The sequence below is a fragment of the Heterocephalus glaber genome, unplaced genomic scaffold, assembly GCF_053883595.1.
Source record: "Heterocephalus glaber isolate CG9 unplaced genomic scaffold, H.glaber_assembly_v1.0 deba00001472, whole genome shotgun sequence".
NCBI classification, from domain to species: Eukaryota; Metazoa; Chordata; class Mammalia; order Rodentia; family Bathyergidae; genus Heterocephalus; species Heterocephalus glaber.
The window spans coordinates 35,254,352-36,397,241 of record NW_028258315.1 but is presented as its reverse complement, the minus strand read 5'-3'; the positions used below and the strand labels follow the sequence as shown (position 1 = coordinate 36,397,241).

Sequence of the window (1,142,890 nt, the reverse complement as noted above, 5' to 3'; positions counted from 1 at the left end):
TGATTATGGACTGAAACTTCCATGAATTGTAAGCCAAATAAACCCCTTCCCTTTTAACTTTGGGTGTTGGGTATTTTGTCTCAGCAACGAGAGAAAAGTAACTAACACAATTGTCTACTTAAATTTGAATGATGTGTGGTTGGTATATATACATTTTTTTTTCTTTTTTTTTCTTTTCTTTCTTTCTTTTTTGGTACCTAGGAACGAACTTGAGACCTTGTGCTTTGCGAGGCAGGTAGCAGTATCACTGAGCTAAATCCCCAGCCCTGTTCTTTATATATTTTGAGTACCCCTTATTTCTGTGATTTCTGTTCCACATATGTCCTCTAATCTGTATCTATATTTTAACAAAGCAGCCAACTTTTTCTTTGTTTTCTTTTATAGTTTATAAATTTTCTCCTAATTAAGCCTATATTACTGAAGTGATAAAATATTATGCATTTTAGTATTTTTCATGTTTCTGGCTTTATAAGAATATTATACCTACCTATTGTGTAAAAAACCCTGATATTTCTATACTGAGACTGAATACTGTCTTCAATTCTAATCTTTTCATAATTTATAATTTCATAGCTATATTTTACCACTTTACCATATTTCATAGATTCTCCTTTGGAGGTTATTGCCCATTTTTATTGGATCTTTTAATTTGCAGGGGGTCAGTTTTTTTTAGTTCTGTTTTTATTCTATATATTAATCAATTATCTGAGGTGTAGCTGGCGAAAACATTTTCCCAGTCTGTAGGTTGTCTTTTCACTCCATTAGTTATTTCCTTTGCTGTGCACAAACTTTTAAATTTGATATAATTCCATTTTTTGATTCTTGATGCTTTTTCTTTTAGAAAGTCTTTGCTTATACCTATGTCTCCACCATTAAGTGTTTCTGTTTTAATATTTAGATCTTTGAACTATTTGTATTTTAGTTTTGTACATAGTGAAATATGAGACTAGTTGGCAATTTTCTGCATTTGTATAGCCAGTTTTCCTAATGCAATTTGCTAGCAGCTATTTTTCTCTAGTGAATGTTTTTGGCTCCTTTGTCAAAGATCAGATATAGGAATGTCCCTGGGGTTGTTTCTGCATACTCTATTTTCTTCTGTTGATCCACATATCTGTTTTTGTGTCACTATCATGCTGTATTTATCACTGTCGCTTTTTAATACAATTTGAAATCTGACAACTTGATGCCTACTTCTTTACTTCTGTTGCTCAGGATTGCTTTTGCTCTTCTGGGTCTCTTCTGGCTCCATATGAATTTAGGGTGGTTTTCTCTAGTGCTATGAAGAACATTGATGGTAGTTTGATTGACATTGCATTAAATCTGTATATCAGCTTTGAAAATATGGCCATTTTGACAATATTGATTCTGCTTATTGAGGAACAGGAGATATCTTTCTTTTTGCTGATATAATCTTTGATCCTCTTTTTTTCAGAGTACTATAATTTTATTTTAGAGATCTTTCACTTTTTTGGCTAGTTTAATTCATAAGTATTTAAATTTCTTGATGCTGTCATGAATACTATTGGTCTCTTAATTTCTTTCTCAATGAATTCATCATTGGTATACATAAATGCTATTGATTTTTTCATGTTGATTTTGTATCCAGTTACACTGTTGAATTTGGTAATTCCAGGAGTCTTTTGGTAGAATTTTTTGAGTCTTCTGTGTAAACAATCATGTCATCTGCAAATTGTGATTTGTCTTCTTTCCTTCATATATCCCTTTTATTTCTTTCTCTTACCTGATTCCTTTGTTTTTTTCTACATTTCAAACATTTTCTTCAATATTCTTTTTACATTTATTTATTCATATAAATTTTAAAATCTGTTTTGCAAAGAAAATAAAGACTTTTACATTTTTATTAAGTTTAAATTAAATTGGTGAACTCTTAAAACAATATATTATAAGACAAATATCTGTGGTACCAGTTGCAATTTAATTTTTAGGAACTAAATCTCAGAGAATTTAATTCATGCCTTCAACAAATGCACATTTTAAATTTAATTTTAGAGAATCATGTGAGTATTAACAATATTACAGATTTAGATATTTTACCTGAAAATTTTGATATTTTATTTTTCCGTACAGTACAGATCTTTAAAACGCTATGCAATTTCATATTATTTGTATAACATAACATTTTGAAAATAAATATATGCATATCAATTTCTACAGAAGCATTCAGTACTCATAGTAATACTTTGACCAGTCATTGAGTCTCAGAACCAACTCTAGAGTTTTAATATTTCTTTTAATATTTAATATACTTGGGCCAGGGATTTAGCTCACTGGTTCCACTGCCTGCCTAGAAAGCTCAAGGTCCCGAGTTCAGTCCCTGGTACTCAGAAAGAAAAAAAGAATATTTCTTATGCTTGATAATCTTTATGTATATGTCATGATTTTTTGATAGTTCCTTTTTGTAAACAAGTGACTAAGTATGGTACCATTTATCTAGGAACTATTAAGGAAGTGAATTTGCTGTAAAATCTTTGATTATGTTATATATGCCATAGGTAGGCTTTATAACAAATGTTAGAATAATATCATATTGGGTATTGAATAAATCATCCCTATAAAATGATGAAAAGAAAGAAATGCTGATAATCCTAGTAGACATTTATAATTAATTTTGAGAGCAAATTGAAGGAAAAAAAAATATAGGTTAAATCACTATTGCTATAATAAGACACATTTTTAGTTCAGTTCCCACTGGCACTAGGCAATAAACAACAGTCCAAAATAACACTTTAGCATATGTCTTTAATCTTACTTTTCCCAAATCCACTGGAATAAATAGAATATTGATCAAAGGGAATGCAATCAGTATTGTTCTAAGAATATGGGCGCTGCTAGACAAGATATTTGCCAAATTTATGTAATATAATTAATAGTTGTCACCAGATTTGTGGATTAACCAGGCAACAGAGACTCTGTCTCAAATATATACTAATTCAAAATGAAAATCAGAGATTCTTGTAAAAGTTGCCAATTCATCAGTCAATGTCAAGAGTGTAGATCTTCAGTAAGTAATCGATGTGGTTATTTAATAATTAATGGCCTATTTATTACAGATGAGCTGTAAAGGTCCTCATTTACTTTCATTCCTCAAATTTTAGCACAATTTGAATACACAGAGACAACAGATATCCAGTGTATCGGTTAATATATTGTGGCTATGTTGCCGGAGATGGGGGGATCATTCCTTACTTTGATGCTTGAGATGGGTCTCAGCCATATTTCAATCTCCAATGCAGCCACTTAGCAAGTCTTTCCCAAAGTTATAAATATCTAATCTATCAGATTGCTGGGAGACAAAAAGTAATATGTCATCTCTTTATATTAACCATTTTTTTCATTTTAAGGTCCAAATCCATGTTGATCATCTGAAATTTGAGACATCATAAAGAGAAACATGACTCTGAACTATAATACCAACAATCCAAAGAGAATTACTAAAACTTGAATTTAACATTTTAAAGAAAATCTGAGGAAGATGAATTTACAATAAATAAGAATGTTACTTTAACAAAAGAACTGAGCAGAAATTTTTAAAAATCAGAAAATCAGATGGAAATTGTAATTTAAGACATAATTATTACAATGTAGAATTCAATAGAATATTTATATTAAAATTTTAAGAAACTCAGAGAAATAGAATAGAATAACAAAAATGTAGAAAATTGGTGAGTGAAACAACTAATTAAAAGAGAAACAACTGATACAAGGTTGGCCATGTACACTTCATTGAAGTGATAGAAGGAAAAAATAGAAAACATGTAATAAAGATGTATTATCTCTGAGAAATAAATAACTAAACTTTTAGCACCGTGTCCTTGTAACACCACTTTTTCATCCTCAAGACTCTTCCCAAGTCAGTGGGGCATTCTGAGCATGTTCAGAATGGACTAGAATGTTCAGATAAAAGTTATCTGAAGGACCCTAGGAACTAGGCAACCTAGCGTTATCTGTAGAAACTGCCTTTCTACTTGTATGCTAATTAGATGGTCCTTGAAAAGTTGGTCAAAAACCAAAGAGAGCTATGATGTCACTGCAATTTGAGTTAATTGGTGAAATCCCCTCTCTATAGTAACCTGGGGAAGAATTGGTGCTGAAAGATTCATTTAACTTGCAGCCACTAAACCTGCTGAGTGACACTGTTGACTGGTATGTGTCTGTAATGGATTTTGCAAGACAAGGTTCTTGACCTGTATAATTTTCCTGGGATTTTCCAGGGAAAGCTTCAGATCCAACTTGCTTTATGTGCACCCTCCTTCATTAATAATTTTCAATTAACTATATGCTTCCCTGTTAATGCCCATTATTTGGTCTTAATATATCTTTTTAAAAAAAGGTATCTTTGGATATTTTCATCCATCTCTTGGAAACTTATTCCACTGACCCAGCACATGTGGGCTTTACATGAGACTAAAGGGTAATGTTTTATTTTAAATAAGAATTTATTCTTAAGAGGTGAAGAAAGATGAGGCATCATAATGAGGTCAATAACAAGTAATAACAAGCAATATTAATTAATGAATTACAATTTAAAAGGGAACTCATAAAATCTATCCAGAATAAAGAAATAAAGCTATCTTCAGCTGGGCATAGTTGCACACCTCTGTAATCCCAGCACTTGGGAGCCTGAAGCAGGAGTATCGCCAAGACTCCGAGGCCAGCTTGGGATACATAGTTAGTTCAAGGCCAGTCTGAACTATATAGTGGGACCCTGTCTCAAAAAACAAAAATGAAAAAAAGAAGTCATCAAAAGAGTAAGAGAATGACAAACTCGGCAACATTCATTCTTAAAACAATACAGTATTATCTAAATTTTTTTCCATTGAGCTTATTGGTACATTTTAGATATACAATATAGTTACATTCATCATTGGGATCTTGTACCTTTACATGATGTATCTTGGTTCTTATTTTTTCCCAATTCTCCTGCCCTCCCTTCACCCCCTCTACCCTTCCCTATTTACAAAGATTTTGTTTCATTTTTTCCTTTTCTCATATTTTTTCTTTTCCCTTTTTTCCTTTCCTCTACCATTCTCACTTCCCCTACTCCTTTAGACCTTTTCTTCCTATTTCACATTATCAATTATACATTTTGATCCTGATTTACACTTTAATTTTAAAGGAGCGTAATTTTCAAGATAAAATTCATCATCAAACCAAGTAATCACTGAATAATAAAAACTGATCCATATATAAAAGAATTAAGGAAGATTATCTTCCAAACATTCTTTCAAGAAAATTTCCAGAATGTCCTTTGGCAAACTTAAAAAAATAATCTAATAAGAAAGAACACATGAAATTTAAAAAGCAGTATAATGAGATGTTCTTGCAGCAGGTTCACTAACACTTTAATAAAATTAATTATAAATCCAGGGTAAAATAAAGACATGATAAAAAATGAATAATATTACATGTGGACATTTGATCAAATAATAGATTTTAATGAATAAATATGTTTTTAACTTTGTCAAATAAATATAAAAACAGTTTTATTACACATGTGACAAATAATATTTAGGTAATCATAATATGGTAAATACTGCTTATTTGATTTCTCTTTTTAACATCATCATATATTTTGACTGATTGGAAATTGCCCATTTTTAGCCATTTTTGCTCTACAACATGATTAAGTCCAATACAAAGTATAAACATACATATTTAGAACTTGATTATTAAAATATATTTATGGTTAAAGAAATAACAAAGATAAAGCTGAAAACAGAAAAATAATACAAACATTTCAGACAAAAATGAAAAACAAAAGTAATATATTGAAATAACCCAGATAGATGAAACCAAACTTCATAAAAATGATTCCTCCTGAGTAATGATGAAGCTGGTATTACCACAGGGTTCAAGGATATATACAGGTGGAAAGGGGAAATAATTAGTTTATGGTTTTAATTTTCATTTAGAATCCAGTTTTATTTTATGAGTAGAGATTCATGCCTATGTTGGTTATCTTTCACAATTTCAAGAAGCAATTATCACAGGAAGAAAACAAACCCATAATGCTCCTCTGGATTCTATCTTTCTCTAATACCTTCTTTATCCGGGAAAGTTTCAAGATCTAAGGTGAGGGCAGGGAAGTGTGGAATTTTAAAATAATCTCAGAATTTTTCAAAGAGTTAGTCTTACAGAAACAATTTCTCAGATATGTTGGGAGTGGATGTTTTTGTGTTTATCTTATTTACTACTTTCTATTTTTTTTTTTTTTTTAGTTTCTTGGATAAATGGGTTAATGTTCTTCATCAAATTTTAGAAGCATATTTCCATTATTTCTTTTCATATTTTTGAGACAGAGATAGAAAGAGATGTATAAATAAAATTAATGCCTGCTTCTTTTCAAACCCTATCCTCTGCTAAATATGTTAATTTACAGGAACAGGGTAAATCTTAAAATCTAACAAGGTAATTTTAATAGTATCTTAGGGAACATAGAAAATCAGAATCCATCTGTATCATTTTGAAATAAACCTCAATATTTGCTAAAGTTTTCCTAGTTCAATAATGGAAAAAAATATATAATAAAAGGATCTCTGAAAAAGCCAGGGAATATTGAAATAAATACACCATAAAAAGCATGATGAAATATGCTGCTCTGTTGTTACATATTGTACTGAAAAATTAAACAATGCCTCTTTGCACTCTTAGAAGTGAATGTAAGTAGTGTGGACTATTGAAACAGAAAAGAAGTTAGCTGTAAGAGTAACAAGCTAAGTTAAAAAGACAGTTGATGGTGTTAGGAATGAAGGACAAACAATATGGCTAAGACAAAATGGCTTTATGTACTGATACCAGCGTGATGTAAATGACATTCATAACTTTTTAGAATATAGTGAATAAAAGAAAAAAATTTTTTAAAGTAATGAAAAAAACTTCATTGAATTAGAAAACAATATGAATTCATAAAGCAAAAGACCTAAAAGCTCCTAAGAACTCTAGAGCCTGCCTTCCCAGATTCTTTAAACAAGGCAAAATGTGCTAGTAAGAATATGCATAGATACATACATGAATTCTGTTGTTAAAAAGATTAGATTTCATAAAGAAGTTTTCACAAGATACTATTTTATGAAGGCAATTGTTTCAGTAGTAAAATTAGAATAAACTGATTTTGTATTGCGGGGATTTCAATTAAAAATGATTACAACTAACAACATTAACATGAATGTGCAAGCCCTATATTTAAGTACAAAATCTGATCAAAATATATGATGCATGTTTAAATTTAAAACAAAATTTTATAGTAAAAAATCACACTGCCATTAGCCCCATTCAGACCACTCCCCCTTACTTCAAATACACGCCATACTTCTTGTCACTTTCTGAAACAGTTCTGGAAGTTTAAAGAAAACAATAGGGTGAATTTGCTGCACAGTGCCATCCAATGGAAAAGCAGGCTTCTAAAAACATTATGGTCTATCCTCATCTACCTCCTTCACTGGATCTGACACTGTGTAACTTCTCCAAAGTCCAAATGACCATGAAGGTAAACACTGAATTAAAATATCAAATCAGCCATGATAGGGCAACTAAGACACTCACAGAAGGACTTCCAGAACTGCTTCGGGAAATGACAAGAACCATGGGATAAATGTGTTTGAAGTGAGGGTCAGTATGTTCACACCGATTAATAACGTGGCTTTTATTGTAATAAACTTCTTGATTTAAATATTCATTATATTATTCACTCACATCTTGTACATTTAGGGTCTAGTCATATTTCATGTACTTTTATTCTTCTCAATTCTATGTCACCAACCATTAATTTTCACATTTTATTTATAATGTTGCACCATTGTTAGGACAAAGCAAAGATTCATTCAATTCCAGCAGCTGCCCAATATGCAGCTGCTTTTGTTTCCTTTTAATTGGGGCTGGTTCCAGATGGGAGTATTAATTACTGGTTTCCATTGCATTTTTACCAAGAGCAGTTCACATAATACAAATCTCATTCTGTCCTTAATAGACTGCAAGACATTCAGCCCATATTATAAAACTTTATTCTCTATAATACGCACCTGTATTGCCAAACCAGGAGAAATCTTTTCTCTCTGACTCTTTAAGACTTGAGGACAATTATTAAGTCTCTAAAGTTGGGAAAAAATGGTTTAGGGTTTTTCTATATCATTGGAACACAGACTATAGAATAAGATCTATAGAATTATGATAGAAATAATTGTGACCCCTAAATTAGATAACCAAGTATATAGTATGCTTGTAGAGTATATATTTTTGTTTTTGTATTTTAGTTCTAAAATGTCAAACTCTTGGCTTCCAAGTTTTGGTTAAGAATTGTCAGTCTTATTGTACTTAGAATCTATTTTCCCTTCTCTCACTACCTAAAAATGGTTTCCTTTTTATTTGTTTTTTTAAAAGTTTTTTTGTATATATTTTTATGATTATCTAACTACACTATTTGAAGGTTAAACTATTTCTATCTGTGATACATTTGTTAAATACATTGATACCTTGATACATTTGTTAAATTCTTAGCCATTATTAATTTTAATGACTATTATTATATAGTATCACATCATATTATTTTTCATATTAGTGATATTTATGCACATATTCATTTTGAAAAATTAGCTATCACAATTTTACTATTGTAGTAATATTTCATATTATATAATAATATATGATCACTCTATGCATTATTACTATTTATTAAAATATTTTCATTAGTTTATATGGTCAACAATTGCTGAGATGTACCTACAATTATTTCTCCAAGCCCTCCCATTACTCCTATATCTCCCAGCATTCTCTAGCTACCTACTAACTGGAAGAGTTTTCCATCAGCCTGAAGTGTAGACTATGATACTTTCTTTATTTATATTTTCTCAAGACAATTTCAGTATTATGTTTTACTTACATGAATACATTGCATAATGATGAGATCAAAGTATTACCATTCCCCCACCAAATCTGAAAAATTCACAATTTTCTTCATGGTGAGAACATTCAAAATTATCTTGTCTAGTTATTTTGGAATATATAATACATTTCACTGGATATGAAATTATAGGCTGGCAGGATTTTTTTCTTTTCTTTTCCTTCTACTCCCATGGTACCAGGTCAATTGACTGTATTTTTGTTCCTTCTTTGAAAGTAATTCAACTTTCTGTTCAGCTACATTGAAGTTTTTCTCCTACTCTCTTTGTGTCAGTTACTTACATTGTCTCTCATCACCACATGCTCCCTTTACACTCTTCTTGATGATGGAGAGGTGGAGACTCAGCAAACTACTTTTTGCCTTTTCAGATGGGTTTTTCTTCAGTTCAAACCATAGTGAGTATATAGAGGAGACACAAAAATAGTAGGAATGAGAAGAAACTTATCTTATTAGTATCATCACCACAGCCCAATCTTCCACCTCTTGGTTCCATTACTCAATTTTCTCCACATAACTAGATTAACCTGAGCACATATCCTCTTAATATTAGGTGTCTGGTGCTTCCTCATCCATCCAAGACCCATCTCTGTTCTTCACAGAGCTTTGCAATTATCTATTTTTCGGCTTGCTGTGTCCCATCCTTTGGGAATGTTTCCCAGCTTTCCGCATTCTAATAACCTTAGACTTCTTCCCTTTCCTTTCATTTTCCTCAAAGTATCATCTGAAGCTCTGTGGTACCACATTTGTATTTTTTCTTTCTCAATCCCCCTGTATCTTTTTATTCAATTACCTATATTCTTAGTGAATTTTATCTGTTAAACAATTCTTCATTGACAAATGTATATTTTTATTTTACCAATATAATGTGGCTGACATTGTTTTTTGTATTATGATTTCCATTATTATAATAACTACTTTTCTCCTAATAATTTTGAATTGGATATTTGTAGAATATAAGACATTTTGATTTTTAAATTTAATTTGCAAAATAATCTTTAAACCTTAAATTAAATGTAATATTTTTCAATAAGTTTACTTGGTTATTATAAGCAATAAGAAAATGTCTGTCAACAATTAAATAATATTCCTTCTCAAATATGTATGCATAAATTTATTCTTATTACATAATCTTTGGTTATGACTTCCTGTGCTGTATCAAAACATGGTGCCTATCTTTGTCTTGTTCTGACTTTAATGGACTATGTCAACTATATTGTACTTAATTATATTCTCTTGGCTTCTGATAGAGGTAATCAAGTAGTTGTAGTTGTCTTTTCTTCTCTTAGCTTTCTAAAGAGCAGAATAAATTTCACTAATAGATTTCCTAATGGTGATCCTTTTCCTTTTCCTGGCACTTGTTCTTTATATATACTGCTATCAATTGGCTATTATTTCCCTTTGGATATTCCACATTGTATTAAAAGCATATGTGTATATAACATACATGTCCAATAATGCTGTTAGAGTTTTATAAGTCACACAAAAAGCATATATAAAATTTTCCCTTTCTACATAAAATTCACCTGTCTAAATGATGCAAGAATTTTATTTTTCTTAATATTTAATGTAATTTCAACATCAAATAATCTCAGTACATTTTTCTTTTGGTTACAAAGTTTTATTAATTTTCTAATTTCTCAGTGGTTGTTGACTTATTTAGTATTTATAATTATATCTGAAAACACTTGATATTTATTTTTCAAAAGTGTTGTTTATTTTGTTTTGATTTTTAATGTAATATTGTTCACAGAGATCACTTTCAGTATTTAAATTTGTGGTTATATTCCCCAATATGTTACTATTAAATTTATTTTGATTTTTCTTCTTTTCATGACAAGTTGCAATATATTATTTTAGTAGAATAACTTCTTAATATTATTAACAATCCTTTTCTTTTATTTATGCTTTTTCTCTAATGATTTCTATGCATTGCTATTTCTGTTTTTCTAAGTTCTTATTTCAAATATTCTACTTATTTTGAGTATTACTTGTGTTTAGTTTTTATAGTTCTATATTTTAACTTTGCATTAAAGTTTTTTAAAAAACATTAAAATGAATTCAGAGTATTTTGTATTTAATTTTTGTTTTCAACATGTAATTTATTTAATTATTATCAAGGAAGTACTGAATGTACTCTCTACTTTTTATTTTCTTGGCTGTTTGGTATTTTGTATATTTATAAAAATTAAAATTGCATTTTATTACAATGTAGTGGACTTTGACTTAAATTTAACTTTATCATCAATCTCTATATGATTTAAAATATAAATCAATTCAATGAAAAAACATAAGGGAAATGCTATAAAATATATTGAGCTTACAAATTCAAAATCAATTTGTTTGCACATAATAATTATACTTTAGCCATACCAATGTAGTATTTTGTCTTATTTTATTTTATGTCCCATTTACATTGTCTAATATTTTCAAAATAGAGGTAAAGTTAGTGCTATAAAAAGCATGTATTTGTTTTCCTGATGTTAATAGAAAAACATCTAAAAAGAATTTTCCAAATAGTATTTCTTAAATTTCTAGTCTTCAGTGACATCACTGAAGAAAAATACTCAGTAAGTGTGCATGTTTTCAAGTTATCTTGCCCATTCTTCCTTTCATGTTTCCTTAATGATATTTAAATTTCTTGAGATATTAGGCAAATACACATCTGGTATCCCATAACTGAAATTCCCTATCCAAATATCATTTCCTTTATCTTTTGCTTGAATGACTTTTTTGAGATCTTAGAGTTTTAATTTCTTCATTATTTCTCCTGAAAATTGCCTTCATCAGTTTAGATATCATTTCACAGAGTTAGTTGCTGTAGATTCCTAGGAACACATCACCAAGTGAACAGCATAAAATCTTTAACTGTTTATCATCAAAGTAGAGGAGGTGTCAGTAGAGGAAGTGTCCTGAATTCTTGACTTTTACTACCTCTTTTATCGAAACTGTTGCTTTTGTCCCATGGCTATTATGTATGCTAGTTTCTTACTAGGGTAGCTGCTCAGTCTTCCTGGATAAGCATTATCATTTGCCTCATCTTTTGAGTGAAGCCATCTCAGATTGCTGTGTCTGACTTGCAGCAGTGAAATGGAGCTTGTTTGCATCCAGCCTTAGCATCTGCCTCTTTCTCTGTGTGGCTCTTTTCTGAATTAAACATTCCTGAATAATGACTCTAAAAGGAAAACCATAGGAATGCTAATCTTATGATTTGCACATATATTTGTATTTATAGGTAATGTTTTAGAAATAGTTTTTAAAAGAATTTAGATTGTTTTATTTAAAATATAGTGAGCAGGCTTATAATATTTTATCTTTCCTTTTAAAAATTTTAATTAGGGCTTCAAATTCTGTTAATATTTGTACAAGTAGCCAAACTTTAGAATAAAATGTTTCCATTGTTGAATTTGATGATAGTCAACTTAAGGAATCAACTTTGTTGTTTAAATACTTAAAAACACTAATTATATCATTTGATAAACATTTTACATAATTTGATATGAAAAAAGTTTGATTTTTTTTGCCAACAGTTAAAAAATGTACAATTCTCCCTGAATTACTTGTTAAATTACTAGGACCCAAATCTTCAATTCACCCTTAAAATTAGGACTTCTTTTAACCAATATGAAGCTACTCTCTGGTTATATATAGAAAATGCTTTTAAGTTGACCACACCATTTCTCGCCCAAGCATACTTCTTCAATGACTAATAAATCTAAATATTAACAACTACTCAGGTGATAATTGCATGTTATGTCTAATGGGAATCCCTGAATCTAAATGAACACTTGAAACACAAAAAATTGAGTCTTTGGAATTTTACAGTTTAGAATTACTTAGACAAGTTTATGTAGTTTTCAATATATTCCCCTGAGCTACAGATAGTTTCAGCCTGGGCAAAAGGTCATTTCCAGAGATGAGAAAATACAGAGCTATACAAGTTTGTTAATTTGTCTGAGACCTCTGAACTGCAGCCTTGTGAAATAAAGGCTCAAATATTCTTCAAACAAGAGTGATTTCTCTGTGAGACAGAGAAAGAAACTAAAAGCAAATAAAATTGAGGGGAAAAGTAGGTCAACCTCTCTATTTCTAATCCATGTCTATCAGCATCATCATAACTACCATTGCTAACAAGAAATAAACACTCCATGCACCAGGTCTGTGAATCACGGACATCCTCCTCATGGGTAAATATTATCCTATTTTTAGGTAAAGACAGTAAAAATAGGAGAAGAGATAGTTTAAGAACACACATCTAGCAAATAATGTAGTTGGGACTTAATCGTGGGTGTGTTTGATTCCATTGTTAATATTTTTCTATTTTATTTTCTATTTTTTGCAGTACTGGGGGTTGTACCTAGGGTTTCATGCTTGCTAGGCTAGTGCTTTACCACTAACCTACATTTCCAACACTACTTATTTATTTATTTCTATTTTTATTTTTTACCTGGAAACAGGATCTTGCTATGTTGTTCAAGGCTGGCCTCAAATTTGGTGAACTGAGGCAGGACCTCAGCCTCCCAAACAGCTGAGCTTACAGGCTTGCACCACTATACGTAGTGCACTGATCTTTATCATAACATTAATTTTTAAACTGTATAAAATCATGCATCAATATTAGTAAGAAAAATAAAATAGCAATTCAAATTAATAGTGATGCCTAATTCTTTATCCAATAAACTAGCAGTTCGTAGGTAGAGAAATGTAAGCCAAAGAAGATGGATTACATTTTAATTACCAAAATAAATAAATGTATTTAAGACATCAATAGCTTATTTCACATATTTTAACACATCCAAACTCACCATTTCTTCTGCTTTCCACCAAGTTTTAATTATAAGTTTCTGCCAAGTATATGTGGATATTTTACATTGTGTAATTACTCTTTTTATTGAATATGTTCAAGGTGTACAACATAATGCTTGCATATACATGATAAAATCATTATGACAGCAAAGTGAATGAATTTATCTCAAGAATTTACCTCTTGTGTATCATAAAATACTTAAAATCTATTTTTGCAAGTTTGTAATATGCAGTACAATATTATTAAGTTCAGTTCTAATGGTATTCTCTAGATCTGTAGAACTTATTCATCCTACAAATCTGCAAATTTAGGTCCTTTTTGCCATATTTCCTAACCGCCCTCCTGGGATTTCCCTGGTAACCATCTTTTATTCTATTTTTGTGTATTTGAGTTTTTTATTTTTCTTTGTTTTAGATTCTACATGAAAGTAAGAGCATGCAATATATTTTTCTATATCTTATTCATTTTGCAGTTACCCTCTTTTCTTGGATTACCCCAAAATCACCACCTCATAAAGATACTTGCACCCCATGACCTCTACAGCATTTTTCACTGTGGGCACAACTCAGAAATGAATAAAGTTCATGGATTGTGATATACATATATACGTATATATACACAAATATATATTACATTTTATTGGGTGTGTTTATAGACATTCACAATGCAATATGATTCAGTGTTAAAAACATATCACTCCTGATAACATTTCTTACTCAGTGGGTATTTTACTTCTCTCATATTGGAGAATACTAAGAGACTAAGTGAATTCCCATTGTAGTCATTCTACACTATTCAATGAAGATATTCCACAAATTAAAACATTGAAAAATTAATATAATTGGGTACAAATGCTCCTCAAGGCACAAAAAAATTGAAACAGAGATATTTTGGTATCTGATATTCAGAAATAGATGTGCATGATCTAGTATTCGATTGAGTTGCCTCAGAAATAAAATATGGGACAGAAAAAAAGGGAACTAAGAATGAATAGTGATGCAGTTGTTCCTAGAGATTTAAATCCTGAAAGATCCCAAACACTTTCAAAATTAGGACATTATTTTTAAACCAAATTCTTCTGTGAACATTGGAATGTGGTTTTCTGATCTAATATTTTACTCTTTGCAGATATAGTTAGAAATAAAACTGCTGTACATTTTCTCATCAAAATTAAGTAAATGTGTACGTTTTGACTCTACATCACCATAATTTTCATTGTGATTTCACTGATTTTCTCAACTTTAATACTTCAACCTTTGTATTATAGAAAAACTTTTAATTCCAAAAACAAAGATGGAATAGAATTTTTTTGTGTGTGGATGTGTTTGTATATTTAATAGAGTTTCAGGTAATAGCATAAATGTTCAAATATATTTCTGGCTTTTACACAATCAGCCTATCATGATTAATATATTAAAAATAGATACATATGCAAACACACACACACTTAAAATTGTAAGTGCTTAAACACAAAATAGTATACATGGCTATATAATTTAAATGTCCTGTTCCTGGAACCAATAAAGAGATCTGGGAGAATATTCTGAAGCTAAATATTTGACAGAAGGCTTCTGAAAAATCCAGAGCTTGCTGTCAAAAAGCAATTAAGCTGAAGAAATTAAATTAGAGGAGAGCAGATGCCATATTCATGTCAGTCCCCTATTTTTCATGCAGGTGAAGCTCACTGGTCTTTTATTTCCTAATAAACAAAAGATTGACCGACACCTGTCTATTCCATCATCAGGTAACTTTGTTTTGTTTTTTGGTACTGGGGATTGAACTTGGGACCTTGCGCTTTCAAGGCAGGCAGCAGAACCACTGAGCTAAATCCCCAGCTGTAACTTTGTTTATTTGAGGAGTAAGGGTAGCACCATTAGCAATTCAGCTCTGCTCTTCTTATTCTATGTTCATTCGGATTAAGGTTAAAAGGAAATTTAGAAACTTAGACTGTTTATCCCTAGATAAGATTAATCTTACAGGCATCCACATAGAATTTTTACATGGTCATTTTTAACCCTAAAACATTTAACAGTGGCATATACTTTGTTAGCATGCATTTTTTAATAGTTGTTCTTCTTTATTTGTACTTCCTGTCAATGAAACAAGCTTGGTATTTTTTCTTCTATGAAGAAATAGCATGAGCAAAGCACTAAGTATAATTAGGCAGAATTGTGTTTTAAATTATCGCAAAAATAATATTTGTCTTATTCTCTTATGCAATAGATCCATGTAGGCCAAAAATTAAACATATTTTTAAGTTTAAAATTTTATATTAGCAAAATCCTAAATTCAGTGGGGTTTTTTTACCATGCTATATTTCTTTTCAAATATTTCATTCTTATACCTTCTGCATAGAAATGTGTGCATGACTTTATCTCCTTCTTGACACTTTAAAAATGTCTTTCTGTTTTTCAATTTAAGAATTCATTTCACCATATGGTGTGTTTAGCCTGATAAACTCTCCTGCACATTATGGAATAATTGTAGCTGTGGCACACCATTCATATCTCTGTAGTTAAGGTTATGCCACTGTTTTCATGTGCACTGACCCCTTTTCCAATTCTAGGAATTTATCACTGAGCAGTCACTTTTGTGTTAAATCTGCAACCTCATGTACAGGAACTATTTGCCATGATGTATGTTGCTCAACAGATTATATTTGTTCACAAATATGATTGTTTATTTAAATGCATTCTTTAAGGAAGTTGAAATAAGGCAGATATTAATGCTCCTTATGGGTGGCCTTCCAAGTTAAAACAGTGATATCCTTTCAAATTAAAACCGAATTAAACACAAAGTATTTTTCAAGAGAACTCTAGCTGTGCAGACATTCAAGACAACAATGCAGAAGTAAGACTCTAATGCCAAAAGTGGATAATAACATCATTGCCCATAAAGATAATCATATTTTATTTCTGTATGTATTTAACTGGTAGTGGAATTATTCTCCTTACTATGTTATTTAATTTGCAACTCTTAATGTTACTTTCATGGGATTCAAGTCATGAACATATACCATCTAAAATGCTGAAAAATAGTCTGCATGACAAGAAATAAAGCAATACAGTGCTTTAGAAAAATGGTCTGTTCTGCCTCATTCTAAGTGTCTCAACTCTCCATTGTGTTTCTGCACTCTCTGCTAAACAGTATATTTATTCAACACCTGGAAAAACTCAACCATCTTGTCTACCAATCCCAATTGCTCTTGGAGGCCCAACTTAATTATGAAGATATATAGATGCATGAATTATAATTAGCCATATGTTGTTTGTTATTAGGTATGGCTCATAAAAGCCAGGCATCTTTCTAGGTACTATGTTTCTCTAGGATCATACCTTCTGGTGCTAGGGATAGGAGGAAAAAAAAATAAGACGTAAGTAATGTTCGTATCAGTTATGTTTCTGTTGCTGAGACAAAGTACCCAACATATACAATTTAAAGGAAAAAAGTTTCATTTTGACTCAGAGGATTTAGTCCATGAAGAGCTTGCTCCAAAGCAGAAATGACATGGCAGAATGGCAAGGTGGAGAAAAGCTGTTCAACCCATGGCAGCAAGGAAGCAGACAGAGAGAGTGATAAGTCAGAGCAAGAGATATATCAGCCAAAGCCATGCCCCCAGTGAGCACCTCTTTAACTGAGTCATACCTCCTAACAGCACATTTGAATATGAGAGAGACCAATAATGGATTAATCTGCTGATGAATATAGCACCCCCATGATCAGTTACCTTCCAAAAGCCTCTGAACACATCAGAGTATGGGGAATCATTTTAGTTTTAAAACATACAAGATTTAATTAAAAATATTTTAAAGTTTACTTCATTAAACATAGTCATAATGCATAAATTAATTTTTCTCATGAAAAATAAAAATTAGATAATTTTATTACAATATCTGGTTTTACTCTAAGAAGTAACATTATCCTCTCCATGTTATAACTATGCTTAGTCATTCGTTACTATATTTGTATTTGTTTCATTTATTTTTTCATAATTTATCCATTATATTTTAACAAGTTTAGTATTCTGAGATTTAAACCATATATTCAAATTATGCATTTAAGCAAACCAGTCATACTTAACATTACTGACCTTTAATAGTAAAATAAACAAATGCTTGAAATTCAAGATCAATATTTCCAAATTTTGATATTGAAAAATATTCACTATTCTCAGGCTTCCCACAGGTGTATGGCTGGCAGCTATTTGTAAGTGTGAATGCATACACTTTTTGGAATTTGCTAACCATCTGATCATATAGTGTCTACATTCCAATTGGACCTGCCATCTCAGGCTACTTTATGTGCATATGCATGTCCACATGATAAACATACCTTTTTGTGTATATAAATAATTAAATCTCTAGTAAGAATGACAGAAGCAAAGACTAAGATTTCAACCAGTTAGTTGTGTTTGTGTAAAAATAGATGATTTCTATAAATTAATGTAAAATTATTAAGATCTCAGTAGCGAATTAGGATAAATTCAGTATATTTTAGAAGGAACAAAATTAGTGCACGAAACATTTTTTTATAAAAGAGTCAGGCAAGAAACAAGACCTTTGTCAAACTTTAAATAGCAGTTAAGTGTAGGATTAGAATGTATCCTAGTAACACAAAATAACAGACCAACCGATGATCAGAGCAAACACACACGCAGAATTTTCCCAGCAAAAAAGTCTTCCTCAAAAAGTAAACATGAGCCATCAACTGCTTGAAAATGTTAAGAAAAACTTTTTTTTGCCTAACTAGTGCCTTATACAATAATAATAAAAAGTGCAACAACAGTATTAGTCATTACAATATAATACTAATAACATGTGTTGAGCACTATATTTGGCCTCTGTGCTAAGAAATTCGGAGAATTCATTAAATTATTCTTGATTATGGAATACTTAGAATTATTATGTCAGCTTTGAATACCTAAGAAAGTTTATCTTTGGTATAAGTTGCTACCATCTGTTTGCTCCCACGAATAATATCAGTAGCTACAGATGCTCTTTATTGAGTCTTGATTGTGACAGGTATTGCCATTATCATTCTGCAGCTGTTCCACCACAAATCCTTATGGCAATGCCAATAAAATTTAACTCACAAAGGTTGTGACATAAAATAGGAATCACTATAGTAGAAATAATTTTCAATGTTTTAAAAATTATTCATATGATTAATATTTTATAAAATAATTAAGTTGCATACACATTATAGGAACCCCAGACTAAGATAGGTGCCTTTATTAATTTTCATAATACTCATTACATCTTCACAATTATCATTAGGATTTTAATCATTTAATTTTTAATTGTTCATTTTATTTTTTACTTTTTTATGAGCTCCATAAACACATCTTGTGTCACTAAATTACATACATTTTTACCATCTTGGTTATTTTAAATATACAGTGTAGTAATTTCCATATATTAATATTTTACACAATAGAAATACAGAATCATTTCAGGCTCCAAAAGTAACATTCTGTATCCGATAAACAATTATCTCTCCTTCTTCATCACATGACAAGCACCTTACTACTTTCCATCTTTTATTATTTTGATTATTTTAGGTACTTTATATAAGTGAAATAATATATTATTTGTCCTTCTGTGAGTGTCTTGATCCACCTGGCAAAATATCCTTGAAGTTCATTCATGTTGTTGCATGTGACTAGATCTCTTTATATTTAAGGCACAGTAATATTTCTTTGTATGTAGCTATGGTTTGAAAGTTTGTCTCCTCCAAAATTCATGTTCATTGCTGGTCCATAGGGAAATGATGGGCATTTGTACCTTTTGTAACCTTTATTCTGCAATTTTGTTATAATAGCTTATTAATTTTCTGAAAAATTTTTTTGTACTTTTTTTAGGCCTTTGACATGCATGGGTGGTCCTATCAATTTTTAAAAGGACTGTTTTATTAATTTCTAACCAATTTGCATATGTTAGATTTCTTTTGTGTTCTTTATGTAGGGCAACACTGAAAGGAGTGATGAGAACTTTGACAGAGTTTAGGTCATAGAAATTCTGCTATCATGAATGGATTAACGCCATTAGTACAAGAGTGGATTAGTAATGTGAAGGATGGTTTTGTCCTCTCCTTTGCCCCCTCTCTTTGTCTCATGTGCTCTTTAGCCCCATGAGCCCTTCTGCCATGTAAAGCAGCCAAACCCTCACTTGATGCTGGGACCTTGACATTGGACATAACAATCTCCAAAAACTGTGATAAATAAATTGCTTTTTTCCTATAAACTGGTGAATTTGTGGTAGTCTGTTATAGTAGCAGAAAATGAACTAAAATATATGAATATGTCATATTTTCTCAATCCTTTCTTCTATTAATAGACATTTGGGTTGCTTCCACCTCTTGGCTATTGTGAATAATAGTGCTATGAACCTTGATGTGTGAAAATCTCTTTGTAACTGCTTTCAATTATATTGAATATATACCAATTATATTGAATATATAATCAGTGGGACTGGTAGAGTATACAATAATTTAGTCTTAAAAAGATAAAGGAAATCCCATACTGTTTTTTGAATTGGTTGCATCCATTTCACTCCCATCACTGTGTATCATTGCTGACACTTGTAATTTTCTATTCTTTTGAGAGTGGCATGAGGTGATGATTTCTTATGGTTTTCATATGCATTTCCCTAATGATTGGTGATGTTGAACATTTTCTGTATACTGGTATGCTATCTTTTTATCTGAAAAATGCCTACTGAAATCATTGCTTATTTTTTAGACACATTATTTTTATCTTTTTCATTTATATTGAGTTGCACGATTTCCTTTTCTATTGTGAATGTTAACATTTTATCAGGTTAAAGGTATAAAATTTCTCAAATGTTTTCTTTCATTTCATTGATTGACTTTTCACTCTGTTGATTGTTTTCTGTGATGATCTGAATTATTTAGATTTTATGAGGCCCTATTTGTCTCTTTATTGTTGTTACCTATGCTTTTGATTTCATTTCCATGAAATCATCACTAAATCCAGTATTAGAAAGCCTTTCTTTTAAGTTTTCTTCCAGTAGTTTTATAGTTTTGAGTCTTTAGTATATAGATTTAATGGTTTTTTTGTAAGTTTCTTGAATATGGAGTAAGACAATGGTCCAATTTCTTTCTTCTGTGGGTGGACATGAAATTTTGTTCAGAATCAAATATTGAAGAGGCTGTGCTTTCCTCACTGAGTAGTCTTGGCACCCTTGTTGAAGATTTTTTGACATATATATGAGTGCATATTTCTGGACTCTGTTTGGTTTTGCTGGTCTCTGTGTCTCTCTTTATATTAGCACCACGCCATGACACAGACAGATTAAATGAGTAAATAAATACATAGGTAAAATGAAAAGCACAATTATCCAATACTGGCCCTATATGAGTACCATGTATTCTCTGCATTGTCTATTTTTAGCCTTAGTTTGAAAAATATTTTTAAATTGAAAAGTAAAATTGGAGAAAAAACTAATATAATCATCAAAAAAAATACATATTAATGTTGAATAATATCTGTTCAAAAATTTTAAAGAAAAAATATTGCACATAAAGTCTCTTTTATTTTCCTTCCTTATTCTTCAACTCTCCATGTAATTTAACCACAATCCTTAATATCTAAATGAGTCACTTCTTATATAAGCTAAGGCACAAAGTAAGGCATGTGATATAAAAATGTACAGATCATACTTGTTATCTTTAACATTAATGTTAGCATTTGAAATGTTTTACAATATTATTTTTAATAACTAAATATTTCAGGGATAATCCCATCACCATATTTTGGGGCAGCCTCTTCTGATAATTGGCTGCATTATTTATCATTTTGCAAATGAGCATATTAACACTATTAATTACCACTTATGCATTCTCTTATTAAATGAAGGCATATTGATTGTTTTCCATGCCTTTGGTACTGTCTTGCTTGTTTATATATAGAAGTATAAACAAAGATATTATAAAAAAGCAAAAGTAAAGCATTTCTTTCATTCTGATAAGTGGGTGAGAGTGACAAGTAATGTCTAATTAAATGAAGAATTCTGTGAGAAATGAGTGCTTTGGAGAAAAGTAGGGCAAGGAGAACGAACAAGACTGAGGAAGATAGAATGTCAAATTGAGCAGGCAAGAAGGCTTTAGTGTGAAGATGAACTTTATTCCCAGCCAACAAGGTAAGTAGATCACTGGAAGAGATCTACTTACTCAGACAAAACAGGAAATGAAAAAAAAAAAGTCAGTGAAGCTGGTGTGGCTGCAGCTGAGTAATCAAGTTGTGAAAACAAGACAATTGACAAGAGATCAACAGAGGGTGTGAATATAGAAAGTACTTAGCCTCTATTTAGAGTGAGACAGTAAAACATCAGTGTTTTGCACAAAACTCTTGAGATTGGCACTGAAAATGAGAGGACGTCTCTAACTTCTCTATGTTAAATAAGTTTTAGGAGGCAGGGGAGGAAGCAATAGACAACAGAGTGGGGACATTGGAATGATGAGAAAATATATCCCAAATGTGTTTGGAAATGTTTCCGGCAAGAGTTCATTCTCCAGAGAATGTGGTAGAATTGTTAGTGACAGGGTTGGGAATATCAACAAATTTGTTTAGAATTAACTATAATTGAGACAATAATTAGGAAATTAAGAGAAACTAGTTTGAGATATGTCTTGAATCTAGAGAAGTTAAGTCTTGAGTCCAGGAAAAGAGCTCAGATTGAAGACATAATTTGGGGATTCTTCAGCAATGGAGGTTAATCAAGCTGAGAGAGTTGTTGAGATCCTCAGTGGAATGTTGAGGAAGAGAGAAGACAAGTAGTCCCAGGACTGGATTTTAGCAAACTTTAACATTGGTTGAGGAGATAAGGAAGAATTAACTAAAGAGAATGAAAGGAGTGAGTCACATGGAGAGAAAAACTAAGAGTGCATGACATCCTAGATAAATATTGTTTCCAATATTTTGATACATCACACAATACTGTTGTTAACTTGCCATTTGTTGTCGAACATATCAGGAAATAGTTACTACTGTATATTTCTTAGTTCAAGACTAAGTGTTCATAAAAACAGTTGCCAACGTGTCTTACAAAGAGGGAACCACTTAAAGCTCACTTGTGATAGACAGGAGCATATGTTTTCCTACCTCGGGAAAACAATAATACAATAAACAGAAATATTTTGTTCTTAGCAACTGAATATAAAAAAGACAATATTTTCTGTTTATGATTTAGAGACATTTTCTTTTTAGTTTTTTACATTTTTTCCCATTCTTCAGTCTTTCTTGGGTGTGTATTCAGTCATATTACTATATAATACACTTTTATATATTAAGGACCCTTCTTTCTCTGAAGATTAATATATATATTTTTTTCTCCCAGTAGTCACTTGCTTTTGATTCTATGTAAGTATGTAGGCCTGTGCTATGCTCAATTTCCAAATCTGTATACAAGCATATTTAACAGCCTCAAATTTGTAAATAATGTTTCTTTTGGTCATGTTAATATTATGAAAATTATTATTCCATTTTTTCCATGAAATTTGTGGTTTATTTTTTGCTTACATCTTTGATCATGAATTTATTTTGGTATAATATGCAGGGGAGAAATGAACAATTTTACTTAATTTTGATTTTAGCTACTTAATTGTACTATATACTTACTGAATAATCCTTTACCTGCTGATCTGCAACATTTTCTTATATAGAGATTGTTAAGCTCTCCAATATTAATGTACTCCTTTTATTTTAATCATTTGGAAACTGGATTTCACTGGACAAGGAATCTATAAGCTGAGGTTTCTGTTGCTGTCAGGTCCTGGCCAATTGTATTTGTGCAGATGTGTGGAATTTCTGGAAAACACTGCTATAAGAAAGATACTTTTCCTTCAGCTTTTCTGTCTGTTGTCTAATGAAACATAAATGTGGTGGTGATAGAATTCAAAGAAGCAAGATAGAAAAAAGCAGGGGCTGGCCTACATCATACTTTAGAGGTGCTCCTTGTTCTAAACAGCTTACCTTCTAGATCAGAGAGAAATAAAAGTAAATTTATAATTTTAAGAAGTGATTATATATTATAAAATATATATGTATATTATATATATATATATACAGAGAGAGAGAGAGAGAGAGAAATAGTAGTACACAAAGAAGTTGGTATCTGAAAGTACCATACTGCCATTACAGAACCCTAAAATATATGCCAGTATCTTGGTTTGCCCAGCAGAACAATAGCAGGTTTCAAAAACTGAAAGGGAATCCCATATATTTAAATATTCTAAAAACACAATACATTTACTCTATGTACTTTTACCTTCCAAAACAGAAAACAGAAATTTATTACAAAATGCATAGAATTCTTTGACAACCAGCCAGTGATGGAATGAATCCTAAGGTTGACCTGTGATCCAAATTTAGATTGTTGGAAGAAGATGGCTTAAACGGTCTGGTACACAAGTATTGGGTGGTAATCTGCAACTTTCACCTCTGATGTGATGGCACAAGGCAGTACTGTGGCAGGTGCAATGAAGAAAACCCCACAAATTGAGCAAAGGTCTAAACCAGTAAATCATTGCATTTCTCAAGTAGGATATCTTTTCGGTTCCTGCCCAACAGCATCCCATCATGACTCTAATTTTTATTTTTCATGTTTTGGATATCCATTTTATAGCACTTACTCTCATTTTAAGTTACACTTTTATATTGAGTTGAGGGAGTCACAGATCATTTAATAGTACATGAATCATCTGACTTGAGGGAGCCATATTCAGGTTTGAAAAGAAAGATTGAATGTCAGATGGAGATTCTGAAAAATAAACTGGATGCAGTAGCACCATGGATTATCCCTTGGGGTGTGTGGTTACCTGATTTCTCTATGAGCAAGAAGAGTCTGCACACAAATGTTAATAGCCAGAAAACAGCCTGAAGAAAAGATTACAAACTGTGTGTAAATACCCATTCTTTTCTTCTTTTTGCTTTCGGTAGAGTATAGGGACAAAGCTAACAAGCAATGAAAAAATGACCAGGTGAATGGAATTAGTCCCTTCAGTATGCCATAGGATACAGCTGCCTGCTTTTAGGATTACACACACCCCCTTCCATGACTGGCCTCTAGATTAACTGAGAAACAAAACCCATGGTCATCCATGTGTCACTGTATTTTGGATTTTCTTTTTTTTTTTTTGCAAAGCCTTCCCCTTAATATTCCATCATCTTTGTCCTACAAATAATTTCTACAAACAGCTTAGATTTCTGGGAATTAGTATGTGTTCTACTGAGTTGTATTTTCCTTTGCGTGTATATCTTTTTAAAAATTGTAGCAGCTTTATTTTATTTATGTGTACAATTTAAGATGATTCTTTTTATTTTTTCTTCTTTCCAGAATTTTCAATTTGTATTTGTAAGTATATTTTTGTCATAAACCATACTCTATTACCAAGGAAATATTTTTGTTAGAATGATTGTATTTTCACATAAATATTTAGGAATTATTGTGATTTATTGATAGGTTTTTAAGTATAGTTCCATTTTTTACTTACTCAAACATCACGTATTTTGTCTTTCTAATATAATCTTTTTCCTTGCATTACCTGTTAGTGGAATGGAAGTTTATACTCATTAAATTAACTCTTTTATATTTTGCCTTATTTTTAAATGTGTTTACTTAAGACAATTCATGATATAATCTCACAATTTGAAAAATCTACAGTACTATCTTTGAAAAAATTTAATACAATTTGTATCCTTTCTTATTTTTATTTAATCCATTTTATTATGAACTCCAGAAAACCTATTATATTTTCAACACATTTTCGCCTTTGTTGATATGTTGATATCAACTCCTTTCAAGACAGTAATTATTCATACTTATTGGAAACCAAAAAATTTAGAAATTCTGAGTAACTAATTAAAAAATCACCTCTACAGAGGACATCTGGAAAAAAATATATTAACAATTTTAGGTGTGAATGTTTATGTGTGTAAAAATATTTATTGCCATTAAATATATTTTCTGAAACTCATTTTAATAGCTACAAAAATTTCAACACATAAACTTGCATTGGAATTCAAAATGGAAGTCAAATCATATACCAATTTGTAATATCAACAAGTCTTTTTGTTTATTGCTTTATTTGCTTTGGTAAAAACATAATGAGAATCAGAATTGAGCTATTAAATTTTTATAGATAAAAATATTTGCCAATAGCTAAAAGAATCCCAAATCGCCAATAATATTCAGAAAGAAGATCAAGTTATTTCCACTCAGAGTAATGCAAATTAAAACAACAAGGAAGTATCTTTCTAATTCAACTGATTTTCACACAAGAAATAATTCATGAGTATACCACCTTCTAAAATGTATGAAGAACTGAGTTTTCTTACACTTTGATGCATGCCATATAAAAGGGTACAGTCTTTTTGAAAATTAATCTGTTCATATATAATATATTTAAAATTCCAGTATTGTAAATGTATTTCTGGAAATTGAGTCTATCTATATATTATCCAATATATCATCTATCTTCCCTCAATGCTTCTAGGTCTATTCTCTAAAGGCTGAGGATAGATGATAGACAGACAGATTTGAGTTGATGTATAGGAAATTATTCAAGTGGGAAAAAAGAGAAAAGTCAAGCTAGAAATAAAGTGAATATTAAAGTATTTTTGCTATGAAACATATTGCAGTTATTAAAAAGTTAAAAAAATAAAATCTATGCCAGTAAAATTTATGAAATGTACACGAATAACTATTATTGAAAAAACAGATTATTCAGGAAAGTAGACAGAAGAATACATAGACAGATAAATTGAAAGTAGCTGTAGTAGGAGACTTTTATAGTCAAAGGTAAATAGGAATAATGAAGGAAGATAAAAACTAAAGTGCATAGAATTATTTTTATATCAAATAAAATATTATAACACATTCTAGTGACTATAGGTAACAATTTTTAAAGAGCTAGCAGAAAGATTTTGAAAGTCTTCACTTCAAAGAAATTACAAATGTTTGAGGAGATAAATAATGTTTAACCTGATTTAAACATGTGCCATATACATATACTGAACATCACAGAGCACCTCAGTAATATATACAACTTTGCTTTTATATATCAATTAAAAAGTAACAAAAGAAATAACATAAAATTAAAGTGGGCATATTAAATCATGTAGTAAATTACTGAAAGATAGTCAACAAATGAAGTCACCACATGATATTGATAAATATAGATGATCTTTTCAAACTTTTACACTTCCTGTTTTTCCTTTTTGATTAATGAACATGTTATATTCAGATAAGATTATATTTTTTAAAAACAAGATAAAGCTAAAATTCAGATAAATCCTCTAAGTATTTGTAAAATAGTTTTTAATTATTGCATTTATTTTATTATTTAAGAATAAATTACAGGGAAAAGTAATGGAAGGAGATAAGCTGAAACATGAAATTCAGTGAAAGATTAATATATAATATCTAAAACTGTAAGATTAAGAAATATAGAGTAGGTAATGATTAGCCAGACCTAACTATTGCATAATCTGCATACACTTCAAAATATCCTGTTATGGGGCACTTCTTGTATCATGGTGGCCAAGTGTATGCAGTGAGAGGGTTGCTGAGACTCTGCAGCTAGCTAGAACACCTTCTGTAATTTCTACTTGCTGAGAGCTGAATTCAAAGGATCCTGGGGGGACCCACAAGCCACGAAATGGGCAGAGAAGCTGAGCCGGTCCCAGCACCTGGAACAAAGCTCCCCTGCTGCCATCCCAAACTCCTAGGGCAGAGAAGGTGAGTGGGTCCCAGCACCCAGAAGGAAGCTCCCCCATCACCATCCCAAGCTCCTAGGGCAGAGAAGGTGACCTGCATGGGCACCAGAAGCACCCGCTCCCCCCGTGGAAATGAGAAGACATGTAAACAAGCTTCAAAAACAGACTTCTGGATCACCTACAGCAACCCCAAAGGGAAACAAGATGGAACAATCTGATACTCAACAACCTGGACTCTCTGAACTGGCACCAAAAGAGGATCTGGGGAAAATGAAATCAGAAATAATTACTCAGATAACAGAAAAGATTGTGTTCATGGTGCAAGACATGATTAATAAATCTAGAGAGGACACAGATAAAAAAATAGAGGATCTGAGGAACATGATGGAATCCCAACATAGGAAACAAATGGAATCCATAAAACAGATACAAACAGATTTCCTGGAGATTAAAAACTCCATCAAAAGTGTGTGCAGGAGAATGAACCAATGTGAGGATAGAATATCAGATATAGAAGAAAAGATTCCAATTAGTGACCAGGAAGAGAAAAATTGCTTTAAAATTGTAAGGGAACATGAGAAATCAATCCAGCAGTTGCTAGACTATGCAAAGAAGAATAACATAAGACTGACTGGAGTCAATGAACAAAGAGGAGAGAGTGCAGATGACATAAAAAACTCTTCACAGAAGTGATGGCAGAAAACTTCCCAAGGAGAAGAAAAGAACTTGACATACAGATAAGTGAGGCATATAGGACTCCAGCTAGCCTTAATAAAAAAAAAATCTACACATAGGCATATAATAGTTAGGAGTCCAGAAATCCAACAGAAGAACAAAATTCTACAAGCAGTGAGAGAAAAGAAACAAATCACATACAAAGGAAAGCCCATCAGAATCACAGCAGACTTCTCAATGCAAACCCTCAAGGCAAGAAGAGCTTGGAGTGATGTATTTCAAGACCTAAAGGAAAACAGCCTCAAACCCAGATTGATGTACCCTGCAAAACTATCTTTCAAAATGGATGGAGAAATAAGATACTTTCATGATAAAGAGCACCTCAGGAACTTCATGAATACCAAACCAGCACTCCGAAAAATTTTAGACAATACCCTAGGAAAAGACAATGAGGATCACAATCCCAGGAAACGCAGCAGAATGAATCCATTGGGCATGACAAATTAAACCCAAAGGGGGAGAATCCAACAAAAAGAAAAAGTCATGACAAGGCTTTTAAAACTTTTAACTTCATCTCCCTAATGAGTGTATAATTCAATCTTGTTATTGTACTGATTAGTATTTTTCTGATTCTAGAGTTGCACACCTTTTCTTGTGCTATACTGCCCTTTTGTGTCCTAGGTAGTCCTTGCCTACCCTGAATTCATAAATATTTTCTCTTATAATTTCTTCTTAAAGTTTTATACTTTTAGGCTTTCATATTTAGGTTCATAGATCCCTTCAAGTTATTTTCATGTATGGAAATAAAGGGTTGAGGTTATTTTTTTATATACGGATACCAGGTGTTCTAGTGCCATTTGCTGAAGACACTATCTCTTCCTTGGCTCTTGAATTGAGTTTATATTCTATAAAATGTTAATGTTAAATAATCTTTCAAAACTCAGTGGACCATATACGTGTGGTTCTATTTCTAGATTCTCTGTTTTATTCAAATGATCTATATCTTTCCTTACACTAACACTGCCTTGATTACTGTAGCTTTAGAAGAAGTCTTAAAATTAGGTACTAAATGTTTTCCAACACTGTTCTTACTTTTGTTTTTTTTAACTTTTCTAGGTCCTTTGTACTCCTACATAACTTTAAAATTTCAATATCCAATTCTTCATTTATAGCAAGTATACACAGACCTGAATTTTTATATATACCTTGTGTTTTCTAATCCTGCTAAATTCAAATACAAGTTCTAGGGGCTCCTAGAGATTTCTTAGTATTTTCTCTGTAGAAGATCATTTCATCTACATGTAAAGATTTTGCTTCTACCTTGCCAATCCTATCCTAATTGTGTCATTTTATTGCCAGACTATTTTGGTGGGGCCTAGGTTTCAAAGATTAATGGACGGATGAAGAGTAAGCATATCTGCCCTTGTTCCCACCTTGAAGAGAAAGCATTGTATCTTCTCCATTCATATAAGGCGTTCTCGATGGAAGTATGGAGTACATGTCTTTAATCTGTTGAGAAGTTTCTGTTCTACTTTTAATCTCCTGATAGCTTTTACCATGAACAGCTGTAGAATTTAGTCCAATACTTTTTCTCCAACTAGTGACAAGATCATATGGCTTTTTCCTTTCCTCTGTTAAAATGATGATTTTTGAGTGTGGATCTTCCAATGCTGAACCAACACTGCCATCCCTATAACAAAACCACTTTCTACATCCTGTCAGATCTGACTTCCAATAGTTTGTTTTGTTAAACAAACTTCTCTCTATGTTCATACTTTTTTCTTCTATTGTCTTTGTCCAGTTTTAGGATTAGCACAATGCTGAGTTCCTAAAATGAGGGGAGAAGTGTTCCTTCTTTTTTCTGCTTTAATTGTTTGATATAATTTATCAGTTAAAATGTTTATGAGCCTGCTGTTGTCATATAGGTAGGTTTTCAAGCTAGGAATATACTTTCTTTAATAGGTGCTATTCAAATTTTATATTTCCTCCAGAGTTAGTTTCATTAATTTGTCTTCCAAGGTACTTAGAAGTTTTCAAATTTATTTCAAAACAGATTTTTGAAATATGCTTTCTATATCATTTTAAATTCTGTAAAATCTGTGGTATTGTCTCCTAGATCTTGATATTGTAATTTAAAAAATGTATAATTGATATTGTGTAAAAGGAAGAAAAGGTCTAAAGGAGCAGGGGAAGTGGGAGGGTAGGGGAAAGGAAAAAAGGGAAAAGAAAAAATATGAGAAAAGGAAAAAAAACAGAAACAAAGTCTTTGCAAATAGGGAAGGGTGGAGGGGGTGAAGGGAAGGCAAGGGAAGGGGAAATAAATAAGAGCCAAGATACTCATTTAAAGGTACAAGATCCCAATGATGAATGTAACTATTTTATACCTAAAATGTACCAATAAACTTAATGGAAAAAATAAATCCTGTTATACCTCATATGCACATTTATTTTATCTGTGTATTTTAAAATATATTAAAATATTTTTAAATAAATATCTGTAAAATGAGTATATTTTGAATAATGATTTAAATAATCAAATAAATAAAGTATGGATATTTAAAAGCAAATGTTTGGGAAGTCAACTTCAGGTTTTAAATTTTAAGGAGAAAGAAATTAACTCTGTTGTTCTTCATTTTAAATATTCTATATATTATTTTATTTCAGGTCATGAATATAAAATTTGAAGAGTGGAAATAAATACAAATAATAAATGTGTTCCTGTAATTGTATTTATATTGAACAGGGTTTTAGATTTCTCACATTTACCTATAAAATCTTGCAACATTTCTATGTTCATTTATATTCTCTGAAGATAATGATGGATTTTTTTCTATTTTGTTGTTTATAGTTTGAATTTTTTTCATGCCTTATTTCATTTTTTTACTCAATTTGCTGACAGTCGTAATGAGTTACACTTGAATGGATTTTTTTTTGTAACTTGTGATATATTTATGATTTTACTTCATTCTAACAATCTAGCAAATTATTCTATTGAATTTTACTTAATTAACCAATCTTATACTCATGGTCCAACTTATTCATAATGAATTATACTATTTATGTGTGTTTTTATTGATTGATATCTATATTTTTGTATCTCAGTTCATGAATGAGATTAACTTTTTTCTCTCCTTCAGAAACTTTAGCATCAGGAATAAAGTGGCCTCGTGAAATGAACTGCTCAAACTCCTACCCCTTCTTTGTTTATTTTCTGGTCATTACTGTGTGACAAACATTTTCTTTCTTACTTAAATATTTTATTTATTGAATGCTAAATCCATCTATATGGAGAAAATTTTAAATTGTGTGTTCAATTTTAGACATAGTTCAAGAACATTCTATTTTTTCTGGTGCCAGGTGGTTTTTTTTTTTTGGTACTGGGGCTTGAACTCAGGCCCTTGCACTTGTGCAGCAGGTGGCGAAACCACTGAGCTAAATCCCCAGCCCTCTGGTGCCAGTTTTAATGCAATGTCATTTTCAATGCTTTTTGAATTGATACTTTCAAATTTATTTGCACTGTTTTTTGAGTTTTCCTTCTATAATGTTAAAGACTGAGTTCTGGTCACCTATCTCCTCCTCCCCCTCTTCCCCCTCCTCCCCCCCTCCTCCTCTTCCTCCTCCTCCTCCCCTTCTTCCTCTTTCTTCTTCCTCCTTCTCCTCCTTCCCCTCTTTCCCTTTCCCCTTCCCCTTCTCCTTCCCCTCCCCCTTCCCCTTCTCCTCCTTTTTCCTGACATTGTGTATTTGGACTTACCTTCTTCATATTCCATCTTTCTCCAAACTCAGTTTAAAATGGGAATTGTTACCTACTACATAATGCAAAGATTTCTCAATCTAATATACACTTTGTCACATTAAAAATGTAATTTTAAATATAAAGATATTTCAAGGGCTGAAAAGTTTTAAAAATTTGTTAATCTATTGTAATTTCATAAATCATGTATTATTTAAACCAGATCTGCCCAGCAACAAATTCTAGAATAATAGAACCATCCTGTATCTTTGATACTTACTAATTATTACTGAATCTTCGAAATGTGTCGGGTATCAGGATTTTTAAGTTTATTTAAATTTAATCTATTTATATATTAGTTGAAAAGACTACATGTGGGTAGGAACCACTCTATTGAACTGAAGAATTTTCAGCAATCAAATGTGTAAAAACATGATAAAAATAACCAATCTCATAATTATTTATTTTAAACTTTTATATTGAAATGACTTCTGAACTATAAAATTAAAATAACTGACATTATATGTAGACAGTCAGGATGGATAAAAACAGTAATATATGCTTTTTAATTCCCTAAATATCAATAATCTAAATATTATTGATGTAAAAATTCTTTTTTGCTGTAAATCCCTTAATCTAATTAATTATTATATTAAATGTAACCTTTTATTTTTCAAGAAATTCAAACAGAGACTCAGAGGTTGAAAAGTCTTTATATCACTATTCATTTGAAATTAAATTTTATCAATCATTTTTATAGAAGTTTGAATTCACCTTTCTGACAGTCTAGTAAATGTAAACACTATGCTTATAAGACAAGTGAGTATGTGTCTGAAAGGATGGTGACCACACATCTTGTGAGGAAGAAGTGACAATCTCAGGTGGACCCAGTGGTGTGTGTGCATGGTCTCTTGGTTCACTAGTGAACATTCGGTGCATTTGGTTGGATATTTATTAGATCATAGATAAGGCACACATTGGAATGCTAGTTTCCTGTAAGGACTGGTGCCTTCATCACTCACTGCCAACACCATACCGAGGTGTCGGTGCAGGGAGGTGGGCAAAGTCACCTAAAAAAATATTAATGAACAGGATGCCTACTAAAGTGAAGTAGTTCTGAAATTTCATTGTGACACACTACCTCTATCAAGACAGAATAAGAACCGTGTCTAGAAGAATGCAGGGGTGGGTGCCTGTACGCCAGGGCCAGAGCTTGAGAAGGGCAGAGTCAGAGCTGGCTTAGCACCACAGGACCTCTTTGCTTCACATACATTAATTATATGAAGATTCTGTAAGTTTAGAATCATAATGACATTTTTTCCACCTTACTTCAAATCACATCATCTCTGTGAGAATTCTCTGTATTATTAGTGTGCTTAAAAGACAGATGGGTTGAGATTAAATGTAAGCCCCCAATTCTTTCCTTCTCAAAATGATTTGTATTTTCCATTAGCAGGAAATTTAACAACTCATTCGTGTGTTCAGCATTACTTTAAAACAACCTTCAGGATTTTACAATTATAGAATAATACAATAAATAGCTTTTATGCGTACAAGAAATAATCAAGTAAAACACATATGCTATTGGATTTACAAGATAAATAAAATGAATACATTAGCTAAGAATAGCATCAATAAATTATGCAAAGGAACTATGTAAACATATTACAAAATTCAGCTTAGCTGAAATTTATGGAACACTCAAATGAAGTATCCGGCAATGTTTCAATTTGGAAAGACCAACTGTTTTAAAGAGGGTAATCTTTCTCAAATTATGTATATTTAAAGTAGAAAGACTTATACCAACAAAAAATTTTTACAAAAAGAAAATTTAAGACTCATAAAATAATATGATGCTAAAGCAAACAGCAGAGAAATTGAATAGAAGAATATTTAACAGATGTAATCTCATTATTTTACAGTGCTTCCCTTTATATATATAATTATTATACATAATCTGTAACATATAATATGATATATAATGTGTACAATATACATATATGATATATAATGCATATAATATATATAATACTTATAACATACTTGTTACATATATAATAAAGAGCAAAAATCATTACTAAGCTTGAATTATTTAATAAATGTGGTTAGAATATTGATTTTATGGAAAATACTTACTCAAACTATTCATATTCAAAGTATAATTCTAGTTATCAGAAAGAGGAAATGGGAAAATAGAGCCATTAAAAGACAAGATAATATTGATTAATATTTGTCAGATTCCCATATGAGAAAATCATGCAGCATTTAAGTTACAGATGAAACCTAATTTCAACAAGGATTTGCTTGGAGCTTGTTTTAGTGGGTGTCAGTGGCCCAGGAAAATGCATGGACCAGGTCCAGAGCCACACAGGAAGATGCTGCCAGAAAAGACTAGCCTGAGTCTTCAAAATTTTCATATGGAGACACAGCCCCTTTTTCTTTTGTTGTTGAATAGAGACAGTAAAAATTTCCCTTAGGTACCACTTTAAATTGGATATTATCAAAGATTAGTTTTTAAAAATATACAATTCAGGGATGTTAAGAAGATTTCAGTATAACATTTGCTAAAGGAATTTTGGCAAACCCAACCTTGAAAGGTAATAGTTTCAAAAATCAATCGGCCTTTATGTAGGATTTAGCATGGTTCTCTTATGTCTCACAAACTATTTCAGATAAAATATACTTATCTTGGGGCAGACCATTCCATTTTTGTAAGTCTATAGTGGCTTTGTAGAGAATCCTTCATTATTTCTGAAAGTGAAAGATTAGAGGTCAAATACATAGCAAATTCTTTTTCATTTGAAGTTGTCAAGGTAACTGTCTACCATGGGAAATTTAGGAAAGATTATTTTATTTTATGTATTACTGTTCATAATAAATAAACAGCAAAACAATATCTTTATGAGGAAGAAGGGGAATAACATAAAGAATAAATATCTCCTTTGTTGATTTTCACAAAACAATGTATCAGTATAAAATACAAAGTCAAAACACGATCAACAGAACCTAAGTCATTAAGATAGAAGTTGCTGTGTTCTTGTATCTTGTGCAAGAACATCTGTCACATGAGGACCAACAATGAAACCCTGGGCAGCAATGGCTACATAGCTCAACCCTCTTGACATATCACCTTATGCTTGCTTCTCTTAGGTTGAGAGGTGACTTGGAACTTAGCACTCAGCAGCCACTGGATTCTTGGAGATCCCAGAAGAGCTTCTACTTGCTTCATGCCCCAGCCCAGCTCCTGCCTTTCAACCCCTGCCTATCACATATGCTCATTTCCTACGTCAGGCAGGGGGAAGCCTGTGCCATGATGCAGCCAACTGGTCACCGTCCTGCTTTCCAGTCCCTGGACTGCTCTCAGTCATCACTGTCTCCGCAGATACCATGTTAATCATCATCCTTTCACCTTTCCTTTAGTTGACCCAAGATCCTGAGTAGCTTCTCCCTTTCCTTCCTGCATAATAGTTTTCTGTCTTTAAAACCACCATAGCCAGATTTCCTATGGTCCCAACTAGGACAGCTCCTGCACGTTTTGCTGTGGAGCACATTGTCTCCTCTCTTTAATTTATCCTGGATTCCTTATAATGATCTTACCTCTGATAAAGAGGCTGAGTCATATATTTCCTAGAATTTTTTTCTGTACCTTATACAATGTCAAGTAAAGTCTTGAGTACATTTTTCAAAGTAGACCTCACATTTCTTTCATGAATCTTTACTTACATATCTTCCCCTTCTGGATATCCAGCATCCTCTTACTGATCTCTTATGGCCCTGTTTGGCCTTACTCAACTACGTAGAATTCATTTCTTTTAATTCTAATGGTCTTCATGTACCTGGTGCTTTTGTGCTATCAGAGAGATCTCTGAGCACTTTTTGAGTCAAATCATGTTCTTTTCTAATTTTCTACAAAATAGGAATAATTGCAAGAATTTAATTTCACCCTTCCATAGGTAACATCCCCTCCTTGCTCAATTCTATTTTTAAAATGACAACTGCAGAGAGTTTGATGTGTCTATTATTTGCAATCTCTCACTTTTGTGATAAAGAGACACAGTTGGAATCAGGTAATGTTTTCTGATTAATGTGTTCTTTGCCTTGCTGAAGTTCCTGAGGGTTCAACCCATTCCTGAATTCTAGTTCTATAAGCACTTTCACGTTCCATATAGATTTCAAAGCAATTCATTGCCTACTCTAAAGTGCTATAAAATATGAGTAGTATGAATTTAACATCAATGAAATAGGCACTGAGGTGCAGAATGCTGATGGGATTTGGATAAGATTAAATAAGGAAATAAAACTGATGTAACTTTATGGTATATTGTTAGCATATTGCTGATGCTCAGTGACTATAACTCCTCTTTCAGTATTTCTAATGATAATATTTATACATGCTTCTTGAGGACACAAACAAATACGTAACATATACATTTGTCTAACAATCATTTAAGTGCATAATGTTTAAATAAATATATTATTCATTTACCAACCTTCTATTTTCAGGGAAGATTTATTTGTGTGTTTTTTTAAAAAAATGTAGTTTAATGGTATAGGAAAATTTAAATAAACCAATTTAATTCTTAGGTCATATACTAATCTTAAGCTCTAATTTTAATTTCTTTATGCACTAAATTAAATGCTCATGAAGTTTTTTTCTATTTTGACTTTTACAGATATTTACATAGCAGATAAAACCAAAACTTCTAAATATGAGGTTCACACTGACAGTATCTTTTTATTTGCTTTGAATAGCATAACTATGCAATAAGTAAATATATTAAGTTTTATTCAATTTTCAATTCATGTAATAGTCATTGCAGAAATATTTATGTGTTACACAATTTGTAATTATCTATACCCAATGACATTAATAAAACTTATTGCATTTAAACTGTGCACCAAAAAATACTATTTATTTATATAAAATATTAAAAATTTGGGAGGTAAATAAATATTCTATAATATTTGATTTAGCCATACCAGTCCTAAGACTTTCCCCACATATCAAATCTTTGTCATATAACCTGGTTTCAGCAAGCATTTTTCAAGAATTCTACTTACTTGTATAAAGGCCCATATACACATTTATATATATATATATATATACATATGTATATATATTTCAATTCCAGAAGTCTGTTTTACAGATATCTACATAGTCATATATATATATATGTATAATCTTTAAATCAACTGACAATGTCAGAAAAAATAGACTTGAATTTAGAGAGAAAAACTGAAAGCAATAATATAAAACTTACTACATAAAACTCATTTTATTTTACAACAATTGAATGAAAACATTACATCACACAAGTGTGTCATTTGAAGAAACTTTTGGAAAATATATGGAAGAAAATGAATAACTCCTATAATTTCATTATTTCTAAATTTATAAACAGCATAATGTAAATCCACAGTCTTTTGCAGATATTAAATACAATTGGGATTATACTTTTATGTTTTATAATTTATTGCATGATTTATAATAGATCCAAAGTGATTTCTATTGCATTAATCTCTAAAGATAGGGGTTTTTAATTTCTTTTTTTTTCATTGGTGTGTGTTTGAAATATAGAATAGTGATGTTCATTTTTGGAAATTGGTACATGCATGTAACCATGTCTTGATCATTCTCCATCCCTTTAATCTCCTCCCCTTTACCTCCTCTCTGAAAAGTTTGCCTTCTTGTTTCCTATCCTCTCTCCTTTATTTACTGATTTATTTACTTATATTTTAGGTTTAATATATAAAAGAAATCATATATGATTCTTACCTTTCTTTGACTTATTTTGTTTAAGCATTATGATCTCAAGTAAAACAATCACATTTTCATTCACTATGAATAATGTTTAATGTAAATAGTAGAAATAAAGAAACTATTCTTTTGGGAAGATACCTAGCAGGGGATTATCTGGGTCAAATGGGACCTCTAATCCTAGTTTTTTGAGTTATCCCCATACTGATTTCCACAGTGGTTGTACCAGTCTAGACTCCCGCCAACAATGGAGAAGGGTTCCTTTCTCCCCACATCCCCACCAGCATTTGTTGTTGGTTGATTTCTTGATAGCAGACATTCTTTCTGGAGTGAGGTGGAACCTCAGTGGTGTTTTCATCTGCATCTCTCAAAAGACCAGTGATATTGAACATTTTTTCATATGTTTATTTGTTACTTTTACTATACCAAATAGTTTCTCTGGTGTGAGAAAGTGAAAGTGTAAATAAGGAACAAAATGTATAATAGATAATGTGAATTAGGCAGCAAAGGTCTAAAGGGGAAGAGGAACTGGGAGGGGTAAGGGAAAGGAAAGAAGGGAAAGGAATAAATACAAGAAAAGGAAAAAAATGGAAACAAAGTCTTTGTAAACAGAGAGGGGAGGAGGGGTTGAAGGGAGGGCAGGGGAATGGGGAAAAAAAAATAAGAACCAAGATATATCATGTAAAGGTATTAATTCCTAATGATGAATGTCATCATATTGTATATCTAAAATGTACCAATACACTTAATGAATAAAAAAAAATGTAAAAAAAAGAAATAAAGAGAGAAACAAACAAAAAAGTCCAGTCTTTCAAAGTAAAAAATCTTTCCAGTTGGTTAGAAGCCCTTCGGGTGTGGCTCTCCATTGTGCTATTTTATTCCACAACCTGTAATTAACACTTTACATGTCAGTGCTCATGGAACATAGCTTTCCTTCTTCTCACAGTCTGCTTTTCATCTCTATGGGGCATTTCCAGAAAAACAATATTCAGTATCTACATCAAAATTCTGAACTTGAATTAGAGAAGAAACACTTACCCTTGCTGAGGTCAGCCATTTCTTGGTTGGCTGCCCAAAGCGAGGAAGGCACTTTCTTATGTCTCTCCTGCTGCCTATGTGTCCCACTGCAGAACATGAAGAGTCAGGACAGAAGGAAAGATGAGAGCATGTATGTGGAAGACTGCCCCATTGATTATGTCCAATGCAGGTGGTTAGCAGTGCAGGCTGTAAAGAGTTAATCCCTCAATTGGCTTATTTTAAGAAGTAATTCTGTCTCACCAACGCATATGAGATAACACACAGATAAGGTCAGAGTGACTTTTACCAAAATTCTCTTCCCACCCTAATGAAAAAATGCTTTGTCTCTTCTTTTTCAAGACTTGCCTGGGTCAGAAATGTATCCCTAGCAACTACAGGTAGCACCTACAAGTAATCCCCTTATGCCAACCTAACAATGATTGTGTCACCAATAAATATTGATCGTTCTAGCAGTCTAAGGCTTTTGCTTGCTCAAGCACTAGACATCCCAATTTCCCATCTCTTGTCTCTTTATTTCTATATTTAAGTCTTTCTTTTCATCATGCATCATATCACCAAGCAAGAGAACAGCATCCACTGTAGAGGTCTCTGATATATGTAGATGTGTTCTTTACGCATGGCTTGGGGGCCTCACAGAGATTCTGTCTGTCTTTGCTGCACTCTGTCCACCATGACCAGTGTTCACCTGGGGTGATCATTCCTTCTCACCTTCTGGGCATAGCCATTGTGGTTGCCTGAACAGAGACACTATATTTTAACAGAAATGATTTATGTGAGAAGTTGAACACAATTTTCTGGATAAAAGAAGTTATAGACTGGAACCTGCACTCCAACCAAGGGCTTCCAGGGCCAATTCCCAAAGCTTGGATTGAGAAAGTTCTTCCAGAAATAGAAGAAGAGAGTATTGCCTTCTAAGCTACTTTTGGTCTCATCTTGGCTGCGCCAAATGGAAAACTAGACCATTTTTTTTTTTTTTGGTACCAGGGATCGAACTGAGGTCCTTGCACTTGTGAGGCAGGCAGCGGAACCACTGAGCTAAATCCCCAGCCTACCAAATAGAAAACTATAAAGCAGTTTTGTCTGGAGAATGAAAATAAACTTTACAGAACCTGCTTCCTCATCACAGAGAAGTAAAGACACAATGGTTTTGGTATTGAGTAGCAATAGACGATTAGCACTCTTTCTTTTACCATTATTTTATTGGTACATTTTAGGTATACAATATAATGACATTCATCATCAGAAATTTGCACCTTTACATAATCTTTCTTGGTTCTTATTTTTACCTCTTCTCCTTCTCTCCCTTCAAGCCCTCCATCCCTCCCTATTTACAAAGACTTTGTTTCCATTTTTTCATTTTCTCATATTTATTCCTTTCCCTCTTTTCCTTTCCCCTACCCCTCCCACTTCCCCTTCCACTTTGCCACTTTTCTTCATATTTCACATTATCTATTATACCTTTTAGTTCTTAATTACACTTTGAGTTTCTCACACCACAGAAACTATTCAGTATTTACATATGTATGTCCTGTTTATTTCACTTAACAGTATCACCTCAATGTACATCTATTTAGCTATAAATGTTTGTGATTTCTCATTTTTTATTGGTGAGTACTACTCCATTTTATTTAAAAAAAACATTTTCTTTATCCAGTCTCCAGTTGATGGACATTTGGGCTGTTTCCAAGTTTTAGCTATTACAAAATGTGCTGTTATGAACATGGGTGAACATATATCACTGTGGTATGATTCTTTTAATTCTTTGGGGAAGATACGCAGCAGGGGAATAGCTGGGTCAAATGGAACTTCCAGTCCTAGTTCTTTAAGGTATTTCCACAGTGGATGCACCAGTCTACAATCCCACCAGCAGTGGAGCAGGGTTCCTCTTTCCCCACAGCCCTGCCAGCATTTGTTATTGGTTGATTTCATGATAGCAGCCACTCTTTCTGGAGTGAGGTGGAATCTCAGCGTTTTCATTTTCTTCTCTCAAATGAGCAGTGATGTTGAACATTTTTTCATATGTTTATTTGCTATTTCTACTTCTTTGTCTGAGAAATGTCTGTTTATTTCAGATGCCCATTTTTGGATTGGGTCTTTAAATATGGGAGGTCTGATATTTTTAAGTTCTTTGTAGATTCGAGATAGTAGACCTTTGAGGAATAGCAGGTGAAGATTTTGTCGCACATTGTGGGTTGTTTCTTCACAATGTAGGTGGTTTCTCTTGCTGTACAGTTGCCTTTTAATAAGAAGAGATCCCACTTGTTGATTGTTTGTGCTAGTTCACGGGCAACTGAAGTTTTCTTCATAAAATCTTTTCCTACACCAATGTCTTCAAATGTTCTCCCTAACCTCTGTTCCAGCTGGGTAAGCGTTTCTCTTTTAATATTTAGATCTTTAATCCATTTCTATTTTAGCTTAGTGCATGGTGAGAGATATAGGTCTAGTTTTAATCTTTGGCAAGTTGAAACCCAATTTTTCCAGCACCATTTATTAAAGAGGCTGTCTTTCCTCCAGTGAGGGTGTTTGGCTCTTTTATCAAAGATGAGAAGGATTTCAGTTTTTGACCATTTAGTATGATATTGGCTGTTGGTTTTCCATAGATGGATTTTATCAGTTTGAGGTAGAGACAATCTATTCCAATTTTTTGTAGGGTTTTTATCATAAATGCATGTTGGATTTTGTCAAATTCTTTTTCTGAGTCTATGGAGATAATCATATGGTTTTTGTCCTTAGCTCTATTGATATAGTGTATTACATTGATTGATTTTCATATATTGAACCATCCCTGCATCCCTGGGATGAATCCCACTTGATCAGGGTGTGTGATCTTCTTGATGAACTTCTGCATTCTATTTGCCAGTATCTTATTAAGGATTTTTGCATCTATGTTCATTAGTGAGATTGGCCTATAGTTTTCCTTTTTGATTGGGTCTTTCTCTGCTTTGGGGATCAAGGTGATGCTTGCTTCCAGGAATGAATTTGGGAGTATTGCTTCCCTTTCAATTCCATTGAAGAGTTTAAACAGTAGTGGCAGTAGTTCCTCTCTAAATGTCTTGTAGAATTCAGTGGTGAAGCCATCAGGCCCCGCCTTTTCTTAGTTAATAAGTTTATTACATATTCAATTTCATTGGTTGATATTGGGTTGTTTAGAATTTTTAGTCTTCTTTGTTCAACTTTGGTAATTCATATGTATCTAGGAATCTGTCCATTTCTTCTGTGTTGTCCATCTTATTGGTGTATAAGTTCTGGAAGTAGGTATTGATGATCCTCTGGATTTCTGCTGGGTCTGTTGTAATTTCACCCTTTTCATTCCTCATTGCATGGATTTGGGCCTTTTCTTTCCTTTTTCTGATAAGGTTGGCTAAGGGTTTGTCAATTTTGTTGATTTTTTCGAAGAACTAACTCTTGGCTTCATTGATTTTTTTGTATCATTCTCTTAGTCTCTATTACATTGGTTTCTCCTCTGATCTTTATAATTTCCTCACTTGTATGAGCCTTGGGGTTGTTCTGCTCTTCTTTTTCTAGAAGCTTGAGGTTCAGCATCAGGTTGTTTAATTGGGCTTGTTCTGTTTTCCTAATATGCATATTCACTGCTATGAATTTCCCTTGTAAGACTGCTTTCATTGTGTCCCATAGATTCCGATATGTTGTATTGTCATTGTCATTTAATTGAAGGAACTGTCTGATTTCTTCTTTAATTTCCTTTGTGACACACTGGTTGTTCAGAAGTGTGTTGTTCAATTTCCACTTGTTTATGGAATTTTTCCAGTTTATTTTGTTATAGATCTCCAATTTCATAGCATTATGGTCTGATAATATACAGGGGATAACTTCAGTTCCTTTGCACTTACTTAAACATATTCTGTGTGTGATTATGTGTTCTCTTTTGGAGAATGACCCATGTGCAGCTGAGAAGAATGTGCATTCTGATTTTGTGGGGTGGAACACTCTGTAAACATCTGTTAGGTTCATGTCTTCAATAGTTTGATTGAGTTCTAGTATTTCATTACTTATTTTTTGTCTAGTTTATCTATCTATTTGTGACAGTGGGGTGTTGAGGTCCCCCACTACGATTGCATTAGTGTATATATGACTTTTCATATCTGTTAGTATTTGTTTTTTATAGTTGGGTGCACTAGTGTTTAGTGCATAGGTATTTATGACTGTCATCTCTTCCTCTTGGATTGTTCCCTTCACAAGGATGTAGTGTCCTTCTTCATCTCTCTTAATCAGTGTTGGTTTGAAATCTACTTGATCTGAAAAAAGGATAGCTACTCCTGCTTTTTTTCAGGTTCCTGTCACATGGAGTATTGTTTTCCACCCTTTAACTTTCAGTCTACGAGTTTCCTTTTGAATTAAGTGTGTTTCTTGTATGCAGCATATTTTTGGATTTAGCTTCTTGACTCATTCTGCCAGCTATTTCTTTTGATTGGTGAATTGAGACCATTATCATTGATGGTTATAACTGATATGTATTGACTTCTCATTGTTATGACTTTTTCTTTCTGTTGAGTTCTCCCCCCTTTCCATTTAATTTCTTGTTGTGCCCAATGGATTCATTCTGCTGCTGCTTTCCAGGGTTGTGATCCTCATTGTCTGTGCCTAGGCTATTACTTAAAATGTTTTTGGAGTGCTGGTTTGATATTCATGAAGTTCCTAAGGTGCTCTTTGTCATGAAAGTATCTTATTTCTCCATCAATTTTGAAAGATAGTTTTGCAGGGTACATCAATCTGGGTTGGAAGCTGTTATCCTTTAGGCCTTGTAATACATCACTCCAAGCTCTTCTTGCCTTGAGGGTTTGCACTGAGAAGTTTGTTGTGATTTTGATGGGCTTTCCTTTGTATGTGATTTATTTCTTTTCTCTCACTGCTTGTAGAACTTTGTTCTTCTGTTAAGTTTCTGGAATCTTAACAATTATATGCCTATGGGTAGATTTTTTTTTTGATCAAGGGTATTTGGAGTCCTACATGCCTCACTTATCTGTATGTCAAGTTCTTTTCCCCTCCTTGGGAAATTTTCTGCCATTACTTCTGTGAACAAATTTTATGTCACCTGCACTCTCTCCTGTTTCTTTGTTGACTCCAATCAGTCTTACGTTATTCTTCTTTGGATTGTCTAGCAGCTGCTGGTTTGATTTTTCATGGTCCCTTGTAATTTTGAAGCAATTTTTCTTTTCCTCCTCACTAATTGCAATCTTATCTCCTATATCTGAAATTCTGTGCTCACACTGGCTCATTCATCTGCATAGACTTTCAGTGGAGTTTTTAATCTCCTGAAAATCTGTTTGTGTCTGTTTTCTATGTTAGCATTCCATCATGTTCCTCAGCTCTTCTATTTTTTCATCTGTGTCCTCTCTAGATTTATTCATCATGTCTTGCATTATGGGCACACTCTCTGTTTTTATGTGAGAAATTATTTCTGATTTTATTTTTTCCAGATCCTCTTTTGTTGCTAGTTCAGGGAGTCCAGGTGATTATATATCAGAGTGTTCCAGCTCATTTCACGTTGGGGTTGCTGTAGGTGATCTGGAAGACAGTTTTGAGACTTGTTTATGTGTCTTCTCATTTTGGCGGGGGGGAGGTGCTCTTGGCACCCACACAGCTCACCTCCTCTGCATGGGGAGCAGTGGAACAGTGGCCCAGAAACCGCCTACCTCTGGGCTGGGAGCGGTGGAACAGCTGCCCAGAAACTCCTTCCTCTGGCTGGGAGTGGTGTATTGGCAGCCCGGAAGCCCCTTCCTCTGGGCTGGGAGCAGTGGAACAGCAGCCCAGAAGCCCCTTCCTCTGCACTGGGAGTGGTGAAACCAGCACTATCTATTTTTGTTGCCCAGTATCCTAGATTTGAATGTCCTCCAATAAAAGTAACTACCCAACACTCTCATCCATCAATTGACCAAGAGCATATAATTTAGAAATATTCTGTCTCAAAGAGAAAGATTCCTAGACCTGTGGTCCATTTTTGGCAATAATTACATATATTGATCTTTGAGCATCTTTATTCTTCCTTTTTGGTTTTTTCAAAATCTCTCTTGAATATTGTTTATTGTTAAATTCTGCTTCCCCTTGCATATCCAACCTTGAGAGCTATCTCTCAATACCCAAATGACTCATTAGAAACTTTTCTTTCACAAAGCTAGTTTTAAATTTTCTATATTTTTTACTCCATTATGAGAAATTTACTAAGCTTCTGTTTTTTATACAAAAAGTATAGGAATTAAAAACAAATGAAATTAAGCTTCCTCCCTTTTTCTAACCTAGACTTCTCTCTGCTGTGGATGTATTAGATCTTTCCTTTCTCCAGGGCTTCTTGGAACAAGACAAACAATTCAGGAAAGCAGGATTATTCTAGCCTCACACATTTCCAGGAGATCTGCTTGCCAGGCACTTTGACTTCTGAGGTCAAAGTCTGGCCTGTTTTTCTTGTGTTTTTTATCTAGAGACTCAGACCTGCTGTTGGACTCCAGTTCCTGAAAAGGACAAAACTTCTTGGCCAACATTTGCCTTCAAAATTCTTTTTGAGAAAACAGGTGAACCTGTAAGAATAATGTCAAAAGGTGACTGCCCAATATGATGTCTTAAAATTTTTTTCTTAATGATTTGCCTTGCAAAGGTTACAAGTTTTCTTTTGTAGAAATGCTAACAGATCCCATTTGTAAATTGCTTGGACCCTCCTATCTTCAGAGCTTTTGACTAAGTTATTTACCCTTCTAAGCCTTCATTTTATTTTAATGTAAAGAAATGTGATAAGGTAACATCAGATTGCCAGGGACATTATATGAAGAAGATTCAGAACATCTCCACCATGATACTAATCTGAAATGTGAAGTCAATCACTTTTGGTGCAATCACTGACTTCTTCAAACAAGTGGTTGTGGAATCACATTCTCTAAAGCCCTATTAAGTGCTCAAGATGTTGGAAAATAGGTTAAGAGTACACAGTATAAATTTAGCCTGGGCATGAACTTAATTATTTTCCCAGCATAAGATAATATCCACCAAAGATGCTGACTTTTTAAAAATCTCTGGCTGCTCCAATAAAGTGTTTGTAATTGAATGATTTTAAGAACAATAATTTTCTTGAGCTATTTCTCTGATTTGACTTTTTTCAGCTGCTGTAGACATGGCAGTCATCTTAAAAATGTTATGAAAATGAGCCATTAGTCTGACCAACATTTATGAGAAAATTGACAAGGTTTTAATAAATTTAATACATGTGCTAGATTACAATGTAGGACTTTAGTGTAGTAACGAGAAAGTCAATTAATGAGTAATGCTTAACTGACAAAAAAGCAAGGAAAACACATGGCTATGTCAACCTATCCTAATTTCCCTTCTTCCTTAGTATTTATTGACATGATTTTATTATTTAAGGATTTCAAAATACTGTCTTGAAAATAAATAAATAATACAATTAATTCTAAGATTCCTATAATTAAATACTTAATTTGCACTCATATACTTTTCTAATGCTAAAACTTATTTTTGGAAAAATCTGTAACAATAGAGCTCACTATTATGCAATTAAAATCATAGTGTAAATAATTTTGAGTACCATTCTACTCAATGGGCCCTAGAGAAGATTGTTTCTCAGTCAATGCAGTGACCATCTCAAACAGCACAAAACTAACATATTAGCCAAAGTGCATTCATTTTAGCCTTTTACCAACCCATGCAACTCTGATTTAAAGTCATGCATTCTAATGTGTTTTGACAAGTAAATTGCTTGCCTTTTTTCCATGATAGCCAACCATATAAATAATGCATGCACAGTAATAGCTACAGTAATAATGTAAAAGTCAACCATGAAGCACATGCAGCATGTTAATGATAAAAATGTTTTAGCTTTTGAGGAAGAAAGGTGTAACCTAAAGAAAGCCAGTATACCTGAGCCCATATATATTTTTGTCACAATGTGACAAAGATTGTATCTTACTTCCTTCTCTCTTTTCCATACCAGCCCAAATTAAGACTTGTATGCGTTCTTTCCCATTGGAAATATCAAGATTCATGAAACTGTTCTGTATCTTATATAATACTTTTTGTGGCTTGGAGTTATTTTATGAATATAACATTATAGGATAGCATCCTAAAAATGATAATTAAGGTAATTGTACAGAAGCTAATTTTATCCTAAACTGAGTTCTTTTCCCAGCAATCTCTCACAGTAGGGATCCTCTTAGATACCAAATCATGAGATGAAGCAAAATGAAAATTGTCAATAATTATCCTTCTCTATACACTGTTGGGTAATTTTTGATGCACATTTCTTGTTCCTTATATTCTTTAACTTCATCTTGAATTCCAACTTCTGGATTTAATTTTAATCAAAAGAATAAGACACATATACACTAATACTAACTATTATGATTATTATCATCATTGATATCAGCAGCAGCACTTCTCATATTCAGAATCACCCTCATTATCATCAACAACATCATCATTGTGATGATTCATTCTCATTCTATCATCATCATCTTCCTTATCAATAGTCTCATCTTCCTTACCAATAGTCTCATCTTCAGTGTCATTAATGTTGTGTCAAAATCAACTCAAACTGTGCAGACAGTCCCACATCTTTCTTTACTGGTCCCTGAATGTATAATATCTCTAGCTCAAAGGACTCAAGCCATGCTACATTTGTCAACCCATTGTAATCTCCCTTCTTCCTTATTATCTATTGATCTTGGAGGAGTAATATATGCCAGAGATATCAAGGTTGACCAAATTTGCAAGACTTTGTGGTCAAGTAAGGCCATGTGTCTGAGCTAATGATAGATGGATCACAAAGAAGGAGTATCATTATAAATCTTAAGCCAATTGTATATGATGCAGTCTGACTCTACTGCCATGGTACCAATATGTCTTGAAGAATTTGGAAACACAGGATAGAAATGGTCTGGATTCTGTTCACAGCAGAGCCAATAGAGATGAGACAGATTTTCTGTAAATTAATAACAAACCCAAATACATTGACATACCAAGGGGAAAGGGTTCATGTAGGTCCACTTCTCAGAGCCCCTAAACTTCTGTGAAATTTCCTCCACAAGCCTCACCATGTTTCAGGGTGAAGACTATAGAAAAATTTCCTCATATTTACAGCAGAGTGACAAGCAAAGAAGACTTTAAAGCTTGCCAGAGGGTCTTGTTCTTAACAATGTCAGGACAAACTATGTTAGCCTAACCTACAGGGAATTTACTAGAGCCTAATGACCTAGGAAAAGTGAAACTCCCAATCCAGTGGCCTCTAGCATTCCTATCATACCTAAAAGTGAAAAGAAGAAAAAATTCTTGTGAAAGTATGTACTGGGGCTACTAGCTCACCAAAAGACCAATTCTTTTTTTTTTTTTGTACCAGGGATCGAACTCGGGGTCCTTGCGCTTGTGCAGCAGGCAGCGAAACCACTGAGCTAAATCCCTGGCCCCAAAAGACAAATTCTTAATCACAATGTTATAGAACGTGTTCTCTGCACACACACACATACATCTTACCACCTCATCACTAAATTCCTACTATATATATCACTTTCATTTATCCAACTTACAGCAAAATACTAAAATACAGACTAAAAGGCAAAAAGCATAGTTTACGGGAGAAAGTACAGTATCCAAACCAGACACTGACTGGTCAGGAGTGTTGGAATTATCTGACTCAGAATTTAAAATAACCATAATTAAAATGCCAAAGGATGTAATGGGAAAAATAGACAAAATGCAAAAACAGTTAACTTTAGCACACAGATCAGAAGTCTAGGACAGAATACAAAGGACATGCTAGAAATAAACATGTTCTAATAGAAATAAAGAATATCTTTTTTTTGTTGGTACCGGGGATTGAACTGGGGTCCTTGCACTTGTGCAGCAGGCGGTGAAACCACTGAACTAAATCCCTGGCCCAAAATAAAGAATATCTTTGATGGGTGCAGTAGTAGACCAGATGTAGCTGTGGTAAGAATAAGTAAGTTTGAAGAATTGTCAATACTAAATTACAAAACAGAGAATCAAAATACAGAAAAAATGAACAAAATATCCAACAATTATAGAAAAAGTAAAAGAGGTGAAACTATTTTAATAGGAATTTCATAAGAAAAAAACAAAAGAAATATTTGTAGCAATAATGACTACATTCTCTAGATTAATATCAAACAACAAGCCAGAGAATCATAAGGCTCAGAGAACATTCAGGGGCATACATTCTAAATTATCTATACCTAAGTATATCATATGGAAGCTTTAGAAATTAAAAAACTATATATTTGTTAACATGAACAATAATTGAAATATAAACAATGATAAATTATCTAAAGTCACAATTATTTAAAACCAATAATGTAAAATTCCAACTTACAAAAAAAAAATTCCAACTTACAAAAATTGAAAAGTAAAAGCAAATTCGATCTAAAATAAACAGAAGAAAAAAATTATGAAAATAAGAGTAGAAATTAATGAAATTAAAGTATAAAAAAGCTGTTTTACACAAATATTTTTAATCTCTAGTCAGGTTAACAAAACAGAGAGGGAGACAGAGAGAAATAGAAATTGAAAGAGAAACAAGGAGGTGGGGAAAAATCACTCATGTCAGGAATGAAATTGTTGCCAATGTATTGTTTCCGATGTATCAAAAAGGAGTATTATACTCCATGTGACAGGAATCCGAAAAAAAGCAGGAGTAGCTCTCCTCTTTGCAGATCAAGTGGATTTCAAACCAAAATCTGAAACACTTCTAGTCCCAAGAATTTCAGATAAGGGATAGTCAACTTGTATGTACAAATCTATTGTGAACATGTGTTTTCATTCCTCTTAAGTAAAAACTTAAGAACAGAACTGTTGATTCTTAACAGTAATACAAGTAATTTCTATATTGTTTTCCAAAATGGTTTTATCATTTTACATTCATATTAGCAGTATCAGAAAGGTCTAACTGGTTCACACCTAAGCTGACATCTGTTCTTTTAAAACTTTTAACTTCATCTCCCTAATGAGTGTATAATACAATCTTGTTATTGTACTGATTAGTATTTTTCTGATTCTAGTGTTGCACACCTTTTCTTGTGCTGTACTGGCTATTTATTGTCTTCTTGTGTTTACTTTTTAACTGAGTTGTCTATTAATGAGCTGTAAGAGTTCTTTATATATTCTGGTCATAGGTTGCATGCATTATAAGTATGGTCTGTTTAAGGACTACTTTTCATTTTCATAATGATGTCATTTAAAGTTCTAAATTTTGATGGAATCTCATTTATCATTTTTTTTCTTTTATACATCATGTTTTTTTATATCCTAGGAAATTCTTGCCGACCCTTAATTCATGAACATTTTCCCTTATAATTTCTTCTTAAAGTTTTATAGTTTCAGTCTTTCATATTTAGGTTCATAGATCCTTTTGAGTTATCTTTATGTATGGAAATAAAGGGTTAAGGTTAATTTTTTACATACAGATAACAGGTGTTCTAGTACCATTTGCTGAAAACACTATCTTTCCTCTGCTCTTGAGTTGAGTTTATGTTCTAAAAATGTTAACGTTAAATAATCTTTCAAAACTCAGTAGACCATATATGTGTGGTTCTATTTCCAGATTTTCTGTTTTATTCCAATGATCTATGTCTTTCCTTATGCCAACACTGCATTGATTACTGCAGCTTTAGAGGAAGTCCTAAAATTAGGAAATAAGGGCTGGGGATTTATCCCAGTGGTTCCACCTCCTGCCTTGCAAGAGCAAGGACCCAAGTTGAATCCCCGGTATAAAAAAAAATTTAGGTAATAAATGTCTTCCAACACTGTTTTTTTTTTCTTTTTTTACTTTTCTAGGTCCTTTTACTCCTACATAACTTTTAAATTTCAATATCCAATTCTTCATTTATAGCAAGTATACATAGACCTGAATTTTTATATATACCTTGTGTTTTCTAATCCTGCTAAATTCAAGTACAAGTTCTAGGGGCTCCTAGAGATTTCTTAGTATTTTCTCTGTAGATGATCATTTCATCTACATATAAAGATTTTACTTCTACATTGTCAATCCTATGCTAATTATTTCTTTTTATTTCCAAACTATTTGAGTTTGGGCCTATGTTTCAAAATTTAATGGACAGATGAAGAGTAGGCATATCTGCCCTTGTTCCCACCTTAAGGAGAAAGTATTGTATCTTTTCCACTCATATAAGCCATTTTTGCTGGAAGTATGGAGTACATCTTTGATCTGTTGAGAAGGTTCTGTTCCACTTCTAGTCTCCTGATAGCTTTTACCATGAACAGCTGTAGAATTTAGTCCAATACTTTTTCCCCAACTAGTGACAGGATCATATGGCTTTTTCCTTTCCTCTGTTAAAATGATGACTTTTGGGGGTGGATCTTCCAATGCTGAACCAACACTGCCATCCCTATAATAAAGCCACTTTCTACATACTGCCAGATCTGACTTCCAATAGTTTGTTTTGTTAAAAAAATTTCTCTCTATGTTTATACTTTTTTCTTCTATTATCTTTGTCCAGTTTTAGGATTAGCACAATGTTGAGTTCCTAAAATGAGGGGAGAAGTGTTCCTTCTTTTTTCTGCTTTAATTGTTTGATATAATTTATCAGTTAAAATGTTTATGAGCCTGCTGTTGTCATATAGGTAGGTTTTCAAGCTAGGAATTTACTTTCTTTTTTTTTTTTTGAATTCAGGTGGTTTTTTTTTGCTGTACCAGAGATCGAACTCAGGACCTTCTGCTTGCAAGGCAGGTAACAGCACCACTGAGCTAAGGAATATACTTTCTTTAATAGGTGTTATTCAAATTTTATATTTCTTCCAGAGCTAGCTTCATTAATTTGTCTTCCAAGGTACTTCTTAGAAGTTTTCAAATTTATTTCAAAAAGGATTTTTGTAATATGCTTTTTATATCCTTTTAAATTCTGTAAAATCTGTGGTATTGTCTTCTAGATCTTGATATTGTAATTTCAAAAATGTATAATTGATATTGTGTAATAGGAAGAAAAGGTCTAAAGGAGTAGGGGAAGTGTGAGGGGTAGGGGAATGGAAAGAAGGGAAAAGAAAAAAATATGAGAAAAGGAAAAACATGGAAGCAAAGTCTTTGCAAATAGAGAAGGGTGGAGGGAGTGAAGGTAGGGCAGGGGAAGGGGAAAAAAATAAGAACCAAAATACATCATGTAAAGGTACAAGATCCCAATGATGAATATAACTATATTTTATATCTAAAATGTATCAATAAACTTAATAGAAAGAAGGAAAAGGTGGGAAAAAAGGAGTATTATAAAATTATCTGTGTACACAAATATGATTCATCAATTATTTGAAAGATTAATGTCCTCAAACTTCAAAAAAAAATATCTTGACAAAGAATTCTATTAAAATTTGAAGCAATAATTGATATCCTATCAAAAAGAAAACTTGAGGCTTGCTAAGATATGTTCACTATCAAATTCTGCTGACAGTTTAAGGAAGAAATTATACCAATTTTGCACAATTTCCATTAGAAGACACAAGGAAAGGAAATATATCCTAATTTAAACTGTGAGGCCAATATTACCCAAACAAAAAAGCCACCCAAAGAAATTAGAAGAAAAGAAAACTACACATAAATTATTTTTCAAAAACATTATGTGTGAATATCCTCAAAAATATTTTCAAATTAGTATTAAATATCACATTTAGTTTTAATATAAAAAGTATACATGACAACTAAGTCAAATTTTTGGTATGCAAGTCTGTTTCAATACTCAAAAATCAATAAATGCAAACCATTACATCTATAGGCTAAAGAAGAATTATATGATCATATCAATATATGCAAAAAGTACTTAAATTCAAAACCATTCATGAAAAAATATCTCATCAAATTAGAAATGGAGAGAAATTTCCTCGTCTTGATACAAATATCTACCAAAAGGTACAAGTGATATCATTATTAATGGACAACAGCTTTACTGCTAAGCTTAGGAATAAAAAGAAAAAAAATGTCGTCACTTCTTTTAATATTATACTAGGAAGTAATATACTAGATAGTACAGTAAGAAAAAGAAATCAGACATTTGCAGATTGGAGACAAATTAATAAAATTCTCTTTTAAAAAAATGATAGAATTTTCCATTTGAAAAGCCCAAAGAATGATGAAAAATTCCTGAAACTAATAAAGTGTCATATCAAAGTTGCATGATAAAAGTTTCAAGTGATACAAAAGTCAATCTCTTGCATATAGATAAACAATGACCAAGTGGAATTCAAAATTTAAAACATAGTATCATTTACAATAGTAGCCTAAAAACTGAAAAACCTAAGTTTATATCTAACAAAATATATTCATGGCATCTCTGAGGAAAACTATAAAATCTGATAAAAATGATCAAAAATAGAAAGAGTAATAATTCATGTTAATGGAAAGGAAGACAAGACATTGTTAAGCTGTGAATTCTTTCCAACTTCTAGAGATTCAATGGAGTCTCAAAATCTCACAAAGTTTCATCCATTAATATGTGTAATTATTACATATCAACTAAAAATATAAAAATAAGCAGAACATTACCACTGTAAGTTACATTGTGAATATCAACAAGCTGGTTCTGAAATGTGCACAAAAGCTTTCATCAAACATATGTTATGTACATGTACCAACTTCCCACAAGGAATGTAAACATTATGTACTACTCTCCTGTTCTAATAAACTAAAAAAGTCTACATAGATAAAGATAGAAAGTTTCCAATACAATATTAGACATAAAAGAATAGAACTGGAAAATTGGCAACACTAAACTTCAAAAGTTCCAATAAAGATTCAGTAATTAAGATAGTATGGCAATTGCAAAAGAGAAGGCAAAAAGTCAATGGAAAAGAATGGTGACTGTCAGGTAAAAGGGCCAAAAACCAAGACCAGACCAGGCCGCAACAAGCCTTTATTAGGAGAACAGATCTGCCAGGCTGTCTCTGAATAAAGGAGAGACAAAAGCAATATGGCCAGGACAGCAAGTGCCTTTTATAGGAGCGGGGGTGGAGCTTGTAGGAGCTGAGGTAGGGTTGAGTGAGGTAGTGGCTAGGGGCTGGAAGAGCCTGTGATGTCACTAGTTGCTAGGAGGAGAGCAAGTATTAGGTTACTCTTTTGGTGGGAGTAGGGGCATGTTGGAAAGAAGGTAGCTATTATATACAGCAGCCACCCTAAATTGGAGGGAAATCTATCATTCCGGGCACTCGTTTTATGGTTGTTGGAGGAAAGTCTTCTTCTGGAGCTGTTTCAAGCTGACAAAGGGGTGAAGGTTAGGGCTAAACCTGGATCTGATGGGGGCAGTGGTAGGTGGGAGCTTTTTTCCTCTGCTGCAGTGGCTGGTACCCCGCCATGATGAGCTCCATGGCTGTCTGGTTGGTAAATGTCCTCATGAGTTTCTGCAAGAAATTTTGAAAACAGCAAAACAAGCATGATCCAAAGCAGAGAATCAGACAGATAATGCTGAGGGGTCCCAAAAGCAGTAATAGCCAGGGGACCAATGAGCTCCAGGAACCAAATGTATCCCACCATTGATTAGCACTTTAAGGGGCATATTTACCTGGCCCATTGAGTCTTAAGTCTTTTTCATTTGACGTGTAATTTTTTTTCATTATTTACATAGGTTTTACAGAGACAGGTGGATGTTTAGAGGCTCATCTGTTACAGAAGTAAGAGACTGTTATAGAAGTAAGAGATCATACCTCATGATCTAAGGGCCCATGTGTAATGTCCTTTCTCTTAGAGAATTAGTGGAAAAGTGATAAGCACAATTTATATAATCTTTATAATCTTTTTTTGGAATATAAAAGGTGTATGTAACTGAACAAATGTCTTTTGGAAACCAACATACTGATGAGTGTAGTGTCACTGTGAACCTGACTTGTCCTTTAAATTCAAGGCCATGAAAACACACATTTTAGGTTGATAGTTCCAGCAAAGCCATGGAATAGTTGTGTAAAAGACAGTTTTATTCCTGTATCTCTCAGTTTTTGGAGGCCTCCTGGATATATTTATAAGTAAAGAGAACTGATAACCTCCACAAGGACCCTGGCCAACTTAAGGAGATCAAGTGTAACATAAAAGACTTGATCTTTTTAGACATGGACAGGTATCCAGGAAATATGAGCACAATGAGAGAAGAGGCATCATAAACAGAGAACAAGGATGTACATTATTTTTAAAGGAATAAATCTTGTAGCTGCTTGGTGTAGAACTTATCTTGACTGTGGCTGACAAGCAAGTGATTTTTTCCCCAATATTCTTACTTATGCTTTTTTTTTTTATCACCACATGATAGTTAATTAGTTATCACAGAATCAGAAAAACACTTATCTAAAAGGAGGGACCTGGAGACCAGTGGTTTCTAGGATTGGAAACCTGTCAAGAACTTATTTTAATTTTTCTGAAAAGAATCTATACACACTTGTAATTAATTAATGATTTTCCCTTCTATTTAGTCCCCAAAGTTTTGGGTTTTTTTGAAATGGCTGTGTCATGAGTGAACCAAAAGCTTTTTATGGATGGGCTATGTCTTAATTTTTTTGAAGTCTAGCTTTATTATAATGTCATTATTTTATACCTCTTTTGGTTATTTTTTCTGCCAGGTGTTTAAGACCAAGTTAAAGTGAGACCTGTGTCAATCAATATGAACCTCTTGTTATCTATCAAGGTCAGTTAAGTCTTCCCAGGCCATAACTTTAGAACCATGCATAGAGCTTCTTTGCTTCTCTTGTCAGTGTCAGGGATCAGGATGGGTCATGGCCTTACTTGACCAAGTTGCTTTCAGTGAAAGGGTGGGAGATTTTTTCTTGGTGACCCTCCTTTGGCACACAGTACATCGTCCTCTGGTGTCCAGCAATCTCCCTGTTTAAGAGGTTGAGTGACTTACCAAAGATGTAGGATCCTGTAGAGAAGGTTCCCTCATGTCCTGGATCTTTGTTGACCTTGAGGGGTAGGGCCAAAATATTGGCTGTCCTCATAGCCCAGTTACCTTTTCAGTTTTGTTCTCCAAACTTTAGTTGTTGAACATCCAGAAGAGAAGGCTAATAGAATTAGCATTGTAAGAATAGTAATGAATTTAACTATTATAATTTTACCTAAATAACAAGCATTTTGGAATTTAAAATATATAGAACTGTTATTGTTATCAGTCATGGTTGTTTTAGTAGTTGAATTCCTGTAGCATATTAACAGAAAAAGAGCAATGAATAATATTTTAACATGACAATTATGGTGACTTTACCTTTGTAACACATTTAAATGTCCATCTTGATATAAAATAGCCATTGTTAAACATAGTCATTTTTTAAAAACACCGAAAGTTTTTAGCTAAATTATTATCTTTTAAAAAATAAGTAAATAAATAAATTATTTTCTTTTGATAGGATACATCTAAAGAAAATATCTCAGCCCATAAATGTATCTGTTGTCATAAATAGCTGGAGTGTATGAAAAAGGCAAATACCTGAATAAAAAAGAGGTTATTATCATCAACAAATATTAGAAAACCTGTACAGTCAGAAAGTAGAAATACATTTAGTACACCAGAAAAAATAAAATCTTATTATTGCTTTTTTTTTACAGGATATTTAGTCCTTTGAAAGTGATCAGTGTAAGCATACCATAATAGCATATTTAGAATTTATCCCTTTGATGACAATTGATGTAAACATAGTATAATAATATATTTAAGTAATATTTATTTTTTTCTGGATTTTCTTTTAATTTATATATTAATTGGTACATTTTAGGTATGCAATACATTTACATTTATCCCTGGGTTTTTGTACCTGAAATGGATGCATATTGAGGCCATACTCTTAAGTGAAATAAATAGGACACACATGTGTAAATACTAAATAGTATTTCTAGTGTGAGAAACTGAAAGTGTAAATAAGGATGAAAATGATTAAAATGAATAATTGATAATTTGAAATAGGAAAAGGTCCAAAGGTATAGGGGTGGTGGGAGGGGAAGGGGAAAGGGAAGAAAGGAAAGGAAAAATTATGAGAAAGAAAAAAAATGGAAACAATGTCTATGTAAATAGGGAAGGGTGCTGGGGGTGAAGGGCGCATAGGTAATGGGGAAAAATAAGTAATATTTATTGATGTAAGTCTTTTATAAGGCTATGAAAACTATAGGGACAGTCTGTTGTAAGATGAAAACTGTTGAGGTCCCCCTAGTGAACAAAGACTGGAAAATATTTTCATGTGGCCACTCCTTTGTTCACCAAGGGGAGCATGCTTTGAACTTAATAACCTTTATCTACAAACAAAACAGCTGTACAATTGGACTAAAAACAAAGATATAAGATAATTTATAAAACTAAAGTGCACGCAAATATATTTAGCCCAATGGAATTAAAATATCTCCTTATAATTTTTAGGTTTATAATTATAAATAAGACTATTCAAAACTTTTGTAAGTAAATTAACAGAGATCTCTTGTAGAATTAGAATCAGAAGGAATGAAAACTCTATTCCTATAAACATTTTATAACAAACTTGAAATCAACAAGTAAACATACATATTTCCTTTATAAACCACTTCCCCACACCTTCTTGACATACCTAGCCCTTTTGGTCTTGTCCTGCTAACAAGGCAAACATATAAAATCCTTTTATGTCAAAAATATATCTTTTACTTATAGTTTTTTTAATATTTTGTCTCTGACTCACTATAAACTGTTTATACTTTTGTCAGTCATTATCTCATTCCTAGTGGTCTTTGTTAAGTAAATAAAGTTCCAGTTCCTGTTTAATGGTTAGACAGAGGTGGTTTCTGTCACTGATTACAGTCCTAAACACATGACAGTTAAGGCACATATATCACAAGTTTGTTCAAGGATTCTCACTTTGTTCTTCAGAGCTAGGATGTTATCTATAGTGGAGTTACAAATCAAAGGAGCTATATAACCTTCATTTTAAACAGCAGAAGCAATGGGCTAAGGCAAGCTTTTAAAGAGATACACTACATATTTTGCTTCCACAAGTACTTTAATAGCTAATCTACTAAACTTTAAAACTTTTTCCTATCAACAGGGTTATAAGGTGGGGGAGGTATGAGCGGTGAGTGATTGGCTCAGGATAGGAGTACTTGAGAAGGAGAACAGGTTTGACAGAGGGAGGGTCAAGAGCATAGGTAGAAAAAGGCTTGTATGTAGGGGATTTCTGACCATTTGCCATTGTACTGACAGAAGTTGTGTAAATCACAGTTTTGGGCCATGGAAACCCATTATCTAATTTATACTGAGGCCAAACCTGATTACAATAGAAAACAAGTCTTTTTGGCTTAAAGTCTAGTCCCAACAATCCGAGGGGTTTGAGTTGTGCCAGGAGGCAGCCCAGAGGTATTGAAGGGTGGGGTTTGGATTGTTGGGCCCCCTGGTTAGAGCAGGTGAGGAGGAAGCAGCTCCCTCAGAGAAAGACAAATGGGAGAAGCCTTGGTGTTGAAGGTGTGTGTGTGTGTGTGTGTGTGTGTGTGTGTGCGTGTGTATGGCTACAGAGGATGCATGCAGGAACTCTCTGAACTTTCAATCACTCTATGAACCTAAAAGTGCTCCAAAACTTTAAGGAATTAAAAATAAATCTAAAGTAGAAAGCTTTGGTAAATGTAACTGTTTTTAAAACAATGAACAAAACATGCTTTATACTCATAATCAGACTATATTGATCTGTGAGGAAAGCCAATACATTTTGATAACAGCTGTGTGTTTTTAAAAAACTAAAATGGCCTTTGATAAGTATCTGACTTTTTTTTCATATTTTCTAATATGCACTGTGTATTATAAGATTTAGCTTATGAAACTGTAGTTTCTATCATTTGCACAGCATGCTCTGCTACATTATATAATGATACTGAGGCTAAATCTATCTACAATCTGTTGTTTTTAATAACAACAAAAATGCATTAGGCAAATGGGCTAAAATGGAATTATAGCTACAGATGCTCTTTTATATTTTGATTCTTATCAGGCTGCCAGTGGTCTTCTCTGATCAACTCAATCAAATGGCAATTGTAAGCATGGTTTTTACATTTTTGTATATTTCTGTGAAGCTGTATGTAACTGTATAAGTTCCTTCATTTGGCCTTTTGAAGTACTCAATAAATTAACATACAGCAGCAGAGTTCTTCAATTGGATGATACTGTGATTGGATTCTTAAAAAATTAGTTATATACAAACTAATTTAAAATGTATCTAAAACCTACTTTACCCAGCTTAATAATGTGTCATTTATGGTTTATTTTGACTGATATACAGACATAAGATTATGTTTGTGTCTTTCATAAAGTTACTCCAAATTAAATTAATATGATTATCTAAAAATCTACGGACACCAAAAGATATACAGTTGCTCATAATATTCATTTAGACAGTGTCTACCATCCATGACCTCCCAGTTCTGGCCTGACTTCTCAAGTTTTTCTCCAAGATGTGAATTTACCACATGTGCCTATATTTTAGAACAATGGAACCATGATTTTCTCTGATGTACAGCTCCCATTTCAAGAACTTATTACTCTTAATCACCTTTATTACTTCATTCATGTACTAATAATCTGATATTTAAAAATAGAAAGAAAGAAAAAAAGGAAACATGTATATCCAACACTTGTAGTATAATAAATTACTTCCTTCTCAAAATTTATTGTGATTCTCCTTTCCCCTATTCAATGAATGCCAAACTAAGTTGTGTGGTGACATTTCAACCACATCATAGGATCTTGGCTTTGGAACAATCTCAAGAAGAGGTGTGAAGGGTAATGATAGGATTGCTGGTAGTTTCAGGAATGGCAGTGAGAAAAGACTCATTAGAAGGTGGAGGAAGGCAACCCACTACTCACTTCTGGTCTTGGGGAGATAAAAATTAACTTAATGATTCCATAAATCTGTCTAAAGACTTTCCCAGAAAGAATATTAAAAGTAAAAAATGGTTGTTTTAGCTGCTTATGAAAAAGTAAAATGCAAGATAATGAACCAAAGATGCTACTGGTGGCAGAGAAGCTCAGCCAGCCCCAGCACTCGGAAGGAAGCTCCCACACCGCCATCCAAGGCTCCTAGGGCAGAGAAGCTCAGCTGGTCCCAGCACCCAGAAGGAAGCTCCCCCACTGCCATCCCAAGCTCTGAGGGCAGAGAAAGTGAGCCGTGTGGGTGCCAGAAGCACCCTCTCCCGTGGAAATGAGAAGACATGTAAACAAATCTCAAAAACAGACTTCTGGATCACCTACAGCAACCCCAAAGGGAAATGAGATGGAACACTCTGAATCTCAACAACCTGGACTCTCTGAACTGGCAACAAAAGAGGATCTGGGGAAAATGAAATCAGAAATAATTACTCAGATAACAGAAAAGATTTTGCTCATGGTGCAAGACATGATTAATAAATCTAGAGAGGACACAGATAAAAAAAAATAGAGGATCTGAGGAACATGATGGAATCCCAACATAGAAAACAAATGGAATCCATAAAGCAGATACAAACAGATTTCCAAGAGATTAAAAAATCCATCGAAAGTCTGTGCAGCAGAATGAACCAATGTGAGGATAGAATTTCAAATATAGAAGATAAGATTGCAATTAGTGACCAGGAAAAGAAAAATTGCTTTAAAATTGTAAGGGAACATGAGAAATCAATCCAGCAGCTGCTAGACTATGCAAAGAAGAATAACATAAGACTGATTGGAGTCAATGAAGAAAGAGGAAAGAGTGCAGATGACATAAAAAAAACTGTTCACAGAAGTGATGGCAGAAAACTTCCCAAGGAGGGGAAAAGAACTTGACATACAGATAAGTGAGGCATATAGAACTCCAGCTAGCCTTAATCAAAAAAAAATCTACACATAGGCATATAATAGTTAGGATTCCAGAAATCCAACAGAAGAACAAAATTCTACAAGCAGTGAGAGAAAAGAAACAAATCACATACAAAGGAAAGCCCATCAGAATCACAGCAGACTTCTCAATGCAAACCCTCAAGGCAAGAAGAGTTTGGAATGATGTATTTTAAGCCCTAAAGGAAAACAGCCTCCAACCCAGATTGATGTACCCTGCAAAACTATCTTTCAAAATTGATGGGGAAATAAGATACTTTCATGACAAAAAGCATCTCAGGAACTTCATGAATACCAAACTACCACTCCAACAAATTTTAGACAATACCCTAGGAAAAGACAATGAGGATCACAACCCCAGGAAACCCAGCAGAATGAATCCATTGGGCATGACAAATTAAACCCAAAGGGGGAGAATCCAACAAAAAGAAAAAGTCATGACAAGGCTTTTAAAACTTTTAACTTCATCTCCCCAATGAGTGTATAATTCAATCTTATTATTGTGCTGATTAGTATTTTTCTGATTCTAGAGTGGCACACCATTCCTTGTGCTACACTGGCTATTTATCATCTTCTTATGTCTACATTTTAATTGTGTTGTCTATTAATGAGCTCTAAGAATTCTTTATATATTCTGATCATAGGTTATATGCATTGTAAATATGGTCTGTTTAAGGACTACTTTTCATTTTAATGATGTCATTTAAAGTTCTAAATTTTGATGGAATCTCATTTATCAATTTTTTTCTTTTATACATCATGTTTTTTGTATCCTAGGTAGTTCTTACCTACCATGAATTCATAAATATTTTCCCTTATAATTTCTTCTTAAAGTTTTATACTTTTAGGCTTTCATATTTAGGTTCATAGATCCCTTCAAGTTATTTTCATGTATGAAAATAAAGGGTTGAGATTATTTTTTTATATACGGATACCAGGTGTTCTAGTGCCATTTGCTGAAGACACTATCTCTTCCTTGGCTCTTGAATTGAGTTTATATTCTATAAAATGTTAATGTTAAATAATCTTTCAAAACTCAGTGGACCATATATGTGTGGTTCTATTTCTAGATTCTCTGTTTTATTCAAATGATCTATATGTCTTTCCTTATACTAACACTGCCTTGATTACTGTAGCTTTAGAAGAAGTCTTAAAATTAGGTACTAACTGTCTTCCAACACTGTTTTTTTTTTTTTTAACTTTTCTAGGTCCTTTGTACTCCTACATAACTTTAAAATTTCAATATCCAATTCTTCATTTATAGCAAATGAACACAGACCTGAATTTTTATATATACCTTGTGTTTTTTAATCCTGCTAAATTCAAGTACAAGTTCTAGGGCCTCCTAGAGATTTCTTAGTATTTTCTCTGTAGATGATCATTTCATCTACATATAAAGATTTTGCTTCTTCCATGTCAATCCTGTCCTAGTTGTGTCATTTCAGGTTTCAAAGTTTAACTTTTTTAAAGTTTAATGACAGATAAAGTGTAAGCATATCTGTCCTTGTTCCCCACCTTAAGGAAAAAGCATTGTATCTTTTCCACTCATATAAGCCATTTTTGCTGGAAGTATGGAGTACATCTTTGATCTGTTGAGAAGGTTCTGTTCCACTTCTAGTCTCCTGATAGCTTTTACCATGAACAGCTGTAGAATTTAGTCCAATACTTTTTCCCCAACTAGTGACAGGATCATATGGCTTTTTCCTTTCCTCTGTTAAAATGATGACTTTTGGGGGTGGATCTTCCAATGCTGAACCAACACTGCCATCCCTATAACAAAACCACTTTCTACATCCTGCCAGATCTGACTTCCAATAGTTTGTTTTGTTAAAAAAATTTCTCTCTATGTTTATACTTTTTTCTTCTATTATCTTTGTCCAGTTTTAGGATTAGCACAATGTTGAGTTCCTAAAACGAGGGGAGAAGTGTTCCTTCTTTTTTCTGCTTTAATTGTTTGATATAATTTATCAGTTAAAATGTTTATGAGCCTGCTGTTGTCATATAGGTAGGTTTTCAAGCTAGGAATATACTTTCTTTAATAGGTGCTATTCAAATTTTATATTTCCTCCAGAATTAGTTTCATTAATTTGTCTTCCAAGGTACTTCTTAGAAGTTTTCAAATTTATTTCAAAACAGATTTTTGAAATATGCTTTCTATATCCTTTTAAATTCTGTAAAATCTGTGGTAATGTCTCCTAGATCTTGATATTGTAATTTTTAAAAATGTATAACTGATATTGTGTAACAGGAAGAAAAGTTCTAAAAGAGCAGGGGAATTGGGTGGGGTAGGGGAAGGGAAAAAAAGGAAAGGAAAAAAATATAAGAAGAGGAAAAAAAAATGGAAAGAAGGTCTTTGCAAATAGGGAGAGGTGGAAGGGGTGAAGGGAGGGCAAGGGAAGGGGAAAAAAATAAGAACCAAGATACTCATGTAAAGGTACAAGATACCAATGATGAATGTAACTGTATTTTATACCAAAAATATACCAATAAACTTAATGGGGGAAAAAAAAAGATGCTACTGTTCATTTTACAAGTATTATTAGAGGAAAAAATTCCAACTCAAGACTTTCCAATTTATAAATTATTTTTTCTCATTCTTATCTCTCTAGCTGGCATGAGAAGCTCAAGATCAAATTGAAGACTCTCTTGTATATCGTATCTTAGTATCTAGAAAAATATCTACAAATCTAAAGAGCTTTGTTAAGATTTAAGAAAGTTTAATGTGCTTGTCATATCTCTCCTGGACAAAGGATCTTGTAGGAATTGTAAAGACCAGAGAAAAAGATCTAATCAAAGAGATGGGTGCATGAGGTCTAGAAGGGAGTGTCTGTGATGAGTTTAAGCGTTGTCATTGTGGCCATTGCCTTTGTTTTGTCTAGAGCCTATTATGGAAACAATAAAATTTATTGTGACAGTTACTTTGAATCTTAAAAGGGAGTGACAGTTTAAAGGGAAAGGTGTCTTTGGTCTTCCAGTTTAATGCCATTTTCTTTGGGAAAAGAAAACATGATTCAGACTAGGGAGCTGGACCTCAGATAACAGACCCCAAACATGAAGACAGTCTACTCTGAGAAGAGATTGAGGCCCCAGTCAGGTAACACTTTATCACTGAACAGATGAATGGGCAACATGTGTTCCTCTGGACTTTAAGTTCTTGCAACAGGAACTAACAAGGAGTAGTAACTGCAGCATAGCTTTTTACTTCTTCTGTCCATTGGTGTTAATTGTCTCTGTCTCCTAGAGAGATACTAGATATGTGCAGAGTAGAAAATTTGCCATTTTGTTCACAGATCTCTCCATCCCAAGAGCTGCAACAGTACTTAGACTGTTAATGAAGTGTGAGGTCTTGAGCTTTAATGATCAGCTTGAAGGTACAATGAGAGATAAATCTTGTTGCAAAAAGGAAAACTCTGATGATTAAAGATGGCTTTTTTATTCATTAAGTTTATTGGTACATTTTAGGTATACAATATGATACCACTCATGACAAAAAGATGGCTTTTAAAATAATTTACAAATTTGCCCAGTACCAAAAAACAAAACAAAACAAAATAATTTACAAATTTGTTGTTTATTTTTTAAATTTTATTAGTACATATGTTGAGTGATCTTAAAATGTTGGGTAGATGGGCCAGGGATTTAGTTCAGTGGTGTCACTGCCTGCCTTGCAAGTGCAAGGTCCACAAGTTTGATCACTGGTACAAAAAAAAAATGTCTGGTATCAAGTGATGAATGGGTAAGCACAGGAGAGAGGGAAGTGAATCTATTCTGTGTGATACTATAATGGTGGACACATGACTATGCATTTGTCAAACTCCTAGAATGTACAACATAAAGGATGAAATTGTTATGATCTGATTGCTTGTGTTGCCTCAAACTTCACATGTCCTAGCATTTTGTAGAATGCAGAACTTCTGAGTAACAACACAGAACATCTGGCTGAAGAAATTTCTAAGTAATGTGTTGAAGGTATGACTTGGCTTACTTCAACTGCTTATAGGAAACTGACAGAAGAAAGAAATTATTCAAGGACAGAATTTTTCACTGAAAGAGAAGAATTTAAATTTTGAAAATTCTCAGCTCATCAATACTGAGAGGAATGAGAATGTGTGCTCAAAAGAGAAGAAGGTATAACCAAGTGACCATTTGATAAGGATATAGTATGGATTGGATCTCAACAGAAGCCTGCCCTATTCATCATTAACATGGACAATGACCTGAAGGCATTGTAGAAATTACCAGGTCTGTTTCTCCCACCATAGGCTCAACAATCACAGGCTTTTGGAGAGCAGTGTCCATGGAGGTACCCAAGTCATCTGAGGGACATCAAGTTTCTCTGCCTAAACTACATCCAGGCTCTCTTACCAACTCCTCAACCATCCCATCTTCCAGCAGCCACCAGTATTGTGTACAATGAGCCCAGAAAACTTATGGTGGGATAACTGCTTCTCCTTAGATCTAAAAGGATGCCCCAAAGCACTGCAGAAACCAGGCAGAAAACTGCTGTCGGGGGGAGGCCATGCAAGATCATGGAGAAGGATCGCAGTCAGTGTGCTCAGGAGGTAGGCTCTCCTTCCTTCACTACAGTGGTCCTGGAAGGCAAACCCTTGAATCAAAGATTATCCTCAAAAGCTAAAGTTTAGGTCTCACTTGGGCCCTGTTACTTCTTTTTTCTTCCCTAGCTCTCCCTTCTGGAATGAGAACAGCTGTCTTTTATGCCTGTGCCACCAATTGTATTTGGAAAGCACATAACTTGTTTGATTTCATAGGTTCATAGAAATTTGCCTCTGATTAAATCTCACCTTGCATCTCATCTGATTTACAGGATACTTAGAGTAGACTCTTGGACTTTTTGGTTGATGCTGCAAAGAAGTAAGATTTGTAAGAGTATTGGCATGAATATATGTGCACCCATGTTCATAGCAGTACAGTTTGTAATAGCTAAAACATAGAAGCAGCTCAATTGCCCATCAACTGGAGACTGGATAAAGAAAATGAGGTATTTTTTATAAAATGGAGTACTACTAAGCCATAAAGAATCAGAAATTAGAAATATTTATAGCTAAATGGGTGCATATCAAGGCCATACTCTTAAGTGAAATAAATAAGACAGATGTGTAAATACCAAATAGTTTCTCTGCTGTGAGAAACTGAAAGTGCAAATGAGGATCAAAAAGTATAATAGATAATGTGAAATAGGAAGAAAAGGGGCAAAGGGAAATGGGAAGTGGGAGGGGTAGGGGAAAGGAAAGAAGGGAATGGAATTAATATGAGAAAATGAAAAAAATGGAATCAAAGTCTTTGTAAATAGGGAGAGATGGAGAGATTGAAGGGAGAGCAGGGGAATGGAGTAAAATAAGAACCAAGATATATTACGTAAAGATACAAATTTCCAATGATGAATGTCATTATATTGTATACCTAAAGTGTACCAATAAAGATTATTTTTTAAAAAAATAGTATTGGCAAGGGTGATAATGTAATTTCCATGTGAAAAAGCTATAAGTGTTGTAGGAAAGAGTAGATTGACCTGAATATTTGTGTCTTTTGCCAAAATTCATGCACTGAACAACCCTAGCTCTAATAGTATTAAAAGTGGACCCTTTGGGAGGTAAGTAGGTCAAAGGGCAAGCCCTCATAAATGGGATTAGTGAGTTTATAAAAGAAATCTTTAAAAGCTACCTTGCCCTTTGACTATGTGAAGGCACAGCAATAGGACACTGTCTATGACCCAGAAAAAGGAACCTGAGAAGTTATCAAATCTGTCAACATAGTGAACTATGAGAAAAACTATGAGAACTTTGAGAAAATAATTTATGTTGTTTATAAGCCACTCGGGTTATAGTCTCTGCTACAGCAGCTCAAATGGACTAAGATACAACTTTACTGTAAACTCTGAATTTTAATTAATATTAATGATCAACATTAGTTCATCAATTGTGACAAACAATCACACTAATAAAAAGGTGTGTTATGTCTGTGATAACCTTGATGCTAAAATCCATGTGAAATTACATCTATGACATAAAACTGTTATCAATTTTGTTTTCAGTGCCAAAGAAAAGATGATCATATATATAACTGCTATATATATTAGAAATTATAACTGAGAAAATTACCTGATATGTAGCAATATGAGATATTTTTGTACCTTATTTTTGAGAGATGGGAATTTTTAAAAAACTGATAATAGAATATTATTATACTCAAAATTACTGTTTTCAAATTTCACTGTTTACAGAATTAAGAATTGTCAGCTAGAAGAGTCATTAGTTTTTGTATGTTACCAATTCACACAATTGTGGTAAAAGTCATGATTTAAATTCTAGACATCATGTAATTTTCAGTTTCTGATAGAATATTAACTACGTAAGACTCTTTAATCATTTAGCAAATAATTCTTAATGCGAAAAAACAGATTGAAGACACTGGGGAGCTGTGTGATGACAAAATAGTAATGTTTAAAAGTAGACTTGCTTTCTAAATTGATACATTTGCATTAATAATGATATCACAGATTCTTAGCTCTAAAATTATAAAATAACTCTGTTGTTTTTTATAATAATAATTCACTTTCTTCTTTAATAACAATTCATTACTTAACTACTATGTTACAGGCTGGGTACTGGGATATATGAATGTAAAGAAAAGTGTATACATAATTTTGAGTTACATATATGTGAGGAATATGTTATTACTCTAAAAGAAAATAAGAACTCTAAAAATTGAAGAATAAACTGGATTTCAAGTAACAATCACCACTTACAGAAATTTTGTACCTTTCTTTTAACAATGTCCTATTTTTGGAATATATACTCCCTGAGCTTTGGAACATTTATCACACCTCCTCCACATCTGGTACGAACAATTAGTTTGAAATGAGTGGCAGTGTACACTCATATAAATAGAGGTCTTCAAGCTTCATTTTTAAAAAGTGCTACTTTAACTTACAATGGCATCATTTTAATTTTGACGTCTTAATTCTGTCTCCATAGGTTTGCTTTGACAATGTTTTGTTGTGTTTTGACACTGTTTGTAGTTTTATTCCAAAGCCTTAGAATTTTATTTCTTTGTTTCACCTCAGAGGCACAATGGCAATCAATTAAAAAAATTTTCCTACTTTGGAATGGAGAATAGTACTCTGATATTTGATTGATGATTTTTACTTCACTTGCCATAAAAATAAGTATAATTCATTTATATGACCTTTACATCTGTTTTTCCCCATTTATATGTGACCAAAAATCAATAATAAAGAAAATAATGAAAAAAAAGGACTTCCACTTCTTGATTTAGTTTTGGATCAGTGAGATTTATAATATGGTGAATTATTAAAGCTTGGTTAATAATGATCTCTAACTTTCCAAGATGTATCAATGAAGTTCTATAAATGGTCAAAGAAAATTTTCATATACATTTAAAAATAGTATGTATTTCAAAGAGAGTATTCAATGTTTACTGTTTTTGTTTGTTCGTTTGTTTGTTTTGGTACTGGTGATCAAATTCGGGACCTTGCGCTTGTGCTTAAGAAGCAGGTGGTAGCACCACTGAGCTAAATCCCAGGTCCTAATATTTACTATTCTTAAAATCATACATGGTCCAAGATAATGGTGTTCAGCATTCTTGAAACCACTGGCCATAAGATGAAGCTCTCCCTTTAAGTATCTGTATTATTGATTGTTTGCATTGGAGTCTCAGGATTTAAAAGAACCTTAAAATTAATGACTACCTTAATGTGCAAAAATGGTTCACTCGATAAATCCTGCCTATGAAGCACTTTCATCTTTGCTAAGTTGTCCCAGGGGTTGCAGCTCATCTTTAAATATGTTGTATGTATTAAAAAGATTTTAATCAAAATCTACTGTGAAATCATGTAGAGAATAATCTATTGGTAATTTACATTAAAGTTTATATGAGATGAGTGTTCTATAATCCACACTTTCTCATTTCTAAGCAAAATAATTACACATTTTTCAACTCTTGTGTGATGTGTACATATATGGACTGGTTTGGAGTCTCCTACCATTGTAACAGGTCTTCCCTGAACATGTCTTTGTAGCATCAAATTTTAATAATCTAAAAATATCCAGTTTTGGGGCTGGGGATTTAGCTCAGTGGTTCTGCTGCCCGCCTGCCTCACAAATGGACCTGAGTTCAATCCCCGGTACCAAAAACAAAACAAAACAAAACAAAATCCAATTGTATTTTTGTGAGTCTGAGGTGTTTCTGGAGCCACTAACATTTACATAATTAAACTGAATAAAGAAGATCAATCTCAACAATTCAGGGCAGCATCATCCAATCCATTGGAGGCCTGCAGAAAACGGGAAAATGGAGATAGGATGAACTCTCTTTGTCCTTGAGCTTGCACTCTCTTATGCTCTTGCACCTCCAAGTTCCTAATTTTTAGACCTATAGATTCAGACTGAGTTACACATGGTTTCCTGATTCTCCAGTTTGTTGACAGCCTTTCATGAGACTTCCATCCCCATGATCACATGTGCCAATTCTCATAACTAGTGTTATCCTCTGTATCTTTTATCTCTTGTTATTTCTGTTTCTCTAGAAAAACCCTGACTAATGAACCACTGTCAGATCATATTACTTTCTATAAAATATTAAGAACTGATTCAGTCCATCATACAAATTTGTCAAAATCTTTTTGAATACTTTTTCCAAGTAATATGTTCACTATTCGTTTAAATATAATGTTATCCACTGATTAAATAAGGATGACCTCTACTTTTCCACTGGCCACTTAAGTATGATTGAAAGGAAAGACTGAAAAATGGTGGCTCTGTATTATCACATGCTGGCTGTGAGTGAGCCTAAATGCATATCCAGCTGTGCCTGAAAGGTCATGGCTCCACCTCTACTAAGAGACTGCTGTGACCTACACTACAGCATGTATTGCTTTACTTCAAATTATCTCAATACTTTACTTCATTACTTTATTTACTTTATTACTTTACTTACTTAATTTACTATTTTATTTATTTACTTACTTTACTTCATTATCTCTGAATTATTAGGCCTTTTCTTATCTTTGAATTTTATGACTCCACTGAGTAGCTTCTCATGCATATATGCGTGTATGAAGTTAGAAATATCTGAAAAATTATCACCCCTCCAAACAAGTGGATCTAGATGAGCTTTAGAGGGTATAGTCAAAATAAGTTTGACATAGTGAAGCAAGATACCAGGGCATTAAATCAGTATTTACTTTATTTCCTGAAGCCACAGGTGCTACAACATACTTAGCACATGTGAGATATGTGATTCTAAAGATCTATTGATGCCAGGTTTTACATAGAACATGGGATTATTGTTCTTAGTAACAATAGTATTTTTCATTGTTATTGTTTTTTTTGTTTTGTTTTTTCAGTACTAGGGATAGAACTCAGGACCTTGCACCTGCAACCAGGCACAGTGCCATGGAGCAAAATTCCCAGCCCAACAGTAGAATTTTTAACAGTAACTGTTCCCATCTCTAGAATCAAGTTTGTTAACTGATAAATTTACTTGTTTGTTGTTTTCTACACATTCTCTCCTACATATAAACATATATAATTATATGTTTGCACATAAATGGATTTTAAAGCTTACGTGTAACACTCCTCTTTTTATTACCAGGATAGTTTTCTTTAATACTTTTTTAAAATAAAATTTTCAATGTTTCAAAAGATTTTTGGCAGACATGAGGCAAAAATGTGTGTTCAGAGTCAATCATAAGTATGCATTTCAAATACTATTTTTAAATAACATTATATTAAGACTTTTAAAATTAAATAAATCAAAACTAGTTAAAACTAATTGGGAGAGGAGCTCACCCTTGTGCCCCATGTGGACAGAAGACCCCATCCCCAAGCTCAAGGATTCTGGCACATGGCCACAGTCACCTATAAACTCCAAGCCTATGTTTTGTTTCCCCTTGATACAGAGTAGCAGATGCATTGACCAACTGACCAACCTGATCATAGGAGAGAGGTAAGGCCCAGCGAAGAGAAGGTAAGGCCCAAAGAGTCAACAGCTCCAGGGAGAAATAGCAGACCTGGCCCATGGCACCATCCCCACGAAAAGCTCACGGCTATAGTAAATTAGAAAAACAATGTGGAGTTCTGTTTTGAAGTGACTCCTTCACTGCAAGCTCAAGTAGGAGAAGAAACCTAGTGGAATGCCTGTCATCTTTCTAGACAGTGTTAAACCAGGCTCCATTTGGGAAAGGGATTGTTTAAGATGGAGCCATAGAACAACTAAACTTCAGGTTTTCCATTGTTATCCTCTGACAGTGAGTGGATGAGAGACAACCGTGGGGGACAGTCATGAAGAAGGTGTGGGCTAGACATAGGCCTGCTGAAAAATTTAACCATAGGTTAGGGAGGGCAAGGGCCTCCCATAGTGAAAAACCAGGGACGAGTGAGTGTGGTTTCAGAGGAAGCTAGATCCAAAAGCGTCAACATTTAGTTCAACAATTGGCTTGAACCCCTGACCCGTGACCTACATCTAGCAGAGACCAGATGGCTGATTACTTTTCCCATCTGCCTATGTGCGCAAGGACACACGTCAGCTGGAACTGTTGCCACAGGCTACAGTGTACAGACAGAGAGACCCCTGAAGCAAGAGAGGGGTACCTCACAAAACAAAGGGCAGTAAACTTAGGTGGAAAAAAATGACTTACTGGATTCCAAGACTGCAGATTCACTCATTCAAAGCACTCATTCAAAAACACAGAGGAATTATTTTTAATTAACTCAATTGTTTTTTTCTTTTGCTATTTCCTTAATTGAGTTTTGGGATTTGAAGTTTATTTTCTTTTTTCCCCCTTTTTAACCCTTTTTACTTTTTTTCCTTTTTATTGTTATTTTATTTTGTTCTGTCCTTTTCTTTTTTTCTTCTTTATCTTGTTCATTTTTTGTTACTGTTGTCTAATAGCATTAATTTCCTTTTACTCCTCAGTAAGATTCTCTCCCATTTTCTCTCCTCATCATCTTCCATTGGTTAATATTTCAAATTTTCTTTTCTCATTCTCTAAATCCCCACCCCCTCCATCTTTACTAAGAATGGATCATGAAACAAAATCCAGTGATATGCTGTGTACAGGAAATACATTTAAAACAAAATCAAATTCATAGATTAAAAATCAAAGAATGGAAAACAATACTCCATGTAATGGGAAGCATCATACATAAGCAGGAATAATTATCCTATTTTCACATAAAGAGGAGTTCTACCCAAAACTGATCAGAAGAGGCCAAGAAGATTGCTACATATTGGTTAAAGAAACCATACAAGAAGAGATAATATAAACCTAACACAAGAACCCCCAACTTCATATAAGTACTACTAGACATAAAAGATGAGATAAGCATAAACACAATTATACTGAGTGACCTTAATAACACTGTCACAAATAAATAGATAGTCTAGACAAAAACCAACAAATAAATACCAGAGCTCAACAAAATCTTTGAAGAAGTGGACTTAATAGATATCTACAGAGTTTTCCACCAAATAAAAACATAATAAATGTTTTTCCAGCAGCATATGGAACTTTCTCCACAATAGATCATATACTAGCCAATAAAGCATGCTTAATAAATGCAAAAGAATTTAAATTATACCACACATAGTGTAAGATCATATCAATGAAACTAGAACTCAATGGCAAAAGAAACCACAGAAATCATGCAAAGGCATGAATATTAAAAAATATAATCTTGCAAAAGAAAGGAAAAAATAAGACAGTTCCCAGAATTAATGATAATGCCAATAGAACATACCAGAACTTGTGTGATACAATAAAAGCAGTTCTAAGAGGAAAGCTTATAGCTGTGAATGTCTACATCAAAAAAAGAGCATTTATTAACTAAATAACTTAACAATACACCTCAATTCTAAAAACAATTGAAATTTCAAACAAGTACAAGGAAGAAAATTATAAATATCAGAGCAGAAACCAATGAAATGGAGACTTAAAAATTACAAAGAATCAACAAAAGCAAAGCTGATTCCTCAAACAAAGTAAATAAACTCTTAGCCAACTTATCAAAGAAAAAAAAAGGGGGAAAAGAGAAGACCCAACTCAATGCCATCAGAAATATAAAAGGTGATATCACAATACACTGAAATCTAGAAGACGATTAGTAATTATTTGGCAAATCTGTATGCCACTAATTTAAGGAACTCAGAAGAAATGGATAGACTCCTGGTTATATGTGAATTACTAAAAATTAAACCAAGAAGCTTTAAAAAAACTGAATAATTCAATAACAGGAAATGAAATTGAAGAAGTAATAAAAAATATCTACCAACTAAGAAAAGTTTTGGTTTTGATGGATCCATTGCTGAATTCTACAAGACTTTCAGAGAAGGCCAATACTCTTCAACATCTGTAATGAAATTTAAAGGAACGGAGAACTCTCAAAATCATTCTTGGAAGCTGGCATCACCATGATTATAAAACCAGAAAAGGATCAAACCTTAAAAAAAAAAAAAAAAAAAAAAAGAATTACAGGCCAATCTGTTTAATGAACAGAAATCTTCAATAAGGTACTGGCAGACAGAAAGCAACAAGTCATCAAAAAGATCATACAACAGGACAAGTAGGCTTCATTCCATAGATGCAAGAATGGTTCAACAAACACACATTGATAACTGTAATACATCACATAAACAGAAGCCAGAACAAAAGTCACAGGATCATCTCAACAGATGCTGAAAAAGCCTTTGACAATTTCCAACAAATATTCACAATTAAAACCCTGAAAAAATAGGGATAGAAAGACCTTGTCTCAAACTTATAAAATTCATTTATGAAAAAATTCTGCCTACATCATAATAAATGGGAAAAAATCCTAAAAACTTTCCCTCTAAAATCAGGAAGAAGACAATGATATTCACTATCACCACTCATATTCAACATAATACTTGAAACATTAGCCAGAGCAATCAGACAAGACAAAGAAATAAAAGGGCTATATATAAGAAAGGAGAAAGTCAAGTAATCAGTTGTACATGAAATCATCCTCTATACAGAAGATTCAAAAAATTCCACTGAAAGATTTTAGAATTCATAAACAAATTCAGCAGGACACAAAATCAAAGCACAAAACTCAATACCATTCTTATACAATAATGACCTTACAGGGAGAAAACTAGGAAAACAATGTTATAGACCCATAGACTCAAAGAATGTTAAATGCTTAAGAATTAGCCTAACGAAATGAAAAACTTCTACAACAAAAACTATAGTATGCTGAAAAAGTAGATCAAAGAAGACATCAGAAAATGGAACTACTTCCCCATTTTTCAATAGGTAGAATCAATATAGGGAAAATGTCCTGACTTCCAAAGCTAATATACAGATTTATACAACCTTGATCAAAATACCCACAGTATTTTTCATAGAGCTACATAAAACAACTTATCCAGAATAGCAAAAGAAATCCTGTGTAATAAGAGCAAAGCACCAGGCATCGTAAATCCCAGATTTGAAATTATATGGCAAAGCTACAGTGATAAACACAACCTGGCACCAGCACAAAAACAAATACTGTATTAGGATTAGTGAAAAAGAACAGAGGATCCAGAATCAACTCTAGGCATATTCAACTATGTGATCTTTGACAAAGGGGCCAAGAACATACAGAGAATGAAAGAATCTTTAATACATGGTGCTGGAAAAAGTGGCTCTCACATGTAGTACATGTATCTCACCATGTACTCCACTAACATGAAAATGTACCATATACCTAGATGTTAAAAGGAAACTTAGGGCCAAGGACTTAGCTCAGTGGGGCTGCCACCTGTCTTGCAAGTGCAAGGTCCCAAGTTTGATCCCTGGTACCAAAAAAAGGAAAACTTAATCTGCTGGAAAGTAAAATGGGTGAAAGATATAGTCAAAACAGAAGCCCAAATGCACAGAAATAACATCAAGATCAACAAATAGGATTCTATCATAGTATAAAGCTTCTATGTAGAAAATGAAACAGGCAACAGAGTGAGGAGACAACCTCAAGAATGAGAAAAAATATTTGTGCCAGCTATTCCTCAGAGAGAGCAGTAAGATTTAGAGTACATAAAGAACTCAAAGTATTAGACCCCCCAAAAATAAAAGTCTCAATCAAAACCTGTGCAACTGCAATAAATAGACATGTCTCAGAATAAGAAGCACAAATGGGTAATAAATACATGAGAAAGCTTTCAACATCTTGGCCATCAGGAAGATGCAAGTTAAAACAACACTGAGATTCCATCTCATTCCAGAAATAATGGCTAGCATCAAGAAATCAAACAATATCATATGATAGCAAGTCTGTGGGGGGAAAAGAAACACTTCTATAGTGTTTGTGGGAATAAAAACTTATACAACCACTACAGAAATCTGAGGGGAGATTCCTCAAAAATCTAACAGTAGAAATTTCACTTGACAAAGCTCTTCACCCTCTAGGTATCTTCAAGAGAGAATTAAATAGGCAGAGGAGGTGAAGCTTCCAGGCCATCAGATCACTGCCCCCAGTGCCTAGGAGATGAGCCTTACAGGTGCCAGCAGCAAAACCCTCAAGTGAAATGACAAGACACATAAACAAGTCTCAAAACCAGACTTCCAGATCACTTAAAGCAACTCTAAAGGGAAACAAGATGAAACAATCTGATACTCAACCATCTGGACTCCCTAAATGGCAATGAAAGAGGACCTGGAAAAAAATGAAATCAGAAAAAGTTTCTCAGATAACAGCAGAGATTGTGCCCATAGTGCAAGACATGATGAATAAATCTAGAGAGGACACAGATAAAAAAATAGAGGAGCAGAAGAGCATGATGGAATCCCAACATAGGAAACAAATGGAATCCATAAAACATGCAAACAGAATTCCAAGAGATTAGAAACTCCATTGCAAGTTTAGGCAGTGGAATGAGCCAGTGTGAGGACAGAATTTCAGATATACAAGACAAGACTGCAATTAGTGAATTAAAGAAAAATTTCTTTAAAATAGTAAGGGACCACAAGAAATCAATCCATCAGTTGCTAGATGATGCAAAGAAGAATAATATAAGACTGATCAGAGTCAATGAAGAAACAGGAGAGAGTTCAGATGACATAAAAAAAACTGTTCACAGAAGTGATGGCAGAAAACTCCTCAAGAAGGGGGAAAGAATTTGACATACAGATAAGTGAGGCACATATGACTCCAACTAGCCTTGATCAAAAAAATCTACACATATGCATATAATAGTTAAGATTCCGTAAGCCCAACAGAAGAACAAAATTCTACAAGCAGTTAGAGAAAAGAAACAAATAACATACAAAGGAAAGCCCATCAGAATCACAGCAGGCTTCTCAGTGCAAACCCTCAAGGCAAGAAGAACTTGGAGTGATGTATTTCAAGCCCTAAAGGAAAACAGCCTTCAACCCAGATTGATGTACCCTGCAAAACTATCTTTCAAAATTGATGGATAAATAAGATACTTTCATGACAAAGAGCACCTTAGGAATTTCATGAATACCAAACCAGCACTCCAAAAAATTTTAGACAAAAATCCTAGGAAAAGACAATGGGGATAACAACCCCAGGAAGCCCAGCAGAATAAATCTGTCAGGGGCATGCCAAGAAATTAAATGCAAAAGGGGAGAATCCAACAAAAAGAAAAAGTTGTGACAATGATAAGTCAATAAGTATCAGTAATAACCATCAATGTTAATGGTCTCAATTCACCAATGAAAAGAAATGGACTGGCAGAACGGGTCAAGAAGCAAAATCCAATAATATCCTCCATACCAGAAACACACTTAATTCAAAAACAAACTCATAAACTGAAAGTTAAAGGGCTGAAAACACTACTACATGTGACAGAAACCCCCCAAAAAGCAGGAGTAGCTATCCTCTTTGGAGATCAAGTGGATTTAAAAACAACATTGATTAAGAGAGACAAAGAAGGCCATTGCATCCTTGTAAAGGGAGCAATCCAAGGGGAAGAGATGACAATCTTAAATATTTATGCACTAAACACTAGTGTACCAACTATATAAAACAAATACTAACAGACATGAAAAATCATATAAGTACTAATACAATAGTAGTGGGGGACCCAAATACCCACTCTCACAAATAGTTCAACTAGACAAAAAATAAGTAAGGAAATACTAGCACTCAATCAAACTCTTGATCGAATGAACTTAACAGATGTTTATAGAGTGTTCATCCCACAAAATCAGAATATACTTTCTTTTCAGCTGCACATGGGTACTTCTCCAAAATAGACCACATACTCGCTCATAGAACAAGTTTAAGTAAGTGGAAAGGAATTGAATTTATCCCCTGTATATTGTCAGACAATAGTGTGATGAAATTGGAGATCAATAGCAAGACAAACCACAAGAATTTAATAAACACATGGAAATTGAATAACACACTTCTGAATAACCAATGGGTCACACAGGAAATTAAAGAAGATATCAGAAATTCCTCCAATTAATTGACAATGACAATACAACATATTGGAATCTATGGGACATGATGAAAGCAGTCTTGTGAGGGAAATTCATAGTAGTGAATACTCATATTAGGAAACCAATGTGAGCCCAATTAAACAACCTGATGCTGAACCTCAAGAAAAGAAAAGAAGAGCAGGACAAACCAAAAGCTCATGCAAGGGAGGAAATTATACAGACCAGAGCAGAAATCAATGCAATGGAGACTAAGAGAATGATACAAAAAAATCAATGAAACCAAGAGTTGGTTCTTCAAAAGAATAAACAAAACTGAAAAACTCTTAGCCAACCTTATCAGAAAAAGGAAAAAAAAGGCCCAAATCCATGCAATTAAGAATGAAAAGGGTGAAATTACAGCAGACCCAGCAGAAATCCAGAAGATCATCAATACCTACTTTGAGAAACTATATGCCAATAAGATGGAAAACACAGGAGAAATTGACAAATTCCTCATGAATTACCAAAATTGAACCAAGAAGACCTAAAAATTCTAAACAATGCATTATCAATCAATGAAATTGAAAATGTAATTAAAAACTTACCAACTAAGAAAAGCCCAAGTCCTGATGGTTTCATTGCTGAATTCTACAAAACATTTAGACAGGAACTACTGCCACTACTGTTTAAATTCTTCAATGAAATTGAAAGGGAAACAATACTTCCGAATTCATTCCTCGAAGCAAGCATCACCTTGATCCCCAAAGCAGAGGAAGACCCAACCGAAAAAGAGAACTATAGGCCAATCTCACTAATGAACATAGGTGCAAAAATCCTTAATAAGATCCTGGCAAATAGAATGCAGAAGATCATGAAGAAGATCATACACCCTGACCAAATGGGATTCATCCCAGGGATGCAGGGATGGTTCAACATATGCAAATCAAACAGTGTAATCCACTATATCAATAGAGCCAAGGACAAAAACCATATGATCATCTCAATAGATACAGAAAAAAACATTTGACAAAATCCAACATGCATTTATGATAAAAACCCTACAAAAAATTGGAATAGATGGTCTCTACCTCAGTCTGATAAAAGCCATCTATGAAAAACCAACAGCCAATATCATACTAAATGGTCAAAAACTGCAATCCTTCACACTAAAATCAGGAACAAGACAAGGATGGTCACTATCACCACTCCTGTTGAATATAATTTTGGAAACATTAGCCATGGGAATTAGACAAGAGAAAGAAATAAAAGGAATAAAGATAGGTAATGAAGAAGTCAAATTATCATTATTTGCAGATGACTTGGTACTCTATATAGAAGACCCCAAGAACTCCACCAAAAGTCTTCTAGACTTAATAACCAAATTCAGTAGAGTAGCTGGATACAAGGTCAACACACAAATATCCATAGCTTTCCTCTACATGAATAACAGACTCACTGAGAGAGATATAGAGCAAACAATTCCTTTCACAATAGCTTCCAAGAAACTGAAATACCTAGGAATCAACCTAATGAAAGAAACCAAAGACCTCTTCTCTGAAAATTATAGCACTCTGAAGAGAGATTGAAGACCATATCAGAAAATGGAAAAACCTCCCTTGTTCCTGGGTAGGAAGAATCAACATAGTGAAAATGGCCATGCTTCCAAAACTGCTATACAAATTCGATGTAATCCCAATTGAAATCCCAGCAGTATACTTCATGGACCTTGAGAAAACAATCCAAAAGTTCATTTGGATCAAGAAGAGACCTAGAATAGCGAACGCAATTCTAGGCAACAGAGATCTGGCAGGGGATATCACAATCCCCAACTTGAAACTATACCTCAAAGCTACTGTGATAAAAACAGCATGGTACTGGCAAAGAAACAGACTGCAGGACCAGTGGAACAGATTAGAAGATGCTGAAACAACTCCAGACACACTCAGCCATCTCATCTTCAACTAAGGAAACAAACACTCTCACTGGAGAAAAGATAGTCTCTTTAATAAGTGGTGCAGGAAAAATTGGGTTTCAACTTGCCAAAGATTAAAACTAGACCTATATCTCTCATCATCCATTAAACTAAAATTGAAATGGATTAAAGATCTAAATATTAAAACAGAAACGCTTACCCAGCTGGAACAGAGGTTAGGTAGAACTCTTGAAGACATTGATGTAGAAAAAGATTTTATGAACAAAACCTCATGTGCCCGTGAACTAGCACAATCAACAAGTGCTATCTCTTTTCTTTAAAAAGCTTCTGCACTGCAAGAGAAACCACCAACAGTATAGAGACAACCAACAATGTGGGAAAAATTTTTCATTTGCTGTTCCTCAGACAAAGGTCTACTATCTAGAATCTATAAAGAACTTAAAAAGATCAGACCTCCCATATTTAAAGACCCAATCCAGAAATGGGGATCTGAAATAAATGGACATTTCTCAGACAAAGAAGTAGAAATAGGAAATAAACGTACGAGAAAATGTTCAACATTACTGGTCATAAGAGTGATATAAATGAAAACAATGCTGTGATTTCACCTCACCCCAGAAAGAATGGCTGCTATCATGAAATCAACCAATAACAAACGCTGGTGGGGTTGTGGGGAAAGAGGAACCCTGCTCCACTGCTGGTGGGAGTGTAGACTGGTGCATCCACTGTGGAAATCAGTATGGAGATACTTTAAAGAACTAGGACTGGAAGTCCCATTTGACACAGCTATTCCCGTGCTGGATATCTTCCCCAAAGAATTAAAAGAATCATATCCCAGTGATGCATGTGCACCCATGTTCACTGCAACACAATTTGTAATAGCTAAAACTTAGAAGCAGGCCAATTGCCCATCAACTGGAGACTGGATAAAGAAAATGTGGGGTTTTTCTAAATAAAATGGAGTACTACTCAGCCTTAAAAAATGAGAAATTAGAGACATTTATAGCTAAATGGATGCACACTGAGGTGATAGGTGAAATAGATAGGACATACATGTGTAAATAGCAAATATTTTCTCTGGTTTGAGAAACTGAAAGTGTCAATAAGGACTAAAAAGTATAACAGATAATGTGAAATAGGAAGAAAAGGGGCAAAGGGGAAGGGGAAGTGGGAGGGGTAGGGGAAAGGAAAGAAGGGAATGGAATTAATACAAGAAAAGGAAAAAATGGAAGCCAAGTCTTTGTAAATAGGGAGGGATGGAGGGGTTGAAGGGAGGGCAGGGGAATGGGGAAAATATAAGAACCAAGAAAGATTATGTAAAGGTGCAAATTTCCAATGATGAATGTTATTATATTGTATACTTAAAATGTACCAATAAAATTAATTTAAAAAAGAAAAATCATCCTAAAAAAGAGAATTAAATACATCACATTACAATGATACATGCATACCCATGTGTATAATAGCATAATTCATACTCTCTAAATTTTGAAAGTGGCTTTACGTGTCCATCAACAGATGAATGGTTAAAGGAAATGTAGTATTTATACACTGTCTTAGTTCCTTTTCTCATTATTGAGACAAAGTATTTGACACTCAAAGTTAAAGGAGGAAAGTTTTATTATGGCTTGCAGTTTGTAGAAGTTTCGGTCGATAATTGGCTGACTCAGGGATAGGGTGGCATGGCAGAGAGACATCACAGGGAAGGCAGTCAGTAGCAGGAACAAGCAACAAGCAACCAGCAGGTGCCCTCTTTCTGTCCCTTATATCCTAGCCAGGCTACCTATAGTGCTCACACCCAGGGTAGGGCAGCATTAATCCTAGCATCACACAATGCTCATGCCATATCTCACACTATGAGTCAATCCCAGCATCACAACCTTGATCCCAGGATCACACACCCTAGATACAGCCTCCTCCAAAAACCCACATCTGTGACTACATGAGACTTTGAGGGGACATGTAGACACAAGCCATAATATACACAATGAATTACTAGTCTGGTCTGCCATACAGAAAGATAAACTTGTGTCATTTGTAAGAAAATGGTTGCACCAGTCATACAAACTAAATACTTCATGGTGTCTCTTATATGAGAAACCCAAAATATAAATAAAGAGCACAATGAAAGACAGATAATAGGAAGTAGGGAGGTAGACATCTTTCAAAAGGGAAGTAGATCAAGAGTTGGGGGATGGAAAGGAGGGGAGAGAAAGGAGGTCAAAAAAGAATGGAAATATGTTATGTACCAAGTCTCAACAAGGAATGTAATCATTAGGTAACTTAAATATGTACACATAAAAAATAAAAAGTGAAAAATCAATTAGCTCAAAGCCGAGTGGCCTACACTAGGAATAAAACATTAAAATATTGTTGATAAAATTCTCCAAAGTTTAGCAGGAAAAATGTTTGATTTTTACTTTTAAAATTGTATTTCAATGTATTTGATTTTAAAAAGCCAAAATCCTCATTAGGGATCTTGACATCAAGTGCACAACAAGGAATTTTCCTAAATCATATTATTGTATATGTATATGTGTTTTTGTTAATTTGACTTTTTGTCAGATACTTGGTTAATAATTATTGATTGCTCTACCACTTCCATATTTCCTGAAAACACATTTACTAAGAAAGTAGAATAAACAGAGAGATAACCATGTGTTTTCAGAGGTAAAATATTTTCTACACCAAAAATGTGACAATATAAATTGCTCCTCTCCAGAAAACAACAATATGTGAAGGTATCATAAAAAATGTTACTTTCTAGTTTTCACTTAATAAAGATTATACATACATATGTTGCTCAAGATGGTCTGATAAGAACGGAAATATTTCTGAAGCATTTAGACATATGGTTTGCTTCTTTTGTTTTAAGAATAAATGATAATATTTAGGCTGAAAGACAAATATACTTTCATATAAATCAGTTAATCTGGAAATGTAATTAACAGTGACAAACTGGATCTCAGGCTAGAGGTGAGAAGAAATGCCTAGGTAAGTACTCAGTATGTCTTTTCTTTTACCTGGGCTGCACAACCTTCACTAATCTGTTACAAAACAAGTAGACATAGTCCACATGGAAGAGCACACCAAGTGTGGGAAAGTTATGAGATAAAAGAAAACATTAAGTCCAGGTGATAGTGAAGTAGTCCTTTCCCAAGACAGTTTTGAAAAATCATAGTGCAGTACTACTGGGAGGATAACACTGGTTTCTACGTTATTGCTGCCAGTTCCAGGCAACAAAAATGTTTTGTTATCAAAAAATATTTACTAGTAGTTGACTTGAACTATAAATATTTGCATTTTTCCATGTTTCTTGTTTATTTATTTTTTCTTCTTCTTAATAAATTTCCTACATAGTTAGATTATGGGGCAAAGATACCAGATAACTATATTTTTATTTATAACTTCCTGGAATAAAGACAAAATCTGTTCAGGCTGCATTAACGAAGTATCATCAACTGGGTGCCTTAAACAACAAAAACATTTACTTTAAAGGCTCTATCTCCAAATCCAAGCATAATCTAAAATACTTGGGCTTAGAGTTTTGACATATGAATTTAGGGTGACATAATTTAGCCCATAACAGTAGGTATAGTAACTTTGGACAACTTTTTATTTCAAAGAAGAAGGTAAGTTTTTTTTTGTTCTGCATTTTGCACTACAAAGAGACTTTATCACCTTCCCACCAGATTAGGTCCTCTCTTTGAGTCTGGACAGACTTGTAACATTTAGCTTAACATCACACAGTTGAAGCATGGCTAAGTGTTTTTTTGAGGGTGGTTTACAAGAGGCTATGTACTGCCACCTTAATCATAGGGGCAGCACAGCTGGAAAACCTAGGCCATTGTCCAGGATTTCCGTAACCCTTCCAGCTGCCTTGTCGTGTGCAGACCGAGTCACATGGAGGAGTACAGTTTAGACATTCCAGTAAATAGCCATGGGACTTCTGTCATCCTGGAGCAGGAGCCAGACATATAAATGAGCAAAATTTAAGGCTTCAGCCCCACAAACCTAAAAGAGATGACACTGGGTTTGGACAAAATGGTGGAAAAAATTAGAAGGGCTATAAGGCAACTGTGAGTAGGAAATGAAGGTCCACAAGAGGAGTGTCCACTGACGCTTAAAAGGTGACCATAAAGATGTCAGTGAAATTGTAGAGGAACATGAAACTGAAGGAAGTGACCTGTTATGTCACTGTGGAAAACTCATAATAGTCTCCAGGGGTAATATGGAAAATAACTTGATTATCTGGGTAAGGAAAATCCATGCTTCCATTTTTTTCTCACTTCTTATGGGAAAATACAAGAAAAGAGATTAGCTAAAGAAAGATTTACATGGTTTTCAGGAAAAATTTCTATAAGTATAAATTAGCTAGGATTTTCTTGATCTACAAATCAAACTATTTCTTATCAAAATATCTCTCCCTCAAGGAAAGAAGGGACCCATAGGCAGTAATCAATTTCTGGTGTTCGTCAATAAAACATGGCCTTATTGTTAAGATGAGGCAAAAGATTTGTTTGTAAATCTACTAATTTCTTACCTCATAGACCTTTTTAGGTTTATGAGAGAGACAACAGGTTTCAAAGATATTGTGGGTATCCCTCCTAGACCTACTCTGTTAAAATATATGGCTCATCTGAGTATTGAAAGTCCCACAACCTTCCAGGAAAAGTTCTTCTAAGAAACTTCTAAGGAGTTGTGATTCTGGATTTTATCTAATAGAGTGACCCCCAATGCTATTTAAATTATTAGAAAAAAAGTTTTCACAGAAATATGTAGTAGAAACAGTGTAGCATGAACTAAGGGAGAGATGGTAAAAAAAAAATGACAATCTTTTATGGGAGGAACCAGTTGCCTTGCGAGAGGCACAAACAGGAGTAATTAAGAAAAATGTAAGGATGAGTCAGAGGGCAGTACCTGAGCATAACCTGTGTGGTTGCTTAGTGCACTAAGTTGGGGATTGCTTGTAATTCATCAATAATAATCAGCTGCTGCTCTTAGTAATGATTTAATAAAAGTAGCTTCCTGAGTCAACCCCATATCTAGGTGAGTTATCCACACGTCAGCCTCAGAGAACAAATCAAGAGAGTTGAATCTGAAGGATCCTGTCTGTGAAAAGAATGTTTAGTATTCAAAGTCATATACACACAGCATCACCCTACCACACACACCACGTTCACATCATATCACACACAGATAAAGACACATATACACCCATGCACATTTACACTCCTCCAAGCCAAAATTAGCTGGAGAAATTTTAGGAAGAGATGTAAATTTTTAAAGAGAAACAAAGAAAATAATTGACTTTTAAATGGTTCAGTGGCAAAACATGTCTGCACTCATAACACATTACCTATATTTCTGTCATTTCTACTAAATGCTATCAGCCAATGAATGAATGAAGTTAATTTTGACAATAATTATGTTTTTTTTAATTCAGTGAGGTACCATTTCTTAGAGCCTGTAAAATGAAGTTTGCATAGAAAAATATTTTTTAATTTAAAATAATCTTGTTTTTCTTAATTTATGCATTCAAACATATTTTTCTTATTTTAAAGTATACTTTAGTTCATTTTGAAATTTTAGAGATATCATGCTCTTTTATCTTGGCATTCTATAATGTGTGCATGTATATCCACGTCCATATGTCTGCCTCATCTACAAGAGTATTCAGTGGATGACTAAAACTCAATGAATGTCAATAATGTACTGCCTTAGTCTAGCAAGAAGTTGGGCATATCATTTTGCATGTCCAAGAAGATATGCAAATACTAATTCAGTAGTTTTAATGGTTTAATGTGACAAAGCAATTATCCAGAGGCACAATTCAACACGTCTATACTATTATCTATTTTTATACAATCACTCAGCAAAAGTTGACAATTAGAATTACTGAGGGAAGTTGTGATAACCAGTATAATAATTCTTCGACATTATGCATTTTGGCGTTGGTTTTGATATGTGCACCTGCCAACAATTACTTTTCAGCCTCGAGAAAAGCTTCACTCTAATTATATGATCTATAGTTTAGAGAGGGCTCTTTGCCATCCCTTAACACCCTATCAGAGCAAAATGTTCTCAGATTCATAGGCAAAGCTCCACAAATGCATATTTGGTTATATTATACTTCAGTTCACAGTTTTCACATTATCACACATAGTAGATGCTCAGAAAGACTTACTAAATTGATTATAATATTTTTTTCCCAGTATGTTCCTCTCTTGCTCAGTGTGATTATTTTACTATAACAAAAGGGAAATTAGGTGGATTCAGAGAAACTCAATTTGTGAAATCTTTGGTTTGGTTTTCAGGATTTACATTATTCACAGTCTTATCATCTCTCTGTGAATGATATATAGTGAACTATCTTTCCCTTAGGAGACAGTTCTTTTTCAAGATAGGAGGGACATAAGCAACTCTCTTAATCCTAACCAGCTAAAAGTAATGAGATCACTTTTGGGGATATTACTGACCACCTAATCCTACCTAGAAGGAAACACTCTTGAAAAGAACTTGTTAGAATACACTGGAAAGAAAAATACTATTATTATTGCTGTTTTTATTATTATTTGTAGTAGTAGTAGTATTAACAGAACCAATGTCCACCACCTGTAACCACTCTATCCCATAGCATGTCACTTATATAAAGAATGGCTAAAATCAAGGAGCAGAGAATGCTGCAAAAATATACAAAACACCTAGTGTGGGAAACTACTTAATTGTTAATTGCTAAAAGTAAACATTCTAGATTTTTTAATCTTATGGCAGTCTAATTTTATCTACACAGCAAATGCATAATTAACTTCAATAATTCAAGCACTTGCTGATTCTTCTAGTAATTTCTCCCCCAAAATTCACTTGAATTCAATTTTTGTTAACTCACTCATACTTTGAGATGAATGTTGGGTTCATTGACAGGTGCAAAAAAATATAAAAAAGAGTAAAATGGCTTTCTATTTTGAGAAAGCTGTTTGTGCCAGTGGAGCCACCCCAAGAAAGATATTCTCTATTACTCATTTATAAAGCTATGTATCTTAAGATACAAACTGGAATTCTGCTATGTTATGGACCTTCAGATAATCAAAGTTAGCATGGTAGATCAAACTACATTTTCAGGTTGAGGGAGTCTTCATTCCTATCATAAATGATACAGAAATAAACCTGCAGGCTGCTACTACATGTTCATTGATTTCTGAAAGTTATTTTAACGTTTCAAAAACATAACTCATATCTATGTGTTAAGAGATTTTTAGAGATAAGTTGGGAACATATTACTTTAATTGTTCATAAATCTTTATAGTGTAACCAATTCAACAGTATAACCACTAATCAGACATAGATGAGGTTGTCCTCATTTAATAATCACATATAATAAATCAAAGAAATATTTTAATCTTTTGAAATTCAAAATAATTTAATGGTTATATACATTCTGAATGTCAAATTTTAGCAAAGTTCTAAAATTTGTTTTCTATACATGAAACTGATGAAATTAATCAACACTACAGACTTAAGCTTTTAAAATATTTGACTAATAATAATTACTAGTTATGTATTATAAAATTATGTTAACAAGTATCCATAACATATAGAAAAATAAGTATTAATAAATATCAAAAAATTTTATGTTAAAATGAAGTTTCCATTTTTAGAAAACAAGTTTAAATTCTATTTTACTTAGCTCAACTATACCAATATCTCCTGATATATCTGTAGTACATTGGAGCATAATTTAAAGAGAACAGATGACTGGCTAGCTCTTGAGAGGATCAGAACAAATCCAGGCAGTAAGAATAGCTGAAATATCTAGGTGAAGGGAAGCATGAGAGAAAGACAGGTGAGAACAGTCGATAGAGAATTTGATAGTGTTAAGTCAAATGAATAAAAAAGAAACCATTTACCTTTGTCAGAGTCTTTCATCAAAATAGCAGGCAAGGCAAAATGAGAAATGCTTACTGAGATCTACTAAAATTACATTTTTCTAGATGATACAATAAGAAAGTAAAGTAGTAAATATAATGCCATAAATTTAACAAGAGATGTTATGCTTATATGCAAGTGAAATGAAGTCAAAAGGGATTTTATTGTTTAGAATAAAATCACATTTACAACATGACTCAAGCTAGTGTCTCCAGGCTCAGGATAATGAGAGAAACGTACCTGTGCCACCACCGAGGCCTGTGTGGGGCAGTAGGAAGCAGTCTACACACTGAGAACAGCACTGTTCGTGGGCAGGACTATAAGCCTCTATCCACGAGAGTCCAATGTGAGCCCCAAACTGCCACTGCTCAAGTAATACCTTTCATCCCCTAATTCACACAGTCCTTGCCACTGCCACCTTTGGGGCCTCAAGGAAAAACCTCCTGCCTATTATCACTTCCAATAGTCAAATCTTGCAGGCTGTCTTCGTGCCCTAGAGTCTAGACACAAATACTTCATGATTCTTTGCCTTGCTGTCTGCTCCTCCTCCTTCCCAGCACTTCACTGAGCCCTTAGACTGTAAACTTTCCTGTAATTGCCATCACCATATTCACTAGAGATTACACATTGTCTCTGATCTTGTAAATGTAATCTTTCTAAGCCTTTGGTTAATAAGCCTACCCATTCATTGCTGATAAGACTCCAGGTTTATTCTTAGCACAAGCAAATGTTCCCTCCACACAAAGTTGCAGAATAGGATACTGTTATAGCTTGTATCTAGATATTCCCCAAAGCCTCTGGCATTCATAGGTGGGGCTATATGGAACTGGCTGAATTCAGGGCATATGATACTGGGATTAAGAGTGTGTGGTACTAAATTCACTGATTGGAATTAGCATAGTTCTGGATGTAGATGAATAGTTTTACTGAAGACAGCAGCCCCAACCTGGGTGTGGGTGGCACCACTCCAAAGGCTTGTGGTCTGGATGTGATAAAAGTAGCAGGCTGCTACTTGTGGCTTTGCTGCCTCCTGCTTGCTTTGCCATGGAATGTTTCTCCTCTGAACTGCCCCTCTGCCATGCCACCCTGCCTTGGAGTCAGTCTGGTATGGACTGAATCCCCTATCAATTATGAGCTGAAATAAACTTTTCCTCCTTTAACTTTGGATGCTGGGTATTTTTTCCTCAGCAATAAAAAAGTAAGATACTTTTTTCAGCTCTGCTCACTGCAAGAATCCCTATCATCTTTTCTGCTCAAGGTTATTGCTGAGCAAGGAATTGTTGTTAACAGCAATTTGTGTTTTGCTTTCAACAACATATGCACATTCTGTGATTTTCAAAAGTAAAGAACTTTGGAGGAGGCTTTGAGAGAAGGGACAAGTTTATAAGTAGAAAGAGAAATTCAGATCTTTGTGAACAACTGAAGATAAAGATGAACCCTATGATTTCTTACAGGTTTCTCCTGCAAAGTTCAAGTAAAAAAATTCACAGGTTTCATATGTCATAACCTCTTAATAAATCATATAATTTTCTACCTCATTTTGCTTTGGTAACCAAATGATTTAAATGAGCTAAAATTAAATGTTAGTTTACTTCTAATACTGAAGTCCTTCTGATTATTTTAATAAGATGCAAATTGCATCTTTATGACTCAAAGTTCATAATCACCTAAGTATTTCTGTAAGAATTCACTGTATTAATTATATTAAAATTTATTCAATTAATTAAAGCCAGTTCATTGCAATTATAAAATTTGAAAAAATCTATTAGAAAAATGAAAGCATGATTGAAAAGAAGGGCACTTTAGATATTTTTATTTATTAAGTCATTAATATACACAGATTATTTCATAAGATGTCTCTTATGACTTCCTAGTATAGTCTTACTTGACAAATTAATGATTGAATGACTTAAAATAAGTGTAATAATAATTAAGAAGTAAGCTTCTACTCACAATTGTTTCCAGCTGTTTATTTTACACTCTTGGACAGATCTGAAATAGAAAGAAATTTGCTGCTAACATACCCACAGCAAGGCAATTACATACACAAAGAGGCCTGAAAGTTATTGCAGGTCAGAAATTCACTGGGTCACCATCAGAGATGCTGCCAGCCGTGAAAGTTTCTGGTTAGATATTTTGATTTTGCTTTTTGTGTCAGGGTACATCAATGGGAAAAATCACAAAGGAGTTAGAGTCTAGGGGGAAAGTACAGTATATCAAAGGAGTATGTCAGATTGAGGAGCAAGAAATTTTACCTTAATAATTTCTCCATTTATTTTTTCACTCTCCTATGTGGAATTAGATAACACGCTTAAAGTCAGAATTGTTTTTTATGATAACCTAACCTAACTGCATAGTAGCAATGAAATAAAATATTATGACTGACTTTCCAAAACCATAAACCTATAAATAGGTCATATATCGCTTTGCAAGAAAATGCTACTAACTTTCATTTTAATGGAGTATATTTGCTAGTAAAGAACAACATATTAGTAACAGGAAAATAGTAACTTTGTGGAGTAGAGAGGACTCAACATTCTTGCTAGAAATGGTTAACTTTCCACTATCATTTGGGATTCTAACATTTCTAACATTTGGGATTTGGATGCTGTGCATTGGCTATGAGTAGTATTCCTTTTATGCATCCATCATTAAGAGATCTTATTTCAGTCTGTCAAACTAAATACCATAGCCACTAGTCATATAGGTGACTGTTAACATTTAAGTTTAAATTAACTGAATATATATTAAATTTAAAAGAAATAAAATTCAGCTTCTACAATGACTCCCCACATTTCAAGTAGTCAAAGGACACATGTGCATAATGACTAATGTAATGAGTAACACAAACATGGAACATTTCCATTATCAGAGAATATTTAATGGAACACTGCTTGTCTGGAAATACAAAGTTCGGTCAGGATTAATTCTATGTCCTTACCATAGAGGTTAAAATTTTTAAAAATGTGTTTAGGGAGCAAATGTTTCTTTAGCAAATGTAAGATGCCAGAAAAGTAAAAGTGCCCTAAAATAAAGCTTCTTCTAAGGAACAGGAAATTTCTACATTAAATCAGGCTTTGAGTAGAATACAGGTCTTCCTACTATTGGTGCTGAAACCATACTGGGGTTCTTTCAAACCTGAATTTCAGGGGTAATGATTGACAAAATAGTTTTATGATTGAGGTTATACATGTGACTTGGATAGTTTTTTTTTAAGAGTTAGAGCTGTAACTCATCTACAATTCCTAAGAAAACGAATGATAAAATTAGTAGACCAGAACCTCACCAGCTGTATTGTAGGAACACCCAGGAGGACATCCAGAGGTGACATCTAGTAGCGGGGGCACTGGAGGAAGTAGAGAGCAGTCATTTTTTATGGTCAGTATTTAGAGAAAAGCCTGGGAACCTTAGAATTTACAGTGAAGAATACAGCAATATCTATAAGATTACTTTCTGCATTTAAATGGCCCAGAAAGAGCACATAATTGCTTTCTTTTCAGGTCCTACCTAATTAGATCTCAGCCAGTTATGGTGCTGGTTCATATAAAAAATATGGCATTTACATGTTCTCTAAATGATATATAGAACAGTAAATATATTTATTAATTATAAACTGTTGGGAAACTAATTGACCAACATTAATAGACTAAGATGAACACTTCACATTTGCTAAATATGTGAATGATACTATAAATTGATACCCGTAGATAAGTTTATCAGTCTTTTTTATTTCTACTATTCTACTTTGAATCATACGGAAAAAAAGATGATGAAACATTAGCACTGAAACTTGTAAGTTAGAACATTGGAAACAATACAAGTCAGTATTAAGGTAAGGTAATGACTATGAACACTGTCAAAACCTCAGAACTTGACAAAAAGGGGGCATGGAAAGTGCTCTTGGTTGCAGGGTTGTTAAAATATAATCTGTGTGAGGTCCCACTATTTTTGATGCATGGCTTCCAATACATTCCTGGACATATTAATGCAGCCAGTGTGCTCAGGCATTAAAGGTGGTGAACATATAATACTTTTTCTGCTATGTGGAATAGTACAACAGTCTGGTTATCACATTAATTCCAAATGGAAGAAAATATTCCTGTAATATAAAACCATAAAATAACCTTACATTTATACTTGAAATTAAAAATCAAAATCTGAAGATAGAAAAGGACTTTGGTTCTGGTTTAGTGAATTATTGTAAGGGGAGCATTTTTTAATTATGTTTATTTTTTGTTAGTACATGTTTGTAGGACATAATAATTACACTTATTGCGTGGAGTTTGTGCATGTATATAAGACACCTTAATTCTTTTTTCATCCTTTTTCCCTTAGATCTCTTGCTACTCCTCTTGTTCCCCAAAAAATACTGTTTTAAAATTGGAAAATTACCCAGAAAACAATAAAGAATAGCTACAAATTCAACTATGCAAAAATAAAAGGCATTTCCATAGAGAAAAACACTTCAGGGAAAGTCAAATACAAAGGACAACCTCACAGGAAGTAACAAAACAAATGAATGAGGCTCTAGAAAAATTCAAAAAAGAAATATTTTCCCAGATAACTAAAGAGATAGTAACCAGAGTGAGAGAGATGATTAGAGGCTCTAGAATACAAACAAATAAAAAAAAGTAGATGAGCTCAGAAACATGCTGGAAGCCATGAATGCCCAGCATAAGAAAAAAATGGAAACCATGATCACCCAACATAGGAAAGAAATGGAATCCATGAAACAGATTCAAAAAGATATCCAGGAGATTAAAAACTTCATTAAAAGTATTCACAGCATATTGAGTGGGTGTGAAGATAGAATATCAGATATAGAAGACAGGATTGCAGTTAAAAAAGAGATTTCTTCAAAATAGTAAGGGACCATGAGAAATCAATCCAGCAGGTGCTAGATGAAGCAAAGAATAACATAAGACTGATAGGAGTCAATGAAAAAGCAGGAGAAAGTACAAATGACATAAAATAACTGATCACAGAAGTAATAGTAGAAAACTTCCCAGACAGAGGTAGAGAATTGGATATACATATAAGTGAAGCATATAGAACTCCAACTAGCCACAATACAAAAAAAGCTACACCTAGACATATAATAGTCAAGATCCCAGAAACCAAACAGAAGAACAAAATCCTACAAGCAGTTAGAAAAAAGAAACAAATCACATACAAAGGAAAGCCCATCAGAATCACAGTAGACTTCTCAACACAAACACTCAAGTTAAGGAGAGTCTGGAGTGAAGTATTTCAAGTCCTAAAAGAAAATAACATCTAACCTAGACTGTTGTATTCTGCAAAGTTATCTTTCAAACTCGATGAGGAAATTAGATACTTCCACAACCAAAAACACCTGAGAAATTTCATGAACACCAACTAGCACTCCAAACAACGCTAAACAATATACTAGAAAAAGACAATGAAGGTCAAAACTCTATGAGGCCCAACAGAGGGAAGCCACAATGCAAGGCAACAAACTAAAGGGAAAGGGGGAAAAATAAAAAAGCCAACAACAGTAAAACATCATGACAAGCATGAGTCCATACCTATCAATTAAAACCATCAATATTAATGGCCACAATTCACAGATCAAAAGAAATAGACTGGCAGAATGGATTAAGAAGCAAAATCCAACAATATGCTGCATTAAAAAAACAAACCTAATTCAAAAAGACATTCATAGGCTGAAAGTAAAAGGATGGAAAACAGTTCTCCATGAGACAGGAACCTGGAAAAAAGAGTGATATTGAATAGAAGTGGTGATAGTGGAAATCCTTGTCTTGTTTCTGATTTTAGCATGAAGGTTTACAGTTTTTGACCACTTAGTATGATGTTGGTTGTTGGTTTTTCATATATAGCCTTAATCAGGTTGAAATAAAGAATTTCTATTCAAATTTTGTATAGGGTTTTTGTCATGAATGGGTGTTGGATTTTGTCAAATGATTTTTCTGCATCTATTGAGATGATCATATGGTTTTTGTCCTTGGCTCTGTTTATACAGTGTATTACATTTATTGATTTACATATGTTGAACCATCCCAGAATCCCTGGGATAAATCTGACTTGGTCATGATGTATGATCTTCTTGATGATCTTCTGCATTCTATTTGCCAGGATCTTATTAAGGATTTTTGCATCTATGTTCATTAGTGAGATCGGCCTATAGTTCTCCTTTTCGGTTGGGTCTTTCTCTGCTTTGGGGATCAAGGTGATGCTTGCTTCCAGGAATGAATTTGGGAGTATTGCTTCCCTTTCAATTTCATTGAAGAATTTAAACAGTAGTGGCAGTAGTTCCTGTCTAAATGTCTTGTAGAATTCAGCAGTGAAGCCATCAGGACCTGGACTTTTCTTAGTTGGTAAGCTTTTAATTATGTTTTCAATTTCATTGATTAATATTGGGTTGTTTAGAATTTTTAGGTCTTCTTCGTTCAACTTTGGTAATTCATATGCATCTAGGAATCTGTCTATTTCTTGTGTGTTTTCCATCTTATTGGCATATAGATTCTCAAAGTAGACATTGATGATCCTCTGGATTTCTGCTAGGTCTGCTGTAATTTCACCCTTTTCATGCCTAATTGCATGGATTTGGGCCTTTTCTTTCCTTTTTCTGATAACGTTGGCTAAGGGTTTTTCAATTTTGTTTATTCTTTTAGAACCAACTCTTGGTTTCATTGATTTTTGTATCATTCTCTTAATCTCCATTGCATTGATTTCTGCTATGATTTTTATAATTTCCTCCCTTGTATGAATTTGGGTTTGTCCTGCTGTTCTTTTTCTAGAAGCTTGAGGTGCAGCATCAGGTTGTTTAATTGGGCTCTCTCTGTTTTCCTAATATGAGTATTCACTGCTATAAATTTCCCTCATGAGACTGCTTTCATTGTGTCCCATAGATTCTGATATGTTGTATTGTCATTGTCATTTATTTGAAGGAATTGTCTGATTTCTTCTTTAATTTCCTCTATGACCCATTGGTTATTCAGAACTGTGTTGTTCAATTTCCATGTGTTTATGAAATTCTTGTGGTTTCTTTTGCTATTGATTTCCAATTTCTGTGCACTGTGGTCTGATAATATACAGGGGATAACTTCAATTACTTTGCACTTACTTAAACATATTGTATGAGCAAAAATGTGGTCTGTTTTGGAGAACAACCCATGTGCAGCTGAAAAGAACATGTGGTCTAATTTTTTGGGATGGAACACTGTAAACATCTGTTAAGTTCATTTGTTCAAGAGTCTGATTGAGTTCTAGTATTTAATTGCCTATTTTTTGTCTAGTTGATCTATTTGTGACAGTGGGGTATTGAGGTCCCCCACTACTACTGTATTAGTGCTTATATGATTTTTCATGTCTGTTCGTATTTGTTTTATATAGTTGGGTGTACTAGTGCTTGGTGCATAGATATTTATGATTGTCATCTCTTCCTGTTGGATTGTTCCCTTTACAAGGATGTAGTGTCCTTCTTTGTCTCTCTTAATCAGTATAGGTTTGAAATCCACTTGATCTGCAAAGAGGATAGCTACTCCTGCTTTTTGGGGGGTTTCTGTCACATGGAGTATTGTTTTCCACCCTTTAGCTTTCAGTCTATGAGTTTCATTTTGAATTAAGTGTGTTTCTGGTATGCAGCATATTGTTGGATTTTGCTTCTTGACCCATTCTGCCAGTCTATTTCTTTTGATTGGTGAGTTGAGACCATTAACATTGATGATTATAACTGATATGTATCAACTTATCATTGTCATGACTATTTCTTTTTGTTGGATTCTCCCCCTTTGTTTTTAATTTCTTGTCATGCCTGACCGATTCATTCTGCTGGGCTTCCTGGGGTTGTGATCCTCATTGTCTTTTCCTAGGATTTTGTCTAAAATTTTTTGGAGTGCTGGTTTGGTATTCATGAAATTTCTCAGGTGCTCTTTGTCGTGGAAGTATCTTATTTCACCATCAATTTTGAAAGATAGTTTTGCAGGGTACAACAATCTGGGTTGGAGGCTGTTATCCTTTAGGCCTTGGAATACATCACTCCAAGCTCTTCTTGCCTTGAGGGTTTGCACTGAGAAGCCTGCTGTGATTCTGATGGGCTTTCCCTTATATGTGATTTGTTTCTTTTCTCTAACTGCTTGTAGAATTTTGTTCTTCTGTTGGGCTTCTGGAATCTTAACTATTATATGCCTATGTGTAGATTTATTTTGATCAAGCCTATTTAAAGTCCTATATGCCTCACTCATATGTATGTCAAGTTCTATTCCCCTTCTTGGGAAGTTTTCTGCCATCACTTTTGTGAACAGTTTTTTTATGTCATCTGCACTGTCTCCTGTTTCCTCATTGACTCCAATCAATCTTATGTTATTCTTCTTTCCATTGTCTAGCAGCTGGTGGATTGATTTCTCATAGTCCCTTACAATTTTAAAGAAATTTTTGTTTTCCCAGTCACTAATTGCAATTTTATCTTCTATATCTAAAATTCTGTCCTCACATTGGCTCATTCTGCCACATAGACATTCAGTGAAGTTTTTAATCTCCTGGAAATCTGTTTGCATCTGTTTTATGGATTCCATTTGCTTCCTATGTTGGGATTCCATCATGTTCCTCAACTCCTCTATTTTTTTATCTTTGTCCTCTTTAGATTTATTAATCTTGTCTTGCACTCTGCACACAATCTCTGCTATTATGTGAGAAGTTAGTTCTGATTTCATTTTTTCCATATCCTCTTTTGTTGCTAGTTCCGGGAGTCCAGGTGTTTGAGTATCAGAGTGTTCCATCTCATTTCCCTTTGGGATTGCTGTAGCTGATCTGGAAGTCTGATTGTGAGGCTTGTTTACATGTCTTCTCATTTCAACGAGGGGGGATGGTGGCTGCTGTTGGTGCCCACGCGGCTCACCTCCTCTGTGCTGGGAGCAGTGGTAGGTTGGCCTAGAAGCCTCCTACTCTGCACTGGGAGCTTTGGCACATTGACCTGGAAGCCCCCAACCCACTTTTACTTACATGATATTGAATGAATTTTTCATGAATCCCATGGTATTACCACCTCTCGTGCAATAAAAACTGAAGTAGTCAGCCAGTGTCTCTACAGCTTGATGAAAATATGTAACATTTGCATTTGAAAATATATCACAAAAATAGACCCATAACTTAGCTCACTCTGTCTCTGTCTCTCTTTCTCTGTCTCTGTCTCTCTCTTTCACAGTCACACACATACACATGCACATGCACACACACAGCTCATATGTATCAATATTTTATCTTAAATAGGACCTCATGTGCTTTCAACCAGTAGTTATCATAAAAATCTGGGAGAAAAATAACATAATTTGTTGCCAAAATTATTTTTTTCTCTTTCCATCCAAAGCTTGCAAAAGTAAAATCTTTTAATTTATCCATATTTATCAGTAGATTACATTATTCTGAAAACTGAAATATGAAATTAAATAATACCAAACTTCATCTTACACTTGAATTTTTAGTTCTAGTATTTTTGATATTAAAAATGGATAATAATACCACTTGAATAATTTTATATTATACAATCCTTAGGGCATAATATGCTAAATACCAGGTTCAAAGGGGAAACTATTTTTTTTATTAATTAAGCTTATTGGTACATTTTAGGTATACAATATGGTGATATTCATCATTGGGAATTTGTACCTTTACATGATATATCTTGGTTCTTACTTTTTCCCCATTCCGCTGCCCTCCCTTCAACCCCTCCATCCCTCCCTATTTACAGAGACTTTGAGGGAAACAATTTTTTTAAATCTTTCAAAAATAAAATTTCAACTTGTAACAAATATATATCAACTTCATATTTTTCCTATTGTTAAAACTTTTTATCTGAATTTTATAATATGGCAAGTCCTAAAATAAAAATCTTTGTAAAAATTGATACCTGTTTATGTGATTTAACAAATTTAACGAGAAACTTATAGTCAATATTTGATTTCTGAGCAAATACTCTGTGAAAATTAGAAAGAACAGGTCTCTGCTGACACTCTGTAATCTTTGTTGATGGTAACATTTTGAAGCAAAAGTCCTTTACCCACACAGAATAATCTGTGATATTTTTAAGATTTATATAAACATGCACAACCTATTGTGACTTGTAACTAAATAAACAATTTAGAATATATACCAGCATTATTTTTATGTTACTAATCCTTTTGTTTGTCTTACATTTTGTTTGTTTGTATTGCTGTTTTATCTTCTATTCTTAAATTCCCGAGTTCTGGGAAAACAAACCCTTGGATCAACCAATTTGTGGCTGTTCTTTATACTATATTCACTTCTTGGCAGTTTTCACTTTGCCAAAATTGACAATTTGCAATGCACTAAAAATTTCTGGTAAATCCTTCTACTGAGAAAAAAGTTTAAAGTTAATACAGTATATTCCATATATTTCAATACAGGGCTTTTACAAACATATCCTGTAGACATAGTTTGATGGAAAAGGAAAATATGAGAACATTTTAATTTCTTACAGAATATCAAAGTAATTCAGCACTTGATAAGTATAAAGCATCACTGGGCTAACTAGATAGTTTAGAAAAGGAAAAGAAGAAAAAAAGAAACTTGGCTATCTCTCAGGACCAACTGAGCATGTCCCAGCTGTTGTTAACTGCTAAATTTAACAAAAGATATGAAGTGGTAAATAAGTAAAATATTGATCAACAGCTTCCAGAGAGGATGTTTAATGATGTTGCACAGAGAATGCCAGAAAAATCCATGTTTATGTCCATTTAGGGAAGTCATTTAAAGTTTGAATCCAATTGGAAAGTAATACTGTTATAACAAGGAAGAAAATACCAAATTCCCAATAATCTAGATTATGGAGAAAGCAAAAGAATAAAATATTCATCATTGGGTGAGCCATCAGAAAAAATAAAGTATACCGAAAAGAAGTAGAGTATTGGCATATCAATATTACAATGTGGAAGAAACATGTCGTGCTTCTGACTTAGTGAGTGAGGAAGTAAAAGAGAGACCCAAATTTGAATGTAAGATTCAATAAACTAGCGATCAAAATTTTGCTGAAGTGCACTATAAATGAATGCAAACATGAAGATGTGTGCATAATAATAAATGTTCCAACAATAAAATTATGTTGATGCCAATTACTGAGTCCCTAGAGCAGCTAAAAGAATAGACCAGGGACTATAGGCAGGCAAAAAAGAATTTTCAGAGTATTTAAATGAGGGGGAATAAAGACAAATCATTAGCAATATCTAGAATTGCACACTTTTTCTCAAATTTCCTTTTTTAGAATCAAATGCCTACAATTCCACTATAACATTTATTTCACTATGTGTATCAGTAAAATACAGAATAATACTATAAATTCCAAGTACTACGTTGCCTTGTAACTGCTTCTCATAAGGTTGTCTCTAGATAGAATGTTATGTTGTTGTATTAATTAGAGTTCTCTGGAGGAATAGAGTCAATAGAAAACATATGTATATTTATGCAAGGGAATATATTAGATAGACTTATGGGATCAGAGGCAGGAGAATCTACAATGGATCTTTGTGTGTTGGAAAACCTAAAAATCCAGTAGCTGCTCAAGACAACAGAAGCTGCAGAGTAGGAGTGATCAGGCATGCAGTACTAAGGTCAAAGGCTTGGAAGCTCACTGAACATTTACCAATGCAGGTCTGTGTTAGGCACTCTGAAGAAACTGGGACCTGCAGGCTGATGTTCAAAGGAAACTGCCACAAAGAATGCAGCTGCTCAAGAAGATTGGAACTCTTCAAAATAGACCCAAGTCCTTCTTTCCCTTTTCATTCATCCAGGCTACACTCCTACAGGTTGGTGCCATCTACAACTTGAGTGGTCTTCCTTCCTCAGTACCCTGGTCTACATCTCAGTCATCCACAGAGGAACCCAGACTTTGCTTTCCTAATCTGCTAGGTGGTTCTCACTCGAATCAAGTTGACGTATTACAATTAACAGAGTTGTTGAGAACAAATACAAACAGCACATAGAGACTCAGTTGAAGTTAGACTTTATTAAACTCTCTGCTTAGCACAATTATCAGCATTTCCATAATTACTGTAAATTGTTTCTAAATTTTTGATAATGATAATAAACTCATGAATAAATGAAGTAATATTTATGGTAAAAATTCATTAACAACACATTCCAAGTAATTTCAACATTCTTAAAATTATAAATTAATGCCAATTACTATGATTTAGATCTCAAAAATTAAATATTCCTTATATTTTGGAGTTATGTTTAGAGAAAACTTTTGTATGCACAAATACCATTTGGACAAAAACTTTATTTTTAAAGTGAAGATGGAGGAAGATGCATCTAGACGCTGGAGAAGCCAGAACACAGGTTCTCCTCCACAGGTTCACCCCACACTGGACTTCTGACCCGAAGAACTGTGAGATAATAAAATTGTGTTGCTTAAAAACTAATAAATCAAAAGATTTCTAAGTTAAAGAAAAATATATTTATGTTTGGTAGTACATAATCCAGTTGAAGAGGCACCAAAGAAATTCGATTAATATTAGTTTGTTACACTGTAACTCAGTTACCTCTTTCTCTTGCATCACTCGATTAATGATCAAGTACAGGATTGAATTTTATGGACCAACAAGTCAACCTTTCTTTCAGTACCCAAAACTTTTCATGTAATGGAATGAAATGCATGCCAATTTGTTATAATGCAATGTTTTATAATTAGTACTAAAATAAGATGTGACATTTTAAAGTGCACTTCTATTAGCAAGAGAGTCACAATGCTATCAGTAACAGTTTGAATGGTGATATGTTTTTTTGTTCTGTTTTTGACAATGCTTTGAGACATTTCAGTAGAAGTTTTTATTGAAGAAATTACTACATATGACTTCTTTTTGTAAAAAAATATGGTTTCTACTGGATGTGTCTGTGATACAGCTACCAGGTAATATGAATGAAAATTATTTAGCCTATTTAAAAAGTTGCTTTTGAAATGCACTAAGATATTATATATTCATATGTCTCTGTGTATATATATTTATATAAAACTAAATTAGACCATATATATACATAAACCTCAATACACTTATCACTATTTGAGACTAAGAATCATCACATATACTCTCTATTTCTAGTGTTTCAACTTTCTGCCAAGAAAAACTGTTAAAATATACCACTGATCACTTAGAGCATTTAGCTTTGTCTGTGACATTCCATACATGCATTGTCTTTTAAACATACCTCAGCCTCTAGGATCAGCAAGGCTGTGCAAACCTGTGCTGGACATGACCCATTCACTCCCCTCTGACTTCTAAAACAAGAACAATGTTCAGGCAAAGCTCATGTACTATTATATAACAAGGACTATTCTGCGAGACAATGCCTAAAAGAAAGTACATTCATCACTCTGAGGAGAGATCCAGACAACTTGAGTGATCATAAAAAGGATCTTCACTGCTATGGAAGAAGAGCCCCAGGCTTCTAGCAGGTACCATCTGGGACAGGGACATGACTTTCACATTGTATCTAAATGAAGATTCTTTGAAGATATGAGGAAATTTGAGATAAGATTTTCCATGCATTCCCTACCCTTTTATCCCCTGGCGTACTTTTTGAAAATATACCTTTTGTGTTTATTACAGTAAAAGTTTCTCTCTCCCATGTCTTGTTATACTTCTTGCTCTCTTCTCTACAACCTGAAAGATTAACTTTAGATTCTGTAGTGATTTGATCATTTTTCTTCAGTGCATCTGAACACATTACATCTGGAACTCTAAAACCAATTCAATCCAAATTGAAAATATTTGTGTGCATACGTGTGTGTGTGTGTGTGTGTGTTCACATAAATGTATGTGATATCTGTTTCTTGACCTAGCAGCAAACATTTTTAAATCCAGTCTGCTAAGCTACTACTTCAGAAGTGGATCACATTTAGTACATGGTCAATAAACATTTGATGAATAGATTAATCATCACAATTTCTCTTGAAGCCTACTCTGATTCAAAGTTGATCTAAGCTTTGTGACAGTTTTAATCACTTTACCATGAGATACCATACCCTCAAGGAGTTAACAATGTACTTAAGAACATGATTATAATTCTTGACAATAATGTGACTATAAGACAGCATGCAATTGAGTGCTAAATTGTGTGGAACATTGTCTACGTACTGTCAAAGCTGGAAAGAGACAAATTAGTGAGAGTAATAGGAAAGACAGTGAATAGAAGCAATTGAACTATGTCTGTAAAAAGAGAGTTTGGATGGATGCTGTCAAAAGTACATATTCTGAACTCAGGAATGAAGAGACAAAAAAAGAGAATTCAGTCTTCCAACAAAGTTGTAAGGGAATATTCTTCCAAAAGTGCTAATTGAGCCCCCAAGGGGAAATGAAACATAAGTCAAGGGCACTAAAAATAATTCATATGCCTCTAAGTGATTATCTTATTTAGTTCTCCCCAAACCATGGGAAGTAGGAACCATTATTATCCCATTTTAAGGACAGTGATAGCCGCGAAGGCATAGTGACTGAAATTGTCCAAGATCACTCAGCTGATAGACTGCAGAGGTGAGATTTGAGCCCACAGAAGTGAAGAAGATACATAAGGGGGATATGGAGAGAGAATCAAAACAAAGACACAGAATGAAGAATCAGAAATAAGGAAGATTCTCACTGGGTGTTAGTAGAGGCTCTAGTATTAAGCAGAATCTTAGAATAGGAAAATTTTTGGATTAAAAATCACTAATAAGTAGAGAAATTATTTAAAATGCTCATCAAATTTCACTAACGTTATTATGTTAAATATAACACATAATGTAACAAATCTATATAGTGTTACATATGCATTATATAATTATAATAATTTAGCAAATATAATACACTATACAGTTAACTGTTCATCATGCTATACATAATATAATATATGTTATTATATGATAATTTTAAAACAAGTCTATTATAAACTTTATTACATAGACTCCAATGCTAACATTCATGCTCACTTACTGCATTATTAAAAAATAACTTTTCTTTGGGGTAGGGGAAGTTGGAGGGAAAGGGGAAAGGAAAAATTATGAGGAAAGGAAAAAATTAAAACAAAGTCTTTGTAAATAGGGAAGGATGGAGAGGATGAAGGGAGCACAGGGAACGGGGAGAAAATAAGAACCAAGATACATAATGTACAGATACAAGTATCCAATGAAAAATATAAATGTATTGTATACTTAAAATGTACCAATAAAAGAATTTAAGCAAAAAAAAAAACAAAACTTGACTTTGAATAGGAGGTGTGAAACTTCAAAATTACCAATCTAATAGCCAGGCACTGGAATTCCAAATGAATGGAACAGAGAAGCACATGACCCACTAGTACAGCTGACAGGCTGGTAACTAACAAATATTCTGAGAATTAATTGTTACTAGACAACAACTCCACCCTTCTGAAAATTGCTGTGGTCTAAAGAAGGCAGTGTTTCTGAAAATGTTGGGAGGCCACAATCGCCTCCTGCCAGTGCCCAAGCCAGGGGCTGGCAAACACAGGTGTGCAAGCCCAGGGCCCTTGCTTCAAGTGATAAGAACTCCACAGTGCCTTCATGTTCCAGAGCATCGTGGACTTCTAGTGAGCCCTCCTCTTCTTCTGTCTCAGCCTCCCTTTGACCTCTGCAATGTTATCTGAATATAAAACTCTTCCTCTCTGTTTTTGCTTCTAGGAAATCCCAGGTAAGACAAAAATCACTTAGGTAATTTAGGTGAACAAGCAGAAAACTGACACCACAAACCACACTCCAAATGTGTTACAGACCAAAATGCCAAGGAATTCAGAAAAAAAGAGAGGCTCACCAGTGATTTCTAAGGCCAGAGCAGTGACCATAATGGGCTTTATTACAAAGCTAATATAAAAGGTAAACAATTTAAAAGGTCTCCAGGTAACAAGATCAAATATAAGCACCTTATCAGAGCTTGAAAATTCTTGGTAATCTAGCCCTTAATAACCCTTTCCCCATCTCTTGTCACACCCTTTGATGTCTCTTCTGTACCCTAGGGGACCATTTTTAGATACAGAAATAAATTAATATTTTTCCTAAGTGCAGGTGGACATATTCTATTTGGATCTCTAACCCCAAATTAACCCTAAATTAAATATATTTATGTGTAGCCAGAATGGTGGCACATGCCTATAATTCAAGCACTCTAGGAGCCTGAGGCAGAAGGTTCACAAATGCAAGCCTAGCCTGGGCAACTTAGTGCCTTTGTGAGGCCTTGTATCAAAATTTAAAAAAATAAAGAATAGGCTGGGGAAGTAGCTCAGTGCACAGGCCTTGAGTTCAAGCCCCATCGCTGGGCGGGGGGAAATATGTGCATATATGTGTGTACTTTCATCTATATGTGCACATGGGATGTGTGCCTAATATCTACTTCCTGGGTTCAGGTATGTCAAAAATCTTTACACAAAGATTACCATTTTTCAATTGGAAAGAGTGGAGAAAAGAAGAGAAAACAAAGGAAAGAGGGAGAGAGGAAATGAGAGAGGAAAGAAGGAATGGAAGGAGGGAGGAAAATAGGAAGAAGAAAAGAAGGGAAAGAAAGAAATTAAGTCAAATTATTTGGAAGAATAATCAGAAGCAATTTGAGAGAAGGGGCTAGATATACAGACATTTAAGAAAGGAAGAATAGCTAGAATCTTACTATTAAAATTTAGGAGGGATGGGTCAATACAGGAATTGAACAAGATAGATAAATATTGACATTTTCATGTACTGTATGCATTGGTTGGTTTTCGTCTCCATTGCATAAATATGATTGAGACACTGATAGAAATACACAAGCCATAGAGGCTCTGGGTTTGAAGAAACAAAGACAATTTATAAATATTTGTAGTTTGTTATTTGTTGCTGATTGTTTGAAGGCATATAAGCAAAGAATCTTTTCTCCACTTGAGATATCTGAGGGTCTCTAAACCTAATGATGGGCGGAAATGCATAGGAAGGTGCTTGACATTGTTTTTACTGTAATTACTGAGCAATGCCAGTGGAGTTTAGGACCAGAAGCTAGGAATTTAAATACCTGTGGTATGTGGGATAGTCCCACACAATGAAAATGCATCAATCCAAAATACCAACAGTTTATGCCCACATCTCCAGAAATCTTAGGGCTCTGGAAGATAGGAGGGGAGTCCTCCACAACAAAATTTTAGGTTTTCACCAAAAAAAAAAATTATTAAGGAATGTAAAATACGAGGTAAGTTTCTTTAAAATATTTAAAAACCCAAATACTATCTTCTTTTATCTTTGATAGTTCTTTTCATATGCTCTATAAAGTCAGTGAATAATGAAATGCTTCATTCCACAGTGCCAGGACAAGAATGATTATTACATATTACTTATTTGATGCTCCCTATAGCTTAATGAGGACAAAAACATCTACTTGGATTTGAAGGCTATGAATTTTATGCAACAGACAGATGAAGAAGTGAGCATTTATGATATTTAAAATATACCCCTTTAGGTTTTTGCTCAGCTGTTCATGGGAACCATTAACAATAATGATTGCTAAACAAGCAATTCCAAAATGGAATAATGGTGTGTTTCATTTGTTTCTAAAGATTTTAGCTGTTTTTCCACTTTTTTACAAAGCCATGGCTCATCGTGTTCCAACACTGACAAGTCATTTGTCAAGTTATAAATTCTACTCTTACCCCTTTCCAACCCTGGAAACTATTCTCAATGAATTCTGATTATCCACATCACAGTTAAGCCTCATTTGAGGAGTCAAATGCTATAATTAATTTATGAAGAATTAGTTTGTAAGAAATATCCAAAGTATATAAACAGAGCTGTATTTTTCTTCATTTTGTTATATTATCATAATAAGACCTGACCCATTAACTACTGAGCATATTTCATAACAGCATACTCAGCCATAAAGAACGAGAAACTAGAGATATTTATAGCTAAATGGATGCATATTGAGGCCATACTCTTAAGTGAAATAAATAGGACACACGTGTAAATACCGAATAGTTTCTCTAGTGTGAGAAACTGAAAGTGTAAATAAGGATTAAAATGATTAAAACAAATAATTGATAATTTGAAATAGGAAGAAAAGGTCCAAAGGGGTAGGAAAAGTTGGAGGGGAAGGAGAAAGGAAAGGAGGGAAAGGAAAAATTATGAGCAAAGGAAAAAATGGAAATAAAGTGTTTGTAAATAGGGAAAGGTGGAGGGAGTGAAAGGAGCACAGGGAATGGGGGAAAAATAAGAACCAAATGTATACATAATGTATACCTAAAATGTACCAATGAAAGAATTTAAGCAAAAAAAACCCCCCAAGATTTGAATATTTCTATTTGCAGTATCTGTAGCTTTTGAACTAGTTTGGTTGTTGCAAGATAACTGACCCTTTATTAAGTATTATTACATCATTGTAAAGAATGTAGGCTCAAGATTTACTGGCATACGTATATAGGAGTGTATTTTGTGTGTGTAGGGTGTGAAATATAAATATATTTTTCCTATATATTTTCTTTCCTCTACTTAAATAATGGAACAGAAATATGAATAAATTCCTATCACTAAAATTAAAAATTGAGTTACTAAGAAAATTTATGTCTTTAGTTTTCTATTTTAATGTGATTATGGAAGCTCAACTCATAAAATCCACTGAATCACACAATATTACAATGAGGATCAGGTTTCTTCATACCGTCTCCATGTGATAGTCTGTTAATAGTTTTTTCTAGAGAAGAAACATTAAAGAGAACTATGGAAAAAATTTATAATGTGTCTTATAAGATCAAAATTTCATTTTTTTCAATACTGGAAATTGAACTTAAAGCATTTACAACAAGATACCTATCCAGTTATTTTTAATGTATTTATTTATTGATTTGTTTACTTATTTAGAGACAAGGTCATGCTAAGTCACTAAATTAACCAGGCTGGGGTCACACTTGGTATATGGCTGCCCCAGCCTCCCAGAGTGCTTGTATTACAGGCATGTGATGTGTGACCATGCCTCACTTTGCATTATTCTTTGCTTCTTTTTCTTTCTTTTTTTTTTTTTGGTACCGGGGATCAAACTCGGGTCCTTGCGCTTGCCAGGCGGAGGCAGGTGGCGGAACCACTGAGCTAAATCCCCGGCCCTATTCTTAGTTTCTTGTGGCATTATTCATGGTGATCAAATTTAGATATCTACATGTTGTCTAAACTTTAAAACTCTACTTTCCTACCCTATGCTAAATTCTCTAAATTTAGATAACCTTGAATAGAATACTATTTTAGAATGTAAAAACTAAATTTTAAAAAAATGCAATCATTATTGTAGACTTTCTTTCAGAATATTCTTATGTTGTCACTTATGATCACCTAAAATAATTTACCTTTTGGTAAGTAACATGCTGTTTAAAATATGTACTACTTAAGGAGATGAATTATAATGTTTTAACTTTCACCAGGACAATATTTTTCTACATATGTCAAAAGAGAAGAAATAATAGTAATTATTTTCTTTTCCTCTGAGTATATCTTAGAAATACATAACACTTGGTTTAAAAGTCTGTGGGAGAAGAAGGGGAAACCTTACAGGTGTGTGCCTAAGTAACTGCAACCTGACCAGGAACTGAAGACACTACTGTCTGTTGAAGTGTGGTAAGCACTCTTGAGCCCTCAGATTTATCTTCTAATCTGTGTTAGCAGTGATTCCTGTGCAGAACCATGAAGGCCAAGAAAAATGCGCTCCAATATGGAAAATGCCCAGGAAGGAAAATATACAGCCCTCATATTAGGAACTGTGAGTCAAACATAAACATGTGGAGCCAGATACTTCTTCATTTACTGGGCCCTTTCTGCAATTTCTGTCTCTCCCTGTTCAAATGTGAAATTTGGAGAGAATTTAATTGACTTGGTCAGTGGGTATAGTGCACTGATGAGGGGGATGTGCATTAACCTGACTACTTGTCAAGTTCTTTCTTGCGTTTTTTTTCTAAGTCCAACAATAAAGAAACTCTCTTACTGACAATCTTCCTCTCAAAAGGAATGAGGCTTTGTTCCTTGTTGGCATTAGATACCTAGAGACATAGTTGCCAATTTTTGGTTCAAATTCAATGTCTCTAGGCCAAGGCAAAATCCAAATAAATTATATTTTCAAAAAGGTATCTAAAATAAAAAATAAGAAATATCAAACAGTTATGGAATAGACCTCATTGAAAAAGAAGATAATCCTCCTGAAATCTGCCCTTAAATATTGATATTTTTACTTGAAAGCTGCAATGAGGATGTTAATTTGTGGCATTTTATAGTAGGATACACTTGGATCTATTATCTTATACACTGCATTATTAAAGAGTTAATTACTTAAAACTGTATACCAGCCAGATATGTTCACACAACCCTGTAGTGCCTGCACTGTATGAAGCTGTCAGAAGGATCTCAAGTCCCTAGTGACTTGGTGAGTCCTTGACTCAAAATTTAAACAAAATAAAAAGTGCTGGGATGCAACTCAGTGCAAAGGCCCAGGGTTTAATCTCAATCAATCAATCAATCAATCAATCAATCAATGCATTCCATTACCCCTTTCTAACTTTAGATTCTGTGATTCTCTTCCTCTGAAAGCTTATTCCTTTTTTTTTTTAACAATACCAGACAGTACATACTAATCAATACCCAGAAATCTCTAGTGAGATGTATTTGTATCTATTCAACTTCTGAAATTTTCAGTGCTTAACCTCTTTCTTGAGAATCTGACCTTGGCTTTCTTAGCATTATTCTATTTATAATGCTGTAACAAGTCTGGATAATTTCTTCCTACCTGATTGCTGCCTCTTCATCTTTTATCTTTTTCTAAGGATGCAACATGAAAAGAAAGGTTAAACTATACACTCTGCAGTAGACCAGCAAGAATTTGTTTGGAGCCCTACTTCTTGCCTATTCAGCACCTTAAAGAAATTTAGTTAACTTCTTTAAAATTCAGTTTCCTTGAATTTTAAAACCGGATAATAATAGTGACAGATACTTAAACATTTTATTTTGGATTTTCTCCTGTTGTTACATAAAAATGGATGTTCCTTAGGATTACGGGCATTTTTAGATGGATGATAACCAGCTAGATAGATAGGTATAGTTGGGGAAAAAGAGGATGATTTTTGAGTACAATGTAGAATGATTAAATCAAGTTAATTAACATAGCTATTATAATGCAAGTTGTCATTGGTATTTGAATACACATCACTGAAATATATGTATTCTTTCTTTTACTAACTATTCCAAAATCTAAGCGATGCTTCATTTTTATGAATGTGTAAAAATATTAGAGATATATGCTCTTTGTTCTCTGTTTTTAATTTGAAATATTGCTTATATATTGCTTAATTTCAATAGCATTTCACATGGGGATTAAGCACAGAAAATAGATAGATAGGTAGATAGAACTCAGTTATGAAATAAATTATTATTTAGTAGAGTTGTTCATTTCCTAATGAACAACTTAATGAATAATACCAGATCCACATTTCAGAATTTCCTGAAAGTCTTTTTTTAAAACAAAGACTTAAAGGTTTTCAGCCCAATTTCAAACAATCTCCACTGATGGGGTGGAAATTTATGCTTGAAACCCTTGCTTTTCCTACAGGTGCACATGCTCATCCCCCCAAGGAACTTCTCCACCCCACCGCTGCAACAGCCACCTCCTGCTACCACTCTGCACTAAGACAAAAGCCTCTTTCTCTGCCCTCTTCACCAAATGCACGCTTGCTTCACACAACTTCTAGGTGTCTTCTGACTATTAGCACATATTTTGTTTTTCCTATCCCCTTTTATATTAATTTACCTATTACTATGCAGTCCTGTGAAATGTAATCTCCTAAGCATCTTAAAGTACGACTTGATGCTTCCTGTGTATGTTCTACCTCTGGTGATGGAATTGATAGCAAGAATTCAACCACAAATCAATCCACTTTTGAAACAGCAGAATCCATTTTTTAAAATTTTAATTTAATTTAATTTAAATTTTAGTACAGGTTTACAGTATATAATGATTACATTCATTTCAGGGAGTTTGTACAGGTACATAACATGTTTTAAATCCTTTTATCCTCTTCCCATGCCCTCCCTGGCACTCCCTCCAACTCTTTGTCCTCTTCCTATTTGCAAAAGATCTCTCACCCTTCTTTCTATTATCTATCTTTTATTTTTCTCTTTAATTTGCTCATACTATTTATAATTGTTGCACTCTGGGCTTTACAACTTTGGTCATTGGGAGAAACACTGAAATTGACATAAAAGCTTCTAGTGGTAGTTGCAGATATTTAACATAAGTCTACATCTATCTATCTCTGTCTATCTATCAATAAAGGAAGGTTCAATTCAGCTACTAGCTAGAAAAAACTGACTTATACGTAACGTTCTACAAATAGTAAACCAGCTTCAAAACATCTTGATCTTTCTTGAAGAATATTGATTGGTACTCTCTTTGTCTGTGTAATGAACAACCTCTATGTCTGACTCTAGAAATTCTTTTCTGTATTAGTAAAAGGGAATTCTCCTTAAAAAAAAAAAACCTTAATAAGTGAACAACTCTACTAAATAATAATTTATTTCATAACTAAGATTAAATTTATCACTATAGACATACACATATTTAGTCCTTAATACTCACATTTAAGCAATATTTCTAAATTAAAAACAAAGAAAAAACAACATACATCTGTAATGTATTTATCAACACATTCATAAAAATTAAGCACCATTACATTTTGAGACAGTGAGTAAAAGAAGGAATATATGTATTTAAGTGCTGTGAATTCATCAAGTGGAATTAAGATGTTTTTTCAAATATCTGATTTCAGAGAAGTTAACAAAGAAGCACCTATGGATGATTAACAAAGTACTATTACCTAGAACACAGTGAAAGTCAACACACAATATGGTTGGCTGCAGGCTATGGAATGAGACTGAGTGGGTTCAAATCCCTATTATGCTACTTACTAGCTGTATAGACTTGAACTACACTTTTCTCTATCACTCTGATCATCTGTAAAAAAAGACAGTGGGCTCTATCCCATGTTGTTTTACAGAGGATGTAATATAAACATACATTTAAAACCCATAGAATATGAGTGGAATTAGGTTTGTGCTCTCAAGCTTATTAATATCACTATCATTATTGCATAAATGGTATTTAAAATAATCCAAAACCTTAATAATGCACATACCACTCAACAGAAAAGTTGTTATTTGAAAGCTGCCATTTATTATGCTATATCTTCAGTTAGTAAGTAAGAGTCTCATGGTTATTTGTTCAAGCACTAACCAAAATAAAGTATCTCCATTTTGATAACATAAGGTTATAACTTGTTTGTGCTTTATGATACAATACAGACAGAAGTCTATATTCAACATATTCAAAATATCCTAAAATTCAAACTTCAATACTGTTTTACCTCTGCAATGACCTTGTTCGCTCTGAATCTTTACCACAAATAATTTTATTTATTTATTTATTTATTTATTTATTTATTTATTTTTGTACCGGAGATCGAACTCAGGGTCTTGCGCTTGTGAGGCAGGTGGTGGAACCACTGAGGTAAATCCTTGGCCCTACTACAAATAATTTTTAAAAGGAAAGCATTCATTCACAAAGGGCCAAGAGCTCTATATGTTATAAAGCTGGTAAAAAAGAGAGAAAATCAGAGAGTCATGTTGGTCAAATATTAGAGAATTTATGGAAGGAAGGGGTAGATATATCAATGGTTACAGAATATTTCATTGGAGTAGTAAGAAATGAAGAATGATTACAGTGTTTATAAGGATAAGTATGTTGGTAGATATGCACACAGCATAGTAAGGCAGCTAAATATAAGTAGAGAAGGGTTTACCTAAGATGGTAGAGGATAAAACTATAAAAGAGGTTGTGATTTTTGAAGAATTAGCACAAGAAGGAAAAGGAGAAGAAGGAGGAGAAGAATGATAAGGAAGAGAAGAACCATAGCTGGAGGAGGAAAAGGAGAAAAGGGAGAAGGGAAAGCAGGAGGGAAAAGAAGAGAAGATGGAGAAATTAAATTATAAAATATGAAAAGTACAAATAATTAAGATACAATATGTATACCAACTCCCCAAGATGAATGTAATTATTATGTATTGCAAACATATCTTAATGGTGAAAAAGAGAAAGAAATACAACCTTGATTAATTATCAGAAATAAAATAAGGCATTAATGAAGGGTGCAAGTTCTTCTCTCACCACAGATGGAAGAAATATCACAGTCTCTTGCAAAACTTGAGTTGATTTTTTAAAATCAGGATGTAACTACTTTGGTAAGAGAAAAAAAATGAATGTATCCTTCTAAACAATAGAAATATGAAAAGTTACTAAAAAGTGTAAACACTTACAAGGTACATTCTGTGTTCAGGGAATCATGAGCTGGTAAAAGTTTAAAGAAGGGGAAGAGATACTGTAAAATAAAATACATGTAGGGATAAAAAATGGATGCTTGTTTTATGTTTTATGGATGCTTGTTTTTGAGAGTCACCTTATGAGAATGCAGTGTGATATAATCAAAGTTCTGTTTTTGCAGTTGTCTATTTTATGTATTATAAAATACAAAGTTTCCCAATGCTGCAGCTTGCCTTTTCATTCTCTTAAAGGAATCTTTTAGTTCTCAAATTTAAGGCAGTTCAATTTGGTAATTGCTTTTTTGCATACCTTTAAAAATATACCCAAAACCTAAATCATAAGTGAGCATAATCTACAATATTTATAGTTAAACCATTATATTTATAGTCCAGTTGTGACTGATTTTATGTATGGTGTGAGCTAGTTATTATGATTCGTTTCTGTAAATAAATCTCCATTTGACCTTTGTCCCCCAAAGATGTCCATGTCCTACTTTCCACAACCTTTGAATATGCTAAGTAAACTGAGCAGTTTAATTATTATAGCTTTATAATATGTCTTGACAACTGAAACGGACATATTCCAGATATGGTGTCAAGATCATTGTCATTCTAATGCCTCTGTGTTTCCATATAAATTTAGAATTGGATATCTACTCTGAATACCAAAATCAAAATCTTGTTGGAAATATAACTGAAATTTAATTATATTATTTGATCAATTTGCAAATAACTGATGACTTTTCAAAATGGATTTATCTAATTCATGGATACACTTTAATATATCCCATCATTTATATAGGTCTTCTTTAATTCATAGAAATTATATTCCTTGTGTTTATAAAGTGGAAGTGTGCATTTCGATTCATAGGTACATTTTCTGGTATTAATGCTCTATGCTATTTGAGAAGGTTTGTGTTGATCTTATGTTATAATTATATGTGGCTGATATCTAGAAAACATTATTTTAATGTGTCAACCAGTGCCAATACATTTACCAGCAGTTTTTTAGATTCTATTGCCTGCCTATAAATGTTACCATGCTTTCTTGTCTAAGTTCAGTTTTCTCATTTTCTTTCTATCCTTTCTGTTTTATTTATTTCTATTGACAAATTGCACTGCAGAAACAATATGCATACTTATCTAATTTCCAATTTCATTAAAAAATTTATTTTACTCTAAATTATAATTTTGGCTGTAAATCTTGGTAAATATATATGAGATTAAAAATGTTTCTCACCATTCCTATTTTGTAGTAGAATTAAAAACAAAACAATAAATCTAGAATTGCAAAACTTGGATTTGTATAAGATGATTATACAACTACCGTTCACAATTTTTGGCACGGCTATTTGAATTGACTCATTGTTAAATATTAAATCATACCTATATTTATGAAATATAATTCATATATGTATAAAATTGTTTCCTTTTTATACAGTACATTCACTACATTAACTTTTTAAAAGATTTTTTGCAATTTTCAAAATGTATTAATTTCCTTTTTATATTACAATGTTTTCAATAGGTTTTGTAATCAAATTATGTTGGACTCATAAAATGCATTGCCATAACTTCCCTTTTTTTAATCTAAAAATTGGAATAAACTTTGCATTACTTATTTTTTGAGTTGTTTTATTAAAGTTCATTCAGTTTTAGGTAGCATATAATATTACTCAGATATTCTATTTGTGTTGTTAGTAATTTATATTTTCTTGGAAATTTGTTAATTTCAGCTACTTTTTCAAATGTACTGACATGAATTTATTTTATCTCCTTTCTGTCTTTCTAGTACAAAGACAATTTCTTTGGGGAATCCATAAAAATTTATTTTTTCAAAGGTTTTCAATTTCAGAAAAATGTATTTAACATTGGCAAATTCAATTATATATGCTTCCAAATGGGATAGGCCAAGTCTCCAATGTGACTGTATTAAAATTATGTAAATAAATAACCCACAAAAATGTATGTAGGGACCAGTAGTAGATTATTTTCTGGTTTATTTGACAATTCTTTGGATGAGCCCAAGACTGAGAACCTAGGTGTGTCATCAATAAAAAGCCACCTTTGGCTATGGAGAAAATAGCAGAATTTTGGGTTGCACATGAGGAAGGAACAGCTACATTTTAAATGTTTCCTATAATCATGTCCCTTAAATAAATATGTTAAGTCATGAAGTTGTAAGAATCAAGGGAAAAAGTAATCTAAATACCCCTGGAAAGTTAAATGGAATTATTTGTTTTGGTACCATATCAAGAGCTCAAGTTAAAATCTGTGTGGCTGTGACCTAGCAGTAGGTATAAACTACAGACCTATTACACTTTATCAATATTATTGCAATACATCACCTAGCCTCTTAATCTAACAATTTAAACCTCACTAATTTTATATCAAACATGATAAATCCAGTCAAAATAGTACTAGGTATTGCAAGAATCAGAATTATATGATTAAAAAGATAATTATAGAATATAAACAACCACACATTTATAAGATATAACATTTAGAAGAAAAAAATTAAAGTATAATTAATCAAAATATAGAATAAATATGGGTGACCATATTTATAAAGGAGATTTCAACAAAGTCTGGTAATCAAAAAATTTTTAAACTAAAAAATTCTTGAAATTCTAGAATTGAAAAATATCTTCTGAAATTCATAATGAATGTGATTTATAGGCTTATAAAAGCATTAAACATAAAAAGACAAGATTCTTGAACAGGAAAAATGAAAATATACAAACCAAAGCTCAGAGAATAGAAAGGAATATATGGGGGAAAACAAATAACAATAGCAAAAAAATTAACATATATGTAGAATCCTGGAAACAGAAAAGAAAATGACACAGAAGAAATATTGTAAAAGATAATCGTCAACCCCTTACCTTTATAGATGAAAGACATTAACTTACAGATTCAAGAACTACTTAGACAAATTCATTCTTCCTTTTCCTTTGAATGTAGTGTTTGCATGTGGGGGCTTATTTTTCCTTCAGTTCCTTTTAAAACTTTATCTTTTGAGTTTTCATCACTGTTTTTATTCTGTGGTTTTCTTTCTAATCTAATCCATTTGGGTTTACCTGAGTTTTTTCAAGCTCCTGACCCAAGCCCCATGCTTTCTCTCTATGAAGGCTGTGACTTTACTTTTTATTAACTCACACCCAGAATCATCTGTGCCCCCATGGAAGAGCATGACCAAAAGTCAGTTAGCTTAGAAATAATCACACTTCTTTGGAACTGTAGTTTATTTAGTCCTTATTTCCAGGGCTTTGACCTATCTGTAAAATGTAAATTTTATAATGGATTCTAGTTCTTAGGGTAGGCATGTGAGCCTTTTCAGCATTCTTTTCAGAAATTCCTGCTCTAAACTTTCATGTGGAAAAGAATATACATGTTAGTCAACTCCATATTTACATTCTCTAAGGCATGCAGTAACTGGAGGACTTTGGTTTTATGATATGGTATTGTTTTTTCTTTAGTTTGGGGAACTTTATTTTTCAATAAGTGCTTTTCTTCTTGGCCTCCTCATATTTGGAAATTTGAAGCTTACACTAAAGATTTTAGTGTGGCATGCGTAAAAAATTAAGTTTCCAGATGAATCAGAAGCACAGAAACTTGGAAGGAAGATAAATTGCAGATGTAGAAAAAATACAAAATGGGCAAGATTGGGAAATGGAAAGTAAAGGAAAAAAATTTAAATTAGAAAAAAATCCCATGAATTGTCCTTTTCTTCCCCCATGCCTACCAACATAATCTAATAATAATATCATGTATTTTCAATATACAAAAAACAATTATTGAGGTGAGGTTTATGTGACAAAGATTATTCTAGGGACTTGGAATCAATCAATGAAAACAAAAAATATGTGGCAAAAATATGGTTCAAGTAGATAAAAAGAACTACAGTGAATTCCCTATGAAGGGCAAATTTGATCTTCCTGAGGATCAGCTAGGATGCTCTGGGCTTCCAAGGAAGTGAGATATGGAAGGAATGAGGTCCCAGAGTTAATAGGATTTTGGTGACTGGAGCGAAGATAAGGCTCAGTTTTTGTGAAGATTTTGGCTTTTGTTCTGAGTAAAATGGAGATTTTCTGTCGAGTTATGATCATTTTGCTATAATTGGAATAACTGAGTAGTGATCATTGTAGATGATGAGAAAGAATATTGATTTGAATAAAAGTGTTTACCAGTGGTTGTGAGAAGCTTCAAATTCATGCAATATAAAGATAGAGGCAACGTGATTTCTTGACAGACAGAATATTATTAGCATTAGAATTAAAAAATACATAGATATACATAGAAGAAGTCACTTAGAGAAGTGACTAAGCAGGGGGGAAAAGTGAAAATTCAGTAGCAAACAGTGCTATTAGTCTTTGGAGAGCAGTAATTGTACAGCATATTATTCATAAATTACTTATTCCTCGGATTTAAAAGAGCAAGTTATTCAGTATTTGAATGTTTTCACAGGGATATTGGCAGTAACAGCTTTTTCCTATTCACACATACCCACATACACAAAATTTAACAGATTGCATAGAACAGTGGCTTCAATTGACATTCATGGTTTTTAACTGGCTGTTTAAATTGAGCATATTTTCCAAAATAATTTTCTTGGCATGCCAGGTAAGAGTAGTCTCTCAGCTTCATTATTTAGAGTTGTTATTTGCTCCACTAATCAAGTAAATTTATGAATTTCTGGTTGTGAAGGCATTGAAGATATCATTTGCCTATAAATTGATTCCCTTTATGTCCCAGTTTGCTTTCGTTTGTCAGTGTTTTTATTAATATGACTCTGAACGTTTATCTGCTAAGCAATGTATAAGATTTTAATTGTATTTCCTTTTTTAAAATTTTTAAAATGATTTGTTCTTTTTTTCTTTACTCTTGGAGTTTAAAATTGACAGAGGAGTTGCTGGTTAGGCATGGCGTATTTATGGCAATTTTTACAATGTGTCCCAAACTTTCCATAAAAATTGTGTGAGTCAATTTGTTCTTCTTTCATGTACTTGAGTCAACAATAGTTTCATTATTTTTCAGGCTTTGTAAATCTATAAAGTTGGTATCTTGGATTCTTTCAAGGTCAAAGGTTTCATTCTGAGACCCTTCTCAGTAGCAAAAAGATAAAATGTACTGAACTCCACCTAGGCTGATCTGCTTATCATCCTTATTTGGTCTCCTGTATTTCTCTATATTTATTTATTCCTTTGTCCAGTGAAACATCGTGAGAAATGACATATAAAAGTTAACACTTTCTAAATGTGGCATAGGAATGTGTCTTTATCTTCATATGCTCTTTAGCTGTGGAAGATTGGAAGATAGTTGTTTTGAGAAGCTGGAGGATTAGAGCTACTGCTCAGAGTTGCTACAGAAAAATCTGATTCTCTTCAGATTCATGGCTTTTTTAAATGTTATTTTTACTAGTACTGGTTTGCGGTACATAACGTTTGCATTCCTTGTGTGGAGTTTGTACTTGTACGTAACACATCTTAATTCCTCTTTTCATTGCCTTTTCCTGCACTCTTTCCCCTATCTTTCTGTCTCTTGATCCCCTTCCCATTTGAGAAAGATCCATCTTCCTACTTCCCATTATCTATCTTTTATTTTTCTCTTCATTTATAATTTGGGTTTCTCAAACAGGAGAAACTATGTGATATTTAGGCTTGTATATCAGATTTATTTCACTTAACTCATAGTGCATCCATTTTCCTACAAATGACTCAAGTTGATCTTTGTGGCAGAGCAGTACTCCATTGCATGTAAATAACACATTTTCTTTATCTGTTCCTCTGTTGTTGGACATATAGACCACCTCAATGATGTAGCTATTATGAATTGTGCTACTATAAACATGGGTATGCATGTATCACTGTAATATGGAGTCTTTAACTCTTACAGGAAGATTCCTAGAAGGACAATAGCTGGGTCAAATAGAATTTCTAGTTTTAGTTTTTAGAGGAATCTCATAGTGACTTCTGTAGTGGTTGTATTAGTTTATATTCCCACTGACATTATGATACATGCTCTTTGAATGGTGAAGTTATTGCCATGTAACATATCATCCCAAATGTGTTAAAACTATAAAATAATCTAAAACTTGATTAAATATCAACACATGATAATGCTTAGAGAATATAATATGGTCAGGATTGAGGAAGGGGTTATATGGCTTGCTCTTCTCTGCTTCATGAGTTTTAGGTCCTTAGTTGGGAAGACTTGTACGGCTGGGGCATTGTATGGCTGGGACCTCTCATCACAGGTATGTCTAGCTCCCAGGCAGAGAATGTTGAGAGGAGCCTGAATGCCGGGCTTCTCCACAGAGTCTAAGTTATCTCATGGCGCAGTAGCCTCAGGTAGTTTTGTGATAATGTAAAAATAAAAAAAAAAATGTTTCATGAAGTAGAAATAAATTTACCTCTCCTTCATAGCCTGTGATAGATTAAACAGTATTATTCAAGTCTTTTATTTACTGGTTACAAAGTAGCCACATTCAAGAGTAGGCCCTTTTTTTTTTTTTTGGTACCAGGGATTGAACCTAGGACCTTTCGCTTGGGAGGCAGGCGCAGCACCACTGAGCTAAATCCCAGGAGCATAGGGCCATTTCTTGATGGAGGATTATTAAAAATTTTTAAGATATAGTTTTAACTGCCTCCTCTGCTCTGAAGTCACATACTTCTTACCCCTTTCCAACTTAAAAAATATACCTCCCCGTTCCTTAGACTGAGCAAAATATCTTTAATATTATACCACCAGCAATGGCTCCAAGTGTAGAATCTCAGCATCTAGGTGAGACCTAGGTGCTATGAGGATCTTAGACTTTGTGCCACTTTGATCTAAGACCTATGAAGTAAAAAGACAAGTTACTTCTTATATAGGTGTCAAAACTATAATGGTATGTCAGAAATATTATAACCACTATGGTATTTTTTAAAAAATGGAGGAAAATGGGAGACACAGATGGGGGCCTCCACTAATTCACAGCAACTCTGAAATCTGACTGGGTGTGGTGCCATTTTCATGGTTAAGACTTGATTCTTCTCCCTAGGACTTGTTTGTAATGCTTGATTTCACCTTCTAAGTTGTTGCTTTCATTCAGTAAGTCATCCTTGCTTTTGCTTAAAAAGAATCTGTTTTGGCAAATGAGTATCCTTCTCACTCTGATTACTTAAAATTATGGACTCAAAGTCCTGTGGCCAGTTTGTTTACTTGTTTTTTGTTTGTTTGTTTGATTTACCATCTCCATCCTTTCTATAGAAGATCATTTGATTCCTTTAAGAACCATGTATCAATGTTTAATTCCCTCCATTATACAAAAATCATACCCACAAATATCCCCCAGTAGCTTTCTTTATCTCGGGCTCACCGAAGAACTGTTATGAAATGACAATTTTGATTTCTTAGAATCTGAATATTGGGGTTGGGGATTTAGCTCAGTGGTTCTGCCGCCTGCCTTGCAAGCACAAGGTCCCAAGTTAGATCCCTGGTACCAAAAAAAAAGGATAATAAGAGCTAATAGTTATATTAAATTTTTGTGGAGAGGCTGAAAAGCTTACCAATTAATTTAAAGATGTGTGTTCAAATCTCTATTCTTCACCTTAATTTAGTAGACCTCTACTGAATGAACTTCTTTCACAGCTTGTTTCCTCACATGTAAAATGAGAATAGCACATAAGACTTTTGTGGAAATTAAATACTTTAATAATTCGGATGTAATTAGCATAATGCCTGGCCACACACTTAAAACTCAGTACATGCTGAGAATTAATTATTGATGAATAGGTAGCATATACTTGTCCTATATTTGTTAGTGGTCTCCTGTTCCAACTGAACAGGCTAGAAAATCCATTAAATTCATCTCCTTGAATTACGATTTTCATGCTATTAATTAAAATATTTTTATTAAGTATGTGTATGTAGTGTTGGATAATAACATCCAACATTTTAACAATATTAGATTCTAGAAAAAAATGTAAAAATACTTTCAAAATTGTCAAAGTAAATTATTCTCAAGCCAGAATTTTATTCCAGGAAACTAACAACATATTATAAAACTAATATTTGTAATCAGGGTAGTGTTTGGCATAAAATTAAATGGTTTTGATGTTTGAAAGATAAATAAAATCAGTAATACCAAAGAAAAAGTTATGGATTAAAAGTATCAGAATTACATTCCATTTAGTCTTCCTTGGGAAATACATGGGGAATCACAAAATATGGGAGTAAAGCTACCAGGAGGGAGGTTCCCAAGAGAAATGAGGAGCATCACAGGATGAGGATGAGCCAGGTGAGAACACATGGATGGCAGATGCCCGCAGCACCATTTCTAGTCATGAGACTTGGAACTGACTTGCTCCTTTATCATTTCATCTTATTGAAAATGCCTTTTCTGGATTCACTTGAAGTTTTAAGAAATAGTGAGAGGCACATAAATATGAGACAGAAGAAAAAAAAAACCCTAAAATTTGTCAGGAAAAATTAACACATTAAATTGAGTGTGACAAAACTATAAATGATTTAACCAAAATTTATTTATAACTAATTTGAGAATATTGGAAAGAAGAATTATGTGTGTATTTAAGTGAGAGACAGGATCATCATTTCTTAACTCTTCCTCCACAATTTGGATTCTTTAGGTCTAAAAAGGTTAGAGCAGTACATGGTGGTATAAACATACACTGAAAAAATCTAGATGTACATACCCAAAGCAGAAAAAAGTTTTAAGATGACTTTGACTATAAAAGTCAGCATATAGTATGGTAAAACAGAATTGTTTCATGTGACAGCTTGTATCTGTAATAATATTTCACTCTTTAAATCTATATTATGCTAATATAGTATCTATTTCAAAAATATTTGAAATATACATATGTAAATTTTAAAGCTGTGAGATATATTATTTGATTATAATGAAAACTCAATAAAATAGGTGTTTTAATCATCACTTCATGATGAGAAATTATAACTCTGTTTTGTAAATGATTTGACTTGCTCGGAGTCATCTAGCTGGTAATCAAAGTGGGATGTACAACGAGGATTTAAAATTTCAAACTCTTTACTATTATTAAGATATTAAATGTGTCATTCAGCTTCCTCATCACTGGTGCACAATGCTGGACCTTTGCGATCTAAAAGAGGAGAGATTTGATTTGTAGCATCATGGGAATCAATCCTATATCTGGTGGCTCCAAGGCAACAACACACCATGGGACAAACATGCTGCTGTGAACATGCTTAGCTGATGGCAGCCTGGAAGGAGAACAGAGAAATACAGGGCCAAATAGAAAGGGCCAGGGACTTTATATAATCACATTTCCATAACCCACCCAGATACACCAAAAGTATGATTTACTAATCCTCTAAGAGGCTCCCAATCTGAGGAAGATGACACAATTAAGCTTAGCAATCTCACTAAACAACAAATGCATTTTTAAAAATAGACTATATGTGTATGCTAAGTTTTTTGAAATTCTTTCTTTGAGTTTTCAACATCTCTGCATATAACAGCACTTGTCCAGCAAATGATTCACCTCTCAGAATTCATTACAATATCTTTAGATTTAAAGTAATATAAAATTGGCCCTTCGACCTCCACAAATATTGTGAATGTAAAAGAAGATTATACATTTTAAGTCCTGTAAAAATTAAAAGTATTTTTATTCTATCATTGTATGTGTTATGAGATCAGCTTCTGAACTAAAAGGTGACCAGGATGCTTGAACCATCTTTATGATTCAGTCAAATGAAAGACAAGTGTGAGATTTGAACTTCCATTCATTTGCTCATTCATTTAACAGGCACTTGTTTCATGTTTAAAAACATTCCAGGTGTGGGATCTCTCTACCAAAAGCACTAAAAGCTTTTCCCAAACCCCTGGAAGCCCTGAAATGAAAATCAGAGTGATCTTGTTATACTTCATGAAGTAAAACCCAGGAACTGTGAAGCTGGACACTTCTGAGAACCAGATCTGCAACAATTAAGTGTGTATTTATTCTACTTCTGAATATAAGTATCCAAAGCTGAGTAGAATAGGAATCAGAAAGCAGCCCCCTTTTACAGGTGAGTAAAGACTCTGAGCAGATTCCCACAGCCACTCCTCCAAAATCCATACCTTTCCTGTGCATTTGCATTTCATACCCTTAGAAAGGGCTTTCCCATATCTTGATGCATAATCATTACCATAAGTCATTCACATTAACAGTTCATTATGCCTGGCTCTGTTTTAAGCATTTTAAGTGCACTAACTCATTTATCTTCACACTGATACTCTAAGGAAAATATTCTACTATCATAAAGTGAGGAAATTATGACAACCAACAGATTATGTACCAAACCTCAAATCAGCTAGCTAGGAATTGGGGAAGATTAAATAGGCAGTATAGCTCCAGACCCCATGTTTCTTGATTTTCTGTCTCAGAAATGAAGATTGTTAAAAATTGAGTATTTAAATTGCTTATAAGTATAGAATGTTTATCTTATTTATGTTATTGGGTAGCAAACTACCATGAACTCTCAGCTTACACTAATACCTTTATTACACCACATTTTCTGGCCATTAAAAGTCCTATCTCAACTGAGTTGATTCCTCCGTTCTGGGGTTTCCACAACTTCAAATAGATGTGAACCAGGATGGGGTCTCACATGAAGACTTGACTGTGAATGGATCTATGGACAAGCACATGGGGGAGCTTACTAGACTTCCATCTCTCGCAGGCTGTTAGAATGACAGTGTCAATTCCTAGCCAGCACTTGGTCACAGACCATCCCTAGTGAGTGTATAAAACAAGAAGGCAATAGACAAAGTTTGCCAGCAACAAAGAAATTGTGATTTTATGTATTGCAGTCTTATGTATCCTATCATCTTTGCCATATTTGCTGTGTTACAATCCAACTATGGGTCTCACTTTAGGGAATGAAGATTCACTGTGCCTGAGTACCAGGGTGAGGCATCATTAGGCCACCTTGGAGTCTGCCTGTCACCAAGCCTCTCATTACATAGTTAATATAGATAACATTTTGAGGACTAAGAAGTCAAGACCACAATCCCAAATATTAGATAAGACCCCATATCTTCTACTTTTTTTACTTTTGACAATTTTTTTAAAAAGTAGTTGAGTAGATTATTTCTTCCAGCTTAGCAAATGACAAACTCAATTATTTATGGGAAAGTGGTAAATTGCAGGTGTTAGTAGAAACATGAATTCAGAAATAATAGATTGGATAGGACTATTTTCGAGCTTGAGGGATTTTTCACACTCTTTAAATACAGACATGCCCAACATTTGATGTTGCCATTATGTAATGTTTGCGTTTCTGTCTGTTTGCCTCCCCTCTTGCAGCCAGTTTTTTTAAGTGGTTATCTCTCATGCATCATTGTGTCTTTATAATCATTTCAGTTAAACTAAGGTACACATCATAGCATCTCTCTACCTCACCAAAACATACTCTTCAGCTCCCAAAGTATAAAATTATGACTTCAGAATTCTAATAGCTCTATGCAATTTAGGTGATATAATACTTTACTCTTACATGACTTTCTTAAATAGATACATGGAAACAGTCATATAAATACTTTGATGAGTTTGTCTAAACACTAAAAATGTCAGTATTACAACCACCTTATTAAAGATGTGTCAGTTTAATTGTGCTCCAAAATATTCTACCTGAGGAAAGAGTGTATGAATTCACTGTGAAGAGGGAAAAGAGGTAGCAGGAGTTTCCCAGGGATATGCTACTCTCCAGACAAGAAGGTTTGCCACACTTTTTTAAATTAATGACCTTGTAATTTGAGATAAAAAAAATCACAATTGTATAGACTTTCTAAGCTTGAAATTGACCTGTGGGGAGGGGAATATGTATGGATTAGCATGCCCTGCTGGATTATGAGAGCACAATGCCAAATCCACTTAAAAGAGGGATGAGTGCAACTTTTTTCTACCTGTGATAAGTAAATCTGCTTCTTTCAATCTCATCTATCAGGGCTGAGATTAAAATAAGAATGAACCAATAAGCTTTGTACACACACACACACACACACACACACACACACACAGAATTAACAATGTATGGAAATGTTTGAAAGGGAATAAAATGTTTAAAAGTTCCTTCAGTTTGGAAGAAGAGGAGATACAGCATTTCAAAATGCATGCCATATATTTCAGATGTGTTTCTCACTTCTGAGTAAATGGTTGGATATTGGGTTGCTTTCCAGAGAGCAAATTCACTTTCAGCGTATTTCTCCTTTATTTTGCATTTCTATTTACAAGAAGAGTCAGAGCACTAGAGAGTACTGAAGCATTACTGAAAAGCTGCAGCAATACTTTTCCCATATCATGGTTTAATACACTGATAAACTGATTATTGAATTTAGTTTCCATATGTAAGAAGGAACTTGAAAAGTGAGCACATCAAACCTGAATTGATTTTAGCATAATACATACTTAGAAATAAATATTCAGTAGAATAATGGTGTAGAAGCTGCATCATTATTAAAAATTCAACCATTTTGTTCTAAAGTTTAACTTAATAGAAAAGTTATTCAAACAGCATGAGCTCTCATGGGCCACAAAATTGTATTAATGCATATTAATACATATAAGACATTAATTTATAGAATGAGTGATAATAATATTGATATATAAAAATGCAGTGCTACTATTTTCTACACTCAAACTGTAGTATATTTTATGGCAGATAATATCTATAGCTTTTCATAAAGGTTTAGAGAAAGCAAACAAACATAAAAGCATCACCACCATGCTTTATTTGGCTTGTAAGATAAATTGTATTTTATTTCAATATAATCATGTTTGATTTGCCTACTCAATAACATTCAAGAACAAGTACAAACAAATGGTATGTTAGTGATATTAAGTGATTAAATAATTAAATTAGTTCCTTTATAAAACAAGAATATATTGTAATAGTTGAAGTAAGTTATACCAACAAAGAGAATATTTATAGCTGAATATTGTTACGATGATTATGTGAAATGCCTTCTTTGAATGTTTCTGTATTTTTCAAGTTGAAGTTATTTTATAACATTTAGTTGTTATGTATACCAAACATTATGTCTGCTTCATCATGCTCTCCTGTAGATACCTAGCATTGCCTACTATCCTACTGTAATACCTAGGTTACTTTTCATCTTAGTTGACATGAATTTGCAGCAGAGTAGAATAGAAATTAGATTCTTCACAGTGACACTTTTCCAACAGGTATGTGTGTGTGTGTGTGTGTGTGTATGTCTGTGTGTCTGTGTGTGTGTATATATATATATATATATAGTGTTTGTGAAGTATATAATAAAGCAAAATACACTTGAAAGCAAAGAGATAAAAGTTTCACAGATATAAAAGTGAGTACATCTTTTGTCTGACTTATTTTAAACACAAGTTTATGTTTTCCATTTAAACATTCCTGCACATTATCAGTTCTATATTTACTTTACCATGTAATTATAAAATGTATTTCATTACAGGAAGGATTCATTCTGATTTGCCATGCTTTCTAACATGGTACATTTTAAATTGCAATTCCCCAATGATATTTTTTCCTTTGCTTTATCCAGAGCTAGGCTTATTATTAAGTGGAACAAAATAGCATATCTTTCCATGGCATACCTTACTGGAAATAACCTCACTAATACATATATTTATAATTTAAATTAATCTCCAAGGTAACTGAAAATTTTACTAATATGGGAGATCAGACACAGCCAAAGACCATCAACTGAATAGTCTACCTCTTAGTGTCCAAGATTTCAATACTGGATAGCAATCATTTAGCTACTGGGCAGTGGAAAGCAAGTATGAAAAAAACATATTTTTTAAAGGATCACTTCAATAACCTATTAATTTTACTTGATAACAGAAACAAAATCTTATTTTAAAAGTAAATATAGGAAATATATAAAGAAACATTCTGACAACCATTTGTGTGTTTTCTTCTTTAATCAATTTTTATTCCACATTATTATTATTATTATTATTATTATTACTGATTTCCTTGTAAGTTTTTCTGTCAGAGCATTTTTTGTCATATTAACTAAAGAACATTCCATTATGTGAACAGGCATATATTTTTGACCCCTGTTCGAGGATAATTTGTTGTTTTGCACACAGAAATTAATATCCTTGTTTCTATTCTTGAGGTAATAAAGCTTATCCCATCAGAGGTCCCTCTTCCTGGCTACTTTCTCACACCTAGAATCTCATCCCCACATCTCATATCTGGAATCACTGCCTAGATCTTACACCTGGCCGCTTTCTTCGTCTCATAAAGTCATCTTGATATAACTTCATAGTTTCCGTCCTCAGAAAAGTCTTGGTTGACCAGCAAATCTCTTAGCTTCTAGTTCCTTGTTGGGTTTTCTTCGTAGAAATTTTCATTATCATAAAGCATTCCTGTACAACTGTGTATTTTATTTCTTTATTGCAATGTAGGCTTCTTGGTCAATTATAGGTTATGCAATCCCAAGGCCTTATTTCCCAGCAAGAGTTAAAATTCTACTCCCATTATTTTTTTCACTATTTATATCCTGGAATCATTGTGGTGCTTTTACCAGTGAGAGTAAAATATATACAACAATAGATCAATTTATGAGACCTTCTATGGGCATTGTCTATACCTAATAAACATCTATCCCCTTTCAGCAGAATTGCTCATACTAATTTCAACTGAATTTCAGGAAATTTGCAGATATATAAAATGATGGAACATCATTAAGGCTCTTTCATCTACCAACTGGCAATAAATGAGATATAGTGTAAGTGTGACAAGGAAAGTAAAGTTTCCACAAAAATGAGACCTCCCTGTATCATACTAGAAAATGAATATTGAGTGAATACTAAATGGGAAAATCATTCTGGGTCAAGTTTTTGCTCTGTAAACTGTGAAGAAAGAAATCATCATTTAAGTATTGAATTATGGTTTTAAAATCATGACTCTTCTAAAATAAGGCTCACCTGCAGCAGCTAATTTTCAGGGAGCAATGAGTACATAGGGATAATCATGTCTTCAAAAATGTTACACTGTGATTAAGATCTACTGTATCAGCTCCATATGGAATCGCTGCCACATGAAACTGAACATGAAAAAATTACGAAATACCACTTTTGCTCCTTTAAAGAAAACATTTAAAAACTTGAACTAGGCATGGTAGCTCACTTGTGTAACCCAGGCATTCTCACAGTCTGAGGCATCAGGATCACAATTTCATGCCTCACCTGGGGAAATCAGTGACTTAGCATAAAACTGTTAAAAAAAAAAATTTAAAAAGAGCTGGATATGTAATGTAACTAAATGTAAGTCCCCGGGTTCATTCCCATACTGTAACAAGATAGCTATAATATAAAAATGTATTTAATTCTGAATATAATAAGTTATTTCTCAAGCACAGTTATATATGTATGAATGATTATATATGAATTTTTTTTGTAATGTTGGGGATTGAATCTAGGGCCTCGCATGTGGCAAGTGAGCACTCCAACACGGAGCTACATACACCGAGCTGTTACAGTCTTCAGTACTATATACAGTACTATCCTTTGTTTGTTTGATTTTTCCAGAAGATTGTATTTTTCATAGAAATTTGGGTATAAGAGGTAAAACTAAAACAGTATTGCTTAATTCATGGTCTAAATGAAGGAAATTGGATTTTTACAGGGTTAGGCTGTGTCTTTAGCCAGGATATCTGGACCAGAACCCAAGTGTATGTGATTAAAGAAGTATTAATGTGACTAAGTGTTTCTTGGAGTGATTAAGGAGCTGTTTCCAGGATAAATTAGGAAGGGTATGGAAAGATGAGCAGAGGAGAGGCATCCAAACAAAGGAACATTCAGAGATGAATTCTTTTACAAATGATCAACTTTAGCCTGATCTTGCATGATGTTCTAGATATAAATTGTGTCTCATATTTTGTCTTAGTAAAAGATAAAATACTTGGTCTTTTATAATTCTTTGCCAGTCCGGGACTGAGGGTTGCCCGGGAATTTGCAGGTATCCTCGCATATTGCATAGATAGAGGGACTCCCAGGGAAATGGGAGAGGTCTATGAAACACTGGATCTACAGAGAACCAGGAGAAGAACTGAGTAAGAAAATTGATCCTAGAGGAACTGGACTGAGCATGCACAATGGTTGCTTGCCAGCGATGCACAATAATTAAAGAAAGGAGAATGTGGGAGAAAAGCCAGATCTGCAGCTTTCTCAGCCCTTAGTTCCAACAGCACGTTTTTTTCATCATCCTTAGATAACATGAACATAAAATTTTAAAAATAGCATATATTGTTTGGGAGACCCAATAAGTATGCCATACAAATCCAGAGACAATATTAACATTGTTTGTATGTGTGTGTGTGTGTGTGTGTGTGTGTTCTATTCTCTTTCCTCCTATTCTCTATTGTTCTATGATAATTATATTAAATCCACTATTTATTTGGTATCTTTGTTTCAAAATAATCTGAATTCAAATGATATGAATGTTAAAAGATTACAAACAAAATGCAGAAATACTGAGATTGTATGTGCTCCATAATTCTTTTAAATTACAGAAGCTCTTGTGGAACAGAAATTAATGTGAAGAAAATCCACAACTTTCCTTGTTTACAAAACTTTGTTTTTCATATAAAACCTAAGGAACTAATTTGACATTAATTTATCTACTATTTTTAGTCGTAAAAATCTAAGAGACCACAGCATGACTAGAATGACACCTGTTTGGTTTTATTTCACCGAATTACCACCTCAAACTGAAATGGGTATTTATTCAGTTGGATTCATAACACAACGAGAATTGCTTACCTGGTATCTCTTTTACAGATTTGACCCACCGTAGTTTATGTAGTATAATGAGATGGTGTGACACTGTGCCAGCTCTGCGTGGTTTTTCTCCCAAGTGTGATTAAAGAAGTGATTGCCTGCCAAATGGGATGGCTTCTTACTGAGCCAGCTAATACTGGAAGATGTGTTAAATTATTATTATCTGTTGCTATCACCTTCTCTCAGGAAGTAGAAAGGACTTTGGGGAATATTCATGGTACTGTTTTAATAACTCTCCTATAGCTCTGCTGATGTATGGTCATTAAAATTTTTATAGGGAGTGATTAAAGTGGAAGTGGATTTTTGGAATAGATATGAGACTTATAAAATGCTCTCTTTCTTAAAAGATACTTTGAAAACCTTTTTAAAATAATAATTTGACTCACAGGACATAGAAAAATCAGCCAAGCCTTCATCTATAAAGCCAACAAAAGGAATGATAAAATAAGACAGAGCAAGTGAGAAGTTGAGATTAGTCTCTCCTTCACTGTGGCTCTGGTATCCTTGGGAATATATCGATGTCATATGAGAAAACAGAAGTGTCAAAAGAAATACATAGAATCAGGGAAATTATGAACACTAGATCTAATAAGTATGTAAATAAACACTGAATTGGGTTGAGAAATATTCAATTATGTAGTAATAGGGTTTTCAGAATTTGGGGTAGGGTTTTAATTAGTTGAGCTTTAGAAGCAGCACAAATAGATCTCAGGTAGAGATAGCAACTTTGCTAGCCTTTGCTTTAAAAGACTGTGAATGACTTATTCTATATTTCTGTGTCTCAGTAGTGATAAAATAGGAGGTAACATATTGCTTTAATTTGTATTATGCTTAAATTCTAATTCTATTTACATTCTCACCTCCAAGATATAATCTCAACAAGTTATTGAACTTCTTGCTCCATCCTTTTTCCTCTTTTTAAAAGAAGAAAAACAATAATACAATTGTTATAGGATTTTTTAAACATTGAATGAATTACATTTTTAACATTTAGGAAATACAGTTTAAAATAGTAAATGCTGTACAAAAAATGACCTACTAATATCTTTCTTAATTGTGATGGACAAAAGTAAGTTATAAGCATAAAAATAAAATATTTGAATGTACTATGAGGTCCAAGAGAACTCTGAAATTTTGTAACAATGAGTTTTTAATAGATGTTACATAGCAAATTTTCTGGAAATACCAAATTATGAAAAAAACTTGTTTACGTTATTTTGCTTGACGGAGGTAATTAGTCTCTAAATACATCACTTTCCTTGATATAAACTGCTCCTGTGTCCTACATGGAAAATCAAGATCTATTCTGAAATCCACCCATCCTTTGGTGTTCATTAAGAAATGTATTGTTGCCTTCTTTGGCTACCACTAAGAAAAGATTATCGTGAGTTTTGCCATATTTGTATGGTCTTACCAGTTTGTGTACAATTGGCCTAGCTTTTCACTGTACTGTAATACCAAGTTCAGTATAGAGTAGCCTATGGGAAATTTTTCAATACTCTAAACATTCCCATATATAAAATAATTAAATTTCACACTATTTAGAGTATAAAACTGTGTATTTTTTGATCAAGAAAATCTGACGAAATTTTGGGTAAATGTTTCTTATCTTTGGTAAGCTATTTAAAGGACATTTTAGAGTTCACATTTCTCATGTTTGAAGCAAATTTCAATGTTTTCTATAACTCCAAAATTGATAAAATTAATTCCTCAGAGAACCACTCATTGAATACACATCCTTAACACACTGCAGTTGATCAGAATTGTATCTTCCCAATTTTCCCAAGAGTACCCATTCCTTCAGATGCTATTGACATGGACTTCTTTATAGAGTTGTCATTAGAAAGATATTTAGTTATGAATTCTTAAAAATTAACATTGCGAAGTGCAGGTAAGTAAATATTTAAAGCAGGTGGAATTTATGCTAGATAGTAAGCAGACAGCACATATTAGTGGATCAACCCCACTGCTTCATTTTGGGCTGATTGTGCACATTAGCCATGAAAAAGCACTTTGTACATATCCCAGAGAGGAAGCTGGGAACAATGATTTAGAGATCAGGGGACAATGATCTTTGACATAAAATAAGCTTATGAAGTTAAAAGACTGACTTCCACTTGATCTCCTTAGGATATATTTAATCCCAAAGGAAAAGTAGTAGATTGCTGCCAGAAAACTATTGGAGATAAAAAAAAAAATTTAAACAGAAATATGATGTCCTATAAGATAACAGTCAGAATTTTGAATGTCTACTTTACTATTTTATATTCTTGATTGAGAAATTCACATACATATGGTCAGATACAATGGCAATTACCATGTAGCCAGCCCTTCTTACTTAGCTTAGTAGAAACTCTGGTCATCCCCAAAATCAAAAAAAACAAAATGTATCTTTATTTAAATGTAAAATATTTGTTTGAAACTAAAACTTGATCAGACAGGTTATATTTGCACTTTCCCTTTATTCTCCCTTGTTAGAGGAGATTTTATAACTAATTCTTTCATATGTTCATAAGTGCAATTTTTTCAAAGCACATATTTCTAACAAATATATGTTTATTCATTTCTATCTATCCTTTCCTGTTTTTCTCTTTACTTCTCTAAACATTTTTTTAATTTTTTCAAAATATTAAAGAATTTTGCATTCAAGACTATAGGGGCTGTGATCACTAACATGCACTTATAGCACCTTGCTGATATCTGCATTTTCTTACATGTTCATTTCTATAGTGTTTGGTGCACAATAAAGAGTGACAAAAAGTTAACTTGATACCTCTTCAAACTACCAATTTCACTTCTTTTTTAAGCTGCATTTGTTAATAATCACATTGTAATAAGTATTATAACAACAAGTGGACAGTTATAAGAATGAGCTGACCAACCTTGTCACCATTACATATAAGCAGAGAAAAAGAAGGAAAGAAAGAAAACCAAATCCTCCTTTTCTCTATTAAGGCAAATTACTTTGCATTCCAATCTCTCAGATATGTTTCTCAATATAAGACAACAGGATGAAATGGGACACATAGAACATTTTACAAATATTTAGAAACAAAATGCAAAGAGAAGCAACTGGATTTTCACTTCCAAACCCTTGTTTGTTCTTTAAGTAAAGCTGCTTCACATCTTGGTTTACTTAGAAGTAACTTTTCTATGTTGCCCTAGCACAGTCCATCAGAAATCCCTCACCATCACTCTGACTCTGAGCACAGTTAGATCCACTTAAGCTCCATGTCCTCCATCCAGGGAACCCTCAGCATATTTGCTGAAGATCTGTTAGAACTCAGGTTTTCAGAACCCCAGTAACACAATAAGGGAGTTTGTAACCATGCCAAATACCAATATCCTACACTCATTCCTCATCCTGCCATACATAATTTATCACTGAACTTGTTAAGACTCTGTCAAGAGCAGTAAAACCGAGTCCTTTCTCTTATATACTGCTCAAATTTAACTCTACAACCTGCATGAACCTTTACATCAGGGAATCACACTCCACTTCATATCCTTTCCTTGTTCACTTAACACCCCCTCTGTGCACACACAGTCTAGAAATTTGGCCACACTGATAATCAAAATGTCTCACACATCTATTTCCTTGCTGTGTTGCACAAACTCTCCCTGGATTTTTCCATTCTTTTTTATATTCAATGTCTTTCAACAGACATTTACGCTTCTTGCCACACCAGCTTCTGATTTTAATCACTGCTCTGATTTTAAGTGCCATTTATTCAGTTGTGCTGTATACAGAAGTGTGTTGTATCAAGTATTGTTCTTGGAATATTCACTCTGCCCTATTGCTAGAATTGAAAAATCTTTCATAGCTGTTTTAAAACCAATATAGCAGTTTCATTAAATTTAGTTTTATTTTCTCTTCTGTTTTAAATCCCACTTCAATATGTAGCATCAGACTTTAAATGTTCTCTCGTTCCCTATTCTATAGTAAGAGTAGAATACAAATAGTAACTAAAGCTAGAAACACAAAGTTCAGACAGTGTTTCTCATAAAGATCAGAGCTGGTTCATGGACTGCTTGTCTTATTTCTTCACTTTTTGCCCTAACACTTCTTGGCCTAAATTCTTTATGTCAGGCACATCAGCAGCTTTCAAGTTTCAGCAACAACTCAGCCCCCTCCACACATTAGCACTCAAACTTGTTAATCTAAAACTTATTTGTAATAATTCACCAGAGTACAAAGTTCATTGCCCAAAATTATAATGGCTGGATGATCTTTCTTTCAGAAGAATAGATGATAACAATCCAGTAAACATGTATTAACTATCTATTTTATATCTATCACTACGTTAATTGTTCTGAACACTAGAAAATAATTCCAGGGCAAATTTTGCCCTTTAAGAGCTAACAAATTTAAGAAACATCTTAATATGCATCATTTATATTCAGTTCTTAATAGAACCAAAAGAACCACACTTGAAATCTCTAATTTTTTAAGATGGCCATTCAAAAGATTAAGATAGGGGCTGGGGATTTAGTGGCTCAGTGGTTTTGCTGCCTGCTACACAGGCACAAGGACCTGAGTTCAATCCCTGGTACCAAAAAAAAAAAAAAAAGATTAAGATAACATAAGTATAGAAATAACTCCTAGGATAAAATTTCCATATATTAAAGCCTCATGGAATTTTGTTCAAGGAATGTGCTTTACATGTTTTTGTCTTTTTGTCCTCAGTATATTCTTTTGCTCAAGAAATACATGATTTGGAGATACTTTATATGGGTTCTGTAAATAGCACTCAGTGTTGAACAACACAAATGATATTGATGTTGGTGTGAAATTAGCAGTGAATACATAATGTAAATTTGATGTTATTATTGTAATGCCAAAGAGTCCAAAAATTCTACATGCCAACAAAGTCCATTATGGAGTGACAGCTTGAGCCTCTGAGTCCTGGGATGGTGTTAGAGAAGGAGCAAGCGAGTTTCATAAGATTACCTTTGTAGCAGTACTGGAAAACTTGACCAATGATGAATCTTTTTATTTTGTTTTGTTTTTGCTTTTTTTGCAGAACCAGGGATGAAACTCAGGACCTTGCATTTGTCAGCCAGGTACCGTGGTGCCACTGAGCTACATCCCCAGCTTCCTGATGCTGAATCTCTTTAGCAATTCTGGAAACATTTACCAGTTCAAAAGCTGAATTTACTCCCTCTAAAGAACTAATTAAAAAATAATAATTTGATCAGAATATTACAAAAAATTAAAACCTTCTAGATATTTCCAGAGTCTTACAAAGTCATCAAAAGACTCCCAGTTCAAACGGAACATTTTTCTTTCTTTTTTTTCTTTAAGAGTAGGAAAAATTTATTGAGAGAAAGCTTCTCTCTAAGAGAGATGGAAGGGGGACTGGAAAGTGGATTGCCCACCCACCCCGTGTTTCAAAGATGTTTTACACAGCAAAGCCATGTGGTGAGGTGGGTACAAAGTGGGACAAACTATAAGACCCAATGGAAATTTACAAAGTGGGCATGAGGTGGGACAAAACCATGACCAACCAATAAGATTACAAGTACAGTCACCCAGATAATATTGATAAAATGGGGGGTCAAATTGGGGAGCAAGTCACCACATAACAAGTTTACAAGGATCTTCAGTAAGGGTGGGGGTCAAGAATATTTCCTGGAGAGGCTGGGTTAAGACCTTGACCCCCCATCCAGGTGATTAATACCTATTTAGAATATGAATCACTGCTATTTTTCCCCAGGGGAAGCACAAGGATGTGTAGTTTCTCTCCTTTTACAATTCTGGCCTTCAGTGAATGTTTCTTGATTGTCCTCTATGTTGGCTCCTTGACTGTCCACCATTTTGGCTCCTCTTGGGCTGGCCCTGTCTAACTGCCTACAAGATATCTAATTAAGTTACCTATCTGCAATATTCCCCCCTAACTGCTGTGAGGGGGCAAAGGATGAAGATCATTCTGGCTACTTCCTGCTGAAGAGGGTCATAGTTGTGATCAGCAGTTAGAGTTCCTCTACAGAGAGTCTATCTAAAGGCCCTTGATAGATGTCATGCATTGTCATCTTGGTAGCCACATAGCTTTGAGTCTGGAAGAGACAAAGCCAAAGAAACAGTTAATACATGGACCAAATTATAAGGTCAGCCAGACTACTATGAATATAGCCAACTAGCGATTCCACTGGGAGGAACTAGTAATAGCCTCCCACAAAGAGGATAAGGAAAAGGTCCAGAGAACTTCAGAATCCTATACAGAAGTCATATTGTACAGTTTTAGTTATAAGTTGTTTACAAGGTCGATCTGGTGGATCCCAGTAAAAGAATTCTATCACATTTGTCACTGGTTCCATTGGTATGACTGCTTGGAGTTTGGCAGCCTCTAGGCAAGAATAAACAAAACTTAAGAAATTAGAGCATGTATAATCTAAGCATGAGCACACTAGAATGGAAGGGCAGGTTGGAAAGAAAGTCACACTTAGAAATTGAAATAGTAATTGTAACCTGCTGGCTCTTATAGATTCTACCATAGTTTTTTCCTAATGATCCATAACTGTGGTCAGCTACTGGTGTAGCTAGAAACTGCCAGGAGTCAGTGACTGGAGCCCCTTTTTATATCTAGCTTTATTACTATGACATTATTTTATACCTCTTTTGCTTATTCTTTCCTGCTGGGTGTTTAAAACCAAGTTAAAGTGAGACCTGTGTCAATCAGTATGAACTTCTTGCTATCTATCAAGGTCAGTTAAGTCCCCTCAGGCAGTACTTTGGAACAATGCATAGACCCTCTCAGCTCCTCTGTCAGTGTCAGCCATCAGGATGGGTCATTTCCTTGCTTGACCATGTTGCTTTCAGTGAAAGATGGGAGATTTTACCCTCTTTGTGACCCTTCTTTGGCACATGATACATTTGTCTTCTGGTGCCCAGCAATCTCCCTGCTCAGGAGGTTGAATGACTTACCAAAGATGGAGGATCCTGTAAGGTTCCTTTGTGTCCTGGATCTTTGTTGACTTTGAGGGGCCAGGGCCATAGCCCAATTACCTTTCTAGTTTTGGTCTCCAACCTTTAGTTGAACACCCAGAAGAGATCAGTGACATAAGTATTTCAGTAGGAGCAGTGAGCTTAACCATTATAATAGTTAAGACATCAAGAACTTTTGAAGTATAAAGCACAGTTAGAGGGCTGTTGTTTTACCAACCATGGTTGTTTAGTTGAATCCCTGCAGAATGTTAACAGAAAATAGTTATATATTATAGAGAAACTTAAGATCAAGAGTTACACATAGTATTTTAGCATGACAATCATGACATTTTCTTTGTAACACTTACATGTCCATCTAAGTACAGAATAGTCTTTCAATCAAACACCTCCATCTGATCACAAGACATTAAATGACACAAAGAAAACTCTTATTTGTTATCCTTTAGTAGGATGTCATTTAAAGAGAACATACATATTGGCCTATAAATGTACCTTAGGAGTTCATAATGTCTAACCTCTAATTTTAGTGTGTGACATTGTTTCGACTGTTTGGTGACTGAAGATCCCTAAGTGTGGTGACACATATAATATACATCACATAATTTTTTAAGAAAACTATTATTTGACTGGTTTTATCATGCTGGCTCGACATGTACCTCCATCATTTTTCTTTTTTGGTACCGGGGATCAAACTCAGGTCCTTCTGCTTGTGAGGCAGGCGGCAGAAGCACTGAGCTAAATCCCCGGCCCAACATGTACCTCTTATCACAAGTAGCTGGAGTGCAAGAGAAAGGCAGATATCTGAGTCAAAAAAGATCATTACCATAAAAAATATCCTAGGAGATTTGTACACTCAGAAAACATGAACATATACACCATGAAATAACAATGAGTATCAGTTACATGAAACCCTTTGTCCCTTAATTTTGTTTTGTACCAAGAGCATTTTAAATAAAATCTTGTTTTCCCACAGAAAACTTAGACCATGACCAATGTATACATATCACAATAATATGTTTAGCAATAATGTATTTCCCATGAGGCTATGGAAATTATTGGGATCCCCTTTGTGAACAAAGGCTGGAATAAATTTTTTCAGGCAGTTGCTCCTTTATTTACAAAGGAGAGTCCTGTCCCATAGTTTTTCTAAGCCCAAGAGTCTTTATTTAATTATCTTAACAAATTTTTAGATGACCTATGAGAGCCAGATAATAGCAACACATTATTTTTGACCAATGAAAGATTACTGATATATATATAGACAACAGTATGTGCTGTATTTGTAAAACCAGTTGACATTATTTGGATAATCTGGCAACCTGGGGGAAGCATGTCTTTAATTATATTTATCTATAAGCCAACTTGAGTTAAAGGCAAACATCTTAAAAAATCCAAAGTACCAAAAGAAAAAGCTAAAACCTAACAGTTGTATGTGTTGTAACAAAATGAACAGATAGACACATAAGACAACTTGTTTATAAACCAGAGTGGACTTAGATGTATTTGGCCAAGTTGAATTATAATAACTTTTATAATTTTTAGGTATATAATTATGAAAAAGACTAGTCAGAACTTTGTAGTTCAATTAACAGAGATCTCTTGTAGTAAGAATCAAAAGGAATAAAAATCTTCTACACCTGTGAAAGTAAAGACCATTTTAAGATGGGCCCTAAGCTGACAGTTTATCTGACTGGAATACCCAGCTATACAGGCTTCTCATGATTGCTTTGATAGCCACAGTTTTTTCCTTTAAAGGGACAGACCATTAAAGATAATTTTAATTATCTCCAGTGGGGTCCACTCAGGTCAGATTTGCATGTAGAAGAAACTTGGTGACACTCTTTGGAGCTAAGTATGAATTCTGTGCAGTGAGGGAAGAAGGTCTGCCAAGGATCCAACCTGCTGTGCTATAGATGTCTCCCTATGTCAGTTTTTTCCCATTTTGAAAAAAAAAAACAAAGGAAAAGAAGGCATCCCTGTTGATCTCTCTTGTTCTGTGTCCAATCTAAGGTGTCGCTTAGACTTATCTCATCCAGAGATAAATGACTGCAGACTAGAGGTGCAAGGAAGTAGCCAGAGCCAGGTTAGTTGTTCTTACCATTCTCTAATTTTACCTGAAGGCTGAAAGACAAATCTGGACTAAAACGTTCACATTTATTTTTTGAGAGTTTCGGGATTAAAACTAGACCAGTTTTCTATATGGCCCAGAGATAAATGAAGGTCAGCTTTACTCTGGAAGGATTCTAGGTAGGGGAAATGCACCATTCCGGAAACTTTCTCTTGAAATCCAGCAGCCACAGAAGAGGGAAATGCCTTGAATCAAACTGCATTATTTCTCAGGAGCAGGACAGTGGCGATGGGACAGAAGAGTGCCTTTAAGTATGGCACAAGAACTAAATCTTAACCATCTCAGGTGTAGAAGGACAATAAAGATCAGGAGCTTTTCCAGAGTGGGTCCGCAATCCTTAGCAAAACATGTCTCCAGAGACAAAAACTATGATTGACTCCTACTGCATTGCCAAGCAGAAAAATCAAAACAATAATCAAAGAACCCAAATGGCTGCTTTTTCCTCTTGAAAGAGAAAGAAAGTGTTCTAACTATATTGTTTAGTTCTATTTAAATAAATTATTTTGAATCTATAATATCTAATTTATGACTTAAATACCCTACAGGCTGTTGAGCAGCAACCTGATCTTATAGAAACACTCCCAAAGCCATGTCTCACCTTTTATTATCGTGCAAACTGAACGGTGCACTGTGGCAGGTGCTTAGAAGTGCGTGTTTGAACTTCTGGAATGTGGTCTGGGAACCATGTTCCCAGGTATGGGTATCTGTCCTTTGGGTTTCTCTATAAGCTGATAGAAGGGCCATGCAATCTCATTATGTACTGCTATCTAAAGGTGACAGAAGCCTGTAATTTCTAGGACTCTCCTTAGCTGTTTTAGAGTCTTTGGCTGTGGAAAGGAAAGAATTGGTTTAATTCATTCTCCCCCCCAGTCTTTGAGTTCCCTTAGATATAATAAGGCCTAAATATTTTACCTCAAGGCTCCAAAGGTGTGTCTTAGATCTAGAAACATCGTTATCCATGTCTGTTAGAAAACTTAGCAGAGCACAGGTGTCTTGGCCAGAAAGCTGAGGGGACACATAACACTATACTACCTACATACTGCAAGACTGTCACTTGGGAAAAACTATAGTATTTTCTTTTATAAAATCAGGTTCTAGGGATGTCCTATCTTTTTTCCTGATAAATAGTTGAGAATTTAAATGAACTGAAGGGCTTAGTTTTCATGTTTCTTAGACCTTCAAGAGTACATGCCTGAAAATGTCTTCTATTTAATCTCATATTTGATTGGCAGCCCAGTGGGGGGCCTTGTATAGGAACTTCTTGTGTTCCAGTAGGAACTACTTATTCCCCTGGCTGCCTGTCTTTTGAGCTTCCAAAATTAAGACAATATCTGTCTCTATATGTAGTAGCAGCTTGTAATACTACTTGTCTCTTATTAAAAATCAATATTTAAGAGCAACATTACGTCTTTCTAATCTAGTCCATAGGTCTGAGTAAGTCCTCTAAAGACCTCAATGTACATATCAGGGTCATCCGAAAATTTTCATAGATCTCATTTAATCTGTCTTATCACTGAAAGAAAAAGAGACACAAACACAAGTAGTCCCACGTGTCATTTACTTCTTGCAAGGGATGCTGCCTTTGAGGGACCTGAACTTAGCTAAGTATGGATACAGCCTCATGGAGGGTTTAATTATGGCTCCTCTAGAAACTCCACCGTGGGCACCTGGCGGTCAAGACTTAAAGTTGTCTTGGAAACTTTGTTCTCAGATCTAAAGGGTGAGGAATAGCCTCAGGCTTAGAGGTACTGAATGCCTTAAGGGTGAGGTGTCTCTCATTTTTCTATGGCCCACATTTACATTTGACACAAGCAGGAATTACTTCTTAATGTAAAGAAAATCTCAACATAAGATGATTTTGACCATTTTCTCTCTTTTGCAGTGTAATTCTAATTGTGAGATAGCATCATAGTACTTTCCTCTGTGTATTTGTCTTTAGGAGGTAGGCATACCATGTATAGAGAAATACTAAATTGCTCCTTAATATATTCCAAAGGAGTAAGAAGTTCCAATGTGGAGTTCCTAATCTGAAACAAGAGAAACAAATAGGACATCCCATAAGTCTCTGCTTGATTCCTGTACCCTCTAGGGTGTCCCCAGAGCATCCTCCAAGGTTTATACCACTCCAGGGTAGGTTGCTACCCTCTGAGGAGAGAACCAGAAAATAAAACCAGACTGGACTATCTACCCTTTACCAGCAGATGATCTTATCTTCCTCAGGTAACTCATATCCTTACTCCAGTAGGTTCTCTTAAAGCACAAGTTACAATTGACTTCAGCCATAACAATCATGTTTAGAGAAGGAAGTATTGCTAGTAAACCAAGAGATTTAAATCACTGCTATCTAGTTCCTTGAAAGAGAGAGAGAAAAATAAGTTGAAAGTCAAACTAGGCCACTTTTCCTGCAAATGAGGTCACCTCCAGAGATGGTAAGTCAGAGATTCTCCCATGGGCCCTAGGGCAGAGAAAGCTCTGAGAAATTTCTTTTGTCTATCCAGTCATTTAGGCAACTTTTATTAGCAGCAATACAAGGCTACTCCTTTAAGGTTCATTTTAAATTCACTAAGTATTTGAAACTCATAGGTCCTCCTACCAGCCAAAATCTACACAGTAAAGGCACTCTTATCCACTTCCTATGCATGCTTAAATGAAGAGAAAGGCTGACCAAAATAGTCCCATGTTCTAGTTAGCATGGAAAAACACAAATGCGAGTAACTGATTGTTATTTTCCCTAGTGCTAGACAAAACAGTTCTTGCAAGTTGCCTTAGTCTGACTTTCTGGAAGGAGGAGTGGTCTGACTACAAGGCATTCTCAAATGAACTCCCAACAAGTTGGAGAAAAGTTTAAGGGGAATTTTTAACTCACTAGCATAGAGAAAAAGTCCAAAAAAAGCTCAATCTGGTTAAACATACAAAAATCACCATATAGCACTCTATAAGTTCACAGTCAAAGTTCCAAAGTCCACAACCTACAGAAAAAGACATTTTTCTCCCCTACACACATAAATGAAGACCATCCCTAGGAGGTGGACAGAAGGTCCAGGTAGTTTTTAATCTATCAAAGATTTGAGCTTTTTGCATTTGTCTAGAGGTCTGTCTTACTAGTAGTAGAGAAAGCAGCCCAAACCTGTAGCTCAACTCTTAATGGAGGCTTAAGAAAGGGCTCTGAAGGCATCATTTCAGATCACTCTGAGACAGAGGCTATCTGATGATCACTGACAAGAGTTCCCCTTTCACCTCACTGAGGAGTCCAGATAGGGACAAAATGTGAAGACTGTCTGCTGATTACCCAGATGGTCTGTTGGGAGCTAGTTTCTTCTGAGGGACCTTTGGGTATCCACCAGAGAGTAGTCCTGGCCTTGACCCCTCAGTTGTCACCTCAGTTTCCACTAGTTCCACACAATCAGAGCTCTGTCTCCAAAAAGACCCCAGTTGGGCCAGGGGATGTAGCCCAATGGTTCCGGTGCCTGCCGCGCAAGCACAAGGTTCCAAGTTCGATCCCCGGTACCAAAAAAAAAAAAAAAAAAAGAACCCAGTTGCCTATCTGGTCAACATTCCACCCCCCATTGGTGGCAATGGGAGTGGGGATTTACCAGTGAATAATTGGAGAAGCCTGTCCTCTGCTTTGAGAGTGGCAGCTGCCCTAAAGGCAATTACTAGCTGGCAGAGAAACCACTCTTTGGCATTCTATAAGGGACAGATAAAAGCCTGAACTATCTTTGTCTGAGACAATTTCATGAGACTGATTTTACAACATTTTAAAGCAACTAAGTCCAAATGCAACACATACAAAACAAGAATAAAATGTAACTTTAACAAAAGACAATGCATAAGAAAAACAAGAAATTTGCAAACATTTAAATAGACCCTTTTGAGACAAAAGGCTGGAACAAAGACCAGAATTTATGTAATAAAAATCAGGATCTATGAACAAATGTCCAGAGACTATGCAAAAAAAGTTATAATCTATGGAAAAGAGACCAAAGTTAGAATCCATGAAAAAAACCTCTTACCTCTGCCCAGTAATCTTGGTGGAAGACCTCCAAAATGATATAGGGGGAAGAGATGTAACTCCCAAACTTATTAGATATCTGAAATGCGAGTTCGTGTTCTCTAAAATTGAGGAATGAATTCTAGGAACAATGGAGGTTAAGAGTAGGGAAAATTTATTCAGAGAAAGAAAGCTTCTGTCTAAGAGAGACAGAAGGGGGACCAGAAAGTGGGTTGCCCCAAACTGAACATTTTTCAACATGAGTCAAAGGAAACCAACAACAAAAAATTTTGTAAAATTTTTTGATAAAAATATAATAAATTATATTAATATCTATGGAGATCTGTGATTGAAATGCTACAGGTTTTGCAATTTTGCAATCATTTAATTTCCTTTGATGTCTTGTTTCTGAAGCATCAGAAAGATCACAGGCATTCTATATCCATGCTGTGTAGAGGGGCTTTCTTTTATGCATTGTAGAAGCACTCTAATACTTTTCCCATCTTCTTGAATAGCGTGTTATTCTGGCTAACTGACTCATCAAGGTTAACTATTCTTCTTGCCACCTTTAAAAATTGCATTCTTAGAGCAATTGCACAACCAAGTCAGACAACGTGGACAGATTTAATTAACTAAATGTCAGAGTCCATAGTTGTTACAAATGACATAAAGGAAAGAAACAAGATAGGACGTAACCTTGAGATACTTATTATTGTCATTAAATGTTTTCTAAAGGACTGCTCACTGAATACAATACTTTTGATCTCAAGAATGCTTAAGAAAACCATGAATATATCTATAAATAAAAAATAACTTCAACTGTCCTATAATTATAGAAAACTGAGACAATATAAAGGGCCTTAGACAATGGGACAATTTGAGGTGTTTTTCTTCCTCTGTTTTCTCTCAAATATAAGGTCATGAATTTAGCAAATCAATCTTCAGAAAGACCTTTGAATCATCTACTGGGTGATCAATGGCCCATACTGAGATGCTCCAGATCAAGTTCATTACTCTCAAAACATTACAATCTTCTTTATTTCCTAACCCAACATGGCCATATAAAATACAGTTGCTATGTGAACCAGGAGAATATAAATATTTCCAACACCTTCCTTTCTTACCATGTCCTTGGCACTAAATAGTTCCATTTCATGCCATCCATCTTTTTTTTTATCTTGACTCCCTCACTTATTCCCATAGTCAGTGAGTTCCAAAGAATGGCCTATTTCATAAAGCTCAGGTTTCACATCCATCTGCCCCTTAAGTTCTGTGAATATTTGTTGGTGGGTGTAACCATACCTTTCTTAACTCCTATTCTGATTTTATTGAATTGTACCAATTATCTGTCATTTTATCATGGGTCTCAAAATGTTTGACCCCTTCCTGGACATCTAAAGTCCTTTTTTGGCTTCAATAATGTAGAATAATGTAACTACACCTGGGACATGGGCTTTTATATTATTGCATTTGAATTTCTTCCCATACAAATGAAGGTTAAGTGTTACAAAACACAACACTAGCCACATTTCCATAGTGCAACTATTTTCAAGCCTGTTCTTACTTGAATAATATTTTAGAAACTCCAAAATAGAAAATCAAATTATCAGCACTTTTATTTACATTTTCCTATTGTGTTTACTACAACATTACAACAAACACAAGTGTTTTTATTTAAATATGGTTTAGATTATACTTTGGCTTCAGGGGTAGGGATGGTGTCCCAAAAGCCCTTTCCTGTGGGCTGGGAGCAGCGGGAGGGATGGTGGCCGGGAAGCCCCTTCCTCTGGACCAGGAGCAGTGGGATGGCGGCTCAGAAGCCCCTCCCTCTGGGCCGGGGAGCAGTGGGAGGGATGGTGGCTTGGAACCCCCTTCCTCTGGGCCAGGAACAGCGGGACAGAAGGTGGCCCAAAAGCCCTTTCCTCTGGGCTGGAAGCAGCGGGACTCAGTACCTTGTTCTGGTGGGCTGCTGTCCTCTGCGTCTTTGTAGTGTGGAACCAGGTGGCTGCCTGTCTGCAGCTGTGTGATTCGGTGTCTTCCCCGCCACTCAGGACCTTGGTAGGGCGTGCACAGACCTTCCTGTGTGCCTCGGGCTGATTCGGCATATTCCATGCGACTGGGGACCTCAGTAGGGCGTGAGCAGACCTGCCTGTCCGCAGTGGGCTGATTCAGCGTGTTCTGTGTGACTCAGGACCTGGTTAGGGCATGGGCAGACCTTCCTGTCTGCAGCGGGCTGATTCAGCGTGTTCTGTGTTCTGTGCGACTCCCAAACTATTTCATTTATTCCAGAAAAGTACTAGGATATAGTGGAGCATTTCGAGTTGCTGGATATTTTTGTTGCTTCCAGATTGTCACTGTTTTTGGAGCATAAGAGTTGAATCTTCTTCCTTAAAATTCTGTGGTATTTTAATGTCTTTAGGCTAAATATCCCTCCCTCACAGGCTGCCACTGGGCAGACTTGGACTGTTACGGGGAATACTCCTTGGCTTATGGCACGACCCTCTGTGTCCCAGGGAACCAATCAGGTTGCAGACATGAGAAGCTGAAAGTGCGCTTGATCTCCCTAACTTACCTACTACAACTGCAGTTAATTGCTGAATGAGGGGGAATCTACCTTCTAAGAGGTGAACTTCTCTTAGTTTTTGCTGTCATAAGCTTTGAGATACAAAAAAAAATACATTTGACTTATCCAGCATTGCATCTCTTGAATAAATAGAAGAAAAAAAATATGAAATCTGACTCTTTCCTTTCCTCATGACAGCCAGAAGGGAGAATGATCCAACTGGGAGTTGTCATGCCCCTCCCACCAAGTACTCCTAGCCTCCTCAGGGATGGCCCAGGTAAATGGCCTGAGGGTCCTACAAACACCCCTAGGATACTCCAGTGACCACCCATGCTAGCATGAGTTGCAGCTCAGGTGCCAAACTGATACCCTTTCAATGCTGGGTACATTCTCAAATCCTTAAGCAGTGTGGGAAAATGGAGTTAAGGGTAGATTGTAAAACCATGAAGTCAATCTGTACTACTTGGCTTAGATTTACCTATATAGGAGAATATAAGAGGATGAGAGATATAACAACTCCCTATGGTCATCAAGTGTTAATTCTCAAGGACTTCTGGCTTCTCTGCCAGTGAAAAGCAGGAATCTTTGAGCACTTGTTTAGACAGAATATTATTATATACTCTAACTACAGTTGTGAAGGTTAGGAATATGAGGAGCACCTCTAGTGCCCCTGCAAGGGTATCAATTTTTAAACCCTTGATTGATTGAAATCTTTATATAAACCTTAAGTTTCAAAGCCATAGTTTAAAAACAAGCCATTGCTTAAAAGATGACTAGCTTAAAAAGGTAATTTAGACAGTTAGGAAATCTGCAAAGAGGCAACACTGGGTACTGGATACCAGGAAAATATGGAAGAGTCTGTCATGAAAATTATATAAATATATATAAATTATATATATAAATTATATATGTAAATTATAAGAGCTTTACCTAGAATTTTTTTAAATTTAGAAATTAAACACTAACTTGGCTTTGTTCACTAAGCTTTGCATATTCATCAGCCATCCCTATCTTATAAATTAATTGTAACAGGTTTTTAATCCTGAAAGGTGGCACACTTGAAAAACAAATTAGGATTGATGTTTTGGAATGTACTTTGTATCTTATTTTCATCATGTTTGTACCCATGGTAAATATTAAAAGTGGTTGTCTTAGTGGTAAATATTAAAAGTGGTTGTCTTAGTTACTTTTCTTGTTGCTGAGACAGAATTTGGTACCAGAGAAGTGGGATCCTTGCTGCAACTGTACCTGTACAGGTGGTTCAGTAGCCTTTGGAACTGGCTTGTAGAGATTAGAAAGTTTTGGAGATGTCAGCTGAAGAAGCTGCCCATGAATGCCTTAAGCTGCACTTGATGGGAGATTCTGATCAGAGCTTAGACCAGAATGCTGATAGAAACGCTGCCAGTAAGACCAGGCTTAGATGGTTTCTGCTGGGAAGGACTACATTGGCTGTGGGACTCCATGTGTGTTACATCTTTGCAGAAAGTTTGTCTGCATTTTTCTCATGTTCAAAGACTTTACCTGAAGCTGAGATTGAGGGCAGCACACTAACTTTGCAGAGGAAATTTCAAGAGGTGTTGTTGAGGTGTTGTCATGGAGACTATTAGGCAGATCTATGTTGAGAAGAGTCCAGCAGAATGATTTGAAATGTGAGTTTGGCTAGGAAGGAAGGAAGCTCCAGTAAATCCATGAACTGCAAAGATCACAGGAAAATTTGGTTGCTGAGAAGGAACAGGACAATGGAGATGATGGACATAACCAGAAACAACAAGACTCTAGCATTTGCAGCCTCAAGATTGCAAAGGTGAAAGAATTTGCTTTAAAAAGAGATTTCCAGAGCACCACATTCCAGAATGGTGACAGCCTAGAGAATTTGTTCCTCAGTATTGGATTCAAGAGTGCTCACTTATCCAGGAACTCGAATCTTACAGCCAAGAGAAAAAGAAGGCAGGCTACTTCTCAGCTGACAGCAGACCTTGGTATCATCCATATGGTGCTGGTTTTAGGCCCATGCAGAATGAAAGAGTCGTGGTGTCAAGAAGGCTTCCATCCAGATTTCAGAAGAAGACCTGCGAGGCCAGGCAGTGTGCCCCTGAGAGGGCAGTGTGTGAAGATGTGAGTGTGAATCCAAAAGTTTATGGAAACCCCAGAAGCATTGAGGAAAGCTTCAAGGAGGGGCTCCCAAGACCTTTGGAGTTCACAACTTGTGACAAATTGCTATAGATGCTGGACAGGGAATTACAGGATTTAATGTTTGCCTTTCTGGATTTTGGTCTTGATTTGTTCCCATTCCTTTCTATCCCTCTCTTCGTGCCTTTTGTAATGGAAATGTCTATCTTGTGTCATTGTATGGTGGAAGTGTTTAACTTTCTTTTCATTTGTACAGGGGCTTGCAGCTAAGAGTGTGCCTTAAATCTCAGAGGAGACTTGAGACTTAGACTTTTCAGCAATGCTGAAACTGTTAGCACTGTGGCAGCTCTTGGAGATGGACCAAATACCTTTGCATAAATGGATGTGCATGAGTCTTTGAAGGGTCAAGGGCAAAATTTTATGGCTTTTATCTAGCTGTCCCCCCAAAGCCTCATGTTGTCTAGGTGAGGCTTTTCAGAGATAGCTAGATCTCTTAGAGTGTGTGATACTGGGATCAAGGGTGTGTGATTACTAAACTAGTTCACTCACTAGTTTGGCATAGTTCTGGGTAGGTGCTCTACCCTGCACGTGAGTGCTACCTTCCCTAAGGGTATGTAGCCTGGAAAAAATATAATGGACATAAAGATGACTGGTGTGGTCATCACTTACTGCTTGCTTCCTTGCTACTTCACTGGCTTTCTGCCTTCTGCTCACCATGAACTATTTATTCTCTATAATGTTCCTCTGCTATGCCACCCTGCCTTGGAGCCAGTGGACTATGAAGTGAAACCTCTACAAACTGTGAGCTAAATAAATCTTTCCTCCTTAACTTCCAGGTATTGGGTATTTTGTCTCAGCAACAAGAAAAATGACTGAGCAAGTGATTGACTAGTTTCTTCTTTAGTTTGTTACCAATGAGCCTTTTCCTAACTTTCCTTCCACCTATGCTTCAATTTTTATAACTCACAATCCTCTAAGCGTATATGCAGACCTTGGTCCTCTAAACATACCAGTGAAAGTTTTCTTTGGCTCAAATTAGAGTAGATACATAAATTTTCCTGGTTTACTTCAGGGATTACTGTGAAGGAGACTGTCTGCTGAGTCTTTGCTTCTTTCTGGACCAGGTCATTTCTTTTATGCCTACCCTCCATCCTTGACCATTAGGTTCTTCTAACTTAATTAAAAGAATGCACAAATGCTTCATAAATACCTTTCTAAAGTTTACATCTAATAAATGAAAAGGAAATATATTTCACTTGAAAATTCCTGTGGAGCAGATTTAAGGAATAAGCTGCATCCAAACTCATAAAATATATTACAATCTCTTTGCTAAGTTCTGCTGGGCTAGGTTCTGGATATTAAATTTCTACTCAGTGACTGGCACAGAAGAAATGATCAACAAGTATTGGTTGATGAATAAACAAATAAGATAATGAATGAATTTCTCAACCAGCAGTAGGAAAAATATAAGAAGCAAAAAAGAGGTTAAATATCATCATTTTTAAGACTTTTAACCAGGTGTTTTGTGTGACTTAAGAAAGGAGGAATAAATAATACTATAATGAAAATTTTATAAATGTTCAATACAGAAACAATATAAGCTGTGTGACAGGTTGCCAAGTAAGAGAGACAAGGGAAAAAGCAGCCTATGAGTAAGTACACATGTAGAAAATGTTGAATGTAAGAGATAAATTATATCGTGCTATAAAGTGCTGGGATTAAGAGGTTTGTTTTTAAGCAGTGAGATAGAGGGACTTCTAGGTTAAAGCTAGAATCTACTAGGGGCAGTGAATAAATAAATAAACAGTAGATAATATGACTAAAATATATAAAAATTTAAATTGAGCCTACCTTTAAGAGGGTAGTGTCAGTAATGACCTTTGAAGGAGATTCCAGATATTCATGTGGACTGGTTCTTAAACTAATCTATTCATAGGACAGAAATTCTGGCTCTTTCACATCCTGACAAACGTGTCACAGGACACAGCCCCATCACTGAAAAGGACACTGTGTGACCACCATGACATATAGGGAGAAAGTGGCATGAAGTTTGCCTAAGGTAAAAGAAAAACCCAGATTAACTCCTGGGAAAAATCCTATTCGTTAATGTTTAAAAAAATGCTTTACCATCTTCTAGCATAAATATTTCACCAATAAATTACAAATATAATTTTCCTTAGAATACTTTAAACAAACTGTATGAACATTTCAAAGCTATGTGAAAAGGAACTTGGATTCCTCAGGAAAAGTATTATTGTTTACTTCTTCTAATCTAATAATGTCTTCAATTTGTCAGTAGCATATAAAACAGCTTAGAAGAGGCATTTGAGCATGTCAACAAAGCAGGGTACATTTATACCCATTTAAAAACTGTTCAAGGTATTAGCTAGTGAAACAAAAGCAGCACCAGGATTAAAGAATTAATTAAATTTTACAAATAGAGTTACAAGTAGATGTGGAGTTGCTGTAAGCATGAAAAATAGTATCTTCAAAACCCATTTGTTTCTAATGAGAATAAATAAACTCCTTAAAGTAAAGTGGAAGGAATAAATTGGGAATGTGGACAGGCCACAGAAGAGTTATGAATTCTTATAAAAATTCTTATAAAAATTTGGAATTGTATAACGCACTTGTATGAATACACAACATTTGATTATTACGTATACTGAATACTTAGAGTAAATTGTAAAATGAAGCCAATTTAGCTTGAAAAATGGATACTTGAAATTTTAGTAAAAATCTTTTCATGTAATTGAGATGCATGTGTCCTAAATCCAAGAGGATGATTTTACTGAGCTTCAGTGGGTTTATGGAATAACATCACAATATTGGATCACTTCTAGAATGATACTTTAAGGAAATAATATATTGGCATATGATTCTAGTCCCAAAAACAATCACAGAAGGTAACTCAAAACTCCTTTCTTGTTTTTGGTAGAAGTGCCTGGAAGTGCACTCTAGGGATCTATACTCTGACCTTCACCTGTAGCTGGAAAAGTATGTCCTGAGAAAGGATGTAATGAGCCAACATCCTTCTGTCCCTCTTGGAGTGTGCTTTAATTATCTGTGCTTTATGTATTTGTTAACTGGGACATCAATATCATTCTTCCTTCATCTCTGCTCTGGAGATATGATGTTAGCAAAGTGGCTATGCAGCCACTGGAAGTTGTAATTGAATCAGCAAGAAGGAGATAAGGAAACAAACTTTACATTAGACCATGCTCTTTCAAACTGACGTAGTGATAGTGATCCCTTATAAAAAGAATACGAACTATTTTTAATTTCCACCAAAGTTGACCCACATAGTGTTATATAATGTCTTCTAATTATTTGATATAATTCATGCAATATGTTTTATATTGCTACCTGAGATAATATGTAAAACATATTAACAAAAAAATATTTCTTGAATATTTTCTACTAGACTTAATCCTAATAAACTGTTGCCAAGGATAAGCTCATCAAAGTGTATGCGGTGCATCAAGAACAGGGCTCTTGGCTATACTGCTTGTTCTTCAGAGTCCCAACAAGAGTGCTGCATTATAGATGACTCAGTTCTTACACAATTTAGCTCAGCCTGAACTACTTTAAAATCTTTATTCACAGAGTATGTCATGACATTCTTTGTTTTTCTTTTAGACCTAAAAGAATCTTTTACATATTAATTTCTCCTCTGTTCTTGTCTCACCTTCTCATGACAATTAAATTACCATTCCCTGTGCTGAGCCACTTTCTTATACTGAATCAAAGTCCCAGACAATAGTTATATGTACTTAAATTCCTTTTTAAAATTACGAATTATAAAAGATAGTGGTTGCATACTGATGACTGATAACAGTAAGAAAAAATTCTCAACATATAGAGCACCCTCTTACATTCTCGTCATGATGAGTCTGGAGATCACTCTCTTCCGCATCTGAATTGGGGTTTCGGTGAAAATCAATAGGCATCATCCAAGTTCCTCCAGTCTATCTCATTGTATATTCTGATTTGAATAAAATATCAAGGAATTTGAACCAGAGAATAAAAGATTTGAGATTTTTGTCCATCATTTATTTTCACAATGATAGTTGCATATCCCCTGGTCAGAGGTAGACTTCTCTTAAGAATAGGACATTATATAGAAAATTTCCATAAGTGTACATAAGTCTAGTCTGGCTTTGGTAAAGTACAGTGCTCTAGAGATCTTAGGAAATGGGCAAGTCTCTGTATTTCTGACAGCAAGGAGAAGTCCTCTCTCTTTACCTTAATTAAGTGCAAAGTGAATTGTATATACAAGTATTTGCTTTATTTTCATTAGCTAAAACTTTAGAACTTAGCTCTGGGTTTCTTTTAAATGTGTATAAATAGTAAAAGAAACATCTACTACTTCAAAAGTGACTTCCAGATTGTCACAGTGTAGAGAGACAGAAAGGTAAATCTCTGAATTACTAGTGACAGTAGCGTGGCAAGAACTTACTGAAATGACCAGAGTTTTCAAGGAAATTTTATTCTGAGTATAATACTAGCAAATGGCTAGACTTTGTTCAATTAAGAAGAAATATAAAACATTGATAATTGAAATACTAATATATGTGAAGATGTAATACAGTATTAGTTAGCTGGTAGGGCTTGGGATACTGTGTGTACATACTAAATATTTGTTGGCTAATCTTTGATGTCAGCTTGAAACTAGCAAAATGAATCCTAGAAAGCATGGATATAAATTGTAAAAAATTTACTGGACATAAAACATGTCCATTCTCTTTATTGTATCTCTCACTTTCCTGTATATAAGTCTAATCTCTTTAATAACTGAACTTGGGAAAAGTTCAATGATGACATAGATCCCAGTTTTGGCTCTGAGGCAGTAAACTTAAACTTTGCTATTTTTCATGACATAAGGAGATATTATCTACGTATGCCTAAATACTACAGGGACATTTTAATGGGAAGAAGAATTTTAGTACCTCACTGAGATTCATAAATGTACAAAGCAATAAATAAATATTTAATAAAAGACCCTTTACCATTGAAAAATAATATATTACATTGAACTTCAAAGATCAATTTGCATTACCTCAGCAAAAGCCATAATCGTTAGTCATAAGAGAAATTAATTACTATCTTTTTTTCAGTTTTGTGATGAATGCATAATAGTAAGGGATTAATATCTTTTGACTTGGAATCTCCTCATGACTTATGAGTCTGAGGTGCCAGGAAATCTAAAGATTTTCTATCAGACCTTCTTGTCTTAAAGAACCATATGTCTTAGTGATAATTCAGAAAATTAGTGTGACTCCAGAAAGATGTGGGTTCTATGCTTAAGAAGATGACACTGAAAAATTTTTAAATCATATCTATGTTGGCTGCTTATTTCTCTGATTAAATAAAATTAACATTTCCCTGTACCTCTTTTTGCCATGAATATAGGTCCAAGGCAAGTTGATATCTAACGTAAATACCTAGGAAGCTTCTGTGCAAAGCTAATGATATTTTTTCTTTTGTGCTCATAAAATTATAATTTTAGTTTATTTTTTAATAAAAAATAATAGTATATTTTCAGCAGACGATAATTACTCAATACCTGGGCCAGCTTGGAATTCCTGAATTTTAGGATTATAACTTTATGTGGACATATTAACCATCAGTGTCTTTTTGCTGTGAAAATCATCTTGCTTCATTGGGTGTGACTATGACTCTTGTCAGTTAAAGACCATGCCCACCAACATGGCTCTGAATCATGACCATTCTTTTAATTAGTCAGTACAAGAGTGGAAATATTACCTATGGATAACATTTGGTTCCATCAAAAGGAACCCAATGCTATCTAGATGTATACAATAAAGTTATGAATACATCACACTAAGAAGTTACCACAGGACAAGGAAAAGAGCTTGTCCCTCCTTTTTATTTGTGTCTAAAGTAATAACAATAAGAACTTTGATTTCACATGGCATCTTTCGTTTGTCTCCCCATTGTATTTTCTTCATAAAAGCAGTTATTGCTGGAGTAGGCAAGAGAAAAAGAGAAGTCTGACACTAAATCTGGTGGAGAAACAAAGCAAAAAGCTGGAGTAATCATTTACCCAAACCCATTCCTACTTCAACTATCAGTTAACTTTCTGGTGTTTTTAGAAGTAACCATTTCATACACTTCAAAAGTGTATTTCTCATTTTTCAGCTCTGCCTGTGAAGAGGTGTTTATTTATGTTTGCTATTGCTCCTTTTATTACTTGTTAGCTCCACAAAGGTGTCTGGACCTCAGAAAGCAAGGATGTTATGCTCTGATGTTACTCACTGCTATGATGGCTTTTATCAAGTGGTCAGTAGGCACTGGTGCAAATAGTTTTGGATTATTACTTTGAAGGTGTGTGCTTCAATCACTCCCTTAGGAACAAAAAAGAAATGAACAAAGAGTGAATGTCTGTTACAATGGTGGTGTGTATTGTATATCCTGTATTGCAAAATAAATGAGACAAGTTTAGGATAGAAAAAAAAAACAAATGGGAGAGTACAAATTATTTTTATTTGTATTAATATTTGAATGAATATGAATTTATAAGTGATATTATAAATTCATGCAACCAAATGCTTGGCATCCTTAGAATTTTTAAAAAATTAAAACTAATAATATATTCTGAGCTGAAAGCAATGATTATAAATATCACACACACATGAACACACATACACACACACACACACACACACAAATAAGCAAAAGAAAAGAACAGCCAAGTGCACTGCTTGAGATTCTCCCTACTGGAAGTATTTCACTTTGTACTCTCCTTCAGGGATGTCCTAGAAATAGGCCCTCATGCCACAACTGTGATATTTGGGTGAAGCCTGCCTATTGGGCAGAACCACCTGGAAACCAGGCCTGAGCCATTTCTGCCTCTGTTGGTTTATGGTATTTCCCACCACTATGGTAGGCCAAAGTGTAATATGAGAGAGCGAGAGGGCAGGCTAGGATCTTCAGGTTTTAGGACTACTTCTTCACATGATTTATTTACGTCTTAAGGGCCTTCTCTGACCCCATGATGATATCCCACTCCCATTTCATGATGAAATGTTGATGTTCATGCTCAACTATATGCTTCCTGGTATCAACAGTACCCAGTCTATAATGGGTAGTTTCTGTCTCATAGCAACTTGGTGGCATATAATCAAACAGCTAGTCTCTATCTACTCTATGTCAGTAACAAGCCCAGAGCTGTGTCTTCACAGGAGAGAAGCTATCTATGGATGCTAGTAAATCTTGACCCAATATTCTAGAGGTCTACACTGTGATTCACCAAAGGCTATAAAAGCAGCATCCTCACCTTTCAAGTAACCAATGGAGTTTCTGGATCATTTGGGCAAACTGACATAATAGGCTTTACCTGTTGCAGAAACTTCCTTTGTTCTCCAAATAGACACACACACACACATGCGCACGCACACACACATGTGCATGTATGTGCACACATGTGGAAAAATAGACCTACACAGACAGAAAATTGTTCTTTCTTAGGGAAGTCAGTAGTTTCAGTTAAAGCCTCCTGCTGCTTAAGTGATGCCCACCCATATTACAAAGGATAATCTGCTTTACTAAGAGTCTTTACTAAGAATCAAGCAACATTTAGACTATTGTTTAGCCAAACAGCTGAACACCATAGCCTATCCAACTTAAAATTAACTCTAATAAAAATCAACTTTAGATATGTAAATATGAAGAATAATCCACTAAGTTCAAGTTAGGGATACCCTGGAAATTCACTGATGATTCAAGATCAAAGAATCTATTAATTTCACATTAATAAACTAAAAATAGTAACACATAGTCATAGCATTAAATCCATAGATGCAGAGAAAAATCAATGGTTAGGACAGTCTTTTCATTTATATTTCATTTGACCCATGGCCAACTACCAAAACTCTTCAACCAGTATAACCTAAAATATTGACTCACAGTTTTGTATGGTAAATGAACTCTTATTTTATTAAGCTACTGAGTTTTATAGTGGTTTGTTTTACAGCATAACTTTGCCAGTAGTCATTCTGGGCTATTTATAAGAAATGAATGTATTCTGAATTCTTACACAAAATATAAAAAACAATTACAGGTACTCTCTATATCTACATGTGAACATTAATAAAACTAAGACAGAAAAACATGCATAATATTAAAGAAGATACTATTCATAAACTGAACCAGAGCACATTAAAATTTAAATATGTTGATAAATTAGAATACATTAACATAAAGCATGTCTACCAAAAGGCACTATGAGAAAAATAGAAAGATTAACCACATGCTACAAGGTTATTTTCCAAAAAAAAAAATCAACAAAAATTTGTATCCAAAATATACAAAGTACTATTACAAAATAATAAGGTAAAACAGTAAAAAGTAGGTGAAAGTATTAAATAATACTTTACAAAAGACTATTTCCAAATGAACATACCAAGGAGCCTTCCAACCCATTAGCCCTCATGAAAATGCAAAGTAAACTCAGAAAAGCATAACAGCCACACACCTGCCCAAGTGGATAAAAATATAAAGACTTGAAACATTAAATACTGCCTATATCTCTACCCGCCAGTGATTGAAGGATAAATGTCTTCCTTATAAAAACACAGGGAATTTACATGGAAAAAGATGCTTTACTTTGGAAAATAAAAGATGTTTTTAACAGATGTGTACATTTCCATTCTCCTATGTTGTGCACTTGAGTATATCCACTTGGATAATTTGTTATCTCATCCTTTCAGTCTTGTCCCCATTTTCAAGCCATTGGTGCTTAAAAATATAATCCCAAATGAAATCAGAAATCAATGTTATTCTTATAACATTTCAAGTGTGAACACAGAGGTGCAATATTGTGTCTTGTTTCTAAACCAAGCATGGAGTGCAGCTTGGCAAAAAGAGTACAATTTAGTGGGAGGACTGGAGAAATACAAAAAAAATAAAAATAAAAATAAAAACCAGCTGCATATGGTTGGGATGGTGGTTGGTGCCAATAACTGATTCATCTCCGTATGCATTCATTATGTGTTGAACTGCTTTTCTTTGCAGGCTGCTTAATGAATATGTACACCTCCAGCTATGCATACCCCGGAGCAGCAATAAAGAGGTCATGGCCAATCCATGGACTGGAGCTCTAGCTTGCATTTACTCTTAAAATTTTTTTTTGATGAGTATGTTAATCTATACATAACTCCCTACAGTTTATAATTAGAATTGCACTTATACTTTCACCTTACTAAGTGTTTTTGAAAGGCTTTCAAATTTAGGTTATGAGTTTTATTATGAGTATATTATTAAATTTGAACTACTGCTACTCAGAGCTCATTCTAAATAACTTCCAGGGGATTTGGCTTCTGTCTACCTAGCATGGCGTTTTTCTGCTGGTGTAATATAATAGAAGACTTTTTGAAGAAATGCAAATTTGCTACCAAGTAACGCTCCTCTGTAATTAAAAAATGAGACTAATGAACAACTATTTATTTTATAGACTAAAGCTATGAAAACAAAAAGGGTCCATAAAGTTGCCAGGAAATGGCACTGAAATCCTGAGCTCATGCACTCTCCAATCTCTAGACAATAGCTAATTTTCCATCCTTTCTCCAAACCACAAACATCCCCACCACACCCTTTCCTTTAGCTGATGTCTTTCTTCTTTTATTTGGAGCAATCCAGTGAAATACAGCCCAGACAAATAACAGCACTTCGGATCTGTAATCCTCACCTGGACCCATATTCTGCCTTTCCACTCTATGAAGGAGCAAGCTGTGTTTGTACCTACAGCCTACTCCTTCATGTGTCCTCCGGATCACAGCCCTTCCAGCCTGCTAGTGTATATTACCCAGTAAACCTCTTTCTCTCTTAAATCACCAACTCTTTCAATTCAGTTAATTTATTTATATGGTTCTGTTTTACTTCCACCAACTTTAAATGTTATTCCAGCCTTCTTTGAAAAGCAAGGAGAGTTTATTTACCTAGTTGTTGTTTCTTTTCCCTGCCCGCTCCATTTTCTGCACAATTGTTGAGTATTTGCAATTCTTCTGATTTCACTCTCTCAAATCCACTTCATTGTATTTTCCTACCCTTCCCCAACTCTGTTAAGCCTTTTTCGTTGAAATTACCAATGGCCTCTACATTGCTAAACTGAATGGTATAATCTCAATCTACCTTACTTATCAGCAGAAAATAGCAAATTTGACCATTTTCTCTTCATAAGTCATTTTGCTGTGTTAGTTTCTAGGTCACTACTGTTTCTTGACTTTCCTTGGTGATTAATTGGCAGTGTTATCAATCTAGCTGAGCTAGAACTATTTCTCCTGAAATCCCCTACCCTTTACAGTTTCAATTTGCATAGGACATTAAGACATTTTTCATGAGATTTGGAAGGAGGCAGTAAAGCAGCAGCAGTATCCTTTATTGGTGTAAAGGTTTGTATGGTACACAAGGCTCTGGTGTTTCAGATCTGCTAGCTCACCATGAGTTTTAGCCTCAGCCTAGCCTGCAGGACCTCTACCTCCTGCCAGATCTCCTCCTTCATCTTCTCTTATTGTCAAGGTCCAAGGGATTTAGCACAGACACAGTAGCAACAGCATGTGTAAACCATTTAACAGTTAACAGAAAATCCAGCCTCTATAGTAAACTCCATATTCTATCTTATTCCTAGTGGTTCTATTTTTCTGACCACAACTTCCCTGGTACCTCTCACAATTTATTCTTTGTCCTCCTTGCTGGTTCCTCTTAATTTTTTAGTATCTCAACTTGAGAATTTAGTCTTCTCATCTTTCCTGTCTGGACTCACTTTTTGCTGTCTTCATCCTGTCTCATGGCTTTAAAAGATATCTACATTCCAAACAATTCAGTACATTAGATACAGATGTGAAATAAATAAAAATATATCTTTGGGATTGCAGATCCAAATATCTAACAATATTCCCAGTGTTGCCATTTGCTTGTCCAATGGACATATCAAACTCATTGTGTCCAAAATTGAACTTCTGCTCTCCCTCCCACAAAAATATGCCCTGCTCTACCTGGAACTTGCCCTTCATCAATTGATGCCAACTAAATTTTTCCAGTTGCCTAGGATAAAGCTTATGCCTGACCCCTCTCTCACACTCATGTCCAGTTAGGTATAAATTCATGGAGCAATGATTTCTGAGTAAATCCCTAGTAAAACCCCTAGGCTTCTTGTTTCCTAACCTTAGTTTTTGCTGTCCTCTTTTCCCACAGTGTTAGCTCATGGGTTGCTCCTTGAACATCCTTGGTCTGTCCTCACCCCTCTAAAAGTTTTCTTACTACTGGGATACATCCTGCACAGACACAATAACAACAGCATACATAAACTATTTAGCTCTCCCTTTATCTCAATGCTATCTTTTATTGTTCTTTGACTCACATACTTATCTTCAAATGTTACCTCAGTAACACAATTTCAGTAAGGTCTTATTTAACTCCTAATTTAATACCAAAATCCACCCTTTGTCCTGCTTTATATTACATTTTGTACAGCATTTTTCATCTTCTGACGCTCTACATAATTAATGTAATGTGGAAATTTGCCTGATGATGTACAATAAGCCTGAAACAGAGCCTAGTTTGTAGTAGGCATTCAACAAGTGTTTGTTAAATAAAAGAATGAACACAGAGGTTGACTCTTTTTCTGCACAATCAGTTGTGGATAATGTGGGCTCAATATCTTCTCAAACTAAATGCTGGGAAGATGTACAGACATTTCTAATGGTTCTCTCCTTTCTACATTTTCCTACTTTCAGGCTTCCTCTTCAACACTCTGCTCCTTAACTTAGTGCTTCCCCGATATCTGACCTTGATCTTTCCATCTAACTCAGCAGTGTGTGTTCACCCTTGTAGGAATATGGCTAAGCTAAGGTATTGTAGAGCAATTCTTTCTTTCTTTTTTACAAAATGAGGCCTTTAGAAACATGGAATAATTTGAGTGTCAACTAGATTGTAGTAATTAATAACTCATTCTCACCCTTCCCCAAAGCTGTCATCCAACTTAAGCAGCATAAGGTCAGGACCTCCACATAGTCGTCATATTCCCCAAGCTTTCTGGGGTCAGAGTAATGTTAAAAGATGATTGCCCTTTATAATGCCATGAATAAGATTTTTTGTTGTTTTTTTTTAAAGTAGAGAAACACTATTATTGTTATTATAATTATATTATTTGTTATATCTTATGTTAGCATTTCCTTGCTGTTATTGACATACTGGTTTCCCATAACAACCAAAACTGGAGCCTCATTTCAATAATGTCTATTGCTTTTTGTACATTATGGTAGTATTATTTTAGATTAATTTTAAATCTCTCTTTAAACATTAGAAAAATATTGATCAATTTTGAAGCAGTTTAAGACTGGCAAATGGTAATTGTGTATTGAAACAACCCTTTGGAAAAGATGCCTATGTGCACCATACTGATAGGTGAAAAAGCTAACAGTATAAAGCAAGAAATAAACTGATAGTGTATATTTAATATGTAATAGGGTAACAAAAAAAATACCTAGAGAGTTATGCAGCAGACACATAACAGTGATTAACTCTTGGTAAAGTGGGAAGTGACCATAGAGCCTTTCAATTGTTTATACATTATTTTTCACTTTTAAGAGACATGTAACTTTTAAATGGTAAAAATAATAGTTTTAACTTACCTATACTAACAAGATTCTAACAAGATATCTCAGCTTTTATATTTATTTTGAACACTGATTTTAATTTTTGTGTTTTTGTACAAAGAAGTATCCCTTATTCTTTAATTAAAAATATATCATCTCAGGGCCAGGGATTTGGCTTAGTGGTTCTGCCACTTGCCTTGCAAGCACAAAGACCCAGATTCGATCCCTGGTACAAAAAAAAAAAAAAAAAAATATATATATATATATATATATATATATATATACACATATCATCTTATAAACAATCTTAAATTTCATGAACAGAAATTTATAATTATAGAATTTATAATCAATTGTCAAAAAAGCAAAACAAACCCTAACAATATGCACATTTATGATCATTACTCTTTCCTAAAAATTATGTGTTAATTTTAAAAAGATACACAGGATGTGTAAATACCAAACAGATTCTCTGGTGTGAAAAACTGAAAGTCTAAATAAGGACCAAAATGTATAATTGATATTGTGAAATAGAAAGAAAACATCTAAAGGAGTAGGGGAAGTGGGAGGGGTAGGGGAAAGGAAAGAAGGGAAAAGAGAAAATAGGAGAAAAGGAAAAAATGGAAACAGCCTTTGTAAATAGGAAAGGGTAGAGGGGGTGAAGGGAGGGCAGGGTAATGTGGAAAAATAAGAACCAAGATGCATCATATAAAGGTACAAGATCCTAATGATGAATGTAACTGTATTGTATACCTAAAATGTACCCATAAAATTAATGGAAAAATAAATAAATAAAAAGATATACAGAAAAGTAATCTGAAGGTAAATCACGTATTACTGTAGTGTGATACTCTCTCAGCACTAATTTTATAATTTTTATGCTAATAGAATAAGAATGATGATATATTTCACATCACTCAAATATAAATTCTTGAAAAAATTTCTACAAGGTAAGATTATTATCAATTAAACAATTATTTCAGAATTTAGTGAAAATTGCCCATATTTAACATTGTTTATTTATTAGAAAGCATTGCCTTTAATATAGTGTAAATTTATGATTATGTTACAATGAAATTGACACATAGACTTGATTATAGTAAGTCACAATACTTCATAATGCCAATAATTGAGTCCCACAGTCAGCTTGCCTGTCTGAAAAGGGAAAAGGACTTTTTCAAAAATAAAATCAGTGTTGCCAGGAAATGCCCTGATCACTCACAAAGGGAGGTGAAGCATATCTCCAGTCTCATCAGTAACAAAAGTTGTTAGTACTTTAGTTCCATTAGTACTTCTAATAACCTCAAATCTGTGTTCAAGTATACATACAGGACTTTTCTTGAGTACTTAAAGTGAATAGTACAGAGTCTATTGTTCCTCCATTCTGACAGGAAGGGGAAAAATAGTAACCATTTTAATTCTCAGTCTGAAGCAAATAGCATTTCTTTTTAAGTGGGAATAATCCTCACTCTGTGTATAAAGAAATTCATATAGACTGGTTTTCCTAACCAATTTTTCAGGCTAATCTTTGGTCCAGTTAACAGCATCTTGGGTAGGGAATTGTTTTTCTACTTTTTAAAGTTTTTATAAAATATCTTATAGATTACTGAAGGAATCAATAGTCTTCTTGTAGACTTCTGTTTCACACCTTCCTTTCAGTATTTCATAACAGAAGACACCAGACAAAAAAAATTATGTACACCACCATTAACCAGCTCTTAGGCAAAACCAGATACACATTATAAGCCTTCATTTTCATATCTGCAGAATAAAAGCAGCATCCTTTCAGTATCATTTTTGTGTAACATATTCAGTAACATTTTTGTGCAAATTAACTTAGTTTGGAAATAATATGTAATTTCCAAATCAAATTATATTAAAGGATTATTCATTTAAAAGACTCCTATTTGTTACAAAAAAAACTCTCGTAATTTGTCTAGCACACAACAATTGTTTCAAAAGTTTTTAACATTTATTACATTTTCTGCTTTACATTATTGTGAAAGTTGTCCCCCCACCCCATTTTTTCATGAAAAGTAGGAATAACTAGTATTTAATGAATAACACTTTAAATATTATCAATTTATGATGAGCTGCAATGTGTTCACATGTACACTTCTTATCATTACCTGTCTGCTTTTTGCCCTTTCAATATGGTGTGTAACACTTGTTAATCACCTCTTAACACTATTGATTAACTATAAAAATACAGTTAATATACTTCTCTTTCTTTCATTCATCAAGGTTGGGCTTTGTATCTTGATTCTTTACTTTATGATATCAGAATGTGGGTGTCCAGTAACCTGAATTCATTTCTTCTCTCCCCTTTGATTTACAATGTCAGTACTTCTGCAATATTAATTGTCATGGCATTTATATTACACTCATGAACATCACTGTCTCCTATTCTACTTGTCCTTTTACTCTACCTCTTGTACATGATACATGACCATGCTGTAGCACTATGAAAAACAATCAGCGCTTCCCTGCCACCCTCCTGTGAGCTCCCAAGCTCATAAAATGAAGGATCATTGAGAATTGTGCATTTCAGTTCTTTTCTTCTGTCAAACTACTGAAGATGATGTGCCTCAGATATCTGTTTAGGTAGAAGTTCTCCCATTCTGAAAATGCTTTGAATGTTTTGGAAGTTCAGTCCTGTTTTTTGATATTCACAACTCTTCTGCCTTCTCTTAAAAGAATATTTTCACCAAATCATTGTTATTTTATTATCAATGGCACAAACATTACAACCAGTATATTTAAAACTAAATATATATTTATACAGTGCATGTATAAAAATTAACATGACATGGGTCGTGGGAGCATAAAATTGCTTAGATGGGATAGTTCCAATTAAGCACTGTAAATATATAATATGCAGTACTTAAAAAGTCTGTGACGTCTTGTAAAGTCTTTGCCTTCAAAATTGATCAATACTGAATCAGGAGGTGAAAAGATTGTGGTATAATGGTGAGAGAAGTAAAAACTGATGTTCTCTATCCTTTCAAGATGATATTAGCTTGGCCACAGGGCCCTGACTCCTTTTGGAGGTGATAGAATTGGTCCACTTGTGCTTTTAAATGTTATTAAGATAATAAGAATCACATGGTTACTAAGAATTTTGGATTCTTCTTAGATCATAAAAAGCATGACTTTTCTAAAGGTGTATTGTCATTAGATTGATTTATAGAGTCAGTTAGATTTAAAAGATAAACAAAGAAAAAACCCAAAACCCCCATGATTTAAATATTCAACCCAGGCTACCTGAAGAATGGAGATATTCCACTTCATTGCAAGTCTATTTATAAGCTGTCATAAATGACGTTCCATGGAGCACAAGCCACTGGGGGAAGAAATGCAGAAAGCAAAAAAATACAGTTTCAAATATCCAATGATTTTTAATCCAATGGAAAGAACAGTAAGCAAAGCAAAGAAGATAAAATGAAAAGAAGGTCTATATCTGTTTGCTCCAAAGGAATCACTGGAATATGATGGTTGTTAGAAAGTATGTCTACCTATACCCAGTGGATTCATCCATAAAGAATGAAGTCCTACCATTTGCACAAAATGGACAGAACTAGAGGGCATCACGTTAAGTGAAATAAGCCAGACACAGAAAAATAAGTATTTCATACTCTCTCTCATCTGGGGAAAGTAAAAAAGAAAACAACAATAAATAAAATAGTCAATCTGTAAGTGGAAGGGACAGTATTCAGGACAGGGAAGGGGGCAAAGGAATAGAGAGAGAATGCAGAGACAGAGGGTGGATGGACTTTATCAACATACCATATGTTCATAAGAGGAATATCATTGTGAGCTTCATTAATCTATACAATAAAAACAATAATAAAGTAAGAGCAGGCACCTAAAATCCCAGCACTGCATGGGCAATTTAGTGATTTAGGGAGGCCCTATCACAACATTTAAAATATATAATAATTTATTTTTCACAGGGGCCAATGATACAGCTCAGGACAAAGCCCCCAAGTTCAATTCCTAGTTCCATAGCAGAGGGAGAGGTGTTGGAGTAGGTCATGGTGTTGATCCTTCTCAGGAAAGGGAGTCGCCTGGGGAAAAGTCTAGAAGTATAAGAGACTCATGCTTTTATAAAAAGAAAAGAGGCACTACTTCCCCTAGAGATAGCAGTGATTGATATACTAAATGGGAAATTCCTTGTATGTAACTTGTTTTCCCACTTGATCCCCATTTAATCAATATTACCTAGGTGACTGTACTTGTAATCTTATAGGTTGGTCATGGTTTTGGCCCACCTCATGCCCACCTCGTGAATTTTCATTGGGTCTTATAGTTTTATTCCACTTTGTACCCACCTCACTTCATGGCTTTGCTGTATAAAATGCCTTTGAAAAGTGGGGTGGGTGGGTAACCCACTTTCTGGTCCCCCTTCTGTCTCTCTTAGACAGAAGCTATCTTTCTCTCAATAAATTTTCCTACTCTTAATGTCAAGAAAAGAAAAAAGAAAAGAAAAGATAGTCATGCTTAATGTAATCATATAAATTCAGCTTCATTTCTTTACCAGCTGGCATAAATCTTCTAAAGAGGAAGCAGTTATTTGCATGAAGATATTAGAGAAAGAATTTTAAACCCAAGAGATATAAATGGGTATATAGCCAGTGCATTATTTAATCTAGCAATTTATAATTTGACATTTAGAATGATAAATATAAATTTAGCTTTTTCTTATAAGGTTCTGGAATGAAGAAGACATAAAAACAAATAAAATCTTCACTGACCAATTGTTGCAGTTAATTATGAAATTTTACCAGCATTGAATATGTGAGAGAGAAGACTTTTCTATACAGAGTACATGTGTAACTTCTATTCATGATTATAAATTTTATATATATATATCAATTATATATACAAAGTGGACAAAAGCAATTTTATGGAACTATGTTTTCAGCATCAATAACCTATTTTTTGTTCTATATGGGTTTTTATTGTACATTTAAGTGCTAAATTAATGTTTCTCCAATCACTGCTGATTTCTGATGCATCAAATGGCAATACCATAGTTCCCATTCATAGAAATTCTATTTTGACAGTGGAGCAATGATACCATGAGTAGATAGAGAATTTATTCAATCCATATATTTTGTGGGGTAAGAAATAGGAAAAACATGTAAAATGTGCTTTAACAATTAAAATACAATTTTTAAAATTATTAACTATATGTGTAATTTTATTAAACAACAATGTCAAGTTTCTGAAGTAAGAAGAGTTAATACGTTATTCTCTGGAAAAAGTCAATTAAGAATGGCAGCTGATTTAATTTAATACAGTTAATTTTGCAGGATGTCTATCAGTTATAATTTTTATAAAATTAGAAAAGGTCACATTATGTTCACCTTACTAAAAATTATTTAGATATTACCAAGTTTATAAATTTTCAAACTACTCAATGCACAAATGTTGAACCTTGAAGTTTCTTTCAGTATCAGCAGCTCCCAAAGTGGTATCTTTAATTTGTTAAATGCTTTGCTTGGATTTCATAACAGTCCCAAAGCACAGGACCATTGCATTCACCCAACTGTAATTGTCATTCACAAATCAACTTTTATAGAATCTGATCAAAAGACTTTGCAAAATGACTTACAGAAATTAAATTTTTCATCACCTTCTTTACAATCCATCAATATAATTTATAACTGTCCTTTTAAAGCTTTAATTTCCTGGTAGATGTTGCATTATTGCACACCCAGGATAAAGGATTAGGAAAGTCTACATTCCTTAATGTGAATGTTACAGCAAACAGAAGTTTGCTTTTCAAAGCTTTGCTCACTAAGCTGATCTTTCTCAATCCTATGCCATCCAAAAGCTAATTTCCACACCCTCTTTCTCATGCTCATCCAGAGAGAAGTGCAAGAGCTTAAAACTAGGAAATCACCTTAAGTGAATTTCCATATAATTTAACCCTTGACTGCTTTTCTGTACTTGAAGTTTTCTTAAAACTGACAAGTTGAAATGTGAATAAAAGAAAATATATATATGAAATATGCAATCTCAATCTGCCTTTTGGGATTTTTATAGCCCAATTTTCCTAATTTATTTTCATATATTATTTCAGACACATGAAATACAAAATTATTAATACCTAGGACCTGCATATAGAGAAAAGATAAAATTTTGAAAAAAAAGGATTATAAACCTCAGTGGAAGGATGTTGAAAGGCGAAGGTATTGTATGGAGTCCAGTCTACAGATTCCTGTCTAATTATTTGTTTACTTTCATTTTCTGATCATATTAAGGCAATCTCTCACACTCCTTGTAATAAGTGTGTATATCCAACCCCAGAACTAATAAAAGAATAATCATGTATGCCTTTAGAAAGAGGTTCACATCAAGAACTTTACAAGGATAAGGATAGAAGGATAGGTGTGTACTTCTCTAATATTGTGATTGTCTTAGGAGTGGAAGCATCCTCAAAGCCAGCCAGGACTAGTGAGCCACAGCCTAAGTGATGGAAAATAAAAGCTTTCCAGGATGTTAACAAGGAGGACCTGAGGGATGAGAGCTAGTTTTTACTTCTTTCACCAGAACAATTTCACCTGCAGCTGGAAGTTTTGGTGATTGTTTCAGAGGACTTTGGAGAAAGCATTCCCTCCTTCACTCTCCCCAGATTCTTCCTCTGTACTGGCTGGCAGACCTCACTTGGAGGCGGGTGTTTTGAAAGAGGGCACAGAAGCAAGATTGCAGAGAGACTTCTGGAGCACTCAGCTACATTTTTAATAAAGCCTAAGAGCTTTATTAAAAAGCTTTATTAAAAGCTCTGATGACATCTGTCATCATAGCACTTGGGAGGCTGAGGCAGGAGGATCACCATGAGTTCAAGACCAGCCTGCATTATAGAGTGACTTCAAGGCCAGCTTGAATTACATAGAGAGATCTTGTTTAATAAATAAATAAATGAAATAATAGGTATATCCTATAAAATGATACGTATATCCTTCTCTGATATTGTTATTCTATAAGAGGGAAAGATGAAGATTTGGATAACTCCAGGGATTTAAGATGAAAAATGTCTATTGCTTCTAAATACACCTAATGAATAATTCCTGGATACTTACCACACTGGTTAGTGCTACAAATGTTGAAGAAAAATCAAATGATCTTATCTGTTCTCAAGAAATATACATGGAGAAAAAGTCATACACATGTTTACAGTTAGAAAACTCTTAAACAACAAAAATCAGCATATGAATTGAGTATAAATGAATGTCAAGCTGAATGAAGGCTTATCATAGTATCAAAAGCATGAGGGCAGGGGATTTAGCTCAGTGGTACCACATTTGGGCCTGCCTCACAACCTCAAGGTCCTGAGTTCGATCCCTGGTACAAAAAACAAAAACCAAAAAAACCATGGATTTTTCTGATGTCTTCTTCAATCTTCCTTTACAGAGTACTGTGATTTTCTTTGTAGAGGTCTTTCACTTCTTTGGTTAGGTTAATTGTTAAGTATTGCATTTTTCTTGAAGCTGCTATGAATGGTACTGTTTTCATAATTTCCTTCTCATCTTATTCATTGTTGGTGTACACAAATTTTAATGATTTTTGTATGTTGATTTGTAGCCTGCTACATTGCTGGTATTAATTATTAACTCTAAGAGGTTTTTTTTCTTCTTTTTATTTCCTTGTCTCTTAGAAGGAAAAAAATGGAAACAAAGCTTTTGTAAATAAGGAGGGGAAGAGGGGTTGAAGGGAAGGGAGAGGAATGGGAAAAAAGAAGAAGCAAGACATATCACGTACAGGTACAAATTCTCTATGATGAATGTTATCATTATGTATATCTAAAATGTACTAATAAAATTTTTTAAATTCAAAAAAACTAAGAGTTTTTTGGTGGAGTTCTTTGGGTCTTCTATGTAGAGTGTTATGTCATCTGCAAATAAGGATAATTTGATTTCTTCTTTTCATATACATATTCATTTTATTTCTTTCTCTTGCCTAATTGCTCTAGCTAATGTTTCAAGTACTATGTTAAATAGAAAAGGTGATAGTGGACATCCTTGTCTTATTCTTGATTTTGGGGGAATGCTTTTAGATTTTCCCCATTTAGTATGATGTTGGCTACTAGAGTGTCAAAAATATCCTTTATGATATTGAAGCATAGTCTTTCTATACCCGTTTTCATTGTGTCCCCTGCTCCTGGATAGGCAGAATCAATATTATCAAAATGGCCAGCATCCCAAAACTGTTACACAGATTCAATGCAGTCCCAATCAAAATATCAACAACATAATTTACAGATCTCAAAAAAATAATCTTAAAATTTTCATGGAACCAAAAGAGGTCCAGAACAGCAAACACAATTTTGGGCAACAAGAGTAAAGAAGGAGCCACAGCAATACCTAAATTCAAGCTATTACACAAAGCAATAGTGACAAAAATGGTATAATAGTGGATCAAAAATAAATACTATACATGGATCAGTGGAACAGAATTGAGGATACAGAAACTTCCCCAGACATATTCAGCTATTTGATTTTCTACAAAGAGGCCAAAAACATATGTTGGAGAAAAGATAGCCTCTTCAGCAAGAAGTGCTGGGAAAACTCCTTATTTGTCTGCACAAGAAATAAGAGCGAAAATCAACAAATGAGATTATGTCAGACTACACAGCTTCTGCACTACAAAAGAATCAATCAGTAGAGTGAAGAGACAACCTACAGAATGGGGAAGAATTTATCAGCTACTCCTCGGACAGAGGACTAATATCTAGACTATACAAACAATTAAAACAAATTAAACTACCTAAAATTAAAGACCCAGTCAAGAAATGGGCAAGAAAGAGAAAGAAATTAAAATGGTCAACAAATATATGAAAAAAATGCTCAACATCTCTGGCCATTACAGAGATGCAAATTAAAACAAAGCTGAGATTCCCTCTTACTCCAAAAAGAATGACAATCTTTAAGAAATCAAAAGTAGCAAATGTTGGCAAGGCTATGGTGAAAAAGGAACCTCCCTTCATTGTTGATTGGGATGTAAACTAGTAAAACCATATGGAAACTATTATGGAGATTTCTCAAAGAACTGAACTTAGAAATTCCATATGATCCAGGGATCACCCTGCAATGTATCTTCCTCAAAGAGCTTAAGATATCATACTACAGTGATACATGCATACCAATTTTTATACTGCCACAACTCATAACAGATAAATGCTGGAGACAGCCTGCATACCCATCAACAGATGATCAGAAAAAGAAAATACGGAATCTGTATGTAATGGAATACTATTCTGCTATAAAGAATGAAAGATTTGAAATATACGTAGAAAAATGGATACATCTGGAAAATATAATGCTGAGTAAAATAAACCAGACAATCTTAAATGCCATATGCCATCTCTCATTTGAGTGAAGAAACATACAAGGAGAATAATAAAAGAGGGATAGACGGGGACAAATAGATCTCTTGAAATAGGGAAGTGGCCCAAGAGAAAACATGAGAGGGGTGAGGAGGAGGGGAAGAGGAAATGAGAAGAATAAATATATGACATGTATAGGACCTAAAAACCCAATTATGTAAACACTATATGTTATAACATGATATGATGTTAATAATATCAGTAAGAATGAAAACTGGGAAAGGAAAACTTGAGGAGGAGGGAGAGGAGAAGGGAAAGTGGATTTTTTTTTAAAAAAAGAAACTTTAGAATGTATATATAAACACTCTCCAAGAGAACTGTAGACCACATAGACTGCAAGATCTACTAATAAAATTTAAAAATAAAAAGTACAGGTTTTCATGAAGAAAAATATTAGTTAAAAAAAGCTCAGAATCAGCAAGTTAAGATAAAGGAAGCCATACATAAAATCAGTGCTTATCTCAAAATTTGTTTTCTCTGGGCCTTATTTCTTTTCTTTTTTTTCCCTTAAATTCTTTTATTGGTACATTTTAGGTATACAATACATTTACATTTATCATTGGGTACCTGTACCTGTACATGATGTATCTTGGTTCTTATTTTTTCCCCATTCCCTGTCCTCCATTCAACCCCTTCACCCTTCCCTATTTACAAAGACTTTGTTTTGATTTTTTCCTTTTCTGATAATTTTTCCTTTCCCTTCTTTCCTTTCCTCTTGCCCTCCCACTTCCTCTACATCTTTGGACCTTCGCTTCCTATTTCAAATTATCAATTATTCATTTTAATCATTTTAATACTTCTTTACACTTTCAGTTTCTCACACTAGAGAAACTATTTGGTATTTACACATGTGTGTACTATTTATTTCACTTTAGAGTATGGCCTCAATATGGATCCATTTAGCTATAAATGTCTCTAGTTTCTCATTCTTTATGGGTGAGTAGTACTCCATTTTATTAAAAAAAAATCTTTATTCAGTTTCCAGTTGATGGGCAATTGAGCTGTTTTCAAGCTTTAGCTATTACAAACTGTGCCACTATAAACATGGGTGCACATATATCGCTGTGGTATGATTCTCTTAATTCTTTTGGAAAACACCGAGCAGGGGGATAGCTGGGTCAAATGGGACCTCTAGTCCTCATTCTTCGAGGTATCTCCATACTGATTTCCATAGTGGTTGCACCAGTCTGCACTCTCACCAACAATGGAGAAGGGTTCCTTTCTCCCCACAACCCCACCAACATTTGTTATTGATTGATTTCTTGATAGCAGCCATTCTTTCTGGGGTGAAGTGGAATCTCAGTGTTGTTTTCATCTGTATCTCTCAAACGACGAGTGATGTTGAACATTTTTTCATATGTTTGTTTGCTGTTTCTATTTCTTTGTTTGAGGAATGTCTGTTCATTTCAGATGCCCATTTTTGAATTGGGGCTTTAAATTTGGGAAGTCTCATTGTTTTAAATTCTTTATATATTCTAGATAGTAGTCCTTTGTCTGAGGTACAGCTGCTGAAAATTTTTTCCCACATTGTTGGTTGTCTCTTTACTCCTTTGGTGGTTCCTCTTGCAGTGCAGACACTTTTTAATAAGATGAAATGCCAGTTGTTGATTCTTTGTGATAGTTCCCATGTTACTGGGGTTTTCTTCATAAAGTCTATTCCTATGCCAATGTCTTCAAGAGTTCTACCTAATTTATCTTCCAGCAAGTTTAGTGTTTCTGTCTTAATATTTAGATCTTTAATCCACTCTGATTTTAGTTTAGTGCATGGTGAAAGATAGAGGTCTAGTTTTAATCTTTGGCAAGTTGAAATCCAGTTTTTCCAACACTGTTTATTAAAGAGGCTATCTTTCCTTCAGTAAGGATGGCTGGCTCCGTTGTCAAAGATGAGATGGCTGAATATGTCTGGAGTCATTTCTGCATCTCCAATCTATTCCACTGATCATCGGGACTGTTTTTTTTTTGCCAGTACCATGCTGTTTTTATCATAGTAGTTTTTAGTATAGTTTCAAGTTGGGGATTGCGATAACCTCTACCTTGCCTTTGTTGCCTAGAGTTACTTTTGCTATTCTAGGTCTCTTCTTGTTCCAAATGAATTTTTGATTGTTTTCTTTACTTCTGTGAAATATGCTGTTGGAATTTCAACTGGGATCGCATTGAATCCATATAGCAGTTTTGGGAAGTATGGCCATTTTCACTATTGGTTCTTTCTACCCAGGAGCAAGGGATGTTTTTTCATTTTCTGATATCCTTTTTGATCTCTTTTTTCAGAGTGGTGTAGTTTTCACAGTAGAGGTCTCTGATTTATTTTGTTAGGTTGATTCCTAGATATTTCTGTTTTTATGTTATTGTGAAAGTTGTTTTTCCAGTTCCTCTCTCAGTGAGTTGGTTGTTCATGTAGAGAAAAGCTATTAATTTTTGTGTGTTGACCTTGTATCCAGCTACTTTACTGAATCTATCAATTAAGTTAATTTATCCCTGGGACAAATCTGAGTTGGTCAGGGTGTATGATCTTCTTGATGATCCCCTTTATTCTCTTTGCCAGTATCTTGTTGAGGATTTTTGCATCTATGTTCGTTAGGGAGATTGGCCTGTAGTTCTCTTTTTTGGTTGGGTCTTTCCCTGGCTTGGGAATCAAAGTAACACTTTCTTTCAGGAATGAATTTGAAAGTATTGCTTCCCTTTCAATTTCATTGATGAGTTTAAAGAGTAATGGCGATAGTTCTTCTCTAAATGTCTTGTAGAATTCAGCAGTGAAGCCATTAGGACCTGGGCTTTTTTTGGTAGGTAAATTGTTTATTACATTTTCAATTTCACTCATTGTAAAAGGAGTGTTTAGAATTTTTATATCTTCTTCATTTGACTTTGGCAATTTGTATGTATCTAGGAATCTGCCCATTTCTTCTGTGTTTTCCATTTTATTAAAGTACAGGTTCTTGAAGTAGGTATTGATGATCCTCTGAATTTCTGCTGGATCTATTGTGACTTCACCTATTTTGTTCTTAATTGCAGGACTTGAGCCTTTTCTTTCCTTTTTTGATAAGGTCAACTGAAGGTTTATTGGTTTTATTTATTCTTTCAAAAAACAAACTCTTTGAGTCATTGACTTTTTGTATCATTCTTAGTCTCCATTGCATTGATTTCTGCTCTGATCTTTATAATTTCCTCTCTTGTACAAGCATTGGGTTTGTCATGCTCTTCTTTTTATAGGAAGTTGAGGTTCAGCATTAGGTTGTTTATTTGAGCTCTCTCTGTTTTCCTAATATGGGCATTCACTGCTCTGAATTTCCTGCATAGAACTGCTTTCACTGTGTCCCACAGATTCCTGTATGTTGTACTGGGATTATCATTTACTTGTAGAAACTGTCTAATTTCTTCTATAATTTCCTCTGTGTCCCATTGGTTGCTCAGGCTAGTGTTATTCAATTTCCATGTGTTTGTGCGGGTTTTGTGGTTTCCTATGCTACTGATCAATTCTATTGTATTATGGTCTGATAATATATGGGGGTAACTTCAATTCTTTTATATTTACTTAAAAATGTCCTGTGAGCTAGCATGAGGTCTAGTTTGGAGAATGACCCATGTGCAGCTGAAAAGAATTTATAATCTGATTTTGTAGGGTGGAACACTCTGCAAGCATCTTTTAAGTCCATTTGTTCAATAGCTTGGTTCAATTCTAGAATTTCATTGTTATTTTTGATCTAGACGATATGTCTATTTGTGAAAGTGGGATATTGAGATCCCTCATTTCAATTGTATTAGTGCTTATTTGGTTTTTCATGTCCATTAATATTTGTTTTGTATAGTTGGGGACATTTTTATTTGGTGCATATATATTTAGGATTGTCATCTCTTCCTCTTGGATTGTTCCCTTTACAAGGATGTAGTGACCATCTTTGTCTCTCTTAATTAGTTTTGGTTTGAAATTTACTTTGTCTACAAATAAGATTGCTATCCTGCTTTTTTCTGGATTCCTGTCATGTGGAGAACTGTTTTCCATCCTTTTGCTTTCAGTCTATGAATTTCCTTTTGAGTTAGGTGTGTTTCTTGTATACAACATATTGTTGGATTTTGCTTCTTAATCCATTCTGCCAGTCTATTTCCTTTGATTGGTGAATTGAGGCCATTAACATTGATTGTTATAATTGATGGATATTGACTCATCCTTGTCATGATGTTTTACTGTTGTTGGCTCTTTTATTTTTTATTTTTCCCCCTATCCCTTTAGTGTCTTGCCTTGCCTGTTGGCTTTCGTCTGTTGGGCCTCATGGAATTGAGACCTTCATTGTCTTTTTCTAGGATATTGTTTAGAATTGTTTGGTTTGCTGGTTTGGTGTTCATGAAATTTCTCAGGTGTTCTTTGTTGTGGAAGTATCTAATTTCCCCATTGATTTTGAAAGATAATTTTGCAGGATACTGCAGTCTAGGTTGGAAGTTATTTTCTTTTAGGGCTTGAAATACTTCACTCCAGGCTCTCCTTGACTTGAGGGTTTGTGTTAAGAAGTCTGCTGTGGTTCTGGTGGGCTTTCCTTTGTATGTGATTTGTTTCTTTTCTCTAACTGCTTGTAGGATTTTGTTCTTCTGTTCGGTTTCTGGGATCTTGACTATTATATATCTAGGTATAGACTTTTATTGATCGTGGCTAGTTGGAGTTCTATATGCCTCACTTATCTGTATGTCAAATTCTCTACCTCTGTCTGGGAAATTTTCTACTATTACTTCTGTGAACAGTTTTTTATGTCATTTGTACTTTCTCCTGCTTTTTTGTGGACTGCTATCAGTCTTATGTTATTCTTCTTTACATCATCTAGCAGCTGCTGGATTCATTTCTCATGGTCCCTTACTATTTTTAAGAAATCTCTGTTTTCATGTTCACTAACTGCAGCCCTTTCTTCTATATCTGATATTCTATCTTCACATTTGCTCAGTCTGCTGTGTATACTCTCAGTGGAGTTTTTAATCTCCTGGATATCTGTTTGAATCTGTTTCATGGATTCCATTTCTTTCCAATTTTGGGCAATTCCATTTCTTTCTTATGCTTGGCATTTATGCCTTCCAGCATGATTCTGAGCTCATCTGTTTTTTTATCTGTTTCTGTTCTAGACTCTCTAATCATGTCTTTCACTCTGCTCACCATCTCTGCAGTTATCTGTGAAATTATTTCTGTTTTGAATTTTTCTGGAGCCTCATTGATCTGTTTTGTTACTTCCTGTGCTATCAGTTCAGGGTGTCCAGGTGGTTGATTGTCAGACTTTCCACCTCACTTCCCCCAGAGTTTGCCTTTGGTGGGGTGGAAGTCTGAGTTTGTGTCTTGCTTAAATGTCTTTTTGTTTTTGTTTTTGATACTGTCCTTGGTTTAATTCCCATGATGATACTTCAAAATTGCTTATTGTGAGTATCTTGGTTGATTATATTTAGAACCCTTATGGAATGATTGCTTCTCAGAGGTGTCTTCCAGATATAGCTGGTCTTTAGGATTTGAGTCTAATGACTCTAAGGCTATCTTGTTTTCATTATACCAGGAAGGACAACTGATTAGATCAATCAGAACACAGCCCAATTGACATAATCAGCAATACCATAGCATCAAGCACAGCTTAGAGATCACAATTTGAGGTAGTTATTAATCTATCACCTTTAACTGTGTGAATTAAATCAAAATCAATGACCAGCTCAACATATGTTTATAGTGAATAATCTCTTTAATATAGCAACTTTACCATTCGGAATGGGGATTTAGAAGGAGTTGGGAGGGAAGGGCTAGATAGGTAGAAGGATAGGGGAAGGTTAGCAGTGAGGCCAGAGGACACAGGAAGATCACACAAACTCTAAAAATCTGTTGAAGACAAGAGGAAAAGGCAGAATGCAAAAACAAAGATGAGAACAGAACAACCTAACAGTAATAGGGAATCTAGAAACTGAACTTACTTTCCTTTAAAACTAATGACAATTGAGAGAAGGAAAAAGAGAAGAAAACAAAAATAAAGAAGAAATCCTAATTAGGGCCAGAACAGGAACAAAAAGGGAGTTGAAGAACAATGTGGGACAACAAGAAAACGAGAGAGAGAGAGAGAGAGAGAGAGAGAGAGAGAGAGAGAGAGAGAGAGAGAAAAGAAAAAGAAAAATAGGAAAAATTTGAAAAGAGCAGAAAAAAAATAAGAGCAAAACAATAATTTTGAAAATAACAAATTAAAATGAAGGGCCTCCTTCAGGGTATGTCTCTGCTGTCACAATAGACAATGTGAGCAGCAATGTGCAGATATAAGTCAATGAGTCTCAGCAAGCCAATAGTAGAACCGTGAGATTCAGGCAGATTTCAGGCTACAAGCCCTAAGTTGAGCTCCCTGTCCTTCTTCAGGGTTTAACTCTGCAGGGTTCTAATGCAGGTTCCAGCTCCCCTTCCCCTGAAGATAGTCCAGGTTCTGATGGGAGGTGATGGTCCCTCCAACTTATCAAGTACAGTGTTCTGGTGTGCCTTTATTACAGAGATTCTGTTCACTTATCCAGTGGGCTTCAATTTTCATCAAGGAGCCTACGAGAGGCCCTCTTTCTGTTTTTCACCTCTGCTCTATCTTCTGGAGCTCAGGACAATGGCTTTTGTAACCCCCTGTGAATCTGTAGTGTGGAACCAGGTACTGGCAGCCAGGCCAGAGGTGGGGAGGTGCTTCACGCAGCTAAACTGGTCACTGGGAGGGAGGGCAGGAGGGAGCCCTGTTCCACATGGCCATGGCCCTCACCATCCATTGGGCCTTTTTTCTTATCCTCCATGCCTCAGCTACTCATTCATAGCCCCTGAAAAATTCCATACTTCTACGATGCATTCGATGTCAAAGTGTTATTGGGTGGCTCCGTCTAAAAGGTGCTCACCAATAAATGATTACCAAGTTTTGGGTTGCTCACCTCTGCTTCTGGAGTTGGATTTCAGGTTCTTATTTTCTTGAACAAAGAATTGAACAAAAAGAGCAAAAGGCAGTGGCAAGTTCATTTCAAAAAGTAAAAGTGATGAGTGAGGGAGAAACTCATGCTTCAGAAAGAGCTTGAATCAAAAAAAAAAGAGGAAAATCAAGATGAAAGTACATTCTGGATGAAGCATTGTGAGCTATCATGAAGAAAGCCAAACTAACAAATTCTTGGCATCTGTATTGTTTTATAATGTTCAAATCTCAAGGAAACCTACAAGAACGTTTTTCCTTTTTCTTTTTCTTTTCTTTTTTTTTTTTTTTTGAGACAAAGTCTTACTCTGTAATTCAGACTTCTTGAATTCACTATGTGGCCCAGGATGGTCTTACACTTGCAGTGATCCCCCTGCCTTAGCCTTCCAAGTGTTGGGATTACAAATGTGACCCATCATGCCCAGTGAGAACTTCTACATATGGATCCTCAAAGATGGTGCTGGGGATCCCACACCTCAGGCTGATGTCAGGTCTGGGCCATCCTATTGAAAACTTGCTTGAGTTCTTATGAGAAGTCCACATGCAGAGTTCTAGGTGCTATTCTGCAAGTATATTCAGGGATTTTGTAATTAACGGGTCATGCCCACTTCTCTGGCCAGTTTTTCCATACTCTTATCTCCTATCTCATTTCTTCCTGAGAGACACAAAACCCCATAATTCTTTGTTGGGTGCTGAGGGAATGGAAGTCTCTGACTTCTATAGCTTCTTCAAGCTGGAAGGGGTTGTAGACACTACCTCCTGGAGATTATGTGCTCTCCAGCTACCTTGGGGTGCTGTGGCTCACTTTTTGGATCGAAGAAAGAAAATCCTATCAGAAAAAAACAAGAAAAGGCTTAACAACCATTTTGCTCCACTACTAACCCAATTATGTGGAAAAGGTTAAATTTCCAGTTTCTGTTCCAGTTGCACCGGAATCTTGCTTTTTAAAGACAAACCTCATGTCTTCCAGAGGTTCACAGAAGTAGCTTTCTCCTCTTTGGGGATCTTGTTCTTTAGACAATACAGGAAGTACTAGCTTTACCCTAGAAAGATGAATCCAATTATCTCTCTCTGGCCCCTTTACTGTAGTGGGTGTGGCAAGGATCCCTGAAAAAGAGCCCTTCCGTCTTGGCTTTTATTGGTCAGTGGGTGTCCTTTATTTCCAAGTTTTATAAGCACTTGGTCTCCATAATAGACAGTAGATGGTTCTATTGGGCTAGGAGCTGACAGGACTTTTTTTCCATCCATTTGTATAGCCTTCTGTACCTGGCCCAGATTAATGAGATATTGTGAGATCCTCGTGGTCTCTGAGTCTATTACCATATCAGAGAACAGAAATAACCTCCCATATAACATTTCATATGGGCTAAAACTTAGCCCAATTTTGGGCATTTTACAAACCCTTATGAACACAATTGGCGGTAATCATAGCCAGGACTCAGTTTCCTGGCGAAGTTTTTCCAGATCTCACTTAAGGGTCTAGCTGGCTCTCTCTACCTTTCCATATAATTGAGGCTGACTTCCCATGTAGGATTTGTATATCTTGTCACTATGTTCCTTGAGGAAGGACTAGAATGGTTCCTCAGGAACTTGGAGTAATGCTAAGGCCTTGAGGGGCTGTAGGGATATCTTTGCTTTCCCAAGGAGACTTCAGACATGTCTCTTTGGTGTCCTTTATAATGCATCACTGTGACCTGCCTGGAAAGATGGATGGCCTCTAGGAGTTGTAGAATTTCCTGCATGTGCTTTATAGATGATTGACAAGGCTACTTCCATCAGTGAACCACACATTCTCAGGGATTTGGAGGGGCAGGACACTGATATCCTGTCTGCTTGCACAGGTCTGGGAAGTCACTTGTTCATAAGATTGGCTAATGTCTGGGCCTGCAGGAATCAAAGAACCGGGGTTAATAGTAGTGCAAATTTTTTATAATAACATCAGGGGTGAATAAGAGCATAGCCTGATACTTGGTAATCCATTTCCCTATTGACCACAGTAACCTTTTATCTCCAGAATCGCTTCTGACCTGATGGGGAGTCAGGTCACTATCCCAAAGTTAACTTTGCAATTTCTTCTGTTAATACAGCTGCAAAGAATCTGTGATTAAGGCTCAACTCTAATTATGGTTATAGATCCAGAGGAGGGTTTTCTAAAGAAGTAAGTCAAAACAGAATGAAATAACTGAATTGGCTCACGCATGATGTCTAAGATTACCCAGTGTTCCTTGGAAGAGATGGTGATGTCCATGAGAATTACAGGTCCCCTGGGCCTCTTTAGTCATCAGAGCAGGAAATGATGATTCTAGCTGGTCTAGCCCCTATCTGAGAGTAGGGACAGTAAAACCTCCAATGCCACAAGTTAGGCACATTAGTTGTCATATAGAGCAGGACACATGCAGAGGCTTGGTGAACTTCCACTCCCAATTTACAGTCTTCTTACATTTGAAAACAGGAACTTCATCTGTCCTTCAATATTTCCTTAGACAACCTACATGGGCTTAAAGCATTGTCAATTGCAATTGCTATAATCCTAGGCTTTCTCTTTTGTCTTTCCTCTGGATGATGATTGTTGAAAATAAAAAATATCCAGCAATTGGGCCATAGGTGTCTGTGACCCCCATCGGAAGTTTTCATAGCTTATACCAAATATCTAGGGTTGATTGACAGATGAACTGATGCCTCATTATACTTCACATCCCCTGGAAGATCTATCTGTATTAGTATACTTATGAAAGACTTAGTACACTTCTTTATCTCCATGGTAAGAGCAACTAGTGTGTCAGATATTTTTCATAGTCACCCACTAGTATTACAGTCCCAGTTTGGTTTTGGTGAGGGAAGGAATAACCTTTCCATGGTGGTTTCTTTTCCTTTTTAAAGCATATTGTTCATTTGCATAGTTCTTAGGTTCTTCTACATCTGTAATTGAAAAAGGGGTCTGCAAATAGTATTCCTTTTCACCCCTGGAACGTATCGTAGGGGCATGATGAGTTATGAATTAGAGTAGTAAGAAGCACCACTTTGAGCTCAACCTGTGGGGCTTGAAACTGTCTGTGTATACCCAGTAGAACTTAAGGCTGTCTGAGGAGCATGATGAGGGTATTGAGGAACACTGATTCTCTCTGGGGCACTAAGTCCTAATGAAATTCCTGAGTCATTTAGAGGGGGATTTGTGCCCCGGACACTATCAGGAGGAAGTCAAGGATATCTCCCAGTCCCACCAAACGGGTCAGCAAGAACCTCATCCCCCTGAGAGACACTCTGGGGTTTCAGGATCTAGTCATCCAGAATATCTTTCTCCTCCTCAGGACTCACTCCAAACACCATAGTTCCATACCATTTCCTTTGATAGACTTACAGAAGCCTAAGCAGAAGGTATTTAATTCCACTTTGTATGTTTTAAGAAGAAATGCTGTAACTGGAAAATAGTTTCATAATTTAAAGCACCACCCCATTCTTATCCCTTGGCACCCCCCCCCCAGTTCATACTGAATGCAAACCATATTGCAAAAGTACATAAGCTGCTCCTGTTTTAGATTGTCAAGATCAAACCTTTCCCATTTATCAAGAATATGGCCTAGTGGCAAAGTCAGTGATATCTGTTTGGTGGCAAAACCTAAAATGTTTCCCATTGGCTCAGATTAGAGGAAATGACTAGGTTTTGAGTCTTTTAGATGGCATCTCATGCAGAAGGAGGAGATCCAAGGGCTCCACAAAGCATCCCTTGTGAGATTCTGACATAGGCTAGTCAGACACCTCTGTCCAAATGATGCTAGCATCATTAGTAACAGAAGAAAATCTCCCAGGGGCTTTTTTGGGGGGAGGGGGTACCGGGGATCAAACTCAGGACCTTGCGCTTGCAAAGCAGGTGGCAGAACCACTGAGCTAAATCCCCAGCCCTCCTATGGGCTTTTGTCTCCATATTTGCACCCATTAAATCATTAGAGTGAAGGAGGTGAAGCCACTTGTTGGCCTTACCTAGTACTTTAACTCCTGTGAAGTAAAGGCGGAACTTCCCTAAACAAAATTCCCTTAGCCATGTAGCTGAAACCCTTGATGGCTAAACATACATTTTGAGTCCATTGATGACTTTATTTGTATTCTGACGCCCTAGATGACTCTCCTTAACCAGAATGGAGCCAATTGGGAAAACTGTATCTTGCATTTACTTCAATAAAAAAATAAGAAAACGGGTAGCTCTGTTTTATATACTCACAATCTCTTTAATTACATTTTAAACACTATTTGTTCTGCTCAGGTCATCAGGCATAAAGTTTTAAATTAACTGGACTTAAACAAGGAAGAAATCCAGCCAGCAAGCTATAGACGCAGGTGAGATTTGAGACAGAGGGTAAACAAGTCAGCTAAAGCCAACTTGAACAGTTTTTCTGGCTGCTGCCCCATCCAGGCAAAAGTCTCGGACATTTTTTTTTAAAACTTGCTTTTCTTTTCTGTGTGGGGAAAAGCAACTGTGTTGGTTAAAATAATTCAAAAAGAAATGAGGTTCCTCTGTATCTTTCTTCAAAATTAGAGGCTTAGCACATAAGGCCAGTTAGTAAAGAAAGAAAAAGATGGAGGCAATTGATCTAAACCCATGTCTAGCTGCATGATTCCATGCAGGATCTATACCTATTTATTGGAGCCACCCATGCCCAGTGTGAGGTATCCTCAATCTTAGCATCTCGCCCTTTATCCTAGCATTACACAAATCAGGAAAGAAACACCCTAATCCTAGCATCACACAAAAACACAAACCAAGAAAAAAGCCATTTAAAAAACTAGAGTAAGTGAAGACTAAGTTAACTTCCAAAACAAAAGTGTAGCAATCAAACACAACACATACCAAGAAAGAAAAGCTATTTACAAAACAGGTAAGCAGAGATGAGGTTAATATCCAAAAACAGTAACAAAGTTCAACAAACAAACATATGGACAACAAGACCTATCGAGTGAGCTAGAAAAAACAAAACAAAACCTAAATTCGCTTCTTCAATCCCCATGGCCAGGCCAGGAAGCCCCTTCCTGGTGCCTTGAGAAGAGATTCCCTCTCCTACTTAGGGAAAAGAGTAAGAGAAAAAAAGGAGAGAAGAAAAAATGCCTTACAGAGAAATACAAAAATTGTGTCCAACATGGACCTTACCTTGGTTTCTGTACTTGAGCTTTATTCCTGGCTAGCTAATCCAAAATGTTACCCGAATCTCCTGGCTTTTGATTCTCCTGGATGGCTATGCCAAAATACTATCAGGTAGTTCCTTCTAAAAGTGGCTCACCAATCAAATGTAAGCAGGTTTTGGGTTGCTCACCTCTCCTTCCAGGTTCTTTTTGTCTTGAACAAAAATTGAACAAAATGAGCAAAAAGCAGTAGCAAAGTTTATTTTAAGAAGTAAAAGTTAAAAGTGAGGGAGAAACTGGCTTGCCTTGAACTCATTATGTAACCCAAGCTGGCCTCGAACTCATGGTGATCCTCCTTCCTTAGTCTCCTGAGTGCTTGGATTATAGGCAAGTGCCAGTATGCCCAGTGAGTTTTTCTACATACGGGTACTGAGAGGCAGTGCTGGGATCCCACACCTCATACTGATGTCAGGTCTAGGCCATCATATTGAAAATTTGCTTGAGTTCTCATGAGAAGCCCATGTACAGGGCTTTGGGAGCTGTTCTACATATGTGTTTAGGGATCTTGTAATTAACAGGTTACACCTACTTCCCCAGCCAGCTTTGCCATACTCTAATCCCCTATCTTATTAGGACTCCATAAAATGAATAATTTTGATGAGAGTGGTAGAAATGATTCTTTATTTTAGGGCTTATTTTCAGCCAGCAAGCACTAGTATGACTTTTGATGAAAATATTTCTGTGCTCTTTGGTAAATAGTTTCTATGATTAGTGGTAAAATCATCAGTGTATGTTCCTATATGCTAGTTTGATCTGAGATCATGGAGACAGAATGAGTGAGGGGTGTATTTTCATAATGTATTTTAAACTTTAGGAGAATCACCAGTTTTGTAACATTAAAATCATTATTGCTATTAACCTTGCATAATTTATTTTTTACAGTGCCTTTAATATTTGCAAAATACTTGTGTAACATGACTTATTTTGCAAAATGTAGATTTATAAATTAGATAATCTTCAGTAAAATATTAAGTTCAGATTGAAGAAAAAACAAAATTTGTACAAATACTCTTAGATTTCAATTGTAAGGAACATGCATCTTGAAACTGGCTGCAGTAATCTTGAAAATGTGTAACACTGCAAGAATCCAAATAGGCAGGAATATATTTTGATAATAAGCAGCAATTAGCAAATTGAGCTACTGTATTTAAGAAAATATATGATTAGATTATTGTTGCCTATCACATAATGTTGAAGGTAAATGTTACTCAGAAGTTATATCATTAAAACACCAAAGTGCTAGGATTTCAGTATTTCCCAAGAATGAAATTATATTTCAGATCTGGGTTCCAAATGGGCAACATTTGCAACCACCACTGAAGAAACTATGAACCAGCTGCAAGACAATGGGATCAACGTAGAAGCGACAAATGGCTTGAGATTACACTTCAGCAAAACTCTTCTCAAAACCAAGTTCTCTGAAAGGTGCCTACTCTATCAGTTCTACTTATCTTCACTCAAGCTGGCCTTTTACTTTCAACCAGATACAGTGTTCATGGTGATTGATCCTGAGTGTCTCTGTGAGTCACCAGTTTCTATAGTTACAGGAGAGCTATGTACCCAAGATGGGTTTATGGACTTTGAGGTCTACAGCCACCAAACAAAACCAGCTCTCAACTTGGGTACCCTCAGAGTGGGGAACTCATCCTGCCAGCCTGTCTTCACAGCTCAGTCTGAGGAGCTGGTGCAGTTTCATATACCCCTGAATGGATGTGGATCAAAGCACAAGTTTGAAGGTGATAAAGTCATCTATAAAAATGAAATACATGCTCTCTGGAAAGACCTTCTGCCAAGCAAAATATCCAGATAGTGAATTCAGAATAACAGTGAAGTGCTATTACTATAGGGATGACATGCTACTAAATGCCAACATCAAAAGTCTTCCTCCTCCAGTTGCCTCTGTGAAGCCAGGTCTACTTAAATTGATCCTGCAAACCTACCCAGATCAGTCCTACCAACAACCTTACAAAGACAAGGAGTATCCCATAGTGAGATACCTTCACTGACCAATCTACATGGAGGTGAGAGTCCTAAACAGGAATGATCCCGGCATCAATCTGGTCTTGGATGACTGCCAGGCAACATCCACTATGGACCCAGCTTCTCAGCCTCAGTGAAATATTGTTGTGGATGGCTGGGAATATGGCCTGGCCAGCTACCACACCACTTTCCATCCAGCTGGTTCCTCCATGATCTATCCTTATCACTATCAGAGGTTCGACTTGAAGACCTTTGCTCTTGTATCAGAGGCTCAGGTGCTTTCTACCCTGGTCTACTTCCACTGCAGTGCTTTGGTGTGCAACCGGCTCTCTCCCGACTCCCCTCTGTGTTCTGTGACTTGCCCTGCCCCACCTAGGCACAGAAGAGCCACAGGGGCCACTGAAGAGGAGAAAATTACAGTCAGCCTCCCAGGACCTATTCTCCTGTTGTCAGATGACCCTTCATTTAAAGATGTCATAGACTCCAGAGGGCATGGGGTTGCTGGAGATGGTGCTTCAAAAGCAGTGGCTGCTGGGACAGCCTTAGTGGGTGTGGTGGTATCTCTAGGATTTGTCCTTTACCTGCATAAGAAAAGAACTGCGATGTTAAATCACTAATTGAACTTGCCAATAAAATTGAAGTAAGAAAAAAAAAGGAATACATACTTAGAGATTAAATGATACACTATAGGGCCACAAGTCCAAGTAGGATCAAAACACACTGCCGAAAGGAATGAATGCTCTGGCCCTCTCCTTCCCATATTCTGATTTATCACTTATATTGGTCTTAATGTCAATCATGTAACAGACCACCTTGACCTTCCCCTGTCCCCTACATGAATTCCTGCACAGACATCCTTCTTTTGTCCTTGTTCTTCCTGGTTCTATCAATAAAAGGCCACCGCAGCTTCAGTTAAGAGCTATCTTTATGAGACTTTTTCATGCTGAGGGGACTTGGTTAAGGGCAGTCCCTCTGGGCCTTTTTGAAGTTTGAATTGGACGTCGAGACGAGTACTCTCTCATCCTTTGCACTGTGCCACTGCCATGAACAGTGAAAGCCCAGGAGAATACATATTCAATACCTGATTGGTGAAGATTTACTTCCTGTAAACAAATAGTTTTAAATAATTTTTAAATTTAAAACCCATGCCTTAAAATAATTTCATTTTTAATCTCCTATCATCAAAAGAAACAAATGCTTGTGGTTTAAAATGTTTCCACTGGAAAAATAACATTACTGGCTTTTAGTACAGGTCATATTAGTGAATTTGTTAAAAATAAAAAAGCTATAGTTTGATCCAGAATCTTAGGAAAGTTTCTGAAAGTTTTATTTTGTTATTGTTTTTCCACATGAAATTATATCTGATTGATGCCATAAAAATGCAATTATTTTAAATGATTTTTACCATATGCCAAATAAATTTCACACAGAATTAAATAGCAAGAATTAAAAGAAAGAAATTTTTGTGGTTAACCTCAAAAGAAAGGATTTTTGTGGTTAACCTCAGGTGTAAAGGATATGAAAGTTTAAATTTCTTGTCAAATCTAAATTTACTGCAATGGAAGTTAATGAAGAAAGAATAATCATGTTAAAATGCAATTACTAGTGAATTTGACTTTCACATAAAACATATTCAAAGATATATATCAATATTTTCTCTTGTTTTAAGAAAAAGAAATAACTTCCTTATTAAACCATGAAGCTTTCACTTCATTAAATGAAGGAAACTTTGGTAAAGATTCAGAAATTATCACAAAAGTGAACTGATATGATTAAAAATGAACAGTAAAAGTGAATCTTCTCTAAGTAAATCTAATAAATTACAGAATAATTACATCAAAAGGCAATGTAAAAATTATAAAATTTATACATTCATTCATTTTACTTTAGGATGTACTGAAATTGACAAATGGCATTAATAGTTTTCTATGGAGGGAAACAAAACATAAATTAAAATTAAGATATTTATATAAATAAGACTTAACATAAAATATCGATAAATTTCTTACTGATTACTAATACAAACATTTCATAATATCTACATTATAAATATACTAAAATCTCTAATGTAATTTCTGTTAGCTCCACTAGCTAAAATAAGATTCAACTTCATAAATAATATTTGGATATCTCATATATGGAAAATTAATGGATGTGTTCGAAGTCATTATCAGTAACTGACCATAAGTCAGATAGAATAATTAAGTTAGATAATAATCACATGAAGCAAAAGTTAACAGATAAAATTTATCATTTTTCTTAAAAATAACAAATAACTAGAAATTACTAGAGTGACTTCATAAATACAATATAATACTATAACCTCTAAAACTTGGTAAATATTTTTATTAGTGATACACATACATGATAATTACATGGCTGGATAGGATAAATTTTGGCAAACTAATTCTTTTTGAACCATTTTTAATTGCCAAGGGCAAAAATGGAGAAATGTTAAAGTAATTCTCTGACAGCAGGAAAAGATAGAGCATTTCCGAATAAACAGCCCTGAACTGCGTTGTCCTTGGTGTTGTAAACTTTTCATGGAAGGTAGCTTTATATAAATTGAAATCTGGCCTCCAAACTTATTGTAGCTTTCAGCAGGGTTTGAAGGCCCTTTTGTTAATGATTCTGTAATATAAATAATATTCTTAAATTATTATAAAAGCATACTAAGACAATAATTGTACATTGAATAAAGTCAGAAAATTGTAGTGAAAACTGATGGTTTTATATTCTGAAATGGGCATGTAAACAAATGCTAGTTGAATTGTTGCTAAACAGAAATTGCAGTTACACCAGAATTGAATACATCTATGATCCTTTTGTTTCTTGATATTTTCTTTGTATTTATATATGTGGTTGTGAGGCTTTTTTCTTTCATGTGGCTTTATCCTCTTGAAGAGCTCCTTTAAAATTTCTGATTAACTGGCTGCTTCAGTATCACCTTTCAGATTCTTGTTTTTAGGTTAAGTACAAGCAAAAGTAATCATATTTCCTGTAACTACAACAAAAGAAAAAGATCAACTTGAAAGCTTTGGAATTAGCTTTATATTGTAAGTCTAAACAAATATGCAAATCAATTAATTTATTAAATATGCTGTATTTTTTAAGATTTAATGTTCCCTTTTAAGTGCAATTTCTTTGTATTCTATTGTCTGCATTCATCATTCTATAATGCCACCAATAAATGTATTTATAAATCCTTAAAAACAATATTAAAGATAAAAATCCTATCTTTGGAAAATAATCCAGGTAAGCAATTGTTACTAACATTGTATCTTAATTGATTGACTGATTTCTTGGCAATATTTTCTTTCTTTTTTATTGTTTTTTTTATTAATATGTATTTGCAGAACATGCAGTTTACAATCATCTTGGAGAGTGAGTTCAGGTACATAACACAAATTGTTTCTTTTTTAATACCTTTCCCTTGTTCCCCTCCTCCTCTAATTCCCCTTTCCCCATTTCCAATCTTGTTAATTTTATTAATCTTAGCTCATGCTTATAATATATAATATATAATGTTTACATTCATTGAGATTATTGGGGTCCTGCATATGGCATATCTTTATTCTACTCATTTCCCCTTCCTTTCCTCATGTTTATAGCAGCACAATTCATAGTAGCCAAAATACTGGAAGCAGTCCGTGTATCTAACAATATACCACAGGATAAAGTAAATGTGTTATCTATACATAATATTTGACTATAAAGAAGCACAAATTAAAGACATTTGTGGGAAAACAGATGCACTTGGAAAATATAATTTTGATTGAAATAAACCAGACACATAAGCTTAAATACAGTATGGTATCTCTCATTTGAGTAAGGCAAAGTTTAAGCAGAGATTAATAAAGGATGGATGGAAGGAGACAAGGGATGGACCTCTTGCAAATGGGAAGGGATCCGAAAGAACATTTTATGTGCCCTTAGTAATATGGATCTACTTGGGCCGGTAGTAAATGAATGGAATATAAAATCACATGGATGGCTTTTATAGGTCTCAATATGGTGCTTAAAAATAAATTAAACATAAAATAAATGTACATTTGACAACTGGGTTAATGGTAGCAAAATAATATTGTAGCATAACTTAATAAGTGGAAACCATATGGGGAGTTTTGAGATAATTTCTTTGAAGAAGTGACATTTGAGTTCTTTCTTCCTAAGATTAAAAGCAACAAAAGCTATCTCACAATTTTCCAATTTTAGTATAAAAATCATAGAACTATATTAGTTTATTGGTGCAAAACATTTTACACAAGATTTCAGAGGGGTTATTTAAAACAAATATTTGTCTTTGAACAATTTTAATTAATTAATATAAAAGATGATGCCTTTAAGAGTCTTTTTTTTCCTTTTTTTTTTTTTTGGTACCGGGGATCGAACTCGGGTCCTTTTGCTTGCGCAGCAGGAGGCGAAACAACTGAGCTAAATTCCTGGCCCTTTTTCCTTTTTTATTAATTGAAGCCATACAGAAATGGCACGATGTTTACCATGGTTTAAAGTTGAAATGACCTGGTCTAGTTACAAGAAAAAATATATAAAAAAGAAATCACACAAACTGAAAAAACTGTAAACAAAAAGTGTTTGAATATCTCTGATTTACCCTTTCAAGTTTGGATAATCTCATAGATTTTGATAAGAGCTTTATAAAAGTCAATGTACAAACAAAATCATGCACTTTTTTTTATTAGTACATGTTTGCCATATATAAAGATTACATTCATCATGGGGAGTTGATACACAAGTGTAACACATCTTAGGTATTTTTTTCATCCCTTCTCTCCCCTTCTTTCCCCTCTCCCAGAAGTGTATGCTTTAGTTACTCTTTGTGTAAAGTAAACTAAATTATTATTTTATGATAAATTTACAGTATTGAACAATCAAAGTGTTAATCTTTTCATAGATAAAATAAAAAATGCAAGTCTTTTGATCATATGCCACCACTGAATTCCAATGGGTCTAATGTTAAATATGATAAATATGATAAATATGTTTAATTAGTAAACAAAACAACTATGTGAAGGTTATGTAACCCAAGTCTAAGAGCTATGTTTACCATGGCATTGTTATTCAAAAAATATTTCTCAGAGAATACTAAGGCAAATTAGGATGTAAGTTATGGGAATCATATCCCTAGAAACTGTTTTATTCATTAAATCTTGTGTAAGGGAGCTGAAAGTGGTTTATGAAGCAAAATTACATCAGCTGTAGGGTTGTTTCACAGTGTTTCACAATCAAACACCATTTTCAAAAATTAAACTACAAGACAGTTTAGATCTTCTAGAGTTTTATTTCAGGGTCATTATACCAAGCTAAAATAGTTCTGACATCTTAAATTTGAAGACTAAAGTTGTTGACATGCTTGTATCTCTGGATAGTTGTTAATTCTCTTATGATTATAACTATTAATATTATTGTGGGAGCATTATTTGATTTTTCTCTCATATTTTCTGAGAAAAGTTTCTGTGCATTTTCCCCCAGTTAAAAAAAGGATTTTCTAGAGTATGATTTATTTATCATGTCTTCTTTTATAATCACAATATATAATTAATTGATTGGGTGATATGAATATGGAAACCTATGCTCCCAAGTTCCACTGTGGCATCCTAATGCTCTATTTTGGAGTGGTAGAGATTTATGTTTTGAAATGTGCTATCTCTGTACACATTTAATAAAATTGTAGATGTGTATTGTGAAGCATGGTGACACATCGCTTGCTCTTATTGTTTCTATACCAAGGAATTACCATCTGGAAAATTCCCCACAAAGTATCACTCTCCTATGGTCTATGCAAATGGCAGCCCCAGAGGTTGGGCAATTTCCAGCTACTTGGCTACACACAATGCCCTCAATGATACACAACATAACACATAACATGATTCATATAATATGAATTAAATGACCTCAGTTGGAGGTGTATATGTGTTCATGAAAATCAGCATATATTATTTTGAGAAGGAAAACATCATTTTCTTTCCATTCCATTGACTTCAGTTAAATCAATGTTATCCTTTCTCAAGTTTATCAGTAGAAGACATGTCAATATAAAAAACGCACCATTTGTGCATATCTCACAGGTGGTAAATTTTTTTCTTGTCTGGATTTTACTGTTTTGTTATGATCAGGTTAAAATGTAGTTTTCAGATCTTATAAAAACATGCAACTTGTAATCAAGGAAGGAGAGATTTGAGGCACTGGATATTACCTTTCCCTATCCATTTAAAAGAGAATCTTATTTATATTCTGTTCCTGACTGCCATTGTTTTCTCCTCTATAGAAAAATTGATTTTTATCCCACTGCTCAAGCCTGTGAACCAGGGTAAGTCAGAAACAAGGTAAAATAAACAAAAGTTATAAATGACCCAAGGCTACAGAGAAAACCAATACGTGCTCCCCACCTTCTGGTAGTAGATGCTAGTTCTTTTGAATGAATAACCTGTAATGTCCTCAGGATTTAAAGTACAGGACCCAGCACTATGAAAGTAGAAGACGTGTCTTATAATACTTTCTAATGTGATAATATTTAAATTCTGCAAATTACTGAACATTTTTCACCTGAATATCTTATTTTTGAAATACTTATTTTGGAAAAAAAATTGAAGATTTTAAATGCCAGATTCAATAAATAGAAAGGTATAAGACCTTTGGCAAATTAAGAGAACTTAATCAAAGACATATTTAAAAACAATATAAGTGATGCTTTCCATATTTTGTATTATACATTCTCTTTTTCTACTTCCTTATGAAATAATCAGGAAAATGTCCATCCAGTACAAATATTTTGTGTGCTTTGGGGTTTATGACAAAATATTGTGTCTATTTTCACTAAACAGAAGCCCAAGGATGGCTCAGGAGATTGTGATATATGAACTAAACATTAGGTAATTAATCCAAATCTGTCATTTTTTCCCCTTTTTCCCTATGTTCCTGTTACTGCTGTCCCTTGCAAAATCCTTGAATAAAATTCCAGAAACAGCAATAACAGCAAGATAAGTGAACAGATCATTCTCTTTCATCTCCATTATCACAAAAATCTTTTTGGATTTCCTATCATACGCAGTGTCTTCTCAGTGCTCTCTATGAATCATGCCACTTTCTGTTGTTCAGTCCTAGGTAAGGTATTTATAGATTACTAAGCATAAGTCTGTATACTTATTTAAGAAAAAACTGCTTCAGAATATAACAGTGCGGCAGTAATAAATCACTAGTAGCCCTCTTTATATCTGTATACCACTTTTCAACTGAATAAACTTTAAGTTGTTCATTTTTAGAATGGAATAACAATGTTATCTACCCTGTAGAGTTGTTTGCAAAGTTCACTTGCAATCAGAATATAGAGCAAATGGCCTAGCTGAGTTTATATATTTGGTATCAAATAGCTACTAGCATTCATGATGGTGAGAATAATTATGATTACTGATACCCTAATGATGCTGACAATTATCACTGCTACAATACTTGAAATTTTAAGCATGATGTTTGTACTTAATGATGCCTTCAAAGAAAAAAATCTTTTTGAGAGTCAAAGATTGTTTCTAAGGATAGAGTAGCAAGTGTCTGGACTACAATTTGGACCAGGTTAATGAAAGAGGAATGACTTTCTTTTCAGTATTACACAAAGATATATCAACAACAAGACTGATTCAAAAGTCATGCAGAGCTAGATTTATTTCTGACAGAATCATGAGGAAAATATGCTATTGCATCCAGACATTTATATTTTTCCCTTTAAAAAATTGCATCTGCAAAGAATGAATTTTTAAGCTTTAAAAAAACATATAGGAACATCTCTAACATTCTTGGGACTTTGCTTTTATATTCTTACAATGAAAAATGATAACACTTATCATTAATATTATTTATTCTGGTATTTAAATTTTATTTTTTATGTGAGAAACCAACTCTGGGTATTTTAATGTATTATAGTCCTTGTATTTGGAAATTTAGAAATTTCAAGCTCACAAAAATTTATTGTCATCTTTTTGTTGTCAATAAACTTTGATTTTTTTTTCATTTAGGAGAAGGACAGAATAGAAAACACTGTTATAAGTCATGTCATGTTTAAAATTTGTTAAGTCCTACAATGCAGTGAGATATTATCCCTCTTTGATTCTCTCACCATTTAATATTGGGTTTATTTTATGTCATCAATAATGTCTTAGGCTGAATTAGTTTCCTAAGCTTTTAACAGTGGTTTGTTTCACTTATATTATTCTGTTAATTGTTTCTTCTAATACTTAGTGTGTGTGTATGTGCATGTGTATGTGTTAGATTGCATATAAGGTATCAAACAAAATATTAGAAGAATTTATTTTAAGTAATATGTAGTAATAAGTCATATGATGTTTCACAATTTTTTTTCAATCCCTCTACAATGTACAGTCCAGAGAGATTCCTAAACATACAATATCATCTCTTGGTGTCCATTTTCTTTCCTACTACTTCCCTTTTCCTTTCTTAAAAGGCTGAACTGTAAAGATTTCATGATCGCTATCTGTCAAATTGCCTCTCATGATCATACTTTCATCCTTGCCCTCTTTATTGCTTAAAATAGACTGAGAATAGCCTGCTTCCTACCAAATTTTTCTAAGTTATTTATCAAAAATGGAGGGATCGGTGTTTACCTTGATATAACAAAATTTAAGACACAAAATAATTTGTTCTGCAAATTATATGCACTGTTTTGTATACTTTCCCCCCTCTCGGTACAGGGAATGTTTTCTATACTTTTAATAGTATAACATACTGAACATATTTAAATAACATGGCCTGTACTTGAACAACCAAATCCAAATAGTTCACCCTTGATTGAATATATACAATTTACTAATGCCCCAAATTGGGTTTTGACCATTTGTAAAATATTGTGAGTTTATACCACAGACTCACAAAATTTTACACGCAACTAAACTATAAATATTATTTCACATTACCTTTCCTACTATAATTTTGTCACAGTTAAATTTTAATGATTATATTTGTGCATGTTTTCTGCTTCTCTCATATCCATAAACATTTATATATCATTGGTACTTTTTTGAAATGTGTTTACTCTGTTGCTTAGCTTGTTAATGAAAATCATTTGCAAATATATTAGGAGAATATTCTGCTTCTGGTAATGTTTTATACAGCTCAACATATTTCAAACACTTAAAATGATACAGAGAATATTATTTTCACCCCGTAAGTCTCTCAATACTTGTACAACATCCTCATAAATTCAGAAAGGATAGTAAATCCAAATTACTTATTAGGAAATCCATAATCTATTATAGGTAATATTTGAAAATCAAAAATGAAAATTTACTTCACACAAATTCTAGTATGAATAAATATACTGTTGTTGTCAGATTTATTGAGATGGAGATTTGCATTATTAAATTTTAAGAAAAAAGGTGAATAGGAAAATATTAAAAACATTAGAAATCAATGAAATAACAAACATACATGTTCTAGACAAGTAAACCAAAATCAGACTTAGCCCTTTAAAAAACTTGTAAACTTGATAAACTGAGAACAGTGTGCTAAAAAAATACAAAACTTAGAGAAGACATAAATAATTGATATTGGAAGTGATAAATGTTCATAGTTACTAATTTGAAATTTACTAAGCAAAAAAAATAATGTAACATATTAAGGAAGTTACAATGTTAATGAAATGTGTTAATCCTTGGGGAAATGAAATAGAAAAGAGAGCCCAAATAGAGACAGAAAACTAAATCATCATGTAATTTTTAAATAAGTTGAATTAATTATTAAAATATTCCCACAAAGAAAACTCCAGGCCACAGGAACTATGTGCATGAATTTTCCAAATACATAATCAAAGAATATTAACAATTCCTCAAAAAATTATCCTAGCAACAAAGAATTTTTAAATACATATTACCCAGATACACATGCCAGAAAAGATTTGATATCATATCTTGACAGAGAAATGATACATATAAAATATGGACCAATTTTATTTATTAATATAGATAGAAATATCTTTAACATTATGAAAATATATTCAAAAGCCATTCATAATTAATCAACAAAATAACATTCAATAAACCATATTAAATATATTTAATTCAGTAAAGGAAAGGTATGGATAAAACACGGGAACCATCATATTTGGTAGAGAAATGTTTAATGATTTCTTTCTGAATCTGAGACTAAGAACAAGATGCCTTCTTTCCCTTATTTAGTCTTCATAAAATACTTACTCATTCCAGAAGGCAAGAAAAAATAAGATCTATATGTTTTTAACATATTGAAGTCATAAAATTTAGTTGATAACTGAATTCTGCACATATAAAAACTGTGTTAAAATACACACATTTATCAGAAAACTCAAATATGTGAAGCATATGAAAAATATTTCAAATTCCCTTTTAATCATGGGAATAACTAAAGGTCAATTAGGAAACAATGTTTCACATATGGGAATGATAAATGTGACAATAATTAGAATCTAACAAAGGTATAAGAAAATAGATTTTCTCAGGCATTGTTCATGAAGAGTAAATCAGAACTCAATGAAAGGTGATTTGATAATACCTAAAAAAATGTACATGCAAATAACTTATCTTCCAAATTTTTGTCTTTCATATTTATTCTTAAGATAATCTAAAAATGTTAGAAGTGAGGTATGTTCAACTCTTATGGCTCAGATCCAAAATTTTCCCTAGAAGGCCTCATTGTATTGAAGGCTTGATGGTAGATGGGTTTTTGGGAAGTGATTAGATCATGGGGCCTCTAATTTCATCAGTGGATTAATCAGCTTAAAAGATCATACTTTGATGGTATTACTAGAAGATGGTGAAAACAAAAGATTAGGTTTAAATGAAGAAGTGGATCATGGGGAAATGGTCTTGGGGACCATATCTGGCTCCTGACCCTTTCCTCTTGGGCTTTGTCATTCTTGCTGCTTTCTGGCTGTCATGAAGTGAGCAGCTTTCCTTCATCATGCCCTCCACCACTGGGTGTAAGAGCAGTGGAGCCATATGACCATAGAAACTGTGAGTCAGAATAGGTCTGTCTCCTTCAAATTGATGTTCTCAGGTATTTTGTCGAAGTGATGAGAAGCTGACTAATACAACTTAAATAGAAAAGGAGCCAAGAATATTCCACACAGAATAAATAAATTTATGTATATGTATTTTTAAGTGAAAATAAGTGTAAAATAAGTAAATGTAGTACTTTCAAGAAACATGATTGAGTATATAAGAATCAGAGGACACTCATTTTCCACCTTGAATATTTCATAATTGGTTTTATAAACATGTATGATGCATATATGTATGTATATATTATATGAAACAAAAAAGTAAACATGTATTCAAATAACTAGCAATGAAATACTACAAAGAATCCTTAGCGCAACTCTGTCATTCCTCCTAAACACTTGTGATTTGGATCAGTTTTTCAACAAGTAGGGCTTCCTTATTCTTAACAATTAAATGAAGGAAGGCCTTACAAAGAGCATGTTACAACAGGTTTCTTATCGAATATTAGCATGATCATGTCATAACCAAATGCAATGATGATCAGTGTGGTTTTTTTTCTGGAGAATCACCTTCAAAAGCCAATATTTTACATTATCAGTTATACCATTTGAAGAAAAGGTCTAAAGGAGTTGGGTAATTGGGAAGGGTAGGGGAAAGGAAAGAAGGGAAAAGAAAAAATATGAGAAAAGAAAATATGGAAACAAAGTCTCTGTAAATAGGGAAGGGTAGAGGGGGTGAAGGGAGGGCAGGGAAATGGGGAAAAAATAAGAACTAAGATACATCATGTAAAGGTACAAGATCCCAATGATGAATGTAACTGTATTTTATTCCTAAAATGTACCACTAAACTTAATGAAAGAAAAAAAAACCCAATATTTCATATTTGTTTTACTGTGATTAAAATACTTGACATACAAAATTTGATGGAGGAAATGTTAATTTTTATTTTGGCTCATAGATTCAGAGGTTTCAGTCCATTGTCCTCAGCTCTCAGACAGAAACATCATGGAAAAGGGGTATATAGCAAAGGAAAGCAGCTCATCTCATGATAGACAGGAAACAGAGAAAAAAGGAAAGACCATGAAAGGAAGGGGCTGGAGACAAGGCATGTCTCACACCAATCAACCTGATAATCAAGATTTGACCCAGCTTTTCCTCTATTGGGTATCTTCCCAAAAGAATTAAAAGAAGCATACCACAGCGATATATGTGCGCCCATGTTCATAGCAGCACAGTTTGTAATAGCTAAAATTTGGAAACAGCCCAATTGCCCATCAACTGGACACTAGATAAAGATGTGGGGTTTTTTATTATAAAATGGAGTACTACTCAGCCATAAAGAATGAGAAATTAGAGACATTTATAGCTAAATGGATGCATATCAAGGCCATACCCTTAAGTGAAATAAATAGGACACAAGTGTAAATACCAAATAGTTTCTCTGGTGTGAGAAACTAAAAGTGTAAATAAGGATCAAAATGCATAATAGATAATGTGTAACAGGAAGAAAAGATGCAAAAGGGAAGGGGAAGTGGGAGGGGTAGGAGCAAGGAAAGGGGAATGGAATCAACATGAGAAAATGAATAAAATGGAAACACTTTGTAGATAGGCAAGGGTGGAGGGATTGAAGGGAGGGCAGGATATAGGGAAAAATAAGAATCAAGATATATTATGTAAAGGTACAAATCTCCAATGATGAATGTCATTATATTGTATATTTTAAAAGTACCAATGAAATTTTTAAAAAAGATTTAATGATCACAGCCAGTGTGTTCACTGTGTAGTCAGACACAAGAAAAAGATACTTTGCACAATTTCTTACTTAATTTATTCATATTATAAATAAGTTGCCATACAGATATTGCCTTCAATATCTCAAAAAAAGAATAAAACAATAATCCAATCACAATATTCATCAACATTATGCAATTTGAGCCTATCACAATTTTGGGAGGAATTTGAATTGTTGACTTGTATAATGCTTCATTCATATGTGCTATAATTGCATTCAAATTGATACCTTCAGAATAAACATTGTTTTATTATGATCTTGCTGCTTCTGGTAGCCAATCAAAGTGTCTACATCTCAAATATAAAACTTTTAGATTTTAAAAATGAATTCATTGTCCACAAATTATTGGTTGGGAAAAGAATTTTTTAGAGGAAATGGCAAATGCACATATTTGTGTGAACTAGCTAATAGTTTACCAATTAACTATGCCTACATGTGTGTGATTGTGTGCATATGCATGCCTGTGATGCATCATTTCATGCTTTATCTCTTCTCTGTTGTGTGTGCATCCAATATGACCATTAGCAGTAGGCTTATTTCTCTGCCTCCTGACATCTGTCAATCACAGGGCCTCATGATTGTAGATGAAAATCAGTTGGCCTGACTCTGAAATCTTCCTTTGAAAATAAACCAACTTTATATATTAAATTTAAGTCAAAATGTGAAGTAGAGGACCTGATTGGGATGGTTTTGGCTTATCATTTAAGATGTATGGAAAACAATTTTTGAATGAGAAATTCCAGTATACAGTAAAACTAAAACCATCACTGAGCACTTGCCAGCACAGAATCACCAGGACATGTTGAAACTCAAGGGAAGCAGGATTATGAGCTCATCTATAATCTTATATCTCCAGAACCAAAAATATTTCTCCTGGGCCATAAAGATGTTTTCTGATTCAAGAGATGCTTAAATGACTCAAGTGATTGAATCACTTGCAAAATGGTGCCATATATAAGGCATGAGATTGTGACTCTTTTGCACCTGGACCAGACATGCAAATAAAAGAAGGAATTATCAGTGATTAATCCAGTAAATTGTCAACAAATTCAAAGTTTTATATACTCAATCTCAATACATTTCTGTTTTACACTGAGTTTAAATTAAATTTTTTGTGTAAATGATAATTCAAATTTTCTACTAAGTTTGAAATTCAGTGATATGAAGAACCATTCAAAAATGGGGAAAAAGTAAAATAACTCATACCGTCATGTATTGACTAGAAAAACATTTTTCTAGAATATCTTGAAGACACACTCTCCTGCTGGCCCTATTCCTCCTGGTAAAGGATACATGGTTTTACAGTCATGGTCTGGAAAATGATGTAGAATCATTTCTGCTACAAAATTAACTTTTGCGTGTTGTCTTCTCATGTGCCAGAATCTTTGAAAAAATGAGATTTCCAGCTACATGTGAATTTCAATTAAAATACGAGTCAAGTATAAACCGAGGATTTTATAGATAAAACTAATTTTCAAGTTTATTTCAATTGCTTTTTTTCACAAAGAAGTAAATGAAATTTGTTTAGAATTTGTTAGTGACTTGTTGAGCATTACATATTAGTTATTAAATCACAATAAAAATGTCAATATATTTTTAAAAATGTAAAACAAATCAAAAGTATATGGTAAGAAATCGTCATAAATTAAATTAAATAACAGTAACAAGCTAGGAACATACTTCATCAAATATATGAGCCTAAACTTTAGTTTTATTGATTTGAAGGTTCTATTTGCCATTTAGTGAAAATAAGTAAGTTTTATAAATAGTAAATTTGCAAATGAAGATAGGAGCACATAAAAATTTATCCTTAGGAGTAAGGATACTTTTCTGAAAAAGTGAATATTAATGTCATTTCAGTATTTCATATTACTATTAAGTTCTCATATACCAATATGCAAGATTAGTTTAAAACTTGAATATCTATTGATGTCATACATATTATCAACAAGAGAAAAATATATAATCATATAAATAAATATAGAAAAAGCAACTGACCAAATCTAATGCCTATTCATTAAAAACCAAAAACTTCTCAGGCATCTAGAGGTGTAGAATTTATTCAACTTGATTCAGAATAGCTACAAAAAAAGAATAACCTTAACTGTGTGGGTGACTACAATCCTTTTCATTAAGATCAGGAATGAGTTGCACATATTTAGCCTCAGAAGTCCTATCAACACCACGCTGAAAGTTCTATCTGACAGAATAAAACAATAAAAGCAATAAAAGTTATATGGGGAGGAGGTGGAAAGGAAGAAGTAAAACTATCTTTGATTACATGTGGCATGGAGAAAATCTATGTAGAAAATCTGAAAGAAATCAACACTTTCATGTAACTAATAACAAATTATATTAAATTAACAGAAGATTCATACGCCAGGACAGAACAATTGAATTTTTAAATAAAAAACACTAACATCTGCATCAAAAAGGAGAAATAATTTAGGCCAATTTAATAATGTTATATATAAAGAAAATCATGAAACATTGATTATATAAATCAAAGAAGAAATGTAAAGATATTCTACATACATAGATAATAAAGACTAAATATTGTTAAGATATTGCATTTTTCCAATTTGATCTATATATTAATTCAATTTAAATCAAAATCTTAGCGAGTTAATTTGGGATGTTGGCCACTGACATTTACATTCAGAGTCAAAAGACTTGGAATAATCAACACAGTATTTGAGGAAGAGAAAACAGAGAAGCAATACTACCTGACTTCAAGACTACTATAGAGACACTACAATCAGGACAGGGGCACTGAAGAAAGAACAGAAAAACAAATGGAGGAAACGGAATACAAAGCCCAGTGATAAACCCACATAAATATAGTCAACCTATCTCTGAGAAGACAGCAAAGGCAATTGTTTTGGTGTGGTTTTTTTTTTCCTTTTTTATTAATTAATTTTATTGGTACATTTAAGGTATAATGATCACATACATCATAGGGAATTTGTATCTACACATGATATATCTTGATTACCCTTTTCCTCCATTCCTCTCCCTTCCCTTCAACTCCTCTTCCTCTCCTTATTTACAAAAGCTTTGTATCCATTTTTTCTTTCTTTTCTTGTTTTTTTCTTTACCCTCCTTCTTTTCTCCCACCTCCTCCCTAGCTGCACTTTCCATTTGAACATTTCCTTACTATTTCACTACATATATTATACATTTTGGTCTTTATACACCCTTTTGGTTTCTCACACTAGAGAAACAATGTGATATTTACACATGTCCACTTTATTTCACTTGAGAGTATGTTCTCAAGGTGCATCCATTTACCTTGAAACATCTCAAGTTCATCCTTCTTTATGGCTGACTAGTACTCCATTATATAAAAACACCCACATTTTCCTTATTCATTCCTCACTTGATGGGCATCTGGGCTCTCTCCAAGTTTTAGCTTGTACAAACTGGACCTCTATAAACATGGGTGTGCATATAATGCTGTGGTATGATGCTTTTAATTATTTTGGGAAGATACCAAAAAGGGGACTAGCTAAATGAAATGGAACCTGTAGTTTTAGATTTGTGAGGAATATCAACACTGATTTCCACAGTAGCTCCACCAGTCTACACACCTACCAACCATGGAGAAGTGTTCCTTTTCCCCCACATCCCTGCCAGCATTTGTTATTGGTTGATTTCTTAATAATAGCCATCCTTTATAGAGTGAGATAGAATCTCAGTGTTGTTTTAATTTATCTCTTTCAAACAACCAGTGATCTTGAACATTTTTTCATATATTTATTTTCCATTTGAACTTCTTCATCTGGGAAACATTTATTCATTCTAGATGCCCATTTTTAGATTGAGTCTTTAAATTTGGAGGGAGACTGGGGGTTTTTTTGCATTTTTTATATATTCTAGATCTTAGTCCTTTGTCTGATGAATAGCTGGTAAAAAAATTTCCCACCCTGTGGGTTGTCTCTTCACTCTGTGATTTCTTTTCCTGTGCAAAAATCTTTCTAATAAAAAGATCATAGTTACTGATTCCTTGTAATATTTTCCATGAGTTTGGGGTTTTGTTCATAAAGTTTTTGCCTATACCTATGTCTTTAAGAGTTCTACCTATTCTTTCAGCAGATTTAATGTTTCTGTTTTAATATTTAGACCTATGATAATTTCAATTTTAGTTTAGTGTATGGTGAGAAACATGGGTCTAGTTTTAGTTTTTAGCATATGGAAATCCAGTTTTTCCAGCACCATTTATTAAAGAGGCTATCTTCTGAAGGTGTTTGGCCCCTTTGCCGAAAATAAGACTAAGCGTGTTTGTAGTGTTTCAAACTTGGGACCTCGAACTTGCGAGGCAGGTGGCAGAACCACTGAGCTATATCCCCACCCCAGTACTTTGCTATTTTTATCATTGTAGCTTTGTAATATAATTTCAAGTCAGGGATTGTGATGCGTCCTGCCTTGCCTTTGTTGCCCATAATTGTTTTTGCTATCCTAGGTCTCCTCTGATCCAAATGAATTTTAGGATTGTTTTCTTTAATTCTGTGAGGTATGCTATAGTTATTTTGATCAGGATTGCATTAAATCTGTATAACAATTTTGGAAGTACGGTCATTTTCACTACATTGGTTCTTACCACCCAAGAACAAGAGATATCTTTCCATTTTCTGATATTCACTTCAATTTCCTGTTTCAGAGCACTGTAGTTGTCAATGTAAAGGTCTTTTACTTCCTTTGTTAGATTGATTTCAAATTATTTCATTTTTTGATGCTATTGTGAAAGGTGTGGATTCTCTAATTTCTCTCTCAGTGAGTTTATTTGTATACAGGAATGCTATTAATTTTTAAATGTTGACTTGTATCCCGCTTTGCAAATAAATTTAGTTATTAAATCTAGAAGTCTTTTGGTGGAGTGTTTCCCTGAAGATAAGACCTAGCTAGAAACATGATCAGGCTTGACAACCAAAGATCAAAAGTGCCAGCCCCAATCAGTCTATCCTTGCCTTACCCGCCATCACTATTCTCCTGTTCAGTGGCTACTCTGTAAAGCAAGTAAAGCAAAGGTAGGCTGACTAGGGCCAGTGTTTTTGATCTCTAGATTTTGAGGCTGATTATTTTCCAGGTAAGTCTTATTTTCAGGGAAAAGAGGGAAAGAGTTCTTATATTCCACATTGTGCAATACTATGCAGTTCTAAAGCTACATTTTAGAAATTAGTCAAACGTTACAGCTTGTGGTCACAATATAATACAAAGGGAAAAGTACTGCCAAACACTATATAGTATAGAATTGTATGAATAAGTACATATAATTCATATGCATGGATGACAGTGGACAGGTAATCAGTTTTAAAGTTAACTAACTGATTAGTAACAATGGTTATGACTACCATTAATCTGATTTCTGCGCATTTGATTGAGGCTTTTGATTTTTCTGCCCTGGTTTTGGGGCTTTTCTACTTTTTCTGACTAGCTTTATTCTACCCAGGAGTAAATGCTTATTTCTGGCAGGTCTTGTTTCCTTATATGTGCACCCAGAAATTAAGATAACCAAAAACGTGTGTTAATTCACCTTCTCTTCTATTTCTCCTTTTCTTTTTTGGCTCAAATTCTTTTATTGGTACATTTTAGGTATACAATATGTTTACATTTATCATTGGGTGCTTGTACCTGTACATGATTTACCTTGGTTCTTATTTTTTCCCCATTCCCTGTGCTATGTTCACTCCCTCCACCCCTCCCTATTTACAAAGACTTTGCTTCCATTTTTTTCTTTTCTCATAATTTTTCCTTTCCGCTTCCCCTCCTACTTCCCCTACCACTTCAGACCTTTTCTTCCTATTTCAAATTATCAATTATTCATTTTAATCCCTATTTACACTTTCTGTATCTCACACCAGAGAAACTATTTGGTATTTACACATGTGTGTCCTATTTATTTCACTTGAGTATTTCTCCTTTTGAATAAACCCCCCAAATTATTCCATATTTCCTAAATTTCCAGAATGTCAACTCATCACATAAATCACCTGTTGACCAGAAACTTTTTGTATAGTATTTTTTCCATCCATTTTTATCTTGCTAGAAACTTCACATTCCTTATGTGTTTGGACAAATTTAATATATATCTCAGTTTAAGATGTTAAAATTTTTTACAAGTCCTTTTCTACTGGGATCTACCCTACAATAAGGCCAGAAAAACTTTAGTAAGTATTTTGGAGGCTTGTGGGCACTTTCTATTTTTCAGCTAAAATACATTATATTGTCTGTCAGCCCTTTGGCTCTGCTGTGCTTTGGGTTTGTTTTTTGTCTGTTTGTTTTGAGCTTTGATCTGTCCTTCAATTCCTCAGTGATGGTCTTGACATCTAACATGCAACCAGCTTTTGATTTGATTATTCTATTCCTTGCCTTATTAAAGTCGTTATACTTCCTCTGGCTCAAATTACTCTGAGACAACACTTAGTCACCCTTTGCTAGTTTTAGCTATTGTTTTATCATGTCACTTCATTTGTTCTTTATTTTGTATTGTTGTTTCTCTTCAACTATAGAGTTTTGAAACTTCATGTTTTTCTCAATTGAACCTCTACTCAATTCAAAGATCTCTGAGATGTGTTGCATTACACTTGCAGCTAGTCTGAGATATCTAATCTGTAATGAAGTACTCTACATTTTTAAAAATTCATTGCATTTATTGGTACATTTTATGTATACAATATGATGACATTCATCATTGGGAATTTGTACCTGTACATGATATATCTCGATTCTTGTATTTTTCCCATTCCCCTGCCCTCCCTTCAACCCTTCCACCCCTCCCTATTTACAAAGACTTTGTTTCCATCTTTTCCTTTTCTCATATTTTTTTCCCTTCCCTTTTTTCCTTTCCCACAGGCCCCCTCCCAATTCTCCTTTCCCTTCCTTTTTGTATCTTTTCTTTCTATTTCACATTCTCTATTATAAATTTTGTCCTCATTTATATTTTCAGTTTCCTACACCAGAAAAACTATTCAGTGTGTGTCCTATTTATTTCACTTTAGAGTACGGCCTCAATGTGCATCCATTTAGCTATAAATGTCTCTGGTTTCTCATTCTTTATGGCTGAGTAGTACTCCATTTTATAATAAAACAACCACATCTTCTTTATCTAGTCTCCAGTTGTTGAGCAATTGGGCTGTTTCCAAGTTTTAGCTATTAAAAACTGTGCCACTATAAACGTGGGTGCTCATATATCATTGTGGTATGATTCTTTTAATTCTTTTGGGAAGATACCCAGCAGGGAAATAGCTGGGTCAAATGGAACCTCTAATCCTAGGTTTTTGAGGTATCTCTATACTGATTTCCAGAGTGATTGAACCAGTCTACACTCCCACTGGCAGTGGAGCAGGGTTCCTTTTTCTCCACAGCCCCACCAACATTTTTTGTTGGTTGATTTCTTGATAGCAGCCATTCTTTCTGGAGTGAGGTGGAATCTCAGTGTTTTTTTCATTTGCATGTCTCAAATGACCAGTGATGTTGAATATTTTTTCATATGTTTATTTTCATATGTTTCTACTTCTTTGTCTGAGGAATGTCTGTTCATTTCAGATGCTCATGTTTGGATTGGGTCTTTTAATTTGGGAGGTTTGATTTTTTTAAGTTCTTTATGTATTCTAGATAGTAGACCTTTGTCTGAGACATAGCTGGTAAAAATTTTTTCCCACATTGTGTGTTGTCTCTGCATGTTGTTTTTAGTTTCTCTTGCTGTGCAGAAGCTTTACAATAAGATGAGATCCCAGTTCTTTATTCTTTGTGTTAGTTCTCATGAAACTGAGGTTTTGTTTATAGTCATTTCCTACGCCAATGTCTTCAAGAATTCTTCCTAACTTCTCTTCCAGCAGGTTTAGTGCTCCTGTTCTAATATTTACATCCTAATCCATTTTTATTTTAGTTTAGTGCATGGTGAGAGATATAGGCCTAGTTTAAATCTGTGGCAAGTTGAAACCCAATTTTTCCAGCACCATTTATTAAAGAGGCTATCTTTTCTCCAGTGAGGGTGTTTGGCTTCTTTGTCAAAGATGAGGTGGCTGAGTATGTCTGGAGTTGTTTCTGCATCTTCTAGTCTGTTCCACTGGTCTTCAGGGCTGTTTCTTTGCCAGTACCATGCTGTTTTTATCACATTAGCTTTGTAGTATGGTTTCAAGTTGGGAATTGTGATGCCCCCTACCTTGTCTCTGTTACCTAGAATTGCTTTTGCTACTCTAGGTCTCTGCTGATTCCAAATGAATTTTTGGATTGTTTTCTCTAGTTCTGTGAAATATGCTGTTGGAATTTCAATTGGGATTGCATTGAATCTATATAGCAGTTAATAATGCATAATTATTTTAAATAAAGTAATTACTTCCCATAAAAACAGAGTTCATGTGGTTCCCACCAAAGACAGTATTTGACTATATCTTTAAGTGAGAATAACAAAATCAGAAAAAGTAACAGAAATATAGGATCCAAAAGAGAATCACATTTTAATTGAAGTAACAGACATCAAAAATTCAGAGGAACTTATTCAAGCAAGTTAGTGACGTAGTCTGATCATTGGTATCCATCATTTCTTAAGCCCTCTGTCCACTAACAAGTTTGCTGTGTGTTTGTGTACATTAAACTATGTAAAATTATATCTTAGACTTTGATTATTATGGTAATTGAATTATGTATGTGCTTAAAATATTAGATTTTGTAATTTGATATGTCAATTACAGAGATCTTGCACTCAAGAATCTAAATTTCTAACTATTTTCAGACCTATTTTGCATAAATATAATAAATATTAAATGAGGTCATATTAAATTAAATGAAACAGTGCTCTTTATATGTCAAATGTTCCCTGTAACATTAAATCATAAGCAAATCAATGCTCATAACATTGGGGATTAGGAAAGAATAAGGGCTAGCTGTGAATTTGAAACACGGCGGGTTTTCTCAATCCTAACATGAAACTTAGGAAAGGATAAAAATCACACAGGCATGGTTTTGAACCTCTCAGGGGAAAGTAGTGCACTAATACTGTGTCACATACTCTGCTTTGTGAGCAGTGTACCCTTCCTGGGAGGTTTGTTTCTGTTTCGGCAATTTCACTGCTGAGGATACTGTGATTTTGTTATTCTACCATACTTGATCAATGGCACTGCAGCTATGTAACTGATTGCACATCAGACAGCATAGATATATTTTATTAATCTCCTCCTGGTAAGTATGAAAGACAGAAAACCCCCCTAAGGATTCCTGTTTGCTCTCCTCTGCACAGATCAGAGACAAATAGTTCCTTCCTGTGTTATTCTTGTCTTGTGTAAAGAGGGTTTGTACAAGAAAGTCTCTGGTGTAAACAGTATTGAAAAATTGTTCTAAAGGATTAAAGCACCTCTAATGATCTGACCCCAGAAGCGTGTCTTTTTGCAGGCTGCATGGATGTAACTAAAGCTTCTCAAAATGGTGCTTGGCACCTGAAAGGAAAAATAAATAAATAAAACTAAGACTATCATAATTAAGCTGCATTACAGATTTTAATATAAATATAAAAGAATGATAAACTTAATATTAATATATGTATCAACCAAAATTAGAGATAATATTCATAGCATTTTTTATGGTCTCTGAGTACATATCAACCTAGATAAACTGGACTACTAAGAATAGAGACATCCAAAGGAAAAAGAAATCAAAATATAAGTGCAATGAAATAATAACAATGAATTTTGAAAACATTTTCTAATTTATCACCTATTGGGCCTTGCAACAGGATTCTTTTTCTGTTTCATCAGAAAGTGGCTTGATGGCAGGTCTTATTCCCTAAAAAGGAAAGTTAGTCCGAATGTCACAATAATCTTGGATCAGTGAATCATTAACAGCTTAATCCAGTAAAGCATTGCCTTTATTTCCAGGCCAAGGATGATAAAGAAGACAAATGCCTGAGTGTTAGCCTGGGACTCACTGGAGAGCCTTCTAATGCCCTAACAATATTCTAAAGATTATAAATAAATCTAAAGATTAAAAATGAATCACTGCCCAAAATGGCACCTTCTGTCCATCTGCTCTAAAGTAGATGGAAGCCAGAAGCACTCCAATTACCACTATGGCCATGCATGTTCTTCCCACAAGAAGTGGTGGTCAGCTAACCTTTTAAGCTAGTCTTTGTCATGAAAAAGTTGGGTTGGAGGAGAGTTCACGTGGATAATCTAAACAAAAAGAAAGTAGGTGCACTGTCAAAATTCTCTGAAAATAGATTTCAACTGCTTAGTCCAAAGTTGAAAGCATTTTAAGAAGAAAATTACAAGTTTCTAGTAATCCCTGGCACCACTGGAACAGAAACATCATTCTATAAATATGCACGCCATAAACCAGCACAACTAAAGACATGTTCCATTTTAAAATGCCATTTGAAATGAGATGCTGTGGATTAAAAAAGAAAGGAGGTGTGGGTTTAACAAATTCATGAGAGATTTCTCCACTCCAGTTGTTGGCAGAGCTTATGATATACAAATGTTCATTGTGATCTGCAAAAAGGGTTATGTTAGACATGATTGTACCTTAAAATTTCCAATACATAACACATTATTTATGGGATTATTAAGTCTTCAAGGTGGATTTACTTGGAATGTGAGTCACCAACTGTGTCTTAAATACTACATTTGATCATTGAACTACAGGCTAGATTCAAGGCACTGGATTACATGAGAACTTTCACACTATACTATTAGTACCACATGTTCTAAAATGTACATGGCTCAAAGTATAATTTTCTTCCTTATTTTTTATGGCTGCACTCAAATTGAATGGGAAATTATATCCCATGTGTCCTGCAAATCTCTCTAACTGGCCTATTGAAACTATTACTCTGGTCTGTAACATGGGCCACCTCACAGATTTCCACCAAAGAGTAAGCATTTATTATTAGATTTCTAAAATACATTTAGTTAGGGATTGTACTCTATTGTGTCTTTGCTATTTAGTAATAATTAATATCAGCAAAAAGTCACAAAGAATTTGGGAGCAATTCTTTTCTCCACTTGGCCCAGGTAGTGTTAAAAAACACAATTGTGAGGGGCCATTTTTTGATTCCAGAAGGGTTTCTTCTTCACTCAGTTCTATAAACTACAAGGATACCATCATTATGTTTTATCAGCTATTTTTATTGCCCTATATCTATTGGTGTTTTTAAAAAATTGTCTCATGTGTATTATATCAGGGATTATATGGCAACATTGTCCAGAAAGCAATTTCATTACAGTTGGACCCATATCAACCATGCTTCTTCTAACTGTAAAACAAAGACTTAAGGAGAACACAGATTTTTTTCTCCTATTTTCAAGATTCCTTCAACCCCTGTGGAGATTTTTGCTGTGGTTGTGGTTGAATGGCTGTAGTTGAATGACTGTGGTAGAAAGGCTTCTTTGCTACGTGTTTCAAGACACTATTATTCTCCCTTAGTTTTCTTGTTTGTGCTTACATTATCATAACATTTTTTCTTTCCTATATCTTCTCACTTCATATATGTGAAGGCAGCAGAAAAGAACAAGAGAAATGGAGAGGAAAGCTCAGAAAACCCAGTTCAAAAAGAAACCCCCATAGCAATTGCTTTAGCTAAATCTTTACTTCTGTTGCAATTTGCTGTGTGGTGAGTATGCAGTTATGTGACCTCACTTGTCCTTCTTCTTGTCCTCCAACATTAATTAATTTGCACTTTGTGACTAACTCCTGCTGCCTAGAATCCCAGGAGTTAAATCACACCATGAGGGAACTTGAGTTAGCTTAGAGGCTTTATATTACAATACTAATTGTACAATTAGTCGAGGGTTAGGTGGGCACAGGAGTCCCACACAACCTCTTGCAGGAGAAAGAGCATAAATCTGGACTGGGGCAAGTCTTCTCACTAGCAACTGCACATAGAGGGCACTAGGCATCATAAATTGCAAAGAAAATTCAACTTGGATTGCAATTCTCTATCCACAATCTCTGAACACTGAGAACAAAATATTAGGGGAATTTTTGCTAACCATTCATGTACAGGAATTAAATGAAATATAAAATTCCAGTAAAAGAGTATATAAGGTCACTATGATCTAAGGTCTTACATTATTACATGCCGGTATAGGAAATCAGGTAAGGCAGATGTTTCCCATGTTTCTCCCAAAATTGTAAAATATATTCAATAATGTTTCAAAAGTCCTTTGAATCCACAGGGTAAACAATTGCATGTGTATGTATATAAAAATGTTCACATTTCATATAAAACAAATTTGCTTAAATCATACAATACAATACTAGATGCAAAATAATTTTTATGATCACATGTAATAGTTTTGATGCTTTTCTGATATTTGGTGTGATTCTGTCAGATATCCTTAGTTCATTAGGGGCAGTCTTTCTAATACAGTAGTAGTTCAGTAAAATAAATTGCACTGTATTTTATTTAATTATGTTCTGTACCCACAGACATCATCAGTGTGTCTCTATACCCTGCATTAAGGACTTATATGCTTATGGATATGAAAAATAGAAACAATCCTAATAAATAACTACTTTGGAGGCAACTTACTTTATAAGACCCTGATAAGACCACTTTTGTGTTGAGATGATACTTTATCTAGGATACTGCGTAGTTTCTAAAAATAGAGAACTGCTACTCTGAATAATAATTTATTTTATGGGAGAAATATTGGAGAGGATGGTGCTTGTGACTAAGTTGATGCAGGAGGGAAGAAACAAGAGAGAAGAGACAAGATAAGTGATGGGCAGGAAAATAAAGGTCCGTGGAGATAAAAGTATTTAACGGATTTCTTTTTTGTTTGCATAACATCATTTATAAAGCACCTGCTCAGTGCCCTCTGCTAATGTTTATACCCTCTCCTAAAACACTGTGTTTGTGGATTTGTTTTTCTCATGGAATTTGGGAAATGGGGCCTGAGAGAAGGACAAGATAACAACTCCTGTCACACTAAAGATTAGCATCTTATGTGTTTTAAGGTGCAGAACACTCCAGAACTGAGCCGGTAGTTCAACTTACCAAGATTACCAAAATATAAAGCAAGAAAAGTTGAAAAGCAACTATCAAACATCAGGTTCTAGGCTGTCTGGGCTTGGATTCAAGTTTACCAACTCTGAAACTTGAGAAACACACTTTGATTTGCTTATGATATTGGTAAATACATAGTTGTTATTGATGAATCTATTTTGTTCCAATAATTCTAAGATTTATTAAATCCTGACTTCATTTTGTGCTCAGGGTATTAAAGTTTGAAAGAAAACTTCATCATTGCCATTCTGACAAACTTTAGCCAAATAACAAAAAGGTCTATGGAAAAGAAATTTTAGTAAGCTAATAGAAAAGAAGTACACACTAAACATTAACAGAAAAGAAATTTAAGCAGAGAAACAAGACTATGAAAATAATCAAAAGAAATTGTCAAGAGTTAAACACAATAGAAATACAGATAGAAGAACATTTTAATAAATATAATGAAAGGTGCATATTAAAAACAAGCAAAAATTTAAATTTAGGTCAATAAAAGGAAATGAAAAAAGAGGATAAAAATGAAATTCAGACCCTAAGATCTATAATCATCATCTCAGGGACTAGAATATATGTAACTGGAAAGAGAAAGAGAAAAAAACTCAAGAAACTTGTAACAGTATAAATTTAAAGCAAGCCACATTTCTATACTTATTACTAAAGCAGCAATAAAGCAAAAATAAATGGAAAATTATGAAAGTATGCCCAAAAGAAGAGACATTACTTATAAGAAATGGTGAAAAATCTGATTTCTGGGTGATTTTCTGTTGTGTTTACAGTATACCACTCAACTTGCCTCAGCTGACCTTCACATATAATATAGGGACATTTAAATAGTGTACGTCTATATTCTCCCTCTTGTTTTTATGTTTTGCTGGTATACTCTGTAAATCTAGATGTGCTATAAACCCAGTGATGCATTGCTGTTCTTTTTCATTAAAGAGTCAGTGATCATTTAAAAATGGTGAAATACTCCTTTCATATATCAGTTTATATTTACAACTTTTCCAGCTCTTCATTTCTTTCTGTTGATACAAGTTTCCATCTGGTATAATTTTCTTCCTGCATGAATAATTTATTTTAACATTTCTTATAGTGCAGTGCCACTGGGTAATGTTTTCTCTCAGCTTCTGTTTGTCTGACAAAATCTTTATTTCCATTCATTTTAAAAACAGCTTTATTGAGGTACAATGTATTTTAATGAAAGTCTTCAATTTTATGTTTACAGCTTGAGTTTTGGCAAGATGTCCATCCCTGTAACCACAAACACAATTATAGAACATTTCAATAACCCAAAAATTTCCCTGCTACTTCTTTCCAGAAAATGCCTCCAACGTCACCTGCTGTAGGCAAATGCTAATATGCCTTTTATCATCATGGTTTTATACATTATGAAATTTAAAATTTCAAGTATATAAATCATACAATGAGTAATATTTTGTCTGGCCCTTTCACTCAGCCTAATGCTTTTGAAATTCTTTCAAGTTATTTTATGATTACTAGTTTGTTTCTTTTTGGATAAATAGTATTCTGTTGTATGCATATCAACACAATTTATCTATCTACACAAGTTTGACATTTTCCTCTCAATTATATCTACTTGAATAAAGCTGTCAGGAACACTGGAATACAACTCTTTGAGTTAATGATATTGTGTATCTTGTTTACATTTTATAATTAATGAACACAGTAAAGATATGTTTAACTTTGAAAGAAACTAAAAATTTATCTTCTAAAGTGGCTTTTTTGTATTCCAAGTAACAATTAATGTAATTTCCACTTGTTCCATATAGTTCTCAAGATTTGGCTTCTGACTGCTAACTGTTAAAGGGCATGATAGTATTTACAGTTGTTTTAGCTTAAATGTTGCGAAGACCTAAAGACATTGGGTTTTTTATGAGTTTACTTGTTAGCAATATATTTTATTTTCTGAGTGTCTGCCCAGATTTTTTCCCATATAAGAATTATGCTGCATTCCTTCTCATAATTAATTGAAAGTGTTTTCCTGTATTCCAGGTACATGTTCTTAATAAGAAAAATGCATTTAAAAATATTGTCTTCTATGCTGTAACTTGACATTTCATTTTTTAAAAGTTACATTGGCAAGTGAGATTTTATTGTAACTTTGAAGAGGTTAAATTAATTTGTATTTTTATTCATTCCTTTTTTATTGCTCTTTGTGTCTATCAAAAATTTTGCCTTATCCAAGACTATGAAGATTTTCATATGTATTTTCTTAAAGTGTTATTGATTCAGCTCTGATACATAAATATATTATCTGAATAAAGTTGTTTTTGTTATATGAGGTAAAGATTGATAAATAATTGTTTCATAATCATTTGTTGAAGATACTATTTCTCCATTTCTGGTACTTCTGTTGAAAATCAATTGCTTATATATATTTGAATCTATTTCTTGATTTCCTAGTCTGTTTTGTTAATATATACACTTGTCTTTATACTAAGATTGTAGTGCATTTATTAATGGATTTTCATATTACATCTATGAATCAGTTTATATAAATGATCCAACTTTGCTCTTCTTTTTCAAAATTGATTGAGATATTCCTAGGTCTTCTGATTATCATATAAATTTGAGAATCAGACTGTAAATTTCTAAAGCAATACCTGCTAGAATTTTAAATGATATTGCAATGAATATATTAATATGGGAGAGTTAATAAATTAATAATATTGAATCTTCTGATCCATAAATATCTTGTATCTTTAAATTATTTGATTCTTTTTAAATTTTTCTCACTAAAGCTATGCTTCTTAGTACATATTTCTTGTACAAATCTTGATAGAATTATCCTTAAGTAATCTGTGATTTAGATGTTTTTGAAAATGCTTTTTCTTGCTTAATCTTGATTTCTATTTTGTAAGAGAAATTGTAATAGAATACAATTGAATTCTGATGTTGATCTTGTAACCTAAATTTGTTGAATCTGAATTTTCATGGTTATCATTATTTTGTAAAATATTGGATATTTTCTATTGAAAAGATCATGTCATATATACATTTCATCAGTTTTTTCTTTTATTGTTTCCCACCTTTTTGTATTGACTAAAATATTCAATAAAATGCTTATCAGAATTGCTAAGAGCAAGTATCTTTGTCTTGTTTCTAGTCATAGGTGAAATTATTCACTCTAGGGTGATAAAGCTGTATTGTTTGATGTTGACATACTTCTCTTATAGAGGATATTTCAAAACAGATATTGGAATATGATAAATATATTTTCTACATCTGTTGTGATAATCATAATTTTTCTTTTCTGGATTATTAATAGGGTGAATTGACTGATGTTCAAAAGTTAAAATAAGTTTGCATTGCTGTAATAAACACCATTTGGTCATAATATAGTTATATATTAACTAAATTCTATATGCTAATATTTCTCTTAAAATTGCTGAGTTTATATTTATGAAGAAAATTAGTACATTTCTCATAATGTCTTTTATTTTGATATCTGATTAATTCTGGAAGTGTAAAATGAATACCGGTTTGTACAGATTTGATATTATTTCTTTCTGGAAATTTTCATAGACTTCTTTAGTGAAACTGTTGTTCATAGGTCTCTTTGTATCAGTTTAGATAAGTTCATTTTTAAAGTAGATATACAGTTAGTCATGCTTTTTCTCCTTAAATTAGATTTGACAATTTTATATATTCCAAGAAATTTGTGTCTCATCTACTCATATAGATTCATATAGAATTACTTTTCCTCTTATTCTTTTCATGACCATGGGATCTTAAGTCCCTACTTTTATTCTCAATATTAATATTCTGTAATTTTCTTAGTTTATTAATAACCATAGATTAAAATTAATCAATTTTACTAGTCATTTTAAAGAACTACCTGTTGAATTCCATATTTGGCATGATTTTTTATTTATATGTAATGGATGTCTGTCCTTTCCTTTATTATTTCCTTTGTCATATTTGATTCATGCTTATTTTGCTATTTCTTTTTCTAGTTTATTAAGATATACACTCTTCTGATTGATTTCACAAATTTGTTCTTTTCTAATAAGAAAAAGATTTCTTTTCTGAATGATCTGAAAACATTCTGCAGACCAAGAATCAGTATGACAATGGGACTCACCTCATCAATTTTGTTTTCTACAATAAATGCCACCAAATCCTGGGCAAACTGTGACCCAATATACTTTGGTCATTTTGAAGGTTGTAAATAGTGAAGAGGTTGTCTTATATTGGTCATTCCAACATAACTAGAAGCATAAATCATATTTGTATATCTTTTAAAATGAAGAGACATATTCATAAAAGAGAGCCTATTTTCTCAAAGTATGTATTTTTCTATATAAAGTGGTTAAAATAAAAACAAAAATAAGACCAACACATCTGTTCCTTACAGTGTAGCTTTCACAGCACATGTGGAGAAGTCTTTTGTGAACATCTGCTGCTTCAAGCACCATGCCAGAACACTGTCAGCCTGCAAAGCAATGCCAGTGTCAGTCACGGCAAGCCTGTAAGCATCTGAAATTATACATTTCAGGGATATCTCCAACTAGTGGCATCAGCAGCATGTATTTCTCTGTTTTGAAAATGATAGTAATAACCACAGAATGATAGCATTCAGAAATAAGGGATAAAAAGGCTTAGGTAAGGTATGTCTTATCTAACAAGGAATACTGACAATATATTGCTCAGTTTTTACCATGTATTTATAGAATCTGGGAGTAGGATATATTTAAAGTAACAAACTTTGTCATAAATATCTACAAACATAAAATATTACAGGAAAAATCACATTTTGCTCAAGCATATAGACTTTTTTCAATTTCACAAATATATTATTGAAGAAATAAAATACATCATAGAAGATTACAGAGTATGATATAATATTTATAAATCTCAAAATGAAACAGACAAACTAATATAGTGCAGGCATAGGTACATATCTACATTAAAGAATATCAAAGAATGATAAAAATTCAAAATTCAAGGTAATGGCTATGCCAAAGGGGTGGGAAAGAAATTTAATAGAGGAAGGAACAATTTCCAATCCATATAGATTTTATTTTCATGTAGATAAAGGAAGAAAATACTGCAACATTCAGTAAGAATTAGAATAAAAATTAAATCCAGTCCATGTTCTTTATAAATGCCAGGCCCAATCTCATGAATGAAACAATGAGTGAAAAATCATATCAGAATTCTGCCCAAGAACTTAATAGTAAACATGTTCTTCAAATTTTGTGTTTTAATACCATATATTGTAATGGAATATAACCAAACAAGTTCTGTGATCAAAAAAAGGAACCATATTTCTCATTACATAGCATATTAAAAATATCACACATTTTATTTTTGAGCAAGAAGCTATAAAAAATTATCTAAGAAATGGAAATTTCAGAGAAATCCAGACTGTTTTACTCTAAAGTTCTGTCCTTGATACATAAGATGTTTTGCTCATAGCATGTGGTAGCATTTATGGGTCCATTGTTGCCTCTCTCACATGTTTTCTCACGGAAGATCACCTGGAATAATGGGCAAGTTCAGCCCACAGGTTTTTCACTGTAGATCAAGTTGCCCTGCTAAAGACATGCCGTGAGCAGCAAATGCGGACAAGGCCCATGGTCCATCACTTTTCAAGACTGAGCCTGATTTAATGTTTAGATCTTTGATCCATTTTGATTTTAATTTAGTATATGGTGAAAGATAAGGGTCCAGTTTCAATCTTCTTCAAACAAAAACCAGTTTCCCAACATCATATGTTTAATAAGCTGTCTCTCTTCCAATATATGCTTTTGGTCTCTTGGTCAAAGATCAGATAGTTGAACATGACTGAGGATGTTTCTGTATCTTCAGTTCTGTTCTTATTGATCCATGTGTCTGTTTTTGTTCCAGTTCCATGTTATTTGTAATCAATACTGCTTTTTAGTATGACTTAAAGTCAAGTATTGCAATGTATCTTTTTTTTGCTTAAATTCTATTATTGGGATGTTTTAGGTATACAATATGTTTACATTTATCCTTGGGTGCTTGTACCTGTACATGATGTACCTTGGTTCTTATTTTTTCCCCATTACCTGTGTGCCCTTCACCCTTCCACCCTTCCCTATTTACATAGACTTGGTTTCCATTTTTTTCTTTTCTCATAATTTTTCCTTTCCCTTCTTTACTTTTCCCTTCCCCTCACACTTCCCCTCTCTTTGGATCTTTTCTTCCTATTTCAAATTACCAATATCTTGATTTGCTCGTATAACCCAAAATTGCTTTCACTATTCTGGGTGTCTTATGGTGCCATATGAATTTTTGAAGTATTTTCTCCAGATCTGTAAAGTATACCATTGGTATTTTGATTGGGGCTGCATTGAATCTGTATAACCGTTTTGGAAGTATGACTATTTTGACAATATTGGTTGTGCCTATTTAGGAACAAGGGACATCTTTCCATTTTCTGGTGTCCACTTCAACCTCCTTCTTCAGAGTACTGCAGTTTTCTTTACAGAAGTCTTTCATTTCCTAGGTTAGGTTAATTCAAAGGTATTTCATTTTTCATACTGTGAATCGTATTGTTTTCATAATTTCCTTTTCATCCCATTCATTGTTGGTGTACACAAATACTAATAATTTTTAAGTGTTGATCTTATATCCTGCTACTTTGCTGAAGTTGGCTATTAATTCTAAGAGTTTTTTGGTGGAGTTCTTTGGGTCTTCTATGTAGAGTATCATGTCATCTGCAAATAATGATAATTTGAATCCTTCGTTTCCTATATGTATGCCTATCATTTCTTTCTCATGCATAATTGCTCTGTCTAATGTTTCAAATAATATGTTGAAAAGAACAGGTGATAGTGAACATCTTTGTCTTGTTTGTAGTTTTAGGAAGAATGTTTTTATTTTTTTCTCATTTAATATGATGATGGCTGTTGGTTTGTCATAAATAGCCTTTATCATATTCTTTCTATGCATGTTTTCTTCAAGATTTTTAACATGAAGGGATGTAGGATTTGGTTGAAAGCCTTTTGTGCATCTATTGATATTATCATACAGTTTTTCACCTTGCTTTGGTTTCTGTGATGTGTTACATTTATTGACTTACATATGTTAAACCATCCATGCATCTCTGGGATGAAACCTACTTAATCATGATGTATCATCTTTTTGGTAGTGAACAACAATCTTTTTGCTAATATATTATTGAGGATTTTCCCATCTGTGTTCATTAAAGAAATTGGCCTGTACTTTTTTTAGTTGGGTCTTTATGGCCTTTATCCAGTTTTGGGATCAGGGTGACACTAGCTTCCATAATGAATTTGGAAGCATTTCATTCTTTTCAATTTCTTTGGACAGCTTGAAGAGTACTGGACATATAACATCCTTAAAGGTTTTGTAGAATTCAGTAGTGATTCCATCAGGTCCTGGGCTTTTTTTGGTTGGTAGATTCTTTATTACTGTGTCAATTTCATTGGTCGTTATTGGGTTGTTAAGCATATTTATGTCTTCTTGGGTTAGTTTTGGCAGTTACTATATGTGCTAGTACTACACACACACACACACACACACACACACATATACACAGTAGGCCCTACCGTTCACTCTTGATTCAATCCTTGGCTCCAGACTTCATCACACTTTGAGGATATTTTACCAGCTGTAGATCCTGAAATAAAAAGTAGATTTATTTTCTAAACCAAAGAAGATCTTCAGTCTACTGTACAGTCATTCAAACTATTTCTTGCAAAATTAACAGTCATTTTTTAAATTCATTTCTTTTATACCATATCATAGATAGCTGAAAGACACCAACTTACACTTCCAACATTTTGCCTGGAAATCACTTTGGCAATATCCACACACTGGGGAGATCCATTTTCTCTCATCCATGTTACCATTGAAGACATTTTACCAATTGCTTTACTACAATATAGCATGAGCCAGAATTTTTCCAGCCTTCCATGGAATTTTTCTAAACAGTTTTCACTAATAATTTGTCCAGTGTTTGCTTTGGCAGCACACACATTAATAATTTGTCCATCATTTTTGCTGCAGTGGGCCTCTGATTCCACTTATTGCCTTTTTCAAAGTCAATGCTAATGTTTTAGTTTGTTGTGTTTTTGTTGTTTTTCTTAGCATTCGGCTGGCAGATACTTATTTCTCTATTAGTGAGATTTCTCCATATAGAAAACTACTTCAAAACTCAGTGGTTCAAAACAACTATGTAATCAATTTGAATTGAGCTCAGCTGGAGGATTTTTCTCATCGAGGATCAGTAATGTGGTTATGCTGAAGTCCAAAGGCAACTAGGGCTTAGGTGACCAAAGGAAACTTCACTAGGGGACAATTCATCTTATCTTCACATGGTGTCTCATGTACCAGCAAAGCAGAGTCATCTTTTCCATATGATCAGAGTTCCATGGATAAAAAAATAAACTACAATGTCTCTTAAGAGCTAGACCCAAACATAGGATAATACCTTCCCATCTAATTAATCAAGCTATTAAAAAATCCAGCATAGTTTGCGGAGTAAAGGGTACTGCTACTGTTAGATAGAAGTTGCCAAGTGTTGGCCCAGTTTTGTAATTTACACACTATCTTCATCAGTCCTGATCCTTGATTTTGGTGGGTTTTATGTGAATAAGGAAAAGAGATGCTGAAAAAATGAGATAGATTTGCCTGTTTTCAACTCATTACAAATAAACTGTGTTTTTATGACTTAGTTTTCCCCCAGTTTTTTATTTCTGTTTCCTCTCTTCTACCTACAACACCATAAGCAGTAAAAGCCTTGAAAAATCAACATGGTGAGGTAGTAGGAGGGGAATAGATGTTTTTAACATTTTGTTTCTCTTATCCCAATCCCCAGAAAAATGTCAGCTTTGTCCTCTATGGAAGATTATCATGATTTACAGTACAAATACAATTATTGAAAATGGCATCTATCCAAACAATGGAATGATTGGAAGTGTCACAAAACCATAGAGAAATGTTTATACTTCCTCTGAAAATTAAACTATATATTCTTGACTTAAACTAATCTTGGTATGATGAATGTGTTTTCCCAAGTCAACATCTATAAGATAATAGCAGTTGATATTCTAACCTCTGCTTGAATGCAGTGATTAAAGAACGTGTTGCCTGGTAACAGTTAGCACATTTAATGATGGTTGTGGAGAAGTTAGTATCTTCATCTTTATTTTAGGAGGGAGTCTGAATCAAATGAAAAATTTATTCTTCTATTAAAATGGTTTTACTTTTAATAATTGTCATAATTATGATAATAACTTTACATATCATCATCTCAAAAATAGTAGCAGCTTTTGGAACATGCAAAGCTTTGGGGAATATTTTGAGCACCCCAGTGAACAAATGGGTCCCTTAGGAAAGCTGTTTGGATTTGAACAATCTGCATGCTTCATTTCCTTTTGTCCATCCTTCATGCTTCATAATTAGATTGTTTTCCTATTTCTACAACTTTTTTTTTCTCTAATTCAGGATTTTTTGGCAAAAGTGATGCATGATTCTGGGTGTATTTTTAGCTCACTATTGATATTATTAAAAGCAGTATAAATTCATCATTGTTGACAATATGTCCTTAAAAAAGTTTTCTCCATTATATGATTATCTTGTTCAAAGACCGTGATAATATAATTCCTATATGATTTAATAGAAAGATAGTACAGTTTTTAAATATGCAATTTGAATAGTTGAAGCTTTAATATGTACTTTACTTTAATGTACTTTATTTTATAAATTTATGGCATCAAAAAACACTGGTTTGGTGACAGAAAAAAAGAAAAACGATACATGATTACATTAAATGTGACATAAAATAAAAGGAAAAACTCTCCAAAGTAAATTTCCTTAAATAATTTCCGTCTAATTTTCTTTAGCTTATCAACCTATTAGGTTTAACACAGGAAACAGCTCAGTGTTTACAGACAATGCTGAGGCTTCGCGTATTTTACAACACTATTGAGAATACCAGATTGACTAAAATGACAACAATAAAGAAAAAAAGATGAAATAAGCTGGGCACACACACATAAAAGTCACATGATCATTTATATGTGGAAGCTAAAAAAGCTGAACTTAAAGAAGTAGAGAGGAAGAGGTGGCTGCCAGAAGTCAGGGATGACAGTGGACAGGGAATTGGAAAATTTTGGTCTAAAGTACCAGGTTTCAGTTAAATAGAGACATGAGTTTAGTTCTGTGCATGGAATTCGGAGAATAATAAATAATAAAGCATTTTATATTTCAAAATTATCTAAACAGTACATTTTATATGTTTGCACCACAAAAAATAAGTATGAGAGGTGACAGGTATGTTAATTTGTCTTATCCATTCTACATCAACTTATGTCAAAAGGACACTTTGTACCCTATAAATATATAATATATAATTTTTCTGTTCAGAAAAAAAGACTTCTTACAAAGCTACAATGATCAAGACAGTGTGGTATTGGCAAAAGAATTGACTACAATTAGTATTTTTCAAGTAGAAGCTAATTTTTTTCATCATTTTTAGTAGTACATGTTTACAGTACATAATGTTTACTTTCTTTGTATGGAGTTGATACATGTAAATAATACATCTTAATTATATTTTATCATCACCCTTCCCCTCCCCCTTCTACCTCCTCCCTCCAATTCTTGATTCCTTTCCTATTTGAGAAAGATCCACATCCCTACTTCATATTATCTTTCATTTATTGTGTTCTTTATATTTATATTTAAAAGAGAAATAAAATGACCCTAAAAGGCATATTTCAAAAATTAAAATTAATGGGATACAATAAGATTAAGATAAGGTAGAAACTTGTATACCAGTTTTATTTAAGAATTTGAGCCTGGGGAATTCTATCCATATATGATGCTGATGCTTCAGAATCAATTCAGAAAAAGTGTTCTAAACCCTCACCTCATCCGAAGGCCCTGATAGTGATTTCCTGGATTACTCTATACATCTGTACGATTTTGTTTTGCCATCAATCTTTCAAGAAATTTGGTCATGCTTAGATTATGTTGTCAGATCTGAGTGCATATACCTGGTCTTTATAGGTCCAAAATAACAACTTTGCATCATAAAATAATACAATAATTTCTATCAATAGGTCTTTGAAGTTACATTATATACAAATTGGTTCCATTATAAGCATTCTTACAATCTTCCAGTTCTATTAGAAAAGAGTTCTTTTAATTGTTGTCAAAAATCTTTAATTTTTAAAAATTATTTAGTTTCTTCATAAGTACTGCATATATTAAGATTTATTAAATATCTACATCTTCTGTAAAGACATTAAGAATATCAAAATAATACAAAGGCATACCTTTCCAGGAGTTAAAACAATGTTAGACTATCACAGTTTCATTTAATAATTTTCTCCTTCTTAAAAGTTCTCTTCCATATATTTCAAGCATTCTGTTCAGAAAAAGAGACTTCTTTTTTTTGTTTGTTAAATTCTTTTATTGGTACATTGCAGGTATACAACACAATTACATTTCTCATTGGGAATTGTACCTTTACATAATGCATCTTGGTTCTTATTTTTCCCCCATTCCTAGCCTTCCCTTCACCCCCTCCACCCTTCCCTATTTACAAAGACTTTATTTTCATTTTTTTTTCATTTCTCAGCATTTTTTCTTTCCCTTCTTTCCTTTCCCCTGCCCCTCCCACTACCCCTACCCCTTTGGACCTTTTCTTCCTAATTTGCATTGTCGATTATTCATTCTAATAATTGGTACATTTTAGGTATACAATATAATGGCATTCATCATTGGAAATTTGCACCTTTACATAATCTCTCTTGGTTCTTATTTTTCACCCTCACCCAGCCCTCCCTTCAACCCCTCTATTCCTCCCTATTTACAAAGATTTTGTTCTTACTTTTCCATTTTCTCATATTAATCCCATTCCCTTCTATCCTTTCCCCTAGCCCTCCCACTTCCTTCCCCTTTGCCCCTTTTCTTCCTATTTCACATTACCTATTATACATTTTAGTCCTTATTTACACTTTCAGTTTCTCACATCAGAGAAACTATTCAATATTTATACATGTGTGTCCTATTTATTTCACTTAAGAGTATCTCCTCAATGTGCATCCACTTAGCTATAAATGTCTCTAATTTCTCATTTTTTATGGGTGAGTAGTATTCCATTTTATTAAAAAACCACATTTTCTTGATCCACTCTCCAGTTGATGGGCATTTGGGCTGTTTCTAAGTTTTAGCTATTACAAACTGTGCTGCTATGAACATGGGTGCATATATATCACTGTGGTATGATTCTTTTAATTCTTTGGGGAAGATCCCCAGCAGTGGAATAGCGGGGTCAAATGGGACTTCCAGTCCTAGTTCTTTGAGGTCTCTCCATACTAATTTCCACAGTGGTTGCACCAGTCTACACTCCCACCAGCAGTGGAGCAGGGTTCCTCTTTCTCCATAGCCCTGCCAGCATTTGTTATTGGTTGATTTCATGATAGCAGCCATTCTTTCTGGAGTGAGGTGGAATCTCATTGTTGTTTTCATTTGCTTCTCTCGAATGACAAGTGATGTTGAACATTTTTTCATGTATTTATTTGCTATTTCTACTTCTTTGTCTGAGACAAATTCCTAGATACATATGAATTACCAAAGTTGAACGAAGAAGACCTAAAAATTCTAAACAACCCAATATCAACCAATGAAATTGAAAATGTAATTAAAAACTTATCAACTAAGAAAAGCCCAGGCCCTGATGGCTTCATTGCTGAATTCTACAAGACATTTAGAGAGGAACTACTGCCACTACTGTTTAAACTCTTCAATGAAATTGAAAGGGAAGCAATACTCCCAAATTCATTCCTGGAAGCAAGCATCACCTTGATCCCCAAAGCAGAGGAAGACCCTACTGAAAAAGAGAACTATAGGCCAATCTCACTAATGAACATAGATGCAAAAATCCTTAATAAGATACTGGAAAATAGAATGCAGAAGATCATCAAGAAGATCATACACCCTGATCAAGTGGGATTCACCCCAGGAATGCAAGGATGGTTCATCACATGCAAATCAATAAATGTAATACACTATATCAATAGAGCCAAGGACAAAAACCATATGATTATCTCCACAGATTCAGAAAAAGCATTTGACAAAATCCAACATTCATTTATGATAAAAACCCTACAAAAAATTGGAATAGATGGTCTCTACCTCAAACTGATAGAAGCCATCTATGAAAAACCAACAGCCAATAGCATTCCAAATTGTCAAAAACTGAAATCCTTCACACTCAAATCAGGAACAAGACAAGGATGGCCACTATCACCACTCTTGTTCAATATAGTTCTGGAAACATTAGCCATGCCAATTAGACAAGAGAAAGAAATAAAAGGAATAAAGATAGGAAATGAAGAAGTCAAATTGTCATTATTTGCAGATGACATGATACTCTATATAGAAGACCCCAAGAACTCCACCAAAAGTCTTCTAGACTTAATAACCAAATTTAGTCAAGTAGCTAACCAGGGTCCACACACAAAAATCAATAGCTTTCCTCTACATGAATGACTGACTCACTGAGAGAGAAATAGGGCAAATAATTCCTTTCACAATAGCATCCAAAAAACTGAAATACTTAGGAATCAACCTAACGAAAGAAATCAAAGACCTCTTCTCTGAAAACTATAGCACTCTGGAAAGAGAGATTAAAGATAATATAAGAAAATGGACAGACATCCCCTGCTCCTGGGTAGATTAATATAGTGAAAATGGCCATACTTCCAAAACTGCTATATAGATTTAATGCAATTCCAATTGAGATCCCAGCAGCATACTTCATGGACCTTGAGAAAATAATCCAAAAATTCATTTGGAACAAGAAGAGACCCAGAATAGCAAAAGCAATTCTAGGTAACAGAGACATGGCAGGGGGTATCACAATCCCCAACCTGCAACTCTACTACAAAGCTACTGTGATAAAAACAGCATGGTACTGGCAAAGAAACAGACATGAGGACCAGTGGAACAGATTAGAAGATGCAGAAACAATGCCAGACACACTCAGCCATCTCATCTTTGATAAAGGAGCCAAACACCCTCACTGGAGGAAAGATAGCCTCTTTAATAATGGTGCTGGAAAAATTGGGTTTCAACTTGCCAAAGATTAAAACTAGACCTATATCTCTTGTCATGCACTAAACTAAAATTGAAATGGACTAAAGATCTAAATATTAAAATAGAAACTCTGAACCAGTTGGAACAGAGATTAGGTAGAACTCTTGAAGACATCGGTGTAAAAAAAGATTTTATGAACAAAACCTCAGTTGCCCATGAACTAGCACAAACAATCAACAAGTGGGATCTCTTCTTATTAAAAAGCTTCTGCACAGCAAGAGAAACCACTAGCAGTGTGAAGAGACAACCCACAATGTGGAAAAAAATCTTTACCTGCTTTTCATCAGACAAAGGTCTACTATCTCAAATCTATAAAGAGCTTAAAAAGATCAGACCTCCCAAATTTAAAGACCCAATCAGAAAAAGAGACTTCTTATAAAACTATAATGATCAAGACAGTGTTCCATTGGCAAAATAATTGTCTAACAAATCAATGGAACAAAATAGAGAGCCCAAATGTAAGCTTACATAAATGTATGCAACTGATTTTTTTTTTTTTTGGTACTGGGGATCGAACTCAGGTCCTTGTGCTTGCACAGCAGGTGGCAAAAACCACTGAGCTAAATCCCCAGCTTCAACTGACTTTTGATGAAAAAGCAAAACCAATTCAGGGAAGGAAGGACAGGGTATTCAACAAATGACACTGCTGCACCTGGTCATACATGTGCAAAATAATATTCTAGACAAAGAATTTACATAAAATTAACCCAAATGAACTGTGAATCATAGAACTAAATCTAAAATGCAAAAATTATAAAACTCTTGGGAAATAACATAGGAAAAATCTAGGTGATCTTAAATTTAGTATGAATTTTAGACACAATACCAAGATCCCATGAACAAAAGGCAAGTTGACATTAAAATTAAAAATTCTTTTGCACTGCAAAAATAAGAGAATGAAAATGCAATCCATGGGCCCAGTGAAAATAACATATTTGATAATGAACCCAAAAATATGCAGAAATGCTCTTAAATCTGAACAAAAAATTACTCAAAAAATGGATAAAATATCTGAATAGACATCGCTCATCACAGATGGAATATAGGTGGAAGACAGGCATAGGCAAAGATGCTCTGTATCACATCTCATCAGGTAAATGCAAATGAAAACAATGAAACCATTGCACATTTATTAGAATGCTCAAAATGCAAAACACTGACATCATCAAATGCTATCAAAGATGAAGAGAAGCAGGATATCTCATTCATTATGTATGGAAATACAAAAATAATGCAGCCACTTTGGAAGAAAGTTTAAGGAAAAAATTTAAAGATTATATAAATTATTTCATTTCTTTTTTAACAAAATTCTTACCAGATGATGTGGTAGTCATACTCCTTGTTATTTATGCAAATGAGTTGAAAATTGATGTCTACACAAAAACCTGCACATGGTTGCTCATGATAGATTTATTCCTAATTGCTAATATTTGGAAGGCACCAAGAGAGATATCTTTTAGTAGTTAAGTAAGTTGTGATACATCCAGACAACAGAATCAATGCTTAAAAAAAAGTAACAAGCTATCAAGCCATGAAAAGACACAGGGGAATCTTAAATATTGTATATATTGCTGAGTTGGAGAAGCCTATCTGAAAAATTGCATCCTGTAATGATTGCAACTCTCTGAAAGTATGGAAAAGACAAAACTATAGGACCAGTAAAATAATAGTGGGCTATCAGAGGTTGGGAGAAGAGAAAAATGAACAGTGAACAGGCAAAACACAGGATTTTTAAGCCAGTGAAACTATTTTGTACGACACTTAGGGTGGATATGTGTCATTTTACATTTGTGATAACTGCTAAAAAGTACAATGCTGAGAGTAAACTTAACGGAAACCTTCATCTCCACTTGGAATGCAGCTTCCACTGATTGCTCTGCCTTCATCAGTGTTTGGCAAAGAGTTAATTAAATACATTTGTTCGGTTCTTATTTCATATTTTAATGTGTCAGACTTTCCGGTAAATGAAAGGCATGGCACTTATTCTTAACATAAAAATGTCCTGTCAATTCATGGGGTTTCAGATGCATTCATAGGGATCTGGGAGGAGCAACTGGATCAGGAAAGTTTAAGGGATGTTCCCCTCTTGGAATTACAGTATGACCTGAACAGAAGTGAAAGAACATTTAAAAGCAAACAAATAAACAAATTTAACTAAAAAAATAGTTTGCTGGAAAAAAGAGCAACAGAAGTGTTCTATGGAGATTTCACATTTGGTCAAACAGTGTCACTTGAGCATGTAGCAGACAATACTCATGAGGAGAATGGGGTGGACCTGTCCACATGCCTGTAGGAGAAAGGAATGGATTAGTGGAACCCAAGTCCAATATTAGGTCCCTATAGGCTCAGGAAATAGCAGTAGAAGCAACTTGTACATAATCTGACTTTAAAGACGTAATGATATGGATTACTACAAGTCAAAATTACAAGTGGAGTAGAAAGATTTTAATTGGTCTTTGCTTATGATAACATACCAGACAGCCCTCAGAACTAGCCTTATGAGAAATGCAAGGTTGTGATGTGGTCAGATGTTTGTGGACAGAAAACAAGCGATGCCCAGACAGCTTACTTGATTACAGTTCACTTTTTTTCTTATTTAGATCACTTGAGGCCTGTGATTGACAGACGCTCAGCTGATAAGACTGACTGAGGTTCAACTCTTTCTAGCAGAGTAGGCTATGGTTTTTTCCCTGAGAACTCAAGTACAGAGGTATCTTCAAGTTTAATTTATTTTAATTTAACAGACACTTGACAAATCACTCCAGGAGTCAGGCTTCCTCCACTGCCCACATTCTATTGGAGGCACAATGGAAAGCACTTAGTGGGTTTGAAGGGAACCATTGCTTGAATACAGGAGCACACTGCATTGACTCTTTCAGCTAGCGTAGGGTTGCATCACTTTTCTAACCAACCTGAGTGCAGTAATAACCAAGGTTAAACGTTTTCATCCTTAAACACTCTTTCCTCCCTAATGGAAGTGCAAATAGCTCCACTCAGAGTGGAATGTCTCCAAGTTTATTGTGTGCTTAAAATAATGCACCTGATCTATCATTAAAACTCTTATTACTTCTTCTATAAGGGGAAAGGCATTATTGCATTAAGAATTTGGAAAGAATCGCTAGACATATCTCATGAGGGAAGAGCAACTGAAAAAGCCAAATTTGTTGGCAAGCCCCCTTATGTTTATTATAGTTGGTTTTAATTTTTTAAAATTATGCTTCATTTTTATTTTTAAAAGGGATGGCTTTGTTTCTTTAGAGTAATGAAGTTTTCATTTGTTTATTTTATTCACAGTTCGCTTGAGAGATTCTTCAAATTTAAATATGCCAATGATTTAGTTGTCTTGCTAAAAGTTCCAAATAGAGACTGAGTCTACAACTCAACTAGGAGACAAGTTACACTTCTATAAACTAAAATAGAAAGCATTTATGTTCCCCCTAGAGTGAAAAACTCTGTGTGTATCATGTGCCCTTCTACTTCCCACATTTTTACAGAAACTGTATTCTGGAAACACAACAATTCTCTTCTATATGGTTTAGAGAACACAAGATGACGGACTTGAAAAAGTAGAATATAAATACATCTTACTTTTCTATTCACTCAGGTTTTACTCATTTGTGTTCCCCTTCTCATGGTTTGCATCTCAGAGATCTCTATTCCTCTGTAGACAATCTGACTGGGAAGTTAAAAACTAGTCTTAAAAGTATGCCATGTGGGAGTCATCATCCTCACAGAGATGACCACCCTTAGAAATATCTTTGGTGAAGATCCAGGATCTAACTAGCCCCGCAGAACCTCACAACTGCCATTTCCTATAGGTCCCTATGGGACCTGTAGTTGCATGTGGCTTCTGCTAACCCATTCCTTTGTGCCAAAAGGAGCCTAAGATTGTGGTTAGCTCCAGCCCATCCCCTTCTACAAAATCCCCTGATTACTCCATGCATAATAATCTCCCCCACCGCTGGACACCAATACCACCCTGTCCTTACTGCTCTGTCTTATATTTGGGTCTTCTCACCTATGCAATGAAGTCCAGAGGGTCAGAGAAGCTCTTGTGGAATCTAATATCCCATAGCACTTTGCTGTTGCTTGGCTAATCATGGGAGCTCAACAAATGTCAGCGGATTGAGGGCATCTCCCATTAGAGTGCAGAAATGTCATTTCAGTCCACACCATATACAGCCAATTATAGACCAAACAGAACACAACTTTTAGTTTCTTTGTGCGTGGAACATCTACATGAAATTTTCCCAAAGCCTCTACATTTAATTAGAAGAGGGAATCACTTTTGTCATAATGAATCCAAAAATGCAAATCAAAGTTTGTGTGGATTTCATAATTTGTCGGTGAACAGGAGTTAAGTGGACAAATTAGTTGGAGTATTTGGAAACTTCAAATGAATATTTTTTCTCTTTTTTGTCTTCCATTCCTCCTTCTATTTTCTTCTCTAATTTCCTCTTCATCATCTACTATCTTCTTCAAGTCATCTCCCTGTTTCCTTTTCTCTCCTTCCCTCCCTCTCTCCCTTACATATTCTAACATGTAGACTTAACTATGAAAAATTAGGTAAAGTAAGTCCTACTTTAGGAGTTCAGCTTTCTGAAGTCTGTAGTGACCCCATCACTAAGCATGATGCAATGTAGATTGAGGAATGCCATCTGTCTGTAGCACTCTGGGTCTTTCATTATTTACCCTGGTTATTAACTGCAGACTCTGACGTACACTTTGATCCTGAGCTGTAAATTATGACATGGAATAATATCAAGGCTGAAGGGGAGTAACAAATTGAGCTCAATCCTACAGAAGTGTATAAACCAATAATACTCCTCTCTTTAGAGAATAGGAATTGAGATTTTATCACTAGAGGTTGTTGACAAAATTATGGCAAAGCAATTCTGCCCCAACCCCAGGGCATCATTCTCATGGGATAGAACTCCAGGTTTATTTTATTTACATGCAGGTCAAACATCCAATTGATTTTTAACTGTCTATTTTATTGTTTTTCAATAAAAAAGAGGAAAAAAAATTAATGGAACTGGTTCCCAAAGGTAAGCTGTTCAGCCTCAGTAGAATATTTCTTGGTCACATATGGCTCCCACCCTGGGAAGTGGAAGGTTTGATTCATAGTAGCAAAGGTCACTAGGGTAAGGATATCTGATGGGGGCTGCAAGAGGTTATTAAGGCTCTAAAGGCTTTGTTACCATTTTTACAGCTGAAAATACCAGTTTTTTCTCTCTTTGGGGTTAAAACAATAACAAGCTTTAATAAGTCATCAATAATATATACCTGAGTGCGAACTGGGTTTATCAGCTTAACATACAGTTTTGAGTAGATGTTTAAAATCTACCTAGTTCACTAACCAGCTGGGCAAATCTGGGAAAGTTTCCAAACCGCTGTGTAGCTTGAGTTCCTCATATTTTTTATTATTTTAGGTTAGTTAAGTTTTCATTAATGACTGTTTTAATTATCCTCATGTATACAATGTCTAATGATCAAATCAGGGTGATCACAGTTTGCTGCAATGAACTAAGATATTTTATGAGTATCTAGGAGAGATGAGCTTGAAGCTTTAAACACAAAGTAATGATGAGATGGAAACAAAAATTACTCTATTTTAACAGTACATATTGTACACATGTATTTAAATATCAAACTGTACTGCAAAATATATATAATCAAGTGTTAATCAATAAATTTATATGTTTAATGGTCAGAGATAACAAAATCTCTTTCACACAGTGATTTGAAAAATTAAGTGAAATGATGTCTTAAGAAACTCAGCATACACACTACTCACTATATAAAAAGACTAAGTAAATATTGATGATTAGAGCTCTAAATCCTTACTCTGATCTTTGTTTCCTATGCATATTTTATTATACACACCAAGATTTTCTGAACTTCTAACCTTAGCCTTAATCCAGCTCTCCAAAATGAGCTTCATTTATGAAACAAGCCCAGAGTAAGGGCTCTGACCATTAAGAAAAGTCATGCTCTTTGGCCAAATGAGCACCTCTAAAAATAGGATAGAAGAAATTATATGAAGACTTGGGAAACTGCTAGACAGGAAGAATAGCACAAGATAGATGAATATTGAGGCTTCGGTTTCCAAAATGACAATTACATACTTGATGTAATGTGATGAAGCCTCAGTGTAAAGTAGGGAAGATCTGACACCAATTTCAGATTCAATATTTAATTTAATTTGACTTCAGTCATATTATACTTCTTCATTCTCTGATTTCTTCATATATAAAATAGAATTCATAGTAGTATCTATTAGTGCAAGGATTAAGTGGTTTATCAAATCAAATTCCTTACACAGTTAAAATACTCAATAAAATATATTAATCATGAATGGAGATATCTATTGATTATTTATCTGAACTGAACCTTGTTTCAGGCACTTTCTACTATCTTGCTGTGTTCCACCCATTCTTTAAGATAATTACTATCAATCTTTTTATAAAAGTGGAAGAAAATGAGATACAGGAACATTAACAACAATAAAAATAAAACTCAATTTACATAGCAAGAAAATCACATTGGCTTCAACCCTGCATCACCCTTGGTACTACTTGCTAAATAATTTAGTTCCCTCTCATACCAGTGAGACAATCAGACCAAAGATCTTCACTCTAGTAAATTCAGCAGTGATGGAGCTGTCTTCTTTCCACCTGTGAAATGGGATCGATGGAAGTGCTGTGCAAGTTCCACCTTTATCACACTGATTTCCAAAGTAAGGACAAAGGAAGATATGATCCTGGTATGGCTCTGATTCATGAGAGGAGGAGTTGATTGTCACTAGCACCTGATACAGATACAGGAAATTGTTAATGTACTTTCTTCCATAGTAATATGCCTTCAGATTGAATAAGATTAAATTCTTACTGTTTTTGTCATTTAGCACAAAGAAATTTTGGCCAATTATGTGCATTTACCAATGATCCTCTGTTTGTTTTGCAAATTTCTCTATGCTTAGTAATTCAAGGTCTAGAAAGAGTGAAGCAGGCCAGAAAAAAGTTGTTCTACATAAAACACATACTTACATCCAACAAAATGACTGTCATTGCTGTTTAGGATAGGCATAGAATTGGGGGGGGGGTTTGCTATAGATAAACACACATACATGTACAAAACTGGTACTTTTAAAATTTTACTGTATAAATCATATGATTCAAAAACTATTATATTACGTATAAAAGGAGCAAGAAAGGACTAATAGAGCATTTTCATTTTTACATTGGTTTGTTTTACAAAATTATTTTCTGAGCTTCAGCAGGAGGACTTCACAGCAGTCCTACTGCTGGTCTGGAACAAATAGGAACCACAATAGAAAATTAGAAACAGAAGCAGGGAGCAAAACTCATGTATCCTTCAGCAGTACTAAACATGACAGAATAGAAAAATTCAAACACATAAACAACAGAATGTATCATAAATCTAATAGCATAAAACATTCTGGAATGCACATGCCCAAATTCGAAATGAACCTACTCAGAGGTGGTCATAACATTGTAGTCACACTACAATGTGCTTAGTACATTTAGTCACACTAAAATATGCCCAGTTTACTTTTCAGTTAGTATTATAGAAGTAGAATGTGTGGTGAAGAAGGAATCAAGTATACTGATATATCAAGATCTTCATAGTTCTTCAAAATGTTAGTGAAACTAGTAAGCATTCTTTGAAATTGAGGAGCTTAAGGGGAACTGACCACTGAGGGAAAAAAAATGTTTACTGGGAAGAGAAGGGTTCGGTGGGAGCTGCAGAGAGAGTTGAGATAAGAAAGAGATAGGTGGTGAAGAAATGTGAGCCTTCTCTCTTTTAAAATAAAACTCTGTAGATTTTTTTTTCTCCCATAGTCTATATTTAAATACAGTTCCTGAGACTTTTCTGGTTCAGTAACCTAATAATGCCTCTGGAACCACATATCATTGGCTTCAGGTACTTTTAGTTATCTGTCATTCCCCTTTTGGTTCAATCAACAAAAATTTATTGAACAGTTCTCATCTGCATGGGACTTTGAAGGGAATATATAGGAGAGAGATGAAAGTGACAAGGTGGTTCACTCCTCAATGAGTTATCATAACAAGAACATCCTCTGTCACTCACAACACCAGAATCAGAAATGAGTGCACTGAATACCTGCCTTAGAGTATTAATGTTAGAAAATCACACCTTCCCAGATGGAGATGACTGGGAAACTATCTTACATTTACATAGTATATGTAGCTCTTTACATAACATTTTCCCACTTATGTGGCTGTCTAAGAACCATATAAAAAGTGATGTGTATCATTATTCCTTGTTTATAAATGACAGATGGCAACTTGAAAATATAAACACTTCACCCTATTTAATAAGGGAATTAACCAAAAGCTGAACCAAACCAAGTCTGATGATAACTATTTCATTAAATGCCTCCTGTATGCAACATAATTACAAACTGTCTGCTGGACTTTGGTGAAATTTTCAAACATCTGAAGAGTTTTGATTTTAATCATCTCAGTGATCAAATTTTCTAAATACACTGATAAATATGAATCAAGAAGTAGGTAGATAGATAGATAGATAGATAGGTATGGCATCCATAGCTCACATATGGATCAAAGATCAAAGGGAACTTTCTTTCTTTTTGAGGGTATGAAAATATAGAAGAATCTAACTTTGTAGTATTTCATGTTTCATATTAAACTTATAAGACAAACATGAAATAATATTAACTGTATTTCTGCAAACTTGATATTTGGCTTTTTATGATATTATTCTTTTCTTTCTCCTATTTTTTGTAGTTATCAAACATTTTACTATTTGAAACAAATCTAATGACTTTCCAAAATGATTTAGCTTTTCATAGGTGCTTTTAGTTAAAAGTAGTTTCATGTACTACACACAAAGGACAAGCTTTTCTAGGAAGAATGTTTCCATACAGCATTCATTCCATCATATCAGTTTTCTACCAAAAGGTCCTTGCTTCAAGCACATTAGGAGGAAAATTTTGCATCTCAGCAAGAGATATGGCTAAGGGTAAAAAAATAGATTTGATTTAGACAAAACAAATGTCTCGTCTGCTTGTATTTACTCATAGAATTTCAATGTATCTGCCCACTTTAGTAAATGGAAAATGGAGCTACAAGATTCCATTGTTCAAAAAGACTGAAGAGTCATTTAGTTTAGAAATTACAGGATAGTATTGACTTCACTTATGAAAGTAAGTGGGTTTGTTTATCTTCTGAAAGAAAAATAATGTTTTGAAACAGGTGATCAGGCCAAAGTTTTTGCTCTAAAAACTTAATGAATGAATGCATGGAATTAGCCAGCAATGGAGATATATTCTGTTTCTTATAAAGTGTACTTGATCTGAAAGTTAAATTGAAAAAGGTGCAAAACTCTACACAGCTTGCATCTAATTCTCAACTTGGGTGAAAGTTAAGGGAGAACACATATAAATTCCTTCATTTTGTCTTTGAGAGTCAAAGAGATGCTCCACCTCTCAGTCCTCTGGTGACTGCTTACCAGCTTGCAGTGTCTCCTGTCCACCTCTCCCTGCCTTCTGGCTTTCCTGTTGCCCCGAGTTTTCACTGATTTCTACTTGCATTCTTGACCAAGAGACTACGCAACAAGCTATGAGGACCCGGCAGTGGGACAGGACACAGGGCTTTAACTCACTGGAATGCTTTAGAGATTCATGGATTTCATTGTTTTGAAAACATTTTTGTAACACTGGCTCAGGGAACTCAGGCTGCAGGTGCCAATTTTATGAATCAGATAAATTCTTACTTGTTAGCTGCAGTTGTATACATTTCTCCATAAAGATACTGTAGCTCTCCCAACTTTATTAGTACACATGACAATTTAGAATCGGGTTCTGTATGAGTGGCGAAGTGCTTTAATCCAACAGTGAACATTGCTTATATACAGATGCATTGTTTATTGATGAGAGCAAGCATTTGGAATACACAAGGAAGCTTTTTTATTTATTTGATTGTTTCATTTTGTTCAGATAGTTGGCTCTTTCTAGAAAACTAGGGGGTTGCAGAATAGCAGTGTGATTAAGAGTTCTGGAATCAAAACTGGACTTCCAAAGTATGTTCTATCAGATTTAAAAATGAGATGCCCTGGCCAACTAAGTTATATCTCCTACCTTCAATGTCTTTAACTGTAAAAGTGAGTAGAATAACACTTTGTACCTCAGAGGGTCATCATCACATGAAAAGTCACTAGTACTCTGCCTGATTTATAGTAATCAAAAGCCCAGTATGTTAACTTTTAGGTATAATAACAGCAACAGTAAATGGTTATGTAAGTAGTGGTACCATGTGGTGACACTTTTATTTGGTGTACTTGGAAGGAGAAATCATGAGAAGGGGCATAGAAAATGGTAAAATGAAAGTACACTAAAGGGAGGAGTGTAGTGCAAATATCCCTCATTTTGAATGTAGAAACAGCTTGCTTTCTAATTCAGGGAAGAGAAGCCATGTTATTTGAAAGACAAATACACAGTGTTGAATGAAGTTACACCACCTACAAATCTGGCTCATGCTTGCTCTCTCCCAAATCAGGGACAGTCTGTATCTTTCATCATATTTAATCCTCTAACTGGGCCTCCAACTGATTGTAGAGGAATGCTATAAAAACATTTGATCATGTAAACCATTGCATGATAGGATCATGAGTCTATTTTGAATTGGCCTCATTTTACTTAAATGATTATGCAGATCTAGAAAAGAAGGAAATAACATCATCAAGGCCACAGTAGAGCATTTAAATAATATTGAGTGTGGCTCTACTACAGATAGGCACAGGTCTCAGGGGGCTCAGATACCAGCAAATACCATATTCAGCTGAAATCCAAATGGATCTGTAGCCAGCCTCAGGCTGTTTGGTCTTCTAAAATAGAATCTATAAACTTTATCTTTTGAATGCAGTTTTTAAATATAAATTATTTTTTTTAGAATCTATTTTCCTCAAAGGTGTCTGTCTGAATACCAGGTTTCATCTATGTAAAAAATTTCACATAATTCTTCATATCCTTCATCTTGACAAACTATAATTTACCATTCTCCCATTTCAATCTTACTTTTATTTCATTTCACTCACAATGTATATAAACCATATTATTGCTTAATTCTATAGTTTCTGCTGTTCCAAGACCTCATATTAAAGTGGATATATGCAGTTGAATCATTCCTTCCCTTCAAAATCTGCAAAAATTTATAGAAGTAGAGGAAATTTGAAATCCCATCATACAGTGCAAGAGCTCTGTTTCTCAATTTCACTAAATCCATCAAAGGTAGTTAGTTCCACTGAGTTACTTAAACTTGAAGAAGGAATGACTCATAGAATTAGGATCTACAGATGAAATGGAGATTCCATGAAAATTACTAAGTTTATTAGACCATATGTCTTAATATTTCTGGTTAGGTATTCAACTGCATTTTTCATTTGCAGATTGAGACTTCAAAATGTGACAATCAATTTCCTTTTCATGAGAAGCACAGAGGTAAAGAAATTAATGCTCATTCTAACCCGCAACATATCATACTAATGTTTCATATTAATATTTCCCAAGGATGACTGTTGTAATTCTAGCTTGTGTATGGAATCCAATAAAAACTTCAGTTGTCATATGATTATCAGACAATGGATGAGTACAAGAAAAGTCATACTTTATGAGCAGACAGCTGTAATAAGTGACTCAAAATGGCAAGTTCTAAATTCCGAACAACTCTGAGATTTAGTGTCCTTAGTGTTTGGTCTCCAAAACCAACATCTTTTAATCTAAGCATTAAGATTTACCACCTTCTCTTTCAAATTGAAGAGGAGTCTTTATAAATGACAAGAAAATGAGCCACAAAGTGAATGAACTCATAGGCATTATGGTATAGAATGGTTACATTCTTCCAAGAACCTATCCTGAAACTGTTTAGTTTTATTTTGTTTCCCAAAGACCCTTTTGAAAAGAGGAGCAGTGGTGTCATAGAGTGCCTACAGAATATGACAAGTAGAGTGTAGTGCCTGGATAGAAGAACAGATGAGTATTGGTTGAACAATTTGAAAAAATACCCGAAGATTTAAATATGTGGGGTGGAACATAACTCCTGAGTTTAAATATTTGAAAGCCAGTCACAGATATGCAAAACCAGTTTTAGTACATGTGGAAACAGAGGGCAGACTTGACCTATATCACTGACCAAAGACAGTCTGATTATTTTTTACTGCTTTACTAAAATTCTGTTTAGTCAGATATGCCACAAGCATATTTGCTTATGCAGAAGTATGAGAAACTGTGCTAATGTTAAGAGAATCATCACCCATGCACTTTTAGAGAATAAAAGGAAGAAAGGATGCAGCATGACATTGTTATTTTAAAGCATGCTAATTATGAAAGACAAGTAAAGCTTTGTCAGATTACTGTTGTGTTCATTCTCTTCTGCCTCTGATGAGGAAGGCCCAGCTTCCTGGGAACTTCTAGGAAGCATTCATTCATCTGATTATCAGTGTATTTTCATGACACTTCATTATGCTGAGGGACAAAAGGTGTCAGCTAGGAATATTCTTTTTCCCACAATAAATAATATCAAGAATGGAGCAACTAGAAGTTTTGAGTTAAGGTGATTCCTTTTTAAAACTTTCAAAATTCCAGGTCATATCCGCCAGAATGGAATGGATAAACACAAAAACAGCAGCAAAAAACAAAATCAAAGTGACATTCAGAATCCTATTTTAAATTTTAGAACTCCAATCTGTCCACACAACTGTGTTTACACAAGTCCCTAGCAAGATGAGCCACACACTCATAAATATCCGGTTTGTAACTCACCAACTATTCAAAGAAAGTTGTCCTGTACATTGCTACATAGTATTTAAATGTGGTTAAAAGTGCAAAGCAAAATATGTCCTTTGTTCACAATAACTATTCAAAAGTATGTGCCACAGCATTCTAAGGCATCTCTGTCCTAGGTTAAATCATCAAATATTTATTCAGTATATTCTCCTTTCCTTCTCCAAAATGGTTACCACATGCTACACTGACAAAGAGACTTTCTTTGGTTTGATGTGTTGCCAGATTTTTTTTTCTTCTGTTTTAACAGTTGGTAGAGAGGTTGTCATTGTAGTACCAATGATGACATCGAGGGGTGTAATTTTTCCAAGTTACTGGTTTTGTTTAGAAGAATGGGTTGTCTACTCATAGCAATTCCTGACAATAACATCGAGTATGTTTAGACCTGCAAACCAATTAGGAGACTCTCAAAGGAAATCCCACGTGCAGCTGATTTCCTGTAAGAGTCAAGCCAGAATCTCACAGCTGTACCACAGAAAATGTTTTCAGCGTATAGCTTTGAAAATTCACTGGTTTCTGTTTCCTCATTCAGTCCTGGAGGGCTGGGCTGCTCCATGTGTATACTGAGTGCATTGCTGGCCACCTGCCCCATTGACCTGATTCCTTGGGTTCTGAGTGCAAAGAAAAATCACCATCATTGGTCTTGAAGCTGTTGTCCCTGCCAAAAGTAACCATTGTTTGTTCTGCCATGTGTTCCCTACTCTTCAGCTTATTTCTCCATGCCAAACACCTACTAATCCTTTAAGATTCAGTTCAGTTATTGCAGATATAATAACATGACTCGTATTCACCAAAAGAAGAAATTTATCACTTATTTCCATTGTTCTATAAATAGCTCTCCACTAACACATCACTTTCTCTAGGTATTTATGTGTTTCTCTGACCAATCCTGTTCAAATGGTTAATTCCTTCAGTGCAAAAGAAATGTCTGACACATGGATGCCAACCAAACTAAAGGTTCATACAGCTACATTTCGTAGGACAAGGAAAGCTTACAATGAATGAAAGTATGTACCAACATGCTTCAATTTACCTTGGAGCAAGAAGGTAAATTTTGGAGATTATAAGAGGATCTTGGGATGAGGGGGACACAGAAAGGTGAAAACAGGAATGAGAAGTAAAAATGATTAAGATTAGATATATATGATATATTTATGATGCTATATATGATGATATATGATGATATATATGATATATATATCCTTTTTTCATGGTGATATAGTCATTATGTATGACAAATATATACTAATAAAAAGTAGGGCATATTATTTATTTTATTTTGAACATTTTTAACATTAAAAAGGAGCAAAAAATACAATAAAAAAATTCTTCACTTTTTTCATTCTATTTCCATTTTTAAACTTGTTCAAGTTCAAGCTCTGTTCTTGCAAACTAGTATTGTTTAAAGAAATATTCATCCTTCAGTAATAGCAATAATTGTCTCTAATAGTTTATGAGATTAAACATGATATCTTTAGACGAAGGGAGAGGGAAAGGAGTGGAGGTGAAAGAGATGAAAAAAGAATTAAGATGTATTATGCATGTGTACCAACTCCCCACAAGGGGTGTAAACATCATGTGCTGCATCCATAATAAAATATTAAAAATGGAGAAAAATAGAAGAAAATTACCAGCATCTGATACAGGAATAGAAAACAGATCTGAGTTTGTTTGAAAGCATCCATGTTCTTTCTAGTCACTTCCAGCATGTGAGTAATCACTGATGTAATCGACAGAGATGTTATAGACACAGCACATTTCAGACGTGCCCAATAATACTTATCAGTGAATTGAAATATAAAAGAAGTTCTGATACCTGAACAAAGTCTAAATAGAAACTTTGGCCTGTTCCAAAGTTTTCACTGAGGAATTCAGACTGAGGAATTCAGCCTGTGACCCTCCTGCCTCAGTGTCTAGTGTGATTGCCTTGCCTTTCTTTTTCTTTTGGTCATATTTGTTGAGATATGACAAAACTCTGTAAAACAATTTTCACCTAAACTTTTCACATTCAATATGATAGAAATATCAGTAGGTGTAATTCATTAAGCATCTTCCAAGTATAAGCCACTGTTCTAGAAACTTTGGCAATATTTGTTTGAATTTTCACAAAAGCCTTGTTTGGTAATTATTATTTTGCACTACTTTATAAAGGCATAGGCTATGGATAACTTATTAGGTAGAAATCTGAAATTCAGATCTTATTTTCTGCACAGTACCATATCTCAGCTAAGTTCTTGGACAAGTCCTGGGGGAGTAAGTTTAACCCAAGGGGAGGCACACAGCATGCTCAAGAGGATCAAAAAGCCAAGTACGCAATATGAAGAAGCCACATATCACACAAAGCAAATCAATGTCCACCTGGCTGAGAATAGCACTGATTAGAACTCACCACCTACTGTGTTTGCATTGTCCTTTAAACATATAAACAGATGCTCTTCCAATGGTGTGTGTGTGTGCGCGTGTGTGTGTGTGTGTGTGTGTGTGTGTGTGTGAGAGAGAGAGAGAGAGAGAGAGAGAGAGAGAGAGAGAGTTTAATGTAAGTAAAATGATATTGTAGGGGTGAGGTGGTGGGGGCAGCAATTTTGTGATATTGCCATTTGAGGGACCATAAATGATGAGAAAAGCAGCTCTCAAGTCTCAGGTTTGGTGTACTCAGTAGCTGTCTCTCAGAATGAACTGTGATCACTGCTCTTGTTTGGCTCATTATAAGAACTTTGTTTTACTTAAAGAGATTTGAAATTATTCATAAATAATTCAGTGCTACTGGGAAGGCAAAAACAATTGTGAGAACATTAAATTTCCATTAGCTGTATTAAATGCAAGTTGACTGTCAAATGTTCTCCTGGGTATCGACTCAACACGGTGTTGTGGTGGGCAACGAAAGGAAGCTAGAGTCACCAGTGCAGAATATGTTAAATTGTAATTTGTGATAAAAGTGTAAAAATTAACTGTTCCAGGATATTCGGGGATTCCAAAGATATGTAAAAATGTTATACTGCCTTACAAAAGAAGAATATTCTATAATTCAAGATAACATGGATAGAACGGAGGACATTGTACTCAGTGAAATAAGCCAAGCACAGAAAGAAAAATATTATATGATCTCACTCATATGTGAGAATCTAAAGAGTCAACTTCATAAGAACAGAGAGTAGAAAGAAAGCTGGCTGCTAGAGGCTGGGATGGGGAAAGGGGAGTTTTTGAACAAGTGACACAAAGTTTCCCATTAGACTAAAAACGTTTCAGTAATCTGATCAAGTCATAGGCTTGATCAGTGTGAAGCTGGAATTGATTCATGATGCAATGCTAGGCTCAAAGACACTAGGATTAAGGGTGTGAGTGCTACCCGGCCTAAGTAGCCTGAATAAAAGGGCAGAAAGATGTTGGTAATGCCCCTTGTTACCTTTGCTACCTTGTGTGCGCCATGTTGTTTCTCTTCTGTGATGCTTGTTTGCCATCCCAGCCTCAGAGCCAGCTGATTATGAACTGAAACCTCTATGAACTGTCAGCAAAATAAACCCCTTCCCCTCTAATTTTGGATGTTGGGTATTTTGTCTCAGCAATGAGAGAAAAGTAACTAACACATATGCCTATTTCAAAATTGCTAAAGGAATAAATCTTAACAATCTCCTCATAGAAAAATGGTAAGTTGGTGAGGTAATATGTTAATATGTTGGATATGTTAATTAGCTTGATAGGGTCTTTCTACAATGTGTACTTAGATAGAAATCACATTTTTGGCTCCCATGATACAGTTACTACTTGTCTTTTAAAAATACAAAATTTGGTAAAAGATACTGGTTCACAAAAATATTTAATGCAAAAGGATTGTGAATCAAACTGACAAAAAGTAAAAATCAAGTAGCTTAAATATATGGGAAAATTCTTTTATGTTCATCATCAAAAATATCTAAAATTTTAGTCTGCCAGAAGATACCAGTTCATCTATTCCTTTGACCCTGGAGACAGTGTAGGTAACAATAAAAGAAAACTTTCTCTCTATGAAAAAGTCAAAGCAGGTGAAACCTGATGGCTTCCACAAAGGAGCATTCCTATTAGTATCAGGAGAAGTAGTCTTTAGCCCTTATGTACACTACATTTTTAGTATTATTTTACATTTTAGTATTACTTGTCCAACAGTGGAGAAAGACATAAACATCATGAGAACATTGCTGAAACTGAGATGGTATTACGTGCTCATTTTCTGAAATATGGCATTTGCACATGTTAGGCTCTACTCTGAACAATACTGACACTGAGTTCCGGCAAGTCTTGCGGCAGCATCACACATCTTAACTAACTGAATCAAACTGAAAACAGGAGTGATTCTCCACACTGTCTCTACCACCAACCGACCTCACTAGCTGCCACAACACTTACTCTTGTTTTATAATCCATTCATCACATTGCGGTGAGCATTTCCATTTTGTTTTTAATCAGCTTGTTAAAGGAGTAATTAAGAAATGGCAAAATTCACTCTTTTAACTGTATAGTTAATGAGCTTTGACAGTGCATTTAAAGACTTTTAACCACACCAAAAATCAAGCCATATACCTTTTCTATCACCCTAAGACCTTCTTTATTTCTATGGGCAGTGATTTCCTATGCTCACTTATAGTCTCTCAGAAATACTGATCTGATTTCCATCCCATAATTTTACCTTTTTCAGAACAATTTCTAACTGAAGTCATACATATGCAGCCACTAAATCTGGCTTCTTTAACTTGAGGTAGTGAGTTTAAGATTCATTAATACTATTATAGTAAACATTTGATTTTGTTTCTGAGTCCTTTTTTATAGTACAGATACATCACAAATTGTTAATCTATTCAAAATTCTAGTGCTAATTCCCCATCCTGTCTCTTGGCAAGTATTACTAAAGAAGTTAACTTTCCTTTCATTTCACTAGACGTGAATTAATATTTAACATTAATTTTATTATATGTTTCATACTATTTTAGTGGAATGCCTAGCTCTTATGCGAAATGTATGTTTAATTACATCAGGAACTGCTGAACAGTTTCCAAAATTTGTTGTAACACTTTGCATTGGTAATGACAGTAAGTGCTCTAATGCTCTACACCTAAGCAGATGTTGATATTAACAGGTTTTAATTCCTCTGCATGTTTCTCATCATTCCATTAAAAGTTTAATGCTATTAAACTGTGGGGTTTGATTTTTATTATTTTTTATTTATTTATTTTGTAGAACTGGGACTTCAACTTCGGGCCTTCACACTGAGTTTCATCCCCAACATAGTCTTGCTAAGTCCTTGAAGAACCTAGGCTGGGCTCAAGTTTGTGATCCTCTTGATTCAGCCTTTCTGAAGGCTTGGATTACAGAAAAGTGTCACCATGCCCAGTTACATTGTGTTTTCGATTTGTATTTCATTGATTATTAATGAGACTAAACATCTTTTCATGTGCTTATTTAACACCCATATTTCTTTAATAAAATGTTCTGATATTTTCCATAATATGTTAGATTACTTACGTTTTTATTATTGAACACGAAAAATTCTTTGTGTATTTTTGCTACAAATCCTTTTAAAATATGTGATTTTCAAATATTTTCTCCCAACATGTGTCTTTTCATTTAGTTTACAATATTTTTCAAAAAGCAAGTATTTTTAATTCCAATTTATCATTTGTAATGGTTATATATGTGAATTTTCAGTCCTACTTCACTTCTGAATATATGAATGTCCAGTTGATCCAGGACCATTCATTTTATATAGTTTTATTGAGGTTCCTTGGCTCAATTATCAGAAATCATTGAAGGTCAGTTTCTATCTTGTTCCATTGATCCATCTATAGTATATCCATGATTATGCCAATATACAATGTCTAGATTACAGTATATTTATTTATTGAAAATTCTGAAATGAGGTATTTTTGTTTTTTAAAATGATCTTGGCTATTTTAGATTCTTAGCGGCTTATATATATTTTTTGGAAAGAACATGTCATTTTTAACACAAACTACTTTACGCAAATGTGATTTTTTGAATCTATGGATGGATTAGTTTGGGGAGAACTATTTTACTTTATTGAATTTTTATGTCCATAAATTGGGTAAGAAATTCATTAAAATTTTCTTAGTTTGTTACAGAGGTATTTTATAGTCTGTAACAAACTAAGAAAATTTACATATATATTTGATCTTATACTTAATTTTAGCATAGTTTTGATGATGTTAACATATTAAGTTAATTTTAATCTCTAATTAATTATAGAAAAGTTGTTAGTTTCTATTTCTTGAGCTCATTTCCTTAGAATTTGCAAGAGTCATTTATCTCATTTGCACCTTTGCAAAATCTTGGGACTTTCTTTGAAAACTATCCTTCAATATTGACACTTTTATCTTTCCAAGCTCCATGCATAAAATATATATCTTTTTTATTGCTTTGGTTATTTGTACAATGTTGAATAGAAGTAAAGGGGAAGATATCTATGCACACAAACAACCTTGTTTCTTATGAGGAAAAAATTTTAATCATTAAGTATGATATTTCCTACAAGGAAGTTTTGTTCTCAGGCTAAGGATGACAGTGCTTTGATCTGTAAATTGAAAGAGGCTTTCAGGATAAGCCAACTCCATCCCTCTTCTGTTGTTTAAATCCCTTCCACAGCATTTTACTACATTTGTACCCAAGCTCAAAGTATCCTCAGTACCCACAGCCCACAAAGCAAGGTGACATCTTCATCTGAGTCCTGAAGTAGGTAGTTTGTTCCTACTGAGCCAAAATCTCCTTCTTTTGAATTTTGCAACTTGGTTTTAACTAAATCCAGAGGTCAACACTTCCTACACTTGTAAAATCTCATACTTTGTCCTTCCCCAGACCAGCATTTCAAGGATTTCAAAAGACATCTCATCACCCATGGCTAGTAGAAAAAAAAAATCCCACATTGTCTATGTCCTCATTAATGTGTAAAGTTGAGAATTAAAACACGTATCTTCAGCTATCATCTTGAAAACTTCAGAGGGAGAACTAGATCTCTTCTCAAACTATACTCCAAGAAATGCTACCCTGGGGTTACTTTCGGGGTCATGCCACAGTGTCATTTCATGCTAAATGAGGAACATGATTACATCTCCCTATATTTGTGATAAACTATCAGACAAATTTTTGCACCTGTTTTATGTAGGTTATATGCACAAAGGAAAGAAGAAAAGATAAGAACACCATTTGCTTTTCATATTCATATATTTGACTTTTAACAAAAGAAAGCTTCTTCAATTCTCAAAAGAAGTAAATAATGAAAAGTAATTCTCACAACTTTGTGGCTCTAACACTGTACTATGAACAGATTATTCCTTCACTTTAGAAAGGGTTTTAAAATCATGTGAACAAATGCACATCTTTAACAGCGAGAAGACTTTTTCCTGGTACACATACATATTAATATAAACTTTCATAGAATGTTATATCCATTGAACTATGTCATCATTAAATCTGAGAACTGTAGAAGTTCAAATTCTTGAATAGGTCATCATTTTATGAAGCATGCATTAAACTGAATGTTGATGTTTAAAATGATATCATCTGATAAAATCAATGCCCTTTCATTTTTCTGCATAATGTGGCTTCTACTACCAAACCAGTAATTGTATCAAATATGGAAGCAGTGATTGCTGAGTGATAATGGCAGGATTTTACATAGCACAAGCTCTGGATTACACAGAATTGGCTGAGAATTGTAGCTCCACCACTTACAGGTATTATGAAATTGGGAAAATTACTTAACCACACTGGAGCTTAGTTTTCCTAGACACCAGACTTGAGCAATGGAAAGAATTGTTGGAAAGTGCAAAGAAGCACTAGGGAGAGTTTCTTTCACTAGGAAGCAGAATACGGGAGGTGCAATTGTTTCCAGTAATGGAGACAATGGGCTAAATCGGCCTTCTGATTATCCAAGAAAATTAAGAAAAACTGGATTATTCAAAGAAAAGTTTTTCATATGAGCCTTTTTCACTTCCTGTGTACCAGGTTGTCACCCATCTCTGTCTGCTCATCTCCATTAATAGCACATTCCTCTATCCAACTAACTCTAGGAGAGGGCATGTGAACAAACATGGAAATCAACATCCACTCTGCCTTAGTCCTTTGATGCACAGCCCAGGTTGTGGATCACTGACATCATGGGGAGCTTGAGGAATTTGCATGTGTGTGTGTGTGTGTGTGTAATAAATTATATTCCACAAATTCTAATAGAAGAATAATAAGAACTGGATTTCAGTATTACATTACTTCTATAGGATCATTTTGCCTGCCTTTGAAGATTGCAATGGAATATGATGGTGAAAACAAAACTAGAGGATAATTTTTGTATATATCTACATGATTACTCAGTGGTTAAAAATGAACAAAGTTGAGGTAGACAGAGGCACCTGTCTTCATCACAGAATCTCTATGTGAGACATTTATGATGTATGTAGAAAATAGTTTTGAAGGAATGAATGAAACAAAACTAAGCCACAGGAAATAAATATGCCTTGTTGCATGTGTGGATGAAATATTGGATTATTTACCAGCTTATATGAATGATCTACAAAAGAGTTTGCTGGTAGCAAGAACATTGGGAGATTTTTTTTCCCAAACTGATTAATTGAACATTTAACAGCTTGTTTTCATGTACAATTTACCCAATTTATATAAGCAATTACTGAATTTGCATGTACAAATGGATGCAGCTGCAAAGCCTAAGGTATTTTTTATTAGATCTACTAAATTTGAGTCAGAAAATAGGTTTAAAAGTAGCATTTGGCATAGCTTTCTCTGCTAAGGATAAACAGAACTCAGCATTCTGTATTTGCAAAAGGGTATTGAGAAGGTCACTTTTACCAAATAAATTAATTGGGTTTGAAATGCATGAAATCGTGTTTTACAGTTAAAATGCAAGAAGGGAGCAAATCTTAATCATGTCCTTCTTTGATCAAGTCCTAACTCCTCCAGTGTCTTAAGTTAATAATGTAGAAACAAGCCACAGCACATGGAGGTAATTCACAATGAAATGTGTTCATGGCTGTGAAGTTAAAAATATATTTCAATTTATATATAAAGCTGATGTGATTTTATTTTACAAACTTATCTTTCATGGTTTCACATTGGAATTTAAGGAATGAAAAGGAAATTTTAATTTTAACTTTTGACTTAGTATATTGTGAGATATATACTTAGACTGTCTTCCAGATTTCACTGAGACATCTCCTATATATTGAATTGTATAAAGTTGATATAATAAATAATTAATAATTAATAAACTCAACGGTCAATAAGTTTATAATTAAATAATTGATAAAAAATGTTCTTTGAATTCCTAATAACTTTCAAGATAGAAGAACTTCACAGCACATTTGTATTCATATTTCCAAGATCTTGACCATATATTGAATACACTGGAATGGTATTAGCGAATTCATGTTCTTGAAAATTTACCTCATGTTTTACATATATAACTCAATAAGGATTTAGCAGATGATCTTTAAAGTCATTTGTCCACAAAAGTGATTATCGTTATCTGAAGTTTTTCAAATCAAAGAAAAGTGTTCTAAAATTCATGTATTTTAAGTCATGTTTGTGCATAGTAAGCTAAATGACTTGCAGTTCCCAGGTTATAGATCTAACAGAGTCTTTTGATCCCAGATATCCTCACCTTTTTATCTCCATTAAAGTGTATCAAAGAGTTGAAGTGATAGAGGCTCTTCAACCCATAAAAGAAATCCAATAATTTTTAACTGATTTGAGGCTTTGCCACAGAACCTAAACTACTCTTATGAGAATTTAAAAAGATTATTTCTTCCTTCAAGTTGACATGAATGTTGCATTTTATTGTTTCTCTTGATGGAGAAATTACCTTGCAAGTTCTTGACCATGGAGTTCTATTACTTTACTTTTAGTGGTTCATGAGTTCCAACTTTCCCACCAATGAAAACATTTTATATTTAGTGCAACTCAATGACAATTTATATATGTGGACTGATTTTAAAATCTCCAGACAGCAACAGTTAATGGCATATTATATCAAGGATAAATCAGAAGAATTATGGAATCACACACATAGTGTGTGTGTGTGTGTGTGTGTGTGTGTGTGTGTGAATGTGTCAATGTTACATTTATCTCCCCAGGCTTTAGTTATTTATTCAGATTTTTCACTGATGGCTGTTATTTGTCATAAAATTGGCTCACATTGATGGGCAAGCACAAATGTGTCAAACATTGTGCAAATGGAATTATGTTTATTCTAGTCATATAACTTGCAAGGCAACCTCGTAATATAGGCATTAGCATTATACCCAGTTTAAAAAGAAGAAACTACTGAAATCCAGCAAAGAAGAATAACTTGCTCAGGATCCCACAGCAAATAAGTAGTCAATTGGGGATGTAGTAATTGGGCTTGAAATCCATTCATGCACTTGACATCTATTGTGTGTGTTTTCTTGCATATTTTTTCCCATTTAGTTTATTGGTACATTTTAGGTATATAATACAGTTACATGCATTATTGGGATCTTGTACCTTTACATGATATATATATTGGTTCTTGTTTTTTTCCACATTCCCCTGCCCTCCCTTCACCCTCTCCTCCCTTCCCTATTTACAAAGACTTTGTTTCCATGCTTTTCCTTTTCTCATATTTTTTTTTCCTTCTCTCCTTTCCCCTACCCCTCCCACTTCCCCTACTCCTTTAGACATTTTCTTCCTATTTCACAATATCAATTACACATTTTGATTCTTATTTACTTTTAGTTTTTCATACCAGAGAAACTATTCAGTATTTACACATGTGGGTCCCATTTATTTCATTTAAGTGTATAGTCTCAACGTGCATCCACTTAGCTACAAATGACTTTAGTTTGACATTCTTTATGGCTGAGTAGTACTCCATTTTATAAAAAAAAAACACATCTTCTTCATCCAGTCTCCAGTTGATGGGCAATTGGGCTGTTTCCAACTTTTAGCTATCACAAACTGTGCTGCTATAAACATGGGTGCTCATATATCACTGTGGTATGATTCTTTTAATTCTTTTGGGAAGATACCCAGAAGAGGAATAGCTAGGTCAAATGGGACTTCCAATCCTAGTTGTTTGAGGTATCTCCACATTTATTTCCACAGTGGTTGTACCAGTCTGCACTCCCACAAACTATGAAGAAGGGTTCCTATTTTTCACCCTTGCCCAGCCCTCCTGTCAACCCCTCCATTCCTCCCTTTTTACAAAGATTTTTTTCCTATTTCTCCATTTTCTCATATTAATCCCATGCCCTTCTATCCTTTCCCCTATCCCTCCCACTCCCCTTTGTCCCTTTTCTTCCTATTTCACATTACCTATTATACATTTTAGTCCTTATTTACACTTTCAGTTTCTCACACAAGAGAAACTATTCGGTATTTATACATGTGTGTCCTATTTATTTCACTTAAGAGTATCTCCTCAATGTGCATCCATTTAGCATAAATGTCTCTAATTGCTCATTTTTTATGGCTGAGTAGTATTCCATTTTATAAAAAAAACCACATTTTCTTGATCCAGTCTTCAGTTGATGGGCATTCGGGCTGTTTCCAAGTTTTAGCTATCATAAACTGTGCTGCTATGAACATGGGTGCACATATATCACTGTGGTATGATTCTTTTAATTCTTTGGGGAAGATCCCCAGCAGTGGAATAGCGGGGTCAAAATGGGACTTCCAGTCCTAGTTCTTTGCGGTATCTCCATACTGATTTCCACAGGGGTTGCACCAGTCTACACTCCCACCAGCAGTGGAGCAGGGTTCCTCTTGCCCCACAGCCCCGCCAGTATTTGTTATTGGTTGATTTCATGATAGCAGCCATTCTTTCTGGAGCGAGGTGGAATCTCAGTGTTGTTTTCATTTGCATCTCTCGAATGACCAGTGATGTTGAACATTTTTTCATGTATTTATTTGCTATTTCTACTTCTCTGTCCGAGAAATGTCTGTTCATTTCAGATGCCCATTTTTGGATTGGATCTTTAAATTTGGGAGATCTGATCTTTTTAAGTTAATTTCCAATGAGGAATGTCATTATCTTGTATACCTAAAATGTATCAATGATTAGAATGAATAATCAATAATGCAAAATAGAAAGGAAATGTCCAAAGGGTAGGGGTAGTGGGAGGGGCAGCGGAAAGAAAAGAAGGGAAAGGAAAAATGCTGAGAAATGGAAAAAATGGAAATAAAGTCTTTGTAAATAGGGAAGGGTGGAGGGGGTGAAGAGAGGGCTAGGAATGGGGAAAAAATAAGAACCAAGATGCATCATGTAAAGGTACAAGTTCCCAATGAGAAATGTAATTGTATTGTATACCTAAAATGTACCAATAAAAGAATTTAAGAAAAAAAAAAAAAGAAGGGTTCCTTTCTCCCCACAACCCCACCAGCATTTGTTATTGGTTGATTTTATGAACACATCCTCAATAGCATGGGAACCAACACAAATAATCCACAACTGGGCTCTCATCTTATTAAAAAGCTTCTGCACTGCAAGAGAAACCACCAACAGAGCTAAGAGACAACCCACAATGTGGGAAAAAATTTTAACCAGCTGTTTCTCAGACAAAGATCTACTATCTAGAATGTATAAAGAACTAAAAAAAAAATCAGACCCCCCAAATTCGAAGACCCAATTAAAATTGGGCATCTGAATTGAACAGACATTTCTCAGGGAAAGAAGTAAAAGAGGCAAATAAACATATGAAAAAATGTTCAACATCATTTATCATTCGAGAGATGCAGACGAAAACAATGCTGAGATTCCACCTCACCCCAGAAAGAATGGCTGCTATCATGAAATCAACCAATAACAAATTTTCTTGCATATTAATATGAAAGTTGAGCTTTCTAGCTACCAATGTGTTTTCCAACTAAAAAATTATAGATTCTAATAAAAACTTTTATAATTTTTAAAGTGTGCGGTTTTCTGCTTTTTAAATTTTCTTTTTTGTTTTTAGATTATTATTCTGAATTTCAAATCTTAATATTTAAACTAATTATATTAAAGTATGTAAATGATCTGAAGCCTTTGAAATTCTTTGAAAGTTATATCATGTTTTATTGCACCTGAATCCCATCATTTATATTGAAATCTTGTTTGTGCTCACTATAGCCTTGCATAATGAAAATCGCATCTTAAGGTACCAGTTGCCGATAATCTGCAGTCTAGGGTATGTGACATAGGGCTGTGACCTCCTGACACCTCAGGGAAAGCTTCTCATTTCAGACACCATGCATTCCTGGAAACTCCATCTCCAAGTATGTTTTTAAAAATCTTTGTTACATCCACTATTGCTTTCATGTCTTCATGCTTGTTTTGGTATCATTATTATTCTTTTGTCTTTTCTTTTTTTAAAATAAGCAAAACTGTATTAGACAAGTTAAAGTAATGATGTGTCACAATTTGGAATTTCATAATATGGGAACTGTTTGTATACATTTGCATATGTTTGCATTCAATGTATTTCCTTCTGAAAACTAGGTAGTATGGCTACACCCCGATTTCATGCTTCTGATACAAACAAAGTCATACATTTGCCTGGTCCATGTGGTCACCAACATGGTCTGCCCAGATGATATCATAAGTCAAGCTGTCACCACAAGCTGACAGTGCCCCATAATAGTTCATAATAGTTCATGCAATGGTTAAGCTTCTAGGAATTAAACCATGATTATTCCTGATTCTCTTGCTTATTCATGCCAAAATCTCTCTTCAGAAGCAACTTTTTCAATTATCATTTCATATTTATATGAAGACACAAACCAGAACCAAACTTTATAGAAACAACCTGCTAAGTTAGGTATTGAGCAGACAGTCATTTTTCCTATTTTGCTGCAACAGAATATATTCAAGGCACTATATATTTCATTGTATAAATAGCAAAGTGATTTTTATTGAATTTTTTCTCCTTTATTTTTAAAATTAATTTTATTGGCACACTTTAGCTACACATAATGATGACACGCATCATAAGGAATTTGTACCTGTACATGATATATCTTGATTTGTCTTTTTTCCCCCAGTCCCCTCACCTCCTTTCAATTTCTCTTCACCTCCTTATTTACAAAAGCTTTGTTTCCATTTTTTCCTTCTATTCTCCTTTTTTCTCTTTTCCCTTCTTTCCTTTCCCCCTCCCTCTTCCTTGTTCCTCTTCTCTTCATATAATAAAGTATCTTCAAAATAAACAGTACTAACTTTCATCTCATTATATACTTACAATCTCCAATATATTTATCAGAAATAAATGAACCCCAAAATGAATAAGAAAGATCACTCCTTATAGTGTCAAGACACTTTTTTTTATTTTTACAGAGATATTTCTTTGTATTCTTATCAAAGTTTTTCTATGGATAAAAACTATTCAGACTCTGAAATTTTTTAGGTCAATGCATGAAATCAGATATAATTTTAGTTACTGTTATGACAGAGTTCTGTCCTGCCTTTGAAGTGAAATTTAGAAAGCTCTAGTATATTTAGTTTGTTCACAAATAAAAACATCTGTTAAAATATTCACATGAAGCTTTGGATGAATTGTAAAAGCTGTTTAGAGAAGTGAAAGCCATGAGAATTGGATTACTTAAATGTCCTGTTGTCTACATGTTTATTTAATATAAATCAATGAAAATAAGATTTTAAGTAATTTCAGAAATATAGATACATATTGAGTGTGTACAAATACATACACAAAACAAAACAGATGCAGAGAAAACCTCACAGAAAAAAACCCGAATTACCTAAATTGATGTGAAATTTACATTTGTATTTTAAAATGGTTAGTGTTATTGGCATTTCCTTCTCCATGTATAGTGTAATGGAGGCATTTATTTTTCTCTACTTTTCCTGTTTCTGACTGTAACAAAGAAAGTGGGCGAGACTTACGGTTATTTTCAAATCAGACACAGTCTTTAACTTTCTGCTTGCTGTGATTGACAGCTGGGTTACTGAAGATCATGGGAGACTCAAGGACACTCATAAATAAATTTGTTTCATCACATAATTAAGTAGTTTAGCCCTTCAAGATTTAATATAAAATATCAGATTATAGTTATCACCAGCTGACATGTGTACACATGCCTTGATTACCTGTACAAAGTATAGGTTAATTTAAGAATTTTTCTTTGCTTTGTTATCCATTCATGTAAAATTCTATTTTATGCACAATTCAGGCTAAGTGGATTCAAATAAGGCTGTGCCACTGCAAGTCGCAGTAACCTGTCTGTTACTCAATCATAAACTGTTACTCAGAGAGTAATCTGTCTGTTACTCATCATAAACCAAGATTAATCTACATGATTTGACTATTTAAATATAAATGACAATAAAGGTATAAAAAAGAAAAGAGAGCAAAAGAAAGATATTAATTTGAAGGACATACTGGGTTATACTAAAACTATCAATAAATATTATCCATCATTGCTCTTCTTATAATCATTCTCACTTTAATCACTGAATTCCAAGAATTCTGAAAAGCAAAATTGTTACATGTCAATGTCTTAAATTTGAAGAATGTATTCCAGATTGACTACAGAAGCAAATATACATTTTAATTGAATGTTCCCAGGGCTAGTATTTCTAGGGCAATATCTAATGTGCGTTCACAAAGGCTACAGAGATACTCTCTCAAATGACTCTCTGCCCTCGATTCATGTATCGCCACTACCTAGGAAGCTCTCTGAGAGTAGCATCTCAGAAGTGATGCTCTGAGCTGGACATGGTAGCACAGACTGTAATCCCTGCACCTGGGAGGCTGCAGCAGGAGTATTGAAAGTTCAAGATTAGCCTGGAGTACATGATAATGTGAATGTGTAAATGAAAGACCACATTCCCCAGGACACCTAAAGATGCAAACTTAGTTTACAAACATGGCTTTAATTTCTCAAACTGAAAAAAGTGAAATATCCTTCCCTCCATATTATTTACAATGGTCACCAATGTCAGATAAATATGATGCCAGGTCTCCTAAAATTACCCATGATAAAAGTGCTCTATCTGCCTCTTGTGGCCTCTCTCTAAAAGGTCTAAAAGAAAAATAGAATATCAAAATTTGCATCCACCTTAGATCTTTCACTTTTCAGTAAAATAAAAATAAACACTATGCAATTCTGTATCCAGAATTTTATTGATTTCATCAACCCTAATCAAGGATTTTTCATTGAATATATTAAAGCATTTCTAACTCCTAGCTTAGTATCAAATCACCATTTTCTACAGAAGTACAGCAGATTTTGATCTTTATGCACATCTCAATAATTATTCATGTTCTTAATAAATATTTGTTAAGTTTTAAGAGATGTCAAGAACTGTTATAAGGAGGTAAATTTTTGGCACTACGGAGTGGTAGTGAACAAAGCAAAAACATTACCTTCTTCTTTGAGCTGAGTATTTAATCTTCATTTGGAAATGTGAAAACAGATTGATAGTAATTAGGTAATTTTCTCAAGGTGTCCCAGATTATAATCTGCATTGTTAATATAGTAAACAATGCCACAGATTTTCAACCAAGAAAAACTATCAGCGTCACATAAAACAAAATGTGCTTGTTTCGTAATGGGGACACCAAAACAACTTGAAGGAAATTAAAAATATCTCTTTAGAAGCAAGATAAAACAATATGTGGCATACAAGAAACACGCTTAATTCAAAAAGAAACTCATAGACTGAAAAAGAGTGGAAAACAATACTCCATGCGATACGAACCAGAAAAAAATCAGGAGTAGCTATCCTCTTTGCAGATCAAGTGGATTTCAAACCAACACTGATTAAGAGAGACAAAGAAGGACACTACATCCTTGTAATGGGAACAATCCAAGAGGAAGTGATGACAATCATAAATATCTATGCAACAAACAGTAGTGTGCCCAACTATATAAAACAAATACTAGCGGACATGAAAAATCAAATAAACACTAATACAATAGTAGTGGGGGACCTCAATACCCCACTGTCACAAATAGATAGATCAACTAGACAAAAAATAAACAATGAAATACTAGAACTCAAACTCCTGAACAAATGAACTTAACAGGTGTTTACAGAGTGTTCCACCCCACAAAATTAAAATACACATTCTTTTCAGCTGCACATGGGTGCAGAACACATACTCATAGAACATGTTTCAGTAAGTGCAAAGGAATTGAAGTTATCCCCAGTATATTATCAGATCATAGTGCAATGAAATTGGAGATCAATAGCAAAAGAAACCACAAGAATTTTATAAACACATGGAAATCGAACAACATACTTCTGAAAAATATCTTTTAAAATTTAGCTAGAGTTGTTTTATTTTGTTCTTGATTTATCCTTATGTATTGCACACATGTACTAATAAAAAATTTAAAATATGATAAATTTACTTAAAAATGATAAACATCACCAGTAAGAAAATATTAACAAATTAAAATGTTCCTGAAATACTGTCATTGGAGTTTATGAAAATTATCATAGCATACATAAATACATAGTGAATAGTATTATCATATAGGTCATGGAAAGTTTACTTCTCCCCACAGTCTGCATTGAGATTAACAATGTAAGCTGTGTAAGACTAATAGCATTTCCCAATGTTAATGTTATCTTTGCTTGATTAAATATAAGTTAATCTGAAATATGCAGAAAAATATATGAAAAGTAAATAAAAATATTTGTTAGTTATGAACCACTTCCAAATACGAAACCCAAATGTTAGGAACTTCACTTAACTGAAAAAAATCATGTTATATAAATCAAAAGTGTTGAATTTTTAATTTCTTCAATATTATATTATTTTGTAATATGAAAATACATGCATGTTGCTCATTTCAAAAGTATAAACACTATCATTAGCCAAACTGAATGGACATTACTTGTATATTGTATCCCAATGTAGTTTATGTATGTGTATGTATATATGCATGTATGTGTGGGAGAGGTGTATGTGTACATTATATGTGTGAGAGTCAGTGGGTATAAGATGTAATAAAAAATGGTCAATGTTTCAATTTTAAAAATTTATTACAGTAAAAGAAACATTGCCATTAATCCCTATAACAATACTCATCCTTGTTTCCACCACACTTATTGCATTACTCTTGCCTCTTTCTGTTGCAGTTCTTGAAGTCTTCTTTCATGAATATCTTTAGTTGTGATACCATGGCTGCCTTGATATACTGAATCAATTCAAAATGTTTACCTTTGAATGTAATGGTTACATTGAGAATACTTCCCCAAATCCTCATGTACTCAGAGGCAGGACTCTTGGAAGGAGATTGGATCATGGGTGCACCATACTCACCAGTGTGCTCTTGGGAGTGGACCTGGTCAGGGAATGCAGCTCACTGGGGTCGTGACCTGGAAGCATATATTTCTTCCTGGAGTGTCTCCTTTCTCTCTCTGTTTCCTGATTGCCATAACAGAGCAGCTTTCCTCTGTCTGGACCTTCCACCATTCAGTTCCTGCTTTGGAGCCTACAGACAGACTGTAGACAGAAACTCTAAAATTGTGAGACAAAGTAAACTTCTCCTTTAAGTTGTGGATTCCAGATACTGTGCCTCACTGATGTGAAAGTGACTAAGACAGCTTTTCAGACAGATTGTTCCTGGAGTCCTTACTGTTATTATTACCAGACTATGGTGTTTAGATGTCCTTGGAAGTGGTTAGTGGAAGTAGTTTGGAAAGGATGTATTGTAGATAGGTGAGTTAATTAGATATCTTGTAGGTAGTTAGACAGGGCCGCCCTCAAGGAGCCAACAGGGAGGAGCAACAGGCAGAATAACTGAGGCACATTCACTGGTTATAAAAAGAAGAGGCACTACTTTCCCTAGAGATAGATAGATAGCAGTGATTGATATGCTAAATGGGAAATTCCTTGTGTGTGACTTGTTCTCCCATTTGATCCCCATTTAATCAATATTACCTGGGTGACTGTACTTGTAATCTTACAGGTTGGTCATGGTTTTTTCCCATCTCATGCCCACCTTGTTAATTTCCATTGGGTCTTATAGTTTTGTCCAACTTTGTGCCCACCTCACCACATGGTGCTGCTGTATTAAATATCTTTGAAAAGTGTGGTGGCCAGGCAACCCATTTTCGGGTTCCCTTTCTGTCTCTCTGAGACAGAAGCTACCTTGCTTTTAATAAATTTTCCTACTCTCAACCTCCATTGTCCCTAGAATTCATTCTTCAATTTTAGAGAACATGAACTCGTATTTTGGATATCTAGTAGGTTTGGGAGTTTCATCTATTCCTCCTTTATCAGTTGGAGATACTAAATAGACAAAGGGTGAAATGTTGTAAGCCAAGCATGATAGGATATGCTAGTTAGAACTCAGAAGACCACAATTCTGATAAAAATGCAGACAAAAAAGAGGGTGTTCAGGAGGTTTCAACTGGGACCAAGAACTCCATTTATAGTTGAACTTGAAACTATGTGTGTTACACACTGGCAGAAAATCTGTCCTCATTTTGCTCATGATCTGAGACTCTGCAGGAGATTAATAATAAAGCTAGCAGATTAATTAATCTGATGGCGAAAAGTTCAACATTCAGGCTGTGGCATGGGTACAGCTTGCTGCTTTTACTGAGATTTTATAGTGAGAATCAAGAGCAAAAGCCTACTTGAAAAGTTTTCAGTTTCCCCAGAAATGAAGTGCCTGCAAATTTAGAGCAGAAGTGTGCTTGGTTGCTAAAAAAAAACTTAACATTAAAGAGAAGGCAAGTACTTTGCATCATGCGTTGACAGCATCACAGAAATCCATAAGACCCCACCAATATCAAAGTCAAGGGTGTAAAGAGGTAAAGCTTTCATTTGAGCAGAGAGCCCAAAAGGACCACTTAGGAAATGACTTCTGCAGGATTCTATTTGCAGTCCTCAGCCATCCAGGCCTTCAGTGGCCTCTGAAGCCATAATCCAGGATGCAAACAATTTAATCTTCATGACTTGGCTCATAATGTATTTATCATTTATGAAAAATAAATGATATAGAAAAGGATTCAATATTAATTTCCTCTTTACTGACAAACTGGTGAAAATTCTTTTTTTTCTTCCTGTCTTTATCAAGAATCTGATAATCTTCTGTGTATTCTCCACTGTTTTATTTTTGTTTAATCTACACTTTCATCTCTATAGACCCTTATCTTAAGCCAGTTTATAAATTTTCAGAAAGTAACCTTAAATAGAAGCTTACCAAAGAATTTCCTCAGAGACTTGCTTTACATAATGTCTCCCATTCTTTTGTCATTACCCAAGAAATGGCCTAGTTTTTTGTTTGTTTTTAATTTGGTGTCCTGGTTTCTATTGCCAGCTCCCTCATCCTACTTTGCTACCACTTTTCCCATTATTCCTGAGACATTGTGGTGACCTTGAAATCTATTTTCCTGGATTTCCTGAACAGAATTTCTGTCTTAGGGGGAACTGATTCTCCTTTGGGGTGGACATCTAGTGCTCCTGAAAGCCACTTGTATGGAGAGTATTGCATACCTTGTTATGACATAAGATAGATATCCTGCAGGTGACATTTATTTTTTCAAATTACTTTTCAAAGTGCAGAACACATCTATGAGTATCTGTCACTGTGGTTAGCAACTAAGTAAACTTCCTGTTAGTGTAATTCAACGAATACATGCATCTTCATTCAGCAATATTTAAATTAATTAAGATCACTCTACTAGTTAGTGAATATTTATGTAGGACTTAATATATGTCAACCACTATAATAAATCTTTACAATGTTTTTAAAGTGTATCCTTTGGTTAATATAATTCCCCAATGAAGTGAGGCTTAACTAGAAATCTTTTTCACTGTCATATAATAGACCATAAAATCATGGACTCATAGGGGCAGAAGGGATTTCAAAGCTTTTTGGGTCCAGTGCCCTGAGAAATTTTGGGGTCACACTGTCAGAAAACCAACTTGAATGTGGTTAAATCACAGAGATAGTATTGTCTTCTCTATTGAACTGTGGAAAACACAAGGGTGTACTTTCCTGGGCCAGCAGAAGGCGAGGAGTTGGATTTGAACCTGGGGCTCTGTCCTGTGTCTTCTTCATTCTATCAGGAGCTCCTTACCAACTTTTGGATGAGATCAGGATTCAGTCCTTAAATTCTGGCTCATAATCTTAAACTCTCACAACTACAGAGAAAAAAATTTTCTTTTCTCAGCTCTTGTTTAAAAGAAAATGAACTTAGAACAAATCTGAATCAAAAATCACCCTCATATCATCTACTACTGCCACAATAAATGTGTTCCTTAATAATGGCATCTCTCTGGGGCCAGGGCTTTAGCTCAGTGGTTCCAACTCCTGCCTTGCAAGCCAAGGTCCGGAGTTCCATCTCCAGAAACAAAAACAAACAAACAAATAATGGTGGCTCCCATTCAAGCAACATGGCCAAAAGAAAGGATGCATTTCCTTAAAGACAGGGTTTGCTGATTCTTAAAGAAAGAAGCAGTATTAGGGGAAAAAAAAGAAATTTAAAGGTCTACTAAACCTTTCATTTTACAGTTGCCAATACTGTGCCACAGATACTTCATGACAATTGTCTCCGTTTACTTTGGTCACTCCAGGACAAATGCGCATGGACTTGAGGAAAATATTTCTAAGAGTTCTGATTCTTCTGTTAAGAAATTAAAATGTCGGGGCTGGGGATTTAGCTCAGTGGTTTCCGCTGCCTGCTGCACAAGAGCAAGGACCCAAGTTCGATCCCCGGTACCAAAAAAAAAAAAAGAAATTAAAATGTGTTTGATGACTAGTGAGCATAATCACTTTAAATGTCATTGTCTTCTGACTTTGTAGAGGTGCACATATTAAAGTATCCAGTTCTTATTGACCACAGAACATTCCTTGACATTTAATAAACTTAAACACTCATGGTAAATGAAAAATATTTTCTATCATTTCATCTCTTTTGTAAAATAATTAAGAGGAAATAGTTTGTCAGTTTACCTGGGTACTCCACTTAGACACATTATAATTTCTTAAGGATCTGTACCCTTTCTATAAACTTATAAGCCTTTTTTATAAACTAGAAAACATTTTGCGATCTAATGAGTAAACTTCCACTTACCAACATGCAGCTAGTAAACCTATAATAGTGTTTAAGAGAAACAACATGAATAAATAAACTCCTAGTTAAAAGGGTATTTTGGTGAGTTGATTCATTTCATGATTTTATTTTTAATGAGAGCATTTTAAAGAAACTAATAATAAAATTCTGTAAGTTTGTTACTATACCTAATATACAGAAATTTCTTTCTTCTGGTTAATATATAATCCCTTTCTTTGAAATGCTAATTATTGGTTTTTAAATGTAGCTGAGAAGAAAACTACAAAAAGCACCCTAAGAGATAAGGTCTAACTGCAAAACTCAAGTATTTAAATGTCTTGGACAATGTATAAAAAGACATGTTTGTGTCATGCTGCTCAGGAGAAGCTGGGACCACCAACTAACTGCTATGTCTTATTACCCTGGGGATTTGACTTTCAGTCTTTTCTATCCTCTGTTAATTAAGTGTTCTCATCTATTGCTCCTTAATATTCAGCTCTTTCTGCTTCAAGAATAGACTGTAAACTATATCTAGATAAAGATATCTATGAGGTAACTTTAGATCTTACCAATCATTCCTTAATACCATCAGCATTTAGGAGAGTTTAATGAAGTTTCCTTTTACCAGTGTTTCTTCTCAGAAAAGCAAGAATTTGATATACTAAATCTGTGCTGAGAAAGGACTTGAGGAGACCTGAGCTAAACCCCAAACTGTACCACATACACTTGATGCACACTCTGTATCTGTTCTTGATACAAATAGACAACAAAGAATAAAATTTTCAAATATACTCTGTTATAAACATGTCCTTCCTTTGTACTTTAGATACCAACTTCACAGAGAGAAAACAAAGGTGAAATGCAGAATATGTATACCTACTTAGCATTCAGTATCCATTAAATGACAAACTAGGCACTTCTAAAAAAATAACAAACACCTTATAGAGGTATTTGAAAAGAGGAAATAATCTATAAAAATAATTCACATTGATCATTTTAATTGTAACTGAGCTTGAAAACTGCATTCCAAATAATTTATGGATGGTTCCTTAAGAATATTGCATGTCAACAACATGAGAAATCATTTTTCACAAATCCTGATTTCTTTTTTGTTATTTTTCTTTCCTCTGGAGTTGTCCACAAGAACATTTTTTTTTTCTTTTGGTACCAGGGATTGAACTCACCAGGACTTTGCATTTGCATTTGCACAGTGCCACTGAGCTAAATCCCCGACCCTCCACCAGAACTTTTAAATGTGTCCAGCCCTCTGAAAATCTCCCTAATATTTAAGCAAACAGCTGCAAGCATCTGGCTCATCAAAGAGAAAGAGCTAAGGTTCCTGTGATGGGTTTAGGATCTAGAAGAGCAGTCACTTTGGTTCATACTTAATCCCAAAATCCTGGAAGAATAGTCCCCTATGTTCTAATATGTACCAAGTTCTATCAGATATTCCCAACCTACAAAGAGTATTCTGCCAATATTAACTGAGATGTATTGAACCTTGCCCATTCAAAGATTTTGTACACCTACATTGGAAAAACAACAATAAATCACAATGGGAAGACATTTCCAATTTGCTTCTGTTAGTTTTGTAATCATATTAAAATTACTTTAATCTTTTCATATTTTTAATTCTTTATTTTAGTTTTCAAGTTGCAATTCTACCATGTAATTGATGGGCTTTAATATGACAGTAATTAACAACTAAAAGCCTTTTGTGTTCATCCAAATATAAAAATGTCTTCCTCCCTAACCATTTTCCATGTCAGCCACTGGAAGGGAACATACAAGCCTAAAAGTCTTCATTGTCCCTAAAAGATCCTTCATTTACAGAAAATTTCCAGTTTTTTTTTTTAAAATTACTGTTTAATTGACAATTAAATATTAACTGTATTTAACCAGTACATGTTTTTTTGAAATATGTGAATATTGAGGGATGGGTACCTGAAGCTAATTAACATATATATTGTCTTGTATACCTTTATATGGTGAGAAAACTCAAGACCTACTATCTTAGCAATGCTCAGGAATATATTACTTTGTATTAACTATAGTCACCTTGTTGTACTATCTCTTGAACCTGGAGGATATTATGCTCAATGAAATAAAGAAGGCATATAAAAGACAGGAAGTGGCGCAGGGAAGGAGGGAGGTGCTTCTCTGTCCTGCAGAATCTTAGGTCCAGCCTCTGCCTTCTGGGTCCCTGGCAGCACTGGGTCACAGAGCCTACTGGAGACCCTCTTCTCCCTCCCTAAAGCTGTCCTTGGACCGTCACCCTCTTCAGTACCCTAAATTCTCTCCATTACAGATTCTCAGAGTTACGCCTGCCTCTTGGTGCTCTGTGACCCCTAGCCCATTCCCATCTGTTTATTACCGAGCCATGTAATTAACATTTTCAGAAGGCCACAGGGCTTCCTGGGATGCACCTGGGCAGCTGGGTTCAGGGCTCCTGCTGCACAGCGTGATCCAATCTTCCCTGCTCTGGCGTCTAGCCCTGCCCTGTGCCCCGGCCTCCCTTATCTGCCTTGCTCCTTCCACACTCCATTTCACACTGTCTGCTCTCTGTCATTTGGCTCTTTGGTTTACTTTTCTCTTGTTTCTCAAAACAGTTCCTAGAGGGAACAAATGGTATTGTATTGCCATATTGTAAAATTACCAAGCAATATTAAGCATTGAGTGGCTTTAATTTCTTGTGTCTCAGTAATGACAATCAGTAATGACTTAAAGAGATACAGCATAAAAATATAAAATTGGGGCCGGGATTTAGCTCAGTGGTTCTGGCGCCTGCCTTGCAAGCTCAAGGTCCCGAGTTCGATCCCTGGTGCAAAAAAAAAAAAATATATATATATATATATGCATATATACGCGTATATATGCATACATATATACGTATACATATATATGTGTGTGTGTGTGTGTGTGTGTGTATATATATATATATATATATATATATATATATATATGAAGTCTTCCAGCTCCAAGACACATTATAGGTAACATCATTTGATGTATATATGGAAAAATAGAAATCAAGCCAGACTAGTGGAGTTATCTGAGGCAAAATTCAAGGTGCTCCCCGCCCCGCTTCGCATTCTAGCTTAGTATGAGTTCCAATAAAAGGAAGCTGTCTTTCTCCTTAGGATTTGATGTCCAAACTAGCTGTTGAAAAGGAATACTGTTTAGTTATTTAATTTCCTTTTAAAATGCTTTGCCTATTTCTTATTAATTATAGAACAGACTTTTTAGGCATTAAAATTATCTTAACAGTTATACATTATTTCAAAAATATCTGAATATCTTACTAAAATCCAGAAAAATTACTAAGAAATACACTTCTTATTATTATATGTAATTCTCTCTTCTGTTATTATTTTTAACAACTATATTTTCAGGATAGATATTCTGTGTGTAGTATATATTTGGCTAACACTTTCATTTTCTCTGAAATGCTAATTACTAGGAGAATAATTAATGACACAAAATGGGAAAAAATTAAAATCCAATCATCATGACTACTTAGAACACTAGCTGTGGTAGCCACGAGGACATGCTCAAAGCACATGAAGTCTCTAACCACACACTATGTGTAATAGTTATCACTATGGAAGAATGGCAGGCTGAACTGCAGAGACCTAATTTTAACTTCCAGGGTGAACTATCAGCTATAATATTATCAGACCAAAGCAAGATATTGGCATTTAAAGAACAATTTCAGTAATTTAGAAATGTTGAGAGTGTATTTAATTGACAAATATATATTTAAGGCTTCTTATGTGCCAAGCACTGTCTGGACTTAGAAAAACAACACACACTTGTGTGTGCGCACACACACACACACACACACACAATTTCCTCCTTGGCCTCACATTTTAGTGGAGAGACAAGGTGAATACACAAAGTGAGTCCACCTTGTGAAGACAGGCAGTGACAAGTGCTTGACACTTGAGGCAAGGCAAGGAACCACAGGCAGGAGGCATTGTCAGGGACACAGAATATGGCCTCTTTCTTCAAACAAAAGAGCAGTGCCCCTAAGACCATCCAGGGAGAGATGCAGGCTTCTGGGGGAGTTTTTTACATCTTCATGGGATGCTTCTGAGCTGGTGCACAGAGTGTTGAGGTTAAACAAGCCCCTGTGGAATACCCCATGGTTAATAATAGGGGTATACCACTCCTACTTATGATCCAAGATGAAAGAAAGGTAAACTCTGTGCCCTTTTGGATGCATCCTTCTGCCAAACCTTGGTCCAGCTCAGAGAGTGTGTGCACTAGTCAGCATTCCCAAGCTGGGACAAAATACCTGACATCCACCACTTAAAGGAAGAGAGGCTTATTTGGGCTCACAGTTCAGCAGATTCAGTCCATGGCTGGCTGACCCCAAAGAAGAAACATCATGGTGGAAAGGTATGACAGAACAAAGATGCTCACATCATTGCAGCCAGGAAGCAAAGAGAGAAGGAAAAAGGTAGACAAGGAGAGATACCCTCCAAAGTTATGCCCCCAGTGAGACATGTCATCCAAAAGAACACACCTCCAAACAGTACATTTGGCTTTGAACTCATCAGTGGATCAAACCACTGATGAGTACAGTGTTATCAGGACCCAGTCACTTTTAAAAGCCCTACCACTGAATATATGAGACTTGTAGGGTACATTTTACATCTAAACCATAAAATTGTTTTCATAGAAGCCATTTCATGGAATTGTTGAAAAAGATGCAAGTTCCTGTTGCATCATTTCAAATCATATGCAAAATGAATAGCCTGGCCAGAGAGCACAGCAGAGAGGCCCCAGCTAGCATGTAGTATACAGCAGGACACACTGAGGGACCATCAGAGACCCCCAGTTTACCTGGTGTTTTTTGTTCCTAGGCAAGAAAGGAGTCCCTCATATTTTATTTTAGGAAAAATGTTGAAAATATCAACTCTACAATAAGGAAAAGAATAATAAAACAAAAAATGGCTTTGGTCATTAATTACTTTTAAGAACATCAAAGATGCTGTAGCAGTATTGACTCTGAAGATTTTCTTTAATTATGATGAGGAAATAAGAATCTAGAAATTTTTTAAGTACAGCTATCACTGTGATAGCTTCATCACTTTTTAATTAGCTGTTGCAATGAGATTGTGGTGCTTTACATAGACATTTGCATAACATTCCACAGTTAATATAATACCTGGGTGCTGGGGTGTTATATAAACAATAAAATATTTTCCAAAAAAATTACAATGAATACTAAACTTTTTAGGCTCCTAGGGCAGAGCAGCTCAGCCAGTCCCAGAACCCAGAAGGAAGCTCTCGAATAGCCATCCCATGCTCCTAGGACAGAGAAGTTGAGCCGGTCCCAGCACCTGGAAGGAAGCTCCTCCACTGCCATCACATGCTCCAAGGGCAGAGAAGCTGAGCTGGTCCCAGCACCCAGAAGGAAGCTCCCCCACTGCCATCCAACACTCCTACAGCAGAGAAGGTGAGCCGCGTGAGCACCAGAAGCACCACCACCCCCCACCCCCCACCGTGGAAATGAGAAGACAAGTAAACAAGCCTCAAAAACAGACTTCCAGATCACCTACAGCAACCCCAAAGGGAAACGAGATGGAACACTCTGATACTCAACCACCTGGACTCTCTGAACTGGCAACAAAAGAGGATCTGGGAAAAATGAAATCAGAAATAATTACTCAGATAACAACAAAGATTGTCCTATAGTGCAAGACATGATTAATAAATCTAGAGGGACACAGATAAAAAATAGAGGATTTGAGGATCATGATAGAATCTCAACATAGGAAACAAATGGAATCCATAAAACAGATACAAACAGATTTCCAGGAGATGAAAAACTCCATCAAAAGTCTGTGCAGCAGAATGAACCAATGTGAGGATAAAATTTCAGATATAGAAGATAAGATTGCAATTAGTGACCAAGAAAAGAAAAATTGCTTTAAAATTGTAAGGCAAAACGAGAAATCAAACCAGCAGCTGCTAGACGATGCAAAGAAGAATAATATAAGACTGATTGGAGTCAATGAAGAAAGAGGAGAGAGTGCAGATGACATAAAAAAAAACTGTTCACAGAAGTAATGACAGAAAAATTCCCAAGGTGGGGAAAAGAACTTGGCATACCGACAAGTGAGGCATACAGGACTCCAGCTAGGCTTGATCAAAAAAAAATTTACACATAGGGATATAATAATTAGGAGTCCAGAAATCCAATAGAAGAACAAAATTCTACAAGCAGTGAGAGAAAAGAAACAAATCACATACAAAGGAAAGCCCATCAGAATCACAGCAGACTTCTCAAGGAAAACTCTCAAGGCAAGAAGAGCTTGAAGTGATATATTTCAAACCCTAAAGGAAAACAGCCTCCAACCCAGATTGATGTACCCTGCAAAACTATCTTTCAAAATTGATGGAGAAATAAGATACTTTCATGATAAAGAGCACCTCAGGAAATTTATGAATACCAAACCGGCACTCCAAAAAATTTTAGACAATACCCTAGGAAAAGACAATGAGGATCACAACCCCAGGAAACCCAACAGAATGAATCCATTGGGCATGACAAATTAAACACAAAGGGGGAGAATCCAACAAAAAGAAAAAGTCATGACAAGGCTTTTAAAACTTTTAACTTCATCTCCCTAATGAGTGTATAATTCAATCTCGTTACTGTACTGATTAGCATTTTTCTGATTCTAGAGTTGCACACCTTTCCTTGTTCTGTACTGGCTATTTATCATCTTCTTATGTCTACTTTTTAATTAGGTTGTCTATTAATGAGCTCTAAGAATTCTTTATATATTTTGGTCATAGGTTATATGCATTGTAAATATGGTCTGTTTAAGGACTACTTTTCATTTTAATGATGTCATTTAAAGTTCTAAATTTTGATGGAATCTCATTTATCAATTTTTTTCTTTTATACATCATGTCTTTTGTATCCTAGGTAGTTCTTGCCTACCCTGAATTCATAAATATTTTCCTTTATAATTTCTTCTTAAAGTTTTATACTTTTAGGTTTTAATATTTAGGTTCATAGATCCCTTCAAATTATTTTCATGTATGGAAATAAAGGGTTGAGGTTATTTTTTATATACGGATACCAGGTGTTCTAGTGCCATTTGCTGAAAACACTATCTCTTCCTCAGCTCTTGAATTGAGTTTATATTCTATAAAATGCTAATGTTAAATAATCTTTCAAAACTCAGTGGACCATATATTGTGGTTCTATTTCTAGATTCTCTGTTTTATTCAAATGATCTATATATCTTTCCTTTTTCTTCCTTTTCTTTTTTTTTTTCTGGTACCAGGGATCGAACTCAGGACCTTGTGCTTTCAAGGCAGGCAGCAGAACCACTGAGCTAAATCCCCAGCCCTATACGTCTTTCCTTACTCCAACACTGCGTTGATTACTGTAGCTTTAGAAGAAGTCTTAAAATTAGGTACTAAACATCTTCCAACACTTTTTTGTCTTCTTTTTTTTTCTTTTTAACTTTACTAGGTCCTTTGTATTCCTACATAACTTTCAAATTTCAATATCCAATTCTTCATTTATAGCAAGTATACACAGACCTGAATTTTTATATACACCGTGTATTTTCTAATCCTGCTAAATTCAAATACAAGTTCTAGGGGCTCCTAGAGATTTCTTAGTATTTTCTCTGTAGATGATCATTTCATCTACTGATAAAGATTTTGCTTCTACCTTGCCAATCCTATCCTAATTGTGTCATTTTATTGCCAGACTATTTTAGTTGGGCCTAGGTTTCAAAGTTTAATGGACAGATAAAGAGTAAGCATATCTGCCCTTGTTCCCCACCTTAAGGAGAAAGCATTGTATCTTCTCCATTCATATAAGGCATTCTCGCTGAAAGTATGGAGTACATGTCTTTAATCTGTTGAGAAGATTCTGTTCTACTTCTAGTCTCCTGATAGCTTTTACCATGAACAGCTGTAGAATTTAGTCCAATACTTTTTCTCCAACTAGTGTCAGGCTTGTATGGCTTTTTCCATTCCTCTGTTAAAATGATGACTTTTGGAGGTAAATCTTCCAATGCTGAACTAACACTGCCATCCCTATAATAAAACCACTTTCTACATACTGCCAGATCTGACTTCTAAGAGTTTGTTTTGTTAAACAAATTTCTATCTATGTTCATACTTTTTTCTTCTATTATCTTTATCCAGTTTTAGGATTACCACAATGTTGAGTTCCTAAAATGAGGAGAGAAGTGTTCCTTCTTTTTTCTGCTTTAATTGTTTGATATAATTTATCAGTTAAAATGTATATGAACCTGCTGTTGCCATATAGGTAAGTTTTCAAGCTAGGAATAAACTTTCTTTAATAGGTGCTATTTAAATTTTATATTTCCTCCAGAGTTAGTTTCATTAATTTGTCTTCCTAGGTACTTCTTAGAAGTTGTCAAATTTATTTCAAAAAAGGTTTTTGTAATATGCTTTCTATATCCTTTTAAATTCTGTCAAATCTGTGGTAATGTCTCCTAGATCTTGATATTGTAATTTTAAAAATGTATAATTGATATTGTGTAATAGGAAGAAACAGTCTAAAGGAGCAGGGGAAGTGGGAGGGGTAGGGGAAAGGAAAAAAAGGAAAAGAAAAAATATGAGAAAAGGAAAAAAATGGAAACAAAGTCTTTGCAAATAGGGAAGGGTGGAGGAGTTGAAGGGAGGGCAAGGGAAGGGGAATAAAATAAGAACCAAGATACTCATGTAATGGTACAAGATCCCAATGATGAATGTAACTGGATTTTGTACCAAAAATGTACCAATAAACTTAATGGGAAAAAATACTAAACTTTTAAAAAAGTAAATATTTCATGCATAAAATTTGTAGTTCTACTCTGAGGCAAAGCCCTATATAGAATAGACATGAAGAAAAAGAACTAATTAATTATATGAACATAAATTTTCTGTGGTATGTGCTATTATACATGTAGAAATGACTTTTTTGTGTTCAAAAGTACCTGGATCACAGTACATATGCCAATCTATCCTTAATGGTAATTATGTTTATTTTTGAAATAGGTCATGTTTAAATTCAAGGGAAAATCTCAACTCAAGGGGGAAAATAATAGATTTTATGGGTTGTAGGAAATAAATATTTAGCTTTGAAATACACTGTGTGGAAATTTGATTAATAACTAACAGAAAAGAAATATTTAATCAATGAAAATACCAAATGCAGGAAGTCAAAAGCAGCAAAAGTGAAAAAACTCAGAATATCAAGTATTAAATTTTTCTGTGACCTTCCAACACCCTACTTTTGAGATCAGACATAGCAAATAACATGGAAATGAAAGGTATTACATATTTCAAACATCATGAGATGGTTCTCAAAGAAGCTCCGTAGGAAGCCCTAAGTAGCTCGCCAGCATTTCTTTCTGAGAATCTTCTCTTTATAAACACTTGCAGGGAGAGTCTCCTGTGCCCCACTTTGCAAACTGCAATTACTAAGCTAGCAAAAAGCATTACAGTGCTGCTGTATGCACTGAAGGCTAGTCATAAAATGAGCCCATCACTCCTCTTCAGGGCTTAAAATATTCTTTTTTGTTGTCATTGAAAATCAAGAGAATTTCCAAAAAATTATTGGTACCTATGAACATCATTTTTTGACAAATTTTCAATTTTTCCATTTCAAATTCTTATCACAGACAGTCAATTACTACACATTACACTCATTTTTGTGTTAATTCATTATACTTGTGTCTTACAAAAAGGAATATAACTTTTTTATAGGAGAAACAAAATGATAATATAAATACCTTTAAAGTCCCTGGGCTCTAGTTATTGTACTAACTCTTAGGCTTTTTACCAAAATATGAAAATAATTATCTCATGGTTGTATAGCAAACTAAAAATATAACTTCATATTATTCTCCACTGAATTAACTACATTTGTTTCCTAAGAAATGTTTTCCTATTATCCTAGGAGATCCCCAGTAGAAATCAAATAATCACAATTCAATCTGAGATGACAGTTTAGTGATTTCAAAGCTTTCCAGTAAATGTTAATAGTCCAGGGATTATACACACTTAACAGCCCAGTGGGTATATGCACTTCTACCATAGGTAAACATTCTCATTTTCCTTAAAAAGGAACATTTTAGAACATTTTGAACAATCTCTTTCCAAACGTTTGAATGCAGTCAGTAGGTCTGCACTGGCAGTGTTAAAATCTCTTTAAATGACTCAAGACTAATGGTTCAGGAGACCAAATGATGTGAGTGGTGCTGTATAGGAGAAGTATATAAATCTGTCTATAACCTCTATTTTTTAAAGGGAATTTCTATGCTAATTTTCAATGAGTTTTTAATTTATTGACAAAACAAGGGTCTATTAAAGTATATTATGTGAATAACCAGGACACAGATGTATAAATAATCATTATTGATCATATTAAACATAAACTAATATGGTCTGGTCTAAACTATGTTAAAAGCAGTTTTTATTAAACTGGAAGAAAACATAATAAATAGTAAATAGGCAAGGTGTTTCTTTTTAATATTACTTTATTTCCCCAAATGTTCTAAATTAAGCACCTGGAAATATTTGAAAATTGGAAAAATATCATGATAATAATCAATATACTGGAAATATCCTGGGTTTTCCTACATTATTTATCTGTTTGTTTGTTTATTTTATTTATTTATTTTTTTGATATCCAGGATCAAACTCGGGTGCTTGCGTTTGCGCAGCAGGCAGCAAAACCACTGAGCTAAATCTCCGGTCCTTTTTTTGTTTTTTGTTTTGAGGATTGAACCCAGGGCCTTCGCATCAGCACCAGGCCTTTTCTATTTTGACACAGGTTCTTGCTAAGTTGGTAAGCTGCTCAGGCTGATCTCAAAATTGTGATCCTTCTGCCTCAGCCCCTCAGAGAGTTGAAATTACAGGTATCCATCAACACATTGGGCTCATTGTTAGATTTTCAAATATCATAGGGCAACAGAAAATTTATAATGTGAATAATGCAATTACAAATATTTTTGAACTTGGGTTTCTGTTAATGTACATTCTTAACCAAAATATTTACTGATGTATGATTTACTTTTAATAAAATGATCTCATTTAAAGCATAAATCTATTGATTTTGACAGATCACACTTGTCAAACTACCACAAATTGAGAATTTTGCTTGAAAGATTTGAAGAATCAAATGGCCATTTATTAAAATGAATTATCAAGAAGTTTGAGTTTGGAAGTGGAAGTAAGATGGATCGCTCAGCTGTAGATATCTTCAGTTTAAGATGCTGACTAAAATACTGAGTTACATGAGATCATGAAATCGTCAGAGGTGAATGTAAAGAGAATTCGAGGTGGTTTATAGAATAAATCTTCATCTAAAATTGGGGAGAAGAGGAAAACTCAGTATCACAGCAAATGAGCACCAGAAATGTAGGGAGAGAGCAAGAAAAGGAGGCGCACTGAGAGCCAGGTGAAACACAGCAAAAGCAGGGGTGATCAATGAGGACAAATGCTGCAGGCAGCTCCAGTGATGTGAGGAATGAGCATGGATTTCCAAATAGAGAGGTTACTTGGGTTACTACTGTGGGGAGATATGAAAACCGTATTACCTTATGATGAAAACTCTGATGTACAATATAGCAAGATTTATTCTTTTTGCTAGTGCATATACAATATTTATGACCTGAGGTTTAGTACAGTTAAGGTTTTTGTTTCATATTCAAAGTAAGTCAAACAAATCAACTTTTATATTACCACATAGGCAGCAAGTGTGATGAAATTTATAAAGTTTGTGAATATTTTGCCATCCATGAGTGACCTACTCACCATCAATAATGAGTCAAGTATTCACAAAGATTCATACATAATAGGACACTGCATAATCATTGACAATAAAAATAAGTAATGCAAAAGATGAAAAAATGTATTTAGAGGTATAGATATCATTTGAGCTTTATTACAAAAATGATTAAAAATAAAAAGATTGGCAAATACATATATTGACTAGGTATTAAAAATAATTTTGTTATAGAGAAATATATATGTACATATTAAAAAATATATTTTAATTAATATATTCAATATATTAATATATATTTATATTATATATGTTTATATTTGTTTTATATTTTAGAACATTTTAGAGCATTTATATATTTATATTCATAGTATATATATTTATATATTTATATATATTTTAAAATAGCCAATGACTAGTTGCATATAAATATTTATACTGTAAACTGGAGGTTTTAATTTCAGAATTTCTTATGAAAAGAGATAAATTATTACTTGCATAACCTGTAGACTAAGAATATGAAGATAGCCTTAGTTTACTATCTAACCCAAACATAATTTTTACCACTTACCAGTTTTAGGATCTTCAAGTTACTTCATTTCTCTCTTTTTAAACTTCCCGTCCTATACATAGAGATAATAATTGTATCTATATCACTAAATTCTTGTAAAAATTGTACAGAGACATTACTTAAAGCCTGCAGTGTAATTCCTGGCAGATATTAACCACTAGATAACTTTCACTATTATTATTAGTGATTAACTCAGCAAAAAAACAACAACTTGGAAGTTATTTTATTATCCAAAGAAGAATCAAATATCATGTCTCTACAATCATCCAAAGGAAGAGAGCACAAAAAACGAATACAATGTTTTTATTGTCTGAAGACTAAAACAAAATGTTTAGTTCCTGTATGTTGACAGTATTTCATTTTGAATTAGATTTGTTTCTGAAGTGTACAATATTCATGGGGTTCCCACCTCATTTTATGAGCCAAAGAGAAACTGTGCAGGCTCCATACTATGTTCCCTCCTCTCCATCACTACCACAACCTGTATTGCCTATGCCTGAATTACACCCTGGGAGCCTGTGCATCCTTGCTGGGTGTCAGCATTTTAGATTGATCTGAAAAAAGAGACTAAGTTAATCCTGAATCACTTGGAGAAGTTTCACATTTCAATAAAACAAATACTCTTTCCAGGAAAGAGCAAAAGATCGTTTAAAGGAGATATGAAAGAAACAGTGTTTGAACAAAAGATAGAGCTCTAAGGAATTTCTTCCCAGCCAATAAAAGTAATAAAATATTATCTGCTCTCCATCCCAGCTCCATAGCCATATTTTCCTGTATATAACTACAGTAGAAAGCATTCTGGTAATCAGTATTCAAGACATTAGAACTAAGACTACATACTGCATTGAAGATTTCAAATTGAGTAATATGATTACTGATCAGAAAGGGCAGATTATTATTTTGTCAGAGCTGTATGGGCACCAGATGTCTAGTAAGTCACCTGAATGAAATTATTTCTGCAGGTACATAGGAATTCTAGTCACTATCAGTAATGTAAAAAATCCAAAAAACCCCCACAAAAAACGAAAAAAAATTATCCCATCCTGTTAAATCTCTGTAAGTGTGATTTTTATAAATACAGATTTTTTTAAAAGCTTGCTCATTAACCTCCATGGCCCTAGACTCCCCATCTTTATGCTATCACTCCCAGTCCATCAGTGTCTTGGCTGCTGTCCTAGAGCCAACTCTTCAGATAATCTGCAGAACAAGTTGTGATTCTGATTTTAATACCAGTTTCACCCATATGGTACCTGCTCTATTCCATTGGGTAACAAAGTTATTTGTATTCATGTACACAAATCAAATACATATCTCAATTTTTGTGGTGGATAATAAACTGCCTGAGAACAGAAATAAGCTTGACATATTAATATATACTTCTCAGCTCCAAGAAGAGTATTTCACACAGTACTCAATAAAATCATATAAATGCATTTGCTAGAAATGTTATCGCTAAAAATTCCCTAAATCTCAACAGAAGGTGAAGGTCAAGGTTGTTTAGGAGAGAGAATGAGAATGATGCTTAATGTTTAGCTCATGATGTGACAAAGTAGCAATTTCAGCTGGAATAGAGAAATTGTAACCTAGTATTAGATAAAAGGGAAGATGAAATGATATAGAGAATACAGAGGATGCTCTTGATAAGAATAAAGTACAAGATTCATTGCTAAAAGAAGCACTATAGAGACTTTCGATGCAATTGATGGTAGGTGAGATCTAGATCATAAGCATGAACAAATGCCCCGTGTGAAATAATGAACCAGAGTTAACAAGACAAGTACGCTAACAAGGAGAGAAAAATTATGTGCAATGCTTGAGGGGATAATAGGATTTGAAAAGAGAAATTTAAAGAGAAAGTGAATGAAGCGGTGAGGAGCTGTATAAAATTTTATCTGGAATAGTTTAAAAGATAACTTTTGTATTTATATGCAAAGCAAAAATAGTGCACTATTAAGATGGAAAGTTATAAATAATGATAAGGATTTGGCTTAAACTTTCAAAAGTACATTCATCTATCAAAATATCTCTTTGGGGTTGCATTTTGGAATCTGCACACTTGAGCAGACATCAGAGATGAAACAGCTAAGTAAGAGGTATGTGGCACTATAAATGTCACCTTTCCTAGGGATGAAGAGTTACACAGGGTCAGGAATCTGGGTTAAAAATAGTACTGAGATAGTCATGCCCAAAAGAGAAGATTATAGTTAATCTGTTTCACTTAAAATTTGAATGTTTTCCAATATTCTTGGGCTTCTAGGGATGGAAAGTGTCCACAGCATCCTGGACACCTAAGAGCAGGTAGCACTGCAGTCCTTCTTCCCTCCAATGCCTGCACTGTCTGTCCATGCATCATGCAGACCTGACACCTTCATCCCATGTTGTCTCTTAGGTATGCAGAATCTCATGTTCTCAGATTTAAAAAACCAAATCCCTTATTTGCCATAATGCTCCTTTTGTTTTGGGGGGTTCAGGTTAACCTTATACTCAATGAGAGCAGCCTGTTATTAGGCTCAGAACAGGTGCAATAGGTTCCTGCTCAGCTGACCTCAGGATTCTCTCCTGGTTAAATTTATCTTTGCAGTAACTATAGAAGACATAGTACAACACCATGGCTCATTAAGTCGGAGGCTCCCTTCATACAAATTGGTTGTGGCACAAAGAAACTATTGATTTTTGAAGTTCCTTATCCTTTTCAACACTGTAAATACTAGAAATTCTATAGAATATCTTAACTGTGCTGCTTGGGATCTCTCTTGATTTCTCACATTCTCTTTCAGTATCATAAAGTTCAGAACTAACTTTCTCCTTATTAATAGACATTTATTTGGCTTTTTATTGTGATTTTACAAGTAGCAAGTCTATTTATTTATAAGTGGTCCAGTGGATGTTACATTTTATTTATCCAGAAATAAAAATTTATATTGCACTTATAAAATTTCATCTGTGTCTGAGGCACTGATTAGATGATGGTGCAGGAGGAAAAGATGAATACACACCATCATATCCTACCACAAGCAAAATCCTCCTCGGGAACAAAATTGGAGGACAACAGGTGGCCCCAGGGTATGCTTTCTCCCTTTTTCTTTGTCTTATATTAGTTATTGATTTGTCTCTTATTGTTGTTGCTGAGAACAAGTATTTTAAGTTACTATTTTATATAATACACTATTTCTTTATAAAATCTCTGAAATAACCATCAAATTTATCCTTATCAACCATTTTGGAAGTCCAGAAATTAACCGGTCTTGCTGCACCCTTTTTTGAACACTTTTTTCAAAAAAAAGATTTTATTTTCAGAGACCAGAAAACTTTAGTTGCAACTTCCCCAGTCTAATGGTAGCCATACAAATAACAGACTACATATTTTAAATTAATATGTTGAAATCCTAAGCCCCAATATCTCAGTATGTGATTTAAGAGGTATCAAGGTAGAATTAGGTCATGAAGGTGAACTTTAATCCTATGTTCCTGATGTGCTTATAGCAAGGGACACTTGGATAACAAGACAGCTATAGAAGAACGGTGGTATGATGGCAGAAAGGAGAAGACATTATCTATAAGTCAAGGAAAAGGAACTGGAGCAAACCCTTCCCTCAAAGCCCTCCACAGAGACCACTCCTGCTGGCATCTGGTCCTTAGACTTCTGACTTCAAGAATTGTGAGAAAATAAATTCCAGTTGTTTAAACCATCCAATTTGTGATAATTTGTTACAGTGACCTTAGATTTTTTAAAAAGATAGAAATTATTTTAAAAATTCAAATAAATCTTTTTGAAAGCTGAACTAAAATGTACACAGAGGCACAAAACATTGGTGCAAAGAGAAGAATCGGCAAACTTATGGATAGGTCATCTGAGTTTACTCAGTGAGAGAAACAAAAAGACTAAAGTGAACAGGAAGAAAGCTTACATGACATGTGAGAGACTCAAAAATATATATGAAAACAGTATGGAAAGGAAAGGAGAGAAAAATACAAAAATAATATTTCAGGAAATAATAGCTAAAATTTGATCTACACATAGAAGAAATTCAATAAACACTAGTCAGAATAAAAATCAAAGGGATCACCACTGAGATACACTATATATAATTGCTGAAAGCAGACAAAAAAAAATCATGAAATCAACAAGAAAGAAGCAACAGAAGAAGTTTAAGAAAATTAACAAGCAGTCTTCCAACAAGAAACAATGGAGGGTAATTAGTGGATTTGTTATTAATAATTACTGCTTTTAGTACATATAAATATATAAAAAGTAATAATATATGAATATCTCAAACTGCATACACAGAAAAAGACTCAAATACTGCTTGCTCATGACATATAAATACCCATACCAAGTATACAACATCTTTTTATATGGAAATCGTTCCAACAATCATCAGTAATGGGGATTTTTAATGATTTATTGAGACATAATTCATATACCACACAATTTACTTATTTAGTGTGTGCAGTTCTCTGTATTTTTTTTTCTGCAGTGGCATGTTTGATGACTACCTTCTTTATTTAACAGTGTTTTTTTTAAGGCTTCTCCATGTTGTAATATAGGTCAGACATCTAAGTACTTCAACTGTTTTGTTATTGGAAAAAAATAAATAATTTTTAAAAATCCATTTTACAGAAATACAACAATGGATTTTATGTTCATTCAATAAAATTTCATTAATAATTTATTCATTAGTGGAAATGGATTCTATTCACTATAGCTGGGTCATATATAAGATTTTATGTGGATGTTTTTTCTCATTTGACTTAGGAATATGCCTAGGAATAAAATTACTCAGTCATATGGTAAATCAACATATAACTTCTTACATAATTGTCAGATTATGTTAAAAGTGACTGAACTCTTTCCAACAAGTAGTATATGAGGGTTCTAATTTTTCATATTCCAGCCAACACTTAATGTTCTTTTTCTTTCTGCCATTCTAGTAGATACAAAGATATTATCTCCTTTTTAAGTGATTTGTATTTCCCTAATGACTAGCAGTACCAAATGTTCACTGTCCATGTGTGTATATTACTTGGACAAAGATCTGTTTATTTCATTAGTACATTTTAACATTTGGGTTACTGTATTTGTATTTTCATTTACTCATGAGGTCCTTAAATATTCCAGGTATATATCATATTAGCTTATGAACATTTTATTCTATTTGTAGGTTATCTTTTTTACTTTCTTATGGTGTCTGTTGAAGAATAATAGCTTTTAATTTTGATGAAATGAAATGTTTTTGTTTAATTGCTTATGCTTTTAGTTACCTAAGTAACTCTTGCCTAATCAAAGACTACAAAGCTACTCCTATGGTTCAGGTAAGAGTTTAATAGTTTTATACCTTGATCCATTTTGAGTTAAATTTTTATATGATATAAAGTAGTGGTCAAATTCATCCTTCTATATGATGATATTCAGTTGTCCCAGCACCAAGTGATGAGGGCTATTCTTTTTCACAGATAAGTTTTTGGTATCTTTGTTGAAAATCTCTGTGTATAAATGTACAGGTTTATTTCTGTATTCATGGTGCTATTTCATTTGTCTACATGTGTACCTTTATGTCAGTTCCATATTTTCTTAATATTTTTTTTTTTTGGTACTGGGGATCGAACTCAGGTCCTTGTGCTTTTGAGGCAGGCGCCGGAACCACTGAGCTAGATCCCTGGCAATTCCATATTATCTTGATCAATATAAATATAAGCTGAATTTGGAAAATAACTCCAACTTTTCTTCTTCAAAATATTTTTTTCTATATTGGGGTCCATGAGTTTTCAAACAAATTTAAAACCAGCTTGTCTACTACAGAGGAGAACAAAATTGGTATTTTAATAGGGTAGCATTAAATCTGTAGACCATATTGGCTAATAATATCCCATGATAACAATATCATCACTTTCATAAACATGAGATAGATGTCTTTCCATTGATTTGTATCTACTTTAATTGCTTTAAACAATGTACTTTAGTTTTAAGGGTTTAAATTTTGCACTTCTTTTATTAAAGTTATTTCTAATGTAATGCTACTCTACGTGGAAATTTTTCCTTTATTTTTGATTTGTTCATTGCTACTGCACAGCAATAAATTTGTTTTTGTGTATTGATTTTGTACACTGCAACATTCCCAAACACATTAATTAAACAGTATAATAGATTTATGGAGATTTTCTATATACAAGACTATGTACTCTGTAGATGAAGACAGTTTTACTCATTCTTTTTTATCTGGATGTTTGTTATTCCTTTTCCTTGATAGGAGGTATTACATTAATTGATTTTAAGATGCTAATCCAATATTTACTGGAATAAATTTCTCTCAGTCATGTTATAGAATTATTTCATATGATTGCTTCATTTGCCAATGCTGTGTTAATTTTTTTCTGTGTATGTTTTTCAGATATATCGGGGAGCAGGTTTTTGCTATACCTTTGTTTTTCATTTTTCGTTATGAGATAACACTGGCCATATGGAATACCTAGCTATGTGTTCTCTTCCGTTTTTTGAAAGAGGGAAGTACTGGCAGTAATTCTTTGTATCTAGTAAAGCTGACTTGTGAAGCCAACTGGCTTTGGATTTTTCTTCTTGAGGAGTTTTTGGTTATTGATTCAATGTCATTGATCAATTCAGCTTTTCTATTTCCTCTTGAGTCAATTTTAGAAGCTTGTGTTTTTATGGAAGCTGGTCTTGTCTTTTCTATTTAAGTCATCTAATTTATTTGCACACAGCTGTTCATACTCTGGCCTTTCAGTAATTTCTGTTTGTGTAAGATTGGCAGTTTGGGTGCCCTCTTTCACTCATGAATTTGGAAATGATCCTTTTCTGAATTTTGTTTTTCAGTCCATCTAATAATCTATTGGTTTTCTTGCTCTTTTCAAATAACCATCTTATTTGCCATTTTTTATGTATGGATTTTTCATTCTATACTTCATTAATTTTTGCTCACATATTTATTTTGTCCTCCCTTCTTATGACCTTGTGTTTAGTTTGCTCTTCATTGGCCAGTGTTTGAGGGCATAAGATTAGGTTATCATCTTGAAGTCTTTCCTTTTTTCTTCATACAGACATTTTCCATGATAAGTTTCATTTTAAATATTGTAGTAGTTGGATCTCATAATTTTTGACATGTTGTGCCCCCTTTTCATTAATTTGCAAGTATTTAAAAGTTTCTGTTGTAATTTCGCATTTTATCCCTCTTCTTATTCAGGGTCGTGTTAACATCCATATTTATATGAATTTGCTAAGTATTTTTCTGCTATTAATTTCTAATTTTACACTATTATGATCAGAAAATAATTTTTATTAATTTTGGCTTGTTTGTGGCTAGTTATGGTTTATCCTGGAGAATGACTCATGTGAACTTGAAGATCATTAATATTTTGCCAATGATGGATAAAGTGCTCTATAAGCATCAGGTTTAGTTCATAGTAAGTTAGGATTAATTAATCATTGATATCTTATATGTCTCTGGGGGACAGAATACTTAAAGCTGGACCCTTAAAGAAGTATAATCCAACTGGAGAAGTAAGCACATGAGAAATTAATGTGCAAGAGAAGATAATATTTATCGTATAAACTATAGGTAGAGAAAATAATTATTTGGAAATATCTGATAAACTGTGATATATGATATTTAGAAGAAGGAATATTTTAAGAGAAATGGGCAGGATTTGTAGGCCATGTAAGCAAAGAAGTGATTGTGGTTAAGTCATTAAAAATGGTAGGGTTTAGAAGCCCTATGATTAATACAAATTAATCTTGGGATTAGAATCTAAGAAAGTCGATGATTAAAATAGATATAAAATATAAAATAATGGAGGAAAGGCAAGCAGACAATTTGGAAATAGAGTAAAAAGTATGTGAGTGTGTTAATTCAGTAATTTGATGAATTTACACATGTACTAATCATCTTTTGCTTCATGGTACTGTCTTTTTGCTCATATCTTCAGTCTCGTGCATTCATTTACATCTATTTGAATAATGCTCAATTTACTCCCTAAAACCTCTGAGGACAAATATTACCTACATGACCTCGAAAGATATCTGCTTTCAAATAAGGCTATTATAAAAACTGACATCCCTGTTTCCAGTCTAAGTGAATATTCACATATTTTCTCATATTCCTTTAAATATATTCATATTAATTCTGTTGAACAGATATTTATTTTGAACTCTAGGAAGTCACTACAATTTTACTTACAGACACAGTACTTTCATGTGCTTCATCTTAAAGTGTTGCTTTCTTGGGCAATTCCAAAGCAGAAAGCTCTGAGAATTACAACTTTGCTAGGGGCTGAATCCTGCACCCCATCACTATACTCATTGAGAGGGGGGCTACAGAGACACCACCCAAATGGACTGTGTAACATTATTATTTGAAAGAAACAAAGCACACAACATCACAGGGTCTCCTTTACATCTGCATGCCTTGATTTACATAACAGCTTTGTTCCAAAATATTTCTATTTGTCTCCTAACACAGAAGGTCACATATGGAGGCCTAATGAACAAGTTTAATGAGCTTGTGACCCATTTGTAAAGGACAAATTGGTTTGTAACTTAAAGAATTACTCCCAACATTTATTTACAACTTTAGATGTGCAAAGGTGCATGGTTGGGTATAGGTCTTATCCATATTGAGCACATTTAGTGTCTTTGAATCCAAACAGATACTATATTTTTCCCTTGATATTGAATGTCTTCTATTTGAAACAGAGAAAAAAACCTGTTTCTAAAATGCTAGATCTATCTATCTATCCAGCTATCTATCATCTATTTACCTATAATATAATACTATATGTGCATGTGTATATAAATTCATTATCTTAGATTTCTTTGTATAGTATATAGCAAGAAACTTTCAATCTATAAATTTGAATGTGTCTACATGACTACCTTTTAATGAATATGTTTTTAAAAATGGAACACAGAGTGAAGTACTTTATTTCAGGAAATGTCTCAATATAAACTTTTTTTAAAATGACAAAGTAGACAATTTACTTGGCCTGCTCTTATATTTTTTTTGTACTAAAACTGAGACGAATATTCCCAAAGAAGCATTATGATTATACTAATATTAAAGGTAAGACATGAAAATCAGACTTTATGCCATGCCAAATTGGAGAAAAGTGGCTCTCTTCTGCTTATACACATATCCTGAAAGTTGTGTTATATTTTAGACATTATTTTGCTCCTTAATTTTAGATATATGTTGATTCTGATTGCATTTTCTACAAGGATTTCTCAGATAAATCTAAAATATTTATTTTGTTTTTGTAATGTAAGACTCATAACCTTGAAAGTTTGTTGAATTCCTAACTTATACACAGCTACTCAATAATACAACTATATGCAGTATTCTGCGATGCTTTATACAGTTCCCTCTTCTCTCCTTTGTCTCTTCCTCTCTCTTTCCCTATTTCCCATCTCTTTCTTCTCTTCTCTGTGTCTCTCTGTCCTGCTCTTCCTGTGTCTCTCTATCTCTGTCCCTCTCTCCACATGTCTCTCTCTTTGTATCATTTCGGTCACCCTTTCTGTCTCTGTATCCATTGTATGTCTTTGAATTCCTGTATGTATTTCTCTATGTCTCTATTTCTATCAGTCCTTATGCATTTAATTTAACTTGTTATACATACATTGTTATACATGTAAAACATATATAGTGTTATGTATATTTATATATAGTTACATATATGTATATATGTAAATTAACTTTACATGTTGGCCTGGCTAGGTGGAAGGATGCTCAGATATTTGACCAGACATTATTCTGAGGTCTCTGTGACTGTGACAGGATTCTTGGATGAGATGAACATGTGAATCAGATTGTCCTCCCCATTGCAGGTGCTCTTATCCAAACCCTTATAACCTGAATAGAACAGCAAGTCTGAGAAACAATCAGTTTTCTCTGTGCCTGTGTCTCTGAGGTAGGACATTGGCCTTCTCTCATCTTCAGACTCGAACAGGAACTTAAACTTCAGCTTTCCAGTCTACACATCTTGAGATTTCTCAGGCTCTTTTATGGCATGAGTCAATTCCTTTTACTAAACTCCTTTCTCTATATATTTATATTCTATTGGTTCTGGTTCTCCAGGGAACCCAGACTAATGTCCTTATCCTTGTATATACTATTAATACACATATGAATATTCATACTTCAGACACCCCAGATAGATACACCGTGGGAGTTTCTTATTGCTGCGGACCTCCTTTCACTGCTAGTTTAACGAAGAGGACTGTCCATAGCTCTCAGTACAGATCCAGGAGGACTAAATTGTATGATGAAATTATATCTCCCAAGCCAAGAACATGACACATGTAGACAGTTGTGCTCTGCTCTTACATAATAAACACAGTCTGGTAATTAATCTTATATTTTTCCTTAAAAAGAAATCAGCAGTTATAATACTCGATTATGGATCATTCTCTCCTCACTGTTGTCATAAATCCTGCTTCTCCTCCTGAGTCCTGACTCTGCATCGTGTTGCTAGGCAATCGTTGACATGGGTGGATTTAAATAAACATATGGATGAGCACACATGCTTGGCTTCCTCCACAAAGAGCCAACACCTCTTCATCCAAGTTCCTTGCTCACTGCAAATGCAATGCAATGAAAGCTTCCTACATTTTCTCCCACAATATTTGAAACATTTAGAGAAGTTGATTTTTTAAAAAATACATAAAAAGAGAATTAAAATAATTAGTTTACTGTAAAAAAGTATATTTTATTTAAAATGTAATTTTGGATATAATGATTGCTTCATAAACTCTCAAGAACAAATTGTAATGTTAAATCTCCTAGTTCAAAATTTCTTAACATATTTTCTATGAAACTGGTAGTTATGACTTTTCATTGGCATCCATTTATTTTATCCCCATTTCATGGGAATTGAATTTCTTGTGGTGAATAATATTTCATGTCTTTAGATTTCAGAATTAATTGCTCAAAAATATTTATGAGAGATATATGTAAAAGTACTTTGCTACATAAAGTGATAAAGTCTGCAGTGAGAGTGAAGGCATAGCTTTTATTCTCCAAAAATGTTTATGAATCAATTCTTAGGAATATCTGTTCTCTCTCACTTCATGAGTTCTCTCTCACTTCATGTTCTTTACTTCATGTGTTTTTTGATAATCAAAATAACATAGGATTATTGTAAAAAGTAGTAATTATAAAAGAATAAAATATATAAGTTGACAATTAAAACAAAGAAAGAAAATACTACTCCAGAAAAAAAGTCTCATCCTGATATGCTGGAGACCATTCCCTGATTTATTCTTTAATGTCTACACATGAACACACACTGACATAAATACATTTATATTATCCACACAGTTATCTCACACACACTTCCTCCTCCATCCGTGCCCTCTATTCCAGTTGATCTTCTTTGGGAAACTAACAGACAGCAGCCCAATGATGTGTATCTTTCCAAACCTTTTCCTCTGGCCAATAGAGATTAAAAGACATATGGGTGGAGAGAAGAAAGCTGAGCACAGTTAAATTCTGAAACATTGTTACAGTTTTTCCACATCAAATGATACAAAGGGAACTTTTCAATCTCAGCAAATATTTGAATATTCCTGCCTTTGTTTTCATGATGTACATTTCCAGGAGAATTTTCATATATAAAAAAGATCTATTTTTAAAGCTTTAAAATTTTAAAGTTTTTTTCTAGTTGTTAAATTTACCAAGTAAAGTGTGTACTTCAGAAGTTCTCTTTCACTAAGAACAATAATTTCTTAAAATAATAAATAAATAAATAAATGCATAAATAAAGCAAGCCCCACTCCTTAAGGTCCTAAATAGTTCATTATCTGGCACCCTAATACTTAATACATTTTTGACGTAAGTTTTTGTGCTTTTTTCTCTTTTCCTTGCTAGCTCTCTTTTTCCATTTGCCACTCTTCACAGCTTCTGGGGTAACTGGAGAAGTGAAGCTCACTTCCTAGAAAAGGTGACACTTCCCTACTCCTGTGGGTGTATGTAGGGCTTGAACATTGCCTGTCCTATAGACAACAGGCATGACTCTGTTGCATGACCAGCAGTGATGATTCCTCCCGAAAACTGAAGGGGAATTGGAACACTCAGAATTGCAACCCATATTTGTAGCCACAGAAAACCAAGTTTTAGTTAGGCACAGTAGTTCCAGAGCACACTGAGTACACCCCAGTGCTCCAGTTGGCTGGGCTTATTTCTGGTGGAACTTACCTTGGTAGTCTTGTGACATGGCAATAAGACTGACAGTTGGTTCCTTTAACAAAAATACAGCAAGTGAGGGACAGAGTGACTGGATGTACTATGATAAACTTCAAAAATGGCCAAGATTTTCAGCCTCAACAGTCCTACCTGACCTGTTACGTGCTCACTCAATCCCTCGATAAAGTATTTGTAAATATTTGGACACGTGGATGGAATCATGTGTAAGATACAAAAAGCTGCACTATGTACTGGTTCTCCTTGTGATGCCATATGTCAGGTATAATCACAAACAAGCTTCCTTTTAACGTCCTGGAGTGGTGCAGGTAGAACCCTTAGGAAAATTCTCTTCTCATTGCAGAAGGGACTCATTGTGGAATCTGTACATAACATTTCCTGCATGTCTCCAATGCCATCAACTCAGCAAATATGGTACATTAGAAATGTTTGGGACCTGACACTGATTCTTTTATAAAATTGTAGGAAAATTTGTTTGTGACCAGCAAAAACAAAAACAAAACAACAAAAAAAAAAATCAATGATTTGCATTTCTTAAATGGTGTAACAAGGGATCTTAGAAAAAAGCACATTGATATCACAAGGAAGGTCCAATTTTAAAAAATAATTATAAATAGAAGCCACTCTTTTCCACTCTAGGATTACTTGTTTCCCAAAAGAAATGTGCACCTGGGCTGGGGATGTGCTGGGGATTTACCTCAGTGGTTCCGCCGCCTGCCTCGCAAAGGCAAGGACCCGAGTTGGATCCCTGGAACCAAAAAAAATAAATAAATAAATAAAAAGAAAGAAAAAGAAATGTGCAACAAACATATGAAGAATTTATGAGAAATTTCTGAGATCATATTTATATAAATCATAATCATTCCATATGTTGTTTGACTTGTTTATAAAGTTTAGGAGTAACTATTTAGAAAAATGTGTATGCTTTTAAAAAGGAGCCCATATGTTACTGCTAGTAGATATATTTTTCCAAGATGTAGATACACCCTGTAAGCAATTTGTATGTCCACAAATTTATTTTCCTTACCCACCTTGGTTTTGATATTATATTAAAAGGCAAGATATTTCATCTTTTAAACTAGAATTTATTAGATATTACATTTTTTATTCCTTTCTTTCCACTATTTGTCATAAGAAAACTCTTAGATTACTTTTTCACCAATGTTTATCACTTGTTATACTACAGAAGATATGAGTTTTTATTTTTTTTATTTTTTGATAGCAGAGATCGAACTCAGGTCCTTGTGCTTGTGAGACAGGCAGCAGAACCACTGAGCTAAATCCCCGGCCCCAGGATATGAGGTTTTAAAGAAAAGCCTGTCTGATGGTACTACACAAAAACAGGCATGTTAACCAATGGAACAGAATGGAGGATGCAGAAACAACCCCAAGTATCTTTAGACCTGTGATCCTTGACAAAGGGGACAGTAACATATGCTGGGAAAACTCTTATCCAGATGCAGAAGAATGAATCTAGACCCACATCACTCATCCTGTACTAAAATAAAATCAAAATGGGTCAAAGACCTAGAAATTAAAACAGAATCATTGAATCTTTTTGGAAGAAAAAAATGGTAAGATTTTTAAAGACATAGACATAAGCAAGGACTTTTTGAACAGAACTCCAATTGCATAAGAAATAATACCTAGGATCAACAAACGGTATTATATCAAATTTAAAAGCTTCTTCACAGAAAAAGAAAACCTACAGTGTGAAGTGATAACCTACAAAATGGGAAATATTATTTGCCAGCTAGTCCTCAGATGATTAATATCTAGTGTATATAAAGAGCTTAAAAAATTAGACCCCCCAAAATCATATTACAGTGATACCTGCATACCCATGTTTATAGCAACTCACAACAATAAAATCATGAGAACAGGATATATACCCATCGAATGTATATATTTGATTTGTAGGAAAATTGATATACCTTGAGACTGTAATACTAAGTGAAATAAGTCAGACACAGAAAGTTAAATATTGCATGGATTCTCTAATATGATAGGCTCAAAATATAAATAATTAAAAAGAAAATAAAAGAGAAATACTAAGAAACAGGGAGGTAGGTTCTGTACAGTTAGGAAGGAATCTGTAGACAGTAGAGAGTGGGTAAAGGGAGTAAATATGATCAAAATCCAGACAGGGGAATTGGGGAAAAAATAAGAACCAAGATGCATCATGTAAAGGCATGAGATCCCAATGAAGAACGTAACTGTATTTTATACCTAAAATGTACCAAGAAACTTAATGGAGAAAATACAATACGTATCTCTATGAATTTCCCAAAGTGGATGTAATTATTATACAAACATATGCAAATTTTTTTAAAAGCCTTCTTTGTATGCATCTATAAGATTTAACTCAAGGATAGGTTTCTTGGTGTCTTCATTATCCCACACTAGCTATATACTAACTATCCATTACAGTATAAGGTTAACTCAGGGTCCTCCTTCTTCCTTACAGTGGATAAAGTTCCATTATAAAGTCATACATTCCAGAGTTGGCATCCTGGAGGGGAATATTGGACAAATTGAGGAAAGGGAATAATTGTGCTTTGGGTTCTAATACATCACACAGTTTAGTGAGCCTGTGTACCCATCTGGGGCTAATGGCATGAAGATTTGCTGATTGAAAGATTACATGTCTCAATGCTGTGTTTCTGTGGATACAGACAAGACACTATTACAGGCTCATTTCATACATACACACACACCCACTCATATGGCAAAATCCAAAGCCCAGATTGTGAATGTACTTGACATAGGGCCTTTAGATAGTTGATTAAAATAAAATGAAGTCATTAGGTTGGGCTGCAATTTAATCTGATTTGTGTCCTTATAAGAAGAGAAGTTTAGAACACAGACACAAAGGGAAGACCAGTGAGGATGCATGGAGAAAATAGCCATTTACAAGCCAAGGAAAGGAGCCTCAAGAGAAACAATTCTGTTGACATCTTGATTTTGGACTTCCAGCTTCTATGAAAGTACTAATATCTGTTGGTGAAGACACCCAGTCTGGTGCTTTGCCACATTGGAGAGAGAAAGAGTGAAAAGAAACTTCCTAGAAGACAAAGGGAGCAGAAACCTTCTCTTCTTGGTCTTCAGAGAAAATTTAGCCACAAAAGCTTACATATCACATGGTTTCTCTTATATAAGAATTTGAGAGTAAAAAAGGGTAAAATCAAAGATAGTAGGGAGATAAATGGTTCTCCTATAGAAAGAGGATCAAGAGATTGAGGAAATGGGGAGGGAGGAAAGACATTTTACAAAAAGGAATTGGGATGTGTCATGTACATATACCAACTCCACACAAGGAATGTAAACATTAATGAAAAAAGAAGGGGATCAAGAGATGAGTGGAAAGGGAAGGAAAGAAAGTAAAGGGGATTAAAAAGGGAAATAAGATGAGTTATGTACATGTACCAGCTTCCTACAAGGAATGCAAACATTATGTAACATACACATACTAATGTCTAAAAAGAGTTTTAAGGGTTTTTTTAATTCATTATATTTATTGGTACATTTTAGGTATACAATACAATGACATTCATCGTTGGGAATGTGTACCTGTACATGATATATAGTAGTTATTTTTTTTCCCTGTTCCCCTGCCCTCCCTTTGACCTCTCCACCTCTCCCTATTACAATGACTTTGCTTCCATTTTTTCCTTTTCTCATATTTTTTCCTTTTCCATCTTTCCTTTCCCCTATGCCTCTCACTTCCCCTTCCCCTTTCCCTTTGGACCTTTTCTTCCTATTTCACATTATCTATTATATATTCTGATCCTCATTTAAACTTTCAGTTTCTCACATCAGAGAAACTATTCCATACTTACACATGTGTGTCCTAATTATTTCACTTAAGAGTATGGCCTCAATGTGCATCCATTTAGCTATAAATGTCTCTAGTTTCTCATTCTCTATGGCTGAGTAGTACTTCATTTTATATATTAAAAAACCCAACACCTTCTTTATCCAGTCTCCAGCTGATGGGCTTTTGGGCTGTTTCCAAGTTTTAGTATTACTAACTGCTGCTATGAACATGGGTGCACTTATATTGCTGTGGTATTATTCTTTTAATTCTTTTGGGAAGATATCAAGTAGGGGAATAGCTGGGTCAAATGGGGCCTCTAGTCCTAGTTTTTTGAGGTATCTCCATATTTATTTCCACAGTGGTTGTACCAGTCTACACTCCCACAGAGGAAAAGGGTTCCTTTTTCCCCACAACCCTGCCAGCATTTGCGATCGATTGATATTTTGAAACCAGTCATTCTTTCTGTAGTGAGGTGGAATCTCAGTGTTTTCATCAGCATCTCTCTTGAATGACCAGTGATGTTGAACATATTTTCATAAGTTTATTTGGTGCTTTTAGTTCTTTGTCTGAGAAATTTCTGTTCATTTCAGATGCCCATGTTTGGACTGGGTCTTTAAATTTAGGAGGTCTGATTTTTGTAAGTTCTTTATAGATTCTAGATAGTAGATCTTGGTCTGAGGAACAGCTGGTAATTTTTTTTTTTTGGTAAATTTTTTTTCCCACATTGTACATTGTATCTTTATTCTGTTGGTGGTTTTCTTGATGTCCAGAAGCTTTTTAATAAGATGAGATCCCAGTTATTCTTTGTGCTAGTTCATCTTCAAGTGAGATTTTATTCATGAAATCTTTTCCTGTGCCAATGTCTTCAAGAGTTCTACCTAACCTTTCTTCCAGCCAGCTTAGTGTTTCTGTTTTAATATTTAGATCTTTGGTCCATTTTTATTTTAGTTTAGAGCATGGTGAGAGACATAGGTCTAGTTTTAATCTTTGGCAAGTTGAAACCCAGTTTTTCCGGTACCATTTATTGAAGAGGGTATCTTTCTTCCAGTGAGCGTGTTTGGCTCCTTTGCCAAAGATGGGGTGGCTGAGTGTGCCTGAAGTTGTTTCTGAATCTTCTAATCTGTTTCACTGATCCTTGGGTCTGTTTCTTTGCCACTATCATGATGTTTTTATCGCAGTAGCTTTGTAGTATAGTTTCAAGTTGGGGATTGTAATAACCTCTACCTTATCTTTGTTGCCTAGAATTGCTTTTGCTATTCTAGGTCTCTTCTTGTTCTAAATGAATTTTTGATTGTTTTATTTAGTTCTGTGAAATATGCTGTTGGAATTTCAGCTGGGATTGCTTTGAATCTATGTAGCAATTTTGGAAGCATGGCCATTTTCACAATTGGTTCTTTCTACCCAGGAGCAAGGTATGTCTTTTCATTTTCTGATATCCTCTTTGACCTCTTTTTTCAGAGTGGTGTAGTTTTCACAGTAGAGGTCTCTGATTTATTTTGTTACATTGATTCCTAGATATTTCTTTTTTTATGTTATTATGAAAGGAATTGTTTCTCCAGTTCCTCTCTCAGAGAGTTGGTTGTTCCTTTAGAGGAAAGCTATTGATTTTTTGTGTGTTGACCTTGTATCCAGCTACTCTACTGAATTTGGTTATTAAGTCTAGAATTTTGGTTGAGTTCTTGGGGTCTTCTATATACAGTATCATGTCATCTGCAAATAATGACAATTTGACTTCTTCATTTCCTATCCTTATTCCTTTTATTTGTTTCTCTTGTCTAATTGCTGTGGCTAATGTTTCCAAAACTATATTGCACAGGAGTGGTGATAGTGGACATCCTTGTCTTATTCCTGATTTTAGCATGAAGGATTTTAGTTTTTGATCATTTAGTGTGGTGTTGGCTGTTGGCTTCTTCATAGCTGGGTTTTATCAGGTTGAGATAAAGACCATTTATTCCAAAGTAAAAACCCTACAGAAAGGAAAAACGGTTAAGTTTTTAAAAACTGTATATGGATCAAGAAAAAGAAAGTTCAGCTTTCATTTGCATCCTCTATAGAGATTCACAACCCAGAAGCCAAAAAAGGTTATTTGTTATACATCCTGAAGAAAAGACTAAAACACTGTAGCACACAAGCAGCAACTTGCTTCCCCCAGGAAATTTCAGTACACTACTATTGACACTAAAATATGCAATTAAAACAAAAATAGAGTCTTTCTGTGAGGCTCAAGGATTTTAGGTGTAGCTCTGAGCCAAATAGTAGAAAAAAATTAGAATTATTACTTTAGGGGTAAATTTTATACATATTTTTCTATGTTGATATTCAGGTGAATAATCTATTTAGTGAAAAGAATCTTCTGGGATAGCAAGAAGAACACAAGATTTTATTCTCAAATGTGAGTCAAAATTGCATCAATTCTTTACATATTGTTGATGATATCACAAATATTTTTGAGGCATGAAAAATAATCTCTATAAATCTGGATAGTGAGCTACTATAGGTGACAGAAAAAAAAGATATATTTATCTACAAATAAACTTTTATAAAAGATGAAGCTTTGGATGAATTTATTATCAGCATCATCATCATCATCGTTATCGTTATTATTTTTGTGTTATTGGGCATCACATCCAGTGCCTTGCACCTGCTAGACAAGTGCTCTACCATTAAAATATAACCTAGCTGTTGAATTTATCTTTTCTTTATCCTGATGATGATAAAATAATATTAGTAGCTTAAGTGATCAACAAAGATTTTCAGCCATGAGATTTCTTATAAAAATGATTAAAAATAAGCAAAAAATAAAGGTTTAAAAATACTTGAAAATAATGTATTCCTTTCTATCACTGAATAACAAAATTTAAAAAACTCAGCAGCTAAATGAAATATATTATGTATTTTCTCAAGATCTTTGTAGTTTCAGAAAACCACAATGTCAAGGTAGATAAGATGCACTTCCATCTAGAATTTAAGATTTTCTGCAAGTTTCATGCAGTTGTGAAAACTGAAGTCTTCACCAACTGTCAGCTGGAGACCTATCAGATTCAGAGATCTCCTGCAGTTCATAGCCACAGGGCCCATCATCTCTTGGTAGCTGACCTCTTCCAGGCCAAAAAGAGATTCTCTTTCCAATAGGCCAAGGCTGAGTCTCTTATACCAAAATGCCACCTGGCTGTGACACTTACCCCTTGTCATATTCTTTGCTAGATGCTAGTTACAGGTCCTGTCTTTGTTCAGTGGAAAGGCATTGCACAAGGGTGGGACCCTTCATGAGTCACCTCTTGGTGCCCAGTACCACAAAGAGAAGGATGCCATTGTGAAGATTGTGTAAAACACATCATATAACACAAAGTGCTCTACTGAAGAAACAAGTGAAGGTTTAGAAAAAGATGAGTAGTTCTGAAATGAAGATAAGACATGGTTTCTATAGCTAAAGTTCAAGAAAGCACAAAGAAAGAAATGATGTATCAGGACAGCAGGAAGGTGGAAAAGCAGAAATGAGGCATAACAGTGGAGGAATGGCAAAGATCTTAAGAGTAATAACTAAAATTCATATTAAGATTTTTTTAAGGGCAAAAATAAAAGGCCCAGTATTGAATAAATGACATGGAGTGCCATGTGTTATGATTTAGATATGGCTTGAATGTCCCCAAGGCTTCATATATTGAAGTGTAACCCCATTAGGAGGAAGTAAGAGACTGGTAAATTGATGACAATAAGGTTTAGAGGTGAAGCCTTCGGGAAGTGATTAGGATTACATAGTGTAATAAGGGTGAGATCCCAGGATTAAATACTGGTGACGTTAGAGGAAGAAGAAGGGACCCCAGGAAACAGGTACAGAGACATGCGTTCACTGTCCTTTGCCCTGTGATGCCTTGTGCAGCCTCAGGATTCTACAAGGGGCAAGGCCACCATTAGATGCTGCACCTCAACTTTGCACTTGCAGAATTGTGAACCAAAATAAACCTCTTTTTTCTCTGTAAGGCAGCCTGTCTCATATATATCATTGTAGTAATAAAAATAAACTAATATGCCACTTGATAAAAATTATAAATAAAGGAACTGCAATAAGATGATAAAAATCCAAAGCAAAGAAACAAGATCAAAGTTGATTGCTTTTTGAGAGTACCTCAAAAAGAATGTGGGAACACTGAAACAGAGGACACAATTAAAAATGAAAAAAAAAGAAGGAAATTCATAAGCAAAAAAATAGGAGGCCATAGTAGAAAGGGTAATTGAAAACTACAATTTTTGTTTAAATTTTTAAAATTAGTACAGTAAAAGACACATTGCCATTAATTCCTCTCAAATACTACCCCTCACTTTGAACACATTTACTGATCATCCTTGCCACTTTCTGAAGAAATTCTGAAAGTCCTTTTTCATGTCCTTAAGAGGTGTGATAAAAATACTATGAATGTTGCTGCCAAGTGCCATCCAGTGGAAATGCAGATTTATAAAAACATTACAGTGTCCTAGATCCAGCACTGTGCAGCTTCTGGCTCTTCCACAAAATTACCATGAAAGTTAAGTACATGCAATTAATGTAGAACATCAAGGCAGCCACAACTCCACAACTGAAAACAGTCACAAAAAATAAAAACCCATCAGAACGGCTTCACAAAGCGGCAAGAACAATGAGATTGTGTCCAATGTAAGAGAGAATAATTTTGAGGGAGAATAATGATGATAAGACTTAATGTAATGTTTTTTTTAAATTTAAAGACACCATATTTTCCAAACACACTTTGTACACACTCTATTTTTAATTTAAATAAAATAAATATGGAAAATACTAGATATCTTAATTATAAACACTAAAGAAAATTTTACAAGTAAATTAGTTTGAAATTTTTTAAAGAATAAATAAAGATCAGAACAGCTTATAACTCTTTCTAGCCCTAATCTCCACAAGATAATAGTAATGTCATTTATACAGTACTTAAAGTAAAAAATTAGGATTGAGCAAATTTTATAGTCAGCCAAGTTATTATTGACATGTAAGGACAACTGAAAACAAAAAAAGCATCTGAAATAATTGGATGCAGAATATAAACTTTTATGTCCTTCTCAAAAGAAAATTAGATACAAATTAAACTCTAACCTTATCAGGTAATAAGCAATTCAAAAGTAAAATAATGTAATTGAGAGCTAAATTTATATAAAAATAAGGAACAAAATAACAGGTAAGTATTGAAAACTGTTCAGAAAAACCTGGTGAAATATTCTAAATGTGGTAAATATGGGTCAATAAAGTCTAAATTATATAGTTTTAAAAATAACTTTATATTAAGTACAGATATCTCCCAATATGGAAATGAGGAATAATATGAGTAATAAAATGTAATAAGTTTTTCATCTTAAAGAAGTCAGAATATGGTCTAAGTCTTGATATTAGGATTTAGGTAAGTAAACACATAAACAGCTACAAAGAAATAATTTGTATTATTTCTTTTCAAAACACTGCACAGACAAGTAGATTATTACATATATGATCAGGCAAAACAAATGAACAAACAAAACAATAACAATGATATAAAAGAAGAAAATAGTATATTAACTTTCAAAAAGGCAATGATTCTCATTTTAAGTTGCCATATTTGAAATAATATCACCAAAATATAGGAAATAAGTAGTTATCAGAAAGAAAAGTAATAGAAATCTATTGGAATTGGAGTATTTAGAACTAAGTCATCCTTGATGTAACAGATAGACATAAAAGCACACAAAATTAATATGCATGTAGTAAATATATAAAGATTTCCAACTGTATTATATACTAATCCCAAACTATCTGCAGTTGTCTGCATTCAAAGTCAAGCTTGTACTAAATCATTCTAAGACTCCTACTTGTGTAGAAAATATATGTTACATTTGCTCAGCATAATGTTGACAGAATCACAGAATTGTAAAAGTGTTTGCATATGTGTATATCTTTTTTTGTTAGTTAAGATGTGTTTAGAATGCTTGGTTTGGGATTTAGTTTTGATTCAAAAGATGATGTCTAATTCACTCTTCTGGTTAAACACATTGTATCTGTACCTCTGATAAATTCTGATTGCTGTAGCTTGAGCAAATTACATATCAAGTGCTGCAGATAATCAAGTTTTTAATGAATGAAATAAAGAATGACCACATTTTTTCCCAATATGCTGACCATAGAAAGTTTATTTGGATTGTTATTCATGAATACATTTCCCATATACACCTATGATAATAGCAAAGCTCTACTCTTCTACAAAATAAAATAAGTCTGATAAAAGTCATTCAGGGACTACCTCACCACTCTCAGACACAGATCAAGACATGAGTATAAGCAGTCCCCTTAGATTTATGTAGAATGATTATTCATAAATTTTCATAGAAAGGAACCTTGGCCTTTTTCTTTTTATAAAAATCCAAAAGACCTTCTCTTACAGACTTGAGTTTTCCATATTACATTCTGAGAATGAAACAGTTTCTTTCTTCCTCCAGCACCACTACATTGTCTTTCTTCCCTGTGCCATATTTCTCTTCCAACCTCTGCTTCTCATTTCCCCTCCACATCACAGCAACACTGGCAGACAGCAGCCAGAGACAATAGGACTAAACATTTACTCTGCAGGTTCCCAAACACCATTCCAAAAGTAGCTTGGGAAGGCTGCGATGAAATGAATACACTGTAAATGGAGACTTTTACTTTACCAATTATGTCCAAAGAGATACACATTTATAGGTACAGATTATATCCATACTATTTTGGTAACTTTTCTTTCATGTTCATTCCCAGTTTTTCAATATGTTTGATTAGAATAATGAGATGTGTGTATGCATGCATTCATTTACAAACTTCAAACATCAAAAGGGAGAAACACAAATAATCATTTGAGTTTATGCAGCATCTTTCACTTAAATACCAAAGAAAGATGTCAACATGTCTATTTGTTTGGATTTAGGTACAATATTGGGATTCATTTGTTTTTTTTCATTGAAGATTTGTCATTTAAGACACAAAAATGATCTGTCAAAGGATGAAGTTATTTTTCATCCTAAGTGAACATCTGAAGAAGCTTTTATCTTTCCTCTGCTTGTGAAAGGGCTTGCTCAGAAGACACGTGGACAGATGCCTTTGTTCTTTCACAAAAAAGTATTGACCAGGCTTTGTGCCAGGAGTTGTTCTAAGTGTTAGAACTAAAGGAGAAAAAAATAACAGATGAGATGACTCCTGTCTCACTCATCGGATCATGCCTCCATGAAAAAGATGCACGATAGACTAACTATAGAGTTTGGGGAGTAGTGACTAGTAGGCTGGAAAAAGACATATCATCACACAAGTGGAAGTACCCCAAGGGGCTGACTCACAAGTGGATGGACTTGGGTAGCTCTATCAAGAAGATGCCTTTAAAAACAGAGAGAGAAGAAGATGCCCTTGGGAAAGAGCTCAAATCTTGACCATACCTGAACACATTCCAGTGTCTGTGGGTGGACATGTTGGGAGCAGAAACGGTAGTAGCCACAGGGAGAGGTAGTGCCCAAATAAATGACTACAGTTGATACGCTGACATTCAGAGGTTTAAGGGGAAACAGAAATGGAGCATCTGGATACCGACACAGGGAGCAAAGTGGACCCACCTGGCATGTTGGATCCTGGAGTATGGAGCAGGAAGGAAACAATACCACCATAAAGCCAACATCTGCAGCAGTCATGCTCTTAGATTTCTCTTGGCCTCAGAGAGAAAGTAAAAATTGAGGCTGAGAATCAGAGATGTTGATGAGGATTAACTCACAGTGTTGGAGGCCCAAGGGACAGATTTTAAAAATCACAAAGAAATGCAAATTGAAGAGAGTGGTAGAGAGATGAGGGCTGGGGAGGAATCCTAGTTTCAGGGTTCCAGGCAGATAGTATTAAGGATCTTAAGGGATGGCTCATTTGTTGATGATTGGTTAATACTGGGTATTTTACATCCGTTAGGTATATCTGCTAGAGAACTCCTGCTGATTTTTATACTCCTCACCAGTGTCAAACCCTCCTTCTATTTTCAACTTCCACAGAGAAATCATACCCTATTCCTCTTTCCTAATGGTCACTTTCTCAGGTTCTCTCAACACTCTTTCCTATTTAACTCATCTGCCTCATCCATTTCTCATCACTGTGTCTATGCCAATCTTGTTAGTGTCCTTCAGAAAACTTGCTACAATGTGCTTTACAGAGAAAGCCTTTGCTCAATTCGTGGAATTCTGATATTAAACTCACCTCTCATATAAAGGCTGGTAATAGTCTTATTATTTTTTGATCTTTGAAGTTACCATAAATATATAACTTAAATTTAGGCTGCCAGTTGAAATTTAAATAATTGATGCCCAGACTCCTATTACTTAGCTTGTGGAAACTGGAAGCCCTAAAGCCCCAAAGACCCACAGCTTCTATGCCTACTTCTACACATGCACACCGTGTATCCCCAGATCATACCCACAATGCCTCTTGCTAAACAGAGAAAACCAGCAGGAAGTGAGCTAGATGGGAGAGTGCGCCAACCATCTTAGTGGTCAAACTATGGTCACAATTCCTAAATGGAGACAAGTCACACCATATGTTCCTCATTTCTGAACTCATACTGACCCATTGACTCTTGCTCTTTTCTGCTTTCAGGCATGTAGCATCAATCATGTTATTTCTGGTTTCATTGTCTAACCTCACTTTCTCCCTCTTTTTTTTTTCTTCTTCCTTTCTACAGAACAATAAATGTATCTGGTCTGTTTTGCTGTGCAGAGAATCATCCCTTTCTCTGACACTTTGCGGGGGAGGAGGGGTCGCCGACACTTGGGGTCTTATCTTGATTCACACCGAGAGTGGGAGATAATTTTTCAAATATGATTTTACCCCCTAAAATGAATTCAGAAGCCTGCTGTAGAGCTAAAAATGTAGGCTTTACCTCAAAAGTAAGTGTGTAAGTGGAAAATGTCAAATACTGGTAAATAGTTTTTGTTTCTCGTTTAAAAGTGCAATGTAATCTTAGTATTTGAAGATGGCTACACTAAAGCAAAAATAAAGAGAAATATAAAACTCACTCCCTCAGATTTTCTGCCCTCAAACTTTCAAGCAATTAACTTGCATGCTTGCATGATTTTTTTTTTTCTGAATTGGTAGAATGTGTAAGTTGCTCAGGTATCACATAGAGGCAACCTACAGCATTCATCTTGCTTTCCTTATTCCCTCAAGTACCATTCCCAAATAAATATATGCACTCCATAAAATCCATGTCATAAATATAGACAGCTGACTCATAATGCTAACAGGATTTCAATCTTTTCTCCAAAGAATGTGCAAACCAATTCAGCTCCAATCCAAATGGGGGAAAAATTGCTAAAACTTGTATTTCTACTATGCATCTTACTTTATTATATAGGAATGTTGAGAAACAAATGAGTTCCAACTTGAGGTAGGCAAACCATCCAGAGGCTTGCTACTCCCCTCAATGAGTCCCTAAAATTCTAGCCGTTATCAATTGACCAATAAAAATGTATCCAGAATCGGTTCTGCACAGAGCCCTGTACTTGGCACCCTAAAGCAAAAAATAAACTGTAGGACACAGCTTTCACACAAAATCGTATAATGTGTTATAGTCTTAAAATTGACATGTAGCAACTCACAGAGGGTTTGGAAGTTGTAAGTGGTATTCAGCAGACTGCATTACTGAAATTCAGGAAAAAAATGAAATGCTGACTGTGATGTGCATGGAGAAGTTAGTGTGTGCATGCCTATATGTATGTACACATATGTGCACATGTACAAGAGTATGTGCTCATGCATGTGTGTGTATATTTGTGTTGGCATGCATGTATATTCTGCATTCATGGGAGGACAAAATTTCTTTAAGAAATAACACAATATATGCACATTAGTCAGAGAGTTTAGTCAATAGCCATTTTAGAAGTAAATTTTTTAAGAGAAATTTTATTTTAAACCTAAAAAAGAAGTGAGTTATGAGACTGATGTGGAATCAGTTTGTTTTTGTGCATTTGAATACTCTTATAAAACTACAGTCCACATAACTCTGTGAGTCCCTTGGACTCTGTATCAGTGGGCAAATACTGCAGAATTAAACCATGGTCATTTTATCCCCATCTTGAGGACTTACTATTCCAAGCTATTTTTACTACTTTATTCCAGAACCCATGATTTAAAAACGACCCTTCATTTTCACCTATCTCCATCCTTCCTTTTGATAGCTAAAGTTTTTGCAATCTCAATTCCTGGTTTTGAACACTTCTAAGTGAATGGCATTGAGAATTTAGGAATATGGTTTCTCCCCTTGTGATGGTTAAGTTGGAGTGTCCATTTGATTAGCTTTGGGATCCAACTGGGATATTGGTGGAGCACAGTATCTGGGTTGGCCATGCAAGGGTGTCTGTGTCCTTTTCCTGGCCCTTCCTCTCCAGAACTTACCTTTCTCTGACTTCTGGCCTCTGTGAGCTAGCATTTTAGTTCAATCATTCCTTTCTGCCATGATGCGTACACCTTGCAACTTGTCAGTTATGGACAGAGCCCCCAAAACTCTGAGCCAAATTAAACTTCTCCTCCTGTAAGTTGGTATTGTGTCCCAGCATGTTGATATTGTGTCCCAGCATGAGGAAGCTTTTTATTGTTGGTTTACTTTGTCTTTCTCAATCAGATTATCTCACACACACACACACACACACACACACACACACACACACACACACACTGTTCTTTGGAGAAAATGACAAAAAGGGCTAGAATACAGCTACCACCACCACTCCCCACTCACCAAAAAACCTTTCTATCTAGGCACCACAAATTATAAACATTTTGTTTATAAACATGATGCAAAGTCCTTATATGTCCTATCAGCTAATACTGAAAACCTCTCATGAGGTCAAGTATGAGTTGAGGATGAGACATCTCAGAATAAAAGCAGCACTTGATATAGGAGTGTCCTCCATCCACCTATTAAGCTGCTGTTGTCCTTCTGCCTGATTCCAAGTGTACCATGATCATTATCAAATAATTATCACTGTATCCAAGGGCCTTACAGCATGCTGAATCCTAAAACACCAAGATCATGATCAATGCATGTGCTTGCGGCCAATTATTTGCAAGAATCCAGTAGCAGCAAAAGGGCAATATTTTCTTAAATGAAACATTCTCACTCAGAGAGATGCTTGTATTTTTAGGTAGGGTGCTTCTTCCTGTAATACAGCTTATATTTTCACATTCCTGATGAGCAAAGAACTGAGGCAGGAGGCCAATTCTCTCCAAACTACCAGGTTGCAGTTTGGCCTTTTAGGATAAACTATGGTAGTGATTTTCTTAGCCCACTTTGTTCTCTTGAAAATGAGGAATCAAGCAAGGTTTTTACACTAAGATCTTAACAGGAAGTAGTGCCATTCCAGCATAGGAGGTGAATAAAAAATAAATGAAAAAGTAAAAGGAAGTGAGACAAGAAAATACTGTAGAGGAAAAAATATTTTGAGTTAGTAAATTATTCAGATGGGCGCAACTTCAGAGAAAAAACTGGTCTTGCTGACCCTCTGTACCTCAGGAGAGACCCATGAAGGTAGGGAAGATTTGTTTAAAGTTTCCATTCTGTTGATCCTTTTGGTCAACATCCCAAACAGTGTTCGTTGTTTTGTACTTCCAGATTCTAATTCAAGTCCACTCTGATGAACAGGAGAATAGTCAAATATCCCTCTAATAGACGATACTTCTGAATTAAGAGATAGAAGGGATGCTATAAATCCATGATACCTATTGAGTTAGACCTTGGTGATCCCACCTCAGTAGGCACCACTGTGGCTGTGTCAAACTAATCCTCACTCCCAAGGAGGCAGAAAGCCAAACGGATAGATGAGGCAGAGGGGATGGGTCTTGGGACTTTCCAGCAAACCTATGACAAAGGTTTATGTTGCAGTTGGAAACAAGACTGTGGAAACTCTTGTAATCTAGGTACAGTGAAGCTCATAAAAATTCTGTGAACATTATAAATCATTTTGAATCAGTGTTGTGCTGATCATTATATATAGATTCTTCCATCAAATACCTTCAATATTCTGTCTTGTGTGTTTCCTTCTGGTGTCACACAAGCAAGAAAGAACGACATAAGAAATTAATGAAAGAAAAAAAGAAAGAAAGAAAGAAAGAGAGAAAGAGAGAGAGAAAGGAAGGAAGGAAGGCAGACAGGCAGGCAGGCAGGAAGGAAGGAAGGAAGAAAAGGAGAGAAAGAGAGAGAGAGGGAGAGAAAAGAAATAAAGAGCTTATTACTGAACACCTATAGAATACCAGTTATGGAGAGTGGAAGAAATTGAGCACACAATGCTCCATTTTGTTCTCATGTCATTTTGTTCTCATGTCATTTTGTAAATATTTTGGAAACATCAGCATTGATATTTATAAATGAAGACACTAGTGTTGATTAGATTGTGTTATACCTAAGTTTTGCAACTGACACACAAACCATATTACTGACTGCAAGTTTATGTACCCTTAATTTCGACCAAGCAATCCTCTGAAATTCTATTCACTAGCATGTGCATATATTTTGAAACAAAATAAATTTGTCTTAGATTATCAGCTAGTTTTAAAAAGAAAAAGCAGAGCCTGTCCTTGATCAGACTTGGAGGATGCACACTGATAGATAAAGCCTGCTGCAGATTTCCAGGAAAGGCTTTCACCAAGGTCGTGCAGCAGCTGTAAAATGCCATAATGGCCCCCTCTCAGAATGACTGTTGCTTCCTTTCTAATAACACCTTAGAAATGCTTTGCTATTTTCACCTAGAGATTGGATACCGAGTTGCTAAACTTCCCTTAACTCATAGCAACTCCTAATCCTTAATTAATCCTCACTTTCACTAATCCCTCCAAAGAGCATGCAATTCAGAAATGACCCCCTGCCTTCCCCAGGCCCACAGCACATTTCCCACCGTACAAAAGATTCTTTCCTCCTTGTCGTTAAGAGGCCTTCTTAGTTCCTAGATTCTCCCTAGCTATACCAGATCAAATAACTAACTATAGATTGTTTCTAGTGAACATAGGAAAGGTGATTTTTGTATTTTATACAAAAATACTCATAGTACCTAAAATAGACCCTGGACTAATACATATGGTCAAAAACATTATTTTGAGTCTCACTATGTAAATCAGGCTGGCCTCAAACTCGCAACAATCCTCAGCCTTTTAAGGGCTAGGATTACAGGAATGAGCCACCACACGTGACTACAAATCATATTTTTAACCAATCATATAATTTGAATTAAATCAATTATCTGATACAGTGCCTACTGGTATTACATAGTTACCTAGTCCTTAGTTACTATATAGTATAATGACTGCTATACTTTAAAAAGTATCACCTCTTTGCTCTAAAAAACTACTGCTTCTCAAGAAAAGTTGATGACCAGTAAAACTTTTACTACTAATAGCAATGTTCTCATACACTTTCTGTCTCCATTATATAAGCCAAATAGCTATATTGCATGGTTATAAATACATACTTGTATTTGTTTAAAAAGTTCCATACTGAAATTATCTTGTTTCTATTTATTACGTAATTAAGAAGCATAGCAAAAACCTATGGAATGATAGAGGGTATTATTGTACTCTTGCTAATTTGGGATTTTCTTGTGGTTGACTTGTATATTTTATTGCCTATAAAACTTTTAAATAAGATTTTCAATATATCCCTCACATTAATATAGAGAAATCACACAATTGTACATACTGGTAATGCTAAAAGGTCATTTTAATTTTCATTATTGTTATATTGCAAAAATATTTCTGCTTTCAGCCTAATTACTATGCAAAAAAGGTTAGAAGTTCATCTATTCAACTGTTATCTTGTTGAATCCTGTTTCAACTTAGGAGCTTTTTCACTTTTCATTATATAAATTAATTTTTAAGAACAGATTAAATATTTTTTAGAATTGAAACTTAAAACAGATTTCTGCAGCTTATCATATGACAGCATCTCAATAAAATACCACTAGGTATTCATGAAATATATTAATTTATATTTAACTTGTAGATTTCTCTAAAACTTGAGTGAAAACTATTGCAAGTGAGTTTCTCTATAACTTTGAAATGAAAGCTACATTTTTGAGTCTGCTCTATTCAATATCTCATTTTGGAAAGTATCTTCGTGATCAACTCTCCCTTTAGATTTATGCGCACAAATAGTAAATCTCCACTAAAACCATGTATGTGCTGGTATGAAGTTGGCAACTCTTGAAAGACTTGCCAGTTGCTCTACTGTAGGCACATGCTATTTCTCTAGTCTTACTTCCTATAATACTCTTTAGAGTGACACATCACACACCCATACACACAGGTACACAAGGACATACATAAATATATGCGTACACATATACACACGTTCACAACTGTGCCCATGTTCACACACAAACTCATTTGTGCATGCACGAACAAGCGTATGTGTGTTCAATGTCCCCAGTTTCTTCTCATCTGCCCTGACCACATAGTAGCCATTTTCATTTGATGTTTAGCTCAGAAGTCAGCTTCTTCATTAAGTGTTCCCAGTTTCTCAAATATAGAGGGGTCTTCTTTTCCTGGCTTTGTCTGGCTTCTCCAAAAGTCTCTGAAGATATACATATATATACATATATATATATATATGTATGTATATATATACTATTGTTATCTGAGTGTCTTTTTTCACTAAACCACAGGCTCTTCTAGTGGAGTATTGACCATATATGAACAATACCCACTGCAAGTCTATATAAAATGTGAGTTTTGGGCTAATATCATGCCACGGGTAGTTTTTATTATACCAATTTTTAAAAAGAGTGTTATAATTTAACAGGTTTGGAAAGCTTTCTGTTCATGGATTAACAAATTATGTAACCAAATACTCCTGAGATCTAATCAATGATTATAAAATACAAAGTTTACTTTTATGGCCAAATAAGACCTCTTTCAGAAAGTATTCTCGGTTATTCCTGAAAGTTCATAAAGGGGCACCCTACATGTCCCTATACAGTATCCTGAGACCTGGATCACTGCATGGTGGCCACTCCCGGTCAGTGTCTTCTAGCCATGAATCTTCAGGGACAAATTTTATTTCTCTTACAATAGCTTACCCACAAGCAAATCACTCACATCTAGAGTGCCATCAGAATGATGTGAGTTGCAGTCAAATGGAGGATAAGTGGCGCCTTATGAACTGTGCACAACTGTGATTGTGACAGCAAACCTCTTAGGTTTCCCTCCCACATGATCAAGGGCACTAAGTTTGGTAGGTGGTCATAGGAGCAACACTGATTCTTCCATCTTTTTATGCCTTCATCCAGTTTGGGGCCAAGCACATAATTCTTCAATACAACATAATCATATTAGGGTTATCCCTATCACAAAACACTTGGAAATTTGCTGATGAAATTATGGGGATTATGGAAGTGGCAATCTCAAAATCTAGAGAAATTGTGTCTCAGCTCAAAAATCCTCAGAAAGAATTTTTTCCTACATGTGTAAAGTCATTCTCTTTGCTATCTTCAAGCCTTCAACTGAGTAGATAAGGCCCACCCACTCTAGGAAGAGTAATCTATTTCATTCAGTCTATTGATTTAAATGTCAAATTCAAATAAAAACAATCTCCTTGATGTGATCTTATAGATTTCCTTAGCTTCTACTTCCAGACCGAAGATTAGATTCTACATAAAATTTCCCTGATTCTGAATTCCTTATATCTCTTTTGTTTATTTGCTTGGGTTTTTTTTTTTGTTTTTTTTTTTTTTTTTGGCTTTTTGACACAGTAATTGCCTGAAAAGTTAGTGATGCCTCCATTAGATTGATAATGCACTGAAGTTTTCTGAGTCCTTGGCTTTTCTGGCAAGATGTTTTGTTAGTATTTTACCTGCCTGTATTACCTTACATCTATTTAAAATCCCCCAATGGTGCTGCTAGGATTCCTCACAGAGAAAGGCAGTTTCCCTAGGATGAACAAGTGGGTTGATTTCACAGATTTACAGAGTTCTAGTAAAATAAATAGATTTTCATTGCATAATATTCTCCTCTTAAATATCTCTTTGGCAGATACAATTTATAAATTTTTTGTTACTGACTCATACTACACATTCAAAAAAATGAATTGATGCTATATGTTTCTTTTTGTAGCATGAAGAAAATTACATTGAATCTTTGAATAAATTATGAGTAAAATCATCACAATCAAATTGTATATAGATGTAGTCATTTATACCTCCTCATTAAATAGCTGACATCTAAAGAACAAGCTAAAATATTGCAATGGGCAGTACTTAACTGAATTATGATAAAGACCTAGATAGATGCTCTGTGAAGGGCTGAATCCAAGTCCCTAATGTACCCTAATATTCATCATGCATATTGCTTTCTGGGGGAAGCAAATGAAATTTATTACAGATGTTAAATATATATCTTAAGTTTCCACAAGATCTCTCTATCACTTACACAATGTATAGATTATCTCGCCCAAAGTGAAACCATAGCCCCACCCTGGTGTTCAAGTCTCTGGTAGAAGACTGTGTAGTTGAGAATTAAAATTTTTTCCAGGAAATTAAATGAAGGAAAAAGATAAATAGATAGCTAGATAGATAGATAGCTAGATAGATGACCAGTAGATATACTAGAAGAAAATTTAATTAAAAAAGTTCTCCCACTTAGCTTCTGAGTTAATGATAAAAGAGTTAAAATCCTTTACCCCCAAAATACTATAACTTTTCATTTTGGAATAGAATTAGGGATGATTACAGAAAATGTTCAATTTTCTCCCAGGCTCTGAAATTTTTCCATGTTTAACATCTTTATGAATGGTAAAAATGTGGCAAGATTTTTTTTTACTAAGACAGACAAAGCTGTAACGTATTTTAAAGTACTCTTACAAAATACAAGAATCTCTGAGTCTCTATAGCTACTCTGAATATATATTTTTATTATTTTTTCTTATTATAAAGCAAAAACTACATTTATCTATTATTATCTTTAACTTTTGAATAAACTAAAAACAAAGGTTTTTTTCCTTAAATTCTTTTATTGGTACATTTTAGGTATACAATACATTTACATTTATCATTGGGTGCTTGTGCCTGTACATGATGTATCCTGGTTCTTATTTTTTCCCCATTACCTGTGTGCCCTTCACCTGCTCCACCCTTCCCTATTTAATAGACTTCATTTCCATTTTTTTCTTGAAAGGAAAAATTATGAGAAACAAAGTTATTTTTTGAAGTGTAACTATCTCAGTGTTCATTAAAAATAAGTACATTTCCCTAAACAGAAGTTTTTACGTTCTTATGCAAGTCTCACAGCTGCTGTCTTGCATAATGATGAATTAATTTATATGCATACATAATATTTGATGAAGTTCTTCCTCTGAAAAGCAATAATAACTGAATATTTTATGTTTCTCTTGTTAGATAGCTTATGCATTTTTCTCTATCTCATTTGAAAAATTCAGGGAAAATCTCAAAGTATTTGTTTATGAACATGAGCTGCAAAATGTCTTATACTAATTTATATTCTATATTCAGTGATAAAATTTATTCATTCACTACCTACAACAAATATTTATGTATTTATTTTTAAACAATATTTCACTATTTGATTGCATCACAATGCTTTATTAGAAAGTTGCATTCATATGAAAAATTCACTTATACCTTTCTTTTTTTGGAAGGAGGATGCAGTGTTGGAGATTGAACACAGGGCTTCCCACTGAGCTACATCCTCAGCCAGTTTTTTTTGAAATGGAATCTTTCTGAGTTGTTCAGGCTAGTTTTGAACTTGTGAACTTCCTGCCTTAGCTTTTCAAGCTAGATATGCTTTTAATGAGAAGGAGCTCTTGTCCTGAGAACAATTCTAATCATGAAAGTCCATCCCTGCCACCACGTCAGCCTGTTTATGAGACCATGATGGTCAAGAAAGAAGAAAGAGGGCAAACTCGGGACCAGTCATCCTGTCCCTGGCTCTTGTGAGCTTCCTTTGAAATCCATGCTGTCTAAAGAGAAGTAGTGGGAAATTCAAAGACTGTTACACTTTGTGCTCATTCTCATAGTTCCACCCATGTTTTTTCTCAAAATCTCTTTGTAGAAGATTTTCTCATTTTGTTATTTTGAGAGTCTTTTTGCGAGTTTCCACCAAGGAATATGTAGTTGCAACTTGGGGCAGCTCTTCCACCATTCTAAAGGGCAAGTAAGCCTGCTGCTTGCTGCTCTGGACTTGGGATGAGTTCTGATTTACACTTGTGGTTCCAGAAAAGTGTTTACTATAAGTCCAACTCTACCATCAAAATTCTCCAGTTTTCCATGAAAAACATATGGTCAAACCAGGCATGATATCAACCCTGTAATCCCAGCACCCTGCAAGGCTGAGAAAGGAGGATTAAAATTTTGAGCCCATCCTGGGGAACTTAGTGACTTAAGAAGGCCCTCTCTCAAAATAAAATCAATCAATCAATTAATAAATCAAACAAACAAAGTTTGGGTATGTAGCTCATTGCGAAGGCCTTGGATGCAATCTCCAGTACCACTCGACAAAATTCACAGTGATCATGAGGGACTCAATACAAGATACGGTGAGGGAGAGTCATAAACAGGAACAAAGTATCAAGGCCACATATTTGGGTATTTTATTCATCCTTATAGACACAGTCATCCCTGGCACCCAAATTAATACCTTCATCCTTAGTTATCTGTACTGGGCTTCTCTGAGCTTTTGACTCAGAGGACCCAATTTTCCCAGTTTATGTTAGGTACTTCTTGAAAGACACACATATTCCTCCCACTGGACCTTGCTAGAGACCCCACACATCCCTACTAAACATCAAAGATACTTCTGCATGAAATCATATAACTCAAGGACAAACCAGTTTGCATTTCACACTGGTCCTGCTATGGATAATTCTCTTGACCTGGGCTCCAATTAAAACTGACAATTTTCCAGCTGTGTTGAGTTAGCATTTCCAGTGTGGTATATAGTATTTCTGAAATCCTGCCAGGCCCAAACATGCTATGCTATTTTTCAGGGATGGCAGTTAGTGTAATGTGCAAGGGTTTGCTTTTTCATAGGTCAAGTGGATATTTAAATTAATGTGAGCATGATAATCAACCAAAAATGCCACTGATCTGACATGCCCTGAATCTCTATGTGTTTTTTCCTCTGTCCCTGTTGAATTATGTATCTCATTTGGATGTCTAGAGTAATTTACACTTCCGAGTCACCAGGTCCAATTAACATAGTGCCATCTAGAGAACAGTACCATCATTTACAGAATTTCAACATAATCAGGACACCTACTTTCTACATTGTGAGAAACAATGGAATTAGGATACTTCTGCACGTAGACTGATTGTGAACTTCTGTCCTTGTTATATATGGGAAAGTTGTTTTGACTTTCCTATTTATGGATTTCAAGAAGCATTTATAGTCTATTGTGAATGTTATAGTCAAGATTTGATTTCTAACAGTTCTTGAAATTCTACTTGTGTCATTCTTCAAGAAATATTTGTCCTATCAAAATAACTGCATTCTTTTTTGGAGGAAGACCAGAGAAATATATTCCATCCATACTTGCAAACCATTGAAGAGAATTTCCTCAAAGGAACATAGCCTTCCCTTTAATCAATGTATTCTAGGTCTGTAAACTGGCACAGCCATGGGGCCTGGAAGAGAGAGTGTGATTTTCCATTGTGACATTACTTGTCAGTTTCTTTCTGTCAGATTTTGATTATTGTTACTATCATTAACATTATAATGATTTCAATAGAGAAGCCTTTGAGCTGATGGACCTTAAGTTTCTTCACATGAAGTATCATTATCCAGCAGCCATCACCACAGGATCCAGGCAAAGAACACTGATGTCAGGCCTTGTAACTGATGACAGTAAGATTCACCGCATCTCTAATGGTTAAATGCTGCCGCTTGGCCTGTGTCACGTCATACCTTCATCAAAGTCACTGATATTAAAATAATGGAAAGAATGTATTGCTGACAATTCCATGATAAAGGACATACCACTTATTTTCTTATTTTTTTATTCTTTTATTGGTACATTTTAGGTATACAATACATATACATTTATCATTGGGTTCTTATACCTGTACATGATGTATCTTAGTTCTTATTTTTTTCCCCCATTACCTATGTGCCCTTCACCCCCTCCACCCTTCCCTCTTTGGTTCCTCCTGGGGAACATACTCAGATAGTGATTTCTCACTACATAGTAAATCCATTCTAACAAATTGGTTAACTAACACTTCTGACTTTTCCTAACAGTGAGACAAAAAAGTATCAACATCTCCACCTTTAGTGCATACAGGTATAAGTAGTCATCCCAGCCAACCAACTGGGACCCAGTGTCTTTGCCAGAATGCTTGTTTCACAGGTGTGTGTCACTATATGAATGGTGTATTGCTACCCAATTTTACATTCCACATACCCTATCTAATAGACCCATGATTATCTCTTACACAGACTACCCTAAATCTTGCCCGTCCATTAGTTCCTCTGTGTCCTTTACTTCCCAGAACACAGTGCATGTTTCCAATTTCAGCAGCACCGGCCATGAGTGGTTAACAGAAGGCGGATAGTGAGTGATGAAGAAGCAGCTTTCCAGGCAGGAGACATTGGACCAGTCAGTGATCGGACTCCAATCAGAGGAGTTTTCCCTCCACTGGCAAGGAAGAATTTCCAACACAGGTGGTCGCTTCTCAGGTGTCAGGGCACCATGCTTCCCTACTGGGCTTGGACTTTGGAAACAGTGTATTTCAATTCTGTTGTAGCTCTGACACCCTTATCAGCAAATCCTGGCGCTAACTTCTAGCACAGTCTCTGTGACTACAAAGGTAACACTCTTCATGACAGAGCCTGACCCTAAATCTTGGAAGACAGACAGACAGTTCTGAAGGAGCACAAAATAAATGTGGATGGTGGTAGCCTCTCCTTTGAGCAAGCAAAGTGTAGCACATGGGGTTAAGCCAATCAGAGAGGCACAGAAATCAGTATATATGCATACATATTTGTGTCTGTGTATGTATATAATTTATTTCTTCTTGCCATAAAGTACTGACTAAAGTATCAGGGCAAGACTGAATTAAAGGGAGTATTCATGTCTAGCTCCTAAGTTTTCACCATTGAGAATAGCATGTGCTCTGGGAATTTCATAGATTTTTAGTTCTCCCTACATCTCTTTTAAGACTCTTTTAATCATGTTTGTGTGTGTGTGTGTGTGTGTGTGTGTGTGTGTGTGTATTTTCCATATGTATGAGAATTCAGGGCTTATCTTCATTTTTATTTGTAAGTAAAAACTATAAAATTCACAACCTTAATTCATTCCATGATTCTGGGGAAGATGGCCACGGTCATGTTCATCATGATGCAGAGTTTGCAAATGGAAGCAAAACCTCACCAAATGCTTCCGTCTCATACTGACTTGTTCACAAACAGAAGCATTCTTGAATTGAGGATCTGTATCTCCCCCAACACCAAAATAAAAGGGACATGGGAATATCTTAGCTTTGACTATGAGTCTCCTAATTAGCCTACCATTCTTTTGCTAAATTCTATTCCTGTCTTTTAAAAAATTCTACAAATAATCAGACATTTCTCTTATATAAGTAGAAAGTTAATTTTATGATTTATATCTGACATTTCTTTAACTTTCTTCATGATAATTGTTCTCCTTTCTAAAGTCTATGTCTTAGAAATTCCTCAAATATAAATGTCCATTATCAACACACAGCATCAAAGCAGTGGATTTGTTACAGCTGATGAGCCTACACTGACTCATTATTATCATCCAAAGACCAGATTTTCTGTTAGAATTCACTCCTGGTATTGCACAGCCTATGAATTTGAGCTAATGTATAAACATATATTATGGCATCATACAAATATTTTCAATATTCCAATATCCAAAAAATCTTCTGTACTGTGTATATTCATTACCTCTCCTCCCAACCCTGGCTACTGATGATTTTTAAATAATCTAATAAATGATAAACTATTGTGTGAGCAGCATACTTTCCTCATGTTATTACACTGCCTAGACCAGTGCCAGGCACATAGCGCTGTATGTGTTGTGGATGGCACAGAATGAAATAGTTGCTTTTCTCTTGGTATCAGCTTCCAGCAACATCACGATGGATCTACCCTGATTAACCACTTATGAGATGTTAGAAAAATCACCAAATACATGTCTTTTGCAAGATTGCTTTAATTGAAAACCCTTAAATTCCCATTACCATGGAAACCACCAAGATTCGACCGTGAATTATAGTTGGAGATTTTTTTACTTGGCTGGCTGTGTATAATTAACTTTTGTTATATCATGTTTTTGATATGTCAGAAAAGACAAGTAAAAAGGTGTGTGCTCTGGCTCCATCACTGGGAGGCCAAGGTTCTTGCTCTAACTCTACTACAGCTTTTATTACAGGCATGACTTTGAAAAAAGCACTTTTTCTTTGCCTATCTTCCCTCACAGTGATGGCTTTAGAAAGAAATCTGCTGGAGAATTGTTTTAAATCCTTTCCACTGAAAACCCTGTTAAACTGTTTTAATTATTGCAATTGTCTTCTCTTTCTAAATTACACACACATGAAGCATTAATGTCTGAGGCTTTTGAAGTAAATGATCCCATCACATGAGCTTAAATACTCTTCTTGATCAAGCTAACTGGATATTCTCATTAGGATATATTAAATGAGGTTTCAAAGTTGCAGATATTGGCCCAATTGACAAGCTGAAGTCTATAATATATAATCTATCACCAAGTATAATAATATCAGTGATAGTTATCATAATTATAAAATTGTCACTCATTAAGTATATTCATGAACGAGGTACTGATATAGGCCTATTATACTGTTCCATGGACATAACTCTTTAGAAAGATATTACTATCCATTTTATAAGGAAAATGACATTTAAGAATTAAATAGTCTCCCTACAGTCAGTGAATTCGCTAACAGTTGACCCAGGTTTTAAATTCATGTCTCTTCAAAGCTTTGTCCTATTATTTTTTTTGTTAAATTCTTTTATTGGTACATTGTAGGTATACAACACAATTACATTTCTCATTGGGAATTGTACCTTTACATAATGCACCTTGGTTTTTTTTTTTTCTCCATTCTAGCCCTCCCTTCACCCCCTCCACCCTTCCCTGTTTACAAAGATTTTATTTCCATTTTTTTCCATTTCTCAGCATTTTTTCTTTCCCTTCTTTCCATTCCCCAGCCCCTCCGACCACCCCTACCCCTTTGGACCTTTTCTTCCTATTTTGCATTATCGATTATTAATTCTAATCATTGGTACATTTTAGGTATACAATATAATGACATTCATTATTGGAAATTTGCTCCTTTACATAATCTCTCTTGGTTCTTATTTTTCACCCTTGCTCAGCCCTCCCTTCAACCCCTCCATCCCTCCCTATTTACAAAGATTTTGTTTCTACTTTTCCATTTTCTCATATTAATCCCATTCCCTTCTATCCTTTCCCCTAGCCCTCCCACTTCCTTCGCCTTTGTCTCTGTTCTTCCTATTTCACATTACCTATTATACATTTTAGTCTTTATTTACACTTTCAGTTTCTAACACCAGAGAAACTATTCAGTATTTATACATGTGTGCCCTATTTATTTCACTTAAGAGTATCTCCTCAATGGGCATCCACTTAGCTATAAATGTCTCTAATTTCTCATTTTTTATGGCTGAGTAGTACCCTATTTTATAAAAAAAAAAAAATCACATTTTCTTGATCCAGTCTCCAGTTGATGGGCATTTGGGATGTTTCCAAGTTTTAGCTATCACAAACTGTGCTGCTATGAACATGAGTGCACATATATCACTGTGGTATGATTCTTTTAATTCTTTGGGGAAGATACCCAGCAGTGGAATAGTGGGGTCAAATGGGACTTCCAGTCCTAGTTCTTTGAGGTCTCTCCATACTGATTTCCACAGTGGTTGCACCAGTCTACACTCCCACCAGCAGTGGAGCAGGGTTCCTCTTTCCCCACAGCCCCACCAGCATTTGTTATTGGTTGATTTCATGATAGCAGCCATTCTTTCTGGAGTGAGGTGGAAATTCAGCATTGTTTTCATTTGCATCTCTCAAATGACCAGTGATGATGAACATTTTCTCATGTATTTATTTGCTGTTTCTATTTCTTTGTCTGAGAAATGTCTGTTCATTTCAGATGCCCATTTTTGGATTGGGTCTTTAAATTTGGGAGGTCTGATCTTTTTAAATTCTTTATAGATTTGAGATAGTAGACTTTTGTCTGATGAAAAGCAGGTGAAGATTTTTCCCCACATTGTGGGTTGTCTCTTCACACTGCTAGTAGTTTCTCTTGCTGTGCAGAAGCTTTTTAATAAGAAGAGATCCCACTTGTTGATTGTTTGTGCTAGTTTATTGGCAACTGAGGTTTTGTTCATAAAATCTTTTTTTACACCGATGTCTTCAAGAGTTCTACCTAATCTCTGTTCCAACTGGTTCAGAGTTTCTATTTTAATATTTAGATCGTTAGTCCATTTCAATTTTAGTTTAGTGCATGGTGAGAGATATAGGTCTAGTTTTAATCTTTGGCAAGTTGAAACCCAATTTTTCCAGCACCATTTATTAAAGAGGCTATCTTTCCTCCAGTGAGGGTGTTTGGCTCCTTTATTGAAGATGAGATGGCTGAGTGTGTCTGGCGTTGTTTCTGCATCTTCTAATCTATTCCACTGGTCCTCATGTCTGTTTCTTTGCCAGTACCATGCTGTTTTTATCACAGTAGCTTTGTAGTAGAGTTGCAGGTTGGGGATTGTGATACTCCATGCCATGTCTCTGTTACCTAGAATTGCTTTTGCTATTCTGGGTCTCTTCTTGTTCCAAATGAATTTTTGGATGATTTTCTCAAAGTCCATGAAATAGGCTGCTGGGATCTCAATTGAAATTGCATTAAATCTATATAGGAGTTTTGGAAGTATGGGCATTTTTACTATATTAATCCTTCCTACCCAGGAGCAGGGGATGCCTGTCCATTTTCTGATATCATCTTCAATCTCTCTTTTCAGAGTGCTATAGTATTCAGAGAAAAGGTCTTTGATTTCTTTTGTTAGGTTGATTCCTAGGTATTTTAGTGTTTTTGATGCTATTGTGAAAGGAATTATTTGCCCTATTTCTCTCTCAGTGAGTTTGTCATCCATGAAGAGGAAAACTATTGTTTTTTGTGTGTTGACCTTGTAACCAGCTACTTGACTGAATTTGGTTATTAAATCTAGAAGACTTTTGGTGGAGTTCTTGGGGTCTTCTATATAGAGTATCATGTCATCTGCAAATAATGACAATTTGACTTCTTCATTTCCTATCTTTATTTCTTTTATTTCTTTCTCTTGTCTAATTGCCATGGCTAATGTTTCCAGAACTATATTGAACAAGAGTGGTGATAGTGGACATCCTTGTCTTGTTCCTGATTTTAGTGTGAAGGATTTCAGTTTTGGACCATTTAGTATGATATTGACTGTTGGGTTTTCATAGATGGCTTCTATCAGTTTGAGGTAGAGACCATCTAGTCCGATATTTTGTAGGATTTTTTAATCATAAATGCATGTTGGATTTTTGTCAAATGCTTTTTCTGCATCTATGGAGATAATCATATGGTTTTTGTCCTTGGCTCTATTGATATAGTGTATTACATTGATTGATTTGCATATGTTGAACCATCCCTGCATCCCTGGGATGAATCCCACTTGATCAGGGTGTATGATCTTCTTGATGATCTTCTGCATTCTGTTTGCCAGTATTTTATTAAGGATTTTTGCATCTATGTTCATTAGTGAGATTGGCCTATAGTTCTCTTTTTTTGGTTGGGTCTTTCTCTGCTTTGGGATCAAGGTGATGCCTGCTTTCAGGAATGAATTTGGGAGTATTGCTTCCCTTTCAATTTCATTGAAGAGTTTAAACAGTAGTGGCAGTAGTTCCTCTCTAAATGTCTTATAGAATTCAGCAGGGAAGCCATCAGGGCCCGGGCTTTTCTTAGTTGAGAAGTTTTTAATTACATTTTCAATTTCATTGGTTGATATTGGCTGGTTTAGAATTTTTAGGTCTTCTTCATTCAACTTTGATATTCATATGTATCTAGTAATCTGTCCATTTCTTCTGTGTTTTCCATCTTATTGGCATATACTTTCTGGAAGTAGGTATTGATGATCCTCTGGATTTCTGCTGGGTCTGTTGTAATTTCACCCTTTTCATTCCTAATTGCATGGATTTGTGCCATTTCTTTCCTTTTTCTGATAAGGTTGGCTAAGGGTTTGTCAATTTTGTTGATTCTTTCGAAGAACCAACTCTTGGCTTCATTGATTTTCTGTATCATTCTCTTAGTCTCCATTGCATTGATTTTTCCTCTGATCTTTATAATTTCCTCCCTTGTATGAGCTTTGGGGTTATCTTGCTCTTCTTTTTCTAGAAGCTTGAGGTTCAGCATCAAGTTGTTTAATTGGGCTCATTCTGTTTTCCTAATATGTGTATTCACTGCTATGAATTTCCCTCGTACGACTGCTTTCATTGTGTCCCATAGATCCAATATGTTGTATTGTCATTATTATTTAATTGAAAGAACTGTCTGATTTCTTCTTTAATTTCCTCTGTGACCCATTGATTATTCAAAAGTGTGTTGTTCAGTTTCCATGTGTTTATGAAATTTTTCCAGTTTCTTTTGCTATGGATCTCCAATTTCATATCACTATGGTCTGATAATATACAAGGATAACTTCAATTCCTCTGTACTTACTTAAACATATTCTATGTGTGAGTATGTGGTCTATTTTGGAGAATGACCCATGTGCAGCTGAGAAGAATGTGTATTCTGATTTTGTGGGGTAGAACACTCTCTAAACATCTGTTAAGTTCATTTGTTCAAGAGTTTGATTGAGTTCTAGTATTTCATTATTTATTTTTAGTCTAGTTGATCTATCTATTTGTGACAGTGGGGTGTTGAGGTCCCCCACTACAATTGTATTAGTGCATATATGACTTTTCATGTCTGTTAGTATTTGTTTTATATAGTTGGGCACACTAGTGTTTGGTGCTTAGATATTTATGATTGTCATTTCTTCCTCTTGGATTCTTCCCTTTACAAGGATGTAGTGTCTTCTTCATCTCTCTTAATCAGTGTTGGTTTGAAATCTACTTGATCTGCAAAGAGGACAGCTACTCCTGCTTTTTTGGGGGTTCTCGTTGCATGGAGTATTGTTTTCCACCCTTTAACTTTCAGTCTGTGAGTTTCATTTTGAATTAAGTGTGTTTCTTGTATGTAGCATATTGTTGGATTTTGCTTCTTGACCTATTCTGCCAGTCTATTTCTTTTGATTGGTGAATTGAGACCTTTAATATTGATGGTTATAACTGAAACATATTGACTTGTCATTGCCATGACTTTTATTTTTATTGGGTTCTCCCCCTTTACATTTAATTTCTTGCTGTGCCAGATGGGTTCATTCTGCTTTGCTTCCTGGGGTTTTGATCCTCAATGTCTATTCCTAGGATATTGTGTAAAAATTTTTGGAGTGCTGGTTTGGTATTCACAAAGTTCCTAAGGTGCTCTTCATCATGAAAGTATCTTATTTCTCCAGTAATTTTGAAAGATAGTTTTGCAGGATATATCAATCTGGGTTGGAGACTGTTTTCTTTGAGGGCTTGGAATATGTCACTCCAAGCTCTTCTTGCCTTGATGGTTTGTGTTGAGAAGTCTGCTGTGATTCTGATGGGCTTTCCTTTTTATGTCATTTGTTTCTTTTCTCTAACTTCTTGTAGAACTTTGTTCTTCTGTTGAGTTTCTGGAATCTTAACAATTACATGCCTATGTGTAGATTTTTTTGATCAAGGCTATTTGGAGTCCTATATGCCTCACTTATCTGTATGTCAAGTTCTTTTCCCCTCCTTGGGAAGTTTTCTGCCATTACTTCTGTGAAGAATTTTTTTTATGTTATCTGCACTCTCTCCTGTTTCTTCATTGACTCCGATCAGTCTTATGTTATTCTTCTTTGCATCGTCTAGCAGCTGCTGGATTGATTTCTCATGTTCCCTTATAATTTTGAAACAATTTTTCTTTTTCTGGTCATTATTTGTAATCTTATCTTCTAAATCTGAAATTCTATCTTCACATTGGCTCATTCTGCTGTGTAGACTTTCGATGGAGTTTCTCATCTCCCGGAAATCTATTTGCATCTGTTTTCCATGGATTTTGCAATCTGTTTTGCATCTGGATTCCATTTGTTTCCTTTGTTGGGATTCCATCATGTTCCTCAGCTCCTCTCTAGATTTACTAATCATATCTTGCACTAGGGGCACAATTTCTCCTGTTATCTGAGAAATTATTTCTGATTTCATTTTTTCCAGATCCCCTTTTTTTGCCAGTTCAGTGGGTCCAGATGGTTGAGTATCAGAGTGTTCCATCTCATTTCCCTTTGGGGTTGCTCTAGGTGATCCGGAAGTCTTGTTTTGGGACTTATTTATGTGTTTCCTCATTTCAACGGGGGTGAGGGGTGTGGGGGGTGCTGTTGGTGCCTGTGCGGATCACCTCCTCTGAGCTGGGAGAGGTGGGACAGGGGCCGGGAGCAGCGGTAGGGATGGTGGCCCGGATGCCCCGTCCTCTGGGCCAGGAGCGGCAGGACAGAAGGAGGCCCAAAAGCCCTTTCCTCTGGGCTGGGAGCAGCGGGAGGGATGGTGGCCGGGAAACCCCTTCCTCTGGACCAGGAGCAGTGGGACAGAGGCTCAGAAGCCACTACCAGGAGAGGCGGGATGGATTGTCCTATTATTTTTTTGTGACACTTTTTCACCACAGGATTTACCTTGTGGCCAAGAATGGCAATTTAATTCCATGGATAGTTTGTGAAATTATTGCCCTACAATTTTCTGAGAACACTATAAAGTCAGTCATTTATATTGTGACAAAAAATGTAAAGGTATTTGAAGCCTATAGTATTTCCAACTTTTTCTCAGTCATGACTCATAGAAAAAAATTTAAAATAAGATATCTCTTCCCAACAAAGCTTTAACAATATCAAGAACTGTCTAAGAAAATGACACTAACCAAAGTGTCAAAAGTTTCTGAAATAATAGCAGTAAAATAACTCATTCTATATAAGCATACTCGCATGTATACATTTATGTATATGTGTGTGTATTCATAGATTTGTTTTCATCTTATTTCCCTTCCATAATTTAATGGTCTGAAACTTTTTCATTTTAATGTTTCATTGTTTGGGTAGATTTATGCCTAATATTCAAAGCCAATTCTGTCAACAGTGAGTTAATGGTTTACATGTAACAGAAGTAGGCACCAATAGAAAACCACAATAATTTACTTTCAATATGCACAAAAATAACACAACAGAAGAGCTATAAACTTTGATTTTAGTTTTAAAGATAATTTGACCTTGTTTTTCCCCTGCCACTCCCACACTGAGACTGGAGCAAACACTAATATAATTTCTAACACTTCTAAGCCATATCTATGGGATAACCTAGTCTGTATAAGTCTCTCTGCCTATGAAAGTTTAAGGCTGTCAGGAGAATTTACTAGTCTAATAAATACCTGATGCTGACTGCTTTTTGTTAGGATACTTACTAAAAAGGGCTTCAACTATGAGTATTTCTTCTGTTCCTTTGAGATGCATAAACAGACCTCAAATTAAGATAGTTCTACTAGGGAATTGTTTTGTTTTGTTTTGTTTTTTACTTTTCAACTGTTCAAAAGTGAAATGCATTCAGTAGAACTTATTTCTAATTCTGAATTTTGATTTTTTTCATGGGCTAACAATATGTTTTCATGATGCTGGGGAATGGCTTGGAGATGCAATGCTCAGTGAGAAATTGGTGATCCTTTGGATATAATATTGCTGTCATCCTGTAATTAATTTTAGTTCAATACTTAAATATTCTTCAAGCTCATTCTGTTTTCAGCTGTATGAAATGGTAAGTATGCATATAAGCATTCTAGTTTTCACTTTCAGCATAGTATTCAATAAATTGCATGAGATATTCAAAATTTTATTATAAGATAGATTTTATATTAGATAAATATACCCAAGTGTGAAGGTTAATGTAATTGTTCCGAGCATGTTAACCTAGGCTCAGCTGTGATGTTCAGTATGTTAGGTGAATTCAATGCTTTTTGACTTACTGACGTTTTCAGTTATGGTGTGATTATCAGGAGGTAATTCCATCAGAAGTGAAGGTGCCCTAACATACACATCACCTACATCTTGGGCATGTATTTCCCAAGAACACAGAGCCAGTGTTTTGAAATGTCCTCATCAAGAAGGATGGGGACCCTGACTCCAGTCTCCGTGGCAGGTTTGGAGCCTCACTTCCATAAGCATTGATTAGCAAACCCCGAAGTTTCACGAGCACCAATCTTCTTCCTATGCTTCGTTATTTTTCACTTTCCTGACTATATTGAGCCCTGGATGCTCTCCTTCTCTACTCCCTCTTTCTCCTTTCAAAATGTCCTGTCACTTCCATATAAATATGATGAGGCTCCAGCTTCACCATTCAGTTAACAGGTATTGGGAAAAAAATCTACTTTCACCCCTTTGACTAGATCTGGCTGCGTCTTGTGCTTAGCACTTGGCACCAACAAGGCTTCATCTTTGCATGGCTGCCTCCTTTGTGCCATTCCACGTTCATATCCTCACTGAGGCCTTTCTGATTCCCAATGGAAGAACAAGTAGCTCCTCTCTTTATCATTGCCCTATTTGAATTCCCTACATTACGCTATTACTACATAGTAGTTTATTTATTAATAGATTTTGTTGTCTTAGTCTCTTTCTTCACTACTGAGACACAATACCTGACACCAACAACTTATAAGAGGAGCGGTTTATTTGGGCTCACCTTTCTAGTCCATAGCCTGGCTCCAAGCCAGGAAAAACATGGTGGAAGGGTCTGACAAGGAAAGCTGCTCACATCATGGCAGCCAGATAGCAGAAAGAAAGGAAAAGCCACGGAGGGAGATATATCTTCCAAGTCACAGTCCCAGTGGCTCATGTCCAACCTACTAACATCCCAGTGAGGTATGGGTTCATCAGTAGATTAATCCAATTATAAATATAACAAACCTTGACCCAATCACCTTCCACATATGTGAGAATTTGAGGGACATTTTAGATCTAAACTAATCTCAGTTTATTTCTATCTAAGACCAGTAGACAGAGCAAGAGGTTTGTCCTGTAGTGAATACACATGAGATATTAACAAAATTTCTTGGATGAATGAAAGACAATTCTATACATTTCATGAGTTTTCCTCAAGGGTTCAAAGACCTTATAGCTAGTTTCTACATTTTTTTCTACTTCTACCCTTTATAGGTTATTTAAGCAACTGAATCCTTCATTTCATATCCTAAAAACCAAAAGTTGTATTTCCTAGGAACTTAAAATTGGGAACAATGAATCATGACCAACATGCTCCTACTGCAAAGCAACTTACTGTTGGAATTGTCCAGCTATATTCCTGGTTTTACCACCACTATTAAAAGGCTAAATATCAGTCCTCTCTGCCACCTGTCTGCATGCCTTCCCAATCTACTTCCCAGGTCCTGTCTTATTATTATTATTACTTCCATTTATTTTACAAAGAACTGTGGATTTCTCTCTTCCTGTCTTTCACTGATAAGCACTCTGCTAAATGAAATACAATAGGGCTATTGGTGCAAATTGCTGAGTAGATAATGTTGTCTGACATTGAGGTCAATGGTGTTGTTTGCAGTGGGAAAGTAGTTAAATTTAAACAAAAGATTGTTCAAATTAGAGAACCTGCAAGTTATCAGCTGGGCACAAAGGGTAAAATTATAAATATGCTAATATGTCTTGCTATCATAATATGACTTTGTTGTGAATAAAATATTGAAAAATTATAATTATATTAAATATCATAGATGTAGTCCTTTTCAAAATGCATATCTAATATTTGACTGCATTTTGAACTTTTATTCCAACTGCCAGTTAAGAGAGAAGAAAAACATACCACAGGCATGACTGATTTTGCCATCATCACTGTTAAAGTACAAAATGCCTCTTTTTTTATTTGGGAATCTTTAAAGAATAAAACTTTTGAATTGAATTCATGATGAAAATCATTCTGAGGTCAGCATGAGTTTTTTTCTGTTCATTTTTTTCACCTGATTTTGATTATAGATTTCACAACCAAATTTGCAAAGTGGGAAAAGTTCCTTCCTTGTTTTTAGGGATTTTTCATAGCCAGCCATGAAGATTTTATAGCAGGGTCAAATGCAAACACCTAGTGAAAAGCTCATGTTCCTCATTATACATACATATTCATTACAAATTAACCCTAATGATTAAATAAACTAAATTTAAAGATTAAATATGGAGATTACTCAACATAAAATGATTCACCTTTTCTGCCTAATGTGTAAAATTCACAGCCTCTCAGATTTTTTCACATCACTTATTTCCCCCCAATGTAAAATATTCTGAGACTGAAATTTAAAAATTCTGACCTATTGCTGTTTACCTCATACTCCAAAAAAGGAAGGAGAGACTTGAATCAAGCAGTTCATATTATAGGTATAACACTGGGATGCACCTGTATCTTCTGCAGAAATTATTTTCATTTGGACCATCTGGAAATTTTTATGGAAGGTCAATGTGGCCAAAGGTAGATAATATGGTGAGTTAGTCAGGGAAGTTTCTTCAGAAAGGATGAACTTCACTGGATCTGAAGGACAGATGAGGCCCTGACAGACAGGAAATTGGGAATGTGTGGAAGAGGTGTTATGTATAACAACAATAATCACAGCCACCCTTTACTGATCCCCCACCATATGGCACACACTATACCTACACAAGTCAACTCATTTAATTCTTATAGTTACTTCTACTCTCAGCTTCAATTTTAGGAGACTCTAGTCTTCTAAATAGCCAACTTGCCCAAAGTCAAATAGTGCTTGCCAGAGCAAGGATTTGAGCCAAAGTCTCATTCCAAAACTTTTCTTGGAACAAATGTCCCTGCATAGGGAATTATGACCCAATCAGGGCTTATATAGAAAAAGTAAAACAAAAGTACATATGAGAAAGGCTTTGGGGACAATCAACTAAATGTTTACTGGTTTATCATTTCTACTGCTGGTGTCCTAATGGCTCAATGTAATTTCCATTCAGAAACATAGTGGGATTATGCTCTCTGTGTGTGATTAACATGTTATCTTTTGGATCTAGGTAAGAAATAATGATCTAATTAAAGAAGATAATTCCAATTAATATGATGATAGTTTAATTCCAATATTGCTGCCAGTATACTGCCAAAGGAATAGCCCCATGGAAGACAGATGCTTGATATCTTCCTGGATTGGGCAGGAAAGTTGATTTCCATTTAGCTGAGTGTCAACTAGTAATGGGTCTTCATTGTCCTCTTCTCAGGGGATACCAAGAGCCACCTCTCCAGGGGTGACTCACAGCCAAGGAACACTGATGCTTTTAAAGACCTAAAGCCAGCCCCTTCTCTGGAGAGGGGATCTCTGCAGTGTTACTTACTCTCACTTCTGAGGCCACTCTGTGTTCCTCACTCTAGAGACAGTAGCCTTGGTCAGGACACTGCTGCACAAATCTTATGTTCCTGGGCCCACATAGGACTTCATTATGGGCAGCTCCAAACCCAGAGCCAAGTATCACAACCTCTGTCTGATACTCTGCTTCTAGGGAGCCTAATCTGAGGGCGACACCTCCTAGGAACTTTTAGAAGCTTTTGTGCACACCAAGGTCCAGGAGTCTGAAAATAACTTAGTCTGCCCAGAAGCAGATCAGAGATTCTCAGTCTCTATACTGACAGTGTTGACTTGATCCAAGCCTCATGGCGGGGAAAACTCCAAAGTATAAATAAATTAAAGTGCAAAATAAAAGATAGGTAATAGGAACTAGGTAGATAGATCTTTTGCAAAAGAGAAGGGTACCAAGACATAGGAGGAACAAGGCAAGGGAGAGGAGGGGGACGAAAAAAACTAAAATGTATTATATGCACATATCAGTTCTTCATGATGAATGTAATCATTATGTATTGCAAACACGTCCTAAAAGAAAAACCATCCTTTGTGTCATGGGAAAACTCACTACAAAGAATCCCTCTTACCAAATGGCTCAGATGAGATAGAGAATAACCCTTATATTTCCCTAGAACAAGGCCAGATACGGACCCTCTATATTCCTCCTTTTTCTGTCATCAGTGATGGGCTGAATTCCTTACCCAGGCTCCAAGGATGGAGGGAGAGAAGAGGAAGGGCTGGGTCAGGGGAAGTAAAGAGGATTAAAATGCATGTGGTATGTACCAGCTCCCCAAGATGAGTGTATTTGTTATGTATCACGAATATGTATTAATAATTTTTTAAAAATACCTAACAGTTTGACTTGGCCAAACTTGACTCAGACTTCTCTCTGCTCCTGAGGCTCTGAGCTTTGTCTGACCCTTGAGCTTCAGCAGACATTAGAGTACACATTCCTCCTGGTGGCCCTCCTAGAGAGCTGGCTGACCTCTCAGGTAGCCCTCACCAGCTTATGTGTAAATGTGCACTGTTTATGGCACACCCCGTGCCACCAGTCCATTGGCCTCACCCACTCCTCCCTAGAAAAGAGAAGCCTTCTCTTGCCTAACTCTGAAAAACATCAAGATGGTGAGGTCAGCATTTTCTCCCTATTATAACCCATCACCTTTGCTTCTGTTGCAATAATCTTAGATAAATTATTTGCTTACCTAAGTCTATGCTTATATTTCCTTTGAAACTAATGCTTCTAAAGTGGATACAGAATGGCAACAGGGCTTGATAAAGTGGATTCGCTTACATGATGATTAGCTAGCTGAAGAGCTATGGTACTTTTTCCCTAACCTCAAGGAACCACCAAGAATACAAACAAAGACTTGTGAAAAGTTCAGAAGTTCTGATCCAATGGGCCATAGACTATGTCCAAAAATGTTGGGTCATCAGGTGCAGTAGTGCATGTCTATAACCCCAGGATGTTGAGAGGCAGGATGATTGCAAGTTGAGCCCAATCTGGGAAATTCAGTGACTAGCAAGACCCTTTCTCAAAATAAAAAATAAAAAGGAGTGGGAACAAAGTTCAGTGTGAATGCCCTGAGTTCAGTCCTTGGTACTGAAAGAAATGCTGAATCAAACTTTCCTCATTTCTCATTTGAAGTAGCCCATTCTTCTTATTTTCTAAGGAAAGCAGTAAAATCATTTGGGGTGAGGCCAGGTGCATATTTCAAACAGTTTTATATCTGGAAGGAAGGAGTCTCTGAGGATCAGGCAATAGTTTTTCCACATTTTATAACAAAAGATATAGTTTATACAGTTGAAGACTAAAAGAAAATTGGTGGTATAGAAAAGTACACAGCTCTAGACTCCAAACATTATTTTCTTTTAATACCAGGTCAATGTTCTGGGACTATATGAGCTTTGCGAGAACACAGGCATATTTACTGTCGGGCTTTGCGCTGACAACTGAGTGAAGAAGACTATGGACACCATTGCAGGAAGACAGCTAGCTCTGCTGGGCATGCAGAACAGAAGGCCCACTTCATCAACAGGCAGTTTTCTTGACCACTTTACCACCCTTTTCTCTTGACTTTATCAGACCTTTGTTCCTCTGATGCTCGCTGCCTATAGTGAACATCAGTTGTCTTAGTTACTTTATTGTTGAGACACAGAAAATTGAAAGGAAAGGTTTAAAAATAGAACACACAACTTTAAGGAGGAAAAGTTTATTTTGACTACAGTTTGTAAAAGTTTGAGTCTATAGTTCTTCAAGGCAAGACAGCATGGAAGAGAGGCTTGGCAAAGGAGAATGCACTCAGCATGGCATAACAGTGGGAAGCAGAGAGAGAGAGAGAGAGAGAGAGATCTTTCTAGGCCACACTCCTAATGACCCAACTCCTCCAAACAGGCTTCTCTCCCAACATCACATTTAGCTATAAACTCACCAGTGGACTAATCAACTGATGGGTATCATACCCGATAATCTGATCACCTCCCAAAAGCCCTACTTATGAGAGCATGAGAGTTTGGGGAGACATCTAATATGAACCATAACATCAGGATTTTACATTCACTAAGTATGTCCAAGTAAATGGAAAGAATCATCTTTTTTTCAACAGAGTACAAGTTAGAATTCAGTCAGAAAAATAAATGACCTTTAGTATTTCAAATAAATTTGGATTTATACAACCTTTGAAAAGGTGAGAGAAGCATGACTCAGAGAAAGTACAGATATCAGAGGTGGTAGAAACTGTTGGCACAAAAGGGTGATTCTCAGGAGCGTAGTTCAAAGCCATCACAAGATCTAGCTCCCAAACAATGACGACCCTTACCTACTTGCCCACAGTTACTATTGGAAGATCATAACTTCTTCTACATCATATTCCATGTTGAGGGAATTCAAACCCCTGGTTGCAAGAAAGTAATCTGACAAATGTAATCCCCCAGCTTCTAAATGCACCATACAGAGGAGCTTTTAGAAGACAGAGGATCATATGGGATATTAATGGAAATATTTTACACATAAGTATAGTGAAACTTTGACAACTTTTTCCTCTAATATTTTCTTTTGCTGCTTCCCCTCTTTCTCACCTAAAATCTCTAAAACATGAGGAGTCCATCAGATAAGTATCTCTGGTGGTAGGTAGCCCCAGCTAGGACCCTGTGTCTCATATTTCATTCATTGTAAAGGCTGTGAAAGCCAGAACAATACCCATTCTAACTCCATTGCTTATTGCACAAAAATAAAACAGGTAACTGTGTAAAGATCACAGATTTCCTGCCAGTCTAGTAAACCATGCAAGAATTAACATCTCTACTGCTACTTTTCATGCACCAAGCAAACTGCATTCCTAACAGACAACCATAGAACCACATTGCATATTTTCAAATATTTTCAAAAAAATCCTCTGCTTTGGGAGCTGGCTCTCTTCAGTAAGAAACTCTTACCCTGTGTCCCAAGATGGTCTCCTTTAGAATATTTAGGCATTGGTCTTAGTTCAGTTTTCTTCACTATGTGGACCAAATGCACCACCTCCCTCAAAACAGGATTTTTCTACAAATGCAAAAGTACCTTTTGCCAGCCCTGCTTCCTGTTTTCTTTAGCTTAAACCAGAACAGGCTGACCCAAGCATCCTCTACACATAGGGTCTTGCAATAGGACTAACAGTGGTAATTGCCAATTGATTGACCTGATTTTTCAGGTCATCCCAGTCATTTTTCTCTGGATAGATTATGATTTATCAATGTGGCTTCCATTAAATGGCCCAGGCATAGTTCCTAGTCTATCACATCTAGCTTCTTAATATGCAGAACTCAAACTATTGAATTGTAATGAACTTATCACCAACTAAATATTGCAGCTTCATTCCTGGATATTTGACCCTGACAAGGCCTCTCCAAATCTATACTTTAGTAGTTGACTTTTTGTTGTTTTCAAAGTTCAACCTTCACAAGTAGCTCTGTTAAATTTCCTTTTATTGGTCTTAGTCCACCATTGTAATGTGTCAAGATTATTGAAGTGAGGAAAAATAAAAGAAAGATTAATGTACAAGGTACAAGGAGAGGACTACAAAGAAATCAAAATGAAATAAATGCAAAATAAAGAGGTCCCAAAATAGATGAGGAAGAATAATTAGTTTCAGAAATAGTGTCAATATTATATCACATAAAAATTAATAATAGGGCAAGAAGGTGGAAATTCCTTTAGCCTTTGTTCAAGGGTAAGAGACACAACATCCACATTCAAATATTCATTGTTAAAGGCAAAATATCACCCACCAGAAACACTACACTAAAACCAGAATATCTCTCTGCAAAGCCATTTGTCTCTTTCATGTCTCCAATATGGATTTTTCAGTACTTTTAGATATGCCAGTCAAGCAGAAGGGAACATAAAAATAAACTGAACTGAACTGTGTTCTCTGTCCCATATTAAACACTAAAACTGAATTATGTGTCCACATATTCCCAGCTTGCCTATAATCACTTTTATTTATGACATACATCTAGGAAAGGAGTCCAAAATACATAAAATACTCCAAAAGAATTAAATAGACTAAAATTATTAGCTTTACATCATTATTATTACTATAAATTTTTATATTTGTATTTTAAAATTTCACATGTCTAAGGGAATTTTCCATATAATTAAATTCCCTACTTAATAAAATCCCAAGAAAAAATGTCATCATTCCCAGTCTTCCTGGCAAGCACAATTTGAATAAGTAATGAAACATCACTTATTATAAATGCATTAACACCGGACCATCCCCTTGGCATTTGGAGAAACAGCCCCATGATCAGTTATTATGAGCTAAAAACAGGATTCAGGTTTGTTTTTCCTATTAGTTTGTTAATTTATTTGACTTTTTAAGTACAGTCTTAACTTACAGATACAAATTTTCCACAAACAGAAAAAAGTTAAGAGTAGATAATTTTTAGAATTCTCAAGATAGTGTTAATTTATGATAGTGGCAGAGCTTTTCCCCAAAATAATTAGATAGTGAGGACTATCATACACACCCTGAAAATTCAGCCCATAAAATTATATCAATTTTGTCAAATATTAGGGTGAATAACAACATTACTTCTAAATTCATTGTTTCCCAGGGATATCATTTATGCGCAGAATATATATGCTTATTGAATGCTGATCAGTTGTCAGAAAGAATTCCAAGTTCCATGGAATTTAGGTCAAAATGATCATTGGAACACCGATGCCTAATTTTTAAGTCATTTCAAATTAGTATATGTGTTGCATGGATCAATGCTATTTTGACATTAACATACAAATACAAATAGACTTTTTAATAAATATTAAATTAAGTATTCACTAGTTTCCCTATAAATCATTAAATGGAGAGTTTTAAAATACATTTACCGGGGCCCAGGGATTTAGCTCAGTGGGTTTGCCGCCTGCTGCGCAAGTGCGAGGACCTGAGTTTGATCCCCGGTACCAAAAAAAAAAAAAAAGAAACTCTAAAATACATTTACCTGGGACAGGTACTTCTATTTTGGCTTATCAGATTAGTTCTCATTCAACTTTGTACATAAAAACACCATGATGTAGAGAAGATAAGGATTTTATCTAGAAGAAATATGACTGGTAAACTTGTTCACTATCATTCAGTGCAATTTTATCTTTCATTCAAAATCCATCTTGACTAACTTGCCATTAGCCAATTTCATAATTCCTTTGCTTGTGCTTCTAGAAATAAAGGCTTTCCTTTGTTAACAAATAGTTGGTGCACATTGGTTTCAGGGTCTTTGTTTTCAGGGACTTTAACTGCACCCAATGTTCCTCATCCTTTGGCTAATATTCATTAATTCTATCTGAAGAACCTCGTAGACCATTTTTCTTTCTTGTACGGGCAACTTTCCCAAAGCTGTGACCTTTGTCCCATAAGATTATCTTCCAAATGAGAAAAGAGCCATTGCTCAGCCAAATTTCTAGAGAAAACACCCTGCACTGCAAGGATATCCAGAAATTTCACATATGAAACAATATAGTTTAAAAGACCAGTAAGTTTTGATTTGGAATACATGGATCATATTCTCATCTCTAACCCTCAAGAGCTATGGTTAACTTGAATTAACCATGTCATAAGGTCTAAGGGTCCTTATCTATGAAACGAAACATTGGAATAAGTCCTCTCAAATGTCCCTTCCAGCTCTAAAACTGTATGGACTTTAACCTCTACAGCAACATTCTGTTCTTAGGTTTGACATGGCTATGTAGTTGCTACAAGGTTGAACAGAAGGCTTATCACTGTGCCTCCAAACTTGAGAGTATCTGACAAGATAAACCTCTGATAAAAATATAGTGAATGAGGCTTAAGGAAAAATGAAGGAATATTATAACATGGGTAACAAGTATTATAATGTGGGTTATATTATAATCCCACTATTTTATAAGAAATACTGATTTTACTTATGTTCTTATTAAATGAAGATAGGTGATTGATAACAGAATCATAGATAACAAAACTTTAGGAAATCTTGCAATGTGCAGAATATGTACAAGGAAATTGAACCCATTAAAATACAGTCTTATTCATTAGAAAGAGCACATAAAATGACCCCTTCTACATTGTCCATTGTCTGTGGTAATGTAAACTAGTATAACCAGTATGGAAATCAGATGGGGATTCCTCAAAAATGTAAAAATACAAATTCCATTTGAACCACCTATTGCCCTTCTTAGGTATCTTCCCAAAAGAATTAAAGACATCATACATACAGTATACATGCATACCCATGCTTATGGCAACACAATTCATAATACTTAAATCTTGGAAGCAACCTATGTGTCCATTAACAGATGAATGTAGAAAGAAAAAGGTATTTATACAAAATGAAGTACTACCATCCCAAAAGAAGGATAAGACTTGATTCATTTGTAGGAAAATGGATGCACCTTGAAACCATAATGAAATAAACAGAAAAGCTTAAATATCACACAGTTTCTTTTATATGAAAAACTCAAATTATAAATAAAGAGCAAAATAATAGGTAGATAATAGCAAACAGGGATATAGACCTTTTGCAAAAGGGAAAAAGACCAAGAGACAGAGGGAGGAGCAAGGGAGGGGAGGCAAAGGGGGTGAAAAGCATATTAAGATGTGTTATGTACATGTACCAACTCTCTGTGAGGTATGTAAACATGTACTGAAAATATTTACATATGTATGTAGTAATAAAAAATTTAAATTGAGAGAAAAGAAGAAAGGCATGTAAATGACGTTTATGGAGATTAAATGCTTTAGCAAGAATAAACTAAATTTGCTCATTATATTAATATAGAAATAAACTTTGAAACAGTATAACCCACTCAAAGGAAATATCAATATTCTTCAATATAAACAATGGTCATCCCTGGACAGAGTCTAATAGGTATAAGGTGAAACCTTCAAAGATTCTTTAGGAAAGGTTTGCTCCTTTGCACTGTATGGAGAAAGAGCCCTATATAACAGGAAGACTGAGCATCCGTGCCAGTTATGAGTTATGGAACACTAAAACATTATTCTCTTTTTTTCTAAAAGGCACTTTATAGTATCTGCCCTTCTTACTAAATATTATTAAGTAAACCCACATCCTTTATACATTAAGTATTCATAGAAGAGAGATAGAGGAAGCTCCCCACCTCCATCCCAGGGTCCTAGGGCAGTGAAGCTCAGCCGGTCCCAGCACCCGGAAAGAAGCTCCCCCGCTGCAATCCCAAGCTCCTAGGGCAGAGAAGGTGAGCTGCGTGGACTCCAGAAGCACCCCTCCCCCCCGGAGAAATGAGAAGACACATAAACAAGCCTCAAAAACAGACTTCTGGATCACCTACAGCAACCCCAAAGGGAAACGAGATGGAACACTCTGATACTCAACCACCTGGACTCTCTGAACTGACAATAAAAGAGGATCTGGGAAAAATGAAATCAGAAATAATTACTCAGATAACAACAAAGATTTTGCTCATGGTGCAAGACATGATTAATAAATCTAGAGAGGACACAGATAAAAAAATAGAGGCTCTGAGGAGCATCATGGAATCCCAACATAGGAAAAAAATGGAATCCATAAAACAGATACAAACAGATTTCCAAGAGATGAAAAACTCCATCGAAAGTCTGTGCAGCAGAATGAACCAATGTGAGGATAGAATTTCACATATAGAAGATAAGATTGCAATTAGTGACCAGGAAAAGAAAAATTGCTTTAAAATTGTAAAGGAACATGAGAAATCAATCCAGCAGCTGCTAGACGATGCAAAAAAGAATAACATAAGACTGACTGGAGTCAATGAAGAAAGAGGAGAGAGTGCAGATGACATAAAAAACCTCTTCACAGAAGTGATGGCAGAAAACTTCCCAAGGAGGGGAAAAGAACTTGACATACAGATAAGTGAGGCATATAGGACTCCAGCTAGCCTTAATCAAAAAAAATCTACACCTAGGCATATAATAGTTAGGATTCCAGATATCCAACAAAAGAACAAAATTCTACAAGCAGTAAGAGAAAAGAAACAAATCACATACAAAGGAAAGCCCATCAGAATCACAGCAGACTTCTCAACACAAACCCTCAAGGCAAGAAGAGCTTGGAGTGCTGTATTTCAAGCCCTAAAGGAAAACAGCCTCCAACCCAGATTCATGTACCCTGCAAAATTATCTTTCAAAATTGATGGGGAAATAAGATACTTTCATGATAAAGAGCACCTCAGGAACTTCATGAATACCAAACGGCACTCCAAAAAATTTTAGACAATATCCTAGGAAAAGAGAATGAGGATCACAACCTCAGGAAACCCAGCAGAATGAATCCATTGGGCATGACAAATTAAATGCAAAGGGGGAGAATCCAACTAAAAGAAAAGGTCATGACAAGGCTTTTAAAACTTTTGACTTCATCTCCCTAACAAGCATATAATTCAATCTTATTATTGTACTGATTAGTATTTTTCTGATTCTAGAATTGTACACCATTCCTTGTGCTATACTGGCTATTTATCATCTTATGTCTACATTTTAATTGGGTTGTCTATTAATGAGTTCTAAGAATTCTTTATATATTCTGGTCATAGGTTATAAGCATTGTAAATATGGTCTGTTTAAGGACTACTTTTCATTTTAATGATGTCATTTAAAGTTCTAAATTTTGATAGAATCTCATTTATCAATTTTTTTCTTTTATACATCATGTCTTTTGTATCCTAGGTAGTTCTTGCCTACCCTGAATTCATAAATATGTTCCCTTATAATTTCTTCTTAAAGTTTTATACTTTTAGGCTTTCTTATTTAGGTTCATAGATCCTTTTAAGTAATTTTCATGTATGGAGAAAAAGGGTTGAGGTTAATTTTTTATGTACAGATGCCAGGTGTTCTAGTGCCATTTGCTGAAAACACTATCTCTTCCTCGGCTCTTGAATTGAGTTTATATTCTATAAAATGCTAATGTTAAATAATCTTTCAAAACCTAGTGGACCATATCTGTGTGGTTCTATTTCTAGATTCTCTGTTTTATTCAAATGAGCTATATGTCTTTCCTTACACCAACACTGCCTTGATTACTGTAGCTTTAGAAGAAGTCTTAAAATTGGGTGCTAAACGTCTTCCAACATTGTTTTTGTTTTTGTTTTTGGCTTTTTTGGGTCATTTGTACTCCTACATAACTTTTAAATTTCAATATCCAGTTCTTCATTTATAACAAGTATACACAGACCTGAATTTTTATATATATCGTGTGTTTTCTAATCCTGCTAAATTCAAGTACAAGTTCTAGGGGCTCCTAGAGATTTCTTAGTATTTTCTCTGTAGATGATCATTTCATCTACATATAAAGATTTTGCTTCTGCCATGCCAATCCTATCCTAGTTGTGTCATTTTATTGCAGACTATTTTGGTTTAGACCTATGTTTCAAAGTCTAATGGACAGATGAAGAGTAGGTATATATGCCCTTGTTCCCCACTTTAGGGAGAAAGCATTGTATCGTCTCCATTCATAGAAGGAGTTTTTGTTGGAAGTATGGAGTACATGTCTTTGATCTGTTGAGAAGGTTCTGTTCTACTTCTAGGCTCCTGATAGCTTTGACCATGAACAGCTGTAGAATTTAGTCCAATACTTTTTCTCCAACTAGTGACAGGATCATATGGCTTTCTCCTTTCCTCTGTTAAAATGATGACTTTTGGGGGTGGATCTTCCAATGCTGAACCAACACTGCCATCCCTATAATAAAACCACTTTCTACATACTGCCAGATCTGACTTCTAAGAGTTTGTTTTGTTAAACAAATTTCTATCTATGTTCATACTTTTTTCTTCTATTATCTTTATCCAGTTTTAGGATTACCACAATGTTGAGTTCCTAAAATGAGGGGAGAAGTGTTCCTTCTTTTTTCTGCTTTAAATGTTTGATATAATTTATCAGTTAAAATGTTTATGAGCCTGCTGTTGTCATATAGGTAGGTTTTCAAGCTAGGAATATACTTTCTTTAATAGGTGCTATTCAAATTTAATATTTCCTCCAGAGTTAGTTTCATTAATTTGTCTTCTAAGTTACTTCTTAGAAGTTGTCAAATTTATTTCAAAAATATTTTTGTAATATGCTTTCTATATCCTTTTAAATTCTGTAAAATCTGTGGTAGTGTCTCCTAGATCTTAATATTGTAATTTTAAAAATGTATAACTGATATTGTGTAATGGGAAGAAAAGGTCTAAAAGAGCAGGGTAATTGAGAGGGGTAGGGGAAGGGAAAAAAGGGAAAGGAAAAAATATGAGAAGAGGAAAACAATGGAAACAAGGTCTTTGCAAATAGGGAAGGGTGGAGGAGGTGAAGGAAGGGCAAGGGAAGGGGAAAAAAATAAGAACCAATAGACTCATGTAATGGTACAAGATCCCAATGATGAATGTAACTGTATTTTATACCTAAAATGTACCAATAAAGTCAATGGGGGGGGGGGGAGAAGAGAGATAAAAATCAATTTTAGTAAAGGTTACATCTTCTATATATTTGTCTGGCTGGTTTCTCACACATACTCTTAACTCACTCTGTTTTACTATGTCCTGGCTCATTTTTTATTCTACACTTATTCTGTGTAATTTCTCAGAGTCCTTTGATGCCTCTACCTTCTGTGCTTTGAGTCATCCTCTGTTGTTCAGTAGTGATCCTTGACTGCACCTTCTGGAGCCATGTCTTCTGGTTGCTCTTGCCTTTCCTTTGGGTGAGAACAGCCTTTATAAGAACCTTTAGAGCACCTGTGATGTGCTGCCTCTGCTCCAGTATCCACTTCACACAGCTTTGACACCACATGCTTCATCTTTCCAAAGACTAACTAAAAGGCTGTGCCCACCAAAACAAGAGGGAACTGAGAAAGGGTGTCACTTCATGAGAAGCACAGAAGACAGAGATGGCCCAAACATTTCTAACATTTCTTCCTCCTAAAGCAATTGCTCTAAGACACAGCTATTACCTACAGACTTTTCATAAATGTTCATTATTAATGATTAAACAGTTGTGTTGGTCTCATGAGAATGCTTTCCACTCTATCTGATTTCTTTTCTGTTTTGTTTTATATCTCAATGTCCCCCAAGAGACTTATGTGCTCACAGCAGGGGTTTTGGAAGGGGACTGAATTATGGAAGTGATATAGTTGACTTGTTCGGAGGTGGGATCTGGTCTTATCAGAGATGAGTTGAGTTACTAGGGAATCACCTAGAAGGGTCTCCTTTACTGGCTCTCCCTTCTCTCTGTGCTTTCTGGATGCCATAAAGGAAGTAGGTTTTCTCCACCATGCCCACTTCCCTGCCTTTCTGCCTTGGAGCCAGACAATTATGGACTAAAAATGTGAACCAAAATAAACCTCATCTCCTCTAATTTGTATGTGTGTCTCAGAGACAGAAAACAACTAAGGTAGATTATGCTACTAAAATTGGGTCATTGCCGTGAATTGATCTGAACATGTAGTTTAGAAGCCTTTGGACTTGGTAATCAGGAGGAAATTTGAAAGGTTTAGAGATGCCAGCTGGAGAAGTAGCCCTAGGATGCTGTAAGCTGAACATGGTAGGCAATTCTGTTCATAGCTGAGAAGACCAGAATGTGTATAAGAAGGCAGACAAATCAAGATCAAGCTGTGGAGATTTCAGTTAGAAAAAACTTCATTGGCAATTGAACTCCAGGTCATGTGTATTTTGCTCTGATTTGTATATATTTTGCTCATGTCCTGAGACTGCAGGAGCCTGAGATGTGGCAGATTCATTAATCTGGTAAAAGAAATTTCAAAACACCCCAACATGTAGGCTGTAACATGGGTACTCCTTTCTGCTTTTAGCAAGATTTTTACTGAGATACAGTAGCAAAAAGCACATTTAAAAGTTTTTAATTTTTCCAGAAAGGAAGGGCCTTAAAGAATTTGCTTAGGAGAACTGGTTGTTTAAAAGATTAGCATTAGAAAGAAGCCAAGCACTTTGGATCGAGACAATAGGAAAGATGGCTTGAGCATATCACAGGAATTAGGAAAACTGCTCCCTTCACAGACTCAGAGGTCCAAATTGAAATACTTTGCTTTGAGAAGCACTCTACTCCAGAACTGCCACCTAGGGAGTTGGTTGCTGATAATTATTACACAGTGCACAGCCACCCAGGTATTCAGAGGCTGCTATAGCCATGTTTCAAGGCCTGACTACTACTTACACTGGCAGGAGACATTGTCATCATCCATGGGGTGCTAATTTTATAGGCACACAGAAAGCAAGAATTGTGAGGTTAGGAAAGTTTCTAGACAGATTTCAGAAGAAATCCTGGGAGGTCATTCAAGGAAGCTATGCTGTAGATGAAGCTGTGAGAGTGAATCTGAAAGTTCAGTGGAGATGACAAGAAATTAGGGAAGCAAGGAATGTGCAATATCATCTGAGAAAAACTACAGGCAGTGAACAAACCCAGCCCAACAGAGAGGTCATCAGGGCTGCAACCATAGGTATTGTAATGCCATATTTGGAGGGTTCCAAAGCCATTTAGAATTCATATCTCACCATAATTTACCCCAGGTGCTGCACATGGAGCTACAAGAACCAGTGTTTGGTCTGTTGTATTTTGGACTTACTTTGGTCCCATTGGTTTCTAGTCCCCTACTGCCCCATTTTTGAATGGACAGGTTTACTCTGTGCCACATGTATTTTGGAAATTTTTATTTTTATTTTTATTTTTACAAGGCTCACAACTAAAAATTTGCTTTGAGTCTCAGAGAAAACTTTGGATTTAGACTTTCCAGCAATGATGGAATTTTAAAGAATTGAGCAAGTCTTAAAGATGCACTAAATGTATTTTTTATAAAAAGGTGCACGTGAGTCTTTTGGGGGCCAAAGCCAGAATGTCATGGTTTATATTTAGATATTCTCCAAGAGCCTCATGCACTCATAGGTATATAGCTTACTTGCTGTTGGGAGATAGGGTCTGGTGTGGTGAGACAAGGTGGGTCACTGGAAGCATGACCTGGAAGGATATATCTCCCATCCCTGCTCCTGCCTTCCTTCTCTGCTTCCTGGCTGTCATGACATCAATAGCTTCCCTCTGCCAGGCCCTCTCCCATACTTTCCTGCTTTGGATCCAGACAACAATGGACTTAAAATATGAGCCAAAATAAATCTTTCCTCCTTAAGGTGTAGATATTGAGTATTGTCTCAGTGACCAGAAAGTGACCAAGGCATCTCCTAATCCTCCTCTCCCATTGTCACTCTTGATATCCTGAGATTTCAAGGATCCACAGGAGACCTATATGCTGAAACACCCGCTCTAGCTGTATGTTCTAGGTAACCTTAGCTAAAGAAATGTGTTAGAAGAGTGACCCAAAAAAACAGACCTTAAAAATATGAATTATGTCTACATTAGAATCACGAAGGGGTTTTCTGTTTTCTTCTAAGAGTTCATATTACTAGAAGTTATGATTGGGTCTGCAGTGGTTTCAAGTTACATTTTTATATAGTGTCAGATATCTATCAAAGTTCTTTTTCTTATATGCATAACAGTGTTTCTAGCAAAATTGTTAAAAATACTTCCTTCTCTGTGAAGTGGTTTTTTCACCTTCCTCAAAAATCAGCGGCACATACATATGTGGGTCTATTTCTGCACTCAGCACTCTTTTCTGCTGATCTTTTTATCTACTTGATACGAGTGCCATGCTGACTTGATTACTGTATCTGTTTTGGCTTGTATCTAGATGTTCCTCCAAAGCCTTATATGGTCATAGGTGATGCTTTTTGGAGAGGGCTGGAACTAGGATGTGTGGTACTAGGATTAAGGATGTGATGTTGAGATCAAGTGTGCAGTGCTGGGATTAAGGAAGGCTCAACCTGGTTGTGGGTGGCACCACTCAAAAGGCAGATAGCCTGGAAGAGATAAAAGGGAGAGTCAGGCTGCTGCTGCTACTATCACTATCCTTGCTTACTGCTTGCTTCCTTCTGATTCCCCTTCTTTGTCGTGGACTTTGCCATCCTGCCTTGGAGTCAGTGTACTATGGACTGAAACCTGTACAAACTACGAGTCAAAATAAACCTTTTGTCCTTTAACTTTGGGTGTTGGGTATTTTGTCTCATTAATGAGAAAAGTAACTAAGACAGATTTTCGTACAGGAGTGGGGCCATTTCTCTGACTGTACCTGACCATGGGAATCAGGAGCCTTTGGAACTTGCACAAAGAGTTTGGAAAGTTTTGGAAATGCCAGCTGAAGAAGCAGCCTTAGAAAGCTATAAGCCATGCTTGATGAGAGATTCTAGTCAGAGTTCAGAAGACCAGAATGCTAATAGAAATGCTGCTGATAAAGACTAGGCTCAGGAGGTTTTTGTTAGGAGGAAGAAGTGAGTTCACTGTTGGACTCCAGAACATGTGTGTTATGCATTGGAAGAAACTTTGTCTGCTATTTGCTCGTGTCCAGAGACTTTGCCTGAGAATGAGACTAAGGGCAGTGAACTAACTAATCTTGCAGAAGAAATTTCAAGACAGTCTAATATTAAGGTGATGGCATGTATAAATAATACTGGGGATTTTAGCTGGATCTATGTTGAGAATCAGGAGCAAAGAGCCCAGTAGAATGATTTTAAAAGTTTTGAGTTTGTTCAGAAAGGAAGCTTCGGGAAAGCTGCGATTGCAAGGACAGTACAGAAGAGAACTTGGTTGCTGAAAAGATTAGCAATAAAAAGCCAAGAATTTTGGAAGAGGATAATAGAAAATATGGCCTGAGAGCATCACAAGAAACAACAGGACTCTATCCTTTCCAGCCTCAAAATTGTAAAGGTGAGGTACTTTGCTTTGAAGAGTCCCAGAGCACCATGTTCCAGAATGATGGCAGCCTAGAAAAGTTGTTCCTAGAATTTGATTCATACTTCTCAGTGATCCAGGCACTTGATCCCTATACCCAAGAGAGAAGGAAGTATGGCTAGTGCTCCAGCTGGCACAGACCTTGGCATCATCCACATGGTGCTAGTTTTAGGAGCATATAGAAGGCAAGAGTTGTGGGTTCAGAAAGGCTTCCATCCAGATTTCAGAAGAAGGCCTTAGAGGCCAGGCAGTGTATCCCTGAGAGGGTAGGGTGTCAAGCTGCGAGTGTGATGCTGAAGGTGCAGTACAGACCCCAGAAGTCTGAAGTAGCCAAGAACATAGTTAATCTGAGAAAAGCTATAATGTGTGACCAAAGCTGGCCCAAGGGAGAAGTCGTAAAAGCTACAACCACTGACGGTGTAGGAGTGGAACCATCCAAGCCCTTTGGATTTCACATCTTGCCACATTGTGCGAATGCTAGACAGGAAACTGTGGGACTTAGTGTTCCCCTCCAGGATTCAGGACTTGCTTTGGTCCTGTTCCTTTCTATCCCCCTATTTGTACCTTTTGGAATGAGAATGTTTATCATATGCCATTATATATAGGTACCGTTTAACTTTCTTTTCATTTGTACAGGGGCTCACAGCAAAAGTTTGCCTTAAATCTCAGAGGAGACATTAGACTTGGACTTTTCAGCAGTGTTGAACATGTCAGGAGTTTGGTAACTCTTACAGATGGACTGATACCTCTACAAACTATGAGCCAAAATAAACATTTCCTCCTTTAACTTTGGTTGTTGGGTGTTTTGTCTCAGCAATGAGGAAAGCAACTAAGACAGAATCAATATAGCATGTCTTAGAACCAAATAGAGTTAGTTCTTCAACTTACTTATTTTCAAAGTTGTTTTGGGTATTCTAAATCTTGTATTTCTATGGAAGTTTTAGAAAAAAATTAGACCCCACCAAAAATAAAATACTCAATCAAAAAAGCAGCAATTGAAATAAATAGATACATCTCAAAAGAAGTACAGTGGCAACAGGTACATGAAAAAAAACGTTTAGCATATTTGGCCATTAGAGACATGCAAATCAGAGCAACACTTGGATAAGAACAGCTATCATGAAGGTCTCAAAAAAAATATCAAATAGTGGCCAGGATGTGGGGGAAAAGCAACACTTCTACGTTGTTGGTAGAAATGGAAACTGGTACAACCACTTTAAAAATTGGTATGGAGGGCCAGGGATTTAGCTCAGTGGTTTCGCCGCCTGCTGCGCAAGCACAAGGACCTGAGTTCAATCCCTGTTACCAAAACCAAAAAAAACCAAAAAAACAGTAGGAGATTCTTCAAAGAAGTAAAAACAGAAATTCCATTTGATTCAGCTAAACCACTTCTAGGTATCTTCCCAAAATAGTTAAAGATATCATATTACAGTGATACATTCATACTCATGTTTATACCAGCACAACTCATAATAGCTAAACCTTTGAAGCTGCCAATATCCCTGTCAACAGGTAAGTGGCTGATGAAAATGTATTATATATACACAATGGCCATAATGCATTATATATACTACTGGGCCACAATGAAGAGTAAACTTGAATCATTTGTTTGTAGGAAAATGGATATACTCTGAGTCCATAATACTAAGTGATATTCCATAGTTTTTCTTATATGTATAATCAAACATATAAATGAAGCACAAAATAAAAGAAAGATGATGAGAAACAGAGAGATAGATTTTGTGGTGATGAGCAGCAGATTCTGGGGGTGGGAAGAGATGGGAAAAAGAGGAGGAGAAGGAAAAATAAAAAAGGATCAAGATGTAACATGTATGTCTGTCAATAGCCCATGATGAATATATTCACTATATATAACAAACACACACTAATAAAGAAACAGGGTTTTTTTTGGTACTGGGGATCAAACTCAGGCCCTTGCAATTGTGAGGCAGGTGGCAGCACCACTGAACTAAATCCCCAGCATAAAGAAACATTTTTAAAAGGAATGATGAGGAGAATATTTTCCTTTATCTCTTTTAAAAAAAAGAATCAGCTTGACAATTTCTACTAAAAATCATGTTAGGATTTTCATTGAGATTAGAACTAAATCTATAGCTCAGTCTGGGAAAAATTGTCATTTTAACAATATTCAGTTTTGTGACTCATAAAATCAATCTGAAAAAGAAAAAATTAGTAAACTGAATTTAATTAAAGTAAAGCTCTTCTTTTCAAACCACATCGTTAACAGAAGGAAAAGGCAATACACAGATTGAAGTACATGTAAATTATATATTTGAGAGAGAACATGTATTCATAATATGTTGCAAATACTTGTAACCAAATAATAAGAAAATAAACACCCTGCTTTTGCAGTGTGCAAAGGTTTTGAACAGAAATTTTACAAACATGGTGTACTGATGCAAAACAATTACATTAATACAAACTCATCACTCTTAGTTCTTTGAAAGTGCAAATTTCAATCCAGTAATAACTCTACTATGTTTGTATTATAATGAAAAAATGTAGAACATCAAGAACTCTCATATATTAAATCTGTTGCACAGAAATAGAAATGAGACAAATTATATATTATATATTCATCATTAATTGTATTCTTTGGCTTTATTAATAGTCCATAATTGATTAATAAGATAGCTTTCAAATGTAATTTACATTTTATGATATTAAAATCATGATTGCTATCTTTTAAAAATTAATTTTATTGATATATTTTTATATTGATATGCATAACAAACACATTAATCATAGGGAATTTGTACCTGTACATAATATATCTTGGTTCTTCCTTTTTACCCATTCCCCTCCTCTCTCTTCAACACTTCTTCCCCTCCTTATTTATAAAACTTTGCTTCCTTTTTTCTTGTTCTATTCTCTTTTTTCCTCTCCCTTCCTTCCCCTCCCCCTTCAATTGTCCCCCTTCCTATTTGAACATTTTCTTCCTACTTCCTAATATTTATTATCTATTTTGGAACTTATTTACCCTTTTGATTTTTCAGACAAGAGAAACAATGCAATATTTAAACATGTGTGTCTGATTTATTTCCCTTAAGAGGATGGTATCAAGGTGCATCCAATTTGCTAGAAATGTCTCAAGTTTATCTTTCTTTATGGCAGAGTAGTACTCCATTGTATATAAAAACCACGTCTTCTTTACCTAGTCATCTATTGATGGGCATTTGGACTGTTTCCAAGATTTAGCCATTACAAATTGTTCTGGTCTAAACATGGGTGTGCATATTTCACTGTAGGAACCAGAAGAGACCTAGAATAGCAAAAGCAATTTTGAGCAACAGAGGCAAAGCAGAGCACTAATCAAAAATTGAAATGGATCAAATATCTAAATTTTAAAACAGAAACATTAAATCTGCTGAGAGATAGAATAGGTAAAACTCCTGAAGGCATAGGTACAGGCAAAGACTTTATGAACAAAAACCCCTACAGCACAGGAAATATTACAAAGACAAAACAACTGGGATTTCATCATAATAAAAAGCTTTTCAGAGCAAAAGAAACCAGAAACAGAAGGAAAATACAACCCACAGAGTAGGAAAAACTTTTTATCAGCTGTTCCTCAGACAAAGGTCTAATGTCTAGAATATATAAGGAACTCGAGAAAATCAACCCTACCCCAAATTTAAATATGCAATCTAAAAATGGGCATCAGAAATGAATAGACACTTCTCAGATGAAGAAATACAAACAGAAGCAAGATATATCAGGTACTGGTACAAATTCCCTATGATGAATGTTATCATTATGTATATCTAAAATGTACCAGTAGCCAGGGATTTGGCTCAGTGGTGCCACCACCTGCCTCACAAGCACAAGGTGCCAAGTTTGATCCATGGTACCAAAAATAAATAAAATAAAATGTACCCATAAATGTTTTGAGAAAAAATAAGGTACAGACATTTAAAATTTTTTTAATAAAATGAACAGTAGTAATTGTAGGGATTTACTCAAGTTAAATAAATAAAACCTAAACAAAATTAAAGAAAATAAAAAATATACAGAGATAAAATCCTAAATTAATTATATTGGACAACAGGGAAGAACTTCCCCAAACACCTCCACTAGTAAAGAACTTGACATCGATGGCTGGCTACCTACAAGTCATAAAATATGAAAATGATAAGATTATCTACTATTTTTGCAGTATTCGGAATTGTGCTTTGTGCTACATCCTCAGCACTTTTCTTTTTATTTTTTATTTTTGAGACAGGGTTTTATAAAGTGGCTATGTTGTCCAGATTTGATTCGCAATCCTCCTGCCTCAGCCTCCCAGAGTGTGCCACCATGACAATTGTATATTGGATATCTTAGTCCACTCTGTGCTTCTATAGCAGAATACCTGAAAATATATAATTTATAAACATCAAAGATTTATTTTTCCTAGTTCTGCAGGATGGGACCTCCAAGGTAACAGTTCCGCATCTGATAAGGGCCTTCTTCCTGTGTTACCCGATGGAAGGAATTGGAAAGGCAAGAGAGCAAGAGAGCAAACTCACAGCCTTTAGCCCTTTGGTATCCAACATTAATCCATTCATAAAGGTGAAGTCCTCCTGACCCAAACAGCTCTCATTAGAACCATCTCCCAGTGCTGCTGCTTTGTCTCCCTCCTTGGGGGACATAGTTAAACCATAGCATTGAATATCCACAGCTAAAAGTAACTAAGATAGGCTGACAAAATTATTTGATCAGAATGTTTTTAGATTTTTTTCTCACAGTCATATTCCTCATCCAGTACAAACTACTGTCAAATATTTTATTTCAAGTTAAATACTTTGAGCACTCAACTAACTATCCAGAAATTATCTCTGCCCAAACATGGTCCCCTACAGTGCTGATGCTCAAAGCCCAGCCAAGGGGAAGCCACCCTTGGGAACACCTGACTTGCACCTGTGGCCGCTACAAAATCCATGGGCATTCTGAAGCACACAGGAGCAGGAAGGCTACACCTTCAAGGTGGCCCAACCACTGCTCCTGGGGGTGCTGCTTTTGTCAAATTTACTGTGGGGACTAGAGGAGACCAAAAGCTAATGGAATTTAGAGGAACTGCTCACCCTAATCTGCCCTAAAATATCCTTTACACGGCTTCCACCATGGCTACAGCCACTGCCAGAGGACCATCTGCCCACCTCCAGGAGGATAACCTCTGGTCTGGCTCAACTTTAGGATGCAACTCTTTCCCTGTAGGCAAAGCATTCAGTTTCTGGCCCAACTCCTCATCTTACTATCTCTGCCTACCCTGTATTGTACCTGGAAAGTTCTCCAGGTCTGTCTGGTCACCTTCAGTCTGATCATGTGTTACCTGCCTCATTCATATGAAAGAAAAGGCCTAAAGCATCTGGTGAACCTAAAGCTGATGAGTCTAATTGTGGTGTGACTTCATGCCACTCCAAAGGTGCATTAACATGTGTGATAAATAGGAAAGCATTGAGTTGTAACAGATGTTGCACTCCAAAAGTGATTCATGTGATCCACGTGGACCAGTTCCCTTGATGGTTCTTGAGTCATTTCATATATCTTAAAGATAAACAAGGATTAAGGATTTCACTGTTAGAAGTTCTGGTGTGGTGGGAATTTCTATTCACCTCACCTCTGAGAAAAAGGAAAGGAAGTAGTCTATGTCAGCAGGTGAGAAATGTTGAAAGGAGCTGCTCAGAGAACCTGACACAGGTCTCTTCACTTCAGTGGAGGACTCTAGAAGACAAGATTGACTGGTGGATAATGCAGAAGCCAAACCAAACCCATGATCAGTGAGTGATCCCAAGGCTATTTACAAAATAGATGTCTTCCAGAAACAGAATTTGGAAGTGTAGGGAGAGGACCTGCCCAGAAGTCATTATAAGTCCTGCCCAGGGTACTGATCATGGTGAACAGGATAACAAGAACAGGATAAAACAGGCAGTGAGAGTCTGGGTCAGGTGCACTGCAAAACTCTATGTAAGGGAGACCTGGCCACCTCTATTTCACATGTTCCTGAAGATAGAGGGTCTGGCAAAAGTACAAAAGTGATCAAAAAACAATGTGCAAATCTGAAGGATCTGACAGAATCAGAAAATAGAAGTCAAAGTAGAACTTTCCTCTAACCTGGCTATGCTCCCCTTTCCTGACATTATTGGGAGGTCAGACAGCTGGCCTTACTCATCACTTGTGAAAGCAACTGAAGTGGTCATCACCAGACTGGAATGGACTTGTTAACACAAGGTACTCTTCAGGACTTTCCAATGATGAAGGGGACAGCTGATGCCCCCGTCACTTCCCACTAAATAAACATGCTTGAAGAGTCATTGAGTACACCTAAGAGGAAGAGGACCGGTCAGTTTTTAGTGTATTGTTAGAGATATGATAATGAAGATTCGTTATGATCAGTCCCTTTGAGAAGGAGATGCTGCTAGAAATAGTTCTTTCTTTTCCAATTAAAAAATAGTACTTGTTCCATGCATCCATCCCATAAAAACCACTCAACAAAAATCATTAGTTAAAATCTATTATAGTTTAAGATGAACCAAAAATAAGCTCCACAAATGCTCTCTCTGAGAAGACTTAGTCATGTAAGGAAATTTATTAAAAAGTGGGTAATATTAACAAGTCAGAGCACACATTTTTCCACAATTTAGAATTCACATTTTTAGGCTGTGAGTTAGACTTCAATCTTGACAGATTGAGGGGGTAATTTGTTATAGTATGAGATGGCATGAAATGTATTTATTGACATTTCAAATTACAGCATTTTCAATGAGAAAGCTATCTAATTTTGAGCTACTAAAACAGCATGATGTAGTCATATATTTCTTGTTGAATCATAATCACTCAGATACAAGATTCTTATTTATAGCCGGTACCTATAATGGGAGTACTACGACAAAAAAAAAATGATGTCAAATAGACAAAAAGTCACCATGACTATTAACATGCTTCACTTCCATTTTAAAATGCTAAAGAATTCTATGATATTTCTGCATTTAATAATAGTGCCAGCTCAATAAAAATATGAAATCATTATTTCCTGACATTAATGAAGTCAACTTCTCTAGCCTCATTTGAATAGGCGATTGAACAACGAGACTCAAAAATGCATTAAACCAGGTCAGCTGCTCTGCATTTCCAACAATATGTCCACAATTCCATGAAGGGTAATCTTAAACTATTTTTTAGAGCAGCTGTACATCTTTATCTTAAAATTCCAAATGTTTCAACAATAGACAATTGTTAGGAACTAGACAATTATTTTTCAGCACCCATTGATTAATGACTTAGTCTATGACACAGGGAGAAACCACAGAACAAAGGAGTCCATTATAATAATGCACAGGCATTAAACCGTCTTCATTAATAGAATCTTCTAAATTCAGTTTAATATGAAACTAAATATGCCATGAAGAAAGTGGAGAGGTAAGAATTTTAAACATATTTTGAAAACTCACTTTATAAGGAAAAGATTAATTAATATTACTGCCCTCTATTAAAATAATCTCCTCCTGCTTCTTTATTTTCCTTTCTTCCTCCCTTTATCTGTTTCTTTCTCTCTGTATCTCTCTTGCTCTCTCTCTGTCTCTCTCACGTGCACACCTAGTAAAAATTATCATAAAACTGCTTTTCTAGCAGTATAAAAATTATTAATACTTTCATATTCACATTCACTTTTCATTGTTATTAGCATTCAGGAAACTAGTATTTTATGTAATTATAGCCTTTTGAGCAAAAAATGCAATATAGCAATAGAGAGGTGATTCTAGTTGCCTCATTTGAGTAACCTCATTCACTGGGTAATTTATGTAATCATAGCGGAGAAGAAGAGGTTTCAGAAAACAAGATGGTTTTTTAAATGTTTTGGGGGCTGAGCTTTTTCAATAGAATTCCTATTCATGACAGAACTATTGTAAAATATATTATTATTATCATATCATTCAACTTTTTCTAGAATCTTATTAGGTCATAGTTCATCTGTCCATCAAATTTATTTATATGCTGATCAGTTGCTTTGTTTCTCCCACAGTAAATACAAGAACCAAATGCATAATAAGTCATAACAGAACAACTATAGAAATCTACATACCCAATACTTGGAGAACTTCCTATAACTGGGCCCTATTCAAAGTACTTTTCCTGAATGATTCCATCAGTTTTTCAATTGCCCAAGCACATGGGGTCTGCAGACATTCCATTTTACAGGAGAAGAAATCAAGCCTTAGAGAGCTTAAAATAAGTTATAAAATGTCATCACTTTTTAAGTAGCTACTACAAAATTTGAAATTCCATGTGTGGTTATATGTGTGATGCATCTTATATTTCTATTGAGCAGCCATGGTCTGTGCCACAAAAATTTTGAGATTCCTGTTATTATTCTATCAGTTTAGTTTGTATTTGGTACTGCTTCAAGTAGTTTAGCCTTTGTATGCAGCTAAGCATCTTGTGTGGACTGTGGTAGGTAGCCTTCTAGATGGCCCCAACGGTCTCTGCCTCTTGTGCTTATACCTGTACCAAGTATGACCAACAGCAAATTGGGGAGATTAAAAAATGCCACTTCTGAGGTTCAGTTATGAAATGCTGCCACTTCCATTGTGGATGCTCTCTCTCTCTCTCTCATCTTCTCTCCCTTCCTGTCTCTCTCTCTTCTCTCTCCCAGAACTTACTCTGGGGGAACGCAGCTGCTTTGCTCCAAGACACTCCAGCAGCTTATGGAGAGATCCATGTGTTGAGAACAAGTCTCTGCCCAGCAGACCTGTGTTTGGCCCACCACCATTGAAGTTAGTTTGGAAGCTAGTCTTCACCAGCCAAGCCATGAGTGAGGCATTGTTCCTAGCCAGCTCCTCAGAAATAGGGTGAGGTAACAAAGGGAAGCTGTTTTAAACTACTGAGTCTCAGAGTAATTTGTCACTCAGTAACAGATGGTCAAACAGAGAGGGACAGAGGGCAACACTCACCGGAAGTATGGGATATGTAGCACTATTGATAATTATTACATCTTTCAGCTTTTGAAACAAGTCTGCAGTATTATCATTATCATTTTACAGATGAGAAGATCCATGTCAACAAGGTATGAATACTAACTGCAGAGACAGAGTATGGGACAGAAAAGACTGAAGTCACGAGATCAAGATCATCTTACCTTTCCACTCCAACAAATCAAGTGTGTGTGTGTGTGTGTGTGTGTGTGTGTGTGTGTGTGTACAAATCATATGAATGCATGAAGGGATTTCTAAGTAAATGAGAATGTAAGCCCCAAGGAGTCAGGTGTTAATATTGCTGTGAATGTAAGTTTTGGCCTTCATGTCCTGAACTACCTTCTTACTCATTTCAATCTTTGGATATCAGCTTTTAATCAAGGTGACCTAATTCAACCTTGAGGTTAATGATACAAAATGCAATTAATTCATGAGGTTTTCTGGGCATTTAAGCCTGAAAGAAATCCAGCTGCTTTTGTTGATCTGCTTAAGATGATGGTCAGGTTGCTGGGGTTTTTTTGGAACAGGGGGATTAACATTTCAGGGCAAGCTTAGAAAAAAAGAAGCCATTTAGTCTCTCCTGTAAAATAGAAAACAATATACAACTGAAAAGACATGAAGGTTGAAATTTGGGGTGGGGCAGGATGAGTAGAAGAAATGGCAGAAAAAGCAGCAAATGTATATCTTCAATCAAAAAGCTATATATTGTAACCACAAGCTAGCCAGCAATGAATGTGTGTGAATATGTGGTTTTCACCAAATTGCTTCTCTTTCCCAGGCTCTATTCCCTCCTCTTTAAATATGGACAGTGATCATCCACCTATTACTCTACAGCAAATGTGTTCCATTAACAGAACCTTTAGGAAATGTTTCATTTCTCCTTTCTTAGGGCTTGGTAAATAAAACATTCCCATTTGGGGAGGTACTCTTTGCTTCCCTCTTTCCCTTATCAATTTAATCCAAACCAAATACCAAATTTTCATCTCCTACAGAAACCTCTCTTGAGGGAGTGAGTCTCCCTGCTTGTGATAGCAGAGTTGGCTGTAACTTCTGATAATGCATCTCTTGCATATTGGGTCAACCACCTGGTGGCATGCTATGTTTGTTTTCATTGCAAAGGTAGAGAGGATATTGTGTCTGTCTCTAGTACCAATCCAACACATCACTAAGCAAAATGATCAGCAGAAAAAGGCCTGGAATTGGGTAGGTAAATTAGAGTGTTGTGCAGATTCAACAAAATTGATTCTTGCTATTTGAAGGAGTCACATTCTATAAAGTCACCAGGAATGCAGAATGAACCTAAATCCTTGCTCCACAGGGAGATGCAGAGTGAGATTCCTACAAGTATCTGGTCACATTATTTTCAGCAACAAATCAAGACATAAATTTATTTCAAGTATGCTTCTGTTTAAAGACATCTAATAGAGTATATATTGTGGGTTCATTGAAGTTGAGCTCATGACCACCAGCTCCATTTATCACACCTGAACAATGAACATCTAATACCTGTATTTTCTCTGTGAGGTGCATCAAGACCTCTTACTCTTGGAACCATTTGGCAACCCCTGTGCTTTGGGCTGGTTTTGACATCTAGGTCACCGAAAGGAAGTGCAAACATAAAAACACGTGGCAGTAAGAAGGTGGTGAGAGATGAAAGAAGAGCTCAGATGATTAGTTCAGCAGTGAATGCACACTTCACTTCTGTGATTCCAGCTTCCTATGGCTTTCAAATTTCTTGACATATGTCTGAAAGTAAACTCAAATGACCTTGAAAGTGCCTATCTTTGGAATAACAATTTATGTAGGCAAATTCACAAATACTAATCTTGGACTAATAAGCATTGAGTTTATATGCTAAAAGTTTATTACACATGTGTGTTCTATTTATTTCACTTAAGAGTATCACTTCAATGTAGGTCACACTCATGTGTAAATACCGAAGAGTTTCTCTAGTGTGAGAAACTGAAAGAGTAAATAAGGACTAAAAGGTATAATAGATAATGTGAAATAGGAAGAAAAGGGGCAAAGAGGAAGGGGAGAGGGGAAGGGTAGGGGAAAAGAATTAATATGAGAAAAAGAAAAAATGGAAACAAAGTCTTTGTAGATAGGGAGCAGTGCAGGGGTTGAAGGGAGGGCAGGGGAAGGGGGAAAAATAAGAACCAAGATGGATTATGCAAAGGTGCAAATTTCCAATGATGAATGTCATTATATTGTTTACCTTAAATGCACCAATATAATTAATAAAAAATGTTTATTACAGAGATGAACAAATCATTGCAGAGAACATGAACTCATCTTTAGAATATTATACTAGTGACCAGCCAGAATTCTATGAGGTGGGAGAAAGGATGAGTCTCACCAGGGACCAGGACTTTCCTGGTCAGAAAGGTGTTTCACAGGCCCCAGATCCCCTGCACAGTTAGAAGAAGGGAGTATACTGGGGGACAGTTTGCCTTTTTAATCAAATTTTCTCAATTTTAATGTTCTCCGGTTCTTTATTTTTAAGATTTTGTATGGTAACTGGCAAGTTTGAAGAAATTAACCAATTATTATCTATAACAATAAAACATTTGTTTTTTAGGTAATAGCTATTCTTATTCCATTTTTCTTTTCATTTGCTTCTTTCCCATGTGTTTCTGTTTTGACTTCTGTCCAAACCTTACTGCCGCTCCGCATGCTACATTAGTAACATTAACTCTATGTACCACTGAAGCAGCCTTTCAAACACTAATTTTACTAATTTTAAGAAAAATCATATTTAAAGCTATTTCCATTTCATGAAACATTCTAAGGTTTATGCAACAAAATTGCATTTCTTCCAAGTAACTATCATATGTATGGATCTTGAAATTTTTTTGCATGTTTGGACATCACCCCTCCCCAGAGTTCTTATTGTTCCTTCCATTAAAAACTCTTAAGGATGTAAGTATTTTTAATAAATAAATCCAAAGTGGAAAAAGGAGTCTAATCTCATGAGTTCCTTCCTGTATATCTAGCTAAACTCTGACTATTGAAAAATGACAGACAAAAGGCACCCTAGAAAACTACTTGAATTCTTGCCACATTTAGAGTCATCCTTGTAAATTATTGTCCTCAAAGTTCACACAGTCTTTTAAAATGCCTACCTTAATCACAGACAATTGTTTCTCCTGGGAATGATGAGTGGCTCTCATGGATATTTGTCATGCTTTTGTTTTTTTGGTTTTTTTGCAATTTAATCTCAGGTATCGAAGACATGCATCTGGGCATTCTATGAAGACTAAAGCTCTTTTTAAAAGAAATAGGTATTTTTTAAAGGATCAGCTTTTTCTGCTGATCATTATGCTTAGTGATGAGTTGGATTTGGACCAGAGACAGACACAATAATATCCTCACCACCTTTACAATGAAAACAAACAGCACTCCACCAAGTAGTTATCCCAGAATGTAAAAGGTTACAGCCAACTCTGCTGGTGCAAGCAGGGAGACTCACCCTCTCATCTTTTCTACAATTTTATATATCTACTGGAAAAAAGCACCTTGATAGACTTAATTCTAATTTTTGTGAGAGAAGACAGTGGGAGCAGGAACTCCTGAATTATATATTTCTGGGCTTGTGCTTGTAATGTGGAATTTGGGAATAATCCACTTAGGGTTTCCAATCATGATGCTACATTCTTCATCTGAGTTAGGGAAAAAAAGTTATATAAGGTAGTTCTTATAATTTTCCACAACATTTTAAAACATACATAAGATATAAAACTTGCTAGAAGTTTATTTAGGAAGGACATGTATGGTCCAATATGCAGCAACTTGTACATTTTTCATAACACTAATTTGTTGGTCAATGTTTAATAGCAAAATGATATGAGCATCTCATAATGTTGGCTGTAAGTTTATCGATAAGCAGTCCTGTTATAGCTTCTAATCAGATGAATCGTAAAGTTCCTTTTTATATCATTAGGCTGTTCACATTGAATTATTAATTAAAATTAGCAATAAGTAAAACATATGGTTATAGCAGAATAGCCAATTAACTTTAGACATTAGCAAAAAATCATTTTGGCATAACATACTATATTCTTATGTATATTACTGATCACAAATATAGTCATGAAACTGCTGCAAAATTAGCAGGCAATATTATCTTGATAAGTAATCATCACCATTATTAATACATTTGAAAATATACCATACCTTTTTCTTCATATACTATTGCCATCAGATTTAGACATGGTACATGTTTTTCTTGGACAGTGACTTGAGGTTCTGTAGCCCATGTCTTAGCAGAAGCTTTGAGAGTTTTCCACCTTGGTTCTTGCTACCTTGAGGACGGCAAAGTCCTACATGGGGGCTGTCATTACCCTAGATTGAGATTCCTGAAGACCCTATGGCTCAAAGTCACATCAGACATACATGCAATTGAGAAAGGAGCTTTCATTACTGCAAGTCTTTTCAGTTCTGGGATTGGTTTTTTTTGCATCATGACCTGGTAAATGTTGACAAGTACAGTTGGTTTTAGCTTGAGGTAACTGTAAACTCTTCAACCCACCATTGTTTCTGGAGTCTCCTACTGAAAGTTCATGTTACAGCCATGAAAATTGAAGGTAGGTAGAAATCAATTCCTTAACATAAACATGCCACAGAAAGAATTTGGGGGTGGATCACCATCTTTGGTGATAGTTCAAAACAAATGAAGATTCTTCTACTAAAACATTTTCTATGTCTTCTATACAAAATAAAATTCAAATCTGTTTGCTACGACTGAAACTTCTCTGAGGTTGTCTGATCAGATCTCCTACTAATTTCCTATAGCCTATGAAAGCCAGAATGACTTCCACAGAATTCCTGAAACCAAGCTGAACATTCCTGTCCCTCAGCTTCTTGCCCCAAATCTCTCTTCAATCTTCAAACATAAATCTGCAGCATCCAACAAAGCTACTTTATTTAAAGTTTGTCATATACTTAACAAATATTTATTGGTTTAATGAAAACTCACCATAAATGAAGAATCCTGGGAGTGCTCTTGTTTTACCCACTCAATTTTAATTCATAATTTTTTTTCTTTTTTACATCAAAATTAGTCAAACTTACTATAAAGTCATTATGAATTATTACTTGGTTAACTTTTCAAATCTTTTCTGTTGTTTTGTTTTTGTTTGTTTGCTTGCTTTTGAGACAAGGTTTGGCTATGTAGCTCAGGCTGGCCTCGAACTCACAATGTGGTCAAGGTGGGCCTGAAACTTACTGTGATTCTTCCAAGTACTGGGATCACAGGCATGTACACGACGCCTGGCTAACTTTTCAAATCTTGGTATCTTCTCAGTTTTCATACTAGACTAAATTTGTTCTTGCTGAACAACCACGTTGTGTATATTCCCCACAGAATAGCTTCCCTGCAGAATGCAATGTGATAAAAAAGTTATAGTGAATGTTTAAATTACAAATATTTATTATGATAAAATAAATATTGTTGTTAATCCTGCTGAAAATACTCTTGTTCACTTTAAACACACTTATCCCATCACTACTGTGCAGTTCCGAAGCAGTTCTGCAAAGGATTTTTTTGGTTCCAGGAATCGAACTCAGGACCTCACCTTGCCAGGCAGGGGCACTGCACTGCTAAGCTACATCTCCAGCCCTCAGAGTCTTCTCTTTTCAATATCTTTTTTTTTTTTTTTTTACATTTTTGTACATTTTATTATTTTCTCCTTATATTTTAAAACCATTTTTAGAATATCTTTTTTTTTAATTTTATTGGTACAATTTAGATACATAATGATCACATTCATCACAGGGACTTTGTACCTGTACCTGATGTATCTTGATTCTTCTTTTTTACCCATTACCTTCCCCTCCCTTCAACTCTTCTTTCCCTCCCTATTTACTAAAGCCCTGGATCCCTTTTTAACTTCTTTTCTCATTTTTTTTCCTTTTTGTTCCTTCTGTTACCCCTGCCCTTCCCTAGTTCTCCTTTCCTTTTGAACAATTTTTTCCTATCTCACATTATTTATTATATATTTTGGTCCCTATTTACACTTTCAGTTTCTTACATCAGAGAGACAATGTGATATTTACACGTGTGTGTCCCATTTATTTCACTTAAGAGTATAGCTTCAAGGTACACCCATTTAGCTATAAATGGCTGAGTTTATCCTTCCTTATGGCTGAGTGGTACTCCATTTTATAGAAAAACCACATCTTCTTTATCCATTCATCAGTTGATAGGCATCTGAGTTGTTTCGAAGTTTTAGCTATTACAAACCGTGTCACTAAAAACATGGGTTTGCATATATATATCACTGTGATATGATGCTTTTAATTCTTTTGGGAAGATATCCAGAAAAGAGATTGGGAGTATTTTGCAAGGGACTAATGACAATGTGTCTTTTACTACAATTTTTAAAATTTAAATATTCATTATATTTATCAATTATACCTTGCACACACCTTACTTATAGCAAGCACTCAAGCATTTCTTGGTTATCTTTCATTCTCTAATCCAGATTTACATAACTGTTAACTTCCTAGCTTTATATTTTTTACTTTTTGGTACTGGGGATCAAACTCAGGACCTTGGACTTGTAAGGTAGGTGCAATATCACTGAGATAAATCCCCTACCCTTATTTTTAATTTTATTTTGAGACAAGGTCATTCCAAGTTGCCCAAGCTAGGCTCAAACTTTCAATTCTATTGCTCCAGCATAATAATTTTGAACTTAGTAACCAAAAATTGTCAGAAATCCACTCTGTCTTTCTAGCAAAAAGTGAAAGGTTTTTCCTCTAGTTTAAGATTTTTATTTATTTCTATGAATGGGTGATTACACATATTTTTAAAAATCACCAGAAATTTTATTACTAAGATATACCTATCAAATTGCTGAACTCTTTTCACTCATTCTGATACAGTATATTATATAAAAATATTAAATAAGGAAATCTATACCTCATACTTTATCTTTTAGATATAGGATTTCAATACTCAATTTCCTTTTACTAAATAAGGTACAATAGTTATTATTACACTTTTCATTATTCTCTAAACATTGTAGCATTCCTTCCACTCATTTGCATGGACTTTTTCTTTTTTAGTGATTCCTTTATAGGAAAACCTACTTCCTTTATTTCCCAGTTTTGTTGTCACTTTTTCTCAGCCCTTTTCCAGGATCTCTACATCAAAGCATCTGGAAGGAAGCTTTCATCACAAAAGAATGTATTAATTACTGAATCTTGTTCCTCTTTATTACGTACATAGACGTCGATTCTTTTTAAATATCCTTGCTTCCGTTTTCATTTTTAAACCTATTCATCTTTAGGTCATCCTACAGCATAGCCAGAGTACCTTCTGAATCTTCTGATCACTTAAGAGAGTCCGTCTGTTGACAACAGCAGGGTTCTTGCTCTTCAGTGACCCCCTGTGGCTGCAGAGGAGATACTCAATTTCCCAGCGTCATCCGTGTTTAAATTGCTGGTGTGAGTGTGTGTGTGTGTGTGTGTGCGCGCGCGTGTGTGTTAGGAAGAAAACAGATATTATTAATTATGTTAACCTGAAAAGTAAGACTGTTGAAAAATAACCCAATAATAGAAAATAAGCACAGTTCGGGACTTAGAATGATTACAAATATGTAGTTACAAAGGTCCCCTGGCTGCTCTGCCTGGTAGTGAAAAACCACTGAGCCATATTGGGGAAAGACATCATTTTAGGGAAAAGAGAAAATAAAATATGTCATAAATAATGTGAAATCATTTATTACTAAGCACTGATTTAAAAAAACAGCTAACATTTTGCTTGTATGTTATAAGTAACCAAAGGACCTGGATCTACAGAGATCATTTCTGATACATTAAGACAGGGCCTTTTATTTCCATTTTAAAAAGTCCTTTATTGTGAAACAGGCTGTCACTAAGCCACTAAGTTACCCAGGCTGGGCTTGAACTTGTGGTTATCTTGCCTCAGACTCCCAGAGTCCTGGGATTACAGGCCTGTGCTTCCACATCCACTTTGCACTTCTCTCCTTAAGCACTGATATCTGAGCTCAAAAGTGAAGGCAGCTGTGTCCTCATGCTTGACTATAGCCTTTTGCAGGCAGGGCTGTGCCTCTGTGAATGAATGAAGTAAGTACTCCATGCATGTGCACTCAGGGTTTAGCGGTAGGGTAAGAAATACCAAGGTCAGAATTTGTGCTTCTCTCTAGGATACTTAGGATTCCAATAAATCTGTGTTTCAGAGACAAAAGTGAATTCACGGTCCTATTTCAAGTATGAAGTGGTATTAAGAACTCAGTGATTACAGATTCTGCATGAGGCCTTTCCGCCAGATCCCCACTAGACCCAAAGTCCCCTCTGTGGGCTCCCACAAAGCACTGCACATTCAGTCCATCCCTGCCAGCATAACTGAATTTGACCTTAGCAGCTTGCTCCCGCTCAGCAGAAGCAAACAGGACTTGAATTATTGCTCTCCTACAACATAACAATCCGATTGTTATGACCCCTTGTGTCTTGCAAAATACAGTAGAGCAGTAATTGTGGATGCTTCATGTACCAAGTATTACACTTGGCAGGGGCCAGCATTAGCTGCTTGGCCTTTGCCTGGTGCTCAAAGAGGTGACATCCTTTCTCTTGCTCAGTTGATGAAATGTTAAACAGCATCAATGTTGGCTGTGCTTCTGTGACACAGAAAAAGACAGAATCATTTTACACTGGAACTTTGTTTTTCACAGTGAAATAGAGCTAGATGGATAGTTTTGTATGCCCTCTACTAACAAATATGTTATTTAAATATCAGAAAATTATTTATTTTATGCAAAAGAGTATGTGTCCTGCCAAGTGACCTTATGATTCCTTTCAAGAAACACAGAAGATGCGAGAATCCAAAAATCCTTAATCATCATTCTCATCTAACAGATACTTGAGGGGAAAAAATTGAAAATTATACCTGAATGTGTTCACACTAACACATATATACACATACACACAAGGACCTTTTCAATGTGATCATTGTTTGTGGCAGAGATGATGCATGCAAAATTCTAGTGTAGTGAGAGGCCTCCAACCTGGCATCTAAATATTATCTTTAATCATTTTTCCTAGAGAACATTTGGATTGATCATTTTCTAGAAAAATACATCAAAAACTAATTAGAAAAAAATGTTTACATAGCAAAATACTCATGAAACACAAAGCAAAATTTGCAGAAGCCATTTAAGTTTGAAAATCTGAACTAATATCAAATATGGAGAGATCATAAACTTTTTCCACATTTTTTTTCTACTAGCTCAAAAAAAAACTTTTAAAGACAGAGTAAAGTAAAATGCATAGGATAAAAATGAAACAAACTACTGGAGAAATAAACACATTGATGTTACCAAATCTTAAAAATTTACCCAGCTACTTCTTAGTGTAAGGACTATGAAACTTTCCATTTTAAGTTATTAAGGAAGAATATTTAGAATAATATACTTAATATCCACACCCAGATACAGTTGGTAGAAAATCTTAGGGAAGTTTTTTTACAATTATAGAAATTATAAGGTTGTATGGAAGCACTTGGTTTTTTCCTTCTTTTACAAAGATGTAGACTTACTGTTTTACCTATGCTGACATTTTTAGAAAGCTGCCTGCTTTCCAAGTCCCCTGGGACATTATGTTGAGAAGTGTTGTGGCTGTCACATCATGAACCTTCCCATAAGCACAAAGTTCAGATGCATTTGAAATCACTGCCAGGGAGATGGCCATTTCAGTGACTTGCTCAACAGCTAAAGCATTTAGGTCTCAAGAGTAAGCTTGATGACACTATCTGTCTCAAGATTTTTTTCATGACAGTTTAAATAAATATGTGGTTCTTTCTCTTGTACATCAATAATTTAAACATGCCCTTGTACACATATACACATGAGTAGTAATCTGTAGCCTGGTTGCAAAGAAAGCATATCTCTAAAAAAACTTCTCAATCTCCCCTACCCTGAATTCTTCTGCTGACCCCTTTCCAGTGTACCTCTTTCACTTAACACGTCTACTAAAATCATTACTGCATTCACTCTCTACTTCAGTCTTATAAGCATGTGCCATATTTAAATCAATTTTTATCATTTACTCAATGCTTAAGATAATATCTGGCAGTCAGTTTTGTTAAATACATAACTCTTAAATTAATGCATGAATGACTGATACTATGAGAAGACCATAACATCTGTACTTTTGAGATATAACCAATGTTTCTATTCACATATGCATGGATAATTTCTGCTCATTTTCATGTTCAGACTATTACTCTTGACTATGACAGAGTTGTGATTAATCCCCAAAGGCTTAAATAACTAGAGACCTTTGTACTATTTGTCTAACAAGGGACTACTATCCAGAATATATACGGGGAACTCAACTCAAAAGCAAAAATCAAGTAATCTGACTTTAAAATAAACAAATGATCTGAATAGATATTTCAAAAGCAGATACACAAATGCCAAAAGATATATGGAAAACATGCTCACTGTTACTAATCAAAGGGGAAATGCAAATCAAAATCACAATGAGAAATCATCTCATCCTGGTTATAAAGATTACGATCAGACAGAAGAAACAAAATTCTGGAGATGACAAGGAGAAAGGATAACTCTTATACACAGTTCGTGGGAATGTAAACTACCACAGCCACTACAGAAAACAAACAGTGTGGAGTTTGCTCAAACGCCTAAATAATCTATAAACACCACTGTGTTACTATCATCACTGGTGGGACACAATGCCCAACACCCAGCAAATTAAAGGAGGGAAGATTTGTTTTGCGTTATGTTTTTTTAGTCCATAGTTGGCTCACTCTAGGGTAGGAAGGCATGGTAGAAGCATCTGGCAGAGGGAAGCTGTTCACATTATGGCAGCAAGCAAGCAAAGAAACAAGGGAGATCGAGAGAAGGATATGCACCCTTCCAAGCCACATGCCTCTTGACCTGCTTCTGACCAGGCCTCACCTTCTGAGAGCAAGCCGACTATATCACCCCCCATAATCTAATGTGCTTCTAAACATTAGGTTTTGGGGCCATTTTAGATCTAAAGCATAACATTACACTCATGCCCCTCAAATGACTCCTGTTCATCTCTTTATTCAAACTGCATTTAGTTCATCTCTAACAGTCACCAAATTTTTTTTTAACAGTTCCAGCATTGCTGAAAAGCCTAAGGCCAAAGACTCATCTGTGATTCAAAGCAAATGCTTAGCTGCAAACCCTTGTAAAAATCAAAAGAAAATTAAACACTTCCCATACACAATAGCACAGGATAAACATTTCCATTCGAAAAGGGAGGAATAGGGGGATAGGAAGGAATGGGACCAAAGCAATATCAAAATTCAGCAGGGCAAATATTTAATCCTACAGCTCTCTGTCCAGCAGCAGGGGCAAAGATATGAGCTCCAAACAGCATAGGTGGCCCTGCCTTTACAGCATGACCAGTGTTTCTCTCATGGCTCACTGCCCACAACTTTCCTCAGATGTTCTATTTTCCTGGCTTCTTCAAATTTCTAGCCTTACCACTTCACTTATGGCTTCATTCTCACTAGCTCCACACACTGTCCGCTCAGGAGCACGCTGCCTGGTCTGCCAGACTTTCTTCAGAAATCTAGGTTAAAGCCTCTGTGACCCTACAACTCTTTCCTTCTTCATGCTTGTAAAACCAGCACTACACGGAGCACCAAGGTCTGCCACCAGCTCAGGTGCTAGCCAGGCCCCCTTGAGTCACAGCTGCAATGGTCTCTGACTGTCTGGAGAGCTGGGCACAGTGAAACAAGTACCGGCAAACCAATCCCCTCACCGGTACTTTTCAAGGAGGGCAGCCTGGGGCTCCCCTTCCAAAGCAAAATCTTTCACTTTTGGACATGTGTGCATGTGAAGAAAGGAGCTTGGCTTGTTTCCGTACTCCCTTCAAGCCATTTTTCCTATTGTCCTGATCCAAAGTACTTGGCTTTTTTTTAAAGCTAATCTTTTACCAACCAAGCTGTCCTCTGCTTCAATTTTCAAGGAGCTGCTTTTTTTCTGACAAAACTGAAAACTTTTTAAATGAAGTTTTTGTTTTTGTTTCTCAGGATAAATCTTATTAAAAGCAACAAGCAGTACTGATACCACTGCCTGAATATTGGGTTGCATTGAAATTTCCTCCTACCAATTAATTAGTCAGCTGTCCTTAATCTCAGTCGCAGGACATGAACAAAATAAAGACAAATTTTCTGCCTGAGTATAACACATGTGACATGGAATTTAACTACCAATGAAGTCCTTGTTCCCAACTGAGGCCAGGTTTTTACCATCTGGTGTTTTGTTTTGTTTTGTTTTGTTTTTAATCAGCCTACTAGTCCTTTGAGCTCCAATCAGAACCTTCCAACAAGCTTGGCTTACTGCATTCTAGGGCTACTTCTCCACCTGGCATCTCCAGACCTTTCCAGTCTCCTCCCAAGAGCTACTTCCAAAGGCTTTTAAACCACTGGATCAGGTAGCATCAGAGCAATGACTCAACTTCTCTGTTACCAAAATCTGTCTTAGTCACTTTCTTTTTTTTTTTTAATTAAATTCTTTTATTGGTACATTGTAGGTATACAACACAATTACATTTCTCATTGGGAATTGTACCTTTACATAATGCATCTTGGTTCTTATTTTTTTCCCCATTCCTAGCCCTCCCTTCACCCACTCCACCCTTCTCTATTTACAAAGACTTTATTTCCATTTTTTCCATTTCTCAGCATTTTTCCTTTCCCTTCTTTCCTTTCCCCTGCCCCTCCCACTACCCCTACCCCTTTGGACCTTTTCTTCCTATTTTACATTTTCGATTATTCATTCTAATCATTGGTACATTTTAAGTATACAATATAATGACATTCATCATTGGAAATTTGCACCTTTACATAGTCTCTCTTGGTTCTTATTTTTCACCCTTGCCCACCCCTCCCTTCAAGCCCTCCAGTCCTCCCTATTTACAAAGGTTTTGTTCCTGTTTTTCCATTTTCTCGTATTAATCCCATTCCCTTCTATCCTTTGCCCTAGCCCTCCCACTTCCTTCCCCTTTGCCCCCTTTCTTCCTATTTCACGCTGAGATTCCATTTCACTCCAGAAAGAATGGCTGCTATCATGAAATCAACCAATAACAAATGCTGGAGGGGCTGTGGGGAAAGAGGAACCCTGCTCCACTGCTGGTGGGAGTGTAGACTGGTGCAACCACTGTGGAAATCAGTATGGAGAGACCTCAAAGAACTAGGACTGGAAGTCCCATTTGACCCCGCTATTCCACTGCTGGGTATCTTCCCCAAAGAATTAAAAGAATCATACCACAGTGATATATGTGCACCCATGTTCATAGCAGCACAGTTTGTAATAGCTAAAACTTAGAAACAGCCCAAATGCCCATCAACTGGAGACTGGATCAAGAAAATGTGGGTTTTTTATAAAATGGAGTACTACTGAGCCATAAGAAATGAGAAATTGGAGACATTTATAGCTAAGTGGATGCACATTGAGGCAATACTCTTAAGTGAAATAAATAGGACACACATGAATAAATTCCAAATAGTTTCTCTAGTGTGAGAAACTGAAAGTGTAAATAAGGACTAAATGTATAATAGGTAATGTCTTAGTCACTTTCTGTGCCACTGGGACACAATACCTGACAACCACAAGTTAAAGGAGGAAAGTGTTATTTTGGTTCATAGCTGGCAGGTCCAAGGAAGGAAGGAAGGTTCAGTAGAGGTGTCTGGGGGAGGAAAACAGTTTATGTCATGGCAGCCAGAAAGGAAAGAGAGAAGGGAGGAGCCAGAGAAAGAGATATACTCATTCAGGTCACAGTCCCTGTGATTTGCCTCTTCCAACCACACTCGCTTACGAACAAGTCAGCTATAATGCCCCATAATCCAATAACACATAGGCTTTAGGGGCTATTTTAAATTTAAACCATAACAACCACTATTGGATATATGTCCAAAAGAAAGGAAAGGAAATCATTGTATCAAATGAACATCTGCATTCCTATGTTTATTGCAGTGCTATTCACAATAGCCAAGATGAGAAGTCAGTCAAGGAGCCTAGCACCCGATGAATAGATAAGGATAAAGAAAATATGATGTATATGTATACACAGTGAAATATTATTCAACTGTTAAAAGGATGAAATTTTGTCATTTCAGACAACATGGATGGAGCAGGAGGACAGAAGGTGAAATAAACCAGGCTCAAAAGAAAAATACCTCTTGTTTTCTTGCATATACAGAAGTCAAAAAGTCATTCTCATAGACATAGTAGAGCAGTGGTCAACAGACGCTAGGAAGAGTAGGCAGAGGGCAGATGGAAAAAGGCTGAATAATGGGTAGCGCAATACGATGAGATGGGAGGGATTAGTTGTAGTTTTCTTAGTACAATAGATAACCACAATCTACAATAATTTCTTATATATTTATAAATAATTAGAAGAGTTTGAACGTAAACAACACATAGAAATAACAAACATTTGAGAAGATGGACATGTTAGTTACCCTGACCTGATCATTACAAATTTGATACATGTACTGAATTGTGTTGTACCCCATAAATAGGTTCAAATAATATCTGTCAATTAAAAGATAAAAAATAAATTAAAATTAGAGAATAGCATTCGTTGAGTATTTCAGCAGCTTGCAAGTGAAAATGGTGTTAAACTTCTGGGCAGTTCTCCTGCATATGGATGCTAAATTATTACTATGCTTTCTTCCTTTATTTGGTAAGTGTACTCCTTTCAATTGTTGTTCAGAGATAAATTGCTCTATGAAGATGACGTACAACAGTGCTGTTCCACTAACAGCAGATTAGTGCTTCCCTTCCTGCACAGTTGGGACCAAACTGTGATCTTCAGACTTCTGTGTAGATAAGACAGATGTGTGGTCCTCAGCCTTCCCATGTACACAATGCAAATCACTGGTCCTCAAACTTGGTTGGATGCTCACGTTACTTAGGGAATTTTTAAGAGTTCTAATGCTGAAGCTCCACCCTCAGAGGTCCTGATAAATCAGTGGAGAGTCCTTAGACTGCTTTTTTGTTTGTTTGTTTGTTTGTTTGTTTCAAGCCCTCTCTGAGGTTTTTGCAGTGAGAATATTCCTGATGAGAAGATGGAAGTAACTCTGTAGTGACCTAGGAACTGTCTAAAATAGTTTTGAATTTTAATAAATCTAAGACTTACTTGTTCTTTGCCATTTTTCTCTGTATGTGAGTATCCAAGTGCTGCAAATTATTTTAGCTAATGGAAGGATGTTGTGGTTTGAGATCTTTGTAAATAAAATTTAACTGTTATAGATCAATGAACTATATTATACTGTACCAATTCAGACATCTATGGAAAATAATATTCCTAGGTGGCTAGTGTAATCTATTGGCAGTCAAAATAATTAGTGTTCCGTATTAGTTTTTAAAATGTGCATACTTTTGTAATATTTTTGTTTTCAAGGGGGCTTGATGTCCATTATCACAAAATAATAGGCTCGCCTAGAGGAAAATGATTCTTGTCACAAAGAGGGATTAAAGAATTGTGTGTCTTGTCATATAGTGCAGTCCTCTGATAAACATTAGCATTTCTGAAAGGTATCTGTTTGTCCTATGCTGTGCACACATATTTTCCCTTTTTCCAAAGTGCTCTGAAAGCAGAGATTATTAATTGGTGTTTTTCTATTGTAAGTAATAGACTTCATATCTTAGGAATCCTTTTTTATCTCCAGTGCTGGGGATTGAACTAAAGGTCTTATCTGGCTAAGTGCTCTACTACTGAGCTACATACACTGCCAGCGTGTCCTTGTATTTTTAGGCCAGTTGCAGGTATACACAAAATTAAGAGGAACCCGAAAGTTTGCATCTAATATTCCCCCCTCTCCGTTTCCCCTATCTCTAAAATCTGGCATTGGTGTGGTGTGTTTGCTGTAATTGATGAATCTACATTAGGTATCATTATCACCCAGAGCCCATAGTCTACATCTGGATGCTCCACTTCTGTTGCGTGTTCCGTGAGTTTAGACAGATGTGTTTGACATGTATCCTTCACTACAGCATCGTGCAGAGTAGTTTCACTGCTCTAAAAGTCCTCCATTCTCTGCTTAGTCATCCTATCTCCACCTTCTAACCTCTGGGAACCTCTTTTTTTCTACAATCTCCATAGTTTTGCCTTTTCCAAAATGTCATATAGTTGGATTTATAAAATACACAGCCCTCTCCAATTGCCTTCTCTCACTTTGTAATATGTACTTATCCATATTTTTTCATGGCTTGATAGCTCAAGTTTTTTTAGCATTGTATATTATTCCAGTTACGGAACTTACCAATTTGTTTATCCATGAGCCCACTGAAGGATATCTTTGTTGTTTCTCAATTCTGGTAATTATGAATAAATCTAAACTTTTGCATGCATGTTTTGTGAAAGTATGAGTTTCACCAATTTCAGTAAAAACAAAGAAACGTGATTCCTTGATCATATGGTAAGAGTATATTTTGTTATGTGAAAACTGTCAAAGAGTCTTCTAAAGTTGTTGTGCCATTTTACATTCCCACCAGTAATGCATAAGAGTGCCAATTGCTCCACACTTTTGCAAGCATTTGGTGTCATTGGTATTTTGGAATTTGATCATCTAATAGGTATGCAATATGTCTTATTATTATTTTTAAATTGACATTTCTTATTGCTATGTGATGTCAAATACTTTTACTATACTTTTTTGTCTATACTATACTATTTATACTATATATCTTCTTTGGGGAGGTACCCATTCAGATATTTTGGCTACCTTTTAAATACTAAAAGTTTGAGATAACTTAATAGATTGAATATTAAGGTAGTTGTAGAAGCAAAATAAGTAATGTGTTCTTTTAAGATTTGCTTTTCCCATAACTCCTTGTTTAAGGTGAGGATTATCTGACTCTAACCATTAACTTCATTAACCTAACAAAGTTACCATGCCAAGGTGAATTTACAATGTATATGGCCTATCTTGTGTCTGTGACTTGTAAATAGGAACTGGAATTGTATTTACATATCAAAGACCACTGGGGATGAGATAATGGCTAAAAAGGGTATAAAAAGGGAAATGCTGAACAAAGGGGGCACCAATATTGACCAGACTGGTTTCTGGCATTCCAGTCCGCTTGCAAGAAGAAATTTTATTATTTTATCCAAATTCTGTGTCTCTGTGTATTTCTTTCTGAGATTTCTGCAACACTTTGTTTGTTTTCTTATTGTGTAATGTTAAGTGTTCTTTGTATATCTTTGATACCAGTCCTTTATTAGATGTGTTTTTGTTTTTGTTTTGTTTTGTTTTTTGAGACAGGGTTTCCCTTTACCATTCAGGAAGTCCTTGAACTCAGTACATAGCCCAGGCTGGCCTCAAACTCTCAGAGCTCCTCCTGCCTCAGCCTCCCAAGTGCTGGGATTATAGGCATGTGCCACCAAACTCGACAGATGTATCTTTTGCAACTATTTTCTTCCAACCTGGAGCTTGTCTTCTGCAATTTGAAGGATAATTTTTCTAGATCTAAAATTTTAATTTGATGGGGATTTTTTTTCCTTCTTACAATCCTTTACATATTTTACTCCATTTTCTTCTGCTTGTATGGTGTTTGAAGAGAAATTCAATATATTAGTCTTGCTTCTCTACAGGTAAGGTATTTTATCCTTCCATGGTGTCCTCTGAGTTTCTGGATCTGTGGTTTGATCTCTATCATTAACTGTGGAAGTTTCTCAGTCACTATTTTTGCAAATATTTCTCTGCATTTCTGTTTTTTTCCTATTACAGGTTTCATAACGGTCCCATAATTCTTGGCTATCTCTTTTACCTTTTTCCTTCTTTTTCTCTCTGCAGTCCAATTCTGGAAATTCATTGTAACATTTCTTCAGGCTCATCAGTTCTTTTCTCAGCCATGTCCTACCTACTGATAGGCCCACAAAGACGTTAAGGTTGTCTGCTACAGTTTTTGGTTTCCAACATTTCCACTAATATCTTAGAATTTTCAGCTCTCTGTTACTATTACACATCTTCTTGCAGTTGATCCATTTTTTTCCACTGCAATCCTTAGCATTTTAGTCATAGTTGTTTTTAGATTCCCAACCTCATAATTCCAGAATCTCTGCATGTCTGAGTCTAATTCAGACACAGCTTTCTCTCTCTCCAAAATGTGTTTTTTGCCTTTTAGGGCACCTTGGCATTTTATTGTTGTTGATGTTGAAAAACAGATATGATATACTGAGTAGAAAGAACAAATATCAAGAGAACTTAACCTTGAAGGTTAAAACCAGGAGTCAGGCTGTGTTTTCTGTTTGCTCTATTTATAGGTACCAGAGACTGCTATTCTTATTTTTGTCTCCTTAGCTTAGGTTTTTTGGTTTTCCTTAGAGATTTCTTCTTAGATAAGGTCTGGGTTATGAGGCTTTTTTAGTTGTGTTTCTATCTTATTACACTGGATCATTATTGAGGCGGTGAGAAGGAGTGGCAAGAGGTGAAGTGTTCTACAGTCCTAGAATTAGGTCTCATTCCTTCCTGATCACGTGTCCCTGGGCTGTCGTCATTAAGGGGTTTGTTTTCCTTGAGGAGGTGAAGGTATTTCCCTCCACCTATCTGGATTAGGCTGATGAAACCTAAGTAGGCTGTGTCCTAGCAATAGGCAGGATCTTGAGGGCAAAAGGAATGCTCTGGCCTATCTCCAAATTATTACTTTTTCTTTTTTTCATCATCACTGAGAGTCTGGTTGAGTTCCTGTAAGTAAAACTACAGAGGGGCCCTGAAAGGCCCTCCACATCTAGGCTTCCCCCGTGTGCACTGAGCTCAGCAGTTCTCCAGCTACGTTTTATGTTTCCCTCTTCGGTCAGGTCTTTGTTCCCACTGAGGCTCCTGCTTCTGGGTTTCTTCTATGATCAGGGATTGGGAATTGTCATCCTCTGTGTCCAGCTGTCTCTTACCCCAGCTTTTTGGGCAGCAATTTATACTGTGACTTCACTTCTCTAAGAAGAATAGTTGATTTTCAGATTTTTTTTTTCTTGTTGTAGGGACAAGATTAAAAACCTCCAGGCTCCTTAAATCAGAAATCTTACAAAACACATAGAAAATTCAATATTTTTGCACTGCTTATTAGGAATTTCCCCCTAATTCTCACTTCTAGAAATAACAAAGTTGAAAAATAATGACCACTTATCGTTTCTCTGCTTCACACAAGCAGAAGCAGCGAGATGAACATACCAGTTGCATGTTTCCTGCCTATGTTCTAAAGGGGCAGGAGCCACCCAGTTGGGAAGTGAATGGGATGAAACTTCACAGAAGAACTTTCAGCTTCATTCTGATAGAAAATTAGACAAAATATTCAGAAAGGAAGCTTATTAGGTATGATGCCTTGGATGGTCTACTTAGGATTAGTTGAAAAAATAGCTCATTTACTTAAACCTCAGCCTCAGTTTCTCCATCTGTAATTAAAGGGGAGGGGATATTGAGGCATATCAGTGACTTGTGAATGTGTACATCAGAGCCATGGAGGGTGGCTCTGCCTCAAAGTCCTCCTTAGACAGAAAGGAGAGTGGGGGTCTCCCTCCATACAGTCATTTTTTACAGTAAATTAAATCAGTAGCTTCAGCATGTAGCTTCATTGTACACAAGTCTCCATGTGTACAAAAGGCTTTTGAACACTCATTACTTTTGTTGATCATTCAGAGTTGCCTTTGGTTCTAAATGTTTGCAAAATTCATGGAAAGCTATGAGTAAAATCAGATTAATTGAAGAAGAGGAAGGGAAACAAAATCTACTTTGACTTTTAAATCTGACTTCCCTTTACATCATGTCCAAGGTCAGTTGAATCTGTGAATTTGTATATCCTTTTCCTCGACACCATTTTTCATTTGCTTTTTAATGTTTTTCTTTTCTTTGCCTGGATTTGTTCATCTGGATGAACCAAAACGTTCCTTCTGAGTCCTTCCTCAGGACACAGTAATTGACTCAGGTGGCTGGTCCCAAGGACACCAAGGAATGGCAAACTCTCCATTGGTCACAACTTCAGGGCTTTAGAACATTTAGAAAGCCACAGAACTGTTGAGTGAAAAAACTCAGTAGAATTCTAATACAGTCAAGTGAATGTTATGTAATTCATAGCACACTGACTACACTTACAATAAATATGGAATATAGTTTACAAAAGTTTACAATATCTATTTTATTATAAATAAAATCAAATGTGTTTACCAAAGAAAACAATTTTTACCAGAGATGCTTTGTTCAAATCCACAATCTTTTGTGCCTTAAATATTTGGGGACAATGGTGCACACTCTTAATGAACACAATAGTGTTGGCATCATTGAAGTGTATTTCTTAATTATGTAGGCAAATCAATGTTTGAAGAAATATAATGACTATCAGATGCATGTCATTGGAAAAGCAAGGATAACTAACATATGTGGATGAAATGTAATGTGATGGACAAAGGGTAAAAGTGGTGGTCAGAGGTTTACCTATATACCCCTCACTAACTGTGAGAAAGCCCCTCTGCTCATGCCAGCTTACCTCGTATGGCTTCCTTATCTTAAAAAAACTGGGAAATTGTATTTGATCCCCAGTTTCCATCTGCTTTGCAATTATATGTGTGAATATGACCAACTTGAAAGTAGAGAACTACAGTTTATTTTGATACTTTCAATGTTTTGAACACACATTATATTGTAATGACACAATTAGAGGATAATTTTACTTTTCTATTATACTTAAATTAGAGATTTTCTATTAGGCTTAAATATATTGCTAAAAGCAATATATTTGACTATACAGCAACTTTCAGATAAAAAACTATCATTTCAGCTATAACATTTTGAGTTCCTTCTAAAAGAGTAACCATGGCAGTTACCAATAGTCTACCAAAAATTTAAATTTAAAAATCACTGTTTTAGGGAAATACAATATTAAAATTGTTGAAATACCAGTGTTATAGGTATAGGATTTAATTTTTTAAATTTCATCTTTCAAATTTTCTCTTTTATAAAAGAAATACCATATTAGCATATTTCCCCTCACTTCTCAGAGACTGTTTCCTAGATACTGAAGACATTGAAAACATTTTAATAACAGCCAAAGTGATTTTCCATTTTAATCCTCTTCCAGGAGAGCCAGGAATCGTTATTGCTTTAATGACGGGCCTCTTGACTCCGGCTGCGAGGAGGATTGGTGTTTTCCGTGATATCTTGTCCACTGGGAGGTGATCACTGACACTATAGATCAGCTGGTAGCATCCGGAGTGGATTGTAATGCAGAACAAATGCAGGCTGAATGCATGCCCTCCGTGGGTCCAGCCAGCTCTGCTGCCACTAGCAATTACAAAGGACAAGAGCAGAGACATTTGAGCAGTAGGGACGCTGACCCGAGCATGGCAGCTCATTTGGCACCATACTTATTCAATACAGCATTGCACTGTAATTTCCCCTCTATTGTTATCTGTGAGCGTTTACACAGTCTCACCTTCATTATGTCCCCCATCGCCAGCACTGGCTGTTTGTCACATCTATTGATTGCATTCAAACTGCAATTTACATGAATTGTGGTGACTCTTCTCAGAAAATCCTGTGTCTCTCTGATGAGTTGGCGGCTGGCTTCCGAGGACCAGCAGACATCACTGAGTGTCCCACGGAAAACAACACGACCTTAAACAGCCCTGTGCCACCTTCAGTCCACACCCAGGCTGCTCCTAGCTTCTCAGGTGCTAATGTGAGCTGGTCAAGGGATGCCACATAGGACTCTTAATCTCACTATATGAACTATGTAGTTAAAAACTCCTTATTTGGGAAGATGATATTAAACAAAAAGCACTCACAGGAAAGTAGATGTCAGGAACACAACAGGCTATCAACAACATTCCTTTGATTTTTGTGCAGCAGCAGAAGTAAATGCAAAGCAGTGGCACAGTGTTCCTAGGGAGTGTGTGTGAGTAGATTTCATGCAAATAATGGTACATAGTTACCACAACACTAAAAGATGAACATGTACATTCCCAGATGAAGAAAACAGCTAACAACACATAGACAATAAGTGACTCAGGTGACATTTGATCTCAGGGATGCTTAGCTCTGAAGCCCACATTCTGACTAGACCCCTCATACACACCTAAGTATGCACATCTCAATGGAACTGGTCTGTTGCACCAGCTTTATGTCTCCCCTGCACTTAAAACATTTCTTGGGTAATGTTCTTAAATCATCTCCTTTTTCTCCCTACATCTTCTCCCCAATAACACTGCAGTTCTCTCTCCATGGTATTTCTCCTATCTCTTTTAACAAGAGTGCCAAGCAAGGAAGGATCCATGAAAACAGAGAAATGAACTAATAAAATATTCACATATCATATACCTGACCTTATTCTCTTTCAAAACTGTACCCTGGAAAAGGGGAAATACATTTAGTCATCTAATATCTGTAGTATATAGTAAAAAGGAAGGAACCCAGCCATTGAAAGATGTAGCTAAAAAATTTCCAAGATACACAGTAGCTATGAAATTGGATTGTCAACAGTGCAGTCTCAATGACATGAGACCACTGGACTCCTATTATCATTACTTAACACTCAGTTTCCCATCACTTGGTATGTGCCAGCCTTCTTTCTGAACCTAGGTGATGGTTACTAATGCACTCCCTGGGCCACAAAGGAAAGTGAAGCCACGGGTTAAAGAGCTTCAAGATCCACTGGATCTGTCCTCTGTCCATCACATGCTCTTTTCTCGATGCTAGGCCATGTTTTCTGGTTCTAAATGTACAAGCCCCTCCATTGCCAGTGACCAGTAAGGTGTTTTGGGAGACAACAACTGGCTTATTTTCTTATGCCTACACACAGCTTTCCACTGTTCCTGTAACTTTTGAAATGTTAAGTGCTTTAATCCTCACCATAATACTCTGAGGAAAAACTGCTTCCTGGGACACAGAAGGCCAGGTCAGTGTCAGGGGTCTTAGTCTTCAGTGGGATCTTCCCCAGGCAGTGAAATTTTGAAGTTATGGACTGATGTATAAATAATTTGCCTGAGCACTAAAAATATGAAGACGAACACATGGCAATAAATTTGAAAGGACCCAGTGAGCCCTAGAAGGATCACTTCATTCTCAGAAAATGTTACAGGAACACCAACCAACATCTGTAAGAAAATTATAAAGCTGAACGGCCAGAATTATCCCCAGGCTCACTAGGACTAAGCTGAGAAGGACTGCTTCACTGGAAGATTTCAATAAATGTGTTTTCTTTCTTTCACCATCAAACATGACGGAGAAGCCAGCAAACAGATCCACTGTGGCTGCTGGAAATGCCTTTTGCTTTGTTGTCCCCTCTATGAACTTGCCCTTATGCTATTTTACTCAATCTTCATTTCACTTTTCCTTTCTTTTGCAATGTGGTGGGTGCTGCTGTTTTTTACAAAAGGGAGTGGTGCTTGGGTTATTTTCCTAATGTATAATAGTGTTAAGAGAAAGGGCTGTTCTGTATGGATCAAGGGTTTTGACTAATGAGAGAATAATACTGCATTCCATGGAATTTAGATACATGCCCTGTGGTCTTGAATTGACACATGATAACAAAGCCATTCTCTGATGAGGACTACCCTGTCCCGTACAGTTTGCACTGATTTGTTCTAGTCCAAACTAATCCATTGCCAATGACTTGTAAGATGTTTGGGAAGACAGTAACTGATTTATTTTCTTATACTTTTCATGAGAACCACATTTACTCAGGGAAGGGATGATACTACTCCCTTTACTCCTGGGGAGATTTCTTGCCCCTTCTCATACGGCCAATTTTATTCATATATTGGCTCAAAAAGTCTAGACATAGAGAAGGGAACTGTAACAAAGGCTTTGCACCCCTCCACTCAATCAGGTGCAGACCCCAAGGGAGGACAGCAGGACCTCTGGATAAACAATGCCCAGATTTGTCTAGTTCCCGAGTCTACACCCTGTTCAGACCCCATGTCTATATTCCTCCTAGAATTTTCCTAGTTTTTCCTGTCCCTCCTGCAACTCAATGCATGGAATTATAATGTGTATATATTGGTGCCATAAATAGTGAAACAATCCTAGTTCAAGTCATTTAAACAATGTGACAAACAGCTGTTCATTCACTCCTCCATATGTGATCATGCTAGGCCAATGTAAGGGGGAAAATGAGTAAATAACATATTACAATTCACAAAATGTACATACACCCTATATCTCAGATAATGGGAAAATCAAGAAGATCAGAAGATGAAATGAAGTGTTTAGACTCTAAACATCAGAGGAGAAAATTAGAATAAATTCATTACATCAGCCTATCCTAGTTTAAATAACAGAAATGTATTCCTGATAAGCTTCCATCCTTTCCTTTCAATTTATTACATTGATTAATATCCCAAACCATTAATTCCAGCTGTGTTTTGTTTCCTTCCTTTCTTCATGCTGTCACACAGCACTCTGGGGATTATGACATCATTCATTTTGAAAATCACTAGTTTCCATGAGATGATTTGGAAAGTATGAAAAAAATTTAACTCTTTCAATTGTGTTTGTTCAAGGCATAAAAGAACATCTAGGGTAGGCTGTGTATTACTGGGGCTTTGAATAATGGTAATTCTTTATGATTCAATAAAATATTAAGTTTTCACATGAAACCAGAAACCAAGGGTATTTTAAATGTAAATGTAAGTAATTGAATCTATACAGAATGTTGAGAAAGATTATTTCATGGCACTATTTCTCATATCCTGCACAAATATTTAGTAATAAAATACCATGCTTTTACTCTATCAAAAGGTCATAGTTACCATAAAACACTGCTTGTGCACATTGTCCCTGCAGCTTGAAGAACTATTTCAAGAGTGACCTGAACCTGTAGGCTGAAATGGAATCAGCTGTTACAATTAGCCCTGAGAAAAGATTGATGACTCAAGGTCATGCACAGGGCACAAGAGATGGGCCTGTGAGCATGCAGACTCATGAGATGTTCACCTGGATTGTTTAGATCCCAAAGATGATCTTGATTTTAATGCTTTTTCCTGGTTTCATGTAAGTCAATGATTAAAATCAATACACTGGGTGTATTGAAAAAAAAAAAAACCAACAAATATTTTATGTGACGCCAGAACTTCAGGGTCCCTTCACAAAGAGCTTTGTATATTTGTTCTTTAGATCTTCATAGAAATTTTGTGCTATCATTTTCCCACATACTAGACATTGGATAGATGCAAAGAGAACTTCAAGTCTGATCTTGAGATTATAAATGTAAGGAATCATTTTCTTTATCTATATTTTGTAAGTAGTGTCCTTTTAGACATTAATGCAGAACTTGACTAAGTCTTCTCTTGAAGACAGGAAACATATTTGGGGAAATTTGTGTGATATTTGCCAATAAAGGCCCAATGTGGGGAAGTTATTTTACCTAGGATCTCATTTTTTATTGTTTTGTGGCAACAATCGGCATCCTGTGGAACTCTGAAAAACACACATTGCAAATCTAGTTTATGTCATGTTCACTCCAGAAATTGCTAAGTATGCATTTGGTGTTCTGAAACCATAGGCATGCCTCAGAGAAAAATAAGAGAACAAAGGGAAAAAACAATTTTAGTGAGGCCATTGTATAAAGAGCATTTTCACATTCAAGACTTTTCTCTGCTCCCAGGACCTCTCCACTGTTCGTCCTTTCCTTACCAGCCTACTTCCGGACCTTTCCAAGAGATTGTGAATAAGAATGTGTTTGATATAGTAGATGTTATCTTAAAATATCATTTTGCGATACTTTCAGGTCTCATGTCCAAGTTCTTTGATGTGAGTTATTTAAATTTAAGAACAATGGTAAAAGATGAAAGACTAAAAAAGCCCTCTTGTATTATTTCTCTGTTTGTAAAAAATAATAACTTAATGTCATATGTGATGATATAGTGAGTCAGGAAACATAAATATCTCCAGGGAAAACTTTGTTCTATTATCTTCCCCCTAGCATAATTGTCCATGGGGAAAGGGATATTAAATAAAATTCTGGTTTGAAATGAATCATGTTTGTTTCTGTCAGTGTTCTTATTTCTTCTTTGAAGTGAAATGTTTAGAAGACATTATAATGAATAAAGAACTGGAGTTATTGCAAGTTAGTATTAACCATCAGAACTCTAAAGGGTCCATGGTTTTAGACAAATCAAGGAGTCCAAAAGAAAACATTTCAGAATAGGAATAACAAGACTTGAACTTGGGTTAGAAAGTGTCATCTAATTTCTAATTGTGCAGTGGTACTTCAGTTCATGAACTTGATTCTTTCCATGATTCTGGATGAAAACCAAGTTGAATGAGAACTAAACTAACAATGCTTAGGTTCAATGTTGACCTTATGGAGAAATTTGACTCTGTTTGGGTCCAGATCGATTTGCAACCAGAATTGTGGAAAACATTAAGTTTGTGGACTGAGGCACCACTGTATTTCATGAAGCATATGTTTTGGGTCTCTATCAGAAATACAAAGTCAGATGAGTTATACAAACTTATCAGATTTCTCACACATGTTCTCATTTGAATACATTGGAACCTTCTATTCTGGTCTTGTTCCTACCACGAACTACAAATGTAATATGAGCCCAAACTCATACACTCAGTGTCCGCATGACATCGCTGTGAAAACAAGGAGAATGAGGGAAAAAATACAGACTCTATGTTGTTGAGACTTAGAAATACAGATAAGGGGCACTGTTGTTGTGCTGGGTTTAGTAACAATGGAAGTCATAGTCAATGTGGATAGCCAACTCATATATATATTTCTATATTTTCATCTTTTTATATTATATTCACATATATAAACTTACTGAAGCTATGAGTTACTATTTAATATACTTTCCTCTCTTTCATTATGCCTTGTAGAAGTTCATAAAATTAACTGGGTTCAAACTCTAGAACAAAAATCAGTAGAGCATACTGACAAGAAGTCCAGGTTGTAAAGTTAGAGTGGTCCTGAGTGGCACAGTTTGTAATAGCTAAAGCTTGGAAACAGCCCAAGTGCCCATCAACTGGAAACTGGATAAAGAAGATGTGGGTTTTTTATAAAATGGAGTACTATTCAGCCATAAAGAATGAGAAACTAGAGACATTTATAGCTAAATGGATGCATATTGAGGCCATACTCTTAAGTAAAATAAATAGGACACACATGTGTAAACACTGAATAGCTTCTCTAGTGTGAGAAACTGAAAGTGTAAATAAGGATTAAAATGATTAAAACAAATAGTTGATAATTTGAAATATTAAAAAGTCCAGAGGTGTAGGGATGGTGGGAGGGGAAGGGGAAAGGAAAGAAGGGAAAGGAAAAATTATGAGAAAAGAAAAAAAAGGAAACAAAATCTATGTAAATAGGGAAGGGTGGAGGGGGTGAAGGGCACACAGGTAATGGGGAAAAAAATAAGAACTAAGATACATCATGTGCAGGTACAAGCACCCAATGATAAATGTAAATGTATTGTTTACCTAAAATGTACCAACAAAAGAATTTTTTTAAAAAGTTAGGGGGGTCTGCCTGTGAACCCTGACTAAAAATACATGTGATTTTTGAAAGTTTCTTAAATTCTCTGAGTCTCAGTTTCCTCATCTCTAAAATGTCTGTCATTTCATTTTTGCTCCCCTAGAGGGGTGAAAATTAAATAACAACTACTATAATATTTAAACTTTGTGCTGTGCTTTGAGCAGAGCATGCACTGTGGTAAACACTGTGATGCACGGGCAAAAACCCTCGTGTCCCAGGCTTGGGGTCTGTGCAATGGTGAGCTAAAGAGGCATAAGAAACAAGCAAAAGCTTCATACCAAATAATACGGAGGATTATGGTACAGATAAGAGGAATGGTAAAAATCAGGGGGTGCTGCAAAGGAGTTCAACGAAAGACTTGTCTGACTTTTATTATAGAAACCTCTTCTTTGGCACAAATGAATCAACTGGATGTGAGCACAAATTGCAGAGACAGATCTATCCCTCCAGGCAAGCCAAGTGCTTATTTTTATTTCTTGTCCAGCTCTGCAGCTGAGAGGTTCGTGCTGGGTTGCTTTTTGACCAGTTTCTCCCTGCAACTTCTCTGTTGGTTCTTTGTTCTGTAGGAGGAATGGGGACTGAGCACACACTAGCTTAGGACACATCAGCGATGTTCCCTGATGAGCAATGGGGTGAGATTGGCTCCTGATCCTAATGTGTCTTCCAACTGCTGTTCATCATTTCAGGCTGCCAAGCTGTGCTGAAGTGGTCTAGGGAACAGACGCAAAGCAAAAGGGCTCATCAGAAGAATGGCAGATTATCAACACTGCTCACTTTAAGCCCTGCTTGTGATAACAAAACAAAACATGCTTGAGTATGTTTGTCATTGTGAACCACTTCTTTAAAGACCTCTGCTCCTAGGATGAGAGACACATTTTATCACTCGGTCCTCATTCTCACATCGTGTAGAATGCATTACCTCATGCAAAATAAATAAAATGCAGAAAGCAGCATATATTTTCATTAAAAATATTTGCATGAATTATGCACAAAATAAACAGTTTGGGGAATATCAAGAATAGTCAAAATTGGCCAGGATTTTGATCTGAAATAACTTTCAAATCAGGATCAAAACTGAATGTTAAAATACAGATTTCAACTTTGTTCTTCCATTCTGCCAAAATCAGAAGAAAACTGTAGAGATGCTATTTTCTGCCTACCCTACTTACTGTTATAATGGTAAATGGTAAATGTTACTATCCTAATAAAGCAAGCATCAATATATACAGTCTCAGAGGCAGCATCTTTGCTTTGTGTGGTGATGGGGCTATGAGAGGGCCATTAATAAATTCCAATTGCCTTGTGGTAATGAGGCATCAGTTTTCAGTGTTGTCTGAAACATCTTCCTTTGGTGATTCAGCTCTGTGATGGTTTTTTTACAGACACATAAGTAGGACAACTTTGGATTAGTGCAGCCATATTGTGTGGTGCTCAGAAGTTTCACCAGCAGAGTTCTATAGCTGCATGTCAGGATACAGTTTAAGCTCTCAAATAACTTCTATGTTGTAGGTTAGATTGGCAATCCACATGCTTTTCCCACATTCACGAGAAATTACCAGCAGCATTAAGCTCTGTTGTCAGTGGAATGGAATTGTTGAACCCAGCACAGAAAAGGGAAATTGATTTGATTGTAGTCATATTTCTGAAAAGAGCCAGAAGGTTAAATGCTCTGAAAGGAAAATATATATAAACCGTGTTTCTCTGAGCTCTACCTGTAAGATTCTTTCAAAATTATTTGCTAGGTGAATTTAATAGACAATCATAGAATTATTAGTATGTACCAGTTACTGTTTATACTAATTCACATCTATAAATAAGCCTATGAAGTAGTTACTATCTCCACTTTAGGGATGAGGAAACTGAGGTATAATTTAAATGTCTTGTGCAAAATCTCAGCACTAGAGTTAGAATTTATACATCAACTCTCCCTTTCTCCCTCTCTCTATCTCATAAAAACTGAGATATGATCTGTCAGTTTAGCATACAACAATATATGAAAATCCTATTTCCAATGTTCCCTAGAGGAATTCCTTTTTTACATATAAGGAAAATTACCTGTAAATTTCTAGGACCATAATGATCCTGTAAAGGAGTGTATAAAGGAGGAGATAACAGGAATGTGTGTGTCCATTTCCATATCAACATGTTAATACATGTTAATAAATTTTAGAGTGGATATTTTTCAAACCATTACTGTTTTCATTAGTAAATACAAGATTCAATGATGATTGCTGGATTATATTCCTTCTTGTATTTTATGGTAGAGTTTTATTATTTCATATGTGTAACTCTTGAAACCTGGGATATCCCTGAAAAAAAAATGTTCAAAACTATTTCAATTTGCAATCCACCTGCTTTCAAATGTTACTTTCTTTCATCCAAATGTTACAGTTGGCAATAAAACTATAAGATGAGAGCACTCTCTACCTTTCATATCATCTTTCCCTAAATAAAGGAACACATGAAATACTGCTCCAAACAATTCAGGGTCAGATCCTTACACTTCCGTCTGTACACAATGTTTTTCTTTGGCAAAGGAAACAGCCTAGGAATATGTAGGGGACAAAAACATAACAAAACAAACAAGCAAACAGACAGATATGCAGTCTCTGAGAAATAAATACCCCTAAAGAGGCTGTCTCCCAGGGAACTGCAAATCTCAGCCCCTTTCTGAGGAAATGAGGTCTTCGGATTTCTGACAGCTATTTCCCCCTCCACACAATGAATGCTGTCATGAATTAACTAGCGAAAAACTGTTGGGTTGGAGAGAGCAATCTCTGCCTCTTTCTGAGCATAGTGAGCTATCCGAGGGGTAGTGGCAAGAATCCTGCTCATCCCAGGGCTGGTTCACTCCCGTAAGCCACCCTTGGGCTTCTCACAGATAAAATAGCCCGGTGCTGTGGTCGTTTCCTCTGAGCAACCTCTCTCCTTACGCCCGGTCCTGGGGAGCTCCATTCGTCCAAATGGGAGCTGAGTTTGCAAGCTGCCAAGGGCGGCGGGGCTGGGGCTGCTGATGTCAGAGCCAAAAGACAGTTGTGATTGGATCTAATTAGACTTTGCAGCAGCAAATAGACAAGCTCCCTGCGTGATTGGCTTCAAAGTGTCTGGTGCCAAACAACTAGCAGAGGTGCAAAAGTGTCAGCTTTGCGCTGGGAGCCCAGATGAAGAGGTAGCCCGAGGGGAGCTCGGGAGCTCAGGACGCGCGCACCTTTCCCCGCGCCTGCTGTCCGAGGAGAGGTTCAGAGCTCGGCCCCCCGACAGAGGCCCCCAGCGCAGCTGGAACCAAGTGCAGAGAACAATTAGAGAACGCGCGCTCCCTGGCTCGCTCGGTCTAAAAAAGTGAGTCGGCTCCTGATTCGGAGGAGAAGCTTTCGCGCCGCCAGCCCGGCAGCTGCAAGAGCGAGAAAGGTGCGACTGCTGAAGGAAAGGCTGCGCTCGGATTCTCCTGACTGGGTCTCGGCCATGGCATCCGTCCTGGGCAGCGGCAGAGGGTCCGGAGGGCTAAGTAGTCAACTCAAATGCAAGTCCAAGAGGAGGAGGAGGAGGAGGTCCAAGAGGAAAGGTAAGAACCTCTCTCAGCGCTTGCCCGCCCGCTACAACTCTCCGCGTCCCCCTTGCCTTCCAGTCTCTGGGGTTTGTCTATCGCGAGCAGTTGCCCTTCAGGATGCTCCTGGGATGTCCACAGAGAGGAGAGCAGGGCACTTGCAGGTTCCAATCCCTGGGTAAACGGCCGGGCGCTTCCTCAAACCCAGAGGGGACTGCGAGGAGCAGCGCGCAGCTCCGCCGCGGGGTTTGACAGGCGCCCGGAGGAAAGGAGGGAGCGGATGTGGTCGAGGAGCGCAGGTCCTGGACTAGAAGCCCGTTTCCCTCTCCGGGCACCGCGGGCCCCACTCCATACCGGTGGCTGGCACTGCCTTCCACCGTCTTGGAGACCACGTTATCCAACGGTGCCAAAGGAAACACTCCTTTAAGCCAACACACATGAAAACAAGGCAAGGAGTTCTCTCGCCAGCTCTCCCCATCCAAATCGTCTCCTCCGAGGAAGGAGCAGGCAAAAAACTCTGGCAATCGCCTCCCCAAATTGGCTTGCAGTTTTTATCTGGTGGTGTATCCTGTTGTTTTGTAAGCGCGGGGACGTACAAAGAGCACAGAGCTCGTCCTTGGAGAAATAAGCAGAAATTAGTAGATGAAAAGAGACATAAAAGCATTGCCCCTTGTTAATGGCAAAAAAAAAAAAAAAAAAAAAAACAAACCTGCAAAGGAGAAAAAGCAACAGATGACAGGTTGCTACTGACAAACTGTCGTGTTGTGCCTCCTGACTGATATTCTTGGAGATGGCCCCTACTGAAGTTAGTCAATGTCATCACAAACTGAGGGCTTCCACACAAGGGCTTGTGTAAAATTAGCAATTGCTCCAGTATGAGAGACCACATATATCCTAACATGCTATTTGTGGGCGTATATCCCACCGAAGGGTTAAAAAATTATTCTAATGCCGAGCCTCCTTTCTCAGAGAGGAACTTGTGTTATTGTTAGCTCCTTATTGCGGGTCTGCTGGAGAAAGTTCAGTTCTTATGATTACTGGAAATGTCTTGCTTTTCTTTTTAAGTGAATATAGAGCTATGAAGAAGAGTTGGAAAGGCACAACTAAAATCTGTTATATTTTCCAGTTGTTCTAATGCAGATTGTATTGTTAGATATGGCAGGGGTTATATATCTTCCCTGGAGAATTTTCATCTTTGTAATGACCCAAGACAAGTTGCTGCCAGATTGTTCCATAACTGTTCTCTAACGGTTCCCGACTCCTTTATTACTTCTTCCAATAACAGAAATTAGCCAGACAGTTTGAAGACATACATGTCAATAGCAAACAGTCATTAATTATGATCGCATGTCAGGACCACTGGGAGAAAATATGACCTGACAACTTCCTTCAAAGGTACCGGAAACTTCCTTCAAAAGGAGGACAATTTTGCAACTCCGGTTTAACTCTTAAACTGCTAAAATATATGCTTGCTGATCACTTTGCCATCTGAAAACATTTTGAAACCAACTTGTTACTGTCTCCCAAACATAATGTTCACAAAAGTAACATCAATTTTAAGATTATAAAAGGATTCAATAGTGAATATAACTTTAAAAGAAAACATCATCTTCCCACTTCAAGTGTTCCTCTTTACTAATATTTTTGTTTAGTCTATTTAAATATTTAAAATTAAAGAATATAGGATAACATTTCAATAATGCTTTCTATAGAAACATAAGCTGATGGAAATTCATACCTTCAAGTTAATTTGTCTTATGATTAAATGTCAGATATACTAACACTGAAAGTATTAATTTGGGGAGAAAAAAGAAATCTGAAGACTTTTTTGCTACAAACTTAATTATAAAGATGCAAAATAAAGTTATTATAGAAAACATTTCTATACCTTAGTAATTACACCAGTTCTCTTAATTTTCATACCCAAATATTGAAGTGGGAAAAGGCAATCAGGATCTTCATATAAATTCCTGTTACGGATAGATTCCTGTGGCACATGCTGACAGCTATTGTTGTAGGAAAGTAATATCCAACTGCTAAATATTCACTTTTGAGAGAAAAGTTAACTAGGTAGATAAACTTGATCAAATTAAAAGATAACATGCAAGCTATGGGACACATTAAATAATTACATTTTGGGGGGATAGTGTAGTTTATAATTCCTATTACGGATGCTTGTTTCTCTGTTCTACAAAGAATAATAGGGGGTTTCGTCTTAATAGTCAAGCATCTTAATCATAACAATAAAATGCTCTCAACTTTTAATGTTATCTATAGTAAAAGTCTTTCCTTGTAGCAATTTAAAGTTCACATGTGCACAGATTACTGTTAAGAAATTTTAGTAAGGCTTATTGAGTAGTAAGCTCAACTTAAAGGCTGTTTCTATAAGTGAATAAACACAGTTACAGTAAACATTTGCCTTTTGCCTATGGTATATATATTTCTACCTTTTCTAATGGACCTGAGTCATGTTTGAAGATGCAAAATAACATGGAGTTTGACAGCATAATGAAATGCTATTCATCTTTCCTATACATACCCTGTGTGGCTTTGGAACTGCATGCTTTCTATTGTCAAAACTACCTATGAGCTCTCAACGAAAACACTGCAGCTTTAGCTTACATGGGGTGATGATATGATATTTTCACTATTATTAAGTATGATTGAATACATGTTCCTGGAAATGAAATCCTTTTCTATGTAAGGTAGTTTAGGGCATTGCATCACACAGGAAGTGCTATGTATCTTCAAATAATACAAAAGAGAAGAAAAAGAATTCTTAGTCTCAGAATATGACTCTCAGGAATTAACTGATAGTATCTTGCATCTCTCTGTCAAATAAACTTTAAAAAAAGATACTAGGAATAAATCTGCCCCTCTACCAATCTCACTTCTATTTGTTTGTTTGTTTGTTTCTGGACCTGGTGTGGGAGTTTTGCATTTTCTCCATGTGTGCAATTTTTTAGTTGGAATTTTCTTTTACAAATTACTTGCAAATGATTCATAGTTTCTATACAAATAAGAAATGTCAAAATTTGACTTTTATATGAAAGAAAGACAAGCAACTAAAATCAACAATAACTGTTAGGACAGGAAAAACATCTCGTTTTTCCATATATGACAAAGCAATATCCATATCCTATGTAATATGTGAATGCCATCAGTTCATTCTGTTTCTATTCCATTCAGGAACCTTGAGAAAATCACAGTAGCATTCGCAGTTTGTGGAAACTGTTGCCTGTTATCACTAAGTACCCATATATTTCATTCCTCACAGAGAGTAGAGAGATCACCTTTTACCTTATAGAACTTAATAGAATTGTGCAAGGTGATTATGCAAACCAAATCTATTATGTACTTATACGGATAATGTCTGCTTGTATTTAAAAAGAATTATGTGTGAATATTATAAAAGTCTACATTTTCATCCCAAAATAGTAAAGGTTAAGGTTTAAGTATTTTTATTAGTGTCAGCTCAATCAGAAAGTCTAACAAGTAAAACTCAATGTAGTTTATGAAAATAAATCACTTAAAGATTTATCAATTAATCTTTGAACGATGGGGTACTGTCAAGATAAAATGTTTGAGGAATCTCAGAAAGATGTTTCCATTTATTAAACTGATGCATATATTCTGCTTTATAATCTGTTTTTCTCTCTTTTATAAGTATATTACTCCCTCCACAAAAAAGCTATGCATTGGCATAAAAGGCATTTTGTAGATAATATATTTTTCATATTCCCCGTATTACCATACACAATGTGTAAAATGATAAAATTGCTGGAAAGTAAAAGACAAAAATCTCTTTCAGCGCAAACATAAATGGAATATACATTTGGAAGCAACACAAATTTAACCAGTTCCATAAGGTATATTGAAGGATAGAGTTATAAGAAGTATTATGTTGATCTATTATAAACTGGAAAGAAGCAGGTATTTTGGGGAATTATTTGAAATACTATATATAAACAGTCATTTAATAAGTCAGTGAAGTTGAATTTGAGCATTAGTAACTGATATGTGTGTGGGGGGTTCATTTGACAGCAAAAGAAGTTAATGCTTAAAATTTAGGTCTTGTTCTAGGACGGTTGGTTCTACAGTTTCAGGAAATTGAAAATGCATTTTGAGAACAGCAACACAAGGTAGCTTCATGAAAGTTAAGTGATGGATCACATGAAGGTAATAGAGAAGGAAGCAGGTTGCTGAATATTGTGAAATGCAAATAAAAAGTTGGCAAAAGGGATGGAATAAGTCGAGCAGCAGATGGATGGCAGACGCTGACTTGTTGTGAAATGAAATTCCATGAAAAATTAATGAAATAGAAAGATTGTGCTCTGGATGAGGGTACAGTGACCATGTGGCTCTCTATGCCTTGCAATGCCAGAGTCACCCATGCCGCTGTCACCTGGTTGGCAAGGGGTGCAGCCCTGCTATCCCATCAGCTCCAGCTCAGACAGACTGTGCTTATCTCACTCACTGACAGCTGGGGAAGAAGGACTAGATTTAGTGATAGAATCAAATTGATTAAACCATTGCCCAGCATCTAATAGTGTGGGGCTTTATTTTTTCATTCTTTCTCTCTTCTTAAAATTTATATTAGTGCTCTGGTTTCCAGTGACCCATGTAATAAGAGCAATTTGCAATTGCTTCAAGGGTATTAGATATGATGCGTGAACTTTAATTTGGAATGAAAATATAAGATTAACATATCCATATCTAAACAGTGATGATTGTGGAAGAGCCAATCTGAAAGCATTATGCAAGGAAACATGAAGTAGGGAATTTTCATTTTCATTTTTGAGGTGTGAAAAGGTAATTTATGTTTTGAAAGCATCCTGTGTTAAATTTAAGAATCATATATATAGATGTTATAGATGCACATAAATATATTACTATTTGTATATATGCCATGTAGATATATATATGTATCTATGCCACAAAGACAGATAAATATTTGAGCAATTTTTATACCTGTTTGCTTCTTTTTCCAAAATGTTAGAAAATGAATGTCAATATTTTTGTACTATGAACAGCTCTGAGTAACTCCTAAGGCCAAATCTAATTGTACTGCTCTACTTTTCATCATTTAAAAATATTATTTCTAAGTAGATGTTGTTGTGATACATTTGGCTTCTAATTAGCTGCAAATAGAATTTCTAAAAGGACACATTTCCACATTATTAGCAAGATTTTAAAAACATATAGCCATTTTGAAACAAAAAGAAAAAGAAAAGGAAAAAAAAATGAATGCCAAGTGAACTAGGCAAAGCATGAATTAAATGTCCTCTACAAAATAGTTAAACTGTTAAGTGTTAATGCTGCCTGTGTGGTTATCTGACAGTACACAATACGAAGCTCCTCAGTTATGTACACTGGTTGATATGCAGCCAACTACCCTGATCCATGTTCTTAACTATTTGTAAACGAACCTAAATTAACCTCTCTCTTTCAATTAAACAATTGTCCTTCACTCAAATAAGCTGTAAATACCTGATTATGCAAAGACAATTTTTATTCCCAATTATTATCATTATAACTCACTTAACAATATACCAATATCAAATAAAGAGACCTTACTTTCAAAAAGAGAGCAAACACGACTTTCTAAATTTTGAATCCACATGTGAGTCTGTTATGCTCTCCTGAGACATTAGAAAGCAGAAATAGGAAGGTATTTTAGACATTTATAGGTTCACAGCAAGAACTTACCTTCTGCTTTATCATTACGATCGTGATAAGACATTCCTGTTTAGTAATTAAAGCTTAGCTCTTATTTACTTATTGTATTTAGAAGGAATGAAAGTCAAGGCTATTGCATCTGATTTCTTGGCCGATTTTGCTTGAGTAATGTCACAGCAAATGCAGCTCTTAGTTTTCAATCTCCAATTGCAAATTTATAAGTAAATTAAGTTTCTCAGGAGCTACAGCCAAGAATTAACAATTTAGAAATTGATTTATTTGTTTTCAAAGAGATTTATAATTTTCCCCAAAAATAAATTTGGCCATTTGCAGAAACAGCAAACCTTTCCTGAAGAATAATACACACTTGAATATGAAGAATTAACCTGAGTCACTTGGGTCCTCAGTGTACACTGTGGATTTAATTATCTTTTATTTCAGTTATAGGTATTGGGTTTAAAAGGCAGTGAAATAATTATATTTTATTATTTTATTGATGAGAATGAATACAATTATTATCTTGTTTCTGGCAAGAAAATGGTTAATAAATGTTCTCTTTGTGCTATAAAATACAAATATATTGGAATTAATTATAACCCTTTTTAAATTATAAAAATTATCAACAGTTGAGGTTAATTTTTTAATCCTAAAAATAGTGAGCAAATCACATAAATTTTTTATGGAGAAGGGGATTCTATACTTAAGAAATAATATTCAATAGATGAAGCATTCATATAAACAAAGAAAAGTAGCATTTATGCTTGAGCTAGAAGAAAAATATGATATATATGCTCAAATGACATTTAGATTTTAAGATAATTTCTGTTGAATCCATAGAGATGAAAATGCAAAGCTTTTTTGATCTGTGTATGCTTAAAATGTTGAGATGGAGGGTGGCTTCTTCGAGCTTCATCTGATACAGAGACCAATTAGGGACATTATGTTTGTGTAACTGCTAATTTGATTCTAACATGAATATTCACCCTGGCTAAAGCCTCTCCACACCTTGAGAGATCAAAATCTCCTATGGATTAAAATGAGAAATCCAGCAGGGTAAATGCAAAGGTACAATAGGGCAGATATCATTTTTAATATAAATACATGTTCAACTATATTAATACTGTACCTCCAATCTGGTTACATTCATTCCACTGAGCATTATTATAACAGTGCCAACAAATCATTCATTTACAACAAAGGCCAAATTTCTTTCTGTGGTGTTGTTTTGCCATTTGGATAATAAAATTAATATTGTTCAGAATATATTTGTAAATCCTCTTTCCTGAGGTCTGTTGTGGGTGGAGTGAATCTTACGCTTAAATAAGAGCTCAATACTTTGAGATGATTTGCACATAATGGAAAGTATTCCTTTAAATACCTTCACTAGGATGTGCTTTGGAGCATTTTATAGATTTAATTAATCTTTGCTGCTCCATTTATTTGAGATGAGATCTCTGATTCTTGTTTCCTACTGCCTCATCATTTTGTAATGTCTTACATGATTTCTCAAATATGTCTTCTCAAATGTGATATTAAAATTGGATGGGTGGGGAGACTCAGTTCTCAGACACTAAACCTTGTCTCTAGTAGAAATTGCTAGCCCAAGTCAAATTCCTTCTTATGCTTAAAAGAAACAAAAGTGGGGACACTGCTGTTTCTAAGAAGCAGGACTTGGGACTCATAATAAGCTGGTACAGAGTGTATACCTAAGATACCAACCATAGATTTAAAAAATAGACTGTACAATTCAAAGTCCACTGGAAGTATTCCATTTTCCTCTCTTTAAAATAAATGGTACGTTTCCTAAGTTTAATTGCATTTAGAACAATGCAATTTAATAAACATGACAGAAACATCAGCAAAATACATTTGACCTCCTCTAAGCCCCAAGTCTGGCTGGGCTCACTCATCCCTGTCTATAACAGATGCTATGTTCACATTGGGCTTGTGGCTGTGAAAATAGCCGTGTCCTTAAAGGAAAGACCCACCCTGTCTATATTAGATGCTCAGCCCTGAATACTGAATACAAAATGTACACAAATTTACACAGGCTCAGACACGTATACTTTCAAAAAGATTGCTTTATAAATTTAGGGGATTGATAAAAGATTATTGAAAAACAGTACTTTTTATTATTTTTAGGCAAATGAAAATATTGGCCATTTAATTTAACCACTGATATAAAGACATTTTATTCATGCTTCAGCTCTAAATATTATTACTGCAGCTGAAACTTCTTTATGAAAGACTAGATTCTAACAGAATTCCAATGGAAAGTGACTTTTTAATGAAAACCATGTGGTTCAAAGAGAAGTTTTAAATATTTAAAAAATTCTATGCTTCCAATTCTCTCTCTAAAGAAGAAATAATGTCAAAATAAAAATCATTTGTTAGATCCTAGAAAAATTACTAGGGTGAGATACATTTGGAAAAACTTGAACAGTAGCATGGGGAATACACTAACTTTGACAGCCCTTAAATCTATTAACTCAGGGCAAATGATGTTGCCTGTAGAGGTAGGTTTGATGTGTGGTAACTCATTACTCCTGTACTGTAACCACTCCCACTTCAGGACCTGCAAACAGGTATGAATTCAGCACTGATTGAAATTGAGGGGAAGATTGACTTGTGAAGCATTTAAGTAGATGAGGTTATTTATCATTAAGTCTAATAAATTGAGAGTTCATATAATTTCATGTGATCACCTTAGTTTTTAATGCAATTTTTTGTTCCAATGAAATCAAATTATTACATGGCTTTTGTTTCTAGTTAATGAATAAAATCTAAGTTATTAAAATGTGTACTTGTGTGTTTTATGTAGACTCCTAAACACTTGTGTGATATATAGAAAAGGTGAACTCAACATTTCACATGCATAAGCATTTACTGAAATATTGAGTATTTAAATGTTAAAAGATTCTCTAACTCTAGAAAGAAATAGTCTAACATGGACACTTAAAAATTCATGCATTGAAAAATAATTTACCTAAATTTGTAAAAGCACAAACACTTTAAGAGACAGTGGGAAAAGGATGCTGGTTTGTGAATGTCTGAGTACAACACTAACTGCTTAATTGTTAAAGCTTCAAAATATTATCAATTGAAATTTCTCTGTGCATATATCACATAAAGGAAAATAATGTTTTCATTTAAAAATAATCTATATTTTTAAGTCAAAAAACAAGAGAGAAACAAGTATCACAGTGTGAAGGAGTGCATGTGCACACACACACACACACACACAGAATAACTTAGAAGTCTCTTTCCTGTGTCTTATTAGAGTTCATCTCTCCTGAAGATTTCATGTTATGTAGATTTAAATGCAGGAAGAACACTTGATTTAAAAATATGAAACATGGTATCTAATTCTGCTTCAAATTTTGCCTAAAACTTGCATGTGCATTCAGACAAGAACTGTATTTGGTGTGCTTTGTTCATTTGTTTTATTTGTATGAAAATCTATCTGTAGTGTCTACCATGGGCTAGGCAAAGAGCTAATTCTACAAAGACACAGAAAAAGAAGTTGGCATGGGCCTCCTCTCTGAGCTCATAAAAGGCACAGAGATACAGGGACACACATATGTGAAATCAAAACAGGGAATGAAAATAAATCTACAATGACTCCAAAACAGCATTAGGTTCTATGGTAAGTTCTTTAAAAATACAAAGTGGTACTAGTTATTTTTATAACACTGTTTATAATCAGTTGTTTCATAGGATTTTATATGTTGTTTTCTTTATTATTTCAATGAGCCTCCTAAATAAAAATAAGCTGTTAAAATATAAACTTCTAGATTTGAACATTTTTATTCCTTTTACAGTGTCAAAACATCATAGCTACTCAATTAAAACTCACTGAGAATATAGACTTCATTCTTGAATAAGAATTTTCTAAGGAAATGATCAGAATACTAGAGAAGGAGGGAACGTTCTCCACAGAGACTATATAGAGAGTGTATGAGTTATAGCAGCCAACGTAAAGGAGCAATCAACGTGGGCTTAGTACATGAACTTGACATCCATAAACCATCTTTAGGATAATGAAATCTAGGAAAGAACGGTCCCTTTGGTTCTTGGTTTGTGAAATTCTCTGCAGGTTTGAATGCCAGGCATTTCTTCTGTCTTCCTTATAGTTTCTGAAGAAGAATGAGTGTCATGCTATGCATTTTGCATTCCCCAGAATTAACATAGTGACCATCTCATTGTACATGCTTATTGTAGAATTAATTATCAGGCTTAGGGCACTGTCTGATTCATTTTTAAATCATAGCTGTACAAATCAGAGTCTATCCATTCAACAAATATTTATTGAACATGCTTATTTGTTAGTCACCATCCTAAAATGTAGGAACTAAGCCGGATCAGAAGCTCTGAAAAATGTTCTGAAATACCCAGAAAGCAAATGTCAGTATGGTTCTGCCTTCTCTGCAGTCTATGCTGGGGAGGTATTTTACAAATCACCCCTTTAAGAAAACATGAGAGGCTCACTTCTATTGTTTGCCAAACTAAACTGGTCCCCAGATGATTGGCAAGCACAGGGCTCAGCAGTTATTTTGCATGTAAGAAATGAGATGAAACTTTTAGTCCCAAACAAATTGAAAAAAAACTCAAATCTTTCTCAGAGAGCAAGCCTTCTAAAACCTATGCCCTCACTGCCATCCTCAAACTGAGTACTCTTCTTAGCCTCTTTCTCTTTCTGCAGTGCTCCCAACTGTGGCCCCTGTCCTCTCTGTAAGGAACTAGCACTCCCCCTGTGGGAGAAGCCATCCTTCAATCCCCGTTCCTGTAACCAGCAACCTGCCTTGACTCCCTCTTCCATGAAGACTCAGGCACTGCCCAAGTGTTCAGTGACATAACTGTTGAGGGCCAGTATTGAGTGCCCCTATGTAATGCAAAAGTCTGTCACCACACCAAAGACAGTAACTTAAATTACAGGCTCTTCCATATGACATAGCCTAGCACATTTTGTGATCAAGGAGGACATCTCTTTGCCTGGAGGTCATATAAAGTAGGATGTATACTTCTCTGCCTAATACAATTTGAGTAGAGCTCATCCATATAATCATAGAATGAGTTGACACTCTTGAATCCACTCAGTGTTGTAGCTGTGGAATAAAATTGAGAAAAAGATAACTGTTGCCAAATTTGTTTCTAGTTTCTCTGTAGATAGTGTGTTTCATGTGTTTCATAGGCACTTCTTGATTTGATCCTCTCATTTTTATTATTTCAAGCTCAACATTTGTCTCTAATGATACTTGTGAGGATTTCAAAACTTGAACACCAGGGAAACTAAAAATGCAAATTGACAAAATTGAAATCATACAGTGGATTGGGTGCTATATGCTGTTTTCATATATCTATGCATAATAACTTGTAAACTACCCACAGTGGAATTCTGGTATTAGTGCTCTTAGCACTTCACTAAGGAAAGCGTTTTACACTCAATCCAGTGTGACTAAGGAAATGGTCCCCTGCTTTTCATGCACTTGAACTTGGCTCCTTCTTTCCATGTTCAGGCTGAGCTATTCCTTTAATGTTTCCTAAGATGGCTTGACTCATGTCTCTCCACTCAGGAAGGGTATGTCCCTTTATCAGAGTTCTAATCACTAGTATCAAAAAGATCTGTAACTGAGAATATTCAGATCTTTGTTACTAATGCTGTGTCATTACAGTACCTAGTATACCTAAAGCAAGTTTCTTTCCGCCATGGTTGTCTTCCAGTATTGACCTGGAGAACCCATTCTTTCTTGGCACTGTCCAGAGTTTTCTTTCTCTAGTTCACAGGACTTGCTTTAAAAGCATTCTGTTTGACTCTGAAGCAATGGCATGTGATTTATCCTAATACATTTCCATAAGAAGGAATACTATTTTACCCTGAAACAAGCCTCCTACACATCACAAAAGAGAAAAAAATAAAAACAAATGAATAGAAAAAAATAAAACATGTAGAATTGATTATCTGGTACAATACTATCCATACTGTTGATGTTGCAGCTAACTCATATCACAGACAAAAATATATATTAACTAAAAATTCATAAAATTGGAAGGATCTATTTCACAAAAATGTTAACCAATAGGGAACCTCAAAGGTCAACCAACACAGTACAAATGTGGGTGCATCCTAAAAAAACTGTTTGGTTGAAACTCACCCTTTGGTGTTTTCAAGGATATTCAGTTGAGTAGTCAAGTATAAATCAACAGTGATGTGGCCATTTAACCAATTGCCTATTTGGCCCTTAAGCAGCATGAACTAAAAATTGTAGCTAATATGTATTGAGTATTTATGCTGTCCTAAGAGCTGAAAGAATTCATTTAATCTTCCCAAAAAATGCTACAAGTTAGTGACATTTGCTATCTTCATTTTACAGATAAAATGCTGAAACATGAAAGGTTAAGACATGTGCCTGAGGCCACACTTTCAGGAAGTGGCCACTTCAAGCACTGTCGCTGTCCTCAGTTCCATGGATGACACCCCTTATTTATTGAAAATTCTGCTTTCTCCATCCTGGGTCAAGTGTTGGTCTCCCACAAAATATCAAGGAGGCTAGATTTCCCACTTTTTATTTTTGATACCGCGGCTCGAACTCGGGTCCTTGCGCTAGCAGGGCAGGCAGCAGAACCACTGAGCTAAATCCCAGGCCCCTAGACTTCCCACTTTTAATACAGAACTTCTGGAAATTTCTTTTACCTGATTCTTCTACTGTTACTCTGTGGGACCCCAAGTTTTGCCAAGACCCAAGCAGACTATCAGTAGCTGAAGTAGCAAGCACAATAGGACCAAGAGGACAAGAATAAGGACTACCCCCACTGGACTTCCTGCAGAGGACACTGGTCAAAATCTTTGGTCCTGGGTACAGGAGGAAGCTCGGTGGGTACTGGTGTCTCCATCATTGTTGGGGGCACCATCTATTATGAAGGTGCCTGTGAGGGCTTGATGCACTTGGCACTTGCAAAGGAAAACGAACTTGGCAGAAGGTGTGCCTTCACCCCTCAAAGTGGAGGATCCTATCATATACTGGTATTAGAGGCATCCTTCAGCACAACAGGGGCTCAGATATCAATTTTCATGTTTAGAAGCATCAAGCATTCTCGCGGTATTCATCTTGTGATTCTCTATAGGTTAGGCCCAGCAATGGGAGTGACCATAGGGTCATCAGTAAAACCACCAGGAGTCTGGGATACACACATACGTGCACGTGCTTTTGAACTCGGCCTCACACTGTCACCTCTAAGTCCTGGAAATTCCCCTTTGATGAACCGCTTATAAAATATGAATAGGATCTGAATTATAGGATTGTAATGTGTGTGAGGGAGACTTCATTTTAACTTAATCACCTCTATAAACACCTATTTCACATTCTGAGGTCCTGTAGTTTAGGACTTCAACATATACATTTGGGGGAACAGTAGTGACCCCACAGCAGATAGAAATCCACAGGTATGCTCACCTTTTGGGGCATTGCCTGAAGTTTTCAGTATGCTTTTCCAGAAACTTTAGCTCTACCTCAATAATGGCCAGAAAATTCATAAATTCCATTTTTATCACTGCAAAATCTCTAGCAGATAAACCATAATATCTCTAGGGATAAGAAATAGTTATTAAATTGAACTAATATCAGATTGGATTAACTAATGTCCAGAAAACTTTTCTTGATTATTTTTGATAGTGTTGTGTCTAATGGGATCCTGTGTACATATGCATGAGTTTCATTGTTTCTGTCTTTTGCTTCCATATCCTGACCCATCTAAAGATTCCTGTTCTAGTTAAAAAGTCCAGGAATCATCAAGATTCTAAGGAGAATTCATATTCACAGTAAATTAAAGGAGGAAATTTTTTCACTTACCACTAATAGCTCTTTTTTCAACCTGGGTACAATCAATCTTACGTCTTTCTCATTGAGAAGAAAAAAGAATCTAAGAGACTGTTAAATAAATGTTAATTAATAACACAGTTCCTTTATGGATGAGAGAAGGGAGACCAAAGAGTGTAGGTAGCTACTTCACAAAGCTAGGTAGTAAATGAGTTGCTTCAGATATAGACCTTAAGTGATTCAGTCAGATGCTTTTGGGTTCTTAAGAAGGTACCATTGCCCTGATGTAAGACTGAAGAGAGGGACAAAAGGCCATCAGGAGAGCATTAGTTATGCAATCACAATTTTATGATTCAAGGGTTAAAGGAAACAGAGATTGTTGAACTAAACTCATACATACAGACTTCATTCTTGCCTATGACTACAATATATATATTTAATTGCAAAATAATTATTAATTATAGTACATTTAAAGAATACAATAAATTAAGACTAGTGATGAGAAAATTTTGTTTCTTAAAAATCAAATAGAAAAAAGGCAGTCTATGTACTATAAAGATACACACAACACACACATGTACAACACCATGTGCAGATGAATACATTGTCATAATATTCAAATCAGCTAATATTTTGCAGTGAAATAAGGTATGCTGTTCATTTAGCGAAACCATGAAACAAAATTCAAACTTGTATTCATCAGATTGAAATATACTTTGTGGTTTTTGTGCATCTAGATTTACAATGAAAACTCTCTGCATTACCTTTATGTGTATCTGTGTCTTGTTTGTGGTATATTTTTATCCAGTTTTATGCATTAAACAATAAGTTTAATGATCCAATTTCCTAGATTAAGCTTGTTCAGATTCTATGCTGGCAATATAAAATCAAAATCACTTCAAGCCCTTGGTAAACATATGTGTTCTGTTTCAAATTTAGTGAGTAAATGAATGAAAAGTAGATTACCGAAATGAATTTGATGCAGAACAGTCAAATAGGACATTTGAACTCACTATATTGTTACTGATTCTCAGAATTTCAACTTAACAAAAAGGTTAAATAATCAACCCTCCTGCAAGAAGACACACTGTGCTACCACAAGATAACAAAGGAATAGTCATCAAATAGTAGACTAGGTAAACTCCACTACATTCAAATTAACTAAAATGCTCTTCCCCCATCTGTTCAAAATCTTATTTATAAAGACAGTTTACATACACATCCACAGGGAGGATTTCTTAGTTTTAAATTTTTCTTTGCAAACCAATCACCAATTCTTGTTGGCATTTATTTGTAATGGATCCACGGATGTCAATCCTTAATCACAATCCTTGAAATAAAATTGAGGCTCCTGTATGCCACTGAATTTAAAGAAGTGGACTGAGGTAATTTCTTCAGATCCCTATCCTGGTCAGTTGAGTGGAAGTGAGTCACCTTCAGACTTAGACCTGGGACAAGACAAGAGCTGAGGGTGGATAAAAGGACAAATTACAAAAGCTTGGAACTCAGCTCAGTCTGATAGGCACATATCATTTCAACAGTACTACGCTCTGGACTGAGATCACACATGGCAGTCTATATATCTGACTTCAGTGGGCTTTTGTTAACTTTCCTTATGGTGAAATAAAAATGCATACAATTTTTTATACAATCATTCCTCATTATCTGCTGAGAATTGGTTTCTGGAATCCCTGAATACCCAAATCCATGTATGCCCAAGTTCTTTGTATAAAATTGTATATTTGCAAGGAATATATTCACATTCTCTTGTATACTTTAAATCATCTCTAGGTACTAGTAATACCCAATACAATGCAAATTCTAGGTAAACAGTTACATGTATGATATAAGGAACGAGAAGAAAAAAGTCCATATGTGTTCAGTACAAATGCAATTGATTTTAACATTTTTGATCCATGGTTGGTTGAATTCATGGATAAAGAATCCTCTGATATGAAAGATGGACAGTGTATGAAAAGTCTTTATAGGTAAAGCCACAACTGACAACAGCAGTTATTTCTCATCTTGGTACTTAAAATTGAGAGTATGTGTGTATATACATTTTTGTATCTTTGCACTTCATATTATAGGTGTACACAGACACACTAATACATATATATATATTCTATAGATGAAAACTGCACGGTCAAATTTAGAAAGTATATTTTAAACTGTTTTTAAACACTTGTCTTTCTGAAATGCTTCAACTCACCATTAAAATTTCTTTGATTTGTTTGATCTTCTTCTTAGACAATACAGTAAAACTCCATCACTTGTAATATTGTGGTCATTATCTTTTCTTTGTCACCATATCCTTTTAAAAGTGATTTTAAGTCTACACAATCTTGATGATACTGAGTTAATTACTGTACCAACATCATGGCCTCTCTTACTACTGAGGTCCCTACAAGCTGAAAAATGAAAAAACACCTGGGCTTGAAATTTGAGTTTGTTAATTAAACTCTTCTTTCATTCAAATGAGTACTTATTTTGCTTTCAGTTAATTGTATTCCTTCCTTATAAAATCTCACAATCTTATGTATTGTTTTGGAATCATTATCATCAAAGCAATGGGAAGATCAAATTGATAATGTTCAATGTAGATTCATTGAAGAAAAATTGATGGATCCGTTAACTTTCTGATAATGTTAGGGGGAAAAAATTCCTATTTAACAAATCCTGCCAAGAACCAGGCACATACAAGTTAAAAAAAAGAATGATGATTATACTATGCATTTATATATTTCTTGTACTGTTTCCTCTTCTTTACCAATATTTTGTTAGCTGCTATCCTAAAATTTGTCTTAGGTAAAAGTCCAGCCTTACCAGATATCTCATCGCAGGGCGCGTAACCAGGTTTGTTCAGGTCATCCTAGTGCACACTGAAAGGTGGGATTTATTAGAAATATTATCCTTTTCAATCATAAAAATCCTGATCTGACTGCAAACCATTTGATCACATATCCCATAGTTTACAAATAACGCTAATTAATAATTCCAATTAAAGATCCCCTCCAATATTTTTTCCTTTTAACAATTGTTTCATTCAACTGTTACATGTAACATGCCCTTGATCTAGGAAGCTTAGGGAAAAACAATTTGTTCTACGGACATTACATGTCTTTTATTTAAAAAGCATTTTCCCTGAAGTTCAGAATATTATAAATGCTACACTAAATTGAAAAGTAAGTGGTTTAAAATGATGAGATTTCCAAATTAGACAGCAAGAGAATAGAGGGATTATATTAGACTCTGATGCCCTGGGATATTATGGACCATCCTTGAAACAATAGGCAAATGAAAAATGTTTTTGTTCATGAGGCACAGTGCTGCACATCTGTAACCAAAGACTTGGGAGGCTAAAACAGGAGTATCGCTGGGAGTTGGGGACCAGCCTGGACTACAAAGCAAGTCCAAGTCCAGCCTGAATGACATAGAGAGATACTATCTCAGGAATAAATAAGTAATTAAATGAAAAATAAGCTTTTAGGTAAATTATATGATGGTTTTCTATATTATGAATCAAATAAAATTGGAAGGAAATGTTTATCATCTCAACAAAGTACACATCTCCGTATTGCATAAGCTTTGCATCTCTCTAAATGTCAGCTTTGGGTGCAAGTTTAAAAGACAAAAGTTGAGTGCCCAGCCCTGGATTGTAGAGTGGATAATGTCCTTGGTAGAGCCTGTGACTTTTCATGTTAAACAAGGTCCCAGATAACCTGCTCTCCGGAACCAGCTATGCTAGACCTCCACTGGCACACGTGCTCCTAGGGAGGCTCAGAGCATACTCCAAGCACCCTTCTTGTTCCTTCCACAGGGCAAGGCTCCCTTATATGATGCCAGTGTGGGAGGCACAGGAACAACCCAGTATTGACTGAGGTACTCCGTTGTGAATTCACACAGAGGCACGTGTGTATACAAACACACAGAATGGGGCAAGAAAGGGAATTTAGAGTAGGAAGGATGAAGAGCAAGATCTTTCCCAAAGTGTTCCCAGATTAGCAGAGACTTCATGAATTATGCACACTGGGATAAAGTCGGAGACTTCTAGCCAGGGCCACAGTGTCTGGGAAAAGCTTAGCCCTAGAACAGGAATGAGAGACAGAATATAATTTTCCCCAAATTATAGTCATTAACTTTTCATTTTCACTATTTTGGCCTTAATGGAGTATCATCTCTGTTATTATTTCTGTAATGTTTTTCTTAATGTAATATTGTCCTGGATTTTTTTGTTTCTAGTTTCCTTCCTTTCTTCCTTCCTCTCTCTCTCTTTCCCTCCCTCCCTCCTTCCTTAGCATTTTTCTAATTATTTGTGAGTTTAATGTTCCTGCTTTGCATTTTTCCAAATTCCATTAAAACATACTATGGCATTTGAATTTTTATTAATTATTTGAATTACATATTTTAAAAAATTTTATAGCTGCATATACCACCCAAAATCAACATGCATGACTCTCTTGCCTGCATCCTTACTGAGAGAGCTGGCATCATTTCAAAAGCAGGATCTGAGAGTGAGGATGAAAGCAGTGAGCTTGCCAGTGAGCCAAGAGCATTGGCCAAGAAGCAGAAAACAGGGCTGGGGAGAGGAACTGATGCCCCACAGAAGAGTTTACCGTGCTCGGGCCCCTCAGTGTCCTAACAAAACAGGCCCAGGGACAGTGGCCAACCTCAACACATGTGCATGATGCTATGGTTTATGTCCCAAAGTTGCTCTGAGAAATAGGACAAACTATGTCAGAAAATGGGGGAACCTGAGTGATTAAAAAAAAATTGAAAATCACACAACCAAATCCATGTCAAGGCAGAGGAAATTTTTCTTGGTAAAAGTGATGTAGTAAAGCCCTGTTTTTTATCTTATAAAAAGAGGGAAAGGCTATGACCTGAATGAAATGAACATATCTGAGAGAACATATCCTCTAGGGAATTATTGAAGTGATTTTAATCCTGTATATCCCAGTGAATGAAATTTTACACATATTTTATTGTTATCCAAGGTGTATGTGAACTTTAGGGTTATTTTCTAGACATTTTATTCTTGGAAATACTCTCTACAGTAGCTCCTTGATATTCATAACAGATATATCCTCAGAGATTTCAGAATCTTAAATCTGCCAAAAACTTTTATAGCATGCCATTTCTTCCATGGAATGGCGCAAAGTAAAATTTCCAAACGAACTTCTTTGCAAGATGTATCTGTTAAAAAGAAGTCTGAAATATTTTGATTCATATAAATTTAACAGGTTTTGCTGCAAGACTCCTCAGAACTAGAGCATATTAACAATCTCCGAAGAAGTTAAATATGCTTAATTTCTAAATTTATTTCAACGGTAAACACTTTTTTTAGGAGGAGAGGCAAGGAAAATGATACATTAATGTCTCACTAAATATTGGCTTCCCATGGGATGAGATTTAGGAAATGCTCAAATATTTAATTACTAGTACTGAAAATTTTCATTAGCTTCTTCACAATACTATTTACTACCAAATAATTGATATTATAATTTTCAATTTATCTCAAATATCTGTTTCTTCCTAAGAATTCCAACATATTTTAAATCCTTTAACACCATTACTATTACTAGCTGCACTAGACAAATGCTTATCAGACTAAAGGTTATTTTCTGGCTATTCAGGATCTAAATTACCTTGTTAATTGAGGAAGTCCAAGAGGTTGGCCAGCTTAAGGCCACTGGGGCAATGGTGCATGAATATCTAATGGAATATGACACTGTACATTGAATTTATGAATTGAAAGGAAATTGCAAGTATGTATGGAAAGCATAACTCACAGAAACATTCAATACAGCCATATTGTTGTCCAGGGACATGTCCAGATATTTTGTCCAACGTCTGGAGAAGAGGAGGAAGTGCCAATGATGAAGCATAACCTCACTGTGCTGTCACCTATCTTTAGAAACTTCTAGAAACTTTCAGAACCTCTTCACCTTCTCACTGCATCAGCATTCTTTCCTCTATGGACATCTGATATGTACATGTTTGGCTTAAAACTAATCTATTTAGTTTTAACTTCTTGAAAATATGAATTAGAATATTATTTTATTTTTAGGACCCTTTTAAAATAATAGAACATGGGAAGGCATGAGAAACATCCAGTAAAATGTAGAATTTGGTCATCCACAAGCTTAGTTATGTGACAAGATATTTATATATCACTGATTTTCCTAGATATTTGGCATTGATTTTCATCCACAAAATTTAGGAAGTCACTTTCAATATGAAATAGCTTTGAAAGTTTCCCAATCAGTTCTATTATTGATACAGAAAAAAAATACTAAGGTGTACTTAAACCCTACCTACTTTTCTGACTGGCATACAAATATACAAGAAAGCTTTGCAAATTAAAATACACTTCCAGATTGAATAGAAAAACATGAGATATAATAAGTCTACTGCAACTGAGAATTAAACAAAATACTGGGCTTCCTGGTAACCAAGGCAAAAAGGGAAGCATAATGAATAAAAGACTTCTTGTTTTCTAATAAAATCCACTAAATCAGGATGTCAAACTACAGGAAGAAAAAAAATGAGGTTGTTTGTCTTAGGAAAGAATGAAAGCAGCTATAACTAGCTGGATGTAATATCATTATAAAAGAAACTCAATAAGGTTTCAGTAAACCATTGGATTTTGAAGTAGCTGGTTCTTGTAGACTGTCCAAGGAGAGGCAGCTGTAAAATATTCACCTGGGAAACAGAAAGAGCTCAGAAGTTTTGTGGAGTCACTTCTCATGGCTCAGGTTGGCATAGCTGTGTCAGGACCATAAAATCAGGTACTTATCTTCCTATTTTTTATGACAGCAAGGAATATATCAAAAAAAGGAAAAACAGTTCAAGTACAAAATATAAGAAGGGATTTAGAACCAAGACTGAGCTTTTATCATTTAAGGTTGAATTTTGAGAATACTGATTTTATATTCTGAATTACACAGATTCTGAAAGGCATTAGAGGTGTTGGTGGAATTCAAAAAAAAGCCAGCTTTGACCAATGAATTAAAGGTTCCATGCAGATTATAATGCTCAGTAAATGGGCTATTTTTGCTTTGGGTTTTAATAAGTAAAGCAAAGATTAACAATTATACTTTAAAAATCTGTGACTAAATTCTATTTGCTTATTGAGGTACTTCACATTGTCAACTGTAAACTCAGCCTAAATGGTGTTAACTGACCCTAGACACTGATTCCCAGTTTCTTCAGATGCTAGCCTCCAATTTTTACACAGAAACTATTTAAATATCCATGGATTTTCTGTATTGTTAAATTTTTTTTACTACCATTCTAGCCCAGGGAACACCCTCTCCTCCTAAAATTACCTAGACACATATTATCCCACCAATTCTGACTAATATATTTTGGAAGTGATGGAGCATCTTTTAATTAGATTCCAACACATGAAAGTGGAGTCTCCTTATGCAAAACGAAGAGTTAAGTGTGTTATTCAGCTTTTTAAATTGCTGTGACAAAATATTTGAGAAAATCAATTTAAAAGGTAAAAAGATTTGTTTTGCTTCTTGGTTTCAGATATTTCATTCCATGGCCTCTTGGACTGGTTACTTTGGGCCTGTGGTAATCCCGTATTTGGTGGCACCAGGAGCACAAGGCAGAGGCCACTCATCACCACATGGCAGCCAGGAAATAAACAAGGAGAGGAAGCCCCCATCCCAAATGTTCAATCACCTCCAGTAGTACCACTGTCTGGTGAGCAAGCCTTTAAAGGACATTTAAGATTCAAATCATAACTCTTGGCTTTGCAAATCCTTAGAAACACTAGAAAATATATGCAGAAAACCACTAATTAACCAAGCATTTGACCCTGATCCAAGTTTATATTGTCAATATCTTTTTATAGCTTGTTTATATCCTGAGACCTCCGATTTAGCACTCTTTGATTCTTCAAGGAAGCAAGTAAATGTAACACATCAATAATTAGCTTGCAACTGATAAAAAATATGACTCTTATCTCTTATTCCTCATGGGCTCTGAAGCATGGATCTTTAGCTACGGTAGGAATTTAGTTAATGCATGTAGCTTGAATTCTGGTCATTACATTTGTTTAATAGGTTTTTGCCCTGAAGACACTTAAGCATACCTGCAATCCCTTCTCATTTCTTTTTAGCCCAAAATGAGTATTTTGGCCTTCAGAATACTCTTTAAAATCTATTTCAAATCACATGAGAAAACCTTGGAACACAGTCCTGTGAATATTTATGTACATAAGCATTTACAACTCTGTGTTTATATTTGTCGTGTGCCACATCCCCTTCCTTTCCCTCTTCTTCACCAACTCCATATCCTGCTACATGCTCATCAGAATGTTATATTCTAAGAGCAACAAGGCCTAGATTAATTTTCTTTCCTAATTCTTTACAAAGCTAGGGCAAGTCTATAAATTGGGTAGGTGCTGCTTAGCAGCACCACATGTTTTATTTGGGACTCAGTACTAGTCAGCTCAGGCTTTTCTGAAATGGGTCAGCCGACTGTGATTCCAGTCAATGGGTGGCATCTTGCTCGGTCCCCAGTATTGCCAGTCTGAGTTCTGGGGCTCATGGCCCTGTCCTCACCGACCTCTCAACAGCTGAACATTTTCCTCCCACTGGTTACTGTTAAAACCCAATGTTGGCTAATTGACAACTGGAAATGATTTGATAGGCTATTTCACAGGGAATATGCTCATGACTGAGGAGAACCATGCTGTCATGACTGAGGAGCTTCATGCTACTACAAAACAAAAAGGTTTTTTGTGCAATGCAAATAAAGTAACTGTGGTTTAGGGAAAACTTCCTGGGCAGGGTGAAGGGGGCCTACCTGATGCCCTTGAATAGCACCCACAGGTCATGGCCAGCTCCTCCCAGTACAAGGACACAACACACCTGAAGCTCCCTACTACTTCCTCACGCAGAATGGGCCCACAGGAAAAGTAGTGTCTCCTGTAATGTACACATCACTTCTTACCTCTGTATGAAACAGAACCCATCAGGCTATGTTCTGTTTGCCTGCATAAGAGTTCTGTGAATTCTTTTCAAAAATATTAATTTTTAGAAGATAAAAAAATTGTTGCCTTTCTACAGGCTTTGAGCACCTCGCATGTGCCAGGAAATGAGAACAGACCCACTCATAAATAGAAACATAGTCACTGTTACTTACTTCTCTGTCCTGAAGGAACTTCAGGGCGTAAATTTGAGAATATCGGTTTTAGATCTAGTTTACATTTTTTGTCTTGTACATCTTTTATTTTAGGCACATATAATTCCCTTTTAGTGAGTATATGTTAACAAAATCTTATGAGCAGTTTGAGAACTCCAAAAAGTCAAAAGTAAACATCAGTCTAACAACAAATGGCTAAAACACCCAAAGAATTTATCTAATTTTTGATTCCTCGTTGGGTTGCTTTGGTGGCATGAACACACAGTTCAGAGTTGTATTAAATTCTAAGCAGCTATGAGAATTCTACTACAATTTGGAATAACCTAGAAATGTTACAGGCACTATTCCTCCTATATCTTATAAAGTAAAATGTGATACATGTAAATCTGCAGTAGCATGGATAAAAGGTGAATACATTTATTACTTATTTTTCTGAAAAAGATAAATAAGTCATCAGCTTCAAGAATGCTAGTGATGCTTTCAGCTCCCATTTATTGGAAACTATAATCCAAGATAAACCTGAATTGCTGAGAAACAAAGTTACTTGCGTGAGATCAGCAGGTAAATCAGCTATAAATATCTATCAATGTAATTGCCGTCACCCTTTCTTTTTGTCAACCATAGAAAAATGGCTCCATAAGGGACACTTTAAGAGAATGTGTTCTGTGTCAAAGAGCAAATCGGCACCAAGTATCAATATATAAGGTGCCCTCACCAGCTGTGATGATGCTCCTGGCATCAACATAGGTCAGGGTCAGGACCTAAAGTTTCTCTGCATAACTTCCTTCAGAGCTGAGCTCTCATGTCCACTCCCTGAACATCATATGGAATCTAGTCCAGCCTGGGTACTCAGTTTGACCATCTGCACTAAGAGACATTGAGTTCTTCACTTTTTTGTTGAAAATGTAAGTCAGCTCGCCTCTGAAGAAGCAAATAGGAGTGACATTTCAGACCCAGCCCACAGCTGTGAAAACAGCAACCTGGTTTCCAAATAGTGCCTAGGATTAGACTCACTTGTCCCCAACCACAGTAGCCTATTTTTGGGAATGTCCAAAGCACCCAGGCTCAGAGCCACAAATGTCCACTGGCTGAAACTCCCTGAGAGTTTGCAAGGACTGATTTTCATACAGAAACAGAAGCGCACAGAACACAGTGGCAGATTTAAAAAGTTGGACCCTTAGTTTGCTCATATTTGGCCCTGTGTTCTTGCTGAGCAGTCTGTGGAAGCACTTTTAGGGCATGTGAAAGCCCTCCCCTTCTCCATGCTGGCCTGAACAGGCTGAGAGATAATATAAGAAGTGAAAGTGAAATACCAATGTGGTCCTTAGGGCCAAAAAAGACAAAGTTGAAAGCAGGATTGGAATATGGAAGCTAGAGCAGCCAATAAGACCTTCAAGTTGGCAATAGATGGATGCCCAAGAATAGACAACCCATGTACCCCTCCAGGCCACATCTGTGGGAAGTCCAGTGGGTGGAACCCAGTTAAACTAATTAGTCCTTGAAAATTGGCCAACTAGAGAACTTCCTCCATTTTCCCATGGGTGGATGGAACAAGAGGCAGGAAGAAGCCAGAAATGAGGGAATGATGACTTTCAGTCCCTACATGGAGATTATATGTCCCACATCCCATCTCCTTTTTACTGTTCCAGCATATCCTTTTTATGAATATGTCCTAATTGCAAATATAAGACTTATGTGATCAACTTTAAATCCAAGCAGATTCATAATTATTTTTGCTGATCCATCCTATTTTATTTAAACAGTAACTTTTTAAGAGAAAGGGTGGTAATTATCAAAATTGTACCATGCCACAGCACCTAATGCAGTACCACAGGATACTATGGAGCATTCTGAAACTTCGTATTCATTATTAGGTTTCAGAGATGATGAAGTGAAAATATAGACATATTTAGAAGTTAAATTCACTCTTTTGGTCTGAATATCAAAGAAAAGAATTATTATTGGTATGTGAAAAATTAATAACCAGTACATCATTAATGATGAGGACACGGGGTCTCCTAAAATATCTCCTCCAAGTCTTGCCATACTTTCTGATCAGCAGTAAATCTTAGGCTTGGGGTTTGGAGGTTTAGGACATGCTGTCCTCTACCAAACATTGCGGAGGGAAGGTTATTAGCACTGTGAGGAGACTGTTCTCTCAGGAGAGTGCCACGTAAAATGACCAGGGAAGAAAATAGCAGCAACTTCTCAAATTAGCATAATTAGTAATTATCTCTTAATAGCCCCACTTGGCTTTAGAGACTTGGCACTTGAAATTCTGCTTAAAGTTCAGTGAGGAAAAACAAATTTCACACTGAAACATCTCAATAACCCAGCTGAGCTGTGGAAGTAGGGCGAAAGGATCTTGTGGACATTTAAGTTCTTCCCCGTGAGCACCAGGTATGTGACCATCCTCATTTTGACAGAAAACACCAAAGAATTTGTAGCATGATTGGAACTCTCCCTATTCTTTCTTCTTCGGACTTTGAAGATACTTTCAGAATTGTTTCTCCCTTAGAAGCCCAAGTCACCTCCTGCACTGAGGGTCACTCTGTCTAATGAAATATAATCTGGCTTCCTTTAGATCAAAAGTCTGCCCAAAAGTAAAGAGAATCTGAAAAGAAAAAATATAAAATAAGACACAAAAGAAATGGCACTATCCATATCATCACAGCTAAGAAAACTTGCTATTTGGTTATTGGAATTCAAGTCCAAATAAGATTTGTAGAGAACTTAGATCCTGTAGCAGAAAAAAAAAGAAATTATTTCTATTTGTTATGAAGATGAGTTTGGTATCACACAAGGAAAGCATAGCTACAATTTTACAAAATTAAACAACATCTCTCCTAATTCTGAATAGCAAGGAATATTTTGCAATTTACCAAAGCAATCTGTTGTTATTAATTAGTTATACTTAACATGTACATTAGAGCAGTTTGTAGAAAGCATAAACCATCACCTTATAAGATTGATCGGCAAATTACTGGACAGTAGATTTAAGTAGTAATAGGTAGGTCTCCACTTAGCCATTTGACACAAAAGCTTACTCAATACGGGAACAAGAAACCTTTATGGAGCAGTTATTCTACTTTTAGGCAATTTGTATCAATAGAGAGGATGAGCATGTCCATCAGGTTTGAAGAATGCTTTCTTGCATTCCACCATGTTAATCTCCCTACTTCCTAACTTCATGTACTCCTTCTGTCCCATCGAACCTCTTCCTGTTACATTTCCATACTACTCCCAATCACTTACTAGCCAACAGCTGGTGATGGGTCTTCCAGATGTGGCTCACAGACTGATGGGCAGTGACTCCAGAGAGAAGAGAGAGGACTTAACATCTGATGAGGTACCAACCATTAGGTGCTCTCTGCTACACAGAACAGTCTACTCTAACAATTTTCAAACACTGCTCTAATAATGAAATTCATTTTTTAAATCAGAGTTTTATGAAACTGAATGCAAGTGATGATGTGCAGATCAATTGTTTCCCTGCCTATAATTGCACCAAATGCTCATAAATAATACAGGTCTATGCTATTATTTCCTTTTTTGTAGAAAAATAAAACTTTTATCATAGAGTGATACTGATATGATAAAAGAAGGCTTGACCCTAAAATTGTTTCCGTGATTCCAGCCTGCCTCTCAAAACTATGCTTCTTAAAATATCTGGCACCATTTAAGTAGCTCAAGGAGAAGTCAAAGCTAACAATGTTTACAAGTTTGACATCACATCTTGAGTAAATTAGTCTTGGTCCTTATTGGTGGCCAGCATAACATTTCACTGCTCTGAGCAAGGATGGTATAGACACAGTAGTACTTTCCATCCAATAGAAAATGAATACATATTTGATACAGGGCTAACTACCATAATGAGTTATTAAATAAATGAACACATTATTATATCACCTTTGGTGAACAAATTGTATTTTTGCAGACTAAGGTTTGGTTTGGTAGTCTGCCCTGGTGAAATTACAAATGAGAGGTTTGACTTTGGCAGTTTGTGATCCTTTTTCTTTGTCCTCTTTCATTTTCTATCCTCACCTCCAACACATAAAGAATTTCCCTTGGGTTTCTATAATCTTTCACTTTGTACAAGGCACTGAAACATATCAAGTTAAATTAGAATCTACACCATGGAGAAACTGCAACTCAAAGGGCAAGAGACAGACAGGCCTGTAAAGAATCACAGACAGAGCTGCTATGAGCTGAGTGGTTCCCAGACTGTACATCTGCCAGTTCTCTGTTACGCTGAACATGAGTCAATGTGTCATTTTTCTGAGAGACCTATGTCTTAGGTTCTGACACACTGTAGAATATTAAAGACTTTGAATTCAGTGCTTTTTATGATGAGAAACAATGGTCATCATTAATTCTTCAGAGTCCCCCAGCCCAAATCCCACCTATTATTTGGGAGCTGCTTCTTCTGTGATCACAGAACACACTACCTGGATTCCTCCACAGGTGAGAATACATCAGGGAAAAGCCCTAATTCTGTGCAGCCTGCAGAAAACAAAGCTTCAATCCTAAACTTTAACTTCTCATTTTCTGAAGCAAATGACCACTTAAAGTACAATCAAAAGAGAAGCCAAATTATTTATTTTGGAAAATTCTAGGTAATTTCAATCCAAGTCCACTAGCACATCTCTATTTAACTTGTTGATTCACATATTCCAAATGTCCTTGAGTCTGCCTGGGATAAGGTCAGATGTAGGCCCAAGCAGAGAACAGGCTACTCTAACAATTTTTCAAACACTACTCTAATAATGAAATTAGTTTTAGAAATCAGTATGACACTGAATCCAAGTGATGACATTAACAAATAAGGATGTGAGGAGACTACAGTATTGAACAAACTGCAAATCAGAAATTAAAACGAGGCATCAGTGGTAACACAGGTGTTTGAGGAAAGAAGAAAATTTTAGAAAAGGGGATCAATGAACATTTAAAGAACGATAATGTTCTTCTATTTCTTCCTCCTCTGCTACCTCAGGTGAGACAGATATATAATTAAAGCAATAAAAAGATGTTATGTGTGTAGGTCAAGAGTATATTGGGGTCACAAATGTTGAACTGTGAAATTGTTCAGGAGTCTGGGACCACCTGAGAAGGAATTCTACAAAGAAGAGTATATCTTTGGAAATAAATTTTGTTATAATGGAAATAATTTTGGTACAAAAATTTTAAGAATCCTAAACCTCTTTCTGTTGAGCACAGTTCCTTCTTTATTCTGAACTGGGTCTGTGGTGAGAAGAGCATGAAAGTTTCATCAGGAGGCCCTGGGAGAAACCTTTTACTCCAGTAGGAACCTATCCACCCAGTATTTTCCATTGAGCCATCCCTGAAGAGAATATGGATATTTGTCTTATAACAGCTCCCTATGAAAACATCAGTAGGCTGATGAGTGTTGTCTTTGCGATTAGTACGTCAGTGTGTGTCTCTTTAATACAGTGGGATCTTTGACCTCACACACAGGAAGAAGATAACATCCGAGGAAGCAGACATTAGATTCTCCAAATTACTGCTGAAAGCTGTACATTTAGCCCTTTAATTTACAGTCTGTAGAGCAGAACTTTAGTTTATTGAAAAGTAGGATTCTTGTCCTTGAAACAAATATTGTAGATGGAATCAGAAGGAACTGAAAATACTGACCTGGAATAGTAGATTTGTTAGACCCAGTGCTTAGAGAAGGAAAAATGACTTCAAGGTGGAATGTGCTACTTGAATACCTGTGAACACTATGAGTTGCCTTCTCCTGGCTTCCAGAGCAAAGAAGATACCTTAGGACATATCGGCAAGGAAGGCAAGACTTTGAAGCGTGGGGAGGGATTTTCTCTCCTCTTCTGCTATTTGTCCCTCTGAGTTCTGTACCCATTTCTCACACATACAATTTTCTACTTCTAAGCGCAGGCAGCTTGCTGTCAGTGGTGTCCACAAGTACATCTTTGACAGGAGTTGGTGGCCCTTGGGAGAGGAAAGTTGCCATGGCCCCTCCGGAGCAGGTGGAGAGAGCAGCAGCCGTGTTCTGGCAGACACTGTAAACAGGGGCACCTGCCTGGTCTCCACGCTCTCTCTCTCATCCAGTAAAATCAGGTCAGTGTTTTATGCGGTTCCCGTCGGAGCCTCTCACATAGCTTTACTAATAAAAGCTAACGGCTGGTTAAGCATTTATGTGGACAAGAACCTCACATAAAGAATAAAAAATAAAAAGATAAAATGGCATAAATAAGGATAGAAATTTTTAAATAAGGCACTAAACTATTGAAATTCACCCATAAAGTGCTTTACAACTTTCTTATCCTAGAAAATCTGAAGTTTTAAGAGAGGAAAAAAAGCAACCAAAATTGGATTGCCAGATTTAAGTGACTTCCAAACTCCTTTTTAATAGCTTTCATTGTCCTTTCAAGTCATTATCCACAGATACAGACATTAGAGCTAGTCACTGACTGGAACCTTGGAGCAATACAATACCTAGAGGCATCACAGGCTTCTTTGTAAGATGGTTTTAGATGGTGACATACGTAAAATCATCTGATAGGGAATGTTGGAAGGAAAAAATAAAGGACAGCTTCATGCTTCTACTTCAATTGCCACAACCTGTACTGTGTGAAGTTACATATTTGATTTTTCAGCTTATTGTTATTTTCTGTAAATTGCCCTATAAACACTCTCACTGTCTTTGCTAACCTCTGCTTAGCCTCCTGCCTATTCTCCTGGGTCCTCACCCTCTTTTTTCTCCTCTTTGTCTCTTGTAGCCCCTTCCTTTGGCAGCCATTACTTCCTCTATCCACACTTGCAGCTCATCCCTGCCCCACCTGCCTCTCTCTCACTGGTGCAGCTGCCCTGGGCTCTGAGCAGTTCTGAAGCTCAGAGATACCCTCTAGTCTCTCCAGCTGAATCCCAGAGCCCTGTATGACCCGCAGAATTCACCTTGACCATTCCACTACAACTTCTCCTATCCGTGGCCTCCCTCCCCAGTCACAGAGAAGTCAGGTCTGTCCTAAAAAGCAGAGCCACCCTGAGCAAAGAGGGAGACAAGAAGGAACTAGGGTCACAATCACTCTTTCAAGGTCACACTCTCAATGACCTAACTTCCTCCATCGGGGCCCACCTCCCACCTCCTAAAGGCTTCACCACCTCCCAAGGCTGAGGACCAAGCCTTCAACACATGGGCCTTGGGGGATGTTTAAGATCCAGTCAGAAGTAGTAGATATTTATGTTTTAATTGGTTTCCTTTTCCACTATATCAGAAATTCATAGCAAATAATAGAAAAAAACAAAGTCATAGTTGCAATGAAAGTTGAAGGAAAAGTTATTAACATGTTTTACCTAAATACATTCTCATGAAATGTGTTGTGTAACACACACACACATGCATGCATCCCTAGAGAGTGAGCTGACCTAGTGACTTGCTTCTAATGGTGGAATATGGTGAGCATGGAGGAAAAGTTTTCCTGAGATTAGTAATAACATGGCTGTGTCTCTTGTCCTGTTGCTTTCTCTTTCTGGACCTCTGGTCCATATAAATCCAGTGGTCATGCCAGTAGCTGCTCAGTGGAGAGGCAAGGGACTGAAGGGAATGCCACGTCAGGGTTCCAGGAGTTGAATCTTACAACAGGGACCAGAGATTGCTCTGAAGAAGATCCCACAGTCAGGTATTAGGATCACACCACAGCCCCTACCAACATCTTACTGAGGAATCGGCACAGAGCCAAAGTGATGCTGCTTCTGGATCCCTGACCCAGGGGAGAAGTGAGATAATAATTTTTCTAAATGTTAAACATGGAGATAATTTTTCATAAAACAACAGATAACTAATAAACTATCCAGAAACAAAGATCAGTCAGGGTTTGTTAAGTCTCATCCCTGGAGTGACATTGATTCTCAGGAGTACACACCATGTGACATTCATGTGCTCACTGGTTACCTATGGTTGGCCACATTTAACAAATTTTGCATCAGATTCTAAACTTATATATAGTAAACAGGGTTTGAAAGATTTTTTTAAGCTTCCAATTGTCAAATCATACTTTCAAAGAAAATCTTCTTCATATAATGACCATCAGATGCAATAGCTATTTTCTTTTACCTAAAACTAGACAAGCTGTAAGGTAAGTAATCTGAAGCCTCAGGCAAAATCATCTACTAACCACTTTTTAAAAATTATGATAAGCAGCTAATTTCTTTCATTCTCTCGATCTGATCAAAAAACTCCAGTCCATTCTATTTTTGAGAGAGATGGTACCCAAAATACTTCACTCTTCATAATTCTTCCATCTTCTCCATGTCGTCAAAATTTTCACCCTATGAAATGATTCCACTCTACATATTCCTTTGGTATTATTTCTTCTAACTTAACACAAAAAAGTTGTTAAGCCCCCATTCCTATCACATACCCCTCCTCATGGTTCCTGAAATGTTTCTTTGTACTCACTGTGCTGTCTGCCTGGAATGCTGTTATTCCAGATCTCATGCCTCTCTCCCCTTTACCTTATATATGAATGCAATGTCATTTTCCAGATGAGGCATTCTCTGAATGCCCCACAGAACCTGCAGCCATAAGCCCCTTGCTTATCCTAGCCACTGCCTTCCAGCCCCCAAAATATTAACTTCCACAATGACATCTATTTTTTCTTTGTAGTTACTGCAGAGTTCTATTAACCAGAACAGGTCCTAGTACATAGCAAGTGCTTAATAAGTATGTGTAATGAATCCTTGAACACATCTGCTTCTTCACATGATTCAGTTCCGTACTCAAATTCATTGTGCATTTGTTTTGTTTTCCAATTTAAAGAATCATTGAAGTTTCTTTGCAGAAATTTCTGAAAGTATAGAAAAGTATTAAAAAATGAGAAGCTTTGGTCTGGCCATTTGAAGATAACAGCATCTAATTTTCTTTACTTCATTTCCTTCCAGTCTTTTCCCCAAGGCTTACAGGTGGCTCATACCCTGCATCTTCTATTGTAATCTCCTTTTAAAACTTATTCTTATATTCTCCATTACATATTCCTATAAGGAGGGACAAAGAGTGCAAATAAATCCTATCCGAACCTATGGGAGAAAATCATGCTGTCTACTCCCAAATGTAGGCCATGCAGAAGATCCAAGGGAAAAATATCTTACAAAACATTAAAAAGAGTGAAGTCCCTGCAGTTCACCAGGTTTGTCAATGGAATAATTGTCTTTATGAATTAGCAGCCGATGTTTAGCTAATCTGGATTTTAACTCAGTTCCTCACTCTGGGTAACAGGCATCCATACCATACTTTTCTAATGACAATATTTATATTAGCTTAACAGTAGCCAGCTGTGCATCTCAGTAGCTGCACTGGGGGAAGCAATCTTTGTGTTCACTCACTTGGTAGACAAACAGCAAGGTGTATGCACATGTGTCAAAGTATCAACAGGCGAGTTTTACCCACGGTACATACTGTGTTGTAGTCCAGAGGGGTACAACACTCTGGGAGGTTGAGGCAGGAAGGTCATATATTCCCACCTAGCCTGGGCAACTAAGTCACCTAGTGTTCCCTGAATCAAAACTCAAAAAAAAAAAAAAAGAAAAGAAAACAAAGTAAAAGAAAAGAAAACAAAGTAAAAGAAAAGAAATGCAAAGTCCCTGTATCCAATCTCAGAAAGAGAGAGAGAGAGAGAGAGAGAGAGAGAGAGAGAGAGAGAGAGAGAAATTTTAGTCTTGTTTTTTCATTTCCTCCAAAACCAAGATACACACCACTTTATACTAGAGAATGAATTACCAAATGACTGGTCTTCCAGTTGTTTGGAATTGCAAGGTATAGCTGTTAGTGGATAAATCCTTGACTTGAGGATATTTCTCATTTAAAATTGATCTAGTATCAACCTTGACCAAACCAGGTTAAAAAAGAAAGTGATTTGCTCCTTAAGCCATTTTTAACTTCACTATTTTATTACAATTAAGTTTATTTTTTAATCCTCTGCTCCACTGTAAATACCTTTTCATGACACAAAACAGTACCTTTTGCAACCTTTGGAAATTGCTTTATTAATCAAGTTTTTACTAGAATACATTACCCATTCCCAACAGTAATGTTAGCCTGCAGCACTCTAGTCATTGGGGATGGGAATGTTTGAATTCTACTACCTTCAATGAGCAGCATATTATTCTGACAAGAGTTGTAGCTTCAGTTTCCTGGAAGGCAGGATGATAAAGCTCGAATCCCTTTCTGTTTTCCACACTCACCATGATTTCAGAATGCTTGGAACCACCTCCAGGGACTGCAAAGACTGTCTTTGCTGGAGGTGGTGCATGAGCATAAAAGTAACCCCCAAGCCCTTCACCTCCACAGGCAGATCCCCACTTCCCCAGACTGCTTATGGGTGTGTGTCTTTGCATAGTGAAAAATAAATGATTTGGGCTGTTCACAAAGAAGAAGAAGAAGCACCACACAGAATTTAAAACATAAAAGTATTCTTAACTCTTTAATATCTGACTAATTCAAAACAGAGTAACAAGATTGTTTAATTCCTAAAAAGAATGTATTAACACCCCAACACAGAGACACCCAAAATGTGATCTGCTGCCTTTGCACTCTTCAGCCTCTTGGAGGATGAGCTAAAAGTCATGCAAACCCCCAAATTTAATAAAATAAACTGGATCAATCATTTACTATTTGAATGGGTGAGGGGCTTTTTTATATCATATAACATTCACTTGTATATTACACAGTATATTTCAGAACTTGTAGTAATTTTCTAAGAAGCAATCAAAGACCTTTCAACATATCAAAGAACTTTCAACATATCAAAGACCTTTCAGGCTTGCTAGGGCTGCTTTGGGCTACACTGTGAGATGAGTATAGAAGTTTTCAGAAGTTATTTGAGAGAACTCCACTGGGTCAAGGAAGAATGACCAACATGATGGAATTGCTCATTAGGCTTGTGGAAGGACATTGAATCCCAAGAGAAAATGCACTTAATTCAGCAAGCTTTGAAGATTTGTGAGCTATTGTTGTCTTGGAAGCTATATGTGGCAGTTTCCAACCTATCATCTGGCACTTGGGTGTGTTAATGGGGTTAGATGCCCTGAAAACACCATTCAGAGTCAGCTTTCCAGGCAAGATGGGTAAAGTCTTCCCTTTAAATTGAAGAAGCAGTGACACAAAGGACAAGGTAAGCAGGACCAGCGTTCCAGAGTGGGACCAAGGAGCCAGAGAACTACTGGCAGGCTGGGCCAGAGGAATAACTGATGGGCATGGAGTGTCAGGACATGGTGGCCACAAGCATGGGAGAAAATACACAGGAGTATATGAGAATACAGAGTATATGGGGAAGGGAATGAATACGGTAATTTATGTACATATTTGGAATTCATCACTCTAAGGAGTATGTGCTTTTGTTCTGACATATGAGTTGAACGTATGATTTGGTTTGGTTGGTTTTAAGAACTCAGTAAGAAACTGTCCATTCTGTACTTTCCACAACTCAATAACCTAGTTTCTTCTTTTCTGTCGCATCTGAGATAAATCCCTTCTTAGGGACGGATTCAATTCACAGATGCAGTATGAACATGATTGAATCAAAGTTTCCAAGAGTTAGGGGGTTTGACCAAAGAGAGGATCAATTGAAGAAGTCCATGGGGCTTCTTAATATCATCCTCATATCACTGGCTCCAACATACACCAGAATTAACTTGCTATAAACCTACCTGAGACTTATGACACAGAGCATGATGAAAAAAGTGTGTGATGCACTATAGATTTCCCTTGGAACTTGCCCATGTCTTGGATTCAGGGTGGATGCATAAGACAGTATAGGAGAAGATATTTTAATATAAGGTTTGAGGGTTTCATTTGAGTTTGGTTAGTCTGTGGGTTTCTCTTCTCACTTTCTCAATATACCTTAGTTTTTTTCTACCTAATTTCTCTTCACACTTTCCTTGCTCTTCCTTATAAATACCTCTGGCTATGAGTAATTCAATGCAATATTCCCTTTTAGTAAATGTTGCTGATTGACTCAGACTTGAAACCCTAGAAATAAATAGGGAAATGAGGTCAGACCTGGAAGATGCTGCCCTCAAGAACACTTGCTCTGTTTCCCTGGATATTGTTTGATTTTCCTTCCCCTGTGGAGAGGTTGCATACAATGCCTCTGGTGTCCTGTGGTCCCAGGGTGACACAGGTGTTTGTGTGGTTTGGGGGCTGGCACAGGGAGCTAATGACCTTTCCCACATCTGTGACCCTATACAGGGAGCTGAACAGCACCTGCCTGAATGGGAGGCAAGGTGGATTCAAAAGAAGGATGAGAAATGAACTTTGAGACCCAGGAAGGCCCTGGGCAAGGAAGGGAAGGAACTTGGAACTGTTGGAAGGAAACTACTAAGAGGGAGGAAGAAGGAGGGAGACACTCACCATTCTCCCTTGACTTGGCCCCAGGCCTCTCAATAGCCACCCACACCAGGGTTCTTTAGAACATGTCAGGGGGTGTTATCAGCAAGGCTGAGATGCAATTCCCCAGCAAACTCACCTGGAAACTGAGGTTCTATTAGCTGTGGGCTAAAGGTCTCTGTTATGCTAAAATACACACAGAAAGCAAAGCAATAAGATATTAGTTTTGATCACAGTGTAAGGAATTCGAGTTGAAATAAGGCTATTTAAAGCATAAATGGTGTCACTTCCAAAACAAGAAAATGAGAAATTTTATATTTTCTACCATTTTAAAAGAAAAAGAATATATAGAAATACTTCTATATAGTTTTTCAGAACCTCACTCCCACTGCCTACATACCACACACATACACAAACATACCCACATATATATACAAACATTAACATACAAATATGTGTGAACACGCTGTGTGCACCTGATGCATGCATGCAGCATTGCACACATGTACATATAGTCACATTCACATTCGTGCACATTGACAAGCATGTGCACATATGTACAGGCACACACAGTAAAACTCTCAAGGCCCTGACTCCCATTTTCCTTTATGCCTCAAGTATGCACACAGCACCCTCACCCATCTACATATACTTAAGAGACTGTTCATAAAGACCTGGAATAAATGAGTGACCAATCAAAGGCAATGATGACCCCTAACTTGAATGCCTTGGTAGGAAAGGGGAGAAAAGTGTTGTAGTTAAAGTCCTGGTGTATGCTTTCCTCCTCACTCATGTGACCCTGTGACTGATGAGGAATAGAGGCTCAGGGCTGAAGCCAGCAGCCGGGTGTCACAGAGCCCTAAGATGATGCTCAGAGGCATGGCAGATGTGGTCAGTCCTGCAGACCCTCTTCTTCCCAGGAACGAGGGACTCTGTGCTTGCTGTGCAGGGAAGCTGGTCTCTGCTGCATACCCGAGACTTGGAGAAGCTACTTGGTATCTCCAAGGCCACCAATTGTGGCAAACTGGTGTGCTGACCAGGTCCTCTGGTTCATGGGATAAGGCTCTTTCTGTGTCACACAAATCCAATAGGAGATACTAACTGACACTTGAGAGCTATCATCTTGCAAACCCCCAGTAACTCTCACTGCCCCTGAGAACCAGAGGGAGCCAGATGCCCTCTAGGTGCAAGTACAAGCCATTTTAACCCTCCTCCTAGCTGCTACATTTGAAAACAAACCCTTGGGTTACACACAGTACAATGGTACACCTCTGCTTTCTACCCACAAGGGCACACCTGGTTGTTGCAAGAAGAGCCTGCCCCAGGATATTCAGCCATCCTGAAGCCCAGTAACCCTTTCCTTCACTTTAGCACCTTCCTGCTGATGGCTCACATGCCCCCTGGCAAAAGTTGGGAGAAAAAATGCAGGTGTGTTTGACCTATTTCTCAGTTTGTCCTAAATGGACTTAAATTCAGTTCTCCCTATCTCAAAATAGCTTCAATGGGATTGATCGACTTGAGTGTCAACTGATATTCTACATAATGACCAAATATTAGACAGGCCAAGTTTACTAAACTATGAAATCACACCAATCTTAAGATCCCCATTAAATGTCACCCTTGCATTTGACTCACTGTGCCCTTTGTGCAGATACACTCTTAATGACAAGAAAGGACAACTAATTCCATGTTGTATGTAGCATTCATAATTTGTGCTTAGTTAAAGATTAAATAAGGGTCAAAAATCAGCATCCAGGAGACAAAACAAGCATGTGAATTGTTTATACTACGTTGACCCCACGAAAGATTGTGTATTCTACCTGACAATTTGCAAGAGAAGAAATTAGCTAAATAACAGGTTAATTAATATCTGAAATGCTTTGCTATTTATAAGCATGGCTTTCAGAAGCTTTAAATTTTACACCAAGAAGTGAAACCTACTAATTCCTTGTAGATAATATCTGTAGAAAAGAGGTACAGACTATTTTAGAGCAACTTATACTTCAGAATTAATTCTAAAACAAAATATAATTGTTCTAATAACAATCAAATCAGTATGGGAAATACCCCAATGAGGTATGCAATGTTAGATTAAAATATTAAAAACTCTAAGAAGTTTCTTGGTAAATAAAGGCTTAGATTCTCCCTTCCTAGTCTGCTTGGCTGAAGAATCCTTCTTCTCTGCAGTGCCTCCTGCCTCTAAAGACACGGTATTCTGTTATATGCACTTTGGGAAACCCTGTAGAGGGGGCCGTTATTGTACTATGCTCTTTGTAGACAAGACACAGCTGAACATTGACAGGCAAAATAATCTTGAAAGTAATAGGATGCTACCCAATGCCAGCATTCCTTTAAAGGGATTTCCAAGAATTATGTTATTTCCTTGTTTCCTCAATATAATCACCATGCAAAGTTGAAGTCATTTTATCTTTTAATTTAATCTGTTATCTATTTTACCTCCACAGTAATGGTCTTGGACTAGTATTGCAAAAGAGGTTGTCCTATGACCATATCAATGTGACACATTTATTGCCACATGCAAAAGTCAAATACATTAGTGAATTAATGAATATCAGTATCTTTTATAAGATTGTTATCATCTGCATTTAAGTTTTTATTTGAAAACAATACCAGTGGTTACTTTAAGTGAAGTAATTCTAAAGAGCATAAGGAAAATATTGGATTTTTTTGGTTATTACCAAATAGTTAATAATTGGCTAAACCTAGATTATTTTTATATTTCTCTATATTGAAATAATTACAGAAATGAAAAGAAGGAATAAAAATAAATGTAAAGTGTTATTCTGAGACTCTTCGTTGATTTATAAATCACTTAGCATTAGGGAATTACATTTTTTACCACAAATATAATTTACAGAAATACAAATCTTTTTCTCAAATATTAATATTCAGCAATATTTTTGTTAGTTGAGATATTATTTCAGTTGTACAAATACCTCTGATTACAAAAAGAAATCAGAAAACTTGCCAGAATTAACATAATTTTACAAATACCCTAAGAATTTTTAAGTTACATGATATTTTAAGTAGAAAAAGACTGGTTTTAAAACAGTTTGACTCTGATTCTGTAGTTCACATAGACATATTAATCAGGGTCCTGTTTTGTGGGTTTTGGCACTTCTCTACTTTCCCAGTCCTGCAGTAGATAAGTGAGTTTGCCCCCAAGCTGGACATGGGGACCTTGACAACCACTTAATCTCCCTAGACTCAGGTTGATCATCTGGAAAATGAGGAGCAGGACATGGATTGTTTCTCAGGCTCCTTGCAGGTTAGAAATCCCAAGCTTTTTGCTCCCCTGTGCTCCACTGCCTTCTGCAGCAGACAAAGCCATTTGTTCCATAATTAGAGATAAAAAGGCTTAGGCAATACCTAAGAGATTAACACAGTGGCACTAATGAGTTTCGGTCACATGGGGATGATGACATCAAATCCACCTTCCTGGATAGAGGAAGAGTCTTCCAAAGATGGAAGGCTTTGGGGCTGGCTCCTGGAAAACAAGGATAATTGAGAAAGGGAAAAAGCACAAATAGGAATAACATTTATTAAACCAATTCCTTGAACTCAAACTTGTTAGAGAGGAATAAACCTGTGAGTCTCAACTAACCTACTAATGAAAACAGAGTTCAATTATTTTAGGCAGGCAAAACTGACTCTTGAAAATGTTATAATTCTCCCACTGTATCTTACCAAATATTTTGGCCGTACTCATCCCAGTTCTCCTCTTCTTTCTTTCTTTTTTCTTTCTTTCTTTTCTTTTCTTTATCTATCTACCTATCTATTATTTTAAGAAAACATACCTGTAGTTCTCCAACAATCAGGAAGCAAAGCACTCAATTCATTAATTATAGACGTATAATGCATCTAATATGAGCAGGGCATGGTAGAACATGCCGGTAATCCCAGCACTCTGGGGAGGTGAGGTAGGAGAATCACAATTTTGACTACACCCTGGGCAAGTTTAGTGACTAAATGAGACCCTGAGCCAAAATTTAAAAAAAAATTAAAAGGCTAAAGATGTAACTCTGTGGGAAAGCCTTGCACTCAATTATTTGTACAAAAAGAAAGAGAGAGAGAGAGAGAGAGGGAGGGAGGGAGGGAGGGAGGAAGGAAGGAAGGAAGGAAGGAAGGAAGGAAGGAAGGAAGGAAGACTATTACATGCAGAGTTTACCAAAATTTCACCCCCTTCAGTTGATCTAAGGTTTTCAATACAAAGAGACAAGTACTTCCCTCCTTGTCAGTAATCTGTCAGGGTTTTGATGGAATCCTAGAATGTGAGCCCACAGCTATCTCTACAGAACTGGGACTCTGAACCACATCCAGTAGCAGTGTCTGTTTGTGCACAGGGGCTGACTCTGAAAGTCACCAAAGCCGAAAGGCTCCACTCACTCAACAGTTTCTGAGCTACATGTCTCAGCCAAACCTGCCTTTACAAAAGTTAAGAACTTTCTGCCCTCAGAAGACAATTCAAACAAATGTAAAGGGAAATGCCTGCACAAATTTAAATCATGTTACAGTTCCAATACATCTTCGTTAAATGAAGTGATTCTCTGCTATTAATCTAAATATTGATGCTAAGCCTTGTACGTGGTACTTTTGAATTCCAATTTAAGTCACCAGCCACTATTGCTCTCCAATGGCAGAAGGTGTTTGCAGTTGAAGGACAGCAGTTTTCTACTGAGCACATAATATAATTCAGGGCCATTCATTAAGGACACTGTATCCACTGAGCCCTCTCTATATGCCAGGTTCTTCGCTGTCCATCAGGGATGAAGCAGTGAGGTGTATGAATAACAGAGCAAAAATTTATGCAAAATGGTTAACATGAATCAAATAATCATAAATATGTGCACATACGAGATGTAAGAAAATTACAGAGAAAATTTATGACACAAAAAGATTAATCTAAACTGGGGCTGAACCGAAGGAGGGAGGGTGTTTAAAGAATGTTCTCCTTTCTGATCTCATTGGGCACAGGCCATGATGTGGAGGAATGCAGGGTGAATGCCTTATTTGCATGTAGAAGGCCAAGGGGTCAGGTATCTGGAAGAAAGTGTATGATTAGTAAGCTTAAAATGTCACTGTGCTCTGTGGGATGGCGTTGGGTCTGAGACCTAACAAACTATTATAAATGATTTGTTTGTTATACACACTGAGGCCTCTTCATTTAGCTACACGAGTTGTAAAATGAAGTTTCTTCATTTTGTTACAACTGGCAAAGCCTATATTTAGAAATGACCTCTAAGTATGAAAAAGTATACAAAATCAATAATGTATCACAGCAACAGCTCACCTATTTCAGAGATCAGAATAGAAGGAATCACAGCTGAGGTCTGCACGTAGTAAAGAGGGTGCCTGTGAGTGGGGCATGGGAGGAGGTGAGGTTGCATGAGCCTGGAGAAGCTTCTCAGCGTCCTTAGCACAGAAACTACAGAAGGAGAGCCATGTGGGCCCTGGCGCATTTCCAGTACCCACATCAAGACTATGAAGAACAGGGTGAAATTAGCTGGAACCATTAATTTTATTTAGCTCGATAGATTCAAACATTATCCCTTCAGCACAGTCAATATGAAGCCTTGTAAATGGTTGACTTGTATTTTTTTCTCATTCAAGTCTGTAAGATCAGTTGTATGTTCCATAACACCTTAGCATGTGGCCAGTGCCTGCCTTACTGGAAGGTGCAACTCCAAACAAAAGGAAGAACAAAACGAAGGCTCTGATGACAAGCACAGCAAATCCTAAGAGTAAAAGGGCATCCTATTAGCTTGCTAGGGCTGTCATAACAAAGCACCACAATCTGAACAGTTTGAAAACAGGAATTTATTTTCTTGCCATCTAGAGGCTGAAGTCCAAGGTCAGGGTGTTAGCAAGGTGGTTTTCAAAGGCCTCTCTCTTGGCTTGTAAATGAGACTTTTCTCCCTGTCTTTCCTCTGTGTGTGTGTCCTAATCTCTTCTTGAAAGGGCACCAGTTTGGTTGGAATAGGGCCATACTAATGACCTCACTGTAATTTAGTTACCTCTTGAAAGAGCCTGTCTTCAAATATGGTCACATTCTGAGGAACTAGGCCTTAAACTCAGCATGTTGATTTTTTGGAGGGAGACATAGTTCAGCCCACAGAGGCAAGTGAGCAGGAGCACTCGTACCCAGGAGAAAAGAGACAGAGTGAGGGTTAAGAAGTGGGGGTAGAGGGAAGAAACATGCTAAGTTCCATAGGTGCACTGAGGGCAGAGGAAGATCTGGCTTTAGATGAGAAGAAGTTCTGGGCCTTCTGGAGAATGGATTTCCAAGATGAAAGAGTGGGAGAAGGATTTGAGAGACTCCCTACTGAGAGTTGATGAACATACTGGGGACAGATGAAGGCTTGGGATGGTGTGGATGGAATGTGGAAGGCATTGAAAGGTAAAGTCCACAGGGCTTGGGGATGCCTTGGATGGGGTTTGACAAGCTGGACAGTTTTCTACCTGAAGAAGGAGAAAACAGCAAAGAGCAATAAGCACAAGACTCTCTTCTACTTTTCTTTCCCTCCAATTGTCTTTTAGCAGCCCAAAGAACTTGCACTGTAGAAGCACTAGCCAACAGGCATCCATGTCTAAAATCTGGTGTCTGTGGTAATTAGATCAAGTATTTGGAGCTCTGCAACTTTCCTCTCAGGATTCTATACTTTCTACACTTTCTACTCTGTCTGAACTGACCCAGAACTCTCACTTCTTCACACCCAAGCTTCAGCTAACCATGATGCAGCAGCATAGGACTGCTTGTGTTAAACTTCCTGAAGCAGATACATCCTCAGTGCTAACATCTGCAAGGGCTCATTCACATTTAATTAGGGATCAAAACTAGGCTTTGTGCTTCTGTTTCTTACACAGGAAACTAGCATTAAACTTCAGTGGGGCACAAGCAGAGAAGCACAAGTCGCAACACATCCCTGGGGCATTAGCTGCTAATTCAATGGAAATTAATATATCCGTTCACTTGAATTTTTTTTTCCGGTACTGGGGATTGAACTCAGGACCTTGCGCTTATGAGGCAGGCGGTGCGGTGATGCCACTGAGCTAAATTCCCAGCTCACTTGGATTTTTATACTGACTTTTGCCTAAGAAAAACTGGCATTCAGTGTGCAATGGTTTGTTTTCTTTCTACAGTCAACTCTTTGATATCAGGAAGTCTTGGGTGAGCAGGCTTTGCAAAGGAGTGTTTCATTCTAAAAATCATTGTTTCTTTAATAGTGTTGTCTCTAATAGTGTTATTTGGAAATCACCCTGAAGATGTAAAAGACAGCGACACCTATTTAATTGTTGAGGTTAATGTTGCTTGGTGGGTAATTTAACTCTATCAGATCTGAAATCCACATCCTAAGCCCAATAATTTCATGTTAACACACAATACATATACATATTTAAGTGCATGTATGTACACGACATAAGATTTTTTTAAAGGATATTTACTGCAATATTTCTTGAGAGCAAAATCTGTTACTGACAACTCAAATGCATGTCAAGAGACTGATAAGTGAGTTATGGCATAGCCTTACCATGGAATATTTTGTGTTCATAAAGAACAGAAGGGCAGCACCAAGTATGCTCAAGTGGAATGTTGTCCAAGTCATATTGTTGGGTGGATGAACAGTGACGCACCTTTGTTTTCAGTACTGGGGATTGAACCCAGGGCCTTAGTACTGAGCCTCATCCCCAGCCGTTTTTAGTTTTTCATTTTGAGACAGACAGCATCTGGCTGAGTAGCTAAATTTCCCAGGCTGACCTCAAATTTGTGACTGTCCTGCCTCAGACTCCAAGAATGCTAGGATCATGGGCAGGCACCACAAACCCCAGCTAGTGATGCTTCTTTATCTCATTTATCATATAAATTTTTACACCTCTATCTGCATAAATGAATTCAAATCAGCAGACACAACTATTATTGACATTTGTTCTGAGATAAAGGGTATTGAGAAAACAAAGTGACTTATTTTCACTGCATATATAAAGTGACTGCATATATATGCAGTCATGAGTCTGTTATGATATGATACATCCTGATAAATGTATCATTAGATGGCTCTGTCATCAAATCAACATCACAGAGTATACGACACAAACTGGGACAACTGTAGCATCATTAGGCAACACAATTTTTCGGGATCATCTTATATGCTGTCCACCACTGACTAAAAAGTATCAAATCTGACTTTAATTGTATTATTTGTGAATGTGTTTTTAATAAGTAATTGCATTGTTTAGTTTAAAATTTTAAAAGAGCTATTTATCTCTTTGTATCAATAATTGGTACAGAAATAAGGAGGAGGCTTTTCTCACACTGTGTAATAACAGCACTGGTCTGGTAACCCCTACAACTAAACTAAGAAGCATCAATGCTAACTAACTCACAATTTCCCTCTCCAGTGGAACCAGGAAATTAGAAGTTACATTTTATTTCTAAGCCCATTAGTTTAAAGAGCAATCAATCTCAGTTAGCTTTTTGCTTTTTTTTAAATTTTTCACAAGAAGGGCATAGGTGGAGGGGCATGGGAGGTGTAAACTATCAGGAGACCAGGTAGGAAGATGGGAAAGTCCTGGAGGCCCATCACTTTCCTTCCATTGTGGTATTTTTCAAGGTCCCAACATATTCTACATTTACTAAGTAAATAGTTTTCATGACAGATCCTCCCTGTCCTCAAGAGCTTGTCATCTAAGTGACATTAATTTTGGCAGATGGGGTGGTTCTAGGACACTTTTCTACTTCCTTTAAGGTCTGAGAGCTCAGAACAGAATCCATCTGCACTGTACCAGGGAAGGGATGAGGGAAGGCAACAAGAACATCCTCCCCGGTCCCCAGCATGCCCAGTGATGTGCATTGCCAGGACTGACTCAAGGGAAAGCCCAGGCCTCCAACCTGCAAGAGGCTCCAGCAAGGCTGAGAATGCACCCCGAAAGTGTGAGTTCAGCTACAGGGTTTGCATGACCAGAACCACCATATGAGCCTCACCTCTGATCAGACTTCAATTTCTTCACTAATTATTTATGCACCCAAATCTAAATTTCTTCACTTCTTCCTGCTCACACAATGAAATATCCTTGGCATCTTTATTAGTTTACTTATTATTTATTCATTTACTTGCTTAATGGCAATAAGTTACATTGTTTTATTTTATTTAAAGTAATTGTGCTTTTGAGGCATTCCTTTACTATATAGAGAACTGGTGATATATGAAAAGCATCATCTGCTCTCAGCCTTTTCTAAAAGGAGGCTGAGAATCTAATGACATATGTGGCATGCAAACATTTAAGCTGTTCTATTAAGCACTGTCGCTTTATATGCACTGGTAACTCTAATGTTTACCTATTCAAACTTCTTTATTAATGAAAACAGTGGATCCAAAAGGGTAAATGGCTTTCTTCCTCCCTCACCAAGCATCAAATGCTATGACACCTGCACCCTGTCCTCATCGTCCTCTAGGTCCCTGACACAGTCCATGGCAGGGCTGTCACCATCCATTCACTGAGTGACAATAAGAATCCAAGTATGTACCCTGAGTCTTTAAACTCTTTGCAGAAAAATCTTTGTCACAAAAAATTCTTTTATAAAGAAAATTATGTAATTACCTAAAAATTTAATACATGTTATATTATTATAAACCTATTTTATGAATCACATTTCTAACTTCATTGTCTTATAAAAATCAACCAAGGAGAATGATGAAGCTATGGCACCAAATTTTAAATCTGAGAATTTTGGACCTGAATGTTACATTAGTTGCAAGGTCCAGTAGACTTTGCTTACTTGCTTTTGCGTGCCATTATGGGCAAGACATGGATTTCCACCAGTAGCCGATTCTTTGTATAAGAATATGCAAATAGTGATCATGTTTAAGAGATAATCCAAAGTTCCCAGAAACTCTTCCTTTAACCAGACATAAGAGGAAACATGTGCTCTGAAGTCCACACAATAGCAATTTGATGACCATGCTAGAAGGGTGAGGAATCAGACTTGCCTTGTAAGTGTGTCCAGTGTAGATCACAAGTAAGAAAGATGTAAATATGTGTAAAATAATTTCATTTTTTCATATTAGACTTGATCATATTGACACTTTCACATCCCAAAGCTCAATATATTTTCTTTTTCAGATTATCATTTGTGAAAGTGACCAAAGATAGAAATTCATTAACGTTAGTATTCTATTAATTGTAGTCTTCTTACATAATTAACACTGTAATATTTTTGTGCCTATTGCACAAAATAGTTGAAGGTAGAGTCTCTGATCTTAAAGGCTGCACAACTTAATTAGTAAAATAATATGCACACACGGAGATGAGCGGGGGTACACAGTAGCAGTAGCTAACTGTACATTCACAATAGCATCGGTTACTTGTGCACTGAAGCCCATTTCATTCACGGTCCTGTACATTTCCTTTCCCATGTGAAGAACACTCAGCTATTCCTGGAAGATTGATGGGCTCCATCAGCACCCCGCAGCCTTTGTTTCTTATCACCTAAACACCATTAGACCTTTCTCTAGTTTCACACAAATTAACCGCTCATCAATTTCATGATTGCAAGAGCTTATAGCAGCTATAGCTTTCAAACTATGATTACTTCCAACCTATTTGGATCTAACTTCCCAGCACATGATCCTGTCTTTGTTCAACTCAATTGATTCACTCCAATGAGTTTATAACCAGGACATTCATTTCCGCTAACTATCTGCAGGGCCAGAGTGGCTTTCCTGCTGCCTCCTCCCTGTTTCTGCACCTGCCCATCAGTGACCCAAGCGTCAGCACCAGCCCCCCACTTCAAGTGCCAATGGCTCCCTTGGTTTTCACTTTTGTTTAGCAGGCTACTTTAAAGAGGCAGGTGAAAAGTCTAATAGCACTGAAATGCCACCATTTATTTTACTTTGAAGTATTTATCCTTTCACCTAATTAGATTGGGAAAGGAAGGGAGAGGGAAAGAGCTTAAGAGGAGAAATTCTGAGTGGGGTCGTGGATGTCAAACCCGGACAGGATGTGTACCACTACCCTCATCCTGTCAGAGATGACCCAGGCACTTGTCAGCCAGATACACACTTGACCTTCACAGTGGGTCAGCCAGGGGCCCCCAGGCCCCCTGGTCCATCTTCAAGGTGTACAAATGCTTGTGATATTTTCTGTAATGACTTCCATCAGGAGCCTGGTTCCAGCTCCCAGAGATTTGAAAAGAACCTTTTGGATGCCTGTGTATTAAAAGCAATGTTAAGGTTCATAGTTTTTGAAAAGCGTGAAGCCTCCCTCCAGTCCACTTCCCTCTCTCTGTTGAATCTGTGCTGCATATGAGCATTAAAGGTTAGTCCTTACTTTAAAATAGAAAACAAAAATATAACAATTTGCTTGACTTATTCTTTATTTTCCACTGTAGAAGGAAATGAGAATTTATTGAAATTTGTCCCAGAGAAAATTGTAAATTTTCTCAAGACTCTTCATTGACTAAAAAAATACATTATTTTATTCTATAATCTCTCTGGTATATGCATGTTATTTAGAATTCTGTATAAAGGCAAGAGATAGTGAAAAGAAAGGACAGGGCAAAAACAAAGCTTATGAGGATGAAATTGTGTATACTGTATGCTCAGGTCCCATGCTGACTTAGGAATGATATAGTTACCCAGTGAGGCAAAATGACAGTGACATGCTTATGCTGCTTATGCTGCTTGTTCTACTGCTCGCTCTCTCTCTCTCTCTCGCTCTCTCTCTCTCTCTCTGTCTTTTGTATGCAAGTACAATCCCCCACACACACACACACCACACCCCTGCTAAATAATAAGTATGCCCTGCACATAGAAGAGCCTGGTTGTTGCTTGAACCCTGTCATTTCTTGTCCACAAAACTGGTGTGATCCTTTGTCCTTTGTTCTCCTTTCCTATCAGTCCTCATACACCCCATCTATGAGTACAGAATGACCTGGATTTACTTCTACTGCTTTTCTTGGCTTCTTGGTAACTTTTAACTCATTCATAAAGAATTCCATAACTGGAAAATCTTTTTGATGAATTAGCTTTTGATTACCAAAATCTGACCTATCCCAGGATCATTCAATATTTAAGAATAAAACCTCTATTTAAAATATATTAAATAATCAAGGTGAGTGGCATACACATAATTTTTAAAAAATCTACAAAGGTATTTCCATTTGATCCAAAGTATAATCTTTCAGTTAAGGGACATGAGAAAAGAGGAGTTTAGAACTCCTGTTCTGTAATCCAGTAGAAATATCTTAATGAAATTGTCTCGCACTCATTATTATAGTCCATTCACTCTTTTCACTTGAAAAGGTTCAGGGAATATCATTGTTATTTTAGATACATAAATCTTAGTATCTCTGTTTTAGTCACTTCTGTCACTACAATACTTGAGATAATTACCTTATAAAGAAAAAAGCCTCATAGTTTTAGAAGTTTTGGTCCATGTTAGGTTGGCCCTGCAGCTTTTAGGCCTGTGGCGGCTCATCAAGGTGGCAGCACATGGTGAGTGAAACTGGGACATGGAAGAGAGAAGGAGGAAGGGTCCAAGATCTCTCAACTTCCTTTGAAGACGCATCCACTAGACGCTACCTCAAAGTTTCTACCACTTGCCATAATGAGAAACTGGGAACTAAACCTTTAACATATGGACCTTTGGTGGGTATTCCATAAGCAAATGATAGCAATTTCCCCATGAATACATATATAGAGGCATGTGTGTATACACATATGCACATACTTTTTCAGCACAAACTTTGAATCATGACAAATAACGCATTCACTGCTTCTCTGTGTTCTGACAAAAATGTCTGAGGGTGCCTTGCAGGTGCCTTATAGGTTACTGAAGTTTAAATGAGTCTTGAAAACTTTTAGTAGCTAAGAAAGATATCTTCAAAGTTTCTGCTGTATTCTAAAACTTTCCCTCAGACAGAAGCTCATTTTTCTGTCATCGATTTCAAAGACACATTATTTTAGACTTAATATTTTAGAATATCATAGTTAGAGTTTTCTTCTGTGCTTCAGGGAAACATTCAGAAGTTTACTTCATATATTTAGGTCCATTAAGAGGTACTTAGCACACCTCTTTTCAATCACAGTGCATAAACTTCCACATTGGGTTCTAGAAACTTGGCACATTCACTGACAAGTTTTCTTCATACTAATCTAAGTCACTCTTTACACAATCCTTTAAAAATACCCCGACTCAAAAGGGGCAAAGGGGAAGGAAGTGGGAGGGCTAGGGGAAAGGATAGAAGGGAATGGGATTAATATGAGAAAATGAAAAAATAGGAACAAAATCTTTGTAAATAGGGAGGACTGGAGGGGTTGAAGGGAGGGCTGGGCAAGGGTGAAAAATAAGAACCAAGAGAGACTATGTAAAGGTGCAAATTTCCAATGATGAATGTCATTATATTGTATACCTAAAATGTACCAATGATTAGAATGAATAATCAATAATATAAAATAGGAAGAAAAGGTCCAAAGGGGTAGGGGTAGTGGGAGGGGCAGGGGAAAGGAAAGAAGGGAAAGGAAAAATGATAAGAAATGGAAAAAATGGAAATAAAGTCTTTGTAAATAGGGAAGGGTGGGTGGGGTGAAGAGAGGGCTAGGAATGGGGAAAAAATAAGAACCAAGATGCATTGTGTAAAGGTACAATTCCCAATGAGAAATGTAATTGTGTTGTATACCTACAATGTACCAATAAAAGAATTTAATACAAAATAAATAAATATATATATATAAAGTTAAAAAAATAAAATAAAAATACCCCAATTCAAAGCAGTCTCCTCTTACATCTGAGAGTGCATTTATCATTGCTGCCTTCGGAGATGTGCCCATCATTTTCATGTATGATTATCCGTCTTAGCTGCATTTCCCAGATTGTCCAAACTAAGCTATAATTTCCACACTACAATTTGGAAATGCCCATGATGTCCCTTTCTCTTCTTTCTATCATTCTGGCATTTCAAAGAATAGAATAGGAGTGTAAAGTTAACCACTGCACATTTGTTGTCATCATCTATCTTAACTTCAAAGTTAGGAAGTCAGGGAAGCTGGTTTTAAAACACTGAATGCTGTTCCCTGGAGTTGAAGACACAAGTTGATCTGAGAATCAACCACTTTTGCCCCTGGCTTCTGACCCGATTGGCTCTGTGTATTGCAGCCCAACTCATTCAGGGAGTGAGGAGCTTCACAATGTTAGGTAACTGCACAGTATTTCTAGCTGCTTGCCAATGGACACTCATTCTTTTTTCTTCTTTTTGAAAAACTTAGAATTTGTTCATGTGCTTTCATGTAGTTTTTGTCTTCTTATCCCCTAGCTCCTCCTGTTAGAATTACATTCTAAGAATGGCATTAATATGATGAGTTTGGATTCCCTATGAAATGCAAACTTAATGTTTTCGGGAATGACATGCAACTTAGAACCAAGAGATACATGAGCCAAAGTGGAAAAGTGAACACACCTCGGTAGGAATTCTAGCACTACTCAGTTCTACCTGTGTAAACTTCAGAAAACATCCCACTATTCTCACCTGTAAATGAGGAACAATATATATCTCATATGAAAATTATAAAAAATACACAGAAAGGATATATCAGTAAGTGTTAATCATCTCTGCTTCTACCCAAGTAAAGTTCTGATTAACTGCAGGATTCAACAATGATGTGCTCCTTAAATCTAATTCCATAGTCATTTATTTTTATTTTTTGGACCTTATTTAAAAAGCTATATCAGTTGTTCACCTGCCCCCATTTTTGCTGACCTCTTATTTTCCTCTGCAGTCTTTGCCACAATTTTTCTGACTACAAAGAGAACGGTTTTTCCTTGCAAGTATCTTACAAACCCTTGCTGAATACTCTTTCATTTTTGTAAATTTTTGGAAATTAATGAAATTTAAACTGGATATTTTAACCCCTTGACACCATAGCAGATGATTTTAGGCAACTTAGATATGCTTTCCCTCTCCCTGCATGCAGAAGCTCATGAAACAGCACAAAACACGTTGAACCCTAAGAAACAATTGATGGAAATAAACTAAGACCATGTTCACATTCAGAAATTGTACCTAAAACTATCTTAATTCTAGGTCAAATGGAAGGAAACGATTTATGTAGGGAGAAAGCAAAGCTACTAGATAATATTGATGATTCTTTTTAGATTTTTTGATTCAATCATTTTTATTTGTTTATTTGATTGGTTGGTGTGTGATGACAAATCTGCAGGTAATATTTTATTTATTTACTTTTCTCCTGAAAATGTTCAATGCTTTCCTTAATTCATTGTTCACTTGACAAATTATCTGATGGCACCCCAGAAGACACGGGAAAAAAAATCAAGACTCGTGGTACAACTGTGCTGGTTCTTATTTCATGTTAGTCTCTGTCACATCGGTGAGCTATTGCCATTTGTGCTGAAGATTGTAGATCTTTTCAGTCCAGGGCTATTTCATTCCTGTGACTTTCTATCCTTGTGGAGATTGTGTCCCTCTTTTTTGCACCTACCTATAATTCCTCCCTGATGAGTAAGGTCAAACGAGCATATGTGAGGAGGTGATTTCAAACCTAATTTAAAAATCTTAGTACCACAAATAAAATAAAATAAAATAATCTCTGTGTATTAGTATCCAGATATACCAAAGCATATAACTATTTTTCTGTTTTAAAAAATGTATTCTGGCTGGGATCGCTGAAGCCCATGAAATTTTATTTGCCATCACTTGCTCTTAACTCAGTCCATCTAGGAGACTTTCCTTCATTAGCACTCATGCCAGCTTGCTCTTGTCCTTGAATCACTGCTTTAATTTATTGCCCTTTTACAGGACTCAGTGGCTGGGGGAATTGTTTGCAGGGAATCAAACCAAATACCCAAGCCTTTCTAGGTGACAATATTTGATTGCATCTGAAATAAATGTGATTATACACCATTATAAAGGTAGAGCCCAGGTTTGGGCAGTAACAAAAGCCTTGTCATGGAGCCAGAAGGTCTTTGGAGAACTTCAGTGCAACAGAGAATTGCAGAACAGTAGAGCTCTTAGAAAGCTCAGGACCATCCAATTCAATCACCTCATTTTACAGGTGAAGAAACTATGACCCTGAGGCCAAACAATTTGCCCAAAGTCATACAGATAATTTATTGCAGAGCCAGGACTAGAATCTATGTGGTCTAATTCCTGGTTTAAGACTTTGAAAAAAAAAGCTATACATGTATTACTCTGCCTCTGTAAGTTTTGGACTGTCTTGTAACAGGAAGAAATGAAATAGTAATAGTCATAATAATATTTCTTTGGGAATTTTCTTCTACTTGGTGTTGGGAAAAAGGACATTAAGAATCATGCTGTATGCATCCTGGTTCAGAATAGAGTATCTTGAGGAAATGAATTTGAGAGAAACGTGTTCTGGTCTTCATGGCCTAGACATAAAAATTATTTTATTGGTACTACAAGGTAAACTTTTTCTTCCTCAGAAAAATTAATCAGTTGAAACCAAGTTAAAATGATGTGTATGCAGGCGGGTAGCTCCCACAATTAGAAGACTGTGCTTTATTCATGAGGTGAGGTGCTGTAGCTTCATATTATTCCTGGTCAGGTGATGCCTTTAAACCTGACATTTTCAACTTTTCTTGTGACTCCAGAAGCATCCTGAATCTTTAGTCTGTGGACATTCTGCCAACATTATTGGGCTGAGAATACTGTGTTCAGGTATGGTGTTGCCAATGTCTGGCAAAAAATAATTCTAATTATTATAAAATCTGATGTGGAGGTAATGCCTAGTGTTGTCTTCATAAAATACAATCTTTTTTGTTGTTGTTCAAAGTTATATGTGCATCCTGAAAACTTAACCCACTGCTTGGCATAATACATATGGACTAGTTATATTATAGTTCTATTAAGCTAATTATAGCAAAAGACCAGTGTTAGTCATTTCATCCTAGCATACCAATAGTGAATTGTTAGGCAAAATGGTTTTACAGATTTGGGAGAAAGTAAGAGATGAAAGGTGAGCTTTTCTCTGGCAAAACAATAAATCTCACACATTCTTTCTTTCCCTCATTCAGTGTATCTTTATTGAGAATCCTTAGTATGGAAGGCTGTTAGAAAAATACAAAGGCTCTATCCATGCTTTTGAAAGTATTCACATACATAAACAGTACAGCATTGTGTGAAAATGGCATATGAGTGAGTTAAAGAGTTCCAACAGGTTAAATGGATCAACCTGGTTAAGACAATAAGCAAATGTTCATGAAGGAAACTAAGAAGGTCTTTATGTGTTCATAGGGATTTGGGAGGAAAAGATAACAAAGAGATGAGGCAAAAGTAAATGTCATTTCAACCAAGAGAGGAAAAAAGTAGAGTTAAGGAAGAAAGTACAGCAGATATATCATCCAGAAGTGACCAAAACAACAAACACTTTGTCTGCATTATGGGTTTTTCACAGGGAAGGATACATAGATAAAAGTTTTAGGAAAATCCAGAGAGTTACTCAAGATTCTAGAGAGGCTGGATTACTCCATCAGTACTTGGACTCTCTTGGACACACTTACTTGAGCCTAACAGCCTTTGAGTGCACCTGCTTTGACTTGTGGTAAATGCAATGGGAGATGCCTACCTCGGGGCATTGGTAAATTTGGAAAAGTGAAGCTAGAGAAAGAAATATCAAGTATAAAATAAAAGGGATAACCCATATGATAAAGAGAAATGGAACTGTCCATGTAGCAGATATCTCTTGAGGTTGATTTCATTGCACTGAACTCCAAGTGATCTGGAGGTCTGAACGTCTTCTCATTAGATAATAGATAATTGTACTATGGCTTAAATGCTGGATGTGTACTAGAGTAATCTTCAGCTCTAAAATCTGGAATGGATATTGGTCATGGTGGAGAGTGATCAAAATACTGTAACTGAAATTCTCCCTTCTAGGGCCATAATGAGACATTAACATAAAAAACACCTCAATTAACCAGGTCACACAAAATGAGATTTTAAGGGTCCAGGAGTTGCACTGAGTGGAACCCAATCACCTTGACTATAATCAGCCATTCAGTCCAAGACAGATTTCAAGCCAAAATAATAGCACAAGGGTAAATCCCTCATTAGTAATTCCATTTATGCAAAATTCTAATTAGCTCTGCTTGGAAAGATATGTGTCTGATGAAATGATGGAGTGAGGGAAATAAAGAGGCCTTTGCTATTGTGCATACAGCACAATCTCCTCTAAATAGGGTGCTCATATAATTTATCATCCAAACCAGGACACTCTTAAAAGTGAAAGAGGGTACTATTAATAATTATTCCAGGACAATAGGCATAAACTGGGACTGTCCCATGCAACCTCAAACATCCACAGTCATCCACCCTTCAAGGATAAATGAAAAGGATGACTCCTTTCTGTCTTTCATTTCTCAATGGCCTGAGTTATCTTTGGAAAGATGAAATACTAAGTGCCCCATATTTGTTTTTTAAAGCCACCTCTCTGGAAATTTAGCCCAGGACATGTGTTTCTTATTGTAAGAACTGCCCCAAATTATGACTGATAGAAGCTTAAAATGACAGGAAAATTTAGTCCTGTCCTGGTTCAGTGATTATTGGCCTGAATTGCTATGTAGGAGTCAGATCAGACTCCCCAGAGCACTGAGAAACTCTGTCCTCTTGCTGCATTTGTGCTAACAGAATCAGCTAGCAAGGCCAGTCTTAGACACCAGAATCTAGAGTGGACATTAGCAAACAAGACCTTGATTGCCAAGAAGTAATAGGGAGTGGCAGGAGCAAGCCATGAGTAGAGGGTGTTTTGTGGAGAAACAAGAAAGCTACTTCCAAGTACTGGAGCAACATGTTCCATTGCCAATAGAAACATCATAAAGGGAGAAACTTTCTTACAGAGTTGGCTGCAAATGAAAATGCCCTGATAAAGAGAAAAGAGCTTCTGGCCACAAAACATCAACTTTCTGACAATACTGGAATCCATGGGAGTGACTTGAACAGGGTATATCACTGTCTCCATGATCTTTTTAGGCTCTGAGTTAGCAAAAGGTGATAGAGGAAGGAAAATCCATATGAAAAGGGGAGACCTCACAGTGGAGAGATTCAAGCCCCAAATCACCCAGGTGAAAATCCCGTAACTCTTTACCCATCAGTTATTAGCTGGTTTCCATGACAACTCTGAATGGTGAGAAAAATATCCAAATCTCACAATGCTATCAAATAATTTTATTTTTTTTTTGGTACCAAGGACCGTACTTGGGTCCTTCCACTTGTGAGGCAGGTGGTAGAACTACTGAGCTAAATCCCCGACCCTCAAATAGATTTTGACTTGGCATTTTCGGGCCCTCTGTTAGACCCTAAAATTGTCATTTTCAAGTCTCTTACTCCATTTCCAAGTTTGTGGTCATAGGAATTGGCCTGTAAAACTACTAGACCTGTGATGTATGTCAAGCGATCCAGTTTGTCCCCCTGGTGTCTCCGTGTTGTCATAATCTAATAAGCTTAGGGAGAATTTACTGGAGGAAGCAAACCACACTTATGACTTGGTAATCTGTTGTTATCTGCAAAAATACTGAGAGCCTTGTTTACCAAATAAAAAATAAATATAAAAAACACTGAATGAGATTTCAGGGGAGAGCCAGGGAAGCTCTACACACTGGGAACTCCAGGGAGGGCAGTAGGAAGGAAAAGAAAGATAGGAGCTACAGCCAGAGGTCAAAGAGAGTAAGGGCTGCTGGAGACGCTGCCATCCTTCTGTTATGATGATAATTGAATCATTCAAATACATAATTTTAGTTGAGGTTTTTTTCAGGGTGAAAAATGGATGCAACAGTGAGAATACAGCAAACTTCTTAATGCTTTGAATTAGTGATTCATATTATAGGTCAGGAGGAGCCTCACCCTTGTGAGAATGTGGCTTTAAGGTCCCAGCAGACACATTCCCACTTTCTTACCCAGGGTCTTCTATTAGCAATCTTCCCCTGGGTGGCTTCCTTCTTGCCCTAAGCAGTCCTCCAATGGGGCTGACACCCCCCTCCCCACATTTATGGGCAGATGTTTGTCACCATCCTGAGACAACACCGGCTGAGTTCTGCCCAATTGCACTATGTTCCATTATTTAGAAGACTTTTCAGGTCCAAACATCTGCAACTTTAGTTCATACACTAATGAAAAATTCTTTTGAAGAAACCAAACTCTAGGCTTAAAAATCAAAATTTGAGTCTGTGGAATGAAAGCAATCATTTGGGTCTAGACCTTGGTGTGTGTTTTAACTCCAAGCTTGCTCTTTTATATATCATTTTGTTCTTTAAATCTAATATAAGCACATTGATAAAATTTTACACCATTTAGGAGCTCAACCCCAAGTTCTTTTCAGTTTTTATTTTGAGGTAGGATCTTGCCCTGGAAACTTGTGACCCTCTTGCTTCAGCCTCCCAGAATGTTGAGATTACAGACATGTGTTACCAGGCCCGCTGATGAATGAGGACCAATTATGCTCACCAGGCAGCAGAAAAAAAAAATGTCTGCACCAACAACTAAGAAGCATAGCTTAAGCCCAATATGGTGGCACATGCCTGTAATCCCAACACTTTAGGAGGATGAGGCAGGAGGATCAAAAGTTCAAGCCTTCTATGAGCAATAGCAAGACTCTGTCTCAAAGGGGGTGGAGATATAGCTGAGTGCTAAGGACCTAGGTTGAATCCCTAGGTTGAACCCTCAGTACTGCAAAAAAAAAAAAGGAATCCTCAATTTTCAGAGCAGGTAAACAAGAGAGGTCCTTACTCAGCTAGCTGGATGCTAGAAGAGATTTTAACACTAAAGAAATGTGTCTGGCCTCATAGGATCAGCAATGAGACCCCAATTTCTCACAGCTCCTAGGAATCCATTCAATTTTCATCCCCATCTTTGTAACTCTCCTATGACCATTATTTCATTTAACAAATACTCTTCACATCTTAAAATTAAAAATTGCAATAAGGGATAAGGAAGTCAGTGGAAGCATAATCTTTGGGATTTTAAAATCAGCTAAATGTTTCTAAGACCAGCATTATTGTTCTCTTTAAACTCCTTGAACAATTGGTGCAAAAATGAAGGATAGAAAAATCACAGGCCATGTAGTGGATAATAGGATCACACTTATGTCATTCTGAGGTACATTATTAAAACTAATGATCTACCTTTCTTTAAAGGCAGTGTCTGTACTTTAAACACATTGCTATAAAAATGTTCATGAACTTCAAAAATATGTTTAAAGACACCTAAGCCTGTAAAAGTCAATGACCCATGTGCCAGGACTTGTCTAAGGAAGCCATGGTCACAAGTGCAGAGGCTCTGGGTGGGAATATTAGAGCCCCTTGGGTCTCTGAGCCACACAAGGAGTTCTTGGACAGATCCTGTTCCCCATGGCCAACGTGGGATTTTAATGCCTCTCTAGTAACATATTTACTCATACAAGATTAGGCTTTCAGTAAACCTCCAAAAAGCTTTCTTGTTCTATTGTGTATGTGAACCTTCAGGGTGGGATTCTGTCACCCAGAAGCTTCAGAGTACAACAGTTATCAGCCCACACAGACTCCTGGCATTTTTACCACAGTGATACAGCCATTAGCACACATCTTTATCTAAGTGGGCGAGTCATTAAGCTCCCAAGAATTTGCACATTTGTTCCTGTCTGAGGGGACTCAGAACTGTCTGATCCATATGGAAATCAGCAGTGTCCTCCTCCCTCCCTGACCCAGCTGGCAAAGTCAGGCGCCTGCCCTCCACGGGAAGAGAGGAGACAAGGCTCCTCTCTTCTCCAAGCAAAGAGCCCTAGTTTGCCAGAATCCGTTTTCTCCCCCATCTAATGAGCACCAAAGAAGCGGGAGGCATCTCATTCAATATTGTTCACACATAGTGCCATTGGTGCTGGATAATAGTTTTTGAAAGTGGCATTATTATCTGTTATTACAGATAAAGACACTGGCTCAGAGAGATTCAGCCACTAACACTGTATCTCAAAGTTCTTAGTGAGAATCTGTCCATGCATCCCTGAATCCAAACCTCCAAAACCCCTAGCCCTTGGCTTCTCATGTCATCCCATAGATAGCAAAAATATTGCCAGTGAACTCTTTATTTGAATGACTTAGGCTTTTCTCAGTTTATTTCTTAAGTATTGGATTTTCTAGAGATAGATTTTTGCCTCTTTTATATACTTTCAATTGATTAGTGAGTAGAAAGTGAATTTTGGAACTGGTATTGTCAAGAACATGTATCATGGTGTGATCTAAAGTCTAGAAATAAAAACCAACACACTATCTTTGGCCTTTCCAACCCCAACATGGGCAAAGGGCTTGGCACAAATAACTCAAGGTTTCTGGCTAACAACTTTTGTGCAGTTTGTAAAATGAAAACTCACAATTTCATGTGAGATTATATAAACATTTTCTTCTTTTACCTACATTATTTAAAGAAGAATGCCACCAAAATCTTTCAAAATGCTAACCAGGCAATACCCAGGAAGTGAAATGCAGCCTCACAAATATATGTGACCAATTCACTGAACCTCAGAATAAAAGTCGCCCTCCATTAGAAACTTAGCAATGACAAACTTGAAGCTGCTGAGGCCACTGTACTTGCCGATTTTCTAACACGGAGGGTAGGGATTTTTAAAAAAATGAATCCTCCAAAGAATCATTTGTTCTGAAGTAGAGGAAGAGAATGCAATTGTAGAAAGCACAAGGTAAGAGCAGACTTCTGGGCAAGTGGCCAGTGTGGTAGCTGCCAAATGCCTTTTCTCATCCTTCACACCTAACGTTCAACTTCATTTGACTACAAAGGCTAAAACTTCTCTCACAGAACCTTGTTAAAACTGCTAGCACATTCTTTGCTGACTTAAATTTCTCACATTTAACAAATTTTTGTTTATTATTCTGAGTGGCTTATGGATACTAACTCCTTTACTCCTTTCAATAATCCTTATATGAAGTAGATACTACAGCATGTTTTACAAATGAGGGAATGAAAACATGGAGAAGTTCTGTGATTTGCCTCCGATCCCATCCCAGATGTGGCTGAGCCACGGCACAACCAGCCACCTTTTCTGAAAGGCACCAAGAAGTCTCTACCCAGCCCTGCATAGTGCTGGTGCTCAGTTAGCTATGGTAATGGAACTGAATAGAAGCTTAGCTCTGGAAGTCTCTTTGCCACTAATTTTCCATCACTGGAACACATTCAATCAGTGGAATATGTACACATTTCTGTATATCATCTTTATGAATCAACTGTCTTTATAGTGTTAAACCTAGCTTTTCATTTTTTCTCCATGTTAGTCTCCTTCTTAAAATAATCAATATCTCAATCTACAATAATAATTTTTAAGTGATTTGTTTCTGTAACCACTACTAAAAGGTGAATTATTTTGAAATTGTCATCATCATGCTTTTGCTTGTTTGAATGAATTAGCCTCTTAAATATTTCCCTTAAGAAAACAAATCTATGAATACTTGTATAGGATATTCTAACTCCTAGACTTTGGTAATAAGTTGCTTGCTTAAGAAGTACAGCAAAATGTGTGCATGTGTACATGTGTGGTTGTATGTTTTTTGTGTATATAAATAAATCATTTGTTGTGTACTTGTTATTATATATATATGATTATGATATATATACACACACACTTTGCCATTATAATAATATTTGTGTTTTTAGAATTTAAGCTTTCCCAGTGCCAAGATTATAGGCTTTTTAAGTTATTCATCAACTCTCTGGTCAGTATCATGAACCCTGAAAGATGCTACATCTGTAAGAAGCTGAGATGAAGTGTGTTTGGTTCAGTGACAGTTACAGTTTGAGGCAGAAACAGATACTGTCATTCATTCTGATTCTGTGTTCTGTCTATTAGTATCTCCTGAAAGTGATACTGATAAAACCTGATGAGCAGCAGATGAAATCCTGAGGGTTTTTTTGTTTTTGTTTTTGTTTTTTTTTGGTGCCGGGGATTGAACTCGGGTCCTTGCGCTTGCGCAGCAGGCAGCGAAACCACTGAGCTAAATCCCTGGCCCCCGACTTTAACAATATGTTTTCCTCTCACTGATTTGTGAATCACCCTCAGTAATTACTCTCCATTTCTAGCATTTGCTGTCTTATTTGTAAAATGATACATATTCCATAAGAGATTTATTCCGCATAGAAAACAAGATGTAGAAGTTACTGAATCTGCATTAGGAGGAGGGAAAAAGGAAAAGCAGATACTACAAGGCAGAGTGTGAGGTAGCAGACAGTAGGCACAAGAGGAGAATGTGTGCACCACCTGTTGGAGCCAAACCCTCCTCCCAGACAAGACTGGATTTGCCTCTCCCTACTTAGTGCTATGCCCTTAGCTTGTTTGTAATTTTGAGGTAATCAACAGCACTGACTCAAGAAATACCCATTACAAACTTCACATTATTAGGATTAAGTCTCAGTAAATGTAGAAGAGAGCAAATCAGAAGTGTCAAAAACAAGAGAGAAGTTAATTTCCTGCTTTAACAAGTGCAGAGGTGTGTCATCAGAGTAGATATGAGGCTCTGTGAGGTAAAGAAGGGATCTCCGGTCCTGTCTTACTGCTGAAGCTGGCTCCTATTCACCACACTGGAGTTTCAGCTATCAGCCTTACAGAACAGTCTGGGAACTAGGTGGCTCAGTAGCCTCCCAGAATCCTCCTGGGAAGTCTATACATTGTTCTTTCTGGCATCCTGCATAAAACAAGAACTGCTAGCTGCAAAGGAGGATAGAATAAATGGTCTTAGCTCTATACAGGAGAACACTAAGGAAAGAGAAGACAATGAACAGAGCAGGTGACCTCCTGTCCCTGCTCCAGTCTATGTATTACCTTTCATGAACCATGCTGGGTCTGGGCCCCAAGCAGTATCAGGAGTATATGAATAGATAGCAAATGTGTTGCTAAAAAACCTTGTTTGGTGAATAAGATTTCTAAAGTATAACCATGAAACCCAAATGGGGAGGACATGCTTTGTATTGATTCAACATCAACAACCCAACCCCTGAGCTTGCAAATAAATTCACAACATGTGCTATTGGAAAGATTAAACCAGATGCAGTGGGCAGCTCATTACAATTTGTTAACAAACACAACCTGGGCATCACCTGGTTTGGTGCTAACCAGTATTACCCATTTCATAAACAAAAACATAAGACCACATATGTATCCCCTCCAATAAAAAGCCATGGTAAAGGAGTTCTTGTGAGATTTAGAAGACCTACCAAAGTTTGAAGGAAGGTAAGAAACAGATCACAAAGTTTCAGAGTTCTCAACATGAGTGATAAGATGAGCACAGGAAGACAACAGACTCTTCTTGGGATCCTCATCACCCCAGAAACAGGCTCAGTCACTCAAGAGAGAAGAAACAAGAGGAGGACATAAGAACAGACAGCAGGGCTAGAAATTATGTTTGAAAAGTGGAAGTGTGGCAGGAAGATGAAATTACCTGCATTTGACCTTTTTTTCTTCCATATATAGAATTTGAAATTCCATTTAAAAATCAAAATAAGAAAAAGTCATGAGATGTGTAGCTGACTCACTCAGTAGATGTGTAATAAATGTTTTTCACATTTATCTATGACACTGACTTTCTGCCTCCTCCACCCCTTCCAGGTGTCTGAGTTCCCCATTGTCTGAAAGAATTCCTTGTCAGGGTTCTTGTGCAGACATCCTAATCACTGGCTTGTAATCATTCTTTTATCAAATCAAGCGGTACATGACAAGAAGCAAAAACAGACCGAGCAGTTCAGGAAATCTGAAGCCTGGTCCTGGCTCTGCACTTATGGCCTATGCAGTATTTATGAAGCTATGGCTTTGCTGAGCCTCAGTACCCTAAGCTATAGTGAAAATCACTGAACTTCGTGAGGACTTGCAAACCCCGTGTTTCCAGGCACCAGGCAGAATGCAGGAAGGGATAGAGCAGCGCAGATATCATACAAAGGAGGTGGAAACCATTGGTACCATGGGCAGAGACACGCTGGTCCCTGTCAGCCAGCCATAGGGCCAGGGAAGCCAGATCTGATTTTTTTTCCCCTGGGGAGGTAATAATCCAATTGTAATGTTAAAATTCTTGATTTTTAAATTGGCATCATTAAAATGTTTAAAAATAATGTGCCCAAGTCCAAATACACCTGCTACTGGATTCAGCCCTCTGAAGACACTTGCTCAATCTTTGAGAAATATGTTACTTTACTACTAAAATTCAATGTGCATGAAGAAAACCTTGATCAATAACCGGCTATACAAAACCTTCCACATATCATTTTTAAATAACAAGATCAGGTTTATTGCTCTGGGTTAAATCAGAGGAGACGGGACTGTGGAGGGGATGAATATACTCTTCTTCAGGGAGCTAGTGGAAGCTGACCCAGAATGCTGTGGCTCTACTGATCACATGCTCTGGACTGGGGCGCTCAGTGAAGTACTCGGTACCACTCAGTGCTAGGGAGGGGTCCTCTTCCCCTCCGTGCACCCTATAAGGTCACCTTCCAGATCTCAGCACAAAGATGGGGGCTATAGTGCTGGTCAAACTTTTATCTTCTCATGACACAATATGAAAATTCTACCCAAACTTATTGAATATTAATAGAGAAAAAATATAGGTTTACTACAGACTAAATTAAAAATATTTTTTTCCAAGTACTTTAAATCTTTAGTGCAGAGAGTTCCATGTGGCCATACCATCCTTGCTGGAATCTCAGAAACTTACTAGATCTCTGAGCAATGTAAGACATTACCAGTTTTCTTTTAGTGTCTGTGCATGTGTGTATCTGCATATGAGTGTGTGTGTGTGTGTATAAGGTGCCTGTGTTTCTTTCATAAAAGGTCAATATGTGTGAGAGTCTTCCACCTCCCCTGATACAGCCAATCCTGGGCATCCAGCTGTCTCTGAGACTTCCATTTCCTTCTTGGAATTGATACCAACCCATCTCTGAAGACACATGTAGCATTGTTCTCTCAAGATCTTGTTAAAGCTTTACATAGATCATTCCAGAATTGCTGTGAAGCCTCTAAAACCAAAATTGTCTTTATGATGCAATGGGAGCTGCCCAGCCTCACCTGCAGAACTCAGTGTCTGTGGACCCCCCCAGGTCTGATTGGGCTCCCTGTACTCTTGGATTTACATGGAGGGAGTAAACAAGCAGGACAACACGTATGTTCCCAAGACTGAAAGCAAATAGGTAGATGAGGTTTGCAGATTCTGGTGCTCTTCCTGGAGGGACACTAAGCACCATGAGAATGTGTGTTCTACATAAAAGAAAAAGGAGCAGGGGGGAGACTTGTCTGGGGGGCATTTAATCCATCAGTTTAGCATGTGCCCAAGACTAAGGTGCACTCACTTTGAGCAGCACACAGCATATGTTCACGTTCTTGTCCTTATATCATCAAGCTTGAAGCTGCCTAGAGCTCAGCTTACTTCATAAAACCTTCGCTGTACTCCTAATTCCTCCATCACTATCCTCCATGAGGAGCACTCAGAAGACAGATCAACCTCAATTTAACAGAAATGTTCTCTAAGCAGAAAAAAGGGGAGACTATTTTATTTTAAAAATTAAAATCCTAAGATATTAAAATGCATTTTGCCTACATTAAAAATATATGAAACATAAATCAGCTTTTGCTTGGAGACTCAGGCTTATCATTATGAAAATCAGTTAGCACAAGTTGCAGCAGATCTGGGTACAATGGGGCTTCTGAAATTTTGAAGACATTTGATCTTGCATTATATAGCCTTGCTATTCTATTTCTTTTACTGTCAGGTTGCATACTAGCCCCTCTGCTGCTCCTAATTGATAAGTTTGAGTGTGTTGAGAATTTAAAGACCAAGAATTCAAGCTTTTTATACGTTTATTTAAAATATTAGCAAGTTGTCTCTGAACTTATATTTAAGGGCCTTCCTAAGAAGTAACAGCACAGGTGTCAGCACCTAATATTGAGCAGTTTATTTTGACTATTCAGATGCCCCTAAAGTGTCATTTCTGGAAAAACAAAATTGTCATAGATCTGAGTTCTAATAGGCTGTAACAAATGTAAAAGAAAAATCACATCAGGCAACTCAATCAAGAAGGACTTTATTTAAAGTTATTGCAATAGGAGAAAAAGATGAAAGCCACTCTGGCCACTGGGAGCCAGTGAGGCATTATAGAGCCAAATGGCAAGGTAAAGGAGTAGATGGAAAATTACTAAGACAACCTTGGATACTATTATGACAGGAAACAGTTCTCAATAAACTAGTTTAGCAGGGTTACTGTTAGAACTGACCCTGGAAGGCCAAAAACAAGACCTAATCCAGACAAAGCCCATAGAAGCCCAACCAGTATTGGTCAAGAAGAATATCTTTGTCAAAAGGGAGAACTCATCTGAGATTCTAGCCCATCCTACTTTTAACAGGGGCACACAAGTAGGGCTCCATTCGTATGTTAGGCTTAGTGCTTTTATCTACAGATGGGATTCGGTCCTGAAACGGTTATTAAACTTGAAAGATAGTTCTTGTGAAGTTCAAGAAGAGGACTAATACAAATGAAAATCAGAATTTTATCATTACATGCAGAAATCACTAGGGATAACCCAAATATGGCACTAATTTGTGGCTTTTTAGGACAATTGAGCAGCACTCTTGTTTATCTAAGGGCTTGCAACAAATAATTTAGGCCCTATTTTGAAGCCTACTAAATGTGGGCTACTTAAACTGTCAAGTGTCCTCCAATTATGGTAAACATCCCTTTGAATATTCAGCTGTGAAAACAAGCATGGCTCAGTTCCACCGCAGATCAGAAAATTGCTTCATTCACTTCTTTTCAGCAATGACTGTTTATAAACGGATGATTTATTTTCTTTGAACTAACTCAGGTATTATCTCCAAAAGGAAAATATATTTTATTAGGAAATATGTTTATGAAGAACCCCATTTGTAATTTGTTGCATAATTTTACTTATATGATATATGAGTCCAAATGAAACATACCAAATTTGAATGTCTTTGCAGTCCTTAAAACTAGCTAAATGGAGAGTCTGCATGCTTTATAGCCCTCATAAAACATGTTCTTCAGTCTTGATACCTAAAGAAAAGAGAGAAAGAGATTCAGAGAGATGTTAGGTAAAGCTCATGGTAACTTATTATCATGTGATATTTAAGATAGTGTTTACTTCATCATCCTATGCTTTTCAATGAGATGAGATCATTGAATCTCTGGTTTCAGATTAAATTCTGTTTGAGACAATCTATGCAAATAATCTTTTGAATAAATGCACTTATTTAAATGTAAAAATATTTCCTAAAGTATAATAAAAATATTTTCTAAATATAACTAATTATGCAGATGTTAATTTCCTAATAATAACTGAAAAAAATCCCTCTTAATTTTAGTAGTAAATTTTAGAAGTAAAACTTCATTTTAGGGATCATTTCACAATCTACACAAATTCTGAAAGTATATAAACTCTTATTTCTTTGTCAAAAATTCCTATGCAACCTTTTAGCAGTTAGATCTATAAAACCCTTGACCTATCTCAATTTGCTGAATATATAATATCAAATAATTGCAAAAGTAGTTTTCAAAGCTGGTGGCATTAAGTATTGGTCCTCTTAAAAGGCTATGATTCTCGAAGAGTTGTTTTTTCAAAAGAATAAATAAAATTGATAAATGCTTGGTCAATCTTATCAAAAAAAAAGGAAAGAAAAGGCTCAAATACATGCAATTAGGAACAAAAAAGATGAAGTCACAACAGATCCAGCAAAAATCCAGAAGACCATCAGTACCTTCTTCGAGAACCTGTACTCTAATGAAATGGAAAACACAGAGGAAATGGACAGATTTCTAGATACATATGAATTACCAAAGTTGAATGAAGAAGATAGAAAAATTCTGAATACTGCAATTACAATCAGTGAAGTTGAAAATGTACTTAAAAATTTAACAACAAAGAAAAGCCCAGGTCCTGATGGCTTCACTGCTGAATTCTACCAAACATATAGAGAAGAACTATTGCCGCTACACTTTAAACTTTTCAATGAAATTGAAAGGGAAGCAATACTTCCGAATTCATTTCTGGAAGCAAGTATTACTTTGATTCCAAAACCAGGGAAAGAATGAACCAAAAAAAGAGAACTACAGACCAATCTCCCTAATGAACATAGATGCAAAAATCTTCAATAAGATACTGTCAAAGAGAATACAGAGGGTCATCAAGAAGATCATACACTCTGACCAAGTCGGATTTATCCCAGGGATGCAAGGATGGTTCAACATCCATAAATCAATAAATGTAATATACTATATTAACAGAGTCAAGGACAAAAAAACATGATCATCTCAATAGATGCAGAAAAAGCATTCAACAAAATTCGACACCTGTTCATGATAAAAAAAAAATCCTAGAGAAAATTGGAATAAAGGGTCTTTATCTCAACTTGGTAAAGGCTATCTATGAAAAACCAACAGCCAACATCATAATAAATGGTCAAACCTTCACACTAAAATCAAGAATAAGACAAGATGCCCACTATCACCACTCCTGTTCAATATAGTTTTGGAAACATCAGCCACAGCAATTAGACAAGAGAAGTAAATAAAAGGAATAAAGATAGGAAAGAAAGAAGTTAAGCTGTCATTATTTACTGACAATATGATACTCATGTAGAAGGCTCAAAAAACTTTGCCAAAAGACTTCTAGACTTAATTGACAGATTCAGCACACTAGCTGGATATAAGGTCAACATTCAAAAATCAATAGCTTTCTTGTACACAAAAAGCAGACTCACTGAAAGAGAAATTGGGAAACAATCCCTTTCACAATAGCATCCAAAAAAAAAATGAAATATCTAGGAATCAATCTAACAAAGGAAGCAAAAGACCTCTACGTTGATAACTACAGCACTCTGAAAAAAGAGATCAAAGAGGATATAAGAAAATGGAAAGACATCCCCTGTTCCTGAGTAGGAAGAACCAATATAATGAAAATGGCCATACTTCTAAAACTGCTATATAGATTCAATGCAATCCCGATTGAAGTCCCTACAACATATTTCACAGAACTTGAGAAAACAATCCAAAAGTTCATCTGGAATCAGAAGAGACCTAGAATAGAAAAGCAATTCTAGGCAACAGAGACATGGCAGGGGTGTCACAATTCCCAACTTGAAACTGTACTACAAAGTCACTGTGATAGAAACAGCATGGTACTTGCAAAGAAACAGACCTGAGGATCAGTGGAATAGATTAGAAGATGCAGAAAAATCTCCAGACATACTCAGCTACCTCATCTTTGACAAAGGAGCCAACCATCCTCACTGGGGGAAAGATAGCCTCTTTAATAAACGGTGTCAGAAAAACTGGATTTCAACCTGCCAAAGATTAAAATTAGATCCCTATCTTTCACCATGCACTAAACAAAAATAAAAGTGAATTAAAGATCTAAATATTAAAATAGAAACACTCAACTTGCTGAAAGATAAGTTAGGTAGAACTCTCAAAGACATTGGCATAGAAAAGGACTCTATGAACAAATCCTCAGTAGCACAGGAACTAGCACAATGAATCAACAACTGGGATCTCATCTTATTAAAAAGCTTCTGCACTGCAAGAGAAACCACCAACAGAGCTAACAGACAACCTATAATGTGGGAAAAAAATTTTACCTGAAGTTCCTCAGATAAAGGTCTACTATCTAGAATATATAAAGAAATGAAAAAAATCAGAACCCCCAAATTTAAAGACCCAATTCAAAAATGGGCATCTGAAATGAACAGACATTTCTCAGACAAAGAAGTAAAAGCAGCAAATAAACATATGAAAAAATGTTCAACATCACTGGTCATTCAAGAGATGCAGATGAAAACAACACTGAGATTCCACCTCACCCCAGAAAGAATGGCTGCTATCATGAAATCAACCAACAAAAAATGCTGGTGGGGTTGTGAAAGGAACCCTCCTTCATTGTTGCTGGGAGTGCAGGTTGGTGCAACCACTGTGGAAATCAATATGGAGATACTTCAAACAAGTAGGATTGGAAGTCCCATTTGACCCAGGCATTCCTCTGCTAGGTATCTTCCCAAAAGAATTAAAAGAATCATACCACAGTGGTATATGTGCACCCATGTTTATAGTGGCACAGTTTGTAATAGCTAAAACTTGGAAACAGCCAAATTGCCCATCAACTGGAGACTGGATAAAGAAGATGTGTTTTTTTTTAATAAGATGGAATACTACTCAGCCATGAAGAATGAGAAACTAGAGACATTTATAGCTAAGTGGATGCACATTGAGGCCATACACTTAAGTGAAATAAATAAGACACACATGTGTAAATACCAAATAGTTTCTCTGGTGTGAAAAACTAAAAGTGTAAATAAGAATCAAAACGTATAATTGATATTGTGAAATAGGAAGAAAATATCTAAAGGAATTGGGGAAATGGAGGAGCAAAGGAAAGAAGGGAAAAGAAAATATGAGAAAAGGAAAAACATGGAAACAAAGTCTTTGTAAATAGGGAAGGGTAGAAAGGGTAAAGGGAGGGCAGGGGAATGCGGAAAAAATGAGAACCAAGATACATCATGTAAAGGTACACGATCCCAATGAGGAATGTAGCACCAGGGATTTAGCTCAGTGGTTCCACTGCCTGCCTCACAAGTGCAAGGTCCTGAGTTCGATCCCCAGTACCAAAAATAAAAAGAAAGAAATTATCAAATCCAATGAGGAATGTAACTGTACTGTATAACTAAAATGTACCCATAAACTAAATGGGGAAAATAAGCCTATGATTCTTTTTCTTTTTAATTGGCACATAATAATTACACATATTTTGGGGGTAGAGTGTAATAATTGGATACATGAATACAATGTATAATGATCAAATCAGAGTGATTAGCATTTCCATCTCCTTAAATATTTATCATTCCTTTGTATAAACTCTTCTCCTCTAGTTCTTTATAAAATATGTACTAAATTGTTACAAACTATAATCACTCTATTATACTTGATGTTGCTGTTCTTCATAATGGAAAACTTCTTTTAATTTTCCTAAGTAAAATGTGATCCAGAGAATACAGATCTGTCATGTAGTAAAGACCTGCCCGATTATAGGAACCATGGAGTGAAGAATGTAAAAAGTATCTGTTAAACTCTACTCCTGCAGATGCTGACTTGAGGTGGAGCTGGAGCTAAGAAAGATAGAAGCATAAAAGGCTATAGCTGAACTATCCTGACATATGGGCCAAACGAGGCATAAGGCTTTGTGATGCCTTTACTTGCCTTTAGAGTTATGCAGTGTATTTTCCCCCTCATTGGGAATCAAAGCCCCATAGAAGAGCATTCTCTCTCCGGGACTTCCAAGAGACATCTCCATCTTCCCCTCCCCCCCCAATGACATCCCTACCCAGTACAATCACCTTGCATTTCTGTACTTTTTTTTTAATCTCCTCCTGATAGAGGGCTTAGACTTCTCTGTGCTGCTTCCTAACTGCTGACATTTTCTTACATCAGGAATGATAACTTCTTGGCATGGGGTGCAGTTCAAAGAGCCCTGGATTGGAGCTAAATGGTCAGATGCCACCATTAACCCATCTACTCTGAGGTGAGGCACTGGTCTGGGTGACTAGACCTCCTGAACTTCAATTGGCTCGTGTGAAATGGAAGGTGTTTTTCCAGTTCCTCCCCAAGGCTTATTCATTTCTCCTAAATTAGGTGTGGATGCAAATGTGCTTTTTCCCCTTGACTGAAAAGTGTTCCCACACATTAGCCCCATCGTCTGTTTCTACAGCCCCTCTTCATGACCAAACACAGAGTGGGCATACAATCCCCACTGGATGTGCTTTCTGAATTATCTGGAAATGATCATGGAGGTTTTATATTAACTGTTATGCAAAGCCTTAAATATTAAGGAAAGATCTAGGGCAATAAGCAAAGGAGCCAGGGGAAATAACCAAAATTAAAGATGTTGAAGTTGGAAGTTAGCAATGACCTAAGCTTTTTTTCATCTTCTTTCTTAATTATGGCTCCACTACTTCCTGTGGGAAAAGACAAATTCTTAATACAAGAAGTTCTGGTAACTTTAGTCATTTTAGTGATAAAATACAGAGGATTCTTCCACCTTGCCTCTGGTAAAGGTGTTCATATGAAAAACTTTGAATTTCATGATTTTTCTTTTCCTTTGGGCTCCCAAGTGTCATCTATTGTCTTTATTTTCTCTCTGTTTCTTCTCCCCTCTCATTCTAAGCATTTCAGCCCATACAATTCAGCTGGGCATAGAACTACTCTTGACAATGCTTTAGAAGGCATTTTAGAATGTAAGTAATGTTATGTGATAGAGAGAAAGTGCCATGGGGTGGAAAGAATACAGGCTTCTGAGTCAACCAAATTTGAGTTTCAACTTCTGCTCTTGCTCTTTGCTGACTGTGATCTTTGGAAAGTTACTTAACCTTCCTTGTCTTCATTTCTTATCAGCAAGAGAGAGATAATATTACATACCTAGCAGGTCACTGAGATGATTAAATAAGATGATGAATATAAAAAATGTAGCACATGACATGCATTGAACGAATGGTGACTCTATTTATCAACTAATTGAAATGTCATTAGTAAAATGCAATTTCCTGAACCATGAAATCTCCTAAAAAGGAAGACCTGGTAGCAACATTCTATAGGTCAATAATAGGGAACATTTTAGAGACTGAGAGCCCCAACTGCAACCCAAAACACATTTATTTATTACAAAGTGCCAACACTCCCATTAAACCTGAATGTTTTGCTGGTGGGGTGATGCTGGGGCAGCTTGGATTGCCAGCCAACAGAGAAGGCTCTGGGTGCCTGCTGTAGCACACATGCCGTAGGTTTTCCACCACTGGTACAGGCCAATATTAGTTACTGGTGGGAATGTAAAATTCTGCAGCCACATTGGAAGACAGTTTGGAAGTTTCCTACATAGTCATGCATAATCTTACCATACTACCCAGCAGTCATGCTCTTTGATATTAACCCAAATGAGTTTAAAGCTTATGTCGACAGAAAAACTTGAACATGAAAGTTTGCAGCAGCTTTATTCATAATCTCCAAACTGGCAAGCAACCAAGATGTTCTTCAGTGGCTGAATGGACAAATTGTGGTACATTGAGGCAATGCAAAATTATTTAGCACTAAGAAGAAATGAACTATCAACTCATGAAAAGATATGGAATTTAAATTACATTACAAGTTAAAGAGGACAATCTGAAAAGACTACGTATTCAATTATTCCAATTGTAGATATTCCAGAAAGGTAGAACTATAGAAAGAGTAAAAACATTATGGTTTCTCAGGGGTCGGGAAAGGAGAAGGATGTACAGGAGAAACAAAGGATTCTTGGGGAAATAAATATATTTATACAATAATTGATAACATGTGCTACTATAAATAGCATTGATACTGTAAATAGATAGCATTTGTTAAACCCATAGAAATGTACAACAAAAAGAATAAGCCAAAGTGTAAATTTAGTTAATCATTCGGCCTCAATATTGCTTCCTTATTCATAACAGATGTACCACATTGATTGGTAATGTGAACAATCAAGGAAAATATGTGCCAGGGGAGAGGGTGTATGGGGACTTTATGTACTTTCCACTCAATTCTTCTGTAAACCTGAAACTGCTCTAATAATAGTCCATTCATTTAAAACACACTTTAGTTACATGCTATAAAAATTTATTAAACAAATGTATGAAATAATTAAATCAAACTTTACAAGTAATCACATACATACTCCAGGGACTTTAATTTAGCTTCACTCTAAAATACACCTGTACACAGAGATGTTGTATACATACTCTGGTGTCTTGCCAATACTTAGAGTTTTTGTGCGAGCAAATGTCTGATCAGTAGATAACCACAGCAGGGACAGCATACTGTGCATCAGGAAATGTGTTTTCTCCTTCCAAGAGAGTAGAGTCAGTGCTAGGGGTGATCATCTAGGGAACCACATTTCCCAGCATCCCCTGCATCCAGTGGTCACATGACTACTCATGGGGGGAAAATGAGCAGAAAGTATATGGATCCTTTCCATGGAAGGACTTCTTGGTAGCCTGTGATTCTTCTTATGCTGGCTTTTTTCTTTGACCATCCGGAACCAATGAATGTCAAGGAGCTGTAGTTGACTACCAAGCCCAACTTGCTCTGAGGATCATCATCCAGATTCAACAGTACCTTGGGCAAGAGAGAAGCATATTTAGTTTCTGTAACTGTAGTTAAGTCACCAAATGCAGTGGCTTGAAACATCACTTATACCTCATTGTTTCATGGTGCAGAAGTGTAGTCATGGTGTAGTTCAGCTGCATTCACAGAGGTAAGGTCAAATATGTGGATTGGTGAGGCTCCTTATAGACCCTCTAGGGAGGTCCCACCTCAGTCAAAGTGGTGGCTGAATTCATTTCTCTGAGACTATAGGACTGACACCTCATTCCTTCCTGTCAGCTCAGGGGGAGCCCTGGCTTCTAGAGGCTTCCTAAACACACTCTTTCTCATCATTTCCATGTGGCCCCCTGAACTGTACTGGGCTGGTCTTCTTCCGCCTTGAAATCTCTCTGATGTTAGAGGGACAAAATTCTCCAATTGTAATGGTGATAACATCTCAGATGATCCAAGATAGCTCCCCTCTCTAGGAAGCTTAACTGCATCCCCAGAGGCTCTTTGGCCAGGCAAGGTAACACATTTAGGTCCCAGGGCTTAGAGTGTGAACCCCTTTACTAGACCATTGTGCTTCCCAAGCATGTGCTAGGACAAACCACTGTCATTTGGGCTTTATCTGTTAATCCATCTAATGATGCCCCAGTACAATCACCTCCCCTTTATTTGGCCTAATTCATTTCTCTCAGCCTGTTTTGTCCCACTCCCTCGGTAGCAGTGAAAGTTGATGGAACTAGAGGAAAGGTCTTGGGGCATGAGAGACTTGTGTTACTATCATTTCTCTGTTCCTTTCTACTTGGGAGATTCAGGGCAAGTTTGCAAATATTAATGTCTTGAGTATCTCATCTATTCATTAGGAATAATGATAATGTTATATGAAAGTTGTTTCGAAGGATGATTATGGATACTTTATTGCTGGCACATATTTACTCAGCGAATGTCAGCTCTGAACAGCATCCTTCCCTCTGCTAAGCTGATAATTTTGTGCAGACTCCTCTATACCCTCACTGCCTCTTTCAGCTGGGGCTTGGGCTCTTCTTGCCTTCTCTACATTTCTTGTGCCTGCTTTGAGCCACCCCACATCATCATTGTCTCTTTGGACTGGTAAGGACAAATACTAAGGCATTCAGTAAAATAAAAATAATGAAGTTAAAGAACCTGGCCCAGTACAGTCAATCTTTCTAATTCTTTCTCTCCTGATGAGATGAGTTGATCTCAGGGCAGGGAAAAAAGGAATAACCTGTGAGACACTGGCCATCTGTGACCTAGTAAACATCTCTAGCTAGGATGTGCAGAAGAGGGAGGAATGTGCCAGTTTACAAAACCCAGAGAAAGTGGCTCGGACTAGGCAGTAGACTGGAAGGAAGGAGAGAGCAAATGCAATCTGAGATCTCAAGTATAAAACCCAAATTTCACAGAATCAAGAAACAAGGGGGCCGGGGATTTAGCTCAGTGGTTTCACTGCCTGCTGCGCAAGTGCAAGGACCCAAGTTCAATCCCCGGTACCGGAAAAAAAAAAAAAAAGAAAGAAAAGAAATAAGTGCACCAGACCAATGCGGGTATGGGCAAGTGAGACACCTGCAGAAACTATTTCCCAGTTCTGACTGTGCTTATTCTCTGCACCTGCTCATCTGATAAATCAGATCCAGATGATGAATCCAGAAAAGACTGGGGAAATATAATAAGGAGATGAATTAACCTGTGTCTGAGTTTTAAGCTGATCATCCTTTGGTGTTCTAGCTGGTAGTGTGAAATCCAGTGGACTATTGAGCCCCAGTCAAGAGCTTTGCATTAGGTCTTTATTATTCATTGTACTGGTGGACACAACGAGCTGCTATTCCCTTCAAGTTCAATTCAAAGCGTTTAGTCCACTATTCTGTAAATTTCCCAGGGATAGGACCTCTGTAACTGTCTTTGTTTCACTCATCGTAATATAATTTTCAGCGTGAAATAAATTCTCAATAAATGTTTGTTGAATCAAAACTAGATAGCACCAATGCTTGTTAACATATCTGCAATAGTTCACCGATGACTTCCGCAGAAGATTAGTGTGTGCTTTGCGTGTGTTCTCAAGAGGACAAGGTGTAAGAGCTGAGAAAATGTGGAGCTTCTCTCCTGCTTTCTTCTCTCTGAGGCTGTAATGGGTGACAGAGGAGGGAGATCAGCTAAGCGGGGGGTCCTGCCCTCAGAAGCTACAAAAAGAGTGAGTTGGATACATTATTGCACAATCTAGTTTAGAGTCAGACAGATGTGAAAAGCAATTGCAGATCTGGTGTCGGATCTGAAAATTGGACTAGAATTACACAGGTTTTAGAGACTAATGGTCCAAGTGTTCCAACCTTCTGGTTACATGTATCTTTTTAGCAGATTTTAGAAATTCATACTAAATGGAACAAGAGTTGGGGCTCCTGGCTCAGCTCCAGGATTCTTTCAGGAAGGAGAAACCTTCTCACTATTACCATTTGAATCTGTGTGCCTGCCCATATTTAAATTTCACTCTATGTTTTTTTGTTCTTACCGTCTTGTTTTGGTTTTTTTCTTTTAATTGTAGCACCAACTGTTAAATGTTTCTCTGTAGCAGAGTTGCAGGGGGGTCTTGTATTCTGTCTGTGTGTCTGGAACTTGCCTTTCTTCTGCTCCTAGACAGGATGGGAATTTGATAAACAGATATACCCGGGGGCAAGCTAGTAAAGATTGCCATTATCATTTATTAAGCAGGTGTTGAATGAATTGGTCTTTTTATCGTAATGCAGATCTACAGTGCAATAGGCAATCCATTTTTCAATTTGGTGTACCGCTGCTGATAAATTAACAGATGTCAATTGATTTTTTTCCCTCTAGTCCCCTGTTTACACCTGACAGGCCATACTTTATAGCTGAACAGTTATTTGAAGTTATAAACATTATAATTAGCAATTTTTTAATTAGGCTGACAATTAACAGGAGATTTGCAAAGCTGCTAATTTGACATGTCATACTCTCTGTAGTGTTTATGTTAACCACAACTTGAGTGAATTCAATTGAACAGAACCACAGTGTCTGGGAAAAAAGCAGTCCCTAAAGGACCTTTCCTCCCCACTTGGCTAGCATCATGGCACATTCGACAGAGAAGTGGAACCTTAGTGAGATTCACAGGGTGACAGTACTGACAGCTTAACTGGAAACAGTAGATGCCCCACAAAAGATTAGCTCAAGGTACACAGCACAAAAGCAGTTCCCATCAATTACATCTGAGGCCAATGCTTCAAAGTCTTGACAATGCAAGGCAGGTTTGTGGCTCTGTTAGGGTTCAAGGACAGGACTCTGACTGGAAACAAAGCAGCTTCCTAGACCTCATGGAAAGGAGACTTTCCACAAGGTGCAGCCACTCTGTGAGGTTCATCACAACCAGCCTGTCTTTTCAGCTAGGAGTTATTTTATGACCATTATGTCCTGCATTGAAAATGATGGAATGAGACAATCAGATATTCAGAAGAGAGGCACATAGACAGATTGTGCCTCTGGGTTCCCAAGGAAGTCCCCAGGTTTACTCTCATTCTGTCCATGTTTTTCTATCAAAGGACACTCTCATTCTGGCTCTCTGATTCTGAGATTCTAAAACAGTAAACTAAGTTTCTAGCGCATATTCTGTTTAAATCCTTCCAGGCTGTCTGAATTCTGTTTCTTGCTCTCAGCTTCCAGCAAAGGAGATGTCACATTCTGCTGGACCCTCAAGAGATTTATGAAAAGGAAATGTGCCATCATTTGTATTTTCCAAGGTGACATAGATGGTGGGGTTTATTATCTCCACAATCTGTCCAAGGCCAAGAGAGTAGGAATGAAATTACTTGAAAGATTTTAATATGAAGAAGAGAAAGTGTTCCCTCTTTATTGCTTTTAAAAAGAAAGAAAAAAAACATTTTAAAGGTAGGGGAATATGGGTTTTTCAAGTTCTGTAAGTTCTTTGCTTTCTTTTCCCAAGGCTGAATCTTGCTTCCAATTTGCAATGAACAAGCCATTAATTAAAATTTGCAGTTCTACTAGATACAACTTATTCAAGTTGAGATGTGCTTTGATTAATAACTTTTTGCTGCTTTCAATTTTTTTGTTTTGAAAATCTAGATCTGAAGAAATTTACCACCTGGAGATACTGAATCTGAAAACCTCCTTTTGAACTTTTCACAAGCCTGCATGCTTCAAAGGTGTGTGTTACTAAAGAATATAACATTGAAAGATTCAGCACCACTGAATTAGAGAAATTCTAAACTTCATGGGAACTTTTGTTAAAAAAAGGGTAGCATTGCTTTAGGAAAAGAGAGTTTCTGATCCCCCCCAGAACATCTTACTTTTTAATAAGTTTGTTTTGTTTTCCTCTGGCTTATCTTTATTCCTCTATTTCATCTCTTGGGGAAAAAAATCAACAGCACTCTCTGGACAGCAGATAGCTTAGCCTTGGGAATAACTTTTATAAACCTTTTATTTACCTTTATAAGGTACCCTTTATATATGAGTGCATTTCTTTTAAATGTATTAATTATGATTATTACAATTAACTTGCTATAAGTGAACAAAGTGACCTTAAAAAGTCCACTTTAAGCACAGAGGGAAATTCTATACACACCCCACCTACTAAACAGCCACATCTCAAATCTTAACTCGCAGTGAAGAACCTAGTGTTAAGAATAAGGTCTCTTATGCAACAAAGAAGGTATCATTCACTAAGTCATATACTTTCTTATAGAGGAACTTCCTTTTCCTCTCCTGCCCACCTTCTCTAACCAGTATGAAAGTCAAATAATCTACTTTTTTACATCTTAGAAAACATCACTTATAAAATTTACCCACTAAGACATCAGAAAGGAATGTGTCTTATCTTTTGGGTTAGGAGGCATGGCATAGGTGGAAAGTAAAATTAGACATGAACCCAGGGAAGCTGGTAGGTGACAATGAATAGAGATTGAGACTGTGAATCCCAGGGTCTCAGGTTGTCTGGGACCCTCAAATAAGCATGAATTGCTCTGAACAGTTTATTAACCCAACAGGAATTATTTCACAATTACTTTCCAGGATATTAATTAATACTCACATGGGTGATTTTGAGCCTTTAAAAATGTTAAATTATGTATTTTCTGTTTTAAAAAGCAGGAATATTATAAAATAATCCCAGAAAAAAGTTACTGAAAATGCTTACAATTATATATAGACTTCATCCATAAATGGGTTAAATTCACTACCTGAAAGATTAAATGTGAGCATTATTTTATCTCCATAAAGTTAGATAAATGAGACATACTTTCTATGTAACACTGTGACACACAAGACTCAAAGCTTACTTCAAAACAAATTTTATTGAAAGTTACTAATTTATATGTTCATTTGTAATGCAAATATAAAGAGTATATACTTTCCTCCCTTCAGGAGGTACTTTGACATCTACAATGCTAACTCTGAACAGGATGCTGTTTAAATTAGTCAAATCTTGTCGGTCTCAGCACTGGTAACTTCAAAGGGACACCAACCACAAATTTCTTGCTGAAAGTGCCCATGATCATGAGGACATTTTTTTAATAAAATGGCATTCTCCAGCTTTTGGTGTTTTTTTTTTAATTCCACTGTTTCTAATGTGGCTTTCCATCTCTTCTGTAGAATTGGTCCAAATGCTGACCTTTGACCTAGAAAATAGAATATTTGAAAGTACAACAGATTTCAGTACTCTTTTGCTGTGATGGATAAATGCATAGGATGGTTTTACAGTGGTTCTGTTAGAATAAATGACTAGCTAGCAGCAAATTAGTTATAATTAGGTATGCATCACAGAGGTGTTTGCAGCTTACTGATTGAGACCATTTATTTGTAATGGACCCTGTGAACCTTACAGAAAACTCAGCCCAGAAAGGAGACATCTGGAGTGCAGCCGAGAAGCCTGCTCTTCTCTACTCTAAATCTGCCCAGTCCCCTTAAATCCTGAGTTTGCCAAGAGATATCCCTTTTCCATAGCACAGTACTTTGCATTAATTTAAGCAACAACCCCAAGATGGAGGACAATTGATAGTCAGAGTGGCGGGCAGATTCTAGTGGCCATGGCTATGGCTATGGCTGCTGAACTCCCTGGGGATGTACCAGGGAAAGAAGAAAAAACCCCAAGAGAAGAGAAAAGCAACACTCTACAGACCTCTATCTGAAACCGCTTTTGTCCCGTGGACATCTTCTCTAAGCAAATGAGTCCTTGCACCAGAAAATAAAGATTCCTTCTGCCTCTGCCATCATCCTTGACAAGTTCAACTCCATCTTGGATTTATCATCACATTGTAATCAAATATGCACAGTAAAGAAATCTGAAACACAAACATTTCAGCTCTCACAGATTTGTCCGCACCTTAATAGTCTTAGTTAGCACTTTATTCTGTTCCAGTTGCCATAACAAACTGACATGGACTGAGTGGCTTGTGAACAGGAATTATTTCTTACAGTCTGGAAGTTGGAAGTTTGAGATTGGGAAGCCAGCTCATCAGGTTCTATAGAGGGTCCTTTCTAGATTGCAGGTGGCCAATTCTCTTGTCCTCACATGGTGAAAAAAGAGGGACTTCTCTGTGGTCTCTCTTAAGGGTGCTAATTCTGTCCCTTCATGACCTAGTCACCTCCTCAAAGCTCCACCTTCTGACACCATCACCTAGGGATTAAGATTTTCATGTGAGAACTTTGAAGGATGCCCACATTCCATTCATAGCCAGTGGTGTGGAGCCGGACACAGCAGCAGGTGGGTAAGAGGCTGCTACACAGTCTAACAGGAGACAATGACTATTGGGATTGTGGGACAGGGGCATATGGAGGTGAGGTTTTGTGACAGTCTGAGGCAAGACCACTAGGCTTTCCTGGTGCATTGACTGTAGGTCATGAAGAAGAGAGAAGAGTCAAAGATATCCCACAGTTTCTCAGTAAAACAATGGGGAGGAGGAAGAGTCATGGATTGAAACAGGGAGACTGATGTGTGACATGGGTGGGTGAGTTGTAGGGTCATCTGAGTAATGGACACCAAGGTGAATTTAAACATGCATGCATTTCATTTGAGGAAATATCTGTAAGAAATTACTGGTTCTTTTCTGGGAGCAGCTGGGAGGATAGTCAGACAGGATGCCAGTGTAGCCCCACTACACTGGGAGGGAAGGAGAGAGAGAAGGAAGAGAAACTCCTAACCACCATGCAGTTCAGGTATGGGAGGTCTCTAGCATCAATCCTGCCTCAGTATCCCTACTGTTCCTTGATAAGCCATCAGAAGTCACCCAAGGGAAGCATGGCCCTGAACACAGAGTGATGGATCTTCAGAGCAATCCATACAGCCCTGGATAACTTAAGGCCATGCCAGGAGAAATGTGTGACACATGTGCCCAGGGCCACCTCAGAAGCACAGGGTCAGATTTGAACCTGCTGAGTCTGAGCCTGACATCCAGGTGACATCACCAGGATGATGCTGACTAATTTTGTGTGGATTAGCTTATCTTATTTCATTGCCAGTGGATTCATTGTATCTAATCTGAGCTAAGGCATCAGCAGTGGTAGCTATGGCAGTTAATTGTAACTGTCAACCTGATTGGCAAGAGAGACACCTTGGAGATTAGTAAATCATACTTCCTGTGCATCTATGTGGGTCATGGGGATGTGATTTGGGGGACTATGTCTGGTCACTGGCCCCTTCCTTTTAGCTCTTCCCCTGCTCTATGCTTCCTGGATGCCATTAGTTGAGCAGGTTTCTTCCACTACACCCTTCCATGATGTCCATGACTGAAGCCAGCTGACCATGAACTCAACCTTCGGAAACTATGAGCCAGAATAAACCTTTCCTCCTTTAAGTTGCAGGTGTAAGGTATTTTCCCCACCAATGGAAAGGTGACTAATACAGCAGTGAAGACTGAAGACTGAAGGACACAGGCAAGGAGAGATACAGATACCAAGAAGCACTATCAAATACAAAAGGGGCTGCAGCCCTTGTTGGCTGCAGATCCAAACATGTGCCATGTCCAAAGAACTAACCTTTCTATGAGGCCCACCTACAGTGCTCCCACTATTTCATGCTCAAATTGTTATTCCTCCCAGAGACTTGGAGACTTCTGATGACCTGAAGGGGATGCTAAACACAGGCCTGCAGTCCCTTGTTGTTGACCAAAAACCACATAAAGAAAAACCCTGTAGAGAAGGTTTTAGAGGAAAATAGAATCAATTCTTTACAATAAATTTGATTGATCATTTACTGAGGTTCTGTTATGCCCACATCGTTAAGCCTGGTCCTGAATTCAGGGAAATATTGGGGAAGATGAAATTAAGCTTGCTGAGAACCACTAACCACAGATCTTGGTGCTCTGCAGACACAAAGGTCAGGTGAAGGTTACTGACTGAGATTAAACGTGACTATCATTCCTAGGCTCCTCTTTTAGAGCCAGTCCTACACTTACTGTACCCAAGTTGGCCCCTCCACACCCACTTCCCCTTCGCCAACACCTTTTGCTCAAGCTGCTGGCTAATGTAACTCCTTCTACATCTCAGAAGCCAGCTGTGTGGGTTGTCATCCCTGTTGTGTCCCCAAGTCCTTCCTTCATGGAAAAGAAGCTTCTTTGGCTGCCAACTTTGACCCCAGGGCAAGGCAGCACCAGCTCACCAAGCTCCCTCCTCTTTCTTGTCTCTCTATGTCTCCAGCCCAGATGACTCCCCCAGTGTTTCCCACAGACACTAATTGCTTCTGCAGGAAGACACCACTAGGAGAGGCCTTGCAGCCTCTGACTGGGCTCAGCCAGCCCTTCACACAGGCACCCCTAAACTAGCATTTCTAAACATCTGTGATGGAGTGACTGAGACAAGGATTGTCATCTCTGATCATGAAGAGGGTCCTATGGCATCTGAGATTGAGTAAAATTTTATGGATGACATTGGTCCTGAAAAATAAACCAGCAAGCCAGCCAAGAAGGGAAAAAAAGCATTTTAGGCTGCGTAAAAATCCTAAATTATCACTATTGATTGATTAATTGATTTGTTTATTTGTCTAATCTAACACTAGGACTACAAAGAAGGTAGGAGAGGGTTTACTTTGAAAATACTTGGTCAAGTTTAGCTACACCTACTCTTCATCAAAAATAGAATCTAAATTCTAAGTTCAATATCTAGTACAGAGAAAAAACTTTAATAAATACCTTTTGTCAGTGACATAGCCTGGTGCTATCAAAGCTAGTCTCACTATATAGTACTTTGGTTTCATGAAGATTGAAAAGGTCAAAACAAAACCAAGAAAAGTAAGAATGCCATACCCAATAGCAACAGGAAATGAATGGGTAAGAGAATGCAATAAACAACAATCTTATGGAACAATGACTATCTTGTTCCTTTTACTTACAGGGCTCATTTCTGTGGATGACAGCAACACCATAGAATACAGATTAGCTATTTATTATTGGCCCCAAAGAAGTTTCCCCTCTGTGAGCAGATGAAGGGGGCTGTTCAGGGAGAGCAGCATGGATTGTTCTCAGGATTCCCCCACAGTGAGCAGAGAGGGCCTGAAAATCACACTGAATGAATGGTGAGGGGACTTGGCAGGGCACTGTTAAATCCCTAGAGAGCCCAGCACATAGTAGGTGCTTCACGAGCTTGTGTCCAGTCAGTGTCTTTGGGGAAAATTCAGCTCCAGCAGCCATCTGAGCCATCTGTACAAATGCACAGATGGTGATCATTACCTCATATCACAGGATTGTGTTCCTCAAGGGCAGAGCTGAGGCTGGGGACAACATGGCACTTTCTAGCACAAGTTGACAGAGCACGGAACCCACTTATTTTCATACTGTTACCTCCAAAAACATCAAAAATATCAGGTAGCCATCCAGAACGTGGCACAAAGAGTAGAATAGAATGATCATCATCACAATAAGGAATTCAGGGTCTGTCTCCATGCTCTGTGAAGAGTCCAAGAAATTGCTCAGAATTGGTAGAACCAGTTTCTTTGTTTCTAAAACAATTTTATTTATTTTAGCTTTGTTTTCTATTTTTTTCTCAAAGACTGACTTTTTTTTGAGTCCTGGGGATTTGTCTTAGTTACTTTTCTTGTCCCTGAGTCAAAATACCTGACATCTAAAGTTAAAGGAAGAAAGATTTATTGCAGCTCCCAGTGTGTAGAGGTTTCAGCATAATCAGCTGGTTCAAAGGCAGGGTGGCAAGGCAGAAGGACATGACAAAGGAGAAAGAGTCCATGGCAAAGCAGGGCAGCCAGAAGTAGTCAGCAGTGAAGTAGCAAGCAGCAAGCAACCAGCAGCAAGAGATAACAGCAGCCCTCTTCCTGTCCCTTATATTCTATCCAGGGTGGGGCACCCTTAATCTTAGCATTGCACCATAAATCAAACCTGGTATCACATACTTAATCCCAGCATCACATACCTCAGGTCCAGCCACTTCTGAAAAGCCCCACCTATGATTTCAAGAGGCTTTAGGGGAACATGTAGATACATGCCATAACAAGGTTGAACCCAGCTCCTTCACACTAAGCTGCTTCCTTGGCCCATTTTATATTTTAAATTTTGAAATAAGTTCTCACTAAATTGTCCAGGCCGGGTTCATATTTGAAACCCTCCTGCCTCAGCTTTACAGAGTGCTGGGATTACCGGCATGTGCTACCAAGCGCAGCTAAGACCAGTTTTTCAACTGATCTTTACCTGACATGGCATGGAGTCTATCAGTGATTGAAAGGCTAAGAACAGAGAGCAGTATATTCCCAGCCAGTTGTCGCTGGAAACCAACTCCATTTAGTAGAATAGTCCCCAGTGCTGGAGGTCCACATTCCTGCATGGCCCATTGTCTTGAGAGAAGCAAAGAACACACCATCAGCAGGTTTGGGCAGCCCCTGTTCCTCTCCAGATTAATGTGCACCTGGGCCCACAAAGCTAGAGAATAGGTGCCCCACTGTGCAGCTTAGCGTCTTTATTCATTATCCATAAAATGTGTCCCTTATGTGGCAATAATTATAAATGACAAACAGTGTTTGTCTAACATTCCTGTATGTGGTGAGAAATGCATTTGGCTAATGAGGGACTGGCATGCGGCATGTATAAGATGATTCTGGGAGCATGGACGTCAGGAGACACAGCTTTACAGAAGACAGCAGCAGATGGGGTGCAGCTGATGGTAGAATGACCCTGGCAGTCGGCCGGAGGAATGCTTTGCTCTCCCTCATGCTCCCTCCTCTCATCCCGTCTCATTGCTCATGCAGCATCTGGGAAGACTGAAGAACTGCCCCGTTCCCACCAGGCTGGCTGAGAGCAGACCTTGGAGACCATGTACTTAAAGGACTCAATGGAGTGGCTGTCTGTCTGAGCTGCTTGTTTAAGCACAGGAGGGTTCTAATGGAGCCACCAGACTTTGTTCATTGGCTAATAGTTTAATTAGGCCCATCTGGAGGCCACTATGGTGAGAACTGTCCGGGCTCTGATATGGGTAGGGAAGTAATTTGTCATTCTGTGGCCAGTGACTGATGTACTCCCATCCTCCAAACCACAGAGGAACAGCGCTGTCTGTCTGTCTCTTGAGGGGCAGGCTGAACATCCAAAGCATTTGTATTTGTGTGATTCCCCTTCATGCTGAAGGAGAAACAATACAAAACTCTCCAAAAATCCTTGAGTCAACCTCCACAAGGAGAGACAGAGCTTCTGAAATTCAGCCTGCTGGCCAGTCCTGATGTAGTGAGGAGCTGTCTCCACCAGACATCCACCACATAGTTGAAGTAATTGCCCTTAGCTGTGGAAGTATGTCCCATGGCTAAGGATCTTGGGACCCATACATCTTTTCCAATACATCAATTATCAGGCCTTCCTATGTACCCTAGAGACTACTGCCGTGCGTAAATAAAGAATTAAAATTTCACGGCATGAAAGACCTTGCTAAGGGTCAGGGTGAGCCATGTGCACAATCTAAGATTGCAAGGGACAGATTAAATTAAACCTTTTATGAACTAATAGCAAGACTATCTGATGTGGTTAGATCACTGTCTGACACTTTTATATGGGAAGCTTCTATGAACTCCACAAAGAACAAACTTGGAGGAAAGTTCCATTTTTATCTTGTTGACTTTTTAAAATCTATGTTTCAAATCTGCCTGCTCAGCTTTATTTATGAGCCTTCCCCTTGATTCTTCTACTTCTTTTTGTGGGATTTTCCTCTATCATGACTCCCAAAGTACTTAGCTTGTCAAATATCTGATCAAAGTGTTTTTACCATCTCATAATGTGGATGCTGACTTAAAGAAAACATCAGGAGGCTCCCATTGCAAGCCCAGCATTTTCTTCATCTTTAAATGACAGGCTGAAGTTGAGTAGCTTCTCAGGACATTGATAGCTTCAAATATATACATTAGCTTGTAAATATCCTTCTTTATAGCATTATCATTTAACATTAAGCATTCCCTATGTTTCAAAAGGAAATTTGACAACAGTCGTGAATACGAAAAATTCTATAGAAACCATTGCACCATTTATGGCTGCTTTCTCTGTAGGAAGAAACAGAAATTTAATTGTTCATCAATTAAAGACATTATAAAGACCCTGAAAGTCTATAATCTTATTTATAATTAGTACAGAATGGGATGAGCAGTCTAGTACAATGACAGAGCAGGATCTCCAAACCATCCCATGTTTGTGCAATCGTCCCCCTTTAAGAAGTGAGAAACCACATCATTTCAGACCTTCACTTAGGTGACTTTAGGAATAATTAGATGCAGATCACTGTTTCAAAAACTTTAGAAAAAAAATGAGTCTCTTTTTTCTACCTAAATATATACTATTATATGAATGATAGTTCAGAAATCTAGAAAAATGGTGGCTCAGTGAGCCAGTTGATAAAAGAGGAGCTGGGTGCAGATGGTGTCAAGCCACAAGACCCGCCCGAACTCAGCCCAGCTGACTCAGAGAGCAGTTCCATCAAACCAGCACACTCTCTCCAGTCTGTCCAGCAATCTACACTGCATTAAAGAATTATTTACCACATAGTAAACAAGTTAGGATTCTTCATATGTGCCTAAGTATTTGAGATACTTGTGTCTTGTATATCAACTGAAAAGAAACCAACAGTTTAAGCAAACACAGGTTAGCTGTGGAAATCAGCAATATAAAAACAGTAGAAAGGAGAAATGATCAGCAAAGAATAAATATAGCAAAAATTTTGGGGAACCATGTAGATGAATATAGAAAAGCCTGTTCCGTGTGAAAATAGTACATTAAGAATCATATTATTGGAATCTCACCTCACCCCAGAAAGAATGGCTGTTATCAAGAATACAACCAATAACAAATGCTGGCGGGGGTGTGGGGAGAAAGGAACCCTTCTCCATTGTTGTGGGAGTGCAGACTGGTCCAACCACTGTGGAAATCAGTATGGAGATACCTCAAAGAACTAGGACTACAGGTCCCATTTGACCCAGCTATTCCCCTGCTGGGTATCTACCCAAAAGAATTAAAAGAATCATACCACAGTGATATACATGTACCCATGTTTATAGCAGCACAGTTTGTAATAGCTAAAGCTTGGAAACGGCCCAAGTGCCCATCAGCTGGAAACTAGATGAAGAAGATGTGGTTTTTTAAAATAAAATGGAGTACTACTCAGCCATAAAGAATGAGAAACTAGAGACATTTATAGCTAAATGGATCCATATTGAGGCCATACCCTTAAGTGAAATAAATAGGACACACACGTGTAAATACTGAATAGTTTCTCTAGTGTGAGAAACTGAAAGTGTAAATAAGGATTAAAATGATTAAAACAAATAATTGATTATTTGAAATAGAAAGAAAAGGTCCAAAGGGGTAGGGGAAGTGGGAAGGGAAGGGGCAAGGAAAGAAGGGAAAGGAAAAATTATGAGAAAAGAAAAAAATGGAAACAAAGTCTATGTAAATAGGGAAGGGTAGAGGGGGTGAAGGGTGCACAGGTAATGGGGAAAAAATAAGAACCAAGATATATCATGTATAGGTACAAGCACCCAACAGTAAATGTAAATGTATTGTATACCTAAAATGTACCAACAAAAGAATTTAAGTGAAAAAAAAAAAGAATCATATTAACCGTTGAAAATTCTGTTAATGATACCTACATATGACATTATCTCAAGTCAAATACACTGCTGATGACATGCTAAAGGACAGAAGAAAAATCTTTCTTTCTCTGACTTTTGTTCTATGCAAGCAAATTAAGGTAATCCAACCAAATATAAATGTAAGGGTTCAAATCAATGTGGTTCAGTTGAAATCTGAGATTTGTGCCAGTACCATACTTTAGTAGCTGTGTACCCTGGCAAATTATTTGGTACTTAAAGCTTCATCCAAGCATCTACCTTTTCAGAATTTCTGTACCAAATACAATAGCCTTTGTAAAATGCTATGCAGTGAAAACCATTGACAGGTAATCCAGCCCCGTAGTTAATAGACCAACTGCAGGCACTTACTACCAGTCTCTTGTTACCCAAGTTATTTAACCCTTGCAAGTCTCAGTTTCTTCTGTAAAACTAGAGGATCACAGTAGTGTTGACCATAAGGCAGTGGTTCTAATACTGTGGCCTCATACACAGAAGGTGCACTTTAACTAGATAGCATAATAAGGTTCAATAAGTAGTCATCATTTCTGCTACAATGATATTGCTATCATAATTACTAGGTTTTTTAATCAGTGTGAATACAGATTTAATCTCTGAATCTGCATTAAAATAAAAAGCCAATTAAAATAGCACCAGAGGTTGATAGTGTGAAACATGTTCGCATGAAGGCCAAAGTCTCTCAATTGAGTGTCCATATGGACCATTTCTTCTACACAGATTTATTTTATAAATTTTTACATCATGGGAGGATACAGGGATGATTCAAAGCATAATATGATTGTAAGACTAGAAGTAGCGTGGGGAAAGCCTGGACAAAATACTTCCTAGAGAAATATACTTTTAAATAAACTATTCAGCTATTATTGTCTGTCTTCAGAGTAGTGTGAATTAATTTATTTTATGAAAAGTCCTAGGGATGCTTGGGAGAAAGGTTGAAAATAAAACTCTCTATACTTCCTGCCCTGTATCTGTAACTTCAAGTTAAAGGACATCGCTTTGTGCCTGGTTATGTGTGAAAGGGTTAGAAATAAATCTACTTTGAAAAGAATGTTACTGAGGATGACGAATTATTTTAGGAACCAAAGGAAAGAATCTAGGATAGATACAGTATAAACTTCATATAATAATCTTCAGAAGCTCAAAAGGCCAGAGAAATGTTATACTTTGTTTTTAAAAAAGCAGAAGTTTTAAAAAACCTTAAAAACATATTTTCAGTTTCCTCAGCTTTCCAGGAACATGCCTACTTGTTCTCAAACCCCAATCTTGTTGAATTTCTCTAATTCACTCTGCTCAGAAAAGATGTGTTCTATTAAGAATTTCTTGCACCAATTTAATAGCACTTAAGAACAACTTAGACCTTCCAATTCCTGATACATGTAAATAAATAAAATTATATGTAATATAAAATTAAACACACATATGCTGCCTTTTTATTTTTCATATGGGGCCAATGGTAGAAGAAACCATAGATAAGGGGAAGAAATGGTTTCTTGCAATTGTTTTCCATAACATTTCTACAAAGAACTCTAAAACACTTTCTTCTTTCTAATGTTCCTATAAAAGGTATCAAAATGAAAAATCCTCAAACTATTTGTTTTTCTTGGTGAGGGTCTCTGCAGTTAATTTATCTTTTTAAATCATTCCAGAAAAGCAACATGGAGTTGTAATAAATAAATTAGCAATGAGAGTGGAACTCACAAAGTACTCACGTGTTTTTCTACTCTGGATTTCATGCTCCCTCAAATCGCACAGCCTTCCCATTTCCTCATCAGGTTCCCTCACTAATTGCTGCTTGTTTCTAGAATCAAAGGAAATGAACTGCTGGGTGGTTAGAACTATAGAGACCATAGCTGAATTACATACAAGGATGTGTGCATGCTTACTAATTGAAGAGAGGGTATATAGTGCTATTGCACCTTGGCATATCTTTAGACTCTTTAATGAGTTTATCAGCATTTCCAAAAATGCATCACATCCCACCTTGCAAACATTAAAACAAATTAAAAGAAAGGTGAGCATGGGCTACCAGATCTCATACTGGTGTAGAGAATCTAGAAATAGCAAAGACTATCACAAATTAGAATTTGTAGAACACAACTGAATTCCAAGAATCAAATGACACCTCTGTTGCCCTGGACTCCAGAATACTGCGTTCTTTGTTATGAGGTGATTTGTGTTTTTCTACTGTTGGGCTCAACATGATGGTTTTGTGTGACCACATTGGTATCATTCTGAGTTTACCATGCAATTCCGCCATCAGTCTCAGAGGTAAGCACCTTTCTTAATAGTCACTAACATCCAATAGCCATTGGAGTTTTTCTTTAAACAACTGATTTTTTTTCTTACAATTTAGTAAGACCAATGTTTATCGTTTGTGAATTCAAAGCATACACTTAATATGTATAGGGTCTACTGGAAAAAAAAGATATCAAGATATGTACAGTCGGGCCATGAGTGGGGACCTGAAGCTGCACCACCGTGCTGTGTTTAATAAAGCCCAAGACAACATGGTCACAGAGTGGAAACTGACACAAGCTAGGTTGGGTTCCCAGGACCTGTTCTTTTTAGAACATTTAAGTCATGTGATTAGACCTAGCTATGTTCTAGTAAAAATCTCTTAAGAATTTTAAGCAGCCCTTAACTGGCCCATATTTATTAGTCAGCATGGATATCTTGTTCTCTAGGGGCCTGACTTAATCACTTTCCTCATCACTGAAACATAATACCTGACACCCACAACTTAAAAGAGCAATTTATTATGGCTCACGTTTTAGTAGTCTCAGTTCTTGCATGGTCTTCTAGCTCCAAGACAAGATGGCACAGCACAGGAGCATGGTGAACGAATATCTCCTCATGTCGTGACAGCCAGGAAGCAGAGAGACAGGAGGAGCTGGGTAGGAGATAAACCTTTTCCAGCCATGTCTCTAGTGACCCACTTTTTTTGGCTAGTCCCCACCTCCGAACAGCAAGTCAGCTATAAGCCCCCATAATCCAATCATCTTTCCAAAGTCTCACCTTTGGGCATGTGAGGATTTGGGGGGACATCTAGATAATGAGCTATAGCAGAGCTCTTCCCAGATCACTTGATTAAGGATGAGTGATTTGGTCATGTGACTATCCAACTTATTACCTATTCCTTCTCACAGTTGTAATTCTTTGTCAATGGCTGTCTACTTTCTCTGCTGCATGATGTTCCCCAAAGAGGCAAGGATGGAGTGCATCTCAGGAGTGACTGCCTGAATTTATGAATAACTCCTGATGTATAAAGAAGTTTGAGGGGTGGGATCAGGTGTTCTGAGCTCAAATAAAGAAAAGCTGAGCACTGGGATGTAGGCATTAAAGTCAATGATATGGAGCAGAGGGAGAGGGAGCGGTTGGACATCACTGAGTTACTATGGCGATGAAGCAGGCAGCATCATATGTAGGCCTAGAAAGAGCTGGGTTAAGGGAGATAGTCTCCACTGTTTCTGGAATTGGTTAGAAGTATGCATATATAAATTGTTAGTTTAAGGTTTGGCTTTGTGTGACTGAGAATAGCCTTAGGCCAGGTGAGAAAGCTGTTACTCTGACATATCTTTTGGGTATATGCTAGCTTCTTGATAATTTCAAGAACCAAATTGGAGGTCCTCTCTGAAAAGTGATTATATTTGTGCATCTTAGCACATACCAGTTGATGGTACTGATGGACAATAGGGATCCATGAGCTAAGCATAGCTCCAGGGTATATCAGTCTGTAGGCATCTCTCACCTGAGTCCGTCTAACCCAGCAATAAGGACTTACTGATATCTTATTTGCTTTTCTTTTTCCTATCTGAAACTTCAAAACCAGTTCAGTTTACTGTTCTACAATAAAGCTTAGGTAAGCAGTGCACCACTTTATCACTGAGCCAATCTATCTTTACTTACTCAATTTCAGCATCTCAAATTCTCAGAGCCTTGATTCCTGTGCCACACCTTGCTCCAGTGAATGGCAAGTATTCTTTAGCCCATTGCACTTGTCCCAGTACCTGCAGTACCTCCTGACTTTCTTCTCTGGGTCAAATTTCTATGTGTTGGCACTTTTGCCAAGTAATCAGTTTCTTTTACATCTAGGAACCAAAAGAAGATCTTACTCAGCTGAATGCTGGCATCTTATGCTCTGCCTCAATTTTTTTCTCTGGGTATATACATAGACATCACATGCACTTTTGAAAATACCTGTGAAAATTAGCATTACAAAATCACACTTGAAAAGCCCCTAGGCATCATCACTTAAGAGTTAAATCTCATGTCAGAAATTTAAACATTAACAAAGTGAAAATCCAAACCTCAAAAAAGAGAGTTTGATGCAAATGCAATCTATCAATCTACATCAAAGAAGTCATTTAAACAGCTTCATACCCTTTTTAAAAGTATGAGTCACATCAGCAGCAGGGAACTCTACAAGGCTTTTCTAATGTAGACAAGAAAAATTGCACGCTCACCACCGTCATCACTGACTTAGCACTGGTACCTGGGAGGACAAGACAAAGCTCATGTGACAGCAATTGAAACAGCTTGCACATTTCTGTCTATGATAACCTATGTCACCACCGGTGTGCTCATGATTTGCTCTTTTTTTAAAAAAAAGGAAAAGCTTAAACATTTTCCACTCTTTCTCCTTCTTCCCTCTGCTCCCCCAACCAAGCCTTGATAGCAGAGTGAGGTGATAGATGTAGGCAGCTAAAAATAGTTTGTTTTGCATGTAACATACAAGCAAGTGAATAATTTTCTTCTGTAAGCAAGATGCCCTGGGACAGGGAGAGCTTGGTGGCAGTGGCAGCTCGGGGATGTTGATGGAGTGCTGCTTCCAGTGCAGTAAATCAGTAATGGCATAGCTTGGCACACTTATGAATGTGGCTGCAACCTGGAGAAAGAAAATATCAAACCCCTGGGGAAATACTTCCTGCATTTAAAAATTATACTTGAGTTGTTTGTAGTTGACACAGGGAATTTGATGATTTATCCTCAGCCCTTGTAAATGGCATAATGAATACCCCATCTCCCTACATTAGCTGTTTCCACTCCTGCCTTTGAGATAACCTGGAGTCTTTATTTATCCTGAGCTGAAGGGAGCCCAGAGATGGTCGAGTAGCTGTGTACAATTTAGTAACAAAGCCCTTTGTAATGAAGGCTGAGAAGGAGAGGGCAGGAGACAAATCATTGCTAGTTTCACATTACTAATCTGATGTAGCATTCAAGTCTTGAGGGAAGCTTACCAGTAATCAGCCAAATTGACCAGGTAACTTGTCACTCTCACTCCCAAAGTTCAAATCATTTTCAGAATTGGGTTTAGAGACAGACCCAATTGGGTCTCTGCAGATTGGGTTTCTGCAGAGACTGCAAATTAGCAAGAACATCTCTTTTCAGTAAAAATTAGTTAATGTTGGGACTAAATGAAGAGGCTAGAAGTGTCAAGTATGGTCCATCCTTTGGTGGGCAGAAAGCTGTGATGAGCTCTCTGTAGTCCTGATTCTGGTCCCTGCTGTCCTGGGCATGAGACTCTCTAGTTCTCTAAGATCATGGGAGTTCCTTCCTGCCTCAGACTTGTCAGCCTACTTTTGCAACTTGGTGAAGCAGAAGCAACTGTTGTTTTTGTTTGTTTGTTTGGACGAATTAAATAATGAGGTAATCCTAGCCTCCCATTGTAAGTCACTCTCTAGGTGACTTCGACCTGGGAATAATAAACAGTTTTTCAGTTTGGGAGAATGTACCCTATAAAATCAGACATTGGTCATATCTGACACAAGAATGGGTGTGGAAGAAAACACAATCATTATCTTTTAATTTCTGAATGTTGAAGCTGTAGGTGCAAAGACTTTGTAATAAAAACGCTACAAAAGAGACATTTCAATATCCTACTTAAAATCATTAATATTCTATAGGCAAGAATTAATTTCCCTCTACTTTTTCTACACTTTAGAGCATGTCCTACTTGTGATGTAGCATGTTAGATAACGCAGACAGGGTAGAGTGTGTCAGAGCTGAATTCTAAAAATCTAGTCTGCTGCTAACTATCTCTATGGCCTCCAGGCATCTGTACCTCAATTTCCTCATCTGTAAAGTGGAGAAGAGCTTGTCTATCCTAGTTAATTGTGAGGATGACGTAAAATAACACACATCAGCCCCTAAGCACTGAGCTTGCACACAAGAGGTAATTACTTAATGCTGATGTTATTGTTAACTAAAGATGAAGGGCTGAGCAGAATGGAGTTGTCCTATACACAGAGGGTTGGTGGTGAAGTTCATCTACCTCTCAGACTGTTGAATATACCTATCATTCCCAGCCAAGATAGTAAATGTATGTGTATAAGTGTGAGTGTGGGTATGTGTAGATTGTGTGTTTTTGTATTTATGTGTGTGCATTCATTTGTGGGGATGTTTTTGAGCTAATTAGAAATTTTTAAAGCACTGAGATAAATTTTAGTTATTCATGCCAGGCCAACATCAGGAGCTACTTCTTCATCATACTTTTGTTCATTTTATATACTTATGGTGTGTGTGTATATATATATATATATATATATATATATATATATGTATACATAGTAGTGTGGTACATTATCCTGATCAAAGGACCAGATGGTGTAATATAAGATTTGAGAAATATAGACTTAAAAATATTTAACTATAATAAATAAATAGTGAAACAAATTTCCAAAAATATTCAAGTGGTCACCGTTAGCCACTGACAATTTTGACCAATATTTAACTCACACTTCCCAAACATGGGAAATAAAAGGAGAAACTATATGGAGGAACTATATCCTTTTCTCAGGGCCAAGCCCACAGGTTTCAAGAAAAATTAAAGTTAAAAGAAAGATGTGGGCTAATTATTCATTTGGAAAGTAAATTCTAAGCACCTACTTTGTGTTAAGCAATGCTTTGACTGTTTTATATATCACATAGACAAAAGCCATGGATTTTTCCATGATATAACGCAAAATCTAATTTTTATTTCTGAGCATTTGGTCCAAATTTTCACAAAGATATCATTGGTGACAAATATGGAATGAGACTTTTGTCTGAAAAAAATAATCTTTTCCAAATGTATTTGTTCTAAGATGAAATTTAAATTATTTTCAACTGGAGCACATTTTAAAAGAGATTTATAAAGAAATGATCTTAGCAGACCAACGTAGGGAAGCAGAATGATTAATTAGCAGGACACACAAATGTATGAGAGGCCAGTCTTTCTGGCTGAACTTCCACAACAAAGATAGGAAAACATATCTTCCGAAGCCCTAAAAGATATAAGTATTTACTACTCCTTTAATAGGAGTTGACATTTAGCTTAAAACTCCAAAAGTACCTATGTTCTAGAAAGAAATATGGATGTTTTATTTCCTTAAAAATATACTATGATTCAAACAATAACTTATTTGGGTTTTAGACCTGATATTAGACTGTTCACATCATTTGTTTCTATGTAATTACGACAAGCAACAAAACTCAATTATATTGTTATCAAATCACATGTCAAAGTGTGAACAAACCTATTTTATACTGTTAGTTTGATGGAAATTTATTGGCTTTTATAACTGTTTTGGAGATATTTGATTCCTTGCCAATGCTACATTTAGATTTAAGCACCCTGAGATTTTTTATTGAATTATTTTATATTAGGTGCTAAATAATATAGTAAGTTCCAACATTGGTAACTCATGGTTTCCATATTAATTACAAACATTTTTCTTTGAATATATATTGTGATTCATTGCATTGTTTCTCAAATTTATCTAATTTTGTCTTTTTACAAGAGCAAATTTTATCCTTTAGCAATTTTAAGTGATAATGAGAACAGAAACTATTATTCCTTTTATCCTGGAAGCCAAACATTTCCTGAGGTGAGAGTATACATTCACTGTAGCCAAGAATAAATTTTGATATCTTTCTGTTTGCTATGGAAGAATACAAGAGATATCTGGCCTTGTCACTATGACTGGTGTTCACCATACTGTCTCATCTGGAAACTTCTTCTGTCCTTTACTTTCTATTACTAAAATTCATTATCTACTACTAGTCTCCTTTTGAAAAACTATTTTCTCACTAATATATCTTGTAACTGACATAGAAAGGCAGAGAATTTTTCATGAGATCTCCTATAATATAGATGTGCATTTTTGATGCACATCTATATATGCACACACATATACACATACACAGGTACACATATACATCATATAGCACACAATCATATCAATTTCTCAGGAAATAACAGGATTTGCTTTAGCTTGGTCTTGATCTGTGATATCTCTGAGGTATTTGACTCAGTTTAAGCATTTAGTTTGGAGCATCTTTTTTTTTATTGTTTTCTCTCTCAATTGTATTTTCCTATATTTCAAGTCAAATGTAAATAGGCCACTTGAGCCCTTTTAACAGTGAAAAATCGCACTTGCTTTTAACCTTTCCTGAGAGGTGGAATTGCTTTTTGTTCATTTATCACTTTTCATTCACTTTCTTTTAAACATCACTACTGATCATCATACTGATAAAGAGAATAATATTCTATAATCCTCTTCAACTTGTCCACATTGAAGAACTGAACATTTAGAAAGAAAGAGCTTAAACTTAACCCCTTTCTTCTAAGGAATAAGACTGTGGCCATCAAGTCTAAATCAAACTGTTAAAAAGGTCCAATCTGTAGCAAACTGCCTAAGGAGAAAAAAGGAGGTTTCCCTGGGGAGACAGTGATTCTCCCTCACTGGAAGTCTTTAGATATAGGTGAACTGCCTGTTGGCCAACTGCATCTGAGAGTTTTGTACAATGGCATTAGCACTTCATATCTTTCCCCCCTGGACACCCTAGTAGGCCCGAAGATAACTCTGAAGCAGCCGGACTGAGGACAGCTCTGCCTGTTAAGAGGCAACTTGTGGATTTGAGGCTCAGTCTAAGCCACCCCGCCCCATGGTGTTCTGTAATAACAATGATCTGGCAGAACCCAGAAATGGTACCTACAGTTTTCTTTTGGGAATTGTAGAACAAATATACCTCTTCAGGTTGTTCTTGTAGGACCAAAGCAGTGTTAGAGGGCTACAAGAAGAGAAAAAAAGCTCACAAAGCTGATGGCATTTCCTGGACCTTTCCTGATGGACTGTGTGTGTGTGTGTGTGTGTGTGTGTGTGTGTGTGTGTGTGTGTGGTACTGTACTGTGGATTGAAGCCCGAGCCTTCACACCCAGAGATACATCCCCAGACCATTTTTATTTTTTATTTTGAGACAAGGTCTTACTAAGTTTCCCCAGGTTAAATTCAAATTTGCAATCCTCCTGCCTCAGAGTCCGGAATCTCAGAGTTCTGGATTTCAGGCATGCCTTGTACACCTGACTACTTTCCTGATTGGAAACACCCACCTGGGAATTGAGCAGGCCCAGTGGCCATGCTCAGAGATGGGGCTTGACCAACAGAAGCAGAGCTCTCATGTAAAAATTTTGGCAATACCAGATGCATGTCTACTTTTTCTACTCCAGCTGCAAAAAGGGTGATGATGCTCATAATCTCAATTTGAGATATTCAGTAAAACTGTTAAACTGTTTCTTCTTCTTCGGCAAACTATGTCACTAGGGGCAATTCAGCCAAGTTCTCTTTGCTCCAGCGTGTGTGTGTGTGTGTGTGTGTGTGTGTGTGTGTGTGTGAGAGAGAGAGAGAGAGAGAGAGATATTACCTGCAAGGTAGATGCATGAATTAGAAATAGGTGAGCACCTGAAACACCATATTAAGCAAATAGAAAATGAATAATGAAATGACAGCTTTTCCTTCTCCCCTGAATTAGTCTGCATCTGATGGTGTGGTCTTGTACATATCCCAACAGAGCTGGCAGTGACAGGAATCACTACTTATTAGTTGTGTGACCTTAGACAAAATATTTAATCCTAACTCTCCATCTTCTCACCAAAAAAATGATGGTAATAAAAATGGCAGGGCTCTTGTTAGAAACTATCCAATGACATAAGACACACAAAAAAAGTATTTGTTGGTAGTCAGCATTCAATAATTGTTAACTTGGAATATATATTTTTGCTATAATTGGCCTGGAAAAAAACTAATGACAGTAGAAAAACAGACTGATGTTTTTATAAGGTCTCAATTGAGTAAAACTGTTTAAGAAAGCATGCCTTTTGCTACATCCATTATAGCTTTTATAAATGCCATTTTTATATTAATGATAAAAGATTTATTTGACATCAAGTTACTCAAATATATGTACTTTTAGCATTTAAATTAACTACTTGTCCCAAACTCTAAATGGGGAAATATGTCATCTTTTTTTTTTCAAACAATCAAGGCTCATTGTTAATTCAAAAGTTAATGACATTTTCAGACTATTTCCATATATTGGAGTATAATATCTACATCTGTCTTCCATCTCTCTTGGAATGATTAAAAGTTGCTTCATTTATATTGGGTGTTGAATTTGACAGGATAATTCAAGAACTATTATAGCAGCTAATAAGAGTTGGAAACACAACTTTTCATTGTTGTAAAGTTTCCTCCTGGTTGAAAAGCAGCCTGGAGCATTTTTTCTCTATCATCCAAAGCCCCTATTGGTCCCAAACGTGCTTCTAAAGACTTAGAATGAAAATAACTCCAACCCTCTATGATCACATAAAAAATATTTGCTGGGGTTTTCCCAAGACAGCCAATAAATTTGGCACTTTAATTTGTGTTTTTCCACCTGGGACTCTTGATGCAAATTTTAGAGAAAAGGAGGCATCATGAAATATTTTGGAGAAGTAGAAGCTTCATTTGGCTTGTAACCACCCTGTCATGTTAACTTAGTGAGAAGATATATTATTGAGAACAAGTATTGATACATCATCACACAAGAATATATTTAAGAATTGCATGAATTTTAAATTACATATATATTTTCTAAGGTAAGAAATACATTTTATTAAGCAGTATTACTGTTAACAAGAAGTTATCATAATATTTCCACTTTATTTTACCATAGGTTCTGTTTAACATTTTAGTATCCATGAGTTATTTTAACTAAAATGATTTAAAAACTTGAACACCCTAAAATTCTAAGTTGAGGGTAATTATTTTTTTAAAATGATCACCACCTAAAGAGGAAAAGCAAATTTGATTTTCAAGAATATTCTGGGCTTCATTAGACTTATAGTTTTCACCAGCAATCAAGATTTAGGAAGCACTATGTGATTATAGCTCTAATCAAGGAAGAATGCCACAATTAAAGAATGAAACTCATGACACATGATGCTACTCACTCTTTCCTGCTCCGAACTTGGCAAGGAATTGAATACAAAGGATTCGGTAGAAACAAGATTTATATCATCACTGGCAGAAAAATAAACTACCAAGCATCTGATGTTATCTATAAAAGAAACAGTTGTGATGGAAGATATTCCAGTATTTTAAAACAAAATGGCTTATTATAGCAGTATCTCTTCTGCTTTGTGTGCCTGCTTCTGCTGAGTTAAAGATATCTCTCTTCCCGATTTCAGTCACTTTTCAAAGTGAATGAATATTCAAGATATAACATTTTTGTGTTTTTTATAGTTTGGGTTTGTGCGCAATGTTCTGGATAATTCTGTTTGTTAGAAAAAGGCCTCGGGGTAAGTAGGGTCACTTTGCTCCCAACTCCAACAGTAATCCAGAGATTAAAAATAAAAAGATGTACAGAGAGAAGCCTAAAAAGGTTTGTTTTTTTTCCAGCTGACCCTTCTTACCCAGTAAGTGCTTGCTTTCTTCTGAAATTCTTGGTTTATAATTCCTCTGTGTATTACATGTTTGCAAATGAATTTGTCTAGTGTTGTCATATACTCAGCAACATTTCTGTAGCTAATTTATGCTTATTACAATATTTCCAATTATTTTTAGGACTTTAGAAGCAATGTAATATTCATATAATCTTTCCAGTTGGTACACTTTAAAGAGATATATGTATATACAATAAAAAATACTTTAATTGAATTCTACTCATTATCAGAACAACCAGTACTGGTTAACTGAAAGTAATATAAATGTGCAAATATTCATTAATAAACCAACTTTAACTAGATCTAATAAGCTTTTCATAAACCCAGTAGTTACTTTCCAAAATAAACATGTTGTAATTTTTCTGATTTATTCTCATTCTGGTTGATTCCCTGTCACAGCTGGATGTAGTTAAGCAAACCAATATGTATTTATAGCAGCAAAATTTTATTTAAGCCTTTGAAAGCTGGTATAAACTTAAATATTTCTCTAAGGTATAACACATGTTGATGAAAGTAAGTATAGTCCTGAAATGGAAAAGATCATAATACACACTGAAAGAGTTTATGACATTAGGATTAGTGGCTTTATGTTGTCTAAACTCAGATGGTAAATGAGGAAAGGTGTATGTGTGTGGGGGGGGTGTTGTTCATTTTCTCAAAGGTACAGCCTTGGGGTTGACCAGGCGTCTGATCACTCTAGTCCTCTGCCTCCACTGGGTACACAGAGGATTTCAGAAAAGCAACTCTACTGTTGTCTTCTTCAGTACACATCTTTATGGACTGCACTTGTGCACATGTTATGTGTGTTCTGAGAGTGGGGAACACATGAGTGTGCATGCCCACATGTGTGTGAGTATAAGCAGCAGTATGCCCAACATCTATGTTGTTTTTAGTCACAGAATGCTTAATATAAGGAAGACATTATCATTCAATTTAGATTGCTTTATGGACCAAGGAATAGTTTAGATATTAGGTAAAAAATTTATTTTTCTAAGATTTATATCTTTGACAATCAATAGCATTTCATTAAAATGACATTAAAATGTCTTTCAGTCTTAGCGCTGACATTTCATTTTTCTCTGCAAAGGACAAATATAGTCTTCTAAGATAGTACGTGACCAGGCTCCTTTTTAGGATCATATTCATGGATATCTTTTGGTAGCAGTTTTGAAAGAGAAAGAAGATAATTTTTAAAGAGAATAATTGTCATTTCGAATTTCTGTGACACTACACATTTCAAAAAGAACTAAAATAATTTGAATCAATTCTAACAATTTCTTTTACAAATTCTCACTAATTATATATTCTCCAATATAAAAGTATATAAGTAGACTCACATTTTCCTAGAGGAGAACTGAAACTATTTACTCACCTATGTCCCGATATAGTTTTATGCTTTATACAACATCACCATAAAAAGACATCAAATAACCACATTGTTCCATCCATCCATCCATCTGTACTGTCCCACTACATATATAACTGATATTCAAAAATTACCTTTCATTTCTTAGATCTAGAAGTCCTTTCTATGCATTAAGAAATGAAGAAGGCACCATTGTTCATAATAGATTAGTTGTATATTTTGTTTCGCACTAACATAGTGCATTGGAATGATTAGGTGATGTTGGCATAAGACCAGCTGGCTCTGAGCCCAAACTCACTCAGTCACCAGGAATGTGGCCTCCCAGTAATAATAAATGTATCCTAATGTTACATCCTTTCCAGGCAGAAAACTTGAGTGATCTGTTTCCAGCTGGGTCCCCAGCACATCTCAGTGCTTAGTAATGGTAAGTTCTTGATAAGCATCATTGAAAGGAGGAAGGAAAAAAAGAGACGAAAGAGATGGTGGATATCTCACAGATTGGTGTGAAGATCATACACAAAATTATCTCAAATATCACTTTTTTCTTGTCCTGTAGAAATTAGGAATTCATGGATGGTGGCTTGATTTATTATTTAGCTATTATCTTGACTCTACTGAGATATATGCATTTCTCTTACATTTCCACAATTCAGGAATGTAAAATGCACAATAACTTTAATAAACTATCCCACCAGAATATCCATGGACACATGACTTCTAGCTTCAATATTCCTCTGTCTAAAACCAAGCTTTTGGATACAGGTTATAACTCTTGATGTGTCCACTCCAGCCCACCCCCACCCTGCTCAGAGTTACCATTAGCTAAGACCCAAATAGTTGATCTGGGTAGGGACCAGAGTCACTTCTTATGAGCACAATGTAAATCATCCTTTTCTTCAGATCAATGGTTACTTTGACCAAAGTCAAATCTGAAATGCTTTCCTATTTCTTTTTTCCCAGAAACAAAATGAAGCAAAAGTCTAGGACATGAGACATTAGAGAATTGCCTTTTTAAAAAATTATTATAGCATTTATCAGTTTATGAAGTCATTTTTCACTTGTATGTGTTTTCTGCCCCTACAACCCCAGGACATAAGCCTCATGAAAGGCAGAGCCCTTGTCTGTCTTATTCATAGAGCTACTGTTGTCTCTGGCCCATAGTGGCTCCCATTTTTATGCTGAAATACTTAACAGTGAAACTACCTACTACTGATGATTGGTTATCTCAGAAATAAACAGTAACTTGGAGGAATAATGGTCTGGGCCACTTAAGAAGTAACCATGAGCAGCAAAGAGCCAAGTACACATGCTGGAGTACCTGCAAGGGGTTGATGCAGAAACAAACTCAACCAAGATGTGTTGAGCAAATAAATGAAGGAATGAGGTCAGGCATTGAAAGTCTTCTCTGTCCTCAGTTTTCCTTTTCTCTCATTTTCTGAGTCTCATCTCAATGTCTCCAACCCACCCTGTTCTCTCAATTAAGGTGGTTTTACATTAATGTCTTTGTAAGTCCAGAGCAAGTCTGCAGTGCTAACCCCTATGGAAGTGGTAGAATCCTTATGCTTACAAGTGGTAGCTAAGTTGCTTCCTGTGAAATCACAGGCCCTCTGAAATTTGCCTTCTTGGAATTTCTAAAAGTTCAAAAGCACAGCTCAGTGATATTTCCCAACCTCTTCTCTGGGGAGATCACACACACACACACACACACACACACACACACACAAATTGCTGCTCTTTGATGATGAAAGTGTGTCTGGGGTTATAAGGCTGTAGAGGTTTATGAAAGAGACACGAGGGCCAGGGATTTAGCTCAGTGGTTCCCTCGCCTGCCTCGCAAGTGCAAGGTGCCGAGTTTGATCCCCAATACAAAAAAAAAAGAGACAGGGTAGCGTGGAGCAGGACAGTCTGGAGGAAGGTATGTAGAGGAGAAAAATGTGAGTTGCACCTCCTGAAGGTTCTTCAGATGTCCAGAATGGCAGGGACAGAAACAGAATGGCCACATCTAAACATTAACGGTCACTTTGCGGGGGATGGTGGAAGCTGTGGACTTGTGGTGAATGACAGCAGAATATAAAGCCAGAGAAAATGAATTAGATTCCGAATGTAGACGTCCTGAATGCCACAGTGAACAGATGATTATCAATCCCAGGGGAGCAACATTCTAAGAAAGAAACCCACATTTGTTTCAGAAATAGATTTTTTTATTTTTTTGGTACCGGGAATCAAACTCAGGTCCTTGTGCTTGCGAGGCAGACGGCGGAACCACGGAGCTAAATCTCGGCCCTCAGAAATAGATTTTTTAGGAGTTGCAAAGTCCACAATTGTTTCAGAAATGGCTTTTTAAGAACTACAAAGTTACTGATAAAAACCTCTATACTCTGGTTGAGGACACTTAGCAGCGTGTAGTTTTGGAGTCAAGTTCTGGATCTTAGTTTTCTTATTAAAATAAAAAAGGAGGGCATACATCAATTAACTACAAATCTCTCTCTCAAAAAAAAATCCAAACTTCATGAATATAAGGGAACTCGTCCCTCAAGGACTCTGTGTTGAAAGAAGACATTATGAGCCAGTGCCAACTGCAGTCCTAATGGAGGGAACTTCCCTGTTTCGATAATGACAGCTTTCATTTGTTTCAATGTGAAGCCTTGAAGCCAGGCTGGGCTGGGCATTTCTCTTCTACGTTGTGTAGACATCACAGTCTTTTATTAAATAAAATTAAACTCAACCACTTGTCCAGCTCTCACATGGAACAAAGATGCACAGATTGTTCTTTAATGAAAACCCCCAAATATCCAGAAATGCCTGTGATGCATCTTACAGTGTATAAAACAACATCAGGCAACGACTTATGTCTTTGACTTGAAAGTGGGCACACGGGTTAGGGGAGAAAGCACTGAGAAAAAAAGGCATGGGCCTAATTTCATTTTTTCTCCATAATCTACAAAAGAGAAGTAGATTCACCAGGTAGATCCTTTATATTCTTTTCAATTTACACAAGTGCTAATACTAAGTATGTGATTAAAAACACCCATGCTAAAGCATTTCTGGATTTGAATTCATTCCCTCTAACCTGACTTTCTTCCATCCCCAGAGAAGCATTCTGTTCCATTTGTGTGCCTAATAAAACAAGAATCCAGAGTAATTTAAACTTCCTGCTGACCTTCAGCAGAATGTCAGAAATACGTTCTTGTCAACAAAGGTGGGGGAAGAAAAAGCTATAATAAAATTATTTTCATTTTAAAAATACACGTTTCTCTTTTTCATGTAAAATAGTGGCTTATTAAGTTCCTCCCTGGGCCATCACAGGAGCAGAATTCTAAAATGTTTTGAAAACATTCCTTAGAGCCACACAACAATAATTAACAGCCTGGCAAATGCTGAACAGCAAGCAGCTGATAATAACGGAGCCTAATGTTGACAGAATGCAATTAATCATGGCAACTACCCATCGAGAGGAGGATTTATGCTTGGTTATCATGAAGCGCTGATGAGGCCCCTCTTGGACCTTTACGATGTATATATTAAACACATCTTTCCTCTCTCAGCATACCAAGCATAGCAGAAGAAAGGTGCAGGGAGCTGGATATCTTCATGATTGTCCTCTCTCCCTAGTATGCAACTTCTTGCCAAGGTTCTCCAAGGATAGCTGTGTCCTTTGGACTCACAGCTGCCTATGCCCCTTATCACCCCACAGATGGATGAGAGTCACTCATAAAGTGACAAACAAATGTTCATATCAACTGTTGGCTTTCCTAGGTCTGGAAACAGACAGAATTAAAGGGTCCTGCTGATTTAGGACACTAATCAATCTGTCTGTGTTGCTGTGCATGATGCTGTAAGGGCAGCAAAATGCTGAGATTTGCTTCTTCTTTGTGGCCACTACCTACGAGATCTATGCTCTGTAACACCCAAATGAATTCCAAACAAGGATGAAGGATAGATATTGATCATTCTCCAAAGCATCAGTGAAAGTAAATGTACTCACACCATCCAAATTGATCAAAAGTCCAAGCTGTAGCCAAGAAGCATTTGTCAATAGAGATGGTTAGTTCTTTCTGGGTACAGCCTCAATTCACTTTTTTTTCAATAGGGTGATTATTGTTAATCTATGAAAAAACATGACAGTAAGTTAGTGTCATATTAAATGTAGTTAAATTTGTCAGTTCCAGACACATGTTTCTTTCTCACATAATGATTGAATAAACCTCATGTTGATTAATTTACTGTCCTGTACAGGATGATAAGGAGCAATGTATGGCAGCTTAAAGACTGAGGTCAAAAATCAACGAGTGAGGCTCCCCACCCGTAGGTGATCTCAGTTCCTAGAAAAGAGAGGGGCTTATGTGTAAGAACACAGTACAGTAAGGGCCAAACACAATGACTATAGAGGGAGAGATGTGGATAAGGGAGAAATTTAATAGGTGGTAGAGAAAGAGAGATACAGCATGAAGGAAATCTGTACAAGAAACTGGATATTTGGGCTGGACCAGAACACATGCTTCCAAGTACTGTAGTAATTCACATTAAGGAGAAGCATGATCAAAAACAACTGACCCAGGTGTGGTGGCACAAACCTATAATCTCAGCTACATGGGAGGTTGACATGGGAGGATTAGAAGTTCAAAGCCAGCCTAAGCAACTTAGCTAGACCCTGTCTCAAAATAAAATTTAAAAAGTTTCTGTAGCTCAGCATTCCCTAGGTTCGAGCCCTAGTATCAAAAAAAGACAACTGATTTCCAAGAGGTTTCCTTTCACATAGTCTTCTTTTGTACATTAAAAACACATGATTAATGGAAACCATAGAGGTTAATAGTAGGAGGTAAGAAAGCCAGAGAAAAATCCTTATTCCTAATGTTAACTTAATTTTAGCCTAAAATCTAGGAATTTTAAATTTATACTCACGGCATTGTATGTGCAAATAAATGTCTACACAATGTTTTGACAACTTATGTTTTGATGCTTTGATTATGGGGTTTGTGTAAGGACTAGATTTAAGATTAAAGTCAATGTTGTTTGTTAGACATAGGGCTGAACCTGTTAACCTTCAGTGGATTTAAGAAGGTCATGAAAGAGAAAAAAAATTAAGACAGAAAGAAAGGCAATCAGGAGAAAAAAATGGAGAAGAATGTCTTTCTTTTAGATAAGGCAATCTTGAATGCACAGATTGTCCTACTCTCAAAATGGAATCAAGTGCCTCATGATCACCAAAGTCCTTCTTACATCTCAAATCCTATAATACAATCTTCCAAGATTCTAATTTTCAGTAACTTTGGCTATAAAAGCAACCTCCAAATCAATAAATCAATCCAAGGCTAGTCAGGCCCCTTCTTGTGCACTTCCAGAGTTATTAAAATTTATGTCTTAGTCTCAGGGCTTGAGGAGCTAACAATTTACATGAGGAGCTGACTTCAGTGTGAGAGGGTGACAGAGTCACATAGGAATGCATGCAGAGAGAGAGGGCATCACAGCCAGGGCAATCAGAAAGCAGTTTGCAGGAGCCCAGGTGAGCTGAGCCTCATGGGTGAAGAAATGACCGAAGTTAGTTAGGCAAGGAAAGAAAGGACACAACAAATTCATTTTCAGGGGATCATACAGTGTGTTCTGTTCCTTGGTGTTTTTTTTTTTTTGCTTAAATTCTTTTATTGGTACATTTTAGTTATACAATACGTTTACATTTATCCTTGGGTGCTTGTACCTGTACATGATGTATCTTGGTTCTTATTTTTCCCCATTACCTGTACGCCCTTCACTTCTCCACTCTTCCCTATTTACATACTTTGTTTCTATTTTTTTTCTTTTCTCATAATTTTTCCTTTCCATTCTTTCCTTTCCCCATCTCCTCCCACCACCCTTACCCCTTTGGACCTTTTCCTATTTCAAAGTATCATTTATTAGTTATTAATCCTTTTAATCCTTATTTACACTCTCAGAAGATTTGAGATACAAAACCACAACAGAAATCTGGATCTATTTATGCAAAATATACACATGGGGCAACTTCAGAATATATAGGTTACTCCATGAATGACTTTTGGCATGTCACAGAGATGACACATGCCTGGGAGGTCGATAGTCACCCCATTCCCCCTTTATTCCATCTGTGATGGCAAATCATTTAGATAATTCTTCCCTGTTGAGCCCTTGGACACCTTTAAAATACTATTCAAAACAATCTATCACAATTAAGTTTGATTTGTAGCGATAGCCTGAAAACTCCTATTCTTATAACCACTCTCATGAATGCATAGAGGAGAATCCCACAACTGAAAGAGAAAGATCAAGCAGGACCACAAGAAAAGACCATGCATGTCAAGTGGAGGCCACATCTGGTGTGTCAAGATGAACGGAGAGGCAATATGTGGAGTGTGTGCTGGAAGTCAGGGCCAGACCAGTGACTGTGTAGCAGAACCAGCACAGAAATATGGGGCAGGAGCTGAGCATGCGCACATGTACAGATCAGGGATTAGAGAGTCCAGCAAGGCTCAGGAGTAAAGGAGATACCAGAGACAAGAACAAAAACAAAATGGCAGACCAAAGAAGGCCGTAAGACATTTAAGAAATTTGAACAGGTTTTATGGGCCAGAATTATTACAAGCTGTTACTCTAAAGTTTTTGTATTAGCTGTGAATAGACATTTTTCAAATCTGTATTTTGCCATCTGTTTATTTTGTTAAGTACAAATTCTTAAAGAAGCTAGAAAATTATTCAGTTACCTCCACAATAAAATCAGATTCTGAATACAAACCCCTTAACTCCTGGAGTCCTGTCTTCCTATATTAGAATCATTCTCTTTTATTCTTTATCAGTGACCTTGGTATTATTCCTGTCCATGCTCTGAAAAGTATTCACATAAAGTTAAAGTCCAGACCAAAGACACTCTTGGTCGCAGTGCTAAGTTCCCTCACCCACTTGTGACGAGGTCTGTGTTGCATTATCTTCTCACAACCCGGTTATTTTCCTTGAAATGAGAATGAGAAAGATTACTTAGACTTCAGCCTCAACTCAAGACCTGAATTTGATGTCTAAGTTACATAAGTACATCCTGCTCTATTGCACCATATTCTTATTTAAATTATAGAAAACAAACAAGAAAAATATGTCTGGATTTGAATCTCAAGATTCATCAATAATTCTGAATAATTTATGGAGTCATTTTGCCAATTCAGAATAGATACAGACATATTCAAATTTTTTTCAGAAAGAAAGAAAAATCAGTTAAAACAGTGAGAAAAAATAAGTGCTTGGGTCTGGGGGGTTAGCTCAATTGTAGAGCATGTGTTTAGCAGGAGAAAGGTCCTGCGTTCAATCCTCAGTACCAAAAACTTAAAAATAAAAAATAAATTCTAGAATGTTCTCTGTGTGTATATTTTGAAATTTTTTTTTGTTAAGGTTTTCAACTGTTTTTAGTCACTTGCTTAAATAAATGTAGAATAACATTCAAAAATAATCCTTAGATTTTTTTATTCCAATTCAAAAAAAGTCTCAACCACTTACAAAAGCCATCTTCTGTTGCTAGTTTCCTTCCTTTTATAGTGTTGCTTTTACCTTAAAAAACTCTGGAGATGAAATTAGCAGTCATTTTGTTCCTGCATATTGGTAATGAATAATTATACTGTCATGCAGTACATAACTACTAATTACGTGACTGGCTCTTTATTTCAAGGAGATATCTAATAATTTTTAATAAAGAGTTACATATGTCATTCTCTTAAAAACATATCCATCAATGTTATTTTCAGAAGTAGAGAACTGTCATAACCCGGTGAAGATTCACTTGGTTTGTGATTATCGACTTCACTTATACCTGAGCCTACTGTCGCCAGCAACCTTGACAGCATTTGGAAGCACACGCAGGAGTTCCCAACTGCCCTGGGCCCACATCTGGGGACTCTAGGACAGAAAAGCATAATCGGTAAAACGGTTAGAATGCCCAGATCACCTACATAGTCACAGTGTAAACAGCTACACTACAGAAAAGCAAGATTTGCCTACAGTTCCACTAGAAAACATAGAGAAAATCCCATTGTCTTTAATGCTAAAAAATGGAGACAGTCTCGGTCCTTATGTTGAATCCATTTTCAACTAGCTGACTTATCTAGCAGATCATTTTACCTTACTATGCTTCAGTTGCATTATGCTTAGAAGCAGGAGAATAGTGTCTACCTCACAGGGTTGTCAGAGGATTAACAGTGCACACCTCACAGAGTTGTTGGGTTTTTAATAAGCTCTACAAATAATATATATTTTCTCTGCAATGCTCAGCCTTCCTGAAGGTTAAAAAAAAAGCCCTAGTCCCTGGTTCTATATTCAGGAAGTCTCCAGGTCATTCAAGGAGATAAAAATTTCATACACAAACCAGAGAGCTGTCATGTACAACTCAATGGTAGCTGACAACAGAGAAGGTAACAACAGCCAAACAGGACAGACCAAAAGTTGAAGGGAATGATCATTCCCTACAAACAAGCACTACACACAGAGAAGCCTGGTGGGGTTTGGATACTAGTGATGGAAATCTGTGGTTGGTAACAAAAATAGAGACTTGAAAGAGCTATGTGAAATATAACTTTGTAAGAAAATTTTCCAAAATAACATTATATTCCTACTTATGTAAAACAAAGTTATTCAATCACAATAGAATGTACTTTATTTATTTATTATAGTTTTATTAGGTTATAATTTCCCATGCCATAAAATTTACCTGTATCAAATATACAATTCATAGAATTGGGCAACCACCACCTGAATTCCCATCCCCCTCCCAGTCCTGGGCAACCACATAATCAACCTTATATCTCTCTATGTTTGCCTCTTCTGAACATTTCATATAATAACATCATACAACACATAGTATCTCACTTTTAAATTTTGCTCAGCGTGATGTTTTAGAGATTTATGTTGTAGCATGTGTTAGTAGTTCACAACCTTTGACTTGCTAAGTGACATTTCATGATTTGAAATGTAACACCTTTTGTCTATCTGTTCATTGTTAATGGACATTTGTATAGCCTCTAATTCTTATCTGTTATAAACATCCCCTACACTTTTTGGTGAGGTCATGTTTTTATTCCTTTTGGGTAGATTCCTGGCTATTGAATTGGTCTGTCATTGGGTAAGTATATGTTTATTTATTTAAGAAACAATTGAAATATTTTTCAAAGTAGTGGTACCATTTTAGACTTCCAACTACAAATTATGAGGAGTCTAGTTTCTTCATAGGCTTTATGCAATATTTAGTTTTACCTGTCTTTTAATTAGTGATATACAAATGAGCACATTGCTATATCACATTGTAGTTATATTTTTATTTCCCTAATAACTAAAAATATAAGAATCTTTTAATATTCTTATTTTCTTCCTTTAATATGCTACCTTTGATATGTGTTCTAAAAATTTTACTCTTTCTTTTCTGGATTTTTGAGTTGTACTATTCTCTATATAACTAGGATAAATTCCTTAAATATACAACTAGAAAATATTTCTACCCAGCCTGAAATGTATCATTTCATTTTTTAAGCTCAAAATTTTAAAATTTGACAGTCCAATTTTTTAATGTTTTCTTTAACGGACTCTGCCTTTTTGCCATAGCTAAAAGTTATTAGCCAAATTCAAGCTAGTTAAGAATTTCTGCTATCTTTTATTATTAAAAGTTTTAAAATTTTTGTTATTAACTTTAGGTTTATGATCCATTTTGTGTTCATATTTGTGTATTGTAAAGGGTCTACGTTCACTTATTTACCATTATACAGTTGACCCAGAGCTATTTCTTTAAAATATTATCCTTTGGGCCTGGGATTTAGCTCAGTGGTTTCACCGCCTGCTGCTGAAGCCCAAGGGCCCAAGTTTGATCCCTGGTACCAAAAAAAAATATTATCTTTTCTGCACCAGAATATCTTGGCAGATTTGTAGAAATAAGTTGCCCATAAATGTAACCACGTATTCATAAATTGTTGATTCTATTTAATTAAAATTAATCCAGATAACTATATTTTACAGTAAATGTTGAAATCTGTTGGTGTATGTTTTCCAATTTTATTCTTCTTTTACAAAATTGTTTTGGCTGTTAGGTCCTTTGTGTTCTCATTTACATTTTAGTAGCAGCTTGTCATCATTTTCTACCGAAAAAAAGGACCTCCCCAAATAACTAAAATGTCCTGGGATTTGACAGAGCTGTCACTGAATCCATAAATCAGTTTGGGAAGAATTGCTATCTTAACACTATCGAACCTTTCAATCCATATACATGGAATGTCTCTCTACTTACTTAGATGTTTAATTTCTCTCACCAATGTGTTATAGAATCTAGTATACAAATCTTGCATATTTCTGTTAAATGTATGTCTGTTTATTTTTAATGCTTTTGCAAATTTAGCAATTTTTATTTTTATATTGTTAATAATACATAATAATTTAATTGAGGTTTCTATATTATTTCGGTATCCTGCAAATCTTGCAAAAATAAAATCACTTATTAGTCCTAACAATCTTTATGTGGATCCAATCACATTTGCTAAATAGATGGTCACGTCATCTGCAAATAAGCACAGTCTAATTTCTTTCTTCCCCTGCTCTATGCTAGCATTGATCTGTTTGTTTCTGAGTGTTTGTTTATCATGTTAACAAAACTAACTAGAACTGGCACACCATGTTGAATTTTGAAAGTGAGTACCCTTGCTTTGTCCCCAATCTTAAGGGACAGCTCTCAACAATTGACAAATACAATACTGAATTCTTTGTGACCTCACCACAGGCATCATTGCGGCCCCCATGGGGTGGAAGCATCTCAAATTCCCTGTGAACCATTGATGGCCTTCAAGAAAACAGCACCTTTCCTGAAAACTGATTTAGACACTAGAGATGTAAAACTGTCTGTGACACAATCTTAGCCTCCTATACCAAGAAAACATGACCATGTTCTTTCTCTGCTAGAGGGATACTCCTCTTCATCACTAAACCTGCAGATCAATGATGTCCAAGGGTATGGGATACAAGAGAACAAATCCTTGATGTGAGGTGTGATAGTGAGAAAACCCACACTCACCTCCTCACTGCACCCCTTTTCTGTTCCTTCTGCCCATTCTGACTCAGAGGGAAATGGCACAAATGCAGAGTGTGCTATAGGGCACACACTGCTCCATGGGCAGCATCCCAGCAACACAGCTGGTGCCCTGCCTAAGCCCTGAAGCATCCACTCCATCATGTTTCCAAGTCAAGTGCCTCTGAATGATGAGCACAAAGCAACAGCAGTGAGTCCTAGAAACCAGTCCAAGGCTGCATTGCCTTTCCAGGAAAATGTTTTCCATGCTGGAGGTGATGCCTGGGCTACTGTGGCAATGGATAGATATTCTCTAAGCCAAGAAAGCTCGTGCTAGCTGAGCATCACAGGAAAAGAAGGCAAATGCTCAGGCTTGAGCTCTCTGAGACAGGACAGAGGAAAGTGATTCTGGAGGGCAAAGTGAAGTTATGAAGCACAGGGCACTGTTTGATTCCTTCTAGAACTTTTTCTTTTTACAGTAATTTCTCTGATATAATTACTCTCATTATTTTCTAAAAGAAAAGGAAAACTCAGACCTCTGAGAGAAGTATCATTTTTGTAATTATTAGAGGGTCTAGCATACACCTATCTCAGAAGGTAGAGCCGTAATGAACCCATCCAGCTGCTTGCTCCGGGATGAGGCTGCCATGAAAGAGAAGAGCTCAGCAGCCTTTGGGATCTGTACATTTTCTTGGACCCAAAAGAAAGAGTATTCTTCTAAAATTCTTTCATGGAATCCTGAAATAGACACATTTTTTTCTCTGCAACCACACATTGAGGGAACATATTTTCCTATACCATGGGTGGGAACTAATCAGCAAAGTCCCATTTTCTCTTACTTGTTTTAAATCTTCATGGCAACATTTTCCAGATTTTAACTTTCAGAAATTGATTCATAATGTAGAAAAATAAAACTATTGCCTTTTTCAAATGTTTTAATGTTCAAAATAAAGCTTGGACTGAAATATCCAAATGAGTTTGCTTTGCCTGGCTTAAAAGTCTTCAATGAGAAAACAGCGGTTTAAGGAAAAGACAATATTTATTTCACTTTTAAGGCTGCAACAGTAAAGTACCCATTTTGATATTCTGATAATAGAGTATAATCAAATTTTTTCACTCTACTTGTCAAACAATGGCCTTAGCTTTCACCATTTTAACTCAATGACATGTGTACAAAAATACATATTTTTCCTCTGGAGAAGATGGAAATGCTGTATTTCTCTCTGTAACAGCTATGGCTGCTTCCAGGCTTGAATTAACATGTCTGTCTGTGTGTTATGTCGATGATGGACATTTAGACTTCAAGGTATAATTTCCAGTAAAGAAAAGTCATTTTATTTCCATGTGAATAAGCACTCTATCATACGAACCAAGTCAAACAAAGTTATTATCTGGCTTTTTGCCAATGTATAAAAAATAGAAAGGTCATATTTTTAATAGCTTTGTACTCTGTAGTAATCAATTTGTAAGCCTGGAGAAATAAACTCCTTGAGTCTCCCTGCATTCCCTGAGCATATTTAACCACTGGCTTGCTGCTCACAAGTACAATGCTAAGGGTTTGTAACATTCTGCCACAGCCTTATCTTCGTTATTAGCTTTGTACATGAAGGCATTGTGTTCTAATCTTAAAGTGGCAGAAAACTGCTGCTGTAATAAGAAACCTGTATATTAATCTCTACCTTTGAAGACTATACCAAAGACAACTACCAGTCAAGTTTCAGCTCATGGACAAACAATATTACAGCATGTAAACCTGGATACACTTAAAGTGTTAATGGATTACTGAGAATGGCATTAATTAAAATGAACACCTGCTTTAAAAGTCACTTTTGTTTTGGGTGACTGCACTGCATTGCTTGATATTCTAAACAAATTACTTCAGAATGTTTCTATAGCAGACTTTCAAGGTTTACTTTGAAATAATAGATCATCCTTGGATTTGAAGAAAGCCCTATAGGAAATAGCATCAAAGCAGTCATGATAAGAAATGGAAGAGAAAATTATAAATGCACCCTGTTGGAGAAGCATAAAATTCTATCTTTCTTTGTGGTGCTTGGGATTGAACCTGGGGCCTGTGTATGCCAAACACATGTTTTACCACTAAGTTCCATTCTAGCCCTTCATACTTTTGTTTAAATAGGAAGAAAATGTGCAAAAGGGAAGGGGAAATGGGAGGGGTAGGGGAAAAGAATGAAGGTAATGGAATTAACATGAGAAAAAGAAAAAATGGAAACGAAGTCTTTGTAGATAGGGAGGGATGGAGGAGTTGAAGGGAGGGCAGGGAAATGGGGAAAAAATAAGAACCAAGATGGATTATGTAAAGGTGCAAATTTCCAATGATGACTGTCATTATATTGTATACTTTAAATGTGCCAACATAATTAAGAAAAAAAGAAAAAAAAAAGCTTTCCATAGAATGCATATGACTTAGGCTATTTAACTGATAAAAACCATGTACTTATTTTACTTGTCAGCAGAGCTTATATTGTCCCAAAGATATTCCAAAATTATATTTCTACCTATAAATAAATTGTTTACTTTGTGTGTTATTCCTTCAACAGTTCCCTACTCTTGAGATACTAGCATAACAGTAAAGTTTATTTTTAACTCTGTCCTACACATCCTGGGGAGGTGTTCTTTGGAGTCTTTATAACTTCAAAACCCCATAGATTTATTAGAAATTATTTCATCAGTATAAACCACAATTTAAAAAGTAAATGCAAGTGTTAACGTGCTCACCTCTATTTTCAACAGCTTTCATCAAAACTTCAGAAATTTCATTAATTTAAAATAAAATTCTTTCAGCTACTATTCACTGCAACCCAACATTTTACAGTACAGTGTAGGAAATTTTACCTCAATGGCAGGTGCTAAATATTTTAGAATCTACACACCAAGAGGCAAAATCAAAACAATATATACATACTTAAATAATCCCTTAAAATGTAACCATTTAAAATACTTCATAAATGCATGAGTAGATGAAACATCAAACAAACAAGTAAAAAACAGGCTACCACCTGGCTTCACACCAAAAACCATTGAAGAGCCCAGGTGGGGTAGTCTAACAATGGTAGTAGTACAGTCTCTAAGTTCATACCAACCAGGAATATATTGGCTCTACTATTGGCCAGGTATTAGAAACACATTAATTAGGGTCTTTCTGCTCTCATTTTCTCATCAATAAATGAAAATAATAATAGTGTCTAATAGAGTTATCAATGAGTAATACTAATAATAAGTAAAACTATGAGTAATTCTAGCACTGTCTTAGAGTCTGTTGCACCAAAATTTCATGAGCACCTGTGGTACTACTTTCTAACGGGCTAGGCCAATGGACTAAGGCACGAAGGTCTGCCTACAGGGCCAGGGGCCAACAGTTTGATGAGAGCTGTCCAGTGATACCTCCAGGGCAGATGAGTGAGTGGTTGTGTAACTATGGAGACCCATTCCCTCCACAAATTTCAGAACACTACTGAAGGACACCCTAGCCCCACTGCTCTGATTGCTCCCTTTTGTTGATCCTGCCACCTCTGTTGACAGCTACAGTCAGCTGCTCCCCATCTGCTCCTTCTCCCCTTCCCTGTGTCGAATCTGAGTACTTCCTGAAATGCCACATTCATGAAAACCCTACCCTCAGAACCTCCTCCCATCTGTACAAATGATGCCAGGTAAGACCTAATGGACCAATAGAAACTATGGAAGAAAAGAGCCTCACCTCATCCCTGAGAGGAACACAGGAGTAATGGACTGAAAGTATTCTAATTTCTCTAGATTGATTAGACAAATATCAACATCCCCTTCAGTCCTTTGATTCATGGCTCTTCTTGTGGTTATACTGAAGACAATCCTCATGGCTCAGCATAGGATGAAACAGAATGAAAGTGAACAAAGCGCCTCTAGGTGGCCACCCTCCCCCGCCCCACCCCAACCATGCACTGGTGTCACTGTTCACACAATGAGGGAAAGTCTCCACACTTCCAGGTCTGTCTCTCCATTTTTACCCACTACTCTAAGTTTCTCTCAGAAGGGAAAGGGTAGATGAGAGAGACACAAAAAATCTCATTTCTGGGAAACTGTATCAAGTCACCTTGAGCTAAGGTCATATGGAATGAATCCTGTACTTCTGGGCAGAAATTACACCAAAGGTAGTGGTTTTTCTTTTTTTTTTCCTCCATCCCTTCAGGCCTTCAGCCTAATGTATGTGTCATATTCCTGTCAAGAATGTCAATGTCAAGGGCTGCCTCGTTCCCAAGGAGAGAGAAAGAGGGTGAGCGCATTTAGAATGAGAGTGGGTAAGGAGAGGCAGAGGCACGGTTCCTAGCCTAATGAGGTCCTTCAATTCCTGGCCATTCTTGAGAACAAGCAGCTCCACAAGGTAGGTCTGGATTAGCGAAGCTGTGAGAGGGAGAAAACCAATTATGGGAGGAAGAATATCATCTAGACAGGTGATTTCCAAAGGAATAGGAGTGCATTTTCCCTTTGGGTCAAATATACTGCCACTGTCTTAATGCCTTAAATTGTCTGTTCTGAGAGTGAGTTCAAAGAGGAACCGAGTGTTACAGATTTTAGCAGCAACAGAGAGCACCAGCTGATTTATGATCCTTCAGTATGCTGAAGGTCCAAAGAGGAAAAGGATCAGCTATTTTTTTTTAAATGCAGTCATTTCACTCTAAGCCTCTAAGATGGACTTCGTGAGCATCACTTATGGGCAACATGTCTCAGCATTTTAGAAGAAAATCCCAGGGTATAGAGAAGAGTTTCCTAACCCTCTTCCCTCTCCATTGGTGTGTCTTGGGTAAGTTTGAGAACTAAAACACATACATATATTCTCTCTCTCTCTCTCTCTCTCTCTCTCCACCCCCTCAGGATCAAAAAGTAAAAAATTTTAACATTAATATTATAATGTGGATCATATATATTTTCTATTACTAGTTTACGATTCGATGACCATTTGTATTTCAGGCTGACCAGGTGTCATGGATGGAACTGGGGTCCCCACAATTCATATGTTGAAGCTCCAACCCCTAGTATCTCAGACTGTGACTGTATCCAGAGACAGGGTGATTAAGGTAAAGGAGGACATTAGGGTGGGCCCTGACTGTGTTCTGAATAAGAATAGATGAGGACAATAGACGCAGATGCATAAAGGGAAGACTGTGTGAGGGCACAGGGAGAAAGTAGCCATCTGCAAGCCACAGAGAGAAGCCTCAGGAGGAATCAACCTTGTCAATACCTTGACCAAGGACTTCCAAGCTCCAGAACTCTGAGAGAATAAATTTCTTTTGCCTAAGCCTTCTGATCTGTGCTAGTTTTCTTACAGGAGCTCTAAGAAACAAATAAACTAAAATTCCACTAATACACACTATAGTCAGTAAGAAAATCAGCATTCCTACCAAGAGATGGAGAGGCAGCAACATGGAGTGGAGGTTTGTGTTTGAGCTGGGTGTTCCATGAAGGCAAAGGAGTAGGGTTATCCCAGCAGAGGACACAGCACACAGCATTGTCGTCCTGGGAACCCGCTCTGAGGGTGCAAAGGGAGAATGGCTGCAACTCCATTTTCTGGAATTTGAGGCCTAGAGAGTAAGGACCAGATCCCAAGGCCCCAGAAAGATGAGGCCTTTCATCAGGAGAAGGGAATCTCCCAGCCAGGGAGCTGAGCCCTGGGCACAATGATGCTGGAAGGAAACCAGGAGACAAGCTTGACATGTGACCTGACCAGGTTCTGTCCTCTTTGTGGGACCCACAATTCTGACATTTCCTGTCATCCATGTTGCCAAAGAGGCCACCTGACATCACACCAGACAAGCCAGATTCATGGAGAAGGAGCGTGGTGTGAGGCTGAAGGAGGCCCATGGTTTAGGGGAATAATGGATGAGAGGACAATCCATGTTGCTTTCTCTGATTTTACTATGGAACATTTATGCATATCCTCAGGGAGCTGTGAGTGACTTTACCTCTGAGGAGCTTTGCAGTTGTGTGTGAGGTAGTGACTGGTAGGTCCCAAACCCACTCCAGGAACCAGAATTAAACCCAGCTCTCACCTCATCTCCATACTCTACCAGCTCTGTTTCTTTTAATTTCAACCTGCTTGCTCTGTCATCCAGTCTGGTTAATTCTGCAGGAAGTTGAATTGTCCTTCACTGAAAGGTGCGTGTGTGTGTGTGTGTGTGTGTGTGTGTGTGTGTGTACATCTCTATGAACAGTCCTCCTTAAAGGATTCTTGCTTGGCTTTATTTCAGTGAGTTTTTTGTTCTGTTTTTATCTTTGAAACAATTATAAAATTGGAGAGATTATTCACACAAAGAGTTGTTAACTGTGAGCTGTTTATAAACCAGAGTAAAGTCAAACAAATCCCTGGAGGATGGTCAGTTATCACAAGCAGCATGGAAGCTCTGACAATGGAGACTTGTCCCCACCGGGCTGGGCAGAAGAAGAACCAAGAACAACCATTTATCCTGACCCTAAATGAATTTTTCAAACTTTACAGATATTTAGTATTCTGACCCTTTTCTTTTTATTAACTTGTTTTATCCACAAAGCAATTCTGGCTACTCGAAATCATTCTTTGCAAAGGCATTTACTGAATGATCCAAGACTTTACACCCCACACGGTGTGGATCAGAAGTGAACAAAGCATGTTCCTGCCCCTTGGTGTAGGGGCTGGGAAAAGGAGCTATGAACATACAGTCAGGACAAACACTCGGGCTCCATGTGAGCACTTTGTGTAGAGATCCCAAGGTGCTGGAGAGGGAGGTAACAGTGTGTGGACTCAGGAGGTAACAGTGAATGAGGACTCTGGAAGAGTTGGTGAGGAGGGACCAAGGGACAGGAAGCCTCCTTGCCTCAACTCTCTCTCTATTCAAATCCCACTCTCCTGACCACAGCAGGAGAGCCTGCCTTGGAATATGCCTACCAGTGCTGGTCACCTTTCAAGGCATCTAGAAACATGGCCCTTATAACTGAAACTAGAAAAGACACCTAAGAAGGCAGAAAATAATGGTGAACTCATCCACTATCAGAGGTGTTCTAGCTTGGGTAGCAGAAAGGATTGTGCTGCAATAAAGTCCACTAGGACTTCCTTTATGGGCCCTACTGAGAGCAGTAGGCAGGTGGATCAGTGAGATTCCATGGCCTGCACCACGTGTGTCAATGAGACACTATGGTGTCTGTGTATCTCCACCTTCGAGAGACTCATGAAATTGGGGTGACTCCAGGTGCTCATCTCTAGCCCATTTCTCACCCACACTTGGAGTGACCCCTGCCTTTGCCTGGCCTAGCCACCAGCCCACTTAAATTGAGTTGCTATCATTAATTGCCACACATTACAGTTTATCACTGTGCAATTTAATGTCTCTGACCTGTTGGGCCCCTCATAATAAAACAGTCTTTAAAAAGAAAAACAGGCAGTAACAATAAAAAATATACAGCAATTCAGTTCAGCTGGTGGGTGCCCAAGCTTGAAGGTCTCTGGGTATCACTGCTTAAATAGCTAAACACAAAATTATAATAAACGGAAGCATTAGGTGTCACTCTGAAGCCAGCCTGCTAGAATCATAATGAAAAGGGCAGGCTGGGGCTGTGAGCACCCTGCTATTAATTATTTGCCTTTGAACGCTGGAGAAGTTTATTTAAACCAGACACCTGGAGAGGCTATTTGCTAATTGACTATAGACACATGGAGGAACACACTCATTTCAGATGCACGAATTGCCCTGTCCACAAAAACCTTTGATGATAGCCACATCCCTGTGCCTGCCCAGCCAATGAAGGCAAACATAACTGAATGAAGTTTGCTTTTCAGGCACTCTCACAATAACAGGCAGTATCCTGGGAATTTATCTTTTTAAGCAAACAATTAAGAGGACAAGCAATCCTGTGGTATTACATGTGAATATTAAACTTCCTTCCCTCTGTGCCACTCCAATCACCTAATGCTCTGTCTTGAGACTAAAGGTTTCTAGAAGGAACAGACGATGTAACAATGGAATGAGTGCAGAAATGAGACACTGTGGGCCCTATGTATGCTTCATGGACCTGAGATCCAGAGATTTGGGGATAGAGATGGCTGGTAAGTGTCCCCTCCCGTGGTTGCAGCCTTTCCATTGTATTGTTTAGATCCCAGCACCAGGGCAGCAAACAGTTAACCAAGGAGACAAAACCCACTGTGACCAGCAGGTCTCCATGCAATCATCAGTAGAACTAGCTATTATAGCCAATTTAATAGCTTGAAAATGAACTCATTAGTGGTCTTTTATCAGTGGAAAAAAGTCTATTAAATCCGGATGTGTGAAGCAGCAGCCCAGCAGCTCATTTCCATCCCACTGGTGACCTGAACAAATCTGAGAAACGCTTTTCTAGAAGCAAGGGTCAGGCTCCACACAAGGAGAGGTGGGGACTACCTTTGCCATCTCTCAGCCCTCATGTGTTCTGGAGGTCTTTAGATTAATTTACAGTTTGTGGGATGTTTTGTGTCATTTCTTTCTCATCTTCTGTATTACCCATACACACCTCAATAATTTATAGATGCAACAAAATGAGGAGGACACTACTCAAGCATGATTAATAAACCTAATAAATGACAAAAAGTATCTAGCACTGCCCACACACACTAGGCAGGGCTTAAGACAAAGCAGTTGGAAATAGGACAGAGACAGTATCTTTCTGTACTCCTTCCTGTCTCCTAGCTGTCTCCCCCTCTTTCCTTCCTCCTTTTCCTTCCTTCTTTCCTTCCTTCCTTCCTTCCTCTCTGCAATGGTCAAAGAGGGTGAGAGAGCACTTTCATGAGCTGTATGTTTAGTATTTCCTGCTGACAATTAGAATTTAAATTCTCTTGGACAAGTGGCTCAGTTTGATCACAGGCAAGCTGACTCTTCATTAGCTGTGGGACTGAGGGACCCAGTTAGCATAAATCTATGAAATAAACATGGGCCACATACAAAAGGTTCTCTCAAAATGCCTCTTCCTTCTGTGATATCCCTCAAACTTTCCAGGTCCTGCTCCAGATATTAGTACTTGCTTTTATACTCTATCCAACCACTTTCCTTCTGCATGGGCTTTGTCTTGTAAACAAGATAAATTATTTGAAGGCAAAGATTATATATGCTCTTCTTTTAGATTCCCCCCAAAACCTAGGTTATTTTCAATGAATACATGTGGGCTTAGTTTCCCACTGTAACAGGATTAACCCAACAGGAGCTAATTGGTTTATATTCCATTGTTATTGTACACTGCTGTATAAGGTATTCTTGGTAGACAGCAATCCTTGGAATTACCAAGCAAGGTGGTCATGATGAGCATGGCCACTTTTGCTTATTATAAGCTCCTTTTCTACTCAAATCTGTCACATCTCTTGGAGGAATAGATCACTAGCCCCATACAAAAAGTCAGCTAGTGGAGGCTCAGAGCATCCAGAATATTTTGCCAGGGTCATGGAGCCAGAGATCACATGATTTCTAGTACAAGTGAATGTGTAAGATCCCCAGAACAAATCAAGAAACACTGAGGACTCCTCTTGTATCATATTGTCAAGCATATTCCTGTGGTTCACATTGTGTGAGACCTAAAGGTGTGTGACCATGTATGAGAGCAAAGGCCACAGATCCAGAGTCCCTGATCCCTAAGGAGTCCCCAGCTAAGACCTTCAGATGAAGGGCAGCACCGGGGCAGCAATCTCCAACTCAGTCTTCTGTCTCAGCCACAAAAGAATTACTACATGGAAACAAATTTCATGACCAAGGTTAGTCCCATGGATGCCAGCATATACCATATTTCTGTGGCTTGAGAATTTCAGGGTCCTTTTGACTTCCTTCCTGACTAAAGAATCAGCATTGATAGCATGTGATAGGTAACCCTTCCTTGCTGACCCCTGATGGAAGAAATGATTACATTACCATAGCTGGAGGAAGCGGGCAATCTACATTCACTGAGCTCCCAGGCAAGAGGAGGACCATTTATATCCACTAGAGTTAGTGACTAGATACTAGAAAGAAGAAAACTAAAATTTCATGTTGACTTATCAAAGCCTTAAAGATCTAATTTCTGAAATGAGTTGTCTGTATGTTTGTTGTAAGAATGTATAAATTTAAAAATGAATATTTCCATTACATATCCAACACAGACATTTTATTTTAAGTTAACAATCTTCACTTCCCTTTAGAAGGAACTTCAATGAAGAAGACAGTAGAATTCTTCATTCTGCCCAACAATCACTGGTCTATTTTTCCCATATTTTTTCTGAGACGGACAAAAATGGAACAAGATAGTACAAAAGCATCGAACCATTTCCTGGGATAGTTTTAACCTCAGATTTAATTTGTTGGCAAACAGTTTTTGGTGACTCAGCATGCCTAGGCTCCTCTTCACCACATGGGAAGCAGGGTCCAGCCTGCACTTCTCCTATCCTGCCTGGTGGGTACAGCCACTTCCTCCTGAGGCCTGACACACACCCCTGGAGGGTCTTTCCTGCCCCTTCTAAGCTCACTGGATTTGATGAAAAGGTTTTCCAGCCTTTTCTCTGCTACTTCTGTCACCTTTTGACAATCTCCAGACTCTTCCTGGCTTTCTCACTGTCTTATTCTGTCTTGATGTCTTCACAGGTTTGGAGAACTTACCTCCTTGCATACTAGAGAAACTAGACTCTTGTGTAAAAATCTTGCTGCTAAATTCAGCTCTTGCTAGCTAGGAAGGGTTCTCTCTCTCGGGTTCCTCATTTGGAGCACCCTAGAATCACCTGGAGGGCTTGCTAAGCCCAGCCTGGGCTTCCAGGTCAGTGGGCTAAGGGAGATTGGTGCTAATCTTTGGATCTAAGTGTCCCCAAGTGACACTGTTGCTGCTGGTCCTCAGAGAACTTTGTGAACCCCTGACTTAGAGTAAGGACCTTCTGCACCCCAGAAAGGTGCTAATAACCCAGGCAATAATCTCCACTGGGTATCAGAAAAAGAAGGAAGAAAAAAGAAAGAAAGAAACCTGCCAAGGAATAACCAGCAGGTGATAACTTGGAGTTGGCTATAATTTTAATGCGAAAAAAAAATCTGAATGCCATATATTTAACTAAATCACTAACAAATTGATTGGTAAATACCATGCTTATTGTACTCTTTGAATGTTTAAATTCCAAAACTGTGCTGTTGTTGTTCACCCAACCTGTTTGTTTTATGGATATTTTGTCATGAACACCAATATGTTTCATTTTAATCATTGATTTTGTACATTCATTTGTCAAATAGTGGGCTGCTATTCCTCTTAACATTCTCTACTTCGTCCATGAATTCATATTCTAGGTCAATATATTTTGGAGCCCTTAAGCAAGATTATTCCTCCACTGAGAGATCTAGAGGAGAAGTTCCAATCTTTGCAATGGTGAACACCTTCTTTAAATGTCAGAAATCTCTGATCTTATACTGTCGCAGCTACAGAGTATTCATTGCTTAAAAGAATTCTAGTCAAAAGTTATCGTGACCTTAATAAATAAAGCATATCTTCTTCATCCTAATAGGAACTACATATAAAATAAATTAGAAGTATATGCAGAGTTAGTGCTAATTACAACTGTACAGAATTCCTGACCAACACAGAATTTTTCTCCCTGGGGATTGGGCATCCAAGGACAAAGGATCACCCAAGAGATGTATAGAATCCTGAATTTTTTTCAGAGGAGACTACTCACTCTATTCAAATCAGAATCAGAGATTAATTCGAAGAAAAGCAGCCAATTGACATTCTGGACCACCTCACACCCCCAATATTATCTCTAATTTAAGGGACAGTAATATAATTAAAATAAGAGCTGTATTTAATAAACCTGATTAGATTAGTGGCCCACAAATATCTGAAGATTCCCTGTAAATCACTGACTGATAGGAGTGAGGTTCATGGTGACCCCTGGGGCCGCAGGGACAAATCTGGGTTTGACAGCTGAAATGAAAGACAGAGAGGAAGAAGTAATCTGAAAAAGCGATGTTCACCTTGACAGTGTGTTTGGAAACAGCTTATTCTGCCTGGTTTTATATAGATGAGATTTTCTTCATCTTTAAGTTATTTTCCCAACAGGAAAATTTAATATACTATTTATTAGCATAATTCCATTATATAAATGAGTTTTTTCTGCTATTACAAAAATAACTGCGTGGAATATGCATCTTCTGAGTTCTCCAGCCATAATAGTTTGCCCATTTTTTTTTATCTCAGTCTCCTGAGTTTTGGTTACTCTACCAGGAGCACAGCAGAATGAGCAGATGAAAATTGTAATGCTTCTTTAGCATAGTACAGATGATGAAATTAGGAATCACTTGCAATAGTATTCAGAACTGGATCCATGCTTTTTCACCAAATTAATGGCTACAAGTGGTTAGATCCCCTTTTGCTCTAGAATCAAATAAAATACATCTGATGATATTGTCCATGTGTAAGTTTATTATCACATTCTCACTAATTAAGGTGGAATACACTTAGGAGAGATATGGATCAGTTACAGATGATAGATTCATACCAGATTTCATTTTGGTGTTAGCTATAATAAAAGCGTATTACTATATATGTCCATATAGAAAAAGACAATTTCACCAACCAGCTGCTTAAAAATTAACATTTCCTGTCACATTTTCAGAAGCCACCCCCAAGCTGTTACAGAAAGGATATTAGGCATAAACTGCGACTGTCCCTTCAACTTTGAATGCATAAAATACAGCATCTTTGATTTTTCTTTTTCCTCATGACCTGTCACCAGATGATTCCTGGGTATGATTTTAGTCCCCATGGTAAAAGCAGCTTTTAACCTTCAGTGTTAGATAAATGTAAGGATATAAGGTATGCTAGACAAATGCAGTGAATGTTTAAATTAAAAATATTTATTACAATAAAAGATACATTGCCATTAACCCCCTCCATGACCCTCACCTTTGAATATACTTTAAATATCCCATAATTCTTACCACTTCCTGAAGTAGTTCTGGAAATCTTTCATTATTGTATTGTTGTGGCTGCCTCAGTATCCTGAATCATTTAGAAACATTTACTTTTCATGGTCATTTTGACATTGGGGAAGAGCCGGAAGTCACACAGTGCCAGATCTGGTGAATAAGGTGAAAGAGGACACAACGTAATGTGTTTACGATATTGGAGGGCTCTGGGCAGCAGCATTCACTATATTTTTTTATCACACCTGGTAAAGACACTCACAAAAGAGAACTTTCAGAGCTGCTTTAGAAAGTGCCAGGAATTGTTTTCAAAGTGAGAGGGAGGATTTTGAGGGGGATTAATGGTAATATGTCTTTTAATGTAATAATTTCTTAATTTAAATATTCACCATGTACTTTGACCACACCTCCTATATAAATGTATACATGTGTATGTATATGAATTTGATTCCAGCAATAGTATTACATGGAAGTATTTTAACATATGAAGCATTTGACATCCTTCATGTTATAGAAAACTAGAGAACATTTCTCACAGTGTCTTCCTCCCTAGTCCTCTACCACTGTCTGTGTTTATAGCCTCGCTGGAAACAGTACACCCAGAGGGAAAGGAGATAATCAGAGACTTCATTCCCCAAACACACACACACTACAACATCACTAGAACCCACATTGGTATGTAAAATCCTTTTGCTCAAAACCCATTAGGTAAACACTCTTGAATTATTTTGCATAATCGTATTGCTGAGAAACAATTCAGCATTATCTAAGACAAAATTTTTTTCCTTAAATGCTTTTTTTGGTACATTTTAGGTATACAATACATTTACATTTATCATTGGGTGCTTGTACCTGTACATGATGTATGTTGGTTCTTATTTTTTCCCCATTACCTGTGCACTCTTCACCCCCTCCACCCTTCCCCATTTACAAAGACTTTAAAATTTTGTATTTCAAATGTCTTCCTCTTCTCCTTAACAATGCTAAATTTCCACAAGAGATAAAGGGTGCAGATTTGAGAGTACCAACAGATAACTGGTTGCTCCCCAATTCCTTCCTAACATGGACCAGCCAAGACCAGAACCAGACTACATCACCCTCGCAGAGAAACTGATCCCCAGATTCATTTGTATAGACACCTGAATTTGTGCAAAGAAAGCTAAGAGTCTAAAACATAATTAATTGGAGTAAATGGAAGCAAAAAGTTTTCTAAAGTTGTAGAATGATTTTAGATGTATAGTTCACACTACCACCCAGAGTTCAAATGGTTCTATCCATGCATTTGGTAACAAAATTTTCCCCCTGATTTCATATGCCATTTCCTTGATAACCTGATTCATAAGGAGACCTTCCAGAGGCCCAAGACAGTGAAACCCAAACATAGACCTGGGACCATAGCCATGGGATTGTAGTAATGATGTAGAAGAAATATAACTCCCAACCTGCTAGATGTCAGATGTCCTGAGTTGGTGTCCCCCAGATATCGAAGAATGAATTCCAAGGGACAAGAGAGGTTCAGAGTAGGAAAAGTTTAATGAGAGATAGCTTCCAAGAGACAAGAGTGGTCCAGAAAGTGGGTTGTCACCAAGGCCCTTTGTCAGGGAAAATTTATACAGCAAAGTCACAATGTGGGTACAACATGGGTCAGACTACCATCAACCTATAGGATTATAACTATAGCTGCTTAGCTGTTATCGATCTAATACAGAAATGAGTCACATAGCAAGGGTACAGGGAAAGAACAAAGGCATTTTGGGTCCAGATGCTCTTGTCAGCCACCTAGATGACTGATGCCTACCTGGACTTACTGGACCAGGTGGTGCTAATTACAATATAATCTCAAGTTATTGTTTATCCCTTAGGAAGGTACATAGGCATGCCCACTGCATCTTTACCTTGAGGTCTGGCCTTCTTAAAATACACCTCTAGTTCCAAATCTGCTATCTTTATTTTTATGCTGACTTCCTTGAGAGCCCAGTCCCTCTCTGACTTTATATTAATTGCTGTCTAACTTAGCCATCTATAATAGTAACATCTTGATATTTTATTTTATAAGGAGCTCAGTGAAATTTGTAAGTTACAATTAAAGAAACAATTTCTCAATGTGATCTCCACCTTTAAAAAATTGTGAATCATTTAAAAATAATAATGGTGATAGCTGTGGACCATTCACTATGATGAATATATTCAAATATAACCTATAGTATGATTTTAACAAGACAGTGAGGCTGGTGAATCAGGACTATAAGTTTATAATTTACCAAAATCACATCTCAGACAAATGTCAGATATAAAATTCAAAGGACTATGTCCCTCCTAAATCATGCTGAAATAGTTCTAACCATGACATTTAAATATAAATATGATAGTACAAACAAAATAGCATTTTTTCCTGTCCCTTGCTTTGTCTTCCATCAGCTTCATTTCTTTTGTCCATTGAGTACTGGGTTCATGAGCTTTATGGGCTTTAGAGTCAAAAATCTCTTTACCAGTTACTAGTCTGAGATGAGACCAAAGGAAAATAACTTATATCTTTAACAACAATTTATTCTCGCACTAACAATAGAAGCCATGTCAACTTTGAATAATTTTTATAAGAATAAAAATGAAATAATATTTTTAAAGCGTATGGAATTTAGTAACTCTGGAGGTACCACTAATATTTTTGACAGTTTATAAGACAACTTTCCTAAGAGCTGAGGTGAAATGTATCTGGCTCCTATTAAGAAAGTTCAGAATAAATGTTGACTGGTGACTGATGATTTCATACTATAGTTTGTCAACTAGGCAAATGATCAAATTTTGGGAGGGGTACTTAGTTCTTTCTGTGTAATTTGAAAATAACAGAAAAACTGATCACAATGTTAAAAGGTTATGCAATTATGATGTGTATGAACACAATGTGTCATCTATGTTATTTGTGTATTACAGTACAAACTATGGAAGTTTAATTTCCAATAAAAATAAGACCCAACTTGGTATCTTACAGGTTCTCAGTTGTACACAAATTTCTCTTATGAGCCAAGGAAATTATTCTAATTAGAGTAATTTCAGATGCTATGGGTAGGAAGTTAGGGAACTCCATTTTTGCAAACAGAAAATTTCAGTCCTATAATTAATCTAATGGGAGACCTGTTAAGCTGTCCAGGTAACAAGGTGGCCCCTGCTCCAAGTGTACAGACTCTAAAGTCCTTAGTACTGAGTAACTTGGGGAGGAAGCTTCAAAACCAGTGTTCCTTCTCAGCCTTTTGCTGGTGTGGTACAGGGCAGCTTGGCTACACTCACAGAAATGGGACAGCCATTTTGTCCCTCACACTTTCCTGCTTGTCATCCCAAGTGGGCTGCCATGCTGATTTCTCACTCTATCACTAGGAGCTCTATTCTGAGCTGTATTTCCTGTTTGAGTAGACATCTCAATCAAGGTATATGCTCGAAGTAATAACCAGGGTAGCCTCTGCACCCTGCTGTGCATTGTGATGGAGTCAGTTTCTTCAATGACAAAAGGGGCTGAGGACCTCCTCATTTATCATGGGAGAGCGAATGGACACGCCAAGAAATGAGGAAAGGGGAAAGAAGAATGACCACTTATTCTCCTCTCTTCTTCAAAGGGTCAGTCTGTGGGAATGATTCTACCTCTCCGGGATGTTGTGAAGAATAGCTAATTTGAGGAAGGGAAGGACCAGGAAAGTACAAAGTGAAGCAGAATTGACATTAAAAGCAGAGTGGACCAGATTTTCAGGTGTTCTTGAGGCACAAAAGGAAACTTGGAGAATGACTCCACCCTGGTGCAGAGACTGCCCATAGGGTAAATTCAGCAGATATCAATTAGGTAAATAAATACACCTTCCAAGTCTCTGGAAGAGTTAATCCTCCATGAAAGACTAAACAGATCTCCACAACAGGGTGATCATCCCCGAATTTAATGTGCTCTCCTAACACTAATGGGAAGGTGAGTGAAGCTGTTCTAATATATTCAAGCCTCTGTGCCATATCTTTCAATGAAGTATTTTCTTCCCCAGTTTGTACAAAAGGTCAAACACACAATGATTGGTATTAACTCTTCTGACTAAAGCATCCACCAAATTCAGTCTTGGAGGGAGTGTTTGTTAAAATGATAGAAAACTTCATTAAGGATGTCCATGTTTTCTTCTAGTTCGTGGTTTCCAAGAAGGCAATGAGATTTCCCTACAAATGTTCTTCCCTTGTCTTTCGCTTGGTGTTCCTTTGAAAATGGACTTTTAAAACTGTAATCTTATAAGGATTACTTCAATAATAAGAGTTCCTAAAGATGTTTTTGAAAGGTATCTGGAAGTATCCCAAAACACAGATAGTAGCCGCTGCTTGCCTTTGGGGTGGAAAACTGCTCTTCTTGAGTGCACTCACCACTACCAAGCCTCCTTAGATACCATCAACCAACCTTGAACCTAGAAGTTGATGATCTGTGCCTGTGTTTCATATTTATTATGGCATATAATTTCAGAAATACCTGCAAAAGAGGTACCATTAGTACCATTGTTTTATAGATCAGGAGCCAGAGACTCAGAGCAACACAAATGTGTCTAGAGACACAGACCTCATGAGTTACTCGTGAGCTCAGCACATATTTATAATGTGTGGTCTGTGTGCCCAGATTTTTGCAAAAAGGAACAGATTTGAATCCTTTCCTCCATTATATTTATGGGAGACAATAGCTAAGGTAAATATTTATGAAACAGTAAGCTTTAAATTGTGTTGTTATAGAAAAACTGTCAGTGTTTGGAAAGTCATAGGAGGGAAGTTTATTCAGGGTACAGGGAATAGTCTACTGCAAGAAGACAGTGGTGCCAGTAAGAGAACTGGGAAAATGTCAGCTCAGCATCCAATGGTAGACTTGACTTTGGGTTTTGCCCAGTAATCACATACTGATACTTGTATGCAAGATGGTATTCATATGCAAGATGTTCACACCTTGTACCCAGCTGGTACGACAACATTCTCCACTTAGTCACTGGTACCCAGGCTTTAGCAGCCATTAACATGTATAGTGAATTTGTATGGGCCAGGTATTCCACCTGAAGTCTAGAACCGTACTTGATGTGTCTCTGCAAAATTTGTACCTAAATTAGGAATTTCACGGCAACTGGCAAGTTAAATTCTTATTATTGATAGTCTGTGGTCAATGGAAGCCTGTTAGATTTTGCATCTGAATACCACAGCCCCTTCACACTTAGAGATTATTTCCTCCAATAAATTGTGCCTAGCCTCAACCCTCTGTCACTAAGGCCCTGATACTGCTACTAACATTAAAGCATTATTGCTGCTGTTATTGTTAATATTATAACTGCTACAAACTAATCTGTTCTGAGGGTCATATGCTGATTGTTTCATATTTATCATGTCAGGTAGTCTTCAAAATACCTGTGAAAGAAATACCACCTGTATCACTGTTTTATATATCAGGAACCAGAGGCTCAGAGAAACATGAACACATCCAGAGAGACAGACCTTAAGGGGCAGTACAAAATAGGATGAATGTAAGGTTGGAAATAAATGTTGACTCATCCAAGTCAGGACACCTAATACTTGCAGTTTGGTGTGGTTTCTGGCTTGAATTTTAATCTCTATCAGGTACTAGTTTTTTACAATAATATTGGATGATAGAAAAATAAAAGATAGCAGTCTCTTGGTTGTGACTTATTGCCAGGGTCAGTTCCTGTAAGTGTTGCTAAGAGTCAGCAACTAATCCAAGGTCAATGCCTAAAATATATATCTCCAAATTGTAACTTCTCTCTGTAGAGAGATATTTGTTTCCTGCAACTTTTATTCCTTATCATGAACATATGCATGCAGTTTGTGAAAAATTATATGTGAGGTAGTAGTGATGATGATGGTGATGATAACAATATGAACAGTTACTAATAGTTTCTGTATGTTTAGAGTTCAAAGCACTAAGCACTTTGTTTTTTCACTTCATCTTCACAATGACCCTATTAATTTAAACACATTATCATACTCATTTTGCAAGTCAGCAAACTGAAATGTTTAAGTCAGTCCCTGGTAATAGAATAGTACGATTATCCAAGGTCTTTGAGCATTGTTTCCTACTATCCCTAGACCTGAGGCCCTTTATCAAGCAAGCCGAAGTTGGTGGAGGATGGTCAGTCCTAAATCATACCCTGGAAAGTTAAAATTTTATATTTTAAATGCATTTTTAGTTCACAAAATGCAATTTCTCAATTAAAATTTCAAATACTTTCATTAACATCATACTCATGACTTATGAGTTTTATTTTTAACTGTACAGTAAAGGGAGGAAATGTATGTACAATAAATGAGCCACTGGGCATGGGTCCCCTTGCACATCTGTTGAGCTCTGCTCTAATGTGTGCCTGTACACCCTTTTTCAATCAATGCAGCAGGTGTGCAGGGATACCTGGTGGCTTACTGGAGGGAACCATGTACTAGAGGCTTACTGGTGGGAACCATGTCCTGGTGTCTGCTCCCTGACATGGACCTCACTGATTCCTCCCTGAGTATGATAGTCACTTTGTGTCACCGTGACAAATTACTCAAGAAAAACAAAGAAAAAGAGGAAAGATTTATTTTGGTTTACAGTTTTAGCAGTTCATGGTTCACTGGCTCTTTTATTTCTGGTACTGTGTTGAAGTTGAGGCAGCACATTACGGGAGATGATGTGGCAGAGAAAAGATTCTCACTTCATAGAAGTCATGAGGGAAGGAGTGCCAGAGACAAGATATGGTCCCCAAGACCATTAACCAGTAACCCACTTCCTTCAACTAAGTACCATCTCTTAAGTTTCCATCACCTATTGGAGTCAGCCATTGTCATCACTTATTGCTATCAAACAATGAACCCATCAATGGATTAATTCATTAATGACTCAATCTCGTTCCAAAAGCTCCACCTCCAACACTACTATATTGAGGACCAAGCCTTCAACATGTGAGACTCTAGGAGGACATTTTAGATGCCAACCATGACACTGATAGCATCAGGCTGTGGGTGACACTTTTGGTTTCCATCTGCAGACTTTGGTTCTGTCTCATGATCAGCCTTTCTTTCTGGGATCTGTGGCTCCCTCATGGAGTGTTTATCATTTTGACTTTAAAATGGCCCTGTGACTCCAGAGCTCCTCTGATAGCCAGATCCTGAGCACCCATACACTGGCTACCCATTGAGTGGTCCTATGCTTGGAGGACTGAGCTCCAAGAGCTTTCTGGTCCATCCTCTGTAGATTCTTCCTTGCCTAAGGTTACTCAGAGTAACTTCTTCATCGCAGCATGAGGTTTGTAGCCAGGACCTTGTGGAACTGTGTATCAATCCACATCATGACTCTAAGAAGCTGACAACATTCACAACTCATTTCTAGATGAGCATGTTTCTAATGGCTGAAAGGGGCTTTGAGCAAGACTGGATGGTGGGGAATTGCTTTAAAGTTAATACAAATCACAGTCATCTAAATATCTGCTTTATTTTTGCTACATACAGATATAGAAATAAAGAAATGGGAAGGAAAAACACCCAGAGGACTTTACTTGAAAGTTGAAAGGCTTTATTTTCATTTCATTGCTGTCACTTGCAAGATTTTAATGAAGGCTTACAACTCTTCAAAAGAAAGGCACCATCAGCATAGCATATAATTATTTTATGCTCTTTGCTTATGTAATCATAACTCCTTAAGACTGAGTCCAGTAGTTCTAGTGAACTTTCTCGAGTCTAATGCCTCCACACAGAAGGCTCATGACACCTCTGACAACACACACTTCCAGGGAAGGGAGCTGTGTCATGATATTCCTCGGTTCATGTAAACCTAAGAAAATGATTGGCACCAAAGATGGGACTAAGGAAGGCCTGAGTCCTCTGGGCTTCAGTCAATCATAGTCTTGTTCCCAATTTCTGCTCCTGTCTTTTGGTCATCTTCATTCTGTTTCCTCATCAGCCCTGACATGAGCTCTCTGGCCAGTTGTGCTCCATGGACTGGAGCTCACTGTTTGGAGGACACTGATTCCCTCTTCCTCTTCTGGCAATCACCTCCATCCTGGCTTAGGCAAGGCTAATAGTCACCAGTCACCAGGTGCCATCTTTAGCCATCTCCTGTGACAGTGCACAAAGCACAGAGGGTTTGTGTTTAGTGTGCTTAGTGGGCACCTGAACTGCAGACTCTTGTTCTGACAAAAAAAACACCGACACATTTAGCAGGCTGTGCGCAGCCCCCAGCACAGGATGTTGTATATAAATATTTGTTATGTAACACTTCTTCCCTAGCATAGGATTTTATTCTCCTACCAGCTGATAATATTACTAGCATTATTAAATCATTTATAGTGTAATAATACTTGCAAGGAAGTATAACAGATCCCTCTTCATATAAGGAATTCTCTTTATTTGTTAACCATTTTGTCCCTAAGGAAGACAGATATGTTTTCTTTGTTCCAAGAAAATGAGATATAAGGAAACAGTCATGATATTAGAATCCCTGACACATTTATTTTCTTATCTAAGCATATCATTGTCATGAAGCACCTTTGCAAACTTTGTTATTGTTGAATATGAATTTTTGGACAACAAAAACTCGAAAATAATGTATAATTCAGCAGTCCACAAGCTGTAGAAATCAGGACCACTTTGCACCTGGCAAATTCACTGGTTTGAATTAAACATTCATCACTATTTCTATGAACAAATCTTAAAGAGTTTCCAGGTAAGACTCAGTTGTATAAAAAGATTATAGAGCTACAGGCAGAACAAGCTTGTACGATAACACAAACCTAAAGGTGAAGTGACTTTGAAAAACACTAAGCAAGACAGGGGGTTGTGATCTAGAGTACAGCTTTCTTGGAAGTTTGCTCTTTTTCAGGCAGTGAATCTCTGCGATATAAACTTTAAAAGCCACACAGTCAGGCTGTTCTAATCTCTGTGGACATCCCCAGTAACCAACTCTAAAGTCAATTATACTCAGTGACAAACGTTTCAGAAATTCTTCATGTGACACGATTTTGTCTTCTCAGTTGAATTTTAAAACTCATGATGGCAGGCATCAATCTGCACTCTTTCTTCTCTATTTTTTCTGGCATCTGGATGACATAAGCAGGTGTTTGAGTACAGCTGGAAGCAAAAGATCATAAAACTGAGTATAGAAGGAAAGATTCCAGTGCCTTACTCCATAGTCATAACTGACACAATAGTATATTTATATTGTATATATAATAACATATTACATAATATATTTACATTACATGTTTATATCATAACTTACTCCATAGTTACAAAGTTATAACTGACTCTATAATATATAATAGGGTCACTCTGATTGCAACACCACCCTGATTGCAACAATGGCTTCCAGACTGACTCTCTCACCAGAACTCTCTATCCTATTTTGTCTAATACACATCTGACTGTACTGATCCCCTCTGAACACTCATAGAAGTCCAGAGTCTACATCATGTTGTCTGAAGCCTTCCATCGAAGGGAACCCAAATGGTCTCTTTAGTCTCTCTGTTGTCCTTTCTCTGCTCTAAGCTCTCACTAGTTGAAGACAGACCATTGTTTTAAGTTTCTTTTTTCTTTATTTTTTCTTTCAGTACTGGCTATTGAACCAAGGGCCTTCACATTGAGCTAAATCTTGAGCCCTTTTTACTTTGATGCAAGGTATTAAATTGCTAAATCACCCAGGCAGGGCTGAAACTTGCAGTCCTCCTTCTTTAGGCTCCTAGGTAGCTGGGATTACAGACATGGGCCACCACATCCAGTTTGCAAGTGTGTTTCTGGAATGCACATTTCTCTCTAATGTGAAAATTCCTACACATTTTCCAAAAGCTAATTCAAAGATTATCCATCTGCCTGGAGAATATCCCCTACATTACAGTCCCACCCAACCTTAGCTTCTTTGCAGTATATAGAATACATCCTAGACCCACTAGCATTGTGTCACTTAGGCTCAATGTGTGCCTGTGAGTGATTCGCCACAACTACAAGCTCCCAAGGAAAGATCGTTTCTTGTACATTTTCAGATTTTGTATTAGCACCCTGGCTCCCAGCAGAACTTGAACAGGGGCACCTTCTCTGTAAAGGTCATTAAATGGATGGACACATAAACAAATGTACTAGCCTTGTCCTGGGCAAATCCTAATTCATGCGCAAGCTGTATTTTCAGGCCTTGGTTTACTCACTGTTAAAATGAAGGGGTTGAGGTAAAGAATGACCAATTTTAAAATTATATGAGTTTCCACTTACAGGATTTTCAAGATCCACATTTCTGCACCTGGCTACAGAGTAGCTGAGGTTCTTTAAACCTTTTCCAAAATTTTCTCTTTATCTTGCTCCTGTGCCTTCAGCTGCTTTAAATGTTAATTTTGAAAAGGAGTCTTCTGGTCGGCCAAGAAAATGATGAACAAATGTTTCTAGTGTCATTAAAGCCATTTATGAAGTGTTTGTCGGAGTCTCTGGGCTGGCACAATGGGGTGTTGACAAACACACAGAGCCCAGGCTGTATAGCATTCAGCCCAGAGAGTTTGGGCCATTTGACAACTAATTAGCAACATCAGCTCATAGCAAATATCCATGCCAAAATCCTTTCCAACAAATCTTGGTGGAAAGTGTCTACTCTTGGAGTCTGAGATTTGTCATGGCCTCATCATTAACAGAAAAGTAGGGAGAATAAAACTATAGCAATATAGAGAGAAAACATGATGCCTAGTGCCTGGTACATTGTAATGTAAATGTGTATCACAAAAGTCAATAAGCACATAATATTAACTGTTCATTTAACAGGCCAGGGTTCATACCTCAAGGCTACTGTATGTATTTTGTGTTCTCCAGCTTTTTGAGGCCCAATGAAATGAGCTGTACTTAAAATGGGCCTGAGGAAGCATTTTCCATATTGTCTAATGTTCATCTTAGGAAAAGGATTATGGTTATGAAATTTTTCCAAATTGTTCCACCAAATACTATATTAGGAAATAAGAGGGAGAGGGATAAAAAATAAACTTGGAAAAAGTAGCATACAATAAATGTGTATATTCATTTACATTTGCATATTAACGTTTCTGAGGAATCTCACAGCAATAAACAAGCCAACAAACTAATTAATTAATGGATTACTTTTAAAAATCTTTTCTCAATCTTTTAAACAGAATCCATTCTCTTTTGTAAATCTCTTACTTCTTAATACTTCATAGAAACAATGCACAATGGAGCTTGCTTCAGAAATTATGATTTTTATCACCACTCATATCTAATTGCAACTTACCTAAGGATGTTTAATGTAAGTTAAATAAGTTCAAGTCTCCTGATCACTTGTCGTATGCCTGACACTGTCAAATCAGAGGTGGAACATATAATGAGGCATGAAGCCCTAGGCTGGGCAGGGCACAGGACAATACAGAGGGTACAATCTGAGGAAGCTTGACTTCACTGTATTTGAACTGAAGGGATTCCGAATATCATCACTATCATGAAGGATTTTATTCCCCTCCTCAGGTGTCTGATGTTCTCAGCATCTTTTTCCAAACCTTCTTAACAGGGTCTCAAATTGACTCTAAGTTGATCTCAGTACGGCAGGAGAATCTGAGGACAAGACAGTGTAAAATCCTTCGTATACTAGGGTCAGACATGGGACGGAACATCCCTTCCCAGAAGAGGCCAGATGGTTCATGTGGCCTAGGCTTTTGAAGAAGGTGACTAATGCTAGCTAGAAGAATTTGATGGTGCATTTCCCAAGACTAACTGGTGAGCAGATTTTCTTTCATTATAATAATTTATCACTTACAAGACACCAGAGCTACACAGAGATTGCTGAATAATAGATGAAATTGTGCTGAACTGACTTTCTGCCCTAAGGAGTTTTCCGTGTAGAAATGTAAGTGGAATCATGTTGGACAAGCATAACACAATCCAGCTACCTTGTCAAACATGACAGCGAGAGATTCCTAGTTAGTGTGTGTATATCTCTCTGTGTGAGTCTGCGTGTGTGAGTCTGTGTATGGAGGGCAAAGACACAAACAGAGATATAGAGATGGGGTGAGAGAGAGCTATAGAGAGAGAGAAAGAGAAAGGAAGGGGGAAAGTGGAGGTTCAGTTAATGTAAAAGAGAAAATGACAAAACAGTGTGTTCTATTAACTGGGCAGACATTGAGGATAAGAAAGGAGCAACACTGTTCTATAGGGGCACAGAATGAATTTAAAAGACTCCAGTAAATATCCCACCCCAAAATATGACCCACTGTCTGAATTCCAATTCCAGACATCCTCCAATAAATGCAAATGGCAGACTACTACCAGCCAAGCCTGTAACAATGCTAAGTAGAAATGGAATATCAGTTGGAGGTGAAGGAACATTGTTAGGAGGAAAACCAATTAGGCAGATAGATACCAAAGAAAACATTTGCTGGTGACAGTTTGAGAGTCACATCAGTTGTTCTTCCTGTATGATGATGCCTCTGGAATTCAAGAAGTTTTCTCTAACCCCCACGTCATCCTTCCTTGCTGCCCATCAACAACTCAGAAGCCAGGGGATCTTGGAGATCAGGCTTTCTCTCTTAGACTTCCAATCTAAGCACAAAGCTGAGATATCTTCCTTTGACGTGCCACAAAAGATAACTTTTTTAAAAATCATAGATACAAAATTATGTAACAACTTTACTGAGATTTAATTGAATATATATTTGCATTATATATATATAATATACAACATGATGTTTTGACATACATATAAATTATGAGATCAATCTAATTAACATATTCATCAGCCCATGTTGTTCCTATTATTATGTCTGGTGAGAACACTTGAGAGATAGATGATACTCACTTAGCAAATTCAAGCACATAATATGGTAATACTAAAGTCACCATGCTCTACATTAGATCTCCAGAATTTATCTTATAATTAAAAATTTATATCCATTAACCAACACTTTTCCTTTCCCCTACTTTCAAGTCCCTAGTAAACACTATTCTATCCTCTGTTTTTATAAGTTTGACTATTTTACCAGTTTTATGATATATTTAAATATAAAGATAGCTGCAAATTTATAAGCTCTCACCAAATAACATAGATTCTTCACTGAATATTTTAATGCCTCTATTAATGACCAATGAGGAACAAAGGCTAACCATATGTATCTGAGTGACTCCAACATAGAAGAGAGTCCAGAAAAAATGCCTCTAGGATTTGAAAGTGGAGAGTGCTGTCTTATTTTTATGCATTCACTTTTTGTTTTTTTGACCATGTTATATTTTATTTATAAAAATAAAATTACTTATGAAATGACCTTCAAAATATGGAACTGTTATCCTAATCCTATTTCTTCTATGTTTAATTAAAATATGAATTCCTGGTATTAATTGCTGATATCAACATGCTCATGTATTATAAGGTTCTTAATTGGCTACGATACCAAAACTAAAAAACTAAAATAGCAATGCCAGAAATTTTTGAAGGGCTGCTTCTATATGAGCTATACCACATGACCTGACCCTCACAGTAATCCTGGAAGGTGGCAGAAGGCAATGAAGGTGAGGCAAAGTTGCTGTTGGAATCAGGTCTCACCAAGTGTCAGAGCCATGATTTACACGGATTGTCAGTCCAGATCCAAAGCCAACACTTTGCTTGCAGTCTCCATCTCTGTGTGGGTCCTGTCTGAAGTCTACTCTTTGAATCCAGAACTCTGGAAGGAGCTAGAGCTGGCAAGGTCAGACCTCAGCTCACTGATTGATGTAAACATCTTTCCAAGCCTGGTTCCCAGAGGGGCCACCTGAGGAAGCTAAAAGGAATTAATGTAAATAACAACTTAATCGAAAGGATGGAACACACACAGATAAGGAGAGAAGTTGTGAAGCTTCCCATTGATGGAAATCCTATAAATGAGTGTAGATAGAAGAACTAGAGAAGTCTAGCAATTGACAGAGATGAAGCCAAATACCCTTAAGTATGGTGTGATTGCACATTTCAATGACTCATTCTCTCTTATTATTTTGCCAGGTGAGCTGAAGGTCAGTATGTTCTGGTACCAAGACCCCAGTCACTAAAAATATCCATCATCCCTGCTTCAAAGATGCTCCAGAATTTAGAACTCAGGAGATTTTTATATTTTAAAGATGGAATACAGTGTAGCTTAAATAATACCACAGTGGAGCTAACAGTACATTGTGCATTAGAACACATGAATATTCAGACTAAGTGTGTTGAATATTGAAGATGAATAGCCTCACATCACTTCAAGTCAAGTTTTGTGGCCAAGAGAGTTTTGTGGGTTTTTGGAGCTTTCTACAACATGGACAAAGGATTATGGGCATGTAGTTCCACCTTGGTTGGTCAGTAACCAGTGCCTGATGCTCAGAGTACCCAATGCCATCTGGGCTCTTTTCCCCTGACCCTTCCAACTTATTAATTCCTGTCTTGTTTATGTTTGCTAAGATCTCTGCCATATTGATACTTATTTTGAATATCACTCATGGATGATATTGGATGGCAAATTCCTCACCTGGGCATAAATGCCCCAAAACAGTGAAATAGCTCAGTTCAAATATCTGCTTTCATTTTCCTAGATTGTTAATCTCTAACCATTATGAGTATGTGTTTCTAATCCTACATGGCTTTCATCAGATGAAATGTGTCTCTATCTGGGTGCGGAGTTGGTCTCTAAACCCAGTAAAGCTCAAATTTCTTCTGCATGTTGTTACAGTGCCCTCCACACTTTGAGACTTTCTCACAGACTCATGTAAAGTTTCCTTCACAGATAATCCTCCAATACACCTCTCATGACTGCAGTTCTGCTCTTAATAGCCTCCTCTTACGTGCACACACTTCTCAAATGGTGAGAGCCACACCTGTCCTTCCGTGCTCAGGGAAATGTCCTGTATTTCCATAGTTTCATGTGTTTTAAAATCTCAGGGACCAAAGCACACATCATTGAGGAAAGTGCTCCCTAGCTCAGTGTTGATGGACCAGTAGGAATTATCTTAGAGAAATGACCAGAAAGGCCCTCCTGACAGACAACAGCTATGACTGGGAACCACTGTGAGGGTTATGCTTGAGTGTGTCTTGATTTGATTTGGGATTCCCTTAGGATATTAGGGGAGCATATTTCTATCATGGAGACACAGTCATGGGGGTCTATATCTAGTCCCTGTACCCTTCTCTTTGCCACTGATCCAAGCATCTTTGCTCCTTCATGTCTTTCCACTTTGATTTTCCTGCCATGTTTGCCATGGACTGAATCCCTTGAAACCATAAGCCAAATTAAATCTCCCACTCTTTACATTGTGGCTAGCTGTCAAGTATCATTTCTCAGTGATGGGAATGCTGACTAATACAGCCACTGAGGAAACTGGGTGCCTGCAGAGCAAGACGGAGAGATGGGGATGCAAGGGAGGCATCAAGCACTGAGGTTGTGTTTGATATTTGATGCCAAAATAACTCATTTCTGGCATTTAGGAGAATACATTGCTAGTGATGGCTCTACTAATAAGCTCTGTCTTCTGGAGGTGTTTTATCTCTCCCTTAAAACTTCACACTCTCAGGGGCTCCTGGTCCCTGGGAAGGAGCCCATCCATACTGAACACCTGGGCTATGCAGCTCCCTATTAGAACCTGTCCTGGGGGTTCACCTTGCCCCTAGAGCTTCTTCCACCTGACCTCCAGCCCCACAGACCCAGGGAATACTCCCATGAGGACCTCTGAGGCTGGAATCAACCATCTCAGTGGGTGAGAACTGGACATTTGTACTTAAAGCAAATCAAAGTCCCCATGGTAAGTGGGCTGAGAATCTACAGTTCAGAGAAGCCCAGAAATCCCCAGTGAGTTAGTATCATTCTTTTCTGGAAGCCAAAATGCTCAGAAGAGAACCCTCCCACCCCATAGCTTCAGGGAAATGTTCTCCCCAGCACATTTCCCATTAGAATTGGCTGTCCCCTCTCTTTCACAGATGACCTCCCTGTGGTCCTCAGTGACCCAGCCAGCCTTGTACCACTGTATGGTTTATTCTGGTGCCTCTCTGTTCCCTACTTGAAGTGATCAGTTCCCAGGGCCACTGCTTCTGAGATCTATGATGACAGGAAGGAACCTATGCTGGGTTCCACTGCCAGCACCAGGTCACTCATCCTGCTGGCCAGTGGGGCTCACTAAGTCATTCTTGACATCAGAACTTTTGAGACATCTGAAGATGTTCTGTCAAGCACACAGTGCAAGCTCAGGGGATGACCATTGCTGCGGTTTCCAGGACATCTGTTTGAATTAAATGTACTGATGGGCTGCTAGATATCTGCCATGTCACTTCAATCATGGTGAAAATTTTCAGCCTCCCTTTCCTCCTCAGAGCAGAGTATCTGACTACCCTGCCTGTCCTCTTGGTGCAGCTGAAAGGGAGGCTTAAAGCCAAGCAACTTCTATGGGGCAAGTGGACCAGAAAACATTGGTATCAAAGTTGCCACCCTGTGCCTAATGGCTGAATTGAAACACTTGGCTCTAGACCTTGTAGAAGTAATTGCATTCTTGAAATAATTGATAGGGAGAAAACAGTAGACCTGTCCAGTTTCTACCACACACCTGGAAAAACCATGAGATTTTTAACAAGAAAGAGAGAAAAGTAGAAGATCCACAAGTGGAGCTGGTTGTCAGGCTTTGGATTCATGAAACTCTGGGTTTAGGTATGTTCAGGTGATACTCATGAGCTGAGCTGCCTCTCTCTTCATTCTGTCCTTGCCCGTCCTGATCTGAAAACAACTCTAGTGACACTCAGCATGATAGTCAGGCACAGGTTTCCCATTCTACAGGCAGGTGTGAAAAACCCACAGTGTGTACTGTTTTCAGATTGCCAGCTCAAGAAAGTGATGATCTACAGCGATTATCACAGATACCTCAAAGAACTAGGACTGGAAGTCCCATTTGACCCTGCTATTCCACTGCTGGGGATCTTCCCCAAAGAATTAAAAGAATCATGCCACACTGATATATGTGCGCCCATGTTCATAGCAGCACAGTTTGTGATAGCCAAAACTTGGAAACAGCCCAAATGCCCATCAACTGGAGACTGGATAAAGAAAATGTGGGTTTTTAATAAAATGGAGTACTACTCAGCCATAAAAAATGAGAAATTAGAGACATTTATAGCTAAGTGGATGCATATTGAGGCAATACTCTTAAGTGAAATAAATAGGGCACACATGTATAAATACCGAATAGTTTCTCTGGTGTGAGAAACTGAAAGTGTAAATAAGGACTAAAATGTATAATAGGTAATGTGAAATAGGAAGAAAAGGGGCAAAGGGGAAGGAAGTGGGAGGGCTAGGGGAAAGGATAGAAGGGAATGGGATTAATATGAGAAAATGGAAAAATAGGAACAAAATCTTTGTAAATAGGTATGGAGGGGTTGAAGGGAGGGCTAGGCAAGGGTGAAAAATAAGAACCAAGAGGGACTATGTAAAGGTGCAAATTTCCAATGATGAATGGCATTATATTGTATACCTAAAATGTACCAATGATTAGAATGTATAATTGATAATGCAAAATAGGAAGAAAGGTCCAAAGGGGTAGGGGTAGTGGGAGGGGCAGGGGAAAGGAAAGAAGGGAAAGGAAAAATGATGAGAAATGGAAAAAATGGAAATAAAGTCTTTGTAAATAGGGAAGGGTGGAGGGGGTGAAGGGAGGGCTAGGAATGGGGAAAAAATAAGAACCAAGACGCATTATGTAAAGTTACAATTCCCAATGAGAAATGTAATTGTGTTGTATACCTACAATGTACTAATAAAAGAATTTAATAAAGTGCAAAAAAATAAAAAAAGAACCCAATCAATGGCCTAGAATCTCATACCAGAAATTCGTGTGTGTGTGTGTGTGTGTGTGTGTGTGTGTGTGTGTGTGTGTTGTGTTTAGGTCAAAGTCATTGTTCAAAGAAAATTAATGTAACAATTCAAATTATGTGTAAACAAGAAAGGAGATGAGGACCTTTGGTAGGGAAAATGAGTGTACAAGTAGTTGTAATAATTTTAACCAGAAATGAAAAACAAAAAATCTTTTGAATGCCAGAAGACAGAAAATTTGCAATTCCCCAGTGTAATTGAGTATACTTTTATAGACTTCATTTTTGTTTTGGAAATGAATCCTTCAACAATGGAGATACTCTGGCTAATTTAAGTTATAATTAAAAACAACCCTAGCTTATGTATTGATTTCATTACATTGTATTTCATTTCTGTTTATTGTTTCACATTTTAACGAGTTAATAAAGGAGGGTTTTTATGTATTCCTTTATACTACTTACAAACCCAAACTACTTTTTGAATAGAAATCACATTTGGGCAATGCATTTTTTTTCTCCCACTACAATAATAAGGATGTTGTTCAGCTTACATTAAATTATCAAGGAGAAACAGGAATCCATTATTTGCTTAAGTGGGATTCAGTTTTTCCTGGCTTTGGGGGCAAATTCAACTCTAGTTTCACTTAAAAGACAAAACTGCTCAGAAAGTCCTAGGCTTCACCATAGGGAGGAAGGTGAGGCGAGCCCATAGGGTCAGAGATGCTGGTGTTGATTGAAGGTTAAGGTCTGAACAATGTCTCCCTGTTAAAATACCCACCTGTGTGGATCTCCCACACAAAACACTGTGCTGCATGCCTGAAGTAAAGTCAAGTATGTCAGAAAATGTGAGTTGAGCCATTTTTAGCTTCCTGCAAGCTTGTCTTACATTTCTCAAGTCCAAGACTCTCAGTCGTCCTCAAATCAAATAACCAGACTCCATTCAGTCAATGTTCTTCAGAATCTTTTCTTTGGAGTCGATATAGAGGTAGAAATCACAGCCTGAAGTTTGAGAGACCTAAGATGTTTTGTGGTTGTTTTTGTTATTAATAGAATAGTTTTTAGATTCACAGCCAAACTGAGTGCAAAATACAGATTTCTTATATACTTTCTGCCTCCTCACACGCACATACAACATCCTCCACTATCAATGTCTGCCATCAGAATGGCACACATGTAACAATCCATAGAGCTACACAGATACAGTACATCATTAACACACAAAGTCCAGTGGTTCATTCTTGATGTTGTACATTCTATGGGTTTGGACGAATATGACATACTCACCATTGTATTATCATACAGAATAGTTACACTACCCTTAAATTGTTTGTGCTCTATCTTTCCAGCCTTCCTTCCTGAACCCTAGAAACCATTTATCTTTTTCTTATCTTTATAGTTTTGCCTTTTCCAGAATGCCATATATTTAGAATCATACAATATGTAGCCTTTTCAGATTGCTTTTTTTCACTTAAAAATATGCATTTAAGTTTCTTCTATGTCTCTTCATGGCTTAATAGCTCATTTCTTTTTAGTTCTGAATAACATCCTATTGTCTGGATATACCAGTTTATTTATCCACTCACCATATTAGTAAGAAGGCCATCTTGGTGCTTCCAAGTTTGAGCTATTCTGAGTGAATTTGCTACAAATATCTGTACACAAGTTTTTGCATAGACATGTTTTTTATTCTTTTGGATAAATACCAAGGGCCATGGCAGCTATATCATATGATAAAAATAGTTTAGTGTTAGAAACCACCAAGCTGTCTTCCACAATGACTGTGCCATTTTTCATTCCCACCAGGGATGAATGACTGAATGAGAAACCCTATCGCTTCATAGTCTCAATAGCATTTGGTGCCTGAATATTATAGATTTTAGCCATTCTAATAGATGTGTGTTGGTTTCTTATTGATATTTAAAATTTGCATTTTCCTGTTAATATATGGAGCAGCTTTTTATATGCTTATTTGCCGTCCATATATATTTTTGGTGGTATGAGATGTGAGTTAAGCCTTTCACCCATTTTTTTTTTTTTTTGGTACCAGGGATCGAACTCAGGACCTTGCACTTGTGAGGCAGGCAGCGGCACCACTGAGCTAAATCCTGGTCTTCACCCATTTTTAATTGAGTTGTTTTCTTACTGATAAATTTTAAATTATTTTTATATTTTAGATAATAGTCCTTTATTTGATTTTTTTTGCAAATATTTCCTCCCAGTTTGTAGCATGCTTTCTTATTCTCTCAGTACTGGCTTTCACATAGCAGAAGATTTTAATTTTAGAGAAACCCAGCTTATCAACCATTTCTTTCCTACATTGTGCTTTTGGTGTCGCATCTAAAAAGTACCACTCTCCCTGAAGCCATCTAGATTTTCAGCCATGTTATTTTGTAGAAGTTTTATAGTTGTACATTTTATATTTAGATTTTTGAGTCATTTGACACTAGTTTGGAAGATGGAGTATAAAATATATGTCTAGAAGTTTTTGTGTGAACATCAGTTTGTTCCCAAACCTTTGCTCCTTTATCGAAGATTAGTTGACTATATTTATGTGGGCCTATTTCTGGACTCTCTATTCTATCCCATTGCCCTATTTGACTCTTCCTTCACTGATACCACATTTTCGTGATTACTGTGGATCCATCATAAGTCTTGAAGTTGTCTGGTATCAGTTCTCTGACTTTGTACTTTTCCTTCTGTCCCATGGTGGCTGTCCAGTGTGTTTTGCCTCCATAAAAACTTTTGAGTCAGTTTATTAATGTCCACAGATAACTTACTGGAATTTTGACTGAGACTGTGTTCAATTGTAGATCAAGTTGGAAAGAACTGACATCTTAACGATACTGAATCCTTCTACCCTTGACGCATGAACTATTTTTCCATTCATTTAGTTCCTCTTTGATTTTTTTCTATAGTTTTTTTCAAATAGACCTTGTACATATTTTGGTAGATTTTACTTAAATATTTAATTTTGAAGGCCACTCTGAGTTATTTTTTGTCTTAATTTTTCATCATAGTAAGTCATTTATTTCCTTTGGGCCTCCATAAACTCATCTGAAAAGCACTCTTCTCTATACTGAATACAGCTATTGCAAAGACCAAATAATAAATCAATTTTGAAAGCCCTTTGTAAAATGTAAAGCTCAGTGCATGCCCGAGATCATATTTATATTAAAGTCCTGTCAATATATAAAATTCTATGACTCTTTGTAAGATGGTCACCCCTTGTCACCATCTTACTGAGGGGCATTTCTCTCATATCTCCTGGGAGGCAAAATTTTTGGAACATTTAATGTTTGAAATGTGTCCTCTGCCAAAGTAAGCTTGGTCAAGTGCTGATCTATGTCATGAAGTTATAGTTTGTTATAATGCTGGAGATGTGTTTATCCTTTTATCAGAACAAAACCAAAAAATTGCTTTATGATGATAGATGGCATCTACCAGGAGAAACAATATTGATTATTATAAGCTACCAAGAAGAACAATTATGATTTATAACAATACTATAAGAAGTGCAAATGGATACTTATGGGAATATAGAAAAGTGACTGGCTCAGTCCATGAATTGGGGTTTTATTTCAAAGACAGATACATGACTAATCCTTAATATAATTAATAAGTTTAACAGGCTGGGAAGTCTCCTATACTTACTAGGTCTGATCAGAGATGTCATGATCATAAAACCAGCCAAGGAGCACTACAAGAATAATCAACATAGTCTAATTAAATCTCATCTATGTACCTACAGTGTCTCCCTAGTAGCTGAAACACTCGGGAAATTTATTAAGAACAACACATACACAGGCAGACAGTTTGAGGATAGTTCTATCTATACTGGGGTTAAGGTGGGGCCAGGGAATCTTTTGGATAAGCTGTAATTTAGAAATTAGAAATTACTGGCTGTCTGGTGGACTGTATTGCTCTCAAAATGTGCTATGGTAGCTGTGATTAAAGTGGTAGTGACTTCATAATTATTGTTATTAATCTCAAGTAAACTTAGAAACTATATAAAGAAAAAAATACATGAGGAGTAGTTTTTCTTTTCTTTCATTTTAGTCACTTTCTGATCTCCAGCGACTGGATGTGGTTCTAACTTCTGATGTTTGCTGGGTGCTCCCAAAGAGCCATTGTATTTGGATAAAGACAGGCAGGTCAGGGCCACAAGGTCAGCAAGAAGACTGATTTCACTTCCTAATGCCTGAATTGGGGAATCAGCTTCTAGGAGGGTCTGTTAATTGTAACCCAGCGACATGCTAGTCCTCCACAGGGGGTGGGGGGGGCTGATTTGGAGTACCAGGGCTGAGTATGGGGAGCTGGATGATCCTCCCTTCTGCAATGGTCACTCTCACCATGCTGAGTTATGTTATTTTCCACTGCAGCTGTATTAGCTAGGACCAAAACCAACCCTGAGACGGACTCCTCTTGTCTTAAGGTGCTCATCTACTACTTAATCCTTGTTTGCATCTCATCCATCATGTAAATGAAACGTGGAACAGCCCCAAGTTTCTTCAAAAGGCTGTTAGCCCTTGACAGCAAGTATTTCAAAATTGATTAGATTAGGAAGGTCTGCTTGGACCTTGATCCAAGTGCTGTTTGTGCAGCTTGAGTGCCAACCAAAGGGAGAAAACGGCCCAGGGGGTGGGGGTGGAGCAGCAAGCAGCATCCTGCTGCTGGGCAGAGGACACAGCAGTCCTGAACAAAGACTGTACATTTAAAACAGCCCTCAATAGTTAGGCAGACAGACACATATTAGATAGATGATAGGTAAATAGATATGATCAAATTGATGAGACAGATTGATAGATAAATTAAATAGAACTATAAAATTTATCTTTGTATATCTTTATATGTTTATTTATGTCTCTCTTTCAATATGAATATATCTACCATGTCATGTGTGCACACTCATTTCCCTATGTAAACCTAGATCTATATAGAAGCAGGTATATATACACACACATACATATACACATTTGCTCATTTAATACTCAGAAAAACAAGCTTATAAGGTAAATATTTTCAAACACTTCTGTGTACATGATTATTGTTCCATTTTTCAGGTTTATGTTGAGGCTGATTAACTGACACCAAGTCATAGCTGGCAGGAAGTGGAGCCAGGTTAGGGACCCAGGCTCACTGCCCCAGGTTTTCCTCTCTGTTGTCACATGCCCTGCTTCCTGAGAGAGAGGGCTGCATGGCCAACCATGCTCCCTAGACTCAGGGGAGATGGTGAATGTCCCTCTACAAGTACATGTTAGTGAGGCCTGGGAAATCGGGTCCAGTGCATTTGGTTGTGTGCTCCCCCTCATCTCTCATGGGCAAAGATCACACAAGGAGAACTTCTGACAGATTTAACATTACCTCACATAGCTAACTGCCATAAGAAATTTTGGTTTTTAAAAAAGCTTCAGACAGGTTTCCTCATCTCTCCCTGAATAGATAACTACCAATATCAGATCAAGAGATAGATGATAGATGATGATAGACAGATAGATAGATGATAGATAGACCGATACATAAAGAGGATAGAATAGATATGGATTACATTGATACATAGATATCAAAAATATTGGATTACAATTTAGACAGTTAAAAAGCATTGTTGTATAGTAGAGTATTCGCGCTTTGGTCTCCTCCACCAAATTGCAAATTTTTAGAGTGGAGACAGTGTTTTTATAAAAGGAGAGAATAAATGTTTGTTTGTTGGGTGACCAGAAAGGATTTAAAAGTGAACCAACCATGAGATGCTACAAAATGGTTAGATTTTAAAGAACAAATGTCACCTGAACATAGAAGGCCAGTCTAGGCAGGACCATGTGGGGAATTCAGATAACAGAAGATTTGGAGTGAGAAACTATGGATGGGAAGTTGGAACCAAGGAATTCTTCTGCTGAGAGGACGTGTCTTTAATCTTCTGCGTATGATATACTAGACTTATTTAACTCTTCTACCGCTGATTTGAAGTTTTGACCTTTCCTAATTTCTTATGAAATATTTTGTTTTAAGTAGAAAAATGAAGAGGTGAGCAACTTTATCACAATGCCATTACGATGCCTAGTTTGAGCATGTTTTAGAGTCTTCTTCCATGCTTAGGATTATATGAAATATAATCAAAAAGGAATTATTTTTATTGTATGCATGTTACATTGTATACACTTGGAAGCTGAATAACAATAGCTCAAATCATAGTCAACAATTTTCTTTATTCTGACAAAATGATTCACTTGGAGTTGTGCTTATACTATAATTTCCCCATCTTCATCTTTCTTTAATAAAATTCAGAAATTACATGAATCAGCTGCAAAAATAAGTGTGTGGCTGGGCCTAATTTCACAATAGTCTGAGGAAGTTAGATGAGTCTTCTATTTATGATTTGGTCTTAGTAGGGCTGTGTGTCTGCTGGGAAGTATATTTTTTCCAAGATGCTGGGTGTGAATGCAAATCATCTTCATCTGCCTCACTCACACTAAGAACCTGGAAAGAAGGATGCACTCTAATGGTACATACTAATCAGAGTTGGAAGCCAGGGTAAACTGAGGCAGCGTAGGCTACTCCTGTTTCTGGATTCTCCTGCCTCCTCATCCTCTGCTATCACAGATTTGACTTGACTCAAGCTCTCAGTATTCCCCCTGTCTGGTTACTCACTGTCAATACCTCAGTCAATCTCTGTCCCAAATCCATAGCCCTATCCAGGAATTTGACTGGCTCAGTTCATCTGCCCCAGCCAGTTTCACACGTGTTCTTCCCTGGACCTCAGACCCTGGGTCAGAAGCAGTATAGAGAATGGGGAAGAGGACTTTTCCAGAATCTCTGCAGTGGGTCCTGGTCTCCACTACAGCACAAGGCAAATTAAAGAATAAAGACAGAAACTAGACTTAGAATGAAGCTGGGTCTTGGGACCTGATCAGTGCTGCTCTAGGGAGCAAAGATAAAGGCTCCCAAGCACATCCAGTATTTATTGAATACAACTGTGGGAAGGAATAGGGAGCCAGATATGCTCTGAAGGCATCTAGTGAAATACTGCCAAACATCTGGCATCATGGCACCAGGCAGGGCCGTTAGGGAGTAAGCACTGCTTAACTTACTTGGATAGAACAAACCAGTACTGGGACCCGATGCAATTAGCAAGCAACCCATCAGGTCAGTGAGAAGCTATAACTCAGGGGAAAGAATTTTAATTGGGGTCACACTGACCTTAGCTGCACATAGTTAGCAGAGCCCTGCCACTTCACACACCAGGGCTGAGGTTTCTATGGCAGTCATTGGGGGAGGGGCTATACTCACCAAGTCCACCATCTGACGTGCCCATTTGAGTCACTTAGAGCTTTGCCCTGACTCCCAATATAAATCAATATAGCTGAATTATGGAAAGCAAGAAGCAGGTGCCACTCATAGCCCACTATTACTGGGCAGGGACGTCTGCTACAAAGCACCCCCCCTTCAGGAAGCTAAAATAAAGGAGTGAATGTAAGTGTATATATGTGCATACGTATGTGTACATTTTTGTGTGCACATATGTGTGCTGTGTATTTGTGTATCATGTGTGGCATGCAGTGTAAATGTGTGCATGATGTGTGTGTGTGGTACTTGTGTATCTGAGTAGTATAGGGAGTGTGCCTGTGTGTGTACATATGTGCATGTGCACGTACTTCATCTGTGTGTGTCTGTGTGCACACACATCTCTGTGCACAGGAGCATGTTTTTGGGGAAATAACACATATAAGAATGAGTACCATGTGGAAAATGGGTTTAGAAGATAATCTGGAAGCTTAAATACCCACACTATCCTCAGGGGCTCGGGAAAATACCTCTCCTGCACTATGGTTCTCTTGGAAAGCTGCATGTGTAATCAGTTTGTGATGCTGCATTTGGCCCGTTACAAAATACTACCACCAACTAAATATCAATGTTGCCCTAAAAATAAGGCTTTCCAGCTGCCAGGATTTAGCTCAGTGGTTCCACCGCCTGCTTGACAAGTGCAAGGTCCCGAGTTCAATCGCCAGTACCAAAAACAAAAAACCCCCACAGCTTCTAATAGCAACGAAATATAGCAATGTAAATTGCATTTTCTTAATTTTAAAAATGTCACAAAATACACCCTGTGAAGAAAAATTTAGTAAACAAAGTATTTTTAAAACTCTATATAATATTTTATAGCCTGCTTTTTTTCTCACTTAGTGGCCTTGGGATTGAGACCCCATTCTCTCACATATTTTCTGCAACACTTTGGCAAACGGTAACCTCCCTAAACTTCATCTTCACTCACATTTGACATAGGTATATTATTTCCCATCCAATGTATTTTGGGGGACTAAATCAGATACAGCATATTTAGTCTGCTGGGGCTATTGTAACAAGGTACCACGGACTGAGGAACTTAAACAGCAATGGTTTGTTTTTTCACAGTCTTGGAAGTCCAAGATCAAGGTTTCAGCCTTCGTCTGTGTGTACCAGTATCAAAATCTCCTCTTCTTATAAGGACATTTTCTTTGGAGTAGAGCCTACCACAATGGCCTCATTTTACCTTGCTCATCTCTTTAAAGGCTCTGTCTCCAAATACAGTCACATCCTGGGGGTTAGGGTTTCAACATGCTCCTCTTGGGGCCAAAGAACTCAGCCAAATTGCTCATTGCATGGTTTCTGATGCACAATGTAAAAGGGAGTTACTACTAATGTTTATTCCACCTTCGAGGCTGTCAGCTCCTTGTCAGGACTGAGGAAGGCTGTGTTGGGCTCTTCTCACCTGTTTGTCTGCTGCACCATCCCCTGGCAGCACCACGCCACCTGTAGCCACAAGTTCTCCAGGTCACCTGGACCATTCACAACACATTGGCCTTGTCAAAGGTCAGTACTTCTGTAAGGTCAGCTCTAGCTCAGGGCCAGGGGTCCTTGATGTAGGGTAGAGTTGCCAAACAAAATAGAGGAAACCTGGTTAGATTCAAATAAATGATAATTAGTTTTTGTTAGTACCTTTATGCAACATATGGAATATACTATTACTAAAATGTGTCTATTTTTTTTCCTGAAATTCATTTTAGTTGGGTGTATTAGTCTATTTTTAGCACTGTAATGAATTCTTAAGACTGGGTAAATTGTTAAAGCAAAGAGGTTTATTTTGGCCATTATTGAGAAATCAAATCTGGTGTTGGCTGTCTTACCGGTAGAATCTTGAGGTGGTATAGGACATCATGTGTCAAGAGACAAAGAGTGTGGGGGGGGGTATCTCTCCTAGGTGCCACCATTTAGTCAAATATTGTTGTATCCAGTTCTTTCTGGAGACCTAAAGAAGGATCCTTCCTACCTCTTTCAGCTTCTGGTACCTCCAGGAATTCTTGGGTCTGTGACTACAGTACTCCAGTCTCTGCCTCCACCCTTATGTGGGCTTCTTTTCTGTGTCTGCTCTCTCTCCCTGTTTTTACAAAGCCACCAGGATTCAACCATGAAGGCTCCACCTTGATGACCTTACCTAATACTGATCATTTCTCAAAGGTCCCACCGCTGGAAACAATAATTGGATGGTTCACCCCCCTTAATACCTCACAATTGGGATTAAATTTCAATACCAGAGGCCTTGAGTAATGAGTAAGCCATACCTAAGCCATAGCATGGGTGCCCTTGAATTTTTATTTGTTAGGTCAGGCAACTCCAATTCTAGGGCATGGCTGGCTACTCATAACCCTTTTTGCTAACTTACATTTATTTTAAATGCTGTTTTCTAGAGACATTTCATAACTTCCAGGGTGGAGAATGGTCTGGGTTAGTGGAAGCAGACATCCCCACTTAGGCCAGCTGGCTAGTAATGCAATGAAGATCTTCCATAAGCTGATGGGGGCAGGGAAACTCAGCAAGGTACCCTGGCCCTGCTTCTAATATTAAAGCTACTGTGCCTCTCTGAAAACCACAGCTCATGGCCTTCATGTGTCTCTGACTTTCCTGTCTCCTCCCTATGTCCCACTGCTACTCTAATCCTACCCATTACATGATCCAAGTGCCAGCACACAGGTGAGAGGAGCCACAGAGAGGCTTCAGCAGGTAGGATAGGGCAGAGGAAGAGAGGGAGGGAAAAACAGATCAGCATGGGTATCAAGCCCTAAGCAACAGTCCCAGCCTGTGTACTTATTTATATTGTGTGTGTGCAGACACGAAGCAGCAAAAGAGTATTTAAAAACAGGATATTTTATGGCTCTCTGCTCCAGCAGGTACTTACACCGAAACACTGTTTGCCAGTATGTTAGATTTTTCACCCTGTGTATTTTTCTGCTGTGAAACGCCTTGCTCTGGCATCTTTAAGACTCATTATTCTCCATGATTACCACCTGTGAGCTGGCAAGGAGGAGTCGTATGTTTTTCCCTCACAGAGCAATATCAGCAGTGAGAATACAGAATCCAACCACTACCTCTTTAATGAGCCAAGCAACCTGGCCATTAATTTATAGTAGCTTCTTAAGCAGCCAGGGGAATATATTAGTTTTAATTTTTTTAAGAAACAAAAACAGCCGAATTGCTCTGCTCATAAAATCCAACCACAAGCAAACCACTCTGTGAGGTGTGAATTAATTAGCACTACTTATGATGATTTTACTGTTATTGATTCATTCTGCTCTATCAATAATCTTAATTCACTCACAAAAAAAAAACAATCCAGTTTAATAACCTGTAAAAGGGAGTCAGGAAATCAAGTTGCCTGATAAAATATTATTTCCCGGAGTTTTCTTGTGTGGGTTTAGTTTTTCTGTCTGTCAGCATAGACTCTGAGATGCTGACCCCTGGATCTCCTAGTTAGTATTTCAAGATACCCTCAGAAACATCCATCAAATCTTGGCTTCCTCTGTCCTCTGCCTGCCTGGACCCCAGCTCTCTCATACCAGGTACTGAAACAGCCTCCTAATATGGGCTAAACTGTGTGCCCTAAGATTCAAATGTTGAAGCTCAAGCCCCACTCCTAGAATGTGACTGTGTTTGTAGATAGGGCCTTTACAGAGCTGGTTGGGGTAAAACAGTGTCATAAGGGTAGACCCTAAACCAAGATGACTGTTGTCCTCATAAGAAGGGGGAATTAGGACACAGACATATGTAGAAGAATGACCAAGGAGAAAGCCAAGGTAAGAGGCCATAGGAAGAAGCAAGTTGTTAACATCCTGATTTTTAACCTGCAGTCTCCAGAACTGTGAGATGATAGATTTCTGCTAAGTGTCCCGGTCGGTGGTGCTGGTTGCTTGCCCAAGCTGATGGATACACTTTCCAATTCATTCTCTTTCCTCTCTGTCCTTTCTTTCCTAAAACTCTGTTTCACAGCATCGCCTCCCACTGCAGAGCACAAGGATTCTCAATCTGGGATTTGAAGTGTTTTATCAGCCCAATGCCACCTTATCTACCCAAGCCTTTCACTCTTGTCAGAATCCTCTCCTGTTTCACTTGTTTAGGCTGCTGTCTTCACTTCTCAGGCCTGCAGGAGGCCTGCTCCTTTACACATGTCTCTCCTGGATCTGGATGGTACTGGTCCTCAGGTCCACCAATAGAAGAAGGCTCCCCTGAGAGTCAGGGAAGATGAGCCTTCTTCCTTCAGTGCCACAGCCTTGGAGCTGGATTGAAGCCCAGGGTGTTTCTGCCAGTGTGGAAAAGTTTGTGAACATCTTCCAAGGTTTCCCAGTGAAAGATCATGCAGACCACAGAACATGATCAATGGGAATCTGACTGCTCCTAGGGGAAGTGGTGGGCAGGGCCTTGACCCCACTTTCCAAGACTTCTCATCCTTCCCTTTTTCTCATCCCTCCTGCAGGGCTAGACCTGGAAATTCTCCTTCTCCTCAGCCTCTATCATGCACACCAAGACCCAGCTTACATGTTGCTCCCAAATTCACAACCCCTGCTTATCTCTCTCTCTGGAATGTCTTTGGTGTTTTTGATCAATATGACATGGTTCAGCATATTGTTTTATAAAGTCCTTTTGGGTGTATCAAGTCTTGTATAGATAAATCTAGCCTCCCTGGCCAGAAAGCTGTGACACTTCTCCAGGGCAGAAATTGAGCTTTTCACTTTTCATCCTATCTGCAGGGGCTGCCAACCAAGCCAACATCCTAGGTCATTGTCTCTACAAGTGAATGCAACACTATTTTCCCTTCCTTACTTGGTTAAAAACACACAGTTCAGGTGGCTGCTAAAATGTGCTAGGCGATTCATCTTCTCTTAAAACTAGAGGTAGCTCAATCACACCATTTAGAAGCCAGAAAATAGTTGTGGTTGTAATTTTTTCATGCATGTAAGTTATTTCTTTCAAAAGCTCTTTCAAACAAAAGCTATTTTGCTCACCTAAAAATGTCATCAACACTTGCAAGTTACTATTATCATTGTTTCAAAGTATGTAAAAAAAGACCTCAATGGGTTAAGCAACTTAGTTCATGACACTAAGAATTCTCATTCAAGTGTCTCAGTTTCTGGTCTAGCAGACCTTTCTCTGCATATTGTTGGTATTTGTCACCTGTCTGAAGAAGCCAATTTACTCAAGGACTCAAGAGCACTAGAAAGGCTAGTATGGCCAAACCTGAAAGAACCCAACCCAGACTCAAACAGAGACTCCACTGAGCTGGGGTCAGCATCAAACTGGTCTGGGAAGCCAGGTCAGAGCGGGCAGCTCAGCAGAGGTCAGCTATTCCCTGATCATCTGTAATGGTAGCTCCTAGTGTGTTCTTCTCTGCACCTTCAGATAAATGGCTGAGCTCTTTTTCCCCGGTGTGTTTGCAAGATGGTCTAGGGGCAGGAGGAGAGGGAGTGAAAATCTGCTATCTTCTTATGCAAACACAGGACAGAAATGGCTGCCTTTGCTGTTCCATGGACTGATCTGATAGCTGGACTGGAAAATATACACTGAAAAGCTTCATACACACTCAAGAGCTGGGAAGGAGATGGACACTGCAGCTAAATCTCCACAGCAAGCTCATGAAAGGGTCTGTTTTTCTGAAGGAGCAGTTATGGCTTCTTTCCCTTTGATAGGACCTCAGAAGGTTGGGGGCCATAGTTAGTCACCCCACAAAATGTGGTCTTGCCTCCCAGCCAGCAACCAGAGCAGAGTAGGAGATCAACAAGGGTGTTGATCACCTCTGGCCTCTGACCCCTGACCTGGAAGCTTTTCAGGAAATGCTGGTACCACAGTACACACAATTCCCACTCACTTCCAGTAGAAAAACATCTGAATTCCAGTGGTAGCTTTGAATCTCAGGGGTAGTTTTTCTCCTTTACTGGCTAAGTTTATAAAGAAAAAAATATCAGAGAAATCAAACAGGGCTGAAATGAAATATAATATAACAGCAAGCACTATGTAAATATTTTCATGAAACTGTAAACAAAACCTGTCATATAAGGTTTTTTTGAAAAAAGTAAAAATAGATCAAAAGTTACACATCTAGAAGTGTTGTAATTTATTTCAGTAATGGCTCATTATACCCTCAATATGTATGGGCAAGTATTAATCTCCCTCGCTGCCTAAGCAAAAGTCCACAAGTCCCTTGAGGGTAAGATCTCAGGGCATGTTTTCTCTTTGAAATGTACCTTAATTTGGGGCTCATTTAAAATTATTGTTAGAAACTCAGATTCTTTCACATTACTCTATATTTGTTTATTGGAAAAAAATAAGTGGAATTAATTTAATTTTATTAAGTTAAAAACATCCCTGTAGATGATTTCATCTGAGAGACAAATTCTCAACCTAAAAATCAAAACTATTTGTTCTTAGTTTATTAGTTCAGAAGCATCTTAACATTATTGTTTCATTTAGATAATCAAAGTAGCATCATTGTTTTCCACTTTTGTGTGGTTAATGTCATTGGAGTTATATTTCCAGAAGAGGATCCCAATGTTACGGAGAGGTTTCAGGGGAGTTTGTAATCTCTGTGTGGTCCACCCTTCAACTCAACACCCTATCCATGTTCACATGACCACAACTCCCTCCCCATTCTCCTAGTCTAGATATTTATCTCCTTACTCCTACATGGTAGAGAGTTTCAGCTTGGTCTTCATCTTGTCAGATTTCTCCATCTTTTCAAAATCCCCCATCTTTTCTTGTGCCCATTCTCTTATTCCAGGCCTACTGATGAGCTTTTTACCATGGAGTAGTAAGAGCTTTTAGGTGGAAAGAACTGATGTTATATTCCAGCATTATCCAGGGCAAAAGTCTGTGCCTCCACAAAAGTTTTTACCAAGAAATAAGCTAATCCTAAAGTTGTAGCACATGAGAGACCCACAATTAGGAAGAGGACTGTTCCAAACCTGTATCTTTAAGCAGGCTCTCTGTCCCACTCCACCTTTTGTTTGTCATTGAAAATGTGAGAAACTGAAAGTGTAAATAAGGACTAAAAGGTATAATAGATAATGTGAAATAGGAAGAAAAGGGGCAAAGGGGAAGGGGAAGTGGGAGCAGTAGGGGAAAGGAAAGAAGGGAATGGAATTAATTTGAGAAAATGAAAAAATGGAAACAAAGTCTTTGTAAATAAGGAGGGATGGAGGGTTGAAGGGAGGGCAGGGGAAGGGGGAAAATACAAAAACCAAGAGAGATTATGTAAAGGTGCAGATTTCCAATGATGAATGTCATTATATTGTATACTTACAATGTACCAATAAAATTAATTTTTTTAAAAAAAGAAAATCCAACTAAGCACCTACTATGTTCTACTGACAGTTTTGGGTGTTAGAAAACTTGAAGATGAGTAGGTTGTGTTCATCAGGCCCAACCAGTAACAGCCCAAGGAAAGTACAGTAAAGACAGCTAAGTGAACAAATGTTTTTAATACATTTTATTAAAATTAAGTCTCTAAACCCCCACCCCAAAATTCCAAGATTAGGGTGCACTCGACCTCACAAACTTTCATTAAAAAAAAAAAAACTCACAAATTTATATGCTGTAACAAGATACATTTAAAATCTTCTAAATTATACTAAAGTTTTATGGCCATTATAAGATACTGTTATGTATACATGAGACTAGAAATCTTGTTCTTGCTCCTTAAATTTGATATATGTTGTTTTCATGCACAGAAAAGATTATTTGTTTCTAAATGAAGTTCTCAGTGGTGATTTAGTAATTTATTCAAGGAAGAAAAACAATGATGAATGATTTAAATTATTCTTAGTTTCCTTTTTGATTTAAATAATAATTGTCAATAGCTCCCAGCAGTGTGGAAATGTAAGGATAGAAAACAAGCAGCCTCGAATTCTGTCATTCTTTCCAAATAACATCTACAAGAGACTCTTGTATATACTATCCTATAATATTTTGAGTGATTAAAAAATACATTTTAAGAAAAAGATGATGTTTTACAAAATGAATTCTATATATCTAGAGCACTAAGGTAGAAAATAATCAATTTATATGCAATTAAAAACTTAACTGATTGAAGATATGGCAAGTGAATCCATGGAATTTCTAAAAAGGAGACAGGTGCTAAGGTAAAAATACTTATTTTCTTAGGCTTCCTTCTCTGCAGCTCATCAGAATGGAATTTAAGAGTAAAATTAGAAACTGAAAAATAGACTTCGTAAGAACCCAGAGGCACCTTTGTTGACCTCATTACGTGTTAGAGATGTTGGTCTGGCAGCAGTGCTCCTCCCAGGGAATAGAAAGTCTCAGGTTCCCAGCAGCCCAGCTTCTCTGTGCAAGCCCATCCTCCACAGGGTGCCAGAGGCATCAGCACTGTGTGTGGTACCTGCAACAGGCCAGAATGGGCAGCTATCTACATGCAGACAAGACATGAAGCAAATTCTGGCTCCACCTTTCTCTCTTTGAAACTCTATCCCTGTCTGTCTCTTTGTGTCTCTCTGTCCCTCTACTTTTCTGTCTTTCTATATTTCCCTGTTTCTCTTTGTGTCTCTCTACATCATTCTTTCTTTCTCTCTTTCTCCCCCTGTTTTGCTCACCTTCTTCCTTTCCCTTTCAACTGATAGCTCACCTGTTTTCTGTATGAGGCCTTTCCAGATCACCATATAAATTGTAATTCACTTATGTGGAAAAACTTAAAGAAACATAGTGTCTCAAGAAAGTAGGGATGCTATTATGTGTGTTTTGTCAGTCAGGTTCATCAGTATTTTTTTAGATCATTTTAGATTCAAAAGTCAGCATTTCAGGAGGCAGGGCCAGGAACCATCAATCTAAAGCACTTCCTTTTACTGAGCAGTGCTTCCAAGCACATCAGAAAAGAACAACACTGTTAGTGTCACAGAAAGATCTGCAGTTCCCTTGTTTCCCTCCTTCCCTTCTTCCCCCTTTCCTCCTTCCCACTTTTCTTTCTTTCTTTCTCTTTCTTTTTCTTCCTTTCTCTTGCTTTCTTCCTTTCTTCCTTCTTTCTTCCTTCTAGTTTATAAACTAGCAAATTAGTAAATGGCCTTTTGCACATTTGGATTAAACATATGGGTTAAACTTCAGTTGACTCACCCTGATCTGTGTGAAATTCTGTTTGTGTTCAGGGGAGCCAGCTGGGGATCGCTCCAGATTGATCAGAGATGATCAATTGGACAGTTCTCCTGTGTTGTTGGAGCTCCCTCTGTCCTCTGCTGGTTGCTATCTGGCCCTGGGGTTCAGTACCTCATAGTCAAATATCCAGCTCTCTCACCTGGTCTGTGGAGGACAAGCCCAGCATTCTGGCTATTGTCCCTGTGCTGTGCACTCTGCATCTGGGTCCTGAGGGCTCCTGTACGGTGTCACTGGTACCCAGACAGCTTGTGCAGCACTTGTCTCTTCATTGCTCACTGAGATATGATTAGCCAATCTTCCGCTCATATTTCTTGTTAACCTTCTAACCTCTCTGTAAACTGAGAGTGAAAGTCACTATCACTGGTTTACGCCATGGGTTGCCAGGATGGATGTGGCTCTAGATGAGATGAAGCTCTGTTCCCCATAGTATTTTTGAGCTGCTTCTGGGAATACTATGCAAAGACAGGTCCTTGGGGAGTGAGGGACATAGGTCACCAGCCTGTCCTGCTGCCAGATGATATGGAACTTGGCCTTTCCAGGATTCAGCTTCTGCATCTGAAAATGCTTCAACAAATGTTTTATGAGCCCCTACTATGTGTATGGCAATTTGTTAGTCATTTGTGAGGAATACATTTGTGAGGAAGAAAGGATAAAACATTCCCTGTTCCAAGATGCTGTGCATTCAGAAAGGTTGCAGTCAAAAGTCATATTACTAAAATTTGGATGCAAATTGCATTTCTGGAAGTGCCTTTCACATACTCAAGCAAAGTGCCAAAACACAGTGCTGAGCACACCGTGCATGGCCTGTCTATGGGGTAGGATGAGATTTGCCTTTTCCTTTCCTCTTCAGAGCAGGGGTGGGTGTTGAGAGACACAGTTGGGAGGCAGGTTGAGTTGTGTCTTAAAGGAGTGAATGCAGCCTGCTGCTCCCGGCCCAGAGGTAGGGGCTTCTGAGCCACCATCCCACTGCTCCTGGTCCAGAGGAAGGGGCTTCTGGGCCATCATCCCTCCCGCCGCTTCCAGCCCAGAGGTAGGGGCTTCTGAGCTGCCATCCCACTGGTCCTGGCATAGAGGAAGGGGCTTCCCAGCCACCATTCCTCCTGCTGCTCCAGCCCAGAGGAAAGGATTTTTGGGCTTTCTGTCCCACTGCTCCCAGCTCAGAGGAAGGGGCTTCTGGGCCACCAACCCTACTGTCACTCCCAGCCCCTGTCACATCTCTCCCAGCTCAGAGGAGGTGAGCTGCGTGGGCACCAATAGCATACCCCCTGCTCCCCCAGTCGAAATGAGAAAACAAGTAAATAAGTCTCAAAACCAGACTTCCAGATCACCTACAGCAACCCCAAAGGGAAATGACATGGAACACTCTGATACTCAACCACCTGGACCCACTGAACTGGCAAAAAAAGGGGATCTAGAAAAAAATGAAATCAGAAATAATTTCTCAGATAACAGGAGAGATTGTGCTCCTAGTGCAAGACATGACTAATAAATCTAGAGAGGAGCTGAGGAATATGATGGAATCCCAACATAGGAAACAAATGGAATCCATAAAACAGATGCAAATAGATTTCCAGGACATGAAAAACTCCACTGAAAGTCTACACAGCAGAATGAGCCAATGTGAGGACAGAATTTCAGATACAGAAGATAAGATTGCAATTAGTGACAAGGAAAAGAAAACTTGCTTCAAAATTATAAGAGAACACAAGAAATCAATCCAGCAGCTGCTAGACAATGCAAAGAAGAATAACATAAGACTGATTGGAGTCAATGAAGAAACAGGAAAAAGTGCAGATGACACAAAAAACTCTTCATAGAAGTAATGGCAGAAAACTTCCCAAGCAGGGGAAAAGAACTTGACATACAGATAAGTGAAACATATAGGACTCCAAATAGCCTTGATCAAAAAAAATCTGCACATAGGCATATAATTGTTAAGATTCCAGAAACTCAACAGAAGAACAAAATTCTACAAGCAGTTAGAGAAAAGAAATGAATCACATACAAAGGAAAGCCCATCAGAATCACAGCAGACTTCTCAACACAAACCATCAAGGCAAGAAGAGCTTGAAGTGACATATTCCAAGACCTAAAAGAAAACAGCCTCCAACCCAGATTGATGTACCCTGCAAAACTATCTTTCAAAATGGATGGAGAAATAAGATATTTTCATGACAAAGAGCACCTTAGGAACTTCATGAATACCAAATCAGCACTCCAAAAAATTTTACACAATATCCTAGGAACAGACATTGAGGATCACAACCCCAGGAAGCAAAGCAGGCTGAACCCATCTGGCACAACAAGAAATTAAATGTAAAGGGGGCGAACCCAACAAAAAGAAAAAGTCATGGCAATGACAAGTCAATAAGTTTCAGTTATAACCATCAAGGTTAACGGTCTCAATTCACCAATCAAAAGAAATAGACTGGCAGAATGGGTCAAGAAGCAAAATCCAACAATATGCTGCATACAAGAAACACACTTAATTCAAAAGGAAACTCATAGACTGAAAATTAAAGGATGGAAAACAATACTCCATGCAACGGGAACCCAAAAAAAAGCAGGAGTAGCTATCCTCTTTGCAGATCAAGTAGATTTCAAACCAACACTGATTAAGAAAGACAAAGAAGGACACTACATCCTTGTAAAGGGAAGAATCCAAGAGGAAGAGATGACAATCATAAATATCTCTGCACCAAACACTAGTGCACCCAACTATATAAAACAAATACTAACAGACATGAAAAGTCATATATGCACTAATACAATTGTAGCAGGGGACCTCAATACCCCACTGTCACAAATAGATAGATCAATTAGACTAAAAATAAGTAATGAAATACTAGAACTCAATTGAACTCTTGAACAAATGAACTTAACAGATGTTTACAGAGTCCTCCACCCCAGAAAATCAGAATACACATTCTTCTCAGCTGCACATGGGTCATTCTCCAAAATAGACCACATACTCACACATAGAATATGTCTAAGTAAGTGCAGAGGAATTGAAGTTATCCCCTGTATATTATCAGACCATAGTGCGATGAAATTGGAGATCCATAGCAAAAGAAACTCAAAAAATTTCATAAACATGTGGAAATTGAACAACACACTTCTGAATAACCAATGGGTCACAGAGGAAATTAAAGAAGAAATCAGACAGTTCCTTCAATTAAGTGACAATGACAATACAACATATCAGAATCTATGGGACACAATGAAAGCAGTCTTACGAGGGAAATTTATAGCAGTGAATACATCTATTAGGAAAACAAAACAAGCCCAATTAAACAACCTGATGCTGAACCTCAAGCTTCTACAAAAAGAAGAGCAGGACAACCCCAAAGCACGTACAAGGGAGGAAATTATAAAGATCAGAGGAGAAATCAATGCAATGGAGACTAAGAGAACGATACAAAAAATCAATGAAACCAAGAGTTGGTTCTTCAAAAGAATCAACAAAATTGACAAACCCTTAGCCAACCTTATCAGAAAAAGGAAAGAAAAGGCCCAAATCCATGCAATTAGGAATGAAAAGGGTGAAATTACAACAGACCCAGCAGAAATCCAGAGGATCATCAATACCTACTTCCAGAACCTATATGCCAATTAGATGGACAACACAGAAGAAATGGACAGATTCCTAGATACATATGAATTACCAAAGTTGAACGAAGAAGACCTAAAAATTCTAAACAACCCAATATCAACCAATGAAATTGAAACTGTAATTAAAAACTTATCAACTAAGAAAAGCCCGGGCCCTGATGGCTTCACTTTTGAATTCTACAAGACATTTAGAGAGGAACTACTGCCACTACTGTTTAAACTCTCCAATGAAATTGAAAGGGAAGCAATACTCCCAAATTCATCCCTGGAAGCAAGCATCACCTTGATCCCCAAAGCAGAGAAAGACCCAACAGAAAAGGAGAACCATAGGTCAATCACACTAATGAACATAGATGCAAAAATCCTTAATAAGATACTGGCAAACAGAATGCAGAAGATCATCAAGAAGATCGTACACCCTGATCAAGTGGGATTCATCCCAGGGATGCAGGGATGGTTCAACATATGCAAATCAATCAATGTAATACACTATATCAATAGAGCCAAGGACAAAAACCATATGATTATCTCCATAGATGCAGAAAAACCATTTGACAAAATCCAACATGCGTTTATGATAGAAACCCTACAAAAATTAAAATAGATGGTCTCTACCTCAAACTGATAAAAGCCATCTATGAAAAACCAACAGCCAATATCATACTAAATGGTCAAAAACTGAAATCCTTCACACTAAAATCAGGAACAAGACAAGGATGACCACTATCACCACTCTTGTTCAATATAGTGCTGGAAACATTAGCCATGGCAATTAGATAAGAGAAAGAAATAAAAGGAATAAAGGCAGGAAATGAAGAAATCAAATTGTCAATATCTGCAGATGAAATGATACTCTATATAGAAGACCCCAAGAACTTCACCAAAAGTCTTCTAGACTTAATAACCAAATTCAGTCAAGTAGCGGGTTACAAGGTCAACACACAAAAATCAATAGCTTTCTTCTACACCAATGACAGACTCACTGAGAGAGAAATAGGGCAAATAATTCCTTTCACAATAGCAACCAAAAAACTGAAATACCTAGGAATCAACCTAACAAAAGAAATCAAAGACCTCTTCTAGGAAAACTATGGCACTCTGAAAAGAGACATTGAAGATGATATCAGAAAATGGACAGACATCCTCTGCTCCTGGGTAGGAAGGATTAATATAGTGAAAATGGCCATACTTCCAAAACTGCTATATAGATTTAATGCAGTTCCAATTGAGATCCCAGCAGCATACTTCATGGACCTTGAGAAAACAATCCAAAAATTAATTTGGAACAAGAAGAGACCCCAAATAGCAAAAGCAATTCTAGGTAACAGAGACATGGGTGGGGGTATCACAATCCCCAACCTGCAACTATAGTACAAAGCCACAGTAATAAAAACAGCATGGTACTGGCAAAGAAACAGACCTGAAGACCAGTGGAACAGATTAGAAGATGCAGAAACAACCCCAGTCACACTCAGCCATCTCATCTTTGATAAAGGAGCCAAACACCCTCACTGGAGGAAAGATAGCCTCTTTAATAAATGGTGCTGGATAAATTGGGTTTCAATTTGCCAAAGATTAAAACTAGACCTATATCTCTTGCCATGCACTAAACTAAAATTAAAATGGATTAAAGATCTAAATATTAAAATAGAAACTCTGAACAAGTTGGAACAGAGGTTAGGTAGAACCCTTGAAGACATCAGTGTAGGAAAAGATTTTATGAACAAAACCTCAGTTACCCATGAACTAACACAAACAATCAACAAGTGGGATCTCTTCTTATTAAAAAGCTTCTGCACAGCAAGAGAAACCACCAACAGTGTGAAGAGACAACCCACAATGTAGGAAAAAATCTTCACCTGCTTTTCCTTAGACAAAGGTCTGCTATCTCAAATCTATAAAGAACTTTAAAAAATCAGACCTCCCAAATTTAAAGACCCAATCCAAAAATGGACATCTGAAATGAACAGACATTTCTCAGACAAAGAAGTAGAAAGAGCAAATAAATACATGAAAAAATGTTCAACATCACTGGTCATTCAAGAGATGCAAATGAAAACAACATTGAGATTCCACCTCACTCCAGCAAGAATGGCTGCTATCATGAAATCAACCAATAACAAATGCTGACGGGGCTGTGGGGAAAGAGGAACCCTGCTCCACTGCTGGTGGGAGTGTAGACTGGTGCAAGCACTGTGGAAATCAGTATGGAGATACCTCAAAGAACTAGGACTGGAAGTCCAATTTGACCCTGCTATTCTACTGCTGGGGATCTTCCCCAAAGAATTAAAAGAATCATACCACAGTGATATATGTGCACCCATTGTTCATAGCAGCACAGTTTGTGATAGCTAAGACTTGGAAACAGCCCAAATGCCCATCAACTGGAGACTGGATAAAGAAAATGTGGGTTTTTTAATAAAATGGAGTACTATTCAGCCATAAAAATGAGAAATTAGAGACATTTATAGCTAAGTGGATGCACATTGAGATGATATTCTTAAGTGAAATAAATAGGACACACATGTATAAATATTGAATAGTTTCTCTGGTGGGAGAAACTGAAAGTGTAAATAAGGACTAAAATGTATAATAGGTAATGTGAAATAGGAAGAAAAGGGGCAAAGGGGAAGGAAGTGGAAGGCCTAGGGGAAAGGATAGAAGGGAATGGGATTAATATGAGAAAATGGAAAAATAGGAACAAAATCTTTGTAAATAGGGAGGAATGCAGAGGTTGAAGGGAGGGCTGGGCATGGGTGAAAAGTAAGAACCAAGAGAGACTATGTAAAGGTGCAAATTTCCAATGATGAACGTCATTATATTGTATACCTAAAATGTACCAATGATTACAATGAATAATCGATACTGCAAAATAGGAAGAAAAGGTCCAAAGGGGTAGGGTTAGTGGGAGGGGCAGGGGAAAGGAAAGAAGGGAAAGAAAAAATGCTGAGAAATGGAAAAAATGGAAAAAATAGGGAAGAGTGGAGGGTGTGAAGGGAGGGCTAGGAATGGGGAAAAAATAAGAACCAAGATGCATTATGTAAAGGTACAATTCCCAATGAGAAATGTAATTGTGTTGTATACCTAAAATGTACCAATAAAAGAATTTAACAACAACAAAAAAAGGAGTGAATGCTACCCTGGATGATATCTGCCAGTGTAGACTCCTTGGGGGAGACGAGACAGGCTACAACTGAGCAGTGAGCTGAGACTGTATGTCAAAAAGTAAAAACTACCACCTCCATGTCTTTATATTAAATATATGTTGATCTGATAATATTTTGAGTATACTGTGTTGGGTGGATAAAATGTATTATTAAAATAAATTTCACTTGTTTCTTTTTAAGTTTTGTCTGCAGCTACTAGAAAGTTTAAAATTACACATATGGCTTGCATCATATTTGTAATGTACCGGATAAGTTTGGAACAATAGACCAAGCATTTGCAAATGCAAATCTGTAATAAGGAATGAGGCCTCCTACTAGAGGGAGACAGGTGAGATTCACCAGTGTGTTGGCAAGAGATATTTGAAAGAGAGAAGTGTCTCACAGTGCTTCCTTCAGAGCCAAGACTTTTTCCAGGTCTTCCAACTTCACTGGTGTGAGCCTCCTTTACAGGTAGATGATCATCCCCAGTCCCTGGGTGGACTTTTGACTCTGCCAACCCAGGAGTCCCTGTTCTTTCTATTTTACCCAACTTCCCTGAAACTGGTTTCACTGTTGCCTAGACTTTGGAGTGCTACTAGACTCCAGCTTTGCAGATTCTGGAACATGAGCCTTTCCCATGAAGCCTGCCCTATGGAAGCTCATACATCATCATGATCACCAAAATACATCCTTCTCCGCTGTATTTTTGCTGCATATAGTGGGTGGAATAAGTTATGGAACTCTTGCTGCTTTACCAAGGGTTTTGTGCTTTGGGTCAAATAATATTTTTAATTAATCATTTGTGACCTTTTGGAAGGAACAAAAGAGAGATAAAGTTAATGTTTTGTTCTTTTCAAGGATGGCCTTTTAAAATATGGATCAGTTTTGGAGCCCATGAAAACCAAACAAAAAAAAAACAGAAATTTGTCTTTTAAAAAAGTTTTTTTACAGAAATGCCTTAGGGAACGGATTAGTCTGAAAATCTTATGATTTGTTAGATAAATAATCAATTTAGCCTTGGAGGAGACCTCCTACCTTTACCATTGTCCTAGATACCAAGACAATCTGTTTAAATTTGTTTTTTACTCTCTTCACACAGTAGGATGCCTTGTCAAAACAGATTCGGACATAGAACCTCAGTAGTTCTAAAAAGGGTAGATAACCCCAGCTGCTCCCATAAGAAGAAGGAGGGAGCCCCTCCAAGAAGCCTTTGATCTCTAGCAAAGAAAACAGAACTATAGCTTGTTTTACTTTTTATTGCTTTCTCATTTTAGTCCTGTCATTATTTCCTGCTTCAAGATGAAAAGACTTGTCAATTCTATAGAGAATCCTGAGATTCCTTAAAGTTTCTCAACTCATTTGGAGTCCACCCAAGGCAACATTGCAAAGTAGCTCAGTGTGCTTTTGTTCCCCTGGTGTGATTCCTGTCCCTTCCCTCCACCATCATTAACTTTGCCCCACCTTCTGGACTCTTCACACCCTTTTTTCTACCGAAATCTAGGCTAGAATCTAGTGAGCAGCATTTATATTCCCAGTTACAGTCAGTTTGACTAAGAGCACTTTCCATATCCCCAAAGGGAATGTGTACTTTCAGACAGGCCAGTGCTAAAGGAGAGTCCTCTGGTCTCCCCACTCAGTGGACTTGACCTCCATGGAACCCTCACAGGTCACTTGCAGAATCTTGGGAAATGTTTTGACCTCATGATGCATATTAGCATTTTGGGAGCACTGATACATTATCAGTAACAGTTCCAAGAACAAAATTTAGCAGTCAAAACCTATATCCACATTGCTGCATTATTTATGCAGCCACCATCCCACAGCAGTGTGCATTTCTATAAGGAGAAATGGAGTCCTTGATGGGGCAAAGTAAATATTTGATATTTGTCTTCGGGGAGCTCATCTTTCTCTTCTGAAATTTGGTGTGTCGGTACATACAGTTTAAGTGCATCTGTGTTTTAAAGCCTCCCATGTATGTAGGTATTCAAAAAGTTCAGCCCTGGGAATGCTGTCAAATATTTATCTGATATCATCCAACCCTCAAAAATAATGTCATACATCAAACACCAGATACACAAGTGCCAGGCATAGAGTTAAGCATGAACTAAACAGAACAGTGTTGGTCCTCACTGAGCTTAAATTTTAGTGGGACAAGACAGGCAATAAAAGTATATTATGTTAGGAGGTGACAATGGCTTTAAAATAAAATAAGGTGAGATTAAGGATGGTAATAGACTGGGCAAAGTTTGGTTATGAATTTAGATAGGGCATGTGAAGGACTCTCTGAGATGGCACTTGTTTACAACCTGAATGATGGGAAGAATGAAGACAGGGGGCTCCAGAAGGAATCTCTCTGGAGTGAGAGATTCTATGCAGCTCATCTTTTCTTCATTCCATGCCCATGGAGTGTCTGGAAGCCAAGCTCAATGGCATGTCTGGTAGAGAAGCTGACTGGGGTTAAGACCTGACCTGTGATACCTCCAGGTGGCTTCTCCATGTAGCTTAGGCTTCCTTAAAACATGGCAGCTAGTTCTCGTTGGTAAGTTGAGGCAGAGAGAGGACCAGGAAAAGGTCATGTCAGCTTTGGCGACTTAGCCTTGGAGCCCTGCAGTGCACATCCACTGCATTACTTTTGTGAGTCTCTAACAAAGTCCTACCAGGATCAAGGACTGGAAATGTAGACCGCTGCACACACCTCTTGATGGAATGTGGTAAAGATCTGGAGGAGACTGCAGGGCTGGAAATATCTCTGTGCTGATCTTTAATCTTTAATCTGTTCTTTGACACAAATACCAACTATAACATTTCAGGCAAGAAATGATGGTGTCTTTACAAAGGGGTAAGAGTGAGATGATGAAAAGTGATCATTTTGAAATATATTTTCAAAACAGTACCGATAAGATTTACTAGAGGATTCAATATGAGATGAGAGAATAAAAAGTGAAATTGAGGATGAAGGGAGACACCATTTAGAAGAAATACACAAAGAGTCAGGTTTTGAGATTGAAATTTAACATATTTCTCTACTATACAAGCAGACTGTCAAGTAAGAAGTAGTTACATGATCCTGGATTCAAAGAAGGTTGGAGCTAGAAATAAAAATTTGAGAGTTGTCAATATGCAAGTGGTATATAAACATTAAAGTCATGGACCCAGATGAAGTCATCTAGAGAAGGAGTGTTGGGAAAGAAGAGGAGAGAAAACCCAGATCTGCCGTTGTAAAACTTGCCAGTCTGTATTGGGGAGGAAAAGGAGAAGCGATCTACCTATCAAAGGAGACTCAGCAGAAATGGCCAGGGAGGGAGGAAAGAAACCCAAAAGGTACAGTATCCTGGAAGCTGAGAAAAGCAGGTGTTTCAAGAAGAGAATGCCAAATGCTGCTAAATTTCCAGAAAGATGAGCTCTCTGGTAGGGTGAGGTCACTGGGGAGTTTGAGATCATTAACCTGTTCTGGATAAGATGTGGGGAAAATTCTCATCAGAATTGATTCAACAGTGAATAGGAAAGGAATTATTTAGGAATGTGGAGTAAATGTTGTAGCAAGAGGAGTCTGGAGGATCTAAGGGAGCCATTTGTGAACTTTGGATGGAAAATGTATGTGAATGGAATTTTCTAGTAAAAAATAAAAGCAGATAATATAAGAGCAAGAAAGTGGAAAAGGAAGAGAGAAGCTTGAGATGATGAGAGGGAAGGAGGCAGCATCTACCATGCACAGGAAGTGGTCTTGGTCCCAGTTCAGCCCAGATAGCTCATCCGTGGTCTCAGAAAGCACAGTGAGTATGGGGTGCAAGTGGGTGGGAGGATGTGATATTTTCCTGATAACACATGAAAGCAAGGGAAAATTACAAAAAATGAGGCAGAGAAGGACCGTTGGAAGCTTCAGCAGAGAGAGTAGAAACTGTGAAATAGTCACTCCAGGAGATGGGATTACAAATTAACTAGGAAATAAGGGTGGAAGAGGAACTGTTTGAAACTCATGCTATGAATTGTAGGTGACATTGGTTGGCAGGGTTTGCTATTTGTTTCAAATGCTCAGGTGCAGACCTGAAACAAGCTGTGAGTTAGGGCCAAGCAGAGTTGGGGTCACGCCAAGGTTGGGGTGGTGCCACTTGATCATGATGAAAGAACAGAGTAGCAGGGGAGGCAAGATTCCAGAGTGGATTCTGGGACTTTGAACTGAACATCAGCAAAGAAGTGGTGGCAGAGTAGGGACATGGGCACAGCAGACAGGAAATATGGAGCCCAGTGCATGGAATAATTGGAACCAAAGGGGCAAAAAAGAAAAGGGGTGCTATTGGAGAGAGGAATGCCTAAAATTGAGGCTTTAGGAAAGATGTATGGTTGGACAATGATCATGGGAACAGATTGTAAAAGTAAGAAGGAAAAAATTTCTAGAGAGAAAAGTTTTCTAAATTAAAAACAAATTATTAACTGCATGAATATTGAGGTCTCCTAAAATAATTAAAGGAATAGAGGGAAAAGTTGGCAGTGTTTCAGATGCCAAAATCTTCCATCAAGAAGGAAACTGTGCAGCAACTCTTTGGCTGCTTCCAAGGCTGTGGTTAGAAGATGAGAAGGTTTAGGGGATTAACGTCTAGGCGTTAGCATGTTCAAAAAAGCTTGAGGAATACAGGTCCTCAAGTCCTAGTTCATTGACTGCTGGCTACAACATTATAGACTATCAGTAGATAGTGTCACAGTATCATCATTACCTTGGAACCTGTTAGAAACACCAGTTCCCTGAGCATACCCCAGACCTACTCAATCAAAATCTTTATTTGATAAGTTCCAAGGTGATTTTAATTCACAGTAAAACTTGAGAAGCACCAGTGGAGAATGAAGGTAGAGGAAATAGAGAAAATTTTCAGGATGTAGTGTTTTGCAGACCAAACTTTGGAATCAGGCTGGAGAAAGGATTGAGAATTTCTTTAAAAATACAAGATTTCCTAAGCAATGCACTGCATGCTGCCCTTTTCCCTTTATTAAACTTTCTCAAGAGAAAGAATGTGTTCCTTATAAAAGAACTTGTATTTAAAATATGGTAGAGAGGAAGACTTTCTTTGTAGAGGCTCTTGGTAAAGAGAAGTGAAGGACAGCCCTGTGACCCTGAAGCTTACTCGGTTCCCTAGACTGATGTTGAGCCAAAAGATCATTCTATCTCTTTTCCTGTGAATTTTGCCCCTTGGCATCCTATTAAACCCTGTGCCGACATTTGAAGTATTCTTGCTCCTATCTTCTGAGAATTGATAATTTAGAACTTATGAAATTCAGACAAGGAAAAGCTTCAACCTACTTTTAAAATATTTTTCATTCTTTCATTAAAAACCCAACATACATGTTTTTATAAAACCACAAGTTCAGCCTTAAAATCCGGACATATCTGAAATGGGGATGCCGTTTCTCAATCAGTTCTGTTTTCCATCTTGTGCTTTTGACAAGAGCATACTTGTGGTTTCACATGACAAACATTCATTTCAAGAAATCACGAATGACAGTTTCTTTACAACATTATTAGTTTTCACTGTTCTTAAGAGGGATGGGTGAGCCATACATTGAATTTAAGTTAACAATCTTCTTGGTACTATAATCTACAAGTTACTGTAGAAATAAGGGTTACGGAACATATATTGCTTCAAGTTTGAAAAGACTTATTATTGAATGCTCAAAATGAGTTAAGTACTCTTTGGTGTTGCAGAGAACACAAAAGAATAATAATAGAAAAGAAGCAATTCAACCAATGCTCTGAAATTACTTTCTGCATTGGTGGAAAAGGTGACATCTGCTGCAGCATGTCATAGTCAGGAGTTGGAGGGGCAGCAGTCAACAGAGGGACAGGGAAGGGTGAAGAGTACATTTTTACAATGAAATTTTAGTCCCTCATACATACTCGGGAAAAGAAAGTGTTAGTGGTTCTGTCAGGGTCTTTCTTAATTACTTCCTACATTGCTGAGACATAGTATTCAACACCAGCAAATTAAGGGAAGAGAAGTTTATTTTGGCCCACAGATTGCAGAGATTTCAGTCCATATTCTACTGGCTCCAAGGCAGGACAGCATGGTAGAGGCACATGGCAGAGAAGAACTGAGGAGAGTTGCCCACAGAATGGTGGCAGGAAAGCAGAGAGGAGTCAGGGGAAGAGATGATGAGGGAAATCAAACCCTTCCAGGCCATCCCCCCAGTGACCTGCCTCTTCTGACCAGACCCTACCACCTAATAGCAAGTCAGCTATAGGTTCCCATAATCCAGTCACCTTCCAAAAGCTCCACTATGAGCTCATGAGGCTGGGGGGGGCGGGGGTCAAGCTATAGACCACAATAGGTTTCAACTAAGAGAACAAAGTCATTTTGAGTATTTCAACCAGAGGGAATTTAATGTGAGGTGTTGATTCCACCAGCAAGGAAAGTTCTAGAAACCCAAAGGAACAGTAATAAAAAGCCTGAAGCCACTGTAGCCCTATGTCAGAGGGATGGAGGGAGAATGGAGTGGGGATTCTGGGGCCCCAGGACATTAGCACAGCAAGAACTAGGGCACGGTCCTATAAGACCAGAGGGAGAGGGAGATGTGGGAACCCCTGAGGCCAGCCTGGGGCATCTGGGAAGGACTCAGACTCTGACTTCTTTCTCTTGCCTAAGTCCAAGGGGCTCAGGCCCCTGAGACAACAGAGCAGAGCAGGGCACAGGGAGAGTAGGAGCTATGGGTTCAGGCTCCCAGCAAGCATAGGCTGGCTCTGACATCTCAGACCAAGCCTCCTTAAACCTGTCATCTATGTAGTTTTCAAAATTCTACCAATTTGAAGTGAAGATGGATTTCATTTACAAATGAGATGGCTGGGGTTTGTGTTTGGGAAAGTAGAAAAGGGCAGGTTTCCCCGGTTCACTGGTGTACAGACGCCGTAGCTCGTTATCCTCACGATCGTTCCTTGCTCAGAAGAAGAAAAGTGAGTCTTTTCTGCCTGTGCTCCAAATACCTTTTATATTCTTAACCTACTATGGCACTGCTCTCAAAAGCATGTATTTTTAGGCTTCTAGCTAGAAAGGATTGTGGGTTCCTCTACGAATAACTTGTTTCAAATCAAACAGAGAAAAAACCAGAATGTTTCTGAACAATGCGAAGACAGAGCCTGCCTCCTCGAGTCTATTAGAGCATCATTTCCCTTTGATTTCCGCTTCTACTGTGTAACCCACATGCTTTCTGTGAGACCCTCCAGAATCTCCTGTCTGATTAAAGGGCCTTCCTGCACTCATACATGATTAGGCCAAACACTTTTGTGAGAAATCTAGTACCTCTTGCTCTGTTGAAGCCATTAGAATTCAATGTTTTTGTCTCCAACTGACAGTTCTCAGATGGCACCCGTGTGCCAGAAAAGTTTGAACTGGATCCAAAATGTGCGCCATGTAGCTTGGGAAATTTTAGCAATTAAAAGCAGCTAAAACTAAGCAATTTATGACTTACAGATGTCAATTTATGACAGAAATCACTGCGTATATTGTACCAGCAAAGTGACATTTATTTGGTAATTAATGATTAAAACAGCAATTTCCCAATGTTATTGGCCACCTGGTGTCTGGTGCTGTTTAGAGAACACTGGCTTGTGCGCTCTCTCACCAGGCTGGCAAGACAGGATCTTCCCTGGCAATGGAGCAGTGTCTCCAACAGGGAACTCTGGGCTCAGTTCTCCCCCTTTCCGTTCTGTCCCAGAGCGCTCCCACGGCACATTGGCACAGTCACTGCGGTTAATGTTCAGTGTCTGCCTCAAAAATCCTTACAAATATTTGCTGAATGAATGACCACAAAATGGACTAATTAATGCTTCAGTTTCATGAAATGACAAAAGCAAAGCAAATACAGAAAATTCAAGTTAATCAAAGTATCTGCAGGGATCACACATGTCCATCCTGGAGATAAACGTCCAGCTGAGCCAGGCACAATGGTTCTGAAAGCTTCTCAACTCCTCCTTCCTCTTCCTCCTCACAGTAAACCTATTAGTTGGTTGATGAAAGGTGCCCCTGACACTTTACAACCCCTAACAGAGCACCAGGCAGGACAATAGCCCTTGCTCTGTGCTGGCCTGCTGTGGGGCCAAGTGTGCCACTCTGTTCCCTGCTGAGGCGGACAGGAGTGCACACTGCCTCAGGCCTGAGCCCTCTGCCTCCCTTCACTCGCTCTCAAGAGATGTCAACAGTAGACCTGCTGCTCACATCTCTATGTGGCCCAAGAAAATGTAGCAAGGGACCCAGGGCTGCGTGCCTGCCTTGGAAGTGACACAGTACATCTGCCCTTGGAGCACAACCAGAGAGTTCCAACAGGAAGGCTTCTTACCCACAGACTAGCTCTAGAGATATAGAATTCCTTCTAGCCATTGTATGCAGAGCTACTCTTAGGGAAACATACTTAGGAGGAACCATCCGGTCCTTTTTTGGTCAAAGGATTTTGTAACCAGTTATGAGGGAGGAGGATGTCCTGCTTCTCCAGAGTCCTGCCTTGTTAGAGAACACTCCACACTCAGAGAAGGAACTGTCCATCCACAATTACAGCTCTCAGACTCTATCTCCCCATTCAATTGCCATGTCCCCCAGGCCTTCCAAGGTGACTCACATCCACTCCATCATCCAGCCAGCTGTGCTGTCCTCTACTTTTCACCCCAAGTTTCAACAACCACGGCTCAACCCTCCTTTCCAGAAACCATCTATTTGGTACTTTGTTTGTCAGACAAGTTCACAGGTGTCAGCCCTGCAGGATGCTTGTCAGATCTCGGACCTTCTCTTTCCAGTGAAGGTGGGGTGTCTATCCCCTGACAGAAGGAACCTGAGAGAAAGATGCGTAAGTCCTGACTCCCAGGAATGCTTCCCAGAGGAACACTTCCTTTACTTCTTTTATCTGTTTTAGGTTTAGACTACTATGTAAGATTTCATTGAAAGTCTTCTTGCTTTAGAAGCTAGTAATAAAAGTTTGTAAGTTGTGGAATTTGTGTTTGGTGAGAATTGTAGACACAGTGGCATGACTTATTAGAAATACAAAAGCACCCAGGGACACAGGGTGTTGTGGAAGTAGTAGGCACATCATGGTGACCATTGGTGCCCCTTGGAGGGGGGATGAACAGAAGAAGAGAGCAGCCTTTACTTAGTTTGCCTAAGTTTGACTCTGACAATTAGCATAATTATTCATTTAGTGATAAGTAATGAATAATTATGTTAAATTTTTTAAAAATAAGATACTTGACTTTGTTTAAATCCACAACCAATAAGAAGCCAGGGATTTAGCTCAGTGGTTTCATTGCCTGCCTCATAACCAATGAGAAAACTTAATTGACATACACATAGCTCTTTGAATTTAACCAAAAGAACGTGGCCAAAGAATAATTACATTAACAACACTAATCAAGAAAGAAGAAAGGCATTGATTTAAACAAATTGCTTTCTCTTTTAAAATACGCAGGAGTGGAATTTGTTCATTTATACTTTCTCTTTAATGGCTCCACAGTAGTTTCAAACTCCAGGCAGCTTGCTTTCTGTAACTGCCAGTTTCCCCAGGCTGGTAGCCTATGAAGCTGTGGGTGAACCTGGGCACTTCTCACTTGGCGTACAGAATGTAATGTTCTAAGCATCCTTTGACTTGCAAATCAGTTGTACCAAGCAATAGAACCAACATTCACCTAAGAGGTGGAGTCTGAAGGATCCAGTTTAGTCCCATGTAAACCAGGTGGGTGAGATTTGGCCATCTTTAAGATTCCTTTTAGCTCTATGGTTCTGTGATTCTCTAAGTGTTGAAGAGAGACCCATTACTTAATATGTTTAATGTGTAATTTGTCCTAATATTCTTTGGTACAGAGGCAGCAACATCCACACCAATCTTATTAACATATCCTGAAATGAACAGCTCCTTTTGAAGCAGAAGAAACATCCATTCTGCCACTTAATCAATACAGAGAAGATCATACGATCTAGGTACATTACTAGTTCCTTTCTGTTTTGCAGAAATCAGCTAGTGTAAGAAAGCCAATTAGTTTGGACAGAAAAAAAGATCATCCAGGAAGGAAAGTATGAAGCCTCCTAATTGAGTTACATGTGAACTTGGGCCTAGGCCTGCTGATTCTGCATCTATGGATCATGGAGAAACAGAGTCTGGTTGGGAGGAGGCCTTCTCTTTGACTTAACTTGAAGGGCATAATCTCCTTTCTCAAAGCAAGTGGAGAATATTTTTGGTAGCCCTTATGTTAGTTTCCTAGATCTGTCCTAAAAAAAGTGCCCCAGGCTGGTGGCTTACAACACAGAAATTTATTTCTCACAGTTCTGGAGGTCATAAATCCATCAACAAGGTGTCATCATGGCTGGCTCCTTCTCCATCCTCTTTCCTCGGTTTGTAGATGGCATCTTCTCTCTGTGTCCCCAAATGGTCTCCCTCTGTGTGTGTCCTAATCTCTTCTCTTTATAAGAGCACTAGTCACATTGGACTAGAGCCCATATAAATGACTTCATGTTAACTTGATCACTTTTGTAAACACCATGTCTCCAAATACAGTCATATTCTAAGGTCTTAGAAATTAGGACTTCAACAAACGAATTTAGATGGGGGAAGATAGCTTAGAGTATAAGAGAAACCCTGCTACTGCTCTTTGTATTTTAAAAATGTAGTAGAATTTAAGTTTGTGAATCTTGTCTTCTGAATTCTGTGCAAGGACATCCAGATGGGACCACATCAGCCCTCCCTGACTGATTTGGAAGAATGAATGCTTTTCAGTTAGAAGATTATCATTGGCCCTCCATATCCATATCCATTATCCTTTATTCTTGCCCAATGAGTAACCTCTTGGAATCCCAGTTTTCTCATCTATAAAATCAGTGTGTCTACTAGATGTATTGTCTTACTTTTCTCATTGCTGAGACAAAATACCCTATGCCCAGAGTTAAAGGAGGAAAGGTTTATTGGTTCATAGTTTGTAGAGGTTTCAGTCCATAATCGGCTGGCTCCAAGGCAGGGTGGCATGACAGAAGGCATCACACTGAAGAAATAATCCATGGCAAAGCAGGGAAGACAGAAAGCAGCCAAGAGCCGCTCAGCAAGCAGCAAGTGACAAGCAACAAGCAGCAACACTCTTTTTGTTCCTTATGTCTTATTCAGGCTACCTACCCTTTAGCACTCATATCCAGGGTGGAGTAGCCTTAATCCTAGCATCTCACCATGAATCAACCCCAGAATCATGTCCTTGATTCCAGCAGCAAACATCCTAGGTTCTCCCTAGATCCACTTCTGAAAAGCCCCACCTATTGACCTTATGAGGCTTTAGGGGAACATCTAGATACAAGCCATAACATGTATTCTTCAGTCTAAGAACTCTGTAACCAGGTTCCACCACATCATCATTTAACTCCAAATCCACATGATTGCCTCACTAAAATCCATGTATGTCTCTCTGACCATGACGTACCTGAAGAGAACTGGTTTAATGCCTTTTGGATCTTAAGTAAATCATGGTATATTGGCTCATGGTATATTGTGAGCCATTGGACTTTAATCAACTAGAGAGTATATATGTCTTTCATAAAGTCATTAACTCCAAAATGTTTTGCATGTTGTTCTTGTTTTTCAAAGACCTACAGTGCCTCAGAGGTTGCTAGAGCCAGCAAAATCACTACAATTGCACTGAAACTCTCCAAGAATGACCTTCCTTAGAAAATAGCTGGTATTCACCATTGTCAGGCCAAGCATACAGTAGAGAAGGCATTTTCTATGGCACTTTGAGGTTAGCACTTCCGGGAAATTCGGTGAGAACAAAGCAACAAAGAGGTGCTTGAAAATTTGATCGGAGGTATAAAGAGGAAAACAAATTAAATACAGTTGCATGTTTGCTGAATACAGAGAGCGTGGGCTCCCTGGTCAGCAGAGTCCACAGTAAGGAGGATGCTTAGCAAAGGCTGCAATGTGAAGAGAAAGGACCCTGTTACTCAGAGCTGCTTGGAGGTACAGAGAAAATTCTCTTTAATGGGGATGTGGGGTTTGTTGTTTGTTTGTGTGTGGATCCTTACCCTTAAATACTTTCTAGCCTCCCATGAAATGTATGGACATTTTTTCTGAGGGGATTCCCTCTAGTGCAACCTCAAACTATTAAGCTCAAGATTCAGTGGCTGCTCACTAAAAGCAAAATGACAAAATCAAAGCCACACCTGCCACAATGTGAACCCACAGTAGAGACAACCTCTGACCAACAACATTCCCACCGGCTCTGCAGTCCCACAGCTGAGCACCACTCCATCTCCCCCACAGGGGCAAGAGGAAGTGTGGTCGAGAGGAAGTACACCAGTGTGCACTCTCCAGCCTTTCCTCTGCTAAGGCTTTTGTGTGTTTTAACTGAGTACAAACACACCAGACATAAGAATAAAGAAGCACTGATTACTTTATGCCTTCCCAACATCAATCATCCCCCACAACTAGGATACTTGCTCATTTTTATATTAATAAAGTGTTAGAAAATTTTTAAAAGAACATAGAAGGATTGAAGAGTAAAGGCTTCTTTTTTATTTGAAATATCTATAAGAGGTGAAAAATATAAACACAAAGCCTATTTTGACTTTTAAGTGGTTTTTCTGTTCTAAATCTAATGATGTCAGATAGACTCATCATTTACCCATCATTCTTCAGGATCACAGTTAGTTTAAAAGCAGTTTAAGATTCTTTGTGATTGAACAGGAACAGGACCCCTGGTGACTTTGTTTCCTGTTCTCAGTTCTTCCCTTATGCCATTTACCTCATTATTGCATTTCCTCCTTTACAGCAGCACCAGTTTCCATGCTTGTAGAATGGGAACAATGAGCATGGCCATCTCAGTCACACAGAGTTAAGGAAAGCAAGGAGCTACTCTTCAGGACTGCCTTCCTTTTTCAACTGACCAGAATGCATGGGAAAGGAAAGATCAAAACCTTGTCTTTTTTTGGCACAGTCAAGGCATCCTACTCCCACTCTTGCCTCTTCCTTTCCCTAGCTCCTTTTCCCCTGCCTCTTCCTTCCTTTGTTCCTTCCACAAATATTCTTTTGCAGAAATCCAATGGAGTTGCATCCTTCACATAGACACAATTATGAGAATAATAAAATTGAATATAATATTTCCTTCTCTCCAAGAGCTTTTTAATAATGACTTTGGTCTGTGCTCAACAGAGAGAGCAGGATTTTCCTGAGAACACTTGATTGTCTTCTGACTCCTAACTTATAGGCTTGGCAGTTCTGATCTATGCCCCGCCACACACACACACACACACACACACTCTCGGTGCAAGGAGAGTTTATGCTTCAGCTAAGTGATTTCTCTTTAGTCCTTTATCCTTTGTGTGTGAGACTCCAATGCCTACTACCACCCCAATGCAGAAATCTACTGCATCCTGCAATGGGTATTTTCAAATTCTTTTTTTTTTCTCAAATTCTTTCTCTTTTAGCATCTTCCTAATTGGTGTCTCAACAAGCTTCATTTAAGAACAACAAACACACATCTTTCTCCCTTTAGTGACTCTTTCTCGGTCGGATTTCTTTAACAATTTGTCTGGATTCACTGCCTCAATTCATCATAACCTGGCTCTTTGCCATTTGCTCATTTAATAAAACTGTTACCCCAGGTCACAAAATAACTTTGTCACTAAATCCAATGGCAGTTTTCCAGGTCCCTAATTTACCTGATTTCTTGACATCAAATGACTGACATATCATATGATTGACACCTGGAAAAAATCTCCTTTGGAATATTGTGCCTTATGTGATATGACTCTCACCTGCATTTTTTATTTTTTCTTCTTTTTTTTTCCCCTGTCTACTGTACGACCTTATCTTTCTCTACTTATCTTAGACTATTACTCTTCTCTATTCTTTCTGGAAATTTCATTCACACCTATGACTTCAATTGTAATTCATAAGGCGATATTTTCTCAATCTCTTCTTCTGGTAATGCTTCTCTACCCATTACTGCTTCAGCTGCCTAGGGATATCTGTACTTTGATATGTCATTGACATCACCAAACTCAAAGTTTGCAAAATTGAATTTATCACCACTGTTTCTAGACCTACTCTATACATTCACTATCTCAGGGAAAGGATATTTTTACCATGTCAGAGTCCCCAAGGCCACCCTGGACTTGATGATTCACTGCAAGGACTTGCAAAGCTCAGGAAGGCTGATTCACTCACGGTTGCAATTTACTACAGGGAAAATCTACATATTGCTATTGAAGCAGGAAGGAAGCATGAGGTCAAATCCAAGAGACACTAGACACAAGCTTCCAGGTGTCCCTCTCACTAGGGTTACATCAACATGCTTAATTCCCCCAGCAATGATGTGTGACAACACATGCAAGTTATTGTCAACCAGAGAAGCTTACCCGAGTCTTGTGCCTAGGGTTTTGATTAGGGGTTAGTCACTGAGACAGCATGAGTGTCCGTGTGACTAGCCAGAGCTACTCAGACTCCAGCCCACCAGAAGGAAAACAGATTCATCATATATTACACAGCTAGAATAAACTGTCTGGCTAAAGACCCATGTAGCCCAAAGCCTTACATATACAACATTCTTATTAAATAGAGCACTTTGAGAGCCCAGAGCTCTCTTTCCCAGAAGCTCACAGAGCTGGTCAACAACCACTCTGAAAGGGAGGACTTTCTTGAGAATATGCAGGGTTTGAGCAACACAGCCCTGTTAAATTAGCTCTTTCCCTTCAGTGGCCAATGCATTTGATCAAGCAGGAAGCCCAAATCATTCTTTATTCATCTTCTCTACTATTTGCTCTCTACATTGCCAGGATTCCAACCCTACACAGTCCCATTGATGAGGTTGCTGGGATCTGCTTGCAGCTCAAATGATCCTTCTCAAACTAATACTGAGAAAATCTCTCTCATGCTAGAAAATTTCGTTGTTTCCATCCCCTTTGGATGACCTCATGAACCAGACTGACAGACATTTCTGTGATCTTATTACTCCCCAGCCCTCTAGTCTATACCTTCAGAGTGACATCCCATGTAATTTGGTGGATATATGAAGTCCACAGCCCAACCCTGACCTCCTGGATCAGAGTCTGCATACAAATAAGATCCCTAGGATTCCTCTGCAGATGCAGCCTCTCCAGCTCCTCTGTTTCACCATGAGTTCTCTTGTCCTGTAGTACAGTACATTTTCTTGACTTTCTTAATCCTTGCAAGAATCCTGTTCTTCAGGCTGGAGTTTAAAGTCACTTCCTCCTGGAGCCTTCCCTGACCCATGGATTTCTGCTTCCTCTGCCTTTGCACAAGGCGTGCTTGCTGACCATGGGTGACCTGCTTTCCAAGACACACTGCCAACCTTGTAAGGAGGAGCATCAAGTCATCCTTGACCTTATGTACTCAAAACTAGCTAAACACTACAACTTTTGTTTATACCATCCTCCTTGTTCCCTGACACTTCCTAAGCACATTAAATATGTTAACTCACTTAAATTCTCAGAATAATCCCAAAGATTATCCTACTTTTATTCTCATTTTGTGAATGAAGAAGCTGAGACTCACAGAGTTGAGTAACTAATGAAGATCACCCAGGAGTAAAGAGGTGCGCCCCATCAGCACTCAGTCCTAACGAGCTTGGCTCTGGCTTTTCCATTGCTAATCTTACTCTTGAAAACACACTTCCAGGTATGGATTTAATAAGCATGTGAGATGAAGAAATGCAGTATGGAAGACATGAATATACTAAAGACTAATGTATCACTTGGCTCTGGGGCAAATCCATCTTGAGTTATGGCCCAGCCCGAGGTCAGCCCAGGTAGGACGGTGCTGTCCAGCCATGTCCCACCATCTTCCTCAGATGTGATAGGGTGACCTGCATGTCTTTCTGTTTGTGCAATAACAACACACCTGGTATGCAACACATCTTTTCTACACATTCTACTCTTACGGAGCCCCAGGCCTTTATCTCAGGTCCTACTCTTAACAACTGCCTTCTGGTTACTCCAGTTGCTTGCTGGGCTGCATTTGCTTTAGTTTATTTTATCTATTCTTGGCTTGAAATGCTTATTCCATAGTTCATTCTCTCCCAAAACCAACATTAAGTGTGTTAGTATTGAACAAAACTATCCTTTCTTGTGACCATAGCAGCTCACCCTTTCACAGCATTAGGCTGATGAATATCAAGGCCTTATCAGACTTTGTGGGGAGTAATTTGTCAGGGCTCTTTTAGTTGGAATGGTTATCAGGAGCTCCATAATAGGTTCTGGACCTTTCTGACCTCTGTAGCATTGTTTTGCCTCTTAACCCAGCTGTGCTTTCCTAAAAATCATTACCTTTCTTTGGCTGTAAGGGGGTCTTTCTGCAGAGATTTTAGCACCAGTATTAATGGGCAAAAAAAGATGACTTTAAGGGCTTATGATTCTTGTCTTACAGGTAAAATACACAGGGCATAGAGGTATAAGATATGTCGTGTTTTTCACAGTGACTTGGGGCCCAAAGTTGTGACTTGAGAGAGACACTATTTATGGGTATTGGCTGTAGCTCCTCATCCCCTCTGCCAAAAGCAAGAGAGGGACAGACAGACAGGCTTTCCAAATGTGTGTTGTCAGCGGTCATGATGCCTCCTTTCTAATTGGAAATGCTTCAACATTCCAGTCCCAGACCGACCGAGACAGACTGGAGAGGAAGGGGAAGGAGCAGCTAGGATTAGAATCTGGTCTCTGGGTCTTAGCCTTGGATGGAAGTTCAGGTGGAACAGGGCTGAAGGGAGATAGCTTCCACTCAGTGGAGCCTGAGAGTACGGATGCAGAGATCCATGTTCTCTGTATCTACCACTGCTCTACTTCATTCCAAGCACCTAAGTGCCTCAGGTAGTGGGCGAAGTGCCCTGGGAGACCATTGCACAGGCCTGAAGTGCAGTGCTTTTGCCTCTAGTGACATCAGGACTTTTGTTGTTGCTTTTAGTGACATGAAGAGCGGTCAGCATCAGTCCCTCCACGGTCCTCTCGTGATGCCCATTTCACTCACTCCCATCACAAGGTAATATTCCTCGGGCTGATATGGCAGCAGTATTTCCATGCCTGGGCAGGATTCCTCTCCTGGATAATAGTCATCTTTCAAAAGGGGAAAAGGGAGAAAGAGGAGAAAAAAGTCAGCTTGAACAAAATAAATTTCATACAGAAAATATCCCCCAAATGTCCAAATCAAATTGACCTTAATCATTTTAAATTATCTTTAAAATTTATGACAGACAGAAAATGCAAACAAAGAGCCTTGTATGATAAGGACACAAATGTCAATCACAGCCAGCATAATTTGGCTTCTCGGTGCTCTTCAAAATATATTGGGCACCTCACAACTCAGGCACACAGAATACTGAGGGGAAATTCCTGGGAGACATGAGGACAGGCAAAGGCTAATGTTTGAAATTTGTATGTATGCATATATGTATGTACGTATGTGTATATTTTCAACATATGTTTTGCATATTACCTGAACTTTACCTTTGGCTATGGTTTGGATATGGTTTGAGAGGGTCATGTGCTAATATTTAATCTCCATCATGAGATATGAAGAGGTCAAAAACTTAATCCCATACGGCGTTTAGTAGTAGAGAGTTTGGGAAATGATTAGGAGTAGATAAGGTCTTAGGAATACTGTGATTGAATTGTGATGGCTTTGTCAGAAGAGGGAGAGAGAGTAGAATATATGCACATTTGTGCTCCCTCTCTCTTGTCATATGATGCCCCATACTGCCTTGAGATTCTGCCAGTAAGAAGAAAATCAGCAAGTCAGAGTCCTTGAATTTCCATAATTGTGAGCTGAATAAACCTCTGTTCTTTATAAAGATACTAAGCCTCAGGTATTTCATTATAGTAATCCAAAATGGACTAATACAAATATTATTGAACTTTAAATGTTATATAGACTTTACATATTACATACACCTTACACATTAGGCATATTATGTAACATATTATATATACTTTACATTCTGTGTATACTTTACAGGCTACCTCAACTTCAGAGTGGGAATCTGAAAATATACATATATCTCTGCCCTCAGGCCCTCTGTCATAAGCCCTGAGATTACCCTGCCACCATGGCTCCCTAAACTTGCACCAACATAGCCTCCCCTCCTCCCGACTATTCTGCTGGCCTCCACCCTTCCCACCCTGGCAGCTCCCAGAGGAGTCTACAGAAGCCTAAAAACACAGTTACTGAGAGTAAGCAGCCAATTTGCACTGCCTGAGGCCAGTGGGTCATATGAAAGTTCACAGTTCCACACTGCTCCTGAAGAACCTGGAATAAGCAAAATAAAAGACTGGTGCACTCCTGAGCCCACTCCAAGTGCACTAACCAAACTATCCACATTACATGTGGCTGCTGGCCACATGTAACCAATGTCCCTGTGACCAAGGGACAGCTGTGGTTATTTGCTGGCTGGTGGCCCTGGGATCTCAGTAGCTCTGGGTCCCACTGGCAGTCAACTTGGCACCGCAGGCTGTTGATCCCTACCTGACCTCTTATACCTGCTAGTACTCCTGTCAGCTTTTGATACTCATCACTGATGGGAGGGGACTCTCATGACTATTAAGCTGGGACAGCATGATTCCAATCAGGACAGTTCTGCCTGATGGACAGGAAAACACACATTGAAAATGCCATCACTCACATGTGCGTCCTGCAGTCAACAGCTTTGTATTCTTTCCTTACTGCAAATCTTGCTTTCTGTCAGACCTTTGTAGGAGGCATTAAAAATACTGCAAAGCCCCTTTTTGCAAGAAATAAGTTCTTAAAATACAGACAAAACTGACTTGAATGGGATGAACTTGAGATTTCTGACCATAGCTGTAAATTTAATACCTCCCTGTGCCGGCACTAATAAGTTAGCCCAGTCCTGCCCCTTTTCAAAGGACAAATAATGAACACAAGTCCTAGTTATTCAGATGGATATAGGCACAAATATTTTCACCACATCATTTTTCAGATGTATTTTTTTATTTCAAAAGCTCCCTTCATCCGTTGAAGAATGAAGTTGGTGACAATTTATCTTTCTTCTGATGTTAACATTTCTTTTTCGGTGTGAAATCTCTTCATCTGCAGAGGGTTTGTAGGAGACATGAATAGTTCTAAGACTGAATAAATGCAACAATGGACAGCATAATCTGTGTGCTACTTTGATGTCTAAATTGTCCTTCAATTGAGTTTGAGAGGTTTGTAAGGGCTTTAATTGATCTCTTTTTAGATACAATGAGCTATCAAAAATGGAATACAAAATAACGGGCTTTTTTGTCAGCATCTGCTATTAAAGGGACTAGGGAGTTATTTTAAAATGTGTTCTCAACATATTGATTACAGTGGGCTCTTGATTTGTTCTGCACCCCACCTGGAGTATACCCTTCCCGGGAGTCATTCTGGAGAGTTGTGAAGGTCCTAGATGCACAACCCTCTTCCCTGAGGACTAGAGAAAATGGGTAGGATGCTTAAGCCCAGTTTTTCAGACTTTCATTTCGGAATCATGTTTTTCTGGCTATGAATGCTATCATCCTAAAACACGGGAATATGGAGAGCAGGGAGAGGGAGAAGCACCCCACACACTTCAGGGATGGAATCTTATCATCTCCAACAACTCAAAGTAAGGAAGTCACATTATCATTTTGAGCAGGGTCCAAAACAGTCCAAACAACCTGCTCATGAAGACAGCTGTGGCCACAGTGTGCCAACTATGTCTCAGTGGGTACATTCTGTCCTAAGAGGCACAAGTGAGACTCCTGTCCCCATCGAATATTTCATGAGGCAGCCAGGTCAGAAGGTCACTGATGCTGATACCCAGAATGCTGTGGGTGGAGTAAACTGACTTTATTTACATTATGTTTCTGACAGTGTTGTCTACTGAGAAATTCTCCTTATTCCCCAAGTTGTTGAGTGGGGCACTCTTCTCATCTTTGGGACCACAGACTTTCTGTTAGGGACAAGAAAACATGTGTCAGCCAGGAATGAGAAACTGAAAATAAAACCATGTTTTCTTCTTTCACTGCTTTTGAGAATGAAAAGCTTGAGTTGGTGCCTAGCTTAAAAAAAAAATCAGAGCTGCCACTACTCAGATAAAATCCAAACTGTCTGTCACACCTCTAATTATCAGCTTGCCTTCTGGGTAAAATGGTACTATTCAATTATTGTTTTTTGTTCACTTGTCAGCTACCAAAAAAATTATCACTGCTTTCAAACCACTAAAAGAACAGAAATTCTGCAAATTGCTTTATAAACATAGTTACTTCATACCCAATACCTCTCTGCAGAGTGTCAGAAACAGTATAATGCTATGTTGCATGCAAACTGTATTTAATGTGGCTGTTTCAATGATTTGTTGTACATTATGTAATTTTATTGGAATGATTTCTTTTGTCACCACTTTCAGTGTGGCTCATTTTGACACTTCCCACTTATCACGTAAAATATATGTTTGATTCAGCACCTGTAAATAAAAGCAAAATTGTCAAACACTAGTGTGCTGCTTTAAATACCCTGGTGAAATGAGGGTGATAACTAGTTATGTTAGGCAGATTAATTGCAGGACTTTATGGAAAACTAACCTCTTCTAGCCTTTTCAGTATCTGGATCATTCTTTATCTTTCACTTGTTTTTGCTCCCCTCAGTTTTAGAGAAATGGGATTCAACTGGTTAGTATAGTCCTGGAGATATTATACTTTAACATTAGCAAATCCAGGCCCCTGAATCAATGTGTTTACACCAGGCTAGACTAAGCGATGGGGAAAAGTATCAACTACTATTTAGTGAAGACTGGGCATGTGCAAGACTTTACTCTCCTTACTCTTATTATCAAGATTTTGCTTAAAACTTACAAAATCAGTAACATAGTTTCTGGACCAAAAATTTTAATGTAAAAAAAAGGAAGAGTTTAGGCAATCTTAACTAACATGCCAAAGCCCAAGCCGGGTTACATCATGAAGCCAGATGTTGAACTGATATTGTTGCCCTTCAAATTTCCAGTTTCAGCCTCTTAACATTGTTATCCCTTTGTTGTAACTTCATAGAGGAAACTCTGGCCTTAGACCCCAAAGATCCATGTCCCAGAACTGCTGTTAATGCTGTGTAGACTGGGTAGGCTCCTTCCCAATTTGTTCTGAGACTCTTCATCTGTTGTCTGTCACATGGATGGTAGGTACGGTGGCTGATGTCTGTAATCCAGAACTCTGGGTGGCTGAGGCAAGAGGATCACAAGTTCACATCCAGCCTTGGCAACTTAGTGATTTAGAAAGACTGTCTCAAAATAAAAAGGGCTGGGGAAAGTAGCTCAGTATGAAGACATGAAGACCCTGACCTCAATTCTTACTATTGCAGAAGGAGAGAAGGAAGGAAGGAAGGAAGGAAGGAAGGAAGGAAGGAAGGAAGGAAGGAAGGAACGGAGGGAGGGAGGGGGGGAGGGAGGGAGGGAGAGAGAGAGAGAGAAAGAAAAAAGAGAGAGAGAAGGAAAGGAGATAGGAAGGAAGGAAGGAGAAGGGAAGGGAAGGAAAGAAGGAAGACCTATTGAATTTCAGGTTCCAAAGATAATAGAAAGACTTAAGCAGGAGTCCCTGGAGTAGCACATGGAAGGTCTTAAGGCCTCAGCAATATAATCCACAATTCTCCACATGAAACACCAGATACTGAGCTGTCTGTTGTGACAGGACCAGCAGCCAGGGTGATTACAGATTCATTGTCCCCACTTTCTTCTCTACATTTTTTGGTATTGGCTCCCAATACTGCCATGCTGCTTAATGTGCTCCAGTCATCCCAGATGATCTTGAGTTCCTTGGTGGTCTGGCCTTAGCCCCTTGAGCCTTCACTCAGGCTTCATCTCTGTCCTCCCAGCATGCAATGCTCCAGGCCTCCATGAGGCCTCCACCCCCACTGCTCATTCTTCCATGTCTAGGTCCTGAACTCATTCTAAGTCCTCTCTCAGTGCTGTATGCCTCCTGAAATAATTCTCCTGGCTAGTATTAGTTCTGCTGTTTGCCTGTTGCTCCTCCAAGTGCTCAAGGACTGTGCCTTTTCTTTGCAGATCTCCAATGTCCTGTATAAAGTGAAGAGTGAAGGATTGAAGGGGTATCTGACACAGGGTGATCAAAAAATATAGTAATGGTCAAATTTTTTTAAATGACAGTGAAAGACACATTGCCAAGAACAATGGAATATAAGTGTCTTTGAAGTAAGGGGAAATATTCTGAGAAGGATTCCTGGCAATGCGTTTTTATTGTAATGATTTTTTTACTCAAATATCCTGCATATATTTTGATCACTCCATATTGACCAAACATTTGTAGCAATTTCTGTCCAATAAAAACATTACAAAATGCTCTTATCTACCTTATTCACCAGATCTAGCACCATGTAACTTCTGGCTCTTCCCCAAAGTAAAAACAATCATGAAAGGTAAATGTAAACTGATTCAGGCAGCCACCACATTACAATGGCCTGACATGCAGGCAGCCACCACAGCACAACTAAAGACATTCATGAAAGAATGACTTCCAGAACTGCCCCAGAAAGTGACAAGAATGACAGGATAAGGGTGTTGGAAGTGAAGGGGAGTATTTTAAGGGGCATTAATAGCAATGTGTCTTTTACTGTAATACATTTTTTTAAAAATTTAAACATTCACAGTGGGGTTTTTTTTTATTATGATTATACCTCATACTCCTTGGCATCTATGCTGAAAGGGGCTTCACACTGTGGCCAGATCAAAACCCCAGTGGAAAAGTTCACAAGCCACACAGGCTGAGCTGCTTCCTCACTCAGGAATACTTTCTAAGATGACTTCCATACCACAGCCAGCAGTTGCATAGACAGACTTGGAAATGCTAGACACAACACTGGTCCAGGGGGTGGACAGAAAGGAACACATGCAAAAGTCCTGCTATAGGAGCTCTTCAGCTTCCACTTTGTTTTAGGGGAGACTCTGTGACTTGGTTAGACCTTCAGTGTGCTCAGGTGAACCTCAGATGTGTTCAAGTTTGGTTCTGTAACTGTCTTTGTGTATTGTTTGCAGTTCTGAACTTATTTCCAAATTTTTAATGAACAATATCAATATCCTTATTTTGTTTGGGATGGTTTGGGCTCCAAAAGTTTATAATTGGCCATTTTAACTCAGAGGCCTGATACAGTTGATTTTAGTTACTTGCAAACTAAGTATGTAAGGTAGATTCTACAGTTGAGAATAATTCAAAAGCTGCATAGTCAGCTCTCCATACTGGGTGTTTCTTAGTGCTTGGGGAGCTATGTTGACATTATATCTACATTTCTCATAATGTTTTCTGATTGATGGTATCCTCTGACCCTACATGGCAAGGATAAAGGCAGCCCCAAGATTTGTAGAACACCACTATGCTGGGAGTCAGGGAGTCTGTCTACGCAGCTGCCATACCAAAATACTGTAGATTTGGTGGCTTAAATAACAGAGATTTGTTTTCCCCTAGTTCTGGAGGTTGGAAGTCAAAGATCAAGGTGCCTGTGCTGGCCAGTTAGGTGCATTGTGAGGCTGCTCTTTCTGGCTTACAGAAGGTGCCTCTTACTATATCTTCATGTGATAGAGAAAGGGAGATCTGGTCTCTTCCTCTGCTTACCAGAACCACCCCATGACATCACCTAACCCTAACCCTGATTCCCTCCCCCTGCCCCCACCTCCTAATGCCATCCCTTAGGGATCAGCACTTCACCATATGAACTTGCAGGAAACACATTCTGTCATTAACAAAGGGATTGGAACAGACCTGCCATACCTCCTGGGCCTGGTTGGTAGACCTGTGCCTCTAGATTTTCTTTCTTTCTGAGAAACAAGGACTCTGCTTTCGAGAAAATCACGACACAGATTTGCCTTTTGCCTCCCATTGAAATAAAAGAAACACGATGGGAAGGAAAAGGTCTGGACTTAACCCACCTTCTTTGATCCATCCATGTCCTTGTACCACAGTAGAACAACATCTAACTTCTATAATTTCTATTGACTGGCAGGGATATGGGGAAGTGGGGTCAGGGACAAGGAGACTCAGGTCAGGAGGCCACTCATCTGGCCCAGAGAAGTCACACTTTATTAGGAGGCCACAGGAAAACGGAACCATGGATCTATCTCTGGACAACTTGAGTTATGTTGACAGGGTCCCCTCAAAGGGAAGCAAGTACCATGGCAGCAGATGAAACATGCTTCACTGTCACCTTCCACCCAGATTAAATGGATGGCCTAGAATCTCACCATCAGCGACATTGCCGTCTGGGGAAAAATGGAAGAGTTGAGTTTGATGTTATAAATCACCACAATTTGTTACAATTTCCAAAGACAAATATGACAAGATGGAATTACTTTGCAGCGCTGAGGCAGTCATTTGCAGAAGCCATACAAGTGCCAGTATAAATCTGAGGACGAGATATATTTAATCTGAGGAAACAGAGAGCAATATGACTTCAGGATATTGTGTTTACCAAGAACTTAGCTACACTGATGCTGAAGTATTGCTCGATGTTCATTTCATTTCGCCCTCTGAATCCAACTGGTTCTTGTGTGAAGATTCTGTTAAGAGCCAGAAGGGATTCTCCACAGTGTTTCACGTTTGCTCTGTGGGGGAGAGAAAAGCTTGTTTCTCTGTCACCCAGAGATGAGGAGAACAGCCAAGTCTTGGCAGAATGCAGGATTCCATGGGAGCCTCTGCAGCCACAACAAGTTGGAGGTGGAGACAAGAGAAGGATTTTGCTTTATGGGAATCCTACTGAACGTATCGTCCCTGGCGGATGGAGACACAGCTTTAATTTTGTTGCATGTTGAGTCACTAGTGAAGCCTCCTCTTTCTTCACAGCTCTCTGCAACTGCTATTGTATTATTTCCCTCTCAGCTAAGGGATGCCAGTAGGAGCATCCAGAAATGAGAGCACTACTTAAAATAGGAAAATACAGGGAGCACAATCAGTGATGCCAACTAATTCTGAGCTCTTCTATCTGAAAGAGAGCTTCAGAAACATCAAAGAATGAAACAATAATGAAAAGAAGCAAAAAATGATGGGCTACTCCTGGAGACTCTAATGGGCTGGTGTTTTGACCTCCCCCATGTAAGGGATTCATCTTGGATCTTAAGAACTGTGAACTCCTGTCCCAATCCTGTCTATGCAAATAATATTTACACTGTCTCTTTTTGGCTGTGTTGTCATATAGGCACAGGAAGAATAGATTTGCCAGAAGTAGCTCCTGCCATCTCTTAAAAGATAAGAAAAGTGGGTTTTAAAAAACTCCATATGTCATTCCTCCCCCAAAACCAATAGTTTGTGATGTAGAGACAAAGACATTATAAAAATAGAAAAAGTAGCAATTGTAGCTAGATTTTCCAGAACATCTCATTTGCAAGGAGTTTGTAGAGCCTGGGGTGTCCCCAGTGTCCCTGAATTAGAATCCAAAGCACCTTGAATCTTCCTGCAGATGGTGGGAATGGCTGGATAGAGTACATTCCCTGACCATACAAATAATGTCCACACTATCTCTCTTTGGCTGTGTTGTCATATGGGCACAGAAAAAGTAGACGTGTCAGAAATAGCTCCTAACATCTCTCAAAAGACAGGAAAAGTGGATTTAAAGAAAATCCTATATGTCACATTGTTATAGACTTGTGCCCTGGCAAGGCTGTGGCAATACAGAACCACTTCAGAAGCCCCCCCTGAGAAATATAACTACTCCCAGGGGACCAGTATACCTTCCAGGTGGTTTTAAGCCAAATCTCAGTGGGAACTGCACTTGCCCTTTAGGATGTGCACAATTCCCAGGAGAGGAAGCTGAACCCCTTGTTTCCTTGGCAGTTAAGGACCTTGAGATTCCCAGTTCAGAGGTTACCAGGAGAGATCAAACATGGTCATTCAGTTGATAATCCATAAATATTCTCTGGTGACCAACTACCTTTAAAGTAGTCATTTCCAAAGTTTTAAAAGATTTTATTCAATTATAAAATAAAGGGCATATAATAATACAGTTTGGTAAATCTCTACAAAATGAATACACTGATTTATCAAACACCTGGTTTATCAAACAGAACTTTCCCAGCAACCACCTTAAAAGCCCCCAAAGCTTACTCACTGAGACCCCTCAAAAGTAATGAACAGCCTGACTTCCAACAGCATAGATTTAACACTTTTCTTATTTATGTATTTGTATGCATATATTTATGTATTTTTATTTATGTATTTTATGTATGTAATATTTATATCTATCTGGTCTATACAATAGACCAGATATACAATAGACTAGATACAATATACAATAGACCAGATACTATATACACAAGAGATTGAATTTTATGGGTTACAACTATACACAAACAGGTGTTCTAATATTTTCTTCATGCATTCCAGTTGATCAACTCTGTCTGTGCACACTAACTTTCAAGGCCACTGCTTTAGGCCAGGAAGGCGAGTTCAGGGCATGATAATAGGTTTCTAATAGATGCTTACTCAGTACCAAATGTTGTGAATTTATCAGGCGTAAGAGATTCCAAAGTTCTCAAACAGTGAAAGGATCTCATCCTTTAGGAGTAATTAGATGCCCCACACCAATCCATTGTAGAAAACACCCAACAGAAAAGTTTCTTCCTTCCTGACTCAGTGCCCTGGCCTGGTCCTTTCTGTGACTTCTGCTGCCTTTGTGTCCTTGAGATGCTTCTGCAGAAAAACGCACATTTTTAACAACTTTGTAACATGACATGAAATATAGTTCTTTTCCCAATGTACTATCAGTTAGACCTTCTGAGAACCACCTGCCCCAAACACACACACACACACACACACACACACACACACACACACACACAATAGTTCTGATCTAGACTAGCAGTGTGAGTGTGGAAATGCCCAGGTCAGCCACGGCTACAGCAGTTAGAGCTAGCACTACTTACTCTATTTGTGACCTTCTCAGTGTCTTTTGGGGAGCTTCTGCCCGAAGAAAGTCCCAGAAAATTCATAGCACAGCAGGCATGTATCTTTTGCACAACTAAGGCTAATGAGTCTTTTACTAAAATGTTTTCCTTTGAAAAAATTTACCCTGGGAAATTATATAGCAAATGAAATCACCATGCTGTAAGACTTCACCTGAAATGCAAAGCCCTGTGCAGTCAAGAACTTGAAAGTCAGCCCTTGTTCTGCCTCCTCTATCCTTGCTCCTTCTATCCCTGGTCCAGGCATCTGCATGGTTACACACACCATGGATGTTTTCACATTCTCACTGGAGACCACTCCCTAAAATAATGGGGCGGGGGAAAGAAGTTAGATTCTTTAAATTTGCCTTCTGTTAAAATCATCTCAGTCATCCCCTCTAACCCTCCACATCCCACCTGTCATTTAAAAAGAAGCAGTGATGTCACAGATTCCTTGTTCACTGAATGCCACTTAGACAATTATCTCAAATCCACCCGCCTGTGGCTTCTCACTGACCATCATACAGTGCTGCTCAAGTTCCAATATTTGCTTGTATAACTTTGCCCTCTAGTTGGACAATGAACACCAGGAAGAAAGGGGTGTATATTTCACTTATTAGAATTTCTTGGCTATGTCTAGAACTCTTCTGGCTCCACATAGTGTTTTTTTAAAAAAAAAAAAAATTGGATGATGTAGGAGTGATGAAGTGTAAGTAGTGAGGTGAGACCATCTGTGAATATGAAAAGTCTTCAGGGGAAAGGACTTGGTTTCATAGCAATCAAGAGGACATAATTAGGTTTACAGGAAGACAGAAAGGGACATATCCTAGAGAGAGAGAGAAAAAAAAGGGACTCTCAGACATGTGCTCTTCTTATGCTGGTCAAAAGACAAAGCATCTACCCCTTAGCGACCTGAGATTCCTTGAGGTCCTGGGAAACCCACTGCCTTTCCTCCTCAAGCACCTGACTCTAAGAGGGCCCCCAAGATAGGGGTCAGGGCTTAATAAAGCCCTCACATAAGGAGAAGGATGCACTATTAACAACTGCAGATTTACCAGGAGCATTCAATCCATTTCCACCTCCTGATGCACTATCTGAAAACCTCTCTCAAACTGCTCCCTCCATCTCTTCTCAAAGCCTTCTTTCTTCTTCCGTGAGTGCTTTATTTCCCTTTTCCTGTTTGTCTTAGGCTTGATTTTCTCCACTAATCATCTCACCCATTTCTAATCTCTCTCTATCCCCCATTTCTGTTCCCTGAGCCTGAAACATACCCTTAGGCAAACCTCTCCTGTTCTGAATATAACCTCTGTCAACTCCATCTTGGACAAGTTTCCTGAAAGAGGAGTGACAGAAGTCATACATACATACTCAAACCCTGATTAGCTCTTCAGATTTCTGAGATTGGCTTCCGCCCCCAACCTGAATCCATATTTGCCATTGGCAGGAGATCTTGATGCTAAATCCAACATGCAGTGTCCTGAAGCCAACATTTTTTTTTTTTTTTTTTTTGCTTAGGAGAAAACAATTTATTCAGGATAAATACATTAATGTGTAAGCTTTGGGAATCTTGCCTTCAATGAAAGAGTAACAATTAAACTTATTGGAAAAGAAAGGTAATCTTTGAAGGCTGCCTCCTCCGGTGAAGTTCTCTATGCCTATGAGGAGTATCAGGGAAGGGTCAAATCAATTAAAGGGCTCCCAAGCAGAACAAGTGTCCTCAATTACTTGTTTGCTTAAATCAAACAGGAAAGTCTTTCTTCCTTTGAACTTCAGTCATTCCAGGACACGCATCCAGTAAACCATCCCAGGGAGAAAGTGAGCAGGAGGAAAGCTGCCTTCAGCCCAGCCTGCTGTTCGAGCTCCTTAGCTTGCAGGAGCCCCCAGCCGTCTCTCAGCTCATAGGTACCATTATACTTGGCCTGTAGCGCCTGTCCACCTTTCTGTTTTATTCATGAAGCCAAAATTATTGACCGCCACTGCTGAAACCTCTGTTTCTTGGATTCTGTGGAATCCTTTTCCTCAAAAATACAGGTGCCAGGGACCTGTGCAGAATGCCCTCCAAAGTTCCCAGCCAGCAGCAGGCCCCTGAAAGCTGCCCAACTTTCAGAAATTCCTCTGCTTACTTAGTTTTGGCCACACCAAAGCTAAAACAGCAAAAGCTGTTCACTCAATCTTGAAAGAAAGCTGTGTCCCTTATGCTCCTGGTAAGGAGACCCACTCTTCTCTCCAACCCACAGATGGCCCAGGTAGGCACTGTGTGGACAGAGCTGTCCCAGCTGTTCCCAGTGTTCTCTCTTGAGTACAAACTCTGTTTAACAGTAGGATGAGGGAGCAGACACTTTGAAACAATCCTGTTACTTTTTCTACTTTCCGGCCTTTGAATTTTTACCCAAATGTGCATGATGAGCCTCTTGTTCATTCTGGCTGCTTTAGGGCTGGCCACTTTCTTGAACATGGAACTTGTCTGTCTAATTTTCTAGGTACTCCACAAACTTTTTTTTTTTGGTACCAGGGATTGAAACCACAAACTTTTTAACTCTACATGACATCAGTGACTAAGATGACAAGAGGAACCTATTCAGTGAGAGTTTGGGCATCTGTTCAGAAAGACCTGAGTGAGATCTTGGCCTCATTACTTGTCGAATCTTGAGTACCATATGCTGACCTTCTTGAACCTGAGGGTTCAAGTTAAAGGGGGAGCTATTTCCTAAGATTATTTCTAATGACAACCCTAAGCCACAGAAATCTAAGTAAATGGTTATCTGACCATGCTTCTACCCTGAATAAAGTTCTCTACGTGAGCCACTTCCACCTATAATGTGACCCACATTTAGCTCTTTGAATTATCACCAACTTCTTCCCCCTTAACACCTGAAATCTGTTGAAATTCAGCTTATGGTGTTTTCCTTAGATAACACCACACCTTTGTTCGTGAACCTTGTGCTTTATTTTCCTCTCAGGCCTGTTGTTTGTGTTTACTTTGCCTGGAGACTTTGTCCCCTCTGCTTGATCAGCAGTTAAAGCTCTGCTGAGATGTCATTCCCCTCCAGTGGCCTGGATGTCACCATCACAGGCTGCCTGGATGATGAGACCTACAGACCTTTCAGACTTCATGTCAAAGCGATGACTGCACATCGAGTTAATGTGATCTCTTCTCATGTTCCACTAGAATAGACTCATTGGTGCCAGGATCATATCTTGCTCGTATCCCTGAATCTCGGTCTCTCCAAACTGAAACTTAGCCCACACTGACCATGACAGAGTGTGGCACTTGGTCCCAAGTCATCATTTGAAAAGAACAGAGGCAAAGGTACCTTATGATGGGATGTTTGACACAACAGGAAAGAAAAGAAAATTCCTGTCTTTAAGGGCAAGTCATCTTTCAGTGATGTTAGTAAGCTGGGGTATGGTACCTAAAACTACCAAAATAAATACTCATGACTGTAGCAGGAAGCTCTTTGAAAATAAGTCTCTTTGCTTGTACTTGCACTCCTCATTTTGTCTAGCATAGATCTGTGCCCCTAATTACCTGGAGAAAAGGCCCCTAATTGCTGGCCTTTCACAAATGACCCTGCTGTGACCAGTCCCAGGGACACTAAGGAAGCCACTGATTTTCTCCTGCATGGGGCAACTATTGCCCCTTTCTGCTTAGGTTTCTCTCTCTTGTAGCCACTGCCATATTTCTTTCAAGTATCCTCTCTCCCTGGGACACTGTGGGGCTGAATGTCACACCAGCTCCTAAGTATCCTCTCACCTTCCCAAGGTTCTCTAGGACTCTGATCTTCACTGACTTTAGGCTAAAACAACTACCAAAAGTGTTGAAGAGACCGGAGGAAGTTACAGTGCAAAGAAACTTGCAATACCCTCAGAGTTTATAGGGAACACATCTTGAGTATTTTGAGAAGTCCCAAACTTGTGAACCTAGTCAAGCACTTCACCTGATGCATCCTGTGTACTAGTGTGTGATCCAGTTTACAAATCAGGGGTCAGTCAGCCATGCTTTCAACCCACTCCTCAGCTCTCCAGGCTTCAAGTGCCTTTTGCATTTGTCTTTATCTAAATCACCCCTCATGGGTCCTTACTTTGCTCAGAAAAAGGTAAAGACCTTCCAAGCTTTTCTGGTCTTTAAACCTTAGTGGAAGAAATGATTCTCTACTCTTTTCTACACCTAGGGTTTTAAGAAACTAAATTGCTTGCGTGCTCTCTCTCTCTCTCTCTCTCTCTCTCTCTCTTTCTCTCCACTCACCACCCACATATCTCAAATCCCAATCTTTTTATCTTGGCCATACAGGGAATAATTTCAATCAATCATGTCACTGTGGTTTTAGTCATCAAAAAGATATTTTTTAAATAATCACAATAATTGGATTAAAAATATATTTTTCAAAGTATGTGATGAGCCAGAGATGCGGATTGGTTTTATAGGAGCCACAGTGGATAAAATTAAGAAAGGGAAGATGAAAGATGTTTTCACTCACTCTAAGACTTGGACATTTAATACACTGATGCTATCTCCAATGAGGAAATGGAATATGTGTCAAATCTTTTCCAAGTTGTATTTTAAGCCTCTAAATATTGCTTGGAACACACTTTGAGGAATATCCTACTAAAACATTATTAATTCATCCCAGGGTCATCAGGGCCCATATTTTGTGACAAAGGCATCCAGAATTCTCCTGCACTAAGGTATTTCAGAGATAGGAATGAAAATGATCACAGGGCCCTAAACATTCCCAAAGTGTTCCCACAGTGGGCTGCTTTCCTGGTAGGAGTCACATCATGGCTCTGCCCTGTCACCACTTGCACATTGGTGATTATAAGATGATGTTTACATAAGTAATGATGATTACAGCTCTTTACTCTCCAGAGTAAATAGGAAAATGTAATGAGTGTTTGCTTCAGTGAAGGTTGAATGCCAGGACCTGGCCTTACACCACCCCTGGAGTAATGAAATGGAATGCTATTTCTCCCCTTCATTTAAGTGAAATCTCATTACAGGCACTGCCTGGATGCCTGTAGGTTTATGTGGGTCTCCTGGGGACAAGCCTGAGGTGTTGAGATGTGCCTTATTATCAAGATTTATGCTCATTGAAAAATCCTCCATTCTCCATCCACACACATGCATTTACACTTTCAGGTTCTGGCCTGGTGCTTTTCTACCCATCCACCAAAATAAATGCATTATGGACCAGCTGGGGGAATGGTCCTCAAGCCATTAACCAGCCAGTCATGTCTTTCCAAAGAAATGTTTTGGTTTTCCATCATTACTGCTGGTGATTGAGTTTATAAAAAACTCCATGATCAGTTCATGACATTGTCTTAGTGGCCTTGGCTGAACTGCCCAGCATGTGGCAGATGAGACAGTGGCTGGGGACACTGCCCAATGAGGTGTGGATAGTTTCTATGAGATGATATTTCTAAACAACTTGAAGCCCATTTTAGACCATCAGGAAAGTGGCCCACAAAATTTGTGTGGTCTTCAGGAAGGAGAGTAATTTTTTGCTGTGGCTTACCAAGTTCAGGGCACCCTGCCAGGGCTTCATGATTTCACTACTACAACTGCGACCAGCATATTGACTGGCCAACTCTCTCCTCATGCACTTACTATTAACTGTCTATGAAATACACAGTAAAAACGTGAGTTAGCCTTTGTCTTATTTCACTGTTTTATATTAAAGGGTTTCAGCTAAATAATTTGTAAATCTACCATTTGCTGGGGAAAGTCACTATTTCTAACCCCTCACCAAGATGCCCAAGGGAAGGTTTGTCCTCGTTTTCCAGTTGGGAACTGGAGCTTAGAGGACTTTTCTGAAGCCACACACCCTACTCCATCACCCATTCATCATTCATGGGGCAGAAGTTCTCACACAGTGCCTGCCTGTTAGGAGCTCACAAGATACGATCAAAATATACAATGAATGACTATACAAGATTATATACAGATTAAATGCAATCCCCATTGAGTACCATCAGATTTTTTCACAGAATTAGTAAAAATAATTCTGAAATTCATATGGAACCAAAAGAGACCCAGAACATTCAGCTGTCCTGGTCAATAAGAGCAAGGAAGAAGGCATTACAGTCTTTAGCCACAAGTTATGCTACGAAGCTACAGTAGAAAAAAAATAATAAAAACCATGGTACTGGAACAGAAGCAAACATATTGACCAATGGAATAAAATATAGATTGTAGCAATAGACCAAGCACCTTAAACCATCTGATTTTTGACAAAAGAACTAATAATATATGCAAGAGAAGAAATAGACTTTTTAACAAATGGTGCTAGTAAAACTGGTTACTCACATAGAAGAATGCATCTAGATCCATCTCTGTTGCCTTGTACTAAAATAAAATCAAAATGGATCAAGCAGAAACACTGAATCTACTGGAAGAAAAAAAATGGTAAAACTCTTTAAGACATAGGCATAGGCAAAGACTTTTTCAACAGAACCCCAATCGTACAAGGAAGAACACCAAGACTAAACAAAGGGGATTATGTCATGTTAAAAAGTTTCTGTACAGCCACAGAAGCAACCAATAGAGTGAAGAGACTACTCACAGAATGGAAGATTACCAGCTACTCTTCATACAAGAGATTAATATGTAAAATATATAAAGAACTAAAAAAAAATTGGATCCCCCAAAATAAAAGATCCAATCAAAATATGAGCAAGTGAAATGATCAGACACTTTACAGAAAAACAAACACAAGTGCCCAATGAATGTTCAGCATCTTTGGCCATTAGAGAAATGCAAATCTAAACAACATTGAGATTTCACCCTACTCCAGTAAGAACAGCTATCACCAAAGACTCAAAAAACAACAAATGTGGGCAAAGATATGGGGAAAAAGAAACCCCCCTACATTTTTGGTGGGAATGTAAATCAGTACAACCACTTTGGAAATTAGCAAATATAGTGCTCAAATATTAAAAATAGAAATCCCATTTGAGTCAAGTGTGCCTTTCCTGAATATCTTTCCAAAAGAGCTAAAGTCATCATACTACAGTGATACATACATATCCATGTTTATAGCAGCACAAGTCACAATAGCTAAATCATGTAATCAGCCTATATGTCCATCAACAGATAAATGGATAAAGAAAAGGTGGTATATTTACACAATGGAATTCTACTCAATCATAAAGAAGGATAAATTTGAGTCATTTGTAGAAAAACAAAGGGATCTTGAGAACAAGTGAAATAACTCAGTCAAAAATTGTTAAATATAGCATGTTCCTCTAATATGAGAAACCCCAAATATAGATAATTGTAAAGATCAAAATAAAAAATCCAATTAGGAAACAGAGAGGTAAACTCTGTAGTTGAGAAGGGGATCTGGTAAAGGACAGAAAGGGGAGGGTGAGAGAGAGTCAAGGAGAGTAAAAATTATCAAGATGTGATATATAAATATTTTTATCCATCCCCCAAGCTGAAGTAATCACTAAGTGTCACAAACTTATAGTAATAATTTTTAAAATATACACTGAATGTTTGAATTTTTTAAAAATGAATTACAATAAAAGTCATATTGCTATTAAGCCCTTCAAAATACTGCCAAATCATTCTTGCAATTTTCTGAAACAGTTCTGGAAGTCCTCTTTTGGGAGTGTCTTTACAAGGTGTGCTAAAAAAAAAAAAAAAAAAAAAAAAGGTGAGTTCTTCTACTGAGTGCTATCCCACAAAAAAGCAGGCTCATAAATATATCATAATGCGTCTTCATACCTTACTCACCAGCGCTAGCACTGTGAGAATTCAGGCTAAAGACATTCATGAAAGAAGACTTCCAGAACTGCTGCAAAAACTGGTAAGAACGATAGAAGATATTCAAAGTGGGGGGCCGTATTTTGAGAGAGATTAAAGGCATTATGTTTTTACAGGAACAATTTTTAACTTAAATATTCTTTGTAATTTTTGACCACACCTCATACCTAAGAATAGACTAAAATGACTCTCTCTAGTAGTTGACTAAAGGGACCACAACACCCCATGCTGGAGCAGCCACAAGAGTGGGCTGAAGATGTTCTGCACAGCTCTCTGGATTTAATTTCCCGCATCCAGGAAGCAATGGCAGGGTAGATCACATCCCGCTGGGAATCCCCTTGTGGCTCTAGGTTTCTCTGCCCAGTATTCCTGAAGGAGCCTGCACTGAACACCAGAAACCCCAGAGCCACGGTTAGTGGAGTTAGGAGGGAGCCAGTAGAGGAGACACCAGGAAAGAGAGTTTCAGGAAGATGAAGTTAATGCCCTTGCAAGGTCTCCGTGGGCAGATTTAGAATTTGGACACTTTTTGCTCATAGAAAGAAGGCTATAATTTGAGGACAGAAGATAAAAGCAGAGTTTCAAAGAAACATGGGCAATGTTGCTCCCTCTCCTGACCATCCCTTTCTCAGCTCCCGGCAGTCTCCCCACTCAGACATGCCACCTCTCCAGAGCACAGCCACTGAGGGAGGCAGAACTAAGAGCTGTCATGGACCCTGCAAAGATCCTCTCAGGAGGGCTGCCTGGGCCATTGGGCTTCCTACATGTCCAGCCCCCAGAAAACAGCTTTCAATACCCCAGCCTTGTGATTTTTCAAAAAGCCTTAAGCTCTGAGCAGGCCCTGGCTCACCCACTGAGATCTGTGTGATTTGTTTGATCGCCTCTCTTGCTCCTTTTCAAAACAGTGAAAGCTGTTCCCAAGTCTGGCATGGTTTGGGGCAAGAGTCAATAAAAGTGAGAGGGCAGTCCCCTGAGGAGAGTAACACACATATTTATACATATTTGTACTTTTCTGCTCCAGGCTTTTTCTTTGCCAGAGATGGAGAGCTCTCTGTGATGTCCACTCAGCCAACGTGGGTAGTTTTAACATCAGACAGTGATCCAGTCTGACTCTTGTTTTCACAATTAAACTATCTCAGGCTGTCTGGGTGCCTTCATTTCATGTTAACTACACATCTCAGAAAACCTTAGCCTACTTCTCTTCCATTTCTTGTTTATTTTGTAGACAGACCATTGGAGCTAATATTTGGTTTAAAAATAATGGTCAACAATTTATAAGTTTTATATTTCTCAAAGAAAACATCTCTGACCATCAGATATCACATCAGACGATTGTGATCCCCGATGGACACACTGAGCATGTAGATGAGAACACTGAGGTGTGGACATGAATCACGCTTCCACACTGGCAGGGTAACCTCTCTATCTCTCACTCTACGTCTTTAAAATAGGAATAAAAGTTGCAAGATGATGAGATGCTTACATGTTTATAGAATATTCAGAGAAGTCTGTCAATGTACAGGTGCAGCATAGATGACTGATTTCACAGAAAACCACTCACAGGACAAATGGATGAGTGAGCTTCATCATCAGCCTTGCAGTGGCCAAGGCTGGGGTTTTTGATTTGAAAACACTGCCACTTGCTTCTGCTTCTGTTTGTTCACACTCCTTGGTTTGCCAATGCTTCCTGCCACCTCTGGAAGGGATGGCACCCAGAAGAAGTGGTCCTACACCCCACCTGCAGGGACTTAGAGTTATCTTCAGACTTTGGGTACTGAATCAGAGGACAGACAGAGCCACTCTCAGTTCTTCCCAGATGAGTCTGCTCACGGTTTGATGGCCAGATCAGAATCACTTGAAAGGTGATGACTTATTAAAAATAAAAATGAATAAGCTCCTTGACAACATCAGACCTATGCCTCAGATGAAATAAAGAAAATAGGAAGGGAAGAAGAAATAATCAAAACAACCATTTCAAAAGGTCCAAGTTTAGATTTTGATCGGTATTTTCTTAAGCTGATTGTCAGAACTGTAGTGTTTTGTTTAGTTGGAGTGGAATTTATAGAACATGTAGAGAGAATTCTAAGAGGAAATTTGCTTTCCTCTGAGTCAATAGCATGTAACAAGGTCCTGCTGTGCAGAGGGCTGGGACTCACACAAGATGCAAACCCATGTTTTTCAGCTCATTATCGTAGTTAGGCTTCTAGTATTCATCTGTGGCTTCTGCTTGTAGACTTGGCATAAGAAAAATGCATAGCAAAATGATAGCATTACCTGTTTATAATTATAGGAAAATATGTAGGGCGGCATCTCCGTGTATGTACATGGAGTACTACGTAAGAATCATATCACACATCTGCCCCCCACCAAAAAAAAAAATCAAAATGTTCAAGACTGAAGGAACCAGGATGTTCTAGAGATCCTCATCCAAACTGGTCTGAGTGTACTTCCCAGACTGCTGACAGTAATTTATTTCTAGCCCTGGAATCAGAATCCTCAAGGAGATGTGGAACATTAGGAACATGCTTTACAATTATTCTGCTCTACACCCCCGATCGAAGCCCAGGATCACGGGCCAATGTCATCACTTTATAATTGATGTTCCCAGGATTTCAAGAGACCCAGGAGCTTGCCCAAGTGCATTCCATGAACCAACCACAAACCTACAGTGAGAATGAATATTCATGGTTGTACTGGCAGGCCTAACTGTCCCTGATTTATACTTATGGTCTCACATGAGAAAGATGCTGAGTAAGAAGAGACTTGGAAGGCAGATGGCCCATGCATGCCCTTGTGACTGAGTCATGAGAAGCTGTGCATCAAGGTGGGGACACTCTGCCAGGAAACTGAGGCGAGACCTTACCCTCAGCAACCACAGAACTTAGTTCCCCAGGTTATTATGCCTTTCATCTCTGCTGCTTATCTTAGTAATCCTTTCTCTGAATCATCCTTCTTAATTGTAAAAGTATTCAGTAGCTACTTGCCAAGTATTTTTGCTTTTCATAAATGAAGGAAGATAAAAGGAAATGGAATAAAAGGAAGATGATTATTAGTAGAAAGAGAAAAAAAATCTTTAGGATCGAATAAGGAAAAGAAATTTTCAATTTGCTTTCTGATCCTTGGAAGTTAAGTGCTAATTTTGCAGTGGTTCATGTCTTTCTCTAATTAAAGCCAATAGGTGAATTTCCCAGTGATGGGCACAGTCTAGCAGGTCTTAATGTCAAGGGAAGTACTTCAGCAAATACCTGCCAGTGCCCTAAAAATGCTCTCTCCATTCTATGCAGAGTCTTCTCAGTCCAGCCATCTATAGTTGCCTAGATGAGCTTGTCAAACCTGTCAAGTCTATCACAGGGGCAATAGACACTTTGGAAAATGTTAAGTTCTAGTAAAATATCACTGTCTCAATGGCAATTAACTCCAAAGCATATAGAACTGGGTTTTTGATAGCTGGTACCAACTAAGTGCCTTCCGATCAAATTTATAAGTGAACAAATTTGAAGAGGCTAGAATGAGAAGAAGAAATATGGAGAATATGAATGTGGTTCATTCTAGACAATCCCTGGGAGAGAGTTGTAGGATAAGGGGTCATGGCATAGGTCTGTATAAAGACCCAAAGGACTAAAAAGCTCATAATGCCCCATTCAAATGCAGTAGGAAGCTAGTGCTATGCCCTACAATACATTTAAGGCCAATAAAGTTCTTATTTTGTTAATACAGTGCACTTCTGTAATTATTTTTAAATGCAAATATTAAACTTAAAAACAAAGCAAACATTGTATTGTTGGTGCCTCCCATGAATATTTATTCTGCCTCTTGGACAAAGCCAGATCTCTCAAAACATTTTGTTCTGACTTTCACTCCACTTCTGGGACAACTTATTCATTCATTTTCTTCATCTTGGCACCCATTTCTCTCTCTGCAAAATGCACAGTGCACTCATTCTTCCTTCCCTCAAAGGGTTCCTTCTCTATGCACAGAAGACCAAATGACTCTAATAACTCTGAAATTTGGGGTAGGTTTCCTTGATTTATTCTTCAAACAAGTGAAAGGAGATGGTGCGGAAGGACAGGATCCTGAAAGCCCACAAGGAAGAGACCAGACAGAGGAACACATCATGGTGGAGGTTGATGCTAATTTCTCCATCAGAATAAGAAATAATGTAGGGTAATGCTTTGGGATAGTAGCAAAAGCCTATTCTTGAATTTGATATTTTTGGTTTCTTAAAAGAAAATAAAAACATCAGTAAAGGAAATTAGACATAGACATAGTATTTTTGAAGGGAAAAAACAGCATCAACAAAGCGTTCAAAGAATGATTGGTCTGCAGGGGACAAAACATTGATGATATAAGAAAATGCATGCACAAAGTATATGATGGAAGCATTAATAATTAATTATTTTGGGATAGTGCCCAGGGATTTTTTGCTCTAGTTCTAATTACAAGCATAAAAGTGTTTGATTTAAGTTTGCAGCCTAAGATATTATATGTTTTTTAAAAGCAGGGTGTAAAAAAAGCACATACATAGAATGAAGAGAGGAATTTGAAATTGTATTGAAAATCAGCTGTAGAACATAGACTGTGTACATTCTTTTAGGAAGAAAGCTTGAATTTGAAAGGTACTGTCATATTTGACAATAAGGATAATCAGCCTGCAAAGTTATCACCTCAATGAATAAAATATTTGAGTTGCAATCAAAATGAAATATTTTAGATCTGTAGTCTACTTTAGGCTAGAAGGAGGACTTTAAATTTAGGAACTGTAAACAGCTAGGGGCACAGAAAGTCTTTATATCTTTGGAGGGTTGCTTACGCCTTTCACCAAAGAGTGCCTGGGAGGGAGGATTTCTGTGCTATACAACAGCTTGCTCCACTTTTATCCCAAAAGAATAGATTTGTAAACTGATCTTTATACTCTCAGGAAAACAATACCTGTTTATTCACTCATCCTTTTATTTAGTTACTCAGTGATTGTTAAAAATATGCTTTGTGGAACACAGTGTGTGGCCCTGGAGGCGCCTGTAGAGCCAACCTGTAGTTCCCTGTGCAAAATGACCTGGAACCAGAGTTTAATCAGTTATTTCCATATGACACTGGTGCAAATCCTCTCATGGAGGGATGTAATCGAATAGGAATCTGGGCATGGTCAGAGTGGGATCTTTGGGGAGAAGATAACTGACCTGAGCCCTAAGGGATGAATAGGATTTAAGGATGTAAAGAGGAGCACACCTCAGGCCAAAGGTATGTTTCTCAAACAAAAGCAGTAAGCATCAGAACCCAGGGATGTCTGGACTGGGGAGAAGGAGGGCAGCACAATGGGAGATGTGTTTCAGGAATTTAGGAGCACTCAAAATTCATTTTGCCTTAGAGATCTTGTTAAGAAATCAATATAATAGTATGTATGCATAGAAAGGAAACTAGATGAGGAAAACCAAGGAAGCGAATGTTTTAAGAAAGAAGGAAAAATTGGGGATGCAGGATGACTTCCATGCAGAGGTAAAGCAAAGTGACATCTGAAGAGTCTTTGTTCAACCTGGCATCATGAAGATCATCAGTTACCATCAAGGGTGGAGTTTCAGAAAGGTAATCAGGCCAGAATCCCCATTGCACTGAGGTGATGGGCGAGTGGGAGATAAGAAAAGGTGAGAGGCAGGAGGAATAAGCGGCACCCCCAAACAAAAATAAATAGGTACCTGTTTCCCAAAACTGACACCACTGACATTGGGTTATGAGCCTTGGGTAGGAGGTTTATCAGTATCTTTGACCTCTACCCATCCAATGCCAGCAGAATCCTCCACAAATTGTGACAACAAAACGTGTAGACATCATCAAGTGGCCTCTGAGGGAACCTTTCCTCTTCCCGTTGAAGCCAATGACAGAGTAAAATGAGAGGTCTAAGCAGAGTGGCTTTTTTCTTTTTAAATGGGAGACATTTTAAAAATGTTTAAAATCTGGTGACGATACGGTTGAGGCAAAGATTACAGAAGGAATGACCGAAAAGAACATATTCTATCTGAGAAAGAGAAGGGCATGGATTTCACAAGGAATGCCTCAATCCCTGAGTGCAAGACAACCAAGCCCTTGATCCCAATGGGAAGAAGCCACAGAGGATGGTTTTAGGTATGGACAGGTCACTTTTCAGGTGCTGCTGACCCCAGGGAGTCCAGCATTTCCCACATCCTTACTTTTCTTATTTCTCCCTCGCTACCAGAGAGTGAAACACAGAATAAGTCACAATGTATTGATGAGTTTGATGGGTATTTGCTGTGGAGAAGAAAATAATTAACTACAAGGAGCATCACCAGCACAAGGAAACACTGTGTCACCCACAGGATAGGAGGAACACAAAGAAGCTCTGATGGGAGGGAGCTGTGCGGGATGGGAACCAGGAAACACAAAAGCCAGACTGCTGTGTCACAAAGAACTTTAGACAATTATCAACTCTGGGCCACAGCTTACTAATCTATAAAATGGATATGAAATATACAACTCAGGAAAGTAGAAGGGAGAGTATTATAGAAGAGGAAGAAGATTTGGGTGGGGGAAGGAAGGAGAAGAATAGTAATGAGGACAGAAAATAATTGATGTATGTTACACATATGTACAGATATGCCCAAATGAATCCCATTTATGCACTATTGAAAATGCACCCTTCATAGACTGGTCATACACAATAAATTTAAAAATTAGCATATGTATAATTCCTTAACTGAGTCCTCAACATACAGAAAGAATTCAATGAAAAATTGTTCATAGCCGAGGATTTAGCTCAGTGGTTCTGGTGCCTGCCTTGCAAGCACAAGGTCCTGAGTTCGATCCCCGGTACAAAAAAAAAAAATTGTTCATAGATTATATGTTGGATCAGTTATTTTTTTAAAAAAACTATGAAATGTTATCAAGGATTTAAAAATAGATTCCAATGTAATAGTAAAGGAACTAGAAATGAAAGTGCATTATTAAATAAAGCTTGAAAAGATCCGGGCAGGCCAGTGACTCAATAGAGGAACATTTGAACTCACTAGAGATGTGGAATTGCTATATTTTGCAATGACTTCAATAAAAGTCAAATGCATTAAATGGATCCTCTAATTACTTCAGATGGAGTCAAATAGTGGTGAATGTATTGTACAATCCATTGCTGTGTACTTGGCAAGAGGCTGTGTGCATGTTGGTTATTCATGGCTGCCTCAAAAAGAGGAGAGTTCATAAAGTGTGGGGGTTGTTATTGATGGTGGCATGATTATAGTCCCTTACTGCACAGATATATCAGCCTGGCATTTTTCTACTTACCCCAGGAATTTTATAAGGTACAGTTCAATAGCATTTTTGCTTAGTGAATAATTTTAATTTGTGAATCCAGAATGATAGATTTGTGAATGTTAGCGACACCAAAGACCCATTACTCATCCACTTCTTCTCCCTGTTGCTGCTGGATCGCTCTCTCTGCTCTATCATCTATCCGATGTTCTCGCCAATGCAACTTTAAATATCTCAAAGCTGGAAGGCTTTCCTGGTACTTTCATAAAATGTGTGATCAAACAGTATTTATTCTAATACAGTATCTTATTCCCATTTTGCCAAACCAAATGGCATCACACAGCATTATATTTTTAACTTTGTAATCATCCTGTACATATATTGCTGAGGTTTATCACCAGCCCCTTCACAAAAGAAGTAAGCATCCTTCTTGCCAATCACATAAAAGTTATTGATTTGGGTTGAGTGTTTGTTGGTTATTTTACTTGATTAAAAATAAAAATCAAGAATAAGAACTTTTCACATACCACCAACTGTTCACCAAGTTGCTACTATAAGCAAACTCCACACAATCACCAAAGTATAACACTAGGCACCAGTTTGTATCATCCTAGAATAAAAACTGCCTCAAAAATGCTTATAAACATTGTAAGGATAAAAGTGCTTTTATTTCTATAAGGAAAGGTACATTGTACATTTTAAATGCTAGCAGAATCATGTAACAAATGAGGATGCTAAGTAGATTTCCAGAAGAAATTGGCAGGAAGATTTTGTAGTAAACACCATATTTTTTTAATGAGGTAGGCTGTGAATACATTTTCTTTTGGATTTTTTTTCTTTGTCATCTCCCTGGCATCTGACTAGCTTTGGGGTTAAGGAGTAATATAATGTGTCTTGTCTGTGCTCAGTTGGTTGATGTTCTCCCCAAATACTGGAGATTCTAAAAATGAAATAGGGTTAGTTTTGAAACCATAGCTCTGAATGGAGGCTGTTTTGGTTTGGGTCTAGATCCCCTCCCAAAGCCTCATGTGGTCATAGGTGACTTTTTCAGAGGTGGCTGAATCTAGAGTGTGATGCTGGGATTAAGAGTACGTGATTACTAAACCAGTACATTGATTGATTTGGCACTGCTCTGATCCTGGTTGTCTGGATAAGGGAAAAGAGGCAGAAAGATGCTGTTAAGGTTCCCTTGTTGCCTTTGCTACTTTGTGGCTGCCATGAACTGTTCTCCTCTGTGAAGCCCCTCTGCCAAGCCACCTTGCCTTGGAGCCAGCCAATTATGGACTGAAACCTCTACAAACTGTGAGCTAAATAAACCTTTCCCTCTTTAACTTTAGGTGTCAGGTATTTTGTCTCAGCAATGAGAAAAGTACCTAACAGAGCCATTTTCTGTATTTCACATAATTATCAGGAAAAGCAAATGTCACTGAATGCTCCCAGTGTTTCTAAGTCAGGACTAATTCTGTAAGGACGTAAGCTAAGATGTAAAAGCTGTGAAGTAGCATTATGTGGCCACTTACGTCTCCTGTCTTCTGTGTGGCCAAGTCTGTGACTTAGGGAGCCAAAGAAGCTGGGAAACAACTACTTTATTACATCAGTGCACCTACTTAGGAGACTAGATGAACAGTTCATCCACCTGGTCTACAAGGTGAGGGATATAGTGCAACACATGTCCTTAAACCCCTGCTCCACTTACCCCGTGATATCCTCCAGCTTCTAATCTGCTGCTTCTCCACAAAGCTACCTCGACCTAGGACATCTCTGGGCCTTTCTCCTTCAGCACCGCAACTTCTCCACACATGCAGAAGGCCAGCTGTCTCAGTTAATGGCCACTGATGTGCAGCACTGTTCAAATGATGGGTGTCTCTTTATAAAGAGTTATCTTGGCCATGGAGATCATGATTCCTTACCAAGACTCATAGACACAGTTTTACCAAGGTAATCGGAAACAAATCAGCACACACTGCTGATGGTAGAATTTTGGTCAACGATGTCAAGCTGTTGAAATGCCTTGAATTGAAAGGCTCTCCAGATACCCTGGGAATTGCACCAATTGTAGGAAAACTATTCAAAACAAAGATAAGAATGGTTCGGTTCAGCATAATCAAAGAAAAATTTAGAAAAGATTTTAGAGTAACAAGAATCATAGTTAAATGAAATAAATGTTTTCAAATTTCAGATCCACTCCCACAGATGGAATTAGGAGATTTCTGAAGGAAAAAATTTGGCAATATTTTATCACTTCATAGTATAGTTATGATTATTTCAAATGTGCAAGGTAATGGAGTATGTAAAAGTGAATCTGGATATAACTTAACTTGTATATGTTAACTTGTATATGAAATTCCTCCTCCCACAAATATACACACAGAAAAGAAATTACTTAAGTCAGATTCCTGCCTTTTTATAATATTAGCACATAAAGCATTTTCTGGGGTAGTTTCCTGATGTGAAAGTCAGGATTTATAGAACATAGTCCTATTTGTAAGGTTATTATTATTTTATTACTAAAGCCCATAACTGAAGCAAGGATGCTTACTTGAATTGGCAGTTAGCTGTGAAAATGGAAGGGTAAAAAAGAGATAGCATTATGTATTTGTGGATATAAATTATCTTAAAGCCTTGAGGCCCAAGCATAGATTTGACTGTGCTATGTTTCATGTATTTCAGCTAAACTGCAAGTTGCAAGAGTGGAAATACAATTTTAACAACAAGCCTTCATGTTGTCCCTCTGTGTTGATAGCAAATGACACCTGGAGCACCACAATGCACAGATACATCACACATGGGTGCACACACAAACACACACTTGTGCTATGGCCCCATTCCCACCATCCAGCTGCACTGCTCTCTTAATCAAAGGCGAAGAGAAAGAAAGCATCTGTCTACTGCAAATACTTAGAATTAGATTCCCATGAAAACCAAACAAAACAGCAATAGAAAGGGGAAATGGGAGATATTAAATTTTTCATTAGGTCCTTTGCTTCAAAGCTTTTAGGCTTTGCGCTCAGAAAGAGTGCTTTCTAGCTGACCCATCTTCTAGTTGAGTTTGAGGAACTTGGTAAATACTCAAAGTCATGATGCCAATAGGTTTGAAAAATTGCCTCAAAGACCATGAAAATAGATGCATGTCGGTGGTGAGGAAAGGAGATAATAAAAAAATCTTAATAATTTGGATTTTTATCATATATTTTTCTAATATATTTTAGGAAAGAATGGCTATTGCCTTAGTAGGACTTATATTTGGTGATTCTATAGTTATTAAAACATTTGCTAGACTCAAATGGTTTGTGATCACACAACACCAATCTTGTTTTTGCTCCATTTCACTATTTCATTATACTACAAGAATTAGCTACATTTTAGTCTCTCTTACAAACGTGTATACCTGAAATACAGTGACCATGAGTTATCTATCTGCATACCTATCTATCTGTGTATATTTTATATTCCCAGGACATTATGTGGAACATAGTAATTGCTGAATCAGTGAATGAAATGCTCAATAAAAATGAATGGATGATGAGTTAATAAACAACCCACATTGATTTTAAAACAACACGGAAAGGACTCAGCAAATGCTTATAGTATGCCTGTCATTTATGCCAGACAGGACATTTATAAAACAAGAGATGAAAAGGACAACAGGTTAGAGTGGAAATATTCAAGACTTATGCTGCTATAGTGATAAGACTAGGAGGAGGAGGTAGTTCTAATTAAGTTTTAGAGTTAATTGAACCCCAGAGCGAAGAATTTTTAATTTATTTCATTGAAAATTGAAGCCATTCATTGTTTTTGAGGAGGAAAGAGCCACTAATAATTTTAAAGTTAAAAATAGGAATACAAGTACTATTTTATGATAAGTACAGAATGGAAAATGTTGAGACTTGATTATTGTTAAATGTGGGACCTTGTAATATAGACTGATGTGATTGATGTGATGTTCCAGACAGACCTCAAAGAAGGTCCTGGAAACAAATCTGATGGAGGAAGTGAGACAGCCCAGAATCTAGAGACAGTTTACTTGATTTGTTCAGCGAAGGTTATATGATCACAGAAAGTAACTCAACTGTTCCAACACTGAACTTCTGAATCTTCAGTATAAGGCTAAGACTATGTCATCTTTTTGCTTATATAAAAGTATAAAAGTATATAAAAGTTTCTGATTTCGTGACAAGATTTATTTTCAACTTGTATATTAGATATTTAAGCAGATGCAACTTATTACCGTTGTGATTAGTCATCAGACTAAACAGAGGTTCATGTACAATGGTGATATTTGTTCCCTTGTGAAGGAAATTAGGAGCTAAAACTGAGAAATAGTCATTGCTGGCTTTAGATTTTGTCATTCCACATTATTGATTTGCTAATCAAAATGTTAGTTGGTGCTTTCACGAATGAAAGAGGTGGAATACAGGGAGCAGAGAGGAGACTGTAACATTGCTGAATGGTTTATTCTCTCACATTCGTCCATCTAAACCTGGTCCAAGCGTACAGCCCAGTTAGTGTAAGAGATCAAGATTGGAAACATACCTAAAAGGAGCTTAAAGGCTTTATAACCAATAACGTTGTAATCCTCACTCTAGTTAGAGTGAGCAGTCGTTGATACCACGGGGAAATAAAGGGCACAAATGAGCCATGTTGTCAGGAGGAGCTGACAGACTTCAGAGCTACACCAAGGGAGCAGCGCAAGGGCACAGCATTCCCACCAATAAGACATGGAAATTTTCTGGAAAGTAGAACCGACGTTTTCTCAAAGGACTGGTGAAAGCCAGGGTTAAAAGACACTAGCTTAATAACTAATGTATAAGTTCAAAGGAAAAAGAAAAAATATAATTGTTCAAAAGAGGTAAATTATTTCAGGGTCTATACTAGTCTGTAAAAGTTCCTATTATGTGAAGGATCACATCTTGTCCACACAAACGCACACACACACACAAAGTGCAGGAAAAAAAGGAATGATAACACAAAAATAGAAAAATTACACTAGCCACAAAAAAGGGACAGCTTCGTGATTGAAAAATCATCAGTGCCTACATTAAGCTGGCTAGGAAGATGTTTCCTTCTGGTTTGCAGAGATTGCCCTTGGCAAGTATCTTCTTTTACTGAACAAATAAGTCCAAAGTCAGCTTTCCCATCTCTTACCTTGGGTGCCATGTGAGATGTCCTGTGGCCTTCTTTTAATTTTGAGGGATCCAGGTTGATGATTGTCTGTGAGCTTCATCTATCTGGTTGTAGCAAGGTGTGACTGAAAATTATGATGAATGTTTAAATAAAATTTAAAAATTTATCACAGTAAAGACGCACTGCCATTAATCCCCCTCAAAATACTTCCCTCACTTCAAACACATTTATTCCATTATTCTGGCCACTTTGTGAATCAGTTCTGCAAGTCCTTCTTCGTGAGTGTTTTTTTCATGGCTGCCTCAATGTCCTGAATTCATTCAAAATGTTTACAACAATTTCCATCAAATAAAAACATTATGGCGTATCCTTCCCACCTTATACAATACCACCTAGCACTGTGCAACTTCTGGCTCTTCCCCAAAGTCAAAATGACCATGATTGAGGTCAGTGAGGTAGCCACAGCACTCTGACTAAAAAACACTCTTGAAAGGCACTTTCAAAAATATTTCAGAAAGTGGCAAGAATGATAGGGTAAGTGTGTTGGAAGTGAGAGGAGTATTGCAAGGCGGACTAATATGTCTTTTACTATAATGATTTTTTAAATAATTTAATATTCACTGTACATTTTGATCACACTGGGCATTTGTATAACACATTGTTGAATTTTCACCTTGATCTAGAAAACTTCGTGGTTTTCAGAAACTGCTTTTTTTCTCAACAATCATATAGGTTAGTCATTTTTGACTAAAGATTATGTATCAAGCAACTGCTATTTCCACAGATATTCTGTAAAGCTTCAAGATTCTATAGGTAATCAGCAGCTGAATCTAGATTCACACTCAGTTCTGATGAAACCCCTACATTTTACTGCCACTCCAAGACACCTGGAAGCCCAATTTATTTATTTTAGGTAGAAATAATAATAATAAACAAGTAGCTTTCAAACATATACAATTTCTATAACTAATGCATAATTTATACAGCCACTGTAACGAGCCTGCTCTCTCCACGTGTTAGGTATATGCAAATGTCATTACCAAGTACCTACTAGCTGGGTCACAGTAGTTATTCTGATTGACATTGAACTAAAAGGATCAGAAAGAAGGATGATAGTAGAGCTAAATTAGCTCGTTTGCCATTTCTGAAATGTGTTCAATCAAATTAAATTATGACTTTACCTTATTCTCAAAAATCAAAAAGTTCTAAGAATCATCCAAAAAGTTTGCATCTTGACACTATAAATTTAGTTAATATGTAAATTAATGATATCTTCATTATGTAGAAAAATATGTCCTTTCCTGATCAGCCTCTGAGAGCCCACAACCCAGGAAATGTGTGAAGTAATTTTTCCATATTTTTCTTCTTATAGAAAGTGACCTATATCAAGCAAAACTGATTGCAGAAAGATACCAGCTCAGTATTTTTACTCTAGCTATTTCCCCAAATAACAGGACTATTAAACAATGTAGTTCTTACTACTTTGTATTACAATATCAAAAACTAGACACATGCTTGGTAATTAGTGAATGTTCTGGACACCTATTATTTGGCCCAAATGCTTTAGTTCTTACTATATATTGAGCAGGAAAGTCTCTTCTATTGTTCTTTCTTCTGTAGCTTTGGCTTTTTGTTGGTCCAATTATTGTAAAAACTATAATGAGTGACCATGGTAAAAATCTAGACAATTCAGACAGGTATAGAAAATGAAAGAGAAAAACCACTTAGAATGCCACTATCCAGATACAGGTATTTTTAAAAGGTTTGGTTTATGCCAGATGTGTACAGATTACACCAGTGATCTCAGCAATTTGGAAGACTAAGGCAGGAGGATCTTGAATTAGAGGCCAGCATCAGCTATTTAGTTTAGTGAGATCCTGTCTTAAAATATAATGCTTTAAATATGTGGGAATGCACCTCAGTGGTAGAGCACTTGACTATCGTACAAGAGGCCTTAGGCTCAATCCTCAGTACCTCAATCAATCAATTTGAATTATGTCCTTTCAGTTATATTTTTAGACACACACACATATATATATATAATATTAATTTAGTGAAAAAACAAGATCATACAATTGATACAGTTCAATAATTTTATTTTAGCCTAACAATATATTAGTAGTCCCTGAGCTAATGTGTTATTAAATTTCAAATTGAATATATGTCTCCATATACTAATATAGCCTAATTTAGAAGTTTCTTTTGTATTTACATTGCTTATGCATTTTGATCTTTTTAAAACAGTGGTATTTAGGCAAAGCTAAATTTTCCAACTATTTCCTTAGGGCAAATTCTGAAGTGAAGTTCCTGGGTCAAAGACAGCAACGAACACACATTCTAGGTAACATAATCTCTCTAGGGCTTTTAGGCCTCTGAAAAGACATTTCCAGTTGGTAGAATGTAGCCTGAACCACAATTATTTTAATCTTAGTTATTTTTTCAAGGGACCAGAAAGAAAAACAAGTTACCAAATATATGAAAGATAGGGAAACAGTTGGCCCAGTGCCTTTGGTACTATGCTATGGGAAGCCCCATATTCAGGAAGTCCTGAATAATCTGACTTTTTCAGGGTCTAATAATATAATGAACATATCAGAGGAGCAGAAGAAGTTAAAAAAATAAGACCCTAGGCTACTGAAGAATTTCCATGTATATATTCAAACCCATTCTGGATGGTAATAAGACCCTGAGACATGAATGTTTTCTTTTTGCTCAGCTGTAGGCTCTTTGGTGGTGTTTCTAAAATGCACAGATGTGCAGACTTGCCACCTGAAGATTTTATCCACCTCATTTTAGGAGAGATTAAGATGTGTGTGTGTGTGTCTGTGTGTGTATTTCCCTCCAGGGGATCTGAAGTGCAAAACACTGCCTTAATGGAATCTCTATGGAAAGATTAAACAGTTTACAGAAATGACCATGAGGTTACCTGGCATACAACATATGAATATATAACTTTACAAATTAAATTTGGAACAATCATATAACATTAATGAAAACCCATTATTTTTCTTGGAATTCAACAAATCATATGGATGTTTACTTGCTTAGTTTCTTTTGCTTTTTTTTTTTTTTTTGAGAAAGAATGGTGGAAAAATTAAGTAGTGGAATATCTGACCAGCTTTGTGATTTTACCATTTTTGATCTTCTGCTTCTATGCTCCTGTATAAGGAGAACAGAGGCCCAATAGCTATGTACTCAATATGATATTTTCTGATCTAATGAGAAGTCTGTACCTATAACTTTCATTGATATGAAAATGAAAATGATTTGTCCATTACACACAAAGTAAATATTGGTTGTTATGCTTCACTTTTTTAATCCTTGAATGTTTTTATCTTCCCATTAAGAATGTCTATTTCACAGTGAGTTGAATTATGCAATCTTTCAATATTTCGTGAGCATCTATTACATAGCAGCCACTGTCCTCTTCTTCAGGGGTATAGCTGTGGAAAATTAATGAGACAATGACACTTTCCTTGTGAAGCTTATATTCTGATTATTTAGATGTGGAAACAGACACTTCCTGGATAGATTTCCAGTTTCATGATCCTCATAGGCATGCTCTTTGGGATGTTCTTTGTCAAAGTGGGCTGTGAGTGCGTGCCAGCTTGAGAAGATGCTCAGGAAGTCATGTGTGAGCATCCTGACAAAATGGCAGACTGTTAACATAGGTGACATATGGCATTTATCAAATTCATTAGCACAGAGCAGATAGGAAAATTTTAAAAAAAGAAAAATTTAAAAACATTAATTCTATATGAAAGAAAGTTTGTCCTCCCTTCCCCTTCCTAATTCTATCAAGAGTTGATTTACCAAACCACCAATGGAAATGTCCACTTAATATCTAAGAGTGATTTTTTTTTTTTTTGGTACCGGGGATCGAACTCAGACTTTGTGCTTGTGAGGCAGGTGGCAGAACCACTAAGAGTGCTTTTTTACTGATAATACCAGCTTTCATAATTGCTTTTCCCGAAGACACTACAGCATTGCAGAATTTCTCTACCTCCTTGTGCTTTTCCTGGGACTACAAAGAAGAACAAGTAAAATTTGCTTTTGGATATTAATTTGCTTAAATAATCTGAAGGAGAAAAGATAAATTGTAAACATTCCCTATCCAATCTATTTAAGCAAATACTGCCATTGTTCCGTTAAGGAAGGCCAAAGGCAACAATTACTTTCAGGGGCCACATGTGAGTGACATTATCTCTCACATGCTCCATGTAGCCGACTCAAACTTTGAATTTGAAATTCTCCAAAAAAAATCCTCCCTCCAGTGGTCAAGGGGCCTGATAGCCAGAATCACTAAAATCAGAGGCTGATCCTCACAGTAGGTGCTTCGATGAAAACCCAGGAAAGCACTGAGCAGTGTAGAGGAGACGCATGATTTTCTCTTCTGCTTCAGATGAACAATGACTCCTAAACCACCTACATAAGGGCTGAGTCACAAACAGGAGAATTTACCTAGGAAATCTCCCATTTGCTATCATTGCCTGAGAACTTGAAAATCTAAATGTTTCAAGTGAGGCTATTTACAATTCCTTTGTTAACCTTTTTATGAATTATTCTCATACTTCAAGTAATTTTTTCTTTATTTTTGTTGCATTACAGTTATAAGTGTGCACAGGGGCATTTGTGGAGAGCTGCTCTTTAGACAATATTACTGTGCAGTTCCATTAAAATAAGTGTTTCTTTTCTAGTCCTTATTACGCTGTAAAATGGGATGAGTTTATCACAGGAAATTATGGCAACCTTCACTTTCTCCAGCACAGAACAGCCAAAAGAGGTAAATAAGCAGATGTTCAATGTGAAGTATATGTGTCAAGAAGGCATGGTTAATGAGCTGGCTGCAAGTGTTGGAATTGGAGCTCTACCTCCTAAAAGGGAGATGAGAAAAGAAAGAAGGAAAAGTTGCCTCTGTTGAATTGTTGTCTGTTAAATGTGGTTGTCAGTGAAAGATCTCCAGGCTGCCTTTGTCTCTTTGAGATAGGAGAGATTCTCCTGAAATGGGTGGAGCTGAGGGGGTTTATGAAGGGAGAGGATGAAGAATGAACTAACAGGGGACAAAGAGAAAGATCACCTAAAGACAGCCACATCCTCAAGCCATCTAGCCCAGTGTACAACCTGAACTTAATGCTCAAACTGTAGAGTTTGATATAGAACACAAGGGCCTCAGACTTGCTCCCGCCACTGTGGAAGAAGTGAGGAGGAGAGCATTCACGACCCGCTGTCATCCATGAGTGCCAGTCATATCTAGCACACTAGGGCTGCCTGGTTTGAGTTTACTTTAGGTGTTGTCCATCCAGATCTGAGGCTGGTTCAAATTTCTTATCTGCACATTTGGAAACAGAGCATGGGAATGGAAAAAATCATTACATTACATTACATTACATTACATTACTTTACATGTGCAGCACTGAGGACGAATAGAGAGCAAAAGTGAAGGCTAAGTAAGTGGGGCAGTATAAAGTGTGCTCTCCCTAAAACTCATGTAAGAAAAAATCAAAGTATCAAAGAAATCTGCCCACAGAACCATTACGTACTGCATCATAGGTACAGGTGCCAACTGGCTATTCAGTTCCAGGCAGCTCCCTCAATATCCTAGGACCTGGATAAGACACTCTGGGATCTCAAGTTGCTTTTCCCTTCATCCCTTGAATTGCACTGGGTGCAGGGACAGGGCCTGTTTTCCAGCACCACCTGGAAGGTAAGATGGCCTACGTCAGGAACAAAGTACATGTACAGTAGAAAGGAGACTGCTTCCACGCCCCTGGAGCATCCTGACAGCACTAAAAAGCTTTCCCCCATTTTCAAGTTGTCCTGATAGTGAGACCCACACAAACACGTGTCTTAGCTCTAGGATAACCACGTAAGAATAACTTCACCATTCTGCAGCATTAGTTTTCCCCATACCAGCCAAAAAACTGTAACAGTTATAAGCTAATATCTAATGCATCATAGTGGCAGCCAAACCAGATTTTCTACCTGGAACCGGAAGGCACTGTGCTCACTTGGGCTCTTGTTCATTTGGCTGCCAGCTTGGGGCTCAGAGCCCAGAGGCCCCAGGCCAGGGCCCAGGTACCAGCTCTGCTCAATACCCAGCCAGATCCATGCATGGTGATTTGCACTGTGTGCCTCCGTGCTCTCTAGCAAGCACCACTGGTAACATCCGGGCTTCTTCCTAGCTCCTTTTTAAAGCAGGCACTCAGGCTGCTTGCTGGCTATTAGGTAGCTTTCCTCTCTAATTCTCTTCCTTTTTTATGAGGCTGCACTATCACTACTGCAACTATTTTATCAAAAAGTTCCAAAAAGGGTCCAGCTAAAATTCAATTTGAACTTGGCCAATACATTTGTTTTACAGCTATAAAACAAAGTTCTCCATTCTTGTCAATGATAAGCACTTGTTCGCTTCATGACTTTTCCATTTTACTCTCTCCTTCATTCCTTCTCTCTTTATTTTTTTTTATTGAGGCTATAAAAGTCATTTTATGCCTTGAGGAGTGAGAGTTCCTCCAGAATCAAATGAGTCCTCAACCCAACCCTCTCAGGCATGAGTACAGAAGGTCCCACTAGATGCGGCAACATGGCCAAATGACCTAATTTTCCATGTATGTGGCAAAGTGTAAATACTTCTTTCTAAGGGATTTCTTATTCTCACGATAGCAAAAAATGTACAAGTAAAAACTGTCAGTGCACCAGAATTGTTAGCCTCTCTGGTGGCCATTCCTATCTTACTCCTCATACTTGTACTGCCCCATGCAGTATTACTTAACTACATGTGGGTAACATTATTGCTGAAATAAGGCACACTTCTGAAGTATATGAATCAAAATTAATCAAAATTAAACAAAATTCAATTCTTCAGTCACCAGCCATATTCTCTTAATAAAAAAAGTTTTACTTTTAATTGACAACAATTATGGGGTGCAATGTGATGTTTTGATACATTTATGTATTATGGGATGATTAAGTCAGGCTAACGAACATGTCCATCACCTCAAACACTTACTGTTTCTTTGCAATAAGAACATTAAAAATCTATTATTTTACCTATTTTATATATAAAGATTAGACTACCAGAACTTGTTCCTCCTGTCTAATTGAAACTTTACATCCTTTAATCACTGTCTCCTTTATCTTCTTCCACTCCTCATCCTCCAGTCTCTGGTAATCACCATTCTATGAGCTCAATTTTTATATTCCACATATAAGCAAGATTATGCAGTGTGTATCTCTCTGTGCCTGACTAATTTTAATTAGCTAAATTTTCTCTAGGTCCATTCATGTTGCAAATGACATACTTTTCTTCTTTTTGAAGGCTAAATTGGGACTGTTTTCTTGTTGTTGAGTAGTTTGAGTGATGATAAACTGTCAGATTTTGTTTTGTCTGTCTTTCACTCCTTCATTTTTGAAAGACAAGATCTCTAAGTAAAGTATTTTTGGTTGGCAGGTTTCTTTCTTTCACTATTTTGACCATATCAAGCCACTCTTCTGCCTGCAACACTTTTGTTAAGAAAACCACTAATTATCATGGTGATTTCATTATACATGATAATTCACATTTCTCTTGCTACTTCCCACATTCTTCATTATTAACTTTTTTTTCTTTTGACAGTTTGATTATGAATGTTTTTAATTTATCTTATTTGGTATCTTTTGGGCTTCCTGGATCTGGCTATGTCCCCAGACTTGGGCAGTTTTCTGTTATTATTTTTTCAAATGTGTTTGTCCCTTTCTTTTTCCTCTTCTGCACACTGAAAAGACATGTTATTCCACTTGGTGATGTCCCAAACACATAGGCCACCTTCACTCTTTTTCATTCTTCATTTTCTTTCTGACTCTAATGGATAATTTTGAGAGTACTGCCTTCAAATTCACTAATCCTTTCTTCTGTTTAATCTAGCCTATTAATAGAACTCTTTGACTGAATTTTTCAGTTCAATAATAGTGTTATTCTGCTCCATGATTTCTACTTAGTAACTTTCTCTTTGTTTAAGTCCTAAGTTTATTCTTGCATTGACCTCAAAGAACGTGCTTAGGGCAATTATTTTTAATTCTCAGTTGGGTAAATCACGTATTTCCTAGTCACTCAGATCAGTTTCCATACATTTTTTTAATGCTTTCATGTAGAGTATGTCTGCCTGCTTCTTCATTCTCCGTGAGTCTCTATGTAGGTTTGTACATATTGTATACGGCAACTGCCTCTTCTAGTCTTGCCAAGCAGGCCTTGTGTAGAAAGATTTCACCATTCTCCCTGACCAGAGATTTCAAGGTGTCTTCTGCATTTGTCAAGATAGCTATCTCTGGTTCTGGTGATTCCTTGGAGAAGAGAATATGCCACATCCCATCAGTACTTCACAGTCACTAATACAGAAGCCAGACCCTTAGATGTAGCTGAAAAGGTGAGAGGCTGGATATGTATTCCTGTTCCTTCTGTTGTTTACATTGAGGTTGAAGAACACAAAGCCACATGGAGTTCTAGAGCATGTATTCTTTAAAAGAATACAGTTTCTTGCGTAGGAGCCATAGAAATTGTTTCACTTTTTACATAAAAAAAAAACTCTTTCCAGGAAAATTGCACTGACCTGGGTTTATCACTGGTGTGAGTTGGAGGAAAGACTCGAGGCATCCCAAGTTCTTGTTCAGGCTACCTGAGAGCTGCTATTTGTTTTCCCCATTAACCCCTGATTCAAGTTAGTTAGAGCAAGGGTCCCCAGGCCCCATGTCATAGACTCATAGCAGTCCTCCACTCCCTGGCCTATTAGTAACTGGGCTGCACAGCAGGAGGTGAGCAGCAAGCCTTGGAGGAAAGCTTCACCTGTCTGCACAGCCACTCCACAGCATATCACCACCTGAGCTGTATCTCCTGTCAGATCAGTGTAGCATTAGGTTCTCATAGGAGTAGTAACTCTGCTATGAACTCCATCCACTTGTGAGGGATCTAGTTGTGTGCTCCTTTGAATCATCCTGACACCGTGCCCACTCCTCCACCCTATCAATAAAAAACCTGTCTTCCACAAAACCCGTTTCTGATGCCAGAAAGGCTGGGAACTGCTGTGTTAGAGGTCAGGCTAGCAAGAAGCTACTAGGGTTGTGTACAGTCAACCTGTTCTGCAGAGAATATGGGAGCCATGTGCTTCACCAATTTTCTGTACTTCTCCTGGAAGGTTCACATGCCTATTTAAAACCATATCTTTGTTTTGTGATCTAGAGAGACATGTCCCATCCATTCTGCTCCCAGAGCTAGAAGGCTTTGGATGCAGTGCCGGGGGTGGAAGCTATAAAAGTTGGGACACTCGATGTGTGAATAAACTTCTTCCATGGAGACACTGTTGGGGTGAGCTGGAGTAAAAGGCTCGGGAAGTACCAAGCTGCTGCTCATGCTCCTGGAGGGCTACTTTTTGACTGTCCTTTTGGTCCCCAATGCAAGTTCATTAGAAACCAGATTATCAAGTAGCCACGAGAATTAACCCTGTCCAGGGAGAAATAGAGAGCTTCTATTTTTCAGTCTCTTCCATACTGCTTCTCGGAGTGGGGGAATAGCCCTTTGAAATGTTTACACACCTGTTTAAAAATACCTTAGTTTCTCTAATTTAGGTAGATTAGCACATGCTAACTCTATTTAGGATGTAGTTCCTCGGGTAGGAACCATAAAACTCTGATTGCTTGCAGTGTGGATAAACTCCTTCAGAAATGCAGACTTGAAATTATCAGTATGGCAAGCTGCAAGAAAAGGTTTGGGATGTGTCACTGATAACAGAAGCCCTCAAAAGCTACAGGTGGCTGGTGGTATATCCTGGACATTGGATCCAGGACATGACCATTGCCAACGTAAGTTCTACACAGTGTTGATCCAGACTAAAATGGCGGTGTTAAGGAAAATCTCTTTCAGATACTGGACATTAAAAACACTTGTTTAGCCTCACAAGTTCACTGAGAGACAAAAATTCCAAGTTTGTTTCTTTTTCAAACAATTGAAAAACAACTGAGAATTAATGATTATTTCACTGAAATAGAGAACTAAACAAATGTAAGTTATTACTAATTCCCTGATTATTATCTAAAAGTACTAAATTTATCCTTCTAAATATTCAGGAGTGCTCTAGAGCAGCAATATCTGATATATATATATATATATATATATATATATATATATACACACACACACACACACGTTTGTAGTTGAAAATTCATTCAAAATTATTTAAATGTTTAACTCAGACATAACAGACCTAAAAAATGGTAGATAATTGTTAGTAAAACAGTAAAATGAAACCAGAGAACACTAAAAATATACTTCAGAGTTAAACGGCTTTAACTAAAAGTTGAATGCTTCTCAGCAACCCAAGCAGGGAGGAAAATACAATTAGCTATCTTTTCTGATGTTAAAATGATAAAGCTGTAACCATCTCAGAGGTTTTCCTTATTAATCAAACCTATCCTTTTTTCTTGCCAGTGAGTCTCTCCAAATATTCCCTGAACCTCTCAACATATACTTTGGATGAGAAATTGTGAAATGATCTTGCTCCTCTTGTCAGGACCACCTGTGAATCAAGATGGACCCTTGCAGTGTGACTTTATCATTCCACACTGAAGCTCCATGTAGGCAAGAAGTGAGTTCTGAACTGAGGCAAAAAAGTTTTGTCGAGTGTGCTACCCTGAGAAGGCTACCTACCACCTTCCAGAGTTAGCACAGAGTACTGCTGCCTTCAGAAACCAGCCTGATGTAAAACTTGATAACATTCAAAATCACAATTTGGAACCTCTATTATTGAGCATATTTGTGGAGAAATTTTAGTTATATTTGTTATTAATATATGAGCTTGGGGTTTCTCAGTATGAAACCTCAGTATGAAAGGTTTCTTAGAACTGATAAACTTTCAGTAAATTTTATTTGATTATTTTTAAAAATTAATTTTATTGTGTATATTATATATCATGCACAACATGTTTTGAAACATATATACATGGGAAAATGATCACTACAGCCCAACAAAATAATATGTTCTTCACCTTCCATAGTTATCCTTTTGCATGCTCAGTAAGATCACCTAATCTCAGCAAATTTCTACTAACCAGTATTATTAACCCTCATTCTGTACATGTGACCTCTAGACTTAGTCATTCTCCCCAACTATGAATGTGTCAGATAAATTTTTAAGTAAGAAATTTGGTAGATTCCACTCTAATGAATATTTGTTGAATGCTTGCTATGCATAACTCTGCAGTGGACACAAAGGGAAACACAACAAAGACTGAATATTTCCCTGGCATTAGGAGGTCAGCCCCATCTACCTCATTTCACTGAGATAGCTGAGAATGTGTTCACAAATCTTTCCAGAACAACCACCTGTTCTTGTTTCAGGAGGTCTATGTCTGAGGTTAGAGCTTCAATTCATGAGAAAGTGATGTCTGGCAAAAAGAGTGGAAACTTGAAGGGCAGATGTTTTGCTTTTGCATTGTGCATTAAGATCCTAGCTTTTTAACTTTATGTGGTGAGACATTAATATCTTTGGAAATAGCTTCCATTCTTTGGGCTTCAGTTTCTCCTCCATGCAATGGATATGATAATACCAATCTCAAGCAGCAGGCTAGAGGGTTACACAGCCAGTGTAAGACTTTTAGCTTTGTACCTAATATACAGAAGTATCAGCTCTCTTCTCTATGATCAGAGATGATAAGTCAATTCATCCTCAAATAATTTGATTTCTTTTAGGCCTCTGCTCAGAGGCCTACCTGACTACGCAGTGATGTCTTTAACCAAGCCCCAGCAACCCTTGTGTTGTTGACTTTTCTTCTTTGTTCTCCAAATAATTTCTCACTCTCTGGTAACACACACACACACACACACACACACACACACACACACACCTGTCTCCTCCAATGAGAACATAAACTACCTAAAAAAGAAATTCCTACTGTTTTAATGTCATATTTCAAGCAAGAGAGCAAAGCCTACCATGTGATAGGTGCTCAGCAAATATTTATTGAATCAATATAATCATTTTGATAAGTAATCCTGAAATTAGATATTTATTTTAGCATTCACTAATATTTTAAATAGACCTAGCCAGTTTCACACACACCCACACACACACACCCAGGCAACATACAAACAAATGGAACAAATTAAGAAAAGAGAAAAAAACTGTATTTGAGATCCCCTCCATAAGCATATTTGTAGATTTCTCATTGTATGGCAAAAGTCCTTGGTGTTTTGTACATATTTAGGTTCAATTCTGATGCAGAAGTAACTATAATAGAGGAAAATTATTGATCCAAGGTTAACAATAATTAGGATCAAAAGGACTTTAAAGATATCATTGATTCTATTCATTATCTTTAAGAGTTAGATAATAAATCCAAAAATATTTATTAATATGAAATTCAAAAAAGAAACTATTTCCCACAGTTTAAGACATTTTTTTTTTTTTTTTGGTACCGGGGATCGAACTGAGGACCTTGCACTCGTGGGCCAGGCAGCAGAACCACTGAACTAAATCCCCGGCCCTAAGACATTCTTTAAAATTAAACTTTAGTTTGAAAGTAATCTCTTGATAGAGAGTGTTCTCAGTGGTTGGAAACTATAGCAAGACAAAGCTTCTGTAAATGAAACTTTAATACTGTAAAACCTCAGAAGTAGTTCAAGCATTAAAATAGTTTTTAAAAGTTCCAGCTTTTAGGTAAGCAAAGCCCACAATAGCAAGATCCTTGGTTTTGTGTGTAGAAAGGACTTGAGATGATATCCCTTTAAGATCCCTGGCTGAAACTCTCATTTAAATTCTTTTTTCCATTTCACAGCTGTTACAATGTTTTCCAAAAAAGACTCTGGAGTTTAATTTGGATTTGAGCACTTTTGAGCCCACACAGACCTAATGAGAAACTGCACATCAGTGGTCTGGTACCACTTACACATCCTTTCCTCAAACAAATAATCTAATACCTCTTCTGTAAGTCAATGAATTTATTAAAGACAAATAGTCAGTCCTGTCTGCAAATCCTGCAGAATGCAGCATTTTGACTAAATGACATTTAGCCAAGTTGTAACTCTAATGGCAAAGAAAACAGTCGCAGTTCAGCCTTAAACCTCTGTCCCACAGTGAATATCATTTTCAATATCCTGCGCAAATTCTTTGAAGGGTTTGGGCCTGGCAAACCACAGAAGGCTCTTCAAAATTAGTTAATAGTGAGAAAGCATCAAGCTAAATTTATTGGTTATAGTCCCCCATGATTGCATAAAAAATAAAATTAAAAGGAAGCCTCAAAAGAATAGTTTATCAAGCTTGGTAATGGTATCATTGCTGACAGTGAGGTCATAAAAGCATATTAGTGACCCCCTGATGGAATGTGTTTACTGGTGAAGTCAAAGAGATTGATCATTTTGCCCAGGAAGTGGCATTTGAGTTCAATATACTGTTGCTGTTAGTCTGAAAAAACACACTAATCATCTCATGCATGGCACACAATAAAAGCCTGAATTGAGGCACAATTATCAGGGTCTTAATAGGCCTACTGCTTCCTCATGAGATGTTCTGGAATGTGATCTAGTTATAGACTTCTCTTCTAGAAAAGTCAGAGCCTTTTTTCCATAGGTTCCCCAGCCTGTCCAGAGAGGTGCAGGAATTCCAGTCAGGAGGCATTGTCACCTGAAGTCAAAGGACAACAAATAGGCAGCAGCAGAGCCCAGCTAAGTGTTCAGTTTTCAGAAATTCTCCAGATTTTTGGTGTTTGTTAAAATCAAGATCCGTTTTTGTCTAGTCCTTTTGTTCTGTGGTAATGGAATGCTTAAGACTGGGTAATCTATAAGCAGAAACTTCTTTAGCACTGTTCTGGATACTGGGAAGTCCAAGTGCAAGGCACTAACACATTCAGTATCTGGTGATGACCCATTCTTCATAGATGATGGCACCTAGGCATCATCACATAGGGCAAGGAACAGAAAGGCAAAGAAAATAAAAGGACCTATAAACCTCATTTATAGGGTGGACTAAATCAGTTCCTAAATTTTAAGACAAAAATTCGAGGGGGTACATATTCAGCTTGGAGCAGTTTCTTAGAAACTGAGAGAAAAGATGTGACCTCTTCAGAAATGAGTATATCAAAGTTGCTATGCGAGGTTTCAGGTGAGGCTCATGACAAGTCTTCAAGGGAGGTTTACTGGATTCTCCTTGTTTTATAAATGAGGAATCTGCAGCTTCACATTCTCCAGTGACTTAAGCCAAGATTCAGATGCTGTTTCTGACTGTGTTCTCCTCACCTGTCCCATGGTCAACAGTGACACCTACTGAGGCTCTGCGAGAGGCTGGGTCTAGGGATGGAAGAAAGCCAAACAACCAAGGAGGGCTCTCCATCCACTCAACTTCCTCTCAGATTCATTTAATGAATCAAAACTCAATACGAATTCTCACGGGCTTACTGGCCATGTGCTGTAATAGAGAATTTCTATACTTATGTATGATCTCATTTGACCTTCCTCATGAACACATGGTTCTGGCGTTTATTTATCTCTGTTGTGTGACTTGAGGCGTACAAACATTCCATGGTTTCCTCATTGTTATACAGTTAATAAATTGTGGAGCCTGGATCAGGCATTCCTAAAATTAGAGAAAAGCTCTGACCATATTACTATTGTATGAACAATGGAGAGAGGAGCTGACATCACCTTTGCCTGCCCTTCTATAAAGAAAATGGCAAGAAAAGTGCCACCCTCTGGTTTATTGTCTGGCAGGAGAGGGGTGCTTTCAGCTTTCCTCTCAAGAGTTCTTCACATATTTGTTCCAGGAAAGCTTCAGAAATGCCAATGACAGCAGCCACCATTTTTCATGTCTACACCATGCCAGGAGTCTAAAGCTCTAGCAAGGGGGAAGATGTTGCCAAACATGACCCTGTTTCTTCACCCGTGTTGGGGCCCAGCTTGTCACATGGGCCAGGAAAGACAGTCAAACTCAATTTCATCTTTCCCTTCCCCCATGATGCTTCAAATTTAAATTGAACTAGTAGATTTTAATCCTGTTGTTGGAAACTGTCACATTGATCAAGTGTCAGCATCACTTCCAGAAGCTCAAATTCTACTTGATCCACTTGTCAGGTTATCATGAAAAGAGGAGCTAAGAACTGAATTTGGATATGTGTTTGGGAAAGAGAATATCTGAGGAGGAGCTATAACCAAAGGACAGCAGCCAAGTCCATGCCTAAGGATGACCTTCAAAGTCTGTCATGGCTGCGTTGCTGCCCTGTGATTATTTGCTTATGCATTTTTCTTCCCATCTGCTCTAGTCTTGCTCCTTCATAGCTCCAGGGCTTAGTAAAGTTTTCTCACCTAAAATCGGATCTCCTCACACCAGCACATCGGAGCCATGCTTTCCTTCTTTTCTCGGTAGCATCATCATCTCCCATCATCCTATGTATTTATTTCTTATGGTTGCATTCTATTGTTTGTCTGTTGCCCCCACCATCAGGCAGCAACTACTTGGAGAACAAGTAATTGATAGCCTACAGACCAGAATGATTTTAATCCAGACACCATCTCAGTCCCTTTGGGCTGTGTAACTGGATAAGTTATACAATAGTCATTTATTTCTCATGGTTATGGAGGTTGAGAGTCCAAGATCAAGGTGCTGACAGATCTAGAGTCTGGTGAGGACCCACTTTATGGTTTGTAGGAGGGCTTCTTCTTACAATACAGAGTGTAGAGGAAGGAAACTGGGTCTCTCCTTTCTCTTACAATACAAATTTATAGACAGAATTTATCAATTTAAGAAAGATTTCAAGAAGTAAAGTTAAAATGAGCCACATGACCAAATCCAAACATTTATGAACAAATTCCTATGTCATTAAATATCTTCTTGACCAATAGCCACCATTTTATTCATTTTTATGTGAAAAATATTCTAAAAGATCCTTGCAGCTACATATCTAATATACCTAATATGTTAAATGCACAGACATGGTAATATAGAACATCAGATCAAAAGTGAATTCATATTATTAGATATCAAAAGAAATAACTGGTAACAGGTGATTAGTAGATTGCATTCTGGCTTTGAGGTCAAGGAGAGGAGATCAAATTGAAAAATTATTTATTACCTTTCTGAGACATGTCACACAAGCACACACACAAAAAAATAAAAGACCATAGAGGCTCCTGGTTTGGAATGTTCTTAGTAGAAGAAGATGTTTGTTGAAAATAGATGGCAAGAAATGAGAGCAACAGACCTTGGGGGCCACCATGTAGAAAGCTGCCCACCAGGGCCCTCGGTGTGGTAGTTAGAGCGAATGGCTCAGGGCTGGAAGGTGTTTGGGTTCCAACTCAAGCAGAACGAGTCTTTTCTTTGAGAAGGTGTGTGTGGATGTGTGTCAGATGATGCCTTGGGGAAATCATTTAACCTCCCTGAGATTCAGCTAACCCAACCGTAAAACTTCCCTGGAATGAAAAACTGGCATCTGAGTTATTTGTTACCAAAATAGAAGACCTACTTTAATGTCACCTGCATGTGCCCTCTTCTCTTCATGGTTGTTGCCTTTTTGGTTTCATCTTCATTTTTAGACTTCCTGACCCCACAGAATATGGGTTAAATGGACCAAGACAATGCATACCGTGAATTTGTAATTTACCCTGTGCTGTATGAGTCCATTTCTAGAACATGGGTCCCCGATTTGGGGACTTCATAGTCCAGTGCAATTTCAAAACAAAAAGGATGTTTGGGCACAGCATCTGTCTGTCAACTACTCTTGTCTGTGCCTTAGTAACCAAAAATAAATAATAAAATTTTAGTAATAATAAAATTTTTAAATGCTAAAAATGTAACTTTATAAAAATTTCACTTCAAGGTCCTTGTTTTTCTCCTTTTGTCATGGACTGAGGGTAATTGTCACAGACTGCCCCCAGCCTGTGGACTTGCATTTTGAAGCAGATGAGCCATGTCCTGCTGGAGTGGAGGGGTAGTTCATAATATTCCACAATTGTGACACAGGTGTGACTGTGGATGTCGACACCCACACAAGTAGTGTGCCATACATCAGAGCAGTCAGCCCAGTCAGTGGTGTGTGGTGAGGTGCTCACAACAGAGTTGCACTGCCTGTAAAATGTATACACACGTGTCCGTGGAGACATGCATAAAGACAGTTCCAGAATTTTCAGAGCCAGTTGGATTATTTCTCTTTAAGTAGAGAGAAATGTAAGAGGCCGCTAAGCTTTTGGCAAAATGAAGAGAAGATGTTGATGTGACAGGAAAACACAGAAATCTGGGTGTGGAATGAGGGGCAAGAAATTCAGGATGCTGCCAGGCACAGGGAGCATGCATGTTCACAGAGCCTGAGGGGCTGGCCACTGGATGCATGGTTTCTGTGTTAAGCGAATTTAGAGGAATTAGAGGTGAGCAAGTTAGAGCAAGTCTAAAACTTCAACCAGGGACAGGCAAGAACTGGTTCTTGACTCTCAATCCAAATATTATGGAACATCCCACACTGTTCTCTTTCTTATCATCTATAGCTCTTTTTGCAGTGCATCAGAAGAGCTGAGTACTTACAAAGATGGGTGACCGGCCAAAGCTATCCACTATCCAGACCTTTAAAGAAAGCATTTGTCAGCCCAAATCCAAAACATGCTATACAAACAAAATACAGCTACTGACATGAATGTTTACTGGTATTGAAAGTGGCCTGGACTGCAGAAGTCAGCTTTGGTAAAGCTTGTCATGGCTTTTTGACAGCACAGGGAGGTCATTGGATACAGACATTTCAACCAACGCACAGCCAAAAATCAGCCTGAAATGAAAGGTGGAATAGTGATGAGAGATGAGTCTTTCTGAAATAGCAATGCCATGACAAATGGCAAGGTACCTTGTCCACCAAGGAGAATGGACAGAGGTGGATGATGTGATAAACCAAGTGTGAACATTAGGCAATCAAGTTTGGGAGAGTTGCCAAAATGTGTGGGCACCTATGCAGACTGGCTCCTTTGTCTTAGTTGCTTTCTCATCACTGAGACACTAAAATACCTGACACTTACAAATTAAAGGATGAATGCTTTATTCTGGCTCACAGTTTATAGAGGTTTCAGTCCACAGTCAACTGGCTCCAAGGAAAACAAGAAACAGAAAGTGGAATCAAAGGAGAAGGGAGGGAGATACATCCTTCCAGGCCACACCCGCAGTGACCTACCTCCTCCAATCAGGCTTCACCTGCCAAATCACATTTAAATATAAACTCATCAGTGGACCAATTCACTGGTGATCATCATGCCCCCATGAACCAATCATCTCTTAAAAGCCCCACCCAAAAGCACACACATGGGGCTTTTAAGAGACATCTAGATAGATATAAATTGGAATATCCTCAATCTGCGTGTGTGTGTGTGTGTGTGTGTGTGTGTGTGTGTGTGTGTGACTAGGGATTGAACCTAGGGCCTTCTCACGGAGCTACACCCCCATCATTTTTAGTTTTTATTTTAAGACAGAGTCTAAGTCATTAAATTGTCCAGGGTTGGTTTGAAATTGCAATCCTCCACCCTCAACCTGGAGGAGTGCTGGGATCACAGGAAGAGCCACCACACCCAGCTTGGCTCTTTGGTCTTAAAGCAATACAAAATGACAAGGCTACTGCTTGAATGAATTTGTCTGAGTCTCTTTTGAGACAAAGCTCAAATTCTTACATTAGAGGTACTGCTTACATTCTCACATAAAGTCAACAGTAAGCAATCTATAGGTGCCAGGAGCCTTATGGAGCCACATTTGTCTGGATCCCTAAAGAGAACCAAACTATGCTGAACATATTAAATTAGTTTTAAATTAGTTTTTGATTTGGAGGGACATTGGGATGCCTGATAATTTTGAGTTTAAATATAATGTATCACTCCATAAAACTCAGTATCAATTTTCATGGTATAATCATAAAGATTACATTACAGAAAATAAGAATGAAAAGTACTTATTCATTGATGTTTCAGGAACCATCTTATTTTATTCTTTAATAAGCTTCTCATGATACTTCCTATTATTTAATAAATAGGTTTCTTTTTTAAAAATTATGTATATATGTATTAATTTGGAAAGAGTAATATAATTAATGAAGTTCTGAATAGTAGAGGGAGATGGAATATGTTTTCATTTTTTCCTTGTAAACTTTATTATACCATGTGCATTTATGCATGTGTTTAGGCTTAATCTCATCACTATTTTTTTAAATTTTCCCCAAATGTCATTTAAAACATAATTAAGATAATATACTAGATTGCAAAAGAAACAAATTTTTAAATGAATACAATGGTGAGGGAAAAAGAAGTGGCACCATATGTTAGGCTATTACAAAAATCTAACCCAAATCCAGACATCTTAACAAAATGTATTGAAAATAATTCTTACTTGCATGCTTAAAGACTTTTTTATGCAGTAACCAGATAACATAATCCTATTTCTTTTTCTATCCAATAATGGATGAGAGAAAAAATAAACAAACTAATACAGGCTGGAAATTAGATTGTCTAAACCACAAAACCATCCCTTTACCCTGGTATAGTTCATGCACTAGAATAAAGTAGATTCAGGCTTCTGATGTCCCCAGATGTGACGTCACCAAATTGGAAGCAAGGTGGGGAGCCACAACAAGCAGGTGGTAGGGCTCACAGTGTTTTTTGTTTCTTTGTTTCTTTGTTTTTCCTTTGGGGAGGGGCAGTTGAGAAAGAATCTCACTGTGTAATTCAGACTGCCCTTGAACTCACTATATAGCCCAGGCTGTCCTTGAACTCACAGTGATCTTCCTGCCTCAGCCTCCCAGGTGCTGAGATTACAGGCATGTGCCACCATACTCAGCTGGACTCACAGTTTAAATTTCCTATTTTGTATCTTAGCTCGGCCTTAGGGATAAATAAGTGTAGTAGATTTAATTCCTCTGTAGGAAACCATGGAGGAAATATAGGATTTTGAAGACTATATGTGGCTCACAAAAGCACACTTATTGCTTTTGAAAAGTTAAAGGGGTGTGTGTGTGTGTATGTATACCCACATGTATATGCACACTTCTGCATAGTGTAAAATTAGGACTTCCTCCTTGGGTGTATATTTGAAATATAAAATTAAAAATGCTTCCTGGACTAAAGAATCTTTAACACGATTAGTCCAACAGTTGTCATGGATAGTGCTGGTTAGATGCAGGTGGAGAGCAGACAGATGCAATAAGGAGCCCAAGCCATCCCCAATCAGGTATTCTACACAATGAATATAGGACTGGTTCTTGATGGCTCACAAAGAGGTAGCACGTAGCTCCCTTTTCTGCAGATACCAGTGTTCAGCCTTTATGTTCTGGAAGTTGCCTTCTTCTTACAGCTGTAATTTCAGATCTCACCAGGTTCCCCTCAAAGTATGACATGCACCAACCTGCCTTGGTGTCACATAGGTGGTGACGATCACATCAGCTAAAGCACTTACAAAGACAGTACATTCTTTCCAGCCCTCCTCCCAGTTGATTAACAAATCCAGGAGCTTCCTCTGCAGTTGAGACACTGAATTTCTATCTTGCATGTTCTTGTCAGGAAAAGAAACCTTGAATTCTGTTTTCTAATCCTCCTGAAATGCCCAGTGGGGAGAAATGATATTTATAGAGAATTGCCTGAAGAACATGAAGTCCATAAATTCCCCTGGCTGGTTTACATTTTACCCTTGAATCAAAGCAGACTGCCAGAGAGTGATATATCTGAGCTGTCTTGATTGAGCCCCTCTGTGGAATTGTTTCTTGCTAAATTGATTTTTGGTACTTTCTGTTTTTAATTGAATTAATGATAATTGTAAGAAATAGAAACAGAAATTGATTTGAGTGTGTAGGGGAGAGAGAGAAGAAGAAAGAAAGAAAGAAAGAAAGAAAGAAAGAAAGAAAGAAAGAAAGAAAGAAAGAAAGAAAGAAAGAAAGAAAGAAAGAAAAGAGGAAATAGAGAAAGAGCATCATTCTAATGCAGATTCTTAAACTCTTCTTCTGTGACTCTGGTTGGGTAGGCCCAGGACTCTACGTTCTATCAAGCTTCCTTCCTGAGTGGCTCCAAAGCAACTGGTTGGTAAAATATCTGTATGGAGAAGATATCCTTGAAGAACCTGGAGAAAGCTATGGATAAATAACTCTAGAGAAATTTTGTACATCTGCATACCAGATTCTGTGTACAACTGCAGGAGTCTCAGAAGGGTTTTCACAAAGAACAAATTAAAACTTAAGCTACACACACACATCCCCCATAACCTCATCTGAAAGGCCTACAAGAGACAATTTAGAAATTGCCATTGTTTTTGTCATGAAGCCCCTTTTGATAGCTACGAAAACAGAAATTTCCATCAGAATGACTATTTCAAAGAAAGGCCAACTCTATTCTCTACAATTTAAAAAAGAGAGAAAAACTACCAGCACTTTGGTCTATTCAACCAACTCTTTGATTTAGATTAAAAACTCTTTGATACACTGGAAGAAAATTGAACTATCAGGAGGAACCAGGCAAACACTGACACCTGAGGGAAATGTGAGAAAGCAGAAGGTAGGAGGAGCCATGGCAACTGGACACCTCAGACCTGGGCTCTGCAGGAGTCACCACTCAGAAGTAGGGACCCAGGCTGACAAGGGCTCCAGTTTTTCAAAGAAACTCCTGAATCTAGTTTTTCTATGTAGAACTTAAGAAATGAGGTATGTGATGCCAAGGGCAGGTAAGATGCAGTACATAGGCTACTTAAGGGTGAGGAGAAGATAATATCATTGTTCTCTTGTGCAGTCTACGGCTACTATATTGGTGAGCAAGTGGGGAGAGATGAGTGAGGAGTGAAAGATAAGTGAGGAATGAGTGATAGGTAGTGAATATAGTGAGTGATGAATAACAAGGGTGTAATAAATGGTAAATGACCAATAAGTGATAAACAAGGAACGGGGGGGGGGGTTAGTGTTGGAATATGAGTGATGATTCAGTGGTGAGTGAGAGAGAATTGATGGTGAGTAGGGGGTGATGGATGATTGCTGACAGGTGAGTGATGGGAGATGGGTGATGGGTGAGAGAAAGCATGTCATGCATGTTGAGTAAGTCTCGTATGTTGACTCATAACCAATAGATGATTAGTGATGAGTTGATGAGTGAATGATGGGTGATGACTAAGTCATAGATGATATGTGAATGATTGATGATGAGTGGATAAACGTTATGAGTGACGCATAAGAAATAACTGGTGAATGACAGGTGATGAGAGAGTGAGTGAGTAACCACTCCCAGCACAGAGGAAGGGGCTTCTGGGCCGCCATACCACCACTCCCAGTGCAGAGGAAGGGGCTTCCAGGCAGCCATACCAAGGCTCCCAGTGCAGAGGAGGTGAGCCACGTGGGTGCCAACAGCATACACACACCCTGCCCCCATCCCCCCACCCCCTCATCAAAATAAGAAGACACATAAACAAGTCTCAAAACCAGACTTCCAGATCACCTAGAGCAACTCCAAAGGGAAATGACATGGAACACTCTGATACTCAACCACCTGGACTCCCTGAACTGGCAACAAAAGAGAATCTGGAAAAAATGAAATCAGAAATAATTTCTCAGATAACAGCAGAGATTGTGCTCATAGTGCAAGACATGATTAATAAATCTAGAGAGGAGCTGAAGAGCATGATGGAATCCCAAAGTAGAAAACAAATGAAATCCATAAAACAGATGCAAATAGATTTCCAGAAGATTAAAAACTCCATTGAAAGTTTAGGAAGCAGAATGAGCAAATGTGAGGACAGAATTTCAGATATAGAAGATAAGATTGCAATTAGTGACAGGAAAAGAAAAATTTCTTTAAAATTGTAAGGGACCATGAGAAATCAATCCAGCAGCTGCTAGATGATGCAGAGAAGAATAACATGAGACAGATTGGAGTCAACGAAGAAACAGGAAAGAGTGCAGATGGCATAAAATAACTGTTTACAGAAGTAATGCCAGAAAGCTTCCTAAGCAGGGGAAAAGAAGTTGACATACAGATAAGTGAGGCATATAGGACTCCAACTAGCCTTGATTAAAAAAAAATGTACACATAGGCATATAATTGTTAAGATTCCAAAAACCCAACAGAAGAACAAAGTTCTGCAAGCAGTTAGAGAAAAGAAACAAATCACATACAAAGGAAAGCCCATCAGAATCACAGCAGACTTCTCAAGGCAAACCCTCAAGGAAAGAAGAGCTTGGAGTGATGTATTCCAAGCCCAAAAGGAAAACAGCCTCCAACCCAGATTGATGTACCCTGCAAAACTATCTTTCAAAATTGATGGAGAAATAAGATACTTTCATGACAAAGAGCACCTTAGGAACGTCATGAATACCAAACCAGCACTCCAAAAAATTTTAGACAATATCCTAAGAAAAGACAATGAGGATCACAACACCAGGAAGCAAAGCAGAATGAATCCATTGGGTACAGCAAGAAATTAAATGTAAAGGGGGAGAATCCAACAAAAAGAAAAAGTCATGACAATGATAAGCCAATATATATCAGTTACAACCATCAATGTTAATGGTCTCAATTCACCAATCAAAAGAAATAGACTGGCAGAATGGGTCAAGAAGCAAAATCCAACAATATGTTGCATACAAGAAACACACTTAATTCCAAAAAAACTCATAGACTGAAAGTTAAACAGTGGAAAACAATACTCTATGTGACTGGAACCCCAACAAAAGCATGAGTAGCCATTCTGTCTGCAGATCAAGTTGAAAAGTCATACATGCACTAATACAACAGTAGTGGGGGACCTCAATATCCCACTGTCACAAATAGATAGATCAACTAGACAAAAAATGAGCAACAAAATACTAGAACTCAATTGAACTCTTGAAATGAACTTAACACATGTTTACAGAGTGTTCCACCCACAAAATCAGAATAAATATTCTTTTCAGCTGCACACCTGGGTCATTCTCCAAAATAGACCACATACTTGCTCATAGAACATGTTTAAGTAAGTGCAAAGGAATTGAAATTATCCCCTCTATATTATCAGACCATAGTGCAATGAAATTGGAGATCAATAGCAAAAGAAACTGGAAAAATTTCATAAACACAAGGAAACTGCACAACACAGTTCTGAAAAATGAGTGGGTCACAGAGGAAATTAAAGAAGAAATCAGATAGTTCCTTTGATTAAATGACAATGACAATACAACATATCAGAATCTATGGGACACAATGAAAGCAGTCTTACTAGGGAAATTCATAGCAGTGAATACTAATATTAGGAAAATGGAAATGAGCCCAATTAAACAACCTGATACTGAACCTCAAGCTTCCAGAAAAAGAAGAGCAGGACAAACTCAAAGCTCATAAAAGATGAGAGCAGAAATCAATTCAATGGAGACTAACAGAATGATACAAAAAATTAATGAAGCCAAGAGTTGGTTCTTCAAAAGAATAAACAAAATTGACAAACCCTTAGCCAACCTTATCAGAAAATGGAAAGAAAAGGCCCAAATCCATGCAATTAGGAATGAAAAGGGTGAAATTACAATGGACCAGCAGGAATCCAGAGGATCATCAATACCTACTTTGAGAAACTATAGGTCAATGAGATGGAAAACACAGAAGAAATGGACAGATTCCTAGATATGTATGAATTACCAAAGTTGAACAAAAAAGACCTAAAAATTCTAAACAATCAATATCAATCGATAAAATTGAAAATGTAATTAAAAACTTATCAACTAAGAAAAGCTCAGGTCCTGATGGCTTCGCTGCTGAATTCTACAGGACACTTAGAGTGGAACTACTGCCATTACTGTTTAAACTCTCCAATGAAATTGAAAGGGAAGCAGTACTCCTGAATTCATTACTGGAAGCAAGCATCACCTTGATCCCCAAAGCAGAGAAAGACCCAATCGAAAAAGAGAACTGTAGGCCAATCTCACTAATGAACATAGATGCAAAAATCCTTAAGGAGATACTGGCAAATAGAATGCAGAAGATCATCAAGAAGATCATACACCCTGATCAAGTGGGATTCATCCCAGGGATGCAGGGATGGTTCAACATATGCAAATCAATAAATGTAATACACTGTATCAATAGAGCTAAGGACAAAAACCATATGATCATCTCAATAGATGCAGAAAAAGCATTTGACAAAATCCAACATGCATTTATGATAAAAACCCTACAAAAATTGAATGGACAGTCTCTACCTCAATCTGATAAAAGCCATCTATGAAAACCAACAGCAAATATCATACTAAATGGTCAAAAACTGAAATCCTTTGCACTAAAATCAGGAACAAGACAAAGATGTCCACTATCACCATTCTTGTTCAATATAGTTTTGGAAACATTAGCCATGGAAATTAGACAAGAGAAAGAAATAAAAGGAATAAAGATAGGAAATGAAGAAGTCAAATTGTCATTATTTGCAGATGACATTATACTCTATGTAGAAGGCTCCAAAAACTCCACCAAAAATCTTCTAGACTTAATAACCAAATTCAGTAGAGTAGCTGGGCACAAGGTCAACACACAAAAATCAATAGCTTTCCTCTACACGAACAGCAGACTGATTTGAGACAAAAGTAGGGCAAACAATTCCTTTCACAATAGCATCTAAAAAACTGAAATACCTAGGAATCAACCTAACAAAAGAAATCAAAGACCTCTTCTAGGAAAACTATAGCACTCTGAAAAGAGAGATTGAAGATGATATCAGAAAATGGAAAGACATCCCTTGCTCCTGGGTAGGAAGAACCAATATAGTGAAAATGGCCATACTTCCAAAACTGCTATATAGATTCAGTGCAATCCCAATTGAAATCCCAGCAACATACTTCATGGACCTTGAGAAAACAATCCAAAAATTCATTTGAAACAAGAAGAGATCCAGAATAGCAAAAGCAATTCTAGGTAACAGAGACATGGCAGAGAATATCACAATCCCCAACTTGAAACTATACTACAAAGCTACTGTGATAAAAATATCATGGTACTGCCAAAGAAACAGACCAGAGGACCAGTGGAACAGATTAGAAGATCCAGAAACAACTCCAGACACACTCAGCCATCTCATCTTCAATAAAGGAGCAAACACCCTCATTGGAGGAAAGATAGCCTCTTTAATAAATGGTGCTGGAAAAATTGGGCTTCAACTTATCAAAGATTAAAACTAGACCTATATCTCTCACCATGCACTAAACTAAAATCGAAATGAATTAAAGATCTAAACATTAAAATAAAAACGCTGAATCGGCTGGAACAGAGGTTAGGTAGAACTCTTGAAAACATTTGTGTAGGAAAAGATTTTATGAACAAAACCTCAGTTGCCCAGGAACTAGCACAAACAATCAACAAGTGGGATCTCTTTTTGTTAAAAAGCTTCTGCACAGCAAGAGAAACCACCAGCAATGTGAAGAGACAACCCACAATGTGGGAAAAAATCTTCACCTGCTTTTCCTTAGACAAAGGTCTACTATCTTGAATCTATAAAGAACTTTAAAAAATCAGACCTCCCAAATTTAAAGACCCAATCCAAAAATGGGCATCTGAAATGAAAAGACATTTCTCAGACAAAGAAGTAGAAATAGCAAATAAATACATGAAAAAATGTTCAACATCACTGGTCATTTGAGAGATGCAAATGAAAACAACACTGAGATTCCACCTCACTCCAGAAAGAATGGCTGCTATCATGAAATCAACCAATAACAAATGCTGACAGGACTGTGGGAAAAGAGGAACCCTGCTCCACTGCTAGTGGGAGTGTAGACTGGTGCAACCACTGTGGAAATCAGTATGGAGATACCTCAAAGAACTAGGACTGGAAGTCCCATTTGACCCCGCTATTCCACTGCTGGGGATCTTCCCCAAAGAATTAAAAGAATCATACCACAGTGATATATGTGCACCCATGTTCATAGCAGCACAGTTTGTAACAGCTAAAACTTGAAAGCAGCCCAATTGCTCGTCAACTGGAGACTGGATAAAGAAAATGGGGTTTTTTTTTAATATAAAATGGAGTACTACTCAGCCATAAAAAATGACAAATTAGAGACACTTATAGCTAAATGGATGCACATTTGGGGGGATACTGTTAAGTGAAATAAATAGGATACACATGTAAATACCAAATAGTTTCTCTGGTGTGAGAAACTGAAAGTGTAAATAAGGACTAAAAGGTATAATAGATAATGTGAAATAGGAAGAAAAGGGGCAAAGGGGAAGGGGAAGTGGGATGGGTTGGGGAAAAGAAAGAAGGGAATGGAATTAACATGAGAAAACAATAAAATGGAAAGTCTTTGTAAATAGGGAGGGATGGAGGAGTTGAAGGGAGGGCAGGGGAAGGGGGAAAAATAAGAACCAAGAGAAATTATGTAAAGATGCAAATTTCCAATGATCAATCTCATTATATTGTATGCCTAAAATGTGCCAATAGAATAATATTTTTTTAAAAAACAGTGAGTGAGTGAGTGAGTGATTTGTAAGTTTGAGTGAGGAGAGAGTGACAGTGAGTGACAGGGTAGATACCTAGTGAGGGTGATGGTGAACAACAGGTGATGAGTGAGTGTGGAGTAAGGAGTGAAGGAGGAAAGAGGAGTGAGGAACCAGTGATGAGTGGGGGTGGAGTGTGTGCCAGAAGGACAAAATTAAGGGAAGGAGAAAGACAAAACACATTTTCCAAATAATCTGGCTAACATCTCTCTCTCCACATTTGAATGTATCTCTATTCCACATTTCAATGTATTTTTACGTTTTTAATGTGAGTACACACACACACACACACACACACATACACACACACTGGATTTATTAATACATAAATTGAAAGATTCTAAAGAAAAGCAAAATAATAATTAGAAAGTTCCTTTTAGATCTATAAATCAAGTTTTTATGAGTTGAATTCTTGCAGGAGGTGTTGCAGCCTTTATGTGGCCCCACTGGACACTTCCAAACATATGTCCCCTCATTAGGAGGTCATGGCACTGACATTTAAGTCATGCCCATTAAATATATCCTACCCATCCTCATCTTCAAGTACTTGAACTGAACTTTTTGCTTTTTAATATGCAATAAACAGACGTTGCTGTAGATGTGTATGACCTATGCAGCTGTAGGTATGAGGTGAAGATGTCAATGACTACCACAGGGCTAGAGTGAAAGCCCATCAGCTCTACAAAACCTCTTGTGTTCCTTTCCAAGCGTAGACCTCCCTTCCACCTTACACATAGCCACTGTTGTGACTCTTCTGATTATTTTTATCTTTCAAATTACAGTTTCATCCCTTATGTATCACTAACCTACAATATAGGTTAGTTTTGATTGTTTCTAGATTTTGGATAAAAGCATGTGCATATAATCTATTTTGTTTTATTTCTTTCATTCTACATTATTTTTCTGAGATTCATCCATATCCTTGCATGTGGCATGTTCCACTATGTATATTCCAGACATATATTTTACATATAACACCACAGAATATACATGCATGATATGTATCCTAGTGTGGGTTTATAATTTCCATTTTTGGTTTTTATAAGCCATATGTTTTATATCCTGGAGTACCTCTTGTTTCTAAATTCATGAATTAGATTACTTGGTCATAAATTATTTGTAACTTCACATTTATTGCATAATTCGTTTTCTAAGATATCTAATGATTTATTTTACTGCAAGCACAAAATGAGAGTCCCAACTGATTCACATATTCACAGATAATTGACTTTATGAGACCTCTTTTTGCCAACCTAATGATGTTAATATTTTCCTACCTCTAGAATTGAGTAACTCTTTCCCATCCTCTCCAGACCTATTTTCTTCTACACCTCAGCTTACATGTTCTCTATGAATCCCTCTCCACCTCATCAACCTTCTTTCCTTCAACTCCTATGGCATTTTCACTCTGAAGCAATTACTTCTGTGCAACTTTCAGGTGTGTAAATGACTCTAATTCACTTGTAAACTATGGAAAGGCAGAAGTGACATTTTCCCCACAGAACAAATGAATTTTAAAAGATTATTTTATATTGAAGAGAAATTTAGGAACAGTATTTTAAAAAGCATAATTTGTGCTAGTGTATATGTATATGTGTGTATGCATATATATGTAATATGCATAGTTTTGGATCAAAAAAGGAATATAATTATTTAATACCTGAGAGAGAATGATGGGTTAAAAAAGTTTATAAGTTAACCTTCATTTTAAATGTGGTCTTTTTCTAAAATCCATTTCAAATGAAAAAAATTAATCTTCATCACACTTATTCAGAAATACCTTAAAAGTTTTTTAAAGTGAAGAGAAATATTAAAATGTGTAATATTCCACAGGACAAAGACAGTATAGGCAAGTGGTTTGGGGCATGAATCCTCTAATCAGAAAGACACTAGTTCTTACTCAACTGTCAGCTGACATCTATATCTCCTTGTGTGAGTTATTTGGCCTTTATGAGATTAATTTTCTCCTTGAAAAATGGAGATGTTGATAAAGAACATGTGTGAAATTCATAGTAACTTCTGAAGCAAGTATCAGCCATTTGGATCATGATAATTTAAACATACAAAGGTACATATCTCGGACACAAAAACTAGTGACTAATGACCACAGCAAATGGTGGGGGCCCAAAGTGCTCTGCATCTGTATTCCAAGTTCTAACCATTGGATCATCATGCTATAAATACTTATTCTAAAACCACTTAACATTTGTTTCTACTTCACATCTCCACCTAGCAAACCAAAACACACAATTGTGTAGCCACTGTTCATACCCTTGTATATACTGCTCACTGTATAATTGAAGGTAAGTTTCACAATAAGAAGGGGGAGAAGGACAACAATGACAATGACAGTGGTGGTTTTGATGTTGATAATGACAACCAGAATGACTAGAAAAGTCTGTCCTTTACTTGAGATCCTAAGTCAATGACAGAATATTTCTAAAACTCATCTTAAGTTCACACATCAGAAAGATTGAAGGCTGCTTCAAACCCTTTGTAAGACTGTGTCTTTAGCAGATCTAGCATTAGGTTTGAAACTCTGTGCATGAACTCAGGTATAAACCTTTAAATCTGTGGCATAGGACCACTGTTTTTTATTTCTTTTTATTGGCAACATAACCTGTAAGATATTTTTAGTTGAATTCAGATATTGTGAGCTCTCCTTCTGTCCTTAGCAAGGCAGAAGTCCTCAGAGAGATTTGGAAATAAATGCGAATGTTTCCCCCAGCATGGATCTTCTAACTGGTCACTTTTTAATGGTAATTCTCCTTAAGACACATGCTACAAGTGAGGGCATATTCTTTCAAGGTTGATTTTAGAACAGACTTAAATGAATTCACATCAGCAATATGCATATCTCTACCACTTATAATGAAAAACCATTTCCAAATCAGCTTTATCATATGAATTGAGGTCTAAAAGCAATTTGAACTAGAATCAAAGTATTCCAAAAATAGTAGAAGATTCAAGAATTTCTATTAAGAAAAACACAAATTATATTTGTGATTTGCTTCAGGATTTAAAATAGAGAAAAAGAGAAAACCTAAAAAAATTATGCTAAAATAATTTTTTTTAATGTTTTAACTTTTTAATCAGAAGTTTAACTAATTTCACTAAAGAAATCTGTAGTTTGAGCAGATACAAGGTAGTTTGTCTTCAAGCTGTGCTAACATACCAGTCATACTCTTTATTAGATTATAAATTTGATTACAGTGGTTTGGAGCACATAGCAGGTATTTGAGAGGTGAAATGCCCCTCCCCAAGTCACACCTTGGCTCAAACTGTATTACCTACATAGGAAGTAGATTGTAAACCCAATTCCATTTTTTGTATGTTTATTTAATGACTCTGAAATGGCACATTCGTGTTGTCACCTGGCTACAGTAAGTTTGCTATACTTCAAAAGAAGTGGAGCTAAAGGGTAACCTAGCAGTTGGTGCTCTGCCAAGCTGAAAATAACATTTAGCAGGCTCTTAATCTATTTCTTGGGTTATTGTTCCCAAGAGTGTTACTGCAGTCCACAGATCTAAAAAAATTAGAAAAAAGGACCATTTTCTCTTTGCATTCATAGCTGGTGGTGCTATCATGGTTTTTATAATCAGAGATTCTCTAGCACGGAATTTCAATGCACCACCCATGTAAATATTTGCATACTTAAAAATAAATAGGGAGCAAAAATAAAACAAACAGATAGGACACTGTTTCAATAAAAGGTAGCTAGTTAACTTCAGACCCAAGGCTGATTTTCAGAAAAACACATGGATGTTGTCCAAAGATCCGCTCATTCCTTCAAGATTGGAAAGTTTTTCGGGGAGAATAAAATCACTCTTGCCATTTACTCCTATTTCTGTTTTTTCTAACTTTTTACTGAATAGCTTAAATCGGGTCCTGAGTAAGAAACCATGGAAACAGATTATTCTTGTCTGTTATACTCCAAACTCTATCCTAGGCATGAGAATACTGTCCTTACTCTGTGCCTACAATGCCTGCATCCTCGGTTATACAGTTATCCTTGTTTCGCAGACCAAGGGCAAGGCCTCTGTTTCATACTACTGTCCTCTCAGCACTGAGTGCTTAATAAATACATGGTAAATTAAGGAAAGAATTAGTTAATTAATAAGAAAAAAAAGGTCAAAACCGGCCACTGAGAGACTGTGATCAGAACACAGACAGTAGTAACAAAAGTGAACTTGAGCGCTTTGCGTTTTCTTTTAGCTCTGTCTTTGTAGTTTACATAAGAACAGACCATTTTGACATTGTTTTATCCTTTGTATCCTCATGTATTCGTTACTTCAACCTGAATCTATCATGATATTAAACTAGAATGTGCACACTTAATACAAAAGTCCACCCAAAGGAGCAAATAGAAGATGGAATAAAGCTACCAACTATGAAAAAGCAAAAAACAATTAAAGAAAGAATTTATATTTTTCTCTTAACTGCACCAACAAATACTTTCATAAGTAGTGTAACTACTTCATTATTAAACAACAGAAATAAAATACTATGACAATTAACTATGCTGGCAAAAATCTGAATCCTGACTGCAGTACTGGGAATCGAACCCAGGGACCCCCACTGAGCTACATCCCCAGCCTTTTTGTTTGTTTTTTTAAATTTTGGGACAGGGTCTCACTAAGTCACTAAATCACTCAGGCTGGGCTTAAGCTTGTGATCCTGCTGCCTTATTTTCCAGAGTGCTGAGATTGCAAGGGTGAGCCACCACTCCTGGCTCTATTGAAGCATTTATAAATCCATTATATAGAAATCAATCACTTCATGTCATATAACTATAAAAGTATACCTCAGACATTTCTTTTGGGGTGTTCTAAAGTCACAGGGCATATTGAAAGTATGGCATTGCTGGGCAAATCCACGTGGTGTTAAATATTTCCATCAAGATTTGGGTCTCAGTAACAGCAATGATCCTTGCTTAAGGTTCTTCCTTGCCTCTCCACTGCATTTGGAATGAAGTCCAAGTGCATTACCTCATCCCACACCACGCTCCTCTCTCTTTCTGATCTCTTCTCCCACTAGCCTCCCCCTGGCTTACTGTCCTTCTGCTGTTTCATTCACATTCTGCCCGTGAGACACATAAGGCTTGTATCTGTCAGGGCTGGGGACAAGTGCCCCTGATTTTGATGCTTACCTCCTTCCTTCACCCAGTGTTAGATAAAGCATTGCACCAGCAGAGAAGCCTTTTTGACCCTATGTAAGTCTCCTAAGGCACCAAAATGAAGTACTGCTCACTGGAGTGTTTAAAACAAGTGAAATTTTTCTCTCACAGTACTGGAGGCCACAAGTCCAACATCAAGGTGTTAGGAGGGCCACTCTGAAGGCCTGAAGGAGGATCCTTCCTGCCTCTTCCAACTTTTGGTAGTTTCCAAGCAGCCCTCCCATCTCTCCCTCTTTTGTCACATGGCATTCCCCCAGCATGTCTCCGACTTCACAGATCTGTCTTCTTGCAGACACCAGTCACATTGGATCATGGACCTACCATACCGCAATGGGACTTCATCTTTACTAATTCCAACTGCAGCAACCCTATACCAAAACAAGATCACATTCTGAAGTATTAGAGATTAGAACATCAGTATATATTTGGGGGGATAACTTTATAACAAACACTCCATATGAAGTCCTTCTCCCCACCGTTATCATTTCCATTACCCTGTCTTACTTTCCTCTGTATCACTTATCACAGCCTGACATATTTCATTCCTTTGCTTTTCATTGTTTTACTGTGTGTCTTGTGCAATTAAACTGTCAGCTTCACTATCCTATCTCTACTCAGTTCCCCCAATCAAAAAGCAGGCTCAGTGAAAAACAATAGAATGAGTAAACAATGTAAGCATTGTAAACTTAACAAAAGCTATTAAGGGCCAAGAGAGATGTAATAATTACCATAATTTTGTAGCATTTTACAAATTAGAAGTTTTGTCTTATCTCCTTTTATTTTTACAACAATCCAGTTAAACAAGCAAGTTTTGAACCTGAAAACACTGAGACTCAGAGAAGTGAATCCCTCAGCCGTGAACAGCAGAGTCAAAGCATGCAAAAGGGACATCTGACTGTGTTATCTTCTTTTTTCCTAAAATCTTATTACAAACCAGCTCATCATCTTGTTGAAGGACAGTATACATAAATGACTGGATAGATAAATGTAGTATAGCCCAGGCTTAATGTCAAATGAAGTCCAGAGCAGGATTTTTCTCAAGGTTGTAGGCTCATTAAATCTGATTTTGTTCGTTTCATTTTCATTTTCCACAAACACAGCACACCTTGGTTTGGGATTTGTCACTAATTGATCCTGTTAATTGTCAGGCAGAATAACTGTGGAGGTGACAAAAATATTGAATCAGGTGGGCTTCCCCCAAGAATACACTGCTTGAAGGCTTTCCTTTTTTGACTTGATATCAGAAGTCTTTTACAATTCAAGGGCAGTGATACATTCTGTAGGCTCAAGAATACTAAGCATCTAGGAGATTATAAAACTGATTAAACCAAAATAATTCAAACTGGTTCCTAAAAAGAAATTACAAAGTTTTAAAAACTACAAAAGGCAATTACTTTAGCCATTTATTGTTTTTTCATCATTAGCAAATATTAAGCATTCTGTCATAATTTTTACTTCAAGTTCCCTGTCCTTAGCCACTGAACACATTTAGATTTGAACTTGCATTGTATTTGCTGACTTGTATAATTCAGGAGATAGGCAGGGTATTGGCTCTGTGAACAAGAGAACCAAGTTCAGCTCTTGTTTCACGTTTTGTATTACTTGGACTAAGTCCCTTAACTATTTATTTTCAAAAGTTGTAACAGATACCTGACAGAATTTTCATATACATCATTTGAACTAATATATTTCAGCAATTATAAATAATTGAAGTGCTTATAGTTATAAAATTATTTTAGTATTTAATCTATTTCTCTTTATTTTTTATATAACCTGTAGTACACTACTGTCTGCTATAACTGTCCTATTATTACCATTCTGAGTGACAGAATCCTTTTTCTCCTCTAGGGAAGGTTTACCTGGTGTGCTATGGGTTATGTCTTCTTTATGGCCAACTTTAGAATTGTTCTTTCTCCTGGGCTTTCTGGCTCTTTGCTTCTTCTTGATGAAAAAACTTTCCACAGAGTAGCTTATCTCACAGCTAATGTGTGCTTTTATTTCCCATCATTATATTGTCAATCATCTGAAAGAGTGATGTCTTAGTCACCTTTGCATCCACAGCAGCTGGTTGCATCGACAAACCCTCATTATACAAGTGTGTGTGGTATTTCAATTCAAATGTCCTATGGTATTTTCCATCAGTCCATCTCACTAGATGTCTCACTAGAGAAAGAAGCTCAAAGAATGTTTGTAAGAAGCTCAGTGTCTTCTATCCTACTATATTAAAATCACCTAATGTCTTTCTCATATTATAATTGTGTTATAATCTCTTCTTCTCGAAATATTTAATGTTAGGCTTTAAAAGTGCATGTTTGAGAAGTTTCATGTTGAAATAATTGAGGGGTTTTTTTTAACCTAAGTATTATTCAAAATCATTTTCCATCTCCAGGAGTTTCCTCATGGTTTAAAAAACTCAGAGATTGACAGTATTGTCTTCCTTCTGCTAATGTCAATAGAAAAATCTAAATTTGTGGATTTAGTACTGAGCAAATACATTAAGTTAGGCTGTGTAGTTATTGATTCCTTTGGAATCATGAGAAAATGCTGTATCAGAGGTTGCTGAGCAATGTGAGTGGTGGATTAATGTTCAGATGCCATCAGATGACTTAGGTAGGTCCAGTCCCCTAATGCACAGAAGCTTCCAGAAATACATACTCACACCCTGCCAAAGAGAGGTCAGATGAATCTGTGGACCTCCCTGAGTAAATGAGAAGCTGATCAAATGTCTACAAGTTAAAATAACAGGAAAAATTTTTGGCCAAAAATCCAACAGATTGAGAAACATTTGGCCCTAATACTTCACACAGCCCCGAGAAATTTGGAAGGGATAAAGCTGTTTTGAGCCACATAGTTGTACTGGCAGGCCCATTGCCAGGACTCTGTGTACCTTGAAGCAGAACAATCCATCTTTGCTTAGTGGAGGATCTCTTCTAGTTTCTCTCAAAGGAGAAGAAGAGAAACACTGGAAGGTAAGGGCTCTCTGACCAGATTGGAAAGCGTTCTTGTCTCATCCAGACCAAGAAGAATCATCTTCTAAAAACAAGCCCTATAATGGTCCTCAAGAACCACAGAAGGGTTAAATCTTAGCCACTAAAGAAAAGCAGGTACCCTGTGTGGCTAATTAGAAGAAGTAGCAGATGAATCTGGGTATGTTGTTCTTCACAAAACTCATAGAGGTGTAAATTTACAGATGAAATATGCATACAATAGATGTAAAATATTTGAACTTGAACAGAGGGAGATTCATTCACTAAAAAAGAACCTCTAAGAGGCCTCTTCCTCTTCCCTCCGATAATAAGATCTTCTTTCCTAGGAGGTGGGCTAATTGATCATTGAAGGGGTGCAGCAACCTGACCAATATCAGTGACAACATACTCTTTGGGGGAAAATATGTATTCAACATCCAATGTGCTCCCACTGTTTCACTGGTGCCATTTGGCCATTTGTCTATTTCTACACCAATTCAGTAATGTACTCCCCGAAGGTCACTATTTAGGAAAGGCCTTAATTAAGATTTCTGCCTGCAGCAAATTGTAGGAATGGTAATACATCACACTCTAGCAAGCCAGACACAGGTCATTGGCTCCTCAGACCCAGTCATGTGGTGTGAACAAATATTACCATTTTCATTTTCCTGTGGATCATTTTTGAATATGATTAAAAAGGAAGCACCAAACTGTAGGATTTTTGTACATATTTTTTTTCACCCAAACTGAAATCATCTCTGTATCTTTTAAAAGAAAATGCTTGGCTCAAAGTTTATACTAGCTTATAAATTATGAAATAGGCATAGCCTTAAGAGAGGTTTAATTTATTAAAAATAATAGAATGGACTCTTTATACTGTATGCTTTTACAAAGAAAACCAAGAAAAAGAGATATGACCTTCTTTGGTAATATCCCCAATTTTTGAAAAATGAGGAGCTGTTATATTAATATTTAAATTTGCACAATGTCCAACCCACTTTAAATTCAATTAATTCTCATCCAGGTTTTTTTTTTTTCCTTTCACCTCTCTGGAATCATGCCAAGTACTTCTCTCATAACAAGGACAATTCCTTTGAACTCACAGTAGGTGAAGAACCAACACTACCCTTTGTCTTTCTGACCACTATTGATTCTGCAGTGATTTGAACCTGCACTTAACTCATACGTACCTGAAAATAGAAATTATAAAGCAAACATCTTTTTTGCACACTTTATAATACCCAAAACTCTTTCCCAAACCATGTCCATTGGAGGGTATGTACCTTATTTTTTCTTGGTTTTTTTGGGGGGGGGGGGTAATATATATTTATTGGTACAGTTTAGGTATACAATACATTTGTGGTTTTAATCTGATTGTCCCTTGGGAATAAGTCCGATGTCCCAAGTGATATTCTATGACTTTTACTCTACCTGACCCCTGGCTCAAAATGAATTGTGATGTTATAGTCTTTATCCCAGAGCTCAGAAACTAGAGTTGGTCAGGGCTGAGTCAAGGTCAACCCCATGCTGTCTCCAATGACTAATGGGGCACTTTGTCCTTTTCCCTTCAGGAGCTATGAAAAAGCCCGGCTCTTACATAAACTTCTCTTGTAGTTCCTATGGATTTGCACCAGCAAGATTTTACCTTTCCAAATTATATATTTTTATGATGATGTGTGTGAGTGTGTGCAGAAAACGCTTGGTCTTTCTATATTTTGTTTTGCATCCAAAGAGCTCAACAGTTTCAGGTATCATCAGTTTTTATGTTGCACCGGAATCAGTTAAGAACTATTATAACCCTTTACCTGAGCCCCCACCCAACTCCCAAGTCTGAAATTTCAGGTTTGCCACCCCACAACCTTGGCCAAGGGACCAAAATCAGATTTTCCCATCTCTCCAGGGCTCCACAGCACTCACCCGCTCAACCTGATGAACCTCATAGACTGAGTCTAAGGTCTCTGTGTTTTGCTGAAGCTCTTGCAGATGATTCTGACATAGAATGAGGACTGAGAACCACAAAAATTCCAATCTGCAAGGCCTAACTTGGAAACCAAGAGAAAATTTTTATATATTGTCTCTTTCATCTTCCAACCTCAAAACCAATACATTTATTATATTTCCGTTATCTAAATTAAAACAATGGTAGCTATGTTTTAAATTTGGGGCAAATCTAGACTTCTGACTTCACTTGAAATATGTCACAGTCCTGGACCCATATTCCCACAGGTAATAATGAACTGGAGGTGGTCTCAGGTCAGTCCCTACTTAGCTCTTTCATCCTCAATTTTTTCTCATTTTGGTTTTTCGTATTTTTTTTTACAGTTCAAAATTTGCAGTACTTGGATTGAATCCAGAGCCTTCACAATGATCTACATCCCCACCCCTTTTTTTCAGTTTTTTCTTATTTTGAGACAAGGTTTCTTCCCCTAAGTCACTAAGTTCTCCAGACTGGGCTCAGACTTGCAATCCTCCTGCTTCAGCCTCCCAGGGTGCTAGGATTACAGGTGCACACCATCATAGTCAGGTTGTCATCCCTGATTTTGAGAAAGAATGCTGGTTACTATTCACCATTACTTTTGCACTGCTACATTTTCATTAGGTCCAAAATGACGTCTGTATATCAATATCTCTATTAAAACTTTAAAAAACAAACCATAGACCAGAAAAAAGATAGTAAAATACAGTTGTATAAGAGCAACTTTAACCACTTAACACATACTCAAAGCAAATGTGTACTATAAACCCAGTTATGTTTGTTTGTTATTATTATTGTTGTTTTCAGTTTAACTGGTCAGACACTAATCAGTCCCTGTAGAGATTTGTATTTTTAATCCCTAGATCAAAAAATTTCAGACTTTTGACTACATAGTGTAATTGACCATATAGTTTACTTAGTTATTCATCTAGTTACCTCTATGGAATATACTAATAATCTAAGGAGAGTAATGCATAAATTTAGAAGTCTACTTTTCAACTCCCAAACAAATAAGGGCTCCCTTCATAGTTGCAATATAGAAAACTTCAGTGAACTGTGTACTCGTGCTTAATGAAAACAGACATGCACACATAAACATCACAAGACCAGACGTGTTAAGGTGTACACACACACACACACACGTGTGTGCACAGACACACACTTTCTCGTCATTGTTTTCCTACAACAAAGTTTGAAAACTATAGGTTAAGATGATTGGCCCAGTGACCAAACTGAGCAATGAATGGGAGCTGATGTGGCAGGTCTAGAAAATGAGCCACTCTCCCTCCTTAAGTTAGGCTTTACATGTAGGAGAAATACAGTGTCTCAGAGCATTAATCAGCTGAAATGGATTTTAATTCCCTGCCAAACCTTCTCAAACATCTGACTGCTGAAATCATTTGATGCAGTCAGAAGAGGGAGAGAATGTCATATATTTTATTTTTCATTGGCTGAAACTTGAGCACTCCAAGCCAAGGCCAATATTTTGTTGATTAGTATCACATCAAAAGTCTGAATCAGAATAGGTTCTGTCCCAATGTGTATATTGTCTAGTATGCACAAGGAGGTAGGTGGAGAGACAGAGGAAATTCATTGCCACCTTTGCCCTCATGTCAGACAATGCTGCATAAGCCCAAGCTTTCCCTGTAAGATGAAGCATTATTATTTTATTAGGTTGCATCAGGGCATGTGTCATGGCAAGGTGACAGGATGGCAGGGAACAAGTTAGTGTTTCAGCCTTGTGGCTACAAGGAGGCTAGTAATCAAGTGCAGCTGGCAAGGCATGAATGTTTGATGCCCCCCCGCTTTGGCATACCACCCAGTCAGCAGGAGCTGGACACCAGGGCAGTGAACATCCTTGCATACAAAAATGTCTACACACCTGCCTGCATTCCTACATGTTTCCCTATATAAAGACCTACATACATAGCTACATGCATACCTACATGTACACCAACTTGTGTCTGTGCCTTTGTAGGTTATCTACCTGTGCACCTGCATACCTATCTGCATACTTGCAATGTGCATACCTATATACACATGCCCACACATACACATACATATTGGTACCTATAGCTACCAACATGTGTGCTTACAAACCTACATGTGTATATACCTACATACACATCTACTATTTATCTATATACATGTATGCCCACCTAACTACACATGTACCTGTGTGGGTACCTATGCATGTGCTCACATGTGCACTACATATCTACCTACATATATCAGCACCTACAAATAATCCTATGCATATATCTATGTGTATATACATATGTCCATATATTTACATATTCACATGCATGTATATTTGTGTCTGCACATGCACAAACATATTTGCACATGTACACAGCCATATGTATACCTACATGCATACCTATGTACATGCATAACTATATGCAAACCAACATAGGGACTTATGTATCCACTTACCTACCTACATATGTTTATATCTTTATATGTACCTACCTCCTTCCCAACTTATGTGCTACCTTTGCACCTACCTACATGTCTACCTATATATACTTACCTACATAGTCAATTACATGCCTACATATACATCTATGTGAATATCTATCTACCTATCTGCATGGATAACTATATATTTACTTATATATTATCTATATACTTACAGACCTACTCACATATTCATCTATATACATCTATGCCTATGTACTTGCATATGTACTTGCAAGCATATATATAAAAGGAATTTGGGGGCTGTGGAGAGCATTTCCCCTTGGTCCCTGCCAAGTGAATTGTCAGGAAAATGAATTCCATGTGCAGGCTTCCTATCCCTCTAGCTCAGTGCTCAGTTTTCATGGAGCTGTAACTTGGAGTGGTGGGAAAGTGAGACGTGGGATTCATGTGGCTCCAACACTGTAGTTGACTGATGGAAGGAAGGCAGCCACTGTGGTGATACCAACACAGGGACTCTCAGCTGCAGAGTGACTCTTTTTCATTCTTAATTTTACTCACACGCATGTTTAACATGAGGGTGCCTCATGAAAATAGGAGCATTAAGGAAATTTGTGTTCACAAGGAATTTTGGCTCCGATTTTTTTGTGTGTCACTTTTCAAACCAATTTTCAAAGATTTTTTTCTCCTTTGCATCCAAATGAGAGAAATAAAGTCTGCACATGAGAGATAGTATTGTCCTGGGAAATATCGAGAGGATTAATGTATCTTGACTGAAGCTAGCAGGAAATTGTGTTTCAGCAGTGCTTATGGGCATATTGTGAATATGTCACATCAAGAACAATTTGTTAAACAAGAAATATAGGTTGTAGAAATAGGAAAGCAAAATAAATGGGGAGAGAGGGATTCAATAGTAGCTTTGATGTGTATCTGCATTGTTAACAAATGAGGTGCTGACTCTTTCGTTCAGTAAAAGAAAAATCTCCTGAAACACAAAGGAATAAGAAAAGGATATTTTCATTTAAGTTACTTCCATGTCCTATTTGAAACTGGAGGGGTAAATCTAACACTGTTGATTTCTAAATGCTTTGAAAGTTGAAACTGTTATAACAGGCTCATCCTAACTTGATTAAACAACATCACATTATAGTTCCTTTTGTATCTTTCTAAACTGTAAAATGTTGAAATTTCTCAAAGACAGCAACAGGGATCACACTCAGCTCTTGGACACTGATGGCAAGAAAAGAGTAATGAGAGTCACTAACAAGTCAAAAGTAACAAAGCTAGATTCAGTCAATTTCAGATTTGCTTTCATTGTTTTTGTTTATTTGCTTCCATTAGTTGCTCCACTTTGGGTGAAGAACAGGCAGGTCAGTTGTTTAAATTTTTGTTGGAATCACATAATAATAGGCTTTCTGCATTTTATTACATAAAAAGCACCATTGAGAGATCAGAAAAATAACATCCTAGTATGGAAAGGACCTAGAGATTTCTGAGTTTTCCTCAGAGACCTGTGTTTCTTCTCAACCAAAATACTGCTGAAAATTACTTCCTCTGTAGAGATCTAAGTATTATTTTCTATAAACATTTGTATAGCTGGGACAAAATGATTGTAAAATTTTCTTGGAATTACTGTTGAATTGTAAAGTTGTTCGGGATGCTGAAACTTATTATTCCATTAGAAGCATCTAGTTTCAGTGATGGGGTTGTCTGGATCCTGAAAGACCTAGTGCTAACAGTGTCCAGAAAAATGACTAACAAAATAACTATGTTGTTGAAGTAGAAGAGTGTTGAAATATGCCATTTTGAAATTTACTATTATTTTCAGGTTTTGCTTTCAGCATCATTTGAATTTGTAATTGAAATACCGTAAGATCTTTAGAAAAAAGAAAACAAGAGGGACATAAAAAAGGGTACTCAAGGTTAAAGGTCTATCTAGTTATAATAATAATTAGCCACCACAAGTTTATGAGAATATTGAAATAGTTATTACAATATGTCCAGTGTCTCAAAGTGGAAAAAGAAATAATTAAAATCATATCCAAAGACAGGATAAAATAGAAATATAATTTTATGTGAAAATTACATATACATTCAATTCATAAATTGAGCTACAAATTTAGGTCTGAGCTTCCTTGCCACCAATGTTTAAAGAAAAATTTGGTCATTTTTACAAATTTATAAAGTTCTTATTCATAGGGAGGAAAGTACAGCAGTGTCTCCAAAGAAACCTAGAACTAAAGAAGGATTATGCGTGAGTTTTCATAGAGACAATACTGATGATATGGAGTCTTCGCAACTTCCCCCTAATGCACCTAACAGGAATATTACAAGAGCTGTGGGGGAAAGTGTGTTTATTGCAGTAAAATACCCATGACATAAAATGCACCATTTTTAAATGTACAGTTCAATGCTATTAAGTACATGCACACTGCTGTGCAACTATAACAACCACCATCCAGCTGCAAAACTATTTTCAACTTCCCAAACTGAAATCTGTACCCATTAAACACTAACTCCCTATTCTCTCCCTAGCCCAGGTCCTAGTAACCACCATTTTACCTTCTGACTCTATGAATTTGATTATTCTAGGTATTGCCTATAAATGGCATCATGTAGTCATTTTCTACTTGTGCTTGACTTGTTTTACTTAGAACATTCACTTATGTTTTAGCATAAATCAAATTCCATTCCTTTTAAAGGTTGAATAATATTTCATTGTATGCATAAACTATATTTTGTTTATCCATTCACCTATCAGTGGACATTTGGGTTTTTACCATTGGCTATGGTGAGCAATGCTGCTGTGTACATTGGTTCAAATGTCTGTTCAAAATGAACTTTCAATTGTTTTGGATATCTACACAGCAGTGGAATTTTGGGATCATGTGGTAATTCTGTCTTCATTTATGAGGTACTACCATAAAATATGCCACAGTAGCTTCACCATTGTACATTCCCATTGGAAATTCACAAGGATTTCGATTTCTCCATATCCTTACCTAATGAGTATGAAGTGGCATCTCATAGTTTGATTTTTGTTTCGCCAGTAATTAGTAATGCTGAGAATTTTTTTCATGTATTTATTTTCCATTTGTGTATCTTCTTTGGAGAAATGGCTACGTAATTATTTGTCTTGTTTTGAATAGGTTTGTTTATTTACCATTAATTATTGTTTATGTAGTTCTATATACATTCTAAATATTAATGATATTAAACCCTTATCAGAAATATGATGTATAAATATTTTCTCTATTCTTGGGTTTTCTTTCTCTTGATGGTGTCCTTTGGTACATAAAAACTTTTAATTTTGATGAAGTCACATTTATCTATTTTTCTCTCATTGTGCTTTTGGTGCCATATTCAAGAAATTATTCCCAAGTCCTATGTCATGAAGGTTTGTCCTATGTTTTCCTGAGAGTTTTATAGCTTTAGGCTTTATATCATTCATCTATTTTGAGTTAATGTTGATATATAGTGTTAGGTTAGTTCAATTTAATTCTTTTTTGCATTCCATTTGTTGAAAAGTCTACCTTTTCTCCATTGACGAATCAAAGCATCTTTGTCAAGAATCATTTGATCACATATGCAAAGGACTATTTTTTGCACTCTGGTCTATTCTGTTGATTTTTATACTTTTCTTTATGCTAGTATGACACTGGTTTGATTTTTAGTTTTGTAATATTTAAAATCAAGAAGTGAGAGAATTCTTCCCCAACATTGTTCTGTTTCAAGATCACTTTGGCTATTTAAAGCCTTTTGAGAGTCCGTATGAATTTGGGGATGGATTTTTCCATTTCTGCAGAAAAACATTACTGGGATTTTAATAAGAAGATTTTCAGAGGTAATATAATCATCTTAATAATATTGTCTTCCATCCATAAACATAGGAATCTTTCTATTTGTGTGTTCATTTTTCCTGGCAATGTCTTATAGTTTTCAGTGTACAGGTCTTTTTAACATTTTAGTTATATTTATTACTAAGTATTTTATTCTTTTAGATGTGATTTAAATGATTTTTTTCTTCATTGCTTTTTAAAATTTGTCTTTGTTAGATAAATTTTTTAAATGTATCATCATTGTTAAATTTATCATTGTTAGTAAATATATACCACTGATTCTGTATATTGTTTTTATATCCTGCAACTTTACTAAATTCAAATATCAGGGGGTTTTGTAAACTCTTAAGGCTTCCATCATGTGAACTAATCTCATATGAGTTAACAGAGATAATTTTACTTTTTCTTCTCCAATTTGGATTCCTTTTATTTCTCTTTTCTTGCTTTATTGCTCTGGTTAAAATTTCCAATATTGTGTTGAAAAGAAATGGCAGAAGCGGGCATTCTTGCCTTGTACCTGATCCTACAGAAAAAGCTTTCAGTCTTTCACTATTGGGAATGATGTTACTGGGGGAGGTGGTGGGGGAGTTCATATATTACCTTTCAGGGAGTTTCAGGGATCAGGGAGTTTCCTTCTAGTTCTAGTTTGCTGTGTTTTTAGATAGCCTCTTGTGGGGCTTATTTTGTTTATTATATATAAACTCCGATAATAATCCAAGATTCAATGTAGTGAAAACAATTCTATTTAGTATCAGAACAACCTAATTTAAGCAGGCAGTTGTCTGCTCATTTGTCTTAACATTGAGAGAAAAGCTAAACCACATCTAGAGAAATGAATGAACTACATGTCCTTCAAATATTCTTCCCTGCAAATCATTGTTCTCAGCTCTGATGAGCATAAATCAATTAGGAAATGCAACATTCAAGTAACTAAACAAATTGGCCAACTGTCACCAATTACATGTCAGAGTCACTGTCTTTTCTCATTCTCTCTCCACACCACTCTGCCCTCCGTCTGCTCAAATTTGGAGGCAGAAATAAACCCTGGTCTAAGTATACTTTCCAGAGTACTTTGCTTTATTTCCTGTCAGGAATAAGGCTTTGTAATAATCAGGCTGTGAGATTCCACCTATCCTGTCTCCCCAAACTGAAGATCCTCATCTCATGGTGTACACTGTCCAGGCACTGAAGCCATGTAAATCAAGCCTTACTTGATTTGGGGGGTAGGATCTGAAAGAAATGTGTTATATTACATATTATGGATGATCCATTCTTTCCAGCAAACCTATCATATGTTATAATTTCTTCCCAGGGTCCCCAGGGTCCATACTACAGGAAACTTGCCTGGGTTTAGGTCTGTATCCTAGGTCCTTACCCTAAACCCAATCTCTCTTAATAGAGTCCAAGCCTCCTGCCTCACTCCTGCTATAAGAATGTAACTCTATTCCCAGCTTCTACCTAAGACTCTGCTCAGTTCAGAAGTGAAGTGTAACCACATACCTCAGGACCTCTGTGGATCACTGCATAGGTCTCCCAGACCCATGCTTACTAACCCCTCTGCCCAGACCGCTGACTGTCCCCTGAGGACTATTTTGCTGGCTGCTGGATCCCTTGGTGGGACACCCATGAGTGTTTGTATATGCCCCTCCCTCTTCAGGAAGGGTAAGGAATAGAACTGTCCTACTAGTCGGTAGTTTATAACATTGCTTCCTGAACTTCAATAGCATTGTCTATGTAGCTAAGAGTTTACTAGAAACATGGGGAAAATAACATTACAATTAAATGGCATACACTTCATACTCTGTTGCACAGTATTTTAGGGTTAGAGTCTGTAGAACTCTTGTGTGGCTGAGGTAAAAACATGTTAAAGCAACATTAGAATCTTACTTATTTTTGTATCTCACAGATTGTTACTGATTGGCTCAGCAAAAGGTTTCTAGAGGTTTGTTGGACTGAAAGTCTTCATTTAACAGACACAGAAAGTGAGCCCAGATATATAAAAGGAAAGTTAACCTGGGCATAATTGTGATCCCATGTGGACCTTCCTAAATGCTGTGGTAGAAGAAATCTTCCCTGAAATTATCATAAGTGAGCCTCTCCAAACACATGGAAATGCAGTGTATTCACACCAACATGAAGTGTTCTGGGAGAAAGTTATAGCTGCCATAGGATTTTCACAGACATTTGTGGCCCATTTACAAGTCCCAAATTTTATCTAACTACCAGGTAAAATAGCATATGGATTTAGTGTCACTTTAAGTATAAGGAAAAAAAGAATAGCAAAGCTCTCTGAAAATTAACCATCATATCTATGATCTACCAACAGAAGTAAAGGCTGATACTCATTTCAGTCCCCACACATGTATCTGTTTACATTTTCAGGTGTATCATTAGGCATCAGTGTGATAGTCCTGTGCAGGGAAGAAGGAGTATTAGTCCATTAATAGAGGGTAAAACCAAGGTTTGAGAAAGTTGTGGTGTACCAGCCAGTACTGTTCCAGCCAGTGAATAAGAAAAGTAGAGCTTCCCCCAAGTGTGGTGCCCTCTCACAGGCAGCAAAGTGTTAGATTATTGACTCCTATGTTAGGTGGGCATTCTGGGGAGAATTATTATGATTCACCCCCACAACTTCCGTTCTTATAAATTTAATGAGGCTGCAACTCTGGTGGATCCCCAATCAGGCCTAATATTTCAAGTTATTTTTACACCCCAGAGGCCATAGCATCCTAGAGTCTTCTGGGGGTTTTCATCCAGCCTCACTCCTGGTGACTTAGAGGGGTGCAATACTGAAGGCTGCCTTCGCCTCTCCTGGATGCACACAGTGTTGCTTCACACTTAGTAAATCCACTGTGCAAATCAGAGTTCTGGCTGCTGATGGCCTTTCTGATCTGGTTGCCATGGGAACAGCGGTCTGATGGAAGAGGATGAGTTAGGGGAAGTTATAAAAAGAAGACTGTCTTTAAAACCTTACCTTGTCTCCCCCAAGTCTTGTGTGTGTTTCCATGGAAGCAGCAGCAATAACCACTTGCCAAATGCATTCTGAGGCCTTCGGCTTCCTGGGCTGTCAATCGGACAGCTTAGGCCCCCTTTTGGGAGCCTTGAATTCATCCCTTAAGAGCTGGAAGTTTAATGAGCACACTGACTATGCAGGACTCTGAAACTCAACTCCCTGGGGCCCCAGGTCTGGTGTTCTCCTCACTGAAGCTCAGCTAGGACAGGGTCTGGGACTCCTTTCTGGGAAGGATCCTTGTCAGGATCAGCAGAGAGGGCAGCCCAGAGGCAAGAACCTCAAACATTCTCCACAGATACTAGTCTCTTCCCTTACTAGGTGTGAAAAGACTCACTCTGGCTGCCCTCCAGCTTCTGTCCTGTCTACCCCACCCCATCTGCATCCCCATCATTCTCTCCTATCCCATGCAAAACTTTCTGGTTGGGTCCAAAAGAACTCATAAATCTCCGCCCCACTACCAAACTACCTTCTTATTTTTCTCTCCTCACTCTTTCCTCCAAAGGGTGTTGTAATTTTGCAGGTTTCTCTTTAATTCTGTAATGACAATTTCTCACCTTCAAAACACATTTCTTTTGTTGGAATTGCAAAGAGTTTTCTCTGTTTTCAAAGCAGTTGAAAAATTTTACACAGTAATGTTTAACCAACTGCCTCTAAGACAAATGATTTTCACCTAGATTTGGGGAGAAACAGAAGCGTTAGTGTTTGAGAATGAATAAATACCATTCTCAGTGCCTGGAAAATTCATACAATTATCTCCTTGGCTTGGAAGAAGCATTTCTGTGACTCATTCCCAATGTCATTTGTATCTTGAGATAAAGCACAGGCACAAAAGGGTAATTGATTTACACATTTTCTTTTCATTGGCCAGCCCTAGCTCTTCAAACTTTGGTTCCAGGCTTATGCAAAATATCCCATGGAGCTTAAAACAATCAGAGAATTCCCATAATAAAGTCTAAGCCATATGATTGAACTTTTTAAAATGTATAAAAACATAATATGTTATTTTTTAAAAGCAGGGAATCACATTCTGTTTATTTCCCCATGAGTGTCTCTTTCTCCTTTTTAAATGTTTTAGGCCATGAAGGAATCCTATGGAGTATTTCAAAGATCTCCTAATCTTCAAAGTGTAGCTCAAGAGATTATGTGGCCTGATTCCCCTCTTTAGACAGGTGAAATATTATTCTCCCTCTTCACGGATAAGGCCATTGAGTCCTACAGATAGGCAATTTATTGTTCAGAGACCAAAAAAAAATCAGAAGATTAGAACAAAGGCCATCTTCCTTCTATTACATTAGCCTAATATGCAACAAAATGAACCATTAAATGGCAGGGGGAAAAAATTTCTAGATTAAAACGGGCTATGGATAAATTTTATTTTCTCCACATTTCAAAACTGTCACATACCTGTAGGCACAGGCTTCCTTCGCTGTCCCTATTAGAGACACATGATTCATTGAACAACTCCCAAGCATTAGACTCTTTCCTAGGTCCTCAGGAAGGAAGAGTGACTTACAGTGTATCCACATGTCTTGCCAGGTGCACACAGCCCACCAAATTTTCTCCTATTTCCCCAGCCCCACCCTCTGCATGCCCCCATCCTCTCTAGATGTGTCCTTTAGGTTTGTATGTGTGCCCTGGTTGTCCTGTGCAGGCCTTCTGGAATGCTACCTTTTCTTCTGCTTTCTTCCTTCCCCTCAGAAGAGATCTGTTATTATTCAGTCTCTATATTTATATCCAATGTAGAACTGTCTCCTCACCCCTCTGTGCACTGTGGTATTTCTTATGCATTTACAGAATGTCAGCCCTGTATTGCAGCTTTTAACCAGTGAACATGTATGTTTCCCCTTCCTGGCCCTTCACCTCACAGAGGGCAGGGGCCAGGGTTTATCCTCTGTCTCCCTGAAGTCTACACAAGGAAGCTCAGAGCTCGAGATGTAAAAATCACCTATCAGTGGGGAAGATAGCTTTAATGCACAGGGGAGTAGGTGGATACTATGAGAAATACATGGAGTGCATGACATTGAGGTTGAGATTTTAACACAAAAATTGTAAGCACAATGTCAACAGAATGCCCAAAATTGAGTAGCATTACCACTGAGATTGAAAAGAGAGTCTTGTGTCTTTCAGGTTTCTCTTACTCCTAGAAAATATCCAATGACCTATATATAGTTCACCCTGGGTGACCTATATACACTTCAAAACTCTAACGACGATGAACTAACTATCTTCCCCCCTACAAACGTTTGCCTCTCCTTTTACATTTTTCATCCTGGCAAATGCCACCAGGATCTACTCAAACTGTCCAATCCAAAAACCTCTCTCCCCCATTATCCCAATTTCAAATCGCCAAGCCTTATAAACATGTGTTTTCTTAGTATATTGCAGCTCCTCTTATCTCCAGCAGCATCACCTTTGTTTAAATCATTTCTCACTGAGATAATCATAACTCTAAAGTGATTTTCTAAAATGCAAATCTAATTATTCCCAGTTTAAAATACTTCAATGATTCTCCTTCCACTTGGCATGAAGAATAGGCTCTTGATCTGTCTAATAAAACTCCCTGTGGTGTGTCCTGCCCTACCTCATTCTATTCCTCCATTCTCAAAACCTCCCATCACCCTCTCGATTGATAAGAAATATTATTTTTCATAGCCCACTGGCTCCATTTATTCCCCCTTTCCTCACCTCTACCTTGAAGAAACCTGCCCTTCTTTGACTGGTTCTTGTTTTCAAGGCTCCTCTGCCTGTTTCACATTTTCACATAAATTCTCAGTCCCCCACAGCAAAAAGGACACATACTCAACTCCACCACTTCCCAGAACTACTCCTGCATCAACCACTCCCAACCCATAGCACCGCCTTCTACCAACTATTCTAGAAATTTAACAGTCATTATAGACCTATCCCTCCTCAACTTCCAAATCCAGTATCTGCTAACACTTATTAAGAACTCACACTGCTCCAGATATTGTTATGATGAACATAACTCAATTGATCCTCACAGCAAATTTACCCAGTGGATAACATAATATCCCACTTTGCTGATGAAGAGGTAAGGCTCAGTGAGAGAAGTAATTTCCCCAGTGTCATATGACTAGTAAGTGGTTACCCCAAGATGCAAATCCCAAAATATTGCTTCCAGAGTCTCCTCGGAATTATAGGGAAGTAGTGTGTACTCCCTGTCCAGCATCATACCTTACGATCTTGACCACTCCACAGCTCTCTGGTTTGCCCACCCTTCCTCACTCCTCTTGCTAACAACCCCGGGATCTGGACTACAACATGACTTACTAGATTGATACCTTTCATTCTTTCTTACTCTACCTCCCTTAACCTTGTATCTGATCAGTTATTTGTACAAAACTGTGTCCCTCCTCTGCATATTGCTCCTTGCTAACATCTTGCTGCTCTTGGGATAAGATTATGAAGCCTTAAAATAGTTCACATTCCTCCATGATCAGTTACATTTTCACTTTTTTCCCCTCAACTCATTTCTTTCTCTACTTCAGCTATATGAATCTTTTAGATCCTTAAAACAATTTGAACTCTAACTCCAAACTTTCAGGTAGATGTTTTTATGTGCAATGCTTTCCTTCCACCCCAAGAATGGATGAGTTCTCTCAGTATTGAAATGAAACAAATATTTTCTGACTTTCAAAAAGGATGAGTATACATTATAAAAATTAAAACATGGTACAATGTGAATCTTAGGGAAAATTCCAGGGAAGATCATACTACAGATCATCAATAAATACTTTAAATATGCATAAAGCAACTGCACAGATTTGCTAAGAAGTCATGCTAGATAAAATTCCTTTTCAGATATTTCTAGATTGTTAGATCAAGAGATTACTGTAAACACAGACACTATGATTTCTCACCAGCTTTCCTCTTCTGTCTTCTAACTGATGCTTCTTCCCAATATAGTCCAGAATCCCTAGTAAGACAAGTAAGACTCTGCCTGCCTGAGGCCCACATGTGCCCACTGCCCACTCAGCCTGCCTCCAACAGCATGGACCTCCAGTACCTCATTGACATCCTTTGTTGGTGACACCTCTGCCTTTGCTCATGCAGTTCTGTCATCCGGATTGTCCTTATTCTGTGAATTGTTATCCAATTAGACCTTTAGAAAAAGTTTCCATGAAAGATGATGTGATCATCGCCACTGTCTTTATCACTCTATCCATTCTCCTACCATTACATTTACCACAGTGTTTCCTTATGATGCTGCAAATCCATTCTCTCCAATGAAGCATCAATACTTCTTGTATCTTAAGTGCCAACACATGTCTTATTTATCTCCGTAGTCTCACTATCTGGCACATAGTAGATGTTTGATGTGCTTTTGAACTCTTAGACTAATTTAGTGTGGTTTTTTAATGGAAGATTATATAGCATATATTGAATTACAGCACATACAAACTTGACTTATTATCATTTAAATGACCACAACTACAGCTTCATTACTGTTTTGTTCAAGTGACCATATCCAGAGACTACTTTTCACAGGAAAAATGATGTATACTAGTGAAGTGTGCAATCCTGTCTTATTCAATATTTTATGTGTATAAATAGACCATATAATCATGGAAGTACAAAAACTGAGAAGCATGGATAATGTAACGGATGGTAGAAATGTGAATGGAAAAATAATTCCCTAGGCTGCAATAATATAAATAATTAAGCAACATGAAGTTTAATAAGAAATCATACAAAGTTCTGCACTAGTTTCACCATCCCCCCCTAAAAAAATGAAATTGAAGAACAGAATGAGATCAGTTGTCTTCTAATAGTTGAAAGCACATGAAAATAGAGTCGTACTAGTTTTGTAGGGTTTCAGATGGACTCCAGTGGGTAGATTTTTAAGGAGTCAGATTGTACTAATCTAAGAAAACTCTCAGCAGGGCCCTGTGGAATGAAATCCTTTGTAAAATAGTGAGTTCCTGTTCTTTTAATGCTGAAAAACCACTCCTTTGGGATCATTCCCCAGTAGGGTGCTTGGCTGATAAAAATGTGAGGATGTCTTTATGAGTTCTCTTCTTTGGTTCTTACAAGCAATTGATTCCATAGAATTTTATCTATACTTACATTTTACAATCATGTATATATAATCCACTATATGAGTCATAAAATTTTTTTAAAATTGGTGTTTCTGAGTTAATAAAAGCTTAAATTATATGTTTACAATAAATTCTGATGGTTAAAAAGCTCTTATAAACATATGCACACACAGATAAGTGGAATTCCTGCAGTTTGAGAGAGGAACTTGTTAGAAATGTAACTTTAATGATATTTTGAGTTAGTCAATGTTTTTAAATTGCTGGGAGGTTTTTTCTGTTAAATATAAATTTCTGCTAATTTCACTTTAACATTTTCAATTATCTTGTTGCATGCCATTTGTTAACCCAGCAGAGCCTACAGTGTACAGAGATAATATGTTTGCCTCAATATTTTGGAGTATAATTTGTTGCCCCTGGACTGGATGAATGTATGTGTATACTATGATTATATACATCTTAAAATTTTTATTACAGAAAAAACACATTACCGTTATTACTCCTCACTTTATTTGCACTGCTGTGGCTGCCTCAATGTCCTGAATTGATTCAAAACATTTATGTGTCATGGTCACTTTGACTTTGGGGAAGACCCAACACAATGTCAGTCCCAGTGAACAAGGTAGATGAGGACACACTGTAATGTTTTTAGGAGCCTGCCTTTATGTTGGATGGCACCAGCAGCATTCACTGTATTTTTTGTCACAATCTTGAAGAAACTGATGAAAGTAGGCTTCCAGAACTGCTTCAGACATAGGAAAGAACTACAGCATGTGTTCAAAGGGGGGATTTTGAAGGGGATGAATAGCAATGTGTCTTTTACTGTAATAATTTTTAAACATATACTGTAGGGTTTTTTGTGGGGTTTTTGCTATTGTTGCTGTTGTTCATTTATTTTTTGGTACCAGGGATCGAACTCAGGACCTTGCACTTGCAAGGCAGGCACAGCAACACTGAGCTAAATTCCTGGCCCCCATATACTGTATTTTTATCAACCCTTGTATTGTAGTTGAAACTTGAGTAACCAATGCACCTTTTCATAAGGTACATATGTACATAATACAGTTTAAATGGGCTTGCATAGAAAAGAGTTGTTATTATCAGAGTTGTTTTGCTACAGATAGAAGTGGGCTTGCCAAGTGAATCAAGGTACATTTTTGCCTTGACTGTGGCAGTGGAAGGCTCAAATATGATTCATGCATCAGGAAAAGGATTAATCTGGGTAAACCTGGAGGTCATTCAAGGGCTATAAAGCTGAAGTTTTTTATTGTCACCTTGACAAAGCACAAGGTGCTCAGCTTATGCTCAAGTTCCAGCCTCCCATCCACTTGAGGCACCCTTGGCTTTATCCAAATTAAACTGTTCATCATTCCCCATGAGAGTCCTGCTCATCTTTGTTTCCAAAACTGGATTATTATCTTTTATTTAGTTGGATGTATTCCATGACTTCAAAATTTACTTTTACATTCCAACTTATGCACCTCACCATTGATCCCTTTTAAAAATATACCTAGTAGTTGCCACCTTTTCTGAAATTTTCTAATCACTGTTTTTCTCTTATCTCATTCTGTATATTATTATGGCTAGAAGTATCAATATCTTCTGTTCTACTATAGGTGCCTGCAATATAACAGAAACATTTTAATTATTTTTCTTCCTCCAAAAGCACCTCAGATTGCCTTATAGATAGTAGACTATTCAAAAGTATTTCATACATGTAGGAGTAAATAAATTGTTAATTAACAGAACTATCCTCAAACAAATGTACTCAATAAAATGGTTTCAGAATTTTTGTGTTGATTATTCTTCCACCCATCTATTGCAGAGATTTTCATTATTTGGAACTTCTCAATAAGCCTCTAAGTGTAATTTACACAATGTAAAAATGTGATATTTTAAAATGTAACAATTATCACCTGATAGCTTAAGTGAAATCAGGAGTAATTATGGTTTTCAAATTTTTTGCACTTTTTTGTTTTGTTTTGTGTTGTTTTGTTTTTTGGTACCAGGGATCAAACTCTGGTCCTTGCTCTTGCACAGCAGGCGATGAAACCACTGAGCTAAATCCCTGGCCCTTTTTTGCACTTTTTAAAGACAGATCAGATTCTAAGACTAGAATAAGAAATACAAATAAGAAATGGAACAAAGAGGGCATAAGTCAAGATGTCCCTACTAAATGTTATCTGAAAATCTTGCAGTTTTCTAATCAAGGGTATGTCGTAGACTTCAACAGCTTTGAGCAATTTGCAACATGCTTTATGGGAACAGGAAAGGAAAGAGGGCCTTTTCTATGATTTTGTGCTAGAGAGACATTCCAAATTAAATCCACCCTGGAGTTTCTTCTCTAACAAAAATGACTCCTTCAACATCTGTAATCAGTATTTTATGTGGAAAAGAAAAGAAATGGATGCAGCTGGAGGCCACAACCAATTCCTACGGGCAATCTTAACAGACTGAGTAGCAAGAAAGCTTCACTGCAGTAGAAAGAACATGAGCTGGTGGTCAGGTGATCAGTCCAGCTGTGCCACGTGGGCAGGTCACTCCAACTCTGAGCCACAGTGTTTTCAACTGCAGAGTTATAAAATTGCTTGCATTGATCTCAAAGGCATCTTCCAGATTTTATACTCAATAATTCAGAAGGTATAAAAGAGTCTCGTTGGGACATGGCAATTTATCTTTTATGATCATCTCAGTATCTTTTCAGCACCAGCTTTACCATATACACTGTTGTCATTTTGGTGGTAAAAAGGAAAATTAACTGAACATTTGAGTCAAAGGAAGGAAGATGTTCATTTGTTCTTCAGCTAGGTCAGATTGGAAGGTGTTGCTCTGTGGTGTGGGAAAAGTCTCCAGAATACAATTACCCAACTACCCTAATGGTATACCTGGAGATATCTGTCATATTCTCCACCATTAGTTGCTTGCTATCATCTCCTCAGTTGAGTACTGGATAGGATATATAAAGTAAATGGAGTCTATGTAAGTATTGTACTCTATCAGCTAATTATAAAAATGGCACTTGTAGACAAGTTAGACAAGAAGTCTTCATACACCATGTACAAACACTGGGTAGCATCCTCCAATTGACTCCACAACAGGGAGCAGGAGTGTTTCCCAGAGGAAAATGGCTGCTCTCATCAGAGACCTGGAATAAGAGGTGTAGAGTGTACACCTGACCTTCCCAGGAGGTTGCTCCCATCCCAGACAGCCTTAACACACCATCCTGGGTCTCTGCCTAAAAGAGTTGTCCTATAACAGACTAAATAGGAAATCACTTTGACTTTAAGTCTCTTGGTATTTTCTTTTCTTTTGCACAAATATTTAAGTTTTTAATTAATAATATTATTTTTGGTAAAAATGAAGAAAAAAGAAAAGGCAGGAGTGATTTAGACAACCTTGTATGGATGACATATTAAAAACATATTGACTGAGAAGCCACTATTTAAAATAGCTGGCATAGTGGCTCAATACATTAGTGCGCTAGTCTTTTGATTCCACTGTAATTATAGGAAGAAAGCTTCAATCCCTGCAGTGGGGGAGCATTTAAAATTATAGCTGAGGTAGTAAATTACTAGTCCTCAATGTCCTCGTCAGACAGATTGCTTTCATTTCATGAAGAGGGACACAGTGCTGTGTCAGAGCCAGCTTCCCCTGGTGAGCTTAATGTGTTCTATTTAAAAGCACAAGATGGAATAAAGGAAGTAGTAGGAGATTTTACAATCCGCCAGCATAAACATTTATTTTTATTTTCCCATAGCATGGAGTGCCAGAATTGCATCACAAATGCTTACATTATTCATTTTTATTTTTGCTTTCCCGGCCCACAGGAAAAGCTGACCAGTTAATAGTGTGTGTTGGTTGCATTGGGCACAGTTTCAGCAGTGGGCTTAATTCTCACATGGAGGTGGCACAGTGCCTTTTGTATTTGTTACTTCCTCCTCTCCCTAAGCCTCCATCTTGCCCCAGTGCCAGCAATTCAAGCGATGGGGCTTTAATATGTCAACACAGTCCAAACAAAAACACAGTTGGAACTGCTCACTGATTTGCTTTCCAACCTCAGTCCATTTCCAAGGAACAGAGGAGGAGATAGAGGAGGAGAAGGTATTTTTCATGAAGCTCTAAGGTGCTTAATTAATTTGTGAAAACCCAACTGGGAATTTTTTCCTTTGGTTATCAGAAAGTTGCATGTTTTGAAGTCCTGACAGAAGCTTGAAGAAACAATGGGGCCTTTTACACACATGTTCTGCCTGGATCTTGGGCATCTCTCAGTTGGGAACCAAGAGCTAAATTGATAAGCACTTAACAGTGTTAAAGACAGAGTGCTCTGCTAGGACCAAAAGCACTGTAATTTTTTCATGGTAGATAAAAACTGAGCAGTGTCTCTCCAGGTTTCTAAGAATTGATCACAGTGTGGTGTGAAGGGGGCGGGGGTGTTTAAAACCAATATTCACAGTCACCTAATCACAGCCCGTTCTTCCGAAATGGTAAACTGAAACATGTCCTTAGAATTCCTCCTTAGTTTTCTCCTTCTCTGTAAAAATTCCTTTATTCTTCATTCAACACTCAGGACTGTGCCTAAATCTGTCCTTCCCTAGATTCAATTTACATTACAATTGAATCTGTTCCAAACTGATTTGGCCTCTAACCACTAGGCTGATAACCCTGTCATGGGCAGTGTGCATAGTGGATGGTGCTAATCCTCCAGAAACAAGCTTGACTTTTATTTTAGGCCTTCTCTGGATACAATACCAGAAAAATCTAGTGAGTTTCTTTTTTTTTTTTTTTCTAGTGAGATTCTTTAGGCAGGAATTTTAGTAACCATGGCAGAGACTTGAGGGAAATATTTTAGAGCAAATTAATCACCTACCTCTCATATTTTCTGACAGCAGCTATTCCACTGAGAACAGAGCTGGCCTGAATCCATCTTGTGCAGTGTATGACCTTGGATAAGTCAAGTTAACTGCTGAGACAGAGTTCCCACCCCTAGTGATTCCAAGACATGTTCACCCATGTGTGTGACATTTTCAAAGGTTTTCAACATATTTAGAGGTCAGTTTACACACTGGGGAAACACGTGGAGGAAAATGATGTGAAAATTCTCAGGACAATTATATCTCTCTGGGTTACCAAGAATTTTCTGGTTTACATGAGACCTGAAGGAAGAGAAATATCTATTCTAAGTGGTTTTTATCAGTCTTGCAAGCCATAGTAGCACACTGTCACTGAAGAAGGTGAACTTTGGTTCTCCCTAAGGTCCATGAAATGACCAGGTGAAAGAGACACAGGCATCCATCTAAGTCATCAGTGAAAGTCAGGTGTTGAGCAAAGAATGTTCCCCTACCCAGGCACATAGAAGGCCACAGCCAGGAGGCTACAGGCGGCTCCTGTGCTCATCTGAAGTGAGTTTTAAAGGGAGTTGAGCTCTCAACAGTACCACCTCCCCATTCTGTCTATACACTTACCCCACACTCCCAAAGCCAAAGTAGATTCAAGTTCTAATTTAGCCCCCTGCACTATGTAGGTATTCAGTCTGATCCCAGCCAGGACAAAGAGGCTGAAGTTTCCAGAACTGAATCTGCCACCTTTCACCAGCCCAAAGACAGCAGAATATTCATAAAAGGAATAAACCCTGCTTATTTTTAGTTTTTGCCATGACTTCACAATAGGAGTCAGACTCCAGTTAGTGGGCTAGTCTGGTGGAACAGAGATCAAACAAAAGCTCAGAAAGGAGAGCAGGCTACCCTACTCAGATGTGACTAGTTACTTGGCACTGACACAGCACATTTGGGCTGGAAGGGGCACAGGGTGTCCTGGGGACACTTGCCTACACACACACACACACACACACACACACACACACACACACACGCACCCACAGGACAGAGACAGGCTGGGTGCTAGGTGGGGTGGAGGTAAGTTCCTGCCCAGACCACTTACATTCTATTCCATCGGGGCTGTGGGCACACCACATACATAGCACACTCAAGGTGGCAAGAAGAGTTTGGTTTCACCACATGCTGCTTTGGGCCAGGCACCGGGCAAGGTGTTTTACATGAACTATTTCATTTCATCCCAACTACACCCCCAAAGGATAATCGCTGACACTTTACAGATGAAGAAAGTGAAGTTCAGCAAAAGAAGTCCACAGGCTGCCAGGCCCTCCCTGAGTCTGTGACTTCTGCAGCCTGACTTCCTAACCCAGAGAACACTGCCTTCCAATAGAGGAAGCACTGAGTGGGCAGCAAGTCTCCAAGTTCTGAAGCCACTGCTCAGGCTGGTGGCACCACTGCACTGGAGTCACGACCAGGCCTCCCTGGTGTTTCTCATGCCCTGGAAAGCAACCAGCTCCTAGAGAGGAAAGGAAGGCTGAGGGGCAGCCTTTCACCCTCTGGTAAAACACCTTCCTGTGGGAAGCTGAGCACCAGGTGCTACAGGCTCCTCAAGGTCCCCAAAAGTTAATGTTTGAGTAATGACAACTTTAAATGGGAAGCGATGTTTAACTATCATTTTCTTCTTCTATTTTCTTTTTGCAAGAAGACATCTGAGGTATTTCCTCATTGCCTAGGCTACCCATGTGCTATCGCATGTCTCCTAGTTAGAATACATAGAAGATAGTCTTCTTTGTATTCCCTAAGGAGTTCCACAAAAGTGAAGTAAATACAGGCAGAAGCCAGGTGTGGTGGTACATGCCTGTAATCCCAGCTACTCAGGGGGCTGCAGCAGAAGGATAGCAAGTTCAAGGCCAGCCTGGGCAATTTATGATACCCTTTCTCAAAATTTAAAAATTAATTGATCAATCAAGAAAAGGGCTGGGAATGTACCTCAGCAGCCCTGAGCTAAAGCCCAATACTTACCTACCTAAATAAATAAACAAATAAATCAGCTAAGTGACATTAAGTACATTTGTGTTGTTATGCAACATTGCCACCAACCATTTGCAGGCTTTTTTCACCTTCTCAACTGTCCTCATTAAGCAGTAACCCTCTAGCCACCCTACACCTGGCAACACCATTATACTTTCTGATTCGATGATTGTGACCATCTCATAGACATGGAATCTTACAGTATCTGTTATCTGTCCTTTCCTGACTGGCTTATGACACTTAGCATAATGTCCTCAAGGTTTAACCTGTTTATTACTTTCTTATTTTTAAAAATTAAGAGAAAAACGTCAAGAATGTGTTTCCTCCTGCTCTTTTCTCAGTCTATGTCTACAAAGACTGGGCAGATTTTCCCTGTGGGCCTTCCTACTAACCCAATGGCCATTGTTCAGATTCTTGAAGTGAGAGTAAGAAGAGATTAGCAAGGTTAACATCAAACCAAACTTGGAACGTGATGGCAGGAAGTCTGTTGATTCCTTGAGCTGCTTCCCACCCCAGGAACTCAGGTACACCTAGGAGATGTGCAGCTTCAAGGACTTCTTGGACATTTTCAAATGAATCCCTGGCTGCTTCCTTTACTTAGCTGAATTTTTATTGAGATATCATAACATACAGTAAAATTTAGTCCTGTGAGTTTTGTCAAGCACATATAGTCAGAAAAGCATCACCAAAACATAAAAATATCCCATTACAGCAAAAGCATTCCCTCACAGTCCTTTGCAATGAATTTCTTCTCCAGCTAATGTTGCTAGGTCACAGGATAAGTATATTTAACTTTGTAAAAAAGATACCAAACTCTATTCCAAAGCGATGCACTAGTGTTGATTTACACCAAGACTGTATGGAAGTTCTAGCTCTGTATCTCCATGAGTAATTGGTATCACTGGATTCTTATTTTTAGGATATTTTAATTTCAGTCATTCTTACTGGTGTGTAGAGCTATTCCATACAGTGTTTAGTTTGTACTTTCCTGAAGACTAATAGTGTTGGCTCTCTTTTCCTGGTTTTATTTGCCATCCATGCCTCCTCCTTGCCAAAGTGCCTCCTCAGATCTTTTATCTCACTCTTGTATTGGGTTCTATGCTTATTGTTGAGTTTGAGAGCACTTTACATATTCTGGGTACTGGTCATATTTTGCATATGTGATTTGCAAATATTTTCTCCTTTCAGCTTTCTTTTTCATCTCTTAACAATGAACTGCAAAAAGCAGAGTTTTTTTGTTTAAATTCTTTTATTGGTACATTTTAGGTATACAATACTTTTACATTCATCATTGGGAACTTGTACCTGTACATGATGTATCTTGGTTCTTATTTTTTCCCCATTCCCTGTGCTCCCTTCCCTATTTACAAAGACTTTGTTTCTGTTTTTTCCTTTTCTTATAATTTTTCCTTTCCCTTCTTTCCTTTCCCCTTCCGCTCCCACCACCCCTACCCCTTTGGACCTTTTCTTCCTATTTCAAATTATCAATTATTCATTTTAACTATTTTAATCCTTATTTATACTTTCAGTTTCTCACACCAGAGAAACTATTTGGTATTTACACATGTGTGTCCTATTTATTTCACTTAAGAGTATGGCCTCAATATGCATCCATTTAGCCATAAATGTCTCCAGTTTCTCATTCTTTATGGCTGAGTAGTACTCCATTTTATTTTTAAAAACCACATCTTCTGTATCCAGTTTCCAGTTGATGGGCACTTCAGCTGTTTCCAAGCTTTCGCTATTACAAACTGTGCCTCTGTAAACACGGGTGTACATATATCACTGTGGTATGATTCTTTTAATTCTTTTGGGATGACACCCAGTAGGGGAATAGCTGGGTCAAATGGGACCTCTAGCCCTAGTTCTTTGAGGTATCTCCATACTGATTTCCACAGTGCCTGCACCAGTCTACACTCCCACCAACAATGGAGAAGGGTTCCTTTCTCCCCAGACACACCCCCAGCATTTGTTATCGGTTGATTTCTTGATAGCAGCCATTCTTTATGGGGTGAGGTGGAATCTCAGTGTTGTTTTCATCTGCATCTCTCGAATGACTAGTGATATTGAACATTTTTTCATATGTTTATTTGAATGAATGGATTCTAATTTATTGAGCTGCATTTTGTACTAGGTTGAGCCAACGATCTTTTTTAAGCCATACAAATTCAGACAGATTCATGCTTTGGTCTATTATAAAATAAAAAGAGAATTTTGTTTATTATCTACACTAAAAAAGGCATTTTATTAATCAGGTGTAAAGTGATTCTCATATTAATATGAGTATGCACATTTATCAAGCCTGGGTTACCTGCCTTCAATGGGTGAACAACCAATGACATTAAAGCTGTTGTGACCTCTATCTTTGTTGCTAACCTGCACAGTGATCTCTCTCACTCCCATTTGTAATTCACACATTGAACTGTTTTGAACTCTGACAATGAACCAAGCCCTAAATAAAAAATCAAAGGCACAAAGGATTCTGAACTTCCTGAGATATAGATAGGTAGATATTTTATGTGATAAGCATGGGAGTAAAAACATCCACCAAATGGCATGAACATCCCAGACAGGAAAATTGGTGCTGTGGTGTCCCCACCTACCCACTTATTTAGTCCAGGAGCTTTGCTTTATCTCCACTGCCCCTGCTACCCTGATTCCACTTACCTTCAGTAGGCAGAGGTCATACTCATGACTCACAAACCTGACAAGATACCATGGTCACTCTGATCATTCAGGCCTCATAAATCTTCATACAGCCTCCTCACTTGCTACCCTGCCTCCCTTCCATCCCTGTCCTATTAACCTCCACCCGCCCCATCCAGCCTCAGTGATTTTTCCAAAACTAGCTATGATGGATCCTGAGAGGGGAAACTAAGGTGGTCAGCAGGAAACATGTCCACCCAGTATAACTGCAAATTTCATGTTATAGAAAGCTCAGAAGCCTTTGAGCATGTGCTGTGATTTCATTTTTATTTTAAATAATATTCATGCTATTTTAAGTTACTTTACTCATAATTGTATACAAAACACACACATGAGTTAGGTAATTCTCAGGCTTGCAAACCTCAACCCTTTCTGTAAATCGCTGTAATCACTGATTCTTCTTGGTCAGGAAGCAGTTTGGCAGTCATCAGAGATTCAGGCAGACTTAACACCTTCACTCTGGCTCTGGTACACAATTTGTGTTTGGTCACTATTTTATTTGTCTCTTAAACTTCACCTTCTGGGGACCAATATAAAACACTAACACAGGGCATAGTGCTTTAAAGCTGAACCAGCACAGCTCCAGGAGTGAGCATAGGCGGCTTTGAGCCAAAGCTGTAGAAAGGTCCCTGAGTACAGGGGGTGCTAGCGGGGGACAAGGCACTGGTCAGTGTAGGGGAGGAGGCTTGGTTATGCTCTGAGCAATGGGACAGAGAAGCTGAACACAGCTCTTAATCACTTTGCTTTGGAAAACAGAAACTTGATGGCAAAATAATCACCACAACTTAGAAATAATACATGATGTCTCAAGGAAAGAGAAAAAAAAGATTTACAAACTCATCTTGTAGCCTAATTGGGACAATTATTTAAGGTCTATCAGAGGCTGAGGAATGCACAAGAGATCAACATCTTTAAAGAATCTTTCTTGAAAATGTGCTTTTTCTGATGAGGGCAAGTTTCTTTTAAAAAATTATATGCAGAGGAAGAATTAGATAAATTGCCTTTGAAATTTCTCCATTCTCATTTGGTGAGAAATAAATCATCCAACTGGATGATAAAAAGATTATGAGTTGGATTCTCATTTTCTCACCCTGTGAAGAACTATAATTACAATGACCATATTTTCTGAACCAAACATCAGGACCTCAGGCCTGACAAGTACACTTGTATTTGTAAAGACAATAGGACAAGTTATCTGAAATGGAAAATGACCTACGGGAGCTACAGCTATAAAGAGCAACTCTGACACAGAAATAATTTGGTTTTAAGGCATTTTTCATGATGTCACTGATATAATATTTCTTTGTCAAGCTTTGAAGTATAAAATTGTCCCTGAGATGATTTGCTCATATTTCCATCCATGATATACCAACATTAATTTTAAAGAAGTTAATTCACTTGAGTCAAACTAACCACTTCTCTCATCTTAGTAAAGAATGAAAACAACAAAATATGTAATATCCAAATTAACACTTAAATTTGACCATAAAACCTGCCAGCATTTTGTGCATAAAATTGTCTTTTTCATATCGGGTTCATTGACCATTTGGTCTATCCCACTTTAAGCAAATTTAATACTAAATTTTTTAAATATAATATGTGCATTGCTAGGTGGTTCTTCATTTTATGAAAGTTTTCACCATTAAATTCTTTTAAGTGAGTATTGCCCTTGTTATTTAAGAATGAATAGATTGTAAGCTATCAAAGTGTAGGGTAGGTAGAAAAATGTAAAAGTAGGACACCTCTGCCAACTGAGGCTCTGTAAGCATGCGGGTGACAGGTCCCCAAGGCTGCAGTGTTGTTGGTGGGACAGTAGTGTGAATTTTCAGGAAGACCTCAGGTAAGCATGCTGCTTCTGTCATTCCAGTAGGCTAGAATGACACCAAAAACAGAATTCCTATCTGGGTGCTACAGGGGAAAGAAGCCTTTCAAAAACACATAAAAGGAATGCTGCCTATTTCCAATGGCTTGTGGTCTCTGCAGATAAACATAATTTTAGAAAAGTCACACCATGTGCTCAGAGAACCACAATGATTGTAAAGTTGTCATACATATTGACTGCTTTGAGGAAAAGAAAGCAACCAACAAAAACTGGAGAGTCCATCTACAAAATCTTCTCAGGGTATATGAAACCACCAGAGCTGCTATAACAAAATACCAGGCTAGGCAGCCTAAGCAACAGGCATTTATGTTCTCACCATTCTGGAGGATGCAAATCTGAAATCACTGTGAGTAGGGTTGTTTCTCCTGAGGCCTCTTCTAGCTCCTCAATGTATAGATAGCCATCCTCTCCCTGTGTCTTCACAACATCGTCACTCTGTGCATGCCCTTGGTATCTCTCTGTGTGCAAATTTTCTCTTCTTATAAGGGTCTCTGTCATATGGGATGAGTGTCTACCAAAACAAACTAACTTTAATTTAGTCAGCTCTCTAAAGACCCTATGTAGAAATGCAGTCACATTCTGCATTCACATAGGATTAGGGCTTCATCACATGAATTTAAGGGAACACAATTAACCCCACAATCTGGAGTAAAATAAAGCTTCTAAGGAAGCATGGGAAAGGAGTGACTGAGCTTGGGCAGGTCTGCAATGAGAGTGAGCAATACAAGAAACTGGAAACACTGAAGAAGTTGTCATCTCTGGATGAATGGGAAGCATGGGAGGAATAGTAAAGGGACATTAAAGCACAAAGGGAAGAAGCTCCAGTGTGGAGGGCTCTTAATTCCACACAGTTGGGCCTGGCTTGGGGACAGTGGACGTGGAGGAGTCTGACTCTAGGGCTTTCTCCTTGTCGTTGTTTTTGGTGACGAGTAACAACTTACAACTCACAACAGAAAGAAAAGAAACTTAGTTTTATAGAAATAATTGATCATTAAATCATGGAAAAGATGAACTTGTCTGAGACTCAAAATGCTTATTTACTGTAGGATTTTTGCTTATTTAGTTACAATTCACTGCTGCCAGAGGATTTACTGAACTGTGAGTTTGAAATGAAATGTCTGTTTTGTAGATGGAAAGAATTTGCAATAAATTTGAATACACACACACATATACATATATACACATACATACTGTTCCTCCTACAGAGACTTTCAGAAATTCCAATAATATATACATTAGAGGCATAACAGAGATTCCTGAGAAGTGGCGAGGTGTTTTTATGTGCATGGGTTAATGAAGTGTGTCTACTCTCCCACTGCTGGAAGAAGTCTCACAGTGGCAGAATCAGAAAAGAGAACTTGACATGAGAATTCAAGCTCAAAGCTGATCACTCATCTCAACTAACTCAAAGTCTTTCCAAAATTCCTTTTATGAATATGATGCTGTCTCCATCATGATTGTTTATTTCACCCCTCGTGGTCATTGCTCTTCTACAGCTAGCTGAGTCTTACATCTTTACATTCATTTTTTTATTTCATTTACTGAGAAAATTATTCTCCTAAGATGATTTGGAGTTTTGATTGGGTTTATTTCATTTGGGCAAATGTGATGTTGAGTATAAAAATCTGTCCCAGGAGATCATGAGATGTAATCTCCTTCCAAAGGAAAAAAGGAACTCACCTTTCTCAGGAAGTCCAAAGATCTTATTTTCCTAAAGAGCCTCAATATTTCATTTTACCCAAACTAAAATTCTAAATACATACATATTTTGGAGTGGGGAGAAAACAGGAAAAGGCTACTAGTAACATATTTAACCACCTCCTTTGCCTCCCAGGTTTGCCTTAACGATTAATAGTACCAAATGTCAACTCCCCAGAAAGACTGCCCCAAAGACCAGCTGACAAAACAGAGCTGAGTTTTAGACTTCCAGCTGTAAAGGGGAGACATCACTTTGGTAGAGCTAAGCTTAGCTTGTCTCAAAATGGAAAATTGGGGTAGGATATTTATAAGGTTTGGAGCCTGGAGTGGGAGGCGCTAAGTCAGATTTTGCAGAGAACTGGTTGGGATGCTGCAGAGTTCATGATATAACTTCAGATTGCTAAATACAACCCAATGATAGTCTAGAAATGTGTCCACATGGGCTAGCTGTTCTTGTTAATAAGTTAGCTACTATAGTTGGTTCACAGACTTATCTTCCACATACAGATATTTCCTGGAGAAAGTAATGAAGTTTTTTTTGCTTGGTCCCTGTATTGCTTAACACTGAGACAAGGAATTATATTGGTTACTGTTCTCACTGGTAGATAAGGTCTAAAAAATTTTTTTAATTCTTTTATTGGTACATTTTAGGTATACAACACAATTACATTTCTCATTGGGAATGGTACCTTTACATGATGCATCTTGGTTCTTCTTTTTTCCCCATTCCTAGCCCTTCACCCCCTCCACCCTTCCCTATTTACAAAGACTTTATTTCCATTTTTCCCATTTCTCATCATTTTTCCTTTCCCTTCTTTCCTTTCCCCTGCCCCTCCCACTACCCCTACCCCTTTGGACCTTTTCTTCCTATTTTGCATTATCAATTATTCATTCTAATCATTGGGACATTTTAGGTATACAATATAATGACATTCATCATTGGAAATTTGCACCTTTACATTATCTCTCTTGGTTCTTATTTTTCACCCTTGCCCAGCCCTCCCTTCAACCCCTCCATTCCTCCCTATTTACAAAGATTTTGTTCCTATTTTTCCATTTTCTCATATTAATTCCATACCCTTCTTTCCTTTCCCCTACCCCTCCCACTTCCTTCCCCTTTGCTCCTTTTCTTCCTATTTCACATTACCTATTATACATTTTAGTCCTTATTTACACTTTCAGTTTCTCATACCAGAGAAACTATTTGGTATTTATACATGTGTGTCCTATTTATTTCACTTAAGAGTATTGCCTCAATGTGCATCCACTTAGCTATAAATGTCTCTAATTTCTCATTTTTTATGGTTGAGTAGTACTCCATTTTATTTTTAAAAACCCCACATTTTCTTTATCCAGTCTCCAGTTGATGGGTATTTGGGCTGTTTCCGAGTTTTAGCTATCACAAACCTTGCTGCTATAAATATAGGTGCACATATATCACTGTGGTGTGATTCTTTTAATTCTTTGGGGAAGATCCCCAGCAGTGGAATAGTGGAGTCAAATGGGACTTCCAGTCCTAGTTCTTTGAGGTATGTCCATACTGATTTCCACAGTGGTTGCACCAGTCTACACTCCCACCAGCAGTGGAGCAGGGTTCCTCTTTCCCCACAGCCCTGCCAGCATTTGTTGTTGGTTGATTTCATGATAGCAGCCATTCTTTCTGGTGTGAGGTGGAATCTCAGCGTTGTTTTCATTTGTATCTCTCGAATGACCAGTGATGTTGAACATTTTTTCATGTATTTATTTGCTATTTCTACTTCCTTGTCCGAGAAATGTCTGTTCATTTCAGATGCCCTTTTTCGAATTGGGTCTTTAAATTTGGGAGGTCTGATCTTTTTAAGTTCTTTATAGATTCGAGATAGTAAGGTCTAAAAATTTTTTAAGCTTTCTGTGTAGCTAGTACTATAGGTGAAATTAAAGAGTACAAGTTTCATTGATTTGAAACGTTTCATTATATATGGAATTATATATTTAGTTCAGCTCATATAATTTTCCTGCCAAAACCATACAAATAATTATAACCAAAATATTTATTCTGAAGTCTGGATATTTATTCTGAATAAAACTTTTAACCACTCTTTTGTGAACAATTTAATCAATATGTGAACTACTACAACCTTTAAGTGATATGTATTAAAGGAAGAATTCTTTTTGTTTAAGACTAGGTGCTCTTTTATGCTCATGTAAAACACATTTTGGTGGTGACAGTTGAGAGGTAATTTTGGAAAGAAGGAATAGTTTATACATACAAAGATTCCTTCCTTTTTTTAGTGTGTTGTTGTTGTTTTGTTTTTGGTTTTGGGGTTTTGGGGGTTTTTTTGCAAGAGGGCCTCACTGTGTAGATCAGACTGGCCTTGAACGCACTATGTAGCCCAGGCTACCCTCAGTGTCACAGCAATCCTCCTGCCTCAGTCTCCCAAGTGCTGGGATCATAGGTGTGCACCACCACACCCCTCAAAGATTCCTTTATTTTTGGTCATCATTATTTTTTAACCATGAAACAGTAAGTGCACAGTTGGATGACTTAGAAATGGATTTGTATCTAGAAAGAAATTTGGAAATTCACAACCATACATAATTCCATTCTATCAAAAATAGTTATAAGAATATTAATTTTTAGAAAATACTCCCAATAAGAATGTCTTTCTGATGCTACAAAAAAATCTATTAAACTTTCTTATAAAATAAAATAACAAGGTCCCAAACTTAGTGTTAGCTATGACCAGAGCTTAACTTTCCATTAAAAAGATCAAATGTTTTTATCTATGCATTATTATTCAAATATTGTTTCTGTTTTAATTTTTCAAGTTTTTTTCTATTATTTTTGTTTACTTGGGCCTAGCTGCTTAATCCAGAGATACAGCAGTAATTCAATATTATCAAAGTCTGAATTACATGGCACCTGAAGTTAGTAAATCTATATTTCCTAATTATTTTGCTCATCCTAATCATTATAAAATTAACATTTTAAGTTCAAAGAATGACTATTTTTAAATACATATCAAATGATTAAATTTCTCCCAGGTGGTGCTTGATTTGCATCTGGCAAAAGAACAGGGAAGCGTCTGCTTTTTAAAAGGCCCCTTCTTCTCACCTGCAGTCCTTTCTAACCACCATCTGTTGACTGCTTGGATATGTAAGCAGGGTCTGGCGCTGCCTGTAAATAAATCGTACCTGTGAAAACCACACTGCTCAGTGACAGCGTATGCACTCTTTCCATGGGGCAGGGAGCCCTAAAGCAATTTAATTCTAGCCCTGTGTTTTGTAAGTAAAATTCTATGAGGTGATTAAACTTATTCAGAACTTCCTCTGTAGTTTGTCAGTATTCAAACAGCCACATGACACCGTGTAAACTTGTGTAGAATATTAGAAACAAGAAGGAACTACTCTTAAAGTTCTGCAAGTGTCTTCTCTTCTTTTTCTATTTTTAATCTTAGAATATACATGACATAAAATTTAGTTTTTTAATCATTTTACGTGTACAGCTCGGTAGCACTATCCACCCATAGAATATTTTCCATCTTCCCGAACTGAAATTTCCAATTTCCTCCTCCTCTGGCCTGTACCATTCTACTGTCTGTCTCCATGAATTTGAGCACTCAAGGTACCCATATACGTGAAATGATATAGAATTTGTCATTGGTGATGGGCTTCTTTTATTCAACATAATGCCCTCAAGGTTCATCCATGCTGTAGTGTGTGTTAGAATTTTCGAGACAAATAACATTCTATTGTTTGGCTATGTCACGTTTTGTTTAGCCATTCATCTATTAATGTTGCTTTCAAATTTTGCCTATTGCAAATGATGCTGCTGTGAACATGAACATACAGATATCTTTTTGAGTCCCTGCTTTTAGTTCTATTGAATATATAACTAGACATGGAATTGCTAGATCACATGATAATGCATTTTTAATATTCTGAGGAAAGCCACACCATTTTCCAAAGCAGCTGCATCATGTTTCATGCCTCTAACACTATAAGTTTCTATTTTTCCCACATTCTCAGTAATACTTCTTATATCCTTTTTTGAAAGTAGCCATTCTTGTCGGTATGATGTAATATCTTATGTAGTTATGACTGTGTTTCCTTAATAAGTAATGATGTTAAGTATCTTTTCACTTACTCTTTGGCCATTTGTATATCTTTGGAGAAATTACTAAAGTCCTTCACCCACTTTTAATTTTGGTTTCTGTTGCGGTTGTTTTTATATTTGGTTGTAGAAATTCTTTAAATAGTCTGGTATTAACTTCTCACCAGGTATAGGATTTATAAATATTTTCTTCCATTCTGTGGGTTCCCTTTTCACTGTTGATTGTGTCCTTTAATGTACAGCTTTTGTTCCCTTTGTTTTCTATGCTTTCAGGGTCGCATCTAAGAAAGCATTTCTAAACCTTATGTCAAGTGTTTTTCTATATTTTCTTCTAAGAGCACAATAGTTTTAGGTCTTACATTTTGAATCAATTTTGGATCAATTAATCATGAGGTAAAAATCCAACTTCAATCTTTTGTATGTAAATACTAGGTTTTCCAAACAATATTTGTTGAAAAAATTTTCCTTTAACCTTTAAATGATCTTAAAACCCTTCTCAAAAATTATTTACCATACAAATGAGAGTCTATTTCTGGGCTCTCAATATAGGTTTTATGTCTATCTGTGTGCCATTATCCTATTATTTTGATTAGTGTAGCTTCCATTGAGTTTTGAAAAAGTGTGACACCTCTAAATTTGTTCTTCTTTTTCAAGATTATTTTGGCTATTCAAGGCCCTTTGAGGTTCCATATGAATCTTAGGATGACATTTCTATTTCTGAGCAAATTTCATTGGCATATTGACAAGGATTGCCTTGTTCCATAAATAGAATTCTCATCTTAATAATATTATTTAAATCCATGAACATTGAATGTCTTTGCATTTATTTCTGCCTTCATCTGCTTTCCAGCAATGTTTTATAATTATCAATATGCAAATTTTTGCCTATTAGTTTATTTCTCTATGATTTATTATTTTTGCTGCTCCTGTAAGTTGAATTATTTTCTTTATTTGATGTTTAGATTATTAACTGTTTGTATGTAGATTTTTGCATGTTGGTTTTGTATTCTGCAATTTCTTTTAATTCATTACTAGTTTGAAATCCCTCCCCCCTTGGAATCATTCAGATTTTCTACATGGACGTTCATCCACATACATAGGCCATCTGCATGTGAGAGTCTGTACATATACAGGTCATCTACATATTAGGTATCATCTGCAAATAGAGATACTTCTAATTTTCCTTTCCAATTTAAGCTTCTTCTATTTCTTTTCCTTACCTAATTGTTTTTGCTAGGTCTTCCAGTACTACTTTGAATAGAAGTGGCAAAACAGGGAATCTTCATTTGTTTCTAATATTATAGGAAATTTTTTTGTATTTTATCATTAAATACAAAGTTAGGTATGAGATTTTTGCATGTGGTCTTATTATGTTGAAGTAATTTCCTCCTATTCTTACTTTGTCGAGTATTTTATCATGAAAATGTCTTCAATTTTGCCAAATACTTCTTCTGCATTAACTGGGCTGATTATATTCTTTTCTTTCTTCATGTTGTTAATGTAATATAGTACACTGATTTTCAATGTTGAATCAGCATGACATTCCAGTAATAAATACCACATGCTCCTAGTGCATAAGTTTTTGAATGTGTTGTTGAATTTTGTTCACTGTTTTTTTAAGGATTTTTGCATCACTGTTCACCTGGGAAATTGGTCTGTGATTTTCCTTTTCTGTAGTTCTTTATCTGGTGCTGTTATCAGGATAATGTTGGCCTCATACAGTCAGTTTGGAAATTCCTAATTTACTAATTTTCCTTCTTCAAGATTTTTAAAGAATTTCAGGAGTAAATTACTGGTATTAATTCTTCTTTAAATATATGGTAGAGTAACTTTGTATTCTTATCTTGGGTTTTTCTATGTTGGGAGATCATTAATATCTTTGACGTGAATGTCTTTTTCATGCATGGTTACTGACTTAATCTCATTACTAGTTACAGGTCTGCTCAGATTTTTAGTTTCTTCATAATTCAGTTTTAGTTGGTATTTGCTTCCAGGATTTTTCCACTTTATATGCGTTAGTAAAGTTGTCGGTATACATTTACTCAGAATGCTTTCTTCCGGTCATTTTTTATTACTGTTATATCAGTATTTATGTACCTGTTTTATTTCTGACTTTAGTTATTTAAATCTTTTTTCTTAATCAATCTAACTCTATATTTATCAATTTTATTCATCTTTTTTTAATTAAATTCTTTTATTGGTGCATTGTAGGTATACAACACAATTACATTTCTCATTGGGAATTGTACCTTTACATAATGCATCTTGGTTCTTATTTTTTCCCCATTCCTAACCCTCCTTTCACACCCTCCACCCTTCCCTATTTACAAAGACTTTATTTCCATTTTTTCCATTTCTCATCATTTTTCCTTTCCCTTCTTTCCCTTCCCCTGGCCCTCCCACTACCCCTACCCTTTTGGATCTTTTCTTCCTATTTTGCATTATTGATTATTCATTCTAATCATTGGTACATTTTAGGTATACAATATAATGACATTCGTCATTGGAAGGGAGGGCTGGGCAAGGGTGAAAAATAAGAACCAAGAGAGACTATGTAACGGTGCAAATTTCCAATTATTCATCTTTTTGATGAATGAATTCATGGTTTCATTAATTTTCTCTAATGATTTCTGATTCTTTATTAAATCTATGCTCTAATCTTTATTATTTCCTTTTTGGGGGTAGTTTAGATTTAGTTTATTCTTTTTCTAGTTCCTTAAGGTATAATACTAGACTATTGATTTCAGATCTTTCTTTTTCTAACGTATACATTTATAGATATGAATTTCCCTTTTATCATTTTTTTCTCTATATCCCCCAAATTTCAGTATGTCATTTTTAAATTTTTATTTCTCTTGAAACAATTCTAATTTCCTTTGTGACTTTCTCTTTGAGTCATTGGCTGTTTGATGCATTCATTTAATAGTATGTTATTTAACTTCCAGTTATTTGTGGATTTTCCTATTTTCTATCTGCTTCATCCCATTCTTATTGGAGAAAATATTTTGTATGACATCTATTCTTTTAAAACTGTGGAGACTTGTTTTGTGGCCTAACACGTAGTCTATCCAGTGAATGCTCCACATGAGATAAACATGTATTCTCCTTGTTAGATGGAGTGATCTGCAAATGTATGTTAGGTCAAATTGATCTGTAATGTTGTTTGAATCTTCTGTTTCTTCATCAATTTTCTTCTGGTTCTTCTAACAATTACAGAAAGTGGATCATTAGAGTCTTCTACTATTATTAGACAGCTTTTTACTTTCTGCTTCAATTTTATTATTTTGTTTCATAATTTTGGAAGTCTAGTATTGGATACATATATGTCTATAATATTCTTGGTAAATTGATCCTTTTATTTTTATTTATGTCCCTCTTTTGTAAAACCTTTGACTTAAAATATATTTTATAGCTACCCCTGCTCTATGTTGTTACAACTGACATGAATATCTTTTTCATCCCTTTTATTGATACGTTTGCAATACACAATAATAATATTCATCTTTTTCATCCTTTGCCTTCAACCTATGCATGTCCTCTTAGCTAAAGTGAGTATTCTATAAACACCATTTAGGTTTAATTCTGTATTTTTTATCTATTTTGTCAATCTATGTCTTCTGATTGAAGGGTTAGATCCATTTAAATTTAAAATAACTGTTGATAGGTACACTTATTCTGTCTTTTAAAATTTGTTTTATATATATCTTATAGCTTTTGCTTTTCTCAATTCCCCTTTTACTGACTTCCTTCATTTTAGGTGAATTTTTATAGTAAGAAGTTTTTACAAAAACTGAAAAAAAAATTTTAAAGATATCAAAACCTAGAAACAAGTTTTTATTTTCTTCTCATTTTTATGTGTATTTTATATTTTATATCTGTGGTTACCATGGGAATTACATACAGCATCCTATAGTCATAGCAATTTATTTAAACTGATATTAAATTAACTTCAGTTGAATAAAATTACACCTTTGTAGCTCTACCTCTCACACTTCACATTCATTGATGTCACAAATTATATCTTCATTTATCATATACTTATTAACATAAATTTATTATACTATTTATACTTTTCTTTTAAATTCTATAACTGAATAAAAACCATAATAGAATTTTATGTTAGTTCATGTACTGTGTTTACCTTTACTGGAGAATGTTATATATTTATATAGCCTAAAGTTGCTGTTTAATGTCCTTCTATTTCAACTCTTTCTGCCTTTTAGACTGTCTTTGTCCTTGACAAGTGAATTATAGCATGTTTTCAGGTAGGTATCTTTGAATTTAGCTTACTTGGAGTTTATTGTGATTCTTGTATTTCCACATCCATATCTTTCCTCAAAATTTGGGAAGTTTTCAGCCTTTCTGTACATATTTCTCTTCTCTTTCTCTTTTCTCTTCTGAGATTCTCATAATGCCCAATTTGTTTTCTCACTGGCATTCCATAAGTTCCTCACTATCTATTCATTTCTCTTTCTCCCTTTTCTTTTCACACTCAATAATATAAAATAACCTGTCTTCAACTTTGTTGACTTGTTTTTCTACCTATTCAAATATACTGTTGAATTCTTGTTGTGACTTACACAATTTGTTTTGCATTTTTCAGCTCTAGAATTTCTATTTGGTTCTCTTTTTAAATTTTTATATCTTTGCTAATAGTCTCATTTTGTCCTTGAATTGTTTTCCTGATTTCCTGTAAAATTTTGTTCATGTTATTCTTTAGCTCTGAGCATATCTAAAACATTGCTTAAAAGCCTTTATCTACAAATCTTGAAGTCTATGTTACAGTATCTGAGAGGTGGTTTCTAGAAATTTATTAGCTTTTGCTTCCCTAGTTGTCTTTAAGTACCTTACTATCATTTCATGAAAATTATCCACTTGAAGAAGCAGTCACACCTCCCATCTTTGCAGGCTAGCCCTGTGAAGGGTTGAATCTTCATAACTTATACAGCATAAAAGTTCAAGTTTATATCAAATGACTTTTGAACATGTATCTTTCCTGGCCCTATGCAAGTGCTTTTTTTCCCAATTCCTCCATGTATACGTGACTCCTTTTAAATGTTTCAGTTTTCTGAAGAACATCACCCTTGCTTCTTCTCAAGGGTTTATATTTCTACTGTATGTTTGGGGGGTTTTTTTGTACTGGGGATCCAATTCTGGACCTTGCACTTGCGAGGCAAGCAGCAGAACCACTGAGCTAAATCCTCAGCCAGTTTCTACTATTTTCTTGTGCCCATACTCTCTTACCACCAGCTGCCTGAAGTTCCACAGTTCCTCTGCAGCCTTCACAAACTGCAGCCCCAACCACTGCTATCAGTGGCCTCCAACCTAATATCCAAGTTGTGCCACTGCTTTGACCCAAGTAAGACTGGACAAATACCAGTCCTTTGGGTGGCCCCCAATCAAGCCAGAATGGCTCAAACACATTCCACTCCTTGTCTGAAGGAGGAACTGGGAATTGTGTGGCTTCTGCCTAACTGTTCCTCATTGGACCTGGAGTAAGGTGGGGCAAGGGTGAGCAAAAACACTGCAAAATTTCCTCACTTCGAATGTGTCATTTTCCAGATTTGCCATTTACTTGGTTTTTGTAGAGCTACCATAAAGCTATTGTAGTCACTGTTGATTTCTTGGTGTTTCCATGAAGAAACAAGGGCCTGGAGCTTCCTAGTTTAACATTTTACTGATTTTACTCCCTCAAAGGCTTCTCTCTTTTCATACTTGTGGGAGGGTAAAGGTAATATGACATTAAATTATAGGTAAGGACCAAGACATTACAGATCTGTAGATCTCAAGTATGGTCCTGACCAGCACTATCAACATCACCTCAGACTTGTTAGAAATGAAAAATTTTGGACCCATCTTCAGACCTACTAACTCAGACACACTTGAAGAGGCCCAGCAAAATGTGGTAACAAGCACCCCAGGTGACTGTGATGCATGCAAATATTTGAGGATTGGTGGCATTTACTTTAATTTCTAAGAAAATTTTTGGTCACAGAAAAAAAAGTGAAGAGCATACAACTGTCCTTCAGCAAACAGCTGAGATAATCTGTGACCTCTCTGAAAAAACATAAAATGTTTAAAGTCATTCTTCTCAGACTATTTATAGATTCTTATAAGCTAAATGCAGAAATAACCCATCATGTATAGTGAACAGAGCCTTAATTCTGCAATGTGTCCTCCTCTAATGATTGTACGTCCCACTGGGCTCTTTGTCCACTACTACAGCTCCTTTCCTCAAGTATAAGAATCTCCTCCTCTATGACCACGTTTCCTGCTTTGCATCCCTGTGCCCTCCACATACGAGTATGTCTTCTCTCCATACATGTGTGTTTCCTCTTCTTAGGTATGGTCCCTACACTCTAGCCATGTTCTTCCTTCTCTATGTATGTCCCTTCTTCATATACACGTGGATCCTAGCCTATGTGGCATCTCCAAATTGGCTCAGGCTTAGAACTTTTCATGGCCCTGTGAATATGTATTAGTTTATTTTCTGTTGCTGTTTTTTTTGTTTTGTTTTGTTTTCTGCTTAAAATGAAAATTCTTATTTAAAACAATCAAAACAAAAAAAATTTAAAAATAAAAACAAAACCAGAGAGAATACCTGGGGGTTGGTACGGCGGGGTATGTACAGGGGGGACCCCACCCCGGCCACGCCGTCACCAACCGAGGCAGGGCGGGTCCCCGAGCAGGGAGCAATGGCCTACGTTCCGGACAGGGAGCCGGCCAGGCGCTTGCTGGTGATGAAGGTGGGCGCGGCGGGGGGGGTCCCGGCTTGGTCCTCCCGCCACCAGGGGCCACCAGCCGGGCTGCTGCTGCGGGAGAGCACAGTCCGCCCCTGCCGTCCCCGGAAGGTGCCCAGGGCAGCCTGGGCAGCGGGCGTCCACGCTGGCGGGGGTCACGCAGTCGGTGGGAGGCGGAGAAAGCCGGAGCGCGGGGCTAGGGCTGTGTCCGTGCGGCGCCGCGGTCGCGGTAGCGGTCACGAGGTCACGGCGAGTGGGTGGCCGGGCTGCTTCTGTTGGACGTGGGGCTGAGGCTGGGGCTACAACTGCCTGTCGCGGCGGTCAGGCCACCGCCCTCCCGTCCCCCGCCCCCCAGCTGTCCGCTCAGGGTGTCCAAGCCCTCGGAGTTCTCCAGCATCTCCTGGGTGAGCGGCGGCATGGAGCCCGGGATCTCCATCTTCAGAGTGATCACGCACTCGGCCCCCTGGATAAAATATCTGAGCCTTCATACTTTATAAAGAAAAGAGGTTTGTTTAGTCCATGGTTTTGGAGGTTAGAAGGCATAGCACCAGCACCAACTTGGCTTTAGAGAGGTAGCAACACAATGGTGGGAGCACGTATAGGAAGAGAGAGAGAAAAGCCGGAACAGGACAACAGGACTAGGGTCTCCTGAGAACTGTGTTAACGCCATCCAAGAGCATGTTCAAGAGCAGTTAAAGTGGAGTGTCAACTTAATTGGCTTAAGAGCCACTCCAGGGATTGGTGAAGTGCATTTCTAGGTGTAGCTGGATGGACATGGAGACATGGCCTTGGGGCCTATGTCTGCTTCCTCACCCCTTCCCCTCTGGCACCATTCTTCAGCTTTCCTTCCCAGCTATCATGAACTAAGCATCTTTGTTCTTCCTCACCTTTCCACCATGATGTTTCTGCCTTGGAACCAGCCAACCACGGACTGAAACCACAAGCCAAATTAAACGTCTCCTCCTTTAAGTTGTGGGGATCAAGATATCTTTCTCAGCAACACAAAAGCTGATTAATACACCCACAATAACCCAACTACTTCCCTCTGGTCCCTCCTCTTAAAGACCACACTGCCTCTTAACATTGCCATAGAGGACCAAGCTTCCAACACAGGAGCTCTTAGGAGAGAAACCACACACAAAGCATAACACACTATTCAAGTGTCAAGAAAAAGTGCCACATTCAGTGTCCATTACTGAGTCTACACATGATTGCTTTATATTCCTGAAGAAGAACGTTGTTCATGCAATCACATTTATGTACTCTCTGCCATCTTTCACATAAAAGAGAGCTTCACTTTTACCTATATCACTATTTTAACATTTCATAAAGTGTTTCAATTAATATTAATAGATATTACCTTTAAAAAAAAGTGATCTATCATGAACCACTTCCAGAAATTACTACGTAGTTAAACAAGGGAGGTTTCTTTTTCCTTCAACTACCTAAGAACCTTTAATAAGCAGATGTTGAAACTACCCAACATATGAGGATATTACCATTTTCCAAATTTTATTTGAACAAAAGTATTTTGTTAACCTTTTCTCATGAGAACACATAGCAGACTCTCAGCTGCACCACTCTTCCTCAATTCTTGCCATGCCCTGCACTCAAGTGCCTCCCTCTACAAGTGCTTTGGATTGTGCAAACTTTGTCCTGCCTGGTTGAGGGGCAAGCCAGAAGCCCCAAGTGTTAGTACCTTCCTACCTGCTAGCAGTGTTCTTCAATCCTTGAAGAATGGGAGGCAGATAACCATTCGTATTTCTGGTCTCTGGGGTAGAAAAAAGTCGGAGATGAATTTTGCTCAGTCTCCCAAAGCCCAAAGTAAGAGTACTGGTGCTGAATAGTGATTATTCACGGGAATAAGAAGTGGAGGCAGAGACTGGGCATTCTCATGTCCCTTGAGTCTTGTGAGTAGTCCCTAGTAGACTCCTATGGCACACAAAATGGAACCACAGCTGCTAATGAAAAGGTACTATCTATGATGCAGAAAGCATAGTATAACTAAGGACACAGAAAGCAACAAGGGTAGATATTTAATGATTTATCAAAGATTGTGAATGTCTTTTATATAAGGAACAATAATTGGATAAAATTGTTTGCCACAGTTCTTAAAGAGTAGAAAAAGAAATGGACTTGTAACTGAAGATCCAGGCTATGTACAAAGAATTCTTCTTTCACAGTGAGAGACAGGGACTCCCTCCACCTGTGTTCCAGACAGCACAGAGATTCGCAAGAAAGCTCTGTATGCAAAGGCAGAGCCTGCCCACTTCTGGGATGCCATGGTGACAGGAGTCTCCTTCTCTTCTCGGTTGAAATCACTCATCAAGGTCAGCAAAACACAATTAGAATGCACAGGCTCTTTGAAGGCTTCCACATCCACGCCCTTGGCTAATTGAACTCACCCAGATGTTTTCTTTTCTACTCAGTGAAATGATGATATTATTGGAGGTTAATAGTTAAGGGCTTATCTAAATTAGGTATCCATAAAGTTCTTAATTTAGCTATTGAGTGCCTAATAGAGATTAAATTGGACCGGAAGATACTATATCTCAATTTTGTGGGAACTACTTTGCACAAAGCTTCCAGAGCTAGACTCACCTCACGGAGAAGTCCCTGTCTTTTCCATAAGGCCTTTAGTTTCTGCTAATAACAACTTGATTCCCTGGGATTTACATAAAATTTTATGTATACTTCGTTAGGCTTCTCTTTGGGAAGTCTCTTTGGTTGGGTCTCTGATTTCTGTTCGAGGAATCCTTTATAAGGCTCTTAAATCTAGAAAGGTAGAGGATCACGGAAGGAGTTAGATGAGAAGAAGTAGAGGTCGTGGGAGAGGTCTTGGATAGAAAATAGGTAGGATCACTGGATATGAGACTTTTAAATATGTTTTCACTTCAAGCATGAATTGGAACTACTTAAACATAACAGAAATAGTTGAATAATATAGGTTGATAAAAGACAGATTGTTGATATCTGAAGGAATCCAAGCATGAAAAATTAGAAGTGAAGGGACAAAGGAAGCAATGAAGGAGGTAGAGTATTAGGAAAATGACAGTTATTGATAAAAGTGTGTGGAGCTAATAGTCCCTAAAAACAAAGAAAAGGAAACCACTTCAAGTGAGTTAGACTCTTATCCAGACAGATGAAAAGACCGGAGAAGGAGCCATCAGTAGCCAGAATCATCATTCTTGGCTCCTGTGTAAGGTACACACATAACCGAAGCACATTTCCAGAGCCTGTTTCCCACAGGAACTATTTTTCTAGAAGGCCATGGGAGAGATCAGATTGAGTGTGTGTCAAGTGACATGGCCAGGAGGAAAATCACAGGTGTGAGGAGAGCCTAGGGACTGCGTGGGGTATCAATAAGGGAGAGACGTGAAAGGAAGGATTGGGTTGTTGTAGGACGGGGGAGGGGAATCTGGGCGTCAGAGATAGGGAGTTGGTGGAGCCCTGTCTCACTCCCTTGGAATCTATTTCCATGGATTACCACCCCACCTCTCTTCTAATAAAACTTAGACAGTATTCTTTTATGGGTGGCTTGCCTATTCTTCCCCTGGTTCTAGGAATATGAAGTAGGTCAAGTTTCAGCCCTTATGAGAGGCAACTTATTTGTAAAATAGAGATATCACCTTTCCTTTACTGTTTGTTTTTATGCTGTTTGTCTTTCTGTTGTCCTTTTGCTTTTCAAATGAAGCATGTAGCTTCCCCATGAGGTTAATAATTACTCATGCTGAGTCCAGTGTGGCACAGTCCACCTGAAAAGGGCCTCTAACTAATAAGAATAAACAGAGTTTGTGCTGTGCCTCGTGATAATTAAAATTATTTTACAGATTCTCTTGTTTTTCTCTGAATTTTGAGAGCCCCAAGGAGAATGTCTACAGTATCAAAATGGGAAAGGGGAGTAAATGTCCTATGTTAAACTTAATGATACAGGTTTACGTCTACTTTCAAACCATCTTCCTCACACACAAAAAAAGTTTTGCTCATCATATGGGGCCTCTAGATGCCCTGATACATAAGCATTATTATATCTTTCTGATATGAAAGGAGAGTTAAAATTACAATCCTTGCTACTTTTGGTAATCTTTCAAGGAACTAGTTCAATATGTGGACCTACAACTCAAAAAAATATTGCTGTCATCCACTGGTCACAGACTCAGAGCAGATGCCAGGAAAGTGACAGCTACTCCATTTCTCAACACCAGAAGATGCTCCTAAGATCTAAGATCATTCTAGACACCACATCCATGCTCTTCAAGGGACCCCCAGTCCACTAGGATCAGTCATTGAAGGACTCAGAACAGCAGAGAAGAATTAATTTAAACTTTCTTTTCTGTGACAGAGCCAAAATCAGCCAGTTACAAATGTAAACTTTCTTTTGCATCTCATGTTGCTTCCTAAAAAACCTGAGTTTTTTTATTCTATTCCATGTTATATCCATATTAAATTTATTATCAGGGTAAAGTTTAAAATTCTGTAATTGTTAAATTGCTTAAAATATTATTTCCAATGTTTTGGTGCAAATTACCCTCCAGGAAAATGAAGCTTCTTCCTGTGTTGTCATCTGAAATGTGCCAGCCCCAACACCTCATCCCCACGCCCCTGGAGAGGAGGGCAGGTAGACACAAATGTAGCTTCAGAGAAAGCAGTCACATTTGAGAGCTTACATGCTCCCTACCAGTGCCTTTTAATCCCATGACACAGCCCTCATATTACAGGTATTTTCCTACGCTTTGCGTCTCACAAGCTGTGCCATCAAAAGGTAACTGCAGGTCATGCATATTCCAACTTACACATTTTATGCAAACCCAAAAAACATTTTATAAAATTTGCACATAATTTTCTCAGTCAGTCCTCCAGATTGTTTTACTTTTATCAACTTAGCCTTTCCTGCTTTTCCATATTTTACTTTTCTGACAAGCACTCTAGGTCATTACACGCATGACCCTGCCTATCTGCTGCCTTCCAGTCTTTCCTCTTGAAGACGTTTCCCCATGCTCCACACCCTTTGTAAAGCTTTGCATAAGAACTTCTATGTTTGCCTGAGAATGGTTGCTCCATCTTCCCTTTATTTTAGGGATGTAAACCAGGGCAATCTAGAGAACCTTTCTGAGCTTCACTTTGGAGCATTTTGAACTGATATTGCTCCCATTTCTTTTCAGGGTGTGTTGTGAAGATATGGCCATTACATCAACATTTCTATCATCACCATCATCATCAACATCATCATCATCCTATTATCATTATAACTTCTAATGCTCCCATGGAATTTGCAAACACCAGGCACTGTTCTGCATGTGATATGTTCATATCAACATGTAATCGATCATCACCATGTCTACCTATCACCAGTTTTATCATTCTCCAGTATAATTATCATTACCTCCATATAATAGATGAGGAAAGTGAGGTTCAGATATGTTAGTCACATTTCTCAAGAAGAGGGAAAAGTCTAACCCAGTTCAGGATGACTGCATCCCACTCCCCAGACTGCATTAGTATAAGGTGGAGAAATTAATAATGTAAATATTAAAATAAGAGCAGGGAGTGACTTTGATAAGGAAATAACAAACTACTCATTTATCAGAATTTTGACCTGGGAGCTGTAGAAAATAAGTAACTCATTATATTAGTTACTTTTTTATCACTGGGACAAAATATCCTATACCCACAACTCAAAGATGGAGAAATTTATTTTGGCTCACAATTTTAGTGGATTCCATCCATGGCTGGCTGACTTCAAGACATAAATGGCAGAGTCAAAGGGTATGGTGGAGGAAAGCTGCTCACCCCATGGCAGCCAGGAAGCAGAGAGAGATGAGAGAATCCCGGGGACAAGAATGCATCCTTACAGTTGAAAAACAGATACTCAAAGAAGTTAAATGACTTTTCCAGGACAATCTCAAATAGTTGTGGAGCCACAAGTATCCTGCCTTCCTAACATCCATTATAAAGCATTTCCATTTTATTTCATGCAGTGCTCCGAGAAGTATCCTACTGACCTATTCACCCAAAAGTACCTAATTTAATCCTCATCATTAAATGCTTTCAGTAAATCTGGCATATAAAATTATAATTAAACTCTTAGCCAGTGGCCTTAATTAACTGAGAAGTTTCATTCATGTTTTACAATTAAATGATTAAACAATTTTCAGATATTTCCTTAATGAAGTCATGAGCTTCAAGAATACAAGTGCAATAATTAAATTAAGAAGAATGAAACAGAACATTTGACAATTGCATAGGTTGAAACCTTCTGAGACAGTCAACTCTCTGAGAATAAGTCAAGTACTTTCAAAAGAACGTTAATGAGTAAAAAATGATTGAATAAATACACAAGAAACAACATTTACCGAAATCTACCATGATCCAAGCATTATAATAGATCAAGTAACATATATTAATATTTTAATCCTCTTGAGAACACTTAAACATTAATACTTTTTAAACAAACGTACAAAGTCTGGCTCAGAAGGTTCAAGTAACTTTCCCTAAATAGCATAGCTATTAACAGATCAGAAACACGGATCCAGGGCTTCTGACTCCTCGGCCAGCATCATTCCCATGACATCACAACTTCCCTCCAAACCCTTGAAGCTCACGGCTCCCTCTTACTGGTTGTGTAGCCAGGCTGTGTTATTCACTATGTCTGCCTCAGTTTGTTCATTTGTAAAGTGAGAAACAATAATACCTATGTCACAGGATTGTAAAAATTAAATAAATCAATATATGTAAAGTTCCTAGAGGGATAACATATATATTGTAAGTGTCCAATACAGATTGGCTGTTACTGTTTTTACTACCGCTCCTCATGTTATTGGGTACTATTCAGATAGTTCAAAAAGCCTTCTTCTATTTTCATAGTGAGGTGGGAGTAAAATAATAATAATAACAATAATAATAATACTATTTAAGAAATGGATGCACAAAAGCTCAAAGGGATAAAATTACTTTCCCAAGAAATTAGATCCAGAAAGTAGAACACCACGGACATGATGTTATGATTTTCAAGTTCTTATCCTGTTTCATGAAAAACGAAGATTTAGTTTAATGACTTCACATTTTTCTTTCATCTCTGCTTTCCATTCATCATCCTATAGTATTAATCCCAATGAGCAGCATTTATATCAGTCTTCAAAAGTGAAGTGGAGAGTATTCATCATAAGAAGCTTACAATAGGGAGCATGGGCTTTATGTGGTGAGATTCCATGCGTGCCATTTTGGACTATAATGTCAAAAAGCAAAGGCTAATGGCATTTTCACCCTTTGTGCCTTCCCTCTAATATATTGAATTATCCACTATAAAGTTTTATCAGTTGTATTTCTTAACTGTCCTATTGAAATAGCCAACTTTATTTCTTACTCTTAACAAACTTCCCTCCATTAGTCTAATTTGCTTTTTGGTCTTATAAGTTCTTTCCTTGAAATATGAAGTCAGTTTAATCTTCCTTTTCTCTGACCATCATCATCTTCATTCATAACACTGAAGGTATATTCTCTTATATTGTTTATAACTTTTAATTTCATTGGCTAATGAATAATCTCTTTAGGGTATGATTATCTTTTGTATTTCTGATATCCTAACAGCACATAATTTACTAATGAGCACATATAATGTATAAAGGATGGATGGACGGATGGATGGATAGAAGGATGAATGATGGGAAGCACTTATATCAGCCTAAAATTGTGGTATATTTCTATTCCTTCACATTGATTTAAAAAATACTTTCCCTTCTCTTTTCCTTTCATAATTATCTTCAGAAAAATGTAACTCACAGATGCTAAGTCTTACTTCTCTATACATTTGTATCAGCTCCAGTAACTGACTTCCTCAGGATTCTTAGATAACACTCACATAATGAAGTTTTACTCATTCACCTCTGACTCTTGTTGAAGTCCATCCTTATTAGAGATGAGCTGTAAAATCAGCAAAACTAATACTGATAACTGAAAAAAAAATAAAGAGTTTCTTACTACCTGTAATACTTTTAAGACACACTTGTGACATGAAAGGTGCTAAAATGTCCTATTCTTCTCTGGTCCCACACGAAGGCATTTTCTAAATGCAAATATTGTTCTAGTTTGTTAGAGAAATCAAAAAAGTTATATATAACAGACAAAAATTGCACAACATTTAACAAGTTGGATATATTGTTAACACTTATGAATTAATTAGCTTGTGTCATGGAGAAGGAAACTGAAGAACACACATTCTGAAGAGTAAGTGGTAAATAAAATTCTGTAGTAGGAACTAATTGTGGCACCATTTTTTTTTTTTTTTGGTACCGGGGATCCAACTCAGGACCTTGCATTTGCGAGGCAGGTGCCGGAACCACTGAGCTAAATCCCTGGCATTAGTAGGAACTAATTGTGAGTTCTGGATTTCCAGTCCGTCTCCCACATGAAACAAAGAGAAGGGTTCCTGATGAAAAAAATGAGTCCCAAGAAGACAGATAAGCTTCAGGTTTGCAGGTGTTTTTTGACGTTGGTCTGTGCCTAATTAAACGAAAACTATAGTTTACCCTTGATCTTGTACTGGACAACTCATGCCTTTTCTCTTCCATTCACTTCTCTCCACACCACACACTCCATAACAGGTATAATTCCAATTCAATTTTTCATGCTGCAGTTGTTTTTTTCTCTCTTTCCTGTAATTTTTCTCATTTTCTTCTCTGTATTCTAAGCATGGTCAACTTACTTTTCAGATTTGTTTATTACATTTTCCCATTATTGTGTTTGTTGTTCCCCATTGAGTTTATATGGCTATGCCCCCTTGAGCTTTTCTTAGTTTCTACTTTATCCTAGGTCAAAATTCCATTTGTTGTACTTCCAACTTTTATAAGAAAAGAAAAAAAGAAGCAAAAAGTCAAATTGAAATGTTCTGTTTCCTGTGTTTTTATCATAACTAATATAATATTTGACTGAATTTTCATTATTTTACATTTAATTTTGTAAGTAGTGAGTATCTTATTCTCAAGGGGACAGCTACTGCCCCTTTGATATTATAAAATTCTTATCATCAGTAGACTAGCAAAGGGATGATCTTGGGATAATGCTCCCATTATTTAAATTGACATATTAGATGAAAATATTTGATTTCTGCTTTGTGTTTATATTTTTGTTTATTGGTTCAGCTTCAAGTACCATATGATCCACTCTACCAGGCCTGGCATATGTGCTTACTATTAAAAACAGAAAAAAATCGTATGCAATAACACAGAGAAAACATAAAATGTAGATTACTGCAAATGTGAATCAGTGAGTCCCACGGGGTGACGTACAGTTGGGACACAGAGTTAGACAAAACATAACTGTGGTGCAATTTGGCAGCAAGATGTCAGGAGGCCTCGCCTTTTCGGGAGAGAAACCCTAACTCTGTTCTCATCTCCCCAAGCAGGTATCTTTAAAAAAGACAAACTACTTGTTGTGTGAGGAATTACTCCAAACAACCTGAGTAACTCAGCTCTTATACAATTCTAGGATTTAAATTTCATTGCCTTAATAAACCCTAGCAGGGTATTAACTTTGAAGTTATGAACAAGTTATAGAAAAATGCTGTATTAGCCACTACTCTGTTGTCAAGACAAGATACACTACAATATAAGGGAGGAGAGGTTTCATTTGGATCACAGTTTCGGGGCATTAGGTCCACATTTGGCTGGCTCCAAGGAATAAGTGTTAAGAAAGAAGAAAACTCCTTAGCCTATGGCAGCAGGAAATGGAGAAAGAAGAGAGGAGCCAGGGTCTGGGGCTTTAATTCAGTGGTTCCGCCACCTTCCTCTCAAGCGCAAGGTCCCAAGTTCAATTCCCAGTACCAAAAAAGAAAAAAAAGAAAGAAAAAAAAAGAGAGAGGAGCCAGGGGATGGTCATGTCATGAACAACTTGACTCTTCCAACCAAGCCTACTCTCTAACAGCACATTCAGCTCTGATCTCATCAGTGGATTAATCCACTGATTAATATAGTGCCCCTAAGAGCTTTCAAAGAGTCCCATCCCTGAACATATGAGATTGGGGAACATTTTAGATCTAAACCACAACAGATGCTATTTTATGAACTGTTCACATGCATTGGTTAAAAACCAACCTGAAAATTATTTGAATTTTGTTTTCATTTTTTTCAGTGTTAATTAGGATAGGATGTAGAATGACCACATTATTTGCTTATGATTTTACTTCCAACATAAAATCAAAAGAATATTTCTCATTTCCAGAGTAATAGAGAAAAACTCAGAATAACACTATTAGCACATGTTAATTAATTTCTCTGAGTTCAATTTCCTCACCTATGTAGAGTACATAAAATGGTGTCCCATTATCAATGTCCATTTTGAAAATTAAATAAGGCCATCTGTATAAATTATTTATCATTAGAAGCATCAACATCCCAACAATGTAAAACTCCTTTTTGATCATTACAAGATTGAAAAGTTGTCACAGAAAAAATCTGTAGCTTAACATGTTATGGAAATAAAATTATTGACTACTTCATGGGTGATCTTGTATATGTGAAAAGTATCCCTACTTAACAGAAACAATTGAACGTGACAGTTCAATGAAATAGTATATGTAAAGGGATTGGCAAAATGATTTTAACTAACATTTCTTAAAAGTGTCCTCCAAAACTAAAAACCACATGGAAACAATGAATTCCTTGCATCAATTTTCTTCAAGAAGTTACTTCTTTACTGTGAAAGATTAGCCACACAAATGCTTCCTTTTTTCAGGTGCTGGAAAACATGTCAAAGCCATGCGTTTGAAGGGAAAACAGGAAAAGGGCAGACAGGAATATTGCTTTCCCAGCAAACAACTTTTTTCAGACCACTTAGCTTATTGAAGGAAAACATGTTAGAAATATTTTTCTATTACATTCCCCCAAAGAATGTAGGACATTCAAAAAATAAGAACCAAGATACATCATGTACAGGTACAAGCACCCAATGATAAATGTAAATGTATTGTATACCTAAAATGTACCAATAAAAGAATTTAAGCAAAAAAAAAAAAAAAGTAATTGAAAGAACAGAAACTATTAACTACCTGTAACAAGTGAAGCTAGTCGTCAACTGCACAGATGCAAAAGCTGATTTCCAGTCTACCTGGCAACTGTACTTAGGGTAGCTAACACCACCAGGTGAGCTGAAAACTGGCCTGGCATAGCACTTGAAAAGGAAGTATAGTCACAACATATTTCTGCAGTTTGCAAGCTATTCATTTCTTCAGGTCTGACAAAGGCTGGAGTGAGGTGTATGTATGTCTTTTCTTTGCTGAGTCTTTCAGTCCCTCTGCTAAAGTATAAGAAAAGTTGCAAAACTAACCTGAATCCTGGAAGTTCATGTTCTCTTAGACCTCGTTTGTCCGTATAAAATCACTGGTTTCCTAACGTCTCACTCTTCTACTGGACCCTGGATGATACTTCACGATGTATTTAATATGTAATTCACGGCCTATCATGCTTTTTTTCCCTTAAATTCTTTTATTGGTACATTTTAGTATAAATACCAAATAGTTTCTCTAGTGTGAGAAACTGAAAGTGTAAATAAGGATTTTTTTTAAACCCACCTCTAAGACAAACTACAAGGAAATTAGCTTGTTTAAAACTAAAAATTCAAATTAAAAATAAAATCTATGGCTGGTGTCATTCATCATCATGACACTAATTTGGGAAAGCATATGTTGGCTATGGCTACAATAAATAAGCTCTGAAGCCAGGTACTTCCTTTTTTTTTTTTTTTGTGGTACTGGGAAGGAAAAAAATGAGAAAGAAGAGGAAAGATATCAAGCACTAGAGAAAATTTGTGGAATATGAGAAAGAATACTGGATGTGATTAATAGCATGAGGATTTGAATATCTGATTCAAGGTCATTTAGCCGATAAGTAGCCAAGTTTAGTTTGAAACTCCAAAGCCAGGTTCTGCACAATTAATTCATCAGTGGTGTAATTTGAATACATGTCATAGCATGCGAGTGTAACAGGACTTAAGGAGACAAAAAGTGAAAGGCCTGCCTTAATCCACTACCAAATGTGGGAGCAGTCTGTGCCCAAAAGTCCAGAGCTGGTGTTCCACTGGGGCTCTGGTTTGCAGCCCTGTCTCCACACCACCCTGTTAAGCTCAGAAAGAAAGGAGTGAGAGGCGGAGAATAGACAGCAGAAACTGTGGAAATCTAAATTCTTGTCAGAAAAATGGGGTCATGCAAGCTACTGAGATCTCAATCTGTATGAAATTAGTTCTCAGGACAAGAATCTTGCTCTAGAAAGAAAGAAAAGTTGTTTAGAATAACTAAATAGGATTATTTCAGCTCTTATTTTTCAAACTATAGCATCCATGTTATCTTTGGTCTGTTTTAACCTTTTTAAAATCATTTCCTGTATATTCCTTGTCAATTCTTTCTCCAAATCTTTGCTTCTGTTGCTGCTTCATGCTGAAATGCTAGGTTGTCCCAAGGATTTGTTATCATTGTCCAAATCCCTTTCCTACCCCTCAAGACCCATGGAAATGGCCTTTCCACTGTGAGGCTTCCCGAGGCCTCAGATGCACTCGGATCTCTCCCTTCTTCACATGTTTCATCCCACTAATAATTTTCCAATTATTTTGGATGAATTACCTCTCACAGTTCTACTTTCTAAAAGTAGGAGATATTTCATATATGTCTTTTATATGATCATAGCACTGGGTACACAATTGTTCAAAGAAGATTGCTTGACTTATGTTGCTTATAAGCCATTGGTTATATGTCTGTCTGTAAAAGTCCTGGCTGTCATCTAATATAGAGTTCATATACTATAACTATATATGAGTTGTAGCTCTTTAGATGATGTATATACTACAAGTGTATATGGACTGTAACTATAGATAAACTACATATATAAACTTCAACTATATACATGAATGTGTATTTACATAATGTGTATTTACATGCAAATTTACATAAACATATAAAGTAGCTGTATATACATGTATGTATATATGTATATATGTACATGTACAAACTTGCCAAATTATTTCTTAAAAGTAAATCTACAGAAAATGTTTACTTCCCATTTATATCTGTTGTTCAAATAATCTCTATAATTTATTTTAATGCAGTTTTTTCTAGAGGATTGAAAAAATACCTTTTCCAGTATCCTTCCTTTCCTCTCTGACAGTGCTTCTTAAATTTGTGAGTCCCTTAACACAATTAATGGTGTACAATATGCAGGCGCATTCAGGTGGAAAAAAATATATTCATTCTTTCAATTGTATTTATCCAAATACATAGCTAGTACCTTTTCTAATTTTTTATCTAACTAGCATGAATACAAGTATGGTGAGATTAATAGAAAATGCCAAAGAGTAAGAAATATAACGATTCCTGCATAATATCTTTGAGAATATTCTCCTTGAAAGAGAATATAGTCAATAATAAATCAAGATGCTTCAGGGTTACATGAAGCAGCTGAATTTTCATCACAGAAAATAAGACCTTTCTATTTAAATGAAATCATTTGTTTAGAGCAAAAATGTAAAATTTGAAAAGGCAGTTAAAGTAGCTTCTCCTCAAGGGAAATATAGATGTATCTGTATGCATTAACATATTTTAATGTATTTCCTACAAGCTTTGGAAGGTGGAAAATTTTGGAAAACAAAAATTAAGTGTTCATGATGTAAGTGCTTTTTGATTTTTTTACAGAGATATTTATAATACTACAATGTATCATAGGAAGAATAATTCAGTCCCAACCGAAACACTGTCACAAACTTTTGTTTTGAAACATCAGAGTAGGTTTTGAATAAAAAGCCAGGCATAATTGCCTTCTAAACTGCAGACTTTACCAGCTGTTTTGCATGAGAAATAAAAAGGATCACTGAAAATTGGTAAAGAATTTCTTGAAAATGTGGGGGTCAGTGATGTGGCTCAGTGGCATTGTGCCTGCCTGGCAAGTGCAAGGTCCTGAGTTCAATCCCTGGTACCAAAAAACAAAACAAAAAAGTATCTGAAGAATTACAAAGGGAATGAAAAAACAAGAGCAAGTGTTAGAAAATTATAGGTTTCCCTTGTGATAATTCTCCATATACAAAATTCTAGAAAAATGTGTCACAATAAATGTAAGTGGCTCCCTAAGCTGCTGCATCTGAATAAAAGTATACATTCTGCCCATATGCATGAGTGCATAAGCCCACACACACATACACACACACACACACACACACACACACACACACACAGCAAGAATCTTGCAAGAGTTGCTTTTATTACAAAATAAAGATATATTACAAAAGGCAAGGACTTGAACTTCAGCTTAAACTCTCCTAACTTCTATAGTGCATGGGTAATTTCATTCAAGTCAGCTAGCATTTGTTTAGTTAATAAGACAAACATTATCAGGAAAAAGGGTGGCATAGTCATAAGCAACATTCTCTAACTAACATGGTTCTATTATAAAGCTAATTCTCCCTTCCTGTAAAATGCATTTCTTTTCAAAGCATGACTACATTTTAGCTGGGCATGGTGGTACACACCTCTAATGCCAATACTCTGAAAGTCTGAGGAACGAGGATCTCAAGTGTGAACCCTGTCTGGAAAACTTAGCAGTTTAATAAGTTAATTGTTAAAAATGGCTAGAGATATAGCTCAGTGAAAAGGCCTTTGGTTTAATCCCCTGTACAAAAAATAATTATAATAATAGTAGTACAGATTTTCCTCAGTTTCTTATGAATGATGTGCAGACTAGTACCTTCTCTGATGCCATGTCTTCATGGTGACCCCATTCCACATTTATGACTGCAAGTGCTTATGGGGATGCAGGATGGATTCCAGCAGACCCCAATTTAGGTTCTCAACCATGGGCTTTGGACAAGTTATATGAACTCTGAAGTCTCACCTACAATATGCTCAGCAGAGCTACCGCTCAGATGACAACACACAAAGTGCTGGTGCTGAATGAATGCTTGACCCAGTGCAGAGACGGCAGGGCAGGAGCAAGGTGAACCGACAAAATCCCTATAACTTAATGGTCTTGGTTTTCACAGCAGTAAAGATTAGATATAAACTTTCACAAGCTTTCTCCAACACAAACAACCCTGAGAGGATTAAAGCTTTCAAAATCTTCTAGGATTAGTTTTGCAAAGGCATGAATTTAGATACTGTCTGAACCCAGATCTACCCTGTCATTGGGAACTGCCCAAGCCCCCACTGTCTCTCTGCTTCTGGACCCCTGATCAACACTGGCCACTTTCTCACCCACCCTAACTTGGGCACAGCCTTGGACACCTCTTGTAGGCACTCCTGGCCTCGAGCAGGATAGGTGATATGTCCTTTTTACTTCCAACTGGACCCAGATATAGGCTATTACATTTTAATTCTGAGTATCTGACTATGCCAGTAAATCTTAATTGTTAACTTTGCCGGATAAAGAGATTCGTGGAGAGGCAATTGGATCATGGGAGTGTTATGCTTGTGAATGGACTGAATTTGCAGTTAAGAGGTAGAGCCCACGTGGGGGAGGTAGATCACTGGAGTGTGCCTTTGGAGGGTACTATATCTCTTCATGCTGCTCTTCCCCTTATTTCCCCTTATTTCCAATTGCTGTGAGTGAGCAGCTTTGCTCCATCACAAACTTCCACCATGAAGTTTCTGCCTTAGAACTAGCTGATTATGGACTGAATCTTCTGAAACTGTGAGCCAAAATAAACCTCTCCTCTACCAAGTTGTGGATGTCAGATATTTGTCCCAGCAAGAGGAAATCTAACCAATATACTTGCTCTTTCCCCTTATAAAGCTATGTGTCTGCCCCCACTTCACAATCACCAGTGTGAGCTAAACTCTGGCAGAGGGCAGCCCCTCAGTGAGGCTATCCAAGAAACAGTAATTTAGAGAAAGAAAAATGTGATAGGTAAAACATTTTCAAACTACATTTAACATGAAATTTCTGTCACCAGTTTTTATTACCTGCGTATGTCATCTTAAACTTTCATAATTAGCTTACTCGAAGTCTGATGGCTTAATCCAAAACTGAAACCATTTCTCAATCATCTACTTTAAGTTATTAATGTTTTTCCTGGTTGCAAAAAATAAATATGCAAATATTAAAATAGCCGTATTGTTCTATAAAATCTGCCCAATATGCACTAACTTATTAGGTGATTAAATAATTGCACCTTCAGCTAACATTAAACGGAGCTATGCCAATGTTGTAATGTAACATAAGATGAATTTTTTCTTAAAAATTTGATTTAGTTTCCAAGTTTACTATATATTGGGATTTACAGAATTTTTTAAATTTTGAAGGAATTATTTAATTTTTCAGATATCCTACACACATGAGTAGGACTACCTACTACTGTTTCTTTAAAATATCTCTGTGTTGATTCCAAAGTTTCTGTATTCTCCCAGAAATTTCCCCCATCAGCATCATGAGACAACAGAACTAATTTTCACAGTTCTAGAAACTTAGGACTCGGGACTTCAAATTTTTTAACTTCTAGGTGTTGGGTATTTTGTCTCACCAACAAAAGAATTAACTAAGATACCATATACCACAGACTATTCGTATCAAGGTTTTGCCGCTTTGTGTGATGTATATAGACTTCAAGTTCATTCAAGTCCCTTTATCAGCCTCACTTTTTAAGCATAATTATCTTAAGTATTCTCTATGCACATTGAAAATCATGTGAGGAAAGTCTACTATATTTAGCCCAATTCTCGTTCATTTCAATGTTGTTTTTCCAATTTGAAATCCCAAGTCTTTTTCTGTTATTATTTATTTTCTGTTTAGAGAACATCCTTGCACCATTCTTTTCTTTTTCTCCAATACTGGGGATTAAACTCAGGGCTTCATACCGAGCTATATCACCAACTTTTTAAAAAATTTTATTTTGAGACAGGGTCTCACTAAGTCACTGTCTTAGTTGCTTTTCTTGTGCCTGAGACAAAATACCTGACACAAGTTAAAGAAGGAAAGGTTTATTTAGCTCACAGTTTGTAGAGCTTTCAGTTCATAGTCAGCTGGCTCTAAGGTGGGGTGACATGGCAGAGGGGCATCCCAGAGAAGAAACAGTCCATTGCAGAGCAGGCAGGCAGCATCAAGCAACAGCAGAAGCAGCAGCAGCAAGTGACCACAGCAGCTAGAGTCTCTTATATTCCACCCAGGTTACCTGCCCTTAGGGTGAGTAGCACTTTAATCCCAGCATCATACCCTTAATCCCAGTATCACACACTTAATCCCAGCATCACATGCCCTAGATCAGGCCACCTCAGAAAAACCTCACCTTTGACCACATGAGGCTTTAGGGGATATCTAGATACAACCCATAACTGTCACTTAGTTACCCTGGCTAGTCACTAATTTGGGATCCTCTTGTCTCAGCCTTCCAAAGTGCTAGGAATACAGCTATGTGCCATGGGGGCTGGAGATTTAGCTCAGTGTTTCCACCGCCTGTCCTGCAAGAGCAAGGACCTGAGTTCGATCCCCAGTACCAAAAAGAAAAGAAAACAGACATGTACCACCTCACTCAGCTCTTTTAGCCATTCTTTAAAAATGTTTTTGTTAGCAAGGAGGAAAGAATAGGACCAGGAAGGAGAGGACAGGAAGGGAAGAGGAGAGAAGTAGAAGGGGCAGGAAAGGAGGAGAGAAGAAGAGGAGGAAACAAAAGGATGGAGGAAAAGAGGAGGAAGAAAGGGGATAAAAAATAAAAAGAGAAGTTATAGAGAAAGGAAGTAAAATAAGGAAGAAACAGATTATACCTAATCTTTAGCAGGATCCCCAAATCAGATATTCATACTGTCTCCCTGTGTAAGCATGCCAGATTCTCCTGGCAGAATGCATGTCTAATACATCTTCATTTGAACAAATATATTATCAGAATCCAAGAAGTTGAATAATACTTGCAAAACCCAAAGCAACAGAGGCCACTAATCAAAACATAGTCTTTTTATATGTACCAGACAGCACATATGACCTGTGCCCTGCACTCACACATGTGTATCTATGGGGAGTCAACCTAAATCTATAAATTAATATCCAATTATACTCTCTTTACAGGGTCATTTCATTGAGAAGCAGAAATTCCATCTGCATGCCAAAGGCTCAAATCTGAAGTTTTATTGTGTGTCATTCTCAGGCCTTTGGATCTGCTGTTGGGTAATGAGTGTTTTGTCCTACAGCAGCTTAATGAGATTTCAACAGCTGAAACAACACCAGGAGCACCACTGTGGTGTGTGATCATTATTTAACGCATCATTTTGATTGTGAAATTTATGCAAACTAAAATCCACATCACCCTGTAAGTACTCAACTAAATTTTTAAATGAAGCTTTTAAGACAATTATAGATTCACATGCCATTGTTAGTAGTATTAGAAAGATATCAAGTGTACCCTTTACTAAGTCCACCTAATGGTAACATCTTGCAAAACTGTAATACCATACCATAACTAAGATGTAGATGTTGATATAAACCACCCAACTTATTCAGGTTTTCCAGTTTTACTTGTTTCTTTGTATAGCAGTAGCAGTAGTAATAATAGTAGTAGTACAGTAGTAGTAGTAGTATAGTAGTGTGTAGTAGTAGTATAGTAGTAGTGGTGTGTTTATTTCTATATACTTTTATCAAAGGTGTAGTCTTGGATATTGACCATCACTATCGAGATCACCACCAGGGGTCTTTTATAAGCACACCCACCTCCCTCCCATTCTCAGCCCTTTACTGTGTCTAACCCTTGGCAACTATTAATCTGTTCTCCATTTCTATAATTTAGTAATTTAAATAATATTACATAAAAGAAATCATAAAGCATGTAACATTTGTACTTTCTTCACTCAGCCTAATTCCTGGAGATTTATCGAAGTTGTTATGTCATTAATAATTCATTCCTTTTTATTACTGAAGAGTATTCCATGGTGTGTTTGTATCAGTTTGTTTAGCCATTCATTCATAGGAGAACATCTGAGCTTATTCTTACTTAAAGCTGCTATGAACACCCATGTAAAGGTTTTTAGTGCAAATATAAATTTCATTTCCTCTGGGAACAATGCCCAAGAATGTAATTTCTCCGTCATATGTCAGTTGCATGTTTAGCTTTTTAAAAAACAAAACCACCAAACTATTCTCCACAATATTTGTAGCATATTACATTCCCACCAGCGATGTATAGGTGACCCAGCTTCTCTATTTTTTTCTCAGTATTTGGTGTGTTTACTGCTTTTTACTTTAGCCATTTTGCTATATGTAAGGTATCACCATGGTTTTGATATGCATTTCCTTTATAGCTAAAAACATTGAACATCTTTTCATGTACTTACTTTTCATCTGGATATTTCCTTCAATGACATATCTTTTCTTTTTCTCATTTCCAGTTACACTGGAATTGTCTATTTTGTTACTATCAAGTTTTGAGAATTCTTTATACATCTTAGGTTCTAGTTTTTTGTCAGATATGTAGATTGTAAATATTTTCTCCTAGTCTTTAGCTTGTCTTACCTTTGTAGGGTCTTTTATAGAATAAAAGTTTTTAAGTTTGGCAAGATCTAATTTATCCATTTTTCCTGCTGTGGATTATAGTTGTGGAGCCACATCTAAGTACCCCAGTGCCAAGTGTCAGAAAGGCTATTCTTCCTCCATTGTATTAACTCACTTTCATCAAAAATCAATTGGGCCCATTCATGTTGGTCTGTTTTGGGCAATCTAAATTTTAAAATGTAACCCTGGAGAAAAGTTAAAATTTGTCTCAAACAGAAGATACTGTTACCTATCCCAGTTCCACTCTTCTCCCCTTTCCTGACTGTAAACACATCCCCCTAAGGTCGGTCAGAATGCAATGCTCAGTTCATCCATAGCAAAGACCACATCTTAGATACCACTGTGTGCATAGCCTAGGAACACTCTAAATGTTTATTGAACAGATGAATAAAGATGAATAAAAATGTGAGAGAATGAATGAAGCATGGGTTAACTAAAATGGAAGTAATTTTTTTAAAATTGACCTCATAAAGAAAAGCACACAGCAAGGTAAGATAATAGCTATTTTTAGAATGATGAAATGCAGCCTTAAGTAAATCCGCAGCAGTAACAACAACCCAAATGCCTCTGGCTACACACAGCAACACAGTCAATATCATGGGTCACAGCTTGCCCTATACAGTAAGACAACGTCAAGAACAAGAACCAGACAAAAGTTATAAACTCTGCACATTGGACTTTTCCATAAGAAAACCCAAATAAGGTGTAGATTGCCCTTTGTGTTAGAATGAGTGAAAGAGAGAGAGAAAAATTAGCTTTTGGGTTCAACTGATCTTTTTTTTTCAACATTATCTGTGATTAATAGCTACATGATACCAAACAAGTTACTCTCTGAGCCTCAGTTTCCCCAGTTGTGTAATGGAAATAATAATGTCTTCCTTGCAGTGTTTTTGTGATGATTTAGTAAAATGGCATGTTTAGTCTATGTCAGCTGCTCAATTCCTAATAATTCCTTTCTTTAACATGTAGAGGTTCCAGGTGGGTAAGGGCAGCTACAGAAGATGTTCAGGACCCCTGGTCCTGAGTAGTCCAGGTATGCAGACACAGTCCTGCAGAACAAAAGTCCAAGCCAATAGTAAAGGCCACTTGTGCAACTCTGTATCCCTTGATAGGCACAGTTTGGGGACAAAAGTGGCTTAATGACAGAGCTCTGGCTCAGTCTTTGCTGCCCACGATTGTTCAACACAAAACCACCTGTTTAGGAGTCTGCCCCTAGTTTGATAGGAGGATCGGGGTGCTTAATGAACCCAGTGGCCCAAGCGTGGACCCACAAGAGAGGACCAGGCACAATCTGTCGGCACAACAACCTTGCTGCTTCTTCTGGGCCGAACCCCACCAGCCTCATCCTCTCCAACTCCCGGATTCCATTCATTAGCTCCTTACCTAGCTCAGCTTGCTGGCTCCCTGTCCTAGTCCCAGCACTGTAGCTCCATGCACTAACATTCTTCACTTTATACAATATCATAACCTCTGCCACTCCTCCTCCTCAGGCTGCAGATTTGGGGATGTGCTTATTTTCTTCCATAGTTCTTTCTTGTTTTCTTTTGATACTGTGACTATGACAGAATTACACATTTCAATGAATCACATGTCTCAGCTTAATGACCCCAGCTCAATAAAGACTTGTCAACCTGTGGTGGTAATTCTTCTGCTGTATTTCTTAGCTTCGTACCACTGACCAGGGAGACCAAAATACCACTCTTTTTTAAACCATGGGCCCTTTTATATGTCAGATCTTGACTTCTGTTCTTCATATTAGTTTTGTTTTGTCATTTCACATCACATATAAAACATAAACACAACCTTCTGACAAACTCAGCACTACTCAAAATGACCTGTCTGAGCAGAGGAAGGAAGCTACAACAGACTGGCAGACAAGTTTCAGTATTGTTGAGGAACACTAGGTATGGAGTTATCCCACACCAAACAGTGCCACACTGTGTCCTGCTCTTCCATATTTGCACATCTTTCTCTGACAACTGAATTATAGCTGGAATGCTATGGTGTTTGTCAAGAGACGATATTTGTGCATCCTTGCCTGCATGTGTATTACATGCTCATGATGTCTTCATGGAGATTAAAATAAATCCAGTTTAATCATGAAGGTCGGGCTACAAACTGAAGGGCTAACAAGGAGGAGAAGATAGAGAGAGGCAGGAACTAAAGGGTTAGCCAGCCAGGAGAAAAGCTAGCTCTTATTAGCAGGCAACTTCTGCCACCTGAGAATGACTCTACTAAGAGGGCTGTGCCTGTACAAGATGTATCTTCCCTATTTACATACAAGTACCCAATGATAAATGTAAACTTATTGTATACCTAAAATGTACCAATAAAAGAATTTTTTAAAAAAGAAATAAGTAAATAAAAGAGGGCTGGGCATCTTAGAGATATTAATGGTTGTCTGAGAAATCTAAGGAAAGAGGGCAGAGCTCTCCCTGGACACCTGCTACACAACAGCCAGGAATAGGCAAAGGCATCTTCAGAAAATGGGATACCAACACTTCAGTCTAAGATATTACACAATTCATGTATTGCTCAAAAGATATAAATTTAAATTAATTAAATCCAAATAAAATTTGTTGAGCATCTATTGTGTTCTAGGACAAAGCATAGTGTCTGTTCCCTGCCAAGATTAAAACTTATTCAGAAAGAACAAAGACCTAAATAAATGAATTCCAGTTAGCAAAATGTGCTCTGAGAAACAGGTGGTGTATAGGTGGTGCAGACATGACCAGATCAGACCATCAGGAAATCAAATGAAGCAAAATGAAATCTCAATTAATCTTCTGCAACCCAAGACAAATTGCAGAATGACGCTATGTATCCTTGACCAGAAAACTTTAAAATACCAAGGAACAAGTCAAGGGCCACGCACTTTGAATTCTGACCACTTCGTTCTACTGTGTGCACATGCATACACACACACACACACACACACACACACATGCACACACACACGCACGCATGCTCAAAGACACAAGTACATCAGGGCATAAGAAGAAATAGATTCACTCTCCTGTTACAGTGATTAGCTTTTTCCTTGCAGCTGCTAAATGCTTTTGGAAAGCTTGTGTTCAAATTTCAGCTAAAAAAAATTCATAGTTGATGTTACTTTGAACAGCTGGTGGTTTCCTCCACTCACTCCCAGGTGGCCACAGTTCCAATTTGTGGCTAGCCTTGTCTTCAAACATCTCAGGGCAACCAAAATACGACAGGATGACAGATCATACTCTCAATGGATACTGACAAACAAATTAGTGCAAAGATGCTTTTCGTAGCAGACCAGATGTGTTGAGTTCTATCATATGGAACAAGCAATGAGAAACTGTCCCTGCCCCATCTGTGCCTTTTATTTTTTCTTTATCTCTGTCTTTTTTTTATCTCCTAATGCACTATCATGACAAAATGCCAAACTTACATGTGCACTTAATGAGCACACAGAGAGGCTGGCTTCATTGAAAATGCTAAAACTTTACCAGGATATAAACCAGAAATCACACTACCCAGTGATAGAACTCTCCAGTAAATACTTGGCTAGACCATGAATCTTTACTACAAGTCAGTAAATGCCAGAAAGAGGCTAAAAAGTGCTCCACTGATCGTGTGAGCTAGAACAATGGCTCCAACATAGACTCCCTTTGGGATGATGGAGATACGCCCTTCTTCTTGTCTGCAAACAGCCACATAGAGTCTTCATCAGACAAGGAGATCATTATGTGAATAGCACTTCACTCCTCTTATTTCCAAATCCACAAGAAAAAAGGTAATATTCTCCTATGTTCCATAATTAAGATCAATCAACAAGGTCTTTGAGATCTCTTGTATGCATAGAACTTCACCAAGAACTGGGAAGAAAGTAAAGATGAGCCAAGAATAGTCTCCACACCCCAAGAAGAGCTTAGAGTCTCCTGGAGCACATTGAACGTCCACCAGCGTACTTGTCTGTGACAGCCAAGAGCAGTAGGGCTGGCTGCAAGCTCAAGCCCCTCTTGGTTCAGAAGTGAGGAGCATGGAAACTGTTTCCAGGAGGCTACTGGGATTCTGCCTAGTACACAGGTGCTCAGCAAGATTTTAAGGGATGAATGAGATCCAATTCATGAGGAAAATAAGGACAATGATTCCAGGAAAGGAGAAGTCCCATGGTCTAAACAGCAATGAAAAGCCAGGAGCCATAATCTGTGACTCTCATTTCTGGGAGGAGTGTGGAGAAGGTGGCAAAGGGAGACGGCAGAGTTGTAGAGCTGAGTTACAACCACATGATGAGGCTGTGCCAACAGGGATCCTGAGCAGGAGCTTGTCCTCATGTGCCGTTCATTTGTGTGGGCTCTAGAACAAATTCTGCAAGTCAAAACACTTCTCTGAATCAGTAACATGAAAAAAGCATAAAAGCTGTGATCAAAAAGTGTGTTAATTTTTTTTAATTACAGTAAAATACACTGCCATTTGTCCCCCTCAAAAATCTCTCCCTCACTTGGAACACACTTAGCCCATCATTCTTGCCACTTTCTGAAGCAGTTCTGGAAGTCCTCTTTCTTGAGTGTCTTTAGTTGTGCTGTCATGGCTGCCTCAATATCCTAGATTGATTCAAAACACTTATCTTTCATGTTCATTTTGGCTTTGGGGAAGAAGCAGAAGTCATGCAGTGTCAGGTCCAGAGAATAAAGTGGATGAGGACACAGAGTAATGTTTTTACGAACCTGCATTTCTGTTGGATGGTGCTCAGAAGCAGTGTTCACTATATTTTTGATCACATCATAAAGATACTCACATAAAGCAGACTTCCTGAACAGTTTCAGAAAGAGTTAAGAACAATGGGTTAAGTGTGTTCAAAGAAAGGAAGAGTATTTTGAGGGGAATTCATGGCAATGTGTCTTATGCTCTAATACATTCTTAAAATTTAAGCATTATACTTGTTCTGCTTAATTTACTGCTTTGCGTGAAGCTCTCAAAAGATCCTTTAACTGCAGTATTTACCATTACAAATACTATAAGGTGCATGGTACTGTTACTAGGATAAAAGTGGCCACTATTAAGAAGGCTCTGTTGGTTCTATCTGCAAAGTAGATGGGGGTAGAATAAGTAACTACATGCAGACTTTGATGTCTGGCCACAGAAAGTACACTGAGGCCCTTCATACCACAGTCTGAGTGCTTTACAAAAGCCCAGTGATTGCAGCCAGCCTGAATAATGGTACAGCCTGTGTTCTTTGATTTATACTAAGAGATCTGTGATCATTGTTACCGAAATTTGAAGGTTTACTGGTCAGCAATCTTAGACCATTTTCTACTATGGTAGAATACAACAGACTGCTAAATTATAAATGCTAGAATTGTATTTGGCTGATGGTTCTAGAGGGTTGGAAGTCTAAGATGAAGCTGGCACAACTGGTGAGAGGTTTCTTGCTACATCAAAACAGGATGGAAACCAGGCATGGTAGTGTGTGCCTGTCATCCCAGCACTCTGGGAGGCTAAGGCAGAAGGATCACAAATTCAAGCCAACCTTGGGCAATTTATCTACTTAGCAAGAGCCTGTGTCAAAAAAATAATAATAATAGAAAGGAAAGACAACCAAGCATACACAAGACAGAGAAAGAAAAACAAGCCACATTCATTCTTTTTATTGGAAACCTGCTCCCAAGATAACTCACTCACTCCTGTGATGATGGCTTTAATCCATTCACAAGAGCAGTACCTCATGACCTAAAAACCTCAAAAAGGTCATTGCCTCTATTACCATGGCAGTTGAGTTTACCACATGAGTTTTAGAGGGGACATTCACATGTGGCAACAGCCTTCACCTAATAGCTGGTAGTCTCTGTCAATGTATGTGGCTTGCATATTAATGACTCCTGGGTAATGAAGTCCTGGCTGCTGGGAGGGCTGGTGTTATCAAGAAGTATCTGCCTCATCACCAGTGTTACTGGCCCGGTGTGGGAGGGCCTCATCTTCTCCTGCCCTCCCACCTCCTCTCTGAGCTGCTGCATAATGTCACCACCCCTGACAAAGGGCTCAGATGTGGCCAGTTAATGTCTTCAAATCCTAACCAGCCATGCAATCTGGAAACCAGCATCTCCTGTATAATTCTATCCTCAAAGGCTTTGATCAGAGTTGGCAGGTGGAGATCCTGCACTTTCTCTAGTGGTGAGAAGTTTTCAATAAAATGAGGTAGGTAGCACCCAGCAGAGGTGTAGTACTGAACTATGAAAGCAGAGAAAGATCCGAGCAATACAAAGCTGACAAGAACTCCTTATTTTCATCTGGAATGGTCCATCTCTTTTGCTCCATGGGTTTACTCAGGGTGTATGTATAATACAAATTACTTTGGAAACATTCCTGAAGATGCTATTCTAGTTTGTTGCTGGCTCAAGGAAGGTGTAAACTGATGTGATCTTCCAGAAATATACTATCTTGCCCTTCTCTTTATCTTCCCAGAATCTCTATCCTGAGTGCACAGTGTATGTTTTCAGGTACAGTCTCTCTCTCTTCTCTTCTCTTCTATACTCTTCTGTTCTCTAATCTTCTCTTCTCCTCCTTCTCCTCCTGCTCCTCCTCCTCCTGCTCCTCCTCCTCCTTCTCCTCTCTCTCTCTCTCTCTCTCTCTCTCTCTCTCTCTCTCTCTCTCTCTCTCTCTCTCTCTCTCTCTCTCTCTCTCTCTCCTATTTCATTTCCTTGGCCTTTTATTTTGATTCCTCTTTCTGGAAGATGAGGAGCTGCCATTATCCATCCAGGGCTTTATTCTTCATCGTGAAAAACCATAGCCCAGAGGCCAGCTTCTATTTGGTATATAGAGACAGAAGATCAACCTCAACCCCAAATTTTATAAATCTCTTATAATAAAATTCCCTCAGATGTAAATGCACTGTCTCAATAATTAGATAAATACACCCAACCACTGGTTACAAGCCTACTGAAGGATCTAATTATATTATTTTCAGTGACTGCACTGGTTTGACAATCCCTCATCAAATATCTGTGCTTTTTGTCAGCCTTACACACAGCTGTTGATGTAGAAATACTTATAAAAGTAACTGCTCAAACATAAAAATCACAAAGCAGGAGCTCATTAAACAAAGAAATGGTATGAGCTGTGCTATGTACTAGATTAGAACTTTAAATGATATTTCCTGCTAGCAGGTGAGGTATGGGGCTTTAAAATATTATTATTCACATTTAATCATGCACTGAATGCTCCTGCCTAATTGCTAAATGTTTTCTCTTGTGCTTAAATTTCATGCCACTGATTATTAAGAATTGACTTTACTATATTTATTTTACTTATCTTCTCAAGCCAGACTGGGCTTAGCCCATAGATTTGGTGAATTATTAATTTTTAAAGGCAATTTGTGCTACATTTTACACTTGGATGGTGTCCAGAGAGACCCTGGTTTCTAGTTCAGAACTTACAGAACTGAATCACTTTGATTCATCTTTAATCTAAAAACTCTTAAAGCACATAACCAGAGATGTAAGAGCTAATGAATCCCTTCGATGTAATGCGAAAAGCTAACAAGCACTTAGTTGGCATTTAGTTTCATGCGTGATGAAAGAGGAAAGTTACCATTTCCAGCAGGTTATCTAAGGAATAACCTTGGACAATATAATTCATCCAGTTATATAACAAGAACTGCTTAGAGACATAATGAGACATTAATAAAACCAGGTTCTGACAGTTACCTCTGCATCACTCTTAATTCTCAGAAGATCCCCAATAACCAGCCTTCTGGACTTAACGTCCGGGGGGGAGCACGTCCTCCAAAAAGTCACCCTTGGTTTTCCTATAACTCAATCTGCTTGTGTGAGAGCCAAGATAAACTTTTATTATCCTGACACCCATTTGATTTTTTAAAAATATATATAGGGAGGTTTCAGTGCCTATGCACTCAATTCTAAATTTAAATGTTTTATTAATTTCAAAGTAGATCCATAGGTACCCAAAAGGTAAAATAATTAAAAAGCAGATGGCATGTCACTTTACATTTTTATGCATGTATAAACCCCTGCTTTTGTTCTGTTTTTCTGGAAATGAACTTTATCACGTGATCATTTCCTTAGCGTCAATATTTGGCCAAGATCCAGCATTCAGGGTAGATGCTTTTCTTCTCTCTGATGAGTAGACAGCTGACTTAGAAAAGAGGCTCGAGTCACACTTGTTTGTGGCACAAAATGTATGCAACAGGGAAAAAAAATTTTCCAAGAAAATCAACGAAATTTGAGACAAAGATTTTTGTTCTCAATAGGTCCTCCAGAAACTTTGGAAGTCTTAATATAATTACAGAAATTTGCCATGCTTTTTATACTTAAAAATCACTGTTGTGTCAGTGTTGTCCACCCTAAAACTAGCCAGGGGACCAAGTAGGCAATAATTCAGCTTAATCACACTGTTCTTTGCCCACTATGACCAGATACAGTCCCTCATAATGTATACTGGAAATAATTTATTCAAGACACAAAATAGAGACTTCAGAGACCTGCTTCTCACCATGGACTTTCTTATTTTTCCTTTTTTGTTGTTTTTGTTTTGTTTGTTTTTGGTACCAGAGATCAAACTGAGGACCTTGCACTTGCAAGGCAGGCAGTGGCACCACTGAGCTAAATCCCGGCCCTTATTTTTCCTTTTTGATGCTATTGAAATTGTTTTGTTGCCACCTTGAAGAAAATCTTCAATTGCCAACAATCAGGATTTAGAGCCTCTTGTTAGCACATGATGCTCTGTGTGTCTCCAGCCAGGGGCACCCTTGAAATAGAGGTTGTGTCCCAGCTGGAGGCTCTGAGTGGCACTGGCAGTGCAACCAATGGGACAAGGAGATGTTGCTGGAAGTAACACAATAGCAAAGGCAAGGCCCTCCATAAATACTAAAACTTTAACCCCAAACCTAAATCTAGAGTGTTTCCCAGGAGCTTCAGGAATGCTGACCACTGACTTGAAATTCTAAGGAGAACTTTCCTGATCTAGAACTGATTTTCACAGTCTAGCAATACTACAGTCACACTGCTGATGATCCTGAATGCTGTGTGAGGTTCTTCAGCTTATAGGGCCCCCTACAAATGATAGGACAGACAGAGATGCAATGGTAGGTCTCACCGGGTGTCATACTAACATATTTGCCAGCAGATCCCTCAGAGGGACCAAATAATCCTGAGGGAGAAGCTTCCAGTGGTCAGGCCTCTGCCTCATGTCCAGAAAGACATTCCTGAGTCTGTAAGGCTCAGAGTGGGTGCAGGACAATAGAAAATGACCACAGGGCTGTTACTGGAGGCCTCACTCTGGAGAGAAGTGGCTCAGGGACACCTGGGGCAGGTGAAAGTTGTTTACCAAGTTCTTTATATTCACAAGGTCTCTGCAGCTTCACCCTACTGTCATCTGGGGCTGGATCATTCCGATGGTCAGGGTCATCCTAAGCACTCTAGAGCACTGAGCAGCATCTCTGTCTCTACTGATCCAGTGTCAGGAGCATCCCCTGCCTCATGGTCACGGTAGTCAAAAACAGACCAAATTACATCCCCCAGGACGCCCAACTCCATTGGTCTAACACATAATGTGTAACTGATTGGGGGGGGGGGTTAACTGAATAGAAGTCACAGTGTAGAGAATCCAGGGGTCCGCTGAGAGGTCGCTGCTGCCTATCTCCCCGCTCACCCCTTGGCATTCCCAGGCCAGGCTCCTAGGGCAGAAAAGCTCAGCCAGTCCCAGCACCCGGAAGGAAGTTCCCTGCCTCCATCCCAGGCTCCTAGGGCAGAGAAGCTTAGCCAGTCCCAGCACCTGGAAGGAAGCTCCCCTGCTGCCATCCCAAGCTCCTAGGACAGAGAAGGTGAGCCACATGGGCACCAGAAGCACCGCCCCCCCATGGAAATGAGAAGACACATAAACAAGCCTCAAAAACAGACTTCCAGGTCACCTACAGCAACCCCAGAGGGAAACAAGATGGAACAATCTGATACTCAACCACCTGGACTTTCTGAACTGGCAACAAAAGAGGATCTGGGAAAAATGAAATCAGAAATAATTACTCAGATAACAGCAAAGATTTTGCTCATGGGGCAAGACATGATTAATAAATAAAGAGAAGACACAGATTTACAAAATAGAGGATCTGAGGAACATGATGGAATCCCAACACAGGAAAAAAAGTGGAATCCATAAAACAGATACAAACAGATTTCCAGGAGATTAAAAACTCCATGGAAAGTCTGTGCAGCAGAATGAACCAATGTGAGGATAGAATTTCACTTATAGAAGATAAGATTGCAATTAGTGAGGAGGAAAAGAAAAATTGCTTTAAAATTGTAAAGGAACACGAGAAATCAATCCAGCAGCTGCTAGACAATGCAAAGAAGAATAACATAAGACTGATTGGAGTCAATGAAGAAAGAGGAAAGAGTGCAGATGACATAAAAAAAACTGTTCACAGAAGTGATGCCAGAAAACCTCCCAAGGAGGGGAAAAGAACTTGACATACAGATAAGTGAGGCATATAGGACTCCAGCTAGCCTTAATCAAAAAAAATCTACACATAGGCATATAATAGTTAAGATTCCAGAAACCCAACAGAAGAACAAAATTCTACAAGCAGTGAGAGAAAAGAAACAAATCACATACAAAGGAAAGCCCATCAGAATCACAGCAGACTTCTCCATGCAAACCCTCAAGGCAAGAAGAGCTTGGAGTGATGTATTTCAAACCCTAAAGGAAAACAGCCTCCAACCCTGATTCATGTACCCTGCAAAACTATCTTTCAAAATTGATGGAGAAATAAGATACTTTCATGACAAAGAGCACCTCAGGGACTTCATGAATACCAAACCAGCACTCCAAAAAATTTTAGACAATACCCTAGAAAAAGACAATGAGGATCACAACCCCAGGAAACCCAGCAGAATGAATGCATTGGGCATGACAAATTAAACACAAAGGGGGAGAATCCAACAAAAAGAAAAAGTCATGACAAGGCTTTTAAAACTTTTAACTGCATCTCCCTAATGAGCATATAATTCAATCTTATTATTGTACTGATTAGTATTTTTCTGATTCTAGAGTTGCACACCATTCCTTGTGCTATACTGGCTATCTTCTTCTTATGTCTACTTTCTAATTGGTTTGTCAATTAATGAGCTCTAAGAATTCTTTATATATTCTGGTCGTAGGTTATATGCATTGTAAATATGGTCTATTTAAGGACTACTCATTTTAATGATGTCATTTAAAGTTCTAAATTTTGATGGAATTTCATTTATCAATTTTTTCTTTTATATATCATGTTTTTTGTATCCTAGGTAGTTCTTGCCTACCCTGAATTCATAAATATTTTCCCTTATAATTTCTTCCTAAAGTTTTATACTTTTAGGCTTTCTTATTTAGGTTCATAGATCCCTTCAAGTTATTTTCATGTATGGAAAAAAAGCGTTGAGGTTAATTTTTTATATACAGATACCAGGTGTTCTAGTGCCGTTTGCTGAAAACACTATCTCTTCCTCGGCTCTTGAATTGAGTTTATATTCTGTAAAATGCTAATGTTAAATAATCTTTCAAAACTCAGTGGACTATATATGTGTGGTTCTATTTCCAGATTCTCTGCTTTGTTCCAATGATCTATATGTCTTTCCTTACACCAACACCGCCTTGATTACTGTAGCTTTAGAAGAAGTTTTAAAATTAGATACTAAACGTCTTCCAACACTGTTTCTGTTTTGTTTTTGTTTTTGTTTTTAACTTTTCTAGGTCCTTTGTACTCCTACATAACTTTTAAATTTCAATAACTAATTCTTCATTTATAGCAAGTATACACAGACCTGAATTTTTATATATACCTTGTGTTTTCTAATCCTGCTAAATTCAAGTACAAGTTCTAGGGACTCCTAGAGATTTCTTAGTATTTTCTCTGTAGATGATCATTTCATCTACATATAAAGATTTTGCTTCTACCATGCCAATCCTATCCTAGTTGTGTCATTTTATTGCCAGACTATTTTGGTGGGGACTAGGTTTCAAAGTTTAATGGACAGATGAAGAGTAAGCATATCTGCCCTTGTTCCCCACCTTAAGGAGAAAGCATTGTATTTTCTCCGTTCATATAAAGTGTTCTTGCTGGAAGTATGGAGTACATGTCTTTAATCTGTTGAGAAGGTTCTGTTCTACTTCTAGTCTCCTGATAGCTTTTACCATGAACAGCTGTAGAATTAAGTCCAATACTTTTTCTCCAACTAGTGACAGGATCATATGGCTTTTTCCTTTCCTCTGTTAAAATGATGACTTTTGGGGGTGGATCTTCCAATGTTGAACCAACACTGCCATCCCTATAACAAAACCACTTTCTACATCCTGCCAGATCTGACTTCTAATAGTTCATTTCATTAAACAAATTTCTATGTTCATACCTTTTTCTTCTATTATCTTTATCCAGTTTTAGGATTAGCACAATGTTGAGTTCCTAAAATGAGGGGAGAACTGTTCCTTCTTTTTTCTGCTTTAATTGTTTGATATAATTTATCAGTTAAAATGTTTATGAGCCTGCTGTTGTCATATAGGTAGGTTTTCAAGCTAAGAATATACTTTCTTTAATAGGTGCTATTCAAATTTTACATTTCCTCCAGAGTTAGTTTCATTAATTTGTCTTCCAAGTCATTTCTTAGAAGTTGTCAAATTTATTTCAAAAAATATTTTTGTAATATGCTTTCTATATCCTTTTAAATTCTGTAAAATCTGTGGTAATGTCTCCTAGATCTTGATATTGTAATTTAAAAAATGTATAACTGATATTGTGTAACAGGAAGAAAAGGTCTAAAAGAGCAGAGGAATTGGGAGGGGTAGGGGAAGGGAAAAAAGGGAAAGGGAAAAATGTGAGAAGAGGAAAAAAAATGAAAACAAGGTCTTTGCAAATAGGGAAGGGTGGATGGGGTGAAGGGAGGGCAAGGGAGGGGGAAAAAAAAGAACCAAGAGACTCATGTAATGGTACAAAATCCCAATGATGAATGTAACTGTATTTTATACCTAAAATGTACCAAGTTAATGGGGGAAAAAAAAAAGAAGTCACAGTGTAACTCATTCTTTCCAAACAAGGATTGCTTAATCCTGCTTAACTGAACTAATATCCCGCATTTATTGAATTTTGCTAAACATGTCTAACCATCATGGCAGAATTGATTGCCGAACTTGAAAATTAGCTTCTATTGAAGATGAATTGGGTTTTGACAAAAAATAAAAAGGATGCATTTGTCATTGTAGCCATGAGCATAGTTGGTGCTCAGCCTGCAAGCTTCTGAAGATGCCACTGCGCAAGGTGGGGAAGTGGGTCCTGGTGAGAATGGGCTTCACTACTTACCAGCTTCTCAGCCAAATTTTCTGTGCCTTAGGACCCTTTTCTGTAAAAAGTGGCTGACAGCACACAACCCTTCTGAGAATTCACTTAGGACTCAGTGGGGTATGTGAGCATGTGATGAGCACTGTATATAATTCAGCTGTGATTTATAAGAGGAATAGCTAACATTGAGCAAGTGATTATTAAGTCCCAGCATGGTGTGAGTGGGAATCTAAGGCCACAAACAGGAAGGAAGAAATGGGAAGAGAATTTTATTGTCCTAGAACTCCTCTAAATAGTTCCTGGAGTCCTCATTCTGCAGGATTGACCACAAATTCCATCTATTGAGTATTGTCCCTGTGTTTGGGACTGGTGTCAAGGTATTGGGTGAGGTCCTTCACCTATGTTTTCACTGAGATACACCATTTGTTTCAAGTTATCAGCCACCTGCATTGAGACATTTGATCTCCTGCCTAAGACTTTTCAGAGAGCATGGGGTGAGACCCATAGCTTCTAAACTATTCAAGAAAATTCTCCACTGACCATTCAGTGCTGAGGTCTCTACAAAGACATCCAGGCTCCTTCTGCTGAGAAGTAGCTGTATGAAGGCCCCATGGTGTCCACAGTCCAGGTCGAGCCACCCTCCTGCCTGCCCCAGGCATAATGCACAAGTCCTGCACTTCTCTGGAGACCAAGCCCACCCACCTGCCCACTCTGCCCACTCCTGCTCTCGCTGATTGTATGGTTTGTTACTCTTGGTATCCCTCTTCTGTTCTTGTGCTGATTGCCTGAAATACTGCCTAACCCACCTTCTAGCAGATATAAAACTCCTTTTGTGCTCTAAGTGTTTACATGAAAGAAATATTTACTGCTGGTTTGGACTTTTTGAAATTATAATAGATTTAAAATAAGATAAGAAGCTATTTGAAAAGCTAAAGCAACGTCACAAACCTATACAGCTAAAACTCAAATTTAAATTATAAATGAACTTATAAATTTTTCTTCAAGAGCATTTATTTTAAAAACATTTCTTTTAGCAAATTTTCAGCTTCCCTTTTGAACCAATACCCCCAAGGTGACATAGTAGACAAGAGAAGTCCAGCTCTCTAAAATGTTTTTTTAATTAATTAAGTTTTTTGGTACATTTTAGATATACATAATGATCACAGTCATCATAGGGAATTTGTACCTGTACATGATATATCTTGATTCTTCCCCCCCCATTTCCCTTGCCACCCTTCAACCTTTCTTCCCCTCATTTACAAAAGCTTTGTTTCCATTTATTCTTTCTTTTCTCATTTGTTTTCTTTTCCTTCTCCCTTCTAGCTAGTTCTCCCTCCCATTTGAACAGTTTCTTCCTATTTCACAATATTTATGATACATTTTGGTCCTTATTTACACTTTCAGTTTCTCAGAGAAACAATGTGATATTTACATGTGTTTCTGATTTATTTCACTTCAGAGTAGTCTCAAGGTGCATCCATTTACCTGGAAATCTCTCAAGTTTATCCTTCTTTATGGCTGAGTAGTACTCCATTGTATAAAAAACTACATCTTCTTTATCCATTCATCAGTTGAGACTCATATCTCTACCATGCACTAAACTAAAATCAAAATGAATAAAAGATCTAAATATTAAAACAGAAACACTAAATCTGCTAGAAGACAGAATAAGTAAAAGTCTTGAAGACATAGGTGTAGGCAAAGGCTTTATGAACAAAACCCCAATCAAACCATGGGAAATATTATAAGAATCAATGACTAGGATCTCATCTTATTAAAAAGGCTTTGCAGCAAAAAAGTGAAGAGACAACTCATGGAAAAATTTTGCCAGCTCTTCCTCAAAGGACTAATAAATAGAATATATAAAGAACTCAAAAAAATCAGACCCCCCCCCAAATTTAAAGACCCAATCCAAAAATGAGCATCTGAAATGAATATGTGCTTCTCAGATGAAGCAGTACAAACAGCAAATAAATATATGATAAAATGTTCAACATCACTGGTCATTCCAGAGATGTAAATTAAAACAACACTGAAATTCCATCTCACTCCAGAAACATTAGCAATTATCAAGAAATCAACTAATAACAAATGCTGGCAGGGCTGTGAGGAAAAAGGAACAGTTCTCCATGGTTGGTGGCTATGTAGACTGGTGCAACCACTATGGAAATCAGTGTGGAGAGACCTCAAAAAGCTAAAACTAGAGGTCCAATTTGACCCAGGTATTCCCCTTCTTGGCATCTTCCTGAAAGAATTAAAAGCATATAATACACTCGACAATATACACACACCCATGTTTATGGCAGCACAGTTTGTAATAGCTAAATCTTGGAAACACCTCTTTAAAATGTTTTAAACTTTCTTTTAAAAACCTGAGAGTTGCCTCAGGTCTGAACTAACCTCCCACGATCCCCTGAGGGCCCCAAGGATGTCCTGAGCCTCTTGCAGGACATGAGGAGCCAGTTCAGGACAGCCTTTGAGCAGAGGCTCATGCTGAGAGAAGGTCCTTGACAAGGGACAAATATCTCAATTGCTTCCTTTATAGAATAACAGATGCTCTGGCGTATTGGAGACTTCTCAGAAAATGAGTGACTTCTATGAAAGGAAGAGAGAGATAAAGAGAAAGAGAGATGGAAAAGAAAAAGAAAGAAAGAAAGAAGGCAGGTCTATTTAGTTCTCACAGGCTGGTGTGCTATTGCTAGGGGCTTCTAAGTCAGTTCGGGATAAAAGTTGCTTTAAAATGCAGTTCTAAGGTCTTTACACACAGAAAAGTACACTTGCAGCTATGAGATAACAGCTTCAGATTTCAGCTGAAAATGAGGATTTTTGCTGCAGAATCATGTTTATTTGTCAAGCCCTTAAGTGGCACTTGCAGTATGTCTGGCACTCTAAGCCCTTACTAAATACTCACTAAATACAGCAGCGTGTTTGATTCCATTCGCATCTTAGAGCAGGAATTTGTTCCCTACGCACTTCACTGCCTCCTGAGGCCTAGATGGCATTGTGACCACATGACATCTATCATTAGTCCCCAGTTTCTAAACAAGACCACTCCCAGCCCAAGTCCTGCATGTGAAGCACCTTTGCTCCATTTAAAGACAGTGCCTACCGGCAGTGTCAAAAAGTTACTAAGAAGAAGAAAAGTTTCAAATTCTTGGCTTTGGGTTCAAAAAATTCTTGGTTCCAATAGTAATTTAGTTAAGAGTCAAGAAAATGTTCTCAGGCAGTCCTGACTTTTCCCAACTCCCCTCTCGCTTGCCAGCCTGGAGAGAAGCAGGAAGGGGGGTCAACTGGCTCACACTGGCTCCCCAGGCTAATGGTGGAGCCCCCAGTAGACTGAAAAGAAAAATGCTCCGTCCCACTTGGGCTGAGGAACAGCAGCACAGACACACCTGGGCCTCTGCCACTTGGCCAGCCTGGAGCAGGTGGGGAAGGAGCGGCGTGCCAGGACCAGCAATGGCAAAGAGCTGCGGCATCACCCTACCATTGGACAACGGGCTCATCAGGTTTCCCCAAAGTGCAACTCAGCCGGCCTAACTTCCTCTCAGTAGTGTCTGACTCGCCATGAAGGACCCAGCACTTCCAGAGGATAAGATGTGACTTCCTGGCCAAATCAGCTACAAAGATGCCAGCTGGCTATGGTGGCAGTTAATGAGGAGCCAAGGCCACTGTTTTTTCCCTTAAGCCTGGAGAGGCACTAGGGTCACAGGTAGACAGAACCCCCAAGTCCCCTCCACCGTCCTGAGTGTTCCTGGGATATAGTTCCCAGTTGCAGATGTTTGTCCCACTGTTTCTCAGTCCACAGAGGTGAGGGGTCAACCCTGTGCAGGACAGTTACAGCAGTAGTTCAAGGGGCAGACAGTTCATACCCATTCAGCAAGAATGCAAACAGCCATTCCCCCTCCAAAGATGAACAGCCTTGCAAGTTATCAATGACAGACAGACTAAAGTAATAAGTTGTACTTTTCCACTTCAAGTGGATGGTGATATTTTGAAGACTAACCCTCATGTCTGGTGAAGGTTACATGAGATGGACACATTCATGCTCAATGGGGGTCAGGAAATTTGGTACAACTTTTCTGAAAATAATTTCATTTTAGATATTAAAAATATTGACATTATTTATTCCCTTTGACTAAAAGATAATCAGAGATGTGGTAAAAGATTCATGCAAAAAGATGTTCATTATAGCATTAGCAACATGGACATCATAAATATTTGTATCTGTATAATATCTAAAAGTATTGGATGCCGTATGTCCAACAATATGGCAATCATCTAACATATTTTGGTATATATCTCCAATGGAATGTTTGATGCAGACGTTTAAACTCATGTTTTAAGAATATTTTAGATAATGAAAATGCTCAGAATATATTTTTTTGGTACCAGGGATCGAACTCGAGTCCTTGCGCTTGCGCAGCAGGCGGCGAAACCTCTGAGCCGAATCCCCGGCCTCAGACTATATTAAATAGGGAAAAAGTAAAGATTACAAAACCATGTGAAATATGATCACAGTTTCATTAAAAAGGATGCAAACACTCATACATTTACAAATTAAATCAATCTCTATTCATCTACTATCCCCGGCTCTCTAAACAAGATACTAAAGAATATTCTGCAAAATGATTAACAATGTGTGCCCTTGGAAGATGAGACTGTAGGCAATTCAATTTCCTTTCTAAAAATATTATCTATTTTTGTATTTCCTACAATATAAGACATTAATTTTAGAGATCATCTAAGCTAAGGCTTGGGATCTTGATCTAAATCTAGAGCCGATCCCACCCAAAGTAGAAGGGCAGCCTCTGCGTGGAGCACTGAGTAGAGGAGAGCAGTTGCCAGACGGACTTCAGGGGGAATCTGAAGTTAGGGAGGTGGGGAGGAGGCACTACAGTCAGAACCATGTTTAACACTCTCAGAAACCTCATCCTTCACCTGGCTCGGGATTTTGAATTCTCAGAAGCCCCGTGAAAGTCTTTTATGATGGTTCTGGTCTGGGACAAATCCAGGAGTATCAACAGCCTGGGCTTCTTGCTCTAAAATGTAACCAACCAGATGTCCAGCTGAGGCCTTGGGAACATTGGAAATGTACTTTAACTCAGTGACTCCTCCACTCCTTACAGCCAACCTCACCAAGCATCTGATTCTGAATAACTGAAATTATTTTCTAAGTGCAACCCAGCCCTGTGGAGAAAAAGGCCAAGGACTGAGTGATTGGGATTCATAGGAGTCAGAGGTCATTCCAGAGATGTCTCCCCCATCACCAACATAAGTCACCAAGAACAACAACTGTGACTGGATGAGGAAATCTCCCCCTTGGAGGTGCCAGGAGATGTCACATCCAGGCTCCCCTTTAGTGCCATTCACAGAAGGCAAAGATAAGCCCACAGGTGGCGCATGACTGCAGCCTGACATCTGAGCTTTCTGGGAACAGAGGAGCAGAAAGGGACACAATTAAAAGTCAATGATGCTTTCTGGCTAAGCCAGTCAGCCATGTTATAGAAACAGCAAATCAATCCAGAGAACTGCTAGGTTCTGGGCTGGCCTTGTCACCATGTCAGGGAAAACAGAGCTGTTAGCAGCTATTTAGTGGTCTCTGTAAGTGCTTGTATAAAAGAACACATTTAATTTAATGCAAGGTTATAAAAATAAGTGGGTTTTATGGCTGTTGACTTCTTGCATCAAGCACAGTTAGAAAAAGATACCTCCCTGCATGGCCTGGTCACTCACCTCCTCCTGGCCATCTGTCATGAGGGTTTGTTCTAAAGGACATGAGCTCATTCTACTGTTCTACAGAGTGTCTGCACTTCCCTCTTTCTCCTCCCTCCATCTACCATTTATTAAGGTACTAAAGTAGAAATGCCCAAAATCCATCATTCAGCCCTATAGTAAGGACAGAAGCCAGAGCCTGGGTCACAAGGATGGGGAGGGTGATGATGGAGATGGAAGAACTTGCCAAAGAACACTACCTCGATCTGGTAGCCCTAGATTTAGCACAGCGTTTCCCTCCATAGAAGTCATAAAAGACACCAGCTTCCCACCTAGTCTACAGCCTTGGTTTTTAAGACAATAGAATACAATGATTTCAACATTTTCCCCTAAATTTGCCTGTTTTCCAAAAGCCTACTTTACTTGTGCTATGTCAAGTTTGCCTAAAACTTCGATTACCTGACAGTTTTTTAAAAGTTTAAAAGACCCACTAATCTAAGGGAGGAAAAGCCAATGCCAAGTTTATTCATAGGAAACAATAATGTCCATGGAGAGAAGTGGCAGAGATTAAGAAGAAGAAATCCTTAAAGAAGATGATTATTTGTGACTAACAATTACTCAGCACACTGTCTACAAAGCCAGAAAGGTGGCCACTCCTCTCCTTCCCAAATATCAGAGGCACACAGTTTTAGGACTGACTGGGAGCAGACGCAATGGTAAAGGGTCTCTTTGGGTTACTGTAGACAGATGTATTGACAGTGAGTGTCCTGAGAGCAAGGTGTGTCTTTCAACTCCAAATCTGAGCACTGGGAGGGGTCTGACACGTGAAAGATACTAGCATATGTTGACTAAGTCACTTGGCAGTGAGAGCAGCTAGGCTATGAGAAACAAAGCAGCATCAGGATCTACTCAGCATTCAGTCAAATCTGTCTCTTTATCATGGTAGGTTGCTTTGAAAAGAACAGCTTGTAACCTGTCTACAGGCAATTATGCCAATAGATGGGTTTATTTATGGTTGTGAATATGTGAGTATATTATGATACATATCCCAAGAATAATATTAAACAATGGAACCTTTATTTGTGGAGATCTCTTGCTTTTAGGGGCTCTGACAGTCAGAATTTAGGGGTCAGACAGTCTGAATTTGAAAAACATTACTTAATCCTTTTATGCCTCCACCTACATGTTATCACATGTAAGAAAGAAGAATTGTTGCTAACTCGAAAGACTGCCATAAGCATTAGTGGACGTAATGCATGTAAATTAATGCTTTACACCTTTTTCTTGAAACATACTCAATATGTGATAAATATTTGCTCATTAGCATTGTGCCTATTATTGCCATCTGGCACAATGAGGTATGTAATTGTGTCCCAAGACATGGAGCTTCCCTGTTGCCTGTGTCATGTCCCACTAAGCCCACTGGCTCTGAGTATCCCTGGGGACAGCAGAGGCCCTGGAAAATGGGCCCCAGTCAGGCTTGTACAGCAGGAATTTTATGTGGGAAACTTCCATCTTTAATTTGGATAAAACAGGACATAGGAGCCTGCTGCTTAACCTACACGTTCTCAAATGATTTACACCAAAGAACCAGAAGAAAATATGAGCTCCAGGGGAGTTAATCTACTGCTTCCTTGGAGATGAGAAAGATAGTCCTTGTGTATTTTGTTGCAGCTCCCATTTCAGGATTTCAGAACAACTACTCATCACTTTGCTTTCAGGAATCTGGACAGAGTCTTCCAGGGCGATAAAGTTCACTGTTGATTAAACAAGAAAAAACATGCCCATCAGCAGCCTGGCTCCCACCTTTCTCGGAGCCTTAAGTAGCTCCAGGTGAGCAAGAGAGGCCAAGAGTTTGCTGTATTTAGATTTGGCCCCAGCCAGTGCCATGCACAAATGGTCCCCTCTGCCATCTGCAGAAAACCACCTCACTGTCATTTAAAAATCAATTACCACTTTGTATAAGGATGTATTTTCACTAAAGGCACAGGTAAAGGCGTGGAGCTACTGTCCTGCAAAATGCCACCTGTCCCAGATTACCTATGGAGGTACTTGCCTTGGGACTCCAAAAAATGACAGCAGAGTGACCACAGGCCAACACTGAGCCATGTTGTCTTTGCAGAGTTATTGGCCAACTGGACACTCAAGGACACATGTCAGCACCTACCAGAGTACCAGAGATGCACATCCCTGTTGTGTCTCCTGATGACATTGCCTGCAAGACAAGCTTGAAAGTGCATCCCAAAAAATTTGATTAGCCCCAACAAAAGGCATTCAGCCCAGTTTCCTCCATGCAAATTTTCAAACCCACCCTGTTCATTGCTGTGGCTTTCTGCCCAGCCAGGGCACAAAGGCAGCTCCTGGCAATGCTCTTTTCCATATAAAGAAAGGGCTCCTCCTTTAGTGCCCAAGCCGTCATGTTTTGCTTAAGTAAGTAGTGAGGAACTCTCCAGCTTGTCATCAAGAAAACATTTGGGCTGCAAAAGATTCATGACTGGAAGTTATTTCTCACCCAAGTCTGCATGAGACTTCCAGGAGATGAAGCACTAGAGGCCCCAGCAGAAAGACAGCCCAACCCTGGCTCACCGTGAGCCCTGAAGGCAGTCAGCACCTTGGACACATCAGCCACCGGGGCTGTGAAACTGCTCCTCAGGGCCACTACATCTGGGAAATATCAGTGGGACAGCAGCCTTAGGATCAGTGTAACAGCCACGACATGGTGTGAGCCAGCGACTTCTCAGCAGTGCATTAGGAGACCAACAGAGAACAATGATAAACCTATATTCAGGGTACCCTGGGATCCCGGGGAGTGACATACTCCCAAATACTGTATTAGCTCAAAAAGCATGCAGGGATTAGAGAAGAAATGTACCAGGGGGATCCCAGTCTGCTGCCATGCATATGGTAACTCTATAATCTCCACATGAGTGAACATGCTGGGTTGCCGGTTGCTCTTAGCAGGATAGGTTGCTGCAGTCCCCTTGTGTTTTTGCAAAAGCTCTGTGCTTTTCATATGGACTCTCATTTCAGCTTGGCCCATGTAGCAATTCATTCTGGCATGAATCAGGTGAGAATGAATGATAATGCCCCTTACTGAGTATAGCAGCAACTCTTTTAAAAATACATCACAATTTCAGGATGGTAGCCTACACCTTGCTACTACCAGGCTTAGCAATTACTCCTGCATGGTAGGATGGAGTTTCAGTTTTCACCTGATGTAAGGCAACAATTCTGTCCCACCACGCAGAGGAGGTGGGGAATGATGACTGAGATAGGGTCCTTGAAATGACCCGAAGAAAATTCTTGTTGTACAGCTGAAGGGCTGTTGAGCCAAAAGGAAATATTTACACTATTTTGTAATGTGTGTTATATAAGTTAGGATATGTTTGGTTGCAAGTGTTAGAAAATCAATCTTGGCTCATGGAACCAAAGAGCTGGAAAGTAGGACTGACTTAGACCCAGCTGGGATCCAAGTTCAACGGCAGGACGGGGACCAACATTCCTCTGCCTCCAACTCACTTCACTTTTGTTCTGGTAACACACAGTGCCTGGAAGGTCCAGTTCCTGCAGATGTAGGACAAATGCAGCAGTTCCAGATTTAGAGTGTCTCTTTACGGAAAAAAAAAAAAATGTTGGTGCCATCAGTCACTCAGGAGTCCTGGGTGTGACTCCCATTGGCCGGACTAGAGTCCTATGCTCATCCATGAAAATTACCAGGCAAAGCAATGACCAGGCATGTGGCTTCCTGGGTGAGGGATGGGGGCAGCCACACAGGGTCCCACTTAGAAAGAACCCGGCCTTGGCTTAATGCTCTGGTTTTGAAATGCTTAATGGTTTTGTAACAAGGGCCCCACATTTTCACTTTGCTCAAGACTTTGCAAATCATTAAGTCCATTCTGGCCAAGAAAGTAAGATTGCATTGATTAGGCTGCCAAAGCCCCTCTTGAAGCTGAGAGGGAGGTTAGCCTCACCAACCAGGGAGGTGAGAGTCAGGAATAGGTGCTCCATGGGGAAGATGGGGTTCTGTTTACCGGAAGGAGAATGGGTGCTAACTGCCAAAATCCCAATTAATGCATCTGAGCCCTTTATACAGTCTTAGCTCATTTCAACAGATGTCTTTGAATGTTCAATATACTTTATAATTCATGTTTGATGTAAATGACATAACTGTACTTGAACAAACTTTCATCCATGTGTGGGTTCACTACTGTTTCTCTACTAACTAGGGAACCAAAATCCTCATGTGTTTTAATAAAATACCCTCTATTTTGTTCTCTGCTGACTCCCTATTATGTTGACAGTATCTGCAATACAGTAGGTCTCAATAAAAATAGATTAACTATTGATGAACCTATTGCCCAGAAATAACATTTAAAAGAATATGCCCCATTCCTGCCTAGACCACCCTTCTACACATAATACTGACTTTTGTACCAAAGCAAAATTAGACGGCTTCCCATTTCTTATCCCTCACCCTGGGGCTCAACAATTCAAAGCTAAACAAAATCTTTCCATTGCATTACTTAGGAAATGTCTGCAGGGCAGTTCCAGAGACATTAGGCTTGGCCTTGTGATAGTCCATATGTCAGCATTTCTCAAGTTTGTCTCATAGAACAGAAGTTCTGTGAGATTCTTGTGAAAGATACTTCCAAGGTCATGAGAGATGCTACATGCTTACCCCATCTAGCTCAATGCATTGTCGCCAGCCCTGGGATGCCCTTTAGTAAAGAAGTCTGCTTAATATAACAGAACTCAGCATTCCATGTGTGTATTTACCCATGGAATTTTTTCAGCAATAATATCTACCTTTGTTTGACAAAGTAAACTTTGGAATCTACTCCCCCAGAAAATTCAGCTTGCTTGGAGGGCTCACTTACCTCTAAAAGATGGTGTGATACAGAGAAACAGGTAAACTATGCAGAGCAGAGGTACGTACTTGTCAGCACAGAACAGTCTACCAAATAAGCTACAAATTAAGGACACAAATTGAACAATGCATAGTTTATATTTCTGGAGTTCAGTCTTCATAGCATGTTAACTCCCACTGATTGGCATTGTCTGTGCAGATCCTTGGACCTGAGAGGAATTCCAATCTGCCTCTAGTGGAAAGCCAGCTATGATGATTAGCAACAGGCTCCAGAGCTGTACCTGCCCCACCTCCTGCAATCCTTGGACTGATGAAATCCCACATGTTAGTTTGGCAACCTCAAGAACCCAGCCGCCCTTGTTGAAATGGAAAAAATTAATTGCTCCCTGCAACATGACTGAAAATCAGGGGTGATACAATAAGGCACCCCTCACAGTGCTTAGCCAAAGGTATCTGTTGAGATTTGTGAGTAAAATCAAATGTTTGCCTCATTATTGTCTGGGTGACATTATCTTGCATCAGCTATTACAGACCTCTCTCCCATGGTCCTGTCGATTAGAACTAAGCCTGCCTCATCCTCTTGGTACCCACAGCGATGCTTCTTTCGTACTTACTATACTTTATTGGAAAGTTTAAAACTTGACTGCAAACACCCAGATCCCGGGCCCACCACTACTACCAACTGAACTGTAGGTCCCTTTGCGTCTGCAGTTTCTTTCTCATCCATAGGTAGGGACACTGATGCAGGCTCATACTATCCTCAGGGCTACAGGAACCCAAAATGGACTCAGAAGCCCTCGTGGTACCAGGGTAAGGCAGCCTTGTATATTGCAAAGCACCCTGCTGACATGTTCTTGGAAGTCTCAGACTTTGTTCTTTCCCTTTCCAGTTTGCCAGTTCTTTGTCAAAGCCCCCAAATGGAGCAGATTCCAGATGAAGATGTGACAATTCTAAATTTCTCTTTGTCCCAGTTTTTAGTGTCATTTCCAAGCCCTACCAGAATCAGGCCAGGATGGTTGTCTCAACCACACCCTCAAAGTGGATTTGTCCCCAAAATAACTTGCCCCTAGAGCATTCTGGCTGCCTGATTCCAGAAACATAAAAAGCCACACTTGGGTAAATTAAAAACATCCATTTACCACACTTTATTACCAAACCATGTAGAATGCAAAGTAAGAGCACGAAAAATGAGCCTCTTAATACAAGGAAGGTGACAGAATCACACTCTTTGTGGACAGCATTTTATCCCAGGCCTGAGATGCTTGGAAAACACATAATGTGGAGTAATTCTCACCCAAGCACAGGCGCACGGGAGCTGGTAATAACTCAGGGTATTTTATCACTGTGTGTCCTCAAGCTAGGCATTGGATGGGAAAAACACTCTGGAAACAAAATTAAATAGTTTTAGATCTAATTTCACCAGGCTGAACGAGGCTGCAGATTGATTTTCATGGAATCTAATAGAGAGAGGCACCACGCTGCCTATCTCGCAGAAAATCCATCTCCCGCACTGTGCTTTGTACTCACTTTCCTGTTCACTAGAAGTAATAAGAAACTAATATTTTACCACACGATGTGTTGCACTCTGTAAACGACCTCTCTCAAAGGCTGCTATGCATGCTCAATCCAAGTCTCCTTTCTGGCTCCTCTAACACCTGCTGGTGTGTGGTTGCAAAACTGCTGTTGGAGGGGACTCACTTTGTCCTTCTTTCCAGAAGACTCTGTGGAGGCCTCTGTGGCTGTGGTGACTACAATGGGACAGGGTAGCAGAGCTATGCTGTCTGTCCTTGGGACTCATATCCCTCTCATTGCACCCTCAATCTTGTAACCATGGTCATGTGTTTTCCTCTCTTTCAAACCTGTGGTGCCCTCACTCCTCATTCTCAAACCAATTTCCAAAACCACAAGAAACAAAATCAAGAATTGCCACCCTGCTAGCCCCTCTGAGCAGGAGTCTACAGTATGGAAGGGAACAGGCCACCCACATGGTGCATAGTACTTTCCAGTAAAGAGCATTCTCTGTGTGCTCTCATCTGTATGGCCACATGGTGTCCCCTCCACTGAGTGCACTCCTTGAAGACAACCACCTTTCAGTTCTCTCTCTCTCTCTCTCTCTCTCTCTCTCTCTCTCTCTCTCTCTCTCTCTCTCTCTCTCTCTTCTCCCCTCCCCCCCTTTCTCTCTCTCTCCCAGTAAACTTTGGTCAGCCACCTCCACTTTAATGAGAAGCTGGGCCACCTTTCAGTAATATTATAATAACTCTAAAAACAGGAAAGGGTTGCATTGGCACAATTATCCACACAGCACAGAGATTCCCTGCAGAGTATTTGTAACATTTCTATTATATCTGTACATTTATTAACAAATTCACAGGAAGCTGAGAGGAGAGATACTAAGAGCAACAGGGTTGGACGTCACTACTAAATGATGGAAATTCAATCACAAAGCAGAAAAATACTGAATTGCAATGAAAACCAATAGCAAACATGAAGGATATGGTTGATCAAAATTTTGCTTAAATCCCATTTGTCTCATACCCATCCATTCCATCAAATGGTCTCAACTGCAAATCTTAGATGGCATAATCTTATCATGAATACAAAGTATCATTCTTCTTCGGTCACCTAATTGCAAGAGAAATTTTGGAAAAAGCTGTCTTTTCAAGCACTTTCCCCTTTCTAACCTTGAACTATAAACACCACCCTATTTCTTAGAAAATGGGGGAGTAGATAGTAAATGCAGTTGATCCAAGTCCATTTGGTGTCAGCAAGATCATGCACACAAAGTCAGAATATTTTGTCAGTGTTTGGAGACTGGCGTCCAGGTCAAGCAAAATAAAATAACCCAAAGCCAATAAGTAAGAATTGTCTTAAGTTATTTTAATTTGCCTTTCCCATGTCTTACATTATTCATTTTGTATTCAGTGAACATCTCTTGTGGCCCTGCTAAATACTGAAAACATGCTGATTCTGAGGGAAATTTTCCAGGAGACAATTAAGTATGCTTGGTGTACTTCTTCAGCCCTCTCTGGAAGATTCCTGGGGTTGTCCAGTGAGTCGGTGTCCCAGAAAGTCCCAGGAAACAGTATGATGTGTTTCCCCTTAGCAACACTCTTGCAAGTATGCTGCTCATGCCAAGACAGAAAGGCTCTTCTCCCCAAATATAAAGTTGACCTTGTAGGTATACTGAGGCACTCAAACTCACGCACAGCCATGTGTGACAGTAACTTGAAAACTTTATGAAAATATATATCTTTAATATCTATCCCAATACCTAAAATTCCACCATCAAAACTGCATGTGCATTAATCAATTGATCTTTATTCTACTTCAAATATCTCAAGGAAAGAAATGGCAAAATAATATGATTTGTACCTCTTCTACCTATGCCCTTAAACTGAATTCTGAAGATTTCAAAGAAAGTACAGAAGGTTCATTTTGGGGGTGCCCAAGGAAGGGAATTCTTTCTGAGATTTGCATGGAGAGAGTGAGGAGAACTTTATCCTGGAGAAAAGAGTTGGCACAAAAGAAGAGAGAACAGGAAGGACTAGGAGACAAATTTGCCTCATTCACAACTGGCAATCATGATAGAGTGTCAACTTGATTTGCTTTAGGATCCACCCTGTGGATAGATGGAGCATACTTTGTGGTGTGTCTGGGTGAGTCATGGAGGCATGACCTTGGAGTCTGTGTCTCCTCCCATCTCTTTTCCTTTATAACACCGTTCCCCTGCTTTGCTTCCAGGACATGATGAAGCAGCTTTACTCCACCACTCCTTTCTACCATGATGTTTCTGCCTTGGAGCCACCCAACCATAGACTGAATCCCCTGAAACCATAAGCCAAATCAAACCTCTCCTTTAAATTTTGGGTATCAAATATCGTGTCTAGCAATAGAAAACTCACATGCAACAACCGTGCACAGTTTGAAAGGTTAGAAGTCTTAAGCACCATTTGGTCTTTCAAAAAGTATTTCTGCATGCCTTTTCTATGCAGGCTGTATCTTGGGCAAAGGAGATGCAGAAACAATAACCAAAGCAAGCAGAATCTCCAGACCTATGAAGCCTGCATTCTAGCTGGGAGAGAGGACCATTTAATAAACAAGTATATAATATATAGTACTCCAGCTAATAATGAAGACTTTTTGGAAGAATGAAGCAATAAGAAAGAGATCTAGGTTGTATTCTTAGGTCCTGTGCATGGTAAATGCTTGGTAAATCTGGGTTGAATAAATGAATGGCAGAATAAGTACATGATAGGCTGTTTGCACTCACAGTTCAAATAGCCCAAACCAGAAAACAGACTTGGAAAATAACAAGTGTAGCAGGTGAAAGAGAGGAAGATATGGGACCATCTCAAGCTCTGTAGGGCTGAGTTTATCAACAATGGTACCCATCAAATGTGGCTATCATAGATAATCACGTATGTGGGGACAGAGAGGGCTGTTTTGATTTTGTCATCATGCTCTAGTCAGCCTTGAGAAGAATAATTTAGCAGAGTTCATATGGCCTGAGACAAGCTTCATGAATATACCAGTCCACTAGGGAGATTAAAAATAATAAATATCATTAGCAAAGAACTCAATTCTAAAGGAAAATAATTAAATTTAGACATGGAAATTCAGGTACTAACACTTTGACCTGCTCTCTAAGCAATTATTTATTCGATCATTGCTCCATTTTTGGTTATTAGAATAGCTAGTCCACTTAAGAGGCTAGAAATAAGCCAAATTTATAGCAGTGTTGAAGTTGAACATGTGGACAATGTGGCTAGCTGAAGTCAGAGGAGGGCAGGGTGACTTGACAGGAGGTTTTGTATCTTACAACTAGTTTTTAAATGAGCTCAACTCAATATCTTAATAAAAATCAATATTGGGAAAATGAAATACAAAGAAACACTATATTCAATTGCCTTAAGGAATGCACATATTAAAAAATAATCTATGGAAAGCCTAATATGTACAAAAGAGTCAGTGTATCCTGTGAGATGTAATGAGATTAATCAGACTTAATAATTATATCAAGCTAATCACTAACAACAGGTATTGAGTGCATGTCAAATTCCAGGTGCCATGTTGCATATCATGTCTCATCTCATTTAATTCTATGACAACCTCATGGTACAAATGATGATCTGCACTTCAGAAATGAGGAAACCTGGATTTAAGGAGCTCAGGCAAATAGGGCAGGATTGTATAGTTTGTACATGGACTGGAAGCCAAACCACCTGAGCAGGCAGCCAAGCCCATGCCTCAACCCTCATGAAGGGATGATCCAGCAGGGAAATGGCACACAGAAGAGATAACCCCTACTCTGGGGACATACGGTAACAGACAAGTGTGAGGTGTGGATAGTGTGTTGAAAAGAATCAGAGGATGAGGCAAGGAGCAGGAATAACTCCAGTTTCATCATGACCTTGCTGTTCTCTTACCAAACAACCACCAGAACTTGTATAAAGTTATATAAGACTTCAATGGGATTCATTCAAACCATCAAAGAGTCTCAGGTATGAGACATACAAGGAAGATAATTATGGTCACTCATTCATGTTGGGGATGAAAAATCTGGCTTCCATGTTAAACTTTATTTCAAACACTATCAGCTGTCATGCAAGGTCTCTGAGCAGGAGTCTTTCCGTAAAGGACTGCTTGCTGTCAGTCGGTCAGGACACCAGGAGTTCCTTGGCCTGTGTGAGCCCCTCCCCTTCAGGAGAGGGAAATCCTTCATCCATGCACCCTTATTCTCCTTAGAAGGGCAGGTAGTGGTCTCTGTAGAATGCAAGTTTCATAGCCATCAGCAGTGCTTCATCAAAGCTCTGATGGTTCTCTGAGGCCTTCAAGTCACTGCAAAATTATGCAGCCAATGGAGCCCTTCAGGGCCTCACTCCAGTTCTTCTCTGGCTGCTGTCCACTTCTGACTCCCCCAGCCTATGTGTAATTCCAAGGGCTCCACTCTTTCTCTTGCCCAAGAACCTCCACATAACCTGCAAACATAACAGGTGGGAGACTATTGCAAAAACTCACATGGGAGAGAATGTGGTGATAGCTGGTTGTGGAACTAAGAAATGACCAGAAGGTATACTCTAGAGAACTGGGTAACCCATTTAGCACATGGAGTGAGAAAAATAGACAAGTGGAAGTAACTCAAGGGTTTCTAATTTAGACTCTAGGTAGATGGTATTAAGTGGATCAAAGAAATGCTAGACGTGTTAGAGACACTCATTCAGTTTTGAGCAGATGGACTCAGAAATGCCTATAAAACAACCAGGTAAGATGTCTAGTAGGAAGGGAAGTGTTTGGCTTTGGAATCAGAAGGGAGATAGGGATTAAAGAATACAGTGTCCCTCAGGCTAGCCATCTTCAAATGAAACCTTTGTTCATAAGTGGGATGATCCCATACTTTATCTTCCAAAGTGGGACACATGTGAGTTGAAGTGATATTATTAAAGATCACACTGGAGTGATAAGACAAACTGGGACAGACCAGAGCACACCACCCTGCCCCCAGAGCACATGCTGAGTAACGCAGCACAGATGCTGCTCACCACAAGTGCACTGTCACTGTCGGTCACAATCTGAAATCCACGCCCAAGTGAGGAAATGTGCCCGCCATACAAGGAACACAATGCTTATTGAAGGAAACTTAACCACAACACTCACACTGTCCCCAGTGAACAGCAATCTCCCTCCCTCAAGTTCTGGGATGGGCCCAAGTTATACCACTCTGGTGCCAGGGATGGAGAGATGGACGTGCTGGGAAGAGGCAGGCAGCAGATGTGGGTCACAGCTCAAGCTCTATTCTGCTGCAGCAGCTTGTGTCTGAGACATCTGCACTGCAGGAGTAATGTTCAGTATACCGTACAAACACCTGGTGAGTCTCCAGGTCGGTGATTGGACATCCATGAAGCTTCCCATTCTCCACCATAAGTGATGGTTTAGGTTGGAACTTGTAGCATAGGAAAGGTAAGAGGTGTCTGTCCAGGGAAAGCTAATTAGGATAATGTTTTCATAAAATAGAAATAATATGAAAAACTGTAAAAGGATTTGGGTGTGACATAACTCCAAGAATAGGAGGGGAAAGAAAGTCAGAGAAGGGTGAAGAACCCATAAAGAACTAACACTACTGAAGAGGAACTATGGGGAAAACACATATATAAGGACAAGAAATTCAAAATTAGTATAGGATTAACTCTTACTGGGCAGAGTTATATCCACCACAGCTGTGGTTCACCAGTTGCACTCCTAAAAGTAGCTACGCAAACCTGTCAGGTTCAATTTGTATCTCACTAGAAATTCTGTCCTTGAGTTGATGATCAGAATTCCTGACCAGAAGCTCAGTCTAGTCATCTCTTATGGACTTTCTCATACATTTACTCATTCTCAGAGCCAAGTGAGCAATAAAAGCTCTTGATCCCAGCTCCAAAATCCTTCACAATTTAAGCTATTGCAGGAGTTCTTGGCCACCTGCTATCTCTGAACAAGGGCCTCTTCAAATCCAGCAAATGCCCCCTGCTTATGGTGGCAGAGATGGACACATTGAAACTATGAGATTTAAAGTTGTCCTAAAAGGCTTAGACCCTTTGGAATTGACAGTAACTTTATCCCATGTCTCAATAAGAGCCAACAAATATAAAGCACAAAGGAAGAGAGCAGCTGGGTAATGTCCTACAGCAACATATAATTAGGATGCGACAGTTCCTGCACCACGAGGATATCTGTGTGCTTGTTTCAGGGTTGGTATGTGGATGTGGAGTTAAATAAAGCAAGAACATGCCTAATTTGAGAAAGATATTGCATTCTGTGTAAAAACTTCCCTAACTGCCTACATAATTCTCGAATTCAGTTGGTAGCATAAACAAATGAGCTGTCCAGCCAAGTGCTCAGCAAGCTACAGATTCAGGAGGCATTTGCCAAAGGAGTAACTCTGGGGAGCCTCTGTTTCATTGGTCTTAGTGGGTGGAAAATCTGCTAAAGGCACTGCCCAACTCTAGGTGGGTGTTAGGGTTTGACTAATATGGCAGGTGAACTCTGATCTCTCCTCATCACATTGTCACTCACTGCTGTGGACTTTTTGGATGCCCCAAATAAAGAAGACAGCAGACAGTCATGTCCATGCTGAATGGCCATGAGGCCAGTCCCTATAGCCATGAGTTATCCTCCATGACCTGTTTCCCAGTGGTGAAGTAAGGGAGCCCATAGCAGCACCCTTACCTCAAAGTTCTCTGAGGAAGCAGAACCCAAATGCAGAGAATGATGTCATCCAATTTCTATAAGCAACCATTCCCAAATGGAGTGTAAAATGAGGAAACTGTTTAGAACTCTGCAAAGATACAGAATGTCTTGGCAGATCATTTGGACAGCTATGAGTCTAAGTGAGGTGTGAACACACACCTTTAAATTTTTTTCCTAATTTAAATATACTTCCTTGCAAAGATTCACCTTCCCGTCAATCACTTGTCAGACCATCTGCATCCATGCCCACCGTTCACATCTGGAAGAGCACATAGAACAATCTGGTGTATGCTTGTTTGTATGTAGGCTTTTTCCTTATTTCCAAAAATAAGCCAAAGTTAGCTGGAATATGATACATACTTCAAGCTAAGAATGATGCGTAGTCTTGGAGACGGCTCAAAGCACCACCACCACTGTCTAGTCAAAATCTACCTGTGATGTGGCCCAGCAATGACTCAGGGCATATACTGTGGCATTTTTAAAATGTTTTATATGGTGACATACCCCAAAGTGTTCAATTTATGTATTTTTAAAATAACTCATCCTATTAAATATTTAATGATTTTTGAAAGGAGGAGTATAAGATCAAATTCTTAGATATTTTAGCAATTATCTGGTCAGGGCTTTCTTCATTATTGCTTCATAGCACCAGAGTCTGAAATTTTGTCTTTAGCTGTGCAATTATTTGCGGTCAATAAATATTTGTTGAATAAGCGTGCTACTTTGTTAGGGCTGCCATAACAAAGTACCACAGGTCAGGGGACTTAAATAAGCAACTTGTTGCCTCTCCTTTCTGGAGTCTGGAAGTCTGAAGTCAAAGTGTGGGCAGAGTTAGTTGGTTAGGACCTCTCTTCTTGTAGCTGGCCACCTTCGCCCTGCAGCCTCACCTGTCTTCTTTCTGGGTATCTGTGTCCTTGACTCTTCTTCTGTTAATCTGACCTCAGTCAGATTGCATTAGGGCCCTACCTAATAACTGTGATGAGGGACCGCAGGTTAGGACTTCAACAGATTAACTCTGGGGAGACACAGTGGGACCTTAATAGTAGGTTACTGACACTGCAGATTGGTCTCCTGTTTTGTTTGTTTGTATGCTTGTTTGCCTTGCAATATTGAACTCAAAACCTCACACTGAGCTACACCCTCATCCCCTTTTTATTTTTTATTAGGAGATGGGGTCTTGCTCAATTGCCCAGGCTGGCCTCAAACTTGCAACCCTCCTGCCTCAGCTTCCTGAGTACCTGGAATTATAGCCATGTGCTACTGCACCAAACTACTCTTGATTATTTGGATACTTTCAGGACCAAAACCATGAGTTTTATCCATTTTTGAAACTGTTAGAACAGATTCACACCCTATTACGGCCAAAAGGAATCTATCTTCTTATGTTTTACAAAACTCAGTGTGGACCCAGAGTCTTTTTCAAGTTACCTGAACTGTCTCTTGTGGCTTATAGGAAAAGGAGCTTGAAAACACTATTTTAAAAATCCATGTTTCTGAAAATCTGTGAGTTAAATTTTTTACCTTTATTCCAAAATGCTATTCTTTGCTCCTGCCTGTGTGGAGGTTAACTATTTCCTCGATTCCCAGGGTAGCCCACCTATTCACACTGATTTGCGTTAGTGATTAGGAAGAAGCAGCATGCATTTGAAGCCATACCTACACACACAGAATATATAGTTATGCAAGAAAGTGGGTCAAGCTTGAGGGAGGCCATCTGTCAGAGTGTGTTTTGGCCAAAGGAAAACATAAGAAGGGAACTTGTAAAAGAGGCTGAAGTGTTGGAGCCGAAGGGCACCAACAGAGTTCTGTGGACTCCAACTGTCACCCTTCTTCCAGAGAGCTGCACTAGATGTGGAGATGTGAGTGGCTACAAAGAGGAAGGCAAAAGTACAAAACCTCACTTCTCGTTTTTGAAATAAGGACAGAACCAAAGTGTTCAACTTCTATATTTTTAAAATAACCCAACTTCTAAATTATTTAGTGCATTTTAGGAGGCAGCATGTAAGATCAAATTCTAGATATTTTAGCAATTATCATTTTTATTAAAATTTCCTGCACATGCATTATTTCACATGAATAAGTTTTCCAGATAACTGATCTGCTCGTGAACCAAAGGATTTTTTAATGATTTTATCATATGTGTTAGTCAGATTTCTATCCCTTATATTTCCATATAAACTTAAACATTATCTTTCAATTTCAATAAAAAGCCTACTGAAATATTGGTTGAGATTGTAATGAGTCTAAATTTGGGGACAATTGCTATTGTAACAGTCAAATCTTTCATTCTGTTAATGTAGTGTAACTTTTCATTTATTTAGATATTCCCCTTCAGCAATATTTTTAAATGTGAGTGTGGAAGATTTGCATGCCTGTTTTTCCTACAAATTTTATCTAAGTATTTTATACTTTTTTATGTTAACAGCATTGTTTCTTTAATTTTATTTTCCAATTTTTCATTACTGCTACTTAGAAGAACACATAGCTGGGGATTTAGCTCAGCAGTTCTGCCACCTGCCTCACAAGCACGAGGTCCTGAGTTTGATCCCTGGTACAAGAAAGAAAGAAAGAAAGAAAGAAAGAAAGAAAGAAAGAAAGAAAGAAAGAAAGAAAGAAAGAGAGAAAGAAAAAGAAAAAGGAAGGGCACAGAGTTTTGTATATTAGAGTTCTATCTTGTGACCTTCTTAACCTTACTCAGTCATTCCAGTGGTGGTTTTAAACTTTTTCTTAGGAATTTCTATATATGCAGTCAAAACTGGAAAAATAAAAAATTTCTTTCTTCCCAATCATTATAACTTTTAATTTTTTTGTTTTTGTATGCTAACTAGGACCTCAAGAAAATACTGAACAGATATGATCATTCTAACTTCAAGTTTGTAAAAGCTATTGCTCTTTTCGAAGAGCCAATTTTTTGGCTTTTGTGGGTTTAATGTAGGGTTTAATGTGCATTTAATGTGTTCTCTTTTTTCTTTCTTATTTGAGTGGAGATTTAGATAGTTGATGTTGAGTATTTTCTCTTTTCTTATAGAAAGCCTAAATTTAGAGCAACAAATATCCTTCTGTATTAGTCAGCTCTCCTAGGGCTGAGACACAGTATCCAACACTCACAACTGAAAAAAAAAAGCGGTTTAACTTAGCTCATGGTTCCAGGAGATTCAGTACATGGCTGGCTGCCTCCAAGGCAGAATTCTCCTAGTGGAATATCATGGCAGAGCATGCTGCTTAGCTCATGACTGCCAGAGAGAACAGGGGAATGGTGCCAGAGAAGAATAAATGGTTCAGAGACCATATATAATACCCAAGGTCATGCCTCCATACCCCACCCAGACACACCCAGAAACTGCTTAACTGGTCTGTAAGCAATTCTTAATCCAATGAAGTTGACATCAGAATTAATGGTCACACTCTTGGGACACTGCTTTAGCTCCATTTCATGAATTGTAACATAATGTGCTTTAATTACCATTGAGAATGAAAGAAGTTCTAATTTTCCTTCTGATTTCTCTTTTGATCCTTGGGTCACTTAAAATGGAGATACTTGATTTTTGAATATGTAGAAATTTTTCAGCAATCTTTTTATTGCATATACTTAATGTAATTAGACTATGGCCAGAAAATATAGTTTTATGATTTCAATTATTTGAAATTTATCGAGAAATGTCATATGTTTTACAAAGATATAGTTTATCTTAGTGGATGGTCCATGTGAACAGGAAAGGAGTATATAGTCTGCTCTTTTTTTTTTTGCACTTTATTAAATTCTTTTATTGGTACATTGTAGGTATACAACACAATTACATTTCTCATTGGGAACTGTACCTTTACATAATGCATCTTGGTTCTTATTTTTTCCCCATTCCTAGCAATCCCTTCACCTCCTCCACCTTTCCCTATTTACAAAGACTTTATTTCCATTTTTTCCATTTCTCAGCTTTTTTCCTTTCCCTTCTTTCCTTTCTCTGCCCATCCCACTACCCCTATCCCTTTGGACCTTTTCTTCCTATTTTGCATTATCGATTATTCATTCTAATCATTGGTACATTTTAGGTATACAATATAATGACATTCATCATTGGAAATTTGCACCTTTACATAGTCTCTCTTGGTTCTTACTTTTCACCCATGCCCAGCCCTCCCTTCAACCTCTGCATTCCTCCCTATTTACAAAGATTTTGTTCCTATTTTTCCATTTTCTCATATTAATCCCATTCCCTTCTATCCTTTCTCCTAGCCCTCCCACTTCCTTCCCCTTTGCCCCTTTTCTTTCTATTTCACATTACTTATTATACATTTAGTCCTTATTTACACTTTCAGTTTCTCTATTCGGTATTTAGACATGTGTGTCCTATTTATTTCACTTAAGAGTATCACCTCAATGTGTATCCACTTAGCTAGAAATGTCTCTAATTTCTCCCTTTTATGGCTGAGTAGTACTCCATTTTATTTTTTTAAAAAACCCACATTTTCTTTATCCAGTCGCCAGTTGATGGGCATTTGGGCTGTTTCCAAGTTTTAGCTACCACAAACAGTGCTGCTATGAACATGGGTGCATATATATCACTGGGGTATGATTCTTTTAATTCTTTGGGGAAGATCCCCAGCAGTGGAATAGCGGGGGCAAATAGGACTTCCAGTCCTAGTTCTTTGAGGTCGCTCCATACTGATTTCCACAGTGGTTGCACCAGTCTACACTCCCACCAGTAGTGGAGCAGGGTTCCTCTTTCCCCACAGCCCCATCAGCATTTGTTATTGGTTGATTTCATGATAGCAGCCATTCTTTCTGGAGTGAAGTGGAATCTCAGCATTGTTTTCATTTGCATCTCTCGAATGACCAGTGATGTTGAACATTTTTTCATGTATTTATTTGCTATTTCTACTTCTTTATCTGAGAAATGTCTGTTCATTTCAGCTGCCCATTTTCAGATTGGGTCTTTCAATTTGGGAGGTCTGATCTTTTTCAGTTCTTTATAGATTCGAGATAGTAGACCTTTGTCTGAGGAAGAGCAGGTGAAGATTTTTTCCCACATTGTGGGTTGTCTCTTCATACTGCTGGTGGTTTCTCTTGCTGTGCAGAAGCCTTTTACTAAGAAGAGATCCCACTTGTTGATTGTTTGTGCTAGTTCACAGGCAACTGAGGTTTTGTTCATAAAATCTTTTCCTACACCGATGTCTTCAAGGGTTCTACCTAACCTCTGTTCCAACTGGTTCAGAGTTTCTATTTTAATATTTAGATCTTTAATCCATTTTGATTTTAGTTTAGTGCATGGTGAGAGATATAGGTCTAGTTTTAATCTTTGGCAAGTTGAAGCCCAATTTTTCCAGTACCATTTATTGAAGAGGCTATCTTTCCTCCAGTGAGGATGTTTGGCTCCTTTATTGAAGATAAGATGGCTGAGTGTGTCTGGCTTTGTTTCTGCATCTTCTAATCTGTTCCACTGGTCCTCAGGTCTGTTTCTTTGCCAGTACCATGCTGTTTTTATCACAGTAGCTTTGTAGTATAGTTGCAGGTTGGGGATTGTGATACCCCCTGCCATGTCTCTGTTACCTAGAATTGCTTTTGCTATCCTGGGTCTCTTCTTGTTCCAAATGAATTTTTGAATTGTGTTCTCAAGGTCCATGAAGTATGCTGCTGGGATCTCAATTGGAATTGCATTAAATCTATATAGGAGTTTTGGAAGTATGGGCATTTTCACTATATTAATCCTTCCTACCCAGGATCAGGAGATGTCTGTCCATTTTCTGATATCATCTTCAATCTCTCTTTTCAGAGTGCTATAGTTTTCAGAGAAGAGCTCTTTGATTTCTTTTGTTAGGTTGATTCCTAGGTATTTCAGTTTTTTGGATGCTATTGTGGTATATAGTCTGCTCTTGTTGATTAGAATGTTCTATAAATTCCACTTCAGTTAAATAAGCTAATACCCTGCTTTTTGTTGTTGTTGTTGTTGTTGTTCTGTGATTCTTTTCTTTTTCTTACTACCTGTTCTATCAGTTACTAAGGCAGTGTGCTGAAATTCCTATGATTGTGTATTTGTCTACTCCTCATTTTTGTTTTGTTGGTCTTTGATTCATGTAACTTGAAACTCTAAGTGTATGAACTTCCAAGATTATCCTTTTAAGAACTTACTCATTATGATACTTTTTTTAAATTTCTGGCAGTTTTCTGTATTATGAAAGTTCCCATGTCTATTGTTCATATAGCCGTCTCATCTTTCTTATTAGTATTTTCGTGCTATGCCTATTTTTCTTACCTTATTAACCTATCTACATCTTTATATTTGAAGTCGATTTCTTGTAGTTATGAAACAGATAAGTTTTGTTCTTTAACTCAATCTGAATATCTTTGCACTTTAATTGGAATACTTAGTTATTTACATAGAGAGTAATTATTGTTAGGTTTGGCTGTCAGTCTACAATATTGCTGATTTATATTTTATTTAGTCCACATGTCTTGTTTGTCCTTTGTTGCCTTTTTAATTAATGAGCCATTTTCATTTCATTTTACCTTCTTTGCAGACTTTTTAGCTATATCTGCAATATTTTTAGGGGTTGAGGTTAAAATATTAAAATTAATCACAAGCTTCTGCCTCATAAAGAAAAACACACACAACAGAATGATTGAATTTACTCAATCTCAAGCTTTATGTACTTCTTTTTATATATTTTATAAATATTACAATATATTGGCATTATTTTTTCTGTAGAGCATAATACTCTTTTAGTGAAATTTAAATATACAGCACCTCCAGGGCTAAGGAGCTCTTGTCCCCAATGCAGAGGAGGTGAACCTTCCAGGCAGCCATACCACGGCCCCCAGTGCTTAGGAGCAGAGCCACCCCAAATGCCGAGGAGGTGAGTCATGCAGAGAACATCAGCACACATCGCTGCCCCCCCACCAACCGTTGAAATGTGAAGACATTTAAACAAGTCTCAAAACCAGACTCCCAGATCACATAAAGCAACCCCTAAGGGAAATGAGATGGAATAATCTCATACTCAACCTCCTGGACTCCCTGAACTGGCAACAAAAGAGGATCTGGAAAAATTGAAATCAGAAATAATTTCTCAGATAACAGCAGAGATAGTGGCCATAGTGCAAGACATGATTAATAGGTCTAGAGTGGACACAGATAAAAAAAATAGAGGAGCTGAGGAATAAGATGGAATCCCAACATAGGGAACAAATGGAATCCATAAAACAGATGTAAACAGATTTCCAGGAGATTAAAAACTCCACTGAAAGTTTATGCAGCAGAATGGGTGAATGTGAGGACAGGATTTCAGAAATAGAAGATAAGATTACAATTAGTGACCAGGAAAAGAAATATTTCTTTAAAATAGTAAGGGACCAGAAGAAAACAATCCAACAGTGGCTAGACCTAGACAGTGCAAAGAAGAATAAGATAAGACCAATCAGAGTCAATGAAGAAACATGAGAGAGTTCAGACAACATAAAAAACTGTTCACAGAAGTGATGGCAAAAAACTTTCCAAGCAGTGGAAAAGAACTTGACATACAGATAAGTGAGGCATATAGGACTCCAACTAGCCTTGATCAAAAAAAATCTACACATAAGCATATAAATAGTTAAGATTCCAGAAACCCAACAGAAGAACAAAATTCTACAAGCAGATAGAGAAAAGAAACAAATCACATGCAAAGGAAAGCCCATCAGAATCACAGCAGACTTCTCAATGCAAATCCTCAAGGCAAGAAGAGCTTGGAGTGACATATTGCAAGCCCTAAAGGAAAACAGCCTCCAACCCAAATTGATGTATCCTGCAAAACTATCTTTCAAAATTGATGGATACATAAGATACTTTCATGACAAACAGCACCTTAGGAACTTCATGAATACTAAACCAGCACTCCAAAAAATTTTAACAATATCCTAGGAAAAGAAAAAGAGGATCACAACCCCATGAAGCCCAGCAGAATGAATCTGTCGGGCATGACAAGAAAATAAATGCAAAGGGGGAGAATCCAACAAAAAGAAAAAGTCTTGACAATGATAAGTCAATACATACCAGTTATAACCATCAATGTTAATGGTCTCAACTCACCAATCAAAAGAAATAGACTGGCAGAATAGGTCAAGAAGCAAGATACAACAATATGCTGCATAGAGGAAACACACTTAATTCAAAAAGAAACTCATAGACTGAAACTTAAACAGTAGAAAACAATATTCCATGTGACAGGAACCAGAAAAAAAGTGAGAGTAGCTATCCTCTTTGCAGATCAAATGGATTTCAAACCAACACTGATTAAGACAGACAAAGGACACTCTATCCTTGTAAAGGGAACAACCCAACAGGAAGAAATGACAATCATGAACATATATGCACCAAAAACTAGTGCACCCAACTATATAAAACAAATACTAACAGACACGAAAAATCAAATAAGCACCAATACAATAGTAGTGGGGGACATCAATATCCCACTGTTACAAATAGATCAATCAACTGGATAAAAAATAAGCAACAAAATAATAGAACTCAATCATACTCTTGAATAAATGAACTTAACAGATGTTTACAGAGTGTTCCACCTTACAAAATCAGAATACACATTCTTTTCAGCTGCACACATGGGTCATTTTCCAAAATAGACCACATACTCACTCATAGAACATGTTTAAGTAAATGTAAAGGAACTGAAGTTATCCCCTGTATACTATCAAACCACACTGCAATGAAATTGGAGATCAATAGCAAAAGAAACTGCAAGAATTTCATAAACACATGGAAATAGAACAACACACTTCTGAATAACCAATGGGTCACAGAGGAGATTAAAGAAGAAAACAGACAATACCTACAATTAAATGACAATTACAATACAACATATGGGAATCTGTGGGACACAAAGAAAGCAGTCTTATGAGGGAAATTCATAGCAGTGAATACTCATATTAGGAAAACAGAGCAAACCCAATTAAACAATATGATGCTGAACCTCAACTTTCTAGAAAAAGAAGAGCAGGACAAAACCAAATCTCATACAAGGGAGGAAATTATAAAGATCAGAGCACAAATCAAGGCAATCAATGGAGACTAAGAGAATGATACAAAAAATCAGTGAAGCCAAGAGTTGATAATTCGAAAGAATAAACAAAATTCACAAACTCTTAGCCAACCTTATCAGAAAAAGGAAAGAAAAGGAGCAAATCAATGCAATTAGGAATGAAAAGGGTGAAATTACAACAGACCCAGCAGAAATCCAGAAGATCATCAATACCTACTTCCAGAACCTATATGCCAATAAGATGGAAAACAGAAGAAATGGAGAGATTCCTAGATATTTATGAATTACCAAAGTTGTTCGAAAAAGACCTAAAAATTCTCAACAGCCCAATATCAATCAATGAAATTGAAAATGTAATTAGAGACTTACCAACTAAGAAAAGTCTGGGTACTGATGGCTTCACTGCTGAACTCTACAAGACATTTAGAGAGGAACTACTGCTATTACGGTTTAAACTCTTCAATGAAATTGAAAGGGAAGCAATACTCCTGAATTCATTCCTGGAAGCAAGCATCACCTTGATCCCCAAAGCACAGAAAGACCCAACTGAAAAAGAGAACTATAGGCCAATCTCAATAATGACCATAGATGCAAAAATCCTGAATAAGATACTGGCAAATAGAATGCAGAAGATCGTCAAGAAGATCATACACCCTAACCAAGTGGGATTCATCCCAGGGATGCAGAGATGGGTCAAAATACACAAATCAATAAATGTAATACACTACCTCAATAGAGCCAAGGACAAAAACCACAGGATCATCTCAATAGATGCAGAAAAAGCATTTGACAAAATCCAACATGCATTTATGATAAAACGCCCTACAAAAAATTGGAATAGATGGTCTCTACCTCAATCTGATAAAACCCATCTATGAAAAACCAACAGCAAATATCATACTAAATGGTCAAAAACTGAAATCCTTCACACTAAAATCAGGAACAAGACAAGGATGTCCACTATCACCACTCCTGTTCAATACGGTCTTGGAAACATTAGCCACAGCAATTAGACCACAGAAAGAAATAAAAGGAATAAAGGTAGGAAAGGAAGAACTCAAATTGTCATTATTTGCAGGTGATGCAATAGTCTATATAGAAGGCCCCAAGAACTCCACCAAAAGTCTTTTAGACTTAACAAGCAAATTCAGTAAAGTAGCTGGATGGAAGGTCAACACACAAAATTCAATAGCTTTCCTCTACATGAACAACAGACTTACTGAGAGAAATAGGGCAAACAATTCCTTTCACAATAGCATCAAAAAAAAATGAAACACCTAGGAATCAGAATAACAAAAGAAATCAAAGAGCTCTTCTCTGAAAACTATAGCACTCTGAAAAGAGAGATTGAAGATGATATCAGAAAATGGACAGACATCTCCTGATCCTGGGTAGGAAGGATTAATATAGTGAAAATGCCCATACTTCCAAAACTCCTATATAGATTTAATGCAATTCCAATTGAGATCCCAGCAGCATACTTCATGGACCTTGAGAACACAATTCAAAAATTCATTTGGAACAAGAAGAGACCCAGGATAGCAAAAGCAATTCTAGGTAACAGAGACATGGCAGGGGGTATCACAATCCCCAACCTGCAACTATACTACAAAGCTACTGTGATAAAAACAGCATGGTACTGGCAAAGAAACAGACCTGAGGACCAGTGGAACAGATTAGAAGATGCAGAAACAAAGCCAGACACACTCAGCCATCTTATCTTCAATAAAGGAGCCAAACATCCTCACTGGAGGAAAGATAGCCTCTTCAATAAATGGTACTGGAAAAATTGGGCTTCAACTTGCCAAAGATTAAAACTAGACCTATATCTCTCACCATGCACTAAACTAAAATCAAAATGGATTAAAGATCTAAATATTAAAATAGAAACTCTGAACCAGTTGGAACAGAGGTTAGGTAGAACCCTTGAAGACATCGGTGTAGGAAAAGATTTTATGAACAAAACCTCAGTTGCCTGTGAACTAGCACAAACAATCAACAAGTGGGATCTCTTCTTAGTAAAAGGCTTCTGCACAGCAAGAGAAACCACCAGCAGTATGAAGAGACAACCCACAATGTGGGAAAAAATCTTCACCTGCTCTTCCTCAGACAAAGGTCTACTATCTCGAATCTATAAAGAACTGAAAAAGATCAGACCTCCCAAATTGAAAGACCCAATCTGAAAATGGGCAGCTGAAATGAACAGACATTTCTCAGATAAAGAAGTAGAAATAGCAAATAAATACATGAAAAAATGTTCAACATCACTGGTCATTCGAGAGATGCAAATGAAAACAATGCTGAGATTCCACTTCACTCCAGAAAGAATGGCTGCTATCATGAAATCAACCAATAACAAATGCTGATGGGGCTGTGGGGAAAGAGGAACCCTGCTCCACTACTGGTGGGAGTGTAGACTGGTGCAACCACTGTGGAAATCAGTATGGAGCGACCTCAAAGAACTAGGACTGGAAGTCCTATTTGCCCCCGCTATTCCCCTGCTGGGTATCTTCCCCAAGAATTAAAAGAATCATACCCCAGTGATGTATGTGCACCCATGTTCATAGCAGCACAATTTGTAATAACTAAAGCTTGGAAGCAGCCCAATTTCCCATCAACTGGAGACTGGTTAAAGAAAATGTGGCTTTTAAATAAAATGGAGTACTGAGCCATAAAAAATGAGAAATTAGAGACATTTATAGCTAAATGGATGCACATTGAGGTGATACTCAAGTGAAATAAATAGGACATGTGTAAACACTGAATAGTTTCTCTAATGTGAGGAACTGAAAGTGTAAATAAGGACTAAAGGGTATAATAGATAATGTGAAATTGGAAGAACGGAGGCAAAGGGGAAGGGGAAGTGGGAGGGATAGGGGAATGGAAAGAAGGGAATGGAATTAATATGAGAAAATGAAAAAATGGAAACAAAGTCTTTGTAAATAGGGAGGGATGGAGGGGTTGAAAGGAGGGCAGGGAATGGGGGAAAAATAAGAACCAAGAGAGATTATGTAAAGGTCAAATTTCCAATGATGAATGTCATTTTACCATATACCTAAAATGTGCCAATAAAATTAATTTTAAAAAAGAAATTTAAATATACAGTTTGTTATTCTCATAATAGATAAGAAGTTTTGTTCATCTGGTTACTCGGTTTTTTCTTTATCTTTTTTTCCCACCAATTTGACTATGATGTCCTTTGGTATAGTTTTCCCTGGATTTATTCTGCTTTTTATTGATTAATCTACTTAGATGTGTGATTTCATGTTGCTGAATGTATTTTAAAATTTTTAAATGGCTACTTAAAATATTTATTTTACTTAATAGCTTTTCCCAGTCTTTCCCGAACTCCAGCTTCCCTTCTTTCTTGAACCCCACCATACACACACACACGTCCTTTAGTTGTGATAGTTTCTATTGACCTGTTTTCAAATTTACTTGTATTCTCCTCTGAACTGACCAAACTTATGTTAAATCTCTCCAGTGCAATTTTCATTTTATGTACCATACTTTTTAGCTTGAGAATTTCATTTGTTTCCTCTTTAGAGTTTCCATTTCTCTACCAAGATTCCTCATCTCTTTTATATTTTCCTTGAAATTCTTAAAGATACGTATACCCTTTGTTTAAAGGATTTATCTGCTAATTTCAATATAATTGCACCTTTTTACACCAACTGTATTTCTTCCTGCTTCGTTACATGAATAGCAATATTATTATTGTTATTATTTGACCGACACTATGATAGAATACTATGTTGTTGAAAATCTGGATTTTTCAGAGTTTCCTGACTTCTTCCGGTGAAAGCTGATTACTAGTCAATTAGCTTTATCATTTCAAAACTTGATTTAAATTGCTTGTGGGATATGTTTAAAGTAGTCCTTACTCTGGGCTAGAGTATCCCTAGTCCTAAATCATGACATTTCTAAATCCCAACTAACTATAAACTTCTTGGTGAAGTGTCTTCATTCTATCTGATGGGAATGCCTGACTTTCAGTACTGTTCAGCCTTCCAAATCTTCATTCAGGTCCCCAGCACCTGCTCTCTCCCAGACTCACAGAGTGTCCCTTTGCTCACGTGTAGCTTAGCTTTAACCAGACATCAGAGAAGTGCACAGAGCTCTCTAGAGCCCTATCCTTCTGTGTTCCACTTCCTTCTGTTCTCCAGTTCTAGTCACCTTTGTGGCACAAACTTTGATCTTTTCCTCTTCAAATTGTAGACATTTCCATGGTCTCCTTAGGGTCCACCTTTTACTATTAGAAGATGCTTCCAGGCAGGGAGCTTAGGAGATAGTGGGATTCATCTCATGTGTTTCCCTTTTCTCGGAGATAATAGTCACCCATGGCTTTGTATCCAACTTCTGAAAAGTGTTGCTTCATTCTTTTTGTCCAATTTTATTGGTTCTTACAAGGAGCCAGCTAGTGAAGTTCCAGCTACTTTATCATGGCCAAAAGTGTGTTCACATGTTACTGAGCCTTTCTTCCTGCTCTCCCTAAAACTGAGGTGTAAGCTTGAGGCCATGTAATGCATTCATGTGTTCTCTGTTCACAGTGGAAGAGATTATGATATTGTACAATTTCCCTTCTTCATTTAAAAAAAAGTGGTAAGCTAAAACTAAAAAGTTATTACACTGTATTCTATTCAGTGGCCAAAGATTTGGGAAGGACATTTTTCACATGAAGAAAGTGTTCCTCAACATTGTCTATTCCTGGATTTTATCTAATCCTGGTAACATTTGTTTATGAATACATTATAGTTGATTACTTGTGAAGAAAACCCATTCTACTAAATATTAATCCAACTCTAAATTTAAGTGCTCTTTGTCCTTAAATCAAAAATGATTCATTATACTATTCTTTTTGCTTCCTGTTGTGATCTTGGAACCAGGGAAAATGCTGTTCTGCTGGGTTTAAATACAAGTCTCATGAAACACAGGGAGGTTAAAGTTTGACAAAGCCAAAGTAGAAAAATCAAGAAATTTTTGCAGCCACTTCCAGAACAACTTTTACCAAGTGTCTTCAATAGGTGTAGTTAGTTCAATTTGGAAAAAAAAAATTGTGTTAACACTGAATACTTCAAACACAGGTTCTAAACACTTGATGTTGTATACCAAATGTTCTTTTTGGAAGGCTTTAGGGGTCTCATGAATCCCTGATATTGAATGCAAAATCATTAATATATCCAATATGTGTTTTTCAAGGAAGATAATCAATACTTTTCATCATATGCAAAGATAATCCTCACCTCCCAAAATGCTAACAAGAAACAAACAGTAAATAAACTATTGAAACTTTTAAATTTCTAACCAAGGCAATGAAGAAATCCTAAAATACCTAAAACCTATTCCAGTAGGTATATCTCTCAACCTTATGACAGTGTAGCTTTCCCAAATTGTTGTAACATTAACATAATACCAGTAATAATAACTATAGAACCTCTGTTTTGCAGATTCTATCTGTCCTCCATGATCTCATGTAGTTCCAGTAAAGGATTCCCACACTCTGAAAATAATTTCCCCAAATGTTCCAAAAATATCTAAAATCATTTCAATAAGGGCAAAGCCATTTGTTCTTCAAGTAATAAGGTTTGTAATACAAATGCTCTGGAATATCTCAAGTAATGCATTAAAAGTAACATTCTGTGTTATGACTAATGGTGATCAGACCTTTTCTGAAAATGATTCTAGATTCCTGTACCAGAGCAGCCCAGATCTGACATATCTCTCAGATCAATTTCCAACTGATTCATGTTAGATAATCTGGACATGATCTGAGAAGCCAAAAATATGAATGACGAGAGAAGTAAGCTGCCAGCCATGCCCCTTCTAGACTTCTCCCTGGAGAAACACTTGGGCTATCAGCAATCTCCTTCTTCTAGGCTTTATAGTCAGAGGGTAAGAGGCAAACAAAAGTCTGAGAAATTATCTGAATTAACTTCTGTTAGCACACTCAAAATGTCCAAATTTCCATCAAATAAAAGTATGGCCTCCATCTTTCATCAATTTACACGAAATCAAACTTTCAGAAGATGTCTATGAGAAACACAAAAAAATAGATTTAGTTGAATTTTGGAGCACCACCCATATTGAACCAATGGAATATAGATGCCAAACACATAAATTGACACTAAGAAAACTGTAAAGGCATTGACATCAAATGTAATTTGCTATACAAAAAATGTCGTTTTTCATCTTCTTTTCTAAGAATATTCTAGAAATGTGGTCTACCCTTAGAAAACATTGTATCTCAGACATCTCATGTAGTGTGTTAGTCAACTTTTCATTACTGTGACAAAATACTTAAGAACAACTTAAAGAAGAGGAGAGATTTATTTTGACCTCATAGTTTCAGAAGTTTCCAGTCCATGGTTGGCCAGAGTCATTGCTCTAGGCCTGTGGTGAGGCAGAAATATCATGGCAGAAGGGCAAGACAGAAGAAAACTGCTCACCGCATGGCTGCCAGGAAACAGAAAGAGAGGGAAAATCTAGAAAGAAAGGGGCCAGGGACCAGATATAGTCCCTAAAGTCATGCCCTCATGATCTACTCCCTTCAATGATGCCCCATCTCATGTTTTTAATCCATTAATGAAGTTAGAGACCTAACCATCTGATCACTTTTGAGAGGCCCATCAGTAACCAACCTGTTAACAGGAGGTTTTTTGGGGGGGGGGCATATTATCCAAGCCATAATACATACTCTCAGTATTAAGATTGTTTATAATGCAATGGCAGTACTAGTTAATAGTTGGAATCTAAATTGTGCTTACTTAGGAAATTAATATGGACAACTCTGTTGCTTTCCTGACTTTTTTTTGGTTTGTTTAGTTTACTTACTTTTTTATTATAATAATTAGTACAGGGCCAGGGATTTAGCTCAGCGGTTCCGGCGCCTGCCTGGAAGGGGAAAGTTCTCGAGTTCGATCCCTGGTACCAAAAAAAATAAAATAATAATAATAACTAGTACATATTAATTGTGCACATAATAGGTTACATTATGTCATTTCCATGCATGTATACAATATGCTTTGATCATATCCACCCTCCCTATTACCTGCTTCCCTTTCTCCTTCTTCTTGGTCCCTTTTCCCTTCCCTTTCTCTAATAGTGGTTTCATTTCTTTAAACTGGCTCAGGAAATCCAAACTCCACTGTATTAGAGGACAGAAAAGTTGGTAGAGCATACTTAGGGCTGCCAGATAAAATAAAAAAGGACTAGTTAAATTTGATCTTTTGGACATGGTGATTATTATTTTTAAAATATTTTACTGGCAAATAAAAATGCATATATTCAAGGTGTACAATGTGATAATTTAATATATGTATATATTCTGTAATTATCACAATACAATTAATTAAGACATTCACCATCCCTATAGTCAACATAGTGTGTGTGTGCATGTGTGTGTGTGTGTGTGTGTGTGTGTACACTGAGGACAAAAAAATCCTCTCATCAAATTTCAAGTATATAATACATTACTACTAATTATAGTCACCATGCTATATATTAGGTCCCCAGAACTTATTCATCTTGTAAGTGAAAGTTTGTGCCACCTGACCAATAGCTGGCCATTGCTTCCACTTCTCTGACCTCTGGAAACCACTGTTTTCCTCTCAGCAACTATGAGTCAGAGTTTCTTAGATTATACACACAAGTAAGATCATATAGTATTTGTCTTTCTGTGTCGACATATTTTTCTTTGTACAAGGTCCTCCAGTTTCAAACACATTGTCACAGATGGCAGGATTTCCTTCTTTTTAAGAGATGAATAATATTCCACTATAGGGGTAAAACCTCATTCTCTCCATCTATTCATCTCCTGAGAGACACTTGAGTTGCTCCCATCCCTAGGCTGTTGTGAATAACACTGCTATGAATATGAGTGTACAAATATCTCTTTCATCTTCAATTTCTTTGGATATATACCTACAGACCCAGCTGGTGGTTTCATAGCAGCTGCATCATTTTCATTCACACCAATAGTGTACAAGCTTTCTATTTTATCCACATCCTCACCCACACATTATTTTCTGTTCTGTTTATAATAACCATCCTAATGGATGTGAATTAGCATGGCACTGTAGTTTTCATTGCATTTCCCAGATGACCAGTTATATGCATAATATCGTGTGCTTAATGGCCATTAGTATATCCACCATAATAAATGTCCATTTCAAGTCTTTTGCCTTAAGTATGAATTTCAAATAAACAATGAATTACGTTGGCTTATAGATCTCATACAATATTGAGAATGTATATGTGTTAAGAACAATCTCTTGTTTATCTGAAACTCAATTTTAACTGGGTGTCCTGTGCTTTTATTTGATAAGTCTAGCAACGTCAGAAAATGAGAACTCGATGGTTCTTAAAGCAATCTTTAAATATTTTACATTTGGGCTAAGGTGAGCTCTGAAAGAGTTTAGGGTAGTTTTTGTGGGTGTTTGGCTGGTAGCCTTGCTTTATTAAAAAATTGTAATTTCATTTTGAGGTCTTCCAGACTAAATCATTTGAGCTTCACACTCTTCGTATAACATTATTGGACTCCTTTAATGAAATTATAACTCAAGCAAGATATTTCATTCTCTTGTAGTAAATTAGCTATGGCTGGGAGAGTTCAGGGAGAGCAAATCCTTCCCTAGGTTTATTCTTCTTGTTTGGTAGAATGAAGAAGGAGCAGGCATTTTATATTTGAGTTATTTATTGTTCTCTTTGTGTGAACATTATATTGTTGCCTGTCCCTACTGGAAACAACAGCTGTTAACAGGCTCCTGAATGAATTTCAATGTGAATTGAGTTGGCCTCTGGAAAGCTGGGCTAAAGAGAAAACACGCTCAGCCTCAGAAGAAAAAGAGCAAGTTTCAGGCTGGGTCTGGATGCCTGAAGGCTAAGGACATATAAAACCACTAGCAAGCATTTTCATGAGAAATCACACTTAGAACAAGGTATACAGTGCCAAAATATAAACAGTGCAAAGCAGCTAAGTTCTCAACAGCCAATGCCCTTGGCAATTTAAAACACAGGAGCCAGGTGTGGTGGTGCATAGCTGTAACCCAGAATTCTGGGAGGCTGAGGCAGGAAGATCACAAGTTTGAGCTCAGCATGGGCAACTTACAGACTTAGCAAGACCCTGTCTCAGAATAAAACAAAAGGGGGAAAAAAGGCTGCAGCTGTAACTCAATGTGAAGTCCCTGGGTTCAATCCCCAGTCCTGAAAAAACAAATAACGACAAAGAAACAGAAAATGAGCATTGATTCTATTGTAAGTCAGTACCACACTGGATAGGTAATGGTACCATTTCCATCTACAACCTTTTAGTAAATGTTCTGAAGATTCACACTGAAACACTGAGAATCATGCAGACTTGACAGGGATCAGTGTGCAGATGAGAGTCCTGGAACACAGGGGGCTCCGGGCTCAGTGCCTTGGGTAGGTTCTCTATTAGGGAAATAAGTTTCAAAAAGACTTCCAACTTCCGCCATTTAATGTAATCACAAAAATCTTTACCACAAAGAACTTTAAATTTGGCTTGCTTCCTTGGTCTTTTTTTTTTCCTCACAATAGTTCCTGCAACTATCTCTGTTTAAGGAGAAACTGAGGTCACAGGGGAAAACAATGCATTGGTCACATGTAGCATTTCCCACTTTGGTCCATTTTCCCAACTATTTTCCCACCTGAGCTCAGTGGCCAGTACCCAGAATACTCTGGCATCCTCACCTTTGTTTCTCTGGTGGCCAGAGGGCAGTCCTTGGAACCCATCCACAGTGTCTGTTTCACTTGCCCACTTCTGAGAAGTACTATTCAGACCCTCTGTACCATGCTGGCCTTACTCCCTTCTTTCCTCTCAAACTTCTGCTCAAACACTGCTAATTGACATAGCTACCATTTTGATAAGCTCCCTTTTTCTTTCATGCATTTCAAGCCCGCAAAGCAAATTCTCCACCAATGAGGACAAAAGTTTTGGCTTTATTTTCACAATGTTCTGTTAACTATGGAATTGTTTTACTTCTGTTACCTCTATGACATGACCTTGATATGGTAGTTCAGGCCCACCCCTCTGGTTAGCAGATGCATGGTTGCTACCCTGAAGACAATTACATAGACTTTGGGGGGGCATGGAACCAGAGCAGGAAAGATACCAAAACTAACAGAAGAAAGGTGGAAATCATAAAGTTTAAAATTGAATGGAGAGGAATTTGATAAAAGGCTGTCAGAAATTCAATAAAAGACTGAGCCAGAATGAAGTGTCTAAAAGCAAAATGACCTTTCCACCTCCCCTGTCCAACCCCTCAGTAATAAGAACATATGAGAGCATTGAGTTTTGCTGAAACTCCATGTCAAAAGCACATTTCCTGTTCTTTTCTTTCCAGACAAAGTCAGCATACTGTCAACCTTCCTGGCTCCCTTCAAGTACCTAAGTCCTGGCACCACAAACACGGAGGATGAAGACAATCTCAGTAAGCAGCTCACTTTCCCCAAAGTATGGAGAGGTCCCCACTGGATATAGGAGGTGTCTGCCACTGTTCCCAAAGGTTGAGGCCTGGGGGCCCTGGGGAGAGCCTGTATGTTCTTCTCTGAAGCAGGAGATTCGAGGAAATCCATCCTTTTCTGCAGTCCTCCTCTTATGCAGTCCCATATTCACCTGGCATCCCGTTCTTACCTGAGCACCATTGTCATCTGAAATCTCATCTGTGCCCAGAGTCCTACCCTCTCTTGCAGTCCTATACTCTGAGCAACACCAAACTCAGGGTCCCATCCTCACTTAGAATACACCTTCACTTTTCAGTACCACTTTCACTTGGAATCCACCCTCACCTGAACTTCCATCTTTATCCAGATGGCCAGCCCCATCTGCAGTCCATCCTTAACTGGAGACCCATCTTCTCATGAAGTCTTGTTCATACCTGGAATCCATTTGAGTTTCACCTGCAGTTCCTCCCTTACCTGGAATCCCATCCTCAACTGCAGCCCCACATTTACCTAAAATCCTTGCCTTCAGGTTTATCTTCACTTGGAATCTCATGCCCTCCTGAAGCCTCATATTTCACCAGGAATCCCACCCTCAACTGGATTCCAACCTGGAATTTCATCCTTACCTGAAATTCCATCCATCCTTTCCTTAGGGCCAAGAAAACATTATTAATGTCTGTATGACTGAGAACTCCAGGGATTATAGAAAATAAACCAGATGTCTCAGACCATCCACTCCTCCCTTTCCTTAGTTATTCCCTTCAAACAAAAACATAGAGAAAAAAAGAAAAATGATTGTAGTATCTTAGAACGTGGTTTATACAATTGTTTAACAAGGAAAGGGCTGGACTGAAGTTTCCCTTTCAGAATATTTCTGGGGTATGAAACTGGAGAGAAGTTAAAGGAACATCATGATACACAATTTTAAACAAAACTGGTTTAAGGAAGAGATTTGAGCAAGCATTTCTGTTTAGATCAATAAAAAGAATTCAGAGCAGATACTGCTGGTGAATACATGAGAGACGAAGGGAGGGATGGAAGGGGGGGGAGAGAGAGAGAGGGCGAGAGAGAGAGAGAGAGAGAGAGAGAGAGAAAGAGACAGAGAACGATCTCCTGGGAATATTTGTCCTGCACTATAGTCTCCTTTTTCTTGTGGCACACACCAAGTATTTAAAAGGGGGAAAAAACATTCCAAGTCATATGAACACCACTTTGCATTTTAATATCACCTAACAGATGGGCCCCTTTTTCAACTAGAATAAGCTAAGAACGTGCTTGTTGTCATGGGGCAGGGAGGAAGCAAGGTATTTATTGAGGGTTGCTAACTCTGCTGATCTTGTTGGGTGGACCAAAAATAAACAGTGGCAGAGATTTCTACAGGAACGTTGTCCATTTTGCCACCAGCTTCCAAGAGTCACAAAACATCAACATGGACAACACTTCTCCAAACAATAAGTTTATTAATACTATTGGAAACTGAGGTTAGTTCCCTGGATTGCTCTACTAAAGCCAAGTAATAGAGACATCTAAAGCCAGAACCCAAGCAAATATTTGTGATCCTTTTCCTGGATCCTTTCATTTTCTAGAGGAAAGAGTGAAGGGATGGCAAAAAGGAGGAGCCTACTGGAACCAGATGGGGGGTTTGTTTGGTTGGTTGGTCAGCCGGTTGGTCTGTCGGTTAGTTTTTGGTAATGCTAGGAATGGAACCCAGAGCTTTGTACCTCCTAGGCAAGTGCTTTGCCACTGATATATCCTAAGCCCAAGACAAAGGCTCCTGGCTCTGACTTCAGGGCTCCTTCCTCGTCAAGACTTGTGGGTTGAAGCAAAACCCTGATAAATTATTGTCCCTATTCTTTCATGAGTTAAATTTGAAAATTTCCCAGATCAGTCAAGTTATTGATAGTTACTTCAGAAATTTTGAGGGGAGAGAGAAAGAGAGAGAGGGAGAGAGAGAGAGAGAGAGAGAGAGAGAGAGAGAGAGAGAGAGAGAGAGAGAGAGAGAGAGACATGTACAGAATTTGACAAGTGGACAAAGCTGTCAGGGAAGATACATGGAAGGAACTCTAACTCTGATTCCTCTTTCCCAACTGGAGTAGTTGAAATCCTGGCTGAATCTCGTCTCTCTCTGAAGAAAAAGAAATAAAAGAGAAAGACACAGAGAATTCAGGAGGAATAAAACAAAGTATTTTTTCACTTACCGAAAATGCATTAGCTACCTTTCTATAACAAGCAGAGGCCCAAAATCATGAGAAATACACTGTCTGTGCATGTGAAAAGTTACTGCGCTGTCCTGAGGGTGATGAGAGAGTCACACCCCTTGAGGGACTTTCTGTCCCTTCCCCTTGGACAGCATATGGACCGGCACAGTTCGTCAGAACACTTGTGTGGTGTCAAGGCTGTCTGCATGCTCACTCACCCTTGGATCTGCTGACCACCCAAATTTCATTACAAACCCCTCTCAGAGCTCCCTGCCTTGTTTGTAAGACAGGGAGAGTTGAAAGCCTAAATCAGGGAGTGAGGAAAAGCCAGGACCTAGAATAAGAAAAGCACCATCAAGGTTGGCTAATACATGCACGTAACTAATGTAATACATGTACGTAATTAAAGCTATTTTCCCCTAATTTGGTTAACTGATTAATGGATAGAAACTTACAGAGAAAAATAACTTTTAATTATTTATTTTATGTTAAAATTCTTTGAAATGTTTAGGAAACTTCATTTGCCATCGATGGATTAATTTTACCCCTTTGAATAGATACTGTTAATTTACTTAGAAAACTCAATTTTCACAGATTATTCGAAGACAAACCTCCAAACTAATTTGGACCTGCTAGACAGTTCCTGTCAAGTATTGCTAATGAGATCTGACCAATGTGCTACCAAATGACACTGGAAAGTGAGAGAAGAGCCATGTGTGTGTGTGTGTTTGTGTGTGTGTGTGTGTATGATGTATGTTGGATGTGTATGTGTAATAAGAGTTTGGTGTGTGTGTCTGTGGCATGTGTTTAATGTATGTATGTGTGTATGTTTGTGTGATATGTATGTAAATGTGTGATGGGTGCTGTGTATGTGGTTGTGTAGAGTGTATATGCACATGTGTGAGTACGTGGTGTACATAATATGTGTGTATTAGGTATGTGGGGGATGTCTATGTGGTGTGTGTATGGTTTGTGTGGTAAGTGTATTTGTTCATGTTTGTGTGATGTGTATGTGAATATATGGTGTGTAGTATCTGTGCATGTGTGTGTGGTATGTGTGAATGTGTACTGTGCGGTATCTGTGCATCTGTGTGTGGTGTGTGTGTGCATGTATATGAATGTGTAGTATCTGTACATATGTGTGGTACATGTGTGCTGTGCATGCATATCCACACTGGTATGTGTAGGAGCAAGAGCAGGTGGAAGCATTGCACACAAGCCTGCGCTGCAGTCTCATGCCCCACCCTTCTTCATGACAGAGTTGGGTTGCCCGGGCTATAGTATCATGGAGACAGTTCATATCCAGCTCATAGATTCCACCATGTGGGAATTGCCCATGCTTCCCTGTGGCTTCCTGATCCCCAGCCCTGGTACACATCACTGCTTTTGCCTGCAGCCATGAGGGCCTTGGTTTAAAGGCCCTAGGCTGGGTTTCAGAAAGAGGTAACCAAGATACACACACACGCATGCTCGGTATCCAATTTCCACCTGGAAGGCAGTCATCAGCAGGCTGTGCTTTGGCTCAGAGACGCCCATACAAATGTGATTTTAAGACTCACCTGCATTCACCCTGTATTTCTGAAAGTTTCTTCTTCCAACCCTGAAAAGTGATGAGTCTCCCTATACTTGGCTGTATATACATCGGTGTACCAATGCCCAGATGTTGGGATTTGACCCAGATCCCAGGAAGACTGGGCTTTTAGGTTGCAAAGCGCACACCTGTGCTTTCAGGGCTTTGGTAGAAGAAGTCTCCTGCCTGCCATTTCTGCTTGTTCCTAAGTCCTGTACACACACAGCCCACCCTCATGGGATCACACGTGACAAGCACTATCCTACCAGCAATTTCCAGAACAATGCGTCCTCCTGAAACCCCAGCCCAAGGTCTCCTGCCCTGCACATAGCAAATGAGTTTCCTTCTGCTGCTCTGTGCACTGTGCACCCTTCCTCTTGTGTAAATGGAAGATCCAGGCCTCTGCCATTCTCCTCCCACTAGACCCTGCCTTACAGAGGAAGGGTTGCTCTTTTTTGAAAACTGGGTTCATTTGGCAGCAGAATAACCTTCACCAGGAACAATATTATCTCTTCAAATGTAGCGTGGCGCATTGGATGGGTGGTTCTCTGGAGCCCTCCTGACCCGCAGACACAGTACTATCATTATTAGTGATACATATGATCCCAATGATGCCAACCCAGGAGCGGAAGCCGGGTGTGCATAATGACCAGGCAGAGGACACCAGCCCACATGGGAGCCAGTGGATGGAAGAATAAATCCACAAGCAAGCATGGCCTTCTGCACATGCATCAGATGGATGATAGCAATGAGACCCCATCCAAAGACCCCCCAACCCCACCTGGTGCCTCCATTTTTGAATGACAGAAGCCCAGATCATCAAACTTAATAAGTCCCAAAGAATATATTTTACTTGGAAAATAAAAGTTTAGCCACAGCTATGACAATATAAAATGTCACTCTTTCTCCCCAAAATGCAATTCTTTTATGCATTAAACCTTTAAACTTAGCATTACATTTGCTGACACTTTTGTCAAATGAGATAATGTACTTATGAGGCTCAGGGGACCAGTCCATGTGTGAGAGAAGCAGAATGGAAATAATTTCACTTCACATTTTCCCATATAGATGCCTCCCTCACTTAGACATTTTCTTTCAGTGCCTGGCAGTTTTCAAATTGCTCGTGATTGTTCTATTACTGCTGCTGGTGGTATTTATCTAATGTAGTTTGAAGTTATTTGCCTGCTTTTTTTTTCTAATTTCCACAATGAATAGACACATGCCACTCTCAGAAAAGATCTTATAAGAATCACAAAGCACGGGTGTCTCCTTTTAACATGACTAGAAGAATAAGGCAATTTGCCTGGGTGACAGAGCAGAAAGGACACTGCACGTGAGTGTGGGCATTGGGGATGCCACCCCCCCCCCGGTATCACTAGAAGTGGGCTCCCATAGGAAAGGGGTGTGAATTCCCAACAGGGAATTTTCCCTGGGAAAGTCATCATGGTATAAACTCCAGAGGGACAGGTGTGGTCAGTGGGAGCCACTGCAGCATTCTGCCTCCCAAGCTTTCTCCTGCAGGGCTGGTACACACAGATATACACACATGCAAAGGGCGAGACAGAAACACAGATATAGAGACAGAGGGACAGAGACAGAGAGATAGTGAACCTTTAGTGGAGAGAGTAACCCTTTAAATGAATCTTAATACTACATGAATGACATGTGGCTCCCTGGTCCACTCCCAAGTAAGGAAACCAGTACCTTGCAGTGCTGCTTCCAGCTCTAACATAATATGAATCTGTGAGCTATGATTGGCAAGAATAATAATTATTTGAGAGAATGAGCTTCAGAGTAGAATTAAAGAATTCACTAATTCTTATACCCTATTATGAACTGTCCATCTGAATTGTTCCAAGTGTACAACAAATGCACTTTCAGAATCAAATTGCTATTATTACACAGATCCCTCACACTCTGAGATCCCAGAACCCCTGGGAGAATCCTGGGGTCAGGCCACCATGCTCTTCACTTCATACCCTCCATGGTGGCTGGCTGGCTGAGTCTTCAGTGGTTGTGGTTAACCATTATCCTAACAACAAAATGCACATTTGGAATGCCTGCTACATGTGATAAGTCATGTTAAACCTTTACATACACTGTCTCCACTGAGGCTCACAACAAGCCAGTGTAGTAGGTTCTAGGTATAACTACGTTGCAGACTCCTGCGGTCCAGTAGCCACAAGGATTGAGGTCTCCTGGCCAACACACAGGGAGGGCAGAATCCATCACTGTTTCAGAGACAAACAAGCCAGTTCGCCATTCTGTACCATGAGGTTCAGAGACTACTTCACAAGAGAAGGTGGAGCCTCGGAGGCGGATGGGTCAGAACACGAAAAGGGCCAGCCATGGAAAAGCTTTGTCCAAGCCTTTGTGGAGGATCAGTCTGAGGAAACCACTCAGCAGCACAAAGAGGGCTGGATCAGACTGGCAAGAGTGGAGTAAACCCATACACCTGTCTGGCTAATTCAGCTTGTGTACGGCCAAGTGGCATTTACTTTTTCATAGTATCTTTTTAGTTGCATATATTTAAGGTGTACAACATATGTTGGTACACATATACATAGTGAAGTAATTACTACAGTCAAGCAAAGTAAAATATTCATCATTTTCCATAGTAGTGTCTGTGTATGTGTGTGTGACTATACATGTGTGGTAAAAGCATTTAAAATCTATTCAATAATCCTCAGACAAAGAAGTAAAGATTTGTGACATACACAGAGGGAGCAATTTCACAGCACTGGAAGGACAGCAGCAGGAGGCAAGTCTCTATTGTCCCATCACAACCCAAATGTGGCCTGGTGTGTGCACAGACTGAGGGCAGGAAGCAAGGGACTGGGCTGGGAATGAATAATGCAGTGGCCATTGCAGTGGACAGAGCCCTCTGCTTTTAGATTCCAGGGTGCAGTGACTCTCTCAAGTATTACACCAACAAGGAGCATTCCAAACCTACATTTAGAAGTCAGAGTTTTCTCAATCTCCTGACTTTTTATCTGTGGATTATTATATATGACAATTGGGTGTGTGGAACCTATTAGCTAAATGGAGAAAAAAATGAGCATAATTTCCTGGGTCAGAGGAGGGGAGTGTAACATATTTAATGCCTTCCATGTGGGAGGGGAAAATGTTAATGTGTAAAATCACAACTGGAGGCCTGCGAAGGGATTGTAGAAAATTGCTGTAGCAAAACATTGGCAGGAGCCTGGCATTTGATATGAGCTTTACCATATCCAGGCTCTGGGCACCTTCAGGCAGCATTGGAGCAGAGAGGGTTACTCACCTTTCCCGACCCTCAACTAGGTCACAATAGGAGCATTACAAGTGTCTGTGCTTCTCCCACTGCACCCAAGTGGCTCAAAAGGAAAAGGCATGTTGTTTTCTTCATATGCACTGATACTTGACAAGTTCTTAAAAGTTTAATGAGAATAAATGTTTGCCTTGCCAATGAAAGGGAGAGACAATGCATGAGTTTTGTTCTCTGTGTGGAGAATCTGGTGTTGATCTTGACCACATGGAAGGAAACGTGGGATTTTCCATGTTCTCTGACCCCTGACACCAGAGAGGTGAGGGAATTATTCATACTTCTTCCCTGGACATCTTGGAATTTCTGGGGAAACTAATGAAGAACTCCTGCAAATAAAACAAACAGAGAGAGAAATTTGGCCTAAGCCAAAGGACACAAGTGAGAATCAACAGCCTGCACTATTTCCCGTTATTGACTAAAAATGTATTAGCCATTCCCTGTGGTTGCCTTTTTGCTAAGCCCATTCTATGTACTAACTTATTTCACCCTCAATTACCTTATAAGGCAAATGCTATTAAAATCTCCATTTTCTGTTCTAAAAAATGTAATTTGCACAGATAGATTGGCCTGTCCAAGGACACTCAGGCACAGAGGACTAAGGGGTCATTTGATCTTTCACCTCCTTGAGTTCAGAGGCCGTGGAGAGGTCACTGAACCACCCCCCCATGTCCTGAAGCTTCTGGGACAAAGACCACAGCTCAGGCCATAGCTGAGCTCTACAGTCCTCCACGGTGCCTGCTGGGTGATGCAGGCCAACTACACAGAGTGAGTGATCCAAGGAAAGGAGGTGAACCTCTTTAAACAGCAGGTAACATTGCCCCAGAGATCCTAGCTTGTGTCTAGGATAGAGATCAAAGCCTGAACTTTTCATCGGTTGCTATTAATTAGTATGAAAGCAACTCTCACATCACATTCTGATAATCATAGTCTGTACCATAAAAACTGTAATTATGACAGTCATGGGCTAGAGAGAGCTGCAGAAGGGAAGAGAAGAAAAGGAATTCTGTGTAGGTAGAGGGAAAAGCATTCTTTTGTGACCTTGGTTTCTCTAAGATCCAGCAGAGGTCATCTGATATGCTGGCCACTATAATCGCACTGACAGTCTTACTCAATCCCCACATTGTAAGAAATCGATAAAGAATTAGAACACTCCAAACAAATTTCCAGGAAATCTGATGTGGGAGTTTGGGAATTGTATTGTTTGTTCTTTTTTCCATTTTTATATTCAGTTTAGAAAAGAACATGGCTTATCTGATCTACTCCCCCTTGGCTTGAAATACCTTAAGTGGTAGGGCTCAATGTTGTATGTATGGCTAAAGCGCATAATGATTATCACAAATGATTGAGATTCTTGCAGTTTAGAAGGTGATTATTTCTGCTGGAATAGATTTTAAGTGAATTGTATGCATCTACAATTTAGAAAGTACACAGATTCACATTTTTAAATAAAATTACCTCCCTAAACCTAATGATTTTTGGAAGCAAGTTGATACAGACAACAATAATGGAAACACTTCACAATTTAAAAACTTATTAACAAGAGAAAAGTGGAGATTACTTTCAAAGTCTCTCACTGGAACAGTCTGGCAAGGGCTGTCTTTGCCTCTTTATAGAGACGTGATAATAGTTGTGGCTGCAAGACTATGGATTAACCTCCAGTAAGAGGAACCTGAAAAGAACATTCTTAAATGTCAGGATACCTCTCGGAGGCACCTGATTTTCAAAGACATCCTTTGTGCTGTGAAATTGTATTTTTTTTTCTTTATTTTTCTCCAACAAAAATATCATAAACCAAGGGTTGTGGAGTCAGGCAGGTCTCACTCTGTGTAACTTTCGGGCTGCATGAGGGAAGTGGGTCCATGTGTTAGCAGCCAGCCAGGTACTTAAGGTCTGTTTGGAAGCTCTGGGTTAGCAATAAAAATCACCCCAAGTTTCCACTTGTTTAATGAGAAAAACTCATTCAACAACCTGCCACAAAGCCTCTGCAGATCTAAGACCTCCCAGTCCCTGGGGACAGGCATTTTAAAAAGGAGAAAGAAACCTGTGCATGGTCCTGCCTAGCCAGGTGAACTCACAGACCCCGAATAGGGCAGATTGTGACTTCCGCTTTGTCATTATCTCCCAGAAAGCCCAAAAAGTGGCATTTCTAGGCAATGGTCACAGAAATGATGGAACTATTCACTGGCCATAAAACTACCTTACAGCAACAGCACAGATGATGAGGAGAATCAGAGTCCCAGGACTGAATGACACATTGCCAATTAAATGATGTAACTTCTGTAAACTAGCTACTTCATCTCTTTGAACCTCAGTTTTCCCATTTGTAAGATGATAACCATACACCCACACATACATGCCTCCAGGGCTGATTTGAGAAATAAGATCCACAGCAGAGCCCAGATTCTGGGCAGAAGACACAGAATCTGGTAGGGCTAATTTAAAGACAATGGTACTACTTCCTACAAGAACTCTCAAGTGTTTTATAGTAAACATGAGAGGTTAGCATCCCAAAAGCATGCTCCCCAGCAAAGGGCAATATAAGAACTCAGTAGGCATGGGGAAATCCACAACTGAGATTTCTTGAAACAGAAGAGCTTTCTCAAAATTCAGTGGTCCAAGAGAGCCTGTCCAGAAAAATTAAATTATCTTTAAATTCACCCATCACAGCTAGCAAATAATGATTTTGCTCAATTTACTTAAGAACATTTTTTCACAAAAGAAATAAAACATCGCAAATACAATGTCACCCTCTGGCTCTTCATTTCATCTTCCTCTCTTCCTGCCCAAAAAACATTGGAATGTATCTTTACTACACATGTTTCTGTAGCTGTACTTTATAGGCATGGTTACATGAGTAATTTATAATGCTGGTGTCTTTCTTGCTTATATTAATGATATCCCATTCTATAGAGTATTATGCAAATTGGTTTTATCATCTAATGTTATCTTCCTGAAATTTATCTATGTTGAAGTATATAGATACAGTCCATCTGTTACAATTGTTACATACTATTCTGTAGTATAATTTTATTAAAATTGACTTACCATCCTCTAACTGTGGGAACCTAGGAATTTTCTAAAGTTTCAATTTCACAAAACTTGTCGCAATGCACATCTCTGTAAATCTCTGTCCCTCTGTAGGAAAGTTTCAGTCAGCTATAGCCACAGTGACAGAATTACTGAGTAGGGTATGTGTTTCCTGATTCTCAATGAATGCTCCCAAAATACTTTCCAAAGGAGTTGTATTTGTATTCATTCCTGCCAATCTATAGGAGCATATCTTTAAAAACATTTTAGCATTTGAGTCTATTTTATGTGTTTGCCTATTTGGATAAGGTGAAAAATCTCAGGGGCAAAAACCAAGGCAGGAGATGGAGTTTCTGCTGTCAAGGAGGAGCCACAGCCCTGTGCTGCCTGGAATGGACCTGATGGTTCATTTAGACCCATGGTCCCTACACTGCTACATCCACATGTGGGCCTTTTATTTACAATGCCAGTGCATCCTGTAAAGAATGAAACACGTGGCCTATGTGCTGGCTGTTCAGAAGCTCTGGGTGATTCAGAGAATCACATTTCAAAAGAAGCAGAAAAACCACATCCCAACACCCATGGTTTTTGCTGGATCCCAGGGGGTTGTTTCATCCAGGATGGTGCTGGGAACACTCTCTGTAGAGGGTTGAGTAGTAACACATTCTCAGAGCCACGTGATCCCAGGCTCAACCCTCAGCTCTGTCATCCTAACTTGTAAACAGGTGCATGTGAGGAGCATTCAGGTGTGCAGGGGAAGGCTGCTCCCCTGCCCTTTGGCTGGCTCCTAGCTAGCAGTGCCTTCCTAGCAGTCTCAAAAGACCCAGGCGTTTTCACCTCTGGATGTGAAGTAGGAGGTCAGAATTTGAGAACCTCTGGGCTGTGTTTGAAAAATCATGGCACCCAGGAAGCCTCCCACTCTTCTAAGCTCATGTATCTTGGAACCTTGAGGCTCTGGCTGCAGATGGGAAAGGAAGGGCCCCTCACCACAGGAAAGGCCTTTCCACCCTTTGAGCTTGCCCGAAACCCATACACAAGAAGGGCTATTTGTCTGTTTGGTTTTGGGGACAACACTGGCAGAGAGGAGGGAGATAACTCATGGTGATGACACCATAGCGTACACTCTGAGAAGCAGACAACAAGGCTATGTGCAGGACACACTCCTTGCTGCCATCTTCCTCTCTGCTTCTCTTCAAGACCAGCTCCATAGGATCTAAGATCTGCCTTCCTCCCACAGACCCCTGAGGTACTCCTGCCTAGGATCTGGCTCAGGCCATTGGAGCACTTTTCATAGGTCTAGCATGTGGCAAAGGCTTCATATGCATCTATTCAGAGCTTTGCAATATGGTCATTGATACTAGTATCTGCCATTAGTGGTGACCTGCCAGTACCCTGGGTCACAACTAATTTGTTCTCCCCTCCAGGTACCAGCAGCACAGAAGTGAAGGAGAACCGTAATGTGAGCAACTTGGGAACCAGGCCCCTGCCACCTGGGGACAGGGCCAGAGGCAGTACATCCAGCATCAAAAGGAAAAGGCCCTTGGAGGAAGGGAATGGGGGCCACATCTGCAAACTCCAGCTCATCTGGAAGAAGTTGTCCTGGTCAATGACACCCAAGAATGCACTTGTCCAGCTGCATGAGCTGAAGCCAGGCCTACAGTACCGAATGGTGTCTCAGACTGGCCCGGTACATGCCCCTGTCTTCGCTGTGGCGGTGGAAGTGAACGGATTCACATTTGAGGGCACAGGGCCCACCAAGAAAAAAGCCAAGATGCATGCGGCCGAGCTGGCACTGAAGTCCTTCGTGCAGTTCCCCAATGCCTGCCAGGCCCACCTGGCCATGGGCAGCGGCACCAGCCCATGCACAGATTTCACTTCAGACCAGGCCGACTTCCCAGACACTCTATTCAAGGAGTTTGAGCCGTCCGTGCCCAGTGAGGGCTTTCCAGCCTGCCGGCCCATGGACCCCGAACTGCTGTCCACCGCTTACCGGAGAGGGCGGCTGCTGTACCACACCCTGGACCTCATGGGCCCCGCCCGACCCGACCGGCCCTGGCCTGCTCCCGCAGCCCCAGGAGAGAGGAACCCGGTGGTCGTGCTGAACGAGTTGCGCTCCGGCCTTCGGTATGTGTGCCTCTCGGAAACGGCCGAGAAACCGCGCTCCAAGAGCTTTGTCATGGCTGTGTGCGTGGACGGGAAGACGTTCGAAGGCTCGGGACGCAGCAAGAAGCTGGCCAAGGGCCAGGCAGCACAGGCCGCCCTGCAGGCCCTCTTCGACATCAGGCTGCCCGGCCACACCCCCAACAGGAGTAAAAGTAACCTCTTGCCACAGGTGAGAATTCTCATGTAGCTGCCTGCCAGGTACAGGGATGCTGGGATGGAGGTGAGCTACAGGTGCTCTTGCAGCAACAGGGAATGGACAACAGCTGTGAGCAGAGTGCAGCCCCCAGCACTGGCTGTTCTGGAAAGGCCCCCTTTCCTAATCTTAGAGCAATTTCCAGGCTTTGGCAAGAGAGGAAATCGTGTGACTGTAAAGAAAGGAAAGAGAATGTCAGCACTCCAACTTAGCAGAGGTAATGAGAGAATTCATGAAGCCAGGTAATTTTTACAATGACAGCACCAGCTGCCAGGGCAGCCAGTAGCCAGAGAGCAAGGGCCACCAGATAGATGGGCGATCCTTCTGTCTTCATCGAGTGGCTTGACCTGCAGGAAGGGCAGGTTTCATTTACAGGCCCTTCAGTAACAGCATGCGGAAGAGTGGGAGGAGAAACGTGTTGAGCAATGGTTTGGGCTGAGCTTCTAGCCAGGGAGGCTGGGGAAAACCAAGCAGATATTGTCACTGCTTTTCCCTCCGTGGCCCTGGATGAGACCAGGTAGAGGTTCTCTGGGAAGGAGTGCAGCAGAGGCCGAGGATCAGAGAGAGAAATCCATGCTGGAAGGCAGAGGAGACTAGACTGAGAATTTAGGGGCCAGAGTCTCCCTTTGCTCAACAAACAGGATCATCTCTCGGGCCTTTGCATGCACAATTGTGGCTCTGCTTCTTTACTTGAGTTTACCTTCACTCCTTTAAGAAGTATTTTTAGTGATGTCTGTGTGGCAGGAACTATTCTCATACCATTTTAAAACAGCCTTATTCTGACAAGTCTTATAATTGCTTATTTATGCAAATTGTCTTTTCTCTTATCATCTTGAGAATTATTTGTGGGCATCACTAATGTAGTAGATACAGAAAATTATCTTTATTCATTCTGGGCATCAATCAAGGCAAGAAATACTTTACAGAGTTAAAAAGCATTTAGTCCAGTGTGGGATTCACTGTAAGTACTTTATAATTGTAACCTATTGCTGTGATCATACCATCATTACATCACTACACCTAGAATAGAATCCATTATTTTGTCCTGGGAGATCATAAACTTGTTAAAGAATGCAGGATATCATTCAAACCTCAGATGCTGTGCAGGGATACAGTGTGGGGGCACAAAGTGCATACAGGAAGCCTTCACCTTGAATCATAACTGTGTAGTACCTTCATGTTAATTCACGTTAATTCAATGGATATTTATGTGATTGTAAGCAGGTAATCAATGGGGCAAACAATGGACAAAACGGCATTCTGCTTCTCACAAAGATCAGGTGAGTGAAGAGAGAATATTAATAGATAAGGAGATGTGATGGAGGGATGACTGCTCCTCCTGGTATCTCCACTTTCCATTCACTCACTTAATTTAAGCATTTATTGACCTTCCAATGATAATTTAAGGAGCAGGTGGGAGGAGTTTAGGCCATAATCTCCATTGAACTTGCCTTTCAACTCACCCTAGATATATACACAGTCCAAGTAAAAACACGGTGCTGGAAAGGCAAGGACAGCTTCTTTGTACATTACTGTGCACCTCCTGGCAAGAAATTCTGTGGTCTTGCTTTCTCTTTCTTATGCCTCCATCTTTTTTTATTTTCTTCTCTTCTTCCTTTCTCTTCTGTTTCTCAACTATCTGTAGTCTAAATTTGCCAGAACATCCATGGAAGCACTTTGCCTACTGCTGTCTACGGGAGAACTGGGCAGAGGGTGAGCTCCTCCTGATGCTGCCCTTGACCTTTGACATGACCTTGGTCAGCTGGAACTTCTTGCCACATCTCTGGGAAGCCTTCCACAGTACTTTGTGGGTGTCTCCCCCATTGCTGTTTTATTCTTATCCAGCCTGAAACCACTTTCCAGAGAGCCTGGCGCCCTCCCAAGGCCCTTATCCAGGCCTGGAGTTTTTCTGTTTAGTGCGAAATGCCCTTTCTCTCCCCTCCCACCACCCCTCTCTCCTGAGTCCCGCTGTGTGAAATTGAAGGATGTCAGTGAATTCTGGGTGTGATGCCTCCTTCTTTCATGTTGTCAACCCTGAGCTCTCACGATGGAAAAACCAGGCAGTGCTACTACTTTGTAATAGTCATTTGACCCCAGAATACAGCACATCAGTTAAAGCCACGGCTGCTAAATTATTTTTCTCTGACAGTCTGCTAACCACTCCGACTGGATGATGAAGGGCACAGAGCCACACAGAGGTTTCGGGCCATTCATCACACCACGGCCTGCCGCCGTGCCATGGGGCTCATTATCCTCTCTCCTCAGACCCCTCAAAATGTGCACCCCCTGGCTAGGTGGAGGCCAAGCATGACATTGGGACTCAGGACCAGGAACCACAGGCAGTTTTATGAAATTAAAATCCTGTCTTGGTTGGGGTCTGGATTGAGGAAATAAAATCAAAAGAAAAGCTTCCAAGAATGGCTATAAATGCTGCTTTGCCTTTCTGTGCTGCCTAAACCCTACCCTCTGAGGAACTCTGCCTGTGCATCTTGGAATCTAGCCTGCTCATCTGTAGATCATGAAGCCCCCATTTATAGGGTGTAGAAACCCCATTTATAGAGTATAGAAACCTCATTATATATTATAGACACTTGTCTATATGTCATGAAATTCCAGTCTTTAGATCATGGACCCTTACACTTATACATTATGGAATTTCCATCTATACATCATGAAACTCCATGTATATATCATAGAATCCCCATCTATACATCATAGAATCCCCATCTATATCTCATGGAACCTTGGTCTATACATCATGAATCCCCATATGTTGATCGTGGAACTCCTATTGACACATCCTGAACCCACGATTTATATCACAGACCCTCTACCTGTACACCATGGACATCCTCTGTACATCATAGGCCCCATCCTATCTAAACACCAGAGAACCTTCCCATCTATGTGTTATGCCCACCTCATCTAAACATCACAGAATCCTTCATCTTCACTTCATGCATTCCCTTTTATGAAACACCTCATTTATACATCACAGCTTCCCAATGCATATATCATGGACCTCTTTTTTCTGTGCATCATGATTCCAGCTCAAGCAGACCGCTTGTTCCAAAGACACCATGACTCTGCTGCTAAAGGCTTAGCTTTTCATGACCCTTGTCTAGCTCTTGTCCTAGCACCTGCTATGGCCAGAACAAATGAACAGTCTTCCCAAAACTGTTGTCCACAGTCTCAGAAAAGGGCAGACTCCACTTCCACTGAGCAATGACAATTCTACCAGAGTCTGCTCTGGAAATGTAGCAGCACCTCCTGTCAGAAAGGGATAATTTCTGGAATCTGGGTACCGACACCAATTTTTAATATTCTTTGCCCGGATTCCCAGAGTCTACCCTACACGGGTAGTATTAGATTTGCAGGATGACAACCTAAGTGTTTGTTTCTGAGATCCACATGTCAATTCCATAGAAGCCAACAAGCTGTCAAATGTATTCATGTTTTAACCAGTGGCTGGGTCTCGCGAGCAAAGCTTTAAAACCATCCTGGTGGAACTTTTCTCCTTTAAGTGATAGTCCATGAGAAAACTGTTTCACATGTGATGTTGCATAGAAGTAGATAGGGAAGCATGATTAAGATGCTGCTGTGAGACATAATAGCGGAAACTCAGTGGGTTCTCAAAGGGGATTGAGAATTTGTATTTCCAGTAGGTACTTCAACTTGATTCCTGGTCAGGGAACTGCACAATCAGAGACCCAGACGGACACCTGGAGCATGTTATGGGCTGCTGTTAGACTCAGCTTGGGGTGGAGCAAGTCTCACTCTGTGTCAAGGACAATTATAAGGAAGCAGAACCCCCCAAACTTGCCTCTAAGAGCAGCAATGTGTCTGCATGCTTGACTGTAGTTACTTTTACTAGAATTCCAAGTAGCAACTGTCCTGAAAATGCCTAACATAACTTCCCAGTGGTGACATAGTACAGATTTATTTGCAGTCTAGACTCTGAAAGAGCATGATATTCTTAATAAAGATCTAAATCACAGGTGTGATTTCACCAGGATCTGATTTTTACCATTTCCTGTACCCAGAGGTGGATCTCAGAATCTGGCTCGGCTGACACCTTCAGTTTCTTGAGATCTAGACTCTTAGCTACAGTGACAAAACCTAGTGCATAGTAAGTTCTTTAAAGCATAGAACAGATTTGAAAATGAAACTTTTGCTATTCTGACACAGAGTATGCAAACCAGGTAGTCCATAAATATCTGATAATAATGACAATGCCTACCAGAAAATATCTGAGAGCCTCAGTCCAAATTCTTCATGCTTCTTTTATCTGCAGTTAGTACATTGCTCCTCTGGGCTAACCAGATACTTGGAAGTAATAACAAGACCACATGAGAATATACTTGTTACCTGAAAGCATCATTGTGAAAAATGTTAAAATCACAAAGCCCACTTTTCTCTTTAATCTTCAATTTCTAACCTTAGCATGAAGAGTTGAATTCATTAAAAACATAAATTCAACAATGAAAGATATACTTTCCATTTTCTTTACATGAAAAAAATGGTTAGAAAAGAGAATAGAGTGCATATAATGCTATTTTTAAAAAGTAAAAGTATCTATGCTCATAATAACTCTGAAAAGGCATTTTTTGACTTGTTTGTAGATTTTTCATTCACTCTCAATTATTCTCTTTATTTTAAATTTTTAAAAATCTCATGTCATGAGCATTGGTGCTCACAATGCCTACAAAGATTGAAGGCAAATAAAATACACTTTTCCTTTACAGTAAGAGAGGGAATACTTTTAAAAAACTATTCACAAAGGTTGGTTGCTTTGACCAAGCCCTTTAGAAAGCCTTTTAGAGAAAATTAGGCCTGGGGCTTCAGTCCTAGCCATTTTTCAGCTGCCCAGCATGCTTACCTAGCACCCTATCTCCTGCTCTTTGCAGCTATTACTACTTGGAGGGAGAAGAAACCATGGGAATATATAAAGTAATTGAAATGAACATTTTTTAAGTGTTGGCTTTTTATAGTGCATTTGGATCTGAGCTCCTGTACATGATCCCATTTCATGAAATTTGTCCCTAGAATTAGTTGCAGACCAGAGGGACCAAGTCTACAACTGCATTATCAACAGCTACACTGCAGGACATGGATAAGCTATTTGCACAGTGTCTCAGTCCCTCTCCCAAACTCCCACGTGACCTTCCAGCTGCCTCACACTGTTTTTCTAATCTCATACTTGTACTAATTCATCTTCACTCAAAAGAAACAGTGTCCTTCTTGCGGTAAACCAGAACTGTTCATTAATATTCCCTTAACAAATTGCAATGGAAAGGTCTTCAAAGTTTAAATAGACAAATTAAAAATGAATAGGTGTGGAAATTCAGCCAGGTTTGAAACAGCTTAATGCTGTCTGCACTGGTTTACCTGAAAACATTCCAGAAGCAGCAGCAGATCCACTCTCTAGAGATAGGACATCCACCCCCGTAGTATCTTCCCTGCTAGGTTCAAGATTAGGAGGCTTATTTGAACCCCTTCCTGGATACAGTAAGGGCTAACTTAGCCATCAGCCATGTATTCATCCCACAGAAATTCCAGAATGACATCTGAGCTGTCACCTAGTGCTTTGTGGGTAATATTAACAGAGCCTTGTACATCTGTTAATTACTCACCTTTAGATAAGAGCACATGTGCTCTTATCCACTACCACTAACACTGAAGCAAGGTAGTCTATTATGATTGTAGTGCTGACTCCACACCTCGGGCCATCCAACAACCTATGCACCTCTCTACACACACTGACTTTTCTGTTCCATCTCTTAATATCTCCCTTCCCAAAGCAACCAGCACAATGGAATTTGATACAATGTAGCCATGTTTTCTGACTAACTTTTATTTCTTTCTTATCAGCTCCTGTCAGCAAGTGAGAGAGTGGGTAATGTCTTAGAGAGTTAAATAACAATTTACTTAGTGCATTAGTCACTTTTCCATCACTGAGACACAATATCTGACATCTGTAACACAAAGGAGAAGAGGTGTAGTTGGGCTCATAGTTTTAGTGGGTTTAGTCTGTGATTGGCTGGCTGCAAGGCAGAAATAACATGGGGAAAGTGTTTGGCAGAGGAAAGCTGCTTATATAAAGCAGCTAGGAGAAGAATGTACCCTTCTAGGTCACACCCTCAATGACCCACCTCCAACCAGGCCCCACCTCCTAACAGCACATTTACCTATTGAACTTATCAATGGATAAATTCACTGATAAGTATAGCATCCCATGATCTAATCACCTTTCAAGCACATGAGACTTTGGGGGGACATTTTCGATCTAAACCATAATACTCTGTCTGCCCCTGGCCCCAAAAATGTTCATGTCTATCTTATTGTGCAAAATGCATTTAGTCCATCTCTAAGAGTTGCCAAAGACTTAACAGTTTCAGCATTACTGAAAAGTCCAAGTCCAAAGTCTCCTCTGATACTCAAGGCAAACTCTTAGTTGTGAGCTCCTGTAAAAATCAAATAGAAGGTTAAATCTTCCAACATACTATGATATAGGGCAAATATTTCCATTCCAAAAGGGAGAAATAGGGTTATAGAAAGGAATGAGACCAAAGCAAGACCAAAACTCAGCAGGGAAAACAGTAAATCCTGTACTTGCATGTCTAGCACCAGTTGAAGGTTGTCGTAAGAGGTAAATTCCAAAGGGTTTGCATGATCCAACTCCTAAAACATTGCTGGTTGCAGCCCACATGGCTTCTCTCATGGGCTAGCTCCATTCACTGCCTGAAGCTTTTCTCAGCAAGCATTTCACATTTTTTACATCCTTGGAATCCTAGGATCTCCACTGCACTTCTGGCATCACTCTCATAGCTTCCTACACCATCCTGTGAGGGGCCTACTGCCTGGCCTCCCAGGCTTTCTTTGAAATCTGAATGAAAGCTTTTATGATCCCATAACTCTTGCATTCAGCATACCTGTAAAACCAGCACAACATGAATGACGCCATGAGCTGCCACCAATTTAAGCAGTTGCCAGGCCCCCTTAGGCCATAGCTGCAGTAGCTCCTGAATGCCTGTAGGGCTGAACACAAAGAAATGAATCACAAGGAACCAATTGCCTAGGAGGCCCTTCTTGAACAGGGGGCCCAGGGGCTCTTTTCTCAAATGAAAGGTTTACAATTGTGCAGCTTTGAACCTGTGATGAGTAGGCTCTTGCTGTTTCCTGAGATGCCTCCAAACCATCTTTCCTATTGTTCTAATGTAAAATTCATGGCTTTTTTTTTAATATTAGTCTTTTCAACAACCACACTCAGCATGACCCCAACTTTGAGGCATTTCCTTTCTGGCCAAAATACAAGTTTTAAAAACCATTTAATTTGCTTTTTCTTCCTGATTTTTACTGTAGATCTGGCTAAAAAGAGCCAGAAGTACCTGTACAACACCCTAAATATTGGGCTACCCTGAAATTTCTTCTACCAGATTAATTAGTCTACCATCTTAAATTTAGCCTCATGCAAGGTTTTAGGAAATGGGGGAAATGTTGATAAGCTTTTTGCCACAGTGCAACACAAATGGCCTCTAATGGAATGCTTCTGAACAACATGGTCATATACAGTCATAGCGACTATCCAATTCTCAGTACCAAATGCATATTAGTCACCTTTCTCATCACTCCAACACAACATTCACAAATTAAAGGGAGAGAGATTTATATTGCTTCACAGTTTCAGTGGGTTTAGTCCATGGTTGGCTATCTCCAAGGCAGAAACAACATGATGAAAGTGTATGGTGAGCTCTTTGGGGAAGATACCTAGAAGGTAATAACTGAGTCCAATAGAATTTCTAGTTTTATTTTTTGAGGAATCTCTATTCTGATTTCTACAGTGGTTGTACTATTTTACATTCCTACCAACAATGTGGAAGGGTTCCCTTTTCTCCACAGCCTCATCACTATTGCTATTATTTTATTTGTTGATTGTGGACATTCTTTCTGGGATAGGATGGAATCTCAGTGTTGTTTTGATTTCCATTTCTCTAATGACCAATGATGTTGAACATTTCTTTAGGTATTTATTGGTCATTAGTTTATCTTCCTCTGTGAACTGTCTACTTACTTCACTTGCCTATTTTTGATAGAGTCTTTTATTTCAGGGGGCCTAATCGTTTTTGTTCTTTATATGTTCTAGATATGAGGTTGTTTCTTTTGCTGTGAAGAAGATTTCTAATTTTATATAATCTCATTTGTTGATTCTTGGTACTATTTCCTGTGCAACCAGGGTTCTGTTTAGAAAGTCCTTCCCTATGCCTGTGATTTCAAGAGTTTTATCTATTTTATCTTCCCATGGTTAAGTGTTTCTGTTTTAATATTTAGTTATTTGATCCATTTTAATTTAGTTTTAAATGGTGAAAGATATGGGTCTAGATTCAATGTTCTGCATATGGATAGCCAGTTTTCCCAACACTACTTATTAAAGAGTCTCTCTTTCCTACAGTATATGTTTTTGGCCCCTTTGTCAAAGATCAAATTGTTTAATATGTTTGGGATTGTTTCTGCATTCTTAATTCTGTTCCATTGATTCTCATGTCTGTTTTTGTGCCTGGACTATGCTGTTTTTATCACTGTAGCTTTCAAGTCTAGGATTGTGATGCCTCCCACTTTGTTCTTGAGTTAAAGACATCATATTACAGTGATTTTTAAAAGCAGGCTATAAGTCTATCAACACAGTGAGTTACAGGGGCTGGGGATTTAGCTCAGTGGTTCTGCTGCCTGCCCTGTAAGCACAAGGATGGGAGTTCAGTCCCCAGTAAAAAAAAAAAAAACAGTGGAATACTACCCTGCCATAAGGAAAGATAAAGTCATTTGTAGGAATATTGATGCCCTTGAGACAATAATGTTAACTGAAATAAATCAGATACACAAGCTTAAATATCAAATGGTTTTTCTTATATGAGAATTCAAAATTATAAATAGCAAAATAAAAGTTAAATAACAGGAAGTAATGATGTATATCTTTCTCAAGGGGAAAGTGGATAAAGAGTTGGGGGCAGAGAGGAGAGGGCTAGGGTATGAAGACGGGAATTAAGATGTGTTATGTACATGTACCAACTCCACACAAGGAATGTAAACATTGTGTATTTCAAGCATGTTCTAACAAAAAAAAAATTTTTTTTAAAGGAAAGGAAAGTGCATGATAGAGGAAAGTTACAGACCCCATAGATGATGGCCAGAAGGTGGAAAGAGAGAATGGAGGAGCCAGGAACATACTCTTCCAGGCCATGTTCCCAGTGATTCACCTTCAACCAGGCTCCATCTCCAAACAGCACATTCAACTACCCAATACATCAATGGACAAATCCACTGATGAATATAGCACCCCCATTATCCAGTCAGCTTTCAAACATGAGACATTTAGAAGAACATTGTAGATCTAAACCATAACACTTAGTTATGAGTAAGAGTCTTAAATATGAGTTGCTGAGCCCCTTGCTGGGTTAGTTAGACAAAGCCCATGTGAACATCTACTAGATGTTTGTGAGAAAAATGTATTTTAGTGGTGCATTCAGGAAGAAAAGGCATTGCTGGGATTGGGGCCATAACATCTCAGCCATTAAGCAAAATTAACCTAAAGGAACCAAAAGTTCACTTCTCTGACTCACAGAACAGGAGCCACAGGCTTTCCCCACAACTCTGGAATGTGAGGGTCATGGACTTTTACCCACATATGGCTTTTGGAGGGAAGAATTTGAGCCAAAGACACAGGTAGGAGATGTCACCATCCAAGAAGCAGTCCTTGTCCCCAGATGTTTGGGGAGCTGGGTCAGAATTGAGCAACCATACTCAATTCGCTCTTTGCATCAGTCATTAGCTAAGAAAGAACACTTCCTTAGCTGTCTTATTATAGATTAAAAGCAGGGCCAGGGATTTAGCTCAGTGGTTCCACCACCTACCTCACAAGTGCAAGGTCCCGAGTTCAATCCCCAGTACCAAAAAAAAAGCAAAAAGTCATTGTTTTGTTGCAAAAAAAATGCCTTTCATAGCTATTCAGCCTTGTGAAAGTAGGGAACTGTCCCCCTGACAGAGAAGAGTCCCTTGCATGAAGACCTCAGCAAGAAGGGTGATCTGATACACCTAAGGGTGCTGGGTCTGCCACTATCCTGCTCCTCGCCAAGCTGTAGGGCTGTGGCCTCAGGAGCAGGTGATTAGACTGATATTGTGAGTTCCGATCTGGGAAGGTGAATATTGATGATATAAAATGTGTCTGTAAAGTCCCTTAAAAGGTACCTGGAGCCTTGGTGTTACCACCTGAAATAAACAGGGATACCATACTCTTACCAAAAATTCCTCATGTATGGTGAAACAAGAATGTTCCTTTCCTGTTGGGCATCATGGAGGTTTTTCATTCACAACTGTGCACACCTGACATCTTAGAAAAGATGTGATTGGTGGGCTATCATTAGGGCTGTTATCTCCCTCACTCAGCAATTGCACTTCCCAGTTGGGTAAAAATTAGTTGTTACTCTCATTCGCCTTTTGTAAACAAATCCCATGGAAGATAATCATGAGAATTTCTAGTATCAAAGCAGGGTAGGACTTGAGAAATTAATTTTACTTTCCTAAATGTTGTTTAGAATCTCCGTCTCTTTGTTTCTTTGAACTCTTTTATTCATCTGGGCTGACATTAACTGTTTAATTTCATTTGTGTACAAAATTATTGAGGGCTTGATGTAAGGGAGGCCTTTGAAGGAACTTTGAGACAATAAAACCCATGAATCAATTATTAGAAATAAATGTCAAGTTTCTCTCATTTCAGTGACCTCACTGTATAACTTGAGTAAAGGATTAAATAGAAACTAGTTATATAGAAACCCAACGCTTTCTTACTCAATAATTCTCAGTAATTCGATAACTTACTTAGCGAAAGAAAAATGAAAATGTTTCTCAATTTTAAAATGGACTTGTCTGAAGTTAAGTCTCATTTCTTAGAAGCTTTAATAAATTGTTTTTGGGCACTTTGCTTGCTAACAGTGGAGTGAGGTAGACAGAGATGCACATGGCTCTTTTATGCAGAATCATGATGGCTTTTTACATTTGGGCTTTTCCTCCAGATTTGGGTCAACACCTGAATTCCCCAAAGAAAAACATCAAAATCCCCAACTCCCCTTGACTATCCTCCTGGAACAGATAAGTGCCCCGGCAGGCTTTGATAAGCTGGGACCAGCTGGACTTTATCCAAAGTGCAACCTCCTAGATTTCAGTAACTGGACCTCCTCAGGGATTGTGTGAAGTTCTGTTGCTTTCCACTAGCACAGCCTCTTCCCCCGAGGCAGGTGTCTGTTCTCTAAGGAAGGCTCAGCAATCAAGTTCTGGACCTAATCTTCCAGCAACCAGGTCCTCAAGCTGCCTTCTATCCCTGCAAGGCTATCTGCCTCTCTGTAATTGAATTTCCCACACCTCTGTGCTCCAATTTGAAAGAAAATTTACTCAAGCAGTTTTCTTTCTTTTAACACCTCCACCTTCTGGGTTTTGTGACCACACATACTCTTGTGATCCATACAGAAGGGCAAGGTGGTCTTTTCACAAGGAGAAGCATCCACCTGCACATCCAGCTGTCTGTGAACATTTCCAGCCCTTCTTCATAAACTGTTTCCCCAGAAGAGGGGCTGACAGTGAAACTAATGTGAGAGATCACTGCATGGCTATTATCAAAAACTTGTAGAAAATTCCTCTTTAATTAGGCATTGGAGGATTTATAGATGCTTAATACATTTGTATGTTGACACAATGTCTATGTCATATACACTATATATGTATACTATATACACTATACAATGTATACTAAATGTTTATGCAATGTACATTCATACATGAGCAAAAATACAGTCAGTGTTTAAATTTTAAAGAATGTATTATGGGAGATAACATCATCCAGAATGATGTGATAAGTGTGTTCTAATCAAGGAGGAGTATTTGGGGTACTTTGAGGGGAATTAAGGCAGCATGCCTTTTATGGTAATAATTTTTAATTTAATCATTCACCCTATCTTTTGATCATCCCATATATGCAATATATTTACAATGTGTCCTGTGCCTTTATTCAACATATGTTTACATAATGTACATACAACATACACTATACATTTATGCACTAGTTTCTACAACTTTATTTCCTACTAAACACTATTGTTGAAATTTAAGTAAAAAGATTTAACAAATATGTATTCAAGGCTCTATGTTCCTCATACTACCTTTAGCATCTTCAAATGTAGTTAATAGGATTGTTCATCAGTTAAGCAGAGTTGATCTTTACCAATTGTCTTTCTATTTTATAGTAACAATTACAAATAATGATGATGGTAACAGTAGTTAATATTTATGAGACACTGGGTCATGTATTATTCTAAGTGCTTTACATATAATAGCACATTCAACCCTCAAATTAAACTTTTAGGTAGCCACTAATTGTGCTCCCATTTTATAGGTGAGTGCACTGAGACTCAGAGAATCTAAGCCCCTTGCCCAAAGTTTAGCTGCTGAGAATTATAGCTGGGAGGAGAATTATAAACAGGTTGGGGACATAGCTTCTGCAGGGTGGTAGCAGTAAAACCAGTCCTGGTGATGCCAACCCCCTACATTCTCCCAGCCTCCAGTGGCTCTTCGGGCTTATCAAGAAAATGGAACACTGTTGGTTTAAAAAAGCAACTTGTGGCCTAGTAGGAACAACCCAAAAAGAGATTGCTATTAGTTCCATACAGGGAAAAACTATTGTGGCTGAGCCAAATCATTGATTTTGAAAGACTGCAACACTTGACCATACAAGGGAAGGAAGGGAAGGTGAGGTAAGGGCACAGGCCTGGGTGTTACATCCCAGCTGAATGTAGACCCTAAGTGTCCAGAAGCTTTTAGAGGGGAGGAGGAAACCTGGACTGTGCCCCATCACTCCTTCTCTCTGGTTTCTCATGGAAACCTGTGTGGAACAGAGAGGTGGTGGACGCTGGCCAACAGCCCCCACCCCACTGGGAAAGATAGCTTTTGTCAGTAGGGAGCCTGTAGCCTTGCTAGTGTGGACGGGCTTTGTTGGGACAGCTGAGTCCCCTCTTCCTTTGGGATTTATTGTTACGCTGAAAAGGAAAAAGACAGCAGAAAGAAGACGGCAAATGGGAACATGCCAACATGTAAATGAGCCCGAGAAAGAAAAGAGGAACCTCTAGGAGGACAGAAAGAAAGAGTCCCCAGTCACAAGGAACCAGGAGGAGGACAGGAAAGAAAGCACATGGGGACTGTCAAGATTGCCTTGGCCTGCCGACCCCAGGAGACACTCGGGGAAGAGCTCTGCTCATTTGAGGCTTCTGTCCTTTGCCCAGTAACCGCCAACCCCCTCTCTAGCCTTTCTCTCAGAAAGGATGACTTATGGGCTATTTTCATTCCCTCTCTATCTCTGTGCTTTCACACTTGCCTCTAGCACAGTGTATACTTTTTGTGGAGAGAGCCCTTACGATGGAGCAGGAAGTCTTCACATACCAGGGGGCCACATCTGTGATGCTGATCAGCCTATTGAGGTTATGTGACAATGGCGGAGAGCTCAGACTAAGACCAAAAGTCACCATTTGGAATCTGGACCCCACACGCACACACTCACACACACACGCACACACTCACACACACACACACATACACACTCTTGCACTTCATAATCCTTGACCCTGCCCTTTCTGTGTCAGCTCATGTTTCCTAGGAAACCAAAGGAGGACAGAGGTACAGTATAAGAAGTTCAATGATGGGCCGGGGATTTAGCTCAGTGGTTTCTCCGCCTGCTGTGCAAGCTCAAGGACCCGAGTTCGATCCCCGGTACCAAAAAAAAAAAAGAAGTTCAATGGTGTCATGACTTCTATCTACATGCCCCCTAAAGCTTCATGTGATCATTGGTGGACCTTTGGAATGTGATTGGATTAAAGGGGCATCATGATTGACTTGCTTTTAGGAGGCAGGGCCTGGTTGGAAGAGTAGGTTACTGAGGATGTGACCCCGAAGGTTATATCTTCCTTCCTGGCCCTTCCCTTTACTCCCCACTTGCCAGCACCAAAAGGTAAGCTTTACCTCCACTGTACCCCACTGCCATGATGTCCTGCCTTGGAGCCACCTAGCTATGGACTGAAACATGAACCAAAATAAACCTCTCCTCCTCTGAGTTGCAGGTGTCAGAAACAAAGAAAGTGACTGGCACAACTGGGGTTAGAAAAGAAGAGGAGAAGGGGAACAGAATTCTGCGAAGAAGGACCACAGACCTCCTTCAGGGAAGAGGGAAAGATGCACAGTTGGGCAGAGGAGCTCAGAGCATGATGCCCAGCTGACCAGCTTGGGGCCAACTCCACAAGGAGCCTCAGAACAAACACTGACCACCCCACAAGGAAGGCAGCTGTTCTGGACTTGGTCGTTGAGTCCCAGCAGCAGCTTGAGCCCCTCATACTCAAAGTCACTGCATGGGAGATGAACCCCTGACCACTTGCCAGCAGAATGCAGGATCCAGGTCATCTCAGATCTTGGGATCCTATCCTGTACCAACTTTTGACTAGAGCAGACAATAATGTTTTCCCTAGAAGTGTCAGAGATGGCTTCCAGAAAGTTTAGAAAGAGTGGGGAAATGTTTCTCCCCACGAAAAACTATTTCGTGGCTGCTCCCATAACCCTCCCCCAGCAACTCAGTTTGCACCCCACACTCTGCAAACCATTGCAAGGGCAAGGTCAGAACATTCTGTAAGGCGCTAGGTCCCTTACCTCTCCTGCCACTCCTGCCCTTTTCCCATTCACTTTTCAGCTACTCTGAACCTATTCTGCTTCCATGGTTAGCAGTCCTGGCGTATAATAGGAGTATACTGTATTAGTACTTTACATAAATATGATCCCAGAGGAATAATCTCTATATGCAACGTATCAGTAAACATTTACATGGGTAGTGGGTAGTTGTGGGTAGTTGTGTCCTATTGGAGGAGAGGAGAGGGAGCAAGTATTCTAAGAAAAACTTAGATGAGCCTTTCTAATCCTATTTCTGGGATAGAGAGAGAAGAGCTTCTGAGGGCCAGTGATGGGACTGGCTGGGGAGGTAGGGAGCTGTGCCACTGCTAAGAACCATCCCGACCACCACTTTCCTGAGCTTCATCCTCATCTTGAAAATAAGGCACTGTGATTGTTCACTCGCAGCTCTCACATTCTAAGAAAATAAAGCCAAGCCTGAGAGGTCCATATGTCAACCTGATGTATGCAGTATGGGTACAATATGCTGGCAGCCACTTATTTGATAACATTTAAAGAGCATCAGACACAAATGTCTCACCACATTGACATGCAATCTGCAGCATCTTGCCCAAAACCAACATTTACATTTTTTCACTTCCGTAGTATTTTCTCACTAACTAAGTAAGTGCTTTATCACTGAGCTACATCTCCAGCTCTGAAATATACCTTTCTAAACTGAGGACACAGGGCAGGTGGGAGAAGGTGGAGACAATGGTTGTGTTGGTGTTGCCTGCTCTTGGGGGCCTGCTGCCTGCTGCAATGTCCAGAGAGGAAGGCAGGCCAGAAACCCCCAAGGATCTTTTACCTCCCGGAACCTTGTCCTCTCACCTCTTGCTCCTTAGCACCAGAAGGGTTGGACACTGGCTTAGTGTCAAATCTGTTTAAATGTGAGGCGTCTCAGATCTCACTTGGCCCCTCTTCAAACTCCCTCTCGAACTCTCTGGGAACGTTCTCAAGTACAAGGATTCAGCCACATTCAGACCCAGTGTTTGCCTCTTAAAATCAACTCCTATCATATTTTTAAGTGCAGCAGTGACCTTTGTTCTCCCAGGGTTAGAAGAAGTCTGCAGTTATCATGGGTGCAAGCAGCAGGATATGAAGCACTAGGAGACCTTTCAGGTTGAGGGGAGAAGAGCCCTTTATCCTCAGATCCACATCCCACCCTCCACTGCTCACCGTGGTCTTGTCACTCTCTCATCTGTACATCTCCGAGCCTAATGACAACTAGAAGGTGATAAAGCGGAGTGATGGCTTGTAACAATAGCACCACAATTAAACATTTTTAAATGTTTTTTCCTAAATTAATGTACTCAGGGTAATTGTAAATTCACTCAAGTACTCAAACTTAAAGGCATACAGACAAAAGTTCTGCTACACACACCAAGAGTAAAAGACTTTTTTTTAAACACAAGGCATTTTCCCTCTGGTCAGGATTATAGTAAATACAATGACAAAAGTTATCTTCTGCCTATAGTGCAAGTCTCTATTTTATCTTCACTGTGTTTCATTCACGATAATTTCAATAAAATAAAATGTTAGTAAAATCACTCTCCAGATGCAGAATTTGAGGTAGGGGTTTTATTTGGTTATCTAAATCGAGAAATCATGTTTCTGTAAAATACATGGATTGGTGTACAGTATCTGTGTCACTATTGTTCTGGATTTTAATGGCCATGAAACAGGAATTCAAAATGTGAAGAGCAGGCCCAAAGCAGCAGAGGTATGCAAAAATAAGGGCTCCATACCTAATCGTACAATTATCATCCTGTCCCACAAAAATGGGGGATGAGCCCCTGAGCTGTCCTGACAGAATCACAAGACAGCGTATTTCACCTGGGTCCCTGAACCAGCCCTCTCAGGGTAGCCTGCTCTCATGACAAGAGTGCAGGTCACTGGAGGAGCCATGTGTGTGAAGGTGGAATGTCTCCACCCCTCCATGCCCAAAACCCCTCTGTGAGAGAACAAGGGCATAAACAGCCACAGGGATGGTTAAGCTGTAGTCAAGATGGTCACAGGAGTGGGCTCAGAGTGCTGAAAAGGCCAAGGATGATTATTTCCAGTGGAATGAAAGGAAGCCTCTTGGAGAGTCAGCAGACTTGAACTGAAGTCCAGCACTACCTCTCATTGGCTGGGCATCCCCGGGCACTTCAGTGTAAAATGGCCAATTCTCCCAATAGAAGGAGTGACTTTGAGCTCCATGGAAGTCAAACAGCATCAGGTGTATGAGAGTTTCCTCGCACCATGCAGCCACTGTGCAGCCCAGTCCACATGGACCTTGCTCAGGGCTTCAGGGTGGGTGAGTGTCACAAATACTGACAGAACGGTCAATTTTCTAACTCAGAAGCCACAAGGAAGCCGAGTCCCTGAGTGCCAAGGTTACAGGCAGAGTTGGAAGCTGTAGGCACCTTTCTACCTAATGCAGCCTTGTCCCTGGGCATCTGAGAGCCATGGCCATCTGCAGGTCTGAGGCTACTGAGAGGAGGTGGGAAGGGAAAGATCAACTTCCCCCAAAGTCCTCTTCCCCCAGGAGGATTCAGGTTGGACAGGGGCTGAAAGGCTATTTCAGTAACAGCCCCATCTTGACAGTAAACTCAAGGAGCAGAAAGAACCATTCTCTGGGACCATCTCTTAATAGTGTGGCATTTAACACAAGCAGAGAATGTAAAACAGCGCATGCTCCTATTCAGAACAGGAACTGCAAATCCGGTGGATTTGAATATAAGTCCTGGATCTGTGAGTGACCATTTATTTGACTTTGAGCGAGTTACCTAAGCTTTCTCTGTGGCAAGGGAATGTTGATTTAAGAGATAAAATTATAGGATTGTTTTAATGATTGCATAAGATACCTCCTAGCAAAGGGCAAAAATTCATAAAAAGTTCAATTTGACTATCACTATTTTACCTTAACTGCTTGTCTCTGAAAATGGGCAGAAGGAGAGAGGATGGGCAGCCCCAGGATTTGGGCAACACTGACTAATCATACTTTCCCACTGTCTGCTGAAATTTAGTTTCAGCCAAATTCAGGCCAAACTCTGGCTGAAAAAGCATGTTGCAATGCCATGATGTACAGAGCCTGGGATGCACACAGGAAAAGGAGCAGTTAGAGAGTAGACATGTTCCTGGGGGGAAAATGTGATCATAAAAGAGTATTCAGCCTGTAGGAAATAAGCACACAGGTGTATTTCTAGTTGGTGCTAATCAAATTATAGACCAGTGTGGTTTTAAACCTGCTTGTGGCCACAGCACATATGAGCATCAATAATTACATGCAGGATGTGTCCCCTATGCACTCGACTCTCAGCTTTTGGCAGTAAGCCCATCCGTTAATCTTTCAAGAGAAAAAGTTATACATTGTTCTGGGCTTCAGAGTAGGTGGAATAATTTTGAAATTATCAAACTATATATCAAAAATCAGTCATTTGAGGGCTAGAGATTTAGCTCAGTGGTTCTGCCACCTGCCCTACAAGAGCAAGGACCCAAGTTCAATACCCGGAACCAAAAAAAAAAAAAAAATCAGTCATTTGAATTTCTGATTTTATTTGTTTCACTTTATATAATGATTTTCAGTTCCATTCATTTTCCTGCTAATGACACAATTCCGTCCTTGTTTGGGACAGTGTAATATTTCACCGTGTGTATAGAAACTGTATTTCTTTATTCATCTGCTGATGGGCACCTTGGCTGTTTCCAGAGCTTAGCTGCTGTGAGCTATGTTGCAATGAGTATGAGTATGCAGATATTCTATAATATGCTGACTTTAATTCTTTGGGGAATGTACCAAGCAGTGCTCTAGCTGAATCAAATGGTAGTTCCATTTAGTTTTTTGAGGAATCTCCATTCTGCTGCCCACAGTAACTGAACTAATTTACATTACCATCAATAGCACAGAACCTTTGCTCCTTTTCCCCCAAAATCCTCACTAGCATTTTTTGTTTTTGTGTTCTGAATGATAGCTATTTTGACTGGGATGAGGTGAAAGAAGGGAAAATAATAGAAAAGAAGTGGATTGGGGGAGGGGTGGAAGGAAAAGAGGTAATAGGAGATAAAAAATATAGTATGTTATATGCACATATGAATAGGCCAAAATGAAACCCACTCTTCTGTTCAACTAATATGCACTAATTGATGTTAAAAAACAAATTAACAACAGAAAAGAACACAAATATATTTAATGTAAGTTTTATGTGACAGAGTATTTAGAAATGAAGACTAAAGAAATGGGGAAATCTGTAAATTTTTATGGACAGTCATGAAGAACTATGATTTGCAGATAAAAGATTAGTGGTAATAAAACTCAGGAGAAGACTTTTTAAAATGTCTATAATTCCAAACCTTCAATATTTTATTCCTAGGAACAAATTTCTTGATAAAATCTGCCCTTGGTCTCAGGTAGACTGGTGCTTCTGGCAGATGAACATCTCTCCAACCTGAGCTTCCAGGGGAGCAGAGACTGGAACAATTACATTTCCATGTCCTCTGCCCACTAGTAATTGCTGAACTTTTCAATGCTAGAAAAACTCTCTGTTTCAATGAGACTGTTTATTGATTTCGAAGATTTTTAATGTTTGGCACAAACACACTATAGCCTGGATTGGTTGATATTTCTGGTTCATTTGACTTTGTTTGATGTCATATATCTGTTCATATTCCATATTGTAATCTAAGTAAATGGGAGGATGTGGGAACCAAGAAGAGAAGTGAAAAGATCAAAAATACAGCCAGGAGTCCATCTTAACATCTTTTCAAACTGTCAAATAAATTAATAGAAGGTTTTTATTGACTCTGTCATAGGAAGTGTCAGCAGGGATGTGACCACAATAATAAGATGACTTCTATTTATTCTTCTAAGAGCTGGGACTCAGTAGAAGATACAGGGGTTCATTTTACGAGTTTAAATACATCACTGTTGTGTTGCCTAGTCTGTAAGATGCAAATCTGATCCATTTTTTCAATGAAGACCAGGTTAGCTTTGAGGAAAAGTTGCTGCAGAATGTGCTAAATCAATACCCATCAGAGGATGGGCAGAAAGATACTTCAATAAAGCCCAGCTCATGATTATGCAACTGGGCTAGGACTGGGAACACAGGGAAGACAAACATGTCAGTCAGGAGAAGCCAAAGAAAATTTGAATGTTATGCTCTATTTAATCAAGTATTGGAAAGGATTTCAAGAGAGTAAGATGCTTGGAGTCCAGGATATGGGACTCTGTGGAAACTTCTTATAGTTGAACTTTGAAAATGAGTTAGAGAGATCAGCTCCTACAAAATGAGATGGATGTTGGAGTGAGGCAGTTGGCAAATTCCTCAGTGTCCCATCCACCCAAAGGAGTGGAGAGCCCTTCCACCACTCTATTTTCAAAGCCTGGAATCTGGTTGGGTAGAGAAGAAGGGAAGAGGCAAATTTGACTTTTTTCAGCCTAGACATTACAATCACCACCACCACCCTCACAGCTACAATTTCAGGAGACCATCTAGAGGTTTGGACTGTACGTAGCTCTCCTTGAAGCTGCTACTGTAGTTTCATTTTAGATTTTTTTACAAAACAGACTGCAGTGGTTAGCTTTCCCATCACTGAGACACAATACTTAACACCTACAATGTAAAGAAAGAGAGGTTAATTTGGCTCATAATTTCAGGAGATTCAATCCATGCTCTGGCACCACAGCAAAAACATCATGGAGGAAGGGCATGGCAGAGGAAAGTTGCTTAGTTTGTGGTGCCCAGGAAGGAAAGCAGAAGTATGGTGCCAGAGAAAAAGGGGAAAGAGGCCAGATACAGTACCCAAGATCATGTCTCCATGACCACTCAGATATACCTAGGATCATACTTTACTAATCTTCTAGCTGTTTCTCTGTCCGATGAAGTTGACATAGCAGGATTAACCATTACACAAACACACTTGCCAAATTGAGAACTAGCTTCTCCATATTTGGGGCCATCCTAAATGGAGAATTCATACAACTCAAAACCTTGCTTTCACTGTGGAAATCAGTATGGAGATACCTCAAAGAACTAGGACTGGAAGTCCCATTTGACCCCACTATTCCACTGCTGGGGATCTTCCCCAAAGAATTAAAAGAATCATACCACAGTGATATATGTGTGCCCATGTTCATAGCAGCACAGTTTGTAATAGCTAAAACTTAGAAACAGCCCAAATGCCCATCAACTGAAGACTGGATCAAGAAAATGTGGGTTTTTTATAAAATGGAGTACTACTCAGCCATAAGAAATGAGAAATTAGAGACATTTATAGCTAAGTGGATGCACATTGAGGCGATGCTCTTAAGTGAAATAAATAGGACACACATGTATAAATACCAAATAGTTTCTCTGGTGTGAGAAACTGAAAGTGTAAATAAGGACTAAATGTATAATAGGTAATGTGAAATAGGAAGAAAAGGGGCAAAGGGGAAGGAAGTGGGAGGGCTAGGGGAAAGGATAGAAGGGAATGGGATTAATATGAGAAAATGGAAAAATAGGAACAAAATCTTTGTAAATAGGGAGGACGGGAGGGGTTGAAGGGAGGGCTGGGCAAGGGTGAAAAATAAGAACCAAGAGAGACTATATAAAGGTGCAAATTTCCAATGATGAATGTCATTATATTGTATACCTAAAATGTACCAATGATTAGAATGAATAATCAAAAATGTAAAATAGGAAGAAAAGGACCAAATGAATAGGGGTAGTGGGAGGGGCAGGGGAAAGGAAAGAAGGGAAAGGAAAAATGATGAGAAATGGAAAAAATGGAAATAAAGTCTTTGTAAATAGGGAAGGGTGGAGGGCGTGAAAGGAGGGCTAGGAATGGGGAAAAAATAAGAACCAAGATGCATTATACAAAGGTACAATTCCCAATGAGAAATGTAATTGTGTTGTATACCTACAATGTACCAATAAAAGAATTTAATACAAAAAAAACAAAAAAAACCTTGCTTTCTTTTAGACAGTAGCTCATGAAACTAGCAGGATCTGATTTCCTTGTCTCAATATTTTGCCTATATAGGCTTTTTTATTTTTGAGGGAATGGCTAAAACTGAGCATTTCATATGACAGGGATCCAAAGAACAGAAATTGGAAGTGGGGAAAAGTGATAAAAAATGAAGTTTATCTGTAATGTAGTTATTAGGAACTGGAAGCAGTAGACTGGGACTAGTCAATTGAAACTGTGCAGCCCAAGATAGCTGAACTTTTGGTTGAGTGAATTTAAATGTGTTGGACTGAACTTCTGAAGTAGTATTTGACTAAGTACTTATCAGTTGCTGTGAATGAAAAGAGAAATGACTGTCACTTTTTTTTAATATGCTCCCTGTTTTTAATGAAATGTCCATAGACTTTGGGTAGTATGCTTCTTCTTCAAGTGATTTTTCCATATAGGCTTGCCTTGATGAGTACGTATTTAAAATAGATGTTTTTGTTTCAGGACATCATAATTTATGCCAATGATTCTGATTCATTTTGCAAAATACTGCAGGAGTACTAAATTATCATGCCAAGACAAAGCAAATGTTAGTCCCAGATATTAACACAACATGAACACTACTCTCAGAGCATATGTAGATTATATGATTTGAAGAGCCCTGGGTTGGATTCTCACCTGGAAGGAAAATTCTACGGTTACACATCTTTGTGAATAAAGGACACTTGCCCTTATACTCTTACCACTTATGCTGAAAGATGCTATGACTCTCTCCCTTAACTTCTAGTATTTGAAAACAAAAATTTAATGAAATTACACCAAGGTAGTAAATAGTATGAATAATTGGAATGTTGGAACTGGTAGCAAATCCTCACATCATGTGCACAAATATTCAATGCATCACCTAGATTTCACAAGTCAAAGAATACAGACCACTCAGCTCAACACCTACCAATTCAAGCTGGTTATCAAGTATAGACTAACATATAAACTAAGTATGAGTACTCTTTCATGGTAGTTGATACAGTTGTACCAGTGGAGTCTAAATGCTGGGTGAAAATCAATCCAGGTATTGTGCTTTCTTTGTGCTAAATTATTTGGCCAGAACTTTAATTCGAACACACACACACATACACACACACACACACACACACACACACACACGAGCACACACATATGCACCCACACACATGCAGCATGCACGTGCACAACCCCTTATACTATGTGCTTTTTTAACACTATCTGAACCTACTTTATATTTTCTCTTGTAATCAACTTACCTCAGAAAAGTCAATTTTTGTTATATCTAAAACAGACCAAAAATATCTCTTAATAAAAAAGAGAGGAAAATGTTGTCTTTGAATTAGCTCCAAAATAATCCAGTTCAATCTGTCCTGTGATTTCTGGGTATCTTCAGTCATTACCAATGGCAGAGTTAATAGATGTTAGAAAAGAGGAGAAAGAGGAATCCTAGTACACAGAAAAAGACCACACAAAGACCATAAAGGTTATTGCTACTGAGAATCGATGATGAAAATCAGAAGTAATGAACTGAAACATTCTTTTCAGCATTAAGGATAATAATAAAACTTCACCTGACATGGTAGCCCTCAGTAGACTAAGGATATATAATTTTTTCTACAGAGAAGTCCTATGGTCTTCTGAGGGTAAGTAGGCTGCAGGAAATGTCATTTCCTTGAGGAACCCCTCATGATTCATAAGCAACTGAGCCTAAGAAGCTGCAAAGGTCATTCTTATTTTATGACATGAAGAAATATCCAAGGAACCTTTAAGCCCTTCATTTTCCTTCCAAAGTTATGCCATATTCATACATCATAATATAGAATTATCCACCTTCCTGTGGAAAGTCCATTTAATAAATATGGGGGACTTCTCGTGATGTATTAGGAATGCTGAGGATACAGAGATATACAAGTGATACAATAATATTCTTTAGATGCTTACAGTATTAATTAGGCACCAAGTATTTAAGACACTTGAGAAACAAAGATATGCATGATAAAATTTATTAAAAACCAAACAGTGAACATGAGAGACGGGCATGAAAATAACCCTACAATAATGATATAATTGCTGTAATGGAGGTGTTACTACATTTCTCAAAGGGTTGTGTCTGATTATCCTAAAGTGAGTAACATTATAAATACATTATAAAATCTTATTGTTTGAAAGTCCTCTGCAGTGAAGCTCATAGCAAAGCAAAGAAGAATTTTAAAATGAATTGGTGCTGAATTTATGCATATCATAAATTTGAATGTTTGCATATTGGAGTTTCTTAAAATGGTGGATAAGTTTAGAAATCACTGGATTTTACAACAAAATTATTTTTGAATGAGAGCTAATTATGTTTATATTTGTTAAGAAAATATATAGAAACAGTCTATGAATGGTCATATTAGCCACTACAGCCAACCTGAAGACTCACTTAGCACTATTCAAACCCAAATGAAGTGTTAAGGCACTTGAAAGGCAGTTCATTTGTAATGCAAACAAATCTCTGACTCATATATGCTATGTAGGGTAAACCAAGCAATGAGCTAGCTGCAAAAACAATAAGATAATCAGGATGTGAACATCTTGCTTTGATGACTTTTGAAATCAGTGAAAAGTGGCAGAGGATTTCCTATTTAGGCAGGGACTTATTTATTCTTATTTAAAACATATCAAAATATTCCTCAATGTTTAGAAAAATCAAAAATGACTGCCAAAGTGTGTTCATAGATCTACCAATGGCTTCCAATGAGGCCTACCTGCACAGATACTAGTTTTCACCTGTCCATCTATCCATCCCTCCCTCCCACTATCATGACACAGGTTCAAAGAAGTCTCCCAAAGAAGAGATGGGGATCTCAACTCGGTCCACTGAATGAGTTCTTGACTTACATCACAGGAAAAACATTTCAGATCACATCAGTGTGAGATATAGGCAGATTTATTAGCAGAATTAGGAAGTCAAGGAGAATAGAAAAAGCTCTCCAGCTTAAGTAGCTGAAAGGGGCTCACTCTGGTGCAGACCTAGCTCAGAAAAGCATTAGGCCAGCTTTTATGGATTAGCTGAGTTGGGCTCATCATCTCAGTTCTGGTGTGATAGCTCTGGAGGAATCCCCCTGGCTTGAAGGGCAATTCAATTCCCAAAGGATGAGTATTCTGGCTTGGGACAGGGCTGCGTTGGTTCCCATCACATGGTAATTTATCCTGTTTCGGAGAAGGTGATCTTATCATGGGATGGTCTGCAAAGCTCTGCTTTTCCTGGAATCCAATGTGATTGCAGGTTTGGAGACTTCTAGGCATTGCTCCAGGATGGTCTGTAGCCAGATGTTGTGAAAGCTGGCAATTGAGTGTCCCCACACATACTGAAAATTACTTTAGCTGTTCTTTTCTTGGTGTACTCAGTCTTAAAGGAGGATGAGAAAAACTAGGTAAATTTAGGGCTAAGAAACCTTGCAACACAGATATTCCTTAAGAGATTATTTTGTCTACATCCAGACCTGAACAGGGACAAGACTGGGAGTTTTGAGGTAATAAGGAAGACAAAATTTGAGTTTCCTTGTCTCCTTTCTACCTATCTTTACTTCTTCCATCCTGCCTCACCACCATACATCCTTCCCTCCATCCACCCACCCATTCATTTCCCAAAATTTATAGTGAGCCCTTCCTCTGTCCAGCCAGCATGCAAGTTGCTAGGAGTACACACAGAGCCAGGTTAAGACAAAACCTTGCCCTTGAGAAGACCTTACAGTCTGGGCTAGAGTTTCTTCAAATTGTTGCCCCAGTGAACACTCAGCATAACATTCACCTGAGACGCTTTACACTGGAGATACTGGGCACTTATCCCAGACTGACCAAACCAGAGTATCTTGAGCAGGATTTTTAGCACATGCCCAAAATAGTTCTGAACCATGCTAAATTTTCAGAATCCAGCTCAGGAAAGAGTTTGAAATGAGAACAAATTATTAGAATATCTTATTGTGCCACATACAGGTGTGTTACAAGTTTTATCAAAGCACTGAGAAAAGAAGGCCAAATCAGATCCCATGAAATGAAGACCCTTTGTTAGCAATGGCACAGTGGTATGCCATACACACCCTTTTTAAAAATCCAATATTATAATAAGTTAATTTTAACTCCCTTCGAGTATATTTGGCTCGTGAAAGAATTTTCATTAGAAAAGGAGAATTTCAAATAGCAAAAAAATGTGAACTATCATGAGATCTTAAGGACTTATCTATTAAGGTTGTAACTTTTAAAAAGAGCCTGTATATAAGCAACCAAATGTGCAGATGTGAATGATAACCATAAAAGCATATAGATATATAATAGATATGCATACATAAATGGATTGTACACACACATTTGTACATATGTACCAGAAACATTTCTACTCTGCTGAAGCATGCTTCTCTCTCAGCATAGGGTAGAGTAGACTATGGATCTGTGAGGGTCACACATGACAGCTGCAGGATTACTGCTCCTGGCATCCAACACCAAGCACCACAACCAAGGCATTTGATAAGGTATTTTCAAATGCATTTGACCAGAAGCGGTGGGCCCAATCTCTTTCATATAGCATGTCATTAATTAATCTATTTGCTGAATAGCACTAAACAATACACACCACACACCACGCCTGCTCCCTCTGAATACCTCCACTACTGGTACAGAAAAAAGCAATAGTGCAGTATTGCAACTCCATCCCCTTCAAAAAAAGTTAGGGGTACATAAATAATCACTATGATTTCAGTTTAATTGCTCCAGCTTACTTAAATAACCTGATATATCAACACTTCTATTACACATTTATTTATGTGCACTTGTGAAAAGGTTATTGGAGGGTATGGTGTGTTTTCTTTGTGAGATTCTCATTTCACCAGGCTGTGTATCCAGCATCAAAGGAAGCAAGGAATTGTATTTCAGGTACAGGTTGCCCTTTCTGTTGTTGCAAATTAGCAGTCACTGTCATGTTGCCACTAGGGAAGATACAGTAGAAGCAGTACAGACAGCAAGACAATGCACTGACAGCTCACTCCTTTCTACCAGGTTCTTGTGAAGCAGGTGGCAGTGTGAAAGTACAATGACCTGTTCCAGCACAAGTGATATTGTCTACCCATTTCTTTTATTTGGTTTTGAGGTCTGCATCTGGGGAAGCAGCAGCATCTCTTTCCTCAGCCATCACCTGCCCAGTCCCAAGCCCCAGCCTTCATGCTGCACACACTATTTTCTACATGAAGATGCACACCACACACATAACCATGACACACCACACATACAGTTTACTTATTACTTGTATTATTGTGATGAAAAAAGATATGCAGAGGTACAAGAAAAATTCCCTTTGAGACCAAAAAACACCCTTAAAATGAATCTGGTTTACCCACAAAGCACAATGAGGCAGTGAGGAGGTTAAGACCATGGATTCAGCAGTCTAATAGTCTGAGCCTGAGTCTTGACTCTGCCCTGTAATACTATCTGCATGACTTTGGCACATTATCTAAACACGCTGTTCTGTAAAATTGGAATAGCAGAGCACTTACCACTTAGAAGCGTGATGAGGAGAAAGGAACAGTGTCTGATACACTTTGAGATACCAGTTCCTTCCCTGCAAAGCTCCACTAGCTGCCTAAAGATTGTGTAACATGACATACAATGACTCCAAACCAAGCAATTATGGCATCAAAGTGAATCAAGACCAAGAGAAAAGGTAGTAAAATTTGAGTAAACTCAGCTAAGTCTGGGGCACTTCTAATGAGATTGGCAATTGAATGAGAAACAGATCAAGCACTTTTCTTTAATGAGCTTAGGGACTTGTGTCCTGGGATGGCCACTTGCAATTGGACTTACAAATCAATAGCAAAAAGCAGGCAAGAGACCAAGAAACAGCATGACTTCAGATGAGGGCTCCCCACCCGTCAATTTTGCTACTGTCAGTAAAAGTGTCTGCTCTACTTGATCGTGTAGAACTTTTCCTTATCTTTGTCTAAAAACAGGGAAAAAGACAAAACCAAGTGGACAGTCTAAAATCTAGAAAAGGGAAAACAATTCACTGTGCTCTTCCAATGTAATCAGATACATTACTCTGATTTAATAAGTTAGACAATTGAGTCAAACAAATCTTTGGGGGTTTTTCTTCAAATAAATAGATACATCCTATCTAAATTAACCAAATCAATCCATTAGTTATTTCTGTATTGAACCATCACAGAACCCAAATTATAAAACTTTGATAGAGAGGTTGAGGCAGTAGAAAGTCCCAATGTAGAGAATTCTCTTTGAATTCTCTCCTCTCTTCTCAACACTCTGCAGGTAGACATCCCATGCTGTTTTGAAATCCTTTTGTGCTAGTATTTAATATGTATTACATCCCACTCCCCCCAAAAATACTGGTCAACAAGTATCTCCACTCTTGCCTGCCAGGCAGATTAAGATTTTAACATTTTCAAAATAATATAACCAAAGAAAATGGTAGATGAAAATAAATTAAATCTAGGTCTGGTACCTATCTGATAATTACAAAAGTATCTTTTCTGAAAACTTTCTAAACTGCTCAAATAACAACTACCAATCACAGGCTCAAGAGATTTCTGAAGAACCTCTAAGAGCTCTCCAAATATTATAAGTGGATGGGCCCGTAACTGATTAGCAGAGTATGTTAAAGTCACCAAAGTATGGAGTGTGTAGATGTTCACTGGAGTAAAAGATAAACTAGAACTTTTATCGGTACTTTAATCTCATTATTTTCTAACAGCTTTATTAAGATATAAACCAGGTACTATAAAATACATCTTTTTAAAGTGCACAGTTTAATGTTTTTTAGTATGTTCACAGTGTTGCACAACCATCACCTCTAATTTTAGAACCTTTTCATCACCCCAGAACAAAACCATTATCATTTTTCTCTCCCCTGGCCCTCATCTACTTCCTGTCTCTAACAGTTTGCCTATTCTGGATATTTTGTGTAAATAGAAACATGCAGTATGTGAACTTTTCTTTCTGACTTTGTTCATGCACTATAAAGCTTTCAAGGTTTCCAGCCATGTTGTATTTCATTTATTTTCATTGCCAAGTAGTACTCTATTTTATTAATATACTGAATTTTATTTATCCATCTGTCAGTTGATTCATTCAGCATTCAGGTTGCTTATGCTTTCTTTCTATTTTTGGTCCTTATAAATAATGCTACTATGAATATTTCAATACACATTTTTATGTGGGTATATGTTTTTACTTTTCTTTGGTATGCACCCACCAATGGAATTACTGGGTCAAAATGTATTTAACATTTTGAAATATTTCCAAGCTGTTGTCCAAACTGCTTGCATCATTTCACAATCCCAACAGAAATGTGTAAGGGTTCTATTTTTTTTTACAGCTTTGCCAATACTTATGGTCTGTCTTTTTAGTTTAGTTATCTAGCTTGAAATGTTATCTGATTATAGTTTTATTTTAATTTCCTAATGGCTAATAATACTGAGTATCTTTTAATTTGCCATTTGTATGTCTTCTTTAGAGAAATATCCATTCAAATGTTTTACTTGCGTCTTTTTTATTGCTTAGCTATAGAATTTCATTATAAATTCCAGAATACAACACCATTTTCTGATATATGATTTTCCAAATATTTTCTCCATTCTGTAGCTTGTCCTCTCACCTTCTTTCTTAGTATCCTTTGAAGTACAAAACCTTTTAATTCTGTACTGTAATTCTGAATTAGAGCCACCCATTCTGGAGCCTTCTTAACCAGAAATAACAAATCAGAATCAACCCCTAATAAGACTCCACACCACCATATTTAGTAACACTTCTATCAAATCCCATTTCTAAAGGACAGATTGAGGAACCTGGCTGGTTCACGACACCAGAATCTAAGGCCAGTGCATGGAAGGGATTGTAACCAAGCCACCATAAATGGATCTTAAATGAAGTGATTATAGAGGCAGTGTTTGGGGAGCAATTTGAGTAACATATCCAGACAGGTCCAAAAGAGCCTGCAGCTTCCAAAGTAACTGGGCAGAGAAGCAAAGTTCAAACAGAAGCTAATGGGGCAGAAATTACAACCAGGAAAAAAATGAGTTTGAATCAGAAAGTGAGGTAAAGAGCTTGGGAAGGGTCAGCATTAGGAACATTTATGTAAAATCCCAGTCCCTTGGAGCCAGTTACAGTGCCATCCAGAACTAGCCAACTACTTCACCACAGAGACAGTTATTCTAAAATTTTTAAATATAGGGGCATTCTGCTTCTGGTCTGAATGATTTTTGAATAAGTGATACATTTTAATAGATTTGATTATTTAAACTCTTAAGAATCACTGGAACAAATTTAATAGCAGGGTTTTTTTTGTATTTTATTCACACTTCCATTATTGTTAATGTCTAGATTTCCATTTAGAAATAAATAGCCTGACAATTTTTACATCTCAACTGGCAGCAGGCACAAAATATGAGACAGCTGCCAAGAAGCTCTCTGTCAAGCTGAAATGTAATATTGCAACGTTTTGTTAAATCCTTTATCTACATAGCTGCCACAGGCTGCACGCATTAGAGTGTGAACTTTGTATTGAATCAGAGCAACGTGTCTGAACTAGATGTATCATAAATTAGCACAATGACAAACTTCTGGAGCCCCCTTTTCTCTTTCAGTGTGTCTTGATAAGCAAAGTGAAGAGTTGTATGTGCCAAAGCTCAGGAGGGTGATTGTGTCACAGGCATAATCCAGTAGAAAGCAACAAGACATTTCCTTCGACTTTATTAACAATGTAGAGGAAACTATTCCCTGCTCCACAAATACATCAGGAAAAGATGATGATGGTGGTGATGATGACTGAAACATGTAAAAGTGCTTGAACTGTTCAACAAAAATGTAAATGAAGTTTTATTAACCAAGTTCTCCAGAGAAACAGAACCAATGAGGATATATGTCTGTGTGTTTAGAATAATAGGTAGTGTGATAGTTAATCTTTTTATATGTATACGTTTGGCTTTTTATTAGTGCCTATTAATTTTACAAAATATTGGATTTCATTGTGCCCTCCATGGTCTAAGGACAACCCACTAGGCCTAACCTCGTAAAAGCTCCATGATCTCCAAACAGCACTGCTCAGGGTTCAATCTTTCAACACGTGGACCTTTAGGAGATGCTTCCCTAAGTCACAGCAGTAACGGACTTCTGCCATTTAATGTTCTGCTCATCCAGGTGACACTGCAAATACCATTTTCCCTGCCTGGAACATCCTTTTCTACCTCTGTGACACAATTCCTTTATTTGCACATCAATTCTCAAATATTTTCCTCATTACCATGACTCCCTAGCAAACTTTTCTGGTTCTGTCTCTAGCTTAAATCAACTGCCCTTTTTCTGCACTCCTGCAGTACAGGTGCACAATTTTAGTTATAAAATATGCACTATTATTTAATAGTATCCCACCGAGCTATCATCACCCTCTTCCTGCCTATCTTCTCCTGCAGTAAGATTAAGGGCTGTGGCTTATTTCTCTCTATTCCAGCTTCTGTGTGGTTCTTAGAATAAACCCAGGTCCAACAAATATTCTTTGGGGATGTTTAATATTCTTGTTTTCTTATTTGTTTGTTTGTTTTTTCTGTTTATCAGCCCTTCTTCTTTTTCTGCCTCTCCTCCACTGAATTGCCTTGGTACCTTTATCAAAAATGAGCTCAGCATTTTTGTGAGTCCATTTCAGGGTCTCCATTCTACTCCACTGATCTAACCATCCATCAACCCCGCACAATTGATTGCCAGAGCTACCAAGGGAAAATTAATATTGGGTAGACTGATTCCTTCCACTTCATTCTTCTTTTTCATAAGGTAGATATTTTAGTTATTCTAAGACTCATAACTTGATATACAAATTGTAGAATAAGTCTGTCGATAACCACACAATGTTTATCAGTATTTTGATAAGAATTGCTTTAACTATAGGTCAATTTTGAAAGAATTGATGCTTTTACCATTCGAGCCTATAGCTCTGTTAATTTAGGCTTTCCCTAGTTTCTTTTATCAGTACTTTATCATTTGCAACACAGAGATCCTAATAGGAGGGCTGAGGATGTAGCTCAGTGGTGCCATGCCTGCCTGGCAAGTGCAAGGTTCTGCATTCAATTCCTGTACAGGAAAAAAAAAAAAGAGAGATCCTAATAGGCTACTCATAACTTCCAACTATCCTGAAGAATCTGTGAAGTATGATGAATATGATAATGATGACAATAACTAATAACTTATATAATAGGGCTTCCCTCCTGTTTTGACTTCCAATCTTTTTGGAAAGCCTGATATAGTTTGTAGAAACTGTTCACTAATAGGCCCAAGAGGTGTATTATTTTCTTGATTCTAACACATTCATAATAAATTCAGCAGTTGAGTCAATCATTCCTCCTTGTGCTAAATGTGGTAGTGTTGAATCAAGCCCATTCCAATTATGTGCTCCTGATGCCGTCTGATTTACCTAAATTATGAAAAAAATAAAAGATTCCACACATCGTTAAATTTTGAAATATTTGAAAAGTATACCTTTAAGTTTCAAACTTTTCTTTTTAGTAATTCATGTAGAAATAACTATAAATGCAACATGTTTTCTTCTTAAACAGAGTGTACCAAATATACCATTCTTTCTAGACCTGTCCTCATTCTGGACTTAGGAGATCTTATTCTGTGGCAATGGAGTGGTGCTGCTGTCAATGACTGTTAGGACCTGTTTAGCTATTTTCTCATTTCCTTCATTAAATGAAGCTGAGTAGTTAGACATTTTAAATTTCCCTACCCACTTTTTTAGTATTTCACTATCCTTCTTCAATATTGACTTAATAAGTAATTCTTGGCTCTTCTCATCATTCCTCAATTTGGGGAAGCTCCTGAAACTAAACAGATTAATCATTATATGACCTAAATCAAAAAACCACATAGTAAATAATGAAAAACTTCAGCTCAAATATGAAGAAATGCAGCTCAAATAATTTGTAAAAGTACAAAAAAGTATGGGAGAGGGAAGCATGCAGAATTTGGATTCAAACTAAAACCCATGTGGCTCTGAGCCTAGGCTTTTTATTCTATACTGTACTGGATATTTTTTAAAGATAAAGATAAAATAGTTTCAAAGACAGTGTCCACAAAGGTTTTTAGCGCATGGATTTGAGTCCTTTCTGCCAAGAAAAAAAAAGTAGAATTTAGAACCAAACAGAAAATGAAGTTTATGGCCCATCCTTAATTATTTCCAACTCTCTCATCACCTCTCACCAAGCTTCAAAGACTTTCATTAAAAAGACAGCAAGGAAAGTTGAGACCTGCACTTTTCTCTGGTACTAAGTTATGTAGAAATATCACCAGGGACTAATTGATGTCTCCTGAGTTTAATGCTTGGGTAGCTCTGAGGCACTAGAAGAAGACAAAAACAAAGTGGAGAGAGTCTATTACTGCTGTGGGCTTTAATCCCAGTTCCAGGAGTCCACAGGCACTTGCATAGCCCCTGTCCTTCCCACCATGTTTCCTCTTCCTTTCTCTTTCTTCTTCTTCCCAGTCAGAAGTTGGACATAGATGCCCACAGGCAGGAATTGGGCACTTACCCAATACTTCCCTTTATGTTAAAGTACAAGGTAATCAGCCAGTTTCTGGATGAAAGTCCTTATAGATAGGGAACTCTCCCTGGGATGGAGTATGATGTTTTATTTAAGACAAGAGAGATATTAAAATAGTGGCATTGCCTTTTATCCAAAATATAGCAATAGTCTTTGCTCACAATGGGCCTTTTAAAACAGTGCAAGTTGAGACATAGTCTTTAAAATAAAGGAAAAGGTGAAGGGAAGACAGAGAATGGGGTAAAAATAAGAACCAAGATACATCATGTACAGGTACAAGTACCCAGTGATAAATGTAAATGTATTGTATACCTAAAATGTACCAACTAAAGAATTTAAGGAAGAAAATAAATAAATAAATAAATAAATAAATAAATAAATAAATAAATAAATAAAATGAAGGAGACACTGCTGGGCTTGTTCACTGCAAGGCTAATTCCAGCTAAAAAGAAGAAGGAGATTTCTATGCGGCCAGATTTGAACACTGGCTCTGCATGTGGACAGGAAGAGAGATTTATATGAAAGCCATCATATGGACAGAACTATAAAGAGCCAAAGGGATGGAGTTCTGTTCCAAATTACTTATACAGGTTTTTAACTACACCGTCATATGGTACATCAGTCTGACAGATGGAAATAGAAATGAAACCTGTTGTCAGGGGCATGGGAACTTTACATTTCCTAATGTAATCAGAACATTTCATGGTAAAATATGTTCCTACCAAAGAACTAATCCCAATAATGCTGTGCTGCCACAGGGCTCAAATTCTGGGCCAGTTCAGTTCAGTTTATGGTTCCAATACTACATTGCACATCCTCGTGAACAACCCTCTAAAATGTTTTATTAGAGTGCTTAAAAAACAGCAGCAGACATTTTATCATTTGCCTTCCGGCTCTTCCGTGTCCTAATATTTTCTCCTTAAAGAATTGTTTTATCATCTGTCCCTTCTTTTGTAGTTCACTGTATCATTTTCTCCCATTATGGAAAAATAGGGCCTAACAGACTGACAGCAAATTTCATCACGGCTGTTATCTGGCAGAGTGACAGCTTAAAGTCAACATCAAAATGACCAAATAACTCATTGTGAGATACCCTCTCTCAGATAGTTGTTAAGTGGTGTATATCATGACTAAGAACTATCTGTTATACCATGGGAGGATGATTTTTCTTGGCCTGAGAGAGTGCTCTTTGCTTTCACCAAGGAGTTACATGAAATCATGAAATTGAGTCCTGTCTAAGCTCAGATAGCAGCTTTGTCAGAAAAACAAAGGACATCTATGTAATGTGATGTGAGAGATGCTAAGTACCAGATCCTAAATCTGGCTGATACATTTATTTGGACAAATCACTGCCTTCTTTTTAAAAGTCTAATACTTTTGAAAGCCCTGTTCTGCTGAGTTTAAAACAGCAGTATTGATTGAGACCCATCTTATTCTCAGCCTCACATCATTGGCATTACAAGTAGACAACTGTAGCTACAGTTTGTAGCTCAAGAAACATCCACATAGCCTAATATGAATGACTCAATTTCAATACACAGTTTCCATTTTGATAGGAGCAACTGAACAAAATAAAACTATTTGGGGTCTGGGGCTCATGAGAAAAGACAGGAAGATGCTGGAAGAAGGGAAAGGAAAGAAGAGTAGGAAGAAGGAAGGGGAGGCAAAATCTCAATGGGCATAGCCCTACGTGTTAAGATGGTATGTATGGTGTCACTATCAGACACTGTAGATGGACCACATCTTGTACCCAACAATTTGACAATGCATGCCAATAATTTCAGAAATGTTCATCCATATCAATCCAGTGATTCCACTTCTGGGAATCCATTAAAGGAAATATTTTAATTACCAGAGAGACAGTAATGTCCCAGGAAGTAAGCACAACACGCTAAAATACACACTATATTCAAGTATAGAATACTGTGGTATTCTAGACAAAGAGGAAGACAGTTTTATCACTCTCTAGTCTCTATTAAATGAAAACTTACCAGTTATTCATTAATCAACAAGTATTCAGAGTCTCTTTCAAGTTCTTATATGAGAGAAATTTATGTAGTGACTTCTTATCAATGGAGATATTGTGATGATAATCATTTTATTTGTGATCTTGCTAATCCATCATTGCCTGAATATATCTTTTATTTTGCTTTTTAATTTGATTATGATGGAAGGTTTTTAATACAGAAAAAAAATTTAATTTCTATGTAATCTGCCTGTCAAGTGTGTGATACATTCTTCTTTGAACAATCTTTCTACCCACCCTCGGGAAGTTTGGTAAACATTCATTTTTGCTTTCTTCTGCTATTTTTATATTTTACTCTATACACCAGTAATAAATGTATTTTGAGGTATGGTCTTAAGGCAAGATTATGCTTGCTTATAGACATCCTAAAAACCTTTGCAAAATAATAATTTCCTTCTTCACTGTTTTATATCTACTCTCTCACATCACACACAGCATGTTTATATGTAATAAATTCTGTTCCTAAGCTAACATCCCTGTCTTATAGATCTGCCCTTATTCTTGTACTTGTATTTTATATTTTTAATAGCTGTTACTTAATAGTGTGTGTCAGCATCTGAGCAGGTTAGATGTCCCTCTTCATTCTTAGCATCTAGGATTTTTTAAATAATCTTCAGCAAGTATTTTGGTAGAATTCACGTGGCAGACAACAAAAAATAAGATCATTAGCCATATTTATAAGCTTCTAAAACTTGTTCTATTCATTCTGAATAATTTTATACTAAAAGAAATGTTTGTTTGGAGGCTGGTAATATCTTTACACCCAGCTGGAATTTATAGGCTGTGTTCTAAGAGGCTCTTTTCCCAGTGATGAGGGTGGGAACTAGATTGTTTTCTGTCTGTAGCTGACACCATAACAAGAGAACCCCACATACTTTGATATTCTTTCTCTCTTTTTTGTATTAAATTCTTTTATTGGTACATTGTAGGTATACAACACAATTACATTTCTCATTGGGAATTGTACCTTTACATAATGCATCTTGGTTCTTATTTTTTCCCCATTTGCTATTCTTTCTGACAAGGACAAATTACATTTTGGCAACACTCTCTTGAGTTCATAAAAGGCATTAACAGATATCAGCTCACTCAGTCTTTGTATCAGTCTGAGTTGAATGAGCAAGTATTGCCATCCCCACTTATGAGTAAAGAAGCTGACCCTCAAAGAGGTCGTATCAGGATATGAACTCCATGAGGGAAGACTTGCTTTCTCCTTCAATTACTGCCACATTCCAGCACCAATGAGGCATTCAATGATTGTATGTTGAGCTAGTTAATCCATAAATGAATGAGTGAATTATAAATAAGTGAATCTAAGCCACTCACTCCCCAAACAGGGAACACATTTAGTACTTCCTGTTTCTAATGAATTTGGCTTTCCAGCGTCCCTTACAACCTGAGCCCAGATGTAGTCTTTCATCAGTGAGTAGTTCTATAATCCTGTGGGGAACAAGTAGTGTTTGAATTTAAAAGAAATTTCTAGTTCATAAACAGAACTTCTAGTTTATCATGGCATCAAGAGGTCACCAGTGTGAACAAGGGATATGAATTGTATCACTTTGGGCTTCATCACATTCTCCACTAGAAGGATTTTTTACCTGCACACCCTCTCTATTGATGTTTCTTTTCCTCTGATTGCTTTTATTATGAAATTCATACAATAATAATTACCAGGAAAAGTCATATGGTTTACTTTGTCTAGCAATACTATAATTTATGCTTCACCAACTTAAATTGCTCAGCTGGGCAGTAGATGTATAAGTAGCAAATACTTCAAACCCAGTTAGAGAGAGTAGAGGCCTTTCCTAAAATTACTGCATTGTGCATCAGAATCCAGCAGGAAGCCCACGCATGCACAATGGATACTGAAGAAGATTGAGTGAAGGAGCCACTTACCCTGAAGTGGGCAGAATTTAGGGTACTACAATCCCAGAGCCAGTGGGGTGGAAATCCAAAGGGCAGATGTAGGTCTGGCCACCTGTTCAAGCTGGGCCTTTGGTGGAGGGATGCTTCGGACCCACAAAGGCCAGAGCAGGCGATTGACTCACTTCCCCTGGCCCCCTTCTTTGCCGGTGCCCCACTGACCAACTTGAACCTGATCTGGGGGCACAGAGTCCTTGGTGCTGAGAAGCATGAGAAGTGCACTCAGCAGCACTGAGGAGCTAAGTGTATCCAAAGGCACCATGGACTGCTGTGCAGAACCCCAGGCAGGAGACAGGGTCCACAGAGGGATGTTTTCTCAGGGTGATCCTACTCATATGAAAACTCTTCCAGAGCTATTAAAACTAAATCATGTGTACTTAGATGTTCAATCATTTTCCTTTGCTGAAAGTAATAAATGTGTGTGAGATCCACTCTCTCCTGGAAGAATCCTGGGCACGGGATCACTTAAAAAGCCAATTGACTATGCATGTCGGGCTCTTGGTGATTATGTAATTATGCTTAGGATTATGCCTGATTATGTAAGTGATATTTAGTGATTAACTCTCGGGAAACATTATCTAACTCAAGGTGTGGAAGATGTGGTATAATAATTATTTTTAAATTATGTCTGCCTGCCTCCATTGTCATTTTTCCTAATAAAATAGAAAAGTAAAACATTAAGCACAAGAGATAAAAATACCAAATATGAAAATAGAATAAAATAAAAGGTAAAACAGAAATAGCCAGTCAGCAAAAAAAATCTTGGGGAGAAGAGACTTATTCAACAGACTTTCTAAAAATGGAATTATTTTCTTTTGCTACCATAACAATGCCTATAAAAATGATTTTTCCTTCCTGCTGCAGCAGTGGCAGCTCAAGAGGAAATGGACCAAATCTTAGGTTGGAAGCTTAACCAGAAGAAAAATGGCAAGCCTGCATTTTGCACACAAGCATGCACAGGTATACACAGACACACACACACACACACACACACACACAACTGCAAACTTGTGCTTCAGGGGCAAGAAGCAAAGCACATTATTCATTTGCAGTAAAATGATGGAAAATCTATCATTTTGGTATTTCATTTTCAGGGGTAAATTCAATGAAAAGCTAGTTGGGTTTTAGCCAAATGGCATTTTCATTAATGCAAAATGGAGAGTTTGAAAGCATCCTCTGTTAAGTTGATACCCGTGCACATAGGGGCAGGAAGAAAAGTACCACTGCATCTGTGAGATGCACAAGGTTTTGTACTGTTTTGTGATTCAATAAGAACAGCTCTGTGTATCTTGAATGCAAAGGATTTCCAGGTACTACAATTTTTTTAAACAATCCTATTTGAGTTAGAAGGAAAATCAATAACTATCAGAATGGCTGGAATTATTTTAGATCATACAGCAAAAGAGGCTCAAACAAATAAGAAGACCACTGCAGAGTGTATACTATGTCTAGGCTCTGTCCGTAGTACCTTAACACATATTTGCTCAGTTTAGTTTTACAACAATCCTATGAGAGAAGAATTGCTCTAAACCCCATTTTGTTAGTGAAGAAACAGGTGGAAAGAGGATATTACTTGGTGCACGTGGCAGAGTTGTGGGCACAGAAATGACTCAACCCTTAGCCATCTTATGCTTGAGCCTATACCCTTCAACACTGTGCCTTTTTTTTTCACTTTATTAAATTCTTTTATTGGTACATTGTAGGTATACAACACAATTACATTTCTCATTGGGAATTGTACCTTTACATAATGCATCTTGGTTCTTATTTTTTCCCCATTCCTAGCCCTCTCTTCACCCCCTCCACCCTTCCCTATTTACAAAGACTTTATTTCCATTTTTTCCATTTCTCAGCTTTTTTCCTTTCCCTGCTTTCCTTTCCCCTGGCCCTCCCACTACCCCTACCCCTTTGGACCTTTTCTTCCTATTTTACATTATCGATTATTCATTCTAATCATTGGTACATTTTAGGTATACAATATAATGACATTCATCATTGGAAATTTGCACCTCTACATAGTCTCTCTTGGTTCTTATTTTTCACCCTTGCCCAGCCCTCCCTTCAACCTCTCCATTCCTCCCTATTTACAAAGATTTTGTTCCTATTTTAAAACAATTCAACAACTAACTCAGAAGTGGGAATGGACTCACTCAGACATTAGATGACAAGTAGGAACATCTCTGCTTTCCCATCTGAGCAAGAATGAAATGAAGAACAGCAAAGTTCATCCCCAGTTTTAAAAAAATTAAACTTTTAACATTAATTGCTCCTGAGCATTTGTGAGTGCCCCAAATCCTGGCATGAAAGCTTTAATTTCTATGCAAAGCAGATAGTATGATTGAGTTATAATTAAAATGGTAATTATACCCTTAATGCTCCATATTTGACTTTTCAAAAAATGTTATGCTCCAAGAAAAGCTATTTAAAGATCAGAGGAAAATGTTTGAAAATGAATGTATTCAAGACATTTTAAATCTTTCAAAATCCAGTTATTGATTTTTACATGCTTTCGAGTGTAGTCTAAAACATTTTCTTCATTTATTTTGGTCGATGGAAATAATAAAAAATCATTGGAACGTGAAAAGCTTAAACGAAGGCAATATTCTGGAGGTTGATATTTAATGTGATAAATATTTGAAATGTTGGGGCGGAAAGGGAGGAACGTCTCCACCTGTGGACTCCTGGCTGAGCCCCTCGAAGCCCCACCCAGGGCGGGCCAGGGAAGAGCCGGGTGGCAGGACCAATCGCGGGCGACTCCCTCGCTGGCTTCGCTCGAACACTACAAATATGACATTTCCTTTGATCCTTCATTGACTGTTTAGAATTTTAAAAAAGAACACCTAAAGCTATAAATCAAATGTCAGGTGCAGCAGTCTAGTGGAACCATATCAATATTTCACGACGTATGGCTTGCTGGGAGGCTTAGAAATCTCAGCCATGCCAAAAGCGGAATTCGGGAAGCTTTGCGCTCGTTCAGCTTTGTGGGGAGAGGGGGTGCGGCAGCAGTCGGTGGACGGCAGCTGTAGAAAGAGTGGGCTCCGGCAGGAAAGACTCTTACACCCCGTCCTCGGACACCTGCGGACCCCTAGGTTGCTCCGCTCTGGCTGGATCCTGCTTACTAGGCACCCCCTGCAAGCTCCACCCCATGGAGGTGCCGCTGGGAGGGAAGAAATCTAATCTACAAGGACTCTAATCCCTTCTGATTCACTCCGGGCCTCCCCTCCCCATCCCCAAACTCCTAGAGACTTGGAAGGGAAGAGGCTCGGGAGAGGAATCCCTTACTGTGCCTTTCCTCGGGGTAGACACTCTGGAGGCTGTGAGGACAGTGGCCGTGTGTGACCATAATGACGGCGAGGGCGGGAAGATGAGGAGGAGGACGAAGAGTCTACAGAACGAGTGTCCTGGGGCCCCCTCTTTACAGTCTTTCTTGGGTGGACATTTCTTTCCTCTTTTATCATCTTCAGGAAGATGAAAGACATCCTAGTAAACACAGATGTAGTTTCTCTGGTGTGAGAAACTGAACGTGTAAATAAGGATTAAAATGATTAAAACAAATAATTGATCATTTGAAATAGGAAGAAAGGGCCCAAAGGGGTAGGGGAAGTGGGAGGGGAAGGAGAAAGGAAAGAGGGGAAAGGAAAAATTATGAGAAAAGGAAAAAATGGAAACAAAGTCTTTGTAAATAGGGAAGGGTGGAGGGATGAAGGACGCACAGGGAATGGGGAAAAAATAAGAACCAAGATACATCATGTTCAGGTACAAACACCCAATGATAAATGTAAACGTATTGTATACCTAAAATGTACCAATCAAAGGATTTAATGGAAAAAAAATAAAAAGACTGAGATGCCCAAGAGCAAGAGAGAGCACCACCACCACCACCCAGGTTGCCCTGAGTCTCCCGCACACAGCAGCACAGGAAGTACCAGGAAGTACCACTCCCTTCAGACCCTCTGACCCTCCCCATCCTCAAGGGTACTTCCCTCCTTCTGTTCCTATATGTGGTCCCACAGAGGTGACTTTGCAGAGGCCTCTTGCCTAAGTGGGGCAGATGGTCTTCACACTGGGAACATCATACTCAAGATTTCCTGAAGTCTGTACTGTGCCCCACTGTAAATCCAGGTCAGGGAGGTGGACAAAGCATCAGCAGGACAGAGAGCGGTACAGCCAGAATGGCCAGGGGAAGAGGATTCCCAGGAGCCCAGCATGAGGATGTGGTCATGGAAGGAAAAGTTCATCCAGGAAGCTGGATTCAGTGTGAACCTACTACCTGCAGGATCAGAAAGAGGGGCTGGGCATGGGGTGTCTGCTAGGCTCCTCATGCAAGACTTTCCACAGGGCCTGTGTGGAATTGCCCACAGTTGGGACATCAGTGGTCTCCTCAGGTTCTCCTTTTGCAAAGGTGGGGCAAACAGAATCCCTGGGCACCAATCGTGGGGGTAGAGGAAGATACCATCACTGAAAGATTTCTTACTAGGATATCTGGTGTGCTCAATTTTGCTGAAGAGCAGGCTCAGCTTGCTGGCTGTGCAATATGTGGACAAGAGACCTCTTCATGTGATTTTCACAATGACATTAAAGGTTTCCAGAACAAAAGGGAGAGGTGGCCCAACACATTAATCTGAAATGTCAGGTGTATAAATGACTAAATCCTAATCCAGGAATCCTAAATTCCCCAGTGCCTCCAGTCCAAAGGGCTCCTGACCTCACTCGTAATATACTATTTGTTTTTCACAGATTGCCTTTCCTTCCCTCATCAAGAGCTAAGGCTAGAAATTGCCCTGCAGAATGTTCCAAATGACTGGTTTTCAGACATAGTGAATTTCAGAAATATTACCAGTTAGCAAAAGACACATTATAGATCTTTAGCATTGCCAGTTGGCTGGAGAAATGTGTAGGGAGGCAGCGTTGATAGCCACAAGCATTTTGGAATATCTACACTCTCAGAAAGAAAGTTCGTTGGCAAGCACATTTTTGTGAAAGCTTTGCAGAATGGAAGTTCAGACTTTGCAGCCGAAAGCCCTTCTGACTGATGGTAAGAGTGGTTTCTTCACTGTGCTTTTGGTGGCTACAAGTCTCCCACCTCCCATCCCACCAGGGGAGGCCACGGCCATAGAAAGCAGAGCTAATTGCTTGTGCTCTGTTTGAGTTTTGTTTCTCCTGTCATCACAGGAAGCAGTGGCTGGCAGTGGCAATTGCTACTTCAGGAAATGTTGGTGCTTTTTGTTATCAGGAACTCTCGGCACAAAGATCAACCCACACTTGAAAGGGACAATCGATTATGAGTTGTAGCAACCCTTTTTACAAGGAGGAGTTATAATTCTACCTCACTGCCTAGTGTTGGGAGCCCAAAAGGTCCCTGTAAATGCTTTGTCCATTCATTTGAGGTACCCTCACTGACAGCAAAGCAGCCACCATGTTGTGGAGGACAAGAGAGAAGGCCTGGAGAAACAGGGATTGAGGTGGGTATCTTTCAGAATTTCAGACCTCGCACCTGAGCTGGCCTGGAGCCATAACGGGCTATTCTCCCATGTGCTTCTCCCCAAAGTTGCCTTCCACAGTGAACCCTTCCCTGCACAAAGAGGACACTGAAGCTCCTTGGATTCACCTATCCATACCCACCTCCACTGCTACCTGGCACACACTGAGCCCTCATCAAAAGTTTGTGGAAGATTTGAAGAAATGACCACAGCTTTGACCTTAGCAGTGCAACTATAGACAAAAAAGAGGACTTCCAGAACTGCTTCCGAAAGTGGCAAGAATGATGGGATAAGTGTGTTCAAAGGCAGGGGCAGTGTTTTGAGAGATATTAAGGCCAATGCATCTTTTGCTGTAATAATTTTTCTTTTCTCTTAAAATTAATTTTATTGGTACGCTTTTGACATGCATAGCGATCACATTCATCATAGGAAATTTGTACCTGTACATAATATATCTTGATTCTTCCTTTTTCCCCCATTTCCCTCCTCTCTTTTCAACACTTCTTCCCCTCTCCACTTATAAAACTTTTTGCTATTGTTTTACCTTCATTCTTTATTTTTTATCCCTATTCCCTTCCTGCCCTTTCTCCTCCCCGCTCCCTTGTTCCTCTTTCCATTGAACATTTTCTTCCTACTTCCCATTATCTGTCATCCATTTGTTCCTTATTTACACTTCCAGTTTCTCATACTGAGAAAAGAGTTTCTGCCTCTTTTATCCCATCCAGACCACTGGGATTAGGGCAGTGCTAAACTAATCACTCACATGTAGTGGTTTAGTAATCACATGCCCTTAACCCCAGCATCACACATTCCAGATTCAACTACCTCTGAAAAAGAGTCTCCTACCTCATCTGCATGAGGCTTTGGGGGGACATCTAAACACAAACCACAACATTCCTCCCCTGGCCCCCCAAAGACTCATGCATATCCCTTTACGCAAAAAAAAATTTAGTCCATCTCTAACAATTGCCAAAGTCCTAATAATTTCACCATTGCTGAAAAGTCCAAGTCTGAAGTCTCCTCTGAGATTTAAGACAAAGTCTTAGCTTGCAAGCCCCTGTAAAATGAAAAGGAAGTCATACACTTCCAACATTCAATGGCACAGGATAGACATTACCATTCCAAAAGGTACAAACAGGAAGATACAAAGGAATAGGACCAAAGTAAGTCCAAAATCCAGCAGGCCAGACATTACATTCCACAGTTCCACTTCCAGCATCCAAGGCAATCTGTGACAAGTTGTGAACTCCAAAGGGCTTCGGTGGCTCCGCCCCTAGGGCACTTCCGGTGGGTGTAGCTCCCATGGCTTCTCTCTGGGGCTGGCTTTGCTCCCTCTTTACAGTTTTCCTCAGACAATCCACACTTCTGGCTTTTTCATACTTCTGGAGTCTGCACTGCACCTTCAGCTTCACACTCACAGCGTCATACCCTGCCCTCTCGGGGCACACTGCCTGGCTTCCCAGGCCTTCTTCTGAAATCTGGGTGGAAGCCTCTCACAACTCTTGCATTCTGCATGCACCTAAAACCATTGCCAAGGTCAGCTGCCAGATGGAGCAGTAGTAGCCAGTCTTCCCTCTCTCTTGGCTGTAGGGGTCGAATGCCTGGATTGCTGAGCACTCTGAATCCAATTCCAGTGAACAAATTCCGTAAACCACCATTTTCGAACAACTTCCCTAGGCCATTGCCATTCTGGGACATGGTGCTCTGGGCTTCCTTCCCAAAGCAAAATCCTTCACTTTTGCAATTTTGAGGCTACAAAGGGTGGAGCACTGCTGCTTCCTGTGATGTCCTCAGGCCATCTTTTCTATTCTCCTGTTCCTTCTCAGAAATCAAGATCTCCTCTGCTCTATCTTTGCAGTGCGCAGATACTGGAGCTTCCTTTCTAGCCAAACTCAAAGCAGTTTAAGTCATTTTTCTGGGCTTTTTGCTCTTGATTCTCAACATAGATCTGGCTAAAAGTCCCCAACAGTAGCCATGCCACTGCCTCAATATTTGACTGCCTTGAAATTTCTTCTACAAGATTAATTAGTTCACCACCCCTAATCTCAGTCTCAGCCAAAGTATATGGACATGAACAAAATGCAGATAAACATTCCGTCAAGCCATAACACACATCATCTGGAGTCCAACAGCCAATGCAGTCCTTTTTACCAGCAGAAATCTCCTGAGCCTAGTCTTTAACAGATTTCTGGTCTTCTGAGCTCTGACCAGAATCTCCCCTATAAAACAGCCTAAGGCATTCCAGCGCTGCTTCTGTAGCTGGTTTCTCCAGATCTTTCCTAACACTTCCCCTTCCCACAAGCCAGTTCCAAAGGCTTTTGAGCCAAATGCCCAGGTAATGTCACAGCAACAACTCCACTACTCTGGCACCAAATTTCTGTGTTAGTTACTTTTCTCTAGTTGCTGAGACAAAATACCTGACAGCCAAAGTTAGAGGGGAAGGGGTTTATTTGGCTTACAGTTCGTAGAAGCTTCAGTCCATAATCAGTTGGCTCCAAGACAGGGATAGCAAACAGGCATGGCAGAGCAGAAACAGCATGGCATGCACAAGGCACCAAAGATAACAAGGAACCTTCACCAAGTCTTTTTGCCTCTTTTATCCCATCCAGACCACCAGGATTAGGGCAGTGCCAAACTAATCACTCACATTTAGTGGTTTAGTAATCACACACCCTTAACCCCAGCATCACACATTCCAGATTCAACTACCTCTGAAAAAGAAAGTCCCACCTCAATTACATGAGGCTTTGGGGCGACATCTCAACACAAACCACAACAACTTCCTTTGTTAGATTGATTCCTAAGTATGTCATTTTTCTTGATGCTATTGTGAAAGGCATCATACCTCATTTGTAAAGTGCTTATAACTATGCTTGTCATAAAATTTTTTAAAATAAGCAACCGATAAACGACTTTCCTCGTGATGACTACAGAAAGATTTGGAGGAAGTGATGTCCAGAATATAAAGCTAAAGTCATCTTTGAGATCTGTGTCAGAGAAACTAGCCTTTCAATCACCCCAACATAATGAGCTGCTGCCCCTGGCCAACCTGGCAGCTGGCCAGTGTTCACCCTGACACTCAGGTGTGATCAAATACAGGTATCTCCTGGGGGATCCTGGCTGTTGCAAGAAGTTAATACTATTGCTTTTGTTCCCATAAAATGCAGAATCTAAAATGCAGCCCACCACATCCCAGCAGAAGCTGCCTGCATCCATGCTTAGCCAGACAACCTGCACACCACCCCAGGTATAGAAAGCTTTTGAAAAAGCATGAAGCAAAGCCAGAGATCAGCACCATCAGCAAAAACCTGTGCCTGGGAATCCGGGAACAGGCAAGCTGGAAAGTTATTTTTCCGTCCCATTTCACCTTGAAGACGAATTATTGATTTTAATACTTTATTTTCACGAGTTTATCTGAGAGACAGATGCTACTCAGGTAGTGCCCATGAACAAGAAATTAGATTCTGGTAATTAAGAATCCCATCCAGAGGTCACAGGTACCGAGGAGGATTACAGCCGCTCACTGGAGTGAGTACAGAAATTCTCAGGGGATTAGGACAGTGAGTCAATAATTTCTTCCAGTTTCTTAAATTACACTTAAATTCTCAGGAAGGCTTAGGATTCGGCCCATTGGTTCCAGAAAGAACTTCATTTAAGAGCTTCCATCAACCCAGGGCAGAGATCCTGGTTTGAGCACCTTATTGAAGAATGAGAGTGCCTGGTGGCAGTGATGAGGGTCAGGAGGGGGAACTGAGGCTCAGAAGGAAAAAATGGCCATCGTGTGGAGGAGGGTAAAGGGACTCTCCAGGTTCCTTCACTCACTCACAGTCTTTGTCTACATCATGGGTAGTCACTATGGAGAGATGTCCCAAGCCACTTCATATCTTCACTGAGCTCTATGTGTTTGAACCTTGCAGGAACTCAGGAATGTGAAAATTCATATTGAAATAGAAAACTTTAGGCATCTTTTTCTTTCCTTTTCCAGAACAACTTGCTAAGATTGTATTGCACTCTTTCAGAGGTTGTCTAAAGTGCAGTATCCCTACAAATCCATCTCCACTGAACCCTGCCTCAGGATGGGAGACACTTTGAATGGACCATACCAACACGGCCCCAAGTCTAGATGATACCCACCAAAAGCCTAATAAGTGGAGCAGGGTTGTACACACTTGTATTTCCAGCTACTTGGGAGAATGAGGCAGGGGGCTCACAGAAGGACAGCCTGAGCAACCCAGGAAAACTATCTCAAAATAAAAGTAAAAATGGCTGGGATTGTAGTTTAGTGGTAGCATTTCCCTGAGGTCAACCCACAATACCAAAATTTAAAAACAGCCTAATCAAAAACCACCACCAGGCTGACTATGGTGCTATATGTCTGTAATTCCAGCACGCAGGAGGCTGAGGCAGGAAGATTGTGAGTTGGAGGCCAGCCTGGATTATATAGCAAGATCTTGTCTCAGAGCAAACAAGCAAACAATAACAACAACAATAAACACAGCACCAGAAACAAGAGTGCTGCCATCAGCAACCAGACAGTTAGTACTCTTCCAGGAGGTGGACTGGGCTGTAGACACAGTGACACAGCGCCGTAGCCACACCAACAAGAGCATGCCCACCAGACACAAACTCACTGCTCCAGGAGGCTTATACTTAAGGAAGTGCTATCTGGGTAGGTTGTATTACTTGTAGAGGTCACATACCTGCGTAGACAATGCTAGGATTTAAATTCAGATGTACAAATTAAGCCTCGTGATTACTATTCTTTTTACAGCTCCACTGACTCACTCTTGCATTGCTATGTTTGTTTTACTTTTCATCTGCTTATAGCCAGATCTAGATTGTTGATACACCATGGTAGATGTCACCTGAATAACTGAAATCCTCATTTACTCAAAAGCACTCGTTTTACGTTAAAGTAGATGAAATTTCCATTTTTGTAGGTCAAAAAGTCCATGTCATATAATTTAACCTAATACTAAATGTTTTCAACCTTTAGGCTCAATTTAATTTATTCAAGGGACCAAAAACTAATTATTGTCCCTAAAACTCAGTATCATCTTCTTCCATGCCACTTCCTCTAGAAAATGAAAGTTACAGTGAGGAGGGGACCAGGCATCGTGGTGCATGCCTGTAATCCTAGCACTCTGGGAGACTAAGGCAGGAAGATCACAAGTTCAAGGCAAGCCTGACAACTTAGCAATTAATGAGAGCCTGTCTGAAAATTTTAAAAAAGGTTTGGGACTATAGCTCAGTGCAAAAGCCCTGGGTTCAATCTCCTGCTCCCCAAAGTAAAAATAAAAAATGAAAGGGGAAACAGAATTGCAGTTGGGAAAACGCCTGCATCAGAGAGGAGTTGACCTGTCCAGAGACACTTCCCACCTACTTCTCATGCTCCACTGATCTACCCACAGAATTGCACACACGGAAGTAGCAGGAAGACTAGCCCAGAATGAACGAACCTCAGTAATAGCCCCTCATGCCTGGACCAGTACCTGGCATGGAGTGGGCTATAAATATCTGCTTGATTCATATATTAATGTGGTGCAGATCCCTTTACTTCTACAGCCCATAGTGGCTTTAGGTTGATTCTTTTCTCTTCTTTCTCTTCTCTCATTTGAGGAAAGTTATTTATAGCCATCCATACATCCACACAGAGAGAATAAGGAGGTTTTTTTTTTCATTTTCCCTAATATCTCCACAGTTCATCAGGAGGGTGTACCTTCTAATGCAGAAACTGCACCACTGGAGACTGCTTATCTGCAGCTAGAAAATGTCAACATCTGGGAGAGTTTCTCATCACAAGGTTTTGTGGAAATCAGAAATCATTCCTCTGTATACAAGTAACCATCTTTGAGTTTCTTACCCAGCATGACAACTAAACCATATCTGATTTTTACCTTGCCTAGTGCTTAGTCCAAAATAGGCTCCTATTAAACATTTGTAGAATGAATGCATGAATGTGTAGGAAATTGTAGAGACTTTGGTGAAATGAAGGACTGAGAACCAGGTTACAGTACAGACAGGAATATAGGAGTAAATCAAGGGAATACCCTAAGTTACAGCGAGAACAGAAACAAAAGAAATGAGATTCAATCAGAACTCAGAAGATAGAAAATCTTGTTCTGGAAAGTCCCAGTGAAAGAAGGCATCCAAAGTTAGGCCAGCAGAAGCCCCCACGTCTGTAGAACTGGAAACTGAAGGGCAACTGAAGAATGATGTGAGTCCACACAGGAGGATCATGAGAAGATGAGTGGGAAACAAGGAGATCAAGGGCTTTGAAAGGGAGGCACGCCTCCCTCCTGCCGGACCAAACCCAGGCTGATTTCTTGAGCACAGCCAGCTGGAGGCTGAGCTCTGAAGACCACAGCTCAGCAGTTCAACCCACCTTACCAGATCCAACACCATGGATGTGTGTGCAAAAGGAACAAGGAAAATGTGCAGTTTCATTGAGATCCCTGTTGCTGTTGGAATGATCGGCATTGGTTCTGGCATATTTCACAAAGCTTGTCAAATAAGTCAGAAACAAAAAATATTACTACTAATGGCAGCTAATTTTGCCACTGAATCCCACCACCACACCAACTCAAAAGTCACTGACCTTGGAGTGGTTTCTTGTCCTCCTTGTGTCTTACGCATTTCAGAGAGCACAACCAGCACACACACTGCTGAAAAAGATTTTTTCATGATGGACAAGATTATGATCTAATGTGTATTGAGGATATTAGTCTTTAAGCACTGAGCAAAAATAAAATTAAATAGTCCAGGATCCTGTTATGGCTTATATCTAGATGTCCCCCTGAAGCCTCATAGGTGGGGATATTTGGAGGTGGCTGGATCATGGGTGTGTGATACTGGATTATGAGTGTGTGATAATTGTATTAGTCCACTTGTTTGGTTAGCATCATTCTGGGTGTGGATGATGGGAAGCCTCATGCTGGGTGTAGGTGGTACCAACCAGTGGGCTTGTAGACTGGATGGAATCAAAGGGAAAGCAGAAGGAATGGTGCTGCTTTCTGCCTGCCCTGCCATAGACTGTTTCTCCTCTGCCATGCCCCTCTGCCATGCTGCCCTGCCCAACTATGGACTAAAATCTCTACACACTGTGAGCTAAAATAAGTCTTTCCTCTTTTAATTCGTGGATATTGGGTATTTTGTCCCAGCAACAAGAGAAGTAATTAAGACAGATCCTCTTGAAATCAAGCTCACAATGACCATCAATAGCTCTTCTTTTTCTTAATCAAGTTCATGCTCCAAGGTGAAAATCAACATCTATTCATCATGGAGTACTGAACTCCCTAGAGGCAACCTCAGAAACATCCCACATCACTTCCCAGGCACAAATACCTATAATCCAGCACACTAAAATACCTAGAATGTACTGTCATGGGGGTGGCCCTAGTCATTCCAAACATCTATTTTAAAACCTAATACTCCCATTCAACATAGTGCTTGAAACATTAGCAAGAGCAATTAGGCAAGGGAACAAAGGGATATCTATAGGAAAGGAAAAGTTAAATTATCGTTATTTGCATATAAGATGGTCTTCTACATAGAAGAGCCAAAAAAATCCACCAAAAGGCTTCTAGAATAAGCAAATTCAGTAATGTAGCAGGGTACAAAGTCAACACATAAAAATCAATAGCATCTCTGTACACTAATAATGTACTCACTGAGGAAGAAATTAGAGAAAACGTACCAATCACAATTGCACCAAGAAAAATTAAATACTTAGGAATTCTCCTTTCTAAGGAAAAGAAAGACTTCTACAACAAAAACTACCCTGAAAAAGGAAATCAAAGAGGATATCAGAAAGTGGAAAGATAACCCCTGTTCCTGGATAGGCACAACCAATATAGTCAAAATGGCCATATTTCCAAAATTGTTATACAATCTGAATGAAGTCTCAATTAAAATATCAAAAGCAGAGAATGCAGAAACAAGCACTTTCAACTATTTGATCTTTGACAAAGGGGCCAAAACCATATACTATAAGAAAGATAGCTTCTTCAGTAAATGGTGTTGGGAAAACTGGCTATCCACATGCAGAAGATTGAATCTAGACCTATATCTCTCACCATATATTAAACTAAAATAAAAATGGATCAAAGGATTGAATGTTAAAACAGAAACAGTTAAACTGCTGAAAGATGAAATAGGTAAAACTCTTGAGGTCATAGGCACAGGCTTTCTGACTTGAGTTCAGAAAGACTTTCTGACTTTAGTTCTGACTTTTTAGTTCAGACTTTCTGAACTAAACTGGGATTGCACAGGAAATAGTACCAAGAGTCAACAAATGCGATTGTATTAAATTAAAAAGTGTCTACACAGCAAAAGAATCAACTGATAGAGTGAAAAACAAAACACCTACAAAATGGAGCAGAAAACTTTGCCAGCTATTCCTTATACAGGGGGCTAATGTCTAGAATACATAAAGAACTCAAGTAATTAAACACTCAAAAATACAATACCTATTTGAAAAATGGGCATGTGAAATGAATAGATATTTTACAGAAGTACAAATGGCCAATAAATACATAAAGTAATACTCTACAGCATTGGCCATTAGAAAAATACAAATTGAAATAACACTGAGATTCTATCCTATCCCAGAAAGAATGACTAAGAAATCCAATAATAACAAATGCTGGCAAGGCTGCAGGAAGAAAAAGGAAACTTTCTACATTGTTCATGGAAATGTAAACTAGTATAACCACTATAGAAATCAGTATGGAGATTTCTCAAAAAACTAAAACTAGAAATTCCATTTGACTCACTATTCTCCACTAGGTATCTTCACCCAAAGACTTTTATTACAATGATACATGCATACCCACTTTTATAACAGCACAATTCTTTTTTCTTTTTTTTTTAAATTCTTTTATTGGTACATTTTAGGTATACAACACAATTACATTTCTCATTGGGAACTTGTACCTTTGCATGATGCATCTTGGTTCTTATTTTTTCCCCATTCCTAGACCTCCCTTCAACCCCTCCACCCCTCCCTATTTACAAAGACTTTGTTTCCATTTTTTCATTTTCTCATATTAATTCCATTCCCTTCTTTCCTTTCCCCTGCCCCTCCCACTTGCTTCCCCTTTGCCCCTTTTCTTCCTATTTCACATTACCTATTAAGCTATCAAGTCTTTAAAGGCATGTGAAAAACCTAACAGCATATTATTTTTTTAATTTTATTTTATTGGTACATTTTAGGTGTACAATATAATGACATTGATCATTGGAAATTTGCACCTCTACATAATCTCTCTTGGTTCTTATTTTTCCCCATTCCCCTACCCTCCCATCAACCCCTCCATTCCTCCCTATTTACAAAGATTTTGTTCCTACTTTTCCATTTTCTCATATTAATTCCATTCCCTTCTTTCCTTTCCCCAACCCCTCCTACTTCCCCTTCCCCTTTGCCCCTTTTCTTCCTAGTTCACATTATCTATAATACCTTTTAGTCCTTATTTACACTTTCAGTTTCTCACACTAGCATATTATTAAGTGGTAAAAAGCCAACTGAAAAAGCAACACACTGTATCATTCTATCTGTACAGTGTGGAAAAGGCAGAGATATGGATCAGTGGTTTCCAGAGGTTGGGGGGGGGGGAGGGCTGAGAAGGCAGAGCTCAGAGGATGTGGGCTGGGGCAGTGAAATCATTCTGTATGATACAGTAATGAAGTATGCATATCATTACACATTTGTCCAAATCCATAGAATGTACAACACCAAGAGCAAACCCTAATGTAAACTATGGACTCGGGGTGGTGATGCTGTACCACAGCTGATGAGCTGATGGGCACAGGTGTACCACTTGGGTACAGGATGTTGATAGCGGGGAGGCTCTGCATGTGTGGAGGCAGGGTGTATGGGAAATCTCTCTCATGCACAGTTTTGCTGTGAACTTAAAACTTCTCTAAAATATAAAATCTAAATCTATTTTTAAAAACTACATACCTGATAGGATTACACCAGAGCTGTTGGCATAAAATTCAATGACAGGAAATAAACCACTAGAATTCTGTAATGATTTCAAAGCTTTGCCTGATATTCACTCTAGATTCCAATTAGTCACCTCAGTATTTAATCAGCCAAACTAATGAACTCTGAGGAGGGAGAGGAGAGAGGAGGGAAGGAAGATGAGAAGGAGGAGAGATCTGTCTGCATAGAGCTGATTTTCTTGATGATTTTATGGTAGACATTGGTATTCTATATTCTTGCTGGAGTTGTGTTTAACAACATATATAAACTATGCTGTTTGCCATCAGTTTTGGTTGTGAAATTCATCTGTTCCATTCTAACTCACCAATATGGAAGACAGCTATCACCCTCTGTTGGTGGTAGCCAGAGTTGATAACTTCTGCTTAATTTTTCTCATCTCTATGAACACTCAAAATCAAGTTGCTTCTGCATTTGATCTTTTAAATGCAACTATATAAATAACTGAGCTCTTTTGTCTTGTTCTTTAAAATCAGTACACACAGTGTCCATAAATCTGCTGACCTGTTACACCACTGTGTTGTAATTGCATAGTAACAAATCAACAAAGAAACATTCCATAATTGCTCATTATTTTACCAAGAGGAACAGGCCTTCTGAAAGGTACTGATGCACCCTGGTACTTGAGCAATATCGCTTAAATGCGGTGATTTTTTTAAAATATGGTGCACTGATCTGGAAAGGGTGGTCAAAGGGACATTCATGAGCAATTCAATGCCACAAACATGTTTTATATGAAAAACACTTTTTATGTGAGCATATGTAAAACCTGCTTATAATAATAATAACGTTTTTACAAGTGCATCCTGGCTTACCCTCTACTAAACTTCCTTGCCTATATTTTTGCCTCCTTTGATGTAGTGACTGCATCAAAATGAAAAAAAACAAGTATCATTACATATATTTCATGTAGGAGAAAGAAAGCCTCAAAACAAGGACAAATTATTATCGAAAGCCACAGAGATAGCACACAACAGAGCCAACACGCTAGTGTGTTTTGATTTCCACTCCAAAGACATTTTCAGTAAATATTTACAGTCAAGGAATTGACAAGTGAAGAAGACACAATTGCTGCCTGCAGGGTGAGACCTAAAATCTTATTTTGAATAAGTATTCAGTAAATATTTATTGAATGAATGAACAAGTTATGACATCTGATGAGTAACATCAGAAAGTTATTTTTAACATATTGTAGGTGCGCACATGAGGGGGAATTGATTAGTGGAAGAGGTGGCGTCTGCCTGAGCCGACCTTCCAGGAAGTGGAGCTGAGCTAATTTGAGGAGGGGCACAGGGGCACCGGTGCAGTGGGCTGCAGGTGTGGAGATGAGAGAAGTCTGTGAGTGGCAGAAAGGGACCTAAGGAGTCACAGGAGTGGCTAGGCTGCAGGGACAAGGAAGACAAATGTGGAAGAGCCACCCCATGGCACAAGGGCATCCTTTGATGGGTGTGATCTACAGATGACATTCTGTCTACATTTGAAATAATCTATAGGCAAAGCTAAGAGGGTTGGGGGGTAAGACAGAAGCAGAGGGACTACTTTAGAGTTTATTCTAATCATTCTTCTAAGAAAAACAATCCCCAAAGAACGTAAAAAGAAAAGGATCTTCTTTAGACATCTGGGCAGTGAGAGTGCAAACCTCAAGCACAACATACTTTCTTGTTCTCTCCGGGACCCAAAGTGTGCAGAGTGAGGCTGAGGGAGGTCAGCCTACCTGAGGGCCCCCTGCCTGACAGGTAAGGTAGTTAAATGTGCCAGTAAGCTGCCAGCTGTTGAGGTGGTCAATTAGGATCATGAGCCAAATTCAAAGTAGCAACTACACCTTTATCCACTTAGTGACACTTGTTCCCTCCTCGTGGCCAGTGATGGGATCTTCTTAGTGCCTCATTGCTGAGGACTCTCAAACAGAAGGATCTTGCCCTTTTGTGGGTCTAGGAGGATAGGAAGAAGGAGGAAGGGAAGCCTCAGAGTGCAGGGCAGTTCCTGAGGTTTACTTCCTCAGGTTCCAGCGACCTCCATGGTCAGTAGCAGTCCAAACGTATTAAATGGAAACTTCCAGACATAAATAATTCCTAAGTTATAAATAACTTTCACTATATATTATTACAATTGTTCTATTAGTACTTATTATTAATCTCTCACCCTGTCTATAAATTAAAATTATCATAGGGAGGTATAGGAAAAATATATACAATTTAGTACTATCATGGTTGCAGGTATGCAATACAGTCTTCAGACATAACCAGGGAGATTCCTATATCACCACTGGGTAGCTTTACACAAATTTAAGAAATCCATTATCTCACAGTCCTGGAGACCAGAACTAAAATGGAAGTAGCAATAGGATTGGTTGTTTCTGAAAGTTCTAGGAAAGAATATCCTCCAGGGTTTTTCTGGCTTCTGGGGATGCCTGGCCATCCTTTTTATCCCTTGGCTTGTTTTGTCCCTTGGCTCCAGTTTCTGCCTTAGCTGTCACGTAGTATCTTTCAGGTGCCTGTTTCCATAGAAGATTAGAGAGATTATGGGGAAAAGATGTGACTACCAGGTGATCAAGAAAAACATGTGACCACCAGGTAGCAGCAGCAAACAAAGGCTGAACTTAAGGGGTACTTTGATAGGTTTGAATGCAAGAGAAGTCCCTCATAACTGAGATTGCTCTCAAAGGTTTGTACAAGCAGGGCAAGGGAACTCCCAGGGAGAGAGAGGGCTCACTCATTCACTCACTGAATGATGAAACTCAGCAGCCTGCTGAGAGTCTCTGGGTCAGAGATCTCTGAAGGGACCAGTAGTTTAGGGCCTTATAACTACAAGGCTTATTTTATCAGTGGGCAACCACTAAAGTAAGCTGTCACCAGGTATATAAAGCAGACATGCACTAAATGGCTAAAAATTTGCTTGTCTGAGATATTTTTAAATAATTAGATATGAGAAAATCTAAGTTTGGTGCTAGTTACTTTAGACCTAATGAGTCTCAGCCTGCATGGAAGAAACAAGCTAGAAGCAACACATAGAGGCCAGTGGACTTTTTGTAAAGCAGTGAAACAGTGCCCAATTCTCCTCTTCTTTCTATTACAAAGACACCAGTCACTAGACTCAGGGCTTCTTCTAAAGTAAGTATGATTTCATCTATATATCCCTTATCAATTATGTCTGCAAATATCCTTCATTAGTGATTGCTTGTCCACAGGGAATACATTCCAAGACCCTGACTGATGCCTGAACCTGCATATACTGACAAACACTGTATAGACTGTGATTTTCCTAGGCATACACAAACGTGATAAAGTTTACTTTACAAATAAGGCAAAATAATAGATTGACCACAATAATAATAAATTAGAATAATTAAAATAATATATCATAATAATAAGCTATTTAAATCTTAAGAATTACTCATTTCTGGAAATTTCCATTTAACTTTTTGGACTATGGTTGGCTGTGGAAAGCAAAGCCACAGATGAGAGGGATTTGCTGTATTTCCAAATAAGTTCAAATTTTGAGGCTGCAGATGGGCATAAATTTTTGAGGGATGCTGTTTAACCCAGTATATTTTGTTTTTATTTGTTTAGATAGATGTTTTGTATAGAAGGAAAAGAAGACCAAAAATACACAAACAAATATACTGGAGGAGACTAAAGTTAGAAAGGATAGACAGAGCCAGATGGTGACTTGAAGGAGATGAGAACACATAGAATCAAGAATCTTGGCAAAGGGACGGACTGGGAAAGGAGAATCAGCGTATCTCTGATAGTGAGGAAAAAGAGACAAGTGAAGAAGCAATTTGATGGAAAATAAAGGTAGTTTAAAAGTATGACTTGGAGGAGTGCTTCTTAAGGAGGAGGTGAGATCATTCACTGGGAATAATGAGAACAGCTATTGGATTGAGGAGATTCAAAAGAATCCAATAGAGTCATTAGATCAGAATTTAGAATCAAGAAAGCTCCTCTATGGCAAACATTTCATTTTTAAAATGACAAAACTAATGCCAAAAGGCAACAAGTGACTTGCTAGAGTCAGACACAAGGGATGGCTAAAATGAATGTCAATTAGCCCTAAGGAACCCATTATGGTTCAAACCCCGAAATTTGAAATGGTGCCAGTCACTTCAAATCCTGGGGCTGAGTGTGTGGCTCAGTGGTACAGTATTTTCCTGGCATGCACTATGCCCTAGGTTCAACCTCTAGCACTGCCAAAGGGGGGGAAAATCTTTTTAATTTAAACTTTTAAAAAAACTATATAATCCATCAAATCCTGGTGCCAAGACTTTTTCCCATTCTGCTTTTCAGCTTGAAATACATAGTAGGGCCCCTTTCTTTCCACCACTTGATTATATCCAAGGAATTTCATGATCATTAAATATATTATAAATGAAACAATAATAAATACAGATAATCCCAGGAAAACTTAAAGACAACTGCCTTGACCACCCTTACAACTGTCTCCCCGACATTTAAGATAAAGAAATTGACCTTCCCTACCCTCAAACACCATATAAAGACCTCCATGCATCAGACCCATCCTTCAATATTCCTCCTACCAAGTAGGTGAGCCCACTTGGTCTGGAAATAGAATAGATACTCCTGCTTGTTTTCAGGTCCTCATTGCATAGAATATTGTTTTACATCCTTTGACTTTTAGTCTATGAATTTATTTGGGGGTTAAATGGGTTTCTTATATACAGCATACCACTGGATTTTATTTCTTGATCCATTCTGCAAATTTATGTCTTTTGATTGGGGAATTGAGACCATTCACATTGAGAGTTATGACTGCCATTCCATTATTTTCCTGTTGCTGATTCCCTTTCTTCCCTTTCTACTAACTGCTCACCCTACCTGATCTATTAGATTTTTTTGTCATTGTTAGCTTCATTGTCTCTTTCTAGGATATCCTTGAGAATTTTTTGGAATGCTTGTTTAGTGGAAATTAATTTCTTTAGGTGTTCTTTATTATGGAAATATCTTATTTCTCCATCAATTTTGAAAGATAGCTTTACAGGATATATGAGTCTGGGTTGGAAGGTTTTTTGTTTGGTTGGTTGGTTGGTTGGTTTTTGGTTTTTTGGTTTTTGTTTTTTTATTTGAAACACTTTATTACTCCAAGCTCTTCTGGTCTTTAATATTTGTGTTGAGAAGTCTATTGTAATTCTAATGGGTTTACCTTTATAAGGGATTCATTGCTTTTCTCTAACAGCTTTTAAGATTCTGTTCTTGTGTTCAATTTCTGGGGTTTTGATTAGATTTTGATTCATTGTGGAGAAGTTCTTTTCAGATCATGACTATTTATTGTTCTATATGCCTCACTTATGTGTACCTTAAATTTTTTTCCATATTTGAAAAGTTTTCTACTATTATTTCAGTAAACAGGTTTTATATGCCTTTTGTGCTGTTTTCTGATTTTTCACTAATCCCAATTAATTTTAGATTAGTCTTCTTTGTGTCATCTAGTAGCTGCTGATTTCCATTTTTCATGTTCTCCTTTTTGAGGTATCTTTCATTGTTTGGTCACTAACAACAGACCTATCTTCTAGTTTTGACACTGTCCTCACATGGGTCATTTCTGCTGCCCATAGTCTTGATGGAATTTTTAATCTCCTGAATTTTTGTTTTGTACCTTCTTATGAATTCTAATTCTTTTCTATGCTGGTCATTTGTGCTTTCTATCATTTTGTTTAGCTCAGCTAGCATTTTATTAATGTCATCTGCAGACTCACCAATCATTTTGTTTATTAGGTTCATTATCTATTTAGTTGTATCTTCTTTGAGCTCCCCAAGCACCTTATTTTTCTGTTTTTCTTATCTCTTCTGTTAGCCCTTTGAAAAATTTGGCTGTATGCCTTTTGACTTCCTCCCCTTTGATGCTCTGGAGAAGTTGAGAGTTTTTGAAGGCATTTTGTGGCCTTGTCTTCTCATGTTTCTATTTTTCATTTTTTCTTTCTTTGTTTTATGTCCTGAGGCTTGTGGGTTGATTACAGTGGAACGTTTTGTCATTAGTAGGGAGACTTCTTTAGTTAATGTCTGCTTTTCGGTGATGCCCTCTGCATGGGGCTAACTATTGGCCTTTAACTATGTCCCAGAATTCATCCACCTCCATTTATTTAGGAAGTGAGGCTGCAACATATTTGACCCAGTATCCAATTCTCTGAAAATGGGCCAGGCTATTGTTAATGATACAAAAGCAGTCCAGGTATTGGCATACAGAGAAAACCAATTAACAGAAGCAACTATGTCACCTTGGCTATAGTAATAAAATCAGCAACAATAATAGGGTCAAAAACAAACTGGATTTAATGTACCCTAAGAACCAATAATATACCACCCTTACCCATAGAAAAGAGATCTGTAATTACAGTATAAACACTAACAAAGAATATGGTAATCAAACAATGACCTATAGTATATATCTATTAATGGAAGAACTTTACCTCCACTAACAATAGAACAGTATTGAACAGTAATAGCATAGAGTTAACTAGCTACCTAAGATTCATAAAGCTTAATAGTTATACTAGTAAAGTTGGGGGGATGGGGAACTGGAGAATGAAAAAAAGTAAAATTTGAAATTAATCAATGGAAAATAAGAAGGAGGAGAGAAAAGTGAGACAGGGGATGCTACTGAGGAGTGAAAGGAAAATAATGGTATTAGAAAACAATCACAGGAAAAAAGTAGTACCTCAGTTCATGAACTTAATTCTGAATAAAATTCAGTGGTTAGCTTCCATGATGACCCTATGGGGAAATTTTATTCTGTTCTCATCCAATTCAGTTTGCAACCAGAACCATGGAGAGAATTAAGCTCCTGAACCAATGTCCCACTATACAAGAAATTTTAAAAAGATAAGAAAGCAGAAAAAAAGAGAAAAAAATCCCAAATCTCTAAAAATAAATAAATAAAACCAATGTAGGAAAGAAATAATAAATTTGTTTAAAATTTAAAAGAATGAGTCAAGAAAAAACTCCACTGTGTTTTTTAATTAGTGGTTTCTTTCAAGTATCTGCAGTCTTGGAATCCAGCCAGTCACAATTTCTTCCATAAAACCTTAGGGCCTATGGGTTTGTGAAGTTCCCTCCCTGCACCAGAGGTCTCTCTGTCCATGCACCCCAGGCTGTGATAACCATCCAAGCTGAGATATGTCCTTGCTCATATTAGTAGATAGGAAAAGCAATCAGGACTCTGGCCTCTGATGGATGTAAGCTATGGGGCTGGGATTCAAACAGACTGTTGGATTTAATGTCAATACTTGCTAGGCCTGGTTTCTCACTACAAAGGCAAGGCCTGTGTCCTTCCCTGCCTGAGTTTAAACTTCTCAGTGATCTATGACTAGCCTGCAACCTCTCTGTAGTGGTCTCCCATGGTTGTCTCTCAGTCACTTTTGGAAGGTAACACTGGAATCCCTGGTCAGGTCCATACTTTTTCCCTGGGTCTGCTGGTCCTCCAGGCTCACCTTCTCTCCCCAGGTATAAGCCTTGTCCAGGTTAGTCTATGTCTCTGCTGCCCTGTGGCAAGAGGAAGTAAAATATAGAGCTGGCTTAGAGTAGGTGGATGGTCACAGCCAGGCATCCTCTTACTATATTGTCCTACCAAATAAAAATCTTTTCTTCTCTTCCCAAGTATTGGCCTCATTCATAATCAAGTCAGTCAGTTGTTCAGCACCTCTGCTGCCTTGTTCCAAGGGGAAACAAAATGCAAAGCCAGCTCGGAGTTGGTGGGTGACTGTGGCCAGGGCACAAAATCCACAAGTGCCGAGTTGCTTCGGGGCACAGGCTCATCTGGTCCACACCATGTTTTTACGTGCTGACCTGTTAGATGCCACTTAGCAGCCAGCATTCACCATATATTTTATCATAACTTGTAGAGACTCTCAGGAAAAATGACTTCCAGAACTGCTTCAGAAAGTGGCAAGAATGATAGAATAATTATGTTTAAAGTGAGGGGGAATATTTTGATGGGGATTAATGGCACTGTATCTCTTACTGTAACAAATGTTTTTAATTTAAGCATTCATCATTATTTTGATCCCCTTTGTAGATAACTCTAAAATTAAAAAAATTCTTAACAAGTGCCTTCATAGATGTACTCTGTAATCACTAAGTAAATCAAGATTCTAGAGGCAAAACCATTCCCACCAATATATTTTGATAGAGAAACAAAGGTCCACAGCAACTCCATGTTCCAAACGTCTGCTGCCAGTGAAATCTGGACCATAATCCCCTAGTCCTCCCTACTCATTGTATTTCTTTTCTTCCTAAATTACATCACAGATCTATTAGAGATATTGGTCCAAATTTTTTAATGCAATTTTTTTCCATTAAGTTTATTGGTACATTTTAGGTATAAAATACATTTGCATTCATCATTGGGATCTTGTACCTTTACATGACAGATCTTGGTTCTTACTTTTTCCCCTTCCCCTGCCCTCCCTTCACCCTTTCCACCCTTCCCTATTTACAAAGACTTTGTTTCCATTTTTTTCTTTTCTCATATTTTTCTTTTCCCTTCTTTCCTTTCCCCTACACCTCCCACTTCCCCTACTCCTTTAGACCTTTTCTTCCTATTACACAATATCAATTATACATTTTTAATTACATATCAAGATTTAGAGGACATTACCACAGATTTTACAGAATTTAAAAGGATATAGAAAGCATATTACAAAAATCTTTTTTGAAATAAATTTGACAACTCCTATGAAGTACTTTGGAAGACAAATTAATGAAACTGACTCTGGAAGAAATATAAAGTTTGAATAGCACCTATTAAAGAAAGCATACTCCTAGCTTGAAAACCTACCTATATGACAACAGCAGGCTCATATACATTTTAACTGATAAATTATATCAAACATTTAAAGCAGAAAAAAGAAGGAACACTTCTCCCCTCATTTTAGGAAATCAACATTGTGCTAATACTAAAACTAGATAAAGATAATAGAAGAAAAAAGTATGAACATAGATAAAAATTTGTTGTTCCCCACCTTAGGGAGAAAGCACTGTATCTTTTCCATTCATATAAGGCATTTTTGTTGGAAGTATGGAATATATGTCTTTTATCTATTGAGAAGGTTCTGTTCTACTTCTAGTCTCCTGATAGCTTTTACCATGAACAGCTATAGAATTTAGTCCAATACTTTTTCTGCAACTACTGATAGGCTCATATGGCTTTTTCCTTTCCTCTGTTAAAATGATAACTTACGGGGGTAGACCTTCTAATGCTGAACCAACACTGCCATCCCTATAATAAAATGACTTTCTACATACTGCCAGATCTGACTTCTAATAGTTTGTTTTAATGAAATTTTGATGGCCTATCTGACTGATACCTAAATGGCTATAAGAAGTCAAAAGTACACATGAATTCATTTTGACACATTCCACTTGGGGTGCAAAACCATATACCCTACACACACCTCTCTGTGTCAAACTGTCTTACCTTTTTTTCCAGATTTTGTGGCACCATGAAGGTTATTTCTTGGTTTTCACTCATGCTTTTTCTAACTCCCATGTCACATTCATGCTCCCTAGCTTCCATCAATCAGCCAGTCAACATTTACAAATGTCACTGTGTCACATGCTTCATTAAACATTATGCCAAGATCCCAAACATGGAGACACTGTACTGGCCTTCCTGGGATATGGAACTTTAAACAGCTAAAACAAGATGAGCACACATAATTAAGACATTTAAAATGCTTTCACAAGAAAAGAACATAGGCTATTTCAGCAAAAGCCAGCTGTTTACCTCCTCACTGGTGACTCTACTCTGGCTACACATTAAAATCTGTGTTTTAAAACAGAGATTTCCTGGCCTCATCCCCAGGCACTCAATTATAATTGGTCCAGGTTGGGGCCTTGGCACTGGACTCTTTTTAAATCTCCCCAGGAAATACAATATACAGACAGGGCTGAGAATCACTTTATACTGTGGGTACACAAGGTTGTCAGAATCAGGTAGAGCTGATGAGAGATGGCTTTATAATCTGGGTAAATCTTGACTCAGTGAAGGATACAGTTTGGCTGGAATTTCATCAAAGATTCAATAATGAGATCAACAAAGCTTTTAAATTCAAGAGAAAAGAAGAAAAGCAGGAAAGCATAATCCAATAATTATCATCCCTGGATAGCAGTAGTGAGATGTCCTTGTGAAAGGAGAAAGCTGAGTGAGTCACTCATAGGAAAAAGCATCCCGAGAACTCTCAGCCTGCTCATTAATGGGAAACAGCTTGAAGAGGAAAGAGCTCTGAGTCTCAGTTTCTCCAGCTGTAAAGTAGAATGTCAGTCCTATAACCTTATCTTTCCAGATAAGCCAGAGGACTCATCAGCTGTGTTCACAAATGATTTCATCCATCCAGAAGGTGCTAGCAGTGGCCGGCAGAAACAAGGAGTTGTTACTCATTCTAATAACAAATAAGAATAAATGGCAAACAGTGTTACTCCTGCCAAGTCCTATTGCCATCTCAATTTTTCTAGGGCTTCTCTTCTCACACACACTCAGGATGATAAAATTCAACACACCGCCATCCAATTGACATCAGAAATGTCAATCGCTCATAATAGAACTGTAAGAACACTCTTCTGATTAAGGGATAAGGCAAACACCAATCTTCATCTTTAACAGTGGAAAGTTTAATTCCCTTTCATCTTTAATGCTCTTTTTTTGGGGGGGGGACTGGGGATCAAACTTGGGGCCTTGCACTTTAGAGGCAGGCAGCGGAACCACTGAGCTAAATCCCCAGCCCTTGAATACTCTATTTTTAAACCCTCTGCAACTGATTTTTGGACATCTCTCTCTAGTCCTACCAGCCCACCTAATGCAATCCTTATTCACAGGAGGTTTTCTTCCGAGCCAGCTCTGCATTTTTCTTTGTTTGCACTCTTCTCTGGACAACACAAGCATTGGCTCCTCCATGTCCTTAGCCCTCCCTAAGTCACAGATGCTATCTTTTGTTTTGCATTTATGTTGCGAGAAAAACATTGCCCTGCTGACACACTGAGAAATATCAGTGAATAAAGTCTGTTACACAGGCTGCAAAGCCATCTGGACATTCTGGTGAAAGGTTGGACATGGTTTTAGGCAAGAATTTTACCGCATATGAGGAGGAAAATGTCTTGAATACATTACCATCTTCCAAGGTTGGTGTCAGGTTTTTTCTCCCTTGTCAGTTACAAAACAAAGCCAAAAAAACAAGATGACAAAGGGAGTTGAGAATGAAGATATACATCTCCAGAGAAGCTTTGTCAAAGGTAGCTGAGTATAAACAAAAAATAAATTAGTTTTGATTTTATCAGAAAGTGGATGGACTTCCACTGGTACAATAGTTTGTCTGGCATTTCCAAGTCTTTCCAAAGAGCGCCCTTAAAATGCAAAAGAAAAGAACCTGAGATGCTCACAACAAAGGGAAGGATTTGCTTTCTAAAACCTATTAACAGTTTTTAAAACATACTCTAGAAGAAAAACAGAGGAGAAAGGAAACAAAACACACAACATGAAAGTAAAATGTTTTGTAATCTCTCTCATTTCCAAGTGACATGCACTTTTCTACTTTTCTAAAAGAATTCAACTTTTCAGTGAAAGAATGTTGGGTATCCTAGCAACATAAGGCTTTAGGTTGTTTTGTTTTGTTTTGTTTTGTTTCCGCACAAGTTACTGGCAAGAAACAAGAACACATTCTGGCATCTATAATATTCCCTCAACAAGGAGGCTTGTTTGGAGAATAGGCTACAGCTGGGCACTTGCCCTTGCTCCCAGGGGCACTCTTATTGGTGCCTTTTCACTGCACACATTCTGCCAAGTGGGTCCACACCAAACGGTTGCCGCGAAAACTCAGGCTGAAGACTGAGGGATCATTTGGAAAGCACTCTGCCATCAGTCACCACTACTGCTTGCATTTTGAGCTGTGAAGTAGATAAGGACCCAGCAAGTTTTCACTGTGACAGATCAGGAGATGGATTCAGGACATTTTTTATTTCTGCTACAATATGGCGTGAACAAGGCACTTACCTAACCTATGAGGAAAAAAAAATACTGAGTGTCTCTGCATGTTATGATTTGCAAAGAAAAATGTCTTAATGGACCTCACATGAAAGCATTTCTCCTAAATAGGGTGAATAAATAGGCTTTACAGTAAAGTGCTTGTTATTGATCCTGTAAAAGTAATTTGTCGTTTTTTCTAAACATTGGCTTCAGCAAACATTTATTTGTGTCTACTTTTTTGATCCTATGCTCTGTGGCAGTTAAAAACAAAATGCTCCTTGTCCTCAACTGGCACTTAATTTAGTTGGAATCTACTTTTGAACAGATTGACAAGCACAGGACAGATTGCTTACATTATTGTGAAAATCAGGTATGATCATATTTCCTCATACAAAGCATAGACAAGTGCTTTGAGTACCATAGCAGTGGCTGAATTACAGAGCACAATGCCCAGGTAGGGCTGGCAATGAGAGAGCAAGGAGTCTGCATTCTGAGCAGAGCAGGAACATGAAAAGACACGGACAAAACAGAGGTGCTGGCCTGTTTCTAGGCTGGAGGGAGAGGAACAAAGCCCAGGAAAGTCTGAATAAGTGAAAACAGGCAAAGGTCTCAATGTGTTGCTGGGTTATTCTACAGACAGGCTTGGGGAGAGAGGAAGGAGAAAGGTCATGGAAAGGCAGCCCGAGCGATAGCTGTTGATGGAGGGGAGGAAAGAGCCAAAGGCAGAAGAGACACTGTCATGACCCAGAGCAATGTGTTGTTTGCTTCCTGTGGCAGATCTGTGTTTCTGTTAGAAGATGGGTCCCAGGCACTCACCCAGTTACCATGGCAACCCATCCTGGTTCACTACCCCTATATGAGGTTATTCAAAAAGAATCCTACAATCTTACAGCTGGTACAGGGACTCCTGACCTTGACTTGCACTGTGTGAGATTCCTTAATTCACAGTGGGAACATTTGAACTAATTAGCCCTAGGATGGCGCCTGGGCTTGGGCAAACTTGGGTCTTCCAGGTAGGACTCAGCTCATCCATAAGAGGTAGGGTGGGCTGAAAAGAAGGCCAGCCTGGGGGATGTGGGAAAAGCAACCTGGAAAAGCTTTGGGTACATGGGGACATCTCAAGGTGCCCATTAGGGTGGTGACCTGTGCCCCACTGGAAAGAGGCAAAGTTTGTCCACGAGGATGAGAGGTGAGTGGGTCGTTGTGCTCTATATGACTCCCTTGAGTAGAAGGAAGGCTATGTGTCCACCTGCCAAGACAATGCCTTTTCCCAGCCTGTACCTTCATCCTGGTGCTTTGGCAGCACGGAGGGACAGGGTGGGACCCTTCCACCAGCTGGGTGCAGATGGGGACCAGGCTCCTGTCTCACTCAGCCAGGCAGATCTATGCCACAGAGGCCCTGAAAGCCCTGCTTTGTGAGACAATCCCTGAGCACAGCAGTGCCCTGTCTGCCAACCCCAAGAAGCTGCAGGGGCCCCAGGTTGGAGGATCCTGGGTCTGGCCCCTTTGCACAATTTCCTGGAGCTGCTCACAAGTCAGTCCTCAAAGCTCAAAGGGAGCCTACAAGACCCAGCAGCAACAATGGAAATGAGGGTACTCTATCCTTTCTTTCCATTCCAAAGGATACTCATCAATGCCCATGTGATAAAGCCAGAAAATTGAAAGGCCACGCCTGGCAGGAAACAAAATAAGTCCTCCTTTATCACAGAGAAAAGACTCTTAACAAGGATTTCAAATGCAATCCTGCCCTGGAGTCCGAGTGTCTTTGGCTTGAGTTGGTGATTCCTGAGGGCTACTGTCCCACAGCATTTTCCTGCATGATACAAAGCCATGTCTGGCACATGGAGTCATTGAGGTTTGTGGAAGGTTGATTCACTGATCACCTTAAAATAACTGTCACAGAAAGAGGTCACCAGGGAATTAAATGGTTATCTCCCCTGTCCCCAGTTCCAGACCAGCTGGAAAGATACATGATACAGGCAACTTCAAGTTGATTTAACATTTGAACACTACAGTAGCCAAACACATTTTTCCGAATAGTGTTGACAAAATCAGAGTCTCAGAGGAAGTTGGTGGCAGAGGCAAGAAGACACCCTGGAGGGAGTCACATTTTGCAGGTGTAACAGGGAGGTCCAGATGGCACTGTGAAATGCTTAAGTTTTCTACGGAGACACCAGAATCTGACACACTACTGTAGGGAACACAGAAGCTCTGCCTAAACCAGAACTCATCCTCACCCACCCACCTCCACTCTCCCTGTCCTGGGTGAGAATCTAATAGAAGCCTACATACCATTCACTCTGCAGGGTTTGCTTCATACGCCCCCAGAATACAACTGCTGGAGCCCTCTTCATGTCATGTTTCTTCCACATGAAGTTAAAATATCCAGCTGGGATGGACCTTGTCTGCCACTATCTTTGTGATGCTTACGATTTTTCAAAATTTTATTGAGTTCGGATCTGGCATAGCCCTAAGCAGGTGCCTTAACTCAGTAAGGACTCCAGGTCTGTAAACAAATAGTTGAAGTAAAGATATTACAGATTTGGGCAGGGAACACAACATCACAAAGGGGATGGTTATTTTAGCATGAAGAGGGAACTTTCGCCAATCCCAAATGGATGGGTTTTTTTCTGCAGATGAAGATAAATGGAGTCATGATGTATCTCTGCTCTCCTCTGCCCACAACTCCCAGAAATGCCCAAAGAATGCCCACCCTGGTTTTACGCATGCTTCTGCTGCATTGTGTGGAATTATTTTGCCATCTGAATCTACTTCATTTCTCCTTTCTGGAAGCTATGATCAGGGTAAAGAAATCTGATTAGGGGGCAAAGTCATGAGGCAAAGAAGTCTAGGGGCTTGTATATGGCATTTGGAAGCCAGTGGTTTTGTAAAACCACTGTTGGTATGCCTTATTATTCAGCCAATAACTAAAGAATTTCTCTTAACATTAACAAAAGCTTGGAAAGTAAGTATCACTTTATCTATGAAACAACTACTTTTCCCATGAGATTCTTTTTGTGTACAAGCCCTGAAATAATTCCTCTTGTTTATGTCTTTTTCAATCCAAATGAATGCAAACAGCCATGAATCAACCCCAAACCGAGGACCTCATCTGTTACCATCTTTATATGAACACACTAATGAGAATTTAAAGATTCTAATTAAACCCAGACTCAAAAATGTCTTCCTGAGCAGATCAGAAAGCATCCGCTTAAGGAAAACAGAAAGATTAATTCTTTACAGTGAAGTTTTTAGTTTATTTTCTGTGTTTTTATAGTATTCCAATTTTAAGTTGATTGTCAAAGAAATAACTATTGTTATTTTTTGTAAACGGATTTGTGGGTGTCTAACAATTTGGGAAATTGTGAACAACAGCAAGTTTACTTAGCCAAAAGGTAGTTAGAAAGATATCTGTGTATATAACCTTAAACTTTCAATTATTTAAAATAGTGACCATTGGATCCCTTATCTTAGGTTTGTCTGAAATTCCCCATTAGTGAAAAGCCCTTGGAAAGCACTTTTGACATCATTGTCAAAAGCCCAGATGTTGGAGTTTATAGTTAAATATTAGGATCCGAATTCTAACCCACCCCTGACTGGCTGACCTAGCATCAGAGGTCACCTTGCCTCTATGGCAACCTTCTCTCCCATACAATGGGGCTGCAAATGCCTACCCATGGGTGCCTGGTTTCTGGGAGGCCAGCATATGCAGGCATTATTAGCGTCAGGAGAGAGTCTTCACTGTACTGCTGTTTATAAGCAATCCATGGTCTTGACCTATTTTTGGCCCCCACTTTCCACCACGGTGCTGCTGAGCTAGACAATGGCGAGGCTAATTCACAAAATAAATAGCAAAAAGCAGAGGGCAGAATCTGTGCTCCAGACACAGGGTGAAGAAAGAGGGTCAGATCCTGACATTGCAAAGCTTTTGTCACCTGAATGCCATCAGCTGCTCATGTAACTCCTCCCCCTTTAACTTTCGGCAGTTTTATTTTTAAAACACTATTTCCCTAGACAGTTCCTTTATTGTAACTAGTCATGTAGAATTAAAACACGCTAACAACACCAGATTAAGGTGCCTTAATGCCCATAAAATTGGAATTTTAAAATGCTAGCAACCACCAGCCCATTCTGTGTCAATTTAAATCCACCCTGTTGTAGATCCTGAAAGATATTCTTGTCAACAAGCCAAAGACTCTCTTTTTTAGCTAATGACCCATCTGGAAAGCCAGAGTGCAGGAAACCTGCCATTTCTGATCCTGCACTGGCTTGGTTTGCCGGGGCATGTTCACTAAAATGTGTGAAGACCGGGCTGTCTTCTTCCAAGGGGCTGAAGTCAATGGGATCCCATGGTCTTCCAGTAGCATTGTACAGGGTTGAAGCCTGCATAGACCAAAGAGATAGAAAGGGGCTTTGGCTATGGAGTCCAATGAAGGTAAGCTAAAGGCTATCCCTGAGGGGCACCAAGAGCTGGGGAAGATGGTGCCGATGACCAAATTAGAGTTGAACATGACACGGCAAAGGGCTTGGTGTGTTGTGCTTAGGATCCAGCATGTCTCCCAAAAGCTTCATTGTATTGATGCCTTCATTACTCAAGGGGTTTTTGGAAGTGATTAGACCACAATGAATATAACTTCATAAATGAATTAGTCTATTGATGAGTACATAGCTCAGTGGGATTATTAGGAGGTGGGGCCTAATTGTATGAAGCAGGTCCCTGGGACTGTAGCTTTGAGTGGTATATTTTGTCCCTTTGCCCCTTCTCGGGCCCTGTCTCCCTCCTTCTGCTTCCTGGATGTCATGAGGTGAGCAGTTTTTTTCCACCTTACCCTCTCTGTCATGATCCTCTGCCTTGCCACAGCCCAAAAACAATGTCACCAAGTGACCAAGGACTGAAACCTCTGAAACTGTCAGCCAAAATAAATCTTTCTCAAGTATTTTGTCACAGCACAAAAAGCTGACTAACAAACACATGGTCCTACTGGTTTTTCAGGCCAGGAAGCAGGATTTGCCTGCCAGTCAGGAATTCCCTGGTCTGTCCTCTTTGGCATCTTCTACCTGACTCTGTCTTCCCACCTTCTTACTTTTGAGGATAGAGGCCTGTCCTCCTCTCTCTTTCCCCTTGCTCCTTCAGATCCCTCAAGTGTTGAAACAAGACTTGTGAAAACTGTACATGCATTAGAATCCTGTGAGCTCTACCTTCAGAAGCCCTGATTCGGGTGACAGGAAGTAGAATATATGGACCTGCAGAGGCTCCTGAGGTGGCCCTCAAGAAGTTAGGGATCATTGCTCTCCTACACTGCCATGGTGAAGGTGGTCATAAACTCCAAATTTGTGCAAGGAACAGAATTTGAAATGTCTCACCTCTAGCTCCCTGAGTGCATTTGCCTTCCCTAGGCTACATTTTTTCTGAGGATAAAGTGGTTCCCTGCTCCCTGTGCCACTCCTCCTCTCAGGCTCTAAGACAGCATCTCCAAGGCAGCCATGAGGGCTGAATGAGCTTGTGTGACTCCTGAGTTTACATCTTACCAGTACTATCTGTGTGCTCTTGGCAAGGAATTTTATTTTTATCTGCCTCAGCTTATTCATCTGTCGAATAGGATAATAATGGTAACTGTATTTTAAGATTATAATGTAGATTAGCAGAAATGACATATTGGTCACTGAGAATGGCACCCTATACACAGTGAGCTCTTGAGAAACGTCAGCTACCATTTATCACATAATGTTTTGTATTTCCTCTTTCATGTTATTGGCTTTTATATAGAGGACTTTGTCTTATTCATTTCTGTATTTCATTAATGCCTTGCTCAATAAATTTTGATTGATTCTTTTCCCCAGGGGACAAATATAGAGATGAAATAAAAGCAGAAATCCTTGAGAAATAGTATCTTCACTATGGCTTCTCCTCAGGCTGCCCTGGAGAAAACCTAGCTTGTTCAGAGGAATGGTTCTGACAAACACCTTTTCAATTCCTCTGGTTTCCCTTCAGGGGAGGGTTTCAGAGGTAACGTGTGCCCATGCAAACTGCTCAAAGGCACATGCACATTTAGATTGGGCTTATTCTGTGCATTTCCCAGATACTGCAATTGTAAGGTGAGTGACACTGAATTCCTAGCTTTGAATGTCCAGTCTGATAGGGACAATGTGAACATCAACAGTCACAAAATAATGTGACCCCCACTATGAAATCAGAGGAAAAGGAGCACTTAAGTCAGAAAACAGTGCATACAGGGGACAAACAGCTTACAGTGTAAGACAGGCTAACTCCAAATAACATTTACTTGATGTTTTAACCATGTTGTTGCCTAAAATACTGGCTTCTAATTTTAAAAAATTATAAATTTAAAGGTAATAAAAGATCAGGCAAAGAATTTAATTGGTGAGCATGTCTTCACTAAAGAGTGCCTGCTATTTTCACTAAAAATGACTAAATGAAACAGTTGAGATATATGTATTTTCCCCTTCAGGTTAGCTTTGGATCCAAAATGCATCTAGCATCTGGAATTAATATGAGAAAATGAAAAAAATGGAAACAAAGTCTTTGTAAATAGGGAGGGATGGAGGGGTTGAAGGGAGGGCAGGGGAATTGGGAAAAAATAAAAACCAAGAGAGATTATGTATAGGTGCAAATTTCCAATGACGAATGTCATTATATTGTATACCTAAAATGTACCGATAAAATTAATTTTTTTTTTAAAGTCAAAGGGAAAGCTTTGAGTTCTTGTGATTCAACTCCCTATTAGATTCTTTTAAAGTGAGCTACACTGTGAGTGCAGTTGCAGGGAATGAATCACATGGATAATGGTATGGTCAGACAGAGTTAAACCAGCCAGGATGAGGAAAGAGCTCAAGTGAGCCACTTAATGGAACAGAAAGATCTCAGAAAAGGTGAGCTTAACATGCTTTCTCAAAATTTTCTGCACCTGCTTAAATTTATCCAAAAGTATCTTTTGAACAGCTTACTACTGAGAAAACTTTAATTGCACTAATGATGCCAATAAGTGTGAAGTATTTTCATATTTTTTCTATGAAAACTTATGGTTACACAAGTTTGTAAGAATCTTATGTTTGGACAATAATAACAACAGTATTAGAAGCTGAGCACACAGTACTAGGGGCTGTGTTAAGCGACTTAGACCCACTAGCTCATTTAATTTTATGAAAATCCTGTGAAAGATAGGCATTATTCCTGTTAAGAAATGAGGAAATCACAGTATCACACAGCAGTTAAGCAAAAAAGCCTCAACCTGAATCTAGATCAGAATGACTTCAGAGTGCCCATTTAAAGCCCCAAGCTGTGTAATCTCTCCTATATACCAATACTTTAACCATATCTGTGTTAGTCACTACTGCTGTATAACAAACTACTAAAACTTAGTGACTTACACCAATCCTTAATTTGGCTCACAACATGCCATTTGTGCAAGAATCCAAAGGGGTGCCTCATCTCTGCTCCACAGGGCACCAGATGGGGCAGTACAACCTGGGAGCAGAAGACCTGTCTCCAGAAGTTGGTCAGAGGGACAGGCTGGGCTGGGCTGTCTTTGAGGAGCTCAGACCGTCTGTGGTGGGGATGTTGCCTTAGCTCCCCTCCCTATGGCCTTTCCATGGGTTTCCCAAGCAAACAAGACACATGTGGGTACCATTTTATGACCTCGCTCAGAAGATACAAGCCACTAGTAACCCCCCACACCCTGAGTTGGGACAGTCACAGAGCCCATTGCCCATGAGAGGCTTTTAAAGTCACTAGCAGGATAAGTGGGTAGGATGGGAAATCTTTATGAACCATCCTTGAAAAATGCAATCTGCCAAAATATAATCACTCCTAGCCTCAGCATCCATGGTATATCCAGCAAGCGTTCTCTGAATGAGGACACAGTCACAGAAAAGAACTTTGAGAAGCCATATGCAGTCTTTTATTGTTATTTGTCTGTCTTGGTGCCACTGATGCTCCCTGAAACACACATCTGGTTGTGTCTTCCTCTGGCTTTGGGATTATCACCTATCTCATTCTTTCCTTTAGATTGACCCCAAAGCCCTCTCCAGGGTATGCCCTACCTCCTCATCACACCCCTCTGCTGGTCTCACTCAAAAGAGAGACAACTCCTGGAGACACAGCATGTTCTCCCCCTTAAAAAATACATTATCCAGAAACATTCTATGGTAAGCCTACAGATATACATCTCTGAGCCTCTATTCAGAACCTTGGACATCAGGGATCATTATTATGCATCTTATACATGAGGAATATGATAGTTCAAAGATGCTAATTGCTTCTTGGTGTTTGCACAGCTGGAAAAAGATAGTGCAGAACTCAACTCTAGTTCTGATCCCACATTTATGACTATGATAAAGGGTTCCCACTTTTAATGCCTTCATTCAAATTTGTTACCAGATGCTAGGTAGTTTGAGATATACAATTATTGAATAGTCACATAATTTGAATTATTTAGACAGTGGTTTTTACCAGTCCCTAATTTTTAAACTAATTGCAATTTTCAGCAAACAAGACTAATTACTAAGACATAGAGACTGCCTTTTCCACAGAAACATGAAGGAATGCTAGGGGAAAAATCAGGAAGATCATCTTCCATTTTCTCTGATTATCTTGCAGGCCTTGGTTTGCTGTCTGGCTGGCTGATTTCTCTAGCAGTATTTCTCTTACCTTTCCAGTCCTGGAAAGGGTGAATTGTTTGGGAGGAAGGCAAGAGTCTGTGATGTGGCACTAAGACTTGCTCCATTTCCATATGGACACATGGCCCTCACTCTACTGCCCAGCCTCCTGAAACCCCTCTGGTCACCCTCTAGGATACAGCACCCCTGCACTGCAAAACAGTTCAAAGGAGAAAGGAGCAATGAAGAAAGAATGTGTTGGTATTGGTTCCCAGATGTGGTCTTGCCCCACCCATATGCAAATCTAACCTTTTTGATATTTCAGCATTATAAACCCAAAGACAGGATTTCAGCAGGAAAATATTTACTAAGGGCTTTCTTCCTTATAATCTATTGATTTTAATATCCCAACCACTTTGGCTGAATGTCAATTTTACCCTGAGGACTGCTATTGCAAATCTGAACACATATTATTTATTTATGCCATTCAAAATATTAGTGTTGGAAATGAATAAACTTTGAGTCTTGCAATGTTCCCATTTAAAGTTTTTTTTCTGATTTGAATAATGCTCATAATTTGCCATGATAATCAAGGCAAAGAGGCAAAATGTAGGCAACAAAAACAGCAGAAGCCAGAACAGCATTTGGTTTATTTTTCTATTAAGTATGATAGTATACCACTCATTAAATATGGAGTGACTTCCTCACTTAACCTTTGGAGTCAGAAGCACCTGATTATCACTATCATTTAACAAGATACTAAATCCTCTCTCCTCTGACCATTTCCGTTCCAAGTATCCAGCATGTGCCAATTTATGCATTAATGTGCCCATGGAACTCTGGAGGTGGCCAAGGGCACCACCTCAAGATTCCCTGGAGCCCCATCTTCCACCAACCCCAATAGCTACAGCTGCTCTGTGAGGTTTTGCAAGAGGAGGTGCTTTTCCTCACAGTGTAAACTGTGCCCTGGGAGGCCATGAGTGACTGTGGAAGACACATTAACCCTCCCATGCTACCAAGGGACCCTTTAGCAGGCATTTTCTAAATTGCTAAATCACCAACAATAATGAGTACAGCTGGTTGTCTCTCTATTTCATATTTAACAAAGAATTTATTTTGCAAATGACTCTTCTGTTGATTATTCGGGCTTTTTGAGCAGGTTTGAGAGTCTCTCTATGGAGGGCTTTCCATATCGCAAAGCAGCCTCTCACTTGCCTCTGCCCGCCCTCTTAACCTCTTCCCAGGCGTTGCCCAGGCCCCAGCAGGATAGGGGGTTCACGCACAGCCAGGCCATCCCGAGGTTTTCTGCAGGGACATCACCTCTGGGAGACTTGCCACCGTTCTTTCCTGCAGTGATGAGCTGGATCAGGCTGGGGGTGTTTATGGAAGTCCCTTCCCCTGCTTTTCATTCAAGGCCTGGGGCTACTATGAAAATGGGCTTCATTTTTAATTTCAAAGATTGATTGATAGTGTATGGTCAGGTTTGTATCCTGAGGTCATTAAGGAATCCGCCTCAGAAAAGCAGCAGACAGCATGTGTTAAGGTTGCCTGCCACTGCTCCTAAAGTTTTGGAGCAAAACGCCCTGCTCCAGGGTTCCAAACAGACTAGGCTCAGCCACCTGCCCCATGACACCAATCAAGGAGACAGCAGTGATGAAGGCCAGAAAAGGAGCTTTTTGTCTCAGCCACATCCTGGGAAGCACAGGTAAAGAGGTTCAAGATCTACCTTCAAGGTGCTGACAGACACTTTGGGGCTTCATAGAAAGGGGGAACAAAGGCAGGGGCTGGGGGTTTACATAGCTGGCAGGGTAGGTAATCCTAGTCAGGTCATAGTCTGGGTGATGTTACCTCAGGACTGATTCTGTGAGACTCTACGAAAGCCTTTATCACCTGAGGACACAATTTGGTTTCCATCATGAGATGACAGCTCCTGCTTTGGTGGCAGCTTCAGTTTTTGTCACATGGTAATTGCTCCCATCATGAGGAGTTCTGCAAGGCTCTGCTTTTCCCAGAATCTGAAGTGGCTACAGATTTAGGACAATGACTCAAGACTTCCAGGCATTTCTTCTAGGCATTTCTCCAAAAGGTCTGGAACTTGACATTGTAGAAGCTGGCAATTTGATGCCCCTGCAAATCCTGAAAACTACATTAGTTACTCTTATCTTAATGTCCTCGGTCTTTGAAGGGGGTTGGGTTCAGCTAGGTAAATTTAGGGCTAATAAACCTTGTAATGCTCCATAAAGGGTCAACATGGATGCTTGCAGAGCTGAGCAGGGATCTGACCCAAAGTTTTAAGGTAATAAGGGAGACAAAATGAAGGCAGAGATCCCAAGCTTTTAGTTACCCACTGGGCATCTGCAAGCCTAGCTTCTTTTATACCACAACTCAGAAGTCAGACATAAAACAACTCCATTTCTGCCTCAACTACTTGCTTGATTTTAAGCTTTGGCCACATTACCAACTCTCTCTGCACTTCAGTTTCTGCATCAATACAAAGGGGCTATATCAATAATCTCTGGTGATTCAGCTGTTGGAAGGATAGGAAGTATCATGTCAGCAGGCTTCTGCAAAGTAAAACACTGTGGAAATAGCAACCTTGCCAGGCAGATAGCTCCTCTCACACTGCTGCAGGCCATAGCCCAGTCAGATAGAGGGTCAGAAACCCTCAATAAACATCCACTGCACCTCCCAGCAATGTATGAGCTCCACGTGGGAGATATATTGGCATGTTTCATGTGTTGATGGATCCCTGATGGATCCCAGATCCCTGTCTGGGCCAGGGTGCACATTCTATGCATATTTTTTGAATTAGCAGATGAAACCCTTGCCTGGCTACAAGACTTTCTACTCTGCCCTGGCAGCCTTTTTGGTGAAATTCTGGTGACTGCTCTACACAGCTCCTCTCCCAGGCCAGACTCATGTACTTCCTGTTCCTATCCCAGAAATGGATTTCCAATCTCTGCATTTCCTCAGGCTGTGACCTTCTCTAGCTTTTCCTGTTCTAACCTGGGCCAATTTGGATTATGTGACTCCTTCAAGCCCAGAGAGAGACAGTCCCCTCCAAGGAGGCTTCCCTGGTCATCCCATCCCCAATCTCTGTCCAGAATTGTCCTCTCCCTTCTATAAATATCTGCACAGGATCACCAATGAGCCACATGAAGAATGTGAACCAAAGACCATTTCAACGTAGTTAATTCGCATAATCACTAACAAAAATAGAGATAATGGCAGCTCCTCCACCATAAATCAGTTTGTGTGGATTAACTTAAAAAATGCACTTCAAGCATTTAGAAATTTTGGGAGGAGTGGTAAACTTTCAAAGACATTTACAATAATTCCAGTTAACCTATATAAAATCAATTCAAACAATAGCCACTTGTCCACAAGGATTCTAAAGTACTATACATAAGTACTATGGACAATCCTTGTCCACAAGAATTCTAAAGTACAGTACAAATAGGAGGCAGAAAGACAACTATACAAGCTTCATGCTTGGTACATGGTTTATATATAAGTAGGAAGCAGAAAAACTACCCTACAAGCTATACAAAGAAAAGGTACAGCTTGAAATGTTATAGTGGTCTAGTGGAGAAGACTGAACCCTAAGGCCTAGGACAGCTGGGAAGCCTTTATAAAGAAGCTGGCATTCCAACTTTGTAGAGACAGAAGTGTAGGTTTATCTGTCTACCCTCCATGATGTGAGCTGAAAATTCAAGTGGAAAGAAACAGTAGACATATATTATAAAGACCAGAGTTGCTACCACGAAGTCTCAGACATGTAGCACTGAGTCAAAAGCTATTCAAAGAAGGCATAGATTGCTCATAACACAGACTGAGATGTCTATGTCCTCAAGGTCAGGGGAGAATGTCTTACATTAATCTTGAAAGTAATAGGACAATATAACTTGGCCTGTGTGCTCAAAAAGTACTCTTTAAGTCAAGTCATTTGGTGCTAAATTTGGATACATTTATCAATCCTAGGAGATTGAGTGAACATGCTCCAGCCCCCTAAGCATAACCTGGAATTTGAATTTATAAAATTAATCAGACACAAGCTCATTTTTCAGCACTTTAACTGCTTCTGCTGTAAACCAAGTGCCAGGTGGAGAAGAAAATCAAGTTATCCCAAGATCTGATTAGTTGGGTTTGCAGTAACCAAAGTTGACTGCATGTTTAAGTCCCATGTGATTAAAACATTGAGAATTCCTAGTGTTAAATTAGACAAGTAAGTATATCTCCCTATATGAATTCTAAGCTTCTGTCTCACTCCTAACCCCCATATAATCAAGAACAATGTCATTTGCATACACAAATTCAACTATGAAAAGCTACATACAGCTGCAATCATGTATGTGATTTAATTAAAAGTCAATCACTTAAAATAGCTGTGCTGTGGATACAGGCATCGAGGGAAAGGGTGTTGTTGAGGAAATGAAAAGATACAGCACAGAAAAGCTCTAAGGCTAGGTTTCTCATAACTTCTCCAAAACCACACTGTTTTTTTCTCAAAGCCTCTTGCAAGTCCATAAGAAGAGACTGTGAACCACTGTGAGATGCCTTTTGTCCTGGTGGACATGATTATTCACAATTTCCCTCCCTTCAGCTTTTAAAAACCAGGAAAACTAAACAGTCTACAAAAGTATACTCGACCAAAACCATGTTGAAAGTGACCTGGGTTTATCAGTAAAATGTGTAAGTTTGATCAAGCACAAAAGTATTGAGGTCTCTGATTTTAAACATTTTAAAAACTAACGTGGGCTAGGTGCAGTGGCAATAATCTGCAGTCCCCAGTACTTAGGAGTCTGATGCAGGAGGATTGTTTGAGCCCAGAAGTTCAAGGCAAGCCTGGGCAACACAGTGAGACACCAATCTAAAAGTTAAAAAAAAAAAGTTGAAAAACCAAGGTGGTCATGAAAAGATGAGGAGATGAATCTGGGATAGATGTGACCCCAGTGCAACCCATTCTGATGCCACTGCTCTGAGGCAGAGACAAATGACCTTCGGTAGTACGTTATTCATTGAAGCAAGCTGGACCTACCCGCCAGGATCTTTTTTTTTTTTAAATGTGCTGGGCCAAGTTATATTGCCCCCCCTTTTTTATTAATTTATTGGTACAGTTTGGGTATACAATATAATGACATTCATCATTGGAAATTTGAACCTTTACATAGTCTCTCTTGGTTCTTATTTTTCACCCTTACCCTGCCCTCCCTTCAACCCCTCCATCCCTCCCTATTTACAGAGACTTTGATTCCATTTTTTCATTTTCTCATATTAACCCCATTCCCTTCTATCCTTTCCCCTACCCTCCCACTTCCTTCCCCTTTGTCCCTTTTCTTCCTATTTCACATTACCTATTATACATTTTAGTCCTTATTTACACTTTCAGTTTCTCACACTAGAGAAACTATTCGGTATTTATACATGTGTGTCCTATTTATTTCACTTAAGAGTATCGCCTCAATGTGCATCCATTTAGCTATAAATGTCTCTAATTTCTCGTTTTTTATGACTGAGCAGTACTCCATTTTATTCAAAAGCCACATTTTCTTTATCCAGTCTCCAGTTGATGGACAATTGGGCTGTTTCCAAGTTTTAGCTATTACAAATTGTGCTGCTATGAACATGGGTGCACATATATCACTGTGGTATGATTCTTTTAATTCTTTGGGGAAGATACCCAGCAGGGGAATAGCTGGGTTGAATGGGACTTCCATTTCTAGTTCTGTGAGGTATCTCCATACTGATTTCCACAGTGCTTGCACCAGTCTACACCCCCACCAGCAGTGGAGCAGGGTTCCTCTTTCCCCACAGCCCTGCCAACATTTGTTATTTGTTGATTTCATGAGAGCAGCCATTCTTTCTGGAGTGAGGTGGAATCTCAACATGGTTTTCATTTGCATCTCTCAAAGGATCAGTGATGTTGAACATTTTTTCATATGTTTACTTGCTATTTCTGCTTCTTTGTCTGAGAAATGTCTGTTCATTTCAGATGCCCATTTTTGGATTGGGTCTTTAAATTTGGGAGATCTGATATTTAAAGTTCTTTATAAATTCTAGATGGTAGACCTTTGTCTGAGGAACAGCAGATGAAAATTTTTTCCCACATTGTGGGTTGTCTCTTCACACTGCTGGTGGTTTTTCTTGCTGTGCAGAAGCTTTTTAATAAGAAAAGATCCCACTTGTTGATTGTTTGTGCTAGTTCATGGGCAACTGAGGTTTTGTTCATAAAATCTTTTCCTGCACCGATGTCTTCAAGAGTTCTACCTAACCTCTATCCAGCTGGGTCAGTGTTTCTGTTTTAATGTTTGCATCTTTAATCCATTTTGATTTTAGTTTAGTGCATGGTGAGAGATATAGGTCTAGTTTTAATCTTTGGCAAGTTGAAGCCCAATTTTTCCAGCACCATTTATTAAAGAGGCTATCTTTCCTCCAGTGAGGGTGTTTGGCTCCTTTGTCGAAGATGAGGTGGCTGAGTGTGTTTGGAGTTGTTGCTGCATCTTCTAATCTGTTCCACTGGTCCTCAGGTCTGTTTCTTTGGCAGTACTATGCTGTTTTTATCACAGTAGCTTTGTAGTATAGTCTCAAGTTGGGGGTTGTGATACTCCCTGCCATGTCTCTGTTGCCTAAGATGGCTTTTACTACTCTAGGTGTCTTCTTGTTCCAAATGAATTTTTGGATTGTTTTCCCAAGGTCTATGAAGTATGCTGCTAGGATTTCAATTGGGATTGCATTGAATCTAAATAGCAGTTTTGGAAGTATGGCCATTTTCACTATGTTGATCCTTCTTACCCAGGAGCAAGGAATTTCTTTCCATTTTCTGATATCTCCTTCAATCTCTCTTTTCAGAGGGCTATAGTTTTCAGTCAAGAGTTCTTTGATATCTTTTGTTAGGTTGATTCCTAAGTATTTCAGTTTTTTGGATGCAATTATGAAAGGAATTGTTTGCCCTATTTCTGTCTTAGTGAGTCTATTGTTTGTGTAAAGGAAAGCTATTGATTTTTGTGTGTTGACCTTGCATCCAGCTACTCTACTGAATTTGGTTATTAAGTCTAGAAGACTTTGGGTGGAGTTCTTCTGGTCTTCTATATAGAGCATCATGTCATCTGCAAATAATGACAATTTGACTTCTTCATTTCCTATCTTTATTCCTTTTATTTCTTTCTCTTGTCTAATTGCCATGGCTAATGTTTCCAAGACTATATTGAACAGGACTGGTGATAGTGAACATCTTTGTCTTATTCCTGATTTTAGTGTGAAGGGTTTCAGTTTTTGACCATTTAGTATAATATTGGCTTTTGGTTTTTCAAAAATGGCTTTTATCAGATTGAGGTAGAGACCATCTATTCCAATTTTTGTAGGGTTTTTATCATAAATGCATGTTGGATTTTGTCAAATGCTTTTTTTGCATCTATTGAGATGATCATATGGGGTTTTTTCCTTAGCTCTATTGATATAGTGTATTACATTGATTGATTTGCATATGTTGAACCATCCCTGCATCCCTGGGATGAATCCCACTTGATCAGGGTGTATGATCTTCTTGATGATCTTCTGCATTCTATTTGCCAGTATCTTACTAAGGATTTTTGAATCTATATTCATTAGTGAGATTGGCCTATAGTTCTCTTTTTCAGTTGGGTTTTTCCCTGCTTTGGGGACCAAGGTGATGCTTGCTTCCAAGAATGAATTTGGGAGTATTGCTTCCCTTTCAATTTCATTGAAGAGTTTGAACAGTAGTAGCAGTAGTTCCTCTCTAAATGTCTTGTAGAATTCAGCAATGAAGACATCAGGACCTGGGCCTTTCTTAGTTGGTAAGTTTTCAATTACATTGATTTATATGGCCTGTTTAGGATTTTTAGGTCTTTTTCGATCAACTTTGGTAATTCATACCTATCTAGGAATCTGTCCATTTCTTCTGTGTTTTCCATCTTATTGGTGTATAGGTTCTGGAAGTAGGTACTGATGCTCCTCTGGATTTCTGCTGGGTCTGTTGTAATTTCACCCTTTTCATTCCTAATTGCATGGATTTGGGCCTTTTCTTTCCATTTTCTGATAAGGTTGGCTAAGGTTTGTCAATTTTGTTTATTCTGTTGAAAAACCAACTCTTGGCTTCATTGATTTTTTTGTATCATTCTCTTAGTCTCCATTGCATTGATTTCTGCTCGGATCTTTATAATTTCCTCCTTTGTGTGAGCTTTGAGTTTGTCCTGCCCTTCTTTTTCTAGAAGCTTGAGGTTCAGCATCAGGTTGTTGAATTGGGCTCACTCTGTTTTCCTAATTTGAGTATTCACTGCTATGAATTTCCCTCATAAGACTGCTTTCATTGTGTCCCATAGATTCCAATATGTTGTATTGTCATTGTCATTTAATTGTAGGAACTGTCTGCTTTAGTCTTTAATTTCCTCTGTGAACCATTGGTTATTCAGAAATGTGTTGTTCAATATGCATGTGTTTATGAAATTCTTGTGGTTTCTTTTGCTATTGATCTTGAATTTCATCACACTATGGTCTGATAATATACAGGGGATAACTTCAATTCCTTTGCACTTACTTAAACATGTTCTATGAGCAAGTACGTGGTCTATTTTGGAGAACGACCCATGTGTGCAGTTGAAAAGAATGTGTATTCTGATTTTGTGGGGAGGAACACTGTAAACATCTGTTAGGTTCATTTGTTCAAAAGTTTGAGTTCTAGTATTTTATTGCTTATTTTTTGTCTAGTTGATTTACCTATTTGTGACAGTGGGGTATTGAGGTCCCCCACTACTATTGCATTAGTGCACATATGACTTTTCATGTCCGTTATTATTTGTTTTATATAGTTGGGTGCACTAGTATTTGGTGCATAGATATTTGTGATTGTCATCTCTTCCTGTTCGATTGTTTCCTTTACAAGGATGTAGTGTCCTTCTTTGTCTCTTTTAATCAGTGTTGGTTTGAAATCCACTTGATCTGCAAAGAGGATAGCTACTCCTGCTTTTTTTTTTTTTTGGTTCCTGTCCCATGGAGTATTGTTTTCCATCCTTTAACTTTCAGTCTATGAGTTTCTTTTTGAATTGTGTTTCTTGTGTGCTGCATATTGTTGGATCTTACTAATTGACCCATTCTGCCAGTCCTTTTCTTTTGATTGGTAAAATGAGACTGTTAACATTGATGGTTATAGCTGATGCATATTGACTTATCATTGTCATGACTTTTTCTTTTTGTTGGATTCTCCCCCTTTGTGTTTAATTTCTTGTCGTGCCCAGTGGATTCATTCTGCTGGGCTTCATGTGGTTGCGATCCTCATTGTCTTTTCCTAGGATTTTGCCTAAAATTTTTGGGGGTGGTGGTTTGGTATTCATGAAGTTCCTAAAGTGCTCTTTGTCATGCAAGTATCTTATTTCTCCCTCAATTTTGAAAGATAGTTTTGCAGAGTACATCAATCTGAGTTGGAGGCTGTTTTCCTTTAGGGTTTGAAATACATCATGCCAAGCTCTTCTTCCCTTGAGGGTTTGAGTTGAGAAATCTGCTGTGATTCTGATGGGCTTTCCTTTGTATGTGATTTGTTTCTTTTCTCTAACTGCTTGTAGAATTTTGTTCTTCTGCTGGGTTTCTGGAATCTTACCTATTATATGCCTATGTGTAGATTTATTTTTTTTGATGAAGGCTAGTTGGAGTCCTTTATCCCTTGCTTATCTGTATGTCAAGTTCTTTTCCCCTGCTTGGGAAGTTTTCTGCCATCACTTCTGTGAAAAGATTTTTTATGTTGTCTACACTCTCTCCTGTTTCTTCATTGACTCCGATCAGTCTTAAGTTTTTCCTCTTTGCATTGTCTAGCAGCTGCTGGATTGATTTCTCATGGTCCCTTACTATTTCAAAGAAATTTTTCTTTTCCTGTCACTAATTGCAATCTTATCTTCTATATCTGAAATCCTGTCCTCACATTGGCTCATTCTGCTGCATAGACTTTCAGTGGAGTTTTTAATCTCCTGGAAATCTGTTTTCATCTGTTTTATGGATTCCATTTGTTTCCTATGTTGGGATTCCATCATGTTCCTCAGTTCCTCTATTTATCTATGTCCTTTCTAGACTTATTAATCATACCTTGCACTATGATCACACTCTCTGCTGTTATCTGAGAAATTATTTCTGATTTCATTTTTTCCAGATCCTCTTTTGTTGCCAGTTCAGGGAGTCCAGGTGGTTGAGTGTCAGATTGTTCCATCTTGTTTCCCTTTGGAGTTGCTTTAGGTGATCTGGGAGTCTGGTTTTGAGACTTGTTTAAGTGTCTTCTCATTATTTCAAGGGGGGGGTGCTCCTGGTGCCTGTGTGGCTCACCTCCTCAGCACTGGGAGTGGTGGTAAGGTGCCCTGGAAGGTTCACCTCCTCTGCACTGGGGGCAGCTCTGCTCCTGGGTCCTGCAGGTGGTGGTATGGCAGCCCAGAAAGTTCACCTCCTCTGCTCTGGGGGCAGCTCTCCCTGCCAGGATCTTAACAAGGAATTGAAGGCCCTAGAGTTAGGGTTCACACACAAGACTCGTTACAGCAGTTCCAGAAAGTAATGCTGGTTAAATCTTAACCATCAGAAAAAATCTCCCTATATTTTAATTAGTTTATCAGCCAAAGTAAGAAGATCTAAGAAATCATTTTTTCTTTTACCATTCACCATTATAAAACATTATAGAACTCTCAAGACTTTTTTCAAAAGAATAAAGAGAGAAGGATTATAGGGGAGGAGACATTAAAACAAAAAGCCCTCATGGAGCCTGATGGGCTCTGAGGCAGAGAGAACAGCCTCTCAGCACCTTAGCAGCAAATTCTCCCCCACAGAGCCCTGGTGGGAGCTCTGGGTGAGTCTATTGCACCTCCTTGGGGCCGCTTCTGAGCCCCAGGTGGACGAGCTGTTGAGCAATTGTTTAAATGATCTTTCATCAATGACATAGTAGGAGAGTTAGGTACATTCTCAAAAGCAAGTCTTTATCTTTCCACTCGTCCAATATCAGATGGCACAAAAGTGATGAATCTATGATGCTGCATCTGTTTTTTCTATGGCATATTCACATTCACAAATGACAACACATGGAAATTAAACATTCCAGAAGTGAAGCGCACTTCATATGGTGAGTAGATCAGAGTCAGGAGCTGATCTCTGACACCTGCGGACCCCAACACATCACCCACAAAAGCCTACCCCAGCCCCAGACTCCTTAATCCAACACCAGTTTGGCATAGATGAGGTGTCACCTGGGCCTTCAGATGTGTCAGGCCAGCTGTGGGTCAGCTCATCATGGATCCACCACATGAGCCAGGTCAGTGAAAGATACACTGAACACCATATGTGTCATAGCAAGGATGAGGTGCAAAGTCATTTGCTACTCACAATGTTACCAGACTATGCACTCTTTGCTTTTCTTTAATTTTATTTCTTTAATTTGATTGGTTTACCTTTTTATGATGTGCTCTTTTCCTCTCTATATTTTGGAGTAAACGGCAAGCCCTCAAATTAGTGGCTTTATATGGATAAAAGCACACAGTTCACAGCAAGTAGGAAAATCCTTGACCCTGGCTCTAGAGGTTCTCCCCTGGGCATCTCTGCCTCCAGCTAGGAGAGGAGGGAAGAGAGAAATGAAGAATTGAGGAACAGAGGGATGGAGGGAGACAGAGAGACAGAGACAGAGACAGAGACAGAGGAATAAACACAGAGCACCCCCTTCTCCCAAAACTTCATGGGTAGCTCTGGTCACATGGCTCCACATCAATGCCATGGACCAAGGCAATGTCACATGTCAAGGAAGAGAAGTACACATCCACACTGGAAAATGTTCACAACCTCTGCCTCCCTGACATATTCCATGGTTTGGGATCTATTTTTATGAGGTGCAAGAGGGAGTGGTGCACTATGACCTGTAACTGCCAAACTAAGGCATTACAGGGACATCAGAGGGGGTGCTACACAGGTGATGTCATGTTTCTGTGTTTTATGGATGAACGTCTGTGTTCCCCCAAAATTCATATTGGAACTCCAGCCCATTGTGTGGCTGTATGCATTTGGAGTAAGGAAGAAATAAAGGTTAAATGAGGGCATAAGGGCAGGATCCTGACCCAACAACATTAATGGCCTGGTAAGAAGAGATATCAGAGGCTCACTATCTCTGAGCCTAGGGAGTAACATTGTCACCCCCCAAGCCTCAAGCCAAAGAGAATGATTCTCAAGTCTTAGGATGGAATAGAATTCTCCTTGCTAGGTTTAGGTCTTGTATGGAACTAATCACCTCTTTCTTTTGTCCTATGACTCTCTTGTGGAATGGGAATGTCTGTCCTACACCTGTCCTGTCACTGTATTGTGCTTCCACAGGTTCACAACTGGAGATGAATTTTGCTTTAGAGGAAATTATACCTAGAGTCCCATCCATAACCAATTTAAATGCCTCTTAGGTGAGCCTTTGGACTTCAGATTTTAACACTGATGCTGGAATGAGTTGAGAATTTGAGGGTTGTTGGGATGGAATCAATGTATTGCCATCCAAAAAGGGCATGACTTGGAGAGGGGGTAGAATGGTGTGGACTGAATGAATACCCTCCCCCCAAATTCATATGTTGAAGGCCTAACACCAATATGCCCATATTTAGAAGTGAGGCCTCTAAGTAGTTCAGTTCAAATGAGTTCTCAAGAGTGGTGCCTGATCTGATGAGTTAGTAGCCTTAAGAGATGAAACACCAGAGAGCTCACTCCTGCTGCCTTTCTCTCTCCACACACATAAAGAAGAGGCCATGTGAGCCCACAGCACAAGGGTGATGCGTCAAGCCAAGAGACTGAATCCTACCTTACTGACACCTTTATCTGGGACTTTCAGACTTTGGAACTATAAAAAAATTAATTTCTGTTGCTTAAAACTACACAGGAGCCTGCTGTGGTAGCCTGAGCAGACAAAGACAGTGTATTAAAGTTGAGAAAATGCTGAGAGTAACTGGTGAAGAAAAATTATCACTTTTGTATGGAAGTTTTATCCATTAAACAGCCATTTTTATGTCCTTCTAGTCCATCCTGAGAATCTCATGTATTCCCATATTCTGTCATCCATTCAAAATGTGCATATTATGGATGACATCCATGATACCACTCGGTGCTATGGCAAAGCCAGAAAAGTGTAAAAGGAACAGAAGCCATTGACCCTGAACACAAATATAGCATTGACCAGGGATTATGTTATTAATAAGAGAAAACTTAGGACATCTGCAAGACCAAATATAAATAAGCTTCTACATAGATGTTGCCATTGTTCTAAACACAGCAAACTGCAGAAGCAAGCAAGGACCTGTAAATGCTGAAAATGAGACCCATTTTAGCTAATCCCAGGATTTGAGAGACTAGAAGCAGGGTGGACATAACATTTAAAAACAGGTTATAGAGTCAATGGTATGCATGTGTGTTGGAGGTGAAGTGTCCCCACCCTAGAGGGCACCAGTTACTGCTAACCTTAGCTGGCCCTCCCAGGATTGAGCGTCCCCTGCCCAACACTGTGGCTTACAGCTGGCAGTTGTGTCCCAGGCCTCCTGGAGGAAGCTGAGTTGAGGGACACCCCCACCAGCAATCTCACCGTGGAGCTTTGCTGGATTCCAGGCCATATCAGCTAGCCAGAGGTACTTGTCACTCTCTGAACACAAGCCACCTGAAGTCCCATTGGTTGTATGCTTTGCCAAGCGAAATGAGTCAAGGAACCCTTCATCTGTGGAAATGCTGAAATCCAAACCGAAATGCAATTTGTTCTGCTTCAGCATTTCCTCAAATGACTCCATTAGGGAACGGCTGTGGCCCAGGGCTAATTACTTCATAATGGGTGCAAAGCATCCTGGGATGCAGGCCCTGGAGGGTGTCCAGGGACCAGGGGGCCTCTGTGTGTGTGTGCAGCCGGCCCTTCTCAGGATGACAGTGCACATCCCTGTATTTCTCTTCACAAAGGGTGCTGCTCAATCTGCATGAGGATGAAACTAATCCTGGGATAATCTTGAGGAGAGAAACCTGCTTTTCCTCAGAGAAATCTGCTTCCCAGGTCAGCATGAAGAGAAGGAGTCAAATCTGTGGGCTTTAAGTCCTGTGTCTGCCACATCCTGACCATGTAACTTTGGTTGAGATTCTTCAACAGTTGCTAAGGATAATGTGCCTTCTTCTTTAGGAGTAAGTGGGACATTGTGTACATAGACCCTGGCACTGTTCCAGGCATGCGGCAAGTCTCTGCTGCCCTGCTTGGATATTTTCCCATCTCTAACGGAGGCAGAGTGGGCTTTAGATTTCCAAAGTGAAGTCAGTTTTTGCATACTCTATGTACTTACTCAGTGATTTGGGGACATCTTCATCTGAGGGGCTTAGGGAGACCTATCAGAAATCACAAAGAAATTAAAAGATACCTCCTATGTCGGTCATTCTTATCATCCTTGGACAGTAGAACACTTCACTTTAAAAAGAAGGGAAAACTGTTGAAAATACCATTTAGAATGACTCTGTGGAACACAGGATGTGTAGGAATCCAATGCTCAGTGCTGTGAACAGTATATTAGAAGAAAAAGACATACTTCTGCCAAAGTCCCCAAGAATGGAGATTAACATACATGAACAATTAGAAGCTGACTCCAGAGGGTCACAACACAGTGATAAAGCATTCAGAGCACTCTCTCCCCACAAAATGCCATTGCAACATCCAGCTGGAGGAAGTCATTCCCCTCTAATGTAAGCTTGGATGCTTCTGCCAGTAAAACAGTCCATGGATTTTCTCCTCATCTGCTGACATGCTGTGGAGCTGGCCAGACAGAGAATAGAATTTATTCTTTCACAGAACAGAGGGAGTTTGCAGGGATGATGCAGCTGCTCTTCCTTCAAGCTCATCTCAAGTGTCAGCATCAGAAAACCCTCTGACCAGATGGAAACCTTCAGCCGTCACAGCCAATTCCCATATGTGGGGAACAATAGGGACAGGTGCCCCAGGCCCTGGGCCCAGTGTGTATAGTCTTCGCCCACTTCCCAGGTCACCCAAAACTCAAACCCAAGGCCTTGAAGAGCACAAGACTCCATCTGTCTCTGGTCCAAAGCCAGGGCTGTCCCATCAATCTGGGCCCCTGGAATACCCCACCTTGGGAGATGCCCGGCACCCCTGGCAAGATGGAGCCAGTGGCCTCTCACCTGCCATGCTGCCACCTGCAATTAGGGCTGCTGCTATCATTTCTTCATGGCTCACTAGACATGGTGCTGAAAGGCTGGTGACTTTTTTCAAAACTCAAGGTGATTGCTGAGACCTCTTGAGGTTCTCATTCTATGGGCTTCATGCCCTCTGTGCTCCTGGAGGGAGGAATTCTACAGCCTGCCTCTGAGGCCCTCCTAGCCCCAGCGTGGAGCTCAGTGTTGGTCAGTGACCTCACATCTCTAGCATCCTGCTTGGAAGGAGGGCAGTGAAGTGCTGTCAGGCCTTGTCTGGAAGTGTGGGAGGTACACCCTTCTTTGTGAGGATGAAGGACTGTCATGGAAGCTACTGCTTGCATCTGACATCTAACCCTGCAGACCCTCATTCATGACAATGGGTTTGGTCACTCAGGGAAATTGGGTCAACTTCTCCCTCTTCTCACTCAAATTGAGAATTGGGCTTCTCAAAACAAATAGAAATTAGTGAAATTCAAGCCTCTGAAAAACTGACAGTTTCTTTTGCACAGCATAAAGTGGAGGAACAAATACCAGGGTGCGGGGAGCTGATCAGCAGCCCCCAAAGACATGTTCAATCCTAAAACTGTGTATTTGGGGAAAGGGTATTTGCAGGCATAATCAAGTTACAGAATTTGAGATGATCAGATTGGATTGTCTGGGTGAGTCTTAAGTCCAGCGACAAGTGTCCTTATAAGCGTGAGAAGGGGGAAAGGCATAGACCTGGGGAAAAGACCACATAAAGACAGAGACAGAGATTGGAGCCATCTGACCAAAAGTGTAGGAATACTGGAGCCACTAGAAGCTGGAAGAAAATAGGAAGAGGAAGAGGAAGGAAATATCTTACCTGGAACCTCATGAGGGAACACAGCCAAGGACACCTTAAACTTGGGCTTCAGCTCCCACGGTTGTGAAAGAATAAATTTCTCATGTTTTAAGCCCCTAGTTACAGTTATTTTCCAGACAGCCTCTGGACACAGCATACGGTGTGTTTGAGGACATAGGCTGTCTTCTCTGGACCTCATCTTCCAAGACATAAAAAACCAGGACAGTCTAAAGCATCGTCCAGGATTCATCTGTACAATTCCATGACTCCATGGCAACCAGCTAGGGGTGACAGCATCACACTGAGCAGCCTGGGTAGGAGGAAGAGCCAGTGAGACCCCCAAATACACAGCAGTCCTTGAAGAGCTGGGGCCCAACCTCTCCCCTCTCCATCAGGATTGCAAATATGTGGAGGAAGCCCAACTTGTATGCCATCTACCCTCTATGGGGTTGCCAAATCCCGGAAGTTGTACTCAGAAGAGGTCACACAGGCCCTCACTGCTGCTCACCCTTTATCACTAAAACACTGGGAAGGAAAATACATTGGGTTATTTTTGTGGCAGAGTTTTTGCTTCCTGGAGACAGCCTTGCTTTCATGTAGAAGGGTTTTATTGCATACAAAAGGAATTTTAAACATTGTCTGTCTCATCTTTATATATCAGAAGCCTGCCCATATCTGTACTAATGCCTGAATAGTATCAAAATGATGAAAATCCAGTCCATCAGAATAAATGAACTGTTTGCTCACCTTCTGGATACATGGATTGATTTGGCTTCATAAAAATCTGGTCACTCCCTACAAGGACCTGGAAAAACAATAATGATGATGATGATGATGAGAATAATGGTTATAGTCATCATTTTTGAGTACTTAACAAATGTGAGACACTCTGTTAAGTATTTAAGAAGCATTAATTCATTCAATCCTCACAAAACACTGTCAGATGGAAATTAAGAGGATTACCTTATCAATTAGAAAAGTGGGGCTCAGAGGTTTGGAATGACTTGCCCAGCTCAGAGGTTGCAAAAGAGGATCCAACCAGGTTTTCCTGCTCCAATGTTTGTGACAGTCATGCCACCTAAGCTGCCCCCTGATGAAAATCCAAGGGCCTCCCCAGTTAGGAGAAGGCAGTGTTTCAGCCACAGGATCTGGAGGAGCTGGGGAAAGTGTGGTCACAAGGCCATGCTTTCTGGGCTTCACTAGCTTTGTTATTGTATATGTGCTGCATTAACAGAGATGTGGGACAGCTGAGTAGAAGATTACGATGCCATGATGTGCCTCTGCATGCATGTACATGTGCATCGTGTGTAAATGAGTGTGCTTGCATCTGGATGCATGCATATGTGTATGTGTATCTGTGCACATGGTGTTTTGAGTGCATGTGTGATTGTGTGCATACACCTGCTTGTGTGTTGTGAGTGTATATAGCTTTCTGCACTATGCACATGTGTTTGTGTGTGCATGGACACGCTTATGTATGCACATGTGAGTTTTGTATATGTACATCCTGTATGCACTTTACTGCATATGTGCCTGTATGTGTTCCCATATGTACACATGTGCTTATGTGTACATTTGCAGGAAGGTGAGAAAAGAAGTTGTGGCATGAGCTGTAGTGAGCAGCTCAGCCAGGATAGAGCCCAAAGTTCTCCCAGCTACTGATACTGAGAAGAAAGTGATGGCCAATCACCCCATGTGTCCAAATCCCCTCCCTCTCCTCTCAGAGTTCTTCTGATCAAGTTCTACCTTCCAGACTCCTCCAAGCCTACTCCTCTGAGGGGCAAGGACAGGGAGGAACTGGACAAATTTCCATGCCAAAGTTCCCTGCTCAGGTACAGGTCTGGATTTCTACCAAGGGCAATGCTGAGAGTTAACCCCTCACTATGATTCCTCCCTAAGACCATGAGGTGAGTGAGACAGATGGTAGATGCACATGGGCACACATGTGGTGGCATGGATCCCCTGTGATGGGCACCTCCAGACGTCCACATGAGGACAGGGCTGAAAAGGGGAGGAGGACATGAGAGCCAACTGTCCACTCACTGCTTCTGCCCAGCCCATCAAAGTGCCTTGGTGCTTTTGTCTTTCAGGAATTCGCCGACTCGGTGTCCCAGCTGGTTACACAGAAGTTCCGTGAGCTGACAATTGACTTGACATCCATGCATGCCCGCCACAAAGCACTGGCAGGAATCGTCATGACCAAAGGTAACCATCTCTTCCCTTTCCTATGGGAACTCCTGGTTCCAAAGAAAGGAATGTTAATGTTTACTGATCTTGAGATCCAAAAGGATTTTATTACCAGACAAAGATGTGACAAAGAAAGACAATAGAAAACACAGATCAATGGCCAACATCATTACCAGGAACAACCACACTGGCAAGGGGCATAACTGGCCTGTGAAGACCCATCTCTACATAAGCTTCTCTACTTTCCATGGAGAAGCTGAAAAGGACTGCCTGGTCTCCCCCATTAGATATTCCCTCCACCTCATTTTTCAAGAACAACGCTAGAATGTATCAAAGCTGGTATCTGAGGTCAGACTGTGCCACCAAATAAGTCACCTGAAGCTGGTAGATTAAGAGATGGCTCCCTGTCACACCTAACAAGCCAAGACCAGGGGCTGATGCTATCACTTGTACAGAGCAAGTGTGTCACCTCTGGTCTTTAACCCCAGAGCAGGGAGATGGAGCCCCCTTGGATGTGGAAAGCCTGGTGTGGAGATGACCTTGCTAGAGGAGGTTGCTTGTCAGTCTCTGGTTCCCACAGTGAGGTGGCATCCCTTAAGCTGTCTCAAGGTAGATCCAACATTTACTGCCACCAATGAGAGGCTCTGAGGGAAGAAAGGAAGGGGACTCTAGGGGATATCAGAGGACATGAGGGATACCGGGAAACAAAGAGAGGACAATGGGGACAAAAGGAAAGTCAGGGGGTACACTAGGGGATAGAGGATGCAGGAAAACACAGAGGGGACAAAACAGAACACAAAAGGGACAAAGAGGGACCCAGGGGCACAGGAAGAACACATGGGAACACAGAGAGGACGGGGAGGGACAAAGAGGGAACACAAGGAGACATATCAAAGTGGACACTGAGAGACATGAGACAGGGGATACAGGACACAGAGGGAGACATGGGGCACAAGGAGACGAAGGAACACAGAGGGACATGAAGACATGGGGGAAAATGAAGAAGAGATAGAAGGGAGACACAGACATAGGAGGACACAGGGGCACAGAAGGCACAGGGAAACATACAGAGAAACAGGAAGGAGACCACAGGAATACAGAAGATATAACAGGGCCACAAGGTGCACTAGAGGAAGCAGGGTACATATATTGTGCAACACAATGGGTCACAAAAGTGACAGAGGGGACAGAGAAGAATACCAGGGGACACAGCGAGACACAGAGGGATACACAGAGACAGTGAGGCCATTTCAGAGAATCTGTCACCTGAGAGTCTGAGGCCCCCTTGCTGAGATGGAACCTCCTTCCCGTCAAGGTTCTCCATCCCAAACTGCTCGGAGATGGAATTCCTTTCTAGGAAGCAAGAATGACCCAAATAGGAAGGAAACAGTCAATCCAGCCACTTCTTTAATAAGCTAGGTTGGGAGAAAATGATGCCTGAATTTAAGCAATCAAATTCATGAAAACATCTAATTACTGATCTATTATAACTAGCCAGCTATTTATTTGTATTCAACTGTTTGTTTCCAAAGTTTTGCATGAGTTTGTAATGACCTATTTAAAGGATGATAATCATAAACAAAAATCAGCTTTTGGGTAATTTAAGTTTCATGCTTACACACATGGCTCTGCATTAGTAAGCAAAGAATAGGGCTAAAGAAGATCATACACTTGGTATCTAAAATTTTCTCCTCTAAAAATTTCAATGGAAAAATTAGATGATTGGAATCTTTTTCCTGCCATTCTGCATCCCTAGGGGGGGCAAATCCACTATACAAAGTCAGTAGAGCTGGCACTAAATCCTTGGGACCCTGTCTTAGAGGTAGCACAGGAGATGTTATTTGGGCTTTCCAGTTCTGACACCTTGGTAAACCCAAAATACGGCAATGCTTTCTTATAATGTAATATGTTGAAAAAGATAAAGTATATCAAATGCTTTGGAAGAGGAAAGTTGCTTTGCAGATACAGTCCCCTCTTCTCAGCCAAAGCAACTCTGTCAATGAATGATCCCCCTGTAGCGCTGGCAGGCATACTTCCTTAACCACTACCATTTGCCCTTCTTTTACACATATGATGGTGTTCACCTCTTTGTACAAGAGGTAATACTCTAAATTGAAGGCTGAGTTCACTTCAACCAAAATTATCACTGCTGGATGTAACACTTTTTTATCCATTCAGTTAGGAGCCATTAATTATAGATGCCTCTATGCATGGGGCATTATTCAGTATGCCCCGAGAATGCAAGGGAAAGACACAACCCCACTAGAGGTACAGCAACCCATGGAGGGAACATTAATGAGGTCCAGGCCAAGAGCATGGTTCTTTCACTAATTTGCTTAGGTTTGAACCCCAGCTTTACCCACAGCAGCTCTGTGACCCTAGGCCAGTCACTTAGCCTCTTTGAGACTCAGTTTACACACACTCTCAAATGGAGATAATTTGAGTAATATTTTTCCAAAAGACTTATTTTTAAGGTTAAATGCATTTATAGAACATAGAAAGGCTCTTAACCATAATAAGAGCCACATAAGTGTTAGTTATTACTAGTAATGATACCGTACTGAGTGCCTACTATACTAATTTCTGGAGGGACAATAAGAAAAAAAATGGACCAAGTGCTCAGACTTGTTAATTTTATATGCTACTGGAAAATGGGTCAAAGCCCAATTTAAACCTAATAAAGGATCATGAGATTTCTGTGTACAGACCTGTAGGACCATATAAACAAAACTATGTGGAATGCCACATAGATTTCTGCTACAGAAGTTCAATTTCTCCCACATGGTTCAGTTTAAATGAGCATCTTGTTCTACAAGGAAAGAAAAGAGAGGGAGGGAAGGATAGAAGGGAAAGCACAGCTATTGCTGCTTTTTAATTGTGCAACATGCTTCTAACCACAAAAGCATAAGTCAGTGTGATTTGGCAAGTGGGTTTTCAACATTTCTCACCTTGGCACTCTCATTGAGCAATCCCCTTCCATTTTTCTGGAAAACTCAATGCTGGCAAGTTTTGGAAACTATTCTGAAACTTCACTTGGAAAACAGCAATGTTTTACAAAAGCGAGTGGGGAAAGCTTCTCAGTTGCCAGTGCATGCACTGTTTTATGTGCAGGCTATTTATTTATTCATATGATTTCATTTTGTTACGAAGAAGTGAGAGTTCACAAGGTAAAGCTTCATCATTAAGGACCTATGAACATTAAAAAATAAGTTACTAAAATTTGCTTTCCTTTTATAAATGGAATATGTAATAAACATTGATTTAGAAAAGATTAGGAAGTAATATGCAAAATAATGAATACAAATGTTTGTGAATATTCATCTACTTAAAATTGACGTGCCATGTAATCTTAATTCTAGCTGTTATTTAAGCAAATACCTAAGGAACTCTAAGAGGAAGTCATGTCTCATTCTAGTTGCTATCCCTATGATATTGCAATAAAGTTAAACATATTCTGAAATAAAACATTCAATTTGGCCCTCTATTTGTAGGTGAGATGCCAAAATCATTTGCATCAGTTGGTTCCTGAAAAGTTGTTTTACATTAGTGAGGTAGAGACCATTTTTTAGCCATTATGAGAAATACTATTGCAAAAGTACATGATTATAAGCAGAATAGTTAACTTTTATCTAAACAAATGGAGTAACATGGTAAAAAAGCAAATATAGAAGAATTTATGAATCAGAACTATATTTTCCCACCCTACTTCTCACATCTCTTCATACCCAAAGAAGCCATTTCTAACCATTTTTAATTTGTTCTTGTGATTCTAACTACCACTTTAGTTCTACATTTCTGGATCTCCAGTTCTACAGTAGATAATATCTATTATCTCATGCTGTTACAATTTGATCCTTTTTGATGTTCCATTATTATATTTGTAATTTCTTTAATTTTGGATAATACAGTAAAGCTTTTGTTTCTTATTGTATCACACTTAGATGATATAGCGGCTCTTCCTGCTCTATACACTGAGGATGGTAGCCCCTTGGCCTTTTCTTTAATAGCCAGTTTCTATCAATTATAAATTTATTTTCATATGATTAAGACTGATAATATATAATATTAATAGTCTATTCTACAAGGTATGATCAACAAATATGGTTAATATTTAAATTTGTATAAATATATTATAGTAAAGACACATTGGCACTCAATTTCCCTCAAAATACCCCTCCTCATTTTACAATGAACTTATCCCATCATTCACTCCCACAACTTTCTGAAGCAGTTCTGGAAGTGTTCTTTTCTGAGTGTCTTTAGTTGTGCTGTCACAACTGCCTTGATGTCCTGAATCAATTCTAAACATTTACCTTTCATACTCATTTTGACTTTGAGGAAGAGCTGAAAGTTGCAGGGAGCCAGATCCAGTGAATAAGGTGGCTAAACACACACTGTAATGATTTTACAAGATTGCCTTTCCATTGGATGGTACTCAGCAACACCATGTACCATATTTTTTATCATATCTCATAAATACAGTCACAAGTGAGGACTTCCAGAAATGCTTCAGAGAGTGATAGGAATGATGGAACAAGTATGTTCATAGCAAGGGGGACCATTCTTAGGGGGATGAATGGCAATGTGTCATTTACTATAATAATTTTTTAATTTAAACATTCCCTGTATATTTTGGTCACCTTTGTATATCTATAATTAATTTTTCTATACTTTGAGAGACTCTCAGAGTTGAAAACCACCAAATAGTATCTAAATTATCAAAGCACTGTAAATAAAATCACACAGCCAAACAGTGAACTGGAATTACACATAATTCTCCATCAATACAATTTTCCCCTGAGAGAAGGTCCATTGTGTTTAAGTCTCATAGATTCTTGTCACTTCTATCACTAGCTCAAAATCATGTCACATTTAAGTTTCATTCATGTTTGTATCTCAACCTTTTTACATACTTTTTTAAATGTTTTATTGAAATTATTTTTGTTTGAAATGTTTTTGTACATTTTTTTTTCCTGGAAAAAAATTTACTAAAAAAAAGAAAAGAATGAGCCTTTAACATATTTGCTAAGTCACATGCCCCTTAAGTCATTGTTGAATGGACCCACTTCTTCCCCAATCACACCTTCTGGAGAATCTACCCCAGGACTTGGACCATTGCTTCTCACTTAGACCCACTCCCTCCAGGATCAATGTTGTCTTAGCCACATCCAAAGGCTTCTACACCACATGGTCAGTTAAAGTCACAATGACAACCCCACTCCTAGTACCAAAATCTTTCTTAATCACTTTTCTGTCACTGGACACAACAGTCAACACTCACAACTTAAAGGATGAGAGGTTTATTTGACACACAGTTTTTAGAGGATTCAGTTCATAGTCATCTGGCTTCAAGGGAGGAAAGGCATGATGGAAGGGTCTGGCAGATGAAAGCTGCTTACGTCATGGCAGCTAGGAAGCAGAGAGAGAAGAGAGGAGCTAGGGACAAGAATACACCATTCCAAATCATTCCCCCAGTGCCCCACCTCCTAATAGCAAGTCAGCTATAGTGCCCCCATGATTCAATCACCTTCCACACACATGAGAATTCTAGGGGACTTTTAGATCTAAACCATAACAAATGTCTTTCTTCTTCTCTGGTCTTTCTTCTCATGACAGTGCATCCTCAAAAAAAAAACTCCTTCTAAAATGTGCATGGGAGATGAACTTTGTGAATAATAATATACCTCAAAATACTAATGGAATAGTTCTGCTACATAAGAAATTCTAAACTTAAAGTTTTCTTGTATTACCTTGTTTTTTTTATTTTTTTTCCCCATTAACTTTATTGGTACATTTTAGGTAAAAAATACAGTTACATTCATCATTGGGATCTTGTACCATTACATGAGTCTCTGGGTTCTTATATTTTTTCCCCTTCCCTTGCCCTCCCTTCACCCCCTCCACCCTTCCCTATTTGCAAAGACCTTGTTTCCATTTTTTTCCTCTTCTCATATTTTTTCTTTTCCCTTTTTTCCCTTCCCCTACCCCTCCCAATTTCCCTGCTCTTACAGACCTTTTCTTCCTGTTACACAATATCAGTTATACATTTTTTAAATTACAATATTAAGATCTAGGAGACATTACCACAGATTTCACAGAATTTAAAAGGATATAGAAAGCATATTACAAAAATCTTTTTTGAAATAAATTTGACAACTTCTAAGAAGTAACTTGGAAGACAAATTAATGAAACTAACTCTGGAGGAAATATAAAATTTCAATAGCACCTATTAAAGAAAGTATATTCCTAGCTTGAAAACCTACCTATATGACAACAGCAGGCTCATAAACATTTTAACTGATAAATTATATCAAACAATTAAAGCAGAAAAAAGAAGGAACACTTCTCCCCTCATTTTAGGAACTCAACATTGTGCTAATCCTAAAGCTGGATAAAGATAATAGAAGAAAAAGGTATGAACATAGAAATTTGTTTAATGAAATGAACTATTAGAAGTCAGATCTGGCAGGATGTAGAAAGTGGTTTTGTTATAGGGATGGCAGTGTTGGTTCAACATTGGAAGATCCACCCCCAAAAGTCATCATTTTAACAGAGGAAAGGAAAAAGCCATATGATCCTGTCACTAGTTGGAGAAAAAGTATTGGACTAAATTCTACAGCTGTTCATGGTAAAAGCTATCAGGAGACTAGAAGTAGAACAGAACCTTCTCAACAGATTAAAGACATGTACTCCATACTTCCAGCAAGAACACTTTATATGAATGGAGAAAATACAATGCTTTCTCCTTAAGGTGGGGAACAAGGGTAGATATGCTTACTCTTCATCTGTCCATTAAACTTTGAAACCTAGTCCCCACCAAAATAGTCTGGCAATAAAATGACACAACTAGGATAGGATTGGCATGGTAGAAGCAAAATCTTTATATGTAGATGAAATGATCATCTACAGAGCAAATACTAAGAAATCTCTAGGAGCCCCTAGAACTTGTACTTGAATTTAGCAGGATTAGAAAACACAAGGTATATATAAAAATTCAGGTCTGTGTATACTTGCTATAAATGAAGAATTGGATATTGAAATTGAAAAGTTATGTAGGAGTACAAAGTACCTAGAAAAGTTAAAAACAAAAATAGAAACAGTGTTGGAAGACGTTTAGTACTTAATTTTAAGACTTCTTCTAAAGCTACAGTAATCAAGGCAGTGTTGGTGTAAGGAAAGACATGTAGATCATTGGAATAAAACAGAGAATCTAGAAATAGAACCACACATATATGGTCCACTGAGTTTTGAAAGATTATTTAACATTAGCATTTTATAGAATATAAACTCAATTCAAGAGCCGAGGAAGAGACAGTGTTTTCAGCAAATGGCACTAGAACACCTGGTATCTGTACATAAAAAATTAACCTCAACCCTTTTTTTCCATACATGAAAATAACTTGAAGGGATCTATGAACCTAAATAAGAAAGCCTAAAAGTATAAAACTATAGGAAGAAATTATAAGGGAAAATATTTATGAATTCAGGGTAGGCAAGAACTACCTAGGATACAAAAAACATGATGTATAAAAGAAAAAATTGATAAATGAGATTCCATCAAAATTTAGAACTTTAAATGACATCATTAAAATGAAAAGTAGTCCTTAAATAGACCATATTTACAATGCATATAACCTATGACCAGAATATATAAAGAACTCTTACAGCTCATTAATAGACAACCCAATTAAAATGAAGACATAAGAAGATGATAAATAGCCAGTATAGCACAAGGAATGGTGTGCAACTCTAGAATCAGAAAAATACTAATCAGTACAATAATAAGATTGAATTATACACTCATTAGGGAGATGAAGTTAAAAGTTTTAAAAGCCTTGTCATGACTTTTTCTTTTTGTTGAATTCTCCCCCTTTGCGTTTAAATTGTCACACCCAATGGATTCATTCTGCTGGGTTTCCTGGGGTTGTGATCCTCATTGTCTTTTCCTAGGGTATTGTCTAAAATTTTTTGGACTGCCAGTTTGGTATTCATGAAGTTCCTGAGGTGCTCTTTATCATGAAAGTATCTTATATCTCCATCAATTTTGAAAGATAGTTTTGCAGGGTACATCAATCTGAGTTGGAGGCTATTTTCCTTTAGGGCTTGAAATACATCACTCCAAGCTCTTCTTGGCTTGAGGGTTTGCATTGAGAAGTCTGCTGTGATTCTGATGGGCTTTCCTTTGTATGTGATTTGTTTCTTTTCTCTCACTGCTTGTAGAATTTTATTCTTCTGTTGGATTTCTGGAATCCTAACTATTATATGCCTATGTGTAGATTTTTTTTTATTAAGGCTAGCTGGAGTCCTATATCCCTCACTTATCTGTATGTCAAATTCTTTTCCCCTCCTTGGGAAGTTTTCTGCCATCACTTCTGTGAAGAGTTTTTTTATGTCATCTGCACTCTGTCGTGTTTCTTCATTGACTCCAATCAGTCTTATGTTATTCTTCTTTGCATTGTCTAGCAGCTGCTGGATTGATTTCTCATGTTCCCTTATAATTTTAAAGCAATTTTTCTTTTCCTCCTCACTAATTGCAATCTTATCTTCTATATGTGAAATTCTATCCTCACATTGGTTCATTCTGCTGCACAGACTTTCGATGGAGTTTTTAATCTCTTGGGAATCTGTTTGTATCTGTTTTATAGATTCCATTTGTTTCCCATGTTGAGATTCCATCATGTTTCTCAGATTCTCTATTTTTTTATCTGTGTCCTCTCTAGATTTATTAATCCTGTCTTGCACCATGAGCCAAATCTTTTCTGTTATGTAATTATTTCTGATTTCATTTTTCCCAGATCCTCTTTTGTTGCCAGTTCAGAGAGTCCAGGTGGTTGAGTATCAGATTGTTCCATCTGGTTTCCCTTTGGGGTTGCTGTAGGTGATCTGGAAGTCTGTTTTTGAGGCTTGTTTATGTGTCTTCTCATTTCCACGGGGGGGGGGGGAGTTGCTTCTGGCGTCCACGTGGCTCACCTTCTCTGCCCTAGGAGCTTGGGATGGTGGCGGGGGAGCTTCCTTCCAGGTGCTGGGACCAGCTTACCTTCTCTGCCCTAGGAACCTGGGATGGCAGTAGGGGAGCTTTCTTCTGGGTGCTGGGACCAGCTGAGCTTCTCTGCCCTAGGGGCCTGGGATGGAGGCAGAGAGCTTTCTTCCAGGTGCTAGGAGGGCTCACCTTCTCTGCCCTAGGCCCCTGGGATGGCAGCGGGGGAGCTTCCTTCCAGGTCCTGGGACCGGCTGAGCTTCTCTGCCCTAGGAGCCTGGGATGGAGGCAGAGAGCTTCCTTCCAGGTGCTGGGACTGGCTAAGCTTCTCTGCCCTAGGAGCCTGGGATGGTGGTGGGGGAGCTTCCTTCCAAGTGCTGGGACCAGCTGAGCTTCTCTCCTGAGGGTCCTCTAGTAAGATTGATCTCTTCTTTAGTGATCAAATAATCCACTCTTCCATTCATGTTTTACTGCTTGCCTGGCTTCTTCTGCGGGTGGCCTGGGGCTCTACCCAGGAGAAGGTGAATCAACCCTGGAGCCACAACCTAATAATCCCAGCCCTTTCAGCTTCCACAGCCATGGAATGGAAAAAGTTGTATTATCTTGTATTAAAGTTATCAGTATCCCCAAGGCATTTCTTCATTATTTATTATTTAATACATATGATGAGAAACATTACATCTGAAAGGCATTTTCTTTGCTGTGGCCAATACTCACCTATATTAGTCTGCTTTCTGTCACTAGGACAAAATGCCTGACATCCACAACTGAAAAGAGGAGACGTTTATTTTGGCTCACGTTTTCAAAGGTTTTAGTCCATAGCTGGCTGGCTCTATGGCTGAGACACCATGCTGGAAGGGTATGGCAGAAGAGAGCTGGTCAGCTCGGGCTGGCTGGAAAGCAGAACAGTTTGGAAAGACCCAAAGAGGAAGGGATAGGAACCAGATATAGTCCTCAAGGTCACACTCACCATGACCCAGTTTCTCCAACTATGCCTCACCTCCTAATAAGGGTTAACCCATTGATGAAGTTAGCACCCCCACAATCCAATCACCCCTGTCCAGGAGTCTCTTAATTCAGTCAAGTTGACAATTAAAATTAATGAGCCTACCATCCCTGCCCAAGGAGGAAAAAGAGTTCCTGTTTTTAAACTTGAGTATTTTATAATTTCAGAAGAATATTTATAGGTGGAGCCATTCATCTTCCTAGTCATATTTAATCTTATTTGTGTATTTTCTTTCTTTGTATCAATTCTTTAATAAATCCTTCATATATATATTTTTATTGAATTTTCAATATTCTGAATGAATTACCTTTTATCTTTTTTTTTATTTTTAGTCTCATTACCCTTTGACTCTTGTTTTCAAAAACTTCTTAAATTTATCATAAGCTCTTTAACTGTCTTTTTTTCTTCTGTATTTTGCAATCCATTTTTTATTCAATATTCTTCTTTATTCTCAGGGTCCTCTTTTTTCAAAGATACTCTTTTTATTGTATTGATATGACATCTTCACAAATTTCTCACTTTAAGGGACCACTTGGTACCCAAACAGGGAAACTTCTGTTCTGTGAGTCAAACTTCCCATCAGGCTTCCTAACTTTTTCAAGCAGTTCTTTCCAGTCTTTTGACCGACAACTCTCCATTTTTCATCTGAAAGTCTCCAGTTCTGAGGTGTCCTTTCCAAGGAATAGGAAGATCTGGACAACTAGGCACCATTTAATAAAGAACAATTCAGTGATGCTCTGGTTACATCCACACTGACTCCTGCTCTTTGCACCTGCAGACCTGGGCCTGATGCTCTCCCTAGGTTCTACCTGGGACATGCAGGTCCCTCCTTCTGATAGCTCCTCAGTGCTGGTATTTGGGGCTTTATTTCATTTTATTCTCTTCTATCCTCTCCATCTATCCACCCACTTCATGTCTTCTTGGAGACTGTGGGAAACTCTCAAGCAATTTCTTTATCTTTTCATGATTTAGATTTGTTCCCTTCTGGGTACATTTTGTTTCAGTGGGGTCCAGGAAGAGAGAAGCAAATGGAGTTGCTCCCCTTCTCATGCTGAAATCTGGGCAACATTAACTACCCAAGCAGTGAAGGCTTGGTTTCCTAGGAAAGTCCAGTGTTTCCCTGAGGAAATGATTCATGAAGAAGCTATTGATAATGTCAGCTTTTGATATACAAATATATAATTATGATAGCATTTTTACATGCATTAATCAATTTGATTGACACAACTTTAGGAAGTGGGAAATGTAGGCATTTTTGTTGTCACTTCTAAGAATTAACATACTAAAAGCGCAGCATTGGTGGCTCATGCCTGCAATCCCAGCTACTGAGAAGCTGAGGTAGGAGAATTGCAAGTTTGTCTAGGCAAACTTGACCTTGCAAGGTCAGTCTAGGCAACTCAGTGAGACCTTGACTCAAATAAAAATTAAAAAGGACTGGGGATGTAGCTCAGCAGGAGAGTGCCTCTTGGTTTGACTCCCCTTCCCTCCATTGCCGGTGGGGGGCGGGGGGGGGGGGGGCAGTAATGCACTAAGGTCAAGAGAGTAAATGACTTTTCTAAAGTCATGGGGGCAGTGTGGGGGTTGCAGAGAAAAATGTGGGATTGTGGAGTCCTTATGCTTCATGGTTCCAAGTTTCCTTTAGAAATATGCACCCAAACCTGGGGGTGAGGTGCATTACCTTTTATATAAAGTTATTTTTCTAAGTTGATTATTTAAATGACTACAAAAAATAAAAATATATTTCCTTTTTTTTTTTTGGCTAACCTGCCCTGAAAAATATATTTTAAAATTATGGTTTCTGCCAATATTCTTCCTTATTTAAGATAACATGTAGCTTATATCACTCCACAAATTTTTTGGAATTGTAAGTGCCCTGAAAATAAGTCCACATTTCTGGAAAACAGCTAGGGAAAGTTGAAATTTATGAAAATAGCCCAGAATAACTGTTGAAAATGTTAAACTCTCTGGACTGCATGGAAAAAATATGAAAATATGGGGAAAATATGAATGTGCCAATTCATTCAATGATGGAATATTAGTGTTTTCAGGTTCTGAAATATAGCATTGGTTTTGCTGCATGCATTTGCTCTGACCCCAAAATGGGCACATGAGGTTAAGAAACCTTATCTTTCCATTGACCATGCCACATTTGTGACTTGAATAAAAAATCATTTTATTGTGCTAAAGCAGAAAAGGCTGATCTTTAAGTGTTATTTTCCCACTTGGCTTGATAAGTCATGACAGTTTAAATACAGTTGAAATTTCTCTTTTTAACATATGAGCATTTGTAGACCTCCATCTTCACAAGGGCCTGCAGGAGTTAAGATATAAGTGGTTTAGTCCACAAGTATCTCGATACCTGTGCCTTTCAATTTTTCCCCTAAATAACTAGCAGTCACTTTGATCTTAAAACTAGAAGCAGAGTCTTATTTATATTCAGTGAGGCTTGAGGAAGATAAACTGAAACAAAAGAACTGGACAAAAAAAAATTCTTAACAGACATGCCGTGCGATGATAAAAGATGATAAATTATCATCTGAATTTCAAGAAACAGATCTTAATCATTGCTAAGTGGATACAAAGAAATGTGAAGTTGATGATATTGTCTCCATGATCTGTTCAAGCACATTAAGATTCACAGAAGCTGACATCTCAGAACAGTAAGGAGCACTAATGGCCAATTGATTTTAAATTTTTGGTTGAAAATGATACTACAAAATGTGGTATAGATTTTACTACATCTGTGGCTGACCTCTGTGTAGCTTGAATGCTGACCCATTTATAGTAAATAAATGAAAAGAAAATCAGTCCCTGACTCAACATTTTTCCCACCCCAACCCTACACGTGGCTCATTTAGAGATAAACCGTCTACAATAATTCACAAGATGCCAATGAAAACTCTCAAAGTTAAATTAGCTAAAGAGAAGAGCAAAAGCTTTGACCACAAGTTAAATCCTCACAAAATGCATTAATTTTTTCCTTCTTGGTAAGAAAGTGTTTAGAATGGAATAAATTTTTTAAAGGGAACAAGAAAATACTTTACTGCACTCTTTTCAAATCAGGTACTCCCATCAAAGCTGCCCAAACACTTGTACATTTTTCTGATCATTAAATCATAACTGAGCAGTCAATTCTAACTGCAACCTAATTGCCTAAAAAACCATCACCAAGGAAAGAAAATCTGACGCTGTATCTCAGGGCAATAAAATTAACCTCAGCTTTATTCTAGTCTCTTAAACTATGACTCTTTTTTCTTTAATGAAAACACAATGCTGTGGTTGGTGAAAGAAAAATAAAAGACATTAACATTTACTGTTTGCCTAAGTGTTAGGCAATGTCTGAGGATATTTAAACTATGTTCTTATTCAACAAGTTAAAATAACTCTTAAAATTACCTAATGAGATGCATCAATTCTAATGATGTGGTTACATGTTTATGAAAGCAAAGAAAAGAAAGGGAGGAAGGAGGGAAGGAAGGAAGGAAGGAAGGGAGGAGGGAAGGATAGGAGAGAGAAAGGGAGGGAGGGAAGGAGGAACTTCAAAAAAGTTCTGTATATTATCGATTAGCAGGAGGAGTTAATTATCATTGACTGGGGCCCCCCACTGTGTGGCTGGAGGTGTAATGAAAATACTCGGAAAAGTTTGGGCTAATTAATGAACTAATGGGAACTCAGTAAAGCTGTGGCTGTTTGAAGTACTTGTGGCCTTTCAAATACATGCATTTGGGATCATGGTTTATATTGCTTTCTTATGAATATGTTTAAAACTTCAAGATTTTTCTATTCACATAAAGCGATATTGAAAGGGCTGCTCTGTGGTACATATCAAGGGAGTAAATAATGCTGTTTTAGACACCTCTATACGAAAATTTAAGGGTAATTCCATTAAGGAAATCCAAGGTCAGATGATTTAACACAAAGTGTTAGTTATAATAAACACCTGAGATAACCAAATTATAACTAGCAAAAGGTTTATTTTGGAACATGGTTTTAGATGTTCCAGCCAATCCATTGGCTTGTGGCAAGGCAGCACATCAAGGCAGGACAGTGTGGCAGAGCAAAACTACTCACTTGATGGCTTCAAAAAAGAGAGACCAAGGTCCCACAACTCCCTTCAAGTCACATTCCTAGAGACCTGAGGACCTCCCACTAGGGCCCACCTCTTAAAATTTCCTCTGCCTCCAATAGCTCCAATCTGGAGAGCAATCCTCTAACACACAGGCCTTTGAGGAAGATGACAGGTCCCAAACTGGAGTACACAGCAAAACTGAGGTCTCTTGGCTTCCTGCCCAGTGCCCTTGCAAACACAACTACAACATAGACTCAGCTCCAGGGTCATTCTGTTGATGCTCAGCTAAAGGAGTGAGCCAGTAGTTGACAAAGGCAGTAGAGAAAGAGGGAGAGAGAAGGAAAAATGGAAGTGAAGTCATGATGAACAATGGGGGTGACCAGCTAGGCTTAAATTGGTGCATACTTGTACCCTTGAGCTATCAACCAAGGAAAAGTGTTTTAACTAACTGATCATATTTAAGCCAAAAGTAACTCACACAGCTCAGTCAAAGAAAAAAAAAGAATAGTAGTAGGAGGTTGACAGTAGCGAGCACAAGTCAGAAGGAGCAGAACTCATTGGTCTTTAACAAGAATATTCCTTTGAACAGTTTCAAATCTGTTCCTACATCTACCTTCTTCAAAACAAAGACCAGAGTAGAGAATAAAAATGAGAATATCAAGCAATTGCTTACAGATAGAGAAAGCACTGCCACTTAAGATATTTAGCCAATGAATTATTTATGAGCTGTGGCTTTGTGCTCTCATTATTTCTGGGTTTAGCGCCAGTAAGAAGACCTTGTCAGTCATCCTTGGTGCACAGAAAAAAAAGACTTCTCATCGATCAGACCAGGTGTTTCATATTTGTTCCTTTGATATAAAAGAATGAGTTACTAATGGGGCGAAGAGGATGCTCAGCCCAATCCAAACAGGGAGATAAATAGATTTTTCAATCTATTAATTGCAAAGAGTTCCTTGTCATTCTACTTCTTTCTTGGGGGTAGGATGAGGGCATTGAATATATTCACTGAGTGTAAAATTACCACATTTATATCCAGTGGAACCCTTCACAATGTTGATATTTGGAAACATAACTAATAAGAAAATCTGGTCACCTTACATATTTTAATGCACGCTGTGTACTACCTTGAATTCCACACATTTCGAAGTTGTATCAATTAGGAACACATCTGCCTGAGGGAAATGAGATCACTGATTAGCAATGTCTTATATCCCTTTTTTATTAGTCTCATATAACCAGCAGGCTGGATATGATAGCAGATGCACTGGAGGCATGTGATGATTTTAGGATCTGTAACCTTCTGGCTTTTTCCTCATCCCATCCCAAAACTGCTCCAAGTACCAGTGCTATTCCCCTTCAGGACCAGAAAGAGGATGCCATCTACAAACTCCTGGTGACTGGAACTTTGTCACTGATTAACTCAGCTACAAGCGTAGTTGAAAAGGAAGAATTTTTATTTTAAGTGTCCATAGAAGGACCAGGTGAGGCACAGGGATTGGAATCAGTTGTATGTCTACAGTGCCCATTTATATCTCACTGAGCCTCAAATCTCTTAGATATACAGCTATAATATTAAGCAAAAATTCCAAGTTATTAGCAATGGTGGGAAGAGTTCAGAAAGAGCTATGCTAATAGGAAATACTGCTGGATCTGCTCAGGCCCCAAAAGTTAAATATGGAAAGGTTAAGTTAATTTGGTAGAGTAAATGTCAAACTTGTTGTTATCAGGTAGACAAAGTCAAGTCTAATGGCTGAAACTTGACTGTCAATGTGTCTGCTTGCTTGGATTCTGCCTACATCAGATTCCACCTGGTCCTGCCCTCTGAAGGGAGCTCAACATGTTTGATTCACCCTAACTCACAGCCCTGTGTGAGAAGCATGGTGAGGTGCACCAGGCCAGATCTGCCCAGTGAACCATGCAGTTTTCTGCTGGAGACCTCAGAAGAGTGACTAGCACTTCTGCTTCCTCCAGGCCCACCTCTAACTTCACCCCCAGCCCATCCAGGTTGGGAGAGTTCAATTCCGGGCCAGGGGTAGCAAAGGTCACTAACCGGTACGTGTTTGGTCTCATCCCAGGCATTCACTGGCCTTCTCTGGAGTTTCACTGGGGGATCACAGTACCCAAGGCAGTTCCACATGCTCAGCATAGAGTGTGTTAGAGTGTGAGCATAGAGTCAGAGTATGGAGCCAGAACAAGTCAGCAGCTGTCAACTGTGCTGAAGAGAACAAGCCTCATAAAAGAAGGCATCTTGGACCAGAAATCACATCCTTCCTCATCAGGGTTATATTCGAATTTGTGTCTAGAAAAAGATTTCACATCATTTTTGAAAGGAATAAGAGTAGCATTAAAATATCAGAATCATAAGGCTGAGAGTATAGCTTAGTGGTAGAGTGCTTGCCTAGCATGGGCAAGGTCCTAGGTTCCATCACTGGCACCACAGAAATCAATCAATCATAGCATGATAATTTTATTTTTAACAGTTTAATCATTAGTTTTACCAGTTTCCTATTTTGGCCCTTACATTAAGACCTCAGAGTACTTAGACCCACTCTTTTTCCTTATCGAGGTTGCTGCCAAACTAGCTGGTGCTTGTACCAATTGACAATGTTAGCAATCCAAAAGGAGAGGCTGAGTATGCCCTCTGGGAGCACTCTTTAATTTTGAAGGAAGTTCATGAGTATGTGATTACTGTGCTTACCCTAACAACTAAATGTTGAAGCTTAAAAATCATAGCTTTCACAAAATTAGACAGTGTCAGCATTTAGGAGTCATTAATAAGGTGCCCACCATCTTTTGAAATACTATTATGGCAAAGGGTCACTATGATATCTACAGGCACTCAAAGAGCGGGGGTTCTTTGTAGATATCCGTGAATCAGTTGAGCTTTACATGTGTGCAAATCTCAAAATGTCAGGGAATCTACATGTGTGTACTATTTATTTCACTTAAGAGTATGGCCTCCATATGCATCCATTTAACTATAAATATCTCTAGTTTCTCGTTCTTTATGCCTGAGTAGTACTCCATTTTATTTTAAAAAACCACATCTTCTTTATCCACTTTCCAGTTGATGGGCACTTGGGCTGTTTCCAAATTTTAACTATTACAAACTGTGCTGCTATAAATATGGGTGTGAGAAACTGAGGGTGTAAGTAAGGATTAAAATGAATAATTGATAATTTGAAATAGGAAGAAAAGGTCCAAAGAAGTTGGTGAAGTGGGAGGGAAAGGGGAAAGGAAAGAAGGGGAAGGAAAAATTATGAGAAAAGAAAAAAATGGAAACAAAGTCTTTGTAAATAGGGAAGGGTAGAGGGGGAGGAGGGCACACAGGTAATGGGGAAAAAATAAGAACCAAGATACATCATGTATCTTGGTTCTTATTTTTCCCATTCAGCTGCCCTCCCTTCAACTCATCCACTTCTCCTATATAGACAAGCTTTGTTTCCATTTTTTCCTTCTTATTTTCAATTTTTTTCTTTCCCTTCTTTCCTTTCCCCTGCTCCCTTCCCTCAGTTCCACTTCCCCTTTGAACATTTTCTTCCTATTTCACAATAGCTATTATACATTTTGGTCCTCATTTACACTTTTAGTTTCTCACCAGAGAAATGATTCGGTATTTACACACGTGTGTCCTATTTATTTCACTTATGAGTATGTGGCCTCAAGGTGCATCCATTTAGCTATGTCTCTAGTTTCTCATTCTTTATGGCTGAGTAGTACTCCATTTTATATAAAAAAAAAAACCCACATCTTTATCCACTCGCCAATTGATGGGCTTTTGAGCTGTTTCCAAGATTTAGCTATTACAAACTGCCGCTATAAATATGAGTGTGTATATGTCGCTGTGGTATGATGCTTTTAATTCTTTTGGGAACATACCCAGCAGGGAAATAGCAGGGTTAATTGGGACCTCTAATCCTAGTTTTTGAGGAATCTCCACACTGATTTCCACAGTGGTTGCACCAGTGTGCACTCCCGCCAACAGTGGAGAAGGGTTCCTTTTCCCCACAATCCTGCCAGCATTTGTTATTGGTTGATTTCTTGGTAGCAGCCATTCTTTCTGGGGTGAGGGGAATCTCAGGGTTGTTTTCATCTTCATCTTTTGAATGACCAGTGACACTGAACAATTTTTCATATGTTTATTTGAGGCTTCGATTTTTTTTCCTTTCATTACATTTTCCCTTCTATCCCTATTTCTCCCTCTAACTCCTCTGTACCATAAGTAAATTCTAATTGTGAATATATCTTTAATCAGTTTTCCTTTCATGTTTATTTGGATGTATGTAAGTTACTGATAAAATATATAGAGTTGTTTACATGTGTTTTGATTAACATAAATGATTTGAAGATCAAAAACTGTTCTTCCTCCATTTAACATTATAGTTTTGAAATCTTTTCATGTTGTTGTATGTAAATCTAAGTCATTGAAATTTAACCATGGCATAGGAATCAATGTACACAGTGTGGTCAAAATATATGGTGAATATTTTAAAAATTATTAGTAGAAGGAACATTGTCATTAATCCTCTTCAAAATACTCCCTCTCAATCTGAACACACTTAGCCCATCATTCTTGACAGTTCCTGAAGCAATTCTGGAAGTCATCTTTCATAAGTGTCTTTATGAGGTTGATCAAAAATTCAGTAAATGCTGCTGCTGAGTTCCACCCAACAGAATGGCAGGCTCATATAAGCGTTACAGCGTGTCCTCATCCACCTTGTTCACTGGATCCAGCACTGTGCAAATTCTGACACCTTCCCAAAGTCAAAATAACCATGAAAAGTAAATGTTTTGAGTGGATTCAAGACTTGGAGACAGCCACTACTTTAGTTCAACTAAAGACACTCATGAGAGGGCTTTCAGACTTGCTTCAAAAAGGTGGTAAGAACAATGGGATACATGTATTTGAAGTGAGGGAGAACATTTTGAGAGAGATTAACAGCGGTATGCCTTTTACTGTAATGTATTTTTTAAAAATGTTTAAATATTCACAATATTTTTTATCACCCCTCATATGCATAAGCCACAATTTGTTTATCTATTTTCCTTGTGACAATCATATAAGCACTTTGTAATTTTTGCTGCCACAAAGTAAACTATGGTGTATAACCTTATAAATGCATCATTATGAGTTTGTAGGGGATTTCGTTGATTCTCAGGGGCACACATCCCCACATGGGATTATTGGATAGATGAATAGTTAATTGCTTGGAGTACAGAGAGATTGTAACTCGGAATAGCTACTCAGCTTACATTTCTCAGTACTTGATGTTTTAGACTATGTAATTTTTGCCAGTCTGATGGCTGTAAAGTGTATATCATTGTTGTTTTAATTTGCTTTTCTCTGATTGCTAGTGAGGTTGAGTGTCTCTTCATATACTTATTAGCTATTAGAGTTGACTCTTCTATTAATTTTCTTTTTGCAGGCTTTGCCCATTTTTTTTCTATTGAATTTTCTGAAAATGTCTTGCTATTTTTCAGGGCACTGTGAGTATCTTCTCACAACTACCAATGTGTTAAACAAGCAGATGATGTCTTTTTTTAAAGCAGAAATCATGATTTTACTGTAGTCAAAGATTTGGTGTTTCCCTATTGTGGCTTGTTTTTTTATAAATCTTTGCTGAAGAACTTGCCAATTTCAACAACAACAAAAAAAAAGATACATCATGTACAGGTACAAGCACCCAATGATAAATGTAAATGTATTGTATACCTAAAATGTACCAATAAAAGAATTTAAGCAAAACAAAAAAAGTCAGGGAATCTATCTTTCAAGTTTTGTGGTTTCTTTTCTCAAATTGCTTACATGAAAAGTCTATGCCAGTAAGACTACCTGTTTTCAAACTGTATCCATGCAACATCCCACAGCCTGCTAAAGAAATGAAGATTCTGTATCTGCTTTTTCTTAAAACATATCTGTTGTGCCCAAATCCACCTAATCACAAGCACAATTTGGGAACATGTTTGAAGACTGGTTTTCAGGACTTCCCAAAGAAGATGCTCATTCAACAGTTTCAGAGTTCTGTGGTGGCAGGAAGCTAGTGTCATCATCTATGTTTCTCACAGTGACCAAGAGATTCTTCTGATAAGATGAATTTAAGAGAAAAGACCAATAATTTAGTTGGTATCTTTTATACAAGAACTGGTCCTCTGGGGGCTGGTCCCTAGGAAGGCAGCAGAGTGCTTGGTAGTGTGGCATGCTGGAGTCCCACCACATCCTGACCCCAGGGTCACACTGCGTCCTACCCACAATTCACTACCACCACCCCAGCCCTAAGTCTTATGGCTTTGTGAGGGCTACCATTCTGGTGTGGCTCTTCTTTCCTTCCCTACTGGCAAAGTGCTACATACCATTCAGCCCAGGAAAGCTGTCTCCTCATCTCCTCTTTAAAACTGACCTTGACTCCTACAGTCACCTCCACCCTCTCAGAAGGTGTCCACAGATCTATGATAGCTCCAGTCATGGTAAATTACTTTTCTCTTACCATGCCTGCCTCCTTTCCAAGCCTATGACTATGTGCTGATGAAAGGTCTCTGGAATCTCACAATTTTACATTCCCACTCTCTTCTGGTGTTCAGTAATAACACCTGAAGGTGGAAGGATGGATGGATGGATGGATGGATGGATGGATGGATGGATTGATGGATGATAATACAGAAAAATATTCCCTTGATACTGAGTATTTTTCACTAAATGTCTATTTAGCATGTAGCCCAATGTCAAGGTCAGTTTTATTTTTAAGATATCTTTGAATGTACTCTTTCAGTTTCTCCAAACAAACCCTCTTATTCTCATACAAAGAGCACATGGTTTGTAGTCAATATAAGCAATAATAGAGCACATGATTTTCTATGTCATTTTAGTTGGAGAGGTCATAGAAAAGGCAGGTAGTTGCAGATAGAAATATAAATATGATTATAGGGGAATTGAAATATACATAGAGTGATCAAAATATCCAGTGAATGTTTAAATTTTTTTAATTTATTATAGTAAAAAACACATTGCCATTAATCTCCTCACTTTGAATATACTTATCCCTTGGTCTTGTCACTTTCTGAAGCAGTTCTGGAAGTTCTCTTTCATGAGTATCTTTGCAAAAATATAGTGAATGCTGCTGCTGCTGTCATCCAATGGAAAGACGAGGCAGAAAAAAGAAGAATGAAGATATATTACCGATATAAGTTCCCTATGATGAATACTATATATATGATTATTACATATATCTAAAGTGTACCAATAAAATAAATTTTTTAAAAAAGAAAGATTAAGCAAGCTCATAAAACTATTATGGTATGTCCTCATCACCTTATTCACTGGATCTGGTACCTTAGCATTTCCAGCTCTTCTCTCAAAGTCAAAATGGCCATGAAAGGTAAACATTTGGAATGGATCCAGGACATCAAGGCAGCCATGAAAGCACAACTAATGACACTCATGAAAACTGACTTCCAAAACTGCTTCAGAAAATCGCAAGAATGATGGTATAAGTGCATTCAAAGCAAGGGGAAGCCAGGCATGGTGGCCCAGCTGGGCCTGGTGGCACAGGCCTGTAATTGGTAGGCTGAGGCAGGAGGATCGCCTCTACATAGTGAGTTCAAACCCAGCCTGATTTACATAGCGAGTCCCTGTCTCAAAAAAAGAAAAAAAAAAGCTAGGAGAGACATTTATGAGGGGGATTATTGTAATAATTTTTTCATTTAAACATTGTATTTTTCATTCACATCTCATTTGCAATAATAAATTGAAATCATGACATTTCAAATATTTTTTAAATTTACATGATTTTCTAATATCCTCAAAACTTTTTTCCAGACAAGATGATTGAACGTAGTTAAATTTACACTACCTAAGTCAAGTACAGTAAGTATAGCAGAAACGGATTCTGTGCTCTGGAGCCTGTTAGACTAGCACCCACTACCAGTAGTAGTACCTGCCTACTAGCACCTAGTTATCTGATACGTTTTACAGTTGTATTGCCATTCTTAGGGAAGCATGTAAAAAATTGACACATTATTTATTTTCCCCCAAAACCAAAGTATTAGCAATATTTAGACAATAAAAGCCCAGGGGACACTGGCGTGTTCCAAATTCCGGAAACAATCATCAATCAAGGCCCTAGTGGAAGAAAAATCTCTTCTGTTGAAAGGAAAAGTGTTGTCTTCAGCACTAGGCCAGCCATGCCCCTTAACAGACCAGACATGCCTGAGGCATACATTTTTAAATCAGTCTGATTTTGAACTAATTAGAGGAAATTTAGAGACTGGAATCAGAAACTTTAGAAGACAGAGGAATTTACTTGCAAGAAAATGTTGAAAATAAAACATAGATGTTAATCAAATAATGACTAGAAGTGGGATGGATGGTAGATCATGATATTCTCTGAAAATATTCAGTGAATACAAACCACAAGGAGGCTGTGAGCTCTTACGGATTAAACCTGAGTCACGAATAAAATCATTTTATTCTGCACAAGATCATTTAGGCTGAATATTGGGGAAGACTTCATAACACCAAGGGCTAATAAATTGTGAAAGAGTCTCCCTCAAGGAAAGTGTGGAAACCCTACTACTTGAGTCATTAAGCTCCATGGACACAGTGTTAGAAAATAGGGAGTTAGAATTAATTATACACTACACCCTTGGAATGGTCCACATGTGTAATAAAAATCATTCCTTTCTGCCTCTAAATTTTAGAAGTTTTGAGATTTATTTCTTTGGTGCAGGTTAATATATTTTACCTTTAGTTTTACTCTTAAAAATTCCTAATATTTTCCTCCAGAATTAGATATGATATTATGCAACTTCCATTCAAAGAGTTACAACAGGTTAAGAGTTACCTAGTTCCAGGTGAAAAAATGAAAGTCCACTTCCAGAGGTTGCCTAGAGTTGGCTAGGAGGGCTCTGTGCTGAAGAGATGCCACTGACCCAGGCCACTTGTTTTACTATATCAAAATATTTGAGATTGTATAATCTATAAACAACAGAAATTTATCATTCACAGTTCTGGAGGTTGAAAAGTCCTAGAACAAGGTAACAAACAGTTCAGTGTCTGGAGATGACCCCAGTCTCCACCTCTAAGGTGGTGCCTTGGCGTTATATCCTCCCAAGGGAAGGGAAACGAGGCAAAGGGATGGAAGAGCAAAGGTACCCAGGTAGCTCCCTCCAGCCCTTTCCTCAGAGCGCTAATCTACTCATGAGCATGGCAGCTTCATGCCCTAATCACTTCCCACAGACCACCCCTCTTGATACTGTTTCAATGAGGGTTATATCTCACCCTGAATTTTGGAGGGACACAAACATTCAAACCATAGTCTTGGAAGTCTTGAACATCAGATATGGGCCAGCTTGACAACAAGCCATCTTGGTCAATTTCTTCTCTTTTGGAAGTAGCTTCCCTGATGAGGAGGAGGACAGTAGGGAGATGATGTCATTAGAGGACTGGACAAAGCCGTTCTGGGGCTGAAGAGGCCAAAGCAAGAGGCCAGACAGAGGGCTATATTCACCTGGTCAAGGTCATCAATCCCAGGGAGGCTTCAAAAGAAGAAATGATAGTATAAAACCCCCAGTAAAGTGCCCCGTAGGGAGAGGAATCAGTTTGAGTATTTGTTAATCTCCAAAAAGTCCAATGTCCATCATATCTAAACATTCAAGAAAAAACTTTGTGCTGTGGTGTAATTTGACATTTGCTCCTCCAAAACTCATGATGAAATTTAGTTGCTATTGGGATAGTATTGGTCTGTGTGTCCTTTAGGGGTGTTTAAGTCAGAAGGACTCCATCCTAACCAAGAGACAAATGCTGTTATTGTGGGAGTGGGTTTGTGATCACAGTAGTCAGCTCACTCCCCCTTATGGTCACTCTCTTTTTGCTCTTTTGTCATATGGTGCCTTTTGCCACGTAATGATGAAATGAGAAGGCCCTTACCAGGTTTCTATCCCTGAATCTTGGATTTCCCAGCCTCCAGAACTGAAAGCCAATAAATTTCTATTCATTATAAATTACTCGGTCTGTGGTCTTCTGTTACAATAGCAGAAAACAGACTAAGGTACACTGTTTACAACTCCTTCCTCCTTAATTTCCCTCTAAGGATCACAGGTATAACCTCGGAAATGGGGTAAGAGAAGCAACGGAAGTTTTAGGATGTTTACCTTAATTAACATTAAAAGTATGGACTACTGCATGAAAATGGTCATTTTAGTTCATGAATTCAGTTCGTGTGAGGGAGACTTTATTACCCCCAGAAAACAGAAGAGAGTCTTATACCCACCTCAGCACTATTAACGGTAACTAAGTGGCTGGGATGTAGTTCAGCAGTGCCCTGCCTGCCTGGCACATGCAAGGTCCTGAGTTCAATCCCTGATACAAATAAATAAATAAATAAATAAATAAATAAATATTGTAAAACAGCAGCTAAGATGCAGAAGTGACCTAAGTAAACTTCAACAGATGGATGAATAATGGAAATTTTGTGTACATATACAGTGGAATATTATTTAGCCTTTAAAAAAAGAAGGAAATACTGTTATATTTGACAACACAGGTGAAACTAGAGGATATTGTGGTAAGTGAAATAAACCTATCACAGGAGGACAAATACACATAATTATATGTGGGATCTGAAATAGTCAAACTCACAGAAACAGAGAGTCAGATGATGGCTGCTAAGGGAAAGGGAAATGGGGAGTTGATGGTCAAGGAGCATAAAGTTTCAGTTATGTAAGATGAATACATTCTACAAATATGCTGCATAATGCAGTGCCTTCAGTTAGCAATACTACAGTGTGTGCTGAATAGTCTAAGTGGGTCAGTCTCATATTAAGTGTTCTTAACAAAACAAAACAAAAAAATAGCCATTACAGGTAATAAATATAAAATCCCATGACCATGTCTGGTTTGTAGAAAATCAATAAAAATGTGCCATAATTTGTACTATGAAAAAATAAACCTAAGAACCTGAATCAGCAGACGAGGGGAGGGAAGAGGTCTACAAAACAAATGTAATAATCAGCAAAAAAAACTTGTTTGTTTTGGTTGTTTTCTAACTACATTCAATGAATATTGTTTGTTCAGCATACAATTACATAGAAATCACTGAACATGATCCTACAAAATGCCTGACTGGGGCTCATGAATAAAGTGCACAATGGTAATTTTTTGCTCCCCTTCTGTGTACTTCATTATTAGCTTTAATAAGTTACTGGGTAACCTGATCCTCTGTTTTCTCACCTGTACAATGAGGACAATCGCAACTCCCACGCATCATGATGTACTTACAACATAGTAAAAGTTCCAGTCAGCCACTACTACCCCCACCTCAGAACCCCCCCTCCCATGGAGGAAAAGGTTTTATTAAAACTCTTCCTTAGTGTGCCCAACTGAAGCTTTAGAAACATTGTTAGAAGTGACTTACTTAGACATTACCTAATTTAAACTACTTAATATATCATAAAGATAATTAAAATTATTTGTACTAGGTGTTTTTAAAATACCACACACTTTCACTAACTACTGTAGAAGCCTAGTTTCTTAGCAGGTTTAAGATATCATGCAGTTTTAGTATGTCACACATATGCCTTACAAGGCACTTCAAAAGTAAGACATCTGGAGTCATTGAAAACAAAGCCACCTTCACAGTATCCAGAGAAATCATCATGTTGTTAAGAGTTATCTTCTGACATGTCCTCTTTATCCAGGAAGAGCATTACCATACAAACACAGTGGGCACTTCTATTTAGTCTGTAGTTTATTTATTACAATTCTTATTTGTAGTCATTTCTTTTGACTACATATATAATTTGCCATAGTTGTAAGATCCAACCTTTTAAATGAGAAAATTATTATTTATGAAATATAATAATTTTATTGTACTTTAATATTTAGGATAGGTAATACATTGTATCAATAAATATTAAATGTGTAGACTGAAAGCCTGCCTTCCACCTATCTCCTATCTAACTGTTTCCATCCCTCCATCCCACCCCGCACACATAATTAGTTATTTTCTTGACTCTTGTTGAGAGGGCCACCACCCTCAGCATCCCCACTCTTTCTTGAGGTTAGGACAGAAATTTAAGGTCCTGAATCCTCTTTCCTTGGAACACTGGCTACAGCTGTATCTGCAACAAGCAGATTGCTTGCCTACCAGTAACTAGGAAGTGGTGAATTCCTCAAGCTCTGTGTCCCTCAGTTCAACCAAAACCCCACTGCATGTGAAGTGTCCACTGAGCTGGGGGTCAGGGAAGTAGCAAAGTAAACATGAAACTCCTGTGCTGTCACCTGGGCTGTGAGTAATAACATCCATTGTCTCTTGTTCAGGAGCCTCACGTGTTCTACTACCAACCATGAGAAATAACAGGCTAACATTAGCATATCTATAGAATAAAATCCCAGCCCCTAATACCTTTCCAGAGTCTCTTTATGCATGTGCAAGGAAATGCATGTATGTTGTTAGCATCTTTTTCCATAAAAAAGGCAAGATATTATACACATTCTCTGCATGTTGCTTTTTCTCACTTAAAAATATATCTCAGGAATCCTTCTGTATATAGAATTTCTCAAATCTGTCTCACAATTCCACAAGATTCCAATATACAGATTCTATACTTTAACCATTCCTCTATTAGTGGACACTTAGGGTATTTGTATTGTTTTGCTATTACAAATATTGCTGTAATAAATACCTTTATACATATATTATTGTATTGGTCAGCTTTCTTATGGCTGGAACAAAATGTCCAACACATAACTTAGAGGACAGGTTTAATTCGGCTCAGTTTTTGGAGATTCAGTCCATGGTAGACTGGCTCCAAGGAAGAAATCTCACACAGGGTCTGACAGAGGAAAACTGGTTTCTTCACAGCAGCCAGGAATTAGAGAGAGAAGGGAGAAGCCAGCAAAGGACATAGACCTTTCTAGGTCACATCCCCAGTGACACACTTTTCCAACCAGGCCCACCTCCTAACAGCACATCTAGCTATGAACTCATCAACTCATCAATGGATCAATCCACCCCTATGATCCAATCACATTCCAAAAGCCCCACCTCTGAATGCATGAAGCTTTGGGAGGACATTCTAGATCTAAACCATAAAAATCATGTTCATATATGTGCAAATATATGGATAATATAAATTCTCAGAAGTGGACTTGCTGGATTAAAGTGGACTTGCTGAAATGTACTATACCAATATATATTCCTGCCCATCATTTATAAAAATAGTTGTTTTCCCCACTCCCTTTTCAATTGTACATAATTAAATGTTTGGATTTTACCAGCTTGATAAAGAATTGTAACTCATTGTATTTTAATTTAATTGTATTATAATTTTATCAATGAAGTGTAATGCTTTTCCATATATTTAAGATTCATTTATATTCTTTCTCTGAACTACTTTGCTTAGTCTTTTCCCATTATTATACTGTAGCAGTATTTTTTAATCTCCAGAAGACCTTTATATATCAGAAATAAGAGCCTTGTCCATGATATAAATTATAATTTTTCCTGGGTTTCTTACTTTTCTTTTTACTGCCTTTAAAATGTTTGTTATGCAGAAATATTTTTCACTTGAATTTAACAAATTTTCCTACTTTAGGACTCCAAGTTATAATTAGAAAGTCATTTTGCCTACCAAGTTTATAGAAATTACCCCTCGTTTTCTTCTAGTACACATACACCTCTTTTTAATCAATCAAAATCCATAACTAACATTAGGGTTCACTCTTGGTGTTGTATAGTCTATGGGCTTGTACAAATGCATAACAGCACATATTTACCATTACAGTGCCATACACGGAACTTCCTATGCCCCAAAAGTCCACTGTGCTCTACCTATTCATCCCTTACCCAAGCGACCCCCAGCAATTACTGATCATTTTACTGTCTCCAAAGCTTTGCCTTTTCCAACAGGTCATATAATTAGGATCATACATGGTGTAGCCTTTTCAGATTGGCTTCTTCCACTTAGCAATATGCATTTAAATTTTTCCATGTCTCTTCATGACTTGACAGCTCATTTTCTTTTTTTTTTTTCTTGCTTAAATTATTTTATTGGTACAGTTAAGTATACAATACATTTACATTTATCATTGGGTGCTTGTACCTGTACATGATGTATCTTGGTTCTTATTTTTTCCCCATTTCCTGCCCTCCCTTCCCTATTTACATAGACTTTGTTTCCATTTTTCCCTTTTCTCATAATTCCATTCCCTTCTTTCCTTTCCCACCACCCTACCCCTTTGGACCTTTTCTTCCTATTTCAAATTATCAATTATTCATTTTAATCATTTTAATCCTTATTTACACTTTCAGTTTCTCACACTACAGAAACTATTTGGTATTTACACATATGTGTCCTATTTATTTCACTTAAGAGTATGGCCTCAATATGCATCCATTTAGCTATAAATGTCTCTAGTTTCTCATTCTTTATGGCTGAGTAGTGCTCCAATTTACAAAAAGAAAAAAAACACATCTTCTTTATCCAGTTTCCAGTTGATGGGCACTTGGGGACAGCTCATTTTCTTTAGGGATGAATAATATTCCTTGGTCTAGATGTACCACAGTTAATTAATCCATTCATCTACTTAAGGATATCTTGGTTGTTTCTGAAATTTAGAAATTATGAACAGAGCTCCTATAAACATTGACATTCAGTTCTTCATCTTTTTTACACCTAAATCTTCATCCATTTGGCATTTGTCTTGGTGCACAGTATAAGATAAAGGTACAATTTTATTTTTCAGATGACTCTTCAGTTATAAGATGCCATTAGTTGAATAGCCTCTCTTTGCCCTGATGATCTGACAGGTAATTCCTGCATGTAATTGGGTTGATTCTGAACTCCCTATTTTTTTCTACTGATCACACTTCATGCATCAGTACCAGGGTGATTTGTTATTGACTCTTTGCAACCTGCTTGGTATCTACTAGTTTGTCTCCCAGAATTAATCATCCTCTTCAAAATTCTTAGAGTTTCACTTAAGAATCAGGTTTTCTGGTTCAAAATTAAATGACAAAATTACACTTTTGAACCAGGTATCTTAGTCCAAAACAATATTGCTATTTTTACTGTAATCACATTAACCTTATAAACCAATTTGGAGACAATTCACAGTGTTAAATCTTCCTATCCAAGAATATAGCATGTCTTTTCTTTGTTCAAATACTGTTGATGTCCTTCAGCAGTGGTTCACAGTTTTTGCTCACTGCTTGTTAAACTTATTCCTATGACCTTGTTTGTTCCTATTATAAAAGGAGTTGGTTTTCCTTTATCGTTTCTCTCTAGTTATTGTGTGTATATATGAAAACTATTGATTTCTATATATTAACTTTATTCTCTATTACCTTATTGTTTCTAGCAACATTTCAGTTGAATTCTCGTGAGGTTTCCACATGTACAATTATAGTGTGGTCAGGTAGTGCTTATGTTACCAGCACCTTTCCAATTGCTATACCTCTAATCTCTTTCTCTTGTGTGCATTAACAGCTTCAGCTGATGTTAAACAACAAAGTTATAGTGAGCATTCTTGGCATTTTCCTGAGTGTAGTAGAAATCCCTCCAGTGTTTTCCCATCAAGCATGATACTGGGGGTATGTGTGTGTGCATGTGTATAAAATCATGCTGGAAAAATCCTTTTATTCTAGTTTATTGAGTTTTTATGTAAGGTCATGATTGGATTTTTGTTGTATGTATTTTCAGAGTCTGTGATTATGGTCATATTTTTGTATTTGCATTTCATTTTTTAATATAATCCATTTTCACACTTCTAGAATCAGCCTACCTTGTAGTGTCACTCTATAATTTTCCTATACTTTTTGATGGAGAGTATTTTAGGAAGAATGTTTTAATATTCCTGAGAGCCTTCTGTATTTTTCTTTCTTGTGTGGTCTCAGCCAGGTGGCTATATCAGTAATATGGGCATTCCATAACAATAAGTTGAAGGCTTTCCTTACTTTTATATGCTTGAGAACACTAGAAACAGCCTTGAAACCATCTGCTACTTAAAGGTTAAGTGAATTCTATAAAACTAGCTGGTACTGGTGCTCTGGTAGGAAAGGAATTCTTTGATCACTTTTTCTGTGTATTTTATAAAAATCAGTGTGTTTATGTTCTTTATGACCATTTCTCATGTTGTCTTATAGGATATTAATCTTACTCTCATACTGATTTTATATCATTTTATGAGAACTAGTACATATTGATACTTCTACACACATTTGCATTTTACATGGCTCAATGAATGCCATTTGAAGGACATTAACACATTGAAGTAATGAGGCCAAACTCATGCCTCTTCATGGCTGCCCCACATGCTGGCAGGGAACAACTCATAGCTACAGCCTTCTCTTGTGAATGGCTTGGATGAGAGAAGCCAGCACTCGTGGAAATGTCCATCGCTGATGACTAATTCACACAGAACTTTGGCACTCTTGCCTTAGGTAGAACAACTGTGTGGTTTCTTTTATAATCCAGATTTTTCTATCAGATCAACCTCTAACTAGCTTTCAACAAAATCTCCTTACCCAGCTTCCCTTCCTTGTCCTGCTTTTCTGACTCTTTTGATAATCATTGACCAGGAATCTCATACATAGCCTATTCTCCCAGGTAGCCTATAATATATGGGCTATAACCTATAATATGTTATCTATACAAAGCACTTGTGGATAATACATACAGTTTTGAAATTGCCATTTATTCCACCCCAGAAATCAAGGGTCTCCCTGTTGGGAACCCAACTGTGGAAAGAGAAATGTAACAAACTTCTAAGCAGTAACAGGATGCCTCTACTCTGAATGCCATTAATTCAAACATAGGGACTAACATTCCCAAGAACAGAAGACTCATTTTTACTTCAGTTCAAGAAAAGAGATGTTGGGCTGGGGATGTAGCTCAGTGGTGCCACGCCTGCCTGGCAAGAGCAAGGTCCCAAGTTCAATCCCCAGTACCAGAAAGAGAGAGAGAGAGAGAGAGAGAGAGAGAGAGAGAGAGAGAGAGAGAGAGAGATCTGTATCTGGTAATATGGTGAATATAGTATCACCTAAAAGAACTTCTGATCCCACCATCATAATTTGTATTTTCATACTAGAACCATAGAACAGAAGAGTTTAGAAAAAATTGTCTATCTTAATGCTAGTTAATGGAGTTTCTATTTCTAATATTTTTTCACTTGCATTTTTCAATTGCTACTGAACTCTAGTTTCCAACTCATAAAATTAATAATGCCATCAAGTCACCCTTCATAGATTCTGAGAGAAGAGTTAGTGACAAGACATCTGCCCTCTTCCCCAAAGTAAGACTGTCAGCCTTGAATTTGGCCATACTTCATAAAAATCTTTCTAGTTTTCATCTTCAATATGAAAGTCTTAAACATATATTTTGACTCCTTCCTGTCCCTCATTCTCTACTTTTAATTTGCCAATCCAGTTGAATCACTCTTCATACCATTCTGTCTTAACAGCCTCCCAACTTTTCCATTCCTGCTGGGATTTCCCAAGTCAGCCCTCATTATACAATGTCCACACCCTAAATGGTTGCAGCAGCCCCCTCTCTGCTATCGCAGCTTTTGTTCTCCACCCATCCAGTCCCTCTACCCTGCACTCACTTATAGACAATGTTACTGTCTATAAAAATTCTTTGATAACTGTTACATAGGATTTCATACCTTCAGGGTGGCATTCAAGACCCTCTGTAATCAATTTCTACCTGCATTTTAAGCTTAACATTCATTATTTTTCTATTTTAAAAAATCTCACCGTTATCAACATAGACTTTTCATTCCCCCCCCACAAAAAAAAAACAAAACAGGCCTGTGCATTTCCCCATCCACACCTGCGGCCTTGTGTTCACCCTACCTGCAGTGCCTCCTCCTGTATCACATGCCCATACACCAAATTTTTTCCAAAAAGCCTCCAGAGTACTTTCTCTCTGTCTTTCTCTCTCTCTCTTTCTCTCTCTCTCTCTCTCTCTTTCTCTCTCTCTCTCTCAGGTTTCTATGTCATTCTAGTAACATTCTATGTGCAGCACTTATGTGATATCATACAATATCTTATTTTGCAGACATTTCTGTCTCTTCATTATCTCCCTAAATGTATGCTGAAAGATAGGACTGTATCTTAAATAGTTTATGTCTCCTATGTTACTTAGCATGGTGCTGGCACAGAGAAGGTGGGATTAATGAGAAGTGAATAAGCAAATAATGCGTTTCTTGAGCCACAAAACTGTACTGAATATGGCACAGTCTGGAGTCAAGCAGAGTTGAGAATTAATGAGGGGTGGAAGGGAAAGCATATCCTTTTTTTTACAGCTCTAATTTCCATGGAATCAAAAGAGGAGAATCAGACCTGGGCCTCAAAAGCAACAGCACCTATTCTCAAAGAGTTTGTTCCTAAGTTAGATCACGTGTGCCCCAGCTACTTGAATACAAAAACACTTTAAAGAATTATTAGAAATGTGATTTTTCATTACTCTAAATACCTGCTTTAATGGAGCTGGGATCTGCAAAATGTTTTGTCCATTGCAATGGCTTCCTCGTTAACTGTTTCTCAACAATCCAAGTTTCAGTTAGAAAATGGATCCGGGGCACTCTCAGAGAGGTGAGTGAGCAGCTGGCTTGCCCTCCTCCCTGTAGCCTTAGCTCCCACTACAAGTGATGTCACTCCCACCTCTGGAACCCCCCAGATGGGAGGCAGCCCACCCGGTGAATGGCTGAGCCACAGGAATGGGCAGAACCTGGGAACTCAGAAAGGGACAGCAGTCACATTTGTAGCTGCTTTTAAACTTTTCCTGGGAAGGAAACACAAGGGGTTTAGTTGTATTCATGCTATCTTTTTATCAAAGCAGGGTAGGGGCTGACTTGGTAACTAAACACATCCAGTGGTTTCCTGAGATCATTAAGAAGCTAAATCCTGCCTAGAAGGGGAGAGTGTAAGGACAGTATGACCAGGACTCCCAAGTCCTTTTAGAAATCCAGATCCACAAGAGGGGCCAGGAGGAGGGCAGTGGAAGTGAGTGGCAGGTGGCACTTGTGCAAGGCCAGGTTTTCTGGGGAAGGAGGAGACAGAACGGACAGTAGCCCAGCTGCTGGAGCTCTCCAGAAGCAGGGGAGAAGGCAGTGTGGCTGATGCTGGGGAATCCCACCAAATGCATATGGCAGGTTCAAGGTCCTTGACTGCCAGCAAATACGTCAATGTTTGCCTCTATCTTCCCCTCCTTCCCGTTCCTTGTTCTCCCCTCTGGTCCCACTCACAGCTGTTTATTCATCCCTTTTTTCCCTCTCTACTCCTTCTTATCTTGCAAAGAAAGATCCAAACTGTGTGTGGAGCAGGAGGAAGCAGAAGTCATTTAGCCTTCAGAATTAAATCCTCAAGAAAGAACACTTCAAGTTAGAGGAACAAGTATGTATAAAGTACTTACGATGTGCCCAACACCATTTGCACTTGAGGAAGTAAATCTTATTAAAAATGGAAAGCCTGTTCTTGCATCCCCTCAATTTACATATCATCTCTTTAAAGAAACGGTTCATACATATATTTACCACAGAATTCAAAGGAGTTGGATAAGAACAGCTGCTAACCCATCACTCTGTACTGAACACACAAAACACAGTCTAGAATCCAGAGAACAGTGGGTTGCTGACAAATGGGTATCCAAACATCACTCCCTGACTTCCAGTTGCAGTACCTGGAAAATTGGATTTCAGTCAGTAATACTGACTGGACTGCACCAGGCAATCTAATTAAAAGGACTCCTGGAGATCCAACCCCTTCTTAGAATATTTTATGAAAATTCTGATTCCTGCCCTTAAAGAATTTACTCTCTAATTTAAGAGAAAATATACATTCTCACCTGGACCCATTAGATCAGGAGAAAGAATAAACTTTGATTTGTGGTCTTCTAGAATCTCCTCAACAAAGGTGATATATATTGTGTTTTAAAGATGTTAAGTGTAGAGGCTGTTTCCAAGGTTTCTTTTGTTTTGCTTGCTTTCAAGCCTTGCCGCCATTTTGGTTGAAGAGGTGACTTTGACTATGATCAAAATCAATATTATCCTATGAAAAGTAAATCAGGAAGCATCTAATAACTTTTCATGTAAGAACGAGCAATTATCAGCTCCTGTCCTGAAAGCTGATCCTACTGAGGGAAAAATAAAAACGCAGAGGCCAGGAAGTGGGGAGGGAAATACCTCTAGACAGTAATTGCTATTGCCCCCATCTTATGGATGAGTAACTAGGATTCAGAGAGATTAAGAAGACTGACTCACTATTAAGTTTGACCTCAAAGCTTTCTCTTTTTTTTGGCCGGGGGGGGGGGGTGGTAACCAGGGATGGAACTTAGGACCTTGCGCTTGTGAGACAGGTGCCGGAACCACTGAGCTAAATACCCTGCCCGACCTCAAAACTTTCTGCTCTTACCATGAGATACTGTGCAAGTTTGTTTCCTGCCATCTTGATAGAGCTATCAAAATTCTTTCAGTTGGTCACATATGACCAGAAACAAGCTGAAGCCCAGTTTCATAGTTCTAGAAACCAACCCATTGAAAATCATGCTTTTCAAATTTTCTTAGCCCTAAGTTCCAGCTGTTGGGTGACACCTAAGAAGACCAGGAAAGAGGAAAATGGCTCAGGCTGTGGAGAAGATTGGTCCTGTCCCTCTGTGCATCCCACAGAGTTGGTAACGGCTATGGTCTCTCAGAAAATGAGGGACACACTGCTCTGGCCACTCACTGCTGATGAGATATCTCCCCACAAAGGAAATCAGCATGGAGAAAGTGTTGCAGGGCCAGACACCCTCCCACTGGCCCCAGCATCAGCTTGTGAAATGTGACTCTGGGAGGGACGTGTCTAGAGCCACCACCTCAATATACTTTCACCCATCTTCAGGCTGAGCAGTGTCCCCTCCATGGCCATTTCCTGTTTCATCAGGGCTCCAAAGCACAGATTGTTGTGTTACCACATGCCCTCTGCTATTCCAACCCACTGAGCCTTGTCTTCTATGGATTTAGAGATTTGCTGGAGCTACAGGCAACTGGCCCCCCATAAGGGTGAGAGACTCAGAAAGGCAGGTGTCTCCATGGGGAAGGAGTGCACTCTGTAGAACAAAGGGAGGGATCCTGGAGGACTCTCCTGGATTCAGCCACTCACCTGGTCCTCATGCTCTTGGTGGACATCTACACTCTCCTATAGGGAGGTGAAGCAGGTATATCAGGCATCAGGGGTGGGCAGCTGTCTCCCCCATGCCCTGGGCTATGCCTCTATGGGACAGGGCCTCAGCTTAGGAGCCATTTACTGCCTTCCCCCTCTCCTGTTTACTGCACATCCCCATCAGCAAATATTTCAGTGAAGACTCATTTGTCAACTAAGAGGAAGGGGCAGGTGGAAGACTTTAGGTAGTTAGGGCTCACATGGATAGATCCCTTCCTCTTCCCTTTTAGCCACCCAGATCCCTCCTTCTCCCAGCCATCCTTGGCTGTGGCCTCAAGTCATTTCCTTGGTTGCAGGTCACCACCCTGTCTCTATCATGCCCATCTTTTCCCAGGACTCTCCTATTCAAAAGTGGGAACATACCAACTCCCCATTTCCCATCAAATAAATAAATAATCAGCAGCTCAAATATAGCTATTTGGGCAAAACTCAAGGGTAGCCATGCTGACCTGTGGTTTGAGAAGTCAGCAGACATCTCGGAATGAGTGCTCTTCCCCAGCTGCCTTTAGAGTGCAGCATGAAGCAATCCATAAGCAAGGCAAGGCCCTGCAAGAGGCACCTTCTATCATTCACACAAACCCAGGGATGTAGAACACCACATCATGCTTGTCCACCTGGGAAACTTGGGGGAAGGTGGTCAGGCCACCTGTTGTAGGTTTCTCAATGGTAGAATGGGGGTTCATGAAGTCCAAGCTGTTCTGACCACTCTCTGTGTCCCTTAGGCTTGGACACCAGGCAGGCGCAGGTCATCGTCCTGTCCTCGGGGACCAAGTGCATCAGCGGTGAACACATCAGTGACCAGGGGCTGGTGGTCAACGACTGCCATGCAGAGATCGTGGCCAGGCGGGCATTTCTCCACTTCCTCTATGCACAGCTGGAACTGCACCTGAGGTAAAGGGGCCCATACTTGCTGGACATGCCTCCACTGGAGAACAGCCAGGAGCAGAAGGGGGACACAACCAGCCCAGACATGTCACTCCCTTTATTCTGGCCAGTCTCCTACACAGGGTGAGCAGCTACACACCATGAAGCATCTATCTTTATCGAGACCTGAGATGTCTTTCATGCACCACAAAGGCCAATACAGTGTAGAAACATAAGGTGTCATCCTCATTATCCCATGCTTCTCTGCAAGAAATACCCTGTTTGCCTGTGAGTAACAGACACACATACCTCCATACTGGTGCCCACACACAGGAATACATGTGGAACACATTCCGTCACAGTTTGTTTCATTTGATTGTTTTCTATTAAAACATTTGAGAGATTACTATAGCATCTCATAAGTCAAAATTTCCTTAATGAGGCTCAGATGCCTCTAGAATCAAGGAAATCACTAGACATAGCCATCCCTTGATTTTCCATGCTCTCAACCCAAATAGCAATGAGACAAAGAAAGGATCCAGCTCTAGGGTCAGCTAAAGGTGTACAGAAGTGTTCCCCCAAAAGAAACAGTGACCCAGATCTGACCTAAACTATGTCTCTTTAACTGCAAGTTTAAACAAGGCCATTTCTCTTCCCATCACCAGCCCCTAGTTATTATACCCAGAACTATACCTAGGAAGGAAAGAAGGAAGGAAGGAAGGAAGGAAGGAAGGAAGGAAGGAAGGAAGGAAGGAAGGAAAGAAGGAAGGGAGAGAGGGAGGAAAGAGAAATGAGAATGTGGGATGAAGGAAGGAAAAGAAAGAGACATAGAAATAGAAGGAAAGAATGAATTCACTAACCCTCGGGAAATGAGAGCTATTACTCTCTCTGAATCCCATAACTGCACTGATTTAACTGAAAATATGTTCAGTTATAGTGTGAGGTGACTTGGATCAATATACCTGCTTCTCTACTCTGTGTAAACTTTCAGCCATGGAAAGACACCACATTGAAGTTGACACCTATGCAAAATTTTGACAAAATTGTTTCCATTTCAAACAGGACCCACAGCTCAGTATTCTGCAAAAGTCCTTCCCTCCTTGTTTGACTATTTTGAGAATTTCTCAGTAGAGGAAACTTCTTATGAGAGCTCAGGGTTTCTGTGAGACTGGACAAGACCATCTCTCAAAGGCTCATAGATGGGCTACCATTCTATTTCCTGTCCCCAGGCCTTGTCCCTCAGATGACGGGCTGTTTCCACTGGACAAGTTTCAGGCAAGCAGCTCTCACATAACCAATGTGATCCCAATACAGAGTGAATATTTAAAATTTTTAAATGTGTTACAGTAAAAGACCCATTGCCATTAATCCCCCTGCAAAATAATCCCTCTTGATTCTAACACACTTATCCCATTGTTCTTGTTACTATCTGAAGCAGTTCTGGAAACTCTCATTCATGAGTGTCTTTATGTGTGTTGAAAAAAAAAATATGGTGAATGCTGCTGTTGAGTGTCATCCAACAGAAAGGTAGGCTTATAAAACATTATAGTGTGTCCTTGTTCACCTTTTTCACCAGACCTGGCACCAGGTGACTTCTAACTCTTTCCCAAAGTCAAAATGACCATGAAAAGTAAACATTTTGGATCAATTCAGGAATCAAAGCAGCTATGACAACACAACTAAATACGTTCATGAAAGACTTCCAGAACTACAGCAGAAAGTGGCAAGAACAATGGGATAAGCGTGTTCAAAATGAGGAGTATTTTGAGGGAGATTAATGCCAAAGTGTCTTTTATTATAGTATTTTTTAAAATTAGACATTTACTGTATTTCTCAACCATGCTACATATAACATAATGGTGCTCTGTACCTTCCAGTCCTCCTGGGTGAGTCCATCTTCCCACACCCACATCTCAAATGTGTCGCATTCTCTATACCTAGTCCTCAGGAAATCTGCCCAAAGTGGCTAATAACAGGTTTTGAGGACCTATTTCTGGGCTCCATCTCCAAGCACATCTTGATAAGGATGTTCCAAATTGAAGAGGCCAATGAGATTGTAAGACATGAGCTCCAGTGTTGGAATTTCCAGCATCTCATGACAGCTTGTTCTGGCCATGAGAAAGAAACAGACTGCCACCTGGGCTGGCATCTCTTTCTAAGACACATTAAACTGGAACAGAAATGTTAGTAGAATTGAGCACATGACACCTCAAATGCATTCCTAGGCTGAGCTGTTCAGTCACAGTGGTTTGATTGCTGTATCTTCACCAGAACATCCCTTCCCTGCCTTTTGTAGCTACCCTTTGCAGCAGTGTTCCTCAAATCCACTAGTAAGGGATTTCCGGGGGCTTTCAGTGAGTGGCTCGTTCATGCCCATTAGATATGCAGAAGCCGCACAAAGGAAGAAAAGTCCAAATAGATACCCAACAGACTCAAATAAAAGCATACTTTAATACACTCAATTTTTATCTGAGCCTTAGAGGAGTACATAGCAGTGTGAGATATTGGACATTCATCCAGGAGGCCTGCCCAGAGGGTGGCCAGAGTTGGAAATCTCTCCAAATGAGAGAAGAAAGATTTCTCCTGAATGCCCAACTGCTCGACTGGAAATGTTTCCGAGTATCCCGACTTCCTGTTTGTGTCATAGAGGCAATCCAGCCAGCATTTACCAGGAGCTGGCTGCGTCCTGGGTTCTGTGCTACCAGCTTGAGGAGCTGAGGGTGTTCAAAGACAACTGCACTGACCCCTGCCCTGCGTGGGGGTACAGAGTACCAACCACAGCAACAAAATGCCAGTTAGCTCCTGAGACTTGCTGGGAGGCCCTGCAGTCTTTGAGGGCTTTCCTTGCACAGATGGAGGGTGGGTGGAAGCCAAGGAGCAAAGGCTTGGAATAAGGAAGGCTAGTAGTCAGCCCCAGGGTTTCCTGGGGAGAAAATGTCTGCTCTGCTGCTTGTGAAGTCTCAGGGCCCGGCAACACAGAATCCATCAATAGTGGGGCTGAACGAGTGAAAACAGCAAAGGCAGCAGAAAGCAGACTGCTGGAAACCAGGGCGAGCAAACAGAGAAGATGAGGGCTGCAAATACCCAGCAAAGCGTTTCCCTGTTTCAACCAAGCCAGGGGCCTCAAGTCTAGTTTAGAGGGCTACGGAGTAGTTTTTGGAGGAGCAAAAGGCACAGATCCCTGCAACCTTTGCAGGAGACTTGGTTTCTTCCTGATCTACCCTAGATTAGGGCTGGGTGCAGAATCAAAGCAGATTCCTGAGTGCTTGCTGCTCCCACCTCCCCATGCAGGTGGCCAAGCCCAGCCCTGCACTCCCCCATGTACCTACCCACCTGCCCTTTTTTTTTTTAAGCAGGGTCTTGCTAAATCATCAGATTACCCAAGCTGAGCTCAAAATTGCAATCCTCATGCTTCAGCCTCCCAAGTGCTGGGACCACAGCCAAATGCCACCATACCGCCAGCCACACTTTAAGATCCCTTTTCTTTTGTTAACACACACATACACATGTTGCTAGCCAACACTATGTCAACCCAATAGTCCACTGAAAGATATTCCCACAAGGAGTGTTTGCGAATCCACAGGATTACAGTTGTGTAAATTGCAGCTACTGGCTCTGCAAAAGATAAGTTTGAAATGTAAATGTGCAGAGAGGGTGAGCAGGGCAGGATTCCCACTGTATGTGTTTGCTTTCACATGGTTTCACTGCAGCGCATTGAAGGGGCAAACCCAGAACACAGTGTGAAGGAGGGAAAAACTGGGAAACAATTCTACAAAACAGGACAAACACATTCACCTGATTGAAATCCTTCTGACTGAGTTTGTAATAAATGACCCAGATCCTCTTTGTATTCCTAGCAAGCGACGAGAGGACTCAGAGCGATCAATATTTGTGCGTTTAAAGGAGGGAGGCTACAGACTTCGAGAAAACATCCTCTTCCATCTCTATGTGAGCACATCACCCTGTGGAGACGCAAGACTCAACTCCCCTTATGAGATCACCACAGACCGTAAGAGACAGCACGTTTGCCTTTTGTAAACAGCAAACAGCCAGGCTGCCCTCTATCTATCTAGACCCTGTTCTGGGCTACCTTGGCCCAGGAGCCCTGTGTGTGGGTGGCCGTGGCTTCGAGATGCTAGAAGCAGATTGCAATTAACTAGATAATCATAGCTCCAAAATCTTAGTCTGTAATGCCTGGATTGTTGGTAGAAAAGTAATTTGAGGTCTAAAATTAGCTATTTAATTGCTATAGTCCTCTGCCTCATTTTAATAGGTCAGACAGTCCTTCCATCCCAGGCTGGAAAATGGAATGAATATGGCAAATGAGAATTACATGGGGTGCAAGCAAATTCAAAGTGTCTCTGTTTGCCTTGATTTGCAACTTTGGGGAAAATAAAACTCAGCTTTTGTAACAAAGCTAGCTTCAAGGGATGCCCAGCAAAAGTGCTGCCCGGGGCTAACTACAAATTTCCATTGCTGAACCCTTGGGCAGGATCTGCTCCCCTAGTGTTGGTCAGCGGAGTCCAAGAGAGAGCAACTAGGTGCCCTCTGCCCCTCCTAGTCATCTCCATCAGCAGAGTAGCCACACTGTGGTCCAGGGTCATAGGCCAGGAGGGCGTCCACTCTGATGTCAATGATGGCAGTGTCTCTGAGATAAACAATAAAGTGTCAAAGCCATGAGTTCAATCCCCCTCTCCTTAAACACTGTGATGGAATTCTATTATTGGTGCTATTTCCATACATTTTGCACTTATATGTCTGTATTTATTTATGAACCACACACACATACACTCATTCACTCACACTCTCCCAAACTCTTTCTAGAAGGAGGCCTAGGAAAATATTCCCATGGAGGCAATGAAAGTAAATACATGTACAGTGGTACCTCAGTTCATGAATTTAATTCTTTCCACAATTCTGGTGGCAACCTGAATTGGATGAGAACCAAATCAAATTTCCCCATAAGGTCAACATTGAACCTAATCACTGAATTTGATTTGGTTCTCATCCAATTCAGGTTGCCACCAGAATCATAGAAAGAATTAAGTTTGTGGGCTAGGGATTTAGCTCAGTGGTGCCACTGCCTGTCTCCCAAGTGCAAGGTCCCAAGTTCAATCCTCGACACCAAAAAAAAGAAAAAAAAAGAATTAAGTTCGTGAACTGAGGTACCACTATATATGTATTTCTACCACCTAGACATAGTCACAGTCAACATTTTGTGGTTTTTGTTCCAGCTAAAAAAGATATAAAAAATATTTCACCAAAAAATAAAATTAAAATAAGCATATGTATTTGATGAAGGATCTGGTTCCAATAGAGGTAGTGAAACATCAAAAAGTTCATTCTGTGCTCAGGAAATGTCAGTAGAAAAACACTGGACAATGTAGTTAGTAAAGGGTTGGTTTGGCCTCTGACTCTCCTGATATGGAAGACTACATTTGTGCCCTAGTTACCAAAGTCAGGAAAAATGAGTATCTATTGAGTATCTGCTGTGTTCCAGGCTTGTCATGAGTGCTTCCACCAAAAATAAAGAAGACATAGGGGGAGAATAATAGTGTTTTTAACCTATTTCTCTAACCCTCAGATTGGGTGCTGGACCACTGAAATTCCTTCTCCTTTCTCACACAGACTTTCCTCCAACTCCATTCCTTTCATATGAGAGAGTGGTTGGATGAGATTCTCTATAAGGGAAGCCTTTTCACATCCTTTGTAAAGCAAGTTGGAAAATCAAATCAAATTGAGAATCAGAAAAAGGAACCCATTAACTAAACTGTCCCCAGGAAGGAAAGAGGGCCAGGGTTGCCTGGACAATGTGAGAAGTGCACAGAGCTCTCCCTGTGCAGGCCCTGGTGAGACCACGTAGGGTATGAGACAGACAGAAAACCAATACAGGGCTGATTCATTTTCCCTGGAAACACCCATCAGCCTGGATCTATACAGTACAATCTTTCCCTACAAAATAGAGAAACCTAGTCTATTTCCCAATAGACAGCTACTAGGAATTAGCTCCCCATCTTCTCTCGAAAGGTTTGGCATGATGAAAACCCACCCTAGGGACTCTCAGACTATGGGAGGAAAAAATCTTGTGAGACATTTAGGACTAGATCTACTTTATCCAGCTTCCTACTTGACCCATGTGTCCCCAGCAGGAGTCAGGAGAGGGCTGAGTGAGGACAGCAAGAACCTTGGTCATGGTTTAGACTTCCTGGTCTCCCCTGGGGATAGTTTTGGTCCATCAAGCTTCCCTTGTCTCTGTACATCAAGCACCAACTGTGGCCTCACCAGCCCTCTGTTCTGACTTGCAATGTTGGCAGTTTAGAAAAACAAACAGATACATTTTCACAGGCACCCTGGGGTTCACTTCCAGGCACAGATGTCTTTTTTATTTCATGGTGCTTTTAAGAAGAGGCAGGTGCTGGTAGGAGAAAAAAAATAAAGCATTTTCCTCCCATTTTGCAATAGATATGCCAGGCAAAAAGGAGTTGCTATTGCCTGAGTTATGTCTCTGAATTAGGGCTGGTGTCTCCCCAACTCTTCCCACCTGGGGAGCATGGAACAGGCAGCCACTCGGTGAGCTTGTAAAGTGGACTCATCAGCCAAAAGCTATGCTTCACTTTCCCCCGTTCACTCAGTAAGGACAAGATAACTCAGACGCCTGCTGTGTCTGCTCGGAAGGAGCCTTCAGAGAGACTGCTCAGCATCCCTCACACCTCCTGAGGGAAACAGAAACTCTTCAGGAATAAATTCTGCAATCACACCACCTTAGAGAAATCCACTAAGCTCCACTTTGCAACAAGAGACAAAGCAGCCCTCTGTTGCTCACTAGTTGCTCACTTCATTGCTACTGCTTAAGGAGAGCTGGACTGCTAGATTAGATATTGTGAGTGACAAGGCCTTTGCTCAGAAGGGCTCCTGCCAGGGTCAGCTGTGGTGACAGGCCCCGTGCAGGAAGGCTTGCTAGAAAAACGCCAGTTAAATCTACACCTGGGGTCACCAGACAGCACCATCTACCCCCAAAATGTTAACCCTGTAAAAGCCCCAGCCTTACCCTACTTCCAGACCAAAGGTCCATGGCCCTAAGTGAAGACCTGAGGACTGTGTTTCCTGGACCAGCTGTCCCCCAAAGGTCAGTGTCATATCAATATGCTCACAAACACAGAGACTGCCTGGCACAGACATTCTCTATGCATTACATTGAAATCTTCATTGAGAATCTAAGAAGTTCATCCTAAACTAAAGGAAACTCTGAACTGGCATTCTCCACCTTTCTGGGGCTCTCTAGCTCTCCAGCACTGTGCCTGGATACAACTTGGTCATTGATCACTGTAGTTCTTTTTTTTTCCTTACCCTCAATTAGTTTGCACAAAACTTTTATGAACTCCATATGGCCCCACACCATACTTACCTCCACCAACCTGCCACTGTGCTAGAATTATCTTCTCTTTCTCTCTCTCTCTGTCTCGGACTCTCTGTCTCTGTCTCTGTCTCTCTCCCCCAACTCCTCTTCTTCTTCCCTCCTCCTCCCTTTCCCCCTCTTTCTTACTCATGCACATACAAACATACACATATACAAAAACATACATGCACAAACATGTATACATGAGCACATGTACACACACACAGGCATTAGTATATATCCACACAGACACTCAACAGGCAATGCCTCAGCATCTACAAACATAACTCCAACATGACTAAGCCTAAGAGAAGTTTAGAAACTTGAACAAGTAGCCTAGATTGTGCCTCTTCCTTTCAAAGAATGAAGAAACAGGGAACAGAGTATAATAAGAACGTTTTCTAGAAAGTCTCAGTCATTCAAGTACCAAATAATCAGGAGGCCAAGAAAGAAGGGAGTCTGACTTGAAATGTCTAGGAACATATTTCCAACTCCCCAACAGCTGCAGAGTCACTGCTTTCCACCAGGCACTTCTCTGGCCAAGCAGCTGTTCTCCCAGCTGAGAAGTTTTCATGAGTTCCCCAAGCCCTGTGGATTGAAGTCAGCTAGGATCCCTCAGGCCCAGATTCAGGGCTTCTAAGTACTAGGAGATGACCCAGGACTCTGATGTGGTCATCAGGCCCGACTTCCCTGGGATGCCTGTTGCTGGGAAAAGTCTACATTCTGAGTTTTATTATTTTCTACCAAAACGTTCATCTAGATCAAAAAATTTCCATTCCTGGTGGCTTGAGTATGGTATCAATGCAAATTGGCCCATGACATTTTGGGAGATACATTGCCTGCAAGTTCAGAAATTAGATTTGGTTGTTTCCAAACCTTGCTTTTCTATCAGGGTCTCCTGAGACATTTTTTAAAATTCATATTCCTACCATATGCTACTTGTCTGAGATGCAGATCCATTAGGGGTGGAGAGAAGCTCACAAATCTGCAGTTTTCTGAGCATCAGTCATGTTTCAAGTCACTAGATTTGAACTCCCTTAAATTATCTCCTGTCCAGATTGGGCATTTATTTCTTGCTGGCTTAGTGGAGGGTCTTTGAAGAGAAAGTGATCTAGCAGAGTATCGGCAAAGGGCAGACAGAGTTCTGTGGCCTGTGCCGGGGCCCTTTGACCTGAAGCATAGTGGGCAGGTGAGCAGGCTTTCACTGGTGCATCACATGCACTGTGAAGGAAAGGTTGCTTCAGTGACACCTTTGCAGACTGAGGTCTCTGGTCTTACACAACCCGAAGCCACTCTGTCCACCTCAGCTGACTCAAAAATGCTAAACCATATGACTTTCTCCATGGGCCAAAGTTAGTCAAGGGGGCAAAAATGCTTAAAAGACATTTCTTCACTCAATCAGCAGAGGACACTGTTTCTAGGTCAGAGTTGGGAGTTTGGCAAATGTCCTTGAGAAGCTTAAGAGTGCCACCACTACCAAGGAGGGAAGACTCCCCCCAGACCCACAAGGACCATACCATTTCCTTAGTGGTTCCAGAGGCCGGAGCTGGAACCCAGGCTGTTATCCTACATGTAAGAGAAGATTGTGAGGACCCAGGGCACTTCACCAACAACCTTTTTGCAAATTCTTCTTTCTTATTATGGCTTTTTAATAACCTAGGAAATTCAGCTCTTATTTCTATTCTCCAAGAATTTAATAGATTAAATTCTCCAATCTATCTTCCACATGCCATGCCATGACAAATAGCAAAATTATTTTTATATATTTATCTACAAATTTATGCTAAGTGCCTAATACATTCATTCTAATCCAGTTCCATTCTTCACATAAATGGTCAGTTTAGGAGGCTGAAACAAAATCCCATAAAGTCAGGGAATCTAAAATACATTCCATAAATTCTTATCTTTAGATTCCCTACTGAGTTACAGAAACTTGCAGTATACGATCATTTTCATGAATTGTAGGATAATAAATATGAATGGCCTCATAAATCATCATCACTATCATCATCAAATAAGGCAAAGATCACCTACATTACTATATGGTAAATATTGTATATCTTATTACTGTAATAAATAATATGTATTAATAGGTATGGCTTAACAGGTATTCATTAGGTATTTATTAACAGGTATTTTATAGGTGTTTATTAACAGGTATCCTTCTGGGACACACTTTTTTTTTTGTACCAGGAATCCAGCTCAGGGCCTCAAGCTTGCCAAGGAGGCGCTGTGCCACTGAGCTACATCCCCAGCTCTGGGACACACCTTTTGAAGAGAGTTTGAAATTTTAAAGTAACTTAGTAGGGTTTAAAAGTATCTTCTTCCTTTCTTGTATTTTTGTGGCAGATTTTAAATCTTGTTTGGGGATTTGTTTGCTTTTAGTTTTGGCTCTGTCTCTCTCTATCTCATTGCACAGCTACACATTGCTTTATAGATAAACCTTTAGCTCCCTAAGGAATTGATTTATTTGTCATTTATCACCATCTCCTTTTGATTCTCCCCTAAAAATAAAATATTCACTTGAACAATTTTATTAAGCTTATTTACCATGCTAATTTACCATAACATCAATCCCCCAAAAAATAAAAGTTTTAGGTTAATAAACACTATAATGATGAACCTGATGATTTGGAAGATCAGAGTTGGACTAGAATGTGTTGATGGATTTGGGAGTATCTATGCACAGGTGCCAGGCAGGATTTTAACATTTCACACATCCACTCTCTCAGGCACACTACAGATTATTTAAGTTCAGTCCCCTGTATTTGCTGGTTGGATTGGCATTTCTTTCTACTTGAAGTGGCATCTTCAGCTCTCTCCTGCCTCTAGCAATTAGCTGAGACGAAGCCAGAGGAAAGAGTTCTGTGTTCCAGCTCAGCAGGGAGCGTGCTGGAGAGACCTCACTCCTTCAAAAATACACTCTCTCAGGAGTGTCTCATGCACCTGGCTCTTGAGACAAAATGAATCTAGCCTTAAAACTTTGTCTTAACTCCTGAAAACCAGTAAATAATTCAAGCTAGATCTCCTTGTTGTCTTGCCCTTAACAGATGGAAGACTTTAGGTAGGCTTTACAACACAATAGGCACCTTTAGAAGCCTGGAAAATCACACAGTAGTTGAAGTGTTGGGAGACTATAAGGACATTATAATTAACATAAATAGAAGGACAGCAAGTACTAGGTTCGCTGAGAAACTGCCTCCCAAATCAAAAAGTTCCCAACATTGTGGTAACATTGTAGAAACTGAGGCATGCTGGCTCCCCTACTTCCAGCACAGCCTACCACAGAGAGTTCCTACTGAGAAAACCCCCACCTGGAGGGTGTAAAAATTCAGGTTGAACTCGTGGTTTGTGCAAGGAGTTTTTGGTTATAGGAACTATTTTGTGTTGCATTTATCATCACCACCACCACAAGCATCATCTTTGCCACTGCCTTAGCATCATTACCATTGCCACCAAAGTAATCATTGTCATCATTATCATCATCATGGTCGTCGTCATTGCCATCCCCATGGTCACCATCACGTCAGCACACATCATCTCCATCCTCCCCATATCACCACCACCAGCATCATAACCATCACCATCCCGAGCGGCAACAGCACCATTGCATCCTGCTTGCCACTGACATCTGCGCAGTCATCACCATCATCGCCACCATTATAGTCCTCTGATCTTCGGTACCACTTGGAGCTGCACAGAAGAGATTCTCACGCCTCCTTGGGAGGCAGGGCTGCGCATCTGTTTCCTATACCCTGCCCAGGTTACATTTCTGTCCTTGATTTTTCCTTCCGTAGATGACTCACAGACAAGTCCAAACTGGATCTCAGCAAGTATCTGGTTTGTTTCAGGGTAAAAAAAAAATCTGTCCAAAAGTTTACTTTCTCCAAGGAATACATCAATCTTTCTTCCCAAAATGTAAACCTTAGACACTTCAGCTCTTAGAACCAGTAAGAAAGTCCTGTGGAAATTTTTCTGCTATCTGTAGGAGAAAGTTCCCATAAAAACCCGCATCTGCTAGTGAGCATTTCGATGAGAATAAATGAGGGGAAGACCCCATATACACAATTTCTAAAACTTAAATGAAAACCTTTTTTAAAATGTGTAATATTCATTCATGTTACATGTATGTAAATGAAAGAATCACTATGCTTTTTATGTATAATTTGTATGTGAAACAGTTAACCATTTCTCTAATACATTACAATCCAAAATTAATATACAACATTTCTTAAAGAAAGAAAAAATAAATGCAAATTTCCTCTTGTTCATACTTCTCCAAGTAAGTGTGGGGTGTGCAGTTTGGCATACATGGGTAGATGTGTGTGGACAAGGCTCTGAAAGAAAAGTTTGCCACCCAGGACACATGAGGGATGAATAAAGACACCCTTAATTTCTAGGCCTAGGAAAGTGCCTGCCTCATACAGACCCCCAGTAATTAGAGGAACTAAAAAGAGCTGAGGGGCTCCTAGCTGTATCAGCACTTCCACATGTGCTATCTCATCAAACCCTCAAGACTGAGCAGCCAGGCTACCATCACTGTTTGAAGAGGAAGTACAGTAACCACTTCACAGTGAGTTTAAGTAACTTTCTCAAGGTTACACAGCTAGTAAACGATAGAGCCAGGATTCAGATCTACACCAGCATGAGGGCCAAATCCTACCCACTACCTCTTTCTGCATGGCCTGAAAGCTAGATGTAAATGGTTTTACAATTTGTAAATGGCCTGAAATAGTGAAAAAAAATAATATAGTCACTCCTCAGTATCCACTGGGATTTGATTCCAGGACCCTCTGTGCATACCAAACACAAAGGTGCTCAAGTCCCTTATATAGAATGGTATAGTATTTATGTATAACTTATGCACATCTCCTTAAAGTTCTAAATCATCTCTAGATGACTTATAATACCTAATTCAACGTAAATGCCATGTAAATAGCTGTTATATGAAGTATTTAAAAAAATTTTAACATTCGTTACAGTAAAAGACACATTGCAATTAATCCCCCTCAAAATACTCAAAACATATTCCCCCTCTTCGAACACCTTTGTCAATTCTTGGTGAGGTGCCTTTTATTTTAAGAAGTTCATTTAACTTAAACATTCACCTTAGTTTTCAATAGCCACCTATATGTATTGTTCAGAGAAAAATGGTGATAAAAAATTTTGTACATGTTCAATAGAGAAGCAATTTTTTCTAAATATTTTTGATCATCAACTGGTTGATTCCACTAGTGCAGAACTCAAGGATATGGAGGGCAAGCTGTATTTCATGACATGTAAAATACATTTACATGCTGAAATTTGTGTCCGTAAATCAAGATCTAGGGGTGTGGAGTTAGGCCGATTCATTGATGCGTCACCCTCCACGTGCTTTTTCGGGTCAGCGGCAGAGTTGGGTGGTGGAGACAGAAACTGACTTTCAGAAATGTTCTGTGCCCTTCCAGGACCAGAACTGACTTTCAGAAATGTTCTGTGCCCTTCCATGCCCAGCTGGCACTGGCTGGGCGACACTGCTCTACAGCTCAGCTCTTAGCCCTGACACTGCTGAAGTGAGGAAATTCCCCACTCCTCATTTCCTTCACCCCCTGGGGGCCCTTTGACACACTGCCTCAGTCTCTTTTCCCTCCTCATCTTCCACCTCTCAACCATGGACCCTCCATATCCCTGGCGTCGTGTCCCTGCCACCTCTCACACCACCTCTTCCTTCCCAGTGAACAGCAGCAAACACCTCGTCAGGAAATTCCGAGGACACCTGCGCACCAAGATTGAGTCTGGGGAAGGGACGGTCCCCGTACGGGGGCCCAGCGCAGTCCAGACGTGGGACGGCATCCTGCTGGGGGAGCAGCTGGTCACCATGTCCTGCACAGACAAGATTGCCAGGTAAGAGCCCGATTAGCTATCCTCTTCCAAAACCCAGCCGCAGGCTCCGTTCAACCCACATCCTGGTCATGAGTGAGGTCAAAGAAACACAGTATGTATTGTTAAGGGCTTGGGTGACAAAGCACGGCACCTCTCTGCACCAGCCAGTCCACGTGCATGGGGCAAAAGTGCCCTGGAAGCTGGCATGGTATTGCAGGCCTATAATCCCGGCACTTATGGGAGGCTGAGCTGTAGGATGGCAAGTTCAAGTCCAGCCTAGGCAACTTAGAGAGACAGTGTCTCAAGATTAAAAATAAAAAGCAGGGCTTGAGGATATAGTGCAGTAGAAAGGCCCTGGGTTTGACCCCCAACATGATAAAAGAAATGTCTGCAGAGGACAAGTACCTAGAAATTTCAGGTTGCCACTGCAGACAAACAGTGGCTCAAGCTGTCCCTGATTGGTTTGATTATTGTGCAGACTAGCCACAGAATTAACTGAGAGGCAAAGGGGCTCTCCCCTCCTGGGCCACTCACTTTTCACTAAAGTTTTAGCTGGGCAGGACATCTCTCCCCCACTATTGCAAAAAGGTGTTTTCCTCTTAGATGTTTTCAAAAGCCTGCATATGCTGCTCTGGAGGGGAAGCCTCAGCCCCTGGGTGAGCAGGAGGAGGGGGACTTTACACAAAGTGTGCACCAGCCCCTAAGAGAGCTCCTGCTCCTCAGAGACAGTGGCCAAGAATGGCATGTGTCCCCCCGATCCCGCTCTCCCCCTCATTCTGATGCCCAAGATCAGCTCCCTCCATCCCCTGGCCTCAGTGCTTATGCCCCAAGGATGTCATCGCCACTTTAGGAACATTTCCATAAATGCAGTTTGGAAAATAATCATAAAGCACAATTGAGGGGTGGGGAGCAGCAGCCTGAGTTTGCCTGAAAAAACCCTACCCTCCCCAAAGCCGTCCAATAATAACGAGAGTGATGAAGTGGTCATAGAAACCCTGGGTTGGGAGTGAATCAGACCTCTTAGAAACTTTCAAAAGTGAGAGTCCATAGTTTATAACCCAAGTGAAAACAGTATTCATCGCAAGTGTGGTTTCTGAGCACGTGCACCCCACCAAATTCCTACAGCCTGGCTGTTTCTAAAACCCTTTACATGAACATGTTGGTGGCTGAAACTAGTCAAAGATGAGAGGTTGGCCTCACAGGATGCAAAGGGGACAGAGGCTGGGGAGGAGAGAAGGAAAATGAAGGCCGAGGCAAGCCAAGCATATCACCTAAGGCAAATGTGTCCTGAGGCAGGAAGCATCTTGTACCCAGGAGGTCCTCAGCTTCCGCTACCACTGCAGGATCTGAGCAGTTGGGAGGCGGAGGGCAAGGTGAGCTCCACAGTCTGCAGGTGAAATCCAGCCATCCTAGAGCTTCCCCTGCACACAGAAGCTGAGGGAGACACAAACTCTGTTCCCACGGTCTGTGTAGCACAAGACATATCTTAGGTGCTCAATAAATATTTGTGGATCGACTAACTGGGACTGTTTACCTATTAAAACCCAAGGAACTGGTCCACTCTCTACCTCACTCTGCCGAGCACAGCACAAAGTCTGAAGAATGAGGGGGGTAATTTCCACTTAAGGCCAAAGGTGGAGACATCAGGCAATGCTAAGAAGTGCAGAGCCAAGGAGAGAAGCCAACGAGCCAGCAGGTCCCAGGAGGGAAAAGGACAGGGTCCAGACTTCCACCCTCTCCCCCCGCCTCAGGATCCTCCTCTTCGAGGCTTCTGTGACCACAAGATGGATAAAACATCAGTCTCTGAGAACAGTGGTTCTGGATTCTCATGGGAAACTACCGAATGGCTACAGGAAAAATAGTGCCATTTGCTTACCCCGCTTTGATTGCCCCTAGCTCAGCAGAGGAAGGAGATGGCCTAATGACAATAAATCAAAGCACTGATTTCTGTATCAAAAGGAACAGCCTGTAGTCGTCAAATAGCTCATCTTTCAGAGGAAAATGTATTCCTTTTGTAATACTTCCATCTATTCCTGGAGTAAAAGAAAAAAGCCACAATTTTCACTGTAGCAGAAATTCTCTGGGTGCCCCACGATGGCATTTGGGTTTCTAAATTAACTCTCAGACTCCCCAGAAAAATGAAGTAAATTAATGCTCCAGAAATGAGATTTTGTTTTCTCTGGGATCTTAAACATCAATAGACAGTAAATTAAACAGGGGCTACAAACCTGCACTGGATTGGTTGTTGGCAGGTCTATTGATGGTAATGCTGCAGCTCAAAGCCCAGGCTTTTCTTTTTTTAATAAAATTTCCTTGAAAAATAAAGGTCTGCACTGCCTCCCCTCCAGAGATTTTCAAACAACATCCTGCATGAAGAAAGACTCTAGACTCTTTTTGAAATGGAGAGTAAAAGTTTAGAGAAATTTTCATGGCCCGAGCTCTGGCTGGCTGACATGAGAACTCCCCTGAATTTGCCCAGGAATTAATCCACAAGGGCCAGATGGGTTACAGCTCTGTAGGTCCATCATCTCTTCCCGTTCACTTAGTCTCTTTTCCCTAAAGCTGGTGGCCATGTAGGCAGAGACAGATCAGAGGGGCACGATGCAGGGAAGGGCCCCTCACCCCTCATTGCATCTCCTCAAAGCCCACTCTTGCCCCCTATGTTTAGTTTTCTCTTCTCACTCATTTTTTTGCTTTCTCTTTCTGTCCTTTCTGTCATCCTCCCTCTCTCTCTCCCCCTCCCTCTCTCTCTCTCTCTCTCTCTCTCTCTCTCTCTCTCTCTCTCTCTCTCTCTCTCTCTCTCTCTCTCTCTCTCTCTCTCTCTCCCTGTCTCTCTCTTCCTTCTCCCTGGCCATTCCCATCTCACCTCACCCCATTCACATTCCCTGAATGAGAAGTGTGTCTAAGGCTTCCCACTTACTTCCTCTCTGCCTCTGCCCCCTCACCGCCAGTGCACCCTTGTTCCTTGCCCACTGTAGCATCATCCTCCTTGAGTCCTGCCCCCATCACTCCACCTGACCCCCTGCACTAAAACTTCCGGGCTTCTTTTCCCTGATGGTGTCTACTCTGCATCTGAGCTCTGATCTTTGAAGGATCATTGGTGCCAGTAGATTTGCATGGTGTCTGTCACAGTGAGATGCACATGATGGCCTCTGATAAACAGTGCCTGTTGGTAATGATGAGGAGGACAGGGCAATGGTGACCATGACAATGACAGAAAGAATGCCACCAGCTTTGAACAGTCTGGCCTGGGTCAGGCAAAAAGCAATTGGCATCTAAACACATCCTTTGGCATGAAGGTCCTTGCACATCCACCACAGCCAGACCCTGAGAATAAGGATGTGGAAGCTAAGACAGGAGCTATTTCAGAGCAGAGGCACATTTGCCATTTTTGAGTGGGAGCATATGTTATGCTAATGATTCAAGACCATAAGCATCTGTAACATGCATTATTTGTACAAAGGCTTCACGAAGAGACCATCTGATAATGTGTGTGTTCATCTTTTCTATCCTGTACAAAAACAGAAATTCAACCTAGTGCTTAAATAACATTCAAAATAAAGGATCTTTGTACACAAATACAGATGAAACATTAGTCTAACACCATGAATTAATGATGCTCAAGGCTCTGTGAAAGCAGGGCTCTGAGGACACAAAGACATAGGAGTCATGGTGTATAAAATGGGGAGGACAAAAAAAATGGGGAGGACACACTTGGCTGTAAAAACTGATATACTTCACCAAGTGCAACAGCACGCATGCAGAAAATAACCAGTCCTCAAGAGCTGACCATTAAACTTCAAGCTATTTTGAAAGTCAATTACTAACATAATCATCAGTAAAAATTAAATTACATATACAGTGGACCCTTGACTTACAAACTCCATCGGTTCCCAAGGGCTGGTTTTAACTCAAGTTGATTGTAAGTCAATACAGCTGAAATCTAGATATTTATGTGGCTACATGCTATAGAGAACAAGAGGCAAATGAATCTTCCATTAACCTAATTAACTCAAGTTGTTCCCACGTCAGGCCTGTCATAACTTGAGGGTCCACTGCACTTAAAACTAAATAAATTACATTAAAATAAAGGTAATCAATACCTAAAAATCACCTTTGCCAAATTATCTTACTAATATTATGGTCTTGAAATTGCTTATGCTTATTGCACCTGTATGGGGGAATCCTGCAAGTGGGGCACTACTGCTGGAGCCTCTTTATCTCCTCCCACTCTGTCCCCAACAGCCTCATCTGGGCAGCTTGAAACTGGCCACGGTAATAGTATTTATGCCATGGAAACTGACAAAAGCTATAGCTCCAAGCTTTTCTTTTTAAGCTGATTGTTACCAGCAGACCACTATATGTAAGCATCACAAGAAACGTAAGCAAGCAAACTCAAGTTAGAAATAACATATTTGAGGCTGACTCCACAGTCTGCAGACCCTCATTCCTCCTTAAAATGTATCCCTCCCACCAAACTAAGCTTCCTGTGAACAGAGCCCATGTCTTATTCTATATAACAAGTGCAGTCTCTGCCTGCATATACTAGGCACCATAAGTGGTGGTTTGGTTTGATTTGGTTTGGTTTTTTGTGCTAGGGATTGAAGCCAGGGCCTTTGCACTGAGCTAATTCCCTAGGCCCTTTTGTATGTTTTATTTTGAAACAGGGTCTCACTAAGTTGCTAATTTGCCCAGGCTGGACTCAAACTTCTAATTCTCCTGCTTCAGCCTCCCAGAGTGCTGGGATTTCATGAGTGTTTATGGGATAAACTGACAGGTAAAGGAGGAGGAGGAGGAGGGAAGGAATCTGTAAGAGACTGAGTCATCACATGAAGGGTGATACCATGTAAATCCCCTCCCATTGTGCCTGTGCTGCTTCCCAAGCTGGAAGGGTTAATAAAGGGTAGAAACATGGCCCAGGGCTGGTGAGCACTAACACCTGTGTTGCCTGTGTCACTGACTGAGCCAACTCAGCAGTTAGTGGATGAACACCACCAACACCTATGCTGAGAAAATTCACACTCTGGGGTGGCCCAAGGCGAAGGTACAGGCTGGTTCCAGCTCTCAAATCATTCTATGTCTTTGAGGCATATCCCTTAGACTTCCTGACACCCCTTCCATGGTAAAAAGTAGCATACATAGGATCAGTACCAGGAAATATTCACTGGCTGAATAAATAAAATCCACTCCTTTATCATAGCCATAAGTTTTTAAAAAATAGACGCAACATCATAGACTACAGTGTGGAAACTAAAATTTCAAAATATAATCTTTCTACCAAGGCTAAAAGTTATTTGTGCCACCCATAGATTTTAGCTATGTGTCTAATCAACTAAACCTACTGATTTTTTTCCCAACAAAATAAGAGTCTTATCTCAAATGATGCTTGGAACCCAGCTGCATATAGTTAGTAATTTAGAATTTTCTCTATTTGTAGATTCAGTTCTGTTTGAGCAGCCATGACAGAAATGTTCAGCTGACTTTTTCATCCCCTATTTCATATGACTTTTATGTATTAAAATGAAAATAAATGAACAAAGGTGTGTTTTTAATTAAGGTAGGGAAATTATATCCACCAGACAAATCTGTAATTCTCTTTGCAAATTCCCTTTGATATCAACAAAAAATGAGCTGTAGCCCATTGTATCCAAAGATCTAAACAATGCAGCTACAATACTCCCCACCTACAGATCAAAAATAACATGCAAATATCACCTTTTTAGATCGATAATACCTAAGAAATAATATCCTTAGATAACAACAGGCATTCTTCCGAGTATGGAGTTTTATGTACAATTGATTTCATTTTACAATGTCAATGGTAAGATCCGTTTACAGGAAAATATGAAAACCTGTTAAAGAAAGCTTAAAATTTTTATAATGACTTATAATGAGCCATAAAATATTGCAGAGAAAAGCTTTCTCACATTTTCTTCCACATCATCTAATGTTCTAAGGGATTTTTCCCTCTGTTCTCTGTACATGGGCCTTGGACTTTGTCTAAAACTCCTATGGTAACTGTCATTCGGCCTGAAGGGGGACAATGTAAAGAGAAGGGGTCAAGGGAAAACACCAAAGGCTCCAACTTCAGGCCACCCCTAACCATCTCAATTTCTCATAAAGAGATAAGAACTTCACTGGAAGCAGATCAGTCTCTTTAATGACCATTGTCATGATTCTTTTTCATGAAACCTTATATGCCTTTGGGAATCATTTAATGAATTAATTTATCTCCAATATAAATAAAAGAGTCAGCCCATGCACTAGGAATGGAAGGTTCTTGTCCACTTCCCACCAGCCATATGAAATTTTCCTCCCTGTTCATAAAAATTCTGGAGCTATCACCAAGCCATGTTACTCCATCTGAAACACTGACCTGGCCTCTGAGGGACTCATGATTCAGTTGCACATGGGCCTGGGGACCAGGGCAGGGCTCCTGTCCTGCTTCTGCACCAGGATGCCAGCATGGCCACTCATCAGCTATTCACTGGCCTCCAGAAAAAGGATAAGGACTGTCTTCACCTGATAAGAATCTTGTTTTCCATGTTTACACCTTGTCTCCCCTGATAGATCATACCCTCCCAAACAGCAAGAACCATCTCCTCCTCCTAGGCTCTCAGAACACTTCTGCACATTGTAGGAGCTTGGCGAGCACCCTGATCCAATGATGTGGCCACTTTGAGCTATAAAAGGACACTGAAGAGATGACAGGTGCTGCCAGGTCACCGAGATCAGCCCAGAAACAGTGGTTAGAAGTGCAGCTGTGGACTGAGTTAGCTATCTGAGAACAGAAAAGGCTTCCCAACAGGAAAACATGTGGATCCAGAGTCTCCTTTTCTGGGGAGGACTAGAGGTCCTTCAGGAGAGAGCCAACATCTGCTGATCACTGATGATTGTCAGGATAGGCTGATTTAAAAAGAGGAGACCATAGCCCTTCTCAAAGAGAAAAGGACAGAAAGAATGAATCAGACCTCAGAGCAGGGACAAGCCACTGTGCCTGACATGCCAGAATCACAGCTGGCTCAGGGGGTAGGAACTGAAGATTACCTAGTCCTTCTCTGTGACAGTATCTCCGACCTCAGGAGGTGTCCTAGAGCTTGGAGAATACAGCTTCCCATGGCCAGGCATGGTAGATGGGGTGGCACCTGGCCCAGACACCATGAACACAAAAGAGGCCACACTTGCAGTGTCAACTCTGCAATGTTTACAATTTTTCTCAAAGCATCTGGTACTCAAGGTGACTGGAAGGTAACAGGGCAGATGCTGTTAAATCAATGTGCTTGTTATTAACCTTATTTCCCAGCTAGGGAGTTGAGGTTCAGAGAAATGAGTGCAATCGGCGTGAGCTTGCATCACTCTTTAGCAAGAAGAAGAGAGCCTTATATCTCTTGCTTTGCACAAGCACCTGGTCACCTCCACACAAGTCCCCAAATTGTCACAGACTCCATCATAAATGCCTCAGTGGAAACTTAGATACCCCCAGGCATCTGCTTTCTTGAAGACCCCATGGAGAACACACAGTTTTCTTTCTAAAGCATGTAGATGTGTCCCTGTCTTGCCTGAGTGAGGCCACACTTTCCTTAAGAGACAGCTTTGCAGTGGGGGTTGGAGATGTTCTGCAGGACCACCATCTGAAGTTGGAAAGCCCGTAACTGGGCAGAGGGTTCTGGAAGGCAAGAGCTCTTTACTTTCTCTTTGATGGAAAAAAGACCCCTGAAGCCTGAAGTGGAGACATGCCAGCTAATTTTTCTCTCCTTCAAATATAATTTTGATATTGAACACAGCAGAAAATCAGATTCCTTTTGTTTAGAACAGTCATGAAAATTACAAGGAAAATTCTTGGGCTATGAAAGTCTTTTGAAAGGGAAATTTCCTTTCTACATTTTTCAGTCTAAAAGAAATTTTAGTTAAAACTCTGGAGCTAAATGCCATCTTAAAGATAAAAGCTAGTTCAAATGTTCCAGGTGGGGAGCATTTGCCCCCTTGCAGGTGAACTGGCTTTGCATAGAAACAAAACCGAGTTTCTATCGCCACCAGCCGTCCTAAATGCACCTGCAGCAGTATTTTTTTTTAAAAGTATTTCCCCAGGTAGAAGAAAAAAAGAGTTCATAGTTGGCAGTGTCCTATATTTCAAGGTTCCCCTCATTAAAAAAAATAAAACACAATGAAGTTTTTTTAAGTTAAAAGAAGGAAAGAAATAGGCAATATCCCAACTGTCCTGGGAAACAGCAGCCCATTGTTGATAAATTTCCATTAATCTTTTTTCTTAAACAGTTTTTTCCTGTTGTTGGGATTTTACTGCATATGTCAGTTCACTTCCAAGTTGTTGCTGAACACTAAAGCCACGACTCTTTTTCAAAATAACAAGTATTTTAATGTATGCATGGTGCTATGTCTCATCGTTGTGCCATCAACTGGCTAGTTCTCTGTTGCCGGCTGTCTCGTATGTTTCCAAATGATTGCTACTGTGAATAACGTTTCCAATAATACTTTTGTACTAAAGCTTCTTGTCCAAATCTCAGAGTTAACATGTAGGACTTGGTCCTTAAAGTGTAGTTGTGATGGAGCCACCTGTGGTAGAGGGTGAACAATAGCTTCTCACAAACAGCAGTCAAGATGGAATTACCTTCAATGGAGGGCTGAATCATGTCCTCATAGATAGGAACAGGCCTTCTTTCCCAGAACTTGCAAATGCAACCTCCTAAGTTTGGGATTGAAAGCACAGATTCTGTCTGGGTGCCTTCTAAGAGAGAGACAGAGGAAGTTTGGGGATAGGCACCAGAGAACATGCAAAGAGAAGGCTGTGTGACAACAGAGACAACGATTGGAGTGATATGGCTACAAACCAAGGGATGCCAGCATCCATCAGCAGCTAAAAGAGGCAAGGAAGGATCCTCCCTGGAGCCTGCAGGGAAAGCACAGCCATACCAACACCTAGATTTTGGACTTTAGGCTTCTAGAACCATGAGAACATACATTCTGTTGTTTCAAGCACCCTATTTGAGGTTATTTGCTTTGGAGCCTTAGGAAGCTAACACAGCAGGTGAAAGAAATTACTCATTTAGCTTAACTCTTCAAAAAACCATGGCACCAAATAAAAATCACAGTAAAATCTGTTCCTAAAATCCTACCACTAATATTACCATTGAAGATTGAATGAAACTACAGAAAATGGGTTGTTTAATCATGTAAAGGAAAATCGACCCTCAAAACCAGAGTAAGGTTGAGTAGCATACAACTGACCATCCCTGCTCTTCCATGAAATAAGGGACAGACAATGGCAAGTACAGTTGTCACATCCAGCACTCCTGCAAATGTGGTAGGTTCTTCTGGCCATAAGAAGCCAATCTGTCCTCTTCACAACAGGCAGAAGCCCCAGTCTCCTTAAAGAAGGTAGAAAGCCAGAGGGATGTTTTTTGCTTTTGTCTCCAAGAAGCAAAAGTTGAGTGGCATATAAAAATCTAAATCTTCTGGAACTAATGCTCCTTTAGATATGGTTTCTAATTTTAAGTACCTGAGCTTGATTATTGATCATAGTGTGTCTTTAAATGAGCAGATTAAAACTTTCTCCATAAAAATGAACTGTAAAAAATGATAGCTGCTCTCTGGAGAATGAGGCACTGATTCCTAAACTTAGATTTTGACTGTGAAGAGCAAACTCTCCTTCCAAGTAGAGAGATCTGCTGCTCAGTATCCTCTCAGTATAAGTCTTCCTCTTCCCCTCTGTTCTTAGCCCGCTTCTGGAAAAAATTCTGACATTATTCCTCCCTAATTTATTGGAAGGTACCTTATCTTCAAAGTGTTATCAAGATCAAATGAGGGTGTCATTCATCTTTCTCATCTCAAAATATAGGTCCTTTTAAAACAAGTGCTCCTTATAAATATTCAACCCCAAATTTTCAGTTTGGTTTAAAAACCTTTTTTAACACCTTCTCTAGCATAGATTTCATGGTGATTTTTATTTTTATGCTTCTAGGCAAATTTTGTACGATCTTATGATAAAAATAGCAAGTGATCTAACCGTCCAATCATACTTATCAAACATAAAAGCAATAACAACAAGTCAAGGACCTTGCTGCATCTGCCTCTTCTGTCACTACTTCAACCCCTGTGTGAAGTGGGTAGAGGAGCCAGATTGTCACCACAGTTTGCACCTCAACCCTGGAGACTGCTGAGATGTATAGAAACAGCAAAGGGCTGAAGAGCTCATTCTGAAAAAACAAAACCAATGATCCAGAGCAAGACATACCCAAGAACATGAAAACAAGACCACAGGCTGAGCCTCCATCTAAGACAACTCTGCAGATGGTTCACAGACTCCATCCCACAAAGGGAGGGGCTTCTGGAACAGTAGCCAGTGTCCTAACAGGATTGGGAAAGCATCCGCCTGGACAGGAGAGCAAGGCAGCCACACAGGAGAAGGGATACACAGAAGGCCAGGAGGGCTAGATCAAGCACCCGTGCCGAGCAGGACAATCCAAGGAACCAAGGGGAAGGACACAGGTGGCTCATGCCACAGGTGATCAGGCCAGTTATGGCACCATCATATCTGTTTTCTTACCATGAATAGACCTTGTTTTATTTACTCAGTTAACTAATAAGAAGCACCTAGATTACTTCCAGTTTTTTGTTTTGTCTTGTTTTGTTTGCTTTGCAATTGCAAACAATCCTTTAATGATTATCCTTATTACATATATGCTGGCATTTTACTAAGAGTATACACTGAGAGTGAATTCCTAGTGGTGACATTTTTTAATCAAAGGGTTGTCAGACTTCTCTTGTACTTAGAAAAGTCAAAGCAAAGTATTAGTCAAGTGGAAATGAACTGGTCTCTGGCGTGGCATTATTACCTGTCTTTGTAAAAGAGGTGGGAAGGAGAAGGTGTAAGATTACGGGGAAGGGGGCAGAGGGAAGAAACTATCAACCCCCAAGTGGATAGAAAATTAAAACATTTCCTGTAGTCTTTAAATGCCCTGAGAAGGATCCAGTACTATTAGGACCATATCCAATATAGAATGGCAATTCTCAAAATTCAGCAGCATCAGAAACACTCGCTGCTACGCCCTACTCCGAAGCTTCCAATTCAGCAGGTCTCGGTGAGGGCTAAGAATGTGCATTTCTATCAAGTTCCTAAGTGAGACCTTGCAGCTGGTTGAGACACCCCATTTGGAGGACCACTGAGCAGACAGTCACTCAAAGCAGCTGGATGACCCAGCTGGTCAGGAACTGGACTTCGATTTGACATGAACTTTTTTGACTCCAAAATCATGTTAACTACTCTATTGCAGAAGTTCTCAGACCTGACTACACTAGAATCATGTGAAGAGCATTCATAAAAGCTGGTGCTCAGGCTAATCCCACCCAATTATATCAGAGTGTTTACAGGGACCTAGGCACCCAGAGGATCTCAGATTCTCCTGTGGATCTTGTGTACAGGCCAAGTTGAACAACACGATTCTATGACAGTGCCTGAACATCACCCCTGCAGACTGATCACAGGGTCTTCACCATCCCTCCTGCCACTCACTGTGAACTTCACAGGCATCTGGCAGAGCATAAGTGATGCTTCCAGTTAAGTGTGGCTGTTCCTACAGATAATGGGAAGATTTGCCCACAGAAGATAGTGAAAAGGAAGTGCATATTTATGATGGTACCTGAAGATTTCGCTGCAAACTTCACTATAATATTAAAGAATTACATCTTTTCTAGGGGCCATAAACAATAGGCAAAAACATAGGCAGAAAGATTAATTGTCCAAAATATTCAATGGCAATTGCTGTTCTCTGTCTTATCTCCAAGGTGCATGGCTGTGGTGACTGTCTCGCATAGACTCTATCCTACAAGGGATCGGGTAATTGTCCCATTGTAACTTGGAGGCCCTGGTTTGAACTCAGTGAACAGATTGCATCTCTTGGCTACACAAAGGCAGTCTTTCCCCAGATCTGTCCCTCTCTTATTCATGGTATTTCAGTGATTGACAAACAGACAAAAATATATTTATTTAGGGATTATCTATATTGGAAACTGGACATGGAATTTTTTTTTCTCTGTCAACATTGCAGTAATATCAGCTATTTGAACAAAAGAAGAGGTATTTTTCCATTCAATACTGAATGCTGAAAATTCTCCAGTTTGTATTCAGGAAGACATTTGGTTTTATTGATCATGTTAGCTGAATAAGTTTAAACTCCTATAGCCAAGAAAGGAGAAAGTTGATTTTCTCTTTATTGTAAAGGTTATTAGGAGAAAAACCAGATATAGAAGTTATTCTCTTTAGACAATCCTGGACAATCAGAATCATTCACATATGTTCCAGAAGTTTTAGTCAAAGTCAATACTTTGATGGTCTTGAAAACTATGGTGTTTCTTCTAGAAGTACTCATTTTCTTCTTTAAGACTTAGCTTGTTTCAAGAAAACATTTTGTTATAGATGGAGAAGTGTACATTTCCCTGATTTTAATTGATAAGAAATTTTTAAGTTCCATCAAAAGTATGAGAATTAATAGGCCCCCCTTAGATTGTCTGTAACCCAGAATCTTTTGCCATAAACGGTAACCTTTGCTTGGAATATTCCCCCACTATATTCAAATCCAAAAAAGTGAGGCATCTTAATACTAGATGACAACTTTGTGAAATCTGTCCTCAGTTTTTGGTCTGTTCTTTGGTCTCAGATTTAAGGGAATAAGCCATATCTCTCAGTAGTCACTGAAAACCAGCAGTGTTATTCCTTCAAGGAAAGCTTAGATAGCACAAAATTCCTCTCTTGGGTTTTGAAGACATTCTGTAACTCATCAGTGAAAAGCGAGGAAAAGTAGAAAAGTCACAGTTGATGTGTCAGATTGTAGTGGTCTAGGCAGAAATGTTATTGCCAAATGGAGAGGTCCCTGAACATCAGTAGTAAGTACTTGTGTTTCTTCCAGAAATATCCTTTCCCTTGAAACCTTTTGAGATTTGCCCTTTGATAGGATTATATGTGTCCAAGGACAGCCCTCTCCTGGTTTCCTGAGAGAAATAAAGTGACTCAGAGAAATGACCACAATATTTTTTAAATGAAGTTATGCAAATCTGATAGACTAAAATAAATGTTTCATAAAACCAATGACTGTTTAAATTGTAGGACTAAACTGTTTGTATATAAATATTACCTTTTATATTCCATTTGAGTTTTATGTAGATGAACACATTACTTTAATGACCTGCGTTTACAGAGGGAGAGCGGGAGAGTCACTCCCTGAAATTCTCACCAGCCAGATGGCTGCTTTTTCTTGCATGAGATTAAAAGATGTTTCTCATTCACCACGATGCTTCAGAGGCAAATTAATATTGCCAGCTAAATTGCTTGTGTTTTTGGAATAAAATTTAAAGAGAACTTTTTAAAGCAATTGGTGTCACAGGTTCTCAGAGCAGATTGCTCTCCAGGTAGAGAGACATTCGGTAATTAATGGAAAGAATTCTGTGTTAATTGACTGCTTCAGGAAGGGAAATATAATGACTCCTTATTAATCATGAAAAGAAATGTACAGCATAGAGGCCCCACAATAATTGCTCCAACAGTGGAGAAATGTTAATTAATGAAAAGAACAATGATGTAAGAAATTAGCTACATAATGCTTGCCACCAATGGAGATTGGATTTTAAACATGTTATTTAGAGTGGAAACCACACAATGTTGCCTTAAATAACAGATACATGGAAACTCTTACCACCTAAATTTAGGGGGGGAAAGTCTTTCAGTGTTCCTCATATCTTTGCTTGAAGAAGCAAAAACATTCAGCCAAAGCTATGTTTATTTCACAGAAAACGGCCTTGTCCTTCGTCTATGATCTGAACTTCTAAAATCAAAATCATCCCCAGACCAAAACAAGGTTATTTATTAATGTCATTTAATTTCAACACAGTAAATCATCTGACCGCTATGGACAAAGGGAATGAAAGACAGTATTTATACCTAACCTGAAATAAACAAATTCAATTTCTAAAATTTCCCAATTAATATACAGAAAAATTCAGATTCACTTTGGGGACAGAGGAATATCTTTCTTATAGAATCTAATTTTAAGTTCCTGAGAGAACAGGTAAGTAGCTACATCTCTAAGAATTCATTTTCAAGAAAAGGGACTGATTTTATTAACAAGCAGAGGAGCTGCCCAGCTCAGCTCCCCCACCCCCACCCCAGCACCCCCCAGCCCCCCCCCACCTCGGTGTTAGAGCTGCTCGGAATCATTAGTAGCCACAGGCCAAACCCACCTCGAAGGCTCTGCTATGTCTGCTCCATGCTCTGCACAACAGAGAAAATGGAGAAAATGCCACTTGAGGAGCAAGGAGCTGAAGGGCAGAAAGGCCCAATATTGTGTACAATCAGCCCTTTTCCTGCTGGAACAGCAAGGGAGGGCCTCCCACTGACTCACCCTGGCTTTCATTCCAGGTGGAATGTCCTGGGACTGCAGGGCGCTCTCCTCTGCCACTTCATCGAGCCTGTGTACCTCCACAGCATCGTCGTGGGAAGCCTGCACCACACGGGCCACCTCTCCCGGGTCATGAGCCACAGGATGGAGGACATTGGCCAGCTGCCGACCTCCTACCGGCACAACCGGCCTCTTCTCAGTGGTAAGAAAACACTGTCTGCCCCAAGGGACCCACAACCTTCTCCCTATCAACAGGTGGGCTGCACACAAGTCCCACGGGTTCCAACTGAGGGCAGATTGTACTCATTTTGGCAAATGACTAAGATGTAATGAGCAAAATAGCAATGGTCCAGACTTTTAAAAGATGGAAGGAAGGAAGGAAGGAAGGAAGGAAGGAAAGAAAGAAAGAAAGAAAGAAAGAAAGAAAGAAAGAAAGAAAGAAAGAAAGAAAGAAAGAAAGAAAGAAAGAAAATAAATATAGGGATAGGCAACATTTTGGGATGAATGCATAATGGAACTGAGCACATCCTACATCTTTTTGTCATTTTCACTGCAGTATCCAAAGTAGCCAGTTAAAACAAAGACCCCCAGTGATAATGTGAATGTTTAAGAGGCCCAACATCCCTCCTGGTGTTGCTCTACAGGAACCACTGCAGAGGGCCATGACAGTGAGAGCAGATGCGGAAAAAGGAAAGGAGCAGCCAGACACTCAAGGCCAGACGAGTGGGTCTGAAGGGCCCAGAGACCCTGTGCTCTCAGTGGCAGGGTCTGGCAGAAGCTCATCTCAGAGGCAGCAAGGTGGCTTGCCAGGCAATGAACCTAGCCACATCTCCTACCTGTCGTAGAGACTTAGAGATCTTTCCTTAGAGATCCTTCACTTCTGCCCACTAGGTACAGATTGGCTGCCATGAAAACACAGTATTGTGGAAGTTGTGCAGTTCTGTGTGGACCCACTAGAAAGGAGCAAGCACGATGTCTCAAAGGGTTTTAGAAAAATGACATCTATTCACTGTGACCACTGACCTTCCACATTAGAGAAGCTTCCAGATTTGTGGGAACTGAACAGAAGCAGAGATAAGCGGCATGTGAATTTTAATGATATCTTGTAAGCCCCACATGGGGCCCTGGAGGAAACCACTAGATTTTTTTTTTCCCTCCTTGGTGGTACTGGGGGTTGAATCCAGGGCCTTCACACTGAGATACATCCCCAGCTCTTTTTTATTTTTTTATTTTGAAACAAGATCTTGCTAAGTAACTAAGTTGCCTAGGAATCTCAAACTTGTGATCCTCCTGCCTCAGCAGGCTTCCAGAGTGCTGAGATTACAAGCATGCACCACCACTCCCAGCTAACATGTGATCTTGGAGTTAGTTTCCCTGGGTGGAGGAGGAGAGCATACTCAAAGGATTGTTTGGGAAAAAAAACAGCCTGGTACACTGAGAAAGCATTGCAATGGGGAGTGGGCACAGACTCTACTCCAAGTGCAAAGGGACCAACAGCCCTGGGCTTTGCTGATTTAGTCCTAGACCAAATCATCTGACAGAGAAAACAGGAAGATAAAGGAACTATTTTTGGGTTTCATCTGGGAGTAGTTAGGCCTAAGATTTATTTCCAGTATTCTAAAATGGTTCTAAATTGTAAGATACAGGGCCTCATAGGAGCAGTAGTGGGAACTAAACAAAATCATTCATGCAAAGCACAGAACTATGCTAAACAAGTATTTAAGAAAAGATGCTTCCTATCACAAAAGTGAATTCATTTACTCTACAATATTGACCATCTAGAGATTGAACATCCTCTGAGTATTGTGGGAAATAAGATTACAGACCTAAAAGTTAAAATACAGAAGGCAGACAGGAATCCCCCACTCCCTCCCTGCATACCATTACATCACTAGGTGATTGCTGCAAACCAGTTCCTTCACATATTAACATTGTAGGCTTTCTAAGTAGATGAGGCCCCATTCCTAAGATTCTGCAATTCTATCGCTTTTGAGTTAGCTATGGGGAGACTTGTGGCACTTGGGCATCAGATTCAAGATCAGCTCAAGTTGAAATTGGCTTCACCCTATGCTCAGATCCCAGACTATGTTAGACTACAGGAGCTTGCAAATGGACAGAGAAAGAAAACTTGGAGTCCAGAGTTAGCAAACTTCAGTGAGACTATTTGAAAGAGGGTGACATTCTATATTAAGACTTTACTTTTCACCACTATCCTTGTACTGAGTCAATATTAATAAGGCTAGAAGACGCTCACACACTAGTGGTGATCATACCTTCAGTGTGCTTGCAACCCTTCTGTATACTGTGTCATCCCAATTGTACCCTACTCCTGTCCCCTGCTGATTGGCTGGCTCCTCAAACTCAACACATGGTTTTGTAGGGTCTTAGACACTAGCTGGTCCAGGATGTGCCGAGTAAGCAGAGTTTTAGTTGACTTCCTGGGTTCACACTGGAAAAGGCTCCCTTTGGACCAGATCCATAGCTGTGTCTAGTACTGCAGAGCCCCATAACCCAACCCATAACAGCTTTTGTTTTGGTTAATAAACAGCACATAGATGAATCGGAAGGGGTGCACATCTTTAGGAGTCTGATCTGAATGGTGCAATTATTATAAACTTCAGAAGACACCTTCTGAAAATGGCTGTATCATCTAGAAAGGGAAAATGCCACTTCTTCAATTCCCTCTCATTGTCATTTGTGACAATTCTCATTCAATCCTCATATCAACCAACAACCAACAGCATTATTTCTATTTTTTAAATGCCAAAAGAGACCATAAATTGTTACTTGCTTAAAATTCTCAACTTACCAATAGAAAGTAAATTCAGATCTGATTGATTGCAAACCCTAACTTCTTTCAATATACCATGCTGCACCCCATAGCAGTGTGGTACAGTTTCTCAGATGTCTATTTTTTTTAAATCACATAAAAATTAATAATGCAAAACAAGACTAGCTAAAGTGGTGGCAACATATAATTCATGGTGAATGGGTGTGGGAGAGAAAAACCAATTCACTGAAGCTTGTCTAAAATTCCTAGTTTCCTTCTGTTCTTACACGGCTGTTGAGATAAACAGAGAACCCATCTATTGCTCCACACCAAACTAAAATATTTGCCTCAAACTCAGTCTCTTTACTTTTTAAATGGTCAATAATTCCAGCAATTCTGAAACAGGACCACTGCAGGTCCGATTTCACTAACTTTTTTGTTCTTTTTCTTTTCTTTTCTTTTCTTTCTTCTGTCTTTTCTTAAAAATGGTGACAACTAATTAAGACTAGAATGACTAGCTTGGAACCAGATGAAATTGTTCCCATATTGGGTGCCCCCAAAATTTACTGTGTTTTTTAGATTTATTTCTAAGCTAAATTTAACAGAATTTTCATCTGTTTGGGTGAGGATCAAGTTCTCTTTTTCCATCCTTCTGGCTCCCGGGCTTGTCCTCATTCTTCTGTGTTAATCTACTAGGGGAAAATTATGTAAGCTTCATAAGCACAAGGAAATAAAATATAAATACAATTATTCTTACCACTGTCAAAACAGTGGTTTTGGGGCCAGGAATTTAACTCAGTGGTTTTGCTGCCTGCTGTGCAAGGACCCGAATTCAATCCCCAGTACCAAAAAAAAAAGTGGTTTTTATCCATCCTTTGGGTACCAGCACATTACTTCCAATCTCCTTTCTGTGATCGTTTTAAATGACATGTTCATCTGGAAACATTTCAACATAAATGAATTAGAAATTTATAATTATAAGTGTGAAAGCAGTGAATTTTAAAAAGACAATTGGAGAAATTTAGAGCCACCTGATATAGCTGAGTGGTGTAACATACAAGAAATGGCAAGGTGCCTGAGAGACCTCCCCCTAGCCCAAGTGACATATGCCCCCACTACAAGGAGTGCAGTCTGACTAAACATTTCAGTCTATACTTAGGTGCTTATTTAGAATAGGGTTTATATTATTATAAAGATGTAAATGAGCCTAAACCTTGGTATCTCACCTGCAAACAAGCCCTAAGGCATAACTTCATTGTTCCTGGTGGACATTTAAAAACCAATCATGCAAATTCTGAAAAGAAATCATCAGAATTCCTTGTCAAAGAAAAGGAGAGCTATCTTAAATAAATATAATAATAATAATAACACACTCAAACAACAAGCAAGTGAAATTTCCTTGAAGCTTCCCTCAAGGTCAGTTTGCAGCAATGCTATAGAAGATGGAGCTCATGTATTAACAGGATGAATCCCTGCAATTTACATATGGCTAAATCTGGATTTTAAAAGAAGCAGCCAAGCTGAAAAAGATACCCTTATTGACACAGTCATAGCATGCATATTAATGTTCTCTAAAGACATACCTGAAGAATTCTGCACAAACCAAGCTCACTTGCAGCAAGCTTCAACAGCAAAAACCCAAATCAAGGTTGTCCAGAGCCCTGAATCCTTCACCAAAGTTGTATCGTTGCCTGAAAACAACTACCCTAAAGGAGTTTGCCCTAGGTCTTTCTTGGTGAATCTCACAGGTAGAAAATGGTGAGAATGATAATTAGTAAATATCTATACCTTAAGTACTGATCTTTTTAGCAAAATGTGATATGAAATAGAAAGCTACTTGTTCCACCAAACTGAAGAGATGTGTTTCTGTGAGCTTTCAGCTCTAAGGCTGAATTTTATTGTTATTCATAAAAAAAGAAAATATCTGGGTAGGACCAATTATTTTCATGATAATGGTATGTTTAACAGATACATTTTTTTTAATCTTGAACTTTCTTAATCCACACTAAAGATAAAATTATGATCATTTTTATAGCAAACAGCAAGGTTTTGACAGCAAACATGAAATATGGGAGACAGGCATAGAGAATTGATTTTAGAACCATGAGTTGTTTAAGACCCTTAGTTGATGTTCATATAGTGAACATTACAGTATTGGCAATAAAACACAGAATAACATCTGTCTTTCTGCTTAGTGTATATTGTCTTGAAATAGTCAAAATGAATAACTAGAATATCCCTCAGAAGCCCTTTCAGACATCCATGTTTCACAGCAACTTAATTAGTCAGAAAGAAATTTAAAACCAAAATGTTCGCCAATGGTAGCCTGAAAATTTTGTCTAGTGTCATCCATTTTTAGCATTCTAGAGATCCCTCTATTGCCATTTATATTCACATTTTTTGTGAAGCCAGATTTTGTAAATTTGTCACCCTAAGTTGAAGAATCTTGTATGGAATCCCAGGCCTCTTTAATGCAGGAGAAATTTCTGAAATTAATCATCATGAATAGTATTTTGCAAAATAACCCAGTGTTATGGTTTATATCTAGATGTCCACCCAATGCCTCATGTGTTTTTATGTGGGGCTTTCAAAAGCAATTGAATCATGGGGACACTATAGCTAAATGTGATGTTAGGACATGGGACCAGGTCAAAAGAGGTGGGTGGGTCACTTGGGTCATGACCTGGAAAGGTACATCTCCCTCCCTGGCTTCCTTCTTCTCTCTCTACTTCCTGGATACCACGTAGTGAGCAGCTTTCCTCCAAGGCAGGTCCTTCCCCCATGCCACTTCTACACTGAACCTGCTGACTATGGACTGAAACCTCTAAAAAACAAGAGCCAAAACAAACCTCTCCTCCTGTATTTTGCTGGTGTCAGGTACTGACAGCACTGAGAAAGTGACTGAGACACTCAGTGAGGTGGTAGCAAATATTTTCTTTTATCTACATGATAATTGGTCATGGTGCTTTTATATTGCTATAAACATAGATATATGATGGAGTTACTGACCAATTTTTCATGAATATTTTGATCATATTTTTGATGCTTAAACCAGGTGTTTATTTGCTCACAGAGTGACTGAAATATTCATATTCCCATTTTGCTTACAAAAGAATATAATCATTTACCCACCTATCGTGTAAGTGAAACCCTTTGATTTACTAAACTCTATCATTCAGTACTATAATTTTTTTTCAATTTAATGATTGGCTGGTCAAAATGGCTTCCACTTAGGTATTTCCTCTGACTATGAGGGCATTATTTCCAGCAGGCACAGAAAGTTCGGCTACTTCCCTGGAACTCTTCTCCCCACTGAGGTTGGCTCCATGCCTCATCCTTCAGGGTTCAGCTTTTCTGTAAGCTGCAGGGCAGAGAGGCAAGCCCCTCCCTTTACCATTGGCAATCCTTGCTCTGTAACTTCAAGGCCCGTAAGTCTCAGACAATTAAACTGCTGATCTCAGAAATCTTAATCTGATGAACCATTTGGAGGAAAAATTATGGAAGCGTACAAAACATGAGCTTTTTAAAAATATCTGAACAAGCTATTTTATCCTGTTGTCCCTAGTCCAAAGAAAATACTTCCATTGTAAATATATTTAATTTATCCAAATATTGACAAGTATGTCAACATAATTGCTATGGTTTAGATCTAAAATGTCCTCCAAAAGCCTTATGTGTTTGGAAGATAATTGGATCATGGGGACACTGTACTCATCAGTGGACTCATGCATTGATAAGTACACTAGCTGATTGTGCCACTAGGAGATGGGACCTGGTTAGAGGTGGACCACAAGAGCCATGACCTGGAAAGGTATATTCTTGTCCTTGGATCCTCTCTTCTCTCTTTGCTTGCTCTCTGTCACAGGGTGAATATCCTTCCTCCCCAAGGCCTTTCCACCAAGCTGTTTATGCTTTGGAGCCAGCCAACCATGGACTGAAAATGTGAGCCAAAATAAACCACTCCTCATTTAATTTGTGAGTGTCAGACATTGTGTCTCAGTGATGAGAAAGTGACTGAGATGATAAGCCAGGCATTCATTTAATCATTCAACAAATGTATATATATTGATTACTTATAATGTGCCAGGCTAATCCTATAGGTGGAATAGAGCAGTGAACAATGGGTCCATCCCAGTGTGGAAGATGAACAAATAAACAAAATAAGTGTAATACAAAAATAATGCGGAACAGCAAGAGAAACCACCAGCAGGGTGAAGAGACAACCCACAATGTGGGAAAAAATTTTCACCTGCTATTCTCAAACAAAAGTTTACTATCTAGAATCTATAAAGAACTTAAAAAAAAATCAGACCTCCCAAATTTAAAGACCCAATCCAAAAACAGGCACCTGAAATGAACAGATATTTCTCAGACAAAGAAGTAGAAATGGCAAATAAACATATGAAAAAAATGTTCAATATCACTGGTCATTCAAGAGATGCAAATGAAAGCAATACTGAGATTCCACCTCACCCCAGAAAGAATGGCTGCTATCAAGAAATCAACCAATAGCAAACGCTGGTGGGGCTGTGGGCAAAGAGGAACCCTGCTCCACTGCTGGTGGGAGTGTAGACTGGTGCAACCACTATGGAAATCAGTATGGAGATACCTCAAAGAACTAGGACTGGAAGTCCCATTTGACCCAGGTATTCCCCTGCTGGGTATCTTCCCCAAAGAATTAAAAGAATCACACTACAGTGATATACGTGTACCCATGTTCATAGTGGCACAATTTGTAATAGCTAAAACTTGGAAGCAGCCCAAATGCCCATCAACTGGAGACTGGATAAAGAAAATGTGGTATATTTATAAAATAGAGTACCACTCAGCCATCAAAAATGAGAAATTAGGGCCAGGGATTTAGCTCAGTGGTTTCGCCGCCTGCTGCGTAACCGCAAGGACCCGAGTTCAATCCCCGGTACCAAAAAAAAAAAAAAAAGAGAGAGAAATTAGAGACATTTACAGCTAAATGGATGCACATTGAAGTGATGCTCTTTTTTTTTTAGTACCAGGAGTCAAATGCGGCTCCTTGTGCTTGCGCAGCAGGCGGCGAAACCACTGAGCTAAATCCCGGGCCCTGAAGCAATGCTCTTAAGTGACATAAATAGGATACACATGTATAAATACCGAATAGTTTCTCTAGTGTGACAAACTGAAAATGTAAATAAGAACTAAAAGGTATAATAAATAATGTGAAACAGGAAGAAAAGGGGCAAAGGGGAAGGGGAAGTGGGAGGGGTAGGGGAAAGGAAAGAAGGGAATGGAATTAATATGAGAAAATGAAAAAATGGAAACAAAGTCTTTACAAATAGGAGGGATGGAGGGGCTGAAGGGGGGCCAGGGGAAGGTGGAAAATAAGAACCAAGATATATTATGTAAAGGTGCAAATTTTCAAAGATGAATGTCATTATATTGTATACCTAAAATGTACCAATAAAATAAAATTTTAAAAAATAATGCAGAAAGTGGGATTAAAAAGTGACTTTTGAGACTAAGTGAAAGGGTCTGGAGAGCTGTCACTAGATGATGACATGACATTTTCCTGAAGGAATGAGGGAATGAAACACAGGCAAGAGTAGAGAGAGGGGAAGGTGGAGTTCAAACAAAATGATTTCCAGATCTAAGGCTAGGTAATATGGGCCTGGCCTTCAAGGGTTTGCAAAGGTATTCGTAGGGTAAACTGGGCAAAAGGCAGGCTATAGGTTACCATAAATGTCACGTAGTTCACCCCTTAGCATGTGATAAGTTTTTGGTCACCATGAGCTGGCGAATACTTAGGTAGAGAGAGTCTGGTTTTATAAGAAAACAAGTGGAAAAAATGAGCTCATTACAGCTTTCTGGCCATGGAAGTTTCACATCTGTTGAAAGATCCTGTGAGCCTGTGCATTTCAAATCATGTGAAATGCATACCAAAGTCATCTGTCCTCATGTGCAAGGTCACAATCCTATTGACTACAAGAACAAAAAAAAAATCAGTGGAGGCACCAAGTCTCCTGAGAAGCCCAGAAGCCCAGGAACAGTGCCACCACTCTCCTAGTGACATGGATGCTACTCTCTTAGAACTCTCATGTACATTTGTGGACAGGGCAGCCAGCATGTGGCTTGTGGCACGTGCCCTTCAAACACATGACTTCGACCATTCACCCACCACCTTATCAGCTACTCAGGTGAAGGAAGGCAAGCAAGGAAGCTGTAATGTACTGGTTTTCTAAACACCCAGCAAACTTGTTAGGATGTTTTCACCACCAAAAGATCAATTGTCCACCCTTGTCCTAATATATTACCCCCAGACTCCATAGTACATTTCATATATTTTCCATTGAATATACTCTATTAAGACAAGACAGTAGCTGTAAAATGACTAGCAATTAGGATAATGTTCATGTTAATAATAATGAATAATGATGAATAATGAATAATGATGAATAAATGACATTAATACAGCCTTAATAGTTACCCCAAATCCATAAATTCATGTTAAATTTATTAATTCTACTTCCATTAGGGGAGAAAGAGAGAGAGAGAGAGAGAGAGACCACACAGGTACCTGGCAGTATATTGGCAGTATATAAAATTCAAGCAGTCTCTTCTATTCCTCCAACTTTATGATTCTGTGCATGCCTGGAAGCATGCTACTCCATTCATTTCACAAAATTAAATGTAATGCTACCCCATATTACAGACTTGCCTCACTTCATGTAAAAAATTATATTCCTGAAATGTCTTGTGTAAATTTAATTTGGGGAAAGTGAATTACATTTTAAATATAGTAGACTTGCTGGCTATTTAAAAACACAGCATAATTAATCACTTATATAATGCCTTTTTTCAAAAAGTAAATAAGGATTTTTTCAAGTAAAGCATCTTTATATAGCTATGTGAGCCATAATAAAACTCATTTTCATGGATGAATTGTGGATTTGCTCTCTTTGCTTTTAAATAATGATAGGAGTAACAGAAGTGGCCACAGTGACAGTAGTAATAATCAAAGTGTCTGTGGCAGAAGAAGGAGGAGGAGCAGTAGTACTTTAATTAACTTAGAGATCACACTGCCGAGTAAGTCACAGAAGTAATTCTTGACCTTGGTCTGTTTTTGCAGCCCACCCTATTAACACAGTTGTGTGCCCTGAAATGACAGATCCCCAAACCTCACCAAGCTGATCTCTATTCATCAAACAGGTAGAGTATCTATGTCAAAGGCTGGTAGAGATCAACATATCTGCAAATAAATCCACTTCCAAGTAAGATACCTCTATGAAAAATCCTAAAAGGCAATTAACCCACACATTGTGCGGTATATTTACAAATGAATAAATTTCCACTCATCTGTGTATGGATATCAAGCCAAATAAACTTTTATTAGCAATGTTTTCACTAGGGACTCCTCCGGTAGAGAAACTGTGGTAGAGAAGGGGTTATTTCTAAGACTTGAGATAATTACTAAAGAAAAAATGGTCCTAGAGCATCCCCAACTTACATAATTTCTCAGGGACCCCCTGCTTTTCCATAGCCCTTTCTTGGAGTTTCTATACAAGGTATAAATCCTGGATCCTACTGGATTGAAGGAGATTGATTGAAGGAGACAATTCATTTAAGGTGAAATACATTAAAGGCAAAAGTTCTCAAAATTTATATTGGGTTCTTTTTTATGTATTTGATTTCTGATTGTCAAGGAGCAAGTGCACAGACTCTTTGGTTAAAGTGGTCTTCAGGGTGAGAGACAGGAGGCCCTCATGGTGAGTACACGTCAACAGGTCGCATGAACTTAAACCCATTTCAATGAACCCTAAAAATGTAAACCAATGTCTTTTGTTCACAGTGCTGAAATACTGAGCATTCATTAGTCATGGGGACATTCTTTTCTCCTTGGAGCACAATGCTCGAGTTTTCCATGTTCGGACCATGAAAGCCCTCTCCTAAGATTTTAGATGGTGTCAGAGCCCAATGCCGACTAGCACATTTGGCTCTCTAGCACCTTTCACTGGAGGGAGATTTCTATATAACACCCAGGAGGTGCTTAATGCTGTAATTGGGGACAGGAGTTTATACTATATTTGCTGAGCGAGCTGGATTACTAGATACGTACTAATGCAGTGTCTTGGGAAACACAATGAGGACCTTGAGCAACATATTAGGGTATACCCGTGGCTGTTGTTTATTATGCCCTTGTGACTTGATTTTTATCTTAAATCGTCTGATGTCCCTTCGGGAAAAATGACTCCAGGATTATGCCCCTCTTTCATATTCATAATTCCTGACCATAAAGAGGTAAAAAAATAAACACAAACTGGACTTTCATATTTAGACATGAGCAGATATGTCTTCAACTTATCCATCACCATCTAAAACTCATCAACTTGGCACCGAGCTAAGCAATTTGAGCCCTAGTGCTCATTTTCAAAAGCCCAATGCTCTCTGGCATGAAAGGGCTTAATAGATATGGTGTGAGCAAGTGATGAACGAATGAGTTCTTGAAAAAGCTCCATGGAAAGTTCTCTGATTGTGTTTGTAGGAAGAGTGCGTACAACAGCACCTGGAAAGTTGCTTTAAAATTATAAAATCAATATACAGTTGGTGAGATCTTTCCTGTATGTGAAGAAGTTTCCTTAGAAACCAAACATCTCCCCCAGGAGAAAATAGACAGAAAGGAAGAAGATGAAAGCCAACTAACTCATGATGCTAATGTTTCCAGAAGAGCCGTTCAGTCTGAGTAACTATATATGGGCATGTGATATAGGAGAAAGGGAAAATGGAGAGAATCATCCTGAAACACAGGAAAATGGAAAAGCAAATTCAAGTGGCGTAGGTTGGCAAGAGATGTTTTTATGACAAGTAGATAATGAGAGCCATCCTCAGAGATTTGACACCTATGCCCAGGAGGCCTCAACCTTCTCATAGAAAGAGGAAGCCAGCCTCTTGCTGGTCAAAGCTTGATAAAACTAATGTTCCTAGCTGGAAGTAATGGTGATGCCTATAGCTCTCTGGGAGGCTGTTGCAGGAGGACCACAAGTTCAAATCCAGCCCAAGCAACTTAGCAGCTTAGTGAGACCCTGTCTCACAATTAAAAATGTTAAAAAGGGGCTGGGGATATAGCTCAGTGTAAAAGCTCTGGGTTCAATCCCCAATCAGTACTGTAAAAAAAAAGAAAGAAGAAAACTAATGTTCTTCTCTCCATCAGAGATCAAGAGACTACTTCCTCACTACACATTGTCTATCCATGCACTTTGTCCTACAGAAAGGGAAAATAGTGCTAGACTGATATGAATGTTCTGTGAGGTAATTGTGTGTTTCATGATGCATTGGCAAATTTACATATTAGACCCAAGTGAGTCTGATAGAGCACAGTAGCTGTGTCTCCTTGGGTATAATCAGTGGCAACAGTTAATTACAGTGGTGTCAAAAATTGTACTTTTAGCAGCATGAATATTTAGTAAACTTTCCAAGTGCTATCTTTTTATGGTAGATTTTTTTTATAGGTGAGGGACTAGAAAAGGATTACTATTCTTCTATGTCGTTTTGGGAAGGTTTATGTGAATGGGTATGCACATGTGCATGTGTGTGTATTTGCTTTTTCGTGTGCATGTGCTTGTGGGTGTGTTTGCAAGCAAAGGACAGAGGAAGATAATCCTTAAACTATAGGCTGAGTATAAGCATACAGAAATGTCTCCAACAGAAGTACTGAGTGTATATATTGAACAAATATATAAATTACAAAGTCTTTCATGTAAAAAGAATCCTGACTTAGTTTGTTGGTTACTTAATCAATTTTTTGGAATAGTTGGGTGATTTATAACTGAATTGGAAGTGTTTTCTGTCTACATAATTGGAACATTTTTGATCTGTGTGACTTAGCACTATACAGATTATGTTTGACCTTTAAATCTTCCTTCAGATGGAAATAACAATAACTATAACACTTGATGCTTTAAAAGTGCTCTTATCTGTCTTGTTTGATCTTCACATCACCTTATGAAGCAAAGTTACCACTGTCAACAAAGGAAGGGACAGAATGGTGTGTGACATGGTCCCAGAACAAAGATGTGACTTCACGTCTCCAAGTTCCTGAGTCTCCAGTCTTATCTGCAGGGCAAGTGGAATGCCACAGGCCCACACGCACCTGCCCTTGGCTACTCCACCCTTGCTCCACCCTTCGCTGCATCTCACCTGGGTAGAGCAGAGGGCATACAGGTTGACAGGAGCATCCTCATGGCTATTATCCCAGCACTTCTGGGCCCTGACAAGGCTGGCAGTCCAGAGGGTTGGGAGCAGAGCCCAGCGAGGCTGCAGCCAAGCCATCTCTAGGGCAGGTGTCTGTGTGCTGAAAGCCAGCAGGAAAGTGGAAACACATTCCACAGCAAAGAGGTAATGGAAAGAGAGCAGGAAGAGGGGCAGCCCGTGAGGAACAAGCAGGCCCTGTGTGGACATCAGCAGGGCTTTCCTCTGAGTTCAGAGTGTAGGACTTTGGAAAAGTCCTGTGTCTCAGTGGTCAGTCCAGACCACTGTAGGGATGAGAAAAACAAGGGTGGGTAAGAGGGGAAGGGGAGGGAGGGTAGAGGGGGGAGGAGGCTGTCACACTCCTGAGCCTGGCTGCATGCAGATCTGGAGCAGGGGCCGCCTCTCTTTGTACCCAGTCATCCCTGACCTGAGCAGCTGCCTTTTCCTGCCAAGGCAGCCCCTGCCCAGTAGGGAAGCCCATGGCTGCCAGTGGGCCAGACTGTTCCCCCGTCCAGCTGGGGTGTGGGCAGCTGCTACAATGAATCTCTTCTATGGAAGAGCTGATATGAATGGAATCAATCTGAACATCCAACATTTGCCCATCTGTGACCAAAAGAAGGTCACAAGGTGACTTTAAGTCTGGGATCCAGGATGTGTAGGTGGAAGACAGCAGTATGCTCAGAAGGTGGGCCTTGATTCTATTCAAGAACACCTTGGACCGGGGTAAAACTGGGAGGATTATGGGGTCTATGGCTTTGCAGCTTACAGTTCAGTGTCTTCCTCAAAATTTAAATGAAGGCTGCCTCCAGGATGGGATCATAGTTCCACTCAACATAATGACAGCACTCTCAGGGGGAGTCTGCTGTAGCCCCAGAGCTCTCACTGTGTTCATCCAGCCAGAGCTTTGCAGCTGAAAATCTTCCCAACCCCTGGACTTCTGCACCAGCTATCAGTGACCCATCACTGTGACCCCTGAGTGCCCTGAATGCCATGCACCAGCCAAAAGTTCCAGTGTTTCTCTTCAAGCTCCAATCTGTTGTACAATGCATGGCCTAGGCCTGAGAAAGGTCCATGGCTAGAAAAGAGAAGGACAAAAAGTTGTAGGTGGAGGCAGGCAGGGCTTTTGAAGGGCAGAGCTGACCTTCAAAAGGTGGCTCTGGACTAGAGGCAAGAGAAGCCCAGCTGGGCTGGGTTTGGGAAAAGTGTCATGCAGGAGATGCTACGGGAGCCATAAGGGGTTCAATATTCAAAAATCACTGTTGAAGGAATCTGAAGAGGATTTCTGGGTTGTAAATAAATGTCCCACAATATCATCAAGGTGAACAGACTGGAGGCTGCATTCTTCATCTGCTTCCTCTTGTGGAGGAGCATGGGACTCTGAGCAGAGACTTGTCCATATGGCCCATTCCCTAGAACTTTGGAGGTCACATCTATTGTGCTTGGAGTTGTCATGAGGAAATCCAGAGAGTAGAAACCATCTGGCTATGGTCGCCGAAAGCACCCTGGCTCCATGCTGTCACTCCCTCCCCAAAACTCACATTTGGCAAATATAACCTTCAAGAAGGGAAGGAGACAGAGAACACACTGGGAAGGTAATCAGCACCAGAATCTTGCACATGTTGGAATCCTCAGGATGGTTTCACAGGACAGAGTCTTGGCAGGTACTCACTGCATGTTACCAGGGATCTCAGCCTGGCATCCCCAGAAAGTTCTCAACAGAAGGAGGAGCATGAAAGGTGGCTGAGAAGGAGCTGAGGCTGGGGTTGAAGTTAGAAGCTAGAGAGCAAGGCCAACACCCACATTACAAAGCAGTTGTCACCTCAGAGTGGAAACACTCCACCTTCTCCCTCTTCTCTGCTGAAGAAGAAGCTAGAGTTGTAGGGACTGGATTGCCCCAATTAAAAGTCAGAGCATACAATCTGACAAAGAAGACACACTGTGAAACAAAGACTTCCCTGAATACCCAGATCCTTTCTGGGGAGAACCAACTTCAGGGACATGTGACCCACCCAGTCACACAACTTGAGTTTAGGGAAACCCAGGTATGGTTTAATGCTCTGTTGTCATCTTCAAATTATTAATAACTTCCAAACAAGAGACCTCACATTTTCATATTTGCCAAGAATCTTGCAAATTTTATAGCCAGTGCTCTTTCTAAATAAGTTTACTTGATTAGAGCTGGGGATTTAGCTCAGTGGTTCCACCACCTGCCTCGCAAGCACAAGGTGCTGAGTTCGATCCCCAGTACAAAAAAAAAATTAATGATTAATGTCTGACATAAATATCCCTTTCACTTATATCAGTTTTTCTTCTTCTTTCATAAATTAAATTATAAACCTAGGAGTCTGTCTGGTACTATTTACCACCCCTGTTATTTGCCTTGAACAGGGCTATGCATGCAGTTGGTGGCCAATGTGGTGCCCACATTCTTAGATTGTTCTTATATGGCTCTGTTTGACTATTAATTCCCTCAACATATATTTATAGTGGGGAAAAATCTGGGCCAAATTGATTATTACACTATGACCCACAAAATCCTTTAAATTAGAAGGTTAAAAACAGGTAAAATAATGGCCTTTAGTAGGAGGCTTTCATCTGGATCAGGACGGATTTTCAACCTCCATCCCTCTAAGTAAAATGATGACCTCAAGAGGAGCTGACCATGCTTTAAAGAGGAAAAGCAGGACGATGTGTACATGCATATGTCATAGCAGTGCCAACACAGGCTTTTTTCCCATTATCTGCTCTCATGGGAGCCCTGTTTGGGGCCAGGAATATTAATGCTTGGCTGCTTCCTATTTCTCTCTTGACAGGAGTGAGTAATGCTGAGGCACGACAGCCAGGAAAGTCTCCCCACTTCAGTGTGAACTGGGTTGTGGGCAATGCGGACCTGGAGATTATTAATGCCACAACCGGGAAGAGGAGCTGCGGGGGCTCATCCAGGCTCTGCAAGCACGTGTTCTCTGCCTGGTGGGCACAGCTGTATGGTAGGGTAGGTGGCACCTGTCCTTTCTGGGGAGAAACTGGCTGCAGGTGGACTCAGACTCCAGGCGTGAACAAGCTTATGGGTGTGGGCCATCATTTGGTCTGTGATGAGGGTACTGCAGCTTGCAAAATCCAGTTCCCATTGTGTTCACACATGCACACACACACACATACACACACACACACACACACCCCACTGCCCAAGCCAGTAGCATTTCCCCTGTAAACTTAAGACACTGCTACCCAAGTGCTGGGTCCCCAGACCAGCAGCATTACAGTTCAGGAAGTGTGGCTCTAAGAAATCAAGTAACAGGGCCAGGAATGTAGCTCAGTGGTGCCACTGTCTGCCTCACAAGCACAAGGTCCTGAGTTCAATCCCAGGTATCAAAAAGAAAAGAAATCAAGTAACAAAGGAGTTTATTGGTGAACACCTAATGTGTCTACACAGTGTGCCAACTACTTTACCCAAGATATCATTAGAAAGGTACACACAAAATTTTTAAGATCAATATTATTCCCAGTTTAGGTATAAGGACATTAAGGCTCAGAAAAAATTAGGTAATTTGCCTAAATTTTACAAGTAATGAATGTCAGGATTAGAATTCTCCCACAACCCTGAAACCTAACCATTTCCACAAAAATGACTTGAAACCTACTTTCTCCTCCATAAATAGGGGTAGTAATTACATTTCTGGGGCTTAAATTGAGATACACATTTCCCTGTGTTTTCAAAGCATAAAAGACTATAAACAAACAAACAAGCAAACAAAAAAGGACAGACAACTGAAAAAAAGAAAAAAACATTTGTTTATTTTTCTATACTTTTTTTAACCAGGCAATGACTCCTAGTAGAAGTAACAGTTTTCTTAATATTTCTGTCCATTTGGAGGACATTGAAACTGTACACATAGCTCTGAGCACCTGCCTCTGCCACAGCCATTGCACATGGATGTCAGTCTGTAGCCGGGCATCCTACCACCTCCATCCTGCCTGCTCTGGGACCTTTTCCCACATCTCCTTTCTTCCAAAGACCTGGCAAAGTCAAGGAAGCTTTGATTTTGTCTTGTTAAACAGAAGGAGGCACTTCCTTTCTGCAAGCTCAAGTTCTCCCCAGAAGACCCTGCCTTCGGAGCTGCCTCGCTACAGGCCTGCCTTCGTCCCTCCTGACCCCCGCCCCCCATCAAGGGAATTGAACCCATACTTGATCCTGCTTTCTGTTGGCTCCAAGTTTTGCCTGTTACAACTCAAAAGCCTGGTGGAGAATACATAATTTTTATTGTCCTCCTAATCCACTAAAATACATACCTCAAAATTCTTCCTCTTTCCTTCATGTTATGTATGATAGTACCCACGACCATCTTTGCCTCACTACCCATTTCAAGGCCCTAATCTCTTCCTCCAGAAAGAAAAACAAAATCAGTCATATGTTCATTAGTCTTTCCAACTTCTAAGGAAGCAAGACTCAGACATGACTCCTCCTCTATTCAGCCATGTTAGAACTCTCACAAAATTTTCTTAATAACTGGGTTTTCCAGGGAACCACATGATAGAACTTGGAAGCTATCACTACAGTTGCTCTTTATAAGGTTGCTCTTTTGTTTTAAAGAAAAAGCAAAGGCTGAGCCCAAGAGCTGGTGTTCTGTATGTAAAACTCCTCTGGTGGAGGCTCCTATTTCTGCTGGCACTTGATTTCCTCTCTCTCTCTCTCTCTCTCTCTCTCTCTCCTTCCTATCCACAGCTGAGCACACGGATACCAATCCACGGAGACACACCATCCATGTACTGTGAGGCCAAACTAGGGGCTCATACCTACCAGTCTGTTAAACAGCAGCTGTTTAAGGCTTTTCAGAAAGCCGGCCTGGGCACCTGGGTGAGGAAACCACCAGAGCAAGATCAGTTTCTACTAACTCTGTAAGTCATTAGACTCCTTTGCTATTGGACCACAGTGAAACACCTGGAAAGGATGGAGTCATATGTGTGGAGCAACATGGTGTCTCCATTGATTCTCAGCATTCGTTTTCCTTCAGTGTTCCAGAAACACACAAGTTCCATGTTTGGATGAGTAACTAGATTTGAATTCAGGACATGCTGCTTTTCCCCAAGTTGCTAGTCCCAAGAGCCCTGTCCACCATACCTCGAGGTACAAGTGCCATTGTATTAGCTCCATCTCTTCTTGGTGGTATCAAAGGAAAAGCTTCTATTCTGGTGAAGGGAGCTGAGTTGCAGCCTTGACAAGTGGCACTGAAGTGTGGCCAGTTAGAAACAGGCCACTTGCGTGATGCATCCTCTGGCTTCCCTCCCTTACCATTAGCCTCTCTAATGATGGGTTTGGGTCTCACTAGCACAGGTTTATGTGATTCTTGAAGATAAGCCACAAGTGAAAAGAAAAGCCATGGGCTCCCCACAAAGAAACCAACAGGAATGCTCTATTATTTGCATTATTTATCTAGATGTCTTATTCCATCTTCTTTCAAAGAGATTTGAGATGAACAACACTAAAGAACAACTAAAATAAGACCAGATAAATGAAAACCATTCTTGCAACACAAAGGAATAGTTACCCACAGCACAAATGAGTTATAATCTATGATATAAGAAAACCATTTCTAAACCTCCTACTAAGTGAGGGTTGCAAGCCAGCACATGCCTATTCAGTCAAACACAACACTTCACTCCTTTTGGTAGATAATGATAGACTTGAAGTTTGAGTTATATAAGGGTTAGCAACTACCTACAACTTCCCTACCAGGTAGTAAGGAAACTGAGTGTCACAACAAATTCTGATTCTTGACTACATTTTTATTAGAAAACAAGCACCCAAGAAACCCATGTTCAAAACAATCTTTAGGTTTGAGGTTTTATTTTAATTTTTCTAATCACCATCTTGCATATCTAAAAGAACTAACTTACAAAATGCAACAGGCAGGCCTTTAGAACAGACAGCAGACCAAGTCCACAGCTGGACACAGGACATTTACAATTTCGTCCACATCATGAATTCCTGAGAGGTGCTAGATTCATGCAAAGGGAGAGGTACACCTTTAACATATATTTTATCAACATGCGTTCCTTGAATTGTTTCCATTTTACCACTGAGAACGCGTTTTGAGCATCTATCATGCCAGTTAACAAGTCTCTAGTTTTTCCCACTTAAAAAAATTCCTATCTGAAGTACATTATGTTAAATAACCAAACATGGTAGTAGTTATCTCCAGAGTATAGCTTCCCTGTTAGAACTCCAACTGACCACCCTACAGAAATGCAAGAATTACATCATGCTGGATAGTCTAGAGTAAATGGCAGATATCATAACAATGAGGCAAAAAATGAAACAGATTTGTAGCTATTTGAGACAAGAAAATAAGAAGTAGGGATATTAGTATGAAAATAGAAACTTTTCCTGGAACTTGACATGAGGTTAAATTTATCACTAAAGTCTTTTTAGGAAAGGAAATGGGCACTGTTGTAGACAACTTCTTTAAGATAAAGTTTTGAAAGATATGAACATGTTTTGCACCTAGATGATTCATAAGCTTTCATAGAAATTGAAGAAAATGAAATCTTACTTCAATGTAAAGGCTAAGATCAAAGGACCAGTTTGTATCCATTTCTGAAAAAAATCTTAGAAAACCAAAAAACCCTGAGAGTCAGTTGTGGCTTAGACAATGACTCAATCAGCAGACATCTAGAGCCAGTCTCTGAAAGTCTGGAGGCAGAGTTGGTTTCTGGTTGAAATCTAAGATTTTAACCTCAAATTACTGATATCCTGAGCTGTTGCTTGGAGAATGCTTCACATCATTGTGCTCCAAGCACTGTTCTTTGTAGAATAAGAGGATTAGCAGCAGTATCAGGGTCTTAATTATGATGGAAAGAGGCAGATGGGTCATCCCACGAAAGGGCTCAGCTAAAGCCACTCATATGATCTGATTCAAGGAACATGAAAAGCAATCACTTTCCCAATAATAAACATCTCTACATCCCTCAATTGAAGCTATGTGACCATGATTCACTTTGGTTAGGCATTGGGTCTCCAAAAGTAAGCCAGACTTAATTAAAACATAAATATCTACTTGTGAGGAAAGCCACTCACTGACTCTATCCTACCCCTTAGCACTAGCATGGAGAGTCACTTAGTAAGTCAATAGGAGATGCCCTGGAAGGAGATATGAAGGCTTTGCATAGCATTGTAGTAAGAGAAGAGTTTTCCATGTAGCCAAAAGTAAGTTTGAGAAACTGGGGCTTTTCCCAGGACATATCTGTCCAGGTAGATGTGAGATGAAAAGGGAAATGGGAAGGTGGAGGAAGAGGATCTCAGGATCAGGCAGTGAAAGGAGAAAGAGTATTGAGACAAGCTATGATAAGCAGTGTGCTGGGAAGACAAGGGCTAAGGAAAGACAGTCTTCAAGGAGTGGGGGGACTAGAGGAGGATTAGGAGGAAGAATGAAAGGACTTGATGCAGTTATTCTCGGAAGCAAACAGGAAGCCAAATTAAGACTGCACACCGTAACCAGATGGCGCCATGTATTCTATGCTCCTGACTGCAGAAGCCTGACCCAGCTTAGAAGTGGCCAGTTACAGGATTCTGATGTAGTGTCTGGTACAGCTAAAAGGGACGAATCATATTACCCCCAAGACAAAAGGACCAATAGTGGAAGCCTAGGTATCTCCTCACTTCAATGTTAAGAACACGCCAACACTACTTTTAGGCTAGGTCCACCTGCTTTTTTTTTTTTTCTTTGACTGCTGAATAAGTCTTAAAAGCAGCTCCCCAGTGGAGATTTCTGTAAGGAGAACAAAACACAAATAGGTGAGGTGTAACTTTTAATCACTGTGAAAAAACAAAACTGGGCAAAATAAAATAAAGATGAACAAAACATAAAGTCAAAGAATACCCAGGCACCTACATTACCTTACTACCCCCGTCCATCTGATTTGCCTCAAAACTACCACCCCTATAATTCTTTGTGCCTCACACTACATAATAGCTCAAAGTCATTAGCTTTCAAATTTTTCTGTATTGTGTATTCATACCTATTTAGCTGCACTACTAAAGTTCAAATAAAATCAACATCATGCTTATCTGCCTTCAAAACACACATTGCTTTCCTACTGGGGAGTTAAGCAATTTAAGGTTTCCTGCCTGGTTCTTAGTCAAAAAGTCAGTGTCTGATCATTTGTGAGCCTTTTCACAGGACTGAGCCCAGGGAAAGAGACTATGAGGCCATACAGGTTCTGCTCGTCCTCCTCCAGCACAAGGTTTCACAGCAATGTATAATATCAAACTGTTGAATTTATTATTTCTTTGGGTTTTGTTTTCACAAACGAAAGGATTTGTGAGTCTACAACTATTGTTTCCTTTTTTATTCCTGTGATTCTCTTTAAATCTGTATATATCTCTCACACCACTACTGATTTTGTGATGTCTTCTTGTCTCTCAGAAATGTTAAGCTGAGTTGCTTTTCAAACAAATACATAGTTCATATTTTTTCCATATAATTTCTTTTTCACAGGAAATTGTTCTTATCAATAAAGTTAAAAACATTTTGGTGTAGTGTTTACCGTATCTGGAGAGCCATAAGCAGTAAATACATAGTATATCAATGCCCAGAGTAGAATAGTTAGAGTATTTTGATGAAATCCTATTTTTAGATTATAAATTTCAAGATGAGTCTATAGTATCTTGTTTAAAAATATTTAAAAAAACAATTGAGACTTAAATATAGTAGGCATTTTTAATTTAGGGAAACTTAGATACTTGTTTTTTAAGAAGCCATTCTAATGAAACAATCTAATTGGCCAAAAATAAAATAAATATCACTTTCTAACAGTGACCAAAGGGATGTTGGAAAAAAGTCTACCTTTTTACGTACTGCCATTTTATTGCTACAGCCACCTCTTTTAGCACTCAGCAAAACTGATGTACCTTTGCTGGTTTCTCCATCACCATTCTCTAATACAGCTTGCAGAGTCCATAGTCTAGTCCAGGATTAGGAAATCCGCTGTCCTACACATGTTGAAGCGATATCCCCACTTTGAGTTTCTGCAGAGTTCACGGTTGGAGTGGAGAATTAAAAGCTCTGTGCTACAGGAAAGGTCCGTGAAGTAGCTCCGAGCTGGACAAACCCACCCAGCCCCTGAGGTTCTTCCTGCAGGAAGTTTGTGTCTCGCACAGGCAGAGCAGAAATAACACCTCTGAGGGATAGTGTGGGGCTGATGGGGAGAGAACCCTGAGGAGGAGGACGCAGAGATGGAGAGGCCAGAGCACTTGTCACTGTCCTTGGTCCTGACTCACTGCTGAACTTTAGAGTGCAGCCGTTTCTGGGTACTCTGGGATATGGGCGGGCGCCTCTAAATTTCTTTCATAAATTCCAAATCAGAAAGAGCAAAAGATGGCGGGAAGAAGCAGAAACAAAGAGACAATCAGTGTAGACTACCAGAGATACAGCCATGGAGAACAATTAGAGCTTTGTTCCCTCGCGGTTTCTCCCACCTCTCAGCTCTGGAGCAGTGACCATCGCCACCACCCTTTGCTCATTTTTCCACCAATTCTACCTCTTTGGATTCCTTTCTCAGCTGTTTCTCTCCCTTGCCTCCCTCTTACCCTTCTTATTGTCTGCTCTTCCCTAGCCCTGAATTTTTGCCCCTTTTGTTTCGATTTCCTGGTGTAACAGAGAAGAATGAAGTCTCAGATGTGCATCTGCCCCTGAGCTGATCAAAGCAGCAGGTTGGTGCTCAAGGTGAGGATGCCCCTGAGTGTTCCTGTGACACCTTGACTACAGGGATTTATGATGGTCTTTTTGGACTTGAAATATTTCCATTCAATCTGACCTCCCACCAGAAAGAACACAGATGACACATTTCTAGAAATTTAGACCAAACAATATCTTCCCTGCAGGGAAATGTGTGCTGTACAAACTCTGGTGAAGGAAGTACCTTATTTCCCAACTCATCATTTTGAATTCAAAGTTGGAGAGATGAAGTACTTTTTAAAAATAAATATAAAATTTTCTGGATTCTATTGCCTCTTTTCATAAGGCACTAGATTTCTATCACTCTGCAGTACATGCACAAGTAAAAATGAACTCTTTCCCAGCAATGCCCAGTTAATTTTCAGCATTTTTAAGCAAAATGAACTTAATAAATAGTAATTCTTAATTGAAGGTATGTACATAAAAAGCATGATTGAATGGCAATATTGTACCAATGGATGTACATTTGTAATATTTGTAAAAAAAAAAACACAAAACCTTAAAATATGAATTTACATATGTTAATTTGCCTCTAAGTTCTGTAAATTGCACTTCAGTGATATCTGATAAGTGAATGTTTCTGTTAAGTGAATAAAAATATCAAGTAAAATTGTTCTTTCCTGGATTGTTGAGCTTTTTTGATTGAGTAGAATTCCAGATGTCTCTGGAATCCTATAATGTGTGGGTTTAATTACAGCCAGAGGAGGGTCTACTCATTCCAGAGAAATGGCATATTCAGCTCTAAAACATTTTTCCCTTTATAATAGTTATGTTAATGAAAGGTGCCAGAACAACTCTTACTAGCCCAGATGTTGCCCTTTTAAATTCAATGTAAATGAACTAGTTAAAATATCATAGAACTAGAAATGAAAAGACTTACCTTCTAGCCTTGAATCAGCATCTTATTAACTGTATAAAATGAATCATTTTATGCATGACTTTGCACCTTCATTTCCTGTCAAGTGTGGGAAACAAGACATTCTACAATTTCACAGGATTGTCAAAGGGAATCAGTGAAGTCAAAATGTTACAAAGCTTTGAAAAGTTAAAGCATTATAAATATTTAATATGTTCTGAGTTTTTCACCCAAATTTGCCATCTATAACATATGAAGTATAAGTGCAGGTGATAATTTTCCTGTAGAACACTAAACCAGACGGATATTAAGGTATAAGAAAAACTTAAAACTATCACTTAAAGATGCTTATAATCTAAGTTCTATATAACACTGCATGCCCTAAATATTCCAGAGTTTAGTTGAGCATTTTCCCAATAATACATTTTGCTCCTTTCCAGGGACATAAGTTTGAAGACAAATACGTCCAGAAGGGGACCTAAGTTTGCTAGCTAAAGGGACTCCTATTTTCATTTTTCTCCCTAGGAACAGAAAAAATTATAAAAATGCTGATAATAGGTTTTGTATGCTATCACTTGAGTGATCATGGGTAAGATTTCTTGTTTGAAAATATTTCCCTCATTCATCAAAGTGTCTGAAATTCTACCATACTTTCCCTTCAGTACAGGGTATTTCTTCCATTTTTTAAATCTATACTTGTCTCACATTAACCACAGTGATGCTTAACACAAGTGAGAGTACACATGAAGTCTCAGGCAAAAGGTAGAGTTTGAGAGCTGGGGATTTGGTTCCGGAGCCTGCCTTGCAAGCGCAAGGTCCCGAGTTCAATCCCCAGTACAAAAAAAAAACAAAAGGTAGAGTTTGGAGATCTAAAATATCCCAGAAACATTTTGATGCCTTTGCTTCTTCTTCAAATGGGGGAGCATTTCCTCTTGGTTTAGTATCAGTGTTGTAAAGAGCTTATCTTTTTTTAAGTCTAATAGTAAGTTACCCCTTCTTGAGGTAATAATAAAGGGCCATGGTTATTAGTAAGAAATAAAGGAGACCTGGAAGTGGAAACAAGGTACAAGACAATTCTCAAATGCATCTGGGATCTGATATGCCTCAGAAGTCATCATCCAAATCATCAAGCTCTGAAAATAGAAGATTCTGGTGGCAGGGATTATTTACTGGACAAAGGAGAGAAAGGTCTCCAGACTATTCTTTTTGTGACTTCCCATAAATGTTCTCAGGACTACTCAACATCTGCTGTCACTCACAGAGGACTACCTCCTATCAGAAAAAAAAAAATACAGCATACTTGGAAATGAGAGGTCTGATTCTCAGTAACCTCTTTAAACTTAATGGTTGTGTAGACCCAAATCATTCTTCCAGCCAGTCAAGTCCCTGCCTGTCCTAGCCTGGAGTACAAGTTCATTTCTTGTGGCACTTTTCTTTCTTCTTCAGAATGCTTTTTAAAGCATGAAACATGAATTTTATGATATATTACTTAGTAAAAGGTTTCAGCTAAGTGCATGTTCCCAGGGAAAGTAACTGGAATCTACTCTGATCCTTAAATTTTGATAGGTGTTCAGGAGGGCTGAAGGACAAAATGGCCATGGCAGTGGTTTTTTTAAGCTCTAAGATTGATCACACCCTTGTCCACTTTGGAGCTATTAAATCAGGTTCGCTTAGTCTGCTTTAACTTGATGACAGAAATACACTCTTCCAAGTGAATTTCAGAAAATCCCTACCCTTAAAGGGCCAGCTTTATAAAAAGGTCTTTTTAACAACAAAGATAAAACGTGAATAAAACCACAAATAATAATGATGGTCACACAATGTGACCTTCCCCAAAGCTGTTACACTCGATCCCCTAGCCTTCCAGAATTATAAATTACTTGACTAAACCTAAAACTGGGCTTGCTAAGAACTTCAGTATTTTAAGTACTCCTAATTTGCTCAGATCTTATAGTTGCTCCCGAAAATTTTTGACTAATGTCCTGCACTCACTTTTGGGGGAGAACTTTAATGAACTCTCCAAAAATGGATGATTTGGTAATGAAAACCTGATGTCCTTCAGAATCAGAAGGCTGGATTTCCAACTCTTGCTCTATTATCAATAAATTGTGACCTTGGGCAGGTAATGTTACTTGTTCTTTCAGGGACTTCAAATAGAAAATGGAGTAATGCCCTGCAGAGCTATGGTACAATAAAATCAGATAAAGTTGAGGCTCTCTTACACCGAAAGATGCTACTTTTCTTTAGAGGTGTGGAGCACATTTGGCAGGTGACTCAAGTGAATGAGCTGCTTCTAAGAATAACTCCACTCAAAGACACCAGGATTTTGATGACAGCAATATACCTTCCCAGGGTTAGGAAGTATTGGGGAGTGGAAGAAGGAATTGCATCCATGCAGGGTAATAAGCTGTCCTCAAAAACAAGGTGATGCAGAGCCGGGTGTGGTGGTGCATGCCTGTAACCCCAGCATTCAAGAGGTTGAGGCAGGAGGATCATTGTGAGTTTGAGGTCAGCCTAGACTACTTAGTGAGACTCTGTCTCAAAAAATAAAATAGAACAAGGTGATGCAATTGTTATAGAGCCTAAAAGAAAAGAGTCATGGCTACCAAGACGACAATGCCTGGTGCCTATTGAAGGCCTTTAGATAGATCCTCTGTAGACCGACTGATGATCACAACTATGACCCTCTTCAGCTGGAAGTAGCCAGACTGATCTTTGCCCTTTGCCCCCTCACAGCAGTTAGGGGTACTTCATCAGAGGGGGGAATATTGTAGATAGTAAGTTAATTAGATATCTTACAGGCAGTTAGACAGGGCCTCCTTTAAGGTGCCAGCCTCCCAGGAGCCAACATGGAGAGCATTTGAGGCACACTCACTGGTTAGCATTATAAAAAGAAGAGGCACAACTTCCCCTAGAAATAGATAGCAGTGATTGGTATTCTAAATGGGAAATTCCTTGTATATGACTTGTCTTTCCATTTGATCCCCATTTAATTAATATTACCTGGGTGACTGTACTTGTAATCTTATTGGTTGGTCATGGTTTTGTCCCACCTCATGCCCACCTTGCAAATTTCCACTGGGTCTTATAGTCTTGTCCCACTTTGTACCCGCCTCACCACATGGCTTTTCTGTGTAAAACATCTTTGAAAAGTGGGGTGAGCAGGCAACCCACTTTCCAGTCCCCCTTCTGTCTGTCTCTCTTAGACAGAAGCTTTCTTTCTCTCAATAAATTTTTCCTACTTTAAAAGAAAAGAAGAGTCATGAAGATAATCAGTCAAGTGAAAATAATATTTTACAAGAGGAATATACAGACTTTGAAAAGATTGTTATTAACCAAGGGCATTAAAGGAAAACATCATTAGAAGTTTAAAGGCAAAATTTTGACACAGTGAGGTGACAAGAAGAATGTGATAAGGCAATAGAGAAGACAAGTAATGGGTGGTTTATTAGTAGACACTAAAAAAAGAAAAAGTGAGACAGAGTCATCAGCCCAAGAGGAGGCTGGTCTACTGAAGGGCCCTGGAGCACACAGAGTACTCAGCATGGCAGGGGCTGAGGGGCAGTGCTCAGCATAGGGGAGTTGAGGGAATCCTACAGGGACACCCAGGACCATCCAGAGAACAGCACAGAGGGAACCTCCAGAACTGGCTTCTGGTGTGGCTGTTGTTTCCGTTCCTGTCCTGGACTTGCCTTGCCCTGGGCAAAGCATGGGCCCCAGTGTGAGGCTTTGAAAGAAGTCTTGCCAGAATGTAAACAGCAATTTGGGATTGCTTTGTTTGTTGTTTACTAGTGTGTCCCTAATGCTTCACATATAGTAGGTGTAGGTGTTTAATCAATCATTGTAAACAAATGAATGAATAATCATCTCATTCCTGGGGGAACCCAGGAATATTAAAATTTGAGCAAGAGAAAAGGAATCTTTTTAAGGACCTGGCACAAATACAAATTTTTGTACTTTGTTTTTTAAATCCAGACTGTTTGGTGGAGAAGAGAGTCCTTGACCTCATTTGCAAACAAGCACACTACAAACTATAAAGGAGTGTTTCTCTCTCTCTCTCTCTCTCTCTCTCTCTCTCTCTCTCTCTCTCTCTCGTCTCTCACCACACAAACACACACACAACACAACACCTAGACACCTGCATCTCACCATTGTATAATAACAAAGTTACTGCTGTGGAAAAACCCCTCCTTTAAAAAGCACCTGTTCACACCTGTCTGTGTAGGTACCATTCCACAAACACCAACAAGGAAGCCTACTGAGTGGCATATTACTTTTTTTTGCTTCCCCTTTAACTACACTAAGTGGATAAATGTCCCTTGTGGCTAGAGCCCTGCCACCAGCTGAGGCAGCCATGTCATGCCCTGGCAGTCACGTGGCACCTCCACAGAAGTCTGTACGTCCCTAGACCCTACTCATTAGGGCTCAGGCCTGACCATCAGTTCCCATTTGTGTGAGCACAGACTCTGTGACACACAATTAGTGACAAGTGCTTGGAAACCTCAGCAAGGCACTGTCAGAGACCCCAGACCACCAGGGTCTCCAGGTGGAGCCAGGCACCTCAGTCACCAGAAGTGCCCAAAGGACCAGGCCTCATGTCCCTCAAGGCCTTCAGGACAAATCACCAGGGGCCTTCAAGTTGGGACATTGTCAAAATAGGTATTATGGCTTAGTGATTATGGGATAAATAGTTACTTTCTGAACTACGGTGGTTTGACACCAAATATATATGACTTCGGTGCTTTGTATGTAGTCTATGTCAAAATAGGCTTCCATTACTTTCAGTTGTGGTCACCTGATGTGACTGAATTAAAAATAAATGGCAATGTGCCCTCCAGCACTAAGTACCAACTGTTGTCAGGAAAGAGGCAGCTGCCCAGGAACAGAAGCAAAGGGCCTTGGGCCAAGTTGGGAACTGCCCTGGGTGCTACAGAGGGGGTTGAATCATCACCTCAATTCAGAAAGGCTCCACCTACTCTCCTGGGTGTGGCAAATGTGTAAAGAGACATGTACAGTATTATCTCATAGTAAACTAAATTAAGTCCCCACAGAGACCAAACCTCCACACTGTGCTTTATGCTCTAATAATGTCCAGCTGCTAATAGAACTAAACTAAACATTCCTGTGTCTTGGTTCATACTGTTCTTGCACATTTTCTTAGAGTCTCCAGAGAAACAGAACCAATAGGATGGGTGTGGAGACAAAGGGAAAGAGATTTATACTAAGGAAATGGCTCATGTGTTCATGGAGGCTTATAAGTCTGAAACATAGCATGGCAGGTTGAAGGCCCTGGGAAGAGGTATAGGGTAGACACAAAAGTCTTCGGCTGTAGGACTCCCTCTTTTGAGGAGACCTCAGTCTTTGTACTACCCAGTCCTTCAAATTATCAGAGGAGGCCCACTCACTTCAGGAAAGACAATCTGTTTCAATCAAGGTCCATCAGTTTAAATGTTAGTCTCATCCAAAAATAGTCTCATAGAAACATCAAGAACAACGTTTGACCAAATATCTGGAAAGCCTATGGTCCAGCCAAGTTGACACATAAAATTAACAATCACACACTTGAAATACCCTTCCTTCCTTCCTAGCCTTTATGATAACCAGGAGGCAACAGGCACTACAATACAAACAACTTGGGTTACGACCAGAATTTTAGTTTTAACTTACAAAGTCTTGAGTTATGATCCAAATGCTGGCCATTTGTGCTTTCAAATGGTCTCAGATACAGATTTAACCCTTAAAGAGTTCTGGAAGGAACATTACAACATTCTTTCTTATGTGGGGTTAATTGAAAAATCCTGGGCCAATGTCCCTCTAAGGATACTGAGATCTCCCTGTATATAGGAGAGAGACTTTGAAGGCTGTATAGAGGCGCTTGAGCCTTCAATTGATCAACTTGAGTTACAACCAGCCCTTGCACATGAATTACATTTCTAAGTCAAAGGTCCAGTGTAGCTCAGTTGTAGAGCACTTGCCTAGCATGCACAAGGCCCTGGGCTTAATATCCAGCACTGGCAAAAAGACAGACAGGGGGTGAGAGGAGGGAAGGTAAGAGAAGGAAAGGAAATGGAAGAAAATGAAAGGAAAGGAAAAAGAAGAATGGTCCTAGAAAATATACTATAAGGATGGGATTCTACAATTGGATGACTCTGACAAGCTAACAAAAAGTATTCCATGATTAGTGGTAGGAGTATTGCTATTCCTAGTGTTGTGAAATGTTTGCCTATTGTAAGCTAAATAAGACACAAGTGGAGGAGATTTTCTTCTTGGTGCAATATCTCTGGTATTTGGGCAATATTGCCAAGACTACTGGACTCAGTGATCATTGCTAAGTAGCATTCATTCCTTGAAAAATGAAAATGACACACTCTGGATAATCAATTTAAAGCAAAATGCAGCCATCATAGGGCTTCTTTGTGGTCACTTAAACAAATACTCATCTCCTAGAGCTGGAAGATAGACACAGATGAAATTCGGGATAGAAATATATTGTAATGTTTGCAGAACTCAGAGGGCACTGAATTTAGTTAAGATAATGCTCCTACACCATGCCAGGAAGGAGTGGGGTCCTATGGTTCATAATGGGATAGCAGAGGATTTGCTTAAGAACTATGAGCTTCCAGCCTACCCTGACTCCTTAGGCCCTGAGGAAGAGGTCTTTTTCTTGGAGAATAAGTAGAAGTCTCAAATGAGTGTGTGCTTTACAAGACAATGACTTCTCCCCAGGATCAGTGCCCACCTCCCTTCAGCCAATAGATGAGTAACCAGGGTCAAAATCTCCTATTGACAGGACCTAACCTCAGAGGTGCAGGACCTGCTAAGGAAGAAAAGGGATTATATATGACAAAGAGCTATAAGACCTTGTTAGTATGTGTCAGTAGAAACAGGGAGAGAATTACTGGGAGCAGACCCTAAGGATGCTACATGAGGTAGAATATAAAATTTGACAAAGAAAAGTTTGCTCACATGAGGGCACCCTTCCATGTTACAAGACTTAAAACCCTTGGTAATTCAAGAATTTTCAAAGAAACAACCAATCTTGAAAAACTAGTGGTAAGTGGAACTGGTAGTCTGCTTAGTTTGGAGAGAAAATTGGCCCCAAATAAGAATACATACAGACTCATGGGCAATAGCAAATGGCTCACCTAGTTGATCAGAGGCCTAGAAGGAGGAAGATTCAAGTCCAAGGACAAGGAGGTCTGGGGAAAAAAAGCAAGTGTACAGTCTTAAGGCGTGGACATAAGGCATGGCTATCTCTGTATTCAATGTTGATTTCCCCCGGAGAGCATGAACTGCAGACAAGATGATTTCAGCTAACTTCTGTCCTCTGATAACCCAGTGCATGAGGAGCACATGGAAAAAGTGGGTAAGCGGGCGGAGTGGGTGCTGTACATTGACACTCAGCATGGGTTCCTTCTCATCAAGGTTGGCCCAGCTGCTGCTATGGCTGAATCTTAAATTCTGTCAGGAAAAGAGACAAATGCTCTTCTCTTGGTAGTGCACCATCCTTAAAAGAGAACAATCAGCTGCTTGGTGACAAATTGATTATGTCAGGATCTTTCTCCCTTGAAACGGGGAACCATTCACCTGGAGCTAGGTTTATCTTTCCAGTGTGTAATGCCTTAGTCAAACCCCTACCCAAGTGCAGAGTGTCTGATCTGACAGTATGGGGTCACCTCAAGCCAAAGGACCCATTTTACATCAAAAGAGATGTGACAGTGAGTCCTGTGCTAGACTACAAAGTGGCAAAATGGATTCTTGAAGATACAGCAGAAGCACCTTGGGGTCACTCCCCAACAGAGTTGGATTCTGTCACCTTGGATACATTATAAAATATAAATCAATGGTCATGATGCTGGGTCCTCACTGTATATAAAATATGGTTGAGGAGACCAAGGGGTAGAAGTAAGCATAGATCTACTCCCATAATTCTGCTACACACTCAACCTGCAACTTTAGGTAAGTGCTTCAGCCAGGGGATAAAGTAAGACTTACACAATTCTTACAGCAGCTGCTACTGTGAGGTCACTGCAGGCTCCTCATGCCTGTGAACCAGAAACAAGGGAAGTTATTGTATTGGCAAGGGAAATGGGCATAAAGTACATGATGGAAATAAGGAAGAGTATTTTTTTGCCACTCAGTTTTCCACGGAGACATCTCTTGGTGATTCCATACCACATTTTTAACGGTAACTGACAAGTTCAGCAACCAGAACCTGATAAGACCATATTGACTAGGGGATGAAACCCAAAGGGATGAACCTCTGGATCATTCCATCAGGAAACTCCACTTGGTGCCAATGGATGCTGTCCTACTTCATGGCATCCACAACACAAAGAGAGATGTTGGCCAAGGGGGAGGGCAACCTGGAATGAGTGATGAAGGAAGGAGACCATGGGTATCAGGTCCCACTACGGGACAAACTACACTGGCAGAAACTGTCGTCCATCCCACTAACCAGTCTTCTTGAAACTTCCCAGAACTTGTAACTGTTGAAAATCCTTGAGAACCTATATCCATATGGAGAGAATTTAATGTGAAAAACAACTGGGTTTGAGCAGGACACAGGGGGACTCCCATAGATACTCTCTAACTCAAGCTATATCCCCTTAATGGGATGGTGCACCTATCTTAGCCTGTGACACAGTTTTCTAATGACTCATCCCTGCCACCTTTGTCTTTGGCCAAATAGCACCAACTCATTTCTCCCACCCCCAGGGAAGCCCATAACCCATGGCTGACCGATACAGTGGACAAAAGGCTGACCATCTTACCTTAAAGGGGTATAATTCTTGCTCCCAGTCTCCTTATGGGATCAAGCTGAAGCTCAATTTATCTTTGGCAGATTCCTCACTTGCTGTATCCTGAAAGTATGTTCTCTCAATAAACCACATGCACAGACCTTTGTCTTAGGCACTGCCTTCAGATACCACAGGCAGGACAGTCCCTGAATATCAATATGTATTAGGACAGATGAACAAAAATGTCCACTGCACTTTCTATTTAAGTACAGTTCTATCTTTTGTTGACACTGAAAATGGAAAATTTCTTGGTCAGTTGGCTCAAAGGTAAAACAGCCTGGCAAGGGGCATGGTGAAGGAAAATTGCTCATCTCATGGCAGTCAGAAACAGAGAGAGAGCAAGAGAGAGAAGAAGGAGCTGGGCACAAGAATACACCTTTCCAGGTCATTCCCCCAATAATCCATCTCCTCCAACTCGGTCCCACCTTCTAACAACACATTCAGCTATGAACTAATCCACTGAGTTTAGTGCCCATATGTTTCCAGTCACCTCCCAAAAGCCCTACCTCTGAACGCATGAATCTTTGGGGGAACATTTTTTATCCAAACCATAACAAAGAGAGACTAAGGGGACTCCTAGATTAAGCTTGGCCACAAAATTCTGCTTCAATATAGGGAACAGAGTGTGAGTTCACTGACCAGCTTGATTCACTCACACTTGTCCTTCGCCCTAGTCTCCATGAATTCCTGGAACAGACGAAGCAGAGAAAAATGAACCGCAATTGCTTTTATTCATTAAAACACTTGCACTTAACTACAGTGGTCCAAAAGGCAATGAAGCTTAGTGCTCATATAATTAAATATAGAATGGAAGAAACACTTTTATTTCTACATGAGCTCAGCAGAAAGCCTGCAGCCTTAAACCAGAGCCATAAGAGGGTCTTGCGCACCTCCAAATAAAAAAAACAAATCTTCTCTTAGTGATGTGGCCTTGTGAGGAGCCCTCACAATTTCACAGGCAGAAAGTCTGAGAGATTTTTGTGAATACTTATATGAATCCAACACGGAGAACCCTACTCCCATCTCTGAATATGAAGATATTTCCCAAATCAGTATGTACGGGCAAGAAGAGCCAAAGAACAAAGCTTATCAATTCTAATGAGACCCATCCCAACTGCAGGAGGGTGTGCCCTCCACCCACCTTTGCTATGGCCTCTGATTCCCTACCCTCTGTGTTCTCATAAGCATCCAAGATCCACATTCTTTCTGGTTGGAGTCTCCTTTGATAGAAAGCAGTCTAGTTCCTTACTGCAAAACTTTAACACAGCCATTAAGCTTCTTTGCATAAATATCAAAGACTGAGGTCTTGAATTCTCTGTTCCCTATGAAGAACTATTTTACATTTCAAAGAAAATAGTACTATCCTGAAAGCTCACAGTGAAGACAGGGTTATTTAATGGCTGGCATGGGCTACCAGAAAGTCCTAGTTACCTAATCCCATCTGAAAAGGAAAGAAAAGTCCCTAGACGATCCAGTTTGCCTGCCTTATGCACAATTGAGTTTCACACAGATTCATGCTATGGTGATTTTTAGTCACAGATATGACATAGATGACACCTCCATCTCTACACCCCTTCATCACTTTGAGCCACTGCAGTACCCACACATGCAAGATTGGTACACAAGGAATTCAGAGATTCTATGTTTGCATAAGCTAGGTGTGGCTCAGTGGTAGAGAGTTTGCTTAGAACATGTCGGGCACTGGGTCCCATCCCTTGCCACCGCAAAAAATAAAAATAAAAATAAATTTTAGAAAAACTAAGTTACCACAACCTATAGCTTATTATAGTGGTCAGTATACCAAGTCCAGACTGTCTGAGTTAGAATCCTACTTGTGGTAGTTAGGGTGGGAGATGAGCTTAATTGGCTTCAGGATCTGTTCCATAGTCAATTGGCCATAGTCAATTGGACATAGTCAATCTGCCTGGAGGATTGGTGGAGCGCGCTTCATTGTCTGGGTAAGTCATGAAAGTGTGACCTTGAGTATTATCCCTTGCCCCTTCCTCTCTAGCACCATTCCCCTGCTCTACTTCTCAGCCATTATGAGTTAAGCATCTTTGCTTTACCACACTCTTTTACCATGATTCAGCCTTGAAGCCACCTGACCATGGACTGAATCTCCTTGAAATATGAGTCAAATTAGATCTCTCCTCCTTTAAGTTGTGGGTGTCAGTGGGTACACCACTTCTACTTCTTACCATCCATGTGACTTTGGGAAATACATAACCTCTCCCTGTCTCAGTTTCCTCATCTGTAAAAGTGGATAATAATGGTATATGCATTGTAATGTTATTGTTAAAATTAAATGAGTGAATATATAAAACATGTGGAACAGTCACTGAAACACATATACTTAACATGGGCTGGTTGTCATTGCTACTGTTGCCATTTCACTGTTGTCATTTAAGGGACAAGTGAAACAGAGAAAGCATTTCACTTGAGAGGCAGCCCAACTAAATGACCTGTTACTGTTGGATGTTAGAAGGAAAATTCTGTCTTGTGTCCAGGCTTAAATTACTCCTGCTTTGTCTAAGCTGTGTTCCAAATGTGGAATAGTGTCACACAGTCATGAGAAGACATTTTCTTGGGATGTAAATCTAAGAACATTGCTGCAGAATCTGAGTACATCAGAAACTTTATGTAGACTTGGAGTCCTGCATTAGTAAGTGAGAGAGAGACAGAGCTAATAACAGTTCAAATTACATTAAAATTAAGAAGAGCGATTCTGCCACAATATAACCCATCCTAAGCAGATCAGATTGTATTTGCTGGGCATTTGCTAAGTAAATCAAGCCAATTCCAGCAGCTACAGTATCCACTGATCTTCAGCTGCCACAGTGAAGGGACATTTTTCCACTTCCAAGATATGCAAAACTATCCTCTTCATTGTCATCAAATAGTTTTTATTGGCCACTGGAGATGAGTGCTATGTGAGGAGAACAATAGAAGAGATGTGGTTCCTATCATCCTGGATGGAGCCTTAAATTTTTGACAGACAAGGTTGCCTACAGCATCAGGAGGTGGAGAATCTCTCATGATTCAAGGCAGTTAAATCCAAAATAAGTACAAAGAATCCACAGTGAATGTCTACCTGGGTGTTTCCAGATTCAAGACACACACAAAAGTACAGCACAAAGAAGGTACTCAACACAAGTTTTATAGAAAATATAGTCTCTCCTTTGAGAGATGTCAGTCTAATTAGGGGAACAAAGGAGCCACTCTGTTTTCTCCTTTTCTCAAATCTAGTCTACAATTTACTCTCCTTAAATTAAATCTCTTTTTAAAAAAAACAAAAACAGTAAATGTTAAGGGGAAAGTACAATGCTTAAAATTCTAGCATATGGTGGGACAAGACCCAAAGTTGTATGCAACCATCACCACTATCTAAATCCAGAACATGTCACTGCCCAAAAAGAAATGCGGTAGCATTAGCTGTCACTCCCTGTTGACAGTTCTCCCCAGCCCCTAGCATCTCAAGTCCATCTTCTGTGTTGACAGATTTGCCTCCTCTGAACATTTTATATAAGTTGAATCATACAATATGTGGCTTTTATGTGTGGCTAATACTAAGTGTAGCATGATGTTTTCAAATTCATCCGTGTTGTGGGAGGTATCAGTTCGTATTCTTTTTTGTGACTGTGTTCCGTGGTAAGGATATAACACAATTTATTTATCCACTCGTCAGTTGATGGACATTTGAATTGTTCCCACTTTTTGAAAATCATGAATACCGCTTGAAGCATATAAGTTCTTATAAGGGCATATGTTTTTAATTCTCTTGGGATATATACCTAGCAACAGAACTTATGTATCATGATAATCTTATATTTAAAATTTTAAAAAAATGGGACCAGGGATTTAGTTCAGTGTTTCCTCCACCTGCCCCGAAAGCACAAGGACCTGAGTTTGATCCCCGGTACCAAAAAAAAAAAAAAAATTTAAGAAACTGCAAATTGTTTTCCAAAACTGGTAGTTGCCTGATTTTACACTTCCCCTTCTCTGCTCCTCAATACTTATTATGGTTTGTCTGTTTTCTATTGTTATTTAATGAACATAAAGTAGTACTTCATTATTCTGCTTATTTTCCATTTGTGTATCTTCTATGAAAAAATACCTATTCAAATACTTTGCCCATTTCTAATTTGTGTTATTTGTCCTTTTATTATTGAATTACAATATTTCTTCATATATTCTGGATACTAGCCCTTTATTATATTTATTTCAAAAATGATTTGTAGTCCGGGGATTTAGCTCAGTGGCACTGCACCCGCCTCACAAGCACAAGGTCCTGAGTTTGATCCCCGATACCAAAAAAAAAAAATGATTTGTAAGAATTTTTTTCTCATTCTGTGCATTGTTGTTTGGCATTCTCAATAATGCCCTTCTAAGAATAATATTTAACTTTGTTGATGTTCAATTTGTACTTTTCCTTTTGTTTCTTCTACTTTTGCATTCATATCTAAGAAACAATTGCCCAAGGTCAAAAATATTCACTCCTATGTCTCCTTCTCTAAGAATTTTATAGTTTTAGCTCTTATATTTGTGATCCATGTTTAGATAATTTCTGCATTTGGAATGAGATAGGGATTCACGTTCATTATTTTGCAGGTGATTATCTAATTGTCTGGTATAATTTTTTAAAAAGAGTATTCACTCCCCACTGAATTGTCCTGGCACCTTTGTTGAAAATCAACTGACCAAAAGTGTAAGGGATTATTTCTAGACTTTTAATTCCATTCTATTTATCTGCATGTCTATTCTTAAACCAGTATCATACTATTTTCATTAGTGTAACTTTGCAATGACTTTTCAGATCAGGAAGTACGAGTCCTCCTATTTTATTGTTCTTTTTTTAAGATTATTTTACTATCCTGGATCTCTTACATATGAATTTTAGAATCAGCTCATTAGGCCAACTGGGGTTTTGATAGAGATTACATTGAATCTGTACAACAATTTGGTGATTATTGCCATCTTAACAATATTAATTCTTGTCAGAGATGTAGCTCAGTGGCACCACACCTGCCTGGCAAGCACAAGTTCCTGAGTTTGATTCCTAGTACCAAAAAAAATAGTTAATTCTTCCAACCCATGAACATGGGATGTCTTTTCATTTATTTGGGCATTCTTTGATTTCTTTCAGCAATGTTTCATAGTTTTCAATACACAAATCTTGAATTCCTTTTGCTAAATTTATTCCCTAGTAGTATTTTTGAAGCTGTAGAAAATGTTATTTTTAGTTTAATTTTTAATTGTCCACTTCAAATGTATAGAAATAAATTTTGTATGCTGATCTTGTATCCTGTAACCTCATGGAAATTGCTTTAATGTATTTTTGTGTTTTGTTCTGGGGTTGTGGTGGGGGCCTTCCTTGAGATTTTCTGTATATAAGATCACATGTGTCTAAATAGAAATCATTTAGGCGACCAACAGATGGAGGGAGGGGAGAGGAAAAGGAGGGGAAGAGGAAGTTAAAAGAATTAAGATGCTCTGTGCACATCTACCAACTCCACATGATGAATGGAATCATTATGTGCTGAAAACATGTACTAATTAAAAACTAACAAATTTTTTAAAACAAATCATTTTACTTCTATCTTTCTAGTATTGATGTCTTTTTCTTATTTTTCTTGCCTAAGTGCCCTAAGTAGTAAGAATCTCCAGCACAATGTAGAATACTAATAGTAAGAACAAACATGCTATCTTATTCCAAATCTCAAGAAGGCGGGAAGATTTCAGACTTTAAACACTAAGTATGATCTTAGTTATGGGCTTTTTCATGGATACTCTTCAGTAGGTTGAGAACATTTTCTTCTATTCCTAGTATGCTGAGTATGTTCACCATTAGAGTGTTAGATATTGTCAAATGCTTTTCCTGTACCTACTGATGTCATCGTTTGCTTTATTGTCTAGTATACTTTCACTTCACCCAGAAAGACAAAAGCATTTCTTACAGAGTACTGCAACTAGTGACAAATGTTCAGTTTTGATTTATCTGGGAATACCTCTATATCATAATTTCTCTTTCACTTTTAAAGGATAGTTGGTCTTTTTTGTATCTGGCTTCCTGGTTGACCTTCTTGTTCTTCCAGCATCTTGAATATGGTCATCCCACCTTCTGCCCTCCATGCTTTCTGATAAAAAACCAGCTATTGACATTATTGAGAAACATTTATATACACTGAGTCATTTCCCTTTTGCTGCTTTAAAGATTTTCTCTTTGACTTTGCTTTTAGAAAATCTGGTTATGAGGTGTATAGCTAGCTGTAGATCTCTTTAAATTTATCATACCTGGAGTTCATTGAGATTAATGTTTTTCATAAAATTTGAGACATTTTTGGCCTTTATTCTCTTCAAATATTCTTTCTGCCCCTGTGTCTCTCTTCTGTGCTTCTGTGTCTCCAAGTATAGATATTCTGGTCACTTGATGTTCTCCCATAGGTCTAAGGCTCTATTTATTTTCCTTCATGATCTTTTTATCTCCATTCCTCAAATAATATAATTTCAACTGACTTATCTTCAGTTCATTGACTCTTTCTTCTGCCATTAAATCTTGTGGTAGTCTAAATAATGTCACCACCAAGCGTGCACACACACACACACACACACACACACACACGCAGATGTCCACATCCTAACCTGTGAATGTTGCCTTATATAACCAAAGGAGTTTACAAGTATAATTAATTTAAGGATCTCTGAGTGGGCCCACTGTAATCATAAGAGTTTTTACAAAAGGAAGGTAGAGGGGAAAATGTGTAGTAAGATATATGATACAAAAGCAAGAAGTGATGTGCTACAATCCAAGGAATGAAAACAGATTCTAATTTCTGTATAGGGCAAGGAATCCAAGCAGATAATAATCTCTGTATAGGGCAAGATAAAGAGTATGCCTGAAATTTCCAGAAGTAATGCAGCCCTACAAAATCCTCGATTTTAAATTTCTGACTGATAGAATTTTAAGAAAATAAACATGTTGTTTGAAGCCACTAAATTCATGTAATTAGTTATGGCAGCAATAAACAATAAAATTCCTTCTTGTGAAGCTTTCACTTCAGTTATTGTACTTTCTAACTTAACAATTTCTATTTTATTGTTTTTATAATCTCTTTTTATTGACATCATCTATTGGTGAGACAACATATACATCTCATATTTTAGTTCTTTACACATGATTTCTGGTAAAACATATTTGTAATAGTTGGTTTAAAGTTCTCTGTTTAGCAAGTCCAAAATCTGGGCTTTCTCATGGACAGATTCATTTGTTCTTGTGTACAGGGAATAACTATCTGTTTCTTTCATATCTCAATCTTTTGTTGAAAACGTAGACATACAATATTACCATAAAATGTGCCAGTTTGGAAAACCAGATCACACACACCAGAGCTTATATTTGCTGCTGTTTTGTGTGCTTAGTGACCTTCCTGAAGTAATTCTGTAATCTGCACTCTTTGTCATATGTAGCCCTTGAAGTCTTTACTCAGTTTGCTTAGTTCTTATCCCCTTAAATGCCCTATACCAATAAAATTCCCACCGTTTGCAAAGGAGCTCTATGAGCATGTTGTAGCAGGCCTTTAATACTCTGGCAGATCACTGAAAATTCTGCCTGAGGCTTCACTTCCTGCTTTCACAGAACTTCAAAGTTATACAGAAGTGAAAGCTCTTTTCTTGGCATGGGCATATTCACAGGGGTATACATACTCCTATAGATGTGTGTGGTCCCTAGATTCCCAGGAATGTATTGCCTTTGGACATCTATTTCCCCTGCATTTCCTTTTTAATTTTTTAGTCAGATCCTTGTTTGTTCCAAATGTTATTGTCATCTCAGACAGCTATGATGTTAAACAACTGCCACTGATTTTTTTCAACAGTTGCCAACATTTTCAAAACAGTCAAGGTCATAAAAAAATAAACAATCTGAGAAAATGTCAGAGACAAGAGGAGACTTCAGAGGCGGGATGATTAAATGCAATGTGAGATCTTGGATGGGGCCCTGGGGCAGAAAAACATAGGTGGATAAACTTGCAAAAGCCAAAATCAAATCTGGAGCTTTATACTAAATATACAAGTTAATACTAATGTGCCATTATCAATCTTAATGTTCACAAATGTACACAGGACCAAAAGATGTTTACACCACTGAAAAATAGTTGAAAGGTACACAAGAATTCCCTCTATATACTATATTTTCAACTTTTCTGTAAATCTAAAATAATTTCAAAGTAAATACTATATGAAAAAAGAGAACAAGAATTTAGCAAGTTAACTAATTCAAAATGAATACCAAAAAAAATTAATAGTATTTCTTCCTGTGAGACACAAATAATTCAAACTATTTGAGGCTTTTAAAATATAATTTACGTAAGCATTAAAAATACAAACCACCACCAGGGATTTAGCTCAGTAGTTCCACCACCTGACTCACAAGCACAAGGACCTGAGTTCGATCCCAGTACCAAAAAAAAAAAATACAAACCACCTAGGAGTAACTCCAATGATAGATGTTTACTATCTTTATGGAGGGAATTATAGAACTTTATTAAAGAAACATTAAAAATAAAAATATCTAAATAAATGGAAAGTTATTCCAAGTTAACATACTGAAATACATATTAAAATGTCAATACTCTCCAAATTGATCTTCAGACTCAAAGGAATGTCCATCAAAAATCCCAATACACTTTTCTCTTTTTCATTCTTGGCATACTCGACAAGATAACAAGGTTTATTATAAAATTTAATTAATTAAGCTATTGACAGAGGAACAGAAAAATTCACAATGAAACAAAATAGAAAGTCCAGACACAGGCTGTTCCACCACTCCCAGCCCAGAGGAAGGGGTCTCCCAGCCACCATTCAACCACTCCCAGTGCAGAGGAAGGGGCTTCCGGGCTGCCATTCCATCACTCCCAGCACAGAGGTAGGGGGCTCCTGGACATTGTTCCACCACTCCCAGCACAGAGGAAAGGGATTCCGGGCTGCCATTCCACTGCTCCCAGGCCAGAGGAAGGGGCTTCCAGGCTGCCTATCCACCACTCCTAATGCAGAGGTAGGGGCCTCTCAGCCACCATTCCACCACTCCCAGCCCAGAGGAAGGGGCTTCTGGGCTGCCATTCCACTACTCCCAGCTCAGAGGAAGGGGCCTAGCAGCTGCCATTCCACCACTCCAAGCCAAGAAGGAGGGGCCTCACAGCTGCCTTTCCACTACTCCCAGCCCAGAGGAAGAGGTCTCCAGGATGTCATTCCACCGCTACCAGCACAGATGAAGGGGCTTCCCAGCCACCATTCCACTGCTCCAAGGCAAGAGGAAGGGGCTTCTGGGCCACCATTCCACCGCTCCCAGTGCAGAGGAGGTGAGCCACATGGGTGCCAACAGCACCACCCCCCTCGAAATGAGAGCACAGGTAAATAAGTCTCAAAACCAGACTTCCAGATCACCTACAGCAACCCCAAAGGGAAATGAGATGGAACACTCTGATACTCAACCACCTGGACTCCCTGAACTGGCAATAAAAGAGGATCTGGAAAAATGAACTCAGAAATAATTTCTCAGATAACAGCAGAGATTTTGCCCACAGTTCAAGACATGATTGATAAATCTAGAAAGGAGCTCAAGAACATGATGGAATGCCAATATAGGAAACAAATGGAATCCATAAAACAGATACAAACAGATTTCCAGGAGATTAAAAACTCCATTGAAACTCTACACAGCAGAATGAGCTAATGTCAAGACAGAATTTCAGATATAGAAGATAAGATTGCAATTAGTGACCACGAAAAGAAAAATTGCCTCAAAATTGTAAGGCACTACAAGAAATCAATCCAGCAGTTGCTAGACAATGCAAAGAAAAATAACATAAGACTGATTGGAGTCAATGAAGAAACAAGAGAGAGTGCAGAGGACCTGAAAAAAAAAAACTATTCATAAAGGAATGGCAGAAAACTTCCCAAGCAGGGAGAAAGAACTTGGCATACAGATAAGTGAGGTATATTGGACTCCAAATAGCCTTGATCAAAAATAATCTACAAATAGGCATATAATTGTTAAGATTCCAGAAACTCAACAGAAGAACAAAGTTCTACAAGCAGTTAGATAAAAGAAACAAATCACATACAAAGGAAAGCAAATCAGAATCACAGCAGACTTCTCAACTCAAATCTCAAGGCAAGAAGAGCTTGGAGTGATGTATTCCAAGCCCTAAAGTAAAACAGCCTCCAACCCAGATTGATGTACCCTGCAAAACTATCTTTCAAAATTGATGGAGAAATAAGATACTTTCACGACAAAGTGTACCTTAGGAAATTCGTGAATACTAAACCAGCACTCTAAAAAATTTTAGAAAATATCCTAGGAAAAGACAATGAGGATCACAACCCCAGGAAGCAAAACAGAATGAATCCATTGGGCATGACAAGAAATTAAATGTAAAGAGGGAGAATCCAACAAAAAGAAAAAGTCATGACAATGATAAATCAATATGTATCAGTTATAGCCATCAATGTCAATGGTCTCAACTCACCAATCAAAAGAAATTGACTGGCAGAATGGTTTAAGAAGCAAAATCCAACAATATGCTGCATACAAGAAACACACTTAATTCAAAAAGAAACTCATAGACTGAAAGATAAAGGGTGGAAAATAATACTCCATGCAACAGGAACTCGAAAAAAAGCAGGAGTAGCTATCCTCTTTGCAGATCAAGTGGGTTTCAAACCAACACTGATTAAGAGAGACAAAAAAGGATACTACATCCTTGTAAAGGGAACAATCCAACAGGAAGAGAAGACAATCATCAATATATATGCACCAAACTCTAGTGCACCCAACTATATAAAACAAATACTAACAGACATGAAAAGTCATATATGCACTAATACAATAGTAGTGGGGTACCTCACAAATAGATAGATCAACTAGACAAACAATAAGCAATGAAATGCTAGAACTCAAACTTTTGAACAAATGAATTTAACAGATGTTTACAGAGTGTCCCACCCTGCAAAATCAGAATACACATTCTTTTCAGGTGCACATGGGTAGTTCTCCAAAATAGACCACATACTCACTCATAGAATATGTTTAAGTAAGTGCAAAGGAATCGAAATTATCCCCTGTATATTATCAGACCACAGTGTGATGAAAAGCTAAAGAAACTTTAAAAATTTCATAAACACATGGAAATTGAACAACATACTTCTGAATAACCAATGGCTATCAGAGAAAATTAAAGAAGAAATCAGACAGTTCCTTCAATTAAATGACAATGACAATACAACATATCTGAATCCATGGGACACAATGAAAGCAGTCTTATGAGGGAAATTCATAGAAGTGAATACTCATATTAGGAAAACAGAACGAGTCCAATTAAACAACCTGATGCTGAACCTCAAGCTTCTAGAAAAAGAAGAGCAGGACAAAACCAAATCTCATACAAAGAAGGAAATTATAAAAATCAGAGGAGAAATCAATTCAATGGAGACTAAGAATGATACAAAAAATTAATGAAGCCAAGAGTTGGTTCTTTGAAAGAATAAACAAAATTGACAAACCCTTAGCCAACCTTATCAGAAAAAGGAAAGAAAAGGCCCAAATCCATGCAATTAGGACTGAAAAGGGTGAAATTAAAACAGACCCAGCAGAAATCCAGAGGATCATCAATACCTGCTTTGAAAACCTGTACACCAATAAGATGGAAAACACAGAAAAAATGGACAAATTCCTAGATAAGTATGAATTACCAAAGTTGATCCAAAAATCCCTAAAAATCTAAACAACCCAATATCAATCAATGAAATTGGAAAAGTAATTAAAAACTTACCAACTAAGAAAAGCCGAGGTCCTGATGGCTTCACTGCTGAATTCTTCGAGACATTTAGAGAGGAACTACTGCCACTACTGTTTAAACTCTTCAATGAAATTGAAAGGTAAGCAATACTCCCGAATTCATTCCTGGAAGCAAGCATCACCTTGACCCCCAAAGCACAGAAAGACTCAACTGAAAAAGAGAACTATAGGCCAATCTCACCAATGAACAAAGATGCAAAAATCCTTAATAAGATACTGGCAAATAGAATGCAGAAGATCATCAAGAAGATCATACATCCTGATCAAGTGGGCTCCAGCCCAGGGATCCAGGGATGGTTCAACATACACAAATCAATCAATGTAATACACTATATCAACACAGCCAAGGACAAAAAACATACAATCATCTCAATAGATGCAGAAAAAGCATTTGACAAAATCCAACATGTATTTATGATAATAAACCTACAAAAAATTGGAATAGATGGCCTCTACCTCAATCTGATAAAAGCCATCTATGAAAAACCAACAGCCAATATAATACTAAGCAGTCAAAAACTGAAATCCTTCACACTAAAATCAGGAACAAGACAAGGATTTCCACTATCACCACTCTTGTTCAGTATAGTGCTGGAAACATTAGCCACAGCTATTAGACAAGAGAAAGAAATAAAAGGAATAAAGATAGGAAATGAAGAAGTCAAATTATCATTATTTGCAGATGACATGATACTCTACATAGAAGACCCCAAGAATGCCACCAAAAGTCTTCCAGACTTAATAACCAAATTCAGTAGAGTAGCTGGTTACAAGGTCAACACACAAAAATCAATAGCTTTCCTCTACATGAACAATATACTCACTGAGAGAGAAATAGGGCAAATAATTCCTTTCACAATAGCATCCAACAAACTGAAATGCCTAGGCATAAACCTAACAAAAGAAATCAAAGAACTCTTAACTGAAAACTATAGCCCTCTGAAAAGAGAGATTGAAGATGATATCAGAAAATGGAAAGACATCCCCTGCTCCTGGGTAGGAAGGGTCAACATAGTGAAAATGGCCATACAGCAGCATGCTTCACAGACCTTGAGAAAACAATCCAAAAATTCATTTAGAACAAGAAGAGACCCAAAATAGCAAAAGTAATTCTAGGCAACAGAGACACAGCAGGGGGTATCACAACCCCCAACTTGAAACTATACTACAAATCTACTGTGATAAAAACAGCATGGTACTGGCAAAGAAACAGACCTGAGGACCAGTGGAACAGATTGGAAGATGCAGAAACAACGCCAGACACACTCAGCCATCTCATCTTCAACAAAGGAGCCAAACACCCTCACTGGAGGAAAGATAGCCTCTTTAATAAATGGTGCTGGAAAAATTGCATTTCAACTTGCTAAAGATTAAAACTAGACCTTGGCGCCTGCCTCACAAGCACAAGGTCAGGAATTCAATCCCTAGTTCTTTAAAAAAAAAACAACTAGACCTATATCTCTCACCATGCATTAAACTAAAATCAAAATGGATTAAAGATCTAAATATTAAAATAGAAATGCTGAACTGGGTGGAACAGAGGTTAGGTAGAACTCTTGAAGACATTGGTATAGGAAAAGATTTTATGAACAAAACCTCAGTTGCCCGTGAACTAGCACAAACAATCAACAAGTGGGATCTCTGCTTATTAAAAAGCTTCTGCATAGCAAGAGAAACCACCAGCAATGTGAAGAGACAACCCACAATGTGGGAAAAAAACTTCACCTCTCCTGTTCCTCAGACAAAGGTCTATTATCTAGAATCTATAAAGAACTTTAAAAAATCAGATCTCCCAAATTTAAAGACCCAATCCAAAAATGGGCATCTGAAATGAACAGACATTTCTCAGACAAAGAAGTAGAAATAGCAAGTAAACATATGAAAAAATGTTCAACATCACTGATCCTTCGAGAGACACAAATGAAAACAACACTGAGACTCCACCTCACTCCAGAAAGAATGGCTGCTATCATGAAATCAACCAATAACAAATGCTGGTGGGGTTGTGGGGAAAGAGGAACCTTGCTCCACTGTTGGTGGGAGTGTAGACTGGTGCAACCACTGTGGAAATCAGTATGGAGATACCTCAAAGAACTAGGACTGGAACTCCCATTTGACCCCACTATTCCACTGCTGGGGATCTTCCCCAAAGAAGGAAAAGAATCATACCACAGTGATATATGTGTACCCATGTTCATAGCAGCACAATTTGTAATAGCTAAAACTTGGAAGCAGCCCAATTGCTCATCAAGTGGAGACTGGATAAAGAAAATGTGGGGTTTTTTATAAAATGGAGTACTACTAGCCATAAAAAATGAGAAATTAGAGACATTTATAGCTAAATGGATGCACATTGAGGCCATACTCTTAAGTGAAATAAATAAGACACACATGTGTAAACAACAAATAGTTTCTCTAGTGTAAAAAACTGAAAGTGTAAATAAGGACTAAAAGGTATAATAGATAATGTGAAATAGGAAGAAAAGGGACAAAGGGGAAGGGGAAGTGGAAGGGGTAGGAGAAAGGAAAGAAGGGAATGGAATTAATATGAGAAAATGAGAAAATGGAAACAAAGTCTTTGTAAATAGGGAGGGATGGAGGGGTTGAAGGGAGGGCAGGGGAAGGGGAAAAAATAAGAACCAAGAGAGATTATGTAAAGGTGCAAATTTCCAATGATTAATGTCATTATATTGTACACCTAAAATGTACCGATAAAATATATACAAATAAATAAAAATAAAAAAAGAAAGTCCAGACACAGGCTGGGATATATGATCATTTATGGACACATGATAAATGACAGAGGTTGAATATATAGATCATTGGTGCTGAGAGAATTGAATATTCGTATAAAGTGGAATCCATCCAACTTCACATCAGATACAAAAGTTAATTCTTATTTGTGTTAGTCAGCTTTCTGTTATTATGACAAATATTTGAGATAATAAACTTCCAAAGGAAAAAAAATGTTCATTTTGATTCACGGTTTTGGAGGATCCAATCCATAAACAACTGGTTCCACTGCTTTTAGGCCTGTGGTAAGGCAGCACAGTATGATGAGCGCACGTGACAGAGCAAAACGCCACCCACCAGGAAGCAGAAAAATAGTATGAGGAAGGGGCCTAGGTCCTACAATCCACTTGAGGGAATGCTCCTAGCGACCAAGAATCCTCCCACTAGGTCCCACTTCCTAAAGGTTTCACCATCTTCCAGTAGCACGAGCTCTTGGGGGATATTCCAGATCCAAACTATAGCACAGTTGTATTGAAGAGAGCTATGAAATCATTTACAAAATTGAGTAGAAAACTCTGTTCTCAACCTTGGAGTAGGAAATTATTTCTTAAATAAAATGAAAAGTAAAAGATTGATAACTTTGACTACATTAAATATTAAGAGTTGAAAAAATAATTGTAACATAAATGTAGATATTCATTCATTTAAAGACCTACCTGGTTAATGGCCATTCAGAATCATGACTCAGGCTCGCTGTTCAGACTTAGGAACTACATCTCAGACTTATGACCTGTATTCAGATTTAGGACACAGGAATAAGACATAGGAACGTGAGCAGCAATGCATACTTCTGTATTTGATTTGATATGCAAAAACTCCACAGATTCTCGGTCAGTACACTGTCCACAGTGTTTTCAAAAGTGAATCCAGCTATGTTAGAACTAGAGGCTATGTGTCCAAATATTGAGCAATTCCCAAAAGTTGTCCTCTTACTATTACTACTAGTGCTGTCCAAACAATATGGTGAATATTTAAAGATTTTAAAAATTAATTACAGTAAAAGATACATTGCCATTAATCCCTTTCAAAATACTCACCCTCACTTTACACTGAACATATTTATCCCATCATTCTTGCCACTTTCTGAAGCAGTTGTAGAAGTTGTCTTTCATGATTGTCTTTCAGTTGTGATCAAAAATCCAACAGCAAAAGATAGGCTCATAAAAATATTACATATGTCTTCCTTTACCTTAATCACTGAGTCTAGCACTGTGTGACTTCTGGCTCTTCCCAAAGTCAAAATGACCATGAAAGGTGAAAGGTAAATGTTTTGAATCAATTCAGGGCATCAAGGCAACCACACCAGCACCAGCATAACTAAAGACACTATAGAAAGTGACAAGAACAATAGGAAGTGTATTTGAAGTGAGGGAAAGTATTGTTAGAGGGATTAGTGGCAATGTGTCTTTTACTCTAATGGATTTTAATTGAAATATTTACTGTATTTTTATCATATCTTAAATACCAATATTTTTAAAACAGTTCTTGTCATATATCACCTCTACCCTGCAGCTCGTGGGCTGCTTACAACAGCAGGGATGGAGCCCACTCACCTGTGCTCACAGGCAGACTACTCCACCTATAAATTGTCAGGCCTTGGGAAATTACTTAATCAACCTGTCCTTCCATTTCTTCTTAAATAAATACAGTAAGAGCACCTGCTCAGAGATGGGCAAAATGCTCCATTCTGTATGCTGTGAGTTGACCTCATGACTTCCTTTGGTGTGCTGTGTCCTGAGGTGGTGTCTGTATGCACTCTCCTAGAAAGCATGATTGGCTTCATCAAGGTCTCTGCAGCAGCATCTAGTCTTCTGGCAAACTTCTGCATCCTGCTCTGTGCTTTCTGAACAAGAAAGATTAACCAGAGAGCTGGAAATGATGATAGCATTTGAGAGATGCTGGAGATAGAATTGTCTCCCTAACAAGCCCGGTGCAACTGGGCCACTTCCAGTCCATTTGCCTCTCTGTCGGAGACCACGGGTTCAGGGCCTAGGGATGCGAGGAGCCCAGCATCAGCTGGAGAATCGCTTCACTCCCCCTGCATCACACACGAAACCGCCTGGCCTCACTCCACAGCTGACTCCACATTGAATCATTTTTCAAAATAAAGCAGTGTCAGGCTGGCTTTAGAAATTCCCTGACAGGCCTGGCAAAAAATGATCCCAGGGGCTCCCACAGGTGTAGGGAGCAGGCCAGAGTGGGAGATGTGGACAACCCGAGCCAGGGCATTCTGAAAGTTGAAATTAATCACCAGATGGCCTCCAAAATTCATTTTCCTCACTCAACTGACACAAGTGGAATTGCTCATACCATATTTTGAAGCAAAAATCTGGGCACTTTATGCAGGTTGGGAGATGTTTAATTGAACATTTAATAAGCACCTGTTATATCCATACAAGGCCCTGTGCTGGCTACAGTGGGATAGAGATGGATTAAGAAGTCTGTCCTCAGGTAGCACCTGCTCTGGGACAGGAATAGGCCAACAGGTACACAGAGCAAGGGAGGCCAGAGGAGGAGCCGCTTACTCTGTCTGTGAGTGGAACTGAGTTCTCTGTGGTTAGTGGTTCCTCATGTAGGACAGAGGAAAGGGGATTTTCAAGGGGTTCCAGGACAGAACAGATCAATCAGTCTCCCAGAGGGCTAGTGTGTCGGACTTAGCCACATCTACAAAAACCCACCAGTGCTTAACAAGACTCTGAGATTTCATAGAATAACCAAGAGAACACAACCAACATCATTGCATGAGATGCTGAAGACAGCGTAATGCAAGAATTTTATTAAAGACAGTAAACTCTTTACATTTTAATATTTCCTCTTCTAAATAGCATGATGTTTTAAAAATAGTGATTGATTTTGTAAAGGCTGCAAGCATTCCTATAGTCACAGTCCCAATGTCCTTCAGAAGTTGCCTTTACTATCAAACCTCATAAGGATATGTTTGCATAAAAAGAATCTAAGTAGGGGAGGGTGGAGGGAGAGAGCAGCATGAGACCCTCCTTGCTGCCTTACTACCTGACCCATTACTCCCTCCAGGTTCTTCCCACTGCCTTCCCCCTTCTACTCAGCCTTGCATATGCAAGCAGTGCCAGGAGGATGCACCTTACCAGCTTTGCCAAAACTTTCCCATAACTTTTCAAGCAGTGGTTTTATTTACTCCTCCCCAGGTATCCACCACAAGTGTGCTCTTCATTCTTCCAGGGCCTTCCCTGTCCCTGACCTCCATGGGTCACAATGCTGCCATCTTGCTTGGAACAGCTCAGCTCCCTCTTCTGTTCACGCTGCCATCTACACTGGCAGACAAGGACTGTGTCCACACCACACTGACACACACTAGGTGATACACTGCCTTAAAGCCCCCTGGTTGTTTCCCACATTTAAGACTTTTGTGCCAAGTTTAAGTTTTTTCAAGTGAAGGTTTTGATATCTCTTCTGCCTCTCTTAGGACACACAACACCACCCTGGACATATGGTAATGTTTCCTATGGGAGAAAGGAGGAAAGAAGTTTGGGATTTAACAGACCTGGAATCAAATCCTAATTCTGCCATCTTCTAGCTATCTTATTTTGAAAAATTATTCAACCCTCCTAAGTTGGCTTTCCCATTCATGTAATAAAGATGGTGCCTCCTGGACATAATGTGAGAATTAAATGAGACGATTTTGGAAAGAAGAGTATATAACACTTAATGTGTCATCCAGTGAGGGTTAATAATGTTTGCCAAAATAAGCTCTGTCCTGGCTGCCTTAACTGAATGGGATAAAACACCCACAGCCCCAAGCTTTAGGTCCATACCTAATTCTGTCACTGATTAGTGACATGATGTTGGCCAAAGTCTGTCACCTCCCTCTGAGTTTCCTTTTCTCATCTCTAAAACAAGGTTAATGCAACAATCAAATGTGCTACTATATCAAAATTGTATTATAAATGTAAAGCTACACAATTATTAGGAGCAATAGATGTTACATTAAATGTATTGTCTATTACTCCAACTGACATCCAAAGAGAGCATGCATCAAGATGAGAGAGAGACTGCATGTCAGGGATTTGGGATTAACAGTGATTAACTCTGCCACTGATACCAGCTGTGTGATCACAAGTACATTCTGTGCCTTTCTCAGCCATGTTTTCTCCTCCTTGAAATAGGGGCAATTAAAGAACCTACCTCAGAGGGGCGTGAGGACCCTGTTGCCAATGCTGAACATAATTCTGGACACACAGTGCTTTGTTAATGTTTCCACTGATGCATTTTGATGAAGAGAGGAAGTGAGAGACCCCAGAGCCCCTGCACTTTTGGGGAACTGGTGGCCTTGGCCATGGGAAAACCAGGGAGGAATGCCAGAGTCAGTTTCCCTCCTCAGGCTTCTTCTTGGTTGCTCACCCTTCAGGATAAAACAGCACGAGCCAACGTCTGCTGCTCTCTTCTGGAAGCTGCTGGAAGCTACATAGTTCATATTATGTATCTTAAAATAAAAGCCAGTGAATGGTGCTGATTTCTTTTAAAACCTGATAAAGCTTATAGATATAATTCTCCAAAATAAATATACAAACTTAGGCATACTTTGCACTGAATGTAGGATTTTGGACGTGGGCCATCCATCATTCAGCTATGAGGGCCACAAGAGGGACAGGGCCATATGGGACACGCTCAGCATCCTCCCTTGGCCAGACAGAGAAGTTGCTTCAAGATCTTAGTTCAATTCCGGGTCTGATCAGATGTAAGGATTTTAAAGAGAGACACAAATCTCTTGGTAATGTACATTTAGCCAAGTTGATTGTGTCTCTGTGTGAGGATATTGCTTCAGCTGCTTTAGCAGACAATAAAATAACAGTGGCTCAAGCAAGTTAGTGATCTGTGACTCTCAGTCTGAGAACATCTTGGTGTTGGAGGGACAGGGAAGGTGGGAAGTTCCTCCATTTCTGGGCTCATGCACTCTCTTAGCCTCACTATGTCACATTGGGAAGTCAGCCTGGTCTGTGCTGAGCTGTTATAGTTAGATCCAAAATACCTCCCAAAATTCTCACGTGTGGAACTGACTGGATCATGGGCCACCATAGCTGACTTGCGGTAGGAGGTAAAGCCTGGTCGGAAGTAGGCCACTGGGAGCGTATCCTACAAGGATATATCTCCCTCTGTGATTCCTCCCTTGGCTCTCTACTTCCTGGCACCCACGATGTGTGCAGGTTTCCTCCTGGGCTGCCCTGTCCACCATGCTGTTTCTGCCTTGAAGTCTGCCAACCATGGACTAAAACTTCTGAAACTGTAAGCCAAAATACACCTCTCTTTATTTAAGTTGTGAGTGTTGGATTTTGGATCTCAGTGAAGAGAAAGTAACTAAGACACAAGCTATACTTCAGAGTTTGATCATGAAGATGGAACAGTGGACATCACGGAGTGGCCTGGGATGCCACTGCTATGTCCAGTACTCAGTCGCAATCCTTGCTTCCCATGATAACTCCTCACTCAGGCTTGAATTCACCCAATTTTCTTTGGTCTGCAACAATGCCCCACTCTGAGGTAGGGTATCATGTTTTCACATGCCTAGTACATAGTCAGCCCTCAGATTTGTTGTTTTTCTTTCCCCATTTGGTATTGAAGATCAAGTCAGAACCTCATTCATGCTGAACAAGCTCTCTACCACTGAAATGGACCCCCAGTCCAAATTCTCCTCTTTTTTTTCAATAAATGAATAAAGTCCTTCAAGTCAAAGGGAAAGGAAGGTATATCTATCAATAGTATATTCTTCAGTTCAAGCTACCTTAGAGGGTCATTATTAGGATCAAAGGAAGTTGCACAAGAAAGCCCTGAACAAACTTCCCAAACACAGGCATTTTGATGTGCAGCCATACACAGGCAACAGAGGACAGATGCTGCAGGAGTGGCAGGGTGGAGCCACCATCACTGCCCACACTATAGCAGCTATGTCCACTCTGCAAACCTAACATAGCACTCACTTAGGAGTCCTTGTGTTTCAGACATTCTTGTCTTGCTGTGAATGAGAACATTTAAAACCACTACTGTATTCTAATATGCCACAATTGTCTGGCCACATCCAGTGACAGCTCTTACCAATTTAATTAAAGTAGAATATTTAATTTGGCCACACAGACATAGAAAATACAAAGGACGATCAAAATATACAGTGAATGTTCAAACAAAAAAATTATTGTAATAAAAGACACATTGCCATGAATCACCCTCAAGTGCTCCTTCTTGCTCCAAAAAGACTTATCTTATCATTCTTGTTACTTTCTGCAGCAGTTCTGGAAGTTCTCTTTCATGTCGGTATGAATTATGATCAAAATTATGGTGACTACTGGTGCCAATTGGCATCCAGGAAAGGCATGTCATCATCTACCTTAGCGCTGGATCATACTATGTGCCTTCTGGCTCTTACCCAAAGTCAAAATGACCGTGAAAGTTAAACATTTTGAATGGATTCAAGGCATCAAGGCAGCCATGAGAGCACAACTAAAAATGCTCAAGAAAGAGAAGTTCCACAAGAAGAGACCCAGAATAGCAAAAGGAATTCTAGGTAACAGAGACATGGCAAGGGGTATCACAATCCCCAACCTGCAACTCTACTACAAAGCTAAGGTGATAAAAACAGCATGGTACTGGCAAAGAAACAGACCTGAGGACCAGTGGAACAGATTAGAAGATCCAGAAACAACACCAGACACACTCAGCCATCTCATCTTCGACAGAGGAGCCAAACACCCTCACTGGAGGAAGGATAGGATAGCCTCTTTAATAAATGGTGCTGGAAAAATTGGGCTTCAATTTGCCAAACATTAAAACTAGACCTGTATCTCTCACCATGCACTAAACTAAAATCAAAATGGATTAAAGATCTAAATATTAAAATAGAAACTCTGAACCAGTTGGAACAGAGGTTAGGTAGAACCCTTGAAGACATCGGTGTAGGAAAAGATTTTATGAACAAAACCTCAGTTGTCTGTGAACTAGCACAAACAATCAACAAGTGGGATCTCTGCTTATTAAAAAGCTTCTGCATAGCAAGAGAAACCACCAGCAGTGTGAAGAGACAACCCACAATGTGGGAAAAAATCTTCACCTGCTCTTCCTCAGACAAAGGTCTACTATCTCAAATCTATAAAGAACTTAAAAAGATCAGACCTCCCAAATTTAAAGACCCAATCCAAAAATGGGCATCTGAAATGAACAGACATTTCTCAGACAAAGAAGTAGAAATAGCAAATAAATACATGAAAAAATGTTCAACATCACTGGTCATTCGTGAGATGCAAATGAAAACAACGCTGAGATTCCACCTCACTCCAGAAAGAATGGCTGCTATCATGAAATCAACCAACAACAAATGCTGGTGGGGCTGTGGGGAAAGAGGAACCTTGCTCCACTGTTGGTGGGAGTGTAGACTGGTGCAACCACTGTGGAAATCAGTATGGAGATACCTCAAAGAACTAGGGCTGGAAGTCCCATTTGACCCCACTATTCCACTGCTGGGGATCTTCCCCAAAGAAGTAAAAGAATCATACCACAGTGATATATGTGCACCCATGTTCATAGCAGCACAATTTGTAATAGCTAAAACTTGGAAACAGCCCAAATGCCCATCACTTGGAGACTGGATAAAGAAAATGTGGGTTTTTTTATAAAATGGAGTACTACTCAGTCATAAAAAATGAGAAATTAGAGACATTTATAGCTAAGTGGATGCACATTGAGGCAATACTCTTAAGTGAAATAAATAGGACACACATGTATAAATACCAAATAGTTTCTCTGGTGTGAGAAACTGAAAGTGTAAATAAGGACTAAATGTATAATAGGTCATGTGAAATAGGAAGAAAAGGGACAAAGGGGAAGGAAGTGGGAGGGTAGGGGAAAGGATAGAAGGGAATGGGGTTAATATGAGAAAATGGGAAAATAGGAACAAAATATTTGTAAATAGGGCAGAATGGAGGGGTTGAAGGGAGGGCTGGGCAAGGGTGAAAAATAAGAACCAAGAGAGACTATGTAAAGGTGCAAATTTCCAATGATGAATGTCATTATATTGTATACCTAAAATGTACCAATGATTAGAATGAATAATCGATAATGTAAAATAGGAAGAAAAGGTCCAAAGGGGTAGGGGTAGTGGGAGGGGCAGGGGAAAGGAAAGAAGGGAAAGGAAAAATGATGAGAAATGGAAAAAATGGAAATAAAGTCTCTGTAAATAGGGAAGGGTGGAGGGGGTGAAGGGAGGGCTAGGAATGGGGAAAAAATAAGAACCATGATACATTATGTAAAGGTACAATTGCCAATGAGAAATGTAATTGTGTTGTATACCTACAATGTACCAATAAAAGAATTTAATAAAAGAAAAAAAAGAGAGAAGTTCCAGAACTGCTTCAGAAGGTGGCTAGAATGATGGAATACGTGTGTTCAAAGCAAAGGAGAGTATACTGAAGGGAATTAATGGCAATGGATTTTTTACTATAATAAATTTAACTTACTTTTTACTAAAAATTTTAATTTAAACATTCACTATATTTTCTATCATAACTCAGCAAATTTTAACTTAAATATTCCCATTTTTTACTAGACAGTGCATCTTCTCCTAGGAAACACTACCATGGATGGATTCTGTCCATAGATTCCCCACTTGACTCCATTACCTGCCCACCTGATATTTCATATGTATTCTCCTTGTCTACTAAATAAGAATTATAGCAATTTTTTTGCAGGGTGTTTAGGAGACTAGAAATAAAATGCGGCAGATGTCCAATACATAGTAGTCATTAATAAATAATAGTTATTAATGAATTAGTGCTCAATAGCTCCTTATTGATAATAGCGTGGATTAAGGAAAAGATTTTATTTCAGAAGAGTAAAAATACAACCCAACATGGTTAGGTATATTTTATACATGTTTTTCTTACCTGCAGACAGCAATTTCCCCAAAAACAAGGGAGCTACTTATCTCAGGAATTTAGTACGTAATTTTCAAATCAGTATACATATCCTCTGTTTACATGATCAAACTTTATAGCAGGCTCCTTGAGTGAAAAGAATTTATTAAAACTATCCTGTATTTTCTTGGGACACACAAAAAGAAGCCTGAGACTATTGATTGTGCCTTCCTAGGTCACTGTACTAAGAAAAGGTGTCTGCAGACATTAGACTGTCATAACACCACCACCTCACTGTGAGGATGGACATGCATAAAGACACAAGTGTCACTTCAGCTGGGGGATCTGAGCCCCAGCATCAAGAAAATGAGACTCGCATGTGCTCCCCGCCCAGAAAACCCAGCACAGGAAATTCCAAGTGAACAAATCTCTAAAAGCAAAACCTTTTACAGCTAAACACTAGTCAAACTTTATCATTATTTAATGAAAATGAATATTTTACAGTAGTAAATATGAACCCTATGTTATCAAATTAGCTAGTGCATAAAGTGAGACTAGTTTGCATCTTCATAAGCCCAGTGATTAGAGGAATACCTATCCTAATCCTAAGAAAATAGCAAAACCAGCCAAACTAGGAAGAACCCCCTATAGACAGAAATTACAGAGGAATTCTTTTGAAATACAGAACACATAGGAGGTGTTCCAAATAAGCACTAAGATATAATCAATAAATAAATTATGCCACACATCTAAGCTGGGTATCATTTCATATTCTATCAGAATACATTATGACAGAGCATAGTGTTCAGGCCACATTGCCAAGTGGAAAGTGGCTTACAGTTGAAGATACTCAACAGATACTCAATTATTATCAGTGATTCTCTCTGAGTGAGAGGCTTGTGAATGTTATTTCTATAATTAACACACTTTACATTTATAATTAGGAAGAATAATTATTTTGAAAACATCAATGCCCATTTAATTAAGCTGTCAGGGTGATTTGCCCAATATTCTAATACGGTGCAGCACCAAAGAACATGAATGCAGTCACTTCACTTTTGTTAAGATGAAAGTAATTTTCATTGGAAATATTTCTTCTCTCATACTCAAGGATCTTTTTTAATCCTCTTTCATGTAAAAGGATAATTATAGTGGAGTTAACCTCCAAAGATGTCCCTGAAAATGATACTGCTTCTCACCACCTCTGCTCTGCCCACACTCTTGTGCGCCCATATTTGATTTCATGGGGTTTACCTGAAAGCTTGATAAGTTTTCATTTTTCCCAGTTGAAAGCAATCAGCGTTATTTCAGCGTGGAACCAAATCTCCAGACAAAGATGCTCCACAGTGGTCCAGATTAGTGGGGAGGGGGATCCCTGACCTGCTGGCCCAGTTAATGCCTCATGCGCAGCTGTGCATAGCTGGCAGACAAGTCCTAGAGATTTTGGTCAAGACCCAACTCATGGGAAGCCACCTGAATGGCCATGCAGCATCAACCAGGGAAAGGAATGGTGAACTAACTTGGAGGGATCAAAGGAAAGAGTCTGGGAAGTCCTTCATTAAGTCTAAATTACTCCATGTTCACACATGGTTGAAATTTCAGTTTTTCTATCAATATTAAAAAAGTAATCCAGGAGGCAGTTGATCACTGCAATGGGAAGCTAAGTTAGAAATCATAACCTGAACCTGAACCTTGACCATTTGACTTGACTGCTGAGTGCACACATGGCTCATAGTTAGAATGAAGGAAAATGAAACCCATGTGCAAGTGATACTCATCTTAAACTACAAACCACGCAAGGAAAATATTGAGGTGTGACATATTGTGATGTAAGAGGCACTGGTGCAATATGAATGCAACATATCCCTGTGGAACACAGTACTCTGTGTGGTAGGTATGGAGCAAACCTAATTCTAAGAGTCAGTTTGGGACCATGAGTAGAGTCTAAGAAAATGTATACCCATTTCAACTTTTGTCAGAGAGAGAGAGAGAAATTTTTAAGTGAAGAACATACTGTATTCACAAAACTGGTCACCTTGAAGAAGTAGAGCCAACAATGATTCAAACTCCTAAAAGGTTAATTAATGAAATTCTGTATTCATTAACACAATAATGTACAACTTCTAGGCAATGTCTTAAAAGGATCATGCATATGCATGATATTAGCACATGTTCATTGTAAGAAATTTCATGGATTCTTTCCCAACAGTTCAATTTATTAGATTGTGAGAACAGTTTGCAAACCAGGTCACAAATTAAAAATGCATGAGAATCAACCAGTCAGACTTCACATGCATGTCATTGTCCTTGTGCAAATGTCTGCCATTAATGAGGAGAACAATAGATGGAAAAGTGCCATTCATAAATTCAAACCATCCACAGCTGTTATAAGGCAACACACAGGGCCCCCAAAATGTCGCCGCTCTCTGGGATCGCCATTCAGAGATCCTCTGCACCCATCCCTCTTCCTCACTGCAGGCTGACATCTTGGGGAACCTCACATCTCATACGTTTTTAGCCTTGATGGATTATGTTTTACATAGAAGCCAAAGGGTCTAGATAGATCTCTCTCTCTCCCTGACTAAGAAGGAAGGTAGGCATGTGAATCAGAACAAATCAAAGGGACACTCACTCCTGAAACAAACCATCTTGAGCTGAGAATACAAGGATAGATCCAACTAAATGGATTCTACTGAGAAATAGCATCCAGCATCTTACTCTCTGAAAGTGTTTTAACTCTTTCCTACCCGTTAACACCACTAAAGATTCCATGAGACTCTACATATTAGTCAGTTTTTTGTCATTGTGACAAAATACCTAGTTTAAGGAGATTCATTTTGATTCACAATTTCAGAGGTTTCAGTCCCCCATCCCCCACCCCCCAGCCGGGCAGCTCCATTGCTTCTAGGCCTATGGTGAAGAGCAACATCATGGTGATGAGGTATGATGAAAGAAAGCTGCTAACCTAATGGCAGCCAGAAAGCTAGCAGGGGGTGGGGAGCAGATATAGACCCCAATGTCACTCCTCCATGATATTGTCCCCTCAACTAGGCACCACCTTCTGTTTCCATCAATTTCTAATAATCCCATCAAATCGTGATTTTTATCAGTGAAAAATTTAAAATCCTAATAATCCAATCATTTCCCAAAAAGCCCATCAGCAAAAAGCTTTCAACACAAAGAGGCTTTTAGGGGATGTTTGTATCCTAACCATAGCAATGCCATATCTTAATAACATATTCCCCTTTGATGATTAACCAGTCTGAGTCTGCTGTTTACATCTAGAAGCCCCACTGATCCAACAGCCCACATCCCATTCAAGCAGGAAAGGAACACCACTGGTCTACAATGGCCTCCACTGCAGGCAGGCAGTCTTCTGGCAAAGCTGTATCATATTGCAAAGGTATTTTCTCTTCAACAGAACTAGAACCTGAAAATATGAACCAACCTGTTAACGGAATAGATACTGGGCAATGCAGCTGATGAAAATGGACACTACAAATCTTTGTATGTAATATGAGAGAAATCAGTCATCAAAAGTATGGCTGTGTTTTCCTTCTAGAAAAGTTAGAAGCAGCAAAGTCACTGTGGAATAAAAAGTCAGTAATACACAGTGTGTACCAGCCAAAGTCAGTGCAGTGTTTCCTCATTCCACACACATTCTTTCTTGTGCATCAATACTCTGAATTGTTAAGAAAATGAATATAGCCTCACTCCAAGCAGTTAGCTACAGCATAAACTGAGAAGCATTTAAACACAGATGTCTTAATCTCAAGATTAGTTTTACTCATGTTTCATTTCTTGGTGTGAGATTCATCAGTTTTTAGCAGAACAATGGATCACAGGGTCCCCATCCCCTTCAGAAAAGAGTTTCTGTCTATAATGTGCACATTTCCTTTTACACTTTTCCTATTTGCCCCATGGTAAAATCACCAGGAAAAATACTACCCATACTGTACCTCCAAGCATGTTACCCCCCAATAAACCAAACCCAAAACTCCTAGAAAAATAAACAAAACACCTCTTTCTGCTTTGAAACTGACACTGCCCAACTTCAAAATGGGGATTTTAGCCAAGGATAGTGGCACATACCTATAGCCACAGCACTCTGGGAAGCTGAGGCAGGAGGAAAATAATTGGAGTGCAGCCTGGGCAACTCAGCAACCCTGTCTCAAAATAAAAAATAAAAGGAGTCATGGGGAAGAAGCCGAATCACCCCAATGCAGACAGGCAGGTCTGCCCACGCCCTACCAAGGTCCCCAGTCATGCGGAATACGCTGAATCAGCCCACTGCACACAGGAAGGTCTGTGCATGCCCTACCGAGGTCCTGAGTCATGCAGAAGACACCGAATTACACCACTGCAGACAGGCAGCCACCTGGTTCCACACTACAAAGACCCAGAGGACACCAGACCACCAGACCAAGATACTGAGTCCTGCTATCCCCGGCCCAGAGGTTGGGGTGTCTGAGCCATCGTCCCACTGCTCCTGGTCCAAAGGAAGGGGATTCCCGGTCACCATCCCTCCCGCTACTCCCAGCCCAGAGGAAAGGGCTCTTGGGCCACCTTCTGTTCCGCTGCTCCTGGCCCTGAGGAAGGGGCTTCCCGGCCACCATCCCTCCAACCACTCCCGGCCCAGAGGGAGGAGCTTTTGGGTCACCATCCCTACCGCTGCTCCCGGCCCATCCCACCTCACCGAGCTCAGAGGAGGTAATCTGTGCAGGCGCTAATGGACCCCGCCCCAGTCGAAATGAGAAAACATGTAAATAAGTCTCAAAACCAGACTTCCAGATCACCTACAGCAACCCCAAAGGGAAATGAGATGGAACACTCTGATACTCAACCACCTGGACCCACTGAACTGGAAACAAAAGGGGATCTGGAAAAAATGAAATCAGAAATAATTTCTCAGATAACAGGAGAAGTTGTGCCCCTAATGCAAGACCTGATTAATAAATCTAGAGAGGAGCTCAGGGACATGATGGAATTCCAACATAAGAAACAAATGGAATCCATAAAACAGGTGCAAATAGATTTCCAGGTCATGAAAAACTCCATTGAAATCCTACAGAGCAGAATGAGCCAATGTGAGGACAGAATTTCAGGTATAGAAGATAAGATTGCAATTAGTGACCAGGAAAAGAAAAATTGCTTCAAAATTATAAGGGAACATGAGAAATCAATCCAGCAGCTGCTAGATGATGCAAAGAAGAATAACATAAGACTGATTGGGCTCAATGAAGAAACAGGAGAGAGTGGAGATGACATAAAAAAATCTCTTCATAGAAATAATGGCAGAAAACTTCCCAAGCAGGGGAAAAGAGCTTGACATACAGATAAGTGAGGCATATAGGACTCCAAATAGCCTTGATCAAAAAAATCTACACATAGGCATATAATTGTTAAGATTCCAGAAACACAGCAGAAGAACAAAGTTCTCCAAGCAGTCAGAGAAAAGAAACAAATCACATACAAAGGAAAGCCCATCAGAATCACAGCAGACTTCTCAACACAAACCATCAAGGCAAGAAGAGCTTGGAGTGACATGTTCCAAGCCCTAAAAGAAAACAGCCTCCAACCCAGATTGATGTACCCTGCAAAACTATCTTTCAAAATGGATGGAGAAATAAGATACTTTCATGACAAAGAGCACCTTAGGAACTTCCTGAATACCAAACCAGCACTCCAAAGAATTTTACACAATATCCTAGGAATAGACATTGAGGATCACAACCCCAGGAAGCAAAGCAGAATGAACCCATCTGGTATGACAAGAAATTAAATGGAAAGGGGGAGAACCCAACAAAAAGAAAAAGTCATGGCAATGACAAGTCAATACGTTTCAGTTATAACCATCAACGTTAATGGTCTCAATTCACCAATCAAAAGAAATAGACTGGCAGAATGGGTCAAGAAGCAAAATCCAACAATATGCTGCATACAAGAAAAACACTTAATTCAAAAGGAAACTCATAGACTGAAAGTTAAAGGATGGAAAACAATACTCCATGGGACAGGAACCCCCCAAAAAAGCAGGAGTAGCTATCCTCTTGGCAGATCAAGTAGATTTCAAACCAACACTAATTAAGAGAGATGAAGGACACTACATCCTTGTAAAGGGAACAATCCAAGAGGAAGAGATGACAATCATAAATATCTATGCACCAAACACTAGTGCACCCAACTATATAAAACAAATACTAATGGACGTGAAAAGTCATATATGCACTAATACAGTTGTAGTGGGGGACCTCAACACCCCACTGTGACAAATAGATAGATCAACTAGACAGAAAATAAGTAATGAAATAGTAGAACTCAATCAAACTCTTGAAGAAATGAACTTAACAGATGTTTAAGAGTCTTCCACCCTACAAAATCAGAATACATATTCTTCTCAGCTGCACATGGGTCATTCTCAAAAATAGACCACATACTCACACAGAGAACATGTTTAAGTAAGTGCAAAGCAATTGAAGTTATCCCCTGAATATTATCAGACCATAGTGCGATGAAATTGGAGATCCATAGCAAAAGAAACTCAAAAAATTTCATAAACACATGGAAACTGAACAATACACTTCTGAATAACCAATGGGTCACAGAGGAAATTAAAGAAGAAATCAGACAGTTCCTTCAATTAAATGACAATGACAATACAACATATCAGAATCTATGGGACACAATGAAAGCAGTCTTAAGAGGGAAATTCAGAGCAGTGAATACACATATTAGGAAAACAGAATGAGCCCAATTAAACAACCTGATGCTGAACCTCAAGCTTCTAGAAAAAGAAGAGCAGGACAATCCCAAAGCTCATACAAGGGAGGAAATTATAAAGATCAGAGGAGAAATCAATGCAATGGAGACTAAGAGAACGATACAAAAAAATCAATGAAGCCAAGAGTTGGTTCTTACAAAGAATAAACAAAATTGACAAACCTTTAGCCAACCTTATCAGAAAAAGGAAAGAAAAGGCCCAAATCCATGCAATTAGGAATGAAAAGGGTGAAATTACAACAGACTCAGCAGAAATACAGAGCATCATCAAAACCTACTTCCAGAACCTATACACCAATAAGATGGACAACACAGAAAAAAATGGACAGATTCCTAGATACATATGAATTACCAAAGTTGAACAAAGAAGACCTAAAAATTCTGAACAACCCAATATCAACCAATGAAATTGAAAATGTAATTAAAAACTTATCAACTAAGAAAAGTCCGGGCCCTGATGGCTTCACTGCTGAATTCTACAAGACATTTAGAGAGGAACTGCTGCCACTACTGTTTAAACTCTGCAATGAAATTGAAAGGGAAGCAATACTCCCAAATTCATTCCTGGAAGCAAGCATCACCTTGATCCCCAAAGCAGAGAAAGACCCAACTGAAAAAGAGAACTATAGGCCAATCTCACTAATGAACATAGATGCAAAAATCCTTAATAAGATAATGGCAAACAGAATGCAGAAGATCATCAAGAAGATCATACACCCTGATCAAGTGGGATTCATCCCAGGGATGCAGGGATGGTTCAATTTATGAAAATCAATTAATGTAATACACTATATCAATAGAGCCAAGGACAAAAACCATATGATTATCTCCATAGATGCAGAAAAAGCATTTGACAAAATCCAACATGCATTTATGATAAAAACCCTACAAAAAATTGGAATAGATGGTCTCTACCTCAAACTGATAGAAGCCATCTATGAAAAACCAACAGCCAATATCATACTAAATGGTCAAAAACTGAAATCCTTCACACTAAAATCAGGAACAAGACAAGGATGTCCACTATCACCACTCTTATTCAATATAGTGCTGGAAACATTAGCCACAGCAATTAGACAAGAGAAAGAAATAAAAGGAATAAAGATAGGTAATGAAGAAGTCAAGTTGTCATTATTTGCAGATGATATGATACTCTATATAGAAGACCCCAAGAACTACACCAAAAGTCTTCTAGACTTAATAACCAAATTCAGTCAAGTAGCTGGTTACAAGGTCAACACACAAAAATCAATAGCTTTCCTCTATACCAGTGACAGATTCACTGAGAGAGAAATAGGGCAAATAATTCCTTTCACAATAGCATCCAAAAAACTGAAATACCTAGGAATCATCCTAACGAAAGAAATCAAAGACCTCTTCTCTGAAAACTATGGCACTCTGAAAAGAGAGATTGAAGAGGATATCAGAAAATGGACAGACATCCCCTGCTCCTGGGTAGGAAGGATTAATATAGTGAAAATGGCCATACTTCCAAAACTGCTATATAGATTTAATGCAATTCCAATTGAGACCCCAGCAGCATACTTCATAGGCCTCGAGAAAACAATCCAAAAATTCACTTGGAGCAAGAAGAGACCCAGAATAGCAAAAGGAATTCTAGGTAACAGAGACATGGCAAGGGGTATCACAATCCCCAACCTGCAACTCTACTACAAAGCTAAGGTGATAAAAACAGCATGGTACTGGCAGAGAAACAGACTTGAGGACCAGTGGAACAGATTAGAAGATGCAGAAATAAAACCAGACACACTCAGCCATCTCATCTTCGACAAAGGAGCCAAACACCCTCACTGGAGGAAGGATAGCCTCTTTAATAAATGGTGCTGGAAAAATTGGGCTTCAATTTGCCAAACATTAAAACTAGACCTGTATCTCTCACCATGCACTAAACTAAAATCAAAATGGATTAAAGATCTAAATATTAAAATAGAAACTCTGAACCAGTTGGAACAGAGGTTAGGTGGAACCCTTGAAGACATCGGTGTAGGTAAAGATTTTATGAACAAAACCTCAGTTGCCCGTGAACTAGCACAAACAATCAACAAATGGAATCTCTTCTTATTAAAAGGCTTCTGCACAGCAAGAGAAACCACCAGGAGTGTGAAGAGACAACCCACAATGTGGGAAAAAATCTTCACCTGCTCTTCCTCAGACAAAGGTCTACTATCTCAAATCTATAAAGAACTTAAAAACATCAGACCTCCCAAATTTAAAGACCCAATCCAAAAATGGGCATCTGAAATGAACAGACATTTCTCAGACAAAGAAGTAGAAATAGCAAATAAATACATGAAAAAATGTTCAACATCACTGATCATTCCAGAGATGCAAATGAAAACAACGCTGAGATTCCACTTCATTCCAGAAAGAATGGCTGCTATCATGAAATCAACCAATAACAAATTCTGGAGGGGTTGTGGGGAAAGAGGAACCCTGCTCCACTGCTGGTCGGAGTGTAGACTGGTGCAACCACTGTGGAAATCAGTATGGAGATACCTCAAAGAACTAGGACTGGAACTCCCATTTGACCCCACTATTCCACTGCTGGGGATCTTCCCCAAAGAATTAAAAGAATCATACCACAGTGATATATGTGCACCCATGTTCATAGCAGCACAGTTTCTAATAGCTAAAACTTGGAAACAGCCCAAATGCCCATCAACTGGAGACGGGATAAAGAAAATGTGGGTTTTTTTATAAAATGGAGTACTACTCAGTCATAAAAAATGAGAAATTAGAGACATTTATAGCTAAGTGGATGCACATTGAGGCAATACTCTTAAGTGAAATAAATAGGACACACATGTGTAAATACTGAATAGTTTCTCTGGTGTGAGAAATTGAAAGTGTAAATAAGGACTAAATGTATAATAGGCAATGTGAAATAGGAAGAAAAGGGGCAATGGGGAAGGAAGTGGGAGGGCTAGGGGAAAAGATAGAAGAGAATGGGATTAATATGAGAAATTGAAAAATAGGAACAAAATATTTGTAAATAGGGCAGAATGGAGGGGTTGAAGGGAGGGCTGGGCAAGGGTGAAAAATAAGGACCAAGAGAGACTATGTAAAGGTGCAAATTTCCAATGATGAATGTCATTATATTGTATACCTAAAATGTACCAATGATTAGAATGAATAATTGATAATGTGAAATAGGAAGAAAAGGTCCAAAGGGGCAGGGGTAGTGGGAGGGGCAGGGGAAAGGAAAGAAGGGAAAGGAAAAATGATGAGAAATGGAAAAAAATGGAAATAAAGTCTTTGTAAATAGGGAAGGGCAGAGGGCGTGAAGGGAGGGCTAGGAATGGGGAAAAAATAAGAACCAAGATGCATTATGTAAAGTTACAATTGCCAATGAGAAATGTAATTGTGTTGTATACCTACAATGTACCAATAAAAGAATTTAATACACACAAAAAAAAGAAATAGACTGGCAGAATGGGTTAAGAAGCAAGGTCCAACAATATACTGCATACAAGGAACACATTTAATTCAAAAAGAAACTCATAGCCTGAAAGTTAAAGGGTGGAAAACAATATTCCATGTGACAGGAACCCCTCCACCAAAAAAAAAAAGCAGGAGTAGCTATCCTCTTTGCAGATCAAGTGGATTTCAAATGAAAATCTGAAACACTCTGATCCCAAGAATTTCAGATAAGGGATAGTCAACTTGTATGTACAAATCTATTGTGACCATGTGTTTTCATTCCTCGCAAGTAAAAACTTAAAAACGGGACTGTTGGTTCTTAACAGTAATATAAGAAATTTCTATATTGTTTTCCAAAATGGTTTTGTCATTTTACATTCACATTAGCAGTATTAGAAAGTTCTACCTGGTTCGCACCTAAGCTGACATTTGTTCTTTTAAAAAGTTTAACTTCATCTCCCTAATGAGTGTATAATTCAATCTTGATATTGTACTGGTTAGTATTTTTCTGATTCTAGTGTTGCACACCTTTCCTTGTGCTGTACTGGCTATTTATCATCTTCTTGTGTCTAATTTTTAATTGGGTAGTCTGTTAATGAGCTGTGAGAGTTCTTTATATACTCTGGTCATAGGTTATATGCATTATAAATATGGTCTGTTTAAAGACTACTTTTCATTTTCTTAATGATGTCATTTAAAGTTCTAAATTTTGATGGAATCTCATTTATCAATTTTTTTCTTTTATACATCATGTTTTTTATATCCTAGGGAATTCTTGCCTACCCTAAATTCATAAACATTTTCCCTTATAATTTCTTCTTAAAGTTTTATAGTTTCAGTCTTTCATATTTAGGTTCATAGGTCCTTTCAAGTTATTTTTATTTATGGAAATTAAAGGTTGAAGTTAATTTTTTATATACAGATACCAGGTGTTCTAGTGCCATTTGCTGAAAACACTATCTTTTCCTCTGCTCTTGAATTGAGTTTGCGTTCTGTAAAATGTTACTGTTAAATAATCTTTCAAAACTCGGTGGACCATATATGTGTGCTTCTGTTTCTAGATTCTCTGTTTTATTCCAATGATCTATATGTCTTTCCTTACATCAACACAGCCTTGATTACTGTAGCTATACAGGAAGTCTTAAAATTAGGCACTAAATGTCTTCCAACACTGTTTTTTGTGGTTGTTGTTGTTTTTACTATTCTAGGTCCTTTGTACTTCTACATAACTTTTTTTAATTCTTTTATTGGTACATTTTAGGTATACAATACATTTAGATTTATCTTTGGGTGCTTGTACCTGTACATGACGTATTTTGGTTCTTATGTTTTCACCATTACCTGTGCACCCTTCACCCCTAAACCCTTCCCTATTTATATACTTCCTTTCCTTTTTTTTCTTTTCTCATAATTTTTCCTTTCCATTCTTCCTTTCTCCTTCCCCTCCCATAACCTCTACCCCTTTGGACCTTTTCCTATTTCAAAGTATCAATTATTAGTTATTAATCCTTTTAGTCTTTATTTACACTCTCAGTTTCTTATACTAGAGAAACTATTCAGTATTTACACATGTGTGTCTTATTTATTTCACTTAAGAGTATGGCCTCAATATGCATCCATTTAGCTATAAATGACTCTAGTTTTTCATTCTTTATGGCTGAGTAGTACTCCATTTTATAAAAAAAAAAAAAAAAACACATCTTCTTTATCCAGTTTCCAGTTGATGGGCACTTGGGCTGTTTCCAAGCTTTAGCTATTACAAACTGTGCCACAATAAACATAGGTACACATATATCTCTGTGGTATGATTCTTTTAATTCTTTTGGGAAAATACCCAGCAGGGGAATAGCTGGGTCAAATGGGACCTCCAGTCCTAGTTTTTTGAGGTATCTCCACACTGATTTCCATAGTGGTTGCACCAGTCTACACTCCCACCAACAATGGAGAAGGGTTCCTTTCTCTCCACACCCCTGCCAGCATTTGTTATTGGTTGATTTCTTGATAGCAGCCACTCTTTGTGGGGTGAGGTGGAATCTCAGTGTTGTTTTCATCTGCATCTCTTGAATGACCAGTGATGTTGAACATTTTTTCATATGTTTATTTGCTGCTTTTACTTCTTTGTCTGAGAAATGTCTGTTCATTTCAGATGCCCATTTTTGAATTGGGTCTTTGAATTTGGGGGGTCTGATTTTTTTCAGTTCTTTATATATTCTAGATAGTAGCCTTTTGTCTGAGGTACAGCTGCTAAAAATTTTTTCCCACATTGTAGGTTGCCTGTTAGCTCTGTTGGTGGTTTCTCTTGCAGTGCAGAAGCTTTTCAATAAGATGAAATCCCAGTTGTTGATTCTTTCTGCTAGTTCCCGTGCTACTGAAGTTTTGTTCATAAAGTCTTTTCCCATGTCAATATCTTCAATAGTTCTACCTAACTTATCTTCCAGCAAGTTTAATGTTTGTGTCTTAATATTTAGATCTTTAATCCACTTAGATCTTAGATTAGTGCATGGTGATAGATATGGGTCTAGTTTTAATCTCTGACAGGTTGAAATCCAATTTTTCCAACACCATTTATTAAATAGGCTGTCTTTCCTCCAATGAGGGTGGTTGGCTCCTTTGTCAAAGATGAGGTGGTTGAGTATGTCTGAAGTTGTTTTTGCATCTTCTAATCTCTTCCACTGATCCTCGGGTCTGTTTCTTTGCCAGTACCATGCTGTTTTTATCACAGTAGCTTTGTACTATAGCTTCAAGTTAGCAATTGTGATACTCCCAGCCAAGTCTCTGTTGCTTAAAATTGCTTTAGCTTTTCTAGGCCTCTTCTGGTTCCAAATGAATTTTTGGATTGTTTTCTCTAGTTCTGTGAAGTATATTTTTGGAATTTCAATTAGCATTGCATTAAATCTATATAGCAGTTTTGGAAGTATGGCCATTTTCACTATATTAGTTCTTCCTACCCAGGAACAAGGGATGTCTTTCCATTTTCTTATATCCTCCTCCATCTCCTTTTTCAGGGTGCTGTAGTTTTCAGTGTAGAGGTCTTTTGCTTCCTTTATTAGATTAATTCCTAGACATTTCATTTTTTTGGATGCTATTGTAAAAGGAATTGTTTCCCTAATTTCTCTCTCAGTGAGTCTGCTATTTGTGTATAAGAAGGCTATTGTTTTTTGAGTGTTGACCTTATATCCAGCTACTCTACTGGATCTGTCAATTAAGACCAGAAGTGTTTCGGTAGAGTTTTTTGGGTCTTCTATGTAAAGTATCATATCATCAGCAAATAATGAGAGTTTAACTTCTTCCTTTCCTATCTTTATTCCTTTTATTTCTTTCTCTTTTCTAATTGCTGTGGCTAATGTTTCCAGAACTATATTGAACAGAAGTGGTGATAGTGGGCATCCTTGTCTTGTTCCTGATTTTAACGTGAAGGATTCCAGTTTTTGACCATTTAGTATGATGTTGGCTGTTGGTTTTTCATAGATAGCCTTAATCAGGTTGAGATAAAGACCTTCTGTTCCAATTTTCTGTAGGGTTTTTATCATGAATGGGTGTTGGATTTTGTCAAATGCCTTTTCTGCATCGATTGAGATGATCATATGGTTTTTGTCCTTGACTCTGTTAATATAGTGTATTACATTTACTGATTTACATATGTTGAACCATCCTTGCATCCCTGGGATAAATCTGACTTGGTCAGGGTGTATGATCTTCTTGATGACTCTCTGTATTCTGTTTGCCAGTATCTTGTTGAGGATTTTTGCATCTATGTTCATTAGGGAGATTGGCCTGTAGTTCTCTTTTTGGGTTGGGTCTTTTCCTGGTTTTGGAATCAAAGTCACACTTGCTTCCAGGAATGACTTTAGAAGCCTTGCTTCCCTTTCAATTTCCTTGATGAGTTTAAAGAGTAATGGTATTAGTTCTTCTTTAAATGTCTTGTAGAATTCAACAGTGAAGCCATCAGGACCTGGGCTTTTCTTTGTTGGTAAATTTTTTATTACATTTTCAATTTCATTCATTGTAATTGGGGTGTTTAGAACTTCTATATCTTCATTTAACTTTGACAATTCATATGTATCTAGGAATCTGTCCATTTCTTCTGTGTTTTCCATTTTATTAGAGTACAGGTTCTCAAAGTAGGTATTGATGATCCTCTGGATTTCTGCTGGTTCTGTTGTGACTTCCCCTTTTTCATTCTTAATTGCATGAATTTGAGTCTTTTCTTTCCTTTCTTTGATAAGGTTGGCTAAAGGTTTATCAATTTTTATTCTTTCACAAAACCAACTCTTTGATTCATTAACTTTTTGTATCATTCTCTTAGTCTCCATTGCATTGATTTCTGCTCTGATCTTTATAATTTCCTCTCTTGTGTGGGCTTTGGGTTTGTTATTCTCTTCTTTTTCTAGGAGTTTGAGGTTCTGCATGAGATTATTTATCTGAGCTCTCTCTGTTTTCCTAATATGGGCATTCACTGCTATGAATTTCCCGCATAGAACTGCTTTCATTGTGTCCCATAGATTCCTAAATGTTGTACTGGCATCATCCTTTACTTGTAGAAACTGTCTAATTTCTTCTTTAATTTCCTCTGTGACCCATTGGTTGTTCAGGAGGGTGTTATTCAATTTCCAGGTGTTTGTGGGAGTTTTGCAGTTTCTCATGTTATTGATTTCCAATTTTATTGCATTGTGGTCTGATAATATACAGGGGGTAATTTCAATTCTTTTGCATTGACTTAGACATGCCCTGTGAGCTAGCATGTGGTCTATTTTGGTGAATGACCCATGTGCAGCTGAAAAGAATGTGTTAACTTTTAAATTTCAATATCCAAGGGGAAAAAAATAAGAACCAAGAGAGTATGTAAAGGTGCGTATCTCCAATGATGAATGTCACTATGTTGTACACCTAAAATGTACCAATAAAAGATATACAAAGAAAAATAAATAAATAAATAAATTTCAATATCCAATTCTTCATTTATAGCAAGTATACATAGACTTGAATTTTTACATATCCCTTGTGTTTTCTAATCCTGCTAAATTCAAATACAAGTTCTAGGGTCTCCTACAGATTTCTTAGTATTTTCTCTGTAGATGATCATTTCATCTACATATAGAGATTTTGCTTCTACCTTGCCAATCCTATCCTAATTGTGTCATTTTATTGCCAGACTATTTTGGTTTGGGCCTATGTTTCAAAGTTTAATGAACAGGGGAAGAGTAAGCATATCTGCCCTTGTTCCCCACCTTAGGGAGAAAGCATTGTATCTTCTCCATTCATATACGTCATTTTTACTGGAAGCATGGAGAACATGTCTTCGATCTGTTGAGAAGTATCTGTTCTACTTCTAATCTCCTGATAGCTTTGACCATGAACAGCTGTAGAATTTGGTCCAATACTTTTTCTCCAACTACTGACAGGATCATATGGCTTTTTCCTTTCCTCTGTTAAAATGATGACTTTTGGGGGTGGATCTTCCAATGCTGAACCAACACTGCCATCCCTATAACAAAACCACTTTCTACGTACTGCCAGATCTGACTTCTAACACTTTGTTTTGTTAAACAAATTTCTATCTATGTTTATACTTTTTTCTTCTATTATCTTTATCCAGTTTTAGGATTAGCACAATGTTGATTTCCTAAAATGAGGGCAGAAGTGTTCCTTCTTTTTTCTGCTTTAAATATTTGATATAATTTATCAGTTAAAATGTATATGAGCCTGCTGTTGTCATATAGGTAGGTTTTCAAGCTAGGAATATACTTTCTTTAATAGGTGCTATTCAAATTTTATATTTCCTCCAGAGTTAGTTTCATTAATTTGTCTTCCAAGGTACTTCTTAGAAGTTGTCAAATTTATTTCAAAAAAGATTTTTGTAATATTCTTTCTATATCCTTTTAAATTCTGTAAAATCTGCGGTAATGTCTCTTAGATCTTGATATTGTAATTTTAAAAATGCATAATTGATATTGTGTAATAGGAAGAAAAGATCTAAAGGAGTAGGGGAAGTGGAAGGGGTAGGGGAAAGGAAAGAAGAGAAAAGAAAAAATATGAGAAAAGGAAAAAAATGGAAACAAAGTCTTTGCAAATAGGGAAGGGTGGAGGGGGTGAAGAGAGGGCAGGGGAAGGGGAAAAAATAAGAACCAAGATACATCATGTAAAGGTACAAGATCCTAATGATGAATGCAACTGTATTTTATGCCTAAAATGTACCAATAAACTTAATGGAAAAAAAAAGTCTAAGAGTTGCACGCTAAAAATTAGTGTGTTTTATTCTATGTAATTTGTGGCTTAACTTGATGTACATAGTGGCAATTCTGGAAAGGAGCTCTTTGTCTCACAGATTCTCATAATTTCCCCCTCACAGAGACTTTAACATGTTCAAGCTCTCTTTTTCTGTTTTCATTGCTGTTTGAGACAGTCAGCCTCTGACTACCTTGAGGAGGATGCAGAGGTGCACTGGATGAGTATCAGTGATGGATGTATGGACAGAGCACTGACATCTGACAAAGGCACTCTCCTCTCCTCCCAGTGAGCCTTTGGTGATCCTTTCCTCACCTGGGATCTGGAAGGCCTGCATGGGTTTGGTCTAGTGAAAGATAGGGTGTGTTTGACTGACTAGTGGCCTGAGCCACACTGCTCCATTGATTATAATTGGACCATTTCTAAACCCACAGCGCTGAGCCTGCTGGGGGCACGTCCCAGTCTCAACAATAGAAACTTTATTAGTGGTTTCAGCTGCTGTTGCTAGCCGCTAGATGTTTAGAAACTCTCCTTTAGAGAATTATAAAGTGAGATCTTGGCAGCTTTGGCTGCATGATAGGGGCTCTGTGTGTTTGCAGAGACGTTTAAAGGACCCCTGGTGTCAGCTGAAGATATCACTGCCCTGGGTGGTAAGTAAACCTGCTCATTGTTTTAGCTGCATGTGAGATGTAAGAACAAAGTTTGAGCCCAAAGGAAAAAAGCTTTGGACACCTGCTCACCACTAGACAGAATGGGTTCTTTGCCTCAAGTTCATTCTGGTTAACATATTGAATTGTTTTTTTAAAACTTTATTTAAAATTACATTAATTTTGGCCAGGGATTCAGCTCAGTGGTTCCACCACCTGCCTTGCAAGCTAAGGACCCGAGTTCGATCCCTGCTACCAAAAAAAAAAGAAAAGAAAAAAATTACATTAATTTTAAATATCATTGGAGTTTTTCAGTCTACACATTACTCTTTCATGTACTTTTTTTTGTATTAAATTCTTTTATTGGTACATTGTAGGTATACAACACAATTACATTTCTCATTGGCAATTGTAACTTTACATAATGCATCTTGGTTCTTATTTTTTCCCCATTCCTAGCCCTCCCTTCATGCCCTCCACCCTTCCCTATTTACAAAGACTTTATTTCCATTTTTTCCATTTCTCATCATTTTTTCCTTTCCCTTCTTTCCTCTCCCCTGCCCCTTCCACTACCCCTGCCCCTTTGGACCTTTTCTTCCTATTTTACATTATCGATTATTCATTCTAATCATTGGTACATTTTAGGTATACAATATAATGACATTCATCATTGGAAATTTGCACCTCTACATAGTCTCTCTTGGTTCTTATTTTTCACCCTTGCCCAGTCCTCCCTTCAACCCCTCCAGTCCTATTTACAAAGATTTTGTTCCTATTTTTCCATTTTCTCACATTAATCCCATTCCCTTCTATCCTTTCCCCTAGCCCTCCCACTTCTTTCCCCTTTGCCCCTTTTCTTCCTATTTCACATGACCTATTATACATTTAGTCCTTATTTACACTTTCAATTTCTCACACCAGAGAAACTATTCAGTATTTACACATGTGTGTCCTATTTATTTCACTTAAGAGTATTGCCTCAATGTGCATCCACTTAGCTATAAATGTCTCTAATTTCTCTTTTTTTATGGCTGAGTAGTACTCCATTTTCACCATGCACTAAACTAAAACCAAAATGGATTAAAGATCTAAATATTAAAATAGAAACTCTGAACCAGTTGGAACAGAGGTTAGGTAGAACCCTTGAAGACATCGGTGTAGGAAAAGATTTTATGAACAAAACCTCAGTTGCCCGTGAACTAGCACAAACAATCAAAAATGGGATCTCTTCTTCTTACAAAGCTTCTGCACAGCAAGAGAAACCACCAGCAGTGTGAAGAGACAACCCACAATGTGGGGAAAAAATCTTCACCTGCTCTTCCTCAGACAAAGGTCTACTATCTCAAATCTATAAAGAACTTAAAAAGATCAGACCTCCCAAATTTAAAGACCCAATCCAAAAATGGGCATCTGAAATGAACAGACATTTCTCAGATAAAGAAGTAGAAATAGCAAATAAATACATGAAAAAATGTTCAACATCACTGGTCATTCCAGAGATGCAAATGAAAACAACGCTGAGATTCCACTTCACTCCAGAAAGAATGGCTGCTATCATGAAATCAACCAATAACAAATGCTGGCGGGGCTGTGGGGAAAGAGGAACCCTCCTCCACTGCTGGTGGGAGTGTAGACTGGTGCAACCACTGTGGAAATCAGTATGGAGATACCTCAAAGAACTAGGACTGGAAATCCCATTTGACCCTGCTATTCCACTGCTGGGGATCTTCCCCAAAGAATTAAAAGAATCATACCACAGTGATATATGTGCACCCATGTTCATAGCAGCGCAGTTTGTAATAGCTAAAACTTAGAAACAGCCCAAGTGCCCATCAACTGGAGACTGGATAAAGAAAATGTGGGGTTTTTTTTTCTTTCATGTACTTTTATTAATATTTTATTTCAGGGCCAGGGATTTAGCTCAGTGATTCCACCACCTGCCTAGCAAGCACAAGGTCCCAAGTTCAATCCCCAGTACCAATATATATATATATATATATATATATATATATATATATATATATATGCACACACACACACATAATTTCAATAATTAGCCAAACAGTCTCCAGATCCCTCTTTTGTTGGTGAAGCACTAAGAAAGGAGTTAGTATGAGCTTCTTTGTACCCATATGACTATTTTTGCTTGAGAGAACACCTAAATGAATGCCTACAGATGCAGAGATGTAATTTAAATATAAAATGTCCCCTAACAGATTCATGTGTTCAGAGCTGAGGCTTTTGGAAGGTGATTGGATCATGAGGGTGCTGTACTGAATCCACTGAAGAGTTAATAACTGAATGCATTCTTGGGTGGTGGGGCCTGGTTGGATGTGGGTCACTGGAAGCATGACCTGGAAGGTTATATTCTTATTCTCAGCATGTCTCCTCTTCTCTTCTCTTTTCTTTATTCTCTTCTCTTCTCTCTTCTCTTCTTTCTCTTCTGTTTTCTTTTCTTCTCTTCTCTTCTCTCTCTCTTTCTCCATATATATATAATTTTTTCCAGGCTGCCATGACATAAGCAGCTTTCCTCCCCCTGGGACTTCTACCTTTTAACAAGCCATTTCTGCATTAGAGCCAGCCAGCCACGGAATGAATCTTTTGAAATTGTGAGCTAGATAAACCTCTCCTCCTTTAAGTTATAGGTGTTGGGTATTTTGTCCCACAGATGAGAAAGTAGCTGACATAGGTGGTCACATGACATTGAAAAAAAATGCTCTCTGTATGTGTGGGGTATGACATGGGGGACTCAGTAGAGACAACTCTGATTTCATCAATGATTGAGGGACAAACTAAAGCCATATCCCATATAGAATTTGAATTCTAATATTTGGAAAACTGAACTCAATACTTCCAGTTTTTCTTCCCCGTAACACTTCTTTTTGGGTTTTTCCCAGTCTGCTCCTTATTTGGTTCATCCTCAGCATTTTGGAGTCATCATTGTTTCTTTCCTATCTCTCTACTCCCTAATTCAGTTTATCACCAAATTCTGCTGAATTCCTAGATGAGGTCAAGAGCTTTGCACCCAGACTCTGGGCCCCAAGGATTTCTCCCCCCAAATCTTTCTCAGAGGCTTCCAGGCCACCGAACCACGGCTCCCCACACAGAGGTGGAGGAGGCTTCCAGGCCACTGAACCACCACTCCTCATGCAGAGGAGGAGGCTTGCAGGCTGCCATACCACTGCTTGAAGCGCAGAGGAGGTGAGCCACGGGGGTGCCAGCAGCACACACACTCCCCCTCCCCCCATCAAAATGAGAAGACATGTAAACAAGTCTCAAAACCAGACTTAAAGATGACCTACAGCAACCCCAAAGGGAAATGAGATGGAACACTCTGATGCTCAACCGCCTGGACTCCCTGAAATGGCAACAAAAGAGGATCTGGAAAAAATGAAATCAGAAATACTTTCTCAGATAACAGCAGAGATTGTGCCCATAGTGCAAGACATAACTAATAAATCTAGAGAGGAGCTGAGGAACATGATGGAATCCCAACATAGGAAACAAATGGAATCCATAAATCAGATGCAAACAGATTTCCAGGAGATTAAAAACTCCATTGAAAGTCTATGCAGCAAAAAGCGCCAATGTGAGGACAGAATTTCAGATATAGAACATAAGAATGCAAGTAGTGAACAGGAAAAGAAAAATTTCTTTAAAATTGTAAGGGACCATGAGAAATCAATCCAGCAGCTGCTAGACAATGGAAAGAATAACATAAGACTGGTTGGAGTCAATGAAGGAACAGGAGAGAGTGCAGATGACATAAAAAAACTGTTCCCAGAAATGATGGCGGAAAACTTCCCAAGCAGGGGAAAAGAACTTGACATACAGATAAGTGAGGTATCTAGGACTTCAACTATGCTTGATCAAAAAAAATCTACACATTGGCATATAATTGTTAAGATTCCAGAAACCCAACAGAAGAGCAAAGTTCTACAAGCAGTTAGAGAAAAGAAACAAATCACATACAAAGGAAAGCCCATCAGAATCACAGCAGACTTCTCAATGCAAAGAAAAAGAGCTTGGTATGACATATTGCAAGCCCTAAAGGAAAACAGCCTCCAACCCAGATTGATGTACCCTGCAAAACTATCTTGCCAAATTGATGGAGAAATAAGATACTTTTATGGCAAAGAGCACCTTAGGAACATAATGAATACCAAACTAACACTCCAAAAAATTTTAGACAATATCCTAGGTAAAGACAACAAGGATCACAACCCCAGGAAGCACAGCAGAATGAATCTGTCAGGCCTGACAAGAAAGTAAATGAAAAGAGGGAGAATCCAACAAAAAGAAAAAGTCATGACAATGATAAGTCAATACGTACCAGTTATAACCATCAATGTTAATGGTCTCAATTCACCAATCAAAAGAAATAGACTAGCAGAATGGGTCAAGAAGCAAGATTCAACAATATGTTGCATATGAGAAACACACTTAATTCAAAAAGAAACTCACAAGCTGAAAGTTAAAGGGTGGAAGGCAATACTTCATATGACAGGAACCAAAAAAAAAAAAAAGCAGGAGTAGCTATCCTCTTTGCAGATCAAGTGGGTTTCAAACCAATACTGATTAAGAGAGACAAAGAAGGACACTACATCCTTGTAAAGGAAACAATCCAACAGGAACAGATGACAATCATAAATATCTATGCACCAAACACTAGTGCACCCAACTATATAAAACAAATACTAACGGACATGAAAAGTCATATGAGCACTAATACAATAGTAGTGGGGGACCTCAATACCCCACTGTCACAAGTAGATAGGTCAACTAGACAAAAAATAAGTAATGAAATACTAAAACTCAATCAAACTCTTGAACAAATGAACTTAACAAATGCTTACAGAGTGCTCCACCCCACAAAATCAGAATACACATTCTTTTCAGGTGCACATGTGTCATTCTCCAGAATAGACCACATACTCTCTCATAGTAAGTGCAAAGGAATCGAAGTTATCCCCTGTATATTATCAGACCATACTGGGATAAAAAGCTAAAGAAATTGCAGAAAATTCATAAACACATGGAAATCAAACAATACACTTCTGAATAACCAATGAGTCACAGAGGAAATTAAAGAAGAAATCAGACAGTTCCTTCAATTAAATGACAATGATAATACAACATGTTGAAATCTATGGGACACAATGAAAGCAGCCTTATGAGGGAAATTCATAGAAGTGAATACTTATATTAGGAAAACAGAGCAAGCCCATTTAAACAACCTAATGGTGAACCTCAAGCTTCTAGAGAAAGAAGAGCAGGACAAACCCAAAGCTCATACAAGGGAGGAAATTATAAAGGTCAGAGCAGAAATCAATGCAATGGAGACTAAGAGAATGATACAAAAAAATCAATGAACGACGACGATGGCTGGGGACGTGGGTGGTCGCAGCTGCACTGACTCGGAGCTGCTGTCCCAGGAGGTCCTTCTCCTCACTCTGGAGCAGAAGAACATAGCTGTTGAAAATGACATAAGAATAAACAAAGACAATCTTACTGATCTTTATGTCCAGCATGCAATACCATTGCCTCAGAGGGAATTTCCAAAGAATAGATGGGGGGAAATGATGGAAAAGAGAAGAGAACATGAGATAAAAAAATGAGCCTAAAAGGGGGAGCACTGTGGATGGGCTAAGGAAAAGACACCTCATTTTTTTGATGGAGGCTCGACCAGTACAAGCATAAAAGTGAAGAGGACGGAGAATGGAGACAACGACCATCTCAAGCCTCCCCCTCAGGAAAAGTCCACCGGGCACCGAGAAGTCGCCATCCTTGTCCCCTGTTGGAACTACTCCTGTGAAGCTAAAGTGTGCTGCTCCTAAAGAGGATACAGAGACCCTGAATAACCTGAAGCCACCAGAAACGAAGAGGAAGATACAGCACATTACACGGCCCTGAAGGGAAGTTTCCAGAAATGTAAATACAACTGTAACTGTAGATTTCAGATAAGTTCACGTACACTGACAGTATTTACAGAGATACTGATTGTTGTTGGATTTTAAGAAGTTTAAAATGGTTAAAAAGTGTCATTTATCCTCTCCTTCCTTTCCTTCCTTCCTTTTTAAATTTCTTCCCTTGATTGGGAAAGAATTTGTTTTTTAAAGAATGGCTCCACATATGGTATTTATATTGGTCCTGGTCAAATCATGAGCGCAAGTCTGGCATAAACCATTTTGGGGACAGTTAAGATTTTGTGTTTTGTTTTTTTAAAAAACTCCAGTATTTTCCTGGTTCACTGTTTTTATTTCTTTCCAACAGAACCGCATAATAGCTCATGTCAGTATTTTAGCAAATCTTTCCACACTCGTCCTCAAGGGCTCACCAAGGAGTGTGTTGGTTGCCCTGCTGAAAAGATTCCCAATACAGAGAGCACAGTGCTGTCCTCCACTTCCTGCAGCGCCCCTTCCTGTGGAAAGCAGAGGGAAGCCCGTGCTTGCTGCTGCTTCTTCCCTTGACCCTAACAGGGTGAGGGACAGGAGCCCTGGCCCCTGGGATGTGCTGGTCTGCGCTGGCACCCGGCTTGCTCTTCACAAGCAGGTGGGCAGTCACTCAGTTCAGCCATGACTCCCTGCTAGGAGCTTCATCTTGAAAAATGAAATTGATTGAAACATTTCAGGCCAGGCACTCTGTTTGAAGTGGAGAGGGAAGGGAGAGGGTAGGAGAGCCCAGGAGGAAGGGTGGAGAGGGAACCCTGCCCTCAGAGTAGGCAAGTAGAGCAAAGCCTGGGCTGTGTGGACCCTGCAGAACCATCTGCAGAGGTTTTTATTTTTGTGTGAGTGGAATTATCACTATATAATGGCAGTCAATGACAAGATAGGGTTTACCTTACAGTTGTAGGTTCTGGTGACTGCTCTTCTGCTTTGTATTTCTAGCCAAGAACAAAGGATGCTTTATACCAGTAATGGCAAACCTTTTAGAGCTTTCAATGATAACAAACAGCCCATTGAGGCACGCATGCCATAGGTTCACCACCACTGCTTTATACTTTTTTTCCATCTACAATTGATCTTGAACTGGGGTTTACCTTTTTCAGTATGTTTCGGAGGACTCTTACTCCTCTTGATTTGTTAAAATATCCATTTTTGTTCAGATATGTATTATTAGCCTTACAAAAAAATTCAGCCTTGTAGGTAAGTACTATACTAAGACCATAGTTTTGATCATTCTGCCTTTATTCTGAACTAAATATGTAGACATAAGACAGAACTGACTTTTGGTGTTATGGTAAATTTTTAAATACATTGTTACTTGCAAGCCTGATACGTGTGACATTGTTGATGGCATTCTGATCTTATGGGTATGTGTTATGGGGAAAACTTAGAAAGTACAGATTTTAGGGTAGAATGACAAATTCTATTTTCTATTCAGTTGGCCCCTCTGCTTCCACCTGTATTTCTCTCTTAGTTAAGAGAGAGATAGCCATTTGATGATTTTAAGTCAGTGGGAACTTATTTTTAGTTACTTGGTGAAATTAATTTTTAATTTGTATACTTAACTTACAGAGTAGGTTGGCAATAACAGCTGAACTGTGTAACACTGTTGCTTCAAATTGAAGTTTATATTACAAATACTCAGAATCAGTGCTCATAGCACAGCATCTTACTGGTCTGTCTGGAGCTTGGCAGGCAGAGCGCTGAGCCGTCTGCTCCTCGTGCCACCCCCACCTGCATGTGCCTGAGACGGCTGCCTCCAGGAACCTGTCACAGGGGCTTTGGGTCTTAGGTCTGGAAATGACATTTGCTTTGCTTTGAAGTTCAGAAAAACGTGACTGGAGTGCTCTTTACTCCACTCCTGTAACTCAGCTTTCCTTAGCAGGTCGGCAGGCAGCTGGCATTCAGGCCCATAGGTGGCTGTAAGGTGCAGTGAGCCTTGCTTTCTTCCTGTGCTGCTTGCTCTCCTTCTCCCTGTCCCTCCTCCCCATAAGGTTTCCTTCTTTCCATCTACCCTCCTCCCCTGTCTGCAGCTCCTGAGCTTAGGCTTCAGTTTGCAAGGCATATTGCTTAGCCTGTGCACTCACCAAGGGGCTGAGCTGGGCTGACCCAGGCCTCATACATGTGGGATCTGGGGCTGCCTTGATTGCTGTGTCTCAAGACCCTGCCAATGGCTGTCACAGTGCAAGATGTCCGGAAGGGACAGCCACAACGGGTACTTTGGGAAGGTGGCTCACTACAACTGTGAGGCTATGATACGTTTTCAAGTATTAAAATCTTCAGAATTGGAGTTTTTATTTGAAATTATATTTTGGTTGACTTAAGTTTTGAGAGATGATTCTACAACTGATCTAGAGACTCATACAATAGCAAAGACTTTTAAAACTTACATTAAGTAAACTGCCAGTAGATCAAGTCACATATGCATGTAAGAGCTTTCTCTGTTTACTACGGTGGGGCTTCAGTGCTTTACAGAAGCTACCAGATGGTCAAATGTTTTTAAGTGTGCTCTTTTATTAAATGCCTGTGCAAGTTTTGTAATTCAGTACAGAAAAGTTTGACCGTGTAATGCACATTTTTGTATGTAAAAAGGCTTTTAAGTAGTTTTATCCTTATTTAAATAAAGCTGAGTAAGATGAAAAAAAAATCAATGAAGCCAAGAGTTGGTTCTTACAAAGAATAAACAAAATTGACAAACACTTAGCTAACCTTGTCAGAAAAAAGGAAAGAAAAGGCCCAAATCCATGCAATTAGGAATGAAAAGGATGAAATTACAACAGACCCAGCAGAAATCCAGAGCATCATCAATACCTACTTGGAGAACCTCTACGCCGATAATATGGAAAACACAGAAGAAATGGACAGATTCCTAGATATGTATGAATTACCAAAGTTGATCGAAAAAGACCTAAAAATTCTAAACAACACAATATCAATCAATGAAATTAAAAATGCAATTAAAAACTTACAACCTAAGAAAAGCCCGGTCCTGATGGCTTCACTGCTGAATTCTACAAGATATTTAGAGAGGAACTATTGCCACTACTGTTTAAACTCTTCAATGAAATTGAAAGGGAAGCAATACTCCCAAATTCATTCCTGGAAGCAACCATCACCTTGATCCCCAAAGTAGAGAAAGACCCAACTGAAAAAGAGAAATATAGGCTAATCTCACTAATGAACATAGATGCAAAAATCCTTAATAAAATGCTGGCAAATAGAATGCAGAAGATTATCAAGAAGATCATACACCCTGACCAAGGGGGATTCATCCCAGGGATTCAGGGATGGTTTAGCATATGCAAATCAATAAATGTAATACACTATATCAATAGAGCCAGGGGCAAAAATCACATGATTATCTCCATAGATACAGAAAAAGCATTCAACAAAATCCAACATGCATTTATGGTAAAAACCCTACAAAAAATTGGAATAGATGGTCTCTACTTTAATCTGAAAAAGGCTCTCTATGAAAAACCAACAGCCAATAACATATTAAATGGTCAAAAACTGAAATCCTCCACACTAAAATCAGGAACAAGACAAGAACGTTCACTATCACCACTCCTGTTCAATATAGTCTTGGAAACATTAGCCACAGCAATTAGACCACAGAAAGAAATAAAAGGAATAAAGTTAGGAAAGAAAAAAGTCAAATTGTCATTATTTGCAGATGACATGATTCTCTATATAGAAGACCCCAAGAATGCCACCAAAAGTCTTCTAGACTTAATAACCAAATTCAGTAGAGTAGCTGGATACAAGGTCAACACACAAAAATCAATAGCTTTCCTCTACATGAACAACAGACTCACTGAGACAGAAATAGGGCAAATAATTCCTTTCACAATAGCATCCAAGAAACTGAAATACCTAGGAATCAACCTAACAAAAGAAATCAAAGATCTCTTCTCTGAAAACTATAGCACTTTGAAAAGAGAGATTGAAGATGATATCAGAAAATGGAAAGACATCCTCTGTTTCTAGGTAGGAAGGATCAACATAGTGAAAATGGACATACTTCCAAAACTGCTATTTAGATTCAATGCAATCCCAATTGAAATTCCAGCAGCATACTTCACAGACCTTGAGAAAACAATCCAAAAATTCATTTGAAACAAGAAGAGACCCAGAATAGCAAAAGCAATTCTAGGCAACAGACACATGGCAGGGGGTATCACAAGCCCCAACTTGAAACTATACTACAAAGCTACTGTGATAAAAACAGCATGGTTCTGGCAAAGAAACAGACCTGAGGACCAGTGGAACAGATTAGAAGATCCAGAAACAACTCCAGACACACTCAGCCACCTCATCTTCAACAAAGAAGCCAAAGACCCTCACTGGAGGAAAGATAGCCTCTTTAATAAATGGTGCTGGAAAAACTGGGTTTCAACTTGCCAAAGATTAAAACTAGACCTGTATCTCTCGCCATGCACTAAACTAAAATCAAAATGGACTAAAGATCTAAATATTAAAATAGAAATGCTGAACCAGCTGGAACAGAGGTTAGGTAGAACTCTTGAAAGATTTTATGAACAAAACCTCAGTTGCCTGTGAACTAGCACAATCAACAAGTGGGATCTCTTCTTATTAAAAAGCTTCTGTACACCAAGAGAAACCACCAGCAGTGTGAAGAGACAACCCACAATGTGGAAAATATTTTCACCTGCTGTTCCTCAGACAAAGGCCTACTATCTAGAATCTATAAAGAACTTTAAAAAAATCAGACTTCCCAATTTTTTTTGCTTAAATCCTTTTATTGGTACATTTTAGGCATACAACACATTTACATTTATCATTGGGTGTTTGTACCCATACATGATGTATCTTTGTTCTTATTTTTTCCCCATTACCTGTATGCCCTTCACCCCTCCACCCTACCCTATTTACATACTTCGTTTCCATTTTTTTTCTTCCCTAATAATTTTTCCTTTCCATTCTTTCCTTTCCCCATCTCCTCCCACCACCCCTACACCTTTGGACCTTTTCCTATTTCAAAGTATCAATTATTAGTTATTAATCCTTTTAGTCTTTATTTACACTCTCAGTTTCTCACACTAGAGAAACTATTCAGTATTTACACATGTGTGTCTTATTTATTTCACTTAAGAGTATGGCCTCAATATGCATCCACTTAGCTATAAATGACTCTAGTTTCTTGTTCTTTATGGCTGAGTAGTACTCTATTTTATAAGAAAACCACATCTTCTTTATCCAGTTTCCAGTTAATGGGCAACTGGGCTGTTTCCAAGCTTTAGCTATTACAAACTGTGCCACAATAAACATGGGTACACATATATCTCTGTGGTATGATTCTTTTAATTCTTTTGGGAAAATACCCAGCAGGGGAATAGCTGAGTCAAATGGGACCTCCAGTCCTAGTTTTTTGAGGTATCTCCACACTGATTTCCATAGTGGTTGCACCAGTCTACACTCCCACCAACAATGGAGAAGGGTTCCTTTCTCTCCACACCCCTGCCAGCATTTGTTATTGGTTGATTTCTTGATAGCAGCCACTCTTTGTGGGGTGAGGTGGAATCTCAGTGTTGTTTTCATCTGCATCTCTTGAATGACCAGTGATGTTGAACATTTTTTCATATGTTTATTTGCTGCTTTTACTTCTTTGTCTGAGAAATGTCTGTTCATTTCAGATGCCCATTTTTGAATTGGGTCTTTGAATTTGGGGGGTCTGATTTTTTTCAGTTCTTTATATATTCTAGATAGTAGCCTTTTGTCTGAGGTACAGCTGCTAAAAAAATTTTCCCACATTGTAGGTTGTCTGTTAGCTCTGTTGGTGGTTTCTCTTGCAGTGCAGAAGTTTTTAACAAGATGAAATCCCAGTTGTTGATTCTTTCTGCTAGTTCCCATGCTACTGAGGTTTTGTTCATAAAGTCTTTTCCTGTGCCAATATCTTCAAGAGTTCTATGTAGCTTATCTTCCAGCAAGGTTAGTGCTTCTGTCTTAATATTTAGATCTTTAATCTACTTAGATCTTAGTTTAGTGCACAGTGATAAATATGGGTCAGACCTCCCAAATTTAAAGACCCAATCCAAAAATGGGCATCTGAAATGAACAGACATTTCTCAGACAAAGAAATAGATATAGCAAGTAAGCATATGCAAAAATGTTCAACATCACTGGTCCTTTGAGAGATGCAAGTGAAAACAATGCTGAGATTCCAGTTCACCCCAGAAAGAATGGCTGCTATCACGAAATCAACCAACAACAAATGCTGGTGGGGAAAAAAATGCTGGGGGGGAAAAAGAACACTGCTCCACTGCTGGTGGGAGTGTAGACTGGTGCAACCACTGTGGAAATCAGTATGGAGATACCTCAAAGAACTAGGACTGGAACTCCCATTTGACCCAGCTATTCCCCTGCTGGGTATCTTCCCATACCACAGTGGTATATGTGCACCCATTTTCATAGCAGCACAATTTATAATTGCTAAAACTTGGAAGCAGCCCAATTGCCCATCAACTGGAGACTGGATAAAGAAAATGTGGGATTTTTAATAAAATGGAGTACTACTCAGCCATAAAAAATGAGAAATTAAAGACATCTATAGCTAAATAGATGCATATTGAGGCAATACTCTTAAATGAAATAAACAGGACACACATGTAAATACTGAATAGTTTCTCCAGTGTGACAAACTGAAAGTGTAAATAAGGACTAAAAGGCATAATAGGTAATATGAAATAGGAAGAAAAGGAGCAAAGGGGAAGGGGAAGTGGGAGGGGTAGGGGAAAGGAAAGTAGGGAATGGAATTAATATGAGAAAATTAGAAAATGGAAACAAAGTCTTTGTAAATAGGGAGGGATGGAGGGGTTTGCGGGGGGCGGGCGGGGAAAGGTGGAAAAATAAGAACCAAGATATAGTATGTAAAGGTGCAAATTTCCAAAGATGAATCTCATTATATTGTATGCCTAAAAATAAAATTTTAAAATATCCTCCTCAGAGCAACCAGTGCAAGTTGTTCTTCTTCAGAAATGACATGCTTGTCCTCCTTTCAAAAGCCTACAGAGCTTCCACCTGCTGTGTAAAATCCTTAGAACTTTTTGTGGTTTTCTTCGATTCTCTTCTCAAATAGTAGTTGCCTTTTTTTTTGCCATGATTGCCTCTACATGCCTTTCTGTTGAAAATTTTTATTATCTATGAAATGCTAAACAAATAATCTTCAAGAAAGGGTGCCAGGATCTATGTATGAGAGATTACTATCAACTATCAAAGGCAAATGCATGCTTGCCCTCTCTTTATGGTGTCTCTTTCCCTTCCTACCTTTCAGCTTGGGTAACCATTCCACTCCCACACAACCTTCCCACAACTTTTTCTGTCAGTCTAGCCAGTTTGAGTTTGTTCTCCTCCCACCCCCTACTCCCAGTCCTGGGGACTGAATTCAGAGAGCACGGAGCTATACCCTCAGGCCTTTTCTATTTTTTTTTTTAAGACAGTGTCTTCACTAAGTTGCCTTGGCTCCATTTGAATTTGTGATCCTCCTTCCTCAGCCTCCCAAATAGCTGGGATTGCAGGTGTGTCCCATTGCACCCAATTCCCTGTTTAGATTTTATGGTCTCTCTCTCCTCTCTCTCTCTCTCTCCCTCTCTCTCTCCCTCCCCCCTTCCCCCTCCCTCCTTCTTTCCCTCTCCCTCTCTCTCTCTCTCTCCCCTCTCTCTCCTCTCTCCCCTCTCTCTCCTCTCTCTCTCTCTCACACACACACATACACACACACACAGAGAGAACATATCACAACACTTGTTTCCTTCCAAGAAGCATTTTGCTGGAAAATACTCAACAGCTAGCTCTTCAAATGAAGACACTTTTAAATCCTTTTTTGATGTTAGCTAATTGCTGTGGTGTAAATGCTCCCACAGTAGCCCAGGCCACAGAGATGAGGAGGTACAACACTCTAGCTCCAAATCTTCATGACCTGGTTCCTTCCATTTAGGATGTCCCACTATGGCAGTCTTGGGGAGATCTGGCCAGTGCTCAGCAGGTTCCATAAGGATGCAAATGTGCTCCCATCCAGAGAAGAGTGAGAGTAGAAAGAAAAAAAAATCAATGAGACGATAATTTCTTAGCACCTCTGCTTAACTTGCATGGGTTGCCCACTTAGATGCATGTACTGACAGATAACAGGAGAACATTTTTTCTCCAGAAGGAATCATATATCGACAGCCAGTCTGCACTCCAAAAATGGTGCTCTCTATTCTATAGCAGAACACACACACACATACACACGATAAACTGAGGTCACATACACAACTTTAAAACTTTGCAAATCAGCATCATGTGGAAGGGCACCTCTTCTCCACCCTGGAACTTACATTTATTGCACATCACATCGTAAACATAATCTCATATTTATTGAAGAAAATCATCAGATGCACTAGCCAAAGTGCTTCTCCAGGCTCTAAAACAAAAACCAAGCTGCTGTTTTGACAAATTTGTTCTGTGCTTCTGAACACGCTATGGAAAAAGTTAATGAATGAGGCCCAGGTAAGCCTGAGGGTTTTCTTTAAATCAGTGCATCAAAAGTCACAGCACATTCCCAGCAGTTTTAAAAGAGGTTCTTGATAGGCATATTTCAAAGAAAACAACACCACTGCCCTGACAGGCCAATTATATTACCTTACAGTGCCTAGAGGCACATAAATTAAACACTAACATATTTTACCCTATTCCTAAGAAAGTCAATGTTGCTTGATGCCCACAGATTCCCAGGCATCTGACAGCATGCCCTGCCCCCTGGTGAGCTCTCAGGGAAGGATTCTGTGTCCTAAAGTGCTCTGTGTCTATATCCAGGGAGCAGCTAGAGACCCAGATAGAAGAGTCAGAGAAAGCTAGAGGAGAGCACAAAATGAATGGGACAAGCTCCACGCCTGTCTTAATCAGAGCTGGAGAGGAGACAGGAATGATCCAGAATGACTGGTCTTTAAGGGACCTTTAGGGAAACTGAACCAGGTGCTAGAGAAGAACCCAGAAAGGTGACAGGGAGTGATGTGGTCGGTGGTGTGAAGTGTTTCCACATGACAAGTATTTAGCTTGGGAGGCTGAAGAGAAAGAAGCTAAAAATAAGAGTCAGTGTTCATTCTGGTCCTAAAACCAAGTACCCAGATGACATTTTGTTCCTTTTCAATACTTTAAAATGAAAGGTTATTCATTTCTCTTTCCTTAGGTCTTTTTTCTCCGACAGACAGTTTGTCGGCTACTCAAGTGTCATACAGTATGAGGGTGACATCATGAATCAAAAAAAAAAAAAAATGCTTTGGGAAGAATTAGAAAGCTATGACCAAATAACCAAATCAGCTGTTTTGCCCTCCCCAAATTACTGAATATTGCAGCAAATGTTTGAACACAGTAAAAAAGAACCCTAATGCTACCCTTTCTCCGCCTATCTCCTCTCCCTTTCAGTGACTGCTGAGCCAGTGCCTAGAAAATGCAGGTCCTTATTCAGACTAATGTTTTTAGGTAAATTATTTGTATGTGAACTACACTCCCTTGAAAATTAGTATTTCAGTAAAGAAAAAGTCAAACAAAATTATAAGCAATCTTGGAAAATTTCTCAATATTTGGAAAGATGCCTCCCTACATATACTGTAAATTTCTTTTCAACAAAGACCATATTTTATGACTCTGCTGTTTTGACAAATTAGCAGAAACTCCAAAAGTCTCATTTTAGAGACATGGAAATTGACATCCAGAGAACAATTTGCTCCTGTTAAACGACTTTTATCTGGCTTGGAGAGAAAAAGAGATAATGTAGGCCAGTAAGTATGTTTTCAGAGAATGGGTGAAGGTTAAAGAGTGTAAAACAAGAAGCTTATTATAAAGCTGGTAGCTATCAACAATGTCATAAACACACAAAAGAGGTTAAAATTATACCAGTATTTTCAAACACTGTGTTATTAACTTAATATTATGTTGGCAGAAAGGAAATGAATTAAAATAATACTAGAAAATTTATACCAGTTGTGGTGGTCAAAATAACAACCCCTCAAAGATGCCCAAGTCCTAACCCTGAGATATTGTGACTATATTATGGCAAATGGCAAGGAAAAATTAAAGTTACTAATCAGCTGACCTTAAAATAGGGAGATTATCCTGGATTATCTGGGTGGGTCCAAAATAATCTCCAGGGTCCTTAAGTGGAAGAGAGAAACAGTAGAAGTCAGAGAAACATAGGACAGAGAAGAAGGAGACAGAGATGCAATACCCCAGATTCGCAGATGCTGGGAGGGGCCCCAGTCTAAGCAAGACAGGTAGTCCTAGAAACAAAAAATCACTGAAACAGTCTTTCCTAGATCCTCCAGAAAGGACCATAAGCCTGCCAACACCTTGACTCCAGCCCAGTGATGCCCTATGGGACTTTTAACTAACCAAACTATTGAATAACAATAATAATAATATGTTGTCATTATTGTTGTTTGAAGCCATTAAGTGTCTGACAATTTGTTGTAGCAGTGAAAGAAAAACTAGTGCACCAATTTCTCAAAATTATAAGTTTATCTATTTGTCAGGTACTCCTTAGGCCAGTGATCTCCAACCTTTTTGGCATCAGGGACCAGTTTTGTGAACAGGGTTGGGGTGGAATGGGTCATTTTGGGATGATTCAAGCTCATTACATTTATTGTGCATTTTATTATTATTACATCATGCACTTCATTTCTGTTATTATTATTACACTGGATTTGGATTCTCATAAGGAGAATACAACCTAGATCCCTCCCATGCATGGTTCCAGTAAGGTTCAACCTTCCGTGAGAATCTAGTCCCAGGCTGACCTGACTGGAAGCAGAGCTCAGGTAGTGCAAGTGATGGATGGCAGCTGTAAATGCAGATGAAGTTTCAGTTGTTAACCTGCCACTAACCTCCTGCTGTGCAGTCCAGTTTCTAATAGGCCACAACTGGTACTCATCCATAGCCAGGGAATTTGGGACCCCAGCCTTAAGCTACCATCCTGACGTAGAGCTAGATGAAAACAATATATAGAAAAAGGTGGAATACTGGCTTTTAAACTCATAAGAAAAGTCTGGCCAAAGTTAGTTTTTAGTTAAGAAATTTGCAAAATATTTCATCTTGCCATCCCTTGATTGGTGTCTTTGAAAAGCCACAGGTTAGCATTTCAGGTGGCTCTACTTAAGGTGAATTTCTGTTTATTTTTCACAAGATTTAGCATCATCTAGGCCTCCTCTGCAATGGAACTGGTAAAAATACCATAGCCATCGGCAGAATAAAATGCGAGAACACCAAAAGAGTGACAAGAGAAGGAAGAAAAAGAATGATGGAGAACACACAAGGAAAGCTTAAGGCGGGGGAACTACAGTGAAAACAAGAGGATGACAATAATTTTTTAGCGACGGGTTATTCAATTATAGAGATGAAAGAGAGAATAAAGATGTACAAGGAGAAGATAAATGAAAATCTGGAGAAAAGCAGACTTATTGATGCCAAGCTTATGCCCAGAGTCCAGCCCTCTCTGGGAAGGGCAGCATACATGGTCAAAATGGCCAGATAAGGGCAGAGAATTTGCGGTGTGAAGGCCAACTTGGCTTTTTCTATCCCAGGCACCTAAGCAAGTAAGTACACTGGACGACTACATGGCTGTACTGAGTGCTCCTTAAAATGAACGTGAAGGGCCTGGGGATTTAGCTCAGTGGTTCTGCGGCCTGCCTCACACATGCAAGGTCCCGAGTTCGATCCCCAGTACCAAAAAAAAAAAAGAACATGAAAATAAAGCATAATTCTGACTCCCTCTTTCACTGGAAGTCTTCAAATATGGACTGCAGCCAACATTGAAAAGCAACACAATTTCCTTTTCCTAAACAAGCAGAAACAAAGCTAATGACCTAAAATTGTGTTTCTTCTACAGGTATTTTTTGGCTGAGTTTGAACTACACTTCATTGAGGCAAAACTTGACTGCTGAAAAGATGGCTGCAGAAACCTAAGGTTTTTTCTTTCCTTTTGGCCTGTGTTTTGTCAGATAATAGAAATGGCTTCAGTGCAAGAATAAGGCTGGTATCCCTTTATCTCTGGCATTCTTAATCATTAATATGATATTTCAGAAATACGTTAAGCCTTTTGGACCTTATGATTTATTCTGTAACAACTACCAGTATTAGATTTGCAGTGATTGTTATATATGTGAAATTTGTTCAGTTTCCTAATAAATCTTTGCAAGTGACAAAACCAGGGCCCTGTGCTATTTCCCATTAGCAAAAATGCATGTTGTCTGAGGTTTGGAGAAATTGATTTTGGGTGGCCAGGAACTTGAGATTCATACATTGCCAAAGCCAACTCTCCAATTTTCTAAATGGAGCAGAAGCTATGTGGATCTGTATGTTCAGTGGCTCATCAGTGTAATTTAGTTTTCTGATGAAGAAACAGTGAAATTTTAAATCTATATTTGTGGCCCTTGACATTCCCACTGGCTACCAGCTTAGCTGCTTGGGCTGAGAGGTCCCTGGCTGTCTGAAGCCCCACTCCATCCGGCTCCCCATGCCCACCGGCAACCAGCCCCCACCTCTCTGGCCTCCTGGCTGTGCCGCTACACAGTTGCACACTACAGAGGCACAGGGGGGCATAAAGGCCACTGTCCTGAGATGCAGAAGTGAACAACAGAGAGAGGGCCTCTCTCAGCTCCTTGATGAAAACTGAAGCCCACTGGAAAAGTGAAGAGAATCTCTGCAATAAAGGCACACCAGTCCACTGCACTTGGTAAGTTGGAGGGATCATCACCTCCCATCAGAACCTGGACTATCTTCAGGGGAAGGGCAGCTGGATCCTGCTGTAGAGCCTTGCAGAGTTCAACCCTGCCTGAGGACAGGGAGTTCAACTTGGAACTTGCAGCCAGAAATCTGTCTGAATTTCACAGGCCTTTGACAGGCTTGCTGACACTAACTGACTTATATCTGCACACTGCTGCCCACATTGTCTATTGTGACAGCAGAGACATACCCTGAAGGAGGCCCTTCATTTTTATTTTTTATTTGTTATTTTCAAAATTATTATTTTTTGCTCTTATTTTCAATTTTTATTTTTTGTTCTTTTTCTACTCTTTTCAAATTTTCATTTTTTTCTTTATTCTTTCTTTTCTCTTTTCTTTCTCTCTTCTCACTCACTCCCTTGCTGTCCCACATTGTTCTTCATCTCCTTTTTAGATCCTGTTCTGGCCCTAATTCAGATTTCTTCTTTATTTGTTTTTTCTTCTCTTTTTCCATCTCTCGCCTATGTCCTCTGGCCTCACTGCTAACCTTCCCCTATCCTTCTACCTACCTATCACACCCTCCCCAACTCCTTCTAACTCCCCATCCTGAAGGGTAAAGTTGCTATATTGAAGAGTTTATTCACCATGAACATATGTTGGGTTGGTCCTTGATTTTGATTTAATTCACACAGTTAAAGGTGATAGATTAATAACTATCACAAATTGTCATTTTCTAAGATGTACTTGATGCTATGGTATTGCTGATTATATCACTTGGGTTAAGGTGTTGTGATTGATCTAATCAGTTGTCCTTCCTGGTATAATAAAAATGAGATAGCCTCAGAGCCATTAGAGACTCAGAATCTAAAAAACAGCTATATCTGGAAGACACCTCTGAGAAGCAATCAGTCCATAAGTGCTCTAAATACAAGCAACAAAGATACTTACAATAAGCAACTTCAAAGTAAAACCCCAGGAATTACACCAAGAACAGTACCAAAAACAAAAATGAGAAGACATTTAAGCAAGTCACAAACCCAGACTTTCACCTCCCAAAAGGCAAATTCTGGGGGAAACAAGGTGGAAAAGTCTGATAATCAACCACCTGGACACCCTGAACTGATAGCACAGGAAGTAACAAAACAGATGAATGAGGCTCTAGAAAAATTCAAAGCAGAAATAATCTCCCAGATAACTACAGAGATGGTGAGCAGAGTGAAAGACATGATTAGAGGCTTTAGAACAGAAACAGATTTTTAAAAAATAGATGAGCACAGAAACATGCTGGAAGCCAGGAATGTCCAGCATAAGAAAGAAATGCAAACCATGATCGCCCAACATAAGAAAGAAATGGAATCCATGAAACAGATTCAAATAGATATCCAGGAGATTAAAAACAACATTGAGGGCCAGGGATTTAGCTCAGCAGTTTTACCACCTACTGTGCAAGTGCAAGGACCCAAGTTTGATCCCCGGTACCAAAAAATAAAATAAAATAAAATAAAAACAACATTGAAAGTATGCACAGCAGACTGAGGGAATGTGAAGATAGAATATCAGATATAGATAGAAGACAGGATTGCGGTTAAGGACCATGAAAACAGAGATTTCTTAAAAATAGTAAAGGACCACAAGAAATCAATCCAGCAGCTGCTAGATAATGCAAAAAAGAATAACATAAGACTGATATGTGTCCACGAAAAAACAGGAGAAAGTACAATTGACATAAAAAAAACTGTTCACAGAAGTAATAGTAGAAAACTCCCCAGACAGAGGTAGAGAATTGGACATACAGATAAGTAAGGCATATAGAACTCCAACTAGCCAGGATCAAAAAAAAATCAACACCTAGACATGTAATAGTCAAGATCCCAGAAACCCAACAGAAGAACAAAATCCTACAAGCAGTTGGAAAAAAGAAAAAAAATCACCTACTAAGGAAAGCCCATCAGAATCACAGCAGACTTCTCAACATAAACCCTCAAGTCAAGAAGAGCCTGAAGTATTTCAAGCCCTAAAAGAAAACAGACTATTGTATCCTGAAAAATTATCTTTCAAAATCAATGAGGAAATAAGATACTTCCACAACAAAGAACACCTGAGAAATTTCATGAACACCAAACCAGCACTACAAGCAAGTCTAAACAATATCCTAGAAAAAGACAGGGAAGTTCACAACTTCATGAGGCCCAACAGAGGGAAGCAACCAGGCAAGGTAAGAAACTAAAGGGAAAGGGAGAAAAATAAGAAATGAAAGAGCCAACAACAGTAAAACATCATGACAAGGATGAGTCAATATCTATCAATTATAACCATTAATGTTAATGGCCTCAATTCTCCAATCAAAAGAAATAGACTGGGAGAATGGATTAAGAAGCCAAATCCAAAAATATGCTTTATACAAGAAACACACCTAACTCAAAAAGAAATTCATAGACTGAAAGTAAAAGGATGGAAAATGGTTCTCCATGCCACAGGAACCCAGAAAAAAGCAAGGGCAGCAATCTTATTTGCACACAAAGTAGATTTCAAACCAAAACTAATTCAAAGATGGTCACTACATCCTTGTGAAGGAAACAATCCAAGAGGAAGAGATGACTATCATAAATATATATGCACCAAATATGAATGTTCCTAACTATACAAAATAAATATTAATGGACATGAAAAACCAAATAAGCACTAACACAATTGTACTGGAGGACCTCAATACCCCACTATCACAAATAGACAGATCATCTAGACAAAAAATTAACAACGAAATTCTATAACTGAACCAAGCTATTGAACAAATGGACTTAATAGATGTTTACAGCGTGTTCCACCCCACAAAATCAGAATACACATTCTTTTTGGCTGCACATGGGTCATTCTCCAGAATAGACCACATGCTAGCTCATAGGACATATCTAAGTAAATGTAAAAGAATTGAAATTATCCCCTGTATATTATCATACCATAGTGCAATAAAATTGGAGATCAATAACATAAGAAACCGGAAAACCCCCACAAACACATGGAAATTGAATAACACCCTCCTGAACAACCAATAGATCACACAGGAAATTAAAGAAGAAATTAGACAGTTTCTACAAGTAAATGATAATACCAGTACAACATACAGGAATTTATGGGACACAATGAAAGCATCTCTACATGGGAAATTCATAGCAGTGAATGCCCATATTAGGAAAACAGAGAGAACTCAAATAACCCAATGCAGAACCTCAAGCTCCCAGAAAAAGAAGAGCATAACAAACCCAAAGCTCATACAAAAGAGGAAATTATAAAGATCACAGCAAAAATCAATGTGATAGAGACTAAGAGAATGATACAAATCAATGAATCAAAGAGTTGGTTTTTTGAAAGAGTAAATAAAATTGATAAACCTTTAACCAACTTTATCAAAAAAAGGAAAGAAAAGGCTCAAATCCATGCAATTAAGAACAAAAAAGGTGAAGTCACAACAGAACCAGCAGAAATCCAGAGGATCATCAATACCTACTTTAAGAACCTGTACTCTAATAAAATGGAAAACGAGAAATGGACAGATTCCTAGATACATATGAATTCTCAAATTTAAATGAAGAAGATATAAAAATCCTAAACACCCCAATTACAATGAGTGAAATTGAAAATGTAATAAAAAAATTTACCTACAAAGAAAAGCCCAGGTCCTGATGGCTTCACTGCTGAATTCTACAAGACATTTAAAGAAGAACTATTGCCATTACTCTTTAAACTCATCAAGGAAATTGAAAGGCTTCCAAATTCATTCCTGGAAGCAAGTGTTACTTTGATTCCGAAACCAGGGAAAGACGTAACCCAAAAAGAGAACTACAGGCCAATCTCCCTAATGAACATAGATGCAAAAATCCTCAACAAGATACTGGCAAACAGAATACAGAGGGTCATCAAGAAGATCATACACTCTGACCAAGTCAGATTTATTCCAGGGATGCAAGGATGGTGCAACACACATAAATAAATAAAAGAATACAGTGCCGGGGATTTAGCTCAGTGGTTTCACCACCTGCTGTGCAAGCACAAGGACCCGAGTGTCCCCAGTACCAAAAATAAATAAATGTAATACATTATATTAACAGAGCCAAAGACAAAAACCATACGATCATCTCAATAGATGCAGAAAAGGCATTTGACAAAATCCAACATCCATTCATGATAAAAACCCTACAGAAAATTGGAATAGAAGGTCTTTATCTCGACCTGATTAAGGCTATCTATGAAAAACCAACAGCCAACATCATACTAAATGGTCAAAAACTGAAAACTTTCACACTAAAATCAGGAACAAGACAAGGATGCCCAGTATCACCACTCCTGTTCAATATAGTTCTGGAAACATTAGCCACAGCAATTAGAAAAGAGAAAGAAATGAAAGGATTAAAGATAGGAAAAGAAGAAGTGAAACTGTCATTATTTGCTGACGATATGACACTTTACATAGAAGACCCAAAAATCTCTGCCAGATTTCTAGACTTAATTGACAGATTCAGTAGAGTAGCTGGATATTAGGTCAACACTCAAAAAACAATAGCCTTCTTGTACACAAATAACAAACTCACTGAGAGAGAAATTAGGGAAACAATTACTTTCACAACAGCATCCAAAAAGATGAAATATCTAGGAATCAATCTAACAAAGGAAGCAAAAGACCTCTACACTGAAAACTACAGCACTCTGAAAAAAGAGACTAAGGAGGATACAAGAAAATGGAAAGATATCCCTTGCTCCTGAGTAGGAAGAACCAATATAGTGAAAATGGCCATACTTCCAAAACTACTATATAGATTCAATGCAATGCCAATTGAAATTCCAACAATATACTTCACAGAACTAGAGAAAACAATCCAAAAATTCATTTGGAACCAGAAGAGACTTAGAATAGCAAAAGCAATTCTAGGCAACAGAGACATGACAGGAGGTATCACAATCCCCAACTTGAAACTATACTACAAAGCTACTGTGATAAAAACAGCATGGTTCTGGCAAAGAAACAGACCTGAGGATCAGTGGAATAGATTAGAAGATCCAGAAACAACTCCAGACATACTCAGCCACCTCATCTTTGACAAAGAAGCCAATCACCCTCATTGGAGGAAAGATAGCCTATTTAATAAATGGTGTTGGGAAAACTGGATTTCAACCTGCCAAAGATTGAAACTAGACCCATACCTATCACCATGTACTAAACTAAGATTGAAGTGGATTAAAGATTTAAATATTAAAACAGAAACACTAAACTTGCTGGAAAATAGGTAGAACTGTTGAAGACATTGTCATAGGAAAAGACTATGAACAAAACCTCAATAGCACAGGAACTAGCACAAAGAATAAACAAGTGGGATCTCTTCTTATTAAAAAGCTTCTGCACCACAAGAGAAACCACCAACAGAGCTAAGAGACAACCTACAATGTGGGGAAAAAGTTTTAGCAGCTGTACCTCAGACAAAGGACTACTATCTAGAATATATAAAGAACTGAAAAAAATCAGACCCGCAAATTTAAAGACCCAATTCAAAAATGGGCATCTGAAATGAACAGACGTTTCTCAGACAAAGAAGTAATAGCAGCAAATAAACATATGAAAAATGTTCAACATCACTGGTCATTCAAGAGATGCAGATGAAAACAACACTGAGATTCCACCTCACTCCAGAAAGAATGGCTGCTATCAAGAAATCAACCAACAACAAATGCTGGAGTGGGTGTGGGGAGAAAGGAACCCTTCTCCATTGCTGGTGGGAGTGCAGGTTGGTGCAACCACTGTGGAAATCAGTATGGAGATACCTCAAAGAACTAGGACTAGAGGTCCCATTTGACCGACCTATTCCCCTGCTGGGTATCTTCCCCAAAGAATTAAAAGAATCATACCACAGTGATATATGTGCACCCATGTTTATAGCAGCAGCACTGTTTGTAATAGCTAAAACTTGGAAACAGCCCAATTGCCCATCAACTGGAAACTGGATAAAGAAGATGTGGTTTTTTTATAAAATGGAGTACTATTCAGCCATAAAGAATGAGAAACTAGAAACATTTATAGCTAAATGGATGCATATTGAGGCCATGCTCTTAAGTGAAATAAATAGGACACACATGTGTAAATACTGAATAGTTTCTCTAGTGTGAGAAACTAAAAGTGTAAATAAGAATTAAAATGATTAAAACGAATAATTGATAACTTGAAATAGGAAGAAAAGGTCCAAAGGGGTTGGGGAAGTGAGAGTGGAAAGGGAAAGGAAAAAAGGGAAAGGAAAAATTATGAGAAAAGAAAAAAATGGAAAGAAAGTCTATGTAAATAGGGAAGGGTTGAGGGAGTGAAGGGCACACAGGTAGAGGGAAAAAAATAAGAACCAAGATATATCATGTACAGGTACAAGCACCCAATGATAAATGTAAACATATTGTATACCTAAAATGTACCAAGAATTTAAGCAAAAAAAAAATCTGTATTTGTGTGTGTGTGTGTCTTTGGCTTACAACCATAAAATATAATTGATACATCCAAGTACATAGTATACAATAATTGTAGAATTATATTCTGGTAAAGCCCCAGATTCTAGGTACAGCCCTAGATTTTTTATAAGTGGTCTTGGATTCTATTTTAAGTCAAAAAGAGATGAAATTCCTCTGGTTACATACTTAGACCTTTTTATTTTGAGAAGGGTCTCACTTGTTGAACCAAACCCATCTTCTATTTTTTTTAAACTCAATCACTTCTTGGCCTTTTGGCTAAGATCAAGTGTATTTTTTTTAAACTCTTGAACATGAGAAATATTTAATAAATATTTAATATTTCATTCTCTGTAGCTTCTGACTTGAACAACAAGCGATGCTATTTGCAAACAACCCACATGACTGTACATTCTGGAATAGTTATGAATTGATCTATTTGATAGAAACCCTGGTAATGGGAATATTACCTCTTCTCCTCCTGCCCCTGGCTCATGAGCTTTTTGAGTATCTGACCACACTGGCAGATCTCCACACCACTGATGGACGCTGGAAACCCAATGGAGTAGTGATTCATCCCAGCAGTTCCGAGCCAGGCTGCCTCCCTAAGGGATCCCACTAAACAGCAGAAAGTCAGGACCTGGGGAGAAGCACCACAGACTGTCCCTCTGGGTCTTGGCCCATTTGAATAATTAAGAAAGTTCTCATGCCAGAGGCTCATGGCTTTCTGATGCTCCTCAGAGGCTGTCTTCTGGAGTCACAAATTAGTTCAGCCCTCTTTGCCCACAGCCTCCACCATCTGGACAGGCCAACCTCATTATCTAATGCTCTTCCTTCCTCTCCTTCCTTGGTCTACCTTCTTCCTCTCTCCTGCAACCTCTGTCTTGGATACTCCTTCCAGGACACCCCTGGGGGCTACCAGCACCTCTTCCCATCTTCTTCCTCCTGTCACTCAGAGACTTTTGTGAATTTGACCATGACGGCCTCCCATGCCCGGTGAGCACACCACTCTGTGCCTCAATTCACACTTTACACTCCACACACACTCATCCTGGAAGTCAGTCTATCTGCTTGCTTTTGGTGACTGTCCTTAGCACATCTGCATCCCTGGCTTCAGTTCCTAGAGGCAGATATGGGGCAGATTATTTCAATATATCACAAACATACGATGAAAGGGATTGAGGTAACAAGCCTGAGACTGGTGGCAAAAACACAACAACAAAAAGACACTTTAGCTGCATCTGCAGCTTAAGCAGAGAATAGGAGCCAAAGAGTGCTTCTGTGCTGTGTGTGTGCATGTGTACGTGTGTGCACCCATGTGTGCATGTGTCGCTTATCTGTGCAGGCTCCCATGTGTGATTGTGTAGTGTGTGTATGCATATGTGTGTGCATGTTTGCGTGGTGTATGCTCATTTGTGAGGGCTCACATTTGTGTGGTGGGTGAATGTTTGCACGCTGGCCTGTGAATATGTTCACATGTGTGTGAATTTAATGGAGGACAAAACAGGAGGGTACTGGATACCGAGGATGGATGGGGAGGGAACCAGCAATAGAAAGGGAGCTGAAAGACAAAACAATCACCGTTGTGCCTAGGTGTCCCCTGCAGCACTGACCACTAGCACCAGGACCAGCCTTCCATGGCACACGGGCTCCTGAGACCAGTGAAAATGTCTCTGCTGTCAGTTAGGATCAATGGGTTCAGAATGGCAGAGATTGTGGAAAATATTTCCTCTTATCTCTCCCTCTTCCACAAAGAGAGCCTGCTAGAGCCACTCAGTCTAACAATAGATCCATTTTTCCTACCAGGCACTGATTTGCAGAAAAGGCTAATGTGCAGATTAAAAATGGACACTGCTGAGTGAAGCAATTTCCACCCTATGATATTTGAAAACACTGATAACTGCCATAGTAACCTGCTCACTGCATTTCAGCTTCCTTCAGCTGTGATATTCATGGCTGTTTATTGTAGCCAAGAGGTTAAGACAGTGCTACCTTTACAAAGCCTGGCAGAAATACGGCCAGGACATTCTGTAGAAATTTAAGGCTTCTAAATTCTAAAGTTAGTTATATTGGTGTAAATTTATTTCTATTCATTTTTTGTGCTGGGAACTGAATTTAACACCTTGCACATGCTAAGCATGTGCTCTTCCACTGAGCTATACACCCTCAGCTCCAAGAATGTAAAAGGTTAACCATAAAAGCTAAATGGTAGAAACACAGATTTTCATTGTAAAAATCTTTTATTTTTTCTGTAGGCCTGAAATTTCTCAGAATAAAATGCTATAGTAAAAAAGGAATGTTGGTATAAAGAGTGATTTGCTATTCAGGACATCTAGGACATCAGATGAGGAGTCGGAGGCTTTGTGCACAGGCAAGCTCTGGAGATAAGACGCCACCAGGTGACTGGCACACATTTCCTAGGGTTCGAACCCCGGCTCTTAAAGGAACAAGCACTCACTGTGGTTGAGCAAAGTAGGGCTGGAGTCAGGGCTGCTCTGCAGCTCAGCTGTCTACATGGGGCAGCACCTCTTCAGCTCCAAGGAACTGTAATACGGAAATGCTGCCCTAGTTTTGTCTGGTAGTCTAATATTTTCAAGAAAAGGAAAAAGATCTGAATTCTGAATCATCGGTTGCACAAATATTGTTTATATTTAAATGGTGGTATAAAAATAATACAATATATCGTGTCTGACTGCATCCCTGGAATTGCCGCTGGAGTTCTGGCAAATCTCTCCCTTAAGTCTGCTGGGAGGTTTGTACCACCAGGCCACCTGAAGGGAGCTGCTCCAGTCAAGTGCCATTTACTGACAGCCTTGAGCCCCTCTCTAGGGTACCCAGTTCCTTCTCCAGTCTCCATAAAAGCCACACAGTTTTTTAAGAATTTAACATTCCATACAGAGTAATAAGTTGAATGAAATATTGCTGAGTTTCTCTTTCCCAGCACATTTGGAAATCTTTGAAATACAGAATATGACTACTGGCTAGAAAATTGTTAGAAATTATATACTGCTTTACAACTATACCAGATAGCAAATGAATTCACTGCATGTGCATTCTAAAAATTCCCAGACAATTTCAATCACAAAGCTTCATGTGTCACTACACCTACAGAGTTGTATTCCTTTTCTTGAGCAGTCCTGAAAGCACTTCAGATATCCTAAGTGAATATTGGGGAGTTCACATCCCAGAAGGATTGAGTGTCATCTTCTTTTGTTTAAAGTATGTTGACATCCACATGTGACTGACAGGTGCCTTTTTAAAAAATTCTGCAAGGAAAAAACATGGACGGAAGCTCATAGTAACAATACAAACATAAGACAGCAAAAACACAAAATGACAGCACTCACACATCTTCAGTTTGTTCAAGTTTGTGCTAACCACACCATCAGTCCCTACAAGATGTGTTAAAAATAAGTAAGAGATGGTGCCTGGGATTTAGCTCAGTGGTTTCGCCGCCTGCTGCGCAAGCACAAGAACCTAAGTTCAATCCCCAGTACCAAAAAAAAAAGTAAGAGAATAGCACCTTTCGTAAACTCGTCTGTAAGGAGAAAACCTGAAAACCAGATGTTGGGGACATTGTGGAAATAATTCCATTGCCAAAGACAATATGTGGACTGTGACAGGTGGTAGCCACAAAGGGAGGGCCAGGGACCAGAAGGAAATTTATTGTGACGAGAGAAGAGGTACAATTAGAGCTTTGTGATCAGAGTACAGTAACCATCCTGAGAAGTATGAAGGGTCTTGGAAGCAGAAAGCATCCACCCTTTCTCTGTTTTCTGGTGGGCTAGTAGAGGGAAGCGCGCCACAGAAACAACCAACACCAAGACTCCACTAAGATGATTTATAATCCCTGAGCATATTCCAGATACATACAGATTTCAATCACTTCAGAGTCTGATATTTTAAATTTGTCTTAACTTCAATTTTACATTTTAAAAATATACATTCCATTCTTGAGAAAATAACAATGCAACACAATTATGCAACGTTTCATAAAGACAAAGGTTCCTGAAATGTAGTTTTGTCTCTGTAAAGATGATCATTATGTTATTGTGACCCTACTTTTTCTAATAAAATATTTTCACTTAAACACAACAGCAACAATAACAACCACCCAAAACTCCACAATGCATCACTTATTTAAAACACTGTCATCCACATGACTATATACTATGAAAACATAATTTTCAAATCTGTTTTAAAATCTCCCAAATCAAGAATTTTGGTAAACTTGAGTTCATTTATTATTAAAAGTATTAAAATGGTACAATTTCCAATCACTTTGTAGGAAGAATACTTTGACATCAGGGATGATAAGAGATGACAATTGTTTTTCTTTGCTGCCTTGAGGAGTAGTTTCTGCAGCTTTCAAGAGAATCCCCAAGATCTAAGGATGGTCTCCTCAACTGAGCATGAATCAGTGAGTGTATGGGAGGAAAAAAATGACTGGAAAGGGTGAGTGGAACTGTTACCCAAAGATCTCATAGGGTCAGGAATAATACTTGTTCCCTTTAAACAAGACTGGGGCACCAGGTAGAGTATTAGAAAACTTTTCCTCAGTAGTATAAGACGATTAGATGGACTAAGCATTATTCTGGTCCCACCAGGAAATGGCACATGCCTGAAACCACATCATTCCAGAGGCTGAGGCAGAAGAATTACCATGAGTTCAAGGCCAGTCTGAACTACTTAGCGAGATCCTGTCTAAAAACAAAAATAAAAAACAAACAAGCATTATTCTGGTCCTACCTAACAAGTCTTAAAAAGCAAAGCCTCAAAACAACAAACTATTTCAAAATGTACAAGACAGAACAGAGATCAAGAATAGTTGCAGGAATATAAAAATATCTGGTGCATAAAAAAATAAAATTCACTGTCTGGCATTATCAGATTCCCAGGTATGCAAGAAGGAAAATATGACTAGTAATAAGAAGAAAAAGCAATTCATCAAAACTGACTCAGAATTGACACCACTGCTAGACTTTGCAGAGAAAGTCATTAAATAGCTGTTACAGCTGCATTCCATACAAACACACACACACACACACACACACACACAGAGAGAGAACTTTCCCAAATTATATATTTCACTGTTTCAAACATCTTAATATAATGTATATGTTAATTTCTTTCATATACACTACCAGTTTATCTTAGATCATTGAAAAGAAAGTTTTGTGTTATTACTTTTTGTAAGAATTTTTTCAGTTTATGTCTTGTACTCTAACTACTTTAAAGATAACAATACACAATGTACTATTATTATTCTCTTATTTTATTCTCTTGTTATGAAATTGTTTTATTTTTTCATAAAAAAAGAATAAAAGCTGAATTTGTCAAAAAAAATCCAAATAAAAAAAGATAAAAGAAAGCTTGAATATGGTGAATAGAGGCACAGAAGATACAGGAGAGACAAAAACTGAACTACTGGAGGTGAAAACTGCAGTGTCTCATTTGAAAAATATATTACATGGGTTTAGCTGGTTAACCACAATGAAGTATCATTTTACCTCACTTGGAATACCTATTAACAAAATAACAAAAGATAACGAGTGCTAGTAAGAATGTGGACAAAAGAGAAGGCTTGCACACTATTGGTGGAAATGTAAATAAGCACAGCCACTTTGGAAAACAGTATGGTAGTTCCTCAAAAAATTCAAACTACCACACAATCTGACAATGTCATGATTGGGTATATATCCAAAAAAAAAAAAATGACATAAGTATGTCCAAGAGACATGTGCATTTCGATATTTCTTGTGGCTACTCATAACAGCCAATAAATGAAATCAACTGATGAACAAATAAAGAAAATGTGGTATATATAATGGAATATTATTCAGAAATAAAAACGATGGAATCCTGTCATTTGCAACAACATGGATGGAACTGGAGGACATCATGTTAAGTGAAATCAAGATATGTACAGAAAAGGGCCAGGGATTTAGCTCAGTGGAACCACGCCTGCCTCAGAAGCACAAGGTCCTGACTTGGATCCCTGGTATCAAAAGAAAAAAAAAAGATAGGTACAGAAAGACAAATATTATGTGATTTCATTCATCTGTAGAATCTGAAAAAGTTGGTCTCAGAGACATGGAGTGGAGGAAAGTAGTTATTCAAAGCTGGGGAACAGGAGAGCAGAAGGAAGGATGGGGAAAGGCTGGTCAGTGGTGAAAGGAAGGAAGGAAGGAAGGAAGGAAGGAAGGAAGGAAGAAAGAAAGAAAGAAAGAAAGAAAGAAAGAAAGAAAGAAAGAAAGAAAGAAAGAAAGAAAGAAAGAAAGAAAGAAAGAAGGAAAGAAAGAGAGAGAGAGAGAAGGAAGGAAGGCAGGCAGGCAGGCAAGAGAGAAAGAATGATGATGGTGATGGTAATAATAATAATAGTAATTTCAGGTATTTTATTGCTCAGTAGAGTGACTGTAGATAATGATTATGTACTGCATATTTCCAAAAAGCTGGGAAAAAATGATTTCAGGTGTTTTTAATCACAAAGAAATGACAAATTTTTGAGGAGACAGGTATACTTACCCTGATTTAAACTCTACATAATGTTATATGTAACACCACATGGTATTTCATGAATATGTACATCTTTATATGTCAATTAAAAATAGAATAAAAACATTACAGAAAAAATGAGGAAACTTGAAGATAGTAATAGAAATTATGCCAATGAAACTCAAGGAGAAATAAAGACTAAAAAAATCAGTTCATCATGAAAAATAAACAGCAATAAATGAACAAATAAACAAATAATTGGGGTCATCAGTAAAGAAAAAGACAAGGAACAGAAAAACTATTTTTAAAAATAATGTCCCCAGGGCCAGGGATTTAGCTCAGTGGTTCCGCTGCCTGCCTCACAAGTGCAAGGTCCTGAGTTTGATCCCTGGTACCAAAAAAAAAACAATAATGCCCCCAAACATTCCAAATTTGGTAATCAGATCAAAGAAAGTCAATGAATCGACAGAATTCACCTTGGCCACCTGTGGATCTTGCTGGGTTCACAAGGGAACCAAGTCCTGCTCCCTAGAGCAAGAACATTCAAGTGACGTTTCCTAGATGTGTATATCATCATTTCTTGGGATACCCTTGACCAAAGATGCAGATTTCTAAGTAAAAATTTAAGGCAGATCCAGAAGATACTAAAGACAAAACATCTCAGTTATTGAATGTTCCTGAAGTAGAGAAAAATGACAAAAGCCCAGGAGTCACTATCACTGGAGGATGTGGCTGAGGTTCACCTGGAAGGAGTGGCAGCTCCTGGGCCCTGCTCAGAAGGACCTGTACTGGGACGTGATGCTGGAGAACTACAGCAGCCTGGTGTCAGTGGGTGAGGACAGCTGCCCCGTGTCACTCGGAGGGTGCCCCATCAATGGCCTTTTCTTTCTTAGCTTCTGGAAGCTTTGTGTTTCAAGCCAGCAGGCCAGATATCCTCTCCATGTTGGAACAAGGAGAGCCACTGTGGACATTAGAAAATGAAATCTATAATCAAGCCCATCCAGAAATTGAGAAAACTGATGATCATCTCCAGCAGCAATTGCAAAATCAAAAAAGGCCAAAGAGGGTGGAACAATGTTATGAACAGAATGCACCTGGAAATGTTCAGAGGTGCAAATATCATTTTCCTTTAAGGCCAAATCATGACGTTTGATTTACATGGAAAAATTTTGAGACCATATTTAGGTTTATCCAACCAGAGCAGAAGATATACCATAAAAGAGCTTGCTGAGTTAAATGCAGATAGGAGATCCTTTCTCTGTGATACTCATGAGCAAACTCATACTAAAGTTAAATCTCATGAAAGTAGAAAACCTACCAGCACCGAGTCACAATTCCTTAAAGACCAACAAACACACAAAATAGAGAAAGCCCATGAATGTGCTAAATGTGGGGAAGCTTTCCTCGAGAAGTCTCAGCTCACTCAACATAAGAAAATTCATTTAGGAAAGAAACCCCATGAATGTATTACCTGTGGGAAAACCTTCTACAAGAAGTTCAACCTCACTAAACATCAGAGTGTACACAAGAGAGAGAAACCCCATGAATGTGGTAAATGTGGGAAAGCCTTTTTCAGGAAATCTCCGCTTACTCAGCATCAGAAAATAGATACAGGAAATAAGCCCCATGTGTGCCCCGAATGTGGGAAAAGTTTTGCCAGGAAATCACCGCTCATTGTGCATATGCGAATTCATACAGGAGAGAAACCTTATTTATGTAGTGAATGTGGAAAACAGTTCATTCAGAAGGCAATCTTTTTTGTGGGGAGGGGTGGGTACCAGGGATCAAACTGGGGTCTTTGCGCTTGGGAGGCAGACGGCAGAACCACTGAGCTAAATCCCTGGCCCCAGAAGGGCAATCTTTATGATACATCAACGAATTCACATGGAAGAGAAACCCTACAGATGTGCTGACTGTGGTAAAGCCTTCACCCAGAAGATCAGCCTCACAGCATATCAGAGATAGCACACAGGAAAGATGCCCTTTGTATGTACTGAGTGTGGACAGTCCTGTTCACAGAAGTCAGTTCTCATTAGACACCAGAGAATTCACTCTGGAAATTCTATAAATGCAGTGACTGTGGGAAAGCCTTCATTACAAAGGCAAAGCTCATTACCCATCATAGAACTCATACAGGAGAGAAACCCTATGGATATGATGAGTCTAAGAAAGCCTACTCCTACATATCTTGCCTTCTTAAACAAAGAGAACACACAACAGGGAGAAATGCAGTGATTCAATGAAGGTAGAAAATTCTACAGCGAGTCACACCTTATCAGACAGTAGTACACTCCTGCAAAGGAGAAACCCTGTTGATATAACTGTCAAATACCTCCCGAGACCCCTGATACATCAAACATCAGTGGGCTCCTAGCAAATAGGAGTGTGGTCCCTGTGGGACAGCCAATGGCCAGATGTCCACCCTCAGGAGAAAATAGAGGATTTGGACCAGAGAGAAACCTGATGAAAGTAGTGAATGTGGTTGTGCCTCCAGTCATTAATTATGTATTATTTTATGTCACAAACATGTAGGGGAAAAAAAAACACCCGTATATTCAATGTTGAAAAGCCTTACTGAATATTTGCTTAAGTGTCACCTTTGAAATCCTATGAATAGAGAAACTAGGAAAGCCTCTTCTGAAATAATGGACCTTACTGTGAATAATCACCATGGACTATCACAGAGCATGTAATGATGTAATGATTGTGAGGAAACCTTTGCCCTCATGAGGTGGTGTTACATACTGGTGAGAAACTGGGAAGGTAGTACCTGGCAGGGCCTAAAGTGGTATCTTCTGCCTTTCTCATTAGCAGATAAAATCATACAGAAAAAACAGTGAACACACTAACTGTGGAGTGCCCTTAGTAAAACTGTAACAGTAATTTTGAAGCAAAAAAGTCCTGTGAAAGGAAGAATGTTTAAGCTTTCGGTTCATTTCCAACCTCATACTGGACAGGATTCCTTGAAACATATCCCTATATACTATGTTAGTGATTCCGTAATTAAAAGAGCCTCAGGGACAGGGAGTACAGCTCTAATACAGCACTTGCCCTTGCCCACTATGCTCAAAGCCCTGTATTTGATCCCCAGAACTGGAAAAATAAATAAGCCTCTGCTTCACATCAAAAAAGAAAAAGAAAAAAGAAAGTCAATGAATCCCAAACACAAGAAAGATAAAGAAAAAAACTAAATCAAGCTCTACCACAATTAAACTGTTCAAAACAAGTACAAAGAAAAATATTAAAAGCAACCAAAAAAAACACATTTTCCACACAGAGGAACAAAAATAAAAGTGACAGCCAATTTATTGTTTGGAACATTGCAAATAGGAAGAAAGCAGAGGGCTGGGAATGTAGCTTAGTAGTAGAGCACCTGCCACGTCTGTATGAAGCACTGGGTTCCAACCCCAGCACCAGAGAGAGACAGAGAGACAGAAAGACAGAGAGACAGAGACAGAGAGAGAAGGGAGAGAGACAGAAAGGGAGAAGGAAAACAGAGAGAGAGACAGAAAGAGAGAGGGGGAGACACAAAGAGAGACAGAGAAACAGAGAGAGAACAGATCTACAGTAAAAACATCTTTGAAAATAAAGGTGAAACATTTTTTCAGATATACAAAATATATTTTTAAAACTCCAAGAAAAATTACACTACAAAAAAATTTTAAATACAGTTTTACAGGAAAAAAGTGAATGATACTTGATGAAAATATGGAGCAACATAAAAGAAGAAAGATCAATGGGATGGTTGCTATGGGTGTAAATACATGATTTGCTTTGCTTATAAATTCCTTTAAGAGGTTATTTAAACCCAAAAAACAGTGCAGTGGAAGATTTGAATCACATATAAAAGTACAAGTAGGCTCATAAATTTAAGTTACACACTATAAATCCTAAATCAAACTAAAACAATAAATCAAGGAATTATCTAGAAAAACAACCAGTTTCATAACAATACTTAAGCATCCATGAAAAGGTAGAAAAACAGAAAAGAGAGATGACAAACACATGGAACAAATATAAAACAAAAAGTAAACAATTTAAACATAACCATGTGAACAATTTCATTACCTGTAAATGGTCTCACTGGTGTAGAAAAAGATTTTATGAACAAAACCTCAGTTGCCCGTGAACTAGCACAATCAACAACTGGGATCTCTTCTTATTAAAAAGCTTCTGCACAGCAAAAGAAACCACCAACAGTGTGAAGAGACAACCCACAATGTGGGAAAAAATCTTCACCTGTTGTTCCTCAGACAAAGGTCTACTATCTCGAATCTATACAGAACTTTAAAAAATCAGACCTCCCAAATTTAAAGACCCAATCCCAAAATGGGCATCTGAAATGAACAGACATTTCTCAGACAAAGAAGTAGAAATAGCAAGTAAACATATGAAAAAATGTTCAACATCACTGGTCATTCGTGAGATGCAAATGAAAACAACGCTGAGATTCCACCTCACTCTAGAAAGAATGGTTACTATCATGAAATCAACCAATAACAAATGCTGGTGGGGCTGTGGGCAAAGAAGAACCCTGCTCCACTGCTGGTGGGAGTGTAGACTGGTGCAACCACTATGGAAATCAGTATGGAGATACCTCAATGAACTGGGACTGAAGTGCCATTTGACCCAGCTATTCCCCTACTGGGTATCTTCCCCAAAGAATTAAAAGAATCATACCGCAGTGATGTATGTGCACCCATGTTCATAGCAGCACAATTTGTAATAGTTAAAACTTGGAAGCAGCCCAATTGCCCATCAACTGGAGACTGGATAAAGAAAATGTGGTTTTTTATAAAATGGATTACTAGTCAGTCATAAAAAATGAGAAATTAGACATTTATAGCTAAATGGATGCACATTGAGGCGTTAAGTGAAATAGGACACACATGTATAAATACTGCAAAGTTTCTCTAGTGTGAGAAACTGAAAGTGTAAATAAGGAATAAAAGGTATAATAGATAATGTGAAATAGGAAGAAAAGGAGCAAAGGGGAAGGGTAAGTGGGAGGGGTAGGGGAAAGGAAAGAAAGGAATGGAATTAATATGAGAAAATGAAAAAATGGAATCCAAGTCTTTGTAAATAGGGAGAGATGGAGGGGTTGAAGGGAGGGCAGGGGAATGGGGAAATATAAGAACCAAGAGAGATTATGTAAAGGTGCAAATTTCCAAAGATGAATGTCATTATATTGTATACCTAAAATGTACCAATAAAATAGTATTTTTAAAAATGTAAATGGTCTCAACACTGCAGTTAAAAGGCAAAAAAAAATCATTGGATAGTATTATTAATATATGGATATTACATGATGGATGTTGTATATTATTAATATTACGTTTAAGTTAACTTAACCATAGCCTGATTATTAAAAATGCACTTTCTCCACACAGATACAAACAGGATAAAATTATGATAAAAAGTATCATGCAAATATTATTCAAAAGCAAGCTAGAATCACCCTATTAATGTCAAATGCAGTATATTTCAGAAGAATATTCCTAAAGAAAAGAAGTTCATGTCACAGTAATAAAAAATCAATTGATCAGGAGGATACAACAATCCTAAATATTTATGCACCTAATAACAAGGCTTCAAAATATAAGAAGTTAAAACTGATAAAACTCTAAAGAGAAATCAACAAATTCACAATTATATTTCCTTTCCTCAGTATCCAACAGAGCAACTGAACAAAAGATATGGAAAGACACACAAAACTTGAACTCCACTATTAACCAGCTTATTGATATTTACATAATACTCCAAATGACAGAAGCAGAATACACATTCTTTCCAGTGCACACAGAACATTTAACAAGAGAGACTATATGATGGGCTGCCAAGGAAGATTTCATAAATCTAAAAAGATTCAAAGAATACAACGTATGACCTCTAGTTACTCTAATAAATTAGAAACTAACAAGAAAGATGTTTGGAAAATTCCACATATTTGGAAACTAAATAACACACTTCTAAAAAGTCAGAGAAATACCAAAAGTTTAAAAAAAGTATTCTGAAATGGATGAAAAAGATGTATCAAAATTTATAAGATGCTCTTAAAGTAGTACTTAGAAAAACTTATACCATGAAATGCCTTACACAGAAAAGAGGACAGAGGTTAGATCAAAGACCTTATCTTCTATCTTAAGACCATGGGGGTAAAAAACAGAAAAAAGTGAACCCCAAATTAATAAGAAATCATGCAGGACACAAAATATGAAAAATATATAAAAGTCAATGAACCAATGATTCATAATCTTTTAAGAGTATCAATAAAATATATAGGCCCAGCCAGATTCACCAGGAAGGGGAAAATCCGACTTTTTTGGAGGATTTATACATGCATTATCTTGATTGTGATGACAAGTTTATGAGTAAATATATATTTCAAAACTCATCAAGTTTTACACTTTAAATGTTCATTGTGTTGTATGTCAATTACACTACAATAAAGCTCTTTGTTTTAGCAAAGAAAAAATGAAATCAGCTCCATCTAACAAAACTGGTTAGGGAATATATACAATTAATTTTAGCACGGAGAAAAAAAAATTAAAGCTTACAGAACATTTTACATTATTTATTAAAAATAAGCTCAGAAAATAGAAGACACTTGTAATGCATATGCATTGTACAAAATATTTTAAGCAAATATTCCAGAACTTATACACCTATCCAAATACATGCTATTTTCTCAAAACACAGGCTTTGAAAATAAAATTATTCTAACATGTGGCCACTGCTCAACACTTTTTGGACTGTCTCCTGGGCTTGAAATTATCTTCAGTCTCAGTTTATGAGCAACATAAGAAAACTACTTTTATTGTTTTATGATCACACCTGGTAAATGAAATCCTTATTACATTTCCTATTTGAAAGCTAGAATCTCTATAATGTATTTGAAAACAGCCCAATTTTGACACAGTATAGCATGCTGCCTTTTTACAATTTCCTTAGTGACCATTTTTTCAAGAACATTTTCTTGGAACAAAATTGGCTTCGTGTTTTCTACTATGGAATGTTCACACCAACTGAAAATCCAACATTTTAGAGTAATAAAGCTACATACCATTAAGTAAAAAAAAATAGCCAGTATCTGAAGTGAATAAAATATGGTTATGCAGTAAGGTTAAAATTGATGCTGTCAAAAAGTATTATTATATAATCCCCCATTATCAGCATTCACCAACCATTTTAAAATAGCATACACTATAATTTTATTACTTTTAATTATATATGTATTAGAGGAATATTACAAAGATATTTAAGTTATGAAATAAGAAAAGTGAAAAACCAAGACTTGGTTCCACCATTCAAATAATGAAACACTGCCAATTCTGAGCTCTTCCCTGATTCCCTCTTCTGCCTCCCTAGCTCAGCCTCCACCTTTGGCCCAGAAAACGTTAGGCTGAATTTTATATTTTCATTTCAATGTCCCCAAATATGATGATGACGATGATGACGACGATGATGACGACGATGATGATGATGATGATGATGATGGGTAGTAGAAAGAAGGGGTGGTTTTACTTGTTTTGTGGCTTATAAAAGTGGTGTTTCATATTGTGTGCATTCTTCAGTGGCTTATTTTTTCATTCAACTATATGTTCCTAAGTTGAAAGCTTGCATGTAGCTGTGTATAATTCCTTTTTTAAGCTATGCAATATGTCACTGTTTAGATGTATGTTTACCTGTCCCATCAATGTGTACACCTAGTAACTCCTGGAGCAAGAAAGTATGCACAGACTTACAGGATGTTTTCTAGTTATTATTTAATACCCACAACAAACAATATATAAAATTTCAGTAGTTTATATCCTTGACAGAATTTCCTCCCTATCCAATGACTATGAAATGGTTATTCCATTTTGACCTTAATTTTTGTATGTATCTTGCTTATTGGCCATTCATATTTTTTTCTGCTATGTGACACATTTATTTTTATCTGCTGCCCAACATTCAACTTTCCTATAGACATGTCAAATTTTTGTTGTTTTTGAGACAGGATCCCACTATGTAGTTCAGGTTGGCCTTGAACTCAACAATCTATCCCAGTCGATCCTCAAATTCACAGTGATCCTCCAGCCTCAGCCTCCTGAGTGCTGGGACTACAGGTGTGCCACCACACGGGGCTCCATTTTTGTTTTAGCTGGGCTTTCAATGGATTGGATGATCCCTGCCTACTACTGGTGAGGGCAGATTCTGCTTCTTTACTCAGCCTACCCATTCAAGTGTTGATCTCTTTACAGGGTTAGGGATGTAGCTCAGTTGTAGAGCATTTGCCTGGCTTGCCTGAGGCCCTGGATTGAAAAAGACAGACAAAAAACAAACCAGTGTTAATCTCTTAGAGAAACACCTGAAGACACAACCTGAAACAATATTTTACCTGCTGTCTGGGCATCCCTTAGCTAAACTGACATTTAAAATTAACCATCACACTCATTATCCTCCCACTAATCTGTGATTATGAGCTGAAACTTTCAAATTTTCATACATATATGGGTTTATTTTTATCTGTTCTACTGCATCAATTTTTCTCTTTCCCACACTTTTATAATTATACCTTACTAAGCTGAAGGTAAATTTTTTCTTTCCTTCTCCTTTCCCTCTTTTCTCGTTGAACATCTTGCTAACTCTAGCTTTGTTTTCAAATAGATTTAAGAATCAAATTGTCAAATTCTGAAGAAAAAAAAAAAAGCAATTTGAATTGAAATTGCATGGAATCTATTTGTCAAAATGGAAAGTACTGACATCTTTACAATACTGACTTCCTACAATTCCAAACCTTTTTTTAAGTGAGAGCCAGCTCCTCTTCACCACATTTCCCATGTCCTTACTATAACTAGTTTTAATCTTTCCAACGTGTATACCCTCGGAATTTTATTATACATACTTAGCAACTTCCCCAAAGTTGTCCCTGTGAACTTCAGCAAGTTTTCACTATTTTAATATTCCAGTCAAATAAAAGAAATTTAAATCACTAACTCTAATCAGACATTAACTTTTCATAAATGGTTATTGGCATATTTTCAAATTTAAAACCATTTTTTTATAACCTGCTCTCCTTCTTAAAGTATTTCTTTAAGAAGTTCCAATAGGAAAGGTGTATGTGTGAAAACTATTACTATTTCCAAAATATCTCTACATTCTTGAAAGGTAGTTTTTAAGCATACAATTCTAATAATTTTCTATTAGCATTCTGTAGCATTTCATGTTATTTGCACTCAGGATGAAAAACATGGTCACTGGTAACTTCTGGGCTCTGCAACTTATTGGAGGGAGACTGGCTGGTTTGCTCTGGATCACACATGTCCCCCCAAAAGTCCATGTACTCAGAGGTAGGGCTTTTGGAAGATGATTACATCTTGGGAGCACTAACATCATCAATGGATTAAAGCACTGATGAGTTCATAGCTGAATTTACTGTTAGGAGGTGGGGCCTAGTTGGAGGAAGTAGGTCACTGAAGATGTGACTTGGAAGGGTATAAGCCTTCCTCTTTGACTCTTCCCCTGCTCTCTGCTTTCCAGATGCCATGAGTTGAGCAGCTTTCCTCAAGCATGCCTGTCCAACCATGATGTTTCTGCCTTAGACTCAACCATTCATGGACTGAAACCTCTGTAATTGTGAGTCAAAATAAATCCTTCTGGTTGTGGGTGTCAGGTATTTTGTCCCAGCAACAGAAAAGCTAATAACACTGGCTTTCTCAGGTCTTGCTCTAAAATTTTCAAGGGAGGATCTTGATTGGCCAGTTGGGGTTAAATGTACTTTATCCTCAACCAATCAGTGGTTACCTGGATGAAGAGTCACTTAATAGAAAGTAATTGCTTCTACAGTATCCATGTGGTGAGAGACTGATGTGGTATATACAGACTGAAAGTGTTTAAGTGGTGCTGGCAAAATGCCTATCATTACAAGTAGTAAATTTAGCAAAGTAACAAACTTAATCCCATGTGTGATTGAAACTTCCTAATATACTGTTTACCTTTTATTTGGGGGTATATAGTTTCTCAGTGCTTAAAACATCCTGAGTACACTAACGAATGCCTGCGGTCAATGCTGTATCATTAGCCATAACAGCATTTTTTTACAGTTGTACTCTGAATTATACAATAAAAAACCCTTCCTTCCAGCAAGAACTGCCTGTTCTAACTCCAAAATAGACCTCAAATGTATCCTTTCCTCATCCTACTGCCACCAACATTATTTGGCAGCCAGCCTCACTCGTCTCGATGACTTCATGGCCTCCCTTCATCTGACCTCTACTCTCTGCAGTCCCCCTCCATGAGAAAGCCAGGGTACACAAAATAAAATCCGTATTTCTCCTCATGCCTCTCAATGAGACTGCTTGTTCATCACCCTGACCTCATCCTGGGCCACCCACCCTTTCACGCTGTGCTCTAGCCACACTATTTCAGTACCTGCTACATGCTAAGCTCATCACCACTTTTGTGTGCAACTATTCCTGCAATTTTCTGGACACATTCATCAAACTTTAGACTTCAGTTTGTCACTTAAGGAAGCCTCCTTGATCAAACTGCCTAAAGTACTTTAGCTCCCTCTTATGGTCTAATATCCCAGCCCACAAGTCATAAATGAGTCCTCCCAAAACTATACTTTGGAGTTCTTATAACTCCAAAAACCTAATCTATTTTTATTTTTACCAAAATTTGCTCAACAAAAGAAATTTTAGCTTCTTCCCACCATAATATGGACTATAATTTGTTGATTAGTATTCCCAATTTTTCAAATCATATTTTTTAATTCTAAATGATTAGGGGAAAACAAATCTATGGATACTACGGGAAAGATGTTTTAACAGCATTTTGATGACATCATATGGTAGCAATGTGTCATCTTGATTATACTAACATCAACTTTTAAATTAAAGATATAATTTTGAAATTTAGCAAACTACATACTATCTGGGGAGTAAGGTAAGAAAGTTAAGTAGTCAGGGGAGAAATTTCTACTACCAGGGATCTGAATGTTACTCCTAATACCTACGCAATTTAGGCAGTGAGCCTTACAAGTTTGACAAAGGAGCCACTAACAATCAAGGAAGTAACCAGTAGTACTTTAACACCTTCTGAGGTTTCTATAACAACCATAACACTTCATTCACTTGGTCTGAAATATAACAATGTACAGGTAGTCACTGCCAATCTTGATTTGCATTTTCTCAAAGAAAATGGTGCTAACTTCAAGCTTGCTGTAATAAGAACAGTAAAAACATTTTATGATACTCTGAGAAACATCACCAAAATCATATATTAGGTCAAAGTGTTAATCCTCTCAGATTTTGTGGTAATGACAGGGGATGAACAAGTATAATTATGTATCATTTAACTTTAACATAATAGATGCATAGGAAATATAATACAATTGAGTTTTAAATTTAAAATTGAAATTTCTCGGCACAGAACACGCTGAATCAGCCCACTGGAGACAGGCAGGTCTGCCCACGCCCTACGGAGGTCCCGAGTCTCGCAAAAGACGCTGAATCAGCCTGCTGCAGACAGGCAGGTCTGTGTACACCCTACCGAGGTACCGAGTCACACAGAAGGTACCGAGTCACGCAGAAGAGGCCGAATCACCCCCTCTGCAGACAGGCAACTGCCTGGTAACACACTACAAAGACCCAGAGGACACCAGACCACCAGACCGAGGTACTGAGTCCTGCTGTTCCCGGCCCAGAGGTAGGGGCTTCTGAGCCACCGTCCCACTGCTCCTGGTCCAGAGGAAGGGGCTTCCTGGTCACCATCCCTCCCGCTGCTCCCAGCCCAGAGGAAAGGGCTTTTGGGACATCTTCTGTCCCACTGCTCCTGGCTCAGAGGAAGGGGTTTCTGGGCCACCATCCCTCCCACCGCTCCAGGCCCAGTGGGAGGGGCTTCTGAGCCACCATCCCACTGCTCCTGGTCCAGAGGAAGGGGTTTCCCGGCCACCATCCCTCCGGCTGCTCCCAGCCCACAGGAAAGGGCTTTTGGATCACCATCCCTAACGCTGCTCCCGGCCCCTGTCCCACCTCACCCAGCTCAGAGGAGGTAATCCATGCAGGCGCTAACAACCCCCCGCCCCAGTCGAAATGAGAAAACACGTAAATAAGTCTCAAAACCAGACTTCCAGATCACCTACAGCAACCCCAAAGGGAAATGAGATGGAACACTCTGATACTCAACCACCTGGACCCACTGAACTGGCAACAAAAGGGAATCTGGAAAAAATGAAATCAGAAATAATTTCTCAGATAACAGGAGAAATTGTGCCCCTAGTGCAAGACATGATTAATAAATCTAGAGAGGAGCTCAGGAACATGATGGAATCCCAACATAAGAAACAAATGGAATCCATAAAACAGATGCAAATAGATTTCCAGGACATGGAAAATCTCCATTGAAAGTCTACACAGCAGAATGAGCCAATGTGAGGACAGAATTTCAGATATAGAAGATAAGAGCGCAATTAGTGACCAGGAAAAGAAAAATTGCTTCAGAATTATAAGGGAACATGAGAAATCAATCCAGCAGCTAGTAGATGATGCAAAGAAGAATAACATAAGACTGATTGGGCTCAATGAAGAAACAGGAGAGAGTGGAGATGGCATAAAAAAATCTCTTCATAGAAATAATGGCAGAAAACTTCCCAAGCAGGGGAAAAGAGCTTGACATACAGATAAGTGAGGCATATAGGACTCCAAATAGCCTTGATCAAAAAAAATCTACACATAGGCATATAATTGTTAAGATTCCAGAAACACAACAGAAGAACAAAGTTCTCCAAGCAGTCAGAGAAAAGAAACAAATCACATACAAAGGAAAGCCCATCAGAATCACAGCAGACTTCTCAACACAAACCATCAAGGCAAGAAGAGCTTGGAATGACATGTTCCAAGCCCTAAAAGAAAACAGCCTCCAACCCAGATTGATGTACCCTGCAAAACTATCTTTCAAAATGGATGGAGAAATAAGATACTTTCATGACAAAGAGCACCTTAGGAACTTCCTGAATACCAAACCAGCACTCCAAAGAATTTTACACAATATCCTAGGAATAGACATTGAGGATCACAACCCCAGGAAGCAAAGCAGAATGAACCCATCTGGCATGACAAGAAACTAAATGGAAAGGGGGAGAACCCAACAAAAAGAAAAAGTCATGGCAATGACAAGTCAATACGTTTCAGTTATAACCATCAACGTTAATGGTCTCAATTCACCAATCAAAAGGAATAGACTGGCAGAATGGGTCAAGAAGCAAAATCCAACAATATGCTGCATACAAGAAACACACTTAATTCAAAAGGAAACTCACAGACTGAAAGTTAAAGGGTGGAAAACAATACTCCATGGGACAGGAACCCCCCAAAAAAGCAGGAGTAGCTATCCTCTTGGCAGATCGAGTAGATTTCAAACCAACACTAATTAAGAGAGATGAAGGACACTACATCCTTGTAAAGGGAACAATCCAAGAGGAAGAGATGACAATCATAAATATCTATGCACCAAACACTAGTGCACCCAACTATATAAAACAAATACTAATGGACATGAAAAGTCATATATGCACTAATACAATTGTAGTGGGGGACCTCAATACCCCACTGTCACAAATAGATAGATCAACTAGACTTAAAATAAGTAATGAAATACTAGAACTCAATTGAACTCCTGAACAAATGAACTTAACAGATGTTTACAGAGTCTTCCACCCCACAAAATCAGAATACACATTCTTCTCAGCTGCACATGGGTCATTCTCAAAAATAGACCACATAACTCACACAGAGAACATGTTTAAGTAAGTGCAAAGGAACTGAAGTTATCCCCTGTATATTATCAGACCATAGTGCGATGAAATTGGAGATCCATAGCAAAAGAAACTCAAAAAATTTCATAAACACATGGAAACTGAACAACACACTTCTGAATAACCAATGGGTCACAGAGGAAATTAAAGAAGAAATCAGACAGTTCCTTCAATGACAATAACAATACAACATATCGGAATCTATGGGACACAATGAAAGCAGTCTTACGAGGGAAATTCAGAGCAGTGAATACGCATATTAGGAAAACAGAACGAGCCCAATTAAACAACCTGATGCTGAACCTCAAGCTTCTAGAAAAAGAAGAGCAGGACAATCCCAAAGCTCATACAAGGGAGGAAATTATAAAGATCAGAGGAGAAATCAATGCAATGGAGACTAAGAGAACGATACAAAAAATCAATGAAGCCAAGAGTTGCTTCTTCGAAAGAATCAACAAAATTGACAAACCTTTAGCCAACCTTGTCAGAAAAAGGAAAGAAAAGGCCCAAATCCATGCAATTAGGAATGAAAAGGGTGAAATTACAACAGACTCAGCAGAAATACAGAGCATCATCAATACCTACTTGGAGAACCTATACACCAATAAGATGGACAACACAGAAGAAATGGACAGATTCCTAGATACATATGAATTACCAAAGTTGAACAAAGAAGACCTAAAAATTCTGAACAACCCAATATCAACCAATGAAATTGAAAATGTAATTAAAAACTTATCAACTAAGAAAAGCCCAGGCCCTGATGGCTTCACTGCTGAATTCTACAAGACATTTAGAGAGGAACTGCTGCCACTACTGTTTAAACTCTGCAATGAAATTGAAAGGGAAGCAATACTCCCAAATTCATTCCTGGAAGCAAGCATCACCTTGATCCCCAAAGCAGAGAAAGACCCAACCGAAAAAGAGAACTATAGGCCAATCTCACTAATGAACATAGATGCAAAAATCCTTAATAAGATAATGGCAAACAGAATGCAGAAGATCATCAAGAAGATCATACACCCTGATCAAGTGGGATTCATCCCAGGGATGCAGGGATGGTTCAATTTATGAAAATCAATTAATGTAATACACTATATCAATAGAGCCAAGGACAAAAACCATATGATTATCTCCATAGATGCAGAAAAAGCATTTGACAAAATCCAACATGCATTTATGATAAAAACCCTACAAAAAATTGGAATAGATGGTCTCTACCTCAAACTGATAGAAGCCATCTATGAAAAACCAACAGCCAATATCATACTAAATGGTCAAAAACTGAAATCCTTCACACTAAAATCAGGAACAAGACAAGGATGGCCACTATCACCACTCTTGTTCAATATAGTTCTGGAAACATTAGCCACGGCAATTAGATAAGAGAAAGAAATAAAAGGAATAAAGATAGGTAATGAAGAAGTCAAATTGTCATTACTTGCAGATGACATGATACTCTATATAGAAGACCCCAAGAACTCCACCAAAAGTCTTCCAGACTTAATAACCAAATTCAGTCAAGTAGCTGGATACAAGGTCAACACACAAAAATCAATAGCTTTCCTCTACACCAATGACAGACTCACTGAGAGAGAAATAGGGCAAATAATTCCTTTCACAATAGCATCCAAAAAGCTGAAATACCTAGGAATCATCCTAACGAAAGAAATCAAAGACCTCTTCTCTGAGAACTATGGCACGCTGAAAAGAGAGATTGAAGATGATATCAGAAAATGGACAGACATCCCCTGCTCCTGGGTAGGAAGGATTAATATAGTGAAAATGCCCATACTTCCAAAACTGCTATATAGATTTAATGCAATTCTAATTGAGATCCCAGCAGCATACTTCATAGACCTTGAGAAAATAATCCAAAAATTCATTTGGAGCAAGAAGAGACCCAGAATAGCAAAAGCAATTCTAGGTAACAGAGACACGGCAGGGGGTATCACAATCCCCAACCTGCAACTCTACTACAAAGCTACTGTGATTAAAAACAGCATGGTACTGGCAAAGAAACAGACTTGACGACCAGTGGAACAGATTAGAAGATGCAGAAACAACACCAGACACACTCAGCCATCTCATCTTCGACAAAGGAGCCAAACACCCTCACTGGAGGAAAGATAGCCTCTTTAATAAATGGTGCTGGAAAAATTGGGCTTCAATTTGCCAAACATTAAAACTAGACCTGTATCTCTCACCATGCACTAAAATCAAAATGGATTAAAGATCTAAATATTAAAATAGAAACTCTGAACAAGTTGGACAAGAGGTTAGGTAGAACCCTTGAAGACATCGGTGTAGGAAAGATTTTATGAACAAAACCTCAGTTGCCTGTGAACTAGCACAAACAATCAACAAATGGGATCTCTTCTTATTAAAAGGCTTCTGCACAGCAAGAGAAACCACCAGCAGTGTGAAGAGACGACCCAGAACGTGGGAAAAAATCTTCACCTGCTCTTCCTCAGACAAAGGTCTACTATCTCGAATCTATAAAGAACTTAAAAAGATCAGACCTCCCAAATTTAAAGGCCCAATCCAAAAATGGGCATCTGAAATGAACAGACATTTCTCAGACAAAGAAGGAGAAATAGCAAATAAATACATGAAAAATTGTTCAACATCACTGGTCATTCCAGAGATGCAAATGAAAACAACACAGAGAATCCACTTCACTCCAGAAAGAATGGCTGCTATCATGAAATCAACCAATAACAAATGCTGGAGGGGCTGTGGGGAAAGAGGAACCCTTCTCCACTGCTGGTGGGAGTGTAGACTGATGCAAGCACTGTGGAAATCAGTATGGAGATACCTCAAAGACCTAGGACTGGAAGTCCCATTTGCCCCCGCTATTCCACTGCTGGGGATCTTCCCCAAAGAATTAAAAGAATCATACCACAGTGATATATGTGCACCCATGTTCATAGCAGCACAGTTCGTGATAGCTAAAACTTGGAAACAGCCCAAATGCCCATCAACTGGAGACTGGATAAAGAAAATGTGGGGTTTTTATAAAATGGAGTACTACTCAGCCATAAAAAAAGAGAAATTAGAGACATTTATAGCTAAGTGGATGCACATTGAGGCAATACTCTTAAGTGAAATAAATAGGACACACATGTGTAAATACTGAATAGTTTCTCTGGTGTGAGAAATTGAAAGTGTAAATAAGGACTAAATGTATAATAGGTCATGTGAAATAGGAAGAAAAGGGGCAAAGGGGAAAGAAGTGGGAGGGCTAGGGGAAAGGATAGAAGGGAATGGGATTAATGTGAGAAAATGGAAAAATAGGAACAAAATCTTTGTAAATAGGACCGGAGGGGTTGAAGGGAGGACTGGGCAAGGGTGAAAAATAAGAACCAAGAGAGACTATGTAGAGGTGCAAATTTCCAATGATGAATGTCATTATATTGTATACCTAAAATGTACCAATGATTAGAATGAATAATCGATAATGTAAAATAGGAAGAAAAGGTCCAAAGGGGTAGGGGTAGTGGGAGGGGCCGGGGAAAGGAAAGAAGGGAAAGGAGAAAATGATGAGAAATGGAAAAAATGGAAATAAAGTCTTTGTAAATAGGGAAGAGTGGAGGGCATGAAGGGAGGGCTAGGAATGGGGAAAAAATAAGAACCAAGATGCATTATGTAAAGATACATTTCCCAATGAGAAATGTAATTGTGTTTTATATCTACAATGTACCAATAAAAGAATTTAATTAAAAAAAAATTGAAATTTCTCAAGTGGGCAATAAGTTGATTAATTTCTAGGCAATTATGATATTAAATAACTATTAATGTTTCACAGAGCAAACATGAAAAAAAGTAAAAATAATAACAGACTCAATAACGTAAAACTTTTATAATAGTAATTATGGAACATGGATGTTTTAATGAATTTCATATTGCAATGAAGACACTTAACACTTAAAAACAATTACATCAATACAATAAAAATAACTGATTCCACAGGACACTCATAAATGCGTACTTTTTCCTCCAAACTTTTTTTCACAGATTTAAGTAACACATGATTTACATAGTCTTCAGATCCCAAAAGTATGTACAGAAAGAACACTTGACTCTACAGAAACTGGTGTGCAGTATTTGAGAAAAAGTCCTGTTTTGTCCAACAACAAAACCTCTTAGGAAATTTTGTATCAACATACATTTTTAAATAACCACACATTTTCCTTCCATTATTAAATGAAATTCTGGACATGTCAGCACATAATAGTGTTCCTATTTCCAAACACTATTTCAGATGAGATCACATGTGGCTGGTAATATGACTTAATTTTCGCCACATGCACATATACACATACTCGCATACACACACACCCCAGCACACATGCACTATTCCTAATCCCTTGAAAATAACAACACTTATGGCCACAGCAGCAGTGGGATAAAATTACGTTAGAAGATGACACAGTAGTTAACAGTAAGTCACATCCTGCTCCTGAGAACTCTGCTTAAGCACCGTTAGCGTCTTCCACACTCATGGAAATGAGTGAGGAGCCTCAATTCTGGTGTCAGAGGCTGGTCCCTCCAATTAGCAAGAGAAGGTGAGCAGCTATTGGCAGTGAAAGTCACTAGTCTGCATAGAACTAAATGGCCATCATAAATACATATTTTTAAAAGCTTCACAATATTTTCATCTGGCAGAAATCTGGTTTCTAGGTTTGATTTCACTATTTGTATACATTTTTAATGTTCCTATCATCCTAAGACATCCACACTTCCAAATTAAAACACAAGGAACCCAAGAATGTAGCCTGTGCAGCTCACCATTGTAAGTCATGTATGTTTCTGCTTTGCATATGCAGTGGAGAGGGGATGTGGCAATCATCTCTCACTTTAAGGTAAAATTAGGCCACAGCACATACCTTGATTCAGTACAAGCAAAATACACTCAGGACAGGAGGAGTGCTGAGACTTGAAATTCTAATCAACAACAATGACGACCAGCCTGACGTCAGTTCTCAACAAACACTGGTCAGAACTAGTGATGAGAAAATGTTGGACTTTAAAAACAATAAATTTTTGGGCTTAAGAAATAAAATTACTTTAAAACACTCATGGTTTGTCTCTTAGTTAGCAACCTCAACTCTGTACTACATCATTATTGGTTATTCCTGGGTCCCTCTTTCCTGGCTATACCAGTCATTTCAGAATCATTTCTGAATGATTCAGATATGAAGTTCCTAAGATCAAATCTTGTAGGACCTATGTAAAATGTGCCAATAACAAGGCATTTCTCACTCTTGTCCTTGTTCTACCAAAGAACACTCAAATGTCCCATGTACAACAGTACTACACTTTATCCACTGGCTACTAACCAGTTACCTGCTCTGTTGCCCTCCTGTGTCACCACCAAACAAGGGTAAACATAAAGAACTGGGAGGGGTGGGAAGTGTGTCACTGTGGTAGTTTAAATATCACCTTCTTTTCTGTGCCTCTCCAAGTGATCAGCCTCCAAAAGGCCACATGTAAAGGATTACAGTACAAATAAAGAGGGGCAGTAAGTGAGATGTCTCTTTACCAAAACTGTAACTCAACAAGAAACATTAACTTACAAATATCAGATGAACAGTAATTTCTGAGAAGGCAAGAATAACAGGCTCACTTGAACAACAGCAGAACTGGCACTGACAGGCATCCCAGCTACTCAAGACAAAAGTATCCTGGTTACCTGTGAACTAGTTGTTATGGTAATCATCTTATTAGCCTAACTGAAGAACCTTTTAACTTCAAGGTACATTTGGTATGATTGTCTTTCTTGCCTTCTATATTGAATTCAGTATTCCAGCTTTACATCAAAAGTGCTTTAGCTAGGTAACAGTGAGACTCCAAAGTTTCCCAAATATTTATTTTTGAGGTAGTACTCATTTATTTGCATTGTTGGCTCTCAAATACCACCAAGGAAGTGAACTCATTTTAGAAATATGCAAACCAAAGATGTAAAAAATAAATAAGATTTTGCTTTCAGGTAGCAGGGCTTTCTTATAAAGGTCAAGTCACATTCAATGGATATCATTTGAAACTTCTAAAAACTGTTTATAACCACAGCTTTAAACTAAAGTGCTTAAATTTTGCTTAATATCTAAAATTGGTGATTAGAATCGTATTGTTGAATTTGCTAGTATGAGACCTCAGGAGTTTGAAATGATTTTCTATAAAAAGAACAGAAATGTTTTCTTCTCAAAAGAAACTCTGAATGTTGCAAATCCAGGTTATTTTTACATAACTATAATAGAAATTAAAAGTTAAAACTAATTCAGTTTTAACAACAGCACATGCTAAAATGTCATACAGAAGTAAATGTGAAATCTTTGCTCATTCCTGTCACTCACTAGCCAATGCAAATGCAGCTCTGCAATCTTCCCAGTACAAGGTAGATATGTATAATTATTCCAGAAAATGTAACAGACTGTTTATGCCTCACGGTAAGTACATAGGTTCACATTTAATTCACACACATGTAATGCCCTACTGTTCTTCTCTCAAATGTCAACAACTCACAAGCATTGAATGTGCTACATGGGAGGTGAGCTTCACTTCTACTGACCAGAAGATGCCAATATATATACATATATATATATATATATATATATATATGGGAAAAATAAAAAATATGATCAAACATTTTTCTGTACATTTCATGCAAGCTGGGCACAATGTGAAAACAACATATATAAAGCACCCTTCCCAGGGTCAAACTCTCACAAAAATGGCTGATTAATATGCAGAAAAGGCTGCATGAATCAAAGGTCCATGGCAAACCACAAAATTAAGGAACACTGGCGACCTTATTTTTCTTGTAACAATGCAGGAATGTTGATGTTCCAACCAATGGCTTGCCTATCAAACCCACAGGTGAACAGGTTGCATATGGGGTGGTCTTCACTCCACGCTGAGCAGCACACCATTCTTCTGTGGCCCTATCAATAATCAAACAAAACCAAATTAGGGCATTATTACAGAAATAAGATTTACAAAACTTCAGCTAAATTAACAACAATACTGTTCAAAATAATTAAAAGGGAGAAACACACACACACACGAAGTCCAAGTGAGCCAAAAATACTGAGCATGGCTTTCAGTGATGTGCTAGTCAAGCCACCATGACATGTGTGACATCAGGAAGGATGAATGAAGTGTGACTCGCACTTTGAGAACCTTTAGGAAAATAAAGACTACAATGAAACACAAAAATAACTCATTAATTTGTAAATGTTACGAGTAAAGGGTCTAGAGAATATTTTAAGATAAGCTAAATAAAATTCACTCAAAGACCTCAAATACTATTTTATAAATAATTGGTTGAGTAAGTAATAAAAGAACTGGAAAAATACACATGGCACCAAATAAAAGCCTTTCAGAAATATTCCTAGCATTTTCAGGAAATCCAGTTAAATATCATAATGCTGGGGAAATTACTGTGAAGTATTAGACAAAGCTTACAGTGTGACATATTAGTGGTTTTGTTTATTGATATAAGCGCTTAAGGTAATGCCCAGTGCTTAGACTGTCACCTGTATTTTCTAACAATAAAATAGCTGTAATATGTTGTTATATCACACAATAAAATAAAAAATTACTACTAACACTGATAAATTTATTAAGTAAAAGAATTATTCAAAGAATGGCACAAAAGTCTCCTCTGCAAAACAGTCACATATAAATAATGCTGTTTATGTATCTGGAGAGAGAACTGCAATAGGCCACAAAAATAAAGTAATTGTGAAAAAGAAAAGACGACATAAAAAGTACCTTCTATTAATTGTTGAGAGGGAGAAAGTCAAGCCTTTGCACAAGAACTGTTAAATGATAAATGAAAGCTAGACATGGTGGTGCAAGTCTATAATTCCAATTATTTAGGAGGCTGAGGTAGGAGGACTGTCATGTTCAAGGCTGGCCTGGGCAACCTAACAAGACCATCTCAAAAGAAACAAACAAAAAAAGGTCAGGGATCGGATGCAGCTCAATAGAAGAACCCTTGTCTAGCATGGGTTCAATCCCCAGCACTAGAAAAGAAAACAAATACAAGGAATTCATGTACTTGACAATAAAGGAAAAAGATCACACGGCCAGGAGCTACACAGAGAAAGCTGAAAGCTATATCCCTTGGTTTGAAAAGTTGACATTTGCCAGGGAAAGCTGGAGATTTCTACATCTCACATGCTCACGGCATAATCACATACCCAGAAAAGGATCCACAAATGAACACACTGTAAAGATGTTCTATCCCCTCCACAGACAGTCACAACATACACTCAGGACACTCACAGTACAGGATCCTGTTTTCTCTATAAACCTAACATTTCACAACTGACCTCACTTCAGTACCTTCTTACCCGGGAATTCCTCTTAACAGACCATAAAGCTTACCTTCCTGAAACACAATTTTGGGAAATGCTGCTTGCACTATCCCCAAAGTAAAACAACTTTAAATTACTAGTCCCTTCTATTGTACTTCTTAAAAGTTCCATAAGTGTTTTTTTCTCTTTTTAAAATAGGTCAGCTAAAAGCAGTTACAAATATTAGCCAGTGATTCCTAGCTATGGTTCTGTGACACAGAAACTACATTTACTTACCTGAAGAAGTGTTACAAGTTCAAAATGAAGTGAAATGTTTTTTGCTAATCTTAAAAACAAATCTATTTCATGTATCACTTTAGGAGGGAATAATTCCAAACACAACAAAATTCTGAATTCCAGTAAGACTGAATGTTTATAGGTAATTTTTTTTTTTTGGTACCGGGGATCGAACTCAGGACCTTGCACTTGCGAGGCGGCACTGGAACCACTGAACTAAATAAATCCCCGGCCCTGTTTATAGGTAATTTAAAATGAAATTGTCTACATGGATTTAGGACCAAAAAGGACCATTTGGAACTCCTTTCTTGAAGGAAAACATTCTCAAAGTAATGAAGCCATATTTTCTTATAAATTTGTTTCAAATGCAAACTTTGTATGTTGCAAAGCAATCTTAAAATACACATAGAGCTGATTTAAAAGAGAACACTTTACTGTGAAGATGCTGCTTAGATGATGTCAGTGATACATAGCAGTTATTAAAGTATTTTTTAAAAATTCTCCTGAATATGCAATTCAGGGATATGCTAAAAGTTGTGAAGCTTTTAAAATATTTACTCTAATTTCGTGAGGAATTGATAAAAAGATCAATAATTAACTTCACACAAACAGCTAAATTATGTAGAAAAGAAAAATGGCTGAAATACCTCTGCATAAGGACAGAGATACTTTTCAGAAACTGCCTGCCACATAAAGAAAAGGTGTTTCTGTAAGTGCCAAATCTCCACTTCACAGTCTATCCCTGTAACTGCTCTTAGTCTATAGTTTTTTGAAGGGCACATCTAGTGCACATCCGGCTTATAGCTCATGAACTGTACTTTGAGGCTTTTACACCATGAAATGAGACTAGTTTCAACAACAAGGTGTATCAAAAACAGGAGCAGCCAGAAGGCAGCAATCCTAGGGAATGTTGTACTGGATGTTTGGCAATGTTTAGAGGCATGTGTGCATGCAGACATGGGCAGTGGACTGAAAGTATCAGGAACGGATTCATTAACAGAATGAACTGGATTATTCATCATACAGATATTACAATAATCAAAGAAGAAATCAAACAAAAAAATGAGAATGACTGGCTGTGGGACTCAAACACAAAAGCCTGAAGAAATGCTGCCTTGACAAGAAACGGAGTTTTTATTAAAGCCACTTCTGTTACCTACTAATGGAAAACAGCCACTAACTAACTAACATCCATGCTAAAAATCTGGACCCAACTTCAAAGAACAAAGAATGGCCTACAGAATCACCTAAATTTAGGCTACTAAGTGTCTCTATAGGAGATTTTGACTTGGTTGTGCTGAGCTGGTGTCTGAATCTCAACCACACATAGAAATAACCAGCTAACTCCTCTATACCACATCTGAAGTTAGCAGGGAACAATCCCTTAATTTATAAGAAAGTAACATTTAAAACATAATTTCTTCTTCTCATGACAGCATGCCATTACAAAGGTGGCTTTTTTTTGGTTGGAAGCAAAGGCAAGGATTCCCGCCTCCAAGAGCTCCCACTCCCACTATGATGAACACCACTCCTGCCTGACGACATGTTATTTCATATAGTTCCACCCTGTATAAGCTTAACTGAAAAAAATCTAAAGTTCTGCTTTCCTATATGGCAGCCATTAACACATCTGCTGATAAGCTCATCAACCATGCCTAAGGAAACTGGAGAAATGAATATTTGATCATATCTAATTTTAAACTCAAATACTGATACTCAGGATACTGAAGTACTAGTCTGGAACAACTTGATTACGTTGACTCTACTTTCTTCAACTTTAAATCTTGCAAACTCTAAAAACAGATCAAGCATTTCCAATGAAAATTTAGCACCCCAAAACTTGTAAGAAAGTATGAATGTAAAATATTTCTAACATTTTTACACTGATTACATGTTGAAATTATATGATTTGGGGTATATCTGGTTAAATAAAATATATGTTGAAGTTGATTTCTCACTGAAAAAGTAAATAAGGACCAAAATGTGTAACAGACATTGTGAAACAGGAAGAAAATGGGAAGAGGCACTACGGAGTGGCGAGGGAGGAAAAAAGGAAGGGACAGAAGCAGGGAGGGAGAGGGAGGGAAGGAGGGAGGGAGGAAAAATAAGATAAAATGGAAACAATGCTTTTGTAAATAAGCGGGGGGAAAGGGGGTTGAAAGGAGGGGAGGGGAATGGGAAAAAATAAGAGTCAAGATATAACATGTATAGGTACAAATTCCATATGATGAATATGATCATTATGTACATCTAAATTATACCAATAAACTTAACTAATAAAATAAATAAAATTCATTTCTCTCATTTCTCTGCTTTTTTAATGAGGTTACTGAAAAACTAAAAATCACATATGTGATTTCTACTGAACAGTAGTAATTTAAGGTGTGAAATTCCAAGTTCTTCTCTAACATGCTTTGTGAACGTGTATTTACTGTTACCTGTCGACTGCTCCGGGGAAGCCGTGCTAGTCGCACTCCTGACATATCAAACAATCGCACTTGTCGGTTGTCATGGGGAAGGGCTATGATTTTTTGGCCAACACATACATTGATCCTGAAGAGATAAAAATGGTCTATATGTAAAAAGGTAGCAACATAAATTTTTGAATTTACAGATGATACAGTAGGATACTCCACATTATTCACATTTCAAGGATGTCTTTTACTTATAACTCTATCAAGCTGATTTATTTTTGGTACCAGGGATCGAACTCACGACCTTGCACTTGCAAGGCAGGCACAGTGCCACTAAGTTAAATCCCTGGCCCTCAAACTGATTTTATACTGAACATGTCTGACAATTTCTAGAATACTGAATTTGATTAGAGGGTCAATAAAATATATTCCCGGGGCAGGGATTTAGCTCAGTGGTTTCACTGCCTGCTGTGTAAGCGCAAGGACTCGAGTTCAATCCACAGTACCAAAAAAATAAATAAAATAAAATAAAATATATTCCCAAAGTCTAAGCCATTTTCCCAAGGTTATACCAACTAAATACTAGATCTATACAATAAAGCATCACATTACAATCAACCCTTACCTGTTAATGGCAGAGTCTGTGCGAATGGTTGCAATTGGGGATCTCATATTTTTTAAGTCCCAGACTTTTACTGTGCGGTCATCACTGCCTGAAACAACATTGTCTCCCACAGTGAACACAGCCGAGGTCACAGTGCTACAAAGTAAAGGGTAGACGGTCAGACTCCTCAAAAGTAAGGGTGCAGGATGGGATGCTACAACACTCCTCTCCCATGCTGCATGCTAGACACAGTCCTGCTTCCAGAGATGGCAGGGGGAAGGGGTGGAAAGAAGACTGGAGACATGCAAGCTGACAGTGGTCTTCTACTACTCTGCAACCTGCTCCTATCTCTTAAATTCTTCCCATTTTAAGTGTGTTAAATAAGGGTATCTGATTTCTCAGTAGAGTAGGAAAATACAGACTATTACCACTCTAGTTCACCATTTCTAGGCAATGAAGCAAAGAGAAGTTACCAGAAAAATAAGGACTAGACAAAAATTTTTATATACTTGGGTCAGATGATAGAGAATTTTTTTAAAACTGCAACTCTCAACCAATTTAATCAGAATATGGGAGTCAGAGAAAAGTATTCTGACAACAGTTTAAAAATGGCAAATGATTTCAAGGGATATTTTTCCGAAGAATATACACAAAAAGCACATGAAAAGATATTATCGCTAATCATCAGGGGAAGCACAAATCAAAAATACAATGAGATACAACTACACACCCATTATGATGGCTATTACCAAAAAGTTAAATCAAAAAAACCCAGAAAGTAAGTGTTGGCAAAGATGTAGAGAAATTAGTATCCTTGTGGCATTTCTGGTGTGAATGTAAAATGGTGGAAAACATTGTATTAGTTCATCAATTAAACACAAAAGTAATGTAAGATCCAGAAAAAATAAATGAAACCAAGCACTCAATGTTCATAACAGTATTACTAACAAGGATCCTACTTATATCAAGTGCCTGGAATAGGTAAATCTATAGAGATAGAAAATAGAATAGAGGTCATATAGGTTTCAGAGGTAGGTAGGAGTGCAGAGTTTAAGGTGTACAGAGTATCTGTTTGGAATGATGAAAAAGTTCAGAAAACTAATAGTGATAATGATCGCACAAAAATGTGAATTTATGTAATGCCACTGTATACATAGAAATGATTACAATGGTTAAATTTTGTTGTGTATATTTAAATTTTTAAAGTTTAAGAAGAAAAATTCAACATTAGAACCCCTCTCTCTGAACTTGTTTATGTAATCCAAGCCAATTAACAAATTTTAATTTAAATGTAAAATACATGTGGGGGGGTCACATAACAAAGGACCTGAAATGATAAAGACAAAAAGATCTAAGAATCATATGCTATACATCAAAAGTGCTATAAAAATGAGAGGACAAAAAGCCATTTATTTTGTGTTAAACTATTTCATAAACTTTGCTCTTGAAATGAAAATACATTGTCTGATATGGTGTTAAGTATATCTATCTGTTTTAACAAATGATGAAAATGTTCAAAAATATAAACAGATGTCATCACTTGAATAGCATCTTTGAAGAAACCCAATCAAAATTTTCAAACAAAACTATGTCTCTTTCCTGGTTGAGGTAGTCCCAGTCAGTGGTGGCTATGGTTACTATGCTAACCAGTGATGCAAAACTTCCACTCAAAGGAAAGTTGCCAATCACTTGTTAGAAGATAGCACTGAAATAAAATGACACTTGAAGAAGAAAAGTCTAAATTCAATCATCTCTCTCTTCACTAGCAAAGTGCAGTAAGAAAATGCAATAAAAATCTTACTTTCCCAGTGAACTGGGAAACTTATGCACACATTCTTTAAAACATGATTTACAATATCATAGAGGAATACTTATAAGGCATGTTGGGTCATTTTTATTATATGCAGATGAGTTCCCATTCATCTCTTCAACAGGCCTTCACAGGACTTCCTGCCTAGCTTGGTGCCAAGTATCCATTTTAATCTATATGTTAGTGAAGAATATCCCCATGAGTGGACCACCTGGGGAGTGGCCTTGGACCACCTAGGCCAGAATCAGCAGATCTAAAGATGTGAGGACAAGTGCCTGATGTTTTGGACCGGGGGTTTAGCTCAGTGGTTCTGCTGCCTGCCTCACAAGCACAAGGTCCTGAGTTCAATCCCCGGTACCAAAAAAAAAAAAAAGAGAGAGAGAAGATGTGAGGACAGAACCTTGACAGAAAAAGAGGCTTTACCTTACAACTGTATCCAACAATCACAAAAACTGGGATTACTCACTCTGTATGAAAGCTTAAAATATATGTATCTCAGCACTCAATGAAGCACTGAAATCACTCTACAAGATAACGAGCATGTCCACCTATCAATGAAATACGACATCTTATTTTCACAAATCATTAATTTGTATGGCAAAAGCTTGATTTCTATTTCCTGAATTTATATGTATCCACTACTTGAAACTTAGTAATTCCAATTTAAATGCCAGTTGTTCCTGTCACTGAAGCTGTACAGTGAGATACAAATGCATGTTCCATTCAGACTTCTGATGAGATGAGCACTATCTAGTCACTGTGCCCAATTTATGAAAACTTACCTAATTTAAATGGAAACAAGTGAAGTTCTAATTAAATCTAAGCTCCACTGCATTAACACAAGGTTTTTAGAACACATCAGAGTAGTCACTAAGAATCAAGGAGTTTCAGGGCCAGGGATTTAGCTCACTGTGCCTGCCACACAAGCACAAAGTCCCCAGTTTGATCCCCGGTTTAAAAAAAAAAAAAAAGAATCAACAAGTTTCAACAATGCCTGACGATAAATTACAACATAACACTGAGGCTCCAGGAATACCATCAGGAAGAATACAATGGAAACAGTATCTGTCTTGTGAGAGTCTGCCGCAGTACACACATCTATGGCTTGAAGTTGTTCGTACTGGTTCCCTAGCCTAGAAGTGACACTGGGTAGGAGCCTTCTCTTGAGAGCATCCCAGGCACTTTAGGATACAGCAGCCTCTCTGTTCTGTGCATCAGAACCATTGCATGCGCCTCCCCTAATGTGACAACCAAAGTGTCTCTGGGAAGCCAAATCCTGCCTGGTGGGAAACACTGCATAACACCTAAAGGAAGATACAATCCTGCACACAGCCATATGCAATAAAGAGAGAAGGGGGTTGAGAGGGTAAATCTATAAAAATCAACCCAATGACCCATCTGGGGTTTTTTTTTTCCCCAAAAAAAATCACATGGCTAGGTCTATAACACTTTTTAATAGCTCTTTACAATACTGGTCAAGCACAGCCTGCCTCACAAGCACAAGGACCCCAGTACCAAAAAAAAAAAAAAAATATATATATATATATATATATATATATATATATATATGTCAATTACAAATTGGTCAATTACAAAACCTGTATGTGACCATCTGAATTCTTTATTCAACAATGTAAGACTCGAACTACAAATCAGGTATTTTTGTTCCCTACACAAAGTTTGCAATAAGACTTAGAGCTTCAACTACTGGTACATCTTTGAAAAGCTAAAGGTAAAGATGCCTACTGACTTCTCTTTGGAGGTTTTGGCCAAGTTAAATTTCAGCTAACATTCTGCTAAATTAATGGGGTGGGGCAGGGCCTCAACAAAAGATCCTCTAACCCTATGTTAATGAAATGCTAAAAGACATTAGGTTTTTAATAAATCACAATCTTGACAGGTATTGTGGGACATCAAAAGAAAAAAACTGGCAAAGAAGCAGTAGTTTTAAAGGCACCCTTAGACCACAGGTCCCTCAGGGAGGCTGGTGAGCTAAACCATTCATTGGAAAAGCTTCAGACTCTGCCAAACTCCAGCAAAAGTCATTTATCTTGTCATGGAGAGCACCCGAGCATGTACTTCCAGCTGACAGTATGGTACCTTCTCACCACACACCACTGCCTGATCTGGAACATTCTGCTCCCTCTGTGGGTCTCAATCAACGGAAATCCTGTAATGCTAGCACTCCTCATTAGGACTAACAGCTGTCTTCCCAGTCACACAGAGACATGAAACTGTTTTGCATAACAATCTGCCGAAATTTCACGGCTAAGAAAAAAAATATATGATGTGGAAAATGCTAGACCATGAAATGCTAATGCAGTGTGCTTTTCTAGCACCACGTTAAAACATGACAGAGTTTCCATTTTTTATTTTTTGAATGTAGATTCCCACAAAATAAGGTTTTTATATCTGAAGAACAGATCAATGTTTACAGAAAACAAGCACTCCCTGTAGAAATGGGGCATCTCAATCCTTAGAACATAGGCTTACCTGTTCAAGGTACAGAGAATCCATCTTTAAAAAGAATTTCTTGGGCCAGGGATTTAGCTCAGTGGTTCCGCCACCTGACTCAAAAGTGCAAGGTCCTGAGTTTGATCCCCAGTACCAAAACAAAAAACGAAAAAAAAGAATATCTTTGAAGGCATCATTGGGACTTTATTACTTTGGTCAGTCAACTATTCAGGTATACTCCAGCATTAACATTAAAGTTCGTGTACAATTCTTAGATTGTCCAATTGATCTGGACTTTTAAATGAAGTACTACCTGGAGTTAGTAACCAAAGTGAGTTCCCAGGAGCCAAGCCAGAACCCTCCGATGTAGCTGCACAGGACACTACACAGTGCAAAGCTGAACATGGTACAACTGCATCATTTGTGCTCAAAGTAATCAGATTACCAGATATCTTCCTGGCTGTCATTTTCCAAACTATGTACAAAACCAAATTTCTAACAGATAAAACAAGTCTTCACCCTTTGTAACCAGACAGCCTAAATAACTAGGCATTCTAGGACCACAGAAAGTAGATACTCTTTTTGCCTTCCTATCATATGTGCTTCAGAAGTCACTCGAGCCTGTATCTTAAGAATTCAGATGTCTGAAAAACACATCATGTCCAAATGAAATACATTTTTTAATATTCCTTGTTGGCTAACTCTCAAAAAACTGGGCTCTATGACAAAAAAGCAATGAAAGGAAAAGTCAAATTTATATCACACATGATTCTCTTTCAGGTTTTAAAAGTCAGCTGTTCCCTAGAAAAATAAAATTTTGGATATGTAACATGTACTCTATCTCAATACTCTCACTTGGTTACTCTACTAATTCTCACTCGTCGGCAATCACATGGAGGTTCAATCTTAATAACTGATAAGTCTACACTACAGAACTGATCATTCAACAATTTCTTACTAAGCACCTACTGTGTGTCAAGTCATGCTGTGAAAATATGCAAAAGAAGATAAAACTGCTGCCTGTGAAGCTTCCCCTCTAGTGACAGACACACCAATGTTCACCTCTTTTTAATGAAATACAAGCAGTTTTAGGGTACATAGTATCATTCAAATGGCTAAAACCATGCCTCTAATAGTCATCACGTTGAAGCTACAAACAAGCTTTTGTAATAACCACACAGATGACTGGTCCAGAGACAAAGGCTCCTAAAGTGACTTCAAAGTACATCAAAACAATATACTTAGTTATAGGGCTAAATTAACTGTATGAGTAAGAACCTTCTACAGAAACTACTGAAAGATGACATTCAGTTCAATACAAGTTAGTTTAAAATTTTTACAGTAAAGTAATTTCATTCTTGCAATACCAATGGTCAAGGCTCTGCTTTCTCAAAATCTGGTCATTCTGTTTTATTCCTATTTAATAACATGATACACAACTATCACTAAGTTTAGAGTATTTGTAATTGCATCAGTAATTTTAAAGAAATCTGAGAGAAACGTACCACATTTAAATTCCACGAAGAATGACCTCAGGTTTTAATAATGTAACTTTCCAGTCTCTTTCTGGATCTAAGATGTTATCTGTCATATGTTTATAAATTAACAACAGCTAATGTCCCAACAGTATCTATTATGTAATTTAGTGTATAAAAATAATTTTCAAGTTTTTTATTATTAAAACATCACAAAAGTAAATATTATATCAGCTTTTAAGGTAACACATATAATACAAACCTTATTTATTAGAATAATTAGAAAAACTAATGTCAACTTTATTCAAATATAAAATTTTTATCCTCAAATATTAGATTGGCAAAAGCTACTGGCTTGTACCACTGGCAATACAAATAGATCTAATCACTTTTATTGATCTTTTTACTAATAAAATTAATAAAAAGACCCCCAGTGGGACAGTTATACATGTATCACAGGTGCCACCCAGTAGCAAGACTCTGACATGAACGTGTTAAACCAAGCTATGCCTGAACCTGCTACTTACTGAGGCAGGCTTTGAAGGGAGTAACAGTCTGGTACCAGGAAGGTACCCACAAGTTCCACACTTGGATGAGAATAGCCTGAAAGTCAAATGTCACTTTTAAACCTTCAGAAGACATTACTATCACAATCCTCCAGCACATGGCATTCCCGTAAGAAGAGGCACCCAAGGATAGCTCATGTGTGGCACTCATCCAGTTTACATGTCTGTCATCTGGAGACAGACATTTGAGCACACACTACACAGAATGCTCAAAAGCCCTCCATCCTCTACAACCCTGAGGAGCTAGCTGATGGTGGGCAAATGGCCTCAGTGTGCCTCAGACCCCACAGAACATCAGAACGCTGGCAAAAACTACCAGAACAACTGCTCCTCAAGGTGGAAAACACACCTGCCCTCCTCTACCACACACCACTAGGATTTGCGCGGCTACAGAAATGAGGGAAGGGGCTGACTGTGAAATACTGCAACGGAAAATGTTTTAACTATGTGAGTTCATCAAGATGTAGCTAACATATATGTACTCCTTTAGGATAAGGTTCAGATGTTGCAATGCATGACCCACTGAGGCCAATCAACTCTCCAAAGACTGCAAGTCTGTCCTCTGCCATCCTCTGTGTTATACACAGGTCACAAGATGCCCATCAACACTAACACAAAAAGAAAGGCAGTCATAGTATCACTGTTTTCTTACAAAAAACCTACACATATTCAGATTCTAAGGTCAGCTTTGTATCTAGAGACAAGCATCACAATCACACCTAAATGCCCTTCAGCCTTCTCCACTTCATTTGCATTCACTAAGGAAAACCTAATTTAACCATTCTGCACACTCCACACCTGCCCCCGCACAGATGATTACAGTCACACCCTAAACCCACCTGCACACAGCCATGCTGCCCACAGTCCCAGACACCTACTGACATTTCCAACCTTTTACCTGAGGACACGTCCATGCCCAACTTCCAGAAAAACAAAAACAAAACTCCACAAGCAGCAGAGACCTAACATCCACCAGGGTTTGTCACAAATATCCCCACCTCTGCTCCTGACTAAGGAATATGGCCATGATGACTATCTCCCTCCCCTCCTCTACCACTGTCATGCACTTACTTCTGCCTCATCATCCCCACACTTCTCCATTGGAAAATAAAATCCTCTTGACCCACCTCTCCATACCCCTTTGCAGCAAGCCTTCTTCAGAAGGTCCTACAGCCCATGGCGGGATGGGTGGGGTCACCACTTCTACCACCCACCACACCACCAGAAAAGCTGTGTGGGGGCCAGGGATTTAGCTCAGTGGTTCCGCCTCCTGCCCCACAAGCACAAGGTCCAGAGTTCGATCCCTGGTACCAAAAACCGCCCCCTCAAAAAAAGCTGTGTGAGGTTACTCACGACACAGCCCTTCTATTGGGCTCTGATGAGTTGGGGTGACAGCTCATCTCTAGACTGACCTTCTTCACTGGATACTCATAGTTCCTCCTACCTCACTGACTGTGCCTACCCCCATGCATTGGGAGAAATGAGAGAAATGAAGTGTTTGACTCATTCTTTTTAAATGGCAATTCACAAGTACAACACATTCATCAAAATAGACCTTTTTCCTCAAGAAACTTGTAAACAGGCACAATATATTTTATTTTCTATTTTTTTTATTTTTTGGTACCAGGGATGGAACTTGGGACCTTGCGCTTGCAAGGCAGGTGCTGGAACCACTGAGCTAAGTCCCTGGCCCAGGCATAATATATTTTAAATCAACTCTTCCTTGTAAAAGATATACCCTGGGGCAAATATAGTACCTTAATATTTTGGAAGCCTCCCCACAGCGATTGTTAAGCAGACAAACAATATTTTTTTAAAAATCCTTTTTGTTGTTAACCAAATTAAACTATCTTTAAGAAAGTATTTGTACTTACTACTCTTGATGTCTAAAAAGGTTCTAAGTTTAGTCCATTAACACTCTGGACAAAATGAGAACCCTCTTGAGTTATTAACTAAGCAAACAAGAAAGTATCACTTTGACCTTTACACAAAAGGAAGCAGAACCATTATAGAAATGTCAAACTGTGGCGCCTGGACTAAATAACAGCACTCAGTTCTGTGCTCTTTAGACGAAGTAACAGCTCTCGGCTAAGCTGTGTTCTCTGGACTAAGTAATACAGCACTTAGCTCTGTGCTGTCTGGACTAAGTACAGTACTCACTTCTGTGTTCTCTTGATTTTTCTGTTTCATATACTGGCTAATCTTCCTAGAAGACCAACACTAATCAAGGACACATACCACTTCTTACGAAGCTACCTGGATGAATGGAGGCGTATGCATATGTGGTTTACATACATATGCCCCTGGCCTGTTCTCCAACATGGTCTTTCGGAATATCAAAGGAAATTCCTAACATCCACACACTCATGTTCTTTCTTTATAGAAAAGATTCTTAGGTTCTTATTCAGAATTAATTTTTGTTGTTATATCCCCCTTAACAGTATTAGGAGCAACAAATAAGAGAAAATGAGGTAGACACTAACACAAAAGTCCCAAAAAGCAACAACCAATTTCCAGAGTAGTCAAAATAAAAACAAAGCAGAGGCTGGGCGAGGTGGCACATGCCTGTAATCACAGCACTTGGGAGGCTGAGGCAGGAGGATTGCCGTGGGTTCGAGGCCAGCCCGGGATGTTACATAGTGAGTTCAAGGCCAATCAGAACTACATACCAAGACCCTGTCACAAAAAACAAAACAAACAAAAAAAGACACAACCTTTGGGGGCCATTTACTTTGAAAAAGTAATATAATGAAACATACAAGATTCCTAAAAGCATACATATTTCCCTTTCTTTATACACACATACACACACACACACACACACACACACACACACAAACTTTAAAAAGTTTAAGGCTAAAAAGTTTTGGTTCTTGAGGGATTACTAGAAAAATCACTTACGTGGAACATCTCACTCCCCAAAGATGGCAATTAAATGAAGTGTTACTCTGCTCTATTACTGAGTGTCAGAACCCTGCAGCTCAGTTGCAAGCAGAGAATTCAGGCAGCAGCTGAGTGTGACAGGAAGTAAAAACAGCTGCAGATATAACCAGGTGATAGGCTCACCTCAGCTAAGTGTGGAATGGGCTGCCTGTCCAGCACTACATGTGCTGATAACAAAAATATATGCACTGCTACCACCATCTTTTCCAAAATAAACTACACCTTCTGGCAGTTGCTCTCTTCCCCACTCCACTGGCTTTACACAACAAACAGATTTCTGCCCACCCTTAGAATCTGATGGCGAGATGTCTCTTGTCTATCTCAGGGAGTATGTGAGTACTGAGTACTGAAGTTTTTAGGTCATCTCAGTGAAAGTAATGGAATCTGACAACTCACAACAAAAGCTACCAAGTCGAACAATTTAAATGGCACAAATTTCCTCGCAGTCCTTATTTTTATTAGGTTTTTTTGGGGGCGGGAGTGTCTCACTATGTAGTTCATGCTGACCTTAAACTATGTATCCCAGGCTGGCCTTGAACTCTGGTGATCCTCTTGCCTCTGCCTCTCAAGTGCTGGGATTACAGATGTGCACCACCACATCAGCATTTTTATTAGTTCTTGAATGACCATCCTTAAATCAGTAGTTTCAAAATGGAAAACTGGATAAATATTAAATCTCTTACTTCTGAAAACTAAATTGTGAATGGAAAACAATTTTAAAATACATCAACAAGGGACTGGCTCAGTAAGTTACTGTCTGTTCAGACTTTAGGACAGTAAACTCAGAAGAAGGGAAATAGCACCTCTGCAGGTGCCGACACTGAAGAGCCACCAGTGAAATGTGTGAAAATTGCAGAATGGGTCCTCATTCTAGGAAAGAACTCTGTACACAGGTAAACACACTGTGTCTACTAGCGTCTCCTTGGTTATGACTGTGGTCACAGACAAAACATTCACTACTTAATACAAAAGAAACACCCTTAACATACCTACACACAACCACCACAGTTAGATGCCATTCTGCCAAATACTGCCCATTCTATTTCTCAATGAATCTGTGCAATCTGTCTGGGCTAATAATCAAGCTGAGAAAAAAACTAAAATGGGGCAATACATTTGGAGTTTATACCATTAGCCTGTTAAGTCTTTAGTTATCCTCATGATAACTTTAGATATCAACCAATCACTGCTAGGAATTATGTATCTATAACCTCCGTAAAATTACTTTTAATCCATCTAATTAAAAAGAAGATAGAATAACCATACTTTCAGGCATATGGATAAAGGAATATAAAACTGGGAATGGAGTTTGAGTTCAAAGGCATAAAATGTGGTTTTGAAACCACTATCTATAGGTCATTTTATTTTTCAATAAAAATTTTCACTTTGGGAGGTGCTTCTGGCTCTACTCAGTAGATACCCATTTCCATAGTTTAAAAGCAATCTCCGGGTCCGGGATTTAGCTCAGTGGTTCTGCCGCCTGCCTTGCAAGCATAAGGTCCCAAGTTCGATCCCTGGTACCAAAAAAAAAGCAATCTCCAAATACTAAAACGTTTATAAATCAAATACACCCTCTAAAATCTCTACTCCCTAAGGCCACTTGCCAAGAGAAGGCTGCCCACCTCGCTGCTGCCTAGCCACTCCCCCAGCCACAGCCTACAAAAATTAACTCCCACATACTGACTTTGACAAAACACGAAATTCAATTATAATTAAAATCAACCACCATCTAGATAAAAAGGGCATTTTCCAAACATTTTTTTCTTTTTTGAAGCATTAAGAAAACTGTAAAGGTCATGACACAAAATCCAAAGCAATAACTTCAAAGTAATCATTGTTAATTTTTAAGCTGATTTTTAAATTGTTTTGTTTTGTTTACAAGAAAACATGAAAAATTCACATTCTGAGGATAAAGTAATCATGTGGAAAGAAAGCAAAGCAGAAAGAAACAATGGCACATTCTCAAATATTTTATCCACATTGAGCTAATATCAGATTTTTGTTAATGTCAAAGTGTATTCACACTTATAAATAAATACTGTCAGCCGGGTATTAACTAGTCATTGGCCACCCATGGAGGAAGCTTAATGACCAGTGACTGCCTCAACTGTCAGTTCCTTTTTATAGCAACTGAAACAGAACAAAACAAAGTAAAAGGCGGGGTAGGGGCCAGGGAGAAAATTTCCATGCTCCTAGAGAAGGCCATAGCGACCAGAAGAATCTGAGAGGCTGGAAGCTGGGGTCCTTCTGTTAAAGAACAACCTAAATTTACAGTCCATACAGTGAGAGTGATGTTAAAAGGTCTATGTGAGCTGAACTCAAGAGGAAAGTGCAAAACACAAGACAGGAGAAAGGGCTTGCTGGTGTTAGCTGTCAAGTGAAAACACAGGAATACATAAGGATTTAGCTTAGTTCAGGTAAAAAGCACTGAATTTCAGCTCTAGCTCTTGATGATTAGGATAGAAATATGTAAAAAATAAACTGCCAATAGCTGAAATTCCTGTCACATTCAAAAATTTTCAAACTACATTTCTATGATTTCTAAGAATATATAAATGCATTGTTGCTATTTAGTAAAATGTTATATAAAATATAAAAAATTATTTTTCATATAGGTTGGTTCACTGGGTTATTAACTAGTCAAATAACAGCCAGTTATATCAAGTAAATATTATTACAGAAGAATTTCTGTTATGAGGAAATGTCATAATGCAATGTGAAAATAACTAAAACACAGCAAAAAAGAAAAAAGCCTTTTTAATCCTTTCTAAAAATTTACGGTAAAAGCCTTAAACACAGCATACATCAAGCAGCTGTATCTCTATCCAGCAAAAATAATGAATGCACAAATTTCAAGGGGACCCATTTGGCCACAGATTTTTATCTTACAATTGTATTTCAAACTCTAGTTTTTCAAAATAGCACAGAAGCCCTGTAAAAGTACAGGGGCATTAGTATGAGAAAACAAGAAGCAGAGAGAAAAATTCTCTCCCAGCTCCTAGAGAAATTAGATTACAGAACTGAACTAATAATCTTGAAGCCTACAGACTATACCTTGCCTTAAGAAAACCCAATATACAGAAATTCAAATTAACTAGATAATTAAATCAATTATGCACATTATAAAAGACATTAGATTCTAATATACTTTACTAAAGAATTTATGCTGTTTCTGTAATTGAGAATATGCCCTAAGATAAAATTTTCAAGATTTTCACATCACTAATGAATTACATGAAAAAGGCTTTTGGAGTCAACATTATGTTTAAAAAATAATGCCTTTAAGTAAAGATTTACTAAAAGACACTTCAGATACAACTCTTCAAGACTACACCAATAAGAACAGCAAATTTTTTTACTGCAAGTCTGAGTTTTACTTTTAATATTTAGAAAAAGAACTGAGTTATAGGACCAAAGAAAATCTCCATGGAAAACCAATAAAGTTACTTGCTAGACTAGAAAAAAAGTACTGCAGACCTAGCAATAAACTTCTTAGCTCTAAGAGATTTCCACGTATTTATTGAGGTGCAGATACTGCGCTACATGCTAGACGTGCAGACAGGGTAGCTACTTCCCTCAGATTCAGGGTGGTAATAAAACAGGAACACTTCCGGGACTCACAGATGCCCTCACGGACACTGAGATCACTGCCAAAAGGCTCTTGAAACAGAGGAGCTCTCAGAATTCTAAGGCTGCAGAGGAAAGGCCCAAGATTTGTTTTCATAAGTCACATTCAGAACACCACAGATAAATGATTAAACAGAACATACAATAGACATCAGCCATTCCTCCGCTCTTAATAAGGAAGATTAAGATGCTCATGTTTGCTCTTAATAAGTGCTCTGGTGTGGATACCCTACACCGGTAATGGCAAATCTTTTAGAGCTTTCAATGATACAAACAGTCCACATGTGCCATAGGTTTGCCACCACTGCCCCATACATCTGCACATAAATGGTTCTGTAAGTTTTATTTGTCATATGATCTCAGACCTCCAGAACCCAAGACAGAGACAAAAGGCAATAATTACTAAGGAGATTTCTCAAATAAACCTTTATGAAATGTCTCACTTGCTTTCTCTAAATTTGAGGTATTTCTAGGCTTACTGCTGATCAAACATTAGAAAGAAATACTTTGTACGCCATAAAGATGTCTACAGCTCCATCTGCTGACCAAACTCTAAGCCTACAGGAGTAAGGCTGGAGGGCAGATCAGGCTGAGAACCCTACATCCTCCCAGAACGTGCAGGCAGAGAAACTCCAGTCTCCTGAAACTCTGCACGTCCGGCCAATTCAGAAAGGGCTAAAATATTAAAATTTCTCCTTATCTGACACAGCAAGCAAATTAGTATCAAAGAAAAAACTTTCGAGCCCGCGGCAGACAGGCAGGTCTGCGGGTGCCATAGCAACGTCACAAGTCCCGTGGAACGTGCGCTGAATGCACCAATCCACTGGACACCCACCCACCCACCCCACCCCCGCTCCTCTGTACAGCCACCTGGTTCCACACTACAAAGACGCAGAGGACACCGGACCACCAGACCACTGTACTGGGTAAGTTGGAGTCATCTTCACCTCCCATCAGGACCGGTCTATCTTCAGGGGAAGGGCAGCTGGAACCTGCAATACAACTCTGCAGAGTTCAACGCTATGGGAGGACAGGGAGCTCAACTTGGGACTTGCAGCCAGAAACCTGCCTGAATCTCATGGGTCTGCGACTGGCCTGCTGAGACTCATTGACTTATATCTGCACACTGCTCCCCACGTTGTCTATTGTGACAGCAGAGACATACCCTGAAAGAGGCCCTTCATCTTCATGGTTATTTTTTATTCCCAAAATTAGTTTTATTATTTTGTTTTTTTCCTCTTTTCTTTTGCTCCTCCTACCTTTAATTTTTTTCCCCTACTCTTTGCAAATATTTATTTTTCTCTCCTTTTTTCTTTTCTTTCCTTCTTTCTTTTCTCTTTCCTTTCTCTCTCTCTTACACTCACTCTCTTGCTGTCCCACATTGTTCATCTTCCCTTTTTGTCCCTGTTTTGGTCCTCAGTCGGAGTTCTTCTTTATTTTCCTATTATTCTCTTTTTCCTTCTCGCCTGTGTCCTCTGACAACACTGCTAACCTTCCCCTATCCTTCCTCCCATCTATCCCTCCCTCCCCAAACCCTTCTAACTCCCCATCCCAAAGGGTAAAGTTGTTATATTGAAGAGTTTATTCACTATATGTTGGGTTGGTCCTCGATCTTGATTTAATTCACACAGCTAAAGGTGATAGATTAATAACTATCACAAAATGTCATTTTCAAAGAGGTACTTGATGCAATGCTGTTGCTGATTGTATCACTTGGGCTAAGGTGTTGTGATTGATCTAGTCAATGAACCTTCCTAGTATAAGGAAAATGAGATAGCCTTAGAGTCATTAGACTCAAAACTTAAAGACCAGCTATATCTGGAAGACACCTCTGAGAAGCAATCATTCCATAAGAGTTCTAATTACAAGCAACAAAGATACCTACAATAAGCAATTTCAAACTATCAACCCAGGAGTTAAACCAAGGACAGTACCAAAAACAAAAATGAGAAGACATTTAAGCAAGGCACAAACTCAGATTTCCACCCCACCAAGGGTAAATCCTGGGGGAAATGAGATGGAAAAGTCCCATAACCAACCACCTGGATACCCTGAACTGATAGCACAGGAAGTAACAAAACAGATGAATGAGGCTCTAGAAAAATTCAAAGCAGAAATAATCTCCCAGATATCCAAAGAAATGGTGAGCAGAGTGAAAGATATGATTAGAGGATCTAGAACAGAAACAGATAAAAAAATTGATGAGCTCAGAAACATGCTGGAAGCCATGAATATCCAGCATAAGAAAGAAATGGAAACCATGATCGCCCAACAAAAGAAAGAAATAGAATCCATGAAACAGATTCAAACAGATATTTAGGAGATCAAAAATTCCATTGAAAGTATCCACAGCAGACTAAGGGAATCTGAAGATAGAATATCAGATATAGAAAACAGGATCGCGGTTAGAGACCATGAAAATAGAGATTTCTTAAAAATAGTAAGGGACCACGAGAAATCAATCCAACAACTGCTAGACGATGCAAAGAAGAATAACATAAGACAGATAGGAGTCCATGAAAAAAACAGAAGACAAAATTGACATAAAAAAACTGTTCACAGAAGTAATAGTGGAAAACTTCCCAGACAGAGGTAGAAAATTGGACATACAGATAAGTGAAGCATATAGAACTCCAACTAGCCAGGATCAAAAAAAATAGTCAAGATCCCAGAAACCCAACAGAAAAACAAAATCCTACAAGCAGTTAGAGAAAAGAAACAAATCACCTACAAAGGAAAGCCCATCAGGATCACAGCACACTTCTCAACCACAAACCCTCAAATCAAGGAGAGCCTGGAGTGAAGTACTTCAAGCCCTAAAAGAAAATAACTTCCAACCTAGACTGTTGTATCCTGCAAAATTATCTTTCAAAATCGATGGGGAAATTAGATACTTCCACGACAAAGAACACCTGAGAAATTTCATGAACACCAAACAAGCACTACAAGCAATTCTAAACAATATCCTAGAAAAAAGCAATGAAGGTCACAACTCCATGTGGCCCAACAGAGGGAAGGCACCAGGCAAGGTAAGACATTAAAGGGAAAGGAGGAAAAAATAAGAAATAAAAGAGCCAACAAAAGTAAAACAGCAGGACAAGGATAAATCAATATCCATCAATTAAAACTCTCAATGTTAATGGCCTCAATTCACCAATCAAAAGAAATAGACTGGCAGAATGATTAAAAAGGAAAATGCAACAAAATGCTGTATACAAGAAACACACTTAACTCAAAAAGAAATTCACAGACTGAAAGTAAAAGGATGGAAAACAGTTCTCCACACCACAGGCACCCAGAAGAAAGCAGGGGTAGCAATCTTATTTGTAGACAAAGTAGATTTCAAACCAAAACTAATTAAGAGAGACAAAGATGGTCACTACATCCTTGTGAAGGGAACAATCCAAGAGGGAGAGATGAAAATCCTAAATATATATGCACCAAATACAAATGCCCCCAACTATACAAAACAAATATTAATAGACATGAAAAACCAAATAAACACTAACACAATTGTAGTGGGGGACCTCAATATCCCACTATCACAAATAGACAGATCATCTAGACAAAAAGTTAACAAGGAAATTCTAGAACTGAACCAAGCTACTGAACAAATGGACTTAACAGATATTTACAGAGTGTTTCACCCCACAAAATCGAATACACATTCTTTTCGGCTGCACACAGGTCATGCTCCAGAATAGACCACATGCTAGCTCATAGGACATATCTAAGTAAATGTAAAAGAACTGAAGTTACCCCCGTATATTATCAGACCATAGTGCAATAAAATTGGAGATCAATAACATAAGAAACTGCAAAACCCCAACAAACACATGGAAACTGAGTAACACTCTCTTGAACAACCAATGGGTCACAGAAGTAATTAAAGAAGAAATTAAACAGTTTCTACAAGTAAATGAAAATGCCAGTACAACATACAGGAATCTATAGGACACAATGAAAGCCGTTCTACGTGGGAAATTCATAGCAGTGAATGCCCATATTAGGAAAACAGAGAGAACTCGGATAAATAACCTAATGCAGAACCTCAAGCTCCTAGAAGAAGAAGAGAATAATGAATCCAAAGCTCATACAAGAGAGGAAATTATTATAAAGATTAGGGCAGAAATCAATGTGATGGAGACTAAGAGAATGATACAAAAAAATCAATGAATCAAAAAGTTGGTTTTTTGAAAGAATAAATAAAATCGATAAACCTTTAGCCAACCTTATCAAAAAAAGGAAAGAAAAGGCACAAATTCATGCAATTAAGAATGGAAAAGGTGACGTCACAACAGATCCAACAGAAATCCAGGGGATCATCAATACATACTTCGAGAACTTCTACTCCAATAAAATGGAAAACACAGAAGAAATGGGCAGATTCCTAGATACATACGAATTGCCAAAGTTAAATGAAGAAGATGTAGAAATTCTAAACACCCCAATTACAATGAGTGAAATTGAAAATGTAATAAAATATTTACCAACAAAGAAAAGCCCAGGTCCAGATGGCTTCACTGCTGAATTTTACAAGACATTTAAAGAAGAACTAACACCATTACTCTTTAAACTCATCAAGGAAATTGAAAGGGAAGCAATACTTCCAAATTCATTCCTGGAAGCAAGTGTTAAAGACCCAACCCAAAAGGAGAACTACAGGCCAATCTCCCTAATGAACATAGATGCAAAAATCCTCAACAAGATACTGGCAAACAGAATACAGAGGGTCATCAAGAAGATCATACACTCTGACCAAGTCGGATTTATCCCAGGGATGCAAGGATGGTTCAACATTCATAAATCAACAAATGTAATAAACCATATTAACAGAGTCAAGGACAAAAACCATATGATCATCTCAATAGATGCAGAAAAAGCATTCGACAAAACCCAGCACCCATTCATGATAAAAACCCTACAGAAAATTGGAATAGAAGGTCTCTATCTTAACCTGATTAAGGCTATCTATGAAAAACCAACAGCCAACATCATACTAAATGGTCAAATACTGAAAACTTTCATACTAAAATCAGGAACAAGACAAGGATGCCCACTATCACCACTCCTGTTCAATATAGTTCTGGAAACATTAGCCACAGCAATTAGAAAAGAGAAAGAAATAAAAGGAATAAAGATAGGAAAAGAAGAAGTGAAACTGTCATTATTTGCTGATGATATGACACTTTACATAGAAGACTCAAAAAACTCTACCAAAAGACTTCTGGTCTTAATTGAGAAATTCAGTAGAGTAGCTGGATATTAGGTCAACACTCAAAAAACAATAGCCTTCTTGTACACAAATAACAAACTCACTGAGAGAGAAATTAGGGAAACAATTACTTTCACAATAGCATCCAAAAAGATGAAATATCTAGGAATCAATCTAACAAAGGAAGCAAAAGACCTCTACACTGAAAACTACAGCACTCTGAAAAAAGAGATCAAGGAGGATACAAGAAAATGGAAAGACATCCCTTGCTCCTGGGTAGGAAGAACCAATATAGTGAAAATGGCCATACTTCCAAAACTACTATATAGATTCAATGCAATGCCAATTGAAATTCCAACAATATACTTTCGCAGAACTAGAGAAAACAATCCAAAAATTCATTTGGAACCAGAAGAGACCTAGAATAGCTAAAGTAATTCTAAGCAACAGAGACATGGCAGGGGTATCACAATCCCCAACTTGAAACTATACTACAAAGCTACTGTGATAAAATCAGCATGGTCCTGGCAAAGAAATAGACCTGAGGATCAGTGGAATTGATTAGAAGATGCAGAAACAACTCCAGACATGCTCAGCCACCTCATCTTTGACAAAAGAGCCAACCACCCTCATTGGAGGAAAGATAGCCTATTTAATAAATGGTGTTGGAAAAATTGGATTTCAACCTGCCAAAGATTCAAACTAGACCCATACCTATCACCATGCATTAAACTAAGATCGAAATGGATTAAAGATATAAATATTAAGACAGAAACACTAAACTTGCTGGAAGATAAGTTAGGTAGAACTCTTAAAGACATTGGCATAGGAAAAGACTTCATGAACAAAACCTCAGCAGCACAGGAACTAGCAGAAAGGATCAACAACTGGGATCTCATCTTATTAAAAAGCTTCTGCACTGCAAAAGAAACCACCAAGAGAGCTAACAGACAACCTACAATATGGGAAAAAACTTTTAGCAGCTGTACCTCAGACAAAAGGCTACTATCTAGAATATACAAGGAACTGAAAAAAGTCAGACCCCCAAATTCAAAGGCCCAATTCAAAAATGGGCATCTGAAATGAACAGACATTTCTCAGACAAAGAAGTAAAAGCAGCAAACAAATATATGAAAAAATGTTCAACATCACTGGTCATTCGAGAGATGAAAATGAAAACAACACTGAGATTCCACCTCACCCCAGAAAGAATGGCTGCTATCATGAAATCAACCAATAACAAATGCTGGTGGGGTTGTGGGGAGAAAGGAACCCTTCTCCATTGTTGGTGGGAGTGTAGACTGGTGCAACCACTGTGGAAGTTAGTATGGAGATACCTCAAAGAACTAGGACTAGAGGTCCCATTTGACCCAGCTATTCCCCTGCTGGGTATCTTCCCCAAAGAATTAAAAGAATCATACCACAGTGATATATGTGCACCCACGTTCATAGCGGCACAGTTTGTAATAGCTAAAGCTTGGAAGCAGCCCAAGTGCCCATCAACTGGAAACTGGATAAAGAAAATGTGGGTTTTTTTAATAAAATGGAGTACTACTCAGCCATAAAGAATGAAAAACTAGAGTCATTTATATCTAAATGGATGCATATCGAGGCCATACTCTTAAGTGAAATAAATAGGACACACGTGTAAATACCGAATAGTTTCTCTAGTGTGAGAAACTGATAGTGTAAGCAAGGGTTAAAATGATTAAAATGAGTAATTGATAATTTGAAATAGGAAAAAAGGTTCAAAGACGAAGGAGTGGAGGGAGGGGAAGGGGAAAGGAAAAGAGGCAAAGGAAATACTATGAGAAAAGAAAAAAAAATGGAAATGAAATCTATGTAAATAGGGAAGGTCAGAGGGGATGAAGGGTGCACAGGTAATGAGGAAAAAAAATAAGAACCAAGATATATCATGTACAGGTACAAACACCCAATGATAAATGTAAATGAACTGTGTACCTAAAATGTACCAATAAAAGAACTAAAAAAAAAAAAAAAAGAAAGAAAGAACTTTCTAAAACTTGTTTCTGTACCTACACATCAGTAAAATATGGCAGTTCACACTTCTGATGAAGAACAGAGAAAATGTAAATAATCTGAATAAGAATAACACTTCTCTTCTATGAGAAATCCAAAATATAAAAAATTTCTTAAAATAAAAGACAGAAGGGAATAGGAAGATAGATCTTTTGCAAATGGGAAGGGGATCTAGAGATGGGGAGGAAGGGGAGAGGAAGAGGAATAAAAAGAATTAAGGCATGTTAAAAACATGTACCTACTCCCTATAATGAATGTAAACATTATGTACTTCAAACATGTACTAATAAAATAAAGAAATAAGAATAAGATTTGCACATAAATTCTATTTTCATTAAAACTTTCATTCTATTAGTTAAAATGAATCTAAACCATAACTTAGAAGACTAAGTTAAAAATCATATTCCTAAGTCTACATGAAGAACTCCTTCATAACCAGGTGTAATCCTCATATTGATCAGCTGCAAAAATATACCATTAATTAGATATTTCAAACATCCCCCAAACATCACAACCAGAGGAATGCAAATGAAAAACATACTGCTGAAACAACCTTGAAAGGTAAATCACACACTCCCATCAACTCTCAGTGATATATTCTCATTTCTTTCTGCACAAAAAATAAATAAAAGTACCGCAAAAATAAAATAAATAAATATAAATATATATTCTATATAGACAGATAAATGTGTATATGCAGAAAAATAAAGAAATAAAAAACAAATGTGTAATAAAAACAAATGAATCTGAAGAGTAAACTGAATATTCACTATACTAGTCTTTCAATTTTTAGGTAAACTTGAAACTTTTCAAAACAAAATTGTTAGAAAAAAGTCTGCAGGTTCAGGAATAAGACTGTCTGGGCTGGAATCCTCAGGCCTTCTGCTCTCTAGGCCTTAGAGTATGTGCCAGGGACAAACAGAGGTGCAGCAGAAAAGGCCTCACTCTATCTACATCACACAGTGTTGCCTGATACTTTGCAGTTGGGTCCCCTCTACAGGTGGTGGCTGCCAAGGAGAGTCTCATCCATGCTAATTTGGCTAGGAAGCAGTTGTCCCCCAGCCATGACCTCCTAGTCACCAGAAAGTTAGGAATACAGGATTGAAGTCCAAAAGCGGAGCTCCAGGGGTACAGCTGGACCTGTACTGTGCAAGAGAAAGCAGCAGCCTGTGCTGTGTTCAGGTCACGAGAAGATAAAGACTGACTGCTACTATGGTCATCATTGCTCAACACAGTAGAATAGACCTGATGCTATGACGAAATGACTGAACACAAGAAAGCCTCCTAGAACAGATATCGCTACATACATGAAGATCTCAATGCACACTCAAATTGCTGACCACTAACAGTCCTTCAGGACCTCAGATTCGAGGCACTACTTGTTTTTCAATCTCAAACTTCATAAAAAACTTTGTCTTATTTTCCTTTCAAACATTTTATTAACATTTTCAACAGTAAGTCTAAAACTTAGTATCTAATGCTAAACCTCAGATTTTGCAAGTAACCAAATGAACAAGTTATTCATGCATTTAAAAGTACTATAGGCAGGTACCCTTCTAAACATCACGGTATTAAGCAGGACAAGCAAGTCATCCACATAAGAATCAGTAAGAGTCTGGAAAGAACAGAGGTGCAAGGGCAGCAATACACAGAATATACTGTATTTGTGAGGTATGCCTGGATAGACGGGGAACAACATGGAGGAGTAGGGAAAGAGAGTTTTAAAAAAGAAGAATCAAGAAATATCCCAAGGTCTGTGTCATGAAGAACTAGACAAATGGTCTTCTCATTTACTGAGAAGGATCAGACTAGGAGAAAAACAACTTTGTGAAAGAATTAAGATATCCTCATACTCAAGTTGCCTGAAAGAAATCCAAGCAGAGGGACAAATACTAGACGGAGGGTCTATGCTTACAAGTGCTTGTTTATGTTTGTGGACACTTCCCAGAATATGCCCTGCAAATACATGTAATAACAAAAACCAGATTTTTAAAAATGCACTAAGATAACTTGTGAGTGGCTGCAAACACCGTCAATCAGAGCCACTTGAAGATGATGTGACCATCCTTCCCACCAAACCTAGACTACTTCCTAATTCTTCCTTTACCTCCATCCTCCCTCGGATCCTTTCCATCCCCATCCAATTTCTTTAGAGAACATCAGTCATCTCTAAGCACATTCACAGCTGAATTTGATCGTCCCACCAGCTTGAACCACTGGTGGTACATGTGTGACTATCTGAAAAAATGGGTGCTGCTGTGGCCATAAAAAAAAGGCCAATAGCCAGACATGGTGGCACGTGCGTATAATCCCAGCACTTGGGAGGCTGAGGCAGGAGGATTGCTACAAGTTCAAGGCCAGCCTGGGCTACATCGTGAGTTCAGGGCCAGTCTGAACTATATAGTGAGACCCTGTCTCAAAAAACAAAAACAAAAACAAAAAAAAAAGCCCAACGTGTTATGACATTTTGCACACTCTGCACAAATCAGCCACCTTTACGTATAAAATACTTCTAAAGAAATTCACAAATATAAATAAATTTCTTTTAATTTAATGAAATAAATTTGATTATTGTAATAATTTTACTTGGTATGAATAATATTTATATTTGGGCAGTAATTATTCAAATTCAAGCAACTACCATAACTGGATTGAGTCCATTTACAGACTTTTCATTAGTTTTATTAGTAAAAAGATAAATAGAAATGATTAAATCTGTTTGTACTGCCAGTGGTAGGAGCCATACAATGGGACAGTCTTATATGTACCACTGGTGGTTCAAGCCAGCAGGAATGTGTTAATCTCCAAATTCCTTTGAAAAGTGGAACTAAATGCTAAGGAAAAGAACAGTCTTTTTAAAAAAGAATAAAGTGTAAATACTGAAAACTAAGATTAGAATTAAGTTTTAATGGCAATCCACAAACTTTTTCATAACTAGGTAAGAAATGTGAATGACCGCAACTCACTCTGTGTGTCCTTGGAAAACATTCACAGAGTGGATGGAAGGGTCCCTGAAATCCCAGAGGCGGAAAGTCGTGTCACGAGAGGAGGTCACCACAAGCCGCTGGGTGGGGTGTGTACAACAGTGCGTTAACTCCTGGTCATGCCCTGCAACCAGAAGATGACAAAAACGCAAGGTCATCCACCTGCCGATACAGAGTGAAGCTTTTTAAAAACACAACAATAAAAAACACACATCTTTATGGGCTCCACTGCTAATATCTAATGGAAAGGTAAACCTAAAGGAATCATTCAATAACATGTGGATTCACAGTGGGACCAGTTTCCCTCCTAAGCTGGAAGCCTCTTCAGCCACCCATTTAAAAGAAGCAGGAAACCAGATACATGTACCATCCATTTTCAAATCCTAACAGTTACATGGCCAGACCAATCACTTTAATAGGCTAAGTACAATTTAAATCTCAATTCTTCACCTCTAGAATAAATTCTAATGGCATAATACTGTGAGCCCTTGGTAAAATACATGCTGTGTACATGCTTTTCCCTTGCATTTGGGTAGAAATTATAAATATGGTGAAAGAGTAATGATGATGCATTATAGGGCAAAAAGAATTTCACAGATGTTACACAGTTGGCTTTCAGTTAATTAAAAGAAAGGGTATGTTAGGTGGCCTGAACTAAGCAGGAGGGCCTTTTCAAAGGGTCCAGGCCCTCAAAGAAGCTGGAGGACTTAGAGCAGTGGAGGTATACTCCTGCTAGTCTAGAAGACAACAAACTGCCATGTGGGGAAAGGCCTTTAGAGAGGTCTCCGGGAACCAAGAAGTGGCCTCTAAATGCTCAGAGCAGTGCTCATCTAAAGAACCTGTGGAGTTTCAGTCACATGGTTGTGAGGAAATGGATTCTCCCAACTAGCAAGTTCAGAAGAAAAGTCCAGCCTGGGCAATACCTTCATTTCAGTCTTTGAGGCCCCAGGCCCAGATGGGAGCTACCATGGACCTAGAAATCCTGGAAAGAAAACCATGAAGTAGGAAATTCTGTTTTAATATACTAAATTTGTAGAAATTTGTCACAGAGAAATAGAAAACTGATGCAACAACCATATTTTAAATAGCTACTATATGCTACAATTAATCTTCTAAAGCTAAAATAAATTTAGCTACCATTATTCCATTAATTAGAAAAGATCTCCAAAAATTACAACAGAAGAGCCAAGAAGACTAAAAGCAATTCTGGTGAGAAATAATTTGCAAGATCAGACTTAAATACATGAACATAAATTGACAGCACCCAGTGAGGAAGTTCAATGTTCTCAATGAGGTACCTGTGAGAGAATGAACAAGTTCAGACGTCTCGACATCATATAGGTTTGCTGTTCTGTCCCATGAGGCTGTCACTGCCTGCTTCCCTCCAACCAGCCAGTCGGCAGCTATGACCACTCCCTGGTGGCTTTTGAGAGATGTCAGTGGAACCCGAATGGTAGGGCAGTCACTGGACACATCCCCATCGATATCAGGCTCATCTTTATCAGAGCATTCTATTTCATCTTCTCCAGATAGTTGCTGCTAAGAGTAAAATCAGAAAAGAAAGATTTCCTGGGAATCTTGAATATTTTTCTGTCATGGCTACAACATGAGACTATTCTTTCTCTTTCTAGAACTTATTTATCATGGACTTACTCATCATTATGACCAATACAAACACAGTGTCTAATACATAACTAGTGATCAATTTTTTTTTATCACTTTTTATGACTGGCTATAACTGAAAGCCAAATAACAGAAAAAAAAGTTAAGGGCACTATAACATCAAATGAACTATAATTCATTTCCATTAACCAATAAAATGACAAATAAAACTATTTTCAGTAAAGTTTTTACCACTTGTTAATAGAAATATAAAACTGAAACAACTAAAAGTCAGTAATTTATCACAATACAAAAAATGCATTTCAATTCTTAGAAGACTTTAAAATACAGGCTTTGAATTCTAAAATAATTCTAAATTAAAATAACTTTTACTATGCGATCAATGAAGTCTCTAGTCAAAAGCCCCAGATAAGAGCATAATAACCAGCTCTGAGAAAATATGTTTATTCAACAAATATCAATGAGGTATTTACAAACAGACTGGGTACTATTTACAAATCAGTGAAGGGGACAGATGATATCTGTCATATGTAAGACTATGATCATTCCAGGTGACTAGAAAGCTGGAATAAACAAGTCCTGCAAAGTCTCTGCCCTCGAAGAACTTTTAGTCTAATGAGGAAGAGACTACACACATATAAACACACATGTGCATGGTGTAAACACACACTCTAGTATAAGAATGTGTATCACATGTATCTACACACTACCATGAGAATGTGTCATATGAACACAAACATACAAGAGAATATGTCATGTGCATACAAACTAGTAAGGAAATATGTATGTTTACACAGATGGCAACAAATGCTATGAAGAAAAGCAACAAGACAAAGGGTGGTCAAGGAGCTATTTTATATAGAATCATTGAGGAAAGACTCTGACAAGGTAACATTTGAGTCAGACTGTGAAGAAAACAAGGGATTGAGTCATGCAAATTGGAGGGAATAGCATTATAGGCAGAGGAAATATGTCTAATGGCCTCCATGCTACACAAACCAAGGTTGTCAGTGTGCGTGGGACACAGTGCAAGGAGAGGGCAGGCACAGGTGAAGTTGTGCAAAACTTGGTTATGGTAGACCATGGAAAGAACTTTCGGTTGTATCCTCTGTGTGATGGAAAATTAAGCACAGCTGTGATATAATCTCATTTATGCTCTGTGAACAAAGGGAAAAACATAAGCTAAACTGTGTCTCCTGCAAACTCATAACATGGAAGCTCTAACCATCAGAACTTCAGAATGTATGTGGAAACACGGCCTTTAGGGAGATACTTAAGTTAAAAAGAGGTCATTAGAATAGCCTCTAATCCAATATAACTGGTGTGCTCCCCTCCACCCCTTTTTCCAGTAGCGGGGAATGAGCCAAGGGCCTTAGACCTGAATTACATCCCCAACCCTTTTTAGTTTTTGAGACAAAGTCTCACTAAATTGCCCAGGCAGGACTTGAACTTGCCATCCTGCCTCAGCCTCACCAAGTGCTGGGATTACAGGAGTGTGCTACTGCACCCAGCTGATAATTGGTATCTTTTAAGAGGAAATTAGAACACAAAAAGGCAGGACCATGTAAGGACATGGTGAAAAGGTGACCATCTGCAAGCCACAGACAGAAGCCTCTGAGGAAAGCAATCCTGCTGCCGTCTTCATCTGGAACATCCAGCTTCTGGGACTGTGATAACAGATTTGTCATTGAAGCTGTCCAACTGTACTTTTTGGTCACAGCATCCCAGGAAAACAAGAGAGAAAGTGAATGATTACAGAGGACAGGTAAAAGAAGGTGGCCTGGACTAGGATGGTGGTGATGGAGGTTAAAAAGAAAAGCTGATTAAAACACCCTGAGTAAAGCTTCAGGATTAGCAGATAGGCTGATATCACATGGAATATGAAAAAAATGCAGGAGTTCACAGGCAAAGTAAGTCCAAAGCACTGAGAAAATGAGGGTGACATTTCCTGAAGTGGGCAGCACAACAAAAGGAGCAAGTTTGGGAGACATCCAGAACCCAATTTCAGATACAGCAGGTCTGAAATGTCTACAGGACACCCAGTTAGAGTTGGAGTGAGTAGTTAGGTGACTACAGAAATGTGTATTTAAAAGGAGTCAGAGACAATATGCAAATCTGGGAGCCAGCAGCAGCAGATGGTTCTCAAAACCATAGGTGCTGAGTTCACCTGGGAACTAGTGTAAAACAGATGAACAACAGAGTGTCAGGAGGGAACTACACACCAGTGAGTGGTGGAGCCTCAGAGAAGAGACATTGTACCAACAAGACTTAAGAGGAATGAAGAAAACAGGAAAAACAAGGCGTGTGTTGGAGGGAGAGCCACAGTTAATAAATGCAATGACAAAGCCCAAAAAGCAGCTTCAAACTATTGTATCTGCCAGGTGCAATGGCACATGCCTGCAATCCCAGAACTGAGACAAGCTGAAAAATCACAAGGTAGAGTCCTACCTGAGCAAATTAGTGAAACCCTGTGTTGAAATACATTTTTTAAATTTTTTTAAAAAGAAAAAAAATGTTTGCTGGGTGAGCAACATGGAGAGGATGGGGACCATGATGGAGGCCCAGCAGAGCAGCAGGGACACAAAGGAGGTCTGAGGATAGTGCAGTGGGACACAAAGGAACGCAGGTAACACTTCTGAGGTGAGGGTGGGAAAACCAATGAGGTGCTAGTTCTAGATAAGACATGGGACAGATGTGGGAAGGACCTGAGAAAGAATACTCCAATGACTGAGGACAGAAGAAATCACTGCATGAACAACATCCACAAGAGAAGAGGGAACAGGACTTCAATGATGGAGGCAAGGTCACACCCCAAGGAGTGTAAGAGGACAGCCAGTGTCATGAGGACATAGCTGGGAGAAGAGGGTGCAGAGCTCTCTCCAACTGATTCCATCTTCTCAAAGAATAAGCTGGGAGGGAGGAAGGATTGGAAAATGAAATGGGAATGTCACAGCACAGGGCCTGACTGACATGAGAGGCCACAAATTCAACCTAAGAGTTGAATGCAGGAGAAAGAGGAAAAGTGGATTTAACCAAAATTAGGATTTCTCCAGGGACAAAGGATCTGCAATCTACTGAGCAAGATCAACACAAATGATTATGCAATAAACTACCCATTTCAGATTATGCTACCAGCTACAAAGAAAAAGTACAGGATGACTTGAGAATACATAAACATGATCTAACTCTTCAAGGAAGTCAGATCTTAGTGACATGAAGGATGAGGAGTTTGGGGTAGGTGAGGAAGCGGCTCAAGAAAGGAAGAGAAAGAGATAAGTACAGGGCAGAAGAGTAGCTGAGCTCAGTTTGGGGTGAAGCAGGGAGGACAGTGATGAAAGAATACAAAAAAGACTCATCAGGGGCAATCAAAGGCCCAGTACCTGAAGAAGACTAGTTATGAAAAAACTGCAGTGATCTGGCTAGAGAAGATGCAGACTTATAACTCTGCGGAACAGTAAAGAGTCAACAAAACCCTTTCCTTCTGCATAAGAATTTCGTTCCTAGGTCCTTCCACTCAAGGTAAAATGACTCCTAGTGGATAAACTGCACCTAGGCAAGGAGGAGTCCAGTCATCATAAATTCCTGATGGGACTGATGCAGCTTGGCACCTGTCAGAACCCTACCCCTGGCTGTGCCCATGGAGTGTTTCAGGAAGCACTGGGTCCTGAGCCATACAGCTTCTTACCAACTGCAGCCACTACAAAGACCCCTAGTCACCTGCACCTGTGCTACCCTTGGATGCAGAAGAAGAGCACGGGTCTAGACAGCTCAATAGTCAGGTGCCTCTGTGGACAACTGTGTGAACAGCTGCAAGGGTTCCAGCAGACAAGAGTATGGATGTGACCTCTAAAGCAGGGTGCTTCACAGGTGCTCAGAGAAAACCTGTTACATGCTGCAGAAGAAGTATCCCAGTATAAAGAAAAAGAGATTCAAGAACTAGAATCAAAGCTAGGGACAGTGGTGCATTCCTGTATTCCTAGCTAGCCAGGAGAATGAGACAGGAGGATAAGTTTAAGGCTAGCTTAGGCAACTTAAGACCTCCAGCCATCTTGAAAAGAGAAAGAAAAAAAAACCTGAAATCAGTAAAATTTCATGGGTTGGTTGAAAACGGGGATTGGGGAGGATAAAATAGAGTGGTGTGTCAAAGAGAACGCAAACTTTCTGACACTTTTGTGAACTGCTGGACCTTTGACCTAGAACCGTGAACTCAAAGGGCTAGTCACTAAATATTTTTTTTATGGAAGGAAATAAATGACTAGGAATACAATGGAGCTGCTTCCTTAGAGAGGAAACATCTGGGGAGGGTTGAGAGTAAGACCATGTATTCAGCTGAGGTAATGGTTAATGACTGGCACATGAAAGAGTCTCCTAGAAGGAATGCGCAAAGGGCTACACAGTACAGGGGCTCAGAAAGGAGTCCTGGAGCACCTGGCTGGCAGGATCCATGTTTTAAAATGTGAAACAATATTCAAGGGCCATTAGAAAACTTTCAGTTAACACCTTTCCATTTTACTTTCAAACGGGGAAAAAAATCAAGCCTCCTAGTTAAATTAATGACTCAACGTCACAGAACTAGTGTGTGACATTTCACTGGTGATCTAAATCTGTTTACGCTATATCACCCAAATATTTATTAACACTGTGGGTCGAGTAAAACTCACTGATGAAAATATCTGTGGGAAAGCTGTACTGATTCAAGATAAACACAGACTTTAACAGATTAGAGTTTACTGTAAAATCTACGAATAGAACTGCTAAGCAAATCTGAGTGAAGGCTGACCAGTACAAAGTTTAAGAAAAAAAGATGCTTTCAACAAAAGAACTATGCATTCAACAATATGTACCTACTGGGCAGGTCAAAGTAGAAGCCATCCTCAGCGGTGCTTCTAAAGCAGCTCAAGTTACTGATCAAGTTATAGTGTCTATTACAAGTTCAGCTTTAATTCAGACTCAGTCCCCCCAACATTAGTCCCAAATCCACAGATAGCAATTATCCTGCAAGAAAAGTTTATGTACAGAATGCAAGCAAAGTAACAAAGAATAAAATTAATATTAAAAGTAAATTATTAAGTGTTTTTCAATTCACATACTAAACAAAAACCTTCCCTCTAACAAAATTGGTGCTTTTTAAATTATTTTATTTGAAAACAATCCAAATGATGTTATTTTTTTAATTTTCTGAACATTAATCCTCACCTTCATTTCTCTGCCTTCATTGCTCATTTTGCTTGCTTCTTAAATGAATGTACAAGTTAAGTATGCCATATAATGAACTGTTTGGTAATTTTACAAGGGAGAAAATAACTGTTAAAATACATAATGGTCATTCCTTATCCATAGGGGATATACTCCAAGTTCTGCAGATGTATGAAACCAGATAGTACTGAACCCTATACAGGTATGTACTACTTTTTCCTATACAGTACATACATATCTATGACAAATTTATAAATACCTATTTATACATTAGGCATAGTAAGTGACTAACAGTAATTGTTATTACAATTAAAACAGAATAGTAATGATATTTTGTTAAAATTTTATTTAGAACTTACAAATTATGTATTTATGGAATTTTGCATTTAATATTTTCAGACCACACTTGAGGTAACCGAAATCTCAAAAAAGCAAAACTCCATAAACAGGGACTACTATATGCTAATATGAAATGAACAGGCAAGACCTCTCAACTAAATAAAACTCATTTAAGGAATTAAATGTTAACCTATCTCCAAACAGAATAATGTTTAGACTGTTTGTAAAGCAGAAAACTAATATTCAAAGACAGAAATATCAAAACTAGAAGATTACTATCATCCTCACAATCACAGCCCAACACAAACTGTAACTTTATAGATTTGTGTTTGACTCCATACAACCATTCGCTGTCACCATTTCCACTGCCTTATACAGCACAGGAAAGGGGTAACCGACTATGATGACAATATCTCTAAAATTTACATTAAAAAAAACTAGTTGAAGATACTCATCAAAGGAGAATTAAAGCCTTTGCTTGATCATACATCTAGAGACTCATGCTGAAGTTACCTATCAGCACAAAGCAAACAGTAATTTAAGGATTTCTTTCATATTAATTCATTATGCAACATCTTTTGTTAACTATGTTAAAATTTTACTCACATAAAAATGATAATGCCTCCTTACAAGCCATCAACTTAGGCAGTAATAAAAATCTGTCAAAGGCAAAAAACGTGTCTAGTAATATATACATAAAACTTCAAGAAATATAATCTAAACATAAATTTTTTTTTTTTTTTTTTTTGAGACAGGGTCTCACTATGTAGCCCAGGCTGGCCTTGAACTCACAGTGATTCTCCTGCCTCAGCCTATACTGAGATTACAGGCACCACCATGCCTGGCAAAACATAAAATTTAAAGAGATGAATGTTAGAAGGCTAAAGCAAAAAGATGCCTATATAAATAAAGATACTTCTTTTTTTTTTTTTGGTACCAGGGATCAAACTCAGGACCTTGCACTTGCAAAGCCGGCAGCGGAGGAACCACTGAGCTAAATCCTCGGCCCAATAAAGATACTTCTTTTTAAGATCTTGTCATAGCTTGAGCTGCCAAAACAAAATACTACTAAGTGGCTTCAACACAAAGTTATTTTCTATAACAGTTCTAGAAAGCAGAAGTCCACGATAAATGTACCAACCAACTGGGTATTAAGTGAGAACTCTTGCCCTGGTTGGCAGATAGTCACCTTTTCTCTGTGTCCTCAAATGATGGGACAGAGAGAGAAAGTGAGCTCACTAGTGTCTCTTCTAAGGACTAGTCTTATCAGATGAGTATCCCAATCTTTTGAATTCTCTTAACCTTAACTACTTCATTAAAGGCCCTACCTCCAAATACAGCCACATTTTGGATTAGGGCTTCAAAACAAGAATTCTGGAGAGACACAAACATTTAATCTATACAACATTCTTCCCTGGTCTTCTAAATTTCATGACCTTACATGGCAGAATACATTCATTCTAGCCCGAAAGCCCCTCAAATCTTAACTTATTCCAGCATTAACACTCAAACCTAAAGACCAAAGTCTTACCAAAATATCACCTAAATTGTGTATGAGTGAGACTAGTGGTGCAATTCATCCTAAGGCAAAATTATTTTCCAGCTGTGAACTACCAAAACTGAATTATATTTCTTACAAAATACAACTGTGGGATAGCTAAAAGACCCCATTCCAAAAAGGAGAAATAGGAAAGAAGGAAGGGAAAACAAGTCCCAAGCAAATCCAAAACCTAACAAGGTAAATTCCATTAGACTTGAAGGCTCAAGAATCTTAGGGCTCTTTGGCTCAATGTTCTGCCCTCCAGACCTAAAAGGTGCCATCATTACCCCATGGCTCAGCTGGGCATCCCCACCTCTATGGGCATTGGGCTGTGGTATTCTGGCCCCCAGACACCAAATAGGCACCTTTGAAACTGAAGAGGAACCAACCTTGTTCCCCGGGTCTGCAGTGGAAGTAGCAGCCCTGTCAATCTCCAAATGACCGATGATAGGTGTTCAGAGCCACACAGCTATTTTCTGGTGCTTGTAGAATCTTGGCAATCTTTATTTTATTCTGTATTCTCTGGTTCCTTTACTCTCACTTGGCAGTGTCTCCACTAGAATTATTACTTCTCTATTCCTAACTACTGCTGCAGTAGGTGATTTGAAGTTCACACTTACACTAACCTCTTCATCAAATGGATATTCAGCCACACTCTTAAGTCTTCTCTTCAGAATAAGCCTTCTACTTTCTACAATACACATAGAGAATTTTCCAAATCTTCAAGCTCCAGTTCCCTTTTGCTGAACAATTCCTTCAATTTTTCTCTCATATTTTACTCTAAGCAGTCAAGAGAAACCAGGCCACAGCTTTAACACTTTCCTCAGAAATCTTCTCAGCCAAATATCTGAGTTTATCATGAAATTAGAAATTCTACCTTCCACAAAACACTAGGACACAGTTCAGCCAAGTTCTTTGGTACTTTTTAATAAGGATGACCATTTCTCCAGTTTCCAATAACCTCTTTCTCATTTCCTTCTCAGACTGCACCAGAATAGCCTTTTATGTATATATTTGCACCATTCTTATTCATAATAAGTGTGTATCTCTAAAACACAGAAGCTTCCTTTCCAATGCTCCTCTTTTCTTCCTCAGCCATCACCAGAATCATCTTTAACACCTATGTTTCTGTCAATAATCCCCTCATGGCAATCTATATTTATTTTAGCAAGTATCTCAAAATGCCTCCAAGCCACTTAAATAAACATTTTTAGGTATTTCTTATGTTAGCATCCCACCTCTGGTACCAAAATCTATTTTTTCTTTTGGTACCAGTGATCGAACTCAGGACCTTGCGCTTCCAAGGCAGGTGCTGGAACCACTGAGCTAAATCCCTGGCCCACCAAAATCTATCTTAATCAGCTCCAGCTGCCATACCAAATTACCACAGACTGTGTAACTTATAAACAACAGAAATTAATTTTTTCATAGTCCTAGAGGTCAGAGGTCTAGGATCAAGATTCCTAACAATTTGGTTTCTGGTGAGGGCTTTTTTCCTGGCTTGTAGATGGCTTCCCTCTCACTCTGTCCTCATATGAGTGGGGGAAGAAAGAATGAGCGACAGTGAGGGACAGTGAACATGCACTTAACCACAATGTCAGATATGTCCCTTCCTACAAGGACACTAATTTCCTCAGATCAGGCTCCATGCTTATGACCTCATTTAACCTTAATTACTTCCTAGAGGACCCATCTTCAAATATAGTCACACTGGAGATTAGGGCATTAACATATGAATTTGGGGACAGAGGGAGGGGGCACATTCAGTGCATAGTAGGTACTATAAATTTATTCTAAAACTGGCAAATGCTCAGAATCCTACATTAGTAGGCCCATGTTGAGTTTTCAGGGTAAGTAAATGTGCTTACACTAGTGTCGGCAACAGGCTGGGGTGTCGGCAGCTGTACCACATATCTCCAAATATGAGCAGTCTGATCTCCAGAGGCTGAAGAGAAAAATTGGGGGAAAATTACCCAATGTACACACCAAACATAAAATGTGCTCTCTGCTATGCTCTACTAAACATCACCAGACTTTTTTTCTAACAGTGATCATTTAGTAAAATGAATGTACTTTAGCCATTTCAGAGACTATACAAGAACTATACAAGACTACGCTATGAAGAACAGAGTAAATGCGCAAAATTAGGATTATAATTACTTATAAAGATGTTTCCCCTTTCATTTGGGGGTAGAAAAGTGCAGAGATTCAGAAAAAAATTTACAAATGGCAGATTTTATTTTCTATCTACCTAAGAGAAATTCAATTATACTGTAACTTGTCACTATAATAGATTGGGAGATGTTTCAAGAAATTCTCATCTACTCATTGATAGGACTTTATAATTTGCCAGGCACAGATTTTTACTACTATTTGTGCCACTTCCCTACTCCTCTCTGCACCAACTAAAACTTTTAAGGAAATGCTTTGACTTAGGAATTAAAAGACAAAGGATATCACTACAGGCGGCCCTAAGATATACCGAAACAATCAGGTTTCACCCCTCACAGAAAAAATATCTATCTTCTGTCTTCTCTTCACTGCTGCAGAGCTCCCCTGAAGAAGATACTAAGTGCTGACAGCAGTATATTTTTTTTAATGGCAGAAGTCAACTTATTACCCTGACTTGCCAATTTCTCTTTAGGTCAACACTACATAGAAATTGCAGTTTAACTCTCCTCTCTCTATATCCAACCCCATTACTTTACTTGTTTCAAAGTTTCTATCAGTTCCTTCTTGAAATGTTTCTTGGTTTCACCCCTCCTTTCTAGCCCTTTGGTTTATGTCTACACAGATCCAACTGCCACTGGTCTCCTGGCTTCTCTCCTGTTTCCCAGCAATGTAATAAGGCTTAAATTCCAACTTTACTCCTCAAATATTTACTAAGGTATAAATTAGCTATTATGGTCTAGGCCTGGGAAAATGACTGTCAAATTAACTTCCCACCATATGCTTCTCACATATAAAAATTATCTTACCAAACTGAGTAACTTACTGCATCTCACATAGTAAAAGCACTCACACTTGAGCTCCCTGCCTAAACAATTCCACGTGCATGAAGCACCTGGTCATCTCAACTCTTATGTTCTATTCTGTGATCAACAAAATCTGATAGGCCAAATCCAGGTAACCACCCATTTTTTGTAAATAAACAGCTGAATCTCGTCATCTGTGTGCTGTCTCTGTTCCTTTCACACTATAAGAGCAGAGCTAAGCAGTTGTGACAGAGACCTCTATAGTCACAAAGTTGAAAATACTACTTGGTCCTTCACAGAAACCGTGTTTACCTCTGATCTATCAAGCCTTTACATATTCCTCAAAGTAATCACCAGTTACCCCAAAATATCACAGGGCTCTGCAGGTATTTAACAGTTTTATAGAAAATATTCTCACTACATTAAGGCTACCCTCCAAAAGGAACAAATGAAGGTGTTTTTAAAACCACAATACAGAATATGCCAAATCTAAGTTACTACAGTACAGGTAAATTATCTAGAAAGAAATGAAAATGCTGACACTGAAAAAAATTGCTCTTTCTGAGTATTATTTTTCTCATTTCTTTATTTTAGATGAATACAAAATTAGGAAACAGTAACAGAGCTTCAAAGAACCGTGTCATAGGCAATACTAAAATTCTTTATAAAAAAAGACTCCAAGAAGAATATGAATTTGTTTCGATCCCAGGTACCAAAAAAAAAAAAAAGAATAAGAATTTACTTTAATAGCACAATAAATTCAACTCATTCTAATTGGTGATCCACATTAATTTTAAAAAGCATTACTCTGTGTATTTTTTTTAATTCATTTCTCATTTTTTTTCCCCAGTACCAGGGATTGAACTCTGGACCCTGCGCTTGCCAGGCAGGCGCAGCAACCACTGAGCTCCCTTCCCAGGCCTATTCATTTCTCACTTAATTCATAAAATGCCCAAATTTCATAAAAGCCATGGATAATTCTGATGCCACCAATAAATGAGTATCTATAGTTGTTTTAAGATTATTAATAATTTGTTCAATAAAGATAAAACAACATACCAGTGAGAGCCAACTGCTCTGAGGGATGAAATTTTATGGAATTTACTGCAAAATAAAAATATTATAAACAGGTTTAAAGCAATAAGAACATGTTATAAATATTAGCTACAACACATACTACAAAGTAACATCAAAAATTAAAGGAACTCTGAAAGTTCAATATTAGATCCTCTGATTCACTTCAACTATAATAAGTTAGAATAGAGATACAATAAAAAAGTATGAATTATGAAATTACTCTTATAGGACTCACAGAACAATAATAATCTATTTCTTTTAACAGGGAAGTTATTTAGAGCTAAACACAATGAGGATGAAAAAAAGAAAACATTCATTGTGACAACAACTAGCAAGGGCAAATTACAGTGTACAGACACCACTTATTGTCTACTCAACTGACCTTAAGCCCCACCCTGCTCCCCTTCCTACCTTACAGAACCTCAATCTATCCCACAATAAGGGGAGACCCCATGAGTGAATTTCCACAGCCTCAGCGCACAAATTGAGTTAGTCTAAACCAGTGGTGATATCGTCCCATTCCCCTTATCCAGATGCTTCAATGAGACAAAAAGGTAAAGGTACAGTGAAGGTCTTCTGAGGAAACTTTTGGGGGGGCGGGGAGTTGATGATGTAGTCTCACTATGTAGTTCAGGCTGGCCTTGAACTCACTATGTAGCCTACGCACTGGCAATCCTCCTCCGCCTTCCTAGTGCTGGGATTACAGGAGTGTACCACCACACTGGGCTGGAAACTCTCATTTTCCTAACAGAGGAGCTACACCAGAATAAAGAGTTCCAGCACCTCATTTTTCCACTTTTTCCTTCTTTGAATGTAGATGAGATGTCTCCATGGGTGGCAAAAAGGACGGCAAATACGAGCAAATAAACCAGCACAGAGGCTGGAGCTCATCTCAACAGGCTGCTCAGATACTGCACGGATCCCAAGCCCGCCTACCCACCTAGGATTTTCCTCAAGTAAATCCCAGCTCTTGGAATGGGATTAAAATCACTGTTGGCCAGTTTGACACAAGAGTTAAACTGAAGTCACTCTGGGGAAGCTCAACCCTCATTTCCACATCCTGTAAAAACCACATACATCCCTTACATGGAACACAGCAGAAATCTTACCAAACTTCAGTAAGTTATTTCAACATCAATATGTTGGCTACACAATTAGAATTTTATTTTTCTAAGAAACTAAAAAGAAAAATATAGGGCCGGGGATTTAGCTCAGTGGTTCCACCACCTGCCTTGCAAGCGCAAGGTCCTGAGTTCAATCCCGGGCACCAAAAAAACAAAAAACAAAAAAAGAAAAATATAGAAGATGCTCTTTTACTATAAATAATAAAGTATAGGTAACTAAGAAGAGCTAGTAATTGTGGACACCTTTAAAGCAATAAATTTAAGCAACATGCAGTGATAAAAATAAATTTAAGAAATCTTAGATGATGCAGAGAATATTTATTCTTTTAACAAAGGTCTATTTTTGAGCACTTATTTTTTAATTTATTTGTTTATTTATTTCAAGCATTGTATTAGAAAACTATAGGCAAGACAACAATCCCACAGCTAAAGTCTGTGGGATATAAGGTGGAAAAGAAGATATATAAGTAAACAGTATGAAGATATGTAAATTAGTGTGGATGTTTAATATGAGAAATGTATGAACTTGTTTATACCCTAACAAGAAAAAGCCCATGGCAAGAATAAGACAAAACATAACAAAAATACCTGAAAGACAGAGGATCCTAAGAAAGGGAAGACTGAAGACTCTGCAGTTCACCCAGAGCCCTGGCCTTGGACAAAACCACTAAGTTGAGCAGAAAGGTGCTGAGATGAAGGATCCACCCAAATGTGTAACTCTGAACAACCTAAAGGCAATGCTAACACTGAGTCTGTCTACAAAGGTTAAGGGTGCAGCAGCAATTGGCAGAGGAGGCGAAAGAGTGGGCAGGCAGCCTCTGACAGATACAGCCTGGACATGAGAGTACTCCAGGTAGAAAGGGCCTCACAGGGTGTGCTGAACAAAAGTGAGGAATGAAATCTGGTCAAGACACTGGCACATACACAGGCATAAATGAAGAGGCAGAAAAGAGCTACTGTAGGGAGCATAAATTACAGACAAAAAAAGCACAATAATACAGATTATCCTTTTGTTAGCCTAAACATAATGAAATTGCCATTATCATAAAAGTAAACTTCTAAAATAGATACATGGTTTGTAATAAGTAATATAGTTAAATTATAAAATTTCCTACATTTGGTTTATATACAAGATTAAATAAAATGTAGATAACATTATTTGTATACTGTTAAACATTAAGCTTTTTCCCTTTGTTAAATTCATACAAGCTGAAGACAGTGTTTAGCCTAGTCTCCAAAAACCACACTACCCTCTTATAACTGAAATGGTAAAACTTTCTATCAAATATATAATTTTCTATTGATATAGTTGATTTCAGTCATGGAAAATTTTAAAACTAATCAATACAGTGAACAGCTTCTAACTACAGCACTCAATGAAGTAAATGCTTACCTGAGCCCACATGGCCTGAATATTTGACAAGGCACTTCCCTGTCTCTATGCTCCACAGCAAAGCTGTGTGATCTGCAAGACCAAAATTAGAAAAATCATTAATTTACCCATCATCAATCATTAATTTAGCCATCATCATCAAATTTATAGTCCTTTTAATAAAAGAATAAGGAATAAGGTAGGTATTTAAAAATGAGAAGTTACGCTACCACTAATATTTCTTGTAACTTTGATTCTACTAATCTATTTTTTTTCATTCTTTTATTGGTACATTTTAGGTATACAATACATTTACATTTATCATTGGGTGCTTGTACCTAACATGATGTTATCTTAGTTCTTATTTTTCCCCCATTACCTGTGTGTCCTTCACCCCTTCCACCTTTCCCTATTTACATAGATTTTGTTTCCACTTTTTTTTCCTTTTCTCATAATTTTTCCTTTCCCTTCTTCCCTTTCCCCTTCCTCTCCCACCACCCCTACACCTTTGGACCTTTTCCTATTTCAAATTATCAATTATTCATTTAATCATTTTAATCCTTATTTACACTTTCAGTTTCTCACACTAGAGAAACTATTGATTCTACTAATCTAAAGTTTAACTGCTCCAAGGAAAAAGTTTCCACAAAGATTGGAGAGGTTGTGACTTGACTGGAGCCAGGTAGTGGGTTTACCTTTATAAGTGATTTGTTGGTTTTCTCTAACCTTTTAAGATTTTGTCCTTGTGTTCAACTTCTACAGCTCTGACTAGGATGTGCCAAGGAGGACTTCTTTTCTGATCATGGCTCCTAGCTATATGCTTCACTTACCTGTACATTAAATTCCTTCCCCATACTTGGAAAGTTTTTGGCTACAATTTCTGGAACAAATTTTTTAATCCATTTGTGCTGTCTTGACTTTTTTTCTAACTCCAATTAATCTTAAGTTAGTCTTCTTGGTATCACCTAGCAGCAGATGGATCCACTTCCCCTACTCTCTGGTTGTTTCTGAGGTATCTCTGAGTATACGGTCATGCCCATTAGCCTATCTTCTAGGTCCCACACTCTATCCTAATGCTGGACACTTCTGCTGCCCATACTTTCAATAGAATTCATCTCCTGAATTTCTATTTGGGCCCTTTTCATGAACACTAATACTTTAATAAATTCATGTTTTAAATCGTTTTGGTTAGCTCTATAAGCTTTTTACATATTTGTTGTGTTTTTTAAATTCACTGGCCATTTTTATTAAGTCCATAATCTTCTTAGTTATATTTTTTAAGCTCATCAAGTTTGTTTCTTCTTAACATGTCATATAATTCAGCCATTTTGTTTTTTAATTTCATTCTCAACTATGTCCCTTGGATTTGTTCTGGGGTTACTGGGAGTTTTTCAAGACATTTTGTTACCTTGGGTTTTTGGGGTTTTGTTTTTGTTTTTTTGTTTTGTTTTTTTGTCCTGAGGGTTAAGGATCAGTTAGAGTGGACTTTGTTAATAGTATGTTTGCTTTAGTGTCTACTTTCCAGTGATGTGACCTTGGCTTTGTCTGCATTTTGATATTTAGCTACCTCAACTACCTACTCAGCTTAATAGGATTAAACCCAGTCACTGTTTTGCAAGGAGAGAATCCCTACTGGTTATAACAATATCAACAGATCCAACCACATACACTCAAACTTGTCTAACAATTTCATTCTTTTTTTAATGCCCCTTATACACTGTACTATTCTGGTACTAGACTGGGATATGGAGGGAGGGGAAAAGAAAAAAAAGAGGAAAGAACTATCAATCGGTGAAAAACAGGAGATCAGATTCAGTTGGAATTATGTGAGTAAAGGGATAATGCTGAGGGGGTTTGAAAAATATCTGTGGGAGCCAGAGGACGGATGCAGAGGGAGAGATGTGTAATTAGATTGAAAGAAACTGTGAGACTGCTGTACCCTGTTAATTTGTTGGTAGTTTACATTTAGATTCTATATGCGTAATTTTGGTGAGGGTTACACTGACATGGCCATGACAGGCAGTATATAATGCCCTGCTTAATTCTTATTCTCCTTCTCACACACACACACACACACACACACATCCAGATGAAAGGAAGAAACAAAGGTAGGAAAGATAAGATGGTAGGAAAGACTGGAAGAGAAAGGTAAAAAAGAAAGGGGGATAAAAATAAAGAGAAGGGAAAAATTAAATTAAAAAATAAAGAAACATACCTAAAATGTACCAATAAAATAAAATTAATTTAAAAAATAAAATAAAATAAAGAAACAAAAACAAAACAAGACAAAACAAAAATTCTTATAGTTGCAAAAGCAAAAAACCAGAGTCCTCAGGGTTCATTAACATTGCAGTGTGAATTCAACTGCAGGTCTCCACACTGGTCTTCCCGTTCCGGTCTTCCCATTCCTTTTTGGTTTAATTGCCTCCCTATGAGCAAGGAGGCTTGTGGATCCTGATGGCTCTCTGGACCCACTTTCTGGCTCCTAGCAATGCTCTGGCCATGGCTAACTATACGGTTTTGTCTTTGTCCTGAAAACCAACCACCTCAGTCAATGTGGGGAGGGAAGGGTGTGGTGTAATTGGCCCAGAACCCAACTCTCCATCAACTTCTGCCATTGCTCTCTCACTGACTCCTTTGCGGCATATACCTGTGCTTTCCCTCCACAAGCCTTCTACCTAGTGCATCCCCAGATGCCCTATTACCCAGGCCACACTGTCTCTCCATCCATAGTCTTTTTTCAGTCATTCTCCTCAAAGCTTTACTCGCTAACAAACTTGATACAGACCCAGGGCTCCCTGCTTTCAACAGTCCCAAACAGGGGATGTTGACTGCTCCTTGTGGGTGTCTGCTGGCAGGCACGAACAACACCGCAGGATATCCTGTAATCGCAACACTCCAGATATATGAGTATGAAATGGGCAAGTACTTTTTTCTGGGTCGATCTGGTGTCTTCCTTCCCCAAAGGTCCCACTGCTCCTAACACTGCTCACTTGCATATTCCTGGGCTTCAGTTTCCTCAGCTCTCAGATTCAGGTCCCTAATTGGAGTGACACAATTATGTTCAAATTTCCAAGGGCTCACTCATGTCCTCTCATATACCACTCTGCCTGGCTGTCAGTTTCTCTGCCCTGATTTAAAGTATCTCCCTTCCCTGTGTTACTCCACCCAGAGAGAAAGTAGAGTGACCAGGAGCCTACTCCACTGGCCAGGCTGCTACTGTAATGCCAATTCCATTCTTCAGAAAAGACTGATCCTCTCCTAAGCTGGCATGTATGCCAGACCTGGGGTACAAGGAATGCCCAATCCAGAAGCAGTTCAGCTTCCCTTTCTAAACCTTCCTGGTACTGCATTTTAGTTGAGTGAGTTTTTCCTTCCTTTCACCTTCCTGAATCTGGCTTTATCACCCTTGCCTCAGTGTACCTACTTTCTACTGCTGCACAAATCAGTCTCTCTCCCTCACTGCTGCCACCTAGCCACACATGCTCATCTCCCACAATTAAGTTAAATTGAAGTATTTCCTTCTTCAGAAATTGGAATCCACTGTGCCTGTGACATTCTTACCCACCAGACCCTAGGCCTGAGTAAAACTCCCACATCAAGGCAAATGTTACAATCTAACTGGCTCCTCCATCACACTGTTGCTTCCAGGAACCACTTGTCCTACTGACAACTAGTGAGACAATTTGGTAAGTTATCAGCAAAGTCACATATTAATAAGCCACCCAAACCAGTGTCTAACTCACCAGCAGATGCAGTCCCAAGCACCACAGGCTGTGTCCTTGCAACACTGACGTCCCAGATGCCATCCCTGTGGCCAATGTACTCCTTCACAAGCTGGCAGACAGCCCGCGATGTGGTGGTCTTAAAGCTAGACACAATCTAAAATCAACAAGGGAAGGGGTACTTTTAAACATTTACTAAAATGAATTGTTCTAAAAAAAGGTAAAAAACAAAAGTCATGAAACGTCAATTAATAAAATATTGTAAACACTAAAGGAACACAACACCACCAGGAACAGAACTGAATCACACTGTGTGGTAACGATAGGCTCATTCAGCTTGATGTCATAGAGAAAGAAGTCCTTCGAGAGGCTTCAAAAGACTTCCTCCACTCCACAGTTTGACAAGTAATGTCTTACTACAGAAGAAGGGCAAAGGCAGGCATTTCACATCACTCTTCCACAAATCCAAACCATCAGACAAAATTTCCAAATTCTTTAAGGAAGAAAAAAAAAAAGAGCTAGCCATCCCACCAGACATGAAAATTCAGGACACCCCAAAGCATTAACACTAATTACTGTACCGTATACAATGGAGAACTTTCACTTTTTTCCCTTTTTTTATAATTTACACTGATAACATATCAGCAGGAAAAAAAGGCCCATGCTGGGGGAGGAATCAAAAGATGACACATATAACAGATGAGCAGGTTTATTCAAGATTGTTTATTGGGCACTTGCTCGAAACCAGCCATTGTGTTAGATGGAGGAGACAGAGCTAAGTGACACATGGGGTCCTTGGCTTTCAAAAGCTCACAGTCCACAGGGAGACAGACATAAAAACAATACAGACAATGCAGTATACACATAGTAAGGTACTATCTCATATAAATGACACATACGACAGACAATTCTCATTTTCTCTTACAAGGAATAATACAAAGTGAGTAAGGAACTAATTAAACTCAAAGATTTCTTCAGAGTTTGGTTTTTAAATTGGCCTTGGATGTTTTTTTAAAAAGCTTTTAAGTAAATCACAATAATGTAAATGACTTGGAAGAAGGAAACCATAAAACCAAGTTAAAAACAAAAATCAGAGGGATAATACAGCTTATTTTAAACAGTGAATTAGCAAAGCCCGAGGGAAAAAAAGTATCTAAATTCATTCTTACATAAATGCATCAAAGCACAATCTAGTTACATTAATTTGGGTATGACCATTCAAATTATGTCCCTAATACAGTGAAAGACTAAAACAAATGGTGATGGAAGTCAACATTTTTACCAGCAATCTAAACAGATTCTATTTGATGTGGTTTCACTTTAACAGAAAACATAAAAGAAAATGTTCAACCTCAAACTCATCATCTTTTTTTCTTTCTGAAAGTTATTCAGCCTATTCAACCCAGCAAAATTATCACTCAACATGAGAAAGTGCTTTTGCTTACAAAAGTGCCACTCTGATGTCAAATAATATTAAACAGTTTAGGAAAGAGTGAAATTTTAAACTACTTAAAACTTCCCCCGTAATAAGTTATAGTAAATTTCATGTTCCAAGTCGCTCACCATTTCTAATATGAACATTACTATAAGAAACTACCAGAGCCATACTTTTCACCTACCCCATTTACAAAGTAAAAGAAAGGGTTATTGCCAAGAGCATTCAGCTGTAATTCTGGTGTTATTTTGGACGATGACAATATGCTGTTTATGAATATTGTTAACATATATTCTCATATGTTGCTTCAAAAATGTTCATTACATTGAGCATCATTTATTAACTAACTCTTCGTTCCTAAAAACATCGACTTAAGTCACAATTACAAACAGGCTTAACAATGTTACTTAGAAGGAACATCAGACAGAAAAGTAGCACAACGAAGTAACTAAATGACGCTTATTCCTGTCATCCTAAATCATTTCAACTGAGATACAATGTAAGCATTTTTTTAAAAAAATCAGAAATGGCTTTTTTCACAATGAAAAATATTTTATAAAAATATCTGCAAACATTTTCACAACTTTCTCTAAGGCAGTTTGCAGGTTAGGGCTGCCTTACCTCCCTCCCAACAAAACATCAGAAATATGTCATCAGGCACCCAGGAAGGAGGAAAATATATGTTTACTCAATATACTTTTGTGACCCCACTATCTCACCAAACATGTTACTTGCCCTTCAGGGCTCTGAGTCAGAAGGAGGGAAAGTAATGAATCTATACTGTGGCATTTTTCTTGTTGCAATCATGCTTAGTTTTAATACCAAGAATCCATGTTATAGTACAAATCAGAATATAATGTTAACAAACTATTTCCTCAATTTTCAGATATATCATCTTTTTAATACTTTTTTTAAGATGAGTACAATGTGCAAAATGCTTATAAATTTCTCATAAATTCAGATGAGTTGCTAGTCCTAAAATGACTGAGTCTTTGCTAATATATTTTTTAAAAGCAAAGGATTATTGTATATATCCTTACCTTTATATGGTAAGGATCATGGTAAAGGATAATTTTATATCTTTCTTTCTCTACTTCAGAAATATTTAGAGAGTTTTGGAATTCTTAGACCAACATTTTGTGTGTGTGCGTGTGTGTGTGTGTGTGTGTGTGTGTATATATACATACATATATATAATATAATATATATATCTGTAACACCAGAATAAGCAATATATTTCAAGATAACATAGAGAGTAATTAAATGAGGAAGAACTTAATTTCATATTTCATTCTGAAGAAAAAGTTTAAAGTTAACATTAAAAATTTCAAAACTAATTGTGTGAGCAAGATATAACCAAAAAAATCAAAATCAAACAAGCAACTTACATTCTAGATGTTATCAAAACAAACAGTAGGAAATGTCAGTAATATTCATATTTTCTTTTAAATAACATTTACTAAAGACTTTCAAATAAGGAGAAATAGCAAGAAGATTGAATTTGTCCTGTAGCTGTAGCTGTGATACAAAATAACTTTAAGCTCAAGAGAACAAATTAGAAAAATAAAGTTAATAACTATGCCTTAACAGTAGACTTACAGCCAGGGATTTAGCTCAGTGGTTTCGTCACCTGCTGCGCAAGCGCAAGGACCCGAGTTTGATCCCCAGCACCAAAAAAAAAAAAAAAAATAGTAGACTTACTGTAAATTTCATTCTTTCTCTCAGGTTTAGCCAAAGGAATATATATTTACTAAGGTTAGGTAATTTAATCTTGTACATACTTGAAATACTCCAAGGTAGAGAGATTCATACAAAATTACTTCAAAATACTGCTTCCTCATAGAAAATGACTTCCCAAGCAATTAAATCCTTGCCACTTTAAAAGGATCAGCACAAGATACTTGAAGAAAAAACACAATTCCACAAATGTCTCTATTTCCCTCAGAGATAGACCTTTACTTCCACATTATACTTAGAAAATTTTTAAAAAGATGATGAACTAAAATGTAACGTTATCACAAAACATAATTTTTATTTCCTAATACTTATCAGCCTTTTCCAAATGTAAAAACTATATTTTTACTCTAAAAACAATACATTTACTTATACATATTATATTGATCTCACTGATCATTAGAGCAATTTAATATCTAAGCATCTGCATATTGTGGCCACTTATATGATATTCTTTTTAAAAATTAAATTTCCCCAGAAATCAGACATTTAGCTTTTACTATTACACATTTCTAACTGGAAAATATGCAAGTTAAAGTACACATCTGCACACCTTAAACACCACATGACTGGTTCAAGAGCCAGCGCCCTGCATACCTTGCTGGTGGAAGCCTTGTAAGTGGTCTTTAGTTTCTGAGAAAGCTGACTGGTACTGTGACTAGCTGTAGAGACAGAGAATTGACAATCAAACAACTGAAGAACTACAGCACTGAAAAGTGGATCTTTGTCTCACACAGAAAGTGAAACCCAGAAGCGTTTCCCCACAGTGAAATGCAGACAACAGTAGAATTGAAGCAAGGACCATGCTCCTTGGCTCTTTACTCCCCTAGACCCACACCTAAATTATGTTAAGTTTTGCTCACAGCAAAAAACAAATGAGTCAGTGTCCTTCATCAAATTTCAACTTTGTCTGATAATCTGTAGGACAACACTTTAATAAGCATTCACCTTACCTTTCGTTTTGAGTTGGCCCTTACTCAGTTCTGCCCCGTCAATCGCTTGTCCCTCAGCAGCTAAGCGTTCATTAAGAGTATCAATTTCTCTACGCACTGAGAATAAAAATAAATTTTCGAAAACATAAAATATATTATTTAAGTACACTTAGCACTTTCAAAACCTGAAGACACATAAATGTCATATATGAATGTTGTCAAGACAAAGCAAAGTTTAAATGACATTCAATTACATTCTCTTTATAAACACACTTGTTATTAGGTTTTTAAAAAGGTAGCTTAATAATGTAAATGCCGTTTGTTGGTATTCAACTTCTGGAATCAACTTAAAGCAGGAAAAGACTTGACTATAATTTGTAAAATATATGTCTTATAACACAAATCCTATAAAAATAAAAACTGTTAAGTAATGGAACAAGAAAAGGAGTAAAAGATACATGTGTTTCCTAACATTTCATGTTAAACATTAATGCATACAGCCTAAACTGAGTAAATCTAAAACTGAAAGTAGATTATTTTTGTTTATAGGAATCACCAGAACTAAAGGGGAAAAAATGGAGAGAATGTTTTTCTTTGAAGAATACAATGGGACCAAGGGTAAATGGTAAATACCATCTCCTTTTATACTGTTTGACTTTTTGAGCATATGCAGGCACTAAAAAAACTAAAGCCAAGCTAATTCAAATTTTTTTATTTTCCTTCAATAAATCAGATGATACATATATTTTAAGAAACTTTCAAACAATGCTATGTCAAAGAAAAATATGAATCTAAGTTTCCTCAACATACAGTACACCTAGGGTAGAAAAAATAAAATGTGTTTTTTAAATAAAGTCACTATTTGGATGGGTAGGTACAGTGGACAGAATAACAGCCCCCTCAAAGATGCCTCACAGCATTATAAATATAACCTCACAAGATACTCTGCAAGTGGGGAGATTACCCTGGATTATCTAAGGGATCATCATATGTACCCTTCTATAGGGGAAAGAGAATAGGTAAGAGACACAACAAGAGTATCCATCACCAAGGCAGAGAGGGACCACATGCCAAAGAGTACAGCAAGTGGACCTGTCCTAAAAACAAGGAACTGAATTCTATCACAGTACAAACAAGCAGGAAATGCCCATCCCTAGCCTCCAAAAGGAAGCACAGTTCTAATAACTTGACTTTAGTCTGGTTGAGAACAAGTTGGGCCTATAGAATTGTAAAATAATAATTCATGTTAGTTCAAGCCACTAAGTTCATTACAACTGAACAGAAAGCTAATATAGTGATGAACATCTACTGGAAAACTTTACTCTCAAGATTTCTATGGATAGGTGAAAAGTTTAAAAAGTATATTGATAGGAGTACTCACATTCTAAGTTTTCAATATAAAGATTTTCAAATTCTCTTTCTATTTGACCAAACAGTTCCAGAAGTGTGCTGCGAACTGAGGAAGGCAGTTTAGAATCCTGTAGAAGAAAAATACTTTAAGATTAAGGAATGAATGACAAAATCTAATACCAAGTCTCAATATACTTTTTTCAAAGTAGATTATCTTTCACTCTAAACTCTTATTTTATGTACTATATACTGTTTCTTGTATATGAAATGCTCAAAGAACTTAGAGGCATAGCTCAGTGTTAGGGCATGTGCTTAGCACAAGGCCATAAGTTCAATTCCCAACACACACAAAACAAAAAAATTTCAAATTTCTATGGAGGAAACTATAAATAAGTTGTATAAATGGCTACCTAAGGTAATATAAAATTTTAGGAACAAGTTCTTCAAAACAACATTTTTTTCCCTTTACAAGAGAATACATAAGCCTACTTTCTCAAAATTTCCCAATTTGCAAAGAGAAATTCCCATAAGTGAAATTAAGAGTATAAATAGCCTTTCTGCTCTATCATATGCTCTTGTAAATATACTGCAACATGCTACAGACTAATAGAAGATGTGCCTTACTTTTTTTGTTTTTTTTTTTTTTTGGTACCAGGAATCGAACTTGGGTCCTTCCACTTACGAGGCAGGCAGCGGAAGATGTGCCTTATTATTACATCCACTGTGCCTCAAGCAAAAAACTGGACACTCCCTGTAATTAACTCTATTTAATACCTAAAAGACTACTGTAGGAGGGAAAAAAGAAAAATCTCACCTATAAGAGCAAAATGTAGATTAGCTAAGTGAAAATATTAACTTTTAAGTTCCCAGTTGGGCTACATCTTTGCACATCTTCTTGTGCACATCTTCTCTCATATCTCTAGTCTCTGCCTAAAGTCAGGAGAAGCAACGGGACAAAGCAACATCTCAGCTATATTTTTAAATAGGGTCAAATGAGTGGCATGGTAGGCACCAAATAAATTCACAAAACATTTACTTTTTCTAGATATTACTAATAAATAGAAGACTGCTTGATAATGGCCTATATTCTACTCTAATCTCCTAGAGGGCATGGCCTACACAGTATTTTGTAAGTGTCCCCCACTCCTCAGCACTCAAAGAGTAATTTTCCCCAAAATATCTTCAAGAAATATTTCTAAAATGTTTTAATATTACTTGTTATCAGTGTAATTTTCAAAGTGACTTTTCAAGTTTATATACAGCACAAAAATTTGTTATTTGATGAGTTGCAAGTTAAAAAAAAGAAACAGGGTTTATTAAAATTCCTTCTCAGAATGGGGAAAAAATAAGAACCAAGATACATCATGTACAGGTACAAGCACCCAATGATAAATGTAAACATACTGTATACCTAAAATGTACCAATAAAAGAATTTAAGCAAAAGAAAAAAAAAAATTCCTTCTCAGGTAAACTTGTTTTTCACAGTGGCAAAGTTTCACAATTATTAAAGGTAGAAAAAAACAGAAGGGTAGAAAGAAAACAGACATATAAACTTAAGAAGGCAATTTTAGGAAAATGATAACAGCTTAGAAATTTGAGTTTTGCAATAACCACAGATTTCTCACATGAATTTTGTAAACTACTTAAAAACACATACATGTGAAACCTCTAATTTAAAAACTGACTATGGTAAACTGGTAATTTCAACATTCCTGTGGATGAAGAACTTAAAAAAACAGAAAATCAAATATTAATGAAAATTTAAACAATCAAAGAGGAAATTCCTACAGCTACAAAATACAAACTTGTACTGAACTGAGAAGCACAATTAATATTTAACTCTCCAGACTGCCTTGTTGTTGTCTTTGCATATTCCACTCCCTCTCCAGGGAATATCCCCTCTTCACAAGTGTCACATCCTTAGAGAAGCCTTTCTCCAACACTATGCCAGACTGCCCTTACATGTACTACTTTCTACTCATCTATATCTGCAATGTTTTAAGATCTTTATTATTCAGCAACTAAAATGTTATATTTACTTGAATATTAAATGTATCTTAACATAAAAGTAATTAGTATAAAAAAAGCTGCACTGCATTATACACAACAAACCACTAATTTCACTTTATGAAATAATCAGGGACTTAAAATAGTGAAATAGAGAAAAAGCTCCAGAGGACAAGTTGAGCCAGGCAACAGAATACCTTTAAAAAGTTACTTTTCAACCTTTTTCTATGCCATTCAATCTCACAGAACTTGAAATTAGAAGTGTTAAACTTGGGCTAGGGATTTAGCTCAGTGGTTCCACTGCCTGCCTCGCAAGCACAAGGTCCAGAGTTCATTCCCTGGTACCAAAAAAAAAAAAAAAAAAAAAAAGTGTTAAACTTTTGATACTACTTGAGAAATTCAAAACAGAAAAGATACTGATTTAAGCTGGGTGTGGGGGTGCATGCCTATAATCCCAGGACTCAGGAGGCTGAGGCAGGAGGAGTGCCATGAGTTTGAGGCCAGTCTGGGCTACATAGTAAGTTCAGGTCCAACCTGAACTACATAGTGAGACCCTGTCTCAAAAAACCAAACAAGAGGGCCAGGGATTTAGCTCAATTGCCTGTCCCGCAATTGGAAGGACCCCGAGTTTGATCCCCGGTACCAAAAACAAACAAACAAACAAAAAAGATACTCTGATCCAGTTAAGTTTTTCAATGAATTTGCATTTCCTCACACCAACAATGACATGCACCAAAAATAACAGTACATATATGCAGGAAGCAACTCTTCAAGCCACAGTCAACACTTCATGTCACAATCACCACAAGAGTGAGATTAATTCCATATGATAAGGAAAAAGTTTTAGACAACATAGGAAGTTAAACATTAAGATAACTGTAGAAGCAAAATAGGTAATGTATCCCTTTAAGATCTGCTCTTGTTGTTTAAGGTGATAGTCATCTGACTTTTTGACCTGTAGTTTTACTATAGATAACATCTTAACTCTGAAAAACAAAGTCACAGTGCTTGGGCAAATTTGTAATATATGTACTTTAACTGTCATGTGTTTATGACTGTAATCATTAACAGGAACCACCTGTGTCAAACAATTAAACAGGAACTGGTATTTTACTTACTCAACAAAGACCACTAGGGATGAGATAATGACCAAAAAGGGGTATAAAAAGGGAAACTGAACAAACATCGGTGCAGACACTGACCAGACCAGTTTCTGGTGGTCCCACCTGCTTGCAAGTAAACTTTTATTATTTTATCCAAATTCTGTGTCTCTCTGTATTTCTTTCCATGACTTCCAAAACATTTCGTTCCCTGACCAGGAAATCAGGAATGAAATAGCCCTTTTGGGCCTTGGCCCAAACCCCACCAGAGGGAGCAACTCTCCATCTCCTAGAGAGGAAAGGCGTGCCTCTGGGACTAATTTCCTAGGCTCCCCAACAGGACACGGAGACCTGTTCACTGGTTGTGGATCACCTGAACCTGAGACAGAGGACGACAGAAGGAGGGTTGCTGCTGCTGGTGTCTCATCTTGTCTCTTTCCTTTGGTGGGTGAGAAAGCCCAGGAAACCCCTTAGTCATTAACTTTTGGTTTTACTTTGGTTTCACTTTGTGATTTTGTATTTTGTAACTTTGGGCAAATACAGCACAGGGGCCTGTCACCCCTTCTGCTTTGCCGTTTGGGAAGGTAGCTCCTTCCATTTGTTTTGGTAACAGTTGGAGGTCACCGGGAGGGAGTGTGCTAACCTCTGAATCAATGTGTGAGTGAAAGAGTTCTAGATAGGAGAGTGAGTGGAACGAGCTGTGAAAACTTATAGACAGTCTCGTCTGTGGTACCAAGACAGGGGGAGGAGGCATTTACGCTTAAAGAGTCCTCCCCGAGTAGCAGAACCTGAGTGTGGTCTGTCCTGCAATTCTGTGGTCCTGTTTAACAAAGGCACAACAGTGAGCTTAAGTGACAGCCCACCTTAGCCTGAACAGACCTTAAAGTGGCTGAGAGGCCCGAAGCCAGGCAGGTGAGCGAGTGATCACTTCTTCTAAGCGGTTCCCCACCTTTGTTTGTCCTGCATCACTGTATAAGGGTTGCAATAATTATCTGTGATCATGGGAAACACAAATGTTAAACCAACTGTATTAGATTGTATGATTCAGAATTTTGATAAAGGATTTGCAGGAGATTATGAGGTGAAATTATGACCAAAAACCCTAAGAAATTTTGTGAGTTGTTGTGGCCACAAATAGTACCTGAGTGGCCATCAGAGGGAAGTATAGACATAAAAAAAGTAAGACAGGTGTGTAATAAAGTGACCAAGCAAAGCCGAGTGAAAGAATTTCCGTACATAGACACTTGGCTGGATCTATGTATAAGGCCACCTCCCTGGCTTCAGGTCTATGCCTTAAGGAATAAGTCCACTTGTTTTGTGTTAAAAACGGAAGGAAAGAAACCAGATCAGGAAGATATGCTAGATTCTCCACCTCCCTATAGAGGGAGAGCAGCTGGGGCTGGTGCCGAAATACCACCAGAACTGGAGGATGCCATTCCCCAACTCACTGGGGGAGAACGATCTGCCCCCAATAGCTCACGGAACTAGATCAGCCGATCCGGCACCAACCTTTCAAATGCCATTAAGAGAATACCCTGCTGAGGGAGGCACTGTCATGCTATATCAATGATTTAGCTCCTCTGACTTGATTAATTGGAAAAGAAGTACTCCCTCTTTTACCAAGGATCCCTCTAAAATGCTTCAATTATTTGATTCCATCTTTGCTACCCACTGTCCTAACTGGGAGGACTGTAAAGAACTCTGTAGAACTTTGTTAACCTCTGAAGAAATGCAGAGTTTTAGGAGAAATTAAAAAGACCATGGGCCAGGGATTTAGCTCAGTGGTTTCGTCACCTGCTGCGCAAGTGCAAGGACCCGAGTTCAATCCCTGGTACCAAAAACAAAAACAAAACAAAAAGACCAATGCTGCTAGAATGCTGACAGGCATACAAAATCCAGACGCCTGGCATGAACAGCAATTTCCAGTGAATGAGTGGCACAATTGGAACCCCAATACCCCCGGAGGCCAGGATAGCTTAAGCAATTATCGGATGGCCCTCCTGGCAGGAACACGAGCCATAAGTAAAAGACCTACAAACATGATTAAAGTGCTAGAAACACAGCAGGAGCCCGATGAGAGCCCTGAGAGATTTTATGAGCAGCTCTGCAAAGTCTACAGAATATACACACCATTCAATCCTGCTGTTCCTGATAACCATCAGTTAATCAATATGACTTTTGTGACCCAGTCAGCTCCAGATATTAGAAGGAAAATTCAAAAGCAAGAAACTTGGGAGAGTATGAATATAACGCAATTGTTACAACTGGCTAGGAAAGTATATGTGAACAGAGTCAGTGCAAGAGAAGGAATGAGTTAAAAGGGAAAATGAACGAGATAAAAGGTGGGCGAAATACATAGCAGTGGCTATGGGAGCCAAGGTAAAAAAAAGAAGAAAGACAGGAAATGAAATCAAAAGGAAAGCAAAAGAAAGGCTTTAAATGTGAGGGCTTAGATTTTGACCAATGTACATATTACAGAGAGAAAGGACATTATAAGAACAAGTACCCAAAGCTCAAAGAAAAGAAAAAGCAGAAATTAAAGAAAAGAAAAAATACTGGTACACTGTTGCCTGTGATGAAAGATAGTGACTGACACAGACCGGGCTCGATGCAGTTAGGCCCCCATGACCCCATGGTCAATATAAAGACTGGGGGCCAAAATATGTCCTTTAAGGTAGACAGTGGGATGGAGCACTCAGTAGTGACAGCTCCAGTCGCCCCTGTGAGGGAAAACGCATCCAAGTGATCAGTGCCACTGGAATCTCAGAAAAGTGCTGATTTTGTTATGAAAGGACATGTGAAATTGGAGGACATAAAGTAAAACATGAATTTTTATATATGCCAGAGTGACCTATCTCCTTATTAGGGAGAGACTTGTTATCTAAATTGGGAGCCATAATAACTTACTCAACAGAAATACGTCTCTACATTTAGACCCAGGAAAGGATCTCATTATGACAGTAACTACCAAAAGAGAGGATGAATGGCAATGTTACAATGTGGATGATGTCTACCAGGCCCCACAAAAATTAAAAACAATGTTTCCTGGAGTATGGACAGAAAATAACCCCCCAGGCCTGGCAAAGAACTAGCCACCCATAGTTATAGGATTAAAAGACAATTCTGCCCCCATTGCTGTAAAACAGTATCCAATGTCCAGGCAAGCCCAAATTGGAATTAAATCCCACATTATGAGATTAAAGGAATTTGAATTTATAAGAAAATGTAAATCACCTTGGACCATCCCCTTGCTACCAGTTAAGAAACCTGACAGGGACTATAGGCCAGTAAAAGACCTTGGGACTGTAAATGACAGAACAATAACTTTACATCCGGTAGTCCCTAACCCTTACACTTTGTTGGGTCTAATATCTCCAGAGGCAAGATGGTTTACTTGTCTAGACTTAAAAGATGCCTTCTTTTGCCTTCGCATCACCCCCCCTTAGTCCACTAATCTCTGCATTTGAATGGGAGGACGCAAATGACGGAACAAAGACCCAGTTTACGTGGACCAGATTGCCATAAAGATTTAAGAATTCACCCACACTTTTCAGGGAGGCTCTGGCCAAAGACTTGCTTGCCTTCCCCAAGGAATATAACTGTGTTTTACTACAATATGTAGATGATTTACTTTTACGCAGCCTGACCCAAAAACAATGGTGGGAAGGCACAAAAGGATTGTTGTTCCACTTACAGGAAACTGGATATAAAGTATCATAGAAAAAAGCCCAAATTTGCGTACAACATGTTAAATATTTAGGATTTCATATAATGCAGGGCATGCATCATCTAGGAAATGAAAGGAAACAGGTTTTTAGTGCCATTCCTGAACCCCAAACAAAGAAAAAACTGAGGGAATTTTGTGGGGGAGCAGGCTTCTGTAGAATTTAGATTCCTGGTTTTGGAGAGATCACTAAACCTCTTTATGAAACTCTAAAGGGAAAAGAAAAAAATCATCTACTTTGGACTGTAGAAGAAAAGGAAGCTTTTAAAAAACTAAACTTGACTTTAACAGCTGCCTCTGCTTTAGGCATAGCAGATGTAAAGCGGCTTTTTGTTCTTTATGTGACTGAGAAAAACCATATGGCCCCTTGGAGTACTAACCCAAGAAGTAGGCCCACAGAACCAACCAGTGGCATACCTGTCTAAAAATTTAGATCCAGTAGCAAAAGGGTGGCCTCCTTGTCTTCAGGCCTTAGCGGCCTCAGTTTTATTAACCCAAGAAGCAGACAAGCTAGCTCTAGGTTAGGAAATGACTGTGCAGATTCCACACACAGTCTTGAAACTGTTGAACACAAGAGGACATCAGTGGCTCTCAAATAACAGAGTTACCCAGTACCAAGCCCTTTTCTGTGAGAACCCCCATTTTCACAGACCTTTAAATCCTATTACCTTCTTGCCCACAGAAACAGGCCCTCCTCATCCTAACTGCTTGAGCGTCATGGATGAGCTTCTGTCCAGCCACCCTGACCTACAAATGACACCCTTGTCCGATGCTGACCTCATTCTGTTCATGAGTGGGAGCAGCTTCATGAAAAATGGTGTTTCTCATGCTGGATATGCAGTAATCACAAAGGATGAGGTGCTCCTAGGTGTGCCTCTTCCTATCGGCTGGTCAACACAACGTGCTGAGCTCTGGGCACTCATACAGGCATTCCAATGGGCAAAGGGTAAGAAGATGAATATATACACAGACTCTTGCTATGCATTTGCTACATTGCACATCCATGGAATGATTTATAGAGAACGAGGTCTTCTCACAGCAGAAAGCAAACAAAAATAAAGAGGAAATTGTACAGCTTCTAGAGGCAGTGTGAGAACCTAGCAAAATCGCAGTAATCCATTGTTCAGGACATCATTACACAACCCAACAATAAAGCAGACATGGAAGCCAAGAAGGCTGCCAAACAGAAACTCCAAATGGCTGTGCTAACAAGGACACAAGCTGCACAACAAAGTGCTCAAAAGCCATAGATTCCTATAACATATTCAGACAAGGAAAGCATCTGGGCTAAAGAACAGCTTGCAGGGCCGCGGATTTAGCTCAGTGGTTTCACCGCCTGCTGCGCAAGCACAAGGACCAGAGTTTGATACCTGGTACAAACAAAAAAAGAACAGCTTGCAGAGAAACAAGGAAACATTTGGGTACTTCCAGGAGGGTGACTAGTTATTCCTAAAGCTTCATCCTATTACTGGGTAAAGCAGTATCATAAGTTAACACATGGAGAAAGACTGCACTACAAAAGCTACTAAAGAAGTATTTTTATATCTCCCGTGTGGCTGCTCTATGTGAACATGTATCTCAGAGATGTCAGACCTGTCAAAAGATAAATCCTACAACAGGACCAAAACCACTCCCAGGGATCCAAAGAACCAGTACTAGCTCCTTTAACGTCATCCAAGTAGATTTTACAGAATTGCCACCTCATACAGGCTACAAATATTTGTTAGTTTGCATTTGTACATACTCTGGACGGCCTGAAGCCTTCCCCACTCGAAGAGAAAAGGCTTCAGAAGTGTGTAAAGTATTGTTAAGGGAGATTATTCCTCGTTTTGGCCTCCCACTTTCTATGGGAAGTGACAATGGACCAGCCTTTATAGCAGATACTTTGCAAACTTTAGTTAATATTACATATCAAATGGTATCTACATACTGCATACAGGCCACAAATTTCTGAGAAAGTAGAAAGAATGAATAAAACTATCAAAAGTACACTAACAAAGTATTGCTCAACTACACAGGGACCATGGATATGTTTGCTCCCTATCGCTTTATTAAAAATAAGAAACACTCCAGGCCATACGAGATTCACGCCTTATGAAATGTTGTTTGGAAGACCTCCTTGTATACTTAGGGACTTCACAGGCAAACTCGCACAATTAGGGACCTCCACGATGGAAATGCAAATGCTAGAATTAGGAAAAGCATACAACGACATACAAGGTCAGTTAAGAACAAGGGAAAACCTACCTACTATGACTCCTGCACACTTGATTAAGCCTGGTGATTTAATCTATGTTAAGAATTGGAAAAAGACACCCCTACAACCTATATGGGAAGGACCATATGTTACGCTTATCATTACTCCCATAGCTGTTAAAGGTGCCGAAATCCAACTGTGGATTCACCACTCTCAAGTGAAGAAACCCCACGCCAAGGCCGACACTGAAAGCCAAGAAAGACAATGCACTCAAAGCCCTGCTCTCACCACGCCAGAGGCTGGTGAGTCAAGGCACAGCTGAAGAATGGGAGCACCAACAAAGACGACATGGACTATTATGCTATGCCAAATCTCCACTGCCCTAAGTTTCTTTGTTTTCGAACTGCCGGTGTTTAAGCCTAGTGATGAAAAGTTTGATGAACAATATGTGACTTTTAAAACAGTGAAATGGGAACCGGAAGGCTATCCATTTACACTGTTCTTTAATGCTTGCCCAAATGAACATTATGGGGGATCTGGGGCGGCTTCTGACTGTGGGGGCTATTCTAATGAGAAATTACATTCCAAAGAGAAAACACAAGTTTGGACCAACAGCACTCTTGTAGGACGAGCCATTGGCAATTGTGACCATTGTAAACAAGGTCAATGTAATCCTATATCTATGTATATGCCAGCCCCATTGGATCCTATTTGGTAACAAAGATATCGATCCACTGCTAAACATGGACCCCAAAAGATAAAATGGTGGACACTGCAAATTAAAAAGATATGGAAAACTGTTCCCCCGAAATAAGAAAAACCCCTGCTCTCCGAGAAATTTAAACTATATTAAAGGGGCATCCTGGAAATTATACTGTCATAGCTATGACTGATTTAATTAATAGCACCCACCATATACTAACAATGAAAAATTGGCATCGGACTGTTGGTTATGTGCCCCTTTAAATTTGATGACTTATGAAGCCATAGGAATTTGCACCAACCTAACCCTTAATACCACCAAGGAGGCTATGCATTCACTTCTGAAATACCCCTCCAAGGTTACCGGAAATGGTACATGTTTCCTTGGGGGACAAAGGGACAATGGGATAAAGAACACTTGTACTAGTCTTATTAAAGGAAAAAAACAATTATTTAGCACCTAATGGGACCTTTTTCATTTGTGGAGATGGAGTATATAAAGTGATCTCCGGCAGAACTACCAAAATGTGTGCTTTCAGAATTTTAATCCCAAATTTATCTAAGCGATGAAAAAAGTCCCCTTACAAATTACCCCTCCAATACATGTAATTCAAACAAAAAGGGACCCAGTAGTGATGCCCATCCTAGCTGGCCTAGAAATCGCAGGGAGTCTCTGCTATTGGAGTGACTGCTATTGGCTTAGGACAAAAACAATATATTTCATTAGGACAAGAAATTAGAAAGGATCTTATGGAAATTCAAGATGCAATTCAGGCTTTGGGAAGCCAACTAGATTCACTGGCCAATGTCGTATTACAGAATAGGCATGCTCTCGATTTGCTAACAGCCCAGAAAGGAAGGACTTGCTTATTTCTCGGTTAAGAGTGTTGTTATTATGCTAATAAACCTGGTGTAATACAAGAATCACTAGACAAACTGAAAGGTTGGATCAAAGCTCTTGATAATGAATTTGGTACAGGAGAGCCATCCTATGGAATTAATTTTACTTTGGCAGGATGGAAAACTTGGATAGGACGTCTTCTGAGTCTCTTTCTTTATATAATATTAATATAAATGTTCGGTTCTTGTGTCATTCAATGGATTTCAAAATTTATACAGCACCGCATTGCTGCCGCTCAACACTATCAAATGCTAGTGCTAAGAAATGTAGATAAAATACATAGAACATATAATAGAAGAATTATTCCAAAATTAACAGAGGGAGGAATGATAAGGAAAAAGTTTTAGATGACACAGGAAGTTAAACATTAAGATAATAATAATAATAATTAACACTTGCTTTTCCCACTGCTCTTGTTGTTTAAGGTGATAGTCATCTGACTCTTTGACCTGTAGCTTTACTATAGTTAACATCTTAACTCTGAAAAACAAATGCTTGGGCAAATTTGTAATACATGTGCTTTCACTGTCATGTGTTTATGACCGTAATCATTAACAGGAACCACCTGTGTCTAACCATTAAACAGGAACTGGAATTTTACTTACTCAACAAAGACCACTAGGAATGAGATAATGACCAACCAAAAGGGGCATAAAAAGGGAAACTAAAAAAAAAAAGGGGGGGGGGAGAATTTAGCTCAGCGGTTTTGTCGTTGCCTGCTGTGCAAGTGCAAGAACCCAAGTTTGATCCCTGGTACCAAAAACAAAAAAAAAAAAGGGAAACTGAACAAACATCGGTGCGGACACTGACCAGACCAGTTTCTGGCGGTCCTGCCTGCTTGCAAGCAAACTTATTATTTTACCCAAATTCTGTGTCTCCGGGTATTTCTTTCCGCGATTTCTGAAACACACAGACCTATGCAGAATTACAGATTTACAAGTCTAAAATATAGAAACTTAACCCTAACAAAATATCTCATTCAGACTAATCATCAATAATCTTTTTTTTTTAAACAATATTCCCCAAAAACTCAAAGGGAATTTCCATATACTTCATCTGGAAAGTGATTACTCCTATAATTCAAATCTACTGGCAATCAACAATTCTGTACTCCTACATTACTCCAAATATACATACCAAGCCAACTGCTTGCACCAAGTACCTGTCACTCTCTTCTCTTTTGCAGCAGAAGGACAGCAGAGCACTTTACACTGGCCATTCATAAAACATGCTGATTGGTCCCACTCCAAATCACTGTGCTCATCCAACAAGGAAGTGTCATTTTGGGAATGTGGGAGAAGCAAAGAAGGGGACTGGGAGAACATATAGAGTACTACATTGTTCAGCCTGGAGGATTCTGAATTATGTTGAAAGGGTTATCATGAGATGCAATTACCTCCTTGTACTACATCACAAAAGGACAAGCATTCAAGAAAGCCAAGAGAAAAACAGGTTTATATTTACCTTATATACATGGCATCTGTACACTGTATCAGTAAAACAGAATTTTCACTGCTAATAGTATAATTAATTTTTTAAACTATCTTAGCATGCTTACCTGTACTGTCCAATATAGTAGCCTGACACATGATTGTTTAAATTTCAATGTAATTTAAATTTTTAAAAATTAAAATTTCAAGTCCTAAGTTACAAGAATCACATTTCAAGTGCTCAACAGTAACCTACAGCTTGTTGCTCCTACATCAGACAGGACAAACAGCATTTCCGTCAAAACAAAAGTCCAAGCATACAGCTTTGGCTTTCCTCTCTCTAATGGCTGAGTGTGTCTCCCAAAATTCTTATGGTGAAGCCCCCACCCCAAGTACCAAGGATGTGACCATATAAGATACAGGTATTTAGAGAGATAAAGTAAAACGCAGTTATAAAGATGTTCCCTAATCCATTATGACTGATGTCCTTTTAGGAGAAGAGATTAGGACATTCAGAGAGGAAAGACCATGTAAGGACAAGGAAAAGGCAGTTATCAACAAACCAGGAGACACCTTCTGGGCCACCATAGCACTGGCCCCAGAGCCAAGAAGCACAGCTCCCCCAGCGCAAAAGGAGGTGAACTTTCCAGGCGGCCCTACCACTGCCCCCAGCGCCAAGGAAGTGAACCACACAGGCGCCACAAGCACACATCCCTGCCCCCACCACAGCTTGAAATGAGAAGACACTTAAACAAATCTCAAAACCAGACTCCCAGATCTCCTAAAGCAACCCCTAAGGGAAACAAGATGGAACAATCTGATACTCAACAACCTGGACTCCCTGAACTGGCAACAAAAGAGGATCTAGAAAAAATGAAATCAGAAATAATTTCTCAGAGAGCAGGAGAGATTGTCCCCATAATGCAAGACATGATTAATAAGTAAAAAAGACAGATAAAAAAAGAAGAGGAGGGCTGAGGATTTAGCTCAGTGGTTTCAACACCTGCTGCGCAAGCTCAAGGACCCAAGTTAGATCCCCAGTACCAAAAAAAAAAAAAAAAAGGAGAAAAGGAGCTGAGGAACATGATGGAATCCGAACACAGGAAACAAATGGAATCCATAAAAGAGATATAAACAGATTTACAGGAGATTAAAAACTCCACTGAAAGTTGTGCTTTTTTTATTCCTTTTATTTTATTTATTTTTGTTTTGTTTTGTTTTCCCCATTAAGTTTATTGGTATATTTTTGGAATAAAATGCAGTTACATTCATCATTGGGATCTTGTACCATTACATGAGTTTCTTGGTTCCTTTTTTTTTTCCCTTTCCCTTGCCCTCCCTCCACCCCCTCTACCCTTCCCTATCTGCAAAGACTTTGTTTCCATTTTTTTCCTTTTCTCATATTTTTTGTTTTCCCTTTTTTCCTTTCCCTTACCCCTCCCACTTTCCATGCTCCTTTAGACCTTTACTTCCTGTTACACAATATCAATTATACATTTTTTGAATTACTATATCAAGATCTAGGAGACATTACCACAGATTTTACAGAATTTAAAAGGATACAGAAAGCATATTTCAAAAATGTGTTTTGAAATAAATTTGACAACTTCTAAGAAGTACCTTGGAAGACAAATTAATGAAACTAACTCTGGAGGAAATATAAAATTTGAATAGCACCTATTAAAGAAAGTATATTCCTAGCTTGAAAACCTACCTATATGACAACAACAGGCTCACATACATTTTAACTGATAAATTATATCAAACATTTAAAGCAGAAAAAAGAAGGAATACTTCTCCCCTCATTGTAGGAACTCAACATTGTGCTAATCCTAAAACTGGATAAAGATAATAAAAGAAAAAAGTATGAACATAGATAGAAATTTGTTTAACAAAACAAACTATTAGAAGTCAGATCTGGCAGGATGTAGAAAGTGGTTTTGTTATAGGGATGGCAGTGTTGGTTCAGCATTGGAAGATCCACCCCCAAAAGTCATCATTTTAACAGAGGAAAGGAAAAAGCCATATGATCCTGTCACTAGTTGGAGAAAAAGTACTGGACAAAATTCTACAGCTGTTCATGGTCAAAGCTATCAGGAGACCAGAAGTAGAACAGAACATTCTCAACAGATCAAAGACATGTACTCCATACTTCCAGCAAGAATGCCTTATATGAATGGAGAAAATACAATGCGTTCTCCTTAAGGTGGAGAACAAGGGCAGATATGCTTACTCTTTATCTGTCCATTAAACTTTGAAACCTAGGCCCCACCAAAATAGTCTGGCAATAAAATGACACAATTAGGATAGGACTGGCAAGGTAGAAGCAAAATCTCTATACGTAGATGAAATGATCATCTACAGAGAAAATACTAAGAAATCTCTAGGAGCCCCTAGAACTTGTACTTGAATTTAGCAGGATTAGAAAACACAAGGTATATACAAAAATTCAGTTCTGTGTATACTTGCTATAAATGAAGAATTGGATATTGAAATTGAAAAGTTATGTAGGAGTACAAAGGACCTAGAAAAGTGAAAAAACAAAAACAAAAACAGTGTGGGAAGACGTTTACTACCTAATTTTAAGACTTCTTCTAAAGCTACAGTAATCAACACAGTGTTGGTGTAAGGAAAGACATATAGATCACTGGAATAAAACAGAGAATCTAGAAATAGAACCACACATATATGGTCCACTGAGTTTTTAGATCATTTAACATTAGCATTTTATAGAATATAAACTCAATTCAAGAGCCAAGGAAGAGATAAGTGTTTTCAGCAAACGGCACTAGAACACCTGGTATCTGTATATAAAAAATTAACCTCAACCCTTTATTTCCATATGTGAAAATATCTTGAAGGGATCTATGAACCTAAATATGAAAGCCTAAAAATATAAAACTTTAACAAGAAATTATAAGGGAAAATGTTTATGAATTTAGGGTAGGCAAGAACTACCTAGGATACAAAAGACATGATGTATAAAAGAAAAAAATTGATGAATGAGATTCCATCAAAATTTAGAACTTTAAATGACTTCATTAAAATGAAAAGTAGTCCTTAAACAGACCATATTTACAATGCATATAACCTATGACCAGAATATATAAAGAACTCTTACAGCTCATTAATAGACAACCCAATTAAAATGAAGACATAAGAAGATGATAAATAGCCAGTATAGCACAAGGAATGGTGTGCAACTCTAGAATCAGAAAAATACTAATCAGTACAATAATAAGATTGAATTATACACTCATTAGGGAGATGAAGTTACAAGTTTTAAAAGCCTTGTCATGACTTTTTCTTTTTGTTGGATTCTCCCCCTTCGCGTTTAATTTGTCACGCCCAATGGATTCATTCTGCTGGGTTTCCTGGGGTTGTGATCCTCATTGTCTTTTCCTAGGGTATTGTCTAAAATTTTTTGGACTGCCAGTTTGGTATTCATGAAGTTCCTGAGGTGCTCTTTATCATGAAAGTATCTTATTTCTCCATCCATTTTGAAAGATAGTTTTGCAGGGTACATCAATCTGGGTTGGAGGCTGTTTTCCTTTAGGGCTTGAAATACATCACTCCAAGCTCTTCTTGCCTTGAGGGTTTGCATGGAGAAGTCTGCTGTAATTCTGATGGGCTTTCCTTTGTATGTGATTTGTTTCTTTTCTCTCACTCCTTGTAGAATTTTGTTCTTCTGTTGGATTTCTGGAATCCTAACTATTATATGCCCACGTGTAGATTTTTTTTTGATCAAGGCTATTTGAAGTCCTATATGCCTCACTTATCTGTATGTCAAGTTCTTTTCCCCTCCTTGGGAAGTTTTCTGCCATCACTTCTGTAAACAGTTTTTTTATGTCATCTGCACTCTCTCCTCTTTCTTCATTGACTCCAATCAGTCTTATGTTATTCTTCTTTGCATCGTCTAGCAGCTGGTGGATTGATTTCTCGTGTTCCTTTACAATTTTAAAGCAATTTTTCTTTTCCTGGTCACTAATTGCAATCTTTTCTTCTATATCTGAAATTCTGTCCTCACACTGGTTCATTCTGCTGCATAGACTTTTGATGGAGTTTTTAATCTCTTGGAAATCTGTTTGCATCTGTTTTATGGATTTCATTTGTTTCCTATGTTGGGATTTCATCATGTTCCTCAGATCCTCTATTTTTTTATCTGTGTCCTCTCTAGATTTATTAATCATATCTTGCACCATGAGAATAATCTTTGCTGTTATCTGAGTAATTATTTCTGATTTCATTTTTCCCAGATCCTCTTTTGTTGCCAGTTCAGAGAGTCCAGGTGGTTGAGTATTAGATTGTTCCATCTCGTTTCCCTTTGGGGTTGCTGTAGGTGACCCAGAAGTCTGTTTTTGAGACTTGTTTGAGGGTCTTTTCATTTCCGCGGGGGGGGGGGGTTCTGGCACCCATGCGGCTCACCTTCTCTGCCCTAGGAGCTTGGGGTGGCAGTGGGGGAGCTTCCTTCCGGGTTCTGTGCAATTGATTCCTTTTATATACACCTGAGGCTGAAGAAGGTGCCGAGCTGCGGTGGCGCAGGAAGTAAACCCTCCACTGAAAGTTTATGCAGCAGAATGAGCCAATGTGAGGACAGGATTTTAGATATAGAAGATAAGATTGCAATTAGGGATCAGGAAAAGAAAAATTTCTTTAAAATAGTAAGAGACTGGGCCGGGGATTTAGCTCAGTGGTTTCACCGCCTGCTGTGCAAGCGCAAGGACCCGAGTTCAATCCCTGGTACCAAAAACAAAACAAAACAAAACAATAAAATAGTAAGAGACTATGAGAAATCAATCCAGCAGCTGCTAGACAATTGAAAGAAGAATAACTTAAGACTGATCAGAGTCAATGAACAGGAGAGAGTGCAGATGACATAAAAAAAATGTTCACAGAAGTGATGGCAGAAAACTTCCCAACCATGGGAAAAGAACTTGACATACAGATAAGTGAGGAATTATAGGACTCCAACTAGCCTTGATCAAAAAAAATCTACACACAGGCATACAATAGATAAGATTCCAGAAACACAACAGAAGAACAAAATTCTACAATTTAAAGAAAAGAAACAAACCACATGCAAAGGAAAGCCCGTCAGAATCGCAGCAGACTTCTCAATGCAAACCCTCAAGGCAAGAAGAGCTTGAAGGGATGTATTTCAAGCCCTACAGGGAAACAACTTCCAACCCAGATCAATGAACCCTGCAAAACTATCTTTTAAAACTGATGGAGAAATAAGATACTTTCACAACAAACAGCACCTTAGGAACTTCATGAACACCAAACTAGCACTCCAAAATATTTCAGACAATAACCAAGGAAAAGGCAATGAGGATCACAACTCCAGGAAGTCCAGCAGAATGAATTCGCTGGGCAAAACAAGAAATTAAGTGCAGGGGCCAGGGATTTAGCTCAGTGGTTTCACTGCCCGCTGCACAAGCGCAAGGACCCAAGTTCGATCTCCGGTACCAAAAAAAAAAGAAAAAAGAAATTAAACGCAAAGAGGGAGAATCCAACAGAAAGTCATGACAATGATAAGTCAATATGTATCAGTTAAAACCATCAATGTTAACAGTTTCATTTCACCAATCCAAAGAAATGGAGTAGAAGAATGGGTCAAGAAGCAAGATCCAGGGCTGGAGATTTAGCTCAGTGGCATTGTTCCCTGCCTCGGAAGCACAAGGTCCTGAGTTCGATCCCCAGTACCAAAACAAAAAAGCAAGATCCAACAATATGCTGCATACAAGAAACACACTTAATTCAAAAAGAAACTCAGACTGAAAGTTAAAGGGTAGAAGACAATACTCCATGTGACAGGAACCCAAAAAAAGACAGGAGTAGCTATACTTTTTGCAGATCAAGTGTATTTCAAACCAACACTAAGAGAGACAAAGAAGGACACTATATTCTTGTAAAGTGAACAATCCAAGAGGGAGAGATGACAATCAAACATATATGCACCAAACACTAGTGAGCCCAACTACATAAAACAAATACTAACAGACCTGAAAAATCAATTAAGCACTAATACAATAGTAGTGCGGGACCTCAATACCCCACTGTCACAATTAGATAGATCTACTAGACAAAAAATAAGCAACAAAATACTAGAACTCAATCAAGCTTGTGAACAAATGAACTTAACAGATGTTTACAGAGTGTCCCACTCCACAAAATCAGAATACACATTCTTCTCAGCTGCACACAGATCATTCTCCAAAACAGACCACATACTCGCTCATAGAACAGGTTTAAGTAAGTGCAAAGGAATTGAAGTTGTTCCCTGTATATTATTTGACCATAGTGCGATGAAATTCGAGATCAATAGTAAAAGAAACTGCAAGAATTTCATAAACACATGCAAATCAAACAACACATTTCTGAATAACCAATGGGTCACAGAGGGAATTAAATAAGAAATCAGACAATTAAATAACAATTAAACAATTAAATAACAATGACAATACAACATATTGGAATCTATGGGACACAATGAAAGCAGTCTTATGATGGAAATTCATAGAAGTGAATACTCATATCAGGAAAACAGAGCGAGCCCAATTAAACAACCTGATGCTGAACCTCAGGCTTCTACAAAAAGAAAAGCAGGACAAACCCAAAGCTCACACAAAGGAGGAAATTATAAAGATCCGAGCAGAAATCAATGCAATGGAGACTAAGAGAATGATACAAAAAAAAAAATCAATGAAGCCAAGAGTTGGTTCTTACAAAGAATAAACAAAACTGACAAACCCTTACTCAACTTTATCAGAAAAATGAAAGAAAAGGCCCAAATCCATGCAATTAGGAATGAAAAGGGAGAAATTATAACAGACCCAACAGAAATCCAGAGGCTCGTCAATACCTACTTCGAGAACCTATATGCCAATTAGATGCAAAACACAGAAGAAATAGACAACATATGAATTACCAAATTTGAATGATGAAGACCTAAAAATTCTGAACAACCCAATATCAATCAATGAAATTGAAAACGTAATTAAAAACTTACCAACTAAGAAAAGCCCGGGTCCTGATGGCTTCACTGCTGAATAATACAAGACATTTAGAGAAGAACTACTGCCATTACTGTTTAAACTCTTAAATGAAATTGAAAGGGAAGCAATACTCCCAAATTCATTCCTGGAAGCAACCATCACCTTGATCCCCAAAGCAGAGAAAGACCCAACTGAAAAAGAGAAATATAGGCCAATCTCACTAATGAACAAAGATGCAAAAATCCTTAATAAGATACTGGCAAATAGAATACAGAAGATCATCAAGAAGATCATGCACCCTGACCAAGTGGGATTCATCCCAGGGAAGAAGGGATGATTCAACATACACAAATCAATAAATGTAATACACTACATCAATAGAGCCAAGGACAAAAACCATATGATCATCTCAATAGATGCAGAAAAAGCATTTGACAAAATCCAACATGCATTTATGGTAAAAACCCTACAAAAAATTGGAATAGATGGCCTCTACCTCAATCTGATAAAAGCCATCTATGAAAAACCAACAGCCAATATCATACTAAATGGTCAAAAACTGAAATCCTTCACACTAAAATCAGGAACAAGACAAGGATGTCCACTATCACCACTCCTCTTCAATATAGTCTTGGAAACATTAGCCACAGCAATTAGACCACAGAAAGAAATAAAAGGAATAAAGATAGGAAATGAAGAAGTCAAATTGTCATTATTTGCAGATGACATGATACTCTATATAGAAGACCCCAAGAATGCCACCAAAAGTCTTCTAGACTTAATAATCAAATTCAGTCAAGTAGCTGGATACAAGGTCAACACACAAAAATCAATAGCTTTCCTCTACATAAACAACAGACTCACTGAGACTGAAATAGGGCAAACAATTCCTTTCACAATAGCATCCAAAAAACTAGAAATCAACCTAACAAAAGATCAAAGACCTCTTCTCTGAAAACTATGGCATTCTGAAAAGAGAGATTGAAGAGGATATCAGAAAATGGAAAGACATCCCCTGCTCCTGGGTAGGAAGAATCAACATAGTGAAAATGGCCATACTTCCAAAACTGCTGTACAGATTCAATGCAATCCCAATTGAAATTCCAGCAGTATACTTCACAGACCTTGAGAAAACAATCCAAAAATTCATTTGGAACAAGAAGAGACCTAGAATAGCAATTGCAATTCTAGGCAACAGAGACAAGGCAGGGAGTATCACAACCCCCAACTTGAAACTATACTACAAAGCTACTGTGATTAAAAAAAAATAACAGCATGGTACTGGCAAAGAAACAGACCAGAAGACCCAGTGGAACAGATTAGAAGATCCAGAAACAACTCCAGACACACTCAGCCACCTCATCTTTGACAAAGGGGCCAACCACCCTCACTGGAGGAAAGATAAGTCTCTTTAATAAATGGTGCTGGTAAAATTGGGTTTCAACTTGCCAAAGATTAAAACTAGACCTGTATCTCTCACCATGCACTAAACTAAAATTGAAATGGATTAAAGCTCTAAATATTAAAACAGAAACGCTGAACTGGCTGGAACAGAGGTTAGGTAGAACTCTTGAAGACATTGGTATAGGAAAAGATTTTATGAACAAAACTTCAGTTGCCTGTGAACTAGCATAAACAATCAACAAGTGGGATCTCTTCTTATTAAAAAGCTTCTGCACAGCAAGAGAAACCACCAACAGTGTGAAGAGACAACCCACAACGTGGGAAAAAATTTTCACCTGCTGTTCCTTAGACAAAGGTCTACTATCTCAAATCTATAAACAACTTCAAAAAAATCAGACCTCCCTAATTTATCCAAAAATGGCCATGTGAAATGAGCAGACATTTCTCAAACAAAGAAGTAGAAATAGCAAATAAATACATGAAAAAATGTTCAACATCACTGGTCCTTTGAGAGATGCAAGTGAAAACAACACTGAGATTCCACCTCACCCCAGAAAGAATGGCTCCTATCATGAAATCAAGCAATAACAAATGCTGACGGGGAAAAAAATGCTGTGGGGAAACAGGAACACTGCTCCACTGCTGGTGGGAGTGTAGACTGATGCAACCACTGTGGAAATCAGTATGGAGATACCTCAAAGAACTAGGACTGAAGTCCCATTTGACCCAGCTATTCCCCTGCTGGATATCTTCCCCGAAGAATTAAAAGAATCATACCACAGTGATATATGTGCACCCATGTTCATAGCAGCACAATTTGTAATAGCTAAAGCTTGGAAGCAGCCCAAGTGCCCATCAACTGGAACCTGGATAAAGAAAATGTGGTTTTTTTTATAAAATGGATTACTACTCAGTCATAAAAAATGAGAAATTAGAGACATTTATAGCTAAATGGATGAACACTGAAGCGATACTCTTAAGTGAATAGGACACACGTGTACTGAATAATTTCTCTAGTGTGAGAAACTGAAAGTGTAAATAAGGACTAAAAGGTATAATAGATGTGAAACAGGAAGAAATGGAAAAAGGGAAGGGGAAGTGGGAGGGGCAGGGGAAAGGAAAGAAGGAAATGGAATTAATATGAGAAAAGGAAAAAATGGAAACAAAGTCTTTGTAAATAGGGAGGGGTGGAGGGGTTGAAGGGAGACCAGGGGAATGGGGAAAAAAATAAGAACCAAGAGAAATTGTGTAAAGGTGCAAATTCCCAATAATAAATGTCATTATATTGTATACCTAAAATGTACCAATAAAATTAATTTAAAACAAAAAAAGCGGGAGAGAGGCCTCAAGAAAAACCAACCCTCTCCACAACTTCATCTCAGATATGAGCCTCTAGAATTGTGAGAAAAAAGGTGTCTATTGTTTAAGCTGCCCAGCTTATGGTACTTTATTAGGAGCCATTAAATTAAAATACAATCATTTTTTAAAGAAAGTAGAACCAGGGGTCTAGCGAAGTAGCTCAGTGGTAGAGAACTTTCCTAACATACATGAGGCCATAGGTTTGATTCTCAACACCACTCCCCCCAGAAAAATAATAATAATAATACCCAGGCACAGCTGACCTCCATATCCACAGGTTCCACACTTGTGAACTCAATCAACTATGAATCAAAACTATTTGAGTGAAAAATTATGTACAGGCTTTTTTTCTCATAACTTCCTAAACAACACAATATAACAACTATTTTACATAGCATCTACATTTGTTAGATGCTACACATAATATAGATGATTTAAAGTATACAGGATATGCATAAGTTACGTGCAAATACTATACCAGTGATGGCGAACCTTTTAGATAAAGTGCCCAAACTGCAATCCTAAACTCACTTATCGCAAAGTGCCAACACTGCAATCAAACCTGAATACTGAGGTTTTAGTTTAGAGAAAAACTCATACATTAACATCTTTTGTCCTAAAACACAGTTAACACACATGCCACAGGTTTTCCACCACTGTACTATACATGTAAGGACTTAAAATATCCACAGATTCTAGTATGCTCAGGGGATCCTGGAAACAGTTCCCCACAGATAATACATAATAACTGAGTCCACACTGAATGTCTATTATGACAACAACTGTGCTGGGTTCTGTGCCACAGTACTGCCCTTGTGGAGGTTATACCCTAGAAGTCTTAGGCATAAAATTATCCACACAGTTCTAACCAGACCCAACATTCATTTATAAGAACCAATTTCTCACAGGGATTTAGCTCAGTGGCTCCATGCCTGCCTTACAAACACAGGGTCCTGATTTCAATCCCCAGTACCAAAAAAAAAAACCAATTTCTTAGATTTAAGCTTTATTTTCCTGCAGCATTATGGCTGAATAATTAGTTCTAATTGTGAAGAAATGATTATAAATATATTTATATAATACTTATGTAAGCATATTATATATGTGTATATGTAAATATATGGAGTTTATTTTAATATAATATACTTTTGTCCAGGTTTGACAAAAAGGTTCTTTAAAAATTCTAATATATTCATCATCAATAAAGGAACTAGAAAAAATATAATCAAAACTTCCCTATATTAATATTAGTGATTAGAAAACTATGCATTTGGCTATTTTTATAACATTACAAACATGACCACCATCTTCAAAATAGTGCAGTGCTCAAAAACTTACTTGTCCTTCTAACATCTCTCTTGGTAAGCCTGTCCTCTCCTGTTCTGAGCTGTTAGTTCTTCGTATAGAAAGGCTATGTGATTTGCGTTTTTGTTTTGCTTGACGAGCAGTTGAACAACTTCCGCTTTCTGTGGGCATTACTTCTAGAAGGTAGTGTTCTGGTCACTTCTGCAATAAGCTAAATAAAAGCAGAAAAAATATACTTTATTTCTGATATAGCAAATTGAAATTAAAAATGGATAATTATTGCTTTTACTTACAAGCCTCCTCACTATGGCTAATGTTTACATATAATACAGAACATGACAGATTAAAATGTTTTAGGGTAGAGACCACAGCCTTTGTGAAAAGATAAAATTTTTTCAAATGTCATTAACATTTTTAAAATTAAATTGCAAAAAGCATAAAAAAGAAATTCTTCCTTAGCTCAACTTGCCTCAGGCTCTAGTTACTACTCAGAAGTAACTAACTATAACTGCATATTCTAAACTAGTTGATTCTAGAGTAATACTCTACAGTCCAAAAGAAACACAACACAAGCCATACATGTACTTTTAAATTTTCTAATGGCCATATTTTAAAAGTAAAAATATGTGATTTTACTCTTAATGATTCATTTAACCCACTATGTCTAAAATAATAATTGCCAATATAAGAAACATTAATGGTGTCCCTTATTGCTTTTGCTGTGTTCTGCCACCATGAACTGTTGCCCCTTTGCCATGTGCCACCCTTCCCTGGAGCCAGCTGACTACGGACTGAAACCTCTGAGGTCAATAAACCTTTTCCCCTTTAAAAAAAAAAAGAAAGAAAAGAAACATTAATGTTGTGTTTCATAACGTATTTTTATGATTACCTCTTCAAAACTCAGTGTTTATTTTATATTTGCATTACATCTCAATTCAAACTTGTCACAAATCTCTAGGTAATTTTAAACACTATGATGTACCTACTTTGGGTATTTTCTACTAATTTCATGCCATTTTCCATTCCTCCTATCAATATATCACTATGTTAACATTAAGTAATAAATTTACATATTACATCTTCCTTCTTCAGTTACAGATTCATCTGTTTGAAATATTACCCACTTATTTTCTGCTACTAGGTATTGATGCCTTCTCTGAATACAATCCTGTCACTATGCCAGTTCAGGTAAACGGTGACAGGCAGCACTGGGCTTCACTGCAACAGAATGTTTTTCCTCCAGGACTGTATAAGGCCAACTAGAACATGTCATGACCCAAAGTCATCTTGATTTAGAAAAGGAAACTGGCCTAAGTCTCAGTATTAGGGGGATGGATCTATTAAATGAATATATCAACTTGGTGGGAAAATATGCTGACCTTTAAAATAATCATAAGGACTATATAAACATCCACATTCCAAGCAGGCAACTGAAACTGTGACTTCAGTGACTGCATAATAGGTCATTATCCCAAGGCCAGCTGGACTGTCCAACCTCTTAACTCCTCAAACACCTGTGCCAGATGTGACAAAAATTCCTCAGTATCCCCTTCCTTCTAAGTGGCTCTCACTTACTTATCATAACATTTCCATACTTTGCTACAAAATGATTTAACACAAACTCAGTTTCTTTTAAAGAAAGTTTATTCAAGCAGAAAAAAGTGATATAACAGAGACAGAACACATTCACACCAAAAAAAATTGAATGTCTTCCATAAAGATTACCGATAATGACAGACAAAATATTTCCTATTTGGTTTATTAAGTATCCTAACTACAATACTAAATACTGATGCTAAAAGTATTTTTTATCTCTTATAAAAATATAATTCATTTTGATTATTTCTAGTATTATAATTAAAGTAGTAGAAATCAATTAACTTAACCTTAGAATATAAGGAAATCTGTAATTCTTTTTTCTAAATAGTGCTACTATACAAATGTGGCTACATTGAATTTTAATTAAATTGTTTCCTTTTTATTATATACTACTTGAAATGCACAGAGATAACTCTTGCATTAAAAATTAAAAGCTAAGCCTATCCTAAAAGTCAGAAACCTACAAAAAAACTTTGCATATTATTCATATGTAAAACTATTCTTAAAAGTTTTCATTTATTTGTAAAACTTTTAATTGCTCTTAACCAAAACCTGTGTAATAGTTATGAAGTCTCCGTTTTACCACAAATACCAGGATCACCCTTTCTACTTAACTTTTTATTTTGAAATAACTGCAGATTCATGGGAAGTCACAGAGATGGTACAGAAAAATTCCTTATTTCCCCAATGGTTATATTTCAAACAGTACAACTTCTTGATCAATTTGTTAATTTTGACATGTACGGTTTTCACATTGCTCCACATATAAATTGTGTGTATAGTATTCACTTTGTGTATACGGTTTTCATTTTGTTACATATACACATTTCTATAACTATTACCAAACCTTCCCATCATTACAAAAATCACACTCAGGAGCCAGGGATGTAGCTCAGTGGTGCCGCACCTGTCTGGCAAACGCAAGGTCCTAACTTCAATCCCCAGTACCGCAAAAAAAAAAAAAAAAAAAAAAAATCACATTCATGCTCATCATTAGTCATCCCAACACCCCTTCCCAGCCACATCCCTAATTCCTAACAACCACTAATTTGTATGCCATCTCTACAGTTTTGTCACTTGGAGAATGTTACATAACCATTCATCTATTGTAAGAAGTTCATTCCATTATTTTACTATTACAAATAAATCACTATAAACAATATACAGCTTTTGGTGTGTTTTCATTTCTTTCGATGAAGAGCTCAGGAGTGAGACTGCTGAGTCATAGAATAAATGTATGTTTAGTTTCTTTAAAAAATCTTATTGAAATATAATTCACATACCATATGAATCACCAATTAAAAATGTACAATTTGCCAGGTGTTAAGGCACACACCTGTAATCAAGGCAGAAGACTGCTGGGAGTTCAAGGCCAGCCTGAACTAAAGAGCAAGACTCTTGTCTCAAAATAAAACAAAACAAACACCAAAAAATAAAAAAAACTAAAATGTACAATTCAATGATTTTCAGTACATTCAGAACTGTGGGATTCTTCAGAACAATTTTATCACTCCAAAAACAAACCCCATTTCCTTTAACAGCCACTCCCATTTTCCCCACCCATTCCCCACAGCCAGCCCTAGGGAACCACTAATCTACTCTTTCTATCTGTAAATTTGACTATCCTGGCCATTTCATACAAAGTCAACCCTAGGAATCCAAGGGTTTCTTGTCCACTGGTCTGGGTCTTTATGTGCAGATTCAACTGACTGCAAATCAAAAACATTTGGGGAAAAATTCTCTGTACAAAACATGTAGACTGTTTTTCTTGTCATTAGTTGCTAAACAACATAGCATCACAACTATTTACAAAGTGTTTACATTGTATTAGGTATTTATAAATAACCAAGAGATGGTTTGAAATATATAGGAGGATGTTAACATCTGCAGATTTTAGTATTTTCAAGAGCACTGGAATCAATGATGAAATTATACAATATATCATCTGGTGCAGTATGCGTGGTTTCTTTCACTTAGCCCAATGGTTTCAAGGTTCACTTATGTTGTAGCTTACACGGAAATTCACTATTGCCAAATATTTCACTGTGTGGATATGCCACATTTTATTTGTCAATTCATCAACTGATAGGTATCTGGCTGTTTCCATTTTTTAGGATATTATTTTTATATATCTGTATGATTTCATTTCTCTTGGGTGTATACCTATGAATGGAATTCCTAGGACATATGACAACTGCATTCAGCAATGCTCACTTTTATTTTTTCTTTTTAAGAAAATATTTTCCAAAGTAGCTGTATATTTTTTACATTACCAGCAGCAATGTAAGAGATTCAGTTCCCTAAGTCTTCAACATTTGATATTGTCGCTATTCTTAATTTTAGCTGTCCCAGAGGTGTGGAACATGTCACTGTGGTCTCAATTTGCATGTCCTTGATGGCTATTAATATTAATTCTCTTTTCCTGTTTGAATATCCTCTTCAGTGAAATAACCCTTGTCTATTTTCCAAAGGATCTAAGAGTTGTCTAATTGTACTATATGAATTTTTCAACAATTTGAAATAACTCATATATGGATTGCAAATAATTTCTCCCAACCTGTTACTTGTCATTTCATCCCAACAGTTTTCCACAAAGCAAAAGTTTTTAAATTTGATGATTCTATGGCTCATACTTTTGGAATCATGTCTGAGAACTTTACACCAATCCCTAGGTCCCAAAAGTTTTTTCCTATTTTCTCCTAAAAATTTTAAAATTTCATGTTTTGCATCTTAAGAACTATTTGATGTTCATATTTTTATAAGGTTGTGAGGTTTACTTTTTGGTTTTGCTATGGTATTCAATTATTCCTAGCACTATTTGTTAAAAAGAGTGACCATGCTATATTTGTTTAATTACTGAGGTAAAAGTCACATGATATAAAAGTTACCATTTTGTAGTGTACAATTCAGAGAGGTACATTCATAATCACCATCCATCCTCCACTGAATTATTTTGATGTCCTTGTCAAAAATCAATTCCCTAGGGCTGGGGATTTAGCTCAGTGGTGCCGCTGCCTGCCTCGCAAGCACAAGGTCCTGTGTTCAATCCCCGGTAACAAAAAAAAAAAAAAAAAAAAATGAATTGCCTGTAGGTATGTAGAACTATTTTTAGTTTTCTATTCTGTTCCATTGATCTATTCACATAATAATAGTTTCAATTATTACACTACAAGTCAGAATTAGTTGCAGTGATTCCCATCACTTAACTCTCAAAATTGATTTGTTTTTTTAGTTCCTTGCTCTTCCTTTGAAATTTTAGAATATTCTTTTCCATATCTACAAAATTCTTGCTGGAACTTTGATAAAAATTTTGCTATATCTGTATATGAATGTAAGGATTGGTATTTTTATTATGTTGAGCCTTCCAATTTATGGAAACAATTTATATCTTTCCTTAGTTCTGCATTACTATGCAAAAATTGTTTTCTCTTTAGTGTTTCAGCAATTTTAAATAATGGTATATTTTTATTTTAGTTCTACATGTTAACTGCTAGCATATAGAAATATAAATGATTTTGTGTATTAAACTTATATCAGGCATTCTTGCTGAATTTACTTATAAATGAGATTATTTTGTAAACTCCTTTGGATTTTCTATTTATGCTATCATCAAGAAAGAGAGAGGACAGTTTAATTTCTTTTCCACTTTGTAAGCCTTTTATTTCCTCTTACCAATTTAGCTAGAGAAATTCTAATACTAAGTTGAATTACAATAGTGACAGCAAACATTCTTTGCTCTTCCCCCAATCTCAGGGTAAAAATAATCATCCCTCTTCCACTAAGTATGATACTAATGATAGGATTTTTGCAGTTACTCAAGTAGAGAACATTCCCCTCTATTATTCATTTTCTAAGAGTTCCTTTCACAAATGAGTATTGAATTCTGCCATATTCTTTTTCTGCATCAATTAATATAGGGTCATACCTTTTCTTTTTTGATCTAACATGGTCAGTTACACTGATGATTTTCAAACACTAAGCCAATCTTACATCCATGAAATAAAACCCACTTGCTCATGCTGAGTAATTCATTCTTTCTTCTCTTTGGTATTTTATTGTGCCTTCACACAAGTTACTTGAACACTTTTTACAATTTCATTTGTATTTATCTACAGTATTTCTGAGTTCATCTCTTTCATATACCTGTTAGTAGCTGTTCTAGGTATTAAATTATCCATTTATTCTTTCCAGTTTACAAGCATTTTAAATATTTCTTCTTGTACTATGAGAAAAAGATAGTTATACTTCAAATTTCAAACATAACATTAAAAGAAACAAGTACTGAATTTACATATATTTTTGCTCTTTTCATTGTTTGTTTTTCCTTATGATGGTCCCCACATTCCTTTTATCATTTCTTTTTTGTATAGAGAACTTCCTTACCTACATTACCTACATTAGAGTTGGTCTACTGAACACAAATGATGTGAAGGACATTTTCACTTGACCTAGAATTTTGAGTCAATTTTTCCTTTCCTTCAGCACCTGAAAATGTTATGTCATTTCCTTCTGACTTCAAGATTTCTGACGAAAAATACACTGTCATTCAAATTGCTTTTCCACTACAGATAAACAGCTTTTTTGTTTTCAGTTTTCAGAAGTTTGCCTACAATGTATCTAAACATCTTTGTGTTCATCCTCTCTGGGATTCATTCAGCCTCTTCAATTTGTAGGTTCAGGGCTTGCCAAATTTAAGAAATATTCAGCCATTAGTTCTTCAAATACTTTTTCAGTCTATCTCTTGCCTCTCTTTCTGGAACTCTAATGACATAAATTCAGACCGTTAAAGTCCCAGAAGTCTCTGAGGCCCTGTATATTTTTTTTCTAGTCTACTTTCTCTCTGTTGTTCCAAATGAGCAATTGTATTGTTCTATGCTCAAGTCCACTGATTCTTCTCTGTCTTATCCATTCACTGTTCAGCCATCCACTGTTTATTTCATTTACTGTATTTTTTTACTTCTAAAATTTCCATATTTCTTCTTTATAGCCTGTATTCTTTTCTTGAGACTGCTTTTTGTTTCAAGGACTATTGCTTATGTAAGCATTTTAATGATGGCTGCTTTGAAGTCCTTGCCAAATAACTCTAACATCTGTATCATCTGTGTTGATATCAATTGTATTTCTTTATTCTCATTGAGATTTTCCAGGTTCTTAACATGACAAATGATTTTCAACTGAAACCTTGACACTTTGGGTGTTACCATATCAGACTTAGGATCTAAAGGCCTCTGTCAGAGCAGGACTGTGCTGACACTGTGTCAGCAGACAAGGACAATTGTTACCTTGTATCTGCCAGGTGCGTATAAATGGTAGAGGTGGAAGTTAAGGTTCTCCATTCCGCTGCTGGGGACCTCAAATGAGGATGTACTCATTACTACAGGGTCGGGTTACTACTAGATTGAGAATTACTGAGTCTAGCTTCTCCCTATGCCCTTACTTGTACCACCATGACTGAATCAGAACAGTCTCACTACTGCTCCCTAGACACGTCCTTGACATAAGGGAATAGCCTCACTGCTAGGTCTCCTCTGAAGTCATCTCAGCAGGAATAGAAATGGGTGTGCTTGTTACCACCCAGCAGATATGAAAGTCCCAGCTTTTTACCTAACCTTCTCTGATACTACACCTGCAGAGAAGCAAGTGCTCTACCACTGAACTACATGCCAGCCCTTTTTAGTTTTTACTTTGAGACAGGATCTCACTAAATTGCCCAGACTGACCTTAACTTGGAAATCCTATTGCCTCTCTCGGTAGGTGAAGCAACTGTACCTGGCTCTTTGGCTTTCCTTTTGTTTTTGGGGGGTTTTTTGGTACCAGGGATTGAACTTGGATCCGTGCACTTGCATGGCAGGTGGCAGAGCCACTGTGCTAAATTCCCGACCCTGGCTTTCCTTTTGTTGTCATGTCATAAATCAGCAATCTTTTTCCACTGATCAATTTCCAACTATACATATATATATATATATATATATATATATATATATATATATATACACACACACATATAAAAAACCTAGCAAAATAGAAATTTTCATACCAGACTACTTTTATCTTTTAGTAATTTTCTAAACTCTGTGAAGTCATATCTCAAAGATGAGTTCACAATATCTATGCCAGACTATGTCATTAACACTAAAAGATTATTTAGCAAATTGAAGTTCTGCTTCTTCCTGTAAGTTCTTCAGCTTTTGTTTACCTATTGATATTCTTCCAAAATTAGTTCTGTAGTTTCCACTTGTTTTTCTGGACTCTTTTTCAAGTTTTTTTTTCCCTTTCCTATTGTTACTTTCTATTTGTCACAATTTTCCTACAGTTTTTTCTAACTTTACTTTCATCTCTGCATCTGTATCTTACCTCTTTCTCCCAGTAGCCTATACAGGTACCACAACCACCTCCTTCCTTTCACATCAGATCCTCCATGCAGAGGATGGCTCTGACCAAAGGACTAAGCATCTTAAAGCTACATGCACTACTGGTCCTCATCTTAGGCCATGTGTCAGTACTAGCATCAATCACAAACGTTTGATTTAATGACTTTAGGGTTTTTTTAGAGTAGTTTCATGGAAAAGCAGGCAAGGAGGCTGCAAGCAATTTTAAAAGGAATATTGAAATGATGTAATATGGAATCTAAGTTAGACAAAAAAAAGGAAGTGAAAATAGAATAGGGAGTTACTCTAGGAAAATAAAACAGACTGGCAGATACATCTGAAGTTGAAAATTTACTACAGAGGGTAGCTATAAGCCTGTAAGTTTTTAGTAAGATTTATCATGATAGCACTTTTAGGTGAATCCCTTGAGGGCTGAAACAGCAAATGCAACTTCTGCCCAGTATCAGAGAAAAGAGCTGTTTGTACAGTAGGCAATCTCAGAAATCTATTTTCAGCATTAACTTGTTAAAAAATGTTTGGTCGCCGGGGATTTAGCTCAGTGGTTTCACCACCTGCTGCGCAAGCACAAGGACCCAAGTTCAATCCCCAGTACCAAAAAAAAAAAACAAAAAAACAAAAAACAAAAATTGTTTGGTCACTGGGCCAGGAATTTAGCTCAGTGGTTCCACCGCCTGCCTTGCAAGCTCAAGAACCTGAGTTCAATCCCTGGTACAAAAAAAAAAAAAGAAAAATGTTTGGTCATTAATGACATGTATATGCTTATCAATTCTAAAAATAACACTGAGCTGAGATATAACTAATTGGATAAACACCACCAAAATTTTTTAGTTTTCAATAACTAAAAGAAGGAACACAAATCTAAAATTTAATATAAAAGTCTTTTCCTTGGAAAATCAAAATAGAATACTTAAGTAAGAAAACTCTTAATATTACCTCTGGGGAAAAGACCTTGGAATTCTAATTCTGCCTCAAAGCAAATGCAAAATAAATCAACAGTCTAACAAAGTTTGCCAAAGAAAAGTACTAGAAGAGGACAAGAGAAGAGGGGAAAAACCTAAATACTAATGATCTCCTCTCCAGTACTTTGCAAGAGCGTTTGGCATAGGGCTGGGGGTTTAGCTCAGTGGTTCTGCCGCCTGCCTCGCAATCGCAAGGACCCAAGTTTGATCCCCGGTACCAAAAAAAAAAAAAAAAATGTTTGGCATATTATAACCTTTCCAGTAACAAAAATGAGACTAATATACACACTATTTTAAAGGAATAGGAAACACACACTAAAGAAGTTCTTTGCCCAAGATCACACTGTTGTTAAATAAAAACATGTATGTGGCCAGTGTCCCACTATCCTACCATTGCCTGTGGTCAGTATTTATGTCCGAATTTATTCCACTTTGGTCAGATCATATTTATATACTTTATATACTGTGCTCAAGTATGGGGACCACATTTCAAAAGGAATTTGGGAACAATGGAATTTGATCAGGAAGGTTAACTAAAACATTAAAGTGGGTGGGGTGGAGAGGATCTTAAGAGATTTCTTATTTACAGGAATGCTCTGAAGGCCATAGTTCATAAGCCAACACACTGAATCTAAAGGAAAACCATTTGAATAAGTGAAATTTCCAAGCAATTAACACTCATAGATGGTATGGTATCAGCGTCAAAAGACCTAGCCCTGTACAAGAAATGTTGTAGGGTTTACGTTAGATCTTAAAACCTCTAAACCCCTGGCCAATCGTAAGATGTTTCTGCTCGTAAGTGGGAAAGGTTTATTTGTGCAATTTTTTTTGGTAAGCGCTATGTTATGTTGATGCTGTATTATTTCAAAAAACGGCTATCTTAAATTTAATGTTTATCTTCGGGGGGGGGGGTCTTCAGAAGAGGAACAAAAGCATGCCGGAGGTTAACCACTTCAGCATCAGCCCACTCCGCACTCACCGCCCCTCTCACCTCCCACTTTCAAAACTGCAAGGCCTACATCCCTTCTTCAGGTAAATAAAAGCCAGTCTTCTTCCACTGAAGCACCCCCGGCAAGTGCCGCTCCTGGGACACAGGAAGGGGGAAAAGAGAGCCCGCGACCCCAGAGCCGGACCCTTGGTGCAGCTGGTCCCTTCGTCTACCCTACCCCTCTGCCACCCTCACCCCTAGTCCATCCGGTCCCCTCCTGTCCTTCAACCTCCTCCCTGCCGACCCCACCCCCCAAGCATCCCAGGAAGGACGAGAAACCCAACATCTGGAAAGATGGCGGCACTCACCTGTCACAGCTGCCGCAATGACCGAAGCCAGCCCGGGTCGCACTGAGCCAGTAGGTCCCCACGACACGGCACCCAGAACGTAGCAGCAGACGCGCAGAACACCGGCGGACTCCGCACTGACGCGACCCCGCGACCCCAAGCTGGCGTACCCCCACTTCCTGTACTTCCGGAAATCCCGCCCTGAGCTCGCCCCACGCCCAGCGTCAGCAGAAGTCCCGCCCTACCCGGCACCGCCGGAAGTTCCATCATGGCTTCCAGAGTAGGGCTCTACTCTGCCGCGCCTAGGGATCTTTTCTGGGCTTTGGCCCTGATTCCTTTCCACCCAGGCTGCCTCACCGCCCCAGCTCCTCCTAAACCAGCGCAGAGCGAGAACGGAGCAAGTGACCTCGGAAGGGGAGCGAGCACAGCGCCCCCTGGTGGCACAGGAGTATTTGGCGCCTTTATGCGGAGCTTCGTGAAGATGCTGGGACCCAGGCCCAGCCAGACCCCAGACCTGCACCCCTCCAAATGCAGTCCACACGATGGAGCAGAGGACCGCCTCCCTAGGGCCGCGGGTCGTCTGTAAAACGCTGATTCTTGTTGGATCGGATCTACTCACCGCAGCAGTGGCTCCGGGGGGGGAGGGGGGTTCCACGGTCAGGCAGGTTTTAAATCCATTCCTAAAAACTCTCTCAAACCTAAGAAGTGGGAAAGAAAAGAAAAAATAATTCCTTCAAATGCAAGGTCGGTCAAGTATACTGTTTATAACTATTAGTCAATTTCAAAATCATTCAAATCCAAACCGCTTTAAAGGCTGTGAACAGCTTCACTGGGTAGGGCTCTGTGGGAGTCTTGCTATTTGGCTGCCAGGAAGGCTGCTGGAGATAGAACTATTAATATTTCGGCTTATCTGCAGAAGATGACTCACCCAGTTTTGTTCTGAAATATTTGATCACCATTGGCTAGAAAGAGAAAACAGAATCAGCTGTTCACTGCAAAAGGTGGGACATCAGCTGCTTTTTTTCTGAAATCTAGGTTGTCAAAAGTATATAATAAACTGGGACCATTATATAAACAACTGTGTTTCCGCTTTACAAACAACTGCATCTTGAAAACTCACCTAGAGTAAATCAAGAACATGAAACCATTTTTCTTCTATATGGGTCAACATTCTTGCTCTTTCCTTAAAAAAAATAAAGACTCAGATTTTAAAAGCACTAATATGTTTGTTGCACGAGAAAAAATGGAACAGTTGGTGATTCAAATAACTTAAAATGTACAATAAACGTGAAGTTAATTCTACTTTATTATTTTTAGAAAGCTTATGATTTGAAATAATTCTGTAAGATGAAGTAAGGAAATGATGCTTGACTCCTTACCTTAAATAATTTTCTTCAGATTTGGAGGTTATGACATTCTAGTAACAATTTAGCAAAAATATTGCACAAGACATTCTACTGGTGGTGTTAGGAGATAGCTTTGTAAACCACAATATCATACTCAACTAACATTCTACTATATGATTTTATTTTGCAATATAGCACCCAGAGTTTCGATGACCTTAAGATACTGTGGATGGTAGTAATTTTTTCTTTGATATATTTAGGATTCCACAAAAGTCACTTAAAATAATCAAATGCATTATAAGTTATCAAAGAGAAAGTATCAAGTTTTGAGGGCTATCAATTTATACATTTTGAAGCTTGTTTAATTCCCAGAATAAAAGTTATTATTCTAAACTGAATTTTAGCTAAGTATAAGAATGTTGAAATGACTTGTCAGAAGTCAAAAAGATAGTGTGCAGCAGAACACAAATTAACATCTAGATGTCAAAGCCCATATTCTTTTTACAGTGTATTAGTTTGATAAGGCTGCAGTAACAAAATATCACAAACTAGAAGGCTTAATCAGAAATGTACTATATTACAGTTCTGGAGGTTAGAATTCCAAGAGCAAGGTGTTGAACAGGCTTGTTTCCTCCTGGGAGTTCTGAGGGCACATGGATTCTATGCCACAAGTTTCTGGAGTTTGTCAGCAATCTTGGTGTTCTTGGCTGCTGACAATATAACTTCAGTGTTCACATGGCATTCTCTCTGTATAGATCTGTCTTTTCATTGGAAGACATCAGTCAGCAGTAACTTGCTGACCTAAGTCTCCTGAACCTCATCTTGACACTGGAAAAGTACTAAAAGGTAAATGCTGTCAAAATGTCACCTTGAAATACATTTTTATATTTTCTGTTATTAAGTGGTCTTTAGTTTTTTAGTACAGCTTATTACTTTATGCACTGTCCATGTGACAAAAGGTGGAAGCAGTTTTATAGCAAGCATGTTTGATCTTCAAATGTAAGTTTCATTCAAGACTAGGAAAGTTTTCATGCTCTTTAATAAATTTACATTGTTCTTACGTACACCTAGATTTTTACCAAATGGAGAACCTTACTTAACAACCAAAACATACTTGTAAACTATCTCTGTGATGGCAGAAAGTACACCTAAGTGAAAAAGAAGTTACTATGAATAACTATACTGGCCTCTAATCCACATAGTTAATACTTTTTCTCTTTATCAAAGCCATATAACTTAAGTAAATAGAATTAAGATGTGTTATGTACATGTACCAACTCCTCATGATAAATGTAAGCATTATGCCCTGTAAACATGTACTAATAAAAATTCTTAAAATTTTAAAAATAACAAACACATAAGCATTTACATTATTAAAGATAGCAGTGCCCAGTTGAGATATTATTATGCCTATTTTGAAAAGAGAAGCCTCAATATATTTAGTAAATAGTTCAAAGTCTGAGACTTTAAGAGTCTGAGCTGAAACTCCAAAATCGCTTCTCTTTTTGTTAATACAACCAACAATCCATAAGCACAAAACCAGGAACCAGGCCTTTAAAGTCCAACCACTTGATCTTGACCAAATATATACTGTATTGAGGTTTTTTTGCATTCCTGAGAATGGAAGCATGTAAAGGCTGCAGTAGGCAGAAGTAGGATTTCTCTACAGAGAGACTCTGACTTCCTGGTGGGCTCTTCTCCCTCTTATCCTTGGCTCCTCAGTTATCCAAGTCCTTTTCTAGACCTACTCCACTGTCTCGTGTATCTACTTTTGTAATTTCAACTACAACTTAATAGATGCAGATCTCTACTTCAAGTTCAGAGCACTCTCCTAAGGCCTACTTGTTTAATCAGACTGCTGCTTAGGTGGTTGAGCATGGGGCAGGATCCACAGACTCGAGTCAGATCTCCAAGATTCAAATCCTAAGTTTTTCTGCTTCCTGGCTGTGTGACCTTGACTGGGCTGTTTAACTTCTCTGTGCTCATTAGTAAACGAGGGATAAACATGCAATATATCTCTCATAGTTGGTTGTATTAAATCAATTAATATATGCTACAAGGGGCCGGGGATTTAGCTCAATGGTTCCACCGCCTGCCTCACAAGCGCAAGGACCTGAGTTCGATCCCCGGTACCAAAAAAAAAAAAAAAAATTGAATATATGCTACGAGTTTGTAACAGTACCTAACACAGGCTAAATACTCGAATGAACCTCAAATCACCATTGGGTATGTGTCAAGGCTTTTGTGAATGCAAGTGACAGAAATGCAACTCAAACTCAACCGTCCAAAACAGGATTCATTCTTAAAACCAAACCATGAGGAAGGCAGAAGTGCAAATGACCACAAAGACAAGTTAAAAGCAAGGCTCTCCCTCTTCATGTTTTGCTCCTCTCTGCTTGTTAATTTCAATCTCCCATTGAAGACCACCAGCTTCTTTCACAAGGCGAGTGACGTATTCACAGCAGCTGCCAAGATCACATCCGGAATTTAGCACCAAAGAGGAACTGATCCGTTTCCCAGCACTTCACTTTTTAAAATACACGGGTGGGGGTGCGCTGCGCAGCGTCCAGCGCTAGAAATCTTGGCGCAGCCGCAGACCGAGCCCCGCCCAGGGCCCCGGCCCAGGTCTACCCACCACCACCGTCACCGACTGCAGCCGGCGTCAAGGCCCCAGCGCCCAACTTTTGCCCCTACCCCAACCCTCCCTGGAAACTCCAGCAACAAAGAAAAGTACATAGTCGGAGAAGGAGCGGCGCTGCCCTCCGCGCCAAGGAAGGCTGGGTACAGTGGCACCCACGTGATGGGTTAGGCGTCTGGAGGAGCAGGGCTGTTCGCCGGTAGCTGCAGCAGCGGCATAGCCTTGCCTAACGACAAGTATGACTTGCAGGACCTCTTCGGAGCTGAAGTGGCGGCGCCTTGGCTGATCAAGGCGAATGTGGCCCTAACTGGGGAAGTAAATGTCAGTGTGAGACCTAACTAACTCCATTTAAAGTTTGACTCCATCTTGGAATAAGACAGTAAAGTGGCCTTGACATAAATTCCACTTCACTGAAGTCAACTATTCCCCTAGTCTCCTTTGTGCCCATAAAATAATGATAAAATGTCCTTGCTGTGGGACTACAGATTAAAAAAAAAAGACACAGCTCCTAACTCAATCCTCTGCCCAGAAAACAGACGCTCCCGGGCCCATTATCAATAGAACAATCTGTCAATGTGATGATTGTTCCTTTTTCCCATAAAATCTACATGTAGCCACCCCTCAACCCCCCCCCCATGTACACCCCATGCTTGCTAAATATCAACCAATCATGTAACTGCTAAATGGAAAATACCCAAACCTTGCTGTAGCCACAATAAAAACCCTGCTGATTTGAAATTCGGGGCTCTCAATCCTGATCCGCTGTGTCGGTGACGGTTGAGTGGCCCTGCTCGAGCTTGAGTAAACGACCCTAGTGTGTTTACATCGGAATCGGCTCCTTGGTGGTCTTTGGGGACTTCGCGATCTGGGCACAACAGTCTGCTACTTAGATTATCTGATTGGTAAAGAAAGGCAAATGGCAGAAAGGATGCCTGTTGGGGATAACAACTTCTCGGATAGTGATGGAGAAGGACTGGAGGAGTGTTCTGAAATAAAAGGTGAACCTAATGGACTGGAGAACATGAAACTGAGGAATTTGGAGCTCAGTGGTTTAGAACCGCTGCCTGGTTTTTGTTTGTTTGTGGTGAGGGGAGCAAACTCAGGACCTTGCGCTTTCGAGGCAGGCGCAGTGCCACTGAGCTAAATCCCTGGTGCCAGAAGCCTGTATTTGAGGCATAAGCTCCCTCTGGGATTTACAGCTCAAATAAAGATCTTCCTCATGAAACACCTGCAGCAGAGGACAAATGCAAGAACTTGGAGACCAAACCCTTTCCCTGTAAGCCATGCCAGTATGATTAGAATTTGAACAACAGTTTGTTGTTCATATCAGAGTTCACAGTGCCAAGAAGTTTTTTGTGGAAGAAAGTGCAGAGAAGCAAGCCAAAACCAGGGAGTCTGGCTCTTCTGCTGGTGAGAGATTTCTCAAAGGGCCCCATCCGCTGTGACCACTGTGGCTATGACACCAATTGGTATATTACACTACTCACCTGAAGCACCACACCAAAGCCAGGGTAAGGAGGAGTGTACAAATGCATCATTTGCACATACACACCAGTCAGAGAGTATCACTGGAGGAAACAACTGAAAAACCACTTTCCAAGGAAAGTGTACACGTGGCAAGGGCAACTAGTTTTTAAGACAGAAAAAATAATTATGTCCAGCATGTTTGGATTCATACAGGAGAACTCTCATATAAATGTGAACTTTATCCTTACTCAAATTCTCAGAAGACTGATCTAACTAGACATATGCATGCTTATTCAGTGGGGTATGGGTACCATTTGGTAATATGTACCAGAGTGTGATCTGGATGTGTGAGAAGCCATTTAAGTGTGATCAGTGCAGCTAAGTGGCCTCTAATCAGCACGAAGTAACTCTCCGTGCAAGACAGGTTCATAGTGGTCCTAAACCTCTTAATTGCCCTCTCTCTGACTATAAAACAGGAGATAGAAGCAATTTCAAAAAACTCCTAGGGCTGCATTTTAACCCATGGCTTCCATTGCCCTGCAAGTGCCTATGCACCTTCTAAGAACTGTAATCTCCAGTATCATTTTAAATGCAGTCATCCTACTTGTCTTAATAAAACAATAGATGTCTCAAAAGTGAAACTAAAGAAAACCAAAAAGTGAGAGGTTGACTTGCCTGATAACAGTATTACTGATGAAAAAAACAGAACAGACAAAAACAAAGGGGGATGTGGCTGGAAAGAAAAATAAGTCTGTAGAAGTGGAGAAAAAAGATGTTTCAAAAGAGAAAAGGCCTTGTGGCAATGTGTCTCGGGGATCCAAATGACTACAAGAACTCACAAATCAGCTACAAAGATAATAGATCAATGTGCATATAGGAAGAAATTCAGAAAAGCCCTGTAAAACCAAGAAAAGCAAAAGGAAGCTGGATGCTAAAGCCCAATCCTTGCATGAGCCTGTGAATGATAAGGAGCCTGTAATGAAAAAGAAGGTAGAAGAAAGCAAATCCAAAAATGATCAGGAGGTGCCAAAGGGTGACAGCAAAGTGGACAAGAATAAGGAGGAGAATAAAAAGCAAAGAGCCTGTGTGAAAAGAAAGTACAAAAAAGAAAGTTCTGAAAACTAAAGAAAAGCAGAAAGCTTGCTCAGAAAGCCACCTCAGAAGGAGGCTGCTCCAAAGGGGCCTGCGTGGATAGGGCCTCCTCCTCTGGAGCCTGCTCCCCTTCAGGCTGTTGAGGAGGCTCATGCTGTGGAGCCAGCCCCCATGGAGGTTGTTCATGAGCTGCCTTCTCTCACAGAGCCTGCTCAGAAGGGATCTGCATACATGGAGCTGCCCCCTCCAGTACAGCCTTCTTTTCACATCGAGCCAGTCCCCCAAAAGATAGTGAAAAGGAAAAGTCCAACATGCAAAGCAAAATGGCATGCAAGGAGTGAGTTCTCATTGAAGTTGGCTTAGTGCTTGGCAAAAACAGTCAGCTTCTAAAGGAGAGTACAGATGCAGAGGACCTCTTAGCACCATCGTCACCACTGCCAAAGGAGAAAGAAGTCAAAAGATCAAAACTCACTCTCTGAAGCAGGACCCCTGCAGAAAGAGGGAGCAGATGAGACAGATAAAAGTGTACTGTAGCTGATCAAGCTGATTCCAAGAATCAGCTTCAGTGTTTTGGCTTCTGTCTCCAAGTTAAGCATCCCAGAGAGTGAAACTTCAGATGATAAACATCAGGCTAACTCAGATGAGCTTTGTGAAAAGGAAACAATCACTGATGAGGGCACAACAGAGAATCTTCCAGGTAAAGATGCAGCGGTTCAAGAACCTGCTTCACCATCACTTTTCTCCCCACCAGTGGAAGAATGTGAAGCAGTGTCCAAAACCACCGGCTTCTGCTCCTATTAGTGTGACAGTAAGAGTCTCAGGAAACTGATGAGGATGAAGGCATCGACAGTCACAGTGGGAGTGACCTAAGTGACATGCCAGAGGGTAGTGATGATTCTGGATTGCATGGGGCTCAGGTGGTTCCCCAAGAAACTAGTACAAAAAATGCAAAGGCAAAGTGGCTGAGGGAGATTTTGTTTGTATTTTCTGTGATTGCTCTTTTAGAAAGGAAAAAGAATACAGCAAACACTTCAATTGCCATTTAGTTAATGTGTACTTCCTTGAAAAACAGCTAAAAGGAAGGAGTGATTAAACTTAGGACGAGGTTACAGTTTTTGGCTTGTGAGAGCTGTTACATTTTGTATGGGTTTATAGTGGTAGACAACTTTTTAAGACTGCTTTAATTAGTGTTCAATGTTGACCCTTTTAAGTGGAATCCTTTCCTTAGGACTTCTTGTGTGCTTGTTGATGTACAAATTTTAGCAAACCTCAAAATCCAAGGGAATTAGTATACTAAAACCAGCAGGCCTGAATCTGTTAGCTTATGTATTCCCTTGAAAGGAGAAGCCCCAGATGGCATAAAAGCATCTGTTGCTCAGTCCAGCTACAGTTTCTCAGTTTTTCTCCATGCCTGTTCTGTTTCATTTATCATTAGTTCCTTGTTTAGCTCTATAAAAATTGGCTTAAGAGCAAATTACTTGAATTTGCCTACTTTATATAAAGTTAGCTCTTTAAGATTTAGTTATAGGGCTGGGGATTTAGCTCAGTGGTTTCGCCTGCGCAAGTGCGAGGACCCAAGTTCAACCCCCGGTACCAAAAAAAAGATTTAGTTACAGATGAGAAAATACATCTAAACTGAAGAAAAATTCTCCCAACAATGGACATTGTATCAGTCCAGGTATTTACGTCCTGATTTTTGATCGATATTTCATGTTTGTGTGTTAATCGTCATAAAACGGTGATTTTGCTGGGGTTTTTTATTTTGATGCTTTAATGGCTTAAAATATTGCACAATGTTTTTTGTTTTAACCTATGCAATTAAATTTTTTTCTAGAAGCAGCATTTGCATTGACAAGTAACACTTTATAGATATATGCATGTTCATTTTGGCCTCTTTGGCAGGATGCTTTTAGGGTTGTTTGCAAAGAGTCAGTTGTCTTTTTCTTTGCTGCAATTGTCCTTTTTAGCAGAATAGTACTGTGTGCAGATTTGTAAGCAGATGAAACATGCAGGTTCAGTCAACTGATTTTAATTTTCACTTATCTATGCCAGAATCTGTATTTCATATAAACTATTTATTTTGAATGAATATAGTGAACTCATGACTCTGTTATGATTTCATAATAAATAAAACACTAGGTTCATGCTGAACAAACTTTTATCTCAAATACCAATCATCAGTTTTGGGTTTTTTTTGTTTGGTTTGTTGGTTGGTGGGTTGGGGTTTTGTTTTCCTTTTTTTTTCCTGTTCTGATATAGCTATTTCATAACTGTGGAGTGTTAAATCGTATCTTCAGGAGAATCTTTTCTCATGGATGGTTGGTGTCCATGTGGCTGCTCAACTGAATGAAAAGCTGTGACATTTGGGGACGGCAAGCCGGGAACCAGGAGACATAATTGTTCCAGTTGCACAGAGTGTCATGTGTGAGAATCCAAAGCCATAGCTATTGATACCATGCATCTATAACGAGAGGTGGTATGAGTGCTGGCAAGCCAGTTGCAACTTCCTACGAATACAATGAAAATGGTTTTTGAGTGTAAATACAGTCCAGATTTTAAGTCACACTTGCTCAGGGATCTCCACACACTAATAGGTGTCCTGGCTATCCCTGTGACAGCCTCTTTCCAAAAATGAGACCTCAAGTGAACTGCAGCTATCCTGGTATTCCTATAGGGGCACTCTGCATGAAAAGGGTGTGCTCCAAAACTCTTCTAGGTTCTTTGGCCAATCCCTGGTACTGGGAAAAAAAATTTTGAAGAAGAGAAAATAGAGTTTTAAGGAAATTGGCCCACAGAAAAGATGGGCTTCTTGGACAGTCCAACTATCATCCTAGCTCATATTTGACAGTCACTTGTGACCACTGATGATGGGAATGGGTAAGATGTTTCTCACTGAATATCATATTGACCTAGAGAAGATTCATCCTCTGTCAATGACAGTGGGTCAGAAATTCAGGGAAGCAGTTTTGAGACTCAGGGCTATGTATACATCCAGTCAGTCAATATTACCTCAAGTTGGGACTTTGGTATTAGAAGACACTCAAACACAGCTCAAAAATTACAATGACTCCAAAAAAAGAGATAAAATGCAAAAATACTCAGTGGAAAAAAATTCTAAGCATTCAGCCCAGGATTTAAAGACAATATTTGAAAAAAATCCCTCAAAGAGAAACCTCTAGGTTCTGGAAAGTAGTCCATGTTATCTATACACCTGGAGCAGTGTCCTCAGCAGCTGAATAATCTCTTTAAATGAATATTTTAAATTGATGATGAGGGTCATGTAAGTACAACTACAACTGCAATCAAGAAGATTAATGTTAACCTCCCGCTGTACTCAAGCCAGACAGACTGATGCCAATGACCATGGTGGTGATGGCCAGCTCCAGAGTGCAGGACCTTACTGGGCTCATCTTTTAGCAATATGCAAACTAAGGATGGGAGCCAAAGAGCAATGACAATGTCACTGCCCAACTGTCTGCGTATTGCTGAGGATGGGGAGTTGGGAGGTGAACACCAGTGTTCGCCACTACCTTAGCCAGATTCCAGTGAGTCCATTCATAAGTATGGTGTCAGTACTTTGGCCCTGCTTAAAAGTATCGATCTCGGGGCCAGGGATTTAGCTCAGTGATTCCACCACCTGCCTCGCAAGCGCAAGGTCCCGAGTTCAATCCCTGGTACCAAAAAAAAAAAGTATTCATCTCGATTTGACATCCAAAGAGTCACTCTGTTTGAAGAACTGCTGCTCATGGATTCTCCCTTCTTCAGGTGGACAACACAAAAGTCACCACAAAGGAAATCTTGCTAACAGCAGTGTAACATAGAAAAGGATCCCAGAAAACTTCGGGTGCTTGTGACTAATTTCACTGGCAGTCAAGGCTATGTTAAGGAAAATGGGTTTGAACTGCTGAGGCTTTTGAGTACTGGCCTGGATGTCAGAAACCTTTGCCATCACAGAAAATTCTGTCACTCTGGATTTACTATCTATTCCTTACAGCAGAAGTCCTCAGCAGTGTGATGTAACACCCATGCCTCCTATCAACCAGTTTGAGCATTTATTTGAATGCATTACCTCACTGGTTTCCATATACTATTTTACTATCATTTAAAATAAATGTTTACACACACACACACACACACACACACACACACGAGCAGAAGAAAACAGTATGATTAAGCTTTAGGACTATTAATAGCAGCAACAATACTGAAAAACAAAAATCTCCTTGGTCATCTTCTGTAGGAACATAATTCTAAAAATGGCCCCAAAGATGTCCTGCCTGAATCCCTGGAGTCTATAAATATATCAGATACTTTCATGATTATTTTATATGATAGAGTTGACTGAACATAAGAAGTTGGTTTCCCAAAGGGCCCTAGTCTAATTCCATGAGCTCTTGAAAGCAGAAATAATCTCCAAAGGATGGCAAAAGAAGTTAGCCTGGAAGCCTAACTATGACCCGACACACCACTGCAAGTTTGGAGATGGAGGCTAAATGAAAAGGAATTCAGGTGACCCTGAAGAGTTAAGAGGCCCAACTAACAACCAGCAAGAAAAGAGGACCAGAAGCCCATAAATTCAAGGAACCAAACCTGCCAGCAACTCAGATGACCTTGGCACAGATCTTTCCATGACTGAGCCTCCAGATACGGGTTCTAAAACCAGGCCAGAACCTTGACTTTAGCCCCTTGTGAGGACCTAAATAGAGAGCCCATTCCAGCTCACCTGAACTCGTGACCTTCAGACCTATGAGATAGTAAGTGAATATCATTCAAGACATCGATTTTGTGGTAATCTGTCATGTAGCAATAAAAAACCAATATACTGCAAAGTTTACAAAGCACATATTCTGAAATCGAGTCCATAAAGCATGAAAATAAAATATCCTTCCTTGCCTGTAAGAACTCAAATAGTTGATGAGGAAAATTTTTCCTTTGTAGAAAAATCTAATTATTTAAGATAGAATGAGTGGTGGAATTAAAATGTCTCAGTCTATTCTGGCTGCTAAAACAGCATACCTCAGATTGGGTAATTAATAAACAGTAGAAATTTATCTCTTACATTTCTAGAGTCTGGGGAGTCTGAGATCAAGGCACTAATAGGTTAGAACCAGATCTCTCTGCTTTCAACATGACACCTTCATGGTCCTCACATGGCGGAAGATCAGAAGAGACAGACTCCACCCCCACAAGCCTCTCTTACAGAGGCACTAATCTTCTCAAGAGAGTGCAGCTCTCCTGACCCAAACATCTCTCATTAGGCCCCACCTCACAAGACTGCTCCACAGGGGATTCAGTTTTTAACACATGAATTTGTGGAGATGCATTCAGACCACAGAGTGAGAATTTCTAACTTTAATTTGTGTAGAGTTCCATAGTACATCATAGCAACTCACACATTGTAAACATTTCTGCACACTTCCCTGTAACCTTTCCTAAATTTAAATACTGTGTTTTACAGGAGACTAGCTTGAAATCGCACTGGGAAGGCTAATAAAGTATTATACAATTGGCTTATAAGTTGGTTATTGATTAAATTGTGAGTCAATCTGAAGCCTATGTGACTTGCCAGATGAGCCTTCAGCTGACATACAAAAACAGAACTCCCTATGCCAATGGTCACAATTGAAATCTCAATGATCAGTGATCCCGTGACATCTCTAATGGCAAGATGACACTATAGCTGAGGATTTATGACTCTTGTGCAGCTGCTCTCCCAGATCAAATGCTAGCTACAGATAACACAGGTGGCTTGTTAACTAGGACCTGTTCTTTGCAAGAATACATAGTTCCTCCTCACTTTTACAACCCTGGCTCATTAGTGCCTTAGACACCCCTGCTATGTTGTGTAATCAATAAATATTGATAAGTTCAGAGTTCATGGTCTTAGTCATGAAGAGCTAAGATGGAGTGCTGGTCCCCCATAATAAACAATCATTTGTTCTTTTTGGGGGGGGGCGGGTACCGGGGATCGAACTCGGGTCCTTGTGCTTGTGCAACAGGCAGCGAAACCACTGAGTTAAATTCTCAGCACCCATTTGTTCTTTATTCTTTGTTTATTATTCTTTCATCCTCTGCTGTACCCTCAATCAGGTTGTTCAGCACCCCCCCAATAGTGTTTTAAATGAAATTTTCAAGGGAATTCTTTTTTACCCTAATTATACTCATGTTATATTATCTGAAGATAATCCTCTTTATTTTGGATTTCACATCTTCAAAGAATATTAAGTAATTAGAACATAAGATCTTAGAAGGAATGCATTAATGGGTCATGCTGATAACTCAACATTTCAAGGTGCAAAGGTCAGACTCTATTAAAGCTCCAATTCTTGGGCTACTATCTATTTTATGTCTTTATGCCTTAACAACACTTCTTTTTTCTTGCACTCTCTTCTGCCCAAAACACACAAAAAAACAAAAAAATACCCCACAGATTAAAATATTCCATATTTTATATAATAAAAAGAAGCCATATTTTTAGAACCAGAAATCTTTCTGGTAAAGAATAAGAGACCTGGTTCTCATAAAGCAAGTGCTATATAATTTGGGGCAATGGTTCTTGAAAGCCTGCCTAAGCTTTCCCAGGACCAGCTAAGAATCACCAGGGAGCCAGGTGTGGTGGCTCATGCCTAGAATCCCAGCATTAGGGAGGCTGAGGTAGGAGGATCACCCAAGTTTGAGGCCAGCCTGGGCTATATAGTGTGTTCAAAGCCAGTCTGAACTACACCAGAGGGGCCCTACATATGGCTAGATGATGTCCTCAACATCATCAGTGTGTGGAACTTAAGTGGTTATCTACATACTATAGTAATAAAACAAACATGAAAACAAGTAAAAGCTTATTTTCTTTTCCCAGTTAATAGGAAAAAATAGGAGAGGAAACAAAAAATAAATATAACAAGCAACCTCTGAACTTCAGTTTCATCCTATGTAAAATGTGGTAATATTTACCTCAAAGAATTATTGTATGGATAAATATGTCAAAAAAAAAATTTCCCAGCATAGTATCTAATACAAGCAAACATAAATGTAAAGCTAGAAGATAAAGACATCTAACTTCTTTTCTAGTACAGATGAAGGAAATGATAGTTCTAGTCTAGAAATTACGTAGCAATGAGCAGAAAAGCCTGGTGGCTTTGTGCTGCTATAACAAAATATCACACACTGGTTATTTTTTTTTTTTGGTACCAGGGATGGAACATGGGACCTTGTGCTTTCAAGGCAGGCGGCGGAACCACTGAGCTAAATCCCTGGCCCCTCACACTAGGTAATGTATAAATGGAAATTTGTTTCTCAGAGTTATGAAGCCCAAGAAACCCAAGATCAGGGACCAAAGGCTTCTTATCTGGTGAGGGACCTAGCCTTTTCTTCAACATGGCACCTGTTGCTGAGTCCTCCAGGTGGGATGAATAGTGTCCTTACCTGGAGGGACAGAAGAACAACAAAGGCCCAAGGTAGTTCTACCACTTTCACTTTTAAGGGTACTAATCTACCTATGAGGACAAAGCCATCGTGACATAATCATGTCTTAGATGGCCCCACCTTTTGATATCATCACAATGGGTTTATCATGAATTTCGATGGGAACACACATTTAAACTGTAACACCAAGACAGGAACTACAGTCTTCCAAGGTCAGTAGGCATTCTGCTATACGTGACGTTCTCAAAAAGTGATCCAGGGTTTTCTGAGTGTTCCTGAAAACCTTCCAGGGCTCTATGAAGTAGAAACCAAGTTCATAATATTAAATGCCAGTTGCCTTTTCAACTGATTTTCTCATGAGTATACACAGTGAAATTTTCCAAAGACCACAAGATATAGGGTGAAGTCTCTCTAAAGGCTAATGAAGGGCCGGGGATTTAGCTCAGTGGTTTTGCCGCCTGCTGCGCAAGCACAAGGACCCGAGTTTGATCTCTGGTACCAAAAAATAAAATAAAATAAAATAAAGGCTATATGAAACGTGTGCTGTGTATTATTATGTTTTCTAGAATATTTTGTTTCCAAAATCTTTTAAGGGTGTCTGTGATGGTAAAACTATTTTTCATAATATTAAATAATAATGTTATTTAATCTTTTCATAGTGCTGTTATTTGCACCACTGGTGCAAAAACAAGTGGAGAACTGGGTACAATGAAAGGAGTAAGGGAGGTTGGGGCAGGGATTGGGAGGATGGAGATAAAACTGCTGGTACCTTGGCACTAATCAAGGCAATGCTACCAAACCATAAAACAATCATTGCATTCATCACCATCATGTACTTGAAGCAAAAATATAAAATGTCAGTAACTTAAAACGTAAAATATTAATTTTAAAGTACTGTTTGCTTTTCCTTTTACTGTGACCCAATACCTGAGAGAAACAATTTAAAAAAAAAAAGGTCTATTTTGGCTTAGGTTTCAGGGCATGTTATGGGACAGATCATCATGGAGTGGAGCATGTGGTGGAGCAAAACTGCTCATCTCATGGAGGCCAGAAAGAGGAAGGAGAGAGACACACACAGAGAAAAGGGGTTGGAACCGAACACTGTAAAATTGAGCATCAAGCCTTTAACACATGACCTTCTGGGAGCCATTTCAGATTCCAAATCACAAGAGTACTTATTTTTTTAATAGTGTGTGTAAAAAAACGGGAAGTATTCACAACACACTTCTACAAACTGAATTACTGTGGTTGTCTCCAGGAAAAGCACTGTGTGAAGTTTGAGTTGTACACTCAACTAGATAACTGTTTTTTTTTTTTTCATGAAACATCATTTCTACTAGAAGCAACTAATAACAAATACACTAAATCTGTTCAAACCTGGCTATTTGGCAGCCACTTGAAGGAACATGAACTGAGGGTGCATCTCAAGAAAAACAATTTATAGTACTTGCTGCCAGTAACAAAATTAGAATTTTCATGCAGAAACTTGAATTTTAAAAGCTTGTATCTGCCGCCAAGCACTTGATAGCTTTCCAACACTTAAAAAGCATTTTGATAAGATTGCTGGGGATATTAATAAATGTGGTTCTTCAAAACTGGATAATGAAATGTACAGTATTAACATTTGAAAGACCTAGTTAATTCAATAAGATTGACAGTTTCCAAATAATCAACGCATATTACAAAATCACACATAAGAAAATATGCATTCAAGGTACAATCAAAATCAATTAATTTTAATATAACATGAAATACTTACTAGAATTCAGATTCTAAACAGCAAATAAGCTTTAAAAAATGTCTTTTGGTGTAGTGTCAAAAAAGAAAAACCAAGCCAGGGATGGTGGTGACCTATGCCTATATTCCCAGCACTCTGAAAGGTGGAGGCAGGAGGATTGCAAATCTGAGCTCAGCTTGGGCAATTTGTCAACTGCCCTGTCTCAATATAAATGACCCCTGTCTCTACATAAAAAAATAAAAATAAAAAGGGTTGGGAATGTAACTCAGTGCTAAGGTCCTGGGTTCAATCCCCAGCACCAGAAAAAATTAAAAATAAAAACAAAAACCTTAATTACCTGAAAGGCTACTACATCTCAAATTTTCAACTACAAATTTGTGAAGCCAGACTTTCTTCATATATTTCAGCCAGTACAACACACACAGTTGTTTTCTGTTAGGCCAAACATTAAAGAGATTTGCAAAAATGTGCAACAGCTATTTTGCACATTTTGTTTAAAATGTTATCTATGTTGATATGCAGTGTTTATCGTTATTTTTAAATAAGTTACTATTTTAATGTTTTAAATTTTAATATAAATAGGAGTAAGTACAAATAACAGTAAGTAAAAGCTTATTGGGGTCAGTAAATTTTAAGTGCAAAAGTATCCCTAGACCATAGTTTGAGAACTGGTGCACCACACCACATATGATTAGCCGACAAATTCACAATTTTAAATTTCACAGACATAATAAAAAAAAAAAACTTGCTCAACTACGTGTACATTCCATGATTATTTTAATAAAATTTACAAATATCATTAAGCTTAAGTAAAAATATTTCTAACAATACGACCTTGCTTTATTCGATCTCAATAAGAAAATGATTGCCACTGACGGCATAATATAATGCGCCAAGTTAATCCTATCCAAGTGTAGAAGGTCCTCGACCTGCCTCTTCATCAACAGGCTTTGCTAAACAATTGTTCTACCGGTGCAAAGCGCCGTAGAAGTCAGCACTTTCTTACTGAAGACAAATTCAATTTCCAAATAATACAACTCCTGGTGGTAGTGATTTCTTCCAAAGGAACCAATCAACAGTTATTTCTTGCTTTTTAAAAGTTTTCATTAAATCCAGTTAGGCAGAAATCTGGCAGCTATTGCCTTCCTTAACGTTACACGACGCTATGATTCCGGGAAACGAGTCCTCAAAGCTTTACACCAACCCTTCCGCGAAACAGACAGCAAACACGGAGCCTGACATTAAACCTCGACTCCCAGAAGAGTGAGCCGGAGACGTCTGACGTCACCACGTACTCTAGCCGCGCCGCAGCCACATCCCCGCCTGCCGCAAGCTGACTGGCGCGCCGGCGGGGACAGAGAGCACGATTGGTTGGCGGGCGCTGGACGATCTTGGCCGCGTCTCTCAGGCGTTTCCCCAGTTGCGGAGTCTTTCTTAAGCAAGGTTGCAGCACTCGCCACCAGAATCTCCTTCTGAGAGCAGATAAAGCGGCAACTAGCGGCGCAGGGCCTCTCCTTCGCCTTGCGGGCCTTAACTCGTTTTCGCTGGCCGAGGTCCCGGGAAGTGGCACCACCGCGCCACAGTCTGGCACGTTGTTACGTCACGCACGCGCCAGCAATGATTGGCCAGAGCCTATGGTGCGGGCAAGCGCTGACACGGACGATTGGACGCGCTGTCTGGAGGCGGGGCCAGAGGGAGGGACGCGTTGCGCGTTTTGCCCAAATAGAGCCCGCGCCTTATACTGGCAGTGTCTGCGGCTTAAGGTACTTTGTGCGGTTTAATGGGAAAGAAAAGGGGCACGGGGCGAAGACAAACAGCAGCGAGATGGGCTGTGTGACGAGTTGATGCGGTGGGCCGGTGGGACAAGGGCCAAGGTGATAGTACGAGACCAGTGGTACCAAAGGGGGGATTAAGGGACACCCCCTCTCCTCCTTGGTACTCCATAGCGGGCCTGATTCTTAACCTTTGAAGTGGCTGAATTCGTTACTGGACTGGGTGTCCCTTTTACTATGTTTACATGACATTCAGAAAAACAGCATGTAATGGCCTTTCTTCCTCTTTCTTAATGTTAGTGTTCTAGGGCACTTAAGACATTTTGTAACGATGCCTGAAGTAAATATCAACCATCTCGATAAGCAACAGGTTCAACTCCTGGCAGAGATGTGTATTCTTATTGATGAAAATGACAATAAAATTGGAGCTGACACCAAGAAGAATTGTCATCTAAATGAAAACATCGAGAAAGGTACCGTTTTAAATATTTTGTTTCCAAATGATTTTGTCTAGGCACTTGGGGTTAGCAATTGTGTGTGTGTACCCACTAGGGATTGAACCCAAGGGTTTCTCACTGAGCTCCATCCCCAGCCCCAGTTGGCTCCAATTAAATGGTGTAGTAGTAAAATTTACTTTTTTATCTTGTTGTTTCTCTCCACTTCGTATCTTTCACTAAGCTCTTCCAGAATTACTCTTGTTTTCTAAAAGAGGGAATGGACTAAGCCGACATAATAGCAGTTGTCAAGTTTCTAAGTCTAATGAATGGAATGAGAGACAGATACAAAAAGGGAAGCATGTAGTGTACCTTCACAACTTCTCCAGGAATAGAAGACTACCAAGTAGTTTGGTCCAGATATTCTTGATAGAGCATTAGCTAATGGCAGAACTATCAAGATCACCATTTCTTTCATTTGGTAGCTGACTTCCATGCTGTTAAACTACAACTCTTTTTCATCATAGCTATGAAGAGACTATCCACATGGAAGACTATGGAAAAAAACTAACATAGCAGCAAGTTACTAGTAGTATTCTGATTTGCAAGGGAAAAATTGGATGATTAAATTAATCTTATTTTGCTTTTAGGATTATTGCATCGAGCGTTTAGTGTCTTCTTGTTTAACACTGAGAATAAGCTGCTGCTACAGCAGAGATCAGATGCTAAAATTACCTTTCCAGGTTAGTATACTTAATGTACAAAGTTAATTTGGACGGGAATTACATTTATTTTGACTTTTTGTCATTCTGAACTTCTGAACTGCTGGAGCCAACCTTAAAAAGGAAGATGCTGTGAATGACAGTTTCCTATGCTACACAAAAGAACCTTAGACAATGAGAGCAACCTAATGAAAGAGCAATAAAAGAACTATTAAGGGATGGTTATGCATGTATCTGTATTTATATGTATACTTTTATACAGATTTGTTTTTGGTTAAGAAGACATTAAAAAGAATCCACAAATTTTTGTCACAGAATAATTTCTGATAGCACATTATAACTGATTTAAAAATCCTAAAGCATCATTTTACTTGTTACTTTTAAAACTTTTCCTTGATCATTCAGACTTACTTTGAAAAAAAGTTAATCCATATCTGTAATAACAATTTCCAGGTTGTTTTACCAACACTTGTTGTAGTCATCCATTGAATAATCCAGGTGAGCTTGAAGAAAATGAGGCCATTGGTGTGAGAAGAGCAGCACAGAGGCGTTTAAAAGCTGAATTAGGAATTCCCTTAGAAGAGGTAACTAGTTTTATTGGACAACAATACAAGTTGAAATATAAACAAATATATGCGTGTGTGTGTGTTTGTGTGTGTGTGTGTGTTTTGCTGATATTGGGTATCAAAGCTAGGGGCTCATGTACGTATTATACTCAAATGCCTTACCTCTGAGCAACACCCTTAGCTCAATAAAAATTTTAAAATCACTTATCAGAACTTTGCTCAATAGTGAGATAGATTGATCTGTTAACTAGTCTGTAACATGGACTGTTTCTATAATTTTTTATAATTGATTGTATCAAAGATGACCATGTTCTTATGGAAATATATGAATTTGAGTGAACTGAAATAACCCCCCCACACACTATTTTGTTTAAATAAAATCTGGATTACTAAAGTATCTCTCATCTAGTTAAAATGATAAATTTTTTTCGCCAAGAACTAATTTTAAAATATAAATGTTACATTTAAAAGTATGAATGAATGCGTACTATTTTTTTGTTTGGTTGGTTTTTTTTGGTACCTGGGATCGAACTCGCCCTTGCACTTGCAAGGCAGGCGGCGAAACCACTGAGCTGAATCCCCGGCCCAATGAGTACTATTTTAAAAAATATTTTTAAAAATCAATTTACATATTTGGTCCTATGGAAAAAAAATTTAGATCCTTGAAATAATGTAATAGTTTTTCTATATATCTTGAAAAGATAAATACTTTAATAAAAGTTCTTATTCTAAAACTACACTGCTACTCTTCAAGATACTGCTGAAATGTGAATTTTAGATAAATTTTTGTTGATGTTTTAGTCAAAAAAAATTTTTTTTTAATATCCTAGGTTTCACCAGCAGAAATTGATTATATAACACGAATTCACTACAAGGCACAGTCTGACAGTATCTGGGGTGAAAATGAAATCGATTACATTTTGTTTGTGAGGAAGAATGTAACTTTGAATCCAGATCCCAACGAGATTAAAAGCTATTGTTATGTGTCAAAGGAAGAACTAAGAGAACTTATGAGAAAAGCAGCCAGAGGCGATGTTAAGCTAACTCCATGGTTTAAAATTATTGTAGAGACTTTTCTCTTTAAATGGTGGGATAACTTAAATCATTTGAGTCAGTTTATTGACCATGAGAAAATACATAGAATGTGAATGCATAAATAAATAATAATGTCCTTATCTAATGAATTAGAATTTTTTTGTTGAGCGCCCTCTTAGGAAAGCTTTGTCATCATACATGGATACTTTACAGCCATAATTTGCGTGGAAAAATAACTGGCTTATAATTTTATATTATATATCCCACATATGTGCACTATTTGTTTATAAGAGGTTGTAAGTGAAAAAGCAAATAAAACTTAAAACAGCCCTAATATATTAAACTAGCAGAGGAGCTTTAAGGGACATTAAGTGATTTAAGAGTCATCTCTCAGTAATCATGCAGGATTGGTTTAGGACTGCTTTCATACTAAAATTTGCAGATACTAAAGTTCCTTATATGTAGTAAAATGGTGTAATATTTGCATATAACCTATGTACATCTTTCCCTATACTTTAAATCGTCTTACTAATAATAACTAATACTATGTACATGCTATGGAACTCTTATACTGTATTCTTTAAAAAAATCATGACAAGCCTGTACATATTCGGTGCAGATGGCTTTGCTTTTTTCAAATTATTTTCAATCCACAGTTGGTTGGATCCTTGTACCCACAGATAAGCCAACTGTAATTCTAATTTCTATCATTCTAAGTTGATTTTGTGGTTTAATCATTCTGGAAGTTATTATTTTGATACTTAAAGTCAACTCTTTTGGTAATGATGTTGATTAGATTGAATCTTTTAAATAGAATTTTCCAGTTAGCAAAATCTGTTTTCATGATTACACTGGACAGAGAGAATAGTCATAAAATAGGAATTAGGTCCCACTTTATAAAAGTCAGCTGTTAGGAGTATCAGCATTTGATGTATATCATTCTTTGTTGTGGGTGCATTTAGGATGAGTAGCAGCATCTCTAGACTCTACACTAAATGCATTTAGCACCCTTCTGCCATGACAACTAGAATTACATCGGATAGCAAATAAACAGCACATGTTCCCTAAGGACATAGTCACCAATAGTTGAGAACTACTGGAAACTCAGGACTTACATTGGGAGGTAATAATGAAGGACTCATGTTCATGTTGAATAAATTTTGGTTGTGATACATGTATAAATTTAAAATTGTACCCTAATGCACTTTTTAAAACTTGCCATAGATTTCTCAGATTTGAAATCTTAAAAGTTTTATTACTTTTAAATGCTGTAGAATAATAATGAAAAAACATTTCTTACAAAGCTAAATGGTTTATAAATTCACTTCTTGTTAACTCTAGACAGTTAATTTATAATTTCAGAGAAGACTGTGTAGCAAGTATTTTAATATTTATTGTAAAATAAAAACATTAGATTTTAATGCTGTTAGCTCGTTTCTTAAAATTTTAATACAAAAATAGGTTAATTTGCTTCTGGTATCAAACATGAAGTCATATAACTTCAAATGCATTTTTAATAGTTCTAGCTCTTCAGTTTTACATTCTGGGAAGTTTTTTGTTTTGTTTTGTTTTGTTTTGTTTTTTGGTATTGGGAATTGAACTCAGGGCCTTGCACTTGTCAGGCAGGCACTGTGCCACTGAACTACATCCCCAGCCCTCTAGGAAGTTTTGATGACCACACATAATTAAATACTGAATAGCTTCACATAGCTCGTAGCTGCTAAATTGGGACAGTGGAACCTTAGACGGCTACCTAGCATTTTGAAAGTACTAGCAAGTGTTGGATATTACTGTTACTAATATTACTAGAATGTAAAACCTGTGACTGTAAATGTTTTATGACCTGATAAACTCCTTAGAGCCCCTTCCCTTTCTAATAAAGGATGTCTCTCTCCTGAATTATAGCTTTTTCTGATCCTAATGGCAAGAACTTAGATAAATTTGTTTTGAATTTGAAAGCTAATTGAGACTTCTACTTTTTTTTTCTTAAAACTGTTTAAAATTCTTAGTCTCTGTAACAGATATTTGATTCTGGTCAAACCATTGCGAGCTCCTTTATGGACAAAGCATAGGTGGCCTATAAAATTGTTCATTGTTTCCCCATACCTGTAACTCACATAACAAGGGAAGAAAGAAGGGAAATTGTCTTCATACTCAATGCTAGGGAATGGGGCCATGCACAGTGGCTTTCTAAAGCTCAGCTTCATTGGTCCCATTAGTGGGACCCACATTAGCGGGACCCAGAGAGTTCTCAGGTGAAAGTTGTAACTGCTCAGTCCCGAGTCTTTTGGACCCTTACCATGTTGGCAGGTCCCTTATGAAATGACAGACCTCTGACCTGGGTCCCTTGCCTGATAAATGGTTTTCCTTTGCTCGTTTTGGTCTTTTTTTCAAATACACCTCTTTTTTTTTTTTCCTGGTACTAGGGATCGAACTCAGGACCTTATGCTTGCAAGGGAGGCACGGTGCCACTGAGCTAAATACCCAGCCCTCAATACACCTCTTAACCCTTCAACTTTTTTAGCCTTTTAACATGCACTTCTCATGCATTTTACAAAGTGAACTTGTGCATTTAAATATCCTGACAAATTTCTCCTTTACAGTTTTCATATATCTTATACTTACTGTATATACATGTTTTAGGTCCCCAAAATTAAATTTTCAGCACAGGAATCTCATATTCTAAAAGGTGAATAAATAAACTGGTACAGACAATGGCTTATTACTCAGTGCTAAAAGAAATGAGCTATCAGCCACAAAAAAACATAGAAGTGGGCCGGGGATTTAGCTCAGTGGTTCCGGCGCCTGCCTTGCAAGCACAAGGTCCCGAGTTTGATCCCCGGTGCCAAAAAAAAAAAAATAGAAGATCCTAAGATGTATTCATTAAGTGAAAGGAGCCCAAAAAAGTGCTGTATACTGTATAATTCAAACTGACGTAGCAATGCTGAAAAACAAACATTAAGAAGACAAAGTAATTTCTAAGGCTTGAGGGGAAAGGAGGTATTAATAGATGGGACACAGTATCTTAGGCCAATGAAGCTACATTGTATGATACAATGATGGATACATGTCATACAACATCTATAGAATACTAAGAATGAACCCTTGTAAAAATTGTGAGTTCTGAATGATAATGAAGTGGCAGTGTAGGTTTGTCAATTGTGACCAATTACCATCTCGTGGGGGGAGTTGACAGTGGGGTGGCTATGCATAGGTAGGGGCAGGAGGTGTATGGCAACTCTGCTTTCCACTCAGTTTTGCTGTCACTCTGAACTGGTCAAAGAATAAAGTTATTTTAATTTGGAATTAAGCATATGTAAAGGAAACTAGGGGCTGGGGATTTAGCTCAGTGGTTCTGCCACCTGCCTTGCAAGCGCAAGTACCCGAGTTCAATCCCCGGCACCAAAAAAAAAAAGAAACTTACCTCATTAATCACTGGCGAAATACAAATTAAAATCAGAATTTAAAGGACTGATATTACCAAGTAGCCACAGGATGTGAAGTAACTGTTACATTCAAACATGGAGTGTGCAAATGTGGACTACTGTTGAAAACCATTTCATACTGTCTACTAAAGTCAAATGAATTATACCGGATAAGACATCTAGATGAGTCTTACTGCTCCATTGATTTCTGTTTTACTAACTTGGTATTTAGACCTTTGGCCCTCAGTTTGCACATCCACTATTGTTGCTCTTGAGCAAAGAAATCACTGACATATTTATTGTTTCTTTGAGAAGCTAGTGTTTACTACATTCTCACACCACTCTATAAATACATGATTCAATGTGAAGTCAATTTGTCCTTTGTAGAGAGAGCTCTATACTGTGTGTGTAGTGTGCTAGCCCAGGAAAACCCCCACAGGACAGCTAGAATGAGTAAAGCAAACTAGGTGTTTTGAGCAATAGATTGCTCTCAAGCAATGTGAAGAACAAATTTGTAACACCCAACAATATGAGTAAATCTCACAGACCCAAACTTGAGTGAAAGAACCCAGATACAAAAAGGTATATATATCACGTGATTTCAGTGAAATGAAATTCAAACCAATTGATGATGTGATAAGCCAGAATAGAGGTTACCTTTAGGGCATTAATGACTGAGTAGTACTACACAGCCTTTTGAGATTTTGAAAATATTCTTGATTGAATGTTGGTTACATAGGTGAATATATCTGTTGAACTGATTGACGTTAAGATTTGTGCACTTACTGTGTTTAAGTGATAGCTCAATATAAGTAAAAAAACACAATATTTGGTAAATGACATCTGTGGTCTATCACCAAGTCTCAGTTTGTCTGTCCTCTGCATCTTGGTATCGGAGTCCCCAAGGAAAACTATGATGATGAACACTTGTTGGAGCAGTAATTTACCCACATGGGGAAGAGAAAGCAAGGTTAGCTCCAAAAGTGGGCATCACCCCCCCTCCCCACATCCAGCAGGTTCCTCTCAGCAATTGAAGCAGGTCATTGGTATCCACACGCGTCTCTTGTGCTATAGTAAAAAAGAGTCTGATCCCTCAAAGGACAAAAAAAGCAGTGGGGCTGGCCAGCTACCATATAACAAACACATATGGCACCTGATAAATGCTGTTTGTGCAGAACCAAGGAGTACACATTGAGTCTGAAAAAGATGCTTCCTCAAGATAACAAGACCAGCACTGGCTACGAAGACTTATCTCTTGGCTTTGGAGTGTTGAACTTTCCCATTTCAGCATTTTCACGTTCCTTCCCTTCTACTAGACAATGCATTCCCTTAGTCTGCACCTGGCTGAATTTGACTTAGTCTTAAAATCTTAGGTTAAATGTCATTGCAAATAGTCCTTTGAGTACTCACAAATTTAAAATATACCGTAAAGTGGAATTCAGTAACTATTGTTTGAATATGTATATGACTGACTGAATGAAAACTTAAATGCATATTCTAAGAATCTCTTGTGGCTGCATCACTTTTGTAGAAAGTTCTTGTCCCAGGGCCAGGGATTCTTCTCCCAGGGCCGGGGCTTTAGCTCAGTGGTTCCGCTGCCTGCCTCACAAGCACAAAGTCCCTAGTTCAATCCCCAGTACCAAAAAAAAGAAAGTTCTTCTCCTGTCCTCAATCACAAGTCACATGTCAAAGGCTGTTGTTTATGTTTCGAGAAGTGCCAAGCAATGACACACAATCCACCTGCCAAAATATCTGTGAGAAACCATATAACAAAAGAAATATGGAGCCAAAATCTTCTAGGAAATCTTAGCCAAATCTTATCTTCAATCTGGGCTTTCCTTTCCCATGGGCATTGTCCAATTCAAGTAAAGGTACAGCAGGGAGGCTGAGAAATGGAGCAGTAGAGTTTTGACAGATGGAGAGAAAAGAGGGCATAAGGACCAGGTGCAAGGGTCTTCCAAGAGTGGTAGGTTGGGTTGAATTCTCTAGACTTTTTAGATCCTAGGCTGACCTAAGGTGTCAGCCTTTAGATGCTAAGGATGATTCTGGTAAGAATTTAGTGCCAGCTGAAATACTCAAATTACACTTGCTTATTCCACTCTGATTTGGAAGAACTGGATTAACTGTCTTCCAAAAACTTCTGTTTTCAATATTTTTCTAAGTATTTCTACAGAATACACAGTAGTCCATAGTCACAATGCATATTAAGTGATGAATGAATGAATAAATGATCATTATACAAGTATTAAGTATAATTTTTAAAGTAGTTTCTTTCACAGAGTAACAGTATTTTCATTACTCAAAAAATACCCAAAAGCCTATAGCTTTTTCTTTTTACTTATACAGGGAGGCTGGAGCACTGTTCTTGAGAAAATTGTCTTTCATCACATTTTATTAAATTCAGCCCTGTACCTGGAAAGCAATGGTGTGTTTTCAGTCTGTTCCTACACTCACAGGCCATGCTCCTGAACTCATCAGTTCACCCAGCAAAGTCAACTCAGCCTCCAGGGCAACTCTGCCGCTCCAGCACCTCACCTGTCACAAGAGTGGCCGCAGGAACTGATCGATCAGCTCAATAATGGGACTTAGGGTTAAGTACGTTTTAGAAACCAGCTAAACAATCCATCATAGCATTTTGCTGTGAGACTTCTCAGAGTCATACATATGTTAATATGCATTGTGGAACTTTAAAAGTGGGTTAGGTAGTAATGTATTATTAGTGTACATACTAGTGTATGATTTGGCCACCAGAACCCTCTGATATCAAGTGTGTCAAGTTTGGAAATGGGAATGAAGCTTAGTGATAGAGTGCTTACCTAGCATGATTAAGGAGCCACTGGATTTCATCTCCAGTGCCACAAAACAAAATTTTTTAAAAAATCACTTTCAATGTAATTTTAATGTCATTTCTTTAAAGAACACATTTTGGGAAATGCTGTCTTATCCATATATGTCTGAACACAAACAATACTGTGTCAACTGAGGTGACAGTCTCTCCCATCTCTCATTCCACTCACATACAAGAACGGTGAGGAGCTATTCTCTTTTCAGATTTGCTTCAAATTACATTCTCTGTATTCCCCATACCCACAATCCATTTCCTGAACCCAAATCTCTGTCTTTCCTAACCATCTAGCCACATGTCCTTTTAAGTGAAATCAGGTGTGTTAATTGATTATGGCATTCTCATTCAACCAATTTCAGAACCTAAAGATAGATGTGAGAGTTCCTGTTGGTGCATAGGCATCTGTAATGAGAGATTCTCATTGCTAAGCAGCCTGGAGGAGATCTGAGAGGGGTGTGAGTTATAAGGCAGATCAGTATAACTCTGAAAACATAGCCCTATGGTTGCTTGTGGGGGTCAGCATGGTTCACATTTGCTAGCTATCCAAGACCCCCTGCACCAGCATGTATTAGTCACCTTTCCACTGCTGGCACAAAATACCTAACATACACAACTTAGAGGAAGAAGGGGTTATTCTCATTCATGGTTTCAGAGTTTTCAGTCCATGGTAAGCTGGATTTATGGCAGAAACATCATGATAGAAGGCAGAAACATCATGATAGAAGGCCATAACACAGGAAATCTACTCACCTCATGGTGGATAGGAAGCATAGAGAGCAAAAAGGCTGAGAGAGAGAGAAAGCAGTTAGAGATGAGAATGTATACTGATACAGAAAAGTTTTAGGTAACTTAATAGATTGAATATTAAGGTAGTTGTAGAAGCAAAATAAGTAATGTGTTCTTTTAAGATTTGCTTTTCCATAATTCCTTGTTTAAGGTGACGATTATCTGACTCTAACTGGTAACTTCATTAACCTAACAAAGTCACCATGCCCCGGTGAATTTACAATGTATACGTGCCTATCTTGTGTCTGTGACTTGTAAACAGGAACTGGAAGAGTATTTACACATCAAAGACCACTAGGGATAAGATAATGGCTAAAAAGGATATAACAAGGGAAACAAAGGGGGCACAGATACTGACCAGACGGGTTTCTGGCATTCCCACCCGCTCGAAAGAAGAAATTTTATTATTTTATCCGAATTCTGTGTCTTCGTGTATTTCTTTCCGAGATTTCTGTAACAATACCTGTAGATTACATCCCCACTGCTTCATCTCCTCCAACCAGACCCTACCTCCTAAAAGCACATTCAACTATGAACACATCAATGGATTAATCCATTAATGAGGATTCATATGCTACCAAAAGAAGCTTAGACAATGAAAGCAACCTAATGAAACAGCAGTAAAAGAACTATTAAGAAATGGTTATGCATATGTCTGTATTCATATATATACTTTTAAATCTGTACTCTTTACAGATTTTTATGTTTTCATCACCTTCAGGACTATCAGCTGAGGACCAAGCTTTCAACATATGAGCTTTTGGGAGACACTTAACATCCAAACCACAGCAAAGTCAAAAAGGCCTTTTCTCATTGTCACTAACCTTTAAAGGATGCCATTCTGTTTGAAATAAGTAAGAACAAACCAGTAAAATTGGGTGTTGTCTTCCTAGAAGTGATGGAAGAATTGAAGAGTAGTAAACACCCTCATGTTTGGATTTTTACTGAATCATAGGAGGAGGTCAGCAGGAAAAGCAATAGAAACTTGGCCTAATAAAGCAAAGCCTGCACAGAAGCACAGTGGTAGAGCACCCTTGGGTTGAATCCCCAATACCCTGGTGGGAGGTCAGTCAAAAAAACGTAACAACTCTTGCTGGTAGTTATAAATGTAAAAGAATTATAGCTTTGTTGGGCTGGAGATTTAGCTCAGTGGTTTTGCCACCTGCTGCGCAAGCACAAGGACCTGAGTTCGATCCCTGGTACCAAAAAAACAAAAACAAAAAAATTATAGCTTTGTAGTAATATAAAGCTAATATTTAGTATTCTATAGTTTAAAATATTAGAAACACTAAAAATTGTATTCTTATTTATCATTTATCAAGAGTAGTTTGAACTGTACCTACCTCCTTGTTATTTACTTAAAGAGCATCTTTCTATACCTTGGCAAATTGTCCTACTCCTAAGTTTGTATCAGCTACCAAAATTTTAGCCTTTGCACTTTTAATGTCATGGAATTATCTGTGAGTTCCTTTAATGTGAGTGCTTTTGCTAGCATCCCTTCTTCTGAGGTACATTCATCTTTTATGTCATAACCACTTTTCTCACTTATCCCAATAGGTTTGCCTTTACTAAGTTTCTCTAGCTGTAAACAAAAAAAATTCTTTGTGTTTTTGTTTTTTTTTTGGTACCGGGGATCAAACTCAGGTCCTTGCGCTTGCACAGCAGGCAGCGAAACCACTGAGCTAAATCTCCAGCCCTCTAGCTGTAAACAGACAACTGCCTCTTGCACGGTAGCAGCATCAACATTCCCATAGTCAACTCTATCTTTTTTAACACTGCATCTGAACCATGCCGAGTTTTTTGCACAGTAGCTTCTTCCCTTGCTGTGCAATCAAGGATGCTGTATCTTGCAATCTGGATGCTAACTCCACAGTAACATCTTCATCTGCGCTTGCAGTTTCACCAGACAGCTTAACATCAACCAATTCATGGTGACTTCTGAAAGGATGAAACCAGCTTTTACTGGCAGGAATACATTCATTTTCAGTTTCCTTGTAATTACCACTTTCTTCTAATGCAGCAACAGCCCCACAATGCTTTGGCCTGACCGTTAGCCAAAGTGATGGGTTTGTTTTTGATTAGTCCTCAAAGTAGAAGTAAACATTCCATCTCAATCATAAGTAGCTTTCAGTTCCTAATGCAGTTGAACCCAAAAGTCCTTGAAATAGCTATCATTTTTGTATTCATCAGTCTTTTTGGATATGGTTCATACTGTAGGCTTACTGCCCACTTAGGTATTGACCAGTTTGCTTTGTGGTCACCATTTTCAAATCTAATCATAGCCAACATTCACTTCCAACATTATCATTTTTTTGTTTCTTTGTTCTTGTCACTCTTGTTGACTAATTCCTTCTTGTGATTATCCACTTTTACAAACTGTCACATGAATTTCATCTCTGGTAAACAAGGAGGCAACAAAACTCTGCCCTTCCCTTTGTTATCTGTGTGTGAGCTAACAGATGCTTGGGGACCAATCACCAGCAGACTTTGAAAGAAGTCATAAGATGGGTCACTGTAAATCTTTTATTTGCATAAGGACTGTGAACTAAAGAGCTAGCAACAAAGTATATTCAGCTTGATAAAACTGTGGTAACTAAAATTTTAGCAGTGTTGCTGGGGGACTGGTATTATTTAACTGAAGGGTAGTGGCCAAAACTCATGCATATTGGAAAATTCCAAAGCAAAATACTACTGGTAGCTAAAAAGAAAAACTCATTACTTCACAAAATAATCAAATTTCAATCCATTTTAGTAAGCTATTAACAAAACTGCATCCTAAATTAAAAGAAGCTTTTCTCAAGGAATGCTAGCTTCTTTTTTTTTGTACCAGAGATTGAATTTAGGACCTTGCACTTGCAAGGCAGCCGCCGGAACCACTGAGCTAAATCCCCGGCCCTAAGGAATGCTAGTTTCAAAACTCTTGAGTTACTTACCAGGAATAGAAGAATGTTTGGAGATAACTGAATGAAGAACACATCAAATTAGCATTTTCAGATGGTCCAAATATAGTCTTGAGAATTTTGATTCCCTTTCTCATTTCAATAATCTTGAAGTCTCTTAATAACCTTCAAATTCTTGTTTTGTATCAGGGATTGAACTCGGGTCCTTGCACTTTCGAGGCAAGTGACAGAACCACTGAGCTAAATCCCCAGCCCAATAATCTTCAAATTCTTGAGCAAATAAATCTGACAAATGATATTCTCTAAGAGAAACACCTTTCAATTGTATTCCTTTCCTGCATATTTCAAAGGATTATCTTCCAAGATCCACATGTCTTTTCCAGACATCTTCAAAAGTGTAATTCCTGATTTCCCTCACTTCCCCCATCTCAGCAGGACTCTCTGCATTAAGAATTGGTGCATCTTGCTCACTTCAGAAGCACATATACTAAAACTGGAAGAATCAGTGCATCCTCCAGCTCCTCTGGAATCACAGACTTAACGCCAACCAAGCCAACACCTCCTGCATCACGCGGGAAAAGTGGCTCTAGCACCTATAAGGCACTTATTCTTTTTTTTTTTTAAAGTCAATAACTTATTTTATTTATTTTAAAATAAACACTGAGGATTCCCCATTACCCACCACCCTACAAAAGTTTTGAATGAGGAATGTTCAACAGCCTATCCATTTTAGTAGGTTGCAAAACCAGCAAAAACTCCAGTTGTCTAATGATGAATAATTTTGATTTTTTTTTTAAGTAGCTGAGTACCTACTGGACAATTTCCTTAGCTAAAGGCTAAAAGTAAAATTTTAATTTCTGCACAGAAAATACCACTAACTTAGTAGTCTTTGCTTAATAGATGGGATTAATTCTCCACAAAGTCAAAGTGGAATGGGACAACAAGCAGCATTAAGTTCATAGGCACACAGAACTAGTGCTCAAACTGCTAGCACAAATTCCAACATAGTACACATGCCTAAGTCATTACTAAACCAAAAGGCACTTATTCTTAAAAATAGTGAATAATGAGGGCCAGGGATTTAGCTCAGTGTTTCCGGCGCCCGCCTTGCAAGCAGAAGGTCCCGAGTTCAATCCCTAGTACCAAAAAAAAGTAAATAACAAATGAAAATAAAAGTATTATACTCCATTTCAGGATTGTCAAATATCTGATAAGCAAAAAGTTTTCTTTGTAAAAAAAATCTAGTTAATAATGGCAGTGAATTGCGGGTAGTATTAGAATGTCAGTATATTCTGGCTGCTCTAATAGCCTCAGATTGGGTAATTACTACACAGTAGAAATTTAATTCTTACAGTGCTGGAGCCTGGGAAGCCCAAGATCAAGGCACTGGTAGGTTAGAACCAGGTCTCTGTTTCCAGCATGGCATCTTGAACAGTGCCTCAGCTGGAAGGGACCGATACTCTGTTCTCACAGGGCAGAAGAGCAGAGGTGAGAGAACTCACTCCCATGAACCTTGCTCATAGAAGCATTAACCTCTTCACAAGGGTGCAGTTCTCACAACTTAAACTTCTCCTATTAGGCCCCCGTACTGCTGCACTGAGAATTCAGTCTCCAACTCATGAATTCAGGGAGACACATTCAGACCATAGGGTAAGAATATATAGCTTTTAGTTGTGCAATGTTCTTTAGTACATGTTAGGGACTCACATATTGCAAACATTTCTCCACAATTCCCTTAACCTTTCCCAAGTTTAAATACTGTGCTTTGAATAAATATTTCAAGGAATTCTCTTCCAACCTGCATACTGGTATTCATGCTATCTATCTGAAGGTCTTTCTTTTGGTTAGGATCCCAAATCTTCAAACAATAGTAGGTACTTGGAACAGAAGATCATAAAAGAAATGCCATGAGAGGTCATGCTACAATCTTTCCAGTTTAGCCCCCTGCACTTTCCAGTACCACCCATTAAATACTTTTTTTTAAAAAAAGAAAAGCATTGCTACAAATTTGTGTTTGTTTTAGGAGGGTTTTTTAACTTGAAGGTATTTTATTGGATTATTCTTTTACTTTGTTTCTTATACACTCTCCCAAAGCATATAAAACTGCTTGCAATTTACTCATTCTAATATAATATGAGGGGGACGGGGGTTTAGCTCAGTGGCACAGCACCAGTCCTGAGCTCAATCCCTGGTACAGAGAGAGAGAGAGAGGGAGGGAGAGAGGGAAGGAAGGAAGGAAGGAAGGAAGGAAGGAAGGAAGGAAGGAAGGAAGGAAGGAAGGAAAGAGAAGAAAAGAAAAGAAAGAAAGGGAAAGGGAAAGAAAGGAAAAGAAGGAAGGAGAAGAATGTAACATAATATGAATAAAGGAATCTGCAAAATAATGCCAAGTATTAATTAAATCCACACAATGTATTTATCCATAACTGGGTAAGGGAGCTACAAACTGATGTCTAAATTCCTGCATTACTCATGTCCATCACAGTGTGACAATCACAGCTGAGGGGCGACAGTCCAACCACAGCTCCTATGGAGATGTTGGCCATGTCTTGAACTTCACACACTTCCCTCCTGGTCACCACTGATTGGCTCCAGTGTGATACTTACCTAAGAGGAGACACAGATATCAAATATGAGTAATCTATAACAAAGGCCCATGCAAATAGAATTGCAAGGTGCTCCAGATTTCTTTCCTCTGTCAGAAATAAGACAAACGACTTTGCTATTGGAACTAAAGGTGAAAATACCTGCTTAGCAAGTGATCTCCAACCTTCAGTTTCACATTATATTAAAAAAGGGATAATATTTACCACATAGTGTTATTGTAAAGATAAATAAAATATGTAAAACACTCATCAGCCCAGTGTCTAACATAACATAGGCTAATGTAAACCTGGAAGACAATTTAAAGATCATCTAAACTTTTCTCTATCATGAATGAAGGAAATGAGGCTAGGAGTTCTAGTCTAGGATTACTCAGCAGTAAGGGGAAAAAGCTAGCATATTTGCCTATTTGTGTTGTT

At 37.7% G+C, this 1,142,890-nt stretch overlaps 4 protein-coding genes, 1 long non-coding RNA gene and 5 pseudogenes across 13 annotated transcripts; 9 read left to right on the top strand and 1 right to left on the bottom strand.

Annotated features, from left to right (window-relative positions):
• Positions 1 to 181,099: 181,099 nt before the first annotated feature.
• LOC101710965 (zona pellucida sperm-binding protein 2-like) lies at positions 181,100 to 182,369 on the top strand. The gene is given in 2 exon segments (XM_013075780.1): positions 181,100 to 181,575; positions 181,577 to 182,369. Coding segments are annotated over 2 exon segments (1,269 nt in total).
• Positions 182,370 to 372,950: 190,581 nt separating this feature from the next.
• Adarb2 (adenosine deaminase RNA specific B2 (inactive)) lies at positions 372,951 to 922,101 on the top strand. 3 transcript variants are annotated; one of them, XM_087181947.1, is made up of 10 exons: positions 372,964 to 373,762; positions 730,974 to 731,060; positions 742,597 to 743,504; positions 834,894 to 835,008; positions 870,963 to 871,131; positions 874,962 to 875,113; positions 884,215 to 884,383; positions 898,788 to 898,969; positions 914,566 to 914,744; positions 916,476 to 922,101. In XM_087181947.1, exons 1-10 carry the CDS (start codon positions 373,663 to 373,665, stop codon positions 916,650 to 916,652), a joined length of 2,238 nt encoding a protein of 745 aa, XP_087038073.1. In that variant the 5' UTR covers positions 372,964 to 373,662; the 3' UTR covers positions 916,653 to 922,101. The 3 variants fall into 3 exon arrangements, with proteins under 3 accessions (XP_087038074.1, XP_087038072.1, XP_087038073.1); XM_087181946.1 differs by having other exon boundaries at positions 372,958 to 373,762; positions 914,566 to 916,618; XM_087181948.1 differs by lacking the exon at positions 730,974 to 731,060 and having other exon boundaries at positions 372,951 to 373,762; positions 914,566 to 916,618.
• Positions 922,102 to 977,134: 55,033 nt separating this feature from the next.
• LOC147826319 (tRNA-splicing ligase complex subunit ASW pseudogene) lies at positions 977,135 to 977,715 on the top strand (annotated as a pseudogene).
• A 19,432-nt stretch (positions 977,716 to 997,147) lies between these two features.
• LOC147826318 (U2 spliceosomal RNA) lies at positions 997,148 to 997,289 on the top strand (annotated as a pseudogene).
• Positions 997,290 to 1,004,075: 6,786 nt separating this feature from the next.
• Positions 1,004,076 to 1,005,964, top strand: LOC106010199 (uncharacterized; annotated as a pseudogene).
• Positions 1,005,965 to 1,021,053: 15,089 nt separating this feature from the next.
• Wdr37 (WD repeat domain 37) lies at positions 1,021,054 to 1,110,826 on the bottom strand. Of its 5 annotated transcripts, XM_021266341.2 has the most exons (15): positions 1,110,489 to 1,110,826; positions 1,110,305 to 1,110,383; positions 1,099,497 to 1,099,674; positions 1,076,367 to 1,076,463; positions 1,075,007 to 1,075,102; positions 1,074,651 to 1,074,715; positions 1,070,906 to 1,071,041; positions 1,067,181 to 1,067,252; positions 1,064,646 to 1,064,690; positions 1,062,480 to 1,062,556; positions 1,053,212 to 1,053,452; positions 1,051,896 to 1,052,037; positions 1,028,821 to 1,028,955; positions 1,028,220 to 1,028,334; positions 1,021,054 to 1,024,125 (listed from the first exon to the last, which is right to left on the bottom strand). In XM_021266341.2, the coding sequence occupies exons 3-15, from the start codon at positions 1,099,632 to 1,099,634 to the stop codon at positions 1,023,994 to 1,023,996; spliced, it is 1,491 nt and encodes a 496-aa protein (XP_021122000.1). In that variant the 5' UTR covers positions 1,099,635 to 1,099,674; positions 1,110,305 to 1,110,383; positions 1,110,489 to 1,110,826; the 3' UTR covers positions 1,021,054 to 1,023,993. The 5 variants fall into 5 exon arrangements, with proteins under 5 accessions (XP_021122000.1, XP_087038070.1, XP_087038071.1 ...); XM_087181944.1 differs by having other exon boundaries at positions 1,110,305 to 1,110,826; XM_087181945.1 differs by lacking the exons at positions 1,110,305 to 1,110,383; positions 1,110,489 to 1,110,826 and adding an exon at positions 1,109,707 to 1,110,280 and having other exon boundaries at positions 1,053,212 to 1,053,449.
• LOC147826317 (uncharacterized) lies at positions 1,042,523 to 1,077,766 on the top strand. Of its 2 annotated transcripts, XR_015439463.1 has the most exons (4): positions 1,042,523 to 1,042,600; positions 1,058,877 to 1,058,934; positions 1,075,535 to 1,075,610; positions 1,076,991 to 1,077,766. It is a non-coding gene; the product is annotated as an uncharacterized LOC147826317 (long non-coding RNA). The 2 variants fall into 2 exon arrangements; XR_015439462.1 differs by lacking the exons at positions 1,075,535 to 1,075,610; positions 1,076,991 to 1,077,766 and adding an exon at positions 1,065,481 to 1,066,213.
• Positions 1,110,827 to 1,114,597: 3,771 nt separating the features above from the next.
• On the top strand, positions 1,114,598 to 1,118,476 carry LOC147826316 (RE1-silencing transcription factor pseudogene; annotated as a pseudogene).
• Positions 1,118,477 to 1,119,028: 552 nt separating this feature from the next.
• On the top strand, positions 1,119,029 to 1,120,086 carry LOC101712407 (target of rapamycin complex 2 subunit MAPKAP1-like; annotated as a pseudogene).
• A 6,608-nt stretch (positions 1,120,087 to 1,126,694) lies between these two features.
• On the top strand, positions 1,126,695 to 1,130,059 carry Idi1 (isopentenyl-diphosphate delta isomerase 1). 2 transcript variants are annotated; one of them, XM_004854578.4, is made up of 5 exons: positions 1,126,695 to 1,127,148; positions 1,127,458 to 1,127,630; positions 1,128,242 to 1,128,334; positions 1,128,767 to 1,128,897; positions 1,129,710 to 1,130,059. In XM_004854578.4, exons 1-5 carry the CDS (start codon positions 1,127,003 to 1,127,005, stop codon positions 1,130,025 to 1,130,027), a joined length of 861 nt encoding a protein of 286 aa, XP_004854635.1. In that variant the 5' UTR covers positions 1,126,695 to 1,127,002; the 3' UTR covers positions 1,130,028 to 1,130,059. The 2 variants fall into 2 exon arrangements, with proteins under 2 accessions (XP_004854635.1, XP_004854636.1); XM_004854579.3 differs by having other exon boundaries at positions 1,127,129 to 1,127,259.
• The last annotated feature ends 12,831 nt before the right edge of the window (positions 1,130,060 to 1,142,890 follow it).

Excerpts from the sequence above, each read along its gene's own strand:
- Wdr37 (XM_087181944.1), bottom strand. The coding sequence starts at position 1,099,634 with ATGCCCACAGAAAGCGGAAGTTGTTCAACTGCTCGTCAAGCAAAACAA. Across the intron at positions 1,064,691-1,067,180 it reads TTCAGGCCATGTGGGCTCAG|TAAATTCCATAAAATTTCAT; the intron begins GTAAGCATTTAC and ends TTTATTTTGCAG. Across the intron at positions 1,053,453-1,062,479 it reads AGCCTGTTGCCGACACTAGT|CAGCAACTATCTGGAGAAGA; the intron begins GTAAGCACATTT and ends TTTTACTCTTAG.
- Adarb2 (XM_087181946.1), top strand. The coding sequence starts at position 373,663 with ATGGCATCCGTCCTGGGCAGCGGCAGAGGGTCCGGAGGGCTAAGTAGT. Across the intron at positions 373,763-730,973 it reads GAGGAGGTCCAAGAGGAAAG|ACAAAGTCAGCATACTGTCA; the intron begins GTAAGAACCTCT and ends TTTTCTTTCCAG. Across the intron at positions 743,505-834,893 it reads AAAGTAACCTCTTGCCACAG|GAATTCGCCGACTCGGTGTC; the intron begins GTGAGAATTCTC and ends TTTGTCTTTCAG.
- Idi1 (XM_004854578.4), top strand. The coding sequence starts at position 1,127,003 with ATGATTGGCCAGAGCCTATGGTGCGGGCAAGCGCTGACACGGACGATT. Across the intron at positions 1,127,149-1,127,457 it reads GGCAGTGTCTGCGGCTTAAG|TGTTCTAGGGCACTTAAGAC; the intron begins GTACTTTGTGCG and ends TCTTAATGTTAG. Across the intron at positions 1,128,335-1,128,766 it reads TGCTAAAATTACCTTTCCAG|GTTGTTTTACCAACACTTGT; the intron begins GTTAGTATACTT and ends AACAATTTCCAG.